This window comes from Triturus cristatus, chromosome 4_1 (assembly GCF_964204655.1).
Source record: "Triturus cristatus chromosome 4_1, aTriCri1.1, whole genome shotgun sequence".
NCBI lineage: Eukaryota > Metazoa > Chordata > Amphibia > Caudata > Salamandridae > Triturus > Triturus cristatus.
In genome coordinates this window covers 546,499,698-547,589,679 of record NC_140585.1, presented here as the reverse complement: position 1 = coordinate 547,589,679, position 1,089,982 = coordinate 546,499,698, and the positions used below count along the sequence as shown (strand labels likewise).

Below are 1,089,982 nucleotides of genomic sequence, written 5' to 3'. Positions count from 1 at the left end.
AGCCTACAGCTGTTTGACAAATAAATACATTAATAAAACATACATATGTACATCTCCAGGCTAAGGCAATTCCTGCAGCTAAAATTTTTAGGCTTAAACCACTAAAATGGGACAGAATACTAAAAGCACTTCTGAAAACTTTAACTCATTTAAATGCCTGGGTCCAATAAAAAACAAGCATTTGCAATGCAATAGGTCTCGCATTTATACGAGTTTGAGCTATTGGCATTGTAAATGACAATGCCTTTTATTTATGTTTTAAAAACCCACACATAAATAAAATGCATTGCCATTTACAGTGCCAATAGCTCAAACTTTTAACAACTGCGAGACCTATTGCATTGCAAATGCTTGTTTTTAATGCAAATTATTTATTTTAAATTTCAGAGAAACTTTGCGATCTACAAAGTAACAACAAATGTTTGAGAAAAGAGCTATGACCAAACATTAAAGCTGTGCACTCTAGGTGCATTGTTTCTCAAATGTTGGGTGTACTACTAATATGTATCCTCAGAATATTGTGGTACAAGAATATCAAAGGCGGAATATCAAAAGGCAAGTGCATATAGGGCAGTGCTTAATTTGTAAAATAAGTGCCGGGGCTCTGTCAGAAGGCCACTGCAGCTTGCAACACATATAGCCCCTGCAATGCTGCCAATGATAGAAACAACACAAGTGCTAGCCATCAAACTCACACAAGTGTGACTATTTGGACTATTTCATGCCCCCAAAAGCTATAAAAATAGCTTGGGAGACAGGTAATAGTCATTTGAATGTTTATTGAATAAATAGTTACCTGTTGTTGTGGCCATCCCCAAATTAGCCAGACAGCGCTACCTTGAGGCAGCTCTCACAAGTGCTGTATTTGAGAATTAAATGCCGGTTCAATCACCGAAAAACACAGCTCAAATTAAGCACTGGTTGCAAATCACACCTCCAGCTGATGAGGGAGGGATAGCTTGCAGCTTATTTCACCAATTGAAGTTAATGACCTCAACCGAATCAGACTATATCAGGATTTTTCTGTACAGGTAAGTTACTGGCTCAAGCAATGAAAGTAACTCCACCGTTAAAAGTCAGCACCTGCAACACTCCTCTGGAGAATACCCATGGCTCTCCATTCTATAGACCCGGCCCTGTGAAATAAGTGCCGGTGCTTGGCACCGGAAAGCACCAGCACAAATTAAGCACTGATATAGGGAAGTATAAATGTACTATTCCTAACTACGCATCTCACTACCTTATAGCTATATATATGGTGTAGGTACATATATGTGGAGTAAGGTATAAAAAATCTATACTTACTTACATGTCGATATTTTGAATTCCATTTTCTGTCTTTGATACTCTGTGCCACTGATCGTCTGGTTTCGATATTCAGGGTGCACACTGCAAGATTCTATGTTTAGGAATACGTGGATTTTTTTTAAGGTACACATTAAAGCATATTCAATCAACTTTCCACAATCCAACATTTAAATCCTATAGTTTAGGTAGCATTTAAAGTAGAAAGGGTTGTAAAGATGTACATTCGACTGACTCCAACTTTCTGAAATGCAAAGCTTTTGATGTTCTTTTTTTTGCTGGAAAAGAAAAGAAACTAGCCTCAGCACAAAACCCTGCCTCTAACACCACTTACCGGAGGTGGAGGATGTCCAGACTTCAAACGCAACATTTGTTAGTTCAAGGATGTCATACCAAGGACTTTCAGGTCAGGAAATCATCAACCCTTGAAGGCTCAAAGGGAATAAACTTTACTTTATGTAAACTTAGGAAACTTCACATGCTTCATAAACTGTGATGTTTCTTAATTTTGCCGAACTTCATAAGAGAAGTTTACATTTAATTTGCCATCAAGAACATTTTGGGCAATTAGCGGCAAACATTGTGTTTTAAACATGGCTGCAACAGTGGTGAAAACCAAATAGAATTTAAATGCCATTTTACAGGGGAATTTGTAAAGGTCTCACAATGCATTTTACTAAAAGGTTGTGGCAAATCATGGATAGCTCAATTATATTTGATCAAAAGTTACAGTCAAAACTGCATAGATTTGAACCAGGCTCAAAAATTGGAATACACCCATTACAGGCAGGTTGTGCTAAAGGGGCTGTACAAAAGGAGACCTTCGTCAGACATCAACCATCAAGATAGGTAGGTAGGCAGGGTGTATAATAGGTGATTATGTGAGCCTGGGATGGGTAGATTTGAGCATTCTGGCCAACTGGCCAACTGTACTTGATTCCTGCACTTGTTTCCTGCAGCCCGTTGACCCGCGAGCCGTGTCTGTAAGTTCCCCGCTGCCGCTGCCTTTCTCCATCCCGGCGGAGCAGCGAGGACTACAGCTCCCAGGTGCCTTGGGGCAGGAGCCAATTAGTGAGGGCGCGCCAGGAGGCGTTTAAAAGGCAGCCAGCCCTGCTGACGAGTGGGAGAGCATTCTGGCCAACTGGCCAACTGTACCTGATTCCTGCACTTGTTTCCTGCAGCCCGTTGACCCGCGAGCCGTGTCTGTAAGTTCCCCGCTGCCGCTGATTTTCTCCATCCCGGCGGAGCAGCGAGGACTACAGCTCCCATGTGCCTTGGGGCAGGAGCCAATTAGTGAGGGCGCGCCAGGAGGCGTTTAAAAGGCAGCCAGCCCTGCTGACGAGTGGGAGAGCATTCTGGCCAACTGGCCAACTGTACCTGATTCCTGCACTTGTTTCCTGCAGCCCGTTGACCCGCGAGCCGTGTCTGTAAGTTCCCCGCTGCCTTTCTCCATCCTGGCGGAGCAGCGAGGACTACAGCTCCCAGGTGCCTTGGGGCAGGAGCCAATTAGTGAGGGCGCGCCAGGAGGCGTTTAAAAGGCAGCCAGCCCTGCTGACGAGTGGGAGAGCATTCTGGCCAACTGGCCAACTGTACCTGATTCCTGCACTTGTTTCCTGCAGCCCGTTGACCCGCGAGCCGTGTCTGTAAGTTCCCCGCTGCCGCTGCCTTTCTCCATCCCGGCGGAGCAGCGAGGACTACAGCTCCCAGGTGCCTTGGGGCAGGAGCCAATTAGTGAGGGCGCGCCAGGAGGCGTTTAAAAGGCAGCCAGCCCGGCTGACGAGTGGGAGAGCATTCTGGCCAACTGGCCAACTGTACCTGATTCCTGCACTTGTTTCCTGCAGCCCGTTGAACCGCGAGCCGTGTCTGTAAGTTCCCCGCTGCCGCTGCCTTTCTCCATCCCGGCGGAGCAGCGAGGACTACAGCTCCCAGGTGCCTTGGGGCAGGAGCCAATTAGTGAGGGCGCGCCAGGAGGCGTTTAAAAGGCAGCCAGCCCTACCGCCTCGCGGGATGCGCGTGGGCGGCGCCGGGCTGAGCCCGGGCAGAGGGCGGGCCGTCTGTGGCCGTCCGGGGTCGACCAGGGTCGGGTCGGCCTACCCTCTGACATCGCTACCACGGAAATCTAAGGTACTTTGTGTATTGTTGAATAAATCTCTGAGCTATGGGCAAAAGGAAACACCCGGAGGGCGAGTCTGATCTTACTAGCTCATTACCTGTCAAGCCCAAAATAAGGAAGACTAAATCTAAGAAAAATCGCCACCATACGGGTGGTAACTGTGTAATGGATCGCATTGATGACATTATTGATGAATGCGGGGAGTTGCTCAATGTCCCCCCAATGCCTGCTGTAGGTGGGAGGAGGGAGGTTACTAGAGGTTCTGTTACGGTCCCTGACATGTTTCTTTTGAAAAAGGGTGGAGAGGAACAGACAAATGGGGTGAGGGGCAAAATGTCAGTTTTTAGTGCTCCTGTTGTATTATTGGATGAGGGGCAAGCTTTTCCTCATAAGACTCTACCTGTCTCCAATCTATCACCTGACATTGTCTGCAGTAATAGGTTTTCTCTTTTGGGTGAAATTGATACTGATACTTGTAGTTCTGCCCTCCCTTCCTCTGTACCTTTGGACTCCATTTCGTGTACCTCTCTACTTGAAGGTAGTTCTACCACTAATCTTTCTGAGGGTCTTACTGCTGTTGAATCAAGTTATCCTGATATGAAATCTCTATTGGTGGTAGTGAAAAATCTTTGCTCCTTGATTGAGTCTATGCAAACCAAGATCGAAATCCTAACGGTTACTGTCAGGAAACTCGAAGAATCTAAGTTGGGTTCTGGCACCTATTCTAAAACCGACTCCCCTATGCCTAGGGGGGTTTCGACCAAGGCCCCTTTAAATCTGGCAGTTAGGCACACCGCGCTTTCCAATATTTGTGGAAAGACTCCACCACAAGACTCTTATCCCCCGAGTAATCAATCTAGTTTCTTAGTCTCATCAAGGGTTGATCAATCCTCTCATTGTACCCCGACCACTGTTGGACGTTCTATTAGAGCCCCACCTGGTATTTGTCAGGCTATTACGCGCGCTGGAGGTCCTCTTTCTGTAAACGAGAGATCTAGTATTAACCCTAGAGGTAACCCTTACCACCGAGTCCAAACCTATGGATCACACACTCGCACCCCTCACTCACAAAAAATTTATATGGTGAATGTCCCTAGTTTGCCTTTTGGGTCCGACCATGAAAGCAGTGAATTCTTGATTAACAAGGTTATTCACTGGATTAGACACGTGAGGGGCTGCCGATCAGTAATTAGAGCTGATATAGCTGGAGCATGCAGGATTTCTCAGGCTGGTAGTGCGGTGGATTATATAGAGGTTATTTTTATTGACCCTACCATTGCAGGGAACTTAATTAATCTCGAGTTCAGAAGCTGTTCCCCGGATTGTTCTGCAATCCAAATGAGGTCCACTCCTACTCGGTTATCTCGCCCAGATGATCTTTCCAGCCCGTCTGTGGGAGAGTCATGTTTAGAACAAAATGACTGACTGTCTAAAGAACCCACTTTACCTGTTCCCCCAGCTTGTTCTTCATTATTTAACAAAACCCAAAATACTGAGTTGGGTACTTCGGCCAGTGCAGAAATTCATGGTCTTACAGTAGATTTGGCAAGGATAAACCAACTGAGTAGCATCTCGGAGGCCCATCAGGTAGATAGTGTAACCTATCCAGAGTTTGGGACGCTCTTGTCCTGGAACATTGCAGGTTTAAAATCTAAGCTGAAGGATCCATACTGGGCATTGTTTATTAATTCCTATGACGTCTGCCTATTCCAGGAGACCTGGCTACTTGAGGCCCAGTTTCTTCCAGGATTTTTAAACTTCAATGTTCTGGCAGTTAAATGTAAATGTAAATGTTGTAGACTTGTAAAGCGCACAGCTGCCCCAGCAACGGGGCGTCCCGGCGCTGTAGACCGCTGGGGAACCCGTCCTGGCTATCCCTGTGAGATGGTCCCTTTCTGGGTATCTCCAAGGTGAAACCAGGCATCCCTGGCGTCTGTGGGGGGCCGTTGTAGAGATGAGGCAAGCTTAATGCCCAGAGTTGCCGAGTGTGTTCCTGGTTAGAGTAGGTACCGAGGCGAGAATTATCGAGTCCGTTTTGACCCTGGTCCACGACCCTGCCGCGTCGGGAATTGAACCCTGGTCCCTGGCCGATTCTCTGCTTACGGGTCTGCCACCTCTACCCAGTGAGCCACACCTCTCCACCAGGGCAAAAAAGGGCGCCCTTCTGGCGGTCTTACTATTTGGATCCGACAGGACCTTGGCATTGTTGTTAAAGAGCTTCCTACTTCGCATCTAGACATCCAGCTCCTCAACCTCAAGTTTAAAAATGGAGAATCACTGGACATCTATAATGTTTATGCTAGAAGTACCGGTGGAAAAAAGTCTGACACAATAGCTCACCTGGATGAACTTATACTTCTTTATTCTCAGCACTCCCATGTAATTTTAGGTGGAGATCTTAATACTACCTTTGAACCCCTACTTGGTGTTGATTGGAGCATTTCGGAGGTTGAGGATAGTCTATGGGGTGTTCCAAAACTAGATCTCGAACCTGTCACTCGTTGGTCTGAACTGGCAATCCAGATCAACGCCCTCTGTTTGAATAAAGGGCTTCGTGCAACAAATGGCAGGTCCGAGCAAGATAAATTAGGGTCCAATACTTTTAAGAGTGGCTCACTTGCTAGCAGAATTGATTATATCCTGCTATCACTAGATCTATGGGATGTCCTGAGGGGTATGGTGGTTATAGATAGATTGGAGAGTGATCATAATCCTCTCTCTCTGTCTACCTTGTTTTGGGTGAACCCCATTGCCCCTAATGATCTCTCTCCTCAGTGTCACCAAGATGTAGTTGTCGCAAATGATATGCGACACGTGAAATGGGCCATGGTAGCTCAAAGTCAAGAATGTCTTACCCGCATTTTTAATAGTTTAAAGCTTGCCACTAAGGATTTAGGGGTCTTTTACAACCAATGTCCATTGGAACCATCCTGCATACCTGGAATATCGATCCATGACTCCTTCTTTTTAGAAGTTAAAGATATCTTTGTAAGGCCCTGCAAACCATCTACGCCTAAGTCTGACCCCTCGCCACAATGGTATACTGTCGAGTGTAGGGATGCTCGCACGAACCTGGGTATCGCCCTGAAAACTGGCGATAGTATAAAAGTTCGCTCTGCTAGACGTGCTTATAAGCAAGCAATCTTAAAATCCAAGCGAGCATGAGACTACCAAAGATGGCAGGATCTCAGGGAAGCAGGTGCCCAAAAGGACATGAGACGTTTCTGGTCCGTCCTAAAGTGGGGGAATGGGGGTAACCCTGATAAACCCCCAAATTGGGTTTCGCAAGACGCATGGGTCAAGCACTTTGAGTCACTCTATGCTGTTGGAGAGGATTTGTCCGCTTCCCCCAGGTATCAATTTACCTTTTATAAGGAAGATCCTTTCACCTTGGGTGACGTTGCTAACGCCCTCAAACTTTTGGTTCCAGGAAGGGCCCCTGGGATGGATGGAGTCCCCGCAGATATTTTTCTGTGTAACAGCGAATTTTGGGGAAAGTATATCCTAATCTTAGCTAATCTGATTGCCAGAGGTGCCCCGATTCCCACTTCCTGGAAAGGCGCCAAAATTATTCCGGTGTTCAAGAAAGGGGATAAGTTCCTCCCTGCAAATTATCGACCAATCAGCCTGATTGATACCATGCAAAAAATCTTAGGCAGGCTGATCTTGAACAAAGTGCTGGATTGGGCTTCTGAAAATGCAATTCTCTCCCATTTACAAGCAGGTTTTAGAGCCAGAATAAGCACCATTGATCAGGTGTTGCATTTTGCTATGCTGTACTGGAAGGTGGTTTACTTGGGGGGAGGCAGTCTATATGCTGCCTTTATTGATCTTAGGGCAGCCTTCGATCTTGTCCCCCGGGCATCTCTATGGGCTGTCTTAGATAAGATGGGTATGCCACCTGTGCTAATTTCCCTTATCGCTAGACTTCATGTAGATAATTTTGCACAGATTAGGTGGGGTGGTGTAGGTCAAGTGACTAGCCAGTTCCCTATTCAGAAGGGGGTTAGGCAAGGCTGTGTTCTTGCTCCTACCTTATTCTCCTTGTATATTAATGACGTGGCCAAATTACTAATTGATGCAAACGTAGACGCCCCCATATTGGCAGGTGCTAAAATCCCTATTTTAATGTTTGCCGACGATTGTCTCATTATTGCCAAAACCCCGAGTGGTCTACTGAACTCCTTAGGTATTTTCGAGGACTTCTGTTTAGCCCGCGGGCTTGAAATAAATGTTTTAAAATCAAAATGTATGACCTTTAACCAGTCCAAATCTTTCAAAGGCAAAATATTTATGAACAATCTGCCATTGGACCAGGTTCAAGATTTTATTTACCTAGGTATTTGTTCACAACATGATTTGGGATGGAAAAAGCAAGTAGATTTGGCAACTCTCAAACACTCACAACTCTCTGGAACACATCCAATCCTTGACCAAACCTATTGATCCTGCACTTCGTGTGTATGATGGCAAAGTGGTTGGTGCTGTGCTCTACGGAGTTGAGTTATGGGGATTTGATAACTTACACAAACTGTCTACCTCTGAAAATAGATTTCTACGAAACCTTACTAAACTACCTCAGAGTACTCCCCTGTGCCCTCTGTTTTATGACCTAGGAATGAGACCAATAGCTTTAATTGCCTCGTTTCGCCCCATATTGTATTGGCGGCGCTTATGGGTCACTCCAGAACTTAGGCTCTTTGCTCTTGGTCTTATGGATATTATTAGATTGGACACCTTCCATAAGGTTAAGTGGCTCCGTAGGATATATGAGTCGCTTAAGGACCTGGGCCAAACAACCTTGTGGGAGGATCCACTTAATGCTAGCTTTCCGCCTAAGCAAGTTTTGAAGGCTTTGTATTGGGAAATGGTGGCTACTCGAGTTTACAGAAGTACAGCCCCGCTCTCTTTGACTGGTGTATTCTTTGATTTCAAGGATACGACCTCATTGGCAACTTTTTGGGATGACATTACAAATCCTCTGGATAGGAAGCTTTATTTTCAATTCAGAGTAGGCAGTCTCCCAGTAAGAGAGTTTTCATCTAGATGGGCCTTGTCCAATGTGCTCAATTGTCCTGGCTGTACTGCATCTATTGAATCTGTCAACCACTTCTTGTTTCAATGTCCATCCTATGCAATTCCACGCCGGACCTGGTTAAAATCAATGTGCCGGCAGTTGGGTACGAGAAATGCCAAAGTGGCAGTGCGAATTATGCGTTCTGCTGAAATCCCACTTGTTTATATTTCTGTCGCTAAGTTCCTTGGAAGGGCCTGGGTGATTAGGAGTAAAATGTTGGTTGTGTAAATCATCCTAGACCATGAAATGTTGATCTTTCTGCAAATACCTTTATTTATTGTTTTAAACCATTTTAATATGTTCTGACTATTTTGTACATATATAAATTTTTGTACGCTTTTATGACAATTGTCGAATAAAGCCTTCTTGACTTGACTTGGGTAGATTTGAGGTCTGTGGCCTGGCTGAGAACACGAGTTCCATCTCCAGTTAGAGGACCCGTGGATGGACAGGTAGTGCTTATAATGGTACACAAACAAAATCGCATCACTATTTTCAAATTCGCCCATCATGAACTTTCCATCAACCCCGACTTAGAAATACAAGATCAGACAGGCTCTGCAACCTAGGGCCACCGTAACTGATTGACAGGTCACAGGTGGGGTGGCACGTAGCCGACAGACAAACGTGTGAACAGCAAACTAAGGTCCATCCCCCAGTTAAGCACAGCGACACCACAGTGGTCCAGAGAAATTGGCCCCAATAAAGCACACATGGCCAGAGGGGTGCGCACATTCCGAAAAACACTGTCAAGTCAGATGCCACATGGAGTTTGGAACATGCAGCCGATCAATAAATGCAGTGATCACATGCCCCTCATGCTGGACATCTGGAAACATTACCCACTGGTTCAAATTGTGTCAACGCAAAGTCGAGGCCCACCTGCATTTGTTATCAGGGATCTTTTATTTACGACTCCACATACGTGCGGAGGCGCGTCCTGAAGCCGCAGCCAGAGGGTAAGAGACCACATCTGATCCTTAGCCCCCATCATTTGACGTATTGCAAATGTAGGAAGGTGGATATCTGACTATGGTTACCCCCAACTTTTTGCCTAGTGTCTAGCTGGTTTTTTCGACTTAGTTGGCCTGAGATCCTGCCATTCAGGGTCTCAGGCTGTCTGCTCTCTCTTTAAAATGGACTCCATGTACCCTAGGTACATAACCCATTGGTAAGGATCACCTTATTGGACCCTGTACAGTGTACCCTAGGTACCCCGGGCATAGGTGTACCCTAGGCCTCCCAGGGGCTGCAGCATGTATTATGCCACCCCTGGTCTGGCCTTCCAATCAGACACAACTGGCTGATCACTCAGCTGGGGCAAGGTCGTGTAATCACCCCTTGCTTAGATATAGTATACCTATATCTACCCTTAAAATAGACACATGTGTACCTATCAGCCACTCCTATGGCAGGCCTTAACAATCCTGGAGGCAGAGTGCTTGGTAACATGTGAGATGGTGCTCTAGCATGAGCTGAGCCTGTCTGCAGCTTTCGGAACCATGTCCTTATAGCTGTTCTATGATATAGCCTACCATATACTCTTAAAGTGCCTTATAATCTTAAACGGTTATGGTAACTATGGTTTGGCTTTATCAAAACATGTCGTGTAAGGTGTCTAACACTTTGGAATAATACCCCCATACCATTTCTGGTCTGGTGATGAGTATATTATTCCCCCCTTCTAGAGGGAGAGACATGTTAAAATCCTACTTTGCTGTTTAAAGTTAACCAGAGCCCCAGCATCACAAAATGGATGCTGCTGCCACAGACACAAGTCTGACCGCCTGCTGCTGGGAGTGATCCCGGCAAGGGAGGCTTGGACAATAGGTTTCCTGCTTGGGGAGGTGCTAGCACCTCCCCAGACAGACTTTAGTGTATTGGGGCAGGGAGGGCTGAAAGGAATGAGACATGCCTGGGGCACACAAGGTGTCCCATGCATAGTCCAGTTCAAACCGGTGCTGGGGCACACCAGCCCCAGTCCTGGCACGAAACTGGACAAAGGGAAGGGGGTGTAACCACCCCCCTCCCAGGTCCCACCCATAAGGCGTGACCTAGCGGGTAACCCAGCCCCCCAGATTAGTATAAGAGTGGTAGCTGGGCCCCAGGAGATTAGATTATCCTGAACCTGCAACTTGAACAGAAACTCTGGACCTTCGACATTCGACGAAAGAAGAAGACTGAAGAATCTCCCTTGTGGCCAAGGAGTGGCTACCCTGTGCAAACAGGCACCATCAAGAGACTACCCTTTGCTTTGCTGAAGTTCTACGAGGGACCAACTGCAGAGCCCGACCAGAGCCTTGACTTCCAGACTTCTCCGACCCTGATCCACATCCACAGCCGAGCTGAGATCCGTGGAGGCGACGAGAGACGTGGGACCGGCTACCTGGGAAAAGTGGCTAGTATCTTCCAGCGCAGCTTCTGAGGCACCCTCGAAGTTGTGCACCGGGGATTGAGAAGCCCCAAACCCAAGCACCATCTGCACCGAAGATCAGCCCCCCACACTCCACGAGTCCTGCGTGGGGCCCTTCTGCATTTTCCTGCTTGCCGCATCTGTCTGGTTGCTTGCCCGTTGGCTAGCGGCCTCTGTGACGACACACCTTGAACTCTTCACTGCTGGTTTGGCTCCTCCAGACTGGCTCCCGCTTCTTTGCAAAAGAGAAGCACCCCAGACCTTCCTGGTCTGCACCAGAAGCAAGTCCTCCGTTCTTCGTGGGTTCCGCTTGCCAAGGCTTGGTGAGTCCTAGTTCGACTTCGACGCCGCCGACAGCAAGAGCCTTCGTGGGACAGCTCGCCTCCTGGTCCTTGTTGTCCTCGACATCTCCTGGTACCCGTGGCTGCAGCGACAAGCTTCACCTTTCACCTGCAATCTTCACAACATCGCCTGCTTCCTTCCTGGTTCCACGTGGTCACTGGCTAGTGACCTTGACTCTGTCCCTTCTGCTTGCAGGTATCCTCTCTTCTTGATCCCAGCCTTGGGATCCACCGGACACTCTTCAGTGACCGCCTGTCAGCAACTTTCCTTCAGGCATCCATAGATGTCCACGACGAAACCCGACGCAAGTTCACACCTATGCACCCGCAGTCCGTGGGCTAGGTAACTTGGGTACTTCGGTGCTCACAAGGGCAGTGACTATCCTAGGGTCTAGTTTCCGAGTCTCGACTCTCTAGCTGCTTCAGAAGTGTCCTTAAACTGTTAATTTCTAACTGCTAGTAATTCTATCGACTTTTACGCATTACGCGTGAGTGTTTCCACTCTGCACCTGAATCCCGTGGGCCTCCCACTTCCTAACTGTTGCTAGTGTAGTGTAGCCCCAGCGATTCCCTAGGCCTAGGCCTATCCTATTTCCGTGACAGTGGTCCTTATACCACTTCTTTAGTATATGGTTTGTGTGGCCCCTAGGGCCTAACTGTATTACTTACCTGTGTGACTTAATGTATGCTTAAATAAGACTGTGTTGTACTTACCTCTAATCTCATAAAGAGTGCTGAGGGTTTGACTAGAATAAATACACTTTATTTTATATATATATCTGTTGTGGTGTCCTTTCATTTGGTATTCAAGGGATTATATATGGTATCACAGCTGGCTTCACATGCCATTCAGAGTTTAGCCTAAGATTGCTCTTGTCCATGCTACCACTAGGATAGCTGGTCTATAAGGTTGACTTTAAAACCAATCACCATAAGGCTTGTTTGGACTGATATAAGGTGTACACTAGAACTAGTGACATCATACATCAGGCCAACTTCTCACAGCAAACTTGGAAGAAGTGCAAAAATGTAACTGGAGAACCCTGTCACTGAGAGAAATCTGGCATGCTACCTATTCTATGTGCCTGAAGTGAGTAGTCGCAAGGTGGCCTTGGAGACGTTACTGCGGAGGTCACCTTTTTTTGATAGTCAGCATGCTAGGAAGTGTGAATTGGTTTATGTTTGGAACACTGAGCGTGATACAGATGGTGTGCTTGTTCCTGGGTGTGAGACAGGGTTGAGGCCTCACTGCTTGGACCGCTGGGTGTGACACAGATGGTATGCATGGGCCCTGGGTGTGATATAGCGGATGACATCTCAATCTTATTTTTGAGTCTAAAAGGGTTTCCTCAGTTCTACCAGTCTCTTAAACGCTGTTGGTATCTGAAAGAAGTGAGAGATGTTGTTCTCTTGGACCGCTGAGAGTGACACAGATGGTATGCAAGCCCTTGGGTGTGAAACAGGGTGCAATTCAGACGTTAGGGAAAGATTTGGACAAGAGGGGCCTGTGGTTCTTCTAGTTATCCCTTTTCTCAATTAAAATAATATTGTTTTTCTTTGTCCCGGAGCTGATATTGACAGACTGTCGGGCTCACTTAGTCCCGTGTACCACGCAGGGCTTCCCCTGGTCACAGGATAGCATGCGCTAGGACTGGCTAAGGTATTTTTGACAGTCATATTTATTTTCTGTCCTTTTTTTCTTATTATAATCTTGAAATCGATGCAAGGCATTTGATGTTGTGATGATTTGATACTGTGGTGCTGTTAGATCAATGCAACAGTATTTTGTGTGAATACTGTGTTTTGTCAATTTCTCAATGTGCTATATGAAGGTGTTGCTATTTACACAATCGTGAAGTCTGCTATTTGCTGCCAATTTCATGATGCTTAACAATTGCACTTTCTTCCAAATTATGAACCTTAATATGCATTGCTTTTATGTGTTTGTCAAAGGTACATATTGATGCATCTGTACATAGTGTTGAGTTCATAATAAGTAGTTAGGACCAGCAATCCCCATGTGTAATATTTTCTTCACGACCATAGTAGAACTTGAAAATTTCCAAAACCCCCAGAAAAACTAGGGTGTGTCTGTACCTTAAAAAGAAACCAACCTATTATGGAGTTGACACTAAAACACAAGCAAACCAGTTACCCACATAGGCAAAAACACTTAACAAGTATTGCCATGAATGGCACCCCCACAATAGAGCACATGCGTTTCTCTAGCCAGAAGAGGGAACCTTTGACACTAACATAATCGAACACACGAGGACACATATACGGACTAAATATGCAAGACAGAAGGAGGACAGGAGAGAGGCTCTATTAGAACTGAGGGCCCTCTTTGAGGAGGTAGAGACCGATAATCCTATCCCACAGATAAGCAAAGCGTCTGCACCTTGCTAGCCATATGCAGGTATGGCGGTCCTCTCTCTGATGCCAACCATCCCTGCATTAGGATACACTAAGCCGACACCACACGAAAGCAAGTTGGCGGCCGCATAGATACTTCGCGGTGGACCTCTCCTGTGGACAGCATTCACCCCCCTCACTCCCAACGGATGCGGCGGATAGTGCCAGCTGTGCTGTGAGTTACCTGTCTCGAGGTTTTACAAACAATGGGCGGCGCTGCTCTCTTCCTCGCGTAATTGACGCGGTACGCTGGCCGGATCTTTGGTGCCAGGAGAAGGCAGGATTGCGGCCTGGTGCTCCTCAGTACTGGAACGTGGTGCACGATGGTGCATCAGTGTTTTTGGAAGGTGGGCGGGACTCACCACAAGAAAGACTCTCTCAATTGGTGACTGGCCTTAGCTCTGGTACTGCCTGAGCTACAACCTGCCTCAAAATGCCACCAAAGACTGTAAAACTACAGCAAGACAGGGGAGAAGTGCTTTCTTCATAGGCAAGACTTTCTACCCATGCCATGACCGCCAGACAGGACTCTTCTCTTGAACAGGCTACCACAGGGCCAGGTAAGCCAACTGATTCTCAAGTGGGGAAGCACAGGTCAGAAAGCCTGGGTGCAGGAAAAACAAGGAACCAAGCTGCTACCAAGGGCACCAGGGCAGGCTTAGGTACAGAGGAGGGAGCTGTAGGTCCTGGTAATGATGCTCTGCCCACCCCACTGCCTGCAAAGACTGAATTTGTTACCATCAAGAACCCTGGAGGAGGGCTAATTCAGCGAGCTGGACCTTTGTGTCATCGTGGCTCCTGTTGCATTGGCAGGGAAGGCTTCAGCACCAGACGCAGACCCAGTCGATATAGGCAGGACATCGCCCAGGCCATATGAACAAATCATGAACTCAGGGACTGATGGGTTGAGCGTCAGTCTGAGTAATTCTATTGTGGGAGGACAGGTCTCACTGTGTGAATGCGCTGGAGCCAACGATATACCTCGATATGTCACTTTTGTGTGGGTAGGGTGCAGCAAGGAGGGGTGTAACAAGGAGCATGGCATAGGGCAGTGCAGAACAGCGGCAGCGAATGATCTTACCTTGGACGGGGTGGTTAAATTCTTTTCCTTGACAGATGGCTCAGCCTCAGAGGCCCCTAATTCATATCTCAGTGAAACTAGCAGCAAAACTATTCAACGTCGGAGTTCAGTACACTAGAAGCACCTGAAACAGTGTTCAAGCGCCTGAAGCACCAAAAGGCCTGTAAAGGCAGTACAGAACCGCAGAGCAGGAAAGCAAAGAATGTAACCGGCAGCAGCTTGAAATGGGATTACTCCCACACAAAGATGGTTGGGACGCCGGAGGAAGCACTAGCCATGAACTAAATAGTTTCATCTGTCACGCAGCCAACGGTGGCCATGTCGGCAAACCCTGAGCTAAACTTAATTTTGGAGTCTATTAAAGAAAATCGGGCTGAGACACGGGCAGATAGAAAAAGGACAAGATACGCTACAAAAAAATTGGAAGGCGCCGTTCGGAAGGTGGGAAAGGCATGCTCTGAGATTGGGGAGCGCCTGAGCTGCATTGAGGATAGGACCACAGCCTTGGTGGTAGTGGTCACAGAGGTGAAAGAACAAGCTAAGATGCATGAGTCCCAATTAACAGATGTGCAGTGGAGGCTGGAAGACATGGAAAACCGACAACGTAGAAATAATCTTCGGTTTCTTGGAATTGATGAAGGCCTCGAGGGAGATAATATACACTCTTACATGCTAGATTTCTTAAAGACTGCCTTTCCCGAATTGTCAGGATGGGACTGGCCTACGGACGTTCAAAGAGTTTCCAATGGCCCGTAATAAATCAGTCCAGGATTGCAGGAACTTAAGACAACCATGGGATATCTTAGTATTTTTGGCAACTTTTTGCTTTGCCAGGCTGGTTTTGAGAAAGCCCGCCCAGATGCAAGACGGAAATACCAAGGATCGTAATTTTTCTTGCGCCCTGACTTTTGCCATACAACTGTCGAATGCCAGTGGCGTCCGCGACAGATTATCACACCATTCCAAGATGCTGGCTTCGAAGCATATTTATTGGCTCCTGCCAGACTGAAAACTATTGTCTGTGGCTCTGTTAAATTTTTTGCATCGAGAATTAAAGCCAAAGAATATCTGTGTCAGTTCTCGGCGGGCAGTAGTAACGCGTAAGTACTGGGACTCTCTGTATGAATTGACCTGATTATCGTAATATTAGTGATGGTTTTTCTTTTGGTTTTCTTTTTCTCTCTTTTCTCACTGGGTACTGTGTTGGGGTGGGAGCAAGGGTGCTAACATCTAAGAGGGGGCGAGGGGAGCCCTATGGTGTTGACCTTCGGCCTCCATCATACAGACCCATTTGGTCTGGCTGCTTTCACTAGTGGGGGGTGGCGGGTGCAGGTAGGGGGGCTCAAGGGGGCCTGGGGGCTTGTCAGGGAGGGGGAGGGGATCAGGAAGGGGATGGAGGTTGGGGGAGTGACGGTGTGATAAATACACAGCAAGTAGATGTAAGCGTAATTGTGATGATGTATTTTACTGTATCACAAATACAGTTGTAGTATGAATATGGATATAGCCAGGCGAGTGTGTGGGCAGCAGTTAGGTGCACAGTGGACTCAACACAAAATATAGGATGGGGTAGCAGCATGGTATATGCTTCATTGGGGTGGTATTTTTGGGTGGCTTTAGACAGCCTCTATCTAAGAGCTAAGGATAGCTTGCGAATCGCCTCTATTAACATCTGTGGATTAAATGATAAACTAAAAAGGAGGCGGGGAAAGAGGGTTTAAGTTTTTAAGAGCAGATGTGTACTGTTTACAAGAAACCCACATTGCCAGTAAGGGCAGGGCTCTGCTGAACACCTTTGGAATAAATGCTTTTTGCTGTACGACACAACAAACTAGGACATGGGGGGTTGCGATCTTAGTGGAAGGAAATGCTATTTCCCCAGGAGGTAATGTTGCAGACAAGCTGGGAAGATGGGCAATAATGGAATGCAAGCTGGGTAGTGGGTCTTTTGTACAATTTACGCCCAAGCACTAAATTCTCCCAGTTTGTTTAAGTTCTTGGCAGCCGAACTCCCATCTTGGCCCAGGCCATTTGTTGTTTGTGGGGATTTTAATCTAAATGGTTCAAGAGGGGGCTATGTAGCAGCGAAGAAAGTTATTCTGGGCGCAAGCCGCAATCCTTTAAGTCCCTGGGTCGTTTGCAGAAGGAACTAGGGCTGATTGATGTCTGGGCATCGTTGAAGACCCAGGATACACCTATTATTCAGCTCCCTATAGCAACTTTGCCAGGGTGGACAATTTTTTTGCATCACCCGCATTGGCCAATGGAGCACAGGTTGAAAAATTTCCTAGAGCGGTGTCTGATCACAACCCAATTATTTTTGAGGTCTCAATGACAGAGTTGTTTAGGGTACCAAGAAAATGGACATTTGAGAGGGGACTGTTGCTGGATTCTGACCATGTCAAACAAATTAAGTCTTGGATTGTGGGGTTTTTTGAGCTGAATTAGGGAAACACTTCTGGGGAAATAGTTTGGGACACATTTAAAGCTGGGGTAAGGGGTGAAACCCTGAATATTAGCATCACCAAACGGAAGCAGGAACTGGGAAGCAGCAGAGAGCTTTATCAAAAGCTAAGCAGTTTGGAAGCAGAACTAATTTGTGTTGTAAAAACCGGGAAACATTCTGCCCCCATTCTGAACCTGTTAGCTAGCACTAAGGCTCGTCTAAATGAACATCCTGCAGAGAAAACAGCTGGGAAGTATCTGTCCAAAAACAGGACCGCTACGAGTATAGCAAGCGCATTGGACGGTTTCTTGCAGTTAGGACACGGCAACAGAGTGTGAAATTAGAGAGGCCTTTTATGCTGATCTGTATAGGGGTACCCCTGACTGTGGCCTCACGCTTTTAGATATTGGCATGGCAGATTAATCGAGCAGTATTACAGATGAGGAGAGATTGATGCTAGGAGGTGTTATACTACCTGAGGAATTACAGGTGACTTTGTTTGCCTTAACATCTAGAAAAGCAATTGTGGCAGACCATATCCCTCTTGAATTTTATAAGGTATTTTATACAGAAATTCATCAGGAAATGCTGAGCCTGGTTAATAACGTTGAAACTGGGGCTCCCCCCTCCTGGGTCATGGGGTGTTGCCAATATAATTATTTTCTTTAAAAAAGGCAAGGGCCCCACAGTAATGGGTTCACATAGACCAATGACATTACTTAACAGTGATGTGAAGGTCTACTCTAAAGTCTTTGCCACCCAACTGTCGGGCATAATACATCGATTGGTCTCAGAGTGGCAGCATGGGTTCATTCCCGGCAGAGGGACTACGGGTCACGTTCAGAGGGTCATTTCTCTATCTGATGCAAGTGAATTCTTGGCAAAATCTATGGGGTGGCCTTATTGAATGCCGTAAAGGCCTTTGACAGGGCGTTGTGGGCCTTTTTGTGAAAAGTACTGGAAGCAAATGGTCTGGGGGGAGATTTCATTGATGCAATTTGTGCAATGTATAACAAATCTATAGCCCGCCTGCAAATAATGGGACATGAATCAGAGCCCTTCACAATAGAGAGGGGCATGAAACAGGGCTGTCCTATCTCACCTTTGTTATTCGTGTTATTTATTGACCTTTTTCTCAGGAGGTTGGAATCTTCGCCGGATATTGTGACTGCCAGCTTACAGGGCTGGGACACGAAAACCTTGGCCTATGCTGATGTTGTGGCCATAAGTACCAGCAACCCGGACAGAGCTCTACGGGCTGTTGAGGAGATTGCAGAGGACTTCGGGATCAGATCAGGGTTTCTGCTAAATATGGCTAAAAACCAAGTATTGATTAACAGTCATACACTTGCCTCCGATAGTAGGATTGAAGCCACATATTTAGGAATATGTATTACTGCCAAGATGGCGCATGTAATCGATCTAAACCTAACCCCCATTCTTGAGAAAGCCAAGAAGGATTTTATACAATGGGATAATCTGAGGCTCTCTATAATGGGGAGCTGTAACTTAGTCAAGATGATTTTCCTATCTAAACTGCTATACCTGTTTCGCACTGTCCCATTAGAATTCAATACTGAATGGTTTAAGAAAATTGATAAATTAGTGGCAAGCTTTATTTGGGCGTATGGGAAAACTAGGAGAGCTAATACTTTTATGTGCTTGCCCAAAGGGGGAGGCACTCCCCAATTTTAGATTATATTATCGCGCTGCGGCCGTGCAGTGCTATTATATATTATGTAACTGCCGGGCAATAGAACGTCGAGCAATCGGTTATGTACCCTCCATTTATGAGCTTCTTATTGACAACGTAGCCCATGGATGTTTACTGACGTCTTTTTGAGCCAAGTTTTTTTAAGCAAATCTGCTTCAAAACCTTTTATGCCACATTTCAAAATTGGGTGGTGGTCCGAAAGAAACTGGTGGTGGGTAGGTATAACAGATACAATCCCCTGATCCAGAATGAACAACTGCCAAGCATATTTCATGACAGCTATTTCACTAGGTGGGGAAGTGGCGGGCTGGGCAGGATAGGAGATCTTCTTGCTGGGAATCTGTTTGCACCCTTTGAGGTGGTTTGCAGTAGATTTAATGCTGGGCCACTGGATTTTTTTAAATACTTACAGATTCTGCATTTTTTAATGAGAAAGACTGGAGGATCAGCTGGCTTTGATCGAATGCCTTTGCTGGAAGTATTGGTAAAGAACACTACCCCTTCCATCTCACAGCTATATGGCTGTTTGTTGGAACAGGTCCCGGATGATTTGGAGAAGCAGAATGGCAAATGGCAGGCCGGACTTGATTTGGCTGCGCCCGGCTTTTTGAAATCACTGGAGATGGGAGGGGCAATCATATGTGTCTTGAATCTACAGTCACAACACTACAAGACATTGTTTGACCTATATAGAACCCTGGCAAAGATTGCAAAATGGGGTGGCATGACGGGACCTAGGTGCCCTAGATGTCAGGCGCTGGAGGTAGATCTGGCTCACATATTTTTATTCTTGCCCTAGCTTAAAATCGCTTGAATTAGAAATTGTAGGCTTTCTGGGGTAAGTTTTGAAATGTAAAATCATCCCACCACAACTTATGGTATTGGGGATGGACGAGATACATACGGGGCCCAGGATTGGAAATTATTTTTATTGCAATGACAGTTTTTAGGCTGTGTATCTCTTTATCATGGCTGGATCCGGTACCCCTGACCTTTCAGCAATGGAAGGGTCGCTTTTTGCATGTTTATCAATTTGAAAAGGCGCTATATGCACGTAAAGGCAAGCGGGCTAAAAGGGATAGGAGGAGGATATGGGGGCTTTAACGACATGGCTGGATATGTTTTTATTAAGCAATATAGTTTAGATCATTTTATTCACTGAGTCTGTTTACAAATTGCAATGTGTAATGAATTAATGTTGCTACTTTATTTATTGAATGCTATTTATTTTTGGCTAGCTTCATGGATTTTCACGTTAGCTATTTATGTACACTTTCTGGTATTGTATATGTAAAATTGGACGGGAAAAAAGCAATAATAAATATATTTTAAAAAATGTTACACTAACCCACCAGTTGAGGAGGCTGGAAGTACCTACGTCTGTCGCGTTCGGTCCCTCAAGCTGCAGCAACACAAAGAACGCACACTCCCACTTGGTCAGGTGAACACACTACGGTAACAAGGAGATTCATAGCGGTGAAAAAACTAGCGGGAGCGAGTGGGAGGGCCTCGTTCCTCCAGGATCTGATGAGGAGAACTAGGCTACAGGGTTGGCCTAGCTGACCAAGGGGGAGAGTAAGGAATCTATGTCTGAAGTATAAGTGGCATCCAAAACACACACTCCCTACAGTCCACCCTGGGAGGATCAGAGAATGATCCAGCAGTCACTGTATTTGTGAACAACACGCTTTACAGTTTCCTGATAGACACAGGCGTGGTGAGATCATGCCTGTGGGAAGGGATAGTCCCCCTATCAAGAAATACTGCAGTTGTGCAAGGGTTCTCATACACGTTGACATGGATCCCCTTCATGGAACCTCTCGAGTTAGAGGTAAGGGGAAATAGTTTAAGACAACAGTTCTTATACTTTTCCGTCATCCCCAGCTAAATTACTAGGGTGAGACCTGATGACCCTGCTCAAAGTTTCCATCCAGTTTGCCGATGACAGAACAATTGCCTGCTCCTTTCTAGGATCTCCTTCCATAGAGCTCACTCCCTTAAAATGCTCCCACACCATACATGTACAGGTGAAGAAAATGCCCATCAACTAGACCCCCTTCTCTGAGGCAGTCCTAGAATACACAGAAAATCTCTTTGGATTGTGCGAACTTGCTTGGCAATGAGCATGCGGTTCACCCCAACTCTTAGCCCAGATAACTACTAAGACAAGGGCCTTGTTAGCCAATAGGATACGAAAGGAGGGAGAAAGTCGGAGCTACAACATGCACATGCTTGCTGGGTCCCCTGAGGTTAGGCGGGAAGCAGGGCTAAGACCCACAAGGGAAATGGCTGTAAGCATTGGAACAAGCATGCCTCAAGGACCTCTCAATCCAGCCTCTGTCGCCCCTCCTAGCACCTCTGCGTGTTGGGAACTGGCGCAGACGAGGCTGCCTTGCACTATGTGGCACGTTACCGCATTTGGAGCCCCCTTTCCAATTTCAGGTAGGTTACCCAAACACATAGTCACCCTAGGAAATATGGCATACAAGGCAAATAGAAAACCATCACAAGAAGGTGTCCCTGCCTGCCACACAGTAATGAAAGCTTAGTGTGAAAAGGGCTAGAGGTCATACACACCACCCAGTCAAAAAGGGAGCTAGCAACAACCAAGAAGCAGAGAATGTCAGTATTGACACAGGATGGGCCACATGGATACCAATGCCAGCTAAAAGCATATGACGCACAAAGGTCAATAGACATGGGCCAGTCCCCACCAAACCCCCATCCACAAAACCATACACAGGGAGATGCAAACCAATCATGCACACAGCCTCAGGGAAGTTAGTCAGCTACCGTACCATCACAATAGGGATCAGATAGTTGGGCAAACACATGGCAACAGCAACAACTGACAGGGAACCCTGCATATGATCTGACTAGTTGTGAGGTGCTGCATAGCGCTAAGTCAGTCAGGAGGAGAGATCTGCCCAAACTGCCAACTATCCCAGTCCATCACCTTTATTGGATGAGTTTCGACAAATTATTGACATTAGATTCCAGGTTCTCCACGCAGAAATGTTTTCTCCTCCATTCTCCCTCAAAATTTTCCAAGCATCCAAAAGGCTGCTCACCAGGTTGCACCCATCCAGAATAGCAAATTCAGAATGTTACTGGTGACGGGGTACCTGGCCACAGCTGGGAACCTCAGATTCAACTACCCAGGAAAAGAAGGCTCTGAGAGAGAGGGGGGTGTCGGGTGAAACAGGGAGATCCATCATAGCTCCGTACGAGATTAGAATTCAAGAATGTGCTCATCCCCTTATCAGGCCTAGCAGTCAGCCAACAAATCAGTCCTTGCCCATCTAAAGGAGACAGTAAGCCCAATCTCAGACACTGCAATATCAGAAACACACGGAGGCCACAGGACAGCTATCAGACCAACTCCATTCTCTCCTTATAAATGGGATAGCCAAATCACTCGAGATCTAGGGAAACGCCACTGGGAGGGTCACGTTTCATGCTGCATGCCGAGACTAGAGGGATGTACACATGACCTCAGGGTACACTGCGATCGCCATCTGCATTCATTTGCAACACACCTCCTATTATACATCGCCCTGCGCAATTTGTGACCGTCACCACTACCCACAGCAAAAGCACCTCCCATGTACACCCTGGAGAGAGGGACTGGTGACACCCATGGAACTCTAGCTAAGATTGATGACACTCCATCTTCACAAGATTACTCTGTAAAAATGCTGCACCAACTTAACTGCCAGCTCGGCATGTAGAGAGGGGAGGCCCGACAGCCCATAAAAATTAAAAAGACTCAACAACCCCTAGAAATTAATGCGTCCCATGAGCAATAATGTACTTTGCAAAATAAGATACCCCAACAGGGGCCACCTTCCGGTGACTCACTAAAAATGGAGCAAATGGATGGGGAAGAAACACACCCTTCAAAAGAAGAGCACATGAACCCCGAAGGATAATGAAGGTACATGCAGTAATGCACTGTTTTTTTTAATCTAACAGAACAAACATATTTCTTATTCAACAGGTTGGCAATCAAACGTTTAAGTGCAGCACCTTTTCAGTGGCCACATCAGCACCCTGACAGTATCTATAGTGTGTTAATTAAGGACTTTGAACTGTACAGTGAACATTTGCCTCGAACGTTTGACTAAATACACTCCCAATTGCAGGAGGATCAGCACCACCTTCCCTGGTTCGAGTCCCAAGACCTGCAATAATCCATAAGTTATGTATTGTTGCACTTCTATGTACCCTGTGTTTGCAATGGGTGTTTCCACAACATTCATCATCAAAGTACTGCCTGTTCTGATGGAGTCTACCTCGAAGCTTGCATAGGGATCTCTCCCACATCATTTATAATTACACCCAACCCAACACTAGCAATCCACACACAATACATAGCGCCCTCTTACACAACATATGGTATCAACACATGACCACCGGGGGCTCCAAGAAAACAGCCAGGTTGTGTTATGTTTGTTCACTGATACCACACGCTGTAGGCACAGACAGGCTTTACTTGTCCCAAGAGGTAGCCCCCAAAAATGCCTTCACCTATATTTATGTAGGATTAGGGCCAAGATACAACTCAACAGAGTAGAACTCCATAGAGTAGTAGTGAGTCTGACCAAATACAAGACCAAACCCCCCAGCATTGTACCTTTTTTTGGAAATGTTTTTATTAACGTTTCCAATTACAAACATTGCTGCAATAACATATCTTTTCTTAGTTGCATACATCATATTACAATTATATCTTGTCTTTGAAAAGTCAGACTATGCCCATATACAAATCGGGTTTTCTTTTGCACCCTCATCATTGTTCGTATATATACAATACATCAGCGTCTGTTATGTATACAAGGCCTAGTCGGTATCTTCTAGAATTGTACCTTTTAACCAAGCCTAGAGACATTCAAATCAAGCTAAATAGGATGCGCAGGAGGGGCTCTTTAGGGGAGGACACTTTCCAGAAAATAGGTTCTTGGAGGCAGCTAAATTACCACACCAATGCTCCTGCTTCCTGCTGTGGTCCCAGGATGGCCCTAGAATTTCTGGGGCCATCTTCTTTAATAATAAATGGATCCCAGACATGGAGTTCCAGTGTAAGCCCATCCACCTTGATGATACAAAGGGAAGCAAGTTTAGTAGGGGAGGGTTAAACCACAGCTTAGAAACCTCATGTCAGGAAATATGGGATACTGAGGTAAATAGATATATACGTAGTTAGAAGGGAAGGGGCAACCCTTAATTGTACAGAAACCTACACTGTATTCCTTGTGTTTCAGAGGAAATAGAACCATCCCACTGGGAACTAATGAGAATCGTGGTACATTGCTGCACATTCCGGACAAGCAATAGGACACCTTCACGCTGATGGATACCTACTGGCAGTGCAGTGAGTTTCCTTACACTCCGTTCGTCACTCCTGTAGAATCACCCCTGGAACACAGCAATTGCCAAGGGCCAGGCGGATTAATGTTCTATGAGCACACACCATCGTGCTGTCACCGAGTAGAGGCCTAGGAAGTGGGGCCAGGAGAGACCTGTGCCACTACGGACAACCACTCAGAGCGAGGGTGCAAACCTCCACCAGAGAACGGGTAATGCTGGGACACGAAGATTAGGAAGTCAAGATCAGCAAAAAGAGCAACTGAGAGACTTACTGATCCATCCATTGAACACCCACAAATACAGAGACAGGCTACTCCCCCACTGGAAATGGGGAAGATGCGTAGGAAAATAGCACATGGCATAACTGATCCAGACAAGGGGTTAGAACAGACAGATGAGGAAGAAGATGCTGGAGGGGCAATTAAGTAGACTGCCCAGTCTCACCCAACAATGGCAGATATTATGCAGGCAATCAAAGTGTCACGTGAAGCGCTAGAAACTAAGATTGATGCTATAGGCACTGATCTAAGCCTACTCAAGTACAACCACCGTCGACTGCTGGAAAGAGAGACAAACACGGAGCTCACAATGTCTGATATTCCCTCAGAGGTTGCTGAGCTGCGCAAATCCCTATCAGAAATGGAAGGAAGAGTTCGGACCTTAGAAATGAGAGCAGAAGAAAGTGGAGGTTGAGCCTGCAGAAATAACTTACGCATCATTGGGGTCCCGGAATGTGGGGAGGGAAACAAAATGGTATTGTTCTTAGAGAACTGGCTAAATACTGAATCCAAGCTCTGCTCAAGGGTCCTTTGTTCTTCACAATACTCCTGTTCTTTCACTTTTCTTCTTTCTGTTCCTTGTGTTATTAATATGGTATATTTGGGGAATAGAACTAGAGCAGGTCATTAAAATATCCCTTTGACCCTAATTCTCTAAGTGTTTGATGGTGGAGTAAAGACTGAAGTCGCCCGGGAGGGCTTATCCCCATTTTACGCACTAGAAAGGGCATACAGAGTCCCAACCAGACCCCTTAAACCGGGTCCCCCTCCGCAACCGATTGTGTCCCGTCTGTTCCACTTCAGGGATCGAGACCACATTAATCACAAGCCCGCCAGAACAATAATTTACAAATTTGTAACAACAAAGTCATGATGTTCCCGGATTTCACGAGGGAAGTGCAGAGACAGCGGGTCACCTTTCTGACGGTGAAGAAGCACGTGCGGCAACTACAGTTATCATAGGCAATATTGTTTCCAGCTGGGACCCAGTTCTTTGAAACTCCACAAGAGGCTTGGGCCTAGCTCGACACTGTCCCGGGCCGCGGTTCTGGGGGAGGCTTTCCAGGATCAACATCTCAGAAGAAACAAGCGGCCCCGAATACAACCATAACACCATCCCCAGCGGAGGCCAGAGAGGAGAGACACAGAGTCCTCAGGGCGGTTGCAGAACTAAGCCAAGCTGAATCCAGTCCCAAGTCCACACGGATCTACCATGAAGAGAGACAATCAGACTGTTTCCAAAGAACTAGTTCTGTGGAGGGCTCTGAGACAGATCTTCCTAACGTCACTCCCAAGTCCATTGATGAGCACATATAAACAAGTGGACGCCATTAGTCATTAACTAACTGACATTCGCTACTGTATCCTTTTGGCTGTGCATGCTAGGCAAATGTAACCCCTACAGGGGTCAACTTATAATAATGAGAGGGCGGCAAGAATCATATTTTTGCACTTAGGGATGGGGGGGGGAGTCAGTACAAGACAGAGGGGCCCAGAACTCGCCGGTTGAATCCACACCCGCAAGGGCAACCACCTGGGTCAATCACAGGAAGATACCACCTGGTATTAAGTTTGGATGGGTTTTGGACTGTCACCTGTCCTGGGGAAGGGTTGTTGGGGAGTTTGTTTTAAACTGGGGTGTCATTTAGGAGCTAGGCGTGCCTGGAGTAGCAAAAGTATAAGGAAACTGTTAGCACCAATCACATGGCTCCCACTGAAGATCTTAAGTGTCTCTCATGGAACGTACCGGGGATGCACACTATGACCAAACGACACAAGATACAAGCATACCTAACCAGAAGGGGAACACAAATCACGCAATGTTGCAAGAAACACACATAACTGTAAGTAGGGGAGGCACTACAGCATCGATGGAGAGGGAAGGTGTACTATACGAATTACTCAGCCTTTGCAAGCAGGGTGCTAATATGGGTGAGGGCAGGAGTCCCATTCCAGTGTACCAGACACATTGTAGACCCCGAGGGGCGGAACGTAGTTCTGGATGGTAAATTAGGATGGACGGGAACATAGCGATTGGAAGTATTTATGGGCCTAATACCAACCAGGCCTCATTCCTGGCAGTCTTTTCCAGAGCACTGGCACCTTTTCTGACCGGCTCAGTGATACTGGGCGGGGACTACAACTGTGCCAAAGACGTTGAACTGGACCTCTCTCATCCACCTCTGCGGTACTCCCCCATGGTTAGGACAGCTGAAGCATGCAGAGAATGGTAACATCAATGGGGACTGGTTAACTCTTGGAGGGTGTTACACCCAAGAGACAGGGACTATTCATTCTTTTCACATTTACACAACTTACACATTAGACTAGACACCATCCTATGCTTTCCCGATGTGCACGAACACAAGTGAATACCTGGCCCGGACAATCTCAGACTGTAACCCCCTGTTAATAGGCATCCAATGGATGAGAAGAAGGCTGAGTATCCCCAACCCAACTGGCGATTAAGACCCGAATCTCTAGAAGACCAGGTATTCCAGACAACAATAAAGACGGCCATAGAGCAGTACTTCGAGTAGGTAAACATCCTTTACAACTCATGCGTTACAATGCAGCCATTACCCTGCATTTTGTACTCCGCAAAATCTTTTACAACACAGAGATTTACAGTGCAAACCATTACGACACATTTCCCGAAGAAACGCCCCGGTGGAGTTAGAATAGTAAATTGTGTTGTAATGGGGAATGCGTTGTAATGGGTTGCATTGTAAAAGATTTTGTGGAGTAACAATTGCGGGGTAATGGCACGCATTGTAAAAGCGTGTGGGGTAAAGTGTCCTATTCCATTGAGCATAATGCAGGGACCGCTACTAATCTTATGGTGGAATGGGATGCATTTAAAGGTGTGCATAGAGGGAAGTGCATGTCTGAGGTAGTGGGAATTTGAGAAACACTCTTACTGGACACGCTAAAAGCGGAGCAGGATCATTGGGAACTTGAGAAGGCAAGACCAGAACACAGAGAGCTTCAAGAGCAATTACTGATGGCTAGGGAGACTGTGGCAGAGCATGTAGAAAGACTGCGCTGTTTCGACTATAAGAACTATATGACCCAAGCCCATGCAGAAAGGGACAGGTCAGGGGCACTACTGGCATAGCTAGCTAATCCAGCTAAGAGGGGATCCACTATACTTGAAATCAGAGATGAACTAGACTGAGAGATCCATCAACAGCAGGATATCAATAATGCGTTCTTTAAATACTATGCCAAACCATACAGGAGTAGAATAGTGAGTACGAAGCAGATATTGACGCCTTCATAGGACTTCTGAGACTACCAACATTAACTGAAGAGGCAGCAGACAAGCTAGCGAGAGACATAGAACTATGTGTGGTACTGAAAATTCTGGACCCGTGTTATAAACATCGTCGCATCATGACGATTTTGGTATCAGCAGACCGAGAATGATTAGAATACTATGCACAAGCATTTTCGTCATATTCGGGTGACGAAATCACCCTGAAATCAGAGTTTCCGTCCTGAACCCTCGGTTTCCATTTGAACGGCAGCCATTTTGTGATTGCCCTCACATAGGCCAATGACTAAGGCCAAAAACGAGTCTGAAGGACACATGCACCTTTGCTGACTCCTCTGTGTCCTGGGCAAGCTGACTCCACTGCCTGAAGCCAAACCTGTTCGGCCAGTTCCTTTCCCAGTGGCCGAATGAGATTAGTATCAAGGCACAACATATCATAAAACCTTTCATCACACACAAACCATGCCTAATCTTACACACACCTGTCCCTGTTTCTTCTTTTATGACTTGCTTTACGAGGAGGAGGTGCCCGTTTTTATTGGGGGTCCGTCGATATCTGATGAAAGTACTGAGCCTCGCCGGGTAATTAATTGAGGGCAGGACAAACTGAAATATGGGCTTGTCATCATGACTCTGCTTTTTCTTTGTAGTGAAAATATGTGAATGGTCAACTGTAAAACAAGGAATGTTTGCCTAAAGCATAATATTTTGTATAAAAGGAGAAGGCTGGCTTTGTAAGTTTGAGCAGTCTCCTGAGAATATACACCATGTTGTACTTCTAGGATACCTGTTACTGGTTGCAGCCAATAAATACGATCTTTGAATTCACCAAGAAGACTCTGTGTTTCTGTAGTCTGAAACAGGAAGGACTCGAAGTCTTAAGGTGTGTTCCCTGGCACCGCTGGGTTCTGAAAAACCCAGTACTTCAGTTGGCGCCCAACGTGGGACGATTTCAGCGGTACCGGTCCAAGCCAGAGGTTCGTGAGGAGCTTCGTGTGAAAATTCTGGAGGAAGGCTGCCACTTCATCGACCCCTGTATGTCGACGTGGTCCGAAAGTCTTTGCTGCGAGGTTCCCCGCTTCCTGACGGCTACGAAGGACTGCTGCCCTGACTTTCACCCTGTTTTGGACCCTTGATGATTGGTAGAGCGAAACGATAGACGAGTCTTCTGGTGACGTCATCGATACCTCATTTAAGTATAAGTGGAGCGTCTCCCAGTCTTTAGTTTGGTTCTTAGTTTGGTATCCCCTTGGGATCTTTGATTTGGAACTTGCAAGTACCAAAGCCGAGGGACTCGTGTATTCATGAGACTATCGTATTCGATAATCCTTTGAAGTTTGAAGCTAGACTAGAGAGCGAAGATGCCTGGTCTTAGCAGACTTGGAAATTTGTTTTGTCTTGGTTATAATAGGGATTCCCGATTGGAGGACTCGTGTCCGGTTCCTCCGATTGGAACTCCAACCTATGAACTATATGTGAAACATGGCGTAGGCCCCATCACATATAATGAAGTATGGATCCGATACACCAGGAAAGATGGTGTTTTAAAATGGCCCCAATATGGTAGTTTTGACACAGAGATTCTGGATAATCTGGAGGTTAAACTTTTTAAGAAGAAAGCCCGGCCGGCGATGTTTGACTCTTTCCGCCTATGGCGTAAGGAAGCCAAACAGAAGGAAATTAAATTAGCAAAGAGAAATAAGAGAGAAAAGGGTATCTCGATAATGCAAGCTGCTATGCAGTTTAAAGATGATGAAGAAGAACAGACAGGCAACGTAAAATGGTGATCGATAAATGTTATCCAGTTTTGCCGCTTCTTCAGCAAGATGCAGCAAAAGAACTTGAGAAAGATCCTTTAATGTCACACTTGTTGAGTTCGCCACCCCTTTATGCGCAGAGTACTACAGCACCTCCGCAACCTTTAGTTGTGCAACCCCCAAATATTATGCCTCAGGTTCTTCCACAGCCGCCAGCTCCTCTTCAGTTGGCTCCTACTCATATGGCGCAGCCCCCTCAAGGGCCGCCGACTTCGCTACCTGCTCCATCTGTACTTTCTACGACTTTGTCTACTACATCGACTGCCTCTTCTGGTGTTCTTCCTGATACTGCCTCTGCGTCTGCATCTGCGTCTGCCTTGCCTCCCTCTGTTTTTCCTCCTGTTCTTTCGTCAACTTCTCCCTCTGTCCGACAGAGAATGACTGATACTGTTGCTAGCCTTATATTTCCTCTCTTTTGGTCATCTGGTATGACCCCTGATTCGGAGCGTAAGCAGTCGCGTAGTCAACTGCCTGATTCTCGAGAGAGAGAGAAGCATTTGACCATATGGCGCGTAAATGGGTTACTTACCCTTTAAGATATGATGTGGAGTCTGTTATGGATGTCTTCCGTCAATGGGAAGCACCAAAACAAAGATACGTTTTTGAGAAAATGTGTGCTTTCCTTTGTGAGGAATTGGAGGATAATGATTTAGAAACAAATCCGCCTGATTTGTGCCGTGTACGGTTTGAGTTTTCAAAGGGCATGATTGTGGGTTCCGATGTTGAGAAAGCAGTTGCGACGTTGTTGTCCTTTAGGAATAAGGATGCTTCTCAGTCACTGTTTGAACATGACTCCTCTGTTAGGAAAAATGTGCGACAGTACCCAATGAGAGAAGTCCCTCCGGTATGGAAGGACGCCGTTGCGGCTGAAGCCGCTAATCAAATTGATGCTGTTCCAGCTCATTTTCAGCGAGTTTGGGTACATGTTCCTTGGAAGCGAGCTGAAGTTTTAGCCCTTAAGCAGACTTTGCCTGACCCCCGTAAAAACCCTGCAGGGTATTATAAGGAATTATTACAGACTGCAGACTCATGCATTATGAATTTAGCCGACATAGACATGTTATTTGGGAATGTTGTTCCACAGCCTTTGTGGGGATTGATTCGCCATACAGATCATGCGCAAGAGTTAGGTGACTCATGGGCTAATATTAGTACTGCAAATGATAGACAAGTTGGTGGTGCCAAGCCTGAGCCTTTGGTAGCAGAACTTCCTGCTAGGATCATTACTTACATGAAGACTTTAATGCCTGCGATGCGTGTGAATTGGGATACATTGTCTGCGTGTAAGCAGAAGAAAGATGAAACAGTGTCTGATTTCTTCACCAGGTTTGAGGAAACGTTTATCGACCATAGTGGTCAAGATATGAGTACAGAAGGTGGTCAACGGTTGTTCGTTGACAAGTTTGTGCACAATTTGCTTCCCGAGCTGTGTAAGAAATTGAAAGATTCAGAGAGTTCTTGAGCCGTTTCCTCTTCAGCACAAATATTGGCTACTGCACAGTACTACGAAAATAGGGATAAAGATGAGAAGGATAGAGCAGAAAAGAAAACTAAAGAATTAAAGACGAAGGTTCTTTTACAACAGGCATATCCGCCACGTGGTGGTCAGAGTAACTATCAGCAACCACAACAGTTTCAGAGAAGCTCGCAAAGGTTCGAGTTTTCTCAACCACGTGTTCCTGTAGGTCCCAATCAGTGTTCATATTGTAAAGAAGAGGGTCATTTCAAGTATAGTTGTCCTATTTTGTTACAGCGTACGAATGGTAATTCTGGCGCAAGAGGTCGAGGTGTTCAACAAGCTCCTAGAGGCAGAGGACGTGGAAGTTTACCCCAGAATGCGCGTTCCCTTCCGTCTCAGAATTCAATGAATAGTTTTGACCAGCAAAATAACGCGTCTGGTAGGACGGCTCAGTACTATGCTAACGACTACTATGCAGAAGATGAGAATATGGAAGGTAATGATTGCTAGGACAGCCATAGACAAAGAGAGGGAGTTGTTTCAGTTCCAGTAGATCAGAGTGGACCATATGTTAAGGTGATTACATCAGGTGTGTCAGAGCCTTTTCTGTTGGATACTGGTGCTACAAAGAGTTCTATTATGCACTCAAAACTCCCTGGCGCATCTTTGTCTGGAGAGATGAATGTTTCAGTAGGTTTTTCTGGCGCCCCGGTTAGGAACCCGATTACTAGTCCTATGTCCCTTTCTGTTGGACCTTGTGAATTGGAAGCACCCCTTATTCTGACGACAGGTTGTGGTGAAAACTTGTTAGGATTGGATTTGTTGAAAAGATTGTATGCAACATTATATTGTTCTCCTTCGGGAGTACAACTTACACTGGGTAGGAAAGTGATCTCTCCAATGTATTTGTCGAAGGATAAACTTCCGACCAAATTGTTGTTTCTTCCTGATATTCTTTGGGCTACTGGTCCTAATGATGTGGGTCTTTTGGAAATACCGCCGTATGTTGTGACATTGAAAGCCAATGTTAAATTGCCACGCATTCCCCAATACAAGATCTCTAGTGAAGGTGAAAAGGCGTTGCTAGCGATCATTTATGATTTTATTGAAAAAGATGTAATTGAAGAGACAAGAGGCAACGTTTGTAATAGTCCTGTTCTGCCTGTTTTGAAACGTACAGACCCTTCTCCACCACCTGTTTACAGGTTCATGATTGATCTTAGAGAGGTCAATAAAAAAGTTGTTCCACAGTTTTCAGTTGTTCCTGATATCACTGCCATATTGACTATGATTCCAGCTTCCGCCACCTGGTTCTCGGTGATTGACTTGAAGAATGCTTTCTTCAGCATCCCGATTGCCGAGGAGAGCAGGGATATTTTTGGCTTCAGTTTAGGAGGCCGAAGCTTCCGCTTCAAACGCGCTCCTCAAGGCAACTGTGAAAGTCCATCAATATATAGTCAGCCCTTAAAAACACAGCTTGATGCAATTGTTTTACCTGATGGCGCTACCCTTATTCAGTACGTCGATGATTTGCTAATCGCTGCAGATACTGAGGAGATTTGTAAAGAAGCCACCTTGTCGTTGTTGCGTCATTTGTCTGATTTACATCACAAAGTGTCTCTTTCAAAACTGCAATATTGTCGACAAGAAGTGACCTACTTAGGTCATCTCTTATCGAAGGAGGGAAGGAAACTGACCCCAGAAAGAATTCAGGCAATTGCAAAATTGAGTGTGCCAAGGACACAGAGAGAAGTACGTGCTTTCTTGGGCATTACATCATACTGCAGACAATGGATACCGAATTTTTCTTTGCTGGCCAAACCTTTGGTAGCATTGACCTGTAAAGATACACCGAATCCCGTTCCGTGGTCTGAAGATTGTCAGAAAAGTTTTTCCGAATTGCGTAATGCATTGTGTTCGGCTCCTGTGTTGGGTACCCCCGACTACAGTAAGCCCTTTACACTGTATGTCCATGAGAAAGAGGGTTGTGCATTGTCAGTGCTGACACAGTCTTTTGGAGACAAGCAGCGTCCATGCACGTATTTTTCGTCAACTTTGGATCCGGTAGCTAAAGCATTGCCGAGTTGCTTGAGAGCCACAGCGACAGCAGCTGTTTCTATTCGACAGTCTGCTGGGTTAGTGATGAATAATATGTTGATTGTGATGGTTCCACATGCAGTGGACACGTTGTTAAACAGGACCAAGACACTGCACGTAACTAGTGCTCGATTGTCAGGTTACGAGTTGACACTGTTAGCGAGTCATGTGCACATAAAGAGGTGCAATACGTTGAATCCAGCCACGTTATTGCCGATTTCAGTAGAGACAGATGATGTTGAACAGCATGATTGTTTTCTCAGGACAGAAGAAGAAACGAAAGGGAGAGCAGATTTTAAAGATACTCCTCTTGTAAAGTGTGATGGTACCTTATGGGTGGATGGTTCATGCTTCAAGCTTCCGAATGGTGATACGACTGCAGCATATGCTGTCACGACTTTGCATACGATTGTTGAAGCTGCACGTATACCACATAATTCAGCTCAGGCAGCAGAGTTGATTGCACTTACGAGAGCGTGTGTGTTATCGAAAGGAATGAAAGTGACCATATATACCGACAGCCAGTATGCGTTTGGTGTGGCTCATAGTTTTGGACGATTGTGGAAAGAACGTGGGTTCCTGACTTTGCATGGAGCTAAGATTCAGCATGGTCAGTTGGTGAATGAGCTTCTTGAGTCATTGACCTTGCCGTTACAAGTTGCGATTGTGTAATGCAGTGCACACAAGGTTACTGATGATGTTGGTCGTGGCAATGCATTTGCTGACGAAATCGCAAAAGAAACAGCAAAAGATGTGATGAATCGAATGTATGTTGCATGCCCTGCAAGATGGGTTGGTGACGTTGGAATGTGTGAAGATACGATAGAGAGTGTGAAGTCTCTTCAAGCTGAAGCTTCAGAGAAAGAGTTGAATGAATGGAGAGAAAGCAAGGGTAAATTGGACTCGAATGGTTGTTGGGTTGACTTGTCAGAACATCAGCGATGGTTGTTACCCGATGCGTATGTGCTTGCAGTGGTGACAATGGCTCATGGAATGGCCCATATCAGTGTGAAAGGGATTTGTAAGTTGTTGGCTCCAGTATGGCAAAATGCTGGAATTCCTAAATGTGCAGAGAATGTGGTCAAGAATTGCATGGTGTGTCTAAAATACAATCCTGGTAGGGGAACCCCAACTCCAGCTGGTCATTTTGCGCCTCCAACGTATCCGTTTGAGGTTTTGCAGCTAGATTTCATCCACATGGAAAGGTGCAACAATTTGAAATACGTACTCGTTGTTGTTTGTGCCTTTTCAAGATGGGTAGAAGCATATCCCTTAAAAGACAACACTGCCTCATCCACAGCTAAAGCCCTTGCCAAAGAATTCTTCCCTAGGTTTGGAATGCCGAGAATGGTCTGGAGTGATAATGGGAGTGAATTTGTGGGTCGAGTGATGAAGAAAGTATGTAAGGGGCTAGGTATCCAGCAAAACTTTCACGCTGCAAATCACCCCCAATCAGCTGGACTAGTAGAGTGCTATAATGGCACGTCAAAATTGAAGTTGGCAAAGATACAAGCGAGCTCTGGTCTTAAATGGCCTGACGCTCTGCCTTTAGCACTCCTATCGACAAGAATGACTGTGCATTCGCGAGTGGGACTTAGTCCCTATGAAATTGTGTTCGGCCGCCCGGCCAACATATGGGGAGTGCCAAGGCCGACAAAATTCAGTGAGATCGAACACCCTGTACTGCTTGATTATTTGTATGAATTGACGGCTAAATTGCGTGTATTACACCAACAGGTTCACGATACTCTGCCTCAGGTCTCTGAAGCTCCAGGACATCCTATCGATCCTGGATCATGGGTGCTGGTCAAGAACTTCCAGCGGACGAAGAATGACCAGCCCCGTTGGACCGGCCCCCACCTCGTCCTTCTCTCAACAAGATCAGCTGTTCGAGTGGAAGGGAAAAAGAACTGGATCCACGGCGTACACTGCAAGAGGGTCCCTTTGCCTCTACCGTATGACCGGTGGGTCCAGGAGGGGATCGCTGACTCTGAGACTGAGATTATGCCTCGTTTTCTGCCTTTTAGCGATGCACGTGTAAAAGGAACAATTTCTGAACGTGAAAGTGACAATATTTTGCAAGAAGCTGTGCCACCGTCAATTCGATTGAACACTACAGAACCTGAACTCTTGTTCCAGAACCAGACAGTACCTGGAAAAAGCCGTTATAATTTGAGGCCGAGAACTATGGACAAATAAAAAATTATTTTTCTTTGCTATTTTTGAAAGTGCAGCTCTCTCATCTGAGAAACTTTCTTATTTTTGTTTTTCGAACCGCCATCCGGGTTCAGCTGTAGGGTCGTGGTTGCCCAAGTCTTTGGAGTGCAGCTGAAGACGTTAGGTTGACAGTTCTGGTCGGTCTAAGGGAGTTGCCCTGGACTGACAGAAGCATTCCTTAGCATAGAACACCCTACCACCGCGAGCAGCAATTAGAGAGGATGGAGTTTTTCGAGAATGAGAGACCTGCCAAACAGATGGACTTTAAAGCCAGAATGTGTATAATGATGACAAAGAAACGATTTTTGATATTATGTATTTTCATGTTGCTTAGTGTAATGACGTTTTTAATAGGATATGTTTTATTCTCTTTTCAAGTGACATTTGCACCCACTACACAGCCTATGCCTCCTTCTACTGTTTCCTCGCATTCTTTTCACCCTCTGCCTGAACACAAGTCTGCTAGAAGATTAGAATTTGTCAATAATTCCTTCATTCAGCTTCTACACCAACACCAATTAGTAGTTAACACAACTAACTGTTGGGTGTGTGGTCTTATGCCTCATACTACTGATAAAGGTATCCCTTATCTGGTCCTGCCTTTCAGCCATAATGGTTCTGTGTGGGCATATAGAACGGTGTTCATATACGCTCATGAAGCCAACCCCCTACGTTCTGTGAAAGATAATCCTAAGAATAGTGCTCTAGTTAAGGGTATAGTAGATACGATTAGGGAAGATATTTCCTATGAGACTATCCCGAGAGATGAGACACTAGCATATATTGGATGGAACATAACAGGATATGGAGTTACTCTGAGTGAGAACCAGCGAGCAAAGAGATCCTGCCGGATTTGGATTGGACCCCATCAGGGTCACCTATGTCTGCAAGGTAATGGCAAGAATCCCAGAGCTCAGTTAGGGAAAAGTATCTGCACTGAAACATATGTTTTTGCGTCTCAGACTTCCCCTTCGTTCTTAGCAGCTAAGGGTACCTATTTCATCTGCCATAATAGAGCCTATACATGGTTGCCCCCTGACTTCTCAGGCACATGTTTTGTTTCGTTCCTGTTGCCTCCCACCTACACGGCCGCGGCAGATTACCATAAAACAAGGATAGTTAGAGGTGTCATCAGTAAAGAAGACACTACAGGACAAGAACTTGGAGATTTCGTAAAGGGTTTTCTGCCATTTTGAGGGCCTATGGTTAACAGCAGGAACATAAGGCAATTGACAAGGGTGGTTGAATCCACGGTAGATGAAACCGCCGGTGCCCTTAGTAATTTGACTGCTGAGCTCCAGTCGGATCGCCTTATGACTCTTCAGAACAGGGTCGCATTAGACGTCATACTTGCAGACCAAGGTGGGGTATGTAAAGTGATCCAATCAAGTTGCTGTGTTTTCATTCCAGATAACGCTCCGACAGTCTACCAGGCCATTTCCAAACTGCATAAGATCTCCGAATCTATTCACGTGGATAAAGGAGATTGGTCATTGATGGGGTGGTTCTGGGAACTGATATCCGCGTGGGGATGGAAGATCCTGATAGTCATTGGGATGATCTTAGCCATTCTTTTCCTGTTCTGTCTGTGTGTACAGTGTGCTCCTGCAATATGTGGCCTCTGTGCTACATCGTGTGTAAGGAAACCTGTATCAAGAGACGAGCTAAGTAATAGGATGATGCTACAGCAACATCTCAACGACTTTATGAATATAGACCTGGACTCAGATTAGCGTGAGTATAAGTTATTGCCTATGTAAGGGCAAAAGGAGGGTCTGTGGTACTGAAAATTCTGGACCCGTGTTATAAACATCGTCGCATCATGACGATTTTGGTATCAGCAGTCCGAGAATGATTAGAATACTATGCACAAGCATTTTCGTCATATTCGGGTGACGAAATCACCCTGAAATCAGAGTTTCCGTCCTGAACCCTCGGTTTCCATTTGAACGGCAGCCATTTTGTGATTGCCCTCACATAGGCCAATGACTAAGGCCAAAAACGAGTCTGAAGGACACATGCACCTTTGCTGACTCCTCTGTGTCCTGGGCAAGCTGACTCCACTGCCTGAAGCCAAACCTGTTCGGCCAGTTCCATTCCCAGTGTCCGAATGAGATTAGTATCAAGGCACAACATATCATAAAACCTTTCATCACACACAAACCATGCCTAACCTTACACACACCTGTCCCTGTTTCTTCTTTTATGACTTGCTTTACGAGGAGGAGGTGCCCGTTTTTATTGGGGGTCCGTCGATATCTGATTAAAGTACTGAGCCTCGCCGGGTAATTAATTGAGGGCAGGACAAACTGAAATATGGGCTTGTCATCATGACTCTGCTATTTCTTTGTAGTGAAAATATGTGAATGGTCAACTGTAAAACAAGGAATGTTTTCCTAAAACATAATATTTTGTATAAAAGGAGAAGGCTGGCTTTGTAAGTTTGAGCAGTCTCCTGAGAATATACACCGTGTTGTACTTCTAGGATACCTGTTACTGGTTGCAGCCAATAAATACGATCTTTGACTTCACCAAGAAGACTCTGTGTTTCGGTAGTCTGAAACAGGAAGGACTCGAAGTCTTAGGGTGTGTTCCCTGGCACCGCTGGGTTCTGAAAAACCCAGTACTTCATATGTTAGGGCAAGTATTAAATTCATGGCCAGGAATAAAACACCTGGGACAGATGGCTTCCCGACCGAGTTCTACTCTAAGTACGCAGACATCCTTGGACCTCGACTGGTCGAAGTCTGTAACAAAGAAAACTACCTAGTAAGGGTGGGCGGAATTTGCGAAAGTGCCTTTCGCAAAATATCGCGAAACGGCAAAAAATCTCAGCGATCACGCGAAATTTCACGTGATCGCGGAGATTTTGTGCTGATTAATGCGTTACTGAATTTGACCTTCAACTCGAGCACCTGCTTTATATCTGTAAGACTTACAGATATAAATAAAGCAGGTGCCCGAGTTGAAGGTCAAATTCAGTATAATTGCTTCCTGTTGAGGTTTAATTTTTGTGACAGGAGCATCGTGCCAGAATGAATCCTGCCCTGCATATTTATCCAAGAAGATGCCACCGTTTTGTGCAATACCTCTACTCAACTGGAGTACTTTCTACTGGCTAATCAGTAAGTGCTACCTCGTTGGGTAACTAGATAGTGCTTTTCCTACACTACAGCTGAGTAAAGGGCCAGAAGAGTTGCCTCCAGCGACCATGTGTGTCATTATGCCTTTGTTAAAATTGAAACTTCAAGGCCCAGAATGCAATGTGCATTGGCCTAAAAAGTCAAGGCTGCGTGAGGGTTTCACGAATCTTATACGGACACTTACTTGACAGTTATTAAGCAGGCATAAGACATATAAAAAACAACTACTTTCTCTCCATCTGTACGCATTGAGAGATTATAATGCCTGAAGCTTTATCTCTGAAAAATGTGTGCAGTGACACATTACCTTCTTGGTCTGTTCAATTAAATCTGGTAATGCCGAGCGCATCTTCAATCTTTAGCCGTTCCTGAGACCATTTAAAGTAATCTGAGCTGTGCTCAGGAGGAGAAATCTTTGAGTTTATTTCTCAGAAACAGATTCCTTAATCGCTTCAATAAAGCTGTCCAATTTTAAAATCAATAACAATCGCACAACTGCTTCATACTAAGACCGGCAGGGAAGCGACATGAGCCCCGGCGCCTGAACACCTACGTAAAACAGTGAGTTTGCTGACTGAAAAGTGAAATATATTTTGAAATGCAATGAAAATAACAAGACAATCACTACAAGACGTGATGGGTCACGTGGTGTCATGATCGGAAACCGTGGCTGCCTGTTTACTAGCAGCAAGGTGCTCACGAGGAGCAGGCTGGCAGGTTGCATTGTACATATTTGGCAATATCTGTGAGAAACATCAAGCACAATGATGACATCACCAAAGTGACAGTACATGGCCTTTAGCTCAATCATAACGTCATAAGTGGCAGTCAGATCAGAGGAAATGACCTTGTGGGGTTCGCCTAAATGACATTTAGGAAATGCACGCCATAAATGAGTGACATTTGAGCCCTGGTAGCAGCCTTACCCCATTAACAGTGCTAAGGGTGGGCGACAATTTCCGTTCCCTCGCGGATCGCTGAGGTTTCGCTTTTTTGCGTTCTGCGCGGAACACGAAAATGACGATTTTTCGCAATTTCCGCAAGCGGAACGGAAATTGTCGCCCACCCTTACTACCTAGCTCCACGAGGGAGGCATTGATCATCCCGCTTTTAAAACCAGGCAAGCCAGCAACCGACAAATCAGCATACAGACCACTCTCTATACTTAATCTGGACTATAAAATCTTCTGTAAGGTTTTAGCTACGCATCTCCTGCTGCATATGTCAGACCTCATACACCAGGACCAGGCGGGGTTCATGCCAACTTGTAATACGGTGCTGAATATTAGATGGCTACTGCGCATCCTGGAAGCAGACTCCTATGATAAGGAGGAGGCAGTCATTTTTGCAGTAGACATTGAAAAGGTCTTTGATGGCCTAGATTGGCTGTACCTCTTCAGGGTGATGCAAAGGTTTGGGCTGGGTTCAGGCTTTGTTGAATGGACAACCTTGCTGTACTCAGACTCCAGGGATAGGGTCAAGACCAGTGGCCTGATATCAGGAAACTACCAGGTGGGTAGGGGAACACGACAAGGGTGCCCCCTCTCCCCACTTTTATTTGCCCTGGCTATGGAACTGCAGGCTGCCAGAACGGGAATTCATTACAGGGGTTTGGATTTTTTGGGCCAACATATAGCGTTATACGCTGACGACATATTATTATTCCTCTAGAACACAAGGGAAGACCTTGACGGTGCAAGGGACCTACTTGCTTCTCTGGAAGGGTGTTGGGCCTACTGCTTAACTGGAGGAAATCATGCCTATCCCCCACTAAAGCAGGATGGGAAAGACAGTGAATGGAGAGTGGTGACATATATGAAAACAGATGTCTACCCTACTTAGGTGTTAACATTTATCATGACCGGTCAGACCTCCTAGAATGTAGCATAGGAAAGGCGCTCAGGGGAGTGAAGTTGAGCTTCACCTTTTAGGCGACTCTGCCCTTGTCAGTGTTGGGCAGAGTGGCCCTGATGAAAATGGTGAGTCTGTGACGGATGCTTTACCTGTTTGGGGTGTTGCCTGTCTGGATACCGGCTAGGACGTTTCGTCACTTGCAATCATTAGTGACTTTTTTCATATGGGGCAGGTAGGCATAGAGAGGCATGGACTACACTAACGGGACCGAAGGCACCGGGAAGACTAGCACTCCCAGACTTTGAATACTACTACCTAGCAGCTCAGCTGCAGTGTCTCACGAAGTGGGTAGCCAGTCCAGTAAGGGGAGCGGTCCATCTAGACGACGCAATCCCAAATCTAAGTTTGCTGTCCTGCATGGTGTTGTGCTTGCCCACACAGAGAAGGGATGGAACCACTGAAGTCAAAGTAATACGTAAATGCTAGGCAGGAGTTTACAGAGATCTAAAATCAGAAAACCATATGCCCTGGTGATCCCAAAGGCATGGCACTTCCTCACGGGGGAGATTAGCAAGGCCTAGAGACATGGGTGGAAGCGGGAGCGACCACTGTCGGCGTGCTGTATGAGGACAGATACCTTTTACCATTTACCGAGTTTAGAGAACACTATGATATACCCTGTGAACATTTCCTATTATATAGCGCTCTGACAAAGGCAGTGCGCAAACATTGGGGAGAGGGTCTCTCCAAACCATCAACGTCGGGAGGTTGTCAGTACGTGGTGACCACCTTTGGGACATTTAAGGCGGTCACCTGCTTACACATTCACCTTAGAAATGAGGCATTGCCCGCACTCAATCAAGTATGGGTATGATGGGAGGAAGATTTTGGGTTACCTATAGATGAGAAAACGTGGGATGTACTGGTTGAGCGGACAGCCAGGGTCACTAGAAATGCCAGGTTTCAATTATTCAATTTCTATGTCCTACATAGAGCATACCTCACACTGGCATTATAAATCGATACTTCGGGACACAAGGAGCTACATGTCCCTGCTGCGGAGAGGTTGGGGCTTAATTCTTGCACATGTTCTGGGACTGCTCTGAGCTAGAGAGCTTCTGGAGGGTAGTGACAACAGTAATGGCGGAGGTAACTGAAAAAGTGGTGAATGCAACTCCAGGATACTGTCTCTTACTCTGGTTCCCTATCACCTCCAAAACCAAAGTGACAAGCAAATTCCAAAACCTGGCACTTCTGTTAGCCATGAGGGAAATCCCTAGGAACTGGAAGGCTCAGGGGGGACCAGGGGCGTATAGATGGAAGAGGAAACTTATAAGGTGGGCAGAATACAAGGGGGAAGTGAGACTGAGAGAATCCAGAAGAGGACGGGGATCCCTGGAGACAGCCAGAGCATGGAAAGCATTGGTAATGCTGCTCAAGAACCCAAAAAATGACACAGAGGAAGAAGTGCAGGAAGGGGTATAAGAACAGGGGACCAGACATAATCCCCCACATACTACTCTAACACACAAGACAGCGTGAACTTTCTAATAAATATAAACAGGTTCGCCTAGATTATGTAGGAACAAGTGGGCTACAGCACGCCATGGCACACCTAGCGTGAGGGAGGGGAGAGAGTTTATTATTTTTGTAGTGGGTAGGGGAAGTTATGTAGTACGACGTGACTCCTAATATGAGTGAACATGGTTCGACAATGAACCATTTACTTAACTGTAATAGATGTTGAAACAGGAAGGCACTGCACTATTGCCGCTGCATTTTGTGACAATATATTGATGGAAAGGCAAGAGAACCGTGGAAGAGCCATAATTATGATTGTGATGCAAGATGTTACCATACTGTCTAAATTGTAAGATAGAAAAACAGTTCAGGGTTTGACTTGATGGCAGCAAGGCCAAGTCGTTTAATAAGTACCAAGTAGAGTGCCAATGCTGCACAAGGCTTTTGCCTGCTCTTGTTTTAACTGTGTGTTGAATTAAGCAATCACAAAGTGGACTTCTTTTTCCGTCAGATTTAATCAAAGAGGTAACTCAATTACATCATATTTTTTTTTAGATTTAGAACAATTCATGATCTTTTCATAAAAAACCACACCATATTTTGATCAATAATAATGTGACACAGTGCAAATACAAATTCATAAGATTTCGACACCTTCAAAAATGCAATTTTGAACTGAACAACATTCATACCCATACACACCCATTCATATTCTTCAATAAATATCAAAAAAACATCAAAAAACTAGATAAACGCTGTGTCGACTGACACATGAAGGCCATCCAAAAAGATTTTCTGTACTTTCTTTGCCTGTACTCTTTCTTTTTTGAGAAAAGGTTTTTTAGATGATCGATTGGCCTTTGTTCGTAAGGTCTACGCGTTTCGGAACCCGTATCTTGCTGGGAACCTCATCAGGACCAATGTACTGCAATAGATGAACAGAAAATTGTTTTTACCCAATGTCCTATCTCTTAAAAACTGGGGTGGAAGCGCTATGTTTAAAGTTCTCACCTGCAACTTCAATGCAGTCAATGCCTCACAGGGGATGTATTCCCTCGAACTGTTGAGCCCGAATTTGTTCTGTCAAACCAAATAATACACGAGATGTAATCCAATCTGGCCTGCCTTAACATGACACAACAGATAAAACTCTCTTCTACAAGTCAGGGGTCAGTCAGACTAGTGGTATGGTGCTTACTTGAAGCGTACGTCAAGGTGCCAAATTTCGGGGGTCTTTGTTCGTTCTTTCCGACTCCTCGGTGTGACTGGTCGTCTAGATACCGGCCGTTTGTTTAAAACATGGCTCCAAAGTTTGCCGGTTGTATTCGTCTCACTAAATTAAACAAGAAAGTGTGACTCGTGAGTATGAAGTCTCCGTTATTGTTTGTGTGTGCGCCCATGCTGATGGTTCAGAATCTCACCTTAATGTGACGAATTTCCCGCGTCTCGTTGGGGTTCTGTGACTTCGCTATTCTGCTCGGTTCCGATTCTTGCAGAGGAGTGTTCTTCACTGATTGACGCGTTGCGTGAAAGCGTAGCGTCAGTCTGCGTGTTTCTGGGAAATGTAGTTTTCTGGAGTTAGTGGCCTCTCTTTTGAACAACAAAGCTTTATTTTGTCCAACACACGGGGATAATGATTGTTTGTATCAATCACTGTAGAATTCTTCATTGTAAGTGGTTCAACTTGTTATGGCAGGTCAATCGTTGGTTTCGGAAGAGAATTAAGTATTTATTTTCCAAGGTGGGTGATCATAGTGCCTCTGGGCTGTTATCAATCAGGCTTAGAACTGTGGCAGGTTTGCCTCTCAGTTTTTTGGGTTCAATGGTCATTATCTTCCTAAACTCTGATTTTATAGGTTGAAGATTTCGGAAAGTTCGTTAAGTCCGTCAACTGACGTGTTGAATTTGATGATCAACATTGCTTCCCGTCTTAGTAGTTTTGAATCCAGGTCCCCACCTCTCGCGTCCTTTTCGACTTTGGAAATGATGGTCCATCTCAACTCTCTTTCTGTGTGGTTTTTTGAGGACCAATGGTTGACGAGTGGTGCATTCACAGTATTTTTGCGAATTCTTGATTTGTGTTGTTGGATCCTCTGTCTGATTTCTTGATTGGTCTTCCCAATGTACAACTTCATGCAGGGGCATAGAATTCCATATACCACGAATTTTGATTTACAATTTGAAAACGTTTCATGTTTCCAGTTGATCCCATTGTGTGAGAAGCAGTCACCCTCGATGGTTGATTCGCAGCATGTACAGGTGCCACATTTGTGGTGCCCCTGTATGGGGGGTAAGCTGAGGAAGCTTCTGATTGTGGCATTTTTAGTTTTTGGCATGGCTGCCCGTACGATTTGGTTGGCGATACTTTTGTCCTTTTTGAAGGCAAACAGGGGAGTTTCTTTTAGTAACGGGTCCAGCTGTCTGACTAAGTGCCAGTTTTGATTGATTGTTTTTTTCAACCAGTTGGATGTTGGGCCGAATGTAGTCACACAGACTATCCTGTTGATCTTCGCTGGTGTTTGCTTTTCTAGCAGTGTCTCATGTGGGGTCCACCACGCTCTTAAAAAGAGCCATAAAAAGAGCGTGGTGGACCCCTAAAAGAAACTCCCCTGTTTGCCTTCAAAAAGGACAAAAGTATCGCCAACCAAATCGTACGGGCAGCCATGCCAAAAACTAAAAATGCCACAATCAGAAGCTTCCTCAGCTTACCCCCCATACAGGGGCACCACAAATGTGGCACCTGTACATGCTGCGAATCAACCATCGAGGGTGACTGCTTCTCACACAATGGGATCAACTGGAAACATGAAACGTTTTCAAATTGTAAATCAAAATTCGTGGTATATGGAATTCTATGCCCCTGCATGAAGTTGTACATTGGGAAGACCAATCAAGAAATCAGACAGAGGATCCAACAACACAAATCAAGAATTCGCAAAAATACTGTGAATGCACCACTCGTCAACCATTGGTCCTCAAAAAACCACACAGAAAGAGAGTTGAGATGGACCATCATTTCCAAAGTCGAAAAGGACGCGAGAGGTGGGGACCTGGATTCAAAACTACTAAGACGGGAAGCAATGTTGATCATCAAATTCAACACGTCAGTTGACGGACTTAACGAACTTTCCGAAATCTTCAACCTATAAAATCAGAGTTTAGGAAGATAATGACCATTGAACCCAAAAAACTGAGAGGCAAACCTGCCACAGTTCTAAGCCTGATTGATAACAGCCCAGAGGCACTATGATCACCCACCTTGGAAAATAAATACTTAATTCTCTTCCGAAACCAACGATTGACCTGCCATAACAAGTTGAACCACTTACAATGAAGAATTCTACAGTGATTGATACAAACAATCATTATCCCCGTGTGTTGGACAAAATAAAGCTTTGTTGTTCAAAAGAGAGGCCACTAACTCCAGAAAACTACATTTCCCAGAAACACGCAGACTGACGCTACGCTTTCACGCAACGCGTCAATCAGTGAAGAACACTCCTCTGCAAGAATCGGAACCGAGCAGAATAGCGAAGTCACAGAACCCCAACGAGACGCGGGAAATTCGTCACATTAAGGTGAGATTCTGAACCATCAGCATGGGCGCACACACAAACAATAACGGAGACTTCATACTCACGAGTCACACTTTCTTGTTTAATTTAGTGAGACGAATACAACCGGCAAACTTTGGAGCCATGTTTTAAACAAACGGCCGGTATCTAGACGACCAGTCACACCGAGGAGTCGGAAAGAACGAACAAAGACCCCCGAAATTTGGCACCTTGACGTACGCTTCAAGTAAGCACCATACCACTAGTCTGACTGACCCCTGACTTGTAGAAGAGAGTTTTATCTGTTGTGTCATGTTAAGGCAGGCCAGATTGGATTACATCTCGTGTATTATTTGGTTTGACAGAACAAATTCGGGCTCAACAGTTCGAGGGAATACATCCCCTGTGAGGCATTGACTGCATTGAAGTTGCAGGTGAGAACTTTAAACATAGCGCTTCCACCCCAGTTTTTAAGAGATAGGACATTGGGTAAAAACAATTTTCTGTTCATCTATTGCAGTACATTGGTCCTGATGAGGTTCCCAGCAAGATACGGGTTCCGAAACGCGTAGACCTTACGAACAAAGGCCAATCGATCATCTAAAAAACCTTTTCTCAAAAAAGAAAGAGTACAGGCAAAGAAAGTACAGAAAATCTTTTTGGATGGCCTTCATGTGTCAGTCGACACAGCGTTTATCTAGTTTTTTGATGTTTTTTTGATATTTATTGAAGAATATGAATGGGTGTGTATGGGTATGAATGTTGTTCAGTTCAAAATTGCATTTTTGAAGGTGTCGAAATCTTATGAATTTGTATTTGCACTGTGTCACATTATTATTGATCAAAATATGGTGTGGTTTTTTATGAAAAGATCATGAATTGTTCTAAATCTAAAAAAATATGATGTAATTGAGTTACCTCTTTGATTAAATCTGACGGAAAAAGAAGTCCACTTTGTGATTGCTTAAATTGTAAGATGACATGCAGAAATGCTCAAGAAAATCTTTTTTAACAAAAAAAGGCTCGCCATATGTACTTATATGACACCAAAAAATGTATAAAAATCGCTCAGATTGATTGTACATTGAGACCTGTACTCAGACCCGTTTCTGTAAGCTGAACTCCCGGCCGAAGTGTTCAATTAAACTAACTGTTTCTGTTTTGCCAAACGCCTCTTGTCTTTGGTTTTAGAAGGTAAGTTCATATTTGAGCAATAGGAGCAACACTGCCTCTAAGGCTCTAAGTGATGGTTTCATGGTTTGAATTTAGGATTCCGCTCTGTGATAACCACTTCTTTATGTTGTGTGCCTGGTACTTCCCACGTGGATGGTACAGGGTACCCCACTTTGGAAATTATGGACATTCTCCTCTCTTGTACATGCTGTAGACGTCTCCCATAGAATCCTCAAGGTGGCACCCTCTATGTGCCTAGCATTGCTTGGACAAGCATTCCATTTTCTCATGGGAAATATAGAAAGTGCCTGCCATGTGTACTAGAAATTTAAAATATTGACTTGCAGAGGGATTGTTCGCCATTTATACAGATGCAGAATAAAGTCAAGCTTCATGATATGAAACAGCTAGGTAACTGTCATATTAAAATGTACACTAGAATGCCAATTTCTGAGCGATTAGGTTATGCTTTCCAGCAACTACACCAGCAAATGTAGACATGGTCGGTAGCATTAAAAGAGAAGGCATCAGCACTTCTCACCGAAAGCATTTAACCCCTTCGGTGCTCATGACGGAACGGTTCCGTCATGAGCCACGGTTGAGCTGTGCTCATGACGGAACCGTTCCGTCATGACCACGCCCGCGCAAGATTCCGTCAGCACAGCGGCGGAATCTGCGCAGCATGGAAGGGGTTAAGAACATATAACTAAGGGGTGCCATTGATAAGCAATTGGCAAAAAGCAGTGTGGATCAAGTAACAATGGTTAGATCTTAATAGGACTTTAAAGACTGCTATGCAAGATTATTTTTGGATCTTACGCTAAGATCCTTTTTAGAAAATAAAGTGCTAAATTGTGAACTGATATCACATTGAGTCGTGTATTGGCCAAAACATAGTAAGTTATAAATTCCACTTAAAATCTCCAATCACCGTTTTCCCACCCATGTCTAACTCTCATTTTTCTGCTTAAGGCTCTCTTTTATTTTCTCTTTTCTCTCCCCATCTCCCTATGTCCTAATCTCTGTCACCATTGCCTCTTTCAACCCTTCCCCACTACCCCTTTCTGGTAAAAAACACCAGAAACATTTTTATTTTCAAAATCAAAGTCTGGGCTTGAGGGAAATGCTTCCCTCAATTTCTGGAATTGATATTTAGAAAAAAAAATATTTTGCTGTATTGCACAGCATGCTGTGTGCTCTGACGTTACATAGCAAATCAAAAGTGAAAAGCAGGGGAGGCCGAGGCTTGATGCCCGTGGAGGATGGCGGCACCAGAGCGACACTCCTCAGAGCAGCGAGGACTGACAGCCATAAAGCACCATTTTGTTTTTTACTGTGGTAAGGCACTTTTGTTGCCGTTTGTCCTGCTGATACAGGAGGGAGCCCTTGCGGCTGCTTATCTGACTCTTCAACCTGTTTTCCATAGGAGGCGCATATCGCCTCAGTGTGGTGACGGACGCAGCTGCAATTTTAGATTAATTTGGCTTCCGTCAACAATGCCGCACCAATAAAGTTGACTGCCTCTTTCTCCCAACAGCATTTTCTAGTGCCAAAAATGACAGTTTTAGTGATTTTTCTTGGCTGGTTAACAGACACCTTATTTTCTTCATAACTATTGGAATTTATGACATTCTGGATTATTTTATATTACTGCTGGTTACCATTTTAGAGGCTTTCTTGTCTGGTAGTGTGGACCTATTTTCTGTTGTAGCCTTTGAAATTCCACTCCTGCCTGCCTCTAATTTATATGGGTAGACTAAAAAAACGGGTCCTCCTGCATCACGCTCCATGCAATCCTTCATTCAAAACTCCACTATTTTCACAAATTTTTCTAAAATGGAAGACTCCTTGGCAACCTTTTCTAAAGGTTGTTCCCCATTAGGACCCATTCCTCTTGTTACAGGGAAGGCCTTTACAAAACGGCTGAAAAAAGAACCGCTTTCCCTACCAAAGTCCTCTTCTCCTGTCTCCTTCGATCTGTTTTAGAGGGGGATATGTGCTCTGCATCCCTTCATGGAGGAAACAAATGCTAAGCTGCAGTTTCGCACGGACAATTGGTCCCGGATGGACGAGAGATTCACCATGGTAGAGCAAAGTGTATCATCTTTTGGGATCACTGATTTTAAAGTCAACACACTTCAATCTCAGGTCTCCTCACTTCAGAAACAGGTTGAAGACCTGGAGAATATGAACAGAAGAAATAATCTTCGCATTTATGGACTGTCAAGAGGGCACAAAGGGCTCTGACCCCTCGTGTTCTTTAAATCCTTCCTCCCTAGTTTGCTGAATTCACCTGAAGGAACATTTCTCAATATCCAGCGTGCTCACAGATGAGGTTGTCAGCCTACTGTTGTTTCTAACCCATGGAGGCTAAGAAGAGTCATCTTGTATTTTCTAGCATACACAGAATACCTTAAAGTTCTTGCAGGTCAAGTCAATTCAATGTATCTCATGGTCGAGCACCACTTTATATTTTGCTCAGGACTATGCTAAAACCACAGCAAATAGACGCAAGGAATTCCTTAACCCCTTCAGCGCTGCGCGGATTCCCCCACGGTGCTGAAGGGTTCGAGCGCAGGCAGGGCCATGACGGAACGGTTCCGTCATGAGCACAGCTCAACCGATGCTCATGACGGAATCGTTCCGTCATGAGCATGGAAGGGGTTAACATGAGAGTTGATCTTCGTTCTCTTGGAGCCCGATGCGGCCTTTTTCATCCTTGCCTATTTAAAGTTACTTATAAAAACAAAACCACATCTTATGAAGACCCGATCAGGTTGAAGAGCTTCTTTAATTCATGTAAATTAGAATCTATGGATACTTCTGGTGCCGGTACATCTCAGGCCACTAAGTCTCATTGGACTTCCACAATAATTTTTGGCTTGTTGGTTTTGTTTTAAACTTTAATGTGCTGATGACTAGCTTAACATTGTTCGTTATGTTGTATCTGAATAGATTAATGCAGCTCTTTTATATGAAATGCCTTTTTCCCTCCTTTTCAGGATCGTTAATGTTTGTGAGTGACTTTTTACTTAATCCTATGTGTTGCGGTCTCTCCTCGCCCTTGGTTCCGTGGGGCTTAGACGTCTCATCTGTTCCATGTGGTCTCATCACCCTTGTCTTTTTTTGGAACTTTTATGTATGTTTAACTTCTCTTGTTTTTTCTCACCTTCCTTTTATTCTCTTTTTCTTTATCTGTCCCTTCTCCCCCCTTTCCTTTTGTTGCATTCCTTTTCTTCGTCTTTCTTTACTCCTTTATCTATTTATTCATATTCATTTTTCTTTGTGCACTGTTTTATCATTTCTTAGAATGGTTTGGCTCTTATATGGTTTGTATCTTGCTTTCTATTTGGTTTGCCTTGATTATGGTCTTTCTTTTTTCTGTAATATTTATGTCTATGAAAATTATTTCTTGGAACGTCAGAGGTTTGAATTCTCCCATAAAGAGATGTGTCTTATCACATTTGTCAAAGGTTGAGGCAGATATAGCCCCTATGCAAGAATACGGTAGATCAATCCTTATGAAATTGAGAAGGGGTTGGGTAGATGAAGTATTTTTCTTACCAGGAGATGGCAAAAAATGGGGTTTTAACTCTTTGTCGCAAATCGCTTTCTGTTAAATTGTTTTATCAAATTTCAGATGATGATGGACGATGGTTATCTACTAAAACGTTTGATTGGGGATGCTCTAATTTCCTTGTTTAATATCTATTCTCCTACTGTTGGTGATCCATCTTTTTGGTCCCATCCTTCTCAGCAAATTACACAATACATATATGTTAACTTCATCTTAGCAGGTGATTGTGGTCAAGTTATGGATCCTTTTACAGACCACATTTCATCGGTCTCCTTTATACCACACAAAGCACATACTTTTTTTGTTCAAACTATTCAACAACATAAGCTTATGGATGTTTGGAGACTTTGCAATCCTACCTTGAGAGAATATACTTATTACTCCCTCGTTCACCAGACTTAATCACGAATAGATTTTTTTTTCACACAATATCTCCCAATCCATAAGAGGTGTGGACATAGGTTCTATTCTAATATCCAATCATGCTCCCATTTCCATTCAATTGGATATTTTGCAAAAGCCTAACATGCCAATCCTTAAGAGATGTGGATATAGGTTCTATTCTAACATCCAATCATGCTCCCATTTCCATTCAACTGGATATTTTGCAAAAGCCCTACATGCCTAAACATTGGTGTTTAAATAACGCACTCTACTTGGACACTATGTTTACCTCTTCTTTTGTGTCCTCTTTTAATGAATATTTTTCCTTCAATCAAACTGACAACTTACCTTTTTCTGTCATTAGGGATGCGTTTAAAGCAGCAGTTCGTGATTTTATAAATGGTTATGTCTTCAAAAAAATGTATACTTCATGTAAGCAGGCCACAAAACTTCTAGCGAGGATAGAGAAATTTGAGCATTCCTATCATTCCTCTAAAGCGAAGGATTGTCTATATGAGTTTATCAATGTCAAGTTTCAATTCAATAAGGAATCAATGGTTAATGCCTCACTTTATTTATTAAAGTCTGGCGCAAAGTTTTATGGTGGCCAAAATAAAGCTGGTAAATTATTCACACATTATCTTAAGGTCAGAAATAATAAACCTAATATTAAATCCATTGTTGATGCACAACAAACACTGACGTTTAAGGATTCCGAAAATTTAGGTGAATTCCTCCATTTTTATGAAGTATTATATGCACCAGAGGATTTTCCCTCAGAGTCTCATATTTTTCAATACCACTCTGATATTCAACATTCCTCTGATAACCAAACGGATCTCTCATTATTAGAATTCGATATCTTACTAAAAGAACTCCATACTGCTTTGCGTACACTTAAAGAAGACAAGGCTCCAGGTCCGGATGGCTTTACAGTTGAATTTTTCATACATTTTGCACAGTTACTTCTCCCTAAATTACACAACCTTTTAGATTCCTTTTGACACTGAGGTAAATCTTCTGGTTCTTTTTTAGATGCCCTAATCTGACTCATCCCTACCAATGGCAAAGATTTAAATTACTGCAAAAATTACAGATCTAGATCATTAGGTAATATAGATTACAAGCTTTTTTTGAAGACCCTCGCCCTACGTTTGGAATCATATGTCCCTAAATGACTAGGCAAGGAACAACCAGGCTTTTTCAAAGATCATCTTGTTTCTGACAATACTTGCTTGTTTTTTGACATCTTATCAAAATCTTCCCACTTACCTCAATCTCTTGCTGCAGTGGCCCTAGACATGGACAAAGCCCTTGATCAAGTTTATTGGCCTTATCTCTTTCAAACACTTAGATGATTGGATTTGGCCTAAAACTTATATCCTTGAATTCTATTCTATATTCACATCCACGTGCAGTTATTTGTGTGAGCGGCCTTACCACTCCATATTTTATTTTGGGTAAAGGTGTTCGGCAGGGCTGACCTCTCTTCCCATCCCTTTTTAATTTAGCCCTAAAGACTCAAAAACAAGATATACATGGCTTTGATTTTAAAATTCAACAAATTAGGCTAGCAGCTGATCAAATCAGAGTCTCCACTATTCAGTCAAAAAACATATGCAGCACTCCCCTCAAAAGTTCAAATCATCCAGACTGTACTGGAAAAATGTCTATTTAACGTATGATTCTGATTATCAATTTCATTATTTGAACAGTATTGTACGGACGACTCAATAATAACTCAGCACAACGTATGAAGAAATTCCGAGTAGTCCAAAGAATCTGTTTTTTGGTTTTATTTCTTATTACAGTATTCCCAGCACGAAAACTGCCATTTGCCAACACGGGTTTCGTCTTTTACAAGACTTTTTCAAGGCGATATGCATGAGATTTTCACAGTGTTCTGTAGTATAAAACTAAGCGGTGGCGTCTTGTGGCCTATCAAAACCATAGGTGTCCAGAAAGAGATTTAATATTATAACGATGCTTGTCCAAACACGCAAAAAAGTTGCAGATGAGTCCTCCACAACTTGTTCCACTACGAGAATGTCTAAATCCAGGCAATCCCTAGTCTCTATGGCATATGTGTCTAATGCGGCTACAAACTGATTCTGCATATGGGCCTTGTAGAGACAACTACTGTCTCCACTATTCAGTAGAATGACCTTGATTTCACCTTGATAGTCTGCATCAATGACCCCTCCCAGTACTTGAATGCCCTTTAGAGCCAATCCAGATCGAGGGGCAATCAAGCCAAAGTGCTCTGGGGGAATCTGGATTCCCACTCCTGTCTCAATAAGTGCTATATCTCTTGGTTTGAGTCTGTACAGTTTCAAAGCATGCAGATCAAGACCTGCAGCCTCCGATGTCGCTAAAGCTCCAGGAGCTGTCTCCCAGTAGAGAATGGTATTGGTGGCTACATGAGGCTGAATCTGCAAGTCTGGGGTTAGCATTCGTATCAAAGGGGTTTCTGTGTTTGCTAAGGGTCTATTATGCAATATTTGCAGGGCCTCATTTAAATGACCCATCATACAACTTTCTCAATTGATCTTTGAACAATCCATTTGTGCGCTCAATCAGACCCGCAGCCTGCGGGTAATACGGAATATGAAAGACCCACTCAATGTTGTGTTGTACACAATAATCCTGCACCAATTTGCCTTTTGAAATGAGACCCATTGTCACTTTGAATCTGTAATAGAATTCCATAATACAAAATCAGCAAGTCCAACGTTTTCAATGTGTTCTTATCTGAATAGCACGTTTACATGGAAATGCTATCAAATATCCAAAGTATGTGTCTAAAGCTGTGCACACATATTGACATCCTCGACTAGTTGGCAGGGGCCCAATGTAATCAATCTGCCAGATCTGTGCTGCTAATGTGCTCTGCCTAGCTGGCCTCTCACTATCTGTGGGACTGGTCTATGTTGGGTATGCTGACAAACAGGACATTGTAAGATCGCAGTTTTAATCAGATCTAGGGGAATCTGTATCCCTCTATTCTCTGCCCTCCTGCTAGTAATCTTTTCTCCAAAGTGTCCGCACTTCTGATGTGCCCACTTCGCAATCTCAACCAGGTCAAAATCTTGCGTTGCCACCTCAGCCTCCGAAATCTTAGCTTTTTCATGTGTGAGGGAATTAAACCAGCGGTCAAGTGAGTCGGTGGAACAGTGAGCATCTACATTATACACAGTAACTGTGCTTTGTGGCAACATGGTCCAGATCTCTTTCCACAGTTCCTTAAACCACAATTCTTTTGAATATATCACCCAGTTATGAGCATGCCATGTGGGAAGCCAAGTGGCTAACCCATTGGCAGTGGACCACGAGTCAGTGTATACATGACATTTTACTGGCAATTCTTGTTTCAAAGCTTGATACACACCATATAGTTCTGCGAACTGGCAACTCTTTCCCTCTCTAGTAGTGGTCAACAATTTCTTTGTCACAGGATTGTATGACACCACCTTCCAGTGCCTTTTAGCCCCTACATACCTGGCTGAACCATCAGTAAACCACACATTCTTCCTGTCCTCTAAGGACAATTCTTCAAATGGCTTACCCCACTTCACAGGAGACTCCTGTATCTCAGGTACAACATGCAACACCTCTGTATCTCCCATTGGGGCTTGCGCCACCTGCTCATTCAACACCGCAGTGCCTTTGGGACCTACTCGGGCCCTATCCTGTATGTACCACTTTCATTTGATTATGCTGGCCTCATGTGCATGTCCTATTTTGTGAGTCTTGGGGGAACTCATCACCCATTGCATTATAGGAATCTCAGGTCTCAAAATCACATTGTGCCCTAGAGTCAATTGCTTAGTATCCACCAGGGCCCAATAACATGCAAGCAACTGTTTTTCAAAGGGAGTGTACCGCTCTTCAGAATCTGGCAATTTCTTTGTTCAAAATCCTAAAGGCACCCTCGTTTTTCCTTGCTTCTGCCACAGACTCCAATTAGCATACAGTCCTTGCACTGTCATATTCAGCTCAACATCCCCCTACCGCTCTGGTCACAAATCCAAAGCGTGCTGTATAGCCTCTTTTGCTAATTCAAATGCAATTTGCTGTTGCACTCCCTATTCAAATGCATTGTTCTTTCACGTAACTTTGTATAAAGGGGCCAAAATCTGACCAAGTGAGGGATGTGCTGTCTCCAAAAACCAAACAAACCAGTGAACCTTTGGGCTTCCTTCCTATTTCGTGGCACAGCAAATTCTTTGATCTTTTGTTTAACCTGGGGCACCACCTCTCTGTGTCCCTGATGCCACTGAATACCCAAAAACATCACACTTTGAGAGGGTCCTTGTACTTTGGTGGGATTTATCTACCACCCTTTGCTCTTCAAATGCTCCACAATTCTTTCCAGCTGAATCTGCACCTGCTCTTGTGTCTCTCCCTGTATCATCACGTCATCAATGTAATGGCAAAGCTGTACCCCAGGAATAACTGGTACCTCATCTAAATGCTCTGCCACCAGCCGGTGACAGATAGTAGGACTGTGTAAGTTTCCCATAGGAAGACTTTTGAATGTTAGTTGTCTACCTTTACATGAGAATGAGAATTGCTCTTGGCATTCATGGGCTATTGGTATAGGAAAGAAATCATTTGAAATGTCAATAGTCGCATACCAAGTCCCAGGATGCATCTGTATTTTCTCAATTAAAGTAACAGTATCTGGGACAGCGGCAGTCAAAGGAGGTGTGTGCTTGTTCAATTCACGATAATCAACTGTCATGCGCCAAGTATTGTCACTTTTGCACACAGGCCACACAGGGTTATTCCAGGCGGTAGTGATTGGAGTCACCACCCCTGCCTCTATCAAGTCCTGTATGGTTGCACTGATCTCCACATGCCCTCCTGGAATTCAGATGAATTACCTTAGTAGCCTGGGGCACCTTCACTGGAGGAATCTTCCAGCGACCCACCCTTACGGCGCCAATTGAAATGTACTTCTTTGATCCAAATTGATAGTACCCATCCTCTGAATACAGAGTCATTCCCTTCAAGATATCAATTCCAATAATATATTAAGAGAGGGGCACAATCAATACAGTGTACTCTCTTTTTGGTATTCTCACTATTTTCATTTGGGCCTTTGTCTGCACTGCTGGTGTCTCTTCTTCGCCTAAGCCTGTGATTGTGAAATACTGTCCTTTAAACTTTTTCTGATTTCCATATATCAAAGTGGCCTCCGCTCCGGTCTCTACTAGGGATCAGGCCCTCTGAACATTACGATGTTTCCAATGAATTTCTATGTCAACATAAGGTCTATTGTCTTTGCGAGCCCATCTCTGTACCGGAGCTTGACCTATTTCCTAATCTGCTTTCAATCTGTCAACCTTTGCCCAGGTCAAATCAGGGTACAACCTGTCATACCCTCGCGGGAGGAATTCCTCCTCCCTTCGGTTCTCACTGATCCATTCCCTTTCTGAATCTCTCCCTTCCTTCGTACTCAAATGGGCAGCTCTCTCCCCCTCCTTTTGCTCCTCATCCACCTCAGGCTTTCCTTGCATTTTATTTTGTTTATTCGCTCTCCTGCTTCCTTCTTTTTTATCCAAACCTCTTTTCCAATACATCTCCCACAGACTTTTAGTCTCTATTCCATCTAACTTCTCTTTCTCCACTCCATCCTTCAACAAAGCCACAAACATGTCTCTTCTAGACAGCCTGTTATTGTCTGTATGAGTCTCAGACCTGGAAGCGCTTTCAGTCTTTATCCAGTCCCCCAGCTCTCCAACTCACTGACTGCCTCAAAGTATTACCAGTCTGATTAATTAGCAAAGTCATCATCACCGGTTTGTAAGCAGGGGGAGCGGATTACTTTATTTCGCACAGACGCAGTCAACAGCTCATCCATCAACTTATGTGCATTTTCCAGGAAAATAGCAGTTTTCATCGCCTCGTCCTTAAGCCTCTGTATAGCATCTCTCAGTGTATACCTCGGTTTATCATACACTGGTCAGTCTGACTCTGTTGGGTATTTATGACTACATCCAACCACTGCCAATTGTAACAGGCTGATTTGATTATTGTCACCGTAATTCCTAAACTGCTCCTGCACTGTAGAATCAGTACTGAGTGTACAAAATTTCACTGCAACTCCATGATCTAACATCAACCCAGAGGCACCCATATCAAACAACCGTACAATCCATGTAAGCAGAGATTCTCTAGGTCTTTGTCGGAATCTGTCTGAGATGTCATTAATCTCCTGCTGAGTAAAATCCTCCATACAATCGCAACCCCATGTGGATAATTTGGACCACCCTATATCTTCCGACGATATATGGGCTGCGCCTGAACCACTTTGTGTTCATTGGACTCACCCTGGCCGCTAGCTTGATGACACTCTCCTCCAGAGTCTGAAAACTCTGAAGAATCACAAATATTTCCATCCCACGTTTCAGGGTCCCAGTCAATTCCTACCTTTGCAATAGCTAAATGTACTTTTCTCTTGTTAACCCTTCCCCTCCTTTTCTTGTACTTGTATTGCGCGATACGAATCGCAGCCTTTTCTGCCACAGTCTGCTAAGTTTCCAACTGATCTTGTAACAACTTATTCTGACAGGTTAACATCATAGAGGTATTTTTGGCTTCAACAAACTATTTCTCTATTTTTTCATGTTCGTGCTGCAGCTGAACACATTTTTCATGCATTTTAGGATAAGCACACAAGAGGATCCAGCCTCTTCGCCCTAAAGTGCTAAGCTCTTTTCCTTTCTCAACCGGCACGTTTTGCAAACACGCAACCGCTTGTGCTGGCTCAGCGTCAGCTAAACACACATTCCAATTCCTACTCAGACCAGAGCAATATGCCTACTCATGGGCAAGCATACCATATGGGACTACCTCCCATGCAGGTATTTCAATTGGTATCTGGGAATCTGTCTTCGGTTTTCTAGAAAATATTTTTCTTTCCCCTTTTAATTTTCCTTTTGAATCCTGACAAGTGACGCCAAGATGTAGTGCTTGTAATTTTTCACATTAGGACACACCTAAACCACGCACTCCCAAAAGGAGGCGAATGGACTACTGCACCTTTAAATAACACACGTTAAACAGCACTCCCAAAAGACGAGGAGATAAAACAAAACCCAGCACTCTCTTAAGGCGAGGCAAGAAGACAAATTCAGGTGCATTTAAAGTGACACACACTCATTTATTAATTCAATTTAGAAAGGAAGGCAAAATATATATCAGTTAATGCAGACTCCCAAATATCAAGTAACTTAAGTGCAAAACCAGAATAAAATGTAGCATATATACATGTAGCAAAGCAACTTAGAAATTATGTACATAAAGTGAGGAACAACTCACTGATCGATCATGCAACATCCTTGTCAACTCAAGCTGGAGAAGCCCTTCGACAGCCCAGGAAGGAGTTCGATTGGGACCCAAGTTCCGTCTGTTTCACAGCAGTACGTCTACTCTGTGAATGAGCTTCTACCTGCCCCCCCGAAGACCTCCAGCTTTAATACCTTTACTCAACGTGAGGCAAAGGTTCTAGAAACCTTGCACCTTTCTGTTGTAAAAAAACCGAGCTGACCGTACTGGTCTGTGTCAAGGTCAAGACAGAAGCTGGCCAGGCTCCTGTATTTTGACTCGGAGACAGAGCTGTACATTCCGCACATTCCCTGAAAAGTACCAAGCACGCATCCCACACAACATGTTCCACTTCACTCTGATCGGTGAGGAGCGAAAAACAAGTGAAGAGCGAAAACAAGCCCTCCCCACTTTACAGCTACGTGCGAGCACAGAAAATGGAGTCTGTTGCACATGATGGAATCAGCACGGAAAATGGATTCAATTATGCCAAATGGAGCCAATGGTCAATATATCATTCTTAATATCAGTACAGATACTTGTATCCTAATTTTTCCTAATAAACTTACTTCTGACTTTAAAAAAAAGTGAAAAGCAGACAGCACTAATGGAATTTGCGGGGATCCACAAATGTCCTACCACACAGCATTCCTACATTTCTCCAGATAACAATACTATTTCACTTGTCTGACTGGGCACTCGCCCATAAAAAGAAAGGCCCCAAAACGCAACAAGGAAACATCAAGATTTTGCCTTGCAAATTGACCTATTGTGACAATGTGGGTAGCTGCGGTATTTCAGCCAGCAGCTAGGGAATCCTGCCCGGCCCAGAAATTTCTGGAAACAAAGGGTCTGATTACGATGGCGGAAGGCCCGCCGCCCTCAGCCATGCGGTGGCGTGCCCTCCACCATCGGACAGCAATTTTCCCCCCGCAATATTACGATGGCGGGGGGAGTCATTCTGGTACTGTGGCGATCGTAAGACCGCCTGCCACCGTTCCACCACAGGCAATCGTTCCGATTGCCTGGTGGGGCAGTCAGCATGTGCAAATTGGTTGGGGTACCTGGCAGGCACTGGCCGCCATATTACGATACAGGCCGCAGCCAGCCTTTCTGTGGCGGGTAAACCGTCATTGAAAGGCTGGCGGAGAATGCATTTGGGGGCCTGTTGCGGGCGTCCCTTGTTTTGGGGTGGTGGTGGTGCACTGTGGGGGTACCCATGGTACCCCCCTACATTTCACTGCACTACGTGGCAGGCACTGCATGGAGCCTGCCACGTAGTGCAGCGAAAAGCATAACCTGCATGTTTAGCATTGCGGCAGGTGCTGCAGCCAGCAGCACCCACCACAATATTAACCATGCACGATGCGATCGCCACAGTGGTGGTCGCATCATAATCTGACGTGCGGGACCGCCGCGTTGCAGGCGGGCAGTTCCAGGCACCGCTGTGGTGGCGGACAGACTCGAGTCCGCCTGCCATCGTATTGACCCCCACAGCGCCTAGGATAATCTTGAGTGGTTTGGCTTGGTAAGTAGACATAATTTCAAGTTTTAAATATCGTTGTGCTATAATATCGAGTTTTAAATGTCGAAAGTCAAAAATATAATTTTTTTTAATATTGATGTCAAGAATATCAATTTAGTGTTTTGTATAAAATATCGTTGCTAAAAATATCGATTTTGAAAATATTGTTATTTAAAAATATCAATTTTGTACATGTAGTGAAATTTTTATTATAATATATTTGTAAATGTACCAATAGTTTTTAATCATTTGGATATTTTTTATAGAAAAATTGTTTTAGGAGCGGGATGTTGTGTTTATAGGGGATAAGGGTGGGGAGTGTTTTAAAAAAAAAATGTAATTGTAAAAGTAATATTAAAGAAATGTAAAAAAAAAATGTAGGAGAGGGATGTTGGGGTTATAGGGGATAAGGGTGGGGAGTGTTTTAAAATTTTGGGGGGGAAATGTCATTTAAAAAAATTAATATTAAAAACATTTAACATTGTGTTTTAGGAGTGGGATGTAGGGGTTGTAAGGGATAAGGGTGGGGAGTGTTTAAAAAAAAGTTTTTAAATTATATTAAATCAATGTCATTTTTTTTTAGGAGAGGGATGTTGGAGTTATATGGGATAAGGGTGGGAGTGTTTTAAAAAAAGAAATTTGACATGCAATTTTTGTTTTACATTTTATAATAAATTGGATTTTAGGGGATAAGGGTGGGGAGTGTTTTAAAAAGTTTTTTTTAAAATGTAAGTAATAAAGAAATGTTAAAGTGTTTTTGGGATTGGGATGTTGGGTTTATAGGGGATGAGGGGGGTAGTTTGTAAGTAAAAAAAACAAAATGTGCAATTTAATACATTTTTTTATTAATAGTGAACATTTGTGGATTTTGCAGATCATTTTGTGGAGTAATGTTCAAATGTAAAAAATAATTGGAAAAAGTGAAAAGTTAAAATAAAATTTTAAATAAATATTATGAGTTGTTGTTTTTATATGGTAATACGGTAGTAGAAAAATATAAATGTATACAAATAAATACATATTTAATGTAGAGGTGTTTTGTGCTGAATTGGGATTATAGTGCTTTAAAAAAAAAATTACAAATTCTATTTATAAAAATATTAAATTGTAAACTTTGAAGACGCCTAATGATTGTGTTTAGAAATTGTTAATGTTATAAAACCGAAAAGTAAATTTTTTTTAAAGAGGAATATTTTTATAGAAAAGTATTAATTATTTTTTATTAAAAAATTATCATGTAATTTAGAATTCAAGAAAATGTATGAACATACTTTAAAAAGTCTTATAACTTTGTTATGTATAGGTTTTTAGAATTGGGGAGAGGTTAATATATATGTACAATGTGTATTCTTTTATATGTGTTTATGTGATTTTTTGGGGGAATATTACATTTAATGAGTATATTGTTTTGCACTTTTGTTGAGTTAATATAGTTTGGAGTGGGAATAGTAAATTATATATGTTTACTGTCCAGCACCTTCCCTGAGTTAATATAGTTTGGAGTGTGAATAGAAAATTATAGATCTTTAGAGTACAGCACCTTCCCTGAGTTAATATAGTTTGGAGTGGGAATTGTAAATTATATATGTTTAGTGTCCAGCACCTTCCCTGATTTTTTCTAGTGTGGAGTGGTATTAGTAAATTATATTTGTTTAGTGTCCAGCACCCTCCCTGAGTTAATATAGTTCGGAGTGGGAATAGTAAATTATATCTGTTTAGTGTCCAGCACCTTCCCTGAATTCATATAGTTTAGAGTTGGAATAGTAAATTAAATATGTTTAGTGTTCAGCACCTTCCCCGAGTTAATATAGTTTGGAGTTGCAATAGTAAATTATATATCTTTAGTGTCGTGTACCTTCCCTGAGTTAATATAGTTTTGAGTGGGAATAGTAAATTATATATGTTTAGTGTCCAGCATTTTCCCTGAGTGAATATATAGTTTGGAGTGGGAATAGTAAATTATATATGTTTAGTGTCCAGCACCTTCCCTGAGTTAATATAGTTTGGAGTGGGAATAGTAACTTATATATGTTTAGTGTCCAGCACTTTCCCTGAGTTGATATAGTGTAGAGTGGGACTAGTAAAAAATTAGTTCTTTATTTTGAAGTAAGGTTAATGATAAAAATATATGTTTAAGTGGTAATAGTATGTTATATTTGTATATTAAAAATATATATTTATAACTAACAATAAATGTAAGATACTTATTTTATTGTGAATATAGAAAAGAATAATAATATAGGAATTAAATACAGAACAATATTTATATTTTATTTATGTCTTTATTTTCATTCAAAGACTCAAGCAAAGAAATATTATGCATTTTATTTTATTTACATTGTTTGATATATATATTGTTATACAGAGAAATAATAATACATTTTTTATTTTTGGATACATTGCATATTTCATACATATTTAAACATAAACATATAATTTTTAAGTATAGTCAGCATGAAACATTTTCATGTTTCATATAATGGAGAAAATGGTAAATACCTTTTTTTACAAATAAAAGGAGCAGTTATCCACTGATTTTAATACATTTTTTGTAATAATTGTAGAATATTTATTTATATTGTAAATATGCATTAGATATAGGGGCTGATTCCGATCTCATTGGGAAATCTTTCCCAACGACTCGGATCGGGAATGCTTTTCAAAAGGACCCATATGCGTGCAGTCCGACCGACGGAGCGCGATGAAATGCGTGTCAAATCCAAACGACTTGTGCGGTGCACAATACAGACGACCGACTCGTATGGAACACGAGGCTGATGCAACCGACCCGTACGCGAACGCTGCAACATAGCTAAGCGTGAATAGGAGAGACTCAGACCTCTCTGCAAATACATGAACAAGTATACAGTGCGGTCTACGGAACATTTAGGTAATTCTCAATAAAGTACAATAGAAACAGACTGAAATGACCAAACAAGCATTGTCAATGTCAAAAAATAAGCCACATCCACTACTCCACCTATACAAAGGTCCAAATTCATGACCATGATCCTTTGCAGATTTGCAACAACTGCCTGGAGATAGCCATTGAGACACTGCTCACTGCTACATACACTCACACCTCACCCACCACACAACCTGCACACATATAGCAACTGAGATCAAGCACACTCAAACACACACTCATTTACTCACACACCCTCACCTTCACACTCACCCACACCTCTATCTCCACCACCACCCCTCACCATGCCCCCCAAGAAGAAATCAAAGTTCACAGACAAGGAGTTGGAAGTGAGGGTAGATGAAATTGTCAGAGTAGAGCCACAGATATTTTGTAACTTAGTACAACAGACCCCCCTGTCCCAGAGAAATAAGCTGTGGGACAGGATTGTCAACAAGGTGAACACTCAGGCACCTTGCTTGCGCACAATGGATGACATCAGGAACAGGTACTATGATGTGCGAAGGAGGGTCAAGAAGCTGCTTGCCAAAGAACATGCATTGAGTCAGCAGACTGGCGGTAGCCCTTCTGCAAAACCTGTGCACTTCACTAACTGGGAAGAGAAGGTGCGGGCCATCCTTCTACCAGAGGGCATGTATGGAATATCAGGAGTACCAGAGCCTGGTGAGTACATACTCAAGTAGACAATAATGTCAACAAATACACAGCCACAGACATTACTGTCAACAATACAGTGATACTAAACACTGGTAACAAAGTTTTAAAAAATAGATCAAAAGAGCATGTAATGTGTATGCCAATTTGACTAACAACATATCTGCAATGTAACAGGAAATCTCACCATTTCCAAAGATGTACAAACTTAGCACTAACTCACAGCAAGGCTATGGGCTCCAAACACTAGTCACCCATGTCAGCCATTTTGTCTTCACACATTCACTCCCATGAAAGCTGAGTCATAGGAAGGGTGTTTGGGATGGCTGGGAAGGTGGGTGTGGCTACTAGCATGACGGGAGTTGTAGTCACAGCTAACACTCCTCCACCCACATAGCCTAACAAGCCCAACAGGAACTGTGCTTACCTCACAGTGAATGGAAAAGTACTGCAAGATGGCTGACACTGGGGACTGGTGTGAGGAGAACAAGGCCTTGATGGGAGTTGTGGGCAAACAAACACCAGGCACCAGTGTCAGCCATCTTGACAGAACATGTGCTTTAAGTGTGAGGGAAGCATAGTACCTGGTGGTCTTATTGGGCTATGTGGGAGGAGGAGTGTTAGCTGTGACTGCAAATCCCAGCATTTCCTGTACTCCACACACCTCTGCTAGAACAATTAGCACACCTGTGACTAGGCTTTCCCTGAGAGTGAGTGGAAATGTACTGTGAAGATGGCTGACACTGGGGACTGGTTTGAGGTTAACAAGGCCTGGATGGGAGTTGTGGGCAAATCAAACAGCAGGCCCCTGTGTCAGCCATCTTCACAGTACATTTTCATTTACTCTCAGGGAATGCATAGTCACAGGGGTGCTGTTTGGGCTGCCAGGGATGGTATATGTAGGCAGGGCATGATGAGATTTGCAGTCACAGCTAACACTCGTCCTCCCAGACAGCCCAACAAGACCACCAGGTACTATGCTTCCCTCACAGTTAAAGGAAATGTACTGACAAGATGGCTAACACTGGGGACTGGTGTGTGGAGAACAAGGCCTTGATGGGAGTTGTGGGCAAACAAATACCAGGCACCAGTGTCAGCCATCTTGGCAGTACATTTCCTTTAACTGTGAGGGGAGCATAGTACCTCGTTCTAGTTGGGCAATGTGGGAGGAGAAGTGTTCGCTGTGACTGCAAATCCAACCCAAACAGCACCCCTGTGACTATGCATTCCCTGAGAGTGAGTGGAAATGTACAGTCAAAATGGCTGACACTGGTATCTGGTGATTGTTTACCCACAACTCCCATGAAGGTCTTGTTCTCCTCACACCAGTACGCAGTGTCACCCATTTTCACAGTACATTTCTACTCAATCCCAAAGAATGCATAGTCCCAGGTACGCTCCCCGGGCAGGCCGGGAAGGTGTGGAGGACAGGGCATGATGGGGTCTGCAGTCATAGCACACATCACTACCCACACCTAAAGCAACCTATTCATCATGTCCAATGGCTACCAGACAGAGAATGGAAGTGCCGCCGGAAAGATGGCTGACACTCTTGCATGATGTCAAGTGCACAAGGAAATGTTGGGAGTAGCATTAAAGTCCCACATCCTGCAGCGGTGTCAGCCTTCTTGCCACCACACTACCCTCACTGTTATTGAACCTTTGTCTACGAGGAATAAGCTGGGCTGGGTGGGAGGAGAGGTGCAAGTTCCAGCAACACAACACAAACACACAAACCTTGGTACCTTAAAGCTCCAAGCCAAAAAAAGCAAGAAGGCAGACTTGGTGAACTCATCTGTTCATGGAGGAAGAGGACAAGCTACATGATGTGAACGGGCACAAAGCAAAGCAGTAACACAATGTGCTTCTCACAGCAATTTCTAGGTGCCCAATGAGATGAGAACTAGGAGCACATGCCTCTAAATACTATAAAAATATGCTCCCATACATACCAGACTGTGAGTGTGTAGGTAGCCACACCAGAGTCACTGCAAAAACCATGTACAAAGCCCAGCACATATGTGCAAACCTTGCAACACATCGTAAGATGATGAGTAAGTATGTCATTGTAAAAGCACAGATGTGCGAAATGCCAACGCACCTGTGTCATGCACAGTGTGTCACTTGACAGTCAATGTCCATGTAAAGTCAAATAAAGACAACATGCACATGTATGCACAGAGCTGAACATGCTCATCAAAACCTCTCTGGTCAAAATTACAATGTCCTCAGAAAACATAGTACTGCACCAGTGCCGATGGAGGACTATCTATGTATCTACACTCATCCAAATGTACAATAGCAAATATAATGTGTGTGACACAATGACCTGTGCAAAAACACAACAAACATTGTGTCTCTCATCTATCCACAGGGCCTGCTGGGAACACTGCAGGAACCGAACAGGACACCCATCACAGACTCTGGTTGACCCTGAGCTCTCCGGCGGTGAAGTTGGTGCAGATCGGAGCTTCCAAATCCCCTCTACTTCCACGGACGGAGTGATTTCACAGTCACACGCACACACACACATCACACGCTGGTGGGGCCCATAACACCAATATTCATCCTACCACTCTATCCGTGCCATGTATAAGGGGAAACACTTTTCTATAACTAACCAATCTGCATGTACCCTGAGGTCAATGGCATCAACTAGTTGCTATAGATCTGGTGAAACATCTTAACACTCTAAATATTCAATAAACACGACAATAAAATAACCACCTAACACAGTAATTCAAACAGAATATTGTTTATCTAAATTGTAAGAAAAGCCAATTAAATGCAAAATCAATTTTCTCCATATTTACCTATTCTGGCTAAAAGTCGTTTCTAAGTCAGAACTGGTCCTCAGCAAATAGTTAAAGTTTTCTAGCCGTCATGTAGAGTCACCGTCCTCTCCGTCAGCGTCCGGACCTCTGATCATTGGTTCGAGAAGAAGTGGCGCTAGACCTCTCTAGCCTACTAATATTTATACCAAAATTTACATTCCAAATGTTACAAATATACTTTCAAAATGTTCGATTTGGCAGAAAAATATGTCGTCTTGGTACAGTAGGATACACCGATGAATTCTCTCACATATTGATAGTTTCAAGTTCTGAATAGAAATTATAAGTCCATAGCTAATTCGTTACAACTACGGATGTCTCCTCAGGATAAAATGTATCTCATCCATGGGACCATTATAAGTTCATCAGGTCGGATTTCGGATTTGCAACAATTCTTCATGTTCAGGGGCATCTGGCAATACTCCCAGATCTGTCGTCATGTTCATGGCTTTTCAGTTCAACCAAAGGACAGGGTCGCAGTCGGCGCAAAACCTCTTGTCATATATTTTCATCTACTCGAATGCAGGCTGCTGGTGGTGGCCATTTTATATTAGGCCACAATGGTCAACTTAAGCAATGGAAACACAAAAACATAATTACTACATGGAAATGATTATACAGTGTTATTCCCCTGCTAATACCCTTATGTGTATGTATCTATCTAGCCATTTGCGACATCAAAAGCCATTAATGCATTTTAATTAAAAGCGCAAACCACAATAACATCACATAAGCAACATCTATATTGTCAATTTGCTCACCAACTTAGTTCACTTATTATTTTAGCCATGCAATTGCATTCCCACGTGTAATTCTTCTGTTAATAAGGTTGGTTAGTCAAGACTCGACAAATCTTTAGTAATTACTAATTAATCAGTAGTACTTTTAATAATGACATACGAAAATGAAACAGGTATTTGGGTTTAAATTGAAAACCCTGCTCCAGCAATCCCCCCTTTGGTGATATCTTATCACCACAAAAATCAAAACCCAAAATCAATTTAGTTCCCCTTTTTAAAGAAATTCAAAATGTCTTCTTGTTCATTTTCAAACTCTTGTTTCTTTATCATCTTCTCTTTTGGATTCTATATATATACTTTCCCTCAATTCTTCTAATTTTATTTCTTGTAGATCTCTTTCTGGTTTATTTTGTCCCTTTTTAACATTTTCTCTTATTTTCTTTTAATTTCTTCTGTATCTGCAACACATACACCCTAATCTAAGAATCAATAATGCAACAATTACACAGGTTAATGGAAATAATACCTTACCAAATATGGTACTACCTATTTTAGCTATAAAATTCTTAATAGCAATCATCTTATTAGCCATTTTAGTCCAGATACTTTCAGCTTCCAGTGGTACTAATTCTTCATGTAAATCAGTAATATTTTTGATATAGACCTTCAGATCTTTGATTTCGTCAGGAATGTAAGTTATGTTGAACTTTCAGCATTCCACAGACTCCACCCTCTTTTGCCAAAAGAATGTCAAGGGCAAGTCGATTTTGCATCGCCATAGCGCGTAAAGCAACCATTTCAGTATTTACCAAAAGAAAGCCTCCAGCGGTGCTTGTTGACAAGCGATCCACCCCTGTTGACAGTTTCCGAATGCCAAATGCATTCAATGAAATTCCCACTGCTGGTATCAAAGCTCCAAAAATATCTCCTACAATTTCTGTCCATGTTTCTCTTCTATAGCGTGTTAATAGATTAGTTTGTTCAGCATTTTCTACTCTATCCATGTGAAAAATCTTTGGAAAGACCAGGCCAACATAACATGTGCCATACCAATGGTCAGGCAACCTGTAATAAGCCTTGTTCCCACAAATATAATACACTCCCGGCAAGACTGGATCTTCTCCTCCTCTAAATCCCCATCCGGTTGCAATAAAATATGTATCATGGCACTCACTAGTCCCTATGAAATAATAATCATACTGGGATTTCTTCCTGGTAATGCATAGTTTGCCTTTCTGTGGTGCATCTATAGCCATAGTTGGACTGGCTCAATCTTTCAACTCTTTTTCTTTCTCAATGTCCCACACTGTTTCACTCATCTTATGTCCTTCTGCTTTCTTATGCATGTTCACCCTTCTTCTTTCAACCATGTCTAGGAAAGTTTTCTCTTCTTCCTTCAAACTGCAGGTTAAATTGTTTCTAAAAACATATTCTAATGTTAATTCTCTAGTTTCTATAAAAATCTCACCTAAAGTGTTAGCTTCCTTCGCAGGATTCAGTTCTTTATTCATAGGCAGTTGCCCAAGAATATTATCCACATTAGACATGTTATAATCTAGTTTCCCTAATTGTCAGTCAAATACTCTTTATTCGAATCGTTAGACTCATAAAAGACATTTAAAACAACAATACAAAATTACGATCACAAAATACATATGTAAACATTCAATTACAATTTTACATAAAAAAGCGTGCAAACCCTAAAAAGTTCTGGGCAAGTTAATTAATTATTTAAAAACTGTTTAAAACCTCACTTATTTCATTATTACCATTGAGGGGGGATTGCTTTTTAATCCTCAATGCTGCCCATAGAAAGCTAGCCACACAAAAAATAATAGGAGTAGTCCCCAAGTGTTGGAGGTAGATCAAAGCAGGCCTAACCTGTATAAAGCCAGCCTCTTTCAATAATGGGACCAAATAACTTTTCCTTATATCCCTGAAACTCTCACAAAACATGATAAAATGTAAAGTGTCTTGTTGCGAGAATTTATCGCAGTTACAGGGAGGACCTAGTTCAGGTTTTATCCAGGAAGGGTGACTACCTAGGATCTGGTGGATCATATTAAACCTGAATTTGGTCAGCAAAAACCTGTGTAAAGGTTTAGTGACAATTTTGAGGTAGGGTTCCAGAGAGGGAGAAGAGGTTAACATAAAATGAGCCCTAACAGCAGGTTTCTCCATTTCCTTTACCTCCCGCTCCAATCTAGCCCTCTCCATGAATTTAATTTTAGTCCATTTAACGTCCTCCTTCCTAATAGAGGCTGGAAATTTAAAAAGGTCAATACGGCCTAATTGATAAAAAGACTTTTCCAAGTAGGACATCCATGCAATTTTGTGGACTCGATCCAAGCCCCTGACATCAGACATAATTGCGTGGTTTAATGATAGCTCTGTGTTGAGCCAGGTTTTTAACCAGAGAATCAGGGGGGCCAGTTTCAACCTATCCGTAAGGTAATCCAGTCCCACCTCCGTGTGTAGGGCGAAGGTCGGGGAAGATTTGGGGAGAGAGAGAAGTTGTCTAATAAAACTATTCTCTACTCTTTGGATCCTATCCAGATGTGCATAACCCCACAAGGATGCGCCATAGGAGGCGATTGATAGGCACTTAGTGTTGTAGATTTTCAAAAGGGCCTCCATGGGCCGAGACCCTAGTCTCCGTGAGAAGCCCATGAGGGCTGAAGAAGAGCGAGCCACAGCCACGCTCTTCACCTTAATCTGGGGGGCCCAAGATCCCTTTTCATCAAAAAGGACGCCCAGGTAAGGGAAGACCGTGACTCTGGAGACTAGCTCCCCTTCGCAGAAAAAATTCATGTGTTTTTTTCTGCGCCTACAGTTGCCTACCACCATCGTATGTGATTTTTTAGCATTGATTTTCAAGTCTAGCTGGCCCATGAACGCCCCAAATTGGTCCAAAAGTCTTTGGAGCCCAACTCCCGTTCGTGCTAATAGGACTGCGTCGTCCGCGTATAGGAGTGCTGGTACCGATATATCTCCCACACGCGGGACGTCCGTCCCTACATTAACTAGGCTATTTCCAAGTCCATTATGCATAGTTTGCCTTTCTGTGGTGCATCTATAGCCATAGTTGGACTGGCTCAATTTTTCAACTCTTTTTCTTTCTCAATGTCCCACACTGTTTCACTCATCTTATGTCCTTCTGCTTTCTTATGCATGTTCACCCTTCTTCTTTCAACCATGTCTAGGAAAGTTTTCTCTTCTTCCTTCAAACTGCAGGTTAAATTGTTTCTAAAAACATATTCTAATGTCAATTCTCTAGTTTCTATAAAAATCTCACCTAAAGTGTTAGCTTCCTTAGCAGGATTCAGTTCTTTATTCATAGGCAGTTGCCCAAGAATATTATCCACATTAGACATGTTATAATCTAGTTTCCCTAATTGATAACATATACTAATCATCACACTACATGAAATTCCGTACGTAGCCGGAAGGTGATGATAAGTCACTCCTTCCGAAACAGAGGCAGGTAATTGCATACAAACGTAGCAATCCCTTACATCCATTGTCTTTACATATTCGTACAATAATTTTGAAAACACATTGCTAGAAAAATCATTAATAGACCTATCCTTATGTATATATACATTGCTAGTTCTAGTTGGAACTATCTTCTATGAACTCTTCCCTATGTTAGTCATGTTCTCAGTATGTCCTTCTAAAGTGTCTATGGTTACTCTAAAAGAAATTAGTAGAGCAAGCACGCTCCAAAGTAGCATTAATAAACCTGTATAGCAGCAGCACATCTTGCACCATCTTTTCAGGAAGGTACATCTACTTTGATTATTCTCAGTATTAGCCATCTTGTTAGCTTGACCGTGTCTTTTGACTTAGCCTCTTCTACTCCACTACCGAACTTTTAGGGCAGCAAGTACCCAACAGATTATTACAATCTATTAGTTTCTGATTCACTTCTTCACTTTCTTCTCCAAATGATTTCTTTAGATTTACTCAATTTGGATTTTCATCACTTTTCACTCTTTCCTCATCATCATCATCAAACTGGATTAGGTCCTGAACATCTGTTTCTTCTCCAATGTCAGACAAGATAACTCTCAGGATTCCAATTGCTTCTTCTTCTTCAACCACTTTCAGTAAAGCCTCCTCTGGACTTCCTTGACTGTCTGCCTCTTCACCTTGTTCAGGAAGTGCCACATACGTCCATTCTGGTGACTTATACTTCTGGTTTGGTTTTCTGATTCTTTTAGTTCCCTCAGATATTTTTGTTTCCTCTCCTTTCCTTTGGTTTTGACTTGACACTTCGTTCACCTGCTCAGCTTTTGAAGAGTTAACTCGTGTCAATCGATATCTCAGTCTCTTTATCTTGTTGGGCCAAAGATCTCCTTTAGCATTTCTTTTTTGTTTTCCCTCTTCACTGTTTCTCTCTCCAATCCAAGTTCTCTTTCTCAGAACTCGACCTTCATGTATCTCATTCTCACTTTCATCAGATTCTGTCTCAGTTACCTCTTGTTCATCAACAATTTTCACAATGTTCTCTTCTCCAACAGTCTCTTTTTCCACTGATTGAGATTTCCCTATTTCTGTCCCTCCTCGGGTCTCCGACACGCAATCTTCTTGCTGTCTACTTGTCCCTTCACCTAGCTTTTTGTTGATGTTCCCTACACCTCCTCGGGGTTTTTCCGCAATCTGTCCCTCTCTTTCTTTTTCTGTCCCTTCCTCTTCAAAAATTAACTCAGGTGGAACTTTTCCAATTTTCTCATTTGATTCAGGTGTCACTTCTATTGGAATGTTCTTTTCTTTTCTTTCTTTCTTTTTGTGTTCGTCACTGTTAGTTGTGATTTCAGGCACCTCTTCAGAATCTGGACTTGTCTCTGAAGTCTGCAATGTTCCTTTCAGAATTTCTTCTGGTGGGACAAAAGTTTCTCTTGACTCACTTTCCCCCCTTTCAGGATTCCTTTTTCTTTTTACTGTCTCACTGTCTGCATCATCACTGGAATCTGATTCTTCAAAATATTCTTTTCCAGTACCATCACTTGGATTTGGAACTCTCAGAGTGTGACTTGCATGTATCCAATTTTTCACTCCAACACACTTCACAGCAGTTGTTGTGGTCAGAATGACTTGCCTTGGCCTTCCCCACCTCGGAACCAAGCAATTCCTTCTTCTATGGACTTTTATTCTTACCCAGTCCCCTGGGCTCAGATCATGGGCTGGTTTCTTTTCAAGTGTGGTGGCGTCTTCTCCAACCTGGTGAAATACAGAATGGACTGCGTCAGCCAGGCCTTTACAGTAATCCAAAATCATGTCATCAGTTATAGTCATCAGCTTGTTGACTGGTACAAACGCATGTCTCATAGCAGATCCCATGATGATTTCATGTGGACTCAAACCTGTTGTTCTGTCTGGAGTAGACCTAATTGTCATCAGGACTAGAGGCAAGACATCAGGCCATTTCATTCCTGTGGCTAGGCACATTTTGCCAATTCTGTTTTTGATAGTACCATTCATTTGTTCAACCACACCAGAAGCCTCTGGTCGGTATGCACAATGTAGCTTCTGCTGTACACTCAATGCTTCACAGATCAAACCCATGATTTCATTATAAAAGTGTCCTCCTCTGTCTGATTCAATGGTCACTGGGAACCAATACCTTGGGATGAATTCTCTTAACAGTAGCTTGGCCACTGTTATCCCATCATTTCTTCTGGTTGGAAATGCCTCCACCTACCTGGAGAACAAACAGACTACCACCAGGACATACCTTAATCTATTGACTTGGGGCATTTCGATGAAGTCTATCTGCATTCTAGTAAAGGGTCCTCCCTCTCTGCCTATTGTACCTAGGCTCACCATTGTTTTCTTTCCAGGATTGAATTGTTGACATATCAGGCATCTCTGACAGAGACTCTCTGCTATCAGCCTAAATTTTGCATTGTACCAGGTCTGCTTAAAGGCCCTTATCATAGCATCCCTTCCCAGGTGTCCCTGGCCATGATACATCCGTGCCATTGTTGACAACATGCTATTGGGCATGACTGGTCTTCCATCCCTATAGACCCACACGTGGTCTTTTTCCCTCGGTGCACAACCTGCTTTCACCCAATCTTTCATTTCCTCATCTCCTGCCTCATCCTGCAACTGCTTTACCTCCTCCCATGTTCCCACCTCATTAGTGAACATTAAGGAACAAGACGACATTTCCCTTTCCTTACTCCGGTTAATGGAGTGATTATTCCTCGCACAATACTGTGCTATGTCATTGGCAAATTTATTCCCAAGGGTGACGAAATCATCACCTTGACTATGAGCAGCACATTTTACAACTGCTAGTTCTCTAGGCAGCTGTATCGCCTCAAGCAATTTTCCAACCACTTCAGCATTCTTTATGGGAGTTCCACTTGAGGTCAGGAAACCTCTTTGTGGCCATAACTGACCAAAATCATGGACAACTCCGAAGCCATACTGGCTGTCAGTCATCACAGTCACTCTCACATTCCTTCCAATCTTGCAAGCTTTTGTTAGTGCCACCAATTCTGCTACTTGAGCGGATTTAACTCCTTTCAAAGGTGATGCTTCCACAACTCCTGAAACTGTATACACAGCATATGCGGCACTCAGCATTCCTTCATCACTCTCAGGCAGTGGCAGATCTCTTATGTCTGGTCTTGGTTTTGTACAGTAATCAAGCACATCCAGGCAATCATGATCAACATCATCTCTCACTCCCACACTTTCAGCATCAGGCAACAGCGTTGCTGGATTCACATTCACACATCTCTCAAGACTCACATTTGATGCACCAAGAATGACTTTCTCATATTTAGTCAGCCGACTATGAGACATAAACTGTGTCCGGCTCCTTGTTAAAAGGATTGCCACATCATGAGATACGACTACCCGTACAGGATATCCCATTATAATTCCCTCACTTTGTTCCAGACTTTTGCATGTAGCAGCTACTGCTTTCAGGCAACCTGGTAAACCCACAGCTACTGGGTCAAGTGTTGATGAGAAGTACGCAATTGGCCTCCTCAGACGTCCATGTTTCTGGATTAACACTGAAAGTTCACATCCATTCCTCTCACTACAGTACAGCTCAAATTCGTTTTCGTAATCTGGCATTCCTAGGGCAGGAGCTTCACATAGCCTGTTCTTTAATTCTTTGAATGCTGCCATTTCCTCTGGGTTTAATTCCAATGGGTCTTTCACCTCACTTTTAGTCAATTTAATCAGTGGCTTGGCAATTAATGAAAAGTTACTTATCCACTGACGACAATAACCAACCATTCCCAGGAACATTCTCACTTCTCTTTGTGTCATTGGGGCTCTCATCCCTCTGATGATTTTGATCCTGTCAATAGTCACTTTCCTCAGGCCTTTCTCAATATTATGTCCCAGATACTGGACTTCTTTCTTGCAGAATTGCAATTTGGCTGGAGATACTTTTAATCCTCCATCTGCCAAGTGATTCAGTAAAGTAATGGTGTCTACTTCACAAGCTTCACGTGTTTTTGATGCCACAAGCAGGTCATCAATGTATAGGACCAAGACTGAATTTTCAGGCATCGTTAAACTCTCCAGATATTTCTTCAGCAATTGATTAAATATTGAAGGGCTCTCTGTATACCCCTGTGGAATTCGGCACCATGCCAAAATTCTCTCTCCAAATCTAAATGCAAAAATCGGCTGGCTGTCATGATGCAACGGGATTGAAAAGAAAGCATGGCACAAATCAATTACTGTGTACCACTCTGCATCATGGGGAATCTGATACAAAATCACTGATGGATTTGGCACAATGGGACAGCATGACACAACAATCTTGTTAATTTTTCTCAAATCCTGTACTATTCTGAACTTCCCATTGGGTTTCTTCAGTCCCATTATAGGTGAATTACATGGGCTGCTCAATATTTCCCTTAACACCCCCTGCTGGATCATTTTCTCAATTATAGGTGTTATTCCTTCAATTATTTCAGGTGTCAGTCTGTATTGTGGGATGTTTGGGTAAACTACTCCATCTTTTACAGAAATGTTTACTGGATCTACATTTCTCATTAGGCCCACATCTTCTCCAGTAAAATCCCAAACTGCTGCTTTTACTGTCTGTTTTAATTCTGGGGGTAATTCGTCTGGATTAAACACAGCATATGTTCCAATAGCCTCACTTTCCCTGTTATCTAGGGTCATTCTGTATAGGACGTCCTCATCTGGCGTCTCAAAGGCTATTCCATCTGGGGTACAAAAAATAGTGCAATTCATTTTGCACAGCAAATCCCTGCCTAACAAATTCACGGGACTGGTGTCACACACCACGAATCGGTGCATATCTGAGAATTTCCCTATTCTAACCCTTACTGGTTCAGTAAGATGAGTTTTGATCTGTGTGTTGGACACACCAACTACTTGGATTGCTTCATCCGAGAGAGGAAGATTCTTTATATCAGCTGACCTGACAGTTGTTCTCGTAGCTCCTGTGTCAACTAGAAAAGTAACACTTTCACCATTGATTTTTCCATCAACAAAAGGTCCTGCTTGGTCTATTTCTAGAGTTGCGCCAAGTATGCAATCTTCCTCCTCTCTTCGGCACCGTCTGAAGTCTCCCTCAGAATCACTTCCCTCATTCTTTAGCCAATATTGTGACACAGTGCTTGCGCGTTTTGGCTTGTTTACCTGTTCTTCATTGTAGAACCCCGAATCCTGGCTGTACTTCTGGGATCCTCTGCTTTGTGGCAAGGGCAGTTTTGGCACCTGATTCTGCTGCTTAACAGCCTTCTGCTGTTGCTGCTGCTGACCGCACCCCTCACTCGGTGGATTCTTACACTCGGATTTCCAGTGCCCTAATTTTCCACAGTTGTGGCAGGGAAACCTTTTCTTTGCTTCCTCAATATTGCCTTTCCCTTTTCCTGGGCCAAATCTGGGATATTTCCTGGATTATTTGCTTGTTCAACCAGCTGTGCTTCCTGTCTTTCTGCAACTTTCACCTGTGCCCACATTGCCTTTTCTTTCAGTTTTCTTTGCTTTGCCTCAATCTCATCACTGAAGTATTTTGCATGTCTCAGGATCTCATCAATCTTTTTGCTCTGCCAGTCTATGGTATGCAGCCTTATCATTTCACTGATTTCAGGTCGCAAGCCATACACAAATTTATATACAAAATGGATCAGATCCTTGTCACCCAGATGTTCATCTCCACTGAACTGTTTGAAAGCTAGTATTAGTCTTTCATAGTAAGTATGGACTGATTCCTTCACTTCTTGATGTGTTCGATCTATCTTAACCCAGTCGGTTTCTTTGGGTGGTACCTTATTTTTCAGGAAAGCCATCACCTGCTCATATTTTTTCATTACCTCCGGATCTGGAGCTCCTGTCTTGGGATCTCTTGGGTATTCTTTAGTGGGCCAGTCTATGACTATCTTACATTCTGCCCACAAGTCTGCTGGTACAATTATATCAAACAGACTATTCAGGTCAATCCACAGCACTTTTGACAACTTCACAAATCTGTCAACCTGTCTATACCACTAGACAGGCTTCTCTCTCAGTCGAGGGAAATCATTTGTAAATGACAAAATATCTTGTCTGGTCCATGGGACATGTACGTACCCTCCTCCTGGAATTTCCCTCATGGGATAAGCTGTCACTGTCTTTTCCTTTTCTCTCATAGGGAATGTTGAGTAAGTTCTGTCTGCTGCATCTTCTCATTTTTTATACCATCTATCTTTCCATCTCTCCACATCTCCCCATTTTCGCAGCAAAGCAATCATCTCCTTAATCTGCCCTGCTCGGCCTGCATTATTCAGATTCTCGATATCCTTATCTGTAAAATCCACTCGGTAAGGCTTTTGTAAAGCTTTTACCTTGTCCATGTCAATTCCCATTTCACTGGCTATTCCTTTCAACCTGTCATGTATGTTCTTTGCTCTCCGTGTGATGCTCTTGCACAAAAATAATATTTCCCCATCCTGGTACTTTTTCAGCGTTTCCGTAGGAATTGTTCCTACTATTAGCTCCTCCAATTCCATACGTAGTCTAGCTACATCAATTGCCTGGGACTCCTTTTCTTTCCCCTGCAAACTTTTCAGCCAACCATTCAAATCTTCAGCAGTTATCCCCATAGATGTTTCTGCACCCACTGGTTCTGTCACTCTCTGTGGTTCTAAGATCGATCCTCCAGCCATTCTGTTCCCTTCCATACAAATGGAATTCAAACCCGAGTTAGTCTGCACATTCGACTCTCCTCCACATATGGTATGTCTCCACTGATTTTCTCCTGGTCTCCACTGATTTTCTTCCGATCTCATTTCTATCTTTTCTGGAGGAACAATCAGTCTGTTGCCTACATATGGAACTGTCAAACCACCTTCACCAGTCCTCTGATTTTCAAAAATAGGCATAACCGGACCTATTGTTACAGGCACCGTAACTGCTTCGAGATTTTTAGTCAGTTCTCTGATTTTCTCTGTCAATTCAAATGTGGTTCTTGCTAGTTCTCTTGTCTTTTCATCCTCAACTTCATTCTCCCTTTCTCTCTCTCTTTCTCTCTCTCTTTCCGCAAGAGAACTACTGCTTTTCAACTCAGGGGTCATAACCTCTGTCTTTATATTCCGCAGGGTGTCTCTCATTGGGGTAACTGGTGTTCCTACTTCTGGTTCTCGTCTATACGGGGGTGGTCTCTTTGTAGAACATGTCATCTAAGACATTGTCTTCAGACTCATTTGCCCCATTCCTCCTTGTTTCTACATTATGTTCTTTCTCTGTACACTTTCTCCCTTCTGTCTCCTCTGCTGTTCTTACAGGATATAATCCCTCAGTCATACTGGCATCTCGCCATCTTCACATCCGATCATGATGAGTTTCGCGATCATACTTTCGTCCGAACATATACCTGTAGTTTCCTCCACTCCTCTGCTATTCCCGCTCATGCATTTCATCTTCCCACTCAGTCAGCGCCTCAAACTGCGTCGGCCTAGGCCGAGGCTCTAGATTCATCATCCTCTCCCGTAAATTTCTTAATATGGCCAGATTAAATGAGCCATGTTCCGGGAAAGCTAAAACTCCATCCTCTTTGGTGTACTTTGCCCAATTGTCTAACCAAATACAGGTATGATATCCATATTTTGCAACCACGAAGGATGCGGGGATTCTTATCGGAGGAAGTAACTTTCCTTCCCTAGTCACAATATCCTTATCCTTGTCAAACCAGTTCTTAACCTTACTAAACAAGGATTTCTTTTTCTTTTCCTCAGCGTGGTAATACATTTTCTTGTTTTCCGCAAACCTTTAGTCTTTTCTACAACTGTACGATCTCCTGTCCAATTGCAGCGCGCCTCACACTAACGCATCAATCCAGAGCGTTTACGTCACTGACTCAGTCCACGAATCCCAGCGCGACTCACACTAACGCACCAATCCTGGAGCGTCTACGTAACCCTGTATGTCTCCCAATCCTTGCGCGGCGTACACCAGCACACCAATCACCGTGCTTCCACCGTTTTAATCCACTGTCCAATCACAGCGCGGTCTTCCTGACGTCAGCAGTCGCTGCAGCAGCTCCTGCTCCTGTCTCCTGTCTCTCGTCTACCCCTCCTTTACAAAACTACTCGGTAGACTTTGTTTCAACTTCTACGAGTCTGTTAGTTACAACATACAAACATCTCCATTGTCTGCTTCGCTAACCACAGAACAGCAAAAAGACCTTTCCCACGAGAATTCCGCCTTTCCCGAGAGCAGCGCTTACCTCTGCCCTACTACGGAATCAATACTTCCGTTGATAAAGTAGCACATCCTTCTACTCTACCCTTCTAGCAAGCACCAATTAACTGTTTTCTCCGAAATGCTCCTAAGAGTTTCACAATTAACCAGAATGCCTTCTCATTCACGCACTTCCACACCAGAAAATGTAGTACATTCACACAGAATCCTGTCTTTCCCGAGAACAGCCAACAGTCTGTCCCACTACAGAATTATAACACACGTTAACAAAGCAGCGCTTACCTCTGCTCTGCCCTTCTAGCAAGCTCAGAGAATACCTATTACCTTTCTAGTGATAAGCGTTATCGGAATGCCATAAGGATCCCTGATACCTAAGACCAGAACTTCACAGGTAGCCTTCGCTATCATATACACTTCTTCCACACAGGAAATACGTTTCTAATGGCACTAATGGCAACACACGGCGATGCTACCTCATCAAACCCAGACAATGCGACGCGCAACTTCAATTGTTACCCGTTTTTCCCTGTCTACATACAGGGCCAAACAATCCCGCCTCTTCCGAGAACAGCGCTTCCCTCTGCCCTACTACGGAACTGTCACCGACTTCCTACGTCCCAGAAGCCGTGCACACTACATAAAACCCAACACAACTTCAACATATAGTGTTAGTACATATATCAATATCAATCAATAATCAACAAGCTTATATACGCGCAAAATTCACCAGATAAAGACAATAGTTAACCATCATTCTGCTACCAAGAAACTGGTGCAGATCGGAGCTTCCGAATCCCCTCTACTTCCACGGACGGAGTGATTTCACAGTCACACGCACACACACACACATCACACGCTGGTGGGGCCCATAACACCAACATTCATCCTACCACTCTATCTGTGCCATGTATAAGGGGAAACACTTTTCTATAACTAACCAATTTGCATGTACCCTGAGGTCAATGGCATCAACTAGTTGCTATAGATCTGGTGAAACATCTTAACACTCTAAATATTCAATAAACATGACAATAAAATAACCACCCGACACAGTAATTCAAACTGAATATTGTTTCTCTAAATTGTAAGAAAAGCCAATTAAATGCAAAATCAATTTTCTCCATATTTACCTATTCTGGCTAAAAGTCGTTTCTAAGTCAGAACTGGTCCTCAGCAAATAGTTAAAGTTTTCTAGCCGTCATGTAGCGTCACCGTCCTCTCCGTCAGCGTCGGGACCTCTGATCATTGGTTCGAGAAGAAGTGGCGCTAGACCTCTCTAGCCTACTAATATTTATACCAAAATTTACATTCCAAATGTTACAAATATACTTTCAAAATGTTCGATTTGGCAGAAAAATATGTCGTCTTGGTATAGTAGGATACACCGATGAATTCTCTCACATATTGATAGTTTCAAGTTCTGAATAGAAATTATAAGTCCATAGCTAATTCGTTACAACTATGGATGTCTCCTCAGGATAAAATGTATCTCATCCATGGGACCATTATAAGTTCATCAGGTCGGATTTCGGATTTGCAACAATTCTTCATGTTCAGGGGCATCTGGCAATACTCCCAGATCTGTCGTCATGTTCATGGCTTTTCAGTTCAACCAAAGGACAGGGTCGCAGTCGGCGCAAAACCTCTTGTCATATATTTTCATCTACTCGAATGCAGGCTGCTGGTGGTGGCCATTTTATATTAGGCCACAATGGTCAACTTAAGCAATGGAAACACAAAAACATAATTACTACATGGAAATGATTATACAGTGTTATTCCCCTGCTAATACCCTTATGTGTATGTATCTATCTAGCCATTTGCGACATCAAAAGCCATTAATGCATATTAATGAAAAGCGCAAAACACAATAACATCACATAAGCAACATCTATATTGTCAATTTGCTCACCAACTTAGTTCACTTATTATTTTAGCCATGCAATTGCATTCCCACGTGTAATTCTTCTATTAAAAAGGTTGGTTAGTCAAGACTCGACAAATCTTTAGTAATTACTAATTAATCAGTAGTACTTTTAATAATGACATACGAAAATGAAACAGGTATTTGGGTTTAAATTGAAAACCCTGCTCCAGCAATGTCTCTCACCCCTCTTCGGCTGACGAAGAACTACCTGGCCCCTCTGGAGTGGGTCAGCCGCAGGCACAGGCAACTGTAACATCTGCATCCCAAGCGCCCACACCTGCAACATGACTACACACAAGCGACCACTACCCACACGGACACACAAAGCCAAGGAAACACTGAGAGCACAGCAACACAGGGCACTCTGGAGTTGGCGGACAACAACACCACTGTCAACGCTAAAGGAGGCTCAGTGTTGTCTGTGCCTGCAACTACTGGTCAGGCTAGTGTGGGTAGGGGTAATGGGAGGGGTTGTGGGGACAGGTGCTGTCATGCAGCAGGTGCTGATGAGGAAGCAGATCCACATCTATCAAGCATTCTCAGTGCATATCAAGATTGCACTGAAGACTTTGGCCAGGTAGTTAGGATCCTCATGGACTTGCAACAGCAGCAAGCTGCCCCTTATGTCAAAATGGATGAACACATGTCCAGAATGGACTCCCACATGGCAAAAATTGTTGAACTGACTGCGGTGCACAGGGACATACCGCCAGATTGTCAACAACATGATCCCACCTCCCTATTGGCCCACTACATCTGTTGCTTCTGCATCTGCAACTGCCATAGGGATGGATGAGGACTCTGGCGGGGAGTCCGCTGCACTGTGGCAACCTGCACCTGAGGGTCCCCCAGAAAAACGTAAGAGGGGTCGTACGAAGAAGGACACATAAGAGACAGATGACCATGTATCCCCCCAGGAAGTGACAACCTGTTCCTGTTAGCCTCCATTGTGTGCTAAGCATTCACTTTGTTGACTGTCACTGAACTCTCCCACATTGGATGGAGGGTCTAACTTGGACCAATGACTCAAATGACTGTGGACTTGCCTCTGAAAATGTCATCTACTGGCACTGCCAACTCCTCTGTGAACTTTGTCCATCATAATTTTGTACAGTAATATCCTTTTTTGACGAGATCAACACATGCACCAAAATAAATCACTGTTCACACCATACTCACTTATGTCGTGAATGAAACACTATTGTTCTGATTCAAATGAGACACAAAAATGCTAATGATGGAATGACAATGCCATTGGCTGAGAAACAACTTCCGGAGTTCACCTACTGGCTTGTGAGTAGATGAAACATGACACAACATGAGAGATACACACAACAAGGTAATCACAACACTCATGGCACATGGTATAGATTATTATTGCCTCCACAGAGACAACATTGCAATGCACAAAGAACAATCATTGTCAGAAAAACTGATCATCAGGGCATATACACAGTATATAAATGAATGTGGGATGTGTGTAAATAGACAAGACACACCGCGAGCACAGGTTTATTCCACAGGCACATTCTGGTGCCCTCAGACTAAATGAAATCATATCACACTGTGATAAAAAGCAAAAATGAACAAACAGTGTGCATCAGTTCTGAAGTTAGTGTCTGGCACAGAATTCTGCTCCAAAATGAACTTGCAATCTGTCACTGCATCGTGGGTCTGGGAGGCCACAAGTCTCCATGCGCCAGCAATAGGACCCTGGTAAGGAGATACATAGAATAGTCAGGAAATCAGTAATAATTTACCCAAATTTCCAAGAGACTGTTCAGATTCACCAATCTGTACATGTGAACACTAGCTAGGATTCCTATTACCACTGTACCTGGGACCCTACAAACTCAATAGACCCTAAACAACACAGCTGAGCATGTTAAGTAGCATACACACACACGCATACAAACATATCGTACAACAGACACATATCGTGCAACCAAAGTGCATTGTCACCTCATCATTGCATACTTACACTCATGTAAAAAAGTTGTTGATGAGCTGTCTCCGAACATCCTCCTCCTCCTCCTCCTCATCACTGGCAACATGTTCCAGTCCTGGATCCTCTCTTGCTGGAGGCTGCTGGTCTCCATCATCTTGTATGACCAGAAGATCATTCCTCACTGCCAGGTTGTGGAGCATGCAGCATGTAAGGATGATCTTACACACCTTCAATGAGGAATATTGGAGGGCTCCTCCTGTACGGTCCAGGCAGCCGAATCTTGTCTTCAGAAGACCGAATGTCTGCTCAATCACTCGCCTGGTCCTCCCATGTGCCTCATTCAAACAAACCTCAGCAGGGGTGTCAGGGTTCCAGAGTGGTGTCAGCAACCACAGCAGGTTGGGATATCCAGAGTCTCCTACATTGAGCACGGAAAATACTTCACTTGTCTGAAAACAGGGTACCATCTGAAATAAATGCGACACACAACAGAGACAAGCCAAGCATGCTCCGGTTGTAGCTGAGACATCAACTGGGGGATCCCACTATTTCTCATTATATATGCATTGTGTGCTGATCCCGGGAAACGCGCACAGACATGTGAGATCATCATGTCAGACAGACATACCCCCAGGGCATTTATGGAGTGGTAATGCTTACGATTCCTATATGTTTGTTCATTGACGTGTGGTGGAATCAAAGCCACATTTGTTCCATCAATGGCCCCAATGACATGTGGCATCTGCCCCAATGCATAAAATCCTCACTTTATGTCTGTCAACTGTCCTGGTGTTGGGAACTTGATGTAGAGGTTCAGAAATTTCAACAATTCCTCCAACACATCCCACAGCACACGGCTGAACATTGTCTGGGACATCCCACCAGCAGAAGCCACAGTATACTGTAAGGACCCTGTGGCAAAGAAATGGTGGGCCGCCCTCACCTGCACCTTGGGGGTCAGTGGAAAGGGATATGGGTATCCAGGTTGCAAATGTGGGGCCAATTGGTCTGCCAACTCCACAATGAGTGGTCTGGTGAAGCGGTACTGCCTAATGCTATCCTGTTCTTCCATGATCTGGTGGTCCGGGAAGGGCCTGTGTACTGCTGGTCTCCTGCGGTACCTATGTTACAAGTGGCAAACATTCATCCACAACCACTCTGCATTCCATAGCTAACTCTTCCTCCACAACCCCTATCCTTGACTCTCCTGCAGCCCCCTCTTCCCAGCTGGTATTCCTCTGTGACCATGGCCTCTTCCCCGCTCACCCATCAGACGACCCTTGCAAGGGGAAGGGGATATCCCCCAGCACAGAGGGGAGATCCACCTCTGCCCGCAGCCCCTCCACTAAGAGGTAGAGCACTGAGCCCCCCACCCGTACATCCCTCAATCTAAAAAGGCAAAAACCCCACCACCAACCCACACTTCCCCACCAAATCCACTTCCTTCCAGTCCAAGGTCCCACAGACCCCATCCCTGTTTTCAAAATCCACCAATAAACCATCCCCAGGAAGATCATGCCCTCACCCCCTACCTGTGAGGTGAGCCGGAATTTCCGTCTTCAAACCCCCTTTCCTACAAAGACTCAAGTCCTTGCAGATATTCCTGTTTGTTAACCTGTCTGTGGGCTGACTACTCCAGTGCTTTCTCAAACTATTGGGAGTTGTGCCAGCCTGCTTTGCTCTGGCTACATCATGTTGATTAAGTGTTTTGGCTGTGTGTGCTTTGATTTCATATATTCACCCACACTCCTGATGTAATTGGGAATGAGTATCTTGTGTGGGTTGTGATTTCTGCTTGACCAATGATGTTGGCCTTTTGAGCTATGCAGGATGCTGTACCTGGTTACACCAAGCTGGCATAAAGCTGAAGGGATGTTTGTATTTTGACTGTGTGCAACATGGGTTGAGCAGAATGGAGTGTTTGTGCAAAAGGTGTGTAGTGTGTCCATCTGTCATGTAGATGCCACAGGAGCGTGTGTCACCTCTATACTCTTCATTGGCACACAGGGGAGTGATAGTAAGTTTCTTGGTGTACCCTAGCTGCAGGTGTGTTTAGCACTGTTGATCTTGCATGTGGTGAGCTTGCACACACAAGGTGGAGTTGATGGAGACTGGTGTGTCGTAGGTATGCATGGAGTGTGGACTCTTATGTGATGGCAGCAGGACAATTTGAGATAGTGTCAGGAGGTGTGATGTGTGACTTCAAGTCATTGATATTGGTTGTGTTGGGGGTCATAGAGTGTGCACATTGTCCTTACGTGAGTGCTTGTCATGCGTGGTGTGAATCCAATTATGTGAGCATGATTCAGTGCTTCTACACTGCACTAGGTGTGGTAGAAATATGTGGATGTGATGGTGCAATACCCCACTGGAGAATGTTGTATTGTGGCATGTGATGAGAGATGTGGTCTGTTGCACTAATGTGCGATTTGAGTGTAATGGTGCAATTCAGGATGCGTGATGTTTGATGATACTGTGCATGAATCCATGGGGATATTGGTCATGTAAATCATATGTAGCTGTGACAGGGCAACATTGAGACAAGGGCTGACTAGTCATATGGGTCAGAGTGCATTTGTGGATGTGAAGGTATGCACACCAGTGAAGTGATGATTGTGCTTGATGGTGACATGTAAGGTGTTATCCAGTTGTAGGATGTGTAGTTTAAATGTGTGAATGCATATTTTCTGCAAGTGACAATCATTTGTGCATGTGCTGCTTTGTTGATTACGTGGTGATATGCAAATAACAAAGTACACAGCCATCCTAGTATGTATGTGTCTTGTTGTGAGATGTGGTCATGTGTAGTGTGTACATGTGTGGGTGTTCTGTGATGCGACACAGTGTGGCAAGGCATCACTGAGTGGGCAAGTGGTAATGAGAGTGGTCCATCTGACATGTAATGTTTGTCATCTGTTGATGAGGGAATGTGTTATCCTCATTGTGTGCATAGCATGTATCAGAGAGATGTGTACATAGTGATGGAGAGTGGTGCTGCAAGTGTATGTGTGGATGTGTTGATGGACGCGCACGTGTGTTTGCATATCTTGGGTTGTAATGGTAGGTGTACTGGGCTGGGGCTCATGGTGCAGAGATGCTACTCCATCTGACAATGCATTGGAGAAGTGTGGCTCAATGATTAGAGTGGCAGACCCTGATGCAGAGGTCTAGCCGGGACCAGGGTTCAATTCCCCGCCTCGGCGGGTCTTGGGCTCAAAAAAAATTCCACGGATCTGATAATTCTCGCCTCGGTGCCATTCCAATCATGGAGTCCCACTCTGCAACTCTGGGGAATAGCTTGCTTAATCTCCACAACGGCCCCCACAACGCTAAGGATGCCTGGCCTCTGCCTTGGGGGTGCCCAGGAGTGGACACCTCACAGGGAAAGCCAGGATGGGTTCCACAGCGGTATTCGTACAAGCGCCTTGAGACCCTTGCGGGTGAGTAGTGCGCTATACAAGTATCAATTTACAATTTTACATCTAGATGCACCAGAGGTGTCTTATGACGTGCTTATGTGTTTGTAATTTATGAGAGATGGACATGTAGTGTGACAGGTGTGTTGTAGGGATCATTCCTGCATGTGTTGATTTAATTCACAACTTGTGTTGAAATTGACATGTGCATATGTGTAGATCATGCGCATGTGTGTGGTAAGTGAGAATTCCCAGAGTTTATCTGTGGCTGTGTCAGGTATCTGATGAAGCTTGCCATCTACCAATGTATGTTCATGTATGCTTTTTGTGATGGTCAACGTCAGTACACTGGTGTGTGCAGTACCTATTCGCATCACAGGAGAAGTAGCCTCCACCTAGCCTTAGCTTGTGTAAATCATGTGTGGGAATAAGTGCAAAGTAGCACTTTGTAGTCAGTGTTAGTTAATGATTGTTCCATAATGCCCTGTGATGGTGGCCCTAAACTGAGGTGGTGGTTGCTTCTAATGTAAAAACATGATAGGGTAACATTGGCTGACAGCACATTGCTCAGGGGAGATTGTCCCCTCAAGTGCATATGCATGTAGGTGTGTTGATATGCCACCTGTGCTCCGACTAGTCCAGATATGCATACATGCACTTCACAGTGGACTATACACATGTATGTTATCAAGGCATTGTGACTTTGACTGGCCAAGGTGTAGGGGGGCGAGGAGAGTGGAGTCATTGTGATGAGATCCCTCGTTGTGGAGAAACAAGAGCCTGCACTGTGAGCAAACTCACATGTGACACAGGAACATTTCACCAAGTTCCATTTGTGTTAGCATCATCAGCATGTTTTGATTCCATCATCTGGTTTTGCAAGTGTGGGCCTTGAATGTGTCCAAGAGTGCTCCCAATCAGCACTTTGGACCCTATCCTGTAGCCTGCGGGCAACTTGTCTTATTTATATGTCTCCTTGATGGTTGTCAGGATTTAGAGACAGTGTTGATCTGCCAAATGTGGCCAATGCATATTCCATTATGCACACGTACACCACCCTCACCAGATGTACAAATTTCACATGGCTTGTGTCTAGCTATGTGTGTTTGATTTGCGAGCCACAGATTGGCACACCCCTCTGGCGTTGTCACCAGTGCAGGCAGATTATCTTACACATTTGCCTTTTTCATTGGTGCATACAAACACTGTTGTGGTTTCCTCTACATGCTGATACATGTGTCTTCCAAGTCTTCTGCAGTACACACTCTGCATTGTCAAAAAGGCATTAGTGATGAGCTGCACATAATGCAGCTTTTGTGGCTAGATGCAGAGTTGCTGTGATTGACATGCAAACAAGTTGACAGTGTAAATGTTTTGAACAGTAGTTGTGTCCAACACCCACAGGCCACACATGACGAGTGTCTCCTACATTGTTGTTGGTCCATGCTTTTGTACACAGCAATTAGGAATGTGGTCTGGACATGTAGCACTGACAGCTGTGATACAACCACTTCTGGTTTGTTGTAGTGGGAGGCTAATGATTCACTTTAGTGTGTCTGTGGGCTTGTGTGGGTTTGGTTCCAGTCTCCTCTGTGCGTCATTGTACACTGACTCATAACAGTGACATCCTTCTGTGAGTATGTGTAGTCCTGTTGCCCTGCAGGGTTTGAATATGTGTTGTGGAGGACAGATGATGTGACTTTGTGTCACAGACATATGTGTGTCTGTCACCTCTTGTTACACCATCAAATGTGTGTTTGTCCTAGTATGTGGTGTGCTGGGTGTACCTACCTAATACAGAGATTCCACCTTTGGGCATGCACAACAGTACATGGACCCATGTTTGTATTGTGATCACAATGATGGGTGGTCAATAATGGATTCATTGTCATACATCCAGTTAGCAACACTGTCATGGTGCAGAGCTGTACCAAGTAAGACTGTATGGGATTAATGTAAAGCATGGTCTATGTTTGAGCAATGTTACTAAAAAGATTCAAAACAAAAAAAAAACACTGTCATGGTGGCCTCTGCAAGTCACCTGTCAAGGGAGGTTTTGATGAGGGACGATGCTTCTGAGCAAGGTGGGAGGTGTTTTGACTGCCAAATGTGCCTTGGCTACCTGCAAGGCCCCTATCTACAATGCGGCCTCCCTACAACAGCCATGCCCTAGGAGTCATGGTTGTGTATGTGAGATGACAGTGCTTCTTGCAAGGCATGTGACACAGTGCGCAACACTGACTATAATGAAAAGTCTTGCCCCCACCCTCAATTTGCATCACAGCGTCTTACCAGACAGGATACTGGCAGCACAGTCCTGTGGTCTGGAGGGAACTGTGGAAGTGAGTCAGTCTTTATATGTGTTATTTGGTGTTCCCCCGTGGTTTCCCCGCATGTGACTCAGGTGCACCCACTCATTGACCAATGCCTGATTGCACACATTGCCAATCCAAGCACTATATGGAATACTTCCTGATTGGACTCAACACACATATGGCTCAGTAGTGTTCAGCCCCCCGTCGAGTGTGTTGCCCCAGGCTAAGCCGACTTCCACACTCACGCACATGTTGTGTTTGTTCAGCAGTATGTGTCTGGTCGGTTGTCTTTGTGCACCTCCCCCGTGTATTTTATCTGTCTGTAAAGGGCATTGAGTGGATGGTGTGTTTTGTTTCTTTCTCTACTGGCCATGGGCCTTCTACATCTCAACTCAGCACATTCCTTAGGTTTGTCAGTAAACTTTGCTGCCACAGTGTGGAACTTGATGTCATCAAAACAGGGCTTAGTGATCAAATTATTTGTATTTGACACTGCTGGTAGCAGATATCTGTGTTGATGCATTTTGGATGGTCCCATGTCACATTGTGCAAGTTAAAATTGTTGGCAGTGTTAGTCCCCAAAAGCACTGATTGGCTGCACGTGGCTGAGGGGATGGAACCCCGACAACAATCATTGCCTCAACAGTGCTGGGGTGTTTGCCCCACATACACCACTTTGTCACTACATTGCTGTTGGTGTTAGCCCCCCAACACCCTAATTGCAGGACCATGCTGGGGCTTTGAGCCCCAAAATCATCTTTTTGTCACTAAAGTGCTGGGGGGCTTAGCCCCCCAACACCCTAATTGCAGGACAATGCTGGGGGGTTGAGCCTCAAAATGACCTTTTTGTCACTGAAGTGCTGGTAGTGTAACCCCCCCAACCCTAAAAGCAGGACTATGGTAGGGGGTTGAGCCCCAAAATGACCTTTTTATCACTGAAGTGGGAGTGGGGTTAAACCCCCAAACACCAATAGCAGGACTCTGCTAGGGAGGGGGTTGAGCCCACAATTCACATTTGTGTCTGTACAATGTTGGGGGGTTGTCCCCAATACCACATTACGGGTAACATTACTGGCTGTTTGCACCGAAAGCAAAATTAGGCCTGACGACGCAGGGAGTGTTGGGTATCCACCCCCCTATGGGCATTAGATGGCTGGAAGTGTTAGGCATCCACCCCCTACAGGGTGGATAATGGAGGGAGTGTTAGGCATCTACCCCCCTACAGGCTGGACAATGCAGGGAGTGTTATGCATCCAACCCCCTATGGGCTGGACAATGCAGGGAGTGTTATACATCCAACCACCTATGGGCTGGACGATGCAGGGTGTGTTATGCATCCAGACCCTATGGGGTCGACAATGCAGGGAGTGTTATGCATCTAACCCCCGATGGGCTGGACAATGTAGGGAGTTTTAGTCATCCATCCCCCTATGGGCTGGACAATGCAGGGAGTGTTATGCATCCACCCCCTATGGGGTGGACAATGCAGGGAATGTTAGGCATCCTCCCCCTATGGGGTGGACAATGCAGGGAGTGTTATGCATCTAACCCCCTTTGGGCTGGACAATGTAGGGAGTTTTAGGCATCCAACCCCCATGGACTGGACAACGCAGGGAGTGTTATGCATCTACCACCTATGGGGTGGGCAATGCAGGGAGTGTTAGGCATCCAACCCACTATGGGTTGGACAATGCAGGGAGGGTTATACATACAACCCCCTATGGGCTGGACAATGCAGGAACGGTTATGCATCCACCCCCTATGGGGTGGACAATGCAGGAAGTGTTAGGCATTCAACCTCCTATGGGCTGGACAATGCAGGGAGGGTTATGCATCAAACCCCCTATGGGCTGGACAATGCAGGGAGTGTTATTCATCCACCCAATGGGCTGGACAATACAGGGAGCATTGTGCATCTACCCCCTATGGGCTGGACAATGCAGGGAGTGTTATGCTTCCACCCCCTATGGGATGGACAATGCAGGGAGTGTTATGCATCCAACCCCCTAGGGGGTAGACAATGCAGGGAGTGTTAGGCATCCAACCCCTATGGGGTGGTCAATGCAGGGAGTGTTATGCATCCACCCCCTATGGGGTGGACAATGCAGCGAATGTTAGGCATCCAACCCTCATGGGGTGGACATCGCAGGGAGTGTTTGCCATCCATCACGACCCTTGCCTTTACATTGCTGCAAGTATTCCCCCCCAGTATTGACAGTGGTTCCTCACAAATTGTGGATTATGTTGCCTTTAATGTGATAGTGACATTTTTGTGTGTGGTAGGTGTCTGGCTTACCATCTGTGACAAACGCGTCGGTTGGGGTTGTAGAATCTACCATAGGCATACAGTATGGGATTGACGTGCACGATCAGATACATGACTGCTCCATGTTGTTTGCTATGATCAAGTTGTGGTGCGAATCGGTGCTGAAAAACTGCTCTTCCCAGATGCTCTGATGTGCTGGAGGTGGCAACCTGTTCAGCGCGTAGGAAGTACGCGTCATACTTAGCCGGACGGAAACTGATTGGGAAATGCCTCCGGACGACTCCATTCAGCGTTTACGGAGGCTTTTCGTTGGGGAAATGGAGCAGAGATTGGTGCGTATGAGTCATTCGGAAATTGGAGACTTTTGCAGATTGTACTTCGTCATTTGGATGCACCGGCTCTCGGAACAAGTCGTCGGAAGGTAAAGCTATGGACGGCTCTGGGAGGGCCTTCCGGACGGAATCGGCCCCAAGTGTAGATTTTTTAAGATGTCTCCAGATGTATTGATTAAAGTGGTAATAGCAACCTTGTATTGCTGTGTGAGGGTAGTTTTTCAGGATGGCTTTTATCATTGACTGTTTAAAGTCTATGATAATATTTTGAGGATAATAATTATTAGTTTCTTGCTTTACTTTTGTTAAGAGTTCTACATAGGTAGTGGTTTGTTTGTTTGGTAACAGGGCATATATAAAGGGGATGTTGGTATTGTGATACAGTCCATAGATTGTGTATAATTAGTAAAATGGTTTGGGGTATATTTTAAATGCTCCGTCTATCATCCATGTCTCACAATTCTGTAGTTTAAGTAAGTTTGTGGGAGTTGCAAATATTATAATCCTTTTATCGTTCGATTTACTGTCATAAAGAAGAAATTGCTCTTCATTATGAGTTAGTGAGTTCAGGTGGTATTTGAATTGCACTGAAAGTTTTGGCGGTAGGTGGAGTGGTAGCAGAAGATTTTTTTGTTCTAACTATTAGCCTTTTTAACGTTGAGGGTAATTGGCCAGTTACATGTTCTGGAAACCTGGGGAGTATGTCTTTTAGTATTTCAGTAGTAGTCTTTTGAGAGCTAGTGCTAGTTTCTTTCAGAGTCTCAAAGTGTCTCTCATTTCTATTTCAGCTATGTTAGGGGGTGGTTATGTTCCTTAACATTTAATACAGAAGTTTCTTTTGTTGTAGCCCTCCAATAACATGCATTTGCATAATATTTGCTGCTTTTCCAATTAATTTTGTCGCCTTTTTCTTGGGTGTAGACATATCCCATATAGTATAATAACAGTTTTCCTTTCTGGGAAGTAATACATTTTGTACCTTCAGTCATTCTGATGTTTCAAATGCTATGAAAAATGTATATGAAAAATATTAAATGTATTGTAATAGTTTTTGTTGTAATACACATTTCCATATACAAATTTATACTTACATGCTTGAATATGTTGAACTTTTTTTGATGCTGAGGCGTTTCTGTTGGTGCTTGGCTTATGTATTTCTTTTTATTTCCTGCAGAAAAAAAATAATTGCAAAAAATTAGTTTAACAGCATTTTCTATATGTTGGGGTGTGTGTGGTTAGTGGGCGCTTTGGGTTGGGTTGGGATTTTTAGTTGTTATATTAGTTTATTTGTGATTTATATTTACTTTTTTTTTGCAAGGTGGTTTTTTGATGATTTTTGTAGTTAGTTGAGTGGCTTTCTGTAGATGAGATATAATTGAAAAAAATAATACATTACTTATTTAATTATTGTAAAAAGTCATTTACTAATATTGTATACAGTTGTAACATTGAATAGATATTTTACTTACTTTGTGAAGTTGAAATCATAGTTTTCAATGAGGAAGTCCAATGTTGTAGAAGCCATCTGGCAGAGATCCTCTTATTCTTGGTTTTGTTGTTGTAGAATAAAATAATGTTACATTTTGTTTAGTTTATATAGTGTTTGTATAATTGTCTTTTCAATCTTATTGGGTTATTTAAGTTGTAGGTGTTTTTCATTGGTTGTTACTAATGATTTCAATACATTTTGCAGTTGTTTCCTTATATGGCAAACGCTAATTAATGTTTAGTTAAACTTTTATTTATTCTTGCTTTATTTAAAAGTATATTAGTGTATATTTTTTAATTTATATTGTATTGGATGTATAATAGTATTTATTTATTTTATATATTCTGTTTGTAAGAAATAATTAATTTGGTGGATTTCATTATGTTACATTTTTTTATTATAATTTATGTAACTATTTTATTTATTTAATATGCTGTGTGTGTTTGTGATATTATTTATATATTTTTGTTCTATATTGTGTTATTAAAAATATTTTTAAGGTGTTGATATTTTGTTTTTTGCGATAATTGTGTGGTCTATACTTTTGTTATATTTGTGTCAATTTGTATGTTTACTTAATGTTTGTAATATTAGTTATAACAATATTTTTTTGATCGATATTAGTGATGTGAATCTTAACGTTTGACAATATTTTTGTATCATTTGTATATTTTCTTAAATGAGTAAAGAATATCAATATTTATGTTATCGATATTTGAGTGTGGATTATTTTATTAGGTCGAGATTATGACTGTCGATGTTATGTCAGTGATCCGTTTGGCTTGCGGGGATCTCAATACCATGTCTTACCCAGAATACCCTGCAAACACTACATTTTGGCTAAATCACAGATTTTCCTCATATTTCTGTAAAGGAAAATTATGGGAATCCATGACATTCCACAAAATTCCTACCACCCAACATTCCCATGCTTCTCCCAATAAAAACGGTATACCAAATGTTCACCAAGTATTATTCACATAGTAAAATATTTACATAGGACCTCATAAAAGCGATTTATTTGGTATGCCCAAAAATAGAATAAAGATAAAGTGGAATTTCAAAAGTTAAACAAAGTTCAAAAGCAGATGCATGCTACACGGATCTTAGATTACAATATATAAAAATCTACAAATGTTAGTCAATGTTGTGCAAAGATGTCTAGAGAGGTCATTTATATTACAAATGCTTTCAGGCTCAGATTCCCTGATTATGGTTTCCACAATATTTAGTTCAAGGAGATGAATGCTCAACATGTTGAGCATGACATGCTTATCTAGATTTTAAACCATTTTTGAAAGATAGGTAATCCATTAAAGCATCCCTTTGTAACATGGCAGGCTCTATTGGGTCATTTCAGATTCACGCTACTGCTAGTTAGGGTATTTGCAGACCTCTGCAGCAGGTACAGTAACCTAAGAAACTATCTGGCTCTTGCAAACAAAATAAGGTCTCTGCTGCAGATTCAATATCTCACCAGGCTATATTTCACCACAGGCCAATGTAGGCTGGAGCACTGTCATTCAAATATAAATCGTACCTGACTTGTGATGACTCTTCCCTAGCCCTATAGTCTAATCAAAGAACTATGCTATATTGGATTCTGGAGATTTTCTGATTGGAAATTGCTTCTGAATGGCTGGTAGGTTTCGGAAGTGACAACCATTTGTGTATCAGGAATAGGAAAGGTCATGGAAGTTGCTGTCTTAAGAGCAACATGACTTAATGTCCTACACAGTTGTGCAATCATTTAAAAAAAACAGCCTCTTATTTGATATACCAATTATGAAAGCTGAGAAGCAAGTATAAATAATGGCCATCAAAGTCTTGGCCTCTCACTGGGATTGTGAACTAGTGTGAGTGCCAGCTTTCTCATCAGCTCCTCACACACATCACTGTGGTGTTTCTCATGGGTCCATCATATACCCTCTTTTATTCAACATCTACCTAACCTCCTTATGAAACCTGATTAAATCATTCAAACTCATCTGTTGCAAATACGCAGATGACACCCAAATCGTTTTTAAAAAACTGGATGGCCTGGAAGACCTTTACAATTTAAAAGTTGATGCCTTCAAGCTATAAATACATGGATGATGACTAACCATCTAAATCTCAATACCACAAATTCTAACCTGCGGTCAATGGCAAAAATGCCAGCCTACCACTGTAGGATAGTGCCTCTTTTGGACATGGTTAACCCCACTTTCTCCCTCGAAAATTATGTAACTTAGACTGGAAGTGAACAGGGTCGCTGCCAATCAGGTCCTCTGTGCCAGAGCTCTTGCCCTAAACTGTACCTTTTGTTTACCTAGGGCACTGACATTGAAGAGGAACCCCAAGGGTAGCAGCACAAAATATGCCAACCTAGGCTCCCCTCACCAAGGCCATCCACACTGCCATTGCAGGGTGGTTGCCTTGGTGCAGACAGAATTGAAGAGTCGACATAGCACACATCCCTGTGTGTAATGTCCAAAGACAATGCATGGTATATAGTTAAGACACCCCTATAGCAGGCCTTGTAGTCCTGAGGCAAGGGGCATTATATAGTCTGTAAGGACATATCTGTGTGAGCAGATATGCCCATGCAATATCCATGTCTATTCTTGGGTAATGTAAGTGAACAGTGAAGCCATAAGGAGTACATGGGCTAGAAACTCGGCATTACAAGTTCCCCAGCTCCATAATGGCTTTACTGTGTTATGGGATGATTGGTACCAAACATCTCGTCTTACTAATCCTGCACTGATTCCAGTGTCAGACTTATTAATAACTGCACACAGAGGACCCCTTAGAGAAATCCCCTGAAACCTACCAACTCTTAGTGTGCTCACCGACTCGCCTGTCACCACCATACAGAGTTCCGACCTCATGGGGTGAGCGCGAGCATGCTCAGAGGTCGAGAACAATGCCTGCCCAGGGAAGAGGTGTTCACCCCTCTCCCCAGTTAGGAAGATCTATCTGTGGCAGGAAGCTTCAAAGGCCTTGCTGCCTTTGAAACATAACACAAGCCTCTCCTGATAGAAGGAGCAGACTCCTCCTCCTGTCCTCACCCATGTTTGGTGGGAAGACAGGCAGGAGAATGAAGAAAGAATACGAGGTGTGCCCTCCTCTGCCAACTCCACCTCTCAGGTACTGTAGGCACAGTGAAGCACATTTTTCAGTTCCCACCATCTTGAAGATGGTGGGACTTCTCCAATCAGGGTATGTATGTATGTATGTATGTATGTATGTATGTGTCTTGTAAAGCGCACTGCTGCCCTGAGGCGTCGTAGACCGCTGGGGAACCCGTCCTGGCTATCCCTGTGAGATGGTCCCTCCTGGGTATCTCCAAGGTGAAATCAGGCATCCCCGGCGAATGTGGGGGGCCGTTGTGGAGATGAGGCAAGCTAATGCCCAGAGTTGCCGAGTGTGTTCCTGGTTAGAGTAGGTACCGAGGCGAGAATTATCGAGTCCGTTTTGACCCTGGTCCACGACCCTGCCGCGTCAGGAATTGAACCCTGGTCCCTGGCCGATTCTCTGCTTGCGGATCTGCCGCCTCTAACCAGTGAGCCACACCTCTCCACAGCTAGGGCTACACACCCACAGCTAGGGCTATGTCCCCCTCCTGCAAGAGGTGAGCATAAGAGAGGATGTAGACATCCTAGCTAAGGGGCACATTGGCCACTATCTGTCACTGCCTTGTAAACGCCTCTAAATGTAGTATTTAAGTCACTTCCCCAGACCTTACAGTAGTATCCACGGACATAAGAAGAAGACAAACGAAGAGACGCTGTGGGACCGAGAACTGAAGATCTCGTAGTGGACTTTGGGGCACAAACACCTGACTACCACCACAGACCTTGACATCCTCCAGCTCGTTTCATCACTGGGTGGCCTCCACAAACCCCAGAAGGTCATCAGCACTTCGCAAATTGCCAAGGACTCCCTTGAGATAGAAGAGCTATCTCCCTGCAGCCCCAGGAACCAAAAACAGTGAAGTCCGGTCCAGCCTTGTCCAGCTACCCAGTCCAACCAACATCTATGAGTTCCAGCCAAAGACACACTTGCCCTGGACGGTCAGCTCTGCTTCTGCACCAAGTCTTGAGGCCCCATAATCCACCGGAGATGAAAGACATGGATACCCGAGGTACCGGACCCTTTGTGGCAAAAACCTACAAGGCGGACTCCAACTTTACTGCGAGTCAGCACCCGACGAGGGACTTCAGGACTCTGGAGATCCACCTCAACAGTGGCCTAGCAGCTCAAGAATCATTGCTCCAAGGTACCAGCCCCTGCCCATGAGGTACATCTTTGGGTGCCACTGCCCAGCTGCCTATTTTCACTGCACTCATCCTGTCCATCCAGGGCCATCTTCTAACCAGCTGTGCTTCCTTGGCGCCAGAACCCCTGCGACCTCTACTCTCCTTTGAGTGGCCTCAGACTTGCTGGCAAGTACCCCTTTGCTTCACTTTTACAGGAAGCCCCTTCCTTCATAGCAAGCAAGCTACAAAGTCCCTTTGCTCCTTGCTCCCGGTGAAATCCGTGAGGCTCCCGAGAACTTGGCCTTGGAACTTTGGACCTTGGCCCCCAAACTTTCCAATTTCTAAAGGTGAACCACATCAATAATTGTATTGCCTTGATTTTCCAATTGCTGTTTTCCGTCCATAGGAAATGTATTGTGCCTAATTGCGCACAACTGTAAACACTGTATTTACTGTGATATTTCTACATTGCAAAAAGTATTTACCTTGGACCCGAAGTTTTTGGCCTGAATATTTATAGAAAAAGAGGTACTATTTTTCTAATTCTGTCTCGACTTCATTCATTGAGTGTGTGTATCATTTATTGCCTCTGTGAGTACAAAAAATGCTTATCACTACCCTCTGATAAGCCTAACTGCTTGCCCACACTACCACAAAATAGAGTGCTAGTATTATCTACTTTTGCCTCTGTAAACCAATAAGAGTCGCCTCGACCATCTCTGCACAGTCTACTCCATTGTGGTGCACTATATAGAGGGGTGGGTTTCCTACATTGGTAGATCAGCGATGGGATCTACGACTTTCCATTTGCTGAACCACTCTGGCAATATAGTGACCACACAAGTGAAGTCACAATTGCCTTTAGTTATATTAAATTTTTCAAATGGACTATTTTTCATAGTTTTAAAATTATTGCTGGGGCTCTGGTTAGGTCCCTTTTAGTGCAAGTGTTTTAAAAATCCAAATCTTATTGTAGTTAGTAAACCAGTGTTGTTAGGTTTTTTGCATCTCTAAAAAGGTTCCCAACTTAATAAGCATAATGAGTACTAGAAACAGTACTTCAGTGGAGCTGTTCCATGTAGAGGAACTCAACCTCACATCTTATCTGTCTTGGTCAATTAACAGCTAAGAGGCCTATGTAAAACGTATAGCCTCAAGACTGGGTCAAACCCTACCAAATCCCAGCTCCAGACTCTTTTGGCAGAGTATGACAAAGAGTATCCAGAGGATGACTGATCTTGCAGAAGATCAGAATACAGACAATGGGAGTGATGGTTCAACGCCCCCAGACAGAGAAGCACTTCCAGATGAAGAACTTGCTCTGGAAAGACTAGACAGAAAGGCAGTTATAGAAGCTAAACTCATAGCTATAGAGAAAGAGAGAAAATAGTGGGCCTAGGAATCCTCTGTGGTGGCAGCACAATAATAACTAGGGAAAAAAGTGATTCTTATGATCCTATAATCCCCAAAGGGATTGTGCCAACATTCTTTGAGGGTAATAACGATATCACCAAGTGGTTCATTGCTTTTGAGAGGGCCTGCCTTAGCAGACAGGTGAACAGGAAACTGTGGAGTGCTATCCTCAGGAAAATGTTCTCAGCAGAGTGCAGGAATAGACTACTGACACTCAATGAGAAAGATGCTGAATCCTATGATCTCATGAACGGTACCCTCATTGAGGCCTTTGGATTTACCACTGAAGAGTATGGAATCCAGTTCAGAGAGGCTTGAAAAACCCAGTGCCAGACCTGGGCAGATTATGTAGACTACTCAGTGAAATCAATATAAGGCTGGTTAACTGGTAACAATGTGTGTGACTAGAAAGGGTAGTATAGTTAGTTAATAAAAGAGCATATTTTAAGTAATTGTTACCAAGAGAAGTTACATCAATTCCTGGTAGACCTAGGTCCACTTTCTCCTCATGAGTTGTGAAAGAAGGCAGACCACTGAGTAAAGACAAGGGTAATCAAGGCTACCACTGGTGGGGAAGAGCAAAAAAAAGAGGCCAAAAACCCCTCCCAAGGGAAAGAGGGTAACTCTAAAAACATAGGGCCAGATGTATGACCATTTTTTTCGGTCGCAAATGGGTGGTTGCAACCGGGCAATCGGCCCGTGTGCGACTGCAAAATACATCTGCCCTATGTACAAGCCCTATTTTGCGACTCGGTAACCTATTACGACTCACAAAATAGGGTTTGCAAGCCACCATTAGGAGGGGGCATGCCAAGAGCATCTCTTCGTAATAGTGGTTGCAAAACACTAGCAGTTTACCACCCATTTCAAAAAGGTGGAAACCCCTCACAAACGGAAAGGGGTGCCCAAGGGACCCTTTCTCCTTTGTCAGACCATTGCCTACTCTTAAAAAATGAAACAAAAACGTTTCATTTTTCTTTTTTAAATACATATCATTTTCTTTATAGGAATATGGGCTGCATTTAAAAAACAAACTGCTTTATTTTAAAAGGAGTCACAGGCATGGTTGTCTGCTGAGCCCAGCAGGCCACCATCCCTGTGAGTGCTGGCCATTCCCGATGGGGTGGCAAATTGTGACCTGTCTCATGAATATTAATGAGCCAGGTCATTTGCGACCCCGATTGGGAATCGCAAATGGTGTCTGAGACACTGTTGTAAATAACATTTTGAGAGTTGCAAATTGTGAGTTGCAAAACAACGCAATTTGCGAGTCGCAAAATGGAAGGGTTGTACATCTGGTCCATAGAGTCTCCTTCAGGCCCCCAAAAACCTGTTCAGGGAGTTGGACCTAGAGACTCTTCACAGCCAAAGGGTGCCAGGGATGGAACTGGAATCCCAAGAAGGCTTGGTGCTATGACTGTAGAACCACAGGACACCAAGCTGGAGACTCTAGCTGTAAAAACAAGAAAAATGCCTCTAGTCCACGTGCAGTAAATACAGTTGCTAATCTCCAAATGGGATCTCATGAGAGCTCTGGCCATATCAAGGAGCTCACTGAGGCCACTCTAGTGGGGTATGTGGATGCAGCCACCTTAGCTGTCTGGCCTACTAATATGCAAAAATACAGACAACATCCTGTTATTAATGGGGTTGGGGGGAGGCATTTAGAGACACTGGGGCTACTGTCACCATGGCAACTGAGCAACTGGTGTCCTCAGAACATTATCTGCAAGTAAGGACCTATCCATTCACCAATGCTGACAATGTGACAAAAATCCATCCCATGGTGATAGTATCCTTTGACTGGGAAGGGGTTGCTGGCCAAAAAGAGGTAGCAGTGTCTTTATGAATCCTAGTCGACTGTTAACTTGTTAATGATTTGGAGTCCTCAGCATGGGCTCCGGCAAAACTGAGAATCCATGCAGAAATGCTTTGAATCCCACACTGTAAGTAAGTAAGTAATATTTACAATAAGCTAAGTTTATAAAAACCTTTGCATACAAAAGGGTAGTTAAAAGGAAGAAGATGTATATAACTGATTAAAACACATTATTATCACATCATTATCTCATTCACATAAGGTGCTGCGGCCATCTTTTCATTAACTTCTCTTCAGTCCTATCAGATCAAGTCACTTATAGCGGTTCTGTATACCTATGAGCACAGTCTCTGGTACCATTGATCTTCCTGTGAGCATAATTTGTTTTGAGTCAAGTTTCTTGTGTGGAAGAAGATTGAGCACTTATGACCGTCGGTTTAAAAATGCTAAAAAATTAAAATTAAATAATAAAAAAAAAACGGTAATACTTTTCCAGTTAAAACGCAATTAAAATCTGTATTACTTTCTGCTAAAGATAAAGACATTATTAATGAAGTTAGTCACTGTGGTCATTTTAGAGGTGCTCAAGAGGTTACAGATTACTGTCCTTTATAGTGATGTTATATTCCTTCTCCGCCGTCCTTAATTTTTTTCTGGCCATGTCCAAGAAACGAACCAGACAGCAGGCCAGCCGGATGACCTCTCTTTCAAAACAAGCCTTAACTGTCTGTCTACATGATCTTATCAGTAATCTGTTGAAGGCAGGCTTTAATATGGATCTTCTAAACATTTGCATGTGCACAGAATGTGTAGAATGTCTTCCTTTACCTCGGCACACAGTCTGCTCAATGTTATAGATTGTGGCCGTTTCCATGGCGGTAAATGCGACAGTGTTGGTAGAATGCCTATCCTTAAGTGCAATTTTTTTTCTTTTCTGGTCCTGGTAAATCCAGTGCCCAGATAGGGTTGTGGGGAGCAGCTGTTGTAGCTCTGGATGACAAACCATCCATGAGCCCTTTCTGAAAGGGAGGCTTTGTCCTCGATAGTGGACAATATATTAACTGTTTTGTTGACAAGGTCCTTGAAAGTTTTGTGGGCCCCAATCGTGCCTCAATGGGCTTCTAAGGCCAAGCTGTCCATGGAGTCTTTTAGATAAGTCAAAGCTGCACTGTCTTTTTTCCAGTTAAGTTCATTCCATAAAAATGTGTTTAATGACCCTGGCTCTGCTCCTTTTATTTTGTGCCAACATTTCAAGTATGCCCCGTTGCGTGCTATCTGTTGTTTTGGTAGGCCGAACTCCAATCTGATTTGGGCTGGTGATGTATACCATGGGAGATTAAAAATGATTCTCATTGCCTTCGTTACCGTCTTGTCCAGGGTGTCAGCATCTCTCCCTCTGAGGCACTCGCTTCCATAAGTAACGGTTGCAAGGAGTTTTGCTCGAATTACCTGTAGTAAGGGGGTGAAACTCAGGCCGCTTATTTTTTGTTTAATATTTTTTAGTGCGACTGCTATCAGGGTTCCTTTTTTTTTTTAATGAAAAAATACCTGGTACAGTCAATAATACATGCGGTTTCATTACAATATTAATAAAAATCCCATATACTTAAATCTGAAACCTATACAATCATATAATACATTATACAATAAATAGGCTAGGGCATGACTTTCTTGAACAATTTAAAAATTGGAAAATATTTCATTATTACAAAATAGACCTGGGCAGGTATCTTCATAATAGAAATAGATATCCGACACCCTTCATAAGCTATCCCAAAAGCTTCTTACAAACGAGAATCCCTCCAACCCAACCCTTAATATATATATTTAATCCAAGTTCCCTCATTTTCCTGCCCCTATGCATATATAGAGCGGATTCAATACTGTGTATTCCGAGGAGTCTAGCCAACCACATCTGAAAGGATGGTGCTACAGTATCCTTGCTATCAGGGTTCCTTTGCCTTTTATAGACGCGTTTTGCGGAAGGAACGCGCCTTTATTGTCTAAAATTACACCCCAGTATTTGAAATCATTGACAATATCGAGTTTCATCCTTTCCAGCTCCCATTGGAAGTAGTGTGATTTGTTTTTCCGGTTAATGACCATCACTTTAGTTTTGCTCAAGTTTATGCCTAATCCATTAATGCTAGAAAAGGTGCTTGTGACGTTTAACAAGTGTTGTAGACCGATTGGGGTGCGGCTAATCAACACCAAATCGTCTGAATAGAGTAAGTTCGAAAGAGGAAAACCTCCAAAGTTCGGGGCGTGGTGGTTACACTTGACGAGAGATCTGCCAGGAACAAGTTAAACAGGATTGGCACCAGCACACACCCCTGCTTCAGACCCTTGGTTGACGGGATTCTCCGTGATATACTTTCTCCAGCGCCTAGCTTAATTTGTATCCAGGTATCACTGTGTAGTAAGATCAACTAGTTCAGAAGTGTACTCTTAATTTTCATTTTAAAGAGTTTTGCCCAGAGTTTATTCCTGTCGATGCTGTCAAAGGCAGCCGAATAGTCTATAAAGCACAGGTATAGCGTTTTATTTATATGTTTAGTAGCATCTATTAAAAGTGATAGTGCCAGTATGTTTGTCGATGTGCCCATACTTTTCTGGAAGCCTGATTGATTAATTGGAAATGATGCTGTTTCCGATGCCCATTCTGTAAGTTCTACCAGCAGCAATCCTGCATAATATTTGGCATAATTATCTATTAGTGCAACCAGTCTATAGTTTTCAGCGATGTTTTTGCTGACTTTCTTGTGTATCGGAGAGATAATAGACCCCTTCCACGAGTCTGGGATTTTCTCTGTTTCCATAATGTGCTAGAAAAGTGGCAGGGGTTCTGATGACCAATAGTCCAAGTCTCGCTTATATAGAATCGGTGGTATACCATTAGGGCCTGGTGCGCCCTCAGCTCTGCCCTTGGCAATTCGACTCTTAATTTGTTTTAGCGTAAATCCGTGGTTAGCCTCTACATCTTGGTTTGGTGGGCCTGAGCCGGCCCTGCTGTGCTCCAGGGCTTCCTGTGTGTTGTTTGTTTGCCCACTATTGAAGTAATCCGAAAGGTACTTGAACCATTCCTCTTCAGTGATGTGAGAATTTATTCCTAGAGCCCTTGGGTTCTGCAGTCTCTTCAATGTGTGCCAAAACTTGCCCCTGTTTTTGGCTTTCGCATCATGGAGAATTTTGGCCCATGCTGTTTTTGTGGCTTTGCGGTGTGCTTTCCAGATAAGTTTTTTCTTACTAGTTTTTAGTGATCTTAGCTCGGCTTGGAGATTGACGTCTGGCCCTGCCCGGTGGAGTTTTCGTATTGCTCTGTTTATTCCTTGCTTTAATTGCTTTAGTTGATTTAATTGCACTCCTCTTAAAAGATAGTCTTGCGCGCTCAACAATGTGGAGTAAGACCTTTGTCGGGCCACAACTGCTCTGGTTACATCCCCCTCTTCTTGTTTTGTGTGTAGTGTGCCAAGATTTCCAGTAGATTTATCCCAACTGACAATCACATTCTCCTTTTCGTCCCACAGATTTTTTGCCTCGAGCAGGAAGTTTTCTAAATTAGAAATTTTGCATTTAATTCTTTTTAGGTTGGTCGTGAACACCGAGCCTAAGCATACTGGTTGCTCAGTAGATGCAGTGCTATAAGCATTCAGAGTAATCTCTTGTGGTAGATGGTCACTGTGGTCTAAACTTCCTATCCTATAGTCAACTATTTTGTTAAACAGGGAGCATGACGTGAAAGTGTGATCAATTGTATTTGCAAGTGTGCTGTGAAACGTAGCTGCCGGTGGGCAATCTCCCAGGAAGCGCCCATTCAGCGCAACCAGACTCAAGTTTTCCAGATCCCTGAGGAGCTCCTTTGCTGAGCTGGTTTGCTTGCCCAACTTACTTGCTTCCTGATGTGGGATCCCGCAGACCCAAAGCTGTTCTTCCACTATTTCGTCTCTTTCATAATACCCTGTTAGAAGCATGTTAAAGTCTCCTGATATGATAAGATTCAAGGTGGTCTCTTCAAGTAGTCTTGATAAATCAGAAACCAGCAATTTGGCACCGGCCTCTTTATCCAGTGGGTGAAAGTAGATGTTGACAAGTATTAGCTGTTGGTTGTGGGCGAGACCTGTTAGTTCCAGCTTAATTGTTTATATGTCGTTAGTTGTTGTTGCCGTATTAAGTAATTCCTTAGCTGTAATTATCATTTTTATGGAAGTGAAGATAGCAAGACCACCTTTTGAATGACCAAACTTGGCTTCATTAACGGTCGGAAGATGGTAGGACTTACATCCTTGCATTTGCAGCGGATCAATAGCAGTAAGATGAGATCGAAATCTTGGAAATAGAGCAAAAGTTCTTTATCCATGGCTTTGAACCCTAGTCCGTTTACGTTCCATGAGCAAAGCTTTAATTGATGTGCTTTGTGAACTGACTTCCTGCCCTGTCAGGTATTCATTGGTCGGGAATTGATGGTACGCGATATCCAGGTCCAGTTGTTGTTTGACATCTTATTCTCATCCGCTAGCCTAGGATTCCAGATGTTTGATTCTGCACTGCGAACTTCTTTGAGTACTGAGTAAGCTTTCCTTGTGACACCCATGTACCCTGGCTTATAGCCATCATATGGCTGCAGCTCGTGTAACAGAGGTTCTGGGTAACCTGTTTCCTTCTGGAGTTTCAATCTGATCCCCCAGGCATTAAGTTGTTGTTATTCCCTCATTATTTTCTCTGCTGTGTCCTGGGTGGCCCAGGTTGTTTTGGATATTTCTTGGTGTGCCATATGTTTTTGACATACAAATTCTACGGACTCCAGGTCACTTGAGGCAACTTCTGTTAGGTTACTAATGCTAGTTAATAGTCGCAGAATATTTCCTCTATTCAAGATGTCCCCTCTCCCTTTTGATTTATATTCCAGGATAAACAGAATTATCTTTGATTCCTCCTGTCGTGAGTTGCTGTAGCGGACCCCTGGGGCTTGCAGCTCCTCATTAATCCCAAAGTTTGTCGTAGTCATTAGTGTTGATTCATCGGCCCTCAACTTAGCTGAAGCATTTGCTATATGGGTTAATGCAGAGGTTCCTCAAGTAGCAGCAGGCCGGTTGTCCCTCCTAATGCTTGAATTGGAGCTCCTGCCGTTCTCGTTACTCATATGGTTTGTCTCAGTGGATGAGGAGGTCATTGTCTGGGATAACGGTATTTCTTCCACACTTTGTTTAGATATGTGCTCCTCATTCATGCTCTTCCTTGTGTGGGAGAAATCTTCAGGGTGGGGCTGTCCATTCGATTAGCTGGGATCTCTGAGTTTTGTAAGGGCTGCGGGGGTACCAATGCCCCGTTTGGGCTTGGCGCAGATTGGTCTCCTATTTGTGTTGTTGCAGATGCCAGGAAGTATGTTCTTGATGGTAAATAATTGTTCCTCCCCTTTCTCTTCTGTTTCCAGTGATTTTTATGCCCAGAACTTATTTTATCTAACACCTCAGTGCCCTGGACTTGTCCTGGTGTATCATGGTCAGCAGTCCCTTCTTGTACCAGCATTGTTTCTTGTTGTTGATAATTTATGAACTCATTACGGGCATGGTCCAATCCCGGTCCCACCTCTTGAGTGATTTGAGCCCCTTTTAGGGGGTGATATTCAGCCCCCTTTTCTCTGTGAATGTCGGACTTGACCTCCCTCGAGTTGACTTGTGTCTGGGTCCATTGAGTTTTGTCAGGGGAACTGGAGGCTCCTCGCGCTGGGTGCTGCTGTGATGGTGTTGCTAGGTCGTATTTCTCCAAAATGTCAACTTGTGTTGTTGTATTTGTTGGACCTGCAGCTTTTTTTGTCTCTTTTAAGTCAATGAGGAGCTCCCCCATAAGTGTCGGTAAGTTTAAAAGATTATCTATGATAGCAGGGCAAGAGCAACTCAAATTAACAATTTGGGTGTCGTCTTGTACTCTCTTGATGAGATTGCTCATCTCTCTCACTCTGTTGTCAATATTTTAGACGTGGACCGCCAGAAAATTGAGTAGAGATAACTGAATGTCCATTTTATCCGAGTGGTATTGTATTGCCTTAAGCGAGAGATGCATGGTGTTGAGGAGTGATCCCCATAGATCCTTTGAACCCATTGGGGATTCCTCAGTTGGCACGTCAGACTGCATTTTGATCCCTTTGGCATGAGGTACATCTGGTAGATACGAGGCTACCAACTTTGTCTATTCCTCAGTGGTGAGGTAGGGCGCTTCAATTTTGTCGTCCTTATGGCTTCCTCGATATGTATTATTCTCCGGGCTAATGACCCATTCCTCACGCATATTTAGTGACTGTACGCCCATTTCAGATGGCCCAATGAATTTAAACAGCCTCTTCTTCCACTGTGTTCTCCAGCTGGTGCTCTATGGTTTGATTGTTCAATTGGGGAGATTTTTGCATAGGATGGATGTGCGGATGGTGAGTCCCTTTTTGCTATCCTTTTGATCCTGTAATTCCTCTGACCGGTATGGGTTCAAGTTTGAGTTGGGAGCAATCAGGATGTTTGGCTCCAATGGAATCTTCCACTTGCTCGGATCTTTGGGGTTTTTAATTATTTGGTGGTCACCTTCCTGATCACTAGTGAGCGATAGCGATAGCCTGCTTGCCAATGGGCTCCGTGCTTTCGTGCCTTCGGCTTCAGCTCCAGCTCTAGTTCCAGGACCTGTGGCCGGCTCCTGCTTGACCCTCTCCTTTCTTTCCTCCTTTTGCCGTTCTGTTCCTTTATATCGTTATCTTTTTTTTAAATTTATTTTTATTGATCAATCAAAGAAATGGTCATTGCATACAAAAGAGCGGTGTGAATATCTGTTATATTGTCGTCGTCAGGCAGAAGTGTCATACAGTATAATCTCGGAACAGTACTAAAGTTATCACATTCTACTCACATACATAGATCATGGCGTTGTTGGTTCGTCAAGGGAGGGGACAAATGGGGGTTCACACATTTCCTCGATAGTCATTCCATTTAGTCCAGAGCGCTATCCATTTTCGGGGACAGCATCGAGCTACATTTACTGTTTTCTCCCGTATCATACACCAATCCATGTCCACTTGCCATGCGTAGAGTGTTGGTGACGTTGCCGCTCCCCAGAGGCGAGCAATGTTTCTCTTAGCCACCATCTGCCCCAGTGTTACTCATGTTTTACCCTTTGCATTTAAGTCTGTGGGCTCCTAAATATTCAGGAGACATATTTTGACCTCATTTCGAATTTCCGTCCCCCATACCGTGCTCATACATCTAAGGACTTTTTTCCAGTAATGTTGGATTAGAGGACACTTCCAGAGTATGTGCAGGAAAGTCCCCTCAAGACCCCATTGCCTCCTACACGCCCCGTCTGTGCTCCTGCCCATCAACACCAGTCTGTGCTCAGAAAGGTACACCCGATGGAGAATCTTTAACTGAATCAGCCTTAGCTTCGCTGAAATGGCAACTTCCTTAGGGGAAGAGAGTGCCTCCTGCCATTCCTCGTCGTCTATTTCTAGGCTGTCCCTCCCCCATTTTTCCCTTAGTGTCCTAAGGGGATCAGTAGTGTGATGTATGAGCTTTTTATATGTAAGGGATATGGATTTCTCTGGCAGGTGTCCGTCTAGCAGTCTATCTTCAAGGGGAGAGGACTCTGGAAGTACTGAACCTGCTGGGATGTTTGCCTGAAGGGAGTGCCGAACTTGTGCATATCGAAAAAATTCCATCTCCTGTGTCTGCTGTCGGCAGGCAAATGTTACCATTCCGCGCGGTCCCCAGAGGTCTCCTATGCGTGAGAGCCCAATTAGATCCCATTGTCGAACCCCTTGGTACGACCCAGTGTACCCAGGCACTCGGAATCCCAGAGCGGAGTTGCAAGCGTAAGTTTATTTGCCCACCCAAAGCTGTGGTTTACCGCGTGCCAGAGTTGAACCGAGTGTCTTGTAGGCCCCGTAAGGGGGTATTTGCTGGGCTTGGAGTATAACGCCCTCGTGAAATCACCTCTCGGGAGAATCCACTTGTCCATTCAATATGCGGGGTCATCATCACTGCAGTATGTACATTGGTTAATGGCTGAGAGGTGTGCCGCCCAATAATATTTTTTGATATCGGGGAGAGCAATTCTCCCATCATACCAACCGAGTGTTCGTTTGTGGAGCGAGATACGTGGTTTCCCATCCCACAATAGGTCCCTTTGCATAGTTTCAATATCTTTAAAAAACCTTGGTGGGACCAGGTCTGGGTAGTTCTGGAGGGCATATAGGAAACGTGGCAGTGCCATCATTATAAAGAACGCTGCCCATCCTAGGAGAGACAACGGGAGCGTTTTCCAGGTAGCGGTGTCCCGCTTGAATCTCTGCAAGGGTGGGAGGAGGTTCCGTTCATAGCGTATCCTGGCATCAGTGGAGATGAAAATGCCGAGGTATTTGAATCCTTCTGCTACTGTCTGAATCGGGCAGTCCTTAGGCATGGAGGGAGGTTTCCCATGTAGGACGTATAATAGTGATTTGCTCCAGTTAATGGTGTAACTGGAGTTTCTCCCAAAGCTAGTGAATATGTCTATAACTAACCGTAAAGACTTTTGGGGGGAGGTGAGATAGAGGAGGATGTTGTCTGCATATAGGGAGATCCGGTCTTCCCACCCTTCGGTCCATTTAAAGCCCGGATTAAGAGAGTCTCTCCGTATCCAGGCTGCGAGCGGCTCAAGGGACAGTGCGAAGAGCAGTGGCGAGAGCGGACAGCCCTGCCTCGTTCCTCTACCGAGCATTAACACTTCAGAGGTTTTGTTGTTTACGATCACTTGGGCCAATGGTTCCGTATAGAGGAGTCCCCCACAGCCGATGAAATTAGGGCCAAAGCCCAACTTTTTAATTACCGCCATCAGGTATGCCCATTCAAGTGTGTTGAATGCCATTGTTGCGTCTAAAGAAACTACTATTGCATCTTCCTGGATAGTGGAGCAGTGCCCCAGCACTCCGTGAAGTCGTCGTAGGTTAAGAGCAGTATTGCGGTGCGGCATGAATCCCGATTGGTCTGGGTGGACTAGTTTACCTATTACTGGCCTGAGCCTATTTGCTAAAAGCTTCGTGAGTATCTTGGGCTCAGCGTTCAGTAAAGAAATCGGTCTGTACGAAGCACAGTCGTCTCTAGGTTTCCCCGCCTTAGGAATGGCAACCAACGTAGCGATACGCTGGTCTCGTGGCAGCACTCCCACCTTTCTGCTGTCTTCGAACATATACTTCAAAAAAGGTTCCAATCTGTCAGGTTTGAGCTTGTACAGCTCAATAGGTAGACAATTCAGGCCCAAGGCTTTACCTGGCCAGAGATCCCTAATTGCCGTAGCCAGCTCATCGTTGGTGAGTGTGTTCTCCAATGCCTCTCGATTGGTGTCCGAAAGAGTGGGCAGACGGATTTCTGCCAGTAATTTGGAAGAGTCTTCCTCCGGTAGTTCCGAGCCCCTTCGATACACTCGCTCAAAGTGCTCAGCGAACTCACCAACTATGCTGTGGGGTTCTGTAAGAACCGCACCAGAACTGCTTTTTAGCTCCGATACTAGTCTCTGTGTCTTTTCTCGTTTGTCTAGCCAGGCTATCAGTTTACCCGCTTTATCCCCTAGGTCATACAAGCGTCCGTCCTGGTCTCTTGCGAGGGTTTTGGCAGCTTCAGTCGCTATTGCTTTGTATTCGGCCACTTTTATTTGTATTTGGTGAAGAGCAGCTTGATCATCACCGTCTTTTGCTACCCCCCTCAAGATGAAGGAGGTCACCTTCGATAGCGACCAGCTGTTTTTCTCTTTCCTTACGCAGTCCTGCGATTGCCGAAAGGGTGTGCTCCTAATTACTGTTTTAAACGCTTCCCATAGGGTGGTAGGGGAATCCACTGTACCTTCGTTTTCTTGGAAATAGTGCTCAATTTCCCGGTTAATGGTGGTACTTGCCTCCGGACTGCGTAGGTGCCAAGGATTTATAGGTGCTATACAGCCTTCCCTCTTCTCCCCGATCATGAGGTGAACCCACAGGGGGGAGTGATCGGAAATGCCTCGCACCAGGTGTTGGATGTCCTGAGTGATCGTGTTTAAGTAAAGTGGATTCGGGTCAAGTTCGCGCTACATAAAACTCTGCAAAAAAAAAAAAAGAGGCATGTGACTATAGTCTAATCTGGAGAGGGTGTGGTGTGATCCCGAGAAAAATGTGTACTGCTGGAGGTTTGGGTAGCGCCGCCTCCAAAGGTCTGTGAGGCCAAAAGCCTCAATGAAGTTAGAGAGCCAGTTTTGCCCAGCACTAAGGTCTCGTGGCGGGTGCCGGTCTAGCAGACCCGATACAACTGAGTCGAAGTCCCCCCCAATTATGATTTGCCCCTCTGGAAGGGAGAGTAGGAGCGTCCCAAGATCTTTGTATGACTATGTTTGGAGACCTGGTGGTATATAAACCATTAACAATGTGAGTGTAAGCCCTTCCCATTGTCCCGAGACAGCTGTGAAGCGCCCCAGCGGGTCAGTCCAAGTGTGCTTAATATTTAGTGGGAGGGTACACCTGATGAGGGTGCCCACCCCCCTGGACCCAGATGTAAAGCCAGCGTGTGCAACCATTTTGTATCCCCATCTATTTAGTGCCTTGCAGCTGTTTCCGATTGAGTGTGTCTCCTGGAGTAAAGCGACATCCGGGAGGTGGCGCTTTATGTATTGGAGGACAACGCTTCTTTTGATCTTATCTCCCAACCCGTTGACGTTCCAACTCAAAAAAGCTTCAAGCTTTTATCCCACTTCATACTGATTGTGACAATATACAGTTCTATACAACCTGCGAGATTTGCAAACCACCAGATCGCAGTATTTAGTTTTTTGCATGACCAGAGCGCCTCCCCTCCGTGCCCTCCCCCGAAACCCCAACAATGAAAATAGAAAACACATTCAACCCTCAAACCCCCCAAAACCGGCCCCCCTCCCTGCTACCCTGACATGTAGGTTCGAAACTACCCACATGCCCAACTAGCAGAGTGCCTATCGCCCTAGAAACTAGTCAACAGTGACGAGGGGCATTGAACTAGTGCCAACTCCGGACGCCAGAGGCCCACCCGCTCACTCTTCAATGCTTGTCAGGTTTGGGACTCCGATATATTTGGGACCCATTCCACACAACACGTCTCCCGCCCCCTGTCCTGCGAGGAACATAGTTCACATTTATGACGTACGGCCTGTTTAATAGTCCGGCATAAAGAGTCTATTTCGTGCAGTGTCTCTGGCCGTAGGTGCATCCTCAGCTGTGATGGGAGAAGCTATGTTTCAAGGCTCCACAGTCTTCCGGCCAACGCCTCATGGGACACCCCCCACTCATGCTAATAGCAAGAAAAATTATACATTACAGTTTGTCGAGGTAGTCTCGTCTATTCCAGTTCAGGAGGCCAGAGTCAGTCTGTCTCTGTGGGTCGCCAACTTGCCCGGGCTGCTGGATCTTGATCTCCAGGAACGCTGGGTTTGTCTGTCTGTGTCCGATCTTCTATCAGTTGATCCCGGCGATCGCGTGTGGGTCTCTCTCCAGTTGCCCCTCGCCGCTGCTGCCACCCCCCACGCAGCTTTCCCATCCAGCCAGTCCTGTACCTCCAGCGGGGTGGTGAAGAAGAGCTTTTTGCCGTCTGCTATGACTTTTAGTTTCGCCGGGAAGAACATCATATATTTGATTCTTCTTTGACGAAGTGCCGCCTTGACTCCGTCAAATGTGCGTCGGTCTTGTTGGACTTTAAGCGTAAAATCCGGGAAGAATCGTATCGTAGAATTTTCGTAAGGTAGATCTCCCTGAACTCGAGCTGCCTGCAATATTGCGTCGCGGTCCCTATAGTTGAGGATTTTTGCGATTATAGTCCTAGGGGCCGCCCCCGGTTTGGGTTTGGGGATCGGCGCCCGGTGCGCCCTCTCGATAGTGAATAGCGAGGAGAGCGCTTCGGTTTTAGGTGGTTGAGGATTAGGTCTTCAAGGAAAAGGTCAACGCCTGGCCCTTCCGTTCCTTCCGGGACTCCAACCACTCTAATGTTGTTGCGACGGGCCCGCCCTTCCTGGTCTTTGAGCTTCAGAGCCATTTGATGGTGTTTGTGAACCAGTGTGCTGACCCGTTCTTCGAGCTTTTTCGTGGAGGTTTGGAGGTCCAGGATATTAGCCTCATTATTTTTGACTTTGTCCGCCGTTTTATTCATATCAGCCCTCAGCAAATTCATTTCAATGGAGACTTTATCGATTTTTATTTCGAAAATGGTGCCCAGCCCCTGGATGGCCACCATTATGGATGTGAGAGATGGTTCAGTGGTATCTGTCTGGTCACTTGGAGCTCCCTCGTCTTGTGAGGTAGACTTCAGGACAGTATATTTGTCAAGTTTATTGGCTTGCACAGTCGTGGAACCCTTTGGCTTCATTGTGCGTGGTTACTTATACAGGCCACACCGCAAAAGGATTGTTCCTCTCCCCGTGGTATTGTGTCTCTCCTCTGAGAAACTGCAGTGCGTATGAGCAATATCCCCCCACGACCACTGTCTACTGCGGGTGTCTCAATGCATGCATGAGGCAGGGACTGGGGCCCTCCCCCCGGGCCCCCAGGGTTCTCCTCACCTCCCTACCAGGCGATGGTCTTTGTTCCCCCTTCCGGTGTTTGTTGGCCTCCCTTCACCTGGGCAGACAGTAGGGCCAAAGTCACTGTGTATGAGTCGAGCCACACAGCACTTGCCACACTCGCAGGTCCTGACGAGGATAGGCTGTGGCCGCTGCTTGACACGCGGATCCAATGTTCACAATTAAAGGAGCAAGGGCGATCTCCTGCCTCCAGTATGGTGCCCCCTCCACCCACGGTAACACAAAACTTGGGTCACACACCCACCTTAGGGTATGCCCGGTATGGTCACAGCCCCCGTCTCAGGGCAGGCCCCATCCACCACGAGAGGAGACAGGAGCTCTTCACTGAAACGCCTCGATGCTGCAGCGCGTCTCTTAACGTGCCGCCCACCCAGCTCCACTCCGCCTCGGGATGCGGTGGTGCGCCAGGCCGGGGGGGGGGGCAGAAAAGGCACCGCTCACCTTTGGTAGCGCAATGGCACAGAGGCCACGGCACTGTAGGGGCTAAGGGTGGTCGTCCCCGCCCAGCGTCCACAGCCGGAGGAAAGGCCTCCCAGAAGCCTGGGGCCCGCTAACTCCACATCCAACCAATTCCGCCGAGGTGTAGTCGGCCTCCCGGGTCAATAGCAGATGCCCGCCGAGTGTCACAGCAGAAGTCGGGGAGGGTGTGGGCCCTCCACAGGGGCAGCACAGGTCCTCTAGCAACAATCCATTTCGCCGCGCAGGGCGCTCACACCGGCCACCGAGGGCGTCTTTCCCAGGCCGCTTTCGCTTTCTTCAGGCTCCCGCAGCAGTGGCTCCGAGATGCAGGGCAGACTCAGGGTGTCGTCTAGGGACCAGATTTTGTAGCGATGTTGTCCCAAACTGCTGTACAGACGCTGGGAATGTTCAGGGTCCCCTTCTGTAGGAAATGATGGATTTATTTGGGGATTTCTCCGGCAGAGCTCGTTCGTCAGGCAGCCATCACCGTTGGCACCAAGCCACGCCAACCCTTTATGGTTTTCAGATTTTTGTTGTTCTTGATATACAACGGCACTAAAACTCTCTGCGTCTCATGTGTCTTGTGCGTCTGGTGCTGTTCTCGCTTCCTCCAGCTTTGGATTTTTAGCCTTATTCGTCGATGTAGTGCTGCTATATCCGTCAGGAGTAAGACCTCCGCGTGCAGTGGTGAAGGAAGCCCTCTTGATTCAGGGTTGTTGATGTTTAATAAGCCCCCCCGCATCTTTTATGAAGGAGAATTTTGGATACATTTTAGGCTGAAAGCCGGTTTTAGATGTCTTTCCTGGTGTTGCTCCTTCGATTGTGATGTTTACAAAAAAGGGTATAAGGTCCTTCCATCACTAGTCCTTTGCCAGACTCACCCAATATTTTGCACTTTTTTTTCCTGTTCGTGAGGACGGTAGTGAGTGACCGCCTTTCTCTCCCTGACCTCATTCTTCGCACTTCTTCGTACGTTTGTGTGTATTTTTTAGCGGGATTGTGCGGTATTGCAGAGATGTTATCGAGGAGAGGCTTCTTAACGCTACATGTTTCTCCCTGCGCGCCCTTGTAGTGGCTGCGCTCTCGTTTTGATCTTGTTTCCCTGCCCCGCTCCGTTACACTCCGTTCCTTGTTGCTCTCTGCTCCTGCCTCCAAGTGATGCAGTATTTTTTAGAGGCTTGAGCCGGATAGGGTGGGTTCCTTAGAACTGCTGCCTGTGCCTCTACCGTCATGATCACGTAGTCATTGGCTGCTACTGTTGATGCAACGTGGTCAGCGCTCTGATCCGCTGCTAACCAGAGAGCAGGAAGATTGTGTGGGTCTGGCAAGGCTGGCAAGTCACTGAAAGGAACTGGTTAACCCACTCCACACAGCTCTCCCGTAATGCCTCCGGTCCCCTCTGTAACAGCAGTGCAGCCCAGCTCTGACCCACTCTGTAGCAGCTGTGCAACTCAGCTTACGCTGCCCTCACGGAGCACAGGGCAAAGCGCACACGAGTCTGGCAGGATCAGGCGAGCTCATTCTTCTGAGTCAGGACTCAAGCTTCAATTCAGTCAGTCCAGCAGAGTAGAGAGAGTAGAGCAGATCCTGTCGTTTACTTGTGAGAGCCAAGCACATCAGGCGCACAGCTGCTCCATGACCCCGCTGTTTGCAAGTTCCCCGCACCTCTCACCTCCACAGCTGGCCTCCACCACCGTCCACCGCCACCAACAATCCTGCTGCGGGGGCCGCCTCCGGGCCAGAGTAGCAGGAGAAGAGGTGTCGGGTAGGGGGGCAGTGGGAAGCGGCGGGTCTCAGGAGGGTCGAGCGGGTTTCGGGCTCACGGGCTCTCGGACTGGAGGCAGACCGGTCGCAGCAGATCGCAGCGGGATGCAGGCGGGATGCAGGCGAGATGCGGCTGCAGGCTGTGGAACAAGCTACAAGTCAAAGCCAAGCCGCTAGCAGCGGCGGAGACAGCAATGGCGTCAGGGTGTTTGTGAAAACTAGAGCGCAGAGTGGACCCAGAGTAAAAAAGAGGAGCTGGAGCCTGGAATAATTGTCCAGCCCTCCAAGAGAAAAGGCAGGAAGACTGGGGTACCAGCTTTAAATAAGACACCAGACCCTGCTCCTCAGTAAGAAGAAGAGTCAGCCCCAGAGGGAGCTGAACCCCAGGAGCCAAAGGTTTACCAGGCTAAGCTTTTGGGCCCAGGGTAGAGAAGATCTGTGCCAGGGGCAAAAAACCTGTCCCACTCTTAAAAACCTGCAGAGGAAGCTGCTACATAGGAAAGGAGGTGGTGTCAGTGGTTCCCACAGGTACTATTGGGAGGAGCGATTCCTTTACACTGAGGACAGTTACCGTAAATCTGGTGCCACTAGGAGAGTGGTAGTGCCTCAGGCGTTTAGGGAATTCCTCCTAAAGTTGGCCCATGACATCCCCCTAGCTGCACATCTTGGCCAGAACAAGGCTTGGAGTAGGCTAGTCAGCCATTTCTACTGGCCAGGGATGCACCAGAAGGTGACTGAGTTTTTTCAACTCCTGTGCCACCTGTCAAACCAGTGGCTAAACAGTTGGCCACCCAAAGGCTGCCTACATTTCTGTTCTAGTGGCTGGAGTTCCCTGTGAGAGGGTAGGGATTGGCATTGTTGGTCCCCTTGGCCCTCCTACAGCATCAGGAAACAGATATATTCTGTTGGTATGATCACTCCTTAGCACACGTTTCTGGTTATAAACAATAGGTATATACAGTAAATTGGCAAAAGTAAACAATATATAAATCAGGAATAGGTCGTTTCTTCTTGTCAGTTTGTTCTTTAATATTTTATACTTCTCATTAGTCTGTCTGTCACCAGCCAACACGTGTTTCGTTGCATATGGGAATAGTCGACCCGCAACTTTGTCAAGGCTCAATTCAGAATGAATATAAATTTTAGTCGGCGGTGATACTTCCAAACCGCAGATGGTTTCCGATTTCTTTCCCGTTTTTAGTACAATTAAGTCCTCGTCTTCCGAAGGTGCTGTATTCTGTGGTGTAGCCGTGTAACAAGTGTCCGTGGTGGTACGTCCCAGTCGAGTATGCTGGCGTCATGATTTATATATTGTTTACTTTTGCCAATTTACTGTATATACCTATTGTTTATAACCAGAAACGTGTGCTAAGGAGTGATCATAATTGGGTAGAGTTTTTACTCTTAATTCTAGGAAGTCTAGGTGGTTCTTCCTACCTTATAGCACCGTACAGATTCAATCATACAACTACTACATATGTAATTTCTCTCTTGGCGCCAGATACCTAAATTAATCCACCAAACCAGTTTAGATATATTCTGTTGGTAGTGGATCATGCCACCATGTATCGTGGGGATATTCCCCTTAGAACTACCACTGCCCCTGCAGTGGCTAGGGCCTCATTGGTATCTTTACCAGGGTGGGCTTCCCTAAGAAGGTGTCCAGAAAGAGGTACAAACTTCATGTCAGCCTACCTAAAACACATATGGAAGGAGTGTGGCATGACCCAGAGGTTCACTACCCACTACCATCCTCAGTGTAATAGCCTTGTTGAAAGATTCAATAAGATCATGAAAGGTATGGTTTGTGGACTCCCTGAAAAACTCAGAAGGAGATGGGATGTCTTTCCTCCATGCCTGCAGGGAAGTGCCCCAGAAGGCAGCAGGGTTCCCCCCCATTGAATTTCTATTTAGTCTGCTGTCAGGGGACCATTGTGATTGCTGAAAGAAGAATGGGAGAAACCTCTCATTGAGTCTAAACAAGATATACTACTATGTGCTTGGCCTCTGCTCCGGGATGACTGAATACATGGAGAAAGCAAATAAAAACTTTAAGGACAGCCAAGAGCTCCAGAAGCAGTGGAATGACCAAAAGGCTGCAATGGTTGAGTTCCAACCAGGGCAAAAGGTATGGGTTTTTTAGAGCCAGTGGCTCCTAGGGCTCTCCAAGATAAGTGGAGTGGGCCCTACCCTATCCTAGAAAGAAAAGGGAAGGTCACCTATCTGATGGACCTTGGCACTTGCAGGAAAGCCCAAGAGGGTCATCTATCTAAACTGCCTTAAACCCTGCTATGACAAAGCAGATGTAACCATGCTCATTGTTACTGATGCGAATCAGGAAGCAAAGAGTGAACCTCTCTCTGACCTCCTGTCAAATAATACAAAAGATGGATCAGTGGAAGGAGTGATCTTGTCAGACACCCACACTGCACCCCTGATTGCAAGCAAGCCATAAATCAGTTTGCTTAGCTCTTCTCTTTGACCCCTTGTAGGAAAGTAGGTTTCTGTTGCAGTAACCCCTCGCCCCTTTTTGCCAGATTTCCGATACACTTTGACTTGATGTGCCCTGGGTCCCTGCCAATCAGGTTCCCAGGGCTTGTGTTCTTTCCCAAAACTGAACATTTGTATCCCCAATTGGCATCTCTCTTTAAGTCCCTTGTAAAAGGTACCATGGGTACCAAGGGCACTGTGACAAGGGAAGGCCTCTAAGGGCTGTAGCACATATTGTGCCACCCTTACAGGTCCTGTAGCTTAACACACACACACTGCCATTGCAGGCTGCGTGTTTTGGTGCAGAGAAAAGTGAAGAGTCGACATGGCACACACCTGTGTGCCATGCCTGCAACCCAGTGCTTAAGGTATAGGTAAGACACCCTCTAGCTGGGTGTACTATGCCACTGGTGAGGGTACAGTTGCATGAGCACTGTACCCCTACAGTGTCTAAGTCCTTTCTTAGACATTATAAGTGCAGTGAAGCATAAAAGAGTATTTTGGTCTGGGAGTATGTCATGAATTCAGGCAAGTTTGGTAACAAACTTTGCATCATAATAAACCCACACTGATGCCAGTGTGGGATTTAATATACAATGAACTCAGAGGGCATCTCAGAGATGCACCCTGAAAAATTACCAGCCTCTGGTGAGTTTCCTGACTGGTAGACACCAGCCTGCCATCACGAGCCAAGTTTCTGGACCCCTGAAATGGGAACCTCTGCTCCCTGGGCCCAGAAACAAAGTCTTTGCTGGGCAGAGGTGTTCACACCTCCCCCAAGTCACGAAGAGCCATCTGTGGCAGGGAGCTTCAGAGGCCTTGCCGCCTTGGTAACGTTACCTCCAGCCTCTCCTGCTATCAGGAGCAGGTCCCCTTCCTGTCTCACCCCCTTTTTGGCGGGAGAACATGCAGGAAACATTAGAGCAGCCCAGAAGGTCTGCCCACCTCTGCCAACCCCACCCCTCAGGTGGTGGAGGTGAGGTGAAGCCCACTCTTTAGCACCCAGCATCTTGCAGATGGCAGGTACTCCCTGTAGGAGAGTAGGGTCTGCTATCCTATGGTCACCCCAAATTTTTGCTTTTTGCTTCACTGGTTTTTGACATATTGAGGCTGTGGGCCTGCCAATCAGACCCCCAGCCTGCTGTTCTCTCTACTAAATTTACACTATGCGCCCTAGGTGCATAACCAATTGGAAGTGGATCACCCTGTGAGCCCCTGTACCAGTGTACACTAGGTACCCAGGGCATTGGTGTATCTAAGGCCTGCCAGGGGCTGCAGCATGTATTATGCCACCCCAGGCCTGGCCTAACAAATTTGACACAACTGGCTGATCACTCAGCTGGGGTAAGTTGGTGTAACCACCTCTTACTTAGGTGTAGTATACCTATACCTAACCTTAAATGGGACACATGTTAACCTATCAGTCACTCCTATGGCAGGCCTTAACAATCCTGAAGGCAGAGTGCTTGGTTCCATGTGAGATGGTGCTCTGGCATGAGCTGAGCCTGTCTGCAGTGGTCGGAACAACTTCCTTCTACTGTTTCCAGATATCGTCATACCATATACTCTTAAGTGCATTATGAACCTCGCGGTTAAATGCTATCTTTGGTTTGGCTTTATCAAATCATGTCGAGTAAGGTGTCATACGAATTGGAATACTAACCCCTCGCCAATTCTGGCGACGGGGTTAGCATTCCACCCTTCTAGAGGGACACGACATGTACAGTACCTGAAACCCGGGTAAAATCAGACATAGCCTCAGGTCCACAAAATGGATGCTGCCACCACAGACACAAGTCTGCCCTCCTGCTGCTGGGAGTCCTTCCAGCTTGGGAGGTGTGGACAAAGGGTTTCCTGCCAGGGGAGGTGCGTGCACCACCCCAGACAGGATTTTGTGTATTGGTCAGGTAGGGCTTGAAAGGAATCAGACATGCCTGAGGCTCACAAGGAGCCTCGGTGCATATGCCAGTTCAATCCGGTCCTGGGGCACACCAGCCCTGGACCTGGGGCGAGCTGGACAAAGGATTGGGGGTGTAACCACCCCCTTCCTGGTCCCACCCTTAGGGAGGGACCTAGCAGGTAGTCCGGCCCCTAGAATCCGCTTAAAGGTAGGAGCTGTGTCCTAAGACTTCAGACATCCTGGAATCAACTTAACCACAAGAAGAAGACGGGAACTTCGACGCTCTGCTGCACAGAGGACTGAAGGAAATCTCCCCTATGGTCAGGGAGTGACCATCTTGCTAACACAAGCACCAACCAGCTATTGAACGTCTGCTTTGCTGCCGCCTCCTGCCGGAGCCCGGGCCCAGAGCCCGACAAGACCTGGACCTCCAGACCTCTCACAGCCCGATCCACAGTCCCTGCAAAGAAGGAACCCGTGGAGGCATCGAGACACGTGGAGCCAGCCATCTTGGAAGACCGACGACAAGCTGCAAGCGCAACGACAGAGGCTCCCTCCAAGTTGTGCTTTGGGTCCTGAGAAGCCCAACCATCGAGCAGCAGCTGCACCAAAGGTGAGCCCTCCAGCATCTCCACGATCTGCGTGGGGCCCCTCTGCACTTTGCATCTCGACGCGCCTGCCCGGTCCCTGGCCCGTTGGCTAGTGGCCATTTTGGCGACAAAACTTGAAACTAACGACGCTGGTCTGGTTGCTCCAGACTGGCCCTAGCTGCTCTCCAAAAGAGCAGCCCCTCTGACCTTGCTGGTCAGAACAATCAGCTTTCCTCTCTTTCCACGACTCCTGCCTTTGCCAAAGCTTGTTTGCTTCTTTCGAGTCGCCGACACCGCCGACAGTGAGAGCCTGCGTGGGACAGCTCGTGAACCGACTCCTGGACGTCGTCGACCTTCAGGGACCACGTGGCTGCGGAGACAAGCTACCCCTCACCACCTGTTTGCACCCGACATCGCCTGGTACCTACCTGGTGCCACGCCGGTCACTGGCTAGTGACTGTGAACACTGTCCCCTCTGCTTTCAGGTCTTCTACAACTCCGATCCACTCTTGGATCCACTGCATCTCTTCTGGACCGACCGCCTGCAGCATCTTTGTCATCAGGCTCCATTGAATCGATAGAAGAAACCCGACGCACTTCGAGACCTATGCACCCGCTTCCTGTGGGTGAGGTAAAGCTGGCACTCCGGTGCCCAAGTGTAGAGAATCATCTCTAGTGTCTGTGTTTCAAATCTTAAGATCGTAGTCCATTCAGAAGACCCTTTCTGCAGTAACTTTGTAACTTTTACGCACCCATTGAAAACCTATGGGAGCCCGCGTGTAACTTTCCTCACTGCACAAGCGACCCGTGGACCTCCTGGTCACTAACTGAAGTTAGCTCCTTGTAGGCCCAGCGATTCTAGAGGCCCTATGCCTTTTCACTTTCCTGTTCGTGGTACTTATACCACTATTTTAGTATATGGTTTGAGTGGCCACCAGGGCCCATCCATATAAAGTGCAACTTCTGTGTATTATGACATTGTCTTGTTTAACGATTTGTGCTCCTGTGCTCATAAAGAGTCTAGGGGATACTTTGAGAAATAAATACATATATATTTTGAATATATATCTGTGTGGTGTCCTTTCATTGGTATAAAGGGGGGTTACATTTGGAAAAACAGCCTGCTTAACACGCTTTAACGAGTTTAGCCTCAAAGACTGCTCAACCTACGCTACCACTAGGGCAGCTAGTCCGAAAAGGTTGACTTACAACCACACCATAAGGGTTGCTTGGGATGGTACAAGGTGGTCACTTTAACTAGTGAACATCATACACCAGGCCAACTTCTCACACTCCCCAATCAGGATAAAGGATTGTGCCCACTCCCCCACGTGGGGTGAGAACACCGAGGGTGTCTACTACTGCAAGACCCCTAAAACGCCCCCTAAGTATAGTATTTAGGGGGCAGCCCTGAACCAAAAAGGCAAATTCCCACAACCTATGAAAAAGAAGGAGAAAAAAAGACGCACAGCAGAGATCCTGCACCAAAAGTCACCTTGTCCTGCAGCCAGCGGTCTCCAGAACCTCTGGGAGGACTCTGCCTTCAACAAAGACCGGATCACCTGTGAACAGCAGCTCTGTTCAAACGAATCTGCAAAGAAAGACTCAAAGCCTGCTGAAGACAAAGAAACCCGACACCTGTACCAACACAGCACCCATCACCTACAGCCCGAGTCGGAGTGGCCCACCAGTCCCAGCGAGGTCCCCCAGTGCTCCAGAGTCCGAGCCTACCATTAGTTGACTGCTCCAGGACTCCCCGACATCGCTTGCAGCCTCTGCATGGAGACCCCTCCAATGGCGAGTGGCCCGGTAAGGTGAAATCCGGTTTCAAAAGGCACCGAAACCAGGATGAATGCCGCATCAGGACCTGACATCATGATTGCCATCCCCGAAGGCTACAAGATCACCGGGATGGGCCGCCTCAACCACACTGGAGGAGGCATCGCCATCACATACAAGGCCTACCTCCGACTGTTCACCTCCACCGATGGGCCCACAGACCTGATGGAACATCTCCACTTCAAGATACAGACCAACCCGACCACCACCCTTTGAGGCACCCTCATCTATGGCCCCCCGGATCCGGCGCACCATTCTCCGACTCCATCACCAACAAAATCACCCCGCAAGCCATTACGTCCACTGACTACACCTTGCTGGGAGACCTCATCTTCCACCTCAACAACCTCAAAGACCCCAAATTCGCCTCCCTTCTGGACAACCTCCTCAACATCAGACTCAAACAGATCGTACCAGAACCCACGCACTCAGCAGGACACACCCTTGACCAAATTTTCACAGCAGAAAACTTCATCTTCTTCAGCAATACTTCCGAACACCCATGGACAGACCATCGCTGTGTCCATTTCACCTTCAAAACAAAAACCACCAGCAAACGTCCAAACTAGCTCCAGCGCAGAAATTGGAACAAGATCTCCGATGAACAGCACACTGCCTCCCTCAGCAGCTCCACTCCCATCACCTCAGACGATGACACAACCACCACCGCCCATACCCTCCCCAACTGGATCACCGACTGACCCAACACCATTGCCCCTCTCAAGAACACTTCCAATCCACACGCCAAGAAAGTCCGCTGGTTCTACACCGAACTCCAAGAATCTAGACAAACCTGGAGACGCCTCAAAAAGGTGTGGAGGAACTCCAAATCCACAGCTGAACTCAACAACTTCAAAGTAGCCTCCACCGCCTACCACAAGCTTATCAGACACTGAAGGGAAAAAGCACTCCTGGACAGAATCTCCACCCATGCACACGACAGGAAGGAACTCTTCTGCATCATCAAAGAGTTTGCCGAACCCAACAGTGAGACAACCAGCATCCCACCCTCTCAAGGCCTCTGCGACAGACTCAGCACCTTCTTCCATCACAAAATCAAGACCATCTAAAACAACTTGGACAACAACAACATGCATGCAGAACCGACACCTGCCGTTCCCTACAATACCCAACTGACACTTGACAGTTGGACCGCCCTCACCATAGAAGACATCCTAAAGACTATGAAGTCAACCCATTCTGGGGCCCCCACGGACCCCTGCCCCCACCACATCTACCACAGATCTGCAGACATCATCGCCCCCTTCATAGAAGAATTCAATATCCTTGACCCCTCCCAATCTGGCTTCAGCTAGAACCACAGCACCGAAACCGGCCTCCTTGCCGTGATGGACGACATCCGCTCCCTCCTTGACAGAGGAGAGACTGTGGCCCGCATCCTCCTGGACAGTCTCACACCGCACCCTATTCCGCAGACTCCATTACAAAGGAATCCGGAACAAAGCCCTCCACTGAATCTGCTCTTTCCTATTCGGCAGAGCGCAGTGAATCAGACTCCCTCCCTTCCTATCGAAACCCACACCGACCACCTGTGGAGTCCCACAAGGATCTTTTATCAGCACCACCCTGGTCAACGTCTACATGAGCCCGCTCGCATCCATCGTCAGATAACGCAGACTCAACATCGAATCGTACGCAGATGGCACCCAACTCATCCTCTCCCTATTCAACGTTTTCAACATCTCCAAACAAAACTTTCAAGAAGGAATGGAAAGAGTCGCTAGGTTGATGAAGAACAGCTGCCTACAACTAAACACGGACAAAACCAAACTACTCATTATGGGCCCACACCCCGATGTCTGGAACGACATCTGGTGGCCTCCCGCCCTCGGGAACCCACCCTCCCCCACAGACCACGCTCACAACCTTGGAATCATCATGGACTCCGAACTCAAAATGGACCGCCAAATCAGCGCTGTCACCTCTTCTTGTTTCTACACCCTCCGTCTCCTACATAAGGCCCTTAACTGGATTCCAATTGCACAAAGGAAAACTGTCACACATGCCCTCATCAGCAGCAGACTGGACTACGGCAATGCACTCTCAGCTGGGATCAACAAGAACCTCACCCTCAAACTCCAGAACATCCAGAATGCCTCCGCCAGATTAGTCCTCAACTTACTACGCCATTGCCACAACACCCAACACCTGCGGACACCACACTGGTTCCCAGTCAAGAAGAGAATCACCTTCAAGCTCTTAACCCATGCCCACAAAGCCCTACACAACACCAGACCACCGACTCTTGTTCCACGCACCCAAAAGATCCCTCCGCTCAGCCCAGCTCTTTCTTGCGACGGTGCAACGCATCAAAAAGACCAGACCAGGAGACAGTTTCTTCTCCTACCTCACGGCCAAGGCTTGAAACACCCTGGCTCTTCGATGAATTACCGGGAACATCCAGGAGCTGCGCCCCCACTTCCTCCCCTCAGCACCTTGGGACCCTTTTGCATGAGCAGTTGTGCTTTACAAACCAGTGATTGATTGATTGATTGATTGATTGATTGATTGATTGATTGACCACTGCATCCAGTCGCCCTGCGCCCTGGTGAAGAGGACCTGAGGTGCACCTATGTCCGTGAGCCCTCCAACTTACCTGACCAACTGTTTGTTCCTACCGGAAGACTTCCTGGACCTGGCTTGCAGTCAAAATCCAAAACCGGCAACTCTGATTGAAAATAAAAGGGCAACAACGCCAAATCAGTACTCCGAACTCGGCCGCCCCTGTGGCGCTGTCGGTGCACCTTGGGTGCGAACTCAGATTCCCCTATGCCCTAAGCTTAACCCTTGGAGCTTTGCTCCCTCAACTCTGTGGCTTGCTCGAGAGCAGCCACCGACGACAGCCCCCTCGCACGTAGGCTAACATTGGGCCTCAGCACTCTGCATCCGGCTGCCCTAGAGATGCTGAGGGTGCTTTTTGAGTGCATTCTTGACCCTGGGGGAACCCTTGTTCCAACACCAGAAACTAAACACCAAAGACCCATTGCTTTCCTGCAAACCTATAACCTCATTTTTCTCCATAGGATTGTGTTGACTGTTTTCTGAAAAAGTGTTGAGTTGTGTTTATATCGAAACCTAAGCAACTTTTTTTTAAATGAAAAACTGTTTTACTTAACTCTGTCTAGGAGATGTCACAGCTCACTATGCCACTGGAGTCAAGCTATCCTGGCTGAAGAGGGATGAAACCCCGAAACCGGTCCTAGGATGCTTGATACTGGTCCAGGGAAGACATGGCTTGGCAGTTCGGGATGGACTGTTCCCATGAGGCACAGTGTCAAGACTGATTTGCATATGGCCATGTCTGAACTGGGGTGGCGTGGTGAGCAAAATAAGGATGGATTTAACCCAGATCTGTGACTGGGGGTGAATGTTTTGCCAATGTGCAACATTCCGTCCATCATCTTGTGTGTTTTGCTATTCGCCCTATGTGGGAAGGGTATGCCCAGATGTGGGTCCCGTGCTCACTACGCCTCTGGAGTCAAGCTATCCTGGCTGAAGAGGGGTGAAACCCTGAAACCAGTCCTAGGATGCTAGATTCCGGTCCAGGGAAGACATGGCTTGGCAGTTCAGGCTGGACTGTTCCCATGAGGCACAGGGTCAAGACTGATTTGCATATGGCCATGTCTGAAGTGGGGTGGCGTGGTGAGCAAAATAAGGATGGATTAAACCCAGATCTGTGACTGGGGGTGAATGTTTTGCCAATGTGCAAAATTCCGTCCATCATCTTGTGTGTTTTGCTGTTTGTAGGAGAGTAGGATCTACCCCTTATGTTGCCCCCACTTTTTTTCTGATGTTTACACTGGTTTCTGGCTATAGTCTGGCTGGGACCCTGCTAATCAGGGCCCCAGCCTCTCTGTTCTCTCTAAACAACTTGGAGTGCATATTAGATGCACTAGTGATTGGATACTGTGGTACCTTATGAGCCCCTAGTATATGGTACCTTAGGTACCAAGAGCATAGGTACTTTACAGGCCTACCAGGGGCGGAAGCATGTATTATGCCACCCCTGGGAAGCAGACTAAATCTGAGACCACAGGCCTGCTACTGCAGCCTGGGTGAGGTGGTGCTAGCACTCCTCACTGAGATATAGGTTCACTATATCTCTCCCTACACACATATTTAAACCTATCAGTCACCCCTAAGGCAGGCCCTATTAATCCTGAGGGTAGGGTGCTTGGTTTCCATGTGAGGGGTTGCCTCTGCCTGAGCAGGGCCCCTCTGCAGCTCTCAGAGTCTATTCTCTGGGGCTGTTTGTGAATGCGGTCAAACCATATACTCTTAAGTGCATTATAACCTTGCAGTTAATGCTAACTTTGGAATGGCTGCATCAAAACATGTCGTGTTTGGTGTCAAACGATTTGGAACCATACCCCCACACCAGTAACTGATGTGGGAGTATGATCCCACCCTTCTAGAGGGATAGACATGTACCGACTGTGGAAACGCGATAGAATCCTGAAGAGCCCTGGCATCACAAAATGGATGCCACCAGTCACAGACACTGGGCTGCCCTCCTGCTGATGACCGAAACTCGCAGTGGAGGAGGCCCAACAATAGGTATCCTGTCACAGGGAGGTGTGACCACCTACCAGACAGTGTTTAGTGTATTGGGGCTGGGTGGGTGCACTCCTAGAGTGCTTTGAAGTCCTGCACTGGGGGAGCAGTAGGCTCCACTGTGCATATGCCAGTTCAAACCGGCTCAGGGGCTACCTGCCCCTGCTCTGGTGCAAAACTGGACAAGGGGAAATGGGTGTAACCACCCACTCCCCTGACCCTCCCATAGGAGGGGTCATAGAGCTAGTCCCTCCCTTCCTTGTAGTATAAGTTAGGGAACCCTTGCCATTGCAAGCTAGATATCCCTGGACGACGCTCTGAAGAAGAATCCTGGACCTTCGACATTCCATTACCTCTGGAAGACAGAAGAATCTCCCTTGGAGTCAAAGAGAGACTCTCCTGCTTGGCAGGCACCAAAACTTTGCATCAACGGTCGCAAACTTTCCCGCTCCCGCCGGAGTCCAAGGTCCCTGCAGCCCAGGAAGAGGATATCCTGACTTCTCCAAGGCCATCGTGAGTCCCCAGCAACGCTGAGGCAAGTGGACCCCACGAGTGCCGAGGAACCGCAATCCCTGGGTACCATGCACTATTTTCGGGTGCAACCCCTTCACGACGTTCTACGAACGTGTGCATTGGACCACGTGTGGTCCAAGCCTCCAGCAGGATTTCCACTGAAGGCCTACCCCGTCCCGAGTGGCTGTGGGCCCCTGTTGAGTGAATCCCCCCGAGGCGTCTTTGCGATCTCTTGTCGGCTGGCTTGTGGGTCCCCAGAAGACTTTTCTACAGTTCCAAAGGACTCCCCTGGTTGCTCCAGGCCTGCCCTGACTTACCCTCGCTGGGTGAGTCCCTCAGACCTTGCTGGTCTGCACCACTGACTTTTTGTCCTTTCTACGAGACTTGCTGTTACCAAGGCTTGTTGGCTCCAATCTGCTCACCGACACCGCAGTAAGATGCAGACTTTGTGGGACACGCCAAATCCAGCTCCTGGTCATCGTTGACGCCTCCTGGACCTCGTGGCTGAAGAGTCAAGACAAGTCAAGCTTCCTTGCCCCGGGTCACTGCCAAGTAACTTTGAACACTGTCCCCTCTGCTTTCAGGTCTTCCTTCTTCTGAATCCAGCCTTGGATTCCACCGGACACTTCTCCTGTCTTCACAAGCAGCAAGTCCTCTTTGGCTCCCATTAAAAACGACGCCGCGACCCGACACCAAAAGACACCTATGCACCCGGCTTCCCTGGGTGAGGTAACTCCAGCACTACGGTGCTCCTGTGTGTGTTGGCTCTAGAACTACTTAACCTGTAAGTGACTTGCTTGTAGACTCTCCCGAAGTATCCTAAAACTCTAAAATTCCAACCGCGACTTGCTCCATTGAAGTCAATTGGGATCCGCGGCTGTGTTCTCACACTGCATGCGTCTCCCGTGGGTCCTTTACTTACCTGCCTTGGGTGGATTAGTGAGGCCCCAGAGCTTCTGAAGGCCCTAGGCCTTGTCCCTTCTCAAGTCGTTGTTCTTAAGTCTCTTTTTTAGTATATGGTCTGGTACTCCCCTAGGGCCCCAGTCATATTTGTGCTTAATTTATTGTGAAACGTTGATTTGTGCATATGTTCCTGACTTCTAATCTCATAAAGAGATTAGTAGAGTGTGTCTAGTAATAAAGACATATATATTTGATATATATACCTGTGTGGAGTCCTTTCATTTAGTAATTCAAGAGATTATAAGGTAAAACAAGCTGCTTTACATTCCTCTAAAGACTTAGCCTGACGGCTGCTCTCCACAGCTACCACTAGGATAGCTTTCTTTAAAAGGTTGTCTTAAACCTACTACCATAAGAGTCGAATTTTACTGGTGCAAGGTGTCCACTTTAACTAGTGAACAGCATATACCAGGCCAACTTCTCACATTGGTGGGCAGCGTGTGGGATTCCAGCTTGCCATTGTTTTACCAGAAAATCTCTATTTGAATTACTAACTGAAAACCACTTTAGGTACTCAAGGTACATATAAAGTCAAGCTCAGTATCAATAAGTTCTACTGAACTTAGAGCTGTGTGTCAAGGGATCTAGCTAGGATCAGTAGGCCACAAACTAGTGTAGGTAGTACAACTCTGCACAACACTGGAATGTCCTCAAAGGGTGGAACCAGTGGATCCACCCAGCCTCAGTATAAGGACATGACTTTCTTTGACTTGAAAGCCATGTGTGCTGCAAGGCACCTGAAGCTAGGACAGAGTCCCTCCACACTACACCTGATAGACCTGCTGACAGCAGATGATCTTAGATTAGCTCTAGGAGCTAATAGGTCTGAATCAGCATAACTCACCTTGCCTGACCGACGCCTGTTCCACGCCGCCACCGTTATCGCCGCCACTGCCAGGAGTCAAAGGGTGTCCAGTGGGTCCATTCTTCCGCGTCGCCGCCCCGGGACTCGAACTCCCGGCAGCCCCAGCGGCGGCGCGCTGAGTTGACGCAGCGCAAGCGCCAGGAGGCACCTACAAACATCCTAGAGGCCGGCAGAGCGGGGGGAAGCAGCATAACTCACCTCGCCTGACCGACGCCTGTTCCACGCCGCCACCGTTATCGCCGCCACTGCCAGGAGTCAAAGGGTGTCCAGTGGGTCCATTCTTCCGCGTCGCCGCCCCGGGACTCGAACTCCCGGCAGCCCCAGCGGCGGCGCGCTGAGTTGACGCAGCGCAAGCGCCAGGAGGCGCCTACAAACATCCTAGAGGCCGGCAGAGCGGGGGGAAGCAGCATAACTCACCTCATCTGACCGACGCCTGTTCCACGCCGCCACCGTTATCGCCGCCACTGCCAGGAGTCAAAGGGTGTCCAGTGGGTCCATTCTTCCGCGTCGCCGCCCCGGGACTCGAACTCCCGGCAGCCCCAGCGGCGGCGCGCTGAGTTGACGCAGCGCAAGCGCCAGGAGGCGTCTACAAACATCCTAGAGGCCCGCTTCGCGGGACGCGCAGGGCGAAGCCCGGGCAAAGGGCGGGCCGTCTGTGGCCGTCCGGGGCAGGCCGCGGCAGGGCAGGGCCATCCTCTTTAAATCTGGTAAGAGCGACTTGTTGGGTGGAGCTTTTCCTGTGAACACTAGAACTTGGAGTCACTGACATTTGTGGACTAGTGCAGATTTGTATTGTTGCTGGAAGTGCATTTGGGACTTTGATTTAAGAAGGATATGGCAAGAAATATCAGTAAGGGCTCTGCCATAGGGGGGTCTGGAACATTAGACGCCTATTTAAAAAAAGTAGAATATGCTGTTTCTAGGGAAATCGAAATAGTGGAAAGGAGGCTGTCCTTAGAGCCCGTAATCCAGCTCAATACGGAGTTACAAACCAGCATCCCTACCCTAGGCTTAGGGGTGGAACCAGTCACATATCCACTTTCGGAGGGCTCTGTTCCAGATTCCACACCTGTTATGATGCCCCCTCTCACCAATGTACCGACCCCCCTTTTTTCCCCTCCTTTGACACGCACGAGGCAGTCAAAGATCCTTTCGGTTGTTCCGGTTAAAACTTTGAAAGGGAAGAGAAAAGCAAATAATGTCCCTAAAGGTAGCCGTCAAAGTTACCCAGGCTTAAAGATGCTGCCCCGGGGACGGACTGCCAGGAAAGCTGGGTTGTGGAACAGCAATTGGGGAATAAGGGACATGATTGTCATGCGCATTCTGTCCAAAGGGAAGTTGCTTCAACGGGGGATAAATCAGATGATCTGATAAAGTTAATGGATGAGCGCCTGAAAGCGAATATTTCACCAGTTATGGTCAGTCTTAGTAAGATTAATAACAGATTGGTTATGATCGAACGCCACATAGCAGGGCAGAATGTTCCGTCATTGAGGCAAAACACGCCTAAACTCCATTCTCTTAACGTAGTTACTTCAAGAGTCTCGGAGCTGGTTGAATCCATGACGGCCCCTATTGTTGGCAATATAAATCCACCGCCATTGGTTTTGGGTTCAAAAGACAGTATTATTGCGGGGAAGAGTGGGCAGATTGAAAAACCATGTCCTCCGGTAGAGGGCTCTTATAAGGAATTTTCTTTGCATTTGCCGCCGGAGGCTTGCCCTTATACTGTCATCCTAGCTAATGTCCCAAAAACCTCTGATGGGAAGGACGAACACTGGTCTTCATTAAAAAATAAAGCCCTACATTATTTGGCGGGCAAGACTGTCTTGGGGAGTTGTCTTTATGAATGCTTTAAAATGGTTAGAAGGGTTCCATGGGTGGGGAAGTCTAATAAGTCATTTCACGGTGACTGTGTCGTAGTGAATTTCAACTCTCCCGACATAGTAGACCTTATTTTGAGGCAGGCCGGGTCAAACAGATTGCATCAGGATTATGTCAATGTTCTCCCGTTGGGTTTCTTTTACCCACCTCATATCCAAGGGTTGGTAAGACCCGGAGAGCATATTTCTCAAGTCAATCCTGTAAGTAAATAATTGGCCCTAAGCAATAGATATGAGGTACTTAGTTCCTTGGACACAAATGACAGACTTAGTCTGGTTAGTTCTAATAAACATAATGATCCAGCCAGTGTAGTTCCATTTAAACATCATGGATCTTTTCCACCAAGGTCGATTATGGTACATGGGGAGGATGGTAGCGATCTGTTGGATACCTTTTTACCTGATCAGGTTGTTAATCAGTTGGGAACTGTGCAGGGGAGTTCTTATAACGTCCCGCTGGTTGGGAGTTGTATAGCTCCTGCAGATGTTATTGGTAACCTGAATGTCGTAGTGTCCGATCAGAGTGGGGAAGTTGATTCTCATTCTTTGTTGCCTCGCACAGATAATTTTCTAACACAAGAGTTAGATTGCGGGGGAGGTATCATAGAGACGGATAAAATCACCATTCTTTCATGGAACATAGCGGGCTTGCGTTCAAAAAGAGAGGACAAAAATTGGAGGGACTTTCTTTCATCGTACCATATTATTGCCCTTCAAGAAACCTGGGAGGCGAACGACCCTTATTATCTGGATGGGTTTCAGTCTTTTATTAAATTTGCAGTCCCTTCTGCTATGGGGAGAGCACGAGGGGGTCTCCTGTTACTATTTAGTTTAAAGCTTTTATATAAGGTGGAATTGATAGTGACCAATTCTCCACACATTTTGGCAGTAAAGCTGGAAGGGCTTAATTTGCCCTCCTTTTTAGTGGTAAATTTTTATAATTCATTTGTCAGGTCTGATGAATTAGAGCACCTGAAAGCACTGAACACTTTCCTGGACGAGTATGATACAGGAAGCGTCACACCTTATTCTCTTTTACTTTTTGGCGATTTTAATATTCATGTATGTCATCTTAACTGTTACGGTTTTAGTAATTATGATACATGTGGGCAAGTGCCTATTCACTTTGAACACTCTAAGGGTGGGATATATCTGGAGAGTATTATTTCTGCTCTTCACTTATATACACCGGACCAAGATTCTTTGTCTTGTGTTCCTACATTCACTGGTCAGGGTCATTATAGTACGATTGATTATATTTGTATACCTTACCCACTGAGGAACATGGTAGGTCCGTTTTGTGTTATTGAAAATCCTTTAAGCAATCACAATCCGCTTACAATGGAAATTAATGTAAATGCCTTAGCAAAGGAAATTTTATTGCCTTCGACATCTAATACAAACCTAGTTTCTTTTAGTCAGGGTAGGCGCTTGAGATGGGACGTTATTACACCGGTTGCTTTCCTTGAGAATCTATATAATAATAACAATGAGGATTTTAGTTTATGTCTGTCGTCAGAATCGCTTCCAACGGAAGTTCTTAATGCCTTCGACAGGATAACCAAACAAGCTTCGGGTAATTTATTAATCCATGGCAAACCAAGGCCTAAGAAATTTAAAAGTTGGTTTGACCATGCCTGTTCCAGTGCCCACGCCAAGCTTATGTCAGTACTGAAAGGAAGTGAAAAAAATCCAAAAAAGATTGTAGAGGCAAGAAGGATGTATAAAAAATCTATAAAGCTTAGGAAAACCCAGTTAAGAAATCTGGCATGGGATGAACTGTCAGACGCTAGTGTTCTGACAAGCAGTACCCAGTTCTGGAAGGTGATTAACAGTCCACTTTTCAATGAGCTGGAGAATACTAATGAGGATTGTTTAATCCCACCAGAGAAATGGGTGGTCCATTTCAGTGACCTTAACTCAGAAATTGATGACCCTGGCACAGTGAACTATGCGAATAGCATTTTAGCCTCGAAAATTCTTTTTTATGAAAAAGAAGTGATAAAGGCTATTAATACAATGGCCAAAGGTAAAGCCCCAGGCCCGGATGGCGTTCCCGCGGATCTTTATCGGGCAGACCCAGGGTTCTGGGCAAAACTTCTAACTGTTGTTTTTAATGCTGCCTCTAAGGCTGGTGTACCTAAATCATGGGGCAAAGCTGTGATGGTTCCACTATTCAAGAAAGGATCAAGAGAAGATCCGGCATGTTACCGGCCCATTTCTCTTTTGGACTCCGCCATGAAAATATTGGGTAAAGTTGTTCTTGCTCGCTTAACAAATTGGTTGGAAGATAAGTCTATAATTTCCGACCTTCAATACGGGTTTAGACAGGGTAAGGGTACAGTGGGTCAATGCCTTAATTTGCACCGTTTAATTGGGAAATACACGGTCGTGAAGCAGGGGGACCTTCATTTAGCCTTTATGGGCTTTATTGGTTGTTTTGGGGCTTGACCCAGTTTTGATATCCTTCCTGGCCATCATGCATGACGACACTACCGCTGTCGTCCGCTATAGTGAAGATGGGAGTCTTTCAAACGCTTGGCAGGTGAAGCGAGGGGTTAGACAGGGGTGCATTCTTGCACCCCTGCTTTTCTCGCTTTACATCAACAATTTGGGTGAGGTTTTAAGTTCATCGAATTTAGATATTCCTAGAGCCGGCTCAAAATTGATTCCCGCGTTACTATATGCTGACGACACTGTTTTACTGGCGAGAACCGCACGAGGTTTGCAAGTGCTTTTAAACGGATTTAATGATTTTATGGTCTCTTTAGATTTATTAATTAATTTTAAAAAATCACATTCCATGACAATAGGTGCTGGAAGAGCCAAAAGGGCTAAATTTTATTGTAATGGTCAGGAACTCACAAAAGTACAGACTTTCCCATATCTGGGGATTCTATTTGATGATAAAAGTTCCTGGGTTATGCAACGCTCCCAAACAGAGAACATTTTTGCTAGAGCCACAGGGGCGTTGTTGGGTTTTGCAAAGCGTTTGGGGTGTAGACCATTACCAGCATTATTGAAAATTTACAGAGCTAAGTGCATACCTATGGCTCTATATGGCAGTGAGGTATGGGGTTATAAGACCTCAGCAGAAATGCAAATAGTGGAAAATAGTTTTTTCCGCAAGCTGCTATCCCTTCCTCCTTCCACTCCAATTTTCAATATTCACGAAGACCTCGGGATGGGTTACCTTACTGATGAGATTTCTGTCGCACCATTACTTGGGTGGCTCAGAGTGTGGGCTCAGCAACCTCCAAATTTAGGACAAATTATCATACAAGATTGCCTGTCCCTTGATGGGGTTATGTCTATCCCTTGGTTTAGTTATGTTAGAAATAATTTGAAGTCACTTGGGTGCCCTGAATTGTTTGATAGGCCATGCACTTTGAGTAAAATGAAAATAAAAACCTAGAAGAATTTATTCTTGAGTAAAGCCATGTCATTAAGGGAAGAAGAAGAACTGGGAAAGCCGACAGTTAGGAGGTTTGTCATGCTGAGTACAGGCAGAGGGATTCAATCTTACCTGACCTTCATAAACAAACCTTTTCATCTATTTTTATTAATAAGGTTTAAACATGGCATGCTTCCCTGGCTTTTGGCTTACCCTAAGGGTTTTTTTAAAGAAGGATCCTTGGGGCCTTGCCCCTGTGATAACACTTCCGAACAAAATTTGTTGCACATGGTTTTCTTTTGTGAATTTTACTCTTTACCCCGTAAAAAGTACATTGTGCCTATCCTGAAGAAACTAAACTTTGTACAAGTGAGGCCTGCATTGGTCTATTTGCAAATGCTTGATTCCCCGGTAGTATGTTTTAGGGTAGCAAGCTTCATCACAAGTGCTATTAGGTGCAGAAATATGGTTTAATTCCCATTATTAATGATCCATAGGCCCTCTGAGAACCGTTTTTTAAAATCATGATATTTGGAATGTGATATAGAAATGTTTTTAGAGAATTGTAATTAATTAGATGTATTTATTGGACATGCTTTTTTTGTGTTTTGCACAAATGTTTTGTATTATAGTTTTTGGGATTGTCTTTCTGTACATGCCCGTACCATGAATTATTGTATCGTGCTTTGATGGTTTTAAATTTTAACCGAATAAAGCAAACTTTTGACTTTGACTTTGAGGTCTGAATCAGGGGTGGGGGGGTCAATTACAGTGTCTGGGTCAGATGATGAAAATCAAGATGACCAGGACTCTGTGGTTGAAGGGCCAGATCCACAAGGATCTGAACAGGACAGAGGAATTCTCCCTAAGAGAACTGACGGAAGTGGAGTAAAGACCTAGGTCCCTTTCTAGGGAGTCTGACCACTCATTTCACTCTGGCAGAGTATCGGTCCAGCAGAGGAGCTCCTACTTTCATAGAATGGAAACCTCCTCTGACAGAATGTACAAACTGCTGCAGTATGAGGAAGCAAGATTTGCCCTCAAAACCAAGCAGTTGGCATTAGACAGAGAAGCCTTTGAGCTCCAGAGAGCTTCAAGAAGAGAGGGGTTAGAACCCCCTGGTGGCAGCAACAGTGTCCCTAGAGTCAGCGAATATATTCCAGACCACAGGAACCTGAGCAAGGTTGTTCCTCCCTACCAGAGTGGGGATGATATCCACAAGTGGATAACTGCTATAGAAATGGCCTATAGAGTACAACAGGTCCCCCAAAAGCAGTGGGCAGCAATCTTGTGGCTCTCCTTTTCAGATAAAGGCAGAGACAAACTCCTCACTGTTAGAGAAGAGGATGCTGATGATTATGAAGTCCTGAAGAGTGCATTGATAGATGGGGTTTGCTTAACCACTGAGCAGTACAGGTTGAAGTTCAGAGACACCCAGAAGGCACAGACTCAGGACTGGACTGACTTTGTAGCTTGTGCAACCAAGGCTCTGGAGGGTTGGCTGGTTGGCAGTAGGGTTACTGATTTCAAGGGATTTTATAATCTGATGATGAGAACACAGATCCTTAATAATTGCCAGAACCAGTTGTTGCATCAATACCTGGTGGACTCTGATCTGACCTCTCCCCAAGAATTGGGAAAGAAGGCAGACCAATGGGTCAGAACCAGGGTGAGGCAGAAATCCCAGAACCAAGGGGGTGACACCAAGAAGCAGGATTCTAAGGGCTCTGAGAAAGGTGGGGATAAGTCAAAAGACCAGAAGCCTTCACAAGGGCCCCAAAAATCTGCATCTGGTGGGGAGTCACAATCCAACAAGGGAAAAGGCCAAAAGAAGCCCTGGTGCCAATTGTGTAAACAGAAAGGGCACTGGACTTCTGATTGTAACAAGTCCAAAGACCAAACCACCACCACTCCTGCCCCCAAGGCAACTGTTCCCCCTAGTTCAGCTACTGGTTGAGGTGGTACTCAGAATAAGGGTGTAGTAGGGTTGACCCTGGGTTCTGAAGTGGACTCTGGCCTAGTCAGAGTACCCACACAGCCGTTGCTGATTTGTGATAGAGACATTAATATGTCCTTCCTAGTGAGCCCCAGTAATCTGGGCAAATACAAACAGCAGCCTGTAATAAATGGCAAACAGGCTTTGGCATTCAGGGACACAGGTGCTGGTGTCACCATTGTGGCAGAGGATCTTGTGGACTCTGGGCAGATCATCCTGGGTGAAATGTACCAGGTGACCAAAGCAAGCAATGTCAGGACCGACCATAGTCTGACAGTTGTGAACTTCTCCTGGGGAGGGGTAACTGGCCTCAAGAAGATAGTAGTCAGTGGAGTCCTCCCTATAGAATGTCTATTGAGCAATGATCTAGAGACTTCAGCCTGGTCTGAAGTAGAGTTATGGACTCATGCTGAGATGTTGGGCATCCCTGCAGAGGTATTTGCTATGACCAGGTCACAGGCCAAAATGCATCAAACTGAACCAGCTCTGGATCCTGAAACTATGGACCAGATGCTTCCCAACAAGAGGAGCAGTAGGGTTAAGGCAGTGCCTTCCCCTCTGTGTCAGATCACAGATTCACCTCTTGAGGGAGGAGAAGCAGATCCTGAAGAAGGAACTGCCCCAGAGGGACTTGAGCCTAATCAGGTTGAGCTCTTGGGGGCAGGGGGCCCTTCTAGGGAAGATCTGAGTAAGGAGCAACAGTGCTGCCCCTCTCTTGTACCCCTCAGACACCAGGATGCTGCTGAGGCTGCTGGGAATGCTAGTGGGTCCCATAAAGTTTATTGGAATGAGGGACTCCTATATTCTGAGGGTAGAGACCCAACCCCTGGAGCCACCAGGAGGTTGGTAATACCTCCGAAGTTTAGGGGGTTCCTCTTGACCCTAGCACATGATATCCCTTTGGCAGGTCACTTGGGCCAAAACAAGACCTGGGACAGGCTTGTTCCACATTTTCAGTGGCCACATAAGTCAGAAGACACCAAGGAGTTTTGTCGCACCTGTGTCACTTGCCAAGCCAGTGGCAATTCAGGTGGCACAACAAAGGCCCCCCTGATACCACTACCTGTGGTGGGGGTACCCTTTGAAAGGATAGGGATTGACATTGTTGGTCCCCTTGACCCTCCAACTGCATCTGGGCACAGATTTATCCTGGTGGTAGTGGATCGTGCCACCAGGTACCCAGAGGCCATTCCCCTGAGGACCACCACAGCCCCTGTGGTGGCAAGAGCCCTCATTGGAGTTTTCTCCAGAGTGGGTTTCCCAAAGGAGGTCATATCTGACAGAGGTACCAACTTCATGTCAGGATATCTAAAAGCAATGTGGAAGGAGTGTGGTGTAACTTACAAATTCACCACCCCCTATCACTCACAATGCAATGGGTTGGTTGAACGTTTCAACAAAACCCTTAAGGGAACGATCAAAGGACTCCCAGAAAAGCTTAGGTGAAAATGGGACCTTCTTCTTCCCTGCCTTCTGTTTACATACAGAGAGGTTCCACAGAAGGGGTTTGGCTACAGCCCATTTGAACTTCTGTTTGGGCATCCTGTAAGAGGTCCATTATGTTTGGTGAAGGAGGGCTGGAAGTTACCTCTCAAACCCCTCAAACAGGATGTGATGGACTATGTACTTGGTCTCCGCTCCAGGATGGCCGAATACAAAAAAGAAGACAACTAAAAACCTGGAGGCCAGCCAAGAATTACAAAAAACTTTGCATGACCAGAAGGCTGTGCTAGGACTGTGTACCAGCCAGGACAGAAAGTGTGGGTGTTGGAGCCTGTGGCCCCAGCAGCCCTCCAAGACAAATGGAGTGGCCCCCATACAATTGTTGAGCAAAAGGGAGAAGTCACCTATCTGGTGAATCTTGGAACTCCCAGGAGCCCCCTGAGGGCGCTCCATGTCAACAGATTGAAATCATATGTTGACAAGGCTGACATGGGCTTGCTCATGGCAACTGATGAGGAACAGAAGGAGGAGAGTGGCCCTCTCCCTGACCTGCTCTCACAGAACCCTGATGATGGGTCAGTAGATGGTGTTGCTTTGGCAAGCAGCCTCACTGCCCATCAGCAAACTGAGTGCAGACAAGTTCTGCAGCAGTACAGACATATGTTTAGCCTGACCCCTAGTCAGACTACCTGGTGTACCCATGAGGTGGACACTGGAGACAGTCTGCCTGTCAAGAGTAAAATCTACAGGGAACCTGACCATGTCAGGGACTGTATCAGGACTGAAGTCCAGAAAAATTGGAGTTAGGTGTGATTGAGCCTTCAGATAGCCTTTGGGCTAGCCCAGTAGTCCTAGTACCCAAACTTCATACCCAGGGTGGTAAGAAAGAAATTAGGTTTTGTGTAGACTACAGAGGCCTCAATGCAGTCACCAGGACTGATGCCTATCCAATTCCAAGGGCGGATGAGCTGATTGATACTTTGGCCTCAGCCAAGTATCTAAGTACATTTGACCTAACAGTTGACTACTGGCAGATCAGGTTAGCTGATGATGCAAAAGCCAAAACAGCATTTCCAACCCCTGGTGGGCACTACCACTTTGTGGTGATGCCCTTTGGATTGAAAAATGCACCTGCCACTTTTCAGAGGTTGGTGAACAAAGTTCTGGCAGGGATGAAAACGTATTGCTCAGCTTATCTTGATGATATTGCTGTCTTTAGTTCCTCCTGGCAGGATCACCTGGTCCACCTCAGAAATGTTTTGGAGGCCCTGCAGAAAGCAGGCCTCACTATCAAGGCCACTAAGTGCCAGATAGGGCAGAGTCAGGTTGTGTACCTGGGCCACCTTGTAGGTGGAGGTCAGGTTCAGCCTTTACAGAGCAAAATCCAAACCATCATGGAATGGGTTGCTCCAACCACCCAGACACAGGTGAGAGCCTTCTTAGGCCTGACTGGGTACTATAGGGTGTTTGTAAAGGGATATGGATCTATAGTGACCCCCTTGAATGATCTTACCTCAAAGAAAATGCCAAAAAAGGTTCAGTGGACAGCTAGCTGTCAGAAGGCATTTGAAGACCTAAAGCAGGCCATGTGCACTGCCCCCATCTTACAGAGTCCAGACCACACCAAAAAGTTAATTGTCCAAACAGATGCTTCTGAGCTGGGTGTGGGAGCTGTACTGTCTCAACTGAATGATGAAGGTCAAGACCAGCCAGCAGCTTTTATTAGCAGAAGGCTGACCCCTAGAGAGAAACGTTGGTCAGCTATAGAGCGGTAGGCCTTTGCTGTGGTGTGGGCCTTGAAGAAGCTGAGGCCATACTTGTTTGGTACTCACTTCATAGTTCAGACTGACCACAAGCCCCTCCTATGGCTCAAACAGATGAAAGGTGAAAACCCAAAACTTTTAAGGTAGACCATTTCCCTACAGAGGATGGACTGTACAGTGGAACATAGACCTGGGACCCAACATGCCAATGCAGATGGACTCTCAAGGTATTTCCACTTAGAACACGAAGACTCAACTGGTCAAGGTTAGTTTAGTGTCCCTGTGTTTTTTGGGGGGGGGTTGTGTAGGAGAGTAGGATCTGCACCTTATGTTGCCCCCACTTTTTTTCTGATGTTTACACTGGTTTCTGGCTATAGTCTGGCTGGGACCCTGCTCATCAGGGCCCCAGCCTCTCTTCTCTCTAAACAACTTGGAGTGCATATTAGTGCACTAGTGATTGGATACTGTGGTACCTTATGAGCCCCTAGTATATGGTACCTTAGGTACCAAGGGCATAGGTACTTCACAGGCCTACCAGGGGTTGAAGCATGTATTATGCCACCCCTGAGAAGCAGACTAAATCTGACACCACAGGCCTGCTACTGCAGCCTGGGTGAGGTGGGGCTAGCACTCCTCACTGAGATATAGGTTCACTATATCTCTCCCTTCACACACATTTAAACCTATCAGTCACCCCTAAGGCAGGCCCTATTAATCCCGAGGGCAGTGTGCTTGGTTTCCATGTGAGGGGGTGCCTCTGCCTGAGCAGGGTCCCTCTGCAGCTCTCAGAGTCTATTCTCTGGGGCTGTTTGTGAATGCGGTCAAACCATATACTCTGAAGTGCATTATAACCTCGCGGTTAATGCTAACTTTGGATTGGCTGCATCAAAACATGTTGTGTTTGGTGTCAAACGCTTTGGAATCACAACTCGCACACCAGTAACTGCTGTGGGAGTATGATCCCACCCTTCTAGAAGGATAGACATGCACCTACTGTGGAAACGCGGTAGAATCCTGAAGAGCCCTGGCATCACAAAATGGATATATCTGCTCAAAGGCTTTGGGGAATCTTCCCATGCCAGGAGGGTTAGAGAGGTAATTTCAAAAGGAGTACGTCCTCCCTGGGTAGAATTTTTATCACAAAAGATACTCCATTGGACCAACTAGTGGTCAGTGGTGTTAAGCTGACTAACTAAACATGGGAAAAAACCCAAGAATTAGGCAAAAAATAGGGGAAGGAAGAGACTATCAAGGGCCTCTCTAGTGAAAGATTGTACCTGTAAATGTGGGGAGGGGAACCTTAACATTTATTTAGTTACCCTCACACACCCTAGTGGTGTCATGCTTCATCATCGGGTCACCCCGACTTCTACAAGTCGGGTGGGCTCGACCACAGTATTGGGAGCTCTTTTGATAAATAAAGGTCAGGGGGGCTTAAAGATTAAGAAACCTCAGGCAGACCCCTGGTGTCCCTTTATTCTTGGGTCTGTCTGGGCTATTAAAAATTGTACAAAACGGGTCTGTAGGAGAGTTATGGTCCTAGGACCCTAGTGCCAACATGTTTCAGTCCTGGGTGGCCATATAGGTCCTGGACTTTCTTCAGGGCAAAGGATTGGCCCCTCTGAATGATTTGCTAGGAGGGGGGTCCCTATCCTATCTGTGATGCGAGGGCAGAGTAGCTACTCCTCGTGTATGTATAACAGTGAATGTATCCGTTAGTTGTTAATGTCCATCTGTGAAAATGAAAACAAAGAAATGCGACAGACAACATATAACATTACAAGTCACATTAATATAATAATATTGTTGTGCTTAGTACCAATTATATATCAACGTGTGCACCAGGTGCCAGTCTCTTATTAAAAACAACTCAGCGTATTTTCCTCAGAATAGTGCTTGTTTACACGAAATTAATCGGATCTGTAACGTGCATGCATGCATACTTCATATATTCAACTAATCTATACAACCAACCGCATTCATTCGAAATCTTACCCTGCTGTTGGAGGGTACACGTGTCACACAGGACCGGTAGGAAACTGTGGGCGGTCCTGAAATGGTTGCCAGTAGAACGGGTGAGAGGAGAGATAGTAAGAAGGAGAGATGAAAGACTCTGAGAAGCGACGCTTACAAGGAAGCGATTCTGTATCTCATGAGTGTGTTCGAATCGGCATAGTTTCAGCGTCTATAAACACTTACTTTGGTTCAAGATCTCGCCCCGCTCCTCACACCTACTTGAGTACCAGTCCTCGGCTTGTGCAGAGGAGAACTCGGAAAAAGATTTTTTTTTATACTTGTATGAAGCGCGGGATATAGGTAAACGGCGAACCGCCCCTGCTAGGGTGATCGGAAATTACGTCAATTTGACGTTACGTGCCGATTCATGGACACAGAAAGTCGGGAGTTGTAGTTCAAGTCACGCTTTCATGTTTGAGTGAAGTTGAAACCAGCATGAAAGTAATGTGCAAAAAGTATGTCTAAATGAAGCACATTGAGAAGTACAAAAAAACGGGTAGGTGTGTCGCACTCGATGTAATGCCTTTGCAGTTCTGGTATGAGCGGGAGCGAGAACCATGGGGGCAATTGTGATAGTGCAACCAGTGTACACCTGGATATAGCGCGCTGAGTGGTGTAAGAAAAAATTAATTAAAATCCCTCATTCAGCGAAACTATTTCTAGTACATGAAATATATAAAATACATGTGTGTGTTTCTAATAACGGTATGATCCAGAGACATACATGTGGCGTTGAGAGTCGCCTGGAGGAACCGTTATCATGGCAGATTGCTAATGATAAAAGTGAAAAAGATAGTATTGTTCACTGTATTACAGGCAAAACCTAGTTGGAATGGAGAATGAAGTTCTCTTGACAGCTTTTTTACGTTCTGCATGTTGAACATATTATAGTTGATATTAGAGAAAATACCACAGAGTGGTTAGTATTTAGCCAGTATATACTATGAACGTAGGCTCAGACCAGATTTTCGAAGTAACTTTCTGTGGAGAATATAATTCCCTAATAAATACACTGTCACTCATTTATTAATTTGGCTCCAAGGAATACAGTCATTAAGACCGCTCTCATGGGTTTTTAAGCGGTACACCCAGCGTTGTTCTCTATCCAGGAGTTTCTTTTGTAGGTTGCCACTACCCATAACCTTTTCAATCACTGTCCACCATATGTCAGTGTCTTTATGTTGACGCTCCTTAAAGTGTGCTGTAAGTCCTGTTGCTGTAATAGCACGTCTGATTGTGCTCCTGTGTTCGTTAATACGAACCTTCACCTTACGACTCGTCATGCCAACATAAGTCAGATTGCATGGACATTTAATAAGGCAAATGACTGATTCTGAATTACAATTCGTATGCGATCTCTGTTCCCAGGGTGTGTGTAATCCTAGATCTAAGTTTTTCGTGTGTTCAGTAAACTCACAAACCACGCATGATCCACAAGGAAAGTGGCCCATGACCGGGGGATTGTTCCACAATGTCATTTGGGTCTCACTCTTTGGTTTGTATGTGTCTGCGTGTACTAACGTGTCTTTTAAGCTTTTTTTTTCTGAATGAGAACATAGGTTTGTCATATGTTAATTTATTGGATGTAAGGATGGACCACTTCTTGTTAATCATTTTTTTCACTTCATTGGAGGATGAATTTAATGTAGTGACACAAATCATCTGTTCTGTTTGTGTTCGTTCCTGAGTCTCAAGAACGGCCTCTCATGGGGTGTTACGTGCTCTCTTCTTGGCTTTTTCGATAATTTTCGCAGGGTAATACTTTTGTTTCAGTTTCTCTGTTAAGATGTGTGCTTCTTTTTTGTAATCTTGGAGATCTGAACAGTTCCTCCGGATTCGTAAGAACTGTCCCACTGGAAGGTTTTCTCTGAGGGTGCGTGGATGAGCACTGTCGAATCTTAACAGGCTGTTCCTGTCAGTGGGTTTGGTGTATAGAGAACTTGTTAGTGTTCCGTCCCTGGCATTTATATTGATGTCTAAGAAGTTGATTACTTTTCTGTTCATGTTCATGGTGAAACGTAGATGTGGGTTTAACCCATTGATCCAGTCTGTAAATTGTCATAGGGTCTGGTCATCGCCCTTCCAAATTAGCAGGATATCGTCGATGTATCGATACGATTTACAGATGTTACTGGTATATGGATTCATCATCCATATATGTCGGTCCTCAAAGTGGCTCATATACAGACATGCGATGCTAGGAGCGAAGGTGCTCCCCGTAGAAGTACCATGGATTTGTAAGTACATTTGGTTCTCAAACTTAAAGAAGTTCTCTGTAAGTACCAGGTGCGTTAAGGTGATTATCCATTCGACCGGAGCTGTCCAAAGCCAGTTTTCTTTTTTGAAAAGGTCTTCTATGACTTCAATGCTCTCGGTCTGGGGTATGCTAGTATACAATGCCTCCACATCGAGGCACACTAAGATGTTTTCCTGTGGGTCATATTCAATGTTGGTCAAAAGGTTGAGGAGGTGTTTGGTATCTTGTACGTAAGATGTTATACGTGTGACCAGTGGGCGTAAGAACCAGTCTTTATACTTGGACAGTGGTTCCCGACTTGATCCTATTCCCGAGACGATAGGTCTGCCGGGAGGAGGTATTTTTCCTTTATGAATTTTAGGAATCGTGTAGAACAGTGGTTCCCAAACTTTTGACTCCTGAGGACCCCCATTGAGTCTCCACTGGAAGCCAGGGACCCCCAAGCAATTTGTAGGATTTAAATTTCAAACATTAAAACAGTAATTCGAAAGAAATTAACACACGTGTGCACACAAAACAAATACTCAAATTACTAATTATTTTAGGTGCATGTTTACAAGCCCCTATCACAATGGGAACATCACTTTTTGAGACGTTCCCGTGGCGATAGGGCCTTTGCCTTATTTACAAGGCAGCGTTAAGCCACTTAACGTAGCTTAACGCTGCCTTGTAAATAAGACCCCCTTTCACCCAATGCTTAGCGTGAAAGGGGTGGGCAGTGGGTGTTGCGGTGGACGTTTCCCCTGCAACATCCAATGATTTTGACGCGCCCCCTATTTACAAGGGCGGCGTAAATGGGAGGCAGCACCAAAATTAAGACCAGGGAAAACCTGGTCTTAACTTGGCGAAACAAGGCTAAATGCTTCATTTCTCCTCGTTTTTGCAAAACGCCTTGATTATTTATGTTCAGGAAGGTGACCCTTCCTGCTCATCAAAAATCTTTAAAAAAATAAAAATGACATTTTGTAACTTCCATATGTGCTGCATTAAGCAGCACACATAGAAGTGACAAAACGACATTTCAAGATTTTCTTATGTGCAGGAAGGGGGACCTTTCTGTACATAAACAATCTTCCCCTGTTAAGTGTAGCGCCAGCGCAGGGGGAACGCTGGGCTGAACCATATTCTTGTAAATATGGTGCAGACCTGCGTTTCTGAAGTGGAAAAGTGTGTTGTTAAGCCAAGGAGGCTAACAACACTCTCCGCCACTTCTGTTGTATTTTATATTGAAAGCATTTGCAAGAAAACAAAAAATGTTAATGGGAAGGTTGGTGCTGCATCTCCGTGACTAACTTTTCAATGGTTGGTTTTATTTCGCAGTACGAGGTTCCTGCTCCTGCCAGGGCCAGACTGGAAATCCAAAGCAGCCCTGGCAAATGATTTCAGACCAGTCCCCATACGGTGCACACCAAGGGCAGTGAGTGAGCCTGACCACTAGAAAGGGGGCTTTGGGAGGCTCTCCCCCCAAAACATTTAGGAAACAATGGTGCAGTCTACAACACATTTATCATTATATATTGAATTGTATTAGCTTTTAAAGAACAGTAAATGAAGACCTGACTATGCACCAGAATTCGACAATCTTTCTGGGGGGGTCTTCAATGATTCCCCCACTATCACCCTCCAACAGTGCTTCTCATCTCCCCTTAGCCCCTCTGTCACCTGTATTTCATTTTTTATAGCATTTCTCATACCATTGTAGGATGTCATAGCACTTTACATCACACACATATAGAGACAGTGAATCATACGTGTAAATCAGTGTATAGAAAATGTTACATAAGGCAAAGGGGACTGCAAGGTGTAGAATTCACATGTCATTCATACTGGTAGGTATTTTTAAAGAGTGCTTGGTCTGGAGAAGCACAAACTCGGGATTCAGAACATAACACAGTGGTCGGCATTGACTTTAACAATGAAAATTTATTTCCACCCAAATAAACCTTTTTAGCAGCATCAGGATAATGAAAGACTGGGAAAAAACATAAGTCACTAACTTGTACCTTGCAGTTTGCAAGCAGCTGTTTGATGGCAGTTTATAGGTCACTGTGCTAGATTACGATTGTCACTTATGAACTGCACAGTAACAAAAGAATCTCTGACAAAAGCAGTAACCCACTGACCTATGCAAATAAAATACTGTTTTTTAAAATGCATGGTACACGTTCTTTGCAGTAGGCATTTTAACCCTCTGCGCTACATTAGATAAGTCAAAGCTGCCACTGGACAAAACTCTCATCTCTCTCCAGCAGGGACATTAATCACTGGTGTTATCTTGACACTTTTATTATTCTTTGAAAACTGCTAATTAAACAAGATACTTTGCAGTGCTTTCAAATATTGTTGCCTGCAGACCCCCTAGGAATGTGTCAGGGACCCCTGGGGGTTCGCGGACCACAGTTTGGGAAACACTGGTGTAGAACAAGGGTGTTTGTGGATTTTCTTGGTTGAGGAAATCATGTTCTTTCTTGGAGATCCATCCTTTTTCCAGTGCATCTGTAGTTAGTGTCGAGATAGTCTTCCTGAGTCATTGTGTGGGGACTCGGTAGCTCATTCTGTAGAATTTCTTGTCAGCAAGGAGGGTGAGACATGCAGTTCTATAGGCATTTGTGCTTTGGATTACTGTAGCTCCACCTTTGTCAGCCGGCTTTATAATTATCTCCGTTCTGTTTTTCAATTTTTCAAGAGCGGTTTGTTCTTTGTTGCTCAGGTTGTTAAATATGCTCTTCTTAGGTTGCAGTTCTTCTACTTCTTTAACTACTGCCTCTTCAAAAGCAAGTACCTCTGGGGGCATCATGGCCTCCATCGGCATCATGGCCGATGGAGGAAAGAAGGTTGATTTGAGTCTGAGGTCAGTGTAGTTGTCATCATTAGGGGGTCCTTCTTTGTTGAGAAAAAAGGTCTTCAGCCCGATTTTTCTAAAGAATTCTCCCAATTCACATCTCAATTGGAACTTATCCAAGTAGGTGGTTGGAACAAATCCAAGACCCTTCTCCAAGATAGCGATCTCATCTGTGGTTAGGGTAATATCAGTGAGGTTCACAACTAGTCCCTCATCGTGCTTGTCCCCGGCTGTGGCTGTTGTTGTCCTCTGGTGTTGCTTCTTGTATTCATTCCGGTTCTGTCTTCCTCCCACTGTATTCGTCTGTTGCCACGTCGTCCTCCTTCCGCCCTGTCCTAAAAAATGCTGGTTGAAAGCAGGTTGCAAATAGGGTCCCGTGGGATACTGTGGTGGGCCGTGGTATGGAACTGGGCCAAATGGACCTGGCCAGGGATACATCTGTGGATGTCCATATCTCTGATTATAGCCCCCTCTTTGTGGTCTTCTTGGTTTGTTTTGCCAGCTCCTATTTGATCCATCGCTGGACCAATCTTCTTGTTCTGAGTCCGATGACCCTGACTGTCCACTCCGTGATGATCCAGTGTCTGAATATTCACAAAATGGATGCCACCAGTCACAGACACTGGGCTACCCTCCTGCTGAAGACCGAAACTCGCAGTGGAGGAGGCCAAACAATAGGTATCCTGTCACAGGGAGGTGTGACCACCTCCCAGACAGGGTTTAGTGTATTGGGGCTGGGTGGGTGCACTCCTAGAGTGCTTTGAAGTCCTGCACTGGGGGAGCAGTAGGCTCCTCTGTACATATGCCAGTTCAAACCGGGTCAGGGGCTACCTGCCCCTGCTCTGGTGCGAAACTGGACAAAGGGAAGTGGTTGTAACCACCCACTCCCCTGACCCTCCCATAGGAGAGGTCATAGAGCTAGTCTCTCCTTTCCTTCTAGTCTAAGTTAGGGAACCCTTGCCATTGCAAACTAGATATCCCTGGACGACACTCTGAAGGAGAATCCTGGGCCTTCGATGTTCCATTACCTCTGGAAGACGGAAGAATTTCCCTTGGAGTCAAGGAGTGACTCCCCTGCCTGGCAGGCACCAAAACTTTGCATCAACGGTCGCAAACTTTCCCACTCCCGCCGGAGTCCGAAGTCCCTGCAGCCCAGGAAGAGGATTTCCTGACTTTTCCAAGGCCACCGTGAGTCCCCAGCGACGCTGAGGCAAGTGGACCCCACGAGTGACGAGGAACCGCAATCCCTGGGTACCGTGCACTATTTTCGAGTGCAAACCCTTCACGACATTCTACGAACTTGTGCATTGGACCACGTGTGGTCCAAGCCTCCAGCAGGATTTCCACCAAAGATCAGAGACCTACCTCGTCCTGAGTGACAGTGGGCCCCTGTTGAGTGAATCCTCCTGAGGTGTCTTTGCGATCCCTTGCTGGCTGGCTTGTGGGTCCTCAGAAGACTTTTCTACAGTTCCAAAGAGCTCCCCTGGTTGCTCCTGGCCTGCCATGACTTACCCTTGCTGGGTGAGTCTCTCAGACCTTGTTGGTCTGCACCGCGGACTTTTTGTCCTTTCCACGAGACTTGCTGTTACCAAGGCTTGTTGGCTCCAATCTGGACACCGTAGTAAGCTGCAGACTTTGTGGGACACACCGAATCCAGCTCCTGGTCATCATCGATGCCTCCTGGACCTCGTGGCTGAAGAGTCAAGACACCTGTGATCACCTGAAATCATCCGACGACTGTGGGCATCCAGCTTCCTTGCCCCGGGTCACTGCCAAGTGACTTTGAACACTGTCCCCTCTGCTTTCAGGTCTTCCTTCTTCTGAATCCAGCCTTGGATTCCACTGGACACTTCTCCTGTGTTCACAAGCAGCAAGTCTTCTTTGGCTCCCATTGAAAACGACGCCGTGACCCGACACCAAAAAACACCTATGCACCCGACTTCCCTGAGTGAGGTAACTCCAGTACTACGGTGCTCCTGTGTGTGTTGGCTCTAGAACTACTTACCCTGTAAGTGACTTGCTTGTAGACTCTCCCGAAGTATCCTAAAACTCTAAAATTCCAACCGCGACTTGCTCCAATGAAGTCAATTGGGATCCGCGGCTGTGTTCTCACACTGCATGCGTCTCCTGTGGGTCCTTTACTTACCTGCCTTGGGTGGATTAGTGAGGCCCCAGTGCTTCTGAAGGCCCTAGGCCTTGTCCCTTCTCAAGTCGTTGTTCTTAAGTCTCTTTTTTAGTACATGGTCTGGTACGCCCCTAGGGCCCCAGCCATATTTGTGCTTAATTTATTGTGAAACGTTGATTTGTGCATATGTTCCTGACTTCTAATCTCATAAAGAGATTAGTAGAGTGTGTCTAGTAATAAATACATATATATTTGATATATATACCTATGTGGAGTCCTTTCATTTAGTAATTCAAGAGATTATAAGGTAAAACAAGCTGCTTTACATTCCTCTAAAGATTTAGCTTGAAGCCTGCTCTCCACAGCTACCACTAGGATAGCTTTCTTTAAAAGGTTGTCTTAAACCTACTACCATAAGAGTCAAATTGTACTGGTGCAAGGTGTCCACTTTAACTAGTGAACAGCATATACCAGGCCAGCTTCTCACACTGTTCGCCCTATGTGGGAAGGGTATGCCCAGACGTGGGTCCCGTGCTCACTACGCCACTGGAGTCAAGCTATCCTGGCTGAAGAGGGGTGAAACTCTGAAACTGGTCCTAGGATGCTTGATTCCGGTCCAGGGAAGACAATCCTTGGCAGTTCCTCGCTGGACTGTTCCCATGAGGCACAGGGTCAAGACTGATTTGCATATGGCCATGTCTGAACTGGGGTATTGCGTGGTGAGCAAAATAAGGATGGATTAAACCCAGATCTGTGACTGGGGGTGAATGTTTTGCCAATATGCAACATTCCGTCCATCATCTTGTGTGTTTTGCTGTTCGCCCTAAGTGGGAAGGGTATCCCCAGACGTGGGTCCCATGCTTACTACGCCACTGGAGTCAAGCTATCCTGGCTGAAGAGGAGTGAAACCTCGAACCCGGTCCTAGGATGCTTGATTCCGGTCCAGGGAAGACATGGCTTGGCAGTTCGGGCTGGACTGTTCCCATGAGGCACAGGGTCAAGACTGATTGCATATTGCCATGTCTGAACTGGGGTGGCGTGGTGAGCAAAATATGGATGGATTAAATCCAGATCTGTGACTGGGGGTGAATGTTTTGCCAATGTGCAACATTCCGTCTATCATCTTGTGTGTTTTACAGTGTAATATCTAGGCATCACACTGAGAATAAAAAGTAAACTCAAAAGTAATCTGAAAAGTAATCACAAATTAATTACAAGTATCTATTGTCTTTAAATATTCTACAAACCTGTAATAAAGTCATTTGCGTCCGGATTGCTTGTTTTGATCAACCTGCCTTGATAAGTACAATTTTACTTACCTGTACCAAGTCCTGCTTGGCTCTAAAAATGAAATAAAACATCATTATACCTTTTTTATACTTACCTTATTGGTCTGGATTCTATCTCTGAGTTTGTGCATTAGTCCTTGATTGAGTGAATATAATACATTTTTAACACCACCTCTGGAGAAGATTAACTGCTCGCCTACCTTACCACAAAGAGAGCTGTTCATATTTACATAATTTAGCCTCTGCTATACCTCTGGAGACTCTCTGGACTCTGTGCACACTATACCGTACTTTGGTATAGTATATACTGAGCCAACTTCCTACACCCTTGGTCAGACTAGCTGGTGTACCCATGATGTGGACACTGGTGAAAGCCTACCTGTCATGACTAAAAGATCAAGAGAACATCAACTGTGTAGTAAGCAAGATGCTAGAATTGGGAGTCATAGGGCCATCTGAGAGCCCCTGGGTCACCCAGTTGTTCTAGTCACAAAACCTCATATAAAGGGGGGGAAAAGAGATGAAGTTTTGTGTGTACCATAGGGGCCTCAATGCTGTGACCAAAACTGATGCACACCCAATTCCTATGGCAGATGAACTGATTGACAGGTTGGGAGCAGCCAAGTTTATGAGTACCATTGATCTCACTTCAGGGTCCTGGCCGATAGGTCTGACTCCAGGAACAAAAGAAAGATCTTCATTTTCAGCCCCAGATAGACATTATCAGTTCACTGTAATGCCCTTTCTCTCAAAAATGTATCTGGCACTTTTCAAAGGTTAGTGAATACAGTCCTTACTGGTTTAATCCTTTAGTGTAGAATATCTGGATGATATTGCTGTCTTTAGCTCCACCTGGCAGGATCACCTGGTCCACCTTGGGAAAGTACTAGAGGCTCCTGAAAAACGCAACCCTCACTATCAAGGCAAGCAAGTGCAAGATAGGATGGGGAAGTTTGTATACTTGGGCGAACTTGTTGAATGAGTCCAAGTTCAACCCTTACAGCCCAAAATCTAGACCATTTTGACTGGGTGGTTCCAACAACCCAGACTCAAGTCAGAGACTTCCTTGGCTTGACTGGGTACTACAGGAGGTTTGTTAAGAATTGTGGCACCATTGCGACACCTCTCACAGAAATTACCTCCAAGAGAATGCCAAGAAGGTGAACTTGACAGTGAGCTGGTAAAAGGCTTTTGACACTCCAACAGAAGCAATGTGCTCTGCACCTGTTACGAGAGCTCCAGATTATGCAAAACAATTCATTGCACAGACAGATGCCTCTGAACAATGTGGGATAGGAGCATTCCTATCCAAAACAAATGACCAAACTCAAGACATGGTTAGCCCCCAGGTTTTGCCTCGAAAATGATGTAACTTCAGCTGGAAGTGCATAGGGTCCCTGCCAACCAGGTCCCCTGTGCCAGAGCTATTTCCCTAACCTGTACGTTCTGTCTCCCAATTGGCACAACGTCAGTGGCCCTTGTAAGTCCTCAGTAAATGGTACCCCTGGTACCTAGGGCATTAGTAATGAAGAAGGACCCCAAAGGCAGCAGCACAAATTGTGCCATCCAAGGCTTCCCTCACCAAGGCCATGCACACTGCCATTGCAGACTGCGTGCCTTGGTGCAGACAAAACTGAAAAGTTGACATGGCACACATCCCTGTGTAACATGCCCAAAGACACTGCATGGGATATAAGTAATACACCCCTCTAGCAGGCCATGTAGTCCTGAGACAAGGTACACTATATCTCCTGTGAGGCCATATCTGCATGAGCAGATATGCTCCTGCAATATCCATGTCGATTTGTGGATATTGTACGAGAACAGGGAAGCCATAAGGAGTACATGGGCTGGAAACTCGTCATAACAAGTTCCCCAGCTCCATGATGGCTTCACTGGGTTATGGGATGTTTGTTACCAAACATCTCGTCTTAATAGGTTTGCACTGATTCCAGAGTCAGCTGTATTAATAACTGCACAAGAGGACCCCTTAGAGGATCATCCTGAAACCTACCAACCCTTAGTGTGTTCATCGACTGGTTTAAGTCAGCCTATCACCACCAGAGAGAGTCTTGACCTCATGGGGTGAGCGCCAGCCTGCTCAGAGGTCGAGAAGAATGCCTGCCTTGTGTGTAGCTGTTCGCACCTCCCCCCAGTCAGGAAGAGCCATTTATGGCGGGAAGCTTCACATACCTTGCTGCCTTTGAAATGGGAACCCAGCTTCTCCTAATAGACGAAGCAAACCCCCCCTCCCCATCCTCACCCCTTTTTGGCGGGAATACAGGTGGGAAAATGAAGAAAGAATAGGAGGTGTACCCCCCCTCTGCCAACTCCAACCCTCAGGTTCTGGATGTGAGGTGAAGAACATTTTTCAGTGCTCACCATATTCAATATGGTGGGACTTCTCCAATCAGTGCCAGGGCTATATTCCCCTCCCACACAGGGTGGACATAATAGAGGGTGTAGACACCCAAGGTAAGGGGCCCATTGGTCATTATTTGTCACTTCCTTGTAAACGCCCCTAAATTTAGTATTTAAGTCACATCCCCAGACCTGTACCTTAATATCCACGGACACAAGAGGAAGACAAATGAAGAGACGGTGTAGGACTGAGAACTGACGGTCTCGTAGTGGACTTTGGAGTGCAAACTCCTGCCTGCCACCACAGAACTTGACAATTGCCATGCTCCAGCATGTGTCATAACTGGGTGGCCTCAACAAACCCCAGAAGGTCATCAGCACTTCACAAATTGTTAATGACTCCCTTGAGATAGAGGAGCCATCTTCCTGCAGCCACAGGCCCCAAAAACAGCTAAGTCCGGTCCAGCGTCATCCAGCTACCCAGTCTGACCTACATCTATGAGTGCCAGCCGAAGATACAGTTGCTCTGGAGAGTGAGCTCAGCCTCTGCACCAAGTCTTAGGCCCCAGGACCCACCGGAGCTGAAGGGCATGGATATCGAGGTACCAGAACCCTTGCTGTAAAAATCGACAAAACCAAGTTCAGGCGGGCTCAAACTCTACAGTGAGTCAGCATCCAACAAGGGACTTCAGGACGCCGAAGATCCACCTCAGTAGTGCCCAGCAGCTTCAAAATCGTTGCTCCAACATACCAGACCCTGATTGCGAGGTGCATCTTTCACACCATTGCCCAGCTGCCTAGTTTCACTGCACCCTGCCATCCCAGCTGGGGCACTGCGAGATAGGCAGGGCTCGCTCCCTGTAAATAACCTATCGCCCCTAAGTAGCCCCGACCCTCACCCCTGAAACACCCCTCACTTACCTCTTCCATCACATCATGAAGAATAGCTCCAGCTACCCCGTCTGTGGAAAAAGGAAGAAAGGGTTAACAATCCCAGTCAGGAACCTCTGACGACAGATTGAAGCGAGACTGCAGAGGTCAGTGACGAATCAGAGAGGAGGACAGGGAGTTGAGAAGGGACAATCAGATTGGAGAAGGAGGACCTGGAAGACAGGCAGAGGGACAACGCGGAGCCCAGCAGTGTTCACGGGGAAGAAGACGAGTACGGTTCCATCGAATTCGAGGAAGGAAGAATCGCTCCTGAAGAAGACGAGCCCCCATAATGCTGGAGTGAAGAGTTTTGGTTGTCCTGGGACGAGTGACTCCCCTGCCACAACTCCAGAGAGTTGCAGCTCACCAGGTACGGGTGTAAGGAAGGAAGGGAGGTGGGAGACATGGGGGACAGTTGGGATAGAGAAAGGCATGAGCCAGAGGGGGACAGGAGATTACACAAAAGTAAAGCGAGCACCGCAGTGTCAGCCAAGGGGTCAGGTCGGGCATACATCATGGAGGATGTATTTCTTTACGGGGTTTGTTATTTGTTTTTCCTTATCTTTTTCTCCACTCTTGGCTAATATCTTATTTTTCTTTTTGGTTTTGTTAGGTTCCCTTCCACTATGCAGAGGGGACCATACTGAAGAGAATTGGGTTTTAAGGAGAACCCAACTAGGATTGTAAACGAAAGGGGAAGGTAATGGGGGTAGACAGAGAACATAGTCACCTGCCCTATTGTGCACTACCCCTTCCCAAAGACCAAGGACACAAACCTTGAGGTCATACCTTAGAGCCGCAAAATCATCTTATTATAAAAGAAAAGGGGAGGGGAGGGATAACTTACCATTCACATAAGGAGCAAGTATTTCCCTGATACCCCTGGGTGTGGTGAAGGACTCGATCCCTCCTAAGATCAATCACACCAGGCCCCTGTTACTCAACTTCCTTTCCCTATGCTCTATCTTTTTTGCATACCGGGGTCGACGCACCACGGAAGTTCAAACCTGCAAGGAAAAGACCAAGAGGAATAGTGTCACGAGAAGAAGAAGACTATAGAGCCAAAACGGCCATCATAGGACTGTATTGTTTTATTTTTGTTGAACTGTTCCCCCAAAAGGAAGGAATAAACGCCAAAAAAGAAAAGCACATTGGCCTCCTCGATTTGTCTTTCGCTCATCCCTCCGACACCTGGTGTCAGAAGTGAAATCTACAGAGACGGAGGCTGTCGTGCACAAAATGGCGCAAGGCCAGAAAAAGTTGGGACAGATAATGGTGCGCTTTTTGGCGGTAGCAGAGGAAGACCAGGAGAAACTCCATAAAACCCTAACGGAGCAGAGCCAGACACAAGAGGCAGTGATTGGAAAGTTGGCAGACACACTCAGCCAGCAGAGGATCCAGGCAATGTTCCTGTCTTTGGTAATTCAAAAGTATGTTGCTAGAGAAGACCCGGATTACTTTTTCGCACACTTCAAGCGGATGACAAGATCAGCAGCTTGCCCCATCGACAAGTGGGGGCAATATCTCTGACCACTCCTCTTGGGGTGACCTCCAAGCTGCCTACCATGCTGCCAATCTCCTCAGTTTTACACCTTACGAAGAAATTAAAAGGAGCATTCTCGAAAGGGTGGGGATAGATGATAAGACCTATTGAATCCACCTACGACAAATCAAAGAAGGAGTACAGGAAACACCAAGGGTAGAGGAGTTTCCCTAATTGCTAGGGCGGTCGACTTCAAATCTGGGGAGCTGGGTTCGAGTCTCGGCAATGACGCTGAACATCCTGTGATTCTGGGCAAATCACGTAATCTCCCTGTGCCTAACAAAAATGAATGTGTGTCCTAATGTAACGTAACTGGTGCTATGTAAAGAGCTCTGATACCCGTTTCGGGTCAAGTTCGCGCTATATAAAAGTCTACAAAAAAATAATAATAATAATTTAAAAAAATTATACTACTGGGTAAAAGATATGGCCGACAGAAGGTTGAGACTCACAACCGCCACTCAAGAAGAGATAATAGAGAAGGTATACCTAGAGCAATATCTCTCTTCCCTCTATACCCCCATACAGCGATGGGTTGGACAACATTCCCAGCTGACCCTGGACCAAGCCGTGGAGCTAGCTAGTGCTTATAATCGGGCACAGGAAATTCAAAAGGATAGGGAAGAGACTCATTGGAAACTTCCAGGAGGGGTTTCGACCTAAGATCAGAAAGTCCCAACCCGAGAAGATCAGAAACCATCACTATAATGCCAGGACCTGCAGCCCTGTCATTCCGCTCAGTTTCCTCTCCAGAGCCCCAATGCTTTAACTGTGGTCTATTTGGACACATTGCACATAACTGTCCCCTGAAGGAAGAATCGATGGCAGTTGGATTAGCTAAAGTCCTTTATGGCACACAGCCGGGTCCCAGTCCTCGTTATCATCACCAAGTTGCAATCAACGGAGAGACCAGGGAGGCCCTGGTAGACACTGGGTGTGTATAGAGCGTCATGCTTCCCCAAGAGATAACTGATGGCGTGCGAGCTATTTGAAGACATGATAAACATCCAGTGTGTACATGGGGACAACAAACAATACCCCACTACCGAAGTACAGATCCAACACAAGCCATCAACGAAGCCAATACCCATGCGAGTAGGACTCATTCCACGATTACCTGAGGCCATAATATTAGGAAGAGACTACTTCCATATGGGCAGCCTACTACGAGACACCTGGGAAGAAGGGGAAAAATGGAGGGAGACAGCCCCCTTTTCACAAGTGCAAGAGAATGAATGGCCATCAGGGAAACCCTGGAAAAGCAGGACACAAAGAAGGGCAGAAAAGAAAGAATGGAATTGTGTGGCTCTAGCCCAGTCCGGGGAGACAGCGTCTGGGGAACTGATTGAGGATTCCACTTGGCCTAGGGAGAAGACCCACACCCTGAGAGAAGCGTGGGGCAGCCAGCGACCAGTGGCAATTGGGAGAGAGGACGGGGAAAAACACAGAAACAGGTTTGCTTCGAACCAGAGAACCATGGGGAGATTCAAACCACACGCAAGGTCTACAGGTGGTGACATGACCACAGAACCCTGTAGTTAACATTTTCTCCTACACAGTCAAAGATGAAGAAACCAGCGTTCTCACTAAGGGTCTCTCTTTTGTGCCCACAGCACACCCCAACGAATTTGCTATTAAAACGGAACTGCATCGATTTTTTAGGAAGATCCGTCTAAGGTATTTCTTTAAACATTCTCCCTCATCCCCGGTATCATCACAGACAGAATTGAGGATTCCCTCTACATTTGTCCCACCAGCCCACACCATGATGAATAAAATCTTAGCTTATGAGAGCGTTGTCCTGAGAGATGTGTCCAAAATACTCAAGGAGCACAATCATACTAAATACAACATCACGAAAATGGAGAATGAAGCACTTCTGTCATTGAAAAACAACAAAGACATTGTGATTAATCCCACGGAGACGGGTGGTGTCATTGTGGTACAAGATGTAACTAAGTACAAGACAGAAATTCTCAACCAACTACACAATGGTGTAAGATATATGAGAATAAGATCAGACCCGTCCAAAGGTCTCGCCCAAGAAATACTGACCCTCACCCAAGTATGGTCTTGAACAAGGCTTTCTAACCAGCCTTGATTTCCAATATCTCAATCAGAAACAACCCCGGCTCCCTACTATATACACCTTGCCCAAGATCCACAAGGATACACAGAACCCACCAGGACGTCCCATCGTTTCAGGATGTGGATCAATCCTTGAACCACAATGCAGATACATAGACTTTTTCCTCAAACTGATAGCAGAGGCAACGCGGACGTATTTAAGGGACATGATGCAAACCATTAACCTCATTGATCAACGTCCCTTTGATCCGAGTAATCAACTTTTGGTGACCTGTGACACTGTGTCCTTATATACCAGCATACCACAACAATCTGCTCTTGAAGTAATGGGTAAAGTACTGGATCAGCGACTGGCACCAACAGCGGTCCCGACAGAATTTATCATTGGATTACTACGCATAGCTATGATGATTTTCTTTTTCTTTTTTCAAGGTCATTTTTATCTACAAACGAAAGGATTAGCGATGGGGGCTGCCTTCGCTCCGGACTTGGCCATTATTTTTATGGACCATTTCGAAAAGTCTTTCATCTTCAGTGAGTTAAACCCCTACAGCGACAAGGTGACTTTGTGGAGGAGGTATATCGATGATATACTTATGATCTGGACGGGTGACTCTACAGAACTGGGCATGTTCAACTCCTGGCTCAACGAAAGGAGTAAAGATATACAATTTACTATACATTCCGATTCCAGAGAAATTGAATTTTTAGATATCACTATGCGGAATGAGGAGAACAAACTATATACCACCTTGTATTGCAAACCAGCTGAAAGGAATTCCCTTCTGAGATACAACAGCTACCATCCGAGAGGACTCAGAGATAATCTACCCTTCGGACAGTTCCTGCGGATCCGCAGGTATTGTTCCAAGAAAACCGACTATATGGCTCAATCAGATGACCTGATTAACCGATTACTGGAGAGAGGCTACCCCAGGAGGTTGATTAAAAAAGCACAGAAAAGGGCCTGGCACAGTCCCCGTGAGACCCTGTTGACACCTAAAGAGAAGAGATGTGGACCCATGGAAAGGATGATACGCGTCACCACTATTTCTACACAGAGCAATGCCAGCAAGAAGGTGATAAATAGACACTGGGGTCAGATTTTCGATGATTTAGAACAAGTCAACCCACCCATGCACTCATATAAGAAAGCCAAGAGTGTGAAGGACCACATAGTGCGTTCTTTCCTAGAACCACCTGAGGCGCCGCCTATCCAATCTCTGTGGAACCTACCACCGCCACTTCAAGTGCGGCCAAACAACTATTCACACCAAACAGTTTATTTATAAACACCATGTGATTAACTTGAAATTCTTCACGAATTGCAACACTAACAATGTGATTTATGGAATTGTGCGTCCTTGTGGTCTTATGTATGTAGGCCAAACACAACAGAAAATAAAAGCACGCATTCTACAGCATTATAGTCGAATGAGGCGTGGTGTACATGGAGCGCCCTTGGTAGAACATTTTAGAGCTGCAGACCACAGCCCAGATGAACTCCAGTGGATAGTAATTGAGAAGGCCTCACTTGGCCCCAGAGGTGGGGATATTGGAATGATTCTAAATATAAGGGAATGCAAATAGATGTCTCTCCTAGACTCCATTCAGAACGGTCTGAATGAATAGGAGGTTGGTCATGCTCAACTAGCCTGTCTCATACTCAAATGACTTTTTGCAGTCTTCAGTGAGGTTTCCATTAGAGGTTCCGTTTCACAATCTACATTCATGTAGGAATATTCATGTATGAAGTTGTTATTGCATGTCATAGTAACTTGTTCATGTAATATGCTCACAATGTGATTAGGGTCCACCTTTGTTTTAAAATGAGGCCCCGTTCCTTGCTACAATACATCTGTCCTCACTACTTGCTGTGAGATACCAGGCTATGTAAAATATACAGCCAAGTAACCAGGCATACAATGGAACGTTATAATCCAAACCCTATACATATATATTTTTTAACCTTATCATGAAAGATTAGTGTGTCAAACTGTTTTTTCATTTGGGTTCTTTCCTCTGTGTGAACAATGTGATTCACTTTTAATCGGTAACTGAAACCGCGAATTGCATGTGCACCATCAATTCCATTATTAAAATGCATCTACTTTGTTGATGCTATGTAATTATCTGGGCACTCTATTAGAGCAGTATAGAGTGTATACGTTGCCGTGTGCCTTCGTCATCCAAATATGTAATTTAATACACTCCCCTACGGTATTGCTTCTAATGCAGTACGGGCTAAATTCCCAGCATTTTCCATTTCCAAGAGGCCACAGAATCTTTACAGTCTGTTTCCCATCATACTTGTCAGGATTGACAAGCATCGAGCGTCTGTTCAACTACATCACGCTCGTGCATGGCTCAGATGAGCCTCTCTACTTAAACAGCAGGTTCACCAGAACTCCGGTTCCCCTCTGCTGAACGGAGACGTTATCTGCGAGTAGCGGTGAGTTTGTTACAATGCGCTTATCCTCTCCAGACGCTCTTCTTAAACACTCAGGGGTCCATTAGGATGGCGGGCGGACTTCAGTCTGCCCGCCACCCTAGCGGTGCTGGGACCGGCCGCCAGTGGTGCGGCGGTCCCGCTCCAGCAATTAGGATGCCACCGCCATGGTGGCATCGTGCATATATCGCATTGTGGCGGGCGGTGCTGTAAGCAGCACCCGCCACAATGCTATATAAGCATGTTGTGCATTGGCATGCACAACGTGACAGTCACCGCGTGGTGCCTAACACCTTATGCATGCCAACCCCCCAAGTGCAGCCCCCCCACCTTCCTGGGGGCCCGCAACGGGCCACCAAAGAGAACTCTGCATGCCTTTTTCATGGCGGAGTCTCCGCCATGGAAAGGCATTGAAAATGCCAGATACTAATATGGATGGCAAGACACCGCCACCGTATTGCAGGCCTTTTCCGCCCAGTAGGCAATCGTGACGATTGCCTACCGGCGGAAAAGCAGCAGACGGTCTCTCCATCCGCCGAGGTACCCCCCGCCATGCTAATGTGGTGGGGGTAAAAGGCTGACTGGCGGGGTGTTTTGGCGTGCGGATCGCCACCGCCGGTAAGGCGGTGGCAATCACCACCCCATCCTAATGGATCCCCAAGTGTCAAGTTCGTTTTTTAAACCAGTACTTTTTTTCTTCTATTTTTTAGATTGTGACATGCACAGAGCATTTTTGCATGGCTTAAGGAATTCATCAGGTAATTCCTCTTTTGAGCACTCTTTGTGGCACAATGTAGCATGTTTCCAGCCGTAGTGGTGGTGAACCTTCAGTCCTAATTAGGGCTTGTTTCCATATTAATTTTAGAATATAATAAACTGCAAGACCCAGCTAGGTAGTCCGGCTTGGTTTCTTTTTGAAGGAATTTGATATCCATTCAACTAAGTTGATTGATCCGCTTCAGTCCCTATCCAAGCAATTACCATCATCATAGTCTTTATTTGAATTTTAAAAAAATTCATAGAAGACACAAACATATACAAAAAACACAATTATCAATAATCTGATCCTTATAAAATAGATAAAATCGTCCTTTAAATATCTAAAAATTCCAGTTAAGACAAAAAATCAAACATATCAACAGAAAAATTGCAGTTTAAGACAAGAATTAAACATAGCAAAAGACTAAAGATGGGAACAAATTTAAAAATGCAATTCAAAGTGATGCTTCTATTCATGGGGGGGGATGTACTGCTAACTACCCGTGAGTCCCTACGGTGGATGCTCCCGCGGGTTCCCTAAGAGCCCTATGCCTTAAGGACCAGGCCCATCCCAGGTATATGGCTAAGGCGATTGATAGTACTGGAAGAGTATTTGTGCACAGAAGTCTTAAGGCAACAACAGAGCTCCTTGTGGCTAAGATTTTACACAAAGGGTACAGCCATGTCCTTCTAGGGTTGGCGTATACGGGGCAAACAAACAGAAAATGGGCAATTGTTTCCTCATGGAGGCCACAAACGGGACAGGTCCCTGCACTTGCTCCAGCCCACCGATTAGTTAGAACCCTGAGTGGAAGCGAGCCTGCTCTTAATTGGAAATAAAGTTTCCGATCTCTGGGTTGGGTGATCAAATCCCAGTAAGGTTCGAGAGCTGGGGAAACTTTCGCCTCCAAAAAACGGCTGGTCATTGTAGGTGAGGCAGAATCATTCCAGACCCGATGGTTTACCCGTTCCCAGTATAGCATTTTCAGGGATCTCTTTGAAGGGAACCCGGTGGCCACCGGATCGCTCCATAGTCCCTCCATGCCCAAATCTATCATAGTTTCCCGGAGGTTCCTTAACCACCCAATCTTATGAAACGTGTCGGCCTGTATTACATCCATTAGGCCCATAGCGTATGAGTGAAGCTCTGGAGTAGTCCAGAGTCTCCTCCAGTAAAGGACCGGGCGGAGTTTGGCTATGTCCTTGATTGCCTTCCTACCTAGATCGTACTGTAATGGGACCAAGGGTGTGCTCTGCGGGAGGCCGACTATGTTACGGTAAAATTTATTTTCAACGACTGTTAGAGATGACAATGTGTCGAAACCCCATAACTCGGCCCCATACAACACTGAGCTTGGAGCCTTTGCCTCATATACTTGGAGCAATGGTTTAATAGGCCTAGTGTAAGATTTTTTGTGTTCATCAATCAGGGTTCCAGTAATCTGCCTGAATTTCAATGTGGCCATTTCCAAGTGTCTATTCCATTTGTTATCATGTGTCACATGCATGCCCAAATAGACAAAGTTTTTTACTTCCTCAAGTTTCTGGCCACTCATGACAAACTTTCCTGCTCTGTAACTTGGATGAGGATTAAAGGCCATAAGTTTGGTTTTGGTCACGTTGACCTCTAGGCCATGATTTCTGCAAAAATCTTCAAAAACTGACAATGCCCTTTGCATACCACTCGGTGTTTTAGATACAATAAGAGTATCATCAGCGAACATCAATATTGGAGTGCTCACTCCAGCCAACTTGGGGGCGTCAGTGTTAACTCGAGCCATATAGTCGACTACTCCATTGATGTACAGGGAGAAGAGCGTTGGTGCCATGGCACACCCTTGGCGCACACCTCGCTCCACCGGAAACTCCGGGGTAATGTCCCCCGGGCCTCCCCACTGGATTCTTGCAAAATTCGGCTCATGTAGTCGCCTAATTAGGGTCAAAAGTTCCAAGGAAAGTCCTAGCTTTTCGAGAGTCCTCCACAACTGCTCTCGGGGGACAAGGTCAAAGGCAGCTCTTAAGTCCACAAAAGCGACGTAGAGACTGCCTTTGCCTAATGTTACTACTTTCCAGTGCAGTTGGACAAAGCGGAACACCTGGTCCACCGTACTGGTGAATTTGCGGAAACCCGCTTGAAAGGAGGAGAGTATCCTGTTGTCTTTGATCCAATCCAATAGCACATTCAGGGCCATCCTCCCGATGACCTTCTGGATTGTGTCTATTAGACTAATAGGTCTATAGTTCCCTGGGAGGGATTTGTCTCCCTTTTTGAAAATGGGAATTATAATTGCGCCCCCCCATGATTTGGGCACGGGAGGCCCTTCAGCCACAGCATTGGCCACTAGTGAGATGTATTTGCTCCATCTGGGCTTATTGTTAAGGAAGAGATCAGATGGGACCCCGTCCAAACCCGGTGCCCTCCCTGCAGCTACACAGGCCAGGGCTACTAAAACATCGTTTGGGCTAAAGGGACCATGCGAATAAAATTCATACGATGTCAACCCTGGGGATTTGTATAGGGGGTTACATGCGTATTGCGGTTTAAAATAACCTATCCAGTCCTCTTGGGTGACATGGTTAGATGGGCTATCAGGTGTGCCGCCTCTATTCCATTTAATCACATTCCAGAACAATCTGGAGTCCCTGGCGTAGCAAGCCTCCTTCAGGTCAGACCAATACGATTCATCCCATCTTTTTTTGGCTTGGGCGAGACACTTCTTATAATGGTGTCTAGCTATTTGAATAGTAGTCTTACTCCTGCTAGAAAGAGCTTGCGCCAGATTGCCTCTGGCTCGTCTGCACTCCTCATCATACCATCTTAAACGTTTGAAGAGTGGTTTGGTACCCTTCCTTATTGGCTTATAGAAAAAACTACGTAGTCCCTCGAAGAAGGACTCATGTAGTCTGGTAACTTGGTCACTAGCTTGATTGGTCACCAGGACTTCTTCCAGTTTTACAATAGTCTGGGCAAGCTCGTCATCGATGTTAGCAATGGCCTCGAGATTAATCTTGACCTGGGGCCACTTGAGTCTTCTCATATCATTAGTAGGAACACGGTCAGGGTGACCCGATTGATGTTCCTCTCTTGCCATGCTACAATCCCCCCACCATCTATGGGTAGCGCAAATAGGGTTGTGGTCGCTCTCGGCTCTTAATACAACCACCATGTCGATAATGTGCTTCCACAACCTCATGCAACAAAGGACGTAATCGATCCTACTAGCTGAACGTCCATTGTCAAAGGTGAATGCACCATTCTTGTCTCCTGGGGTCCTTCCGTTTAAGGCCCTTAGGCCTTTCTCGTAGCATAGTGCATTTACCTGCACTGCTATCGTAGACCACCTTTTAATTGGGCAAAGCGGCAGGACTGGTATTCCCCATAGCCGATCTTCTTCGGGGTCAAGGCCCCATTCGGAGTCCGGATCTAGAAGGGGTTCAAATGTAACATTAAAGTCACCCGCGACAATCATATCCCTATTGCTCGAGTTGATTTCAATAAGGCTAGTCAGAGTGTCCAATACCCGTGACCTTTTCCCTTTCGTCCCGCGGAGATATAAATTATAAATGTCTATTGTATGCATTGAGCCGAAGGTTAATCTCACTAGTTGGATGTCTGGGGAGCCCGTGTCGATCGTGACTGCCCTAGAGAATAAAACTTGTCGAGCCCAGATGGTTAGTCCACCCATGGGTCGGCCTTTTGGGCCCTTAATCGCTGGAACATAAAAGTTCAGATAGCCCAGCAGAAACTGGGGCTCGCGGGTCCATGTTTCCTGCAGAATGCAGACATCATAATTGTTGACAAATCCCACCCAATCAGGGGAATCTAGTTTGGTCTTCATACCTGCTAGATTCCACGATAACAAAGTGCCTGGTCTTTTCCCCAGCAATGGACCCTGGTGTGCGACGGCCTGACTTGGTTCACTCGACTTCCCACTCACGCTGCGGGGGCCTGTTGGACAAACCTTGGATGAAGTAGGCACCCCTGGTGGACCAGGGATGACAACGTCATGGCCGCCAATAGCGTCACATTAATTTGCCCTTTGGACTTTGGAAAACGTATAGTTCGTTTTGCGGTGTGAGTGTCAATATCGAGGACCTGTATCATAAAAATGGTGTAGGGTGTGTGTCTCTATCCCTGAACTAAGTCTATGTGATGTGTGGTCCATGATGAACCTCGGGATTCGAGTATCTTCGAAGTTAACAATAATGCAATCACCCGCTACATTTTTGACACTTGAGCCTACCCAATTCACTCTTCTTACAAATAATATTCTCCCATTCAGGTTGTTTGGAATTGGCCTATTTATGTTTAGCCAATGACTTACTTTGTTTCTTAGCTCCTGGAAAGATTCAGTTTTGTCTGCGGATAATTCTGGGACGCCAGTTAAAACTACTACATATGGGAGAGACTCTGATGGTAAATGAATTTGGGCTAGGGGTGGACTTGGAGGCTTTGCGGGGGTAACAAGGTTAACAACTTCTCTCCCTTCCACAATATGCTTTGAGTTATTACTCATAGGTTCCTTGCGTGTCCCTCCCTCCCGCCCTGGCAACTGATGGATATTGGTCACAGAATTTAAAGAGCTAGTGCCTAGGTCAGTGTTGGTTGATGAGGTGTGCTTTACAGGTGGGAGCGATACACTATTCGAAGAGTTTGCAATATGGGGGCAGCTAGCTTTGACGCTGTCTCTAGTAGACATTTTAACAACATTCTTTAGTGAACAAAAATTGTCCAAAATAGTTTGTTCCAGCCTATCAACTTTTTCAATGACTGATTTGACCCTTTCTAGAATTGGCAAAATTAAGGATCGAACAGCCTGTTCTAGCTGGGAAATCATGTCTCTACTATCTAGCAAAAAAGGGGTACTTGTACTAGAGTCCTCCCCATGTAAGCGTTCCTGGGTACGTGAAGTGTCGGGGATAGCGGAATTCTTGCATATTTTTGGCATTTTCGCCTGCCTGGTGCGTTCCATGGTTCCACCCCTTTTCCTTTTAGAATTTACAGGTCTAGAAAATTTGGTCGCAGCTCTTGTCTGAGGGGGAGTAGGATTGGCGTTGGGTGAGGCCGTTGCTGACGCTGCAGATGCTCCATCAGTCAAAGCAATAGCTACGAGCGACCTATCCGAAGATGTTGATACATTAGAATGCGTTTCAGAGTCGGCCGACGGGGGTGCATCCCTCCGAGTCTTCACCCTTGATTTGATTGGTGATTTAGACTGGGCCAATATTCCTAATGAGGAGCGTCTTGCGAGCATGGGATCAGTAGATAGGCGCCTCTCAGTGATGGCGATTTCATGCTCTATTACCGAGACTGCTCTGGTTATAAATTGGTCCATGGTACCAGACACTGTTGAAGGGGCTGTGGCACGCTGCCCCTTTCCAGCCATGTATTGCAGATCTAATGGATTCCTAACGTGTATTATTATTCAGTGAGCCACACGGGCGTCGCAGTTCAATTAGCAGTTCACCGTCACCTTACTTCTAACACTCACTGAAAGAGGGATGGCCCAGCCCAGCCTTGGCCAGCCCCGGACGGCCACAGACGGCCCGCCCTTTGTCCGGGCTTCGTCCGGCGCGTCCCGCTCGCGTGCCACGTAGCGGTTATCGTCTCCACTTATATAGGGCGTTGCAAGACTAAGGCGGGTGGGCGGGGAAAGAGCACAGGTGCAACTGACCACGGGCTCCTGGGATACAGAGTCCCGAGTCGTGCCTTTGCCCCTCTGCAGCGCCTCCAGACACAGCAACGATGACATGCAGCCCTTCCTAGGGCAACGATGGAAGGAAGCAACACCTCTGCGCCAGGTAGGACTCTCAGCGAAGCGGGACCCGCGTCAGCGGGTTCCGCGAGGTCTTTTCAATAATCCGAGGCGGGTGGGCGGGGAAAGAGCACAGGTGCAACTGACCACGGGCTCCTGGGATACGGAGTCCCGAGTCGTGCCTTTGCCCCTCTGCAGCGCCTCCAGACACAGCAACGATGACAGGCAGCCCCTCCTAGGGCAACGATGGAAGGAAGCAACACCTCTGCGCCAGGTAGGACTCTCAGCGAAGCAATTACACTTATGGGAGGGCCTCTCTCATTCTGCACCTTACTCTTGCAGGTGACTGTCCTTCGCTCTCGTTATTTTGGAGCCCACGCGCCCATGCCTACGAATCAGCCCTCAGTGAAGGGCTGTCCATGGTAATTCATGAGGCTCTGGCCCCTTTATGTTTAGTCTATGATCAGTATTGCTGTTCTTAGTCTTAGGTGTATTTTATGTTCTATCCCTAGGTGCCTCCCTTCCCTTTCACTCCTGTCCTGAGGAAGACCCCATCGTAAGGGATACAAAACCTACAGTGTTTTAGAGGTCAAAACATCGACAATTGTACCATTTGCCAGCTTGATCAACAGCGATTAATCACTATATTATTGTTCTCCATCATGGCTATTTATCTTTTGGATATCATTTTGAATCTTGTGGCTTAATGTATGAGCCTTGTGTTTTCTATGTGACAAATTATGTGATTTGCACTATATCTTCTTTCTTTTTTTTGTATTCTTTTTTTTTTTAAATTAGTATTTTATGCTAAAAAAACTATGTACCATACATTCAATACAACAGACCAATATATCAGTTGTATCCCGCTAGGATCAGTTCTTAACACATAGTTTATATTATGCCAAAGAAATAACTGGCTTCTGATGAAGCAGTACACCCCAGGCACATGGCGGATAGCTTGACATTTCATGGCTTACATGAGGTTAACAACTGTAGAAAAATATGGACTGATCCCAGATCCCACCCTACCTCCACCATAGCAGACATATATGATTTTCATATAGATTTATGACAGGTCCTCCTCCGGGACCATGTTTGGCATGGCAGTTCCATCACCCCCTTCCCGTTCCCTAGCCCACTCAAGAAATGGTTCCCAAATGTCACGTGGTCTCGAGGCAGCCGGCATTAACTACCAGAAGACACTCAGTTGGGAATGGCCATATGTTACATCTTTTATCCAATCTTTAGTCAAGGGTGCCCTTCTCCTCCCCCAGTGCACGGCCACCTGACGTTTAGCGAACAATAAAAGAAGTGCATGAAGTTTACGTTTTTTTCACCTGTGTATCTTTGACATACCCCAACAGACCCAGCAGAGGGGACAGTGACAAGGACAAACCTATAATCTGATTGATGCATGTGAAGATCGTGGACCAGAATGAGCCAAGAGCTGGGAAGTCCCAGGCCATGTGTAAAAGGAGGCAGGAGTATATCCGCATCGCCAGCAACACTTATCTTCCCAAAGCCCCATACGATGTAATCCTATTGGCGTTCTGTAATACCGGTGGATTAATTTGAAATGAACCAATTTAAGCTTATAATTAGGGGTCAACTTGGTGAGTTGACGACAACAGTATGCCCATTGTTCCTCTCTAAGTGCGAGAGGTAGTTCAGCGTTCCACCCCTGCAGCGCGCTGGGCCGTTGCACTGGAGCATCAACCTGCATGCGTGTATAAAGGCGTGTGATTAGTTTGCGTGGTGATGGGGAGCGCAGCAGATTTTCCAGGGCCGAGAGATTTGGCGAGGGGGCTGGGAAGTCGTCATGTATGGCGCGGCATGCAGAGCGCAATTTGTGATAAAGAAACATGTCCGCAAACGACATACCCTGACCCTCAATCTCGACTGGGGGCCACTATATATTCTTTAATTACCCTCTTATCCTCACTCCAATCACAATACCCACCTTAAAACCCATATCTCCTTCTTTTTCCCTCCTAGGGGCACTATTTTTTGTTATTGTTTAATAATGTTACAGATTGATGCACGTTCAGTGTGATTAATAACACTGATTACTAAATATACTACGTGTTTCTTCTAGTATCTCTTCTTGATTATTGTATTTTTGTTGTTGATGAATTGTTTATTGGGACCACTTTTTTCAATGTACTGTCCTATACCCAGGTCCCAGTGACATATTTTGGGTTTACCCTTTTTTGTAACAGTCCGGGGGAGACAGCGTCTGGAAAACTGACTGAGGATTCCACCTGGCCCAGAGTGAAGACCCCACCCTGAGAGAAGCGTGAAATAGAGCCTCCCTCATGGAGGACCCTAACCAGGTATGTCCCCAGTTCTTTGAAAGAAGGGGCCTGGTATACCTAAAGGGAGGAAAGGACTGTTCCCCACAGTTGTTAGTACCCCGATCATATAGGGAGAAGTTACTAACTTTAGCCGATAGTCATTTGTTGGGGTTAATTTTGGAGGCGAAAAAACAGAAAAAATTATATTAGAGAAGTTCTATTGGCCAGGAATTTATGAACAAGCAAGAAGATACTGTACAGAATGCCCCGTCTGCCAAAAAAATAGGAGAGACCAACCTTCTAAGGTCCCACTAAGCCTCTCCCTATAATAGAAGAACCATTTTCACAGGTGGGTATGGACATAATTGGGCCTCTTCTTCCCTCCCACAGTGGATGCCGTTATGTTTTAGTCCTGGTAGATTATGCCACTCCATTCCCCAAAGCAGTAGCTTTACGACACCTCAATGCAACTCAAATTGCTAAGGCCATGATTAACATCATCTCCGGGTAGGATTACCGCGGGAGATTGTAACCGATCAGGGGATGCCCTTCTTGTCTAAACTACTAAGACAAGTCTTTCAACAGTTAAAAATTAAACAGAAAAGAACAGCAGCCTATCATCCTCAAACAAATGGGTTGATGGGGAGATACAATGCCACGCGTAAAATAACACTGAAAAAGTTATTAGAATTAGAAGGGTGTAATTGGGAAGATATGCTGCCCCTAGCCCTATTTGCCATCTAACGCAAACAGCAGAGAAGCACAGGATATTCCCCTTTCAAATTATTATATGGTCGACAGCCACACACTTTGTTAGATATGCTCAAAGAAGAGTGGGAGGAATAAAAATAAGGGGGACACCTCTGCCTGAGTATGTCCTTAACCAAAAAATTCTGTTGGGCAAGATCTGCGAAATTGTGAAATCTCATCTGGAGCAAGCCCAATCCGCCCAAAAGGTTCAATATGACAAAAAAGCCAAAAGAAAGGACCCTTGCAGTAGGAGATCTAGTCCTCCTTATGATGACCACTTTTGACCATAAGCTCTTAGGCCAAGTTAATGTCCAATGTGATAGAACAAGTGAGCCCAGCCACCTACCGATCACATTACTTCATTCACAGAGTCTCCCAAGGAAAAGGATTGCTATACATATGATTTAAATTCAAGCAATACATACAAAACAGGACACTCCGCTCCAAGCTTGCACCACTTATCAACATATCAACATGCCATCATACCATAAATAATCCTTAGGAGGCACTGCTTTCTCAGTACAAATGCCGAACTCTGGATCTCACTACAAGCTATCATTCGAAGCATCTGGGATCACATACATTGCAGACGACAGTTGAAAACATAGATTATTCCAAGACAACTGCAACACCCATTATCCCAGCAACAGAGACTAGAAACAAACTAATCGGCAAACTGCTTTTGATATGTAGGTAAGTTAAGAAGGGCTGACCTATGGATTGGCAGGTTAATTTATATTTATTAAATTTTAGATATAGTATTTCTGACACACATGAACAAATTATTTACCTTCGGTAACAACTTATCTGGTATAGACTCAGGCTGCAGATGCCTTACCTTAGACTATTCCCAAGACATCAGACTGGATCCAGACATTTTCAAGCCATGCCCCTGCTTGCAGGTAGGTGGCATTGTTTGGATCCATGTTGGGCACACCAGATGTGCGCGGTGCCAACATAGGCCCAAGCTCAGCACACTGACATAAATTTCCAGAAGCGCAGCGCCACGAAGAGTGCTGACATACTGGCGTGCATTACTATGGCACTCAGGAAGGAGACCCTACTGAATAACTTCATGGAGAAGGAAGGATGGGAGGGTTGGTAAGGAATCTGCATCTAGATAAAGTGTCTACCAGATAAGCATTACTGAAGGTAAGCTACTCATTCATCTGATAGAGACTTCTAGACGCAGATTCTTTACCTTACAATAGATACCCAAGTAATACCTCCCCAGAGGTGGGTCTGTGAACAAATTAAACCGAAATGTCTTACAGGACTGAACGGGAAAAGTACCCTTCATGACCAGCCAGGCAGTAGTGTTTTGTTAACGTCTGGTTGAATGAGCACCCAAGCCCTTAGGGGGTTGCTTCTTGGCCAATGCGTAGCAGATCTTTATGCAGAGCACTATCTTGAGATGGTCCATTTCTGCACTGCCTTCCCTTTCTTAGTTCCAACAGATCCTATGAAGCGTTGATTGTCCACCTGGAACTCTTGTGCAATCACTGTAGAACGACAATGCTTTTTTTGTAATCAGACAGTGGAGTCTTTCCTCTTTTTTAGAAGGGCGACGTGGAGCAAAGGAGGCAGGTAAGGCGATGAGGTGTCACATCCTTTGGGAGGATGGAGGCACGGGTCCTCAAAATCAGATTGTCTGGGTGAAAGGTAGAATAAGTAGGGTATACAGAGAGAGGCTACAGTTCACTGAACCTACTGGCTGATGTTATGGCCACTAGAAAGGCTGTCTTGATAATCAGCAAGAGAAGTGGACAGCTGTATAATGGCTGAAAGGGAGCACACACAAGGAAGGTAAGGCCCATATTAAGATCCCACTGGGGCATGATGAATGGTCTGGCAGGAAGCATGTGCTGTAGTACTTTCAGGAACCTAGGTGCATATGTATCAAAACCCGAATTTGCGATTCTCAAATAGCGATTTTTTGAGAATCGCTATTTGAGAATCGCAAAATGGGATGTATTTAAAATATCACTAATATTTAGCGATTTCTTAAAATTCCTTAATTGCGATTAGCAAATTGCGAAATCGCAATTAAGGAATACCTGCCCATTCATTTCTGTGGGCCAGGAGACCCATAGGAATGAATGGGAAGTAAATCTCAAATTGCGATTCGCAATTTGCTAATCGCAATTTGAGAATAATTTCAAAGGTGCAAGGGTGTCAAGATGACACCCTGATGCACCCCTGAAATCAGCATGTGTGGACATATGGCGCACATACATGCCCTAAGGGCATGTATGTGCGCCACGTGGCAATTATTAAAATTTAAAAAAGTGCATTTTTAAAAGAATTCGCAAATTACCACCAACTAGAAGTTGGTGGTAATTTGCGATTTCTTAAGGATTTTTCGCAAAACTTTGTTGCCTGTTACATTTCATTTAAGAAATCGCAATTTGCGATTTCTTAAATGCTTACGAAAAGTTAAGAAATCGCAAAATTAGCGATTCCTTAAATTTGCGCTGAAAAATGGCTCATACATACCGTTTAGCGATTTTTTATTCGCAAACACTGTTTTTTGCGAATCGCAGCGTTTGCGAGTAAAAAATCGCTTGATACATATGCCCCCTAGTCACAACGGGTAACTTTAAGGTTAGTCCAGCATTGTGAGAATGCCAAAATAGCAGGCAAATAACCTTTAACGGCACCCAGAGCAGAGCCCTCTGAGGCAAAAAACCCCCCAAAAATAGCAGAACCAGGGATAAGAGTGCAGAAAGATGGTCACTGTTTCTGGATTCCCCCATGGCACAAACGTTTCCCAACAGCAGGCGTATACCATCTTGGTAGAGGGACACCTGACAGACAGAATAACATCACAGACTTCAGGAGAAAGGCTGAAAGCTGTAAACTGTTGCTGCTCAATCTCTACACATGAAGGTGGAGGGAGCACAGGTTTGGGTGCAGAACCCTCTCCTGTTGCTGCGACAGAAGATCATCCAGAAGAGGCAACCTGATCGGAGGACTGATGCATATGCTCACAAGCTTGGGATACCATCATCTCCCTGCTCAATACGGGGCCACAAGAATGGCTTGGGCCCTGTCATTCCTGATCTTCTTAAGAATTCTGGGAGGGAGTGGTATCGGTGGAAAGACGTTCAGGAGTTCCTCTCGAAACAAAAAGCATCTCTAAGCGAGAACAGCCTTGGAAACTACACCAATCAAAACTGCTGACATTGCGCTTTTTCAGCGGGGCGAACAGATCTCACCAAGCCTCTCCCCACTCTTGAAAGAGACCGTGCACCAACTCGGGGTGGGTGGAGATGCTGTTGGAATGGGTGAGTATGATGTCAGTGCATACCATGATATGTACAGGCACAACAACGGCAATACCAATAAGAGCAATGTCATTGTATGCCATAACCTGTGTCCGCATAACAATGTCAATACTCATAAATGCAATATCAAGGCCTACACAACAGCGTAGATACCGGCAGTTACAATGTCAATGTATGCCATAATTCATTCACGCATTACAATGTTGTTACCAGTAGAAACAATGTACGCCATGAGCTAGGCAGCATTAACTATGTCAATGTCTGTAAAGACAATGTTGATGTACACTGTGATAACTGCACACACGATGTGGAGACTGTCGGTAAAAATGATATCAATGACTGCCATATTTTTTTCAGAAGATCTAGTGAACTTTTTTCATTGCTGTTGGAATTACCCACTGTGACCTCCCCATCAACCCACAGTCAGAGATATGTGGTCAGACAGGTCCTGCCACCCCATCCCTTGCCTATCTAGTGACAGGTCACAGGTGGAGTCTCACTTAGCCCAGAGACAAACGCGCACCCAAAGAAAACCCTGATTGATCCAATAGATCTATAATTGCACCACAAACAGGTCAAGGAAATAGGCCCCAATAAAACACAGTTGGCCAAAGGCACGCATTTCCCACCTCATGTAGATAGGAACGCTCAGGCAATCAGGACACAACATGAGGACCACACATGTTGATCACGCGCTCCCCACATCAGACATCTGGACATATACACACTTGCCCACAGTAGGTCTCCCTGAGGTCGAGAGCCATCTGTGTCATTATAAGATGCCTGTAACGCTGTCGTAATCAAATCCCTCGGGATGGGGGGGTTCGATGCAAAATAAGTCCACCTCTTGATAGCCTTAATTCTGAATGGCTGTTACAGCACAGAAGTTTAAGGTGATCAAGTGAGGTAAGGAAAAGAATGGAACAGCTGGGAGGGGGACCTGTAAAAGACAACAATAAAGAGATGCAATTACACTGACACGCAATACCTATGTATGTAGCATTCAATACCCTAGTTAGGTTTTTTACCTGTAACAAAACAAAATAAGCTTTAGCTGTCTCTTTTGATTTGGTAAAGATACACGTTTCTCTCATGTGCCTCTCCTCTTCAATGACTCTGTAATAGAAAGATAACATTACTCTAAAGCTATACAGTTTCTCCTGAATAAGATTGAATGATTTATTACTTACCAAAAATATGTAAGTTGCATTGCCTCACAGAGGAAGAACCATTTCCTATGACTTAAAATGGCAATAAAATAACGTAATAAACGTCAGCAAAATGAACTGGAGCTTTCTTCAATATCAGATTGCTAACTTGTTCACCTTTATTTTATATATGTGTAGCAGTGTATTTTCCCAACACATATGCCTTTTGAAGCACACACAAAGTCTTGTGTAATTTGATTTCCATCAATCATTAGAATGCGAAGGCTGACTAAATTATGAGCAAAGTCTGGAAGATTCTTCAACAAAACGTAATTCAAAGTATCATCAGAACTACTGTCATGTACTTAAAGCAAATATCCTTAAACCCAATCATTTAGTAAGAGGGAGCAGAAATTCCAGAAGTTAACAATCTTTGCTACCTTGAGCTCTCACAAAGGTCACAGAACAGCTGAACTCTCACAAAGGTCCAGAACAGCACAGACGCTGTAAATATAATTGAAAGTTTCCCCAATGGCAGCGTAAGGATATGTGCAGCTGATTGTTTAGCTCATTAGAAACAAATGGAAAGTCCCGAAATGAAAGAGGAAAAATAAGAGTTGGTGCAGTGCACCCTTATCAACCCGAACAGTGAAACATCCTTCCTCAACATACCGGACAGGTTACCAGCTGTGACTAATCTGCACTTGCAGTCATGTTGAAGTGCTTTTTAGGTCTCGCCTGAGCCAGCGCTTTAGCGCTGCTCTCGCGAGAGCTTTTGTAAAAGGGGGATCTGGAAGTGCAAACTAGTGCTTTTCAGGCCTCGAAATACAGTGCATGTGCGCCGGGCGCGAGCACCATTTGGCAGCCTGAAAGCACTAGTTTGCACTTTCAAATCCCCCGTTTACAAAAGCTCATTTCGCGGCCGCTTTGATGAGAACATCAAAGCGGCCGGAAAGTGCTCACCATTTGCCACCCCCTCCCTTATCCCACTTCCCTCACAATGGCGACAGCTTGTTTCACTTGAGTCAGGGCTGAATCTTTTTAGTAATCTGGGCATGCCTGTTTTTTTAAAAGCTGGAAACCGCAATTGCATTTTCTGGTTCTACTGCCAGTGCTCGGGTAGTTTTGCTTGTGCTTGCTTCTACATTAGCAGCGATGTGGAATGGCCGGATTGCACGGAGGGAGGGATTCTTGGGTGATTGCATTTAAGCTCGGAATTCGCTGTGAAAATAAGCCACCGGGCTAAGTATAGACGATCCAATCTCCCCCGGAGGCGTGCACGCAGCCTTGTGTTTCTTTCAACAGGGCAGGCCTATCTTTGAAAAGAATATTCACTTTCCTGCAGTCTGGCAGCCGCTGCCGGGCAAGGGGTGTAGGCACCGAACTGTCCCAGGCTCGTAGGCAACCGCAGGCCTGCTGCTCTTGCTACAGTAGAAACACTGAAGGGTTCTAGCCCTAAAAAACAAGGCTAGGCCAAAATCAATACGTAAGAAACAACAAAAATGCTCCAATTTTGTTTTTACAGTCTGAGTCACGTGTGATTTTGTATAAGAAGACTGTTGAGTAAGTATCAGCATTGGCATTTTTGTTGTTCCTTACGCCTCTTGCTACAGGCAGCTCTGCCCCATCAGTAAATATTTTCCCGAAATCGCTTCCGGAGATTAGACATTGCTGGTATGTTCAGTAGAAAAATACACCATGAGCGCAGCCTCACACTAAATGCCGTCGTTGTCATCCTTCTTTTTTTTTTTTTTTTTTCTTTTTTTTTTTTATGAATAGTGGAAAACCCACCAGACTTTCAGGTTTCCAGTCTAAAAATTCCCCGGTGCCTTTGGAGTGGAAAGCCTGTCATTGCATTCATTTTTTTAACGTAGTCGAACTTTTTTGCTGGCAGGTCTTTGAATGTGGTGTCTAACTATGAAGGCCGCAGACGGCACTCTGCATCTGTTTTTCCTTTTCACCGTAGTTTGGTGTCTTACCGGTTTCAGAGCTGTGTGGGGAGAGGGTGTGCTTGGCTTCGGCCCATTCCTGTGGATAACACGAGTATTGGGCTGCAGCTCTGTGTGCTCGTGGTGTAGAGTGTAACCATGAATCTGTTGCCGGTGCCATACTGCACGCAGGAGTGCTGTGTGTTGCTGCGCTGTTGACTAGGCCCGTCGGGTTGTGGGCACTGGCTATCTTCTCATGCTAATGCGAGCAGCCCGTGAGAGCCGCTCTGCTTGACTTATTGATCGTCTCTGGACAAGACTTTCAACTTCTCATGCACGCCAAGACAACCATTAAATGCTGCGATTCAGCTGATCTGCGGTCAGAAAAGGCCAGACTTCTCAATAATTGGCGGGCGGGTGGTCGCCAGCTTTATGTGCGGGTCTATTTTTAACCGTAAACTGCTTCCTAGGCGTTAGAATTCGGTTACAGCCCCCCTCCCTCCAAGATTTGACCGGCTGCCATTTGCTTCTGGTAGCTTTGTGTTTTTCATTTTAGGTCTGGCGTTAGGCAATTAATATTAGTAAAGTCAAAGGTCCTTGCGTTATACAGAACCTTTTTGATTTTAATAAAGCTATTTGTTGCTGAGACCAGCCTCTCTTCCCCCATTGGTCTATTGCTGTATCATTCTCATTTTTCTTCTGCCTAAGGTGTGGGGTAGTGGGTCTTATGTGCCCGTTGTCTAACTCCACTGTGAGTGATGGCATTCTACTTTCTCAAGGAGCACATCTGCTCAGTTAGTTCACTTCAGCGCTAGTGACTACTATTGCAATGTGTTCTTTGAAGACAAAAAAAATACTTTTTCTATTGGTGAGGGACCGGTCAACTCCCACAACTTTTTGCAAAAAACATGGCAAAGCGGATAAGTATTGACCGCAACACTAGGCCAGTTGGTTTTGCCAATGCTTGTTTATAGATCACCGTGTGCTTGGAGCCTGGCAGTGCCTGTCGGGAATGAACATGGAGGTGTAAAATCGCTTAGTTCTCAGGGTGGAGGTTTGGAGGGAGGCTGATGGCATGTATGATACTTCAGTAGCAACTTGATTACCAGGATACCCAGACTCCTGAGTAAACCCCAGATATCTATCTACACACACACATTCTCCCCATTCCATGCTATTTGGGTGGCAGAAGCCTCATCACTGCATGGGCTCTGTACCTCAGTGCTGCTTTTAAGCTAGGGTAGCACACTCTCCTGCCAGACATTTTACTAGGAAAGTCGCGCTTTCAGTCCTTCAGGTACATCACTGGGTGGGACAAGCTGTGAAGGCCCTACAGAATAATTTCACCATCTCTAGCCGTGCATACAGTCCTTACACTGGTGACTTCACCTGCTTTCTTAATGTATATATTTTTTTATTTTGTAGAATCGTTGAAGAAATAGTTATTATTTTTTTTTTCCCCTCTTCTATGGAATAAGTTAGCTCTCATTACTATTGGCTGCAATAGGTTTTGAATGCAGTTGTGTAGGAGGCATACATACTAAAGTCTGCAAGTTAATGGCCCATTTCGTTATAAGCTTACTGCAGCTTGGCACACACCTTACCTATAGCGAGCCAAGACAAGTTTGCTAGTTTCATTGTGTCCCACCTTGAATCCCCGTCGTACTTCACTTTCTATAAAACACAACTTGTTGCTTTATATTTATCATTTTGAGTATCTTCAATGTTCCCCATAGTCACTACTTTTTTTTTTTTAACATGTGTAGGTTCAATGCTGCAGTGCAAGAGACTTCCCTAATGTCTTTCTTTGGAAACCGTTTCCTTTAACTAGGTTCTGGCACGTGGATCCTTTTTGTCAGCATCTGGGTTATGACTCACAATTCATTGTGAAAGACCACATTACCTAGACTGGAATTTCACACTTTGGCTCTATAGTTGGATCACCTCTTAAAGATCACATGAAGGACCACTTTCTATACCTCGTGGCTTCAGGTCTCGTATGAGAAAGTTTAAACATCGTAGCTGCACAGAGTATTGGCAGTAAATGATTTGTGAACAGATAATTGGGCTTTTATGATAAATGTAATATTCTTGGACATCAGTGAAAAATTACTGTTTCCACTAGATTAGTCAAGGCAATATGCAAATATATTTACAGAACTTCGGCAGCACTTTTACAGGATCAATGTACTGATAAGGAAACCGTGAAATAATAAAGGAAAAATAAGGGGGTGCAAGAGACACTAGTATATACCAATGTGACAAGTAAGAACAGTGTTTACATCCTAAATGTGCTTTAAATTAGTCACGAATACCATAGTTCTCCAACAAAAGTAGGGAAGACAACTTGGTTCAGTATTGTATTGTAACATGAAAAAACACACCGACATGACAGCTGGAATCCAGCAGCTGAACTAGCAGTCCAGTAGACACTCCCCAGCCCATGGGATCTAACCACTAGGAAAGCAAGCAACCAGAACACCACATTTAAAACACGCTAGTCGAACAGCCATGGTAAATCTCAAGATGAAATCATCCTGAACTTAGAAGTCTGTGTGAGAGCAGCAAGAATCTTAAACCCCTCAGCCCCACCTCGCTCTTAGTAGGAGTCCACATGGTGGAGACGAGAGTAAAAAAAACAAGCATTTGCAATGCAATAGGTCTCGCATTTACGCGAGTTTGAGCTATTGACATTGCAAATGACAATGCCTTTTATTTTTGTTTTTTGAACATAAATAAAAGGCATTGTCATTTACAATGCCAATAGCTTAAACTCGTGTAAATGCGAGACCTATTGCATTGCAAATGCTTGTTATGCTGCTTCCTGGTACAACCCACATGCGACCAATCAACTCTCCGGTTTTTACCGAGTTCCAACAAAGGCTCATGGAAATTGAAGTTTAATCCCCGCTTAGAGACATAAGTTATACTTGCTTTTCATTTTGTAAAACGTTTCCATCACCACCATCTTGAGAGTGCACAAAACGGATTCACCAACCTGTTAATTTCTGAGGAAAACATTGGGTTGTTGGAAAGGGACATTATGCGTTTGATCCTGACAGCGTTTACATTCCCATGCCTGAGCTTGTGTGCAACAATGCCCAAACTTGCTAATTTACAACTGGGATGTTTTTTCAGGAATGCAGAATTGTTTTATTGAACCTCATGGGATTTATATATAGTCAGCACTCTATTGAGACTCTCCTGGCTGCTGCGTTCAATTAAACCAACGTGTTCCCGTTTCGCCAAACACCTCTTGTCTTTTCATTTATTTAAGGTAAAATCATATCCGAGCAACAATGCTATTCATGATCTGCTAGGCATCAATGGATGAGTTCATCTGCCATGGCGTTCAGAAAACCACCAGGGAAATGTCCTGACATTCCAACCATGTCCAGTGGCACAGAACCTCTGGACAGAGAGTCCACAAGCCCACACCATGCTGTTTATTACAGTACAACATGGTGGTAGTGATGTCCGTGAACACCTGTACCTGCATTAGGCTTTTTTTGATCAATGGAAAAAAGGCTTTCAATGGCAACGAGATTGCTCAGCCATCCAGCTGATTGATAGGAAGCCCAGGCTCAGCCAGAGACCAGAGTCCTCTGATCTCCAACTCTCCCAGATGACTCCCCCAGCCCAGAAGTGACACATCTGTCACTACTGTCAGTTCTGAGTGGGGAAGGGAGAGGGGTCTGCCGCTGAGCTAATCACAGTTCGTCAGCCACCACTGTGGGTCTTTTGCAGTTCCCTCGGAGATCTGGACCAGGTTGGAGAGACATCTCTGATTGTGTGCCAACTGGGACTTCAGGTCCCACTGCAGAGCCCTCATATGTCAATGGGCATGTGTCACAAGAAGGATGAAGGAGGCCATAAGGTACAATAACCTCAGAGTCAGTCTTTCTGAAATCCAAGATAGAAGCTGACACTCGCCATTTGGGAGGATAGGCCTGAAACTGTTGTCCAGAATAGTCCCAATGAAAGGAGGTATCTGAGAGGGAGTCAGGTGTGACTTCAGCATGTTGCTAGTAACCCCCATGAATGCAGGAGATCCGCTGTAGTCTGGATGTGGAAGATGACAGCCTAGAGCGAGCCCACCTTCAACAGCCATCGTCAAGGTATGGGAAGACTAGAGCCCCTGACCTCTGCAGATGTAATGCAACCACCACCATCATTTTTGTAAACACCCAAGGGGAGCTAGTGAGGCCAAAGGAGAGCACAGCAACCTGGAAGTGCTCTTGGGCTACCAGGAACCGCAGGTAGCACCTATGGGCCAGCAGGTTGGGGATGTGGAAATATGAGTCCTGCAAGCTAAAGCCACCACACAGTCTCCAAGGAAGACAGGACCTGAGATAAAGTGAGCATTTTGAACTTCTCCTTTTTCAGGAAGAAGTTAAGAAGGTGCTAGTCTAGGATAGAACGAAGGCCTCCGTCCTTTTTGGGCACCAGAAAGTAGCAGGAATAGCAACCACAAGTTACTTCTGATGCCGACACCCTCTTGATGGCAAAAAGAGCCAACACTTCCTGACGGAGGAAGGAGGGATAGTCTTCTGGTAGCTGGTCATAAGTGGGTGGCCTGGGTGGGGTGGGGTTTTCCAGAAAAGGGATGGAGTAGCCCTTCTGGATGATTTGCAAAATGGATGCCCATGCTGGTATAAGGGCAAACAAAAGGGGCTGGAAGGTCGTGGCCGTCGGAGGAGTGGTGAACTGGCCTGGCCTCTGGCTGGTGGTCCCACGTGATCTGTAGGAACCGCGCTCACTGCCACTAAAAGGCTGGGAATCCTGTTGGCCTTGGTGGCTGGTTGGCAGGAAAGGATGCGATTGGTAGCCTCTATCGTAGCTACAGATGGGGCGAAAATCAGACTGAGGTTGGTGAGGGCAATTGAGCAGCTCAAGGATCTGGCTGTAGCTCAGCTATCCCTAAAGTACTCCAGTGCTGAGTCTGCCTTCTCACCAAAGAGGTGAGCACCATAGAAGGGCATGTCAATGAACAAAGCTTGGACACCCCCTGAAAAGAAAAGAGCCAGCTGTGTCAAGCCCACATCTGATGGTGAACTTTGCTGCATCTTGCCCATCAGTAATTACTTGAGAGAGTATGACTCGGGCTTCCTCCGAGACCATGAGCAGCGCTCGTTCAATCAAATTCCACACAGTGTGCTCGTATCAACCCAAAAAGCATGCAGCGTTCACCGACTACACTGCTAGACTGGTGGAGGTGAAAATCCTCCTACCAAAAGTATCCAGCCTTTTGGATTCTCTATCCGGTGTAGTGATAGAGAACGCACAGAGATAGAAGATGGAAGTGAAGGCTTGGACCACCATGTTCTCCAGGGTCGTGTGCTGGGAAAGGAAACTGGGATCCCTGGGTGCAGGTCATTGGCAACGGGCAGTTGTCCTGTGCCCAGGAGCCGCTGTTTAGGACTTGGACCAGGTCCGAGGAGGATATTTCTAAGGGCTTCATTAAATGGGAGAAAAGGTTCGGAAGGGGGGAACTCCCAGAAGAAGCACCTCTGACAAGAGGGTCATCGTGACTACCAGTGTGGGCAGCTGAAGGTCCGAAACCTCTACTGCCCTCCGCACCACCATTGCTAATGAGGCATCCTTCTGTGTAGCCACATTAGGGAAAGAGACCAGGGCAGTGTTTGGTGAGGTGTCTAAATCACTGCCATCCACCGGTTTCTTATACCAGTTGTCATCTCTGTCATCAAGATGATGGTGCTAACCATAAGGCTCCTCTGACCCCTCCCAGTCATCACCCTCTCCATAACGATGGGGCTGGTGCCTTCGTGGAGTGTTGGTGAAGCCAGGAACTACAGGACTAGAGGAGGCACCAGGGAAGGTCAGCATCTCCCTGCTCTGGATCCAACATTGGATCCAAGGGGCCCTACTGGCGCCAAGGGCGAATCTGCTAGCAGACAACCAGTAGGAGCTCCCCACACTCGTGGGGCCTAAGGCACTCCAGATGCATTAGGCCACCCAAATATGAGGTGCATTGCCTCATAAAACACCTTGGGTCTGATTCACAAAGGTAAACTTAGACCAAAAGTCTAAGTTTAAATCTGAAATCTAAGTTTAGACCTAAAGTCAAACTTTACTACTTCTAAAGTCATACTTTTAGTCTAAGTTAGACTTTTGGTCGAAACTTAGACCAAAAGTCTAACTTTAGTAGTAGTAAAGTTAGACTCTAGGTATAAACTTAGACGTCAAATCTAAAATTAGAGTTTTGGTCTAAGTTTACCTTTATGAATCAGGCCCTTTGAGTTTGACGGGGGTCCCTCAGGCTCCTTGAAACATCTGGGAGGCACAGAGCCAACTGTGGCACAGATTCCATTGAGAGAGGACTAGAGTGTCACCGGTCCCATGCCAGGTCCGAAGACTTCGTCTGGAGAAAAGAAGTCAAAGACCACTTTTTCTTATGAAACTTATCTGATGATCTTGATTGAGACGATAATTGTTCGGAGCAGCTCAGCAAGCAATCCCTGCACCTTCTCCACGTCTGGGATCTAGAGGGTTTAGAGGTCGTCTGACATTGGGCAGTGAGGTGCTTGAGGGACCGTTCCCTCATCACTGTCGGATACTTGACACAACAGTCATCGCAGGTCTTGGAGTAGTGGTCCCGCTCCAGGCACCAGAGGCAAACCAGATGAGGGTCTCTCACAGACATCTGCCTGTGACAGGCACCTCATGGTTTGAAAGAGACATCCCTAGCACACCAGGAGATGAAATCTCGAAAAAGGCCTCTACAAAAAGTCGAGAAAGAGGTCAGTCAAAAAAGACTGTGTGTAGCTCTCTCTGGATCTGTGCTGACTGGCGTGGAAAAAAAAGTACTGATGTCAGCTATGGAAAGGCACCTGGGGAATCTTCTAAGGTAAGGAATCTGCGGCTCTATAAGGTACCAATAAATGCTAAGGTAACTCTCAGCAGTCGGCAGACAACCATAACTTACACATTTGACCTTCACATAAGACATATCTGCTACAAGGGCTGTCTATCACAAGTACTGTGCAGCCAATAAACTAGGCATCACCTAATAAACAGGCATTGAATAACGAAAGAGAACTGTCACACACTGCGGGACAAACAGAAGACTTTGATTTAGTTCACAACTGCAGTTCCCAAATATCTTTACACTATGGCTGTTCTTCACAACTCACAATGATACTCAGATATGAGATTATTACAACACCCATCCCAGCAGATCTCTCCACTTCTCTCTCCATCAAACATGCCAGAGAAGGCCCTCAACCACACACAAAACGTCTGATTCGAACATCACAGTGCACTAACCAGCCTAAACAGACAAAATACCATAAAGGGACCTGCAGTACTGTTTAAAGCTGCCAGCGTACTGAAAAAACAAAAAGTGCACCTCTGTGCCTCTCACACCTCACCATTCATCACACTGCTTTAAGCTGTGCTCATTAACATAATTATTATAATTAAATTTATAAGGCGCGCAGCTACCCTAACAGGGTTTCCCGGCGCCGGTGTGTCCATAATATAGACTAGGTAACTGAGCTGATTACTGAGTGAAAAGCCAGGTCTTAAGGTCTCGTCGAAACTTAAGGTAAGAGGATTCATGTTTCATGAGGTTGGGGAGGGAGTTCCAAAGTCTGGGTCCAAGACAAGCAAAGGAACGCCCACCCATTCTGGACAATTTGAATCTCGGGAGTGCTAAATTACCCAGAGAGGAAGAACGCAGAGCTCGATGAGGAGTATAAGGGCGAATAAGTTCCTGCAAGTATGCCGGAGATGATCCTTGCTTGATTTTGAAAATGTGACATAGGGCCTTAAATTTGATGCGGCTTTCAATGCGAAGCCAGTGCAGATTATGAAAAAAAGGAGAGATGGAAGCTTTTCTGGGAACGCTGCGGAGAAGGCGCGCCACCGAATTTTGAACCACCTGAAGCTTATTCAAAAGTTGCTTACTGCTTCCCAAATAGAGTACATTACTGTAGTCCAGGCGAGAGATGACAAGGGCCTGGACCACAGTTCTTTGGGTGGAGGCAGGAAGCATCCAGATGATCTTCCGTAACCATCTGAGTATAGAGAAACAGGTGCCGGCGGTGCTAACCGGTAATAACTGCAATTTGGCGGGAAGACAGCCTGCTTTGAGTTGTCGGAATCGATGGATTTGAGGTGCATACTCACTCATTTCCTTTTTCTAACCTTCAGTTTCCGACAAGGAACAGTAAAAACATTATAACACTCCTCCCGCGAGGGGAGCATTGTATTTTTTCTTTACAAAAATAAAACTCAATTTTGTAGCTCTGTAGCACAGAGTAATATGCATAGCCAGGAACTGCGGTTATGGCAAATGATTTATAAACATATGCCTACTTGGTGGTCAGTTATAAATTAGGCAGGCAGCCTCTCTACTATGTGTTCAGAGTAAAGTAGACCGTTCCCATGGAGGACCGGCGGGCTGTCCGTCCACAAATAAATTAGGCAATAAGTCATGTTGCTCTTAAGCCAGCAAAGTTCATGATCTTTCCTATTCCCGATACACAAGTGGTTGACACTACCTAAACCTGTCAGATATTCAGTAGCAATTTCCAATTGGGAAATTTACAGAATCCAATATGGAATAGTGCTTTGACTAGACTATTTGACTGGGGCAGAGTCATCACATATCAGGTACGACTTATATTTGACTGACATTGCATCAGCCTACATTGGCCTACTGTGAAATATGGTAAACAGCCATTAGTTCGTAGTCATTACTTTGCATACCATTACAACGCATGCATTACCACGCATACGTTGTACAACGCAAAGTAATTACTATGCTTTTTTTTACTTCGCATGTGCAAATACCACGCATGTCTTTACAAAGAAATTCATTGTAAAGGCATGTATGGTATGCTTTTTCAACGAATTTCGTTGTAAAGGTATTCACATGCGGAAAAAAAATGATCCATGTTGTTGTGAGGAAACTGAGGCTGTTTCCTCACAATGACGTGCACCGCCTTTCAGAGACGACGTGAAGAAGGTCCCAGGAGGAGAGAGTAACCACGAGGTTAGAGAGGTAAGGGGACGTGGGGTGGGGGTTTATTTTTTAAGGGTTTAGGGTAGTGTCGGGGGATTGGGCGTGGGGTGGGGGTTTATTTTTTTAGGGTTTAGAGTAGTGTAGTGGTGTTTGTGTAGTGTAGGGGGTTGTGCTGGGGGTAGTGTTTTAGGGTTTAGGGTAGTGTTGTGGTGTATGTGTAGTGTAGGGGGTCGTGCTGGGGGTAGTGTTTAGGGTAGTGTTGTGGTGTTTGTGTAGTGTAGGGGTCATGCTGGGGGTAGTGTTTTAGGGTTTATGGTAGTGTTGTGGTGTATGTGTAGTGTAGGGTAGTGTTTTAGGGTTTATGGTAGTGTAAGGGGGTCGTGCTGGGTAGTGTTTGAGTGTAGGGACAGGACTTGGGGTCAGGGGGGTCGTGCTGCGGTAGTGTTTTAAGGTTTAGGGTAGTGTAGTGGTGTTTGTGTAGTGTAAGGGGTCGTGCTGGGGGTAGTGTTTTAAGGTTTAGGGTAGTGTTGTGGTGCATGTGCAGTGTAGGGTAGTGTTTTAGGGTTTAGGGTAGTGTAGGGGGGTCGGGCTGGGTAGTGTAAATGTAGGCAGAGGACTGTCACTTACCTTAGAAACTTCTACCACGACTATACCTTTACCACGCATGTTTTTGCATTATAATGGCATGGGTGGTAAAGGCATAGTCGTGGTAAAAGTTTTGCATAATAATGGTATCTCATTTTAATTGTCAATGCATACTAATACACACGTTGTAATAGTACGCGTTGTATTTGTACGCGTTGTAACCACTCATGTTCGTGAAATATAGCCTGGTGAGATATTGAATATGATGTAAAGACCTTTATTTTGTTTGCAGGAGCCATTAATCTTAGGTTAATATACCTGCTGCAGAGGACTGCAAATTACCTGAATGACCCAATATAGCCTGTCATGTCTCAAAGGGCTGCTGTAATGGATTATCTATCTTTCAAAAATGGCTTACTATCTAGATAAGCCTGTCAGGGTCAACAAATTGAGTATTCATCTCCTTGAACTGAATATTGTGCAAACCATAATCAAGGCATCTGAGACTGAAAGCATTTGTATTATAATTGACATCTCTAGACATCTCCACACAACATGGACTAACATTTTCAGATTTTTATTTATTGTAATCTAAGATTCATGTAGTATGCATCTGCTTTTGAAATGTATTGACCCCTTTGAAGTTCTGCTTTTTCTAATGTTTGGTCATAACCAGAAATTGCTGTTATAAGGTCTTATGTAAATACTGCAATAAATGCATATTACTTGGTGAACATTTGGGGTACCGTTTTTATTAGGAGAAGTGTGGGAACGTTGGATGGTATGAATTTTATGGCTCCTCACGGATTTCGGAATTGTATTTTACAGAAATATGGGAAAATCTGTGATTTAGCCAAAGTTTTGTGTTGCAGGGTATTCTGGTTAGTAAATGGTTTTGAGATCCACAAAAGCCAAACCACCCCAGTTTTGTTTCAGAAATGTGGGGGCCTGGCAGGTTTCAGAAATACTGCAGCTACCCACATCAGAACAATGGGTCAGTTTGGAAGGCAAAATCTTGATGTTTACTTGTTGCATTTTGGGGTCTTTCCTTTCATGGGTGACAAGTGGAATTCAATTGTTATTGGGAGAAGAGTACAAATGCTGTGTAGTAGGACATTTGTGGATCCCCACAGATTCCATTAGTGCTGTCTGCTTTCACTTTTGTTTTGGTGTGTAACGTCAGCACGCACAGCATGCTGCACAATACAGCAAAACAAACAAATGTTTGAAAAAAATCAAATCCAGGAATTAAGTGAAGCATTTCCCTCCTGCCCACATTTTGATTTTGGAATCAAAAATGTTTCGGGTGTTTTTACCAGAAAAATATTATTTTTCAATACTGTGGACGACACATTGAAATACACCACACTGACACTGTGGAGGTAGTTTGGTGGCCCTCAACAGGTCATCATCTGCCCTGAAGCAATTAAAACCCACCAAATCTATGTAGCCCGATGTGCTGTCTTCGAGAATAGACAACAGGCTGTAGGCATATGATTGCCACATTGCACTAGCTTCTTTGTTCCATGACCGTGGGAGACTTCACCAGTTCTAGAAGGCTCCCAGGGTGGTAGACTTCTGGGACTGAAGATCTGAAAAAGGCACAGTGGCCAAAGAAAGGTGGCAACTGCAGCTCATGACTGTGCACAGCCAAGAGATAGTTCAGTTGCCATACATGGTCTATGGTAAGACGGCTAGAGAGAGAATAAAAAATATTGAGAAGTACAGAGAAGATAGAAGAGAAGAAAGAGAGAAGAGTTTCTAGAAAATTAGAGGAGAAGGAGAGAAAAAAGAAAGGAGAGTAAATAGAATAAAGCAAGAGAGACTAGTAGAGACGGGAAAGGGAAGATAGATTGAGTGTCAAACTGAAAGGAGTAGTGGGGAAAAGGTTGAGAGAGGCAGTGGGGACGGAGATTAGGAGATGGTGAAGAAAGAGAGTAAAAGATTGTATAAAGCAGAAACATGGGAGCTGGATAAATGAGAAGCAAAGGTGATTGGAGTATTTAAATGGAATTTACAACTTAGTATGGTTTGGCTAGTAAAGTTTAGTTTTGGGCTAATAGACCTGGGCTAGCGTGATTTCAGTTCACAATTTAGCCCTTCATTTTCTAAAAAGGATCTTGCAAGATCCAAAAATCACCTTGCAGAGCTACCTTAAAAATCCGATTAAAGTCTAACCACTGTTACTTGAGCCATGTTGCTTTTTGCACATTGCTTAACAATGGCACCCCTAGTTATCTGTTGCTAAATGCTCTTGGTGAGAAGTGCTGATGCCCTCTCTTTTAATGCATACCAGACATGTCTATATTTGTTGGTCACTGAAAAGTATAACCTAATTAATGAGAAGCCAGAGGTCTATTATGGTGGTGATTTGGCTCTCTAGTGTACATTTTATTATGACAGTCTCTTTACTGTTTCATAACATGAAGCTTGACTTTTATCTGCACCTGTATTATTCGCAAACAATCCCATTTCTAGTGCATATGGCAGGCTGCAATGCTTTCTATATTTGCCACTCCGATGAGTGAATGCTTGTCCAAGCATTGTTAGGCATATAGAGAGTGCCACCTAGAGGATTCTTTGCAAGGAGTTTACTGCATGTGAAAGAGGAGAGAATGTCCATAATTCCAGAAGTGAAGGACTCTGTAGCATCCAGATGGGAGGTGCCATGCAAACAGAATCAAGGAGAGGTTATCACAGAGCAGGATCCTAGATGCAAACAGTGAAACCAATCAATCAATCAATCACTGCATTTGTAAAGCGTGCTACATACCCGAGAGGGTCTCAAACCACCACTCAGAGCCTTAGAAGCAGAGTTGCTGCCTGCCCATCTATGGTTCCGCTAACTGGAGATGGAACTAGAGTCCTCAGCCAGGCCACAGGTCTCAAATTGACACATTACAGGCTCACATAATTACTTATCATACACCATGCATACCTAGCTATCTTGCTGGTCGATGTCTGACAAGGGTCTCCTTTTGTACAGCACCTTTCGCACAACCCGACTGTAACTATGAGGGGTGTATGCCAATGGCGGAGCTTGCTTCAAGTCCATGCAGTCTTGACTGTTGTTTTTGATCAAATGTAACTGAGCTATTCATCTTTAGTCACAACCTTATAGTAGCATGCATTGTGGGACCTACCTAACTTCCCCTGTAAAATAGGATTTATATTCTATTTAGTTTTCACCTCTGTTACAGCCCTATGATGTTTAGAACACAGTGCAACAAAACACAAAATGTTTTTAATGACGAGTTAAATTCAAACCTGACCTACGAAATTAAACAGAATTAAGAAACACCACTCTTCACGAAGCAGATGAAAGGGGATATTTACAGTAAAATGTCAGTGTGGTGTTAATCCCAAATTATTAATGCCACACTCTGACATTTTTTAAACTCAGGGATGCGCCATAGTTACAAACATACGATGGACCTCTGCATTTCACCCAGCGCTGTTGCTAAAAGAGCTGCCCAGCACCCAAGGCAGGCCCCCTTGTGCCATGTTGCAAGGGTGCCTGCGCTGCAGGGGCGATTGTTAATGTACATGAAGGGACACCTGTTTCTATGTGTGCTGCAGACTTGTGGCTTGTTCGCTATAGCAGAGAGACTTGGGCATGTATGAATACTTCCCTGCCATGTGCATGGTGCCAACGTAAAAGGAATGCCAGTCTCATCCACTTCAACACCTCATATGCTTGTGCAGTACTATAGAATAAGGGAGTAGATAGACCCTCAGTCTCGAAATGCCATCCTATTTCTGCCTCATCGCGATTACTGTGACTGTGTGGTTTGAAAAGACTTTAATATCAGCATGCAGTCGAGCTTAGGAGTTGTGTCTGTTGACTTAACGCCACCTAAAAAGTCCCAAACAAATAGAGTCTCCAGCTACTTCTTACCGGCAGAAGAAAGGAAGAAGGGCACTGCGGGAGACTCAGAAGGCAAAATGATGCTCACAAGGGAGGACCTTCTCGTCTCTTTGTCGGATTTCAAACGAGAGCTTTGGGAGGAGCTTAAATTGAATCTGGACACCGCTTTGGAGGCCCTCCGATCAGATATCCAAGGTAAACTAACGTCGCTCCAGCAGGACATTGATTTGATGGGCACACGCACATTGTATCTGGAAGCGAAGGTCTAGGAGTTAGACCACTGTACCGGACAAGTGGAAGACACTCTGAAACTCCTCCATACACAATTACAGGCCTCTATCCTGAAATGTGAAGACCTTGAAAATAGATCTCAGAGAGACAATATTAGACTCTGAAACCTGGAGGAAAGAGCAAAAGGGCAGATCTGGAAGCCTTTATCATAGGCCTGTTCTTGGAGCTGCTGGGATCCACCGGAACAAAGGTCAAAATTGATGAAGTCCACAAACCCTGGGGTTGGCAAATGACCATGAGATGTCTTGGCAAATTTTCACTCCTATAATTTGAAAGAGGGAGGAAGTCTCCTTTCAAGGCGCCACCTGCTCGCTGTTTCAAGATGTGGCACTCACCACTCTGGCGCACTGCTAACAGTTCCGCCCTATTACGGAAAAGATGAGACAGGACAACATGAAATATCGGTGGACTTATCCTTTTGGCATTGCCTTTGTCCTCCACAACAAAAAGCATCATGTCACCACCCTTTCTGGAGCAGCGCCCATATGGAGCCTGTCGCTACCCAAGGTGCAACCGAAAGGGGACACCTCGGAAGGACCTAGTGACACAGTGGAGGAGGGTGGAGGTGGAGGACAATGGCTGTCACACTTTCACTCATGGCAACAAAGGAGAAGATGACTCATCGGGCCTTCGGGGTTACTCCCACTGCTGGTTCCCAAGATGAGTAACATTATTGTGAAACTGATATTTACAATGGTTTCCTCCTTATCTCTCCTGGGGTGTGCCGGGTCTTGTTGCCTGGTTTACCTGCTTCTTCCCTATACTAGGGGAGAGTTATGCCTTGCGATTCTCAGTGGATGGTTTAAAGTATACTCAGCTTTACGAGAAGTTGATATGAAGCTTCTAGGAACTCATCACAGGTCTTGCCTTTTTTAGGTTATATTTAGCTTGCATGAGCTGACACTGACCAGTACATCTATTCAGATATACTTCTCTAGTGAGAAGAAGTTTACTTGGGGTTCTAATATTACATATATGTCTGTTTTTGGGGATTATGTTGAGTTGGTAATAGGTATACAATACCCACCTTCTATATCTGAAGTGCAGAGAGGCAGGGGAGATAAATTTCCGAAAGCAGGTGGTAGGGGAGGGGGAGATCAGAAGGGAATGGTTTTGCGAACCGAGGCATTACTTTTGATCCTGAGACAGTCCGTGCCAAGCCATGCTACTTACCACACTAACCTGGAATATTGGCCTGCCAAAACGCCCAAAAGTCTGGAAGTATCTACTTGACCAAAGGCACGATGTGGTGGCACCACAGGACACCCACATGAAATTATCAAAAGACTATAGGTTGTGTCATGGGGCCTACCCACTAACGTATAAATCCTCAACCAAGACTAAAAATAATAGGGTTGCTGTCCTTTTCCACTCCTCCCTGAAATTTCAACATAAGGGAAGTAAAATTGACAAAGATGGGAGGGTGGTTATGGTCTTGGAGCAGTGTGATCCTGTGCCTTCTACGAGCAAGATCTTCAAAATGGCCACCGTAACCTGTACCCGAAACACTGAGGGCGACGGACCAGCATTCAAGGAGCTTGTGATCATGTCGTCAATGAACGGGGACAGGAGACAGACAGAAGGTGTGTGGAGGACCTGGAAGGAACCACAAGAGACGCTGAAGGAGGAGACCAGATGGAAACACAGGAGAGCACTGGGGGAGAAGGGCAGGACAGCAGGAGCAAGAGAACGGGGTAGCTGGTAATGGTGGACGACTTCGAGGACCCGGAAGAAAAGCAGGAATACACCGAGGACGAAGAGCCTGGAGGCCTGTGGCCTCAGGCAAGTGCTGTTGTTGAATTTCATTTCACTAGGGAAGTGGTGGGCAGGGAATTGTTCTTCGAAATTCTCATACCATGTTACTGTTTGTTCCGAGGGATGTTTTCCCTATCTCGTCACGGGACCTGGACAGGAATCTGGGAGGAAGAACCCCAAACCAAGCAGAATTTCCAGGAGGGAGTGAGCACTTTAACTAAAGAAGTAGTCTTCATGGGGGTGCTCAGGTATGTATTCAGCGGTCGGGCTGCTTTAGGCTTCCACAGGAGGTCTCAGATAGATCTTCCCGCCACCGCGCTATCCATGTAGAGCCAATGTTTTTCAGACTCCCGGGCAGACCACTCAGAGATCACTTGTAATTGGGATGCATTATAATAAAGATGGAAGCCAGGTAAAGCCATCACCCCAGAGCTCCTGTAGAGTTGGAGTTGTTTATATGGATGATGGGCCCTGCACAGGCAGTGGCTGGTACGAAACAAAATACTTGAGCTGCAGTGTAGGTAATTTCTGAATAGGGCAAATTTAAACTACTGTATACACACACCAAAACTCTAGGTGATTGCATTGCACAGTGTGCAGAAATTCATGCCTTGTTGCATGCACTACAGAAGGCTGATCCATCAATTCCGACACTATTAGTATTGGATTTATCCTCCTGCGTGCAAGGATACTGTTGTAGCCTATTAAAATAATAGGATTGTCCAAAGACTTGTTATAAAAAAAACAAGTTTTATTGTAGGTTCAACGAGCCACCGCTTCTCACATCCAGTGCCATCAAGATCCCAACTGTCCAACTGCAGAACCCCGTGACATCAGAACATAGTGACTTCATATAGAACATTCACCCCACCTAACAAGCATTGCTAGGCATAACATATTACCTCTTTTTGAAATAAACAAAAACAAAAACACACAGAACACAATAAAACAAACAAACCCAAAAAACAAAACAATATAACTCTTTCCCACATCATGGTACCCATTACCGCAACTTCAACGGAAGTTGCTTTACACGTGTGGACCTTCTGGGCCCCATACATAACACACTGCTACCTCCAGTAGAACTAGAATCTATTGAAGGAGAAACACCAACAGCGGATTGAACTTTGACTACTTTGCCCAAGTTCCACCAGTGACCGCCTTCAACCATAACTGCCCCACCACACACTCTCTCTACACGAACCGGTTCACCAAAATTCTTTCCACCCTTACTGACATACCTCGAACTTTTAATTCGAACCAGATCCCCGGGATTAATCCCAATCAGCTTGACAGAATTCTTAATATTGTATCTGTCTGCCATTTTCTTCTGAGCAACCTTCACACGTACCTCCAAAGCATTCTGATCAAACTTAGAGGACACCTTGCTGGCCACAGTCCTCAATAACCAAGCAGGATACAAGGTAGAAGTGGGGATTCTTCCCTTCAAGGACACAAATGGAGCAATTTTGGTAAGAGAATGAGGTGTCGTGCGATAGAACCACAACATGGATCTCACCGCACCTTCAATATCAAGACAGTTCTGCTTTGCCCATTTGATACAATCTCCTACGACCCTATTCATTCTCTCCACCAAACCATTGGTCTGTGGATGCCCAACTGAGCTCTTTAAGTGTTTTACTCCTGACTCCTTCAGAAAATCCTCCATGTCCTGGCTTACAAATTGCACACCATTGTCAGACACAATGACCTCCGGGAAACCCTCTCTCATGAAAATTTCCTTGAGAAACAATATGGCATTATTTGCAGTGGGAGTAGCACAAAACTTCACCTCCGGCCATTTGCTATGGAAATCCATTAGTACGAAAGCAAAACGAAGATTGTGCGGAAGAAAGTTGAAAGGACCAACTAGATCTATTCCCACTTTCGACCACGGTCTCATGGGAAAATCAATGGGTTGAAGTGGAGGAGTAACAACCCTCAGCTTCTTTTCCGCACCACTACACACTCCACACAACTTCACGCTCTCTTCAATATCCTTATCCATAGAAGGCCACCAGTAATGCAATCTAAGACGCCTTTTCGTCATGGTTGCCCCCAGATGGCCATCATGCGCACAATCTATGAGCTTGGACCGAATGCCTGAAGGAGGAACACACCTGCCATCCCTCACAATCACACCATCTTCAATAGACAGCTCTTCAGAGACCTTCCAAAAGGGTTGAACTTCCTGACTAACACATTTTTCTCGTGGCCATCCCTTCACAATAAACTCTTTCACACTATCCAAACACAGATCAGCTTTCACTGCCTCATTCCATTCCAATTCACTGCAAGCCTTGTTGTCAACTGCATCTACCACTGCAATAAAACAATCCTCTTTATCCTCTTCCAAATCCAACGGGTCAACATCACTCAAAGGCAGCCTAGACAACATATCTGCCCTGACATTCTGTTTTCCTGGAATATGCTTTGTAACAAAATTATACTGTAACAACTTAGTGGTCAAACGCGCGATTCTGGGAGTTGCGTACTTCACACGCTCACCCCCTAAAATATAAACCAACGGTTTATGATCAGTGTGAATCTGAAATTTCCTGCCCCAAACATACGTTCTAAATTTCTCACACGCCCAAAAACATGCTAAAAGTTCCTTCTCAATAACGGAATAATTGACCTCAGCATCTCTCAAAAGCCTGGACGCATAACTAATAGTAACCTCCTCATTACCCACAACTTGGGTAAGAACTGCCCCCAAACCATAGTTGCTGGCATCCACCGTAATGATACAAGGTATCATTGGATCGTATGCCCTTAGAGACTTCGCATTTGTCATTTCAGCCTTGACAAACTCAAAGGTTTCTTGACACAACTCATCCCACACAAACGTGACATTAGATCTCAACATATTGGAAAGCGCCTTCATTTTCCCGGCATACCCTGGGATGAAGCGCGAATAGAATTCACATAACCCCAAGAAAGAACGCAGCTCGTCTTTATTCTTGGGACAGGGACACTCCACAACAGCCTTAACCAATCCAGGCCTCGGACTCACACCCACACCGGAGACCAAGTGTCCTAAAAACTCTATCTCCTTCTTCCAGAATTCACATTTGCTTTTCTTAACTACAATCCCTTTCTCTTCAAAAGTGGTTAAAACAGCTCTAAGGACTCTGTCATGTTCATCTAAATGTTTACTGAAAATTAATACATCATCCTGAAAGATCACCACCCCCTTCACTTCCTGTAACACAGATTGCATAACTCTCTGGAAGACAGACGCTGCCGACGCCAACCCGAAAGGCATTCTACAAAATTGGAACGACCCAAAAGGTGAATTGAAAGCTGTATAATGTCGAGAGTCCACATCCAACAACACCTGATGGTATGCCGAAGCTAAATCAATTTTCGAAAAAAATTCAGCACCTCTCAGTTCCTCCAATAAATCCCCAATTTTTGGTAAAGGATGTGCATCCACCCAAATTTCCTTGTTGAGACTCCTCAAATCTACACATAAACGGATCTCGCCATTGCGTTTACGTGCGACCACCAATGGACTAAGCCATAAACTAGATTCAATTGGCTCTATTATACCAGATTTTTCTAGCCTGTCCAACTCTGCTTTAAGGTCAGCTCTAAGACTAAAGGGCACTGACCTCACCTTGTGCTTAACCGGGATTGCATTATCTTTGATCTTAATTTTGTGTCTGAAACCTTTAATTTTCCCCAACGAATCAGAAAAAACACCAGGAAAATCACTTTCCAACTTGTCAGAACCCAAACAGTCTTGCACAACCAACACCTGTTCACTCGTCCCTGGTCTCAATATCATGCCCAACAAACCTTGGTGAAACCACCCTAGAATGTTGAGACCACGCACAGCCACATAGATTTTACCATGAATCTTGCGCCCCTTAAACTCCAGCACATCTTCAATAAAACCCTCCAGATCTATCTTCCGTCCTTCGTAGGAGACAGGTGCTCTATCTGGTGGAAACAAAGGTCTGTTACCCCATGACTTCTTAAACAAATCATGGGTAATCATAGTGATACGTGCTCCCGAATCCACCAACAAGTTCAAGGTCACATCACCCACCTTTATTTCCTCATATGGATCCACACAGTCTGCAGGATTTCCAGAAACTACACTCTCATCAACAACAGTCACAATCATATCCTGAAACTCTTGTACCAACTCATTCTCATCCAAACTCTCGTCTTTGCCAACACTATTCACTTTCTCATTTTTCAGCAAGTTTGACTGACACACCTTGGCGAGATGTCCCAGTCTGCCACATTTATGACATTTAGCATTTCTCCCGGGACAAAACCTATTGTCTTTCCCATGCGGAGCATACCCACAACGGTAACACATATTGGTTTTCTTGAAAGGGCCCTTGAATTGATTTTTATCTTTTCTAATAGTGTTCCCCACAGCACTAGTGGTTGCAACCGCACTAACAGTATCTTTTGTGACCAACCCACTACTCAACTCCTTTATAGAGTTTTGTGCCAACTCCAAACTTTTTGCCACTTTTATAATTTCCTCCAAACTAGGGTTCCCCATTGTGAGTAGTTTTTGTTGTATCTGCTTATCTGCACAGTGCGCAATAAATTGATCTCTTACCAACTGATCTCTGTGATCACCAAAATCACACTCAGCACACAACTTTCTCAGCGCACTTAGATAGGTATCTACATTTTCTCCTTGTACTTGTGCTCTCTTAAAGAACTTGTGTCTTAAGACAACCAAACTTGGCTGAACGTCAAACTTAATTATTAGCTTCTTAACAGCTTCTTGGTATTCATCAAGAACTTCACCTTCAGCTAAGACCAACACAGGAAGATGTTTGTAAACTTCTCTTCCCTCAAAACCTAATGAATTTAATAGTAGAAACTTTTTCCTTTCCGCTCTGTAACGCGAAGCACCAATGGCCCCCACATAAGTTTCAAACGCATCAAACCATTGCCTCCACTGTATTGGTGGCGCACCCGGACTTTCCAGGAACGGGGGAGGCGGATTTACAGATTGCATCGTACTCTAAGAGAAATGCCCCCTAAAATGTCACAAAATACACTGTTCCCCTAGCAAATTCAGCTCAACGGTTAATGCCCAGGAGACTTGTAGGTAATCCAAATGGAGTCCAGAGATTACCACTAAGAAAAATAAACTGGATGCATAAAACGCTCGCGAAGAACGACCAAAACGGGACTAAAGTCACTTGACCTTCAAAATCCTCGAAGACATCCACAGCCTCCCAAACGAGTGATACGCTTTACACGTCTTGCAGCGAAGAATACACACCAGCCGATGTCCCTAGACAGCTGATCCAGTCTTTACGTGGACGAAAAGAAACGAACTCGGCACCTCACGGAAGCTTTGACTTCCTGATAGGAAACTGACGCGTTTGAAGCGTCGCAGCGGAAGCGTCTTTACTTGTGATAGGCTGCTGCCCACAATGCTTCCACCAATCCGTTGCGTACAATTCTAGTACGTCAACATTCCTCCTGATAGGCTACTGTCACCGAAGCTTCCACCAACACGTTGCGTACAGTTCTAGTACGTCATCATTCCTCTTCAGCGCTCCTCGGGGAAACAACCTCTGGCACACCAACGGCTCTCTGACTGTCCGAACAGCGTCGCCTCTTCACAACGGCTCTCTGACTGTCCGAACAGCGTCGCCTCTTCACAATCAGGTATTCCTTCCACTTTTCCTGAAATAGCAGGCACAGGAGTTGTCACGTTGTTTCTTGCGCTCAGCTGTCCCGCTAAGAGTTAAAAAAAAATCACAACTCTTGGAACTGTTTCATTGAAATGTCTTTACAACAGCGTTGGTTTTACGCGGCTGTGGCAGAGAAAGACCACACTGATTCGTAAGTCCAAAAGCACCACAACCTTGCTACCACGCGGCGCGTCGTGACTTGTCGTATGTCGGATCAAATCCAGGCAAATTCAATCCACAATATGTAGTTCCTTGCGATGGCTCGCCCGCTCGTCGCCAAAAATATGTTGTAGCCTATTAAAATAATAGGATTGTCCAAAGACTTGTTATAAAAAAAACAAGTTTTATTGTAGGTTCAACGAGCCACCGCTTCTCACATCCAGTGCCATCAAGATCCCAACTGTCCAACTGCAGAACCCCGTGACATCAGAACATAGTGACTTCATATAGAACATTCACCCCACCTAACAAGCATTGCTAGGCATAACAGATACAATGTTGACCTTGCATATTGGCAACTAACCAGATTCAGTGATTCAAAAGGGATTCCTTTGGTCCATGTTCAACACACCATGGCCGATAAAAGTAAGGGAATTCACACTAAAGGGAACTGTGCAGCTGACTTAGCTACAAAGACAACAGTTCATTCTTTTAAAGTAGCAGCAGTAACCTGATCTCAAATCAAGACTGATATAGAAATATTGGCAGTGATACAAGCAAAAGTTAAAAGTTAAAAGCCATCTGACGACTCTCCCCGCAAATACTCCTATACCCTCAATCAAAATAACACTCTGATGGTTTCTTTACACGGAGTGGTAGATAAACAAATTCCTAAGGAGCAGGATAGATTAGACCTAATTAAAGCTCCATATGAGGGGTTTGCATCTGCCTGTGCTGGCCTGAATGCTACAGTAGCCATGCTCGAGGAAAAATACTTTTTATAAAAAATGATCTTTATTGGCATTTTGTACAAAAAAAACCTCATTTTATTGAAAAAAGAGGCATGTTAAATAAAAGCACATGTAGTCATTAGCGCACGTTGTGACAGCACATCAAGTACCTTTTCACTCTTCTGCAGCATAGTTGATATCAGGAAAAACACATTACTCAAAATTAATAGCCTCCCCCCCCATTGCTTGGTGATTCACATATCTCCCCCTGGAAAGTGTTCCACGGCCCCCAAATTAGCGACCACTTTTTCGGGCAGCCCCTGAAGACAGAAATAGAGATCTCAGTCACCATGCACCAGTCCATATCTTTGGCCCAATCCACAATGTTCGGTGAGTTAGGAGCCCTCCACAGTCGTGCAATGTTCCGCTTTGGTACCATGAAGCCCAATGTGACCCATGTCCTCTCTCTGGCTGTAAAATCATTGGGGTCCCATATGTTCAACAAGATCAGTTTGATATTGCACTGTATCTGCGGCCCCATTATGTCCTCCATCATTAATACCACCCTCTCCCAGAATTTCTGAATTGTGTCGCATTCCCACAGTGTATGGATGAAGGTGCCCTCTTGGCCGCACTGTCGCGTACACCCACCGTCCTGGGCGTACCCCATATGAACCAATGAGGGTCGAGACAGGTACGTCCTGTGGAGGATTTTTAGCTGAACCAGTCGGAGTCTGGAGGAGATGGCAAGCTCACGGGGGTGAAGCCACCGCAGTCCGCCACTCCTCATCCTCCAAGCCGGCAACGTTGTGGTCCCACTTAATTCTGAGCTGTGTTAGGGGATCGGTCATGTTATTGATAAGCTTCTTGTCGATGAGGGATATGGCCTTTTCCGGCAGATCTCCATCTAATATCCTGTCCTTCAGAGGGGAGGAATCCGAGAGGCCGAACCCTTAGGGACCGCCGATAGTAGTGCGTGCCTAATTTGAGGATACCAGAACTTCTCGAAACTGGCTATTTCATACTCTTGATTTAGTTGAGAGAACGGTTTGATGTTCCCGGATCTCCAGAGGTCTCCAATTCTGGAGATACCAATAGTATCCCACTTGTCGAACCCCAAGGAGCGTGACAGCCAACCCAACTGGTCATAGTGCCAAAGTGGCGTGGACTGAGTAAGCCTGCCCTCCCATCCCAGGCTTTTAGTGACTTCTTTCCATATGTGCACAGCATGTTTGGTCGGGCCTGTTAGGGCATTATTCTGAGATTTTGTGTACAGTGCACCCGTAAACCCACCCCGTGGAGGAGCCATCGATCAATCCGAAATGCCGGGTCATCATGTCGCCTGTAGATGCATTGGTTAATGGCTGCTAGCTGCGAGGCCCAGTAGTATCTTTTCATGTCTGGGAGTCCGATGCCGCCATAAAACCAGCTCTGCATGAGTTTATGCGTGGCTATGCGGGGCGGTTTACCCTCCCACAGTATGTCTCGCACAGTGCCCTCCAACTCTTTAAAGTAGGATGCCGCAACCGGAAGGGGTGTGTTTTGCCACACGTACAGAAGACGGGGGAGGGTCATCATCTTGAATAGGGCTGCTCAGCCTAGGAGGGTTAGTGGGAGCGATTACCAGTGGTGGACGTCAGATTTGAGGCGCTCAAGTGAAGGCTGGAGGTTGGTGTCATAAAATTGCGTCTGGTCTTTAGATCCCCAGATCCCCAGATATTTGAAGCCATCAACGACCTCTGCTAGCTGGCAACCCCAGGGAAGCCAAGGTCTCTGCAAACTAAGGACATAGAGGACCAATTTTGACCAGTTGATCCTCCAACTCTGTGAATCTGCCAAAGCTATGAAAGATATCCATCACCACATTAAGGGACTTCGCCGGGGAGGTGAGATAGAACAGGATATCATCCACGTACAATGAAATACGATCCTCCCATCCAGGTGCCAAGTTAAGGCCTCAAATGGCGAGGTCCTGGCGGATCCAAGCTGCGAGAGCTTCCAAGGCCAAAGCAAAAAGGAGCGGTGATAAGGGGCAACCCTGCCTGGTGCCCCGACCGAGAGAGAAGACAGGGGATTTTCGGTTGTGTACGACCACTTGCGCCAATGGTTGACAATACAATGAGCGCAACCAGTTAACGAATTCCGGACCAAATCCTAACTTGCGTAGCACCGCGAACATATATGGCCATTCTATGGTGTCAAAGGCCGAGGCAGCATCCAGGGACGCCACTACTGTATCTTCTCTGAACGTATCTGCTCTACAAAGTACTGCATGCAATGTGCGGAGGTTTAGAGATGTATTTCGTGCGGCATGAACCCGGTTTGAACCGGGTGAATCAAATTGGGAAGAACTGTTAGTAAGGGAGTGGCAAGGACTTTTGCAAGGATCTTAGCTTCGCAATTAAGGAGCGAGATGGGTCTATATGAGGAACACTGATCGGCGGGCTTACCCGCTTTGTGAATAACAATGATGTTGGCTGGTCTCTGATCTTCAGGAAGAATACCTAGCTCTTTACTGTCTTTAAACATGGCAGTGATAAAAGGGGCGGTCACGCCTGCCGTCAGTTTGAGGAGCCCGACGCATCCCCCCCCCCGAAGATCGTGGCTGGCCCTTTCGACTTCAGTCGCCGTGATGTCCCGGTCTAAGTCAAGACTCTCCTCCTCTGTGACCACCGGCATGTGTATATCACGTAAGAGGGAAGAAGCCTCTTCCTCTGAGGGGGTCGTGCTGGAAGCGTACAGGGAGTGATAGTATCTACCAAATGCATCTGCTATGTCTTGTGGAGCTTTGGTGCAGGAATGCGAATCGGTGGCAATATCAGCCACCACATGTCGTGCCCCATCTCTGCGATCCAGCCATGCCAACAATTTACCTGCTTTGTCACCCACATCATAAATCCTGCTAAGGGTAACCCGGTACTGCCCCTTGGCCGCCTCCGTGGCCAGGTCCGAGTGCGCCTTAGTTTTAATACGAAGCAATTGACGCACTTCTTCCGAGTCTTGCGATCGAACTGTGCGTTCCAATTCTAGGACCTCCCCCTCGATACGTGTCACGGCGGCCGCCTTCTCCCTTCGTTGCCCTGAGATTTGCCCCAGGACCACTCCGCAAATAACAGTCTTATAGGCTTCCCAGAGTGAGACGGATGAGCTGACTGACCCCAGGTTTTCTTGGAAATACAGGTATGTTTCAGTCAGAATCTTGTCCCTGATAGGGGGGTTCGTAAGATACCATGAGTTGATCGGTGCCACTCGCCGACCGAGGGCTCCCCAACCTCCATTCTGCACAATATGGGGGAGTGATTCGATTTATTGGCATTTTGTAATCATACATAGCATTATACTGTAGGCATTATGTAATAAAAATGGTATAGGGAAATAAGACTTAGCTGATCTCTTTCCGTTTAGTGTGTTTCATAAGGCATTATTGCATCACATTTATATGTTATAAACAACAAACATTGTGTGGGGTTGTGAAGCCAGCTATAACTCAGTCGCGCCCCTCCGTCTATCTCAGAAGGGCCACCATTTATTAACGTCCCCCATTTCTCATAGGTGAGATGCGCCTTATATGCCATGTTACTTACTCCCTGGGACCTACTTGTTGCGTGTGAATGCCATGACATTCACCTGCTCCTACACTGATCAGACATTCCTTAGATGCCTCTAACTAACAACATATTAAAAAAGGAAAACAACTACAATCCACAAACAGTGCATGCAGGTGTCCATATCTCTGCCAGCCTTGGTGTCAGGGGCGACAAAGTAGTATATTCACTTTAAGGCAGGACAAGTCTAATCTTTCTTACCCTTGAATGAACCCCTGTGTTTAACCATAAATGTGCGCATTATTGAAGCGGGGAAAGGGTAAAGGTGTCCGAGAGTCAGCAACTGGGATGTCCCCGTCGGATCAGTTATCACACCTCGTCCCCCCCTCTCACTCTGTGGGAGTCCCACTTTCGTCTTTCTCACTATTAGAGCGGCTCGGGTGATCACAGTTAAACAGAATGTACTTCCATGCATCAGCAATTGGGAGCCTACACAGGCCCCTCAGCTCCTCCCTATTTGAAACTCTACCCTCTGCAGCAGCCCACCTACATACCTCTTGAGTCCACGTACTGATCTGCAGTCCCAAGGCTGATTTCCATGTTATTGTGATTTGCCTCTTAACTAGAGCCAGGGACAAATCGATAAATCTGTTCCCCACGTTGCATTTGGGTGGCCTAGGATATAGACCAAGTAAACAAAACTCTGCCAAGTGATCTAATGTACGATTCAATGTACCATTTATCTTGGCCAGTACTGCTAGCCAGAAACTTTGTAGTGACACACAGCTGCAAGTCATGTGGAGGAAGTCTGTATCTAGTAGGCTACACCTCGGGCAGCCTCTTGGTTCTCCTCCAAATGCAGCCTAGATGCAGTGGGGAGTCATATATGTCACGTGGATGTAGTTAAATTGCAAGTATTTTAGACGGGTATTGCAGGAGATTCTCATGGGTGATTCTAATATTCAACACCATTCTGTATCCGTGAGTGCCCTATCAAGGAATCTCTCCCATCTACCCTGTAAAATTAGCAACGAGTCAGGGACGCCTCTAGGAGCGATGAATTAAACCACTTTATTTGATGCTCTGCAGTACCCAATGTAAGCAGTGAATGGAGAATCATGTGTGTGTCCGGTTCCTCTCTCCCTGCTCCCCACAACCACCCAAACGCCAGTACCAGCACTTCATACATAACAAACTGGCCTGGAGTGAGTTCATAACCATCTACTAGTTCAGCAAAGGGAAGTAAACATTTGTCTTGATAACAATCTCCCCTTGTCTCAATCCAAGCCTCTGTCCCCAAAATCACTTGAGGTTCTCCATTAGGAAACCCTACCAGTGGTACCTCGGACTTTCCGGTAACCTTGCCTTGCACCTTCTCCAACACTGTAAGGCCGTGGACTGTAATGTCGAGGTATATGGAACCCTCACGGCCTGGTTCAGCAGCTTAGCCAGCAGTAGACGTGGGCGCTGCCATGGTTCTATCAGGTAAGTTCCATCCTGGTTCACACCTTCCAGCCATTGAGCCACCCATTGCAGCTGTGCAACTAGTTGGTAAAGCTCGAAGTCCGGTACTCCCAGTTCCCCCTATCTCATGGGGCGCTGTAGGGTACGCAGTGATACTCTGCGCCTCCCGTCTGCCCAGATAAGATCCCGTACCAGTGCATCCAGTGGCTGGAACCACCCTGTAAGCATCAGCACCAGTAGATTAGCAAAGAAATACAGTAGGCGGAGCAGCATAACCATCTTGGTCAGTGAAATTCTTTCCATCAATGGCAGCCGCATCGTGCTCCAAAAGGCAACACTAGAGCGAAGTGCCCCACCCAGGTTGCCCTCCCTCATATCCTCCGAGTGAAAGATCCAGATATCCAAATATTTAAAGCTACTGGGGGTCCAGTTATGTTCCGCAGGAAGCTTCCACGGTCTAGGGGAGGGTCCAGCCACCAGAAACAAATATGTCCTGTGTTGGTTAACCCGAAGGGCCGACAGGGCACCAAAGTTCTCCAATAGCCTAAATTCGGTTCCTGCCCCTCTCGGCATCTCCCAAGTAAATCGGCAAGTCATCTGCGTATAAAGAAATCAAGTATGTTCTGCCATTCAGCGTCAATCCCAGGCCCTTCCCACCCTGGCGAAAAAGCTCGGCCAGAGGTTCCACCGCCAGTGCAAACAAGAGTGGGGATAGAGGGCATCCCTGGAGGGTACCGCATGATATCATATACTGAGAAGAGATAGTATTGCATGTCTTAACTCATGCTGTAGGGAAAGTATATAACTATTGGACCCACTTCAGCCAACCCACCCCAACCCTATTTTCCGCATGACCGCAAGTAAGTAATCCCAGCTCACCATGTCAAACACTTTCTCCAGGTCAAATGAGAGGAAAGCCGCCTGTGACAACCTCCTGGCATCTGAGTGGTAGAGCACTGAGTATAGTCTACGTAAATTGTACAATGTGTTACGGGAGGGGATAAACCCATTTTGATCAGGATGAACCAGACTCTTCATGTGCGGGAATAATTTAATTGCTAGTATCTTACTTAATAACTTAAAATCAGTGTTAAGCATGGACAGGGGCCAGAAATCTTTCACCCCTGCCTCCGGGCCCATAGTCTTGGGAAACGAGATTACTAGTGCAGACCGCATAGAGGACGGCAGGTGTCCCAGTCGAAGAGCCTCATTAAACATGGTTACCAGGCGGGGGGCCAGTCCAGCTCCATACTTTACAGAGGACTCAGCCGGGAGGCCATCAGGGCCCGATGTCTCACCACCGGCCATCAGGGTGATGGTACCCCTGACTTCCTGCAAGGTAACCGCCCTCCCTAACTCCTCGGCAATCTCGTCATCCACCATACAGAGATCTAGTGGGGCCAGGAAGGCACTAAGGGCCATATGCATCAACACATTTTCCCATAGACACAGAATGGGCAAAACCCTTTGATGCATCTTGCCCAAAGCTCCACCTGCGAGGCATCCTGCGGCGAAGTATATAATCTTTCATAGTATCCTGTGAAGATACCATTGATCCTATCCGGGTCATATTCAATTGTGCCCTCCTTGGTCTTCATTCGAGTTATTGGGGAGCCCGTGACTCAGGCCTAACAAGCCATGCCATTAAATGTCCCGCCCTCCCTTCCTCTTTCTGCACTCTGTCCATATACGCTTTATGGTTATGGGATCTGAGCTGTTCCAGCACCTCATCATATTGTTTTCGTCTGGTCAATAATTGTTCATGTGCCTGCACCCTGGGGCCCTGTACATTATCCAGTGCACGCACTTCTCCCTCCAGATCCAAAAGCTCCCTGTGTAGTTCCCTCTGTATTCCCATCGTCTGTCCCATGCTGTGCCCCATCACCACCACTTTAAAAGCTTCCCATTCTACTAGTGCTGTAGAGGCAGTGTCCGTGTTTTCGGTAAAATAGGTGTCTATAATAGATGCCAAGGATTCCGCAAACGGTGCATCCTCTAGTGCCTTTGGGTTTAAGCCTCCATGTAGGTATTGGGGGCCTCCACCTATGGGGATGGTAAGAAAGCAGCAGGGGGCTATGGTCAGAGAATGTACGGCCAGGGTATTCTGTGTTTTTGACGAGATTGCCAATTGCCGGAGAGCACCAGAATGCGTCCAATCGCGTGGGGAGGTGGTGTAAGAGGGAGTACAAGGAATATTCCCTATTCCTGCTTTGCTGGAGCCGCCATATATCCTGCAGGCCCCAGTGTGCCATCCACTCCCTCAGTCCAGCCGCCGTCCTGTGCACCCGAGATCCCGGTAGAGTGGGATCGGTCCAGCTGTACACCCGCAACACAATTGAAATCTGCCCCACTTTTATATCAGCTATATGAGCGGAGAAGGAGGACATCTTGGGCGGGTCCGGGCGCTGCGTTGCAGTTCTTTGGCTCCTCCCCCCCTGGCAAAGTACTTCAGGTGGACGGCTTACAGCGCGCCCATTCCTGCATCTACCTCCTGATCTCCCGAAGCGCCTCCGGGAGCAACGCTCATTTTACGAGACTGCTTGTCTATTTTTAACTTTGATTGTCTGCACTTGCACTTTTCGCGCTCCTGTCATAGCGCTTCTGGATCCTCCCTCGCTGCCCCTCTCCTTGCACGCGTCCCAGACCGCCGCTGCTGACCGCCCCCTCCTCACCTGGCTCTCGGAGCGGGACGGGCTGGTCTTCCATCTTGGGCGGGTCCGGGCGCCGCGTTGCAGTTCTTTGGCTCCTCCCCCCTGCCACGCCCACTGACCATCTCTGTTCATGTGTTCCTATAACATGGCCACTCACTCCCGGCAGCGCAGCGGACGAGCGCAGCGGGCGCGATGAATGCGCGCCGAAGTTGCGGCTAAGTTAAGCCCGTCTGCGCCCGTCCGCGACGGGCCGGGACTAGGGGCTACATACTCTGCCCCTTTATTGGCGTACACTTCAGCTCAACTCACTGCTTTGTCGTCCTCCCTCCCTCCCCCTCTTTCATTACTTCAACATCTGGACTCGCACGGCATTCTCTTCTCTCCTCTGTCCTACCCTGTACCTGCTATTCACTGTCCTACTCCTTGCTCCTCTGATTCCCTTCCTGCCCCTCGCCCCCTTCCCGTCCCCACTCTTGCCTCTGCCTACCTTCTTAATACCCGCTCGGCAGTTAAACATCAGTCGGCACTCTTCAATCTTTTGACCACGGACTCCCCTGACTTTTTGTTTCTGACTGAAACCTGGTTCTCCTCTGACTCCCTACCTGATCTCCTGGCCATCCTCCCTGATTCCTATTATGCCCTTCGAGCTGACTGTCCGGCTGGCAAGGCTGGGGGCGGTGTGGCGATGATCATTCGGTCGTCTCTCAAATTTCAACCTCTTACCTACCCTCCCATACCTAATGTGGACTACTTGGTGGCCCGCTCACTCAATCTCTCTGCCCCTCTTACTGTTGTTCTAGTATATCGTCCTCCCCAATCCATGCCCTCTTTCGTAGCCTCCCTCCAGGATCTATTGGCCACTTTGGTGGTCAATAACTCCTCTGTCCTTTTGCTCGGCGGTATAACTTCTGGCCGGGCGACACCAGGGAAGACTCTTCTTCTAAAGATTTCACTGCCACCCTTCACTGCTTGAACCTCATATCTCACGTTTCAGCTCCTACCCATGTTCAGGGCCACACTCTAGACCAAATTTGGTCTACTCGCTCTGTTATTTCATCTCCTTCCATTCTCCCTTGTGTCTGGTCGGACCATTTCATCATTTCCTTTTCTATTCACCTGGGTGTGGTTGACAAGCCTCCCCTTCCTAAAAACCGATTAGCCCGCAATTGGAATCAGGTTGATCTTGATTCCCTTTCTCTCACTTTGGCCTCCTCTGCCCCGCCCCTTAATGATCTTTCTTTAGAATCCCAGGCCGAGATCGTTAGCACCTGGCTTTCTTCCTCCTGTGACCTAGTTGCCCCGCTCAGTAAGATCAAAGCGGTTCGTCCTTACGACGCGCACAAATGGTTTCCCCAGAACTAAAAGCGCTTAAACTCAATCTTAGGCGGTCGGAACACCACTGGAGATGGAACTACAGCTCTTCCTTGCGCGCTAATTACAAATCACTCCTCACTGAATACAAAAAGGCGATTCTAGCGGCTAAAACTTCATATTTTACTGAGAGAGTGGCTCTGGCCGCTAATAAATCTCGGGAAATTTTTTCCCTGGTCCACAACCTTGCCACCTCTGATCGCTCTACCCCCAGTCTTCTCCCCTCACAGTCCCTCTGCTCCTCACTTAATGATTTCTTCATAGACAAGATATTGAAGATCAAAGCTAACATTCCTACAGTGTCTCAACCTAGCTCTACTTGTCTCCCTCCCCTCTCCTCCTTTGCCCTTTTCCCTCCTATATCCCTTGAATTATTTCTTAAACTCGTAGCCAAAGTCAGGTCTGGTTCTCCTGCGGACTGCGCGCCGGCTCGTATTCTCAAAACTCTTTTCACTAATTGCCCTGCTCCTCCTCTCGCTCTTCTCAACTCTTCTCTGGCTTCTGGCTCTGTTCCCTCTTCTTTTAATTCTGCTATAGTCTTTCCTATCTTAAAAAAAACTGGTTTGGATCCTTCTCTTCCTTCTAACTTCCGACCTATTTCTCTTCTTCCTTACCTTGGTAAGATCTTGGAAGCCCATGTCACCTCTTGCCTCTCCACTTATGTCGAGGAGAATGGCCTATTGGCATCCCATCAGGCGGGCTTCCGCCCGGGCCACTCCACGGAGGCGGTGGTTCTTGCGGTTTTTTGATGAACTTAAGGGGAAAGCCGATCTTAACCTTCCCCAAGCCCTGGTCCTCCTCGATTTGTCCGCTGCGTTTGACACGGTCGATCACTCCATCCTTCTCGACCGTGTCAGATCAGCTGGCATACGGGGCGCGGCCTTTTCTTGGCTTGCGTCCTTTCTCCGGGAGAGGTCCCAGGCGGTCCATCTTTCCGGCTTTTCTGCCCCCTCCCGCCCGGTCACTTGCGGTGTCCCCCAGGGTTCCTCCCTCTCCCCCCTTCTTTTCAATCTCTATATCCAACCTCTTATCACCTCTCTTCTTGAGCTGGGGGTCTCTGTGTACAATTACGGAGATGACCTTCAGCTCATCTTTGATTTGTCTTCTTCTTCTGATTCCCTCCCCAAGTTTTGTTCCACTTTAGTTTTTATTTCTGAGTGGATGAGTGCCAACCATTTGAAACTTAATCCGGATAAGACGGAACTTGTCCTCACTGGTGGTCCTTCCAATCCTTGGTCTCCTGCACATTGGCCCCTCTCTTTTGGTCCCCCTCCTCTGCCCGTTCCCTCTGTCCGTACCCTTGGTATCAAAGTCAGTCATGACCTTTCAATGCATAGTCAGATTAGCTCTGTTGTATCTTCTTGTTTTCTGTCCCTCCGTCTTATCCGGAAGATCTCACGTTTTTTTTCCACCGATGCACTTAAAACCATAGTCTCGGCCCTTGTCACCTCCTGCCTCGACTATGGGAATGGCCTGTATGTGGGCATTCCCGCCTCCGAATCCCGCAGACTTCAGGCCATTCAAAATCAAGCTGCTCGTCTCATCCTTTCCTCTCTAAATCTTCTCACATTACACCCGCGCTCAAGACCCTTCACTGGCTTCCTGTCCGCTTCAGATCTTTTTTTAAAATGGCCTGTCTAGCCTTTCAGGCTCACTCCCGTTCCGCTCCTCTTTTCATTACCTCTCTTATTTCTTCTCATGCCCCTTGTCGTACTCTTCGCTCCTCCTCCTTGTCTCTTTTGCACATCCCCCGTTTTCGTAAATCCAGAACGGGGGGCACGCGGTTCTCAGTCCTGGCCCCTCAGTTCTGGAATAGTCTCCCCCTTTCCATTCGCTCTATTCCTATCTACTCTCACTTCCGCAAGGCCCTCAAAACTTTTCTTTTCTCTCAGGTGTTCCCTTCCTAGTTCCTCGGGATGTTCTCTGTGAGTTCTGATCAGGTCCCCAGCGCCAGGAAGCCGCTTGGCCGCAGTGCGCTTTATTAAATATTTTTTTCATTTCATTTCATTTCATTCAAGTATGCCATTTGATCATGGTTGGGGGTATAACAGCAGCACTGTGTAATCTTCTAACCTAATAACCGCCTATGACTAACACATACCTTCCCTCCTTATCAATTAATATGCGTGTTGCTTCAAAGGGGACCCCTGATTGGATCCATATCAGCACCCCTCGAGCATATGCTGAGAACGTAATGGCAAAGATACGTCCTCTCCATCTTCTCCTTAATATCTGCCAGCTAATAAAACATCCTTCTGTTTCAAGACTAGTGCAGACTCCCCTTACTAGCTCCAATTGGGTTTGAATGTCTTGCAGCGTGTCCAAGAGGTCAGAGAGAAGCTGTCTAATTTGAACATTCTGACTCCACCACGAAGAAAAGGTAAGATTCCTAAAGTCACTGATGGGTGATTCTCCAAAGCGGGTGAGCTTGTTGAAGAAAAGATTCCTGAAAAACAGGTGTCTGGGACGTATCACAGATATCCACATTCCAGTTCTTGGGGTAGAAGGCACACAAAGTGAAAACCTGCGTCCATTACCTGAATCAAAGGAAAACAGGGATGTGTCCATTGATCACATTAAAAAGCATTATGTGACTGATTCTGTTCAGTAGAACCCTCCCCAGCACCAAAATGCTTTTGAAGTAGAATCTTGCAACCTCTCCCTACTCTGAAGGAACTACTTCATGAAAAGAACAGTCACTCTAAAATTGCAAGTCCCAATACGGGGACTGTGGAGGGTACTATGTCTCCAGCTTTATACCAAGTGCCAACTTCCACGGAAGAGCCTGATGCTGCGATTTCAACAATCCCAACAATTTCAACTGCTGTTGTGGTTTACTACGAGCCACCAAACAAGTTAAGATCAATTAAAATTGAGCCTTTACAAGAAATAATGCTTTATGAAAATGATTCTGATTTTGAATTAGACCAAGCACCAACATACTCCTCAGTTGCTCATCCCCACTGGCCCCCTGTTTGCTACTGATTTCATGAGCGGTATCTTCTACCACCAGTTCTGGATTGTGACTGGAATGTTTTTCTTTTAACATAGATCTCCCTGCTGATCACAGTGTTGCTGTTAATATATAGCTATTGCATTATCAGTAAAACTGTCATTTCCTGGAGTTCAAGAACTGCAACCGCATTCTTCTTCTCACAGAGCACATCGAGATTATCATGGTGTGAACATTACCACATATCCTGTGCTAGAAGGTGTACTTTGGGAAAAGGTTAAGCTCATGGGTTTACTAGTATTTGGGCTCTAACATCACTAAAACTGCTAATTTCACGATCATAGGCGACCTCAACTTACATCTAGACAGAGACACCGAGCCTAAAGTTGCCACCTTTCTTGCGGATCTTGCTGCTTTTCAGCTTAATCAACTCGTAAGTGGTCCCACCCATAGAGCGGGACACCTCCTTGATCCCATCTTTACTAATATTACGAGTGGATCCGCATACCCACCTATTCCTATGACTTGGATGGACCATCATCTGGTAATATTGTCAATTTCCTGCAATTCTAGCCCTGTTCTGGTGCCCACTCCGCTAGTTCAAAAATGTCCATGGAGAAAACTCCGCTTAGAAGATCTGCATAAACTCCTGGTGTTAAATCCCCCTCCCTCAAGTGAGGACCTTGACGTAAGGTATGACCAGTTTTGCCTCTGGATCACCCAGGCACTAGACACCCTGATCCCTGCCAGATGGATCAAGGCCCGTACCCATACGGCTAGTCCCTGGTACAATTCTGAACTAGCCATTTTGAAAAAGGAATGCAAAAAGGCGGAGAGGGGTTGGAGAAAAAATTACGATGCCAATCTCAAACAGAATTATGCCCTACTCCAGAAAACCTATCACCGAAAGGTGTGCAGAACAAGAGCGGCATATTATGCCGATGAAATCAACAGTAGCTCCAACACCTCTAAATCTGTTTTTAAAATTCTGAAAGACCTTACTGCGAAAAAAATTGCTATCACTGCCACTACCTCCCCTGACCTTTGCAACAATATGGCTAATTTTTTCACCAATAAGATTAGGAAAATCTATGATACTTTCCCTAACTGTCCGCAGCTTTCGGTTACTTTGGATCCTACCAGACCTTCTCTTTCCTCTCTTCCTACTCTTGAGCGAGAGAGTTTTCAAAAAATTTGTAGAAAAATCAAATCTGGCTCCCCGGCGGATCCCTTAAAACCGGAGACTTTCTGTGAAGCTCATGAACTTATTACAGAACATATACGAGACACTATTAACCTGTCTCTTTCTACCGCCAGTATTCCTTCCAAATGGAAGCAGGCATGGGTATCCCCCATCTTAAAAAAACCCACTTTAGACCCCACGCTTCCTGAAAATTTTAGGCCCATCTCCCTGCTTCCCTGGCCAGCCAAAATCATCGAGGCACACGTCAACAACATTCTGACCAACTTCCTCCTAACCAACAACATTCTGGATGACTCCCAACACGGGTTTAGAGCTGGTCACAGCACCGAGACAGCCCTGCTCAGTGTTACAGAGGACCTCCGTACCATCCTTGACAGCGGCGGAACGGCAGCACTGGTTCTGTTGGACCTCAGTGCTGCCTTCGATACGGTGTCGCACGAGGTCCTTCTGACGAGACTGGAGGAAATTGGTATTACAGGGACAGCTTTAGGATGGTTTAGAGACTTTCTTTCCAACAGGTCTTTCAGAGTCTCCACCCCCCCTTACATCTCGAAGGAGCATAACATCGGACAGGGAGTGCCGCAGGGTTCTTCCCTGAGCCCTACCCTGTTCAATGTCTATGTCCGCCCTCTTGCAGAGGTGGCTAGAAGGAGCGGACTAGCATTGGTATCCTACGCTGACGATACCCAGCTGGTGGTGGCTCTTAATGACAACAGTGGTCTGGAGGCTCATTGCTTTAAACAGACACTCACTGACATCACCAACTGGATGACGGCGAATTTTCTCCAACTTAACGCAGGGAAAACAGAGATACTGCTCCTGGGGAAAAATACCGCGTCCTGGGGAGATAGCTGGTGGCCTGATGTCTTGGGCCAACCCCCTAAGCCTAAGGAATGCGTTAAAAATCTGGGAGTCTGGGTGGACTCGGCACTGAGGTTCACGCACCATACTAAAAAGGTGGCGGCCACCTGCTTCGGCATTTTACGTAACCTCAGACCTATTTTGAGGTTCTTCGACTGCCGCACCCGCCAGTTAATTGTTCAGGCGACCATCCTTTCAAGACTGGATTATGCCAGTTCTCTTTTATTAGGGGTGAACCTTGCCGAAACCTCCAGACTACAGAGAGTCCAGAATGCGGCTGCCAGGGCGCTGGTAGGTCTCCCTCGCCACTCCTCGGCGACCGGAGCCTTGAAAAAATTACACTGGCTCCCGGTGGGTAAAAGGATCCAGTTTAAGGCACTGTGTTTAGCCTTCAAAATCCTTAAAACCGCCTCTCCCCCAATGTTGTGCCCCCTCTTGTCGGAGTATACTCCTAGGAGGTCGCTTCGCTCAGAGGGACAACATCTCGCGATCATCCCTCGCACCAGACTGGCCAGAGTAGGCGGCCGATCCTTTAGCTTCTTAGCTGCCAAGTTATGGAATAGTCTTCCGGAATCTATCCGTGGCATGCAGGACCTTTTGGCCTTCAGAAAGGCTATCAAAACTCACCTTTTTCAATAATTGCTTCCATTTCTTTGCGCCTCTTTCTCTCTGCATTTGGTCTTTTTGCAGCGCCGGGACGCCCCTTGGCTGGGGCAGCCGTGCGCTATATAAATTACCATAACATTAACATATACAAATCCTAATTGCTTTTGATGATATTAAATTACTGGTTTCTTTTTGAGCCAATGACACATGAAATCTGTCAAAAGAGTGTTGACGAACCTTCAGCTATATACCACTTTAGACAACAAGGATCCTTATTTCAATCCGGACAATCATAAATAAATGTATTGCTTTCACCACTTCTGGTATCACTACATACACAGAACAAGCATTCTCTGAGAAATGTGTAACTATGCAAGGTAGGAACATTGCGGAGTTACACTCATAAATAGCCATCCAAATTTCCAGAAACATTTTATTTAAATAGCATTGACAAGTGATATTCAACAACCTTCTGTTATATACAGAGCGAAGAAGGGAATCAAAAGAGCATGATTATTATTCACAAACTAATTTATTGCCATAGATTTGTTGGGAATCTTGCAGTACACGGTTACGAGTACTGAAAAGGAAAAACAGAACCACATTTTGGCAAATTCAGGGTAAACTGACTTTGCTTAGAGCATGGATAGTTCCCAAAGAAATTTTTTTTCTGAACAAAACTGTCCAGTAGAACCCAAGTTTCGAATTTGGGTCCACTAGAGATTTAAAGAAACCTTCAAATCCATGTCAATTCAACTAAATTAAATGATTCAGTATGGTACTTACATTTTGAGCATGTTATACCCTGAAGGGGTAGCCCTTTGGCAAGTGATAATGATGTATGCATACACCAATTTCTTTCCAAAACTACTGGTCCTTTATCTAATCACCCAGACCCTGCATATAGTAACTATATGACTGTTACCACATACAGTATAAGTAAGATGTGCCAAAGATGGTTAGCACATTCCAACCTGGTGGCTTTAAAGGAGCATCTGTCCACAGTTAATGAAACGATGGATCCCAATGCCTTCCTCCTGGTTGCACACCCAGCTAAAGGTAAAAGCTTCATAGTTGCAGCAGGCTATGCAATTCACAATGAAATGAAAAGATATTCAGAGAAAGAGGCTGCTGGAACAATTTGAGAAATTGACAGAGAAATTATGCAAACCAAATTTAAAGTTATTAATAATGGCATGCAAACACTCTCTAGAAGAGAATATTCTATAATCACTATAACATCCTTTATATTCTAAAATAAGTTTTGCATCTCCTGCAATGTGGACAGGCTCTATTGCAAGCTGTTAAACAGCTTAATTGGCTGCTGAAAACATGTGCCTTGGTAGCGTTTTTTGACGGAGTGCTATATTTGAACTATATAATCTAACCTCTACACAGAGAATCATTGCTAAAAAGAAGCCACATGCACACTATTAAGTGTAGAAGAAAAGGAAAACGCTGCATTGTTTGCAGCAGAAGACTCACATATCACTTGGCTCCTACATGGACTAATTTTACTGCCCGTGGCTACCTTTCACATTCGACAATATGCAGCTGTCAAAATGCTAATGCAGCACTGTATAACACAGTGCACATTTTGTGGGGCCGGGGAAGCTTAACATGCAGGACCAACTAGTCCACACTTTTCTGAAAAACAATTTGTTTCTTTTCTTTCACTACCTCTTTGTTTCCTTCTGTTTCTACTTTATTTTTCTCATTTTCTTCTGGCCATCTTTTTATGTTTTGTTAGTTATTACTTTTTTCTTGTTCTTTCTTCCACTCCCCTTTCTCTAATTTGATTGTCTCCGTACTTTCTCTCTTTTCTCTTTCTTAATTTTTCTTTCATTCTAAGCTTCTTTTCAATCTTCTCTTCTTTTTCTCCTTTCTTTTTTCTTTCTGTCTTTCTTTTACAATTTTTTTTATCTTTCTTTCACTTTTTCTTCCCTTTTCTCCTTCCTTCTACTTCTTTACCTTTTCTCTTTCTCTGTTACTTTCTTTTTTCTTGCCCTTTTTGATTCCCTTTGGCAGTCTCACCTGAACCTCCTTTACTTGTTTTCTCTTTCTTTTAATTTCTTCCATTGCTTTATTTCAGTCTTTTTTTGTCCTTTCTTCCTTTCTTCCTTTGTTTATAGATTGCTTATCTTCCTAAAGCAATCTCTTCATACGTTAATTTGTGTGTCATTTTTGTGTGACTGCTATACAGTGTGCCGGTCACTGCCGAGATTTGTTTACTTGTAGATAGCTATGAGGTCTGCATGGGCCTCGCAAAATGTATTATTGCTAAAGGCTCTTCGTGCCCTGAGTCTCAAAATGAACACTGGCATCTTATGTATTGCACAATAATGAGTACACAGGTCTAAATTAGATTCTCTCTTCTCAGTGTGATTCATGAACAAGAGTTCAAAACTGATCCTTGCGGACCCCACAAGTAAATATTTACTATATAGTTCATGTAGCATTAATGCTGAATGGTCACTGGTGCAGGACCGAGGTACTCTAGAGGCGATGTTTAAGCACCGTAGACTTTATATACTCTCATTTAACATCCATATATTATTTCCAGAGACAAGAAGTAGCTCTTGCTACAGAAAAGGTTGGACACCCTACTTCGTCCTACAGGGCCTGTTCCAGTGCATATGTCCGTCTCCTTTATCATCCCTTGCTGAACTGAATGCACTAAGGCAACTTAATGAACATGCCTATGCTGCGCCATGTCCATCAACTTAATTGGCAAAAACCTCTGGATATCATGGGGATTACTCCATTGAAAAGAAATGAACTAAGTTCAAATCTCCAGTGTAAAAGAGAATACCTTTTTTGCTTTTCTGAAACAAAATGATAAAGAGTTTGCCAAAAGACAGTTGGTACCCCCTTTTTATTTTCCTGTTTCTGTTTTTTGCGCTCAGCTTCATTAGTTATAAACAAAATAAGGTGCCTGAATTGTTCTTTCATCTATCAACGACCATATAATAAGAATATGTGCTGTCATTTTATGCACTATTTTATGCAAAGTTTTCGATGATATTCTATGTCATATTTTATTCATTATTTTATAAAGTATTTAATTAATTAACTCATACATAAGTATTATGAATGTATTATATGATTCATGATATCATACATGTGTGACAAGGCCCATTTAGATATCTGCCTCTGGTTACTGCCATAGCATTATGGACGCTTACAGCGAAAGCTCACATGATTTTATTGTTTAGGCTATACGGGCAAAATATCTACATGTAAATCAGGATGATGCATGTAATGCCATACTTGTTTTGTCTTATCGGGACTTTAGTGTCTCCAAACTTATAAATATATCATGAAATAGGCAATTAGATACAATAAAAAACCCAGGTATCTTACCATCACTTGAAGGGTCTTCCCAAAGACACTACTAAGGCAGAGGTCACTCCGATTTACAGTGACAGCCAGCCGTGGTCAGGGGCTGCACCTGGAGTGGTCCAGAGAAGTGGCCTTCAGCTTCGCATGGTTTATCATTCCTGGGCAAGGACTGTGATAGCGAATAGCTAAATAGCTATACATTTTTCCAAGAGAAGGTATGCGGTGTGACCCATCTTAAGAAACTCTATTTATAAACTTGCTATTTTCTGCTTCTGATAAATTTGATCATAGTGCTTAATGATAGCAATTGCATAAAAAAGATGCTAAGACCTTGCTAATCATGTTAGAAATGTATATATTGTTTGTGCTGGCCATGTCATGTACTGCTACATTTATTTTCTTATTCTTTATGGTTACCATTCTTATTTTATGCATAGTACTTGGGCTTTAGAAATAAAGATTTTAAAGTTCATACCATATTTCCTAGTGCTATTTCAAGTGTGTTATGCATTTACAAAACAGGGTTGGAATTTCCACTGTGCCCCTGAACTCTTTTCGTTTTCTGAACCAGATGCCACTTAAAAACTCCAGGGAGAAACATGTCCCACTTACTTGATTTATCTGCACTTCGTGTACACTGTAAAGAATACTTGATATATGTCTTTTACCTATTAAGTCCTGAAGAAGTCCCAAGGGAGACGAAACGTGTCGGCCGTATAGTCCATAGCGTGCTATGTTTTCACAAAATTTGTCATGAAATAAAAGGAATCGTTGTTTACTATCAAATTACATTGACTACTGTTCTTTCATTTGGGAAGATTTAATTCTACGTTTTTGTTTGAACTTTGGACACTAATTCACTAATTGCCTTTATTATTCGCCTATTTGTTGCTTTTAGAGTGCAAGACCATTTTGTGTTGGGTGGGTTGTACCCACCCTTCTCGGGACATATGAGGGTCACGTCATGAGTTCTTTGCACCTAAGTCAAACGACAATACTGTAGCTACAATACGTCACTACAACTGGTGCTGGATGTTGTTGCCTTGACTTTCTTTCTTGTGTCCTTGTTCAAAAGTAAATATCTAACTCTGTTACATTTTACTCATTCTGGAATGTGTGGGAATGATTGTTGATACATCTATTTCAGTAGTATATATATATATATATATATATATATATATATATATATATATATATATATATATTCTACTGACGGTCGCCAGTAGATAGTTATAGTTAGGATCGTGTTTCCATAGGAAATCCGCAACATTCTATTTGGAATAACTTTGGCGCTGATTGACGAATCCTCGCGAAATTTTCAAAATAGGTGGGGGGCTCCGCTCCGCTCCTTCCCTGAAAGTCTCGGGGGGATTCGTCAAGCGGGGGCTGAGAAAAAGGGGGGGTACCAAAACGCGTTTTCCCCATGCATTTTTCCATAGGACCTTTAGTCCAAGCTACAGCCCGAACGGCTGAACAGAATTACTTGAAATTTGGCAGAGAGGTAGTCCTCAGGTCAGGGATGTGCCTTTTGCAGGTCTGGTGTAAATCTGTTAAGTATTTCCTGAGAAAATAGCATTTAAAAGCATATATATATCTATAGGCGCACTCCGTGCGCGTACGGTAAAACTTACCGTACACGCACGCTGCCGTGCGCGAGCGCGATTCTGATTGGTTGTTAGATCTTAGTAAACATTAGAAACGGTCGAAACCAGGAAGTGTCGGCCGCCATTTTGTCTCTCGCAGTCTGAGGGGGTGAAAAACAAAGGTGGAGAACGTGAAAAGGGGGCAGGGTGGACAGTTCCTGACCCCCTAGCCTTTGTCAGGGGGTCCCAGAAAGACCCCCAAGGGCCAAAATATCCTTTAATTTTTTTGCGAAAAATCGCGGAGTACGCATAGCGTGCGCGTACGATAGAAACGGAAAAATTCCGCGAACTGCGTAACGTGGGTGCGCGGTGCGCGAAGCGCACCGTGCGCGTACGGTAGGCGCACGGTGAAAAACCTTAAAAAAATAAATACATAACTTAGCATTTAAAAAACGTACAAATTCACTGAAAAAACCATAGGTTTCACACACGTTATAGTTAGGAATTAGCATTTAAAAAACCTTGCAAATTCACTTAAAAAATCATAGGTTTCACACATGTTATAATTAGCTGGACATTTCACTCGTGAAAAACCATTGAAATTCCCCCGTTAGAGTTAGTGCAGGCAACTATAACTCACGCGACCGCAATCCTCTGCTGATGACGTCAGATATTACATCACTGATGACATATGTGTCTTTCTGAAAAAAAAATATTTGTAATATATGTATAGCTAAAAATTAATGGAAGAAGACATGGGTAAATAAGTGTCTAAATACAGTGATGTAATATCTGATGTCATCAGCAGAGGATTGCGGTCGCGTGAGTTATAGTTGCCTGCACTAACTATAACGGGGGAATTTCAATGGTTTTTCACGAGTGAAATGTCCAGCTAACTATAACATGTGTGAAACCTATGGTTTTTTAAGTGAATATATATATATATATATATATATATATATATATATATATATATTATATAGATAGATAGATAGATAGATATATGTATATATCTATATATATATTCACTGAAAAAACCATAGGTTTCAGGCCTGATATAGTTAGGAATTAGCATTTAAAAAACCATAGAAATTCACTGAATAAACCATAGGTTTTAGGGGTGTTATAGTTAGCTGGATATTTCACTCGTACAAAACCATTGAAATTCCTCCGCTATAGTTAGTTGTACTACCTACATCTCGCACCCACAATCCACAGCTGATGATGTCACATATTACATCATTCATGACATGGTCAGTGACATCACTGATGACATCTCAAATATTTGTAGCCCCGGGGACCCGATCCCCCGGCGCTGGCCCTCTTCGTTGGGGATCGTGGGGTGTCTCCAATTCGCCCATGGTCCCAGCCAGCTCCCCGCATCCTGCGGGAGCCGGCATAAGCAATCTGCTTTACTATTTGGAAGAGAGAGCAGGTTTCCCTGCTATCTCTTCCAAATAGCAAAGCAGTTTGCTATGGCAGGGTGGGAGCTGCGAGGGCTCCAGGAGGGGGGCCGCGTCTTCAAATCCCCAGGGGGTGGTGGTCCCTGGGGCTGGGAGGTCCATCACGGACCTCCCAATTTACATATATAGAGCCCCGGGGAGGTGGCGGTCCCTGGGGCGTGTGGGGGGCGCATTGTGCCACCCCCGCAATGTTAATTACATAAAGCCCCGGGGGGTGGCAGTCCCCGGGGCTCGGGGGCTGTGAGCCCCCCGCATACATTAGCAAAAAGTCCTGGGGGTGGCGGTCCCCATAACAATTTAAACATTGCCCCCGGTATTTGGCTCACCTGGGAGCTAAATAGCAACGAAGCGCGGGAGTCCGCGCTTCGTTTTAAAAAAAAATTTCGGCCGAAATTCGCGCTAGGTGCGTGAATTTCGCTGATTTTTTTTTTTTTAAAATGCTTTTTTGGGCCCTGGGGGTCCTTGTGAGACCCCCTGAGCAGGCCTAGGGGTCAGGGTGTTTCTACCCTGCACCCTTTTCGCGTTTTCCGCGTTTGTTTCTTAGGTTTCTTGTGCCTCGGTCCTACCGAGGCACAAGATGGCTGCCAACACTTTTTGATTTGGAGTGTTGACAGCCAATTAGAATACAGCTCGTACACAGCAGGGTGCGCTTAGGCTGCGCTTAGGGTACGCGAACCCTCCGAGGCCATAGATATATATGTACTTTCAAATGTCATTTTCTCAGGAACTACTGAACGGATTTACACCATTTAAGCGAAAGGCACGAGTCTGAACTGAAGACTACATCTTTGCCAAATTTGGTGTAATTCCGTTCAGCAGTTCGGGCTGTAGCTGCGGCTAAACGTCCTATGGGAAATTGCATGGGGAAAACGCGTTTTGGGACCCTCCTTTTTTCTCGGCCCCCGCTTGACGAATCACTATGAAACTTTCAGGACAGGAGCGGACCGGAGCTGGCCAAAAGATTTGAAAATTTTGCGACGATTCGTCAATCGGCGCCAAAGTTATTCCAAATAGAATGTTGCGGATTTCCTATGGAAAATAGGTCCTAACTATATCTCCCTACTGGCGACCGCCAGTAGGTAATATATATATATGTTCTTGTTTCCTCTAAGAATGGTCTGCTAGAGAATGTTTCACGCTATGTGGATTATTTTTGAGCTGACTATGTTAAATATCTAACATCATACCTTAGAGACACTAAATACTTTCTCCAAAAAATTGAGAGTATACATTGGGAGAAGCATTTTTGGTTGGTGTGTTTGGATGTCGAATGAATGGTTATTTTGGTTATCCAGTTGCCAGACATTTTAGTCGATTTCATGAAAGGGATGAGTCCTAGTTAAAATATAGTGGCTCATCACAGGAATATAAAAATGTGAGGGGAGGAGATAGAGAGTGTAATTTGATAGGATTAGAAACCAGGTTTATTCTAGATATGGAGAACAAAGAGCCACACAGTCTCAATAAAAATGAAGAATTATAACCATATTGGAGATAGATGAGCTGCTTGTTCTCAAGCAGGGCATTAAATGTCTTTAATATGGGTGAAGTATAGTAGAATAAAATCTGTGTTAGTAAGTTATGAATTACGTTGTCACCTACTTTGTTTATAAACTCTTTTTTGTTTAGTTATTTATTAGAGATGCTAATCCAATGAAGGTTGTAGCAAGGATTTTAATGAGTATGCCCATTAGGGCTGTATGTGAGACCTTTTGACTGGTAACTGAGAGGCAGATATATGAACTGGAATCAGACATCATTGATTATGAAGTTAGCTTGGTTATTTAAGTAATTGCTAAATTGATATTGCATTATTTTTAATAATCTGATTAAATGAAATGGAGTGAGGAAAATGTAGTTTGGAAAATGTATTATTTTCAGACATAGTAAACATTGATAGGGTGGAGTTGCACTAGCAATGTTTGGAAGATCAATTTGTTTGTAAAGATTTTGCTTGTTTTTCATTTTTTCATCACTCTGTGAGACATACTTAAAAAAATATTTATGATAGAGATTGTTAGAATCCGGGGTCTCTGGTTGGCGCAGGTATGCACTTGCGACAAGCAGGGACCCTTTCCTCTAAGTCAGGGCGTAGGATTACCTCTTTAAAAATAACCCCTGCTCACCCTCTAGGTAACGTGGCGCGAGCAGTCAGGCTAGATTCCAGAGGGCATTAGGTTAAGCATTCCAGGTGTCCCACACAATAACCACCAACCCACCACACAGAGACACAAGGGTGTATTTTGTAAAAATATGTACTCTTTATATAAAAAGGATTCTTTAAGTAGGCTTTCAAAACACAGTTCTTGGCTTCAAATAAGGTTCCAGTTACTTGTAATCACTTTGCAGTAGTCCACAGTTCTTAAAATGGCAATTCTTGACTCACAATACACTTCTTTGGGGTCTGTGCGCTTCGTAGCACCTTCGGTACACTTCGTACCGCTATTCGGATGCGCCGTGCCGTTTCTCACGCTTCCCGCGTGAGCAACGTCTATATATTCAACGCTGTACGGGCCGTACCTTCGCCTCGTACAGCGGGTGCGACTGTTCCAAAGTTCACGCTTCACGTGGGTGTAGCGCAGTGGGACGAGGGCGCCGTACACAGCGAAGGAAGCTGCGTACAGAGGCGCTTCAGCTCACAGTACCTGGATCTTCGGGGGAAAGGTTCGTGGAGGCTTGCAGACGTCCTTCAACGAGTGTCCCACGTCGCGTCGTAGTCCCGGCTCCTCCGTGGACGGTGATGCTTCGTGGGGCGCTTCTCAGACTTCTCAGCACACCAGCGAGGTTGGAAGCAGGAGGGGCAGCTCGGGGGTGATGTCTCAGCGCGGCGCGCTGTCGGCTTCGTCCGGATTTGGCGAACCAGTGCGCCGCAGGTCCTTACAGTGGTCTCTACGGCCAGGGGGGTCGCAGGGGTTTGGCGCTCGGACACGGCAATCTCTTCCTTACGTTGCGAGCTACGGCTCGAGGGGGCAGTTGTTTGCTTTGCTCAGGCAGGCAGCCCTTTACGGTGCTCACAGCAGCTCCGGCGGCAGAAGTCGCGTTGCTCAGCGAGATGAGGGGGGCGCACAGGTTCTCTGGGGTCAGCGTTGCAGAATCACCTCCAGCAGCTTCTCTTCTTCCAGGGGAAAGGTAGCGCCCACTGTTCCTGGGGCGCAGTTCAAGGGGCAAGTTCATAAGCAAGCCCTTGGAGATTGTTTGTAAAGCACAAGTTGATCAAAAGTCTTTCTCAGTCTTTTCTTCCTCTCCTTCCAGCAGCAAAGCACCCACCGCAGGCCAGTCTCTCAGGCTTAGAGACAGTACTCCTCCATACAGCTTTTCCAGGTCCTTCTCTTCAGGTAGAGTTTCTTCTTGGCGCAAACAGGATCTGATTTCTTAGGAGCAGGGCTCCTTCTTTTATACACAGTTTCTTTTGTTCTTTGTCGCCAGGGGGCCTGGGCCTGGCTCAGTCCAGTGGTGACTTTGCTCTTTCCTTTCAGCAGCAGGGCAGAGACATCAGCCGCTCCACAGGGGGCGGAGCCGGCATTGTGGTGGCAGAGCACAGGTCTATTCAGAGTCAAGGTGTACTCCTCCCACCCATCCTGGTGTAATCTCTCTACCCACCACCTGGCAGCCAACCTGTCTCCTGGAATTCCCCAGCCCTGCTCCTGACTGTTACTAGGCAGAACACACACACACACAGCAGAGGCGGACTGAAATGGCCAGGTCAGTAAATACTAACTTTCTGAAAGTGGTATTTACAAACACAGGATATTAAAATAAACTTTACTAAAAGAAGTATTTTATTATTCTGAGTTCAGGCATACTAAACTTGACTTTCTGCCATGCTCTCTGAGTCCACTGGGAGTACAGCATGTAGTAATTCCAGCAGCCAATTCTGGCCTATGGAGAGCAGGTAGCCTTCAATAGTGAAAAACGAAAATGGCTGTAATTCACTATTAGGACATGCCACACACATCAGGCCATGTCCTACCTTATACTTACAATGCACCCTGCCCTTGGGCCTACCAGAGGGGTGACTAATATGTAGCTAAGTGAAGGTTTGGGGACTGGCAAGTAGGTGCACTTGCGCAATCAGCGCGACAGTACCAGACCGCGCGCAGGTTCTGCAGTGGCAGACCCTAGACACATTTTACTAGGCCGCTTCTGTAGGTGGCACAACCAGTGCTGCAAGCCCACCAGCAGCATTTGTATTTACAAGCCCTGGCACTCCTGGTGCACTTTACTAGGGGCTGATAGTAAACCAAATAAGCCAAACATGGACACCAATCAATGTATACATTTTACAAAAGGAAGCACTTTCACTGTGGCACTGATTAGCAGTGGCACAGTGCACTGAGCGGCTAACACCAACAAAACACAATGAGGCATATCAGCAAAAAGTGGAAGGGAAACTCACGCCAAGGTGCCAGGTCTAACAGAGATTTAAGTCGATTCAAGGAATTATAAAAAAAGGTACACATTCCATGATGGTGTCCGATTTTCATTGTTAAATTTGTCCTTTACTTTTTTTTTTTAAACAATCTTTATTGCCATTTTAGATATTGTTCATCATAATATTTCACACAGTACATATATAGGTAATCACGTTCCATTCTATCCATAACCAGTTCACATTCTAACACATTTATAATATCTGTTGTGCCTCTTTAAGCCTAATGCAACTCCCACCTAAATGTGTACTTTACTTGTGTTTATGATTTCCGAGTGGTTTAAAAGCAGAAAGTAATATGACATCTTTAACGTGACTATGGCTGAACAGTGCAGCTGAAACGCGTTGAGATTTAATTTAAGGGATTATTTCTACATGAAGATTAGCTTGCTTTGTTCAAAGTGGATGACCAACCCTAACGCATACACAGACTGAAGTGTGAATATCAGCCATCTATTGGAAGAGCCGGGGCTAGTTCATGTTTCTGGATGCCTTCTTCAAGGTATGTATGCTACATCTGCACTGAGTGCGGAAGGAATTCAGTACCAACCTGGATAAATCGATGGGGTCATTGTCTCCAGAGATGAAAAGGCTAGTAGTGTACACATGTATTGCTGGCTACTCAAGAAAACTTCAAATTCTGCTTCTTCAGGCCTGAAGAGAAGTCACTCCCACAGGCTTGTAAGAGATATTAGCACATTCTATGTATGTTTTTCTCTGAGTCTGAACATTCGTGCATAGCTTACTTCTTTGCCTTTAACCTGGAGGAGGTGAGAGGGTTGAGGTACACAAGCCATAACACACAACAAAGATGTGTTGTTTAAAGGTTCCTGGAGACTGTGACTAAAGATAAAACTCTAGGGAACAAGAAGACGAGCAAGCCGAGGTCAGTGCTGCCAGATTAAATATTTTTTTCTTGCACTTTTTAGCTAGATTTTCTCATTTCTGCAAGAAAATTATGACTAATGAGGGTGCTGAAATTCTCTTTTTGTTTAATGATTGGGCTTCTCTGTGTGTATTTGGAACTTTGTGATTATATTTGGTGAGAGGCATTCATCTGGTGGCTGACTGCCAGAGCTGGTGCTAGATTGTGCAGTCTTAATAGTTGCAGCCAAGGATACACTGTATAAGTTGCAGGCTTTTCATTAGAAGACCGGTGTTTTTAATCATGGCCATCCCTCATATTCAAATTGTGGATCCTGTGCAATTAAGATTGTTTTAGGGTGGGAACTGAATTTACAGGAATATGGTTTAAGAGTGGACATATTACAGCCAAGCATCAAGCATGTGACAGAGGCACAGGAACAAGTTGAAACATATTTTTTCAGCACACAATGAATGTTTTCAGAAGATTTGGCATTACATTTTTGTAATTTCTATATTTTCTTTAGCATATAACTATAACAGTCATAGTGATTCATAATGGCAGAAGGATTTGTTAACTTTTTTCACATTGATCTTAACTGACAGTTAGAGATGCGGCTGTTAAAGCTCCTTGAGAGTTACTATGGACATTTTTCCCACGAATGATGTTTCCCATTTTTGAGAATTTCCAAAGACGTTTTTATTCTAAATGATTATTTGGGAGGGGGTGTAGCTGCACATTTGTTTTTGCACATTTAAGCATTCTGCTGCTTATTTGTTTGGCAGTTCTGCTGCTCATTAGGTTTTGCACATTTGTTTTCTCAAGCAGTAATTGAATAACTGCCTAGCTGACAAAGGTATTGATTCACACTCTACATACACAGTCTCTTAGAGATCCATGCTTCCAATTTGTGTTGATCTCTCCCTGCCATCTCACTAATACCTTCCTCATAAGCATTTCTGCACTGCCTCATTTGTCTCGGGTATTTGCACGCTTTGTGGCTTTGTTCTTCCTATCAATGTTTTACAGCTCTTAATCATGTCATGTCATGTTTAACATCTAGAGACAGTTCTGGCATCTGACCCAATGAGTCTTTGCATTCTGAGAATTCGTTTCACTTTTCTCCTTATATGAATAGGCCTAAAAATCTATCACACCAAGTGATGTTGTCAGGGCTTTACGTGGGCCGGTTCTCACCTGAGCACCGGCATTTTTTGTTAAGAGGGCCTCGAAACGGGTCTCTATCGGGCTCTGTTTTGTGCCCTGGCACAGGCGGTCCGTTTTTTTCAGGACTGCAGTGACAGCAGGCACATCCATGTGTGCGTGGTGAGCGTTGTAGAGGAAGGGAAATCATTTTAAGAGAGTCATTTTCTCTCTGGATTTCCTTTCTCTTTTTGACATTCAGGAGCAGCATCCTTGTCGTGGTGTCACCGGGCTATAAATGGAAGTTTTTTCAATATTATATACAAGCCATAACTGCTGCTTATTTATCTTATGCAACTAGCAACCATTGACAAAGCCAATAGTGCTGACTTGTAGGTATGATGTTACTTGTTGTATCATATATCTGGACGCAATGACAGGAACAGCAAAATACAAGTCGGGCAGCACACTGTGCTGAACACAGATTTTTAGCTTACGTGTTTTTAAGCCACGCTCTTAATTACATTGACCACGCCCCTTTGAGAGACCCCCCAGTTTTTTAGTCCCCATGGCTGTTGTACGAAAAAGAAAAAAAGAAAATACCCAGGATTTTTTCAAGGTACTTTATTAGCATACAGGTGTTGCTAAAGTGTGACACAATACAGTACTTATATTATGTGTTCTTAAGAAATGATTTATACATTAGGGAAGAGCACCACGTTGTCATTGTGTATATTTCATATGCTGGTTAACCACTAGGGTGCGGTAACAACCTGTTGTCTTGCTTTTTGTGGAGGTTCAGCCCCACAGACACGGTCGATTCTCCTATGGTTTTTAAGTTCCCCTTCCCCAGGCACCATTTCAGCCACTGATTAGTGTGCCATTCACATTTTCTTTCCATCCAGCACAGCCTATATCATGTGGCGGTGGGTGAGCCCACTTCAGCTAGTGGTCAGTTATTCGGCCATTCACATTTTAAAATGGCCATGGTATGTAGGAGGCTGTGGCGAGTGGGCTGATATGTTGCCCTATGCTGTGGTGGCCAGAAGCAAAATGTGCAAGGCTAAATAACTGAGCAGTGGCTGAAGTGGGTTCAGCCATAGACTCATGATGTATGCCACACTGGATATATTTGCAATGTGAACAACACAATAACTTATAAATGACTGAAGTGTGCTTACCCATTTCCCCAATGATATATGATGTGTTTGATGAAAGTAAAATGTGAATGACACAAGAACTGGTTAGTGCCTAGGTGTGCTGGAACATTGTCCTATGCTGTAGTGGGTTGAAGCAGAGGATCATGTTGTGCAAATAGCTAACTTCATTGTGAGTCACTAGTTTTCTGCTTTTTCACAAGAAGCACGTCACTAAGAATTTTTCCTGGCATCAGGGACAATTGTCGCATATATGCTACAACATGGACTAATTTGATTTCTAATGTTTTTGTATTTGCTTTGTTGGGGATGTTTTTGCCAATGTTGGACCTTTGGAGACGTTCTTTGTGTCAGATAAGTGCGAGTTTGAGACTGGAGTTGTGATCACACTTTACCTAGTCCAGAATGTTTCTCTTACAAAACAGGGATAGCTTCTCATTGGATCAGACTCTAACTCGAACAATGGAAGATAGCTCTAAGGCAGGTTCTGATACTTACACAGCATCAGGAAGAGCTACATGAAGCAGGATCTGGGAGTTACTTTTTAGTGGAATTCCTTCTGACTCTGACTCATCTTGCAGTGATTCAGAGAAACATGGCCCCTGTAGTCATGATGCCCCTCTGCAAGCACTAACTGTCAGTGAAGTGCTAGTGACAGTGTAGGCCAATGAAGAGCGCAGGCGGATACAACGCCAACGTACAGAGTGCTGACTTGACAGATTCCTAATTTAGTTCAGCCAGTAATTCCCCCATTTCTTGGAGATGCTGGATAAAAGGTAAAAACAGCAGATATTTTGCCTGTTGACTACTTACATCCTTTTTGGATGCAGACGTCTTTGAGGAAATTGTGCAGCAAACAAATTTGCAAGCTAGGCATTTGCATGGAGGCAGTCTGGCACCTCACCCTAGGGTGCCCCTATGGACTATCACTTCACTTAGGGGGTTGAAACAGTTTCTGGGCCTAACCTTTAAGATGGGAATAGTCTATAAACCAACCATATAGTCCTACTGGTCCAATTGTGCGATTTTGGCAACAACATATTTTTCACCAGTCATGAGTAGAGACAGGTTTTTGATTTTGCAGCATATGCTGCATTTCAATGACAATTCTACTACATGGCCCCGGGACTACCAGACCATGACAGGTTATTCAAAATAGAGGCTGTTGTGGAACATTTGTCTGCCAAGTTTCCAGAGATTTATACTCCTGGAAAGAATATAGCAGTTGATTAGTCATTGACCTTGTACAAAGGGGGACTGTTGTTCAGACAATCAATACCTAGTAAAAGAGCTTGTTAAGGCATCAAGACGTACATGTTGTGTGAAAGCTCTACTGGTAATGTGTACAGCCTGATAGTATTTACAGGGAAGGACCTTATAATAAATCTTGCAGGATGTCCTTCTGTTGTAAATTGGCTGCGATAGGATTAGCATTAGCGGAATCGTTCTCGTATTTAGAGGCTATCTTGTGCATTTTGTGGAATCCATTTGTATTTCTGGCAGCCATTTTGCCTGCCATGTGCTCACCAAGAGCTGTTTCCTTCTTCACTGTTGTTTTCTCTTGTGCTCTGTTTAAAGGACTGGCTATACTTAGACTCTGCTACTCTGCACATGCGCAGAAGAGTCTAACTGTCCATGCATCTGTTTTTAGCCTGTAGCTGTCAGGTTGTTTCTACCAGAGTCAGCAACTGCTAGCTCCTCCTTTACTGTTGACTGTGCATTTCTGTATGACCATCTATGTGCATAACTCTTCTCATGTATACTTCTACCACCTTTTTTCCGCCCCTGTGTGGGTATAAAAGGACCATGCTCTTTCTGTTCAGTGTGCTACTTCACTCAATACCGAAGGGTGCTGTTTGAATGTAGTTCCACCTCATGAGGTTTATTAAACTTTGTATTTTCTATTCCAGTTTCTGTGCCAACTTCTTCCTATTGGTCTGAGGACTCTGTGCAGAGAAGGGCGAACCCTTGCACTGGTAGGCCTAGCTGAGGTCCACTTCTACAAATTGGCGCCCAATGTGGGGCTCATCGGCGACTCGGATGCCCAAAGGATTGGTCGCGACGAAGGATTGGAATCTCGCTCTGGACGCGATCGCTGCCCGATGAGACCCGAGTCTTGGCAACCACTTCGTTTTTCCTTTCTTTCTGATCTGACCATCCAGGTGGTGCCGGTCCTCGACTGAGATCTCTTCTGTTGACCCGCCGTGCAGTGACCATTTGGTCGATTTTAGAATTTGGCAGTTGGAACCTGGACACCAAGTGATTGGTAAGTGTCCTTCTGCGGTGCTTGCTGTTGGTTTTGATGCCTGGGATTGGTAAGGTAGTTTAGTAACACTTACTGTGGCTTTTGGATTGCGCATTTTGTGTTGGCCAACTTGGTTTGTTATGATATATATATATATATAAGTTGCAACCTATATAGGCAGGTAATGAGGAGAATTTTCTCTATCTGAATTGATTTGAACGGCACATCGTACTAAAGGTACCTTAAGTGCTACTTTGATTTTAATACTGCATATTCTGCACTATTTTTGGCATGCCTGTTTTTAGCACACTTCGTAGGATGTGTTGCTTTTGTAGAGGTACCAATTTGAGACTCGATGAAGCACAACCGGTCCCCCCGGAGGGGGGACGGGATATGTATATTAAGCAAGGTCTTTCTTCTATAATGTACAGCACATTATGGAATAAATACACTCGTAAGGATCCTGAGTTGCGTTGGCCTATGTATGGGTCATTTGATTTACGAAAGATTGAGTATGTGGAACAATGTCTGTGTAAGCGAAAGACTAGGCAAGATATGTTTGATTGTGTACGAATGTGGGAGAAAGAAGTGCGTGAACGAATGAAGCGTGAGCAAGCTTTGATTGAAAAAGAACAGCGAAAGAACATTTATGTGAATGCATTAGAGCTGAAGAACAAAGAAATAAAAGAGTTAAAAGAGAGAGAAGATAGGGAGCTCAATTTACAGGTAACTGGCCAATACGCTGTTCGACGGCCCCTTTATCCTATACTTAATAAACCACAAGATGATTCCTTATTATTAGATCGCCCTCCACCTCCGTATACTGTTCCGTCTGCCCCTCATAAGTCAGATGAGGACTCTAGTTCGGAGGAAAATAAGGCACGAGAAACTCGTTCTATGTTGACTGCTGCGCGTTCGTCCCAGCTCCGATCTGCTGCTCGTAAAGCAGTTCATAGCACTGCCCCCGCCTCTGAACTTCTAGATAGTATGAGAGGGTGGTATGAAAGGGAGCAGCTGTATTTTACTGAGGTGTTTGCCGCAGAGGTCCTTGAGCTGTTTAGGAAATATTCTGAGGAGTTAGAGCCTGACGATATAGCAGATAATTATAAACAAATGCGTGATGGTCTTTTTGTTTTCTCCCAGGTGGCTGATACAATCAGGCGTTTGGTTCAACTGCGTGTTGATGCAGTCCGTTTGCGAGAGGAGAAAAAGGCTGCAGACTAGCTGCACAGACATCTCAGACCGGCATGGCACAAGCTTTTACCTCCGGAACAGATAAGACTATGATAGTTCATGCGAAACCTATGCGGGAGGCCGCACCTTTGTATGTTCCTCCTAAAGGACAGGGTACAAGTGATGATAAGGCCTCTATTGATGCGAAGGGTTATTTTATTTATAATTGGGTTTACACTCCTTGGAATAGGACGGATGTTACGGCACTTAAAACTGCATTGCCTGATCCGCGGAAAAATCCAGCCGCTTTTTATGAGGAAGTTGAGGGTGCTATTAGCTCTTGCACTATGACTTTGCCTGATATTGATTTATTTTTCGCATTGATATTACCACCTGATATGTGGAGAACTGTTCGTAAAATTGATGATCGTGCAGCTTTTGGGGCGTTATGGAGAGACTTAGAACAAATGGATGTAGAAAGGGAACCCGCACAGAAGCCATGTCAGTTAATTTAGATCTTCCCGCAGCTATATTAGTTAAGTTAAAAACGATTATTCCCCTAAAAAGATAGATTGGACTGTTTTAGCATCTTGTAAGCAAAAGGCAGATGAATCGGTCTCGGATTTCTTTACACGCTTTGAAGAAGCATTCCACGATTTTAGTGGCCAGTCATTGACAGATGACACAGGCAGACATCTGTTTGTCGATAAATATGTTGCCAGGAATAGCTAGTCGCCTAAAGGCCAGTGAGAGTTCATGGACTACCTCTTCCCCGGTTTCTCTCTTGACTATGGCTCAGTATTATGAACGCCAAGAATTAGAAGCAAAGGGTAATGAGGATAAGAAGACTAAAGAATTAAAAACGAAGGTTATGTTGGCTCAGGCTTATGGTCCGCCTTTTAGAGGTAGTGATAGAGGTGGACGTGGATCTTATGGTTCGTCTTTCCCTTCTTATACTCGTTCGAATTTGTCTGCTGACCAGTGCGCGTACTGTAAGAAATTCGGGCACTGGGTTTCCGATTGTCCAGCACGGCGTGCTCAGCAGGGTGCACGTGGTAGGGGACAAATGAGAAATCGTCCAGGATATTCAGGGCCTAGAGGAAGCACAGGTGATCGTGCTAGGTTTGATGCTAATATACGTGGGCAGGATGGGTTCAACACTTTTAATAGAAGGAACCAATATCAAATGTCTGACTATGTGCCATCTGATTCTCAAGATTCTACTTATGCATAGGATTGCCTACGATGGGGTAAGGAATCAGTTGAAGTTCCAGTAGATCAGAGGGGTCCCTATGTTACAGCAAATGTTTTGGGCTCCACTGATCAGTTTCTGGTTGATACAGGAGCTACTCGTAGCGCCTTGTCTAAACAATTGGTTCCAAGGGCTCCCCTGTCTGGCTTAACCATTACATCGATAGGCTTCTATGGAACCCCTTCCCTTAGCCCATTGTCGCAACCACTTGCATTCCATGTGGATACATTTACTACTCCATGTCCATTTTTGCTTTCCTCAAATACACCAGACAATATTGTAGGTCTTGATATGCTTAAGTATTTCAGGGCTACGATACGATGTTCTCCAGAAGGTGTACGTGTTATCTTGAATGACAACCATCCTGTGATGGAGAGAGCTTGTCTTGTTAAAGAGGATATTGCATTAGCTTCACTCCCTAGTACTTTGTGGGCTACATCAGACACTGATGTAGGGCAAATGGTTATTCCACCGGTACACATTAGTGTCAAGGAGGGCGCTGTGCTGCCACGTTTGCCTCAATACAAAATTTCACAGGAAGGTGAAGAAGCACTCATATGTATTGTCCATGATCTAATTGAAGTGGGGGTTGTTGAGGAAGTTCCTTACAATGTTTGTAACAGTCCGATTCTTCCTATTCTGAAAAAAGATACTGACACTAGGGTTTACAGATTTATTATTGATTTGCGAGAAGTTACTAAGGTTGTAGTACCACAATACCCCGTGATTTCTGACATAACGACACTTCTTACTTTGGTTCCCCCGACAGCGACTACATTTTCTGTGATAGACTTGAAGAATGCTTTCTTTTCGATCCCTATTCATCCTGATAGCCGATATTTGTTCGGTTTCACTTTGAATAATCGATCGTATAGATTCTGTAGAGTTCCTCAAGGCTATACTGAGAGTCCTAGTATTTACAGTCAAGCATTAAAAAGACAACTTGATTCTTTCATTTTGCCTGAAGGAGTGGCTCTCATACAATATGTCGATGACATCTTGTTGGCAGCCGACACCCCTGAGCAGTGTGAAAAATTTACTTTGTCCTTGCTGTCTTTTCTTGCTTCCCATCATCACAAAGTATCACGAAAGAAATTGCAATATTGTAGACCGAAGGTGACCTACTTAGGTCACCTTCTGTCTAAGGAGGGCCGTGCACTTACACCAGATCGCATTCAAGCTATTTTAGACACACAAGTGCCCCGTACTCAGAAAGATGTCCGTGCATTCATTGGTCTTACTTCTTTTTGTAGGCAATGGATATTAGGATTTTCACACATTGTTAAACCCTTGCTAGCACTTTTGACCAAAGATACTCCAATGCCCCTCCCATGGACAGATGAATGTGAGACTGCTTTCCGACAGTTACGACAAGCTCTTTGTTCAGCACCAGTGTTAGGTACTCCAGATTATATGAAGCCTTTTACATTATATGTACATGAGAAAGATGGATGCGCATTGTCAGTTTTAATACAGACACACAGTGACAAACAGCGTCCCTGTGCATATTTTTCAGCAGTACTTGATCCTGTTGCTCGTGCGTTACCTGGATGCTTCCGTTCAGTTGCAGTAACAGCTGTGTCAATACGTCAGAGTGAAGGGATAGTTTTGTCACATAAGCTGTTGGTGCTAGTGCCCCATGCGGTTGATGCCCTTTTAAATCAGACGAAGACGCAGCATTTAACTAGTGCTCGTCTGACAGGATACGAATTGACATTGTTGGCCCCTCACATTACACTAAAGAGATGTGCGATACTAAACCCAGCCACTTTGTTGCCATACCCGGCGACTCAGTCTCAGTCACAGGAGTCTCATGATTGTATATTCCTTACTGAGGAACAGACAAAGGGTCGTGTCGATTTGCAAGACACGCCCCTTTCAAGTGTTGATGGGGAACTATGGGTTGATGGGTCCTGTTTGAAGTTACCAGATGGTACAACGTCAGCTGCATATGCAATTACAACACTTCAGACGGTAGTTGAGACAGCACGTATTCCACAGAAGTCAGCTCAGGCAGCTGAGCTAATAGCGTTGACACGAGCATGTGAACTTAGTACTGACTTATCTGTGAACATTTATACAGACAGCCACTATGCTTTCGGAGTGGCTCATGATTTTGGGCTACTCTGGAAGGAGAGGGGCTTTCTTACATCCCACAGGGTGCAAATAATGCATGGAGAATTAGTACGTAATCTCTTGACTGCTTTAACATACCCGAAGAGGATAGCAATTGTTAAATGTAGTGCACATACGAAAATAATTGATAAGATAGGACAAGGCAATGCTTTTGCAGACCAAACAGCCCGTGGAACTGCCATGCAGCGAAGCACCACGTCTATGTACATAGTGAAGTCACAGGCCAAACGCTGGCATGATACCAGACAGGAAGTGCTAGTTATGCAGAGATCTGCTTCTGCAGAAGAAATTGAGCAATGATCTAAGGAGGGAACATTAGATGATGAGGGCTGTTGGAGGAATAAAGAGATGAGCAAGTGGAGATTGCCGACAGCTTATTTACAACCTATGATTCATATGGCGCATGGGCCGGCACATGTTGGAGCCTCTTCGATAACGAAATTGCTCACGCAAGTTTGGGAGCATCCAGAAATTGCCGGTACAGCTAAAAAGATGGTGCAGTCTTGTCTGATTTGTCTTCAGCATAATCCTGGTAAAGGGACACAAACTCCTACAGGAGGGTTTGCTACGCCAACCGCACCTTTTGAAGTTTTGCAAATGGATTACATCCAGCTTGAGCGCTGTAATAACTTAAAGTATGTTTTGGTAGTGGTATGTGCCTTTAGTAAATGGATAGAGACATACCGTACGAAGGACAATACAGCTCTCACTACAGCAAAGGTGCTTTTGAAGGAATTTTTCCCTAGATTTGGTGTTTGTAAACTTTTATGGAGTGATAACGGACCCCATTTTATTGGGCAAGTTGTCGAATATGTCCTGAAGGGGTTAGGGATAAAGCAGAAGTTTCACGCTGCTTTTCATCCACAATCAGCAGGGTTAGTGGAGAGGTATAACGCCACACTTAAATTAAAACTGGCGAAAATACTAGCCTCCACATCCTTGAATTGGCCAGACGCATTACCTTTGGCACTGTTGTCCATTAGATCAGTGCCACATTCGCGGTCTGTTCTTACACCTTATGAGGTGGTGTTTGGAAGGCCTATGAACATTTGGGGAATTCCTAAACCACGCCCCATACATGATGTACCATGTGTGTTGATGAGTGACTACCTATCACAATTGACTGACAGTTTGGTTTCTATTCATCAACAGGTTCGAGAAGCTCTTCCTGATAGGTCTGCAGGTGAAGGCCATGGACTTCGACCGGGAGACCAGGTGATGATCCGATCGTTCCAGAGGTCGAGCAGCTTGGAACCGAGGTGGCGCGGCCCGGAGCAGGTGCTCCTTTCAACGAGAACTGCGGTTCGAGTGACGAACAGGAAGAACTGGGTGCACTCCACCCACTGCAAGAAAGTGCCGTCTACCTTGGTGGATCCTGTTGCTTTGATCGACCATCGGGACATCCTGGATACAGAGAAAGGCCAAGCCATATCACCTGACGAACCTGAGGAAGTCTTCCCGGACCACACAATTCCTGGAGTATCCCGATACCAACTGAGACAACGGAAAGAGCCTGCATTGCTGAAATAGACTGCTTGAGCAACCTCCCTGGGTTAGTGAAACGGAATGCCGATGTGGCAAGGGGGCAGGATCAGTTCTGTATAGTGTAGCGACACCCGTCTTGACCCTCGGTGAAGAAATCAACGGCTGCCCAGGGATAAGAGCTCCAACGATTGTTTTCAACAATAAGCTGATCATGTCCACAATGAGATCAACTGTTGCTAAGAGAAAGATCATTTGTGCTATAGGGTTTGTTGTTGCTATGGTGGCTGTAGCAGTAATAACCTGGTTCGTTGAGAAAGTGGCTCCTGCTCGAGAACTTTTGATCGCTACTACTCCAGTATCAGTTGAACACCACTACTTTACGCTTCCCTACCATGAGCAGAAGCATCGACAATCCTATTTAAATAATACCTTTATCCAGATGTTGCATCATACTCATAATGCCACAAATACTACCAACTGTTGGGTGTGTGGGATGATACCTGCACATCAAAAGAAAGGAGGAACACCTTTTATTCCTCTTCCCTTTTCTCATCTTCGACCTGCTCTCCGACCACCCTGTTGATCTTCTGTTCCTTACGGAAACCTGGCTCGATTCTAACTCTGACCCCTATGTTACTCTGGCTATCCCGGAGGGTTTTAAAATGGCAAGGGCCGACCGTTCGGAAGGCAGGGGCGGCGGTGTAGCGGTTGTCTTCAGAGACAAATGGGAATTTATTAGGGGCGAAACCCATGCTTGGGGCACGGGTGAAGCGCTGGATTTCAGTATTAGGCTCTCCCCCCATTTTCTTCTGGGTGGGGCGCTGGTCTATCGTCCCCCTGGCTCTGCCCATGCTTCCATTCAGAAGTGGGGGGATGAGCTTACTGCAAGGGCGCTTCGCTTTTCCCAGTTCCTGTTCCTTGGGGACTTGAACCTACACTTGGATCAAGGGTCATCTACCGAGGCGTGTGCCTTTAAAGAGATTCTTCAGATGACTCAACTGTCTCAATGGGTTATCCACCCTACGCATCAGGGTGGCCACATCCTTGACCCGATCTGTTCTAATTTTAACATCCTAGTTGAGGATCCTCTTCCCCTTGTGTGGTCAGACCACTTTATCACTTTTTTTTCCTGGAAGGCTGGCCAGCCTCATGCGGCTGTTTCTACCTCTCGGAAACCAGCTTTTAAGAAGGTGGACCCCGTTTCTTTGGCTGGGGCCCTGACGGCCTCCAGGCCCTACCTTATTAATAATCTCGAGGGTAGCCTTGCTGGCTTTTCCAACTGGCTGGACAAGTCCGTGACCTTGCTGGCTACTCCTACTTCCTCTCGGCCCTCGAGAGTAGCGCCTTCAAAACCATGGTTTTCGGATGAGCTGCGCTCGCTCAAACACAGCTGCAAAAAATTGGAACGGGCCTGGCGCCGTCAGGACTACTGTCCTTTGGCTAAGGCCGCTCTGAGGACTAAGCAAAAGATCTAATATGCCGCCATTTCTCAGGCTAAAAAGCATTATTTCACCGAGCGTATTGAACAGGCCTGCAACAACTCGAAGGAGATCTTTCATATAGTGCAGAGCTTTACATCCCCTGTCGCTCTCAATTGCTCGGGCCCGGCCACGACTGACTGGTGCAATACCCTGTCCTGCTTTTTCAAGGATAAAATCCGTATGATACAGCAGTCCTTGCCTGTGTGTTCGGCTCTCCAGGCGGATGATGGGTTGACTGTTCCCTCTGGGGGCGCTCCTATTCACGCTCTGTCGGTCTTCCCACCTGTCGACATGGCTTGTACTCTGAAATTACTTAAGGGCCTCAAGTCCGGTTCTCCTTCGGATGTATGCCCTGCCAGACTGCTGGCCGCGGTCGTGGAGATCATCAACCCTGAGGTGAATGCCATTATTAACCTTTCCCTTAGGGAGGCCTGTGTTCCGCCGGAGTGGAAACAGGCTAAAATTTCTTCCCTTACTAAAGAAACCGTCCCTTGACCCCACGCTGCCCAGCAGCATTTGACACGGTGCCCCATGCCAGACTGCTCTCCCGCCTCTCTGAGATTGGGGTTTCTGGCTTGGCCCTCGCTTGGCTGAGGTCCTTTCTGGAGGGCCGTACCCAACAGGTCTGGGTGCCACCAGCCGCCTCTTCTTGGCAGGAGGTTCCTACAGGTGTCCCCCAAGGTTCGTCCCTTAGCCCCCTCCTTTTTAACATCTATGTTACTCCTCTGGTCTTTTTGGCCGAGAAGTTGGGGGCTAAGGTGATAGCCTATGCGGATGACACACAGCTTCTTTTTACCTGGGCCAAGGGGGAAGATTCCGTCTTGCCTGTACAGAAGTGTCTGTCTTCGGTATTTGGTTGGCTTGCTAGTGCCCAACTCAAGTGCAACGAAGAAAAATCAGAGATCCTTCTGTATGGTAACTTCCCCTTGGACTTCAGACGCGAGATCTGGCCCCCGGATCTCCCTCCTCCTCCCTCTAGTGGTAACTCCGTTAAAAATCTCGGAGTGTGGTTTGAGGACAACCTGTCGTTCTCAGCCCAGGTGAAGAAGGTCTCGGGTGGCTGTTTTGGCCTTCTTAAGGTTCTTAGGGGTTTTCTTCCTCTTCTCCCTAGAACTGCCAAGGAAACGGTTGTTAGGGCACTGCTACTTTCCCGCCTGGACTACGCCAATGCCCTGTATGTGGGCTTACCTGGCTACTCCATGTACAGGCTGCAGTTGATCCAAAATGCAGCCGCAAGGCTCCTCCTTGGAATCGCCAGGAGCAGCAGCGTCCGCGCTCATTTCCGTGCCTTGCATTGGCTGCCCATGGCTGAAAGGGTTAAATTTAAAGCATTGGTCATCGCCCACAAAGCCCTTCACAACCTGGGTCCCATCTACTTGCAGAGGCGGTTTTCATTTTATGCCCCGACCAGAGCTCTCCGCTCTTCAGCCCTTCTGCTGGCCAAGGTTCCTCGTTTCTCCCGGTCCAGGATCGGGGGCAGCTCGCTTGCGGTTAAAGCTGCCGCTGCCTGGAATGCTCTCCCTTTCTTCTTGCGCAACACTAAGGACCCACTCTGTTTCAAACGTCTCCTCAAAACCCATCTGTTTCCATAGCCTTCTACCTTAGTTCTCCTCATTTGGCTTCGCGCTGGGACACTCCTTGGAGTAACTATCGCGCGTTATAAATTTATCTAACATAACATAACATAACATAACATAATGGTTCTTGTCAAGCTTGGTATGCGCTTTTGTTTGCATCTGGAAGACGCACAGTAGGCGGGCTTCTTTTTCGCCTCAATAAAGTATGCTATCAAGATAAAGATGGTTAGCCTCAAGCCAAAGGGACCAATTGGGAATAGGAAGAGAATCAACCGGACAATATTTCAACGCCATATATCTTCACAAATATGAGATCTTTTACCAGTAATAAACAATTTGTGATTTCTGTTACTAGAGCTAAAGCAGATTTATGTGTAAGCAGTATTGGAAGAATTCCAGTGGGGAAAAGTGAATGTACTGTAATTCTGTCTATTGAAGGTATAAACAGTAGCACTTTCATAGCCTCACACAATACTTATTTTATCTGTGGTAGCCACGGATATTATCAACTACCTGCTGGGTTGTCAGGCGTGTGCTATGTGTCCTTTCTATTGCCCCCTGTGTTTCTGGCACCTGCATCCTACCACCGGGACCTTAAATTATTCGACGATATCTCTAGGAATAGATACAAAAGGACAATAAGTGTTGACGAAGTAGACCAAACTGATACCACTCTGCAACAATATGTCGATTTTAATTTAGGTTTGTTCTCCTTTGTGGGTGCTGCATTAAACAGTAGGAAAGTAAGATGATTAATTAGAGTTGTGGAAGCTGTTACCAATCAGACAGCTATGGCACTCGGGAACATTACGGAGGAGCTGCAAATTGCAAGGATTGTAGCTCTCCAGAACCGAATGGTCCTAGATGTGGTTCTGGCTGATCGAGGTGGTGCATGTCGCATCATCGGTAGCAGCTGTTGTGGATTCATACCGGATCACTCGCCTTCAGTATATGACGCAATATCAAAGCTGCATAAGATTGCTGCAGAAATTCATCCAGAGACTGGTACTTGGACTCTGGCTGGATGGTTTTGGACTCTCGTTTCTGTTTGGGGCTGGAAGTTACTCACTATCCTGTGTAGAATTATTTCGATACTTTTTACATGCTGTGTATGTATCCAATGTGGTCCAATGCTTTGCTCTATTTGCATTTCTGTCTGTATACCTGGCAAAAGGAATATTGCAGAGACAAAGGCCCAACAAATGTTGAATAAAGAAGTGGCCGAAATAATGCTAATAGATGTACGGGATGCATATTTAGATTACCCCATAGGAACAGATGTCTTCAGCTAATGCTAAAAGGGTCATCTGTTGTAAATTGGCTGCGATTGGATTAGCATTAGCGGAATCCATCTCGTATTTAGAGGCTATCTTGTGCATTTTGTGGAATCCATTTGTATTTCTGGCAGCCATTTTGCCTGCCATGTGCTCACCAAGAGCTGTTTCCTTCTTCACTGTTGTTTTCCCTTGTGCTCTGTTTAAAGGACTGGCTATACTTAGACTCTGCTACTCTGCACATGCGCAGAAGAGTCTAACTGTCCATGCATCTGTTTTTAGCCTGTAGCTGTCAGGTTGTTTCTACCAGAGTCAGCAACTGCTAGCTCCTCCTTTACTGTTGACTGTGCATTTCTGTATGACCATCTATGTGCATAACTCTTCTCAAGTATACTTGTACCGCCTTTTTTCAGCCCCTGTGTGGGTATAAAAGGACCATGCTCTTTCTGTTCAGTGTGCTACTTCACTCAATACCGAAGGGTGCTGTTTGAATGTAGTTCCACCTCATGAGGTTTATTAAACTTTGTATTTTCTATTCCAGTTTCTGTGGCAACTTCTTCCTATTGGTCTGAGGACTCTGTGCAGAGAAGGGCGAACCCCTTGCACTGGTAGGCCTAGCTGAGGTCCACTTCTACACTTCTATGTTAGGAGTTAATGAGAAGATCTATGGTAATTTGCCTAATCTCTCCTTCATAAAGGTCATAACCTTTATGTAGACAACTTCTATACAGGAGTTTAGTGAACTGTACAAAACTGGTACTGTGGTTTGTGGTGCAATTAGAAAGCATGTCAAAGGATTCTCTAAGGAGCTTGTTTGCAAGGATGTCCAAAAAGGGCAGAGTAGTGCATTACGTTGCAATGTCCTGCTCGCTGTAAAGTTCTCAGGCAGGTGGGAAGTATATGTGCTAACTACACTTCATAATAAGAGCACTTCTCCCGTCACGATGTCAGGACAGTTGGAAGATTATTGCTGATGCAGACTTTGTTCTTTGCAAGGAAAGAGGCAGGGGAGTAGATATTACTGTCCCCAATGTCCATATCAGCCTGGCCTGTGTTTGCCAAATTGCTGCACTTTGTACCACATTAATATGAAGTTCTGGGAAACTGACTGAGGTGTAGCACATAAATTAGGAGTTACACTCTGTCCCAAGTGACTGTTAATGGAGAGATAACCTTCCATGGGCCTTTACTTAAGTAGCTGTGTAGCCTTGGAAATGCACCCATCTTATGTTGAAAGTAGCTGATTTATTCTTTCTAAATTAGATTTGGGGCACCATGTATTTACTGACCTTGGTACAGAGGCATATATAGGTTTTGCTTTTGGCTGCTTGCCACCTTCATCCCCATTAAAAATGTGGCGAACATTCTGTCCACCGTATTACAAATGCATTTCTTTGAGTGCACTGTACATTATGGTCAACAGGACATGCAACATGTTTTGACTGAGTACCCTGTCCACCAAACCCTAAGGCACTTATTATTTCCAAAAATATTCTTTAGAGAGTTTTGAATAGTCTGCCACAGAATGTTTACCCCTTTTTCAAAGGTAGATTTTCAGACACCGTCTAAAGAATGGGCCAAAATGCATCCTCAGACACCCCCAACATGGTTCCACACATTGGATGGAGTTAGATTAAGTGCAGTGGAGGGGCTGTAAGTGCATGGAAGAATGAAAGACAAGTCTTCCCGAGCCAAAGCCGGCTGCCATGGAGAGGTGTTAGGAAAGGTAAGCATAACACCCTAGTGTTATTAGGACTCTTTTTTTCTTTTAATATATTTTTCTTTTAAATGTCTTTCGTTCTAACCACATTAGAGTAAAAACAACAACAACAGTTGTATGGAGGACAAGGACATGATATGTAGAGATTTATAGAGCAGCAAATCTATGTACATAAGGTGACACAGAGGAGGTAAAACGTTGTAGTACATACAAGCATATTCGCATAGCCATGTCTTAATTTCAAAATATTCTGATCTGTTCACCAACCAGCCCCGGTGCATTCCATGGTTTGTATTTGTTAAAGGGTCGATCTTGGGGTGCATAACATCATCCATAACATCCAGCCGATAGTAGCTGATCCTATGGTCCCATACCTTGCGAAATTGTTGAGGGCAGCCCCTGCTTGTATATGTGACCTTTTCTGCTGCCACATAGAGGTCCATCCCTCTCTTCCATTCTTGAATAGTTGGGACTTCGGCCCCCTCCACCTCCTCACCACATTCCGGTTAGCAACCAGTAGGTCTGCACCATGTTTTGACTGAGTATCCTGTCCACCAAAACTTAGTCTTTATAGAAGCGAACTCTAGAGAATTTAGTTGAGTCTTACCCAGAATGTTTAGTCCCATTTTCATACATACATTTTTTTTTCACAGTCTGAGGAGTAGGACATGAGTGCATCCCTAGAAGCCCCCAACCTACTTTGATACACTGGAAGGAGTTTGATTTTGTACATGGAGCTCTGAAGGCATGCACAGAAGGCACATGAAAGAAAAGTCTTTCTGAGTCTAATTAGGATTCAAAGGTGAGGCTTTAGTAAAGGTGTACCTAGCACCTTTGGAGTATTAGGAGTGCAGGTGAGATGGACACAAACATGTAGTCAAGCCATAAACTAGGTTTGGTTTCATAGGCTTCTTGTTTAGAAAGAAGCAGATGTTTATGATTGAAGTGAAACTGTGATCATGGCACTAACTCAACCAAAGATGGTAGTATGTGCATAGGGCCAAATGTGTGGCTAATGGTTGATGGAATGTGTGGCTGTTGGCGGCCGGTATGTGTGTATTTGTTTGCTAGAGGTATGTTTCTATAATAATTTGGCTGATAAGTGGTTGACTGGCAGTGTGATTGGTGTTTCATTCCTATTGGTGTATGAATGTGATGGGGCCTCAAATAGTGTCAGATCTTCGATATCGGTGTTGTGTGTTGGGTCTGTGGCAAGCAGTATGAATGGCTTTGTGCGGTGCGCATTAAAAGCCTGTAAATGGCCTACAAAGTGGTTGGTGCCTTGATATGGCTTTATGGCTCACTACACTAAGTGATGGGTTCAATCTTTCGATACTGTTATTAGTATTGGAGCGTTGACCCTTTTATCACTTGTAATGCCAAAACCAACCAGTATGAATTTGTGCTTGAGAATGGATTCGGGACATTTACATCCCCTCACTTTTTTTAAAAATTAACACCCAGAGTTGTCTAGGGTGGTGTAATGTGCATTAATCCCACTCAATTATCCACAATGCTCTCCATATTCCAACTTTCCTAATATTTAAATTACACCTTACTCACATTTCTTTGACTGACACTTTCAGAATCTCTTTCTATTCACAAAATTCTTTTACTATTCACTGTTTCCACTCTTGTCATTATATCAAATACCAACCGTCTGGTGTGGCTTGGCCTAGTGCCTTTGAAAACGCAACATAAAGCCAAATGGCAATAGGGGTAGTTGTGGTATTTGGGCCTGCAGCTTTGGTCCTCCCAGGAAAACCTACTAAACCCAACTGAACACCCAGGGGAGTCTGGGTGGTGTAACTCATGTGGATCCCACAAAGTGTACCTACCCCCCTGTGGTCTCCAAATCTCAAACTTTGGCTAAAAACACATATTTTCCTTATATTTCAGTGAGGGAACCTTCCAGAATCAACAGGAACCCACAAATTTCCTACCTCCCGACGTTACCCTACTAGTCCCGATAAAATAGCTACCCCACTAGTGTGGCTGGGCCTAGTGCCCTTGACAGAAACTGATCAAACTAGGGTTAATGGGAGCCCTTGCAGGAGATGTGAGGTACCATTTTTATAGGGAGACTTTGAGAATGCTGGGTGGTAGGAAATGTGTGGCTCCCTGCAGATTCCAGAAGTTTACATCACAGAAATGTGAGGAAAATATGTGTTATAGCTAAGGTTTGAGGTTTACAAAGGCTTCTGGGTAAAATTATCTGGTGAGAGCTATGTAATTCATAACACGCTGGACTGTTCTGGGTGTCTAGTTTTCAGTTATGTGCAGGTTTAATAAGTAGGCTGTCCTAGGTGCCGCTGGGTAGGGCCCAAGATTTCAAATATGGTTTCTTTGCATCTGTGCCTTTCAAATGCAAGCCACTTACATTTTGTAAAATGCCTTTTAAATGACATGGTAGTGATGTACAAACTACTTGTGTTCCTCAACTCAGCATCTTGTGTACATTTCAACAATACACAGGCTTCCTTCATACCCATTTTTCTCTCTTTCTATTGTCTGTTTATTTATTTGAAAGGTTTTATCTAGTGCTGGCTAGACCCGGGGGTATCAGAGCGCATTACATGAGAAAAAGAAGTCAAGAAAAACACAACAAGCAAGTACATCTCTCAATAAGTTAACAAAAGGGGGCAAGAAGTACTTTACATGAGAAGAAGCAATCAAGGGGAGCAATTTTTCAGAGTAAACCAAACAAGCAGGTACATCTCACATTAAGTTATGGGGACAAAATTCTGGGTGGTTAGCGGGTAAAACACATCTAAATAATATAAATGGGTGAACAACTTAGGGCAGGGAAGAGAGTATCAGCAGGGAAGAATAAAAGGTAGAAGTAGGGGGTAATGGTAGGAGAAGGGGGGTGGTGCTCAGGAGGGGGTATGGTCAGAGTAGACAGGATGAGATGTAAAAAGGGAGAGCGAAGTGAGAGCCAGGCGAAGCAGAAAGATAACCGATGCAGGGAAAACAAAAAGCAAGGTCATAGGTGTGATTATAGACCCCAACATTTGTTGAGAAGGTAATGTTTTAGGTCTTTTTGAAAGCTGAGGTAGTAGGGGTTACAGAGCAGGTCTCTCAGAAGGGCATTCCAGATGTACGGACATTCCTGGAGAAGGAGCGAGATTGAGTGGTTTTCTTTTTTAAAAGCGAAGGAACAAGGAGGAGCGCCGTGGTGTTTCTCATCCGTCTGGAGCAGCCCACTTGATTGAGTTTGTTAGTTAGGTACAACGGGGATTGTTGGTGAAGAGCTTTGTGTGTGATGCATGCGGTCTTATAAAAACATCTTTCTTCTATGGGCAGCCAATTTAAGGATTTAAGGGCTGGTGAGATGTGGTTGAATCGTTTACAGTCAGTGATGAGCCTAGCCGCCAAGTTGAGCACAGCTCTAAGGGGGGCTATGTGTACTTTAGGGGTTCCGGTGAGGATAGTGTTGCCGTAGTTGAGTTTAGAGAGGACGAGTGATTGGACAACCCATTTGAAGTCATCTAGAAGAATGAAGGGTTTGATTTTTTTGAGGTGTCGGAGTGTGAAAAGTGCTCCTTTCGCATAGTTTTTTATGTAGTTATTAAGAGCCAGGTTTTTGTCAAGAGTAACGCCTAGGGATTTCGCCGAATCAGATAAGGTGAGCGAACAATTGAGGGCACTGAGATCTTTGATCTAGCCTTGGATGGCGAGCAGATTGTTTTTTGGAGAGAAGAGAATAATGTAAGTTTTTTTTAGGGTTCAGTTTAAGATGGTTGGAGTAGAACCAGGATTGGAACTTGCTCAGGGTATTGTTCAAATGAAGTACATCGGAGTGGGATTTAATCTTATAGTAGAGTTGGGTGTCATCAGCATTGAGGTGATAATTGATTCCAGCTTGTTTAAGAATGAGGGTAAGGGGTTCCATAAAGAGATTGGAAAGAGAGGGAGAGCGAGAGCGAATAGAGCCCTGGGGGATGCCAAGGGAGACAGGTGTAGGATTAAAGAGACAGGCGTGGATTTTTATTTGTTGTGTTCTGTGCTGGCGGAAGGGAGAGAACCATTTGAGGACCAAACCATTAAGGCCACAGCGAGCTTGAAGCAAATTAAGTAAGGAAGAATAGTTAACTGAATCGAAAGCTGCAGAGAGGTCGAGGAGTATGAGAAGGCAAGCCTCTCCATTGTCTAGGGAACTGTGGATATCATCAACAATGTTCAGCATGGCCGTTTCAGTACTGCAACCTTTCCTGAAACCGGATTGAAAGGAGTCCAGTAAGTTGAAATTGCCTATGTGTTTGTCCTATTGAAGCAATGCACATTTTTCAAGGGCTTAAACGAGGAGTGGGAGGTTAGAGATAGGTCGGAGGTTGTTAGGATCATTAGGGTCACCAGTGAGGTTTTTAAGAATGGGAGTGATTTGTCTGTGTTGGAGGGAGTCAGGGATGCATCCAGTTGCAAGAGAGGTGTTGATGATTTTAGTCCAGCAAAGGGCAATGATGTGGTTAAGATTATGAACAAGGTTAGAAGGGAGAGGGTCTTTGCTGGGCGAGGTCGGTTTTAATTTAGCAATGATATTAAAGACTTCGAACTCGGACATAGGATGGAAATTATGCCAGGCGGCGTTATTTTTCAGTTGTGAGTTGGAAAGGATGTCATCAGGCGAAGTAGGAATAGGAAGGTGTGTGGTCGGATTAGTTGGCAGGAACGGTGCCAAACAAGGGGGTATGTCTATGGCAACGTCTAAGGCAAATTGGGAACTTGTCAGGTCCAGGATTTGAGGGAAGGATTGGTCAATTATGGCAAATGTATCAGAGAGGAAGTTGGCAATTACCTCACATCTCTCAATTGAAGCCGTCAGCTCTGGAGGGGCTGATGATGTTTTTTTTTTTTAACATTGTTAAACAGTTCTCTGGACCTGTTTTTGGCACAATCAAGTTGAGTTCGAAAGAAGGATGCCTTTTCTTTGACAATGTGCTTCTTGTAAGTTGATCTAGCAGATCTAAGGAGGGCAAGCTGGGAGGGTGAGGGGTGTTGTCTCCATGTTCTTTCTGAAAGTCTAAGTTGTCGTCTTTCGTTATTGAGTTCAGGATTGAACCAAGATTTAGATTGAATTTTTCTTTGTTGTTTTAGTTTAAGAGGGGCAACTTGGTCCAGGACATCTCTAATGGTCTTATTGAAATGTTCAGTGAGCTCGTTAAGATTTTGGATGAGAGGGATGAGTTTAAGTTGAGTTTGGAGTCTAGACTCAAGTTCACTGGGGGGGATTTGTTTAAGTTTCTGGTCCACTTCATGGGTTTATTATTAGTTGCAGGAAGGAGTAGGGAACTAGTTGCAATCTTAAACGAAATGAGGTGATGGCCAGACCAGTCGATGGGGATGATATTGGAAAGGGAGGCCAAGTCAGTGTTGGAGATGATGACGTTGAGTGTGGCCCCTTTAATATGGGTTGGATTGTGGCATAGTTGCTTAAGTTCATTCATCTGAAGAAGGTTAGTGAGGCGCATGACAGTGGGATCGACTGAATTTTTCTAGTGGATGTTAAAGTCTCCTAAAAAGAGATTTTTGGAGTCAGAAAGGGAGGAGTGTGCGAGAAGGTCGGCGTAGAGGAGAGGATCACCCGGAGGGTGGTGGATGTTATGTAGTATAATCGGGGAAGAGCCCTTGACATTAAGTTCAACGCCAAGGTATTCAAATGTCAAGTAAACTGTGTATTTTGAAAGGGAGAGTTGAAGTTCATTTTTATAGATTATAGCTAGCTCACCCCCTTTTCTGTCGGGTCTGTCCTGCCTAATGATGGCGTAGCCGGGGGGGGGGGGGGGTGAGTAAGTCAAGAATAGCCGTTGAGTGGTCGTTAAGCCAGGTTTTGGTGAGGAAGGCGATGTCAATAGTCTCGCTGAGGATAGTTTCTGATATTTCAGTCGCATGTCGGACTGCCGATCTGCACTTCACAGGCATGTAAGAAAGGGGATTTGGGTTAATCTTAACAGGCTTAAGATAGTGGATGGTGGTAACTTGTGCTGGAGGTCTAGGTGAGATGGGTGAAGAAGAGACTCTGCTAATGCCCATAATAGCAGGGATGCTAGAGTAAGCAAGGGGGTGATCCATTATCAGAGGTTTAGGTAGGTAGGAGTTACATAGGTTCATTAGGTCAGAAGTGGAGAGGTAGATAGCAGCACGGAGTGGCATATGTGTACGCCTGCAAAGGGGTGCAGTCCGCCATCGGGTATGATGGGAAAGGTTATGGTAGTCAGAGCAAACGGAATCAGTGTGGTAGGGGCAGCTCCTGGTGTTGAGGGACTTAATATCTCCTCTGAGTCGTGTTAGTTCAATAGTCGTAGTGGAGAGTTTGCATTCTATGTTGTTTAAAGTCTGTGCTATAAGATTGAGGGAGAAAACAGCTGAGAAGGAGGCAGGGGATGAGGTGGGGTCGTTGTTGACAGGGGAAGGGAGTTCAACGATCAGAGGGGAAGTAAGACCAGGGGAGGGGGTCTGATCAGTATTCAGACTGTTGTACATAGGATTCTGCATAGAGTGGGATGGATCAATAATAGAATCAGGAAAAGAGGGGGGAGAGGGCAAAGGAAGTGAGGGTTGCGGGGATCAACCACATTGGATAGATTGGGAAGGATGCTATTAGGAGAGGGAGTGTTAGACATAGAGGAGAGTACAGTACGAGATCCCAGGGGCGGGGCCAGTAAGTAGGAGGAGGGTTCGAGGGAGAGAAAGGAAGGATAATAGTGGCTGGAGGGGATCGGTCGCCAGAAAGAGTAGCATAGCACCAAGAGGTCGGTACAGAGGGAGTTCCAGGAGGAGGTATGTGAGTTGGGGAAGAGTTAGTGGGAGACTCTGGGAGGATGGAAGGGTCAAGGGGGAGTTGGTCGAAGATAAGAGAAGTCGAAGTATAGGACATAGCGGAGAGTGCAGAGGGCGTCCCAAGCGGGGGCAAGAGAGAGGGTAGAGAGTTACGGGGAGAGTCAGGAATGGTGGTAGGGGCAGGAGGGGAAAGATTGATGGTAGGAGAGGGAGGAGGAGACGAAGGCTTAGACAAAGAGGAGAGTGTAGGGAGAGTCTGGGAAGGAGCAAGTGAATGGGACAAGGATTGGGGGGTCGGGTAAGATGGTAGGGGAAGGAGGGGAGCAGTTGATGGTATGAGTAAGGGAGAGATCCAACAGTCTAGGGAGTTTGGGGGTGAGGTCCTCTGTGGATGATAGGGGTTTCATCAGAGACTGTGAGTGAGGTTGCAATGGGTAGTGGAGGGAGGGCCAGAACCGGGGTGGCGGGAGACGACCTATGGGTATCAGGCAATTGTGTTAATGGAGGGTTAAGAACTAGTTGGGAGAGTTGATAGGACAGAGTACTGAAAGGGTTGTCAAAAATGTTGACGTGGTATTCAGATGCTTGAATGAGAATGTTGCCGGTTTTAAATATGGAAATGACAATTTCATCGGGGAAGGCTAGGGATGGGGTTGTTGACAGTTTAAATCCGTACTGAATTTTGCTAGATTTAGTGATTAGAAGGTGGAAAAAGAAGGTGTTTTTCCATTTAGTGGAGCGTTTGGAGTAGGAAATAAAGTTTGTTTTCATTGGAGAGGAAAGGCTGTGGTAGGTATCAACTATTAGTGTTTCAGGGTGGCGAATCAATAATTTATGTTTGACATTTTTCTTGGCATTTTTCGAAAGATTAGAAGGGTAAAAAATGTTCCATGAGTCGGGGCCATGTCTGGAGAAAGCTGGACCAGAGGGAATGAGGGGACGATTAGGGGGGAACATGGGCAGGACGCACGAAGGGACAGGGGGGAAAGAAAAAGGAAGAAGGATATATGGGTTCGATATAAGGGGAGTGAATTCTGGAGGGTAAATAATTTGAGAGTGAGCAGAGTCTGATACTAGGAGATAGGAAAGGTGATTTGTCGAAATAATTAACAATTAAAAAATATCCATAGTAAAAGAGAATCAGTAGTGAGAACCAGAGCAATAACATTTGAAGGTTGGGGTTAAGGAAGGGGATTGTGCAGAGGGAGATCAGGAATTGTGAAGTATTCATAAATGGAGCCAACAACACAAGTACAGGAACAGGTCAAGTACTCAAGGCAGTGCCTAAAAACATTGACATCAGTATAGGAGTACGAAATTAAAATGGGGGAGCGGGCAGACAAAAACTAGAGATGACAACATATTGAGAAAAACATCAACAAAAGCATTTTTTTTTAGTAAGCTAAGGAAGACCTTGATCCAAGAGTGGCAGTCCTTAATCCAGCATAGATAAAGGCAGTACTACCTCAGTTTCAGCAGAGTTCAGTGTTAGGAGAGTCATTTGTTTATTTTCCTGTCAATTGAGGTATTTGGGTAGCCATCTTGCGAAGTCATCAAAGATAGTGAAGAGTGAGTGGCATAAAAAATGGAGGGGGGTGAGAGGTCCCAGTCAAAAGGCTGTCCGCAGTAGGGGAAACAGAGTAGGGCAAAGGCAGAGAACAATACAATCATCCTCACGAGGAAAACAAGTTACACCACTTATTTGCACAGATGGCTTTGAGGCAACTGTTTGCAAGTTACCTGGCTATTCAAATAAAGACATCTGTGTGTGCTGGGAACTGTTGACAGCAGGGGCCAGGGGTCTCATTCTGAAAGAGTGAATCCAGACCGAGTCATGCCCTCAGAGCGACCTCCCAGGAAGCAGGGACTTAGACCCCAGTCCACTTTACTGCAGCCCACAGGTAGAACAAAGAGCATCACAAGATGGCAGGCTGGAGAGCCAAAACAAGAGCTCATGAGGGAGAGAAACACACCACTGAGTCGACCAAGAGGACAGGAGCCACCAATCAGCCTCACGCAACAACTTCAGCCTAGGAATGAGGGGACAGCAGCGGACAAGCGAACCCTCAACAAACTCCGGGACAGGAAAAAAACGGAAGCTGTACTATTGGTGGGAGGTCAAAAGTTCAGCCACCGTCCCACTGCAAATTCCAGCCAACCACAGCAGTTCGCAGCAGAGAGACCAGTGCCTCCAGACCGCTGTAACCTGCAGAACTCACCAGGAGCCAAGCGCAGGTTCCCAATTGCTACCTCCGAATAGCCCCAACAGAGCACAGCGGCCGTGGCACGGCAGCAGAGCAGAGCCCGGTGCCTCCAGGTTGCAAGTGCCTGTAGAGCTCACGAGAGCCGATCACAGGCTCAGCCGCAGCACATCCGTTTCCTTCAAACAGCACCTCTGTTAACAGCAGCAGTAGTACCGAGCCCGGTGATTCCCTAATGCAAGGGCCTGCCTAACTTCACCAGGAGCCAATCCACAGTCCCTGGCATTCAGCCCAAGGACTCTTTCAATGGCAAGCTTCCGCCCTCGCCCACCATCAACAGTGTCTTAGTTGCTCCACTTGCAGTCCAGTTTATTACCAGTCTGCCGGTCACATCTTGAGCACAGACAACAGCCCTCGCGATCGATGAACACACCTTCCATGCTGAAACCTCCTTGGGCAGGGAATTCTTTGAGTTCGTGAGCAGGACTCCTTCTGACATTCGTCTATTCCGGTAAGATGTTCTGTGTATAAACATCAGTGATTTTCTATGCTGTTCACGATGGCTGTGGGTGAGAGGGCATACTCGGGGATTTTCCCAGATTAGAGATCCCAAGCCCAGGGATCAACTGTGGAGAGTTCCCAAGCTGTCGGCCATCTAAAGTGCTCTGTACTGGGTACACAATGAAACAAAATTGCAAGATGCAGCTAAGTTGTTGGCTCGGGGAATCTTGGGTTCTTGGAAAACCAAAAAACTCCATATATCGCATTGACCAGAGGAGTCTGACAGACATACCAGAATATTTCTTTAGTAAATTGCCTATTGTGACAAGAGGTTACTGATGAAAACATTGTCAAAAATGTTTCCTACCCTTTTTTCATTTTTTTGAATATCAACAATTATTGGGAAAACCTTGCGAGATCGACACAAATGACACCTTGCTGAATTTAGAATTTTGCCTACTTTTCAGAAATTTATAGCTTTCCGGCATCACCTGTGGGTTTCACACCTGTTTCCACCACAAACTGAAAGTAGACTGAAATTTAAAAAATGCGAAAAAATAAGATACCTCTGTGGTGATTTTTTTTTTTTCATACAGCTCTGCATGATCCTGAAAGTTTGGAAGATGGTGATTTTAGCAAAGCAAACCTTTTGTTGATGCCAGTTTTGTACCAAAAAAACAGACCATTTTTTGTCGAGCACTATAATCCCATTTTTCCCAAAAACCCAAAATGTAGCTCTATTTTGGCTTTTTACTCGATCCCCTTTAGATGAATCCAACAAACCCTGGCTATATTTAGAATACCATGATTTTGGGGGCTAAAGTACGCAAATTTGGCATAGATGGCTCATGTGAAAAAACTTTATAGAGGTTTCAAGCATGAAGAACCCGAAATAGCAAAAAAAGGGCTCAGCATTAGGGCTGGAAAGGCCTCAGCAGCTAAGGAGTTAAAGGTTTTCTGTTTCTGGCAACGTCAACGTCAGTTATTGCCAAAGTATTCTCAGCAGTTTTATCCTTAAAAATCAAATTCTGTAGTTATTTTTGTTACCTAATAAAAGTATACTTAAGTATAAAAGTATACTTAAGAAATATTTCCTGGAAGCTTGATGAATGCAAATTGAATAATAAAGAGTTCTGCATATTTTTAGCTATTTCCTGGTCCCCTTGGAACTTAATATAGGTCTCAAAATTTGGTCACACTGACTGAGGTAAAGCTACCATTTTCCCCAGGCTTTGCACTTGTTATGAACTCTTTTTCACTCCCATAGGATTCCTTCTGCTATTATTTCACTGCTAATAACATATTGAAACATTATATGCAGAAATGTGTTTTTTTAAGGTGATGTTCATAGCTGCCAAAGTGACTCTTGTCACGTGTGACACCTTGTGCCAGTCTTTGGCTTTTTAACCAAGAGTACTTTGCATGCTTAGACATTTGAGCCTATACGTAAAGCAAAACTGCATGCCCCAGCCAAAATGAAACATAATTTTGGATTACGCATGATATGGATCTACTTGGGAATGAAAGGAGTTCTTTTCTACATTAAATGAATATGCTAACATGTCATTGAGAAACATATCTTAAGTAAGCCAGCTAAAGAGGCTAATATGTGGAGGTTTTCTTGACTACAGGAAAAATCTAAACTTTTTATTCCTTTAAACAAACATGCATCATATTGGTTAAATTGAATCATGTGGGTTGGAAAGCAAGTGTAGGAAGGTAGTAGCCAACTGCATGGTTACCCCCACTTTTGGCCTGGTGTTTTGCTGGTTTTTGACTAGTCTGACTGGGATCCTGCTAATCAGGACCCCAGTCTATCTGATTTCCCCCTAAAATGTATTGACATGTACTTAGGTACACTCCAGATTGGATACTGGGGTACCCTTATAAGTCCCTAGTATATGGTACACATGTACCCAGGGCATAGGTACCCCAGAGGCCTTCCATGGGCTGCAGCATGTATTATGCCACCCATGAGAGGCCATGCAAATTGGAACTACAGGTCTGCCATTGCAGCCTGTGTAAGCTGGTGCATGCACCACTTACGTTAGATATAGGTTTACTATTTCTATAGGTCACTACACTTAAAACCTATAAGCCACCCCTATAGCAGGCCTTAACAATCCTGAAGGCAGGGTGCTGGGTTTAACATGAGAGGGTGCCCCTGCATGAGCAGAGCCCCTCTGCAGCCTTCGGAGACCATTCTTCCGGGTTGTCTGAGACACAGACAGACATATAGGTAGAGGGGCATTATATCCTTGCGGTAAATGCTATCTCGAAAGGTCTAAAACAAAACATTCTGTGTTTTGTATCAAACACCTTGGAATCATACCTCCACACCCGTAACCGGTGTGGGAGGTATGATTCTACCCTTCTGAAGCGAGCTTCAAGGGTCCCTGGTCTTCCCGGTACCAGCCTTCACGACCAGGACAGCACAAAATGGTTGCTGCCGACCAGAGACACATTTCTGCCCCCCTGCTGCTGAGCCAAGCTCGAGCAGAGGAAGGCAGCACAAAAGGCATCATGTCACAGGGAGGTGTGACCACCTCCTATACAGGATTTAGTGTATTGGAGCTGGGTGGGTGCACTTCCAATGTGCCTGAAAGTCTGCACGAGGGGCACATTTGGTGTCCCTGTGCATAGTCCAGCTTAAACCAGTTCTGGGAGCCATTGGCTCCTGCTCTGGCGTGAAACTGACCAAAGGACATAGGTGTAACCACCCCCCTGTCCTGACCCTCCCCTGGGAGCGTCCCATGAATCGGTCCAACCCTCTCCCGTAGGTACAAAAGGGCTTACCTTGCTGTAGGACCCTAGATTCACTTGGACAAGATTCTGAACAAGAAACCACTGACCTTCGATCGTCTGGACACTCTGGACTTCTACCGGGCCCGACTTTGTCTCCCTCTCTGTCCAAAGCATTGTCTGTGCCCGTGCACCATATAGGCTCCGTGCAGGACCTATGGAGCATCAAGGACGGCTGAAGGAGTCACTCCCCTGAATTTGCAGGCACCATAACGCAACTGACTGGTCTGCTGATCCTGAGCTCCTGCGGACTCTGAAGGCTCTAGCAACACAGGAGGTGGGTTCCTATGTTCCTTGAGGTCGAGATGCCCTCTCACCAAGTTTGAGGCCAGTATCCCTCGTGGGGACCGCATAAGCCGAACCCCTGTGCACCGTGTACATTTGCAAGTGCATATGCTTGTTGGTGTTCCCCAACTTCGTGCATTGGGCTGTCGATAGCCCCAACCTCTGCACAGATTTCATACAAAGAACTTCAACTTCCTCACACTCTGTGCCCTTCAAGCTGTTGTTTTGTGAACTGCTAGAGGTCCCCTTTGCGATTCCTGTGCCTTTGGCCTGTGGGTCCCTTTAAGAGACAATCCTGTTTTTCTTGGGCTCCCCTGGTTGCTCCAAGCCTGCCCTGACTCCACTTGCTGTGGTGGGTCCTCTAGTCCTTGCTGGGCCAGACCGTAAGTAACCTTTCTTGACCTCGTGGGTTGGGTTGCTGTTGCCAAGGCTTGCTGGTGCTCCTGCTGGACATCAACCCCTCAGCACTCGACATCCTTCGTGGGACAGCTCTTATCTGGCTCCTGGTCATCCTCAACATCTCCTGGTCCCTGCAGCTGTAGAGTCAAGGTCTCCTTCTTCGCACCTGAAACACCTGACATCGGTGGGCATTCGTCTTCCAAGCCCCTGGTCACTCCTGGGTGACCCAGACTCTGTCCCCTCTGCTTTCAGGTTACTTCCATCAAGAAAACACCTGTGGATCCCACCGGACACCATCTGTGGACTCCCATTGAGAACGGCGGCGGTTTCCGATGCCACTTCGCTCTATGCACCCGGCTCCTCCGGGATAGATAACTCTGGCACTTTGGTATCTTTTGGGGGGGGGGTGGCTCTCCAACCTTCTATGTTCCAAAGGGTTTCCTCGTAATCCACTAGGAAGGGTCCTTAAACTGTAAAATTGCCACCGCAACTCTCCCATTGCATTGTACGTAGCATGCGGTCGTGTTCTCACACTGCACCCATCCTCCGTGGAGTCCCTACTTACGGACCTTGGGTGGTTCCATGGGGTCCCAGCCATTCTCTACTCCCTAGACACTGTTTTGACTTGAGTCTGGGTTCTTATACCACTATTTAAATATATGGTGGTCTCCCCGGGAGCCCACTGTGTATTAGTGCTACTTACGATTGTTTCTGTGCTAAAGTATTGTGTGCTTTGTGTTTATCTGCGTGTAGCAGATACTGTGAGGTATTTAAGGTGTTATAATAATAAATATTTATTCTTCTAACTACTGTTGGTTCTCCTTTCATTTAACCAATACAATAAGGTTGCATTCTGGTAAAACAAGCTGCTTAACATTCCTTCAAGACTAAGCCTGAAGGCTGCTTGCCACAGCTGCCACTTGGATAGCTTTCTAAGGTTATCTTTGACCTCTTAAATCACCATAAGGGTTGTTTGGACTGGTGCAAGGTGCCCACTTTAATTAGTGGACATCATATACCAGGCCAACTTCTCACAGCAAGTTAAAGGGGTTGCAAATAGATAACTCAGGAAATGCTATGAGTTACAGTTCTTTAAAAAATGCATTTATCTTTCGATATTTGCATGAGGTGGCTATTCATGCCTATTATCATTAAATTTTAGATTACCATACTGAAGTCTAAAGTTTTCTACAACACAAATATTACTTCTGGGTCAAATGGTCAGCTGTTGCGAATTTTGCACGATTATCCTACACTTCATGTGTCTTTCCTGGTTCCTACATTGTGCTTGTACGAAGTGTCAAATATTATGATATTTTCTTATCCTGGAGGAAGATGCAATATGAAAGAGTTTGACAATGTGCTGTATACCAGCGGCAGGACGATCGGGATGAGTCTTGCCCAAGGAAGATACTGACTGTGAATGGTTCTTACACAAGTCTGCGTTATGCCGTTTCTGCATGGCTTTCCGCTGAATCATCTACGAGTATCAGCCCCTGATGGAGAAGATCTTGGCGGTGCTCGGAATACTGGACCTCTGAGAGAAATGAGGGAGCAGAAAACATGCTAAGCTAACAGCACCAAGGCGCGGATAATCTGAGGGCAGCCGTGGTCTTGGTACAAGAATCCATAACTGCTCCTCATGCACCAGTGATGTTCCTGGTTACTCCATCTCCCCACCACTAATCTTCTGCGTTCATCACCTTCAGTTCACTTGTCGCTCGATGTCCTTATCTCCATTGCTGCCTCAACAGACCTGTATCCTGCACACCCTTTCAGGACATTTACCCTGTGAACTTTCCCTCGACCGCTGAGACCTTGCTACCTGACCGATGCCTGGTGGAGCTACCCCGATAGCTATAGGGGAGATGGACTGTGGATTCCCTCCTCGGTCGTCACCTATCCAGCCGGACATTGGACAAACCTTCCTTCGTCTCTCCTGCCGATATCTTCCCCCTTCGCCCTACACCCTTCCCTCTTACCCCTATCCTACCTGGATCCTGCACACCCTTCAGGACATTTACCCTGTGAACTTTCCCTCGACTGCTGAGACCTTGCTACCTGACCGTTGCCCGGTGGAGCTACCCTGATAGCTATAGGGGAGATGGGCTGTGAATTCCCTCCTCGGCCGTCACCTAACCAGTCGGACATTGGGCAGACCTTCCTTCGTCTCTCCTGCCGTTATCTCCCTCCTTCCACCTACACTCTTCCCCCTTACCCCTATCCACCCTATTTATCCTTCCTCAATACTATTAAAATGTGTTTCGTATAACTGATGTAACTTGTAATTGTTTTTAACTGTGTAATAATGTGATTCCTAATGTAAAGCGCTCTGATACCCACGGGTCTAGCCAGCGCTTCTAGTAACTTCTAGTAACTGATGTAACGTGTAACTGATGAAATTTTGTAATTTCTGTGTAACCTTATGTAAAGCGCTCTGGATACCTCCGGGTCTAGCCAGCGCTATATAAAACTCTCAAAATAAAATAAATAAAATAAACAAAATAAGTATACAGAAAAAGGAACTACAGCTTAGAGTCTTCAGGAATCTTTACCATCTATTGTCAACCAATCTGGGACGTGTTAGAAACTTGACATACGTTTCTATAAACATAATCTAAGAGCCAAAATAGCACTTTATTCAAATAGTTTATTATGACATAACTCTCAATTCATCCTTATTTGAAGGGCGAACCTGTTTGGGCTCAGATTCCCCCTCCAAACAAGCAGACTCCTCCCACACACGCCAAAGGGATCACCTACCCCGAAAAGCTTCTTCACCTTCCCTATCACGTTTAAACTGCATTGATTTTAATGCGTCCACCGTCCCAAACCACTCAAACCCACCGCCCTTGAAGAATCATAAGATTAAGAGCTTTGTTATGGTTTTTCATAAATCTGGAGCAGTGGGAGTTCAGGTAGTCATTACCTGTCCACTAGCCCTCATTTAGCCAAAACATCTAATGAAGTATTATTCACGTAGGCATGGGAAACCTGCAATGCTAAAAATGTACAGGGAAGCCATTAGCTGCTGGATATTAAGAAGTTTGGCCTAATAGGAGAACAAAGATTTCCATGCAGAACGTCACATTTTAAAGTGCGTACCTTTCTACTATCTAACATTTTAGTGTCTTCCTGGAGTAATGGTCACAAGAGAGCAATACATATCTTCAAAAGGTGATTACAAAAGAGCACACAATGTTATTGTCTAGGGAGGTAGGGATTAAAAACTATGGGCACAATGCACTAAGGTTACGTTGCAATCCAAATCACTGTTTTGTGCACACGTTATTATTTATGGCTAGGAAAGGACTTGCTGTGCAGTGACATACAGACGAACTTCCAGACCTCATGGAACTCTAATAACTGAGTAAAGAACAGGATCCACCACAATTGAAAACACAGTTTGGCCAGACATAATTTAAATGGATTTCATATAAAATCCTTAATGAAATGTTGTCAATTATGTAACATTCATTACTTTGGAGGTTGATGAAAGGGTTTCATAGGGCAGAGTTATTTTCTATTATTTTAGATGAAACTGTTGACATATCAGCAGGGCCAATGATATTATGCGATTTAGCAGAAGAGACGTTTTCTTCATATTGGCACTTAGGCTTATGTATAATTTGCGGATTTTGCCAAAAAAGTGTTTCTAGCTTAAACGGATCAAAAGTTACTAAATCACTACTGCATGTGTTCCCTCGCAGAGGCAGGTCACCTTTTTAGTTGCTGATTGTTGGATTTAGCAGTTAAACTGTTATTAATGAGGTTATACCTTTGTCCATATAATGTTGAAAGGTGTAAAAATGATGAAATGGTGAAGTGAAATTGCTTAAAAATATGTGGTATTATGCCACATAATTTGTCTTTTCTTACCACATAATTCAGCAAACCCTTCCACATAATTTGGTCCTCTTTTGCAGCATAATTCCATTAACCCTACAAATCAGTAAGGAAGCACATATCTGTATGCTTCCACATAGCTCTTTATGTAATACTTTTATACAGTGATCATCACTTAAGTTCTATCACTGTTTCAAAGATCAAAAAATATTCTTTTATTATTTAGCTTTGAAATTAAAAACTGTCAGGCCAGTGTTTTAAAGGAGGTCCTAATGTGGTAGGGCACAGATGTGATTTCTAAGCTTAAGTGCAAGAGATAGAACCCAGGAGCGTCTATGTTCACTGGCTTGCACATGATTTGAATGCAGTGGCTCAGGATACAGCTTGCTAATTTTCATGGCTATGAATTTGCTATATGTCCTAAATTTGTAGTTGTATTTATATGAAATTCTCCGAAACATCTTGTGTGATTTCAAGTTTTCAATTAGACAAAAGCGTCCAACTGAGTCTATAAGTCTAAATTGTCCATCCTGCTAGAAGGTAAATGCAGCATCTTTAAAACGGGAAAGGAACAACTATGAACAAGTATGGAAATTCTTTAGAGGAAGTGTCCACTAAAGCCAGTAAGGCATAAGCAAGAGCCAGAGTGTTTCTTCTCCACATGCAGGAAAGTTAAACCTTTGATATATTGCAGTTTCTTCTAAAACTGTTTTTTTTGTTATTGATTTACCTCATATAATTCAAGCCACATACCAAGTGTCGTTGGCTGCCAAACAAACAGTTAACAATCAAAAACAGGTCAGTCACCCATTAACTTCTCTCAGTATCTCAAATCCTTTATGTCAACCAGTTAAGTAAATTGTATACAATAATTCTGTAAGAATCACATTACGCATACTGGTTTTATGTAATTATGCTCATGAGGGACGCCCAGTGCTGGAGTTCACATCATATCAGTGGTAGTGGCTTTCTATAATAGTCATAATCTCAAGTACTCTCCTTAGTTGAGTGATCTTCTACCAATACCCAATCCCATATTCCTATCTAGCCCCATTTAATTCTGTTGATATTGCAGTCATCTTCTCACTGCTCATTCGGCAGTAACTCATTTAACAATATCTAATTCTGACGATCTAAGTCCTGGTGCTACTGACTTTTTCATTTACATCGGAATCTCCTATTAGCTAGCACCAGTGTCAATTCAATCACTTTGACTGATGCTCTGTCCCTCATCCTGTGTGGGACTAGCCCCATCAAACAGAGCCGTACATTTCAAAACAATGCTACATCAGTCAATTCTCAAAGTTTGCTCACCACTTTTTGATAAAAGCTCTGAATTACTCCACACTCTCACTACATGTGTATGTACTTTCTTACTATTGTTGTACATTTGAATCAGTTGGCACTATGCTTATCTTTAGGCTTATGCGTCATCTGGGGGTTATGTAGGCCCTAGTAATGCTTTTATAATGACTCAATTCAAACAGGAGCGTTCCTTGTTACTTTTCTACTGTTATTTTAAACTCTTCTCCTGTCCTCATCTTTCAATTTCTCGCCCATGCCTGAATGCCATGCTTCCTTCAGGTGGGCAATGCTTTTATTGTCAGCAGGTAGGCCTGCTTTGTATAGTGTTGAGATACTCTTTCTTCCCTCTGTTAATGCCACAATCAATTCATTTAGTACATGCACGTCTAGTTCTTTAGGGAAATCTGTCTATGTCTCCTGTATCATGTTCGTTAAGCATGCATATGTGAGGAAGCTACTGATGGAGCAGGGTTTTGCAAAAATGAAACCTCCTCAAATTAATGCCCCCATAATACCTACTAACAGTAAGTAGTGGTAGAAAAATTAACGTACACCCAACATGAACACAAGGGAAATTGCTTTGGGCATGCTTGAACTAACCAGTAAATAAATAATATTGTAATAACTGTTGTGTTTTGAAAGAAACTGAAATACTGCACGACTAGGCCGCATGTGCATCAGCAATTTTGCATGTTGCATCCTGCTTTGGAATAATAAATAATGCTGCTTTGCGCTTAAAGCTTCTGCTAGGTAGCTTTAACAAGGAATAGCACAAGGTGGGTGGTAAACAGTGAAGGTTTCATTATCACATAATTAATAAATGTTAATTTTCATTTACTTTAGTGTGCTGGATGAAACAGCCATTTTCATAAACTTAGCTGAAGTGGAAGGGGGAAATTCGAGTAGTGAGTCCGCTCTGTCAGAAGCAAGACAGAATGTGCCATGCACCGCAGATGTCATGAGAAGGTTGAAGGCCAGTGTGTCGAACGACTGCCAAATGAAGGGCCTAAGCTTGGGACCAGAGATTCATTCTGCAGATTATGTTAAAGAATGAATAGAAATGTTAAAATTTGTTTCATATGAAGTAAACGTGAGAATGACTAAAACCCAAACCCTGGGAATTAATATAAAACAATGATTTAGTTCAATTAAAGGTGAAGTCACAGTGGTGTGACAACGCCAACTCCCAAGCCCACCAATCCCTTTGCGAGTTTATGTAAGTTTGTAACAATTGTGGGATGGTCTTGTTAGTTTTAGGGTATAAATGGGGTGCCTTTAGGGGCATGGTTTATCGCTTAGGCTGGCAAGAGAGAAAGAGGGGAGATGCATCGCTGTCCGTCCATTTGCAGAGAGGCCTAGCTGTACCTGACCTGTCCTGTTCCTGTTCTTTTACTCTTTGTTCCCTGATCCTATTTTGGGGAACCCCCATCATCTCCTAGGCCGAGGGGATGGTTTTCCACATAACCATTAGGTTGGTATTTCTGTCTCTGATTCATTCGTGCAAATTTGTTTGCAAATGTAATTTATTCCTGAATCTTTTGTCTCTCCACCTATCCACTCTGTTTGATTCATTGAAAGTATTATTTTTTAGATGAAGCTATTGTCTCTTCATCTATCTCTCCTGTTAGGTATATTCAGTTTTTGCATATGATTTTGCTGAAACTTCTGTCTCTTAAACTATCCACTCCTTCATGCATAATGTCATTGAGTTGGTCTGATGAGTTGTATTTTCATTTATGTTGCTGATGTGTAATCTCTCCTATCATGGTTTCCATTATTTACATTTGTGACTGAATGCATAGAGCAAACAGCAATTTATTGAGATAAAGATATCAAACTTTACCAAGTGTCTGTGGTTATTTAGTTAACTGTAAGGTTAATTTAGGTATGATAATCATTATCATCAACTATTCAACTAATTGGTCCATCGACCAAGTAGAAGAAAAGTTGATTAATTAAATTGATAGGTATTTAAAGACGCTTTACATGATTCAAAGAAGAGAAAAGTCATAGAACAAAACAAATTGACACCAGTGCATCAGGGGTTCTGGGTGAATGTGGATGGGCCATTGTAAATGTATGAATTGAGTATTTGACCCTTGATCAGGTATTAACCTCGAGCTGGATCAGTTTCTTGGTAGCAGAGGAAGGTTTAATTATTGAATAGTTTGGTAATGATTATGGATTAATGATTATATGCTATAACATGAAAAATTAGTGTCCCGTTTTATGTTGGCTGGAAGTTCAGGTACTGAGATACCCGAGGAATCCCGGGAATGGAATTTAGCCTAAAGTAGGCAAAAGAAGAGTGTGGTAACAAAGCCACACTGCAGAGTACTTTGTCTGTTGTAATAATACCTAAAAGCTATGGAGGGCTGTAGGTGTTATACTAGGGAAATTTTGTATGTAAGTGGAGTGACTGAAATAGTGAAGGGTCCACTTCCGAAACTCTATCCTTATCCCCAGTACAGTACCAAGACCCCTTTTCACGCCAAAAAGTAATCTTGTGAAATCTTGGTCCTAGCCCTAGAGGAGTAATAGGTCCACCGGAGCTTGTGTGAAAGTAAAATAACGCTGGTCGTTATTGGGACTCGTAGTGAAGGAAACTCTCAGAAAAAGTGATAACTTTCTCTTTATTTAGTGGAACAGACAAGGTAGCATTGTTTTGCTTATTTACTAACAGAAAAATTTGATTAAGAAAATATTGCTGTATTATTTTGTGAAGAGATGGTCAGTAGAAGGAGTAATACTAACGTCAGACAAGGCCGCGCTGGCATTGGTTAGGCAGCGGGTGTGACTCGAACTGTGATTGGTTGGTTAGTGTGAGTCCCGCTAGCATAGGTTGAGACTTTGCTTATGTAGTAGTGTTCTGATTGGTTGGTTGGTGTTAGTCGCGCTAGCATAGGTTGAGAATTTGCTTACGTAGCAGTGTGCTGATTGGTTGGTTGGTGTGAGTTGCACTGATATAGGACGAGAAGAACTGACAAATAGAATTACGGAAAGTTTCCTTGTTTATTTTGGAGTGGTACACTAGTGTAAAGGATTAGAAAATGAAGCTGCTAAAGAAAATAAAGAATTCTTTCAGCAAGGACAAACCAATTGTGACTAGAGAGGGAATTCCGATTCCACCCTCGAAAACACCTGCTTCTTATATGATGTTGGAGCGAGGATACTATACGTGTATGTGGTTAGAGAATTGGGTTGAGTATACAAAGGATGATGGCGTCATAGCATTTCCACAACATGGTACATTCAATGTAAGGATATTGCAGAATCTGAGATATCGAATGAATGCATTAGAACCAAATCCTAGATTCACACTGTACGAAGCATTGGAAGAATGGGAAGTAGAGGCGTTTGAGAGATAGAAATATAGAGGAGGTAATGGAAGATACAGAAGTTGGAGACATGGTTATCCTTTTGAAAGAAGGGGAGAAAAGTTGAAAGGATGGAAGAGAAATGTACTGGTTGAAGGGTTGTATCCAGTTTGATTTGCTGATGAACAGACAGGAGGAGACTTCTACTTTTAGAGATGACCTTAATCATTCTGAGGATGATGATCTGTTGGAGCATATGATGACAAAAATACCTCCGCCTTATGAAGAAAATTTAGGAGAAATAACCCAGGGTGCTCCACGGATGGGAACCCCACTAACTCCCTAGGTCACCAAGATAGCTAGAGTAGTGAGAGAAAATGAAACAAATTTGTTGAATAAGGCAAGGTTGGAGCAGGTTCAGAAAATAAATCAGTTCAGCCTGCATGTGGAAGCATTGACAGTGCCAGTGACAATTGGTCCCGTAGTTCCTTTGTATGGGGAAAGACAGAAATTGCCAAAAGTACATCCATTGACAGTTCCAAGTAGTGAGAGCAGAGGTGGAGTAGTGACGGCATTGAATGAGAATAATCAAATTGATCAGAGTACCACATTGTTAGATCTTCTGGTATGTGAGCTGATAACAGAGACCCTAAAAGAGGTATACAATTAGATCTAAGAAGAATAGGACCAAAAGTTACTCCAGTAGCAGGGAGTTCAGCGGGTCCTTTACCAGAAGAATTCAATAATTGGATAAAAGAAATGACAAAGCCAAAACCACAGCCACAGAGTATTAATGTGTGACAATTTAAAGTAGATTTGGAGGAAATGATAATTGGGACAGATTAGGGACTTACAGAGATGATCAATTGTTGTTTTTGTGTAAAAGTATCACTTGGAAAGCAAAGAATTTACATGAAAAAATAACTGAAGCCGCTAGTGAGTATGGAGTAGACATAGAAAAATCAAAATTGTTGCAGAAATCATACAGATTGGCTTTCACTGATAAGGATTTAGAGAGTTTGAATGCATCTAGAAAAAGATTACAGATAAAAAAAATTATGAACATTCTCAAGAAATGGGGAGATATAGATCGATGTAAAATTAGATGTGCGAAAAAGAAAGAAGAAGCAGCTAGTAAAGGAACATCTATGTTTCCGTCAAAAGAAACAGAACAGGTTGAAAGGGTGTGTCCGATGAGAGAAGTACCCGGTGGTGGATATGTTCATGTTCCATGGTCAAGACAGGATATATTGTCCTTTACAAATGACTTTCCCAGGTTGAGAGAAAAAACCAGTTGAGTAGTATAAGCAGGTAGAAAGGTTTGTGAAGGTCTCGAAGGTTTTGTTAAAAGATTTAGATGAATTGTTTGAGATTGTTGTTCCAGCAGATTTATGGACAGAGTGTAAGATCACTGTCGATTGGCCAAAAGAAGAATATCCCAGAGACTCAAAAACAGGTGCACCATCTGATGAGATGATGAAAAGGTATAATCAAGTAATCAAGTTTCTAAAAGGGAAAATTTCCCCAAAGGAAACAGATTGGATTAAAATAGTCAGAACTAACCAAGAACCAAAAGAGTCCGTACATGCCTACTATGAAAGGTTGTTGCAGGTATTTAAACAGTATAGTGGATTTGAAAATAATGGAGACAAAGATATGGGACATTTCATGGATCGTTTTGTGTTTGGATTGAGACCAGAAATTGGCAATATGATTCAACAGCATTTGATTTGCTGGCAGAGCAAAATGATAGATGAAATCCTGAGGTATGCCAATTATTGTAGTGAGAACATTGAGTCAAGACATAAAAAGTTAAAAGAGAAAATGATGTGGGCACAGGTGGTAGTAGCAGAGCAGCAAGAGGCGAATAATAGCTCTCAAACTGGAAATCAGATGGGTGGTTAGAATCAAAATGGACAAAATACTGGTGGAGGGAAAGGAAGAGGAAAAATGAACAAAGAGGAAGCTATGAAGAACTTTCCTTGTCATGCATGCGGAAAGCTTGGACATTGGAAGAACGAGTGTAGATCTGCTAAAAAGATTAATTGGGGTAATCAAAATTTAATTCCACAGATGCAGAATGAAGTGGGTGTAAATCAACAGCCGCACCAGCAGATAGTTACTCAATAGTTATAGGTGCCACAAGCTCCCATGCCAAATAATGCTAATGCTCAAGTGCAGAGGTTCAATGTGAGCACTGCATATCACGGAGGTGACCAGATTGGTAAGAATCAAACTGTACAATTGACTCCACAATATTGGTTGCAGTGCAATGAGAATGATTCAGACTCATCGCAATGACGGTGCCCGAGGGGGGAGGAGGAGTGCGTACTTGGCGCATCCTTGGCGGTAGATCAGTCAGGTTCATTTGTTGACGGAAAGGTGGAAGGGAATGACATTACATTCTTAGTGGACACTGGTGCTACCCGTTCTACTGAGAGAGTAGCAGAAATTCCAAACCTACTCTTCTCGGGAGAAACTATCCAAGTTGTAGGAGTCTCGAATAAGCATATTAGAATGCCAGTCACAAATCCAATTGAAGTTCACATTGGAAACTTTAAAGACATGCATCGGTTTGTGGTATGTGACTCGAGTCCAGTAAATCTCTTGGGAAGAGATTTGTTATGCAAGATGAACTGCACCATCTATTGTATGCCAGATGGTATTGCATTTCAGACACCTGATGAGGATGTCGAATTTAAAATTATGCTAGCGAAGTAAGGGGCAGAAGTGTATGAATTGTAGTCATTCTTACAGAAGAGAATTTGCCTGATAAATTGAAAAGTGCAGTAAGATCAGATGTGTGGGATTTTTCAGGAAAGGAAATTGGCTTAATGACAAATGTAGATCCAATCTAGTTTTCAGTTAAGGATGGTGCTGTATACCCAAACACACCTCAGTACAAAATGAGTCCAGAAGTAATCTCAGGAGTTGCTCCTGTGATTGACCAAATGATTGAACAAGGAATTTTAAAGGAAATAATGAGCAGTCTTTGTAATTCGCCTATCATAGGTATCAAAATACCAGTGGGAAATATAGAATAGTGAAGGATTTATGTAAAATTAATAAAATTGTAATACCCTGTTGTCCAGTAGTACAAAATCCAGCAGTGATTCTTTACCAAATTCCTTGTGATGCCGAATGGTACAGAGTTATTGATTTGTGCCAAGCCTTTTTCTCGATTCCTTTGCATCCGGAAAGCCAGTATTTATTTGCATTCCAGTTTGGAGACCGTGTCTTGGCATGGTGTCAAGTTCCTCAAGGGTACACAGAGAGTCCCTCAATCTTCAACCAGATCTTGAAAAAATGTCCAGAGACTTTAGTCATGCCAGGAAATTTGGTTTTGGTTCACTACATTGATGACCTACTGGTGGCATCAAAGACACGAGAGGCATGTGTAACAAACACAGTTGCCCTATTGAAACCATCTAGCAGAAGGAGGACACAAAGTGTACCCAGTAAAGCTACAATTTTGTAAACAAGAAGTCCAATACCTAGGACACAAAATAGAGAAAGGAGTTAGAAAAGTGATCCCAGAAAGAATTAAAGTGATCAAACAGATGAGTCCACCCAAGACACAAAAAGAAGTACGAATGTTTTTGGGAATGGTTGGATATTGCAGGCAATGGATCAGTGGTTTTTCACTGATTGAAAAACCTCTACAGAGGTTAACACGGCAGGATGTGAAAGATCTGATTGCTCTGGATGACGAAAGTATGGAAGCTTTTGTAAAGTTGAGAAGCAGCCTTTGTCATGCACCTGCATTGGGAATGCCGAATTATACCAAGGAATTTGCGTTGTACTGTTGTGAGAGAAATGGATGTGCACACTCAGTCCTAACTCAGAAGCATGGAATGGCACGACATCCAGTAGCATATTTTTCTGCTAATTTAGATTCAGTGGCTGCAGTATTGCCCGGATGTTTGAAAACAGTAGCAGCTACTTGCATGAGTCTGTAACAAAGTGAACCAATTGTGATGGGATACCCAGTCACGGTGTATGTGCCACATTCTGTTGAAATTCTTCTGACACGTACTTGTATGCAGTATCTTTCTTCTAGTCTTCTGACTAAGTATGAAAGAGTGATTCTGGGTGCTGAGAATGTGACTGTGGTAAGGTGCACTACTGTGAACCCGGCAACCCTGTTGACAAACTCTCGCTGTGAAAAACGTAAGGGAGGAAGCCGATCATGACTGTTTGGATGTGACAGAACTGTGCACTTAACCCAGGCCAGATGTTGAGGATGCTCCGTTGGAAGAATCAGATTGTGAGATATTTGTGGATGGGTCATGTCTGAGAAATGGGAAAGGTGAACTATGTACTGCCTATGCTGTTTGTACTATAGAAGGAGTTCTTGAATCAAATTGCAGAGCTGATAGCTCTAATTAGAGCGTGCCAAATTTGCAAAAGTCTGAGAGTAACCATATTCACCGATAGCCAATACGGATTTGGGGTTGTCCAAGATTTTGGACAGCTATGGATGCAAAATGGATTTCTGACTCCTTCAGGTTCTCCTATCTGTAATGGCAAAACTGTAAAAGATTTATTGGATGCTTTACAACTGCCCAAAAGAATCACAGTGTTTTAATGTGCCGCACATAAATCAGGAGATGATCATGTGACTAAGGGCAACAGATATGCTGAGCAAATTGCACGTTTTTATGCACAAAATTCAATGGCTTTAAACAGATCAATTGAAAGAGGAAACACCGAATGCCATCTTTTGTTTACAGCAACATTTGAAACTTGGGAAGAAGTTAGACAGATGCAGGAAGAAGCAAGTGATGAGGAAAAGGAAAGATGGAACAGAACAGGCTGTAGCAGAAGATGAACTATGGGTCTATCTTAATGGGAGACCAGTGTTACCAGATTCTTGACTTTCCCATATGGCCAGGGTTTACCATGGAATTGCACATGTCGGAAGAGATGCAATGATCAGACTCTTCGAGCAGTCATGGTACAACCCACATTTCAGGGTCATTGCACGAGAAGAAATGACAGTCTAAATGTAGCTAAACTGCTTTTGAAGGAACTAATTCCTAGATTTGGAATTGCAGTCACTTGAGAACACATTTCAATAATAAGATAATTCGGCTGATTTGTGCAGCATGTAAAATTGAGCAGAAGCTGCATTGTGTCTATCGATCCAAAGCATCTGGAGTGGTTGAGTAACTCAATGGCACTAGAAAATCCAGGTTAGAGAAATGGACTAACGCTTTACTCCTTGTACTGATGAGTCTAAGAAGCATACCTGACAAAAAGACGGGATTGAGTCCACATGAGATCCTCATGGGAAGAGGAATGAAACAAGCATACATACCAGCAAACAAATTGATGAGTTTGTCTGATGATCTGGTACTCGATTATTGCAGAGGACTGGCTGACCTGGTATGTTCTGTGTCTCACCAGGTTGGAGAAGATGCCACTACGACACAGCCAAAACAAGCTCATGATCTGAGTCCAGGCAAATGGGTCTATGTCAAGAAGCACGCCAGGAAGTCGTGCTTAGAACCCAGGTGGCACGGACCCTATCAGGTCATTCTGGTGACAACAACGGCAGTAAAGTGTGGTAGTTTGCTAAATTGTATTCATGCAAACCACACCAAACAAGCCCTAGGTGCACTTGAACGGCAAGAAGAACAGCAACTGGTAAGAGAACAACAAAAAGCAGTGGTTGAAGTGTATGAAGATGATGAATCTAGAGCGACAGATTCTAATGATCAACCAGATGACGAACAGCCAAGCACAACTCAAGTAAAGTGGACACAAGATACTAGGTCTCAAAAGGCTGCTGTTGAGCCAGACGTAAGTGAGTTGACTGCTAGTCAAGAGCCAGGTGAGTTCACAGCTGATCAAGAAACCAGTGAAACTGCTGTTGAACCAGAAGGAGGTGAATTCACAGTTGAAAGAGAAGTTACTGTTAAGACAGCAGAACCAGAAGTTACTGAAAATCAGGAAGAAGAACAACTCAAAGAAAGGCCAAATAAAATAACTTGTGAACCAGACCCAGAAGGAGAAAAAGTAGTTCAAACCAAGAAACCAGGAAAATGTGATAATTGGGCAGGTGCGGTGAACAGACTGAAATACACCCTAGTGAGACGAAAGTCAAGAAGAAGACCAGAACAAAGTAATGAGGTTTAAGTCAGACAGAACAAGAGGAGTCAGAAGACAAACTAGTACGAAAAACCAGGAGGGTGAGAATTCCAAGTAGAAAATACAAGGCACCAGAATGGACCTATGTAATTCTGGAGGAAATTGAAAGTTCTGATACGAGTGAAGAAAAAGACAATTCTGACACCGAGAAAGTTAATGAAAGCAATTTGAGACCACCTTAAAGAACTTTTAAGAAATAAAGGATGGTGAAAGTTTGGTAACTGAAGAAAAACTGAACGACTCAGAAGACCAAAAGAAAATACATAAAAGAAGGGGGTAAAGAAGAAAGCCAGTAGGTGTACGATTGCACCGATATTCTTTTTGTTCTGACTTTTTATTAGCATTCGTAGGATTAGATAGATTTTTATTTTTTATAGGATACAAAATGGCTAAAGCAGAAGTGACTGACCGTCCAAAATCTAGTCTAAAACGTAGATGTATTAAAGCTTGCTTATGTAGTGTCTTGATGTTAACATTTATGTGGATATTACTAACTGTCCTTGTACCTATTCTAATGGTAACTAATGATGGGAACAATACTAATGATGTAACAAGAGAGAATGTATGATATCACTAATGAAACACCTAATACTAAACTAGAACCTTTGGATGGAAGTATTCTCCATCATGATTAATCAATTAGTGATTTTTCGTTAAATGTGTCCCCCAAGTCATTATACGAATATGTCGAGACCATGAACGTAAGTGACTGTTATGTGTGCATGCAATTACCTTTGTCTGTCTCAAAAGGGGTGACCTATCACCACTTACCTTCAACATATGGTGTGTCTTGCAGTGTTCTAACCAGTCTTTTCTACGAACAGGTAAACTGGAGTACCACTATTCTAACATAGATTTAGTGTTTTCAGAAACACAGGTAATTAAATTGTTAAATATGGTTTAAGTGGAACAAATACACAATAAATGGGAGAGTTCTTCCATGTCACCAAAACTTTAGATGTAGAATATGCTTATTGGAATAACTTGACCTGTAGTTTACGGGTGGAAGAGAATTTATTTATAGAAATGGTAGAGGGTAGAAGGGAAAGTCTCCAAAGAAAGGCTGCTGAACAGATATCATGGGTACCCCCGTGGGCTTTTAGAGAAGGAGATTATGGGAAAGGCGAGACATATGCTGCAATGTCCCTGTACTGGGCTCAGAAAGGGAAAATATATTTGCTTAGAACAAAAACTAATTATAACAATTATTCTATTGGTAGTAGTGAATGTGAGCATACTTACCAAATTACTGGAAGGTTGGGAATTGAAAGGTGGAACTGATCCTGTCTTTCCAATAGTCTATTATGTGTGTGGTAGAAAGGCCTACTATAAATTGCCTACACATTGGTATGAAAGTTGTTATTTTGCTATCGTCTTCCCCAAGGTCTCTCACATGGACCGAAGTAATCATCAATTAAACGAAGTGAAACAAGGACTAACACGCAGTAGAAGAGAAATTTTTTCTGACATAGTGGCTGACATTTTTGGTGCACTGATACCCTCGGTTGGAGTTGTCCTAAATTCGCACAAAATTTAAAAAACTTGCCCACAGTGGTTGATCGTTTATCAACAGATACTGCTGGGGGATTTTTGATGATTGACACCGAAATGGTTGCGATCAGATTGATGGTTTTGCAAAATCGACTTGCCCTTGATATTTTACTGGCAAAAGAGGGTGGAGTCTCTGGCATGATGAAAATCCAACATTACTGTACCTACATTCCTGATAAAAGTAGAGTAATAGAGGGATATCTCAAGAATATTATGAAATTACATGAGGACTTGACCCAACTGGAGGTTGATGGTGTTTGGGAAAAACTTGGTAAGGGTTTCTCCTCTGTGAGTAAATGGTTTTCTACCTTTAGGAGTACTTTATTAGGGAAAATAATAATGGTAATTGTTTCAATAACTATAGTAGTCTTAGTAATAATAACAACATATAAATGTTGTGAGTGTAAAGCTAAAAATCGGGAAGTTACCGAATTAAAGAATGAATGAAGATCAAGAAAGAGAAAAAGAGAAGAGATAGAATTAGAAGACATGAAAGGGAAATGTTACAATATGATGAAAGATTTAGATGAGGGTACCATCAAAAGAGAAAAGGGTACTGAGTTTTAGAAAAATAAAGGTGGCATTTGGTATGATAGTTATTTTTATGATGGCTCCTGAAAGCCATCAGAGGGGGGAACTGATGGAGAAGGGTTTCGCAAAAATGAAACCTGCTCGAATTGATACCCCATAATACGTACTAACAGTAAGTAGAGGTAGAAAAACGAACGTACACCCAACAAGAACACAAGGGTAATTGCTTTGTGCATGCTTGAACTAACCAGTAAATAAATAATATTGTAATAACTGTTGTGTTTTGAAAGAAACGAGAAATGATGCACGACTAGGCCGCATGTGCATCAGTAATTTTGTATGTTGCATCCTGCTTTGGAATAATAAACAATGCTGCTTTGCGCTTAAAGCTTATGCTAGGTAACTTTAACAAGGAATAGCACAAGGTGGGGGGTAAACAGTGAAGGTTTCGTTATCACATAATTAATAAATGTTAATTTTCATCTACTTTAGTGTGCTGGATGAAACAGCCATCTTCCTAAACGTAGCTGAAGTGGGAGGGGGAAATTCGAGGAGTGAGTCCGTTCTGTCAGAAGCAAGACAGAATGTGCCATGCACTGCAAATGTCATGAGATGGTTGAAGGCAAGTGTGTTGAACGACTGCCACATGAAGTTCCCAGGCGTGGGACCGGAGATTCATTCTGCGGATGATGTTAAAGAATGAATAGAAATGTTCAAATTTGTATCATATGAAGTAAACGTAAGAACAGACTAAAACCCAAACCCTGGGAACTAATATAGAACAATGATTTAGTTGAATTAAAGGGGAAGTCACAGCGGTGTGACAACGCCACCTCCCAGGCCCACCAATCCCGTTGCGAGTTTATGTAAGTTTGCAACAATTGTGGGATGGTCATGTTAGTTTTAGGGTATAATTGGGGTGCCTTTAGGGGTGTGGTTTATCGCTTAGGCTGGCAGGAGAGAAAGAGGGGAGATGCGTCGCTCTCCGTCTGTTTGCAGAGAGGCCTAGCTGTACCTGACCTGTCCTGTTCCTGTTCTTTTACTCTTTGTTCACTGATCCTATTTTGGGGAATCTCCATCATCTCCTAGGCCGAGAGGGTGGTTTTCCACATAACCATTAGCTTGATATTTCTGTCTCTGATTCGTTCATGCAAATTTGTTTGCTAATGAAATGTATTCCTGAATCTTTTGTCTCTCCACCTATCCACTCTATTTGATTCATTAAAAGTATTATTTTTTAGATGAAGCTATTGTCTCTTCATCTATCCTTTCCGTTAGGTATATTCAGTTTTTGCATATGATTTTGCTGAAACTTAATTGGTCCATCGACCAAGTAGAAAAAAGCTGATTAAATAAATTGATAGGTATTTAAAGACGCTTTACATAATTAAAGTTTGCACATGAGTAGGTATAGTCTTTATTAATTTCTTTGGGAGCAGCGGTAATGCGTCCAGTTGTATAGAGTATACCAATGGCTGGATTAAGTCACTTACTGGAACCAATGTGACCCAACTGTGTGTCTTGGTAATATAGCCTAAAATCAGGTTCTAGCCTGCCGGCTCTTTCCCATGACAGCCTCAGTACGCTTAAGGAAATATGCGCTGTGCCTCCCTCCCAGTATAACTGTTGCATAGTTATGTCTAATTGTGTGAGTCGGTGATCATCATCAGCATATGTTTAATAGGTACAGTACCTGTACTCAGTGCTGGGCATTCCATTAGGGACATTGGACATTTTAGCCATCTAACTATAATTTTCTCTAATTTAACAACCAATGCCTCAACATTATATTAATATACTTATTTTGTAGTTATGCCCTATGTGTATACCCAAACACTTAAAGAGCATTATTATATTGATAACTGAATCTCAAATAAAGTATGCAGATCATTACTAGGCCAGGGGTATAATATGGAATAAGATAAGGATCCAAAACCCTCCAGTGTCCCTCAATGCACCCCCTCCAATATCATTATTGTTAGAAGGATATCTTCAGCATACATGGAGACCACATGCCGTTCCAGCGACTACAACCAAACTATCCCCTGCATATCTTGATCGCATTATTTGTGCCCAGGGTTCTATAACAAGGACAAAAAGCAACAGTGAAAGAGGACAGCTCTAGCTCCTTCCTCGTGTCACATACCCCTTAAGCATTGACCATGTTAACATTAGTAATGCATGGTCTGAGAGAGTGTGGCTCAAGTATCCACCAGTCAAAAATAGCCCACTTGCTCCAGGTGCACCATTGTGAAACCGATACAAAAATATGTGCTATGCGGTGATAAAAAAAAAATGAATGGCCAATCTTTTTTACATTTTTTAAGTCCTCTACAGCTCTACCAGATCCAGCCTATCACTCACCATACACAAGGTAGTGGAATGTAATGCCATGCGTGGTAATAATGCGGACGATGTAACGTCCACGTTGTAACCTACCCGCGTGGTATTACCAGCGTTGTAAACGCTGTTTCCCGCTCGAAAGGCATGCCCATCAGAAAAGACAAAAACAAATTAAAGTTTCATTGGGGCATGATGAAGGGCCTGGGAGGAAAATATGTTGGAGACCTTTGAGGAACCTAGGAACAACAGGTGACTTGAACAAAGAAGGTTTGTCTGGTAAATGCAAAAAGGCCTGATAAATAGCCCTTTACTGTGCCCAGAGCAGAGGCCTGCTGGGCCAAAAATAGAACAAATAGTAAAACCTGAAAAAGGGGTGCTGAGAGAAGGTCTATGCTCTTGGATGCACACCGTGCCACAAATTTATCCCAGTGGCAGGCGTATGCCATCTTAGTGGAGGGTCTCCTGGCTGCCAGAATAACATTGCAGACTTCAGGAGAAAGGTTGAAAGCTGTCAACTGTTGCTGCTTAATCTCCACCTATGAAGATGGAGGGTGCGCAGATTTGGGTGCAGGACCCCCCCATGTTGCTGCAACAGAAGATTCTCCTGAAGAGGTAGCCTGACAGGAGAACGGAAGCTCATGCTCAATAGGTCTAGATACCAGACTATTTGTGACCAAACTGGAGCCACAAGAATGACTTGGGCCCTTTGGGGTTCCTGATCTTTTTGAGACCTCTGGCCAGCAGTGGTATTGGTGGAAAGATGCACAGAGAGACCGGAGCTTCAATCGAGGTGAAAAGTGGGAGCCACCTTGGAAACTCCAGCGTGCAGAACTACAAACTTTGCACTTTCTCAGTGGTAGAGAACAAATCTAACCAAAGCTCTCCCCAGTCTAAAAAGAGACCTTGCACTACCTCTGGATGGACATGGCGTTCATGATCCTTAGGCATTGACGGCTAAGTCCGTCCGCCCTGGGGTTCAGAGAGCCCGCCAGGTGATGAATTACCAGGAAAATGCATTGACATTTCAACCATGTCCAGAGATGCAAGGCCTCTTAACAACGAGTCCACAACTCCACCCAGTCTTGTTTGTTGTTGTACAACATGGTTGTGGCATTGTTGGTAAACACCTGCACCAGCCTTCCCCCTTATCGAAGGAAGAAAGGCTTTCGATGCCAATCAGATCGCCTTAAGTTTCAGCAAGTTGATGTGGAGTTGGGATTCCACTGGAGACTAGAGTCTTCTGATCTCCACCTCTCCCAGATGGCCACCCCAGCCCAGAAGAGACGCATCTGTCACTACAGTAAACTCTGGCTGGCGCACTGCTGCTGACCAAGTTACAGTTTGTCAGCCACCACTGCAGGTCTTTTGCAGTTCCCTCAGAGACCTGGACCATGTGGAAGAGATTCTCCTGATGCCGTGCCCATTGGACCTTCATGTCCAACTGCAGATTCCGCATATGCCAACAGGCATGTGTCACTAGCAGGATGCAAGAGGCCATGAGACCAACCAGCCTCAGAATCAGTCTCAATCTAAATCCACGAAAGAGGTTGAAACATTATCATAGCTTGAACATCCTGGAATCGCTGCTCGAGGGATAGGCCTGAAAATGCACTGTGTCAAGAACAACACCAATGAAAGGAAGTGTGTGAGCGGAAGTCAAATGTGACTGCGGCACATTGATAGTGAACCCCAGTGAGTGCAGGAGGCCGCCATAGTCTGGAGATAGGAGACGACCGCCTGGGGCGAGCTCACCTTCAACAGCCATTTGTCGAGGTTGGGGAAGACTGTAACTGCTGACCGCCACAGATGTGCTGCAACCACCACCATCACCTTGGTGAACACCCTAGAGGCACAGGCAAGGGCAAAGGGTAGCACGGGAAACTGAAAGTGCTCTTGGGCCAACATGAACTGCAGATTACACCTGTGGGTAGGCAGGACAGGGATGTGCAAGTATGCATCCTGTAAGTCCAACACTACCATCCATTCTCAAGGATCCAGAGCAATCAGGACTTCTAATGTGAGCATTTTGAGCTTTTTATTCTTCAGGGAGAAGTAAAGAAGATACAAGTCCAGGATAGGACGAAGAACCATGTCCTTTTTAGGCACCATATAGTGGCTGGAATAGCAACCGCAACATACTTCTGATGCCAGCACCCTCTCAATGGCTGTCTTGGCCAAGAGAGCCAACACTTCCTGCAAGAGCAAGGACAGATGTTCCTCCGTCAGCTGGTCAGAAGTGGGTGGCATGAGTTGAGTGGTGTCCAGAAAGGGGATGGATTAGCCCCTTTGGACTGTAAGTAAAACCCATTTTTTTCGGATGTGATTGACTGCCAGTGGTGCAGGTGATGGCGCATCCTGCCCCCCACTGGATGCCCGTGGTGGTAGGGGGGCAAACTAAAGGGGTTTGGAGGCTGCAGCTGCTGGGGGAGTGGTGGACTGGCTAGGTGGCTGTGGCCCAACTAGGACTGTGGGAATCGTTTCCTGGGCCATGAACAGGCTGGTAAGGCTGTTGGCCTTGGACGCTGGGAGGGATTAAATGTGTTGGGTTCACCTCCCTTTCCATAGCAATGAAACGGGTGGAAAAAGGACTGAGGTTTGTGAGGGGCCATGGATGTGCCAAAAGGCCTGGCTGTTGCTCTGCTATCCTTGAAGATCCTTGTCACCAAAAAGGCAAGAACCATCAAAGGGCATGTCCATGAGTAAGATTATGGACATCCCACAAAAAGCCAGTGGTTCTCAGCCAGGCATGGTGCCTAAGGGCCACCAATACAAATTTGATCTGCCAGCGAGTCAGTCATATCCAGTCCACAGCTGATGGTGAACTTTGCTGCATCCTAATCGTCCCCAACAGTTTAGACTATGCGCAGTACTTGCACAACCAAATCCCAGATCGTAAGGGTGTATTGGGACTTAGAGGCATGCGGTGTTCACCAAATGCAGTACTAGGCTGGAGAAAGAGAACATCCTTTTCCCAAAGTTATCCCATGTCTTGGATTCTTTCTCTGGTGGAGTGATAGGGAATGTACCTGCTTTGACTTGAGAATGGAGGCTTGGACGGCCATGCTCTCTGGGGTAGGTTCCTGGGTGAAGAAACTAGGGTCCCCAGGAGCAGGCTACTGTCCTGTGCACAGGAGCCCTTATGCAGAGCTTACCAGGCCCCAAGAAGAACATCTATAATGGTGTAATTAAATGAGAGTAAGGTTTAAATTGGGGCAGCTCCCGGCTGAAGCATCTCCATCAATCCAAGACCACAGCCGACCTTCACACTGGCATTGCAAATGAGTCACCCTCCTCCATAGCCAAGGTAGGGGGAGAGACCAAGCCAGTGTCTAGTGAGGTGTCCAAATCACTGGCATCCACTAGTTCCCCATACTTATTGCCCTCAGTGTTATCTAGGGGATGCTGGTGTCGCGGTCCGACTCACCTGAATTCCAGGTACCGCGGATTTGGACATAGCTCGTCCTCTAACCTCAGGACTAATCCTCCACATTGACTGGGGAACAGCTGTGGTTGGTTAATCTTAAGGGGAAAGGGAGGAAAAGGAAATAGGAAAGAATTCTCCTGAAGTAAATTGGCTCACTCAAGGTAGGTACTCAGTATAGGGACCCCTGTCAATGTCACAAGCAACAGGGTAACGTTCTCTAGCGATACGTCCTTTAGAGAAAAAACAAAACACAATGGTGGTAAGTATCATCTACAATCATGGGTGCACCCAGAACGTAGAATCAATCTAACTTTAATCCAAAAAATACCAGAGGAATATGCTCACTCATGTTATAAATATGCATGAAATACAGCATAGAACTCCCAATAATCTGTAGGAGTAATTCCATCAATATTCCTATTAGGAAAACCAGTTCAGGACGTCAAGCCACAGTCATGATAGTCAAAAAGCACATAAAGGAAATGAGGGAAGTGGAACACAGTCTCGTAGCCTCAATGAGCAGGCTGACTATACAAAGGGAAGAGCTGCGCCCAGGGCTTACAGGGGTGAGTTGCTACTGTAAGTCAGTGAAGTAAGCCACAACCCCTACTGAGGCAGACTAAGGCACAGTGCACTGACCTAGGGAGACAAGGGGAGCATAACAAGCAAGCATTGACATAGCCAATAGGTCTCGCCTTTGGGATCTTATAAGTGTTTAGCCATGCAACAGTTGATGTTGTTGCACCAACGATATTGTGCTGGATAACTAAACACTTATAAGGTCCCAAAGGCGAGACCTATTGGCTATGCCAATGCTTGTTAGTTTTTACCACAAATTATCATTGTTCCCACCTACCACCAGGTGTCATGGTACACACTGTGTATTGTTTTATTGCTACCCATGTTAGATTTTATTGGTATGTTTTTTACCGATGGAACATAACCTATGTTGTCTGTTTCTCGTTTTCATTCTTGACGTCAGGGTAATATTTTGACAATTAGGTACCGGTCATTATTATATAATTGAGTTGAATGTTGTAACTTTTGGGTTATTGCCTAAAGTAATGAAATTTCAACACTGTCCTAATTTAATTGTAATGTTTTCAGTCCTCTTAACACTTTATGAATGTGAAAATTTTTTAAATTTTGTGCCTCATTCTCTCCATTTTATTACTTCAAAGATAGAACATCGTTTATCTACTCTGGAGCCTGTTTGCAAAAAGTGATGTTAGGTTTTAGCTCTGTGATGTTTCTTAGGAGGACTGAATGTGTATTGCACACACTTTGCGTTGAAATAGGAGTGTAGAACCCAAGATTTCTAGATACTGACAGAGAATGATGCACATATTTAATTGATTGGTCTATACTGTTCTAAACAGTTTGCTACAAGGCGCTGGAGCCTCGAGGACAATGCGCAGTCTGTTTCAACATGAGCTGCCATGTCACTGGCAACATGGAAGTGGATTCGTTTCATCCACTTGGTATTTCTCACAGTGGTGTAAAGAGGCATAATGTATTCCTATTGGAGAAGGAATAGCCATGTTAGAAAACTGAATTACACTCATATGGATCTTATGTCATAACGGTTTGAACTATGGCTTAGTTAGGTAATTATAATCATCTATTACCAATGGACATAGTATTGAGATAAACTGGATCTGTTGTCTGATTTCGGGTTGACCTCCTAAATTATTGGGTTTGCACAGCGAATCAATACGCACTATGTGCTACAGTCGAGGATAGCGGCGAAAATGTATTTATTTATCATGACCTTTAACATTTATTAGGTACCATTTGGATCTGTTTAGATAATGCCCATATCAGGGGCGATCTTTACTTCGGTTTTGATATAAGAACCTGGTTGGATATATGTAGCTAATATCGTTTAAAATCTGCTGCCCATTCCAAAATGGCGGCCTGATACTCCTACATTAGAATATGCGTAAGTAACATCAGTGAGCTACAGACATTGTCCTTTAAATAACGGATATACAATAGGACAAAATACTAAAAAGGAACTTGTGATATGTTTTTGATAAATAAAACTTTAGACCGAACAGTGTTTGTTTAAAATAGTTGGTACACGTACGAACTCCTGAATAAAGGAGTTTAGCATTAAAAAACGAAAGCAGTAACAAAGTATGTCGAGTGAAAGTGATGAACAAAAAAATGCTGATACCTTATGCACGAGGTACGTGTCAAGAATTCCTGTCATACAAGGGAAACACGCCCTTATGTAAACAGGAGAGCTGTTACATAACTCAAGGGAAACACGCCCTTATGTAAACAGGAGAGCTGTTACATAACTCAAGGGAAACACGCCCTTATGTAAACAGGAGAGCTGTTACATAACTCAAGGGAAACACGCCCTTATGTAAACAGGAGAGCTGTTACATAACTCAAGGAAAACACGCCCTATAAAGGGAGGAACCGGGAGGTACAAGGCTGTCGGATATTGTGTTTACACCGACGTACCTGCTTCGTGAAGAGCAGTGTTCCGGAGTGGTGCTCCAGTAAGGCAAGAACGGAGGTAGGTCGAGTCGTTACTCCCTGGGCCGTGTCTTGCCCCATCGTCACCTGTGAAGGACCCGGAAGCTCTACCGGTCAACCATTGAGCTTCGCTTTTTGACTCGGCTGAGTCCAAGCGCAGTGGCGCTTTTGCTGGTTGGAGTCGTAACTCCCAGCCCGACCAGAGACACAGGGACTGCCAGCTGTAACGCACACCAGGAGGTGTTTGCCGCGTTACAGACTCGGAAGTCCACAGGATCGATCGAGCGGCTGCTCTCGGTTCAGTCTTCTTGCTTGTGATTGGGGTATCGGTGACGCATCACCAGGAGGTGACTCCGCGTCCCGGTGCAGTCTGAGGAAGAGGTTGAGCGGCTGCTCCCTTCAGGTAGAGACCCCGGCTGGGTGTTTCCCTGACTCCTCGATTCTCCCCAACACTCTTCGTGCCCCTCACAGCCTACCGATTGGCATTGTCGGCCATTTCATTTCTGCCCTCTGTTGGCATACGCCGGGATCGGCGTATATGCAGAGGACGGTTAGGACCATCCGTGCTGTGGGCTGGTAACGTACTTAGCCTGGAGGATTCCAGTGACTATAACTTTTGTTTGTTCTTTGTATTTTATTTGCCTTCATTAAAAGAACTAACCCTTCACAAGTGGTTGCGTCCTCATTGTCGTGTCTGTTAAACGATCCTGAGACGTTCAGGGCGTTACAAAATATCCGACCTTAATAACACTAACTGTCTCCCGGTCGATAACAGACATGGCAACACTTGATGATGTGCTGGCTGCTTTAGCGGCCATGCAAGTTGAAGTGGCTGCCTCTAGGCAAGAAACAGCCGATGTAAAAGCCAGACTGGATGCTATCCAATTGGACCCGCTCACGCCCAGCACCTCCCTCACGAACCAGACCCCTGCGGTAGTAGTGGAAATGCCGGTAGCCATCCCCTTGGCAACACCAGAGAGGTACAGTGGGGATCCTAACACAGTGCAGGTATTCCTCACACAAGTGGCGCTACATTTATCGTGCAAACCAAAGGCGTTCCCCACGAGTCAGGCTCGTGTGGCTTTCCTTATATCCTATTTGGCTGGAAACGCGGCACAATGGGCCGTACCTCTGGTGAGCAGGGACGACCCCCTCTTATGTGATTGGGGTGCTTTTCGCGAGGAATTCCTGAAGGTATTCGACAGAAGGGCTGACTCGTACACGGCGGACCGTGAAATGCTTGAGTTGAGACAGGGATCCAACGACCTGGTGCAGTATCTCAACGCGTTCCGAAGGCTGGTTGCGGAAACCAAGTGGCCTGTTGCTAAACAGACGGCGCTCTTCCATCAAGGGCTGTGCGATGAGCTCAAGGACGCCGTGGCTCATATTGACCCTCAACCCAAGACATGTGAGGGCCTTATCAACCTGGTATTACGGCTGGAACATAGGCTCAGTGAAAGAAAGGGGGATCATGGGAGAAAAGGAAAATCCCTTCCATCCTATGTGACGGTGGGAAGTCCTGAAACTTCCACCGCATTCAAGGGAGAACCCATGGACATCAGCGCAATACGAGCGAGCCTCACAGCCACGGAGAAAGAGTCACGCCGTAAACAAGGATTGTGCCTATATTGTGGCAAAAAAGGCCACTACGTACGTGAATGCCCTGCCAAACCGAAGACGTCACGTTATCGGGCCAACCGGTCGGTAACAGCCGTGGTGGACATACCGGCGGAAAACTAGAGGACTCCAAGACCAGAGAAGGGGCATCTCGGAGTCACTCATCCATCCCTTCACTTTCCAACTCGGTCACTAAGGGACAACGACACCTGTTTATCACGGTGCACGTGGGAGTGCATGACCAGTGGATACCCGTTGTGGCCATGGTGGATTCAGGGGCCACTGGCATGTTTATGGACCACAACGAGGCATGCAGGCTAGGGCTAGTGCTTCTTCCCAAAGCAGTACCCGAAGACGTCTATGCGGTAGACGGAAGGCGATTGGTGACGGGGCCCATCGGACAGCACACGGGGGACCTTCCGATGAGATATGGGAGGAACCATTTGGAACAAATCGATTTTAACATCATCCGAGCGCCCCAATATGGCGTCATATTGGGATTGCCGTGGCTACAGAAACACAACCCCTTTGTGGATTGGCCAACACATTGCATCGAAATGACGTCACCGTATTGCATCCTGCATTGTGGAATAAGAACGGAATCCCTTGACGCAGATGAGAGCGGGAGTCAGACGGTGGCTACAGCGGCAGAAAAAGATGTGGCTCTCCCCCAGGCTTATCACAGTTTTGAGGATGTATTTGATGAGGTGAAGGCGGAAGTGCTACCACCACATAGACAGTTTGACTGCCAGATCGACCTGGTGCCAGGGGCCAGCGTTCCCAGCGGCAGGCTGTATGCCCTGACGGAGCCTGAAAACGTGCATCTCCGGGGGTACCTGGATAAACTCCTCAAGCTAGGATTCATCCGCCCGTCCAAGTCTCCGGCCGCCTCGCCACTCTTCTTCATCCCGAAGGCTAATGGGGAGCTGAGAGCCTGTGTGGACTTTAGGGCATTGAATGCGATAACCATAAAAAATCGGTACCCCTTGCCTCTCATCAGTGTACTTCTGGAACAGGTCAAGAAAGCTCGTATCTACACCAAGTTGGATTTGAAAGGGGCATACCATCTGGTGCGCATGAGGGACGGAGACGAGTGGAAGACCGCCTTTAAGACCAGGTTCGGCCTTTTTGAGTACCTCGTCATGCCGTTCGGTCTGTGCAACGCCCCGGCAGCCTTTCAGTACTTTTTGAATGAGGTATTCAGAGAGGAGTTGGATATCTACGTGGTCGTATATATCGACGACATCCTCATCTATTCGTCCAGTGTGGAGGAGCACGTACACCACGTCAAAGCTGTGCTCCAAAAGCTGAGGGAAAACATGCTGTTTTGTAAACTCAGCAAGTGTGACTTCCACGTCACATCCGTGGAATTCCTCGGAGTGATGCTGAGTCCAGAGGGACAGGAGATGGCAGAACGAAAGATCAAGGCGGTGAAAGAATGGCCGGTGCCCCAAAGCGTGAAGGACGTCCAAAGTTTCATTTGCTTCGCCAACTTTTACAGGCGGTTTATAGATGGATTTTCAGGAGTGGTGGCCCCAATCACACAGCTACTGAGGAAGTCCAAGGAGTTTGTCTGGTCCCCTGAAGCGAACAAAGCCTTTGAGGCCCTGAAAAGCGCCTTTGGTAAGGCGCCGGTGTTGGCTCACCCCGATCCGGATCTCCCCTACGTGGTGGAAGCGGACGCGTCGGATGTGGCGCTGGGGGCTATCTTGTCCCAACGCAACCAAGACACAGGGGTGCTTCATCCCGTTGCGTACATGTCCCGCAAACTCAACGACGCCGAACGCAACTACCATATTGCGGAGAAGGAGCTTCTCGCAATCAAGGACGCCTTCACCGAATGGAGGCATTGGTTGATGGGGGCAAGACATGTGGTATCGGTGTACACGGACCATCGGAACCTACAGTTCATGACGGCCACTAGACACCTTTCTCCCAGGCAGCTGCGGTGGATGATCTTCTTTGCGGGGTTCAACTTCCGCATCACATATCGGCCGGGGACGGAAAACCGGAAGGCGGACGCCCTGTCCCGTCAATCTGCAGTTAAGGAACCATTGCCTGCAACCGAGCGTTCCATCATTTCCCCGAGGATGGTATTGGGGGTTATCCAACCGGATACTTTCCTGAGGGGAATAAAGAGAGGGATCAGGTCATTCGCATGGCGGAGGTGGCTCCTCAGTCACAGAGAATGGCAGCTGAAGGACGGGATACCCCTGAAGGGCAGGTGCCTATTGATACCCACGCCTAGGCTACGGAAACAAGCATTCATCTGGTGCCATGACTCTCCATGCGCAGGTCATTTGGGCTTTGAAAAAACGGTGGCTAGCATGGGACGGCATTTCTGGTGGCCAACCATGAGAGTGGATGTCAGGAGGTGGGGACAGGAGTGTCCTACGTGTGCTACCATGAAGGCCGACCATGGCCGAACCCAAGGGCTCTTACATCCACTTCCGACCCCGGATAGACCATGGGATAGCATATCACTGGACTTCGTGGTGGGCCTACCGGTAGACCAGGGGATGACGGCAATACTGGTGGTGGTGGATTACTTGACGAAAATGGGGCACTTCATCCCCTGCAAGAGAGTCCCTACGGCCGGGGAATTGGCGTCACTACTCCTAAAGAATGTGGTACGACTGCATGGATTACCTGGGGTGATCGTGTCGGACCGGGGGTCGCAGTTTACTGCGCAATTCTGGAAGACTTGGTGCACTGCACTGCATGTTAAGACCGCCCTGTCCACCAGCTACCACCCTCAAACGGACGGCCAAACCGAGCGCCTGAACCAAACGCTCAAACAGTATCTGCAATGTTTTGTGGACCAGGGCAGGGAAGAATGGGTCGACTTGCTATGGGTTGCAGAGATAGCCTATAACAACGCCACTCACAGCTCCACACAGTCATCTCCGTTCTATAGCAACTATGGCCAACATCCCAGGTTCTTGCCATTTCTACATCCGTTCAGAGAGGACAGGATTCCCGCCACAGCGGACAGGGTGGCACACATAAAAGACACGTTGATGCGCTCAAGGGCTGTCCTAATAGAGGCCAAGAGAAGATACAAGGCTGCGGCAGATAGGAAGAGAAGGCCCGGGCCACTGTACCGCACTGGAGACTACGTCTGGATATCCACAAGAAACATGAGGTTTCGAAAGAACAGTGTGTTCCATCCCAAGTACATGGGCCCCTATCGAATTACCAAGTGTATGGGTCCCGTGAACGTGAAGGTGTGCTTGCCCCAGTCATTGCGGATACACCCTGTCTTTCATGTATCATTGCTCAAACCAGCACCCTCCAAGCCGTCTGGGACACCTAGGCCGGTATGCGTGGAGTCGGAGGTGGAGTATGAAGTGTCGGGCATACGGGCGTCCAAATGGCGCAGGGGGAAGCTGTGGTACCTGGTTGCGTGGAAAGGCTATGGCCCGGAGGAGCATTCATGGGAACCGGCTGAAGGGGTTCATGCTCCGCGCTTGGTCTCCTTGTTCCATCGGCGTTTTCCTGCCAGCGCTGGACCCGTGGGGAGCCGCTGAGAGGGAGGATGTACTGTCAAGAATTCCTGTCATACAAGGGAAACACGCCCCTATGTAAACAGGAGAGCTGTTACATAACTCAAGGGAAACACGCCCTTATGTAAACAGGAGAGCTGTTACATAACTCAAGGGAAACACGCCCTTATGTAAACAGGAGAGCTGTTACATAACTCAAGGAAAACACGCCCTATAAAGGGAGGAACCGGGAGGTACAAGGCTGTCGGATATTGTGTTTACACCGACGTACCTGCTTCGTGAAGAGCAGTGTTCCGGAGTGGTGCTCCAGTAAGGCAAGAACGGAGGTAGGTCGAGTCGTTACTCCCTGGGCCGTGTCTTGCCCCATCGTCACCTGTGAAGGACCCGGAAGCTCTACCGGTCAACCATTGAGCTTCGCTTTTTGACTCGGCTGAGTCCAAGCGCAGTGGCGCTTTTGCTGGTTGGAGTCGTAACTCCCAGCCCGACCAGAGACACAGGGACTGCCAGCTGTAACGCACACCAGGAGGTGTTTGCCGCGTTACAGACTCGGAAGTCCACAGGATCGATCGAGCGGCTGCTCTCGGTTCAGTCTTCTTGCTTGTGATTGGGGTATCGGTGACGCATCACCAGGAGGTGACTCCGCGTCCCGGTGCAGTCTGAGGAAGAGGTTGAGCGGCTGCTCCCTTCAGGTAGAGACCCGGCTGGGTGTTTCCCTGACTCCTCGATTCTCCCCAACACTCTTCGTGCCCCTCACAGCCTACCGATTGGCATTGTCGGCCATTTCATTTCTGCCCTCTGTTGGCATACGCCGGGATCGGCGTATATGCAGAGGACGGTTAGGACCATCCGTGCTGTGGGCTGGTAACGTACTTAGCCTGGAGGATTCCAGTGACTATAACTTTTGTTTGTTCTTTGTATTTTATTTGCCTTCATTAAAAGAACTAACCCTTCACAAGTGGTTGCGTCCTCATTGTCGTGTCTGTTAAACGATCCTGAGACGTTCAGGGCGTTACAGTACGATAATGAACTGCCAGTATCTTGTGAAAAGACAGTTTGCTACAAACTCCTGAAACAAGAAGTTAAGCGTTAAACAACCGAAGCAGTGACAGAATATGCAGAGTAAAAGTGATAAACAGAAGAAAGCTGATACCTTAAGGACGAGGCACGATGATGAACTTCAACAAATTCGGGTCACCTATAACAAAAATGATGAAATACACTAAGGGTCATAGCGTACTCCCAAAAGGACTGCATCGGTATAACTAAAAAGGAAGCCAGGTCCTGAGACTAACCTGAATGTACGTCAAACGTTCTTCAAACGCTCCTCTCGTGGCTGCGAGTAACACAATGCTATTACGCGGCCTAGGTTTTACCAACATGGGGAAGGTCACTTGATAACGTAGCGGATCGCGGTGAACCCAACAATATACGGTGACCATATCGGGAAGGTGTGGTGATCCTGAAAGCTCCGGACAACCAAAGTGAAGAGTACACATAAATAACAGCGCAACGAAGGTTACTGATTGCAATGTGGAGTTAATTAGCGACAAGATGAAGAAACCTGAAAAGAGATACTGGACACATCAGCTGCGTGTCAGTAAACACAGTACGGCCGTGGCCATGATGGAGCAGGATAACTGGACTGGGAGCTAAAGGCGCACCGTGAAGTGCGTCTGCAAGAAATAAAGCGCATGCATGTGATCTGAATGCAGCGGGAGGGAGGAGCAGTGAAGATTGAAGACGCGTTGCTGCCTCTTTAAGGGAAAGGCAGCGTCTATTGTGAAAGTAAAAGCGCGGCATGAGTCACATGATGTTTTTGAGGCGCAGCGGTCCTGCCTGCTGTACATGTGTGCTCTGTGGCGGTGGGCGGTTGAAGCAAGGAGTGGAAATCAGAGCGGCCACAACGAGTGAGTCACAAGATGTTTTTACGGTGCAGCGGTCCTGCCTGCTGTACATGTGTGCTCTGTGGCGGGGTGGCGGTTGAAACGAGGAGAGGAAACGAGAGCGGCCACAACAAGCATGCAAGCCACAAATGCTAACAAGCTTAAATCAAAGCAAGCGAGACATGCGGCCGCAAGACGCGCTCTATGGTGAGGCAGGGGGAGGAGCGTTGAAGCGCGCACTTGGGAGAGCAAGCGAGAGGAAAGCCAGATGGCGCCTGATTGAGCGATGCGAGGAATGCGCGTTACAGTGCGCGTAACTGCACGCTCTATGCCACACAAATAGCTGTGGTCGGCTTTTTAAAGCCCACTCACTTAATGTCTCGCCAGAGCAGCGCATGAGCTGGCTCAGGCGAGACCTAAAAACTGACTCAATATAAACCAATAAAAGAGGAAGATTTTAGTGTTTGGTATGAAAAAGACACGTTTCTAACTGCTATATTAACAAATCTACCTTAAAGTTAGTAAACTCATATGCATACATTGGGGTACCCATACATAAGTTGGTCTAGGTGACATTTTAAGAGACAAAACATATTTTCTAAATTGATATTCCTTTCAACATGAAGGTAACAATTTGGTACCAATTATTAAATCGTACAGTTAATTCCACTTGCAGTATCCTTTGAAACCCAAGAATGTCATAATAGTTACAGAGTGCAGCTTGATAACTTAAATGTAGATTGTGCAGAGATCATCTGAAATTGAGGAACTTTATTCTTGCACAGTAATATAGAATTGAATGTAAAGGGTGCGAAGAAATTTGCAGTAGGGGTCATATGATGCCTTTTCTAGAATATAATTCATTTTATTAGGGGGGCATTATTAAAGCTAGTAATGTGAAATTGAATGCAACAAATAGTTAATGACCTCTACACTATATAGATGGAGTAGTCTAACAAGTTAGAAGTACTAAACCTATTGAGTAAGTTGAATATCAAAAACAGTTTTTGAATATCACTAGTGAAACAGCCTTTTTGATTTCTTACTTAAGGAGGATTTGTACTTTGTTTGATTGAGATCCACATTTGCTGTTAGATTACAAATACCCATCTAGAACATTAGCCGAAGTATTAGAATGAAATGAAAGAGTTCTAGCAATTTATACATTTTTGAAATTTCAATTAAAACATCTGCTAATCCTAGATGTATTCGATATTTGAACCAGCAAAGGGACAGAGGAAAAGTGAAGGTTATACTTTACTTAATATGAATCACTTGTTGATATTGTAAGTACCATAAACTGATGCATATCAGGCAGGATTTTTTCAAAGATTATATGTCACAGATCTTTATCATGAGTTTGAAATTATGAGAATTTGAATGATTCTCTGTTATGTGAATACATGCTATGAAGTTAATTAATTCACAAAATGATGGATGCAACATACAATTAATGAAGAGTATTTTATGTTACAGTAAATTGATGTTAATGAATAATAACTGAGCTTTCCCTAATACAATGAAATCTCCACTCACTATTTTATAACCTAACCCCGGCAGGTAATAATCCAAAATTATTTTTGAAATGTAGACCAGGTTCCTTGATCAACTTTGGTCAAAATTCTGACTAAAATCTGAGTGACTTAACTGAGTGCAGTCAATTGACAATTAGTTGATCCTGATAAATCATTGATAATAAAGGGAGGAAAGGTTCTAAAAACATTACCCTGATTAGAAATACCATGCAGAGCCTGAAAAGCAAGAAAGCATTCAGCAGTGTAACATGGCATTATCTAAATACATCCTAAAAAGAATGAACTTTGGGCATATTTTGTTATGGAATAGAAGCAATATAATGCAAAACATCCACCAGATTCATCATAAAATTGTTATATTAGGTATAACATACAAATTCAAAAGGAACTAATTAGAGATCGTATCTCATCCCAGGAATATGGGACCTGACTCTGGAATCTATAGTGAGTGTAACAGGATTAAGTGACAAAATAAAAGGCATTACAATAGGATAAATAAAATGCAAATGGCAACTGTTCGCTGAGCACATGTTGTTAATAGCATCCTCACCTTAAGTACCCAAATACAGATTAATGGATGTTGTGGGTGTCAGGGGTCCTCTGAAGGACCAGGGATAGTACATTCCTAACAATGCAGATATGGAGAAGCAGATTGGAAATTGACGGCGTGAACTGCCCTGGAAATGCATGATCCTGCTCTGGGCCGTACAGAAAGTAAATATGTACCAGCAGCACAACATGGTCTGCTGGGCACTAAACAATATTTTTATAGATTGCCCTTGATACTAGATTGATGGAATGAAGTAGCAGATAGCCTAATGACTAATACATTGACTGAAGTAAAGGACACAACGAAATAAACCTTGTTCACAGACCTTAAATACCCAGATGCAAACAAAATAGAGGAAAAAATGTAACGGCACAAAGACGTGCCCACTGCTAGCAGCTGGTTCATTCTTTAGGCATGCTTGCTTGATAAAGTGTGAATGAATGCAGGTGTCAGGACGCAAGCCTGTGTCTACAAAATGATTCTGGTGCACGTTTTTCTTTTATTTACCGATCCAAGGTGAAATATGCCACTTGGATTAGTAAATTGAAGAAAACTATCTTTTACTTGTGAAAATGTGTTTTTCAGAATGCAGAGCTGCTCAGAAGTAAAGATCTGCAAAGGGGTGGGAAGCAATGAATGAGCAGGCGAGGAGAGTGAATCAACAGGGAGAGGCAAGGGAAATTAAAAAATATATAATTAAAAACTAGAATGGGAAGAGGGTGGAATAGCGTGGAGCACTGGGTGGAGGGGGCTATAAAAGTCGATACAGCTACAAAAGAGAAGCAGAGGGATAGAATGACTTGCTGTGCCGCCAGGAGTGCGAGTGCCATTTGCTTCTACTGGGAGGAGCGTAGAGGATAGGTCAAGGGGTTCGGAAGCCCAAGAATGGTGTTTGCTGGAGACCTTGAGATGGAGGTATTAAATGCGGTGTCAATGTTGGTTAGCACTTTGTCCACGTAACGAGGGAGATTTGGACAGAGCCAGAAAAGATGGAGGAGGGTCCTGGTGTCCCTACCCCCCTTTCCAGCATTCATGGAGTTGCTCGTGAGTCAAATACCAATAAGAGACAATTTTATAAGCGGTTTCAGTGCTGCTCATGTTATGTGACGTGCCCTATGGAAAGTATCCTCCCATTCTTTGGTGGTAAGAGCCCTCCCAAGTTCTGCCTCCCAGTGTCTGCTCTTTGGACCTTTCCAGGGAAACCTTCCTACTCAGAAAGGCATATAGTTCAGTTATGAGGCGTTTGTCATCCATTTTAAAAAGTATCCACCTCTCACAGGGAGTCATTGCTCGCCCCTCCCCTTGCCTGTTCTCTGGAGTCGTCAACCAGTGCCACAGCTGCAAGTTTTGAATGTGGTCAGCATCTGTCAAAGAGTAATCAGCTTTAATCTGGCCGAAGGGGATAAGCCCATTTTGATCAAAGAGGCATACCATGCGTTTGCAGCCCCCCCATCGCGTGATTGTTGAAATCCCTCTGGTTCCTGTTTTGGGGCAAAATAAGGGTAAGCTAGTTCTGAAGTCATTAGGGAAAGAAAAGTCATAAGTCCTGTTTTAAGTGCTACGGAATCCCAAACCTTAAGCGTTGAGCTTGTCACTGGTGAACAGTAAAGACATCAAGCCCTGTACTTACATGGCAACCAGATTTTCTTCCATGAGTTGGATCTGGTGACATCCTGGTCCATGAAGTACCAGTGCTTTACAGAGAGCGGCGATTCCACTCTGTTGCATTTCTGGTGGTGGAGCACCTGCTGACTAAGACAAGGTTTTCTGCCATCACACAACAATTTAATAATGTACAGTTGGAGGAAGCGAAGGGCATTGGATAGAAGGGTCAGCGGTATTGTCTGAAATAGGTAAAGTACAAGCGGGAGAATATCCATTTTCACCCATTAGCTGCCCAGGCATGAGAGGGGGAGATGGCTCCATGTGGACGACCCCCACATAACTGAGAGGTAAGAGTGGAATAATATAATCTAGAGTCTTGGGGAGAGTCCAATCCAGTTTAATGCCCAAGTAGGGTAAGAAATCCTTTGTTCACTCAAAGGGTAACCTGGAGCACAAGATCTTTTCGTGAGGGGAAGTGACTAATGTTCAAAATCTGGGATGTCTGCAGGTTGACTTTGAATCCCGAGGTCTCCCCAAAGAGTTGGAGCTCTTCAACCAGCACAGGGAGCAAATTCCTGGCAGAAAGCTTTAAAGAATTGGGCACTGAAGACATCGGGTCCCGGCGATTTCATCAGCTTTAGGTAAGCGATGTCTGAGACCACCTCTATTCGTATGGGTTGGTCCAGAGACTCTGTCTCCACAGCCGGAAGGGGAGTAAGGATGACCCCACGAAGATAATGTGAGGGGTCTCCGTTGGGGCCATCAGAAATAGAGTGCAGAGAACCATAGATGGCCTGAAAGGCCATGGCAATCTCCGTATCTGAATGGACCTCAGCAGAGGGTCCAATCCATATCGCCTTCACCGCCACAGAGTGGCTTTCACTACAGAGGCGTTGTGCTAGCATATGCCTGCAGTGATTACTCCTGAGGTAAAATTTGGGTTCAAGACATACCATGCCATATTCTGCCCGGTCCAGGTCAAAGCATATAAGAAGGAGCTGCTCTTTTTCAAGCTCCATACATATTCCAGGGGCACCCATCTGCTTGTGAGCGACTTTGAGCTCCGCGACCGACTTCTCTAAGAGCTGTTGTTAGTCCTAACGTCTGCGATTCTCCGCTGCGGAGATTGCTATGAGTTCTCCTCTCACAACCAGCTTCAAAGCTTCCCAAACTGACAATTGGGATATTTCCCCAGTGTCATTAGTTTACAGATAGTCCATTATAGTCTTTGGAGCAAGACCGCAACAAGCAATCTCTACGGTGCCAGCGCGAAGACCATGATTGGGTGACATCTACCGGAAAGACAAAGAGTGGAGAGCATGGTCAGAAAGCGACCGAGGGACAATGTTCATCTCTGTAAAAAGGGCTAAAGGGGCCGGGTTCACCAAGAAGTGATCAATGCGTGCATATGGTTTATGCACTGCTGAGTGAAATGTATAATCTCTGGCCAATGGGTGAAGCGGTCACCAGACAACTTGCAGTACACAGTCTGCCTTCTACTGCAAGCCAGTTGCAGAGAAGCCCCTGTTTAGTCGAAGCGCTGTCCTGAGCACTCTATGTCGTTGTCCATAACCAAGTTCAGCCCCCCCGCTCCCCTATCACGATAGCAGCGTTAGGGGATAGAAGGGTGGGCGCCAGGGAGCTAGTGAAAGGTGTCCAATTTAAGCTGTACTGAGAGGAGGCATCCCTTTACTTCTGCAGCTGTGAATAGGATTTCCCCCCTGAACCTTCGTGAAAAAAGAATGTCTACCCCCCTTTCTTAGAAGGACATGAAGACCAGAGCTGGTATGGGAACCAGTAGGACTGCATTCTGGGTACATCTTTAGAGAAAAGGTGGGTCTGATGTAGCTGGCATATGTCACCACTAGCCTGTTCTAAAAGGGATGGCAAACAGACTGTTTAGTGTGATTGTTAAGGCCCTTACATTGAGGCTGATAACCTTAAGATCATGGAAGACAAGGCAGAGGTGGACAGCTGTAAGTGCTCCCTTACCAGATTGGAAGGGCATTCAGTGGTGAAACAACCCCAGCAAGAATAAGACCGAGAGGCACCAATTGAAGAGCCCACAGTCGAATCAGTATGGAGGAGCAGTGAAAACCCACAAACAACAACCCCTGAAAAACAAATAGAGAAAAAGAAAACCAATAACAAAAAAAGTCCATCGAGGGATGGCGTAGGTCGCTGGGCATGGGCCAGGCAGAAGAGAGCATGCTCCGCCAAGTCCTCGAAAGTAGAAGATGTCCCTGAGGTGGGGAAACTGCTGAACGAGTGCATGTCAAAAAAGCCCCATCCCTGCCAACTTCTCACCCCCCTACCGAAGAGAACAAAACAGTGGTGTAGGAGTCCCCTTGGCTTCAGGGCACTTAAGGCTCGTCAGCATCTTCTGACAGTATTTTAAGGATGATTTGCCTCTCCAGTGCTATGGTTTCTGGCTCAGGCCACGTATTAACAGGAGAGCTTTTGGTTCACTGCCACGGGGGCGCTCACATGCCATGTGACTTGAGAGCTGGGCTGACGGTTATCTGTTGAGGGGTTGTTAATGCCGATCACTTTGCAGACTTCTGTAAGGGATCTAAGTTGGTACTGCTTATTGTCGAGCCCAAAGATATTCTGGAAAGGATTGCTCCACTAGTACGATATTCCAGCCTCCCTTAGGTGAGCAGTAAGGGGTGAAAATCCTGGCACCTCTGAAGGGTTATGGATGCCAGATCTTTGAGTTTGCCCTCTGAACTGGATTAGGTGAGTCTCTTGAGCTTTGCGCAGGATGCTCTCCTTCAGCTGAAAAACTTAAACGCAAACCAAGATGTCTGAAGGAGGGGTTTGTCTGGTTTTGGCTGAACCACACGATAGACACAATCCAGCTTCATATCTGTGTCCATTGAGACCCCCAAGATTGCAGGAATAGGGCAAGAGCATACTCTCCCAAGTCAATTCCTTCTGCATGGGTTGTGGCCTCTTTTATGTATATATTATTATGCCAGAAGCAGTTCTCTAAGTCCTCCACGTGCGCTTGGAGGTCGAGTTGTTGTTCCTTTAGACGGAGAACTTCCTGGTCCGTCCACTCCACCTACTCAACCTGTCTGGACTCTTGTTTCTACAGGTTAGAGACCCCGTCTCCCATTTCCTCCCGGTCCTGGCGAAGTTCCCACAGGTCAGTTGAGAGTTCCTTCTTCACCACTTGCAGATTGTCCTGTAGTACTGAGAATAAGCACTATCGAAAAGACCATGTCAATGGCCCCCCATATCGTCCTGCTCCGGGAAATGACCCGCACTGGGTGTAGGTGCCTCATGGCCCTCCGCTCCCCCAATCTTTTTTTGCCCTGGCAGAGGACATAGTGGTGACAATCTATAAGGAAGATGGAAAGGGTATCCAGCCAACTGTGATCTTCCGGTGGGGGTGCATGAGTCAGGGCCCCCCAAAGCCTTGAGAGGACCAGCTTGGCTCCATCTAATTAGGCGCCTCTTTGCCTCATACTAAGGTGCCAGCGTCAGGCTGTGTATTCACATGAGACAATTTAACCACTATCAGCAGTGTGCAGATTGCAAGGAGTTCTAGCTTACTTGTTCCTGGGGGTGTCAGAATGGCGTGTCTGTGAGGGGGCAGTCTGGGAGCGAGGGAACTGGCCATGCAGGGAGACAGAATCCAGGGACTTGAATGAAGCAGGCCTGGCCCAAAGCGGGCGACGAGAGGAGAAGCACTTTCTAGTCCTAGGGAAGAACCCAAACCCACTGCGTCACCCAACGCAGAGGACCAGGTCCTCACCCGGTCCTCTGAGATTGAGCCCCAGCAGGGTACAGGCGATGGTGAGTTGTGGAGGCTGCGTCGCTCCACAGGGTTCGGCCTGACCTCGTACAGCTCTTGGTCCCTGGCAGGAATGTAGCGAAGCGGCCTAGGAGTCAGCCACGAAATGAGAGGGTAGGGACCTGGGTGTAAAGGACCCACTGGGAGAAGGGCAAGATGCTCAGGGATATCGAGAACTGTCGGCCCTCGAGTGCAGACAGCGAGGTCCAATGCGGCTCAGGCAAGGCCTGTAACCCATCTGGAGTTCCCTGGGGGGGAGGGGACACTAATGTCCTCTCCTTCAGTGCAGGGCATGGAGAGAGGGCCCTCCTTTAGATCCCATGGGTGTGTGGCTGCTCTAATCCCCATGCAGCAGCTGTCCAGGAGCAGCAGGTCAGTGGTTCCAGGCCAGGAGCCTGGTCAGGTGGGCCCTCCGCCACTACGGATCCCCTCACTACCCAGTAGCCAGCCAACAATCGGGATACAGCCAAGGAGTTTATGAGGGGAGCCGCGGGGGTCCCCTGTGGGCGGCAGGTGGGTACAGGCTGCAGGAGAGGTGGTGGAGCTACCCACAAGGTTCCCGTCCAGGGTTCCATCCAATGGGGCCCAGTCCCCAGCCGGGTACAAAGACAGCAATGGAGCTGGAAGCCACCTGGGCAAGCTTAGGGTAGCAGTTCAAGGGCCTTTTGGGCCAGAGGAGAGCCACACGCGGAACCTAGATCAAGGTTGAGAAGTGGGACCGCCCATCTCTAGGCAGCCCTCATTGTCTCTGCAGAAGTCCCAGCACGGGGCACACCACCACCTTGTTTCAACTGCACATAGCGTGGGAACACCAGCAACAACTTCCTCCTGCCCCAGTGTAAAAGGGGCAGTGGGACCGCCGGGAACCTATGGCCGCCCGGCCTCACCTAGGAAGCCAGGTCTGGAGGCCATTCACTCTCTCACGGCCGGCACCAGGTGGGGTCTCTTGTGAAGCACAATCTCGGGAAGGCAAAGCGGGTTGTGGATATGGGGCACTTCGAATGCTGAGCTAAGGTCAGCGGAAGAGTCATAGTGCCTCAGTCCAGCCCAGCAGTCGCCATCTTGCCGCCAAGCGCAGAAGTCGTCTCCCACAGGCATCACTCAGCAGGCCGGATCCCCACAGAAGACGGGGTCTGCGGTCTCCCTTCTAGTGTCCCTCGGTGGCTGTCAGTTAGAGAAGGCTTAGGGGATGATTCGGGGTTGGCAGGAAGGGCACTTACCAGTGCTAATGAAATGGCGGGGATGGAGAGACTAAAAAGCGCGCCTCAATGTCCGCCATCTTGGCCAAGTACATATTGTACAAGCTCAGGAGCCATGCAGCAAACTCAAAGAGAAGAGAATGGGATGACCCATCTGACCTCCGAATTTCATGAGAAGGTCCAGTCTATATGGCAGCCGCATGTGTGGACGCTCAAACATTTGCAGAAGGTCCATGAACCATCATTGTCTGGGCCACCCCGGAACTATTAAGATTATTCTGGCCTTCAAGTAAGACAGCGTGATGATTACTGATGGAACTAGGGGGAATCAGAGGAAAAGCAGAGAGAAATTGCCAAACCAGTTGATCCATAGGGTATTCCCCAATGTCTCTGACTAACAGTACCTCGAGGTGGATTTTGGGCATTTTTTGTTTTCTTCGGTTGCAAATAAATCTATGTGAGGAAAACCCCACATGCAGAAGATCTTTTGAACAACACGTTGTGTATAGCCCACTCATGATTTTCTTGAAAAACCCTGCTCAGGGATTCTGGTTGAACATTCTGTACCCCCAGGGTTGGGTTGCAGTGATTCTCAGATCTCTGGCTAGCAACCAATTCCATAATGTTTGGGATTCCCGAGACAAGACTCTGGACCTTGTCCCCCCCTTGTTTGTTCAGATAGTACATTGATGTTGTGTTATCTATCTGAACAAGAAGGGATGCTGTTTTGAAGGATGGCTGGAAAGACTTCAACACCTAATGGAGAGCTCGTAGTTCAAGGAGGTTGGTATGACAAGTCTTTTCCTTCGTTGACCATGTTCCCTGGATTTGTAGCTGATACATGTGCGCTTCCCAACTTAACAGAGAGGAATCTGTCACTGTTTCCTGAGACGGAACATCCTGATGAAAAGGTATTCCTAAAAGGTGATTTTTCTGCTTGCACCACCATTAGAAGTATTCCCTTGCTTTGAGGTAAAGTGTGACCTTGTCTTCCAAGTTGCCTGAAAATTGACTCCACTGGTCCTCCAGACATTCTGGTAGTGGTCTCATGTAGAGATGGGCATTTGGCATCAGAAATATGCACGATGCCATCAAACCTAGCAGTGATGACACTTTTCTCTCTGTTCAATGAGAAGCTTTGATGAGAGATTGACATATCCGACATATGGATAACAGTCTCTCCTCTTATGGATACACTTTTGCTTTTATGGTGTTGATAGTTGCTCCTAGATAATGTAGAAACTTGACTGGTGATGAAGCCAGTTTTTGGTGAGTGACATGAACAGCTAGTTGATTGAGAGTAAAGATAGTTATTCGATAGTAAAGCTGCGCTTGCAGTTGCGTTTATGCGTTGGTGTGAGAACTTGGCCTGGCATATGCTGGTCACTAGTTAAAGCGGCCACCTTGCACCAGTACAATTCGACTCTTATGGTAGATAGGTTTAAGACAACCTTTTAAAGAAAGCTATCCTAGTGGTAGCTGTGGAGAGCAGCCTTCAGGCTAAGTCTCTGAGGAATGTAAAGCAGATTGTTTTACCTTATAATCACTTGAATCACTAAATGAAAGGACACCACACAGGTATATATATAAAATAGATATGTATTTATTTCTAACACACTCTACTAATCTCTTTATGAGATTAGAAGTCAATAACATATGCAAAAATCAACAGTTCACAACAAGTTTAGCACTTATATGGCTGGGGCCCTAGGGGCGTACCAGACCATATACTAAAAAAGAGGTATAAGAAGAACGACTTGAGAAGGGAGAAGTCCTAAGGTCTTCATTAGCGCTGGGGCCTCACTAATCCACCCAAGACAGGTAAGTAAAGGACCCACGAGAGACGCATGCAGTGTGAGAACACAGCCGCGGATCCCAATAGACTTCAATGGAGCAAGTCGCGGTTGGAATTTTAAAGTTTTAGGATACTTCGGGAGAGTCTTCAAGCAAGTCACTTACAGGGTAAGTAGTTCTAGAGCCAACACACACAGGAGCACTGGAGTGCACAAGTTACCTCACCCAGGGAAGCCGGGTGCATAGGTGTCTTTTGGTTTCGGGTTGCGGCGTCGTTTTCAATGGGAGCCAAAGAAGACTTGCTGCTTGTGAAGACAGGAGAAGTGTCCGGTGGAATCCAAGGATGGATTCTGAAGAAAGAAGACCTGAAAGCAGAGGAGACAGTGTTCAAAGTCACTTGCCAGTGACCCGGGCCCAGGAAGATGGATGCCCACAGTCATCGGGTGATTTCAGGTGATCACAGGTGTCTTGACTCTTCAGCCACGAGGTCCAGGAGGCGTCGACGATGACCAGGAGCTGGATTTGGAGTGTCCCACAAAGTCTGCAGCTTACTGAGGTGTCGGCAACCGGATTGGAGCCAACAAGCCTTGGCAACAGCAAGTCTTGAGGAAAGTGAAGAAAGTCAGCGGTGCAGATCAGCAAGGTCTGAGGGACTCACCCAGTGACGGTAAGTCAGGGCAGGCCTGGAGCAACCATCCCTTTGGATTGATAGGGCCTGCCTTAGGGGTGACTGATAGGTTTATATGTGTGTAAGGGGAGATATAGGGAACCTATATCTCAGTGAGGAGTGCTAACACTATCTCACCCAGGCTGCAGTAGCATGCCTGTGGTGTCAGATTTAGTCTGCTTCCCAGGGGTGGCATAATACATGCTTCAGCCCCTGCTAGGCCTGTGAAGTACCTATGCCATTTGTACCTAAGGTACCATATACTAGGGGCTCATAAGGTACCACAGTATCCAATCTCTAGTGCATCTAATATGCTTAGAAAGAACAGAGAGGCTGGGGCCCTGATTAGCAGGGTGCCAGCCAGACTATAGCCAGAAACCAGAGTATACATTAGAAAAAAAGTGGGGGCAACATAAGAGCAGATCCTACTCTCCTACAGTTGGTAAGCCAGTCATCTAGTTATGGATAGACAAATAGTCTGAGTTTCTTCAGATGTGCGGCAACCACTGCCATGCACAAAAAGTACTGGTGGCTGATTTGAAGCCAAAAGGTAGAACCTAGTACTGATAGTGATTGTGACCTACTACAACTCTCAGGAATTTGCAATGTTTTCTGGCTACTGAAATGTGAAAGTATGCATCTTGAAGATCTATGGAACAGAGCCTTCTTGATGAATTTGAGGATACATTCGATATAATGCTAGCATTCAGAACTTTTTTTTACATATCCATTTGTTTGTGACTAGCGACTTTCAGATCTACTATGGGTCTGAGTTTGGTTTTGGAACTTATCTTTTTCACCCAAAAATGTATGAAATAAATCCCTGTTCCCCGTTGGCTGGGAGTAACGAGCTCCACAGTATGCTTCTGCAGAAGGAAATTTACTTCTGATCTCAGCATGTGCAGATGTTGATTGGATGATTTTGGTGGAATATTTGGTGGTAGGCTGGTGAATCTGAGACAACCATTTGGTATGATATTCAGAACTCAGGCACCTTTTGGGATGGATATCCACTTTGTTAGATATTGTGAAATACTTTCCCCAAAGGGAGTGGGTAACAGAAGAAGACAAAGGAGAGACTCACTGTTTGGAGCCTGTAGGAGGCTTTTCTGCTTTGGCAGTTTGGTGGCCAGCTCTTCCCTTAGGTTGATGCCTTTGGTGCTGCTGGAAAAGTCTTTGCTGCTGCTGCTGTTGTTGGTGGTGTCCCTGCAACCATTAAGAGGTTTGAACCCTATGTGAATATAAAAGCATTACGTAAGGTTTGTAAGGGTGCTTTCTTTGCTCCTTGCATTTCTCTAGACCTACTGCCTTTAAGGTCTCTATCTCTAGCTCAGTCTTTATTCAAACCATTTCATTATACATAAACAAACCGTGACAGTAGCAATGGGCTGCCAGCAAAGATGAATCAGGAGCAGAACTAATGACCTGGTTCATGACCATCATGCCCCCATTCACGATTTTGCGGTCTCCTGAGAGTTCCTTAACAAACTGCCGCAGGGAGTCTCCTAAGGTTCTGTCATACATGCCTAGCAGGGTAGAAGCACTTGCCGCTTTCATGGTTGTGGCAGCTGTGTCGCATATCTTGCATACCACTGAATCCATTTTCTTACTCTCCTAGTCTGGTGGAACTGTGAGTGAAGGAGTAGGAGAATGTACTTTCTTTGCAGCCAAAATTACAACAGAATTAGCAGGAATAATGGGTCCTGCTCTGGAGGCTTCTTTTTTTTCTAAAGCCTAGATGGAGCTGCTTTGGCTGTAGCTGGCATAAGGAACAGTTTCATGGCTGGTTCTAATAAACCCGGAACTAGGGGTAGAAGGAGTCCTAATAGCGCACGTTGGTGAAGAGCTTCAAAATATTATTATTGATGGTGCAGGTAATGAAATGTTCAGTCTTGTAACCCCTCATTAAGCACCTCTTGGAAGGTATTAATGTCATCAAGTGGTGGGACCCTTGGTTAGGGAGAACCTGTCAGTGTAGGTGACTATCTTCCAGTACTGGAGGAATTGATGGACTAAAATACCTCCGCTTTGATCGTGACCTAGAGGCGGAGGCAAAATACATGAAGTAGGCGCTGAAGGAGCTGGAAGCGGTGGAGGAGAGTCCAGAAGGACGAGTGATGATGGCAAGCACGCCCTGGAATATTCTGAGTCAGAGGTTGATGGTAAACTTCTTGGTCTCAACCTTCTGACTTTTTCAGCAGGTCTGGAATGCCTCAATGTTTACAGCCTTCTCGATGTCGATTTCCTCTGTCTCGATGTCAACAGACTTTTTGACGTCAAATGTCTCCAGTGTCTAGACGTTGTGGAATCCTTTAAGGGCGTCCTACTATATTTCTCAATGTTGAATGTCCTCTGCTTTTTGACATTGATCCAGCTCTCAATTGCGAGCATGTAGGCACTGCACTTTGTCTTGAGGTCAATGGCCTCAATCTCGGCCTGGAACAATGTCATTTTTGAAGATTTTCTCTCATTTTTGGATCTCTCTTTCATGGCGTTGTCAGAGGAAGGTAGAAGAGCTCTGATAAAGAACTGACCCTCTTCTTGCTCACGCGATGTCCCACCTTCAGACTGCGCATCCTGCTGTCTGCGTTGCTCTTCGGTTCCATGAAGGCATATGTTCTCCATGTCCCTCAGGGTACGTCTGGAAAAGGTCCTGTAGTGTTGACATCTGTCAGGGTTGTTGCTGTCATGAAGGCAGATGATACATAGAACATTTAAAAAAAATATATATATATTTAGGCAACAGGAGCGTAGCTCAACTTGTCTATTTATTTTTTTAAAACAGACTTTTATTGGTTTTCATAAAGCATACATACAGCCCCGTGGGCATCATGAAAAACTAGTTGGGAAGGCAGTATGCGGTACAATTGTAAACATTAACAGTCTTATGGCCCTCCCAGTGTTGACAGTAATCTAAAGAGCTCTACCAGGGATCCCAGGAGCACACCACTGATTCCCACCCAGCCCCCCACCGGTAATCCGATATACATCTCCATTCGTCCCTATGCATAGTCCAGTCCAATATGTAAATCGACACAAAGAACTCCCGAACCCCAACCCTCCCTCCAGAGCCTTAAACACCTTGGGAGGCCTAGCTGGGACCCTGTGGGCTCTCTCAAGGGAAAAAAACTGAGACAGCCCCTTCGGGGCAACCTCCCATCTAAGCCATCCCTCCAAATATCGAACAGCGTTGTCCCCTCTGCTCGTTCCGGAACCCCCACTATGCGGAGGTTATTCCTGCGAGAGCGCCCTTCGCCATCCTCCACCCTCATCTCCAGGATTCAAACTCTTTCCTCCACTTGCCTCAAGGAGTGCTGCAAGGTGGTCAAATTCAAATTTATTTTATTTGATTTAGTTCTCTACTGAGAACAATAAATAATCAATAAAACATTAAAATTACATTCGTAATTAATAATATTTGTAAACACTGATGTTAATACAAATTTAAAAAAGTTTCACAAAATTTAAACAGGTTATAGCATACAAATTCATTAGGGGTGATTTGAGGATAGAAATCAAACTCTGTACATTCGTGGTATTACACTTTGTTTGAATTGGATTTAAAAATCGCTTTCTGGCGAGAACTACTGTGGAATTGGGACAAACAAACAAAATATACATCAAGTCTTGAACTCCTCCTTTACAAAGGTCACATAAGTTACTAGAATTATCATCATTTGTCCATTTACAGATTAAAGATTTAAGAGGGAGAATCCCAAACCGAAGTAAGAGCATACAACGCCGGGCACCATGTCTTAAAGTAAAAGTAAGGTATTGTTGCCTTTGTTTAAATACAATTGAATCAGCATAGACCTTGTAACATTGCAATTTTGTACAGTGCTGGAAGTCGAGATCATAAGATATCCTTGGAGTCAAATGTTTTAAGAAAAGTTTCAACTGTGCCGGGGTCCAAGTTCTCAACAGATCAACTGTACATTCGGACAACTTCAATGCAAACATTAAATTTCGATAAAAGACATATTTTGAAGATCCTTCGTCAAAGATTTCCAGTTTTAGTAGAGCTCTTAAAGTACCTTGTTCAGCATGTAAAATGTTATATGCCCATCGAATAATACTAGTGATTCCTCTAGCGTATGTGCTGGTAAGAGAAAATTCAAGGCGCCGGGCCTGCATAGGTACGGCTTGAGACATTTTGGTTAATTTCTGATGAATCTTACTTTCTTTGAGTTGTATTGGATGCCAATGATTTATTGGAATATGCTCAAGGGCATATGAAAGAACTGGAGGGATCTTGATACTAAAAGGGTTGAGAAGTGCTTATGCCCAGTGGAAGAGTATAATTTTTGGAGTGCCCCGGCGTGAACATCAGCTTTGTTAGCCAGGTGCTGGAGATGAGAGTGATTTTTTAAAGTTTGAGAAAAAATACGACCTAAATAGATATATTCGTTCACTATTTCTAACGGCTGCCCTCCTAAAGTCCAGTTGTATTTGACATATCTTCGTCTTCCTCGAAAAGTAACTATTTTTGTCTTTGTTATGTTAGGAACCAAAATATTTTTGTCTGCATATGATGCAACTGCGTGTAAGTTCCTTTGGAGGCCAAATGGAGTAAGATCAAAGATAATCACATCATCTGCATACAACAGAGTATTAATTTTGTGTTGTGATATTTGCGGCGGAAAATTAGTTATCTGCATAAAACAATCTGGGAGATGACTGAGATAAAGGGAAAATAATAGAGGAGCTACAAGCGAATGGAATGACACAATGATATATAATAAGTTATCCGGAATTCCCTGATTTTTTAACTTAGACCAAAGTGTTGGTCTGTCCACTCTGTCAAATGCTGTTGAAAAATCAACAAAGACAGAGTAGACGACCTGTGTTTTAGAAACCACATATTTATCAATTATTATTTGTAACATCACGATGTTATCAGTTACCGAATGTTTGTTGCGAAACCCAGCTTGGTTAAATGGAATTGCTCCAGTTGAGAAGGCCCACTCTTTAAGATGGTCCAACACACAGGCCGTGAAGATCTTTCCTGTCGCATCTAGCAGTGCGATCTGTCAGTAGTTGACACGGATCAATCGGGAGCCCTTCTTATAGATAGGGATAATTATACTTCCTTTACAAGATTTGGGAATTACGCAAGTGGTGAAGCTATGGGAAAAGAGGCGGGCTAAAAACAAGCTCCACTCCTTTGGATTCTTTTGGAGCACCTTTATTGGAATTTGATCTGGACCCATTGCTGCAGATGTTCTTGCATTTCTTATACGAAGTTTGATTAGAGATGGTGAAGGGGCGAGATCATCGAGATTAGTGACCTGTATCTTACCTGATGGTCGTAACGTGATTTCTTTCCTCCCGTTTATTTTGTATACGTTTTTTAAATACACCTCCCATTCCCTTGGGGGGACTGGTGAGGCTTGTAAAGGTTTTTTGTGCCTGTTTCTTTTGCAATGAGAGTCCAGTATTCACGTATGTTTTTTTGTTGAGCCGCTATCTGAATATCCATCCATTTTCTATTCTGTTGCGCTTTTCTTTGTTTTTCTTTCGCCCTCCTTTTGCGATTTAAAAGTATTTTAATTTCCTGTTGTCTACTGTTAGAATAACATAGGAATTCTGCCCGAATTAATTTGTTAAGCAATATTACATTTTTATCTGGGTTTTTGTTTTTGTAATTTCTTGATCGAGAGGTTCGAAGATTAAATGATTCTTGCAGGAATTTCACCAATTTCTTTAAAACAACTTCAAAATTTGTTATTGGGTCTGTAGAATGTGTACTATCGAATATTTGCATAAGTGCCTTTTCTATATTGTTATTATCGAATGCTCTCGTATTCCAAATAATACGTCCTTGTACTTGATTCACGAGTGTAGGGCTTTGTCAATAGATGTTGCAGCCCGCAGAGGCAGTCTTCACAATTAGGCCAGTTGTAAGATTAAGAATGGCATGATCACTTCCCTGGTTGAAAGTAATATTTAAGTGTTCTATCTTCCTAAATAAATCCTGGCTACATATCATGTAGTCTAGTATTGAGGAGTTAAATATTCCTGTTCTTGTACCTGTTGCCGGTATGTCTCCTTCTGTGTTACCATTTAAGATAACTGCATTGAAAGCTGATAATGAGGAAAGTATCAATTTCCCCTGTTTATCAGCTTTGATCCCTGGGGGAAAAACTGGTGTTGGAGTTAACTGGGCCTCATCGTGTACTTCGGATTCCCATTTCTCCAACAAGTCATTGGAAATGTTCCCGTTAAAGACTCCCATTAGGAAGACTGACGGGAATCCTAAGGTTTCTATCACTTCTTCTAGTTCTTCAAATATTTGACACATAAGGGAGTCCAGCTTAGAACCAGGCGGAATAAATAAATTAAAAATAAGTAAATCCTTTGATATATCTGCTAACTCATTCCGGCACTTAACCTTTATACATTGGCTTTTTGGTGTTTTCATGGAGATGATTTCCTGATCCCATAAGAAATCTTCGCTTAGTAGTGCTAATCCACCCTTAGCGTGTCCCCGACTGATTGGTTCCGCTGGGATATCATATACAATATAATTATCTAGATGAAAAGTTGTAGTTGACCATGTTTCCTGGAGTGCCACGATCCCTGGGTCATTTTTCATAATTTTAATGAGTTTCTCCTGTGTTTTCCCTGCGATATTCCATGAAGTAATACTCAGGCGTAATACTCAGGCCTTGGTTAAAAAGGAAGTAATTTTGCCCTTCCCTGGGAGTTACCATTTAGGTTCTGTGCAATCCAGGACCAGTGCTTTTCATCTGTTTTGGTCTCCGCTTTGGGGATGGAATTATTCCAAGTCCTTCTTTCACCGTTCCTGATTGATATTGTTAGATTTTCATTTGTAATGGATGTCAGGTTAGTATGACCATTATGGCCTTGTAGGAGTGTGCAGTTTTTTATATCAATACTCTTTTTGGGATTAATCCAATTGTGGGATTCCTTGTGATCAACTGGTACGACATCATATCCGTTTTTAAACAAGATTTCTCTTTCCTTTAGAATAATGCTCAGGATCTCCGGAGACCAAAACTCCACCACAGCTACCGTAATTTTGGATTTTAAGGGAAAGTGTACTAGTTTCATCTCTGCACTTGAGAACGAGTGTAACACATGAATCTTTTGTATGAGTTTTGTTACTCTCTCCCGGTTAAGTGGGTCATTCCCTGATGGGAATAGATCAGTGAACTCTAAGGTATGTAAGTGAGTCTGCTCTTCACAAGGAGTCCAGAGTTTTTCTATCGTTTGTGTGGGCGCTAGGAGGGAGAAATTATTACAGCTTAAGGCAGTTGAAAAGCTAACTGCCAGAGGGTTTAATGTTTTGTTGGTCTCTTTTACATATGTATCAATGTGCTCTGTAGTGTCTTGATTTGGATTATTTTCCAGAGGATTCTCCTGTTCAGATGATTGAGGTTCTGGAGATAATGAGTTTGGGAATTTTAACACTCGTAATTTTTGTTTCGTGAATCTTCTTGTTGTTCTTTTCTTCTGCCTTTTCTTTATGTTCTTAGTAATTCTCTTTTTCCTTATTAGATAAGAGGGTATCCGAGGGGAGTAAGACTGAAGATGTGGATGGTTTTGATCTTTTTTTAATTTCAGTTGTAAAAGATTTTTTTGATTGATCTGCTGCGACTTTGGTAGTGATCTGATTAAAGATTGGATAATAGGGTTTAACCTGGATTGAAACTTTATCATTGTCTGATTCCTTAAAGAGTTTATTGAGCGAAAATGTTTGAGTGATCTCAGACTTTTCCTATGGTGCTTTACGGTTGTTCCTCCCAGTTTCGGTTGATGTTTGCTTTGTCTTTAATTGGAAGAGTGTCCTTATGGTTAGGAAAATTGTCCTCAGTTTTTCCCATTCGTTTTTGCGGTGGTGACTGGCAAATACATTGCTTTTTCCTTTTTTTATCAACAAGATATTGCAACATACCTATTTGTGTATCCAACATCTGATCTGAGTTATCCATCATATTCCCCAAAAGGTTAAGAATTGATTCTAAAACTTTTTGAAGAGAAAATAAAGAATTTGATATCGGTGTATACCCCTTTGGAGATTGTAAGTGCATGGTAGAAAGAAATTCTGGCGACAGGGAGAGATTCCCTAATGAAATTGGATTTAAGTTTTTTTGAGGGGTACTGTTTATAATTGTCGAATGGTCCTTCATCTCTCTAGGCTCTTGGTTCGAAAGAGAGACGTTGATGTCCGGTAAAGTAAAGTCAGTAGCAGGAATTTGTTGTAAGTTATGTTCTATGGAGGATGGTGATGTTTTTACATGATCGTGCAATGGTTCGATAGTTGCCTGATCTTCAGTGATGGAATTGCTGATTTTTTGCCCTTTAAGGTTATTTTGAGCTTTACTAAGATCAGTCTATTGGGGTTTCCGACCTGCAGTGCATTTCCTTGGTCGTTAGGTTCAATCCTTTGTGCATTATGATTTAGTTTTGGAAAGAATGCCGTTATCTCGGGGGTCCCCGCCATATATCCTCTAGGGAATTTCTTGCATGCATTTTTGCGTATGTCTTGCTGTGTTCCGATTCTTCTCGTAACAATAGTACGGGATCTTAATTTTTTGTAGGTCATTGTGGGGTAGAAGATTACGATAATTTACTTATAGGGAGTTTTGGGAATTTAAGATCTTTTATAAGAAATCTTTTTGGTGGTAGTGAAAGACTGTGGCTAGGGTGATAATTGAGATTGCTAAAAAAAAAAAAAAAGTTGCTATAGGACTGCTGTGCTGTGCTCCGCGAGGGCCCGCAGAGTTCACTCCTGCAGGCTCCCTTAGATATACACTGAAGGCTCTGGCTCTAATTCAGACAGATCATGGGAGTAAGGCAACTGCTGCACCAGGCGCCGGACTCGTCAGACCCGTCAGACCTGGTCAATCGCTCAATCGCTCCGATGGCCAGTCGCAAAGGCAGTTAGTTCTCTTTAGTCCTCTTTGGCCGGGTTTAATGCGTTTAAAAGTACTTGGTGACTCCAGTGATATTGATGGCTGTTGGTGAAAGGGCGACTGGTGGCGCCTGGAGATGGTGCTAACTGGAGCATCTAATCCACTCTAATGGCTGCCAATGGCCTCTGTCTGTGGCCAGTATCCGGCCCGGTGACTAGTGGTGAAGTTGGTGAGAATGGAGGAGCGGGTGGGTTTTTTCCCTCCGATTACGGGAGAGGGGGGCGAGTAGATGAGGAGATGACGAAGAAGGGATCAGGAGCAGGGCACACTGGGGCACCACAGCTGCACCCAACCTAGTTGGGCCGCTTCCGCGGCGCACACGGGCATAACACTCTGCAGCCTCCGGTATCAGAGACCACGCTCCTGCCTCTGCTCTGGGCCCCTGCCCGTCTCCTGACGGGCGTGCTCACCCCTTACCACAGGTTGCTGGGTCCGGCGTCTGCTGTCTTGTGTCTGGTAGGTACGGGTGCAATCCGTATCTCGGGCCTCGGTAATCGGCCTCGACTCACGGATTTCGCGGATTCAGAGATTCACGGCGTCCACGGCGTCCTCAGGCAGCAGCTGCGGCTGTGTCTACCGTCCGCTCGCTCGCTTGCTCGCTCCTCCTTCTCACTTCCGGAAACACCTTCCGACCCCTGAGCGCTGCTAAGCTTCTCGCCGTCCGTGACAAAAACACACCAAACTCAGGAATCTGCAGTCTGCAAGGTGGTCATTTTGTCTGGCACCTCCTCCAATGTCTTCTCGGTTGCCTTTACTCGCTCTTTTAGCTTCCTATGGTCATCCTTGAGTAGAGCGAAGTCCACCCCAATGGCATCGATTTTTGTCTCGAGAGCCTCTCTTGACGTACTGATGGCCTGCATTATGTCCGCCAATGTAGGGCTTCCAGAGACCTCTGCACCACAGCTCCGCGTCTCGTCGCCCTCATCGCCAGACTGGTGTCGCCCATCTTCCTCTTGGAGGGCTGCGAAACCCTTTTTCTTGGATACGCGCCCCATCACAGCTGTCCACTAGAGGCTGCGTAGTGCTCCATTAAGGTCGGGGCACCGCAAACAGCAGCAGTGCCAAATTGTTGGCGGGACCCTGCTCAGCAGACAGATCAGCACAGGGAGAACGAGCCACAGCCAAGAACGTGCGTGCCAGACAATGGCGCCCAGCCTTAAGGGCAAGTAGTCCAAGGGGTTCTGGGATCGAGCCTGTGCTCCGCCACTGCCACAGCAACCAGGACGGCCCGCACTCCCACCAAATTATCACGCTCTCCACAGGTTGCGCCGCAAGAAGAAAGCGCCGTTCAGTCAGGGCAACTCAGGGGGGAGTCAGGGCGATGTCCCAATCCCAAGTAGTGCAGGGTGCTCCTCATCAAGGCCCTCCAGCCCACCGAAACCGCCACGGCTCATCCCCAACGCAGCAATGAGTCTTGGAAGTCCAACTGCCCACAGACTGCACCCAGTGACAGGGGTGAGTTTCAGGGACCGTCTGCTATGCGAGCGCCACTCCGCAAGAGCTCCACATACGTTCAAGTAATCAGCATGGGCCGGGTGCAGCCACGAGGGCACTTATTCCAGGTGCTCTAGGAGCGTGTCCAAGCTCCACCTCCGCCACAGCAACCAGGACGGGCAGCACTCCCATACAATCCCCACGCTCACCACAGGCCACGCCGCAAGGAAGAAGCGCCATCCAAGCAGGTCAACTCAGGAAGGAGACAGGCGACGTCCTGGCCGTAAGCAGGTCAGGATACACCACAACAGGGCCCATCAGCCCACCGACACTGCCGCAGCTCGCCCCTAATGCAGTAGTGTGGCTAGTATGTCCAGCTGCCCACAAAATTCCCCCATTGTCCCGGGAGTGTTTCAGGGGTTGCCTACCATGTAAGCACTGCCCTGCAGGAGTTCCACACACTTTCGGGTTACCAACATGTGTTGTGCGTCAGCGCTGGTACCGGGTCCACTCCACCGCCCGCATGGACTCAGCGGTCTCCTACCACGCTCCTCCTCTGAATGCCCCTCCGCTCCGTCTCGGGCCGTCATCTTGGGGTCATAATGCAGCATCAGGACTTGGCGCTCTGCTTTCTCTGCACACTGTCCCCAAGCCGGATCGCAGGCAAACCTCCGTGTCGATGGCAAAACGGGGATACTCCACTGCCCCTCAGGTGTAGCCTTCAACTCTCGGGATTCTGCAATCCACGGCGGTCTCTCTGTCAGGCCGCGGCCGCCATTTTAGGTCACCGCAGCCGGAGCGCATTCAGGAAAAAGAGTTGTTCCCCTCTCCACACTCCAGCCACCTATGTCGCCGAGGGACCTCCAGCAGGGACACCAGACATTCCCACACAGGATGAGCATTCAGGGGCCCCATCTGCACTTCAGGATCAATTGTAACGGAGGGAGGCCACTGAGGAGCTCTGAGGTCCGCTTCTGCTTACATTGGTGTCAAGCCACGCCCCCATGATACATACATCATGAGGGTCTGGTTTGGCCTTCTTTCTGCCACAACTATGGCATTTGTCATACAAAATTGGCATTTTATTCCACTAGAAAAATACTTTTCCTTTCAGAAAATGACAGTAAAACACTGGACATTTTAAAATCCGTCCAGAAAGGTGTTGTCAAATTCTGAGAGAAATGTTTTTAAGAATAAACCCAAAAAAAGCCCGAGATCAGTGCTCTAAGATCTTGTCACCAGCAGCCAGAAAAAAAACTGAGGTAACTGCCACCTAGTGGGCATGGTGGGATACTAGTGGGCTAAGAGCCTTGAAAGGCACAGTGGGCCAGATGCATCAACAATCCATTTTGCGATTTCCTAATTGCAAATTCTTGCGATTTGCAATTAGAAAATCTCTAAATGGAATGCCTGAAAGTGTGTTTAACACTTTCAGCGATTCCTAGCGGATCGAAAATGACCTACCTCATGAATATTAATGAGGTAGGTCGCAATTCGCGACCCCCTAGGAATCACAAAAATCACGGGGGTGGTGGCCTGCTCGGGTCAGCAGACCACTATGTCCGTAATTGCTTTTAAATAAAGCAATCTTTTTTTTGTTAAGCAGCCCGTTTTCCTTCAAGGAAAACGGGATGCTTTACAAAAGAGAAAATTAAAACTTTTCCTTTCATTTTCCAAGAGCAGGCAGTGGTCAGTGGGACCACTGCCTGCTCTTAGAAAATGCATTTACAGACATTCACAAAGGGGATTTGCGAATTGGTTACCAGCTACTTGAAGTAGGTGGTAAAATGCGAATGTTTTGCGACCACATTTCGGTCGCAAAACATTCATGAATACCGATGCAAATTCGGTATTAGGAAGGGACGCCCTTAACACGCCCCTTCCTAATAGCGAATTGCAAACCCATTTTGCAATTCGGTAATGGGTTACCGAATCGCAAAATAGGGTTTGCTGCATCAGAAAGGCATTTTTTGCGTTCTGCGAATCAGCCGTTTGCAAAGGCAAAAAATGCATGATGCATATGGCCCAGAGTCTCTTTTCATATTTGCAGAAATGCAGCTTATAAGCCTACACTGTCCTCTTCCTTCTTCAACATTTTCCTTAAAAAAATGAAATGGTTTGTGAATGAGCTTTTTAAGGACAAATAATGCAGCTCCTGCTAATTTTTCCTGTTCTTTGAATTCTATAATCCTTTTTTAAATGCAAATTAAAGCAATGGGACAATATTACCTTGCTTATAGGCTGCAAAACATTTTAATAAATTACGTACTTATCCTGGCCTTACTGAAGAAAGGCGAACATCTACACATAAGAATATATATTGTAAAGGAGTGGTCCATGATCCCTGTACGTCGGCAGGGCTATGCAGAAGCTAGCAAATAAGTCTCAATAAACCCACACAATATAAGCAATGGCTGGGCTCTAAGTCCACTTTACATTTTTAGTATGGGCCACAAGAGGGTTTTGCTGCAGGCAGCTAAAAGCTGTCTAGTAGGTAAGACCTAAAAAACAGTGGGATGCAATGTGTAACAGAGAGCATTACCTGACTCCCATGATAATATAGGTGTATTGGGGCTGGGCGGGAGCACTCTCTGGTGCTTTGAAGTCCTGCACTGGGGGCACACTTGGTGTCCCTGTGCATAGTCCAGTTCAAACCGGTTGCAGGGGCAACCTGCCCCTGCTCTGGCGCGAAACTACACAAAGGAAATGGGTGTAACCACCCCTTTTTCCAAACCCCCATAGATGGGTCCCTAGAGTATGTCCAACCCCCAAACTTGGTATAAGTATGGGAACCCAGTCCTTGCGACTTTAGATTACCCTGGACGAATCAGCTGCAATACGCATTTGAGACTATCGCAATTGAGCGCAAACCTCAACATAGTGACTGGGTATCATTTGTGTTAAACTTACAGTGAAAACCATGAAGATGAGATGTCTCCAAACTTTTAAGAAAGCTGAAAACTTTCATTTTTTACATGTTTTTCCTTTGGACTTTGAATGAAGGAAGCAACATGAAATCATTAACAAATGAACACTGGAGGATTATGGGACTAATAAAATGATTGAACAGGAGGGTCCATAGTTATGACTTTTGTGCCACAGGGCAGCACTTCACGTCTCCTTATTGCATGGCCCTGCATCACAGGGAAAGGGCAGGAATGCGCTGTGTTGATCCAATGGGCGCACGCCTGTCATTGCCCCTTGCGCTAGCGTCATTTTGGCAGGAGTGAGCACCATCCTGCACAAAAACAATCCTGAGATGCTTTTCCCCTTTCTATGTGTGCTATAGAATACACCACACGTAGAAAGAGTAAAGAACGAGGAAAAATAAAGATATTTCTCCTCATCATGCCTACCCTGGGGAGGCATATTATTTTGGTGCATTCCTATATTTGCAAAGTCTTGTAAATCTGGGGATGCATCAAAAAAACATAACACCCATGCAACGCCCATGGAACACCTACCCAAGGCAGACTAACGCAACACAGCGATTTGCGCTGTATTGCGTTACTCTATATTTTTGAAGCCACGCAAATTGGCTTTGCGTGGCTTCAAAAATATGACTTCAGGTATGTTTTCCTCTTGCAACAAGTTGCGTGGTGCAAGTACGGCGCAACCCGGGTCATAAATATGGCCCTAGGTTTATAAGACCACCTTTCATTTCCTGTGGCTAACAAAGCACTCAAACACTACTTTGGGTCGTACATTTTATGTGATTGTCACCTTTATTGATAAGAAAATACTTTAACATGTTCGTAACTGTTTTATATTGATAAATACGTAGCAATTAGGGGAGCAGTCATTCTGCTGGGCTGTGACAAATTGATTGACATTTACTTTCAGCTGGGATTTAGGCACTGTGAGCACTGTGAGCAAACATCTTTCATAGGACAAGTAACAAAAAAAAGTGGTAATAAATAAATGGTGCCATTTCCAAAATACGTTCGACGTCATGTACTCATTCAAACAATATTAGCCTACGCCATCGCGGGCACTCATTACAGCTGGGCTTCAAATCGGGGCCCTGGTTACGCAGCAGTTAACACAGGTACATGACAAATCCGAAACTGCGCACCTGATTTTGCTAATATTTTACAAACGGTTGTTGTTTTAGATTAGACCAGGTTTTTCTTGGAGTGACGCGAAAGGAGGACAAAGAAGGGATGCGGTGATTCACTGCAAAACCCGTGATACTCATTCGTGGAGTGAGGACTTTCAGGATTTCAAATTCCTCAGCATATTTAGCACATTTTGAAAAATGCGCTAATGACATTTAGGTGTCTGTGCAGAGGAAAGCCCGGCACCTGGAGCGGAGGAATGAAGGCAAAGCACAGCTGCATCCTATGTTAACAAATGACTGGGAAAACAACAGAAACAATAAAACATTGGTGTAAAGTAAATAACGTTATAACCATTGCATAAAGGAAACAGCGATACAGATGTGGCTGCAGGACAAGCTCATTCGGGTACAACTACATTAACAAAAGTATAACAAGAGGTATTAGGTGATGTAAAGAACAGCAGGGTTTTGATGGCACTCTTGAAGCCTTCCCATTTTCCACAGCCCAACCAGGTATCCAATCACGATATTCTACAATAAAATATACATGTTATTAATATTTATTCTTCGAAAAAGCTTTGTCTTTTTATCAGTGATCTAGTCTCAGTGTGTAAGACACACACCCACATGTAAACATTCTAAATGTCACTAAATAAAAAATATAAATTCAAATACATACGAACGACTGCATCACGATCAGCATTTCCTGCGGAAAAAGAAAATACGTGAGAATTGCTAGAAGTAATATAATGTCTGCTTATCCTACCACTAATCTGCAGAGTCCCTATATACATTGAAAAAAATGGAACAAACACTGGCAGATCTGGCTTTAATATGCTGATGCATGCAACCACATGCATGCAGAAATGCTGGTTGCATACACTGCATGCACAAATGGGGCTTAGAATAAAAAAGCAAGACGTATTGATGTTACCAATAATCGGGAAAAATAGCAAAAGTAATTGTTTTCACTAGAGAATGAATAGAGGAGATAAAGAATTGATTATGGCAAACTCTTTGATTAGTCAGTGTTTTTTCAAATGTAAAACAGTCCTTCATGCATTCCAATGGAACACTACCTAGAAGGGAGAATAAATGACCAAACAGCTAATTATATGAAGTGAGGATGTAGTACTCCTCTGAGTGGAGTATACGCCTACTTTATAAATAGTTTAATGAAAGGGTAACAATAGATCACGTGAACAGTTGTGATGTCAAGCCAGGCCTAATAATGGAAGGATTGCCAGAATTAAACTAAGGGGCACATTTACAAGGAAAAATCGGAGCACGGAGCAGAGCCAAATTTGGCAGCGCCATGCTCCAACATTTCCAAAATGAAGGGTCATGCCATATTTACCACAATACAGCGCACCTGTTAGAAATGGGATTTTTAGTAGGCTAGGGCATGTGTCAAAGCCAGGCAGAAACCACCACTCTAGTCAGGATAAGGGAGTCACACTCCTAAAATAACCCCTGCTCACCCCCTTTGAGCTTGGCACGAGCAGCCAGGCTTATCTTAGAGGCAGTGTGTAAAGCATTTGCACATAACCAACAGTAATATAGTGTAAGCACTACAAAAGGACACCACACCAGTTTAGAAAAATATCCAATATTTTTATATACTTAAGACCAGACCAAAAACGATTAAAAAAAATCCACAATACAGTACTTAAAAATCTTCGGTTATCAGAATATGCTTGAAAAACAGTTCCTTGATGTCGATAGCTCCGTCCGGGGCTATCACGGCGTCGTAAGCAAACAAATCCAAACAGTCCTGGCTGATCGCGGTGCTGCGGGCCAGCTACGGTGTCGGAAAGACCAGCAAACGGTACCTTTTAGAGATGCAGGGCATCGGGGACCTCTCGTTGAGCTTCCAAAAGCACCACGTCCACAGGCATCGGTTCCGGAGGCCGGTGCAGGAGTCGTTGGATCCCTCATAGTCCCAAGTGTTGCAGATCGATCTCCTCTCTGTTGGAGTCAGGAGCGCTGGCGTCGGTAGGTGTCGGGTGCTGCGGTGTCAGATGTCCTCAGGTCGCGGTGCGAGCAGCGGCTCTTGGCGGCATCAGATAACGTGGTCGGTGAGACCAGGGTCGCTGTGCGAGGTGATGGCGGTGCTCGTTGCGGTGCTGGCAGGTCACGGGGCAAGCAGCGCCGTCGTCGTTGCTGAAGCGCTGTCGTCAGCTGACGAACAGGAGTCAATGGTGCCAGCGTTGGTAGGCCAAGGCTGCGGTGTAGGATGAGGGCGGTGCGTCGTGTAACGTTACGAGCGGTGCGCTCGAACCACGGTGCAAGCAGTGGCATAGATTTCGTCGTGGAGTGGCGTTTGTAGGAGAGTAGGATCTGCTTCACATGGGTACCCCCACTTTTTGCTGGTGTTTCACTGTCTTTCGACCTTAGTCTGGCTGTGGCCGTGCTAATCAGGACCACAGCCTAGCTGCTTTCTCTCTAAAATGGTTTGCATGTACATTAGGTACATATCTAATTGGATTCTGGAATGCCTTATAAGCCCCTAGTATATGGTATACTATGTACCTAGGGCATAGGTACCTCAGAGGCCTACCAGGGGCTGAAGCATGTATTATGCCACCCCTGGGAAGCAGTCCAAAATGGCACCACAGGTCTACTACCAGGTCTACTACTGCAGCCTGGGTAAGGGTGTGCTTGCACCCCTTACAGTGGTATAGGCTACCTGTATCCACATATCTATACAGACACATGGAAACCTATAAGTCACACCTATGGCAGGCCTTGACAATCCTGAAGGCAGAGTGCTTGGTTTTGTGTGAGAGGGAGCCCAAGCATGAGCTGAGCCCCTCTGCAGCTTTCGGAAATACTTCCTTCTGGCTGTATTGTAATATAGCCATACCATATACTCTTAAGTGCATTATAACCTCGCGGTAAATGCTAACTTTGGAATGGCTGCATCAAAACATGCCATGTGTGGTGTCAAACATCTTGGAATACTACCCCCCCCCACCAGTTCTGGCGGCGGCGGTAGCATTCCACACTTCTAGAGGGAGAGACATGTTCACAGTGGTCTAACCCGGTAGGACTTTCCTGAGCCCTGGCATCACAAAATGGATGCCTCTGCCACAGACACAGGTCTGGCCACCTGCTGCTGACCGAAACTCCGGCAAGGGAGGCCTGGACAATAGGTTTCCTGTCGAAGGGAGGTGTAACCACCTCCCCAGACAGGCCGATGTGTATTGGGGCTGGGCGGGAGCACTCTCTGGTGCTTTGAAGTCCTGAACTGGGGGCACACTTGGTGTCCCTGTGCATAGTCCAGTTCAAACCGGTTGCAGGGGCAACCTGCCCCTGCTCTGGCGTGAAACTACACAAAGGAAATGGGTGTAACCACCCCTCTTTCCAAACCCCCATAGGTGGGTCCCTAGAGTATGTCCAACCCCCAAACTTAGTATAAGTATGGGAACCCAGTCCTTGCGACTTTATATTACCCTGGACGAAACTCTGCATCATATATCCTGGACCTTCGACGTTCTATCCTGACTAGAAGACTGAAGAAATCTCCCTTGGGGTCAAGGAGTGACTCCCCTGCTTGGCAGGCACCAAAGAAGCAACTGACCGGTCTGCATCGCTGAAGCTCCCGCTGGACGCCAAAGTCTTTGCATCAGCAGAGGTGGATTTCCAGACTTCCCCGAGGCTACCCTGAGTCCACAGTAAAGCTGAGGCCCGTGGCTATCGTGGGTGACGTGGAACCGTGACCCCTGGACACTGTGAACATTTGCAGCAACACTATCTTCCTGGTCCTTCTAGAAGTTGTGCATTGGGCTCCGAGTAGCCCCAGCCTTGAGCACCTCCTGCACCGAAGATTGTTGGCCTCCACTCCACGAGTGACCCCTGGGCCAGTTTCAAGTGTGACCGCGTGAGGCTCCTTCGTGATCATTAGCCCGTTGGCTAGCAGGTCCCCACGAAGGCAACTCCTTTTCTAATTGGGCTTTCCTGGTTGCTCCAGACGTGCCCTGACTTACCCTTGCTGGGTGAGTCCCTCAGACCTTGCTGGTCTGTACCGCAGTCCTTTCTCTAAATTCCAGTTGCCAAGGCTTGTTGGGTCCATTCTGGTCACCAATACCGCAGCACTCGACAAACATCGTGGGACAGCTCGAATCCAGCTCGTGGACATCATCGATGCTTCCTGGACCTCGTGGCTGAAGAGTAAAGGCACCCATCCACTCACCTGAAGCACCCGACATCTGTGGGTATTGGTCCATCCTGCCCTTGGTCACTGGCTAGTGACCCAGACTCTGTCCCATCTGCTTTCAGGTTCCTTCCATCCTAGATCCAGGCTTGGATCTCTTCGGACACTTCTCCTCTTCACGGCAGCAGCAGTTCTTTGCAGGCTTCCATTGCAATCAACGACGCGACCCGACACCAAAAGACACCTATGCACCCGGCTTCCCTGGGTGAGGTAACTCGAGTACTCCGGTGCTCTCGTGGGTGCTAGCCCTAGACCTTCTTAAGTCCAAAAGGGTTTGGTCCTGACTCGATTCTAAGTGTCCCTAATCTTTAAAATTCCAACCGCGACATTGCCCATAGAAGCTAACGGGAACCCGCGGTTGTGTTCACACACTGCATACAGTCCCCGTGGATCCCTTGCGTCACTACCTTGGGTGGTTCCTTGGGGTCCCAGCGATTCTACAGGCTCTAGGCCTTGTGCCTATCCCAGTCGTGGTTCTTATACCACTTTTTGGGTATAGGGTTTGGTACGCCCCTAGGGCCCAAATGTGTATTTGTGCTATTACTGTTGATTGCTAACTTGTAAATCAAGTACTTCGAACTCCAGTCTCATAAAGAGACTAGAGGGGTGTGTTTTATCCTAAATACATATATTTTGAATATATACCTGGTGTGGTTGTCCTTTCATTTGATCATTCAAGAGATTATAGACTGGTAAAACAAGCTGCTTTACATTCCTTCAAGACTTAGCCTGAAGGCTGCTCTGCATAGCTACCACTAGGATAGCTTTCAATAAAGGTTGTCTTTAACCATTCACCATAAGGGGTTGTTTGGACTGATACAAGGTACCCACTAGAACTAGTGGACAGCATATATCAGGCCACCTTCTCACATTGGTGTGCATCGTGTGGGATTCCAGCTTGCTATTGTTTTACCAGATTGATCAACTGAAAACCACTAAAGGTACGTAAGGTACATATAATATCACGTTTAGCTACAGTAAGTTCTACTAAACTTAGAGTTGTGTGTTAAGGGATAGCACACCCTTTCTACAACTCAAGAGAGTTTAGTAGGCCACACTAGTGTAGGTAGTGCAATACACCACACCACATTAGTAATGTCTAACCAGCCAGGAACCAGTGGGTCCCTACCAGGCACCAGTGAGCACCTTCCCTATAAATATGAGGATCTCTCCTTTGCTCAGCTTAGGGCCTTGTGTTCCATTGTGAAGCTGAAGACATGCAAAAGCCCATCCACCCAGCACCTCATAAAGATACTTAAGCTGGATAATATCACAGGGCCTAGTGGGCCTGATGGGGCAGGCAGTGTGGGTGGGGCAGCAGGTGAGGGTGGGCCTAGGGGTAGCAACTCCCCTGACCCTACCTCTAATGCTGATCAGACTGATGACAATGATCAGGATCTGGTGAACACAGCTCTCCTGGATGAGGATGAGGAGGATGACAATAATGCTCCTTCCTTTATTCCTCCAGGAAGACCTGAAAATAGGGCTAGAGGGGATAGATCTCTGTCAAGGGGATCTGCCCAGTCTAACTCCTCTATAGGAACCGCTGTCTCTTCTCACAGAGGGAGGAACACCTCCAAGGAGAGGAGAGATAGACTGCTGAAGTATGAGCAAGACAAGTTCAACCTCAGAAAGCAGCAGATGGCCTTAGAAAGGGAAGCCCTAGAGCTCTACAGAGCTAGTAAAAAGGAGGGACTAGAGTCCCTTGGTGGCAGCAATTTAGGTCTTATGATCATAGAAACATAATGCCTTGGAGAGGGCCTGTAAAGTACAGAAGGTCCCTCAATGTCAGTGGGCAACAATCTTATGGCTCTCCTTTGCAGACAAAGGTAGAGATAAGCTCCTCACTGTAAGAGAAGAGGATACTGATGATTACAAGGTCTTGAAAAGCGCACTGATAGATGGGTTTGGCCTAACCACTGAACAATACAGGTTAAAGTTCAGAGACACCCAAAAAGCACAAAATCAAGACTGGGTTGACTTTGTTGACTGTGCCGCTAAAGCTCTGGAACGTTGGTTATTAGGCAGTAAAGTGTGTGACTTCAAAGGATTGTACAATCTGATAATGAGGGAGCAGATTCTTAATAACTGTCAAAATCAGCTGTTGCACCAGTACCTGGTAGACTCTGATCTGACCTCTCCCCAAGAATTGGGAAAGAAGGCAGACAAATGGGTCAGAACCAGGGTGAGGCAGAGGGTACAGAACCAAGGTGGTGACCCAAAGAAGCAAGATTCCAAGAACTCTGACAAGGGTGGGTAAAGGGCAAAGACCAGAATTCTTCTCAAGGGCCCCAAAAATCTTCTTCTAATGGGGAGTCACAGTCAAGTAAGGGTAAAGGCCAAAAGAAACCTTGGTGCAAAATCTGTAAGCAGAAAACTCACTGGACCAGTGACTGCACCAAGGCCAAAGAAAATTCTCCAGCCCCCACCAATGCCCCTAAGGCACCTGCTCCCCCTAGTGCGGTTACAATTGGTGGTGGGAATACACAGAATAAGGGTGTAGTAGGGTTGACCCTGGGTTCTGAGATGGACTCTGGCCTAGTCAGAGTTCCAACTCAGGCAGTGCTTGTCTGTGATGGGGGCATGGATATGTCCCCCTGTGTGAGTCCCACTAACTTGGGCAAATACAGACAGCAGCCTATGGTTAATGGAGTAGAAGCTTGGACATTCAGGGACACAGGAGCAAGTGTCACAATGGTGACAAAAGATCTTGTGGATCCTGGGCAGATTATACTTGGTGAAATGTACCAAGTAACCAATGCTAGCAATGTCAGAACAGACATTCTCTGGCAGTTGTTAACTTCTCCTGGGGAGGGGTAACTGGACTTAAGAAGGTTGTGGTAAGTGCAGACCTACCAGTACAGTGCTTGCTTGGCAATGATCTAGAGACTTCAGCTTGGGCTGAAGTGGAGCTCAGGACACATGCAGAAAAGTTAGGGATCCCTGTACATGTCTTTGCTGTGACCAGGTCACAGGCTAAAATGTCTAAAACTGGACAGGCCCTGGATTCTGGAAAAGTGGACAAGGTGCCTCACAAGAGGAGGAGCAGTAGCGTTAAGGCAGATCCTTATAATTTTAATGCAAGTACAAACAGACTTGCTTCGGAGCAACCTACCCACTTGCTAATGCAATCACTGTACAATGGTTACTAACAGTGCATTAATAACATGTAAGCAGTATTATACAGTTTAGAAACCAGTAACTCTGGAACATCTCAATTTTCAAAGTAGCAGATTTAATCGTTGTTCAAAACATGATAACAGTGTGTTCCAAATAAATTATACAGAGGTCAGTAAAGTAATCAAATATATGCTAGCCCAATGCATTTCGGGCCTTAAGTCGGCCCTTCTTCAGGGGAAAATCTAAAAATGAATGAGAAAAAATGCAAACAATTTAACATGGACGTGTAGGCAACACATTTTCACAACAGTGTCAACATTACAGTTATAAGATAAAATTCTTAACCTAAAACTCAGAGAAAGCTGTTAACAAAAAGAAAGCAACCTGCTCAAAATGCCCAGAAAGAACCAATCACCCTGTGTGTGAAGATTTTATTCAAATGTACGTGCTAGCTGTATGAAACAGAAAAAAACAGAAAAAACAGCGGAATGCAAGGTACCTGATTATCAAATACTCGAACTCTCTGTGGACAAAAAAAACAGTAGCTTCATAAAACAAGAGAAGCTAAACAACCAGGTAAAACTAAATCACAATACGGGTCTTCCTTCTCCACTGACCTTAATTCTTCAAAGTATCCTCGTACGTTAAAGTGATTATACACGAATACCGTAACACTCAAGATTCCGACAAAAATGAAAACAACTGATTACCGTCCCGGTAAACAAAAACAAATCACCTAAGACTACTCGTATTCACACCTCGAACTATCGCTCACCTTCTCAACGTCTCCTTGGTGGAGCTGGAAAAAGACGAACCATTCACTGCTCAACACGAATCCCGGGTAGATAACCAAAGTAAACATAGCGTCTTCCATATAAGGACCAGACGTTTACACCAGCGAAGAGGGACTCTACTTCCCACTCGTCGTAACAAATGACCGCCATTTTGAAACGGGAAAAAAAACCTTGATATCCGCGTGATAGAACGCCGTACTAACGAACCAAAAAATGAACATCCGACGAATAAAGGGGAGTATGTCTGGAAGAAAGGTGCTCAATGTTTAGAAAAAGTGGAACAAAAATAAAGATAAGAAAAAAAGAGTAAACCCATAAGGTTGAAATACTTTCTCAGTTTAGGATAATAACCGAAATGATGACAAGCAGCCTTCATGTCTCTGCAATGAGCAATACAATATATTTACAGAAAACACCCTAGATCTATTTTATCATTGATCCCATGGGGATCTTGTGTGTTCAATCTCCTTATCCAGAAGATCTCCCTTTGTAAGAGTGTTTTGGTTACATTTTTGCCAGGGGTCGGGGCCATCATCTCAATAACTTGAAATTTGAGTTGGGATATGGAATGTTTGTTAGTATTCCAATGAACCGCTAGGCTACTTTTGGGATTTGCATTACGGATTGTGCTTTTATGTTCCGAAATTCGAATTTTGACCTTCCTTTCGGTTTTCCCTATGTAGAGCAATCCACACGGGCATTTTATGGCATAAATCAGATTAATCGAATCACAAGTGGAGTTGTGTCTTAGTTTGATGGTTTCTCCAGTGGAGGGGTGATGAACAACGTTCCCAGTAATTACGTTACGCAATTATGGCACCGTTGTGTGCCTTTGCACTCAATTTCATTGATGGTCGAAGAAATAGAAAGGATTTCTTTAATATTTCTCGATCTTTTATACGCAAACAGAGGTTTCTCGTGAAATAAATTCTCAAAGTCTGCTTCATTTTGTAGCAAGTCCCATCGATTCAAGACAATCTTTTTGATTTGTCTAGAGCTGGTCGAATATGTTGACACAAAAACTTGTCTGGTAGATTTCTTCTTGATTTGAGTCTGCAGTAAATCTTCTCTGGTTCTTTGAGTGTTTTTTTGGGTAGCTTCATTAAGAATATTCTGAGGATACCCTTTTGATGAGTACCTGTAGGTCATGTTGACAATATTTTCATGAAAAGATAGTTCAGTGGAGCAAATTCTTTTGGCGCGTAAAAATTGAGAATATGGAAGGTTGTACAGTAAGTTCTGTGGGTGGAAACTGGTGAATGATAACGCGTTGTTCTTATCTGTAGGTTTATGAAAAATTTCGGTGTGAATAAGACCATCTACTGTCTTAACTTGTACATCCAAAAATGGTAGTGTATGTTCGTCAATGGTGCTTGTCAATTGAATATGTTCATCCTTTAAATTTAGTTGAATAATCTTTTCTTTCAAAAAATCCGGACTGTTTTTCCACATTATGAAAATATCATCAATGTACCTTACATACATCAAAAGATTGTCTGTCCATTCATTGTCGCTGTAGATGTACTGGTCCTCAAAATAGGCCATGTAGGTGTTCGCGGGTGCCCCCGCAAAACCCATAGATGTGCCTTTGAGTTGCAAATAAAAATGATTGTTCCACTCAAAATAACTATGATGTAAACAAAAATGTAACATTTCTAGCAGGAAAACTTTGTCAGCTCTAAGAGTAGTTTGTTTGAGTAGTGCCCATTCTACCGCTTCCATCCCTCCCTCGTGGGGGATGGAGGTGTATAAGGATTTCACATCTAATGTGCACAGTACAGTGTCGTTGGTGATCTAGATGTTTTGTAACTTTTGTAGGAAATGAGTATTATCTTTTATGTAGGATGTCCATTCTTGGACGAAAGGTTGAAGAAAATGGTCAATATATTGTCCAATGGGTTCGAAAATGGTCCCGCACCCTGTAACAATGGGCCTAAATGGTGGATCCAAAAGATCTTTATGGATCTTCGGCAGCATATACAATCCTGGTCTTCTCGGATTTTCTTTAGTTAGAAACAATCTAGTGTTGTCTGTGATCCATCCCATATCTTTGGCTTTGGTAAGAATGGTATTCAGAGTGACTGATACTTGATCTGTAGGATCTTTGTCCAGAAGAAGATAAGTATGAGAATCAGAGATATGTTCAATAACTTTTTTGTTATAGAAAGATTGATCCATAACTACAATAGCTCCTCCCTTATCAGCTTTTTGGATGATGGTATCCATGTCATTCGCAAGTGTTTTCAAAATGGATTGTTCATGTTTGGTGAGGTTATTCTTGGTTTGTCGTTTGACATTGATCTTGGAGAGGTCATTTCTCACGAGATTCTCGAAGGCGTCTAAAATTTTATGTGAGATCGGTGCTTGGAAAGTAGACTTACGTTTAAACTCTTCAAATTCACCAACTACATAGTCAGATTCACTGGTGTTAAATGTAGAAAAAAAGTATTTTAGTCGTAGGACCCGCATAAATCTAAACAACATAACCTCATTCTCCAGTGTAGTTGTTTGATATGTGGGAACATATCCCAATCCCTTGTTTAAAACCTTGATTTGTTGTTTCGATAATTCTTTGGAAGACATATTAACCACTAAGTTGTTTTCTGACTCCTCAAATTTTGTTTGGATTTTTCTTTTGCTTCTCCGGGTTTTCCTATTGTTTTTCCGGGTGGTAAGTTGCTGTTTGTAACCTGGGCCAAAAAAGATTTTGATGTGGAGGGACGTTCTTCTGTACCTTCAGTATGTCTTGTTTGAATCTTTTCACGAGGTTTGTCTGGATTTGGCGGTGGTCTATTGATATTCGTATCCGTATCTGTGGCCAAACTCTCTTCAGATGAAACATTGGGATTCTTCTTAAAAAATACCCTGCGTTGGGCATATACTTCCGCCCACGTATATACCTCGTTTAATTTGTAATCCAAAGTATCCCTTTTATATTTCCTCAGTTTTCTCTCTTGTATCTCTTTGGAATAGTTGTCTAGTTTTTTATTCATTTCCTCCAGATCTTTGTTCCAATCTTCTGTTTCCATTCTAGCTTCAATGTCAATTTGAATTCGATTCCCCCGGGTCTGTCCAGACAGCCAGCCCCTTTTCGGAAGCACCCCTAATAATATCTAGTTCTATATTTCTAAAATAGAGTGCCTTTCTCCCCTTCATATTTAAGGCAGATCCTTCCCACCTGACTCAGAATGCTGATCAGTCTCCTCAGGGAGATGATCTTGAGCCTGAAGAAGGAAATGTCCCAGAGGAGCTTGAACCTGACCAGGTTGAGTTATTGGGGACAGGGGGCCCTTCCAGGTCTGATCTGAGCCAGGAGCAGAAAACCTGCCCCTCTCTTGAACCCCTCAGAAAGCAAGCTGCAGATGAGGCTGCTGGGAATGCTAGTGGCACCCATAAAGGGTTTTGGGATGATGGACTCCTATATTCAGAGAGTAGAGACCCCAAGCCTGGTGCATCCAGGAGGTTGGTTATACCTCTGAAGTTTAGGGGTTTCCTATTGTCACTAGCCCATGATATTCCCCTAGCAGGACACCAAGGCCAGAACAAGACTTGGGACAGAATTGTCCCTCACTTTCACTGGCCCCACATGTCTGAGGACACAAATGAGTTTTGTCGCTCCTGTGTAACCTGCCAAGCCAGTGGCAAAGCAGGTGGCACTACAAAGGCCCCCCTGATACCACTACCTGTGGTGGGGGTGCCCTTTGAAAGGGTAGGGATTGACATTATTGCTCCCATGGAACCCCAAACAGCATCTGGGCACAGATTTATACTGGTGGTGGTGGATCATGCCACCAGGTATCCAGAGGCAATTGCCCTAAAGACCACTACAGCACCTGTAGTGGCAAGAGCTCTCTTGAGTGTGTTCTCAAGAGTAGGCTTTCCTAAGGAGGTAGTATCTGACAGGGATGCAAACTTCATGTCTAGTTACTTGACTGCTATGTGGAAGGATTGTGGCATGAACTACAAGTTCACCACAGCCTATCACCCACAATGCAAAGGTTTAGCTGAGAGATTCAACAAAACCATAACGGGCATGATTAATGGACTCCCAGAGAAGCTTAGGCGAAAATGGGACCTACTCTTGCCCTGCCTTTCATTTGCATACAGGGAGGTGCCTCAAAAGGGGGTTGGTTACAGCCCATTTGAACTTTTGTTTGGTCACCCTGTCAGGGGTCCATTGTGTTTGGTGAAGGAAGGATGGGAGTTACCTCTCAAGCCCCCAAAGCAAGACATAGTGGACTATGTACTTGGTCTCCGCTCCAGGATGGCTGAGTACATGAAAAAGGCAAACAAAAACCTTGAGGTTAGCTAGGAACTGCAAAAAGCCTGGCATGACCAAAAGGCTGTGCTGACTGTTTACCAGCCAGGACAGAAGGTGTGGGTGTTGTAGGCTGTGGCCCCAGCAGCCCTCTAGGACAAATGGAGTGGCCCCCATACAATTGTTGAACAGAAAGGGGATGTTACCTACATGGTAGACCTTGGAACCCCTAGGAGTCCCCATAGGGTACTTCACGTCAACAGCCTAAAACCATATGTTGGCAGGGCAGACATGGGCTTGCTCATGGCTACTGGTGAAGAACAGGAAGAAGAGAGTGACCCACTCCCTGACCTGCTTTCTCATAACCCTGATGATGGGTCAGTTTATGGTGTAGCCTTGGCAGGCAGCCTCACTGCCCAGCAGCAAACTGACTGCAGAAACCTTCCCAGCCAGTTTAGACATATGCTTTCTCTGACTCCAAGTGAGACCACCTGGTGAACTCATGAAGTGGTCACTGGGGACAGTCTACATGTGAAGAATAAGATCTACAGGCAACCTGACCATGTCAGGGACTGTATAAGGACAGAAGTCCAAAAGATGTTGGATCTGGGTGTGATTGAGCCCTCAGTTAGCCCTTGGGCTAGCCCAGTAGTCCTGGTACCTAAACCTCACACACCAGTGGTGGCAAAAGTGAGATGAGGTTTTGTGTAGACTAAAGTGGTCTCAATGCAGTCACTAGGACGGATGTTCATCCCATCCTTAGGGCAGATGAGCTAATAGATACTCTGGTCTCAGCCAAGTTTCTAAGCACATTTGACCTAACAGCTGGCTACTGGCAGATCAGGCTAGCTGATGATGCAAAGCCCAAAACAGCATTTTCTACCCCTAGTGGGCACTATCAATTTGTGGTAGTGCCCTTTGGTTTGAAGAATGCACCTGCCACATTCCAAAGGTTGGTGAATCAAGTCCTTACAGGCCTGGAAGACTTTAGTGTAGCATATCTAGATGATATTGCTGTCTTTAGCTCCATCTGGGAGGATCACATGGTCCACCTGAGGAATGTTTTGGAAGCCCTGGAAAAAGCAGGCCTAACTATCAAGGCTACTAAGTGCCAGATAGGGCAGAGTCAGGTTGTATACCTGGGCCACCTTTTAGGTGGAGGCTAGGTTCAACCATTGCAGAGCAAAATCCAGACCATAATGGAATGGATTGCTCCAACTACCCAGACTCAGGTGAGAGCCTTCTAAGGCCCGACTGGGTACTATAGGAGATTTGTAAAAGGGTATGGATAAATAGTGACACACTTGAATTACTTAACTTCTAAAAAGATGCCCAAAAAGGTTCAGTGGACAGCTAGCTGTCAAAAGGCATTTGATGACCTGAAGCAGGCCATGTGCACTGCTCCCATTCTGCAGAGTCATGACTACTCCAAGAAGTTCATTGTCCAAACAGATGCATCTGAATTGGGGATAGGGGCTGTACTGTCACAATTGAATGATGAAGGTCAGGATCAGCCAGTAGCTTTCATAAGCAGAAGGCTGACCCCTAGAGAGAAACGTTGGTCAGCCATTGAGAGGGAAGCCTTTGCTGTGGTTTGGGCTCTGAAGAAGTTGAGTCCAAACTTGTTTGGTACTCACTTCCTTGTTCAGACAGACCATAAGCCCATCTTATGGCTAAAACAAATGAAGGGTGAAAACCCCAAACTGCTTAGGTGGTCCATTTCCCTACAGGGGATTGACTTTACAGTGGAACATAGACCTGGGAGTAACCATGCCAATGCAGATGGACTCTCTAGGTATTTCCACTTACAACATGTAGACTCAACTGGTCAAGGTTAGTTTAATGTCCCTACACATGAGGGGGGGGGTTGAGTAGGAGAGTAGGATCTGCTTCACATGGGTACTCCCACTTTTTGCTGGTGTTTCACTGTTTTTAGACCTTAGTCTGTCTGTGGCCCTGCTAATCAGGACCACAGCCTAGCTGCTTCCTCTCTAAAATGGTTTGCATGTACATCAGGTACATATCTAATTGGATTCTGGAGTGCCTTATAAGCCCCTAGTATATGGTATACTATGCTCCTAGGGCATAGGTACCTCAGAGGTCTACCAGGGGATGAAGCATGTATTATGCCACCCCGGGAAGCACTCCAAAATGGCACCACAGGTCTGCTACTGTAGCCTGGGTAAGGGTGTGCTTGCACCCTTTACAGTGGTATAGGCTACCTATATCCACCTATCTATACAGACACATAGAAACCTATAAGTCACTCCTATGGCAGGCATTGACAATCCTGAAGGCAGAGTGCTTGGTTTTGTGTGAGAAGGTGCCCAAGCATGAGCTCCTCTGCAGCTTTCGTAAATACTTCCTTATGGCTGTTCTGTGATACAGCCATACCACATACTCTTAAGTGCATTATAACCTCGCGGTAAATGCTAACTTTGGAATGGCTGCATCAAAACATGTCGTGTTTGGTGTCAAACATCTTGGAATACTACCCCCCCGCCAGTTCTGGCGGGGGGCGGTAGCATTCCCCCCTTCTAGAGGGAGAGACATGTTCACACTGGTCAAACCCGGAAGGATTTTCCTGAGCCCTGGCATCACAAAATGGATGCCTCTGCCACAGACACTGGTCTGGCCTCCTGCTGCTGACCGAAACTCCGGCAGGGGAGGCCTGGACAATAGGTTTCCTGTCGAAGGGAGGTGTAACCACCTCCCCAGACAGGCCGATGTGTATTGGGGCTGGGCGGGAGCACTCTCTGGTGCTTTGAAGTCCTGCACTGGGGGCACACTTGGTGTCCCTGTGCATAGTCCAGTTCAAACCGGTTGCAGGGGCTACCTGCCCCTGCTCTGGTGCGAAACTGGACAAAGGAAATGGGTGTAACCACCCCTCTTTCCAAACCCTCCCATAGGTGGGTCCCTAGAGTATGTCCAACCCCCAAACTTAGTATAAGTATGGGAACTCAGTCCTTGCGACTTTAGATTACCCTGGACGAAACTCTGCATCATATATCCTGGACCTTCAATGTTGTATCCTGACTAGAAGACTGAAGAAATCTCCCTTGGGGTCAAGGAGTGACTCCCCTGCTTGGCAAGCACCAAAGAAGCAACTGACCGGTCTGCATCGCTGAAGCTCCCACCGGACGCCAAAGTCTTTGCATCACCAAAGGTGGATTTCCAGACTTCCCCGAGGCTACCCTGAGTCCACAGAAAAGCTGAGGCCCGTGGCTATTGTGGGTGTCGTGGAACAGTGACCCCTGGACACCGTGAACTTTTGCAGTAACACTATCTTTCTGGTCCTCCTCGAAGTTGGGCTTTGGGCTCCAAGTAGCCCCAGCCTTGAGCACCTCCTGCACCGAAGATTGTTGGCCTCCACTCCACGAGTGACCCGTGGGCCAGTTTCAAGTGCGACCGCTCGAGGCTCCTTCGCGATCAGAAGCCCGTTGGCTAGCAGGTTCCCACGAAGGCAACTCCTCTTCTAATTGGGCTTTCCTGGTTGATCCAGATGTGCCCTGACTTACCCTCACTGTGTGAGTCCCTCAGACCTTGCTGGTCTGCACCGCAGTCCTTTCTCTAAATTCCAGTGACTTGCAGTTGCCAAGGCTTGTTGGGTCCATTCTGGTCGCCAACACCGCAGCACTCAACAGACTTCGTGGGACAGCTCGAATCCAGCTCGTGGACTTCGTCAATGCCTCCTGGACCTCATGGCTGAAGAGTCAAGACACCCATCCACTCACCTGAAGCACCCGACATCTGTGGGTATTGGTCCATCCTGTCCTTGGTCACTGGCTAGTGACCCAGACTCTGTCCCCTCTGCTTTCAGGTTCCTTCCATCCTAGATCCAGGCTTGGATCTCTTCAGACACTTCTCCTCTGCAAGGCAGCAGCAGTTCTTTGCAGGCTTCCATTGCAAACGACGACGCAACCCGACACCAAAAGACACCTATGCACCCGGCTTCCCTCGGTGAGGTAACTCGAGTACTCTGGTGCTCTCGTGGGTGCTAGCCCTAGAACTTCTTAAGTCCAAAAGGGTTTGGTCCTGACTCGATTCTAAGTGTCCCTAATCTTTAAAATTCCAACCGCGACATTGCCCATAGAAGCTAACGGGAACCCACGGTTGTGTTCACACACTGCATACAGTCCCCGTTGGTCCCCTGCGTTACTACCTTGGGTGGTTCCTTGGGGTCCCAGCGATTCTACAGGCTCTAGGTCTTGTTTCTATCCCATTCGTGGTTCTTATACCACTTTTTTGGTATATGGTTTTGTACGCCCCTAGGGCCCAAACGTGTATTTGTGCTATTACTATTGATTGCTAACTTGTAAATTAAGTACTTCGAACTCCAGTCTCATAAAGAGACTAGAGGGTTGTGTTTTATCCTAAATACATATATTTTGAATATATACCTGGTGTGGTTGTCCTTTCATTTGATCATTCAAGAGATTATAGACTGGTAAAACAAGCTGCTTTACATTCAGACTTAGCCTGAAGGCTGCTCTGCATAGCTACCACTAGGATAGCTTTCAATAAAGGTTGTCTTTAACCATTCACCATAAGCGGTTGTTTGAACTGATACAAGGTACCCACTAGAACTAGTGGACAGCATATATCAGGCCACCTTCTCACAGCGTTGTCCGGGATACCAACGCGTCGTCATGAAGCGAGGCAGTGCGGAGTACAGTGCCCACAGTGTGTGCAGCGGCTCGGTGGCGGAGTCAGTAGGTGTTGTCGGTGAGACCAGGGTCACAGTGCGGCATTGCGGCGGTGCCCTCTGCGGTGCCTTCAGGACACGGACTCGGTAGCGTTGTTGTCGACGTCGTCGGGTTGCGTCTTCTGGTGCAGCACAAAACACACAGTCCCTAGTGCTGAGGACAGAGGAGCTTGAAGTCATTGCTGTTCCTGAGACTTCTTGAACAGGGGTTAAGCTCTACCTCAAGCCCTTAGAGAAACTCACAAAAGTAGATTGCAGAAAGTCCAGTACAGTCCTTTCACTGCCCAAGATAGAAGCAGCCACTGCAGGCCAACACAGCAATGCACACAGCAATGTGGTAGTTCCTCCTCACAGCTTCTCCAGCTCTTCTTCTTGGCAGTCTTCTTGGTTCAAAAGAGTTCTAAAGTTCAGGGGTATGAGCCCCAATAGTTATATCCCCAAATCCTTTGATCTCTTAGGCAGAGAGTGTCTGTACCCAGCCAGAACCAGTTCTTCTTTCTCTGGTGTGACTTCCTGGCTGGAGGTGGAGACGGCATGGTCAGAGGCAGATCAGGCCCTTTGAGGTGCAAGGAAATCTCCTCCCCTTTCCCCAATTGCAGCCCGGGTCTATTCAGCCCTTTCCTGACCCACCTAGACTATCTGGAGCCACTCCTGCTCCCCAGCCTTCTGTCATCCAAAACCCAGACAGGCAATCCACATTCCAGCAGAGGCACACAGGATGACTGAGCAACAAAATACCTAATTTCTAAAAGTGGTATTTTCAAACACAATGTAAAAATTCACCTTCATTAAAAGATGCATCTTTAGATTCTGAGTTCCGGCATACTAAACTTTATTTTCCTACCTAATTCCCCGGGCCAGTTATGTTTATAAGATGTTATAAACAAACTCCCCTTTCTGTCCTATGGGGAACAGGTAGCCTTGCAATAGCGAAAAACAAAATTAGTCGTAATTCACTATCAGGACATGCCACACACACCAGGGCATGTCCTACCTTTCACATACACTGCACCCTGCAGACAGGGGTACCTTGGGCCTACCTTAGGGGTGGCTGACATGTAAGAAAAGGGAAGGTGAGGGACTGGCAAGTGTGTGCACTGGCTAAGTCGACATGGCAGTTACAAACTGAGCGCAGACTCGGCAATGGCGGGTCTGAGGTAGCTTTTCCAGGCTACTCACATGGGTGGCACAATCAGTGCTGCTGGCTTACTAGTAGCATTTGATTTACAGGCCCTGGCACACTCAGTGCACTTTACAAGGGACTAACAAGTAAATCAAATTTCCAATCATGGAAACACCAATCCATAACACAATTTACCACAGGAGCACTTGCACTTTACCACTGATCAGTAGTGAGAAAAGTGCGCAGACACACTACACCAGCAAAAACAGAGTCAAAACCCGGAGGTCAGAAAGCAAAAACTCAGGGGAAACACGCCAAAAGATCCCAAGCCTAACAGCACCCCTGTGTTTTTGCTAGCGTTGGTGCTAAAATTAGCTGCCGAGCGCCAATCAGGCACCCTTGCACCACTGTGCAAGAGTGACTGTGTTGCAAGGAATGATTGTTTATGTTACGTTACATTATTTTGATTTGATATCGCAAATGAATCACCCCAAAAAAGGTATCTCCGCACAGCAGAAGGTCACTATAACAGGGACAGAAACAGCAGAGTTAAAATAGAAAGGTTTTCAATAATTTCTTACATTTGGTGTATTCAGAGCACTTGAGAATACAGAAAGATAACCAATTCCAGGAGGTAGGGGCCAAATAAGAGAGGGGTTTGTCTCCACACCTGAAACGTTGCGGGGAATATTAAGTAGCTCTTTGTCCATAGAATGTAAATTCCTGACAGGGAGATATACTTTAAGGTTTTAGTGTAGGTATCTTGGTCCTTTCTCCACTAAAGCTCTGTGGGTGATGCAGCAGATCTTGAATATAATTCTCTTTCTGACCGGTAGCTGCCCTTAAAAGTGGGAGTGATGCAGATCTGGAAGGAAGATTAAAAATCAGTCTTGCAGCGTGTTCTACATGACCTGTAATTTAGAGAGCAGGGTCTCGTTCGCAGGAGCCAGAAGATCATCACCATAGTCAAGCCTGCTGACAAGAGCCTGTACCAGGGTTTTCCTAGCCCCAAGCGGTAGAAAAGGCAACGCTTTCCTTAGGAGCTGTGTTAGACTTGGCTTTTTCAGTGGGTTTATCCCCAGACGTTTTGCTTTTTAGCCTCCTGTTTTTGACCATGTGTTTGTTGGTGTTAGGGTTCTGGGCACTTTACCACTGCTGATAATTGCTAAAATGCATATGCTCTATGTGTAAATTATTATTGTGGATTGGTGTTTCCATGATTGGCTTATTTGATTTACTACTAAGTCCCTAGTATAGTGAACTGTGTATGTCCAGGGCCTGTAAATCAAATGCTGCTAGTGGACCTGCAGCGCTTATTGTGACACTCATACAAGGAGCCTTTCAAAGGGTTCTCAAACCTGCTACTGCTGTGTCTGCGTGCAGTTTCTACTGCCATGTCGACCTGGCAAGTGCATCCACTTTCCAGGCCCTAACCTTTCCTTTTATTACATGTAAGTCACTCCTAAGGTAGGCCCAAGGTACCCCTATGGGCAGGGTGCAGTGTATGTGAAAGGTAGGACATGTACTGGTGTGTGTGACATGTCCTGACAGTGAAATACAGTATGGAAAGGCTATATGTCCCATAGGATAGAATGGGAGTCTATTTATTACTTTTTATATTTATTACTTACCATTGGGACAAGATAGAAAGATGGAGTTTAGTATACCTGAACTCAGAATATAAAAATGCATCTTTTAGTAAAGATGATTTTTATATTGCGTGTTTGAAAATGCCACTTCTAGAAAGTGGGTATTTTCAAGTTTAGCCATCCTGGGTGCCTCTGCTGGTTTGTGGATTGACTGTCTCGCTTTGGAGTGAGAAGGGCTGGAGAGGTGCATTCTCTCAGACAGCCACAGGGGTGTTGATGAGTGTCCTGCCTTTCCTGAATGAGTCAGGGCTGCACTGAATAGACCTGGGTTGTATTTAGAGTAGTGGGAGGAGATTTCCTTGCAGCTGAATGGGCCTGGTCTGCCTTGGAGAGGTGCATTCTCTCAGACAGCCACGGGGGTGTTGATGTGTTTCCTGCCTTTCCTGAATGAGTCAGGGCTGTGCTGAATAGACCTGGGTTGTATTTAGAGTAGTGGGAGGAGATTTCCTTGCACCTGAATGGGCCTGGTCTGCCTTACACAATGCTGTCTCCACCTCCTGCTGGGAAGCTGGACCAGAGAGGACAGAACTGGTTTTGACTGAGCAAAGAGCCTCTCTGCCTCAAGAGAACAAAGAAAAATGCTGTATAAATATTGGGGCCCAGACCCCAGAACTTTAGATTACTTCTGGAATACCTCTGCCAAGGAGAAGAGCTGGGAAAAGCTGAAGGAGAAGTACAGTCCCTTTGCTGTGTGCTATCTGGGGTTGGCCTGCAGATCTGTTTCTGCCAAGGAGAGGAACTGTGTGTGTATCCTGCTTGAAAACTATCTCACAAGGGCTTGAGGTAGAGCTTGTCCCCTGTTCAAGGAGTCTCAGGAACAGCAAAGACTTCACCATCCCTCTGGGCACCGTCTCTGGAACCTCTGGTTTCAGTCATCACAGAGGAGAAGAGCAGCCGGGTGACCGTCTCCGAGCTGCTGCTTGCACCGCATCCTGTGGGCATCGCACTCTCCACCACATCGCTTCACTCTGCCGCCCGGACCTCAACGACAATATCACTGCCCACCCAAACATCGACCGGCTCCGTTGCGCACACCGTGACCTGCCAGCACTGCATCGAGCACCGCCTCACTCCACAGTATAACCTTGGTCTCACCGATGTTATTGGACAACCGTCAACGAGCCGCTGCCTGCACCGCACCGCACCATGAGGGCACCACACGCTGCACCGCTTCACTTCACAGCGCAACCATGACAGTTGCCCTGACCAACTCGTACCAACGGGATCAGCTGCAATGAGTAAGGTACTGTCCACGAGTCTGTCGACGCTATAGCTGACCAGTATCAACGCGGTTGGCTGGAATTGTTAGACTCTGTCGTTTTCGGCATAGTGGTAGCCCGGGACGCAGCTACCAACTCGGAAGAACAGTGTTTTTGAGATATGTTTGCAATTTAAAGGTTATCTTGCAAAATTCCTTTTTTCCCAGTATTGTATGTTGGATTTTTGTTGTTTTTAGTCTTGTTTGGGTTAGATAAAAAGCTTACTTTTTTTCTAAACTGGTGTGGTGTCCATTTGTAGTGTTTTCACTGTGTTACTATATGCATGCACAAATGCTTTACACACTGCCTCTGAGATAAGCATGTCTGCTCATGCCAAGCTACCAAGGGGGTGAGAAGGGGTTATTTTAGAAGTGTATCCTCTCTTACCCTAACTAGGAATAAGGATCCCTACTTGGCAAAGGTGCAAACCATTGCCAACTAAAGACCCCCATTTCTAACAAGCCGTAACTGCAGGTACCTGTAATTGATAGGACCTGTCCCTTCATTATTAGGGCTTGATACAGTTTAATGCCAAGATTTATTACGACCTAGATCAGGTGGCCACCAATCTGGAGTCCAAATTTGTGGGGCTTTTCCAAAAAGCATAACCCCAGTCTTTTCAGCATTAGGCTGAAGGTAGTTCTCAGACATCCCCTCTGCTACCGCTTTCATCCCATTTGAGAAACGTTCCTTCACTTTGTCAACCTTATTGTCAAAGGAGATGACCAACTGCATATCATCGGCGTATGACAAGATTTTAATGTCGAAAGATCTAATGAGTTTGGCTAATGGGGCCACATATATATTGAACAAGGTGGGACACAAGCAAGATTCCTGGGGTACATCTTTGTCAATCACCTGAGACCTGTTAGACAAGAGATCTTGGAACCATGTCGTGTAGTCCCATATATCCCTATCTCATTTATCCTAAGCAACAGCTTATCATGTGACACAGTGTCAAAACCTGCAGCCATGTCCAAGAGCACAAGCATAGAGGGGAGGTTAGCATCAAAGGAAAATCTTATGGAGTCTGTCACAGTAACCAAGGCCATCTCTGTGCTGTGCTCCAGTCCAAACGCAGATTGAGAAGGGTCCAAGATATTATTTTCCTTCAAGTAGTCTGTCAGCTGTTTGTTGATGGGACCTTCCAGAATCTTACCTAGAAATGGAAGCAAGAAACTGGCCAATAATTAGAAATGATTGAGGGATCTAAATTGGTCTTTTTTTTTTAATAGGCATGGTCTGTGCAGATTTCATGGCCATAAGGAAATTCCCCGTCTTTATTGTTGCAGTAAACAGGTAACTAATAGCTGACGAGATCTGCATTGCAAGACTCACAGAGATCCTAGCCGGACACGGATCAGAAGGAGATCTGGATTTAGCCTTGTTTATGGCCTCTTGAATTTGTTCAACATTAAGAGTGTTAAACTTTCCCAGGCTGTGTATATCTTTCACGGGAGGGGAATTAAAATTCAGCTTCGCTGAAGGCTGATTAGAAGGTGAGGCAAAGTTTTGATACATTTTCATGATTTTATCCTTGAAGTAATCAGCCAAAGAGTTACACAGTTGCTGAGGAGGTTGAATCGACTGAGAATAGGCCGGGGGTTTATTAAAGTCATCTAAGATGAGTTCTTTGGAAGAGTTTCTAGTGATACTAATTTGATTAGTAATATAGATTTTGCGAGCAGTTTTTATAGCTCAATGGTATTTATTAAGTTCTCTTTTATATGCCTCTCAGTCACAAAGGTTGTTAGTCAAACGTCACCGTCTTTTCAGCTTTTTAAACAGTGACTTTTCCTGTCTCAACTCCAGAGTATACCAGAGTGCATTAGTCCTGTGTTTATTGTTACAGTGCATTTTATAGGGAGCAATTTTATCAAAGGCAGGAGACGCTAGGAGGCGGGCGACAAGATGGCCTAACTGCAGTGAGGCTCTGTCAGCCCTGGAGAACATTTTCACCATCCATCTTGATTCTGCGGGGTAATTTCATCAAACCTTGCCCCAAACTGCAGCGGAAGACTGACGGAGGCGGCGCTGACTGTTTGCAGTGAGCCTGTGGCTGTAACAGTCCTGCTGAGTGCCAAATAAATCTGTGGCCTGTGAGAAGTGGTTCCGCAGGCCGGGCCGTGGGAGACAAGGGCGGACCACTGTCCGCGGTGCCTGGGCGGCCGCACCAGCGGGGATCAGCCAACACTCGCCAGCATCCATCCTGAGCCACACCGGTGGTGGCCCAGGCGGGACAGCAGTTGCACTGCGGAAACTGAGCAATTTGTGGCCGCACCCAAGCATCTTACCTGCACGCTGCCCAGGGACCATCTCAGAGCGGGAGCTGGCCACCCAAGGCCGGGGATTGGGGCCTACCCAGTGCACTCCGCCGATTCACTGCCCCCTGACTGGGGTATGGATTCAGTCAGCACCACACATAACCAGGAACGGCACAAGTTCATTGCCAGCTGCGGAGACAGTGCACACACACCGGAGAGAGCATGCCTGGGCCCTACAGTGCTACCCCAGCACCGATCTTGCTGCCCCCGGGGCGTGGCGACCGGGACAATGGGCACTTACGCACCTTGAGGCCGCACCTGCTCCCAATGACTGTCCGCTGTGCTCTACAGCTGTAATCGCACATACTGCCCACGTGCTGCCTGGAGGTTGCCCCTGTGCAAATGACTGCTACGCAAGGCCGGGGATTCAGGCCTACACTGCGCGGCTTGTCACTCAGTTGAGTCCCGGCTGGGGTGAAGATCCTCCCATTCCATAACGGAGCCAGTTACACCGAGAACCCTTCACCGCCCCAGGAGCATGCGAGAATGCGCTAGAGAGGGACCGTCGTGGCCCTGCCGCTCCAATACCGTGCCGACCCTGCGACCCCCAGACGAGGTGACCGCGGCATCAAAGAAATTGCGCAAATTGAGGCTGCCATCGCCCATACAGGCCGCGCGCTGCTCTGAAGGGCACACTAGGCCTGGGGGGCGTGGCCAAGCCACGGACCAAGATGGCTGCACGGTACTGAAGCTCCACCAGCCTTTCCAGCTAAGTTGCTAATATCCCCCATGAAATCGGGGCTGATCGCCATCAGCCCATCACCGATCGATCCCTGCAACGTTTGCTGTGCCCGGAGGTCTTGCCTTCAAGCGAAATGTTGCCGTCGCTGAAGGGGCGCTTCGATGTGAGGCAAGAGGTGTACGGACTGCGTAATGGCAGCAGCCGTGCCCTGTACCATCCGCCGTCCATAGGAAGATGGAGAGAACGCATCTGTGGTGAGTGCGCTGGGTGCGGGGCCTGAAATCGCGCTGCCCTACCTGCACCTGATCTTTGCCAAATTCGGGCCGCGGCCCGTTTAGCTGCCCGCTGGCCGAGTTGTGAGCCCCTTTCTATCTCTTTGGGCCCTGCGGGGACAGGGCCCACGGGTGTGCCCGAGAGGCGACCACTGGGTCCCTCGCTGGCTCATGGCAGAAGATCGGCCGGGGTTACCTTGTGGCCCGTGCCCAGTCACCTCCCCCTCACACAGGCACTACTGCGCTGCCAATCCGGCACGCGGACATTTCCACCTGGCCTCCAGTGCAGCTGCAAACCTCACAAATGGACTGGCTTACACCACGGCTGCCGCGTCTTCGTCTTGCAGACGGAGCATGCATCGCGCCTGAAAGGGGCCACCCTTCACGGCACACGATCCTAATATCTACTACCTGCAGTCACACTGCTCTATCTTGCGGGGCCCGCACAGTAGCTGCATCTGCCTTTGGTGCCTGCCATTATTTCAACTACTGAGCGGCGGATTCGCACGTTCGCCCCCTTGGGCTCCCCCTGCTACCCATGTTTGACTGATTCTTCACAAAGACAGTCCGAATTGCTTGAGCTTTAGGTCGTGACCCCGGAGCTACACCCTTCCTGTTTTGGGGTTCATTCCATGGAGTGCCGCACGCCAGACCCTGTTTTCAGATTGTGGTTTACTCCAGGGATGTCATTTTCCCACTCGGTCTCCTGCTCTGGCATGCGGGATGGGCCACAAAGACCCTAAACAGATGACCCTTCCCTTCGAGAAACTCGTTGAGACAGTCCCAGCGGGCGGTTCAGGCATGGCGGAGGGCGGACAAGAATTGGAGCGGCTTGGTGACTCTTCAGCTCAGGCTGGCTCGCTGCTGCAGGAGATGAGGGTGGGATTCAGAGCCCTTGATGGTAGATTTGATGCCATTGACAAGAGCCTCACAGATTTAGGGGCGAAAATCCAGGTACATGACAGGCGCTTGGATGTCGCAGAAGCCCGTATATCTGACATCGAAGATGGCACTGCGCAGCCCCCCAAAAGGCTTGAGCGCGTGGAGCGCATCCTCAAAGATGTGGCAATTAAAAATGAAGACCTAGAGGCGCGTAGTCGGCTGAACAACATTCGCATTCTGGGCGTGCCGGAATCAACCACCGCTGGCCGCCTGGACGTCTTCGTAGAAACACTGTTGGCTGACATGTTCAGAAGAGACTACTTCACTCCTGGCTTCGTGATAGAGCGGGCCCACCACACGCTGGGCCCTCGGCCCAATCTGGGTTGCCCTCCAAGACCCAATCATTGCACGTGTTATGAACTTTAGGGACCTTGACACCGCACTGAGCCTCGCTAGAGAATGAGGCGACACTACATGGCAGGGCTCCAAGTTATCGCTCTACCCGGATTTCACCAACATGGTCGAGGAGGCCCGCCGTAAGTATAACGGAGTTAAAGCCACCCTCAGGAACCTTGGCTTAAAATACGTCATGTTGTACCCCGCCAGACTGCGAGTGGATGTCAACAGCAGGGCCCGCATCTTCGACAGCCCCACGGAGGTACAGGAATTCTGCCGACCGTACAAGCAAAACAATCAGTCTGTTGCAGATGGCATCAGGCCCTCCCCGCCACACAGTGGCCCTGATGCTAGTATGGAGCTTTTCTGTGCAGCTGGATCTGGCTGATCTATTCCTGCTGTTACTTCTCCATTGGTTCATGAGAATTTTGGGATAATACTCTTCATCATTAAATGCTTCACTTAGCTGGCTGACTGGCGTGGCGTTGCCACCCTCCATTTGTGTACACTGTGGTTTTGTTTTTTGTTACACGGATGTGCCTCTCCTGATTTCTTTTTACTTCTTAGTTAAGTCGATTGGTACTCTTGGTATCTTTGTCACTTTTGGATACGCCTAGCTTGTTTGGTAGGGTTTGGCTGGGGGGGGGGGGGGGGGGGGTGGGGGGGGGGCAATTGCTATAGCATAGACATGTTTTGTTGTTCATATGTCTGTTTACTGTCATGGTCCACATTGAAGCGCTGCTAGATACATTTGTCTTCCATGCCAAGATCATTGAATGGCCCAGTTAGGTAGCATGGAAGGTCCCTTGGGCGCACGTGATACACTATTTGCTACGACATAAAGTTGACACTGCCCAAGGATCCTATTTGTCTGAAATTGAGTTAGTGTATCTTGAGAAGAACATGTAAGATTTCTTAGCAGAGACTATCTCCGAAAATGATGTCCTCGGGCCATTGACATCCTTCCTTCATCCTCTGTCCCTGGGTTGGATGGATTCACAGGAGACTTCTATAAAGCCTATAAAGATCTCTTGGCGCCGCAACTCATCGAGGTATATGCGGAGACCCTTGAGAAACAAATTTACCTCCTACCCTTCACGAGGCTGTCATTATTCTTCTCCTCCCCAAATCGAGCAAAGACCCGCAGTTATGTGGATTTTACGGACCTCTGTTGCTATTAAATCTAGATTATAAAATCTTGGCCAAAGTCATAGCCAGGCGTCTGTCTTAATTGATGGAATTCATTATCTCACTAGCTCAATAGGGCTTTGTTCCCCACCGTTCCACATTGCTAAATCTCAGAACTCTCTTTTCCATTCTCCACACAATAGATCCGGATGCACCAGTGGAGAAGGCATTCGACTCCTTAGCGTGGCCCTTTTTCTTGTCAGTCATGCGCCGCATGGGAATGCCTATGGGTTTCATGGCCACTACTGCGCTACTATACTGTCACCCAATGGCAAGCCTTCGGTTAAATGGCACGCTCACCTGGCCCTTCTCTTTATATCGCGGTACACGACAGGGCTGCCCGTTATCGCCCTTATTGTTTATTCTCGCTATGGACCCCTTAATTAGACATTTCCAAGAAAAACATTTACAGAGAGGCCTACAATTCAACACGGGCCCCCTCCTTGTCTCGCTTTATGCGGACGACACTATCCTCTATATTAGGGAGCCTCAGGTCAACCTGGAACCCCTCATCAGAGAGGGCAATATTCAGGGCTTGGTATCAACTGGCATAAGTCCGTGATTTTCCCCTTGACATCCAGCACAACTCCTTGGGAGAGTGAATTCCCCCTGGAGTGGTGCGCTGATTCCGTTAAATATTTAGGCATTCACATCCACTTAGGCGCTGACCAGATTATTCGCCTCTTCCTTATGATGGGGAGGATACGGGAGGCCGGATCTACACTTGTATTATTTGGTAGCTATGCATATGCTTGGTATCACCCGGATGCCGGGATCCCATTTCGTCGCCCAGAATCTGACCTAGTTCTTCACGAGCGATTACCCATGGTTCTGCCCAAGGGCTTACCCATGTTGCAGGGATTCTGCTCATGCACAGAACTATGCGCAGGAAACCAGGACCTCAGTGAATTGCGGTGTACCAAAAACTCACCTCAGTAACCAGAACCCCTATCCGACTAGCATCAGTGTCTCATTCGTTCTCCGTATCATCTCAAAGCTACCAATGATTAGACAACCCAGAACAAGCGACTTAGAGTACTCTCAGGACTGGTGGGAATTAGAAATACCTGTTCATTATTATTCTCATATCAGTCCACAACAAGAGTAATCAGAGAAACAGTAAAGTTTAAAATGTTTATTTTCAACTACGTGCCCTAAGATGCAGTACTTTGGCTAACATAGGCAGACAAATGATTACAAATAAAACCATCAGCATTGTTACAAAACCATAGAAAATAAAGGGAGAAATCATATTACAAATGATAGTGGATTACAACTACCCTCCCTTCACTAGTAAGCTAGTATTATTAAACTAATAGAAGGTCTCTAGGTTTGAATGGGGAACCCCATACCATAAATATCAGCTTAGGTCAGTGGTTCCCAAACTGTGCGCCGTGGCTCCCTGGGGAGCCGTCAAACTTAGCCAGGGGAGCCGCGCACCAAGCACTTAATGCATTTAATGTTGAAGGGTCTGTTGGCTTCAGCTAAACTAATTAGACTTAAACGCATGATGTTGATGATTTGTAAGTGACATGCCTAAAACTGTAAACTTAGGGGTCTATTACAATGGTGGCCGGATAACCGTAACCGTTAGTGGTGTGCCCCCTATTTCTATTACGACGAGCAGTTCCCTCTGAAACCACATGCAGTGACTTCCATCTTTAGGATGTGCTGCTGCACCCACTCCTGCCCTGAAGGACGAATCTGCGCTGTGCCTGTGTACACTATTTTAAAAAGGGGGGGGATTAGGCTCCGGGGCAGCGGCATCTTTCAGCACATACGGAAGCTCAATCCACGATGCGCACCTTGATAAACCTTTAAGTGTGATCCTGAGAAGAGCACACTTTGGTCAAGGGACAGACTAGGTCACACTGAGGTGCGCCATAATATCCCCGTGATGTACACGCTAAATACCGGTGTGTAGCGAGACTTTGATTTGGAACGTTACGGCCTGATCTGCCCAGAAACAAGATGTTTTCCTCTCACTACGCGGATGCGATGTGCTTTGTTTAAGCTTAATCTAACTAGCTTAGTATGGGAATTGCCCAGCCTCCCCGTTCGTTGCCCCAACGAGATTTGAACCTGCTTCTCCCGCGTTACCGTCGGGAGTCTCTGGCGCCTCCTCCCCCCTTGTTTTGCTACCTGCCCATTCTTGCTACCGGGGGACCCGGTTTCGCGCCATTGCTCACCTCGCTCTATGCTGACCACGAGGATTCGCCCGCTCCGACCCCTCCGTGGTGCGATACCTGCCTGTTCAGATTTGTCCTGCACGATGACTGGGCTGCTTCCTCTACTCCATCCAATGCACCGCTGTTCAAGCTGCAGGTGCTGGACATGCGTGTACTCTTTTGCGGTCGAGCGGCCCTTCCACTCCTCTACTCCTTCGTCCAAGGCACCGCCGTTCAGGCTACAGGTGCCGGACATGCGTGTACTCTTTTGGGGGCGGAGGGCCCTTCCACTCCTCTATTCCCTCGTCCAAGGCACCGCCATTGAGGCTGCAGGTGCCGGACATGCATGTACTCTTCTGGGGGTGAACGGCCCTTCCACTCCGCTGCCAGGTCCCCTCTGCCCATGGCTGGTCAATGCTCCTCGGCTTCCCCACCCCGGTTCCACTGATTGTGGCCCGAATCTCGTTGCCGCCGCCTCGATAATCCTGTATTCGGAATTCTGTATTCCGCCGCATACAGCCTGGGTCACACCTCTTGTCCCTGGTCCTGCGTCCAGTGTTGTCAGATTTTTTAAGCTTTCTATAGCCCAAAGCCAAATAGTAGCCCAAAGTAGCTCAATATTGCTACTTTAGGGAAGGAGGGGCAGGGACGGTCAAGCAGGCAGTAAATGCATTGGAATTGATGTTGCAGCAGGATGCCAAGTAAATATTTGTCTAATAAAGCGCTTTAACATACTACTTTGCTGGAGCGCTGTATATATAGTTATAATCTGGCAACTAGCACAAACCAAAATTTTACCACACAACCGGCAAACTATAGCCCAATTGTGCGTAATCTAGCCCAATCTGGCAACACTGCCTGCGTCTCGTCCGGGCGGCGATTCTTCTCCTTCCTACCGCGAGGGGAGGGATGAATGTGCTTTAATTGGGCCCCCTTTTATCCCCCCCTCGCCCTATCTAGCTTGCCCCTTGATTGGGGGAGGTGCCTAGCCTGCCGCGGGCCAATCCTGGCCCCGCCGGCCTAGCCAGTATACAAATGGAGGGGGAGGGGGCAAGGTAGGGCTTAACGCCCCCGGGCTGTGTTTTACCCGGGCCTCCATTGGGTCTGGCTTCGCCTACCCGGCCCAGGTTCAAAAGGAGAGTCCCCAAACAGTTTGAAGACATATATCTCAAAAGCACATTCCAAATGCATGTTATCAAGCAAAACAGCAGTGACAGGTCAGAGCGCGTGGAAGAATCAGCATAGAAATAGAACTGACACACAACAAACAACTTAGAGAAATAAAACACGCGAATGCAAAGCCACACTGATCTGCATGCCGATTGTTAGACCTGGCACCTTGGCGTGAGTTTCCCTTCCACTTTTTGATGGTGTGCCTCGACTGTTTTGCTGGTGTTGTCCGCTCAGGGCACTGCGCCACGGCTAATCCGTGCCGCAGTGCAAGTGCTCCCTAGGTAAAGTGTACCTGTAATTGATGTCCATGATTGGTTCATTGGATTCACTGTCAGTCCCCAGTAAAGTGCACCAGGGGTGCCAGGGCTTGTGGATGCCAATGCTGCTGGTGGGCTTGCAGCGCTGGTTGCGCCACCCACAGAAGCGGCCTTGTAAAATGTGTCTAGGGTCTGCCACCGCAGACCCTGTGCGCGGTCCGGGACCGTCGCGCTGACTGCGCAAGTGCCCCCACTTGCCAGTCCCTAAACCTTCCCTTACCTACATATTAGCCACCCCTCTGGTAGGCCCAAGGGCAGGGTGCATTGTAGGCATAAGGTAGGACATGCCCTGATGTGTGTGGCATGTCTTAGTAGTGAATTACAGCCCTTTCCGTTCTTCACTATTGAAGGCTACCTGCTCTCCATAGGCCAGGATGGGCTGCTGGGATCACGCCAACGCTGTGACCCCAGTGGACTCAGAGAGCATGGTAGAAGTGTCAAGTTTAGTATGCCTGAACTCAGGATGATAAAATACTTCTTGTAGTCAAGTCTATTTTAGTATCCTGGGTTTGTAAATACTACTTTTAGAAAGTTAGTATTTACTGACCTGACCATCTCAGTCCGCCTCTGCTGTGTGTATGTGTTCTGCCTGGCAACAGTAAGGAGCAGGGTTGGGGAATCCCCAGAGACAGGTTGGCTGCCAGGTGGTGGGTAGAGAGATTACACCTGGATGGGTGGGAGGAGTACACCTTGGCTCTTGAATAGACCTGTGCTCTGCCACCACAAAGCCGGCGCCACCCCCTGTGGGGCGGCTGATGTCTCTGCCCTGCTGCTGAAAGGAAAGAGCAGAGTCACCGTAACAAAGTGCTCCAGAACTGGACTGAGCCAGGCCTGGGCCCCCTGGCGCTAAAGAACAAAAGAATCATGGTATAAAAGTAGGAGCCTGGCTCCTAAGAAATCAGAATCCTGTTTACCACAAAGAACCTCTGCCCGACTAGAAGGAGAAGAAGACGCTGGAGGAGCTGGCCTGCTGCTTGCCTTGCTGAGAAAGGAGAGGAAGAGACTACTGAAAGGACTTTGCTACTTTGTGCTTGAACATTCTCCAAGGGCTTGATCTGAGCTTGCCCCCTGAACTGAACCCCAGGAACAGTGGGTTCTCTGTGCTTCTTGCTCATCCTCCAATTCGAGCCGTGTATGCATCCCGCTGGAAAAGAGACTGCGCCCCTCATCGCCCCTCCTAGGGCCGTGACACTCAGAAGCTCGCCTGCCTCAAACCCGTGAGAGCCCCGCTCCGTCCCGAGCCGCTCTCTGTCCCCGGGCCAGGCCGCCTGCATCCCTGTCACCGCCTGCTACTGGAGCGCGCTGACCGCGCTATCACCCCTCCCGCCGGAAGCCGTCCGACGACTGTGATCTACGCCGGGTCATCCAGCTGCACTGACCGTGCCCTGCGACCCCGCTTCGCTATCCCCGGACATCTCAGGCCGCGCCGCCCCCGCTGTGGAGACCCTCCTGCACCGCCGTGCTGAAGGGTCGCTGGCCGCGCCTGCCTACCTGCCCACACCTGCTGATTGAGGACCCAAGAACACTTCCCAAGCTGAGAGTCGCACCGACCTGTGCCGGCTCTCCACATCACGAAAGAAGTTCCAGTATCGGGCTCGGGGCCCGCAACGCCTTATTTCCCCGTTCGCAGGAGTCGATCTCTGTGAGTACTGGAACTACAAGTAAAGAGACTACAAAGTATCCATTTGAAACTACGAACCAAGAACCTTTGCCTGCTGTATAACCTGGTGGCCTAGCGAAAACGTTATTGGTCTTGTGATAAGTCTGTTGAGATATATATACCTTATTTTTACATAAAGAATCGTATTTTTATATATATCCAAGTCTGGTGTCCGTTTCTGGGGGGATTAATGTATTTACTGTGTGTACGATTGTAAGTGCTTAACCAACAACGCCTGAGGAATCGCCTTGGCTGCTCACGCCACGCACCTAGAGGGTGAGCAAGGGTCATTCGCGAGGGGTTATCCTGCGCCTGACGTGGAGGAGAGGGTTCCTGCTTGACACAAGGGCAACCTTGCGCCAACCAGAGATCCCCGACTCTAACACCGATCACAAACACAGTATCCATCTTTGTCTGTGCAGAGTGACATGAAGGCAAGCCATCAAAGAAGAAGTGCACTGTGCAACAGCAGATCAACTCTCTTCGCATGTCGGCATCGTACTCCTTAAAACTAATCTTTGTGTACTTTTGCACGTCAATTTGACAAATTCGTCATGCGGCGGCACGCAAGGCTACATTTTTGTGTTTCTCCGATAAGTTTAATATTTATTTGGCCCTTTATTTAACTTTCCTTGCCTAAATGTGGAGACTTTGTAAATTTGAAAACTAACATGATAACATCTCATTAAAGGAACAAGTCGGCCACATTCTAACATTTGTAAAACGCATTGGGTTCTCTTTGAAGTAAAACCACCCAAAATTTCCATCCCATTCACTGTTGATACATTCTTAACTACCTAAAAAAACTCGCTAACATATCTTTATCGCTGATGGGGAACATCTGGCCTGACACAATAGACATTTAATTCACACCGCGCTGTACCTTTGTCATAGATGCAGTTTATTTTGAAATAAGCTCTGGCTAACCATTTCGCTGCTAGGCCTTAACCCCTCCCCCTCCACCCACCCTCCCCCTTTCTAAGCCTTTTTTTGGGCTATTTGGGGTAGTTCGCTTTTAGGCCCCTGTAACTTTTTGTTCACATAAGGTATCAATGCCAAATTTGCGTCCTTTTCATCCAACATCTTGGGGATTTTAATAGTACCCAGGGTTTGTGGATTCGAACAGGCAGACTGATTCGCAAGTATGGGTTGAACATGTGTCGCCAGTGATTCAGGCAGTATGCCAAAGATGTCGGCTGTGTAAAGTTGGACCAAACTGGTAAAAAAAAAAATGGATGCTGCGTGGACGTTGAAGGAAAGAGTGGCAAAGACAAAGAAAGGAAAACTATGGGTCCCGGAAAGCTATACATTTCTGAGAAGTAGACAAAATTCTGAATTCAGCAAGGGGTCATTTGTGTAGATCCTTCAAGGTTGAAAATAAGAAAAATTGAAAATGAGTTGAAAAAAACACACACCCATTTGTGCCAATATTTTCTCCAATAACTTCCACTAAATATGACAGATTTTTTAGAGAAATATTTCGTTACATCAGCTGGACCCCTATGGTTGTGGGATATATAGGACTTGTAGGTTCACCAAGAACCCGAGGAACCCAGAGCCAATAACTGAGCAGTGTCTTGCAATAGTTTTTCATTGTGTACCGGGTATATAGCAATTAATTTGGAAAAATATAAAGAGTGAAAATATAGGCATCAAAGACACCTATGGGAACAAAATATATAGAGTTTAGAAGCAGCAGCTATTTGCACAACTCCGAAATTGTGGGTACCCATACTAGCATGTGAAATATAGGACATTTTTCAAAGTGACTTCTTTTTTACACTTTGTCTTATGCTTGGAAGGCAGTTTGTAGTGTTTTCCCCTTAGCGTGCCCCTCACGAGAGGTCATTGTATTCTTGCTGGCGCGCGAACCCAAGCCCTGCGTGAAAGTTGCTTTTCTGATGCGGTTAGGATTTGACAGCTGGTGACAGCGATTGGGGTGCTTGCATGCACACGGCGCTCGCCTGTGGGAACTTGAATTATACAATAAAGCTTACCTTTTAAACTCTATGGGCCCGATTCACAGAAGTAACTTAAGACAAAATCCTAAACTTACTACCATTTTCGTATTCACAGAAGGCACTTACTCATTTTGGTATTCACAAAAGACACTTACTCACTTCGGTATTCACAGAAGTTAGGAGTCCTAACTTTAGGACTCCTAAATGCCTTCTGTGAATACCGAAAGCCTTAAAATTAGGATTTTTCTCAGTTTAGGAGTCCTAAAGTTAGGGCTCCTAACTTTACTACTACTAAACTGAGAAAAATCCTAATTTTAAGGCTTTCAGTATTCATAGAAGGCATTTAGGAGTCCTAAAGTTAGGAGTCCTATCTTTACTACTACTGAATTGAGAAAAATCCTAATTTTAAGACTTTCGTTATTCGCAGAAAGCATTTAGGAGTCCTAAAGTTAGGAGTCCTAACTATACTACTACTAAACTGAGAAAAATCCTAATTTTAAGGCTTTCGATATTCACAGAAGGCATTTAGGAGTCCTAAAGTTAGGAGTTCTAACTTTACTACTACTAAATTGAGAAAAATCCTAATTTTAAGACTTTTGGTATTCACAGAAGACATTTAGGAGTCCTAAAGTTAGGAGTCCTAACTATACTACTACTAAACTGAGAAAAATCCTAATTTTAAGACTTTCGGTATTCACAGAAGGCATTTAGGAGTCCTAAAGTTAGGACTCCTAACTTCTGTGAATACCGAAATGAGTAAGTGCCTTCTGTGAATACCAAAATGAGTAAGTGCCTTCTGTGAATACCAAAATGGTAGTAAGTTTAGGATTTTGTCTTACGTTAGTTCTGTGAATCGGGCCCTCAAACTCCTCCGTCACTACATTTATCGTGGCGACGAGCTTCAAAATCAAATTCCCACACAATACCCACGCAGATCGTGTCGATCTGAAGAAAAATTAACTAGTGAAGAGAAATTTCTACTTCAACTCAAGTAACCTGCAGGCAACAAACAGGAATGAATCAAGCAGGAAGAGGTCCACTTGTGCTCCGCCCGTTACTGACCTGGCTTATGCTGGTAGGAGAGCGGAAGATCATATTCACACTCCAGTGAGAGCAACAGTGGGGAAAGTGTTGGATAGAGGAGTGGTAAAAATGACTATTTACATAAAAGATCGGAAAGAAGATATCAGCTATTAAAAATTTCTTAGTAAAATTAGGTAGTACATTAAAGGTAAAATATTATTCCCATTAACGTGTGTTTTTCATAATATTAGTGATAAGATTAGGTTGTATTTGTTGTAAAAAGAATAAAAAGCAGAAAAGGTTAAAAAGAGAAAACCTAAGGAGAAAAGACAAGAAACAAGAAAGGGAATTTGATGAGATAGAATTAGAAGAGTTAAAGGAGAGTATATACAATTCGGCAAAAAGAGAAGAGATGGGGGAAACTGAATTGTGATTAAGAGCAAGAAAACATTTTCAAGATTTCCGTAAAAGAAAATACAAACTTTTGATGGTGTGGTTATAAAATCACCAAAGGGGGGATTGCTGGAGCGGGTAATGCAAAATTTTGTATACCCTCCCCAATTTGCATGTTCATACTAATTAGAATAATCAATTAATTATAACTGTATTAAGTGTTTGAAGTGAATTACTAATCAATCTTACTAATGTATGAATTACACGTGGGATTTGCATTTGCATGGCCTAATTAATACGTAAACTAAAATATGTACGCATACTAATATTAGAGAAATTAGAATATTGCATGTTATATGTTGCTTTTGTGACGTAATTGTAAGTTGCATTAAATAGTGAGTATAAATGCTTTGAATGTTGCTATCATGCTAGATAATTACATACACATAGGGGAATTAGTGAGGGTTTAACAATTTATTTGCCATTTCCATGTATTAATTAAGTTTTGTGTTTGTTTTACTTAAGTTGACCATTCGGGCCTTCACAAAGATGGCTGCCCCGTTGACACGACGATACGCCACGAGGTTCTGGGTGAAGTGCGCCTGCGCTAAGATGAGCAATAGTGGCCTCGTCCTGACCCCAGGCAAACTGTACCCACCAAGGACGTACCGGGAAAGATGCCAACCCGGCAGACAAAGGACTTTCTTTAAAACCGGAACCAGCAAGTGTGATGACTTAATGAACTAAACTATGTGAGAACTTTACCGACTAACCCAAATCTACCAATGAGGATCGTCCAAAATTGATATTTGTTACAATTATTTGTTGATTTTCCTATAAAAATACCATAGAATAGTGAGTTTGCGCGCTCTTTTTGGTTTTCCTGACGTTATGCTGACGGAGAGGACGGTGACGCTGCAGGACAGCTGTATCCCTGAATCTTTGACGGACTGAATTCCTGCCCAATTTCCTGATGAACATTTCCTGATGAATTGAGATCAAATTAAATGGGCATAGATTGACTGGTACGCGCTTATGGTCTCAACCCAATCTATGGGACTGTAGCGTGCTGCAGTACAACCTGATTGACTTAGAGAACGACAATTAGCCAGAATAGGTAAATATGGTGATCTGCGGTTCGAATAACAAATTGTTTAATTTGCACTAATTTAGATAAAGTCTGATATTGATCATTAACAAATGAGTTGGGTTGTTTATTCATAGGGAATGCTTAAAATCAAATGTAAATTAGAGAATTAGAAGATCACCTTACCAGCAACTAACACGGATCTATCGAGTCACATGAAAGGGATATCTAAAGTTAGATTTAGGATATGTCGGACTATGAATATGTTGAACAGGGTTATGTAACGTTATTGTTCCATAGGTTAAAAGGTATTTCCTTTCATGTCAGCGTTTGGAACCATCATCTCTCAGAAAAGACAGATCAATGAAGTGTGAATGTTGGTGTTATGGGCCCCACCAGTGAATGTATTGATTGAATGTGTTTGTGAGATATTTGGTCTGTGACGAAGGGAGGATTTTGGATTCCACGCTGCATCATATGAATATCATGCACTGTGGAATAGTGTGCATACCCCGCTCCAGTGGGAGACCCGTGTCTTCAAATATCCAGCAAGTTCTCTCTATCTGCTATCTCTACAAGTGCATGTGCCACAGCAGCAGGTCGATGGGGGGCCTTTGGAACAATCTCATTTAGAGTTTAAAATACAATTGAAATCTCCTCCCCCAAATATGTGGTAGGTCATTCCACTGATATAGGTGAGCATTTAATGAATGGTAAAATTGTGGATCGTCATAACTGGGACCATATACCCCCACAAGTAAGACAGCTAAATCTTCTTTATAGCATCAAGCTATTACAAATCTACCTCCTGGATCCAAACAGACCACCTTTAACGTAACTCCTGATCCCTGACTCACTCATATGAGCACTCTGCAAGCATGTGAGGTGAATCCCGCTGCATAACAGAGACCCCACATTCTACGTTGCGTCAACACATTACTCCCTGGGGCCAGATGCATTTCTTGTTGTATTGCAACTTTTATCTTGTGCCTTTAAAGGTACGCCACTACCTTACATATCTTTCTGTCATCATTTAAACCCCTGACATTCCACGTAAGAAATCTAATCAGTGAGCTTTCAGATCTATCAGCTACTGTCTGTGCTAAATTGGAAGTTGGCTAAGGTCCTGAACATAGCATCTATCATTCCTAGCCATTTCATACATTATTCATTTTCTCATAAACTTCAAAAAAGAAACATTGACATTAAGAATATCACCCACCTTAAATAAACCCACAAATTGCACAGCCGTAAAGCATCCCGCCTCATCCAATATCCCCCCACCAAAAAAAAACAAGATTATAATAGCAGGTGCTAAACACATAGGGGTAGATATTGCCCACTCCAGTGCTTCCTTTCAGCTTAATCCACATGTAATCACATGCATTGTGTATTGTGTGCCCAACATAAAAGTAAATGAGATACCATAGTCAAGTGAAGTAGCCTACCAATTACTGTTATATGAGTATGTAAACCCCTTAAAGGTTTGAACAACAATTTATATAAAATGGATTGCCTCTATTTTAACGGTATGCTCTTACTAGTGCCTAAAGCGAGTTTCGTACACAAGAGACCTCGCCTTTAGTGTCCTAACAGTCCCAATCAACACAGTATCGCAGCCCAAAAGGCCAACAGGAGACTCTACTCCAACCCTGGTACGACCAAATTTAGGGTGCAGTCACTAAACCGTTCCTATTTCCACCAGTTCGTTTGACTTTAGTTGTCTTGTTAGTTGAGTGTTCAACTTCACTGTTCACCCGTGTCTTGTACATCTTCCCCATCGTTGGACATTGCTTGTTGCGAGCTGCGTCAGCTGGCTGTTGTCTCAATCCCCCATAGGAATTAATTCCGTTGTTTCAGATCCGTAAAGAAATGTGCTATCCCTTCCAACATCACCCGTAGTTTTGCGGGATAGAGCATACTGTATTTTATTTAGAGTTCATGTAATTTCCTCTTTGCAAGGATCTCCATAGGTCTCCATTTCCGCTGCTCCAGCAACGCTAGACCTATGTGTGTTACGCAGTTCAAATTGCAGCTTGGGTTGTTGCCTGTCCGTTTCACCCATATAAGCTGCCAAGGGTGGTAATCCCGCTCGAAACATGCACAGTAGCTTGGTTGGTCTCTTCTCAAATACTCTGCAGCCCAAACTACCAGCGATGCCATCTTTAAGCAGGTCTCGCCCGCTCAGTGTCCTTGCCCCACGGGGGTAATCAGGAGCCGAGCACTTAACTGTACTTGTGTCAGCACAAGAGTTGCACAAAGGCCTCCAATCCAAGCGTATTGCATGTGCTATGATTGCCCTTCCTGCTAGGGCCGTAAACAATCAGTGGAGCAAGAATCACATCATGAGACCCTTTTATTCTATTTGCTGTATCGCAAGGTCCTGATGTCAATTCCCACCTAAGTTTGCACTTTAGCCAAAGCACACATCGGCTATGTCCGCTTCGGGCCTCTCAGGGTCCAGACAAGGGATCAGCCACGCATCGGCTGCTCCGCCCCTCACAGCGGGATCAAGTCTGCCCAGTTAGGTCAATATAACCCTCCTCAAGGCGCTAGCTGGTATCTGCGGGCGCCAGCTCGAACTACAGTGCAACAACCGCCAAGCCCGCCGGTTCGCACGCCCGCCGTTGCTCCAAACGTCTGGCCCCAGGCCGTTGTTGGCACCTGCAACACCACATTCCAGATGTCGGCTTGCCAAACAGTTCGACCCCCTGGGCCAGTAGATCAATAAGCAGGGCTCTGCAACTCAGTATTTCACCTGTGGAATTTATCAGAAGATAATGCAAAGTTCCCCTGTCGTGGTGGCCCTCAAAAGCCTGGTGTAAGCCGCCCTCCTCCGCACTGCCTCTAAATGGTGTTAGAAGGTTCATTTTTGTCACTTTTAGTATTCCTCCAGGCTATAGAAGCTTAAAGGAGCCGAGTTATTTGTAGAATATTGGCGTCTGGTAGTACGGGTACCAGGATTATGCAGGATTTTATAAACCCAGTGGAGCCCTCTTACTCTGTGGCAATCTGGGAGTCAGGCAAGCACCGCCTGAGAATTGAAAACGTTCTTAAAGTCAATAACAGTAAGGGCAGTCGGGTCAGATAGTTGGTGGTGATAAGCCAGTCGCCTGCACCCTCTACATACAGTGTCTAGTGCGACGGTACAGGATGAATCCGCACTGGTGAGGGAGAATAAGCTTTGTGAGAACTGTAAGGAGCCTATTTGCTAACATTGAGATGCCCAGTGGGAGGATGGAAGTCCCTGTTGTGAGAAGTATATAGACTGACGGTGTACTTTTATGCATGCAAATGAAGTCATTTGTGCATTTAAGTTGATCGTAGGTGTGCAAATGGCTTTGTGACTTGGGTTGGGAATACTTATGATTACACAATGTGAAGCTGTTTTAGCTATAGAAATGTATCCCACATATAAGAAGATAGATAAATATATGTAATTCAACAATTCCAGAGTGGTTATTATAGCTTAGTTTCATACAACTTAGTTTCCATATTGATGGAAATATATGCACGCTTGCCTGATGACTGTCATTAGTGTTATAATTCTTTTAATTGAGGGGGTAAATGGCTTGCTTGAGTAGGCCATAATTCAGGACAAATCGCGCATTAGAAGATTTCCAATAGCATAGGAAGGCAAAAATTGTATGATTATGTGTGTTATATTTCTTTCTGGAAACATTTTAATTGCCATGCTGATTTAGAGTGGCACCGCTATGTTGAACTGATTAGATACTGTCTATTTCTAAAGCTGCTGCTTTGAGAAAATTCAGCAACTGAATACGGAGAGTGGAACAGTGATTGGCATGTTTAAATGTCGATAATAAGGAGGATAAAAACTGTGATTGCTGCAAAAGAGTGCACCATAATGAAGCACCATGGCAACGAGAACTTAAAAGGCACAGCTTGACCTTGCTGTTTTGCATGATGCTTACCAACCCAAAAGGACCATCATGATTGATGGCTTTGTAAATACGTACACTGGGTCATGCACCTAAATGTTCACTTCTTTGAGCTTTGAGTATTTCTTTTTTTAAATCTGGTTTTATTTTTATGCTTTATGCTTGTAACCAAAACAAGCAATACAGTCATGCGCAACATGCACTGTTATCCTCAAATACATGTTGATGGTACATACAATTACAGAAATCTGTGTGGAGCAAATCTTACCGCAACCAGTCGGGCTGGGTTTTGGACTGGGACTGCTATTCGCAGAAGCCACCCATAGTAGGTCCTCTACATCCCCAAATCTTGTAAAACTTATGGGGACAACCTCTGCTGCGATATATCACCTTCTCTGCTGCCATATAGAGGTCCATCCCAGTTCTCCACTTGTGTATGAAGGGCACTTCTGGCACACCCCAGTACTTAGCCCCATCTATTTTTGCCAACACTAGACCCAGTACGCTAAAAAGAAGGTTGAAGCGCGGGACATCAACATCGTTCGAAAGCCACAACAACTCAAACCTCAGGTCTAGCTCTTGAGCGAAACCTCTAATATGTTTGAGGGTTCCTGAATAATCGTCCTCCAGGAAGCCTGTCTACAGGGGCATTCCCAGTGTGTGTATAAATGTCCCAAAGGCCTTCGCACAGCGCATACACAAAGGTGTGGATGCCCTTCCAACGTTGTGCAGCCTGTGACGGTCGTAATAGACACTATGGAGTATGTTATATTGTATCAAACGTAGGTGCGATTTAATAGCCACCTCACAAGGGAGCATTAGTACCACCTCTCAGTCTATGTCTTCGAGGTCACTCAAATCCTGTCCCCATCTCTCCAGCTCGCCCAGAGTGTCCGGCATATTGTTATTGATCATCCTATAAGTGAAGGAAACTGCACCTTTTCCCAACTCTTCTATCAGTAGAGCTTTGAATATTCTAACTGTAAAAATAAACATGTTTGGATTTGGATTAGAGGTTTCTTTCAAGCTTTGTTTGTTACTCTTTGCATAAGCTGTTCCCGGATGGGCAGCTCTTTTGAACTAGGTCAAAAACCCTCATACACAAGCCCATAAATCTAGCATAATCAAGCATTTGTGCTAGTGAAGGAATGAACTCCGATAGTATAATATTCAGTAAAACACTGTACATTTATTTTGTAAGATTTTGTGGAGTTCTTATTTATGTTTAACTTTACTTTTCAGTTATACATTTTATGTTGGTTTTAAATACATAGCGGTATTCCTCAAATTGGTGTATTACTTTCTATTTCCTATAGTCTCCCACTTTGGTGGTAGTTAATCAGTGCTGCCATCAGGGAGCTCCCACCCCGGTATGATGCTCACCACCTCTCATTTTTATCAAAGACCTCTACTTATTCTCAATTCTTTGTTCCATCACCGCCTTCATTTTTATTACTCTTTACATATGCAGTTTCTGCACTTGCTTCTCCTTTGACTAGATCACATGCCTCTGACTTGAGCACCTAAAACTGACCTGCGCCACTGGCATACATAAGGCTTCTGCGCCCCTCCGTGCAAAGACTGGACACAAAGCATAACCTGCTGCCTATTCGCCTAGGTAGACACAAACTACGAACTCTAAGGTGGGCTCCAGCTAGCATGGTAACTTTCACAACTGTTTTTTGAGTCTTCTCTCATCTATTTCTCCTACAGATGTAGGCAAGTCCCAAAGGTCTGCTAGAGTGTTTTGAATCAATGAAAATTAATACAATTAACGTGGTGGCCTAAAATGAGGGGCCACATTTTTTAAAGCAAATAGGAGCACTTGGTTTACATACCTGCCCATGGTAAGTTAGAAATGCTTTTGAACATAGTTTTTCCTTTTTTTTTTTTTATATCTTACTGACCTTAGATCAACAACCTCAGTAATGTAAAGATGTGAAGAGTTCAATGATAAAATGTGCTGAATCAAACGTGATGTTAAAATGTTATATAAATGTTTCTTTATAAATAAGATTCTCAAGCTCGAATATGTGAGAAAAGGTATGATTTCATTTGTGGAATGACAAACCTAACCTTGAACTGTTTTGTTTCATACAGAGTAAAGTAATGGGAACCAAACCATGGCTTGTACAATTTTAATAATAATGTTACATTTCACACTTAATATCTGTAGATCTATTGTTCTGAAGCAGCTTAGATAGAGGAAGCTTTCCTGTTCCCATGAAGACATCGAATGCAACATTTATTTTAGTTCTGGATATCAAAATGTTATATTAGTACATGTTCCTAGGTTAGAGCAGATCTGCGCTCTGAGGCTCTCCAAAGCTCTGTGCTCCAAACTCTGAGCCGACACTCTGCTGAGCTCTATGCGGGGACCTATTTATTTTTCCTTGCCCGAATCTATGCTAATTCTGTGACTTCACTGGAAATCTGAATTGATCTTCATGGGAAATACTTTTTGAATAGCAAATTGTTTAAAGCTTTATGCTTTCACTTCTCGATTTCTAACTTTTTACGGGTTCAAAGATACGTTTCTCATTTTAGGCTTTAGATTAGAGATTTCCTTATATGGAATACTGTTGTAATAACTCTCGTACAATAGAAGATTTGTAATGAAGCTTTATTTACACATCCCAAAGTGCCTAGCCTGCGCTCCTCAGTCACCTCAACATTCCAAGGTGCACTCCTCGTCCCTAACCAGGCTATACCAATGACGCATAAAAGGGGGGGGGGGGGGAAATGGAAGATACCAATATGAGATTTTAGAGAAACAGGTAAATTACAACACATCTTCTTTCCCATAAAAAAACTCATGGACAGTTGTGGGGGTACAAAAGGAGAAGTGAGAATGGCAAGGATTTTGTAAAAATATACCATACAAGGAAAAACTTAAAATCCCCACAAAGGAGAGAACCAATAGATGTTACAGAAATCTGATAGTTATTTCATGACATAGTCCCTATGCCAACTGGGAGGTTTCGTGTTACTGTCACTGTGCTTAACTACAGGATTACTGTCATGTATTCTATTTCCTGCACCTGAATTGTTAACATGCTTCTGTTCTGAATAAGGAACTAATCTATCCTTACTCCACATTTTCTCATCAGACATGGTGACTACATTTTTCTTGACATCCTTTATCCTGTTTGGTCCATAATATCTATTGTACTTGTTGGTACCATCAACAGGTCTTTTAACATAAACCAATTGACCAGCTTCCCAATCACGTGACTTAGCTCCCCATCTGCGATCATACTCACTTTTATACTTATTTTGGTGGCACTCAATTTTTTGTTTGATTGCAAAGTCATCTTTTACAAAAGAACTGTCTTCAAATAACCAGTTGGGAGTTAGCTTCGATCCTGGTTTGCGACCTCTTAGCAAACATAAAGGGGAATACCCCGATACACTGTTAGGCGTGATGTGGTATGACCATATCATGTCTTTGATGGACTGAACAATGGGTTTACTAGCAGCCATGGCCAATTGTATAGACTCTTTGATCATTCTGTTACACCGTTCCACCAATCCATTAGCACGTGGACAGTATAAAGGGGTACGGATATGACTTATTGCCAGACTGTTAAGAAAATGTTGCATTTCTTCAGAAACCAGCTGTACCCCATTATCCGTGATGAGGGTATGGGGAATCCCTTCATTTGCAAACACATCCGACATGAAAAGTATGATCGATTTAGTGTCTACCTTGTTGACAAACTTAAGATTTATCCATTTGGAAAAATAATCTACTAGCACAATGATAAACCTCTCTTGCAAACCTTGAATATGCAGTGGGCCAATAATATCCATACCTACTTTTTCCCACGCTTTTATGGGCACATGAATCGGTTCCAAAGGTGTTTTCCTTGTGCTCTTGGTTTTATCACTGAGACCACAAGCATGACATCCTTTGACCAATTCTTCAATGGAGTTGTCCATGCCTGGAAACCAGTATCCTGAACGAAGTTTACTTTTGGTAAGGCTCCTACCCAGGTGGCCCTCGTGAGCTATACCACAGATGCGTTCTCTAAGCTCTCCCGGGGGAACAATCTTGTCTGCTTTAAGCACATTGATGCCTGTAATGGATAGTTCATCCCTTACGTTCCAAAATGGTTGTAACTCACTAGGCAGGTCACTACATTTCTTGGGCCACCCCTTCATAATCTTTTCCTTAACCTGTTTTAAAATATTATCCTTAGACATTAGCCTGTTCCAATCCTCTTCTAAAATGGCAGGAATGTTTACTTGTAGTATATCACATTCTTCATTGCTATCATCAACATTTTTATCTAAAGGTAACCGTGAAAGACAATCGGCTACCTGATTCTTGTTGCCTGGAACATGTTCAATCCTAAAATTAAAATTCTGTAGTGAAACTAGCCATTTACCAATGCGAGGAGTGGTTTTTTCAATGTCTTTAAAAGAAAATATTGACACCAAAGGTTTGTGGTCTGTTCTGAGCACAAACGGTATACCCCAAAGAAAATATTTGAAATGGTTAGTAGCCCAAAAACAAGACAATGCTTCTTTCTCTATAGTTGAATAATTAATTTCTGCATCCTTGAGTGTCCTAGACGCAAAAGCTATTATCCTTTCTTTTCCTTCTTGCATCTGAGAAAGGGTGGCTCCAATGCCTCTGTTGCTGGCATCAGTGGTAAGAACTGTATCTTTGGTGCTGTCAAAACTACCTATGCACGGTGCTGTGACAATGGCCTCCTTTATTTCTTTGAATGCCTTGTTTTGGCACGATCCCCACTCAAACTTACATTCCTTTTTTAAAAGATCTCTGATGGGTTGTGCAAGCTGCGAAAAGTTCTTAATAAATTTAGACATGTATTCTGCCAATCCTAAAAAAGATTTAATTTCTTCTTTGTTGGCAGGAATGGGAGCCTCTTTTACAGCTTCTATGAGGTTCATCTTAGGGCTCATACCTTCATTTGACAGCGTATGCCCTAATAACTCAACTGATGCCACTCCAATCTTGCACTTGTCTTTTTTTATGGTGAAACCTGCTTCTCTAAGTTTGTTGCATACCTTCCTTAGATTGTGGTTATGTTCTTCTTCATCTGCTCCATACACTAAAATGTCATCTTGGAAACAGATGGATTTCTCTAAGTCCTTAAGCACATGTTGCATTATTCTCTGAAAAGTGGCTGCAGCCGAAGCTAACCCAAACGGCATTCTTAAAAATTTGTATGTACCAAAAGGCGTTGTGAATGCTGTCAGAATTTGGGATTCTGGGTGTAACGCCACTTGGTGATATGCCGAAGTAAGATCCAGCACTGAAAAGAACTTGGCATTGTTTATTACTGACAACATTTCATTTATTTTGGGAAGAGGATACCTGTCTACCCAAATGTTGGCATTAAGACTCCTAAGGTCCACACACATGCGAATTTCATTACTTTCCTTTTTAGAAGTGATAACAATGGGGGCCAACCATTCTGAACTCTCCACTGCCTGAATAATACCCAACCCTTCTAGTCTCTCCAACTCCTTTCTTAATGGTTCCCGCATCACCAAAGGAATAGACCTAGTCTTATGGGTGACTGGAATGGCATCTTTTTTTAGTTTAATTCTGTGCATATAATTTTTTAACAGCCCAACTCGTTCCGTAAACACTTCTGGGAATTCACTACATACCTCCTTTCCTGTGAGTGACCTATCAACCAACATTACTTGTTCTGTATTATTAGGGTCTAGTCTGATTCCCAACTCTTTCTGGTGTTTCCACCCCAATAAATTACTGCCTTTTTTTGTAATGTAAATTTTTCCACACGTATGTCTATCTTTAAATGATATACGCATCTTCACCATTCCTACCAAAGGAATGGGGTCTTTGTTGTACCCTCCCGGATGTACATCTGGATCTTCCAATACATATTCTCTACCCTTAAACATACTGTGAAAAGTTTTTTCCTCTATGAGGGTGTACGGTGAACAGGAATCGGCAAAAGCTCTGACCTCTTTACCATCCAATTGTATCTCACACATTGGATAGCTGATAGTCTGTTCATCACTGTGTACCTGAAATATGTACTTATCTTCACCATCATCTGAAACTTGCTCCTGGACAATATGTACAGTTTTCCTTACCTCTTTGGCGTGACAAACTTTAGAAAAATGTCCTACTCTGTTACACTTCCTGCATTGTACTCCTTTTGCAGGACATTTAGGCGAGTTTGCTAGATGATTGGGGTTACCACATCTGTAACATTTGAAAACTTCTTTCTTACTCCTAGTTTTATCCACACTGCCCTTATACTCAACTTTTAAAATTTCATTCTCCTCTTTAACCTCATTAATTTGTTTCTCGCCAGATGCCAAATCTTTACTACTCTTCATTTCTTTGACACAAAAAAACGTGTGCTCTATACTTTTAGCTATAGCCACAGCTTCATCTAATTCTGGACTAACCGTTAACAACCTCTCTTGCACTTTGTGATCATTTATGCAACGAACCAATTGGTCTCTAATAAGCGAATCAGTAAGTGCACCAAATTCACACGTGGCAGATAGTCCCCTCAAAGTGGCTATGTATGATGTTACTTTTTCATTCTTACCTTGTGCCCTTTGAAAAAACTTATGGCGCTCTAGGACCACATTTACCTTGTCTTTAAAATGAGCACCCAATTTCCTTAAAGTGATAGTGAAAACATCCGCATCACCATCACCATCCTCCTCCCCTGTGTCAGCCAAATCCTCATAAACTTTCCTCCCTTGTGTGCCCAAGTTATGCAATAATATGTGTTGTTTTCTAACTGGAGAAAATTTTTCCCCTCCTATCGCAATTAAATAAGAATGGAGCATTTTAACCCATCTATCCCATGGAATTTCAGGCTCCCCTTCATCATTTAGGAATGGAGGCGTTTGATTCATATTTGATATAGACATCACAATGGAGAAAAACACTTATATGACTCAGCAATTTCCTTGTACTAACAAGTGACCCCAATGCACTATGAAAAGCAGTATCATAACACAAAAACATAAAACTTGGATACTACAGTAAAATGGTTACAATACCAATCCTTGATGATGAAAAGGATTGCCCAAAACCGCAGGCAAGCTGTGCCTATCAGCGTGGGTGAAACTAACCTATATAAAAGAAAAATATTGCTGATACTCTGAGAATTGAGGCACTATTTGGGAGTACTGTACATCCAAACTCTTCCTGCAGATATGTGAGGAAACACAACCCCCGATTACACCAACCAGCATTTGAGGGGAAGAGAATACAGTTGAACTTCCAGCTGACAGTAGTGTCTGAAGCAAACGATCCTTCCAGTGTAGCAGTGGAAAAACTGCAGAAACGAAGTTATTGGTGTTGCTGCACGCTCTGAACAGAATATGACAAAAGCGACTACTTTCAGTGAGGGATCGATCCTTTCAATGTGCAGTTAACAGCTTTATGAAACGCAGGTAATAATGCTCCTGCGCGCTCAAGCCGACTAAGCAGAAAGTGCACATTTAGTGAGGCATGAAAACGGTAAAATTATCATTTGATAGTAATGTACCTCTTCACGCTGGTTCCTACCTTGACACGCAGAGAGAACAGCCGAAACTTCCTCACACAACACACTGACACCACGAATGGTAGAAGCTCAGCTCAAGGTGTGTAGCATTACACTACCACAGAAACTCACACCCCTCTACTTACTGCCAAAATCGGAGAGAACTTCGTGAGGAGCAGCGAAATCCCGCGAAGGAGACGATCACTGCTGCACGAGGAGAGGTTGCTTCAAGGAGGAACACTACCTCCTAGAAAGAAGGCGTGACAGGAGCTGATCAGAGGCAGAGCTGGTGTCAGTTTCAGCAGGGAGTGGATCCCGCGATGATACGGCTGACGGAAAACACTACAGGAGGACTTCAAAGACTCCAGAAGCAGACACTACCTCAGTGAGCAGAAGCACACGGACGCCGCCGAGCAGCAGATGTACAAGGAACAGGATCCAGGTCCCACGAAGCAGTAAGATTTTTAACGTCACTGAGAGAACATTGTACAAAAATGAAAGGCTGGCATAGAAGACAGGGGTAGGATGTGTAGCTGTCCCCTGCGCAGCTCCTTAACTCGTCGCCAATTTCTGTTGTAATAACTCTCGTACAATAGAAGATTTGTAATGAAGCTTTATTTACACATCCCAAAGTGCCTAGCCTGCGCTCCTCAGTCACCTCAACATTCCAAGGGGCACTCCTCGTCCCTAACCAGGCTATACCAATGACGCATAAAAGGGGGGGGGGGGAAATGGAAGATACCAATATGAGATTTTAGAGAAACAGGTAAATTACAACAAATACGCTGTATGCCTTTGTTCTGTATTGTACTGAGAAGAAACAATTGATGGTTAATAAAGAAATACTTGCTTTTGAAAAAACCCCTGTAAACTTACATCAAAATATCATCATTGACGCCTAAGAACTCATTATTTACTGCGATGTGTATATTGAATTTGATTTGCAGCTCTACAGCTAAGGAGGCCAGGGGCCCAGTAAGAGCAGGGACTTTTAATTTCAGAGATGTTGAGACAGAAATTCTGATATCGTAAACCAAATATTCATTAAGGTCCTTGCTCCGCGAAGTCTTATAGCTCAGGATTATCTGCCTTTTACTCCACTTCACCAGCTGCTTCACAGTTTAACAATTCCCTGCCCCACTCCAAACAGCAAATCAATTTTCTTTGCGCCCTTCTGAATACCCGCTCCTTGACAAAATAAGCACAAGAAATTCATGATCTCATTCTGGATCATCAGTTGCATCTATTGTTTCCCACTGAAACTTGACTATAGAAACACTGCGGGCTCAATCACGCTGTAGTCTCCCCCAGTTAGTGCATCATTTATAATAGAATGAGTGCCGGTGCCAAAAGCTCTGCTCAGAAACCCGTGGTTGGTGATTATAAATATAAGCGCACAGAATACCAAGGCTGGGAAGTCTTGAATTGACCTTATGCCTATTCCATCCTCTATCAGACATTGCCTGCCCCTTTACCTCAGTACTGCAGGTTCCTGTTTTCTCTCTCTGCTGTTTTTTCCACCTTTCTCCTCCTACTTATTTCCCTTTGTGTGTGTTTCACCCTGTTGCTCGTGATCAATGTCTGATGAGGAAGAAAAGTGCCAGTACCCAAAAATGAGTGCCAGATGGTCACACCGGCAACAACTGGGCAAAATTAAGCACTGCCTCCCAGGTTTAAGAAGATATTATGCACAGATAAGATGGCTGACCACTCTGGAGGTGGTATTGTTGTTATTAGCAAAAAATCCATCCATATTTCTTGTTTCACACTGACTTCTATTCAATCTAACCCAACTCAACCTATTCCCAGCTAAAATTACAGAACGTTTTGCTAAAACACAGCGTTCCACCTTCAATGAGACCCACAACGTTCTCCGTCCCTTTCGGTCTGGGCTTGTGGATATTCTAGCACAGAAAGCAGTCTAATTTCAGTTCCAAATGACATCTGCATGATCTTTTACACAGGAGGAGATGCCACTTTAATTCTTCTAGACCTCCCTGCCACATTTGACAAAGTCTGACACCCAATTCTGTTAGGGCAGTTGTTTGTAATAGGTATCTCTGGCAATGTGCTTAAATGGTTCTTTTTATTTCTCACTAGTACATCGATCACAGGCAGTTTCAAACTAGGCAGTTTCTTTAGCCCCTTTTCACACCACATTTAAAGGTATTTGCTGCAATGTGCTGCAGGGCTCTGCCCTCAGTCCTACACTCTTTACTAATAATGTTGCAACTCTTACTGTCCTGATCAAGACTTTTGGCTTCACATTCTACACCTATGCATTGATCTTAACAGTATTACCACTCCAAATCTAATGCAATCTCAATTTAAAGATGGTATGTGTGTGCCACCTCTTATTGGATGAATACAAAGTCACAGTGCCTTAATTCTTATTAAAGTGAGATCCTTATTTTTGGTAAATCTTCAGCATGGAAGCCTACTTGGTGGCCCCCAGAACTTAGTCCTGCTCTGACCCCTCTACTTCTACATGTATCCTTGGCATCTTGCTTGATAATTATCTTGTGGTTTGAAAATTAATCAATTATTAACAATATACTTAATTACAGTTTCTCCCCCCTAATCAACACTGATAATTCAGGCACCCATTATTATTCGCCTAGACTACTGTAAATGTTCTAAATTTAGGTCTTCCAGTGTATATAATCTCAAAACTTCATAGCGCTCACGAAGTGGTGGCCAGCCTGGTGCTTGGTCTGAATCATGACTCTCAGATTTCTGAGCATCTTAAATCATTACAATGGCTCCTGGTGCAAACACTGTGCTTTTTCAAAGCACTCTGTCTTTGCCCTGAAACAATATATGACCATGCTCAATCTACCTGAAAAGAATGCCCACGCTCTATAAACTGAAACATCTGTTTTCTTGCTCTGCAAAGGCTCATCTTGTAGTTATTCCAAAAATCCAACGAGCAGATGGCTGGGCTTTGGCAGGCATCACAGCTAAACCATGGCATATGCTCCCTTTTCCAATATAAAGCTTGAAAAATCACCCATCCTTCCGAAAACATATCTCTTTCCTACTTCATAGTGCCTTTCTTCTTCACACTCTCGTTTTTAGAGCCGTGATACCAAGTTCTAGGTTAGCTGCACACTCTATAAGTCTTCTATTCTATTCTTTATATCTTCTATTCTATTAGAAGATGCTATTCTTCGCACCATGCCTCCGGGTATGCGAGAACCTCTATTGCTCTGATGTAATTATTAAGAACTCGACCATTCCGGGTGAGGAGTTTTATCAATTGCACACAAGTTCATTCCCTCCTGTACCTCTATGTCCAGATAAGCTAATCGTAAACAGCAAGGTAATATCTCACTTAGGTATCAGCGATAGTTAATAATAGACATTACAAAAAAGATTCATATCAATACAATTCAAAAAAACAATATCCCAACTAACCCAAGTCGTATTGGCAATCCCCAGATTAGCTCCTCCTTATTGCCCAAGAAGCCCATGAACACTTAAACCAAAACATGTAAATAACATTTAGAAGTTGCAGCAGGTGAGAGGCTAAACGCATTTTGCTGATGCCTGGAGGATCTCAGAGGAGAAAGACCTCAGTGGAGCTCCTGCCCCTGTTAACCGTCTGCAGAGGGATCCGGAGTGTTTGCATTTGTCCTCCCAACATAGTAACTGCCTCTTAGTGAATCCAGCATGGGTGCTGGAACTTGACCAAGGAACGTACATTTTCCAAATGCGCACCTTGCTTAGAAACCCTTAGAATTTAAACCAGTGCTATAGAAAAATCTGCACTTTTGATATGCTGTAATAAAACTTTGTTCTTTCCTCAGTTTAACAATTTAGAAATTAATTTACTGCAACTTACTGCACAGATTGTCCACACATTCATCGTCAGGTGCACATTTACTGCACGGCCGACCGGCTTCGTAAGGTTTTCTATTATAATTTCCTCTGAAAATGACAGAAATATCATAGTTAGAAAGGTAAACCACAAACACATGACATAGCTAAATAACAATTTGAGCATGAAATTAACATAAAGGTTCTTCTGCGCTGTTGTGTTATCCTACTTCCAATATACCCTGTTCAGAAGGGGTAATTAATAGAGATCATTTTGGTCTTGTGTAATACCTTGAGTAATGAAAAATTTCCTAGCTAACGTTACGGAAAGTTTCAATTCTATTAAGGACTCGGAGGCGAGAATTATGCCTTCTTCCTTCACTTTATTCCACAGCAGCATGAAGGTAAACAAAAGTCTACATTTCCCATGAACCATAGGGAAAGAGTAGTCAAAAAAGACAACATGGTAACAACCAATGAACAGAGAGTATGAATGTCCAATCCACGATGAGAGTGTCCCACATAGTCCTTTGCTAGTGTCCTCTCTTCCTCTTTCGGAGCGCGACGACAGCTGACCCGCACTCCTCAAACATCCTGTTTTTGAGCGTCTGAACCTGCAAATAACAAAGACGTATTACTCCAGGAAACGCAAAGGAACCCTGTTACGGAACAAGACAGGTTACAAACATCAGCAACTGTCAATCAACACTGGAAAACATCTACTTACTGTCATACGGGGAGGGATCTCCTCCAGGAGTGAAGGGCGGGATAATCCTCGCCTCCGAGTCCTTAATAGAATTGAAACTTTCCGTTACGTTAGCTAGGAAATTTTTCATTCTATGTCAGGACTGGAGGCGAGGATTATGCTTGTTCAAAGCTTGCCCACAACCAGCTGAGCCATATTCAGAACTGGCTTGAAATAGAACCTCTTAAACGCAGAGTCCGAGGACCAATCTGCAGCATTGAGGATATCCTCAAGGCGCGCACCCAGGCCAAACGCCTTCGACACCATTGCACCACGAGCAGAGTGTGCTCCAAAGTTCCGAAGGCTTATCCCAGCCTCCTGCATCACCCACCGGACCCACCTGGCAATGGTGGGTGAGGAAACCGCCTTAAAGGGTTTCCGGAGTGCAATGAGCAACTGGCGTTCTCCCGGGGACGGAAGTCTTCCGTCATCTCTTCATAAGCTTTTAGGCACTGAACCACACATAACTTCGGTGAGTCCAGGAACGCCGGGTACGAGATTACCCTAGTATGGCACTTAGTACGCCGTAAAAGGGTGAAGGTTACCCCGTCAGGGGTGAACATCCTTCCAGAAATATCCAGGGCCCACACATCTGAAACCCCCCTGCAAGAGATCAAGCAAAGGAGCATCGCCAACTTTGCTGAAAGCTCCTTCCGAGAAAGAAACCGGTTAGGCTGCCAAGAGAGAAAAAGATTAAGGACCAGATTCACGTCCCACAAAGCGGAGTAACGAGGTTCTGGAGGTAACGACAGCCTCACTCCTCGGAGCAACTTGCAAACCAAGGGGTGTTCCCCTATAGGCTTACCATTAACCGGGGTGTGACCCGACGAAATAGCCGACCTAAAAGTATTAATGGACCGGTAGGCCAAACCCTCAGAAGCCAGGTGGGCCAAAAAATTCACCACCTGAACCACGTCTGCGCCCAAGGGATCGTAACCCCGTCGCAGACACCAACTGACCCACCGGTTCCATGCGGACTTGTATCTTTTAACTGTGCTGTCCGCCCAGGCCTTGGAGATGAGGCTCTCAGCCACTCGCGAAAGTCCTGGGGCTTCCCATCTACCCCGGAAATCCACCACACCATGAGAAACAGTGATCCTGCTGACACTAGCGGGTGAAGACCCCCGTCGGGATTCGTGAGAAGAGTGGGAAAGTGGGGGAGTAGGATTGGAAAATCCCAGGAAAGTTCCAGAAGAACTGGAAACCACACTTGCGACCTCCACAGGGGAGTGACCATCACCAGGTCTGCTTTCTGCCTGCGAACTTGCGCCGAAGAGCGCGTGATCATTGCGAAGGGAGGAAACGCGTACCCCCGCTCCATGCTCCAATCCTGTAGGAATGCGTCCGTGGCCACCGCCAGCGGATCTGGTCTCCAACTGAAAAACCGAGGCATCTGGTGGTCCAGTCTGGACGCAAACAGATCCACTGAAAACGGTCCCCACAGCTCGTTCAGGGCCACAAAAATGTCTGCGTCCAACCTCCACATGCTGGAGTCCTGGAAATGGCGAGAGTGGAAGTCCGCCTCCAAATTGTCCCGACCGGGAAGATACTCCGCCGTGACAGAGATCTGGCTGTCCAGACAATACTGCCAAAAACTGGCCGCTAAGTCCGAGAGAGCTTTGGACCTGGTTCCCCCCAGATGGTTTACATATCGGACTGCGGAAATGTTGTCCATTTTCAGCAGAACACACGACCGCACCAAGTCTTTCGTCCAGCACCGTACGGCAAACGAACCTGCCAAAAGTTCCAGACAATTTATGTGTAATTTCTGTTCGTCTGGAGACCACAAGCCCCCTGTGGTTAATTCCCAGCAGCGCGCACCCCAGCCCAACCGGCTGGCATCTGGTTCGATTACCAAATCCGGGGCGGACCCGAAAATCGCTCGGCCATTCCAGGCCTCCATATGGTCCAGCCACCACTGGATCTCGGCATTCACCTCTGGGGTGAGAGCCACCGTGTGCGAATAAGGGAAGCCTTTCCTTAGAAAGTAAGCCTTTAGCCGCTGTAAAGCCCGGTAATGAAGTGGGCCCGGAAATAGGGCCTGAATGGAGGCTGACAGGAGACCGACCACACGGGCGAGCTGACGGAGGGTGATTCTCTGACTGGTCAGGACACGACGCAACTCGTGTCTGATCTTGGAAATCTTTTTGGCCGGAAGGCTGAGAGTGGAGGACGGTGAGTCGATCACAAATCCCAGAAAGGTAAGAGACTGGGTCGGATGTAAGAGAGACTTGTTCTGGTTGATGACAAACCCGAGATCTTGAAGGAGGTTCACTGTCATCTGGAGTTGGACTTCCAGTTGACGCGGGCAAGAGGCCATCAATAGGAGGTCATCCAAGTACACGATCATTCTGACCCCCCTTGCCCTCAAAAACTCCACCACCGGTTTGAGAACCTTGGTGAAGTACCACGGCGCTGACGAGAGGCCAAACGGGAGGGAAGCAAACTCGTAAACCCGGTCGCGCCAGGAGAACTGGAGAAACCGCCTGTGCGGAGGAAAAATCGGGATCATCAGGTAGGCGTCCTTGAGATCTAGGCGAACCATATAGTCGCAGGGTCGTAAAACATCTCTCAGGAGGTGAATCCCCTCCATTTTGAAATGGCGGTAAACCAGCCAGTCGTTGAACTCGCTTAAATTGATGACGGGCCTCTTGCCGCCGTCTGCTTTGTCCACTAAGAAGATATTGCTCAAAAAACCTCTGGAATGGCGGATGGCGGGAAGAACGGCGCCCTTGTGAAGGAGGGATGCGACCTCCTCGTCCACTAGGGCGACGTCCAGAGCCGAAAACTGAATGGGACGGGGACTTGACCGCTGAACCGGGAACCCTGTGATTTCTATATGGAACCCCCTCACTGTTTGGAGAACCCAAGCATCGTGTGTTAGGGACAACCAAGCCTGAAAATGATCTTGCAACCGTCCCCCTATCTGTGATGGGGAAAAAATTAGAAGACTCACCGGAGTTGGAGGCGGTGGATCCACCGCGGAATCCTCTTCCTTTGCCTCTGCGGCCTCTGGTAGGGTAGAAGTTCCCAAATCGCGACTGGTCCTGCGACTGACCGGAGCCTTTCTGGTTACCCTGCTGGTGACCTCGACCGGCCGAGCGGCCCCTGCCTCGACTGGCCCCGCGAAAAACACGGGGAAAAACTTTCTTGATGGTGGATTGTGCCCTATCGAGGGACGTGAAGGTATTCACGAACTTGCCCAGTTCCTTCACAAAAGGCTCGCCAAACAGGCCACCCTGAGCCACGGCGCCAGCCTCAGGATCTGCTAGGTCTCCTAATTTGGGATCTATCTTTATGAGCAGAGACCTACGGCGCTCGGTAGAAAGAGCGCAATTGGTATTGCCCAGAAATATGACCACCCTTTGAGCCCAGTTGGAGAGGTTTTCCGGGGAAATAATAGAGCCTGACTCCTTGGCCTCTTCAGCCATATCTAAAATCTTGGTGGCCGGCCCTAAGGCGTCCAGGAGCCTGTCCTGGCAGGCCCTCCAGGACCTATCAATCCCTTTTTTGGGGTCTCGGATGAATTTTTGTAAAAAGGTGAACATCCTGGAGTCAATCTCGGGGGTGAGAGCTACCTTACCCTCCAGCGAGGGTCGAGGGCACTCCGCCCGCAAGCAATTACGGGCCTCCTTTTCTAAGGGTCAACAGATGTGCTCCGCCACATAAGCCGCCACCTTGTCCCCGGGGACCCACTCCGAAGAGCGGGGATGAACAATTTCATTCGGATCTAACATGTCTGAGGTAATCGAGGGGGGAACAGTAGGGCGAGAAGGAAGCCACGGCCTGGAAGGGCCGGGATCTGAGTCTGGATCGCCTGACGCGCCCTGATCCACATCCCTAGGGGCAGGAGGAGGGGGGGGGGGACCAGCCCTTGGCTGTACTGTCTGAGTGTCGAGAAAAGCTTGTCGCAACCGCTCAAAAGCGTCGCAATCCACTCCAGGCACCCGAGGCGCTTACTCGGAGGGGAACCTGTGGGAAGGGGAACCGAGGGAGTAGGTAGGGCAGCTTGGGAACCCATGCGGTGTTCCAGGCAAGAAAACGCCTCATTTATCTGGCGCGACAGCCTGTCTTCCAGGGGAGAAATAACCTGACCCACGGCCTGGTAAATGGAGGAATCTACCGCCTCATAAAATGCATCCCCCCAGGGCATCTCCGCAAGAGGGTCTTCCTCTTCCGGGTATTGGTCGTAGTACTCCATGAGCCAAGATAGCGGAGTGGCAACTTAACAGCCCGTAAACAGGCCTTGAACCAGAGGCTGGGTGTCAGCCAACTCAGAGGCGCAGCTAAGGAGCCGCAATTACGGGGAAACAAGCCCCCCAGGGACCACTGCTGGCAAGAAAGAATATAAACACCACACCCCTATGCCAAGAGGTGCCCACCAGTCTGGGCTGGGTCCCTTTTTGAATCCCTGGGCAGGGAAAAATACAAGACCTACAAAGAGGCGTTCTATGAGCCAGATACCAGACCCTGTTCACCAACTGCTCATTGGGCGTAATGTAAGAAAATATGGCCGATCGCGGGTTAACTTTACCGCCGATCGCCGGTACAGACCCCCAAGCGGGCGTATGCCTCAGACCGAGCTCTTCGGGAATGGCGCGTGCGGTGTTTGAATTCTCTGAAGAGAATCAAACCCCGCGACGCACCTCCCGCGACCACCTGCGACCTCTAGGGGCGGGAGGACCAAGAGCAAGCCAGCGAAGCGCCGCGTAGGGACGAGGAGAACCTCGACCCCGCGGCGTTCATAACAACTAACCAACGCGCTGGAGCGCAGAACTAAAACGAAACGTCGAAAAATGCGAGGAGAAAGCAGCGCCGAAACGCGACAACAACACATGCAATATAAAATTTCTCACAGCACTTTCAATAACGTCATGGCAATAACAAGAGCATCTGCGTGAAACAATTATGACACGAAACTCTAGCATTGAATTACCATCATAACCCCTTAAGCACTACACAGAAAAAGAACTGAAGGGTACTTATCTTGCTGCGGAGCAGCGAAGAAAGAGGAAGAGAGGACACTAGCAAAGGACAATGTGGGACACTCATCGTGGATTGGACGTTCATACTCTCTGTTCATTGGTTGTTACCATGTTGTCTTTTTTGACTACTCTTTCCCTATGGTTCATGGGAAATGTAGTCTTTTGTTTACCTTCATGCTGCTGTGGAATAAAGTGAAGGAAGAAGGCATAATCCTCGCCTCCAGTCCTGACATAGAATTGAAGTTGGGCTTAACGATTCCGGCAAAATGGCGTCACTGAGTGTTACAGCGCTAAGGGCAAGACTGCATCCATTAACAGATTAGAGGGGGGGGGAGGGAAGGGTCAAAGGAAACCCAGATGGCATACCCTGCCACAGACCCCCCAGCCTTTGGTTTCCAATTGTTCTGGATTTCACAGTAACAAGACTGAAATGGTGCAAAAGTATTGAATGTAGGTCTAGTTAATAATCAGATGCAATTGCCACAGACATTTAGACGGGTCAACAGGGACTTACCTGTCAATAACCTGTGGGGAGAAGGAGGCTGCTATAGACCTCTATCCAAGGGACAAATTATTTCCTGACAAGGGCGATTCAAGGGATGCCTGGAATATATAAAACCTACTAGGATATCTAGAGAAATCTGGGTGGATTTCACAAACACTCTGACTGGATTAGTTACCCTGGAGTCAATATTAACAGTAGGGAGTTGTCGTGGACCTACACACACCACTAATATGAAGAGTGGGGAAAAGGGAACATGTGCTCTAGTACACGGTATATCTATAACACTACATTCAAATTATCAGACGACCTTCCTGCACCGAACTTACATGATCCCCTTGAAACTGAGAAGGATTTACCATAACAGATCCCGAACATAGGGAATAGAAAGCCACATTTATTCCTATGACATGAACTTGTGGAACACTGACAGGCTACCGGGGACAACAACAAGACTGAAAATTATCACAAGTATTAATATAGGTGCATCAGCAATGCACTACCTTTTAGGCATCAAACCTTGATCTTACGAGTTAGGAATGCAATATAAATATGCTCTACTGGGATTGCTGCTAGCCAAAAGGCACCAGCAATCCCATGAGATCTGTAGAGGTGGGATAAAGCCGTGCTGGAACGGGTTTTAGCTGAGGAAAAATGGATGAGTGCAGTCAGGACAGATGAAAAGGTCCCTGATGATCTAGTTACATGGAGAGACATGATGGACTCAATGGCAGGCTCAGAAATTAACAGGCCTCCGTATTAGCGCCAAAGGATGTAAAGCACCTCCTAAAATGGGACTACTTTATGTGGAATAGTACTAACTTAGACAAACAGGTATTGATAAAACGAGATCACAATGATAAATAGCGATGGTGGACAAAATGTAGAAAGAGGTGTGAATAACTGTTGGAGATATATTTGAGAAGAAAGATTAACTATGTCACACGCAGGTAGGATTAATGAGAGCACAATTATGTTGTTATTGTTTCTGTTCTCTCTCCTCTGAGTTCAGAACTTGGAGCGATGGAATCAACACGAGGTGATAACAGTATATCTTATTGTAATATTTGAAATGCCTTATAGAGGCATTTTGTTAAACTTAAAAAAACAATGAATAAAGATATAAAAGGCAGTGATCAGATGCAATTAAAGTCAAATATTTAGGTCTTGTTTGTTATAAATTTTCAACACGAGGCAAAATATTTGAAGTTAATCCACAGCAGTGTGGTCTGTGTGTGACAGGCCAAATATTAGGGTATCAAGTAGTTTTAAAGTATGTGCCGATTTTTAGCCATTTTTAATAAAAGCCACAGTAGATTACATTAAAACAGTCATGCGTAGAAAAAAACCATCACAAAGCAGATCAAATGTGCTTTGGTGCTTGCAATCAGAATTATGGCAGATGTTGACATATAGGGGTCCATTAGGTTGTAGGGCGGTGGGACCACCACTGCGCTGGCGGTGCGGAAAAATGCCTTTTCCCGCCCTCCCGCCCGCAGCGGACATGACGCCCGCCATATTAGTATGGTCAAACAAAGGTCAATTTCCAACCGCCGCGGTGTGACGCGCACCGCCATCAAAGTGCGCCCGCCACCGTGGCGGTGGGAGCCAATGGAGACCCTCCGCCGTGTGGAATGATGTCCGCCCTGCTCCACAAATTAGGATGACTCAAGCAAGCAGACGCACCGCAGCAGAGACACCGCCCAACCAGAGACGGCGGAAACTCGACAGCAGAGCGCGAAACCCGAGTCCCGGTACACACCACCCGGACACGACCGCAATGGACCCAGCCCTACACGTCTTTCCGGTGATGTACCTGCTACATCACCAGGAACTCATGGACCACCGCGGACGATGCCGCAGGTACGCAATAACACAACACACAACACACAACCCAAGGCCTGACACAGGGTCCAAATCCACATCAGACACCCTAGGGGGGACAAGGACACATCCACAAGGGCACCCACACATCACCCACCTGCCACAAAGTCACCCTGCTGCATCCTGGACACACAGCTACCTCCACCATGCAGCAATGTACTGGTCACGTCACCGCAGCGGCGAACACAAGCAAATACATGCGCACAATGCAGAAGGCAGGGCCAGTGCCAGGCATGGGCAGGGCACAAAGACCACAGGGACACACCCACTCCCACCACACTCTAGCACACCCCATGAAGGCACATGCCATGTGCCCCTCCTGTGCACCCCATGCACAACAACAAACCAGGGCAATACATACCCTTTACCACACAACTAACAATCATGGAGACACACAATGCAGGAGTGGCTGCACAGGAACACACAACACACAGCACAGTAGCACAGGGCCAGGGAAACACACACAACACAACACTCAGGGAAAAAGCAATGAGGACAAGCAACAAATGAACACACACAAGGAATCAACATCCAAATGGACACACACTTTGCACGGTCACACATACATATCACGGACTGACACACACACACACACACACACATACACACCGCACATGCCAACAGCAATGGAGCACAACAAATAGAGAAACCAAAGTGGGCTGCACACAAATGGAAGGCCATGGAGACACACAACAAGCATGTGTACACCACATCAACACAAGGAACAGAGTGCAACACCCTCACACCATCAAAACACACATGGCTGGCACAGTCAGTGAAATCAAACCACAGACAGCTCAGTGCAACAACACAGGGAGACAGCAAGGCAAACCATGTATAGGCACAAGAATGAAAGTACGAAAGGAAGGCCCTGAAGTCAAACTGGGAACAGCCACACATCCATACAACTACTTGACAGGAGTACACCAGCAGCACTACACACAGGGACCATCTACACATCTCAGGACTGACAAACACCAGTAAGAATCTACACACATACCCCCTCACACCAGCAGCACACAACACCAGTGCCAAACACACTGAAGTCTGGCAATACTTGACAGGCACTACACACACAAACAACCACACACCCTGGGCTTAGCCACAAACATCACACACACACACACACACATACACGTGTTACCATCCTTGTGGGGACTATGTGTGAATACCTGCCTTGTGGGGACTAACCTTTCCCAATGTTTTTATAACACACTAATAACAGAAAAATGTTAAGAAAAAATTCATGATACAGGATCCTGCTTCAAATTTGTAAATATATTGTTATTTATTCGTGCGCACAGCACCATCCTTGTGGGGACTTGAACACGTGCTACCATCCTTATGGGGACCTAGTCTGTAACACTATTTGTGATTGAATAGAGTCGAAGGCACATGACTAAATGATTATTTTATCAACCATATACACAAACAACATTATAATCTATTCATATATGAATTGCTGCATATATACTAGGGATATACATTAAAGAGATTATGTTAATGTGCCAGAAAATATCATATCATGCTTAAAGAAAGACACTTAAAGCTGTATTTAACCTATTTATTAGTGCTTAAAATCTTAGGAGATAAGGGAACTAACACATAAGGAAATTAACATATGGAAACAAGGAATATGGTCAAGAGGAACCCAGAGCTTGATTAGCTCCTTACATGTTTGCCAAAATAGATGTTTAAGTCCCCACAGAGATAGTGGGTGTAGATCATTGTGTTTAAGCCTCCATAGGAATAGTGTGTACATTCAAAGCCTAAATCCCATTTTAAAGAGTGTGAAGCTAATGATGTTCAAGTCCACACAGAGGTTGTGTGTAATTATAGGAATGCTCAAGTCCCCACAGAGATGTGTGTTATTATAGCAATGTTTAAGTCCCCACAGAGATAGTGTGTTATCATAGAGATGCTCAAGTCCCCATAGAGATGGTGTGTTATTATAGTGTTGTTCAAGTCCCCACAAAGATAGTGTGTTATTATAGCGATGTTTAAGTCCCCACAGAGATAGTGCATGACGAAGATTGTGTTTAAGTCCTCATTAAAATATGGCCCGGTTCACAAAGGTAAACTTTGACAAAAAGTCTAACTTGACTACTTTTCAATATTCACAAAGCCCCATACAGAGAATGTGAAGCTGATGATGTTCAAGTCGAAGCAAACACAAGGAGATGATGGACAGAGCGCTGAAACCTTTCAGTCACTCACCCCCAGTCGCAGATCTGGGTGGAATCCATCATCGTTCTACAGCTCACTTCGCCACCCCAGTTCAAACCCAGCTATATGCAAATCAGACTTGACACTGTGCCTCATGGGAACAGTCAAGCCCGAACTGCCAAGCCAGGTCTTCCCTGGACCGGAAACAAGCATCCTGGGACCAGTTTTGGGGTAACACCCCGTCATCAGCCAGGCTAGCTTGAATCCAGTAGCAGAGTGAGCAATGGACAAACGTCTGGGCATAACCGTGCAACTTAAGGCGAACAAAGCAAACACAAGGAGATGATGGACGGAGTGCTGACATTTTTCAGTCACTCACCCCCAGTCAAAGATCTGGGTTGAATCCATCTCATTCTTTAGTTCACTTCGCCACCCTAGTTCAGACCCAGCTATATGCAAATAAGTCTTGACCCTGTGCCTCATGGCACCCCCTGGTGCTTCCTGTCAAAACAGAGCGTTTAATTACAGGAATGCTCAAGTTACCACAGAGATGGTATGTTTTTATTGTGATGTTCAAGTCCTCACACAGATAGTGTTTTATTATAGTTGTTTTCAAGCCCCCTCAAAGATAGTGTGTTATTATAGCGATGTTTAAGTCCCCACAGAGATAGTGCATGACGATGATTGTGTTTAAGTCTTCATTAACATAGGGCCCGATTCACAATGGTAAACTTAGACAAAAAATCTAGCTTTTCTACTTTTCAGCTTCAACAATGTAAACTTAGACCAAAAGTCTAATTGTACTACTTTTCAGTATTCACAAAGCCCCATACAGAGAATGTGAAGCTGATGAGGCTCAAGCCAAAACAGAGCTTGCGTGTAATTACAGGAATGTTTAAGTCCCCACAGAGAGGGTGTGTGACTATAGTATTACCAGGGTTGTCAATGGGAATGTGTGTGATTATAGAAATGCCCAGGTCCCCGCAGAGATAGTGTGTGATTATAAGGATGTGCAGGTCCTCACAGAAATAGTGTGTGATTATAGACATGCCCAGATCCCCTCAAAGATAGTGTGTGGTTATAGGGATTGCCAGGTCCCCACAGAGATAGTGTGTGATTATAGGGATACACAGGGATAGGGCACAGATAGTGTGTGATTATAGTCATGTTCAAGTCCCCATAGAGATATTGTGTGATTACAGTGATGTTTAAGTCTCCACAGTGCTAATATGTGATTACAGTCATATGCAAGTCTCCACAGTGTGTAATGATGGGGATGTTGAAGAACCCATAGAGATCCTATTAGTCTAGTAGCTTATTAAAATAAACAATCCACTCGAGGGATATGTGGTTGACGTCTCTCACACGTGAATCCTGGTGCTTCCACTCAGCTTTTCATCCTTCCAAGGTTCATACAATAAGTGCTATTTAATTGGATAGCAATTAGCCTATGGTATTAAGCGCCAAGATACCCCCAGGCATGAATGTGTACATAATATATATGCACATGAGATGATGTGATGTGATAATAGTGGTGCTCAAGCCACCACCTGAGAGACTGGAATGATCCCATATCTATTAATCCCACTTCAAATGCTGAATCCACTGAGTTAAACTGTGTTCATCCAGGAAGGTCCACACTTCCTTAAGAATCCAAATATATGAGTTCTCATTCTCTTTTCTAGCCACCATCTATGAACTCTAGTCTCCATAAGAAAGATAAAACTGTATTTCTGATTGCAACAAACTCCCCGTGCTGATTCGTTCTTATCCTTAAGGATTATTACAATAGAGAAATAGATTAAAGAACTGACACATCTTTATAATTTTTATCTCTATAATTTAAGAATGTAATGGTCCTCTCCTCATAAAGCTCTTCTTTCCCTCAAAGTATTTATTCTGCCTGCTGTGGGGCTCTTTCTAGCTACCCAGGCTCACACTCTATAAATACCTGTATATATGTACATAAACCTTGTTTAGCAAACTTAAAACAATGACAGTGCCTGGGAGCACACATTCTAAAGTTGATTTCCAGAATGGGGCTCACTGTCCTTTGCGCAAGTATAGGAACAAATCATCTTGGAAGTGGTATATCTGCCTTTTTATGGGAAAAGACATTCTCAAAATGTTGCCGGGTGAAACAATGGAAACTTTCACAAAGTTGAAAGATCTATTTGAGAACCCCCTTCAGTCTAGAGTAGATATTCTTAAACCAGGATTGTGTTTTGTTTGTACATGAGTACACAAGTAGAGAAAGGGCGGGTGGAGCAACAGCCTTCTTCATGGAAAGAAGCACTTTCTCAGAAGTACCAAAGTCAAGTACAAGAGACTTTCTCGGCATTGAAGGTCTTGTTATTTGAAGGCCAAATCATATACAAGAGCCTTACAAATTGTATTCCTGAACTGAGCTGGTATGGTCATTGTACAGGAGTAAAGAAAGTCACTTTGGCTGATGTACAGTTGTCTTTTTCATCGGAATAAACACCTCAGAATGTGCCCACTTTAATTATAAAAGTCTTTGCAATGTTAACAAAAACATTTTTGAGGAGTGAGGCCAAATGTTGTACATCGATCTGTTGGGGGTATACAACTAGGCTTCCGAAAAGGGGCTGGTGAATCCTTTGTTCAGGAATAGAGAAAGACAACTTGATAGTCATGCTCTAGCTGTTTTAGTGTGAAAAGAATCCTTAAAATGTGCCCAGTTAAAGATAGGAGTCCTTACAAAGTTGAAAAACATGCTTTCGGCAGTGGACACTTTGTATAATCACTTTACACTATTATACTTAAGGCTCCCTGATTTCGATTTTTACTGATTTTTACAAATAAATACAGACAGAAACCCATTTATTATCCTGCATTTATTTATATGTAAATATGGATAAAAACGTGAATTAGTCTCTTTTTGAGTGATTCTAAACACTGTCAGTCATGACTGTCAAGCCAAGAGCTGTGTAGATTTACTGGTAAGCAGGTAAAAAATAAAGAAATTCTTGTTATGAGGCTTTAACTCCAGTATAAATGCAAAAGGTTGATACTAACCTGTTCATATTTTCATATATGTTCATTGATTGGTCATCTGTCGGACTTCATATTATTGAAATCGGTCATAGATTCAAATACAAGTTTACATTTATTGTTTAAATAAATGTGGAAATGTACTATTTTTACTTGATTTGTCTTACAAACTCCAAACAGATAAAATGGGTAAAAAATTAAATATGGATATATACAGACAGAAATGTAAAGAAAATAAATACCATAAAACTGGGAACCCGAATTATACTGTATGCTACTCTATTCTATTAACTCCAGTCTATTCCACTTCCCTGTACCCCCCTCCACTGTATGCCTTTCTTCTCAATGCTATTCCACTGTATGAAACTCCACTTTACTACACTACACTCTATGCTACTCTACACCATTCCACTCTGACCCACTTCATGGTACACCACTACACACTACGCTTCAACAGTCTAAGCTATTCCACTCAATGACCCTGTACTCTACGCTACTCCACTACATGCCACTCCACTGTACTGTACATTAATAGACTTAATGCCACTAAACTCAATGTTATTCCACTCAACACTACTCCACTGTACGGCACTCAACTCCGTTACTCCACACGCTATTCCGGTCTTCCCCACTCCAGTGTACACTATTCCACTATACTCTGCACAATTCAACTTTATGCCAGTACACTGTACCTCACTCCACTCTTCACCACTCCACTGTACGCCTCTCCTCTCTATGCCACTCCACTCAATGCTATTCCAGTCTACGTCACTGCACTATATGCCAGTCTACTCAACCATACTTCTCTGTACACCACTGCACGGTATGCCCTTGCCGTATACACCATTCCAATGTATGCCTCTACACTGTATAACACTCTAATCTATGGCACTCCAGTGTATGCCACTACACTGTATGCAAACCCACTCTACACTATTCAACGGAATGCAACTCCACTGTACCACTCCTCCACTGTATGCTATCCCACTCTATACCACTCTTGCTGTATGCCACTCGACTGTATGTCACTCTACTATCTGCTATTCCTTTGTACATTACTCCACTGTACACCACTTAACTTTTTGCCACTTCAATCTATGCCACTCCACTCTCTGCCACTCCAGTCTATGCCACTCGAGTGTACCTCATTCCATTCAACTCCACTCTACTGTCTGACACTATACTGTATGACAGTATACTTTACAATACTATAATCCACAGTTTTGTACCACACTCCATTTAATGACACTCCACTCGACAATAGTAAACTGTGTGATTATAAGCAACATTTTATAAAAATTGTAAAAACCTTTGAAATCCCATTAAAAAAAATATGTTTAAGGATAAGCTATAGTTAGGAAAACGTCAAACATAAACTACACAAATATTAGAAATTCTATAGTTATAGTTATAACTTTAATTTATAATTTGCACATCACTTTCGAATTACTATAAGTCATAGTTATAACTCACATTTATCTCACAGAGATTGTGCATGAAAGTAAAACCCTACATAGATAGTATTTGAAGATAATGTTCAAGTCACACAACAAATAGTGTGTAAAGATAATGCTGCTGAAGTCCTCACAGAGATAGTGTGTGACCATAGACATGCTCAAGAATCTGCATGTGTTATTATGGTGGTATTCCAGTCACCACCAACATACTGCTAAGAGATTATCAAGGTTAAGACCATATTAGTGGTAGTGTGTACAGATAATGATATTCAAGTCCCCACAGGGATAGAAAGTCATCATAGGCATGTTTAAGCCTTTGCATAGTATGTGATAATAAGGGTTTCAAGTCTCTACTGATATATTGTGTTTAAACTATTATGGTCAAGTCCATACAGTGATAGCCAGAATACCCCCGGGTGACAGTGCAACCTACAAATATGCATAACATAACATAGTGTTTAAAAGATAATGATATTCAAGTCCCCACAAATATATTGTGTGATTATAGTGGTCCTCATGTTTCTACTGAGATAGGGGCCCAGTATGATGTCAATCAGATGACCGTCCAAACGACATCGTAGTTGAAACGGGACCGCCAGACAAGGAGTCGGCTGTCCCGCTTCCATTATTGTAATGCGATCACCTTCTTGGCGGTCGGGAAGTGTATTTTTTCTATTGCGGCTTGTGCTGCGGGCTGCAGCACAAGCCTCAATAGAATAAATACACTTTTAGAACATTCATGCACGGTGTGGCAGGCACCATGCAGTGCATGCCACACGATGCATTGATGTTTGGGTGGAATCCATGGTGGGACAGGGGGCTGCTAGGGGCCCCCAACAATACTTTGACAGCCTTTCAATGTCAGAAAGGCCAAAATGGAAAGGCTGTCGAAAATTGACATCATAATCCTGACTGTGTTGCCTGAGCAGGCAATGCCGCCATTTGGGGATTATCTGTCTGACCAATGCCCCCAAGAGACCTCTTATCCTGTCGGAGGCGTCAGTCTTTCTCCCAGGCTGCATCGGTCTGACAACCGCATTGTAATGCGGAGGTCGGACCACTGAGTCTGATTGTTGGACGGACCGCCACTGACAGGCTGTCGGTGGTAATCCGCCCTAAATCGTAATGGGCCCCACAGTGTGTGGAGATTATCATGGTGAAATCCATACAGTGATAGCCATGATACTTTCCCTGGTGATAGTAGGCTCTACAAATGTGTATAAATAGCACAATTTAGTATGAAGAAATAATGATATTCAAGTCCTCACAGAGATAGTGTGTGATTATAGTGATGTTCAAGTTCCCACAGAGATAGTGTAGTTATTGGGATGTTCACTACAGTTATTGGAATGTTCACTACAGGAATAGTGGGTGGTTACTGGGATGTTCAAGTCCTCACAGCAATAGTATGTTAAAGATCTCACAGAGATACTTTGTAAAGGTAAGCATGTTCAAGTTCTCACAAAATAGGGTATAGAGATAATGCTCAAGTCTCCACACCGATAGTGTGTGCAAAACCAAACCAGCAGATGTTACAGCTATCAGTTGGAGCTCTCAAATACCAGTCTACAAAAATAGACACTCAGATTAAGCTATTAAATACCATGGCAGTCTTCATTTCTGAGAATGATACAAAGATTTCAAATTTAAACAAACTCATAATCAAAGCTCAAAAAACAGCAGGAATTACATGACTGACCTTCTCCTGCACCTGCTCTCTGATTCTGGATAAACTGAAATCATTCTCTTTGGTCCTAGGCGATATTCTCTATGACTTTAAGAAGGCTTTGCAGCCTGAAAGCCCGGCAAGCGCTCTTAAATTAGATACTACCCAGGTCTCTTAAACCTCAAAGGGTCTCCTACAGGCCGCACTTCCTCCAGCACATGAGGTCAAAAAGTTCATGCCCAGGGGCAGTCAAAGTTCAGCACACCAGGCATTATACACCCCCACAAGCTCCATAGCTCCGTCAGAGAGCACCTTGTCAGCATCAGCAAACCACATCCAAATAGACCGTCTCACCCCTGGATACAGTAGTGCAACCAAGTATGTGTACCATGGTATACTAACTGCCCCAGACATACCAGCAGAGGGCCCACGGAGGAAAAATCAACGCAAGGCACGAAAGCAGAAGGCTAAACTTTGCCACACAGAAAAATATCTACACGTTTTTCAATAATTCAAATTGCAATCCAAACCTGTTCAACAACAAAACCTTAGTGAAACAGGAAAACAACACGGCCGACCAAACGACAACCCAAGCTGGAAACCCCTTCATCGCAAAGTCTTTGCTGGATGAAATTATTGAAGATGAAGTGCAAAAAGGATCCTCCAGATTAGGCACCAAACTGGAACCACAAGCAGAAGGACCCCCTCCTAGGAGGCCAGTACCAAGAAAGTAATCTCCTGCCCTGCGACCACAAATAAATGACCAGAATTGCCATGCCATCATCCAAGAAATAGAAAGCTATGCCCAGACACAGATGAGATCTGCATCCAACAGAAATAATCCTCTCTAGGGATTTTAATATGAATATACTCGGGTTCCAGCAAGATGAAGAGTTATTAACAACCCAGAATGCATTCTGATTAGTTACAGTACAAAATAAAAACTCCACATTCAAGCACGACAAAATGGGCAAGGTCCTAAAAAAGGAATTAGAGTATCTTAACTTATAAGCAATCAATGGCCGTTTTCACACCCTAAGCCCACCTTCTCTCACAGATCACAACTAAAAAACCTGCTCTCTAAAATACTTCACTGTGTTCCCTGCTCCACTTATATATTTTGTCTCTAGCTTTTCAATAAACCCAACAGGTGAAAGTTACCATCTACCACAAGAATTATGTCTTGGTTAAATCTCATAAACCATACGTTAGAAGGTGTAACACAAGCTAGCCCTCATACAATAAACAACAACAGATTGAAATGGTCATCTTGCAAAATCCACGATCTATCTGAATAAGCAAAAGTTGCATTCTATACCCTCCTGTTGAAGACCAGTACTCCTCATCCTGCCTTGGAGCAATTTTTCAATTAATTTGTCACCAACCAATCATCCTCAGTAAGAAGCAATAGCAACCATCACAGAACGGTTAAGTTGAAAGCTAGTGGAAAAACAAAAGAACCCAAGCATTGTGGAAATCAAGCCCTTAAAGCTTATCATAAAGCTTTAAAAGACAACCTTTTGAAAGACAGTCTGACTACAGAAAACATAGTTGGGACCCAAAAAGGGAGGCTAACAACAATCGAAGCATCAAACTGCTGTACAACCTTAATACCAACAAACACTAGACAATTAAAAAAATTGTGACCAACCTAAATGACCTGTCTAAAACATAAACAGTAGTGAACATCCAAGAAACAAGCTGGTACAATTACCTCTCAAACTCTTTGACCAACCTGGGAGTGCACTGCATGTAGATAAGACTGTAATACGCAAAACAACAGTCTCAGCAGAGTTGGGTTTCAAAACTCCATCAGAGCAACACAGTCCTCTAACCCCCTGCACTTTCGGGCAGCAACAATCGAGTGCCACATTTTGAGAAGCCACGAGACAGAGCCCCAGGTCCAGATGGCATTCCAACAGCAATCTTTAAGGAGGCCAAATCGTTCTGGACAAGCAATCTGGAGCCAGTATACAAGAGCATAATCACTCTAAGCTCCATCCCCTCCTTATGGAAAGGTTCTACCAGCTCCATGATCAATAAAGGTGGCAATATCTGTGATCCCTCCAACTAACGACGCATAGCTCTACTTTGTCGCTGGTCTCTTTGAGGAGTAGTCATCCTGGGAGACAGAAAGATGTTTGATTCCATTTACTCAAACAGGGTTTGTCAAACGAATGGGCACAACACAAAAAATGATAGCTCTTGCCTTGCTGTTCAACAAACACAGGAAAACCAACCAGTCTCTCTACCTGTGCTTTATAGACTATAAAGCAGCATTGGGTAGGGTGGATGGAGGCAAGCTTTGGAGCAAACTTGCCAGTTGGAAAATACCTTACCCACTGCTGCTAGACTTGATTCTACTCCACACCGACACCTAGATCAGAATAAAGTTAAGCAACTGTGCCCATCTTTCAAGAAAGATCTGGACCCACCAAGGATTAAGCCATGGTGCGTACTAGACCCCACACTCTAACTTTTCTTGGTGGACCCCCCTACTAGCCTCGCCCAGGTAAACTCACAAACCCCAAAGTTGGGCAACATCTTGCTGCCCTGCCTAATGTATGCGGATAACTTAGTCTTGCTTAGCCACACAAAGGTTGGTCTTCAGAGGCCTAGAACCCCATAGCCTCATACTCTTGCACAAACACTGTGGATATCAAACTAAACAAGTCCGTTATTGTGATACTGGGAAACCATCATTGAGCCTCTGCTAATAATATCTGGAAAAAGATGAAGTTGAGGTGGTATCAGAATACAAATATCCTGGCATGCTACTTGATGAGCAATATCTGTAGCTCATGAACCTCAAAACCAATACTCTCACCGCAGTTTTCAAACACCTAAAATTGGCAAGTGCAACATCATCATTCACAAATCTTCTGAAAATAATACAAACCAAATTAGTTTCAATCATAGCCTATGGCAGTGAAGCCCTAAGAGGCAGAGATGCCACTCTATTTGACAAAATCATCACAATCTCTTTCAAGTCCGTTTTTGCAATACTGCGCCACTCGTCTCCCGTCCAGTTGCGACTAGAATTTGGTCGAACCAAACAATCCTTAGCGAGACAACGAGCATTCATCAAACTCTGCTACAAATTAAAGAATGCAAACAATGGAACCTTGAATAATGATCTCTGGCAAGAAAGTTTGAGCAGAAACCACTCTTTAGTGAGATCCTATCTTTCTTGCTCACTAACCACTCTCAGGCTACCTTTTGACTCTAAGCCCCTGGGACTCCCATGAGTAGAGGCTCTACTCAAAATCTATTTCTAATCCCTGGCATCAGCCTGGAACCGCGAACCCTTCACACTCTGCACCCGCCAAGCCTGGCCTGTGCCGGAGTGAACAAAGACCACGAGGATGACCCTCACGGCGACTGTGACCCTGAGTCCGGCACCCAAGGACCTCCCTCGACACTCCTGAAGAAGCCTGCAGCCTCAGAACCAGGTGCCCCCCCCAACCGCGATCAACAGAGGGTAAGATTTCCCGACACCAAAAGGCACCCCTGCACCCAGCGCCCCACGGCCCCCTGTGCCCAATCCTGGGGTACCTACCTATCCTCCAACTACCCAACTTACCTCTCGAAGTGGTGGTGGCACCTGAAGAATCTTCGTCCCCGAGCTTGCAGTCTTTTTCTAAACCGGAGCTTTCCCATTGAAATCAATTGAGCGCCCGAAGGCTCAACAGCACCCTGCACCCAGCCGCCCGAGTGGCCCTGGCAGTGCAACCTCTACACCTATCTACTTCTCCCCTTGCCCTGAGTAAGTGACCAGAAGCCCAGCTCCCCCAGCCGTGTGGCCTGCTAGTCAGCAGCCACCAACCAAGGCCCCCTACCTCTCATAGGATAACATTGGACCCAACTCTCTCTGCACCCGGCTGCCCCTGTGCCGCTGAGGGTGAACCAACTGTATCTACCTGACCCTGGGAGACCCCTGAGTCTATGCCCTGAACCTTAACTCTGCCAGTTGAGTAGTAACCTTTAAACCGATAGGGTAACATTGACAGGTTTTTCCTGAAATTTCTTCTAAGTGTGGACTTTTCAAAACTTAAAATATTCACCAAAAATCAGCCGAGTAACGAAAACGAAAATACTCACCTGCTATTAGATGAGCTCCCAGTGCTGTATCTTGGTGCCCAGCACTGACTCTGAAAAATACTTACAACTGTACTTACCAGTAACCCAATTTTCTCCCATAGGAAATCATTGACTGTTTTTCTGTGAAATTTCTTCTAAGTGTCAATTTCTGCAAACTTTAAATATTCTTTAAAAATCGTATAATTTCTGAAAAAGTAATTACTTACCTGTTTTGGATAAAGGTCCCAGTACTGAGTCTAGGCACCCAGTACTGGATTACAAAAGTAACGAAAACATACTATACCTGCAACTTGAATTTTCTGCCATAGGGAACCCTTGACTGTTTTCTATGAAATATTTTCGAAGTGTCAACTTTTAAAATAGCTAAATATTGTCTAAAAATCATCACAGTAATTAAGTCGACTTTTATCACTTGATTCCAAGTACTGACCCAGGACTGAATCTAGGATCCAGTCCTGGAATCCTAAAAGTAATCTGTTGCAAATAACTTGAAACTTCCATTGAACTCAATGTAGTTTTGTGTTTAAAATTGTGTTGCCTATTGCAACCAAATGTAACTTTCTACAAAAGTCAATTGCATATTGCAAAAGTATTTATATAAAGCATCTCATTCTGAGAAAATATATTTTAATACCTATTGTTGGTTCTAAAAGAAAACAAGCATATATGTTTTTATACATAAACCATTGGCCTAGAGTTCAGTTATTGAGTGTGTGAGACCATTTGCTGACAGAGTGTGTACAACAAATGCTTTACACTGTCCTCTGATACTGCCTTACTGCTCGACCAAGCTACCACTTTAGAGAGTAAGGTTATATCTAGCTTTAGACTCTGCCAAACCTCTGGGGACTGTGGACTCTGTACACCCTGTACCTATTTGGGAAAGTATATACAGAGCCACTTTCTCACACCCAGTCACACTATTCCGAATAAAACTGGAACATAAAAGGTCTGTAGGTAGTAGGTGGGAGCACATGAATTCTGCACTTGCATCATGACACCATTTGCACAATATCCTGATCGCACTGCCACTTTATTGAAAATTCCATCCTAGTCAAAACTTGAATTTTTTTACAGTCCATATTAGAAAGACTCACACTGAGGTTGCTCCGCTTCAACACAGTCAAGACAACAGCACACCATACACTTTAAACAGATCAAAATGGTCAAAGGATGCAGCCTTTCCGCAGGCTACTTGTCCACCTGACCAGAAATTAGCCATGGGTCTTCAAGCTGTGAAATGATTGCACTGTATCGTATCCATAGAATGTTTTATATACTGATGCTACTTATACAAAGTATTGCACTTTCAAATACCTTCATTTTGCACTGTTAGACCTTTTTCTCCTCTCATATATTAAACGTTTCAGAATAGTACTTAGGCATGGTTTTTAAGTGGTGAAATTATTGAACCAACCTGTAACAATTACAATAACTTGGAACCAAGTACCACATGGAAGCTCTTGGCTTGCTCAGGGTAGCGCAGCAGAGCAGTCCAAGACCTACTCAAGGAAGGTGGTGCAGACTAGTACTCTTCATTTGCTAGCATGCAATAACAGCACTCATACAATTATTTTTCAGTCAGTGCCTTTTCTTTAACAAGGAAAAGGACATATATTACACACACTACACAATACTACGCATTAAATGCAAACACATAAATAAGCTGGATGGAAAGACTTTTGGTGACATCCTCATTTCATGTTACACCCCTAATGGGTCCTGAACCCCATCACCACAATACCCCAAACTATACCAGATGCAATATCACAATATAAGGGGATGTTATTTTAAGTAAGGCAGACCTACTAGCTTTGTCAGGGTGTCTCTACATTAATCAATTAAGCCATATGTCATGATGTCATTACATTAAAAGTAACAAGGACAATAAAGACATTCAAATGTAGTCATCATAAGCATTGCAGCATTCATAAACAATATTATCAACAACGTATTTATAAACAAAACAACCACACTGGTATCAGAGTATTTCTTTTATACTCCTCAGGCCACATAATTCAACTATAGGGACCATACGCAGTTGGTCTTGTTGGCCATCGGAGGAGTATGTCATCAATGGAGACAAAGGAGTCTCTGCCACTGGCATACTGAAAGTCCACCCAACTCTAAATGAGGCAGATGGACTTGCAGTTTGGCAGAGAGGGTACTTTGTCTACATTGAGACAGAGTACCCTCTTCACCAAACTCTAAATCAGACCCTAAGATTTAGAGAGACAGAGCATGGGCAGTAGGAGGGAAGCAGAGACAAAGATAAAGAGAGACAAAGAGAGAGACACAAACATAGCGAGAGGCAGAGAGGCAGCTAGAGATGACGAGACAGATGGAGATGAAAAGAGATAGAGTGATAGAAATAAATATACAGATAACCATGAATAGAGACAGTCAGACTGAATGAATGGTAGATATAGTGAGTTAAGGGGGTACCTACCTCGCTTTTTCTTTCCCTGGCATCCTGTCTTTTTTTGAATCTCTATCATCCCTCTGTGTCTCTGCCCTTCCTTGTGTTTCATCCCTCTGTGTCTCTGCCCTTCCTTGTGTTTCTATCTTCTCCCCCTTTCAATCTCTGTTTTTCCCTTTCCCTAACTATCTCCCATTACATCTTCCTGTGGTTATCATTCTGTATTTGCCTGTCTTTCTCAGGCTTTCCCTCACTGTTTCTCACCCTCCATGTCGCCCCTTTGCAGGTTTTTTTTTGTCTTTTTCTCGCACTACCTCTCCATGCCGTTATTTCTGTCTGTCTTTTTCCATCTTTCTCTCAGCATCTCTTGCTGTCTTTCTCTGTCTTGCTTGATTTTTCTGTTCATAGCGATATCTCTATTTTTCTGGACTTTCCATGCCTTCATGTATCTGTCTTTGTTTTTCTTCCCTGTCTCTCTGGCTATCTATCCTTGTCTTTCTGCCCCTCTTCCTAGCATTTTCAGTCTCTGTCTTTCCATGTCTGCCCAAGTCTTTCTCTCTGTCTCTTCTGCATCTCTCTCATCTCTTCTTTTATCTTTTTCTGTCTTCCCTGTCTTTTTATACTGGTCACTCTCACACTCCCCCTGACTTTTCTCTCTATCTCTTGCTGTCTTCCTCCCTCCCCACCCCTCATTCTCCTTCTCTGACTTTATATGTCTCTCTCTTTGTCTTGTTTCTCTCCCTCAATGCCTGTTTCTTTCTCGTGCTCCCCTTCTCTCCCTTTCCTAGGCAGTTCTTATTATAATGGACAAATTACAAATATTTTGGCACTATGCGCGTTATTTTTTGCAGCCTATTTTTAATGAAATGCTTCAGCTGTGATCATCATTATTTGGCTTTGCCTTTTAAATAATTGCTGTTGTGTCAAGAGTAGTACGTTATCTGCAGGAGATTTTGTTGTTGTAATACGGCCTTCTGTCCTTGCATCGGCGCGGAATGTAGAGATGTAGACATGTCACCCTCTTACATCTCAAATATGCTTTCCTGCATTTATAAATGTTGTATGCAAATTATCCTCTTGCCTCCTACACCACACTATTTGTACTATCTCGCATATTCCACATACTAAACCTCTAATTCCCCCTTTTCTCCTGCTTCCACCTCAGCTCGTTCCATTTTCTCCGTCTTCCTTCATTTGAGAGGCTCCCTATGTTTTACATCCTCATATTAAACTCTCCAAGCCTTCAATGATCTCTTTTTAAAGACCCTTCCTTCTCCCCTTTTGACCCTTAAACGTCCCAGTCTCCAGCCCTTCCCAGCATCTGTGCATTTGTAGCGCACATTACCTTCAGTGTGAGCACCTTATAGACTACAAAATATATCGATGTTCAGCTTCTGAATGAATCTGAGACACATTTGTCTCTTTTATTAAGTGCAAACAACCGAGGCAGCTGTGGACATGAACAGAAGGAATTCTTTGTGAATGTACGTGTACAAGACGAACACAGGCACATTTAAATATACCATGCGCCTTAACCTTACAGACATTGCTTTATTACTTTTAATGTAATTCGCTTTCGAGCTGGAGGTTACAATCAGTCAGCCTCTTTTTGGAGGCCTTGGCCCCATCCGTGCTGCAGTCAGGGTCTCAGATCAGTGACACCTGATGCCCTTGGCTTCTCAAAGGTGTTTCTATGCACAGGGCCCATCCCCCAGTCTGCAGCCTAAACTGACTTCAGGAGATTCCGGCGCACTGGCCTCTTGACATGCTAATGGCCCTTTTGTTATGCGCAGGTGTGTGTTTGCATGGGGGTCGCTGCCCATGCCCAAGTCAAGCCTTGAACTTCCTCTCAAGGCAGAGAATATTAGCATCTTCAATGGACTGAGGGAAGGGCTTTGTGCACAGCATGAGGCGCAAAAAAGACGGCTAACTTGCTTTAACTACCTTTCAAATGCAGTGTGAAGAAAGATTCCCTCTTCAAACAGGAAAATCTAAGTTTCATAGCGATATGCGTTCACGTTTACATTAACAAGAACTATTATAAATGCAAGGATTTACATACAGACTCTTCTGAAATTGGTAATTAGTTTAAGAGGAGACTCACATTTTAAAAACATACTTTACATATCGCATCTCCTTTTCAAGATACACAACTTCAGTGTCAAGGTTCCTCCTATTTAAAGGCTTGTGATAAATAGAAAATGTTTCTTAATGGAAACAGGGGGCCCAGAGGCTCTAGGTGTGAACACAGGTTAAACCAAACATTGAACACAGTTTTGAAACAGAAATGGGATGTGCAGAATAACGTAAGCGCGAAATTTATTGGAAGCACATTTATGTTTTTTTATAGAGTACAATATATTTATTTTGAGCACACTTTTACTCTGGGAGGTAAAAGTAATATTTTGAACAGAATTTGATGAACATTTCTTCAGCAAAGGCACATTTTCTAGAAGCACTGTAACGTGTCCCATAGGCAAAATTGCATTTAAATATTACGAGTTTTCCTTAATTTTAAATATGTCTGTTTTTTGTTTTCGTCATAATTTGTTAAACTCTTAACAATTTTTTCCTCCACTGCAATGTTTCTGCAGTGGGCCTGAGTGCATGCTCTTTCTATCGGGTCATTAATTCAGCCAGCAGTCCTGCCTAATACTGCACAGGTAGATGACCTCCTTTCTGGACATGAAAAGTGCCAAAGGAGACTCTTCCACATCAATTGTATTAGTAAAGCAAAAAATAAATCAAATCCTGGCTGTTACCTGAAAACATGTTTACCCAGCTAATATATTATTTGAGAGCACGTACAGAACAATGAATGTTTGCAACCAACATTCTGTTTTACTTCCTCAACAAAGTAAAGCTTGTTGACTGAAATGGGTTGCTTAACAAACTGTCAAAAGTCGTGAAATATGGGTAAATGTATTTTCAGATTAGACTGATTTTAAATCGTGTTCATCTCTGGATTGCGTCAAATAATATTTTATCCCCATTTCAAGCCGGATTCCGCCAGCACATTAGCACTGTTGACCAAGTCTTCCGTTTTACTCTTCTCTATTGGAAGACTGTGGTCTTGGGTAAGGGAAATTTGTATGCAGTGTTCGTGGATCTAAGGGCTGCCTTTGATTTAGTCCCTCGTTCAAAACTGTGGCAGACTCTAAAAGATTTGGGGCTTCATGGCGGATTGTTGTCCCTAATCCAGAGGCTTCATGAAGATAATTTGGCTAGAATCAGATGGGGTGGCCAGGGCATGTTGACCGAGGATTTTCCGGTCCAGAGAGGTGTCAGGCAAGGCTGTGCAATGGCCCCCACTTTATTTTCCCTATATATTAACGACATAGCGGATCGGCTTTTGGAAGCACACGTTGACGCTCCCGTTCTTGGCAACACTAAGGTCCCAATTTTAATGTTCGCTGACGACACACTTTTAATTGCTAAGACACCTGGCGGCCTTCAGCGTTCATTAAATATTTTTGAGTCCTTTTGTGTTGATCGTGGCCTGGAGGTCAATATAAAAAAAACTAAGCTTATGACATTCAGGCCACACAAATCTTTTAGAAATCAATTTGTTTTGTTTAACAATCCACTAGAACAAGTGCAGGCTTTTAATTATCTTGGAGTTAATATCCAAAATAACTTTGCATGGAAGTTACAGAGAGATCTGACTACTCTAAAACACAGGCAGTTAGCTGGTGTACTAGCTGCTGAATTCAAAAAGTCTCCTTCGAAGCCCATTAGACCCGTGTTACAGGTCTATAGTGCCAAAGCGGTGAGCTCGGCTCTTTATGGTGCGGAACTGTGGGGGTACGAGAACCTGTCTTCCTTAACCATCTCGGAAAACAAGTTCTTGCGCAGTATCACCTCCCTCCCGCAGAGCACACCTTTAGTCCCCCTAAGGTATGACCTTGGGAAGAACTCTATAGCTGATGTAGCCAGGCTTCGACCTATCCTTTATTGGCGTCGCCTATGGACCACTCCGGCGCTGGCAGAGTATGCAGAGGGTTTTCTTGACATATTGGCGATGGTGGGCTCCCGGAAGATTGCTTGGCTTAACGAAACTAGAAAATCCCTTGAGGCTCTGGGGTTGAGCGAACTTTGGGATAACCCTACAGCAGCTATTTTTCCATCTAAAGCTCTCTTGAAGGAGAAATATTGGGAGCTGGTAAACACAAAGGTACTCTCTGCCACTAAACCCTTTTCGCTTTCGGACGAATTTATGAACATCAAACTCGTCCCTAGGCTAGAACACTTCTGGGATCTTGTAACCAAAGTTCTTGATAGGAAATTGTTTTTCCAGATGCGGGTGGGAGCGTTGCCCTTAAATTCATTTGTAGCCCAGTGGGAACCCCAGAAAAGTAATTTATGCCCCTTTTGCAAATCCCAGGTGGAAACATTAGTGCATATGTTTTTTATATGCCCAGCTTACTCGGCCCCGAGGCGTGTGTGGTTGAAACCCGTTTGCCTATTATTGGGCACTAGACAGAGTGTTGAAGCAGGAAGGCTCCTTCGCACTTGCACTGACCCGGTAATTGTTGTGGGGGTTGCCAAATTTCTGGGGTGGGCATGGATTATAAGAGCTAAGAGTATCAGATAGTAAAGTCAGACATCTGGTATGTTTTACCCAATGATCTTTTTATTATATGCTTTTTTAAAACTTGTAAATATTTTAAGTAGCTTCGCTTTTACACTGATTCTTGTTAAATTATTTGTGTATTTTGTACCTGTACTTGTTTTGTCTCGCTTTTATGACTTTTGTCGAATAAAGCTGTTTGGATTGGATTGGTATTTTCAGATTATGGTTAAGAATAGAGAGAAAAGCAAATAGGCCCTGATGCATATCTCTTTCACTGAGCTCCTTTTTACTGTACATCTGCCATCTAGGCATAGGGAAAACCTTCTTTAATTGGAAACTAACTTTTTGCATGATCATCCCCCAATGTTTTGGAATGATGTTGCTGGTTTTTCTACTCTGAGAGTGCAGTGATTCCTGCTAACCATACCTCAGTGCCAACACCGTATAAAATTAATGTTCAATTGGCCATCCCTAATTGGTATAAGCTAACTTACTTATAGGTCCGTGGTATATGGTACCATAGGGACCCAGGGCATGTAACTTAGAGAGCCCACCAGGACGGCGACACTGATTGTGTCACTCTGAGTGTGACATGGTACACAATGGCTCCCAGCCAGTCACCGCAGCCTAGAAGGGCAGTTTTAAAACTGCTTGTTCGACTTTGCCATTTAAACTGACTGACTTGGTATTTCTAAAGCGCACTACTGCTGAGGCGTCTTGGCGCTGAGATAAAGTGCAGGCTAGTGCAGCGTGACCGGTTAGCATTGAGAGAAAAGCCAGGTTTTTATTTGCTTCCTGAAAAGTGGCCTGCTTGGTTGAAGTCGGAGTGGTATAGGAAGTGAATTCCACAATTTAGCTGCTAAGTGTGAAAAACGCTTTCCCTCCCACCTTACTCTATTTATCTTGGGGCATAACACCAATCCAGTATTTGAAGATCTGAGACCACGTGATGGTTCATAGCAAGGGAAGAGGGCTTGTAAGTCATAGGCCCCTCCTCCGTGGATGGCTATACACAAGGCCTTAAAATCCACCCGTCGTTTAACTGAAAGCCAATGTAATTGTTTTACGCCGGCAGATGTGGAATGGTGCTTAGGAAGATTAAGCAATACTCTTACGGACGCGTTTTGTAGTGATTGGAGTTTGGAGAGCTAGGCTACACCAGCTCCCAAATATAGAGCATTACAGTAGTCCAACCTCGACAGTACTAAGGCTCAGACCACCGTTTTCCTCCGTGAAAAAGGGATAAAGGGTAGGATCTTGCGAAGGACCTCTAAGGTGAAAAAACAGACTGAAGACACCTGGTTTATCTGTGGGGCAAGAGTGAGGTCTTTGTCTATCAAAACACCCAGGTTTCTAGCTTTGGGTGCCGGCACCAGGCAGATTCGAGCTTCAGGGGGCCACCGTAGTTTGCTCCAAACGGATGGTTTTGTACCAAATTCTATGACCTCGGTTTTTCCCGTATTTAGTTTTAAATAATGACGGTTCATCCAGATCATCAGGTCTGTGATGCAGTTTTGAAATCGTTCTGCCGTTGCATCTACACTGTGTGTCCCAGACACCACTAACTGTGTGTCGTCAGCGTAGGACACAAGCGAAAAGCCATGGTTCTTTATCAATCTGGCTAAGGGAGCAACATAGATGTTAAACAGAGTGGGGGACAATGCCAAGCCCTGAGGGACTCCACCAGGAAGAGTGAACAAATGTGACTTGAGTCCGTTCCAGTGAATTAACTGCTCCCTGTCTGACAGGAATGATGATAGTAGGGTCAGGGCCTTTCCACTGATGCCGACCTCCTGCAGCCTTCGTGTCAGTTCTTTGTGGTCCAGTCCAGGGCCTTCTCTTGGGTTCTGGCTTCTTGGAGGCGTGTCTTTAGTGTGCGGTGGCAGACCGTGTCGAAGGCGGCTGACAGGTCCAGGAGGATGAGGGCTGATGTTTCGCCGTTGTCTAGTTGGATCCTGATGTCGTCTGTGGCGGCGATGAGGGTGTCTCAATGCTGTGGTTTTTTCGGAATCCGGACTGGGATGGGTCTAGGATGTCGTCCTCGAGGTAGCGGGTCAGTTGCGTGTTGACGATTTTCTCGATTACCTTCGCCGGGAACGGGAGCAGGGAGATGGGCCGGAAATTCTTGAGGTCCGCCTTGGGCTTCTTGAGAAGGGCATTGATTTCGGCATGCTTCAAGCTTTCCGGGAATGTAGCTGTCTCGAAGGAGATGTTGATTACTTTCCGTAGTTGGGGTGCGATGGCTGCGTCTGCTTTGTTGAATATGTGGTGTGGGCAGGGGTCTGACCGTGATCCTGAGTGGATGGAGTTCATGGTGTTTCGTCGTTGTTGACGTTGGTCCAGGAGGTCAGGCGGTTGATGCGGGTGGTGTTCGTAGGGGGGGTGGAGTCTGACAATGGGGTGGTCGTGGTGGTGTTAAAGCTGTCGTGGATGTCAGCGATCTTGTGGTGGAAGAAGGTGGCCAGCGAGTCGCACAGTTCTTGTGAGGGCGGGATGTCGTCTGCGTTGGTGCTGGGGTTGGAGAGTTCCTTCACAATGCTGAAGAGCTCTTTGCTGTTGTGTGCGTTGTTGTCCAGGCGGGCTTTGAGGGAGGATCTCTTGGCTAATCTGATGAGATGGTGATGTCTGCGGGTGGCATCCTTTTGGGCTGCGTGGCTGTCCGGTGTTCATTCGTGGAGCCTTTTCTTCTCCTTTTTCCGGCATACTCGTTTGGAAGTCTGGAGTTCTTCGGTGAACCAGGTGGCCTTCTTGCTGGTGCGGCTGTTATAGGGTTTGAGTGGGGCGAGGGTGTTGGCGCAGTCGTTGATCCACTGTCTGAGGTTGCGGTTGGTGGCGGCTGGGTTGGTGGGGTCGATGGGTGGGTTCTGGGCGAGGGTGGTGGCTAGCTGATCTTCGGTGATTTTGTTCCAGCAGCGGCGGGGCAGCTGTTGGGTGTGGTGGTGCGTGATGGGCTTCCTGTAGGTGAAATGGATGCAGCGGTGATCCGTCCAGTGGAGTTCAGTGGTGTGGTCGAAGGAGACGTGGGTGCTTATGGAGAAGATGGGGCCAAGCGTGTGGCCGGCAGCATGGGTGGGAGTGGTGACGAGTTGTCTGAGGCCGAGGTTGGCGAGGTTGTCGATCAGGGTGGCGGAGTTGGCGTCGTTGTTCTCGAAGTTCAGGTCCCCGATGTGGATGTAGTCCATGCAGGAGAGTGCGTGGGTGCTGACGAGGTCGGCGATGGAGTCGCTGAACTGTGGTCGGGGTCCTGTGGGTCTGTAGACTAGTGTTCCTCTGAGGGTGGTGTTGGGGTCAGTGTGGATCCGGAAGGGCAGGCGTTCGGCGGTGCTGAGGGTGTTGTCTGAGTCGGTGGAGACCTTGAGGCTGGACTTGTGGACAATGGCTTTTCCTCCTCCAGTTCCGTTGGTGCAGTCTCTGCGGGCGATCTTGTAGCCGTCCGGGACGGCTATGGCGATGTCGGGGGCCGAGGAGTCGTTCCACCAGGTCTGGGTCAGGAAGGCAACGTCTGGGGTGGAGGTGTCGAACAGGTCCCAGAGCTCGACGGCGTGTTTGCGTGCAGAGCGTGTGTTTAGGAGTATGCAGCAGAGGTGGTTGGGTCCGGTCCTTGGTGGTTTGGTGGCTCTGTCGCAGATGAAGCTGCAGGTGCAGCAGGAGAAAGGTCCGTGGGTGCGTTTGGGGCGGCTTGGAAGCAGCTGCGGTCTCGGGCGGCGTTGAGTGTGTGGAGGGTGCTGGCGTCGTATCGGAGTCTGGTGTCATGGCGTTCGCGGGGGCCAGGGGTTCTGGCGCTGGGCGCGGTCCAGGCTCAGACGGGCATGCTTTAGGCGCGCCTATCGGCGTGCCCGCTGCGCGCGTCTGCTGTGCGGCTGCGCAGCGTCCGGCATATGTGGAGAGGTGGGAGGGAGGAGCAGCTGGGAGGCGGGAGGTGGGAGCAGCGAGTGGGCAGGGGGCGGGGCCACAGGGGGCACAGCGGCAGAGAGATGAGTTGTACAGAAAGCAAAATTGGGCACAGAGAGGGGAAAACAGAGGCACAGAGCAAAAAGACGGGGCACTAAGTAGGGGGAAGAACGAGTAGCACAGGAAGCAGAGAAAAACGGGTCACAATGGAGGGGGAAAAAAACGAGTGGCACAGAAGCACAGCTACCGGAGGATGGGCATACTTACCAGTGCGTCTTAGCAGCGGCAGCAGGGGCACACAGGCGGAGCTGCGTGGAGGGGGAGCGACCTACCAGGAGGGTCCAATTTTCCAATTAGATTGAAAGATCCCGGAACTTGTGATGTGATTTAACATCGGCGTCAGAGAGACAGTGAGCTCCTCTGCGAACAGATGAAGAATATGAGGGGGACAAGGATCAAGTGGGGACCCAGATTTAATTTGAAGCAGGAGGTCTTATACCTTTTCTTTCTCTAAAACAGAGAATTGAGTGAGACTTCCTTGTGGAGCCTTCTCTAAGTTTTCCCCCTGATAGATAGTCCCGTCTACTTCAACTGTATTTGCAAGTTTGTTGTAGACGTTCTGAATTTTGCTTTAAAAAATCCCAGCCAGATTGTTCACAAAGTTTTGATCCAGTGCAAATACAGCATCTCTTGGACATCTAGAGATTGACAGTTTTAAATAGCTCCTTCAAGGTATTAGAGGCCTCTTGAATTTTTTGAGTGAAATGGCCTGTTTTCATGTGTTTTATCGTGGTCTTATATTCCTCAAGAGCTAGACAATAGTCCTTCCTATGGCTAGAGTATCGTCAGTTCTCCAGGTGCGTTCTTTGCGCCTACATTTAATTTTGATTGTCTTTAGTACCAGGGAGATGATACCTGCCTCCCTGTGCTTAATAGTTTCTGGTGCCAATCTATTAGCTGCCTGACTGAGCCATTTATCAAAATTGATAGCTGCCACGCTAGGGTCAGTCAAAATTGGGGGATCCTCTTGCAGTGTTTTGATCAATTCGGTTTGTTGTACCGACTTCCAAGCACGAGATTTGACCAGCATAGGTCTTTTCATGCGAGCAAGCTTAGTGTAAGGAATTTTGATATCAAAATTGACTAAAAAATGGTCAGACCAGGATAATGGCAACACGGTCTTTACTACAATATCTTTATTATTAGTAAAGATGGCATCTAAGGTGTGACCAGTTTGATGAGTGGGCTCTGAGACAATCTGCTTCAGCCCAAAGCTGTCTAGCGTGTCTATCAGAAATGACATGTCATGGTTGTTAGCCTCTAGGTGAAGATAGGGCCATAGGTCTTTCTGGTTATAATCTGACCCATGAAGCAGGCATGCAAAGCTTGCAGGCACAGTAAGTTTCATTGATTTGTCCGCCGCGCAGACTCAGCAATGAAATCCCAGAGAGGCACGCAATAAGGGGAAAAAGGGGATAAAATTACAGCTGAAGGGGGGGCCTAGAAACATGGTTGGACATAATCTGGATGGTGTCTTTGTAAATTATGAGTTTCAAATTGCATTTGAATAATACTGATTTTCTTGGAGTGACCAATATTGAATCACATTTGGAGTTTTGTTCCTGACAACCCTTTAGCCACCATCAAAGCATAGATTTATAACATGCACCCTACAATGAAAGACCCTTTACCTCACTGGTCTGGATGTGATGCCCTGGGTCAGATATCATTGCTAATCATGTTTTGTTTAACAGCTGATATCCTGTTTGATCCTTTAGTTTACTAAGAGTTCGCATGTGGTTATCCTACTCAGAAAAAATCCACTACCTCTGGAAGTAGAACCAGGTCCTCTGTCTGGTTTTTAAATGCAGCAGTCAAACTACATTACTTTCAGGTGGTTAGGGGTGCCATCAAGTAGCTATCATTCCCCACACATATAGCATGCCTTCTGCCTTACAAATAATAGTTCAGAATCCTCTTAGAATTAAGGAATGCTGCAGTGGTAGACATCTCCCCACCACACAGGCTTTGTGAATATCTGTAGCACCTAGGTCTGAGACTCACACTCTACTTTCCTCCTGAGCCACTCTAGTGCATCGCCCTGTGCACCTGGAGGGGCTGTCTGCCTATGTTCTGCTGTTCATGATCCCCATATGCCAGGTGCAGCTGCTGTGACAATTAAGGGCCATCACCCTGGTGCATCACTGTGACAGAAGAGGGCCATCACCCTGTGCAGTAATCAGACTTTGAAGGGCTGTTGCCCCGTGTGCCTCTGTTTGCAGCCACTATATGCCAGGAGGGAGTTGTGGCGAGGAGAGAGGGTCATTGCCCTGGAATAGTGATCAACAATGAAGCATAGCTGATTGCGACCCGTGAAAGCAGAGCATAAACTCAACCACCTGAACCCAGAAGCACCCGAGATCTGCCCGCACACTTAGGAAGATTCACTGTACGGCGGGTATGCACCTCGCCCAGAGCATCCAGAAATGTATCTGTGTGTGTGATAGAGTTACTAATGTTTTGAACATACCTTTAGTTCAGTTTGATATGAACCTAACATCTATATATTCTAATGGAACCCTAATGATACACTGTGTAGTGCTATTCAACATTACTGTTCGGCCTAATAGTGTGCAGACTGGTGCAATAGATATGTGAACTGCGCTAATTTTCTCTCTTCTCATTTATTCCACCTTAGCCCTTCTACTCCTTTCCTTCTTCTGATCTTTGCATTTCCTCTCTCCTCTTGGCTAGTGGTGTCAATTTCCCATGTTCTCTCCCTCTTACCTCCTCACTTCACATGCTCCAGACTTCCCACATTCTCCTTTCTTAGATTTCTCCTTTGTTGCCCCTTATGTGTTCCTATTCCCAGCCATGTAAATTGTCTTTCCTCACACATCCCCATTTCTAGTGCACACTACTGAAGATGTGAACAGCTTAAAAAACAAAGAATAGTAACTCCAAATGTTCAGTTTATGAAGGGAGTTGAGAGACATGTAACCCTTTCAGTCTGCGCAGGCTCACAACCAAGCTGTGGTTATTTAAGTACAAATGAAACAATGTGTACTCATTCACTTTTGCTGCACCTTTAAAAACATACATTGTGTAACACTTGCAATTGTTTAACTGCTCATAAACTGGCGCAAATTGCTTTTATAAAACCACTAACAATTTTCAGACACAAAAATCTAAATTCAATAGCTTTATGTAAAATAACATTTTATTTCAATAAATAAAGAAATGGTTAATTTGCATGAAAAATATTGGTATAAACACAGGAGTATGCCGCTTTTCCCTCAAGAGTCTGTCCTTCCTGCTGCCAGTATGTGTTTTCAGTAAGCAAAGTGTGTTTAAATGCAAAGTGTGTTTAAGGCTGCAGTACCGCCTCCTGTCTACAGGGGCAAACCTGAGCAAAAATATAAACACACTTGATGAAACACAGGTCCCCACAAGACACTTTTTTAAAAAGTTGTCAAAATTGACACAGATGTTCCTGAAGTCATTTTTTGTCATTTAGAAGACATTGCCTTGTGGGGACTTGGGTTCAAGTCCCCACAGTGCAATCAAGTCCCCACAGCGTGAGTGTGTTATCACACCCAAGTCCCCACAAGGATAGTAACACAAACCCACACAGGGATGCCACCACAAATGTGGAAACAAATACAACAGACAAACACATAACCCAACAGAACCACACAGAGAGCCGCAACAACAACAACAGACATGCCCTGTGCAGCTAAACTGGGGAAAGGCAATGGGATCACAGACACAACAGGAGTGCACAACCTCGCTTAGGAACAATGCACAGACAGCATACCACAACACACACAAGAAGTGCACCATCACAGAACAACACAGTCACAGCAAACAAACAACAGATGCACAGGCAAAACAATCACATAGCAAACATAGCACGACATCAGGGGATGCACACCAGGCAATCACAAGGCAACATACACACACAGTACGGCATGCACAACAAGCTGTGTGTGCACACCAAGCATACCAGACACACACAGACATCAGTGACAGAACAACAACCCACACAACACCATACAGTACAGCATAAAGACAACAGCACACCCAGGAAGTGAAGCAATAACACAAACAACACACATACATCCAACATAACACCCAATAGATTCACAAGTCTGAGACACAAATGTGGAAACAACTTGACCACAGGACTAGGCAGCACACACAGTTGAACTGCATAGCAGCAACCATGACTGATAAACAGCACCAGAACATCACACATGACCCATTGGGGAAATTCACTGAGTGACACATTGACCCTGGAAAAAGAACTGCACCACAAAGCACAGTAGCACAAATGAAGTCATGGGGAGGCACACACACATACAAACTAAGGGGACAGCTCACACCAAAGATAAGTGTACTGCATGTCAGTAGGGGACATGGCAGGAGTGTACCATACACAAAGAGAGTGAGTGCAGACCCACAATGGGTAGGCAGCTGAAGCACAGATGGGGGATGGCATGAAAACACACACAACATGCCACACTGGAGGCACGAAGGCACCATAGGACAGCAAGGCATGAGAAAACACAACCATAATGGCAGTGTGGAGCAGCAGGTCTGCACAGACTCCACAAACAGCCATCAGACACATAGATGTGCAACAAAACACAACACTGAATTGCCAGTAACGCCCTCTGCATACTCCCAAGTGACAAAAACAACAAGTAGGAGTCAGACAGAACTGCAAGGACACACCGACACACTGCACAACATACAACTCACACATGGGCATACAACCACATCCACAGGGATGAACAATCAACACAACAGGCACACAACTCCTGGGTGACACATGTGTGTAGTTGACATTGCATAGGCATGTACACATCAACACTCCCCACAAACTCACCCCCTTCACACTGCACACTACCTGGCCATCCAAGAGCACACATGGAAAGTAAGCCATGGGCCTAGGGTTACTGGCCATCACAGGATGACCACACACATACACCACTGGTCACACATATAGGAAGAACACACACATGATGACCCTGCACAGCCTGCCTGCAATACTATGTGCAGAAACCCACCCTGTGCTGGCAGTGCCCCCCAACCTGACATGTGTACAATAGAGCCAACATGAACTAATCAAGTTAATGACTACTGCTAACCATTTGAAATTGACACCATTGCCACCACAAGTATCTATAACAAGAAGAACTGAAGACCCTGTCACCCCTGGAAAAAAGAGAGCAAGTGAGCCCAAACATTGACCATGTTGAAGTGCCACACAGACCATGTGGCACAGTAAAGCATTTACACACAGCAAAAGAACATTATTCAGTAAGGACACTGACAAAATAGATAACTGGAGCAACTGTCTTTATTCACAAATTGCACAGATAGGCACCATGAGAAGAGAAGAGTAAGGCACAAAATGCAGAGCATGTCCATGAGAAGCTGCACAGGCAAGGGCAAAACAGCAGTGAACAACAAGGCCAGTGGCCAGGGCAGAGTGCAGAGCATGTCTATGAGAATCTCCACAGGCAAGGGCAAAACAGCAGTGAACAACAAAGCCAGTGGCCAGGGCAGAGTGCAGAGCATGTCCATGAGAAGCTGCACAGGCAAGGGCAAAACAGCAAGGCCAGTGGCCAGGGCAGAGTGCAGAGTATGTCAATGAGACGCTGCACAGGCAAGGGCAAAACAACAGGGCCAGTGGCCAGGGCAGAGTGCAGAGTATGTCCATGAGAAGCTGCACGGGCAAGGGCAAAACAGTAGTGAACAACAAGGCCAGTGGCCAGGGCAGAGTACAGCGCATGTCCATGAGAAGCTGCACAGGCAAGGGCAATACAACAAGGCCAGTGGCCAGGGCAGAGTGCAGAGTATGTCCATGAGAAGCTGCACAGGCAAGGGCAAAACAGCAGGGCCAGTGGCCAGGGCAGAGTTCTGTTATGTTATGTTAAGTGAGATTTATAGAGCGCACTGACACCAAAGGTTTCCTGGCGCTAAAAGACTGAGGGGAGTCTGTGGGTCAGGAGCGGTAGGGACTAGCAGGGTAAAGTGAAGAGGATGGTTTTGAGCAGTTTTCTGAAGTGAAGAAGAGAGCTACTAGATTTAATGGGGAGGGGAAGAAGGTTCCAAAATTTGGGGGCGAGGTAGGCAAACCGGCGGCCGCCAAATTTGTTGGTTTTGATTTTAGGGGCAGCGAGCAGGTTAAGGAGGGCTGAGCGAAGATTGCGCGTAGGGCGGTGAGGGTTGATGAGAGTCGTCAAAAAAGCAGGCCTGGGGCAGTGAAGGGATTTGAACGTGAGGCAGGCCAGCTTGAAGGCCGCCCTTTGTTCTATGGGTAACCAGTGCAGTTTGTATAGCAGAGGTTTGGCCGACTGCCATTTGGGGGTGTTATGGATAAGACGGGCTGCTTGATTCTGTACGACCTGAAGACGATGCAGCAGGGATTTCGGGAGACCGTAGTACAAGGAGTTAGAGAAGTCCAAGCGGGATAGTACCAGGGAGATGACTACCTGGATCAAAGCAGCTAGTGGTAGTAGATGGCTGACTTTGCGGATTTTACGAAGCTGGAACATGCATGAAGAGATCACAGCGCCCACATGAGGTCTGAGGGAAAGTTCAGTGTCAATGGTCACCCCTAAGCTTTTTACTGATTTCATAGGGACCGGGGGAGGGCCAAAGTTATTAGGCCAGAACTGTGGACCCCAATGGGAGAGGCTGGAACCAGGGAGGAGAAGCTCCGTTTTGCCGGGATTTAGTTTTAACTGATTGTGGTCCATCCACTCCTGGATGTGTATCATGATGGAATGGAAGTTATTTACAGCGTCCGGAGAATCGAGTGGAAAGATGATCTGCAAGTCATCGGCGTAATTATACACTGTGATGTCCCAGCTACGGAGCGAACGGATTAGGGGACGGAGGTAGAGGTTGAACAGCAAGGGTGACAAGGCGGAGCCCTGAGGGACCCCACAGATAGTAGGGGTTTTAGGCGCAGTGTAAGGACCCAAGTGGACGGCTTGCGTTCTGCCGATTAGGAAGGACTGAGTCCAATTGAGGGCCGGACCCTGGATGCCCGCCTGCTCGACACGGTGAAGAAGGATGTTATGATCAACCGTGTCGAACGCGGCGGACAGGTCCAGGAGTACGAGGGCCTGGGGGATCCCTGTGTCAGCGTTCCGCCTCAGTGTGTCCAGAACTGCTAAGATAACAGCCTCGGTGGAGTGGGCTGGCCTGAAGCCGGCTTGATTGGGCTCCAGGTAACCGGAGGTCTCAATGAAGTTGGAGAAGCACCGGGTAACGTGGTGCTCGAGTAGTTTGGAAAAGTAAGGTAGAAGCGATATAGGGCGGTAGTTGGAATGTTCCGCCGGGTCCAGACCAGGTTTCTTCAAGACCGGCACCAGAATGGCCTCTTTGAAGGAACTGGGGACGCTACCGGTGCTGAGGGAGGCATTCAATAGTGGTAAAATGCAGTCAGGTAGTTTAAGGCAGATGTCCCGCAGGATCGAAGGGGGGCAGCAGTCGTTGGGAGAGCCTGATTTTACCCGGATTGCAAGATCGGCTAGGGAATTGGAGTTGAGGATGGGAAGGTGAGTGAAAGTAGATGAATTGTTTGACGGGAAGACTGGGGAAAGTATCGGAGGGAGGGGGGGAATGGAGTCCTTAATTTTATTGATTTTCTCGACAAAGAAAAGATTGAGGGCATTACAGGTCTCTTGAGTAGGGATCTGACCCGGGAGAGTTCTATCATCTGAGGTGAGTTCATTCATGATTTTGAAGACCTCCTTTGATTTGTTGTTCGCAGAGAGGATTCTGGTAGAAAAATTTTCCGATTTGGCTGAAGATATTGCGTGTTTGTAATCTCTGCGGGCTGTAGTGTAGAGTAATCTGTCTGGCTCCGAGTAATTGCGTCTCCAAGTCCGTTCCAGCTGGCGCACCCTCAGTTTATGCTTCTTAAGTTCGCCCGAGAACCGTCTATGAGAGTTGTGATGTCTGGTACGGGGTAACTTGGTAAAAGGGGCAAATTCGTCGCTAGCCGACATTAGCCAAGTACCGATATCACTTTCCAACGTGTCAATCTTGGCGGAGGTGTTAAAGGCTGGGCGGGTATTGGCTAAGGTCGTAAAAAAGCCTTGGGAGTCATAGGAATTCCATTTGCGAGAGAGACCACCAGCCAGCAAAGGGGCGGGAGTCCAGCCAGTGACAGTGAGAGTGGAGTCGATTAGATGGTGGTCTGACCAAACGCAGGGGGACACAGATGGTTGGGGAAGTGCTATGTTTTGGGTCCAGATTTGATCCAGGATGTGGCCCTTGATCTGAGTGGGCGAGGAAATTTGTTGGGTCAGATTAAGGCTATGAAGGGCTTCAAAAAGTGCTGTGGCATGTGGCCCCGCATTGACATCATTGAACCAGTAATTGAGGTCGCCAAAGAGAGCTAGCCTGGGATACGATGTCAGTAGGTCGGAAAGCTGTTCGGTCAGGGCGATAGCAAAGGACGGCATGGAGTGTGGGGGTCGGTATAGGAGGAGAAGTATTAAGACTCCTGCGTTGGTTTTCAGACTAATAATTAAATTGTCTACTTCCGGGAGGGAGAGGGGGGGAATGGCGGTAAAATTAAGGCGTTTAGATATAATGGCTGCCACCCCACCCCCAGGACGATTGCCGATACGGTCGGCATGAAGAATATAATAGTCTGGGGGAGGGCTGCCAGAATGTCAGGGAGAGAATCTGTGGTCAGCCAGGTTTCTGTGAGTAGAAGTACGTCAGGTTTCTCATTAGATAACAGGATAAAAATATCAACTTGATGTTGCAGAGCATTTCCATCAGAAGCTGCACAGGCAAGGGTAAAACAGCAAGGCCAGTGGCCAGGGCAGAGTGCAGAGTATGTCCATGAGAAGCTGCACAGGCAAGGGCAACACAGCAGGGCCAGTGGCCAGGGCAGAGTGCAGAGTATGTCCACGAGAAGCTACACAGGCAAGGGAAAACAACAGTGAACAACAAGGGCAGTGGCCAGGGCAGAGTGCAGAGCATGTCCATGATAAGCTGCACAGGCAAGGGCAAGACAGCAGGGCCAGTGGCCAGGGCAGAGTGCAGAGTATGTCCATGAGAACCTGCACAGGCAAGGGCAAAGCAGCAGTGAACAACAAGGCCAGTGGCCAGGGCAGAGTGCAGAGTATGTCCATGAGAAGCTGCACAGATAGGCACCATGAGAAGAGAAGAGTAAGGCACAAAATGCAGAGCATGTTCATGAGAAGCTGCACAGGCAAGGGCAAAACAGCAGTGAACAACAAGGCCAGTGGCCAGGGCAGAGTGCAGAGCATGTCCATGAGAAGCTGCACAGGCAAGGGCAAAACAGCAGGGAACAACAAGGCCAGTGGCCAGGGCAGAGTGCATAGCATGTCCATGAGAAGCTGCACAGGCAAGGGCAAGACAGCAAGGCCAGTGGCCAGGGCAGAGTGCAGAGTATGTCCATGAGAAGCTGCACGCGCAAGGGTCCAACACAGCAGTGAACGGCAAGACCAGTGGGCATGACAAACTGCAGACTGAGTCCATGAGAAGCTGCACAGGGAAAGGTCCAACACAGCAGTGAACGGCAAGGTCAGTGGGCATGACAAACTGCAGACTGAGTCCATGAGAAGCTGCACAGGGAATGTGTGCGACTGTACCTTTCCATGGTCAGCAACACAGTTAGGCTGCAACAATGTGCAGTACAGGCCCACCTGTGTGAGACACAGGTGTGTGAGGGTGACTGCCATTCAGACTTGGCTGTCAGGCGGACTGGGAGCTGGCTGTGTCTCGGGGACTGTCGGGGCACTTAAAGGGGGAGAGAGCGGAACAGCTGAGGTAGAGCTATCAGTGGCTTGGCAAGCTGGAGGCCTGTTTGGACCAGGTGGTGTAGTGGCACGTGGAAGTGGAGTCATGCAGACGGGAGTCACGCTGTGAGATTGTGGAGGGGTGCCCTTCCACTTCTTTGGGATCCTAAATGGCTTGCCTGACTTGGGATCAATAGGAAGTGGTGTGGGCACAACAGGCACACACACCAACACTGCTGCAGCAGGTGCAGGCGCTGGCAGCCCATCTGGTGATGGGCTGGACCCAGCGGAACGCTTTGCCTTGCTTCGCCTCTGCCCCCCCTTCCCCTGTTTACTAGGTGTTACCCTACAATGCCCTCCGGCGCCTGCTTCACTGGGCTTGGAATGGGAGTTGAGGTGGTTGGTGATACTGCCTTGGAGCCCTTCCTAGGTGTACCCTTGGCATGCACCACCTCTTTGGTGGGCACAGACACTGTACGATTATCTTTGCGAGATGCTTTAGGGGCAGGAGAGTCCTTGGATGGGGATGCCACTGAGGCATGTGTGCCTGAGGTCTGCTGCTTTGCTAATTGTCCACTGGTGTTGCCTGACGGGCTTTTCTCCCTGCGCTCTGGGGTGCCTTTGTTCTTCTGTGGGGATTATGTCTGCACATGGGACCGTTTGGGTTGCTGCTGCTGTGTCTTCCGTGTGCTGTATCGTGACTTTGATGTATGTGGACCGTGGTCACTATCGTCAGACGTGGCCACTGCCCGAGGAGGGGACAAAGGGACTGGAGCTGGACGGTGAGAATGTACCTGTTGCAGGGCAGACGTCACTGTTGATGACAAAGCCTGGACTGTCCGGTGCAGGCCACCCACGTCGGAATGTATGCCCTCCATGAAAGCAACCACCTGGGCCACTTTCTTGTCGTGGTCAATGAAGGCATTGAGGGGAGCTGTCTGGCCTACACACAGCTGGCGCAAAAGGTCCACAGACTCAGCACTGATGGCAGCAGGGGGGGCAGGGGCAGCGGTGCCAGGGGTGAAGGACAATCTTCCCTTCTTACTGAGGCGGACACGGGCAACAGCAGAGGAAGTGGCTGGGAGGGTGGGCAATGGCTGCTGTGTGGTGGAAGTCGATGCAGAGTCCCCGTTCCCTGTGCCCTCCAACATGGATGCATCCCCGCTGGCATTGGATGATGTGGTGCTTTGCGTCTCAGGCTGGGACTCCTCCAGCAGACTCCTGTCCCCCACTGATGCGCTGGTGACATCTGTGTCACTGGGTTCCTGGGCAGCTGTGGTGCTAGTTTCACCCCCACTGGTATCCGTCTCCTGTCCCTCTGTAACCACAGGTGATGCTGCATGGGAGAGAGAGATGTAGGGTCAGGTCAGTGGCAAAAACAGAACAAACATATGCAAGCAATGCACAACAAAAGTAGAGCAAATCTACATGTTGCACACCTCCCTGTGCAATCACATCATGCCAACTCACTACATAGACTCAAGCAGTGCGTGGAAACTGGAAACTCAGGCATGAGTGAGCTGTGATGACCACACAGCACAACACCCTGCTTGTGGCTCTGTTCAAACAGACACACAACTAGTTCTGAGCACACATAGGGACATGATGGGGGCACAGTACTTGTTGCCAATGACAGAACTGGATGGAACATGAGGGGACAACACAGACCCAGACTACAACATGACAGTCCACAATGGACATTAGCCCATGCCACCCACCATGTCGTACCTTGGGGAAAATAGAATGCTGCACATTGCTGTAAGATGTCTAGCCCTCCCCAATATGGGTGCATACAATGGAAGCATTGATGTACGCACAGTCAGATTGGGCACACTGTCGTTCCCTCCCATGGGATTCCCAAGACTACACCAATGCAGAAGAAACCTGAAGAGCACAACTCAGAATTTAATGTGAAGGCACAGCATCCAAATCAACTTTGCAAGTACAGGTAGGGCAAATGCATGCCACAGGCACACAGGCCAGCAGCCACTTACATGCCACAGCATCACACTACCAACATCACAGAGGCCAGCGCTGGCAAAGGCTCTGTACACATGCAGCCTCTCCCAGCCAAAGTCAGACTCCCCAAATGCTCACCCCCTGGCTTGCTGCTGATGCTCCTTCAAACATGCATCCAGCTAAGGCTGTGTCACCGCCAAGATGTGCCCCATTAGTGGTGTCATGCTGCGCCGTGCCAGACGCCCAGTGCGAGGAAGCAGTCCCAGGGTCATCTCCGCCACATTCTTTGCCAGCCGGCTGATGTCGTCCCATCTCTTGTGGCAGTGGGTGCGCCGTCGGTTTGAGACCCCCAGGGCTCGCACCTTCACTGCAATGGCCCTCCACACGGCCTTACGCTGGTGTACCTTGAGCTGCAGGTATGGGAGACAAGAGGGAGAAATGATCAGGGACACAGTGCCATGTACCGACATCTATCAGTATGACAGCAAGATACAACATCATCCCATATCCAACGATAGGTCAATCAGAGACTATAGTACAGCCCACATTGGACCCCTGCATGGGAAAAGCTGATGTTAAAGCATTCAGGCGTGAGGGGGAACACAGTCCCTGCACATCTCACACACATGCAGGATGCCAGCACTGAACCACCCATATAGCCTGCCCACATCTCCAGTCCATTGTTTGCTTGAGCAACACATACATCACATGTCAACCTGTGTTTGGGGGTGGACTCACTGTGTCCAAGACTGCACAGCCATCAATGTCCCTGTCTTGTGAATATTTGAATGTGTCATGGTGGTCACATGGATGGACATGATATCACAAATACAAAATGTCAATCACATGGGCAGTTGTGTGCAAACCACAGTGCTGAGATGGACCATAGCTGGGGTGTTATGTGACAAGACTGATGTCATACTATGTAAGTTGAGTGAGTTGTCCTTGTCTTTGTAGGCGGGGACTGTGCAGGCCAGCTGGGCTCACACTGAAATGGACTACAGGGGCACACACAGCCATCCAGCCAAGCAATCACTGTCCTGACTACAGCATGAACAACCTTCTATGTCACTGTATGGCTGACAACACAACACAGTTCACTCATACATACATGTGCAGGGAGGGAAAGCTGTGGCATTGGGCACACACAGCCTCCCACTGGAGACAGCATGTCAGGCAGTGCATGACACTACCCCACACTCCCATATACTGCATCAGTCCAACTACATGTTTGCCCCCCCCCCCCTGCACTACCACACCACTGTTGCAGACTTACCACGACATTTGGGGCACCATATAGCCTTGGGTACTGTGTGAGCACCTCGTCCACCAGGACCTCCAGCTCCTCGCTCGTGAAGGGACTGGCACGGATCTTCTCTGTCCTTGCCATCACTGTGGATGTGAGACAACAGCAGGGGATTTTGGTGACAAGGGTTCCCAGGCAGCAGTCCCTGGAGGCAGCAGAAGGTGAGGGGTCTCAGGCAGCAGTCCCTGGAGGCAGCAGCAGATGAGGGATCCCAGGCAGCAGTCCCTGGAGGCAGCAGCAGGTGAGGGGTCTCAGGCAGCAGTCCCTGGAGACAGCAGAAGGTGAGGGGTCTCAGGCAGCAGTCCCTGGAGGCAGCAGCAGGTGAGGGGTCTCAGGCAGCAGTCCCTGGAGGCAGCAGCAGGTGAGGGGTCTCAGGCAGCAGGCTCTGTGAGCAGTGGCAATGTGAGGCTCACTTCCACATATATAGCCCCCTGGGGTAATTTCAAAGGTGCCAAGCTGCAGCAATTGGTGGTCCAGGTCTGCCTCTTTCAAATGTATCCAATGACCGCCTCTGCGGTGGTGGAGTACGCCTACCGCGATCTTCAAAATTGCATCATGTCACCGCTATGGAGCTTCGCATTGGCTCTAGGGCGTGCTCCATGGCGCTGAAACACCGCAGGGGCCCGGTGTGCGCTACAGCGATTTTAGTGGCGGGTGCATGCCAACCGCCATTTCCACAAGTCTCCATGCCTATGACTACCTGCACTTGTGTGAATGGGGGTGCTGGTGACACACCCCCGGTGCCAGGCGGTAGCTACCACGATATGGGTGCCATGCATTGACACGAGGCACTGCCATTCTGGCGGCGGAGCGTGCCAACCGCCATTTCCATATGTCTCCATGCCTATGACTACCGCACTTGTGTGAATGGGGGTGTTGGTGACACACCGCCGGTGCCAGGCGGTAGCTACCGCGATATGGGTGCCATGCATTGACACGAGGCACTGCCATTCTGGCAGTGGAGCATGCCAACCGCCATTTCCACATGTCTCCATGCCTATGGCTACCGCACTTGTGTATATGGGGGTGCTGGTGACACACCGCCGGTGCCAGGTGGTAGCTACTGCGATATGGGTGCCATGCATTGACACGAGGCACCGCCATTCTGGTGGCAGAGCATGACAACCGCCATTTCCACATGTCTCCATGCTAATGACTAATGCACTTGTGTGAATGGGGGTGCTGGTGACACACCGCCGGTGCCAGGCGGTAGCTACCATGATATGGGTGCCATACAATGGCGATGGCCATCTGTCAAAACACCAACAGTGCACAGTACCAACATGTTCAATGGCACATCATTGTGCACACAATGCCAATGTTCAATTTACTCCACTGATGGCTACACATGCCATGTTTGCGTGTTTGTAACGTAGATTTGCCTGTACCCACTCACATGCCACTTAAGGACTTGATGTTGGTGTAGGCAAGACAGTGTAGTCCTGGACTGTACAATGTGTACACATGTCAATGTGTTGAGGTCCAGTGACAATCACAGCAATGCGATGAATGTTGATCTATTTAGCATTCCCTCTCATGTCTGCTCATGAACATACTCATCATTCCAGCGCCAACTGTGGTCATTGTGTTGTGAATGGGTGCCAGGTTGTAATGATGCATTAAAGTGTGACCGGTACAGCAGCTAGGTATGAGACAGTGGTTTTGATTAGTTACACATATGCCGGATGCTAGACTGCCAGGCGTGCACATGAGTATTGTGGCCATATCCCTATGTGCATTCACATTGCCAAAGGTGGTGTTTGAGGTACTTGTCTTGTGTAAGTTGACATGTGTGCCCTTTGTGTAGCTGAAGGTGTCGCTTCATGTAAGCTGGTCAGTTAGTCACTATAGATGTCAGTCATTGTTGTCGTTGTGTCATTCAGGACGTGATATGCTGTGCACATCTCATGATGTATTGCATTGACATGTGTCCACTATCATCTCCAATAGGAGGAGGACAAATTTGACTCGTCACTTGACGGTGCTGGAGGACATGGAGGATGTTGCGATCATACGGAAATGCCGCCAAGACAGAGCCACCCTGAAAACCCTTTGTGATCTGTTGGAGCCCCACCTGCAGCCACGCAGGACATATCCAACAGCTTTCACCCCTACTTATAAGGTGATGGCAGCCCTGCATTTTTTTGCCACTGGATCGTTCCAGGAGACTGTGGCCAGCGCTGGTGGGATGTCACAACCGATGTTCAGCATGGTGCTGTGTGATGTACTGTCCGCCATGATGCTATACAAGGACAGATACATCCATTTCCCCGGATTGCTGAATTGCCAGCTGTGAAGGGTGACTTCTATCCCCTTGGACACATCCCCAATGTTGGTGGGGCCATTGACTGCACCCATGTCGGTCTTGTGCCACCACAGGCAAGTGGGCACATTTACTGCAATTGCAAGCATTACCACTCCATCAATGTGCAGGTGGTGGTCCTGGCAGATATGACCATCTCGCAGGTGTGTGCCAAATTCCCAGGCTTGACCCACGACTCCTACATCCTGCGGAACAGCATAGTGCCCCAGATGATAGCTAGTCTTCTTCCAGAGCGTGCATGGATTGTGGGTGAGTATGCCTAGTCGTGTGGCGTGCTGTGTGTGAGACCTGTTGCCCTGAGACTCTGTGACGTTGCAATGTCTATATGTGTTTGTTATACCTAGGTGACTCTGCATATCCCAACCATCCCTGGTTGCTGAGCCCACTGCGGAATCCCAGGTCCCCGGCTGAAGTCTGCTACAATGAGGCCCATGGGAGGACACGTCGTGTGGTGGAGCATACTTTTGGACTGCTCAAGTCACGTTTCCGGTGCCTGGACAAGATCGGAGGTGCACTGGCATACTCGCCCGGGAAGTTGTGTCAGATTGTTGTGGCATGCTGCATGCTCCACAACCTAGCCATTCGCAAGGAGATTCTCCTGCTCCTGGATGATGGTGAGGACCCAAGGCCCCAGCCTGCAAACCACGCCGTGTCCAATGATAAGGACAGTGGAGAGGAGGAAGGTGTTGACCTGCGTGAACAGCTCATCACCCGCTACTTCACTTGACAGTGGGTGTCAATGTGCAACATACCCATTGTCTGATGATATTGCTGTTGTCGTGAAGGGGCATGTGAGAATTGTAGCATCAGCCAGTTGTAGACTCAGTGGTGGTTGGAAATATTTCTAGGACATGTCATTTGGGATCATCAACGGGACGTATATGTTGACACTTGGTGGCCCTTGTCACATGTGCATGTTGGGTTATCCTGGTGTTAGGGCTTGTGTGATGTCTGTGATACCACACCCAGACCAGTGACAGTTGTTCTGTTGTGTTTCCCTAGGTGCCTTCGACTTCTCCTTGCCTACATACAGCCCATGCTCCTGGTACATTGTGATCATGTTGAAGACTGTACACCCTGCAATAAAGACAGAGCAGACACAACATGTGTGTGAGGATATTTTTTTTTACTATGGTGAGATGCGAGGGGGGTGTACATTTCCATTGGGGGGGAGCAGTGAGTAGACAGTCGTGGTAGATGAGATGGTCGAGTAGTCACCACATTGCTGTGGTGACCCAGTCCAACAGACAGATGCCATTCACAAGGCAGTGTGGGGAAGCACAGTCCAAAGAGTCAATGCAGTGCTGGAGAGGGTTGCCATCATTGCTGGCTCCGTGACTGGCGTCTGGCAGGTGCTTGGCCTCCAGATACTCCCAGGGTCTTCTTGGGACGGCCCCTTTGTCGTTTGGCAGGGGGGCCCTGCTGCAGGACCAGTGGGGTCTGAGGACTCACCCCTCTCTGTGGGCGCAGGGGAAGATGGTGAACTGTCATTGTGCAGCCCACCAGAGGGAGGCGAAGGTGTTGTCTGGGGCGCAGGCCTGTCCCTCAGTACCGCCACTTGCTGGCCCAAGAGGTCCACAATTTGTCCCATGCTGCTGTCGATGGACCTCATCAGCAGGATGAGCTTGTGCAACAGATCGTCCGACCGGCCTGTTCGTCCCTGGGCCTGTTCGTATGCACCTAGGACTCTGGTGATGTGTTCCAGGGAGTGGGTCCCAGCCTCCTGGTGTTCCTGGGTGACCCTGCCCCTCCCACCTGCCCTGCTGCCACGGACCTGTTGCCTCACCACTGTGGGCTCCCGCATCCTCTCCCTGCCCTCCTCCAATGGTGGTGTGTGCTGGGCATCCTCTGGGACAGGGAGGGTGTTGCAGGCAGCACTGGTGGTGGTGGTGGTGGCCGCACAGGCTGTGACAGCAGAGGTCTGCTGTGGAGTTGTTGTTGCCGCAGATGTGGGGGGGGTGATGGGGTCCTGGGACCTGTTGCTCCCTGGCACACCAGATGGGCCGGCCTCAAGCTCATCGTCCATGGAATCCTGGGAGTCAACATCCGAGAGTCCTTGTACTGGGGGTGGAGAGTGGCTCTGCAGGTTGCTGGTGTTGTCCTCGGCAGTGAGTTCTTGGTCACCTGTGGGTCAGATGTGAAATGGTCATTGCAGTGCACCCGGCAGGCTTTGTGTTAGCTGTGTGTCATTCACTTTTTGTACACTGCACAATTGACAAATCATCACATTGTTGACTATGCGCAGTACTGTGCTTCCTGACATGATGCAGTGGTACAAGCATTACTTGTCCATGGTACGAGGTGTCAAGGCATACCATGCGAACCGTGCACAATTGAGGTTTACAGGTACTTGTTGCCACCTATGGCCTGGCACAACATGTGTTTAATTGAGGACTCATAGTTTATTTGTCTGACCTAGCAGGAGTCACATCTGGCCATGGACTGGCCATTGTCATCTCCTTCATCCCTTTGTCCTGTCATGTGCATATCTTGATTTGTACCACCACACATGCTTTCATATGTTTAGAATGATCCTTGTTGAACTTGCCCCATGGTGATGCACATGTAACTACTTGCTGTGCATGATTGTGCCCTGGTTTTCTTCTACTTGTGCATTGTTGTGTCACACTTTGGTGGTTGTGGTGACAGTTTCCTTAGCTTACCTGTGTGCACACTGTGCTTGGCAATGGGGTAGGTATGCCTCTTTGTGCAACAAGAGGGCTGGTGTTGTCATATGGCACCATTTAAGTTGTGAAAAATGAGTGAGTGCCGCGGGACCGTCGGGGATATACTAATTTCTGGTGCGGTGTTGTTTTTCCGCCGCGATTCCAACCGCCGTGGATGCATTTTGGCCATCTCCGCCCACTACGGGCGGTTATTCTTGGCCTCGTACCGCCGCGGTCGGAGTATTTTGGCGGTTAATCCTAATTTGGCTGCCGGTTTTCCCACGGTGCCGGCGGGCGGTTGTTTTCCGCTTTCATGGCGGTCGGTGTGTTTTTCCGCCCGCCATCCTAATGGGCCTCATAATCTTTACTTGGGAAAATATGCTTTGAATTAGATTACTAATTATAGGGATAAAGTAAAGAATACAGCGAAATGCCACCCCATTGTTTCTTAATTTGGGGCCTGCTGTTAGTGGAGCAATGCTCACTGAGCTGGGTTCACCCCCTGTAGGGTTAATTTCTGACTTAGCTTCATTGGGCCCGATTCACAGAACTAATTTAAGACAAAATCCTAAACTTACTACTTTTGGTATTCACAGAAGTTAGGATTTTGTCTTAAGTTTGTCTTAAGTCTGTCTTAAGTTTGTCTTAAGACAAAATCCTAACTTCTGTGAATATCAAAAGTAGTAAGTTTAGGATTTTGTCTTAATTTAGTTCCGTGAATTGGCCCCATTGAGATTTAATCAATTTGACTGCATCCAGGTTAGACTAGACGATGGTCATTTGTAGTCTCTTTTCAACAGACGTATTTGCATCACTATAGTTAGTGGTCACACTATATTGTGGCGGATTTAGATGTGACTTTGTAAATTAAAGTATGGATGTCTGTAGATAAGTCTCAATAAAAGACAGGGGCCCTTTCGTACTAAAGAGGTGAGGCACCAATTAGACCAAGGTCAAAAAATAAAACCCTCTTTGGCAAGATCAATGACTCAACTCCCATACGCACACTCTAATAATCAATCAATATCACCAAAACATAAACTTAAGTTAAAATGAGTGGATATATCTACACAGTGTTGGTCAAATTTCTTTAAACAATTCAATTTGAATTCTTATAAAAACACAGTACAAAACATTTCCTTACTAAAACCAACACTTGAACCCAGAACCCTGAGTGACTCCAAGGCGAGTTGGCTGGCCTCCTGATCTAAAGCCTCTGGGACATAACACCTGGACTCTGCCATCTGTGAGCCTAGCCTGTCAAGTGGCGCCACCCCAGTTCTGGACCCTTGGAAGTGAGCTTAAGGTGCTTACCAGCAGAACTGGTGCATCTTGTCTGCTGAGCGACGAATTCTTTAACTGAATCAACGCATCTCCTCAGCTAAGCATGGCATCCTCTAGCAAAACTGACACATCGCTGCTGTTGCGTGGATTGGGCCCGGCACAGAAAACCCACATCCTCCTTGCATCTGCAGAACCAGCGCATTGCCAACCATATCCTTCCCACGTCCTCACATCTCTTGATGATGGCAGCTCGACAACACCCCCAAAACTCCGCATTGCAGATACACCGCTCACCAGAGCCGCCGCATCGCCCTGACAGCATGCCGCATCCTCAACGCCCAGACTTTGCATCGAAAGCCCCATCGACAGCATCTTTGAAGACAACGCCACAGGATTTTGCATCGCAGTCTCGTTGAATCTCAGAACTGACGCATCTCTTCAACTGCCTCCGATCCACACATCACCCCGAAACCAGTACTTTTGTTCAGCGGGCTTAACTGGGTCCCTGTAGCTGGCCCTCGTCCATCGCGGTAACCCTGAACTTATGACAAGGGACCAGATATTGTTGCTGTTTGCTCTTTTTGGTGCTATTTTAACTAGAAACTTTAAAATGCAATACCTCCTGCTTTACAGACGCTAGTTACCTAAAAACGACATCGCAACAAAACAAAAAAATAACAAAGAAGAGTGAGTGAGAAATAACTAAATACTGCCAGTAACTATGAGAACCAGACAGCAGCACAAACAGAGAAGCATGCTGTTATATTCCATATAGGTACCCCAATATAGGCCCGGGTAACATCCCAACCTTTCACCTATAATCGTCCCTACATTACATACATAAAGTGCTGATATGACTGACCCTTTACCTAGTTACAGTACTGCTTACTGAACGTGGGGTTTTCCCTGAGCAATAGCCTCATACATTATGCATGAGGATTCTTGGATTCTCAGCAGGACTACCATCTCCTGCATAATAACTATGTACAAGGTTCTTTCCCGACGTCATCCTAAGTCCGACAAATGACACAGCAAGGTAGAACCCCTGGGCATACCTTTGGGTATATAAACACCACATCTTGCTGAGATAGTCAGAGGAGATCAGGACGTCCGACATACTGACGTGAGACGCTGAGGTTCCTACATGCAGATACTCCAGCTCGCAGTGGTCTAACATCCGTTGCGGGGTGTTCAATCGAGACCAAGACAAGGTCCCACAGTCTCTCACTTCAGGTAATGGGGTTGTCTTTATCCTAGGGGGATTCTTGGCTCAACACCTACATACATTCTAGGTACACTTAGGTACATCTAGTTAGGGTAGCATCATAGGAGTACGCATTTTATTGTCATGTATTTTATATACTTGCCTGTATTCATGGTTGTAGCAAAATGGTAGAAATCTACCATCCTTTTACTTTCTTAATGCTTCTAATCATTTATATCTGTTGCTGTCTTGTGGTTGTTTCAGCACACCTATTTTATACTAGAATAACGACTGTTCAATAAATGCTTATTGAAAAACGTCCATAACGTTTATTCTGTGTATCTCTTAGAGACTAAGTGAGCACAAGTGACTGAGCGAAAAGTAGTACACTGTTTCCACGGTCCTGAGAGATCAGGGTTGTCATGTTTGATAGTTGCCAAGAACTATTCTCTCCTTGGTAAGAGGGGTTTCTAGTGGCACTGTGAGCTAGTTGGTTCACAGGCCAACATACCCGGTGGGGGTGTCTAGAATCAGTCTGACACCAATCCTACAGTGTATGCTGTCTAAATGCGCAGATCCTATATAAGTTTTATAGGAACTACACGAGAATGCTCGCTAAAGATTCCTTACTAAAATAACAATCAAGAGTGGACCTTTTCGGGGGTGTGGCCTGCAGCCAACAACGATGGCCGCGAAATAGAGGAGCTCCGAGAGCGGCGGAGTTTCCCCTGACTATCCGGCACTTCATCCGTGCACAAATCCTGCCCCAAAGACAGCTATCGGCAGCGGAGTTCGGGAGGCATCGTCCGGTCCGGCCGTAGGTCCGCAATAAGACCCGAAAGGGACGTGGGGTGTGCGGGAGGACGCGGCCCTGTCTGGCGCCTGCAGCCGGGGCCTGGATTTGCTGAAGACCCTGACCCTCGCGGTGAGGACCGGCGGGGGACGTGAGGTGGCCGGCCTGGAAAAACGTGGAAAGCAGCGGCGGAGGAGGGAGACGCCGGGGGTGTTTACAGCCTGCATCCCGGTGGTGATTACACCAGAAACGCCCGCATCGGCACCGGTGCATGGGTGCCCGGACGCGTGACCACAGGGAGCCGGCTGAGTCACGCGCGGCCGAATGCCAGGTACCAAGGAGGGAGCGCACACATAACTGGGCCCTGAGGGTGTGAGGGGGGATCGAGGCTCGGTCCCCTCTGTGGCCCCTATGGACTGTGTCCCACCGGGACCCGAGAAGCAACGGAGGGAGCGCGAGACAGAGCGGCCCTGCCAAGTACCTGCAGCCGGGGTCTGTCTTTTGTTGAAAACCCGGATATTGAAGGTGAGGCCCGGCGGGGGGAGGGAAGGGACGCCTGAAGGGGGCGCATCGCCGGTGGAGTGGTGAAGATACCAGGACAGATCGCACTGGCATAGGCGAGCAGTGTGCCCTGGAGCACAAACAGAGGGGCCGGCCCAGACGCAGGAGGCCACACGCCAGGCAGCAGAGAGAGGGCGCATAAACAGCTTGGCCCGGACTGCGAAGGTGGGGGGGGAGGTCAGGTCCTCCCGGGGGCCCCTACGATTTACTGAGAACCGTACGTGGGGGTTCATGGCGGCGCTCAGGCAGGGCTGCGATCCCAACGCTATTCGGTGAAGGGCCTCCACCAGCCCAACCAACGTGGGAAGGATCCAGGAGAGCAGAGACGACGAGCGTTGGCAGGCGCGGAACTCCGGCGGCGCTGTGACACCCAGGATCTCCGGCAAGGGGAGACTCGAACCCCAAGAAAGAAAAGATCTGCTTCTAGCGGCAGGTGGGCGGCAGCGAAGGCCCCAGAACCCACCTACCAGTTATTGCACAGCGAACAGGGAAAACCGAGAGGCTGAGCTGGGCATCGGCTCCAGTGGCAGGCGACGGGGATTACCTGCCAGAACTGAATGGACCAGGAGAAGATGGGGGGCAGGGGCCAGCGCACGACTGCACAGGCAAAACTTGACAAATATGCATTCGCCAAAGACTTGTATGGCCCATCGGAGCGTAAAGGAACTGTCGGATGGGACCCCGGATTCCAGGGGAACAACCAAGGTTACGCTGGAGGATATCATGGCAGCTCTTACCAAGGTGCAATCCACGGTGGGTTCGATGTCCACCGAGGTTTCCCTCCTCCGGGCTGATTTTTCAAAAATGACCGCCAGGGTGACAGAAGTGGAGCAGGTGGCGAAAACCCTCACTAAAGATACCGCCTCGTTGCTCCAGAGAGTTGGTCGGTTGGAGACTGAAAATAGACTTATGGTGGCAAAGTTGGAGGATCAGGAAGGGCGCTCCAGGCGGAATAACGTTCGCGTCACGGGGGTCCCCGAGAGCGAAGGGGGTCCCGCCATGGACCTTTACGTAGAGGAGCTCATACAGTCGAAGCTTCAGCCACGGGGGCTCTCCACCCACTTCTCCGTGGAAAGGGCGCACAGAGTACCGGGGGGCAAGCCCAAACCTGGGGCGCCCCCTCGACCCATATTGGCCCGCATCTTCAACTTTCGGGATCGAGACACCATCCTACAAACAGCGAGGGTGGCGCCGCCAGTACGCATTCAAAATTCCCAGATCTCCTTCTTTCCGGATTACACGGCGGCGGTTGCCCAGCGTCGAAGAAGCTTCATGGAGGTGAAAAAGGAACTTCGCAGCAGGGGGCTTCCGTACTCAATGCTGTTTCCGGCAAAACTGAGGGTAGTGGCGGATGGGAAGACGTGTTTCTTTGAAACGCCGGAGGAGGCCTATGACTGGCTTGAGGGTTGGCAGCGAGTGGAGGGTAACGGGCGACAAAGGAGGCGACAACGACAAGATAATGATGAGGAGAAAGACCTTAAGTTATCCGGAAGGGAGCGGAAGGAGTCAAATCCTGCAAGTGCGCATGCCGGGGAGCAATAGGGCGAGAAGCTACATTAAGACCGACGACGATGGAAGGTGGTGAGCCTAGCACAAGGTATGTCTTGACTAAGCGAGGAAGACATGGACATGGCGACCCTCCCTCACAGATTCGGCTCACGATGGATAAGGGTAGCAGGACCAATCGAGACGATGCACAGCGATCATGGTTGCAAGACTGTCTTTGAGGTTGGGGAGAACTGCAACAGCTCTTTGACTTCTCCCCCCCTACACGCAAGTACTGTTTATGGGATTAAAGCACTCTGCTATGTTGGGGTGGCGGGTAGTTGGGGATCCGCCTGGCAGGGGAGCAGGGAGGGGGGTGATGGAAGGGGGTGGTTTCTTCTTAGTGGATTGTTTTAAGGTTTTTTTGTTTTTTCTTTGTTTTTCATTGTTCAGCAGACACCTTGAGTTTGTATGGGTAAATACAACGCGGGATTGGTCTGAGACGCATGGGTGCACACACACGCAATACAAGCAATATCATGACAACGGCGAGTGTACAACAGATTGATCGACAGGTCACGGCCGCCCCGTTGACCGTGTTATCGTGGAATGTAAATAGCCTGGGTCACAAGATTAAGAGGGGGTTGGTGCTACAATACATCAAGAGACACTCGCCGTCCGTGGCTCTCCTACAAGAGACCCATTTGGTCGCCACGGCCGTGAAAGCGCTTGATAGATGGGGCTTTAAAATGATAGCACACTCGGAGTTTACCTCCGGTTCCAGGGGAGTGGGGATCCTCCTCCGTAAAGGCTGCCCCTTGGTGGTGACCGGGACATGGACAGACGACCAGGGACGATTTGCGGCGATGTCGGGACAATGGAAGGGACGCAACTTCAACTTCGTTACGGTGTACATCCCCCCAGCACTGCACTCGCTGGCTTTTCCGGCTCTGGGAGGTTTCCTTCTGAGCCTTCCCCCTGGGGAACTGATCGTAGGGGGCGATTTCAATGCCACGGTGGACGGGGAGTGGGACAAGCACCCCCCTAGGGGACAGGGTGCAGCTCCCTCGCCATTGCGGGAGTTTATAGATGCAATGGGGCTCCTGGATAGTTGGCGCATGAGATACCCCACAGATCGTCAATACACACATCAAGCTAGCGCGCACAACAGTCTCTCACGTATTGACTACTTTCTCACCTCCCCTACCTGTATTGACCGAATGCAGGAGATTAAACATCTTCCCAGGGGTATATTGGATCACTCGCCGATGTTATTCACCTATTCCTCAGGCCTCCCGGGAAAGAGACGTACTTTCCCGATCCATCCCGGGTACATGAAGGTCCCAAGCGTAAGAAAAACATTACATAAAACGACGAAACACTATTTCCAGGAGAACATACAGTCTGTCTCCTCGCCCATCGTCCTATGGGAGGCCTATAAAGCTGTACTACGCGGACAGGCCATCGCAGTAATCACAGCCCATAAACGGGACTCGGCACATCAAGTTCTTAAGCTAGAGGAAACAGTGGCCGCGGCAGAGAGAGAACACGCCAGAGACCCCACCGATGCAAACACGCACATACGCAACCTCGCTCAACAAGCATACAGAGACTATCTTGAGGAGACAGCCCGGATGCGTCTCACAAAAACACAACATACAATATACGAAAATGGGGATAAAGCGGGCAAATTGCTAGCATGGCTCGACAAAAAAGAGAAAGCCAGCCGTTGGGTGGCACGGCTCACACTTACCTCGGAGGTGGTCGTGACGAACCCTGATGACATAGTGACGGCTTTTGCAAATCACTATGAGCAGGTGTACACCTCTGTGGTGGCGACTACCGCTGAGGATAATTTAATATTCCTAAAAGATATACAACTTCCACGACTGACATCGGAAGACGCACTGGCACTAGAAAAAGATCTCTCAGTAGAGGAGGTCGCCCTAGCGGTTAACTGCCTCCAGTCGGGGAAAGCGTTGGGGCCCAATGGGATTCCGGTGGAGTTGTTCAAACGGGAGGCGGATACGGTGGTACCGCACTTGCTGAAAATGTATCAAGCCAGTCTGAAAGAAGGCAAACTTCCCCGTGACCTAAGGGTCGCAACATTGGTCACGATACTGAAGCCCGGGAAGCCCCCACACGAGTGTACCTCCTACAGACCTATCTCACTTCTCAACGTGGAAGCCAAGATATTGGCTAAAATATTAGCGACCCGAATACAGCCCCATTTGCGAACACTGATCCACCCAGACCAGTCAGGCTTTATGCCAGGGCGCAACACTGCAATGAATCTGAGACGCTTGCACGGCATATTGGCCAGTGGCCCCTACATCCACGAAGACGCAGTTATTATCTCGCTGGACGCGACTATGGCCTTCGACCGAATGGAGTGGCCCTTTCTCTTCGCAGTGCTCGCGAAGTTTGGTTTCGGGCCCAAATTTTGCTCATGGGTGCGGTTGCTATATACAGAACCTCTGGCGCAAGTGGTGGTAAATGGCCGACTCTCGAGAGACTTTGTATTGGGGCGAGGAATGAGACAGGGGTGTCCTCTCTCCCCACTGCTCTTCGCCCTAGCACTGGAGCCGTTGGCGGCATGGGTAAGACAGGATCCAGTTATATAGGGGCTAAGATGGACGGAGAACTGGGATGACCGTATCTCACTATACGCGGATGATATCTTGGTATACTTGACACGGCCGGAGCGATCCATAGGTAGCCTACTTGACATCTGCGAATCCTATGGTAGATTCTCAGGTTACTCGATCAACTGGGCAAAATCAGTTCTTTATGTCCTACATGGGACCACACCACGGCTCCCTAAGGGTGTGACGATATCGGTGGCAAGGGAGGGTTTCAAGTACCTCGGCATAAACATCACGCCTGATCCGGCACTATTCCTTGAACGCAACCTGCTTCCTCCCTTGAAAAGATTAAAGAGCGACGTCAAGCACTGGCACTCCCTTCTGCTGACGCTGCTGGGGAGAGCGGCATTGTTCAAAATGATGGCTCTACCTCGTTTCCTTTACGCACGGCAGAACGCGCCCACGGTGGTCCCAGAATCGTACTTTAAATCGGTCGAGGCAGAAGTGGGCTGTCTGTTGTGGGAGGGTAAACCTCACAGAATAGCTTTCTGTAAATTGGTGCGGAGTTGGTACGATGGGGGAATCGCTCTGCCTAACATACGTCTCTATTACTGGGCCTCCCAGCTCATAATAGTCAATCAATGGCTTCACATGCCACAAGACGACCCAGCTTTACGTATAGACAGGCACCTGTTGGGACTAATGGGAGTCCTCCACGCCCTATACGACAAAACCAAGAAGAATAGACTGACGGGCCCCACAGCACACACCATTCAGGTTTGGCACATGGCACAGAGAAGGTTGGGATGGGAGGGGGTGATTATGCAGCAGACGCCGTTGTGGGTCTCCCCTAAGATAGGTATGCTACACTTAAGTAAAGAATTTGCTGGATGGGACCTCATAGGCATCTCCAGGGTCGGCGACCTCTGGAAGAAAGGGGAGATTATATCTTTCGAGAAGCTGCAGACAGAGTTTCAGATGACGCGGACAGAACACTTTCGATTTTTGCAAATACAACACGCAATGAAGAGAGCCATACCTAGCGGGACTAAACTACCCAAATCCTCCCCGCTTGAGGATCGATTGCTTACGGACCACCTGACAAAGAAAGCTATATCATTGACATACCGTAAGCTGGTGGACCACCAAAAAGACCCTACAGAGATCCTTAAAAGGAACTGGGAGATCGAGGTGGGAGCCATGGACGAACATGAATGGCGGGAGGCACTTGCGTCTCCGCGGGAGGTGGCGGTCCCATCAAAACTAAAGCTGGTGCAACTTAAAATACTACATCGAGTATATTACACGAGACCCACACTTCACAAAATAGGAAGGGCAGTATCTCCGCTCTATCTGCGGGGATGCGGCCTGCATGGCACCTTCTATCACACCATATGGGAATGTCCTGACATCGCCCTATACTGAAGGGAGGTTATGGCAACAGTCTCCCGGGTGACCGGGCATGATGTCCCCCCGGAGCCACGGATGTGTCTGCTTAATGTGTGGGATGCCACGGATCTTAACCGCGCCGACCAAACCTGGGTGGCCCTCGGTATGGCACTAGCAAAAAGAAACATTGCACAACAGTGGGGGGGCGCAGTCAGCCCCCTCCCCCACGAGGTGGTGTCAGGATCTAGACGGGGCCATGTTGGCGGAAGGGGTGATGTGTAGCAACAGGGGGTGCCCCCGTAGATGGCAGCGGATTTGGGGAAAATGGAACACATTCAGGGGTAATATATGTGAACCCCCTCGGTCGGCCTCAGAGTCCGAACTAAGCGAATAAAGGATGGGCAACATTGCACTATAGAGGAGGTCACGACAGGAGTACGGGAGAGAAGATGGGACAGACAGTAGGATGTGTGAACATGATAGGCGCAAGGACAAAAGACGGTTAATAGTGATGTACGATGATAGATTTGATAACGAAATGTGTTATGAGGATGAAGCCTGTATTGCTAAAGGTGTACATTTCTTTCAATAAAAATTGTTTAAAAAAAGAGTGGTCCCTTTGAAAACAAGCGCTGGAACTACCTTCCATGTGGATAAAATTGTTTCTGAAGCAGTAGTGACTGGTGAAGGTAAAAAATGGTGGGTCGTAAAATTGAACAATGATTTTTCTATTAGTGACAGAGGGGCCAAGGAACGCCACAGATTAGCTCTAATGATCTATGACATCTCCACTTCAATAACCAGATGGGCAAGCGCAACTTTTATCTTAAGGTGTTAGCAAAAGGGCATTGCATCATCTCTCTTGCCAACTGTCATAGGATTTAAGTTATAGTTTATTTAAATCTGAACTTTTGTTTTAAATAGGTTAAAAAAAAAGAAAAGTCCAGAATGGTCATAGTAAATGAACTAGAGACAGGGCAACAGAGAAAGGTACATAGGAACAATTCTACCTCATATTCTCGTTGTTGTAACGCACTTCCAGTACACTTCCTGCACCTTCTCCCTCCCCCTTTGTCACCAGCTCACTCCTTCCCTGTAACCATTTCTCCTGCCACCTAGTCCTCCCTTCTCACTCTTTTACCTCCTCCTTTATTTAGCTGTCACTGATTATATATTTCAGATGCTCTGAAAATTCCAGCCCTTACAAGCTGCGAAGGGCATTCAGCGCATCACCAGGTAATCTGATGGGAGTATCTCTGGAGAGCACTCTCCTCCTGCACAGTGCCTTGCCTTAACATCACAGAGTCCTGACCGCGTGCTCACAACCATGTCCTCCTAATACTGATCATTTCTATCTTCTAGATGAGAAAGGTAGCGCTCTATAAGGATCCGTGTACACTACGGAACCTGCCCGGGGGGGCTCTCCAACTCTGTGCTCTTTACAGGGCCCTCACCCTACTGAGAGCTACGGTCATCTGAATAGAGACCAACTCTTCCGCAGAGCCAGCTCTGTTGCAGAGGGGGACTTTACAGAATACTGGCTGCTACACAGTAATACATAATGAGAATGGCTTTGAAGAGGGTTAGCATGAAGTGTCGTAACACATTTTCACTGAGAACTAGGAAGGAGAGGCACTGCGTAAATCCCTATACAGGCTTGTACAAGCAAGTAAAATCATTGAATGAGCTTAAATTAATGCATTCTTAGGAAGGCTGCAAGAGAGACCAAGACCATGAGAGAGCGAGTGAGAGAGGCAAAGTCGCTGCTACACAAAACCAAAGGAGAATTGCGTGGCGTATCAGAACAAGAAGCTCCTCTGCTTCGGCTTATTTATTGGACAGTTCCACAAAAAACAGATAGAGAGTAAGAATGGCAGAAAGGAGCTCAACTCAGCTTCAGTATTGGTAGCGCAATGTCTGATTTCTCTTGATTTTAATTTAGGGTAGATCGAAAAGAGCATTCTATTAATTGTCATTAGAACAAAGGTCATGCAAGATGAATGCTAAAGCAGCACGTTATATTGATTATGCATTGTATTGGCATAATAATGCTTTCTGTACTGCGACTGGGTGCTGATGCCCTTTACATACTGTGCACAGCATTTTAACATGCTGCATGAATATAGCCCCTTATGCTATTGCTCTTTAATAGCTATTTATCAGCATCAATCTGGCTCAAGAGCATTTTCCTAATTTGCCCCCTGATTCTGCCCTCAAAGGTGTTTTGCACTGAACACTATGGGCGATCATATTCATTCACTGACACTGTCTCTGACATCAGGGCAGTCCTCCTCAAGGTCACATAAGACAGAATGCTGGGAGCCCTTTGTGGACTTTTCACGTCAGCACAGACCATGCATTTGAGAAATACCGCTATGTATTTAAAACCAACATAGAATATTTACCTGAAAATTAAAGTTAAAGTTAACTAAGAATACCACAAAAAAAATTCTGTTTAAAAAAGCTTTACTTAAATACTAACAAAAAATAGAAAAGGCCAGTAATACAGAGAATAACATATTAAGGTGAAACAAAACGATAAAATTGCTAGCGGGAGAAGAGAAAAGAAAGTTATTTAAATTTTATAAGTAATCAAGGGGGGGGAGGGAAAAAGGGATGAGGAGGAGGGGGAAGGGGCAACTCTTACAAATTGATCAAATATAATATTGCATATTTACAAAGGAATGTGAACAATGATTATAATATAATAAATAAAAAGCAATAGGCCAACAAGGGTTAGAGGAAAAGAACAGAGAAAATCAATGTTTAAGGAGGCTTAAAATTTTCTGCATTAAAACGAGAATCATTTGTTATTGCTATTTTGTCTAAATAAGTAGTGAGTGGCAACCAGAAAAGCTCCCTATTAACCATCGGTTTACAAGAGGAGGCAAAAGCAATATAAAGTCGGTGAAAATGACATATACTATTCCACCAGTGTTGGACAGAAAGCTTTGTAAGAGATTTCCAATTAAGAGTTATGTGCTGGACAACCAAGGCTAACAAAAGGTCCAAAAGGCCATGTTTATGAGTGGGAAGATCTAAGGAATCAGACAGACTTCCAGAGAAAAGAAGAGGGATAGAATAAGGAATGAGAATGTTAAACAAGTAAGAGATATAGGACCATACTTTCCCCAAGAAGAGAGAAACTGAAGTACAAAGAAAGAGAAGGTGTATGAAATCAGCATTAGGAGAGCCACAAGTCCAGCAATTTGTATCAGTAGAGTGAGTAAACCTAGCTATAGAAATAGGAGTATAATAGAGTCTATGGTAAAGGAAAAATATAGATTGAGTAAGAGAGGCAGAGCGAGAGATTTTAAGAGAGCAGGACCAAAGTTTGTACCAAAAAATGATAGTCCATTCACATCCCATGTACTTTGCAAATTGGTTTTGGTACAGTCAGGATTAGGAGCTAAAGGAAAGTTCATAGATGAGAGAAGCTTTGGGTAGAAGAAGAAGAACCTTAAGAAGAGGGTTTTGGTCAGAGAGAGGAGGGAGAGAGGGAAGAGAATAGAAGGTGTCAAGAATAACCGCCACTAGAATAGAGAATTTCTGGAGAAAGGAGCGGGGACAATGAAAAGAAGCTTGAAATTGGGGGAATGAGCATGGAGAGAAGCCATCAACTAGGTTCTTAACCCAAATTATCCCCTTTGATATCCAGGATTTCCAAAAGATGGATCTATTAATAATAGTAATAAGGGAGTTGTGCCAGATTGGGGATTCTAAAAAGGATTCTCTAGAGACGGATTTTTGTTGGATCAACGGTTTCAACAGGGAACAGGTGTGTTTAAACAAGGGAAGAGAGGTATAGCGGTTTTAGCAGAAAAGGCCAGAGCTTCCTTAAAAGAAAAGGGCAATAGTAGAGTCCGGGGGCGTGTCTTGCTGCCAAGCAAGATGGTCGTAGCCTTGTAGAGCTCCGTGATCAGAGAACCCTTTTCTTAATAACCCGCACAATTATCCGGCAGCTGCACGGCGCAGCTGGAAAGTCACTACTCCCCGGAACTCCGCAGATCCCATCGCGACGATCCGGAGCCTTGGAGCACGCTCCGTCACCGAGCGATGAGCACTGATTAGCTGAGGCCTGCTGACGACGCTGAAGTCGGGACCTCGAGTGAGCCAGCGACCAGCGGCTTCAGCTGGACCTGTAGTGCTGGGCGCGACATTGCGTCGGCGACGTCTGGGTGCTTCGATTGGCAGGCCCGGGGGGCATAAAATGACTCACGTTACTATGGAGCTGCCGACCCTGGTGAGTCGGGCGGCAGCAAAGCGGCATCCTGCGGGGGGTCCCTGCTAGTAATATGAGCGGCTAGGTGTAACACAGCGGGGGGGGGCCTGCGTGGCGTGACGGACCCGGAGACCTCAGACTGCATCCCTGTGGAGACCCAAGACTAGATAGCAAGCTACGGGAGCTGGCGAACTTGGTGCGCAGGCTGGTTGGGAGCCTGGGCCACGCTTGAGCCGGCAGCCCACGGCCGCGCTCCCAAACCAAAAAGGGGACCCAAAAATCAGTGTCACAGAGACCAACGGTGAACCGTGGAAGCGGTAAAGGCCTAACTTATCAAGGGCCCCCCACGCAACACCCCCAGAGCACAACGCTTTAATTCTGAAGTGGTGTGAGCCCTATATCCAGAGACTGGGTCCACCGCTACCAGTAACAGCCAGAGAAATACACACAGAAGCTGCGAAGGATGGACGGCCCAAATAACTTCCCTGCACCGAACCAGTGTTTCTGACGCCTGCACGTCCAATAACTGTGATTACTACCCGCTGCGCACGATCTGATAGTGCGACAGCGGTGTCATTTTCCACGGTACCAGGAATCTCAATGCCGCTGAGGGAAGCACTCCCCTTCAACCCGACAGCAGTGTGAGGCTACAGCAAGGGCAGTAACATTAAGGTGAACTGCGCAGGTACAAGCCCCATTGATGAGAACAATCGTAGTAGGGGCAAGACTCTTTCTTTGACTACCCGCTGCCCTATACTAGCGTCAACAACGGAAACGCACCACACGGCCGGCACGCCCGCTCGCTAGGCCGCAGGAGACGGGACAGGAAACCCGAAAGGCCGCGCGCGATATCCTATTGCGTGGCAGGCAGCGTTGATTACTGCCCTTCCTCTGTGCACCTGCTGTAATTCCAGCTACTCGGACCGTGATGGGAGGCCGTGGACCCAGAGGCGCACCTATTGGCAAGTTGGAAAAATTTGCGTATGTGAAAGACCAGACGGAAAAATCGCAAATGAACTCGGCTCAGGCAGACGCCCCAGCTTCTAAAGAACCTGACGCAGTCATGCTGGTGGATATAATGGCCGCCCTTCAGCAGGTACAATCATCTATTGGCACAATCTCAACAGACATTTCCCTGATTCGGGCGGATTTCTCAAAATTGTCACAGAGACTAACAGAGGTGGAATCCACCACAACAACCCTCTCCACAGACACAGCCACACTGCAACATCAGGTACACAACTTGGAAGCGGACAATAAACTTATCCTAGCCAAACTGTACGACCAAGAAGGTCGCTCGCGACGCAATAACATTTGACTTATTGGCGTGCCAGAGACGGCAGGTGGACCTGCTTTGGATCTCTTCGTGAAAGATCTTACACAGAATCAGCTCCAACCGCGAGGACTATCTAGTTTCTTCTCTGTGGAGCAAGCTCACAGCGTGCTGGGAGGAAGGCCACGACCGGGTGCTCCCCCTAGACCAATTCTGGCATGCATCTTCAATTTTCGAGATCGCAATGCAATTCTACAGGTGGCCAGGATAGCCCCACCAATTCGTATAGAGAACTCCATTGTCACGCTCTACCCAGCTGTCACTAAACAACGACGCAGTTTCCCAGACATAAAAAAAGGAACTGCGGACCAGGGAGCTCAAGTACTCAATGCTCTTCCCAGCAAGTCGAAGCGGAGGGAAAAAACAGTTTTTTTGTCACGCCTGAGGAAGTGAGGGACTGGCTGGAGGGATGGCGCCCAGCAACACGATCCGATAAACCAAGATCCCAGCAGCATCACCGGCTCAGCGAGTCACGAAGATCAAGATCACCGACGTCGAGCGACAAAGGGGAGTAAGGAGGCATAAACATGTACTCAGGAACGCCACAGACATTGCACCTCTCTACTGACTCTTTTCTCTCTAAGCAAGAACTGTGCTAATCGATGGCCACCTCACTTCTCAGGCTCAAACGCTGCACAAGCTGTCTGTACAGTGGTGACCTCTCCAACTCCAAGACCGACGCTAGCCACTGCTGGTGACACTATCAAGAGGGGGCATCTTAGATCATGAACAATCTCTCACCCTCACGTAAGTACTAGTTTTGGGACCCAAGCACCCTGATCTGTTGGGGAGGCGGGTAGTTCTGGGTCCGCTGGGCAGGGAGGCAGGGAGGGGGAGGGGAAGGAGGAATGTTTTTTGGTTAAATGTTTTGTTTGTTTAAGTTTATTGACAATTAGTCATGGATATTTGTTATTTCTTTTATTGCCGTTTCTCCATCCAATGCTGATGCTGTGCATTTCAGGGCTAGCACACTCAAAACCCAGCGCCTCTCACACACCGTTCCGATGCCTACCAGTCACCTTGATGTTCCAAGGGACGTAGTTGCTGACTCCACACGCTCGCAATCCGAGGACATACACAAGCCTCATCCCCCCCTTACTCCGATATCCTGGAATGTGAACGGCCTCTGTGATAAAATCAAGAGGGGGCTTATATTACAGTATTTTAAGAGACATGTGCCTTCAGTGAGTTTCCTACAAGAAAGGCACCTAGTAGGGACCACCACCAAAGCACTTGACAGATGGGGTTTTAAGATGGTCGCTCACTCCGAGTTCACCTCTGGCTCACAAGGGGTGGGGATACTAATCCAGAAAAGCTCTCTTGTCAGTGGGAAGGGCGAGATTACAACTTAGTCGCCGTTTATATTCCCCCAGAACTTCATGGTACAACCTTCTCTGCCCTGGGTAAATTCCTGCTTTCACTACCCCCTGGGGAATTGATCATGGGGGGCGATTTTAATGCTGTCCTTGACGCTGCCTTAGATAGGCTCCCAGGGAGAGCTCAGGGGTCTTACCCCACTCCATTACGGGCTTTCTCGGAAGCACTAGGGCTAGTGGACGTCCTATGGAACACCACTACACGGATCACTTGGGAGCCCACAACAGTATGTCCAGAATTGATTACATCTTTTCTTCCCAATCGAGCCTGGAAAATGTCCTTGAGATCATACACCTCCCCGGAGGGATTTCTGACCATTCCCAAATCTTAGTTACATACACAACGCACTGCAGAGAGAGGAGGCGCATATACCCCATCTATCCGGGATATTTGAAAGCCCCAGCCATAGGGAAACACCTCCATAAAACCACGAAGCACTATTTTCAAGACAACACGCACTCAGTATCCTCCCCCACCACTCTCTGGGAAGCATAAAAGACTGTCAAGCGGGGACATGCCATTTGTTTGATCACTTCACATAAACGAGACGGGGCCCGACAGGTGCAGGAACTCGAACGGGTGGTTGGCCGAGCAGAAGACGAACACACAAATGACCCTACCCATGACACGGCTCACACACTAGGCCCCTGCTAGGCAGGCCTACAGAGACCACACGTGGGAAGACACCAAGGCCAGAGTCAAGAAAACGCAGCACACTATATATGAGGTTGGGGATAAGGCCGGCAAGCTTCTAGCCTGGCTGGATAAAAAGGAGCGAGCAAGTCGCTGAGTGGCTCGTTTACACCTGACATCCGGGGAAGACATCACGGACCCACATGACATAGCTGTAGCCTTTGCACAACATTATATGACAGTTTACACACCCGCCAAGACCGCTACCGTGCAAGAGAACCTGGCCTTTCTTAAAGACATACGTCTGCCTACATTGTCAGACCCTGAGATGTAAGCGCTAGATGTGCCACTCACAGCAGACGAAATTGCAGCGGCCAGCAGAGGGCTACAGCCGGGTAAGGCACTGGGTCCGAACGTTATCCCTGTGGAGCTTTTCAAAAGGGAAGTGAACATACTTGGGCCCCACTTACTGCGGATGTAAGAGGACAGCCTAGAACAGGGAGTGCTCCCAAGAGACTAGAGGATAGCAACCCTGGTGGCAATTCCAAAGCCGGGTAAACCCCCAGTGCAGTGTACCTCCTATCATCCCATTCGCTCCTTAATGTAGAGGCAAAAATATTAGCTAAAATGCTGGCGACGAGGCTCCAGCCACATCTGGCGTCCCTCATACACCCCGACCAATCCGGTTTTATGCCCGGCCGAAACACAGCAATGAACCTACGACGACTTCACGGAGTAATGGCTCGCAGGACGACTGTCCGAGAGGAGGCGGTTATCCTATCACTAGACGCCAGTATGGCATTTGATCGAGTGGAATGGCCCTTCCTGTTCGCAGTACTACACCACTTTGGCTTTGGCCCCAAGTTCATTGCCTGGGTCCGGCTCCTCTATACCCAGCATTTGGCGCACGTAGTAGTTAATGGGCGAGTGTCCGACGACTTCCCCTTGGGGCGCGGGACAAGGCAGGGCTGCCCCCTCTCCCCACTTTTGTTTGCCCTGGTGCTTGAGCCACTTGCGGCGTGGATCATAGGAGACCCAGTGATACGGGGACTCAGGTGGACAGAGGGGTGGGAGGACCGCATTTCCCTCCACGCGGATGACATTTTGTTATACATGGCTTCCCCCAGCCGTTCAATCAACTGCTTGCTAGACATTTGTGCATCCTACGGCCGTTTTTCTGGGTACATGATCAATCGGGAGAAGTCGGTCATGTACGTTCTCCACGATCCCCCCCGCGCCTCCCCAGAGGAGTGAAAATTCAACTCGGACAGGACGGGTTTAAATACCTGGGCATTTACATCACTCCAAATCCTACTCAATTCTACGAGCATAACCTCCTATCCCCTCTCAGGAGACTTAGAAGCGACGAAAATATTGGCACTCACTGCCCCTGATGCTGTTGGCCCCAGCGGCCCTGTTCAAAATGATGGCCCTCCCCAGGTTTTTGTACGCCCTCCAGAATACGCCAACCCCAGTCCCTCCCTCCTATTTTAAATCCATCGAAGAGGAGGTGAGCCTCATCCTCTGGGACGGACGACTTCCCCGCATAGCAATGGCCAAACTCACCAGGGGATGATACGATGGCGGGATTACCCTGCCCAATGTAAAATGGTACTATTGGGCCTCTCAACTCATAGTAGTGAACCAATGGCTCCACGCTCCACAGGAGGGACCAGCCCTACGTTTTGACCAGCATGCCCTTGGCACGGATGGACTCCTGGGGGTGCTCTATAACAAGGCCAGGATACGCACACTGTTTGTCCCAACTGCACACACAGTACACACCTGGTATATGGCACAGCGCGCGCTCGGTTGGGAGGGGGTACTCACCCAGCACACGCCTCTCTGGGACACTCCAAGGTTGGGCATGCTTCGAAACAGCCAAGGCTTCACTCGTTGGGACCTTATTGGAATCTCCAGGGTGGGGGACTTGTGGAAGAGGGGAGAGATGGTAACATTTGTCCAATTGCGCACAACATATCAAATGGCTGACTCGGAACAGTTCCGATATGTACAAATCAAACACGCACTCACCAAAGCCATACCCCAAGAGGACGATCTCCCTGAATCCTCACCCTTGAGGACCGCCTCCTCACAGACCACCTCACCAAACAAGCATTTGCAATGCAAATTGATCTCGCATTTGGGAAAGTTAGAGGTATTGGCATTGTAAATGACAATGTTTTTTACCTACCAAAGAAATGAAAGAGGAAAGGAATTGGAACAGAAAGCATGTTAGAGAAAGGAGGGAAATGAAGCATAGATGGAACGAATCTGAGAAAAGGGGACAACTGGGGCGAAAAGAAAACACTGCATGTTGAAAAGTTAAAATAACAAGGATGAAGTAATTCATTATATGAACCTATTACCATTGCTGCCTAGACTAGTGCATATTATGACATGGTGGCCAATGTAATAACCTTCTCCTTAGTACACTGCTGTAAATGTATGCATCATCTAAACTGTTTTTGGCGCATCTGTCTAGGTGACTTATTGAGAAACACAAATACAGATAAACCTGAAGTCATCTGAAGTAGGTACTCTAGGCAAATTTTCATACAATATTTCTTTACTAATTTGTGGCATTAGAGAAGAGGACCCACCATCTGCAAATCAGTCTTAAAGTTGTCCCAAATTATCTCTTAAGACTGAACAGCTAGCCGGGGGTTAGTGTATTCCAAGTACATCAAGCAACCTCTGACGCAGATGCCGTTTGAGACAGCAGGCACAGCGTACAACAGAACCCACACGGTAGAGGTACTGAACGGCATGGTTTGTTGTAAGATGTACTCAGCAAAACAGGGAACATTAAGTCATGTTTATATGAAAAATTCCCATCCCTCTTTGTACAGACCCTCTTCCTTACTATGTTGAGTCAACACTATAATGGCTCGTGACTATTTCTGGCAAATGCATATTATGAATAGGAGACTTACGTGGTTTTTAAGCATTACAATTTAAAGCATTTCTGGCATACTGACTGCAAGTCTACCATGCATTGCCATATATTTCTTTCTAAATAAAAGCTCTGAAAACTCTTAATTGTGCGACTGAAACCTCTTGTAATACTGAAGTATGGGCTGAGGTTGACTTACAAATCTAAGATGCTCTTAAATCGTCTATCACTCACAATTTTAAGATAACATACGATGCAAATTATTTTCACTATGTAAATGTAATCAATGCAAATCCCTATTTTATATTCCGAAATCCAGTTAGTCCTGCGGCCCCTGTAAGCCTATGATTTCGACATCTTTGTATTTATTATTCTAACCGTAAATATGTTCTGTGATGCTGATTTAATAAAAAAACTGTTAACTGCATGTCATAAACAGCTGTCAGTTTCCTCTCGGAGTGAATAAAAGGCATCGGTTTAAAACACAGATACGCTAGTGCTATCTTTTAAAGAACACCAATGGCAAAGGTTTTTCTTGATATAAACCAAACTTAAGCTTTGAGCGAGTGAAAGCGTACGTCACATGTGATTTTCAAAAGTCAAATGTTGCAGGTAAGAAGTGTGACATACGTGTACATAATATATATATTATGAGAAACGGAAAAAAAAAAAGGTTATGAGTGGAAACCTTAAATTATTCTTAGGCAGTCAGCCACATTCCAGTCCATATTTTTAGCTCCATGTACCACAACAGACAAGGGCCAACGTTATGCACCTCCGCCTTGGCCCTGCCCAAATTATAAGCAGTTCAGCTCGACCTGCTGGCAATGTCGTCTCCGAATAGGAACAAAATCAATCCTAAATTGGCTTCAGCCTTGTGGCACCTCTTCTGCCACAAAAGGAATAGTGTGAGTCATGACCCAAACTAAACAAACTGGTTTTGGCATGCTGGGCCTCATCAGGAAGGTGTAGCTAGTAGATTGAGTCCTAAAGGTCGGCACAAACTACTGTTTTGCAATACTGCCAGGCTCACAGAAAACATAAACTGTAAAGACGAGACAACGGATGGGATGCAGGAAAGGTGCAGTCAAATTTATATTTATTGTAGACCAACACAGGTTGAAAGAATGGAGAGAACGCAGGGGCGGCGACCGCAGAGGTCGGGCTCCGCTGGCAACTGACAAAATTAACTGTCAGCTGGGCGTTCTAGAAAGCCCAGCTGATTGCAAGGCACGAGAGAAATACAGTGGACAACACACAGAATACAACACAAGCAAGCTGCCATACCCTCTGCCAGGGAGCAGGTTGTTTATTATATGCAAATCACCCTACTGCTTATTCTGATAGCGTGTGACAAATACGTTTAAAATTGTGTGATCTCTTTACACAGAGGCTCTTTCGGAAGTCAGCACTGGAAAAAATGCATTCATTGATTTTTTGGTGTTATCAAAGACTGCACAAAAAACACGGGAAGCTGCTTTATTTTTTAGGGTTAAGCTAATTGGTGGCAGCTCTTCAGATGCAAAGTGTGCATTGAGTGACTGGGAAGCGCACAGGGCACATCTTGCTCCCAGAGAGCCACAGCTCGCTTTAGCGGGGAGCCTGCTGTTCTCCCTCTGATGCTGAGCAGTGCCAGAGCCGTCTCAGAGCTGCTCCTACCCTGGACCGCCCTGCTCTTCGTGTTCTGGGGTGAACTTGGAAGCATCGCTCTGCTCTTCACATTTCATATTTACCTGAGCGTTTGATGCGTTGTCGCCGCCAGTCCCCGTCTGCTGAACCTGATGTACCCCCAAAATGAGTTTTGCCCTTCTAGAGGACCAATTCATTCAAAATGTTAACGCATTGGCCGAACACTATGAAAAAAAAACTTTATTTAACCCAGATATGTTATTTAATACCGATATTTAATACATGCATATCGAGCTGTAGGCTAGGGAGACACAATTCGACTGACCACATAGCTTAAATAAAAGCCTTACTAGTGTCCACGTCTGCCGTACTCGCTCTTTTCGTGTTCCCGTTTACCAGAAGAAAAGCACACCGAAGTGGATGCCTGCTTGTGCCCCGGGGGCACCGCAGGCTATACAGGAGCACTGTAGTCGGTCCCTGCTTGTGCCCCCGGGGCACTGTAAACTGCATGCTACAATACAGCAATGCCGAAGAGACGCAATGCCCTGAAAATCGAAAGGCAGGGATTGCGTGCGCATCACTGCTTGTTCCACTGCGATACTCCAGGGAGTCAACTGTTAAAACAAACAACAGCTTTAGTCGGTACAGCAGTTTCTTTGCTTTCTGTTAAAACAAGCATTGGCACTGCAATAGGACTCGGGAAAAGGGGGGGTGCGAGAAGGCATCAGACTGCAGGAGGGAAGGGGGGAGGCACAGAAGAAAGTAGTCTGTGGAGTAAAGGGGCCAATAGCCGTGGAAGGACACAAATGAAGACATGTCCATCATAAGGAGGGACTAACATGCCTACAACCAATCTCAAGGCAGAATTTAAGACACAATCCAATAAAAATGATGGGCGGAGAGCGGGTGGAGCTTCCACGAAGCTTCCACACTATAGTGTATACTGAATGTCTCAACGAGACAGCGCAAGCGCTGCCTAGGCGAGACCTAAAAAGCTATCTCTCTCACATACCGTAAATTGGTGAACAATCAAAAAGACCCTACACACACCCTGAGAGAGAAATGGCGGGCAGAATTGGGGGACATGGATGACCAAGACTGGTAGGAGGCCCTACAACAAACAAATGATGGACGGAATGCTCACCATGCATACATTCTCCCCCAGTCAAGAGATCTGGGTTAAATCCATCGTTCTTTTGCCCACTACACCACCCCAGTTTAGACATGGCCATATGCAAATCAGTCTTGACCCTGTGCCTCATGGGAACAGTCCAGCCCGAACTGCCAAGCCATGTCTTCCCTGGACTGGAATCAAGCATCCTAGGACCGGTTTCTGGCTATCAGCGGTCATCAGCCAGGATAGCTTTACTCCAGTGGCGTAGTGAGCACGGGTCCCACGTCTGGGAATACCCATCCCACTGAGGGCGAAAAGCGTTACAACAAACAAATGATGGACGGAATGCTGACAATGCATACATTCTCCCCCAGTCAAGAGATCTGGGTTAAATCCATCGTTCTTTTGCCCACTACACCACCCCAGTTTAGACATGGCCATATGCAAATCAGTCTTGACCCTGTGCCTCATGGGAACAATCCAGCCCGAACTGCCAAGCCATGTCTTCCCTGGACCGGAATCAAGCATCCTAGGACCGGTTTCTGGCTATCAGCCGTCATCAGCCAGGATAGCTTGACTCCAGTGGCGTAGTGAGCACGGGTCCCACGTCTGAGAATACCCATCCCACTTAGGGCGAAAAGCGTTACAACAAACAAATGATGGACGGAATGCTGACAATGCATACATTCTCCCCCAGTCAAGAGATCTGGGTTAAATCCATCGTTCTTTTGCCCACTACACCACCCCAGTTTAGACATGGCCATATGCAAATCAGTCTTGACCCTGTGCCTCATGGGAACAGTCCAGCCCGAACTGCCAAGCCATGTCTTCCCTGGACCGGAATCAAGCATCCTAGGACCGGTTTCTGGCTATCAGCCGTCATCAGCCAGGATAGCTTGACTCCAGTGGCGTTGTGAGCACGGGTCCCACGTCTGGGAATACCCATCCCACTTAGGGCGAAAAGCGTTACAACAAACAAATGATGGACGGAATGCTGACAATGCATACATTCTCCCCCAGTCAAGAGATCTGGGTTAAATCCATCGTTCTTTTGCCCACTACACCACCCCAGTTTAGACATGGCCATATGCAAATCAGTCTTGACCCTGTGCCTCATGGGAACAATCCAGCCCGAACTGCCAAGCCATGTCATCCCTGGACCGGAATCAAGCATCCTAGGACCGGTTTCTGGCTATCAGCCGTCATCAGCCAGGATAGCTTGACTCCAGTGGCGTAGTGAGCACGGGTCCCACGTCTGAGAATACCCATCCCACTTAGGGCGAAAAGCGTTACAACAAACCAATGATGGACGGAATGCTGACAATGCATACATTCTCCCCCAGTCAAGAGATCTGGGTTAAATCCATCGTTCTTTTGCCCACTACACCACCCCAGTTTAGACATGGCCATATGCAAATCAGTCTTGACCCTGTGCCTCATGGGAACAGTCCAGCCCGAACTGCCAAGCCATGTCTTCCCTGGACCGGAATCAAGCATCCTAGGACCGGTTTCTGGCTATCAGCCGTCATCAGCCAGGATAGCTTGACTCCAGTGGCGTTGTGAGCACGGGTCCCACGTCTGGGAATACCCATCCCACTTAGGGCGAAAAGCGTTACAACAAACAAATGATGGACGGAATGCTGACAATGCATACATTCTCCCCCAGTCAAGAGATCTGGGTTAAATCCATCGTTCTTTTGCCCACTACACCACCCCAGTTTAGACATGGCCATATGCAAATCAGTCTTGACCCTGTGCCTCATGGGAACAATCCAGCCCGAACTGCCAAGCCATGTCATCCCTGGACCGGAATCAAGCATCCTAGGACCGGTTTCTGGCTATCAGCCGTCATCAGCCAGGATAGCTTGACTCCAGTGGCGTAGTGAGCACGGGTCCCACGTCTGAGAATACCCATCCCACTTAGGGCGAAAAGCGTTACAACAAACCAATGATGGACGGAATGCTGACAATGCATACATTCTCCCCCAGTCAAGAGATCTGGGTTAAATCCATCGTTCTTTTGCCCACTACACCACCCCAGTTTAGACATGGCCATATGCAAATCAGTCTTGACCCTGTGCCTCATGGGAACAGTCCAGCCCGAACTGCCAAGCCATGTCTTCCCTGGACCGGAATCAAGCATCCTAGGACCGGTTTCTGGCTATCAGCCGTCATCAGCCAGGATAGCTTGACTCCAGTGGCGTTGTGAGCACGGGTCCCACGTCTGGGAATACCCATCCCACTTAGGGCGAAAAGCGTTACAACAAACAAATGATGGACGGAATGCTGACAATGCATACATTCTCCCCCAGTCAAGAGATATGGGTTAAATCCATCGTTCTTTTGCCCACTACACCACCCCAGTTTAGACATGGCCATATGCAAATCAGTCTTGACCTTGTGCCTCATGGGAACAGTCCAGCCCGAACTGCCAAGCCATGTCTTCCCTGGACCGGAATCAAGCATCCTAGGACCGGTTTCTGGCTATCAGCCGTCATCAGCCAGGATAGCTTGACTCCAGTGGCGTAGTGAGCACGGGTCCCACGTCTGGGAATACCCATCCCACTTAGGGCGAAAAGCGTTACAACAAACAAATGATGGACGGAATGCTGACAATGCATACATTCTCCCCCAGTCAAGAGATCTGGGTTAAATCCATCGTTCTTTTGCCCACTAGGAGGAGGCCCTGGCATCCCCACGGGAGGTGGCAATCCCATCCCGTCTCCAGCTTGTGCAACTGAAAATATTGCACAGAACATATCACACTAGAACGACGCTTCACAGGATTGGGCAGGCTGAGACACCTTTATGTTTACGGGGATGTGGACAACTGGGCACATTTCTTCACACAATATGGGACTGTCCTACTATAGTACAATACTGGGAGGCAGTCCTGGCTACTATCACCCGGGTTGGTGGAGTGGAGGTCCCCTTGTAGCCCCGGCGATGCCTTCTCAACATCTGGGAACCTACGGACCTTAACCACGTGGCGCAGGCTTGGGCAACACTAGGGATTACACTGGCTAAGCGCAATATAGCGCAACGCTGGGGAGCACAGGTTGCCCCCCTGCACCAACATTGGTGACATGACCTAGATAAGGCAATGGTAGCGGAGAGGGCTGTATTCATCCACAGAGGTTGTCCCCGAAAGTGGGCACGGGTGTGGGGAATATGGAATGCTTTTCGAGGCAATATTTGCTCCCCCCCAGCAGAGGATTCCGACCCAGAGCTAAGCGACTAATCCGCACCAGTTATCACGAGACCACAGGGGTAACCTAGGGGTGAAAACTGAACTAACTGATGTATGGAAGGCGGGACGTTTAATCACATCTGTACTCTGTATCGCTTAACATGCTGCCATGTAAATGCACTCAATAAGATCTGTAAATGTCAAAGGGTATCAGCAAGTTTATTAATACGTTTCAATAAAAATATATATAAAAAAAAGAAATAGTAGAGTCCGCTCAATGGAAAGCCACAGGGGGGAAAAGGAGAAAGTTCGGAGAGTAGCCATTTCGAGGCCTGACGAAGGCAAAAGGATTTATGATCAATGCAAAAATCAGGGAAATTCACACCCCCATTAGATTTTGGCTTACGAAGAAGAGATACGGAAATCCTGGCTTTTTTGTTTTTCCAAAGAAACTTGGAAAGGCGAGAATCAATCTTTTTGAAATAACATGCAGGAATATGGACAGGAAGCATGGAAAGCGCATAAATCAATATAGGAGTAATCATTATCTTAATTGAATCTAACCGGCCCCACCACAAGAGAAAGAGAGGATTCCAAGAGGAGAAAAGTTTGTCAATTCGAGATAGGACCTCAATCATATTTAATTTGACAGAAGAGGCGATGGAATTGGAGAATCTCCTACCTAATTATTTGATTTTGGAACTATTCCATGCAAAACCGGTGGAAGAGAAGGAATGTGGAAGACAACATTTTGTGAGAGGAAGAATTTCTGTTTTGTCGGAGTTAATTTTATAGCCATAAACAAGGGAAAAGGAGGTGAATTCATGTAATACAGGAGGGATGGAGGTTTCGGGATTGGAGATGAAAAGGAGAATGTCATCCACATAAGCGGAGAGTTTTAAATGTTGTTCACCATAGAATCTATATTGCGAATAGAAGATAAGAAAGGTTCAAGAGCAAAGACAAAAAGAAGGGGGAGCGAGGACAGCCCTGGCGGACACCACTTTGAAGGGGAAAATAAGAAGAAAGACAACCATTGACGAGAACCAAGGCTCTGGGGCAGAATATAATAAAGAAATAAGTGAATCAACTTGGGACCAAAACCATGCCATTTTAAGGCTGCAAATAAAAAGGACCAGTCAACCCTATCAAATGCTTTTTTAGCATCGACAGAAATGGCCACCAAGGATGTGGAAAGAGAAGGGATTTTGGTCAAACGTTAAGAAAGAGACGAGAATTATCCACAGTCAATCTGCCCTTAACGAAGCCACACTGTTCCTTACCCACCAAATAAGGCATAAGAGGGTCTAGTCGCAAAGCAAGTACTTTTGCGAACAGTTTGTAATCTACATTAACCAGAGAGATCCGGCGATAATTTTAACAAAACATAGGGCCCCATCCTTCTTTATGTATGAGGCAAATCGTGGCCTCCTGAAAAATGCCTTCTGTCTTGCCAGAGAGAAAAAATTAATGAAAAAGATTTAAAAGTTTGGGAAGTAATAAGTTAGAGAAGTGTAAATAAAATTCAACTGAAAAACTATCTGGACCCGGGATCTTCCCTTTCTTCAAGACGTTTAAAGCTGTGGATAATTCACTAAGGGATAAATCTGTTTCAAGATCAGAAAGATTAAGGTGGTTATTAGAAGGGGTTGAAAGGTGATTGAGATAAGATTGAATGAGGGAGGTGGAAGGGGGAGATTCCTGGGTATAAAGGTCTTTGTAAAAAAGCATAAATTCCTTAAGAATGTCCAGATCCTTGTAAATAGCCTTACCATTGGAGGAATAAATAGTATCAATTAGAGTACGGTCTTTACGGGACTTGAGATAGTTTGCTAAACTTTACCCACTTTATTACGTCAACCCTAATATCTAGCACAGCTGCGAAGAAGTATGGAAGACTGTTGGACCCGGCCCTTCTGGCAGGTTCACCCCGAAACTTTTTGCTTTTCATTGATGACGTGGTTTAGTGATTTTTGGGTTTCTGCGCACTTTACCGCTGTGTCCCAGGGTAAAGTGTGTGCGTGTTGTGAGGTTGGCCTGCCCTCCCATAGGAATGCATGGGGGAATGTATGTGTCCCGGTAGTTCCTGATGCGTGGGGTGTGCAGGCCCGTGTTTGGTATGTGCGGACTCGTGTGAGTGAATGCTGCGCGTTGATGTGTGCGGCGTGAATGTACCTGGTGTGGAAGTGCCACTTCTAGAAGTGGGCACTTCAGTGTGCAGTCTGAAATGTGTGGCTTGTCTGGCGATTGGCTGGTGAGGTCAGGTGACGGACTAGGGAATTCCCCAGAGTCAGGAGGAGTCACCCAGTGGTGAATGGGGAGTTAGCATGTTGATGGCTGGGGAGGAGTGTACCTGGGTCCTGAATAGGACAGGGCTTCCCCCACACAATGCTGGCGCCGGCCCCTGTGGTGCGTCTAATGACCCTAGCCCTGCCAGTGAATAGGGAGAGGGGCTGAGCAAAACAAAGTGCTCAGGAACCTGTTGGAACTGGTTCGCCCCTTCCCTGCACCTTAGACAAAGCCTTATACTGTATAAAAAGGGGCTGTGTCCCCTTACATGGTGTTCTCTTGCAGGATCCACTTGAGGGGGGGCCTGCTGCTGCTGGGCGCCAGGAGAGACCGCCACTGGGGACTGCCTCCCTGCTGGAGGGCCCTGTGGGCTGGCTCTGGGCCCAGCCTTTGCCCCCTGCTCTCTGAGGGACCTTTTTGGTTGCTGAACACTGCTTGTAGCGCCTGGGAGCGCTTCCTGGACTTCGTAGCGCTGTGCGCGCTGTTTTCCTGGACTTGCTGTTCCTCAGCGCCTGGGAGCGCTTTTAGGATCTTTTGTAGCGCTGCGAGCGCTGGCTCACCTTATAGCGCTGTGAAGCGCTGTGATTCAGCTTGCGGGTGCCCACCCCGCTTATTTGCTTATGGTTGCGGCGGGTGCCTACCCCGCCGAGGATTGCATTTACGGAGGGAGCCCACCCCTCTAATCACCGAGATCACCGCTGCAGCCCGGTTCGTAACCGGAAGTCAGGCAGGCCTGGGGGCGTGCCGCGGGACGGAAGCCTCGTCTTGAAGTCAGGAAGCGGACGGGAGCCTACCCCGCGCTCCTGTGCAGTGAAGATCCAGGCGGGAGCCTACCCCGCGCTGGACGGAGGAAAGGAGTGCGGGTGGAGCTGGTGCGGAGGGGGCGCGAGGCACATTGTCGGTGCCTGCCCCCGACGTGAAGAGCGGAGACGACGCGGGAGTCCCCGAGCAGCCCGGTGAGTGTTTAGAAGGGCTGGGGGACTCCGCGCATATGCTGGGGGTGCGGGGGCAGTGATCGAGCCCCGTGAGGCTCCAACGGGTGCCACAGCATTTCTCGAGCCCCGTGAGGCCCTAGGGGGGCATTGTGTGTAAAGAGTCCCCCGTGTGCACTCCAACGAACTGAGGCATTGTGGTGTCTCGAGTCCCTGAGAGGGACTCCAACGAAGAGCGCAGGGAACGCTCCGACCTCGGGGGCATGTTGTTTCAGAGCCGTGAAGGCTCCCGGGGCATTGTTGTTTGAGCCCAGTGAGGCTCCAACGTTGTGCAGAGCCACGAGGGCTCTAGAGGGCATTGTCTGGTGTTCCGAGCGCCCGGAGCGCTCCAACGAGGGGGAGCACGACTGTTCCGAGCCACGAGGGCTCTAGGGGACATTTTTGGGTGAACAGAGCCCAGAGAGGGCTCCAGAGGCACGCAGAGTGCCTGAAGTTCGTTTTCCAGCTGCCCAGCACTTAGTGGGCAGCTGCAACGTTTAGGTTGGGGGTATTTTTGCTTTAGTCTGCGCAGCTGGCGCAGCTTGACTGGACACAGGGTGTCCTAGCCCCAACGAGGCCAGTTGGCCTGGGAACTGCCACAGGTGGTGGCCTATGTGAGTCTCCTTGCTTTACACCGCTGAATGTATTTTTATGCATCATGTGTTTCCCTTACCTGCACCTCTGAATGTATTTCGATGCGTCATGTGCCTTGCTTTACACCTCTGAATGTGTTTTCATGCATCATGTGTTTTCCTTCCTTACACCTCTGAATGTCTTATGCATCATGTGTTTTCGTTCCCTACACCTCTGAATGTTTTAGGCATCATGTGTAATGTGTGTTTACCCCTATAGGTATTGTGATACTTAGGTGGTTGCTTTCTACTAGTACAGGTGGTACTAGGGAGGTTCTGAGTCCCTGCGCGATAGTCTCCTAAGGTGGTTAGGGTTGCGTAGGTGGTACTTTCTGGTTACCAGTAGTTACTGGTTGTGTTATATGTGTATTTTGTGCTACAGTGATTTTATATATTTTGTGTGCTAAATATCTAAAAAGTGCTAATTCCTGACAGTGGTCCAGGTGGCCCTGTCTTGTACATAATCCCTTGTAAATTCTGCCCGTGCCTGTTGGCACATTGTAAAGTGTGTGTTTTTATCTAATGTGTTGTGTATAATACAAAGGTTATTTTTATAGAATACCTTGTGTGGAGTTTCCTTTGTGGTGGGCCTTGGGTGTTGTTGCTGGGTGCGCGCGCAAACGCTTTACACATCGCCTCAGAGATAAGCCTGACTGCTCGTGCCAAGCTACCAAGGGGGTGAGCAGGGGTTATCTTTGGCGTGTAACTTCCTTGCCCTGACTAGAGTGGTGGTTTCTGCCTGGCTTTGGCGCACGCCTTAGCCAACCAGAAATCCCAGTTCTAACATTGGTGTTCAGCGGTGGGATTTGGACTTGCGTTTGCGCTGTACCGCAGCAGCGACTGGCTACACCACAAAACTCTGCATTAGATAACCACATTTTAGGGATTATTGTTTTTGAGTTCCATTATTTCCTCTCCTAAAGGTGTCCTTTGTGAATCATGTACTCCTGTGTTAGCTCAGACACTCAGGTTCCTTGTGTTAAACTCTTCTCGAGAACGTCCGCCAAAATGGAGCCTGCTTTTAATTTCTGTGGTCTGTTTAGATACAGTAGGTTAGAGTTGGTAAGGTTCTGTGAGGAGAGGGACATAGAGGTGGGTGAGTTAGATACCCAGTCCAAACTGAGGGACAACCTGATCCTTTGGCAAAAGGATGAGTGGGAGCGAGAGCGCAGTGAGGAAGATAGGGCCCGGGCCGCACGCCGAGAGGGTGGTGGGTCTGAGGGGAGCCCTGAAGATTCAGAGGAGGAGGAAGGTTACCTGACAGGGACGCCAGTAGAAAGTGAAGACCCCATAGATAGGGAGTCCCTTGCTGGGTCCAGTGTCAGGAGCAGCACCCCATCCCTTTACCTGTCCCCAGAGGAGTGGATAGATAGGAGGGAAGAGAGGGAGCATCAGCTGGCCATGGAGAAGCTCAGGTTAGAGCATGCCAAGGAGATGGCGCAGCTGGGTGTGGAGGAGAGGATGGCGGAGGCTGAGAGGGCCTTCGCCAGGGAGAGATTAGCTCTGGAGGGTAAGTTGTCCCCAGAGCGCAGTGGTAGTTTTCTGGATTCACCAGTGAGGGTAGAGTCCAGTGGTGGCAGCGATAGAGAGCCCAGTGCAGAGAGTCCCAGTTCACCCAGTCTGGTACCTGTTTCCCAAGAGGAGGAGTATAGGTTGAAGTTCAGGGGCAGTAAGAAGCTGTCTCACCAGGATTGGGGGAATTTTGTGGATGACTGTTATGATGCACTGTGCGATTGGGTGACGGTTAACGCGGTAGAAGATTTGGATGAAATGTTCAATCTGATTATCAAAGAGCAAGTGCTCAGTGGTTGTTGTCCCGAGTTGCGCCAACACCTGTTGGGGTGTGGGTTTGCTAGTCCATGGGACCTGGCCAAGGAAGCAGAGCGCTGGGAAAGTGCCCCAGGTTCTGAGGAGGTATGGGAGAGTACTTCCAACAGTAGTGGCTCAGGTATCTTCCCATCCTGGATGGGGGTAGAGGTGCAGAGTAGCCCAGCTAGGTCCCAGAGTAGTGAGAGGGGTGTAGGGGTTCACGGCCTATCTCAGCGGAGTAGGAGTGAGCGGGTGACTTTGAGTCCCCAGAGGCCCGAAACCCAGTCTCAGAACCTGGATGGTTTCTTCAGGGAACACCAGGTAGGGGGCCTAGGCTGTCCTGTTAGGCCACTTGAGGAGGATCGCCCAGAGTATGGAGAACCTGGAGTCTCTGTAAATAGAGCTCCAGTGGTTCTGGTGTCAGGCAGTACCGCTCCAGTAGGGAGGGTGCGGAAGTCCAGCGAGAGGAGTGGCATGGGGCTGTGTTCCCCGGTGGAGGAGCCAGTGGGTCAGGGACCAGCCGGTAGGGCTGAGTCTCCTAGAGGTGACCATGGCGACTACACATCTGTCCTGGGGGATCTTCGCGCACTGTCAGGTGGACAGGGGGCGGGAGATCTGCGCCAGGCAGACTGTCATGCAACATATGAGGCATATGTGACTCTTGGGGGGATACTGTGTGAGTCCCCAGAAGTCCTGGAGTGCCAGGCAAGTATGCAGCCGAAGGTTCTAGACCAGAGGTTGGGAGGCCAGGTTCAGGGTCAGCCTGACCTGAAGGGCAGGACGACTGTAACCAGTGTCCTGACCAGTGCTTCTTCCAGAGGTACTGCCCCAGTTGGTAGGGAGCAGGACTCTGGAAGGGGGTGCAGAGGGTGGGAGAGCCCACCTCTGACCCCGGTGCAACCTGAGGGGTCAAACCCTAGGTTGGTAGACCAGTTCTCAGGGAGAGGTCCTGAGCTGGTGGGAAAGTTGATTTCTGAGGGTGCCTCTCAGAGGAGGAGAGGACGGAACCCTAGAAGAAGAGGTAGGGGGAGGAGAGCCTCGCCCGTGACTTGTGGTCAGCTTGAGGGTACAGACCCTGGGCTGGAAGATAAGTGGATGTTTAGAACTGCCCTGATGAGGGGTAGAGTGGAGAATGGCTGCTATGTGCCAGGGGTTACTACCCCCCACTCTGTGGTTAGGCAAGGATCAGTGGCGCCTGGATGGCCTAGGGCCTGGTCCTGGCCGCGGACAGCTGAGTACCAGTGGGGTAGCCCAGTTGGTCCGCCGAGTTCTTTTAGAAGGAATTCCATGGGTTCAGAGTGGCGTAAAACCGGAGAGTATCCCTGCCGTTGCAGGCCGGCGTCCGTGTTTTGTCGCCCAAAGCAGGGAAGACCTTCACGGTGGTGATTGGTCTACCCTGCGTTTTGGCTGGAAGGGGGTTGTGTTGGACCCGGCCCTTCTGGCAGGTTCACCCCGAAACTTTTTGCTTTTCATTGATGACGTGGTTTAGTGATTTTTGGGTTTCTGCGCACTTTACCGCTGTGTCCCAGGGTAAAGTGCGTGCGTGTTGTGAGGTTGGCCTGCCCTCCCATAGGAATGCATGGGGGAATGTATGTGTCCCGGTAGTTCCTGATGCGTGGGGTGTGCAGGCCCGTGTTTGGTATGTGCGGACTCGTGTGAGTGAATGCTGCGCGTTGATGTGTGCGGCGTGCATGTACCTGGTGTGGAAGTGCCACTTCTAGAAGTGGGCACTTCAGTGTGCAGTCTGAAATGTGTGGCTTGTCTGGCGATTGGCTGGTGAGGTCAGGTGACGGACTAGGGAATTCCCCAGAGTCAGGAGGAGTCACCCAGTGGTGAATGGGGAGTTAGCATGTTGATGGCTGGGGAGGAGTGTACCTGGGTCATGAATAGGACAGGGCTTCCCCCACACAATGCTGGCGCCGGCCCCTGTGGTGCGTCTAATGACCCTAGCACTGCCAGTGAATAGGGAGAGGGGCTGAGCAAAACAAAGTGTTCAGGAACCTGCTGGAACTGGTTCGCCCCTTCCCTGCACCTTAGACAAAGCCTTATACTGTATAAAAAGGGGCTGTGTCCCCTTACATGGTGTTCTCTTGCTGGATCCACTTGAGGGAGGGCCTGCTGCTGCTGGGCGCCAGGAGAGACCGCCACTGGGGACTGCCTCCCTGCTGGAGGGCCCTGTGGGCTGGCTCTGGGCCCAGCCTTTGCCCCCTGCTCTCTGAAGGACCTTTTTGGTTGCTGAACACTGCTTGTAGCGCCTGGGAGCGCTTCCTGGACTTCGTAGCGCTGTGCGCGCTGTTTTCCTGGACTTGCTGTTCCTCAGCGCCTGGGAGCGCTTTTAGGATCTTTTGTAGCGCTGCGAGCGCTGGCTCACCTTATAGCGCTGTGAAGCGCTGTGATTCAGCTTGCGGGTGCCCACCCCGCTTATTTGCTTATGGTTGCGGCGGGTGCCTACCCCGCCGAGGATTGCATTTACGGAGGGAGCCCACCCCTCTAATCACCGAGATCACCGCTGCAGCCCGGTTCGTAACCGGAAGTCAGGCAGGCCTGGGGGCGTGCCGCGGGACGGAAGCCTCGTCTTGAATCAGGAAGCGGACGGGAGCCTACCCCGCGCTCCTGTGCAGTGAAGATCCAGGCGGGAGCCTACCCCGCGCTGGACGGAGGAAAGGAGTGCGGGTGGAGCTGGTGCGGAGGGGGCGCGAGGCACATTGTCGGTGCCTGCCCCCGACGTGAAGAGCGGAGACGACGCGGGAGTCCCCGAGCAGCCCGGTGAGTGTTTAGAAGGGCTGGGGGACTCCGCGCATATGCTGGGGGTGCGGGGGCAGTGATCGAGCCCCGTGAGGCTCCAACGGGTGCCACAGCATTTCTCGAGCCCCGTGAGGCCCTAGGGGGGCATTGTGTGTAAAGAGTCCCCCGTGTGCACTCCAACGAACGGAGGCATTGTGGTGTTTCGAGTCCCTGAGAGGGACTCCAACGAAGAGCGCAGGGAACGCTCCGACCTCGGGGGCATGTTGTTTCAGAGCCGTGAAGGCTCCCGGGGCATTGTTGTTTGAGCCCAGTGAGGCTCCAACGTTGTGCAGAGCCACGAGGGCTCTAGAGGGCATTGTCTGGTGTTCCGAGCGCCCGGAGCGCTCCAACGAGGGGGAGCACGACTGTTCCGAGCCACGAGGGCTCTAGGGGACATTTTTGGGTGAACAGAGCCCAGAGAGGGCTCCAGAGGCACGCAGAGTGCCTGAAGTTCGTTTTCCAGCTGCCCAGCACTTAGTGGGCAGCTGCAACGTTTAGGTTGGGGGTATTTTTGCTTTAGTCTGCGCAGCTGGCGCAGCTTGACTGGACACAGGGTGTCCTAGCCCCAACGAGGCCAGTTGGCCTGGGAACTGCCACAGGTGGTGGCCTATGTGAGTCTCCTTGCTTTACACCGCTGAATGTATTTTTATGCATCATGTGTTTCCCTTACCTGCACCTCTGAATGTATTTCGATGCGTCATGTGCCTTGCTTTACACCTCTGAATGTGTTTTCATGCATCATGTGTTTTCCTTCCTTACACCTCTGAATGTCTTATGCATCATGTGTTTTCGTTCCCTACACCTCTGAATGTTTTAGGCATCATGTGTAATGTGTGTTTACCCCTATAGGTATTGTGATACTTAGGTGGTTGCTTTCTACTAGTACAGGTGGTACTAGGGAGGTTCTGAGTCCCTGCGCGATAGTCTCCTAAGGTGGTTAGGGTTGCGTAGGTGGTACTTTCTGGTTACCAGTAGTTACTGGTTGTGTTATATGTGTATTTTGTGCTACAGTGATTTTATATATTTTGTGTGCTAAATATCTAAAAAGTGCTAATTCCTGACAGTGGTCCAGGTGGCCCTGTCTTGTACATAATCCCTTGTAAATTCTGCCCGTGCCTGTTGGCACATTGTAAAGTGTGTGTTTTTATCTAATGTGTTGTGTATAATACAAAGGTTATTTTTATAGAATACCTTGTGTGGAGTTTCCTTTGTGGTGGGCCTTGGGTGTTGTTGCTGGGTGCGCGCGCAAACGCTTTACACATCGCCTCAGAGATAAGCCTGACTGCTCGTGCCAAGCTACCAAGGGGGTGAGCAGGGGTTATCTTTGGCGTGTAACTTCCTTGCCCTGACTAGAGTGGTGGTTTCTGCCTGGCTTTGGCGCACGCCTTAGCCAACCAGAAATCCCAGTTCTAACAAAGACACATTATCAGTCGTAGTTTTGTTGAAAGCTAATTTGGCATGAATAAGAGCAGGTATGACTGATTCCGCTGAAGAGGTATAGAATTTATGTTCTAAAGCTTTAATGTGTTCTAGGGTAGCCTTTTGTTTTTGAAGAAAACGTTTCATTTTTTTTAAGACAAAGTCTATAATAAAACCTCTCGCTGTAGCCTTAAAGGAATCCCATAATATATGGGGGTAATGGGGATCAGTGTTTAGGTCAAAAAATTCATTAGCAAAAGTGGTGAAAGAGGAAGAAAAAAGTGGGTCAAGAAGAAGAGAGTTATTAAAACGCCAACAGGAGGACCTGGGAGGTGGAGGGAGCAGATCAAGATCAGCTATAATTGGGGAATGGTCAGAAATAACAATAGAATCAATAGAGGAAGATAATAGTTTCTGAGATAATTATTGAGAGAGAAAAACATAGTCTAAATGGGAGAGAGAGTTATGAGGAGGAGAGAAGAAAGATAAGTCAAGTGCATCGGGTGAGAAAGTCTCCAAGCATCCACTAAATGTGGTTGGGAAATGGAATCGAGAAATTGTTTGTGTGTTTTGTTAGGAATGAAGCGTTCCTGAGATTGGCGGTCAAGAAAGGGATCAACAACTTGATTGCAGTCGCCTCCTAGTATAAATAAGTCATCTCTAAATTGAATACATATCTGTGTAATCTGAGGCCAAAAGGAACAGTCAGGTTGGGTAGGTCCATAAACATTGAACACAGTTAAAGAAATGTTATTAATTAACAACTTCGCTAACAAACATCTTCTCTTGCGATACGACTTTACAATTCAACTTCTTGTGACATAAAATAATGACACCATTTTTCTTTGGAAGTAGGGGAAACTAAAACTGAACCCACCCACCCTCTTTTCAATTTTAATGCTTCGGGTTCTGTAAGGTGGGTCTCTTGTAAGAGAACCAGATAAGAATTATAGGAGGCAAGGTGGATAGAATTCTCTATCTCTTGATTGAGCTAATAAAACCTTTTACATTCCAGGAAATAACTCTGAATGTAAAACCATCAAAAATACATAAAGAACAAAATATGCAACAATAAAATTATAAGGTAAGAGATAAAGAAGGGGAAGGGGGAGAAATAATAAGAAGACACATAAGAAAAGAAACCTAGAGGAAGAAGGATGCAAGTCAGACATGAAAAAGATGAAGAAAAATACAAAAAAGAGGAGAGAAAGGAGGGGGAGAGAGAATAAGAACAAGAGGAGACAGTACATGTCAAAAGACGACTGCAATACGTATATTACGGGGAACAAAAGGGAAGGATGAGAGGCAGCAACGGACAACAGAAACAGCACACACAAAAAGGGGCAACACACCACACCAGGACATCAATTAAATAAGAGTAGAAGCGGGAACATGCAGTGGAACACAGCAAACCTTCAATGAGCCTATAAAAGGAAATAAAGAATTATGCATTTAAGAACAAGAAGAACAATGGAGTCCAAACAGTATGAAACAAAGTATTACAAGTTGATGAAAACTTGACCTCTGCGCACCGTAGCTATAAGGCTGTTGCTACTAACTTTTATTTACAATTCTATACCAAATTACAATTTACTTAATAAATCATCAAAGTAACACATCAAAATGTTGTTTCAATTTTACTCAACCATTGAATCTGTACAAAGTCATACAAAATTCAAATAAATACACTCTTGTATATTCGTTCATATATCGAAGAAATCTTGTTGGTGCCCTTGAAGAAAACTTTATTTTCTGTTTTTACAATGCCCAATGCATTTCAGGCCGATATGGCCCTTCTTCAGGGACTTGATTCTCTAAAAAAACACATAGATATAATATTTACACTCTAATATGCACGGAAGCAATTCGAAATTACTGACAAAGATGTATACCAATGATACATAACTGTGACCAGAGAGATACAAATACACATGTTTTGTCAATGTTACAATGACCCAACAACTCGTTAAACATTGTCGTTACATTCTGAATCAAACAAAATATGAAAGACATAGGGAATTATTTAGGAAGAAAACACAGAAAGTGTTCTTAAGGAAACTGCCACCATAAACCAAACACAAACCCAAGTGAGGATTAAACACCAGAAAACAAAACATACCAACCACTCATGAGGACAATCTCTTATGGCGAGCTACCACGCATTAGCTCCTATGAAAAGAATTTAAATAAATCCTTAATCACTATGCTGATATAGAATCATGAAGCCGTAAAACAAGCAAACAACCATGCTCTTGCTCAAGACTGACCTTGTGAAATGCTGCCGTCAATGTGGAGATTAGTTCGCTTCACTCAAATACGAATGCCTACAAAGATGGTACAAGAGAATTGTTCTCTCAATCAAGAAATCCCAACGATAAACACATCCAGATCTAGCCGCCATCTCAAACCTGATATTCTTACCTCTTCAAAGCTTTTAGCTGCCAGAGTGTATCTGCATCTGAAACAATCTTGTCTACATCTCAAACAATCTCGTAGCTATCATCCTACGTCGGACGCCATTATATCACAAGTTCAGTGACGTCTGCACCAATACGTAACTAACATGGAAATAAACATAGGACTACAACGTTGTAGTTCTCCTTTTCAGTACTGATTAAAACTACCCGTTTCACGAAGAAAATAAAAGAATAAACCTGACCTAAAGCAAAACATCCTATATTCGAAAACAAAGTAAACCTGAAACAAATGCACCGCGAGTAATCTCTAAGAGAATTGAATAGAGACACCAAGAAAGGAACACATAAGACTAGGTGAAAAAACAAAAAAGTGAACAACGAAGGTTAGTAAGTGGGAACAATGAAAACATAAACAAAGGACATCATAAAAGAGTTTATACAAAAGTTTTAGCTGTAACAACATCAATCCATATGTAACATGAATTGGTCACCGTTATTTCTACGTTCATATGTGTATAAAAAAAACTCTCATAACACCCACAGGCGCAATCCACAGTGATGCGCTCACAAAAAGCAGCCTAAATCTACTTTGTCATTAATCCCTTTCGGGTCCTGAGTATCCAATTTTTTTATCCAGAAAACCTCTCTCTGTAACAAAGTTTTAGTGAGATCTCTACCAGGTATGTGGTCTATTATTTCTATAACCTGGAATTTAAGTTGTGCGATTGAATGCCGTGCCTTTAACCAATGAAGTGCTAAACTACTTTTGGTGTTGCTATTTCTAATGGTACTTTTATGTTCAGCGGGTCTTTATTTTGCGTTCGGTTTTACCAATATAAAACAGACCGCAAGGGCATTTTATACCATAAATCAGATTTTTAGAATTACAGTCAGCGTTATGCTTTAATTTTATAGTTTCCCCTGACATTGGATGTTTGATAACATTACCACATATTACATTGTTGCAGTTCACACAATTAGAACACCTTTGGCTGCCCTTTAATTCTTTGTAAGGTAGTTTAGGTTTATACGTCAGTATTTCCTTTAGATTTTTGGAGCGTTTATAAGCGTGTAATGGTTTTTCCTTGAACAAGTTACCAAAATCGCTTTCGTTTTCTAAGATTTCCCATCTGGTGTTGATAATCCTCTTCAATTGTCTAGAGCAGGTAGAAAATTTAGAGACAAATACTTGTCTGGTCATTTCAGTTTTAGGTTTGTTCTCCAACAGACTGACACGTGACCTGTTTTTCATTTTCTTGATAGAATCATCCAAAATCTTTTCTGGATACCCTTTCGACAGATATCTTCTTTTAAGTGTGCAGATGTTTTTTTGTAGTGAAGTGTCATCAGAGCATATTCTTTTCACACGTTGAAATTGAAAAAATGGTAGATTGTAAATCAAGTTTCTAGGATGAAAGCTATGAAATGATAGAGCATTGTTCTTGTCCGTCATTTTGTGATAAACCTCGGTTTGGATAGTTTGATATTCCACTTTAACCAGTACATCTAAAAAAGGTAGTGACTGCTTACTCATGGTATTGGTGAATTGAATGTGTTGGTCAAAAGAATTCAATTGGGATATTTTCTTTTCAAGTAATTCACCACTTTGACTCCATATTAAAAAGATGTCATGTATATCTGCAATAAAGTGACATATTATCAGTCCATTCTTTGTCGCTGAATAGATACGTTTCTTCAAATCTTGCCATATAAGTATAGGCATATGCTGGGGCCTCAGAAAACCCCATTGAAGTTCCCTTTAACTGCAGATAAAACCTGTTCTCCCATTCAAAATAGCTGTGATGGAGACAAAAATGCAGCATTTCCAAAATGAATACCTTGTCAGCTCCTAAGGCAGATTGTCTTAATAAAGCCCATTTCACTGCTTCAATACCTTCAAGGTGAGGAATGGAGGTGTATAATGCTTTAACATCAAGTGTACACAAAATGACTTCCTTATCCAGAGTCACTGATTGAAGTTTTTGAAGAAAGTGAGTGGTGTCTTTAACATATGATTCCCATTTTTGGATGAAAGGTTGTAAAAAATGATCTATATTCTGATCAATTGGTTAAAAAATTGTCCCACATCCTGTCACTATGGGTCTTAAAGGCGGGTCTTTAAGGTCCTTGTGGATCTTAGGAAGCATATAAAATCCTGTTCTTCTCGGGTTCACTTCCGTCAAATAAGATCGTGTGGTGTGAGTAATCCATCCCATTTCTACTGCTTTATTCAAAATGGTCTCAAGAGTGGATATCAGCTCTTTTGTGGGATCTTCATATAATGCAAAATAGATCAACGGATGCATAATATGTTCTTTCACCTTCTGATTGTAGAAGGTTTTGTCCATAATTACAATCGCTCCTCCCTTGTCAGCTTTTTGTATCACTGTTTGAGAATTTTGTGCTAGAGAATTGAGTGTGTTTCTTTCATGTTTGAAGAGATTGACACTTTTTAGACATTTGGTTTTATTTTGCAAAGGTCGTTTTTCACAAGATTCTCAAATGCGTCAACCACTTTATGTGATGTGGGAGCTTGGAATGTGGATTTTTGTTTGAACTCAATGAATTCTGATTCCGGTCTATCAATTTCCATGGTGTTAAAATTCGAGAAGAAATAACGTAAACGTAAAATCCTCATAAATTTGAAAAAAGCTATCTCATTTTCCAAGGCATTTGTCTGGTATGTGTGGACATACTCCAATCCTTTGTTCAAGATCCTTGTTTGGTGAGGAGTTAGTTCAATAGATGAAATGTTAACAATTAGGTTGTTTTCTGACATCTCAGGTTCTGTCGTATCTTTTCTTTTACTTTTCCTTGTCTTCCTGTTTGTTTCCCTGGTGGTTGACTTATATCCGTCACCTGAGCTAAAAAAGACTTAGAAGTGGATGCTGTTGCCAATACTGTTTGATCTCTATCAATTTCCATACGGACAGTTTCAATTCTTTTTGTAATTGGTGGGGGTGGTCTGTTGACATTAGTGTCTCCCTCTGTAGCTACACTTTCTTCTGAAGACGTATTTGTGTTTTTCTTAAAAAATGTTTTTCTTTGGGCATAAACTTCTGCCCATGAGTAAACCTTATTGAGTTTATAATCCAAGGTATCTCTTTTATACTTTCTTAGTTTCCCTTCTTGCAATTCCTTTGAGTACACATCCAATTTTGTGTTGATTTCTTCCAAAGTTTTGTTCCAATCATCAGTGTCCATTCTCGTTTCTAAATCTAAAGTTAGTGATTTCATTGATAACTGTTGCCAATTCTTCGATTAATAATAATATTAAGTCCAGTGAGCATTTATTTAGCACTGCATATCAGCGTTCCATAAATTTATTTTTCAAATGAAACCTGAATAACATGGGTTTGATAGACAGTCTTAAACCCCTTGGAATTCTTTTTGCACGGTGATACTGCACCAATGTGGAGGCATGTGGGCGCTGATTGAATTGTCTCCTTGTGAGAAATTCTAATTGTTTCAATTGCTGTTGTAAAGTGCTTCCCTGCACATTAAAAGATTTGACGTCATGTATAAGGGAATAAGGGAATACATTTCAGAAGCTTGTTCATTTGTATAGGCCAATGTAGTGGCCCGATTTTCTGTTAAGATAGTAATCGCATCAAAAGACATGTTTAAATGTGGATGCTACCTCTGAACCAGAAAACTTGAAATAAAAGAAGACTAGAGGGGCACTCCTATTTTCATTATCTATCCAATAATATTAATAGTTTTAGTTGACAATTTTTAGTCCTAGGGTGCTGCAGGGGCTATCCATCCAGTGGTGGGTCCCCAAGTGCAGCAAAGGGCCAGGGATGCTGGGTTATTCTGTGCGGAGTGCGGGGAATCCCCCCTGAAGTGCTACAACTACTCCTGGTGCTCCTCGCGGACTGAACCCGGGAAGGGGCAAGTGCGCGGCCTTCGACCGGGGTCCTCGAAGCATCTGGCACCTTCTACAGGGTCGTCGGGCAGGGAGAACAAACGAAGAAGCCCTGGATGATAGCCGAGCACTGGCCAGGAGCAAACACCCACTACCTAAAACGCCCAGAGCCGGATACTCGGGTCCAGGAAAGGACCAGAGAAATCGGTGGGTTCAAAATAAGTAGGAAAAGGACTAAGAGGAACCTCCACTATCTCAAAGAATCGATCTAGAGCCTGAAAAGTCCAAAGTAAGACGTGGAGGACTCCTCCAACGAGGGGTAAGACCATCCAACCAGGCTGCAGGAAAATCAAACCCAGGCGCAGCGGAGGCACACTGCAAGGAGCCACGTGGGCGCTGCGTAGAACTAGGCACATCGACCTGTTGACACACCCCAGAGACAGAAGAACTGAAAGCCCCGGCCTGCCACAGCCGCCTGAAGATCAGTTAACCAACTAGGGCCGTACTGGGTGTCTTGCTTTCGCCTTCCAGATAATACAGCTCCCACATGATGGCTCAACACTCCGCGAAGCAAAATGATTTAACGCAAAACAAACAACACTTTCAGAAAAGGGTTTTATTTTACAAAATGCAAGGACTCTCTCTTTTAGAATAAGGCTTGAGGTTTTATTTTACACAATGCTCTCTAACAGAAAGGCTTTCCCAGATGCTATATATATATTCACTTAAAAAACCATAGGTTTCACACATGTTATAGTTAGCTGTACATTTCACTCGTAAAAAACCAATGAAATTCCACGTTATAGTTAGATCAGGTAACTATAACCCTTCAGCCACTAGCTAAATCACAGCAGGGCAGCTTGTGGAATCTTCAAACCCGCATAGCCACACTGGAGGTGAGAGCGGATGACCTAGAAGGGCAGTCCCACCGCAGTAATATCTGGGTGATCAATCTACCAGAGGGGTTTGCAGGGTCCAACCCAGAGAAGTACATTGAAACATGGTTCAAACAATTTACCCCAGACACCAAGCTCATGCCCTTTTACTCAGTAGAGACGGCTCACAGAGTTCCTGCCAGACGGCCCCCTCCGGGGACACCCCCATGGCCGCTACCTCTGAAGCTGCTCCACTTCCAAGACAGAGATGCCGTGTTGAGTGCAGCCAGACAACATAGCCCTCTTCAAGTGGAACATAAACGGGTGATGATCTTCCCGGACTACTCTAGGGCTGTGCAGCAGCAAAGGACCACTTTTCTGGAGTCAAAGAGAATGCTCCGCTAAAAAAGGATTCAATACCCGCTACTCTTCCCAGCCCGCCTCAGGGTCGTAAGTGACGGAGAAACAAGGGTCTTCACAGCCCCGAAGGCAGTGTTTGACAGGGCGGAAACTAAGCAAGCAATGGGAGACGGTCCGCAGCCTGAGGATATCACGAGGCCGGGGAAAACGAGGAAAAAGAGGCCTCGGACACAAGGACTGAGAGGACAAAGCCCGGCCATGGGTCCCCCAATCTTGAGAAAAAGATAGCTAAACGCAGAAGAGCTCTCCAGGCAGTTGCAAATCTAGATATGGCCACAGCGACCTCAGACAGAGAGGATGGTCCACACATCTTCTCATCCGGGGACAATTCCAGAGACACAAGCATATCCCGAGCAGACTCGATGACTCCACCCCTGGTGACCCCCCAAACAGCAGACACGCTAATCTGAAAGGAGCTGACGCTCAAGATTACAACTCCCTACCCACGAAACACACACTTGGTTCATGCCCAGGAATACATGCCGAAGCCAGGCTGTCGCCCGCTTCCAAGCGTACTTCTTTCCGGGCACACTAAGCCCCACCAACACATTTGAAACCACAGGCAACAGTAGGCAATAGATACAGAACCTCAAGCGCAAACACCCTCCACAATACATTAGAACGTTAGCTATACGTGCAGTTTGGACGTATCACCAGTTGTGATAGGTCCGCAATGTTGGAACCCGGTTCATTAAAAACAGTTGACCCATCTCCCAGTTATTCTCAATTCCCGCGGACACAACCCCACTCAGGGCGGGCACTTGTACCCAACAGAATCACATGCAGAGGGGCCAGAAGCAGGTCCAGGGCACAATATTCCCCCCACTCACTCCCCTATCCAGCAAAAGCACGCAGAATCATGCCAGTAGAAACAGACATTTGACTTTTGACCCTAAATGTCAGGGAAATGCACTCAGCGCAGCAGTGATATGCGGTTTACTCCTATGCCAAGCATCAAAAAGCACAGATAATCCTGTTATGAGAAACACACTTCTCAAAGACTGGATTAGACCGAGTGCAGAGGCGCTGGCGCAGCACCTTTTGTGCCACCACATACTCTGCGTTTTCCCAAGGGGCGCTGATGTGGCTCAGCCCGGGGGTGAGACTCCCTTCTATACTCCCTTGTAACTGCTGGCTGGCCTGCCCAGAAGCAAAGGTTTCTATTCCGCTCGGGCAATGCAAGTCTGGATGGATCACGCAGTCCTGGAGGTGGGATCCCTCTTCGGGGAGGGTCAGTTGCTACCATTTGATCGGCTCTCAGGCAGTTCTTATTCCACAGACAAATAGTCCTCATTAGCCTCCACATTTGGGATCTTTCTTTCTTTTTTTTTTTTTTTTTTACAGAGTTTTATATAGAGCAAACTTGACCTGAATGTATCGGGTATCAGAGCGCTTTATATAGCACCAGTTGCGTTACATGAGGACACATTAATTTTTGTTAGGCACGGGAGATTAAGTGATTTGCCCGGAATCACAGGATGTTCAGCGTCATTGACGAGACTCAAACCCAGTTCCCCAGATTTGAGGTCGACCGCCCTAGCCGTTAGGCCAACTCCTCTCCCCAAGTGAGAGTTGGAACTGGCGACACACCCAGTGCTCATACAATTCTTCACATGGGTTTGGGGCGGCACTTAATTACATGGCTTTACAAAGCAATCCGAGACCTCACCACCACGACGGTCACCTTGTTGCGACAAAAATGGGAGGAGGAAATAGTTCGCCCATTACATGACAAGGAATGGGAGCGTGTCCTGGAATAACCAAAGAAAGTGTCTTGAAATGCCTGTTTAAAAAATATACAGTTCTCCATACTACATCATGCATACCTCACCCCGGCGCGGCTCCAGCGCTTTTACCCAGATACACAATTTGTATGCCCGAGATGCCAATTCCCAGTGCAACATTCAAACACATGTTTTGTCTATGCCCCACGATACAACCCTACTGGAATACAATACATGAGATGGTGCAGGAATTAACAGGGCTCACTGACATCAACACTTGGGAATCCAGCGGGATAGGGATCTTCCGCAGGCGTAAAACCCTTAAAGTAAAAACAAGTTTAGTTTCCCTAGCCCTCCTGCTGGCAAAGAGAGCGATTACAATGCATTGGAGGACCCTGGAGGGATCCCCATTGGCGGCCTGGGTAGGAGCAGTTAGATAGTGGGGCTCGGCAGAAGAAGACACAATCAGGCGGGAGGAGGCACAGGGAGTGTGCAGCAAACACATCTCTATGGGATGGGCTACAATTCTGCATCAATTCCGCCAACACATGGTCGACGCCCAACAACCACCATTGCTACCAACTGCACTAGATGGCCCGAGTCATAATACACAGCCTGAGTCCCCCCTGAACGCGTATGTGGACGCACAACTTCCAGACCCCATCAAGAAACATGACCCTGCAACGCCCCCATGAGTGTAGAACTGTCTGTAAAGCGCCCAAACTCGATTGAGCCACGCTCCTGGAAAGCCCCAGTCCACTGCCACCCCCCTCATAAAGGCATGTAATGACATGAACACTCCTACTCTTAGACGCCCGCAGGGGCAGTTCCAACTCATTCAGGACCATTTACCCCAACTGCTTATGAAAGAGTAACAGACAAAGCTTGAAAGAAACCTCATATCCAAATCCAAACATGTCTATTTTTACTGTTAGATATAGTCTAAGCTCTACCAATCGAAGAGTTGAGAAAAGGTGCAGTCTCACTTATAGAATGATCAATAACAATATGCTGGACTCTCTGGACAAGCTACGGGAGAGTTGGGGACAGGATGTGGGTGAACTCGAAGATGTAGAGTGAGAGGTGGCACTAATGCACCCTCGTGAGATGGCTATTAAATCGCACCTATGCTTGACACATTTTAAGATACTCTAAGGGGTCTATTACGACCGCCAAAGGTTGCACAACATTGGGAGGGCATCCACACCTTTGTGTTTGCGCTGTGAGAAGGCCTTGGGGTTATCCACACACCAGGAATGCCCCCTGTATACAGGCTTACTGGAGGACGATTGTTCAGGAACACTCGGACATATTGGAGGTTTTGCTCTCCCATGACCCGAGGTTTGTGGTTTGTGTTGCTGGGGGGTTCAAACAATGTTGATGTCCCGTGCTTCAAACTTCTTTTTAGCATACTGAGTCTAGTGTTGGCCAAAAGAGCTGTGGCTAAGTACTGGGATGTGCCAGAAGTACCCTCCATACACACATGGAGAAGTAATGTAAAGGACACTTTTATAGCGCGGCTGCCACCCAACGGGTATCCTGGCGCTGTGATTACCAAAAGACACTGTGTGTAACTGAGCTTGAAGAACAACTAAGGATTCATCTCTAGGAAAGAGTCTAGTTTTAAATTCCTTCCTGAAGCATGATAGAGTGTTCATTTGTCTAAGCTCAGTATTCCAGTGTCGGGGAGCAACAAAACTAAACGATCTGCCGCCCAGTCGGACTTTATTGACATGGGGACTGCATACCAGACTGGTTGAAGAGGAACGCAGGCTTCTAGCTGGAGAGTACCATAGGAATTTCCTCTGTAAAGGCTTAGGCCCCATTTTATGTGCTGCCCTATAAACAATACAGAGCGCCTTAAACTGGACTCTCTGCACAATGGGCAACCAATGAAGATCTTTAAGGGCAAGCGAAGCTGATGCTCTGTGTTGACCGTTTAACGCAAGCTTGGCTGCAATAATCTGTATCCTTTGCAGTTTTTTTAACAAAGAAACTGGAGCTCCTAGGAGTAGGGCATTGCAGTAGTCCAATCTGCTCATAATAATACTCCTTACCACTTGAGGTCTAGCTGAGGCAGGTAGAAAAGGGAGTATTTTTCTAAGGGCTCGGAGCAGAGATAAGCAAGTGCTCACGGTTTTATTCACTTGAGAATCCAATTGTAGATTACTGTCTAGCAGTACTCCTATATTACGGACTGTTTTAACAGGCAGTGGAGGATTATTAGCAGAGATTGGCCAGAAATCTGCTGGTAGGGGGCAAGGGATTTTACTTGCAGCACAGCAGAGTACTTTCGTCTTATCCCCATTAAATTGTAATGAGTTATCTCTGAGCAAGCCGGCTGTTTCTCGCATGCAACTATGGAATTTCTCCAGAGAAACTGCACTGTTGCCCTCAAAGGAGAAGATAAGTTGGGTGTCGTCCGCATAATTTACTAACATCAATGCCAAAGGATTTTATAAGGGAGATGAGTGGGCACAAGTATAAATTAAAAAGGATTGGACTGATCGCCGAGCCCTGCGGAACACTGTGTTTTACGAGGCTATCTTGAGAGAGGAATGGCATCAGAGTCACTGCCTACTGTCTGTTTAAGAGGTAGGACTGCAGCGAATCCAGTGCCTTGCCCACAATGCCAATCTCCTCAAGCCTCCTAATCAGGATCTTATGGTTGACCGTATCGAATGCGGCTGACATGTCCAACAGCACTAGAATGGCTGTTTGACCACTGTCAGCCCACATTCTTAGGTCATCCAGGACTGTCACCAGAGCAGTTTCGGTGCCATGTCCTGGCCGAAACCCAAATTGAACTTCATCCAGAAGATTGTTTTCTTCTGCATATTTAGAAAGAGATTTACTCACTACTCTTTCTAAAATCTTAATCGGGTAGGGTAGCAGGGAGATGGGTCTATAATTAGAGGGACACAGGGGATCTAACGTAGCTTTCTTTAATAAGGGAGAAACAACTGCCTTTTTCCAGCAATTAGGCACTGTGCCATTAGTTAGAGATTGGCAGCAAATTTGGTAAAGATACGGGAAAAGCTCAGTACCAAAGACTTTCCACATCTTATGTGGAAGTAGATCCAGGGGAGAGCCTGAGGAGATACTGGCTGCAATTATATTGAACACTTCTTGTGCAGGGACATGGAAGAACTCCAGAGGCAACGTAACTTCCCTAAGGGATGTTGCATCTGGAGTTCTACTACCCGGTGATAAATGAATATCAGCCTCTCTATCCAGCTCAACATCCCTGGAAGGGTTTAGGCCAGTTAGAATTTTGTTGATTTTTTCCTCAAAAAAGACTGCCAGATCATCACAGAGTCGGTGATGCTGGAATCTTAATCTTTGCGCAATCTGGGTTGAACATATCTCTTACTACGCTAAATAGGTTTTTGGACTTATTGGGTGATTGTAGGATAGCTTCCTCAAAATATTTAGCTTTGGCCTTCCCCATCATTTCTTTGTAACTATATAATAGTTCAAGGCTGCCTTGTCTGTCTCCTGATATTTCCTCCTCCATCTCATTTCTGCTTGTTTGTAGTTAGTCTTCATTGCCCTCAGCTCCTCATTATACCAGGGGGCGGACTGTTTCTTGTTATTTTTGACTTTTCTCAGCGGGGCCATCTGATCTAGTGAGTTCGTAATCTGATCGCACAGATTCAGATAGTTTTCATCCACCAAATTGTTATTGTCAAAACTACTGCTATCAACAAACCTTGGGAGTTCCTTTAACTTTAAAATTTTTGACCATTCCTTATCCAGTCGAGTGTTGACTGGTTGGGGATTTTGTTTATTTGGGGAGGCTTACCTTAGGAAGAAAAGAACCAGGAAGTGGTCTGTCCAACATAATGGGAATGTCTCCTTCACAACCACCTTACCCTGGATAAGGGTGAGTTTTGCATACTCATCCTTCTTGACCTCACTGCTGCATTCGACACAGTTAACCACTCAACCTTACTCAATGCACTCAAAGATCGTTTCGGACTTAATGGCACTATCCTAAACTGGTTCACCTCATACTTCCAACATAGAACCCAACAAATCAAAATTCAAAACTGCCTCTCCTGCCCTACATCGGTCTCCCTCGGTGTACCCCAAGGATCCATCATCTCTCCTGCCCTCTTCAACCTCTTTATGGAACCCCTCACCCTCATACTTAAACAAGCCAAAATTAACTACCACCTGTATGCTGACGACACCCAACTGTACTATAAAATCAAATCCCACTCTGATATCATACACCTAAACACAGCCCTATCCAAGATTCAATCCTGGTTTTTCCCAAATCATCTCAAACTTAATCCAAATAAAACTGAAATCATTCTCTTCTCTCCCAAAAACAACCCTCTCCCCATTCAAGCATGGATAGCTGACCTTAATGCCCTTAACTGCTCTCTCTTCCTAGCCGAATCAGTTAAATCTCTTGGCATCACCATCAACAATAAACTTGCGCTCAATACCCATGTAAAAAATTCGGCAAAAGGAGCACTCTTCTCACTCCGGCTTCTCAAAAAAATCAAACCGTTCATTCCTGCAGAAGATTTCAAATCGGTTATCCAATCTTTAGTCCTTTCCAGGATTGACTACGGAAACGCTTTACTCTCTGGAACACCCAAAGTTCACCTTGCCCCCCTCGAATCTGCCAGACTAACAACCGACTGTAAACGTTCTGAATACATCTCTCCTGCCCTCAAAGAACTCAAATGGCTTCCCATTGAAGGCAGATCCTCGTATAAAATTGCCTGCATTACACACAAAGCCCTTTATCAAAAGACAAAAAGTTACCTCTCCAATAAACTCACTAAAGCAGGATGCTCCCAGACGTTGAAAAGCTCAAACGCACTTCTTCTTGTCCCCCCGCTATTAAAGAAAAAAGCCTCGCAGGCACGCTCCTTCTCTGGAAAAGCCCCCAGCATCTGGAATGCCCTCCCCAAAGCTCTCCGTTGTACCTCTTCCTATATCAGTTTCAAAAAAGGCCTTAAAGTACACTTGCTCAATCAATATTGGGGTACTTAATTCCTCTCTTACTATACTTGTGTTACCCACCCCTCCTCCCTTTGACACTACCGCTCTCCCCCTCGCCTCTCACACTTCTACAGGCCCCACTCCTCTCCACCCTACCTATCCTAATTTTTCCCCTCCATCGCCTTCTCACATACCCTATCCCTCCATGCGCTATTTTATCCACTGAACCTACCCTTTTGCTCCTCTTACTGTTATTATCGGTATGTGATCAACTGAATCTTTTATTCCTCCATGTATAATTGCCTCACTATTTAACAATTTGCTCTGTTTTGTCCTAAATATTTTTATGCAAATGTAAAGCGCTCTGATACCCTATCAGCTAGCGCTATATAAAACTTCTAAAATAAATAAAAACAACTACGTCTATTTTACTGGCGAAGATCAGGTCCAACACATGACCTCCCTGATGGGTAGGGCGCAGCACCAGCTGCTGTAGGTTAGTGTTCTCGCACGCTTGGAATAGTTCTTTCAGAGCCATGTCGAGGTTACCATTCTCACCAGAGATTAAAGTCTCCAAGGATCATTAATTTAGAATGGGAGTTTGATAGATTATATATCACATCAATCAGTTCTTGGTAGTGGGGGGCAGCACCTCCCGGTGGTCTATAACAGAGTATACCGGAACACAAGGCGCCACCATTATACTTAAGTGCAAACCCGAGTAACTCAAAACCCTGGGCTTCCTCTACGCATAATGGGGCAAGATTCCAGGTGTCTTTAAATATAATTCCTACCCTTCTGCCTTTCCCACCCACCCTTGGTTTGTGAAATATTTTAAAACCCGGGGGCCAGGCCAGACCAGACCTAATTCCACTTCCCTGTCTGATCGTGTCCAGGTTTCTGTGAGAAACAGAACATCCAAGTTCTGGTCTTCCAGTAGTAAATAAATCTGAGAAGTGCTTAACAAGGGACCTTACATTAACCAGCCCACAGTTAAGGTCATTTAGCATAACTTCTTTAAGGGTAACCTTACCACAGGTCTCTCTTCTATTTTCTGAGGCCATGTGCTTCTGCGCACCAATCGTAATAAGCTCATCTTAGCAAATGGTACAACATGGCTGGCGCTGAGCGTGACCGGTGCGTGGACGGGCGCAGACGGGCTTTCCTTTGGCGTGCCACTGGCGCGCCCACTGTGCGTGCGCGCTGCGTGCTTGCATCGCGTCTCCTTAAGTAGGGAGGAGTGCGATCGACAGCTAGAGCGCTGACCAAGATGGCAGGGTTTCCGCTGACTCGCTCTTACAGGCGAGTACACCAGCACACCCTGGTAGCGCTATACGCAGCTTCAATGTGCGCTAGCAGTGTTAAAGTTACTGAGTGCGAGCAGCATCCACAGGAGGTTTCCACAATACAATACAATACTTTTAAAAAGCACACCCTGTGAATTAAAAAAAAGTAATATTTAAAAATCAGCGCATTTTAAATTCGGCAGTGAACTGAGCAATTCTATCGCTAACAGATCTCAGGACGCGCAGCGGGTAATCAAGTTGTTTACCGCGCGATTGAATCGCGTCTCCTTAAGTAGCGAGGAGTGCGATCGACAGCTAGAGCTCTGACCAAGATGGCGGGGTTTCCGGTGACTCGCTCTTACAGGCGAGTACACCAGCACACCCTGGTAGCGCTATACGCAGCTTCAATGTGTGCTAGCAGTGTTAAAGTGACTGAGTGCGAGCAGCATCCACAGTAAGTGTACACAATGCAATACAACACTTTTAAAAAGCACACCCTGTGAATTTAAAAAAAGTAATAATTAAAAATCAGCGCGTTTTAAATTCGGCAGTGAACTCAGCAATTCCTTTGCTAACAGATCTCAGGACGCGCAGCAGGTAATCAAGTTAAGTACGATGGACTTCTATATGGCAGCAGAGAAGGTGACATACCGCAGCATTGGTTGTCTCCGTAGGTTCTACCAGATTTGGGCCCCCTCCCATTTTGGCCCAAATATACAAATATTTAAGCTTAGGGGAGGTTGTGATCCCAGGGGCATGGGGGTACGTGAGATCTCCCCAAATCCAGTTAAAATGTCCGCGGGGAGGTAGTAGTCCCCAGAGCCCTTGAGGGGTCAGTGAGGCCCCCCTATTTCTTACACATTGGACTCGAAGCGGTGGCGGTCCCCAGGACCTGGGGGCCTGCACGGCATCCTATTCTAAAATAAACCTTGGGGAGGTAGCGGTCCCCTGAGCATATAAATACAAGAGGAGGGGGGCCTGTGAGCCCTCCTCCGTTAATTATTCATTTGTCCATGCCCCCAGGAGTTGGCCCACCCGGGGGCCGATAACAAATGAAGTGCAGGAGCCCGTGCTTCCTTTAAAAAAAAAAGTAGGCAGAAGTCGCAGATTGAGTGCTACTCCCGCTGAATATGTTTAAAAAAAATACTTTTCTGGGTACTGGAGGGCCTTGTGGGACCCTCCCAAGAGGCTGAGGGGTTCAGGGTGTTTCTACCCTGCCCCCTTTTCTTTTTTTTACATCTTTTTTCTGTAACTCGGTTCAACCGAGTCACAAGATGGCTGCCCACACAGCGTCCCTATAAATACAACTGGAAAGTTCTTTAAATAACTGCAAAACTACTGAACCGATTTACACTAAATAACAAAAAGCATTGGCAATGCCAATAGGTCTTGCCGTATAGTGGTGTTTACTGTGTAAATAGTGGTAAAGAACAGTTTTATTATAGAATGCTGTTGTATAGAGTATAGTGTTGTGTAGTATAATAATAGACAAGAATTAAATTGTATGTATTTATTTATTTTGCACACATAATTATGGTAAATACTTATGTTACTAAATTTTTATTATTTGGTTCTTGAAATACTTTTTCTATGCTAAATTTGGTAATTGTTTTAAAAATTGTGGATGCATCCATTGCTCTATATTATTTCACAGGTTACTGGTAAATGATCCATTCATTTTTTTTTTTTGTTGCTGAGTTTTATATAGCGCGAACTTGACCCAAATCCAATCAGGTATCAGAGCGCTTTACATAGCACCAGTTACGTTACGTTACATGAGGACACGCATTCATTTTTTATTAGCCACAGGGAAATTAAGTGATTTGCCCAGAATCACAGGATGTTTAGCGTCATTACCGAGACTCAAACCCAGTTCCCCAGGTCCGAGGTCGAGCGCCCTGGCCTGGCCTTTGTTTTCCAAGTCTTCTAGTAACGGACTCAGAATTAACCAGTTCATTAATATTTCATTACTAACGTAAATGAGGAGAAATAAAGCATATTTTCTTGTTTAGCATTAGCATGTTTAAGTACAGGTTATCCTTGCTTTTAATTTGATGCTGCTTTTTATTTACGCTCCTTTTGTAAATAGGTGGCAATGTGAAAAGTGAAGCTGCAGTTTTATAATATATGTGTTTTCCAGTAAGTGAATGTTTTTCTGGAAATTGAAAGTATACCGTTATATTACGGAAGAATACGCAGTGTAAAAGTTTGAAAAAAACTACAAGTTTGCTTTATTATGTGCACAGAGACTACAAAGAGGGATTTTTTTAAGTGCATTGTTACAGTATTTTCAGGTATAAAAATAAGCGGTTTAATTGTATGGTGGGAGAGTATTGTATGTTTTCAGGCTTGGTTTGTACTGTGGATGCTGGCCGATGTGTAAGGCACGTGGACCGGTATGTTAGGACTATCTAAGTGTGTGCACAAAATAAAGTGTTAATGTGAACAGTGCATACACCAATGATTTGTAATTAAATCTGAACTTACACAAAGATATGTATATTATATTGTTAGTTAGGACAAAGCGAAATTTCATATTTTAATGAAGAATCTGTATTAGGATTTAAAGTAAATAAATTTGAGCGGACCCAGAGATCGCATAAGTTAGGGCAGTTATGTATTTTAAAATGTGCTCAAAAGTCCGGTCGTCTGTGTTTATTTTTCAGATTGACCATTGTTTTATAAGCTGAGCACCGCTGTTCTGCTTATTGATAGCATTAAAATACAAAGCAGTGGCAGCAAGCACGTTTAAAATGAACTTCCCTCTGGAGCTGTTGAGAGGCATTTTTGGGAAATATATAGTTTTGCTGGTAATTCTCTAAAACCACCATGTAGGTACTTTAAAAGTGCAATGTGCAACCGCGCTCTCCCAATTAAAAAAAGCATTTGCAATGCAAATAGGTCTTGCATTTGTGAGTTAGAGCTATTGACATTGAAATGGCAATGTTTTTTACCTACACGTTTTATTTTTGGAGTGAATGTATGTAGTGTGCAAAATCCCTTGGAAAGGTCCTGCACTTCGTAATAAATATATTAAAAAAGATGCAAAGTGTGGATTGTGTCAACAATTGCTTGGAACGAACCAAATAAGTGAAGTGTCGCCACACATGCACACCGTGGTGCTTTACTAATGTGAAACTCATTAATAAAAGTAGTGCTTACAGACTAACCAACGCGATCAGGATCGGAGCATGTGAATCCAAATCTCGGCTTCTCTTTCATTTTCTAGACTATTTGACTCACTCTCTTGCGTCTTGGTTATCCCCCAAACACTGGGAGGCAATGAAGTTTACCATGGGGGCGAGGGGCAGAGGGGCTTTGGGGGTACATGAAAATGTATTTATTGCCTAGTTGTTAAAGGTCGCCCAGTGCTATTAGTTGAAAGTGTGCAGATTTCATTATGATATTAAGAGTACTTTACTCGCATCTATGAGAAAATCGACATTAACTAAACAAAATGCCAGAATGCATGTCAGTTTTCACAGTGTTTTAGACAGTACTGGTTGCTTAGTTTCATTGCATTCATTTTTGTATTTTCTCTTTTACACAGCATCCAAAGTAGATTACCTAACCCCAAAGCCCCGAGTTGTTAAATAGCCCATAGAAGGGAGTGTTTTACAGCTGAGCAAATGTGTCCAAATGTAATTTTGGTAGTGCCATGGAATGATTAGCCAATGAGGTAGTCGATAAGCAGGTATTTAACTACTTGTTCAAAACGTACAGTATTGTGGCTGTTGTTTGTTTGTACACAACCACCTCTCTGAATGTGTTTATTAAAGCTTCATCTACCAGACAGTGCTCACAGAAGGGCGATTAAAGCACAGAACTAAATGTATTCATTTATCCTGAGTGTGAAGGCACCCGGAAGACTTAGGTGCCCGCCCGGAGAGGCTAGGGATCCCAGCGCTTCTACAGACTCTGTTGTGTTCCACTGAACCAGCAGGGCACACCTCAGAATCTGCCGCTTCTGCTAAGAATAGGTGAGGGGGATGAGGTTGGGGCATGTGGGAGTTGCCGGCAGATTTCCAGTTTATTGAAAGTGATGATTCTGACGTGAGGCAATGGAGACTAAGTTTGTCTGCACCAGTCTATTTCTCTACCATCTACCAGGCTCACTGTCATGTATCTATTCATCTCTCTTTGTTAGAGGTGCGCAAGCCAATATATTAACAGGTAGAGCCAGCCGGAGACGAGCCAAGCATAAACTAACCCTGGGCGTAGTTCGCAAAGTAGCACTTCGCGAAGCTACGCAAAGTGCACTTCGCACTACGCGAGCTATGCGTAGCACTACGCGAACTGCGTAGTACCTTGTTCGCACTGTGCCAGATGTCGTTTTCAATGATTGCACAGTGCGGACAAGCAACCAGCACTGTGCAATCATTGAAAATGGCATCTTGCACAGTGCGAGCTGTAGTTTTCTGCTGCTCGAGTAGATTTTTACTCGAGCGACAGCTTTCTCAACGCGAACTGGTAGTTTCTCGAGCGGTCGCGAGCATACGAGACCACTCGCAATGAGAAACCTGACCTCCTCGCGTTGGGAATCTCGCCGGGAGGTTTATTTTCCATGCTCGCGATCGCCAAGTTGATGTTGCTGATCGCTAACAAGGAAAAAGTCTCGCCGGGATGTCATTTTGCTTGTTCGCGGTCGCCAACTTGACGTTGAGGACCGCGAGTAACTAATTGCATTTGACTAGTAATGTGAATTACTAGTCAAATGCAATTAGTTACTTTATGGATTACTTTTCTAACCACAGGACTGGATCCTAGATTCAGTCCTTGGACATCTCCTGTAACCAGTTGAGTAAAAGCATTTTGGTTACAGTAGTAATTTAAGGAATATTATTGTATTTTAAAAGTTGACACAAATGTTTTCACATAGAATCACCAATGTTATCCTATGGCAGAAAATTCACTTAGCAGGTAAGTAGTGTTATCGTTACTTTTTCTTACTCAGTGGTGGATCCTGGATCCAACACTGGTGAATCTCCTGTAAACAGTTGAAAGAATGGGTTTAAGTCATACAGACGATTTTTTAGGAATATTTTTAGTTTGTGAAAATAGAAACTTTTCTGCTGAAAACTAGGCCTGGGCCAAAATTCCGTTCCGTTCGCGGAAATTGCGATAATTTGGCATTTTCGCGTTCCGCGGAAAGCGTGAAAATGTAACAATTTCCGCATTCCGCAGTTTAGCGATAATTTGTTTCTTGCTCGCGCTGTAAAAAAATACATTCTTGCGTGCGTGCGATGGCCTTACCTGAATCCCCGCGTTCGCTGACAAGTTTTCCCGACCCAGTCGAGTTCTCCACGAGATATTGGATTGTTGGTAGCCATTTTGCGCTGTCTCGCAACAGTTTGCGCTCGCATTGTCGCGCGATGACGTCATTTGTTGCGCGAACACGTCATTCTTCTCGCGATCATGCACCGCGCGAGTATGAGAAGATTGAGATCTCGAACACGTCATTCTACATCGTGGGCACGTCTAATCGAACGCGAACAGGAGAAAGAGACCCCGAACACGTCATATCCAACGCGACAGGGACGAAGAGAACGCGATCATGTTATTTTCGACATGCCGGCGGAAGTAATGTGAAGCTCGAGAACTCGAACATGTAAAATTTTCAATTTGGAGAGGAATAGCAGCTCTAGCAGCATGAAACCTTCTGCAAATGCTGATTTTGGATGAAAACAACTCCTTACATTGACATTTGGCTGTCCTTTTTTGTGCAAGGAGTCCTTTTTTAAAAAGGTGGAGAGAGGGGGGAAGTGACACAGAATCTCCAACTTCCTGTTCCTGTCCAGCAGGCTCCTCCCAGTGCTTTGTCCATCTCCAGCTCATTCTGCCTTTGGATTTGGAGATGGAAAGATCACTCTTTTTGTCTGCTGCATCATTGCAATTGGATTTGAAGATTTTTGGAATAGGATATTTTACAAGTAAGTGGTTGTTGTGTCTGTTTGATTGTGGGCATTGCAGTTGTTGTAAGTACAATTCATTTTTGATAACTATCATCATTCCTTTTTTTTTTTAAATGTTGTGGGTAGTAGTAGTAGGCCCGAGCTAGCCATGGGCATGGCCTCATGGGTGTGTGCATGATGAAGCAACTGTTCCTTTTGGTGTTTTTTGAATGTATTTCATTTTCAAGCATAATTTAGGGCATGGATGGCATTGGATTGAGTTGGGGAAGTGTGCTCTTTGCGGGTGGCCTTTCTGATGTTGTTGGGCCTGGCCATGTGGCTGGTGGCCATTTTGATTGAAGCCTAGGCCTGCAAGCTTGCCTGGCCTTGTCTGCCAACAGGCCTGCTTTCATCCACTAGGATCAGAGCATGTAGCCACAGCTTTATTAATCTAGTGTTTTCTATGTGGTCTGTTGAATTTAGACTTCATTTAGGGCATGGATGGCATTGGATTGAGTTGGGGAAGTGTGCTTTTTGGGGGTGGCCTTTCTGATGTTGTTGGGCCTGGCCATGTGGCTGGTGGCCATTTTGAAGCCTAGGCCTGCAAGCTTGCCTGGCCTTGTCCGCCAACAGGCCTGCTTTCATCCACTAGGATCAGAGCATGAAGCCACAGCTTTATTAATCTAGTGTTTTCTGTGTGGTCTGTTGAATTTAGACTTCATTTAGGGCATGGATGGCATTTGATTGAGTTGGGGAAGTGTAATTTTTGGGGGTGGCCTTTCTGATGTTGTTGGGCCTGGCCATGTGGCTGGTGGCCATTTTGAAGCCTAGGCCTGCAAGCTTGCCTGGCCTGGTCTGCCAACAGGCCTGCTTTCATCCACTAGGATCAGAGCAGGTAGCCACAGCTTTATTAATCTAGTGTTTTCTGTGTGGTGTGTTGAATTTAGGCTTCATTTAGGGCATGGATGGCATTGGATTGAGTTGGGGAAGTGTGCTTTTTGGGGGTGGCCTTTCTGATGTTGTTGGGCCTGGCCATGTGGCTGGTGGCCATTTTGAAGCCTAGGCCTGCAAGCTTGCCTGGCCTTGTCCGCCAACAGGCCTGCTTTCATCCACTAGGATCAGAGCAGGTAGCCACAGCTTTATTCATTTAGTGTTTTCTGTGTGGTCTGTTGAATTTAGACTTCATTTAGGACATGGATGGCATTGGATTGAGTTGGGGAAGTGTGCTTTTTGGGGGTAGCCTTTCTGATGTTGTTGGGCCTGGCCATGTGGCTGGTGGCCATTTTGAAGCCTAGGCCTGCAAGCTTGCCTGGCCTTGTCCGCCAACAGGCCTGCTTTCATCCACTAGGATCAGAGCAGGTAGCCACAGCTTTATTAATCTAGTGTTTTCTGTGTGGTCTGTTGAATTTTGACTTCATTTAGGGCATGGATGGCATTGGATTGAGTTGGGGAAGTGTGCTTTTTGGGGGTGGCCTTTCTGATGTTGTTGGGCCTGGCCATGTGGCTGGTGGCAATTTTGAAGCACAGGCCTGCAAGCTTGCCTGGCCTTGTCCGCCAACAGGCCTGCTTTCATCCACTAGGATCAGAGCATGTAGCCACAGCTTTATTAATCTAGTGTTTTCTGTGTGGTCTGTTGAATTTAGACTTCATTTAGGGCATGGATGGCATTGGATTTAGTTGGGGAAGTGTGGTTTTTGGGGGTGGCCTTTCTGATGTTGTTGGGCCTGGCCATGCGGCTGGTGGCTATTTTGAAGCCTAGGCCTGCAAGCTTGCCTGGCCTTGTCCGCCAACAGGCCTGCTTTCATCCACTAGGATCAGAGCAGGTAGCCACAGCTTTATTAATCTAGTGTTTTCTGTGTGGTCTGTTGAATTTAGACTTCATTTAGGGCATGGATGGCATTGGATTGAGTTGGGGAAGTGTGCTTTTTGGGGGTGGCCTTTCTGATGTTGGTTGTCTTAAAGACATGCTTTTGTTGTATGTGTCTGGTCACTGGTGTGTTGTTTGTGTGCAATGCATGCACCCTGCAGACCTTTTTGGGGCCTGTGAATGTTCGTATTTACATTTTGTTGCATTAAAAAGGAAGAGCAGAGTGCTTTAGCATGCATCCTTTACCTGGCTTTTATAGGCCTTTTGTCAGCTCCTGGTGTTCTGTTCTCCAGGCCCCCGGCTTGTTTGTGATTTGTGAGTGTCCATGTGGGTGGTGGCCTTTTTTGGTGTTTGGACTGGGAGTTATTAGTGTCCTGCTTTTGCCATAGGCCTGCATTGTTTTCCTATTGGCTATTTGGCTTACTGCTTCCATCCATCCACCCCCTTTGCCAGCAGCAGCTCAATGGATGCTGAGATGCTCAAATAATTTAATGGCAAATAGGGTCCACCCCACTTCCATTACATTTGTATTTTGGTGGTTATTATTAACATTCCTATCCTTACTGAGAGTGTAGTGTGTGGCTGTACACAGTAGTATAACATAGCCCTAGTTCAAAAAAAAAAGTCATAATTGGCTAGACTATCTTTTGTTTGCACTAGTACAGTACTAAGTAACTGAACCACAACAACAAATGCAACATTTCATTGATGTTCTTCTCCTGGCTTATTTGCTTTTAGGTGCACAAAAGACAGAGTAGGAGGTGTCATCAGCATCACCCGGCTACCCGTTGTACTGCCAGCCAGACAGAAGTCCTGCTGCGCATCACGTCCACGTGTGACCAGAACTTGTTGTGCATCTGCATCCTGCCTGACATCTGAAGAAGATGGCCCCAAAGAAAGGTACCAGGTCCATTACCAAGAAAGTTGCCGGTGAGAAGAAGGAACAGAAAAAGGAAGTGCCATTAACCACGACTGGTGGTGTGCCGGCCAATGTTTTTTTGGCACCCAAAAAGTTACGCCTGCAACAGCGTTGTCCGGGAACCAAGCTGGGAGCAGCACAGCGGTCCAACCACACCAACCTAGGCACAAGGGCTTTAGTGTCGCAGAGGTAGCCAGTCTACTAACGAGCAGCGATGTTGAAGAAATGTCATTACCGCAAAGTAGTACACAATCAAGTTCAACGCGGGCACAAACTCAGCAGATCAGTGTGCAGCCGCAACAAGAACAGCAGCAGCCGCCGCAACAAGAACAGCAGCAGCCGCCGCAACAAGAACAGCAGCAGCCGCCGCAACAAGAACAGCAGCGGCCGCCGCAACAAGAACAGCAGCGGCCGCCGCAGCCCACCATAGTAGTTGTTGCTCCTGACGTAGGGGCATTTCAGGAAATCGAGCTTCCTGCAGACAAAGTGGAGCAAAGTGAAACCACTGTTTCAGAAGATCTATTGTCTTCCAGACCACCAGCAAGGAAAAGGAGGCTTAGTCCATCATCATCTTCTTCTTCAAGCCCCGCTTCTGATGATCGTGATGTCACTTGGCTCCCACCAGCTCAGTCAGAGTGATATACGCCACAAGACAATGCTTCTGAAAAGGAAGGTCGCAGAAAAACTTAGAGTTATGGAGGTAGATGAAGAAGAGGGGGGTGATGATGTTGATGAAGACGAGCCAGTCATCACGCACATTACTCCCGCCCCAAAGGGATTGGAGACCAACATTCTCACCCTATCCAGAAAGGCTGCTACTTAGCGGGATGTAGAACGGATATCACCAACACAGGTTACACCACCACTACATCCAGCTGCCAGATTTTCCAAGGCCCGGCAGGGACCTACATTCAGCTCAACCATCTCTGTAGGTAGTGGTAGTAAAAGTCACAGGCTAGGTGCACAGGGTCACATTTCAAGCACCCCCTCCAGTTCATCTGGTGTTGGAAGTGGCACATCCAGCAGTGCCAGAAAGTTCTCCTCCCCAGTTTGGGACTTCTTTTCTGTTGGCGCCAAGGAGGAGAACATTGCTATATGCTCAATTTGTCGGCAAGGTGTTCGGCGTGGTAAGCTTGGTACAAACTATGGTACCGGAGGACAAGCAAGTCATCTAAGAATACAGCACACTATTGTGTGGGATGATCACCTACTTAAGTTAAAAGAAAGTGGAACAACTCAACCCATTGAAGTTGGTCAGGATGAATCAGAGAGCGATATTATTGCGGTGGCAAGTGAAGAAGAGGGAGGCATTTCTAGCCCTGTCCCCAGTAGTGCAGTGGTAACGCCCACATCCTCCTCAGTAACATCAGAGTGGCACCGCAGTAAGAGCCATACTCAGAGTCTGGGTGAGACACCAAGGCGACCGGCGAGTACCTCAATGAGACAATCTGTGTCATTGAGCCTTAGTGGGTTAATGAAAACAGTACCACTAAGGAAAGTAAGCCAGCCTACCATTGAGAGCATGTTTAGGTTGTAGGGGCAGTTCCAACGCAACCACCCAACGGCACGATTGTACAATGCGAAGCTGGCTAAAATGTTAGCGCTGGACCTTCTTCCTTTTTCATTTGTGGAAGGGGTGGGTTTCCTTGAATTTGTGTCTGCCATCTGCCCGAAATGGAAAGTTCCCAGCCGGTCCTATTTCGCAAGAATTGCTGTTCCAGCACTACATCATGATGTGCTGGAATTGGTTGGACAAGCTTTGCAGCAGAGTGCTGTGCACAATATCCACCTGACAACAGACATGTGGAGCAGTTGCCAAGCCACAGATTACATGTGCATCACTGCACACTGGATCTCTTTTGTGGGGGTTAGAGATAAACTACCTGCACGAGGTGTTGTTGACACAGCTGCGATTTTTGAAGGTACTCGGAAACATGCAACTGTAGCCATGTTCGCCATGGAGAAATCTCATTCGGCTGAAAACATTTTACATGAGTTTCGCAGCAAGGTTTTGGAATGGCTGCGGCCCAGAGGGCTTGGTATTGGTTTTGTTGCCACAGACAATGGCAGTAATGTACTTAAGGCCATGGAACTTGGTTCCTATTTCAGGGTTCCGTGTTTGGCGCACTGCATAAACATTATAGTTCAAGACTTTCTGAAAAAAGAACCCATAGTCAGCAATTTACTGGCCATCTGCCGAAGAATATGCACTCATTTCAGCCATTCTTTTAAAGCTCGGAAGCAGCTGAGGATCATCCAACGTGAACTTAGGATGCCAGTCAAGGCACTCATCCAGGAGGTGGCAACACGTTGGAACTCAATGTATTACATGCTTGATCGTCTGTACGAACAGCACAGGTCACTTCATGAATGTCTGGTACAGAAGCAGGGATGCTAGTGTTAACCTCTTCGATGCCGATGACGGAACGGTTCCGTCATGCACGCCGGTTGGGCTGTGCTTATGACGGAACCGTTCCGTCATGGCCCCGCCCGCGCTCAGATCTTTCAGCACTGCGAGGGAATCCGCGCAGCGCTGAAGAGGTTCAAGGCATGAACCTTGAGAGGGATCAATGGACCCTAATTAAATTCCTGACTGAGATGCTGTCTCCTTTTGAGGTCTTCACACGTGAAGTCAGCAAGGAGGACTGTACAATGGGCCAAGCGATCCCATTATTGCAAATGCTAGAGCATGAGCTGAATAATGTGTCTGAATCATACAAAGGTGTAGAGGACAGAAGGCAAGCCCATGACTTGGTGGAGAGCTTATCCCGGCGCTTAGCTGAAAATGTAAGGATACAAAATAAAATTGTCACAAGAACATTACATTTGTGCCACAATTCTGAATCCACGTGCAAAATTAGGACTACTGAAGACATTCTTTGCTTTTTCCGACATTGATGTTGCCCGCTACAAAAGTTGTATAGCTGAAGCAGCCAGTAAGTTGGAAAACGAAGGGCTGCTAATTAAAAGCCCGCAAGATCAACCCACAACAAGTACTGAAGCAGGCCATGCAGAATCAAGTGCAACTTCGTCGGCTGAGGGCAGTGCGTTTGGCTCACAATCACAACACTCACCATCACTATCGACTACAGAAACAATAACTGGATCATTAGGCCGAGTACAATCATTATCATTACAGGATTGGTATGTGAAGATGGGCCTTTGTAAGCACAGTGCTGATGCACAGAAAAAACAGCACGAAAGCTTACCAGCAGCAACCCTGAACATTGAGCGGATGGTCCAGGCCTATCTGGACGACCCAACAGAGGTGTACGTTGATCAAAACCCATTGCAGTATTGGTATAGGAAAAGGTCTGAATGGCCACAGCTCAGCAGGCCGGCGATAAGCTATCTGGCTTGCCCTGTCGCAAGTGTCTCTTCTGAACGTGTTTTCAGTGCTGCTGGTTCCATTGTAACATTGAGAAGGACCAGTCTATCTCCAAAAAACGTGGAGAGGTTAACAATGATCAAAATGAATCAGCACTTCATACCACCGAGTTACACAATACATGAATCAACGGAGGAAGATGAGGACAGCGGCTCAGGTGACGGAAGTATTGTGTCAGATGATTACCTACTACTGGCTGAACCCCCAGAGTTTGAGGACGAGCTATACTTCCCTGACAATTAGGCTCGCACTTACTGTCTTCCTCCCTTTTTTCCCCCTTTGTTTATGTGTCTGTCGTTCCGGTTATAAACTTGTGAATCACAACAAATCCATTACCACCGTCTTCTACTCTTCTAATTTAATATACAAGTTTCAGGTGTCTGCTATTCGACAGTACAGTCCTCCGAATCCAGCTCCTCCGCTCCATCATACTGAATCTCCTGCTCAATTCCATTTCCCTCATGAATGATGATTGGATGATGGTAACAACAAATTCAAACTTTCCTAGTCCTTCCAAAAGAAGTGGAGCATGAATCAGATGACTACTATAGCTATCCTCCTTTCAGAGCCGAGAGAGACTGGCTATTAACTGAAAATAGGATGGAACAGGTAATGATTGATGCCATGCATTGGACGCAGAGTCGCAGACTGAATAATTTAGATTTTGTAGTGTTTGTTGTGCATGAATTTATGTAATTGCGCACTGCCACTAATCAACTTTCTACAGAACACACTAAACTTAACTCAAGGTGAATTCAATTTTCCCCTTCTTGCAAATAAGAAATTTGTACTTCTCCTGTAGCTTGGTGATACATTGCTTTTAATTCAATACAGGAAGGGGACTCACTCAATCTGCACAATGAGTATGATTGACACAACAGCACCGTCCATCATGATGATGGCGAAATAGACGGCCCGTTAACTTAAGATGAGAAGGAACAGGTAATGATTGATGCCATGCATTGGACGCAGAGTCGCAGACTGAATGATTTAGATTTTGTTGTGTTTGTTGTGCATGAATTTATGTAATTGTGCACTGCCACTAATCAACTTTCTACAGAACACACTAAACTTAACTCAAGGTGAATTCAATTTTCCCCTTCTTGCAAATAAGAAATTTGTACTTCTCCTGCAGCTTGGTGATACATTGCTTTTAATTCAATACAGGAAGGGGACTCACTCAATCTGCGCAATGAGTATGATTGACACAACAGCACCTTCCATCATGATGATGGCGAAATAGACGGCCCGTCAACTTAAGATGCGAAGGAACAGGTAATGATGACAATTAATGGCATGCATTGGACACCTGACTCTGAGCGATTGATCTTTGTGTTTCCGTTGTTTGTTTGTTGTGCACAAAGTGATGTCAAAGTGTACTAGTAATCTATCTTTCTGTACACGATAAAGAATGACTCAAGTCAGTAATATTTATATTTCTACTCTTGTTGTGTCATAAAAATTTTACTTATACTGCAGGCCGATCTTCACAGTCAGTCAGTAAAAGTATCAGAGATGATGATGAAGTCAGGAGGATGTTTCATGAGTGGCATAAAACGGAAAAGCCTAAAGGTAAACACGTCAACAACAACCACAGCAGACCCAAATGTCTGTGTAGAAGTTGAATAAAGTGTAGCGGTGGGATGACTGCAGTGCATTGATTTTACTAACTTAAACTGTAAAATGCTATGTTTGGAATGGATAATGTGCTTTGCGTTTGTCCAACTCTTTGAGAGAAAAAAATAGGACTCTAAAGTGTTAACGTAGGATATGCTACTGCTAAGCACTGTGGGCCTGCTCTCTTCTGTTACTGTTGAAGGTCAATGCTGGAAACAGACTAGAGTAGAGATGATGCATACATGCCACCTCGGAAAGTGTTCTTGTTGCACTACACCATAACTTGTGCATTTGTTTCAACTTTGTTTCTCAATATCCCCTTTGGTTTTCCCATCTACAATTACAGGCCGGGCCTTGCCCTATACTTTGGAAAACGTTACAATGCATACTTACCTTACCAATAAATCAACATTTTTTTTCCAGCCGGGCAGTGGCGAGTGGCGAGGCGACACACCCAAGATTGATGGACGAGAGGAGCAAGAGGAATGCCGAGATGCAAATCCAGTCCACATTTTTTACCAGGATAACAGTAACAGTATCCACTTTAATCTTCTTTTAAATAATTTGATTAATATTTTGTATACAATCTTTACAACAGTGTGTTCTTGGAGTTGTTATTATCATCACTAGGTTTGCTCTGTGTTTACGATTCTTCCCTACCAATATTTAAAATTTCTATTTGCTATCTGTTATGTTATGTTATGTTAAAGTGCATTTTTATAGCGCTCGGCTACTCTAAAAGAGTGTCCCGGTGCTTTCCACAGGCAGCTACAGAGTATACCAACATAGCAAGAAGAACAGAACCCAAAAGAGAAAGAAAGAAGCCCACCTAAACAGAATGATTAAAAAGCCAAGTCTTCAAATTCTTCCTGAATTGAAGAAAGTTGGGAGTGCTGCGGAGTGCCAGTGGAAGCGAATTCCACAGCTGGGAGGCCTTGAGGCTGAAAGAGCGTCCCCCAATGCGGGCCTTCCTCACGCAAGGGACCACAGCAGTGAAAAGGGATTCCGAACGCAGTGAGCGCGCAGGACGATAGAAAGCCAATCTTTTCTGCAGATATCCTGCGCCTGAGCCAAACAAAGCTTTGTGCACCAGCGTCAGGGATTTAAAAATAATCCGCTTCCGGATCGGCAGCCAATGAAGCGTCTGCAGCAGCCCAGAAACCCGTGCTCGTCTATACAGACCAAAGATCGCACGGGCTGCAGAGTTCTGTGCCACCTGCAAACGCTGGACCAAGTAGTCCGGAAGGCCTAGGAAAAGAGCATTGGCATAGTCTAGCCTAGATCCGATGAGCGCCTGCACCGTAATCCGTCTGTGCTCCGCAGACAATAGAGGAAGAAACTTGCGGAGCATTTTCAGGATGCCGAAACAGGTGCCGGACAGGCCAAGGACATGCGCTCTCAGAGAGAGCTTGTTATCAAGCTTCACACCAAGGTTCTTGGCAACCAAGGAGGATTGTGCCGGAGGACACATGGCGGCCGGCCACCACTGCCGCCACTCGGGATCGATGGCACAGCCGAAGAATAAAACCTCCGACTTACTGGAGTTGGCCTTCAGGCTATTCCGCTGGAACCAGCCGAAGACCCTTTCCAGGCAGTCCCGAATTCTCTCCCCATCAAATGTCTGATCTTTTCCACATGTGAAGAGGAGTTGCGTGTCATCGGCGTAGGACACGATCTGGGCTCCGTAAGCCTCAACCGCAGCCACCAGGGGGGACATAAAGATGTTAAACAATGTCGGGCTCAACACAGAACCCTGTGGAACCCCAACTCCCAATGGCGGCATCTCGGCGGAGCTCTGGGAAACCCAGACCGTCTGGCGGCGGCCCTCCAGAAAAGATGTAAACCATCTGAACACCGTCCCCCTTAGGCCGATGTCATAAAGCCTGGCGAGAAGCGCCTCATGGGGGACGGTGTCGAAGGCCGCCGACAAGTCCAGCATGACTAACATGGCCTTGCCACCCACATCCAAGGTCTCCCTGATGATCTCAGAGACTTCCACCAACGCCGTTTCCGTGCTAAAATTCGGACGGAAACCGGATTGGGATGGATGGAGCAGATTGTTGGACTCTAGGAAGCTCGACAAGACGCCATGGACATATTTCTCAGTGATCTTAGCCAAAGCCGGGAGAAGTGAAATTGGCCTGTAATTGGCCAAGACCTCGGCATCAAGACCAGGCTTTTTCAGGAGGGGGATCACCATCGCCCTTTTCCAGGTGCGTGGGACACTCCCCTCCCTCAAGGAGGCATTGAGGATCGGGTTGACCAGGGGACTCACCACTACCGCCATCCCAGCCAAAAATTTAGCGGGGCAGGGGTCAAGTGGGGAGCCAGATTTGAGACTGGCCAGCAGAGTCCGGGACATGTCACTGGAGACAGGAGGAAGTCCTCCAGGGTAGCCGAAGGCATGGACGATGTTCCAAGTCCTGCCCCGGGGTCACAGCAACCCTCCACCAAGCTCTCCGAGAAGGAGGCCTGAATTGCCTTAATCTTGTCGGTGAAAAAAGTGGCAAGATCACAGGCCCACGCATCAGGTGATACAGGCGGGGGTGAATAAGAAGTAGGGGACGTGAACTCCTTCACAATCGTGAAGATCTCCTTGCAGGAGTTCGCCGACGCCTCAATCCTCCTGGCAAGATATTCCCGCTTGGCACCAAGAATGTCACGGTGATAGGCCTTCACCGCTGACCTATAGGTAAAAGTATTAAGGCCGGAACAACAGAACAAGAACTAGAAGTGTATGTAATCCGGGTCTCTCATCATCATGCATGCATCATGCATGCATTGCCTTTTTCTCCCTTAACATATGGATATGGTAGTCTTCAATGATTGTCGTTTGTTTGTCTATGTATGCATACTGTTTTTCTATGTCAAACCTTTCCCAAAAACCCCCTTCCCATCCATTCAACAAACCCTAACCCTCTTCCCCCGGGCTGTGTGACTTATTGTCGTGGTGTAACTAAATTAAATGTACACCAATACTTAATCACACACTTGCTGGGGCGGATGTGGTGAAAGCAACACTACTTTAATTTCAAGGCAGAGCGATGATCTTCTGCTTGGCCACCCATGAGTAGGATATTTCAGAGGTTATTTTATTTAACAAAGGAACGTATACCTCAGCATTAATTGCCGGCATTGATTGGATTTGTTTGTTGTCATTCCTCATATACAGCACTAACTGTTAGGCTGTAGGCCTAGTCAAGTGACTCGACACAAATATAGTTTGTAACTCTGTCTAGTAGGCTATCCTAACCACCATTCTGTTTTTTTGTCAAATATTTGAGCATATTATTGTTGCTCGGTAAGTTCTGTACTGTACTTCATTCAACTACTCCTCTAACAGTCTCTCAAAGGCGATTGACTGTCTCCTTTTCTTTTTTTGCAAATGCTGCCGCCCTGCCAGTGTCTACTACTACTACTATGCTACCACCACCACCACCCCAATCATGGCATGTATGAAAAAGGAAACCATCTTCACCATGCAGCCAGTGCTGTGCCACAGTTGGACATAAACATCAAGCACCGGTAAGAGAGAAGTTTGGGGGAGGCAGAATTAATAATGGACATGTTGTCAATGATTTAATTTTTACACACCAGTACAAAGAATGCATAGACTAGAGGACAGACTGAAAGTACTAGAAGGACCAGTCAATGAGTGAGGTGTGTCGCATCTATCTGTTTGTGTCTTATAAAGTCAGCCAATTATTGAAATCAAACACAGGTTATGGGCGGCCATGCACCAGCAAGGAAACAGTGTGATGTAAAACAGTTACCCCACCTACAAAACATTAACATTGCATGTAACATAGAAAAATATATTTAATTTACCCTAACAAAAATAAACTAAACCCACAAAAGCTGACCCACCCCCCTCCCTAACCCCAACCAATGTCCATAGAAGTCCGTAACGCCCAAACAAGTTCCCACCCACCCACCCAAACAAGAATTAAAAAAGGGGCAGAATAGGATGACAGGGACGAAGTGGTGGGGCGGGACTCAAGGAGGACACGCATCTGGCGCATCTCGCCCTCTAAACGGGCAACGCGGCGTCTAAGGGCGCTGCAGTTGCAGCCACAGTGGGGGGGGGGGGGCACCGGAGATGGCACGGTGGCGGCGGGCAGCTGCCAGACGGGGCGCCGTACCGTTGGAGGGCGGTGGCTGGGGCCCGGGCCACTGGAGGAGGCTTCAACAATTGCAGCCGCAGTCTCCTCCTCCTCCTCGGCTAAGACCACCAGCCGCCGGTATTCTCGCTGGATTGCCTCCAGCTTCCGGCACCGTGCCTTGGCGGCCAACTCCTTCCGATTTTGTTTCGGAGTAGCTGTGTATCAAAAAGAAAAAAACAAGACAATTGTAAAATATACTCTTAGAAAAACAGTAGGACAAGGTAATTATTTATACACATAGTGGCATGGTAGAGTAGCACTATAAAATAAAGCACAGTAGTACATAACAATTTAAATGTCGCCCGTCCTTCTTACTTCCACCCGTCTTTCACTTTTTAGTTGAACAGTGCACCAGGTGCTCTTCTCCATAAAACTTTCAAAGCGGAGTTGAAATCAGATAGATGAGGTCATTGGTTACTCAATACTCCCGCTCCTATGCCAATTAAAGGGAATTCTAGTCTTCTAGTTCACTCTTCAAACGTCCCCAACAACTCATACTTACTTACGACATCGGATAGCGGGCGGACTTTGTCCGCCCGCCATCCTCATGCTAAAAAGGGTGGGGGTCCCGTGGGGACAATTAATTAGGATGATGCGCCCGGCACAGTGGCGGGCGCATCCTGTTTTTTTTTACATTCTGGTTGGCTTTGCTGAAAGCAATTCTAAAATGTTGTGCTGCTTTTCCATGCACAACCTGACGGGCCCCGCACGGAGCATGTCACGTTTTGCTTTGAAAGGCGGGGGGGTACCATATCATAGGTAAGTACCCTCCATGGGGGCACCCAAGCATACTCTGCAATGTCTGCATGCCTTTCCGTGGCGGACGGCAATGCTGCCACGCAAAGGCATTCCAAAATGCAGATTATATGGCTGGCGGTGTGTTCAGAGAGACACCACCGGCATATTGAACCCTTTTCCGCCTGGTCGACATGTGGGGGTCTGAATATTTTCTACAGGGATGGCGGGAGGTTTGCCCCTGCGGTGTCAGTAGTGAATTCCAGCCGGCCCGGCGGGGGCAATACGCCCACCATCCTAATGGGGCCCTAAGTCACAACTGTACAGTATACATATACATACAGTACACCCTTGCAGTGAGTGTACTGTCAAGTTCAACAATAGTTAAGGATTATGAATCTAACTTACCACCGCCTGCCACTGGTGCTGCCACTCGCCCTACCGCTCCATAGTCGGTATCGGCAGCAACTGCCGCATCCTCGCCCTCCGCGTCGCCTTGTTTGCTGGCCCCGGCAATGGTGGTCGGTAGTGCGCCTAGAAAACATTATACATTTATTAGGCGTCATATACACCTCCCCCCTATTGATCAGTAGCAAGGTTGAAAAATGAGTTAATACTAACATACATCACTAGTACAAATCAGGTAGTAGTAGAGTAGACACTAATAGTTATATATGATCATTGTAGCCTTTGCTTAATTAGCCCTAGCCATGCTAGCATTTTACCTTTTTGTCTTTTATTTTTGCACATGTGACGTTACCTTGCAGCTTCTTAAGACACCTTTATGCCCACATGACCTGCCTCACACTGCTACTGTCTAGTCTACGCGGTGCGTACAAGCGGTCAACAAACATTAACAAGCCACTTTTTTAGGAAGTACTGGTGTACTACTGTTACTGTTAGTCCATATTGCTTATCCATAAATGCTACACTTTTTGGCACGGCTGAGAAATGCTTGCAAGTTGCAATATACTAACGCACACTATTTCATTTTTCGCATTACAGACGCAAGATTCCCTTCTAAGAACCAGAGCTTCTGAATGATTCAACAACTACCAGTACTAGGTTCTTCTAAGGTGAGGGGTCCCTTCACTCACATCTTCATTTATACATTTATATAAACTAAATTCCTAGGGGATGGTGGTGCTGCCTTCCACCACTGTTCAGTTATCATGATTTAATTCCCAACTGTATAAGTGTAACAATGTATATTGTTTTAATGTTATTGATTTTCCGGTTTGTGCTGCATTTATAAGAAAACAGTGTACAGACCTTCTCAAATTGAAATGAACATTTTGAACTTACATAGACTTGGTATTAATTAAATTAAAGTAAGGGTGTGCATGTGAATTGCTTCCACGACTGAGAGGTTGGGTGTGTTATGTTCTGGTTGTCTACTTGTTGGGTATCTTGGGGGGAGGGTTCCGAGACCTAATAGTTATGACAAGACAGTACTATAGTCAAGCAGTGGAATTGTGGTGGGTGCGGAATTTCTGATTGAGGTGTGCAAGGAAGGTCCAACCTACCATCACCAACATCCTATTTTCTGGTGCAAATGTCTGTGTGTGTGCAAGATCCCTACAACAGTAGTATGTACTATAGGGTATCATATCAAAATAGTAATAAATCTGGTAGGGCTGTTGTTGCTGTGAATTTTCAAAGCCTCAAGATCAATAAGAGTAAAAGTAGTACAAGACGACGACCCAACGGATTGGACTCAATGGCTCGAGCTACTGGTGAATATGAGTTTTATATTACAACCTTTCACAAAGAGTGGCACTGGCCAACTGGGCAAGACTAGCTACTACAGTACAGACAGACTGAGAGTATGTAGTAGTACTCAGAGTCATCATAGCGGAGGCAGGGATAAGATTTTTGAAATCGTACAGATCGAAGGATAATTGGTGGTAAAAAAATAGCATTTGGAAACAAACAATAGTTCGGGAAAAATATGGGGCAGTAAAAGTTATGGAATAAGAAATATTATTAAAAACAAGAAGACTTACTGGGGCCAGCAGAGGGGCCCTCAGCGGTGTCCTCCTGGTGGTGTTCTGAGTGTCCCGCCGACTGCCCAGTCCCTGTCGGTCTGCCCCTGGGTGCTGATGAACAGGAAAGATATAACAAAGAGACAAACATTGATGGATGGTGTCAAACAAATACAATATTGTTCAACAACAGTCAAAAAACACTTATGTAAACAATTGCAATAACTAAATTGACCGATCTCATCTGGTCAACAAGTAATATCGGGGGATTCGCAGTTCGACTACTTAAGTTACTATTTATCAACAGTAATCCAGTCTACCATTCTGATTCCAGAATACTAAGTTACAACTAAGCCTAAGTACAACGTACCACCCAACCTAGCCCACCTATTCCAGGCATGCCAATTGTACATTAAGTATGCATTTCCACTGTATTCCTCAACAATGCATATGGTCAAATCATGGAGGACACATGAACATGACTACATTTTTTGTATACACCAAATTTGGGTTTGATTGATTGATGCTGATCTGCTAGTGCTAAGTAACTGCTAAGCCTACCACCACTCATTGAACAAACTAGAAAAGGTTCTAATAAAGACTGCCGTACTAGCAGCACGTCACGTAACTGAGTGAGGGGGCATCACGCATACCACTAACAAATTAGAAGCTCATACAAAGTACCTAAACCTAAGTATCAATCCGCCCCTATCTATTAGTGACAGGACAAAGTAAGGAGTGGATTAGAGTCACTTTAGCATTACGTAACTTAATTTCTCTAAAATAAACTCGTAAAGAATCACGCTAAGCAAGCGCAAACGCAAAGCTGCAAACAAGTAAGATTAGTAGTAGCGCAGAGCACCTGTGTCAAAAAAAAAATCACAGACTTTTAAACGTAATTAATCTGGAATGTAAGCAGCAACATTCTAGCTGGTTGGAAGAAAAAAAAGATATTCGCAATATATAACAGAGCAGAAGAACAGACACAAAGTAGTAATAATTAAATAGGTACTCACCAAGCCCCGGGACCTCCACTCCCAGCAGGTCCAGCAGGTCCTGCTCACGGTCCAAGATGACGGACCACCGGTGCGTCAGCTGCGCCTGGGTGCGCCGGACACCAGAGAAGCGTGACACTGCCCGGCGCACCTTCCCCCACCGCTGCCGAAGCTCCCGGAGGCCGTACCCGGACCCAGGCCTGCCACCTGCTGCCAGGGTTGAGGGGAGGTGGCGCTGCACAAAGAAAATTAGTGCAGCCAACTCCACCTCCCCAAATAAGGCCCGTGCATGCACCCCTTGTGGGCGCCGCCTTCCGCAAGGAAGGCGGTCGCGGCTCTGGCTGCGCCGGCGAACAGCCTTACCCTTGGACATGGTTCTGGGGACGGGGCGGGAAAGAAAAGGTAAAATAAATAAAGGAGTAAAGGAAATAAATAGCAGGCAATAGAAAGAGAAAAAGTAGCTAAAAAACAAAAAAAAAATTAGACAAAAAACAAAAATATAGAAGCAGGAAAGTAGTTAGAGAAATAATAAGTAATAAAGATCCAAAAAAAGTGGCTATAAACAAAGGATTGAAAAGATTTTGGGAGGATTCAAAATCAGGCCCCAGAACCATGCAGTAGAGTGAAAAACAAGATGGCCGCGCCCATTGCGACCACGTGCGCAAGTTCGCGCGATATTTTCTCCCCGAGCAAGCAAAAAGCAACGCGATCAAGTAAAAGCGATCACGAACAGGAAATATCGACCGCGAACGGGCGCGAACATGCATTGCGCGAACCGGAACAGGAAATAAGCATCGCAGGAGGGCGGGACAAGTGAAAACAAGATGGCCGCGCCCGTGAGCAACCACATGGGTAAGTTGGCGACCCGCGATCACGCAAAAAATACCGCGAACAGGCGGGAAAACTTCCGCGTCTTCGTGATATTTCCGGCGTGTTTGCGGAGCTTTTCAGCATTTTCGCGATAATTTGCGAAAGTTAATTACGCAAATTCCGCCCACCCCTACTGAAAACCACACAATGGATTCCTACTTTTCAGGGTCAGTGCTGGTCTAAAAGATGCAGCACTAGGTTCTCTCCTGATAACAGGTGAGTAAATTGGCATTCGTATTTGTACGTTTCAAAAATGGACACTTAGAAACTTTTCTGCTGAAAATCACACAATGGATTCCTATGGAAGGAAATACAAGTTACTGGTAAGTACGCTTAGAATTACTTTTCAGGGTCAGTGCTGGTCTAAAAGACGCAGCACCGGGTTCTCTCCTGATAACAGGTGAATAAATCGGAATTCGCAGTTCGGCTGATGTTAGAGGAATATTTGCGCAATGGTGAAGGAAGGGGGCGGGGCCTGAGGTGATATGTGTGCAAACACGCCCTGTGGCGCGTTTTAAGTTGGGGAATGAATTCCCCCTCAATCCTGAGGTCCCCTGAGGTCCCCTGGGGCCAACTAGTCCACCAGGTACCTCCAGCATGCGCCAGGGAGCTGGGTTGCAGAGAGTTGTTCAGAGGCCACGCCCCTTTTTACAACACTCTGCAACGCAGCTCTGTGGCGCTTACTGGAGGTACCTGGTGGGCTAGTTGGCCCTCAGGGGACCTCAGGATTGAAGAGGAATTAATTCCCAAACTTAAAACGCGCCACAGGGCGTGTTTGCTCACATATTACCTCAGGCCCTGCCCCCTACCTTCACCATTGTGCAAACGCACCCCGTGGCGCGTTTTAAGTTGGGGATTAAGTCCCTTTTAATCCTGAGGGTCCCTGGGGTCCAACTAGCCCACCAGGTACCTCCAGTAAGCGCCACAAGGCTGCATTGCAGAGAGGTGTAAAAAGGGGCATGGCCTGGAGCACCTCTCTGCAACGCAGCCCTGTGGTGCTTACTGGAGGTACCTGGTGGGCTAGTTGGCCCCCAGGGACCCCCAGGATTGAAGGGGAATTAATTCCCCAATTGAAAACGCGCCACAGGGCGCGTTTGCAGAGTGTGCTTGTGAGGGGGCGGGCCTAGGGACTATCGCGTCTTTTTTTTTTCTTTTTTTTTTTTTTTGAAAGGAGGGCTGTGTGGCCCCCCTTCCTTTTACTTTTTTGTGGCCCTGGGGACCCCATCCCCCAGGGCCTCACCCCCAAATAATTATTTTTATTTTTTTTATTTACGGGAAGGGGGCCGCGTGGCCCCCTTCCCGTGGCCAATTCCGGGCCCCAGGGACCCCATCCCCCGGGGCATGGCCAACTTTTAAAATCTTTTTATGGAGGGGGGCTGCATAGCCTCCCTCCTCTGGCCACTTAAGGCACCGGGGCCTGGCTCTCGTAGGCGACCGTGGGGGGGTCCCCAATCCCCCCACAGTCCCAGCCGGCTCACCACCTCTTGCGGGAGCCGGCATTGCTTTTCCACATGGAGAGCACCTAACATGCTGCTCCCCATGTGGAGAAGCAATCTGCTTTGCTTCATTGAAGCGAGAGCAGGTTTCCCTGCTCTCGGTCCAATGAAGCAAAGCAGTTTGCAATGGCAGGGTGGGAGCTGCGAGGCTCCCGCCCTGCCATTGCAAACAGCAGTGTCCCGGGGATGGGCACCCCGGGACACTGCAGGAGCCGGCTCTGGGGGGTGGCGGTCCCCAGGGCCTGTACAAGGCTCCAGGAGGGGGGCCGCAGAGCCCCCCCCCACATTTTAAAGTTCCCCCATGAGGTGGCGGTCCCTGGGGCTGGGGGGGCCTGAGAGCCCCCCCACACTGAATATTTTGAAGCCCCGGGGGGTGGCGGTCCCCGGGGCTGGGGAGTCTGAGAGCCCCCCATCCAATTTAAAGAAGCCCTGGGGTGGCGGTCCCCAGGGCTGGGGGCACCTGAGAGCCCCCACACCAAATATTTTGAAGCCCCGGGGTGGCGGTCCCCAGTGCTGCGGGGGTCCATGAGCCCCCGCCTATATTATGTTAGAGCCCCAGGGGTTGGCGGTCCCCGGGGCAGTGTGGGTGGGATTGGGACCCCCCACACTTAATTTTTCAATATGCCCCTGAGATTTGCCCCCCCCCCCCCATCTATTGGCATCCAGCGCGCATCCTCCCATTTAAAAAAAAATATATATTTTTTTGGCCTTGGGGTCCTTGTGGGACCCCCTGAGCAGTCCTAGGGGGTCAGGGTGTTTCTACCCTGCCCCCTTTTCGCGTCTTGCGACTTTTTGGGGGGTTTCTTGTGCCTCGGTTCTACCAAGGCACAAGATGGCTGCCAACACTTCCTGATTCAGAGTGTTGGCAGCCAAATAAAATTCAGCTCGTGATCGGGAGGGTGCGCGGATCCTCCAAGGCCATAGATATATATGTACTTTTAACTCTAATTTTCACAGGAACTACTGAATGGATTTACACCATTTAAGCAAAAGGCACGAGTCTGAATTGAGGACTACCTCTTTGTCAAATTTGGTGTAATTCCGTTCAGCAGTTCGGGCTGTAGCTGCGGCTAAAGGTCCTATGGGGAAATGCATGGGGAAAACGCATTTTGGGACCCCCCTTTTTTCTCGGACCCCGCTTGACGAATCACCGTGAAACTTTCACGATAGGAGCGGACCTGAGCTGGCCAAAAGTTTGGAGACTTTTGCGAAGATTCGTCAATCGGCGCCAAATTTATTCCAAATAGAAAGTTGCGGATTTCCTATGGAAAATAGGTCCTAACTATTTCTACCTACTGGCGACCGCCAGTAGTTAATACATACATATATATGTACCAGGGATCACTCTTCTATGTCTGATTTAGAATATTGTCAGAACATAGGCATTGAGACTAACAGAGGAGGTGACAGTGGCTCAAAAAAATCGATCGATGTTTTGTCCACAATTCCCTCCTGGTAATAAAATTGATCTCTTCCAGGAAATCATGGTAGAGGAGATCAACAAAATGTCTACCAATTGTCCTATGTCATCCATCAAAAAGGGTAAACTAATTACCAAACACAAAAAGAAGAGCAAAACATGGAACCTCACTTTTGAAGAACACAACGCTTTAAAAGAATTACGTAATGATCCAAACATCATTATCAAAGCCTCTGACAAAGGCGGCAATATAGTTATTCAAAACTGTGAGGATTACATTACAGAAGCTGTTAGACAACTTGACAATAAGGATCACTATGAAAGGCTTAACCAGAATCCAACACAAGACTGGACAGAAGAATATCATTTGAAACTCAAGACTTGGAAAGAGAGAGAACTTATTGATTTGGAAGAATATCTATATCTTAAGACCAATCATCCTATCACGGCAATAATTTATGTCTTACCAAAGATTCACAAATCCATAACCAACCCACCAGGAAGACCTATCGTTAGCTCCATTGGCTCTTTACTGGAATCCACATCTCGTTTTATTGATATCTTTTTAATGAATTATGTTACAGCTCTCCCATCATACTTGAGGGATACAATGGATTTTCTGCAAAAAATTGATCAATTACAGTGGAAAGAAAATTACATCATGGCCTCCATTGATGTTTCTTCACTTTACACCTCCATTCGCCATATTGATGGAATCACAGCAGTAAAAGAATTCCTCAATACCAGAGCAATTTGTTTTTTGGAACACTCTGCTATGTTGATTGAAATGTTGACTTATTGTTTGACTCATAATGTCTTCTTGTTCAGAGGTGAAGTGTTCCTACAAAAACAAGGGACCGCGATGGGTACATCTTTTGCCCCAACATATGCCAATCTTCTGATGGCATCATGGGAAACCGAAGTCCTAAAAGACGACCACGCAAAGAACATCAAATTTTGGTCAAGATATATTGATGACCTGTTCATCGTCTGGGAAGGTGACTCTGAGCTCCTTAGGAATTTTCTGGACTCTCTCAACATTAACAGATACCAATTGACTTTTACATTTACCATCAGCACTTCCAACATTATTTTCTTGGATGTCGAAGTATACATACTTAATGGCAGATTTTGCACCAAAATGCATAGAAAACCTACGGCCAGTAATAGCATACTTCACGCCAACAGTGGGCATCCAGCGAATCTCAAATGGAGTATCCCCTATGGGGAAATGTTGAGAGCCAGAAGAAATTGCTCAGAGATGTCAGACCTCAATCTACAAATTGAGGAGATGAGTCAACGGTTCTTACAACGTGGTTACCCCTTGGAAGTGATTCAAACAGCAGTAAATAGGGTACAGAACAAAAATAGAGCAGAATTACTCCAAGTGGGTCGGCACAAAGATGATACTGCCAACATCACGAGACTCATTATCGATTTCAACAATCAAAGCAATGCACTACAAAAAATGATCTCTAAACATTGGGGAGTACTACTGCTTGATGAAACCTTGAAGAAAATCTTGCCTCCCACACCCAGAATTACCTATCGGAAGACAGCCTCTTTGGGAGACATACTAACACAAAGCCACTTTGAATTTAAACTACCTATCACCAAGTCCTGGCTAACCACACCTGGATTCTGGAAATGCCCAAAATGTAAGGCATGTGAACATGGCAAGAACAGCACCTCTTATCAACTACAGAATGGCCATCATGAAATGATTAAAGACCATATCACTTGTGAATCAAAATACGTAGTCTACAGACTGGAATGCCCTTGCCAGAAATATTATATAGGTAGCACGATCAATAAACTTAAACTTCGCATCCTACAGCATCTGCGTGCGATCAAGAATAAGGACTTTACATACCCTATGGCAAAACATTTCTATGACTTCCACTCGGGTGACAATAGTCAGCTTAAATATTCTGGCATCAAAATTGTCAAGTTGAAGGAAAGGGGTGGAAATCGCATGCTTGCCTTGAGGAGAGCAGAGTCAAGATTGATACTACTAATGGGTACCGAAAACCCATTGGGACATAACTTGGATGCTGAATTACATGTGCACCTGTAATGGCTCTCAAACTGAAAATTTATGATGGGCATCTTTCAGTCTTTTTGGTCTTTTTGGTCTTTTTTGCTCTTTTGCACTTGTACATATTTCCACGCTTGATCAACAATTGTCAGTTGTCCATTATTTTCATTGCATCTCTTCTAAAACCTTTTACTTTTGTTGGTATAGATATATGAAACTCACCTGAAATCAATTCAATATAATCTCTTCTTGATTCAAAAGTGGGAACGTAATGAATTTAGACAATAATGTGTACTTTACTCATGAACTCACATAGTCGATGTAAACGTCTATTTCAAATGGTACTTTACCTTGATTGTCATTCATCAATTCACAACTCTGAGTTTAATCGTAATGAACTTTGTAAAACTTTATTTACATCAACAAATAACCACCATGGTGGCTTGAACTACTGTGATTCTAAATTGATTTATATTTTCATTTACTTGTAAATAATATATTCTGATTGACTTTGCGATGTATGTCCAGTATGTCTTCAGTTTCTACTACTTAATTTGAAAATGTTGCTTTAAAAGAGACATTCTGGACATTAGGACTCTATGGTCCAGTTGAAGGCTGAGTGCCGAAACGCGTCGACCGTCCTTTTGTGCGTGTCCTTGAAGATTTTGACTGAATAAATACTAAAGGTGAACTCTCTGTGGTGCCGTGCTTTCCTTTGCTGCGACGAACCCTGGGACTCGGGGTGAAGCCTGAGAGAAGTTTTGTTCCATATATATATATATATATATATATATATATATATATATATATATATATATATACACACACAGCCCCGGGGACCGCCATCCCCCGGGGCTTCTTTTTTTTTTAAAAAGAAAAAACCCTGGGGACCGCCACCCCCCAGGGCCGGCTCCTGCAGTGCAGTGCCCACCCCTGGGACACTGCTGTTTGCAATGGCAGGGCGGGAGCCGCGAGGCTCCCGCCCTGCCATTGCAAACTGTTTTGCTTCATTGAAGCAAAAGCAGGGAAACCTGCTCTCGCTTCAATGAAGCAAAGCAAATTGCTTTTCCACATGGGGAGCAGCATGTTAGGTGCTCCCCATGTGGAAAAGCAATGCCGGCTCCCGCAGGATGAGGGAGCCGACTGGGACTGTGGGGGGATTGGGACCCCCCCCACAGTCCCCAACGAGGTGGCAAGGCCCCGGGGGGATGGGGTCCCCGGGGCCAGTAGTGGCCCGGGAGGGGGGCCACGCGGCCCCCTTCCTAAAAATAAAAAAATAAAACAAAAAAAATATCCCCATCCCCCGGGGCCAAAAGGGGCCACAGGAGGGCGGCAAGGCAGCCCCCCTCCAAAAAGCAAAAAAAAAAAAAAGGGCCATGCCCCGGGGGATGGGGTCCCCGGGGCAAATTATGGCCTCGGGAGGGTTGCCACGCGGCCCCCTTCCCGATTTTTTTTTTGTTGTTTTTTTTTACAAAAAAAAAACTTGAGGACTGGCCCTGGGGGATGGAGTCCCCAGGGCCTATAAATTAGAAAAAGAAAAAAAAAAAGAAGGGATTGGGCCGGAGGCCACGCCCCCTCCTTGCACCACTCTGCAAACGCACCCCCTGGCGCGTTTGCAGAGGGGGATCTAATTCCCCTTGTAAACTGGGGTCCCTGGGGGCCAACTAGCCCTCCAGGAACCTCCAGTATGCACCAGGGGGCTGCATTGCAGAGAGGTGTAATGAGTAGGCCTGGGCTAAATTTCCGTTCCGCTCGAGGAAATTGGGATAATTTGACATTTTCGCGTTCCGCGGAGAGCGCGAAAATGTCAACATTTCCGCATTCCGCAGCTTAGCGATAATTTGTTTCTTGCTCGCGCTGTAAAATAATACATTCTCGCGCACAAGGACCCCCAAGGCCAATAAAAAAAATTTTATTTTTATTTTTAAAACGGGAGGATGCGCGCTGGATGCGTTCATCCTGCAGATAGAAAAAATAAAATCAGCGCGGACTCCCGCGCTACATATGCTAATTTGCCCCCGAGGGGGCAAATACCGGGGTCATATTGAAAAATTAAGTGTGGGGGGGTCCCAATGTAAACCCACACTGACCCGGGGACCGTCACCCCCTGGGGCTCTAACATAATATAGGCGGAGGCTCATGGCCCCCGCGCAGCCCCGGGGACCGCCACCCCTGGGGCTTTTTTTAAATGGGTGGGGGGCGCTCAGGCCCCCCAGCATTGGGGACTACCACCCCCCAGGGCTTCAAAATCTTTGGTGTGGGGGGGGCTCCCAGGCCCCCCAGCCCCGGGGACCGCCACCCCCGGGGCTTCTTTAAAATGGGTGGGCGGGCTCTCAGGCCCCCCCAGCCCCGGGGACCGCCACCCCCCGGGGCTTCAAAATATTCGGTGTGGGGGGCTCTCAGGCCCCCCAGCCCCGGGGACCACCACTCCCCAGGGCTTCTTTAAAATGGGTGGGGGGGCTCTCAGGCCCCCCAGCCCAGGGACAGCCACCCCCCGGGGCAACTTTAAAATGTGGGAGGGGGGCCACGCGGCCCCCCTCCTGGAGCCTTGTACAGGCCCTGGGGACTGCCACCCACCAGGGCCAGCTCCTGCAGTGTCCCGGGGTGCCCACCCCCGGGACACTGCTGTTTGCAATGGCATGGCGGGAGCCTCGCAGCTCGCACCCTGCCATTGCAAACTGCTTTGCTTCATTGAAGCAAGAGCAGAGAAACCTGCTCTCGCTTCAATGAAGCAAAGAAGATTGCTTTTCCACATGGGGAGCAGCATGTTAGCTGCTTCTCATGTGGAAAATTGGGGAATTAATTCCCCTTCAATACTGGGGGTCCCTGGGGGTCAACTAGCCCCCCAGGTACCTCCAGTAAGCGCCACAGGGCTGCGTTGCAGAGAGGTGCTCCAGGCCATGCCCCTTATTACACCTCTCTGCAACACAGCCTTGTGGTGCTTACTGAAGGTACCTGGTGGGCTAGTTGGACCCCAGGGACCCTCAGGATTCAAAGGGACTTAATCCCCCAATTTAAAACGCGCCACGGGGCGTGTTTGCACAATGGTGAAGGTAGGGGGTGGGGCCTGAGGTGATATGAGTGCAAACACTCCCTGTGGCACGTTTTAAGTTGAGGAATTAATTCCTCTTCAATCCTGAGGTCCCCTGGGGGCCAACTAGCCCACCAGGTACCTCCAGTAAGCGCAACGGAGCTGCGTTGCAGAGTGTTGTAAAAAGGGGCGTGGTCTCTGAACAACTCTCTGCAACCCAGCTCCCTGGCACATACTGGAGGTACCTGGTGGACTAGTTGGCCCCTAGGGGACCTCAGGATTGAGGAGGAATTAATTCCCCAACTTAAAACACGCCACAGGGCGTGTTTGCACACATATCACCTCAGGCCCTGCCCCCTTCCTTCACCATTGTGCAAATATTCCTCTAAAATCAGATGAATTACGAATTCCGATTTACTCACCTGTTATCAGGAGAGAACCCAGTGCTGCATCATTTAGCCCAGCACTGACCCTGAAAAGTAATTCTAAGCGTACATACCAGTAACTTGTATTTCCTTCCATAGGAATCCATTGTGTGGTTTTCAGCAGAAAATTTTCCAAGTGTCCATTTTTGAAACGTACAAATATTCCTCTAAAATCAGCCGAACTACGAACTCCGATTTACTCACCTGTTTTCAGGAGAGAACCTAGTGCTGCATCTTTTAGACCAGCACTGACCCTGAAAAGTAATTCTAAGCATACTTACCAGTAACTTGTATTTCCTTCCATAGGAATCCATTGTGTGGTTTTCAGCAGAAAAGTTTCTATTTTCACAAACTAAAAATATTCCTAATAAATCGTCTGTATGACTTAAACACATTCTTTCAACTGTTTACAGGAGATTCACCAGTGCTGGATCCAGGATCCACCACTGAGTAAGAAAAAGTAATGAGAACATTACTTACCTGCTAAGTGAATTTTCTGCCATAGGATAACATTGGTGATTCTATGTGAAAAAATTTGTGTCAACTTTTAAAATACAATAAAATTACTTAAAATTCACTACTGCAACCAAAATGGTTTACTCAACTGTTTATAGGAGATGTCCAAGGACTGAATCTAGGATCCAGTCCTGTAGTTAGAAAAGTAATCCATAAAGTAACTAACTCCATTTGACTAGAAATTCACATTGAGCTCAATGTTGCATTGTGTTTGAAATTGTGTTGCCCATTGCAACAACTGTAACTACTGTACTTATAAGTCTATTGCCTATTTGCAAAGTATTTAATCGAAAGTAATTCATTCTGAGAAAGTATATTTTGTATTGTAATGTATAATGTAATTATAATGTAATTAAAACAATAAAATATCTAAAAATAAAGTTTAAAAAATGTAGTAAATCAGTATCAAAACAATCAGTATAACAATTAATACATTAAAAATTGTCATTGAGATGTCATCAGTGATGTCACTGACCATGTCATGAATGATGTAATATGTGACATCATCATCAGCAGTGGATTGCGGCCGCGCGAGATGTAGTAAGTACAACTAACTATATCGGAGGAATTTCAATGGTTTTGTTCGAGCGAAATGTCCAGCTAACTATAACACCCCTAAAACCTATGTTTTTTTTAGTGAATTTCTAAGGTTTTTTAAATGCTAATTCATAACTATATCAGGCCTGAAACCTATGTTTTTTTCAGTGAATATATATATATATATATATATATAACACACACACTTACCTGATATATACTTGCCACTTCTTTGTAAAGGCATTGCGCTCTAAAGGCGTATGTGCGGTAAAGGCATGTGTGGTAAAGGCATTGAGTTGTAAAGGCAAAGCATGGCAAATGATGCATCGTAAAGTCATTGTGTGGTAATGCCTACATTGCAAAGGCTGTTTCCCATATATAAATTAATATCCATATACCTATATGTGTGTAAACACACACAAACACACTTCAACTCACCCTGCAAAGTGGAGGAATTGAAAGGCATCTTCTCGTTTTGACAAGTGCGCCTCTAAAGTCTGACATTAACTTACGCATGCAGGAGGAAGTCAGATGTAAACATAGCCTTGTAAATGTGTGCTTATATATATCTGTATATATATTTTTATTTATTCATTTAAGGAGTTTTATATAACACTGGCAAGACCTGAGGGTATCAGAGCGCTTCACAAACATTTGATTGCAAAACATTATCAAAGGAAGTGTTGGATAAAAATAGGTTACTGAGTAGAGTCTTTTTTGAAGTCACAACGGTTACAGAATACAAGTTACAGAGTAGAGTCTTTCTAAAACCAGACCACAGCAATTCATGGAGAGGGACTAACATAATGTGAAATGCAAGGAAGAGGTTTCAGTTGAGATTTAGGATGTGTTCCTTTCAAACTCAAAATGCAAAATTGAGAGGTCCAAGTGTGGGGCTGCAATTAATAGATAACTGTGCATAGCTGAGACAATTGCCATTTGTGCTGTTTTTATTTTGTAGTGAAGTCAGAGAATGTTTTGATACCACAAAATATATTGCTATGACAATTTGCTGAAAATCAGAATGGGAAGCACAGGAATTTGATTATGGGTGGTTAGATCGCACCAAGATGGCTGACAGGTATATCCCATAAAACATTCTACTCGACCCACTCCATATGAAACATCTGAATTACCATTAAGATCAGCGGTCTCCAACTGTTTCTGTAATGAGAGTTTTTTATGTTCAAAGAAACTCATCGAGAGCTTCTAATATTAGTGTTGTAATAGTGACCACAAAGGAAAAGATTACATTAGTGGCCACCATATGTACGATTACTACCCGCAATCACCTCAGTGCACTGCATGGCTGCATTGCCTTTGGCCAAGCTAATACCATTTGTAGAAAGTCTCTACAATGCGAAATGAATTATCACTCAAATATCAGCTTTAAATATATTTGGAAAATTCAGCCAAAGGAGAGCTACTTGCGAGTAGCTGGAGCGCTCACTAGCTACTCGTTGGAAGTCTACTTAAGAAGAAACGCAACGTCCTTACCAATTGTAATTAATAATTTCTTCCTGCCAGAGATTACTAGGGAGCACGGTTTGTTTGTTGTGCCCAAACTGCTTTAAAACTCAGCTCCAAGACTGTTGCAAACAATTCCTTGCTGACCACAGAGATAAATGTCAGGTGCAAATGGTGGGTGGGGTGAGGGACAGGGGGGGCGTGGGGGTTTAAAATTGTGCCAATACAGATTTTGTGCCACTGAGGCGGAAAAATGCTGTGGTCCTGAGAAAAAGGAAACTAATGCCTGTGTGATTTCCAGCTGGAACCAATTTGTACTAGACATTTCTCATCGGCCTGGAAGCTGAATTATGGGGTTATCCGACAACCTGAAGAAGAGGGATGGAGCGCGATAAACCAGTCATAAAGACTAAGGACTTTTATTCAAGGTATTCCTGCTATCAGAACGTAGTAAAAATTGGACTCTGACAAAAAATAATCCACTGAAGGCAGGGGCAGGTATCTTCGCTGCTCTTAAAGTGCGAGCTTGGTGAGCTTAACTTTGCTGTTTTTTCCTAGTCCAAGCTTTTTGGGGGCACGTCCGACGCTACCACATGATTTTGCAATCTTTGTAGCTCACTTTGTGGAGGCTTTGCCTATTCTTAAACCAGAAAAATGCAGTTATAGGCCACATAGGACTATATCCCCTTCAATCCCATGAGAGACACCATCACTTTATCACAATTATTTCAACTTCCTGCAGGACGAAAGTGAATACAGATTTCAAATCCTTACCAATGGGATTATTTTTGTTTTCTTTGTACATGCTGAAAACCCTGCACTCATGTTGCTTTACTTTTTGGATACTTTTTCTACTACAATTTTGTCTTACTCAATAACTTGGTTCAACAAATGTATTTTTTAATCAAAATATTGCTTGGACTAATTTAAACAAGCATTTGCAATTGTATTGTATTGTATTGTAATTGCATTTATATAGCGCCTACTACCCCTGATGAGGCGTCAAAGCGCTTTTTTGGCGAGTAACACGCTACTCCAGCACCCATAAAGAATTAGTGTTGAATTAGTATAGTGAAATATGAAAGTAATTTGAGTGGTGTATATAAGTCATTTATTTGGATTGAGAAGGATAGCGGACGGATAAAAGAGGAAAAAAAGGTTTGCATTTATCTAGCTCTTGTTGCCCCTGATGGGGTGTTGAACAAGCCCGGGCAGAGCTGGCGTAGTTGCTCTATGCAGAGCTCCAAACAGTTGGGCGAAAACTCTGTGGAGCTCTGCTCCGCGCCTCCCTGCACACCCCTTCAGTAAATATTTTTATAAGAAATAAAAATTATGGTAAAAAACACACTTACCTTTATTGTGGAGTCTCCGGGCTGCCCTCATCATCCTCGCCGTGGTCTCTTCTGGAAACCAAAACCCCTATGTCAGATATACGTTGTAGGTAGGACTGGGCGCGCATGTGCAGCCCTACCATGACGTACGTCTGACGTAGTGGATTCTGAAGGAAAGGACAGGCGGCAAGCGGGTCTTAATGTTTCCAATAGCCACACCTGAGTATTTCTGTTTTGGGAGCATTCAATTTGAGATGGCTCCAAGTCATCCATTGATCCCGGGCTCTGAGACAACTGAAAATTGGTGAGTTTCCAATTTCTTTGGGGCATTTGAGTTGAAGGAGTATTTCTGTGTCTTCTGCATAGTTATAGCACGTGAGGTGAAACTGATCGTTCAGTGCTGGTAATGACTTCATGTAGATGTTGAAAAGCATGGGCAGAATGATAGAACCTTGAGGGACCCCTGCTTTTGTGGAGTATGGTTTGGACGAGAAAGGTGGGGTATGACATTAGTTCTGTTTTGAAGGTAGGATGTGATCCAGTCTAGAGCAGTCCCCTCTATGCCGGCTTCGTAGAGTCTTTGTATAAGAGTGTCATGGTCAAACATGTCAAAGGCAGCCGAGAGGGCCAAAAGGAGTAGCGCAGCAACCCCGATGCGGTCAACTGTGTTCTTCAGGTCATCCCAGATGGCAAGGAGGGCAGATTCTGTGCCTCTTCCTGGACAGAATCCTGTTTGGAAGACTGAAAGTATGGCATTCTCTTCTATGAATTGTGACATCTAAGTTTTAGCTATTGGCATTGTAAATGACAATGCCTTTTATTTATATTTTGGCTTTTAAAACATAAATAAAAGGTATTGTCATTTACAATGCTAATAGCTTAAATTCTCGTAAATGCGGGACCTATTGAATTCCAAATGCTTGTTTGTAAAAGCACCCTATTCCGTGCTTTCCGCCTCGAAATTTTTAGATGTCCAGTGTTGGCAGCCTGTGAAACAAATCTATTTTGTTTGCCAACTTGGATGTGGCTATGACTCGCTTTACTCAACAGGGAGTTGTTTTTAATGAATAATGCACTTCTTGGGCAATCTAGGATGATGTCTTGTTTGATCTGGGGATTAATTTCATGATATCCAGATAGGTTTTATAAATAACTAATTACACCAACGAATTGTGAATAAAGTGTTTTCCTATAATTTACTTGTGAGTAATTACTATTCATGTTCCTATTTAAAGACTCTAAAGTGCTTAGATGAAATAGTTACTGAATTTAAAGAAAGAAAGGGTATGAGGAGTGAACGCTTTTGTGTTTGTTAGTTGAGTGGGCTCTCTTCTACCCGCTTTGTGCCCTACACTCTTTATTTGTTGAGACAATGTCCCTGGTGTCACTGCACATGCTGCACCTATGGTAGCTACGCGTACAGTTAGCCAGGACCCTGGTGGAAATTTCAGACACACATGATTTCAATTTAGTCCTTTTGCCGCATCTGGATTTTTGAACATTTACTACACATGACCAGTTGAAAAAGGGGATTTCTACTCGCTAAATAATAACAGAAACTAATAGACAGCAATTTTAAAAAAAACAATCAAAGGGCATTAGACCTCATGTCAAAAAGGCAGCAGGGATCAAGTCGATTTTTCTCCAGACATGGCCAAGAAACAAAAATCTGTAATTTGACTCACCAAACGGACTGTGCTGTTCACTGAAAACCTCACTCCCAGGTCCCACCCTGGTGCAAGGGCATCCTGTGCTCTCACTGCTGGGCTCGCAGCTTGTTTGCCACTGACTCGAGAGGCAGCGGCCATAGTCCAGAATCGGTCATGTTTTGCTTTCAAGATTCTATAAATACCTGTTGTTTTTCCTCAGGCCAACACGGTTTATGCAGTTTGTAATCTTTGCACTATGCCAATTTAATAATAAACTAAAAACTAAACTATTGCCACAGTGAAGGCGGGATGAGCTGAACTTGCTAAGAATGCCATTTTAGGACGTATGCAAGGGAGTGCCAACTCTGAATATAAAGGCCTTAAGTTAGTTACCATTTGCTGCAGTGCATTCTCATTTGCACGAAACCTTTGACTGAGCTCAACAGCATAGGGTTACTTTGCGGTAGCTGTGACTTTAAAAAGCAATGGCAAATTTGTTCTGCTTAAACTATGCAGCACATGCATGCGGTCTAAAGACACAAATTCAAGAGGGGTGTCTTGATTCTGCCAGATAAGGACAATTTAAAGAAAATTTCTGCACGATTCCGATTGAGATGCAAGATTCTCCAACTTGCCTCCCCACTAGATCAGTCTCACTGAAACTAGTGAACTTAAAACTGCAGACGATTTACTAAAAAGCCACCGAAGTGATTTGCTGGGAGAAGCGGGGGGCGGGGCGCTTAAAAACGAGAACTGCATATACGCTGTCTCCCGACACAATACCTTCTTTTCGTAGGTAATGTCACACTGCAGGCGCGCAACACCCATTGGACTCAAAGGGCTTCAGCCCCCCCCGTCGTGTGTGGCAGCCCGGGATGAGACAGCTTCCCGGCGCACACACAGCCGCACCCGAGCACTTTACAGGTCTTTAAAAGACCATTTGCATGTTAATGAGGCCTCGCTGTTGTTTCACCCCTTCTAAGAGCCCCTGCAGTTCCACTCTGCCTATGGCTTAAAATATTCAGCCCCCCCCGAAACTTTTTCTTAGCCCCCCCCGAAATTTTCCTCTAGTTGCACCTCTGTGTCACAGCATCATCCAGAAGACGAAAGCAATTGCTGTAAGTAGCCAACAGCTGTGTCTGCTCTGGCTTCATTCAAACCGGAAATGTCGAAGTAAAATCTAATATGGCCCGCAGGCAGGATCAGAAGATAGCAGTACTTTTAAGCTTGTGTTGTTAAATCAAACCCCTTCTGCAAACCCAGCTCTCTCTCTGGTTTTTAGGTCTCGGCTAGCGAAGGCTGCGCTTGCGCAGTCTCGCTCGCGAGATTTAATGAGGGGCTTGAACCCGCCCCTCTTCTCTCCTCTTCTCCATTGGCTGGCCTCTTGAATGCTGGCCAGCCATTGGAGAAGAGGTTTGTCTCTCCGAACAGGCCCCGTCCTTTTCGGATTCGGGGGCGTGTTTTTTGCTACTTTTCTCATTGCGCAGTCTCGCTCGCGAGATTTAATGACTTGGAGAAGAGGGGCTTGAACCCGCCCCTCTTCTCCCCTCTTCTCCATTGGCTGGCCTCTTGAATGCTGGCCAGCCGTTGGAGAAGAGGTTTGTCTCTCCGAACAGGCCCCGTCCATTTCGGATTCGGGGGCGTGTTTTTTGCTACTTTTCTCATTCTCTCCTCCAGCCAATGGCAAGAGGAGAGAAAAGAAAAACACGCCCCCGAATCCGAAACCGCCGCTGCCTTTCTCCGAGGCATTTCTGCTTCGCCTCGGAGAAAGGCGGCGGCGCTGGGACAACAGATCAGTACTCTTACCTCTACAATTTCTTTCATATTAAAGATTAGGGGGCGCATGCTAGAGGGCGTGCAGCGTAATGGCCGCACACTAGTGCAGCTCTGCTGGCCCGGAACCATCATCAGCTAAAAATCCTCTGAAGACGACATCGGAAATATGCCATCCATGTAAAAATGGACATCGGAAGCCTGGCGCACTTGTGTAATGCTGGTCAGCAGTCTGTTTCAGCAATGTGGGACCTGTAAACTAACTTTGTAGTTGGTGCGCGTGGAGACCGGAGCACTCAGAAAAATGGCGGCCACCTCTCTCCACGGACGGCGGAATGGAGCACTCCAATTGTAATCGGCCCACTGACTATCTGCTGAGCAAATGGTGAGTGCGGGTGTTTCCTGCGGGGCGGTGCAGTGCATATGGGGAGCAAATAATAGCATAAATACACTGCCGAGATAATCGGATGCGATTCAACCTGAAGTAAAATGGCGGCTGCCTGCAAACTAGACGCGGCGGAGCTGCAATACATAAGCCAAGACCCCGCGCTTCACCGTAACACAAAGAAATAGCCTTGGCGGACCAACAATTAAATTAAAAGAGCGAAACTTTCAGACAACGGGCGGTGAGGCACTGTACTCTGCCATAGTTGATGCGGAGGACCAATACGCTGCTAAGCAAACTCGCATATCCACACACAAGTGCATGTAGACACTCTGTGCGCTGCAGCCCATACCTGACTACACTGCGGCACAACTGGATATGGAGCAGAGACGATTGATCTACCTACAGGGCAATAACTGTGGAATTGCTGCCGCATCACCCTTCGAAATCTCAGAGATCCCCTCCTCGACCACCAGCACGTCTTTCTGAGGCGAGCCCCCTATTGCCCCATGAGAGACACTGTGTATGAGTGATCACCACACCCGTCACAACTTCCCTGAGGGATGGCGACATAGGATAGCAGCTCGGAGCAACATCAATAGCGAATACCGTATATATCACCGTGCAGTGACCAATGTTCCCTCCTGTTTTAAATAGGATTGATAGACAATTCATGTCATGTCTAATCAAGAGGCATCACCTCGCTTAACTCTTCACCGGGAGCACCAATTCACTTTCTTAAGGTTTAAGCAATTAGTCTGTATATATGAATAACCAGGGACCCTACTATAACATATGTAAGAGACGAAAAAGGACTGTCAGTATCTGACCCTGCTAATTTGTACTGTTTCCTGGTACAAAACCACAACGAACTACATTTCACAGAAGGCCTCAGTAGGAGGGGCCTCTGGGTACTTAGTCGACCTTCGCATGCTAGGAGGCGTGCTTAATTCTGATTTCGGGAGGCGGCGTGTTTAGTGGGGAGCCATTGTCCGTCCTATGTACGGGAGCGGATCATTTCATCTTCAAAGCTGCCTGCTGAGCATTGAGAAACACTGTGTGCGCATTGGAGCAGACTTGGGGCGGTGCCTATCAGCAGTGCTTTAAATGGGGCGGTGCTCACCGGTACTGAGTACCGGCACTTATTTTTTCCCCCTCCAAGAGTAGCAGCACTTCTCCGTTATTAAATAGAGTACCGGTACTCACTGTCACACAAAGTCATGTGAGCATGCATCGCATTTCTACACTGCGGCGCATGCTCACATATTGGTGATTTCACAAGGAGAGCAGTGACGCCATGGCGCCAAAGCAGAGCAACGTGTGACCCAGGCGCGCAACGCCCATTGGACTCAAAGGCCTTCGCCACCCCCACACCCCCTCGTGTGTCGCAGCCCGGGATGAGACAGTTTCCTGGGTACAAACACAGCGGCACCCGAGCACTTCACAGGTCTTTAAAAGACCTTTTGCTTGTTAACAAGGCTTTGATGTTTCTCACTCCTTAGAGCCCCTGCACCTCCACTCTACCTTTTGCTTGAAGAATCAGACCCCCCACCCCACACGAAATTTGACTCTAGTTGTGCCTCAGGTGTGACCTCCCCCGCCAGGAAGCTATGCCGCGGGAAGAAAGGGAAGCTCTTTAAAAATCCCAATTTGCTCTGGCTTTCCCTTTCTTCTGTGCGAAAAAGACGGAGAGGATAGCATAGCAGCTGGCAGGTGAAAAAGGGGACAACTGAGAGCTTTCAAAAGTGAAGGGGTATAAACACAGTCAGCTAAGTAAATCGAGGGGTTATCTGAACAAGCATTTACAATGCAACGGTCACGGCATTGTTAAAGTTAGAGCTATTGGCATTGCTCATGACATTTTTGTTTATGTTTTTGTTTTTAAAACATGTAAAGAAACGACATTGTTATTTACAATGTCAATAGCTTAATCAGTGTGTGTGTAGGTGGCTCTGTGTGTGGGTGCAAACGCAATAGGTCTCGCATTTGAGAGTGATTAAGCTATTGACATTGTAAATAACAATGCCGTTTCTTTAAATGTTTTAAAAACAAAAACATAAACAAAAATAATGTCATGAGCAATGCCAATAGCTCTAACTTTACCAATGCCGAGACCATTGCATTGTAAATGCTTGTTAAAGTTTTGAACAGGTTTCAAAAGGCACACAGAAGGGCTACATCTGTTTGATTTCGGCATGTACTCAGGGCGTTGATATTAGGCACCCGGTGACCCGAAAGAGGTCCGTGAGCACCACCGCATCGCGGAATAGTTTCGGGTGCCTTCCGGGGCTCCTGCACTCTAAATAAAGGTATCCTCCTCAAGGGTAATGTCCTACAGACATAAAAAGTGGACGTGTGTCTAGCAGCGCTCACAGGGACCTACTCAAGACTGGAGCCCATGTCTGCACAGCGAAGCAGAAACCACCCCATCACAGCCACTGAGGCATAAATAATTAAATAGGCGCTGCACTAATCGGCAAGAGCATGCGTTTTATTTATTTATTTAATGCGTTTTTGGATAGCGCGGACTTTACCCGAAGGTGTCAGAGCGCTTCACAATAGGAGCAGTAATGATACATAAGGAGAAAAATAACAAGTGAGCATGTTACAAAATCAAACGGTACGTTACATGAGGCAATAGTGACAATTGTGCAAGTATCAAGAGCAAACAAAATACAAGAGGTAGCAAACGATACGTTAGAAAAGGAAAAAGTGACGTGTGCAGGTTACAAGAGCATACAAAGTACACGTAGAGGTAGCGTTGTGTAGGCGCACTTGATTACTGATTACACAGCCACTATTTACAAGTGAAAACACAAGAAGTGCATAAATGAATTCCACATAGAACTGCTTTCAGCGCGCTGTTCTCATCACACACCCAGGAAAGGGAAAGGAGGAGGGACGAGGGAGGGGGCGGGAGCAAAGGCAACACGGTAGCGCTCGCGCTTGGAGCAGATTATAGATAAGCATGAAGGGAATGAGAGCGGCAGCAGGCAAGCGAGAAACGGCAGGGACCACTGAATGACAAAGAAAAACAAGCATTGGCATAGCCAATAGGTCTCGCCTTTGGGACCTTATAAGTGTTTAGCCATGCAACACTTGATGTTGTTGCACCAAGGATATTGTGCTGGATAACTAAACACTTATAAGGTCCGAAAGGCGAGGCCTATTGGCTATTCCAATGCTTGTTTATTTTTGATGTCGTCCTATATGAGATTCCAAGATTCTGCCGGGCAAGGGACGCCTGCACCTCTGCTGTTGTGTGTGTGTTGATATTGTTCAGTATAGTAGAATGATATATCGCATCCTACTCCTTACAAGGCGTGAGGGCGTTATGAAGGGCTTGGTTGTGACCAAACTCCAATCATGGTGCGATGAAGTGCTCGCGCCATGTGCGCGTGAAGAGTTGCAGAACGGGTGTGAGGATAGACGTGCTCGCGCAAGTCAGAGAGGTTGAGGGCAAAAGTGAGTGTGTGATAGAGAGAGAGAGACACACACAGAGGGAAAGAGAGAGAATAGCGTGTGTAGGAAAGAAAGAGAGACAGCGATCGCGTGAGAGTGAAGGAAGGAGAACGAAAAAGTGTGTGTGTGAAATAGAGACAGAAGGAAGAGAGATAGAGAGAGAGAGAGAGAGAAAGAGAGAGATAGAGAGAGAGAGCAAAACGCAGGGAGAAAGACAGACAGAGACAGAGAGATAGTGTACTGGTGGTCTAAAAAATGTGCTTTGTTTCTGTCTGTGGAAAGGCAGGCACGTGTCCACTTGACACCAGACTAGCACCAGAGATTTCTCATAATTCACCTATCACTTCTGCCTCTCTTTATAAGCGAGGGTTACGTTGTTGACCCAGGGTTTTATATCACCAATACTGCCTGCTCGTTGTATTTTTTTGTTTCTCTGTTACTGAATTACCGCATTTTCCGGGGCGGGACCTCCAGTTCCTGCCTATTGCTGGTTTCTGGGGGCGACAGTTGCTGAAATACCAGCCTCCAAGAGAAGATAACTATGTAAAGTCGCTCTATCATTTCAGTAAAGATTTTTGTATCTTTCTCCAAAAAGTGCGTGTGGTCGTGTTTAATCTTTGGGGTGCTATCTCTGGGTAGTTCTGCTTATCTCTCCCTCACACTGCCACCGACCCTGTCACCTTTCTCTCACACTCCCATTGCTACCTCTAATCTCTCACACCAACTGATCCTGTCACATCTTCCTTGCAATCACACCACCATCTCTCCCTGGCACACACACTGCCCCCTCACCCTTCCCTCACACTCTCTGCCTCTTCTCTCTGCTGCCTGCTAACACATGCCGCCTTCCTGCAGCTCCTCACGCTGTGCATTCATCCACCTCTACCCCCTCCCCTCTCTCTCTGGGTGCCCCTCCCACGCGTCTGGATGCTGCTCTCACATACTCTGAAACTGGAAGATGTGCACAGCCCATCTCTTTCTTTGCTTTCCCTGTCATTGCCTCTTTAAACACCTGTCTTACTTTGAGGCCAATAAGGTTGCTTTCGGAAGAGCAGCCAGTTCCCCACTCTCTCTTATACTCTCCCTCTCACCTCTAGCTCTCTCACACACTCTTCCAACCTCTCCCATTTCCTTCACCTCAGTTCTTCAAGGTTTTTGTCCCTCACCCCCACGCTCTCCGCCTCTTCTTGGGGGTTTGTACACAGGCGGACCACTTTCTGCGTCTTTCGCCTACTCTCTTTTTCTCACTGACTCTCTCTGCTCCTCTGCATGGAGTTCATTCAGTGCTTAGCGCACAAACCACCCTTTCCTCTCTGTCTTCCTGTCTCTGCATTCTGCGTAGCTCACACCCCTATCCACTAGTGCCCTATCCTCACAGTGTACTCTGACGCTCCCTACTCACTCTGGTTCCCAGGGCTATGTCTGGGACCCCAGTTCCAAAGCCCGGGTGCGTTGCCGCTGTCCTTGCCATCGCTGTCATCACCCGCCTGCTCTGGTCGTGGACTGTGGTGATTGCCCTGTTGCTCCTGTTTGCTATCCTGTTCCTGCTGTTCCTGACCGGTGTCCTGCCTCCCACGGGTCTCATCCAGACCGGGGTCGGCGCGCCTGGTCAGGGCCCCTCCGCAGAGCCAGTGCTCAGGTGTACACCTTCCACCCTGGCCAGCTACCTGCTTGTGCACTGCCCCAGCTTCCGGGGCCCCAGCTGGAGCGGCTGGCCCTGGTGGGCCCTGCCTTCCCTGCAGTCCGCGGTGTCCCTCCTGGGCCCCCCAAGCAGTATAGTTCACTTCGTGAGGGAGCACCTGCAGCTCAGAGACGAGGGACTGGTGGTCCTGGACTGGGCAGTGGGCCTCGGTGCGCGGAGGCGTGGGTCATCCTCCAACTCCAGCACCCCAGTTCTGCTTTGCATCCCAAACTCCTTCGGAAAGATGACCCGGAACTTCACGGAGGTGAGTTTGTGGGCAGTGGGGCCTGGGTGATGCTGGTATGTGTCTCACTTGTTGTGAGTTCCAGTGCGTCACTGCTTCCTTTGGTATAAAGGAGACTGGCTAACACAGAATACCCAGCAGTGGTGTTTGAACAGAACGGGGGTATTCACCTCACTGAAGGCACATGGGGTATTTGACAGCACGTCTTTGAAATAGAACCAAATGCTGTCGGGAGAAAAATATTTGAATATCCCTTTAATGTGCCTTGTTCTTCTAAACCCCTCTGCACTGCGCCTCCCACACCCCCAGTTCCTGCGCCGCTGGTACCGAGCACCTAGGTTTTTTACTTATTTTTGAAGTTTTTTATAACATGGAGTTCATCGATGCCAAGGACAGAACACTTAACATTGAATAAGACAACAAGCACGGTCCGCTTTCACCTTCGTCCGTCGTGAAAGCTTTCTTGTCTTTATGGGGCCATGTGTTTTGAAACACATGGCCCCATAAAGATAAGAAAGCTTTCACGGCAGAAGGAAGGCAGACGAGCCCGTCCAAATGGGACGGCTCAGAAAGCCAAACTAAAACGTCACCAGAAAGCCAAACTAAAACGTCACCAACACCTCTTTTCCAATGGCTGGCCACCGTTTAGCATAAACGGTGATGGAAATTGAAAAGAGGGGTGGGGCTTAATGCCCTTTACAGAAAATACCCCAAATCATTAAACCTCGCCAGTGAGACTGCGCATGTGCGCAGGCCACGCCAGGCGAGACCTAACAAGCGGTTGTGATTGTCCCGGCTGCTTGAAAGTGTAAGCATGCATGGCGCGCTGAATGTGAGCAAAGCACGTCGTCGTGCTAGAAGTAGGAGAAACTCAAAGAAAATAGTGTTTCCAAGTCTAAATAACACATATCGTGTAACAACCAAAGTTAAGGGGCCAGTAGCCATGTAAGGTTACAAATGACGACTTGGTGGTACTAAGGAGGGACTAACAAGACTATTAAGGAATCAGAAGCCAGTATTCATGAAGGACAAAGACACAAGCCAATCAAAAATATGGGCGGGGGAGTGGGCGGAGCTTTTCTCTGTACTGTACTACAACAGATCATCGGGGCATGGGTATGGGGGTGTAAACAATAGACAGACGTGTTCCAAGCAACATAGAAACACATACAAATTGGACTTGTCAATGTTTTGGAAACTGAAAACCTCATCTGCTCCAACCATGGTGGAGCTGGTGACAGGAAAAGGTGCAGATCAGCCTCTCTCAGTTCCCTCACAATACCCTGGCCCTGGATTGGTTGACTGGTGAAAGCAAAAAGGTGGAAACTCCCCCTTTTACTTTTTTCTGCATCAGTCTGACATTGGTAGGTAAGTAAGAAGAAGAGATACATTTGGTACATCATTAGGTCTTGCCTACGTAGCGCACATGCGCTGCATAGGAAAAAGACCTTTAGAAATCGCTTTGGCTTTTCAGCCAAAAACGTGCACGCATTGCATTGCTTTCAATGGCAATGCGTGCATGTGTGGTGATTCCCTTGCGGGAGCGAGCTTGACACCATATGTTTGTAATTAACTTGCAAACACATGGTGCCCAAGGCTCACTCGTGCAAGGGAATCGCTGTGTGTTCTCTCGCCCACCCCTCCCACTTGTGAGGCCGGAGTACTGATTCACTTTCGCGGCCGCAGGGCCGCGTTTGTGTTTCAGCACTTGTTTTTATATTTTCAAAGCCTTTGAGAAGGCATTTACTTAACTACATATGTGGGAAAAGGGTTGATGGGAACGAAAGTCTCGTCTCATCTCGCTGTGGACTTTGTGCGCTGTAGAAGCCTAACACGATTTGACAACATTTGCTGGTACACCAGTCAGGGTGCACAATGTCTGCCCCCTCGTTTCTGCTGAGCCAGGACATACATGTTTGTGTGGTGCGTGCAGCCGACAGCCTTCCCGTGCTACAAAGGCCTCCATTCATCCGCTCCACTTCTTTTGTAATGCGCCGATGGGGCTAGGCACTATGGTGTTACTGTATGGGTGGGTAGAAAGGCTTAACGATTAAGCTGCATGTAGAATCCTAAATTAATTTTTGCCTCGGTGAAATGTTAATTTCACTGGTGACATTTTTAAACGAGCATTGGCATTGCCAATAGGTCGCGCCTTTGGGACCTTATAAGTGCTTAGCCATGCAACAGTTGATGTTGTTGCACCAAGGATATTGTGCTGCATAACTAAATACTTATAAGGTCCCAAAAGCGAGACCTATTGGCTATGCCAATGCTTGTTTTTATTTCCCCTTTTACTATTACCAATGTTTCCCAACTATCCAAGATGACCATTAGCATCAGCTTCCCCTGTAAAACAATATTTTTAAGTCCTATACAATTTAAACCAATACTGTGAAACCATATACCATTTAGAATGTACATTGTAACATTTCGTATACATTCTTTTAGAGAGAAGCCACAAAAGCCATTGGAAACGTGCCTTTTCTTCCTATCCTATTTTAATCTATACATCTGTCCCAATATTCTTTAAAAAATACCAAGAACCCCTACCCAGATTTGACCAATGTAACTGGATAGATGTACCATTTGTCACAACGTCTTAATATTTAGTTCGGGGATAGCCCAAAAACCTCTGTAAAATTGCCTTTAATTCTAATCCAGTTTTGACCTCTGTTCATGGCACATGGTGCTTCAGAATGCACTATTTCTCATCATTTTTATTCTTTCCTTGGGAGAGATCCCCAAATTCCCTTTGAAAGTTGTTTAAATCATTTTGACAAAAGACTAGCTTTTCAGATTTAGTGTGCTTTAAAATGCACTTTTTTGTCAAAGAGATCCCCGGTTATTCCTTGTGGAAAAATCTCTAATAAACCAAAACATTTCATAAAATCCTAGGGTATTCAAGTGCCCTCGTAAAGTTGCTTGTCAAACTAATTAATTTCTGGTATAGGCCAATCAGTTAGGAATTTCTGCCTAGAACCCTTATCTGAGGGGAAAAAAGCTAAAACAGTTAAAAGTTGAAAACATTGGAAATGGAAATATTTGAAAAGTTTGCAGTTACAAAGTTTGCTTAGCCAAACAATATAAAGCACAGTTTATGGTTAAAACGCTGAAACTATGTGAAGGCAAGTGCTCAAAGTTTAAAAAGTTATAGTTGAAAACGAAAAAAGATATATTTTAAAGTTTGAACTTAAATTGGAATTTGAAGTTTTGAAGAGAAGCTAAAAATTACAAAAGCTCCAAGTGACATTTGAAGGTGTTGCAAACTTGCAATAGAGATACGCTTACATGGCATACAAAGAGACCTACAGAAAGAACCTAAGAAGCGAAGAAATACTGCAATCACAGGGGCAGGTAAACATAGGCACACGCACACACAGCACAGCAGGGACACACATATCAGATGTGTGAAGGAGTTGCGCGCATGCACACACACACTCACAAATACACGCACACACACACACACACGCACGCATGCACACACTCACACACACAGTGACTGGTGACCGGGTGGCATAGACCAAAGTAGTCTGGAAAACAAAGGGCAGAGAGACACTGGCACAAACACCTGTGAGAACTCTTCTGTAATTATTATGCTAAGAAGTAAAAAAGAAGCATGGTTTGCCACCATCTTATTGGCCTAGAAAATAAGCATTGGCAAAGCCGGTAGGTTTCATCCTTTGAACCTACTGCCTTTGCCAATGGCTTTTGGCGATGCTGTATAGCATTGGCAAGATGATGCGCAGCATGTCCAAAAATGTTGTATAGAAAAAGCAAAAATGAAGGTTCCATGATTACGTTTATGACAAATACAGGTGCGCCGCTACAACGTGGTGTGTGGGTGCCATATTTTTTCTGAGATGGATTAGTAAATACAAAAAATTAAGAAGAAGTAGCTCAAAAGTGCTCTTTTGAGGTTGAAGGGCTGGCAGCAATGTGCTGCCTTGTGGTCTCCAAATAAAAAATGAATTGAAAAAAGACGATAAGAATGAGGGACAACGAAGAAGTTGGTGAGGGCAGGTAATGGGGAGTGGACGGGAGAGGGGAAAAGTAGCACACAAAGTTGAGCAACACAGGGTGGGGAGAGGCACAGGAGGGAGATAGCAACATGGAGCCCAGGAAGAGGGGAGTTTGGCATCGGAGAAGCACACTACAGAAAGCTCACAACATGAGGAAGACAGCGTGCATGGGAGGGGTGTGTATTTGAGGAGAGATTCAAATGAGGGAGCGAGCTGTAAATGACAAGCATTGGCCGCGCGGCAGTAAAAGTAACGCCGTGCGGCTGTGAAAGCGAAAGTCATCGCGATCGCTATCACTGTGAAAGCGAAAGTCATCGCGATGACGCGCTAAAGCACGCGAGGGATGCGCGCGCAGCAGCGCGCGCGCTTGTGCGCGTGACAGCCAGCTGGTGGCCGCTTTGGTAGCACTTCGAAAAGCCGCTACTAAATGTCTCGCCAGAGCAGCATATGCGCTGGCTCAGGCGAGACCTAAAACTGCTTTGCACAAAATGTAAAATTTCGCATTACGCTATTTTGCACACTTTTTCTTAAGCAAGCACGCATCGTGCATAAAAAGGTCTCATAAAATATCAGTGGGAGAGAGTGTTTGCACAGAAAATGCATTCTGTTCCAGCAAGTCGCCTCATAGTGTTATGTGGCAAATTTTCAGCAAGGTGTGCATTCGCTAAAAAAAACAACATCCTTCAGATACTGGCTAACGACATTTCCTTATAAAAGCATACTTTTAAAAAACTTTCATAAAACTTTGCAGAAACGCACAAAAGAAACTACCTAATTTCACATACCCTTATTTAAAAATTACAGATTCAAGTCAACAAATCCAGAGCCACAGTACAGACTATGAACCCAGACCTGGGAAAACAAAGATTCGGGTTCTGATAATCCCATTGGAATGGTTTCATATCCTGTGTGAGCATTCCTTTGAAAGGTCTTTCTAAGGTTGACACAGTAGAACTCACTTTTACACAAAATGATTTTGACGAGAGAAGCAATGGCCTCGAAGCATGATGCAGAACTCACTGGCTGCCCTTCATCACTCCAATAACATGGAGCGAATTGTGGATATTTGTTGTATTGCAATGCGATCATGGGTATAGCCTGAATGCTGGATGACACGAAGGCCGGGGTTTTGCCGTGAAGAGATTTGAAAATAATGCAAGCTGTTTTAAAAACAGTCCTCTGTGCTACCAGAAGCCAGGGTAGCTGTTCCATCAGAGTGTGGCGATGTCTGGATAGACCAAAACCAGATAGGCGGTCTGACTATGAGTTTGCTGCAACCTGCAGTTTAGGCCAATCTGGAGTCCTAGATAAAGAGCGTTAGCATAATCAATCCAGGACATCACTAAGGCAATGATTATTTGGATGACTGCTTCCATCATAAAGTATCTCCTAATTTTCCTTATTCTCCGGAGTTGGAGAAAGCAAGGGGAGGAGAAATAATTACTCTAGAATAGAGTCTGGATGAGCCATTGCACTAGGAAGGTGTCAGGGATGATCCCTATTCTTGGCACAGAGTCCTGGCATTCTAATATATAAAGAATGCACATTCTTGGTCTGCAGCAGTGTAGGAGAGTAGGGTCTGCTATCCTATGGTCACCCCAAATTTGTGCTTTTTGCTTCACTGGTTGACATATTGAGGCTGTGGGCCTGCTAATCAGACCCCCAGCCTGCTGTTCTCTCTAACTAAATTGACACTATGCACCCTAGGTGCATAACCAATTGGAATTGGATCACCCTGTGAGCCCCTGTACCAGTGTACACTAGGTACCCAGGGCATTGGTGTATCTAAGGCCTACCAGGGGCTGAAGCATGTATTGTGCCACCCCTGGCCAGGCCTAACAATTTGACACAACTGGCTGATCACTCAGCTGGGGTAAGTTGGTGTAACCACCTCTTACTTAGGTGTAGTATACCTATACCTAACCTTAAATGGGACACCTGGTAACCTATAAGTCACTCCTATGGCAGGCCTTGACAATCCTGAAGGCAGAGTGCTTGGTTCCATGTGAAATGGTGCTCTGGCATGAGCTGAGCCTGTCTGCAGTGGTCGGAACAACTTCCTTCTACCGTTTCCAGATATCGTCATACCATATACTCTTAAGTGCATTATGAACCTCGCGGTTAAATGCTATCTTTGGTTTGGCTTTATCAAAACATGTCGAGTAAGGTGTCATACGAATTGGAATACTAACCCCTCGCCAATTCTGGCGACGGGGTTAGCATTCCACCCTTCTAGAGGGACACGACATGTACAGTACCTGAAACCCGGGTAAAATCAGACATAGCCTCAGCTCCACAAAATGGATGCTGCCACCACAGACACAAGTCTGCCCTCCTGCTGCTGGGAGTCCTTCCAGCTTGGGAGACGTGGACAAAGGGTTTCCTGCCAGGGGAGGTGCGAGCACCACCCCAGACAGGATTTTGTGTATTGGTCAGGTAGGGCTTGAAAGGAATCAGACATGCCTGAGGCTCACAAGGAGCCTCGGTGCATATGCCAGTTCAAACCGGTCCTGGGGCACACCAGCCCCGGACCTGGGGCGAGCTGGACAAAGGATTGGGGGTGTAACCACCCCCCTTCCTGGTCCCACCCTTAGGGAGGGGCCTAGCAGGTAGTCCGTCCCCTAGAATCCGCTTAAAGGTAGGAGCTGTGTCCTAAGACTTCAGACATCCTGGAATCAACTTAACCACAAGAAGAAGACAGGAACTTCGACGCTCTGCTGCACAGAGGACAGAAGGAAATCTCCCCTATGGTCAGGGAGTGACCATCTTGCTAACGCAAGCACCAACCAGCTATTTGACGTCTGCTTTACCGCCGCCTCCCGCTGGAGCCCGAGCCCAGAGCCCGACAAGACCTGGACCTCCAGACCTCTCACAGCCCGATCCACAGTCCCTGCAAAGAAGGAACCCGTGGAGGCACCGAGACACGTGGAGCCAGCCATCTTGGAAGACCGACGACAAGCTGCAAGTATGACAACAGAGGCTCCCTCCAAGTTGTGCTTTGGGTCCTGAGAAGCCCAACCACCGAGCAGCATCTGCACCAAAGGTGAGCCCTCCAGCATCTCCACGATCTGCGTGGGGCCCCTCTGCACTTTGCATCTCGACGCGCCTGCCCGGTCCCTGGCCCGTTGGCTAGTGGCCATTTTGGCGACCTATTTTGAAATCAACGACCCTGGTCTGGTTGCTCCAGACTGGCCCCAGCTGCTCTCCAAAAGAGCAGCCCCTCTGACCTTGCTGGTCAGAAGAATCAGCTTTCTTGCATTTCCACAACTCCTGCCTTTGCCAAGGCTTGTTTGCTTCTTTCGAGTCGCCGACACCGCCGACAGCGAGAGCCTGCGTGGGACAGCTCGTGACTTGACTCCTGGACGTCGTCAACCTTCAGGAACTACGTGGCTGCGGAGACAAGCTACACCTCATCACCTGTTTGCACCCGACATCGCCTGGTACCTACCTGGTGCCACGCCGGTCACTGGCTAGTGACTGAACACTGTCCCCTCTGCTTTCAGGTCTTCCACAACTCCGATCCACCCTTGGATCCAACGCAGCTCTTCTGGACCGACCGCCTGCAGCATCTTTGTCATCGGGCTCCATTGAATCGATAGAAGAAACCCGACGCACTTCGAGACCTATGCACCCGCTTCCTGTGGGTGAGGTAAAGCTGGCACTCCGGTGCCCAAGTATAGAGAAACATCTCTAGTGTCTGTGTTTTGAATCTTAAGATCGTAGTCCATCCAGAAGACCCTTTCTGCAGTAACTTTTAAACTTTTACGCACCCATTGAAAACCTATGGGAGCCCGCGTGTAACTTTCCTCACTGCACACGCGACTCGTGGACCTCCTGGTCACTAACTGAAGTTAGCTCCTTGTAGGCCCAGCGATTCTAGAGGCCCTAGGCTTTTTCCCTTTCCTGTTCGTGGTACTTATACCACTAGTTTAGTATATGGTTTGAGTGGCCACCAGGGCCCATCCATATAAAGTGCAACTTCTGTATATTATAACATTGTCTTGTTTAACGATTTGTGCTCCTGTGCTCATAAAGAGTCTAGGGGATACTTTGAGTAATAAATACATATATATTTTGAATATATATCTGTGTGGTGTCCTTTCATTGGTATAAAGGGGGGTTGCATTTGGTAAAACAGCCTGCTTAACACGCTTTAACGAGTTTAGCCTCAAAGACTGCTTAGCCTACGCTACCACTAGGACAGCTAGTCTGAAAAGGTTGACTTACAACCACACCATAAGGGTTGCTTGGCATGGTACAAGGTGGTCACTTTAACTAGTGAACATCATAAACCAGGCCAACTTCTCACATTGGTGAGCAGCGGTTGGATTGGAGCTTGCTGTGTTTTACCATTGTAATCTCTTGGTTACCAATTGAAAGATCACATAGGTACCTGTAGCTTCATATAAAACAAGATTAGATATACTTAAGTTCTACTGAACTTAGTTGTTGTGGAGCAAAGGGAGTAGCACACCCTGACTACAACTACTAGATAGGTTTAGTGGGAAAACCCAAGTGTAGGTAGATTGCAAAACATCCACCCACACTTAAGAGCAATGGAGGGGGCAGAGGAGTCCAAGGTACCCATCTCTGTCGAGAATGACCCCCAGAGGGCACCAACTCTCTTTGCTACCCTAAATCAAAATGAGCTCAGGCAGTTTGCAAATATCAGGGGCCTTAAACAGCCCAAGAACCCTACCTCTGCTGAACTCAGAGAGCTTTTACAAGCTCATGAAGATCAGAAAGCTCTCAAGAAAGCCTCCCAGTTAGGCCCCTTAGGGACTGGAACAGGAGACCCCCCTCCTGAAGATGCTACCGAGGTACCCCTTTCCAATAGTCACCCCTTAGATGAGAATCATACTACAGAGGATGAAAGTGATAAGGGTACTGATACAGAAGGTAGTGGGGATGAAGGGAGAACTAGCCCAGTGCCAAGTGTTATACGTGGCCCAGCTAACTTAAGGCTACTGGGGACTGGCAATGGGATCATCCCATTGGATCTCCCTAGTGGACTTAACCAGGGGCTTGGGAGGCAAAGGAATCACTCAGGTGAATCTAATGCTTCTCATGCCTCTAGAGGCTCTCAAGGTCACTCCAGAAGAAGGATGACCACCCCTCAGAGGAGGGAGCATGAGGCCAGAATGCAGGAAGCTCAGCTGAGAATCAGGAGACAGGAGCTAGAAGTAGCTCTGATGGAAGAGAAACTGAGTAAGGCTAGGCAACCTAGAGAGAGTGGGTCTATACCCACTGGTGGCAGCATTGTCCCTAAGGACAAAGATAGGGTCTTTGACAATAGGAACCTGTCCAAGGTTGTGCCCCCCTACAAAAGTGGGGATGACATCCACAAATGGATGACTGCTCTTGAGAGAGCCTGCAAAGTGCAGCAGGTTCCTGAAGACCAGTGGGCAGCAATCTTATGGCTCTCCTTTGAAGGTAGAGGCAGAGATAGACTCCTCACTGTTAGAGAGGAGGATGTCAGAAATTACAGAGCCCTGGAGAGTGTCCTAGTTGATGGGTTAGGCTTAACCACTGAATAGTACAGGTTAATGTTCAGAGACACCCAGAAGACACAGACTCAGGACTGGTCTGAATACATTGAATGTGCCACTAAGGCTTTGGAGGGTTGGTTGGTGGGAAGTAAGGTATCTGATTATACAGGATTGTACAATTTGATGATGAGAGAACAGATTTTAAATAACTGTCAGAACCAGCAACTGCATCAACACTCCGTTGACTCAGATCTGACCTCTCCCCAAGAATTGGGAAAGAAGGCAGACAAATGGGTCAGAACCAGGGTTAAGCAAAAGAACCAGAACCAGGGCCAAGGGGGTGATCAGAAGAAAACAGACCAAAAGGGTGGAGATCAGAAATCTAAAGACCAGAAGTCTTCAACAGGGCCCCAAACTAGTACTAACGAGGGTGGGTCCCAGCCTAAAGGGAAGAAGAAAGAAGGTCCAAAGAAACCCTGGTGCAAATCTTGCAAGAATACAACTCACTGGACTAGTGATTGTAAGAAGGGTGGAGCCCCCAACACTGTTGCCCCTAAGGCACCTGCTCCCAGTACTACTGTTAGCAGTGTTGGTCCCCAGACAAAGGGTGTAGTGGGAATCACTATGGGAACTGAAGGAGATTCTGACTTAGACAGAACCCTGACACAGGCAGTCTTGATCTGTGATGGGGACATGGATTTGTCCCTGACTGTGAGCCCCAGTAACCTGGGCAAGTACAGACAGACTCCTTTAATAAATGAAAAAGTGGCTCAAGCCTACAGGGACACATGTGCCAGTGTCACTATGGTGACACCAGGCTTTGTGGACCCTGGACAGTACATACCAGGTGAGAATTACCTGGTGACCAATGCCAGCAATGCCACTACTTCACATAGTGTGGCAGTTGTTAACTTCTCATGGGTAGGGGTAACTGGCCTCTGACGTCTGCTTTGCCGCTGCCTCCCGCCGGAGCCCGAGCCCGACAAGACCTGGACCTCCAGACCTCTCACAGCCCGATCCACAGTCCCTGCAAAGAAGGAACCCGTGGAGGCACCGAGACACGTGGAGCCAGCCATCTTGGAAGACCGACGACAAGCTGCAAGTACGACAACAGAGGCTCCCTCCAAGTTGTGCTTTGGGTCCTGAGAAGCCCAACCACCGAGCAGCATCTGCACCAAAGGTGAGCCCTCCAGCATCTCCACGATCTGCGTGGGGCCCCTCTGCACTTTGCATCTCGACGCGCCTGCCCGGTCCCTGGCCCGTTGGCTAGTGGCCATTTTGGCGACCTATTTTGAAATCAACGACGCTGGTCTGGTTGCTCCAGACTGGCCCCAGATGCTCTCTAAAAGACCTTGCTGGTCAGAAGAATCAGCTTTCTTGCATTTCCACGACCCCTGCCTTTGCCAAGGCTTGTTTGCTTCTTTCGAGTCGCCGACACCGCCGACAGCGAGAGCCTGCGTGGGACAGCTCGTGACTCGACTCCTGGACGTCGTCGACCTTCAGGGACCATGTGTCTGCGGAGACAAGCTACACCTCATCACCTGTATGCACCCGACATCGCCTGGTACCTACCTGGTGCCACGCCGGTCACTGGCTAGTGACTGTGAACACTGTCCCCTCTGCTTTCAGGTCTTCTACAACTCCGATCCACCCTTGGATCCAACGCAGCTCTTCTGGACCGACCGCCTGCAGCATCTTTGTCATCGGGCTCCATTGAATCGATAGAAGAAACCCGACGCACTTCGAGACCTATGCACCCGCTTCCTGTGGGTGAGGTAAAGCTGGCACTCCGGTGCCCAAGTGTAGAGAAACATCTCTAGTGTCTGTGTTTTGAATGTTAAGATCGTAGTCCATCCAGAAGACCCTTTCTGCAGTAACTTTTAAACTTTTACGCACCCATTGAAAACCTATGGGAGCCCGCGTGTAACTTTCCTCACTGCACACGCGACTCGTGGACCTCCTGGTCACTAACTGAAGTTAGCTCCTTGTAGGCTCAGCGATTCTAGAGGCCCTAGGCCTTTTCCCTTTCCTGTTCGTGGTACTTATACCACTATTTTAGTATATGGTTTGAGTGGCCACCAGGGCCCATCCATATAAAGTGAAACTTCTGTATATTATAACATTGTCTTGTTTAACGATTTGTACTCCTGTGCTCATAAAGAGTCTAGGGGATACTTTGAGTAATAAATATATATATATTTTGAATATATATCTGTGTGGTGTCCTTTCATTGGTATAAAGGGGGGTTGCATTTGGTAAAACAGCCTGCTTAACACGCTTTAACAAGTTTAGCCTCAAAGACTGCTTAGCCTACGCTACCACTAGGGCAGCTAGTCCGAAAAGGTTGACTTGCAACCACACCATAAGGGTTGCTTGGCATGGTACAAGGTGGTCACTTTAACTAGTGAACATCATATACCAGGCCAACTTCTCACAAGCAGTATCCTTGTCCATACTTCTTTGCAGATGAGGGCATGCCCCGAGACATTGTGCAGGAGCAAAATGTGTGCCTGACCTACTGGTATCACAGAAGGTGCCATCCACGTGTCTGTGGGCCTTTTTGTAACAAATGGGTGCAAATTCTCACTGCACACTCGGGTGGACTTCAATAACCTATACCCAGGTATGCCATAGCACAGTAGGGAGTCAGTGATATACGTCATCCCTAAATAAAGTATGTGTGGTCCATTGCAACACAATGAAGCCAGAATAACCCATTACTGATACTGAATCGGGGAATGTCCATAGTACCTCAGTAGATTCAGGCTTGTCCATAGGCCACCTATGTAGTCCAGGTGGTCCACAGTACTATAACGATCAGTGGTCGTCCATATTCATGAAGAGAGCCTTAGCAGTTCATATACCTGGATTGGATTCAGGGATACTGAATAGCCTGGGGGGAAAAAAGCTTGTTGGCAGGAAGAGGACACTTACAATAAATCAGAAGTAGTATAAAGCCATGGCATAATACATAAAACTGGAGGGAATCGGGTTTAGATTACATTGGAGTCAATAAATTGACCACACTACCACAGAATATAATGAAGTAACTAATACATCACCCACACTGCATCAGTTTTATATGTGCACCAACATAAACCCCAATTGAAACCCTGACACCACCCCTAACACTAACTCAACCCTCATCTTAATTTATCCTTTACTCTAACCATAATCCTAGTCCTAACTTTACCCTATACTAATCTTTCTACTAACCCCAAAAGTACCCCTAAGGTTACTGTTAGACCTGTCACCCCTTTGGGTGGTCCCTCCTCATCATTATTTATTTTGTCCCACTTTTGCCTCAAACCCTGTTGGTATTTTTCCTTTTTGGGAACCACCAGACTTTTTAGTGTTGATGCAGGGTCAGGCAGCCATTTTCCCTACCCCTGGAACTTCTGTCTGAGGGCCTGAAACACAAAATGGTGGCCACCCATTGTCACCTGAGACATAGCTGGAACCTACTAGTACCTTCCAGAACATTCTAGAACCCTGTGACAGTGTGAGGCAGGTTTAGAATGTTGGGAAGCCAGCTCAGAGTTGGCAGTTGGAGTAGGCAGTTGGCACCTGACTGGAGAGGAGAGAGGACAGCGAAACAGAAGGAGGAAGGAGTAAGGCAGCAGGGGTGGAAACTTGTGCCTGGAGTGGGGTCCAGAAACCCACCCTTGATACTAGTCCCTACTGACCAAGCCCAGCCTAAAGCCCTGTGTGGGATAAAGACCAGAAAATCATCTTAAGGACCTGAACAGCCGGAACAGGCCTTAAAGGAGAAGAACAGCAAGTTTTTGACCTGTCTGGTGGAATCCTCCTGGAGACCCGACGTCGAGAAGCCTGGAGACCTGGAGCCCGAGGTGGAGAAGCGGCGCTGACAGAAGGCAGACGTCGTACCCGGAGCCGCTAGAGGTCGAGTGAGGGCGCCGACGGAGGTCGTGGAGAGACACCGGAGGTCGAGTAGAAGTCACCTGAGGTTGAGGTGAGGCGTCGACGGGGGAGTGAAGTCCGCCCTCCGGAGTCGCCGGAAGCTGAAGTAAGCGCGCAGGAGGTCGGGAGTGGAGGTCGCACTCCGGAGTCGCCTGAGGTCGAGGCGAAGCGCGCAGGAGGTCGGGAGTGGAGATCGCACTCCGGAGTCGCCGGAACCCGAAGTGGAGCCGACGGAGGTCAGGAGTGGAGGTCGCACTCCGGAGTCGCCCGGAAGCGGGGTAACCGTGACCCTGTGACGCCGGAACACAACATCGAGCCGAGGCCGCCCAGCGACATCAATCGGGAGCCACCTCACGGCATCGACCCGGCGTCAGGTAAAGCAGATCGACGCAACATCGAACCGAGGCCGGCCAGCGACATCGAATCGGAACCGCCCGACGGCATCGACACGGCGTCAAGTGGAACAGATCGACGCGACATCGAACCGGAGCCGCCCAGCGACGTCGACCCGGCGCCGAGCGGAGACGATCTTCGTGAAAAGGGCAGTAAGTGGTAGAAAGGGCATCTGAGGCCCTGTGGAGCCCTAAAAGACCATTCTTGGGGCTAGAGGGGTGTTAGGACCAACCTGAGAGTGCTAGGGGGTGAACTGAGACTGGTGCAGGGACCTGTGTGAGGGACTGTGTAGTTGGAAGAATCAGAACCTTAGGTTTCCCTCATTCTACCTCAGCTTAGGCCCCAGCCTTGACCACTCTAGGTGGGACATCCCCAGGCCACCCCAGTGACCATAAGCTGTACTTGGGCATGGTAAAATCAATCTACCTCATAAATGTGATCTGATTTGCAATTGTTTGATGGCTTATATTATTTATTGAAGGTGTTTTATTTATTGTCTGACCGTATTTATTCGCCCTATGTATTTATCGCACCTCTATTTATTCCTTGTGTATTTATGACCTAATCCTATTTATTGCACCTGCAAAGTGTTATTATTTAATTGACCTGCTATTTCTGAAGAAAATCCTTTTGTATTGTATTTGTGTCATAACCCTGCAACTAAGAGAAAAATTAAGATAAACACAAAGAGATTCTTTCATAAATTTTTGGAACGGATGAACGCATGGTTATTGTGAGGGTGTGACGTACGCTTAACACGGTGCCTGACCCCCGACCGCTCGAGCCAAGGTTGCCCGGGGTTTTCTAACAGTCACCCATTGTGCTAGGCCTAAACCACTCCTTAACTCCCAGAAATACTCAAATTTATACCTTCATTCTAGACAGTTCATCTTAACATTATCAATCAGTCAATCAGTACTTGTTGAGCGTGGCTAGTCACCTTTGGGGGTCTCAAGGTGCTGGGGGTGGGGGGTTGCAGGCCCGAGCGGGCGCTGTGGTTCATCCCCAGCTCTAAATATTAGTCTTACCCCAAACCTAACTCTAAGCCTAACCATAACTGTATCCTTACCTTTACCGAAAGCTAACCTACACCTTATCCTAACATTAAGCATAAAGCTTACCTTAACACCTAGTACATAGTCCTAAAACGTACCCTAAACCTAAGCCTAACATTCATCACTAGCAGTAATCCATCGGAGTGAATTTGATCGCAACTCATCATTTCTGTGTTATTGCATTACTGTCCTTTTTACCACCAGCAGTAATTAACAGTTGCAGCTTCTCGCATTTTTACCATCAAGTTGTTAACGAGGTTGCCCAGGTCTTACTTGCTTAGCATGGATGGGGTTGCGTAGGAAAGCTACATCAGTCTCATGTTGAGCGGACAATCTCTCTCCTTCGGACAAAGGAGAAAAAGGCTTAATGGCCGGCAATGGGCCAAATGGAAAACGTGCACTTGTTTCTGGACACTGCAGATACCAGTAGGAAAGATCCGCTACTTCGGTATCCACAGATATGCCTCTTGCTGATTGTAAACACCAGAGCATGCCGCATTGAAGTAAAAGTGCAGGGTCTGGTTGTGTTTGACATTGGCATATCAAAACATAACACACGACATAAACAGGAGATCATACATATGTTAACTCATTGACGTCTGAATGGTGTCACCCCATCCTTGACCCTCCAAAAACTCATCACTTATTGACTTCTTTTCACCCACCTTCCAAAGCCCCTCAATGTCATCCTCCTCGGAGCCTCAACAGGTGGAGAGGCACGGGTCATGCCTGCTTTGTAATGTGGAGGGTTGTAAAGGAACTAGGTGGGACATACAGCAATCTGGACAAAGTGCAGTACTACAGTTAGCTGTAGAACAGAGACTTCTGTTGGAGATGGATGTTCGTGAGTTTTAAGGAGCAATGCGCCATAGAGGCATTCTGTGTGCAAATGAACGCTTGCACTTCATTTGCACATAGAAAGATTTCCACCCTTTGGAACTTCTGCATGTGTACATTTTGCGCTTTGGAGTATTCTAGAAAATCCACAACTGTCGAACATGTCGTGAAGTACTGCGGGAATTTCTTGTGAATGCTAAATAAGTCGTAAGTGCCCTCCAAAGGTATCAAAGATCCAACAGCAGCATATTTCCGAGTTTTACACCAAGCTCCTGATTCTATGTGGATTTACTACATTCTCAGTTTACCACTACACACATGTATGGACGTTTCCTCTTTTTAAGCGCACACACAGAAAGACTCTCGCATACCATGTTATAGAAGTGTTTTAAATAGGAGGTCTCTAGGAGTGGCATAATGCAGAAGGATGGGCCCACCTGCAGAACGTGACGCGGAGGCCCTGAGGCTATATGTCACTGATATTCATTAGGCTTTGGCTGAATACGGGGCCCCTTGGAGGATTGGAGGACCGTGAAGGGTTGTGGCCGCCCTCTACCGCAGGGGCTGCATGGGCCTGTGTTGTGCCCCAGGTCTGTAGTGAAAACTGAGTTCCTTTTGGGTACGTGAGGGAGTGTTCTTTGTTGTGCCAACATGCCTACAAAGACCTTCCGCATCCTTGTGAATGAAAACATGGCTTGAGACAAGGGCGCGCGCTTCGCGCTGAAAGTTAAAAAAACAAGCATTGAAAATGCAATAGGTCTCGCCTTTGATTAAGTTAAAGCCATTTGCTTTGCTAATGGTATTGTATAGCGAAGAAAATGGCTTTAACTTAATGAAAGGCAAGACCTATTGCATTTTTAATGCTTGTGGTTGTTGGGGTGACACATTTGAATAGTGTCCTTTAGTTAAAATATATCGATTCCCCAGGACGTGTAACTGTATTCCTCTTTATTGGCGAGTCAAACCAGTTCTGAGTATTTCTATAGTTTGATTTATCTTCACTTTCTATGCAGAATCAGCAGAGAAAGCGTTTACTGCCCCTGCCTAACAGCTGTTATTTAATAGCTAGTCACATACGGTTTGAAATTGTGTACAAGATGCGAGCGGTGTATCAGTGGGTTCTAAGCATTGGCATAGCCAAAAGGTCTCACCTTTGGGACCTTATAAGTGTTTGGTTATCCAGCACAATATCCTTGGTGCAACAACATCAACTGTTGCATGGCTAAACACTTATAAGGTCCCAAAGGCGAGACCTATTGGCTATGCCAATGCTTGTTTTTAAAGTGCTGAGCAAACAAATTGAGTTTATGATTTAAGACAAAACGTACATTAAGTTTTCTGTGTGGTTGTTGGAAACCGTAAAAGTATATTTTGTTTAGAGTAGATGTTATTAGGTGGAGGTGCAATATGAGTGCCAGTGCCTGAGTGTAAGTGCAGTGCAGGTGCCGGCACTACTGGCTGTGGGAGACAGTGTTGTAAGGTGGTGGTTTAGAGTAGGCATCCATGCAAGGGCCACTCGTTTGGATGATTGCAGGTGACACTGCAAGGTGTATGGGTGAAATAGGTGTCAGTGAAATAAGGTGCGCTACAGTTGCTTGCGGATGCAAGTAGGTACCAACGGTGGGCGGTCCGGTGTAGGTGCCAGTGAGGTGCAGAGCTTCAAGGGGATTTAAGATAGAGGGGTTAAGAACGGTGAACTAGGGAAGTGTGCAGACGGATGTCGCGTCATGTGTTTGCTTATATGAGGCCCTTTCGGGTTAATGAAGTTGGTGATGCAGTACGTTCAGTTAATGGTTGCATGCTGTAGAATAAAGATGTGTAAATCAGAGCTCCGTATGTGACATGGTCTGTTACATGCTCCAGGGCTGCGCAGGATACTACAACTGATGACGAGATAGGAGATACGTAAACCCAAGGACACAAGACTGCTCTCGCTGAGAGTTTGCTGTGGTTCAGCAAACTGCGTGTTCGTGCCATGTGTACCCCAAGAAGGGGTCTACAGTTGGCTATGTGGCATCAAAGTGCAACTCCAGCTTTTGAGAGGCTCTCGAAGAAGGTGAAAGTCCTACGGAGGAGCACAGTCAGTAAGCCCGCCGGAAGTTGACTAGGAAGAATGGAACTGCACCAAAATAAAACACAGAGCCAGCTCTGATTAAAAGCTGACAGTGACAGCCAGGTACAAAGGAGCACTAAAGGTGATGACAGGCAGGTGCAGGGAAGCGCTAAAGGCAGGGACCATCAAGCACAGAGAAGCGCTAAAGGCAGAGACACCAGGTGCAGAAAGTAAAACTGTACCCACCAGAGCGAACTGAAAAATTGCCACCTGACCTCCAATCGAGACTTGGCCGGGGGCTAGTGTGCTCAAAGTAGCACATGACATCCACAATAATCCAAGCCTAAGTACAGGGGTTGTGCTAATGAAGTCGTTGGTCCCCACAGATGCAACCACAGATATGTCTGGTGGCACTCAACACAACTCAAAAGGTCTTTGAGCTCTGTAGTTCTCCAATGGCTGTTGAAAAGAGTGCTGTTCGATTTGGGGGTCTCTAGTTGGCATAGGTTGATACCTGTGACAAATAGGGACCCTTGCGTCTAGTCAGGGTAAGGGGCTACACTCCCAAAATAACCCCTGCTCACCCCTTGGTAGCTTGGCACGAGCAGGCAGGCTTATCTCAGAGGCAGTGTGTAAAGCATTTGTGAACACATACAGTAATACAGTGACACCACTACAAATGGACACCACACAGGTTGTATTATAAAAATAAGTATTTTTATATAGACTTAACACAAGACCAGACGACAAAAATCCACAATACTGTACTCAAAAATAGTTTTTTAAATGTTATAAAATAGCTCAGTTCTCTCAAGTTGTAAATGCGACACTTTACTCTCAATGTACCTTAGATGCGTAGCGCAAAGAAAACAAAAGGGTTGCAGGGAAGGTGATGCGTCGGTTCCTTACATGCAGGGGAGTGGATGCGTCGGCTCCTTACTGCTACGCAGGGGAGTTGATGCTCGCTTCCTTACTGTGTGGGGAGTTGATGCGTCGGTTTCTTACTGCTCTCCGGTGCGATGCGACACGCTGGCACCTCGATGCAATACTCTTCTCCGGTGCGATGCGACAAAATGGCGATTTGGTTGCGATGCGACAACGTTGGTGTGATGCGACATGCCCGATGGCCGTGCGGCGACTTGATGATCTTTGGAGCCACGACAGGCCCTGTGACACGCTTCTCCGGTGATGTGACGATGACCTCTGTGGCAGCGTCCCGCTTCTCCGGCGATGCACCGCGCTTTGGCAATGCGATGACAGCGGCGGCTCGCTTCCTCGGCGATGCGATGATAGCGGCAGCGGCGGCGACACGCTTCTCGTTGTTGCGTCGCGCTTCCAGTCTTGTATCCCTGAGACTTCAGGCAGGAGGCAAGCTCTAGTTCAAGCCCTTGGAGATTCTTCTTCAAGTTGATAGAAAGCACACTCAGTCCTTTTCTCCTCTCTTTGGCAATGAAGCAACCACTGTAGGCCAACCCCCAAACACACAGCAAAGGGGTAGTCTCCTCCTTCAGCTTCCTGGTTCTTCTCCTCAGCAAAGGTTTGTCTTGATTCCCAGAAGTGATCTAAAGTTCTTGGGTCTGGGTCCCAATATTTATATTCCTTTTCCCTTTGTTCTCTGAAGGCAGAGAGGCCTTTCCCTATTCAAAACCAATTCTGGTCAGTCCTGGAGCACTTTGTTGACATGTCTCCTTATTTCCTTTCACAGTGCAGGGCAGGGACATCAGACACACCACAGGAGGTGGAGCCAGCATTGTGGAGGGAAGGCCCAGCCCTATTCAGGTCCCAGGTGCAACTCCTCCCTCCCATCTAGATGCAGATCTCTCTATCCACCACTAGCCTGACCCACCCTGTCTCCTGGAATCCCCCAGCCCTGTCACTCAAACTCCAGACAAGGAATACACAACCTTACAGAGGCAGGTTTGGATGGTTAGACAAGAAAATGCCTGGTTTACTACAAGAGGAAAAGTTCCTCACTTGAGCAGTGCAGCAGCTGGGGGCGCCATGCGTCACCCTTATGGCAGTATCATTGATATGCTGTGTTTGGACAGTCACAGCACTGTTTTGCACGCACCACCCGTCATTCAAAGAAAATGTAATTATGTAGTAAGGGAAGGAGTGCACCTGCCTCTTCACATTTGCTTCGCAACTTTCTACTGTCCGACAGGTGAGGTTGCACCCTAACTGTTTACAGTCTATTTAAGAAATGTGTCATTGCAAAATATCACTTCAGGGACAGCTGAACATCTAATGACTGAGTGAATCGGTGAATGGATCATCATGGTTTCACTGCATATTTTTCGAACCGAGAGGAAGGAGCATGGTTAGCTCGAGGGCCACTTCATAGATTATGGACTTTGTTTGGTTTAAAACAGTGGATTCAAAAGCATGGCATGTTTATATAGATTCTTTTTTGTTTACCATCACTCATTTTTATCTGTTTTTCACTTCATTGGGTTCACAGTTTGGAATAGTTAGGTTCAGTGCATTATGGGAACGGTAGGCATTATTTTAGAGCGTAACACAAAACTAAACAGGTCACGTGATACTTTTTCAATTAGAGATTAATTGGGGGAAGGTGGGCAAACAGGTGTTAAGAGAGGTTTTGTGTGGGAGGCAAGTTAATGATTCTTTGAACACGGAGGAAGGCACGTACACTGCAAACTATTGGTTGCAGCTACATTAGTTAAAAGAATAGATTTCTGGTTTTTTCGGAACATTAGGGAAAGGTTTGAGAACAGATTTCGTGGGATTTAGCATTTTATTTAACTGAGCATTTTAGTTAACCCAGCATTGAATTTTGAGCACACGTATTCGCGTGGGGGTAATAAGGAAAGGGGTTTTGTGACAATTTGGGAAGATCAATGGTGGTTGACATTATGATTTACATGTATTAAGCACATTATGTTTTTTATGCATTTCATGTATTTTTGTTAATATGAACACTTATGAGGTGGGTTAATGAGGCAGATCACGGTCAGACGTCAGTATGGTCCTTGCTGATTTTACGAGTTACACGCATGAAGCGCATTGTTTATGTACCTTTTTCTGATTTATTGCAGTACCCCTGACGAAGAACTAAAAGTTCGAAATGCATTGGGTTATCACTTTGTTGGCGCGAAGGAAGGTTGACAGCACGTGTCTATGTTTAAGCTTGGATTGGCAGCATATGGCATCTGAAAATGCAGAATAAAGCATTCTATTTCAACCTACTTGTCTCTGGAGTTATCGAATAAATATGGAGTACATGGATTATTTGACAGTAAAAAGCTTGGGATTACTATGGATTACTTTGTTTAAGAGTGAAAAAAATGTGGTTTACTTCAAGAGGAAAAGTTCCTCACTTGAGCAGTGCAGCAGCTGGGGGTGCCATGCGTCACCCTTATGGCAGTATCATTGATATGCTGTGTTTGGACAGTCACAGCGCTGTTTTGCACGCAGCACTCGTCATTCAAAGAAAATGTTATTATGTATTAAGGGAAGGAGTGCACCTGCCTCTTCACACTTGCTTCGCAACGTTCTACTGTCCGACAGGTGAGGTTGCACCCGAACTGTTTACAGCCTATTTAAGAAATGTGTCATTGCAAAATATCACTTCAGGGACAGCTGAACATCTAATGACTTTGAGTGAATCGGTGAATGGATCATCATGGTTTCACTGCATGTTTTTCGAACCGAGAGGAAGGAACATGGACAGCTTGAGGGCCACTTCATAGATTATAAACTTTGTTTGGTTTAAAACAGTGGATTCAAAAGCATGGCATTAGAACGTTTTTTCGTCAAATGATTTTTTTCGTCAAATTTTATTTATTTAGACAGATTTCACATAAATTCATGGGTTACTCCACATGCACTTGTTTATATAGATTCTTTTTGTTTACCATCACTCATTTTTATCAGTTTTTCACTTCATTGGGTTCATAGTTTGGAATAGTTAGGTTCAGTGCATTATGGGAACGGTAGGCATTATTTTAAAGTGTAACAAAAAACTAAACAGGTCACGTGATATTTTTTCAATTAGAGATTAATTTGGGGAAGGTGGGCAAACAGGTGTTAAGAGTGGTTTTGTGTGGGAGGCAAGTTAATGATTCTTTGAACACGGAGGAAGGCACGTACACTGCAAACTATTGGTTGCAGCTACATTAGTTAAAAGAATAGATTTCTGGTTTTTTCGGAACATTAGGGAAAGGTTTGAGAACAGATTTCGTGGGATTTAGCATTTTATTTAACTGAGCATTTTAGTTAACCCAGCATTGAATTTTGAGCACACGTATTCGCGTGGGGGTAATAAGGAAAGGGGCTTTGTGACAATTTGGGAAGATCAATGGTGGTTGACATTATGATTTACATGTATTAAGCACTTTATGTTTTTTATGCATTTCATGTATTTTTGTTAATATGAACTCTTATGAGGTGGGTTAATGAGGCAGATCACGGTCAGACGTCAGTATGGTCCTTGCTGATTTTACGAGTTACACGCATGAAGCGCATTGTTTATGTACCTTTTTCTGATTTATTGCAGTACCCCTGACGAAGAACTAAAAGTTCGAAATGCATTGGGTTATCACTTTGTTGGCGCGAAGGAAGGTTGACAGCACGGGTCTATGTTTAAGCTTGGATTGGCAGCATATGGCATCTGAAAATGCAGAATAAAGCATTCTATTTCAGCCTACTTGTCTCTGGAGTGATCGAATAAATATGGAGTACATGGATTATTTGACAGTAAAAAGCTTGGGATTATTATGGATTATTTTGTTCAAGAGTAACAAAAATGTGGTTTACTTCAAGAGGAAAAGTTCCTCACTTGAGCAGTGCAGCAGCTGGGGGCGCCATGCGTCACACTTATGGCAGTACTTTCTAAAAGTGGCATTTTCAAACACAGAATGTTAAAACAAACTTCACTAAAAGGTGCATTTTATCATTCTGAGTTCAGGCATACTAAACTCGAATTTCTACCATGTTCCCTGAGTCAGTTAGGATTATAAAATGTAATAACCAAACTGCCCATTCTGGCCTATGGGGAACAGGTAGCCTTGCAATAGTGAAAAGCGAAAATGGCTGTAATTCACTATTAGGACATGCCACTCACACCAGGGCATGTCCTACCTTTTACCTTCAGTGCACCCTGCCCTTGGGCCTACCATAGGGGTGACTGATATGTATAAAAGGGAAAGTTGAGGGACTGGTAAGTGGGTGCACTTGCCCAGTCAGCATGGCAGTACCAGACAGCACACAGGCTCTGCAATGGCAGACATGAAACACACTTTACAAGCTGCTCCGGTGGGTGGCACAATCAGTGCTGCAAGCCCACCAGCAGCATTGGTTACAAGCCCTGGGCACACGCAGTGCACTGACAAGTAAACCAGTCAAGCCAATCATGGAGTCACTAATCCATACATCAATTTACTATAGGAAGCACTTGCACTGTGGCACTGAACAGCAATGGCACAGTGCCCAAAGCATCTATAACCAGCAAAAACACATGAGGCAACATCAAAAAAATAGAAGGGAGACCCACGCCAATGGTGCCAGTTCTAACAAGTGCCAAATATGGCGCTGCCACATTCCTGAAACCACCACCGTCATTCGATACCACCAAAAAGGACAATATTGGCACCTGATAGACTGCCTGGATTGAAGAGTTCAATTACTCCACAGATGCTATAGAAGAAGCAGATGACAGAAAGATCATCAAATACTGAAAGAATCTTGCAGGTGACGGAGTAAAAGAAGTGATAAAGAAGATATCACAAGCTGATGAAGTATCATACCATCAAATCAAGAAGACATTGGAAGTAAAGCTTAATCTAAGGCTGAATGCCAACTTTGAAAGGTACATTTTCAACCAAGCAAGACAGCAGCTTGGGGAAACGATAGATGAGTTTGTTGAGAGACGTTATCTACTCCTAAATCACTGCAAGTTCAGTGAATTCAATGATGAAGAAGCCATGCATCTTAGAGGCATCAATGGTTGCCTCTCTGATTCATTTGGACGCTGCATGCTGTGAGAAACACACAGTTTGGAGAAGGTGCTTATGGCTGCAAGAGAAGAGGATTGGGCTGATCGACAAACTGCTGATCTGGATCCTGGCTTGGACAACCTAAAATGAATCCGCATTGAGTATGAAAAGTAAGCAGAAACATAAGGCAGAGGTCCACAAAGTGATGTCTCCAAAGAAAAAGAAATTGAGCTTCCACTGTGGGGTATCCTTTCCACATGAAGGTAAATGTCTTGCCATCTGATGGATATGCGAAGGCTGCTGGAAATAACCCATTTCATAACAGTTTTTAAAGCGAAAGAGAAACTAAAAGAAACTAAGTGTGTCTTGGAGAGACGAGAAAATGAATGCCAGAAAGTTCCAGAAGAACTCTAGCCACACCCACAAGGTCAAGAGGCAACATCGACTAAGGCAAGTGGAAACTAAACAAAGTCGATCGTCATTATGTTCATCTTCCAATGGTTCGGTGGCGTCATCATCGAGTGACAGTGATGGATGTGCAATGATGTTGTCAGTCACAAGCTGACTTGCACATATAGGATTGGTCGCATGCAAAGAAGAACACAAATCTAAATAGCCACATGAAGCAATAAAGGTAATTAGGACATTGTTCTGAAATCCCGCTCAAGGTGAATGGTTCCCTACAACTTTTATTATAGACAGTGGTGTGTCGATAAACATCAGGCCGGAAGAAAGGTACAACAAACTATCTCTGATACCACGTCTCACACCGTCAAGAATTAAGGTGTACACCTGGGCAGCTTCTACACCTTTGCAGAGTCAAGGATCCTTTGTCGTGACAATGCGGCACAATAAAACAATAGTGCAAGCGACAATTCATGTCCTCCAAGGTAAGTGGTCAAGTGCATTCTTATTAAGATTTGATACCACTGCTGAAATGGGACTGATTTCTATTAACTACAACTTGAATGCTCATTCTGAAATCATGAGTCAATTCCCGGCGTTGTTTCACAGACTTAGGAAATTTAAGACAATGGAGGTGCAGATTCACATTAATGAAGATATTCGTCCTGTTGCCCAGCAACACAGTCAAATTGCTTTTCACTTACAGGTAGCTGCTGAGAAAGAACTAGAAAAACTGTTAAAGCATGACATCATTGAGCACTCTTCTGGGCCAACGCCTTGGGTCTTACCCATTGTTGTTGTGCCAAAAAAGGACACTGGAGGTTCAACACGAATTTATGTTGCTATGCAATAGGCCAACAAAGGAATCAAAAGAGAACGACTTTTCTGTCCACACATTGCGGACATGATCATGCAGCTGAATGGCGCCTATGTTTTCTCCCGCCTTGATTTGAACAAAGACTACCATCAACTCGAAATCAAAGAAAACTGTAGGTACATTCCTACTTTTTCAACTCGTGTTGGTTTGCTCAGATATAAAAGACTTGATTTTGGTGTATCGTCAGCTGCAGAAATCATTCAAGATGTCATTTGTAGAATAATTCAGCCTGTCACACATGCTTTTAACTACAGTGATGCAAGATTTGGTGTTTGGGGCAACACGCAAACAACATGATAAAGCACTCACACAAGTATGTTGTCTGCTTGCTGATGCAGGTCTCAGACTAAATGCAGAGAAATGTGAGTTTCACAAAAACATTGGGCATATTTTCTCTGAAAAGGGAAAGACTCTGGAACACAAAAAGGTACTATCATTGTCATCTACTTGCCCTCCAGAAGATGTGACCATGCTGCGATCCTTCTTAGGCATGGCCAGCCACTGCTTCAGGTACATTTGTGATTTTGCCACTGTGAGTGGCCCTCTAAGAGAACTAGCAAAGCAAGATGTTCTTTTTGAATGGTCATCTGAACGTGACCAAAAATTCAAGAAAATAAAACACACAATTGAAAAAGCAACTGAAATGGCTTACTTTGATCCAAAACTGGATACAGAAATTGTGGTAGATGCAAGCCCGGCGGGGCTGGCGTATTCCCTGCCCATCACAATGGATATCCCGATGCTAAGAGACACAATGTGGCCTCTGCTAGCTGGAGACTGATCGACTGACAAGCAGACCAAATGTGTTTATTCTCAACCTGAGTAAGAAAGCATAGTTGTAGTATGGGTGTGTGAACACTTTGATGAGTTTCTGTATGGAGAGCATTTCAACAGATTTCACAGATCATGAGGCGTTGCCCACCATTTTCGGAAATCCAAAAGCCAAGATGCCCCCTCATAACGAGAGATCAGGGTTGCATCTGTAGGAGTAGGATTACATTATTGTGCACAAACTGGGGCAGGATCAAAACCCAGCAAACTACTTTTCACGAGTGCCGCTACAATGTCATAGTACAACGTCTGAAGTGATTGAGGCCTATATCAATTTCATAGTAAAGTTAAGTGCACCTGCAGCTCTTCCTATTGAGAAGATTCTGGCAGCTACTAGTACCGACAAAGACATGCTCAAGCTTTAAAAAATCATTGCAACGCAATAATGGAGGAGACATACTCAACCTCGTACAAATGATGTTAAGTAGGGGAGAGGAGTTGGCCTAATGGCTAGGGCGCTTGACCTCGGACCTGGGGAACTGGGTTCGAGTCTCAGTAATGACGCCAAACATCCTGTGATTCTGGGCAAATCACTTAATCTCCCCGTGCCTAACAAAAAATGAATGTGTGTCCTCATGTAACGTAACTGGTGCTATGTAAAGCGCTCTGATACCTGATTGGATTCGAGTCAAGTCCTCGCTATATAAAAAAAAAAACTCTGCAAAAAACAGAAAAGTACCAAACATTCAAGAATGTCTGGGAAGAACTTTCTGTTACACATGATGGTGTCGTACTAAGAGGGGCAAGAATAGCTATCCCTGAAAGCCTGAGGCAACAAGTTATTGAATTGGCACACGAAGGGCATAGTGGCATTGCCGCCACTGAAAGAGCCTTCAGGGATTGAGTGTGGTTCCTGCTCCTTGATAAAAGATTTGAAAGGGAACTAAAATCTTGTCACCTGTGCATCTGTCTGTCTCCCAAAACGACTCAGCACTGACCGAACATGTCTGATCTTCCTAAGCAGGCCTGGGAGACAATTGCATTTGACTTCTTTGGCCCCTCAATAATGGACATCATCTCATGATAGTGCCAATGAGTACTCACACTTACCTCTGGTGGAAGACTTTTCATCAAGCACAAATGACAATGTCATAGAGAGGCAGTATGGGGTGTTCCTTCCATTCTAAAATCTGACAATGGCCCACCCTTCAATCGCAGAGAGTTCAAAGACTTTCTTAATTGTTTGAACATCAGAATAGTACACTTCTCTGGCCACAGGCAAATGGCGTTGTTGAACGATTTAGCAGCACTTTGAAAAGGGTGGTTCAGCATGCTGTGCTTGAAGGAATTGACCTCATGTCAGCTTTACACCCAGCCCTCCGTGCATAACATTCCACTCTTCATTCCATGATAGGAGAAAGTCCTGTTACCTAGCTGTTCAGGAGAGCTCTGGGAACGAAGATACTGTAATGGACCACCGGTCGGTCAAGATGCCCTGATGAGATTCGTGTCACTGACACCTCTGCCATCTGCAAAATAAAGGCTTACACCGATATGCGATGATGCACCCAAGACATGGTCTTTGAGGAAGGAGACTGAGTTCTTGTCAAGCAAAAGCTTGACTGATACTCCATTTGATGCTGAAATGCTAAGAGTTGTGGCAAGCAAAGGACATTTGGTAACTGCCCAATGAGGGGGAAAATCCATACCTAGAGAATCATTGCACTTCAAGCACATGCTCGTCAGTACCAGACCTCATGAGTGAGGCATGTCCTTCTGAGTGCCTAGTCAAGCATCCAACTCTTTTCCAGAGATGTCAGACAAATGCACCCCTCATCTATTGTGAACAACTTGATCCGGAAGGCTGGTGCTTCCATTTTGAAGACTCAATGAGTTATGATGTGTATCTATGTATATATGTGTTCATACTGTTGTTTTACAAAAGGGGTGGTATTGTGTCCTGTATTTGTATAGATGAAGCCCCTAGTGGTCCTTGGCGGACTCCTTACAAGTATAACCTAATCTGTTGGGTGTGACTGGGTGTGGTTAATAAAGTAAGTGACATAGTGTGTTCTGTTAACGGTTTCATGCTGAAGAATAAAGACGTGCAAACTAGAACTCCGTGTGTGGCGTGGCCTGTTACATGCTCCTGGACTAAGGAGGATGCTACAATGGAGAGGGTTTAAAGAGAATTAATGAAATATAGAGAAATATAGATCAAGAGGAAGGTGAGGGAGAAAAGTTATGGTAAATTGATGTCTATTTTTCATGAAGGTAGGCTCATGTTGGTTTAAGCCTGCTTAAAAAAAACTATTCCCCCGCCCCCCCAAACCTGATTGCTGGACCCTTGGATCCAAATACAGCAACATCAACTATAGTCTTGAATTGCCTATCGAATAGCAACGGTCTTCCTTGGGCTTGTATTTGCATAATGATAATGCCACTGTAAGTCCCCCTCCCAGGCCCCAAAAGGAAGAGGACAAAAGGGCAATCTGCAGGCCATCTATAGAAAGAATGTGTACAGTGTACATTTTCCCCAGGTCTGATGGACAGAAAATCTGGAATTTGTTGAAGACATGGAGGCTAATATTTTTGCAATATCCTTTATTGCCACCACTCTCAGCAGCCCCATTAAACAATTTAGAACACTAACAAAACCTCCAACATTATAAAACACTAGTACACCCAGCCTTCTTCCTTCTTTTTAGCTTACTGCAACATATCATATAGCATGTATAGCTCTACATTCTCAAATCACAAGGACATATAGCAAAAGCCTGCAAATAACCAAGTCCATATTTCAGATCCAAAAGAGACATTCAATGGTCCAAAAATTCACAATAAATCCAATGTGATCCCTTGAGTCAGAATTCTCCATCTCCTTCCTTTATTGCTGTCCACGAGCTACAAGATAAATACAATAAAATGAAAGCAGGGTTGGCAATATGGGTGGGATAATATTAGCCTCAGTGTCTTTAATAAAATCCAGATTCATAGCTGGGGAAAATCTACATTTTATGGCAAGACCGGAGGCTAACATTATTGCATTTTTAAAGCTTCTTTACCAAACAATGCCACATTCTCAACAGACTTAAAATAAAAATCCACTAAAAACTGCATCATTTGACCAATCTGCACACCTCAAGATGTCTTGCAATGCACCCCAGCATAAAAACGTTTGAAGGAGATGCACCCCTCACAGAATGAGTTCGAGCAAGTTAACATCCACACCTGAACTTTTCATCACCTCCTTCACCCATCTAGCAAGAGTTGGAGATGATACAGTTTTATGAGGTTGCCTAAATGAAATAAGCAACTGATTCACAGCTACAGATCTTAACTGTAATGTTCTCCTCTCATACTCTTTGACACAACAAACCGCTCCCAGATTTTCATGATCATAACAAAATGGGTAAAATATTGACACTAAATTAGTTTTCGTCCTTTTATATAAATAAAAGTGCACTCCCTTTGGTAAAAACACCTGATTTGATACAACAAGGGCCCTGTAGGAAATTGGGTTATTAGTTGTGGGGCCTGCACAAGTAATTGGCCCAGACTTGTCCTTATTGGGAACCAAACACTCCATTGTAGTGCTTGACTCTCACATGGTAGCGGAGTGGAGCAGTCCAAAGCCTACTAAAGAGAGGTGGTGTGAGCTGGTAATCACCATTCACTGGCACACAACAATAGCACTCAATTAAAGATTGTTCAGTCAGTACTTTTTTATTGAAAATGGAGAATGATATTTATTACACACACTATTAACTACTGTGCAATAATTTCCAAATATGTACATTGGCAGATGGAAAATACCATATATGGCATTGTGTAACCACTGGTGACCACCTAAAGGGCTCACCAAAACATATCAAGAATGTATCACCATTTTATACTGTACTAAAACACATTTTTACACCTTAAGCAATAGTCATTGTCCTCATTGAAGTAACCAATAATCATTTAAAATCCTTACAGTGAACCAATAATGTATTGAAAATCATTATGGTGAACCAATAATGTATTTGTCATGAATAAACCCTGTTTTTGTGTATTTCTTATACATTTGATACCAAATTGCAATTATAATGTCAATCCCTAGAGAGCATCACGTTGAAATATCATTGCATTGCAACCCTACAGTTGGCCCGTAAAAGGCATAACCACACCAACATTACATACAAGTACTTTTAGGCCTTCCAGGCCCTCATGAATGTCACCATACACCTGGGCTCTAGAGGACACAACACTCCCAGGTGCAGAGTCAAAGCTCCAGCCTTGGGAGTACTTACTAACATGAAGGAAATCCAGAGGAGGTGATAATTTTGGAGTCCTCCCAACTTATGGTGAGGACACAGAAAATGCATGCCAGAAAAAAGGTGAGATCCTGCTGAGTTTGTTGATCCCTTCGTCCTGGGACCACCACAAAGGGAGATACGGGCACAAATCTAGACAAACTACAAGGTCCACAAGGCATTGAGGGATGGTTTGTGTAAGGAGGTGAATATCGTAGCAGCTGCTCTTCTGCTGAGCCGAAGAGAGCCACATCAGGTTGCCTTTTTTTTGTTTTATTGGTTAACAGGCTTGCGCTGTGTCGTGGCTATCTGACGGCTGCCCGGTCCCACTGGGGCACCCCATGCATGACTCCCTCGCTGGAGGGCAGATTGGGGAGACCAACGCAGGCGGCCTTCACCGGCTCCCTGCGTCGGCAGCACTCCTGTGTGCTGCAGCGGAAGTCGGCAGCTTCATTCTTGTCTGCCCGCTCCTAAGAGCAGATGTGCACTGTGTGGCTGGCCTTCCCGCTCCCAGTCATAGGGTTTGTATATTTAATTTTTGTATATATAATTGTTTGTATTGTCCTATTCAAAAAAGTATATAAATAAAAAAATCCTCGTATTGTGACTACACTTGGGAGTTGGTTTCTATAGTAAAATAAGTAATTGGACATTAATTTAAGTCCTTGAGAGGGACTAATTTAATTTTCCCTCTAGAAATAATCCCCTTTTTGGATCCATTCCGCCGCATCATTGTTGTTTTTCCACCAGTCACAGGGAATGGTTCAAGCTGGCCATGTGGGGGAGCACAACAGTGCTCTCTCCTCCTCTCTGTTTTCATTGTGACCCAGGGATGGGGTCCTGGGCCCCTCCCACATTCTCACGGGTGCACACAACGGAGCTTCCTGCAGTCTCGAAATGTCGGGGATGTGCGACGGAGCTTCTCTGCATCGAGCGGCACGTGGAGGTCCCGGGATGGGGTCCTGGCCCCTGGAACAAGAATCTGCCCAGGGGAGGGGCACCGGGTGGAATATAGAAATGGAAAGGGGGACCCATTCATACTGTCTCTCCCACCAATCACTTCTTTTCACCATTCCCCAGGGCCCTGGCCCACCCCGGAAGAATCTTACAGGACCGGCTAAGGAGCCCAAGGTGCTCCATGGCAGAAAATTAGGTCAAAGATCCCAAACTTTGGCGTGCAATATCTCGGGCCACGTTGGTCTGATTTGGGTGATTTTCGGCTCCTTTTACTTCTGGTGGCGAGCTCTATCCACCAGAGCACATTATGGTGACCCTCCTATCCTCTAAAGCAGTACAGTCCTCAAAGAACTAGTCTTCCTGGCTCCATGTGCCAGCTATCCTCTTGATATTGCTTTCTGGGTGCAGAAATGTCCTGGGATTTCCCCAACTGGTCCTCAGGGGGCAGAAGAGAGCTAGCCTCACTAGCACTTGAGGAGACCTACAGGTCCTGGGGTCAACTGGGCAGAGCCCCTGGTCCTGAGTAAGGCTCAAGGGGTTCCTCCTTCCAGTTCTCGATAGTGGTCCCAGGATCCCGCAGCGATGCATAGACAAATCCACATGCCAGAAGAGTCTCCCCCAAGAGTTTTTAAAGGGGGCTGGAAGGTTCCAGAAGTCAAGCATCCCTGGCCAATCCTAGGGTGCCACATCACCTCTCCACGCCTGTACCAACCCTCCTGCACAGCATGCTGGGACAGTCCAAAATGCAATCATCCAGGAGTCACTGATCACATCAGCTCCTGGGGTATCAGTTCTGCCCCTCACTGATATCACAGCTAGGGCCTGGCCCATCAAAAGTTCAAAGCGGGCCCCCGTCCTGGGTTGGCTCCAGTTGTCTGGGCACTCTCATTTGTTCAGTAGGCTTGGGCAGACCCATCCCTGGTACAGTGTGACAACTGAGTGATTGAAGCAGATCATTCCACCCCACCCTTTTACTCCTCAGGAGCTGGGAGAAGTACTGCCAATGACTACCTTCATGTGGGGAAGCCTTTGTTCCTGCTGCTGAAGAGAAATGAAATTAACTGGGCACAGCAGGGTGACAAAAAGCCTGGGCTCTGATCCTGAGCTGAGCTAGGGAAACATGAAAACTATGGATAGCCCATAAGGAGTGCAGATATTATTTTCGTGCTTACATAATTGATTTCCCCGCACAGATTACACTCAAATTCAAGACGTCAATGGTCCCTGTAGGCCAAATTGAAACTGCACTTTAAGGCTGGCCTCCCCTATATGTATAATACATTTTAATCATAGACAAAACAATAAATCATACTAACTTTCCCTATTAGTGTATATTAACATTATAAGGCCTGTCCCATGTGAATACCTAATCTTGTAGAGTCCCCATTGCTCCAGGCTACCTATTACCAGGCTGGGCACAACAGTAGTCTGCCACGTGGTGCCCACACACTTGCAAAAGTTCTCACGTGTAACCAGCCAAGTGCCCCTTACCCTTGCTGCCTCGCAACAGACTTATCTTAAAAGATCGGCACTGGTGGTAAACAGCTGCAGTCCATTTGCCATGTTATTACCGTGGGTGAGACACAGGTAGTGAGACTCACCCACAGTAAAAAGCCCAAAACCAAGTGATCAAAAAAGCAAAAATTTCGGGTGTACTGTATGGGCAGCACCCAATTGCAACATGCCTGGAAACCGGATAGCCTCCTAAATGAAATTAGACATAATAATATTGTTAACTTCTGTGAAGACACCTTCAAACTCAGAACTAGGGCTTGGCAGAGTTTCACTCCAAGGAAGTATGCGGAATTGCTAAAAAACGCAGAGTTCCGTGAGTGGGTGGAGCTTTCTACCATATGGACTAATTATGGTGCAACGTCTTAGCATTATATAATAATTATTATTATGGTTGTTGTTCATATGAACAATAAGCGCCGTGCAGTCGCGCGCTTACCTGCAAAGGTACTTCTGTTGGTGAGGGGCAACCTGGCTGCTGGAGCTCCGCTTCCAGTCACGACCAGGCACAAGCCACAGATCCAGGACAGCAAAGCATCCCCCGCCGAGTCTGCAGGGCCGGGCTCTGCCCAGAGGGGAGACAGACATGCAGCTGTACCCCCTGCATGGTGTTCCTGATGCCAGCTCTGACACACAGGCACTGCTGCAGTGCTCAGCCACTGCAGGGAAAGAGGGGTGTTCCTCTTAGTCTCGCAACGCATATAGGCGGAAGCCAGAAGCAATAAGTATGATTCCTCAACTCAACTAACTGGGTCAGAATGAGGCTTGGAAACGAGTACATTCCGCACAAGCCAATTAAAATAGAAAAAGGGCTTGCTGCTCCCAGCCACACCATAAAGTAAAGTAGGTAGGTAAACTCTGCTCCGGAGCATAGACAGAGTTTTTGACTGAAATCAACGCTGCAAGCAGAGCATGGAGTGGGGAAAACTCTGGGAAGCTCTGCAGTTGGAGCGGAGTTTGCCACCCAACCTTACTCAGAACTTCATTAGCACCTAATCCCTCCAGATAATCCAGTACTTTAGTAACATCCCAAACAGAATTATACCTAGACTCCAGCGGATTTGAAATCCTTATACTCCTCATTAGCCTCTTCACCAAAACATCCTGCCCCACTGTAATGTAATTAATCGTCCTATAAAATAATCCCTTCTCAAACATTTCAGATAAATAATTCACTACTTCTACGACATTCACCGAAACTGGATCAAAATCCCTCTCCACAAGCCATCAAAACCATCTGTGTCATCACAATCTATACATTTTTCTAGTACCTGGTGCCCAGGAGTCCTTAATGAGATCAATAGCTCTTTGTGAAAGCCCTGGCAACTCCCAGACACACATAAACCGCCATGCCACCAGCCTCAGCTGCTCTGTCATTTCCATATCATGTCTCCCTCCTATCGAGCCTACTAAAATTTCCTGAAATATTGGCAACAGAATTGGAAAATCCACAGACATTTTCAGAAGTATCGGGTAACAAACCTGAGATTCCCAAAGACGAGTTATTAACATCACTGTCTCATTCATTGCGTACTATCAAAGTAACTTGTAATCATTGAAAAGGGAGGAAAAGCATACCAACTAAAGCCCCTCCAGTCCAGTTGGAATGCTTCTATTCCTGCTGACTCTGGGTCTAGTTGCAAGCTGAAAAAACTCCTTAGCTGGGAATTCAACCTATTTCAAAACAGATCCACCTGACATGGACCCCAAAAATCAATCAACTTCACGAAAGATGATCAGTTCCGAGCCGTAGTGTGGAACGGATGTGGCAAGGAAAACCTGCCCAATGGCTGAAACTGACTCGTTCACTGTGACGATGTATAAGCAAGTGTAGAAAAATGTGCCCGAGGCGGCTGCATTAGCCGCGTTGGAGTCCCAGCTGTTGGGGGTGCCGAGCCGCCACTGAGAGCCTGCGGCCGTCTGAGATCCGAGGTGAACTGTGCAGCACTGGAGCCCTGTTGACGCGAGCGGAGGTCTGCTGGCTTGGAGCGCCGACGAGCAGACCACTGTGAGGTACCTTGGCCAGGTAAGGGGCCTTGAATCCTGGCTCACGAGTGGGGGAGGAGTGACCCCAGGACTCTGCTTGGCAGTGTGGAGCCTTGGGAGCTGGCATGCTTGAGGTGTTGCATGCACCGTGGAACACCCCATGTTGGCCAGTGGAAATCTGCTATGGGATGATTGAAGCCTACATTGCCGGCAAACGGGTCTACAGTGAGGAGTCACCACGGGGGAGATTTGCGGGGGGCCGGGCGCTGAATACTGTGGTTGGTGGCGCGGCCTTCTGTGTTCTAGTGCAGTGTGCTGAGGATCGTTGTTTGGATGGCGGTGCTACTCCCTGGGGTTACCTGGCATGTCTGTAGTCAGACCTTCAGTTCATTGTGGTAATGGTTGTTTTTGGCGATCCCCCCTACCAAGACAAGCATTGCCAAGAGGGACCCTAAGCAAAGCAAACTGCTGTTTGATGCTGCAAAAGATAAAGCAGCCACCTTTCTGAGGACCCCACCCCGGCGTTAGGGGAAGACATGGAACGGTCGGGCCCAGAAGCACTCTTGAAGGAGCTGCGCTCCGGCTTCAAGGCACTGGATGGCAGGTTCAAGGTGTTCGATAAAATACTAGATAAAATGCATGAACGCTGGAGAGTCACAAGCGATGACTGGATGCAGCAGAAAGCAGAGTATCGGATTTATAGGATGGAGCAGCGCAAATGTCCAAAAGGGCAGAAAAACTGGAGCAGCAGGTCAATACGCTAGCCATGAAGACTGAGGATTTGGAAGCAAAAGGAAGGAGGAATAACCTGCGCATATTGGGGGTGCTGAAATCGACTAACAGTGGGTCTCTGGACCAGTTTGTTGAAAGACTGCTGACGGAATTGTTCGGTGCCGATCCTTTTACTACTATATTTGCTGTAGAATGCACCCACAGATCGCTGGGGCCGTGTCCGAATCCAGGCCTTCCGCCTCGATCCATAATTGCGAGACTACTAAGCTTCTGGAACCGCAACACCACACTCAGGTTGGCAAGAAAAAAGGGCCATAACATGTCAGGGATCAACTCAATCCTTGTTTCCAGACTTTACTATCATGGTGCAGGAGGCCCGACGCAAATATGCAGGAATTAAGGTAACGCTGCGCAATCTTGGACTGCGGTTTGGAATGTTCTACCCGACGCGGCTGCGGATTGATGTGCAAGGGAAAGTGCGCATATTTGACAACCCCACGGCTGTTCAGGAATTTTACAAGTCCTTTTCTGAAACTCAGCAAAACAACCACCTTGGGTCACCTGGGGGGTCGCAGCCAGAGATCCACTCTAGTGCTAGCATGGATTTATTTCCGATGGGGTAACCGCACGGGCCGTTGTGCCTGATCCGCAAATCTACAGATAAGTTTGGCATGACTTCATGCCCTTGTGCACATGTTTCATTTCCAGTAAAGCTGTGACTGCTGGATATGGTGGTACAGCTGCCACACACAGACTGGAGAAACAGTAAAAGTTCATGTTTCAGGAAGTGAAGGCTGACGTAGTGTTAAAGAAACAATTGATGGACGGAATGCTGGACAATGTAAACATTCACCCCCAGTCACAAGGATCGGGGTTAAATCCATCATTCTTTTGCTCACCACACCACCCCAGTTTGGCCCCAGCCATATGCAAATCAGTTTGACCCTGTTCCTTGTGGGAACAGTCCAGCACGAACTGTCAAGCCAGGTCCTCCCTGGACCGGAAACAAGCATCCTGGGACCGTTTTCGGGGTTTCACCCCTCATCAGCCAGGCTAGCTTGAATCCAGTGGCGAAGTGAGCTCGGGACCCATGTCTGGGCATACCCTTACTACTTAGGATGACATATGCAAAAGAAACAATTGATGGACGGAATGCTGGACAATGCAAACATTCACCCCCAGTCACAAGGATCTGGGTTAAATCGACCATTCTTTTGCTCACCACACCACCCCAGTTTAGACCCAGCCATATGCAAATCAGTCTTGACCCTGTTCCAGGCGTGGGTCTCGTGCTCTCCATGCCAATGGAGTCAAGCTATCCTGGCTGATGAGGGGTGAAACCCCGAAACCGGTCCCAGGATGTTTGTTTCCAGACTAGGGAGGACCTGGCTTGGCAGTTTGGGCTGGACTGTTCCCATGAGGCATAGGGTCAAGACTGATTTGCATATGGCTGGGTTCAAACTGGAATGACATGGTGAGCAAACAAACTATGGATTTAGGCCCAGATCTCTGTACTGGGGTTAATGTATGACATTGTTCTGCATTCTGTCCATCAACTGTTATTTTTGCTGATGTAGTGTTGCCACACCCCCAGTGACGTTCACATTATAGAGAAATGTTTAGCCAACGATGGCACTGAGAAGTTAAGCACTTGTTATGTTTGATGTTTTGGGTATACGCTGGGTGGTTAGACGCCCGGTAGGGGTAGTGGGAGTTGCGACCATATGTTACCTATAGGCGATGGGAAAGTTCGCAGACAGGCAGGCAACACTGTCCAGAAGTTTTTAATGTCAGGGTGATATCACTGCGCGAAGTGCACGATGATGGCGACTAACATTAGAGCATTTGCAGACATAGCGTTCGTGTCATGGAACATTAGGGGGCTCAATAATTTGCAGAAACGCAGACAGATGGTACAGTACATGCTTTGGCACGCAGTAGATGTGAGGTTCGTGCAGGAAACGCATCTGGTGCCCACTCGGGCACCTACATTGGGCTCCACATGGGGGAAAGATAGATTGTTCGCCAGCTATAGTTCACATGCATGGAGGGTGGCCACACTGATACACAGGAACTTGCCGTTCAGACACTTACACACAGTAGCAGACCCGACAGGGAATTATTTGCTGTTACTGGGGGTGCTGCTGGGGTACCTTATATTATTAGTCAACATATATGCACCGAATGTAGATGACCCAGGTTGCTTCCACAACTTACAGAAGAAAATTGCCCTGCTAGAAACGGTTCATATTTTAATGGGGGTGACTTGAACATAGTATTATATCCCACACTTGACAGCACGACCAGAGCATCTCATACTAAACCGAGAGCCCAAACAGCATTAAAGAAACTCTGTGAGCAGTACCTGATGCATGATGTGTGGCATCTGCGATGCCCTACCGGCCTAGTGTGCACGCATTATGCAGCGCAGCATAATACATGGACGAGGTTAGACTACTGGTTGCTGTCTCATACTATGACCCCTTGGGTGCAGGATGTAAAACACCTGCCCCGCACACTGTCCGACATTCCCCGGTGGTCCTGAAAATGTACACTCCCGGGGCGGGGGCATAGACAGACAGTGGCGGTTCCCAGAGAGGGCAATGATGGATACAGTCTTCAGAAACAAACTCAGGAAGGGAAAAATTGAATATTTTGAGATCAATGCAGGGTCAGTCCCGCAACAAGCTAAAGTATGGGAGGCATTCAAGGCATACATGAGGGGGTATGCATCTCCAAGGATGCAGGGATATTGAAGGACCTCCGTTATACGCTCACCAAATTAAAGGGCGGGCTTGTGCACTTAGACCAGGAGCAGACCAAAGGGGCATCTCATGAATACCTGTCCAGGAGAACGGCACTATTCGCGGAATACCAGGAAGTGGCAACAAGAGAAGCTCACTATTTGGGTAAATATGCCACAGCAAGGAGATATGGGGAAGGGGAAAGGCCGGGGCGAACCCTGGCACGCCTGCTGCAGCCACCACATGGACAATCAATCGTATCTAGTCTGCGCAGGCCGCAGGATGAATATATAGCTGACACACCTGGAATTAAATGAGAACTGATGAGGTACTACACAGATCTATATACCACCAGGCGCACAGAGAGGGATAGTGACCTTGCCGTCTACCTGGACAGTATAGCCATGGTTTGGCTAACGTCTGCATAACAACAGTTCCTAAGCAAGCCCTTCATGGTTGAGGAGTTCAAGCAAGCAATAGAAGCCATGAATGGGAACAAAGCCCCGGGGGCAGATGGGTTCACAGGCCCCTTCTATAAGGCTTATAAAGAGCTACTGGCACTGCAGCTGCTGGAAGTGTATGCTGAGGCATTGCAGGAAGGAATTCTTACCCTTTTGTTGCGGGAGGCTGTTATAGTGCTGCTCCTCAAACCTGGAAAAGACCCATTGTGTTGCAGCTCCTACAGGCCACTGTCGCTATTCAATTTTGATATGAAACTATTGGCTAAAATGGTGGTGACCAGGTTGATGTTACTGCTGGGGCAAATAATATCACCAGCGCAATCAGGGTTCATCCCACATAGGTCTACTGCATTAAATCTTCGCACGTTCTTTTCTATCCTGCAAAGAATAGCGCCCACAGTGCCGGCGATTGTGGCACTGTTGGACGCGTAGAAGGCCTTTTACTCGCTTGAGTGGCCCTTTCTCTCGGCAGTGCTGTGCAAGATGGGATTCCCTGTGGGGTACATCGCTTGTCACTCTGCTATACACCCGATCGACAGGGCGGATAAGAATAAATGGCACAATAACCCGTTCTCTTGAAATATTGTGAGCCACTAAGCAGGGATGCCCACTATCGCCGCTCTTGTTTATCATTGCTGTGGACCCGCTAGTGAGGCGTCTCCAAGAAAATCATCTGCATTAAGGACAGCAATTTAAAACTGGCCCAGTCCTGGTGAAGCTCTATGCAGATGATATTATATTGTATGTCAGGCACCCTGCAGAGAATCTAGCCCCATTGCTTCGCAAGTCACACGTTTCAGGCTTCTCTCAGGACTGCATATTAACTGGACGAAATTGGTGGCATTCCCATTAACAGACGTACAAGACTGTGCATGAGAAGAGTTTTCGCTGACATGGTGCGACACAGAAAACCGGTACTTAGGAATTGTTTTGCATAAGGAGCAAATATTGCAGCTGAACTATGGTTCAGTGATGTAACAACTAAATGTTAAAATAGACCAATGGATGTGGCTGCCGCTCTCATTGGCTGGTACGGTCCCTATAATTAAAATGGTTATTTTACCAAAACTGCTGTATCTATTTCATAATATTCCCATACCACTCACCAATTCATTTTTTGCTCAGCTACGAGAGCACTTGATGCGCTTGATATGGGGAGGACGGCAACTACGTATTGGGTGGAATACCCTAGTGCTACCATATGAAAAGGGAGGGTTTGGAGTCCCAAATACGCAGTTATATTACTTAGCAGCACAGTGCAGCTACACATGGCATTGGTATCATCCAGATGCCAGACAGCCATATGCGAAACCTGAGGCAAATCTGGCCGCCCCAGTGCTGCTACGTGGGCTCCTATATGCGGGGCTGCCTCTAGACAAAGAAAATGTTCAAACGGTATCAATTACCTGCTGGGCCTGGAGGAAAATGTGTGTAACGGGGGGAGTTGTGCTGTATGTTTCCCAAATTTCACTAGTAGACACTCCTTGGGTACCCATCCCGTCATAGCTACTAGTTAAACGCACATTGCGGCAGTATGATCTATTGACATTTAGGGACGTGTTCCCCAGGGGTCACATTTACTCATGCACTGAGGATGATCGCTTTGCAGGCGCTACACTTATGGACCAGTTTGTATTAACCAGACTCCAAAGCGCTCTGCAGAGACAAGTATCCGCTTATCCCCTAAAACCAGACACTTTTATGCCACTGAAGTTAATCATATCGGATACAGAAGGGGACAGACTAATACCCAAATTATACCATGCTGGCCTCGAACGAATGCCAGCGTGCGATGGTAAGGTCAGAAGCGCATGGAGAGCAGATCTGGGGTACCCCATCACAGACAGAATATGGAAAGAGTGTTGCACGGTCACCCGCACGGTTTCTGGTAACTACAGATACAAACTGCTGCATTACATATTTTTACGCAGGGTGTATATGACGCCAGTGAGAATGGCACTCATAGACAAGTCCCGCACAACAAACTGTCCTAAGTGTCAGGCCCCAGTGGCGGACTATATCCATATGCAATGGACATGTAGCAGGGTGGCAGTGTACTGGGAGTATATTTTTACGCCTCTGCAACAAATGACAAGCCTTCAAATTAGGCCATCTCCACTATTGGCTATGCTGGGCTACGTTGCGGACGACCCCAAAGCGATGTGCAGGTATGTTGGCATAGCACTACTTGTTGTAAAGAGGGAGTTGGCCATTCACTGGGGCCGCAGGAGCACACCAACACTCGAACAGTGGTTTAAACGTTTAATGTATTGCAATACTAATAGCGAATTATATGCTGCATTACAACCCCTACGTTCAGGCCTAAAGATATTTGGCAGCTTTTGAGAGATTATTTGAGAGACAGAGTTAACATAGATAGCAGCCAGTGAGCACAATGTACAACAACAATAGAATTGGATGGGCCTGCGAGTGTGGGAGAAGGGAGGGGCATGATAAATGTTATGTAATATAGGCGCCCGACTGGAGCCAACAGATGTGTAAATTGATTTGGCACTGTAAAGTGTGCTGCATGCTGTGACAAATGAACGCAATGTTGTGCACTATATTGATTATTATCTGGAGTGACTTAATTGATGATGTGATGGATACTGAGACAGTGAGCACTGTTGATTGCAATCTTACTGATAAAAAACAATAAATAAAGTCTTTAGAAAAAAAACCTCCTCATCGCAAAAGACTCTGCAAGTAGTTCCAAACATTTTATGTGCAACCTGCTTTCCTCTTCCAACCATATTCCTCCTGTTGAAACTGCACCACAACATGCTCTCCAACCTGCTAAACTTACATCTGATTCTATTTTTAGTTCTGGATTCTCCCCAAAAATAGCTTTTCCATCCCATGCCCCCATATTCCTTAACCACCAATCAAGCTCCTCCTTCACTTCCTCTGTAAGCACGCTTTCAATCTGTGAAGCGCTCGATAATTCAAAGGACCTCGAAAGATATCCTGAATTGTTGAAGACAACAGACACTCTTGCCAACATTCTCATAGAAATTCTTTCCAAAATCAACACCTTCCGTATTTCCTTTCTTATCTTCTGCAACTTTCCCCTTGGTAATTTCAATTGACCTTCTACTGTATTCAACATAAACCCTAAAAGCTTAGGGCCCGATTCACAGAACTAATTTAAGACAAAATCCTAAACTTACTACCATTTTGGTATTCACAGAAGACACTTATTCACTTCGGTATTCACAGAAGTTATTAGTCCTAACTTTAGGACTCCTAAATGCCTTCTGTGAATACCGAAAGTCTTAAAATTAGGATTTTTCTCAGTTTAGGAGTCCTAAAGTTAAGACTCCTAACTTTACTACTACTAAACTGAGAAAAATCCTAATTTTAAGGCTTTCGGTATTCACAGAAGGCATTTAGGAGTCCTAAACTTAGGAGTACTAACTTTACTACTACTAAACTGAGAAAAATCCTAATTTTAAGGCTTTCGGTATTCACAGAAGGCATTTAGGAGTCCTAAAGTTAGGAGTCCTAACTATACTACTACTAAACTGAGAAAAATCCTAATTTTAAGTCTTTCGGTATTCACAGAAGGCATTTAGGAGTCCTAAAGTTAGGAGTCCTAACTATACTACTACTAAACTGAGAAAAATCCTAATTTTAAGACTTTTGGTATTCACAGAAGGCATTTAGGAGTCCTAAAGTTAGGACTCCTAACTTCTGTGAATACCGAAATGAGTAAGTGCCTTCTGTGAATACCAAAATGAGTAAGTGCCTTCTGTGAATATCAAAATGGTAGTAAGTTCAAGATTTTGTCTTAAGTTAGTTCTGTGAATCGGGCCCCATGTCTCCTGACTCGGAAACAGACACGACTTCTGCCTGTTCACAACAAACCCCAGATTCCCACAGCAAGGACACTGCCATATGTGTATTCTACTATCTTTCACTGCTCCTAATCCATAAACAGTATGTCACTCAGATATATTATTAAACGTACACCACATGCCCATAGATACACTGCTACCGGCTGTAGTAAACAGACCGAATGGCAGGCAAACAAACTTCCACATTCTTCCACCCCACCGGAACTATAAAAATCTCTGATGGGGTTCCCATATCGGAAATGTCACATAGGCATCTTAAAATCCAACAGGGTCAAACTATCCCCTGTCAGAAGTAGATATCTCAATAAGTGCATGCCTTCCATCTTCAAATAGTGGTACTCCACCCAACTATTCAGGTTTCTTAGATTTATCACTGGTCTCATACCCTTGTCCTTTTTCTCTACCAGAAATATATTGCTTACAAACCCTTATAACTCTTCTCTTACTATGATAATTGTTCCTTTGCCACCAATTCCTAAACCTACTTGCTCACCAGTTCTAATAGCTCTGTACTGAACCATAGCATTTCTTGGAGATGGAACTGTACTAGTTCTTTTATAAAGTCTATGCGAAAACCTTGCACCATCTCTAATATCCAATGATCTCCTGTTACCAGAGTCCAGTTGCTGAAAAATTGAACACCGGGAACGGTGGTCTTCATGATTTCCTCTCCCTCTTGGTCTCTGTTTCTGAAGGTAAAAGCCCCCTGCTTGGTATGAGCTCTGATAATGAATGGGCTTAAAGAAAACTCTTGTGATACTCAGACAACGACCATGGAACCAACTCCTTCTTTGCCTGGCCCTCACCAAAAACTTGACAGTTAAAGACTTTCGTCATCTCATGTTGAGATTTTTGCAGGGAACTAAATGCCCCTACATACTTTGACATATTCTTTATAAATTCATCTCTAAATAATTATCCATTTGCAGCTTGGCCTGCTTCATTATTGGCTGATATCACCAAATCTGGGTCTATTTGTAGTAAAATACTTCCTGCGCTCAGAGATTTCAGTATTTACATTTCCTAATAGACAAACTGCCCTCTAAACTCATTTTCTTAATACCTCTATTACATAAGCATACTCAGCCACATCAAATATCTTTGTCAATGTTCCCATGAGGTCTAGCAGCCTATCCTGACACATTTTCAGTCCTTAATCAAGTCCCTTCCTAGGATCTCGTCCCCCTTTGCCAATAAATGGCAGTATCTTAGCATCCAAATCAGGCATCATCATCACGTTTGGCCTCAAACATTCCGATCTCAGACGCAACCTTACATCTTTAGGAATTTGTTTCCTCAACCATATTTGTACATACTCAGCAACATGTGCTGTCGGGTACCACTCTGGTGAAAGCGGATATTTCAACATGGAAATCAACATAAATTCTCCTAATGAGTCCATTAAAGCCTCTGCTTCTCCACTTCGTGTGCTCTGTAATGGCTCAGATCTCTGAACCCTTTCTCTGTTCTCATCATCTGATTTAAATACAGAAGAACAGCTCAATTTAACTTCTGCACTACCAAAAGATTCATATGATAAAACAACAGAATATGTATGTACATTTCGAAAATTCCTCTTAACTTTTTTGGGACCCTTCTCTTGGCCCCCATGCGTGTCCTCGAAACCACCATTTATTGTTCACTCACAAACCCCAGTATCTGCCACCGCAGAATTTATTTACTTCACTTGTGTCGGGTTTAATTTAATGTTTTCTTTTCCTACTAACTTTCCCACCTCTTCTACCTTGCAAGGCCTCACCAGCTGGCCAAAAGCTCTCCTCCTCAGAGGTCAAACTCCTAAAACATCGCCTCTAATTGTTTCTCCAGTTTGTCATTTGCAGAGGAAAACATTTGCAGCATATTGTTTATTTGTATCCTCTAAAGAAATCTCCCTTTCATTTGTCCACTAGATTCAGTCATTTTCAAAAGCCACCTGATTCACAAAAAACTTTCACAGTATTTACTACTTAGCTACAATATATCAAGGTGCACTAATTATTGTGAAAAACGACTTAAACAGAAACCTATAACCATTAACTTATTCCCAAAGAAACTCACTGTCTCTGTAACAATTGACTGACTATTCCCCTCAGGTGTTTGTTAAAAAACAAATAGATAACTGTCTTGAGCCAATAAACATTCCCAGACTGTCCAAAGAAAAGTTCCTATTTACTTCAATTACATCTTCGCAATTTCCAAAAATGTCTGCACGCACATAACTAATACTTAAGGCGGGCGTGCCCGAATTATGTATGTAGCCCTTTGTCTATTTTTACAGGGCTTGTCCATGATCTAAAGTTTGCTCTTGAAAGTTGAACACTTAATTAATTACTTTGAACCCTGCCATATACATCACTGCCCCAATCCTGCAGTGTGTGCTAACTGCCGCTACAAGGAGTGGGAGAGCCTCTAGTCTGCTTGTGGCATCAGAGCACAGGACACCATCACCATCACAACGTCGCACAGCAGCGCACCAGCACCGCAGATCTAATCTCCTCGCTCACAATACCTAAAGCCATGCGTTGCTGCACGTGGCCCTGCCTCTCAATCTCCCAACAGCTGGGCTTACCTCTTCCCCAACTGTAATCACAAAGTTATATTTTATGACTATAAACAGAATACAATATTTGTAGTCCATTAATAGTAACCTCATGTTTACTATTAAATATTTGTATAGACATTCCTTCTAAAGAAACTTACCTAATTCAGTCAGACAGTCAACACACGACATAAACATCAATATATTAAAAAATATTCATTTACACTATCCAATATTTGTAAATCAGCTCTTTCAACCCTCTTAAGGTCATTTTAGTTTGTCTATTACTATAATCTAGTTTAGAGAGAATGAAAAATGTCCTAGCTATCATAACAGAATATTTCAATTCTATCAAGGACTCTGAGGGGAGGATTATGTTATTCTTTTTTCACTTTATTGCATAGCAGCCATTTAAAGCAATTGGTAAAAAAACTACCATTCCCATGAACCATAGGGAATGAGACAAAGTTTTTAACAATAGAGTCCAAGTATAGAATGGCCATGTGAACCACCAATTACAGGCCTTCAGTCCCATCATAGTCCTCTGCCTACTTCAAGTCCCCCTCTTTCGTCGCTCGGAGCCAGCCAGCTTGGACGCCTCAGGAATCCTGTTTGTTCGATCCCCCTTTTGGAAGCAAGTGAAACAATTAGGCTACAGCCATGGCTAAGGATTAGCCCTGTAGGGGGAAAAAATCCAACGAAAACTGCAATCGACAGTATATATAACCAAACTTAAGCTGAGTAGGCTAAACAGTTTACTTACCCTGATTCAAGGGCGGGAAGTTACAAGAAGTTGTCTCCTGGGTGGAATAATCCTCGCCTCCGAGTCCTTGATAGAATTGAAATTTTCCGTTACGATAGCTAGGAAATGTTTCATTCCATGTCAGGAATGGAGGCAAGGATTATGCTTGTTTAAAGCTTATCAATCACCGGTTTAAAGTAAAACCGCTTAAAAGTAGAGTCCGAAGACCAATCTGCTGCATTCAGAATGTCTTCCAGACGAGCTCCCAGGGTAAATGCTTTAGAGGCCATTGCACCTCTGGTAGAGTGGGTACCAAAGGCTCAGAGGTCTATGCCAGTCTCCTGCATCACCCAAGGGACCCAACGGGCTATCGTTGGAGAAGAGACAGCGTTATGTGGCTTTTTAATGGCAATGAGCAGTTGACGCTCCCGGAGGGCGAATTTCTCCTGACATTTCCTCGTAGGCCTTAAGGCAGGCCACCACACACAACTTAGGAAACTCCAGGAATGCAGGATACGAAATAATCTTCGTATTCGTCTTAGTCCGCCTATGGATAGTAAACGTAACCCCCGTAGGGGAGAAAGTTTGTCCTGAAACGTCCAGGGCTCGGACATCCGACACACGCCTGCACGAGACAAGGCAGAGTAGCATGGCTAGCTTTGCTGAAAGCTTCTTGCGCGAGATGAATCTGTTCGGTTGCCATGACAGAAACAAGTTCAAGACCTGGTTAACGTCCCAAAGCATGGAATACCTCGGTTCTGGGGGCAGAGAGAGGCGAATACCACGCAGAAGGCAACAAACAAGGGGATGTTTCCCGACTGCAGAGCCATCCACCATGATATGTCCTGCTGAAATAGCAGAGCGGAAGATGTTAATCGTCCGATAGGCCAAACTTTCCTCCGCCAGACTAGCCAAGAAGTTTAGGATGGGAGTCACATCCGCTGCCACAGGATCAAAACCCCGTCGCAGACACCAACGGGACCACCTTCTCCAGGTAGATCGATACCGCTTAACGTTACTGTCGGCCCAGGCCTTGGAGATTAACTTCTCAGCTACTCCCGAAAGGCCTGGGACTGCCCATCGTCCCCGGTAATCTGCCACGCCATCAGGTTTAGGGAGCCCTGCACAATGAGCGGGTGAGGAGCCTTGTCCTGACCAAGTAGAAGGGCTGGAAAGCGGGGAAGTGGGGTTGGGAAATCCCAAGAAAGTTCCAGCAGAACTGGAAACCACACTTGAGACCTCCAAATTGAAGTTACTATCACCACACTCGCCCCCTGACGCCGAACCTGAGCCGAGACCCTCGTTATCATTGCAAACAGGGGAAAAGCGTAACCCGCTTCTTCCCACCAGTCCTGAAGGAACGCATCCATCTTCTCCACCAGGGGGTCCGGCCTCCAGCTGAAGAAGCGGGAAAGCTGATGGTCCAGCCGGGAAGCGAAGAGATCGACAGAGAACGGGCCCCAGATGCTCTGGAGGTCGGCGAACACCCCCCGATGCAGCTTCCACAGGCTCACGTCGTGGAAGTGGCGTGAATGGAAATCCGCCACCTGATTGTCCTGTCCGGGAAGATATTCCGCCGTAACAGAGACATGATGGTCCAGGCAGTATCGCCAAAAATTAGCCGCTAGGTCCGAAAGGGCCTTTGACCTCGTGCTGCCGACGTGATTGATGTATCGGACCATCGAGATGTTGTCCATTTTGAGTAGAAGACAGGACCGGATCCAGTCCTTGGTCCAGCACTCGATCGTGAACGAGCCTGCCAGGAGTTCTAGACAATTTATATGAAATTGTTGTTCTTGTTGTGACCACACACCGCCCGTGGTGAACTCTCCACATCTCACTGGCGTCGGATTCGATAACGATCTCGGGTTTGGACCCAAAGATCGCCCTCCCGTTAAAAGCTTCCAGGTTGAAGAGCCACCACTGAAGCTCTTTCCTGGCCTCCTCCGACAGAGGCACTTTTTGAGAGTAGGAGAGGCCTCGCCAAAGGTGCATCGCCATGAGGCGTTGAAGGGCTTGGTAATGTAGGGGGCACGGAAAAACGGCCTGGATAGAGGCTGAGAGAAGGCCCACAATGCGGGCTAACTGTCTGAGGGAGGTCTGAGACTGTGCAAGCGTCGGTTGGATTTCGTAACGAGCCTTTGTCATTTTGCACAATGGAAGGCTAAGAGAAGCCTCGAAAGAGTCTATCAAGAAGCCGAGAAAAACGACCTTCTGGGCGGGTATCAGGCTGGACTTTGTCTCGTTGACCCAGAAACCCCAGGCTCTGCAGAAGATTCACCGCCATCTGGAGCTGGGAAGCAAGTATCTTGGGACACTGCGCCATCAGCAGGATATCGTCCAGGTACACGATGAGACGTATTCACGACGCCCGGAGACGCTCTATGACCAGCCGGAGGACCTTGGTGAAACACCACGGGGCCAAGGAGAGGCCGAACTGAAGTGTGGTGAACTTGTAAGTTCTGTCCTTCCAAAAAAACTGTAGGAACCTCCGGTGAAAAGAGAAAATGTGGATCGTAAGGTAGGCGTCCTTGAGGTCGAGGCGCACTAACCGGTCGCGAGGGCGACGAATGTCACGGAGGTGGTGATTCCCCTCCATCTTGAAGTGGCGATAAACAAGCAACTCGTTGAATACCCGATGGTTGATCACCAGCCGCTGGCCGCCATCGGGCTTGTCCACCAGGATGAGGTTGCTGATGAAACCTCTCGGATGCGGAGAAGACTCAGCGATTGCCCCTTTAGCTAAGAGGGAGCGCACCTCTTGGTCTACAAACACGGCATCTGCCTGCGAAAAACAAAGAGGACGCGGTCGGACGGGTTGCAACGGGTCCCCTTGGAACTCTATGTGAAACCGCCGTACCGTCTGTAACACTCAGGTGTTCCCCGTGATAGAAGTCCAAGCCTGGAAAAAATGCACAAGACGGCCCCCCACTCTTAGAAGGGAAGAAGGGAGAACACTCACCGGAAGAGTTGGAGGCGCCACCGCCTCTGCCGCGTCTATTCTTGCCACGGCAACCTCTGGTTGGGTAGAAGTTCCCGAACCTTGCCGAATCTTGATACTGGCCTTGGTTGGAGCCTTGTCCCCTGTTGTTGTAAGGACGGCTGGACAAGCGGCCCCTTCCTCGTCCGGCCCCATGGAAAACCAGAGGGCGAAAAACCTTTCTAATTGATGTCTGGGCTTTGTCCAGGCACGTAAAAGTATTAACAAAACGCCCAAGTTCCCTGATGAAAGGTTCTCCAAAAAGGCAGCCCTGAGTGACAGGGCCTGCCTCAGAATCTGCGAGGTTCCCTAACTTTGGGTCTACTTTAATAAGTAGGGACCATTGCCATTCGGTGGACAGGGCGCAGTTGTCGTTTCCTAGAAAAACCACTGCCCGCTGTGCCCAGGAGGAAAGGTGTTCGGGGGAGATGAGGGACCCAGAGGACTTGGCCTCCTCTGCCATATGTAATATTTTGGTGAGGGGCCCCAAGGTGTCTAAGAGATTGTTCTTGCAAGTCAGCCACGATCTGTCAATTCCCTTCTTAGGGTACTTGACAAACTACTGTAAGAAGGGGGCCATGCGCGGATCTATGTCAGGAGTGGCGGCCACCTTACCTGCTAGGGAGGGGCGGGGGCACTCCGCCCAGAGGCAGTTACGTGAGCCCGGTTCTAGGGGCTGACGAATGCGACTCGCCACATACTGAACAACCTTGTCTGAGGGGGCCCAGTCCAAGGACCTGGGGTGTAGGATGTAGTTAGGGTTCAGCATATCGGCACAGAGGTCTTCCTCACTGCGGGTGGGGCCGGCGTCATCATCAGGCATACCCTGGTCATCATCAGCTGTAGCCTGGTCATCAGACCCCGGGTTAGCAGGTGGTGCCAGAACGCCTGCTTAAGGCGGGCAAACGCATCAGCGTCAACTTCCGTGTCTCAGGGGCGTTTAGAAGATGGACGCTGGATGTCAGCCGGAGAGTCTCAAGGTGGGGAAGACGACTGCGCAGCTCTTGCAGCCTTGGCCAGCCGGTCACAGGCCTGCTCTATTTTGCGGGACAGACGGTCCTCCAAAGGCGCCACGGCCTGCGCAACCGTAGTATGGATAGAACTGTCCACTGCATCATAGCTGTCATCCCACGGCAGGGCGGACAGGGTATCCTCCTCCTACTGATCATCCAGATAGGTTTCCTGATAAGATCAAAAGAAAGGGGGGAGGTAGAGGGAAAAGAAGCTAGGTCCACCCTCCTGTATCATATTTAATCAAAAAATCTGAACTCTCAGATAGAGAACCTAGCAGGAAATGATCACTCAAATGTTGGTGAAGAACAATGAGAAAAGAAGGAAAAATGTCCTTTCTTGAGTCCCCTCACTCACCAGGGTTTCCCCACGGTGACATGCTTCATCATAGGGGCCATCTCAACCCGCTGCGGGTTGAGGCGTGCTACGACTTGCGGAAATACGTAGGAGCACTTTCGTGAGACTATGCGTGGTGTGGTGTTGTGTATGGAGTGGAGTGAGTTATAAAAATATCTAACTAGTGGGCTAAATGGCTTTATTCTTGCTCCTAGTTGATATATTGAAAAGGGGTGAGTCCCTAGGGGGTCTGGCTATAATGCATCAGATGTCCCTAGTGGGTGTCAACATGTTTCGAGCTTCCCCTCAGCTCTTCTTCAGGACAGGGTCCAGCCCTATGCCTTCCACTCCTGAAAGTGATCTAAATTGGAATTAGAGATACGTGCTGCAACCAATAAGCATGCGCGTTAATACATACGGTATCTTAACTTTGTATATCTGTAAAGGAAAAACACAGTTAATTATGTTGGACAACCTACTCCTGATGTGGTAGGTAAATGGCATTAAGAGTTGGTGAACATGGAACAATAGCGTGCGCGTGATAAATGACATGCATAATCAAAGGCACACACATAGATTAAGGTGTCATTGCAAAAGTGCTTTTAAAATCTGTTCCTTCATGACCAAAAACATGACTGACGGAATTAATATGAGTGAGCTAGACAGGCAAGGTCCGTGCCCGTAGTGCTCTACCCCGTTACACCGAATGAAAAAGGCATGTATGCGTCAACTATTTATAATGCGTAGTCGGATGTACTACTGATTGTGTGCCTGGTTATCGTTCACCTAAGTAGAATCAAATCATGAGCCATGGATGTATATCGCTATAATTATATATATATATATATAATTATCAGAAAAGCGTCACTGCATTTAAATATCAGGAAAAACGGAGAACGTGCTTGAAAAATCATCGCAAATGAAGGCATGCTGATAAAAAAAGCCAGAGTTCGTGAAAGTTTCACATACATCAACAAACTATCACATACCTCAACTCAACATCACTAACAACATTTAACCAACATTACGACACAAAAGACATTTTTTACATACTATTTAGCGGGCAACAATGCGCCTCATGGTGCTGGAGGGGTAGGGAGGATCTCGAGCGCTAGAAAAAAGGAGAAACGAGGGAAAGAGGTGTCAATCGCCTCAGTGGTTTGGGAGGAAATGAGAGGCTCAAGGAGTTTCCGTAGGCTGCCCGGTTCCTGTGGGGGGAAAGAAATAGCTTACTTGTCGGAGAAATCCTCTCTGGCTTGCTTGCCTAGTTTGTCCCTCGAGACCGCATATTGGCGAGTCTCGGGCGGGTTCTGTATTTAAGGAAGTGTTCCCGCCTAGTCGTACTTTGAAGACTAGAGCGGGAACCTTTCAAAATGGCCGTCGCCTATTGGCGCATCGAAGCGCTCTATTGGAGGTGTATACTTCCACCTTGATAAAGGAAAAAGTGGGGGGGAAAAAAGTGGAAAACATGTGTATTAGAGAAATGTATGTATTAGTTTATAAACTTAATGGTAGATATATGAAAAGTTTTTTTCAAGCTTGGATAAGTGGGAAAAAAAGGAACCTAAAAACAAAAAAGGGGGGGGACAGACATCAAATACAAATATAGACAAACACTGTTGTTGTTTGGAAAAGGTTCCAAAAGTACCAATTATGTAAACGGGCTGAATCTCATTGGTCCTGTGTAAAGGTATTGGCGCACTAGCTTGGTGGGCAGCTCCTAGGCTGGGAAGTTCTTATCTGCGGAGCTGACCCCAAGGAATGTTATCGTTCAGGCCTTGTCTATCGCTGCATAATTTGAAAACCCAGCATTGCTCCTTCTCGAGGAGTCTGTCTTCCAGGTTTTCCCATCCCTTAATGTGTTCCAGTACCACCCATTTGATGTCGTTGGGGGTGTGTTGTCGCTCGATAAAGTGCGTTGTCATTTTCGTTGTGGCTCGCTTGCACCTGATATTACTCCGGTGTTCTACAATCCTTGTGCTCACTTTACTGGTCGTCATTCCTACATAGTGTAGATTGCATGTGCAGGTAATCATGTACACAACTCCCGATGTGTTGCAGTTGGTGAAATTGCGAATTTCCCAGGTCATACCATTGTTGAAGAAAACCTTTTTAGTGGCTGTGGTCAGGTGGCAAACACTGCAATTACTGCACAGATAATGTCTGCTGGGTAGTGTGTGTAAGGTTGTTTGGCCGTCACTTGTGGTGGTGTTCTTGGGCCGGGTGTGGACCAAATAGTTACGGAGATTCTTCCCTTTTCTGTGGCTGAACATGGGCCATGGGATATCCAAATTTCCACTGTTCAGTGTACGCCAGTGTTTTTTGACAATCTTTGTCACTTGGCCTGATGCAATGTTGTAAGTTGTTATGCAGATGGGTCTTTTCTGTGTTACATTTGTAGGTCTAGGTTCCAAGAGAGCTTCTCTGTGGTTGTTGGCTGCCCTCTTTTTCGCTTTTGAGATCAGATGTATTGGATAGTGTCGTGCTAATAGTTTTGCTAAAAGGTCTTTGGCTTGGGTATTGTAGTCTTCCTTTTCAGTGCAGTTTCTTCTCAGTCTCAAGAACTGACCGAAAGGAAGGTTATCTTTAAGTTGCCGGGGATGAAAACTGTCATAGATCAATAAACAGTTTCTGGCTGTTGGTTTGAAATGTGTAGTTGTGGACAGTTTGCCTTGATTTGCGTTGATGTTTAGGTCCAGGAAGATCGGCTCCGACCTACTCATAGCGTGAGTAAACTTCAGAAAGGGGTCTTGAAGGTTGAGCCAATTCATGAAATCTGTGGCTTCCGTTTCATTCCCCTCCCAGATTACCAAAACATCATCAATGTAACGTTTCCACAATTTTAAACGGTTAATAAGAGGATTGATGGTATTCAGTATTTTCTCTCTCTCAAGATGGTGGACGTACAATCCTGCTACACTCAGCGCGAAAGTGCTTCCCATGCTGGTACCGTGTGCCTGACGGTACAGCGTGTTTTCGAACTTGAAATAATTCTCTGTTAATGCCAACCGGCAACATTCAAGAACTACGTGCCGGGGTGTATGGTAAATCCATGGGTTTTCGAAAAGGACCTCTTCGAGGATTTGTAAGGTTTATTTGTGCGGTAGGCTGGTGTAGAGGCTTTCTACATCAAGACCAATTAGAATATTAGTTGCTGGGTTGAAACTCAAGTCTTGGAGAAGGCATAACACCACTTTTGTGTCCTGTAAGTACGTGCTGGTACTCTGGATGATGGGACGTAGAAAAGCATCCGCAAATTTTGACAAAGGTTCTAAGATGGAACCGATGCCTGACACTATAGGTCTCCCTGGTGGTCTATCCATAGATTTGTGAATTTTAGGTATGGTGTAAAAAGTAAGGGATGGTGGGGTTATTGTTTCCAAGAAAATCAGCTTCCTTTTTGGTAATCCAATTGTTAGCTGTGGACCCTTCTGACAGATGAGCAATTTCTATGCGTAGGTGTTCTGTCGGGTCCTTCTTGATTTTTGTGTAGTTTCTTTCATCTGCCAAAAGGGATAGGCACACTTCCCGGTACAAAGTGGTGTTCTGTAGTACTATGGCACGTCCTTTGCCTGCCGGTTTTATGGTCACCTTTTCATTGTTTCCCAGTTCTTGTATCGCCCATGTTCTATTTTACTGGTGTTGTGAAAGATTTTGATGGTTTTTGGGTCTATTTCAGATACTTCTTTCAGAACTGCTTTTTCAAAGGCTAGTAATTCTACAGGGAGACATGCCGCTGCTGGTGTGAAATTAGACTTTCTGTGGAGACCTGTGTCACTAGCAGTAGATGATGTGGTAGGTGGTTTCTCCTTGAAGTAGACTTGGAGTTTGATTTTACGAATGAACTCATTGAGTTCACAGCAGTCTGAATTTGTCCAGACTTGGCGTAGGTACAAAACCAAGTCCCTTTTCCAGGACTGATTTTTGTGTTGCAGTAAGGGTGGTCAGATAAATTTACCACTAGACTGGGGGGTTGTGGCTGGTTGATGGGTTGTCTGAAGGGCCCATGCTCCTGGTATGGCTCCTTGACGTCTCCAGAGGTTGTGCCCATTGCACTTGTTGACTTATTCTTGATTTTCCCCTCTGTGGTCCCTTCTCCCGTCCTAAAAAAGGATTGGTTTGTGGTGTATGTGACTGTTCATGCTCCCAGAATGGGTGTGGCTGTTGTTGATAAGCCTGCTGGTGAAAAAGTGGAGTGCCATAGAAGAAAGGGGATGGTCCCTGATATCCTGGCCAGCCAAAATTATATCCACCTCTGTTCCTGTAGCGTCCACCTCGAGGGCGTCTGCTTCTATTTCTGTAGTTACTATTGTAGCTGCCATCAGAGTGGTCTGAGCCGGTGTCTGAACCAGGTGTTGTATCTTGGGTTTCTCCCGGATGGAATGTAATCTTCCTTAGTATATGGATAGACCTTTTCATGTGTGAAATTCCTCTGATCTTTTTTGAGTTTAGTGTACTTGGTGTCATTTAGACTTATTTCGAAGTCCGTCATTGTTTTGTTGAGTTCTTGTAATCTTTTCTTTAACTCAGCCACACTCTGATAGGATCTTAGCCGGATTTCTAGTGTTTGGATCTCCCCTTTCATCTCTTCGGACAACCGTGCTGCGGTTTTTATAATCAGCACTAACCAGTCGCTGGTGCAGTGCCAGGAAATTAGCGACCAATCCTTTTTGAACAATTTGTCCTGTTGAAAAATGAAAGGCTCATTGCGCACTATTAGTCTTCGTGGTGCGGTGTCGGATCTTAAGTATTCGGCCATCATAATGCCGTGTATCATGGTTTTTATTTGATTCTTTTTTAGTTCGGAAAGTTAATCTCAAACTTGACTAGATTCATCTGAGTCTCTCAGTGGTGTCCCTGCTAATGGTAGAATGGACGCGATTATCCTTTCTACTTCCTCTTCCGAGAAAGTTAGGCCTGTTGTTTCAGTCATGATTAGGTGGTGTTTACTAGGAACAAAGTAGATTGCTCCCACAGCTGGGTGCTGTAAATTACAAGATAAAAAGAAAGGGGGGAGGTAGAAGGAAAAGAAGCTAGGTCCACCCTCCTGAATCATATGTAATCAAAAAATCTGAACTCTCAGATAGAGAACCTAGCAGGAAATGATCACTCAAATGTTGGTGAAGAACAATGAGAAAAGAAGGAAAAATGTCCTTTGAGTCCCCTCACTCACCAGGGTTTTCCTACGGTGACATGCTTCATCATAGGGGCCATCTCAACCCGCTGCGGGTTGAGGCGTGCTACGACTTGCGGAAATACGTAGGAGCACTTTCGTGAGACTATGTGTGGTGTTGTGTATGGAGTGGAGTGAATAATACACATATCTAACTAGTGGGCTAAATGGCTTTATTCTTGCTCCTAGTTGATATATTGAAAAGGGTGAGTCCCTAGGGGGTCTGGCTATAATGCATCAGATGTCCCTAGTGGGTGTCAACATGTTTCGAGCTTCCCCTCAGCTCTTCTTCAGGACAGGTACAGGGTCCAGCCCTATTCCTTCCACTCCTAAAAGTGACCTAAATTGGAATTAGAGATACGTGCTGCAACCAATAAGCATGCGCATTAATACATACGGTATCTTAACTTTGTACATCTGTAAAGGAAAAACACAGTTAATTATGTTGGACAACCTACTCCTGATTGGGTAGGTAAATGGCATTAACAGTTGGTGAACATGGAACAATAGCATGCGCGTGATGAATGACATGAATAATCAAAGGCACACACACATAGATTAAGGTGTCATTGCAAAAGTGCTTTTAAAATCTGTTTCTTCATGACCAAAAACATGACTCACTGAATTAATACGAGGTGAGCTAGTCAGGCAAGGTCCGTGCCCGTAGTGCTCTACCCCGTTACACCGAATGAAAAAGGCATGTATGCGTCAACTATTTATAATGCGTAGTCGGATGTACTACTGATCGTGTGCCTGGTTATCGTGCACCTAAGTAGAATCAAATCATGAGCCATGAATGTATATCGCTATAATTATGTTTCTTCATCTTGAGAAAACACCTCAGTGCCTTCCCTCGGGGAGTTGTAGCCCACACCTTGGTTTGAGGAGGGAACCCATATGATGAAGCATGCCACCTAATGGTGAGTTAGGGTTCTCGTCCGGAAAGGATTTCTCCCTCTGTGCTTTCTTTGACATTGCACTACCTCTATTCCCTTTCCCACATTTAGCCAGGTGCACTTTGTGTGTTATATACTAGATTCAAATGAACAGTATGCCCATTACTTAAATACCACTGCACCATCGCTTCATTAGGTGCAGGGGTTGGAAGTGTAAAGTAATGACTGATTGCATAGGGAAATATGAGATTTGTGCAGCTCTTGAAAAAGTAGGAACCTTGTGATTGTAACCAGGTGAAAAAGGGGTAAATAATAGATATTGAAAAGAGATTCTGCACATGCTGAAGCAGACTTTTTTAATGTTCACCCTAATGATTGGCTCATGGCATGAAAGGGGATCCATATGAATGTCCTTGTTTTAGCATGGCATAAGATGAAGGTGAGAGGAGGAGCCTTCCCACATAATGGAAGTGTATTGCCTGCATTCCAGAGGGTGGGAGGTGGTGGTGTAGACATTTAAGTGAGAGGGGTGGAGACAGGGTTACCCATTAGAAATTCATGTGCACTTTATTAGCAAGGGGCTTTGGATTAGTTTTTCCTGGGCACTGTCCTTTGGTAGCCTTAGAGGTGAGGGTGTGGCTGTAGTTTCTATTGTTCATGGTGAGGAGGTTTTTTGGCCAGGTCTGTTATTTTGTCTGTCTGCAATTGTTGTGTCAGTAAGGTTGAGATGCAGAGATTTCATACCTCACTGGGCCTCTGTTGAGGGTGCTCCTGCTTGGAGACAGCCCCAGTGCTCCCTGCCATGAGAAGCATGTGTTACACAAATGCGGTCTTTGGGGGGTGCCCAAGAAGGACACTTAAAAGAGAGCAACCAAAATGTTTGAATCCCGATATCGGCTCAACAGCCAGTTATTTTGGGCAAATGCCTTATTCTCCCCATGTCCCAAAGAAGAAATCTGACCTTTGGTAATGTAACTGGTGGTCATGTAATGCACTCCAGTGCCCTAGGACCGAGTTTGCGCTATATAAACCTCTAAAAACCAACACAACTCCATGCCGCAATCACCTTATGTCCTGGAACAGTGAGTTATGCCTGACTTTGCTTCCATAGTCCATCACGAATGGCAGCTGGGAAACACAGTAGAGGTTTGCATTTATGTGCGTATTTTCTTTGCAGGCAATGCAGAGGAGTTCCATATGTGCTGCAGTTCCCCCAAAATAACAAAGCTAGAATTCAGAAGGAGAATAAACAATAAAGATGCCTGTAAATTTGGTTCAAAGACAGAGGTCTAACGTCCAGCTATGTCTTCGGACAAATTGCTGCTTTTTCTTTTAACAAGGTGTAAGACCTGGGGTCTCCAGGCCCTAAGGGGGTAACGTGACACGAGCGGCTGGGCACCCAAAGGCCTGTGTGTTAAGCGACCATACAGCACACGCATCCTCTGAAGCAGTAAACGCACACAATAATGGACGCCACACAATAAGGTGAATGCAAATTAATCAGATTTTATCTAATCAAAGGAGCACCCACGGTAATCTTGGAAGGCAATGTATCTTAACTTGTACACATTAACATTTGCATTACAGCTTCTCATCACCTGTACACTTTAACATGTGCATTACAGCATCTCATTACGGGTACCTCAGCAATCCCTGCAGTATGAACTTCCCTAGTGCTGCGGGCCGGGGCCTGCACACGTGGCGCTACTGGTGTCTATGAAGAAACAAAGGCACATGAGCATAACTTTGCGGTCGTATAATGTTTGCCTAGCACCCTGAGCATAAGCGTTGTGGGTACAGGAAGCGCCTTGCACTTGGGACCTCCACTGGCGCATGGAGCGCTTGAGACCACAAACTGAGTTTACCCACTAATTGGACTTAGCACGCTCTGAGCGCTGGTGAATGCAACACGTGGGATCAGCGCTCCTTAGACTTAGAACGCATTGAGTACTGGTGAATACACAGGAATGATCAGCGCTACTGAGACATAGAACGCATTGAGCACTGTTAAATACAATTGAACGATCAGCGCTACTCCAACATAGAACGCATTGAGCACTGTTGAATACAAAGGAATGATCAGCGCTACTGGGACATAGAACGCATTGAGCGCTGGTGAGTCCTGCGAACGGCAGTCCCCAGGAGAGGGTAATCCCACGGAGGGGAGACTCACAATTAGGGCAGGAAATCCCACGGAGGGGAGACTCACAATTACGGCGGGAAATCCCACGGAGGGGGGAAAGTCACAGTCTCTGCATGTGGTGTCGTTCCCACTTGGCAGGGGGCGCACCGGGCCTTCCCACGACTCCCGGGGAGCAGGGGGGGGGGGGGCGAGTCTCAGGCCGCCACACGGCCGCGCTACCTCCCAGCCCCCGGGGGTTACCTTGGTCTCGTCGCTCGGTTCCGCTCCAGGTCCTTCTTCCGATGCGCGCAACTGCGAGGGACACTCCCGGACACTCGCTCTTCCTTCTGACGCTGTGACGGCAGGGCCCCGGGCTTCTCCGCAGGCCCCGACTTGGCACTGACACTTCCCTGAGGCCTACGGGCCGCGGCGGTGATCGCGTTGCGGGTCCTCGCACCAGGGGGGGGGGTCACAAATTAAGCGGGAGCTCGGCCAGCTCCGCGCTCAACAACAGATCCGCACAGGGGGTCACAGGTCAGGTCTGGCAGCGCAGGAAACACAGCGCCAGTACCTGGTCGATCCCCAGCAGTCAGGCAATCAGTCGTTTCATGAAGTTACAATATTCAGCTTTGGCATGAAGTTTCAGGATGTCGCTTCTGCAGTTTCAATATTCAGTCTTTGTGGCGCAGATGATACTGGCGCCCTTGGGGTTCTGTTCCTTGGGGGGTAGGGGATGAGTTGGCGACTAGGTCCTTCCTAGTCAGGCTGGGCAGAGGTTCCCTGGGTCCTCCTACTGCTGGGCAAGATCAGTGGGTTTCACAGGATCCCTCACTCACTTAAGAGGCAGCACCTAAGCCCTGTCACTCTCAGAGGCATAAGTCCCTGGCTAGGCCCTACCGCCTACACTCCTGCATGGATTCTCCAGCTCTGCTTCACCCCAACTGGCCAACTAACTGGAAAAAGTTCCCTCCCTCACTTATGTATCCCTAGGTCAGGTGACCTCTAGCCAAGGCTGCAAAAGTAAAAACCACACCTCCCTTCTAGAAGGTTCCAGCACATTCCAGGAGCTTCCCCATTCTACCTATGGGACAAAAAAGGCGGGCTGGTTTCGCAAAATTGTTGTGGGGTTCCAGCCAGCTCCTGGCAGCTAGGGTGCTACTATGAAAGACCACTCTGCAGTAGCAGGGGTCTGTGGCAGCCATCTTGGGAGTAGGGAGCACCTGCACCTTAACACTGGTTGGCAATGAAAAGGCGCCCGGAGACCTAAGTCCAACATCAAAAATGAGGGTGGAAAAAATTAGGCACAATCAAAAATAGATGGGGAGACTACCCTAGGGCTGACAGGTCCAACACAAGGACATTGCTGTTCACCTTTTTTCTCTGAGTGCAAAGTGGGAGGAGTTTGAAAATGTATGTGACAATCTTGTTGGTGTGAAAGGGAAGGCTGTCAGTTTCTTTATAACCCTCAATAAAATATAAATGAATAAAAAGGTGATTGTGGGGGTGAGAACAGAGTGGCACGGAGGTTGGTTGATGGTCACTTAGGGCCTGCTTACGAGTTTGGTGCATGGGTTACTCCATCAAAAACGTGACATTATACCAAATGGAACATATTAGAACTCGTAATATGGGGAACGGGATATCGGTCACATTTGTAATGGAGGAACCTGTCCCCTAAACTCGTTTCAGGCCCTGAGAGGCCAGCCCTGCCAGGTTTCCAAGGTCCACATAGTAGTGTTTGCTCTATTATAAAGCAGGACTACAAGTCCCAGAATTCAAAGAAAAAACTGGACTAGAACAGTACATCATTCATGGACCTGGGAAACGTGTCAGCTATGAGGGCCTGGAAAAGGTTTATGGATGTTATTAGGAAGCATCTTAAGAGCTCTGATGGATGTACAAAGGAGATGAGGACCTATTACTAGGAAGTCCACTTGGCTATATGTCACGCTATATAATACACTTCCTGTGATGTCATAAAGGTCAAAGTGTATATGATGTCACTTTCGCTACCCATGGCTTTTGGTGACTCAATGCCCATGGAAGTTGGGGGTCCCTCCATGAGTCCAGCTCCTACTGGTGGGGTGTAGAAGGTGCTTTGTGGGACCATGGGAATGATGACCGGGGCAGTGGGACTGTGGTCGACAGCACTTTCCTCTTCTCAACTGGTGTGGAGGGCTGCGATCTGTGTGATCTTTGTTTGCAAACTTCAAACACTTTTTTAAAAATAACATAAAATATACTTACGATGGTCCGTAGTTGCATACAACAATCATCATATCAGACCCACTTTCAAAATTGGTAATTTTTGGACAAAAGTTAGCAGCACAGCCAACTTTATAAGTGTCACCCCAAACAACCTAAAAGAAAGAATAGTTGCCTCATTTGTGATAGAACAGTGCACGAAACATGGATTCAGTGAACTATAATTGGCTTTTCATGTAGGGTAACATTTTTTATCTTTTTCGTGACATTAAGCAGGAACCTGTAAATCTACAGAACATACTTGCTATGTCAGGTACCTTTCTCTACACAGATGACAGTCATCAACAGCTGGCATAAGAAATCAGTCTGGCTTCCTATGAAGATTCAGTTAAACATTCACCAAACATAAAGGGGTAGTGCAAATGATGATGAATAATATATATATATATATATATATATATATATTTTTTTTTTTTTATTTTTTTTTTCTCCACGATACCTTTATATTGCCAAAGGATAACAACAACGCCTTGTGTAGCTGGCTAAAAATCACTTTATTTCGGCCTCCTTTGAACGCGTTTCAGCTGCCTTTGCAGCCTTTCTCACTGATCGGTGAGTAAGGCTGCAAAGTCAGCTGAAACGCGTTCAAAGGAGGCCGAAATAAAGTGATTTTTAGCCACCTACACAAGGCGTCGTCGTTATCCTTTGGCAATATAAAGGTATCGTGGAGAAAATAATACGAGATCTACTCCTGTGGGGTCCAGAGTGACGACTGGACTCTCGAGGCAGGTGGCGGTATACACGCAGGGGAGTGTCTCAAGATATATATCTATATATGTATATAGATATATAGATATATATGTGTGTGTGTGTGTCTCTTTTAATAAAAGGAAACTACCAATTTTCATTCAGATGCATTTCATTGCCTTACGCGTTTCAGAGCAGGCAGCTCCTTGTTTACAGGCTCCATGATTGTGGTAAATATTCTTTTTACCGAAACTGAATTTCATACGGAATCCTTAAAATAAAGTAAAATAGCTCAGAATAACAAGAGGCAGAAATCCGTGGTATAAGAGGTTTCTAAATGGGCTTTATTCCATCCAAAATGGCCGACTCGAGTCGCGGCCTTCAGGTTCCGTCACCACGAGGGTTCAGGAAGTGAAGTACAATACTTTATTGACAAGAAGTAACTTTTATAGGTCATACATTTACAATGAAACAAGTGCAAAAAGGCGTAACAATTGATAAGATAAATTAACATAGTGATACGTAATTGAAACTAGGCGTAATAAGGAGTAAAAAGAAACATGATTGGCTCTCATTATCTTACATAGGTGGATCTATACGATAATACTTAACATGGATGCGTGCGCAGCAGCATGACGTGTGATTGACGTGCAACTAGGGGGTGAAGGGGACTTGACATTTAGCTCTACATGTGGAGACGAGAAGTCTAGGGGGTCATGTCAACCTAATCCCAAATCATATCTAACATCCTATGTTTAGAGAACTATGTTATCCTCAAGGAAGGACTCTCGGACAGAATCTATTCTATACTAACTGTATGTGCGTGTACAAGCGTCTAAGTGTCTATATGAGAAGCGAGGGGCAGAAAACTTTCCATGGCAACAGGGCTATGAATCACTTGCAGGAGGACGGAAAGGCTGAGTCCTTTGCTTGTGAGCTAAAGGAAATGTTTACCTAAATCACTAGACAGGAATGCATCGGCTGAAGAGCAAAATAGATAATTCGAAGGTGAAATACAGCTTCTTGGCAGGCAGGCGAAAACTGGCCGAGGCAGGCACCGTTAGCTGCACAGGGAGTAGGACAAAGTTCATGGATACAGATGCGAGCTCAAGCTGAAACTGTCAGAGACAGAGAGCAGGGAAAGGCTTTGAGGAAAGAATCGGGCCTACTTGCCTGAACTGTAAAAATGGAGTACCTTAGCCATATAAAGTCGGTGGCTTTTCATACTTAGGAATTGAATATCCAGCCCATTGATGGCGGATCTGACAGAGAACATGTCGACGGTAGACACACATATGTTTGCGTCTTGGAAACTGGAACTGGAGGGAACATACATGTACTTGTGACATGCACATAGAATCGTTGGGGTCCAAGATAGGGGACATAACTGATCAGGAAAATCCACATTTCCACATTCCCTCCTTGTCCCCTACTTGCCCTTCAAGAGATATCAATCTTCATTATTCCATCGATTTGCTCATGGAGCATCATTTCTTCTTCCTTCTTTTTCCGGCATTTTGAACGAGAACTTTGATATGGAATGCATGATGTGGCACACAGACCACAAATCGCTGGTCCACATTGCAGGCATAAACAACAACTAAAGAGCATAAGAAGGCCAATACCTAGGAAGGATAGAACTCTCCATCCCCAGGCTGATATCACACTCCAAAACCACCCGGACCACGTCCAAGTGCCTGGATTCTCGTGTATCTGGCTTACAATCTTATGAAGGCGTGTTATAGCTTTATATACAGATGGCGAATTTTCTGGTATGAATATGCAGCAGCTGGATCCGATGACCCTGCAAGCTCCGCCCCTATCGGCCAGGATGACGTCAAGGACAAGACGATTCTGGAGAACAACAATTCTCATCACTGATTGTTCCTCTGTCAGATTGCCTAGGGCGGTTATAGTCTCGTTTACTACAGCTTCAAGAGTCTTGGTGAGTCTGCGTATCAGCTTACTATTTGATATAGTACCTATATAGGGAAAGATACCTTTATTGAAATCTACATACTTGTCCCATGCCGTCTCAGTATAATCGACAACTGGGAGATCTCTACGCTCTCTTTTGTGTACTAAATGAACATTTCGATAATAATCAGGGGGAGCTAGGAAAACAGGTGGCAAAAGGAATGCTATGTAACAGGTACCATCCCAATCTAGAGGCAGACGCATATATGCCGTCTGACCACATATAAAGTAAGAATGGCGAGAAGCTCTAAATGAAGATTTCCCTTGATCACTATATTCTACTGTAGTAACGCATTTGCTATGGCCCATGTGTATGGAACCAACTTTTCTCACACATAATTCACCCTTAACTGGAAATACTGACATAGTGGGCAGAATTAATTCAACTTCGGATTTGACGTTCAAAATCATGAGGTTAGGCGTAAAATTACCTAATTTATACACTTCATTTTCTAAATCAGTTCCTGTTCTACTGGGGTGACCTTCCTTATTAGGGTGACAGACTTTGAATAAAACTAGATTCAGATTTCCCCATATCCAATGTTGTTGATAAACTGCTGTGTCTGGGTCTATGGAATTTAGTAAACTAAACCATGCTCCACAGGAGCCATTGTGTGTGAACGGATGTGGAAAGAAAGGCAGAACTCCTTTGTTATTCTGATAGGGAGGGAGTCGGCCACACACCCAACAATTGGTGGCATTACTAGTCTGATGGGAATGATGTAACATACTAATGAAGGTGTTATTGCGCAGCGCAAGTCTATAAGATAGTTCATGTGGCGGTAGGTCACTAAAAGAATGTTCAGCAGTAATATTATAAACATGTCTAGAAATAGGATGATATATGTGCAAAATCACACTCGTAATGATTATTAAAACACTCAATAAAAACAGAATTAATAATGTCCTCACACAGTAGCTACGCAGTGATTTACAATACGCCTGTCGTTTCAACATTTCTCTGGTATTTTCTCTACTCAGGTCCAAGGGATACATGTCAGAGACAATTCAACCGCTTCACCTTGGAGAGGACTTAAACAATCAAATTGCTCGACTGTTTGGGCCTAAGTTTTAATTTATAGTTCTGAGAGTCATTCCTTTCAACAAAGGGAAGTTTTGAATCAGTCTGTGAGGGAGTGCAGGGCACAGTGTCTATATCCGAGGATAGTCCATGAAATTTCTTAACGTGACTGGAATGTATCCATCCTTTGCGGCCCTCCACTTTCACGGCTGTTCTTGTGGTCAGCAGGACTAGCTTCGGTGTTTTCCACCTGGGCTCCAATTGGGTTTTCCGATCGAAATTCCTCACAAACACCAGATCCCCCGGAGCAACGTCATGGGGTTTCACCTCAGTGTTGTCAGGAAAAGCTGCAGCTACCTGTGAACGACAAGATCGTAGTGCAGACATCAAGGAAGCCAGGTAATCTGTCAGCATATTACAATTAACATCAGTTATTTTACGTGGTACAGGCGTCCCCCACATATTTGGTGGCCTTCCGAAGATCACCTCATACGGGGATAGCCCTGTTCGAGAGTGTGCTACCATTCTTATGTAAAATAGTGCAACTGGTAAGGCTACTATCCAGTCAACACCTTTCTCCTTACATATTTTAGACAATCTGATTTTCAAAATTTGATTATGTCGTTCCACGAGACCTGCTGCCTCGGGGTGTCGGACACAGTGGAACTTCCACTGATATCCCAACAAAAGTGAGACATGTTTCATTAATTCGGATGAGAAAGGCTGGCCGTTATCTGAATATACAACACGTGGTAGCCCGTACCGTGGGAAGAATTCTCGAACTAACTGTTTGGCAGTAGTCGGGGCCGTGTAATCTGATACTGGGTACGCCTCAGTCCATCGGGAGAGAGCGCAGACAACTACAAGAACATATTTGAATCCTCGACATCGTTCCATCTGGATATAATCCATTTGGAGCACTTCAAAAGGATGATCAGGAGTCTGGAATCCACCCTGTTCTACGGGAACACTTTTTCCCGGGTTGAACTGACAACATATCATACAGGTACGGACCTTTTGTTTAGCTGCTGCTCGTAAATGTTTATTGAACCAAATGTGTTGAATGCTATCTAGCATAGCTTTTTCTCCTAAATGCGCCGGGCTGTGAATTGTAGCTATAATGGCTTGGACCATAGAGTCAGGAAGAAACCATACAGATTTCTCCTTCGTCATCCATCCCTGATCTGTCTGGATCCCTCCTAGTTCAGTCCATTTCTTTAATTCTTCTGCAGTAGCATGTGTCTGTATGTCAATTACGTCAAGTGCGGGATCCTTAATTGTCATACACTGTGTTGGTGTCTGAACTATTGGCTTTGTCATGTCTAATGTGCGATTCTGAGCAGTCTGTTTAGCTGTTCTGTCAGCTAAATCATTGCCTTGAGAAATGATATCAGTAACCTTCGTGTGTGCTTTACATTTCATAATCGATATAGCAGTGGGTAGATGTATTGCGTCTAACAAGGCATGAATGAGGGGTCCGTGCTGAATGTGGGCACCATGGGAGGTTAAATAACCTCTCTCTCGCCACAGTACGCCGAAGTCGTGTACAACTCCGAATGCATAACGTGAGTCAGTGTATACATTAACTTTCTTATTTGTGGCTTGAATACAGGCTTGTGTTAGAGCAATAAGTTCTGCTGCTTGGGCTGACAAAGTATCTATACAATTTGTCTCAATAACTTCAGTGTCTGTTGTGACTGCATACGCGGCCACTAAATCTCCTGTACTTGTTCTCATGCACGATCCGTCTACATACAACGTCAGGTCTGGATCTAACAATGGAACGTCTGTCAAGTCTTGTCTAGGTTTCGTCTTTATTTCAATGATTTCAACACAATCATGAGCTAGTGGGTCTGTTCCAATTACAGGTAATAGTGTAGCAGGATTCAATGTATTACACCGTCGGATCTCTATGTGTGGTTGAAACAATGTTAGTTCATAACCGGTAAGTCTTGCTATGGTCAAGTGTTGTGTTTGTGTTCGGTTCACAAGAACCTCTACTGCATGTGGTACTTGTACTGTCAATGGATGTCCTAATACTATGGCATCGCTTTGTCTGATTGCTAAAGCTGTCGCCGCCACTGATTTCAGGCATGCAGGCAAAGCCTGAGCTACGGGATCTAATGTACTGGAAAAATAAGCACATGGCTTGCGTGATCCTGCTTGATCCTGAGTGAGTACTGACAAGGCAGTACCTTCACGTTCTGTAACAAAAAGTGTAAAATGTTTGCTATAACATGGTGTTGCTAAAACAGGTGCTTGACATAAAGCTTCCTTTAGGCTTTCAAAAGCTTGTGTATGTTCCTGAGTCCAAGGGAGAACAGTCGATGTGGCTGCCTCCTGTGTGGTTAGCTGAATGAGTGGTTTTGCTAGAAATGCGTACTGAGGGATCCACTGCCTACAATATGAAGTGAGGCCTATAAAAGCCCGCACTTCCTTTTGTGTCTGGGGTATTGACATGTTAGCAATTAACTGGATGCGATCTGGTGTAAGCTGCCTTCCCTCCTTGGACAGCGAGTGACCAAGATAAATAACTCGCTGGACACAGAATTGCAGCTTAGAAGGAGACACCTTGTGCCCCTTGTCGGCTAGAAAATGTAAAACTGTCAGAGAAGCCTTTTCACATTCACGTTCGCTTCTCGCGGTGATCAGCAGATCATCGACATATTGAAGCAGTGCAGTATTGACTGGCATGTGGATACTGTCAAGTTCTCGTTTCAGTGCTTGGCTGTAGATGCTGGGGCTTTCTGTGAATCCTTGGGGAGCGCGTGAGAATTTAAAGCTGCGCCCATTTAAACTGAATCCGAACAAATATTGGCTTTCCGGATCTATTGGGACGCTGAAAAAGGCATTCTTGAGATCAATTACAGTAAAGAATGTTGCTTCGGAATCAATTGCTGTCAATAATGATGATATATCAGGGACCACAGGAAATTGTGGTACAATGCACTTGTTTAGTTCACGCAAATCAATAACCAATCGGTATACTGGTGGGGCAGTAGGATCAGTTCGTTTAAGAATCGGAATTATCGGTGAATTACATACATTGGAGTCTGTTTCTACAACTACTCCCTGGGCAATTAGCTCATCAATAATTTTCAGCAAAGCCACTACAGCATCATGTGGCAACTTGTATTGTCGCATTCGTGGTAGTACCACTCCTGCTTTCAATGTGACTCGGTATGGTGTAATGTTCATGCAGCCAACATCCGTAGGGCCTTGTGCCCATAGATGTACTGGTAAAGTCTGTAGTCGGGGATCCATGTCCCTAGACACATAGTGACCTTTAAAATCACGTAGAAACAACCTTACTCCTTCCGGAGAACAACATATTATGGCTCCTAGTGCTTTCAGAGTTTTAATTCCTAACAGATTTTCTGGGCATGATTTAGTAAGCAATAAATCTGTAGTTCGTGTCAAAGGTCCTATCGTAAGTGGGAGAGGCTGTGATACTTCATTAACAATAGGTTTTCCTGAAAAACCAAGGGAAACATTTTGAGAGCCTGAGAGGGGTGCCCCTGGAACTTCACTACGTTTTATAGTTGTTCGACTTGCCCCTGTATCGAGTAAGAATTTTCTATCTTGACCTAACAATTCACTATGTACATACGGTCCTTCTTGATCTACAGGAATCTCGATGAGCGGTAAGTCAACTTCCCTCTCTAGGCTTGTTCATGCGTAACGCTGATACTCAGGATATTCATATTGTGCAGTCTGATACATTTGTCGTGTTGTGGTTTGTGTGGCAGTAGCAGGCAACGGTGGTGCAGCTGGCACAAACTGTATGGGCTGCTGTGAGGCTGGCATGGACTGTTGCTGAACTGGCATGGACTGTTGCTGAACTGGCATGGACTGTCCATGCTGCATAGCTCCTTGTTCATTCTGATCTTGTCTAACTAATCGTGGTCTCTCTTTTGCAATACCTGTAGCTATATTACGTTTCAGGACTGGACAATCGTGTACATAATGGCCTAGTTGCTTACAGTAATTGCAGGTTCCTTTTACGGGAGCTGCAGAATCACCAGAATGTGTCACACCCTTTTTGTGACCCTCTGCTGGTACTGTCTGAGAAACTAGCATTTTCATTTTTGTATCCTTCATGCGTCTATGCTCGTGTTCTTGTTCATCCCTAATTCTATTGTGATGATACTGTAACATTTGTAGCATTTGTGACGGAGTGTTACTTTGCCAGGTACTCTCGAATTTCAATATTCTATTCTTCACTGGAGGCAATGCATTTTCCACTAATTTTGTCACAAATAAATGTGGATATGAGTCACTACTTGCTTTTATACCACTGTTTATACCAAAACATTTTTCAAATCGAGCATAATAATCGCTTGTGTCTTCATCTTGCTTTTGTTTGCAGGCTGTGATTGCACCCCAATCTTCCTTTTTTGTAGTTAATAGACGTGGCAGTACCTGTACTAGTAAACCTGGTAACAGTTTAACTTTATCCCCGAGCCCTGAGCCTGCAGTTCGGGCCCTTTCTTCCTCTGCTAATGCTGTCCAGTCTATCTTTTGGTCTCCCACTTCCCACTCTTTTTCTTTCAGTTTTTCATAGATGCCAGCAGGCAAAAGCACCTTTAATATCGTCATAATATCAGGAAAGGTGTACTCTCCCATTAGTAACATGTCTTTAATTTCTCGGTGGAAACCCGCTGGGTCTTTGTCATGACTAGGTACTACTTTCTTCATTTCTAATAATTCCATTTTTGATATGGGTGTGTAAACAAATACACGGTGAAACTCATTGTCTTCGCCTTTTATTGGGTGCACTTCTCGTAAAGGATTTTGTCTATCCATATAGTACGGCGTTCTTTCTCTGTGGGGCAGCGAGAGAGAATCCGGATTTACAAAAAGGACATACTGTTTACGTGACACTAATATCTCTTTAATTAGCTTGTTACTAGAACCTCTCCATCTGTTCGTGAGTAGTTCCGTTAATATATCAGGTAGAGGACCAGGGTCAGCATGTTGGCTCTTATATAATATAAGGAGTTGCTGAATCATATAGATTCCAGCTAAACGTTGTTCATCTGCACTGAGATTAAAAAACGTGTGTGCTACGATCTCATCACCGTATATTTCAGGACTGTCAATCCAGTGAACAGCTGATCTGGCTAATTCTTGCTCATCCATGGAATCGAGGAGGTGGTAACCCCTTCGTTCTCGTAGTATTTTTATCTGCGGCTTGAAACAAACGTTCAGGAGACTTCAGATTTATTACAGGCGTCGGATACGTTCTGCTATTATTTGGGCATACAGAGTGTATGGGATCAGAAAAACATCTAGCATTATTACAGGATCTTCCTCTGCCTACATAGGCTATGGTCTCTGACTGTCTTGCGGAATTCCCTGATTCGGACACTTCATCTTGCTCGAACTCGTCTGTTCCCAATCTTTCTTCATGAATACGCTCTATTTCTCTACGGATTTTTCGGCACATGGCTATTATACAATTTTGCTTATCGTGTCTCCCTTCTGATATATTCTGGCTCCATCTTGTAAGAATAAGCATTGCATTCGGGTCTACCCCCGGACGGTCTTGATTTCTGATCACACAGTTTATGAGGAAACGTAACAGTTCCCCCTGTATCTCTACTTTCTGGAATTCCATAGCTCTGTTAATACATCCTGGATCTCGTCCTGTTTGAACAAAATGGTATATGTTATCTAGATGCGTAGTCATTCCTGGTAACCTTGCTAAATACTCTGCGGCTCGCCTGATGCGTAATGATGCCAGGACCATTTCGTCCTCTTTACCAACCACCGGGTCATATCTACAATTTACAAGGAGTTCCTTAAGCGTACGTTCACTTACGAATTTAGGTGTACGTGAATGCGCTGATTCTTGAAAGACAAGTTTATTTATTCTGGGTGGTGTAAAGGTATTGCTAGCACCTCCCGTGGCCCCATCTGGGGCATCGGGTGTGAATGGGTTCGTTGAACGTGACACAGCAACTATGGGTGTCGATACCACTGTAGAATCGACTGCGGGGACAGATGTGCTTGCCGAAGCTTGTATCGGGACTTGCTGTTGCACGGGGTCGGATACCTGATCCTGACGTTGAACCCCTCCGCCAGACGGTCTATGTAGTGTGGCGTTAGTATACTCGGGAGCTGTGTCGTCTAGATATGAGGAAAGAAAAACATCTTCTGCGGTTCTGGGATGCCCTTTTTGATGTACCTTAATTGGAAATAACGGGGGTGGCAAGTCTTTTGGCATCCCTGGAACAGCCTTTGGTAGTCCTTCGGTTAGAAGGGGATACATACCATTCATAAGAGCATTTCTTTGTCTATTTACTTGTTCTGACTTCACTCGGATACCTTCCTCAATTAATAGATCTACTTGAACTTTATTTGAACTTTCTTTACTCCTCTCTTCTTGTCTACGTGCTTTTTCTGTACGTCTATGAGATTCTTTACGCCATAACTCAACAGCGTCTTTCTGTGACTGTCTGACCTTTCTTTTCCATAACTCTTCCTCCACTTTCATGATGCACTCTGCATCCCAGGTTCCCGCTGCGGGCCACCTTTGACTTTCCGGCAATCCCTTGGTATAATCTACCCATAGATCAAGAAACAATATGGCATCTAAGCCATGCTTGTGGTACATAAAATGCCCTGGAGTGTCCCTAGGAGGAATAGGAACTGCTTCTTCAAGCACCCCTTTTCTGGTAGTAATCTGTCTTAACTTCGAGAAGAGCGGCATATTGACAACTGATCTGATACTTACTCTTGAATTCACTTAATACGAAAAACACAATAATGAACAGCGAACAAGGAACAATCATTCATACCACAATATGCAAGACATTTGAACACTTTTAAACATTAAACATTAAACATTTTAACAATAACCGACAATGATGACAGTCTGCCTAACTAATCACCACGCTGAATTCTTGACAATAACTGAATACTTCGGAATACTTGATATACTGCTAAACAGTACATATACACTGCTAAACAGTGCCGACCGGATTTGTGTACCCAAATCCGTCTTGACCGGCACAACCTATGTGCGCGTCAACACGCCTCCCCGGCGATGGTACTCACCGAGTAGCTCCTTGAAACGGAAGGCCTCAGAGAATGGACAGGACTCGATAACTGCGGATAGCGGACCCTCTGGACATCGGGGTTTCGAAAAACCTGGTGGGCTTCTGTATACCTCGGATCTTGCTCTCTCAGCTAGGCTCTGGTCGGGATACTTCGCACTTCTCACCGCCTCGTCTGGGTTGATCGCAGCCTCAGTCGCCCCCGCTTGACCGGAGGGAGCTTACAGGAAATCCTGCTGGTACGCGTTTATGGTCCGTCCAGCTGTGGCAGGAGACCGGGCCTGCAACGCACCGCCGGCGCGTGAGATGAGAAAGTGTCCCTGTTCGGGCGCCATTATGTGGTAAATATTCTTTTTACCGAAACTGAATTTCATACGGAATCCTTAAAATAAAGTAAAATAGCTCAGAATAACAAGAGGCAGAAATCCGTGGTATAAGAGGTTTCTAAATGGGCTTTATTCCATCCAAAATGGCCGACTCGAGTCGCGGCCTTCAGGTTCCGTCACCACGAGGGTTCAGGAAGTGAAGTACAATACTTTATTGACAAGAAGTAACTTTTATAGGTCATACATTTACAATGAAACAAGTGCAAAAAGGCGTAACAATTGATAAGATAAATTAACATAGTGATACGTAATTGAAACTAGGCGTAATAAGGAGTAAAAAGAAACATGATTGGCTCTCATTATCTTACATAGGTGGATCTATACGATAATACTTAACATGGATGCGTGCGCAGCAGCATGACGTGTGATTGACGTGCAACTAGGGGGTGAAGGGGACTTGACATTTAGCTCTACATGTGGAGACGAGAAGTCTAGGGGGTCATGTCAACCTAATCCCAAATCATATCTAACATCCTATGTTTAGAGAACTATGTTATCCTCAAGGAAGGACTCTCGGACAGAATCTATTCTATACTAACTGTATGTGCGTGTACAAGCGTCTAAGTGTCTATATGAGAAGCGAGGGGCAGAAAACTTTCCATGGCAACAGGGCTATGAATCACTTGCAGGAGGACGGAAAGGCTGAGTCCTTTGCTTGTGAGCTAAAGGAAATGTTTACCTAAATCACTAGACAGGAATGCATCGGCTGAAGAGCAAAATAGATAATTCGAAGGTGAAATACAGCTTCTTGGCAGGCAGGCGAAAACTGGCCGAGGCAGGCACCGTTAGCTGCACAGGGAGTAGGACAAAGTTCATGGATACAGATGCGAGCTCAAGCTGAAACTGTCAGAGACAGAGAGCAGGGAAAGGCTTTGAGGAAAGAATCGGGCCTACTTGCCTGAACTGTAAAAATGGAGTACCTTAGCCATATAAAGTCGGTGGCTTTTCATACTTAGGAATTGAATATCCAGCCCATTGATGGCGGATCTGACAGAGAACATGTCGACGGTAGACACACATATGTTTGCGTCTTGGAAACTGGAACTGGAGGGAACATACATGTACTTGTGACATGCACATAGAATCGTTGGGGTCCAAGATAGGGGACATAACTGATCAGGAAAATCCACATTTCCACAATGATACTGCACAGAAATGGTGAAAAGGTACTCCCTCTAAATGTCCAATTAGCCTCCGTGGGCCTCACAGGTGGGTTCAACTAAGTGTTGCATACTGGGATCAGTAGTGCACTTTCAAAATTCCTTTACCTTTAGTAGGTTTCTGTGCTGTAACAAAATGTTCATTTAATTTAAAATCCCTCCAGTGGGCCTCCTAGATAAAAATGTTCAGTTTATTTTTTCTTTTCTGCTTTTCCTTTAAGGAAGACTTGGAGTAGTTCCAAGTCCTCGTGGCCCCCTAACCTTGACCCTGAGGGGGGGGTGCAGCCTTCCCAGCTGGACTGCCGGTCATAAATCTTCCCCAGTTGATGACGCACTCAAAAAGTAGATGAATTTCACTGATTCTTTTAATAAAAGGAAACTGTCATTTTCATTCAGATGCATTTTATTGCCATCAATTGAATGCCTCAGATCAATGGTTGGTCTCTTTTTATGTCGTCTCGCTGTACACACAGATTCCCCAGGATGAGGCACCACAAGCAATTGAGTTCTATCTGGAAACCAGAACACGGCCACACCGAGTACCCACAGAATTCATTCTACAAGTGGTAGCTGTAGCACTCAGGAAGAACTATTTTAAGTTTGAAGATATCTTCTATTTCCAAACCAAAAGGTACTGTGATGGGATGTCTCTTTGCCCCAGAGATGGCGATTCTCTATATGGCCAGATTTGAAATTCATTTACAATAATAATCCTTTTCTGCAGCACTTGCCGCAGTGGTAACGTTCTATAGACCACATCTGGTGTCTATGGAGTGGATCAGAAGATGTTCTCGCAAGATTTGTTGACTGGTTAAACACCAGACATTCCGACATTCAATTCAGCCTTACCAAAAGCAAGACAAGTTTAACGTTTCTAGACTTTGAAATTATACCCGTTGAGAATGAATTGACAGCCACTTTACATAGAAAGCCAATGGATACGAATACCATACTCCACTACAGGAGCTTTCATCCCATGAATTTGAGGGATAATTTACCCTACGGGCTGCTGCTGAGAACTAGGCAAAATTGCTCACGAAAACAAGATTATGAAGTTCATGCTGGGCCCTCTGCAACCAACTGAAAGACAGAGGTTACCCCAAAAAATACTGAAACAATCGATGAAAAGAGCGTGGTATACACGCGAGAGTGCCTTCTCACAAAGAAATTAAAATAGCCCATGGCGAAACCGGTGTGTGTGTCTACTTATGGGCCAAACACAAATACATTTGACAAATTATAGGAATTGGCATCTCTTTCAGAATATCCTTTTCTTCTGCTTTTATTCGCGATGAGGAAAAATGCCAGCATTGGCCAACAACTTGTGTGGGCAGAGATTCCTTCTTCCCCCCAAAATGAACTCTTGAGGGCACAGAATTCACACAGAGTAACCGTAAATGGACACATAAGGAGTTTTCTAACTGCAAAATGAGGTATATGCTATCATATGCCCTTGTCGCAAAATATATATCTGGAAGACAAATCAGGAGGTAAAACACATTGTACATTACCGCTCCAGGATTAAAACAGAGGCCACCACGGCCCAATGGTCAGTCATTTTATGGAAAAAAATCACAGTGAGAACGACCTCAAATGGACTGTACTATGTGCAATCAGATCAAACCCAAGAGGAGGAGACATATGAGGCAGCATTGCTACAAAAGGAGGCATCTTTAATATTGAAGTTGAATAGTGCCGTGACAGGCCTCAACAAAATGTCAGAAATAAATCGAGCATAATATCAAAGGAATTGTCAAGTCAAGTCAAAAAGCTTTATTTTGATAAAAATTGTATCATAAAAGCATTGACAAACATAAAAGGTACAATTTTTCGAAAAAGGAGCATATAAGACAAGTATTAATATCTGGGGATGGACTAACCATCTGATTACTTTACACCAGCCTAAAATAGGTTACAGTATTAGGGACTTCCATTAGTTATAGATTTAAAATGTGATTATAAATAATTTCTTATACAATAAAATCAAGGTTAAAAAAACATTAAACAGGATCATGCAATGAGACGGAGGAGTTTACTTCTAATGTTCCATGACCACCCCAGAAATTTAGCCACACCACAGACCAGCACTAGGCTGGTATCAGATCGTAATATTCTTAGTGCCACACGGTAGTTTGATGTGCCCAGCATTCGGCAAACGGGGCCTAGCCATCTACTTCTTGGATTTTTGTATGCTGGGCATTCAAACATAATGTGTGCCGTGCTTTCGACGTTCCCCCTGCAACTCGGGCAAGTATCCGGGGTCTGGTGGGGAGGCTTCCATTTGCTAGTAAACTCCCGATTTGGAAGTGTCTCAAGTCTAAATTGAAGATACAATGACCTAGCCCTTGGTTTCTGCACAAAGTCAAGGTAGGACTCGAAACTAACAGCTTGTTTGTGAGTGTAAAAAGCTTCGGTTAACCTGCCCGTGTTGGTGTTGCTAAACTCCTGACGGTCGATCCATGCCCAATAGGCTCTTTTGAGGTCTACCTTACTCCGGGGTGCCCCGTGCTCCCAAGCTTCTCTGAAACCTAGCAGATTAAGAGACTTCTTGATGTTACAGAGCCAACTTACTCTATGTGAGCCCAGAGAGTTCATTACTTCTTTTAGGCCCTCGGCATATTTTGCTAGCTCCGGAGTGCGCCAAAGGCGAGCCCAAAATAGCAAAGGGCGTAGCCTTGCCATGTCCTTAATCGAGCGCCTGCCCAGGTCGCTTAAAAGGTGTTTTAGTGGAGTACCCCTTGGAAGAGAAACCAGTTCTCTCAGAAATTTGTTCTCGGACCTGGAAATTTCATCGAGATTATCATAACCCCAAAGTTCGGCTCCATACAGCGCCGATCCAACTGCTTTGGCCTGGTAGATCACTAGCGCGGGAGCGATTGGCTTGCTCTGTGAGGAGCGATGTTCTTTTGCGATAGCCCCCGTGGCCCGTTTATGGTTTAGCAGCATCTTATCAATGTGGGGTCTCCAGCTTAAGCTGTCGGAAATTCTGATACAGAGATAATCAAATAATGTTACGTGCTCCAAAGGGGCTCCATCGAACGTGATGGCGACGCTAGATGATCTACGCGATTTAAAGGAGAAAAGCTTGGTCTTTAGGGTGTTAACCCCTTCAGCGCTGCGCGGATTCCCCCGCGGTGCTGAAGGGTTCTAGCGCGGGCGTGGTCATGACGGAACGGTTCCGTCATGAGCACAGCTCAACCGATGCTCATGACGGAACCGTTCCGTCATGAGCATCGAAGGGGTTAATGGTCAATCCTCTCAGTTTTCAGAACAAGTGGAATCTATCCAGAAGCTTTTGTAGTCCTACTGGTGTTTTGGATATTAATAGGGTATCGTCTGCAAAGAGGAGGGTGGGGACTCTTTCGCCCGCCAGGGCAGGGGCATCAGCTGGAATATCTTGCAAAAACTTCACCACCCCATTCACAAATAAGGAGAAGAGGGTGGGTGCAAATACACAGCCCTGGCGAACTCCTCTGTTAACTGGGATCTTTGCTGTTTTCTGGGCCTGGGTTCCCCACCTCTCCTGTGCATAATTGCCCTCGTGGAGACGTACCAGAAGGTCGAGGACAGGGGGAGGTACACCCATGTCCTTCAAGACCAACCAAAGGCGATCACGAGGGACCAGGTCAAAGGCAGTCTTCAGATCTATAAACGCCAAGTGAAGACTGCCCCTGCCAATCAGGACCACCTTCCAGTATAGTAGAAGCAGCCTAAAGACCTGGTCGATCGTGCTCGTGTTTGGTCTGAATCCAGCCTGATAGTGGGACAAGATGTTATTCTCATTGGCCCACAATAGGATACGCTCCAGAAGGACCCTGCCAACCACCTTCTGGCTAACGTCAATAAGACTTATTGGTCGGCAGTTGGCAGGGTCCTCCCTAGAACCCATTTTAAATATTGGGATCACCTCTGCGCCTTTCCAAGACTCAGGGATGGGCGATCCCATAAGAAATGCATTGAGCAGGATGGTAAAATATACTGCCCAGTGTTTGGGGTCTGATCGAAACAGATCACCAGGAAGGCCATCGGGGCCAGGGGCCTTGGCTGGGACTTTTTATTAATAGCAATCGTGACCGCCTCCTCCAAAAAAGGGTCATATCTCTCAGAAGTAAGATCAGCCAAAGCGGTGTAAGAAAAAGCCCGAGAGCTTTGAGTATCCTCACCAGAATAAAGTTTTGAGAAATGGACAAACCATTCCTGGTTTGTAATGTGATTTAAAATTATATCGGGGTCGGAACCTTTTGAATTTCTACAGAGATTCCAAAATGCAGTCCCGTCTCTAGCTAAGCTAGCAGCTTTCAGGGCCAACCAGTGGGTTTCCTCCCAGGCACACTTGGCTTTAGCCACAGCCTTTCTATAGTCTGATCTGGCAATTTGTACTTCATGACAATCCCTGTTTTTAAGAGCGGTTATAAGCTTTTTCTTTCTAACCCTGCATTCCGAACTATACCAGGAACCAGAAGCTTTGTGCCTATTGGGTTTACAAGTGAGAGAGGATGCCAAAAAGAGTGACCCTATCGAATCAACTGTGGCTGTGTGGATGATCCCAGCCCTTGAACTCTGGTTCATCAAATGCTCTCTTGAGTTCGACAGTTTTTGTCAACAAAATCTCTTTTATTGTTATAAGTTTTTGCTCGTCACAGGAGATTGTTGGCCATTTAAGATCTTTTACAATTCGATGGGGTTACTTCTTTGGTGATCATGATAGGGCTAGGGCCAGAACTTGGTAGATCGGAAGACCATGGTCTCTTCATATTCAAACACAGGGGATTATGGTCACTGTCGATGGTTGGGACTATGACCATATCCACTGCGTTTCGCCATAGTCTGCGATCGATCAAAATGTAGTCGATACGAGATGGGCTGGAAATTCTGTTGAAAGTAAATGCACCATGGGCATCAGAGGGGAGTCGACCATTGGCAGCTCTGAACCCAAATTCCAATATTAAAGCATTCAGTTGGATTGCCACTTGCGTCCACTTCTTGACTGGAGGAATTTCTAAAGGAGGTATACCCCACCTGGCGTCTTCCTCTTCAACCTCTAATAAATCTTCAGAGGCAAGTGGCTCATAGGTGCAATTCATATCTCCGGCCACCAAAATTAATGAGTTTGAGGGACAGGAGGAAAGCTCCTCTCCCAAGGTAGAGACAATCGATGACTTGGTACCACCTTTAGTGCCTCTAATATATACATTAAAGAGCTCGATAGTGGGCCCCCCTTTTGGCCCTCTCATTGTTATGCGCATCACATCTGGTGATGCGCTTTGTGTGTGATAGACTCTACAAGCAAGAGCGATGTTCACCCATATCATGAGGCCTCCTGAGGGGCGCCCTCGGCCGTTGGATACTGCTGGGACACAGTAGCAGGTATAACCAGACTTGTACAATGGTGTCAAGCTCCAGGTCTCTTGAAAAATACAAATATCATGAGTTGCGATATAATCATTCCAGTCCGGCAATGCAAGCTTGTCTCTCAAACCGGCAATGTTCCATGAGATAATTTTGATGTCAGTATTTAGTGCGTGGGGCAATGGAATAACAGTGCCCATAATATGCAAATCGGGAGCTGGAAGATCAATCCCACCTTCCCCCTTTTTCTCACTAAGGATGTAGGAGATGGCGGTTGGAGGGAACAATTCACTAACAATATTAGAGGCAACGCAGGAAAATGTGCTAGATTTGGTAGATGAGTTCACAGCGGGTGTTAGTCAGTCAATGTGTTCCAAGGTGGATTGGTCCTCTTTCTGTAAATCAGGTGGCACACCCCTCGTCCTAGTTGGCTCGGGGAAGGTAAGGGGAAAACGTCTAAATTGGATGGAGGATGAATCTGGGGAAGATGATCTATATTCAAGAGCTAGAAGACCATCGGCTAATAAATGGTTAGCCAAGGTAAGCTCAATGGTGTCCGTAGGGTTGCCGTCCGTTCTTCGTCTATGGGCCCTAATTAGGTCATCTCTAATAAGAGATCGGCAACCTCAAACATGGCGGATCCAGTGAGTAACCTTGTTTTTTAAAGAATCTTCGTCCTCATACCCATTGACCTTAGGGACACCAACCATAAAAACTGTGGGCTTATTGGTAATCGAGGGAGTTTGGGCTTTGTGGGATGGAAAAAGTGAGGAGGGGACAGGGGTTCTATGGAGAAAATTAGGCTGCCTAATATTGGTATGGGAGCTTGAAGTTGCACAGGGCTTCTTAGCGGTGTTGCCGGGAATACTCCCAGCTCCAGACATTGAGTTTGGGTTCATCCTACCATGTGAAGGTAGGGTTGCCAATGGAATCAAGTTGGCAGTATGGGTTCAATTGAGTTGGGATAAGAGGTGTTTGTGGGAAAGGAATACCAAGCGGAGAGTTTGATAAGTGCGTGTTCGGCTTTTGGACAATCGACAACAACTCCAGTACCAATTTCTTTAAATCACTGATTTCTTGTCCTAAGGCCTTAATGGTTTCCGTTATTTGCCCTGCGCCTAATGGTGCCCCTCCTGACTGCTCTTGGTGCACCCCAGCCCCCTCTATCACAACCCTATTTCGATTGTCTAGACCAATACATAGATCTGATGTTGCAGAAATATCAATAATATCAGTATTAACATCATTATCAGCCAATACCTCAAATCGATTATTACAAACAATAGCAATTGGGTCGAGAGGTACAGGATTGACGAGAGCAACAGTAAGGCCTTCTTCATCTGTATTTAGCATGGAATTATCTATGTTACTCTGCCAATCATCCCTTTCAGTTAGTTGATTAAGGGAAGACTTTTTACTAAACATTTGGGGGATGGTGACAGCACCGGATCGGATTTTACTAGAAGACCCATTCTCTGAAGGGGATGTGAACATGACATTTGGGGCTGAGACAAGAATGGTTGCACAGTCTTCGACCAGTGTCTCTATACGATCCAGGGTGGCAGGTGGAGTAGATTTCTTTAGAACTTCCTGGCCTTTTTCCTTTTGGCCGCCCCACCGGTATTACTTACAACCCCCCCATTGGCGTCCAACAGTTTCCTTTTGCCCATCGTAGACCACACACTAGGTAATGTTTAAGATGGCAACAAAAAGAGCTAAGATAAACTGGTAAATGTTATAGCCCTCAAAAATGATAACACAGTACCTTAATCTGGTTCCAGCAAAGTTGTAAGCATCGGCTACAATGTGTGGACGGAAGGGAGTTGGCCCAGCCCGGCCTCTTCTGGCCCCTGACGGCCACAGACGGCCCGCCCTTTGCCCGGCGCCGCCCGGGCGCGTCCCGCGACGCGGAGGGAGCCTCTCCTTTTTCTGCGCCTCCGGGCGCGATGGTGGGCGGAAGTGAGGTGATACCGCTAGGCAAGCAGGGAGCTGTAGTCTCCCCCAGCTGCGGCCAGTGGTCTCATTTGGCGGCAGAGGAGATCTACAGCGTTGCCGTCCCAGTTGCGACTGTCGGAGCCCAGGTAGGTACGCGCTCCCAGTCAGAACTCGCTGAGTGTGAAAAATTGGGTTTTGCCACGCTGTGAGTCCTTTGATTGATATAAGGACCCCGATTCGAAGCCTGAATCCGCATTACATGTGATACAGTAATGTATTAACTGAATTTCCATTTACTCACTACAAAGCCCAGAATGCATCATTCTAGAACATTTAGAATGTGGCACAAATAACTTCACACTGGAAGTCACTAAGACCAATTCAGTTGGAGGAAACACAAAAACAACGTTGAAGTAAGAACTGCAGAAGAAATAGATGTTCTGGGCAAGGCCGAGCGCTAAGTAGCGCGTACCGCCATTATGGCGGTCGGACCTGTCCCCGGGGGAAAGGAGGAGGTGGGAGCACTCCCACCTCCCCCATAAGCGTCCAATAGGCGGCGTTCTGCGGGGCGTGAACCGGAAGCACTTTAGTGCCTCCGGTTCACACGGGCATCCAGCGTGGGGGTCCGGCCAGTTTAGACCGGCCTGGCACGTGCCCCCCCCTTTAAAAGGGTGTGTCGGGAGCAGAACAGTCTCTTGTTCTATGCTCCCCACGGGCACAGCACCCAGGCCACCAGCAGCCTGTAATGTATTTTCCCCACCCACCATCCCCTAAGGCAGGCAATTTAATTGTGTTGGTCAGGAATGTATTTTGATTGTTCTATTAGAACACTTTCATTACAGGTATCTCAGGAGAAAGCATTAATGTAAACTTGATAATTGGGTACATTTTAATGGTGTTTATCAGTAATGTATTTGTTTTTTTGATTTTATTGCTGGTATCTAAGGAGATAGAAGTAATGTAAATTTGATGATTTGGTACATTTTAAATGTGGTTGTCAGTAATGTATTTGCTTTGTTCGTTTACTTTTATTGCAGGTATCTCAGGAGATAGAATATATATTTGATGATAGGGTACACTTTAAATGTGTTTGGCAGTAATGCATTTGCTTGGCTCTTTTACTTTTATTGCAGATATCTCAGGAGATAGAGTTAATGAAAATATGATGTTTTGGTGAATTTATAATAAGTGTCATTATTTGTAAGCTGGTCAAGTACAGGATTGGTTAATACAGAGTTATGTGATTGAAATGTAACGTTTAAATAAATGTCAGAACATGTTATTTGATTTCAGGTAATAATGTCGTATTTAGTTGTGTGTGTGTCTCCGGAAATGGTAAGGTCATGATTGGTAAGCATAGTCTTCGGTTCTTAGCGGTCAGAACCATGTAACTCCAGGGGCAGTGACAGCCGGTAGGTAGGCTGTCGGGGTGCGTGGCCGGGGGAGTCATTCTTTCCAGTGGGCCTGTGGCCACCCCTGCACGCGCATGCGCATCAGGGCGCAAGTATGCAGAATTTCTGCAGCGCCCGTTATGGAGTTTAAGGCACAGGGCGTAGGAGGGCCCGGGGGAAAGTATCCGTCCGATAAGCTGTACTCCCTGCGCAAGCAGACTCCGGCGAAGTAATTTCTCGTAGTTTGCTGAGATCTGGAGGCTGCCAGTCATTGACTTTGCCGTAGGCTCTAGAGGGGACATGCAGAAAGTGAATATATGCATTGTTAGATTTACGGTAGGAGTGTTGTGTGTATTAGAGTTAAGGATAGCCATGTGACATCATCTGTCTAACAATGTATCTGGCCTTTCTGCGTAATTGTACATGAGGTTAATAAATAATGTTTTTTAATTTTGCAATAAATACGGCCGGGGGGTTACACCCCCTAATCCAAAAATTGGTGTAGTCTCAATACTTGCCTTGAAGGAGGGAGGGAGGGAGACCTCATCCGTACAAGGGCTGTGGGTACCAAAGGTAAAGAAGGGACTTGGGGGAGTACCAGGCCATAATACTTGTTCCGAGAGGCACCGTGACTGTATGAACCTCATCCATAGTTTGAACATTGTGCGGAAGTGCAGACAATCACTGCTGCTACTTTTTGCTCATTCCAGAATTTTATTATAACTTCCATTTATGTGGATCGGACTTGACGAGAAACCCTCGTCAATTGGTGAAGACGAGAAGTTCCCATGTTTAAATTCCTTATGAGCGCCCATGATCTTCCTAGGTCGGCGCTACGCTTTAGCACACTTGCATTACTACTTGCCAAGAGGGAGGTTGCTTTACACTGGGGGGGTAAACATCAGCCGACGCTGAAAACCTGGCTACACAGCATGACATATTGCCATACGAATAGCGATTTTTACGCCCAACTGCAGCCTCCAACTTGCAGGTCACTCGATATCTGGCAGCCACTCCGATCATACGTGCTCTCACAGACCCTGGCGAGCTCACAGACCAGTAATGACACCCCAACACTAAACAGAGTTGGAGATGAGGCGACGATATTCACAACACAATAAGTACAATTGCTACGTGCCAGTCGAGCATAGCAACTCCTCTCTGGTTGTCCCAGGATTTGTTCCGTAGTTGTAATCTTGTTAAGTTTTGTATATGGAAATGAACCACAATTGTGCAACCTGCCTGTATCGAGCATAATATTTTGTACTGTATGATGTTTGATGTAACATTTATAAATAAAGAAAAAAAAATCCTTTTGAACGCACTGGGAGGTAAGTTGTCAAATTGTTTTTTGCCAGAAAATTTCAGATTTTACCCAAAGGTTACGAATAATAGCTAAATGAGCTCTTTATGTTTATGTTACAGACCGGATGGTCGACGACATGAGCATTGCATTTTCATTGATTAAGAGAAAGCAATACAGATGAAAGATGTAGCAGGTACCATGATTAACACAATAGAAAGGAGATGTAAAAAACATGAAATAATTGCCAAAAGAATTCAAGTAGAAGTAGACATTCATTTGAAATCTTATTTTATTTCATTTGAACCATAGATTACATCCAGTCATAACACTGAGGAAAATTCCAATAATAATATTGGGGTTTGAAACGCGTCAGCACTTTTTACTATTTGGGAAACATAGGTATGGAAATAGGATCAGCTCTAAGGGATCTGTTTGAAAGTCTGCATACCGTATGAGTTTGAACATTTGTACCCATTGGTTAGCAACGTACAAAGGAATTACTAACTAAACTAAAAATGGAGTTTATTGTTGCTGTGAAAATAATAACTGGTTAAATACTGTAATTCATTTGCGATCAATCCATTCTTGTGTATTTGTAACGTTGTGATATTGTTGTAGTTTGTTTGCATGTTTGTCAAAACAAACAGTGTTTTTCCTGCCTCTGGTTTAAAAGATAATATTAAATGGTCTTCCGAAAATTATTATTTAGCAATTGCAGAGCGCATAGCGACCTTCGGGCATCCCAGGGCTAGCGACTGAAACGGAAAGTGATGGGGTTCTAAGCGGACGTGTGGAGGAAGTGCATTCCAGAGCTTTGCCACATTGTATGAAAAGGATCTTCCTCCACTTCTTGTCTTCCTGATTTTAGGATTCACTGCAAGATTGAGATTAGCTCATCGGAGGACCTTCTTTAGGACGATAGGGGGTAATGAGAGATCTGTTGATGGCCGGGCCTGTTCCCCTCATAGTCTTATGGGCAATGCAAAGAGCCTTGAATTTTACTATCAGGGATTGGCATCCAATGTAGGGTCTTTAGGGCTGGTTTGCTGGCTGGATTTTTTGGAACCCCGAGCAGCGTCCTGGCAGGACAGTTCTGAGCAACTTGAAGCATCCTTAATGTTGCTTTGGAAGCCCCTAGATAGAGGGAGTTGCCATACTCTAGTCGCGAAAGGACTAGTGCCTGGATCAGGGTTATTTTTGCAGCCGATGGAAGGAGGGGGAGGATCTTTCGAAGTAGTCTGAGTGTACCAAAATAAGCCCCTCTCACCCTCACTGCTTGGTGGTCAAATTTAAAAGAATCGCCCAGCCAAACGCCCAGACTTTTTATCCTAGTTTTGGGAGTTGGGGATGGGCCTAGGCGCTTGGGCCAAATCTGTTTAAGGTCTATGCTGGAGTGGTTACCTAGGAGCATGAGTTCTAAGTTTTTCCTCCGTTAAATTTGAGCCTCATCCAGGTACCTAATGCAGTGGAACAACTCCAGACTGCTGGAGCTAGTGGAAACAATGTGCTTGCAGGGGGGGGGGGGGGGGGACAGTGAGGAGGCCTCCAGCCTCACCAGTCTACTGGTACCTGTGACAAATCCCAGGAGGCGCAGTACCAGGAGCAACACCGGCACAAAAGGCTCAGTGAGGGATGTGGCTGAGCCTACTGAGAGGGCCACAGGAGTGCGTGGCCGGAAGATGGACAGGTACAATTCTGGTGCAGTAACCAGAATCTGGTAAATAATTCCCACTGAAGTTTAAATGCCAAGGCAATGACATTTAATTGTCTGTACTCACACTGCACTTATCTGCACCTGGTATGTGTGCATTAACACAACCATACAATTGTCATATTAAACCTTTGAGCACATACTGTGTTGTTTTGTGATTACCCACCTTAAAAGTAATGTTGCGTGATTTCTGCCCATCTCTGTCTCCCCTCTGCTGCATTTGGACACTTGTGGTGGTTGTCTTGGCTGGATGTCTACCTCAGGCTCGCTGTCAAGAGTCTTCCAGGGGAATGCCTCTATTAGTGGCTATGTTGTGCAACATGGCACATGTGGCGACTATTTTGCAGCAAGTCCCTGGCCTATACTGTAATGCACCCCCAGTTTTGTGCAGGAAGTGAAACCTAGATTTTAGTAAACCAAATTTACTCTCAATCACGTTGCGCGTGGAGATGTGTGCCTCATTATATCGCTGCTCACTTTGTCTAGTAGGATTTGGATATGGAGTCATGATCAAAGAACGCACATCGTATGCACTATCACCTAAACGATGTAATGAGAAAATACATTAGTCACTGCTATGTGTCACCATGGCAGACAGGTGTGCAAGAGAGTATTACATATGTTTACCAAGCAAATATCCTTCCCAAATTCCCCCGCAAGTAAACGTCTGTGTATGCCACTATGCCGGAAGATGTAGGAGTCATGTGCACTGCCAGAGTAACTAGCCACTATGTCTGTGATAATGTTTTTAAATTAGCAGATTACTTAAATATTCAATGAATGGTAAGATTTTCGGTTGCAGTAAGTGTACTCATTCACCGAGGGTGGGCAAATGGCTACATGCGTCCCATCAATGAAACCAATGACATGTGGGAAATGGGCAACATGATCAAAATCTAATTTAGTTTGCAACTATTCCTGTGGTGTTGTGGGGCACCTGATGTGGTGGTGTATCCTCTGCAACATGGCATCAAGGAATGCGTTACAAAATCGCGATAGGGCACTTTGAGAGACACTTCCAGATGAAGCAATTACTCCCTGAAGCTAGGAGGTGCAGTGAACAGAGGACCTGCACGTGAGTGGGGATGGCATGTGTCATGTGAGTCTGACGCTGAAGTATTGGGTCCAATTCAGCTATGAGCTCACAGATTGCCTCTGCATTCAGCCTATATTTATCATAAATCTCTTCCTCCGTGTGCCCTAGTAAAGTAACGTCTACTCTGAAAATGCGCTCCTGTATCCTCCTTCTCTGTGCGGCTGCTCTTAGCCTCATCCTCCTTGCCATGACTTAGAGCACTGCCATGGTGAAGCATCCTGATGCCTTCTGGGACTGCTTAAGTAGTTTACTGATGATTTGCACCTGATTTGTTCCATTTGAAATGGTTACCACCTGATATGATTTGTTCTTATTTAAGAATTACTAATTGCGATTTTTTTTAAAAGTCTCGGTATTAGCGAATGTTTAATGCTTTGGGTTTGCGATTTCTTATTAGCGATTACTTAATACCGAATCGCAATTACTGATTCGCTGTTTAGGTAATCACTGTATTTTGCGAATTTTGATGATATTCTGCGAATGGGCTTCATGCATTGGAGTGAGCTATTTTGCAATCGCAAACGGCGTTTTTTACCGATTTCGCAACGTTTGCGATCGCAATTTAGCTTGATGCATGTGCCCCTAAATGCCTTAGTCACCACATGTAACAAAATCAATAAAGTAAGCATATTGCCTTCAACATAAACATAACCTCTTGAGGCAAAGAGGGGTGAGATGTCCTGAGAGTGATCTGTCCTAGGTTAATGGGTAATTTTAGAAAGAATGCAGATGTCTAAATGGGAGACCACTAACCCATTTAGGCAAAGTAGACTGTAGGAAGGACAGAGCTGGAAAGTGTGATCTTCTTGTTAGTTCTAATTTCAAAATGGATAGGAAAGTCCAAAGTAGCCAACGAGTGTTTATTTTATTGAGTTTATTTCTCTCATGAACCAAAAGAATTCTGCTATGAAGAACAGCCAATACATGTTTTGCCCGTCGAAAATGGGCTGAAGAAAGATATCGAGATGCAGTATTGGCTACTTGAGGAATAGGTCTGCCATGATGCATATCATACAACTAGAATGGTGCATTTCTATTATGAAAGTCTGACCCATTAATTTACAGGATATTAACTCCATGTCTTTGTAGCCTGACAGCAACAGATGATGTGCGGTCACCTAGTGCACTCCTATATACTCTTAACTATACTCCATAGGTCACTAATAACTTCACTCCTAAACAAAGATGGAGTTGATTAGCCCTCTATATACACCTTGGACTCCTGTGTTTTATTATTTTGCAGTGTTTATGCCCAATAGCAGCAGGATTTTGCAAGACAATTCTTTCTGCTCTGGACTTTATTTCTATATTTATTCTTAACTTTAATTTTATTTTGTTTTGATAACTGTTGGCTTCTGACCTGTGCTTCAATAGCGTCGCTACGGAGGTTCCCCTTTAGACTTTTTGACCAATCTACTCTGCGGACTTCCTAATAGTAAGCCAATCCTTACCAACATAGATCGACTTCATTAGTCCTTCTACTACCGTCTATTCTTACCTACACATCACAATATTATTACATATACTGTCACCAAGATGGCGCCATAACCTGGTGGTAATACGTGCTTGGTTCATTTGCGCATTGAGAGTGACCTTACTAGAGTGTTTTCAAATGCCACCTTAAAACTATACTCCTGGGTCTCCTTGCACAATCCAGTTTTATATCATCTCACTCATCTTATTCTCTTTTTCCGGCCTTGTCCATACCTACTGAGGTATACTGCCTGTTTTATTTAGGCACTATGCAATACATTCACTTTGCATAATTTTTAACCACAATACTCCGTATTCCTCCAACCAAGATGGCTACCCTATTTGCCAGACATTACTTCCCGTCCACTCTACGCTAGATAGATAGATCTGGCACTCCCAGACTACACATAAGAGTGCCGGAGAGACGCGACACCACCGACCACATTGTTTCTACAGCTGACTGAACCGGCGACCTGCAGTGACTTTTATCAACTCCCTTAAGGTATGTCGTCCAACAGATGGACTATCCAAGCTTTCAACTTGCCACTTTTACTTGAAACTCAAAACAAAGGAAGGGGGAGACTAGGAGCCATTGAAGGTACCTACTTAGGCTCCGAGGGTAACAATCAAACCAACAGGTAAGGTACTACCCCTATTACAAAATAGGGAGGCGTCTTCCAAAGGATTCTTTCTTGGAGCCCTCACACATCCCTGGGATTGTCAAGCTTCATCATTTGATGTTGCTCCTTGTAGGGTGGGTGCTGCAGTGCCCTACGGGCCCCGTGAAGAGTTTTTGGTAGAGATATTTTATTGTATTTGCCGTATGATGAGGGGTGCAAGTATGAGGGCGTGAATGTGATTGGGGTGATTGTGTATTTAGGAGTGAAGAATAGGATACAACTGTCCAGGAGATATCAGAAAACCTTTTAATGTGACACGTCTCCTGGCAGGATTAAAAACATCATAAATGGGTCAGGCTACTGTAACGAAGTGATGTATCTGAGTAGCTTCAAGTATATAATCGGGTAGAAATATTTAGCGCCCTATGGTCCATAAGTGGTCCACAGTGCTTTTTCGAGACCTAAAAAAGGAGGGTGGTAATCCTACCTCACACCTATACCGTGATATGTAGTGTAGGCATTCCTCTAAAAAACACCTGCATCTATGTTAAAAATTAGTCGTCCAACCTGGAAAGGAAAAGAAAACAATGGGAAGAAAAAATGAGCATAGTCTCTGCATATTTGGTTTAATGCATTATCAGGATCCCTCTTCCAGTATGCAATATCAGTGTTTCCAATGGTAGACATGTGCATGCTGTGGTTGGGACCAAATATTTGCCAAATGGTGAAAAAGTAAAAGACAAATTAGTACACACAACACAGCAGGTAAGAAGTCAGACGTGGTACAGATACCATGTAATTAAAACCTGTGCAAGAGTCACACAGTGTGCCGCCGTGTGACTGGTAATCTTAAGTGTGGAGAAGGGATCTTACCCTTTGGATCCATCAAAATTGTCCAATAGGTCAGAAGAGAGGTTAGCGCACAGCTGCTAACTGGAAGGAAAATGTAATGACAGTCAGGCTCAAACAACAGATAAAGTGAGTAAGAAAGAGCCAAGCATCAAATGGACCTGTCAGACACATCTGAGGTAGTCGTACTAATGTGGTTTCTACGCATGAGGTGCGAGAGACCTACCCTCCCCTACTCAACTGAATCAAGAGAGAGCAGAGGAGGAGGTTCACTTTTAAAGTATGGCTGACACCGAAATTGCCCTCAGGTGGGGAGTGTGCAGTCGTAAGGGCGAATCATGATTGGGTAGCTCATGTGGTCATGGTAGCATAGGTAGATCTGGGTGAGCAACGGCTGCAGTATCCACTTCAATTCAGCCCGTCTAAGGCAGCCTTTTATAGTGTAGTCATTGAGTGAGCCTGTATGCTACTTGGGTCCTCGAACATACAACATGTGAAGATGTGACATGTTGTGGTGCTTGAAAAACTCAGTGATGCACCAACACAGACCCTAGGCATAAAATGTGTTAATGCTCGTCAACAAGTGGCGCAAGTAATGTTGCCGTTAGCTGGTTCATTAACATTGTGTAATGTTTTCAGACTGTGAGTGTACCCTACAATTAGAGGCCCTGGCTCAAAGTAGGAGACTTCAGACAGAACATTCCAATGTTGTTTGAGGGGAGTACCACATGTTAGTACAGTACCACACATTAGTCTTGTACAGTTATTGTATTGCGGCAGCAGCCATAGTAGAACTCAGGGTATGGAGGTTGAAGTAAGGCGTCAAGGTTGAAGTAAGGTCTCAACAAGAAGCAAGTAGTCTCCCTAGTAGAAAAAACACTAGAAACACATGCTTATGAGGTGAAATTAGGGGATTATCTATGGTTATTGTAGGAAAGTGCCCCTTTTTGCATGGTTACCCCTAACCTTGAGCCATACATCTGATGCCAACTTCACTGAGTGTGTGTTAGAACCCTGCTAACCAGGACCCAGCACCTGTATTCCTTTCCCAAAACTGTACCTTTGTATCCACAATTAGCACATCTCTGGCCACAGGTAAGTCCCTTGTAAAAGGCACCTTTGGTACCAAGGGCACTGTGACCAGGGAAGACCTCTAAGGACTGCAGCGCCTATTGTGCCACCCTTAGAAGCCCTGCACCTTAACACACACACACACACTGCCCTTTTAGACTGCGTGTTTTGGTGTAGAGAAAAGTGAAGAGTCAAAATGGCCCACATCCCTGTGTACCATGCCTGCAATCCACTGCCTGTGGCCTCGGTACGCCACTCCTCTAGGGGGGTGCAGTAGACCATAGGTGAGGGTACAAGTGCATGAGCACTGCACCCCTACAGTGTCTAAGTCCATTCTTATTTATTTATAGAGCACAATATTCATCCATAAAGGCTATCACGGCGCTAAGGAAAGCACATCTCAGTGAGTTCAGGCGGGGGAGGTTCCTAGGTAACAGGCCAAGCCTTAGAGAACAGATTCTTAGACATTGTAATCGCAGTAAAGCCATAGAGAGTATATGGTCTGGGAGTACGTCATTACGAACTCCACAACTCCATAATGGCTTAACTGAAACCTGGGAAGTTTGATAGCAAACATCTCAGCACATTGAAACCCACACAGTGCCAGTGTGAGATTTAATGTAAAATGCACTCAGAGGGCATCTTAGAGATGCCCCTTGAAAAAAGACCAGCCCTGGCGTGGTTCCTAAATGGCTACCCGCTGTTTGTCACCACCAGACAGTTATCTGGACCCCTGGGTAGGGGGGCCTCCACTCTCGGCGTCTAGAAACAAAGCCCATCCTGGGCAGAGGTGGCATGCCTCCTCCCCTAGGATGGGCTGGGTCCACGAAGGGGAAGCGTCAAAGGCCTGCCGCCTTTGTTATCTGGCCCTGCCTTTTACTAACCCCAGCAACTGGCTCCCACCGGTTCTGACTCCCACTTTGGGCGGTTGAATTGGCAGAAAAACCAGGTTAGGAAGAGAGGTGTGCCCATCTCTGCCAACCCCACCCCTTCGGGAGGGGGAGACGAGGTGAAGCACACATCTCAGTCCCCTGCATCTTGAGATGAGGGGACACAGCCAACCAGAGAGAGGCTCATGCACCCCTCCCACTGGAAGGTGGCATAACAGGATATGTACTTTACCCCATTGGTCCCAACCTGCACACCCCTGTAACACCCCTAAATTTAGTATTTAGGGCGCCCCTGAACCTTGCCTCCTCAGATTGTAGAAAGAGAGAAGAAGGACCCAAGAGCCATGCTGAATAGGGAAGAAGAGGACAGCAACTGCTTTGGCCCCAGCCCTGCATACCTTTCCCGAATTTGACCTGCTCCCAGTGAAACCCAGGCATGTCCAGCAGCCATCCAGAACCTGGAGGACCTGCCCTGCCTTCACCAAACCGTTATCACCAGATTTGCTCCCCCCAAGACTCCAACACAGATCCCAGATCCAGCCACATTAGCAGTTCTGCAACAATCTGCACCTGATGCCCACGGCCCCAGTTCGAGTGGCCCAACACCACAAGGAGGCCTGCCCAGCAATCCTGACTTGGGATCCGGTGATCCCTGACCTACCTCAATCTTCTACCCGATGCCTGCAGCCTGAACCTGAGGGGTCCCCCCGACCACGACTGGAGCTGATAAGAACAACCAACGCCCAAAGACACCCATGCACCCGACGCCCCATGGTATTGAGGGGCCCAATCAACGGTGTCCAGGCATCCCTCAACAACCCAACTTGCCTCTCTTGCCAGTGGTCACTCTCAGGAAACCTTGCCAGAGCCTGCAGCACTTCTTCTGAACTGGAGATCTCCATTGGAATCAACAGGAATCCCAAAGTCTCCTTGGCACCCTTCATCAAGCCCCCTCTGTGCTGCTGGTGGTGCAGTTCTTGTGCTGATTGTTGGCCCCTGAAGTGCTGATCCTAACTCTAGGATATTTACTCCCACAACCAAGTGGCCGGCTCCTGAGCAGCCCGTTACCAAAGGCCCTTAGCCCCATTGGCTAACATTGGGCCCCTGCACTCTGCACCTGGCCACCTTAGTGCTGCTGGTGGCACAACTTGAGTGCCTCTTTGAACCTTGGGGATCCTTGGTTCTAACCCCAAACCACTATTCTTACAGGTCGTTTACTTACCTGCAAACCAATAACATTCTTTTCTTCCATAGGAATCCAAGTTATAATTTGTCTCCAAAATTTTTCTAAGTGTTGAACTGACTTTTGTATGGAAACCAAAGTAACCTTCTTTGAATCAAAACTGTTGTACTTACCTGTGTTTTGTTAAATCCACGGTGTGACAACTAAGCATATGACCCGAGTAGCTGAAGTAACTTAAAAAGCAAATACAAACCTGTAACGATTCCAATTTCAACCACAATTGCATTTTCCTTTAAAGTCTTGCATTTGAAAGAATATCCTTCTTACCTGTGCCAAGTCCTGCTTGGTTTGAAAAATAAAACATAAGTATATCTTTTTTATACTTACCTAATTGGTCTGGATTCAATCTGTGCCATCAGGTCTTGTCTGAGTGAATACAAGATATACTTAACACACATCCTGATAAGTCTAACTGCTGGATCACACTACCACAAACAGAGCTGTTCGAGATTAGCTAATTTAGCCTCTGCTATACCTCTGGGGATTCACTGGACTCTGTGCACACTATACCTTACTTTGGCATAGTATATGCAGTCAGCTTCCTTCAGTTATAAACAAAGGTGACATATAGATTTGTGTGTTCCTACCCCTTTATTGAGAGAGGATTCTTGTAAAGATGGAAAGGGTGTAGGAAGTTCCGTTTGTCAATCAAATGGAGAAACCATAGTGTTTAGGGGAGAAATAAAGACATATTGGTCATCCAAAGGGGTACCACACCATTGGAATAAGATGATCTCACATGAGAGGAGAGTCTCTATACATCCCTGGTTGGCTCAGCCCTTTGTCAAGAAATTCTGAGTTATGGGGCTATACCTCGCTCCACGGGATCTCATTGTTTAGACCTGTGCTGTTAGTGCAAAGATGGAAAATCCAGCATTGCACTTTCCTGATGAGCCTCGCTGTACTCCAGTCGGTGAGCTTCCAATATGGCTAAGGTCATAAGGAGAGTGTTTGAGATTGTTAAAGTGATTGCACATTTTAGTGGCACTGCTTTTGCAGCGGATCATGCTCTAGTGCTTTACGATCCTTGTTTTCACAGCCCTCGTGGTCATACCCACATAACAGAAGCTTGCATGGGCATGTGATCAGATATATGCAGTTTTTTATATTTGCAGTTAGTGTAATGTTTCGGTGTCCAGGTGAAGCAAGGACTCAATCTGAGTTCTTTAGAATGTTAGGTGAATGGACACTCACCACAGGACCCACATAGATTGTGGGATCTTCCACCCGTCACAGGACACTGAGTGTTCTGTGTGTGGGCCAGTTTTGTGCGTGGGTTGGATTTACCAGGAGATCCTTCAGATTTTGGGTTACCCTGAAGGCAAACCACGGCTATGGAATCTGCATGGAGTCAGTGTCGAGAATGCCCCCGTGTTTCATAATGATGCTTCTGATTTTGTTAGAGTTCAGGGTGAAGGTAGTTACACAAGTCATAACATCCTCTGTGGGTCTTGTATTAGTCTCCAAGAGCAATTCCAGGTGATGTATCACGCTTTCTTCTCAGCTTGTTTGATGTCTCTAGTTGGATAGTTCCTGGCGGATAGGTTCCTGCTAAGTGTCTTGGCTTGTGTGCCATAATCCTTTGGTAGGCTGCAGTTCCATCGAAGGCAGAGGGACTGGCCATTCGGCAGATTATCCCGTAGGGATTTTAGATGGTGACTATCAAATAACAGGACACTGTTACAGTCGGCGCCCTTTTGTAAGTCTTCTTAAATAGGTGTCCATCCTCAATAGAGATAAGTAGATCCAGGAACAGTATCTATCTTGCAGATGATGACTGGGCGAACATTTGATAAGGCCGAATCTTAATGAATCCTACGCGGACTTTTTAAAGATTAAACGCGAAAAACTTGACATAACGGAGACAAAAGGGAGTGATAACAATAAAGATAAGGATACTACCATAACAAACTCAAAATTAGAAAAAAGGAAGTCCCAACTCACCGTTCCATCTATAGCTCCTACATGGGAAATAAATAAACCTTCACCAATTAATCCAATTGTCACAATTGTCACACCAAAAAAATACAACTAACGGAAACAAGGGAAATAACCCTTGTATTTACCAACCCAAGATATACACAAAATTCTCTTTTTTGAAAGATCCAACAACAGCAATTTTTTCAAAAACGAGTCTGTTAGAAGGCTTGCAAACCCCTCTTTTGCCTCTGGAACCAAATTGTTTTAATTGGACATCTCAAAGTAACCCAGAAATACACCAACAATCTATACCAGTGCAGCAAGGACTTAACGAGAAAATGGATATCAGGGATAATGAACCAGCTAGGTCAACCCTTCAAACAAATAATGATGAACCAACAAATTTAATGGAGACCGCCTGTGTGAAAGGACTTCAAATAAATAATGCTATCACACTATACAACAAACATTTCGAAACGGAAACGGAAAGTAACATAAATCTGGGACATAAAAACCAACTGTCAAAACCGTCTACCCTGGGACCCATTGACTATTTTAGTGGACTTATCCATCAACCACTAAGCGAAGAGCATGATAACATCGATATAAATACACAGAGCCCACAAATTTTACAGGGTCTGGTAGCTGACATTTCATCTATGACCAATAAAAAAACCACTTGTTAACACGAATACACAGGAAGTAACAATAACTGGGGAGCTTGCGGAAAAACATCTAAACGAGAAAACAGTAAAAGATAAAAATCCAAAGGAAGGAGAGATGAAAGACATGGAAACAAAAGGATCACGACTTAAATTAGAACAAAATAGGGGTATAGGTACAGATCTGAACCAACTGTTACCAAACCAGACGGATCTAACATCATCAAAAAATGTCCACTCAGATTGCTCCCACCAGATCGCACTTGTGGACAAATCAGATAAAAGCGATATGTCCTTTCTAGCCACGCAAGAATGGGAAGAAATGGTCGCTTCTTATAATCAAGATACAATACCAGATAAAATATTAGATAAAAACTTTTTGGAAGACAAAACATATTTAAACAATAAAATAATCTGGGAGGCAATGCTAAGCACAATGCAATACTCAACAGCAGCATTGCAGTACCAATCACACAAAATGGACCTTCAGCTGACTATTTTACAGGCGCTTGCTGATTCAACAGCTGGGATAGATAAGAAACTAGCTGGCCTGAATGATTTAATAAAGGGCCAGGAAGGTACATATGCAATACAACAAGTTAACCAAGAATGCACATGCGCACCAATAATTGACAAATTATCTATATTACCTTGTATATTAGGTGACTTATTACTCGACATAAAAAAAGTTCTCAAAGACCAAACACAAATAAAAACCGCAGGTACGACGGACAAAAAAGTACTACTCCTATCAACAGATAAAACGGAAATTATTGCAGATAATAAATCTCCGCAAAAACAAAATGAATCCCAAAAGGAAAACGGGAAAGTAGATGCAGAGAGAAATACTACTTTTGGAGAAAAAAATGTCGGTAAAACCAAAAGGAAAGGAAGGAAAAACAAACAGATAAGTAGAGGACGCCATCCTTTTTCTAATTCCAAAAGTGACCAACAGTCAACACCTCAAAAAACCCCTCCACATGTTTTGATGTCAAATGAGAATAAACAACTACAAACAGTAATACGGAAGGATAGCAGTTTAGGTAAACCCATAGTGTTATTAGAGAAGCAAGATCCCTCACCAATTATTCAAAATCTAAAAGAAAGGTTCGAAGAAACTAAACATAATCAAGATACTAGCCCCCAAGAAAGACCGCTCCTCCATAAGGAGGATATAACCCAGAGCCTAAACATTCAACCTATCCCTTATAATTTTAACACTATGATCCACAGAAGCAAAATCGATATGAACCCTCGGGCAACCAAACAACAAGCAGGGTCTAAAGACCTAGAAATGATAAGGTCAGCTCTGGACTCAAGGGTAAACATTAGCCATACGACTGATAGTCGATTCCACGATAATGATAATTACCAACAGGAAAATAAAACAGAATCAAACATCATTATATTTCATCCGCTATATGAATCGAGAGGGCCTATGGACATACTAAATAGACAGAACATCTTACAACTTTTACACTCTAATAAAAAATTAGAAAACATCATGTCCTCTGACCTACGATCAATCGAATTTATACGAAAAAATAACCTAAAATCAGAATCTACCAGAGCGACATGGCAAAACTCTTAGATTTCTAGAAGAATATACCAAGAAAAGGATTGCTTTAAAAACTGGGGAATAGAACTGGAGCTTGTTACAATACCATCATATCCGACTCCTTTCTTAATAAAAAAATTAACTGACCCAGATAAAACAATCAGTTCAGTATTAAGAGGTGCTAAAAGTAGAAGTCCTGGAGCCAATAGAGAAGCGAACTTGTCAACCACAATCGTGAACGATGCTCCCCAATTAACACAATCACAACTCTTAATTAACAAAAATTGGCAAGGAAACCATCGCACGATTACATTAGAGGCCAATATATGACCTGACCGGATAATCACTTACTCACCTCAATCTAAACAAAGTGGGATAAAAATATGCACGTGGAACATCAATGGATTAGCGGCTAAAATGTCAGAGCAAGAATTTGAGCTATATAGAAAAATTCGACATAATACTCTTGGAAGAGACATGGAAAGATAACTCATTCAGTTTGAAAGGATTTACATCACTGTCGACTCTAGCTACTAAGACCTCAAATCTAGGCCGTAGCTCAGGAGGCTTATCAATATTAACTTCTGCATCAACTATTGGAGAAACTATACCATTAACCTTTAAAATATCTCCTCCAAACAGCGTGCAAGCCATAAAAATAAATAAACAAATACAGACAGTAATAATAATAAACACCTATTTACACCCAAAAGGGAAGAAAAAAGCGATTATGGAATTACCAGCCGAATTAGACAGGTTGATGGAAGAGGAAAAATCGGACCATATTATACTGGCAGGAGATTTTAATATGCATCTCATAGAACCGGGTCAAACCTCAGATTTCATACAAGAGATATCGGACGCCTGGGAAATACCAACCTAGATCCCTGGACCAAAAATTAAAATGTCCAATGGTGCAAAAACATTTCTACAGGAATTAGAACATCGTAATTTGAGGGCTCTGAATGGCCGCTTTAGCGAAGACCAACCACCGGCGGCAACTTTCCACACGATTAAAGCCTCAACTCACTTAGATTATACCTTCGTGAGCCTAGATTTTTTTAGCAAGATAACTGCTTTTGAAATTGGCAACATTGACCTTAGTGACCATTTTCCTCAAGAACTAACCCTGAGAGCAAATCCAGTAGAGATATTTCCAGCAGCCACAGAAATAGTCCAAACTAATACTATCAATCTTAAGCGAATAAGATGCAGCTCGGAAAACATAGAGACAATAGCTGCAACTGCAAAACAACTCTATGCACAAATGGACAAAAAGGGTGGCAATCCCCTAGAATGCTGGACTAATTTCACCAAAACTCAGTGAGACATTTCCGAGCAAATCAAATAAGGAGGCAAAATCAGCCTCGTATAATTCCAACAAAATAGTGAAATGTCCGGAGATTAAGAGATTGACCCGAATTACTAATCATACATTGAAATTGGTACGTAAATATCCTTTTACTTGGCAATTGCATAATACTTTGCGACAAACAAGGAAAATATTAAAACAAAAAAGATGGAGAGCCAAACAAGAGAAAAACCATAAAGCCTGGTCATTGTTGTATTATGAGGCAAAGCAAAAAAACAGTGCTAAATTTTGGAAAAAGGTGTCAATGTTATTGAGACCAGGACATCATGGGATAAGCTCTAATGTCACCGAAGCAAAATGGTATACTTATTTACATAACCATTTTAATGACTCGGAACCGATTGTGGACACCCGGATAATAGATTCACCAACAACAGTCTCTGCCCTCAACTCAGTCCCGGAGAGTAGTAAAATAGCGACAAGCGAGGCAAGACAAAAAATATCTTTCTTGCCATCAATGAACAAAGACCAGTTGATTTAATCAAACCTAATGAGTTTATCAGAAGATAACCCAGACAGAGAAATACAACTCATCAGGAAACTAATTGCAAAAGGCAGGAGAGTAGGTGCACCGGGGCCCAATGGAATTCCCCCGATGCTATTTAAGCAAGATCCCATTTACTGGAGTAAAATCCTGGAGCCAGTCTACAGATATGCCCTAACACATATGCAACTACCAGACTCATGGAGAGGCTCAATTGTAAGCCCGATATACAAACAAGGTGGACGTGACAATCCAAACAATTATCGGTTAATTGCTCTAATAGATATAGAGGCCAAATATTATGCAGGGATCCTACTGGAAGAACTTACAAGATGGACAGCCGAAACTAACATCATTCCCATAACACAGACCGGTTTCCAAAAAGGCCAAGGAACAACAACGAACATCCTGGCCCTGTCCTTACTTATGGATGCTGCAAGAGAAAAAAAACATGCACTATACCTCTGTTTTATAGATTACGCAGCAGCATTTGATCATGTGGACCGAGATATGCTTTGGTATAAACTGGCAAAATGGGGGATATCTTCTTTACTGCTGAACCAGCTCATACACCTATATACAGACACATGGATTAGGATAAAACTGGGAGAAGGTTCGCGATTATCGAGAAAAATTCCAACTAACAAGGGCCTCAAACAAGGCTGCGTCCTCTCACCAATATTATTTAACCTTTTCATGGCTGATCTGCCAGAAGAACTGGATAAATGTTCATCTCATAGTCCATCATTAGGAGGTAAAACCTTGACAAACCTGCTTTATGCCGATGACCTAGTTTTAATTAGCCGCACCCCTATTGGCTTACAACGCCTTTTGGACACAACTAATAGATTTTCAAAAAGAAATATCTTAAATATAAATAACTCAAAAACCAAAATTATGGTAGTGAATTACCATAAAAAATCTTCACCAAAATGGTACCTGGATGGGCATATAATACTACAAGCCACCACTTACAAATATCTGGGGATCCTCCTGGATCACAACAACTCGTGTAAACCACAGCTGGAGTCCCTAAAGAAAAAAGGTATGACATCTTGCCTGACACTCAAACCACTGAAGAACCAATTGCCAGATCTCTCCCTTGAACCTTTCTTAAAAATTCTGAGAGCCAAATTTCAGCCTACAATCTCATACGGGAGCGAACAAATGAGAGGGAGAGACGCTTTACCGTTAAACAATATCATAACAAAAGCATATCGTGTGATATTCCAGCTTCCAAGATATGTCTCTCCAGCCCAACTTCGACTGGAATTTGGTGTACAAAACCAAATAGTGGAGCGAATGGGATCCTACGTAAAAACATGGCACAAAATTAGACTTGCCGAAAAAGGCACTTTGAATGACCTTTTATGGATTGAACTAACTCGGAATAATAAATCTCCATTTAATAAATACCTTATAGATGCAATTAAGAAACTGAGCCTAGAGAACTTATGGAACACTTCAGTATCTCACAATGTTTTTAAAAAACTAGTGACAAAAACAACAAAGAGTATCTCCCTCGCACTGGATAAGGAAACATTGTCAAAACGTACTCATGGATGGACAGTTATAAGCAATTACAAGAATAGCAACCCTCAATCCTATTTAAATTTAGGAATAAGGATACATATAAAACAAAAATTCCTGAAGTTAAAATTGGGGGTTGGACCTATAAAAGCATTATTACCGCCATGGAAACGAATCGGACATAACAATGAATGTAGATGTGGACTAGGTGAAGAGAACATTACCCACATCATCTGTATATGTGAAAAACTGAAGGACATAAGGGTATCTTTATTAAAACCGTTTTTTATTCAGCATGGTGTGAGGACCTGCAGACAAGCAATACTTCTATGTTTTAATCCAACTGTAACTCAATTAAACTGCCGCCTTACAAAATTTTTGGACATTACAGAGAAAAGATTAAATATCCAATTAGATTTGCTATCAGTTTAATGAAACAGCGACTAGTCTTCGGATGATTTGCAAATTTCTCTTACTTGCACGTTTTAAGAATTAACTTTTCCTTTTTTATAATTGTATAACACTCTCTGATCTTAAGAAAACCATTTCTTTTAATTTAAATGTACAGAAGTTTTATTACCAAGAAATTGCGCTTCTTTTTTGTATGATTACCATATGCAATGATTTTAATTAATTATGCATAATAAAAAATTAGATAAGGGTTCAGTGTATTGATCCAGCTGCCAAATTCACAACATTTTTTTATTGACATTTTCAAGAAAAGGTCAAATTACAACACAACAGGCCAGCATAGTATCAACGCTGTACAGGAATGGAAATGGTCACAGTCCATACAGTACATAAGACATCTGTAACAATGCACACCTCACTTGTCCACATCCAATGAAAAATACCTATGCAACGTATATTCACATAACTGTAAGCATCTGCAAAAATAAACAACCAGATTAAGTTCACAATACAGAATACCACATAGAGGGTCCTATACATCTCTGGCTCTTACTATTGACTCCACATTCACAGGGGTGTAGGAGGGGGAACAGACTCAAAAGCAATTAGCAATCTACATGCCATCACAGCAGCGCCTCAACCTGAGTTTCACCCCGCTTGCCCCCCCCAGTAGCTTCTTGTTGTTTCTACGCCCAGGTCAGGAATGGCTCCCAAATGTTGAGGCCTCGAAGTAGTGGGCATAAGCTCCCAACATGTGTTTAGCTGTGTGTGACCATATGTTACATCAGCGAGCCACGCCTTAATGGAGGGTACCTTTCTCCTGCCCCAGTGGACTGCAACTTGCCGTTTGGCGAACAATAAAAGGAGTGCATGTAATTTACGCAGCTTAGGCGGAGTGTCCTTTACATAGCCTACCAGGCCTAGGGTGGGGGATGGGGCATTTGTCATACCAAGAATTTGATTCACTGAGGTGAAAATATGGGACCAGAATTCAGCAATTTTGGGACAATCTCATGCGATATGTAAAAAGGAAGCGGGAGTGTACCTGCAGCGCCAGCAGCTCTCATCGTCCTTGATTCCCATGCGAAATAGACTCACAGGTGTTCTATAAAATCTATGTAAATATTTTTAAAGTGGATTAATCTGAGCTTGTAGTTAGGGGAGAGCTCTGTAAGCTGTGCACAGCAGAAGTCCCATTGGGCTTCAGTCAATGAAAGAGGAAGTTCACTGTTCCAGTTCTGCAGGGATTTAGGTGTCACGAACAGGGCAGTTCTTTGCATGTTTGTGTAAAGTCGTGTAATGAGCTTACGCGGAGATGGGGATTTCAACTGGTTCTCCAATGCGGGCAGCGGCGGAGGGGCCAACGGGAAACCGTCCCAGAGGGCACGGCAAGCCGCTCGTAGTTTATGATATAGGAAGAGCTCAGCAAATGACACCGTTTGCCCCTCAACCGCCTCAGGGGGGGGCCTGAACGGATCTCCCGGATATAGATCGGCAAACGTGTGTAGTGCCATCTTCTGCTCCAGTGTCTTACTGACCCCATTGTGGATACAAGGCAGCATTGGATTCTGCGCTAGGGGATGGAGGGGGCATACAGCACCAGAATGTCCGCTCTTTTGCGCAACTCGTCCCAAGCCCAACGCAGTGTCCCAGATGTATCCATGTCTCCGCGTGGGCGACACAGTAGTTGTTAAAGCGCTACCTTAAGCGGGACAGGAGCCATGGCATCAGTTTCGACTGCGACATGTGGTTGGAAGGGCGTCAGGTGGACCCAATAGTGTAAAAATTGAGCCTGGGCACACAGAGCATAAAGATGCATGTCTGGGGCGCCCAAACCACCCTGCTTCAACGGAAGTGTCAGCAAATCCCAAGATGTTCTAGCCTGCTCACCTGCCAACACCAGAGAGATCATTTGCGACTTCAGGGTGTTAAAAAAATTGCTGCGTGAGAGGGATCAGGAGATTAACGAAGAAATATAAAAACTTCGGTAACACGACCATTTTGGCCAATGCTATCTTTCCGGCCAGATATAGCGGTAACCCAGACCACATCTTAACCTTCTCCTCCAACCACGTGACGACCCGCCCGTAATTTAGATTCCACACCTCCTGCGTATCCCGACTTATCCATACCCCCAAGTACTTAACCGCCTCCGCCTCCCATCTCAGAGGGAACTCAGATGTCACTGGGGGGTGTATCATCTGTCAGTGGGGATATCACCGACTTAGCCCAGTTGATGAAGATGCCAGCCAGACCTCCAAACCTAATGAATTCCCTCAAAATGGGGTCTAAATTCTCCTCTGGATTGACAATGTAAAGAGTCACATCATCTACATATAGGGAAATGAGTAAGCTCCGGGAGCTGAACCCGATGCCTCGGGCAGTGTGGTGTTGCCTGATTCAAAGGCTCCATTGCAATCACGAAGAGCAAAGGAGAAAGGGGCATCCCAGCCTAGTGCCGCGCAAAATAAGAAAGGGGTCTGAAAGTAAACAATTCACCCTAATACAAGCGCTGGGTAAAGTGTACAGTAGCCTGATGCTGTTGATGAAGAGCGGGCTGAACCCCATGCGGCCTAAAATTGCAAATAAGAACAGCCATTCGAGCGAGTCGAACGCCTTGGTGGCATCTAAGATTACAGCCAGGGCTTTTACATCTGGGTGTAAATAATGCAGCACCGAGAAGAAAGTCCGTACATTGTGAGAGGTCGATCTCCCTGGAATGAAGCCTGACTGGTCAGGGAGGGCAATAATGTGGAGCAGGGGCTGTAATCTGTTCGCAATCAGCATGGCTAGGATTTTAACATCCACGTTTATCATCGATAGTGGCCGGTAAGAATCTAACTCCCATTCCGGCTTCCCAGGTTTTCAAAGGATGATGATGATTGCTTCCCTCATGGACGGAGGCAGCACTCCATCCTTCAGAGCCTCTTCATATATCGCCAACAGCCGAGGGGCTAGCTCCTCCACATATGTTTTATAAAAGGACGTGGTCAGGCCATCAGGCCCAGGGGCCTTATCTAACGGCAAACTTTTTAAAACCTGGGCTACATCTTCCACAGTAAACGGAAGGTCCATATACTCTCTATGGTTTTGGTTAAACCAGACCAATGCCAGTGAATCCAGAAACGCTTGCAGTCCCTCGGGACACGACTCTTGAGTAGTAGTGTACAGTTGAGAATAGAACGAGGAGAACGCGTCTAGAATCCCAGCCTGGCCTATCCCCTTCCCCATACTGCCGCGCCTCAGCATATTTTCCCAAGAATTTAACTTCGCGTTGAGCTTCTTCGGCAAAGTCCAGCAACTTGGATTTTAGGAGAGCCATTATTTGGGGCTCAGCAGTGGAATAGAATCACTCCTCAAGTTCCCTTATCTGAGTTTCAGGTGCTGCAATCGTGCCGCGAATAGCTTTTAACACTCCCGACTGCCGGGCAATACACTACCGAGCCCACATTAAGGGTGAAATATTCATTGATATCCGTCCGTATTTCCTCCTTGAAGGCTTCATCAAGCAGTGCATGCGATGGGAGGCGCCAGGAGAAAGCACGGGGAAGCGATCCCGGGAGTGACAGTTCCAATAAGCACGGACGTGATCTGATAGGGAGAGTGGTAAATGCACAACATCAGTGGTCCAGGCGGCTATATCACGGGAAACTAACCAAAAGTCCAGTCGGGACCAAGCACTGTGATGATCTGAAATGCATGTGCCTTCTCTAACTAGGGGGTGTCTTCTATGCCATATGTCTATCAATTACCCATCTGAGGCTATGGCATTTAAGGTGGCGCTGGCAGCCGGGTGTAAGGGGTGAACCGCACCACTCCTGTCCATATCATCATCTAAAATAGCATTAAAGTCCCCTCCCCACAGTATTGATCCGCAACCTGCCACTCTAATTTTCGTCCAGATATCCTGAAAGAACTTAGGGGAGTCTACATTTGGGCCATATACCGCCACAATGACCAGGGGGACCCCTTCCAGCACACCATGCAGGAGGATATATCTCCCTTCTGGATCCCCATGTACCTCACCTTCCCGCCAATCCACTCCCCTCCTGACCAGCACAGCCACTCCACGGGCTTAGTTAGAGTAAATAGAGGAGTAGACATTCCCCCACCTGCTATGTCTCAGCCTTTGAGATGGTGTTACATTTAAGTGTGTCTCCTGTAAGAGACACACGTCTACATTATGTCTGGATAAATAAGCATGGACAAGTCTAGATTTCCTGCTGTCATTTAACCCTCTGATGTTCCATGTAAGAACATTCAGTGTTGTGGCGTGGTTACGTGTGCATTACCGGGACTTAAGCGATGTGAACATTGGAGGTGCAACAGCGTCCAATCACAGACCATGCATTGAGACCAACACAAGACAATTATACTGGCAACGAACAATGAAACAATCCAACCCCCCTCCCACCTCCCACTCGAACCCCCCAATCAGGTTGTAGAATACCCACCCTTAACAAACTTAGCCTCAAAAAACCACAATGTGGTACAGGGAACCTTCCCATGGGGGCACAGCGGCACCGGCAAACCTTCCTGCTCGCCCAGGGTGGCCGGGAGTACTGCAGAGAGTGCTATAGGCCTGTATCCCACATATTTAATCATACAGGACAGCGACACATCAAGGACCCCCGCAGCCCCTAATTACAAACTATTCAGCAACCCCTCAACCCGGCATCACAGCAGCATAGTCACCCAAGCTGATGGTCCATACGATACCCATATCGGTCATTATCACTAAGGTGACCGGTGTCGGACATCTCAGTTCCCCGGAGTCCGACATGTTTGGCAAATTTCAGTGCAGACTTCGCATCGGTGAAAAAGTGGGCAGTGCCATCATACAAAACCTTTAACTTGGCTGGGTATAGCAGGGACTAAGGGATCTGTGCCTGCAGAAGGATATGCTTGGCAGGGATAAATTCTCAACGTTCCACCTGTACATTAGGGGTGAAGTCCAGGTAGAAAGAAATAGTGTTGCCTTTGTGTGATATCTGTCCCTTCTCTCTAGCCAGCGGCAAGATGATATCTCTGTCCTGATAGTTAAATAGCTTCGCCAGAATGGGTCTAGGCGTCGCCCTGATCGGAGGCTTCGGTCCCAGGGACCTGTGTGCTCTCCCCACCAAGAAGACAGAGGATAGATGATGATCAAAAAGTTTGTGCAGTAGATCCGTTACGAATGTCTCCATTTTAGATATGGCAGTTGTTTCCGGGATACCTGTAATGCGTAGGTTGTTTCTACGCGACCTCGCCTCCAAATCATCGTTCTTAGCCCGGATAATTCCAAGTAATTTGTCCATATGTGGTAACTGTTCTTTAGTTTCAACCTGAAATTTATGGAATTCGGTGTGGCGGTTCTCCAGTGCATCAAGGCGAGTCTCGTGCACATTAACCTGGGTCTTGACCGAGTCCAGTTGCGCTGTCAGGGTATCCAGCTTTGAGTCTATATTATGCAGACTAGAGCGCATTTCCAGCATGAGGGTGCGCAGGTCTTCACCCTAATCTTCTGCGTCATGTTGGCCATCCACCTGCGCGTCTGATTCAGTATGACGCGTGGCACGCTTATTTTCAAAAGTAAATTTTGGTTGCTTAGCGTCTTGCTTACCCATGGTGCAGAGGTAGGAGGGAGGTATATATCACGAGAATGGGCAACTTGCACCTGCCACGTCCCGTCAGCAGCAGCCGCCAACCAGTTTGATGCCGGTCGTGCCTGTATCCTTCCCGTCTTGGAGTTCCCCCCAGGTCGCCACATGCCTTGTGCCACACACCAGTTTGCCGCGGCTCACCAGTAGCTGCGCAGATATTATGCACCTCCACAGGGTCTGCTACGGGATCTTACCACAGAAGTTGTGTGTCCCCAGAAGGCCACTCCACACAAATCGATGACACAAGGACAACTCGTAGTACCAGGCCCCGTGGGAGACAGATGAGCACCATCCTCCAAAAGCCGCCAGGTGCGCAGATAGGTTATTGAATGCCAGCACTCTTAATCAGCTATATGGGCCTCTAGCTAGGCGACACCCGCCACTATCTGCTCTCCGAAGCACTTCGCGTGCAGGGCTGCACAGTCACAGGACTTCTTCAAGAACACCCCCAGTGGCACACAGCACAGCTCCCCTTGAATATCACATGCACCCGTCGGGCAGTCCTCCTCAGCTAAAGCCGATCACGTCTGTAAGTGACAAATTTACGCCGAAAATCCACTTTGGAGCCCCAATTCCGCTCAGTGCAAAACTTGTGGGAATTAACGATCTTGGGCCCAGGGTTATGCCCTAGCCTCCGGTCCTCACCACCACTGTAGATCTTGGCCCTAGTGCTGCGCCGTTTCAAAATGGCGGCACGGGGTATCGGGGAAGACGGCCCACATCTCCTTCACACACAGCGATAGGCAACCACAGCTGCAGGGAGATATTTTCACCGGTCCTTCGCCCACCTCAGCCTGCGCCACACCTCGGAGCTCCGGGTCACACAGGCGGGGGAGTTTTTCCTTTATCCCCGGTCCGCGGCGCATGGCCCTCCAGCAGCCACGGGCCCAATTTTCAAGTCGCCCGCCCACAGTTCAAGCCAGCAGCCGGATTACCGCAGGCAGCTGTCCAAAACGTTGCTTATCTCAGCCGCAATGAATCCGCGGGACACAGGAACGGCAGCATCGGGGTCCGCAAGCCATGAGCAGTAGTGGCCATCTCAGCAGCTCTCAATATGCACGCATTGTGTAAGGATTAGGTCCCGGCCAGCGGAGCTCACTCACAGAGCGGCCATTCCGCTGTGCGGCAGACCATGCCCCCAGCCAAATTCACAACATTTGATGTCATCGCCCTTCTAGAGGATCAGTGGAAATGTGTTATTCCTCAAAGTGGACCATGTAGAGGCAGGCTAGAATTAGGGCAAATGTGCTGCTTATAGATGTCCCTTGTATCTGATGGTATATCTGGGTCTTGAACTTAAAAAAGTTGTTCTTCAGCACCATCATAGCACATTCCATATGAAGTCAATGGGTGTAGTGTTCGTCCAAGTTTCTGCTCTGAGACAGGCCTTAATGACCTTGATGGTGGTGTCCTGCAGGATGTTCGTATATAATGCCTCCACCTCCAGGGTCACAAGGAGGTCAATTACCTGCAACCAAGTTCAGCACATCTCTGGTGTCATGGAGGAACAAAGGGGTTCTCTGGACCAAAGGTTTGAGGTAGTGGTCACAGAATTTGCTTAAAGGTTCCAGTAAGGATCACATGCTGGAGACGATAGGTCTTCCTGGAGGGGGGATGATACCCTTGTGTATTTGCCATTGCGACCGTGGACTGGATGCGTTTATGTCAGTTGTGTCTGAGTCCCTAGGGCAGGAGTATCATCCATCCACTAGTTGACATAGGTATTCTTGATCATAGTCAGTGGGTTCATTACCACATTAGCCCTGCCCTTGTCTGCTGGTTTTATTATGATTGCGGGATCTTCAGTCAAGGAGGTAATCGCTTAACGTTATCTGGTTGGTAGATTTCATAGGACCTGGATGTTATAATCTGTGCAGTCTCTTTAAGTATGGCTTTTTCAAACTTGAGAATCTCACTCTGTGTAATCGCAGCAGTGCATGTAAACCTTGATGGTAATCATAGCCCGGAATCATAATGGCGGCTCGTTGGCTCACGCTGGCCCTGCTTATGCGGCGCGAGTAGTAAGGAAGGTCAGGCTAGTTCCAGACATGAAGAGCTCCACACATTGATGCACAGTGAAGGGTGCCAGAAATGATCACAGCCACATCCTAACTGGAACATGCAGTGTTCCCCACACTGGCCAGAGATCAAGAATCACTGCTCACCACTCACTAGTATTAAAGAGACAAGGAGCAGAAAACAACACTCACCACACGCAGAAGTTCCTCAGAGAACACTTGGGGGCACAGAAGGAGTGGCAGGCAGGTGGGCCAGCACATAAAGATCCTTAGCAGAGTTGCAGTCTTTTTAGCAGCCCAACAGGCAACAGGGCAGCACAACAAAGCAGGTAGTCCTAATAGCAGTTCCTCTTGGCTGCACAGCAGTCCTCTGGTAATGTGCAAAATGAAGAGCCAGCAGCTTCCGGTAACAAGTCCCACGCAGAGTCTGAAAACATGAGGTCAGAGCCCCTGCACTTATACTGCAAAAGGTCTTTGTCCAAAAGGTGACTTCAAAAGAAACCCTAGAAGTGCACAATGCCCCCTTTTAACTTGGCCTTGTCTCTAGACGTCAGTAGGGGGTAAATCAGCCCTTTGTTTGAGGGCAGGACAATGCCTATACAATTGTAAGTGTGTCCTGCCTCCCCCTCTCCTAGCCTAGGAAGTCACGCTGCAAAGCACAGAGAGTTATAAACAAAGGGAAATGTCTACTTTCTAAAAGTAAAAAAGGGGATCTTGTCTTGCTGTCACTTTTTGGTGCTGTTCTCGAGTTCAACAGACTCGAACCAATTATTGATTAGATTGGCCTTTGTATTTATTAACCATCATTTTATACTTTTTTTAAATAACTTTTATCATTCTTTTTTCTTGTCATAGAAACGGGAAAAACACTCAATTATTTCTGTATTTACATACAAAATGTATGAATAGTTGTGACAATACTTCCTAAATGACAAATGAAGTTGAGAACAGCACCAAAAGTGACAGCTTGACAAGATCCCCTTTTATACTTTTAACAGACCCAGTCTAGCTGCCAATTTAGGGCCCACTCCCTCCTTCACGTTTCACTTTCTAAAAGTGGAATTTCTAAAATAGAAATGTAAAATCCACCTACACCAGTAAGCAGGATTTATCACTACCATTCTAAACATACTACTCCTTTCAGATCAGGAATTACCAGCTAAACACATAAGGGGATTCCTAATGCTAGCCTATGAGAGGAGTAGGCCTAACAAAATAGGTTATTTGTCACTACCAGGACATTACAAACAATAAAGGCACATGCACTACCTTTTACCTAGACAGCACCTTGCCCATAGGGTTAACTAGGGCCTACCTTAGGGGTGACATATCTGCAGTAAAAGGGCAGTTTATGGCTTGGCAAGTAGTTTTAAATGCGAAGCCAATGTGGCAGTAAACTGCGCACGCAGGCCCGGCAGTGGCAGGCCCGAGTCAGGTTTGAAAAGCTACATCAGGGGGTGGCACAAGCAGTGCTGCAGGCCCAATAGTGTGTGACAGACAGTGGTTCCTGCAGAAAAGTACTTATCTATATTGATAATACTATGCACAATCTCAATGGTTAAGGGTTATGTAGATGTCAGAAGGAAAGGATACCAAGAACACTTCCGTTTGTATTTATAATAGATCTTTTATATTTTTAAAGAGTATATAAATATATAGAAAAAGCAAAAAAAATAGTGCTCAGTGTCCCCAGTGTGAATGGAACCAAAAAACAACGGTTGGGCAAGACCTCTAACCTCCCAGTCAGTTAACTCTGTTCTCCGCCCCAGCAGCTCTGTCGTTGCACTGCTGCCACTGGCCCCTACACCTCTCTGTTCAGGTAGGAGTTTGAGGGCCTCCTCCACCGTAGGCTCCTGCCTGTGCCTCATCCCCAGTGGTCCAGTGGGAGAGCCTTGCTCTTCTGCTGGTCCGCACAGCCAGCCTTTTATGTTTGACTGTCTTTTTGTTTGCTTTTTCTGTTTTCTCTGTAACTGTGCCTGTTGACTGTCTTTTGTCTTTTTTTCTGTTACTGTTATTTCACTTTAAATAAATTAGAGTCAATGTTCCTATAAATGAAAAAAGGCTGAGAGAAGGGAAGAATAACTAAAGTCGTTCTACTACTCTAGGAATGGGGGACAGCGAGTCCTTATCATGATGCCCTCACACACCCAGAAGGATGTCATGCTTCATCATCGGGCTGGTGCTCCTTGTCGGGCCGGAGCTGCAATGCCCTATGGGTTCCCCAAAGGGTCACTTTATCTGAGATCTTTTTGATAAAGCCGTGTGGGTGCATGGGGGTGAGTGGCAGTGAAGTCCTAAATGTGTGGTTTAAAAAATGACTGGAGGTGATATAGGAATTTTATTAGAGAAGTGAACCCTCTGTCAATGTTAAAAAAAAAGTGCTAGGAAATTAGTGCTGCTGTGAAGGGTGTTTATGTCCCTCTGTAGCTAGTTATGCAGTATGTCCCTAATGCAAATACTTTAGGCCAACATGTTTCGCACTATTTTGCAGTCTCTGGAGAGGATCCAAAGCGCTTCTTCGGGACCAATCGATAGAGTTACTTTGAAATGAAAAAAGTAAAGTGCATCCAGTGGCCTAAATTAGTCTAGTGCCACTAGGGAAGTCAAGGAGTAGTAGTCTAGAACGACAAAAGTAAGAAACTACAATAGTGTTAAGAGTATACTTGAAAATTAGTAACATTATATCTGACTGGATCTCCCAATGGGTGGCCAAGTGCTCGTGATATTCTGCATCATACCTTTAGCAAACGATCAGTGTGACTATGAGTGAGCTCTGAGCAACAACATACAAACATTTGTATAGCAAGACAAACAAACAGAATAAATGTGTTCTTTTTTGTCTATGGCATGCGTGTCAAATTGGTAGGGTATACGTACAGGCACCCTCTTATCCATATAGATGCACTGCCATGGTTGCCATTGCGACTATTGTGCCGGTATTAATAAATACATATACTACAGTTAGGTAATCAATACCGCTAAGGCCCCCCATTAATGGCAAACCTCAAATCACTGTGTTAAAATGGCTAAATGGTAAATATTCTTACCCCTTGGAAACGGGGATATTGCCCCATGAGAATCGAGACCTGAGGGGATAGAGATGTGGTATCAGTGGTATAAGTAAAAAAGGTAGAGGAACAGCAATATCATTTGCCAACCTCTCGCTGCTCTTGTTCAACAAACTACTCACTGTCACTCGAGGAATAAGGAGCCGTTTCACCTATCGACCCATGCCGTCCCCACCGGTACAGTGAGTGTGCCGGTGCTTCGTTTTTAAAGGATGATGGGCGTTTCCGGTCACGTGACTAATTACTGAGTCATGTAGCTAATTGTTAAAAAACTATGTTGAATAATCCGCCATCTTGGAGCGGGTCTTTCATATTGTGTTAATGTGTCTAAACGAGACTAATAGCATCATGATAAAATAAGTAAAAGTACTGTGCAGACTGGGTCAGTGTATATGCGTCTTCATTTTTGTGGGTCTTAGCCTCGTTACTCAAGTGGATTTTAGTATTATGATAAAATGTGTAGCTCCTTACTAAGGATTTTACTCTTTTTTGCGGTTGCCATCTTTGAGTGGTATACTATTTTTGAAGGCTATTGCACCCTTCTTCGTCATCGTCATAGTTTTGTTGGGGGATTATGAGACACCTAGTTATTGGTGGGGTCATATGTGTGTTACTCATGGAGTTGTAATGAGTGCCTATTGTTATTGTTTTAGAAAAAAGCGTAGTGTTGAATTGGTCCAACAATGACCTAGGCTACAGTTAATAGCCAGATATGGTTACGTCAGTCCTTGCCAAATCGTTCTTGCAAGTGCTTTTGTAAGTCACTGTTGTAAAGGCATATTGTGTGGTACATAGAGGTGACCTACATGTAGAGGTAATGTAGGCAGATGTTATAATAGAGGATGCTGATGAGGTAGCGTTATCAACAAATATGGCTGTGCAGTGTGACCTCATGTTATTGGGTAAATGTCCTCGATTTAGGTGGTGTTTACAGAGATATTCTCATTGGGGTCATAGTACCTCGATCCAAGGGATCTCATCATTGAGGCCTCGGATGTTAGTCTGCAGACGGTGGACCCACCTTTGCTCTTTTTGGAATAGCGTCCTAGTACTCCCTAAGGGATTAGACTCTATAATCGTCCAGTTGACTTGCTCTGGTGTGTGTCCTTCCTCAATTTAGTGAGTGCTCATTTTAGTTGTCCTCTGTTTGCAATGGATATTGCTTCTGTGTTCGTTAATCCGTATTCTCACAGGTCTAGTGGTCATCTCCACATAGACAAGGTTGCAAGGGCACTTCACCATGTAAACACAGTTTTTAGTATTGCAGTTAGTGTATCTGCGTTGTGTCCAGTCTAGGTCATCAAGCTTTTTGGCTTTTAGTGTGGGTAGTGAGTTTGCAAACATTACAGGTTCTGCACGGATAATGTCCTTTTACAGTCGGTAAACCCCATAATGTGGTTTGGTCCTCTGTTACTTTTATCTGTGGTCTAGTACGGACAATGAGATCTTTAATGTTTTGTGTGCGTTTGAACGCAAATTTTGAACGCTCCATATTCATGTTGCCTGTATTGACAATGTGCCAATGTTTTAGCAGAATGTTTGTAATTTGATTGGATCCCCCCAAATCCAGAAAGACCAACACCCATGCACTCATAACAAGCAGACTGGACTGTGGAACTGCCATCTACAGCCAGAATAAACAAATCCCTTCTCAGCAAACTCCGAAACATCCAGAACACCATGGCCAGACTCAGCCTCGGCATCCCACAACATGAACACATCACCCAACACCTGCAAGACTGTCACTGGCTCCCCGTCAAGAAGAGAGTAACCTTCAAGCTACTCACTCACGCCTACAAATCCATCCACAACACTGGACTCCAATACCTAAACGAAAGAGTCTCCTTCCACGTATCCAAGAGAAACCACTGCTCGGCCGACCTGGCCAAAAGCCCGTGCGTCCGCAGAGCAAGAGCAGGTGGAAGAGCCTTCTCCTACAATGTGGCAAAGACCTGGAACTAGCTCCCGATCAACATCAGTTGCTCCCCCACTCTGCACAGCTTCAGGATGAGCCTCAAAATCCTCTTCAGATGACTCAGAGCTGCACCCTCCATCCCCAGCGATGGGTGATTGATTGATTGACTGATATTGTTGGTCCTTGCTGTGTCTGTGCAGAGTAGGTGGTGGTGAGTCTAGCTGTTTCTGACACGTAAGTGGTATCGTTTTGGAGTATATGGGTCTTTTTGATAAACCACATTTTGTTTATTACTTATTTTACAAAGTGTTTGTTGTTGTTTACTTGTTTGACAAGTTACCTTTATTAGAAAGGATTATGACTAGCTGCAGAATTACTGCTCAGCATGTGGTTGGTATGCTTTTTGAATCTTACTCTGACCATGATTATGGGACTGCCAGTGCATCTAAGGCAGAGGAGGATGTGCAAGATTCTGGCAGTGAGTTTTCTGTCCACAAGGAATCATCTGATGATGAACCTACATAGTTCAGCTGCAGCTAATCTCAGTGCGGATAAAGTGCCTGTTTTAGAGGAGGACACTGATGTGTCCATGGTACAGCAAGAGGCATGTGGTTTGCAGCCCGAGGCTGCAAGGCTTCCCATTGGAAGTGCTGGACTCTGGGTTGATCAAAACATGGTGCAGCCGGTGTTGCCTGCCTTAGTGGTGATGCAGGGTGTAGAGTGAATTGTTTTTCCATATACAGTTTTTTCATTTGTCTATGGATGATGTATTTTTGGCTGAGATTGTTGAGCAGACTAATATGTATACTGAAAAGTATTTGAGGAACAACTGTGCCAGACTTAGGCCCCGCTCTAGAGCTACCCGGTGGACTCCCAAAAATCTAGATGAGATGAAGAAGTTTTTGGGTTTAACTTTTTTGAAGAGCTTGATAAGGCAGCCGTCCCTGGCTTCATATTGGTAACCAGTCCCTTGATGGCAACTGGCATATTTTCTGCAATTATGAGTCATGATCAGTATTTACTTTTGCTTCAGATGCTGCATTTTGTTGATAATGCTTCGGCGTTGCCACGAGATCACACTGTGACCGTCTTTTTAAGATTCAGCCGTCCTTGATCACTTTCTAGATTGATTTTCAGAGATCTATATTCCAGGGAAAGAAATAGCTGTTGTTGAGTCTTTGGTCCTGTTCAAGGGCTGTTTGGTTTTTAATCAGTGCATTCCTAGCAAGAGGGCACGTTATAGAATTAGGATGTTTATGTTGTCTGAGAGTAGGACAGGATATGTCTATAATGTCTGGGTGTACACTGGTAGGGATTCCACTATTGACCCCCCTGGTTGTCCATCCACTTTAGGAGTTTCATAGAAAATTGTGTGGGAACTTGGTAAAGGACTTTTAACAAAGGTCACTATATATACCTAGATAGATTCTACACTTCAGAGCAATTGTTTAAGGAATTGTTCAAAGTGGACACTCTTGCTTGTTGCACAATCCGCTCTAACTGTAAAGGTTACCCAAAAGAGCTTGTTTGCAAAAAGCGTCAGAGGGGACAGTGCAGGGCCTTCCATGGTGATGAACTGCTAGCTGTGAAATTTGTGGACAGGAGGGATGTCTACATGCTGACTACCATCCATGATGAAAGTACTTCAACTGTGACTGTTTGGAGTCAGGTTGCTGAAGTGCGCAAAATTGTGTGAGAACACAATAAGCACATAGGGGTGTAGATAGAGTAGATCAGAGGTTGGAACCTTACACTTCTGTTCGTAAGTCGTACATTTGGTATAAGAAGTTGGCCAGCCATATTTTAAACTTAGCAACTTTTAATGCTTTTGTTGTGTTCAAGGAATGTTCTCCAGTGTCAAGGATCACTTTTGTTCAGTTTCAGGAGTCTTTGATAGGCAGCCTTGTTGTAGTGGAACAGGCAAGTGTTCCTAGAGTTGGAGTGGTGGAGTGTTAGAACTGGGGGTCTCTAGTTGGAAATGGTATACACCTTTGTCCAAAGAGGGACCCTTGCTTCTAAGTCAGGATAAGGGGATTACACTCCTAGATAACCCCTGCTCACCCCCTTGGTAGCTTGGCACGAGCAGACAGGCTTATCTCAGAGGCAGTGTGTTAAGCATTTGTGAGCACATACAGTAATACAGTGAAAACACTACAGATGGACACCACACAGGTTTTATAAATATAAGTATGCTTTATATAGACTTAACACAAGACCACAAATACAAAAATCCACAATAATGTACTTAAGATTGACTTAAAGATGGTAAAAGTTACTTAGTTCAAGTTGATGATGAATGCGACACAGTTCTCACAAAAGTACCTGGATGCGTAACGCAAAATAAACAAAAGGCTCGCAGTGGGAGATGCGTCGATTCCGTGCTCCGGGGGAGATGATGCGTCGCGCCTTAATGCTTGCGCAGAGTTGGGGATGCGTCGTGATCCTTACCGGTGCGGGGGTGATGCGTAGGTTCTCGGCCTGCGGCCCGGTTGCGATGCGCAAGATGGCGCCTCGATGCGATGCAACAATCCTGGTGCGATGAGCGAAGATGGCGCCCTTGATGCGACGGCGATGTGTTCACGCCCTGGCAGCCTTGCGACAACTCTGTACTTTGGAGCCGCGACAGGCCCTGCGACATGCTTCTCCGGCGATCCAATGGCGACCCTCTCGATGGCGTCACGCTTCTCCGGTGATGCTACAGCAGATAGCTTCGACGAAGACACGCTTCCTGGGAGACACTTGACAGCTGTCACACTGGCTCCGGTGTCTCTAAGAGCCTCCACTCTATGGCCATTGATGGTCACCCACTGCCTGTACTTTTTAGTGTTATCAGGCAGCTGGGTTTTAGGGACCATCTCAAAGTCTCCTAATGAGACAAGGGTCATTTCTGCGGGACCCCACCCACCTTGGTCACACTTCTCTTCCACTCCCAGGGCTACACTGGCCATCTGACGGGGTGTGCACAGGGTGGCACATACTGACCCTTTTGGGGACACTGGGGATCATACTAACGGTGTCCCACCTGCTTACACTGAAAGCAGGTAGCCGGCCACCTATGAACAGGTTTACCTGTCGGGGGTTCTGACTTCTTCTCAGGGGGAGGCTGGGAACCCTTACCTTGGTTCCCTTGGGAATTACTTTGGGGGCCTTTCTGGAACTCCCTCTGTTTACTCTTGTCCCCCCCACTCTTCTGCTGGGGACCCTTCCCACCCTTGGCGGAGTCTCCCATATGACCCTTGTGGACCTGGTTCTGACCCAGCGGTCCGCCTCCTCAGCAAGCTTCCTAGGGTTAGTCAACTTGCTATCAATAAGGTGCTGGCGTAGCTCTGGAAAACAATTAGCAGACAAGTGCTCCCTTGCAATCAAATCATAGAGAGCTTAAAAAGTATCCACTTTGCTACCATTCACCCAACCATCCATAGCTCTGCAAAAGAAAGATACATATTCTACCCAAGTGGTGCCCTCCAGCTTCTTACAATTCCTGAACCTCTGTTTATAGAGTTCTGGGATCAAACCGTATCTTGTCATCAGTGCTTCCTTCATATGGGCATAAGACATCCTATTCTCACTGGGCAGGTCTAACAAAGTATCCCTCCCCTCACTCACAAAGCGGCCCCACAACCCCGCTCCCCAATCTTTCTCAGGGCCCCTAGGGCCAACATTGCTATTTCATAGGCTGCAAACCACTGCCCAATATCTTCATGCTTATGGAAATCTTTGATGACATCTTTGGTAATATATACCCTGCCTTCTGAAAACACAGATGGTGCGCTGCCACCAGAGGGATTGATCTCTAAGCCCTTCGCCTTGATCTATAACTCCCTCAACATCCTCATGTTCCATTCTCATTCTCTCCAAGGACAATCTGTTAATCTCTGCTTCCCTCTGACCCTCCATCTTAAGCTTAGCCATCTCCAGCTTGTGTGCCCGATTTCTCTCCCTGTCTTCCAACTCTCTGGGGGACAGGTCTTTGGAAGAGATACTACTGCCATGTGGGGACGGTACCCCTCCCCTGGCTGGAAACACTGGCCTATCCAGTTGCCCATCTGCATCCCCAGCTGGCTCCACCACAAGATCAGGGGCATTTCTTGCTGCTACCCAGGCCCTCAGCGCCTTTTGGTAGTCATCCAATTTAGAAATGCCTGGTGTAGCAACTTTCAGTTTCTTGCAGAGATGCTTGAGCTGTTTCAAATTGTAGGTTTCCAACCTCTCTTCCTCAAAATCAAGATCCATAGAGGCAACAGATGCTGGTCTACTCATGGTAGTAGGAATTGGTAGTTCTCAGGAAAAAATAACAATCCAAGGAAAAATTTTGCTCCAAAAAAGTATGTTGTCGCGTTTGGGCTGCACTCAGTAGTAGTGTACACCAATCACTGGATATGAGTCACAAATGCAGGTCCAAATCCCACCGCTGCCACCAATGTTAGAACTGGGGGTCTCTAGTTGGCAATGGTATACACCTTTGTCCAAATAGGGACCCGTGCTACTAAGTCAGGATAAGGGGATTACACTCCTAGATAACCCCTGCTCACCCCCTTGGTAGCTTGGCAAGAGCAGACAGGCTTATCTCAGAGGCAGTGTGTTAAGCATTTGTGAACATGATGAATACAGGCCCCAGCTAGGCCCGCAGGACACAAGGGTTCGCTCTCCTGTAATGGAATCTATAAGGAAGTTGGCACGGAAACTGCAAAGTACAAAGACAGCATTTATTAACCCTTAAGGGTGGTCCTACAATCCACACAACACTCTTCAGTATTGCATAGAGTAGCACAAAGAACTTACGTACATGGTCCCCTTTTATACACAATAGAGGGGCTCATAAGTGGGTGGATACAACATGAGGCCGAAGAACATTACCTTTTATGGTCATTTTCGATACTGAATCAATATGTGGGCGGAGCTAACGCACTCGTTGAGCCCGCGAGGACATGGTCAAGCAAGGCTAACTAATAACAGATGTGGTCAAGTCTGGGCATGTGCCAGATGGACAAAGGAGCTATTTATAGACTGTTACTAGGCAGATTGCAAGAGCAACTAACACAGAGGTTGGACTCTTCTCGTGGGGAACACGTGGAAGCATGACAATACAAAATGGAGTCCAAGCTTCGGTCAACATAACAGAGAAAACACAATCTATAAAAGGGGAATTAATGTCTTTAGTAAATGCTTAATCACATCGTTGTCTCAATTTACAACAGACGACCCTTTCAGCATTTACTGAAGACATCCGGCTTGTTAGGATAATCGTCATATATGTCAATTGTCATCATTCCTTCAACTTCTTTAGCTAAACGTTTTTGGTGAGCAACATCAGCAATAGCTTTCTTATCAGGGATACAGAATGATACACATAATGAGCAGAGTAAGGGACCACATTGAATACAAATACAGCATGAGAACAGAACCACTACAATAATACAGAGACCAGTTAGAACCTTCCATCCCCAGGCAGTAATTAACGCCCAAAACCATCCAGAAAAAGACCAAGTGCCGTTTTCTGTATGGATCTCAGCTGCAATTTTATGCAGTTTATTGATGGCATTATAAACTGATGGCGTATGATCAGGGATAAACACACAACAGCTACTTCCAATAATTTTACAAGCTCCTCCTCTGTCAGCTAGCATAATGTCTAATACCATACGATTCTGCAATGCAACAATTCTAGTGATCTGTAATTCCTCCGTAAGATTCCCAAGAGCAGCAGCAGTCTGATTTGTCACAGATTCTACCACTCTTGTTAATCTTCGGATCTTCCTACTGTTCAGGGCAGCTCCAACAAAGAAAAACAGTCCTAGGTTAAAATCAATATATTGTTGCAGACTGGTGTCAGTCTGATCTACATCATCAATTGATAAAGTACGTTTATACCTATTTACAGTCACGTTATTCAATAATTTCAAATCCTTATGATAAGATGCAGGAGCTAAGAATACAGGAGGTAATAGAAATGATACATAGCATACCCCAGACCACCCAGCCGGCAGACGGTAATAACCTTTATTTCCACACACAAAGTACGTATTATGGGAGGCCAAGAAGGTACTATTGTTCAACCCATCAATATTCAAAACAGTAATGCAATCACTAACACCAACAGGGATGAAACCCACACTCTGGACACACAGGTCCGCTTGAGCTTGTGCTACTTGGATCACAAATTTGTCTTTTCCCACAGTGTCTCTTGTGTTCGTGAAGATGTAGGGAATGGATTCATTGTCTGGTCGGTACTCTTCCCACTCCCAAATTGTCCCATTCGCTTGTGGATACCCATTTTTGTCTTGATGGCATTCTTTATTAAGTCTAAAAAGCAATCGTCCCACTGTCGGTTTCCGAGTGGCAAAAAGCAAAGTATACCATGCTCTACAAGAGCCATTATGAGAGAAAGGAAGTGGTATAAATGGCGTTCCTCCTTTCTTCTGATGAGCTGGCATCATCCCACATATCCAACAGTTCGTAGCATTCGTAGCAACGTGGGTATGATGCAGCATCTGGATGAAAGTGTTATTCAAGTAAGATTGTCGATGCTTCAACTCTTGATACGGTAATGTATAAAAGTAGTGCTCCTCAGGCACCGGAGTTGTCAACACAAGAATCTTCCGAGCGGGAGTTACATCCTCCACAAACCATGTGGTTATCCCAACAATGGCTACTGTCAACATGAACCCTAATGCACAAAGGATTTTCTTTTTCTCCATATCAAAGCAAAAAAAATAAAACCCAATATCTTCCTGAAACTAAAAGTCTGTCAGAACTCTTCCCCTTGGGCAGCGGTTGATTTCTTCACCAGCGGGCCAAGACGGGTGTCGCTACACTAATGCAGGGCTGATCCCCCCCCCTTGCCTCATCGGCTCTCCGTTTCACTAACCCAAGGGCCGTTCTGACAGTATGTCCCGCTACTGGAAAACTCACTTCCTTGGTCGAAGATGATATCGCCTTCCTCCAGGAGTCACGTGGTCCGGAAAGAGCTCCTCAATGGCATTTGGCTCCGCAACACGGCCTGTCTCTGCAGCCAAAATTTCTCGTTGATCGGTCAGCACGGCAGGTTCCACCAGTCCGGGCGGCACCTTCCTACAGTGCAGAGAGTGGATCCAATTCTTTCTGTTGGAGACTCGCACAGCCGTCCTCGTTGCGAGGAGGACCTGCTCAGGGCCCACCCATCTCGGCTCCAAGCTGTTCGTTCTGTCGAAGACTTTCACCATGACATGGTCACCAGGCCGGAGACCATGTCCTTCGCCGGTAGACCGATCAGGGAGCGCCTCTCGGACCTGTTGATGGATAGAAACCAAGTTATCCGTTAACTGTGCCAGATAATCGCTCATCATTACACAAGGTACATCATACACAGCCTTAGGTCTTGGTGGACCCCAAATATTCATTGGGCGTCCAAAGACAATCTCGTACGGCGTAAGGCCAGTTCGAGAGTGCGGTACTGATCTAATTGACAATAACGCCAGTGGCAGAGCGTCTGGCCAAGTCAAAGACGTCGAAGCTTGAATTTTGGCGATCTTAAGCTTCAGTGTACCATTATACTTCTCAACTAGGCCTGCAGACTGAGGGTGAAACACGGCGTGGAACTTCTGAGTGATGCCTAGACCCTTCAAGACATACTTTATAACATCCGCTACAAAGTGAGGGCCATTATCACTCCACAGAAGTCTACAAACGCCATATCGGGGGAAAAACTCCTTTAGCAGCAGCTTCGCAGTAGTCATTGCAGTATTGTCTTTCGTAGGGTACGCTTCAACCCATTTGCTGAAAGCGCAGACCACTACTAGAACATACTTCAAATTATTACAGCGCTCAAGCTGGATGTAATCCATCTGCAGAACCTCAAAGGGTGCAGTGGGTATCACAAATCCTCCTGCTGGAGTTCGAGTACCTTTTCCTGGGTTATACCTCAGGCAGATCATACAGGTCTGCACCACCCTCTTTGCCGTGCTAGCAATCTCTGGATGCTCCCAGACTTGGGTAAGCAATTTCACAATTGCGGAAGCTCCAACATGTGCTAGCCCATGTGCCATCTGAACCATAGGTTGTACAAAGGCCGTGGGTAATTTCCATCTATCCATCTGCTTATTTCTCCAGCAACCCTCGTCATCCAGTTCTCCCTCGCTAGCCCATTGTTCCCGCTCTTTGTCAGAAGCGGTCCTTTGCATTTCTCGCACTTCCTCCTTCGCATCATGCCATCTCTCCACCTGTGACTTCACTACATACATGGCAGTAGTACCGGGCTGCATCGCAGTCTCCCGTGCTACTCGATCCGCTAACGCATTCCCTTCTCCAACTTTATCAACCACTTTCCTATGGGCGCTACACTTAACAATGGCAATTTTCTTCGGGTATGTCACTGCAGTTAAAAGATTATGAACTAACTCTCCATGCATTATCTGTACTCCATGTGACGTTAAAAACCCTCTCTCCTTCCAGAGTAGGCCGAAGTCATGCGCTACTCCGAAGGCATAGCGGCTATCTGTATAAACATTCACACATAATCCTGTGCTAAGCTCACATGCTCGTGTTAATGCTATCAGTTCCGCTGCTTGAGCTGATTTCTGTGGTATGCGTGCTGTCTCCACTATCGTTTGTAATGTGGTAATTGCATATGCTGCTGAAGTCGTACCATCTGGTAGCTTCAGACAGGATCCATCCACCCACAGTTCTCCATCTACATCTGGAAAGGGCGTATCCTGGAGATCAATACGACCCTTTGTTTGTTCCTCAGTCACGAGAATGCAATCATGCGCTTTCCGCGCCTCAGGCTGGGTTTCGGGGTATGGCAGCAATGTTGCCGGGTTTAGCGTTACGCACCTTTTCAACGTAATATGAGGAGCCAAAAGCGTCAACTCATATCCCGTTAAACGGGCACTGGTCAAATGCTGCGTCTTTGTTTGATTAAGCAGGGCATCGACAGCATGGGGGACTAATACCAACAGCTTATGAGATAACACAATTCCCTCGCTTTGGCGTATTGACACAGCTGTCGCCGCAACCGAGCGAAAACACCCTGGTAATGCTCGGGCGACAGGATCAAGTACGGCCGAAAAATATGCACATGGGCGCTGCTTATCGCCGTGCATCTGCACTAAAACTGACAATGCACATCCATCTTTCTCATGCACATACAACGAAAAGGGTTTTGCATAATCAGGGGTCCCTAACACTGGTGCTGAACAAAGGGCCTGTCGTAGTTGCTGAAAAGCAGTATCACACTCATCTGACCAAGGGATTGGGATAGGCGTGTCCTTTGTCAAAAGGGCTAACAATGGCTTAGCTATGTGCGAAAACCCCAATATCCACTGTCTGCAAAAAGAAACAAGGCCCAAAAATGCACGCACATCCTTCTGTGTGGATGGTCTCGGTGTATCCAAAATTACTTGGATACGATCCGGTGTGAGTGCACGTCCCTCCTTAGACAAAAGGTGACCCAGATAAGTCACCTTTGGTCTACAGAATTGCAATTTCTTCCTAGATACCTTATGATTGCGGGACGCTAGAAAGGAAAGTAAGGATAACGTACTTTTTTCACATAACTCCAGGGTGTCAGCCGCCAGTAAGATGTCATCGACATATTGAATGAGGGCGACCCCCTCGAACAGAGCAAAGGAATCCAATTGTCGTTTCAAAGCCTGACTGTAAATGCTAGGGCTTTCTGTATAGCCCTGGGGAATCCTACAGAAACGATAAGATCTATTATTCAATGTAAACCCAAAAAGATATCGGCTATCAGGGTGAATGGGAATGGAAAAGAAGGCATTCTTCAAATCAATCACTGAAAACATGGTCGCCGTAGGCGGGACCAAGGTAAGCAACGTCGTGATATCGGAAACCACTGGGTATTGAGGTATCACGATCTTGTTCACTTCCCTCAAATCAATTATAAACCGATAAACTCTGGCATCCGTATCCTTTTTCAGTATGGGAAGAATCGGACTGTTACAAATGTTGTAGGGGACTTCCTCGACTACCCCAACCGTTATCAAATCCTGCACTATCTGTATGAGAGCCTCCTCACCCTCCTGGGAAATACGGTACTGTGGGAGGCGTGGTAACACCGCCCCCTCCTGGACGCTAATGTGGACAGGCGGAATCACCATTTGTCCTACATCAGTATCCGAAGTTGCCCACAAAGCACGAGGGAGAGTAGCTAACAGCGCATCCTCTGACATCGTACACATCCGTTCAGATCGGGGGTAATTGTCATTCAATATTACCCGCACACCAGCAGGGGAGCAACGGATCGTAGCCCTAAAATGCTTTAACATATCAAGACCCATAATGTTGTCCGGTGTGTACGGGGCAAGCAGAAACGGACAAGGTGCAGAAAAAGAATCAACCTTAAACATGAGGGGCTGTGAAAGAGGGCTTCGGGAGAGTGTACCATCAAACCCTACCGATGTGACCATTAAGCCGGATGGGGGAGCCCCCGGAACCAATTGCTTAGATAGCGCACTACGTGTCGCTCCAGTATCCACTAGGAACTGATCAGTAGAGCCCAAAACCTCAGCCGAGACATAAGGGCCCTTCTGATCGACCGGTACCTCAACTGATTCTAACCCCCATCCAACGCAATCCTATGCATGCTGAGAGTCATGGTACCCCGACCGGTCAATCCCTGACGCTTGACACTGATGCTGGCGATCGAAAACATTTGATCTATCTCGGTGCTGCCCCGCAGACTCAAAACGAGCCTGTTCGTTAGAATTCCCTCGAAAGTTCGAGAAACCCCCTCTACCTCGCGGGCCACCGTGGGTATGCCCCTGGCGCGATGCATGCAACACCGGGCAGTCCCTAGCCCAATGACCCGATTGCTTACAATACGCACATTGATTCCTATTCAAATCAGACCGGCCCGAGGGAGGACCATAAGATCCTCCCCTACCTCTATTACTACCCCGTCGAGGCGGGCCATAGACTTGCGCCAACATCACCTTTGTTTTCAAATCTTTCGATTTCTTTTCCTCCTGGCCCTTTGCTTCTTGCTCCTGACGCTCATAATACTGAGCGATAGTCAGGAGGGCCGTCGGTGTAGCGGAGGACCAAGAACTTTCACTCGCTTTAAGACAGGCCGCAACTGCCGGCAGCAGATTAGCTACATATTTATCCGCAAAAAGGTGGCGCCCCGTATCGTCGGTAAGCGACTGTCCACTAAAATCATGAAACGTCTCCTCAAAGCGCGTAAAGAAGTCCGCAACTGACTCGTCAACTTTCTGTTTACATGCAGCTAACATATTCCAGTCAATCTTTTTAGGGGGGATAATTGTCTTCAACTTAGCCACAATAGCAGCAGGGAGATCTAAAATATTCTGGGGCGGTTTCTGCGCGGGCTTCCTCTCCCTATCCTCATCCTCCAAGTCAGACCATCGAGCCTTAAAAGTGGCAACATCATCTACCTTCCGCACAGATCGCCACATGTCTGGTGGTAGAATAAGCCCAAAGAACAAATCTATATCTGCTAAAGTCATAACGCAAGAATTCAAGGCCCCCTCGACTTCTTCATAGAAGGCCGCTGGATTCTTGCGGGGGTCGGGCAGCACATTCTTTAAAGCCATAACATCAGCCCTATGCCATGGGGTGTAAACCCAATTATACACGAAATATCCCTTAGCATCGGCGGAGGTAATGTCCGAGCTAGTCCCCGCTCCTTTAGGAGGAACATACAAAGGCGCCGCCTCTCGCATTGGTTTAACATGCACTATGTCATCCTTATCTGACTGGGAGGTGGATGAGTGGCCCTCTGATGTGCACGAATCCGACTGCTTCTCCTTCCCTGCTCGCTGGCGCGGTTTCTCTTTATAGACCAGCACCTCGTCCCGCAAGGCGAACAGCCGCTGAACCGTATCTGGAGCCTTAGAAAAAGAGAAAACACCATTACGCAATGCTTTAGCATCCGATGATACTTCGTCGGGCTCAAAAACACCAGAACGTTTCCGGAAAGCATCAATCACTTCATCCGCGAAATGACCCAGAAAATACAATTTATCTCTCTCCTGCCACGACCCCCAAGTATGAAATAATTCCTCTATAGATATCTTGCCGTTAAGTGCACGGAAGGAAATTTGCCGAAGCTCAGCCATTTGGTCGGCTGATAACATGGACCGCGTATCTACCTTACCCGTACCCGGGACAGAATCTTGCGGCCTCGGAGCAGATGCGCCGACATAAGGGGGCGGAGGGCGATCTAGTAAAGAAAAATCATCATCAAGATTATTAAGGACAGGATAAAGTGGCTGCCGAACAACGTATTGACCCGAAACTTGTAGCCTACGCTCCTTCTCTTGCCTGTCCGTCTGCTCTCTGTCCTCCCGACGCTTCGCTTCCTGTGCTCGCACATGATCATTCTTCCGTTGTTCTTTATCAAACAGCGCTTTCTCACGCTTCTCTCGCTCACGCACCTCCTTCACCCACAACCGCACACACTCAAACATATCCTGACGAGCACGCCGCTTACACATACACTGTTCCACATACTCAATCTTACGTATATCAAACGATCCATACAAAGGCCATCGCAACTCAGGATCCTTCTTTGTATATTTCCTCCATACTGTGCTGTACATTATGGAGGAAAGACCATGCTTCACATACATATCCCTATTAGGAGTCCCCTCTGGGGGAGCTGGAGCAGATTCCTCGAGGTTCAACCGGTTTCCGAAACAGCAGCACCACTTACGGAGTGCGCTGAAAGCAGGCATGCTCAGAAATAATGCAAAATATGCAATATTATAGAAAAAATGGCACTTAATCGTTGCGCCGTTCAAAGTTACACAGCTCTGGAGAAATCTCTCCACATTACCTGCCTATATGTGTTGCAACGCATATATATTCACAAAGACAAATCCAAAATATGACTAGTCATCACAAATCAAACTCAAATAGCCAGATCAGGCTTCAAAAACTCGGAGCAAGTACCGTACACCGGTTCTTACCAATCAAGAGTCCAGATTCCAACTGCCAAGCTCCACAATCGCCCAAACGGCTTTCACGGCAAGACCGACAGAAGAGGTCTCAGTCGAGGACCGGCGCCACCCAGACGGTCAGCTCGGAAGGGAAGGAAGAAAAACCTCGGGATGCCAGGGCTAAGACGCCGCTGGCAGTGATCACGTCCCCGGCCCAATTCCTCACCTTCGTCGCGACCAGTCCTTCGAGCATCCGAGTCGCCGATGAGCCCCACGTGACGGGCGCCAATTGATGAATACAGGCCACAGCTAGGCCCGCAGGACACAAGGGTTCGCTCTCCTGTAATGGAATCTATAAGGAAGTTGGCACGGAAACTGCAAAGTACAAAGACAGCATTTATTAACCCTTAAGGGTGGTCCTACAATCCACACAACACTCTTCAGTATTGCATAGAGTAGCACAAAGAACTTACGTACATGGTCCCCTTTTATACACAATAGAGGGGCTCATAAGTGGGTGGATACAACATGAGGCCGAAGAACATTACCTTTTATGGTCATTTTCGATACTGAATCAATATGTGGGCGGAGCTAACGCACTCGTTGAGCCCGCGAGGACATGGTCAAGCAAGGCTAACTAATAACAGATGTGGTCAAGTCTGGGCATGTGCCAGATGGACAAAGGAGCTATTTATAGACTGTTACTAGGCAGATTGCAAGAGCAACTAACACAGAGGTTGGACTCTTCTCGTGGGGAACACGTGGAAGCATGACAATACAAAATGGAGTCCAAGCTTCGGTCAACATAACAGAGAAAACACAATCTATAAAAGGGGAATTAATGTCTTTAGTAAATGCTTAATCACATCGTTGTCTCAATTTACAACAAACACATACAGTAATACAGTGAAAACACTACAGATGGACACCACACAGGTTTTATAAAAATAAGTATGCTTTATATAGACTTAACACAAGACCACAAATGACAAAAATCCACAATAATGTACTTAAGAATGACTTAAAGATGGTAAAAGTTACTTAGTTCAAGTTGATGATAAATGTGACACAGTTCTCACAAAAGTACCTGGATGCATAGCGCAAAATAAACAAAAGGCTTGCAGAGGGAGATGCGTTGGTTCCGTGCTCCGGGGGAGATGATGCGTCGCGCCTCAATGCTTGCGCAGAGTAGGGGATGCTTCGTGATCCTTACCGGTTGCGTTGCGCAAGATAGCGCCTCGATGGGAGAAGATGGCGCCCTTGATGCGATGATGCGACGCCAATTCTTTCACGCCCTGGCAGCCTTGTGACGACTCTGTACTTTGGAACCACGACAGGCCCTGCAACACGATTCTCCGGCGATGCAATGGCGACCCTCTCGATGGCATCACGCTTCTCCGGTGATGCGACAGCAGACAGCTTCGACGAAGATACGCTTCCTGGGAGATGCGGCGGCGGCACGCTTCTCTGACGATGCGACGACTACACCTGCGGTGGCGACACGCTTCTTCTCGTTGCTTCGCGCTTCCAGCTCCCAGTGACACGCAGGCTTCTGCAGATAGAATTCCCAGAAAGGAAATTCAGAGGGGAGCTGGTGGTGAAGTCTTTTGTCCCGGAGACTTCAGAAGGAGGCAAGCACAAGTTCAAGCCCTTGGAGAAATATTCTGTAAGATGATGAAAGTCCTTTGAAAAGTTCCTTCTCGTTTCCTTGGCAATGAAGACACCACTGTAGGCCAACCCAGCAAACAGTACACTGGCAGTCCAAACTCCTGCATCTTCCTTGGTTATTCTCCTTGGCAAAAGGTTTGTCTTGTTCCCAGAAGTGATCTAAAGTTCTTGGGTCTGGGTCCCAATATTCATACCCCAAAATCCTTTGTTCTCTGAAGGCAGAGAGGCCTCTGCCTAGCCCAAACCAGTTCTTGAGCACTTTGTTTACAGGACTCCTTCTTTCCTTTTATGGTGCAGGGCAGAAACATCAGACGCCCCACAGGAGGTGGAGCCAGCATTGTGAAGGGAAAGCACAGCCCTGGAGCACTTTGTTGACATGATTCCTTCTCTTCTTTCACAGTGCAGGGCTGAGACATCAGCCACACCCCAGGAGGTGGAGCCAGCATTGTGGAGGAAAAGCCCAGCCCTATTCAGGTCCCAGGTGCAACTCCTCCCTCCCATCTAGATGCAGATCTCCCTATTCACCACTGGGCTGACTCATTCTGTCTCCTGGAATTCCCCAGCCCTGTCACTCAAACTCCAGAAAAGGAATACACAACATGGCAGAGGCAGGCTTTTGATAGTTAGACACGAAAATACCTACTTTCTAAAAGTGGTATTTTCAAACACAGAATGTTAAAACCAACGTTACTACAATATGTATTATATCATTCTGAGTTCAGGCCTACTAAATTCGAATTTCTACCATGTTCCCTGAGTCAGTTAGGATTATAAGATGTAATAATGTAACTGCCCATTCTGGCCTATGGAGAACAGGTAGCCTTGCAATAGTGAAAAACGGAAATGGCTGTAATTCACTATTAGGACATGCTACACACCAGGGCATGTCCTACCTTGTACTTACAATGCACCCTGCCCTTGGGCCTACCATAGGGCTGTCTGATATGAAGAAAATGGAAGGTTTAGGGACTGGCAAGTGGGTGCACTTGGTCAGTCAGCATGGCAGTACCAGACTGCACATAGGTTCTGCAATGGCAGACCTGAGACACACTTTACAAGCTGCTTCTGTGGGTGGCACAACCAGTGCTGCAAGTCCACCAGCAGCATTTGATTTACAAGCCCTGGGCACACATGGTGCACTGTACTAGGGTCTGACAAGTAAATCAAAGAACCCAATCATGGAGTCACTAATCAATACATCAATTTAACATAGGGAGCACTTGCACTGTGGCACTGAATAACAGTGGCACAGTGCCCAAAGCATATAACCAGCAAAAACATATCAAAAACAGAGGAGGCAATCCGACAAAATGGAAGGGAGACTCACGCCAATGATGCCAGGTGTAACATGGAGGATGTTTCTAGATTGAAAGATCGCCACTTTCCTGATTTAATTCCTCCCACGCCCTAAAAAGACAATCCCTGTTAGAGTTTTAGAGTCTATTTGTGAAGCGGTATGAGGAAGGAGACTCGTATGCAGTGTACTGATTGTCTTTCTAACCCTGGGCTGTGTGTGTCCACATGTTTCAGATTGTATCACACTCAAAAGAGTTTCTGGGAGCAACCGTAAGTCTAATAGTGAACTGCCTGGTCTGTACGGTTTTATACTTGTAGTTGTCTTTCACGGTTGGCATTAGAATGATATATTTAGTTACCGCTGTTGTGTTTGTAGTTATAGTTTGTATCTAGTTCCAATTGGTTTGTGATTTCTTTCATGTTAAAAGAAAATTTGATGGTGTGCATGGACTGGTGCTTGGCTGGCGGTGTGCGTTGCCGGTGCCTGGCTGGCAGTGTGTGTGGACTGGTGCTTGGCTGGCAGTGTGCGTGGAGTGATGTTTGGTTGGCGGTGTGCATGGATTGATATTTGGCTAGTGGTGTGCATGGACTGGCATTTGACTGTACGGTGTGTGTGGGCTGACGCTTGGCTGGCGGTGTGCGTAGACTGGCATTTGGCTGGTGGTGTGTGAGTAGTGACTTTCTGCTGGTGATTAGACACACACTGCTAGCCAAACGCCACTGAACACACTACGTCAACCGCCAGCCAGTGTGATTGCTGTGTCAGTCATGTGGGCATATGAAAGTGATAGACCCTTAAATGGCGCTGTCTGTTGATGTGAATGTTGTAATGTGCTGGGTGCTTGGCTGGCGGTGTGCGTTGACTGGTGCCTGGCTGGCAGTGTGCGTGGACTGATGTTTGGCTAGCGGTGTGTGTGGACTGGCCCTTGACTGGCGGTGTGCGTTGGCTGATGCTTGAATGGCGGTGTGCATAGACTGGTATTTGGCTGGTGGTGTGTGAGTAGTGACTTGCTGCTGCAGATTATACACACACTGCTCGCCAAACGCCACTGCACACACTACATCAACAGCCAGCCAGTGTGATTGCTTTGTCAGTCATGTGGGCATATGAAAGTGATAGGCCCTTGAATGGCGCTTTCTGTTGATGTGAATGTTGTAATGTGCTGGGCGTGCGGCTGGTAGTGTGAGTGGTCTTGTGTGTGTCTTGCATGAAAGGTGTGTGTGAATGGCCTGTTAAGAGGTTGGTGCCTTGCTGTGGCTTTACAACTCACAACTTACACTGAATTCTTTTATTAGTAACTCCATGAAGGACTGTCTTCATAACCTCATGGTGGTCGGGGACTTTAATGTTCATCCCTGTGGAGACCCTCTTTTTAAAATGATTACGGAACTTAATTGCCCGTACTGTGAGAATTTCCATTTTGAGCACTCAACTGAGGGGGAACACCTCAATGATATGCTTAATGAGTTAGAATTAACTCCCATGATGGCATTGATGGCCCCGAATAAGTGCTTTGATACCCCAACATTTAAGGGGAACGGTAGGGCAACTTTTATAGATTTTATCTTGTTAACACCTGTAATGCAGTCTTTTGTGGGATTCTTCTCTATTGAAGTCAGTGAATTCAGTGACCACAATCCTCTCACTGCTCTTATGAGGGGTCCACTGATAGCTAAAGAAAGAGTGGAACCCCTTATTGGTAGGGTGAATACCACAGATGGCAGACGTCGACTGAGATGGTCCATGGTAACCCCTGATCAGCTGTACATCAAAATTAAAACCACTTGTGCTGATGAAATTTCGTTATGCACACAAGAGGGTGCACTCCCAAACACTGTCCTAAATGCCTTCAACTGTTTAGCGGTGAAGGTATCTCAGCTACTATCAGTACCTATAAAAAAATCGGATTCCATAAAAGGTCCTAGGTGGTTTAATCAGGATTGTTCAAAAGCAGCTAGAAATTTAAGAGTAGCATTGACATCTAAGCCTAGGATAAAAGCTGATGTTCAGCAGTGTAGAATGATCTACAAAAAAACTATTAAAAGACATAAGGAATCTCTCAGGGAAGAGGCGTGGTCAGAGATCTTAGATCCTGCCACCCTTGGAAGTAGCACAGCTTTCTGGGCCTTGATGAGAAAACCATTTTTGACACAGGACCCGGGAAATGGTACTGAAAGCCATATATCTAAGGAGGAGTGGGAAGTGCACTTTAAGAAGTTGTACTGCTGCACAGGGGACATGGATACAACTTTTGACTGTAGTAAAACTGGTGCACAGATTGTTTTTAATAGAGGTGAAGTTTTGGAGGGCATACAGGGTATCACAGGTGGAAAAGCTCCCGGCCCGGACGGGATTACCCCTGATTTATTTAAATCTGATCCTAGTTTTTGGGCACCGATTTTAGAGTCTGTTTTTAATGCAGCTGCAAAAGAAGGATGTCCACGATCATGGGGTGTTTCCACAATTGTCCCGGTTTTTAAAAAGGGTGATAAGGGCAGCCCACACTGCTATCGACCGATTTCTTTATTAGATTCTATGGTCAAGATTGTAGGAAGAATTGTACTGCAAAGATTGGTAGAGTGGGTGGAGGAAAAGAATATTATGTCTCCCTCGCAGTACGGATTTTGTAAAGGCTGATCGACAATTACTCAATGCCTTAACCTCTTCCTGATCTTAAGCAAATATACTATAATACAGAAAGGTACCATTCATCTTGCCTTTATGGACTTGTCTTCCGCGTTTGACTGCGTCAACCGGGGTAAGCTGTGGCAGTCCATGAGGTTGAAAGGGGTTGATAGCGGCTTGGTTGATTTTTTGGTTGCCCTACACTGTAATACCAGTGCCAATGTAAGATATTCCCTGGATTTGAGTGTATCAAATAATTTTAGTATTGGAAAGGGTGTCCGGCAGGGCTGTATCCTGGCCCCCTTTCTTTTTAACTTTTATATTAATGACTTAGATGGGGTGTTACAGGATGTTCGTGCTGACTGCCCTAGAGTTGGTAGGCGTGGAATTCCAATACTTCTTTATGCAGATGATGCAGTACTTATATCTAGAACAGAGAGGGGACTTCAATCATTGTTAACAGCGTTTAATACATTTATGAGAGATAGAGACCTCTTGGTAAATAACACTAAATCTTTTGTATTACAAATTGGTCAGCAACCAAGAAAACCCTTCCCATTTAGGATTGGTGGAGAAATAATCCCTCTAACTAAAACATTTTCTTACTTAGGAGTCCTTTTCGATACAAAATTAAATTGGGAACCTCATCTTGCAAAGAAAAAAGGTGAAATGGTGAGGGTTAACGCATCAATATTTAATTTTGCCACTAAATTGGGGAAAAAGCCAATTTGTGCTATGCTGAAATTGTACAATGCTAAGTCTGTGGCAACTGTATCCTATGGTAGTGAACTTTGGGGGTATGTCAACGGAGAGCAATTACAGATTGCTGAAAATCGATTTATGAAGCGTCTATTGTGTGTCCCTCCTGGTACGGCTAATCTTGCTGTACATGAGGAGTTGGGGTCTCAATATTTATGTGATCTGCTTTCCTTACGCCCTTTGATGTTTTGGCTTAAAATTTGGCTAAATGAGAACATACCCCTAACACATTTAATCATAAAGGATTTCTTGTCGCTGGACAAAGCACTGAGCTCTCCTTGGCTAAGTTACCTAAAATCAAATCTCGATAAACTTGGTCGCCCTGAACTCTTTGCCAACCCACAATTAATTACAAGGGGAGATCTGGAGCTCATCAAACAAACATTTCTGATGGACAAACGGATTATGAGAGAAGAAGTGGAGCTTCAGAAACCAAGTGTGAGAAAGTTTGTTATGCTTAAGACTACTGCGGCCATCGAACCATATTTGGAAGGGTCTTTGTCCTCACATGAGAAATTTTTACTGACCAGATTTAGGTTCAACCAGTTCCATCACCTGCTTATTCGACCTAAGTGTGACATTTTTAACAAATTGGCAGCGCCCTGCGGCTGCGACGGAAAGTCTCCGCAGGATATGCTGCATTTTATCTTTTTATGTAAATTTTATGAATTTCCACGCAAACTATATTTAGTGACTCTTTTAAAAAAACTTGGTTTTAAACAAATCAGACCGGCACTTTTGTACTTGCAGCTTTTGCACAGTGACAGTATTCTCCAAATTAAGGAGTTTTTAAAATTATGTATTAGACTGAGAAACTGCCTGGACCAGTGAAACCATGTCCCTCGTTTGTGTCCATACTTTGTAAGCACTCTCTTATTGCACTTTCTTATGATGAAATGGTTGGTGTTTTTGTGATAATGTATTGTATATTTTATGTATGTCTTTTATGGTTAGCAAATAACCGAAATAAAGCTTTTTGATGATGATGATGAACTCACAAGCTGTGACTCAATTGTTCAGGTTTTTTTAACCTTTTAATTATTAACAGTGCATTTCCTGTTTGTGAAATCTCTTGTTAATAAAATGTTACGCTCTAAACCTTCACTTACCCTTGTGCCAAATCCAACCTGTATGTGTGTGTACCTAAGGAATAGTTCATTTTGAAGTAATATTTGTCTTTTCTGTCTTTTATCTGCCAGGGTGTACATTGTCTCTACATTGTCTGTTGTGAGTATTGCAATGAGCTGGGCACGCAGCTGGTAGTGTGAACGTGTGTGTCAAGAATGAAAGGTGTGTGAATGGCCTGTAAAGAGGTTGGTGCCTTGACGTGGCTTTACACACCATGAGCTGTGAGTCATTGGTTCAGGTTTTTAACCTTTTAATTATTAACAGTGCATTTCCTTTTTGTGGTGAAATCTCTTGTTAATAAAATATACATTTTGAACCTTTCACTCACCCCGTGCCAAATCCAGCCAGTATGTGTGTGTGCTTGAGGAACAGATGGATAGGCAGCAATATTTGTATTGTCTGTCCTCCTGTGGCAAGGTGTAGTTATTTTATCTCTAGGGAAAATCTACCAACTTTAGATATTTTTGTAAACTAAAAAAATGGGGAGCACTGGGTGGTGTGCATCTCATGGATTCCAACAACTTTTTTTTACTCACAATGCCATGCAAATCTCAAAATGTGACTTTAGTCACACATTTTCCTTGCATTTCTGTGTCATAATCTTCTGGTATCTGAAAAACCACAATTTTCCTACCACTCAGAGTTCCCCCAGGACCCCCCGATAAAAATGGCACCTCACTTGTGTGGGTGGGCCAAGTACCCTCGACAGGCAAGGGCCCAGAACGTATTGTGGAGCCATCAAGAATTACCTATCACAAAATAGCCTGGTTTTGCAAGGGGCACCTGCGTTTTTTGGTCCCAGGCTTCACAGCCATTTAGGGAAACTTACCCAACCCACACATTTCTGAAAACTAGACACCAGGGGATTCAAGGGATGTGTGGCTTGCATGGATCCCTTAATGTTTTCCTACCCAGTATTCCCTGCACACCTCAAGTTTAGCTAAACATTTCATACTTTCCTCCCATTTCTGTGTGGGATCACCGTGCCAGCACAAATGTCCTACCACACAGCGTTGCCCTTGGTCTCCTAAAAAACTTGATACCTCACTTGTGCGGGTGTCCAATGCAGAATCACCTAAACACGTATTTAGAAAACAAATATACCACTTAGAGTACGCTGTGCTATCCCCTCAATTCCTATGTTTTCGGCCTTCTCAGTAGCAGGCCCTTGGCCCACCCACACAAGTGGGTTATCATTTTACTCAGGAGACTGAGGGGAACCCTGAGTGGTAGGACATTTGTGTTGGCACGGTGATCCTAGACAGAAATATGGGGGAAGTTTGATTTTTTTCAGATAAATTTGAGATTTGCAGGGGATTCTGGGTAGGAAAACATTGGGAGATCCACGCAAACCATTCTCCCTAGACACCTCCGGGTGTCTAGTTTTCCTAAATGTCTGGGTTTGGTAGGTTACCTTAGATGGCTGCCGAGCTTGGGGCCTAAAACCCAGGTGACCCCCCCCCCCGCTTTGCAAAACCCGGTCGTTTTGTGAGAAGTAATTTTGAAGTCTCCACAATATGTTTTGGGCCCTTGCCTGTCGCGGGCACGGAGCCCACCCACACAAGTGAGGTACCATGTTTATCGAGAGACCTGGGGGAAAAGTAGGTGGTGGGAAATTTGTGTCAGCCCAGCAATCCCACAACTTTCCCACACAGAAACATGAGAAACATTTGATTTTCTCAGCTAAATTTGAGGTGTGCCGGGGATTCTAGGTAGGGAAACCTTGGGGGATTCACACAAGCCATACCTCACTGGACTCCCCCGGGTGTCTAGTTTTCAGAAATGCCTGGGTTTGGTAGGTTTCCCTAGATGGCCACCGACCCTGGGGCTATAAACCCAGGTTACCCACTTGCAAAACGAGGTCGTTTTGTGATGGGTAATTTTGATGTCTCCACAAAAAAACTGTCGCAGGCACTTGGCCCACTCACACAAGTGAGGTATTATTCTCATCGGGAGACCTGGGGGAACACTGGGTGGTGGGGACTATGTGTCAGCTTGGTGATCCCACAACTTTCTGGGTGAGTGGAAGTTTGTGGAAGTTTGTGGATCCATGCAGATTCCAGAACTTTCCATCACAGAAATGTAAGGAAAATGTGTTTCTTTGGGACAAAGTTTGAGGCTTTCAAGAGATTACGGGTAAGAGAACCTGGTGAGAGCCACACAACTCACCCCATCTTGGATTCCCATGGGTGTCTAGTTTAAAAAAATGTATAGGTTTCCCTAACTAGCTGAGCTAGGGTTCGAAATCCACAGCTAGGCAAATTGCAAGAAAGGGGTCAGTTTTCACTGGAAAAATGTGATGTGTCCACGTTGCAATTTGGGCCGTTTCCTTTTGCAGAGTCTAGGCCTACCCACACAAGTTTGTTTATTGAGTATTATATAGCCCTGGCTAGACACGGAGGTATCGGAGCGCTTTACGTAAGGAACAACAGCGAGTTACAAGAATAATATTTTAAACATTTTTCACAGAAATTTCAAAGTGAATGACAAATCATAAGAGGCAGAGAAGGAAGGGGGGGACAAGAATATGAGTCTAAGAATAGGTGGGAGGGGGAAAGGGAACCTGAGGGGGAGGGATTAAAGGCAGTCAAGCTAAAAGAGAAAAACGCTTGATTCAAAAGTCAAGGTATCGGAGCGATTAACATAAGGACAAGGTACAGTAATTTAAAAACATTTGTTGCACAGTTTTAACAATGTGAGTGGAAAAATCATACAGGGGAGAGAAGGTAGAGGGGGACAAGAGTAGTGTTCTGAGAGAGGGTGAAGGGACAGGAGGGAACCAGAGGGGGAATGGAGTTAAGGCAGACCAGAAAGAGGGAGAAAAACATTTCAGGATCGTCAGGGGGAGACCGGAGGAAAGGGTGAAAGGACAGAGGTCGAACAAGATGGCGGTTCCGGGTCGTGGAAATCGACGGTGGCCAACAAAAAAATGGTGGGCTGAGCAAAAGTCGAAAGTCCATAAATAAGAACTCAGAGAGCAGAATTTAAGTGCGAATAGTCAGAGGGGGGGACACAGTTCCAAAATCAAAGGCGGGTGGAAGGGTGAAGAGGCGTGCAGGTTCGGGATCAATGGGGCATCGGTGTAGGCAATCCGCCGGTCGTAGCTCCCGCACTCCCATACCTGGAAAGGTCTCTCTGGTCTCAGAAGTCAAGTGAGGTACAATTTGTATCGGGAGACTTTGGGGAATGCTGGGTGGGTAGAAGTTTGTGGATCCATGCAGATTCCAACAACTTTACATCACAAAACTGTGAGGAAAATTTGCTTTTTTTTAAACAGAGTTTGCAAGGGATTCTGGGTAACAGAACCTGCTGAGAGCCACACAAGTCACCCCATCCTGGATTCCCCTAAATGTTTAGTTTTTAAAAATTTATAGTTTTGATAGGTTTCCCAAGGTGCTGGCTGAGCTTTCGTTCAAAATCCACTGCTAGGCACATTGCAAAAAACGGGTCAGTTTTCAGTGGAAAAATGTGATGCGTCCATGTTGCGTTTTGGACCGTTTCCTTTCGCAGGCACTTTGCCTACCCACACGAGAGGTACCATTTTTATCAAGAAACTTTGGGAAATGCTGGGTGGGTGGAAGTTTGTGGATCCACGCAGATTCTAAAACTTTCCCTCACAGAATGGTGAGGAAAATGTGGCTATTTTGACCAAGTTTGAGGTTTGCAAGGGATTCTGGGTAACAGAACCGAGTGAGAGCCTCACAAGTCACCCCATCCTGGATTTACCTGGGTGTCTACGTTCCAAAAATGTATAGGTTTGATAGGTTTCTCTATGTGCCGGCTAAGCTAGGGTTCGAATTCCACAGCTAGGCACATTGCAAATAAAGTGTATGTTTTCAGTGGAAAAATGTGATGTGTCCACATTGCATTTTGAGCCATTTCCTGTCACAGGCACTAGGTCTACCCACACAAGTGAGGTGCCATTTTTATCAAGAGACTTTGGGAAATGCTGGGTAGGTGGAAGTGTGTGGTTCCAAGCAGATTCCAGAACTTTCCATCACAGAATTTTTTTTTTTACAAAGTTTGAAGTTTGCAAGGGATTCTGGGTACCAGAACCTGGTGAGAGCCACATAAGTCACACCATTCTGAATTTCCCTGGGTGTCTAGTTTTAAATAATGTATAGATTTGCTAGGTTTCCCTAGGTGCCGGCTGAGCTAGGGTTCAAAATCGACAAGTATGCACATTATAAAAAAAGGGTCAGTTTTCACTGGAAAAAGGTAATGTGTCCAAGTTGCGTGTGGGGCTGTTTCCTGTCACAGGCACTAGGCCTACCCACACAAGTTAGGTACCATTTTTTATCAGGAGACTTTGGGAAATGCTGGGTGGGTGGAAGTTTGTAGTTCCACGCAGATTCCAGAACTTTCCATCACAGAAATGTGAGGAAAATGTGTTGTTTTTTTACAAATTATGAGGTTTGCAAGGGATTCTGGGTTACACAACCTGGTTTGAACCACACAAGTCACCCCATCCAAGATTCTCCTGATTGTCTAGTTTTGAAAAAGGTATCGGGTTGGTTGGTTTCTCTAGGTGCCAGCTAAGCTAGGGTTCAAAATCCACAGCTAGGCACATTGCCAAAAAAGGGTTAGTTTTCACTGGAAACAATGTGATGTGTCCACGTTGCATTTTGGACAGGTTTTTTTTGCGGGCACTAGGCCTACCCACACAAGTGAGGTATAATTTTTATTGGGAGACTTTGGGAAATGCTGGGTGGGTAGAAGTTTGAAGTTCCACACAGATTGCAGAACTTTCCAACACAGAAATGTGAGGAAAATTGTTTTTTTTTTAACAAAGTTTGAGGTTTGCAAGGGATTCTGGGTAAAAGAACCTGGTTTGAACCACACAAGTCACCCCATCATGGATTGTCCTGGTTGTCTAGTTTTAAAAAATTAGTCGGGTTGCTCGGTTTCTCTAGGTGCGGGCTGAGCTAGGGTTCAAAATCCACAGCTAGGCACATTGCCAAAAAAGGGTCAGTGTTCACTGGAAAAAATGTGTTGTGTCCACGGTGCGTTTTGGGCAGTTTTTCTTTTTTTGCTGGCATTAGGCCTACTCACACAAGTGAGGTACAATTGTTATTGGGAGACTTTGGGGAATGGTAGGCGGTTGGAAGTTTATGGATACAAGCAGATTGCAGAACTTTCCATCACAGAATTGTGAGGAAAATGTGTTTTTTCCCCCACAAAGTTTGAGGTGTGCAAGGGATTTTGGGTAACAGAACCTGGTGAAAGGCACATAAGTCACTCCATCCTGGATTCCCCTAGGTGTCTAGTCTTCAAAAATGTATAGGCTTGCTAAATTTCTCTTGGAGCTGGCTGAGCTAGGGTTCAAAATCCACAGCTAGGTACATTGCAAAAAAAAGGATTCGTTTTCAGGGGGAAAATTTTATCAGGAGACTTTTTTGAGTGCTGGGTAGGTGGAAGTTTGTGGATCCTCGCATATTTCAGAACTTTCCATTGCAGAATTGTGAGGATTTTTTTTAAACAAAGTTTAAGGTTTGCAAAGGATTCTGGGTATCAGAACCTGGTGAGAGCCACACAAGTCATTCCATTCTGACTTACTCTGGATGTGTATGTTAAAAAATGTATAGGTTTGCTAGGTTTCCATAGGTGCTGGCTGAGCTAGGTCCCAAAATCCACAGCTAGGCACATTGCAAAAAAGGGTCAGTTTTCACTGGAAAAATGTGAAGTGTTCACGTTGCATGTTGGGCCGTTTCCTGTCGTAGGCACTAGGCCTACCCACACAAGTGAGGTAGCATTTTTATTGGGAGACTTAGGGGAAGACAGAATAGTAGAACACGTGTTATTACACATAGACTTTCTTTGTGTTCCTGCCTTCCAAATGAAAGACAATTTGCAAAAAAAGACTTCATTTTGAAAAATGACCTCTAAATCCCATGCTTGTATGGGTACCCACAATTTTGGAGAGGTGAAAAAAAACACTGCTTCTAAACTTAATATTTTGTTCCCATTTCAGAAATATATAGGTTTCCTTGGTACCTAATGTTCACTGTTTATACTTTACGAAATGGGTTGCTATATACCCGGTTCACAATAAAAAACCATTGCAAGACGCAGCTCAGTTATTGGATCTGGGTTCCTTGGGTTCTTGGTGAACCTACAAGTCCTGTATATCCCCACAACCAGAAGGGTCCAGCGGATGTAACAGTATATTGTTCTAAAAAATCTGTCATATTTAGAAGAAGTTACAGGTGAAAAGGTTGGCACAAATGGCTGCTTTTATTAATTCAATTTCAATATTTTTATTTTTCAACTGTTAGTTTCTATAAAAAACCTTGAAGAATGTACACAAATGACCCTTTGCTAAATTCAGAATTGTATCTACTTTACAGAAATGTATAGCTTTCTGGGGGTCATTATTGCTTTCACACCCATTTCTACCACTAACTGGAAGGAGGTTGAAAGTACAAAAAAATCGCAAAAATAGGCTATGTCCCAGTAAAATGCCAAAACTGTGTAGAAAAGTTTGGTTGTCTGACAAAGTCTGCCCGTCCCTGAAAGCTGGTAAGATGGTTATTTCAGCACCACAAACCGTTTGTTGCTACTATTTGCAGGAAAAATAACAGATGCTTTCTGCTGCAGAACGTTTTCCCCATTTTTTTAAAAACGTAACAACATTTAACTGTATTTTGGCTAATTTCCGCCCCCCCTCCCCACCTCCCAGGGGAATCCACAAATCCTGGGTACCTTTATAATTCTCATTATGTTGGAAGAAAATAACGCACATTTGGCATGGATACCTTGGGTGGACAAAAGTTACAGGGGACTAGGCGCAAACTACCCCAAACTGGCAAAAAAAGACTAAGCACAGGGGCGGAAAGGCCTAGCAGTGAATGGGTTAAAAACCAATAAAGTAAGCCTATTGAGAATAACATGAACATAAACATTATCCTGTGGTTCATGCCTAGAATACCCATCCAACATTTTAGGCAGATCCAAACTATAGAGTGAACAGAAGATAAAGTCTCCCTCTCAAGCACTGTGGGCAGACCTAAAAAGAGTTATAAGTACTAAACCTCTTCCTCTTGCATTTGTCAGATAGTTCAAAATGTAAAAGCCATTTATACTGCATTTGGAGAGTTCACAACATGAAACCCTTTACTATTTATTACATTTGTTAGACCTCAAAATGTAAAATCTTTTTCTATTACATTTGAGAGAGGGCTCACAACATATGCCTCTTTCTACAGTGTTTGGCATGTAAAAACCCTTGCTATTATATTTGTCAGAAGATGCACAGTTTAAAGCCACTTTTAGCAATTTTAATTTTTTTTAAATCCTAGTGCATACTTACAGCAACCTATGGTGCAGAGTTTTGGCGCATCTCAAAAAGCTACAGTATCCATTGCGAGGAAATCAGATTTTGCTGGAAACTATTAGGTGTACCGATCTCCACCTCTCATTACGTTTGCCATAGTGCATTGAAATTACACTACATCGAAGATTTTATAAAGGCTAGTCCTGCTTTAATTTGGCTAGCTATATGGAAGAACCCAGCAGCGCCCGTCAAAAGAGAGATAATAGGAGACTGCCTTAATTGTGAGAAGGGGATAGACATTCCGTGGCTTGCCACGGTCAGCCAGAGTTTAAGCAGTGTTAATTATGGCCGGCTTTAATTTTATGACCATTGAACACACCCATACATGCCGCTTAGTTATCTTACCAAACATATATGTCGTTGGGAGAGGGGACTCCTTTTCCGTTTAAGGGCTGGCACAGTAAAATTCTTGCTCTGCTTTCCCCTTGGGTACAATGCCAGCCAAGACTCCCTGCCATGCCCGTGCGAAGGTCAGAGTGGTCAAGCGATATTACATTTTTTATTCTTCTGTAAGTTTTATATAAAATATGCAAAATGGCTTATAATACCGTTTTTTTAAAAAAACCTTGCCTATTATTTAGAAGATGCCTTTTGGATCATATTTAAACTGGAAGATGATGAATTAGTTTTTCGAGTTGGCACTTTCTTGAGAATCGCTATGCGGGCCCGCAACACGATATGTACCTTATGAAGACTGTGTTTTTGCACTGGTTTTTAAATTGTTATTATGAACTGCGTGGGCTCCTTCTTGTAACTTGCTGTATGCGTTTTTTTTTTATACATCTCACACTTGTGACTAATGTTTCATTGAATTTGTTTTATCCTTGACATGAAGTTGTGTATTTTTAATCTGTTATAATATAATCGTGATTTTATGGCTATGGTTTTATCCGAATAAAGTAATTGAACTTGAACTTGATAAAGCCACTTCATATGTTCTTTTGTAAGCAGTTGAATGTAATACCTCAGCTTTAATATCTGTCAGAATGTTCACAGTGTGAAACCCCTTACTATTGTATTGGCCATGGGGTTTATCATGTAACAAAGCCTACTATGACAACAGGAATAGTTTCAGAAGAAGAAAAGAGGTGGTGCAGCCTATTCTGGAATCGGCCCATGTGCCCTTCTCAAAAAGGGCACAAGAGTCCTTCTAACCCCCAGGGAGGCAGATTAGGGGAGTTTACCCCAACCTGCCTTCTCTGGGGGGCAGATAGCTAATTAGACCATCAGGGATTTTGTTTGGGGCGAATGATTCCTGGGCAAGGGCAAAAGTCACTCCCATAAAAATGCAGTCTTTCTGCTCTTTGGGGGAGGCAGTTAATTTGTAGGTTTATCCTCAATCAACTCTAACAGGGACTTCAGAAAGATCACTAGATCCAGGGCTATAAACTAAATACTAATAAATGTTCCAGCAGTCTTTTTGCCACCCCATCCTCCCCCAGCAAGCCCACTACCCACTAGGCATCAAGGAAAAATGTAGTAGTGAGGGTGGCCCACCCTGGCATAAGTTTGTGCCTCCACCCCAGAATGGGCCCACTAGTCTTTTTTCCCTGCAGGAGCATTGGAGTTTTGTCCACCCAACACAGTATATGTTAAATAAAGGAGTGATGGGGCCATCCTGCCTAGGCACCAGGCTTTGACCCCAGACTGGTCACAGCAGTCATTCTAAGGAGGTGAATCCCAGCGACACAGGGGGACAATTTTTATCAGGGAATGTCAGGCGGTTGGGATTTTTAGGATCCTTTAAATTTCCGGAACAATTCCCTCACACAAATGTGACGCAAATGCTTGATTTTAGCCAAAGAATAAGGTTTGCATGGTTTTCAAGTAACAACATGTAGTGGGATGCACACAAGTCAGGTCACCCTTGGCTCCGTTGGGTCAATTTAAAAGAATACATGGATTTAGCATGCTTTTATGAGTGATGGCCAAACCCAATCCCAAATACTGTTGCTTCCCATGTCGCCAAAATGGGTACGTTTTAAATGCTTTGATGTCTCCATATTGAGTTCTGGGGCCTTTTTTTCACGACGCAAGACCCAGATACATACAGGGTACAGTTTTTATCAGGCAATGATAGGTGGTAGGGATTTTGTGGATCCCTAAAAATTCCAGAACTTTTCTTTCACAGAAATGTGAGGAAAGTGCTTGGTTTTAGCCGAAGTATAAAGTTTGCAGGCATTCAAGAACACAAAGTGGGAACCACACAAGTCATGTCATAGGAGTCTACGGTAAGGCGTTTAAATGGTTTATTAACTTACTGAAAGATTGTACCCAAACAATCTCCCTGAATACCATTGAATCTCATACCATGCTTGTTGACAAAGGGGTACAGTAGGGTTCCGCTTTAAAAAATATATATATATTAATTTTGACAAAGTGATATTGTTAACATCTGCATGACAACATTATCAACCAATGGCATTACAGTGGCAATAATTGAGGTGGCTTAGGTGGGAGGCCAGGAGAATCCAATTCGATAATAAATAAAGTTCACTTTGTCGTCTGTGCTGTCTTACAGTTCCGTGGCATGGTGCATTTACGAACAGCAACATGAGTCATAATATCAACAATGAAAACCCATAATTAGTACACAGATCAAGTCTATCATTGAGTCATATATAGGCAACAAAGTGAAATAATATGAAGAAAAAGAAACAGAACTAAAACTATAGGTTGATCTCTATATGTAGGCACAGACCAACACGTGCATAGCGGTGGAGCATATCAATGGGAATCTCGTGTGCAGCTAAATGGGCAAGGCGGGAGGGGGGAACGCATCCGGCAGCCAAGGAGACCTGTATGTATGCAGAGATATAGGAATGCGGGTCCCTAAGGGGGGGGGGGGGGGCATCAGTGCCAGCCTGATCTCGATTGGTGTAAAATAATCCTGCCATTGAGTGGGAGTAGGCCGCGGGGGCACTGTCGCTCGTGCAGCTGTCGCCAGCTGATTTGTATGTTCCGACACCAGTTCCTTGCGAAGGTCAAGCAACCATGAGTGTATGTAGGCGTCCGGAGGTGCCTTCCAGGTCATAGCTAATGCACGTTTGGCGAGGGCCAAAGCTAGGTCCAGGAATTTGTTTAGACTCTTACGAGAAGCAGTACGCCTCATAATGCCCAATAAGAAGTGGGTGGGTTGCGCCTCTACCTGAGCTTTAACTGCCTCTGTGAGAATAGTGGCTACCTCAGCACAGTACCCCTAAATAACCACATAGAATCAAACCATACGTGTGAATGAGGCCCCGGGTCGCGACACCTGGCGCATCTGTCTACTGCTGTTGGGTACATGCATGCTGACCGATGAGGTGTGAGGTATGTATGATGCAGGTAATTACATTGGGTGTGCTTCAATCTGGCATTAATCAAGATTATTTTTGGGTGGCTGGTGCATTGTGTCCATTGTTTGTCAGTAATAGTTGTGGCCAACTCAACGTCCCAGTACGCTCGTAGTGCTGTCAGCGCGGGTGGGTCGTCTAGTCTAAAAGAGATGTAGATGGATGTTACAGCGTGTCTACCTTGCCCATGCCTCAGCAACGTTTCCATGTGGTGCGAGGTGGGGTGCTCAAGTAGCAGGAATGAGCCCTGTGGCACCCCGTAAGCATCCACTAACTCCTCAAATGTTTGCAGATGTGAGTCCGCGAACATGTCCCCCCATGCGTCCAAGCCCCTCTCCCGCCAAGACCCAAGCTCCATGCGTCTGTGACAAGCGAAGATGCCCGGGAGTATGTCCAACGGTAGGCCAGGGGCATACGGAGTGGTCCGACCCTTAGGTAGCACGTATCTAAGCCAGTTCCATCTGGCTGACACCATTAGAGACAACAACAAATTTTTACTACAACGTGAGAATTTCTGGATCAAGAAAATGGACTCTCTCAAACCACATGGTCTTAACGATCGTAAGGAATATCAATGCTACCTGTAGAGGCGCAGAAAATACTTGGACACCAAATTTATTAATCATCACTGTTTTTGTATTCACAAAAGCGTATAATGTATTTTAAAGTTTGCATTTCTTGAATTGTTCATCCCATTCGATATTCTCTATCATGATCACTCAAATTTGAAATTTTTAACTGTTTTCAAATACTTTAAAAGATTCGCAGTTAACAACACAACAACAGGGTACATCATGTATTTCAACCCTTACATCTGAACAATGACACCGTTATCAACATTAATACACACACGTTTCATGTAACATTTCATACACCAGTCCAAAATGGCCACCAATTTCTTCTATCCTCTCAACACGAATGTGTAAATACCTCAATAATGGTCCTTTTTGAGTTTCCTCGTAAACACGTTTCACGAAACCAGTCCGTCATTTATAACCAACATCTTACACGCCATATCCAAACACAGCCGCTAGAAGAAAGATTCACCCACGCTTCGTGCATTCAATGTAAGTAATTTCCGTACAACTTTTGTACAACTTCCCCAACTAACCGCACCGAGATAACATAGAAGCGCCCACATATTTATTTTTTACTGTAGCACAACACTACATTCACCGGCTGCCTAAGCGTCTAAATTGAAAACGCTAACACACCAATAACATTCTGAGAAGCCTCAAAAACAACAGCGCGATCAGATCACTATCATTTACAACTATTTAAAACAGTCTGTTTGACATTGCCACGTAGCTTCACATAAATCACATAGACCTGCTACTAACCATCTCATGGAACAGATATACATGCCATTCATCTCACCAACACTCAACAAGTCGAGGTAATCCAACTCCTCCCCCACACAGAACTAAAAGTAGGACGTTCTCATACGGATTAAACGATTGTTAATGTTTTGATAACCATACATTACCCCATAGATGTTCACTAGCCTCCTCATTTTGATTGCGTTTGCAGGTTTGTCCCTGATGAAGGGTTCGAAGTAACCCGAAATGCATTGGACTCTAAGCAAACATCTGAGTAACAAGATGTCGTACATGCTTTGAAGACAAAAATGAATTAATATTGTTGAAAACTTTATATGCTGAAACAAGCAATGAATAAAATTGCCAAATATATAAACAATTGAAACGTTTTCCTTTCCAGTGTGCCCAGGGGGACACACTCAAGCTTGATAGTGCTATCTTCTGTTATACATTACGATGTACACTGACCGATACGTCACCCCAGGAGCACCTCAGGATTTTCAAACCTTAAAACAACTTTGGAATTTGTTGTCGCGCGCACAATACATTTATCTTTAACCATTAGGACATTGCCACGTTGTTTCTGGGTTGATATGGAGGTGCTCGACAACCATTCTGGTAGTACTGGTTGGTCCCAGGATATGGCCGCAGTGATCAGCTCAGTGAGGTTACTTTTAGCCAACCACAGCATTGACCATTGCAGTTGTGCTGTGGCATAGTAGCGCTCATAATTCTTCGGGGCACAGAAGCCACCATCTGACAGTGGCAGGTATAACTTACAGAGAGACACCCTGGCCCTAGACTTCCCCCATATTAGGGAGACCCAAAAGGATTCCAGATCCTTAAAGAGTGTCCGTGGCAGGTGATAAGGGAGTGTGGAGAAGAAGTACAGGCGGCGCGGGAGGACCAGCATCTTGGAAATGGCCACCTGTCCCATGGGGGGCAAGAGGAGGCTCAGCCAGAACAGTAGAGTCGACGAGCTCCGGCAATAGCCCACCCCAGGTTGCCATCAATGATGTCCGTCCCTGAATGGTAGATCTGGACCATCAGGTATTTGAAGGTGTTGAACGCCCATTCTAGTGGTGTGGTCGGTGCAGCTTGCCTCTGGACTGGCGAAATAGGCGTCATTGGAAACACCACCGATTTCGACCAGTTGACCCGTAATCCGGAGACCCGTGCATGCTCATCTAAGAGGTCCATTATCAACTGCAGTACCTCAGTCCAGCCGAGCAGGTAAATTAATGCGTCATCCGCGTACATCGACACTATGTGCCACCGGCTCCCAGCATGCAGGCCCCACTCCGTTACCCGTTGACACAATCTGCATGTCAGTGGCTCCATTGCAAAGGCTAAAAGTATCAGTGATAGGGGGAAACCCTGGCGTGTACCTCGCGCTATCGTAAAAAGCGAGTAAAAGGTGCAGCCTGTCTTTACCCTATCCTGCGGTTTATGGTACAGCAACCATATCCAACGCAGAAAGTTGGGGCCAATGCCAAACCCGGTTAACACAGCCGCTAGATAATCCCGGGACAGTGTATCAAACGCCTTTTCAATGTCTAGAGAGGCTATCTAGAGCATCTCCGCTTCCCCCTTCGCCCATTCCAGTAGCGCAAACAAACGACGCAAGTTCAAGCCGGTATTTCTCCCCAGTATAAAACTGTTCTGGTCCTCATGAATCAGCAGGGGGAATGCCCCGACCAACTGATTTGCTAGTAATTTCCCAAGGATCTTGTAGTCGACGTACAAAATCGACAAGGGGCAGTATGAGGCCATTAGAAGTGGGCCTGGTTTCGGTAGAACTACCAGTGTCGCTTCTCTCAGGGTGAGCGGGAGTTCGCCCTTCTCGAAGGCGTCGGCGTACATACTGGCTAACTGAGGCGTAGGTGGAGTAAAACTCTGACGGCCAGCTGTCTGTTCCCGGTGTTTTACCAGTTGCCTGATTGCCTCCGTAATCTCATCTACTGCGATGGGGTCTTCTAGATAGTCGTAGTGTGCTGGTGTGATTTGCAGGAGTTGTACTTCCTTTAGGAAGCCCTGTGTAGAGGTTGAGTCATGAGCGACTGGGGCCTCATACAGCGCTGTGTAGTAGTCGTAAAAGGACTGATTGATGTCCTCTTGCGTTTTCACAGGAGTCCTGGCGAGGTTTTGGATAGGAGTTATAGGGGGTTTGGAAGCGTCGTACTTCAATAGCCACGCTAGCAGTTTGCCCGCTTTATCCCCCTCCTTTTGTCTGCCAAATATGACTTACAGTCCAGCACACAGAGGTCGTCCATTGCGCCCTTGTATGCCAGGCGAGCCCGGGCTAAAGAGGGGCCGACCCCAGGGTCATCAAGGATGAGGTGCTTGCACATCTTAATGTCCGATTCATGAGTCTGGAACGCATCTGTCATTGACTTTTGGGCACCATATGTGGTTTTGATGGCATGTTCCCAGAGGACAGCTTCAAAGGCATCCCACTCCACTACCACAGACGAGGCTGTGCCAGCATTCGTCGTGAAGTACTAGTCAATGGAACGCGAGAGGGTGGCACAATATGATGAGTTATCCAGTGCGGTGCTAAGCAGGTGCTAGGTCGAGATCCCGGGTCGTTCAGCGTCCAAGGAGAGAGTTAGTTGTAGCGGGTATGGTCAGAGAGTGTACGTGTCAAATAGTCTGCCTGCAAGATTCTGTGGAGGGCATTATCTAAGCAGTATATGGTATTTATCTGGGTGTATAAGTCGTGTAGTGTGGAGTAATGCGAGTATGCATGTGTAAGAGAATGATTGCCGCGCCATGTTATGTTATGTTATGTTATGTTATGTTATGTTATGTTATTAGGGTTTATAGAGCGCACGATTACCTTACGGTGTCCTGGCGCTAAGCAAAATGAGAAACTAAAACTGAGAGAAAAACCATGTTTTGAGATTTTTCCTAAAGGAGCTAAAATCTGATGCATTTCTCAGCATGAAAGGAAGTTCGTTCCAGATTTTTGAGGCCCCGTAAACAAAACTCCTTCCTCCCCAGTTTGCCTTTTTTATGCAAGGAATTTTCACTAGCTTAGCTCCAGTAGATCTGAGCATTCTGCATGGAGTGTACCAGGAAAACTTGTTTTTGAGAAACTCGGGACCTGTCCCGTTCAAGGCTCTGAACACTATACACGAAGCCTTGAACCTAGCTCTCAGGTGGGTAGGAAGCCAGTGCAGTCTCTTCAAATCACCTTTAACTGACACACATCTGGGAGTCCGGGTCAGAAGTCTGGCAGCGGCGTTTAGAATAACCTGCAGCCTGTTTTGATGTTGTGACTGCATATTAACATAAAGACTGTTACAATTGTCAAGACGGGATAATATGAGTGCAGTCACCACAGTACGGAGACACCCCTCAGAAAGATATGACCTGATTTTTCTGATCATTCTGAGTACCATGGAACATCCTGAGGTGACCCTGCTCACTTGGTCCCCCATGCTGAGTTTTTCATCGACCACCACTCCCAAGTTTTTAGCTTTCCTACAAGGTGTGGGGCAGAGACCGAGTGAGTCAGGCCACCAATCGGGTGTCCACATCCGAGGATTATTTCCAAACCTCACCACTTCTGTTTTAGCTGAGTTCAGCTTAAGGCAATTAGCCGACATCCATCTGGAAATGGATAACATGCATTGCGAAAAACGGGTTCCCGTTTCCTTTTCAGCTCCCTCCCTCACAGACAGCACAATTTGCGTGTCGTCTGCATAGGAGGTGAGTTGGAACCCAAATGATCTAATGATGCCAGCCAGGGGTGCCACATAAATATTAAAAAGTGTGGGGCTCAGGGAAGAGCCCTGCGGCACCCCGCAGGGCAAAGAGAAGGGTTCTGATGTAGCATCATTTAGTTCGACTATTTGTAGTCTATCCTTCAAAAAGGAATCAAGCAGATTCCAAGCTTGTCCTGTTATCCCGATCTCTGACAACCGATTAAGCAGTACTTTGTGATGCACGGTGTCAAAGGCCGCGGATAGGTCTAAAAGGATCAGCATAGCGTTTCCTCCTTTGTCCATAACTTCTCTAATCTCCTCAGTCGATTTGATAAGAGCCAGCTCGGTGCTATGATGAGTTCTAAAGCCATATTGTGAGTGATCCAAGGAATCGTTCAGCAGGAGAAAATCAATGAGTTGTCTATTCATGGCTTTTTCAAGCATTTTGGCTGGTAAGGGAAGTCTGGAGATAGGGCGATAGTTAGATGGATCTTTAGGGTCCAAAGATTGTTTCTTCAAGAGAGGAAGCACTGAGGCCTTTTTCCAGGGACTGGGAAAAATTGCGGTACGAAATACATTGTTAAAAAGAGGAGTTAAAACCCTGCAGGTTGTGTCTGCAAACTGTTTAATAATCCATGTGGGACAAGGATCGCTGGGAGCACCTGATTTTATATTGTTCATAAGATTCATTGTTTGTTAGGGGTTCAGAGGAATAAAATGATCCAGGGTGCTGGCCGGGGGAGAGGGAATATTAGTGGTAGAATCCGTATGCCTTTTATTGACCAGGTCTGACAAAGAGGAGAAGATAGTTTCCACTTTTGATTTAAAGAATACAGCGACAGTATTACAAAAGTCAGGTGCGACTGGACCGTTAGGCGTCCTAGGGTTTGATAGTTTGATGACTGTTTTAAAAAGCTCCTTCGAGTCAGATTTGGCTTTAGTGATTTGAAGTGAGAAATATTCTTTCTTGGCTACCAAGAGGGATTGTTTATAGCTCGCAATCGCTGATTTTAGGTCCATTTTATCAGCCGTTGCATAGTTTTTTCGCCAAAATCTTTCGGCCCGTTTGCATAATAGTTTTTTTGCTCTGAGCTCTTCTGAATACCAAGGAGCAGTGGGTAAGACCCTTCTCGGTATCCATTTTCTGGGGGGGGCTGCAAGGAGACACGCCTCGTCTAACCAGTTGTTATACAGGCGTGTTGCTACTTCAGGATCGGGCGAATCTATAGGCATTGATTCCATGAGGGAAGATTCTAGATGTATGACATCGACTTTACCCCAAGCTCTGGTCGTAATCTCCTTCTTATCTTTTGAGTCTATAGGACCCCTCATAGCATGTTTAAGTTCAAAGGTAATTATGAAATGATCGGACCAGGTAATCGGGAGGACGGAGATGTTACCCAAGTCACAATTATTTGAAAAAATCCCATCTAGGGTATGTCCTTTTATGTGGGTGGGGAAGGAGACCAATTGTTCAAGGCCTCCTAAGGCCATAGTACTGTTAAGTCTGGCTGTATCAGGGTCTTCCAATGTTTCCAAATGGAAATTGAAGTCTCCTAATACGACAAAAGTTTGTTGACTCAGACCTTCTTCTAATAATATATTAAGAGAGTTAAGAAAGTCAGTCTTCCCTCCTGGAGGGCGGTAGATTAAGATCCCTTTGAAAGGTTTATGGTGTGCAGAAGCGATGTTAAAAGACAAGGCTTCGCAGCCTTGATCATACACAGGTAGGAAATGTGGGGTCAGTGAGTCATGGTATATCACTGCAAGCCCTCCGCCCCTTTTGTGAGTTCGGTCAAGGGAGTAGCAGCAGAAACCAGTGGGGGTGGCCTTCACCAAGTCAGGACCCGAAGTGCTGTCCAGCCAAGTCTCAGTAATAAATGCAAGTTTAACATTGTTGTCTTCCAAAAGAAGAGCACATTCCAATGAGTGTTTGACAAGCGATCTTGCGTTAAATAGGACACAATTCAGGTGATTGTCCCTTCCGACAATTTTATCCACATCGTGAGCAGGTTCCCTGTGTTGAATAGGTAGATTAAGTAGGGTTGGGAGCGGGACCATACACGCACTACATATTAGGGACCCATCCGTTCTGTATGCAGCATCATTAGCATCAGGAATGGAGCCCGGGGACAGTTTGTGACACTGTAACCCTTTGTCTCTGTGATTCCACAGCTGCATGTCCTTACCAGTATAGGTGTACCTTCCACCTGGTGGAGAAGGGCCAGGGGGACTGCCCTAGGCCCGGCCTGGGCGCGGACGGGCGCAGACGGGCTTGCCTTCGGCGCGCCAGCGGCGCGCCCGCTGCGCGCGTCTGCTGCGCGGGCGCGACAGCGTCTTCCTAATATACTCCCCCATGAACCACTAGACCGCTAATCGGCGGAAGTGGTGTTCTACTGGCCGGAAGCAAGGCTCCGTAAAGTGCGGTGCAAAATAGCAGCAAACAACTCCACTCCCCACTCCGGACAGTTAAAAACAGTTAAAATACAGGTAAGATGAATACGAATGTAAAATAATGTTAAAAAATTTAGCTCAGCAAAGAATTCTCGTAGTTAGTTTTCTCAAAGCGCCACAGCGAGCATTGAACGCAGCTTCGCTTGGGCTATCAAGTGCTGCGCGGGCGCGACAGCGTCTTCCTAATATACTCCCCCATGAACCACTAGACCGCTAATCGGCGGAAGTTGTGTTCTACTGGCCGGAAACAAGGCTCCGTAAAGTGCGGTGCAAAATAGCAGCAAACAACTCCACTCCCCACTCCGGACAGTTAAAAACAGTTAAAATACAGGTAAGATGAATACGAATGTAAAATAATGTTAAAAAATGTAGCTCAGCAAAGAATTCTCGTAGTCAGTTTTCTCAAAGCGCCACAGCGAGCATTGAACGCAGCTTCGCTTGGGCTATCAAGTGCTGCGCGGGCGCGACAGCGTCTTCCTAATATACTCGTCCATGAACCACTAGACCGCTAATCGGCGGAAGTGGTGTTCTACTGGCCGGAAGCAAGGCTCCGTAAAGTACGGTGCAAAATAGCAGCAAACAACTCCACTCCCCACTCCGGACAGTTAAAAACAGTTAAAATACAGGTAAGATGAATACGAATGTAAAATAATGTTAAAAAATTTAGCTCAGCAAAGAATTCTCGTAGTTAGTTTTCTCAAAGCGCCACAGCGAGCATTGAACGCAGCTTCGCTTGGGCTATCAAGTGCTGCGCGGGCGCGACAGCGTCTTCCTAATATACTCCCCCATGAACCACTAGACCGCTAATCGGCGGAAGTGGTGTTCTACTGGCCGGAAGCAAGGCTCCGTAAAGTGCGGTGCAAAATAGCAGCAAACAACTCCACTCCCCACTCCGGACAGTTAAAAACAGTTAAAATACAGGTAAGATGAATACGAATGTAAAATAATGTTAAAAAATTTAGCTCAGCAAAGAATTCTCGTAGTTAGTTTTCTCAAAGCGCCACAGCGAGCATTGAACGCAGCTTCGCTTGGGCTATCAAGTGCTGCGCGGGCGCGACAGTGTCTTCCTAATATACTCCCCCATGAACCACTAGACCGCTAATCGGCGGAAGTGGTGTTCTACTGGCCGGAAGCAAGGCTCCGTAAAGTGCGGTGCAAAATAGCAGCAAACAACTCCACTCCCCACTCCGGACAGTTAAAAACAGTTAAAATACAGGTAAGATGAATACGAATGTAAAATAATGTTAAAAAATTTAGCTCAGCAAAGAATTCTCGTAGTTAGTTTTTTCAAAGCGCCACAGCGAGCATTGAACGCAGCTTCGCTTGGGCTATCAAGTGCGATCATGGATCTGCATGTTGGAAACCCACTCCTTCATGTGTTGCACCAGTTTAATGGACTGAGCCCCTGGAAGGGGGGTGGGAGTGATCCAAGCTCAGATCCAGTACCCCGTTAAAGTCGCCACCACAATAAATGGGGACCGTGGGATTCACTAATAAGGACAGCGTGAGTGTTTGTAGAAATGAGGATTGGCCTGAGTTCGGGGCGTATAGGGAGACCAACGCTAGTGGGGATACATTCAGCAGGCCCTCTAAGGCAACAAAACAGCCTTGTGGCCCACTCTAGAGTGTGTGACCTGCAACGGAGTCCCTGGCACCACCCAAATAAGCGTTCCCCTAGCGTATCCCGAGTATGTGGTGCCCAGGATTGTGCCTCTCCAGCGTTTGGGGAGTGAAGCAAGTTTTTGTGCCGTGAGGTGCGTTTCCTGCAGCAATGCGAACGTAATTCAGTGAATGCGCAAATACTGGTACACTTTGTGTGGCTTAGCACACCCCGCCACGCTACTCACATTCTAGGTCAACAGGACATACTCTCCCACAGCCATATAACCAGTTGCAAGGGGGTCACCTGGCATAGGACAGTCAACAAATGTCTCACAATCCCCATCCCCCCCACACCCCACCCCCCACATCCAGCGCTAAAAGTGTAGAAACAGACCTCGCTCCCTGTAATGCATTGATAATTAGAGAGATCGACATTGTAAAACAGATTCCCCAATGTCCCACCCCGGGCCGGTTTGCCAACGGGCAAATGGCCATTCGCACTAAAATGCAATTCAAAGAGACAAAAAGGAACATAAAACAATTATAAACAATATTGGCGCTATATCAGCTACTTATCACTCGTTGGATGGGGCGCAGCAGGGCTAGGTGTTGTTGCCGTTGTGCCGCCTCTCATAACTCAGACTGGTGCCATGTTAATGCGCACATAGGGGCAGATTTTGAGCCCCTTGCGCCACTTTTGCGTCACTTTCCCCATGTTAAAAGTGACGCAAAAGTGGCGCAAGGGGCTCATAAATCTTCCCCATAGCGTATAACCCGTGCACTAGGAGCCGTTGTGAGTTCTTGAGATGTTCAGCCCAGTGCGTCTGCAGTCTGCAGGGTGAGGGCCGATCCACCCCGACAGTGCCTCAAGCTGTGGGGACGTGAAAGGTAATGTTTGATCCATTGGCGCGTCCGAGTCTGAGTCCAGTCTTTGGGAGGATGTGGGTCTACCTATGTGTACCGACATCTTGATGGCTTGTGCACACTTCTGGGCCAGTTGTGCTTTCATTGGGCAGCAAAGTCGTCCCTTACCACGTCCCCTGCGAGACTCCACCAATTTCCAGGCCTGTTGGGAGTCCGTCTGTGCTGTGGGTGGATCGTGCGCCAGACCCTGCTGATCCATCTATGTCCACGCTTCCTCAGGTGTGTTGCAGAATACTGTGCCCTCCTTATGGCGGATGTGGGGGTGCGCCGGGTATTGCAAGGAGAACTGGATGTCATGATCCCTCAGGCATTTCTTAACTTCCAAGTAGTCCGGATAAATATGGACCGTAGAGTTTTCAACTTGCCATGGGCCATGGGCCTGAGTGACCTACAGTATGTGGTCTCGGTCGGGATAATTGAACAGTCTTGCTACCACCGGTCTGGGGAAGGCCCCCAGACGTGGGCGGTCCCTCGGCACCCTGTGCATATGTTCGATAGAGAAGAACTTTGAGATCTTGCCTTGCAGGATGTCCCACAAGAACCATTCCTACAGGCAGAGTTCCATAATAGGGCCCTTCTCTCGTTCAGGAAGACCCACGATGCGCAAGTTATTCCAGCATTAGCGCCACTCCTGGTCCTCCATGTGAGCTCTCAGGTAATCTACCTCCTGTTGGAGGGATTGCAGTTGGCTGGCCGTCACGGATACCGTGGGGCGCAATGACACCAGTGTGGATTCGGACTCCTCCACTCTACCCTTTAGCTTCATGTGGTCCTCGCAGAGAAATCCCATGTCGGTACTCAGGGAGTCAATCTTCGTGCCTAGGGTGGTTTTGATATTGAGGATCACTGCCAGCAGCTCATCTAATCTTTGAGAGTGGTCGTTGTGGTCCATTAGAGTGGAGGGCTCTGGGCGGGCCGCATTTTCCGTGCGCGGAGGTACCGGCTCTACCTCCGGAGGTTGCGCCTGGGGCTTCTGCGTTCTAGGTTTACCCATCACAGCGTCAGTAGGAGGCGGGGATCCTTTTATGCTGACGAGGCAAGATGGCGGTCACGCCCACGATCATGTGAGCAGGCTGTGGACGCTCCTCGTTAGTGACCCCCCCTGTTTACCCTCCCGACGACTAAGGTGTTGACATCTGTTAAAAACCTTTGGGCATGCTGTGGATGTGGCGTTACCTGTACTTTGAAGGGTCTTCGCAGGCAGTTCGCCGTAAACACTGCAGCCCTGTCAGATATCTGTGGAGCTCCGGAGCGCTATAGCTGCGGCGGCGGTTCCGATGAGTAGCTGAGGCTGAGTCGGATAATCTGCCAGAAACCCAGGACCAGAGTGCACGGACTGTGATGGCGCCGAAGAACGTTAGCAAGGGTCCTAAGACTCGAGTGGCAGTATCAACGATCTTAACTCCCCCAGGTCATGTCTCTGCTTCTGTGGGTAATGGACGAGGCGGCATTGCAGGAACACGGTGGGAAAAAATCAACTCTTCTCCTGGGGTCTCACAGAATGGAGACAGCGCTGCGGGCAAAACACTCAAGATTCCCGGAATATTTAAGAAGATGCCGAGGAAAGGTAAGAGCCCCGATATTGTTTCACCAGGGGCTTCAGGAACAATTCAATCTAGCAACAAAGTTGCAGTAGTACCAGTATTAACAACCGCAACACCTGAACCGAGAATGAAACAAAAGCCTTCAATGCGGCAAGGGTCAGTGGTGTTGATATTGAATGAAGAAAGTATACGCTTGCCAGACTCAGGGTGTAGCAATGTAGGTGCTGGAGTAGATATACCTCAGAATGACATACTCCCTGGTGGTAGTGATAATATGCATATGAATAAAGCGAAGGTACCAGGGGATATATCAGAGGCATCTGAATCTTCGGTTCTTCCCCAGTCTTCATCGGAAGTAGCAATGCTCCCTGTTAACCCTCAGGAGGTTTCTCAGTCTTCGGTACATACACTACTCAGTACTGATAACCGTAATCATATAAGCTCTCGAGAGGAATTACAAGATATTGGTTGTAATATAGAGAGCTTAAATAAAGATGTGATATAAGATTTGGACTCAGGGGACTCTGGTGGAAAGTTTTACTCGCTGTCAGACCCATCTAATTCTTCAGATAATGAGAGTGTTGGTGGAGACTGGGCAGACGATAGAAGTGAGACCAGCTTTGTCCTGTAGGACGATGATGAAATGAGTTTGGATGTCTCTGTCAACAAAGGAACTGTGCGTAAATTAAGGGATCTTTCCAAATCTGCTTCTAAAGAAAGGCCTGATAAAACTGGGTCATTGGTTTGGAACTATTCATTTTCACCACAGCTTGGTCAGAATAATGTAGGTTTGGGCAGCAGCACTGGTGAAACGGGAGACATCGCCAGCGCTGGTGCTTTGGCAGAAGGGGAGATCACCCAGAATACTATTTACCAAGCTATAATGACACACCGGGAGGAAACTTAAGCGGAGAGACTATGCACTCAGGGTGAGGGTCACAAACTTCAAAATACAGTGCGCCGTGTTGTGAAGACCTGTACAGAGACGTATACAAGGGTCGGGGAAGCGGAGGCAAGAATATCTACAATGGAGTATGAGATAGTGCAGCAGAAGGCGACTATAACATCCTTGCTATGTGTGAGAGACGATATTAACTGGAAACGTATTGATTTAGAGAATCGGTCTAGAAGGAACAATTTACGTATACTTGGTGTTCCAGAAGGGAAAGAAGGCAAAGACATACAACAATTCGTTATTGATTTATTGTCAGAGGCCTTCCCCGAACTAAGACAATGGAAGTGGGAAGTAGAGCTTCAGAGATTTCATAGATTTCCCTTTCATTTGAGGGGCGGTACAGGGGGGCCCAATGCAAAGCCTAGGGCTATACTGATTTGTCTTAATCATTTTTTCCTTAGGGAGTCTGTGTACGATTTAGCAAGGCCGTACAGGAAGAGAGGTGGGAAGGGTTGTGAGTTTTTTGTTCGCCCTGATTTTTGTCAGGCCACGGTTCAACAGAGATGGCATTTGCACCAGATGATCCCACTATTTCAAGCTAAAGGTGCCTTCCTCCCTAATCTGTCTAAACTGAAAATCATCCACAAAGATAACACTTTTTTTTCTATCAGCGATAGCAGCGAAGGAATTTCTAAGTTCAATATAGAGGGAATCTAGCTCGGTAGTTAGTCCTCTGGTTTTTTTTTCCGTTGGGGGAAGAGGGGGTAAGAGGAGTGTACATAATCCTCTCTCTCCATCACAAAAAGGACTATTCAGTCCTTATGCCTCATTTGGGTGGGGGGAGGGTACTCATGGGTGGGTATGGGAGGTTTGGGAGGAGGGGCAAGAGATGGCATAGCACGGATAGGGTATTTGTCAGGCATCAAGGTTATGGTGATGTAGATTTTTGGAACCATGTTTTTTTTTATTGTTGAAATGCAGCTCAGGTTTTGGGCAGAGTAAACAAGGAAAGTTTAATTTAACACTCTATAATGATGGGTACATTTTCTGTGTGCTCTTGGAATATTTGAGGTCTAAATGATAAAAAGAAAAGGGAGATAATGGCCCAAATTTGAACTACAATGCAGGTGGATCTGCTCTGTGTACAAGAGACTCACATTGTATGGAACAACCGGAAGTGGTTGAATGATCTGGGTATGGAATTACTTGGCTGCACTCGGCAGAGCTCGACCGCTAGAGGGGTGGCGATCTTGAAAAGATTTGGCTTGGGGGTTTGTAAACGGGTTAAAGAAGACGTATGGGGACGCTGGGTTATTGTTGAATTATGGATCGAGGGTGCCCCAACAACGATATGCTCAATATATGGTCCAAATCTGGACGATCCAGACATGTTGCATTTCCTGAGTATTGAACTAGCGGCATGGCCATCTCCGCTAATCCTCTGTGGGGATTTTAACCTCCATTTGGAGGGAGGATTTAATATAACAAGTGATCGTTTATATGATGAGAAGAAAACTAAATTGTTTAAAGCCACTATAGGGTTAGTCTAAGAATATGGGTTGGCGGATGTATGGTGTGCTAATGGTAAGAGAACCTTGGGGAAAACTTTTTATTCTGCCCCCCATAGAAAACATCTGCATTTAGACTATTTTTCATAACATCAGAAAAAGCAAGAAACGCTAAGATTGATATTAAACCTAAGATTATATCAGACCATAACCCTGTTGTGTTAGAATTGGATTTTAGTAGCAGACCACCGCCAAAGGCATGGACTTTCAAACGTAAACTTTTGTTGGACTCTGTATATTGTGAACATATGTGTAAGTGGATCACTGAATTTTTCAAAAATAATCGGGGTTCCGCTTCTGATCCTATTGTCTGGGATGCATTTAAGGCTGGGGTCCGAGGGAAAACGCTAAGCTATTCTCTTGTTAAACAGTGAAAAATATGTGGCGAAATCCAGGATGGGATGAATAAATTAAGGTTATTAGAAATAGAACTTATGGGGGCGGTAATTAGGGGTCAAAATATGGGAAAAAATTTAAAGGATATTGCCGTCCAAAAAATGAAGATATCTAAAAATTTTGCTTCGAAATTAGCCACAAAAATCGCTATGTATAGGTCTGAATTGTATGACGTTGGTGAGAATTCTGGAAGGATCCTAGCGAAAAGATTACATCAGAAAGAAACAGCTAACAGGATCGATAAGATTCAGGATCATCTTGGTCAGGTACAGGATACCTCAGGGGAAGTGCTCAATGTGTTCTGTAAATTCTATCATAAGCTGTATGCAAAGGATGAAATAATTGGAACAGAAGGGAAAATGAAGGAGTTTTGCTCGGATACGGCAATCAAAAAACTGACACATGATCAAATTGAAGAATTAGATGCAGATATTACTTGGGAAGAAGTAGAAGGGGCAATAATATCACTTGCAGTTGGCAAGGCTGTGAGTCCTGATGGTATCCCTCTTGAATTTTATAGGACTTTTCGCCAAGTTTTAAAACCAGAACTTATGACTTTATTTTCAGCCGCTCAAAGGGGAACGGCGCCAGAGTCTTAGCTAAAGAAGCACTCTTGGTAATCTGGTTGAGCTAGACCAGGGGAAAGTCACAAGTTTAGGCCGACCTCCGATGGGCAGAAGGTTGGATACAGGGACAGGCTACTCCTGCTGAAAAGTTACCTTCTCAAGTCTGGCCCGTAGAGTTCTGTTTGCGTTGGTGGGGGTCTCAAAGAGGAGGCTTTTGACATGAAGAACAGAACGAGCTTGACAGATGGTCATTGCAGTCGTGCGAAAAAACGGTCATCGCTCCAGCTTTGTGTTGGTTGATTGTCGTGGACATTCTCTGTCAAAGTATGCAAAGTACATGTCTTATTTTGCCGATCGTTGCAATGGTTGCTGTCAACGTGAGGAGTAGGTCCCACTGGAGCTACACATTGTCGGACATTGCAGGCAGTATGTTCTCAGCATGAAGAGGTCACTTTGTGTCAGTTACTTTGCCTTTTCTACAGGAGGAGTTCTCACCAATGACAGCCAAGGGTCCAGGACCTGGTGGACACCTCGTGGTGGATCAGGACTCACTCCAGCAGAGACCAGCAGTAGAGCTCAGGCAGATCCATTTGGTGCTGGTCATTGTGTAGTTATAAAGAAACCCCTGGAAGCTTGTTGTGTCCCTGTAGCTCACATAGTAGGTCAGCCAACTGGCTCTCTTGGTAGCCTGGATTCAAGGCAAACTGGTCCAATCTTCTTTCTTCAGTCTGAAGGACAGTTCCACTTCTTCAGACAGCAAGCCTGTCCATCCTCTGAATCTTCTGCAAGTTCCGAAGCGTTCTACCGAGAGGTACTGATGGTCCCACTTTTATATCTGGTGCCAGCCTTTGAGTGGGGAAATTCCCTGGCCTGCTCCAAAACTAGTTCTGGTCAGTTCATCCCCTAGCCCTATTCCTGGCTCCAAACTATCTAGGGTAACAAAGGCAAGCACATACCTGGTGTTTGATTCCTTTGTGTGTGCTGCAGGCAGGACTCTTTGAAGTACAATCGGGGCAAGTTGCAGTTCCTCCCCAGCCATCCTGTCAAACCCACTCCCCTCACACCCAGGCTTCTTCATCTCACTCTCTGAAAGGAATAGATAATCCAAAACAGCAGAGACATTCACAGTCATGACAATGAGAGAAAGGTACTGTTGGTTTGGGCATAAAAATGTCACCTTTCTAAAAATGGTGTTTTAAAATTGTAACTTAAACTCTGACTTTACCTTTCAAGAGAATTTTAAATTACAATTTGAGTGTAACCATCATCCTTCTAACTGTTCCTAATCTGACGACAGCACCTATTAAGTGTAATAAGGCAACACAGTGTTAGTCTATGGGAGAGATAGCCTTAGAGCAGTGAAAAACGAGTTTTTCACTGCCAGGACATGTAAAATGTAAACCCACATGTCCTACTTTTTAAATGCAATGCACCCTGTTCTATGACCCTTTAAAACCTAACTTAGGGGGTGACTTATAAGTATTAACAAGCATTGGCAAAGCCAACAAAACTCACCTCTTTGAGAGCTATCGGTTCACCCTGTTTTAGCTATGTTGTACAACAATGTGGTTGTTGAGCATGTTTAAAATCGTAGGAAAAAGTGCAATGATTCCACCTGTAGTGTTGCATCATTTATTAAGGGAGAAGGGAGCATGTGAGGTAAGAAGTAACATGGAAAATGGGAGGGAAGAATTAATATGGACAACGGCTGTCTGAAAAAAGCCAAATGGTTTTGGCAATCTGAGAGCTGGTGAGGTTGTAAATGATAATGAGTGGATGTATGTGGTGTGGAGTGGAATTAAGTAGGTTGGATTGGAATTGCTTGTTGTGGAATTGTCTGGTGTGTAACGGTGAGGTGTGGAGTGGAACTGTGTAGTGAATTTATGTGGAATGTGTGCAGTGGAATTATGTGGATAGTAATTATGTGCAATTGAGTGCACTGGAATTATGCTGAGTGGGTTTGTGTGTCATGAAGTGTAATTATGTGGATTGAAATGTAGTGGAGTTGAATTATGTGATGTACTGTTGAATTATGTGACATTATGTGGAATTCTGTGGTGTGGATTGGATGTATGTGATGTGTTGTGAAAATGGGTTGTGGAGTTGAATTATGTGTTTTGTGTGAAATTATGTAGTATGGAATGGAAATGTGTCGAGTTGAATTGTGTGCCATCGTACTGTGTGGCATTGTATGAAATTATGCTGATTGGAATTATGTGGCAAGATGTGGAGTGTATGTGGATTGTTGCTATATGGCATACATTAGATTTATGTGGGGTGTATTTATGTGGCATTGAGTAGAGTTTAATTATGTGGAGTTGTATAATGTTGCGTTGAGTGGTATTATGTGGATTGTAAATATGTTGTGCTGTGTAGAAATGTGTGGCATTGAATTGTGTGGTTTTGTGTGGAATCATGTGGCAAGGTGTGGATCGAAATTATGTGGTATGGTGTGCAATGGAACTATGTTGCATGGTATGGAGTGGTATTATATGTTGAATTATGTCGCATATTGCAACTTTGAATTTTGTGGAGTGTAATTATGTGTTTTGGAATTGAGTGGATATATGTGGAGTGTTAATGTGTGGCATGAAGTGAAATTATGTAGGTTGCAGTGTTGTGCAATTATCTGGAGTTGAATTGTATTGTGTTGCGTGTAATTATAAGGTTTGGAGAGAGTGAAATTATGTAGCATGGTGTGGTATTACGTGAAGTGTGATGATGTGGCGTGGAGCAGAGTAGAATTAAGTGGAGTTTATTTTATTGGTTTGTAATCATGTGGCATGGAGTGGAATAATGTGGAGTGGAAGTGTGTGTAGTTGAATTGTGTGGCGTGTTATAATGAGATGTTTAAATGTGTTTTGTGTAGTGGAATTATACGGTGTGGAATTGTATGTTGTGGCATTGAGTGACACTTAATTGTGTGGCTTTGTATTGAATTATGAGTAGTTGAATACTTGTTGAGTATTTACTGCAGAACTCAGGGAGCAGCATTGATGGGATATGAGAAGATGGGTTTTTTCTGTTTTCTGTTCTGTCAACCCCCTGTAGTTGGCTAAAACAGTGTGAAAGGCATCCAGTAGCTGTTTATGCCTCCCATGGGAGAGCACTAGAGTCTTGAGATGACTCCTGCTTCAGGCGGTTGGATTTATCACCGCTTTGAAGTTTCCCCCTAGGCGTTGCTGGAGGAGGGGTACGCAGTGATTAAGGGCCGCTTGCTGAGTACTGTTTGGGAACAATTGTGCTGGGGAAAGTGGGGGATGGAGAAGACTAACAGGCACGTCTGAAACTAATCAGATGTTGTAACATTTATGCACTTGCAAATGCAAATGTAAACCTTCTAGATATAAATGTATTAAAACACTGTTGAAAGACAGAAAAGGGACAGGGTTTGATACAATTACATATATAATAAAATAAAAATATAGGAGAGTAACTGGAGATTATATGCAGCCTGTTGAGAAAGGCCAGTAAGGTTGGGAATATTACACTGCTGTTTTTGAACTGCCACTAACCGTTAATTATAAACTTACGGTTGAGAAAGGGCAGTAGGTTTGGAAATGAAGCCACTTGTATGGTACTGAAACATTACCAAAAATTGTAGCCTTTGTCTTGTTGTCTCATGCATATGGCATAATGGGCAGACCCGCTGACTTTGGAACTGGTGAACCAGGTTCAAGTCTCGCATCAGCTCAACATCCTGTGCTTTTGGGTAAATTACTTAATATCCCTATGCCTATCAAAAAAGAATGGGTATTTGTGTACTATAAAATGTGCTTATTTAAAGTGCTCCAAGACCTTTGGGTTGAATTTGCGCTATATAAAATTCCCTTTACAAATAAAATAGGTTAAATGCTGCATCTAAAAAGGGCTGAAAATCTGTACACAATCCAAAAAATGTCAAAGGAATAATACCTCTGAAAGGCCAATAGGGTTGGGGACCAAGCCACTCACATATAATAGAAAATACTACCACAAGTGAGAAACTAATGATTATATACAGCCAGTTGAGAAAGGCCAGTAGGATTGAACACAAGATTTAGAATTACAAAAATTGAAATTCCTGTGCCATTTTCTGTTTTCATTGATGCAGCGCTTACTAAGTGTGTGTCCAAGTGTTTGAGATACCATTGTTACAGTCGAGACATAAAGGAGCTCTATTCCTTACCCACCCTTGTTAGCAAGCAGCAAGCATTTTAGTTAAAAAATTGATTCACTATTATTTGCGACAGCAAAACTGGATTCACAAACATTCCATAAACACAAAAAAAGTTGCTAAAGAAATAAATCACTATGACTAAAGCCTCTGATGATGCAATACGGCAGGGCAGACTCAACCACAAACAATCCCCCCCAAAAAGTTAAAGAAAGCAGATAAATATGCCAATTTTAAAACAATGGTTTTTTTTTATATTTCATTTTTATTAAACAGTTTGACCAAGACACATCAATTGATTACAAGCAGGTGACTTCGTCATTTCTCAGTGACATTGTAGACATTAAAAAATTCTATTATCAACAAGGAGAGGGGGGGACCGGGAGCATAATTAGAAAATAGGTCCAGTACCCATGCTCCCTCAGAGTCACGTTTCAATTTAAAGGGGGTAGCTGTTCCTAAAGAAAGGGGATAGAGAGAGATATGCTATGTGTGTTATAAGGATTTTGTTAGGCTGGGTTGAGTGTGGGGAATTTCTCCTTTAGATTTTAGTGCCCTCACACACCCTTTCAGGTGTCCTGCTTCATCATAGGGCGTTGCTCCTCGTGGGGGTGGCGCTGCAGTCCCCCACGGGCCCCGCAAGAGGGCTCTTTGTCGGAGTTCTTTTTTCGGAGACGCCGCAGTTGTGCATGTGGGTGTGTGGGTGTGTCTATGAGGGATGTGAGTGGTGCGTTAAAATAGCTGGGTAGAAACCAAGACCTTTATTCGCGGCTCTATCCAGCATGAATTAAAAATAATCCTGGAGGTCCTCGAGAACAAATATAACGAGGGCAGATATAAAAAAATTATTCCGCAACTCTCAGGATATGTGAGTGAATGGGGGGGTGAGAATTCAAAAAAATAATAAGGTCAACATGTTTCGCGCATATGAATAGGTCCTTAAGGGATCCGATTGCGCTTCGTCAGGACCAAAGAAAATAAGTGGGTCAAGAAAGTAAATAAACAAATAAAGGTTCCAGAGAAAGTAGGGTACTAAGAACCAAATTTACCTTTATAGTTAAGGGAATTGCGTCGTAGCGCTTATAGGTGCTCCTTCTTAAAGGGAAACCTAAATCCAACCTGAAAAAATAAATAAATAAAAAGATGGACAAACACACATATATAAACAGATCAAGAAAATACAACATCTGTCATGTAGAAGTGCCGAAGAAATGCAGTAAGTTCATTATATAGTGGCACGAGAAATAAACTTAATGCACATGCTTCTAATTTACACATGTAGGTTCTAGTGAAGTTATTCACCCAAGAAATTGCTTCAGGAGAATATAGCCGCTATCCACAGTGCACATATAAATTCGTCGAAATACTTAAATGTGCCCATGTGATGTGAAAAGACCGGAGTGCAGGTCTTTTTTACTGCGGCGATTAGAACAACGAAAAAGAAACACCCGGTGTGCGTATGGGTGTCAGTGGTATGTCATAGACATAAGTAAGAATATTTAACAAACATAATAAAGCTACTAAGGACGAAACAAGCCTACCCTCCGAGTTGAAAGGGAAGGGATCCGTCAGCGGTTCGGGTGCTGCGAGCATGAAACTAAGGGGAATCAAAAAGTATCCTCAGTCTACCTTGTCCAGGTCGTTTCTACGTCGAGCGTGTTGCCATGGTGGCGGAATACTCACAAGTGTTCAGTCGCCTGCAGGGTGGTAACCTACCCCTCCTCCGTAACACGCCGGAATGGTAGATAAGTGGTGGACACGGAGGGCTTATAAGTATTCTAAACAAACGTTAAAAAAAGTGCACGGTCAATAGGATACGGAGAGTGACGGAATGACGTCGAGTGATGCTATAGGGTGACGAGCGGACGCTCTCCGCAGAGTAGTCATGGTAACGCGTTCTAAATCGGAAGCACCACGGATGCTTGGAGGTGACGTAGTGACGCTCTCTACTGGGTATCCATGACAACGTGATCCGTCACGGACACGTCCGGAGGTACCGTGGTAGGTTGAAACAATGAGGGAGGAGCGTTGTCACGACGATCAGATAGATCGTAACAGCGTTAGGCGAAAAGAGGGGTGAGAACGAAGGTTGCAAAAAGTGAAATCAGAATGTTGTAGCGCAGAAAATATAATGCGCGAAGGAGGTACGTTCATTCACTTATTAAACGAGAAAAAAGAAGAAAAAAAAAAAAGAAAAAAGGCCAGAGTGCATTGGCCAAATGTCAGGCAGCGATCAAAAAGAAGAAAGGGGTGACAGTTGATGAGCAGCCGCAAAAGTATTGGACGTGTTGCTAGTCTGGCAGGTATAGCAGATGGAGAACGAAGGTTGCAAAAAGTGAAATCAGAATGTTGTAGCGCAGAAAATATAATGCGCGAAGGAGGTACGTTCATTCACTTAGTAAAAAAGAAGAAAAAAGGCCAGAGTGCATTGGCCAAATGTCAGGCAGCGATCAAAAAGAAGAAAGGGGTGACAGTTGATGAGCGGCCGCAAAAGTATTGGACGTGTTGCTAGTCTGGCAGGTATAGCAGATGGAAAACTCACAATGTGATGGTACAGTAGTGAGTCTCGTAACACGGTAGTGGTCTCTGATCACGAAGAACAGTATGCCAAGTCGGAACCTGGGTTGATTCAGCTCAGAAATCAGCAAGGGGTTCTCTGGGAATTATGTTAGTTCGGCCCACGGGATTTCATCATTTAAACCCGTTGAGTCACATCTCAGTTTATGGACCCACCGTTGTTCTTGTATAAACAAGGTCCGTTTATTCCAATGGGGATTAGAAACTATGATGGTCCATCGCAGACTTTCTGCTGGATGTCCAAGTTCAGAAAAATGAGTTAGTAATTTGGTATTGGTCTTCTTGCGTCTTATGGTGCTTTTGTGCTCCCCTATGCGTATCTTGACTGCTCGTGTGGTCATACCCACATACCTCTTATTGCATGGGCAAACTATAGTGTAGACACAATTAGTAGTATTACAGTTTGTGTGTCTAGTTTGGCGCCAAGGTGTCGTTAGACCTAGGTCGATTTCTTTCGAGATCGCAGTTTCTGCACATGTTGAGCAAGAGCCACAGGGATAGTGTCCCACTACAGGTGGTAGAGACCACAGTGTGGATTGGTGTGTGGGTTGTGGTTTTGGTCTTGTATGTACCAGATGGTCTCTTAAGTTCTGCGTACGCTTGAATGCAAACAAAGGTGGGGGACCAGGTTTGAATGTTCCTGAGTTCAATATAGTCCAATGTCTCTTGATTGCCTTCTGGACATTGTTGGAGCCGGGGGTGAACGTGGTGACACAGGTGATTGTTTCCAAATCGGGTCTCTCTTTTATTTCCAAAAGGGCTGCTCTTGGGCTGTTTTTTGCTCTTTTGTGAGCTTGGCGAATAATGTTCTTAGGATAGTGTCGAACCTCCAAGTTGCGTTCGAGCAGAGCTGCTTGTGTCTCAAATTCCTTGGTAGTGTCACAATTCCTTCGTAAGCGTAAGAACTGACCTACCGGGAGGTTGTTCCTTAGAGCACGGGGATGGTGGCTCTCATAGATCAGAAGATTGTTCCTGTCTGTAGGTTTTCTGTAGTTAGTAGTGTGCAGACAGCCGTTCTCCAGTGAAATAAGAAGGTCCAAGAAGGGGATGCTGTGTTGAGATCTAGTGCTGGTGAATTTCAAATATGGGTTCAGAGTGTTGACCCAATCACAGAAAGCGATGCATTGTTCCTCATTTCCTTGCCAAAACAGGATCACATCGTCGATGTAGCGACGCCAAAGTAGAATGTGTTCATTGTAGGGGTTAGTTGCTCCTAGGATATGCCTATCTTCGAAATGTGCCATGTAAAGGCATGCCAGGCTCGGCGCGAATGTGCTTCCCATGCTCGTACCTTGTATTTGGTGGTACAGTTGTGATTTGAAAGCAAAGAAATTCTCTTTCAGAGCTAGGGAAGCACAATCGCAGATGAATGTAATTGGAGTTTCGTAGGGCCATGGTTCAATGTTCCGGAGTGTGTTCTCCAGCACTTCCAAAGTGGCATCCTGTGGTATGTTGGTATAAAGTGCTTCCACGTCCATGGTCACCAGGAAGTCAATCTTGTCCGCATCCGGGAAGAGTTCTATCAGATTTAGGACTTCGGTAGTGTCCCTCAGGTAGGTCGGAGTTTTACTGACCAAAGGTCGTAGATAGAAATCGCAGAACTTACTCAGAGGTTCCAGTACAGAGTTAATTCCGGATACGATCGGCCGGCCAGGTGGGGGGGTGAGCCCCTTGTGGATTTTAGGTAGAGTGTAGAAGTATGGAGTACGGGGTTCCTCTGTGGTCAGGAAATTCCCTTCCTGTGGTGAAATCCAGCCTTCCGTTACTGCCTCATTGGTCATGCTCTTGATCTGGGTCTGAAGGCGTTTTGTTGGGTCCACCGTGATCAATTCGTAATACCTGGTGTTAGCCAATTGTCGGTCACATTCTCTGTCATATGCATCTTGGTCCTGAATAACAATGGCCCCGCCCTTGTCAGCTGGCTTGATAATTATATTGTGGTCTTCTGTCAGAGTTCGAAGAATTGTTCTTTCGTCTCTTGATAGGTTGTCATAGGATCGTTTAGGGTTCAGAGCTCCTATGTCTTTAAGGACGGCTTGTTCAAACGTCAGGATCTCATGTGGGGTCATTGCTGCTGTTGGAGTGAATTTGGAAGGTTTCTTCAAACCTGTCTCAGTAGGGGGGTTGTCAGGTTTTCCTTGAAAGAAGGCCTTCAGTCTGATTTTTCTGAAGAACTGTTGAAGTTCCTGATGTAACCGAAAGGGATCTTCTTTAGGTGTAGGGACAAATCCCAGGCCCTTTTCCAGTAGTGTGGTTTCTTTGGCTGTCAGTTGTCTGGATGAAAGATTAACCACTAGGGTCTCTGTCCTCTTGCTTGGCTCCGTAGTGTCATTGGTTCCTGATCTTGCCACTGTACCTTCTTGAAGCCTCCTCTCCTTCTTCCTCTTCCTTTGCCCCTGCCTCTGTTCTGAAAAGGGGGGTTCTGGTATTGTTGAAAATGAGGCGGTTGGAGATGATGGGTAGGAGGTACATGCCACATCGGAGGTGGTCCCATCCATTGGCCTGGGTAGGCTGGTGGTTGAAAGGAGGAGTGTGAGAATGGTGGTGGGGGATTGTGGAATAAAGGGGGGCGTGTTGGTTGTTGTATTCCTCTAGCATATGATGAATACTGTTGCCCTTCATAACTTGAATCACTCCCCACAGATCCTGTCCTATTAGATCTGTTGCTACTCCCCTCATCAGATGTTGTTTCGTTGTTAGGGAATACGTAGTCTTCTTTGGTGTAGGGGTATACTTTCTCCTTATTGAATCTTTTCAAGTCTTTCTGTAACTTGGTGATCTTTTGTTTAGTCAGAAAGTCTTTATGTTCACTCATTTCTTCGTTAATTTCCGCTAATCTGGATTTGAATGAGGTAATAGAGATCCCTGTTTTTAAACCATTTTCAGCCATGGTAATTTGAATGAGGAGTTCGTCCGAGAGGCGTTTAGCTGTGTTTATTATTAAAACAAGCCAGTCTCGTGTACATTTCCAAGCAATTTGTGACCATTCTGTGCGAAATGTCAGGTCTTCCAAGAAAATCCTTGGGGGTATAGTGACTAGGAGACCGTTAGGTGCGACATTGGCTCTCAGGTATTCGGTCATCATCAACCCGTGGAGAGCCGTCTTTATTTGTAGTTTTCTTAGTGATTGTAAGGACTTCCAGTCGTCTGCTTTGCTGCCTGTTGCTGCACTGCCATCTTCTCCTAGGAGTGATGGTGCCCGAAGGATCTCCGCTATGGTTTCATCATCGAAGCTCAGGCCTGCGTTGTCCATAGTAGATGTTCGTTTGTGTTGAGAGAGTACTCTCAAGAACCCAGAATAAATAGAGGAAAAGAAGATAGGAAGGTCCCACGGCTAACTGCCGTTCATTAAATTATCAACAAGGAGAGGGGGGGACCGGGAGCATAATTAGAAAATAGGTCCAGTACCCATGCTCCCTCAGAGTCACGTTTCAATTTAAAGGGGGTAGCTGTTCCTAAAGAAAGGGGATAGAGAGAGATATGCTATGTGTGTTATAAGGATTTTGTTAGGCTGGGTTGAGTGTGGGGAATTTCTCCTTTAGATTTTAGTGCCCTCACACACCCTTTCAGGTGTCCTGCTTCATCATAGGGCGTTGCTCCTCGTGGGGGTGGCGCTGCAGTCCCCCACGGGCCCCGCAAGAGGGCTCTTTGTCGGAGTTCTTTTTTCGGAGACGCCGCAGTTGTGCATGTGGGTGTGTGGGTGTGTCTATGAGGGATGTGAGTGGTGCGTTAAAATAGCTGGGTAGAAACCAAGACCTTTATTCGCGGCTCTATCCAGCATGAATTAAAAATAATCCTGGAGGTCCTCGAGAACAAATATAACGAGGGCAGATATAAAAAAATTATTCCGCAACTCTCAGGATATGTGAGTGAATGGGGGGGTGAGAATTCAAAAAAATAATAAGGTCAACATGTTTCGCGCATATGAATAGGTCCTTAAGGGATCCGATTGCGCTTCGTCAGGACCAAAGAAAATAAGTGGGTCAAGAAAGTAAATAAACAAATAAAGGTTCCAGAGAAAGTAGGGTACTAAGAACCAAATTTACCTTTATAGTTAAGGGAATTGCGTCGTAGCGCTTATAGGTGCTCCTTCTTAAAGGGAAACCTAAATCCAACCTGAAAAAATAAATAAATAAAAAGATGGACAAACACACATATATAAACAGATCAAGAAAATACAACATCTGTCATGTAGAAGTGCCGAAGAAATGCAGTAAGTTCATTATATAGTGGCACGAGAAATAAACTTAATGCACATGCTTCTAATTTACACATGTAGGTTCTAGTGAAGTTATTCACCCAAGAAATTGCTTCAGGAGAATATAGCCGCTATCCACAGTGCACATATAAATTCGTCGAAATACTTAAATGTGCCCATGTGATGTGAAAAGACCGGAGTGCAGGTCTTTTTTACTGCGGCGATTAGAACAACGAAAAAGAAACACCCGGTGTGCGTATGGGTGTCAGTGGTATGTCATAGACATAAGTAAGAATATTTAACAAACATAATAAAGCTACTAAGGACGAAACAAGCCTACCCTCCGAGTTGAAAGGGAAGGGATCCGTCAGCGGTTCGGGTGCTGCGAGCATGAAACTAAGGGGAATCAAAAAGTATTCTCAGTCTACCTTGTCCAGGTCGTTTCTACGTCGAGCGTGTTGCCATGGTGGCGGAATACTCACAAGTGTTCAGTCGCCTGCAGGGTGGTAACCTACCCCTCCTCCGTAACACGCCGGAATGGTAGATAAGTGGTGGACACGGAGGGCTTATAAGTATTCTAAACAAACGTTAAAAAAAGTGCACGGTCAATAGGATACGGAGAGTGACGGAATGACGTCGAGTGATGCTATAGGGTGACGAGCGGACGCTCTCCGCAGAGTAGTCATGGTAACGCGTTCTAAATCGGAAGCACCACGGATGCTTGGAGGTGACGTAGTGACGCTCTCTACTGGGTATCCATGACAACGTGATCCGTCACGGACACGTCCGGAGGTACCGTGGTAGGTTGAAACAATGAGGGAGGAGCGTTGTCACGACGATCAGATAGATCGTAACAGCGTTAGGCGAAAAGAGAATTAAAAAATTCTACACAGTTATTACATTAATTAGATTGAGGGGTTACAAGCGCATCAGAGTCAATCTGTCGATCAGGCGAGAGACAAATATCGCCCCTGTAACGGTTCCATGCTCCCCCCACCTTATTTCATTTCCCAGGGCATCCTCTGGCTATGTAGACTGATTTCTCCCTGAACATGCACCAGTCTAGATCCTCCCTCTACCTCCCTACTTGCGGCAGCTGACTAGCGCCCCACTGTTGAGCGATGTTTCGTTTAGCTATCATAAATGCTAACGTTGCCCATTGTGTGGTGTGAGTGTTAAGACACGTGGGTTCCCAGACATTTAGTATGCACCTCCGAGCCTCTGGCTGCAAGTCAATCCCCAGGACCGCACACAATATGTGATGGACATCCCTCCAATATGGTTGTATATGTTGGTAGTGGCACAGTATGTGAATGAATGTTCCTAGTTCCCCACACCCCCTTCTGCACTCTCCGCTTTCTAGGTGACCCATTTGAACCAGGCAGGGACCCGTAACATAAATCTATGCAATATTTTAAGCTGCACTAACCTCAGCCTGGCCTGGATTGCAACCACTCATGGGGAAGAGACTGCCTCCTGCCAGTCTTCGTCATCCAGTTCGAGGCCATCTTCATTCCATTTTCCTTTAAGGATCAGCAACGGATCTTCCATGTTGTTGATTAATTTCCTATATATGAGGGAAATGGTCTTCTCCGGGAGGTGCCCGTCCAACACCCTATCTTCCAGGGGGGAGGCCTCTGGAAGTATCGTATCACTAGGGATATGGGTGAGTAGCGCGTGACGAACCTGTAGATAACGGAAGTGTTCAGTGTCTGCCAAGCTGTACTGTATTTTGAGTGACTCAAATGTGTGGACCATTCCCTTCCCCCAGACATCTTTGATGCGCGAGATCCCTATGAGGTCCCACTTATTAAAACCCTTGGATTTCCAGAGGTTCCCCAGTCTCTCCGAGTTCCACAGTGGTGTGGCTAGCGTGAGTTTGTTTTCCCACTTCAGGTGCCTGTTGACTGCATGCCATATCGGACGGCGTGTGCCATTGGGCCACTCAGCGGGAATCTATGGGGCCTAGCGTATAATGCTCTAGTGTACTCTCCCCCTGGGAGTTGCCACCTATCCATGGCATATCCAGGATCATTTGGATGGCTGTTAGACTTGGGGGTCTCTAGTTGGCACAGGTATGCACTTGTGACAAAACAGGGACCCTCGCCTCTAGTCAGGGTAAGGGGGTACACTCCTAAAATAACCCCTGCTCACACCCTTGGTAGCTTGGCACGAGCAGACAGGCTTATCTCAGAGGCACTGTGTAAAGCATTTGTGAACACATACAGTAATCAAGTGACAACACTACAGATGGACACCACACAGGTTTTAGATAAAAAATAAGTATTCTTTATATAGATTTACCACAAGACCATAAACGACAAAAATACACAATACTGTTACTTAGATGGTAGAATTTAACTTAGTTCTCTTAAGTTCTTAGATGCGACACTTTAAGTCAATGTACCTTTTAGATGCGACACGCAGGGCAACGAAAGTGTTGCAACGATGCTGATGCGTTGAAGATTTTGATGCAAAGAAATAAAGACGAGAAGATCTTCCAGATGCGGCACGCTTCTCCGATGTTGCGAGAAGACTCGATTCGATGCGTCAGCTGCAGCGGTGACACATATTACGCGATGCGACGACAGCGGCCTTGGCAGCAACACTCTTCTCCGACGTTGCGAGACGCTTCCGCTCGATGCGATGTTGCAGCGGCGACACACCTTTACGCGATGCGACGACAGCAGCTCCGATGGCGGCATGCTTCTCCGTGGATGCGAGGCACTTTTGTTGATGCGGTGCAATGCGACAACTACGATGGCTGCGATGGTGACACGCTTCTTCCTCGAGGCGAGACTCTTCTCTTGATGCGGTGCAATGCGTCAGCTACGATGGCTGCGATGGCGACACGCTTCTTCGGCGTTGCAAGACACTTCCTGGATGATGCGAGATGCTTCCGCTTGATACGATGCTGCAGCGGCGACACACTTTACGCGAACCGACGACAACAGCTCCAACGGCGGCACACTTCTCCTTCTTGAGTCTCGCTTCCAGCTCCTTGCGACACGCAGTCCCTCAGAAGGCCCAACAACAGCAGTAGGCACTTCCAAATTACTCTAGGGAGCTGGGGGGTGAGGTCTGTTGTTCCTGAGACTTCAGCAGGAGGCAAGCTCTTTTCCAAGCCCTTGGAGATCCTTCACAAGTTGAGCAAAAGTACACACAAAGTTCCTTTCTCCTCTCTTTAACAGTAGGCAACCCCTGCAGGCCAATCCCCCAGTTACAGGGATAGTCTCTCCTCAGTTTCTTCTTTGTTCCTCCCATCAGCAGAGGTTTCTTCTTGTTTTCCCAAAGTGATCTAAATTCTTGGGATCAGGGTCCCAATACTTATACCCCAATATCCTTTGTCCTCTGAGGGCAGAGGGGTCTTTGCCTTGTTCAAACCGGTTCTGGTCAGTCCTGGAGCACTTTGTTTACCTGACTCCTTCTTTCCTTTCAGAGTGCAGGGCAGAGACATCAGACGCACCACAGGAGGTGGAGCCAGCATTGTGGAGGGAAGGCACAGCCCTATTCAGGTCCCAGGTGCAACTCCTCCCACCCATCTAGATGCAGATCTCTCTATTCACCAGTGGGACACCTCACCCAGTCTCCTGGAATTCCCCAACCCTGTCACTCAAACTCCAGACAGGGAATACACAGCCTAGCAGAGGCAGGTTTGATTGGTTAGACAAGAAAATGCCTACTTTCTAAAAGTGGCATTTTCAAACACAGAATGTTAAAACCAACTTCACTAAAAGATGTATTTTATCATTCTGAGTTCAGGCATACTAAATTCGAATTTCTACCATGTTCTCTGAGTCAGTTAGGATTATAAGATGTAATAACCAAACTGCCCATTCTGGCCTATGGAGAACAGGTAGCCTTGCAATAGTGAAAAACGAAAATGGCTGTAATTCACTATTAGAACATGCCACACACACCAGGGTATGTCCTACCTTATCCTTACAATGCACCCTGGCCTTGGGCCTACCATAGGGGTGTCTGATATGAAGACAAGGGAAGGTTTAGGGACTGGCAAGTGGGTGCACTTTCCCAGCCAGCATGACAGTACCAGACTGCACGCAGGCTCTGCAATGGCAGACCTTAGACACACATTTACAGGCTGCTTCTGTGGGTGGCACAACCAGTGCTGCAAGCCCACCAGCAGTATTTGGATTCACAAGCCCTGGGCACTCCTGGTGCACTGTACTAGGGTCTGACAAGTAAACCAAACCAACCAATCATGGAATCACAAATCATACATCAATTTACAATAGGGAGCACTTGCACTGTGGCACTGGACAGCAGTGGCACAGTGCCCTGAGCAACTAACACCAGCAAAAACATATGAGGCAACAGCGAAAAATGGAAGGGAGACCCACGCCAAGGTGCCAGGTCTAACAATGGCCATAGATCCCGTGGTTGATAGCCGCAAGCTGGGACGCCCAGTAGTATTTTTTTAGGTCGTGCATCCTATTCCCCCATCGTACCAGTTAAGAGTTAACTTTGAGAACTCTATGCGGGGTCTGCCATCCCAGAGAAGCTGTCTCTGGAGACTCTCAATTTCTCTGAAGTAGGACGCCGGGACCGGATCCATTGTATTTTTGGAGTGTATACAGGAACCGGGGCAGAGCCATCATTTTAAAAAGGACCGCTCTACCCAGCATGGAGAGTGGAAGGGATTTCCAATGAGTGACATCGTTCTTAAGTCTCTGCATGGGTGGATCCAGAACACGGGTAAAGTGGAGTTTCTAATCTAGTGTTATGTAAATACCGAGATATCTAAAACCTTCAAGTGCAATCTGGATCGGACAATCACTCAGAATGACAGACGGTCGCCCTGAAGGACATAAATTACTGATTTGGACCAGTTTACCGTGAAACCAGAGTATCTGCCGAAGATTGCTAGCACATCCAGAAGGCAGATCAATGATGCTCTCGGATTGGAGAGATAGAGCAGAATGTCATCCGCATATAAGGATATCTTGTCTTCCCACTCCAGTGACCACCGTAAGCCACGTATGGATCGGTCCTGCCTGATCCACGCCGCCAGCGGCTCCAGTGCCAATGCGAAAAGGAGCGGAGACAGGGGGCAACCCTGTCGAGTGCCCCTGCTCGGCTGGAAATCTGGGGATTTGCGATTATTCACCACCACCCGGGCCATCGGGTCAGAGTACAGAAGGCGGATCCAGCCCGTGAATTCCGGACCGAAGCCCAGTTTGCCCAGAACCGCAAATAAATAGGGCCACTCAACCCTGTCAAACGCCATGGTGGCGCCCAATAATACTAGGGCCGCCGGCTCCAGTATAGTAGGGGTTCTACCCAGCACTCCGTGTAATCGACGCAGGTTGAGGGCTGTGTTACGATGAGGCATAAAGCCCGACTGATGTGGGTGGATCAGGGTGGTAATGACTTTAATCAAACGTGTCGCTAGCAATTTTGCAAGGACTTTGGGCTCCACATTCAGAAGCGATATTGGCCTATAGGATGCGCAGCTGGTGCTGGGTTTGCCTTCTTTATATATGACCACTATGTTGGCTACTCGTTTAGTCTAAAACAATGTTTTAACAAACACCGTGAACACTGCAAGGTTGGTAGGGCTAGGGACCAATCAAGCACTGGTGGACTAGGTTTGAGTCTTGGGATCAGCTCAACATCCTGTGGTTTTGAGGAAATTACTTGATATCCCCTGCCTAACAAGAAATCAATATATAGGTGTGTAATGTAACTTGTGCTTATGTAAATAACTCCAATAACATAGGGTAGAGTTTGCGCCATAAAAAATCTCCCCCCGCAAATATGAAAAGAAGAATGCTCTCATCTCGAGAGGGCTAGAAAACAAGCACAAGCCACACTGCAGACACAATGTTCTTACTTGTATGGTACTGATATATTACAGAAAATCGCAGCCTTTGCCCTGTTATCAGATTTATGTGGCGTAACGGCCACAGATGCTAACTATGGAACTAAGAAAGGCCATTAGGATTGGGATTGAATTTGAGATTTAGAATAACAAGAGTTTAATTTCCTGCACTACTTTCCATTTGCTTTTATGCAACACTTAGCATTTCAATTATAAATAGGCGATCTATAATTCGCAACAGCAAAACCGGATTTGAAAAAACTCTGTCAACACGAAGAAACCATAATGCCTCTGAAAGGCGGATAGGGCTGGGGACCGATCCAATCACATATATAATAAAAAACAGAATTCAGACACAGAGGAGCTCTGTTCCTTCCTCACTACCGTTAATGAACATTAAGCATTTCTGTCATAAATAGATGCACTATCCAAAAACCTGTTGAAAAAAACTCCTTTAACATGGAAAAGCCTTCATAAATGTATGAGGCACAAACACCATGAATACAAACTGCTGTTAATGCGGCTATGTGGCTATAAGACAGTTCTCCATTCATATCTTACCTTTCCTTCAACACATTCACATGTTTAAAAATATTTTTACACATATATTCAAGTGTGGTTTAAATTACCATATTCTTGCTTTCTGGAACATTAGCAAGGCATGCATGGCTGTGGAATTTCCACAAGGCAGTGCTCTGTTCTGTTCAGCCGGCATCCCTTTTCTACTAATGAGGCATGGGAAGTTTCTGACGCTTTTCTGTGCGTTAGTTAACAGTGAAACACTGAAAACTGTCTGAGCCATAAAACTAAACCTCCAGACACTCACACAGCCTTGCTGTGGTCCCTTGGGGGATACCAGCTAGACAGTAATCTTTTTTTTTATAGGCTTGTCTGAAAACCCTATTTTATAACTCGGTCAAGGAAATCATTCCAAATAAACAACAGGCAATGGAGCAGGAGGCGCTGAAAGGATTGCAGAAACAACAGGGGTAGTAGGAGGAAGGAGGGAAAATGCAGTGACATATGTGTGCCTGAACAATCACCCACAGTGTAACACGAGGTGGAAAGAAATTAAAAAAAATAGTCCCCCAAATGAACAGATAAACAACTAAAGTGTAAAGATATAATACTTGGTCCCTGCTCCATGGGAGGAAACAAAAGACTAAAAGGGGGGACAAAGAGAAAGGATTGACCACTAGCAAGTAAGGATTTTTATAGGACACTAAAACAAACAAATAAAAAACAGTGGGTGGGCAGTAAGCCCACAAAGAAGTGTATACTAAAGTATATACAAAAGGTTCCGAAAGCTCGAGCTAAACAGGAAGGTTTAGGCCTGGCAAAATATTTATTTTGCTAGGTCAAAATAGCAGTTTAAAATTGCACTACAGGCTGCAGTGGCAGGCCCGAGGCAGGTTTTACAGTGCTACTTTAGTGAGTGGCACAATGAATGCTGCTGCACACTACTAGCATTTAATTTACAGGCCCTGGGTACATGCAGTACCGTTCAGATGGACCTGCAAGTAAATGAAATGTACCAATTAGGTTTAGGCCTATTTTTCCATGTTTTAAGGAGAGAGCACAAGCATGTTAGCTCAGTTGGGCTGGGGTAAAGTTCACAGAGTCCCAATGCCTACAACACAAAGTTCATCAACATAAGGGGTTTGAAGAAAACAAATTGGGGAATACCACACTAAGGATGTCAGGTTTAATTAAGGTTTAATTAAGATTATGGATGCCTCTGAGTTGGGAAGGTAATGCTGATATAGGAAGTCTGGGATAGACAAGAGAGAAAAAAACAGCTTGCTGTTCTGTCCGGGTTGCTTCAAAAGTTGAATAGTACTTCACAATATCTGGGTGTGGCACCAGAAAATCCAAACATAAAAGGAGAGACAAACCGATTTTTCTCCTAGGTGTTGTTTCTGCACAGTCATCTCTTCAATTGAATACAAAAATTACTACAAACCTATCGTTGAGAACGCAACCAATCCAAAAACCATTTCCTGAAAAAAGAATATAAATATAATTTGGTCAAGAATAGCAGCCAATTGCCTAGGGAGTGCGGTTAGTTTTATTTGGATTCCTCCTTGTTTATATGATGATTCCTGCTTCACCCTGTCATTTGCGCTTCTAATCAATGTAAATGTCTACCCGATGTGCATGCAATGGCAAATGTTATTATACTGTCTATTGAGCTGTTCAATAAAAAGAGTTAAAAAAACAATTGCAGCCAAGACTCTAAGAATACATGAAAGCTTTTACGTACGCATTAGTTTTTGCCATGCCCGACCCTTTCTCCAAAACCTGGGGACTGACAAATGGAGAAATGGTTGGCTTATCTTGTAAACCTGGTGAAGCTCTTCAGTGATCCTTTAGAAGTGTAAAGTACCTCAATCATGCCTAGGCACCATCATGGAATGGCTGGCCATAGAATGTGAGGAATTACCACCACTAAGCTATGGCCAGCATTATCCTAGGGTAAGCACCATCATGCCATGCATGTCCACAATATGTCATAAATTACCATCATAATACAGTAAACTACATTACAGCAGTTGTGAAGCCACAGATGCCATCATATGTCTAGGAAAGTTACCACCATTTTGCCACAACCTCTTTTATATCAGAGTGGGCACATCTCTACCATGGTGTCAAGAATTCCTGTCATGCGAGGGGAGGAAAACGGTAACCAGCGTAAACGGACTACATCTCCCAGGATGCTTAGCGGTTGAGAGGTTATGTAAACAGGAGAGCTGTTACATAACTCAAGGAAAACACGCCCTTATGTAAACAGGAGAGCTGTTACATAACTCAAGGGAAAACACGCCCTTATGTAAACAGGAGAGCTGTTACATAACTCAAGGGAAAACACGCCCTTATGTAAACAGGAGAGCTGTTACATAACTCAAGGAAAACACGCCCTATAAAGGGAGGAACCGGGAGGTACAAGGCTGTCGGATATTGTGTTTACACCGACGTACCTGCTTCGTGAAGAGCAGTGTTCCGGAGTGGTGCTCCAGTAAGGCAAGAACGGAGGTAGGTCGAGTCGTTACTCCCTGGGCCGTGTCTTGCCCCATCGTCACCTGTGAAGGACCCGGAAGCTCTACCGGTCAACCATTGAGCTTCGCTTTTTGACTCGGCTGAGTCAAAGCGCAGTGGCGCTTTTGCTGGTTGGAGTCGTAACTCCCAGCCCGACCAGAGATACAGGGACTGCCAGCTGTAACGCACACCAGGAGGTGTTTGCCGCGTTACAGACTCGGAAGTCCACAGGATCGATCGAGCGGCTGCTCTCGGTTCAGTCTTCTTGCTTTTGATTGGGGTATCGGTGACGCATCACCAGGAGGTGACTCCGCGTCCCGGTGCAGTCGGAGGAAGAGGTTGAGCGGCTGCTCCCTTCAGGTAGAGACCCCGGCTGGGTGTTTCCCTGACTCCTCGATTCTCCCCAACACTCGTCGTGCCCCTCACAGCCTACCGATTGGCATTGTCGGCCATTTCATTTCTGCCCTCTGTTGGCATACGCCGGGATCGGCGTATATGCAGAGGACGGTTAGGACCATCCGTGCTGTGGGCTGGTAACGTACTTAGCCTGGAGGATTCCAGTGACTATAACTTTTGTTTATTCGTTGTATTGTTTTTGCCTTCATTAAAATAACTAACCCTTCACAAGTGGTTGCGTCCTCATTATCGTGTCTGTTAAACGATCCTGAGACGTTCAGGGCGTTACACATGGATACACACAAGATATGTGAAAGGATTTCTTCTTTATCTTATTGCTTCAAGCAGAGCTCCACTTTTGGCTTCAGGATGTGGCAGCATCCTCGGGCAGCGCCATTTTGAATCCTTGAGTGTATGAAAGCTTTCTCAACCATGCAAAGGTTTGTGGGTGTGGTTTTCCGTGTATGCCAGCTCCTGGAAATGCTGCATGTAAGTGAAACCCTTTTTATTTTTTTGCTTGCCAAATAGCTTCACTTTTATGAAATTATAGTATACCGGCATCATTTGTGTAATACATAGACTAATTTGTACTTGGTTCCTTATTATATATTACACATCGCAGTGATATTGTTTTTGTGTGGCGTTTTACATATCAATCAACGATGAGTGAACCTCTTGTGAATGATGTCATGTTTCATTTTCCACTATTAAAGGAGTTCCATTGTGAAGTGCAGTTGTATAACAATTGTTCCTGAATCATTGGTGGCTTACTAGACTCCATGGATTCTCTGCTCTCTCCAGTACCTCTTATTACATCTCTGCTCTTCGCTTGCTGCTTGGCCTCGTCAGCTAGTCATTTTTTGCCTGGTCTGAAGTTTTTTTCTTCTTCTTGCTGGGTTATTTTCTGGAACACTGCCAGACTTCCTGTAACAATCTGATGCCTGGCTGTGCCTCTGGAGATAAACATCCATTTCTTCGAACCAAGAAAACACTCCAAGCATTCCCCCCGAATACCTGCACTTGACAATACCAACATTTTTCACTACTCTGTTGTGACCGGCATTTGCCATATTGAAACACCAATATAATAACAATGCCCAAAATACGCCAGCAATTAGCACCATTATGCCACAGCCAGTGTTTTACCAGAGGCAGGCAACATACCATTGATATACACTATTGTGCCAGGGCTTTAATAAGGGAGTGAATGATACAAATATAATCTCCTAAATGTCATCTGACATGAATATTGTGTCACAAATATTGTGACTATAAAAATTATGTGTAGTAGGATACATGATGCAAGAATATATCTAATTTTTTTAATGTAATATGTAATGTAGCATTCCTATCGACTCAGTTCCGGGAATGCTTTCCAAACGAGTCGCCCGCAAGCTGCCCGAACGATGGAGTATGATGCTTTGCATTTTAAATCCCACCGACTTGTCCCACCGGAGTGCAATCCAATTGACCAATCAATCCGGAAAACAGACTAAAGCGACCGACTCATACGTAAATGCAGAAGCATAGCATTGCGGCCATGGGTCATACTTGGTTTACCCTGCAAACAGATGACGATGCGATGCGTACAACGCGGTTTTTGAACCGTGTCGGTTTGTGTTACAAAAGGCAACTGGAAAATATCAAATAATGTCAAACAAGCATTGGCTCAGAAAAAAGTCATTAGTCACATCCACCAATCCACTTATAAAATGGGCCAAACAGAGGACCATAATCCTTTGCAACAACAGAACTGCTAAGAGGACACATACAAAGCCACTGATTCACTGCTCTTTGCCTCATACACACACTTCACCCACCACACTACTTGCCCACATTTTTTTGCTAAAGGACATTCTCAAACACACACTCTTTCTTATTCACATCCACCCTCACCTTCACTCTCAATCCCAGCTCCATCTTCACCCTCACCCTCACCATGCCCCCAAAGAAGCAGCCAAGGTTCCCAGAGTAGGAGTTGGAAGTGCTTGTAGATGAAATTGTCAAAGTAGAGCCACAGTTATTTGAGAACCTAGTCCAACAGACACCCCTGACCCAGACAAATAGGATGTGGGAGTGGATAGTCAACAAGGTGAACGCTTAAGCATCTTGCCTGCACACAATGGATGATATCAGGAGTAGGTACTATGATGTTCGAAGGAGAGTCAAGAAGCTGATTTCGAGAGAACACGCCCTAAGTCATCAGACTAGCTGTGGCCATCCTGCACCACCAGTTGCACTTCACTTCCTGGGAGGAGAAGGTACGTGCCATCTGTCTACAGGAGGGCATCTATGGAATACCAGGAGCACCAGAGTTGACTGTTATCAAAGGTATACAAATCTAGAGTAAATGAGAATGTGATGTGTATGCCAGATTGACAAACAACATACCTGCAATGAAAGAGACAGTTTAACATTTTCCTAACATGTACATACTTCTTACAAACAGGCTTTGTGCTCCAAACACCCGTCACCAGAGTCAGCCATCTTGGCAGCACACTTTCATTGACTCACAGGAAAAGCTGAGTCACAGGAAGGATGTTTGGGATGGCTGTAAAGGTGGTTGTAGACACAGGCCTGATGGGAGTTGTGGTTTAACCTAACACTCCTTCTCCCATATAGCCCAACAATCCCCCCTGGTACTATGCTTTCCTCACAGTGAGTGGAAAATTACTGGCAAGATGGCTGACACGGGGGACTGCTATGAGGAGCTCAAGGCCATGATGGGAGTTGTGGCCTGATCAAGTTACAGGCACCAGTGTCAGACACCTTGAATGTACACTTTACTAATTGTCAGGACATCGCTCTTCCTGATGGCCTGGTTAGGATGCGTGGGAGGAGGAGTGTCTGCACTGACGAGATCTACCATCAGGCTCTGTCCTACACACACCTTCCCACCCAGTTCAAACAGCACACCTGGGACCATGCTATCCCCGAGACTTAATGGAAATATACTGGCAAGATGACTGACACCGGTGCCTGCTGTTTCATTTGCACACAACTCCCATCAAGGCCTTGTGCTCCTCCCACAAGTCCCCAGTGTCAGCCATCTTGCCAGTACATTTCCTTTCACTCTCAGGGACTGCATAGTTTCGGGTGTGCTGTTTGAACTGGTTGGGAAGGTGTGTGGAGGACAGGGAATGATGGGAGTAGAAGTTTGTGCAAATACTCCTCATCCCCCATAGCCCAACAAGCCCACCGGGTACTATGCTTTTCTCACAGTGTCTGGAAAAGTACTGTCAAGATGGCGGACACTGGGGACTGCTGTGAGTACCACAAGGCCCCACTGGGAGTTGTGGACAAATAGGCACCAGTCATCAGTGTCACACCTCTTGCAAGTACATTCCCACTCACTGTCAGGGAAGCTGAGTTACAGGTAGGCTTTTGCTGCTGAGGGGTAGGTGTGTGGGGGACAAGGCCTGATGGGAGTTGTAGCCATTGAAAATACTCATTCTCACACCCAGGCTAGTGAACTCCTCTGGCCCTATGCTTACCTCAAAGTGAGGGGAAGTGAACTTGCAAGGTGACTGAGACTGGGGCCGGTGTTCAACTTAAAGCCAACTCCCATTAAGGCTCGCTGAACAAAACACCATGCAACAGTGACAGCCATCTTGCTACCTCACTTCCAATCACTGTCTGGTAGCCAGTGGCACAGATGACCCAGTATGACTGGGTGGGTGTATGAGTGTTTTCATTGACTACATCTACCACCAGGCTCTGTCCTACACACACCTTCTTACACATCCCAAATAGCTAACCTGAAACACTGCTTCCCTGACAGTTATTGGCAATGTACTGCCAAGATGGCTGACACTGCTGCATGGTGTCTGGAGTAGAAGCTCTTGATGGGTGTTGCAGTAAAGTCAAATAACAAGCACCAGTGTCAGACATCTTGAATGGAAAGTTCTACTCACTGGCAGGCAATCATGGTTCATGGTGGACTATTTGGGCTGGGTGAGAGGAGGAGTGTTAGCCCTGACTTCCAGCAGTCTCTGTCCTACACACACTCTTCCCACCCAGTACAAACAGCACACATGGAACTCTGCTTACCTGACACTGAGTGGAAATGTACTGACAATATGGATGACACTGGGGAATGGTTTTTGGGAGTTGTGGTCAACTCTGACAACAGGCACCAGTGTCAGACATCAGGCCAGTACACTTCGCACTCACTTTCAGGAAACGATAGTTCCAGGTGGTCTGTTTGTGCTGGCTGGGAAGGTGTGTGGAGGACAGGGCCTGATGGGAGTTGGAGTAATAACAAACACTCCTACCCACATCCAAAACAACCAATTCATCTGGGCCTATGGCTACCTGACTGTGAATGGAAGTGCACTAGCAATATGTCTGACACTATTGCATGGTGTTTGGTGCACAGGGCCTTCATGGAAGCTGGCTTCAAGTTGAACATCATGCAGCAGTGTCAGGCTCCTTGCTAGTATACTTCACCGCACTGACAGTTAGCCATCGTCTCAGAGGAGTTAGCTGGGCTGGGTGGGAGAAGAAGTATTAGGAAAGGCTACAACTCACATCAGTCCATGCCCAACATACACCTTCTCACCCAGCATAAACAGCCCAACTGGAACTAAGCTTACCCACAGTGTGTACAATTTTACTAGCAGGATGCATTTCACTGGTCCCTGGTGTCTGAGTTTGCTCAACAAACTCAGGCACCAGTGTCAGACCTCTTTGTCAGTAAATATCCACTCACCCTCATGGATACCATAGTTCCAGGGGCGTTTTTGCTTGTTGGAATATGTGTGTAATGCGGGGCCTGATGGAAGATCTGGCCATTGAAAACACCCCTCCTCATTGCCGAAAGAGCCCAATCTATGTACATAAATTCATCCTTAGGTTCAGTGGCCTATGTAATGTGTATGATTTGAGGGGCTGCGTACATTCACATCACTCATTGCGTGTTTTATGTACCCACAGGGTCAGCTAGGAACACCTCTGCCACAAACCAGGACAGCCAGTCCCAGACTTGGATCGACCCTGAGCTCTCCGGCATTGGGGTCTCTCCACCATCTTCGGATGATGATGAAATACCTGGCCCATCAGGTGTGGGTCAGCATGCAGCAATAGCAGTAGTAACATCAGCACCCGCTGCAACCTCTCCCACCTCTGCTGACAACACCCAGCTCACTCTACCCTCATGGACACGTCATCCAGAGCCACCAACGAAAGCACAGCAACCCGGGGCACTCTGGAGTTGGCAGACAACACCACCACTGTCAACAAGGGAAGAGGCTCAGTGTCGACTGTGCCAGCGTTAACTAGTTCTGCTCGGGTGGGTAGGGGTGGTGTAAGATGCCGTGGGAACATGCGCCATCATGCAGCTGGTGCTGCTGCTGATGACCCACACCTGTCCCGAATACTCCATACGTATAAGGGTTGCACCAGAGATTTTGGCCAGGTAGTTGGGATCCTCAGGACCATGCAACAACTGCAGGCAGCCCACTATGAGAAAATGGACATTTACATGGCCAAAATTGATGACCTGGCTGCGGTGCACAGGGACAGTCTCACCTGCCTCTGCCAGATTTTCACCAACATGTCCACACCGCCATGTGTGCCCACAACATCTGGTGTATCAACATCTGCACCTACCACAGGGAGGGATGTGGTCCCTTGCATCGCCGCTGGTTGTACCCGTGGGTCCTCCTGAAAAAAAGAAAAAGGATTGTCCAAAGAAGAGACATGAGAGACCGATGGCTACACATCACCCCAGGAAGTAACAACCTGCTCCCGTTATCCTCCATTGTGTGCCAAGAGTTCACTTTGTTGACTCTCATTGAACTCTCTCAGTCTCTCACATTGGCTGCAGGGTCTAAATTGGACTTTGGACTTAAATAACAGTGGCTTTACTACTGAAGACAACATCTACAAACAGTACTAACTACTCTCTGCACTCTGTTTTCTATGTTTTTTTTGTATAAGCACTCCGCCATTGTCTGAATTTTTATCATCAACTCATGCACTCAAATGAATCACTTTGCACAAAATACTTGCTCATGTCGTGAGTTTGAAGCACAAATGTACAGTTTTAAATGACACACTACAAAACAAAAAAGAAAGTGTCAACAAAATTGGATAATTTATCAATTCAGATATGCTAACAAATGGCTTGCGAGTAAATGTAACCTGTCACAGCATGATAGATAGACACAACCAGGTTATCACACAACCCATAGTACATGGTACTGATGCAATTGTAGTCTACAGTCTGCAAATATATCACCATTTGCAAGCACAAACAACAATCTTGGTCACCAAAACATATCATGGAATATGTTTTGTTTTAGGATAACCTGTAGATGTGTGCAAACAGACAAGGCAAACTTAAATGTGGAGCACAGGTTTATTCAACTGATATAACCTTGCACCTTAACACAGACTGTAATTACATCACACAGTAACAAAAGGGTCACAAGGAAAAAAAAATGAACATCAGTTCAGAAGGAAGTGCAGTCCATGGATTTACACAACAGTTAAGTGTTGAAGTATGGCACAGTATAATGGCATTGGTGTGGTCACAACTCTGCAGTTGATATGGTGAATGATCCTGGTAAAGAGAAACATAGAATAGAGTCAGGGACTCAGGAATGATGTGGCTTAATTTTGCTAACGGTCTCAGCTAAAGCATACAACTGCCAGTGGAAACACAAACTAGTATTGAGTGTAGCATTGTACATGTCATATGCAAATTTTTATTAAGCAACTCAGTATAAACCTATTGAAAATTAACATACACTCAGCAGAATACATAAACATAGAACAACAGCAACACACAAATAAACTTTTGGGGGCCCAAACCTCTCATTAAATACTCACATTTAGGTGAAGAAGTTGCGGATAAGTTGTTGTCGTAAATCCCCAACATCATCCTCATCCTCATCACTGGCATTATATCCCAAGCCAGTATCCTCCCTTACTGGTGGCTGCTGGTCTCTGTCATCTAGTATAAGTGGTATTTCCTTTCGGATTGCAAGGTTGTGGAGCATGCATGTGGCTGTGATAATCTTGCACACCTTCAGTGGGCCATATTGTAGTGCTCCTCCTGTGCAATTCTGACACTGGAACCTTGTTTTCAGGAGACGACATGTACGTTCAACCACTCGCCTGGTACGGCCCTGTGCCTAATTTAAACGCATTCTGCAGGTGTGACTGGGTTGTGCATAGGGGTCAGCATTAGGGAAGGTTGGGGTATCCAGAATCACCTACATGAAACACATGTAAAAGTTCAGTTGTCTTACAACAGAGCACTATCTGACATGCAATCAACACACTACAACATACACATGAAACATCACCTACCAACAATCCAGGCACGGTCACATTGCAGCTGGGACATCATATGGGGGACGATGCTGTTCCTCAGGATGTAAGCATCATGTGCCGAGCCAGGGAAACGTGCACAAACGTGGGATATCAACATGTCCGCTAAACACACCAGTTGGACATTGATGGAGTGAAAGTGCTTCCTGTTGCGGTAGACCTGTTCGTTCATTGGCCGAGGGTGGTACAAAAGCAACATGGGTTCCATCAATGCTCCAATGACGTGGGGTATATGTCCCATGGTGTAGAAATCGCCCTTGATGTCAGATAACTCTCCTGGTGTGGGGAAATTGATGTATTGGTCCAGGCGACGGAGCAATGCCTCCAACCCATCACACAGGACATGGCTGAAAATAGTCTTTGACATGCCACCAGATGTTGCCACAGTATACTGGAAAGAACCAGTAGCAAAGAAATATAAGGCGGCCATGACCCTCACCTTGGGGGTCAGTGCAGTCGGATATGTGCGACCAGGCATCAAATCAGGTGTCAACTGGTTAGCCAAATGTTCTATTATCGCCCTGGTGAAACGATATTTGAAAATTTGGTCACGTTCCTCCATGGTCTGCAGGTCTGGGAAGGACCTGTACACTGGTGGTCGTCTGCGATACCTATATGTAGAGTGTAAACACAATTGTTGTCAGATACAAATATGCAAGATAATATGCATCATTACAAACAGAACATTAATTTTGAGCGCAAAATAGACTATAGAACATGTTTGAATGCATATGGTTGATCTTGGATTCATATCACATCTTCATGACCCTTGCCAGATCTGTTACTACGGTATGGTCACACAGTAATTTGTGTGCCATACTGACAAATTCACTACTGTCCGTCACCGGGCATGTCAGTCAAGCATCACATACTAAACTAATCAACACAATATACTCTGAGATATAGGTGTGTGACTACAATTACATGCTTAACATGTACCCACATAAGGATCAGATTGACAGTTAGGCTGGACATCATAGATTGACAGATATGCGGGACACCATATACATACAGCGGCCCACTGATGCACAGTACTGTCCAGGATGGACACTGTCGTGTTGTCAGGTCATCATCACACATACAGTTACATACACAAACCTTGTACTTTTTAAAGTTGCTTATATGATGCTTTCATACCCTTGAATCAGGGACAACAAAGGTACACTGTAAAACACCCAACACACACATCATTTGTCTGGGTGCACAGTGTCACGGTCTAATCATTCAAATGTAAATGCTTGAACTATGAATCACACATATTTTATTTAAAGTCAGAAATCACATTGATTGCCCACTGGGTAACATACTCACCTAATGCTAAGAATACGTTAAAATATGGACTATGCATGCCCATAGAGTCATTGGCACTGTCACCAAGCCAAGAAGGGTAAATGGAAAACCTAAGAAAATTGTTGGTATTAGCCACAATTACAGTGTGTCATGTGCCCTCAAATTTAGCTCCTCATGGGTGTGTGAGCTATGCATATAAAGGTCCATTTTAGCTTGTAAAAATATGATTATACACAATGAATGCTCAAAACATACGACGATCACAGAAGTGTCTGCCCTGAAGAATTAACATTCAATGGATGCGGTAGCCGCATCGGAAGCAAATCGGTCACAGCCATTGGCTGAAAGTTATTAAGGCGCGAGACGTTGGTGAGTATTCAAAGGATGCGGTAGCCGCATCCGAACCGAATCGGTCACAGCCATTGGCTGAAAGTTATTGTGGTGCGAGATGCGGGTGAGTATTCTCAAAGGACGCGGTAGCCCCATCCGACCTGAATCGGTCACAGCCATTGGATGTTAGTCGTTATGGTGACAGACGCGCATTTCAATTCCAATCGTCATCACATAGAATCCGACTCAGTAACGTCCCATCAACAATGTATCGAAATCACTCGCGGTATGATGATGCGTTTATTAATGTTGCTGTAGACTTGTCGTTTGCAAGCAATGTAATGCATTGGACCGGTTTGGATAATGTGACAGATGCGAACCTATCACTTTTGCAGCATGAATTTGACCCTGCCTCTGCTGTTTAGATATCAGTCGGTCTGTTCCCTAGAGACTTTACTTGCCTGCACTACCAGCATCATTCCAGCACCTGCCCATCTCTCTGCTGCTGTTACCACATCCTCTGGGAGCTACCTACCATGGCACATACAGCGGAAATGGCCCCAGATGTCCGCGAAGAGGAGAACCAGGCCCTGTTGGACACCTTCCTACCACTGTACAGCCAGATGTATGGCAAACCAGAGGAGCAGGTGAGTGATGATCACACTGCATTTTCATTAGACATGTGCAATCATCATGTTATATTACGATTAGGAATCTCATTTGCAAGCATGTAAAATGCCATCTGTGACTTTAAGAGCGTGTAGCTAACTGTTGTGGGCAGATACACTTCAGTAGAAGTGTATGTACTGGGGTGAACACATTATCAATGTTCTCATGGGACAGAGTCATCATTGAACCAAGGACAACTGCACAGACTGCCGTATGCCTAGCCCTTAGACATTGTTGCCAACCTGAGCATTAACAGTGTGTACAGGTGTCTGACTCAGAAAAATGTTGCATGTGCACTAAGGTTCTGTCACCATGTCATCCTTACAGATCGCGCCCCATGATACGGCCCGGATTTGGAGGACCATCGCCAGGAAGGTGCGCTCCGTGGGCTGGAGCTTCGACACATTTGTCATTGCCGCAAGAGGTGGCAGGACGTTCATGGCTGGGCCAAAAAGATCACAGAGGTCCAGCTGGGCCTGTCACGTCCTGGCAAGAGGGGCGGGTGCCGAAAACTGACTCCCCACATGCTCCACATCTTAGCAGTGGTCTTCCCTGACCTTGATAGGTTGTTGAAGGCAAAACAGCAGCAAGGAGGGGGTGAGAATGTGCCTTTTTGCACACCTTTGTTAGACATGCATGTTACAGTACCTTAGCCTGCTGACCCTTTTACTGGTTTTAAGTCAGCAAAACCCACAGATCTATTTTGTAAGATGCATATGCACAGGGATAGATTGATGTTTGGTTATGCCACTTTCATCAGGGAGATGTGAGTCAGTCATGTTCAGGGAAGTCACCGTAGTGCCATGCTCATGTGATCACCACAACACACAGAAACATGTGCATGGAGGTAAGATTCTGGAGTAATGCAAATGCCCAACATGTGCCAGCACATTGAGTAACGTATGACCTGTTCTCAGTCTGGTTTCCACAAATGTGTGAAGCATGTTGTTTTTGGAGCAAACAAGTGTGAATAGGCCATGCTATGCATCCCTGGAGCAGGTGACATCAAGATTGAAGCCTTGGTTAGTTTTGCTTGCTCGTTGTGCCACTGTTAGGTCCCAGCCGTGCTGCTCTGTGTTATTAAATGTATCTCATGGGCCAGTTACAGGTATGGTAACTATGGTTATCTGTCACACTGGCCTGTCACATGATTGTGTGGAAGGTTCAATTCACTCCATTAACAGGAGTGAGTCAATGTGTCTGACTCTGTAACAGTGACAACACATGCCATTCACAGACAAACACAGCTGGTCACTGCTTGAAACATGACTGAAAATGTGAGGTCTGATGTTAGATACACATTCACAACAGCAGCCATGTGAGTATCTGCTGTTGACTATACATACTTGGGGCTTTATAGAGCATGCATGTGATGCATCACTCTCAGCCTGAGTGGCATTGTTCTTAAGAGAATCAACAAAATGAGATGGAAAAGAAGAGCAATGTAAGCTGTAGAAAGTCTGTATTATGTCTAATGAAAGTTTGGGACATTGAGACTTGGGCTATACAAATGGGGACTTCGGCAGTGTAGACAGGATTGGGACACAGTGTTGACTGGACTCATGAAGGTGGAGGTTCAGTACAGACAGTGTACCGAGACCGGCTGGCATGGTGTTCCACCATAAGCATCGTGAAGATGCAGTCATCGAACTTGGAAGTGTGTAGACCATTGTTCACATCTGTTTTTGGTGAGCTGTTTACAATGTGCACAACATTCAGATTCATCCTCATGAAACTGTACATAGATGACACAAGACAGTGGTCCACGTGCATCTCAACCTGGCTATGTCTACTACCTTGGTGAATCCTCAATCAGTGTCAGATGTGTGACCGGACATTAGAATACCTAAGGTTCAGGACAAATGAGCTCCATCACTGTTATCTGTGTGACATGGCTCATGCAATGAGTACGCAAGCTTAAAGTTGGACTAGGATGTCATTTGACCTGTGACAATGAAACCAATGTTTCCCAATTTGTTGACTAGGGAATGCAGACTGGATACCATGTCTAAATTAAATTGTGTGAATCCTTTTCCCATTGTGAGCTCTATACTCCCTTGCAGGAGATGAGACAGGTATGTCAGGACACAAGACTGTCAGGTGCCCAAAAATAAAAACATCACCTGCTACATAGTGAAGTATTCGCCAAGGTGGTTTTGTTAATTATTGTTGATGAAACCAGTGTTGCAGATTACCTCATGTGTGAGGGAGCAATGGTTAACTTGCAGATTGACAAGTGCCATTTATGTAAATGTATGTCAAGTTGATAGCACAAGTCAAAATGATGTAGTTGTTAGAACTGTGAGGTTTTGCAATGTTACCTATGTGTCAAGTACATACAGATGACTTATGTGAATCTTTAGCATTTCTGTTCACAGAATCAGCACCGGTCAGAGGAGGAGGGAAAGCCACAGGTGTGGAGGGAGCAGTTTGCCAGTCAGGATACAGTGCCGAATCGGATGTGGAGGCATCGACTGGCGGGGAGGATGAGGGGAGCCATACTGAGGGCAGGTCTGCAACTACAACTGAAGCATCCGGGGACCAGTCAAGCTCCAGTGATGACTCCCTGGTGATGGAGGACAGAGGAAAGGGTTCCTTAACATCCACCACCACTCCCATCTCCATCTTCCCAACTTCTCCCAGTGTCCGTGGCCAGTCCCGTGGCAGGGAACAGCTCTCCTTTACGCCAGGTACCTCACTTCCTGTCCCGTCTCCCCTGCTGTCCTCAGTGGGGAGGCAGGTGACATTTTAAGGCAGATCTCTGTGGGGCAGAGATCGATACGGAATGTCCTTCAAGTGCATACCCCTCTTTTGACACAAATGGTGTCATACATTGAGGACATTCACTCTGACATGTCTGTCCTCCATAGATCCAATCAGGCTCTGGCCTCCACACTGACGGCAGCATTGTCCCAGCTCCATCAGTCCCTCCGCCCTCCTGCCTCTTCCCCATCCACAGTCCCAACTCACCTACCTGACCCAAGCACACGCAAACATTCACATGCACACACTTCAACAGCCCCACACAGCACACAAACACACAGTCACAAGCACAAACCCACACACATGCACACTCAGGAAACAGCACACAAACCGCCAGGGACATGCCAGCATAAGACACAAATGCATCCACAGACACTCCACACACATCAAAACCCTCTGCCTCCACAACCCTTGACTCTCCTGTTCCCCCCTCTGTCTGGAGACTCTTCCTCAGCGACCTTGGCCTCTTACCTTCTGACCCATTGAAACCCCCTCCCAGAGGAAAGAGGCAACTGCCCCCCCCAGCCCTGACATCTCAAACTGCCCCCCGCCCACGAAGAGCAAGAGCACTGAGCACCCCACACGTAAATCTCCCTCTTCTCACAAGACAAAAACCCCTCGACCAACCCATACTTCCCCAGCCTAGACCAGTACCTCACGCACCAAGAAACACCCTCCCAAACAGTCAGAATCCATCCCCATCCCTATTTATTCCATTTACCACTACACCTTCCCCAAGAAGTTCATGCCCAGCCCCACCCCCCCTCCATCGAGCACTTCCACTACAACTGCCCCACTTCCTCAGTCTGTTCCTACCACTGCATTGGACCAACCACCCCCTCTATCTGGCCCATCCACTGCAGTGGACCAACCATCCCCTCCATCTGGCCCATCCACTGCAGTGGACCAACCCTCCCCTCCATCTGGCCCATCCACTACAGTGGACCAACCATCCCCTCCATCTGGCCCACCCACTACAGTGGACCAACCATCCCTTCCATCTGGCCCATTCACTGCAGTGGACCCAACCACCCCTCCTGATTCCACCCTTCCCAAATCCCAAACCAATACTCACTGGTTCTGTCCCTTTGGTGCCTGGTGTGTCCCCTAGATGCCCCTCCCAGGGGAGGTGACCCCTTGCAGTTACAATGCAGGCAAGAGTTGATGGGTATGTTTTTTACCTCATCAAAAGTTGGACTTTTATGGACTGGACATTAGCCTTGCGTTTGTTCTAATGAACTTGGTTACAACATGCTGAATAAAGTATGTTTAAAGTTTTTAAATGCTGATTTCTGTGTCCCACAAATTGATCATAAGTCAACTGTTATTCATGTATAATTATTACTGTGAGTACAAAACGATGTTGGTATGTCAGCTTTTACAGTATGTATTCCAGGTTTACTTGTCTACATTTGCTGGATGTTATCACCCACATCAGTTTTTGCTATGAGGGTGACATGCATTCACAATACTTTCATCAGTTTCCGTCACAACTGCACAGAGGTCATACTACCATATGTCAACATAGTGCAAGTGTTGCAAAGTGCTACAGTTTAGGAGGAGCACGCTGAATATGTTTGTGATGTGCAGAGAGTCACCTGTCTCATCAGTACAGCTGGGTACCAATGGAGTTTGACTACGTGGTTGTGATTTTGGACACACCCATGTACACAAGAGGAGGGTACAATACTTGTATGTGAATTGATAGTGGTTGAGCCATGTCTGTGTCTCCTTTTGGTCTGGTAGACAAGCTCGACACCGGTGGCATTCCACTGTAGGCAATTTCCAATCTTGGCTGTGGGTTCAGCTGATACATTTCCTGAGCTCATGGTGAGTGTCAGCTGAGCTGGATCCTCACAGTCTTCACACCCTGTTGACTCCAAACAGTTAAGTATCTGCAGATGCTCCTGTTTGGCAAGGTGTCTGTGGTCTTAAAAGTCCAGGGATTTCTAATTCTCATGTGAGTCGTGCCAGCCTGCTTCTGTCTGGCTACATCATGTTGATGTTGTGTTTGGTCTGTCCAAGATAGAATTTCATGTTTACAGCCACACATCATTTGTAGTTGAGCATAAGATTTGTGTTTAGGTAGTCATTTGTGCATGACTGTTAATGGTGTCCTTTTGAGCTATGTGTGATGCTGTGCCAGCTCACACAGAGCTGACCTGGGGTGCTGTGATGTCTGTTTGATGGGCCTGTGCTACATGTGGTAAGCTGAGTGGACGGTGGGTGCACAGAAGTGTAGTGTGTCTGTCTGCTGTGCAGATGCCACTGGAGCCAGTGTCACATCCATGCTCTTATTTGCCACACAGGGCAGTATGTGGAATTTTGTTTTTTAAAACAATTTTTATTAAGAACAAAAAGCATCGGTTCAGGCATTATACAGAAATCAGTGGCATGGCAGGACAAAAGCAGTGCAATGCCTTGCAGTTTATGCAGAGTCAAGGAATAGATAACTTGTCTCTCTCCGGATACCATAACAACCATTACAGTGATTACCTAATCGCATAGTCAACAAACATTGGAAAACAGGTACATGGCACATGTACTGAAGCATACTAGTGATGACTGCCTAGTGAAAGGGTCCCCACATTCCCATCCAGTGTACCCATCAATATTCGCCTTTCCCTCCTCAGTTCCACCGTGGGAGAAATGCAATTATATCACCCCTATATTTATTCCACTTTCCCCATTTGTGGTCCCACTTTTTGGGGCAACCTCGCCCTTTAAACACCGTTTTTTTAGCCACCATAGCATAGTCCATGTCGGCCGCCCAGTCCCTTATTCGTGGCAGCACGGCAGCCCCCCACTTCTGGGCAATGTTGCGTTTGGCTATGGTCCACCCCATGGTCGCCCATGATTGTTCCACCTGTGTGAGATCCGTTGCCTCCCATATATTAAGGAGGCATAGTTTGGGGGAAGGTTGGATGGGCTTGCCGCAAGCTCTGGTTAGTTGCCGGGTGATATCCGTCCAATATTTTTGGATGTGGGGGCAGTCCCAGATTATGTGCGTGAATGTACCAGTCTGTTTGCATAGTCGTAGACACAGCGGATCCGGTCTCCTACCCAACCTAAACAACAACTTTGCATCAAAATAAACCCTGTGGAGCACCTTAAGTTGAACCAGCCGGAGCCTCATGGGAATCGCCACCTTCCTGAGGGAAGCAAGCGCCTCTCTCCAGTCCTCTCTTCCATCTCCCCCAAGTCCCGCTCCCAACTCTCCCGTAGTTGGGTTCATCCGACACATTGGGTCCATCCGATTATTCACTAATTTTTTGTATGTGAGGGAGATGGCCTTGCGGTCCATGGGGTCTAACAATGGTCGATCTTCCAGTGGGGAGGAATCTGGAAGGGGGGTATTCCTGGGGAGGGCTGAGCCAATGGCGTGGCTGATTTGTATATACGTAAAAGTCTCAGAGGGTGCAAGATGATATTTTGTTTGAAGGTCTGCAAACGTGGCCTTTTTCCCTTTCACCCACAAATCCCCAACCCTAGAAATCCCATTCAAGCCCCACTTGTCAAAACCTGGGCATGTTCTAAGGAGAGCCAAGATATCTGGTTCCCACAATGGAGTCGTTTTGGTAAGACAATTGTGCCACCCCAGCTTACGCTGGACTGCGTGCCACACTTCAACTGTAATTTGCGATGGTTCGTGTAGAGTGCCCTGTTGAATCCCCCCTTCCCCATCAGCCAATGATCTGTCCGGAAGTTGGGGTCGTCGTGTGGTCCAAATACCCATCTGTTGATGGCTGCCAAATGTGACGCCTGATAGTAAAGACGCAAATCCGGCAGCCCTATATCCCCGTCATACCACCCCATGGTGAGTTTGTTTATGGCAATACATGGAGGCCGACCCTCCCAAAGGAACCCCTGCACCCCCCCTCAATTTGCGAAAAGTAGGAATCTGGGACCGGGTTAGGAGCATTTTCCAGGGCATAAAGAAAGCGCGGGAGAGCGACCATTTTAAACAGGGAGGCACATCTTAGGAGAGTTAGGGGCAACAACCTCCAATGCGTCATATCCGACTTAAGACGCTGCAGGGGCATCTTAGGATTCCGTTCATAAAAGAGATTAACGTCGGGTGTGATAAAAATACCCAAATAACTAAAGCCCTGTTCTACCACTGGGATGTCATAACCTCTACGGCTACATGGGGGTTTACCCCAGAGTGCATACATTTGGGACCTGGACCAGTTAATTCGGTACCCCGAGTGTGCCCCAAAGATGTGAAAAATATGCAGAACCCGATGTAAAGATAGTGCTGGTAAGGCCAAGTATAATAGGATACCGTCCGCGTAGAGCGATATGCGGTCCTCATGTTCACGGGTCCATTTAAGGCGTCTTATTTAAGGGTCGCCACTCACCCAGACTGCCAATGGTTCCAACACCATGGCAAAAAGCAGCGGCGACAGTGGGCAACCCTGTCTCGTGCCCCACCGAAGGGGAAAAGAGGCAGAGCAGTGATTATTAATCGTGATATGCGCCGTGGGTTGCTCATATAACAACCTGATCCAACCAATCATTTTGGGACCAAACCCCATAGGGCCGAGGACAGCAAAGAGATAGTCCCACTTGACAGTGTCAAACGCCATCGTGGCATCCAGCGACAATAAAACCGCTTCCTCCTCAATCGTATCTATCCTCCCCAGCACCCCGTGAACACAACGGAGATTTCTAGCCGTATTCCTACCCGGCATAAACCCTGACTGATCTGGATGGATCAAGTCAGTCAGATACGGGAGCAGACGATTGGCCACGAGCTTGGCGATGATTTTCGCTTCCACCGTTAGCAGCGAGATACGGCGGTTCGATTTGCACTCCTCCGACGGTTTGCCGGGTTTATGAATCACCACAATGGCAGCATTACGGATATCGGCTGGCAGCAGCCCTGTGTCATAGCATTCGTTGTATAAGTTTAACAGGTGGGGCGCTAGCTTTGCAGCCATAGGTTTAAGAAGCTCAATGGGTATGCCATTTGGACCCATCGCTTTACCAGACCTAATGTCCGATATCGCTTTTTGGACCTCTTCCACCGAGAGATCTGCATCAAGGGTATCTCTATCTTGAGTTGAGAGACTCACCACATCGATAGTGGCTAGGAGGGCCACCGCCCATGTGGCCTGCGAGTTCTGCGGGACCTGATAAACCTCTTCAAAATAAGACGCAAATGTGTCAGCGATCCCCTGGGGGTCCGTGATCACAGTTCCGCTCGGGTCTGACACCGCTCTTACCCATTTCGCAGCCAGGAGTTTACCCGTACACTCGCCCTGTTCATAAACCCGGTGACGCGTGGCCAGGAATCGCAGGGTAGCTTCCTCAAGCAGAAGCTGTTTATAATCTTGCCTCTTTATTCCGATCCTATGTTGTATATCAGGATTTCGGTCCTGGGGGAGGGCCCCCTCTAGGTGTAAAATGTCCCTTTCTAGTTCAACCACTCTCCTGTTGCGCTCGGTCCTGTGGCACACCATCAACGACAATACCCTCCCCTTGATCGCCGCGCCATATGCCCCCCAAAGCGTGACCGCCGATTTAACCGAACCCACATTTTCATCAAAGTAGAAGTCAATGTCTTGCCGGAGACCTTCCCTGATGTGGGGTATCTTTAATGCCCACGGCTGGATCCTAATTGTGCCAGGACGCCTGATATGCCGAACGCCAAAGACCGCCACCACTGGGGAATGATCAGATATACCCCGCGCCAGAATCGTGGGCTCAACAAAATCTCGAATGTCGTGCGCATGTGTGAACAGGTAGTCTATCCGGGATTGACTGCCATGAACTCCCGACTGGTGTGTATAGTGCGTGTGTTGAGGGTGTGACCACCTCCACACATCCACCACCCCCAGAGCGTCGGCAAACCCCTGAAGTTGGGAGCCCCGCAATGGGCCAGGTCTGGGCGGAAGTCTGTCTCGAAGGCTGTCCATTGTCAGATTAAAGTCCTCCCCCAGTATCAGGGATCCAATTGGCAGGGCTAACACTAAAGCCCCTATATCTTGCAGGGTTGGGCGCTGCAGACTGGGAGGGGCATACACAGATACCACATTGACTACCCTACTGTTAGAAATGGGATTTCTGGTTTGCTAAGGCTTGCGCCAAAGCCAGGCAGAAACCACCACTCTAGTCAGGGCAAAGAAGTTACACGCCCAAGATAACCCCTACTCACCCCTTTGGTAGCTTGGCACGAGCAGTCAGGCTTATCCCGGAGGCAATGTGTAAAGCGTTTGCACATGCACCCAGCAAGAACACCCCAGGCACACCACAAAAGGAACAAATCCAATTGGCCGCACTCTGCTCGTCTACCAGCAAGTTGCCCCAAGGAACTATGGTCCATGTACTGGCGACGGCGAGTACGCCTGTGCCACAGTGTTAGAAAAAAGTAAGTGTCGCATTAGCCATCCCTGGACACGTGTTTCGAGGTAGTTGCCTCTCGTCAGCAGGGAGAAGGTGAGTGTAAGGGGGTGCGGCGTAGACTGCCAAAAACGTATTAACAGGTAACGTACCACTCATGGCGCGCAGGTGCTGGTCCAGGGCCCGTCGGCCCAATGGCTCAAGGGAGCCTTAAGTACAACACACAGGGTTATATATAAAAATAGCCTTTGTATTATAATAAACACATTAGATAATAAACACACAATGTACACTGTGCCAACTGGCACTGGGCAGTATCTACAGGGGATTATATACACATGACAGGGCCAATTGGGCCACTGTCAGAACAATCACAAATCACCAATTGTAACTGTAGCATAAATAATAAATGTAGCGCACAACCAGTAACTTCTGGTAAAAGAATGACCTTAGCATTAGATCCTGCATAAACCTCAGGGGCATAAATACATTATGCATAAGCACCATAGCATCACATTAGCATAAAAACAGTGTGCCCCTTCTCCAGGGCTCAAATGCCCAATGTCCAGAAATGTCAGCGCTCTCCTGGACCGTCTACTGGCCCTCTGGCCGCCAATGCAGCCAACCAATAAAAAAGGCACAGTTCCCCAAGCCTAAACGTGGCAGCTGCCCACTAATTGCTGGGCAGCTGTGGAAATGGTCCTGGGCACCAGCGTGCCCTCTTGAACCCCCTCTCTGGGACTCTGAAATCAACTATGGCCCCACGTTAGAGTGACCCGCATCTGCGGCGCCGCTGTGTCGAACAGCAAAGACTCTGGCACTCACGGTGCCTGTGGAGCCCTACTTGGGGACTCGCAACTTGAAAATGGCCCCAAGTCCCACTCCGGGACTTCTAAATTACTATGGCACCACGTTGCAGCTGCCTGCGTTCTCGCAGGACAGCTGGGGAAGCCACCAAAACAGGTACTGGCACTACGTGTGCCTCACCAACCTGTGGCCACTGCAGGCTCCTCCGGGAATGCGGGAACTGAGGCCTGAATGCCCCCAAGGCAGGGCAGCGGGAGAGAGAACTGAGCACGTCACTCGCAGTGCCCGAGGCTTGGCCACAGGGGCGGGCACCGAAAATGTGCCCCGACACACCCCCAACCACCATAACACGGAGCCCCACTCTCCGGGCTCTCTGCTGCATCGTCTCCGCTCTCTCCGCGGCTCTTCTTTGGCACTGGAGCGCGGGGTAGGCTCCGGTCCGCTCCCTCTCTCAGTACCGCGGGGCTCCCTCCACAGTACGGGAGCCCTGAGGATTGGTCGCCAGTGCGGGGTAGGCTCCCGCCTGGTTTTTACCGGCACTTCCTTTCGGCTGCGACTTTTCTCCTCTCGGCGCGGGGCTTCCCTCAGCCACACGAGAGCCCCGCACAGATACACCACTTTGGCGCCCTTCCGGCCCGGTTACAGGCCCCGCTCCCGTCACAGGCAGGAGTGCCTGACTTCCGGTTTGTCGCGAGGGCCGCGGCAGTGATTTGGGTTTTTGATCTGGGCAATGCAGTGTAGGCTCCCGCTTTAAAGTACAAAGTCCCTGGCGGGGTGGGCATCCGCTAGGGGTATTAAAACGGCAGATATGCGGGGGAATCCCGGCGTCGGGATTCCCTCAAAATCGAGGCGCTCCTCAAGACAAATAAAGCGCTTTTTGAGCAACGCACAACAAAGATCTCCTCTGGACAATAGAGCGCTTCTTGAGAAAGGGAAAACAAAGCGCTCCTCAGGAAAATAAAGCTATATCGCTCCCCAGGTGCTTGGGTGCAAGGTCCAGAGAAAGTCTTGTAGAAGGAAGGGGGGGGCAAAGGCTTGGCCCAGGCAGGCCAGGTCACAGGGTCCTCCAGCAGGGAGGCAGTCCCCAGTGGCGGTTCCTCTTGGCACCCAGCAGCAGCAGCAGGCCCCCCTCAAATAGGAACAAGAGAGAACAAAATACATGGGGTCACAGCCCCTTCTTATACACACATTTCCTTTGTCACAAACTAGGGCAAGGGGAGAACCAGTTACAACTGGTTCTGGAGCACTTTGTTTTGATCAGCCCCTCTCCCTATTCACAGAACAGGCTAGGGACATCAGACACACCACAGGAGGTGGAGCCAGCATTGTGTAGGGAAGGCACATCCCTATTCAGGTCCCAGGTGCAACTCCTCCTTCCCATCTACATGCAGATCTCTCCATTCACCACCGGGCTGACTCACCCTGGCTCCTGGAATTCCCCACACCATCCAGCACCTGTCAATCACAAGCTAGACATGCACTCCACATCAGGCAGGCAGACACACAGCACACAGAAACGCCAACTTCTAAAAGTGGCACTTCTCCACAAGTCACAATAAATCTGCGCACACCATTACGCAGCATTTATCCTCACGAGTTTGCACATACTAAACTTGACCATGCACTCCTTTCACACCAGGAACTACCATGGACACACATATCCCCCATGCATTCCTATGGGAGGGCAGGCCAGTCTCACTAAATGTAACACAGAGCGCACGCACTTTACACTGGGACACAGTGCTAAAGTGCCTAGATGTCTACAACCACTAACACTACATAGGGAAAAAGCATAGGATAAATGCAAAAAGTTTAGGGGTGAACCTGCCAAAAGGGCCAAGTTCAACACCTACCCTCCCACAAACCCGTGGCCACTGCATACCTGCCCAGCACGTCAGTCCAGGTGTTTTGTACCACGTATGGACAACCCTGGCGCAGGAGTATCCCCACCCCTCCGGACCCCGAGGTAAACCCAGAGTGCACTATCATACGGTAGCCCTTCCTATTCAGTGCCATACATGTGTTTCCTATCAAGTGAGTCTCCTGTAGCGACACTATATCAAGTGCATGACGGTGAATATATTGCAGGACTATACCTCTTTTGATTTTGTCCCCCAGGCCATTCACATTCCAGGTAGATACTCTAAGTCCCTGCTCAGGCACCATCAGAATACAACAAACGAACCATCAACAAAATGTATCGATAGACCGCACCTGTATCCCCACAATTATCATCCAAAGTCAATCTGAGGCAATCAGCAACCCTGCACTTGTCGCGATTCAGAACACCACCATCCTCCACTAAAATGCCAAATAGGATATTAACAAACAAAGGATTATCACTGCCCGATGCAAAAAAAAACAAAATACCCAAACCAAGCCACATACCCCCCCAACCTGCCCACCCCAACCCCACCAACTCCCATTGAACTCCAAACCCCCTATCTGCCTGTCTGATCAGCGGGCTAAAAACCACCCGTCACCCCCAACATGCAGAGTGCCTGTCGCCCACCCTTAAACTACGTCAGGTAACTTGAGCAACTCCATCCCCATACCAATTGTAAATATAACACAAAGTCCTTCCCGGCCCCACCGCCCCCATTTAGGAACTGGTACCCATGAACCATCATGTCCTACACATATCAACCTGTGGCCCGAACAATCGCCCAGACCCCGCGGCTCCCCCCCCCACTGCAAAAAAACATTAGTTAGGGTGCAAGTATAGAGCTCAGCATACGGCCCACCATAAAAACACCCGCATGTGTTCCCTTCACCCAGGAGTCAGCAAATCAATCGAACTCAATACACTGCTTCAGCGCCCTCCCACCTGAGAATGAGCATCCGAGTCACAGTGTGGAGGGGAACGCCTTTGGTTTCGCCAGTCTCCCATCCCATCAGCTGTGGAAGGGACCTTGCGTGTCTTCTGCGCAACCGTGCGCCACCCCTCAAGCCAGTCCCAGGCCTCCTCGGGCCTCGTAAAAAAAACAGGATTTCCCATTAGATTCAACTCTTAGTTTGGCGGGGAATAACATTGCATACTTGATCTCCTAGGCCCTGAGAGAGCGTTTCACCTCCAGGAAACTGTGACGTGTTTCTGCACTCTCCTTGTAAAGTCAGGGAAGAATGTTATCGTGCTGTTCTCGAACATCAGCGGGGGGGCGCTCTCGCCGCCTGTAATATAACATTGCGGTCACGAAAGTTAAACACCCGGGCCGCGGTGGTGCCCCGGGCCTTGGGCGGCCTCCCGGTACACAATGTGCTCGTTCAATGGAAAAACACTTAGAAAGGCCTCGTGGTTGCAGCTGCTTGAGAACGAAGTCCTCGACGAACAAATCTGCGGCCTGTCCCTCCACCCGCCAAGAATGCGAACGTTGTTGCGCCGCATTCTACCTTCGTAATCGTCGAGTTGTAGCGCCATTGCCTCATGTGATGCGCGCAACTCTGTCATCTGTTTTTTAAGGAGCGTAGTATCTGTAGTCAGTTCTTTGGTAGTGTTCTCAACCGTGCCCATTCGGTCCGCCATTTTGTTCATATTTCCCGGATCAGTATCACCTTCGTAGCCACCGTATCTATTCGGGTCTCGAGGGGGATCCTGACCGTCGTGATGGCCTCCAGTATGTCCTTGTTTGTGGGTTCCGCTACAGCTCTAGAGGCTGCCCCCTCAATACGCTCCTCGCCCTGTTGCTTCTGCCAGGCGAACTTGTCTAACTTGGCCTACACAGCCGTGCGATTACTGCACCCAGTTGTCATCTTATGACTGTTGTGGTGGCCACCACTCGCTACGGGGGCGCTCCCGTTACTCCCCGCCGCCTGCAGTGGCCAATACCACTCAGCCTGTCGGCTTTGGTGAAGGCCCCCCCCCCCGTTGCCCCTCCAGTCGACCACCTCACCTCGACCTCCACCTCACTGCTGCCACCACGTCGTCCTGGGTTGAGCAATCTTCGTGTTTTCCTGCCAAAAACAGGTAGATCCAGTTGGGGAGGAATTCCCCGCACCTCCCGCTGCGCAGAGCAGTCTGCACACCCCCACGGCCTCACCGGGTCCGGGCTCAGTGTTGTCTGCAAGGTGACCACTGTTCACCAATAGCACCGGGCCTCCACAACACCACAGGTCCCGGCTATTGCACTGCCACTATAACACCATCCGGCCGTTAGTGAGGCGCTCCACTCTGCTCTCCCCAGTCTCCGCACATCCAGGCGGGCCACCGGGTCCAGTAGACCCCCCGAGGAGGGGGCGCTGGGTCCCTAATCTGCCACAGAAGTACAGCACACAGTAATGCAGTCCAGAATCCGGTCCCCAGTGGCGGCCCTCCTCGCTATAAGGCCCTCCAGTATCCAGATCTCGCACTTGCCCCCACCTGGGCCCACGAACCTGTTCTGATGCTGGCCTTTCTTGAGGACCGCCAGGCGCTGGGTCTCACGATCGGGGGTCGCGCTTGGATACATGATCCCACAGCAGCGTTTTTACCCGCCACAGCTGAGCGCCACCTCCACACTCCACCACCGCAGCCACGCTCTCGCTCGAGCTTTAGCCCCGGACCCCCGGGCCGGTGAATACGAGAGCAGCACCACCGCAGCGAGCCACGCCACCGAAAATGCTGCAGCGTTCCTCATCCCGGCCAGGCCTCCGCACTGGCCTCGATTAGTCATCTTCAGGCCGCTCTGGGTAACTTCCGGTCGCAGGGGCTTTCGCGGCAGCAGTGACCTCAATCTTCTGAAAAAAGCGGCCACCGGGTTCCCAGCCACTTCACAATTGCCCAGGAATCCCTCGGAGCGGTAGTTTGGCCAGGGGGATCACTGGTAGCACGGAAATTTAAGGGATGGCGCTCTGGAGCAAAGCTACTGAGCGGCCATTCCCGATGGCAGTTGGCCACGCCCTCCCAGTATGTGGAATTTTGATTGTGAGGCCTAACTGCAGGCGTGTTTAGCAAGGTTAATATTGCACGTGAAGAGATGGCACACACAAGGGTAGAGGTGAGAGAGACTGGTGTTTTAAACTTTGTTATGTAGTGGAGACTCCTACGTGATGGAGGCTGGGCAAATATGGAGAATGTCTGAGAGTGTGAGGTATGAGTTTGGTTCATAGGCAGTTCTTGTGAATGAGACGTGGAGTGTCCACATTGTCCCAGTGTGAGTGCTTTAAATGCGGGGTGTGAGTCAGAGTATGCAAGCTTGTTCAACTGCTTTCATCCTGTGCAAGGTATGGTAGGAATCTGTAGATGTGATAGGGGTATATCCAGATAGACAAGGTTGGATTATGGCAGGTGAAGAGAGCTGTAGTCTGTGGCATTATAGTGAAATATGACTAACAGTACATTTTGGATGAGTGAGGTTAGTTGCTACTGGGCAGGAGTCCATGGGGTCATTGGGCATGGAAGTCATGTGTGGGTGTCATCGGGCCACAGTGAGACAAGGTGAAACTAGTCATATGTGACAGAGTGTATAAGTGTTTGTGAAGGGGTTTACACCAGTTGTGTAATTTAGAGTGCTGAATGGTGAAATGTGAGGTGTTGTATAGTTGATGAATGTTGTGTTTGCATCTGTGGACGCATCCTTTATAGGAGTGACAAGCTGTAGAACTTGAGCTGAGTTGGGTGGGTGTATGGTGATGTGCGAATAACTGAGTACATTTTCATTGAGCTATGTAAGTATCTTGTTGTGAGATGTGGTGATGTGTTAAGTGTGCATATCAGAGTTGGCTGTGATGATGAGTACAGTACATTGTATTCATGTCATGTATGTGAGAGCTGTTGTGTACATAGTGATGAAGAGTGGTGCTGCAAGTGTAGGTGTGGATGTGAGAAGGGCAGCACAAAAGTGATTTAGTATGACTTAGCTTGGTAAAGTTTGAGAACATGTCTGGAGCTTGTGTGGCAGACATGCTTTTCCATCTAGCTGCACCAGAGGGGGCTTCTAACGAGCTTGTGTGTATGGTAGTTTTGAGAGATGAGCATGTATTTTAAAGTGTGTGGGATGGGTCATACCTGCACAAGTTGAGTTCATGCAGGCATGGTGGTTATGTTCCCATGTACCTATGTGTGGATTATGTGTATGAGTATGCAAGAACATTAGGCAGAGTGAATATGTAGATGTGTGATGTGTTTGCTGCAGCTTGCTGTCTGCCAATGTATGTTCATGACTGATTGTTGTGGGATCTTCCAGCGGTTCAAGGACATTTTCCTTGTGGGGCATTGTTGGACTTGGCATGCACAGCATGTCCACAGACTGCACATTCGAAAACAGTACACATTGGGACCGGGAGACCGTGGGTGCAAACAAAACATACTAACTGCTATAGTGATTAACGTATCTATCTGATTACTTGCCCCTGTAAATACCAGTATGTGGGAATGACGACTCGTAAGGTCAAAATGAGAATATTGGAGCACAAGAGTACGATCAGGTGTAAAAAACAGCCACGAGACTGGCGAAACACTTCCTCGACCTCAAACATGCCGCAGATGAGTTCACATGGACTGTTTTAGAACAACCATTTATCTGAGTAACATTACGGATGTTTCTAAATTTCTGTTTAGAAAAGAACAGAGGTGGGTGTTTAAACTTCAGAGTGATAAATTGGGTCTCAATGATGAGATCCCTTGGACCAACCTGTAGCATCCTTTTTACAGCCTTTATGGTTTCCCTGTTATTGAGTATGCTTTGAGAACTCGGTAGGAGTACATTTATTGGACTTCCTTGTAGTCCAGTTTGTCCGTGATTAGTTCTTGTAAATGCAGGGAAAACAATTTTATGGACTTTTTTATCCCCATCTATTAGCACTGGCGGTAGGAGTTGGCCAGTGACAATTTGGGGTAATTTAAAATAGGGAAAACGCCTTCTTTCTAGACAACCTTCTGCTTTTAAACATCAATAGAGTGAGGTAGATCTGCAATTGGCAGGGTAGGCTAAATCTATTTGCTGATTAATTTTGAGTAACCTTCACAGGGAGAAAACACCTAGACTGATGAATAAACACATATTAAGTTCGTGGACATGAGAATAATAATTTTCATTCCCACAAGTCTGAATCCATCCTGGTCGTTTTTCTTTTCTTTTTGGGAACAAATTTGATATGCATAGTGCGATATTAAGAATTTACATGAAACACGCCATGCACATTCAACTAGTAGTTCCAAGAGACTGAGTTCCAAATATTCCTTAGTTCTATATACAACGAGTAACGCGTTAAGTCTTAACCACTACGAACAAATTTGATATGCATAGTGCGCTATTAAGAATTTACATGAAACACGCCATGCACATTTAACTAGTAGTCCTAAGACACTGAGTTCCAAATATTCCTTTGTTCGATACATATGCGAGTAACGCGCTAAGTCTTAACCACATTTTCCATGAACTCGAAAATCGTAATGCACATTAACTACATTTCCCATGAGGCAACGGGTTATTTGGTAGTTTTTCTTGAGTGATGTCATCAAATGGCGCTGAATCGTGGGTAATCGGTTTCACCTGCGTAGGCTTTACGATTTAAATAGTGGGCTCTCCTGCTGTCAGTTACCTCCATTTGCGGCTCAGAAGCAGCCCGGGGTACCGACGGACAGGAAAGAACCTTTACCAAGCCCTGTACAATTGCGCGGATAAACGTTTTTCCATGCTTTGGACTTAAGACTTCCTTCTTTCCTCACTCCATGCTATACTGGTTTTGTTTAAAGGAGCAGGAATCAGTTTATTTTACCAGTGAAGCCGCCTTGGGGCAATGTTATCTATGTATTTCAATAAACGTGAGCTGACTGCATTGGTTGCTTCGGTATCTCTAAAGTTTACAAACTAGAGATGGGCAGTTAAATTTCAATATACCAATACATTATTCAATAACGAGAGTTGACTGCATAGGGTGTTTGGGCTTCTCTACACATTCTGAAATCATGTTTACCTTGTCTCTATATCCATGACGAGGGTGGTAATTTTGGTAGTTTCTGACAAAATAATTTTTGTTCACCAAGTACATGTTAATCATAGACACTGTGACTACTAGATGCAAATGCGGTCTAAGAAAGACAGACTTACTTTATGCAAGTATTTGTCTGTTGTATATTGTAGCCACCACGTTGTTCTGTCCATAGATACATGAAATCTGGGTTTTTAAAATGAGGGAAGAAAAATTGAATTCAAAGACTATAAAACGGACTTCCGGTCTGTTTACTATTCTCGCCCTTTGTTCTTCTTGTTTATAGAGCAGGGCCTCATATCCCTGAGCCGTTGCCAGGTGAGGTGAGGTTGTTTCCTCTTGAATTACGGGTAAGCACAGCAAAGTACATGTCATGCAGTTGTATACTATCCAGATACTTGCAATGTTAATCATTGTTGTACCACATTTTGCTTTGATATATAACAAAAGTTTTTGACCTCTTTTCTTGTTTCTTATACACCACTTTTTTTCTCTGCAGGTGCCATCAGCATTTTGTAAATTCCACGGAGGACCTATTTATCAGGTCATAAGGTTGCATTTGTTCCAACCTTGGGATTTCAGTTTTCTCACTTGAAGGTTTTTATCACGCAGTAGCAATATTTGATTAAGGTCCTGAGGAAGGCCTGGATTATATATAATCTGCATGGCCGAAACATGTAGACCTTGTTTATACACCTCTGCAGTTATGTTAAAACTGCATTTGCACTGTTTTTAATTTGGTTATCAAGAGATAACTAATAAACTTTCTTCTCTCTTGCTACCCAATTTTAATCTCACTTCACACATTTTTGCACTGCGCCCACCACTCACATTTACCACAAATCTTCACATCTATTGGATTTTAGGCAATCGTAGAAATACTAAATTCCTTTGAAAACATCCGCGAGCTCCCTCCTCTCTGTGAGGTGGTTGTAATCCTTGATTGCACTAGGTTGCAACCAGGAGGAGATCCCAGATGATGAAGCAAGTAATTTCGATGAATGATGGGAATCCGTCCTTTTATAAGGATTTTCTTTTGTAAGTTTATATAGGTTAAAAGGTCTCTTCTTTTGTGTAGCGTCTGTTTAGGCTCTAGACCCATGGATATCTTATTATGTTGAGTGATTGTTGTGGTGGCCACTTTGAGTACACTGGCATGTGCAAAAACTATTCACATCACAGGACAAGTTACCGCCACCAAGGCTTGCCTTGTCTGAGTTGTGTGTGTGCATAAGTGGCAAGTTGCCCTTTGTAGGTAGTTGAGGTCAGTGATTGGCCATTCCTGCCCTTGAATGGCGACCTGGAAGCGAGGTGGCGATTGCTTCTGATGTTATGTTATGATGCAGGAACATTGCATAGCAGTCCATTGCTTAGGGGGCTATTGCCCCTCAAGTGAATAGTCAAGGATGTGTGTTGTTGTGCCACCTGGGGGCAAACAACTCCAGAAACGCACCCCACACTTCCCAGTAGACTACACACGCATGTGTATTCATGGCATTCTAACTTTGAATGGTCAAGGTGTGGGGGCACCAGGGGAGTGGACTCATTGTGATGATATCTCTGGTTGTGCTGCGGACAACACTTTGCACTGTGAGCAAACTCACATGTGACACTGGAACAGTACACCCAGTTCCATAGGTGTTAGCATTGTCAATATTTCGGAAGGTGGCTGAGGATACCCACCTGTTGATGACATTCCCTCATTGGTCATACAAAACATGCTATGGACCCATGTTTGGATTGGGATCACAATGATGCATGGGCACTCTGAAAGTAATTGGCACATATTCCGTGATCCTCGCTTTCATAATAGCCTCTGCGATTTCACCTGTTACTTTTGCTGCAACAGTATGGGAATACATTTAATGGAAAATGACTTTTGTGTTTGTTCATTTAGACATTCCTGCAGCATGTACTCCAGCTGTGGGTATTGGGGCACTTCTCATCTGCACCAGTTACACTGTTTACACATTGCTAGGGCTATATGTCCCCCAAAGCCCAGATTTGCATCTACTTTTAAGGATGTGATTACCCCCCAACGCCCAACTTTGCATCAACATTACTGGGAGTATTTGCCCCCCAAAGCCCAGATTTGCATCTACTTTAATGGGAGTATTTGCCCCCCAAACCCCAGATTTGCATCTACTTTAATGGTGGTATTTGCCCCCCCCCCAAGCCCAGATTTGCATCTACTTTTAAGGGGTTATTTGCCCCCCCAGCCCCAGATTTACATCTACTTTGATGTGGATTTTTCCCCCTCAAGTTCAAGCACCATATACTCTTAATGGCAGTACTCCACTTACAATGTCTAAGAATTGGCTTTGACACTCTAGGGGTACAGGGCTCATGCACGTGTACTCTCCTCACTGGTATAGTGCACCCAGCTAGAGGGGTGACTGATCTATGCCAGGGCAGTGGGTTGTGTGCCATGTCGACTCTTCACTTTGTTCTACACCAAAACATACAGCCTGCAAAGGCAGTGTGTGAGTGTAAAGGTACAGGGCCTCTAAGGCTGGCACAATAAGTGCTGCAGCCCTTAGAGGCCTTCCCTGGTGGCACTGCCCTGGGTACCTGGAGTACCATTTACCATGCGGTTTTAGGGAAAGAACATAGGCCCTGGTACCTAATTGGCAGGAGCCCAGGGCACACTCAGTCAAAGTACATCAGCAGTTCTGCAAAGAGTGGGGGCAACCATACAGAAAGAGAGCACTTCCTCACAGGTGTTTGCCTCCCAAAGCCCAGATGTGCATCTACTTTAATGGGGGTACTTGCCCCCCCAAAGCCCAGATTTGCATCTACTTTAATGGGGGTATTTGCCCCACCAACCTCAGATTTGCATCAACATTACTGGGAGTATTTCCGTCCAAAACCCCAGATTGGCTTAACATAGCTGTGGCTATTTGACCCACAAGCCACTATTTCCATCAACATTGATGCCCCCCAAACCCCAGATGGGCTCAACATAGTTGTGGCTATTTGACCCACAAACCACTATTTCCATCAACATTACTGCCTCCCAAATCCCAGATTGGCTCAAAATAGCTGTGGCTATTTGACCCACAACCCACTATTTCCATTAACATTGCTCCCCCCCAAACCCCAGATTGGCTCAACATAGCTGTGGCTATTTGAACCACAAATTGCATCAACATTGCTGGTGGGATTTGTCCACAACCCGTTTTAACTCTGCATTGCTTTGCATGTTAGACCTTCACCTCCAAATTTTGGCTGGACATCGCTGGGAGTATTGCCCCCAGCCCCAACTTTGTGTATGATTATCTGTAACTATTGCCCCCCTATGCTTCTACCTTGCTGATAGTGGTCCCCCCAACCCATGTGTGACTGTGGTATCGCCCCTGCCTTATCTTATGTTGCCTTTCCCAGTGTAGTGGCATTTTTGTGTGGGGGTAGGTGTCAGACTTACCTTCTGTGGTGACCACATCAGTTGGGGTTGTAGTATTGACCATAGATGTAGAGTATAGGGATGACATGCGCTATAGGATATGTGGCTGCAGCGTGGCCAAGCAACATGGACGACTGGACGTGAGCCTCTGAGCTCCCGCCTGGACTGCCTGTGAATCCTTCACTATCCTTTGCACCTGATCCTGCGACCAGCACAATTATTCCCACGGCAGCACAGGACATTGCCCCCTTACCTGCGTGTCTGACTGGTGGACGATCTCGGCGTATGGAGCCGATCTGGAGATTCTTGGGCTGTTTGGCCCGTAGCTGTGACCGGTGCACGCTCCGCTGCCGGCAGAGCGTCTTCACCTTACAGTGCCCATCGAACCTGTGGCGGGCCCCGGGCTGGTGGCCGTGCTTCCCTTGGGCCAAGGAGAGAGTGTATGCACTGGGCTGCTCTACAGTGCAGAAGCTGTGACAATGAAAAGCTGGGGTGGTGAGTCCGCAGTGCAGGCTTGGAAAATGACCTGAGGCCCGGCCGCCAGAGCGGCGACTATTCTCCTGCAGGGAGCTGTTGCTAGCCTGATGCAGGGGTGAGAGGGGCTCGGCCTTTTGGCGCTATCTCTGCCCCCGGCGTGATCAGGTCTGTTGTCGATTCTTCATGTTGCCCATGGTGCTCCTGTTGGGCGCTATGGGGAGGGCCTGCCCATGCCTGACTGCTGCAAGCCTTAGCCCTGAATTGCAGAGTGCATTGCCTGTGTCAGGAGGGCCTAATCCTGGTGCTAGAAAGTGCTATGGGGCCTGCCTTTCTGAAGCAGCTGGAGTGCTGCTCTGTGCCTGGCGCTGGCGGCTTAGGGCTGGTGACTGTTGTGGGTGTTGGGGCTGGGGCTCCATTGATGGGAGTCCTCCGCCGCGCCCTCTCAGCATTTGGTGCGGCGGTGTGGTGCCATAGCCCCCCTAAGGCCTGCATTGGCTACACAGGAATCCTGGTGGGGCATCTTTTGCAGGGAGAGCTGATTCTTGTCTCGGGGGCAGCTGCGTGGGAGTGGCTGTACTGGGGCTGTCTCTCAGACTACCATTGGCAACCCCCCGAACCTGTGGCCAGCACTTCTGCCCCCTCCTGGGCGAACTGCGGACTTCTATGGTAGCCTGGCTTACAAATAGATAAACGCGATGGGAACGGCTCTTCTCGAGGGTAGCATGTGACTCTGATGACTATCTCCTTGTGCAGGTACCGTTGAGTGGGGGCTGAGTATCTGCGATAGGGGGGCCTCCACTTGACTCTTTGCCGAGCGGGGGCGGCGCTGGGCTCACAGGAAGGGTCTCCCAAGACGATACTCTAGGGAGCGTCCAGGAGGCTCCTTGCTGAACACAGGTGCGAACTGCAGCCATAAGTGAAGGCAGTGGGTACCAACACAATTACTCAATATACAATGCCCGTCATCCTCCGCAGTGCATCACAAGGCAGTCCGGCGCCGCCAAGGAGAGTGGGGCTGAGGAGCAGGGAGAGCCTTCTCACGCAGAGTTATTGGCTGCCATTTAGAGAGGCACTGGAGAACCGATTCGAGACAGTTTCCATAGTTGTGAATCTGTTGAGGGCGGATTGATGAAAAATTGCTGATAAGGTGTCCACAGCTGAGGGCGATATCGTAGACTTGAAAGGTGAGGTGGTGACTCTAAAACAACAGGTAGCCCTGACCATGAGGACCCTGGAGCGCTGCCCGAGAATGAGGAAGGCTGCGCCAGGCGCTGCAACATCCGAGTACTGGATTTCCCGGAGCGAGTGGAGCCGGGATCGGCGGAGCAGTTTCTAGAGCAGTGGATTTGCACCTAGCTGCTCCCTCGGGGACTGTCTGAGATGGCTGTCGTGGAGAGATCTCATAGGGCTCTGGTGCCGTCTCCCCCAGGCACAACCGAGTGTTGAATTACCGCATCAGGGAATCTATTCTACGGGCAGCCAGTGAACAGAAGGACCTCTGTTACAAGAATAATAAAATAGCCATTTATCTGGATTACACCAGACAGGTGCAGGAACTGCAAAAGTCTTTTTTGGGGTTTAAGAGGAAACTACGAGGGCTCCCGCTGCAATATATGCTCCTATAACTTACCAAGCTGAAAGTGCTGTTGCAGGGCAGGGCATTCTTCTTTGAGTCCCCTGACGAGGTTGTGGAATGGCTGGAGATCCAGGGGGATGCTTTGCCCCCACTGAAACAGCGTGGCCAGAGACAGAGATGGGTCACCCGCCCCAACGGGGGGACAGAGTGCGGGGCCAACGTCAGGAAATAAAGACATGCAGGAGCAGCTGGGAGTGACTGTGGATGCGGATGGCACCATGTTGCTGGGGGCATCGGGTGACGAGGGACCAGGCTCCCCAACTGTATCCATAACCTTGGAACCAGATGACCAGTCACAGGGACTGGGCCCCACTGTGGGTACGGTCCCTAAGACCATGATGGACGTGGTTCAAGGAGTAGGGGGTAACTAATAGGTGGTCCAACTGAGTGGTTTGCTTTTAGATTATCCACACTGTCCATTTTTCTCTGCTTGAGGCTTGATTGGTGGAGAGACAGCTAGCGGTTTCAGCGGCCCACTATATATACACCAATAACATAAAATCTAATAAAAAAACATTCTATTGTAAATTAGAACATTAAACTATTTAAAAATCTTCAAACTTAAATTTCCCACTCCACTCAGTGGAACAGTAAGGAAAGTGTTGGATAGCGGAGGGGTAAAAATTACTATTCCCACTCTAGTGAGTGTAACAGTAGGGAAAGTGTTGGATAGGGGAGGGATAACATTTACTATCCCCACTCCAGCCAGTGCAACATTAGGGAAAGTGTTGGATAGCGGAGGGGTAAAAATGACTATTATCACTCCAGTGAGTGGAGTGCAACTATAGGGAGAGTGTTGGACAGTGGAGGGGTAACAATTACTATTCCCACTCCAGTTAGTGTAACAGTAGGGGAACGTGTTGGATAGCAGGGGGGAGGGGTAAATATTACTATTTCCACTTCAATGAGAGCAACAGTAGGGAAAGTGTTGGATTGCGGAGGGGTAAAAATTACTATCCCCACTCCAGTCAGTGCTACAGTAGGGAAAGTGTTTTATAGCGGAGGGATAACATTTACTATTCCCACTCCTGTCACTACAACAGTAAGGAAAGTGTTGGATAGCGGAGGGGTAAAAATTACTATTCCCACTCCTGTGAGTGTGCCAATAGGAAAAGTGTCGGATAGCGGAGGGGTAAAAATTACTATTCCCACTCCCATAAGTGTAACAGTAGGGAAAGCGCTGGATAGGGGAGGGGTAAAAATTGCTATTCCCACTCCAATTAGTGCAACAGTAGGGAAAATGTTGGATAGAGGAGGGGTAAAATTATTTACACATTTCCATATTTAATTTTCAATTAAGTAATTAATATTAATTAACAACGTATTATTAATTAAAAATAAATTACTTTCCACCCTTTACCCCTATAAACTCCACAACCCACAACTAAAAAAATTACACAATTACCATAAGGTATTACCACTTAATTATTTAATATTATTAACAACCAATTAATAATTGATTAATAATAAATTATTTCCCACAGTTAACACTATAAAATCGCAATTAAATAAATATGAATAAATAAAAAATAATCCTTCATTTATTATAATTAGATTACTTCCCACCCTATTCCCCTATAAACCCACAACCCGCTACAGAACTAAAAAACGCAACATTTAATTAAAATAAAATTGATAACTACTAAAAATGTAACACATATATTAAAAAACAAACAATTGTTATACAAAAAAAATACATCACATACATTTAACCTCTTTGACGCTGATGACGGAACGGTTCCGTCATGTACGTCGGTTGGGCTGTGCTTATGACGGAACCGTTCCGTCATGGCCCCGCCCGCGCTCAGATCTTTCAGCACCGCGCGGGAATCCGCGCAGCGCTGAAGAGGTTAAAATATATACTAAAATGCATAACAATAATTTAAAAATCGATATTTTAAACAACTATTTTTACAAACGATATTAATGACTTCTATATTTTTAAAAACTATATATCTTACCTTAAAATCGATATTCTTGACCACGATATTCTTGCTGTCGATATTTCTGTTTACGATATTTACAACTCAATATTTATGTAAGTTGACATTTCTAACTCCTTTTTTTGTCTGAATACCAGGGGGCACATGCTGTGCCCCTTTGGGTTTGAACCCTCAGTTTCTTCGCGGTGTGGCATGGATGCTACACTGTGCAGGAATGTGCAGTCGGCACTCTTGCGACGGTCTGCACGTTAGTCTCTCCCATGAGTCTAACAGACCACCACCGTCAGACTGCCTCTGCACTGCCCGCCCGCCATGGATTACATTTATAATCCAGTGGGCGGGCACACCACAGCACTGGGGGTTCCTCCAGCAGATGGTGCAGTGACAGCGCTGCTGGAGGACCACCAAAGTCCTAAAAAGGCCCTAAGACTTTTGTTAACTACTAGAAATAGAAAACCTTTGCTCAAGGTCTTCTCAGCAACACCGCATTTCAAATGAGTAGGAAGTGGTGTGATGTCTATGCACCGGGCTGTGGGGAGCTCAATGAACCCTGTTCATGGCTGTTTTACATACCCACTCTGTCACCTGGGGGGAGGAGGGCATTCGGCATTGTCAACTCCAGTGATTCTTTATCCCCTTTTTCGCTGGCCCTTTAAGGTCACCATGAAGTACGTCACCATTCATTCATCCTTGATTTCTTTAAAAAGACCGTGCAAAAATACCAATGCAGAACAACAGGGAGACATACTTCAGGAAGTCTCATCACTGTGTGTCACATTTTCACCCAGTCTGGTGACCTCTGGAAGCAAAGTTACTAGCAACTCCAGCGTATCGTGTCCATCTTCGTTCTATGTTAGAGACAGGGTCGGATTGCCTGGTCACTCCAAAAAAAGGGGCTCACATTCCCAAATGGTTAGCATTTTTTAGCTACATTGAAGAAAATCAAATACATTGTTAATATAGAAAGGAAAATTAAGTGATTTGGCAAGAATTACTGTATATTGAGCTGATGCCAGAACTCAAACGGACTTCCCCAATTACAAAGTCTACAGCTGTGACAATATGACGCAACATCATATGTTTCTTTCCTCTAGGAAAGTTGACCTCCCAGTGAGGCCTAGGTAAACACTCCCCCACCCTTCCACCACGGCCTAAAAGACTCTAGAACCGAGGTGATAACACCTGGCTCCTAACAAGGCCCTTCTCTTACTAACCCCATCCCCATACCATTATAGCTTTAGGGTGTGACCTAGCAGGAGAGGGTGATCAAGAAAAGCACACTACTCCAGGGGGCTTAGGTGAAAATTGTTCCCCCTCGGACCAGGGAAGACAGTAAGTCTCTGTGGGTCGGTGTACATGGGCTCTGAAAAACCGTCCCGCAGATGACCATGAGGCACCGGCCCATCACCCAATGCCCGACTGCAGCCTTACCAATCTGACCCTGGTTAGAGAGTGCATAGTTTACATTATGAAGATGGACAACTGGCAACAGTGTCTGTCATTGGTCTCCCTAATCAAGATGTATGCCGCCATACACACAAATGTTAGCCAATTTGCCCTGAAGCCCGAGGCTGGTCCCACCCACGCAGGAAGAAGCTTCTCCCGATGAACTCACATTCTCTGTGTTTTCACACCTGATTGGTAGCTGGGGCCTTATCTAACACCCTCAGCGCGAGGGAGTCGGGAATTAACAAGAAGTCACTGGAGAGTGTAACTTCTAGTTCAGAGGAGTTTAAGCCCTGGTACCCTGCATTGTGCTGGACACAGCCCATATCAATTATCATTTAAATTGAAAATAGTATAACTTTCACTCTGCTCTGATGTGACTTCCATTCAAAGACATGATGCTTTTCATCTAATAATCCTCCGGAGGATTGTGAAGGTAATGCATTCTGCCCCTTTCCTTTTCATGAGAGGAAACCCTTTGAGACCCTGAAAGTCAGGGGTCACCCTTCACTGCTTCCTATATCAGGCTGTGGTGACCAGCTGCATTCAGCTATAGTACATAAGAAGACAGCATATGTAACAGAATACTTCAATTCAGGACAGCTAATCATTCAATCCTCGGATCACATGACCTCCTGGTCAGTAACAGAACATAGTTAGCCATAAAGAGCTCTCCTGCTGTGCGTGTCCGGTTATGTGTTTTATTTAGAGAGGGGGGTACTTGTAGTCCCCTAGACATGTCACCTCACGGCCACAGCAGAGTATTCAGTGGTGGGAGGTGCCTGGAAATGCACAGGTGTTCACAAAGCACATCCACACACCGGACCGAGCACAGCACAGCCCCAGCATAGAAAAGGGATGCTCGCAGTGGGTGGATGCCCTTGGAAGGGTTTTTTGAGGTCAGGGATGTCTCCTATCTTCTCCCAAATGAAGATCCCTTGCCGGAAGTGACCCTCTGTACTCAGCTTCACTGATAGCTGGTGCAGGGATGTATTTATTCCAGCACCCGAAACCTCTTACAAACCCGACAGAGAGCCACAGAAATGGCATGAAATGCTATAGAATGCCCACAACACATAGGACTGAGTGGAACAAAGGGAAATACTGGGGCAGCATGAGTTGCAGGCAGTGTGCGGTTGCGACTAAAAGGGCACCTCCTGGAGTCAGGGCTGCCACTTTCATGCCCCCTAAATCAGGTCGGGAAGGCTCGCAATGGCACTAAGATGTCGTGGGCAATGACTAACGACCTGGAATGGCCCTGCAGAGACACCACCTGTGGAAGCAGCGCCTCTTGATCTGCCCCTGTGCCTCCATTTCCATTAAAGTTAATTCAGTGAAAGAAGGAAGTGGAGGATGCTGTGGGGGCCACTCCCCTACTCGCCCACCTATGGACCCTCGGGACTCATGTGCAGTACCATACATACAGAATACTTGCTTGTCATACAAAGCATTTTATAATTTGAAGCAGCACATTTTACTAGTTGGTCCTGCTTTTCTGCACACCCTCCCTCTAATTCTATCTTTCTATCCCCCTTCTCCTTTACTCTAACTGTTTGTCTCCCTGTATCAGTCGCCCCCTAGTGCTTTATCTTTCTTTATTACCTACTCTTTTTCTCTACGCTGTTTCTTACTTTTACCGCTGTCCCTCCGCACTGATTCCTCTCCTTGCCTCAGCATTTTGTCCTTTGTCTCTCTTCCCTGTTCTTCCCTTATATCGCTCTCTCCCATCTCTCTCATCCCATCACTCTGTGAATTTCTTTCTAGTGTTCCACTTTTCTTTGACGCATCTTCGTGCCCTCTTTCTGCGAGTCCCTCTCTCTCTCGCTACAGTCTCATACACTCAAATCTATCAGGCTGCATCAACTCTATCTCTCTTCCCTATCTTTGGTCTCTGCCATGTCGCTCATGCTCTCTGCCTCCTCTCTCAACCTCTTACTCTCTAGACCGCACCGCCACCTCACCCCTCAACACGCCCCAACCCTTCCTACTTCACGTATGGATATTGTTGTTTCTCCTCAGTATGCGGGAATATTTCTGTTTTTTTATTCAATGGTAATATCAGTTTGCTTTTCCACATAATTATAAACAAGTAAGCTCTAGTTGGAAGTAAAATTAACCCTAAAATAAGGGTGTTTTTTTCCGAGGTCGCTGTACAATGACCCTTGCAAACATTTTTCTACTGATTGTGCATGTTAATAAGCATTGATGCAGGTTGAAGCGCTTAGATTCTCACATCATTATCCAAAGTGCTAACACAGGTAAACGCAATAAAGCAATTTGTTCCCGTTAAATAATGTCCTGCAGGCTGGAGTTCACTATTAGAATACTGTACATAGCCACACTATAAATAGATAGTATGGTCTGTTAGATGCTTGCTGCACAGATCTACTGACGGAAACAAAAGTCATCGATTGAGCTGGCCACATTTTCTGTGGTTGACAGAACTAATAACTTTCAGCTGTGTGGCAACAATGTGCACTAGTGGAGTATGCACAGGCAATTGTAGATATGGTGTCACTACATATAGACCCTCGCTATTGTTATAAGACTAATCGGATGTGTGTTATTTTGGGAGTGTATTTTGATGCATTGTAACGTAGCTCAACAGCATGGTGTGTGAGGGGCTTCCCTTTAAAACTGGATTACAGCCTGTGACGGGGAGGGTTGGGACACTTCTCCTCAGCAGGCTGTACAGTGGGGTGGGGGTCACATTTACTCTACATACACCCACTCACAGGCCCACACAGACACTTATGCACCCAATCAGACCTATTTAGAGAATCATGCACCCACTCACAAATACACTCAGAGACTCATGCACTCATTTACAAACCACCTAAGAGACTCATCCACTCACAGACCCACTCAGAAACGCATGCACTTACAGACCCACACAGACTCATGCACTCACTCTCAGACCTACTCAGAGATTCATGTACTAACTCACAGACTCACACACACACCCACTCATACACTTATGCAGCCACTCCCAGACCTACTCAGAAAGGCATGCACCCACTGACAGGCCCACTCAGACACCCTCACACCCACTCATAGACCAACTGAGACACTCATGTACTCACTCACACACTCACTGTTAAAGGTCACTGGTTACTTTAAAAAAATACAATTTTGAAAACCTTAGAAATTCACGTATAAAACAAAGGTTACAGGGACGTTATAGTTAGGAAATATAATTTTAAAAAATTTAGAAATTCACTGAAAGTAACAAAGGTTATAGGGACGTTATTGTTAGGATAAGATTTCACTCATACAAAACCACTGAATTCAGCAGTTAAGTTACCTGAGTTACCTATAACATACTGCAATGCTTATGACCTCACATATATTACATATATTACATCACTCATGACATGGTCAGTGACATCACTGATGACATCATTGATGACATCTCAAATTACATTACTGATGACATCATCCACAGACCCCATTCACACATCTATACAAGCACTCAAACATCCACTCACTCACCCATTCATCCATTCACACAGACGCTCACTCTCCAAAACAGCCACTCACACACAAACTCACTTAACCAAACAACCACTCAAACCGCAACTTACTCACCCACACAGCCACTTACACACCCAGTCACTCACTCAGATGTTATGTGATGTGCATTTGTAAAGTGCAACAGTTACCCTGGGGTGTCCCGGTGCCAAGAGTAAACAATCGAATCACAGGAAGGCAGGCAGTCCCTAATTACTAAAAAGCCATGTTTTCAATGCTCGCGGAGGCTCTAATATGGAATGGGAGCTCATTCCAGGCACTAGACGTATAGGTAACAAAGCCTCTACCTCCTCAATTGACTTCTTTAGAGGGAGGTACTGTCATCGTCTTTGCTCCCGATGAACGGAGAGCTCTCTTAGGGACATACCAACTAAAACAATGTCTCAGGTGCTCTGGACCTACTCCTTGAAGGGCTCTGTAGGCACTACAAAGGGATTTAAAACATTACCTGTTGCCTTACTGGTAGCCAGTGAAGTTTTCTTATTTCTTTTGACACTGAGGTGAATTTAGGGATACCCGTAAGCAGCCTGGCTGTAGCATTTTGTTGCAACTGCAAATTATTCATGTGTTGCTTTTGGATGTTCAGATATAGGCCATTGCAATAATCCAGTTTGGATAAAATAAGGGAGGTTACCACTGTTTGTTGGCTATCCTGGGGCAGGAGAGGTATTACTTTCCTAATCATTCTAAGAGACTGGAAGGTAGCTGAGGTAACTGCATTTATCTGATCTTTAAAAGTGAGCTTGTTATCTAAAATTACTCCCAGCCTTCCAGACACCCACTCACTCACCCACTCATACAGTCACACATACACCCACTTACCCACCCATAGAGCCACTCACATAGGAACTCACTCACTTGTATAGCCACTGACATACCCACTCACCAATACAGCCCCTCATACAGCAACTCACTCACCCATATAGCTAATCACACTCCTACGTATACACCCATACAGCCACTCACACAGCCATACAGACTCTCAGACACCCACTCACACATGGATACTAACAGTCACACAGCCACTCACATAATATATGTTAGAAGTTGATTCACTCATTAGAAGTGCACATAGTATACTAATTTAACTTTTGTAGTAGGTAATTATATATGTTTAACAATCATACTCTTAGAAATTACTTCCACTCACTAGATGATGTCATAAGCAATGTCATTTGAGATGTCATCAGTGATGTCATTGACCATGTCATGAGTCATGTAATATGTTGTGAGGTCATAAGAAGTGCGTTGTAGAGGCGTAAGTTATAGTTAGTTCAGGTAACTATAACTGCTGAATTTCACAGGTTTGAGCCTAACTATAACGCCCCTGTAACTTTTGTTTTTTTCAGTGAATTCCTAGGTTTAAAAAAATTAACTTTCCTAACTATATGTGAATATATATATATATATATATATATATATATATATCTCTTACCTACTGGCAGTCGCCAGTAGGTAGTTATAGTTAGGACCTATTTTCCATAGGAAATCTGCAACATTCTATTTGGAATAACGTTGGCGTCGATTGATGAATCTTCGTGAAATTTTCCAAACTTTTGGCCAGCTCCAGTCCGCTCCTATCCTAAAAATTTCACAGTGATTCCTCAAGCGGGAGCCGAGAAAAAAGGGGGGTCCCAAAACGCGTTTTCCCCATGCATTTTCCCATAGGACCTGTTGACGCAGCTACAGCCCAAAGTGCTGAACGGAATGACACCAAATTTGGCAAAGAGGTAGTCCTCAGTTCAGACTCGTGCCTTTTGCTTAAATGGTGTAAATCCGTTCAGTAGTTCCTGAGAAAATCAAAAGTAAAATCACATATATATCTGGGCGGAGCCTAACCACACAGCTCATCGTGAGATCTGATTGGCTGTCAGCACTTCATCCAAGAAGTGTTGGCAGCCATCTTGGGACCAATATACATGATAGCACCTCATTAAAAAGCATTGCAGTTAATAGAAGGTTTTAAGACTTTAGTTACATTATAAATCATTTGTTGATGGTACCATACTCATTTTAGGAATTGTGGTGTGTTCTAAGGTGATTTTACCAAGTGGAAAAGCCTTCTGCTGTGATATCATGAATCATGTTTGAGAGAAAACTATTTTCTCATGCATTTCCCACAGAGGTTTGGAAGGTGATCTATAAGCTAAACTGAGATCAGATTTTCTGTAAATTCACATTATCTTTCTCAGTCATGTGAGAATGAAGTCTGACATTCTCAGTAAAACATGTACATCCAACAAGGGCAGACACTGTCAGTTGATTCCTTTCTGTTCTTCCCAGAGTGTTCCTTTCTGCAGCTTCCCAGAGTGTTCTAAAGAACAACTAGAGCGCTAACAGTCCTACTTATGACAAACGTATGGCACACCTGAAGCCATCTTAGTTGGAATAAAGTGGTAACTCTTAAAACATTTAATTTAAAAAGTAATAGAATTAGGGGGTTCATTTTGCCATAGAAAGTATGATTAGTGCTGCAGAAAGAAAAATTAGGGCACATTTTGAGTGACTTCTCAAATCCTCTTCTATTTCATTAAAAAATTCTGACATGCAGACTGAAACATGCACTTTTAATACCAGCAGCAGACTTCCCTGGTGAGCAGTAGCTTTACTACAGTGATCTAATAAGCAACTAGAGTGCTAACATTCTGAATTTATGGCAAATGTGTGACACATCTGAATGCCTTCTTGACGGAATCAAAGTAAAAAACTGAAAGTATTTCCTACTGAGGAGACTGTAGTAAATGAGGAAATTAGGAAACATCATAACAAATAAGTCTCCCAAAATGGCCACCAGATACAAAAGAGCCCAAATGTAGCCCAAATATTACCCAGATGTATCCCAAGTATAGTCCAATTACAGAATGTCCCAGAGTGTTCTAACAAACAACTAGAGCGCTAACAGTCTTACTTATGACAAAAGTATGGCACACCTGAAGCCATCTTGATTGGAATAAAGTGGTAACACTTAAAACATTTAATTTACAAAGGAACAAAATGAGGGGGTTCATGTTGCCATAGAAATTATGATTAGTGCTGCAGAAAGAAAAATGAGGGCACATTTTGACTTCTCAAATCCTCTTCTATTTCATACAAAAACTTCTGACATGCAGACTGAAACATGCACTTTTAATACCAGCAGCAGACTTCCGGGGTGAGCAGTAGCTTTACTACAGTGATCTAATGAGCAACTAGAGTGCTAATATTCAGAATTTATGACAAATGTGTGACATATCTGAATACCTTCTTGATGGAATCAAAGTAAAAAACTGAAAGCATTTCCTACTGAGGAGACTGCAGTAAATGAGGAAATTAGGAAACTTCATAACAAATAAATCTCCCAAGATGGCCACCAGAGACAAAAGAGCCCAAATGCAGCACAAATATCACCCAGATGTAGCCCACATGTAGCCCAACGACAGAAGTGTACAAAACACTTTTTATTTTTTGTGTATTTGCAGTTTTATATAGTGCAGACTTGTCAGGTATTGTAGTGCTCTACATGAGCATTGGTTACATCACACAAGAACAAATTCATTTTGGTGGTAGACATGGGGAGATTAAGTGATTCGACCAGAATCCCAGAATGTCGAGCTGAAGCGGAAACTCCAACCTGGTTCCCCAGTTGCAAAGTCTGCAGCTCTGGAAATAACACCACATCCTCTCCCCTAAGTGCAATATTTAATCAAGTGGTCAACTGGATAAAAAAACATAAAGATAACAAATAATTTAAAAGTGCTTTGTCGCTATTTGAAAACTCAGAAAATATGTCCTTATTTTAGTCTTTTAGAGCACTAACCATAATTTTGATGCCAATAAGACCCTCTCATATATGTAATTTCTAAAGGAAATGCTCTAGGTATTACAGTTTTGATTACATCAAGATGATGTCAGGCGTTCCACACTTTTGTAATAAATATAGAATGTTAGCAATCTAGTTGTTCATTAGGATACTGTTGAGAGGCAGAGGCCAGGGGCACGGACTCTGAAAATTGAAGGCAGGTAGGAGGGTGCAAAGGCAACAATTTAACCACACTGAGCAGGCAGGAAGGGCCGTGGAAGCACAACAGACTATGGAGGGCAGTGGAATGGGGGGCAGGGGCAACAAACCAACAATACAGGACTGGCAAGAGAGGCCGTGGCAATATAATAGACCATTGTGGGCAGAAGGAAGAGGCAGTGGTAGTACAACCATACATGCCAACAGATCTGATTCAGCCAGGAAACGGCCAATGTTTTTAAGCCCAAATGGGCTTTATTTGATCTGTCTCCTGTCTACAATCTCCTCTTTTTCAATGTAAGTCAAAGGGAAAATCAATACCCCAGTTTTTTTTTCAAAATCTCCCTCTTACCAAGTTCAAAATGTTAGAAAGTATGGTACATTGGATCATGGAAGGCAGGAGGAATTGGGGTAGGGACATGGACTCGGATAACAGAGGACAGGAGGGACATGGAGAGGTGCACCAAACTGACCCTACAGGACAGGCATCAGGGTTTGCAGCAGCACAATACACCACACAGGGCATGCGGGACGGGAGTGCAGCACAACAATCCATAGAAAGCAATAGGGAGGGGACAGGACCATGCACATGGACAACAGAGAACAGAGGGGAAAGAGGCAATGGTAGCTGGCTGACCATAATGGACAGACAGGAGAGAAAGCTGCAGCATAACAGACCATAAAGGGCAGGAGGGACGGATCAGGGGCATTACAATGGAACAGACAAGCCAGGAGGGAGGGAATAGCGGTCTGCACATGGAAACAGAGGGATGGGGGCAAGGGGGCAGGGCAGGAGCAGCAAGATGACCATGGAGGCCAGGTAGGATGGGCACTAGAAGCAAGATACACCATGGAGAGCAATAGTGAGACTATGATGGCATACACACAGACCATGGAGGGAAGGTGGGAGGGTGTCAGGGGCAGCTAGCTGACCACACAGGGAAGGTGGTAGGGGCCGTGGCAGCACAGAAGACCATGCATGGCAAGCGGAAGGGTTAGTGGCAGCACAATGGCTATGATGGGCAAGAAGGAGGGTGCAGGGGCATGCACAAAGGACCATGGAGGATAGAAGGGAGGGTCAGGACCTGGGCACAGACAAGAGAGTTCAGGGGAAGGGGCCTCACAACAGACCACGCGGGGTAGGCAGGAGAAGCAGTTGCAGCACAACAGACCAGGGAGGGCAGAAGGGTGTGGCAGTAAAATGGACCATGGAGGACAGGAGGAAGGGGATAGGGGCATGGAATGTGGACAGGCAGGGTGGAGGTGGCAGGGACAGGCTACAGTCATCTGACAATGCTAGGTAGGTGGGAGGGGAGTGGCAGCTCAACAGAACACTCAGAGTAGATAGGAGTTGCAGGTCCACAGAACATGGTGGGCAAAAAGGATGGAGCAGGGGCATGCACAAAGACATCGGAGGGCAGTGGGAAGGAGAATAGGGGCAGCAAGCTAAGCACAGAGGCTAAGCAGGAGGTCAATGATGGGGCATATAATTGGGCAATGGAGGGCAGGAGGAGTGGACTGGTACATCATGCTAAATGGAGGGCAGTGGCAGCACATCAGACCATGCATGGCAGGAGGGAGGAGGCTAGTTCATGGATTCAGACAACAGAGGATAGGGAGGAGGTGGATCGGGCAGCAAGCTAACTGTTATGAGAAGGCGGGAAGGCCAGTGGCAGAACAACGGCCACACAGGGTTGTAATAAGGGAGCAGGGACATGGACTTGAACAATGGATGGCTAGGATGAGGGAAGGCAGGAGCAGCAAGCTTGGGTGGGGGCAGCAAAATGCCAGGCCCTGCTTCCAACCCTCCACCATCCATTGTGATATGCATCTTACTTAACGTTTTAAAAAAACTCGAAATTTGATGAAAAAAACCAAGGTTACAGGGACGGTATAGTTAGACTCAGATTTCACTCATACACAACCAGTGAAATTCAGCAGTTATAGTTACCTGAGCTAACTATAACTTACGCCCCCGCAATGTACTGCTAATGACCTCAGACATTACATCATTCATGACATGGTCAGTTACATCACTCATGACATCTCTAATGAACTGTGAATGGAACTATAATCGCTAGAACTTTATTTAGGGATAGTGTGTGTATATTAACACCCCTTTTTTCCTTTTCTTTCGTGTAAGAATCATTATAATACGCAACGTGCCCAGATTAATATGGCCGATAGCCTTTCACTTTAAAGTAATGTGTAGTCCATTGTTTATGTTGATGTTTGCAATTCTAAGTATGTTTATTATGAATAAGTCACGTTGACGAACATACAGGTATGGCGGTCACGGGGCAAGATATGCTAAAATAACATTGTGTGTAGGCCTGGGCCAAAATTCCGTTCCGTTCACGGAAATTGCGACAATTTGGCATTTTCGTGATCCGTGGAAAGCGCGAAAATGTCAAAATTTCCGCATTCCGCAGCTTAGCGATAATTCGTTTCTTGCTCGCGCTGTAAAAAAATACATTCTCACGTGCGCGCGATCGCCTTACCTGGATCCCCGCGTTCGCTGACAAGTTTTCCCGACCCGGTCACGTTCTCCACGAGATGTTGGATGTTGATAGCCATTTTGCGCTGTCTCGCGACAGTTTGCGCCCGCATTAACGTCATTTGTCGCGCGAACACGTCATTTGTCGCACGATCACGTCTTTCTTCTCGCGATCAAGCACCGCGAGAGAATGAGAAGATTGAGATCTCGAACTCGTCATTCTCCACTGCGAGCCAGAGAGTGAGGACGCGGGCACGTCTAATCGAACGCGAAAAGGTGAGAGGGACCCCGAACACGTCATGTCCAACGCGACAGGGAGCGAGAGAACGCGATCAAGTCATTTTCGACACGCCATCGACATCCGGCGGAAGTAATGGGAAGCTCGAGAATGCGAACATGTGAAACTTTCAATTTGGAGAAGAATATCAGCTCTAGCAGCATGAAACCATGTGCAAAAGATGATTTTGGATGAAAACAACTCCTCAGATTGACATTTGGCTGTCCTTTTTTGTGCAAGGAGCCCTTTTTTAAAAAGGTGGGGAGAGGGAGGAAGTGACACAGAATCTCCAACTTCCTGTTCCTGTCCAGCAGGATCCTCCCAGTGCTTTGTCCATCTCCTGCTCATTCTGCCTTTGGATTTTGAGCTGGAAAGATCACTCTTTTTGTCTGCTGCATCATTGCAATTGGATTTGAGGATTTTTTGATTTGGACATTTGTTTGTTGTTGTGTCTGTTTGATTGGGGGCATTGCAGTTCTTGTAACTACAATTTATTTTTGGCAACTATCATTATTCCTTTTTTTAAAAATGTTGTGGGTAGTACTAGTCAGTAGTAGGCCCGAGCAGCATGGGCATGGCCTATGGGTGTGTGTGTGCATGATGAAGCAACTGTTCCTTTATTGTTTTTTGAATTTATTTTATTTTCAAGCATCATTTAAGGGCATGGATGGCATTGGATTGAGTTGGGGAAGTGTGTTTTTTGGGGGTTGCCTTTGTGATGTTGTTGGGCCTGGCCATGTGGCTGGTGGCCATTTTGAAGGCTAGTCCAGCAAGCTTGCCTGGCCTTGTCTGCCAACAGGCCTGCTTTTTCATCCACTAGGATCAGAGCAGGTAGCCACAGCTTTATTATTCAAGTGTTTTCTGTGTGGTCTGTTGAATTTAGACATCATTTAGGTCATGGATTGCATTGGATTGCATTGCATTGGATTGAGTTGGGGAAGTGTGTTTTTTGGGGGTGGCCTTTGCGATGTTGTTGGGCCTGGCCATGTGGCTGGTGGCCATTTTGAAGGCTAGGCCTGCAAGCTTTGTCTGCCAGGCGAGCCGCGTCCAGAGCACTGCAGGGGGTGCTCCTCCGTCAACCAGGCCCAGGCCGCCCGCGGGGTATCGAAGAACAGAGTCTTGTGCTGGAAGACGACCCGGAGGCGGGCCGGGAACTGGAGCTGATACTGGAGTCCCAGAGAGCGCATCTTTTGTTTCACTTCCGTGTAGGAGCGGCGTTGCTCTTGGACTTCGCGGGTGTAGTCCGGAAATATCATGATTTTGTGGTTCTGGTAATGGAGGGCGCCCTGGCAGCGGGCCTCGCGGAGGATGGCGTCCCGGTCGCGGAAGTTCAAAAGTTTGAGGATGAACGGCCGGGGAGGCGCACCTGGGGGCCTGGGGGCCAGGGAGCGGTGGGCTCTCTCCACCACGAACGAGGGAGATAGGCTGTCCGCCGGCATCCAGGACCGGAACCATCGCTCCATGAAGTCGTCCGCTCGGCCCGATTCAACTCCCTCCGGAAATCCCACTAAGCGCAGGTTGTTGCGCTGGGCGCGATTTTCTGCATCCTCGACCCGGCGGTGTAGTTCCTTAGAGTGGGTGGTCAACTCCCGAACCTGGTCCTGTAGGTGGCGGATGTCGTCCTCGGCGGTGGAGATCCGGGACTCGGCCTCGGAAATGCGGGCGGTGGCATTCCGCAGATCCTGTCGGAGAAGAGCAACGTCCACTTTGACCTCTCCCACCATGCCCTCGAGGGAGGCGCGGGAGGAGTTGATGGCCTGCAGGATGGCAGCAAGGTCCGTGGCAGGGGCCGGGGCCGGCGCGGCCGTGGAGCCGGGCCCCTTGTCGGTAGTCGTAAATTTGTCCATCCTGGTTTGGGTGGCCCCGGACGCTGGCTTGTTGGCTTTGTCTTTGCCCATATCTGTGGCGGCCGTCCGTGAATCAGGGCAACGAGCGAACGTCACACCCGCAGAGCGTCAGGGGGTGCTCGAGCGGACAGGAGCCCAGCACGGGGGCGGCGGGGGGAACCCGCGGCCGGACAGGGCCCGACACGGCCAGCCCCAGCGGTCAGCCTCCGGCGGGGTCCCCAGCGGGGCAACGAGTCCGATCCCCCGCCTCAGTCGTGGCCGCGAGCCTCTCTCAGCGAAGCAAGGTCCAGCAGCGCAGCCCACAGTCCCCGGGCGGCGGGTCGTTCCTCAAGGGCACTGCCGCCGGGAATCGCCAGGGCCAGCCCTCCGGGGCATAGCCCACCTCTCCAGGGGGACACCTCGCCCGAGCGGTCCCTCCGCCACCCCCAGGGGGGGGGCACGGTGTCGCCTGTCGACTTGCTTGATCCGGGGCCCCAAACGGCGATGAGGGGGGGGAGGGGGGGGGGGTGAAACAGCAGCGACACCCCCCGACCGCCGATGTGCGGCCCGAAGCAGTGAGGACCCCTCCACCCCCGGGACCGGAGGCCAGTCTCTGAGCCGCGGGGCCGGGGCAGCGCCGTAGCCAGGAGGAGAGGTTGTAGAGAGGGAGGGGGGGGAGCGGGGGTACGGGTCTCCCCGGCCGCCGACGCACGGCCCGATGGGGGGGTCACCCCTCCGCCCCCGACCCCCGCAGCCGCCCCGGTGAAGCGATCCTCCGCCGCCGCACTCACCGCCTATTCCTGCTCTCAGGCTCCGCTCGGGGGGGGTCCAAGCACAGCATGCCAGGGGGCCTCGGGCTGCAGCTGCGAGGCAGGACAGCACCCAGCCGGTGTCTTCAGCATCCGCGGCAGCCGCGCGGCCGCCGCGTCCTCGTCTCAGGCCGGATCAGGCCTGCGCCCCTCGTGGGCGCCGCGGGCTGGATTTGCTGCCTGGCCGGATCGTGGTTCCGCAGTCGTCCGCGTCCGACGCCGGCCGGGCTGCACGTCGTCCAGGCAGGCCCCCGGTGGTCACAGCGTCTCAAGAGCCGGCGTGGGGCAGCAGGGCAGCCTTACACACCCCAGCGCCCAGGTCGTGGCCGGCCAGGGCAGTCCAGGAGGGGATTAGGCGGATTTGCGGGGACCGGCGTCGGGAGCCTCACGGGAAGGCGTCCATGACAGGCAGGCGCCACCTAGCGCTCCGGCCCTTGTTTTAATCTGGGAAATTCCACAACATTTTGTCAGTGTGACAACCTTTCTGAATAATCTTTGTTACACTATATGTTTTTTTGTGTTTTCTATAAACACGCACTTTCTTAAGCCCTTGCTACGGCACTTGCAATTGTTAAACACTCCGACCATCTGTCTAAGAATATGCTCCTTTTTAAAAGCTGATATCAGAGCTAGAAGGACGATGGAGGGCTAGTACCCCTGTGTTTTTTATTCACTTGAAGCTTTTCTTATTGTTTCTAGTGGTTTTAACATTGACATTTAGACGTTTTAATCACTTACCTGAGTATATTATGTATTTATTTTTGCTAGCTGATATATTTTTCATTGAACTATTTCATTGAATCATCGATTCTTGATTTTATTGGTGCTTGAACTGTGGTCCTTTCTTTTCTCATGAAGTTTTTAGTCTAATGTGCAGTGTTGTATTTTTCTTGTGTCTTGTTTCTGAGAGGCAAAATCAAGTATTATTGATTGATTGACCACTTCTATATGACCACTTCCTGTAGGAAGTGGGCCGAACTCTGACCCAGACAGCCTAATTCCACCAAACCCAAGATCATGGAATTGTAAAAGTCGTGTTCACCTAGGGGTGGTACTAGCCTGAGATGGGAACATGCCTCCTGACTAGTTAATTTCCCACCTGTCCTGTAGCTAAACGGGCCCGGGCAGGGGTAAGCCGTGGGTTGAATATCTAAGGCGACAACAGCCTTTGAAGCCTCCTGCTTTGATATGCTGATCGGTTAGCATTCCTGCTTGGAGGAGGTGATAACACCTCTGGCCAGAGCAGGCATTGTTTCTGCCCTTGGAGAGCATGGGCTCTCACTGCAGAGGTCATAAATCTCTCTGTGGTGGCAGGTTGGACTACCTCAGTCAGCCAGGGCACTGGTAGTCGGTAGGTTTTCAGGGGGCACCTATAAGGTGCCCTCTGGGTGCATATATTAATACATCCATCACTGGAATCACTGTGGGTTTATTACTGCGAAATGTTTGATATCAAACATCAGTGAAGCCATCATGCAGCTGGGGAACTTGTAAACCACAAATTGCACAGTTTTAGGTAAGAAGATCTGGTACTAGGAACCTGGCTAGCAGGAACCCAGTGCACTTTCTGCCAAAGTTGAATCATATACCAGGGTGACCATGTCAAAAAGGGGCACATTCCTATTTTTAAATTTAGACACAGGGTCTCTAAACCTACATGCTAGGGACTTGCAGATAGGTTGTTTGAACCAATTGTAAGTACTCCAATTAACATATAACTCTAAAGGACATAGCAACGGCCCTGGGTCTGGTTAGCAGAGCCCAGAGCACTTTCAGAGTCAGTAACAACCAGTATTAGTAAAAACATATGGGAGTGATAAGGACAAAAAGAGGGACTTTCCTACAAAACGTGGTCAGACTATCTGCCAAAGAAAACCCAAACTAAATGAAGGGTGGTTTGTTTCTGTTTCTAGATAACCTCTTTTTGTACTGAATGGTATAGCAGTTTCAAGTGATGAATGGCATTCACTAGCAATGTCCTTGACTGGGCAGCTCCAAGTTCCAAAAGATTCCTATGACCTGTGGAATCATTGACTGTCTGCTGTCAAGTTCAAGCACCACATGGTGCTCTACTCACAGATAAGAGCATCAAGATTCAGCAATAAGCAGATAAGAACAATAGCTACTTACCTGTAATCTGTGGTTCTCCAGTATTGGTGTCTTTCATAGATTCACATGCCTGAATCATTCCCCGTCGTCGGAGTGGGAGTCCCACGGTACATACAAAAGCAATAATTATGCATATAATAACCAAAAAACCTTGGTAACATGAAACCACGAAGTAAAGTAGCCTAAGCTACAAGGAAAAAACTTCCACACTTATGACTATCATAGTCATTATGTACAGTCCAAACTGCAGCCAATCAGGCGACAGCACCCACCAGAATGTTCTCCTCAGAGGCTCAGGCTCTCAGATTTTCTCGCACAGGAGTGAACCAAAGCATAATAGCCTAAAAGCCTCTGAGGGGAGGTGGGTGGGTTGCATGTGAATCTATGAAAGACACCAATACTGGAGAACCGCAGATTACAGGTAAGTAACTATTGTTCTTCTCCAGTATTTAGGGTGTCTTTCATAGATTCACATGCCTGAATCAAAGTAGATAGCAGTACATAACATAATGCTCATAAGACGCTCCTTTTGTACCATAGTAAATACGCATCAAAATGTATAATCATAGATAAAACCCTCTGTGTTCAACATATACAGAACAATTTTAAGAGACAGAACAGTATGCAGTAAGCATCTTATAGAAAAGAGCATAGTGGAGGAGGGAGAACAGAGGCTCACCTTATTGGAAAAGATTGCGGAGAACAGCTTGTCCCACTGATGCATCTACATCGCTTGAGGCTTCCAAACAGTAGTGCCTGGTAAAAGTGTGTCTGTTGGATCAGGTTGCCACTCTACAGATCTGGTGAAGAGGCACACCGGCAAAAAGAGCGGTAGATGAAGAAATTGCTCTTGTAGAGTGCGCTCTTGGGGTTGCCTGCAATGGTCTTCCCGCGTGTTCATGGAATAAGCAAATTGCAGCAGAAATCCAACGAGCTATGGTTGGTTTTGAGACAGAATGTCCTTGGCGCGGTCTACCATATGCCACAAACAGTTGGTCTGATTTGCGTATTGTTGCTGTTCGTTGTAAGTAGAACTTGAGACATCTTTTGATGTCAAGGGAATGCAAGGCCCTTTCCGCAGCTGTGAGCGGACTTGGGAAAAATGTCTTTAAAATTATAGGTTCATTAAGTTAGAAATCCGCAGGGACCTTTGGCATCAACTTTGGGTTAGTGCGCAGCGCAGCACTACAGATTTCGATGTAAATTGCAGAAAAGTTGGATGAATAGTGAACGCTTGAAGGTCACTAACTCTCCTTGTTGATGTTAGAGCCAATAACAAGGAAACCTTCCAAGAAAGGAAATTTAAGTCCACTTTGTGAATAGGTTCGAAGGGGTGACGCATTAGTTGTGTAAGCACTACATTAAGGTGCCAAGAAGGAGGTGGACGTCGAATAGGGGTGAACATCCGAAACAGAATTGAAGAATTGTTGAATGACTTGTTTTGAATAAAGCACCATCCTGCCGAAACCTTGAAATTGCCGCCAAGAACACCTTTAGAGTAGAATGGGAGAGGCCGGATCTTGCTAAATGAAGAAAGAATGGTAAAAGCTGTTCTGGTCTTGCCTGAATAGGGTGGATATTGACAGATTGACACCACATGCAAAACCTCTTCCATTTTAGTTTTTAAGTTTTAATCGTAGCAGGTGCTCGAGCATTAGCCAAAACTTCCTGACAGTCCACAGGGATATCTAGGTGTGCGAATTCAAGGTGTTGAGGAGCCATGCCGCTAATCTCAGCGATGCTGGGTCCGGGTGACAGATTTGTCCGTTCTGGATGGACAAAAGGTTCGGAATTGGTCGAAACTGGATGGGCTCGCACTCCAAGAGGAAGAGAAGTTCCGTAAACCAGTATTGGCGAGGCCACCTTCGAGCAATGAGTATCATGCAGCAAGGTTGTTTCCTGATCTTGTGCAGAACTCGTGGAACCAACGGAATCGGTGGAAAAGCGTAGGCATATATCTGCGACCAATTCATCGAAAACGCATTTCCGAATGAGTCTTTGTGGGGAACCCAACTTGCAAAGGATGGGCATTTGCGGTTCTGGCTGGTTGGAAACAGGTCTAGATCGGGGTGCCCCCATTGTCGAAAGACTCTGTTTAAGGATGGTTGATGTAGTTCCCACTCGTGGTTTGATGTTGTGGGCCTGCTGAGGGAATCCGCCAGAACATTGGTGACTCCTGGGACATGAATGGCTGTGAGGCTGATTTTGTGAAGAATCGCCCAGTCCCAAATCTCTTGTGCTTGCTGAGATAGTAAGACTGACTTAGTCCCGCCTTGTTTGTTCAAGTAATGCATACTTGTCGTATTGTCAGTTCGTATTAGTACGGAGGTTCCTCTGATGATGGTTCGGAATGATTTCAGAGCCAAGAAAATGGCTCGTAACTCCAGAAGGTTGATATGCCACCTCTTTTGTTGGAAAGTCCACCTGCCATTGACTGTCATCCCTTGAAGGTGCGCCCCCCATCCCTCGAGGGAGGCATCTGTGGTTATGGTGAAATCCGGCATTTTGACCAGAAATGCACATCCTTTCTCAAGTTCTTTATTTGGCTCCACCAATGAAAGGTTCATCGCATCCGAAGAGTGATGCGAAAGATGTCCTCGAACGATCCCGAAATCTGGAGCCATTGAAGGTTGAGTTCCTCCTGCAGTGGCCTAATTCTGTAACGGCAGTTGGGTATCAGAGGGATGCAAGAGGAAGGACTTGTACAAACGGACTGAAACGCACTCTTTTGACAGCAAGGAGCGAGCGAGATTGCAGATCTTGAGTTGTCTTTCTTTTGAGACAAAGGCGTGGGTCAGTTTTGTGTCCAGTGTTGCTCCTAGAAAGGTCTTTCTCTGTGATGGAGTTAGATGAGATTTGTCAAAATTTATGGAAAGACCCAGAGACTGGAAAAGTAGCAGACACTTCTGAACATGTGCGGTTGTGGTTTGAAAAGAATTCGCCTTGATAAGGCAGTCGTCTAAGTAAGGGAAAATTTGAATGCCTTGCAGACGAAGGTGTGCGGTCACTGGCGCTATGACCTTTGTAAACACCCAGGGTGCTGAACGAAGACCAAATGGAAGGACTCTGAATTGAAAGTCTCTGCCAGCCACTCTGAACCGTAGAAGTTTTCTGTGCCTGGGTAGGATCGGCACATGAAAATAAGCGTCTTGGAGGTCGAGGGTGGCCATGTGATCCCCCGCCGAAAGCAATTGTAGAATTTCTTGAAGTGTTAACATTCTTTAGGTATTTGTTGAGGGCGTGAAGGTTGAGAATTGGGCGCCATTCTCCCGACTTTTTTCGAATGACGAAAAATCTCGAATAAAATCCTGTTCCTCTTTGTAACGGAGGGACCTTTTTGATTGCTCACTTCCGAATCATCAGATTTATTTGGGAAAAAAGCTCCTTGAGATGAGTAGGTCGTGGTCCTTTGGGAGGAGAGTTTGGGGGAATCTTTGTGAACTCCAAGCATGGACTCTGGCTACTATACCCAAAACCCACTTGTCTGTAGTAATTCTGGACCAGTTCGAGTAAAAGTGGGAAATTTTTCCTCCAATTTTTGAGTGGGGCAACGGCAGAGATGGTGGCAGTTGGCTGACCTCATTGTTTTTTATTCCACGAAAGGATTGCTTCCTTCTTGAATGCGAATAAGAGTTACCTCGCTGTCCATAAGATTGCTGTCTGTAAGTTTGGAACCTTTGATTAGTTTGGGAGGTTTGATAAGATCGTTGTTGATTATACCCTCCCCTGTTGAAGAAGGATCCACGTCCTTTGGCACCACGAAAGGACGACTTACGAAATTGCAGGCTACTAAGAGACCTCGCCATCTCTGTATCTTTTTTAATAGCCTGAAGGGCCTCATCAACATGTTGCCCGAACAGAGACTCCCCATCGAACGGCATATCGATAATCTTAGTTTGTACCGCTTGGCGGGAAGATGTTGATTTCAGCCAACCTTGTCTCCTCAATACTGCTGCACCTGCCAATTGTCTAAATCCTGTGGATGCCACATCCACGGCTGCGTCGATGATTTCAACAGAGGTATATTCTCCCTCCTGTAGAATCTTCAAGGCCTCGGACTTGGAAGGTTCCGACAGCATGTTAATGTAGAGCGAGATGTCAGACCACATTTACCGATCGTATCTCCCTAATATGGCTAGGGAATTTGCAGCCCGAACCATCGTCGCTGCCATAGTGGAGACCTTCTTTCCAATCGAATCCAACCATCTGCCATCCTTGTCAGGTGGAGCTGATATAGGTGAAGAGGGGTTCCTGGCCCGTCTCTGCGCCGCTTGGGCGATGACAAAGTCAGCTTTCGGCTGGCCGATGAGGCATTCCGGTGAATCACTTGGCGCCTTATATTTTTGGTCCAACCGAGGCAAGACTGCTGGAAGAGAATTTGGTGTTGCCATGATTTTTAATCCTTCCTTCCAGATAAAATCTATTATGGGAATTGTCCTGATCTGCTTTCGCGGTTGGTCCTTAAAATCGTAAAGAAAGCAGTCATCTTTCTTTGCTTCCATACGGATGAGAAATCTCTTCATTGCCCTCTCCATAAGGAGATGAAAACTTCCGATATCCACCGGAGGAGAGTCCACGGGGGCCGGAGCTGACGGTGATGGAGTTTGGATTTGGTATTCGCCCCACTCCGACAGCACTGACTGGTCATCCACCTCTCCCTCTTCCCTGTCATCATCTGTTGTATTTGCATCATGGGAATGACGAGATGGCAGTGGAGAAGGTGGTCTGGGAGATTGAAAAGAGGTTATAGGCACCCTTGGCATAGGCGTGGATGGAAGAGACTCCGCCGATTCCGATGGAGGAAAACGACGATAATAGTCCTGCAACATATTTTGCAAATTGTTAAGCAATTCCAAAGGCATCTGTGCTGAGGGAACTGTGACAGTAGTTGGAGCTTGAGGCTCAGGACATGGTTCTTCCTCCTGGTCGTCATCCTGGTCAGTTCTGATGGACTCCTAGCAGTGCGGAATCTATCATCCTCTCCAGATTCGTCTTCCTCTTCTTCCTCCTCAGAATCTAATATTGTTCACGCAGCTTCAATGGTGACAGGGCTTCCAATGAGGAGCCATGACGTTGTAGTAGAGAAGCCGCCGTCGAAGGTAGGGCGGATGAAGCAGTAGCCGATGTTGCAGACCAAACTTGTAAATCCGTACAGGAAGACAAAAGAGGCGTCGACGAGTGTGCCGTCGACGGGATCGTCGATGATGGTGGTGGCGTCAAAAAAGTGAGCGTCGATGAGGAAGCTGTTTTCGACGGCGAGGCAATTTTCGTCGACAATCGGTTAGCCGTCGACGAGGCAATCTTCAACGACGAGGAGGTCGTCGACGAGGCGATTTTAGTCGACGACGAATCAGTCTTCGTCGACGAGGCAGCCGTTGACGACGCGGCAGTCTTCGTCGACGAAGTGGCCGTCGACACAGCAGTCGTCGACGAGATCTTCTTTGTCCTTACCGTCAACGGAGCGCTGACGAGAGATGTAATCTCCTTCGTCGACGAGATGGGTCTAACAGCCACGGAGACCAGCGTCGATGGAGACGAAGCCGATGTCATGATCATCTTCGGTCTCGGAGACGAGAATGTAACCGTCGACGTGGATGTAGCGTTGACGATGATAATCGTCGACGAAGGAGCCGTCGACAACGCCGTCGACGACGGCATTTTCTGCTGAGGTAATTCCTTGTCAGGAAGTCTTTTAGATGTCAGAGACTTTCCAGTCTTTCTCGGGGGCGTAGCAGGCTTAGACTTGGAAGGTGGAGAAGCCTTTTTTGAAGAAGAAGAAGTAGAAGGCAAACCATTTTTCTCAACACCTTAGCCCCAGGAGATGATAAGTCTTCCTCAGCCATCCTCTTTCTAGAGAATATAGACGACCCAGAGGCTGCACTTTCCACCTCAGATAAAGGGTTATCATTGTCCTTGATCTTCTGTAGCCACAGAAGTAGGCGCCCTTCTCTATCCCTGAGGGTTTTCTGAGGGAAGGTCCTGCAGATCTTACAATCCCTCACCTCATGTTCCAGATAGACGCAGTAAATACACTTCTTGTGGGGGTCTTCAGAGAATAGCCGGAGCTTCTCACAAGATTCAGAAGACCTAAAGAGAGACCTCTTAGAAGTTGACATCACGAAGATAAGCAAAAAAACAGAAAAAGAGCTCAGGGAGACTCCCTACACACGACGTGCGGTAGAAAATCTGAGAGTCTGAGCCTCTGAGGAGAACATTCTGGTGGGTGCTGTCGCCTGATTGGCTGCAGTTTGGACTGTACATAATGACTAGGATAGTCATAAGTGTGGAAGTTTTTTCCTTGTAGCTTAGGCTACTTTACTTCCTGGTTTCATGTTACCAAGTTTTTTTGGTTATTATATACATAATTATTGCTTTTTTATGTACCGTGGGACTCCCACTCCGATGACGGGGAATGATTCAGGCATGTGAATCTATGAAAGACACCCTAAATACTGGAGAATACACAATTCTGCATGAAAGTCTCCTCTGCTTCAGACAAGCACCACCTCAAACACTGCCTTCACATTATCCAGACTTGGCTGTCCAGTGCCTACCTGAAGCTCAAACCAACCAAGGCAGAAGGGAAGGGTGGGTACCTGGGACATGCCCTGGGCAGCCAAGATGGTGGACGTCTCTCTCTGAACTCCTGGGCTTGATGCATAAATTGATCATCATCCTGTTGCTGGCTAACTTGTCTAGCTTACTGGGGGCACGGTAGAAGGGTGTTAACTAGTGGCACACCCTGAGGAGCTAACATAACATAGAGGGAAGCCACAGGACCAGCCGGTCTGACCCTTGGCAATGTCCAGCAGTCTGCGGCGACAGCCACGAGGTCAGGCTGAGGATCGCTCCCTAGAAAAAGCGGATGCCCAGAGGTTGCATATCGGGGTTCACCTACAGCAAGGAATTTGTGGAGCGCTAGGGCGCCTGCATGGAGTGAGTCCTCTGGGTTCAGCAGAGGTGGGGTGGATCTGGCGGCCAGTCAGGCCACATGTTTGCTGGCAAGAGTGATCTCTACATCTACAACTGGGCGGTGCTGTCTTCATTTCTGGTAGCACAGCGGAGGTGAATCCCCAAGCGGCACGTTCCGAGGCCCTGACGAGGTGACCTGAGAGGACCACAGAGCCGGCTAACCCCATCCGCAGGATTGACAATCGACCCGCGCGAAGGTGGGCGGCAGCTGTGATATTAAGAACCGCCTTCCAATGTTTTAACAGAGAGTCAGTGGGGGAAAAAGCCTAGTGATCACACCAAGAGCAACCTCGAGGACCAGATGTTTTCACTGCGGGACAGATGGGGAACTCTGAGGCCATCTGCAGGAAGGAGAACTCACCTTACGGGCTTGGAGCACTGGAAGCCCTATGACTGACTACTGAGAGGGCAAACCAAATTCCAGCCCTTTTGGGGGTGTGAGGTGACACATCAATGTCCAGAGTCTTGCACCTGATGACAGAGCCCTTGGAGGGCCGATAAAGTGGGGGGGTGCACCAGGACCATCCCCCTGCACACCTTCAATAGATCCTTCCTCCCACTAGTGTGTTGCAGACACTGACCAACGAGGAATAGGGGAATTTACCTTAATGTGGGGGTCCCAATTTGAACTGTCAGAAGCCTGTCTCCAGATGCATGTGATCCTCCAAAATTGATGCAGCAGCGGAAGCCTTAATAAAGCTGGAAAGTGCTGGACAGCCTCCATCAAACAAGTTTAGGAATGGAGGAGGATAAATCTGGAAAATTACTGTACTGGTTGGCAACCCACAACTCTGTTTCCCAGGTGATCCCAATAGTGGTTACACCCCGTGGAAAAATTGCTACAGAGGCTGCCTCTATTGCCTCCATATTCGAAGAGTACTACCAATCCCTCTATGCCCGATGACCCAGACCTGAAAGGGACTGACAGACTTAACCTGGAGCACCCTCTGGAGCTGAAGAAGGCCCTAAGGGACATGAACCCAGTCAAGACTCCAGGCACAGAAGGCTCTCCCCTAGAGTATTACTACTAGGTAATTCCTATCCTCCCTGAGGAGAGGATGGGAATGCATTGGTATATCAAAGCCAGGAAATGTTTGGTTGGGATCCTGCATGAAGTTGTTCAGGAAGCTCCAGGCAGATTTTCAGCTTCAGAAATCTAGTTTTGTAGATATCTGCAGTTGTGTCACACCATACTCTCATATGGGAGTGCTTTGGGGATAGTCCCAGAGTTTAACCCTATGGAGGTTTAAATCCTGATGGATACACCGGGAAAGAGGGGCATTTCATGTATCTACAAATCACTAATCCTCAATGAAGTTAATGGCTTTCTGCCCTTGAAAGAGAAATGGGAGGGGTGGCTGGGCTCCCTGGACGACAGCAATCAGAGGGATGCCAAGATGGCTCTGGGAACAGTTGCTATATCCTCCTGACTTTGGGTCATACAATTAAAATACTTGCACACCGCACACATGTCACTATTAAGGCTATAGAGGGGGAAGAGGTGACCTCCTCATGACATAAAAGGCCGAAACTGAAGGACTTCTTCCAAGTAGTAGGGACTTGGGAGGCGACTGTGACCTGCTGGTTGGCTATTTTTGTTACCCTCTCCCATGTATTGGAGACACCTGTAGACCATACAGCTCGAATTGCACTGTTTGGACTTATGAAGGCCGTGGGAGGCCCCTGGGGAGATTGAACAATGGTTGGCCTGGATATCCTAATTGCAAAGAGGAATATAGCATGGCATTAGAGCTTATAAAATCCACCCTCGCTGACAGAGTGGAGCAAGGCCAAAAACTGGTGCACAAAACTGGAGCAGTCTGACTATGAAGCAAATGGATGCTCCAGAAAGTATAATTAGATCAAAAGGAAATGGTTGGGTCTTTACGGATTGGTGGGGTAGCAGCGCAGATTGGAAGGCCAGATTATACCTGCACTGTTATTAACATAGTACATTATTTCAGTTTATGCTTGTTTACATGTATGGCCTGCATGGGTTTGTTTCCTATAAAAGCTGTAAAACCAATAAAGATGTTTTATAAACAAATAATTGCTTACCTGTATTACAAGTTGTCTTCTGCCAAGCCTCAGACAACTTGTGCAGTCGGGAACCCACTATGTTACTGCCAAGTTGTAGTTGACCATGTGCAATACTCCACTGGTTTCACTCAGGAAGGGGGATGCAACTCCTCCCTCATAAGCAGGCCACAGTATTCCACCATCTGACCTAGCTGATGCCCAGTACCCGGCCAGTTGCAGCACTCTTCATTGCTCTTTCCACAGACCCATTCCTCATTCTGAGCAGGTATCCCTTCCAGACATCTACATTGCTTTGGTGCCCCCATAGGTGCAGACAACATCCCAAAGAAGTGCTGGATTCTCAGGGTGGACAGCTGCACATGCAGAGACAGTTAGAGCTTGCGGATGAGAAATCAGCTCTAGGCAAGCCTTCTGGCAACAGGCGGGGATGAGTACTGGGCTACCCTCACACCCAGTTCATGCGCTCATTGAGAAGTAGTCCATGAGTCACCTTTTTCTGCCATTCATCTGCGCTGGCCCCGGAGGGTCACCAGTGAATGAGGCCCCAGTAGGGTGGGTCTGGATCACAGCTCATTGGGCCCATCAACAGTGCAAGTTATCCACTGCTTTCCACTCCTATCTCCTCAGGACATCTGCCAACGGCCCGCAGACCTGGCAGGGAGCTCCACCCAGGTGCAGCTATAATCATTCTGCAGAAGCAACTCAGCTGAATGCATCTCAGACTACTCAGTGCCCAGCCAGAATCCACTGCTCCCTCATTGGGTCTCCACCAAGGTCCCCTCCAACAAGGCCCCAGTTATTGTGAACAGCTACATGGTGGCCGGAGCCTAATCCAGATCCGCCGCTGTGGCCACCATCTAGCCACCAGGATGCAGAGTCAAAAAGCACCCCAGCTGCGGTCAGCAGACCGACGTGAGTAAAGGCCCCAGTGGTCTCTCCTCTAAAGAATATGCTTTTTCAGACTGGGTGTTCAAGATCACACTGAGTAGTGTATGTTCTGTACTGGGTAGGTCATTGATTTTTTAAGCTAAGCCTGGGACACAGATGGGATAGGGAGAGGATGCATATATGAAAGTGGTTCAAAGTCTCCTTCGACGATATTCCTTTTATTATCTAGTCATCGAGGTAAGGACAGATGAAGATCTTTCGCCCTCTCAGGTATGCTGTGACAACGGCCATACTTTTTCCTTCCAATTTGCTGGTTTTAGCTCAAATAATAGGACCTTGTATTGGAAATGATGAGTGCCCACTATGAATCAAAGTAATTTTGAATGCTTCTTTACTATTGAAACGTGAAAGTAGGCTTCTTGAAGATCTATTCCACACATCCAGTCTCCTTGATGTAACTCAGAATTGAAATGGTGTAAAGCAAGCATTGTAAACATTTCCTTATGTATTTGTTCAGTATATTGGGATTAAGAATATTTCAGACCTCTTTTTTTGGTGCCTTCTTTGGAACCAGAGAGTATCAGGAATAGACCCCCAATCCTTTTTGATGATAAGGAACTTCATTTACTGCTTTTTTTAGTTGCAAAATGTTGACTCTGTAGCAAATCCTGTTGATAAGCAGAAGTTTTGCTTGGTGGTATAGAATGAGGAGGGAACTTGAATATCCATTCCGAACAATATTCATGACCCATATGTCTGTAGTTATTAGAAACCATTTCTGGAGATGACTGAATGTGATTTCCCCCGATGGAGTGAAGAAGAGAGAAAGGGGAAAGAAGTAAGCCATTGTTTGGCAGAGTTTCCTGCAGCCACAGGTGGTTGCTAGGCCTCCTCTACCTCTGGAGGCCTTACACCTCCTTCTGTAGCCATGCGCAAGAGTGCCAAAGAGAGAATTGCCTGAAAATTGTAAATTTAGGATCTGTTAGTGTCCCAGGGGTTTAAGGCCATTAGCCTGTGCCAGGAGCTTTGCCCCATGCAGATACCACGGTAGTATTTATGTGCCACCAGATCAGAAGTGTGAGTCGCTTCTCCAATGATGTGATTTGAGACAAGCATGCCCTTGTTAAGGACCTTTAACATACCTCTCCAAAAAAAACAGTGGCACTGGCAATTTCAGGGTTGATACTGATGTTCCACACGCTTTTATGCCAACAAAGTCCATTCTTTTGCTCTGTCTGAAGGAATGAGGAAACAAGAAGCCACTGCATGATATTTCTTTGGTATGGTCACAATGACTCCATCTGGAAGTGGCTTTGTTCTCAGGGATACAGGGTCCTGATCAGGTGGTTTGTATTCCTTTAAAAGCCAGGATGGTGATGATCCTATTGATGCAGGTGTGAGAAATAGTTGTGTAGCAGGTTCAAGTAGTTCAGGGACCTGTGAAAGAGGAAGCTTAGATGCTGTCTTCTGATGGAGGGTCTCAAAAATAGCAGACGCTGAAGTGGTTGGAGTGAGCATTGTAATATTTAAGTTTACTAGTTGAGGGGTGGGTTCTACCTGGTTTCATACACAATAGGGACAGGACCCAATTCTTGACTGCATACTCTCGGCCACCACACTTTGTCGCACACACCTTCTTTCCTATGTTGTTACATCATCTCTACCTTTCGTCTCTGCTACCAATTCAGTGTTCAGCTGGACTCCCAAGCGTCCCTAAGCTCACTGCTCATATCATTATACCATATTCTGTCAATTCTGAATACGTATATTGCCGTCCTTACTCACGATGACTCTCTTGGCTACCGCACTCTTTTGTTCACACCATCACATATTACGCACTGCTGCATTCTGAGGCACAACTTGAATGTCCGAAATAATAGGACGTTTACGGCAACAATTTCTTCCATTCACCGACTTACTTGTGAACACCCTTATGCTTCACCATAACCACTATGTAAACAAACAAGGCTTGGGTCCTGTCACTACCTGGCCTGGACCACTACAATACTACCAAACAAGCAAAATGACCTGGTAGATCGTTATACTCAAATTAAATAGAACCCTAGACGGTCAATTCTAAAGTCTACGTGCTTTATTTCATTTCAGCTTAAGACTTTTTCAAAAGCAAAAATTCACCCAGTCATATCATGTCATGAGATGGCCGACACATCATTTGAATGCACTTTATATGTGTAAAACATTAACAAAAAAATGCACAAGAACACATTACAACAACACATAACCACTGACACAACATAACTATTTTTTTCTGATGTTTCTAATTAACCTATATCCTGCACCCCGCAGCTAGACCATAACAGCTACCACACCTTTGGGTTGGGACTTTTCCCACTATGAGACCTTATCTGCAAACATATCTTGTGACTGCAAGATCTCGTCTATTGCTGCTTCACCTCCCTTTGCTCAAATTTCTTTCACAGACTACCTTCTCTCACGAGACACACTGAACATTTCGCTACAAGACGTTTTGGTAAGTACTCATCTGCCTTGACAGGCAAACAGTATTACCTACCTCACTTGACCCTCTCTCCCAACCGCCTCTGCTCTATGAGAACAACTTCTCCTTACTATACCTTGGGCAAGTCATATTTTACTAACTCTACCATTGGCTTAGCCTCAAAAAAATATATTACATATTTATGTGTTACCTTTTTCCTATGATACATTAAGTATTGTCTTCGCTGATTCTTATATAAGGATGCATCGCCCAGGACACTCACATTTTATAATTCTGACGTTGGCTCAGGCCCTAATATGTATTACACACTTATTTATGACTACTGTTGGTAAGCTTAATTATTGAAGTATGGGCATCGCCTCGCAATATATACGTCTCTCACAGGATACTTGCATGCCATGCATGATAGTTGTTATGTTTCACCATATTACGTTGACAATACTACGCAATGATGATATTAATTTATAGATTATTGACTTTACTTGTCCTCTCTCTCTTCCATCTTTTCTTTCCTCCTTTTTCCCCCTCTTCTCTTTCCCAACTCAATTTCCCCCTTACTATTTCTGTTTGCCTAAAATCAGCCGTGAGGAAGCCCTTGGCCGGCTGGCCATACAGGCGAAACACCTGTCAGCTGTTTGTCAAAACTATTTCTGGCAACAAATAAATACAGCATCTCACTTTGAAAACAAAATTGGATTTTGTATCCCAGGAACTCACATATTAAATACCGGGCACCAACCTATCATATGTTTTAAATAATATTTAATTTTGCTGCTCCTCTACCAGAACTTCATGAAAGGTTATGAGGTCATCAACCAGAGAGAGCCTTGCTGTGAGTGAGTCTGACAGAGTTGTTGAACAGTTTCTGATAGACAAATGTGTAGTAATTGATGTTCAAGATAGGGAACGTCTTCTGCGACAAGAATGTTATCTTCTACTAGATCAATACTGGACCATGTGGATGAAGTATGAAATGCAGATGTCTACCTAGATGGTCTCTTAGATCTACCTCTAGATCTAGAGGGATAACAATGCAGCCTTCTTGGACTTCTGGATCTTCATGTAGTCCTAGGCGGAGAAGTAGGCGCATACTTACTCCTATCTCTTAAATGTATTATAGGAGCAGAAAGAGGAGGAGGTGATGGTGTTCGAGGATGGGGTTGAGGAGAAGACAAAGGCACTGTAGTAGGTGGCATGCTTGGCAAAACAAACAGGAGATAATGAACCCTTTAGTGTTGGCGCGCATGACAGGATGATTTCGAAAAAATTTCCCAAATAGAGGAGTAAGTATGAGAGAACTCGGAGTTCAAAGTTTCAGGCACTCCTCTATTCCTTAGCTCTTAATCTCCTGTGCTGACATGCCGGGCAATGTAGAAGGAGATCTAGTTCTTGATGTCAAGTGAGATTTTGATGACGGATGGCTTTTTTTCGACATCCACAAAGGCTTTGAAGTAAATGGAGGCTTTGACTTTCGGCAGGAACCATCCTGATTTTTTCAACATTAAGTGTGGTCTTGATGTCAATGGAGAGCAAGTGTGTAAGCTACCCGACTTTGATGTCATGCTTCTCAACGTCGATCAGTAGCATCACCTCTTTTTCTGATGGTGTTTCTCCCTGGTTCTAACCCTCAGGGAGTCCTTGGAGTAGTAGGAGAGTGCTTTGGGGGAAGAATGACCTTCCCCTAGGCCCTTAGTTACTGTCTTCTTTCGTGAAGAACATGCAGACTGATGTTCTCTTTGTCCTTAGGTGTTCTTCTGGAGAAATTCTGGCAGTGACTGAATGCTTCTGGAACATGATCTTTAAGACAATGTAGACAATGCAGACTCTATGAGGATCTGAATGGGCCTTCCTCTTCCCACAAGCGGGGTACTTCACAAAAAGGGTAGGAATTCTCACAGAAAAATGACGTGTCTTTAGTCAGAAAATGGTTGAAATCTATTCCATGTCTTCAATGATATAGTCAAATGAATCACAAAAGTGAAGGTTTTAGAAAGAATTCCAATGTATTTAAAGCCAAAAAGGTAGAGCTCAGCGAGCCAGAATCCCTTCTCCAAGAGCCGAAACAATTAATGCATCTAACTGTCACCTGTGTGGCATGATGGGATACAGGGTGCACTATGAGGCCCTAAAAAGCACAGTGCCAGTTTTTCCTATGCTCTACATTGTAGTCTATTGTCTAACAAAGCCCTTAATTCACCTTATTTTTCCATAAATTTGTGAAACATTTTCTATTGTCACTTTTTGTGTAAAGTGACTAATTGTATGTAATTGCCCACTTTTTAGAATGTAAACCAAATGAAATTTGGTCTTTTTGTACAAAGTATATAAAGTGCTACAGAATCCCTGCGTGTGTGCGGGAATATTCAGTGCTTATGACTATAGATTAGAATCCCCCTGGTAGAGTATTCCTGTTATTTTCCTAGAACAAAAAAAAATAGTACAAACTTTGGCTCAAATATGTGAACCATGATGTATTCCAGCACCAACTTTCACCAAATGCCAAGTGATTTTGATTAATTCTCAACTTCTATCTCGACCCCAAGAAACACATTGCCTAAAAAATGAAGATAGCTCCCCTTGGAGGCCTGCACCATCTTCAAAACCAGCTACATCATTTACAAAGCCATCACGACCAGCACACCTACTTATCTTTCAGATAACCTCACCATCACTGGGGGTTCTCAGCACACCCACAACAAAGACACCATCAGACTGCAGTATAAGAAGTGTAATAAAGAAAAACAAGGCTGGAGGATTTTTTCAACTATGCACCCTGGGTATGGAATAAAACCACACCATCCATCAGGGTCACCCTAATGCTGCTCTAAATTCACAAAGGGTGGAATACTCACCTATTAAAGAGCACTACATCAGAATACATAAATGTCCACAACTCAGCTTCATCTCAAACACCTGTTGACTTTATGCCTCTCTTTGACCTTGTAGCATGCTACTTTGCCTTTTGGGTAGGTTTGCACTATAAAAATACCATATACATACATACATACAGGAACAGAAGAAGGCTGCTGCACCACCTCTCAAAAAAGTCTGCTTGAATGTATTTGTCTGACTCTGTAATGAGTTCTTGTAGTTTAAGTATTAGAAAAAACGTTATTCGATAACTCAGAGCACTGACAAGTTTAAACCATAAACACATAAGTTAGCCCGTATTAACTACTTTACTGCACTTATGGTAGCATAAGAAAGCCATGGAATAAAGTATACTATGGATCTGCAACAGACAGAAGAATGTTGACTATATAGGAGCCTTATAAATGTTCTCTTTTTTTAAAATATCATCATAAAATAAAGAAAATTACCTGGGTATACTGGCCACAGCGAGCCATGCATGTATTTGAATTGTAAACATAAAATTTTTCTTCAGCGGCAAACTCAGCTGTAAAAGAAAGCTGTGTACCGGCCTTTCCCATCCAAATATTTTCTCCAACTGTTGAGAGCGTTGGATGGGCCATTTCACTGTGATCAAGGTAGGCATTATGAGAAAATGTACAGTTTTTCGCCCATTCCATGGCAGTGATTGCTAATGCTGGATCCCAGGTCTGAAACAAAAGTAAAAAAATGTTAATGTTAGGAAATGATTTGAACAGTGGAGTTTTGTATTTCCAAAACTTTGAATTGTGAACATGATTACACCCATTGTGAAATCCATGCAGGGCTCTCAGTGCCAAAAGTCAGTCCAGTTTTGCCCTCCTGTCTGGGCCGGGTTGAGTGTTCCATGCAGTACTTGGTGCACAAAGACCCGGCTAAAATATAGCAATTAGGATCTGCAAGTCTTAGGCAGCGCCATTTGCACGGCTTGTAGCCCAAACATGGCTCTTGCCATCTTTCCTGGCAAAAAAACTGGATGCTGCAACAGATTCCTGATGCACTGGGTGAAGCCGTGCCCCATCTTCAGCAAGACGGAGATGGGTTCACTTATTTTCTGGGTGCAGCGCCATCTCCGCCGCATGATGGCAGCAGGCCCGGTAAGGGGCAGTAATGTCAGGTGCTCTATGGGCGAATGCGGCGGAGTGCGCACCACATCACTGGCATCCAGCGGCAGCCGACACTCTGCTGGGCAGACACCTAGACAGAGAACCGAACCTGTTCGACCTGCTGGATGTTGAGGTTGCGAGGCTCAGTGAGTAATATGTTTGTTTTCTAAAAAGTTCTAATATATATTTTTTCAAGCAGGATGGTCACAGGTAAGTTAAGTTTATGTGTTGATTATATGCATTTATATATAGACACACACACACAAGCACACACACATCAAATTACCCAGTAGAGTTGTGGTTTTAGCGGTGTGCACCAGAACGCTGGAGTTGTAGACATAGGTGCCACCGCTAATGCCTTAACATTATCCCAATTCATCTATATTAAGAGAAGAGTCTGCACTCGAGGCTAAGGTGGTTCATTCCATTTATTTGCAGAACTGGTGCTCAATTTCTCAACTGAAAGGAGTACTGCAATTTATTCAATATATGGGCTGCACGTGAGTTCAATCAGACCAACATAGTAAACATACTTCACGCTCTCGTTACCAGTTCATATGCCTCTATATAGGAGAATAGTCTGCACTCAACGCAAAAGTGATTCATTGCATTTATTTGCAGAACTGGCCGCAATACTCAGGACACATTTGGCTATTTCCTCAGCCTTTCCCAACTGAAAGGAGTGCCGAAATTCATTTAATATATATGGGCTGCAAGTGAGTTCAATCTGACCAAATAGTAAAAATACTTCATGCTCTCGCTACCAGTTAAATAAATAATCTGAGTCGTCAGATTATGAGAACCTAACCAAAAGGGTATAGGGAAAGCACTTGTTTCCCGAGAAACCCAAGAAAAAGAAAGAAAGGGCAATTCCTTTCTTTAGTCCCCTCACTCACCAGGGTTTCCCCACGGTGACATGCTTCATCATTGGGGTCCTCTCAGTCCTCTACGGACTGAGGCGTGCTGCGACTTGCGGATTTACGTAGGAGCACTGAACAAGACTATGTGTTGTGCAAGTGTTGTGGTGTGGAGTGGTTTAAAGTGAGTTAAAATAATTAACTAGTGGGCCAATCTAAATTTATTTTTGCTCCTAGCTAATTAATTAAAAAAGTGGGTAATATGCTAGAGATAACTACTATAATGGGTAAGTGTACCTAGCATATGTTGTCGACTAGTTTCAAGCTTCCCAAGCTCTTCATCAGGACTACACTGGGACCAGCCCAGTGTGAATACCACTCCTAGAAGACCTAAATTGGTGCATAAAATATGTGAAAAAAACGAAAAACGCTGTGCAAAATAAGCATGCGTTATTCAAAATACATACGTAATGTACGTCTCATGGAATTATTTTAAAAGGCAAAACTGTGCCTCATGGTCGACTGAGGGGGGGTTGGACACTCGTACACTTGTACTTGTCAGGCCACCCTAGAAGACCTAAATTGGTGCATAAAATATGTGAAAAAAACGAAAAACGCTGTGCAAAATAAGCATGCGTTATTCAAAATACATACGTAATGTACGTCTCATGGAATTATTTTAAAAGGCAAAACTGTGCCTCATGGTCGACTGAGGGGGGGTTGGACACTCGTACACTTGTACTTGTCAGGCCACCCGCCGGAAAACACCTACTGGTACACTGCCTCGCCGACCGCATACTGAGTATGCGGTCGGCGAGGCAGTGTACCAGTAGGTGTTTTCCGGCGGGTGGCCTGACAAGTACAAGTGTACGAGTGTCCAACCCCCCCTCAGTCGACCATGAGGCACAGTTTTGCCTTTTAAAATAATTCCATGAGACGTACATTACGTATGTATTTTGAATAACGCATGCTTATTTTGCACAGCGTTTTTCGTTTTTTTCACATATTTTATGCACCAATTTAGGTCTTCTAGGAGTGGTATTCACACTGGGCTGGTCCCAGTGTAGTCCTGATGAAGAGCTTGGGAAGCTTGAAACTAGTCGACAACATATGCTAGGTACACTTACCCATTATAGTAGTTATCTCTAGCATATTACCCACTTTTTTAATTAATTAGCTAGGAGCAAAAATAAATTTAGATTGGCCCACTAGTTAATTATTTTAACTCACTTTAAACCACTCCACACCACAACACTTGCACAACACATAGTCTTGTTCAGTGCTCCTACGTAAATCCGCAAGTCGCAGCACGCCTCAGTCCGTAGAGGACTGAGAGGACCCCAATGATGAAGCATGTCACCGTGGGGAAACCCTGGTGAGTGAGGGGACTAAAGAAAGGAATTGCCCTTTCTTTCTTTTTCTTGGGTTTCTCGGGAAACAAGTGCTTTCCCTATACCCTTTTGGTTAGGTTCTCATAATCTGACGACTCAGATTATTTATTTAATTATACATACATTGGGAGGGTGAACCTAACCGTTAAAAACCTCTCTTTCCCCCCTTTTTTTGATATACTCGCTACCAGTTCACATGCCTCAATTTGTATTGTCGTTGACTAGTGTATTTAACCGTTTCTCTTATTGAAACTGACAAAATAAAACTCAATGCGCACAAAATATTTCATATTTAAAAAAGGCATTCCTTTGAATTTAATGCAGCTCTTGCTTTAGAGTCAAATGCTGTCTCTGCAAATCGCTGTTACCTTTTAACTTTCGCCCCACGAGTTGGCAGCTGCCCGATGCCGCACCCAACTCTGAAATACATCATGTTCTCAGGAAAGGGCACAATGCAAGCGAAGAATCCCTGCCAAGAGAGAGTATCAGCATCCGACTCTCACAGCTGTCACCTTTCTCTTTCCCTCCATTCCTCAGTGGTGGTTTCAGGGGCACTCCGGCTTTACATGAAATGGCACAGCACAGTTGCAGTTTTACAAATTGAGGCACATGAACCGGTAACAAGAGCGTGAAGTATCTTTACTATGGTGGTCGGATTGAACTCACGTGCAGCCCATATATTAAATGAATTGTGGCCCTCCTTTCAGTGTTGAAAGCTTGAGGAAATAGCCGAAACGTGTCCTGAGTATTGAGATCCAGGTATGGGAAGGGCCCCTGGTAGCCCATTAAATGAGTAAACACAATCCTCTTTGGTAAAGGACGACTCAGACAATATACATAAATATATCTCAAGTATCCTTGCTGCAAAATACCAGTCACATCCACCACTAATGTTGGTGCCTGTCACAGGTGCAACACCCACGCTATAAATCCACTCACATAGCTTCACAATAATGAAGACCACCGGCACTCCAAAGAGGCTTTCATGCACAGATTTATTTCACATAGTAACAGACATAAAACCTTTCCCTTGCGATAAGTGAAATTAGGATTATTTAATACTTCCGTACCAATAATCAGATCATTTTTAACACGATATCAATATTTTCTCATCATTTTATTAATCGCATTATGCACCTTATTATATTTACAAATAACAAGGATGGTATTGTCATCCAAATTGTAATTTATCTTCTGGGAAAATGAACATTGTTCCCTGGTGACAATTGATACTTTAGATACTGCCTGAAACAATACCCTTTGAGAAGAACCTCTTTCTTGAAATCGTCTTTTCATCAAGAGCAATTCTTTGCAGAAACCTTTCTTCATTTAGCAATTACATTTAGCCCTGAGGAATTCCCCATAGACAAAATCCATTTAAGGTTATCAGGGTGATAACTGGGTCCATGAAGGATACTGTTACCTGCAGTTTCTTTCCAAAACAAATTAATAATATTTTCTCTACTACCACTGAGACTTTGATATCTAAAAATTCAACCTCATTGCAGCTAATATGGGATATCAAGGATTGAGATTATTCTGTTGTAATTCCTTGACTAATTACTCTGCCTCTGTCCTACTCCCATCTAAAAATACAAAAAGATCATCTATAAATTGGATCCATAGTAGAATTATCTGGCGCTTTGTAAACCGGGACTCGGAAGGAAGATGGCGGACCAGAGCCGCCGCGTCTCATGACCTCACCGGGCTTACAGCTCCCGCCTGATCCGAATGGTGGATTTTATGACGAAACAGACGCTTACCTGTAACTCGCACCCTTACAGCGACTTTTGGATACCGCCTTGTTTTGATTGCTTTTTTGAGGATCGTAGATGCTCATTTCGAGCCGTAGATTTTGGCAGGCTGCGAGGAGAGCCTGCTGGAGAGCCCCATACTCTTGCAGCTACTGCTCCTGCTCCTGGGTATCCGGGATCTACTGGCCGCGTCTGGACATGGCGCCGCCGAAAAACACTCTAAAAGTGACTCGGGCTGCCCACCTTGCAGTATTGCAACCTTCCCTACAGCCTGAAGATAACGCGGAGAGTGGGACTAAAGCCGTATTTGTTAAGAACTGCAAGACTGCTGTGCGGCTTCTGGAGGCAGATAAGGCGGCGGAGCTATTAGAGGAGGGCGAGCTCCACGCCGCAACTGCTGATACTATCGCTCTTGCTGTGTTACTTTGTAGCCCCAGCATTAGGAAAGAAGGCACGAGTAATGGAGAAGGCAGAGCGCTGCTAAACGCTGCTGAAGGGAGGGAAGAGGAGCACCTGGGAGAACGAGAGCTTTCTTCCAGCCTGGTGCAAAAGGGTTGTCTGGACATGCAGAGTGGGGGAGAACATGATAAGGACGGAGAGCGACTGGTTTCTAGCCAGTAACGGCAATAGTAATAGTAATAGCGAGAGCAATTGTGCCAGCCCTCGGGACATAAATCAAAGCTGTGAGGTTTTTAGCCCTGAGACCACCCAGCTAAATCCGCCTAGCCATGTTATACAAATGGATCAAGTTGATCAAGGAGACAGCTGAGAAACAGCAGACAAGTGCCAAAACGCTTTGTCCAGAACGGGGGCCTTCAACATCAAAGAAGCAGCAAGGGGGGTCATATGACACTCATAGTATACCGACATCCAACCAAAAGAGGAGAGGCAGGGGCATCAAAAACACTAATAGTCGCAGGAAATCTAGTGATTAACAAGGGGGGGCGTGTTTACTAGCGTGGGTGCCCGCCGAGGAATAGAAAATAGCCCATTAAGGAAATGGGTACAGGCCAGGGGGGAAGTTAGAGCTATGATTTCACGGTTGTCTGCTACCAGTTTAACCAAGTGTCAAGGCACGGCAACTTCTGTTGAAAATAGGGTGGCTAGGGCAGATAGTGGGGGACAAGACACTCTAGACCACCCAGAGATACTATGTATGGAGGAGGCTAGCAACGCACAGACAATTTCAGTCAAGGAGGAAGTAGAGGCAGGAGGAGACCTATGAGCAGGGAGGGAGTCCTCGCTAGAAGCAATACTGCAAGCACTACAGGAACGACGTGGAGAGGCACAAGCACATCATGCACAGGTTAGGGCGGATTATTTAAGCATTAAGGTGTCACTTGACGAGGTTACAAATACAGTTGCCAATGTTACTAAAGATGTGATGGAGCTGCAAAGAAGAGTTGCGGAAGCGGAGGAGACAGTCACGGCATTCGCGCAGACTGATCAGTCACATGAACAACAACTTCATGTCTGCCTTGCTAAGATTGAGGACCTTGAAAATAGGCAAAGACGCAACAACCTGAGGCTGTTTGGGGTACCGGAGGGAAAGGAAGATTCGGATCCCCGAGGTTTTGTAGTCCGACTCTTTCAGAAAGCTTTTCCTGATCTATCAGATTGGGACTGGGATTGTCAAGTTCAAAGAGCACATAGGCTCCCTCTTACCATACAAAGAGCTAATGCCTGATATCCCCGTCCTATTTAGTTTTTTTGGGGGAACTTTTTGTTGAGACAAGCGCTGTCTTTTAAAGCGTGCCCTAATGCTCCAGTGGCAGTGGACTCTTTATCGATATTTTTTAGGTCAGACCTAAGCCAGGCAACTATGGAAAGAAGGTGGAAGTTGAGGCAGCTAATTGATCCGTTTAAAGCTGCTGGGGCCCAGGCGTTCCTCCAAGAACCTGCTAAACTGAAAGTTGCGAAAGATGGAAAGCCACTTTTTTTGTTTCTGATGTGGAGGCTAAATTGGCGCTGACAAAGTGGCAGACTGTTTAACTGTTAATAGTAATGAATACCGGGAGGCTGTACTTGCTGTTATGATTCTCTAGCTTGGCTGCTGAATTATTGGAGGTTCTTCTTTTGCTTTCTGTTTTTTCTTATTTTCCACACGATTATCAGCGATGCATACTATATAAGGAAAGTAAGCTAGGATACTATAGGGGTGCAATAGGGGTATAAGAAAGTTGTAAGTTTATGGATACTTTTCTGTTTGTTTATGGAGGGTCAGATGGGGCTGGGCCTGGGGCCAGCGAGACGATAGCTGCCATTCTCAGCGGCAGCTGCTTGGGTGGGTGATTCCTTCTGTGGGAAACGGGGAGGATGGCCTTGAAGAGGGAAAGGGAGAGTGTTGCAAGGGGGGGTGGGGCATTTAAAAAGAGGAGAACAAGTCAAAAAGAAGAGGGGTCGCTATATTCAAGGTAGTGGGAGAACAATAGATATTACTATATTTTTGGTTGATAATATTAAGCAGATATGGCATCAATTAGGTGTTTAGCTTGGAATGTATCCGGTTTGAATAGAAGATCTAAAAGGCAACTAGTCCGAGAAGAGCTTAAGGCATATAAACCCCATTTAGCACTTTTGACGGACACACATTTAGCCTATAAGGATAGTCGCTTTCTTGAACAGCTTGGGCTCAAGGTTGTTGTATGCACCTCTCAAAATGTGTCAATTAGGGGGGGCCGCTATTTTACTACCAAAAACATTTGAGTGTCAAGTTCATAAAGTCCTAGCAGATCAAAGGGTAAGATGGGCTATTGCTCAAATAGAAATTAATAGTGTTAGATATGTTTTTTGTGTTTTATGTGGCCCGAATATCGATGATCCAACTATATTTGATAATATTTGCCTAGAATTAGTGGGATGGCAGGGGGAGATGGTATTGATGGGGGATTTTAATTGTGTTATTTCCTATGGGGTAGACTCCACTAGTCAGCCGTTGGTTCCAAGAATGACGAAGGTGAGAGCTTCTATCTTGGAATTAGCAAGACTATACTCCCTGCAGGATGCATGGCGGACTTTACATTCAAATAAACTGGGCTATACGTATTACTCAGCGCCACATCGCCAATATTCAAGAATTGGCCTGGGTCTCAGATACTTTATTGGCATTAGCAGACATGGAGATTTGCCCCAAGATCACTTATGATCATAACCCCATAGGTTTTTGTTTTCAAGCTAAACCCTCTATTAAATGCTCGATCATTTACGTTTCCTAGGTATTTGGTAACAGATACTGAATTTGGGATCTTTATTGGTAAACAAATCTCTGAGTACTTCACAGACAATATGGGCTCAGCCTCGCTTTTGACTGTATGGGATGCTATGAAAGCATATATCAGGGGAGCCATTCAGCAGTTTATCTACCAACAGCATAAGGAACGGGAGGGGCAAGCCAAAGATGCTTTTCAAAAGCTTGTTATTTGCGAACTTCAGCATGCTGATGCAGTTCGCTATCAAAAAACAGAACAAGATCATTTGTATCTGCTGCTTTTGGAGCAGAAGGCTGTTATAAGTAGGGTTTTAATGGAAAAAGAGGCAGTCTGTTTTACCAAACATAAGACACTACAGTATCAATATGGGGATAGGATTGGGAAAGTTTTGGCCCATCAATTTAGGGATAATCGGTTTAAAACTAAGATCAAGGCTATAAAAGGCGAGGGTGGTGTCCTGGGGAGATAGCTAACCAGTTTTCCATTTTCTATCAGCAATTATACTCTCCGGAGTTAGGGCAGGATACGACTGATATGCAGAGCTACCTGTATCAGAGCAATCTACCGACTTTGACGGAGGAGGATTCCCTCCATTTAGAACAGATCACAGTAAAAGAGGTTTTAGAGGCAATAGGGGGGCTATCACTAGGGAAAGCGGCAGGGGATGATGCTCTCCCTGCGGAGTTTTATAAGCATTTTAAAAACCTCCTTGCCCTGGTACTGCGGGATGTTATATCTCAAATTGGTAGGACAGGACATGTACCTGATTCATGGAACATTGCTAATATAATCTTTTTTCTAAAGAAAGATAAAGATCCGGAAGAACGGGCCTCGTATCGTCCAATTTCATTAATCAATGCAGATGCAAAAGTGTTTGCCAAGATATTGGCCACCCGGTTAGCTCCGATGAGGGCCAGCCTGGTCTCTCCCCAGCAACATGGGTCCATTTTTGGGAGAGCTACAACTGCCCATGTTAATACGGCAATAGCTGCCTTTGATGCTGCGGGGAAATTAAAAATCCAACTGGGCATGGTATTATTGGATGCAGAAAAAGCATTCGACCGGGTGGCCTGGGGTTATCTTTGGGCAACACTTATAGCATTTGGGATTAAGGAAAACTTCTGAAAGCTGGTAGCAGCTGTGTATCGGGCCCGAGGGCTAAGCTACCTTTATTCTAATGTTCAAACCACTCCTTTTCCCATTCGGCGCAGTACGAGGCAGGGTTGTCCCCTCTCTCCTCTTTTATTTGCTCTTTACATAGAGCCATTTATTCGTGCACTCTTGGCTAATAATGCGATCCTCCCGCTGAACATTGAACAGCGCTCTCTTAAGCTGACGGCATATGCCGACGATATAGCTATTTTTATGGAGAAACCAAAGGAGGCTATAGAACATATAGATAAAGAGGCAAAACAGTTTGGGCGCTTCTCTGGATATAAATTAAATCGGAATTCAACTCAAGTCTTGTTAAATTTTCAACCAGAGGATTTAGTCGAAGGGGTTTGCGAGCGGGCTACCTATCTGGGGGTACAAATTTCTTCTAAAATTGAGCTAATACAGTCTTTAAATTATCTTTTTTTATTGAATAAAGTTGCTAAACAATTGAGTATTTTGGGCAGATGTAATGTTATTAAAATGAAGATACTCCCCAAATTTCTTTATCTTTATAGGTCCATTCCGCTGCGCATCCCGAATGCTTTTTTTTACGAAGTTGGACGGTATTCTCAGTAGCTTTATAAGGGAGTACCGGAAGGCAAGATGGGCTATAGGATCAATGAAACTCCCATACAACCAAGTGGGGTTAGATCTTCCAGATTTTAAACTTTATTTCTTTGCTGCTTTTATAGGCCGCTTACGGAGCCTCTTGAATTCTGAGTTAACAGATTTTTGTCACTGGCTGGTTTTGGGGGCAGAGTGCAAGCTGTTTCTTTATTGAATTAATGACCCCCAATTACTTTAAGCGCGTACGGTTTAAGACTATACGGGACTGCGGATATATATGGAAAAGTATTGAAACTAGACTCTCTCTCCCCTTAATGCATAACAAACTCCCTTTGTGGGAAATCCAATGCTGCCCGGCATCTACCAAGATAGCACGGCCCATCAATGGGCCAAATATGGGGTACATTTCTTGGGACAATTGCATGACTGCAATGGCATGAAGACATTCGAGAATCTCTGCGTAGCATTTAATATCCCTCAATGCCTGTTTTTTTTTTTACACATTTGCAGGTTAGGGACCTCTTAGTTAGGAGTTTAGAAATACGGAGGGTTAATGGGGCTAGTATGTGGGAACTTATATATGTTCAAAATTAGCAGGCAACTATTAGTAAGGCATACCAAATGCTGTGTCAAAATAGTGTAGAAGGATGTGAGAAACTCGCGCTTAAATGGAGTGAGAACTTGGGGGAGGTTATTAGCATTGGCAATATGAAGACAGCTTTTGATAATATTGCCCGATTTGTACACTCAACTAACTTACGGCTGCAACAATTTTGGACATTGTGTCTACTCTACTATACACCGGATAGGATTGCTCAATGGTCTCAAGGCGGGACTGTATGGGGAGGGTCTCAGGGAGGGACTCGCCAGAACTGTCCTAAATGTGGGCAACATGCTGCAGATATTGTACATATGTTTGTGCTCTGCCCCTTGTTGAAGGGGTTTTGGGATAAGATTTTGGTGACTATTTCAAGCAGACTAGGTGGGGATCTCATGCTCTCAATTACTGAAAGGATGTTAGGATATAAAGAAGATGCTGGGCGAAATGGCCATATATTGTCAATATGATGGTAGCTGCACGGTTAGCGATAGCTAGAGCCTGGATCTCCCCTAAACCCCCTACGGAGATGGAATGGTGGCTAATTCTTAAGGAAACTGGGGAAAGGGAGAAGGCGCTGGCTAAAGCTAGGGGAGTTCAGGCATTTCAGAAATATAGATCTGTCTGGGGGGTTTTAGATTAGAATAGTCTTGAGATATCTTGCTCTCAAGCAAAGAAATTATATAATGTATGTATGAAATTATAGCTTAGAGAAGAAGCTCAGAAAGGAACTCTATTGTGGATTCCCGGCTATATGTCTATGTTATTTATGCTATATATGTTTATGTTATATGATTTAAACTATTGTTCTCTCGCTTATTTTCGTTTTTTGGTTTATTTTTGGTTTAGGGGCATTGTAAGAAGCCTGTGTGTTTCTATGTTTCAATCAATGGTTTGTACGAACTTTACCTGAGTGTATGATTGTAATTATCGACTTACCGCTTTTTTGATTTGACAAAAAAAAAAAAAGAATTATCTGGCTCTGATTCTCCAATGTCTTGGTGATCACCTGTTCCTCCCACTAGCCCATAAAGATGTTAGGGTGAAGCAGGATTTCCATACCTGTCCCAGATAGCCATCTATACAGCTGTCGTTCAAATAAGAACAGATTGTTGGTTAGGCAGAATTCAATCATATTTAAAAGCATCTCAGTATGGTCTGGAAAAGGCAAAGGTCTTGATTTAAAAAAAATCTATATGCCACTAAACCCAATTTGTGATCAATGCAGCTATAAAGTGACATCATACCAATTGTAATCATGTAATAAGTATTCTCCAAGAATGTCATGAATCTTCCACAAGAAATCTTTAGTATCTTTACAATATGATGACAGGTACCTCAGTACAGCGGATAAGAAATTATCCAAATAAATGGCAGTGTTCTTTAGAAAACTAGAGTTGAAGGACACTATAGGATGCCCCTTAGAAATTTTAGGTAAGAGGTATAAGCACGGAATGGCTGGGTTGTCAAATTTAAGAAAATTATACTCATCAGAACTCAGTAGACCAAATTATTTCCACTCAAACAACATAGCATCAAATGTCATCTTTGTTTCTCTATACAGATTCTGAGGAACTTTCCCATAGCATTCAGACAGTTAACTGTTTAAGAGCCTCAGCCTTGTATTTCTTTACATCCCACATTATCACCATACCCCCTTTACCAGAGGGTTAACCACATTTTTCAAGAGCATCTTTGTGGTCCAAACTTTCAAAAATGCTACCTTCCATTTCACAAAGAAAAATAATGGTATCAATGCCGCTAATGCACAAACCTTGCTTTGGTTCAATTTCCTTCTATATACCTTTGAATTTAAAATGTTTCCTCAGTCTGAGCTTTCTTAAAAAGAGCAAAGGTCTATACGCATGTCACAGTAATCATAAATTGCAACTGGACAGAAAGAAAAACTTAATCCTAGTATGGATTTTTCTGCAGGTTGTAAACACAATTTGATAAATTTACAACAGTCAGCAATTGTTCTCTGCCTTGTTTTCATTCCAGGAGGCATTTCTTCATATTTTTCTCCACTACCCACCCCTCCGTGTATTGCACCTCCTCTTCCTCATCCTATTGGGGCACCCTTTAAATGTGACTAGGTCTGGGTGTAAAACTTCGCTCTGCTTGCGGAGTTTGCAGACACTCCGCATTTTGCAGAGAATGCGGAGTTAGCAATGAACTCTGCAACGGGGCGGAGTTTTTTTTCTTGTGGGAGCTACTTGCCGGGAGCTCCCAATCGCCCACGAGATTTCCTAGCTGTTCGGGAGCACCACGAGATTTGTTAGCCGGCCACAAGCTCCCACGAGATTTCGTGGTCACTAACACGTCTTTTGGCCGCACCAACAATGTTTTGTGATGTACGCAAATGTGCATGATCTAACACAGCTGCAATCTAGAGAAAATTGTCTCCTCAAGCATCAAAACCTCCCCACAATGACGATTTCTATTAAAAAACTACCTTAAAAGGACCAGTGGTGTTATTTTTGTGTGAAGACACCTTTTTTAAAACTTTTTTTCCAACAGGAAGGGAGTTCCCAGAGTCTCCAACTTCCTGTTCCTGTCCAGCAGGCTCCTCCCGCTGCTTTGCCCATCTCCTGGTCACTTTTCATTTGGATTTGGAGCTGGAAGGATTTCTCTTTGTGTCTGCTACATATATACCATTGGATTTAAAGACTTTGCATTTGGATTTAACAAGTAAGTTAAAAAACTGTTGTATAAGGGTTTTGTTTGTTTGATAGAGGGCATGCACCAGGATTCATTTTTGCATTCATTTTGTTTTATTTATTTTGGGCGGGCAGCCGGCAGTTTCAGTAGGGCCCTAGTTATTTTTTGCATGTAATTTTTCTTATTTTGTACGGGAAAATTTTTGTACAGTTTAGTACATATTCTCCATGTTTTCTAACAAATTTTCAATAAACATTTAATTCACTATGTGGCCAAGTCTGCCAATGGGCCTTCCAGACAGTAGGCCCACTATAAGTCATGAGTGCATGAAACAACTGTTGCTGTTGAATTTAAACATAATTTAGGCCATTTTGTATAGTCAGTGTCCATAGGCCTGCATTTGTTCCTTGTTTTCCAGGCCTCATGCTTGTTATTGTGACCATGTGGCTGGCGGGCATTTTTTGTAGCCAGCCAGAGTGCTTTTGTCAAAGGCCTGCATTTCTTCTTTGTTGTGGCCACGCCTCCTTGCTGGTTGTTGTTTTACATGTACTTTTTCTTAGTTTGTACTGAAAAAACTTTGCAGTTTAGTACATTTTCTAAATTTTCTAGAAAAATGTGCAAATTTACTATGTGGCCTAGTCTGCCAATGGGCCTTCCAGCCAGTACTAGTCATTGGTGCATGAAATAGCTGTTTCTGTGGTGTCTGTTGAATTTAAACATCATTTCGGCCATGGATAGCATTGGATTAAAATACAAAATGAATGTTTTTTGTGGTATTTCACGTTCTTAGGTTGAGCTTTCGAGACCTCTTATATATACTTTAGTATATACTTCTATGTGGGCTTACTGCTTTTCATTGGTTTGTTTCAGTGTCCTTGATAGTGGTCTATCTTTACTATTTGTCCCTCCTTTTCAATCCAGAGGAGCAGTGCCCCAGTACTTGTACCCTGCCACTTGTCTCATTGTAGTATCTGTTTAGGGACTACTTCTGCATTACCCTAAGAGCATTTGACCAGAGCGCTTGAAGTTTTCAGTTGCTCTGAGCTCAGACTACTGTTTATTTAAACAGGGCTGTAATTCTTGTTATTTCCTCGCATCTGCTGAGCCCTACTCTCCGTGTGCCTGCAGAGGTACTCAAACTCCCCCTGCTGATCATCTCCACTGCATGCCAAACTCCTCCTCTCCCAACCCTGCTTTTTAGGTCTTGCCTAGGCAGCGCTTGCGCTGTCTCTGCGAGACATGCTGTATTCAGGATATGGGCTTTAAAAGCTCGGCCCATTTAAAGGACTGCCCCGTTACGTGTGTTGTTATTCAGAGCTTGTGAGCACTATTTCTTTCTTTTAGCTGGAGCAGTCGAGACCAGTGCTCGTGGTTTACAGAGCTCTGTTGTAAACAGGGCAGTAAATCTTGCTCTTATTTTGCCCCATTTGCAGTACATTCAAAAAACAAGGTCTGTTTTGGCTGCAGCTGCCTCCTCCTCCCTCCTGCTTTCGAAACACATGGCCTGGCGTCACGGTCCCTGCCTTCCTATGGCTGATGCCACCTCCGTCTCAGACCTTAACAAGCATTTGGAATGTAATAGGTCTCAAATTCACGAGAGTTTGAGCCATTGGCATTATAAATGACAATGCCTTTAATTTTTGTGTTTTAAAAACCTGCAAGCGGTGCGTAAACACACACTTTGTACTGATAGTCGTTGCTTACGAGAAGCAAGGCTGTCAGTAACTGCTCCTCTTTTACCGTCAGTCTTGCACCATTTGCAGGTTTTCAAAACACATAAATAAAAGGCATTGTCAATTACAATGCCAATAGATCAAACTATCGCAAATGCGAGACCTACTGCAATGCAAATGCTTGTTTTTCCTGCAAACAGTGTATAGGTGGGGTAATGCCTGTGGAGGATGTGTTTTTAGCCATGATAATTTTCATTTTTGGCATTGCAGAATTAATTCTGTGTTCTGTTCTCCGTGCCTCCTTTGCCTGGCCAGTGTGTTTGCATTAGGCCACCATTTGCCTTTGTTCCCTATGCCAGGGGCCATTTCGTATAGTCAGTGTCCATAGGCCTGCATGTTTTCCAGGTCTCCTGTTTCTTGTTGTGAGTGACCATGTGGCTGGCAACCATTTTGAATAGCCAGCTAGTGTGCTTTTGCCATATGCCTGCATGTATTGTTCTTCTATCATGTTGTGGCCATGCCTCCTTGCTTGCTGTTTCATCATGCGATCAGTGGCAATTTTGTGTAGGCAGCCAGTGTGCTTTTGCCATAGGCCTGTATGTCTTTTCTTGGTTCCAAATGCCTTCTTGCTCAGTGTTGTTGTTGTTGTTGTTGATGACCATGTGGCACTGGCTGGAAGACATTTTGTGTGTTGAGCCAGTGTAGCCCTTTGCCATGGGCTTGCATGGATGGCTGAGAAATGAGATACCAGTTTAATAAATTATATGCTTGAAGATAATTGCACTCATTTATTTATATATTTTTTAATTTAGGTTTTTTAATTCCTTTTTTATTTTTTCATTTTCATTTTTTTACTTTTTACTACAAAATCTAGTTTTGTTTTCATTTTTTTAATTGAAATTTTTTATTTAATTTTTTTTCTCACATTTACATAACATCTGATATCAGTTGACCCCATGTCAGATTTAGGTACACAACGGCATTCATTGTCTAAGGATTATTCCAGTCATTTGTCAGCTGCACCTCCCTGAGTGCCACATCCCACATGATGCAAACAAAGCAAACAGTTACATCTGGATTTTGTTGCTCTTTCTTATCCTTCCTGAGGGTACACCATGAAAGCTTATGTTGGTCTGGTTTTACGAATGGATACACTGTATTGGTAATTATTTATAACTTAACTAACCAGTGAGAAAACACACTAAATGATATTGTTTGTTTGCACTACTAATTTAGCTGCAACAATACCATGTTTCACTGATGTTCTTCTTGCTTGTTTACTCTTAGGTGCACTAAACATCTCCGACAGTACTGCCAGACAGAAGGCGTGTGCACGACGTGACATGTGATTGACCACACATCGCGGATATGCCAACTGACAGCTTCAAGATGACCCCAAATAAAGGTGCTACCAAGAAAGTGGCCAGTTATAAGAAGGAGCTTACCACCACTGTGTGTCAACCCAGATGTTTTTTAGGCAAAACAAACATTTGCCTGCCGCACTGGCCTCCAGGGAGCAAGCTGGTAGCAGCACCCCCATTCAGCAGACCCACCTCAACCTAGGCTCAAGCCAATGTCTGTCACTAAGGCAGCCACTATAATCAGGGCAACGTCGGCGAGCAGTGACTTTGAAACGGACTTATCTCTTTTGCAAAGTAGTACCCAATCGGTGCAGGAGTCTGAGATAAGTAGGCAACAACAACCGCAGCCAGCAATATTAGTTACTTCCGAAGTAGGAGCAGTTCAGGAGATTGAGCTTCATGCTGAAGAAATTGAAGGCAAGAGTGGACAGTGACTGCCCCCCTGAGAAAGAATTGAGCCTACCACTGTCTGCTCTCAAGAAGTCACCTGCATCAGTGGCACCAAAAAGAACATCCCCGCTACTATTACTGTCAAGAAGTCACCTGCATCAGTGGCACCAGAAAAGAAGAACATCCAGGCTACTATTACTGGGATGTTTAGACAGGAGGGGCAGTACGAATGCAACCACCCAACGGCACGTTTGTACAATGCAAAGCTAGCTAAAATGTTTGCGCTGGACCTTCTTCCCGTTGTGGTAGAGGTGGGTTTTGTGGCAGCAATCTGCCTGAAATGGAAGGATCCCAGCAGTCCTATTTTGCCAGAGTTGCTGATCCAGCACTACATCACAATGTGCTGGAATTGCAGAGTGCTGTTCACACTATCCACTTGACGGCAGACATGTAGACCAGTTGCCAAGCCACTGATTACATGCGCGCCACTGCACACTGGATCTCTTTTGTGAGGGTAAGAGAAAAGATATCTGCAGGTGTTGACAAAGCTGAGATTTTTAATGGTGCTCGGAAGCATGCAACAGTAGCCAAGTCCACAATAAAGAAATCCCATACTTCAGAAAATATCTTGGAAGACGTTAACAACAAAGTCTTTAAATGGCTGCGACCAGGAGGGCTTAACATTAGATTTGTTGCGATAGACAATGGCAGTATTATAGTCAATGCATGGCTTATGGTGGCTATTTCAGGGACCTGTGTTTGGCACACCACATCAACATCATTGTACAGGACTTTCTCAAAAAAGAAGACTGAGTCAGCAACTTACTGTCCACCTGCAGAAGAACCTGCACGCATTTCAGCCACTCTTTTAAAGCCCATAAGTAGTTGAGGATCATTCAGCGTGATAATAGAATGCCAGTTAAAGCACTCCTACAGGAGGTGTAAACACATTGGAACTTGACTTGTTGCATGTTGCAATGTCTGTTTGAGCAGTACAGATCGATTAATTAATATGTCATGCAAGGAGGGTAAGCAACTGTGAAAGGAATGATCATTGAGATGGATCAATTAGGCCTAGTCAAATGCCTGACAGAGATGCTGCTTCCCTTTGAGGTTTTCACACGGTAAGTCAGCAAGGAGGACAGTACCATGGGCCAAGCTATCCTTTTCTTGTATATGCTAAAGGAACAGCTAAAGGAAGTGTCTGAAATGTACACAGGTGTGGACAAAAAAAGATGCATATGAGTTGGTGGAGAGCTTAATCCTTCGCTTATCTATTAATGCAAGGGTACAAAGAGACATTGTGTCAAACAAACGTTATATCTGTGTCACAATTCTTGATTCAGGGTGCAAACCATTACTGGCCACTTTTATTCCTTTTCAGACAGATGTTTTAAACTACAAAATGTAGATTGCTGAGCAAGCCAGAAAAAGAACAGCTGGGAATCAGAGGCCCAATCCTCCGTGGCATAAGTTCAGCAGTGCAGCCTTCAACTTCACAGCATGATGGCAGTGCTGTTGGCTCACAGCACCCAAACCAACAACAAGAACACCAGCAACAACAGAAACAGGAGCATCAGCCCCAAAATCTGCATATGATTGGTTTCTGCTGGCAGGGCTTAAGTCCAGTGCAGAGGCAAAAGAGGTTGAGCAAGGCAGAGTACCAATGACTACTGAGCATGTGCGAGGAACTAGTGTGCAATTCATGAGCATGAGCAACAACCCGCTTATACACTGAGCATGCACGAGAGACTAGTGTGCAAACTACGAGCATGAACAGCAACTACATCTAGGGGCGGTGCTACCTCGTTAACCTCAGTATAAAAAGCCCACACGCCGAGAGGCTCTTTCTACCGGAGGACGACGGCGGGACAACAGGTACAAGGCAGGCACTGACCAGAAAGACTGTGAGTATGACAATCCTGACAAGCCTCCAAACAACAAACTGGGTAAGCGCTTTTTCCCTCACAGGTCCCTAACTCCCACAGCCTATCTCTTTTTCTCTCATAGGGTCATCCCCTTACCGCTTCCCTCCAGGAAGCCTTGGCTAATAACCCAAAGCGTAAGAACATTTTCCTTGCGCCCTGCTACACTAAGTCACCTGCCTTCAGTGTGATTTCCGTGTTTTAGCCACACCACGCTCTTAATTAGTTGCGTACTTTCACTCTGATGGCACCACCAGTACCATCACACCTAGCCGACTATAGCCTTCTCACCATGCACTATAGTGCCGGCCACCTAAGCATTGTTGACCGGATGTCTAAATTGACTACTGACTCTCTCTACAAATGTTTTGTCCTTGTTTTTAATGTTTGTTTGTACAGGTATGCATGAGAAGGGAATCCCCCTCTCACACATAGAAAAACACCTCAGTGAGTGTATCACATAGGCTGTACCACAACACTAAGTCTGTTTTATTTTCACCACACCCTTTTAAAAACGGTCCTGAGGAAAGCGAGAATACTCTAAGGCACTGGCTGAAACATGTCGACCATCTGAAGGACGCAGGGGGCAGTAACTCTCCACCCTTACACGTCCTGTAGCCTTACTTTTAACCGCTGGTGTCGGCCCAGTTATTAAAATTTAATTTACCCTTGGGTACTGGGACCACCACCAAGCCGTTTTAAATCACAATTCACCCAACCTCACTGCACTCTCAGCAATATACCAGCTCCGCTGTAATCAGGCGTCGTAGCACACCCGGGACATACTAGGTGTCACTGGGTGGGCCCGATGATGAAGCATGCCACCAACTAGGTTGGTGGGTGAGGGCTTCATGATTACACCTACAAGGTGTCTGTGACAGAACTACTTTGAGTACTGCATCACTTTGGTCAACTTAAGCTAGTCTTCTTTGTTTAATCACATATAAATCCCCCGGGGACATGGACTAGCTTTCTAGTCCTCTCTCTCCCTCTTGTTACACGCATATATAGGCAGCGCACAGCTGCGAGAGTTTAACCACATCACCATGGCTGAGAACCATGGCCTTACCTTTACGGAGGAGGAGGTCAACGACATTCTCGCAGACCCCTCTTTTCAAGTTGATTTCAACATCGCTAATTCCATAGCCCAAACAACTGACTGGGAGACCCTCACTGAGAAAAAGAGAAACAGGATCCGCACCATCCTCCATGGAGTGATCCTAGCCCAATATGTCAAAACCAACACGGCCCCAAGAGGTCTGATTGTCACCAACGCACCCAGGATCTTCTTAGATGACCCCACCTTCAGGAAGGATTGGGCCCAGATCGCCTGGCATTGCACCAGGGACTGGATGATACTAATTATAAAAACTGCCAAACGTCTTTCAGAAGCTATTGTAATTGAAATCCAACTATCAGAAAGCCACTTCAAAACAACCCTGACAGCTTACAAAAAGAAATTAGACGATCAAAATAAAGAAATTAACGAGTACAAGGAGTACCTGACTCAAGCTAAAATCAAGAAATTTGAGAAAGACCTCAAAAAATTCAGTTATGCCAAAGTCTTTCCATACTCTGAAGAAGACTTCACCCCACCAGCCAATAATTTCAGTGCCTCAGACTCCTCAGCAGATGACAGTTCCGCATCTAGTGACTCTAGCAATAGCTCACACAAACGGGGTGGCAGAGGCCGCCGCGGACAACGCTGGCAAAACAACTGGCAGGGAAGACCACCTGGATATTACTTCGGGCCTCCAACTAACTTTGGCCCAATGCAAAACCCCTACTTCGGATACCAACAAGCGTATACACCTGGCCCCATGCCCCTATTCCCAGGAAACCATGGACCCCACAGGCCTCCTTTTTTAGGACAGGGCAGAAGAACACGCGGAAGGAGAAGACACAACCCACAACCACAAGTACACTGGGCCGAAGACGGCAACCCAGTGATCGCGAACTCTCGCCAGAAGGCACCCAGCCAACCGGGAACCAGCAAACCATGAATCAAGCAACCCATGAGTCCATGGTGTTTAACCTTTCAAGCATCTCACTGACACCTAAACAGGTCTCAGTACTAGAAAAGGGACTATCCTTCGTACCCACGACTAGATTGGACAAATTTAAATTGCACGTGGAACTGGCGGAGTTCATGAGGAAACTAAAACTCAAGGCCTTCTTCGAGAAATCCTCGAGGGATGACTCAATCCCCACGGAAAACCCTAACATCACAGGCCTGAGGACCAAATCCACCTTCACCCCGCCACCATCCACAGTGCCCCCTGAGATCACCACTTTTGAACTGGCTGTTTACAATGATGTCGAGAATCTAGAACCAACCAACCATTTCAACAACCTGTCGAAGGAAGACAGAGAAACCATCCAGGAACTCAAAAACAATCCCTCTATCATAATAAAACCTGCCGACAAGGGAGGAGGCATTGTGCTCTTAGACAAGCAGGACTATGACACCGAATGCCGCCGACTACTGAGCGACCAAAGAAACTACAAGAAACTAGAACATGACCCAACCAACTCACTACAAGGCACTATTCAGGCCCTAGTGAATACCGCCCACCAGGCGGAACATATCTCCAAACAAGAAGCAGAGTACCTCTGCCCTCAAAAGATAAAAGTACCATACTTTTACACTGTACCAAAAATACACAAAGGCATTCTTCCCCCCCCGGGCAGACCTATAGTGTCTGGCATCAACTCCCTTTTGGAACCTCTCTCTCGCTACTGCGATTTCTTTCTTAACCCACTGGTCCAGCAAACACCTAGTTACATCCAGGACACGAAACACTTACTACAAGTCATCAACAACATCGAATTCAACCCTGAAACCCAACTCCTGGTGGGCCTGGACATCGAAAGTCTTTACAACAGTATCCCCCAGGACGCCACCATCCAAGTCCTGAGACAGGTACTTATGGAGTCCCCATGGCCGCACCGCACAGCTAGAGACTTCATCCTCCAATGTGCCACAATAGCACTAAAGGAAAACTATTTCGAGTATGAGGGAAGCCTGTACCTCCAAACCAACGGAACATCTATGGGCAGCGTTTTCGCTCCTAGCGTAGCAGGACTCTATGTCCACCTCTTTGAGCAGACCCACATCACTCCCAATACCAATCCCTATACCAGGAATATTCTCACCTGGCGTCGATATATAGACGACATCCTTATGATCTGGCAGGGATCAGAAACAACTCTACAACTTTTCCTCACTTGGCTCAATGAAAGAGACCCATACCTGAAATTCACAAGCACCTCGAGTGCAAGCCACCTGGCATTCCTTGATCTGAACATATGGGCCAAAGATGGCCAACTGATCACTACGACCTATTATAAGCCTACCTCAAGGAACTCACTCCTTCATTACACAAGTTTCCATCCCCGCCCTCTAAGTGAAAACCTACCATTTGGGCAATACCTGCGTATACGCAGAAATTGCACTCAAGTAACTGACTACAAAAATCAGTCGGCAGACTTGTCTAAGAAACTGGAGGAAAGAGGCTACCCCCGTGCCATTATCAACAAAACCAAGAAAAGAGCCAGGAACCAAAATAGGGAGGCTCTCCTGGAAACGGTACCCAAGGACAAAAGTGACCAACCCATCACGTGTGTCACCACATTCAACACAGCTTCCAATGAGGTGGCGAAACTCACACGCAAAAACTGGAAAATTCTAAACTCTGGACAACGACAATGGGAAACCCCCAGGTTTGCCTACAAAAGGTGCAACAACCTGAAAGACCAACTTGTGAGCACCCGCCCCAGACCCCTGACCAACAGAGAACCCAATACTATCCTGAATGCGTGGGGCCTACCTAAGATCTCTGGACACTACCCATGCAATGATTGTAGCGTGTGCCATCTCACCAGCCATACGAAAACACTGATATTAGAACCAGACAAAGTGTGGACTCAACGCAGCCACACAAACTGTAATTCACGTAACGTGATCTACCTACTTACATGCAGCTGCGGCCTCCGATACATTGGGATGACCGCCTGAAAAATAAGAACTAGAATAACAGAACACAGGAGCACAATCAGGTGCAAGAAGAACATTAGCAAACTGACCAGTCATTTCATCACCCAGGGACACACTCCCAATGACCTGACCTGGACCATCATTGAACAACTACCGGAACTGGCAGTGGATAATGAGAAGAAATTACTCAGCAAGGAACAACGTTGGATATATCGTCTTTCCACCCAAACCAATGGCCTCAACGATGCCATACCATACATGGAACTCAGTCACACCCTAGACCCACACATCACCTGGCCTGTGCGCAGTTGCCCCCGTGCCATAGTCCCCCTGGACACAATTATTGATCATGCTCCCCCTTGTGTGTACCACCAAACTGCCAACATCTTGGGCACATGCTTCAACCCCACCCATTCTGCCATGTCAACCTTAGCGCGCTGCGCGCACTTAACAGTAATTCATGGGCCGAACCACTCTGGGAGGCGGCGCGTCCCGCAGGCATGTTTTCCCAGCATTAACGCACACATAACCAACACTGAACCCTTAGCGCCTGCGCATATAAGACCACGCCACACCTAACACTGGTGTTGCCCCCTACCCCGTATCATTGGCGGCATATTGTAGTTTTTTCATAATCTAGTTTTTACATATACCTTCACACAATCGCGCTATCAAACTGAGCGTATGCCAAAGGCAGGAGTACAAATCTCCTACATTGTAAATCATGCACTCACACTGAGCATGTGCGAGAAACTAGTGTGCAATTCATGAGCATGAGCAACAACCCGCTGATACACTGAGCATGCATGAGAGACTAGTGTGCAATTCTCCTACATTGTAAATCAAGCACTCACACTGAGCATGTGCGAGGAACTAGTGTGCAATTCATGAGCATGAGCAACAACCCGCTGATACACTGAGCATGCACGAGAGACTAGTGTGCAAACTACGAGCATGAACAGCAACTACATCTAGGGGTGGTGCTACCTCGCTAACCTCAGTATAAAAAGCCCACACGCCGAGAGGCTCTTTCTACCGGAGGACGACGGCGGGACAACAGGTACAAGGCAGGCACTGACCAGAAAGACTGTGAGTATGACAATCCTGACAAGCCTCCAAACAACAAACTGGGTAAGCGCTTTTTCCCTCACAGGTCCCTAACTCCCACAGCCTATCTCTTTTTCTCTCATAGGGTCATCCCCTTACCGCTTCCCTCCAGGAAGCCTTGGCTAATAACCCAAAGCGTAAGAACATTTTCCTTGCGCCCTGCTACACTAAGTCACCTGCCTTCAGTGTGATTTCCGTGTTTTAGCCACACCACGCTCTTAATTAGTTGCGTACTTTCACTCTGATGGCACCACCAGTACCATCACACCTAGCCGACTATAGTCTTCTCACCATGCACTATAGTGCCGGCCACCTAAGCATTGTTGACCGGATGTCTAAATTGACTACTGACTCTCTCTACAAATGTTTTGTCCTTGTTTTTAATGTTTGTTTGTACAGGTATGCATGAGAAGGGAATCCCCCTCTCACACATAGAAAAACACCTTAGTGAGTGTATCACATAGTCTGTACCACAACACTAAGTCTGTTTTATATTCACCACACCCTTTTAAAAACGGTCCTGAGGAAAGCCAGAATACTCTAAGGCACTGGCTGAAACATGTCGACCATCTGAAGGACGCAGGGGGCAGTAACTCTCCACCCTTACACGTCCTGTAGCCTTACTTTTAACCGCTGGTGTCGGCCCAGTTATTAAAATTTAATTTACCCTTGGGTACTGGGACCACCACCAAGCCGTTTTAAATCACAATTCACCCAACCTCACTGCACTCTCAGCAATATACCAGCTCCGCTGTAATCAGGCGTCGTAGCACACCCGGGACATACTAGGTGTCACTGGGTGGGCCCGATGATGAAGCATGCCACCAACTAGGTTGGTGGGTGAGGGCTTCATGAATACACCTACAAGGTGTCTGTGACAGAACTACTTTGAGTACTGCATCACTTTGGTCAACTTAAGCTAGTCTTCTTTGTTTAATCACATATAAATCCCTCGGGGACATGGACTAGCTTTCTAGTCCTCTCTCTCCCTCTTGTTACACGCAAACTATCTAGCTTGCCCGGCAACCAGTGTGTACGCTGAGCGCGTTTTCAATGCTGCTGGTGCAGTTTTCACAGTGAGAAGGACAAGTCTCTTGCCCCAAAACATGGAGAGATTAACCATGATCAAAATGAATCAACAATGTAGACTACTGGATTACACCGTACCTGAAGTACAGCAGGAGGATGAGGGTGATTGATCAGACTCAGGTCATGTTCATGGTAGTAGTGTGTTAGCTGACTTACTTCTGGGCAAACCACCTGAGTTTGAGGACGAACTCTACTTATCTGACTACTAAACCTGGGCCACCAACAACAGAACCTTCTATATCGCTGAACTGCTTTGACGATAAAAATATATATGTAGGAGAACATTATATTGTTTGGATCTGACTAACTAATGCAGCCCAACTGTTTTAGACACATTTTATTGCCAGGTTGGAGTTACACTGGTGTGCACTGAAGAAGCATTCTCCTCCCAACCCCCCATTTCTCTCGAAGACATTGGAGATACGAATTTGTGCCTGCCTCCATCCCATGCCTATCTTTCCTTTCTTAGTTTATTCCCCTAGCCAGACTGCCCCACATTATTTGATTTACAAGACTGGCCAATGTCAGTTTCGTGAAACAATGGTTCGCCAACTTATCATGGTGACAATGCTTGCATTAGAACAAGTTAATGGCATGCATTGCACGTTGAGGGATTGTAATTTGTGAGTATATTGAAATGATTCATGTGGTTACAGGCAGTGACAATGGATGTTTGGTTTAACTATAACAATTAAGCTTGATTGTATTTGTGATGATTTACAATGTTGGTGGCCCAATGACTGGTGATCACTTTTTTCCTGAAGTTGATTTGTTTCTTCCCCTTTGACACTTAGCAAGATTTGTTTGCCTGTACAGAGTTGGACATGTTACTCTGAATCACGAGGATGAAGGAAGTACTAAGGGCATGATGACTACTTCAACAAATGCCCCCAGAAGAAGGAAGTTAATGATCAACTTCATTGAAACCAACCGATTTGGTGATGAGTTTAAAGAGGCCTAATCAACTCTGAGGAGTTTTGGTGAGGTGAGAGATGTGTGTTGATTTTACCTGATTTGAAAAATGTAAAGTTGAGGGTTTGTGTGCTGGCTGGCTCAAATTTAAAACTATGTGGTGGGTGGGTGGGGGGGGGGCTGTTGTTGTAGGTAACTCGGGACAGACAAGTGGTCAATGATGTTCATCACATTATGCATGTGCTGTTAGGCTACATATTATTATTAGGATCATGAATTGATAAGCATGAGTTCCGAGTTTGATCGGGCCATACATGCGGCCACTTGAGTGTGATTGTTGGTTGTTGTATTGCTCTCACTTAATTAATTGATCGCACATCAGTCAGAAAGTGAATGATTGCAAAAAGGAATATTCTTCTCTCTTGAGCTGCCTTTGAGCCTTCTTGGTGCACTCCTTACGAAGTTTACCTTCTATCCATTTCCTTGATTTAACAATATCAATTTTGTTTTATCAGACCGTCAGGAACCCGAAATTAATGGACAGTCCAGGAAGAATGCAGAGGCACCTCTCCATTTGGCAATTCAGTGTAATTTTTACCTTTAATGATCATTTTTTAGAACTGTGCATTGTTCGCTTCACTCCTACACAATTTTTCATGTATTTGTTATTTTTCAAATCTAGGTGACAGAACATTTAGATATATAATAATGTAACTCGGGTCTCTCCGGGGCAGATGTACTATTTGATTTGCCTTTAAGTTACCTTATCGGTACTCATTCCTTCTTTTCATTTTCCTCCCATAACAGATTCATGATGGTTAGCTGTTCATTACTCGGATGAGTATTGGGCCAAGTGTACGACCAAGAAAATTGCGTTTCGCAAATTGCGACTCTTTTGCGAGGCACAATTTGCGAGGTGCAATTTCCGATGTACAACAGTGTATGTCACACTGTTTGCGATTTCTAATGGGGTCGGAAATTGCGAGGCTCATTAATATTAATGAGCCTCTGGCAATTTGCGAGCCCATTGGGAATGACAGCCCTCACCGGGATGGTGACCTCCTGGGCTCAGCAGACCACCATGTCTGGGACCGCTTTTTAATAAAACTGTTTTTTTTTGTTTTTTTTAAATGCCGCCCATTTTCCTTAAAGGACAACAGGATGCATTTAAAAAAGAAAAATGAAACTTTTCAGTTTTATTTTTTGAAGCGCAGGCAGTGGTCTCTGGGACCACTGCCTGCTCTTAAAACTTATTTTCCAACATACTCACAAAGGGGAAGGGGTCACCTACTTGAAGTAGGTGGTAAACTGCGAGTGTTTTGCGGCCGCAAATGCGGTCACAAAACACTAGTACATAGCATGTTGATTCGCTATTAGAAAGGGACGCCCCTTCCTAATAGCGAGAGTCACAAATGCTATTTTGCGAGTCAGGGACTCGCACAATAGCATTTGTACATGCTATTACCCTTTTTTGCGGCCGAAAATAGGATGTTCTCCCGCGTGTGGCCGCAAAAAAGGGTCGTACATCTGGCCCATTTTCTTTGTTTATTGTTTGTCTTTGTCACACCTTTCCCAAAATCCCCTTTCCCATCCAATCTTTCAAACTCCCAACCCTCTTTCCCCTGGCTGTGTGATTTATTGAGGTGTGACTTAATAATTTACAACATTAATTGATCACATACTTGGTGGGGCGGATGTGGTGAAGGCAACATCACTCAGCACAGGATCTTCAATTTATTTCTATTACTGAAACGATAGTCCACACTGGCCCCATTTACCCACCCACGCATAAAATTGATCAGTATTTTATTAGTTACAGAAGAACATCATACATCAGTATCATATTCAGGCATGGAGTGTTGCGTTAAACGCTTAACTAATAACCATGTTGACTCCAGACCTTAAGTCCTCTTAACAAATATTCGACTGTCACTTTTGTTTACTCGAAATACTAGTTCACCATTGCAGTGAATATTTCAGTATTGTTTCTTGTTTGTTATGCAGCATCAAGTATTCTTTGTTGTCATATACATAGAAAGAAGAAGCAGCCGGGTCACAGAAGACTGCACCACCAAAGTCAGTCACTAGTAGTATAGAATATTGCCCACCTCAAACGTTCTGCTGCCTGTAGAACGTGAATAAATACTTGAAAACAAATTGAATGAGAGGCAATATAATGGCACAAATAACTCAAATACAACACAGAACAGATCAAAAATAGAGATGTATTATATCTTCCGTCTTTTATTGTTCTTGTTGTACTTCGTACAAAACAGTCAGCCAACGCGTTTCGCCCAAACACGGGCTTCTTCAGGGCAAAATTATTATGAGTGTAGGATATTTCTTTTGATGATCAGCAAACAGAAAAACGTCAAATCCGTCAAGCTAATGTGTAACGACAATGAGACACAACGACCTCAGAGACCCAAGAGTAAGCGATCTTTGTCTGAGGTCTTAATCGAACAGTGGTATTAGTCACGTCCAAAATAGAGTATCCGACACCGTCTCCGTACGTCGCGTCCCGTACCAAGACTGACAAGTTGTAAAGCTTTTTTGTGTAGTAGTCTGATCTCAAGTGTTTGTAAAGCTATACTATAATATACAACCCATTAACTCAGTCTTTATTTCCATTTATTTGCCTGGTATGAATACTCCTTTTGATTAAGATCCTACAGTGGGAGTTCACCTAAGAGGGAGTTGGACTTGTTTTCTGATTCCTGCATTGTTGTTAGTGCGCTATCCTGCTACTTCTACCACCACCATGGTAACTTGGGAAACCCTGTAGCCCTCGCTTCTTCTATTCGATAAGAGAGCTATGGTTCGTTGTTCTACTAAGTTGTTGTAGGCAAAGCAATGGCAACCCCCCCATTAGTAGTCAATATAGTTGCAGACTGCAGAGAATAGTAGGACAAGGGTAGTACTACATAGGCATAGTACATACCTAACTGTTGTTACAAACTATCAGCAATTTGTTTTAAAAAGGTTGTGCGAAAAGGTAGCAGTGAAATGTAAACACTGCCCAAACCTAGATTTGAAGCATAAATAAAGAAATGTAGATATTTATTAATAAGCTCAAACAAAAAACCCACCCCTTCAAACCTCCTCCCACAATGAACTGGCCCACCCCTCTCCATAAACAAATGAAATGTCCCCGTCCTCAACCATTGTCTAACTAAAATAAAATTTCCCTGAAAAAGTCCAAACCGTCGAAAGTAACCTGATCCCAACTCCCACACCCCCACCCTCCCCACCCACAAAAAAAGGAAAAAAAGGGCAGAGGGAACTATGCACGGCAGCTCAAGCTCAGGAGCTCATCAAGGTGCTGGTCCATTTGTCTCTGCCAGGCTTGAATTTGCACAAGCCTTGGAAGGATGCAGCGTAGTAGGGCGTGGTCTAAGTGGGGGTCATTAGTGTGTGTTGACTGACGGCCAGCTGCCTGCAGACTGCGGCACCAATGTTGAGCATGAGAAGCTGGAGGTGCTGGGGGCTTGGCTGGGGCCCTGGGCAGATGCCTCCTCCTCCTGGGCCACCAGCAGCGGGTACTCAGCCCGTATTGCCTTCAGCTTCTGCCTCCACATCCGGGCTGCTGCATCCTGACGTGATGGGCCCTGGTGACCAGGAGCAGCTAGAAAGAAAAAAAAGACAAATTGTAAACATTGCTCTGTGCCAAAATGTTGTTTCAAATTATATGGTGGGTGGCAGAGTAGCAGTACATTGATGTTCCCCTAGAGCCCTCTTCCATAAAACTAAAGGTGAATGGCAAATGCTCTTAACTGTCTGAAAGAAATTTAGGCAGAATAAACAAAGCAAAACACCAGTTTTGAAAAAATTGTGTTTTTTTTTTCGTTTGAAGGACTCCTTAATAAATTGCTCAGATGGTTTTGGGCTGTATGTATTAGGCCCATTCACTAATGAATGGTCTAGTTTTAGCATCTATAATGATTCTGAATGATCAGACAAATTGAATTTTCTTTAAACATCACTAGTCTAACCTTTTCATTTGCATATTTTTCACATACCAGTCCACTAAAAACTGTCCAACATGATCAGACCTTTGTCTCTGCAAGGTTTGTAAAGCCTGTTGGATCTTGGGTCAAGGTATTTTGATTTCTTCTTAAATAACTGGTCATACAAGCGGTCAACAGGGATTGCCAAACAAGAATCCTTTTGTAGCTCTTTACATTTTAATTTTGTTACCACTACAGGCCTATTTAACCTTTAACTTCCTCAGCTCTAACCCACGTCCTTTTGAGCAAGTAGATGGTGGGAAAAGCGACGCACTGCAGTACAGTCAGGAAAAGGATTAAGGACCGGGATATAGCTTTGGTATGTTCACCATAGACTACCTCATCCACAGAAGTAAATCAAATTACATTATCCATTCAGTATTGCATTGTTCTTCTAGTATTCCTAATCTTCACCCTTGGCTTTGATATGCACCATTTAAGCTTTACATTCTCTCATCCACTCTTTCATCATAGAAAACTAGTCATCATTTTCCAATCAAGCCATCCACCCAAACATAGCTCTGAATAAACCTTTCCCTAACATCCATTTACCCACCCATGCATCCTTGCTTTCACCCATTCCATTCACCCATCCTGCTTTGCCTTAACCCACCCAAGCGATCCTTTCAACCACACACCCACCCAGGCAGACGTCCTTCGAATTTCACCCATATATACCTTTTCAACCATCCCTTGCCAAGCTTTGCAGATTAATTCCTATCATCTCCACCCACCTATATGCATCCTTTCACCCACACATCCTTTCACTCATGTATTATATACATTTCACCCATTCTTCTCTTCCATCCTGTTTTGCCTTTCCCCTCATTCCGTCATTCTTAAAGTTCATTTATGATCTTCTGTCTGCTGATTTGCAGATAGAAGAGGACATAACTACTCAACTCCTAATGTATCTGCTAAAGCGGGGTGTTCATGCAGTGAGTATATTACTATCTGACAATATGTAAGCAATATGACTTACCACTTCCCGCCCTTGCTGCTGCTGGTATTCCCCCCCCCCCCCCTTACTGGTAACCACTGCAGCCGCGTCCCCTCTACCGAACACCATCCCTGGCACTGGTGGTCTGTGCGGCTGGAGAAAACATTACACATTTATAATTTTAGATGCCATATACGCTGCCCCTTATTTTGTTTAGGCAAGACACAACCACAAAGCAAAACATCACGAAAGTTTGGTTACAGTATTTTCTTTATCTTCTATCAAAAATTCAAAACATCATGTTGAGCACTTTTTTTTGCTTGGCAATCATTGAAAGGCCTGGTAGTCAAGCCAAACAAAAACTTTTTTGTAATGGAGGGGCAGAGCTATAAAGAATCTGAGTTATTGAAGCACAATGACATGGTGCAATATTTGTTTAATGAAGGACATGTGGTCTTAGTTGGTAAATGCAATGGGGCCATCCTCCTCATCATACTTCCAGCCATGCTGCACAGTCATAAACTGCTGGTATACTATGATGATAATACAAGCAAAACACTGGGGGTTCCACCATGACCACGGTCGCTCTCTCGTTTTACTGTTTGAGCATGAGCAAGAGAAAGAAAGCCTTCTCAACAAACTTGTGTAGAATACCTTAACTGGTCATGCAATCTTCACAGTAGAGTACCTGACCTAAAATGGATTCTTGTTGTACCACCGGTCTATAAGGAGAGAAGGAAAGCTTACTAACAAAGCAGAAGCACTTTTGCATGGTTGTGTAGCAGGGGTAGAAAAGGTTTTGTGATGATGTGCAGTTTCGTTTCTTAGCCCCAGAACAGGAGGAGTTGCAGAACAATACACAGGTATTATAATTAGGCTTTCCTGTTTTCAGTTTCTATTTTTGGTAAATTCTGGTGGGGGTTTTTCAGTGTTTTCAAGTGATTTCAATACTTTAAAAAAATAGTGGTTATCAGTGGTCACACGTTTTCGCGCCATTAAAAACTACAGAAGCAGTGTTTTTCCGGTGTTTATGGAATGTTTTTCTTTTATTGCTTGCTTTCTGCACTGATAGCGTAGGTATATAGACAGTGTAAGTATAGTGTATATGATGTCCAAATAGATTTTTGCAAATTAAACTTATTGTAGTACACCATACAATACTTCTTCAGTGAGTCTTTGGTCAAGTGTGCTCTCTCTTTCCTTCCCATGTAAACGTCTGTGAAAAGGCCCTCTCAACATTGGCACTTGAGATGTGTAACCCTCAACCAGCCAGTACACAATATGTTAACTCTGTCTACTGACACAGCTTTCCATGCCAAGACTGGTTCATTTGAAGATTGCGATTCTCAGGGCAGATTCTGCAACTTTTGCGCTGATCTGGGCGCTTGTGCACTCAGAGATATTGAAGCTGTCATAAATGAAGCAGCACTTTTGAAACTATGGAAGAAATTCCCCTTTACGGAAGGGATCTAGAACAGAGTACCACAGTGAGGTTTAATTGACTTCCCTTGCCCTTGGTGGTGAGGGACATTTCTATGCATCACTGTAAGCCATTTCTCAAAATTGTAAAATAAAAGTTCCTGAATTGCTCTTCACCATTGCTTTGCTTACCAAGTGGCAAGCACTCTAACATGGAACATATTGCTGTGCCAAAGTCACTAAAGGTGTTGCCTAGCCTACTCTCAAGAAGAGGTTACACATCTACACCAATTATGCTAAACACTTGGCAGACACGGGTGTTTTCAGACTCTAATCTTTGTTGAACTTGGAAATAACCTTTTATGCAGAGCATTCCAAGTGACATTGCGTTCCGGGTTTTCCAAAAGTCCGGTGTCATGTTTTAACCACTATCCCAGAGCTTGGTGATAGCACTCTTTTCACATATTCTTGTCACTATACCTTGCATTGAATGTTTAAAGCCTGAGGTGTTGGCAACTCGCCTACTATCAATACTGACTCACTAGAAATTTGGGGCTGATGTATTAAGGGTTTCTACCTATTCTCTGTGGGTAAATGTGATGACACATATTTGGAAAGATTGTTATGAAACCAGCCATTTTACCTATCAGTGAAAGAATCAAACGCAGCCAAAATATCAAATATGATTTTGATGTTTCCTGATCCTCTACAGTTTATAAAATAATTAAACAAGACCTAAAACATGCTTCTAAACCCTGCATCTTTAGACCAAAGACCACAAAACTGAAAAAACAAAAGGAAGAAGAAACAATATTTTAGTGGCATCCCTAAACAACAAAACTCAAGCTGAATAATGTTAGCCCATACTTTCTTACTGCTAGCTTGTATAACAAAGTTACATTGTATTGGCGCCTTCAGGAAGAAAAAAATGACTCTTTCACTCTGTCTTTCCTTTCTTTGAATGGCATTTAGTTTGTGGTTGTGCAGGTGTTTTTTCAGTGTTTATATGTTTTCACTGGTGAGGGCTGTTTCTCCATCAGTGGGGTATTATTAATTATTATAGGTTTAAAACTAAAACCGGACAGCCTAATTATAATTGATAGTTCTGATGGAGAGATTACAAAATTGAACACAGTGTGCTCTGAAAAACCAGAGAATATATGCATATGTGGTCCATGCACTCACTACAAGATTCAAACAGGGACTGTTGACTTGTATTTAAAAATTGAAAAAAAAATATTGATAACTGGCAAAAGTTTGTTGTGTACTTATTTGTAGAGGAATGCTTTGACCTGTCCACACAGCAAGTTATATGTAAGTACTGCTACAATAAAATATAAAATGCCTGCAAGATATCACACATATGGAGGATCAGACATTTCCATCAGGTGGTCAGATTGAGGAGGTGGATCGGTCCAGAACAGAAGAAATTTAGGAGTATTATAGCATCCACCCTTTGCATTCAAAAGAGGTTATTGGTGATGCCATTGATGTTTTTCAAATGAAGGAGGTGAAAGGAGCTCCATTAACCCCTTCGGTGCTCATGACAGAGCGGTTCCGTCATGAGCCACTGTGGGCATGTTCTTATGACGGAAACGTTCCGTCATGGCATCCACCCATGGGGGAAGCGCTGGTGCTTCCCCCATGGGCAGGCCATCTAGCCCCCACAAAGGGAGAAGTTTCCGCTGTCACCCCAGAACCCCCTCCCCGGGAAATTTGATGATGTCAGCGCGCACAGCGCGCGTCGATGTCATCAGGAGCAACCGGACGCGCTGGAAGTCAATTGCTTCCAGGCGTCCAGCAGGAAACAGGTAAGTTTCCTTGCTCCGGGGGGGGGGGGGGGGGGGGGGGGGGCAAATCGGGAATCATTGAGGCATCAGGGGAGAGGAAAGAGTTTTTCCTCTCCCCTGATGTATTTTTGCAGTGCATTCCTGCTGTACCATCACACATGGCGTCGCAATCCTGCAGCAGGAATGGCCCCACTAGACACTAGGGATTTCTTTTTTATTTAAAGTAAGCGACTCCTTGGGCAAGGGTCGCTTCCTAAAGGGGCATATTAATTTAAGGAGTTTTCTGCCCCCCCCACCCGCCCCCCGGAGGGACAGATCGGCCGGGTTTTTTTACCTTTCTGCCCCCAGAAAAACCCACTAGAGCCAGGGGTGATTTTAAATTAGGATTGGGGGCGATCCCTTGGGCAAGTATCGCACCCCATTTTTTGGGGGCAGTAGTGGCTGTTTTCTGCTTCCCCTGGGGGCAGTTTGGCCCGTTTTGTAGGCCAATCTGCCCGGGGGGGGGGGGGGCAGAAAACAGCAACAATCACTGAGTCCAGTGTTTTTTTGTTATTTTTTTTTAATGGAAGCAACCCCTTGGGCAAGGGTCACTTCCAAGGGGGGCAAAATTTGTCAAGGTATTACCCCCCTTCCCCCCTCGGGGACAGATCAGCCCTTTTTTTTTTGCCTTTCTGTCCCCAGGAGGGGGCAGAAAACGCCACTAGAGCCAGGGACTTGTTTATATTAGGCATGGAGGCGATCCCTTAGAAAAGGATCACCCCCCCCCCCCCCCCATTTTTTTGGGCACTTGCGGCTGTTTTCTGGCCATTTGTTGGGCAAAGGGTCGCTTCCAAAGGGGGGGGGGTAAAATTTGTCTATGTATTTTCTATCCCCCTTGTGACAGATATGCCCAAGGTTTTGTCCTTTCTGTCCCCAGGCAGGCTGAAAACCCCACAAAAGCCAGGGATTTGGTTTTATAGTGCATGGAGGCGATCCCTTAGGGAAGGACTGCCCCCTAATTTTTTTTATACATGTGGCCAGTTTCTGTCCCTATTTGAAGACCCATCTGCCTGGAGGGGGTGGTAGAAAACCCACTTGCACCAGGGATGTATATATTTATGTTTCGGCGTGGCCGCTTGGGTAAGAGTTGCCCGAATGGGATTGGGCAATAGTTAATATTTACTTTTGGCTATTTTTTGGTCCCCTTTGATTGTAGATTGGCCATTTGAGTAGTGACATAGTGTGTTATATTGTTAATTGTTTTATGTCTTGTGAATTGCGATTGTAATGTTATACTTCTCCTTTTTATTCTAGTTTGAGGCTTTTGACTGATGTTCCAGGTTGCGATTTCGTCACTGGTGGTTTTGCAGTTTGTGTAGTTGTATGCGTTTGGTAAGAAACATTTTTTGTACTATTTATTCTAAATGAGTTTAATTTCCCTGCATGAATGTATTTTTGTAAATGGTGTAATAATAGCTGAATGTCTAGCTTCTGTTTTATTGAGTGAAAAACGTTTTGCATTTGTGCTTGATGTTTATTTTGTTGTCTTGTGAGTAATTGGTTTTGTTTTTTTCTTTATAGTGGGATATAGTTGGTTTTTGTTGTGTCTCTGCAGAGTAGGCGCTGGTGAGAGTAGCTTTCTTTTGCAAGTGAATCTTATAGTTTTTGAGTATATAGATCTTTGTGATAAAGGCACACATTTTTTTAACTTACTTATCTTGCACATTGTTGGTTGTTGTTGACTTGTGTGTGCAGTCTCATTTCTTAGTAAGGATTATTGCTAGTCCCAGGATTACTGGTCAGCATGTTGTTGGTATGCTTTTTCAGTCTTCCTCGGACCATGGTTCAGAGACTGACTCTGTATCCGAGGCAGAGGAGGGAGTGGAAGATTCAGGCAGTGAGTTTTCTGTCCACGAGGAATAATCGGATGATGAAGCTACTCTCAGTGCAGATGAAGTGCTTGTTTTAGATGAGGACATTGATGTGCCGATAGTGCAGCAAGAGGCATCTGGACTGCAGCCTGGGGCTGCTAGGCTCCCCGTTGGAAGTACTGACCTCTGGGTTTCCCCAGGCATGGTACAGCCGGCACTGCCAGACCTGACTGGTGTTCCAGGGTGTAGAGTGAATACTGAAAACCTTTTGCCAATACATTTTTTTCAGTTGTTTATGGACAATGTATTTTTAGCAGAGATTGTCGAGCAGACTAATTTGTATTCTGAACAGTATTTGAGAGACAACAGTGCCAGCCTTAGGCCCCACTCTAGAGCTACCACAAATCTGGATGAGTTGAAGAAGTTCTTGGGGTTAACTTTTTTGATGGGCTTTCTATGGAAGCCATCAAGGTCTTCATATTGGTCTACTAGTCCCTTGATGGCAACAGCTATAATTCTGGCAGTCATGAGTCGTGATAGGTATTTGGTTCTGCTTCGGATGCTGCATTCTGTCGATAATGGTTTAGCGTTGCCACGAGATCACCCTGATTGTGACCATCTTTTTAAGATTCGGCCTGTCATTGATCGCTTTGAAGATCGAGAGATCTATGCTCCATGGAAAGAAATAGAAGTGGATGAGTCTTTAGTCTTGTTCATGGGCAGCTTGGTTTTTAGGTAATACATTCCTAGTAAGAAGGCACGCTATGGAGTTAAGATGTATTTGCTGTGTGACAGTAGGACTGCATATGTCTCTAATTTCAGAGTGTACACCAGTAGGGATTCCAAGATTGACCGCCCTGGTTGTCCGTCCACTTTTGGAGTGACTGAGAAAATTATGTGGGAACTTGGTAGAGGACTTTTTAACAAAGATCCCCATTTATATGTAGATTACCTCTACACTGGTGTGCAACTGTTCAGGGAACTACCCAAAGTGGACACTGTTGCTTGTGGCACAATCCACTCTAACCGTAAAGGTTTCCCAAAAGAACTTGTTTGTCAAAAGCTTGTGCGGGGACAGTGCAGTGCATAGCGTAGCGAGGAACTTCTAGCTGTGAAGTTTTAAGACAGGAGAGATGTCTACATGCTCACTACCATCCATGATGAAAACACTTCCACTGTGACTGTTTGGGGTCAGGTTGCTGAAGCGAGCAAACCTGTCTGCATTTTAGACTATAATAGGCACATGGGTGGTGCTGATAGAGTGATCAAAGGTTGGAACCTTACACTGCTCTTCGTAAGGCTTACATTTGGTTTAAGAAGTTGGCTATCCATCTTTTCCACTTGGCAACCGTTAATGCTTTTGTTGTATTCAAGGATTTTTGTCCTGAGTCAAAGATGACTTTTGCTAAGTTTCAGGAGTCTGTAATAGCCAGCCTTGTTGTAATGGGACAGGCAAGTGTTCCTAGAGTTGGAGTGGTGGAGGATGTGGCTGGATTGAGAGCGCCGCTTTCCTGATCAACTTTCTCCCACACCCTCAAAAGACTGTTCCAGTAGGAGATGTAGAGTCTGTTGGTGAAGAGGTACGAGGAAGGACACTCATATGTACTGCCCCGAATGTCCTTCTAACCCTGCGCTGTGTGTGCCTGCTTGTTTTAGAATGTACCACACGCAAAATCATTTTTAGGAGCATCCATGAGTGGTAAACTGAACTGCCAGGTCTGTATTGTTTTATATTTTTTGTTCAGTTTCAAGGTTGGCATTTGTGCAATGTATTAGTATTTAGTTTGTGTTAGTAGATTTGTATCTATTTACAATTTGTTTGTGCTTTCTTTTTTGGATTAAAAAACCCTAAATGTGATGGTGGTGTGTGAAGGCTGGCGCTTGGCTGGTAGTGTGCGTGGACTAGCGCTCAGCTGGTGGTTTGAATGGACTGGCGCTTGCCTGGCGCTTGCCTGGCACACAGCCAGGCAAGCGCCTGCCTACACACAGGACATTTGTGCCGGCACGGTGATCCCACGCAAAAATGTATTGAAAAAGGGATTTTTTCAGCTAAATTTGAGGTTTGCAGGGGATTCCAGGTAGGGAAACTTTGGGGGATCCACACACGCTATATCTTATGAGACTCCTCAGGGTGTCTTGTTTTCAGAAACGTGTGGGTTTGGTAGGTTTCCCTAGATGGTTGCGAGCCTGGGGCCAAAAAAACAGGTGTCCCCCCCCCGCAAAACCAAGTAGTTTTGTAATAGGTAATTTTGAAGGCTCCACAGTACGATTTAGGCCATTTCCTGTTGCAGCCACTATGCCTACCCACACAAGTGAGGTTTCATTTTTATCGGGAGACCTGGGGGAATACTGGGTGGTAGGAAATTTGTGGCAGCCCGGTGATCCTACAACTTTCCCATACAGACATTTGAGAAAAACTTGGTTTTTTTTCAGCAGAATTTGAGTTTTGAAAGGGATTCTGGGTAGGGAAACGTTGGGGGATCCACACAAGCCATACTTCATTGGACTCCCCAAGGTGTCTAGTTTTCAGAAATGTGTGGGTTTGGTAGGTTTCCCTAGATGTCTGCCGAGCCCGGGACCAAAAACTCATGGGATCCCCCTTGCAAAAGCAGATAGTTTTGTGATAGGTAATTTTGAAGTCTCCACAGTAGGATTTGGGCCATTTCCTTTTGCAGCCACTATACCTACCCACACAAGTGAGGTACCATTTTTACCAGGAGACCTGGAGGAACGCTGGGTGGTAGGAAATTTGTGTCAGCCTGGTTATCCTACAACTTTGCCATACCGAAATTTGAGAAAAATGTGATTTCTTTCAGCAAAATATGAGGTTTGCAGGGGATTCTGGGTAGGGAACATTTTGGGATCTATGCAAGCCATACCTCATTAGACTCTGCAGGGTGTGTCGTTTTCAGAAATGTGTGGGTTTGGTAGGTTTCCTTAGATGTCCGCCGAGCCCGGGACCAAAAACTCATGGGACCCCCCCCCCCCCCCCCCTTGCAAAACCAGGTTGTTTTTGTGATAGGTAATTTTGATGTCTCCTCAATATGTTTTGGGACCCTGCCTGTTGCAGGTACTTGACCCAACCACACAAGTGAGGTATAATTTTTCTCGGAAGTCTTTGGGGAATGTGGGGTGGGTGGAATTTTGTGGATCCACGCAGATTCCAGAACTTTCCACCACAGACATGAGAACAATTAGGTTTTTTTCTTTTTACAAATGTTGAGGCTCGCAAGGGATTCTGGGTAACAGAACCTGGTGACAGCCAGACAAGTCACCCCATCCTGGATTCCCCTGGGTGTCTAGTTTTTAAAAATGTATAGGTTTGCTAGGTTTCCCTAGGTGCCAGCAGAGCTAGGGTTCAAAATCTACAGCTAGGCACTTTGCAAATAAAGGGTCCGTTTTCACTGTGAAAATGTGGTGTGTCCACGTTTCGTTTTGGGCCGTTTCCTGTCGTGGGCACTAGGCCTACCCACAAAAATGAGGTACTATTGTTCTCGAAAGGCTTTGGGGAATGCGGGGTGGGTGGAATTTTGTGGATCCACACAGATTCCAGAACTTTCCAACACAGAAATCTGAGGAAAATTTGTTTTTTTGACAGATTTTGAGGTTTGCAAGGGATTCTGGGTAACAGAACCTGGAGAGAGCCTGACAAGTCACCCCATCCTGGATTCCCCTGGGTGTCTAGTTTTCACAAATGTATAGGTTTGCTAGGTTTCCCTAGGTGCCAACAGAGCTAGGGTTCAAAATCTACAGCTAGGCACTTTGCAAAAAAAGGGTCTGTTTTCAATGTGAAAATGTGGTGTGTCCACGTTGCGTTTTGGGCCGTTTCCTGTCACGGGAACTACACTTACCCACACAAGTGAGGTACCATTTTTATTGAGACTTAGGGAAACACACAATTGTAGAGCAAATGTTATTACCTATTGACTTTCAATGCATTTTTGCCTTCCAAATGTAAGACAATGTGTAAAAATATTTGTTTTGAAAAATGACCTATAATGCACATGCTGGAATGGGTACCCGCAATTTCAGAGATGTGCAAACAGCTACTGTTTCTAAACTAAATTTTGTTCCCATTTCAGAAATACATAGGTGACTTTCATACCAATTTTTCCCTGTTTATATTTTCTCAAATGAATTGCTATATACCTGGTACACAATAAAAAACCATTGTAAGACGCTGCTCAGTTATTAGCTCTGGGTTTCTCGGGTTCTAGGTGAACCTACAAGTCCTATATATCCCCACAACCAGAAGGGTGCAGCATATGTAACTGTATATTGCTTTCAAACATCTGTCATACTTACTAGAAGTTACAGGTGAAAACGTTGGCACAAATGGCTGTTTAATTTAACCCTTTTTTAATTTTTTCTATTTTCAACTGTTTCTATACAAAAACCTTGAAGGATCTGCACAAATGACCCCTTGCTGAATTCAAAATTTCGTCTACTTTTCAGAAATGTATAGCTTTCAGGATCAATCATTGTTTTCATACCCATTTTTTACCATTAACTGGAAGGAGGTTGAAAGCACAAAAAATAGCAAAAATAGGCTATGTCCCAGAAAAATGTCAAAACTGTGTAAACAATTTTGATTTTCTGACAAAAGTCTGCTTGTCCCTGAAAGCTCGGAAGATGGTGATGTCAGCACCACAACCCCTTTGTTGATACCATTTGCAGGGAAAAAAACAGACGCTTTCATCTGTAGCCCTTATTTCGCATTTTCCCCCAAAAAACAACATTTTGCTGTATTTTGGCTAAATTCTGGGTCTCCTCCAGGGCAATCAACAAACCTTGGGTACCTTTAAAATCCCCATTATGTTGGAAGAAAAGGACGCAAATTTGGCGTGGATACCTTATGTGGTCAAAAAGTTACAGGGGCCTAAGCCGAACTACCCCAAATAGCCAAAAAAAAGGCTTAGCACGGGGGGGGGGGGAGGGCTACTAGCGAAGGGGTTCATGTGTATGGAGGAACCTACTGGAGTAGGTGGCAGGTATGATGAGCGGCCAGTGCAAATACCTGCAGCTGAGTATAGATCTACTAGACTTTATTCAGAAGACCCTAGATTTTGTCAGTGTATTCCGTATATTTTTCACCTACTATTTGAGTGTGACTTGTCTAGCCTCTCAGGATTTAATTTGCTGAATATATCTGCAAGAGAATTTCTTTAGAAAGTTCAAGGAAAAGAACACTTGAAATACATTTTATTAAACCTAACAGTATTTGAACGTGGAACTAATGAATATTTGTATTGGCGTCATGGTGAACTCAAATGCATGTTGAGCACCTATTTGGTTTCTGAACACTCAGTTGTAATGACTATGCATTGGATAACCTGCTAGAAATCTTGCAGGAGGCAAATTCAAAAATAAAAGACATTCATCTGAAGATGCCATGAGAACTGTGTTCACTAGACCCTGCATATATTTGCAGATATTTATATCACAGATTTCAAGCAATGATACAAAACAAAACCTCCTATTGGTAAAGTAACTGATTACTTTTGGTGCAAAGAGTACCAAGTCAGAGGTGCTCCCCATATTCACATGCTATTGTGGGTAAAAGATGTCCCAAAGTTTGGAACACACAGTGAAGAGTGTGTGTTGTCTTTTATTCAGCAGTATGTAACTTACTCCATCCCAAAGGAGTGGTGACAAAATATTAGGACAAGTTCTACGATTCCAAAATCATAGATGCTACAAATACAGTCAGAGAAAACACAGGGTAAAAGGGAAATTTTATACAAGATGTCATTTGGGATTCCCGCAACTTGTCACCTTACAAGGAAGAGTCAACAGCTTCTTGTCTGCAGTCAGACATACACTTACAAGGAAATCACCGAAAAATACATACAACCTAAGAAGAACAGAGGCCTCCAAGTACATTAACGACTACAACCCTGTGATTCTGAAGATGTGGAATGCAACCATAGATGTACAGCTTGTAGTAGAAAACTCAATTGCTGTTGCTCGTTATGTCTCATATAACAAATTTAGAAAAAACTGAGATGGAGGAGATGTGGGAGATTTCAGCAGAAAAAAGTCTTAAAAAGAAATTGTATAGCTTTAGTTTGAAAATGCTTTCTCACAGAAAGATAGGCAATTATGAATGCGTAGACCAGTTAGGCTCAGCTAATTTGTTTTCTAAATCTAGAGTTCTATGGGTGAGTTTAGGGCTTGTTAACACTCGTAACAGAGTACTGAAGTCTTTTCCCAAAATCTAAAATCTTGCAGAAGTTGAGCCACACAGTACAGATATTCTGAAGACTAGCATGCTGGATATGCACTATCCAAGAAGGAGTCCTCATCTGGAAAGGATGTGTCTCTATGAAATAATTTAACATTATACATTCAGAAATAATGTCAGTGAAAACATAGAAGGAAAATTTGCTGTTGTTGGATGTGAAGGATTTTTGGTCAGACATTTCAAAGGAAATGTATTTAACCATCGAAAGCTAAGGTGCCAAACTCCAGACAAAAAATAATTTTTCTATTTAGCCTTGTTTAAGCCATGGTGAACTAAAAGCGAGCTACATTAGAGAATTTGACTGATATGAAGACACCTTCAAATCTGTGAAAGACAGTATTGAGTGCTGTGTGTTTCCAGTTTATTTTCAGATGTTGAAAGATGAGATTGAAGAAGAAGAAACAATTGCTGCTAAGATAGCAAGAGAGAGTTCTCAGAGCAGTCAAATTACAGCACCTGGAAGCCAAGAGCCTCTTGGACAGCTGATCATTCAAAATGAAGCTGCAATAGCCATGAATGAGGTGGAGATTGTAATGCAGAAAAACAGAAAACTTTGGATCTAAAGCAACTAATACAGAAATTGAATACAGATCAGAAAGACATTTTTGAAGACGTAAAAGGTGAAGTAGAACATCTATTTCTGCATGAGAAAGAAGAGTGTGCATGTGCCACAAGGGAGGTCCGCTTCTGGGGGAAGCATTGGGTGGCAAGGAGATCCGGTGAGGGGGAGCGGCCGGGCAAAGTGTTGGCTGAGGTAACTAGGAGTCCCCGATTCACAACGCATGTATTGGAGATAGAGGGGCAGGATGGATAGTGGCATCGGGACTCCTTGCGCATACTCGAAACGTTTACTGACCATTATAAGCACCTTTACAAGTCACAACGGCACGGTCAGATGGAATTGGATGGTTACTTGGGGGACGTGGTGTTAGGCTGGCTAGGCGATACGCAGTGGGGTTTTTTGAGTTTGCCTTTTGAGCTGGATGAAATCCGGGAGGCAATTATGCAGCTGAAAAATGGGAAGGCGCCGGGATCGGATGGGCTGCCTGCAGAATTTTACAAACAATATATTGCTATCATGGCTCTCGTGCTCTGTGAGGTCTACGAGGAGTCCCTTGAGGTTGGGATTCTTCCGCCTTCAATGCGGGAAGCATTAGTCACATCTTTGTTGAAGCCGGGTAAATCCCTTAGATCGTGTGACTCTTATCGGCCGCTTTCCTTGATGAACTGCGACACTAAGATCCTGGCTAAAGTATTGGCCAATCGTCTGGCGCTCCTCCTGGGCAAGCTCATTCTCCCGGATCAGTCGGGCTTTGTGCCGGGTAGAGCAACAACTCATAACTTGCGCACGCTTTATTCGCTCATTCAAACGGTGGCACCCGACTTCCCGCTTGCTGCAGTGTTCCTTGATGCAACCAAAGCATTTGATTCTGTGGAGTGGGACTATCTGTTCGGGGGGCTGCAGCGCATGGGTTTTCCGCCCCCTTTCCTATCCTGGGTACAGCTCTTGTATCGCCAGCCCACGGTCCAGATATTGATAAATGGTCACTCCTCTCGGTCGTTCAACCTCTCTAGAGGTACCCGGCAGGGTTGCCCCTTATCCCCCCTCTTATTCGCCATTGCGATTGAGCCCCTGGCCTCCCGGCTTCGCCAATTGCATCACGACAAGGCCTTTCGCTGTTGTTTGCGCCCGCTCCTAATTTCATTATATGCGGATGACGTCACATTATACGTTCGGGACCCTCAGCAGAACATGAACCCCTTATTGCGAGAGTTTATTGTCTTCGGTGGGCTTTCCGGCATCACGATCAACTGGGGCAAATCCCAGGTCTTTCCCCTATAGCCAAATTGATACATGACCAGGGAGCCTCAGGCTTTCTACTAGGTTCGGACAGAGTGTCAGCTGACACCAGTCTAAATGAGAAATTGGCTAAAATTGAAAGATTAGAGAAGAAGCTAATCAGAGCACGCCTTCACGGGCATGTATTGACAAAATACCTCCAGTCTAACATAATTCCCAAAGGCCTACAAGTACGTAATGAACCTGCTATATTCATAGATATCCCGAAATTCAGAGAAGGATTCAGTTACGTAGCGAATAACTGCTCTAGGCATTGGATGGTCCTTGGGGTGGAAACGGCATTAGAATACGTAAAGAAACTAACACAAGAAATAGCGGACCTTAAGAAGGAACTTATTGATGACACTTCCCTTACTAACGCTAGGGAGGCATTAGAAAGAGCTGAAAAGACACTCTCTGACTTTAATACTATCACTCTGAATAGGAAGCTAGATAAGTTATCTAAGGATATAAGGAACTACGACAAAAATATTACTTATCCATATTTGTCTGACGACTATTACCAGCAAGACAGCCAGGGTTTCTTTAGCAATAGAAGTCGACAGAGTCCGAGAAGATTTTACACCTTCTCAAATTCCTCTGCAGGCAGTGGTTCAGATTCTGACTCTGACAGACCTTCTACTAACCCACAAACCAACCAGGGTTCACGTTTTTTAGGAGAGGGCTACCGCCAAAACAACAGGGGCGGAGGGAGAGCTCAGAACTGGGAGAGACCGGGAGGATGGAACAGGGGCAGGAACACTCAGCAAGCCACATCACGAGTTCGGTTCTACCAACCGGAAACACACGGGGAGATCTCTACACGGAGGCAAACTTACAGATGGTAGAGACTCACACATCCATTGTCCAGTCCCATGACCACTCAGGGACCAGCTTGCAACCCATACCTCATCTACCTGAACCAACATCATTGAAACAGCGAATGAAAGGAATCAGAATGTCACTAATTTATCTGATCCAATTATCAACCTATCAAGCCACTCTATATCTCAGGCAGAAAGGGATGTGCTTTCCAAAGGACTTTCCTTTGTACCCACAGTCATTCCTGACTCGTTCCAGATTAAAATTGAACTACAACGCTTCTTTCGCAAAATCAGATTGAAGTACTATTTTAGCAGGAATACCTACAACCCTGTGCCTGCTGCCACAGGTTTTAGACCTATTTCGACGTTCACCCCAGGGGCTCACATGGTGAGTGAGAAAATACTTGCATATGAGAAAATTGTACTCCAAGAAACCATGCAAATTGTGACAGAAAGGAAGTATATAAAATACAACATCAGCAAAGAAGAAAAGTGTGCCTTACGTTCCTTGAGTGATAACAAAACCATTGTCATCAAATCAGCTGACAAGGGTGGTGCTGTGGTACTACAAAATACAGACGATTATGTGGAGGAGCTTGAACGTCAACTCAGCATGGTGGACAGTTACCAACCAACCCCACGTGACCCTACGCCTCTTCTGAAATCCATGATAGAAAAGGTGACTAAAGGAGGTCTCTCTAAAGGATTCCTGAGCCAGCATGAATATGAATTCCTCAACAGCAAAGAGCCTCGAATACCTACCATCTATACTTTACCTAAAATACACAAACGAATGGAGAAACCACCTGGAAGACCCATTGTTTCGGGATGTGGCTCGATCCTGGAACCACTCAATCAATTCATAGACTATTTCTTACAACTCTTCGTACCAAAAAAAAAATCATTTATAAGGGATACGATGCACGTTATACAAATACTAGAAGGTCAGGCATTTGATCCCCATACTCAACTCTTGGTCACACTAGATGTGTCCTCCTTGTACACTTCAATTCCCCAAGACGCTGCATTGGATGTTATCAGAAGCACATTAGACTCCAGACCAAGACCACATTGGATTCCTACCGAATTTTTGATCTCTCTACTGGATATTGCTATGAAAAAGAATTATTTCATCTTCAAAAAACAATTCTATTACCAGTAGCCATGGGTGCTACATATGCCCCAAGTCTAGCAAATCTGTACATGGACCACTACGAAGAGGAACATCTGTACAGTCTGGACAACCCATACTTGAATGCCATTTCAGTATGGAAACGTTATATTGATGACGTGATAATGATCTGGTCTGGGAACAACATCGAACTCAATAATTTCTTTACCTGGCTGAATACGAGATCAACCGACATCCAGTTCACAATGACATATAACAATGAAGCCATTGATTTTCTGGACTTAACATTCCATTCACAAGATAATTTACTATACTGTAAACCCATGGAAAGAAACTCATTACTTAAATATCAGTCCCATCATCCACGCAGCCTGCGAGACAATCTCCCGTATGGCCAATTCCTCAGACTGAGGAGGAACTGCACAAGAAGGACAGACTAGTTCAGGGAATCTGAAATACTAGTGACCAGACTCAGAGAGAGAGGTTACCCTACAGGTCTACTCAAACGGGCAAAGAAACGGGCATGGTATTGCCCCCGGGAACAACTGTTAGAGATTAACCAAAAACAATTGGAGACAGACAAAATAGTCTGTGTGACAACATTCAACACCAAAAGCAAAGAAATAAAGAAAGTTGTGAAGAAATATTGGAACTTAGTCGCGCGAGTGAACTACAGATATCGCAGGACCCCACATTTGCCTTCAAAAGAGGCAAAAACATTAAGGATTCGGTGGTGAATGCATACTTGGACACACCTAAACAACCAGACCTGAGGAATCTCCTGGGGCTTGCACCTGTATCTGGACACCACAAATGTGGGCAATGCAAGGCATGCGATTTATGCTATGAAGGAACTACATTCATGTATACTGGTAGAACATACAAACTTTCCCAGTTTACCAATTGCAATAGCATGAATGTTATATATGCCATCCAATGTCCCTGTGGCCTCATATATGTTGGACAAACGACTCAAAAAGCAAAAGTCAGAATTCTACAACACATGAGTAGAATAAGATGCAATGTGCATGGGGCTCCCATGGTTGAACATTACACATCACACCAACACTCTCCCAACAATCTCACTTGGTGGATTCTAGAAAAGATTACTCCCAACACTAGAGGAGGGTCAACTGCAAAGAACTTGAATTATAAGGAATGTAGATGGATCCATCTGCTTAATTCAGTCCACCACGGGCTGAAGGAGATGGAGGAGATCTCGAAACAAATGGGTTTACTCTAATCTGCCTCTGATGCCCCTTAAGTCCTTACACGTGCACCATGTTGCCTTGCGATTTTCCTACTACCTCCCGCACATGGGTCTCCAACATGTGTGCTTGGTAAATGCTCAAATGTCTGGCCTTATTTTGTAACGGCACATTTTGAGTAATTTAAACTGTTCTGGATGCTTAAATGTTTGGCCCTATTGTGTTATATTTGAGTTTTTTAACGGCTTGAAAAATAGAGCATGCTAATTCAAGTACAATGTTGTTTTTAACTTAGCCAGTAATACCTAACATGCATTTTGTCTTGACTATGCTGATCTGTATAATATGTATGTATAACTTGTGCTACATCGAATGAAGCTTTGTTCGCGGATATCTGTAATCCCTCACTCGCATACAGCAATTATACTGTATAAGTTTTGTTCCCTAAAAAGATCTGCATCGCGCGTTTTCCACACGTTGTTAGTGCGACTTGCACCCATTCTTTGCATAGTATCAAATATCCGTGTTAATTAACCTAACACTGACCTTGACAGCAGTGCATGACTCGCACCGCGTCACTCTCCCTGGTGTTACACCGTTACCATGGCAACACGTGACGGAACCCCGAGCAATCTGGCGTCATGATTACCTGTTGCCAGGTTACCAGCAACGTGCAACGTACACGCGCACGCTGTTTTATCTACCCGCGCTGACTCATTCCTAGTTCTGCTGCCGCATACCACAGACGAGCCCGGACTTCTTGCCTGCCGTCTTAGTGAGGTAATCGCTTGACACTTAATCAGCGTCCTTGATCCTTGATTTATCGAATTATTAATTGAACCTTGCGCGTCAATCTTCTAAATCACGCATGATTCCCCACAGTTTTCGTCGCTCTAGACGAGCAGAGAAAACATTGCCTGCCGCCCGAGTGACCAAATTAGCAGCGCCGTGAATAGAGACGGCATTCCATATTGAAAGAGGTGAGCCTGTCCTAGTTTCTATTCCGTTCTAAAGCAGCGATTACTTTTCGCATCTCTTCTAATGTACTGCATTACTTATAGATATCTTTGACAAGCACCAACTGATACCTGACTTGTGGTTCATCGGATATACCTCTGAGGTGAGCACTTTTGCCGCTTCTTCACTTAATTTTATCCATAAGCACCGTAGGTAGATATTAATCTGCCACTTGAATTACTTGTAGGCCCCCTCAACGTAATCATCCGTTTGAAGTCCTTCCTGATCTTACCGGATCGGCGTCTCCTCAAAGGGCCCTTTTTGAATTTCAATCGCTACAAGGTGAGTTGCCCGCCACCTATAGCCCATAGGTCCTTTTTGTTTTTTAGCAACACACCTGATTAAGTCTTCTCCCTACCCGCAGGCCGTCACTGTTTGCCTTTTGTCCTGATGAAGACCCGTACTGACCTTACATTAGCGCAGCACAAGGATTGAAACGTCGACTATTATGTGGACCATTACATAGAATCTGCGCCAAAAGGAACTCTTCCATCACGCAGCTTTACTATTTAATCCGCTGGCCATTTTCAAATATTCTGGATTTTAAACTATTGTACATATCACGCACATTGTCACTGAGCACTTACTATTCACTGTGTCACTTTTATTATTACACTATTGCTTGACGGCCTTCCATAAAATATCGATGCATATATATATGAATGACGTAATTTATATATAAAGAATTTGATTTGCATATGAACTGTTTTGTGTGTTGCTTACAGTAGAATATTGCATATTATCTGAATAACGCTTGACTATGCCTAATGCGTAAAGTAATTCTTTCACCCAACGGAACCACTGTTTACCTTATAAATTTCCCCTCACACCGGCAGTATCGCGGTTTCCGTTAGACTTTCCCTTGGAGTGGTGTGACACGTATGTTCGGTATTTAGGCATACAGGTGGCCAGAGATAAGGAGGACACGATACGGCTTAACTATGGTACGGCCATTACACGCCTGTTCAACAATGTTACCCGCTGGATTTCTTTGCCTCTCTCGCTTGTTTCTAAATATACCCTACCACCCAGGGGCCTATTTTTTTGCAACCTTACCTACGGAATTTATACGATTATTCTGGGGTGGCAAGCAGTCGCGGCTTCGCTGGTCGACGCTTACGAAGCCCTATGACCAGGGGGGATTTGATGTCCCAGGCGCACTACGTATATTATTGGATTTAGATCAGGGTTCTTCAAACTGTGGGGCGCGACCCCCAGGGGGGCCGTGGAGTGATGCAAAGGGGGTCGCGCCTTCCCAGTCACACTTCTGCCCAGGCCCAAGGGCTGCAGGCCCCCCCCCCTCTTCCCCCGTCCTGTGTCTCAGCCCGGGCTGCTGCAGTGAAACTTGAGCTGCTGGGAGCTCAGCTGGGCAGTGTCTGGAGTCTTATCTCCGGCACCCCCGTGTTTTTCACAGGTCTTTAAAGACCATTTGCATTTTTACATGCCTTTGCAAACTGGTTACAGAGGCTTAGGTTTTTTTCCTGGTTCCAGTACCCCCTGGGTCCCCACTCAGCCTATTCCTTACATTTGTATTTTACATTTACTGCTGTAGTGTGAGAATGCATTTAATGGAAAGGAATACAAAGTAGGCTTGCCAAAAGAAAAATGCCTGCCTTGATTTATTTAAAGAGCCTGCAAAGACCTCCTCTTTACACTAAATAGACATAGAAATAAAAAAGTACGTATGCATTCCTTATATGACTTTTCTGTCTTTGTTCTCTTTAATTATCAGTCATGGATCATTGAGGCAGCCCTGGAACACAATTAAAAGTGCTTTCTATTTATATTTGCTGGTCGAAGTATGCACAGATAAGTCCTGAAAATACCGCTTTAGGTGACTGCTTTTTTTTGTACCGACTGGGCCATCAAAATAATCTGCTGGCAAACCTAACCATAGGACTGGAAGTTTGTTGCAGGTTTCAGCACATTATTTATTTCCTTCACCCTCGATCCCTGATTAATGCTGCAATAGGTTAACTTAGATCTTAAACTCTACGCCGCCGTCAATAACATCCTGAGTTACTTCATGGGGCTGGGAATGCACCCTGCCTTCAGACAACTCATTCCTCATTCTCGCCCTTCATTTTCACGCTCACCCTGCACTCATAGCGATCACAATGCACTCACACTGATCACCATGCACTTGCATCATTCACCCGCTGACCTTGCACTCAGAGTGATCACTCTGCACTCACAATGCTCTTGTGCTGCTCACCCTATACCTCAACCTGCAGTCACACGAGTACTCTACTCATCCTGCACTCATGTGACACTTCACTCACCTGTCCCCCTCACTACTCAATATGCCACTCACTCAAACAAGCCCATCAGTAATCATACATTCATTCATCCCATTCTGAACTTGCATCCGCACCCAAATTCATACGCCACCTCACTCACCCTGCAGTCACTCCTCTTGTCCTACTCTCACTGTTGCATCGCTCACCGTGCACTCACATGGGCACTCTTGTCACCCACACAGTGCAGAGAGTTAATGTCCCTGCTACAAAGAATATGTACCATGCAGATCCCAGAAATGAGTGTGAGTAAACTATGAGTTTTTATGAATTTTTATGATCAATTATGTCCCCTATCTTAGACCCCAATGGCTCCATGTACATGCTACAAGTACATGTATGTTCCCTCCACTTCAAGCTATGAAGACGCAAATACATATGTGTCCAACGTTAACATGTCCTCTTTCAGATCCGCCATGAATGGGTCGAATATTCCGTTCCTAAGTATGCCTTGCCACCGTCTTTATATGGTATACTTTTCACGTTTTCCAGCTCTGGCAAGGTAGGCCCTGAATTCTGCCATCGAGCTTTTTCTGCCTTCTGCCTCTGAATGCTCCAGCCTGGACCTGTATCTGTATCCATGACCTTTGTCTTACTTCCTGCGCGGCTAACGGTGCCTGGCCCAGCCTGTTGCCTGCCAAAACCGTATTCAGCCTTCAAGTTATCTGCTCCGCTCCTCGAGAAATGCATTCCTGTCTAGTAGTTTAGGTAAACATCCTTCCAGCTACAGAGCAAAGGGCCCGGCCTTACTGTCTCCGTGCAAGTAATTCATGGCTACTGTTGCCATGGTAGGCCCATGCCCCCTCGCATCTCATGTAGACACATAGACGCTTATACACGCACTAGTAGTTAGTATAGGATAGCCTCTGCCTGAGAGACCTTTCCTTCCAGATAATACAGTTCCTTAAACACAAGATATTAGATACGATTTGGGATTAGGTTGTTCTGACATCCCAGACTTCTGTCTCCTCATGTAGGGCTAAATGTCAAGTCCCCTTCACCCTCCAGTTACACGTTAATCACACGTCATGCTACTGTGCGCGCATATTTGGCATGTATTTCTGCTGATTTTGCAGGATTCCCTTATGGATCCACCCACTTGTGTCATCATCATAATGACGTTTCTAGTACATGCCCTCATGCACGCCTATTGTAACGCCTTTTTCATTACGTATGTGTATTCTTATCTCTCTTCTCAGCTGTCACGCCTTCTGCATATGTCTTCACTGTAATGCATTTACTATATATATGATGACCTGTCAATAAAATTGCGCTCTATCCCTTCCCGAACCTTAGTGGTGACGGAATACGATTGCCTGGTTCGAACCAATTCCTTTGTAAGGAATAAACCCATTTTAAAACCTCAAATACCACGGATTCTGCCTCTTATTTTTACTGAGTTATTCTTATTGAATTTTACCGCATAAATTAAGTCTAGGTAATTAAATTTACCACATAATTGGCGCCCGAATAGGGACACCTCTCACACCCCACGCGCCGGAGGTGCGTTGCAGACCCGGTCTCCTGCCACAGCCGGACGGACAACTACGCGTACCTGCAGGATTTCCTGTATCTCCCTCAGGCCAACGGGGGTGACTGAGGCTGCGATCAACACCCAGACGAGGCGGTGAGGAGTGCGGAAAATCCCGACCAGAGCCTAGCTGAGAGAGCAAGATCCGAGGTATACAGAGGCCCACCAGATTCCGAAGTCCGAAGTATCTAAGTCACGAGTCGAGTCCAGTCCAGTTTGGTCTAGTCCAGTCCAGACTTTCGAGGCCTTCTGTTCCGTTCCGTGCTTCCTGGTGAGTACCGTTGCTGGGGACGCATCTAGACGTGCACATTGGTTTGTGCCGGTCAAGACGGGTTTGGGTACACAGACCTGGTCTGCACTGTTTCAGCAGAGTATCTGTGCTGTTTAGCAGTACATCTAGTATTATGCAGTTAACTAGTTTTATTCTAATTATTATTGTTCGTTCTAAAATGTTTTAATATGTTTTAAATGTCGTGGTATGAGTGATTGTTCGATTTTCATTACTGTGTCTATTGTATTAATTGTGTTCAAGTCCGAGTAAGAACCAAGTAGCAAGGTTCAAGATGCCGTTATTCTCGAAATTAAGACAGATAAAAACTAGAAAAGGGACACTCGAGGAAGCTGTTCCCATTCCACCTAGGGACACTCCAGGGTACTTTATGTACCATAAACATGGCCTAGATGCCGTATTATATCTCGAATTGTGGGTAGACTACACCAAGGATTTAGCAGAGAATCAGAGATGGCCCACTACTGGGACATGGGATGCAGATTGCATCATGAGAGTAGAAGAAGCATTATGGAAAAAGAAAGCCAGACAGTCACAGAAAGATGCCATTGAATTATGGCGTAAAGAATCGCATAGACGCACAGAGAAAGCGCTCAGAAAAGAAGAGAAAAGTAGGGAGGATTCAGAAAAAGCCCGAGAAAATGTATTAATTGAGGAAGGTATCCGAGTAAAAGCAGAACAAGTAGACAGACAACGAAACACTCTTATGAATGGTATGTATCCTCTTTTGGCCGAGGGTTTACCTAAAGCCACCCTGGAAGTACCAAAAGATCTGCCACCTCCATTGCTTCCGACTAAAGTGCACCCCAAGACTGCAAAGGACATTTTCCTTTCTTCCTATTTAGATGATGTAGCCCCCGAATATGTTAATACTCCGCCGCCACGTACACCACCTGCAAATGGCGCTCGACCCCGAGAAAATCTGCCCCCGCTTCTGCAGCAACATACTCCTCCGTCCGTTCAAAACCTTCCGCCCGTTCCTTCACTTCTCCCTGCATCTATTCTTCCTACCTTACACCCAACGAATCCTTTTGGACCTAGCACCTCAGGAGGTGCGACAGGAAGTTTTCATACGCCGCCATCAGTGCGTCGATTGACTTATAGGGATCTAGCACACCAACGTACACCTCAAACAGCGAATTATGACATACTTAAAGAGCCTCTTACAGATTGTAGATATGATCCAGTACCAGGTAAAGACGACAGAATGATGCTATCATCAGTACGTCTACGACGAGTTGCGAACTATTTAATGCTATTACCAGGAATGATTGAACATCTAGACAAAATATATCACTTTGTCCAAACAGGGCAAGGTCCTGAAAGTATTGGCGAAGCCATGGCATACCAGAAAGTGGACACGCAGAAACTGTTGTTACGCTTCTTTATAAACTGCTTGATAAGACACAGAGATAGGCCAGGTGTAGACGCGGAAGAAATGAGAGCCCTTAACAAATGGGGCCAGAATATAGCAGACGGAAAACATGATAAACAGAATAGTATAGAAAGTATGTACCGAAGGATCAGAAAAAAAGTAGAACAGATATGTGAAAAAGAACAGCCTGAAAGAGAAACAGATGCAGATAAAACTGAGTCCTCAGGCGATGAGGAACAGCTAGAAATGACAACAGGACAATTACAATTACCAGCTAGAGAAACGATAGCTTATGTAGGTAAGGGAAGATCCTTCAATAATCCAATACGTCCGATACGTCCAGAAAGTAAGAGAATTTTCCAAGCAGCTATGTCAAACCCAAAGACCCCTGAACATTTGTTTCAGGCTACGGATAAAATACTTCAAGAACGAATGGGGTACCATGTACTCGATTCTATGGATGAACAAGAATTAGCCAGGTCAGCAGTACAATGGGCTGACAGTTCTGATAAATATAGTGATGACGCCCTAGTACATACGTTTTTGAATCTTTCACCAGACGAACAGCGTTTAGCTGGTATATACATGATACAACATCTCCTTATATTATATAAGGGCCAACACTCCGATCCTGGTCCCCTACCTGATATACTGATAGAACTACTCATGAATAAATGGAGAGGTCTAGGTACCGATCTAATTAAAGTAATTCTAGAATATCGACACAGATATAGTGCCTTTTTATGTCCAGAGCATGATCCAGCTCCCTCCACGGAAAGAAAGACGTATTACTTCGACAGACAGAATCCCTTACGCGAAGTACACCCAGTTAGAAATGATGATAATACTTTTAGACGCGTGTTTGTGTACACGCCTATAACTAAAATAGAACTATTGGAAATGAAAAAATTAGTGCCCAGCCATGACAGAGATCCAGCAGGTTTTCACCGTGAAATAAAAGACATGTTACTCATGGGTGATTATACCTATCCTGACATTATGAAAATATTGAAAGTATTATTGCCTGCCGGTATTTACGAGAAACTTAAAGAAAAAGAATGGGAGGTGGGAGAACAAAAGATTGATTGGACAGCATTAGAAAACGAAGAAAATGCCCGAACTGCAGGCGTAGGGCTTGGGGACAAAACTAAAGCATTACCAGGATTATTAGTACAAGTATTGCCACGTTTATTAACTACGAAAAAGGAAGACTGGGGAGCAATCTCAGCTTGCAAACAGAAACCCGATGAAGACACTAGTGATTTTTATTCACGATTTGAAAAATGTTTTGGTATTAATAGCGGCCTGAAAGCAAGTAGCGATTCATATCCACATCTTTTTGTAACGAAACTAGTCGAAAATTCCTTGCCCCAGGTTAAGAACAGAGTATTGAAAGTAGAGAGCTCTTGGCAAGCTAATACCCCGTCACAAATGTTACAAATGTTACAGTACCACCAGAATAGAATTAGAGAAGAACAAGAACACGAACAAAGACGTATGAAAGACACGAAAATGAAAATGCTCGTCGCCCAGTCAGTTCCAGCTGACAGTCATAAAAAGGGTGCGACACAGTCCCATAATTCAGCGGTTCCTGTTAAAGGGACATGCAACTATTGTAAACAGCCAGGTCATTATATAAACGATTGTGCAGTTCTGAAACATAATATCTCTACGGGTAAAACCAAGGAGAGACCACGTCCGCCTAGACAGGATCAGATCCAACAACAAGTACCTCAGAATGTACAGCCTATGCAAGCTGCACAACAGACCGTAGCGGTACCACAGTCACAGCCTATTGCCGCAACACAAAACACGACACAACAGATGTACCAGTATGCACAAAATGACTATCCCGATTATCAGCGATACACATGAAACAGCCTAGAGAGGGAAGTTGGCTTACCCCTTATTGAGGTTCCCGTAGATCAAGAGGGTCCTTATGTACATAGTCAAGTATTAGGGAAAGACAGAAAGTTTTTAATTGATACAGGGGCAAGCAGAACAACTATAAGTCACGACGAGGTTCCAGGGGCACCCCTCTCAGGCTCACAAAATGTTTCCCTTGGATTTTCAGGAAAGCCTATTGTTAACGAAGTATCGCAACCTCTGCCTCTTGCAGTCGGTCCATTGACACGGACTACAGATCTATTGCTTACAAAATCATGCCCAGAAAACTTGTTAGGTATAAAGACACTGAAAGCTCTAGGAGCTGTAATATGTTGTTCCCCGGAGGGGGTACGACTATTTTTGCGCGACTTCAAAGGTCACTATGTATTTAGAGACATGGATCACCGGTTACAGAATGTCCCTGCACATTTATGGGCACAAGGCCCTACTGATGTAGGTTGTATGCACATTACACCATATCGAGTCACACTCAAAGCAGGAGTGGTATTACCACGAATTCGACAATACAAGTTACCCCCAGATGCTGTAGTGGCTTTGCTGCAAATCATTGACGAGCTCATTGCACAAGGAGTGGTTGTGGAAACCGACTCCAATGTGTGTAATTCTCCTATAATTCCGGTTCTTAAACGAACTGATCCAAATGCACCTCCAGTTTATCGATTGATTATTGATCTGCGCGAATTGAATAAATGCATTGTACCACAATATCCCGTGGTTCCAGATATCTCTTCATTATTGACAGCTATTGATTCAGAAGCAACGTTCTTTACTGTAATTGACCTCAAGAACGCCTTCTTTAGCGTCCCAATCGATCCGGAAAGCCAATATTTGTTTGGATTTAGTTTAAATGGACGAAGCTTTATATTTGCACGCGCACCTCAAGGATTTACAGAAAGCCCCAGCATCTACAGCCAAGCACTGAAAAGACAACTTGACAGTATCCACATGCCTGTTAACACTGCACTGCTTCAGTATGTCGATGATCTGCTGATCACCGCCCGAAGCGAACCCGAATGTGAAAAAGCATCACTGACGGTTTTACATTTTCTGGCCGACAAGGGGCACAAGGTGTCCCCTTCGAAGCTGCAATTCTGTGTTCAGCAAGTTGTGTACCTTGGGCACTTGCTGTCCAAGGGGGGAAGACAGCTCACACCTGACCGCATCCAGTTAATTGTAAACATGCCACCACCCAAGACACAAAAGGAGGTGCGGGCCTTCATAGGTCTCACTTCGTACTGTAGACAATGGATTCCCCAATATGCATTTTTAGTAAAACCACTCATTCAGTTGACAACCCAGGAGGCAGCGACTTCGACTGTCCTCCCTTGGACTCAGGCACATACACAAGCTTTTGAAGACTTAAAGAAAGCCTTATGTCAAGCACCTGTTTTAGCGACACCATGTTACAGTAAGCCTTTTACACTTTTTGTTACAGAACGCGAAGGTACTGCTTTGTCAGTACTCACTCAGGAACAAGCAGGTTCACACAAGCCGTGTGCTTACTTTTCTAGCACATTAGATCCAGTAGCTCAGGCTCTGCCTACATGCCTGAAATCAGTCGCAGCGACAGCTTTAGCGATCAGACAAAGCGATTCCATAGTATTAGGACATCAGTTGACAGTGCAAGTTCCACACTCCGTGGAAGTTCTTTTAAACAGAACTCAGACTCAGCACTTGACTATAGCACGACTGACAGGTTACGAATTAACATTGTTTCAGCCACACATAGAAATCAGACGCTGTAGTACATTAAATCCTGCCACACTGTTGCCATTAAGTGGAACAGACCCATTGGCACATGATTGTATTGAAGTCATTACTATTACGACAAAACCCAGACAAGACTTGACAGATGTTCCATTATCAGATCCAGACCTGACACTTTATGTGGATGGTTCATGCATGAGAACAAGTACAGGAGAATTAGTGGCCGCTTACGCAGTCACGACAGATACCGAAGTTATTGAAATAAATTGTATTGACACATTGTCAGCTAAAGCAGCAGAGCTCATCGCTCTGACACAAGCCTGTATTCAAGCCAAAAATAAGAGAGTTAACATATACACAGATTCACGTTATGCATTCGGAGTTGTACACGACTTCGGAGTCCTTTGGCGAGAGAGAGGTTATTTGACTTCTCACGGTGCCAACATTCAACACGGTCCCCTCATTCAAGCTCTGTTAGATGCAATACATCTGCCTACTTCGATATCTATCATGAAGTGCAAAGCCCATACAAAAGTTACCGATATCATTTCCCAGGGTAACGACCTAGCAGACCGAACAGCTAAGCAAACAGCACAGAATAGGACTCATGCAACTGACTTGACAAAGCCAATAGTTCCGACGCCGACACACTGCATGACAGTTAGGGATCCCGCCCTTGATGTAACCGACATACAGACACATGCTACGCCAGAGGAAATCAAGAAATGGACTGAACTAGGAGGGATCCAAACAGATCAGGGATGGATGACGAAGGGAAAATCTACATGGTTTCTCCCCGACTCAATGGTTCAAGTTATCATTAACACAATACATAGTCCAGCACATCTAGGAGAAAAAGCTATGTTAGACAGTATTCAAAACATTTGGTTTAATAAACACTTACGAGCTGCAGCCAAACAGAAAGTCCGTACTTGTATGATTTGTTGTCAGTTCAACCCAGGTAAAGGTGTACCTGTAGAGCAAGGTGGATTTCAACCTCCTGATCACCCTTTTGAAGTCCTCCAGATGGATTATATCCAGATGGAACGATGTCGAGGATTCAAATATGTTCTCGTAGTTGTATGCGCTCTTTCCCGTTGGACAGAGGCATATCCAGTCTCAGATTACACCGCCCCGACCACTGCCAAGCAGCTGGTTCGTGAATTCTTCCCACGGTATGGTTTGCCCCGTATCGTGTACTCAGATAATGGCCAACCGTTCTCATCCGAGCTGATGAAACACATTTCACTCCTGTTAGGCTATCAATGGAAATTCCACTGTGTCCGGCATCCCGAGGCAGCAGGTCTCGTGGAACGTCATAACCAGACTCTGAAAATTCGACTTTCTAAAATCTGTAGAGAGAAAGGCGTCGACTGGATAGTAGCTTTACCAGTTGCACTCTTTTTCATGAGAATGGTAGCACATTCTCGAACAGGGCTATCCCCGTACGAGGTGGTCTTCGGTAGGCCACCAAATATGTGGGGGACGCCTATACCTCGTAAAATCACTGATGTTGATTGTAATATGCTGACAGATTACCTTGCTTCCTTGATGTCTGCACTACAATCTTGCCATTCACAGGTAGCTGCAGCCTTTCCCGACAACACCGAGGTGAAGCCCCATGAAGTGGTTCCCGGAGATTTTGTTTTTATAAGGAACTTCGACAGGAGGAGCCCGCTGGAGCCTCGCTGGCAAACGCCGAAATTAGTACTTCTGACCACGAGGACAGCAGTGAAGGTCGAGGGTCGCAAGGGTTGGCTACACTCGAGCCATATCAAGAAATTTCATGGACTACCTTCTGATTTGAACTCTCAGCCCTGCCCCCCTCCACAGACTGATTCAAAACTCCCCCTGGTCGAGAACACAGCTGCCCAAAACTATAAACTGAAACTAAGGTCTAGCAAGTCAGACAATTTGATTGTTTAAGTCCTCTCCTAGGTGAATCGGTTGAATTAGTCTCTGACATGTATCCTCTAGACCGAAATCGAGAGAGAGATAGACAGAAACAGCTCAAGAAACGTGCATATTGTAAATTACTTCATAGTCACTGTATAGTGACATTGTTGATTATGTTTTTTCTAAATCTTCTGATTATTGCTGCAAGTATACTGTTGCACATATACTATCCTATTTTCAAGCGTGCTCATTCTGCTTACAATGTTACTGCCGAACATTCTTTTAGCGAATTACCTTCACATGAGTTGCCCTATAGACTTGCGCTGCGCAACAACACATTCATTAGTATGTTACATCACTCCCATCAGGCTAGCAATGCTACTAATTGTTGGATATGTGGCCGACTCCCTCCCTATCAGAAATACAAAGGAGTTCTGCCCCTCTTTCCGTATCCATTCACGCATAATGGTTCCTGTGGTGCATGGTTTAGTTTGATTAATTCTTTAGATTCAAATACTGTAGTTTACCAGAGCAACTGGGTATGGGGAAACCTGAACTTAGTTTTGCTTAAAGCCTGTTACCCTAACAAGGAGGGACTTCCCAAAAGGACAGGAACTGACCTAGAAAATGAAGTTTATGGATTAGGTAATTTTACACTTAACCTCATGATTCTGAATGTCGAATCCGAAACTGCACTAGTCTTGCCTGCTATGTCCGTATTACCAGTCAAAGGTGAATTATGTGTAAGAAAGAATGGTTCAGTACACCTGGGTCATAGTAAATGTACTACTGTGATCGAATTCAGTGATAAAGGCAAGTCTACATTTAGAGCTTCCCGTCATTCCTACTTCATTTGTGGTCATACCGCATATATACGTTTACCTCTAGATTGGGATGGTACCTGTTACATTGCATTCCTTCTGCCACCTGTTTTCCTAGCCCCTCCTGACTACCATAGAAATACCCATCTAGTGCACAATAGACCTCAGAGAGATCTCCCGATTGTCGACTACACTGAAACAGCATGGGAACAATATACAGACTTCAATAAAGGTCTCTTTCCCTACATAGGTGTTGTCTCTAATAGTAAACTGATACGTAGATTAACCAGAACCCTTGAAGCAGTAGTGAATGAAACTACCTCTGCCCTAGGCAACTTAACAGAGGAGCAGTCTGCGATGCGGATTGTTGTTCTCCAAAATCGTCTTGTCCTTGACGTCATCCTGGCCAATAGGGGCGGAGCCTGTAGAGTCATCGGATCAAGTTGCTGTGTTTTCATTCCAGAAAACGCGCCATCCGTATATAAAGCCATAACTCGTCTTCACAAGATTGCAAGCCAGATACATCAGAATCCAGGCACCTGGACATGGTCCGGTTGGTTCTGGAGCGTGTTGTCAGCCTGGGGATGGAAAGTCCTATCCTTCCTAGGTATTGGCCTTCTCATAGTATTCAGTTGCTGCCTGTGTCTACAATGTGGACCAGCGATTTGCGGCCTGTGTGCCACATCATGTATTCCACGTTCAAGTTCTCATTCAAAATCCCGGAAGAAGAAAGAAGAGCAAATGATGTTACATGAACAGATTGATGGATTCCTGAAGATCGCTATCTCATGAAGGGTCCGTAGGGGACAAGGAGGGAATGAGGAAATATGAATTTTTATGATCAATTATGTCCCCTATCTTAGACCCCAACGGCTCCATGTACATGCTACAAGTACATGTATGTTCCCTCCACTTCAAGCTATGAAGACGCAAATACATATGTGTCCAACGTTAACATGTCCTCTTTCAGATCCGCCATGAATGGGTCGAATATTCCGTTCCTAAGTATGCCTTGCCACCGTCTTTATATGGTATACTTTTCACGTTTTCCAGCTCTGGCAAGGTAGGCCCTGAATTCTGCCATCGAGCTTTTTCTGCCTTCTGCCTCTGAATGCTCCAGCCTGGACCTGTATCTGTATCCATGACCTTTGTCTTACTTCCTGCGCGGCTAACGGTGCCTGGCCCAGCCTGTTGCCTGCCAAAACCGTATTCAGCCTTCAAGTTATCTGCTCCGCTCCTCGAGAAATGCATTCCTGTCTAGTAGTTTAGGTAAACATCCTTCCAGCTACAGAGCAAAGGGCCCGGCCTTACTGTCTCCGTGCAAGTAATTCATGGCTACTGTTGCCATGGTAGGCCCATGCCCCCTCGCATCTCATGTAGACACATAGACGCTTATACACGCACTAGTAGTTAGTATAGGATAGCCTCTGCCTGAGAGACCTTTCCTTCCAGATAATACAGTTCCTTAAACACAAGATATTAGATACGATTTGGGATTAGGTTGTTCTGACATCCCAGACTTCTGTCTCCTCATGTAGGGCTAAATGTCAAGTCCCCTTCACCCTCCAGTTACACGTCAATCACACGTCATGCTACTGTGCGCGCATATTTGGCATGTATTTCTGCTGATTTTGCAGGATTCCCTTATGGATCCACCCACTTGTGTCATCATCATAATGACGTTTCTAGTACATGCCCTCATGCACGCCTATTGTAACGCCTTTTTCATTACGTATGTGTATTCTTATCTCTCTTCTCAGCTGTCACGCCTTCTGCATATGTCTTCACTGTAATGCATTTACTATATATATGATGACCTGTCAATAAAATTGCGCTCTATCCCTTCCCGAACCTTAGTGGTGATGGAATACGATTGCCTGGTTCGAACCAATTCCTTTGTAAGGAATAAACCCATTTTAAAACCTCAAATACCACGGATTCTGCCTCTTATTTTTACTGAGTTATTCTTATTGAATTTTACCGCATAAATTAAGTCTAGGTAATTAAATTTACCACAAGTGCTATAAAAAATGAAATGTTTGTCAGAAAGGTGCTATAGAGAGATGTGGTGCATTGTTGGTGAGTGGCAGTGAAGGAATTCTTGGAGAAGGAGGAAACGGGGGTGGGGCATCAAAAAAGACTGATGCACCGGGTGCGGCCAGAGTTAGGACCAGCCCTGACTGGGAGTGTTAGCCCCCCCCTCTGAAGTTCTGGTCTAGTGGCTCTCCTGCTTCTGCCTATTATTATTTACATTTGTAGTGCACTACTGTTACAAAAAGATGTCCTGGGGCTAATAACCATCTACTGCCTGAAGGCAAATGAGAAACACACAGAAGGAGAAGGAGAACCAGCCAAATGGGGTAACCTACAGAGCATAGAGAAAGGTTTTTATATCTTCCTAAAGGATAATAGATTCTTGGTGGAGCGAAGCAAAGGAGGGTGCATGTTCCATAACTGCGCGGCCTGCACCAAAACAGCGAGACAGACAATTCATGCCTTCTTGAATTAGGGAACAATAAGCAGAGTGGCACCTGCCGAGAGGAGCATACGAGTCCAACCCGTATGCTTGGTGATGAGAGGATGAGAGAGGACAGCAAGGGAGTGAGAGAATTTGATTGAAGAGGTCAGGGATGAGGAGAAATGTGAATTGCCGAAGAGAAGTGTGGACACACAAGAAGTGAGTGTGATCCAAAGGTGAGGGCTTCTGTTAGAACAAAGGGGAGATGTGAAAGAGGAAGGGGGGGACTGGAGAGGTGTAAGATACAAATAGACAAAAATTTGAATGGAGAGGCGAGGTGAATGAGAAATGCTGAGGGGAACGGAAGGTGACGGGGCCAGAGAGGCCATGAGATAAATGTGCGAGACTGTTAGAGATGAGGGCAGTGAAAAGACAGAATGGCAAGAGGTGATTAAAGGTGAAGTGAGAGGTTGAATGGGGAGAATTCAGAAATTGTAAAAAGGGGTGAAAGAAAATGGCCTGCAAAGTGAGAGAGGGATCCGGGGTTAGGAGAGGAGAGAGGGATGGAAGGGAGGGGGTGAGAGGAAAGCTGCATGGGTAAACTGCTTAACTCTGCACAAAACCGCCGGGGTTATAAGGGACCACTGCTTCTCCCGGTCAGGGCCAGGTGAGCTTCTAATGTGGCAGCACGTATTGCTGCAGAGTGGAAGGCCCTTAACAAAGGTTGACTTGAAATCTTTCTGATGATAATTGCTGTATTGTGGTTATAAATGGGTACTGATTGGGTGAAATCTTGCCTCAGTGTTACTGTGTGTAACAAATGTCAAAATAATGAAGCAATGCTATCCCAAAATACGCTGGATCACATAACCTCATTTACATTTTCATCCCACGCAATTTAGTCAACAGGTTTAGACATTTTTGTCAGGAGGGGGTCCTAACGCCTCAAAATGTTGACGGGGGGTCTCGGCATCCAAAAGTTTGAAGACCTCTGCCCTAGATACATGCCACAGGTGGCGGTGGAGGATTGGCTTGTGGACCCTATACCGCTAAATGGCATGATCTTTGGTCCTCCGCGTGCCCGGTCGGACCCCCCTACTACGGTCACTGGCACGGTGGAGGCGTGGCGTCGTATAGTGAAGCTTGCTGGGCTACCCTTCTTATATTCTCCTCGGCTCCCGCTGACTTACCATCCTAGTATTAGTCTGTTCCAGGAGACTGGCTTCCTCAACCTCAGTAAACGTATTAATGTTAGTACCTGGGGAGATCTTTTTCATGAAGGACAATTCCGTACAATGGAGCACTTTTTACAGGGACTGCAGCCCACACCGTTAGAGGTGTTTCTGTATGTGAGGCTGAGACAAGGGATGAGGGCGGTGCTTCCGGAGTTCCCTAGGGAGCCACCGCCTCTTCTCCCCTTACAGCAATTGTTAGGGACCAAGGATGGAAAACATCTGGTATCGGGACTGTACCGGAGCATACGTGCATGCCAGATACGCACTGCTGGATCGGCTTACATGCACTGGGGGGTGGATTTGCAAAGAGATATACCAGAGGAGCAATGGCGGTATTGCTGTACCCAAACGGGTCGAATTTCTGCTAGTTGTCGGTTACGGGTGCTACATTACAAATTTGTACAGCGGTTGTACTATACACCTGTCAAAAAATGCAGATTTAAACTGGCGGATAATGACAGATGTGAGACATGCAGGAGACCTGGCACGGGTTTCCTGCACCTGGCGTGGGAATGCCCTGAGGTGGGGGAGTATTGGGGGCAAGTTTTTGACGCCCTCGAGCAGATGGTGGGAGATGCATTGGAGAGGGACCAGCTAATAGCTCTTTTGGGGTACGTCGCCCGGATACCAGTGGCGTACCGTAAATTCCTCGCTCTCTCATTGCTGCTGGCTAAACGAAGGGTAGCGTGCAGATGGGGAAGGGGCCGCGCCCCGAAATTTAAGAACTGGCTGGCGGACATGTTGTACTTACATACAAAGGGAACTGGTGGTCTAATAGGAAAAATCCATAAGGAACAAATCAACCAAGCACGTGGCACCAAAACAAGCTATCCTACCAGTGACAATTACTGTGAAGGAACACTGACAGTGAAAGGAGACGGAATCGCATAATGTTGACAGGATTTCCATCAACTGCCAAGAGAGGCCAGTGTCATCATCTGGTAATCCTTCAATCTTAGCTACTGTTCCTCAAAGCCTTGAGGGAGATCATGTAGCGACAGATTGCAACCGAACAAGACAGAGTCAAGTCAAAGAAGGAAGACAAGCAAAAAGTGACTGACCAATAAGTAAATTATCTCTCCCTTGATGGAAGTGATATTAGTGCAGTGCAAACAAGTGAAATTTAAAAAGGAGTTGGGAAGGAGAGAAACAGCCTTTAATCACCATCTCAATGCCAATCCTATTAAAAATATGTTTAAGCAACTTTGAACAAATAGGTTGCTCCCCAATGGGTCGACTAGTTTCAGCCTAAATGGGACTTTGTCCGGCTTTCTTCAGGACCTATACATCTAAACTGGCTACTGCAAAAAGTGAAATTTGACAAAATATATAAAATGTGTAAAACAAAATTGTCAAAAAGTACAACCTTGAGTGGTGAGATCTCTGAATGAACAGGGTAATCTTCACTCCTGAAATAAATACATAAACAAAAAAAGGGTTTTCTATGGTGTCATAGATGTGGTATGGTACGTTCCTTACAAGTCTAGACATCGCAGCGTTTGGGCGATTCTTATGTGTTGATAACAGTTTTATGTTGGCGCACCGAAATTTAAACTAATAAACAGTGCACTCACCTGCATCATTCGAGATACAGATATATTTTGTTTTACACATTTTATATATTTTGTCAAATTTCACTTTTTGCAGAGAGAGCCTCCCAGCCAAGAGATATCTGGGGCCCCATGCGGGGGTATCTTCTTTCACGGGGTGGGGATGAGGCTGCTGCTGGTTCTCATGACTCTATTGCTTGACTGGATGTTGTATTATGATGCTCCTGGGTCTGTAAGTACCACACGCATGGCTTGATTGGCGCTGAAACCAAATAGAGGATTGGGACTGAACGGCTATGCTCTACAATGCTTATTTTCCTAATGATGCTAGTGTAATATTGTAATTGTGGTCACTTTTCCTTTTGAAGCAGAGGGGGAGCAAGCCCCAGTATCGATGCCATGAATTACTGTTGTTTTACCTTGCTTTTAATCATTGCATTTTTTTGTTATTTGTGTGACTGCCAAAACCATAAATAAAATAAAAAAATAAAAAAGATTTCAAAGAGGATGGACAGAGTGCAATGACATACAAATGACATTCAAATCAAGACTACCTAAAAAGTTACCAAACATATATCTGCTATTTCTAGAACCGAAGTTCTAAGGACAATTTAGGATAACAAAATGTGGAATTATGTGTTTCTTACAAATTATTTGGCCTATTAGGGGTACTGTGTACAATAAGCTGTTAGAAATGAAAGACTCTTTTTAACTGCGGGAAAGGAATTTAAAAATAAATTACCGAACTAAATGGAGGTACTATACCAGTAGTCTTAAGCTGCATATAAGAAGACTCTTTACCACTATAACAAGCATTTGCAATGCAATCGGTCTCGCCTTTGGGACCTTATGTGTATTTAGCTATGCAGCACATTAGCCTGGGTGGTCAAACATCTACTGTTCTTTAACGTGGAGGGAAAGCAAGCACCAAACTGCATGACAAGCCAGGTATAGGAACACATGGAGAGGAATATTGCCTTTCAGTAGGAAATGGTATAGTCCTTAGCACTGTTTTTATTAAAAATCAGGGCCTTAGTTCGTCATATCACTGATAATACAAGATTTGAAACAAATATTTTTGTCTACGGGTGCTCGTGGAAGACAATTTCCTATGCACTGGAATCTAGAGAATGCTAAAGTGATTCTGGTATTTTACTGACCTCTGCTGGTCGTTTTCTATAAAGAAAGTTAAATAGAGGCAGTTTCCAGAACATTTTTAAAAAGAGAGTCCCTCAGCAGAAAGCAATTCCGGTATTTTACTGACCTCTGCTTGTCTCTTTCTGTCAAGACAGTTAAATAGAGGCAGTTGAACAGAAAAAAAAGTCCCTAAGCGGAAGCAGACGACAAGTTCTAGGGCTGATCTCCAGAGCCCACAAAGTACATACACATATAAGTATATACTAAAGTATATACAAGAGGTCTCAAATGCTCAACCTAAAAAGGACCCCATTTGTTTCTGCTACAGCAACTTGTACATTGTACTGTGTTTTATGCTTTTTGTACATGGACCAAGAACATTTTAAACATCATTTGGCCTAGCAGGGATGATGTTTACAAAAGGATATTACAAAATGAAGTCTGCCTTATAATTGTTGGATAATTTGTACCAGATATAAAAATATCAGAAAGTTTTTGTTTTTTTGTTTTTTTAATAACGCTTTTATATTGAAAAGAAGGCATGTAGCATAGGTAAGACAATGGTAGACAATTTAGCATTGCAAGTATACATCAGATGGTTCCTCGTGGTGCACACATCTCAACATATGATAAACAAAATTCATCAGGAACGTCAGGTCCTCCCTACAACATCTTCTCTAACTCTTGGCGGTTCACAGATCTCCCCCCTGTGCACGTTTCATTGTCCCCATATTTGCATCCATTTATTCAGGCACCCCCTGGCTTCGTAGATGGAATTGTTCGGTCACCATACACCAGTCCATATCATGGGCCCAATCCACTAGTTTTGGCGGGTTCAGAGCCCTTCACAGTCTTGCAATATTCCTCTTTGCAACCATAAGCCCCAGTGTGACCCATATTCACTCCCTGGAGTTCAGATCCCAGATATTCAACAATGCTAGTTTAATATTACAGCGGATCTGTTGCCCCAGTGCTTCCTCCATTCGATGTACCACCTGTTCCCAGTATCTCTGTATCACTGCGCACACCCAGAGAGTGTGAATAAACGTGCCCTCCTGCCCACATTGTCGTATACAGCCACCATGCGGAGCGGAGCCCATACGAACCAGCAATGGCCCTGATAGGTAGCATCTATGAAGCAGTTTTAACTGGACCAGGCGGAGCCAAGAGGAAATGGCCACCGCACTAGGGAAAGCCTCTGCCGCCTGCCACTCTTCATCGTCTAAACTCGCAACATCATTATCCCATTTGGCTCTTAAGCGGGTCAGGGGATCCGCCGTGTTATTGATGGGTTTTTTATAGATAAGGGATATGGCTTTTTCTGGTAGGTCGCCATTGAATATCCTGTCTTCTAGTGGGGAGGATTCAGGGAGGGCATAGCACCAGGGGAGAACCGCGAGCAGGGCATGTCTGATCTGAAGATACCTAAAATATTCGGTCTGGGCAAGTTCGTACTCGTGCTACAGTCAAGAAAAGGGAACCACCTCACCCGATTTCGATAGATCACCCACCCTGGAAATACGTATAAGGTCCCATCTGTCAAAGCCCTTCGAAGGGATCAGTCTACCCAATCGTTCACAATGCCACAATGGCATAGCTTGCGTGAGTTTGCCCTCCCAGCCCAGGCTCTCAGCGGTCACCCTCCATATATGCACTGCATGCCCGGTCGGGCCGGTCAAAGCAGGCCTCAGAGCCCAAGCGTATAGCGCACCCATGAAGCCGCCCCCCACCCCCAGGAGGAGACACCTGTCGATGCGAAAGGCCGGATCCTCCTGTGGTCAATATGTGCATTGATTAATTTCTGCGAGCTGCGAGGCCCAGTAGTACCTTTTGATCTCCGGGAGCCCGATACCCCCATCAAACCATTCCAGCGTGCGTTTGTGTGTTGCAATACGGGGTGCAGAAACAGTTTTAACATATAGTTGCTTTCATTAGGTAGTAACTCATAGGCAAGCCACTATATACAAACTTGTAGTGAGTGGAATGTATAGTATCACATATTTGTAATGATATACTGTGCACATTTGGTGTTTTTCAATCCATTGATTATTTTTTTACCACTGTTTGATGATGATGCTTTATAAACACCACTGTTGAAAGTGAAGAAGTTTAAAAGCTGAAAACATTTTACAATGTTGTATTAAAGGTTTGGAGAACAAATATTGTATCTTGTTTTGGTTGCCTAAAATTGAAAATGAAATCCTAATATATTTTTCTTTGTTTATATTTTTTCACAGTGGTTGAAGTGCTGCAATAAAAAAGGAAAAAAAATTAACGAGTATTATTTTTCACATTCTGCAAAATTACATCCACAGGCTGCTCACCGGCTGTTACAATCAATCAGGGGCTTGCAAAGCGCTACTACTCACCCGTGAGGATATCTAAACACTGGGGGTTACGATAGTGTTAACGACCATGCAGAAGGCAGAAAAACGCTTTAGTTCTGGTGACATTTCACTGCATCTACTCTCCACTACATCTACTCTCCACTACAGCTGAAAATTTGTCGCCAGGAGCAGGGGCTGGAGGTCTGGAGGCTGATGATCTCTCTCCTTCTCTCTGTGCAATTTTAAGTTGCTTCTTGTGGTATGTTTTCAAGCGGTACAACTTTGTTGTTGTACCACATGAATATTTTTTTGCTGTGCACAGAGATAATGAATGAATGAATGTTTTTATTGCACAGTTACTTAAAACCATTTGCAAATTAGCTTACACGCAAAACAAAAAAAATGTAAAACCAGAACTTGAATTACTTAAAATCCAGACATTAAAAAGAGTTTGCTTGGGATAATATCTAATTTCAAATCTAAAAAGTATTATACTATTTACGTTTTCAAAGGAGAAAGGTCACCTATACAGCACTATGACTAAATTTAATATATCATTTTTAAAATATGCCTTTAGTCAATTCAACAACAAGACTAGTTTCTAGAGTCTGACTTGCTGCAGGTTGAGTCTCCTTCAATGTTGCCGGGACCATCTTCTTCAATAAGCCTAAGGCTCAACTCGTCCATATATCTCCCAAAGCTAGCCAAGTCTGACGGTAGGGTGCAAGAGTATAAAACCAAAGCTGCTTCTTTCACTGTCCGAACTCCATTGCATAGCCACGTTGGCTTTAAAAGCTTTTGGTGAGATTGCAGCAGGCCGGGGCAGCAGCAAATCAAATGTAGCAAAGAATCTGATTTAAAATTACAAATTCTACATTTGAATTTGAGTTCAAGGGACTTCCACCCGCGATTTAATTCTTTGACTAGGAGGGGCACTCGTCTGGCCCACTGAAAGTTTTTTAGGGCCTTCCTCCACAATGCTTGACTAAGGTAGACCATCGGGCGGGATCTCAATTTATGTAAAACACGTAAATCTGTTGACAGTAAGGAAGTTAAAAACCGAGTCAGATATGTTACAGGCACTTGTTGTTGAGGGAAAAGGGGACGGAGAAGGTAGCGCTTCAATCTTGGTAATAAACGTATATTTAAACATTTATGGTCAGTCAAAATTGGAGGCTACAAAAACCCTGATTATTTCAATACAGGAAATTCTATGTATTCATTTGCTATCAGCTAAAGTGATTGTGGGTGATTTTAATTGCTAATATGTGGAAACCAGCGTAGCCTTCCAGATGTACAGGCTCTGTGGCCCGAGTTTCTTGTATGCATAAAATGTCTCTTTCCTGCAGTATGTTTATCGCTGTTGCTTGTTTAAGAGCTTTAAGTATGCCCGCCACATTCCAGGAAACAATTTTAAGATTGAATTTTCTGTTTTGGTTGAGGAATGAAATGCTAGACTTTTCCACTAATGTGGGATTTATGGTAGGCTGCTCTCGTGGGATCGGCGAGACATCAGAAAGAACCACTTGAACATCAGGAATAACGAGTACAACGCTGTGTCTCACTATTTATCCTGCGGTGTTGATCCTTCCGTTGGATTTTGTGTGGTGTGTCATCTTTTACTGTCTTGTTTGTGATTGTGTCCTCCTGTGTTCTTACTGATATACGAAAAAATATATAATTCTGATCTGGCTGTGCAAAGAGATAATGTGTTCTCAAATATGCTGCAGCTCACCAATTTAACTGTGGTCTTCGATTCACCAGATGGATTTTTGAAAAAAATCTATGCTAGGCTTTGTTTCTTCATTGGTGGTTCTTCATCAGAAGACTGTTTATGTGCAGTTGAGTCCTCCTGCTCTTCAACAACTTGAACCAGTTGTAAGTCTTTCTATGGTCCTTTGGGTGGCATTTTATTTTTGCGAAAAAAGCAACAAAAAAACCAGCACAATCTTTAAAATCAGGACAGATCCTATAATAAACTAACCAGTACCTGGAAAATTCAAGAAGGGAGAAATTGGTGCACACTTCCTTTCATAAAGGAAACTGAATAAACCAATGACATTTTTTTATTTGGTAGTCACATGCTATTTGCAAGTACCGATGTCGCCGCCACTCCTGGCAGCGACATCGAAAAAGGGAACCAAAAGTAATTTTTTTAAACTGTTCTTTTTGACAAATGCGCAGAGGAAATAAAGTAAAACCAATATGTTACTTAACAGCTAGACTCAAACTTTATGTAAAATATGCCTACATATCTGTTTTACACTTTGTCAAAAACACACTGTATTTTCAGTGTGTCCACGGTGATCGTGATCGTCGCAAAAAACAAAAATATCTTGAACTAAAGTGATTAATGTACTTTTTAAATAAATAGATGACAAATTCAACAATAATTGGTGCACCATGCAGATGTAATATTCAATATCTAATTATGGAAAAACAAAAAGGGATACAACTACACCAAACAAATACCAATAAAGGTAATATGGACATTAAAGTTAATAAATAAAAAATTAAAAACCTTAAAAAATCTCTTGAAAAACAAATGTTAAAGAAACATTAGTTAGGAATGAGAATTTTACAAAAAGTTATAAATTCACCAAAAGAAACAAAGGTTACAGAGACGCTAAAGTTAGAAAATAGAATTAAAAAAAAAAAACTTACAAATTCATTGAAAAAAAGGAAAAGTTACAGGGACGATATAGTTTTCAGTGAATTTCCAAGTTTTTTTAAATTTATTTCCTAGCTATAACATCCCTGTAACCTTTGCTTTTTTCAGTAACTTTCTATGGTTTTCTAATGCTCTTTCCTAACTTAAAAATCCCTGCAACATGGTTGTGTGAGGAGGTGTGAGAGGGGTGGTGTTTGTGTATGAGTGAGTGTGTGGTGGATGTGTGAGTGGCTGTGTGGGTCTGTAAGTGGGTATGGGAGTGACTGTAAAGATGTGAGAATGTCTGTGTGGGTGTGTAAGTGGCTTTTTGGGTCTTTGACTGGCTGTGACTGGATGTGTGAAAGCTGTGTGGGTCTGCGAGTGTCACCTTAAGTGGAACCGGCATGCTCATACAGTCTTACTGGAACCAAGCTATACCTAGTTGATGAGCCTTAATCAGGGGGAAAATTGTCCTAGGTAGCTTATGTTCCAGTTCAGGGAGAACCTGACCTGGCAGTTTAGGCTGGACTTTTCCCACTGGAGCAGGGTCAAGGCTGATTAACATATGGCTGGATCCAAGATAAGGTGGCATGGTGTGCAAAATAACGCTGGACTGGGGTACGGACGTGAGTAATTACCAGTGGCTGAGATTAATTCAAGCTTTCCGCCATCAATCTTTGTATACTTGAATATTTGGGTTGACTCCAATTATAAATATAGAGTCAGATTCCTGCGACTTCCAGTGTGGAGGACTTTCCACTGAAGGTCAATGGTCACAAGACGAGTTAAGACACCTCATCAACTGCCTATAACAATTGGTGGGATTGCTCCTCATTCGCTTATTTTCAAAGACCTCGGTGAAGTACTGTGCTGCTGAGGATGGACAACATCTCTGCAGTGCGGTATGTAAATAGATTAACTAGGGGAACCAGTCTAAAGCCCTTCTGGCCTAGCCAAGCACTTGTGGCACTTTTTCTTGGAGAAAGGAAATGTCAGTGAAGGTGATACACTTTCTGGGACAACACAACTCAGTTGCAGATTGGAACTCCCTCTCTCTGAGGGATTCCAGCGATTAGCAGTTTTACCCTCAGATCTTCAGGAACCTCTCAGACAGATGGGGTGTTGCTCAGAAAGAAGCATTCCCCACCAGGCTTAATGTGTAAGTTTCTGTGCTTTTCATTTGGAGACCAGGTCTGGAAGGCAGAACAGGTTGATGAGTGACTTCCTTCAGGACTGGAGCGAAGGGTTGAACTATGTCTTTCCCGTTTCCTGATGATCACTCCAATAGCAATTCAAGCCAGGCAGCAACGAGCAGACATAATTATTGTGACTCCTTTGTGGAGGACACAGGCATGATTCCAGATCTCTTTCTAAGATATCATGTGAATGCCCGTTCTTCCCGTTCCAAGAACGTCTTCAGTAAATGAGAGGAAGGGGGGCACACTTTGATTCTAGACAACTCCCTGTCACTTTAGGTGTGGCAGATTTCTAGGGCAGATTGAGCCTGTTGAGGATTTTACAGAGTGCTTGCTTCTACATCGAACAGTTCTGGTCTGTGGGAATACATAAAATACCAAGCTGCAAAGCATATTTGGTGTTGTTCACATTTATAAAGAAACCTTGAGCCATTGTTCCATCCTTAATTTTCTTTCAGATTTAGCTGGAGAAGAAAAAGCCTATCACATGATAAATTATTTCCAGTCAGCAATTTCAGCGGGTCATGTGATGGTGGCAGTCAAACTAGTAGGCAGACATCCATCGCTCTGCAAACTGTTGAAAGGAATTTGATTTTCTAATCCACCTCTGCCTACATTCTCTATACTTTGGGATGTGAAACAGGTCTTGTGTTTGTTCTATGGATGGGCATGGAATAACAAGTTATTAAGGAAACTACTGTTTGTGTGACTTACCATGCTGCTATTCCCGATGTTGTGTGAGAGGGTTTCTGACATTTGAGTTTTGGTTTTGTGTGCAATCTTTCACACTTGCTGGTGTAATGTTCATAACTGCTTGATGCACTAAATCCAACACACTGTGCCTCATCGTGTGGGTCTTCACTTCCTTCAGTGGGCTCCCCTGCTTGCTCGGGCCTGCTCTGACTCTCCTGCACTTGGTGAGTTCCTTGGGCCTTGCTGGTCTCAACGTTTGCTCTTTTTCGTCTTCCCCGCCAGTTGTGGCTACCAAGACTTGTTGGTGCTCCTGCCAGACACTGACCAACTAGACACCAAAGTGGGACAGCTTGTGCATGGCCAACTGGCCCTTGGAGTCACTTTGTTTAACCTGAGAAGAAGGCAAGGCAGTCTTTCTTTTCAGACAGCAAGGCAGTCCTTCGAGCATCGGTGCATTTATCTGGCGGCAGGGCAGTCCTTCTTCTGTAACTTATATAGATCCAGGAGTGCCTCTGTCTGGGGGGACCTCCTGTCGTACTCACAGATCTGATTCTGGAAAGTTCTTCCCCTTCCCTTGCCAAGGCTCCAAACTGTCTGGGGTGACAAAGGCAGAACAGGCCTGATGTCAGATTCCTTTTTTGTGTACGAGGCAAAACCATTTGAAGTGTAATTGGGGAAGGGTACATCTCCTCCCCAGTCATCCTGCCAGGATGGCCCAACATGTCCACACCTAAGTCTCATTTGTGTTACTGTCTGGAAGCAATACACAGATGCCAACAGCATAGTCATTCACAATCATGTGACCCAGGACACTGGCAGAAAGCACAAAAGGTTGGAACAATAACATATCAACTTTCTAAATGTTATGTAAGAAAAAGGAATTCCCTCAGTCACCTTAGTTTAAAAAACATTCAGAAACAAACAGTATATTAACTTTTCACCATGTTACAGTTCAATTGCTTCAGAAGATCATTTAAAAAAAAACTTCAAAGGAACAAATCAACATTACACAGCAAAAAGGATATTCAAGACATATGAGAGTGTTTTTATTCAAAGTACAGTACACCAGGACTGTTTGGGTATTAATTCTCTCAGTGTATTACTAAAGTCATTACTGTGAAAATTCCACTGGTGATTGAACAAAGTCCAACTCTGAATTTGTCTGTTGTCTCTTACCAGTGGTGAACGGAAGACATGGAATGCTGGCAGGAGTGTTGCAAGTTACACACGCACTGTCATAAAACCAAAAAATCGATCTGGTATGATACCTTTATTATTGTTGTAGAGTATACATTGTTAACTTAAAAGACTAGATTTGGTACTACTCTTATGAGAGTTATATGTTGGCAGAACCTTTTTGTTTATTCTGAACTGTTTTTTATGGCTTTATGAGTGATAGGTGTTTTTCACTTTCTGTTTGGGTCATTTGCATTGTATTATCACGTTGTCTACTCATGCCACCGTTTTTGGCTTTCTCTTCTCCCCCCCCCCCTTTTCTTTTTCTTTACTCTAAATCTGGCGTTGGCTTATAATTTGTCTTGTTTTATGTTTTAGATTTCCAGATGGGTTGCCTATCTTATACATTGTTACAGCAAACAAATGATGGACGGAATGCTGACAATGCAAACATTCTCCCCCAGTCAAAAGATCTGAGTTAAATCCATTTATTTTTTGTCCACTACGCCACCCCAGTTTGGACCCAGCCATATGCAAATCAGTCTTGACCCTGTGCCCCATGGGAACAGTTCAGACCGAACTGCCAGGCCCGGTCCTCCCTGGACCAGAAACAAACATCCGGGGACCGGTTTCAGGGTATGTCACCCTTCTTAAGCTAGGATAGCTTTAATTCAATGACACAGTGAGCAAGGGACCCACGTCTGGGCATACCCATCCCACTTAGGGCGAAAAGTGTTATAGCAAACAAATGATGGATGGGATGCTGACAATGCAAACATTCTCCCCAGTCAAAAGATCAGGGTTAAATCCATTGTTCTTTTGCCCACTACGCCACCCTAGTTTGGAGCCAGCCATATGCAAATCAGTCTTGACCCTGTGCCCCATGGAAACAGTCCAGACAGAGGAAGAGGTGTGGCGTCGAGGCCAGGGCGACTGACTTCGGAATCTGGGGATCACGGTATGATCCCCGGCGCCGGCAGCAGATTAGCCCAGCACCATGTGACTCTGGGCAATAGCTTGCTTAATCTTCCCGATGGCCCCCAGCGCCTAGAGACCCTTACCAGTGATTGTTCGTGCTTTACAAATGTGGATTATATAACTGCCAGGCCAGGTCCTTCCTGGACAGGAAACAAGCATACTGGGACCGGTTTCAGGGTATGTCACCCTTCTTCAGCCAGGCTAGCTTGAATCCAGTGGCACAGTGAGCAAGTGACCCACGTCTGGGCATACCCATCCCACTTAGGGCGAAAAGTGTTGCAGCAAACAAATGATGGACGGAATGCTGACAATGCAAACATTCTCCCCCAGTCAAAAGATCTGGGTTAAATCCATAGTTCTTTTGCCCACTACGCCACCCCAGTTTGGACCCAGCCATATGCAAATCAGTCTTGACCCTGTGCCCCATGGGAACAGTCCAGGCCGAACTGCCAGGCCGGGTCCTCCATGGACCGGAAACAAGCTCCTGAGACTGATTTTCGGGTATGTCACCCATCTTCAGCCAGGCTAGTTTGAATCCAGTGGCACAGCGAGCAAGGTACCCACGTCTGGGCATACCCATCCCACTTAGGAAGAAAAGTGTTACAGCAAACAAATGATGGACGGAACGCTGACAATGCAAACATTCTCCCCCAGTCAAAAGATCTGGGTTAAATCCATTGTTTTTTTGCCCACTACGCCACGCCAGTTTGGACCCAGCCACATGCAAATCAGTCTTGACCCTGTGCCCCATGGGAACAGTCCAGACAGAACTGCCGGGCCAGGTCCTCCCTGGACCGGAAACAAGCATCCTGGGATCGGTTTCAGGGTAGGTCACCCTTCTTTAGCCAGGCTTGCTTGAATCCAGTGGCACAGTGAGCAAGGGACCCACGTCTGGGCATACTCATCCCACTTAGAGCTAAAAGTGTTACAGCAAACAAATGATGGACGGAATGCTGACAATGCAAACATTTTCCCCTAGTCAAAAGGTCTGGGTTAAATCCATCATTCTTTTGCCCACTACGCCACCCCAGTTTGGACCCAGCCATATGGAAATCAGCCTTGACCCTGGGAACAGTCCAGACCGAACTGCCAGGCCCAGTTTGGTTGCTTGTTTTCAGTCCATGGAAGACCTGGCCTAGCAGTTTGGGCTGGACTGCTCCCATTGGGCGCAGGGTCAAGACTGATTTGCATATGGCTGGGTCCAAACTGGAATGGTGAGCAAAAGAACGATAGATTTAGGTCCAGATTTCTGTACTGGGGTGAATGTATGACATTGTTCTGCATTCTGGCCATCAACAGTTCTTTTTGCATATATCTTGTATATGGCTGGTTTTACTTTTTTACTGTTTACTCTTCACTAATGTGTTCTTATTATAGTCTTTTCTGTCCTGCTCTCAGACTTCTAGTTCAATTGCCTATCTTGTACATAGAGAACAAGCAGTAAACACCTCACTAACCAAACTTTTGTTTGATTACACAGTTCTTTTTAGATGTAAAATTCACAGTGCGTTTATTGCTCGTTGAAGTTTGCAGCAGTTGCAAACTGTTGTCTGCAAAATTATCATTTACCATGGTGTGTCTGTGTTTTTTACTGCCTTTTTACTGTGTTTTTTGTATTTCTAATGTGACAATGTTGTATTTAATGTTTTTAAGCCAGTTTTGTTGTCTCTTAAATTAACACATACATGTATAATGTCTATCTGCATATATGTTTGTCTATGTCTTTTTGTCTGACTAATTTGTGTATGTTTTTTAAATGTTTGCAGCCCTGAAGAAGCCCATGTTTGGGTGAAATGCGTTGGTTGCATACTTCTGTCTTACTATCAAGATAAAGCATTAAAGGAACTTTGAAGCACAACTAGACTCGTCATATATGTCACTAATAATATCTGGAATTTGATTCTGCCTGTATTGCCTCTCATCCTGTTGTTTATTTGTATAAATCAGTGGTTCCCACACTGTGCGCCGTGACCCAGCCTGGGGAGCCACACACCAAGCACTTTAATGCATTTAATGTTGAAGTCAGTTAAACTATTTAGACTTAAAAGCATGATGTTGATGATTTGTAAGTGACATGCCTAAAGCTGTAAACGTAGTGCTTAAGTGATGCCATGTCGAGGGAGATGACCTCGATATTTCACTGGATCCCCACGTTCCAACACTCTCAAAGTAAGCAGATGCCTGATTTATTTTGTCAGACTCGTTAATAGTTTAGTTTTTTTCCAAATACATTTTACACCAATGCAAGTTATCAGGCGAGTACAGTTGTCCTGCCTATTAAACACACTAAGTATTATTAAGTATTGACATTTGTATTTGAACCATAGGTACTTGCAGTACACATTTCTTTTAGTACACACACATTTCCAGAAAGGCCTGCTCTCTCCTTGAGCACAGGAATGTAAAACACCATATACAGCATAATGGCAACATTTGGAAGCAAGAAAGAGGGTCGTTTAGAAAAAAAAAGAATAAGAGGATTTTTTTGGGCTTGGCTCAGAGAATGGATCTAGTGAATCTGGACTGGGGTACGGACGTGAGTAATTACCAGTGGCTGAGATTAATTCAAGCTTTCCGCCATCAATCTTTGTATACTTGAATATTTGGGTTGACTCCAATTATAAATATAGAGTCAGATTCCTGCGACTTCCAGTGTGGAGGACTTTCCACTGAAGGTCAATGGTCACAAGACGAGTTAAGACACCTCATCAACTGCCTATAACAATTGGTGGGATTGCTCCTCATTCGCTTATTTTCAAAGACCTCGGTGAAGTACTGTGCTGCTGAGGATGGACAACATCTCTGCAGTGCGGTATGTAAATAGATTAACTAGGGGAACCAGTCTAAAGCCCTTCTGGCCTAGCCAAGCACTTGTGGCACTTTTTCTTGGAGAAAGGAAATGTCAGTGAAGGTGATACACTTTCTGGGACAACACAACTCAGTTGCAGATTGGAACTCCCTCTCTCTGAGGGATTCCAGCGATTAGCAGTTTTACCCTCAGATCTTCAGGAACCTCTCAGACAGATGGGGTGTTGCTCAGAAAGAAGCATTCCCCACCAGGCTTAATGTGTAAGTTTCTGTGCTTTTCATTTGGAGACCAGGTCTGGAAGGCAGAACAGGTTGATGAGTGACTTCCTTCAGGACTGGAGCGAAGGGTTGAACTATGTCTTTCCCGTTTCCTGATGATCACTCCAATAGCAATTCAAGCCAGGCAGCAACGAGCAGACATAATTATTGTGACTCCTTTGTGGAGGACACAGGCATGATTCCAGATCTCTTTCTAAGATATCATGTGAATGCCCGTTCTTCCCGTTCCAAGAACGTCTTCAGTAAATGAGAGGAAGGGGGGCACACTTTGATTCTAGACAACTCCCTGTCACTTTAGGTGTGGCAGATTTCTAGGGCAGATTGAGCCTGTTGAGGATTTTACAGAGTGCTTGCTTCTACATCGAACAGTTCTGGTCTGTGGGAATACATAAAATACCAAGCTGCAAAGCATATTTGGTGTTGTTCACATTTATAAAGAAACCTTGAGCCATTGTTCCATCCTTAATTTTCTTTCAGATTTAGCTGGAGAAGAAAAAGCCTATCACATGATAAATTATTTCCAGTCAGCAATTTCAGCGGGTCATGTGATGGTGGCAGTCAAACTAGTAGGCAGACATCCATCGCTCTGCAAACTGTTGAAAGGAATTTGATTTTCTAATCCACCTCTGCCTACATTCTCTATACTTTGGGATGTGAAACAGGTCTTGTGTTTGTTCTATGGATGGGCATGGAATAACAAGTTATTAAGGAAACTACTGTTTGTGTGACTTACCATGCTGCTATTCCCGATGTTGTGTGGGAGGGTTTCTGACATTTGAGTTTTGGTTTTGTGTGCAATCTTTCACACTTGCTGGTGTAATGTTCATAACTGCTTGATGCACTAAATCCAACACACTGTGCCTCATCGTGTGGGTCTTCACTTCCTTCAGTGGGCTCCCCTGCTTGCTCGGGCCTGCTCTGACTCTCCTGCACTTGGTGAGTTCCTTGGGCCTTGCTGGTCTCAACGTTTGCTCTTTTTCGTCTTCCCCGCCAGTTGTGGCTACCAAGACTTGTTGGTGCTCCTGCCAGACACTGACCAACTAGACACCAAAGCGGGACAGCTTGTGCATGGCCAACTGGCCCTTGGAGTCACTTTGTTTAACCTGAGAAGAAGGCAAGGCAGTCTTTCTTTTCAGACAGCAAGGCAGTCCTTCGAGCATCGGTGCATTTATCTGGCGGCAGGGCAGTCCTTCTTCTGTAACTTATATAGATCCAGGAGTGCCTCTGTCTGGGGGGACCTCCTGTCGTACTCACAGATCTGATTCTGGAAAGTTCTTCCCCTTCCCTTGCCAAGGCTCCAAACTGTCTGGGGTGACAAAGGCAGAACAGGCCTGATGTCAGATTCCTTTTTTGTGTACGAGGCAAAACCATTTGAAGTGTAATTGGGGAAGGGTACATCTCCTCCCCAGTCATCCTGCCAGGATGGCCCAACATGTCCACACCTAAGTCTCATTTGTGTTACTGTCTGGAAGCAATACACAGATGCCAACAGCATAGTCATTCACAATCATGTGACCCAGGACACTGGCAGAAAGCACAAAAGGTTGGAACAAGAACATATCAACTTTCTAAATGTTATGTAAGAAAAAGGAATTCCCTCAGTCACCTTAGTTTAAAAAACATTCAGAAACAAACAGTATATTAACTTTTCACCATGTTACAGTTCAATTGCTTCAGAAGATCATTTAAAAAAAAACTTCAAAGGAACAAATCAACATTACACAGCAAAAAGGATATTCAAGACATATGAGAGTGTTTTTATTCAAAGTACAGTACACCAGGACTGTTTGGGTATTAATTCTCTCAGTGTATTACTAAAGTCATTACTGTGAAAATTCCACTGGTGATTGCACAAAGTCCAACTCTGAATTTGTCTGTTGTCTCTTACCAGTGATGAACGGAAGACATGGAATGCTGGCAGGAGTGTTGCAAGTTACACACGCACTGTCATAAAACCAAAAAATCGATCTGGTATGATACCTTTATTATTGTTGTAGAGTATACATTGTTAACTTAAAAGACTAGATTTGGTACTACTCTTATGAGAGTTATATGTTGGCAGAACCTTTTTGTTTATTCTGAACTGTTTTTTATGGCTTTATGAGTGATAGGTGTTTTTCACTTTCTGTTTGGGTCATTTGCATTGTATTATCACGTTGTCTACTCATGCCACCGTTTTTGGCTTTCTCTTCTCCCCCCCCCTTTTTCTTTTTCTTTACTCTAAATCTGGCGTTGGCTTATAATTTGTCTTGTTTTATGTTTTAGATTTCCAGATGGGTTGCCTATCTTATACATTGTTACAGCAAACAAATGATGGACGGAATGCTGACAATGCAAACATTCTCCCCCAGTCAAAAGATCTGAGTTAAATCCATTTATTTTTTGTCCACTACGCCACCCCAGTTTGGACCCAGCCATATGCAAATCAGTCTTGACCCTGTGCCCCATGGGAACAGTTCAGACCGAACTGCCAGGCCCGGTCCTCCCTGGACCAGAAACAAACATCCTGGGACCGGTTTCAGGGTATGTCACCCTTCTTAAGCCAGGATAGCTTTAATTCAATGACACAGTGAGCAAGGGACCCACGTCTGGGCATACCCATCCCACTTAGGGCGAAAAGTGTTATAGCAAACAAATGATGGATGGGATGCTGACAATGCAAACATTCTCCCCAGTCAAAAGATCAGGGTTAAATCCATTGTTCTTTTGCCCACTACGCCACCCTAGTTTGGAGCCAGCCATATGCAAATCAGTCTTGACCCTGTGCCCCATGGAAACAGTCCAGACAGAGGAAGAGGTGTGGCGTCGAGGCCAGGGCGACTGACTTCGGAATCTGGGGATCACGGTATGATCCCCGGCGCCGGCAGCAGATTAGCCCAGCACCATGTGACTCTGGGCAATAGCTTGCTTAATCTTCCCGATGGCCCCCAGCGCCTAGAGACCCTTACCAGTGATTGTTCGTGCTTTACAAATGTGGTTTATATAACTGCCAGGCCAGGTCCTTCCTGGACAGGAAACAAGCATACTGGGACCGGTTTCAGGGTATGTCACCCTTCTTCAGCCAGGCTAGCTTGAATCCAGTGGCACAGTGAGCAAGTGACCCACGTCTGGGCATACCCATCCCACTTAGGGCGAAAAGTGTTACAGCAAACAAATGATGGACGGAATGCTGACAATGCAAACATTCTCCCCCAGTCAAAAGATCTGGGTTAAATCCATCGTTCTTTGGCCCACTACGCCACCCCAGTTTGGACCCAGCCATATGCAAATCAGTCTTGACCCTGTGCCCCATGGGAACAGTCCAGGCCGAACTGCCAGGCCGGGTCCTCCATGGACCGGAAACAAGCTCCTGAGACTGATTTTCGGGTATGTCACCCATCTTCAGCCAGGCTAGTTTGAATCCAGTGGCACAGCGAGCAAGGTACCCACGTCTGGGCATACCCATCCCACTTAGGAAGAAAAGTGTTACAGCAAACAAATGATGGACGGAACGCTGACAATGCAAACATTCTCGCCCAGTCAAAAGATCTGGGTTAAATCCATTGTTTTTTTGCCCACTACGCCACGCCAGTTTGGACCCAGCCACATGCAAATCAGTCTTGACCCTGTGCCCCATGGGAACAGTCCAGACAGAACTGCCGGGCCAGGTCCTCCCTGGACCGGAAACAAGCATCCTGGGATCGGTTTCAGGGTAGGTCACCCTTCTTTAGCCAGGCTTGCTTGAATCCAGTGGCACAGTGAGCAAGGGACCCACGTCTGGGCATACTCATCCCACTTAGAGCTAAAAGTGTTACAGCAAACAAATGATGGACGGAATGCTGACAATGCAAACATTTTCCCCTAGTCAAAAGGTCTGGGTTAAATCCATCATTCTTTTGCCCACTACGCCACCCCAGTTTGGACCCAGCCATATGGAAATCAGCCTTGACCCTGGGAACAGTCCAGACCGAACTGCCAGGCCCAGTTTGGTTGCTTGTTTTCAGTCCATGGAAGACCTGGCCTAGCAGTTTGGGCTGGACTGCTCCCATTGGGCGCAGGGTCAAGACTGATTTGCATATGGCTGGGTCCAAACTGGAATGGTGAGCAAAAGAACGATAGATTTAGGTCCAGATTTCTGTACTGGGGTGAATGTATGACATTGTTCTGCATTCTGGCCATCAACAGTTCTTTTTGCATATATCTTGTATATGGCTGGTTTTACTTTTTTACTGTTTACTCTTCACTAATGTGTTCTTATTATAGTCTTTTCTGTCCTGCTCTCAGACTTCTAGTTCAATTGCCTATCTTGTACATAGAGAACAAGCAGTAAACACCTCACTAACCAAACTTTTGTTTGATTACACAGTTCTTTTTAGATGTAAAATTCACAGTGCGTTTATTGCTCGTTGAAGTTTGCAGCAGTTGCAAACTGTTGTCTGCAAAATTATCATTTACCATGGTGTGTCTGTGTTTTTTACTGCCTTTTTACTGTGTTGTTGTATTTAATGTTTTAAAGCCAGTTTTGTTGTCTCTTAAATTAACACATACATGTATAATGTCTATCTGCATATATGTTTGTCTATGTCTTTTTGTCTGACTAATTTGTGTATGTTTTTTAAATGTTTGCAGCCCTGAAGAAGCCCATGTTTGGGTGAAATGCGTTGGTTGCATACTTCTGTCTTACTATCAAGATAAAGCATTAAAGGAACTTTGAAGCACAACTAGACTCGTCATATATGTCACTAATAATATCTGGAATTTGATTCTGCCTGTATTGCCTCTCATCCTGTTGTTTATTTGTATAAATCAGTGGTTCCCACACTGTGCGCCGTGACCCAGCCTGGGGAGCCACACACCAAGCACTTTAATGCATTTAATGTTGAAGGGCCTGTTGGCTTCAGTTAAACTATTTAGACTTAAAAGCATGATGTTGATGATTTGTAAGTGACATGCCTAAAGCTGTAAACGTAGTGCTTAAGTGATGCCATGTCGAGGGAGATGACCTCGATATTTCACTGGATCCCCACGTTCCAACACTCTCAAAGTAAGCAGATGCCTGATTTATTTTGTCAGACTCGTTAATAGTTTAGTTTTTTTCCAAATACATTTTACACCAATGCAAGTTATCAGGCGAGTACAGTTGTCCTGCCTATTAAACACACTAAGTATTATTAAGTATTGACATTTGTATTTGAACCATAGGTACTTGCAGTACACATTTCTTTTAGTACACACACATTTCCAGAAAGGCCTGCTCTCTCCTTGAGCACAGGAATGTAAAACACCATATACAGCATAATGGCAACATTTGGAAGCAAGAAAGAGGGTCGTTTAGAAAAAAAAAGAATAAGAGGATTTTTTTGGGCTTGGCTCAGAGAATGGATCTAGTGAATCTGAGATTTCGAGTGTGGTGCTCCCAGACGTAACCCCGCAGACAGCGGACGATATTGCCTAGATAAGTGGAGCTGGGATCTCCCATGAACAGGTCTGGAGAAGACCTAGATGTGCACAAACCCAGCATTGAGGTACAGAGACTGTTGGAGGGGGGTTCTGTGGGGGGGTCTTGATGGGACAATGGAACTGAGGGGCAACGGCAGAGACTGACTGGGAAAGCGGTGGACGAGCAGTCTTCCCCTTGCAATTGACTGCTCGACCTGCAAGTAGTCACTTGCGGACCTTTGACCTCAGTTTGGATGGGGGTCTTATCCTACTTATCCTGGGGAGTGGGAGTTGGGGACAATGTTTAATGTTAACAGGAGCGGGATACCTTGAGTTGCAGCATATCAGAAACAATAAGGGTTCAAGTGGGGAGAGCGGTCGGGAGACGGTACATAAGGAGGGAGATGGGTTGGGAAATGGCTGATAAGAAAAAGTATAAATGTATGACTTGGAACATCCGGGGTATGCAAACAATGATGAAACGCCACAAAGTTCTTTAATACATACGAATGCGGGGAGCCCAAATAGCCTTACAACAGGAGACGCACCTCACTCAGAAAGAGGGACAAGCTTTACATAGGCGATGGAGAGGCCAACTTTTTTATACTACCTACTCAGCATACTCACGGGGGCCCTAATATGGATCCAAGCGGGGTCCCATTTCAGCTGACGGACTCGTTGGTAGACCCAGAGGGTTGGTATGTGCCCATTAAGGGGCATCTAGAAGGCCGAGACATTAGTATGATTAGCATCTATGCCCCCTATGCAGAACAACCAGCCTTCTTTGCAAGATTGAGCCATTGCCTTACACAGTACCTGATGGGCACTACCCTAGTGGGGGAGGGGGAGTTGATTTTAACAGTGTAGATGACACGCTTCTAGATCGATCGCACCCGCCATTGGGCAATTCGCAAGCAGCGCGCGCCTCACAAGCGTTTACGGCCTGGAGACAGGGATGGGGGATGGTAGATGCCTGGCGGACCTTGCATCCCCAAGATAGAGACTACTCCTACTTCTTGGCGGTCCATGAGGTTCATGCGAGGCTAGACACCTTCCTGTGCTCACCAGATACGCAGCGCAATGTCATTGCAGCTGAATACTTGGAGCACACAATATCAGACTATAATCCATTGGTCCTCTCACTGGGATCAATGCATCCCGTGTCAGCGATAACTACGTGGAGGCTCCGTCCGGCTACACTGGAAGACCAGGTCTTTTGCAAAGAGATCAGAGGGGAAATAGCGCAATATTTCTAGGCTAATGTGGGGACAGCCTCCTCGTCAAATGGGACGCCTTCAAGGTGGTCCTGCGGGACCAATGCATAGCGCGTGCTACGGGGGACAGGCCTGTCATACTGAAAGAAGTGGAAGGAGCGGAGACAACCCTCAGAGAGCTGGAACGTAGGAGGCCAGGACTCCCAGAACTCCAGCAGACACTTGTAGAGGCCACGGAGGAAGTGGCGAGGCAGACAGAGAGGCTTAGATGTTTCAATTACAAGAAATATCTAGAACGCACTCATGCCGACTGAGACAAGTCAGGGACGCTCCTAGCGTGGTTAGCAAACCCGGTGAGCAGGAGCCAGCCGCTAGTGGAAACAGAGGATGAGACGGGGATCCGGCACTTTACGCAGGCGAAGATCAACGAAGTGTTTTCCACCTATTATGCACAATTGTATAGACAGTCAATGGAGGGCGATCATGCAGATGTGGGGGAATATCTTGCGGTCCTGCAGAAAGCACATTTGGCCCCTGAGGAGGTGGAAGAGCTTGGAGCAGATATAACGCAGCAGGAGGTACCAGCTGCCATTAAGGGCATGGCAAGGAACAAATCCCCAGGCATTGACGGCCGAGTTTTATGCAATATACATAAAGGAGCTGACTCCCAGACAGATCACCATGTATCAGGAGGCCGTGGAAGCCGGAATTATGCTGGAGAGTATTGGAGAGGCCCTTATCATCCCGGTGCCTAAGCCTGGAAAGAACCTCATGACTACACAGACTACAGACCCCAGTCCATGCTAAACATGGATTACAAAACCCTGAGCAAAATCTTAGTGATACGCCTTCTCCCATATATGCCCGATGTGGTTCACGCGGACCAAGCGGGGTTTATCCCTGGGCGGAACACGGCCATAAATATTAGGCAACTCCTGGTGGTCATGTACTCCACTGGGTGTGATAAGCACAAGGCGGTGGTGCTCACGGTAGATATTGAGAAGGCCTTTGACAGCCTAGAGTGGCCTTACCTTTAAGAGGTCTTGTCCAAGATGGGACTGGGAGGAGGTTTCTTAGCATGGGAACGGTTACTGTATATGTCGCCCACGGCCCGAGTACGCACTGGACGAACCATTTCTCCCAGGCAGAGGGTGGAGAGGGGTACGAGATGGGGTGCCCCCTCGCCCCGCTCTTGTTTGCATTGGCCATGTAGCCGTTGGCATGCTGGGCGCGAAGCGGACAGGATTATAATGGTTTAAGAGTGGGGGAGGTGCAGCACTTTATCGAATTATAAGCGGATGACCTTCTACTGTTCCTCGGTGACAGGGAGGACGGGCTGAGAGGGGCACAGAGAATGCTAGCCCAGTTCGGTGCCATTTCTGGCCTCAAGGTTAATTGGAGGAATTCTAGCCTGTACCCTATGATATCTAATGCACTCCCGCCGCCTGATCTCCGCCACCTGAAATGGGAGCCCAGCTGCCTGCAATATTTGGGAGTTAAAATATATCATGAACCGGCGGAGTTACTAGAGGGAAACGTGGGTAGAGCAATCAGATCAGTGAAGTCTGCAATGGAATTCTGGAGCGCACTGCCGCTGTCAGTCGCAGGTCGGGTGGCAGTCCTTGAAGATGGTGGCGCTCCCGCGTCTTCTGTACTACTTCGCAACCTTGCCGGTGTGGATTCCAAGAGCAATGTCTAAGGATCTTGACTCACTGGTCACGTCATTTATCTGGGGATCAGGGCATAAAAGAGTAGCGCTCACCTCATTACAGCGCCCAACAGCAGAAGGGGGACTAGCGGTCCCAGATTTTGAGGGGTATTATATTGCTGCCCAGTTGTACTGGATAATTCAATGACTGGTGGTGAGTCGTGACTCAGAATGGGAACAATATCCTGCTGCGCCGGATACCGCAACCCTAGCAGAGATTTTTTTAAGTGCCCGACAGTATGCGTCTGACGATACCATGAAACCAGAGTGGTGGTGCGATGCTGGGCTAGATACTTGAGACAGGTGGGGGCCCGGATTCCCTACTCTCCAGACATACCAATCACAACGCTGTGATGGTTGCCGCAGGGGACTCATTGGGGAGGGTTGGAGGACTGGGAAGCGGCAGGGCTGACAAAGATGGAGGATCTATACCCGGATTCCGCACTACTCCCGTTTGAAGAACTCCAGGCTGCATACGATTCACCGGGAGTACACTTCCTTAGGCACGGGGCCCTCACCAGAAGGATTAGACGACACTTAGGTGGAGGAGGTACAGAACCGCGGGCACTGGCGGGATGTAGGTATGTAGCACTCTCAGAAGGAAGAATCAAGACAGTTTCTTGCCTTTATAAGGCAATTAGGTAAGATATGCAGAAGCCACTAGAGTGCTTGCGATTACAATGGGAGGAGGATTTGGGCAAACAGATCCCAGAGGTAGAATGGGATAAGATTTTAGAGCGGACCCCGAGTGTCCAGGAACGCGCGATTCAAACCGATTAATTTCTACATATTGCACAGGGCGTACCTGACCCCGTCCCGCATTAGGCGATACTTTGGCATAGACGCAGCAGCATGCCCGAGGTGCGGAGAGAGAGGCACACATCATCCACATGTTTTGGAGCTGATCCACGTTACAAACCTTCTGGAAGGAGATCAGACAATTTATAAGTGACCTTATAGACAAGGAACTCCCGCACACCCCAGAACATTTCCTGCTAGGGTGGTTCCCACACACGGCAAAAAACAGAACGACTGGGAGGTTTCAGGATCTGGCCTATGTTCTGGCCTAAAGAGAGATAGCCAGAAACTGGAAGGCATAGGGAGGGCCTAGAATTGCTTCCTGGAAAAGGGAGCTGGAGAAGTGGGCGAGGCAGAAGGTAGACTGCTGCTTAGGGAGGCTAACCGAGGGATAGGTAAGATAGATAGGGCAAGAGCCTGGGAAAATCTAGTAAGCGAATTGGCAGAGGATATACAGGACAATAGTGGGGTGGGCTCCCCACCACCGGGAAACCCAGAAGAAGAACTGGGCGGACAAGGGCATCAAGAACAAGGTCAATAGATGCGGTAGTATGCTAGGTATGCTAGGAACGACACTCGACAGGTAGGAACCCATGGATATTCAGAGATCAGACTATATATACATAGGCGCAACTCAAGGAGGGAGGGGGGATAGTTTTGCCGGGGTTAAGTGTTAAATAAATGCACCAAGATTTCCAACAGCTTGTACTATGTACTGGATTCAATCAATCAATCAATCAACCATAGCAATTGTAAAGAGCACTACTTACCCGTGAGGGTCTTAAGGCGCTGGGGGGTGGGGAATGCTACGCCTACTCGAAAAGCCAGGTCTTGAGGAGTGTTCTGAAGGTTAGCAGGTCTTGGGTCTGCTGTAGGTGGATGGGTAGGGTGTTCCAGGTCTTGGCGGCGAGGTGGGAGAACGATCTGCCGCCGGAGGTCTCTCTTCAGATGCGTGGGACTGTGGCGAGGGCAAGGTCTGCGGAGCGGAGCTGTCGGGTGGGGGTGTAGAAGCTGAGTCGTCTGTTAAGGTACGCTGGTCCGGTGTTGTGGAGAGCCTTGTGTGCGTGGGTGAGGAGCTTGAAGGTTATCCTCTTGTTGACGGGGAGCCAGTGCAGGTCTCTCAGGTGGGGTGTGATGTGGCTGCGGCGAGGGATATTGAGGATCAGGCGTGCAGAGGCATTCTGGATGCGTTGTAGCCGTTTCAGGTGTTTGGCCGAGGCTCCTGAGTAGAGGGGGTTTCCGTAGTCCAAGCCTGCTGCTGACGAGGGCCTGGATGACCGTTCTTCTCGTTTCCGTGGGGATCCACTTGAAGATCTTGCGGAGCATGCGGAGGGTGTTGAAGCAGGAGGAAGAGATGGCGTTGACCTGCTTAGTCATGGAGAGGGTGGAGTCAAGGATGACCCCTAGGTTGCGTGCGTGGTCGGCTGGTGTTGGAGCTGTTCCCAGTGCGGTTAGCCACCAGGAGTCGTCTCAGGCCGAAGGGGTGGATCCGAGGATGAGGACCTCCGTCTTGTCCGAGTTCAGCTTCAGTCAGCTATTCCTCATCCATTCGGCGACGGCCTTCATTCCTTCGTGGATGTTGGTTTTGGTGGTGTGGGGGTCCTTGGTGAGGGAGAGGATCAGCTGGGTGTCATCGGCGTAGGAGATGATGTTGAGGTCGTGCAGTCGGGCGACGTGGGCGAGCGGTGCCATGTAGATGTTGAACAGCGTTGGGCTGAGGGACGAGCCCTGGGGTACGCCGCAGATGATCTCGGTGGCTTCGGAGCGGAAGGGGGGGGTAGGTGGACACTGTGTTCTGCCGGAGATGAAGGAGGTGGTCCAGCCCAGGGCCTTCTCTTGGATCCCGGCGTCGTGGAGGCGTGTGCATAGTGTGCGGTGGCAGACCGTGTCGAAAGTGGTTGACAGGTCCAGGAGAATGAGGGCCACGGTTTCTCCGTTGTCTAGTAGGGTCCTGATGTCATCGGTGGTGGCGATGAGGGCAGTTTTGGTGCTGTGGTTGCTGCGGAACCCAGACTGGGACGGGTCCAGGATGCTGTTCTCCTCGAGGTAGCAGGTCAGTTGTTTGTTGGCGGTCTTCTTGATGACCTTCGCCGGGAACGGGAGCAGGGAGATGGGCCGGAAGTTCTTGAGGTCCTTGGGTTTCTTGAGTAAAGCGTTGATCTCGGCATGCTTCCAGCTCTCCGGGAAGGTTGCTGTATTGAAAGTGCTTAAGACTCATGATTGTAGCTGATGCTTTTGAAAATCAATAAAATCTGGTTGTAAAAAAAAACAAGGGGAATTTATTCTGCTTGCATTGATTTGGAGGCAATTTTAGGGAGGAGACAGCAAAAATAAAGCAGTATGTGGTTTAAAAAATCATGAGTCACCCTGCTGAGGCGTGTGTTGGCACGTATGACATGGGTAGAAATGTTAGTGCATGCAAATATTCTTCAAGCGCAGAAAAACACTTTGGCAATGGGGCCTACATGCATAGGGGTTCTATCTAGCAATTTTACTGGGATAAAACAAGTTTGAGAGGGTACTCTAAAAAAAGCATGGGCAAAGAAGTGTAACTAGGAATATTTTATTCGAGGCAATGCCTTAGTAATACGAAACACCCTGCATATATGATTATAATACCTTCACCAGCTTCATCCCAATCATTTTCAGGGAGAACAATGCAAGTACTCCAGAGGCCAGGCGTACATTCCCCCCACCCTCCATAAAAAGTAACAGTGGGGAGCCACAGTAATGGCCAATGGGTCAAGGGAGCTGCGGGTCAAAAAAGTTTGGGAACCACTGGTATAAGTTATGACCATTTAGCAGCAGGTCATTTGAGGAGGCAATTCTGATGTTTATAATATACTTGTGAATACTTTAATTGGTGCAGTGACTAAGATTTCCAAGCGGCTCCTATTTTTTTCAGTTGCTACATGGTGTACTTAAGCATAAAAAGGTTCAGCCTCTTGGTAGTAAGGCGCCTAAGCTCCCTTTGAGGTACGCTAACACGTTTCGATGTCCATGGGGACAATTAATTTACCAGATCTTCATCAGGGCTGATACATATTTAACTCAGAACTGTTGTATGCCTAAGAAAGAACAATAGACAGGCATCAAGACTGATTTGCATATGGCTGGGTCTGAAGTGGGGTGGCGAAGTAAGCTAAAGAACGATGATGGATTCATCCCAGATCTGTAACTGGGGTGAGTGTCAGAGAAATGTCAGCACTCCGTCCATTATCTCCTTTTCTGTAACTGGGGTGAGTGTCTGAGAAATGTCAGCACTCCGTCCATTATCTCCTTTTGTTTCCTTGATATACTGTGAACACAAACAAAAAATGAAACCAAAGTCTCTAAAGAATGCATTACAAATACTGTTAAATCCCTTCACTGAAAACACCCAATGAGCACAGATAAAATGGGGCTCTCACCCAATCAGCAGAACAGTTTTACCTGTGGAAAAAGAAAAAGTGGAAAACAGCATTTTAAAACAGATTTAATAATTTTTTTTAATGGATTACAGCGTTTGTTATTCCTGAAATTGTCTCTAACTTCTTTGCCGTGCATATAATTATTTTACGTGGATGTCATGGACTACTGCGAGCAGCTCCACTTCTGTCTGGATGCTCAAGTTACCATGGTTCTTTCCAAACGCTCTGTAGTCGTTTTATTATTTTTGCTTGACATCCAACATTACAGGTTCTCGCCCGATCACGTGAGACCGGAAACGCACGGGAGTTCTAAGATGAATATGAGTACTTATGGGAAATTTGGTTTCTCATGAAAAACATAGTTTCACATAAGAATGATTTATCATTAAAATACCTCAAATATGTAATCTTCATATATCATTTTTGCAGAAGATCAATTGCTCAGTGGGCATCACATCTATTACTGGCTAATACATGTTTGTTAGTTAATCTGTAACATTCCCATAATAATAACATATGTAGTGTCAAATATACAACTCCGCACTCTCATGGAAAATTTCGTTTTACCGTTCTATATACACAGACACAGGCCTAACAATAGTAAAAAATGACTTCAGAAGTTTTTAAATGCCAAACTTGTAAAAGCTCAAGTATGTCTTACTTTCTAAATACAATGCACCCTGCAACAATGTCTTCAAAAGGCACAACTGAGGGGCTGAGAGAGTACAAACTCAAGAGATTATATATATTCCCAATGAAAAGACGCTCAATGGATGCCCCGCCTGCGGACCGGGGCTCCGACGGCAGACCTCAAGCCGTTCTCATAATCTCCATATTTCCAACCTTGATTTTAGCCCTAAAAAATCACCTAAAATTATTCGATTTTAAAATTGAGCTACTGTTACAAACAACTCTGCTGAAGTCAACCGGGTTATGAACTCCCTAATTCATCTCATAGGTGTACGGATAATTCTGCATCTTCATTCATCCCCACTGGAATCATACTTCCTGCCTCAAAATCGTACGTGATTCCAATCTCCTCAAGCTAACTTGTCTATTTCAGGGATGTTTAGGTATTGTGTCTAGACTACAGTATTTTCCAACTCTCCCGTTGCCTGCATGGTATTGATGAAAGTGCCTTGCTGTGCTATATAATTCATCATTATTGGTAACTGTTTGCCAATGTTCAAGGATTGGTTTCTTTACTGTACGTGGCCCCTCCCTAAGCCACTACTGGCCCAGAGGATCCCACCGCCCAGGCCAGAAAAATATTAGTTAAGGGAGGACTAGGCATGTTAATATTAGGGGCAGAGATGCATAGTCCACGCTCCCTGAGCCCAAATGGGCACCATCCCACAGGGCCATATTTTAATTAAAGGGAAGGAGGAACGTGTCCCTCTCCTCAAGCCTTAAGAGGCCCAGGGACCCCATCCCCTGGGGTCAATACCTTACTAATAGGGGAGGTGGGCACAAGCTCCCTTTCCCTAACACCACATGGGCCCCAGAGACCTTATCCCTGGGACATATTTGAATTAAAGGGGATGGGGAAGTGGCCCCCCTCAACAGGCCTCAAAAGGCCTCTGGGACCCCATTCCCTGGGACTAAATACCTCACAATTAGGTGAGAGGGAAGTGTGGCCCCTTCAACAAGCTCAAAAGGGCCCAGAGGACCAAATTCCCTCCCCGTCGGGAGCAGCTACTTCTGTTTGCGCCAGACAGGCAGGAGCAATCAGTTATCCTGCCCGCAAGAGCACGGGAAAGGAAACAGAAGAGCGCTCCCAACCTGGCAGGGGCAGTTTCAAAGCTCCCGCTGGATGGGACCACACTTCTTTCCGTGTGCCCATTCCTGCGGGCAGGGGAAAATGCTGTTTCAACAGTGGCTCCGTTAAAGAGGCACCCCCTGGGGATGGGGTCCCAGTGGCCTTGTATGGCTCCGGGATGGGGGATGCGCACCCTTATATCCTCTACTTGTTTGTCCCAGAGTTAGGGGAACCAGTTGGGCTTGGGAAGGAGGGCCACGCGCCTCGCTCCCCTATAAAGTGCTTGGCCCCAGGGGATGGGTTCCTGGGGGCGCAACAAACTCGAGGAAGGGGACATGCACTCCCCCTCATCTAAAAATAAAGGAGACGGTGTTCCAGGGGCCATGCGCCCAATGCCCATTTTTGTTATGTTGGCCCCGGGGATAGGTGACCCTATGACCCAAATTAGCTTGGAAAGGGGGAGGCTCACTCACGCCCCCTCCAAGATATTTGAAAAAAATGGTGAGATGCCATTTCCTTCAAATGTTTCCCTGTGACTCTATTGGAACAAGATCATGACAAAACAACAGTTTTTCTTTCTCATTTTCGGGCTATCCTACTCCCTTATATATATATTTTTTTAAATTAACATTGCAGGGCATGGGGCATGTCTAAAATGGTGCACGTGTAGGAGCGTTTCCTCGGAGCTCCGCCGTGCCACATAGCTAAGCAGCGGTTCCCCGGTGTCCTGGCAGGCTCCAAGCACAGGCATCGAACCGCTGTGATTATGAGTTGACTGTCACCCCCCGTTGCCCAATGGGGAAGTAAGATGTGCGACATATTAATGTAAGGCGGCTGCGGACATGGGAGGCAAGATGGCGACTGAGGGGAACTGAGAAGCCCGCTGACGCCCAGTGCCACTGTGGTGTGCGGCCTCTGCCTGCGGAGTCCCTGAAGTATACAGAGCCACACTGGAGGCGGGAGCTCGCGGGACATCTTGCGGACAAGGGGGGCACTTCCTCCACCCTCCTCCCGGCATTGAACTAAAAGTGCGAGCTTGTGGCCTAACGCATTCACCCGAAATCGGAATAAGGGCACGGCCAGGGACGCCCTTTGGCGTCAGTGTTGTGTCATACGCTAATGACACACAACTGGTGGTGACCCTAACTCAAGATTATGATAAGGTAGCAATCAAATTCTCAACATGCCTACAAGAACTGGCGTCGTGAATGGCCTATAACTGCCTTAAACTTAATAGCAATAAAACAGAGGTGCTAGTGATAGGCAAAGCCCCCTCGATCTGGACCTCAGCATGGTGGCCTCAGACGTTGGGACTGACCCTTCCCCCTAGGGAGCAGGTAAAGAACCTGGGGATGTGGTTGGATACCAAACTATCCTTTGAAACTCACACCAGGTGGGTGGCGGGAAGCTGTTTCGGGGTTCTACGAGGACTCCGGAAGACCTTAGATGTACTCCCTGTCACAGCGAGGAAAACGATGGTCCATGCACTGGTGACATCACGTCTGGACTGTGGGAATATCCTCTACCTAGGAGCTAATATCGAATGTGTACAGAGACTCCAACGCATTCACAATGCTGCATCTCGTCTCGTTTTAATGCTTCCTAGGAGAGCTTCATCCAACAAGGCCCTGGCTTCCCTTCACTGGCTCCCGGTTAGGGAACAAATTCTATTTAAGGCTTTGTGTGTTAGCCACCGCATCCTACAGAGGAAGGGGCCCACCTATCTGCATGACCTAGTTACCCCGTATGCTCCTACCCACCGATTGAGATCAAGTGGGACAGGGCAGGTTAGCATTCCGATTATCAGAAGAGCTAGGATGGGAGGTCTCTCCTTCCGCTTTCTAGCTGCCACGCATTGGAATAAACTCCCCATAGGGCTCCGGCTTGAGTCTTTGGAGACAATTTTTCGGAGAAAGCTTAAGACCTGGCTTTTTCCATCCGTAAGTCCCCCCATCTAATTCTTCCTTGCTTTCACCTCATTGCCCGGAACTTGGTCTTTTTTTGCCACAGCGCGGGGATACACTAGCTAGTGTAGCCATGCGCTTTATAAATTTGTTTAATATTATTATTGCACACTGGGACTTGCTGGGGTCCCGGGCGCTGAAGGCAGAACGAGGTGCAGAGAGACCCGTTGAGGGAGAGGGGCGTTGTCCCAGCTGTGGAGTGTAACATTGAGAGGGCGCATTATTGATTTTTATTGGCCACATTTACCTGGAGTGGCACGCCAAGATCGGGGTGAATCGACGTGAGGAGCTTACACTAGGGGGGGGCCGAGGGGGCCCCGCTGCCAAGATACGATGCGCGGCTCGCTTAGGCACCTCAGAACCGTCTGCAGAACACAGCGAGTCTGCCCCTAACCATGGAACCTGCAGGTGCCACCGCCTTTCTCCCCCCCGCGGTGCCGGCGGGCACATTGAAGCAGGGCACAGCGTGCCGCCGCAGGCACGGGAGGAGTGCTGATGGCGTATAAAAGGTGCCCACAGACAAATCGCGCCTGCTCTAGGGGACCCAGGAACAGTTGCAGTGGAGGGGGGCCCCAGCCTAAAAAGACTCAAAGCAATCAGCCTCTCCTGCAGTGAACTGTGGCACCACTAGGCTGCGACACAGTGTGAATAGCGGTGTCCCTGAGCCGTGCCCCGTGACAGAGCTTAATTGCACCCCAAAAGAAGTACAGTGGTGCCGGGGAGACCACTGAGCATGTTGGGAGCCCTCACGCCATGCAAAATACAGAGGACTGGGCTTGGAGCTTCGAGGCGAGCAGTTCTGGAGCAGCGTGTGCAGCTGACCAGGCGCAGTGCATAAAGACTTTACAGTTAGTGGGGCAGTCCGTGTGCAGGGAATTTGCACTCGATGACCTCGAGAAAGACGACCCACTGAGAATCTACAAAGGGGGGGGGGAAATGGCAAATAATCTGACTTAAAAAGACCCTACCATCAAGGATCTCTTCACTAAAACCTCCCCCAAGCGGGTACGGCAGGCCTCGGGGTCCACCTCGCCGGAGCACCAGCCGGCGGGAGCAGAAGCTGGGCAGGAAGTGGGCGAGGAGGGCCCGGTCACCAGGGACTACATGGAGTCCTTCTTTTGGCACATTGAGGGAGGATATAGCAACATTAAGGTCGCAGATGGCAAATGATGTGAGAGAACTGCGGCAGGTGGGCGAACTGAAGCAGCAGGTGGACTTTGTTTAGAAAATGGGTGATGCCAGAGAGGAGGAACTGGAACGACATAGCAGCGAGATACTTGAACTTAAAGAGCGCAATGCCGACCTCAACTACTATCTAGAAGACTCAGAAAATAGGTCCAGGAGATCCAATATAAGACTCACAGGGGTTCCACTTCAGGCAGACGGCAACTGCCTCGAGTACCTTGTCACACCGCTGTTCCACCAGATAGTTCCAGAGCTGAAGGACGTTGAGTTCCCCTTGGATCGCACTCACAGGGCAGGTCGCTAATCCTCCTCGCCAGGCACCCCTCGACATTCTTACGTGCCTACACAACTACAGCTAGAAAATAACTCATAATGAATGTGGTATAAGACCAGACCTCCATCATGTTTAAAGGGATCAAGGTGCGCCTCTTTCAAGACTTCTCTCCCATCACCCTACAGCATCGTCATTCCATGAAAGCCATTACAGACTTTATGAGGGAGAAGGGTGTGCACTACAGATCGGGTCACTCATTTCGCCTACTGTTCATAAGGAACGGTGAGACACGCTAGAATCCCACCCCACCGGAAGCAGCAGCAATCCTGAGGCTCGACCTGGAGCAGGATGAACGGGTGGATGGAAAGGGATTCCCTTCCTCGTGTTACTAGAAGCCTGACTGGCGGAGGGAGCTCCCAAAACTCATGAGCAAGCCATCCTCTACCAAGCACATTCGGCTCCGATTAAGCATCTCACAAAGCAGGACTCCGCACCGGAGCAAGAGGACAAATAATGGCCCTGGAAGCAAGAACAATAATGGGACTGTGTTTTCACGGTTTTGCACGTCCACAGCGAAATTATCACAGGCTCTAATGGACACAGACAGTATGTTTAGCCAGTTCGACTTCGGGCTCTGCTACACGATAACATTGTGATATTAGCATGCCCTGGCAGAGGACTCCTTTGATTGTCTTTATCCTGATTGACTCACAAGGCCTGCCAACGACATGACATGGACCCCTACTACGTCTACACTGGTTGTTCACCAATTCGTATTGTTGTTGTTTATGTTTTATTGCATGTTTTCACCCTCCCAGGCCCATACGCAGTCTACACGTCAGACCGTCCCTATCCGCCAAATAGAGGAAAAGCAGAGTGCTATTTCTTAGAGCCACCACTACTCTCCCCTTTAACACTAACTCAGGATAAAGATGGTTAGCCTCAACGTGCAGGCCTTAATTCTCCAACAAAAAGAATAGTGCTATTGACGCAGTTGAGGGCAATGCAATGCGATATATGTCTCTTGCAAGAGACTCACCCTGTTAAAAAGGATTGGAGTAGTATGAGATCTAGGTGGTTCGACCGGCAATTTTGGTCGACCAGACCCATCAAGAGGGCAGGGGTCGCTATATTATTCGCAACTCACTTTCAAGTCCGCGTCACTCATACATACTCAGAGATCATAGGCCGTATGCTAGCTTTGCCAATCGTCTTTCCTCAGTGCACAATTACGATTGCAAGCATGTACGCGCCTAATGATCACCAGGAAAGGTTCATTCGCGAGGCAATTGAGTCCATCATCACTACTCCCGATGCTCATATTTTGATTGGGGGGACCTTAATATAGTTCAGGACACTTCACTGGATAGGCACCCCTACCAGGTAAACCAAGCAGGAACACGTACACTAAAAGGCCTTCAATGGCTCTCGGATGCAGGGCTGGTAGATGTCTGGAGAACTCAACACCTCAATTTGAAATCATACACACATGTCGCGGAGTTAGCAGCAAAGGAGGTTATGTAGCCACTAACCTCGGAAGAGTATCAGCAGGAACGATGGTAGGCAGAAAGGTCCCCTTACTCCCCTGGACGCAGTCCCACACAGGGTAAAGCAAACACCACTATGAACGAATGCGCCCCGGGGAAAAAGGGAAGAGGATAAAATAACAAACACTGCGGACCCACTGGTTTCTCCAAGTTCTACTTCTGCTTATCATTCATGCCGTATCAGTACAGGAGCGTGGGAGCCCAGTAGAGACAACTGCATAGGGAAACGAGACAAGAAGCCGGGAATCAGATAAGCATAATGCAGGAAACAAATTGCCCCAAACACATGGAAAGAACTATCGCACTCACACGCTCCACCTCGCAGTAGCCAATATAAAGAATGCTTTAGGATGCCGTAGTTCGTGCATCCAGTAAGAAAACGTAAAGGTGTAGTCAAGAATCCCGGTTAGTATAACATGCAGTTTCAGTCACTACATGTTTGTGTCTATAGAACCAAAATCAGCAAAAGGGAAAATCCCTTCTTCGTATAGGGACCAAATCCAGAGGAAGCGCTGCTGCACAATTCCCCTCAAAAATAAAACCTAAATACCTGATAACAGCGAGCGCAGGGTGCCGCTGACGTCCTACTGCGAAGATCAAGAACCGCCCCAGTTGAGTCACTGAAGAGGCAATCCTGGCATCCAGACGCTCGGGGGTTTGGAAAGCGAGTTCCCTTCCGTCCTCCGAAGGCAGCCAGGAGAAGGGAACCCCCTGAGACTTGGCACTCCGGCGGGAAATACCTTTGGCTGGCTGAGGCTCAGAGGCGTGTGTATGCGGAGCGGTGGTGGGCAAAACGGGAACACAGGGACGCTGGAGCACAGGGGACGCGGGAGAAGGCAGCTTGAAAACCGGAGCTCCGCTACTTGGTAATCCGGCGGGAAGACTTCTCGGCTCGGCCTCAGAAAGCGCTGGAGAGTTTGTCAAGCCCCGATCCTCGGATGAGGAGGGGCTTTGTAGTGTTCGTGCGGCCGGAGCACCGAAGTCTACTTCCGGTCTGCCGCATTCCAAGCTTCTTGGTAATGTAGTGCCGATCTATACGCTTGCCCTCCAGTGGCCCCTCGCTTGCAGCGCATTCATACACAGGCATTCTCTTTCTAATGTAAGGAATGGGAAGCCAGTTTAACGCTCTGTGCCCTTGCCTCCGGCACGCGATCGCGACAACACACTTCTCCGCAGTGCACGTCTTATGCCAGAATACATTTTTTTTGTCTCCACCTTGTTATTGTGGTAGGCGACGAAAAAAGATATTAAGGTTGCCTCGCTTTCTGATCACTCCCCCATTTCTTTGGTGCTGCGCTTACTGCACAATGATCAATGTTCTAAAACCAGCCGGCTCAATCCTAAGCTGCTTTCAAGCAGCCCAGATGTCAAGGAGGTCCAGGGAGTAATACAGGACTGCCTCACTATCAATGACACATCCCAGGTATCGATTTCGACGCTATGGGATGCACTCAAAGCGTTTGTGAGGGCACCTATATAGCAATAGCAGCAAGGCGAAACAAAGAGCGCAGGGCCAAGCGAGCAGAGCTGGAGGGGGTGGTGGAAGCAGTGGAGGAATCGCAAAGGCATAAGGGGACGCATAAGGTGACAAATGACCATCGCTAGGAAACAACTTCAAGCCTTAGACATGGACGCAGCCGAGTATGCACTACTCTGCACATGACAAAGATATTACGCGGGGGAATAATGCAGGTAAATTGGTGGCGCATAGACTACACACGCAGACGCAGGCTCACCGCGTACAGACTCTGAACGACCACTCCCTGAATACCTTGACGAGAGAGGCCAACAGTGTGGCTGACTTTGGTCAGATTTATGCACACCTCTATGAAGCGGAAACACAGCAGCACACGCACCCCATCTCCTATATAGAAAAGGCTCCCTTGACCAAACTGATAAAACAAGTAGCTGCACCCCTAGAATAAGACATTACATTACAGGAGGTCCTTGACTCGATCGGGAGACTTCAGGTTGACAATGCTCCGGGTCAGGATGGGCACACTGCTGCCTTCTATAAAGTATTCACGGAGCAACTGTCCCCAGTGTTGGTGAAGCTGTACAATTCATTCAGCTCCCCGGGCACTCTGACAGAGAGCATGAAAACGGCTATAATATCAGTATTACCAAAGCCCGGGAAAAACGTGCAACAATGTGCCTCATACTGCCCCATATCCCTCCTTAACGTGGACGCCAAACTGTTTACAGGAATATTGGCCACCAGACTAGGGAAGTATATGCCTGGCCTGATTGACCCAGACCAATCGGGCTTCATTACGGGGCGCACATGTGGGAACAATACTAAGCGCATACTTCACCTTACTGATAAAACCAATTGGTCACAGACGCCCACTCTACTCCTATCCATAGAAGCTGAGAAAGCGTTTGACCAGGTGCAGTAGCCCTTTTTGCTTCAGGTGCTGGTGGCAGTGGGCTTGTGCCCCTGTTTTTGCAAGTGGATATGGGCCAGCTATGCCGACTCGAAGGCTCTTGTCCAAGTTAACAAAGCCATTTTCCTAGTGTTCCTGATTTCTAAAGGAACGCGGCATGGGTGCCCGTTCTCCCCTCTCCTATTCGCGCTCCATATGAAGCCACTGGCGGAGCGAATACGAGGGCAACCTCTAGTGCAGGGAGTGAGGATGGGTGGTCAGGTGCACAAAATTGCATTATATGCAGATGACGTTCGGCTCACAACCAGCTTCTTCAGGAACTGGCAGAATTTGAGGGGGGGGGGGGGGGCGTCCGTATTTAAGATTAGTGCTCACAAGTCACAGGCCCTTAGCATCACTATCCCGCAGGAAGAACAGACTTACTTGACAGACACCTGCCCCTTCACCTGGGCTGCACAGAGTATCACTTACCTGGGTATCCAGCTATTCTCCACCAACGACAGGGTGGTATCGCACAACTACGCCACTTTGTTGGCTATGGTACGCTCCCTCATACAATCATGGCATGGAGGTCCCATCTCGTGGTCGGGGCGAACTACAGCAACCAAAATGACTATTTTGCCAAAGATTCTGTATTTATTGCAAGCAATACCGCTGCAGCACTCCCCCGTAGTGATTAGGAAATTGCAGCTGGCGTTGGAGTCCTTTATATGGGACGGTAAAAAAGCCAGGATGGCCAGAGAGAGGGCCAATCTCCCGGTAGCTATGGGAGACTTGGGATTCCCCACCTGGCACACTACTACCAGGCAGCACAATTGAGGTTTCTAGTGGGGTGGCTACGCCCGCTTACCGAAAAGCATTGGTGTTTTTTAGATCAGGCAGTGGCCGGCATTCATATCTGGAAAGTGCCTTGGTTGCTGCATAAGAATCACCCAGTGGTAGTGTATATTTCCCTGGTGGTCCGGGCTACAATGGGGCCATGGGACAAACTGAGCGTCTCTAAGGGTCTTTCCTCTGCGATATCTCCACTCACCCCGATCATAGGAAATGCGGATTTTCCCACGCCATGAGCGGCACAACATTCTCCAGGTGGCAAGATGCCCACTGTAAACGAATAGGCGATCTCTTCGGCAAACGGGGACTACAAGATTTCCCAGGGCTTCAAAAAGACTACGCCCTCCTGGACTCGGAGAGATGGCGATATGCAGCTGTTTGCCGCTGGGTGACTCAACCGGACATGCGACCCCACGCTTACAGACCCCTAACGCAATCTGAGTGCTGGCTCCTCATGCAAAGCGAGGACCGGTGCTTGCTCTCTGACATTTGCTCCTTTCTGAACACCTCAACCACTTCCTTACTATCCCCAGCGAGATCCTGATGGGTGTTGTAATGTAAACGCACGTTTACAGATAAGGAATGGACAGACATCCTGCAGCGTGCTCGCGCATCGGCGCGGCAGTGTAGCGGGGAGGGAGACTCTCCTTAAGTTGGTACATTACTGGTATTATATACCCGCTCGCCTGTCCGAGTGGAAACACGGTTGCAGTGACAAATACTGGCATCACTGTGACATCACAGATATATTAACACACCTTCTATGGCACTGCCCTAGATTGCATCTTTATTGGGAGGAGATATTGGCGGCTATAGATCAGATATTCCGAATGGAGTTGCCTCGCTTCCCTAGCTACGTCCTTTTGGGTCTCCCCAACGCATTGACATATCCCCTCCTTTCATTTAGGAGTAGGGCCATTACCCTAGCATTGTATGCAGCGAAACAAGTTTTGCTCTCACACTGCTGGGCTGATTCCATTCCCACACATTTAGACAGGTTACACAAGCTCTTGGACCTATTAAGTATGGAGAAATTAACTGCGGTTCTGGATCACACGCTCCCTAAATTCGCGAAGACTTGGGGCCATTGCCTCAAATACCTGCCCAATACATTCCGAGAACTCACTTGCCCGAGATATTTACACATTTTAAGCCTGACCGCTGGCACGCAGCGTGACACTTAAGTAATGCTGGGGTAGGAATAGGATCATACTGACATCAACACAGTACAGGCGGGCTAGGCTGCTATAGGTATTTTGTTTATTTGAATCATTAATGTATATTGTTGGTTATTGTCCTTATTTATTGTTTTCTCCCCTCTTACCCCTTCCCTTGTTTTGCTTGCCTTTTCTCCGCCAGCCATTGTTTGTTGGTTGTAAGTGGAAGATTTGTATAATTTTTTGTTTCACTGTTTGAAAAGGAATAAAAATTGATACAATCCTAAAATTGCAGGGCACAGGACCAAGTACCCAAGTACTGTAATGGCTGCTAGCAACATTATTTTTCATATTGCTGGTAGCCAATCATAGCCTAGCTCTGCTGGCGGCCAAATAGCCCATAGGTTAAAAAAAAAGAAAAAAACCTACTGCCAATCAGAAGGCTCTATTACTTTTCTTCAATTGGGTTTGAGCAACTCTCGCCGAAGTCCCTCGAACCCAACTGTCCAGACATGCAAATATTTTGGGAGCCTAATATCTCCAAAACTACTAAACAAATTTACACCATATCATAAAAGGCATGCTTTCTGTGCCAAGATGAAGCTTCCGGCCAAATGTGGTAAATTCCGTTCAGCAGTTTTTGTGGTAGTGCTTTTCAAAGTCTATGGAAAATGTATGCATATTTTGCATGTTGTGACCACCTTTTTCTAGACACCCACTTGACTTTTTGAAAGGTTTTGTAAATATTCGTCAAACTGCGCCAAAGTTATTAGCAAAACAAAAAGGCATTGCCTAAGGAAACGCATTGCCTATGGATAAGCTTACCCAACTATAACTACCCAGTAACGACTGCCACTGGGTAATATACATATATATACCTTTTAGCCATCCCCTCCTTGGGCCAAAAAGAAAACATTAATTGTCAAAATATACCACGGTATCACAGGAATTGAAAAAAATTGCAGCAATGCTGCATCCAATATGTTTATGTCCTGGGGAGCCCACCTTTGGCGCTGTATTCATAAAGGTGAGGAAAGCTGCATGGCCCCACTCCCCAAGCCTCCAGAGACCCCAGTGAGCCAATCACGGGGCCAAAATGGGTTAATATGGGAAGGGGGGCTGCAGGGTCCCCCACCTCAAGCCTCCAGGGGCCTGTGGAGGGGGGCCGTGTGGCGAGGGTTTACCCTGTACCAGACTGTTTGTAGACAGTGAGCTTCTCATGAGAAATACACTACAGAGTGTTAAAAATTATCCACTGAGAACAGTGTACACTCTATGCAACAGTAGGTAAAAGAGACACTATTCGCTTAAAATAAGCAACACATGAAGGTGCAAAAGATTATAGTACCTGCAGCCTTCATACTGTGGTGAAAACTTTACAGAGAGCCTATTTTATGAAGTAAAACAAGCACATTTACATAACTTAACACCTGGTGAACACAGTCTTCTATGTTAAGTAGAAATTGTCAATCTGAGACAATTCTATCTAATAACTCAAGGATGCTTATAATATAGCTGGAACCTTTTCTGCAGTACCCCAAAAACTTGTGTGGAATATAATAAACACAAAACGTCAACCATCACCTACACAGAGTTACTCTTTAATAAAAAGATTTATAAAGTGTTCAATACCTCTACACACCTGTGATGCATTTTGTAAACAGTTGCACCCGTTAGCTGGACACAGGCTGCACAAAATTAGGTAGAAAAGTGATATGGTACTTACTCGTCACTATGTAAACTATAAAACAAACTAGCACACACATTAGATAATGTTATCAGTGATGTCATCAATGCTGTAATGTGGGATGTCATCAGTGATGTCATAAATGATGTCACAGAACATGTCATAAATGAAGTAATATGTGAGGTCATAAACGGTGCATGGCGGGGACACAATTATAGTTAGCTCTGCTAACAATAAATGGTCGATTTCTGTGGGTTTTATTTAGTTCAAAACGTTAATTTTGTCACTGACCCAACTATAACGTTTCTTTAACCTTTGTCTTTGTTTTTTCAGTAAAAAAACAAAACATATATATATATATATATATATATATATATACCTACTGGCAGTCGCCAGTAGGTAGTTATAGTTAGGACCTATTTTCCATAGGAAATCCGCAACATTCTATTTGGAATAACGTTGGCGTCGATTGATGAATCTTTGCGAACTTTTCCAAACTTTTGGCCAGCTCCGGTCCGCTCCTATCCTGAAAATTTCACGCTGATTCGTCAAGCGGGGGCCGAGAAAAAGGGGGGTCCCAAAACGCGTTTTCCCCATGCATTTTCCCATAGGACCTGTTGACGCAGCTGCAGCCCGAAGTGCTGAACGGAATTACACCAAATTTGGCACAGAGGTAGTCCTCAGTTTAGACTTGTGCCTTTTGCTTAAATGGTGTAAATCCATTTAGTAGTTCCTGAGAAAATCAAAAGTAAAATCACATATATAACCACACATCTCATCGGGAGATCTGATTGGCTGTCAGCACTTCATCCAAGAAGTGTTGGTAGCCATCTTGGGACCAATATACATGATAGCACCTTATTAAAAAGCAGTGCAGTTAATAGAAGGTTATAAGACTTTAGTTGCATTATAAATCATTTGTTGATGGTACCATACTCATTTTAGGAATTGTGGTGTGTTCTAAGGTGATTTTACCATGTGAAAAAGCCTTCTGCTGTGATATCATGAATCATGTTTGAGAGAAAACTATTTTCTCATGCTTTTCCCACAGAGGTTTGGAAGGTGATCTATAAGCTAAACTGAGAGCATATTTTCTGTAAATTCACAGTATCTTTCTCAGTCATGTGAAAATGAAGTCTGACATTCTCAGTAAAACATGTACATCCAACAAGGGCAGAGACTGCCAGTTGATTCCTTTGTGTTCTACTGCAGCTTCCCAGAGTGTTCTAAAGAACAACTAGAGCGCTAACAGTCCTACCTATGACAAACGTATGGCACACCTGAAGCCATCTTGGTTGGAATAAAGTGGTAACTCTTAAAACATTTCATTTAAAAAGGAACAAAATGAGGGGGTTAATTTTGCCATGGAAAGTATGATTAGTGCTGCAGAAAGAAAAATGAGGGCACATTTTGAGTGACTTCTCAAATCCTCTTCTATTTCATAAAAAAATTCTGACCAGCAGCAGACTTCCCTGGTAGCTTTACTACAGTGATCTAATAAGCAACTAGAGTGCTAACATTCTGAATTTATGGCAAATGTGTGACACATCTGAATGCCTTCTTGATGGAATCAAAGTAAAAAACTGAAAGTATTTCCTACTGAGGAGACTGTAGTAAATGAGGAAATTAGGAAATATCATAACAAATAAGTCTCCCAAAATGGCCACCAGAGACAAAAGAGCCCAAATGTAGCCCAAATATCACCCAGATGTAGCCCAAGTATAGCCCAATGACAGAATGTCCCAGAGTGTTCTAACAAACAACTAGAGTGCTAACAGTCTTACTTATGACAAAAGTATCGCACACCTGAAGCCATCTTGATTGGAATAAAGTGGTAACACTTAAAACATTTAATTTACAAAGGAACAAAATGAGGGGGTTCATTTTGCCATAGAAATTATGATTAGTGTTGCTGAAAGAAAAATTAGGGCACATTTTGACTTCTCAAATCCTCTTCTATTTCATAAAAGAATTCTGACATGCAGACTGAAACATGCACTTTGAATACCAGCAGCAGACTTCCCTGGTGAGCAGTAGCTTTACTACAGTGATCTAATGAGCAACTAGAGTGCTAACATTCAGAATTTATGGCAAATGTGTGACACATCTGAATGCCTTCTTGATGGAACCAAAGTAAAAATCTAAAAGTATTTCCTACTGAGGAGACTGCAGGAAATTAGGAAACTTCATAACAAATAAATCTCCTAAGATGGCCACCAGAGACAAAAGAGCCCAAATGTAGCCCAAATATCACCCAGATGTAGCCCAAGTATAACCCAATGACAGAATGTCCCAGAGTGTTCTAACGAACAACTAGAGCGCTAACAGTCTTACTTATGACAAAAGTATGGCACACCTGAAGCCATCTTGATTGGAATAAAGTGGTAACACTTAAAACATTTAATTTACAAAGGAACAAAATGAGGGGGTTCATTTTGCCATAGAAATTATGATTAGTGCTGCAGAAAGAAAAATTAGGGCACATTTTGACTTCTCAAATCCTCTTCTATTTCATAAAAAAATTCTGACATGCAGACTGAAATATGCACTTTGAATACCAGCAGACTTCCCTGGTGAGCAGTAGTTTTACTACAGTGAGCTAATGAGCAACTAGAGTGCTAACATTCAGAATTTATGGCAAATGTGTGACACATCTGAATGCCTTCTTGATGGAACCAAAATAAAAAACTGAAAGTATTCCCACTGAGGAGACTGCAGTAAATGAGGAAATTAGGAAACTTCATAACAAATAAATCTCCCAAGATGGCCACCAGAGACAAAAGAGCCCAAATGTAGCCCAAATATCACCCAGATGTAGCCCAAGTATAGCCCGATGACAGAATGTCCCAGAATGTTCTTAAGAACAACTGGAGCGCTTACTGTCTTACTTATGACAAAAGTATGGCACACCTGAAGCCATCTTGATTGGAATAAACTGGTAACACTTAAAACATTTAATTTAAAAAGGAACACAATGAGGGGGTTCATTTTGCCATAGAAATTATGATTAGTGCTGAAGAAAGAAAAATTAGGGCACATTTTGAGTGACTTCTCAAATCCTCTTCTATTTCATTAAAAAATTCAGATATGCAGACTGAAACATGCACTTTTAATACCAGCAGCAGACTTCTGTGTTGAGCAGTAGCTTTACTACAGTGATCGAATGAGCAACTAGAGTGCTAACATTCAGAATTTATGGAAAATGTGTGACATATCTGAATACCTTCTTGATGGAATCAAAGTAAAAAACTGAAAGCATTTCCTACTGAGGAGACTGCAGTAAATGAGGAAATTAGGAAACTTCATAACAAATAAATCTCCCAAGATGGCCACCAGAGACAAAAGAGCCCAAATGCAGCACAATTATCACCCAGATGTAGCCCACATGTAGCCCAATGACAGAAGTGTGCAAAACACATATTTTTTGTGTATTTGCAGTTTTATATAGTGCAGACTTGTCAGGTATTGGAGTGCTTTACGTGAGCATTGGTTACATCACACAAGATCAAATTCATTTTGGTTGTAGACATGGGGAGATTAAGTGATTTGACCAGAATCACAGAATGTTGAGCTGAAGCAGAAACTCCAAGCTGGTTCCCCAGTTGCAAAGTCTGCAGCTCTGGAAGTAACACCACATCCTCTCCCCTAGGTGCAACATTTAATCAAGTGGTCAACTGGATAAAAAAACATAAAGATTACAAATAATTTAAAAGTTCTTTGTCGCTATTTGAAAACTCAGAAAATATGTCCTCATTTTAGTTTTTTAGAGCACTAACCATAATTTTGATGCAAATAAGACCCTCTCATATATGTAATTTGTAAAGGAAATACTCTAGGTATTACAGTTTTGATTACATCAAGATGACGTCAGGCGTTCCACACTTTTGTAATACAGAATGTTAGCAATCTAGTTGTTCATTGGGATACTGTTGAGAGGCAGAGGCCAGGGGCACGGACTCACAACAGACTATGGAGGGCAGAGGAAAGGGGGACAGGGTCAACACACCAACAATACAGGACTGGCAAGAGAGGCTGTGGCAATGTAATAGACCATTGTGGGCAGAAGGAAGAGGCAGTGGTAGTACAACCATACATGCCAATAGACCCGTTTCAGCCAGGAAACGTCCAATGTTTTTAAACTCAAATGGGCTTTATTTGATCTGTCTCCTGTCTACAATCTCCTCTTTTTCAATGTAACTCAAAGGGGAAAATCAATACCCCAGTTTTTTTCAAAATCTCCCTCTTACCAAGTTCAAAATGTTCGCAAGTATGGTGCATTGGATCATGGTAGGCAGGAGGAATTGGGGTAGGGACATGGACTCGGATAACAGAGGACAGGAGGGACATGAAGAGGTGCACCAAACTGACCCTACAGGGCAGGCATCAGGGTTTGCAGCAGCACAATACACCACACAGCGCATGCGGGATGGGAGTGCAGCACATAGAAAGCAATAGGGAGGGGACAGGACCATGCACATGGACAACAGAGAACAGAGGGGAAAGAGGCAATGGTAGCTAGCTGACCATAATGGACAGACAGGAGAGAAAGCATAACAGACCATAAAGGGCAGGAGGGATGGATCAGGGGCATTACAATGGAACAGACAAGCCAGGAGGGAGGGAATAGGGGTCTGCACATGGAAACAGAGGGCTGGGGGGAAGGGGGCAGGAGCAGCAAGATGACCATGGAGGTCAGGCAGGATGGGCACTAGAAACAAGACACACCATGGAGAGCAACAATGAGACTATGATGGCATACACACAGACCATGGAGGGAAGGTGGGAGGGGGTCAGGGGCAGCTAGCTGACCACACAGGGAAGGTGGGAGGGGCCATGGCAGCACAGAAGACCATGCATGGCAAGCGGGAGGGTTAGTGGCAGCACAATGGCTATGATGGGCAAGAAGGAGGGTGCAGGGGCATGCACAAAGGACCATGGAGGATAGAAGGGAGGGTCAGGACCTGGGCACAGACAAGAGAGTTCAGGGGAAGGGGCCTCACAACAGACCGCGTGGGGCAGGCAGGAGGAGCAGTTGCAGCACAACAGACCAGGGAGGGCAGAAGGGTGTGGCAGTAAAATGGACCATGGAGGACAGGAGGAAGGGGATAGGGGCATGGCATGTGGACAGGCAGGGTGGAGGTGGCAGGGACAGGTTACAGTCATCTGACAATGCTAGGCAGGCGGGAGGGGAGTGACAGCTCAACAGAACACTCAGAGTAGATAGGAGGGGCAGATCCATGGAACATGGTGGGCAAAAAGGATGGAGCAGGGGCATGCACAAAGACATCGGAGGGCAGGGGGAAGGAGAATAGGGGCAGCAAGCTAAGCATAGATGCTAAGCAGGAGGTCAATGATGGGCCATAGAATTGGGCAATGGAGGGCAGGAGGAGTGGACTGGTACATCATGCTAAATGGAGGGCAGTGGCAGCACATCAGACCATGCATGGCAGGAGGGAGGAGGCTAGTCCATGGATTCAGACAACAGAGGATAGGGAGGAGGTGGATGGGGTAGTAAGCTAACTGTTCAGAGAAGGTGGGTATTAGGAACTTTATTGTTTTTAAAATGTGTGTCTGTGCGAACTACTTAAAATATGAACAAGTATGCAGCATAATCTCACTTTTATTCAGGAAGAAGAGGACGTTTGTGACTGTGACTCTGGGCTCACTTGGCAGAAACACCCCCTGACCCTCCACCCCCATCGCAAAATGTAATGCCCGTGAAAAGGCTAGGTGGATGCAGTGTTGTATAGAACATAGTCCTGAGAGCACGATTGAAAATGAAAACTAGATATAGTATATGGTATAAACTATGCACCAAAAAGTGTGATATAAGATGAACCGGGGCGTGAAATATAATATGCAATACATTGAGCGCAATGACAAATTCATTGGAGAGCGCGAGATAGCACAGGCATTAGCGCATGCTATGCGATATGCGCCTTGGAGTGTAATATGCACAGGGCAGTGTTGTGTAACCTAAGTAGTCTCTAAAGTTGTAATATAAAATATGTGCTGGGGAGTGTAACGTTGCATATGCACTGTGACAAAGATATGGATCCCAGATTGTAATCTGTATGGCATAGCGCTGTGCGTTATAACATAGGCATCGAGGAAGGCACTTTAGATGGGGCAATATAACCCGTGCGAAGGCAAGTGTGGCATGACATATTCACGGGGTGGTGTTACAGTGCACATGGGCTAGAGAGTGTCATAGCATACGCACTAGCTGGTGGAATACAACACAGAGGTGTGAGGCACTCGGCGGGCACTGGTGGGTGTAACACAGCATTGGGCTCAGCCAGGAGCACGCTGTGACTTTCAAGTGAGGTTCGTCTCCTTTCCAGAGAGTAAAATAAAAAGTATTACACATCCGGCGGTGGATGTGTGTTTTATTAACCGTGAGGGGGGTTTCTTGCATAGTTTGGTCAAATTTTTGTCGAATCCCCTTTGAATGGCTTGGTGTGCGTGTATATTAAATGTGCCCGTCAATAGCTACCCATGTTTGTATAAATAAACGACAAGGGTGTCGACTTGGAGAGTACCCACCGGCGGGGGCGCTGGGATTAGGCACGGTAGGGCGTCAGACACGTCAGAGCTTCACTAGCGGTGTAAATACATTCCATGTGGATTCATTCTATGCATAGTCGCCTTTTAATGAATATCACGCAAATCGTCATGGTGATAGGTACATACGGTTTGTCCAGCATGTCCTAGGTGTTTCTATAAATATATATTTTTTTTAAATAATAAAAAACCAAGGCCGGCCCCGGGGGATGGGGTCCCCGGGGCCATAAGTGGGCTGAGGAGGGGGGCAATGCAGCCCCCTCCTAAAGAATTAAAAAAATAAAAAGGCGATGACTCGGGGGTTGGGGTCCCCGGGGCCGATTAAGGCCTTGGGAGGGCCGATTTTTATTTTCTACAAAAAAAATTAGGGTGCAGGCCCTGGGGGATGGGGTCCCCAGGGCCAGTAAATTAGAAAAAGAAGGGGGGCCACACAGCCCTCCTTCTTAAAAAAATTAAATAAATAAAAGACCGGCATCGCGCCGGAGGCCACGCCCCCTCCTTGCAGCACTCTGCAAACGCGCCCCCTGGCCAGTTGTAAGTTGGATTGGATTGGATATGGTTTTTGTAGAGCGCGATAGCTACCCGCAGGCATCCTAGCGCTTAGCCAAGTACAGGTGTGTGGGCGGGTCAATTTTATCTGTTGAAGAGAAAGGTTTTTAGTTTTTTCCGGAAGTGCCGAAGGTTGGGTTCTGAACGAATAGAGATTGGGAGGGAGTTCCAGAGCCTTGCCGCGTTTGTTGAGAACATTCTTCCTCCACTCCTTTCTCTTTTGAACCTGGGTCTGATGACTTGAAAGGTATGAGTCGACCTAAGCTGTCTGTTGGGGTGGTAGGGGGTAATCAGGGTATGGTTCAGGATTGCTCCTTTCCTCCAGTAGGCACGGTGGGCAATGCACATGCTTTTAAAATTGATCCTGTCTTTTTCTGGCAGCCAGTGGAGAGCTTTTAGTTCAGATTTCACTGATTGGCGGCGGGGAATGCGCAGAAGCGTGCGGGCAGCGCAGTTTTGAATCACCTGGAGTCTTTTCAAGGTTGATTCAGGGGCGCCAAGATAAAGGGCGTTTCCGAAATCCAGCCGGGAGAGGATTAGGCCCTGCACCATGATCTGTCTGGCCTTGTAGGGGAGAAGCGATAGGATTTTTCGGATGAGTCTTATAATGCCCATGCAGGTGGCAGATAATTTGGTTGCCTGGTGTCCGAAGGATAATGTGCTGTCAAGCCAAATTCCTAAGTTCTTGATGGTGTTCCTGGCTGGGGGTGCTGGGCCTAGATCTGGTGGCCACAGAGACTCCATGGATTTTTGAGGGGAGTTACCCAGTACCATTAGCTCTGTTTTGTCGCAGTTTAGTTTCAGGTAAGACTGACTCATCCAGGTACATACTGCTTCCATGCAGCCTCTGAGATCATTAGGACATGAAGAAGGATGATTTAGGGTAACCACCAGTTGCGTGTCATCCGCGTAGGACACGACTTGGACGCCGAAAGGGCGAATTATTTCTGCGAGGGGGTGCATGTATATGTTAAACAGTGTGGGGCTCAGGGACGAACTATGGGGAACCCCACAACTGAGTGGTTTACTGGGCGAGGTGGTATTGCCTTCGCAGACTCGGAAGGAGCGTTCTGACAGAAATGATCTTAGCCAGGCCGCCGCTGTAGATGTTATCCCTAGTTCTGAGATTCTGTGAAGCAGGATGTCGTGATTCACAGTGTCGAAGGCGGCACTGAGGTCCAATAAGATAATGGCCGCAGTGCCGCCCTGATCCACGATCATTCTTGCTCCTTCTGTAACAGCTAGTAAAGCGCTTTCTGTTCCGTGCATGGGGCGGAACCCAGTTTGAGATGAGTCCAGTAGTTTATTTGTTTCCAGGAATTCTGTGAGGGATTGGTTGAATTGCTTTTCCGCGATTTTGGATATCCAAGGTAGCAGGGAGATTGGGCGGTAATTTCCCGGGTTCATCTGATCTAGATTGGGTTTTTTCTGTAGACTGTTGCCTGTTGCCTACTTCCATTTTGGGGGAACGAGTCCTGAGGAAAGTGAATTGTTGATTAAGTTCAGAATGGTGGGCAGGATGGTAGGGGTGATTGTTCTGAGAAACTGAGCTGGGGCTGGGTCACTGGGAGATCCGGACTTTACCTGGAGTAATATGGTTTCCAGGCTGGTGGACTCCAGTAGTGGAAAGTTTTCTAGGGTGGTAAGTGGAGGTGGACTGATATCCTTCTGTTCTATTTTGGGATGAGAGGGTGGGGGAAAGATGAGTAGATTGTGGCTATTTTATTGAAGAAGTAGTCTGCCTGTTCATTGCAGCGAGTTTGAGCAGTGAGTGGATCTGGTGGTTTATCAGGAAGTTTGAGCAGGCTCTTCGCGATTTGATATATTTCCTTGGGTTTGGATGCTGCTTCGTTAATTTTGTTTTCGTAGAAGGTAGCTTGAGCTTTTTTTATGTCATCTTTATAGATTTTTATGGCGGCCCGATGTTCATTTTTGCTGATTTGTGAGTAATCAATAAGCCATTTCCGTTGAAGTACTCTGATTTTTGAGACCCCAGAGGTGCCAGGGGTAGCACCCTATGACTTCGAGTACTTCCTGTTGTGGTATTTGAAAATTCCACTCTCATGGTAATATAACAAAGAACTTGGCAAAGAAGCTGAAATATGAAAAGACATCTTTATTAAACTCAAAATGAGTGAGACTACGTCGCACAGAAGCCTTAGCAACTGAATGAGGCAGTCTGCAGAACAAAAACCAGTCTTCCCTTTTATACAGAATATTACGCTCTGGGCAACACCGCCCTTCTCTTGCAGTTGGTCATTCACATATTTTACTTCAAAGAACAAGCAGAGTCATGATTACAATCCCACATTTCAGTTCAGCCAGCCCGCAATTATTTACCCAGCGAGGCTCAGATCCCTCATCAGATATCAGCAGACCCCAATAAACACGGGCAGCTCCTGTTTGTAAAACAGGCCATAAAGCAGGAACAGTCAGGTGTGAAAGAGATTAGCCGGAGGCTTGTGTGGGATGAAAAGGCTTTATGGTGTGTCAAACCCTGATGCTAATCACAGGTGGCCATAGGACGGGCAGCTCGTGGGACCGGACTGACCTGGGGCGGTGGAGCCAATTTGCACAGGTCACAGAGAAGTCAAAGGAAGGCGCATGTGTTCTAGAGGCCTGTATTTGTTCTTAAAGTGTAGCCTATGTGGGGGCAACTATAAGATGGCCACCGCTCCAAGATGGAACCCACGGAGCCAATGCATAACATCGTATACATAGTATATTTATCAATGAAATGTTATGCAAAGTACTTGTACATACCGTATTGGCCATTTACGGTTCGCTAATACCGGAATAGACAGGGGTAGGGCCCTGCCTCCTACACGGTCCCAAATTTCAAAATACCACAGACCCTCCTTTTGCCCTTACATAGGCAATAACTATACTCATATCAATCCGAGTCCAGGTCTACAGACATGAAGTCATGGAGATGTTGCTGTAGCATCATCCTATTACTTAGCGACTCTCACGGGACACGTCTCCTTACACATGTAGTAGCACAAAGGCCACATATGGCAGGACAAAATAAGGAATACCTCTGTCTGTAGTAGGCGGCATAAGATCACACACCCAACAATTAGTGATGGTCATTACTAACTAGTGTTGATGCAGAAGCTGTACAAAATAATTGCTTACGAATTCTGATCTTCTAACCTGCTCATGTTCAGGAAAAGGGTAAAAAGAGTGCAAAGAAACAGTAGTGGGAAAAGACATAGGTTGGGAAGCGGGTGCAGAAGTCAATTGGGTAGAGAAAAACAATCCCACCCATAAATGACAACGTCATGTTTAAAAAAGATACTAGAAAACACGTTATTAAGAACATATAGACAACGGGAGAAAGTAGTGACCACTATTACAAATGAAATAGTAATTTTTCACAACCGTAAGCAGAAAGCAAATCCTAAAACTATCTAGTAACATTTTTAGGGCTCCTATGCAATTCAGTGATTTGTTTTGTATGTTCAGGTGAAACAGTGGTGACCCTCATCAATGCTCTGAGGTGAAAAAGGGGGTACTCTTTCCACAGAAAATGGACTTCATTCTGTTTTTACTAAACAGAATAGTACTTTAAAACAATGCCAGCAAAACAATCTGTCTCCTTAACACCTACTCTATACAATCACACGGAAACCTCTTGTGAAACCACCTATGCCCAGAGTCCGTTCAAAAAGCCTCTCTGGCAGGCTTCTATTGTCCATCAAATCTTCTTCTTTTGTTTTCTTTTGCATGGGCCTCTTCATTCAAGCCTTACATGAGAAAAGTACTGCTTAGTTGGAGTGCCCTCCTGGCAAACACCCACAGCTCACTCGAGAGTCTCAATGTCTCAAGGCAGTGCGCCAGTATCTTTCCTTTGCGGCAGGCACTACAGGTAGTGTGTTCTCCATCGATCAAGGGCATAGGTCATCTCGTGCAGACCCGGGACCATTCTCAGGCTCCAACACTCATCATTCAGTGTCAGAGGATGCTCGGGCTGTTCTTTCATGGGCCCTAGAATTAGTGCCTTTTGTCAACCTTGGATCCGCCGGTGCACTGCACTTCCATTGGAGCAAATGAAAAAGAGGGGGTTGTGTGGCCAAAAACTCAGGCCAAGGGGCTCAAGGGACTGCACACTGTCAGAGTTTACCAGCACATGACAGGCGCTCTTGGGCACTGAAATTCTGGTTCTGTGGCAAAACCAGCTCCTCCTTCTTTTCTGATGTTGAACGCCTTCTGATGAAGCAAGTGCGATGCTTTAAACAGTTCATTGTATAACAAGGGGACTGCAAACAGGTGGCCTGCGGTCTTTCAAAGGAGTGGCCACACGCCATGGGACAATTTTGGTCTAGAATACACTGTCATTCTCAAAAAGCAATACAAATATAAAGGCAGTAGGTAAAACAGCGTCTCTAATCTTTTCAATTGGGTTTCCGTGTGAGAGCCTCCATCATCTAAGGGTAGATAACTACATGAGAATTCTATCTACATGGATGTCTTCACATATGGTGGCATTGTGTAATGGGGCAAACACATTTTTTTTCTCAATTACATCTAGGTGTTCCTAAATTCCTTATCTAGAACATCTCAATAGAGAAATCACATGGTACAGATTATCATGGGCATGTAGAAAACTTTCACATCAGGTGCAATATGCAATACACAGGCTAATAGTCAAATATGCAAACAAAAGACAAGAACTAGAGGGTCCTGATATTTGCATGATTAGAACACATCTGATCCCACCAAAAATTATAGCAGCAGGAACAAAAGGGTAAAAACCACATTAAAAATAGACATTGAAAATTCGTCATGTTCAAAAAGTAAACGTAAGATATCTCCTTTTGAGATGGAAAACTTGTCTTACTATAATATTGAGTCAGTTAACCAGTCTATCGCTACTCTGACAGTCAGGCTGGAAAACATTGAAGCAGGCCTAAGGAAAATTCTTGAAAACCAGTCTGGTCATACAAAAGGGAATTATAGATAATATGGGGGTCCCTAGTACACCACTGTAGTCTGGAAATGTGTACCTGAACAATACACCTACAATAATAAATGGGCTGACTGGTGAAAGGAATACGGAAAAGGGAATTGGAACTAGGACACAACTAAAATCCCCAATAACTAAGCATAATGCGACATTGGTCAGGGGAGAAGCAACAAAAGGAAAAAAAAAATCTATAGGAAGAACAAAAATTATTTGGATGATAGTCAGGCATGTGACACAACATCAAGAGTACGGATGATACACAAAAAGCCAAAGTTACACAAATTTTAACTCTACCGCTGGCGACTACACCATATACGGTAACCCTAGGTAATGTTCCAGTTCCTTCTTCAGGGAAAAATATGAAAACCTGGTTTTTCTTTTAAGGAGCAAGAGCCATATGCTACTTAGGAAACAGAACATCATTAACTAATGTAATATAGAAATTAGGCCACCTTGAGTCACAGATCTATAATTTCATCCTTAGGTCCAATCAAGGATACATAAATGTAAGGCTGCCTGTTCCTTTAAGGGAAGGGGCAGTAACGTGACTAACTACAGGTGACACACTTTGATCCTGTATATCTCTTTTATTTCCCTTCAATACAATTATAGCCAAATAGACATGCACTGGTAAAGTGTTGTCTCTCATGTTCACAGCATGAAATATCATTAGCTGTGGAATTTAGTAACCAGAACAAGTTCAACCAACTGTTGCGTAGCGATGGGCATCGTCATGACCATCCCCTCACAACACAGGTAAACTTGTAATAGTATCAAAAGCAGCAACAAAAACAACAAAAACATGCAAAAAAAAATTAAAAACTGCACAAAACGTCAAGCCATCAGATATACTTGCTGTATATCAAGCACAAAAAGCATAGACAAATTTCAATAGCATATGTGAGTAAGCGGTGAGACACAAACACCATGTCATGTACTTTATGCACTGTAAAACTGCAGCCCAAAACCCAATATTTGGGCCTGTTTAATTTGTCAGGTTTAAAATCCTTACCCTCCTTTTGACAGCAGATCACCAGGCAATGGAAATCTGCTGTCAAATATAACTTTACTGTTTCTCTTCTAACGTACAGGACCAGCAAGAACAATTCATGATAGGACCAAATACACAAAAATAAATTTCCATTACTTAACTGTTACCCTCTTGTCAGTTACCTGGCAACATCAAGCCACCGTAGTTGTACCTTTCTGAAAGTAAAAATCGTTACATGACACTCCATATTAATTTGGCACCTACAATTTCCACTGTGAAAAAGAAGTCTTAATTGGCAATGCGTTCTCACGTAGGCATGTAGCCTTAAAAAAATTTTTTAGAAAAAGGCTGCATCTTGTTTTCTGTCTAAGACTTAATGCAACACTTCGTTTTCTGTTAAATAACACAAATGTATCAGTTCTGCAAAGCATTTAACATGATGTTTGGGCTTTCAAAGAAAACCCCTTTTCTATATTTTCCCTTTGGAATTAAGTTCTTTAGTTTTAGTGATGTTGTTATGGAGAAACCAGAAACCCCACCTTTAGAGGCCCGTGTAGCAAGGTCATTCTGCATTCCACAGAGGCAAGGCCCTAATTTAAACAGTCATAAATGTCAACGTGGCAGCCTACTCCATTGTTTACACTAAAGATAGCATCTCAGCAGTGTGACCGAGCCAGCCTCTGCAGCTCTCCCAGCCCCCAGCTTCTGCCACTCTGAATTTGTCAAAGCCAGAAGGCCTTCCTAATTCCTACTAACTTGCAATAATTCACTCTATTATGAAAAATAATTTCTCCTTTTTAGGCGCTAAAAAAATTATCCCTATTCCCAGATTATTAAACTACATGTACTGTGAATAATTCACAAAACTTAATAACACACATACCAGTTTTTAGAATAAATGCTTGTTGCAATCCTATGCAATGGTACACATTTCATCAACTTTAAATTAATGAACTTCTCAGTAGGCCCTGTTGAAGTTAGAACCTTCAACCCTGATATTAAAACAAGCCGTTGTACTGGCATATTAACTCATTGAATCATAAGAAGGCACAACCTGTAAATATATATCAAACCTAAATGTATGTATTTACTGAAGCCTGAGACACTTTAAAAAGTACTCTGAATGAAAGAAAATGCAGTTTAAACAGCGCTTTTACCCAAATTCGACTTTGATATTTTAGGCATTAAAAAATGAGTATCCTACAATCTTCTTGCATAATATGCATTACCAGAATGTCCATTACATAACCCATGAGTCAGGCATTGGAAATAATAACTTATACTTTATAAAAATGAGCTTGTTTGCGCCTGCGCCAAGGGAAAATTGTACACATGAATGCTTGCCATTTTAGTGATGCAACACAACTCAAATCAAATTTTAATGCTAGGAGGTCATAGTATGAGTATTAAGCTTTATAAATATCAAAAAACGATTTTGAAAAGCACTTATTTTTTTTAAATAATTTTTCGTTTTTGTGATAATTCCATGTATAAAAAAACAAGCTGCATCCCTTGCCTATCATTTTGGACACATTTAACTCACAAGCCTAAGCGCATAAGCCCAATTTGAAACGCGTCACATTTTTGCGCCACTTTCATTTAAAAGGACGGTTATGCAAAATTCCACCCGTGTTTAACTGGGAAGGTGCTTGCTGGATGAACATTCTCTCAAATATACTGCAGCTGAAAAGTTTGCCTGTGAACATCTAATACAATGCATCTAAGGAAAATGCTGTAAATTTAGTTACTTTTGCAAAAATAGATAATTTCGTTTTTGGGGCCTTATTTATATCTATTGAATGTGTTTCTAATTATATCCTTTAAGCATTTAACGGCAATTTTGTATATGTGCACAATTGCTCATTCTATAAATTAAAGAGCAACATATAGCTATTTTAGCACATCACACCGTTCATTTCTGCATTTTTTTCCTAAGTTTCTACTTGATATTAATTAACCAACATTTTACTTAACAGACTGAAAACATCAAAAGACTCACAAACACATATTGAGCTCATTTCAGACATAAACGGAAAGGGGGTCAAACAGACAATACAGCGTGCTTTAGCCATTTTTCATAAATAGCGCCGTCGCAATTTACTTACAGAAGTTGCACTAATGAGAAAACCACATAGACATTTAAACACACAGTTGACTTACAAATCAATACGCATGACAGAAAGAAAGAACAGCTCACAGACTATACTTGAACCAAACCATTTGCAAATACTAGTTGTAAGTCATATTTACAAGAAACGCTTCTCAATAGTGTTCCAAAAGGCTGCATAAACAGCCCAACAGACTGATGTATCTCCAAGAAGTAGTGAATACGCTCAATTCACTAGCTTGGGCTAGCAGAACACCAAACAAAATCGTTCTGCATATCTTCATTCATAAAACTGCGCAGAACAAAGGATCCTTGTTTTGTATTATGTCATATTTTAATTCCCTGGGGATACAAAATAACCAAGGAAGAAATATGTTTTCAAATCTAACCGATTTTAACTATGGTACCTTCCAAAAAAAGCAACACATTTTTTTATGTGAGCTTACAAACAGGCATGCCAAAAACACTGCGGAAACCAAATGGAGAAATATCTCCTCATTACCTGCCTACACAAATTGCAATTCGCATATTCAAACCTATACGCCAAAGTTCCAAAGCTACATTTCCAAATTTGCTAAGATCAGGCATCTTATAGCTCACTAATCTAGCTTCAAACTTCAAGGGGTTATCTCTACCAATACACTCGCAAATATACGAGACCCTTGACTATGGTAATTGCAATGACCAAATCAAAAACCAAGAAACCAACCCCTCGGCTTTGGTAAATGCGATAACCAAATTAAAGACCCAAAGAACCAAAGGACTGGGAGCAACCCATTTATACTTAATTCTTATTTTTACTAATCAAAATGTTACCCAAATTCTAACTGCCAAGTTCTACATGACTAAACGGTCTTTTATAATACTCACGCCAAAAGGGTTCTCATGCAGGAGTGACATAATGTGTAGGATCAAAATCAGGAAGATCAGAAATATACTGGGCTGCATAAAAGAATCTCCAGAATCCCTGTGCACAGATTACCTTCTAGGTAGAGTCCTGTTCTGTCCTCCTCAGTAGATTTCAGCCTCCTGACAAGATCACTCCCACAAGAAGTCACTTCGCTGATGAGCCACTCTGTTGGGGCGCCAACTGAAGTACTCTGATTTTTGAGACCCCAGAGGTGCCAGGGGTAGCACCCTATGACTTCGAGTACTTCCTGTTGTGGTATTTGAAAATTCCACTCTCATGGTAATATACCAAAGAACTTGGCAAAGAAGCTGAAATATGAAAAGACATCTTTATTAAACTCAAATGAGTGAGACTACGTCGCACAGAAGCCTTAGCAACTGAATGAGGCAGTCTGCAGAACAAAAACCAGTCTTCCCTTTTATACAGAATATTACGCTCTGGGCAACACCGCCCTTCTCTTGCAGTTGGTCATTCACATATTTTACTTCAAAGAACAAGCAGAGTCATGATTACAATCCCACATTTCAGTTCAGCCAGCCCGCAATTATTTACCCAGCGAGGCTCAGATCCCTCATCAGATATCAGCAGACCCCAATAAACACGGGCAGCTCCTGTTTGCAAAACAGGCCATAAAGCAGGAACAGTCAGGTGTGAAAGAGATTAGCCGGAGGCTTGTGTGGGATGAAAAGGCTTTATGGTGTGTCAAACCCTGATGCTAATCACAGGTGGCCGTAGGACGGGCAGCTCGTGGGACCGGACTGACCTGGGGCGGTGGAGCCAATTCGCACAGGTCACAGAGAAGTCAAAGGAAGGCGCATGTGTTCTAGAGGCCTGTATTTGTTCTTAAAGTGTAGCCTATGTGAGGGCAACTATAAGATGGCCACCGCTCCAAGATGGAACCCACGGAGCCAATGCATAACATCGTATACATAGTATATTTATCAATGAAATGTTATGCAAAGTACTTGTACATACCGTATTGGCCATTTACGGTTCGCTAATACCGGAATAGACAGGGGTAGGGCCCTGCCTCCTACGCGGTCCCAAATTTCAAAGTACCACACCGTTCCAATCTTTTGCATTCTTTTTTAAGAGTGCGCAGGTCCTGTGAGTACCAAGGAGCGTTTTTTGGTCTCTGTTTGGGTTTGATATCCTTAAATGGGATAGTAAGATCTAAGGAGGTGGTGATCCAGTTGTTGAAGTTGTTATTATTAATAATCGGATCGGGGTTGTTTACTGGGACAGAGGCTTCCAGAGTGGTTGTCCACAGGTTGGTGTTAAGTTGGGACCATTTGCGGTCCCTGCAAGAGGCGGTGGAAGGTTTAGGACGTGGTCCGGACGGCGCCCAGATAAATGGGATCAGAAAATGGTCCGTCCATTGGAGGGGAATGGATGGACTAACTGTGAGATGGGTACAGTTAGTAAAGATGGGGTCCAGGAGGTGACCTTTATCGTGGGTGGGTTGCAGCACTCGCTGGGAGAGTTCTAGTGCCTCCAGATTGTTGCGTAGTTCGGCGGCAGCCGAATCTAGGGGGTCATCTAGATGCACATTCAGGTCGCCTAATAAGGTGTAGTTAGGCAAGGAGCAGACACAATTGGCTACCTCCGGTGCGAGTTGGTTTATAAAGTTAGTCGGAGTGCCCGGTGGCTGATAGATAAGAGTCCCTGAGAATGTGCATGTGGGGGAGAAGTCCAGCGAGAAAGTAAGATGTTCGCAGCTGGATAGGGTAGTTGGAGAGGCGCGGCAGGTATAGCAATTCTTGTAAATAATGGCTATGCCGCCGCCTTTCCCCGATGGACGGTCGACCCGGAGTATTTGGTATCCTGCGGGAAGAGCTTGAATGACATCGGGGTCAGATTCAAGTTGGGGAATTAATTCCCCTTCAATACTGAGGGTCATGAGGGCCAACTAGCCCAACAGGTATCTCCAGTATGCGCCAGGGAGCTGCGTTGCAGACAGGTGTTCTGAGGCCACACCCCTTTTTACACCTCTATGCAACGCAGCACTGTGGCGCTTACTGGAGGTACCTAGTGGGCTAGTTTGACCCTAGGAACCCTTAGGATTCAAGGGGACTTAATCTCTCAACTTAGAACGGCCACAGGGCGCGTTTACACAGTGGTGAAGGGAGGGGACGGGGCCTGAGGTGACGTGTGCAAACACGCCCTGTGGCGCGTTTTAAGTTGGGGAAATAATTCCCTTTCAATCCTGAGGGACCCTGGGGGCCAACTAGCCCACCAGGTGCTTCCAGTAAGCGCCACTGCTCTGCGTTGCAGAGAGGTGGTGCTGGCCGTGCCCCTTTCTACACCTCTCTGCAATGGCGCTTACTGGACGTACCTAGTGGGCTATTTTGCCCCTAGGGATCCTCAGGATTCAAGGGGACTTAATCTCCCAACTTAAAAAACGGCCACAGGGCGTGTTTACACAGTGGGGAAGGGGGGGACGGGGCCTGAGGTGACGTGTACAAACACGCCCTATGGCGCGTTTGAAGTTGGGGAAATAATTCCCCTTCAATCCTGAGGGCCCCTGGGGGCTAACTAGCCCACCAGGTGCTTCCAGTAAGCGCCACTGAGCTGCATTGCAGAGAGGTGGTCCAGGCCGTGCCACTTTTTACACCTCTCTGCAACGCAGCTCTGTGGCGCTTACTGGAGGTACCTAGTGGGCTAGTTGGACCCTAGGGACCCTCAGGATTCAAATGAACTTAATCTCCCAACTAAAAACGGCCACAGGGTGTGTTTACACAGTGGTGAAGGGAGGGGACAAGGCCTGAGTTAACGTGTGCAAACAAGCTCTGTGGCGCATTTTAAGTTGCGGAAATAATTCCCCTTCAATCCTGAGGGACCCTGGGGGCCAACTAGCCAACCAGGTGCTTCCAGTAAGCGCCACTGCGCTGCATTGCAGAGAGGTGGTCTAGGCCGTGCCCCTTTTTACATCTCTCTGCAACGCAGCTCTGTGGCGCTTACTGGAGGTCCTGTGGCGTATATAGTATTATATACTAGGGGCTTACAGAGGAGGTCATGCTGATCACAGGGGGACCCCAACGCATAGTGTTCCCTAGTGTATGTAGGTGTTTTCACTGTATTCTGAGTGTCTTTTAACATAGCACTGGCTCTAGGACTGGTTAGTCAGACTCAGTTACCACCAGTATCCGTCTGAAAAAGTTGAGGGTACAGGATGATTTTGCAACAAGGCTTCTTTCTGCTCCTCTGTTTGTTCTTTCTGCACGTTATCCTTCTTCCTGCACTTTTCTTCGTCTCTGAGGACTTCTGTTGCTTCTTTCTGCATTTCTTTTTTTTTCTTTCTGTGCGTTTTTTCTTCTTTCTTCACATGTTCTATCTCTGTTGGCATAGTTAGAAATTAGCATTTAACCCCTTGTGTGCCCATGACGAGCTGGACGATGGATGATGACATCACTGATGACATCATCCAGTGAATGTGTGTTTTTCTGAAAATTACATATGTTTTATATATGTATATCTCAAGGTCGATGGAAGAATAAATGGGTATATAAGTGTCTAAATGGATGATTTGTTTTTGAAAAATTGATTGTATAACTGACTGATTAAGTGTATCTTAGTGAATACATGGCTTAGTGAGTAATGTTTAAATATGTAAATATCTGTATCAGTCTCTCACTTTGTGTATAAGTGGCTGCATGGGTTGGTGAGTAGCTACATGAGTGTCTATATAGGTTATTAGTTGGTTTTTTGAGTATCAGTATGAGTTTCTGAGTGTCTGTATGGTTCGGTGGGGCGTATTACGTAGTGCATAGGTGCATGAATGAGTGACTCACTGTTTGTATGTGTTGAAGACAGCATGTGTGCAGGACTGTATGGGTGGATGAGTGTGTGCATGGGTGTGTTAGTGAGTGAATGACTGTCTCAATAGTGTCTTTATGAGTAACTGCATATGTTTTAAACTAGTATATGTGACTATTGGTGTATATAAGTGAGTATATGTGAGAGTGAGAGATTGAAAGTGTTCCTGTATGAATAAGTATGTGTTTCTATAAGTGATTGTTTAAAAGACTAAGTATGTGTAAGTTTCTGTAGAAGTAAGTGTGGTGTGTGTATAACTGTATATGCAAGTAAATGGATGTTTGAATCTTTATTAGCATGAGTGACTATGTGTGTGAGTAACTCTATGGATGAGTGGCGTTGTGTAACAGGATGTATAGGTGTATGAGTACATATGATGAGTGAGTACATGTACGAGTGACTGTATAGGACTGTTGGTGAATGAGTGGATGTGTATGTGGATCTTAGAATTACTGAATAGGTTGTTGTAACTGATTTTGGTATGTCCATTGTTTTGAAATTTTTAGTTTCTATTTTTGAATGTGTGTATCAAAGGTTATATTAGGGGGAGAGGAGGTCTGCCACTCTATCACAAGGATGATGTCATCAGTGATGTCATTTGAGATGTCATCAGTGATGTCATGAGTGATGTCACTGACCATGTCATGAGTGATGTAATATGTGACGTCATCAGCAGTGCATTGCGGGAGCGCGAGTTATAGTTAGCTGAACTAACTATAACGGGGGAATTTCAATGGTTTTGTACGAGTGAAAAGTCCAGCTAACTATAACGCCCCTGAAACCTATGGTTATTTCAGTGAATTTCTAAGGTTTTTAAAATGCTAATTGCTAACTATAACGTGCCTGAAACCTATGTTTTTTTCAGTGAATATATATATATATATATATATATATATACTGCATGACGCGTTTCGACCAGGTCGACCAGGTCTTGATCATATAGATAGATAGATAGATAGATAGATAGATAGATAGATAGATAGATAGATAGATAGATAGATAGATAGATAGATAGATAGATAGATAGATAGATAGATAGATAGATAGATAGATAGAGATAGATAGATAGATAGATAGATAGATAGATAGATAGATAGATAGATAGATAGATAGATAGATAGATAGATAGATAGATAGATAGATAGATAGATAGATAGATAGATAGCATAGTTAGTGCCCGTGTATCCACATAACTATATTGCTACTATCTGGGTGATTCGATGAACACATGGGTGTTGCCTGTGTAGTTCAATGAGTACATAATAAATGCCTGCGTGATCTGTGTAATGTGTAGTGGTATGTGTAGTGTCTAGGTGATTGAATAAGTCTAGATATCACACTTGATATATAATTGCATACATGTTTCTCTAAGAGGATACATCGCTCTATTACTCAGCGTCGACATGCGTCCACATGCATCAGCAAGTTTCTAAACCTGAATACAACAATTCTCTCCTTTTGAAAGCAGAAAACCTAGTCCTAATGGCATACCTACATCATTTCACAAATATTTCTTCTGCCTTTAAAACATACATTAAGAAATTCTCAAAGAAAAGTTACATGCCATCTGAAGCTAGCATACAAACTCTCAAAAGACATTCTTCACTATTACCCCCCCCCCCCCCAATTTTAAATAGAGCCATGTTGAAAGAAATGCACCACCCTCACTATATACCTGAAATTTTCATCGGCCTTGAAGAACCTAGATCACCATGTAAACATATATGTGATTTCATAAAAGATATACACCTTAAGGCCATCTTTCCCAAAATATATAGTTCTCTGCATCTTTAAGTAAACTCAACAGTCTCATCGTACATATAACTATCTGCAACCAGAAAAACATCTCACTATCTAAACATATGCAAACCGATCATGTGAAGTTAAAAATCATATTGATTAACACTTCCTTATAAATACCTAACAAGTATTGCTACTTTATAATTTATATACTGGTGCAGCACATTTTCTTATGTTTTATTCACAAGTATAGTACTCCTGTGACTAAAACTACCACAACTTCCAGAATGCAAATACTATAGATATATCTATTCTGCACATAATGCATAGACATTTAAAAAAATGTCATTGTTAACAGCATTGCTCATTATAATTTTCAACAGTACTAACACATACCCTCTGCCAGATACATTTCATCTGATATTTTTTTTTTCACATCACTGTAATACTCTTTTTAATCAGGTATATATTACCTACTGGCGGTCGCGAGTAGGTAGTTATAGTTAGGACCTAGTTTCCATAGGAAACCCGTTTTCTGTTTTCCCAATAACTTTGGCGCCGGTTAACGAATCTTCGCAACATTTTCAAAATGTAAGGCCCGCTCCGGTCAGCTGCTATGCTGAAAGTTTCGGGGTGATTCGCCAAGCGGGGGCCGAGAAAAAAGGGGGGTCCCAAAACGTGTTTTCTCCATGTTATTTCCCATAGGAAACTTTAGACACGACTACAGCCCGAACTGCTAAACGGAATTACATCAAATTTGGCAAAAAGGTAGCCCTTGGTTCAGAAAGAGACCTTTTTGTTAAATGGTGTAAATCTGTTCAGTAGTTCCTGAGAAATTCAAAAAATAGAGGTCAAAAAATCAATTTCCCATTGGAAACTTTAGACACGGTCACAGCTGAAACTGCTGAACGGAATTACACCAAATTTGGAAAAAAGGTAGCCCTTGGTTCAGAAAGAGACCTTTTTTTAAATCCGTTCAGTAGATGCTGAGAAAAACAAAAGATAAAAGTTTCGATATCTATGGCCGCAGTGGATCCGCTCACCCTGCCGAACATGAGCTGCATTCTAATTGGCTGTCAACACTCTAAACCAGGAAGTGTTGGCAGCCATCTTGTGCCTCGGTAGAACCGAGACACAAGAAAACAGTAAAACAAACGCGCAAAACAAGAAAAGGGGGCAGGGTAGAAACACCCGACTCCCTAGGCCTGCCCAACTAGCCCACCAGGTACCTCCATTAAGCGCCGGAGGCCTGCGTTGCAGAGAGGTGGTCCAGGCCGTGCGCCTTTTTACACCTCTCTGCAACGCAGCTCAGTGGCGCTTACTGGAGGTCCCTGGTGGGCTAGTTGGACCCCAGGGACCCTCAGGATTCAAGGGGAATTAATCCCCCAACTTAAAACGTACCACGGGCGTGTTTGAACAGTGGTGAAGGGAGTTGGCGGGGCCTGAGGTGATGTGTGCATACACGACCTGTGGCGCGTTTTAAGTTGGGGAATTAATTCCCCTTCAATCCTGAGGGCCTCTGGGGGCCAACTAGCCCACCAGGTACCTCCAGTAAGTGCCAGAGGCCTGCATTGCAGAGAGGTTGTCCTGACCACACCCCTTTTTACACCTCTCTGAAATGCAGCTCTGTGGCGCTTACTGTAGGTACCTGGTTGGCTAGTTGGACCCCAGGGACCGTCAGGATTCAAGGGGACTTAATCTCCAACTTAAAATGGCCACAGGGCGTGTTTGCACACATGTCACCTCAGGCCCCACCCCTCCCTTCACCACTGTGCAAACGCGCCCCATAGCGCGTTATAAGAGGTAGTTTCAATCCCCCTGCCCTATTATGTAATAGGGTCTTACAGAGGAGGTTATGCTAATCACAGGGGTACCCCAACGCATAGTGTTCCCTAGTGTATGTAGGTGTTTTCACTGTATTCTAAGTGTCTTTTAGCATAGCACTGGCTCTAGGCCTGGTTAGTCAGAGTCAGTTACCACCAGTACCCGTCTGAAAAAGTTGTGGGCACAGGATGATTTTGCAACAAGGCCTCTTTCCTCACCTCTGTTGGTTCTTTCTGCACATGTCTTGCTTCTTCCTGCACTTTTCTTCGTCTTTGTGGACTTCTGTTGCTTCTTTCTGCACTTCTTCTGCTTCTTTCTGTGCGTTTTTTTCCTTCTTTCTTCACATGTCCTACCTCTGTAGGCATAGTTAGAAGCTAGCATTTGAAAAACCTTTGAAATTCACTGAAAAAACCATAGGTTTCAGGCACGTTATAGTTAGAAATTAGCATTTAAAAAGCCTTAGAAATTCACTGAAAAAACCATAGGTTTTAGGGAAAGTTATAGTTAGTTGGACATTTCACTCATACGAAACCATAGAAATTCCCCCGTTATAGGTAGTTCAGCTAACTATAACTCGCGCGCCCGCAATGCACTGCTGATGACGTCACATATTACATCACACATGACATGGTCAGTGACATCACTCATGATATCACTGATGACATCTCAAATGACATCACTGATGACATCATCTAGTGAATGTGTGTTTTTCTGAAAATTACATGTTTTATATATGTATATCTCAAGGTCGATGGAAGAATAAATGGGTATATAAGTGTCTAAATGGATGATTTGTTTTTGAAAAATTGATTGTATAACTGACTGATTAAGTGTATCTTAGTGAATACATGGCTTAGTGAGTAATGTTTAAATATGTAAATATCTGTATCAGTCTCTCACTTTAGGTATAAGTGGCTGCATGGGTTGGTGAGTAGCTACATGAGTGTCTATATAGGTTATTAGTTGTTTTTTTGGATATCAGTATGAGTGTCTGAGTGTCTGTATGGTTTGGTGGGGGTTATTACGTAGTGCATAGGTGCATGAATGAGTGACTCACTGTTTGTATGTGTTGAAGACAGCATGTTTGCAGGACTGTATGGGTAGATGAGTGTGTGCATGGGTGTGGTAGTGAGTGAATGTCTGTCTCAATAGTGTCTTTATGAGTAACTACATATGTTTTAAACTAGTATATGTGACTATTGGTGTATATAAGTGAGTATATGTGAGAGTGAGAGATTGAAAGAGTTCCTGTATGAATAAGTATGTGTTTCTATAAGTGATTGTTTAAAAGACTAAGTATGTGTAAGTTTCTGTAGAAGTAAGTGTGTGGTGTGTATATAACTGTATATGCAAGTAAATGGATGTTTGATTCTTTATTAGCATGAGTGACTATGTGTGTGAGTAACTCTATGGATGAGTGGCGTTGTGTAACAGGATGTATAGGTGTATGAGTACATATGATGGATGAGTACATGTATGAGTGACTGTATAGGACGGTTGGTGAATGAGTGGATGTGAATGTGGATCTTAGAATTACTGAATAGGTTGTTGTAACTGGTATTGGTATGTCCATTGTTTTGAAAATTTTAGTTTCTATTTTTGAATGTGTGTATCAAAGGTTATATTAGGGGGAGAGGAGGTCTGCCACTCTATCACAAGGATGATGCCATCAGTGATGTCATCAGTGATGTCATGAGTGATGTCACTGACCATGTCATGAGTGATGTAATATGTGACGTCATCAGCAGTGCATTGCGGGCGCGCGAGTTATAGTTAGCTAACTAACTATAACGGGGGAATTTCAATGGTTTTGTACGAGTGAAAAGTCCAGCTAACTATAACGCCCCTGAAACCTATGGTTTTTTCAGTGAATTTCTAAGGTTTTTTAAATGCTAATTCCTAACTATAACGTGCCTGAAACCTATGGTTTTTTCATTGAATTTCAAAGGTTTTTTAAATGCTAATTTCTATCTATGTCTACAGAGATAGGACATGGGAAGAAAGAAGAAAAAACGCACAAAAAGAAAAAAAATAAATGCAGAAAGAAGCAACAGAAGTCCTCAAAGACGAAGAAAAGTGCAAGAAGAAGGATAACGTGCTGAAAGAACAAACAGAAGAGCAGAAAGAAGCCTTGTTGCAAAATCATCCTGTACCCTCAACTTTTTCAGACGGATACTGGTGGTAACTGAGTCTGACTAACCAGTCCTAGAGCCAGTGCTATGTCAAAAGACACTCAGAATACAGTGAAAACACCTACATACACTAGGGAACACTATGCGTTGGGGGTCCCCCTGTGATTAGCATGACCTCCTCTGTAAGCCCCTAGCATATAATAGGGCAGGGAATTAAACTACCTCTTAAAACGCGCCACAGGGCGTGTTTGCACACGTCACCTCAGGCCCAGTCCCCTCCCTTCCCCACTGTGTAAACACGCCCTGTGGCCGTTTTAAATTGGGAGATTAAGTCCCCTTGAATCCTGAGGGTCCCTAGGGTCCAACTAGACCACTAGGTACCTCCAGTAAGCGCCACGGAGCTGCGTTGCAGAGAGAAGTAAAAAGGGGCACGGCCTAGACCACCTCTCTGCAACGCAGCGCAGTGGCGCTTCCTGAAGCACCTGGTGGGCTAGTTGGCCCCCAGGGGCCCTCAGGATTGAAGGGGAATTATTTCCCCAACTTAAAAACGCACCATAGGGCGTGTTTGCACACGTCACCTCAGGCCCGGTCCCCTCCCTTCCCCACTGTGTAAACACGCCCTGTGGCCGTTTTTTAAGTTGGGGGATTAAGTCCCCTTGAATCCTGAGGGTCCCTAGGGGTAAAATAGCCCACTAGGTAAGTCCAGTAAGGGCCATTGCAGAGAGGTGTAAAAAGGGGCATGGCCTGCACCACCTCTCTGCAACGCAGAGCAGTGGCGCTTACTGGAAGCACCTGGTGGGCTAGTTAGCCCCCAGGGGCCCTCAGGATTGAAGGGGAATTATTTCCCCAACTTAAAACGCTCCACAGGGCGTGTTTGCACACGTCATCTCAGGCCCCGTCCCCTCCCTTCACCACTGTGTAAACGCGCCCTGTGGCCGTTCTAAGTTGAGAGATTAAGTCCCCTTGAATCCTAAGGGTCCCTAGGGTCAAACTAGCCCACTAGGTACCTCCAGTAAGTGCCACAGAGCTGCTTTGCATAGAGGTGTAAAAAGGGGCTTGGCCTCAGAACACCTGTCTGCAACACAGCTCCCTGGCGCATACTGGAGATACATGTTGGGCTAGTTGGCCCTCAGGGACCCTCAGTATTGAAGGGGAATTAATTCCCCAACTTACAACTGGCCAGGGGGCGCGTTTGCAGAGTGCTGCAAGGAGGGGGCGTGGCCTCCGGTGCGATGCCGGTCTTTTATTTATTTAATTTTTTTAAGAAGGAGGGCTGTGTGGCCCCCCTTCTTTTTCTAATTTATTGGCCCTGGGGACCCCATCCCCCAGCGCCTGCACCCTAATTTTTTTTGTTGAAAAAAATTAATTTGGTCCTCCCAAGGCCTTAATCGGCCCCGGGGACCCCAACCCCCGGGTCATGGCCTTTTAAAAAAATATATTTAGGAGGGGGGCTGCGTTGCCCCCCTCCTCAGGCCACTTATAGCCCCGGGGACCCCATCCCCCGGGGCCGGCATTTGTTTTTATTATTTTTAAAAAATATATATTTATAGAAACACCTAGGACATGCTGGACAAACCGTATGTACCTATCACAATGACGATTTGCGTGATATTCGTTAAAAGACGACTATGCATACAATGAATCCACGTGGAATGTATTTACACCACTAGTGAAGCTCTGACGTGTCGGACGCCCTACCGTGCCTAATCCCGGTGCCCCCGCCGGTGGGTACTCTCCAAGTAGACACCCTGGTCGTTTATTTATACAAACATGGGTAGCTATTGACGGGCACATTTAATACACACGCACACCAAGCCATTCAAAGGGGATTCGACAAAAATTCGACCAAACTATGCAAGAAACCCCCCTCACGGTTAATAAAACACACATCCACCGCCGGATGTGTAATACTTTTTATTTTACTCTCTGGAAAGGAGACAAACCTCACTTGAGAGTCACAGCGTGCTCCTGGCTGAGCCCAATGCTGTGTTACACCCACCAGTGCCCGCCGAGTGCCACACACCTTTGTGTTGTATTCCACCAGCTAGTTCGTATGCTATGACACTCTCTAGCCCATGTGCACTGTAACACCACCCCGTGAATATGTCATGCCACACTTGCCTTCGCACGGGTTATATTGCCCCATCTAACGTGCCTTCCTCGATGCCTATGTTATAACGCACAGCGCTATGCCATACATATTACAATCTGAGATCCATATCTTTGTCACAGTGCATATGCAACGTTACACTCCCCAGCACATATTTTATATTACAACTTTAGAGACTACTTAGGTTACACAACACTGCCCTGTGCATATTACACTCCAAGGCGAATATCGCATAGCACGCGCTAGTGCCTGTGCTATCTCGCACTCTCCAATGAATCTGTCATTGCGCACAATGTATTGCATATTCTATTTCACGCCCCGGTTCATCTTATATCACACTTTTTGGTGCATAGTTTATACCATATACTATATCTAGTTTTCATTTTCAATCGTGCTCTCAGGACTATGTTCTATATAACACTACGTCCACCTACTCTTTTCACGGGCATTTCATTTTGCGATGGGGGGTGGAGGGTCAGGGGGTGTTTCTGCCAAGTGAGCCCTGAGTCACAGTCACAAACGTCCTCTTCTTTCCGAATAAAAGTGAGATTATGCTGCATACTTGTTCATATTTTAAGTAGTTCGCACAGACACACATTTTAAAAACAATAAAGTTCCTAATACCCACCTTCTCTGAACAGTTAGCTTGCTGCCCCATCCACCTCCTCCCTATCCTCTGTTGTCTGAATCCATGGACTAGCCTCCTCCCTCCTGCCATGCATGGTCTGATGTGCTGCCACTGCCCTCCATTTAGCATGATGTACCAGTCCACTCCTCCTGCCCTCCATTGCCCAATTCTATGGCCCATCATTGACCTCCTGCTTAGCCTCTGTGCTTAGCTTGCTGCCCCTATTCTCCTTCCCCCTGACCTCCGATGTCTTTGTGCATGCCTCTGCTCCATCCTTTTTGCCCACCATGTTCCATGGACCTGCCACTCCTATCTACTCTGAGTGTTCTGTTGAGCTGCCACTCCCCTCCCACCTGCCTAGCATTGTCAGATGACTGTAACCTGTCCCTGCCACCTCCACCCTGCCTGTCCACATGCCATGCCCCTATCCCCTTCCTCCTGTCCATGGTCCATTTTACTGCCACAACCTTCTGCCCTCCCTGGTCTGTTGTGCAGCAACTGCTCCTCCTGCCTGCCCCGCGCGGTCTGTTGTGAGGCCCATTCCCCTGAACTCTCTTGTCTGTGCCCAGGTCCTGACCCTCCCTTCTATCCGCCATGGTCCTTTGTGCATGCCCCTGCACCCTCCTTCTTGCCCATCATAGCCTTGTGCTGCCACTAACCCTCCCGCTTGCCATGCATGGTCTTCTGTGCTGCCATGACCCCTCCCACCTTCCCTGTGTGGTCAGCTAGCTGCCCCTGACCCCCTCCCACCTTTCCTCCATGGTCTGTGTGTATGCCATCATAGTCTCACTGTTGCTCTCCATGGTGTGTCTTGTTTCTAGTGCCCATCCTGCCTGACCTCCATGGTCCTCTTGCTGCTCCGGCCCTGCCCCCTTGCCCCCAGCCCTCTGTTTCTATGTGCAGACCCCTATTCCCTCCCTCTTGGCTTGTCTGTTCCATTGTAATGCCCCTGATCCGTCCCTCCTGACTTTTATGGTCTGTTATGCTGCAGCTTTCTCTCCTGTCTGTCCATTATGGTGAGCTAGCTACCATTGCCTCTTTCCCCTCTGTTCTCTGTTGTCCATGTGCATGGTCCTGTCCCCTCCCTATTGCTTTCTATGGATTGTTGTGCTGCACTCCCGTCCCGCATGCCCTGTGTGGTGTATTGTGCTGCTCCAAACCCCGATGCCTGCCCTGTAGGGTCAGTTTGGTGCACCTCTCCATGTTCCTCCTGTCCTCTGTTATCCGAGTCCATGTCCCTACCCCAATTCCTCCTGCCTACCATGATCCAATGTACCATACTTGCGAACATTTTGAACTTGGTAAGAGGGAGATTTTGAAAAAAAATGGGTTATTGATTTTCCCCTTTGAGTTACATTGAAAAAGAGGAGATTGTAGACAGGAGACAGATCAAATAAAGCCCATTTGAGCTTAAAAACATTGGACGTTTCCTGGCTGAAACAGGTCTGTTGGCATGTATGGTTGTACTACCACTGCCTCTTCCTTCTGCCCACAATGGTCTATTATATTGCCACAGCCTCTCTTGCCAGTCCTGTATTGTTGGTTTGTTGCCCCTGCCCCCCTTTCCACTGCCCTCCATAGTCTGTTGTGCTGCCACTGCCCTTCCTGCCTGCCCAGTGTGGTCAAATTGTTGCCTCTGCACTCTCCTACCTGCCTTCAATTTTGAGAGTCCGTGCCCCTGGCCTCTGCCTCTTAACAGTATCCCAATGAACAACTAGATTGCTAACATTCTATATTTATTACAAGTGTGGAATGCCTGGTGTCATCTTGATGTAATCAAAACTGTAATACCTAGAGCATTTCCTTTAGAAATTACATATGTGAGAGGGTCTTATTTGCATCAAAATTATGGTTAGTGCTCTAAAAAACTAAAATGAGGACATATTTTCTGAGTTTTCAAATAGCGACAAAGAACTTTTAAATTATTTGTAATCTTTATGTTTTTTTATCCAGTTGACCACTTGATTAAATGTTGCACCTAGGGGAGAGGATGTGGTGTTACTTCCAGAGCTGCAGACTTTGCAACTGGGGAACCAGGTTGGAGTTTCAGCACTATATAAAACTGCAAATACACAAAAAATAAATGTTTTGCACACTTCTGTCACTGGGCTACATGTGGGCTACATCTGGGTGATATTTGTGCTGCATTTTGGCTCTTTTGTCTCTGGTGGCCATCTTGGGAGATTTATTTGTTATGAAGTTTCCTAATTTCCTCATTTACTGCAGTCTCCTCAGTAGGAAATACTTTCAGTTTTTTACTTTGGTTCCATCAAGAAGGCATTCAGATGTGTCACACATTTGCCATAAATTCTGAATGTTAGCACTCTAGTTTCTCATTAGTTCACTGTAGTAAAGCTACTGCTCACCAGGGAAGTCTGCTGCTGGTATTCAAAGTGCATATTTCAATCTGCATGTCAGAATTTTTTTATGAAATAGAAGAGGATTTGAGAAGTCCAAAATGTGCCCTAATTTTTCTTTCTGCAGCACTAATCATAATTTCTATGGCAAAATGAACCCCCTCATTTTGTTCCTTTGTAAATTAAATGTTTTAAGTGTTACCTCTTTATTCCAATCAAGATTACTTCAGGTGTGCCATACTTTTGTCATAAGTAAGACTGTTAGCGCTCTAGTTGTTCGTTAGAACACTTTGGGACATTCTGTCATTGGGCTATACTTGGGCTACATCTGGGTGATATTTGTGCTGCATTTGGGCTTTTTTATCTCTGGTGGCCATTTTGGGAGACTTATTTGTTATGAAGTTTCATAATTTCCTCATTTACTACAGTCTCCTCAGTAGGAAATACTTTCAGTTTTTTACTTTGATTCCATCAAGAAGGACTTCAGATGTGTCACACATTTGCCATAAATTCTGAATGTTAGCACTCTAGTTGCTTATTAGATCACTGTAGTAAAGCTACTGCTCACCAGGGAAGTCTGCTGCTGGTATTAAAAGTGCATGTTTCAGTCTGCATGTCAGAATTTTTTAATGAAATAGAAGAGGATTTGAGAAGTCACTCAAAATGTGCCCTAATTTTAATTTCTGCAGCACTAATCAGACTTTCTATGGCAAAATGAACCCCCTCATTTTGTTCCTTTTTAAATTAAATGTTTTAAGAGTTACCACTTTATTCCAATCAAGATGGCTTTAGGTGTGCAATACGTTTGTCATAAGTAGGACTGTTAGCGCTCTAGTTGTTCTTTAGAACACTCTGGGAAGCTGCAGTAGAACACAAAGGAATCAACTGACAGTCTCTGCCCTTGTTGGATGTACATGTTTTAATGAGAATGTCAGACTTCATTCTCACATGACTGAGAAAGATAATGTGAATTTACAGAAAATATGCTCTCAATTTAGCTTATAAATCACCTTCCAAACCTCTGTGGGAAAAGCATGAGAAAATAGTTTTCTCTCAAACATGATTCATGATATCACAGCAGAAGGCTTTTTCACATGGTAAAATCACCTTAGAACACACCACAATTCCTAAAATGAGTATGGTACCATCAACAAATGATTTATAATGTAACTAAAGTCTTAAAACCTTCTATTAACTGCAATGCTTTTTAATGAGGTGCTATCATGTATATTGGTCCCAAGATGGCTGCCAACACTTCTTGGATGAAGTACTGACAGCCAATCAGATCTCACGATGGGATGTGTGGTAAGGCTCCGCCCAGATATATCTATCTTTTTAACTCTAATTTTCTCAGGAACTACTGATTGGATTTACACCATTTAAGCAAAAGGCACGAGTCTGAACTGAGGACTACCTCTTTCCCAAATTTGGTGTAATTCCGTTCAGCAGCTCCGTCAACAGGTCCTATGGGAAAATGCATGGGGGAAACGCGTTTTGGGACCCCCCTTTTTTCTCGGCCCCCGCTTGACGAATCACCGTGAAATTTTCAGGATAGGAGCGGACCGGAGCTGGCCAAAAGTTTGGAAAATTTCGCGAATATTCGTCAATCGGCACCAACGTTATTCCAAATAGAATGTTGCGGATTTCCTAGGTAATTCGTAGGTAATTATATATATATATATACATATATACATATATATGTGTGTGTGTGTGTGTGTGTAATCATGTGTATATGTATATAAAGAGTGGTTTACATCCGTGAATTGAGTTTGTAGATTATATTGTTGTTTTAGCTCTATCTGGACGCTTTTATGACACTGTTCAGATTTGTTAAAAACTAAGCACAAGAATGCTACACCACTCTCATAGAAATCAACTCTAAAATGGCAACTTCTTCAACTTTCCACTCTATCATCATGAGAGAGGCAGCAAATGAAATCATGTCTTATTTTACACCGCTGCATCTCCACTTGTGAATGGTTAGCATCTGTTAACCCTTTCCCTCTCTTTCAAACCAAGGTTCCTGTTGGTGCATTTTCAAGATGATTGCAGAGACATCGCGAAAAAAAAGGAAGTTCAAACCTATAGCTAGCTTCATTTTTTAAATTTAAATACTAAACAACAGTTCATTACACAGTCCTGAGTTGGAAATGAAAGCTTGCCTTACTTAAAGTGCATCATCACTTGTCAACTTTTTAAAAAATGTTGCCTCTTTAACACCCGCCCCCACCCCAATACAATACACTCTTAGATCAGTGTGCTTAGCAACCCAGTGGAACCAGTAGGTCACAAGTTCACAGCACATCCTAGAAGGAACTTGCTACTTCCAAATAAGATACAGCAGGTGTGCTTTACCCCACAGATTTAAAAGCATATGTATGTCTGTATTACATTTCTTTTTTTAAACAGCAGCCAATAAAAAAACTTCTTGCTAAGGCATCCAACACACTACCTAATTTTATTAACTTTCATGCTGACAGCATTCAATGAAATGTATTGTTTCTTTTTTCTTTAAATAAAAAAAACACCTCCATTTTAACTGCATTTCCTTTGGAAAACTACATTGAGCTCCAGCCTTCTCCAGCCTCCTCCTGACCACTATTGCTCCTTCACTTCAAAATGCTTAGAGTAAGGATTGTGGGTCACAGCTATATCTATTGGGCTAAAGAGAGGTATTGACAGAGACTTGGGTTTGCCAAATGTGCAGATTACTTGGTTTGGTCAGAGAGGGTTAAAGTTTAATCAATTGCTGGCTTAGGTTAAATCCATTGGGGATTCCTAAAGCTCCTCACCTCATGATTTTGCACGGTGGTGGCAATGACCTAGGCACATTGGCTGGGGTAGGGTTGGAAATCCTAATGAAAGAAACCTTTGCAAAAGTGGTGTCGCTTTTGTCTCACACTGTCTTGGTGTACTCTAATATATGCCAATGGAAGTGGTCAAATCAATTCAGTCGACAGATAGGCAAAGCCAGGAAACCTGTTAATAAAACTGTTTCTGCATTCCTCAGAGACCATCGCATGGGCTGTATCTATAACAATCTGCGTTTTCACATGCATGGAATTTATAGAAATGATGGAGTGCACTCTACAGATGAAGGCAACAGGGTGTTTCTAAGTAACCTGAAACTCTGCATCCGGTCTTATATGTAGCAGCCATATACACACAACAAACACAACGGATCTTGTCAGAGCCACCCTAGTACCCGAAATATTGTGAAATTCTTTTCAAAAGGTTTTTTTTTGTTTTCGACAATTTGTGCAACAGCGCGATCCATGCAGATTTGTCGCAAAAATGGAAGACAAAAGCAGACATTCAATGACCAACAACACATCCTAAAAAAATGTGTAAAAACATCTATTCTGTACATTGCCCTACACACATTAATATATACATACTTCTTTCAAAGCATGTTTAAAATCATATTTTTGTACAAAGTTTCTTTGAAAAACAGCTTTCAAACCTATTTTCTGTTTTTGTGGTTATTCGGGACATCACGATCGTCATTAACCACGACGATCGCGCCTTCTAGATAAAGTCGAAAACAAATATATCCACACATATTATAGTGTTTTTGGCACTACGGGTTTATTACTGTATTGTCTAAAGTGATGATTTTCTAGTGAGTTCCTATAACAACCATCTCTAAGACCTATTTTCTGTTTTCGCTGTGATGCCAGGAGTCGTGATGACGTCGGTGCCCGCGATCACCGCAGATACATCACAAAAACGCAAAGCAAAAGCAGGAGTTCAATAGCCACCACAACATAAAAATATTATAACTATATCATTAATTCTAACCATAACAGTAGATAACTCACTATATAACTAACTCTATATAAACATTTATCAGAACCTCAAAAGCTCTATAACAATGCGTATTAATGATTTACTGATACATTTTTTGTATTCCCACAAATATTTGCTATGACTTCGTGATACTCACGACGTACCCACGACAGTACAAGAGGGGCCGTGCTGCCGGTCTATGCATTGTCGCGAATATCACTCAATTAAAAAATAATTTCTGGACTCATAACTTGTGTCACTAACACCCCCATTTCCCAAACATGGGGTCAGAGTACCTCTACTCTGATCCCTTCTGTTAGTTTTTCAGAAATGATCAGCCCCGAGAACTGTTCCCGAGCAATAAAATGGCAGCCACATTTTCTGTTCACGTTCCATCCAGCTAATCAGAGCATTCTCATTGGCGCATGCATTTGTGATTACTCGCGGAACCGTCGCGAAATATCCCCGACCAGAGATATCACTATAATTTTCAGCTTAAATTTCACAAAAACTACTGAACGGATTTACACCAAATAGGCAAAAGGCACTTTCTTGAACCAACATCTACCTCCCTGCCAAATTCGGTGTAAATCCGTTCAGCGATTCTAGCTGTAGCTGTGGCTCAAGGTTCCTATGGGACTTAACATTACAATGCACCTTTATTTCGCGCTCAAAATTCTCAGTCCCCACTGCATGGATCACCCCCAAACTTTCGAAGACAGCCAGAACCACCTACCTTGACACTTTTTTGGGAAAATGTCATGACAATTAGTCAAACGACGCAAAACGTATAGGCAAGTCAACCTCAAAAAATGTTTTTACTATGGAAACATGGTCCTAACTATAACTATCTCCTGGGAACCGCCAGTAGGTAATATAATCTCAAACAAAGGTTACAGGGACATTGTAGTTAGGCCCACATTTCACACGTACAAAACAGTAAAATTAATCAGTTACAGTTACCCGAGCTAACTATAGCTTACGCCCCCGCAATGCCAAGCTTAACACCTCACATATTACATCCCTCATGACATGGACAGTGACATCACGGATGACATCATCCAATGAGTGTGTCTTTACGAGTATTAAAGATGTATACTAAGGTACTCCAAAGTTATACTTTGTGTACTAGCAGTGAGTGATACTATTTCGAACATATATTATGCGAGTAGCTGTGTGACTGTGTGTATCCATTTGTGAGTGGGTGTCTGAGTGGCTGTATGAGTGTATACGTGGCTATTTGAGTGGATGCATTAGTGAGTGAGTGGGTGTGTCAGTGGCTATATGGGTGAGTGAGTGGCTGTGTCAGTGGCTGTATGGGTGGGTGATTAGATGTATTTATTGGACATACTTTTTTTTTTTGTGTTTTGCGCCAATGTTTTGTATTATAGTTTTTGGGAGTGCCTTTCTGTACATGCCCGTACCATGAATTATTGTATCGTGCTTTGATGGTTTTAAATTTTAACCGAATAAAGCAAACTTTTGACTTTGACATTGACTTTGGGTGGGTGAGTGGGTGTGTGTGTGACTTTGTGGGTGAGTGTTTAAATCACTGTATGAATGTATGACTGGGTGTGTAGGTGGCTGTGTAGGTGAGTGAGTGGCTAAGTGAATGGCTGTATGGGTGAGTGAATGGCAGTGTGAGTGGTTGTATGGGTGAGTGAGGGGGTGTATAAGTGATTGTAGGTAATATATATATATATATATATATATATATATATATATATATATATATATATATATATATATATATAGATATATAGACCCAACCTCACATTCTGATTTAACAGCTGGAGCCACACCACTTTCAGATGTGTACACATTCTATCCAGGCAGATTACTATGGCCATAACATCAAGGCTACATAGTAGTTTTTTTTTTTTTTTTTTTTGAAAAACCTTTATTGACATTGCAAATAAAGACAAGTATGGGCCTACAACCCTCGGGGCCGGCCGCTAAGCAGTGAAAGTAACAGCAAACAGATTTTAATCACATGCAGCACCTCGGGAAGCAGATTCTCCATGCTAGTATTCTCTTGTCCACCGAACAGCCCAAGAGGGAAACCAGGATATAAAAGGTTTTCATTTTACAATAAGGGATAGAAGGATCAGGTGCCAATCAAGTTCTCAGCAGCGAAAAATGGCAGGCAGAATAATGAACGTCAACAATAAATAGCAATCTATCAAGTCAATGGCGCTGAAACAGGAGGTTCAGGATGTGGAGGAATATCACGAGCCGTTTGCGCCTGCAGTCTCCTGCCCTAGGACCCAGAAAACCCCACGGAAATGAGGCACAAATGAAAAACAATGATTGGCCACAAAGGACACCTACCGCACTGACCCCAGAAAAGAAGACAAAGAAGAATAAGAGAAGAAAAAGGAGGCCATAGAAACAAAGTAAAGGACTAAAGAAGCCCCTCCCCCAACCCCCCACCCTGCACCTCTGCAGATGACTACGCCCCCCCCTACGCAGTGTGCCTGTCGCCCCAGAACCAGACCCGAAATATAGAAGAAACAGAGAAAAAGGGGAAAGAGAGGAAACCCCCCCTAACAGAAAAGGGGAGAGAGTAATAATAAACTGGAGGAGGGCCTTCAACCATGCCCCCGGTTTCTCCCTCCCGCACAATATATTCCTCCCCAGCGCAAACAGTAAACAGCAAAAATTCGGCCATATCTAAGAGAAATGGGGAGCATTATGCACCGGCTACACTATTAGTTACGTCGTGAAAGCACACAACCCCCAAGCCTGCCCGCCTATTAATTGACCACCTCTGAAGGATCAGCCTTATCCTTGGCCACTCTTTGCGAATCCACCAATGCATACCCATCGACCCACCATCATGTCCAAAGTCACAAGGAAGAGGAGCGTCCAGAGAAGACTAGGAAGGGACACACACATGTGGGGAGGACGTTTCGGAACACCAACACAGTCATCGTCATGGAAGATCACCTTTCCCAGTACTGCCCCAGGGCCTGCGCCGCACACAAGGTCCAGGAAGGAGGAATCAGCCAGAGCAGGCGACCGTTGCGTGAAGATTGCCTGGGTCGCCGGAGGCCGCGCATGGGACAAAGTCACCACCGTCTGCTCAAGTCCAAAACCTCCGGAACAGACCGACCCCACAGCCAGCCGACCACACGCTGCCACAGTGTCCAAAGTTTCCATATGTCCCTTATTCACAGAGGCGGTCACGGCACTTTCCTCCTGTGGAAGGTGAGACAGAGCCTTATGTACCTGGGGACAGGCAGACCGCAACTGTTCCGACGCTGACGCAATACCATCAAGCTTCCTCCCCAATACCCGGGCGCCGTGAACCAGGGTGGAATGAAGGGCTCCGAGAGCATCGAGAAGGTCACCATACCCCAGCACGGTCCCCCGCGCTCGCTCCGCTACGCTCCTTTGCGCCACACACTCCCAATCTTCCTGTGACCCAGTGTACAGGATGATAGAGTCCATCCCATCAAGATGGCCGCAGGGCAGGGCCACCCCAGATGGGGACCGGGTCTCAGGCACAGGCGCAGCAAGTTCCATGTCCCTGCAAACAAGGGTCCGGAGGCAGGCAAAATGTGTATCCAGTGTGTGGCCACAGGTAACAGTCGTTCTCCCCCTGGGCCAGTGTCCGCGAAAACCGGGAGCAGCCCGCGCAAATCGGGACGAGCCACAGGCCGCGTCCGGTCAGTTCACTGGCGAGGGTCCAGGCGATCGCCGATAAACCCCTGGAATCGTCACCCCGGGTATGCACCCGTCATGCTACTCTCGGTGATAGGAGCGACCACTGCGAGATTCAGGCCGATATTCGCGCCGCTTCGGTATTCCGACTCCACCCGGTCACCAATGGCCGCTGTTGTTGAACTGCCGCCCGGCCATATTGTCCACCCGAGGTCCCGGTTCCATGGCTGCACAGGCCGCAAACTTCAAAGGAACATTTCTCGGGCGGTACCGCCGCAAGAAGCTTCAGGATCACACGATCGGTTGCCGCTCTCAATCACCAACACGGGCATGTAGCGCAGGCTGAGGATCACATGCAGGATATCTGTGCGGGATGTGGAGGTTCGCGGAGCCGGGAGCCTACGCTGCCGTCCCGGTCGCCATCTTGGCTCCTCCCCCTACATTGTAGTTTTTATCTTCAATCATGCCGAGGATTTTGTAGAGTGCCATATTGTGTCACTTTACTTTGTACAGCACTCATTTGTTTAACCATTTGTGTTTGTTTTCTTTGTTGCTACAGCAATGAATTAATGTGTTATATGTTTCATATTATAGATTTTACAATGAAACATTACTGTTTATTTTGTCATTTACATTTTACATGCAGGCATTCAGAAGTATGTTTTCCATGGCCACTACTTTTCTGACACTCACTTGTGGCATTTAAGGCTTGAGAAATGGCGGCCACTCCATGTGATCAAGGTGGCTGTGTCCACCGAAACGCGTCGTCCTACGAGTGTTTTTGCCCGATAAACACTTCTTCGATATTCAATGTTGCTGGTGCCCGCTCTGAGGACTGAAGGAGAGCGGCTTTGAATGGAATATCTATCTATCTATCTATCTATCTATCTATCTATCTATCTATCTATCTATCTATATATATATATATATATATATATATATATATATATATACATATATGAAAATCCAAACAGCTGTCTCCCACCTCCAACCGGCGAGGAAGAAGCACACGGACACCAACTCGTGCTTCACAGGTATTTAATGTTAATCAGCACCCACACAGCACGCCATTACGCGTTTCGGCCACCAGATGGCCTTGATCACATGAAGTAACTGCTGAAACATTCGGCTTTTATAAATCAAGAGCACTCTGTAATCTCGTGATGCTTGTGTCCATGAACATGGAAAAAATACATTGGTTTCAAAATAATTCTGTTTTTTGGTGATGGAAAACATGTAACAAATACATATACATTGGCAATTGTATCAACATGGGTCTGAGATGTTATATGGTTTTACTGATCGATATGCCTGCTTCTAAATGCTCTTCTATGTTGACGATAATATTACGACCTTGTAAATGCATGTTATATTACAAGGGTTTAAAGTGCAAAAATAAGTTGTGCAAATACGCAATTGTAGGTGCAAATTCTGATATCTAAAGTGCAAAAAAGTGCCATCAGGTGCAACAAGATGCAAATGTCCAAAATACGCAATGGTAGTGCAAACTGCAAACAAATGCATATTAATACATATGGTAACCATAAATGATGTCCTTAAATAATGCACAATCAGAATTCGTTACAACATTTCAACATATGTTAAAAAAGTATCTGATGATAAAACCTATATGAACGACCCAAGATTGCTGTTTAAAATCAATAGCCTATGTAAAAGATCCTAAAACCAATCTAAAAGTGAGTAAAGTGCAAAAATAGTGAAATAATGATAAAAATACAACGGGAATCAAGCGAGGAGGTGGATAAGAGGAACACTCCAAAATACTATTCACCTATATTAGGTTCCATTTAGATGAATATATACAGACAACCAAGCACATAAATTTTGGCGAACGTGAGTCCAAAGTTATAGCGGGTCCCCAGAGTTGCTTGCACCTAGATTGTATTATACCTAGGTGTAAAGGGGAACTTGGCTGACATTATCCTCATGTTTGGAGAACTGCAACACACAGTTGAGTGGAGAAAGCGTTTGATATTCATTGTTTTCTTGTCTGTCGCCTTACTCCTTTGAAATCGACAAGACAAAAAATAGGGAAGATGTAGAAGGAACAAATTAATCCAAACAACTGGCTAACAGTTCTGCTCTAAATGCAATCAGAAAATGATATTCATAAAATTGGTGAGGAAACAGGTAAAACAGATAAGATAAGTCAAACAGTCAGATAGCTTCAGACATGAGAAATTAATACTATGTGTCCTGCAGGTAACAATCAAGAAAGATAAAAGCAAATCTAAAAGGGAAAAAGCAGAGGCAGTCCCGTGTGGTATGTATAGATATATATATACCTATATATATATATCTCTATATCAATGACTATTAGAGTTAACAAGAAAAGCACCAGATTCTTGACTTTACACCAATTTGTGTTAAAATACCATTTCTAAGCCCATTCATGATTTCAGAACTCAACAAATATCTGCTATTTGTATCTGAAAACAGTGTAATTCCTAACTTCACTTGTCACCCCACTTCTTTAAATTCATTCCTCCCCCTTCCTTCTATGTTCATCTCGTCCTTCACCCAACCAAATCTATTGCCAGTTGTCATGGGAGCTCATTTCTGGAGCGCTACAGCGTTCCCTGCTATTCTTTGCTCTATGGGTACAGCTAACTTCACACCCATGGACACAATATCCAGGTCAATCGCTGTTATGTAAATGCAGCGAATAGTGTTGGAGGGGCACACAAAGGGAAGCAGCTCCTGTGCTGAGAAAAAAAAAGAAAACCAGCTTTTGCGAAAGTAGGTGATGCCTCTCCTTTTAGTAAGGTGAGTGCAATAACTTAAATAGGACTGGATCACTGACTGGTAGCCCCGGCCCATTTCACGCACCTGATGGAGGGTGGTGGGGCTAAAGCACTGATGTTCCGTCCATCACCACCCCCGTTTGTTCTGCTTTGTTCGCCATAAGTTGGCAGGGTATACTCAGACGTTGAGTCCCTTGCTCACTTTGCTACTGGATTCAAGCAAGCCTGGCTGAAGACGGCTGAAATGCCAGAAACCGGTCCTAGGAAGCTTGTTTCCGGTCCAGGGAAGGCATGGCTTGGCAGTTCGGGCTGGACTGTTCCCATGAGGCCCAGGGTCAGACTGATTTGCATATGGCCATGTCTGAACTGGGGTGGCAGAGTGGGCTAAAGAACGGTGATGGATCAAACCCAGATCTGTTGACTGGGTGTGAGTGTTTGATTGGTTCTGATGCTCCGTCCATCACCACCCCCTTTTGTACCGCTTTGTTCACCATAAGTTGGCAGGGTATGCTCAGACGTTGAGTCCCTTGCTCACTTTGCCACTGGATTCAAGCAAGCCTGGCTGAAGACGGCTGAAATGCCAGAAACCGGTCCTAGGAAGCTTGTTTCCGGTCCAGGGAAGGCATGGCTTGGCAGTTCGGGCTGGACTGTTCCCATGAGGCACAGGGTCAGACTGATTTGCATATGGCCATGTCTGAACTGGGGTGGCAGAGTGGGCAAAAGAACGGTGATGGATCAAACCCGGATCTGTTGACTGGGTGTGAGTGTTTGATTGGTTCTGATGCTCTGTCCATCACCACCCCCTTTTGTACCGCTTTGTTTGCCATAAGTTGGCAGGGTATGCTCAGACGTGAGTCCCTTGCTCACTTTGCCACTGGATTCAAGCAAGCCTGGCCGAAGACTACTGAAATGCCAGAAACCGGTCCTAGGAAGCTTGTTTCTGGTCCACGGAAGGCATGGCTTGGCAGTTCGGGCTGGACTGTTCCCATGAGGCACAGGGTCAGACTGATTTGCATATGGCCATGTCTGAACTGGGGTGGCAGAGTGGGCTAAAGAACGGTGATGAATCAAATCCATATCTTTTGACTGGGTGTGAGTGTTTGATTGGTTCTGATGCTCCGTCCATCACCACCCCCTTTTGTACCGCTTTGTTCGCCATAAGTTGGCAGGGTATGCTCAGACGTTGAGTCCCTTGCTCACTTTGCCACTGGATTCAAGCAAGCCTGGCTGAAGACGGCTGAAATGCCAGAAACCGGTCCTCGGAAGCTTGTTTCCAGTCCAGGGAAGGCATGGCTTGGCAGTTCGGGCTGGACTGTTCCCATGAGGCACAGGGTCAGACTGATTTGCATATGGCCATGTCTGAACTGGGGTGGCAGAGTGGGTTAAAGAACGGTGATGGATCAAACCCAGATCTGTTGACTGGGTGTGAGTGTTTGATTGGTTCTGATGCTCCGTCCATCACCACCCCCTTTTGTACCGCTAAAGGGCTCCAAAGCCACTGGGCAAATTGTGTGCTACATAAAACTGCGTATACGTGAGGATAATTGCACGTTTTAAATTTAAACACTACCATCATTCTCTTAATTGGAACTTACATGCCATGCTAGCAAGTAAAACAAAAACAAAAAATGCACATTTCAGCAGTCTCTGAGAATTGAAGAGTCTGTGTTAAGTACTGTAAAAAATAAAGTGAATATCTAAAATGCCCAGGTGAGTGTAAAAGGCAGTCTAGGTCTATGCCATTGCCCGTTTCCCAGAGGGCATCAATCAAACCATCCACAGCAAACTTAGGGATAAAAAAGCAATTTAAAGAGTTCCTAGTATTTTTCATAATTCTGAGCTTCAGACTAATATTTTTTCCATATGAATGGTATTTTCTAGTACAAGTACTGGCCTTGTAAGCCCAAAAATACTTTAATCACTGCAGTTGTTTGACAATATTTAACTCCATGATCCTAACCAAACAGTGTGTAACGAAAGATTGTGATCTGTGAATGTGGGGCACTTTTTTTTTTTAGCTGCCCTGGCCTATTTGTAGCTGCAATCCAACCGTTTAACTCGCGCTCATGACACCAATCCGTACTCGACCAATCATTTCAATCCTAAATGTATTATCCAACCAGGTACTTTATGCCTTATATTCTCGGTAGTTGTAGTTTTGGTATCTTCACCGTAAACACATAACTGGATGAAAAAACAGAACTGCAGATTCATTTTGTTTGCGTGTCACTCAAGTGTCACAGTAGGTATGCAAATGTCAAGTCTAGAGATGGCTAAACACAGAAATTTGCCACATGGCAGCAATAAAAACGCATGTTTATTTCACTACGAATGAACCACTGCGTAGTTTTTTATACACTCTCACCATGTAGAGCATGTCGCTCGCTTCTGGGATCACTTTGGCGCGAAGCGTGTTGTGATCGTCAAGGACTTTCTTAATAAACGCCGGCTCGGTGTAGATCGGCGGTTTCACTTTCACTAGCAAAGAAACATCGAAAATATTCAACAAGACGAAACAGACTCGGCAGAGATCCATGCTGCCAGGATAGTAGTCCGAGAGTTCTGAGGCGCTCGAGTAACGTCCCTCTAGATTTAACCAACGAGCGCTCCAGCAGGGGGCAGGTGCTGCAGCACGCCTTCCGCGCGGTCTCCTTTCTGTCTTGAGCATGTGAAGTCACTATATTGCGTCAGGATGTCCTGACCTTTTGTATTTATTTTTGCAGTTAGTTTTATGTATCGTCCCGAAGCTCGCTTTAAATGATCACCAGTTTCATTACAGAAGGGCACATTCGTTTTAGTAGACACTGAGATACTAAGTGATTTGTCCAGAATCACAGAAGGTTGAGCCAAAGACTCGAATATGGATCCGCCATAGCTCTGGACTTTACACAATATCCTATGTTTAAAAACTTTTTATGAGCTATTTAAATATGGGTGTAGCGTCGCACTCTAGTCTTCACGTCTACGTGATGACGTGGAGCGCGGCGGCCATTTTGGGTGCCGAGTTATTAGGCGCCGAGCCCGCTAACGAGGCGGACGTTCCCCGGCGCTCTCCCTCAGTTGGTAAATTAAAGTAAGAATAAACCTATACTTACCTGAACCGAAGTGTGTCCAAGCTGTGCTTCCTACCCCAGAACACCCACACTACAAATGGCGACGAGGGACTGGGATTCATAAGGAAAGGACCGAGGAGAGCACGAACTGAAGACACTGGGGGCCAGGTGCACGGGAAGCATTGCGATCGTCCCTACACCGGTACCTCTAGAGGGAGAGCGAGGCAGAGGGGACGACAGTACCTAGCAACACAAGCCCAGAGGTACACATATTGCGCCGGCAGAGAGCAGCCCCAAGTGACGCCAGCAGGCGGCCCAGACCACGCAACCAGGAGGAGCGGCACCACGGCCACAAGCAGCCACGGCAGCGCATTACAAGGCAGGTAGTGCGGGCACTGCGGTCACCCTAGGGCCAGTGAAGCAGGGTGCAGTGCCACCCGGCACATAAGTGCATGGGCACAAGCAGGAAGCTGCCCGCTAGGCGCCAGACGGAAAAGGAAGTGAGAGGCCCTGGCGGAGCAGGCAGAGCGGGGCAGTGGCGGCGGAGCGGCGGCGCACCAGAGCCCCCCACCCCGGCAGAGACAAAGCGCGCCAGGCAGTCCAAGAGGGGAAGAAGAGTCACCAAGGAGAGGCGCGGAAATGTGCGCCCAACCATCTTCACTTACGACACCGATTCCTTTCCTACCGAAGCCGGGAGAACCGTCAACGAAATGGGAGGACTGGAGAGAATACTTTATAAACTATTTGGAGGCTCTGGAGGACGAATCTGGAGAAGCGTTCCCCAGCAAAAGGAGGAAGAGGATCTTGCTGCACAACCTGGGACCGGAAGGGATCAGAGTATTTCAGAATATAGTCCCCACGCCGAGGCAGGCCGCAGACAACGACGTGTTCCAGCACGCCATAGACAACTTAAACAAGCACTACAGGCCCGCGGTATGCACGTCCATAGACAGATATAACTTCCAACAGCGGAAACAAGCAGAAGGTCCATAGATGAATACGTAGCGGCGTTACGGAAATTGGCAGTCACGTGTAAGTTCAGCACGTTACATGATGAATTCATCAAGGACCAAATAGTCATGCACACCACCAACTCGACGATACAAGACAAATTATGGGTCAACGGAGAGGCGACACTTAAAGAAGTGATAGCCATGGTGAAAAAGGCAGAGCTATCGAAGAGATGTGCAGAAGCGGCGAAAAAAGAGGCAGCCCCGAGGCCCATGGTAAATAAAGTCACGGAAGCAGAACCACCGGAGAGAGGCCAGGGGGCAACGAGGGACACAAGAACGCAGACCAAATGGACGCCCAGACCAGCTCCGGCGAGGAAACCGAACTCCGAGGGCAAGAACATGTGTTACAGGTGCGGCAGCCTATCACACCCAGCGTACGACAAGCGATGTCCAGCCTTCAAAGCCAAATGTATGTTTTGTGGGATAACAGGGCATTATGAGAAGGTATGTTGCCGCAAGCAAAAGAGAATAGCCGTCAAATACGTCGCACAAGAAGAGGAGGAAGAAGAAGAAAATGAAGAAGACGACGACAGTGTGCTGTGCATAGATGCAATAATACGAAGAAAAATTTGCTCTACCTTTCTAGATAATAATGAACAGACTAAATCATTATGATATACAACCCTCAAGGTCACTCAGGCTGGACCATAAGAAAAAGGGGCACACCAAATATATGGTCGAAGGTTACAATGTTTATTGGTAATTTAGTTGATGTATATTGAAAAAATAGAATATCCAAAAACAACTAAATACAATATTTCAATAAATATTTGTAATATCGAAACTGGCCCCAACAGAAGAGTCAAAGGGGTGTATAAATTATCATCTCGCATTCATACTAACCATGCATAATGAATGCGAGATGATAATTTATACACCCCTTTGACTCTTCTGTTGGGGCCAGTTTCGATATTACAAATATTTATTGAAATATTGTATTTAGTTGTTTTTAGATATTCTATTTTTTCAATCAAAATGGACGCCAAACCGGTGTGCCACAAATTGAGGAACATCCCACTGGCCATCAGAGAACAGGTGCAACAAGAACTTCACAGACTGGAAGAAAACGGCATCATAAACCGATAACGAGTGCCAGAGTGGTTGGCTCCATTGGTGGTCGCCATGAAACCTAATGGCAAAATTCGTCTATGTGTGGACCTGAGGGAGTTGAACAAAAACATCATAGTGGAACGGTTTCCCCTGCCCAGAATAGACGAGATGCTAGCAAGAACAAAAGGAGTGAAGTGGTTCTCGACCATCGATCTCACGTCGGCTTACCACCAGATCGCACTACACCGCACCTGCAGGAAGCTAACATCCTTCATAACTCCCTTTGGGTGCTATCAGTTTCGCAGGATGCCATTTGGACTGGCCTCAGCAGCAGCCGTATTTCAGAAGCTAATGCATAAATTATTTCACGAAGTAGAAGGTGTACAGTACTTTCAAGACGACATCCTTGTGATGGGCATGGACAAAGCAGACCATGATGCCAAGTTGTCCAAAGTTCTACAAGTCCTGGAACGCAATGGACTCACGGCAGAATGGGACAAGTGTCGGTTTGGTATGACGTCGGTCACGTACTTAGGGCATGTGATCAGCAACCAAGGCATCACACCCAAATAGTCCAACGTCAAGGCGATATGTGAAGCCCCACCGCCAAAGTCCAAGGAGGAAGTTAGGCATGGCCGAGTTCTATAGCAAATTCGTACAGCACTTCGCTACGAAGACACACCACTTGCGACAACTTCTAAGAGACAAGACCAAATTTGAGTGGACTAAGGAAACGCAAGAGGAGTTCCAGAGGATAAAGACGGACATCAGCACGGCCATACCTCTAGGGGGATCCGATCCGCAAGCCAGATCGGTGTTGACGACAGATGCCAGCGAGTGGGGCCTGGGAGCAGTCCTAATGCAGGAGTTGGAAGGTGGTGAACTATCCACCCTCAGCTTCGCATCCAGATCGCTGTCACCCACGGAACAGAAGTACAGCGTAATTGAAAAGGAAATGTTGACACTAGTCTGGGCCATGGAAAAGTTCCGCTAGTTCCTGTGGGGCACGAGATTCAAGTTGAGAACAGACAACAAGCCCCTGATCAAAGTTTTCACTTCGTCTGAACATGCCACGGCGACACCCCGCATCGCGAAGATGACGTTGAAACTATTAGACTATAGATATGATGTGGAACACATTCCGGGTCAAAGGAACAAAGTAGCCGACTACCTCAGTCGAGCGTCGGCCATGGATGAAGCCCCAAGGACGTTGGATGAGGAGGACACTAAAGTGGCATTCATGGAAGATCACGAACGCGTGATCAGTGAACAGGAATGGAAGGAAGTGTACGAAACCGACACAGACATAGAGGCAGTCAAGCAATGCATAATAAAGGGGTGGCCGGAAAAGAGACATATGGAGGCGGCGCTCAGGAAATTCTTCGAAGTAAGAGAGGAGTTATCAGTTTGCGACCAAGGGATCTTCCTGAGGAGAGGAGAGAAAGTAGTTCCCCCCAACAAGTTGATCCCACATCTCCTGGCTCTCATCCACGAGGGTCACCTGGGCATCGTAAAGACTAAGATGAGGGCGAAGCAGATGTACTGGTGGCCGGCGATGGATAACCAGATAGAAAGGCACGTGCGAGAGTGTGGCCAATGCCAAAGAGCGGACAAATCTCAGAGCCTGATGCGATCACCTCTGGGGAAGTTCGATAACCCAGAGAACCCATGGAAGGACCTATCCATTGATATCCTGGGTCCGATATTGGATGGCCAGGGAGTCCAAAAATACGTGTTAGTACTGGTAGATCGGTACTCCAAGTGGCCAGAGGTGGACGTACAAGAAGACATGGACACAGGCAAAATATTGAAGTTCCTCACGGCCGTGTTCCTTAGAGAAGGTATTCCACGCTCCCTCCTAAGTGACAATGGACCCCAATTTGTATCAGAGAAGTGGAACGCCTACATGGGAAGAAATGGCATTAAGGTTAAACACACATCGATATACCATCCGGCAGGAAAGGGACTAGCCGAAAGGTTTAACCGAGTCATTATGGGGTCCGTACAGTCAGCGATTGGGACTGGGAAAGACTAGGAGAAGCAATTGAAGAGCATGTTGTGGGTGTATAGGATTACACCAACCAGCACGAGATACAGCCCCTTCCAGATCCTAAGGGGTAGAGACCCCTTCACGAAAGACAATGTAGCCTGGAAGGAGCGCACCATCACGAGCAAGTGGTCCCCCGCCGTAGTGCACCACAATCTAGAAAAAGCACAGAGAATATACACTGAACACTACAACAAAAGAAGAAATGTCAAGGAGACGGAGCTTGAGAGAGGAGAATGGGTTCGAGTCAAACTAGCCCAGCTAAGGAGGAAAGGAGACAGCAAATTCAGCGCACCCTTGCAGGTGGAAGAAGTTTATAACCGGTCAACCCTACTGAGCGACGGGAAGGTGTGGTCACAGGACAGGATGTCCAAGTGCAATAAGATCATGCAGTGGAATGGAAGAGAAAGAGGACAAGTGATACCTCCCCAGAATCAAGGGACTGAAACCAATCCGGTGGACGCAACCACAGGCAGCCCCGGAGAAGGGGGAAGAGATACAGAAGCAGAAGGGAGGAGTGAACTGGGGACCATGGAACTCTCGGAAATCTACAGTGGTTCTTCCTGCAAGGGAGTTCCCCCAAGTAGAGAAGGTGGAGAAACAAGAAGCTCACAAGAGGGTACCGAGCACACTCCAGGCACCCCGGTGAGACGCACCCGCACCGGAAGGACAGTGGTGAGACCGTCGAAGTTTAGAGACTTTGAGATGGGTGATGGAAGGGAGTATGCATGCAAGTAAGAGTATCTTTTAAAATAAAATTTAGCCGTAAAGAAAGGAGATATGTAGCGTTGCCCTCTAGTCTTCACGTCTACGTGATGACGTGGAGCGCGGCGGCCATTTTGGGTGCCGAGTTATTAGGCGCCGAGCCCACTAACGAGGCGGACGTTCCCTGGCGCTCTCCCTCAGTTGGTAAATTAAAGTAAGAATAAACCTATACTTTCGTGAACCGAAGTGTGTCCGAGCTGTGCTTCCTACCCCAGAACACCCACACTACAATGGGTACCAACCATATTATTTGCAGAAGGGTGTATTTTTTTTTTTTCTATTGTAAAACAGGTTCAAGTTTCTGCGTCGGCTCAACGTCCTGTGACTCGGGGCAAATCACTTAATCTTCCCTAGTTTCAACAAAAAAATTAAGCTGGTGCTCATGCAAAGCAGTCCTTTACCTACGGGTTCAAGTAAAAAATACACAAGCGTTTGCAATGCAATAGGTCTCTCATTTGCAAGAGTAAGAGCTATTGGCGTTGTAAATGAAAATGTCTTGTACTGTTTTGGTGTGAAGTGGAGGTGATGTAAGTGGTGTGGAGTGGAATTATGTTGGTTGGATTTGTGAAATTGTGCTGGGTGGAATTGTGTGTTATGAAGTGGATTTGTGTTCTTGGTTGTTTATTAAAATGGATGTGAATGGAGCGCAACAATCCTGCAGGGTAAGGCTGACACTATTCATTTGATTTCACACACCATGAAGGGGGGAAAGTCAACATTTCTCTACTCCGGCCTCCCCAATCACATAACTGTAACACACACAGAGGAGTAGCGAAAAGTGATCGGGAGGTGGCACATGCTGTGTGGAGGAATACTGCCCTCACTCACAAAATTATGATATGCTTCATCATTGGGCTTACCTACAATACACACCTGCGCAGACCAACACCTGGGGTGGAGCAAAAGGGAGGGGAAGACAATATAAACATGAAAAAGTAATTACATATCTGTAATTTCCATGGGGAAGGTACCCCTAAGTATCTTACACTCGTTTATCGATTTCCATCGAAACAATGCTAAAATTGGCGATTAATTGGGAGAGAACCCCCGTAGTCAAACTTTTGTCAAGGTCGGTGCTCTGCCCAGGAAAAGTTCCAGTATTCGCCGTGAAGGTAGTCTTCACGGTGAATACTGGAAATTTTCAGTTCCAGTTTCGATTACTCTTGCTTGCCTTATTCATAAGTAACTTTGAGCAAAATACGATATGGAGCAGCAATGAGCCGTTAATATTTCAATTGTGTCAAATCGTTTTTTAAAATTCATTTCTCTCTGAGTCGGAGAGTAGCTATATGGTGGGTTTGGTGTTCCGACATAAAAGAAGAATCTCTCTTTATCTATAAGACTTGAGCAAAATACAAGGGTCCAAGTCAGTTTGTTTTAAGACTTCCTGCTGACAATTAGATGACGTCTCTCTTGTCTCCGTACATCCCTCATTCCAATTCTTCACATTAGGGTGATATCATTAAATTCAAACAAAACAAAAGTAGTGCTTCAGTGGTAAGCTCTGTAAAGTGGTGCTAATGTGTTTGGGGGTGAATAAAACCAATCTGGGCCATTTGCAACCACTCTTTCTTGCTTTATTTAGTTAATCATTTTTTTTTGGTACTGTGAACTTTTTCCCCCTCTCTCTCGAGGCTGCACTTCGGAACACAAAAATTTCAGAAAAAGACAACATTTCCAATGAAAGTTTTTCTTTGAAGATAAATGTCACAAGGCACAAAAAAAAAAGAACAAGAAACAGATGTTTTCCTTTGTTTACATTTTTTTCTTTCATTTCTTTAATGTCAAAACACAAAAGTATATAAATCATGCAATGACATCATGACCTTATTAGATATATACATATTCCTCAAAGGAGGGTAGCATAGTGCCCCAAGTACATCAATGAGCTATGACACTGCTTGCATTTTACGTACTGGCCACGTTTCTTGCGGCTTCCGCCGGCACGCATCTCACACCATGTTGGCAGCGGTGAGTCAGCTATCCTAGTGAGAATGGCATCAATCTGGAGCCGAGCCCTTTCCCTCTTGCATTGCCTTTTCATATAGTAGATCTACCACTCGTCTGTGCCCCACCATGAAGAGCTTAGGCCCGTTCATTCCCCCTCCGTCTCCCCAGTCTCTTTACCCACAAGGTATGTTTTGATACATGCTCCAGTGGTTTTAGGGTGACTCTGAGGAGAGAGCAGCTCTCTGTTAACGTTCGATTGAGTGTTGCAGTAGGACATATCTGTGTGCCATTTAGCCAGGGTGGGAACAAGACCCCTGGTCCAGCATAGCCAACAGAAGCCCTATAATCACCAGGGGTGTAGTTGATTTATCCACCCCCTTGTCAAATCCCAAAAGAGCCAGCATGGGGTCAGCTTCCAATGGGGAACCAGTAATCTTACTCAGCTCGTGCAATACCACTTACCAGAACTCAGCTACCTTTGTGCACTACCATGCCACATGTATGAAATCTGCAACACCTATGTGACATCTCAGGCATTCCGCGGATCTCTTAACCCATATTAATTAAGTCTTTCTGGGGTATTGCATACGCAATTGACGTATTTAAAATGTTTGAGTCTATGTCGCCCATTTAGCAATACCTACTTGGTCACAAAACAACAGTAACTCCAGTCTTTCTCAACTATGGTCTTACTTGGGGGGCGCTAGGGGGCGCACGAGCGGAATGGCTGCCGTTGTGTGAGGCTCCCACAGTCTGGAGCTATTATCCTGTAATTATCCTGTCCCACTGATTTGCTTCATACAACAAAACATTGATATGCAGAGTTCAAACCCCGAGGAATCAGCGGACCGGGTTTTGAGGACGTCCGACGCAGATTGCTGATGTTATCGCCGAGAGCAACTGAGACCGGGGCGCGTCCCTGAGCGGCCTGGAACTGCCGCGGGGTGCAGATGTGCACGCAAGCACCGGGGCTCCCACGAGGCATGTGTGCCGGAGTGCTGTAATGGCGGCGGATGCGGGCGGTGAGTGCCTCTGTCTTAGCGGACATACACCCTCCCATTGGGACGCGCGTTGAAGTCCCAGGAAGCTCTTTATTTGTTCTGCGCTACCATAACTGCTGGCAGATAGGTGAGGGTGGTGAAGCACTGGCTTTGTACGCCGTGCGGATGGCGGATCGGCCATAAGCAGCGACAGGGCCTCGCAATGGCTCCATAGGAGCGGCTGTCATGGGCGTAGTGTGAGGTGCACGGCATCAAAGGGAAGGATCTGCTCTGGGAACTGCAGCAGTTGATACGAATGTGACATTGACTATCAGTAATGCTGTAATACCCTGATTACTGACTGCGCGCCGGGAGTGGAAGTATTCGCGGCATTATTAGGGCCGGGAGAGATACACTGCCTGAAGTTCTACTACTACCAGTCACCAAGGACTACTCGCATACACGGCTGTGCGGAGCGCGCTATCCTCAACATAGGCCTGGCGGTGTGCCTCTTCTGGAGCATTGGCTAGCCATGCCTTACTTTCATAGGTGCTGTTCAAGAAGAACAACATTTATAGGGAGGAGTCCAGGGGGGCTCCCCTGCTGTTGTCGCCTCACCAATAGGCCTCCCATCGCTATCTGCCTCACTCAGTGGTCCAAGATGGGGAAACCTGATGCGCGCCAACCGCGTGTCACCTACGACGTGAAGAAGAACACTCGCCTGCAGACAGTGGAGGTGGACAATGGCGCTCAAGGGATGCTGCCGGAATCACAGGCTCCACAGGGCGAAGACGTGAAAGCGATCCTTCTGGAGGTGCGGCAGGGCTTCAGGAGCATGGCAGACATAATGGATACCCTGACCACACGTATGGACGCGATAGTCCACAAAATCGACGGTCACGAAACGCGCATAAAAGATGCTGAACAACGCATATCAGAGGCTGAAGATACTACGACCCGCATCCAAAGCACAGTGACACAGATGGACAAACAGCTAAAGATTATAGCCGCCAAAAATGAGGATATTGAAGCAAGAAGTAGAAGGAACAACATCCGCGTACTGGGAATACCGGAAAGTACCAACAAGGGCGAAATGGAGAAATACATTGAGCGGTTGCTGCTGGCTGTGGTAGGGAAGGAATCCCTTTCCCCTCACTTTATCGTCGAAAGGGCACGTTGCTCCCTTGGGCCGAAGCCTCCCCCCGGAAACCGGAAACACACCCAGATCCATCATCGCACTCCTCCTGAATTACAGGGATAGAGATGTGGCCCTCAAAGTGGCGAGAGAAAAGAAACAACTGCATATCAAGGGGGTGCCCTTCACCATCTACCCTGATTTCACTGTGCACGTCCAAGAAGAGCGGGGCAAATTCCTCCTTGTAAAGCAAAAACTACGACAGGTCCAAATTGATTATGCCCTTCACTATCCCGCGCGTCCTCAGATCACATACCAAGGTAAACAAATGTTCTACACAAAGCGTCAACAGGTTGGGGGTGCTAGGTGGCGCACGAGCGGAATGGCCGCCACTCTGTGAGGCTCCCGAAGTCCGGCTTCGTGATCCAATATTTATCCTCTCTCTAGGGCAGACGGCCTTCACTACCTGTCGGCAATCTATAGAGTGATCGGATAGGCACTTGATGGTGTGGTGTTTGTCGCCGGCGAAGCGCGCTAGCGCTTGAGATCGAGGCGAGGCGGTGTTACCGGCATCGCTGGCCGTGAAGTCTGGAGCGGCTGGGAGGCGTGCCGCGCTACTCGAGAGCCGAGGCTCCTGCGAGACGAGCGGGCCGCATCATGGCGGAAAGCACTGGCTGACGGAGTACGGTGGCGAGCACTGGAGCGGTTAGCAGGCACACCCGCCAAGGAAACGGAGAAGCACAGGAATGTAGTTGAGCTGCAGGAAGCAGAATTTAGAATGCTGGCGGAGTGAAGAGGAATACGGGCACAGATCGTCAGGACGCGGTGACTATTTGCCACGCATCTCGCGGGGCACTGCGGCCCGCGTCTGAGAACGGGTGCGGAGCCTCAGCATATGCACCTGCTCGGGGCTAAAGTGCTCACTACAGAACCTCAGCAGAGGGGTGTGCGGATCATCTGCAAAGCCGGTGAGTGACACAGACCACCAGGGACGACTGCCAGTGACTCAGAGGCGGGGCTCGGAAAGTGGAGACGTTGCGGCTGGGCAGAGGAAGCTTGATATTGTCCCGGTTCCCCAGTCTGTGCACCGGGGATGGAGACGAAGAGAAAATGAGGCAAGGCTAGGTAAAGTAGATCACGGACACCAGATCTGCTCACATTGGAGGGAACTGCAGCGAAACAGATACCATTGATAATCGTGAGTACTGCGTGGTGTGTTGGAAGAAACTACGGGTGGTTGCTGCACCCTGGCTGGTGACTGGTGTGATGCGCCTTGCGGCGTGCGGAATAAGAGACAGCGGCGTTGGAAGACACCATACTGTGGCCTCCGGAATTGTCGTGTGCATCATTGATATTCCCTCCCCCCTCCCTGCGGATAGTGCTAAGGAATGAGCATGCTGTGAATGCGGGCCTGGGAATCACGGCTGTGGAATAGCGCGAGATGGATCTGCGCAGAAGTGTGGCAGAGGAGAGGAGGTGATATCGCCCGTTGCCTGCTCCCCCTCTGGGTGGGGGATAGTGCCCGGACTGGAGGAGACAGACGGCGTGGGAGGCAGAGCCAAGATGGGGAAGACGGATGCCTGTCAGTCCCAATTGCCATTTGAAAGCAGGAAGCCCACGAAGCAGCACTCGCCGGAACAAGCTGGGACGACGGACACACAACTGTTGGACTCCCAGCCGCCATCGGGGGTAGACCTGAACTCAATTCTGCTAGAAATGCGGCAGGGATTTGCGACCATCGCGGATAAAGTGGACACGATAAGCACCCGCATGGATGCAATAGCCCGTACAATAGAGGGGCACGAAACACGCCTTAAGGAAGCGGAACACCGCATTTCAGACGTAGAGGACACCGCGACTCAAGTTAAAAAAACAACGGCGCAATTGGATAAGCTGCTTAAGGTTATAGCGGCTAAGAATGAGGACATTGAAGCGCGCAGTAGACGAAATATTATACGCGTTTTGGGTATACCAGAGAGTACAAATACGGGCAAGATGGAAGAATATATTGAGAAATTACTAGTGGCAGTGGTAGGACCTTCCTATCTCCTCATTTCATAGCGGAAAGGGCTCATCGGTCGCTTGGGCCGCGGCAGCGCCCTGGAAATACACCCAGGCCCATAATTGCTCATTTGCTGAACTATAGGGACAGGGATACGGCATTGAGGGTGGCCAGGGAGAAACAACAGCTGACCTTTGAGGGAGTGTCATTTACTATGTACCCAGACTTCACGTTGCATGTGCAGGAGGAACGCCGCAAGTTCATGGCTGTGAAGCAAAAGCTGAAGCAAGCTCAGAGTGACTACGCCTTATTATACCCAGCTCGCCTGCGCATCACGCATCAAGGGGCCCAAACTTTTTTCACAAAGCCTCAACAGGTTGAAGAGTTTCTGAAACAACTCCAGAGGTCACGACGGCAAACGGAGACGCAGGAGGATTCCCCCTGATTTCCCTTGTAGTCCATACATTGACTGACGCCGTTACTCGCAAATCGCCATATGACTCATGGAGGATTGACTGACGCCGTTACTCGCAAATCGCCATATGACTCATGGAGGATGACTATAGCTCCGACCGAGGGTTAATGCAGCACGAGCATATCACTACAGAGGAAGTGTGGAACTGGGGTTATTTGAGTGAAGGTGTGCACTCTGTAGGGAATGCCAAATAACTTTGAAGCCGGACACCCTCGAACTCTACCCAGGGACGAACAAGTTGCTTTGTCCCACTTGGACTGAGAAGAGGTTTTCGTGGGTCACCCAGATGCATCCCCCAATTGGGAAATCCCCCTTGTTGTTTTTTGTATGTTTTTGGTTTTGTTTAAATTGCTTCTTAAGTTCTCAGTGGGAAACCACAGGTTTTAAGAGTATGATACCGGAGCAAAGGGGTGTAGGGGTGGGGGGTGGGTTCATAGTGGCTGACATGTTTGGGATGTTTCTGTGGGAGGGGGAGGGCTGGGGGGAGAATTTAATATTTGCAGTGAGGAAGTAATGCGATCATATGATGGTAACAATGTCTATACAGACGTGGGTTTGCTAATGTGCGGGCGTACACGATGCGCAGGTCGGGTGGTGACGCAGGGGTGCGATGGCACAAGAGGATAGGGCCGTACTGAAGGTGCTGTCGTGGATTGTCAGGGGCCTCGGGGACCCAAGAAAGAGGAGGCAAATTCTAGCATATCTAAATCGGCAGCAAATACAAATAGCTTTGCTGCAGGAAACACATATCAGCCCGGCGGTGTCCAACACCTTTGCCAGTAAATGGGCAAGCTGTCGCTTATTTTCATCCTACTCCACATATGCTCATGGCACTGCCATCCTTTTTAAAAAACAAACTCCTTTCGAGATGGCGGGGGTGGAGGCAGATCCGCAGGGCCGGTTTGTCATCACATGGGGGAGACTAGGTAGGGAGTCGGTCACGATTGCGAATTGTTATGGACCCAACACAGATAGCCCTGAATTCTTTACTATTCTATGGGGCAAAATACTAAACATTGGCTACACTCATATTATCAGGGGCGGTGATTTTAATGTGGCTCTGAACCCGCTCCGTGACAGAGCTAATGTGGCCGCACATCATTACACTAAAGCACAGGAGGCGCTGACTGGGATTATTGCAGAAGGCGAACTACTAGACAGTTGGAGGTATGCGCATCCGCAAGGACGGGAAGGCACACACTTCATGTCCCATAGAGGCACATGGGCGAGGATAGACTATTGTCTGCTGTCTAGGGGTTTGGCGCCGACCATATGTAGTGTATCACACTGCCCGGTGAAGTTGGCATTTACCCCCCCCGGGGTATGACAGGCCTAGGACACGCTGGAGATTGCAACCCACAGCGCTGTTGGACACGGTGTTTCAGGCAGAGTTGGGAGAGGAGGTTAAGGATTTCTTTACCAGGAATAAAGGGACAGTGGATAGCGTTGAGGTGATATGGGAGGCTTTCAAAGTAACGATCAGGGGTTTCAGCATGTCCAAAAGTTTTGGGGTATTGAAGGACTTACAGCATACCTTGTGTAAATTAGAGCGTGAATTGCGAGAGTTGGAGAGACGGATGGGGAGAGGAGAAGTGGGACAAGTGCAAACGCAGTTTCGGGAAAAATTGACCGACTATGAAGACACGGCACTCAGAGAGTCAAAATTTAGGGGCAAGTATTGGACAGCCCGGAAATACGGGGAAGGGGAGAGGCCGGGCAGGGCACTAGCTGAGATAACAAGGAAGCCACGTTTCAATGCATACATCTTGGAGATACAGGGACCTGGGGAATTGGTGCAACGTGACACACAAGCCATTTTAGACATGTTCCTCACACATTATGGCACTCTGTACACATCCCAGAGGCAAGGGCCTCTAGAATTAGATGACTTCTTGGGGGACATAGCGCTTGCATGGCTTAGTGATGTACAGAGAGAGTTTTTCATGCACCCGTTGGAGGTCGACGAAATTAGGGAGGCCATCATGCAGTTGCAGAATGGGAAGGCCCCGGGTTCTAATGGCTTACCGGCAGAATTTTATAAAGCCTATATTGACATCATGGCTCCAGTGTTAAAGAAGGTGTATGAAGAATCCCTGGAGGTGGGTATACTCCCCCCTCGATGAGGGAAGCGATAGTTACCTCTTTGCTGAAACCCGGCAAACCCCCTGAGTCCTGTGACTCTTACCGTCCGTTGTCGTTGCTAAACTGTGACACCAAAATCCTAGCGAAAACGTTGGCTAATCGGTTGGCCTTACCAATGGATAAACTAATAGTCCCAGACCAATCAGGTTTTGTACCGGGGAGAAACACATCCCATAACCCCAGAACTTTATTTTCCTTAATTCGAACGGTAGACCCAGAGTTCCCACTCGCTGCGGTTTTTTTAGATGCCACTAAGGCATTTGATTCCGTGGAGTGGGACTATCTGTTTGGGGTCTTACAGAGAATGGCCTTCCCATATATCTACTTATCTTGGATCAAATTACTATATCAACACCCCACTACCAAGATATTAATTCATGGACAATTGTCCCAGCCAATAGAGATCTCAAGAGGCACTCGACAGGGGTGTCCCCTGTCCCCACTACTGTTTGCCATAGCTGTGGAGCCTTTAGCTTCCAGATTAGGCCAAATCCACATGGATAAGGCATTTCGCTGCTGCATGCATCAGATACTAATTTCGTTATATGCTCACGATATGACGCTTTACGTTAGGGACCCCATGCAGAATATCAATCCTATATTGCGAGAGTTCATTCGGTTTGGAAGTTTATCGGGCGTCAATATTAACTGGGGGAAGTCGCAGTTCTTCCCTCTCATGCCAGCAGTGCCTAGATTTCCGCTGGACTTCCCACTGGATTGGTGTGATAGTGACTTGCGATATCTTGGCATACAGATCTCCAGGGATAAAGAGGAAACAATACAGGCAAATTATGGTACGGCTATCACACGACTCACAGCAAACATTACACGTTGGGTCTCGTTACCGCTCTCGTTGGCAGGGAGGGCATCCCTCATAAAGATGATTATATTACCGAGATTGCTTTATTTGTTTCTCAATATTCCATACCATCCTGGACAGCACTTCTTTCAGACGTTGCGCTCTGAATTGATCAGACTACTATGGGGAGGGAAACAAGCAAGACTTAAATGGTCGACTTTGATACGATAGTACGATCAGGTGGGTTTTGATCTTCCGGATTTTGAACTTTATTTCCTAAGTGCACAGGCACCTTATGCATACTATTGGATACATCCCCCCAAATATATGCCCCAAATAGCTGTGGAGGACTGGCTAGCAGAGCCGGTACCTTTGAGGGGCTTGATACATGGACCTACGCGTTCACGCACGATGCCACCCACTACTTTCACAGGTACGGTAGACGCGTGGAACAAGATAATGGCTTTGCTGGCTGTGCCTGTCCTTTACTCCCCTAGGCTACTGCTGACATATCATCCCAAGTTGTCATTGCTGCAGGAGAAGGGATTTTTGGAGCTATGCCAACGAGTGGAAGTCTCCACGTGGGGGGACCTGTTTAATGCTGGAAAGTTTCGCACACTAGAGCAGTTTTTACAGAACACGCAGTATACACCATTGGATGCATTCCTTTATGTACGTTTAAGGCAGGGAATGCGCTCAATCATTCCGGATTTCACCCGGGAACACTTAAGTCTAGTGCCGCTTCATAACATGCTAGGCTCCAAAGATGGAAAGCATCTCGTATCAGCCCTATACACTGCCACACGAACCAACAGGGGAGGAGTTCACAGCTCGGCACAAGTGCAATAGGAAGATATTGGGCAGGAACTCACGGACGAACAGTGGACATATTGCTGTCTACAGACAGCACAGACCTCAGCGAGCTGTAGGCTGCGAGTGATACACTATAAATACCTGCATCGCCTTTACTATACACCACTGAAGAAATACAAATTTAAATTGGCTACAACTGATAGGTGTGAGAGATGTCACCATCCAGGAGCGAGGTTCTTACACTTGGCGTGGGAGTGCCCGAAAATACAAGAGTACTGGGCACAGGTATTAGTGGCACTAGAAAAGATGACTGGCAGAGAACTCGAGAGAGACCCTCTGATGGCACTCTTGGGGTACACGGCGCAGATACCTTGCGCCCATAGGAAATTTCTTGCTATATCACTGTTATTAGCCAAGCGGAGAGTGGCATGTAGGTGGGGACGGGGCCGGGCCCCGAAATTCAAAGACTGGTTGACAGACTTAACATATTGCCAAGAACAGACCGCAATATATGCTGAAACAGTGCCAACCACCTCCAGGTCCAGAGATATATGGAAGCCTCTCCAGGGGTACTTACTATTACTTAGATCCGCAGATGGAGACTCTGCTCCAAATGTAACTGCTTAAATGCTGATAAGAGGTGTTTGGTTGGATAGGTATTTGCTGATGATTTCAGCCTCACTGGGGTCGTCGAGGCTAGACGCCGCATGCCCATTGAGAATTGACACCAGAGGCTCGGGTCACCGGCCCCTTGACTGCTTCCTGATTGGTGAATTCCTGACTAACCACGCACAATGCTTCATCTTTATGTGTCATGTATACCTTTTGATTGTACAGATTAGTTCAAGATTGACTTTACTGCATTCGTTTGCACATGTGATACCTACCTGTGTGGAATATTGGGATTGCACTGTGACTCACTGCATAATGTATTGCTATGTATCGTCATGTAATATGTTAAAATTTACAAATAAATAATAAAAAAAAAATTAAAAAGCGTCAACAAGTTGAAAAATTCCTAAAACAACTCAAGAGACGGAGGACCACAGCCTCCGCACTAGCGGAGTCGCCAAGATCGCACTCACCGAACACAGACTGACAGATATCGGGTTAGATGGCTATTTGTTGGTTTTTTTCTCGCTACTCGCATAATGTGCCTGCATTGTTGCAACGCGACGGACATTTGGCACAACATGATGCCGCATCCCTGGGACGCATGAAGGTGGGGTGAGACCTACCTACTAATGGGACACTGTTGGACTTGGCCCTTTTTGCAGGGTCATCTCTAAACTTTTTGCCTTCCTCCTGTATTTTTTCTGACCTGTTGTTGGCTGTTTTATGACTCTGGGCCCCTTACCACTGCTGACCAGTGCTAAGGTGCATATGCTCTCCCTATGGTAAAATGTTGATGTTCATTGGATTTCATGATTGGCTTATTTGGTTTACTATCAGCCCCTAGTAAAGTGCACCAGGAGTGCCAGGGCTTGTAAATGCAAATGCTGCTGGTGGGCTTGCAGCACTGGTTGTGCCACCCACAGAAGCGGCCTAGTAAAATGTGTCTAAGGTCTGCCATTGCAGAACCTGCGTGCAGTCTGGTACTGTCCTGCTGACTGCGCAAGTGCACCTACTTGCCAGTCCCTAAACCTTCCCTTAACTGCATATTAGTCACCCCTATGGTAGGCCCAAGGGCAGGGTGCATTGTAGGCATAAGGTAGGACATGCCCTGATGTGTGTGGCATGTCCTAATAGTGAATTAGAGCCATTTTCGTTTTTCACTACTGAAGGCTACCTGCTCTCCATAGGCCAGAATGGGCTGCTGGAATTATTACACTCTATAATCCCAGCGGACTCAGAGAGCATGGTAGAAAGTCAAGTTTAGTATGCCTGAACTCAGAATAATAAAATACTTCTTTTAGTAAAGTTTATTTTAATATCCTGTGTTTGTAAATACTACTTTTAGAAAGTTAGTATTTATTTGCTTTGCCATTTCAGTCTGCCTCTGCTGTGTGTGTGTGTTGCCTAGTTTCAGTGAGGGGCAGGGCTGGGGAATTCCAGGAGACAGGCTGGCTAACAGGTGGTGAGTAGAGAGATTACACCAGGATGGGTGGGAGGAGCACACCTTGACTCTGAATAGACCTGTGCTCTGCCACCACAATGCTGGCTCCGCCCCCTGTGGAGCGGCTGATGTCTCTGCCCTGTGCACTGAAATGAAAGAGCCGAGTCACCATAACAAAGTGCTCCAAAACCGGACTGAGCCAGGCACAGGCCCCCTGGCGACAAAGAACAAAAGAAACTGTGTATAAAAGAAGGAGCCCTGCTCCTAAGAAATCAGAACCTGTTTACGCCAAGAAGAAACTCTGCCTGAAGAGAAGGACCTGGGAAAGCTGCATGGAGGAGTACTGTCTCTAAGCCTGAGAGACTGGCCTGTGGTGGGTGCCTTGCTGCAAGAAGGAGAGGAAAAGACTGAGAGAGACTTTTAAATCAACTTGTGCTGTTTGAACAATCTCCAAGGGCTTGCTGGTGAACTTGCCCCCTGAACTGCGCCCCAGGAACAGTGGGCGCTACCCCTCCCTGGAAGAAAGGAAGCTGCGACTGGTGATTTGCGAACGCTGACCCCAGAGAACTTGTGTGGCCTCATCTCGCTGAGCACCGTGACCTCTGCCCGCCTGTGCTGCTGTGAGCACCGTGACGGCCTGCCCTGCCTGGCCTGATCAAAGTGAACAGCTGCCCCCTCGAGCCGGCGCTCGCAACGTAAGGAGAGACTGCCTGCGTCCAAACCCCGAGCCTCTGTGGCCCCGAGCCATTGAGACCACCGTGAGGAGCATTGCCACGCCAGTTCACGCCATCTGGCCGAAGCCGACAGCGCTGCACGCTGAAAATCACCCCCGAGCCGCCCCTCCTGCTTCCCCCCTCGAGACAAGCTGTGGAAGTCCCGAGGCGCCCCCCCCAAGCACCGTGGTCCTCTGTGACAGAAGAGTGCACCTGCGATGTGGGACGCCCCCCCTGTGACTGCTGTGGCTGCCCCGAACTCCCCACCAAGATCTAAGGTACTGTGCACCCCGCCCCACCATCCGTACGGCCCGTACGGTCCTGTACGGAGCGTCCCCGTAAGCTTGCCCACGCCGGAAGCGTGATCTTTTGGAAGGAACGTCCGGTGAGTGTTCGGCTCCGTACGAAGCGTACCGGCGATGGTACGGCCCGTACGGCTTTAAATAACACTACGCTGCTCACGTGGGAAGCATGAGGAGTGGCCAGAGGCGTACCGGACTCGTACGAAGCGTACCTACGAAGGTACGGCCCATACGGCTTGAGTCCCAGTACGCGTGCTCACGCGGGAAGCGTGAGGAATCGCACGACGCATACAAAAACGCCCTGCGAAGCGCACAGACCCCCAGAAAGTGCAGATTGCACCAAAAGTGACCATTTTAAGAACTGTGGCCTCCTGAAAAGTGATTACAAGTCACTGGAATCCTCTGCTGAAGTGAAACGCTGCATTTTTTAAGCCTGCTTGAAGAATCTTTTATATAAAGAACTTTATTTTTATAAATACAGTCTTGTGTCTCTGTGTGGTGGGTTGGTGGTTATTGTGGGACGCCCTAAATGCTTAGCCTTATGCCCTCTGGAATCTAGCCTGACTGCTCGCGCCACGTTACCTAGAGGGTGAGCAGGGGTTATTTTCTAAGAGTAATCCTTTGCCCTCACTTAGAGGAAAGGGTCGCTGCTTGTCGCAAGTGCATACCTGCGCCAACCAGAGACCCCGGATTCTAACATCACAAAGACTAACGGCAGCCAGACACCCTCGATGCCCATTCAGGGACTTGCTTGACAGCATGGACACCCCTGAACGGCGAGAGGTATCCATGGGCCACCCAGCAGAACTTCCCCCAAAGAAAAATCCCCTATTCAGGTTCCTCTGGTCACTGAATAGAGAAGTTCAAAGTCATGGTATGTTTACTGGGTGCTAGGGAAGGGGGAGGGTCGAACGTAACTGACATGATTGGGATGCTTCAGTGGGAGGGGGAGGTAGGGGTATGGGTTAATGAATGCTTCGAAAAGCGTAACTTACAGCATTCTTTTGGGAAATGTACCTCTCTAACTGTTCGATTATTACTATGTACGGCTTTGCAATATAGCATATACTGCATTACAACAGGGTATGGTGAACCCGGGGGATAAAACCCAATTGAGAATAATATCCTGGAACGTCAGGGGCTTAGGGAACCTGAGAAAACGCAGGCAGATCCTCGCCTATCTAGACAGTTAACAGATAAGCATTGCCCTGCTTCAAGAGACCCACACTACCCCACACGCACCAGCCACGTTTGCTAGCAAATGGGCGGAAAGTAGACTATTTTCATCATATTCCTCTTATGCTCGTGGCACAGCTATATTGATAAAAAAACAGACCCCTTTTGCATTGGCGGGTGCGATAACGGATCCCCAAGGGAGATATGTAAAAGCATGGGGACGCTGGGGCAGGGATTCGGTTACGATAGCAAACTGTTATGGCCCAAATGTAGACACTCCTGAGTTTTTTACCAACGTCTGGGGAAAAATTGTAAACGTGGGATCCACCCATATAATCTGGGGAGGGGACTTCAATGTAGCCCTAAACCCGGCTCTGGATAGGTCCAATGCTGCAGTGCATCATTATAATAACTCCCAAGAGGTATTGCAGGGAATACTAGACGAGGGGGTCTGATAGACAGTTGGCGTTACACACACCCACAGGTCAAAGAAGGCACGCACTTTACAACATATGCTGGATCATGGGCTCGTTTAGATTATTGTCTGCTCTCAAGGGGCCTGGGACCGGTTTTTCGGGACATCGTACATCCTGCCAGAACATTTTCGGATCATTGTCCCGTGAAGCTTACGCTCTTACCCCAGGATATGATAAACCCCTCCCTAGCTGGAGGTTGCAGCCTAATGCCCTGCTGGATGCGGTTTTTCAAAGCAAACTGGGGGAGGAGATCCAGGATTTCTTCCACAGGAACAAGGGGTCAGTGGACAGCATGGAGACGATATGGGAGGCCTTCAAGGTCACAATTAGAGGGTTCTGTATCTACAAAAATTTTGGTGTGCTTAGGGATATACAGGGAACACTCAGGAAATTGGAAAAAGACCTGAAGCAGCTGGAGGTACGGATGGGGATGGGGGAAACAGGACAGGTGCAGAATGCTTTTCGGGAGAAACTGTCGGATTACGAAGACACTGTTCAGGGGACGATATTGGGTGGCCCGCAGATATGGTGAATGTGAGTGGCCAGGAAAGGCATTAGCTGAAGTGACTAGGCGCCCTCGTTTCTCAACTCACGTGCTAGAAATTAAAGGGCCAGGGGAGATAGCGCAGCGGGACACGATGGACATACTTGAAACATTCACCTCACATTATAATACACTATATACCACACAGCGAAATGGATCAGTAGACCTAGACAGCTTCCTGGGAGATATGGCACTTGGGTGGCTATGTAATGCCCAGAGGGAATTCCCGTGCATCCCTTTTGAGTTGGACGAAATAAGAGAGGCAATAATGCAGCTAAAAAATGGGAAGGCGCCGGGCCTCAATGGCATCCCAGCGGAATTTTATAAAATTGATATTGATATTATGGCTCCGGTACTCAAAGAAGTTTATGAGGAGTCCTTGGAAATTGGTGTACTTCCCCCACCGATGAGGGAGGCGCTGTTTACATCCCTCTTGAAACCCGGCAAATCCCCTCATTCCTGCGACTCCTACACGCCATTGTCGCTTATAAATTGTGACACGAAAATATCAGCCAAGGTCCCGGCTAACCAGTTAACTCTCCTAATGGATAAGCTTATCCTTCCTAATCAGTTGGGTTTTGTCCCCGGGCGAGCCACCACCCATACTCTTCGCATTTTGTTCTCCTTTCAGAACGTGGCACCTGAATTGCCACTAGCTGAAGTTTTTCTGGATGCCACTAAGGCGTTCGACTCTGTGGAGTGGGACTATCTCTTTGGGGTGCTACAGCGTATGGGATTCCCGCCTCTGTTCATCTCCTAGGTCAGATCACTATACCAACAGCCTACTGTCAAAGTATTGATTAATGGTCATCTTTCTCCTGCGTTTTCCATCACGAGGGGCACCCGGCAGGGATGCCCGCTATCTCCACTCCTATTTGCCATAGCGATTGAACCACTGGCATCCAGGCTTCATCAACGCCACCAGGACAAGGCTTTTCGTTGTTGCTTGCGCCAAATTTTCATATCCCTTTATGTCGATGACGTTCCTTTATACGTAATTGTGAGAAGTTGGCCTGGCATATGCTGGTCACTAGTTATAGTGGCCACCTTGCACCAGTCCAATTCGACTCTTATGGTTGATAGGTAAGACAACTTTTTAAAGAAAGCTATCCTAGTGGTAGCTGTGGAGAGCAGCCTTCAGGCTAAGTCTCAGAGGAATGTAAAGCAGCTTGTTTTACCTTATAATCTCTTGAATTACCAAATGAAAGGACACCACACAGGTATAGATATCAAATATATATGTATTTATTACTAGCCACACTCTACTAATCTCTTTATGAGATTAGAAGTCAGGAACACATTCAAATATCAACGTTTCACAATAAGTTAAGCACAAATATGGCTGGGGCCCTAGGGGCATACCAGACCATATACTAACAAAGAGGTTTAGGAAAGTCGACTTGCAGAATGACAAGGCCTACGGCCTGTAGAATCGCTAGGGCTTCACTACTGCAGTGAAAGGAGGTAAGTAATAGACCCACGGGAGACGCATGCAGTGTGTGAACACAGCCGCGGGTTCCCTATTGATTACAATGGAGCAAGTCGCGGTTTGATTTTTAAAATTTTAGGGTACTTTGAGGAAGTCTACAAGCAAGCCACTTACAAGGTAAGTAATTTGAGAGCCAACACACACTAGGGCACTGGAGAGCACGAGTTACCTCACCCAGGGAAGCCGGGTGCATAGGTGTTTTTTGGTGTCGGGTCGCGTCGCTGTTTTCTATGAAGACCAAAGAAGATTTGCTGCTTGCGAAGACTGAAGAAGTGTGCGGTGGAATCCAAGGCTGGATTCAAGATGCAGCGGACCTGAAAATTGAAGGGACAGTGTTCACAGTCACTTGCCAGTGACCCGGGGCCAGGAAGATGGATGCCCACGGATGTCGGGTGATTTCAGGTGATCAAGGGTGTTTTGACTCTTCGCTCACGAGGTTCACGAAGGATCGATGAGGACCAGCAGCTGGATTCGAAGTGTCCCACAATGTCTGCAGCTGACTGCAGTGTCGGAAACCGGATTGGAGTTAACAAGCCTTGGCAACAGCAAGTCTCGTGAAGAGTGAAGAAAGTCGATGGTGCAGACCAGCAAGGTCTGAGGGACTCATCCAGCAAGGGTGAGTGAGGACAGGCCTGGAGCAACCAAGGGAGCCTTTTGAGTTGATAAGAAAGTCTTCGGGGGACCCACAAGCCAACGGGCAAGGGATCGCGAAGATGCCTCTTGAGGAAATTCTACACAGGAGCCCACGGTCACTCGGGACGGGGTAGGCCTCTGATTGTCGCTGCCAAACCTGCTGGAGGCTTGGGCCACAAGTGGTCTAAAGCATAAGTTCATAGAACGTTGTGAAGGGGTTGCACTCGACAATAGTGCACGGTACCCAGATATTGCTGTTCCTCGTCACTCGTGGGGTCGACTTGCCTCAGCTCTGCTGGGGACTCACAATGGCCGTCGAGAAGTCAGGAAATCCACTTCCGGGGCTGCAGGGACTTCGGAATCTGGCGGGAGTGGGAAAGTTTGCGACCGTTGATTAGAGTTTCTGGTGCCTGCCAAGCAGGGGAGTCACTCCTTGACTCCCAGGGAGATTCTTATGTCTTCCAAAGGTAGTGGAACGTCGAAGGGCCAGGATTCTTCTTTGTAGAGCGTCGTCCAGGGTTATCTATTTTGCAATGGCAAGGTTTCCTATCTTATACTGAAGATAGGGGAGGGACAAGCTCTAGGACCACTCCTCTGAGAGGGTCAGGTTAGGGGGTGGTTACACCCACTTCCCTTTGTCCAGTTTCGCGCCAGAGCAGGGACAGGTAGCCCCTGAACCAGTTTGAGCTGGCATATGCACAGAGGAGCCTACTGCTCCCCCAGTGCAGGACTTCAAAGCACTCTAGAAGTGCACCCACCCAGCCCCAATACACTGAATCCTGTCTGGAAGGTAGTGACACCTCCCTGTGACAGGATGCCTATTGTTGGGCCTCCTCCACTGCGAGTTTTAGTCAGCAGCAGGAGGGCAGCCCAGTGTCTGTGCTGGTGGCATCCATTTTGTGATGCCAGGGCTGTTTCAGATTTCTACCGTGTTACCACAGTAGGTACATGTCGTCCCCTCTAGAAGGGTGGGATCATACTCCCACACCAGTTACTGGTGTGGGGGTATGATTCCAAGTTGTTTGACACCAAACACAACATGTTTTGATGCAGTCATTCCAAAGTTAGCATTAACCCAGAGGTTATAATGCACTTAAGAGTATATAGTTTAACTGCATCCACAAACAGCCACTAGGAATAGACCCTGCCAGCTGCAGAGGGGTCCTGCTCAGGCAGAGGCACCCCCTCACATTGTAAACCAAGCACCCTGCCCTCAGGATTGATATGGCCTGCCATAGGGGTGGCTGATCGGTTTATATGTGTGTGTATGGTGAGATATAGGAACCTATACCTCAGTGAGAAGTGCTAACACTACCTCACCCAGGCTGCAGTAGCAGGCCTGTGGTGTCAGATTTAGTCTGCTTCCCAGGGGTGGCATAATACATGCTTCAGCCCCTGGTAGGCCTGTGCAGTGCCTATGCCCTAGGTACCTAAGGTACCATATACTAGGGGCTCATAAGGTACCACAGTATCCAATCACTAGTGCATCTAATATGCACACCAAGTTGTTTAGAGAGAACAGAGAGCCTGGGGCCCTGATTAGCAGGGACCCAGCCTGACTATAGCCAGAAACCAGTGTATACATCAGAAAAAAGTGGGGGCAACATAAGTGCAGATCCTACTCTCCTACACAACCCCCCCCCCCCCCCCCCCAAACTCAGGGACACTAAACTAACCTTGACCAGTTGAGTCTTCGTGTTCTAAGTGGAAATACCTTGAGAGTCCATCTACATTGGCATGTTGGGTCCCTGGTCTATGTTCCACTGTATAGTCCATCCCCTGTAGGGAAATGGACCACCTGAGCAGTTTAGGATTTTCACCTTTCATCTGTTTGAGCCATAGGAGGGGCTTGTGGTCAGTCTGAACTATGAAGTGAGTGCCAAACAAGTATGGCCTCAGCTTCTTCAGGGCCCACACTACAGCAAAGGCCTCCCTCTCTATAGCTGACCAACGGTTCTCTCTAGGGGTCAGCCTTCTGCTAATGAAAGCTACTGGCTGGTCTTGACCTTCATCATTAAGTTGAGAAAGTACAGCTCCCACACCCAGCTCTGAAGCATCTGTTTGAACAATGAACTTCTTTTTGTAGTCTGGACTCTGCAAGATGGGGGCAGTGCACATTGCCTGCTTGTGGTCATCAAATGCCTTTTGACAGCTAGCTGTCCACTGAACCTTTTTTGGCATTTTCTTGGAGGTCAGATCATTTAAGGGGGTCACTATAGATCCATATCCCTTAACAAACCTCCTATAATACCCAGTCAGGCCTAAAAAGGCTCTAACCTGTGTCTGGGTGGTTAGAGCTACCCATTACATTATGGTCTGGATTTTGCTCTGCAACGGTTGAACCTGGCCTCCACCTACAAGGTGGCCCAGGTACACAACCTGACTCTGCCCTATCTGGCACTTAGTGGCCTTGATAGTGAGGCCTGCTTTTTGCAGGGCCTCCAAAACATTTCCGAGGTGGACCAGGTGATTCTGCCAGGTGGAACTAAAGACAGTAATATCATCAAGATAAGCTGAGCAATAGGTTTCCATTCCAGTCAGAACTTTATTCACCAATCTCTGAAAAGTGGCAGGTGCATTTTTCAAACCAAAGGGCATCACCACAAAGTGATAGTGCCCACCAGGGGTTGAAAATGCTGTTTTGGCCTTGGCATCATCAGCTAACTTGATTTGCCAGTAGCCAGCTGTTAGGTCAAATGTACTGAGGTACTTGGCTGAGGCCAAAGTATCTATTAGTTCATCTGCCCTTGGAATTGGATAGGCATCAGTCCTGGTGACTGCATTGAGGCCTCTGTAGTCAACACAAAACCTCATTTCTTTCTTACCACCCTGGGTATGAGGTTTAGACACAAGGACTACTGGACTAGCCCAAGGGCTATCTGAAGGCTCAATAACACCTAGTTCCAACATTTTCTGGACTTCAGTCCTGATACAGTCCCTGACATGGTCAGGTTGCCTGTAGATTTTACTCTTGACAGGCAGACTGTCTCCAGTGTCCACCTCATGGGTGCACCAGGAAGTCTGACTTGGGGTCAGGCTAAACATATGTCTGAACTGTTGCAGAACTGGTCTGCATTCAGTTTGCTGATGATCAGTGAGGCTGCTTGCCAAAGCAACACCATCAACTGACCCATCATCAGGGTTCTGTGAGAGCAGGTCAGGCAGAGGGTCACTCTCCTCCTCCTGGTCCTCATCAGTTGCCATGAGCAAGCCCATATCAGCCCTGTCCACATATGGCTTTAATCTGTTGACACGGAGCACCCTAAGGGGGCTCCTGGGAGTTCCAAGATCCACCAAGTAGGTGACTTCTCCCTTTTTCTCAACAATTGTATGGGGGCCACTCCATTTGTCCTGGAGAGCTGCTGGGGCCACAGGCTCCAACACCCACACTTTCTGGCCTGGCCTATGAACAGTCAGGACAGCCTTTTGGTCATGCCAAGCTTTTTGTAATTCTTGGCTAGCCTCGAGTTTTTTAGTTGCCTTCTTCATGTACCCTGCCATCCGGGAGCAGAGACCAAGTACATAGTCCATCACATCCTGTTTGGGAGGTTTGAGAGGTAACTCCTAGCCCTCCTTCACCAAAGATAATGGGCCTCTGACAGGGTGCCCAAACAGAAGTTCAAAAGGGCTGTAGCCAACCCCCTTCTGTGGGACATCCCTGTATACATACAGAAGGCAGGGAAGTAAAAGGTCCCATTTTCACCTAAGCTTTTCTGGGGGGCCTTTAATCATTCCCTTTAGGGTTTTGTTGATCCTTTCAACTGACCCATTGCATTGTGGGTGGAGTAGTGGACTTGTAGTTTACACCACACTCCTTCCACATTGCTTTTAGATACCCTGATATAAAGTTTGTTCCTCTGTCAGATATAACCTCCTCAGGGAAACACACTCTGGAGAAGACTCCAATGAGGGCTCTTGCCACCACAGGGGCTGTAGTGGTCCTGAGGGGAATTGCTTCTGGGTACCCGGTGTCATGATCCATTACCACCAGGATAAACCTGTGCCCAGATGCTGTTGGAGGGTCAAGGGGACCAACAATGTCAATCCCTACCCTTTCAAAGGAAACCCCCACCACAGGTAGTGGTATCAGGGGGGCCTTTGTTGTGCCACCTGACTTGCCACTGGCTTGGCAGGTGACACAGGAGCGACAAAACTCCTTGGTGTCCTCTGACATGTGTGGCCAATGAAAATGAGGGACAAGCCTTTCCCAGGTCTTGTTTTGGCCTAAGTGTCCTGCCAATGGTATATCATGTGCTAGGGTCAAGAGGAACCCCCTAAACTTCTGAGGTATTACCAACCTCCTGGTGGCTCCAGGGGTAGGATCTCTAGCCTCAGAATATAGGAGTCCCTCATCCCAATAAACTTTATGGCACCCACTAGCACTCCCAGCAGCCTCAGCAGCAGCTTGCTGTCTGAGGGGTTCAAGAGAGGGGCAGCACTGTTGCTCCTTACTCAGATCTTCCCTGGAAGGTCCCCCTAACCCCAAGAACTCAACATGACCAGGCTCAAGTTCCTCTGGGGCAGTTCCTTCTTCAGGCTCTGTTTCTCCTCCATCAGGAGAGGAATCTGAGATCTAAGACAGAGGGGAAGGCACAGCCTTAACCCTACTGCTCCTCTTCTTGGGTAGCATCTGGTCCATAGTTTCAGGATCCAGAGCTGGTTCAGCTTTATGCATTTTGGCCTGTGACCTGGTCACAGCAAATACCTCTGCAGGTATGTCCAACATCTCAGCATGAGTCCATAACTCCACTTCAGACCAGGCTGAAGTCTCCAGATCATTGCCCAACAAAAATTCGACAGGGCGGTCTGCACTGACTACTACCTTTTTTAGGCCAGTTACCCCTCCTCAGGAGAAATTCACAACTGCCAGACTATGGTTGGTCCTGACATTGCTTGCATTGGTAACCTGGTACATTTCACCCAGGATGATCTGTGCAGGGTCCACTAGATCCTCTGCCACCATGGTGACACTAGCACCTGTGTCCCTGAATGCCAAAGCCTGTTTGCCATTTATTAAGGCTGCTGTTTGTACTTGCCCAGATTACTGGGGCTCACTAGGAAGGACATATCAAGGTCTCCCTCACAAACTAGCAATGCCTGTGTTGGTACTCTGACTAGGCCAGACTCCACATCAGAACCCAGGGTCAACCCTACTATACCCTTATTCTGATTACCACCTCCACCAATGATTGCACTAGAGGGAACAGGTGCCTTAGGGGCTGGAGTGGTGGTGGTTTGGTCTTTCGACTTGGTACAATCAGAAGTCCAGTGCCCTTTCTGTTTACAGAATTTGCACCAGGGCTTCTTTTGGCCTTTTCCCTTTGTAGACTGTGAATCCCCACCAGATGCAGATTTTTGGGGCCCTTGTGAAGAATTCTGGTCTTTTGCCTTATCCCCACCTTTATCTGAGCCTTTAGGATCTTGCTTCTTGGTGTCACCCCCCCCTTGGTTCTGGGTTTTCTGCCTCACCATGGTTCTGACCCATTTGTCTGCCTTCTTTCCCAATTCTTGGGGAGAGGTCAGATCAGAGTCCACCATGTACTGATGCAACAACTGGTTTTGGCAATTATTAAGGATCTGTTCTCTCACGATAAGATTATACAATCCCTTAAAATCAGTAACTCTACTACCAACCAGCCAACCTTCCAGAGCCTTATTTGCACAATCAACAAAGTCAGTCCAATCCTGAGTCTGTGCTTTCTGGGTATCTCTGAACTTCAACCTGTACTGTTCAGTGGTTAAGCCAAACCCATCTATTAATGCACTCTTCAGGGCTTCATAGTCATTAGCATCCTCTTCTCTAGCAGTGAGGAGCTTGTCTCTACCTTTATCAGAAAAGGAGAGCCACAAGATTGCTGCCCACTGTTTCTGGGGGACCTCTTGAACTTTACAGGCCCTCTCCATAGCAGTTATCCATTTGTGGATATCATCCCCACTCTGGTACGGAGGAACAACCTTGGACAGGTTCCTATGGTCTGGAATGTAAACTCTGCCTCTAGGGACACTGTTGCTGCCACCAGGGGTATCTAACCCCTCTTTTCTAGAAGCTCTCTGGAGCTCAAAGGCTTCTCTATCTAAGGCCAATTGCTTGGTTCTGAGGGCAAGCCTAGCTTCCTCATACTAGAGCATCTTGTACCTTCTTTCAGAGGAGGTCTCTCTATTAAAGTATGAGTTCCTCTGATGGACAGAATCTTTGTCAGAGTGATATGAGTGGTTAGATTCCCTTGAAAGGGACCTAGGCCTCTTTTCCACTCTGCCAACTCTCTTAGGGAGAATTCCTCTGTCCTGTTCAGATCTTTCTGGGTCTGGCCCTTCCATCACAGACTCCAGGTCATCTTGATTTTCATCATCTGACCCAGAGACTATGGCTGACCCACCCCCTGATCCAGATCCACCAGCTCCTGGAGCCAGCCTAAGATCATCTGCTATAAGTAGATTCATCAGGTGTTGTGTGGAGGGACTCTGTCCTAATCCCAGGTGTCTTGCAACACACATGGCCTTCAAGTCAAAGAAGGTCATGTCCTTATACTGGGGTTGGGTGGATCCACTGGCTCCATCCCTTGAGGACATTCTAGTGTTATGCAGTGTTGCACTACCTACACTAGTTTGTGGCCTACTGATCCTAGCTTGAGCTGTAGCAAGGGTGTGCTATCCCTTCTCAAACAACTCTAAGTTCAGTAGAACATATTGATACTAAACTTGACTTTTATATGTACCTTGAGTACCTTTAGTGGTTTTCAGTTAGTAACTCCAATAGAGATTTTCTGATAAAACAATGGCAAGCTGGAATCCCACACGCTGCCCACCAATGTGAGAAGTTGGCCTCGCATATGCTGATCACTAGTTATAGTGGCCACCTTGCACCAGTCCAATTCGACTCTTATGGTAGATAGGTTTAAGACAGCATTTTAAAGAAAGCTATCCTAGTGGTAGCTGTGGAGAGCAGCCTTCGGGCTAAGTCTCAGAGGAATGTAAAGCAACTTGTTTTACCTTATAATCTCTTGAATTACAAAATGAAAGGACACCACACTGGTATATATATCAAATATATATGTATTTATTACTAGACACACTCTACTAATCTCTTTATGAGATTAGAAGTCAGGAACACATTCAAATATCAACGTTTCACAATAAGTTAAGCACAAATATGGCTGGGGCCCTAGGGGCGTACCAGACCATATACTAAAAAAGAGGTTTAGGAAAGTCGACTTGCAGAATGACAAGGCCTAGGGCCTGTAGAATCGCTGGGGCTTCACTACTGCAGTGAAAGCAGGTAAGTAACTGACCCATGGGAGACGCATGCAGTGTGTGAACACAGCCACGGGTTCCCTATTGATTACAATGGAGCAAGTCGCGGTTTGATTTTTAAAGTTTTAGGGTATTTCGAGGAAGTCTACAAGCAAGCCACTTACAAGGTAAGTAATTCGAGGGCCAACACACACTAGGGCACTGGAGTGCACGAGTTACCTCATCCAGGGAAGCCGGGTGCATAGGTGTCTTTTGGTGTCGGGTCGCGTCGCTGTTTTCTATGGAGACCAAAGAAGATTTGCTGCTTGCGAAGACTGAAGAAGTGTCCGGTGGAATCCAAGGCTGGATTCAAGATGCAGATGACCTGAAAATTGAAGGGACAGTGTTCACAGTCACTTGCCAGTGACCCGGGGCCAGGAAGATGGATGCCCACAAATGTCGGGTGATTTCAGGTGATCAAGGGTGTTTTGACTCTTTGCTCATGAGGTCCAGGAGGGATCAACGATGACCAGCAGCTGGATTCCGAGTGTCCCACGACGTCTGCAGCTGACTGCGGTGACGGCAACCAGATTGGAGCCAACAAGCCTTGGCAACAGCAAGACTCGTGAAGAGTGAAGAAAGTCGATGGTGCAGACCAGCAAGGTCTGAGGGACTCATCCAGTGAGGGTGAGTGATGGCAGGTCTGGAGCAACCAGGGGAGCCCTTTGAGATGATAAAAAAGTCTTTGGGGGACGCACAAGCCAACGGGAAAGGGATTGCGAAGATGTCTCTTGAGGAAATGCTTCACAGGAGCCCACGGTCACTCGGACAGGGTAGGCCTCTGATTTTTGCTGCAAAACCTGCTGGAGGCTTGGGCCACAAGTGGTCTAAAGCACAAGTGCGTAGAATGTCGTGAAGGGGTTGCACTCGACAATAGTGCATGGTACCCGGGTATTGCTGTTCCTCGTCACTCGTGGGGTCCACTCGCCTCAGCTCTGCTGGGGACTCACAATGGCCGTCGAAAAGTCAGGAAATCCACTTCCGGGGCTGCAGGAACTTCGGACTCTGGCGGGAGCGGGAAAGTTTGCGACTGTTGATTAGAGTTTCTGGTGCCTGCCAAGTCCATCACCACCCCCTTTTGTACTGCTTTGTTCGCCATAAGTTGGCAGGGTATGCTCAGACGTGAGTCCCTTGCTCACTTTGCCACTGGATTCAAGCAAGCCTGGCTGAAGACGGCTGAAATGTCAGAAACCGGTCCTAGGAAGCTTGTTTCTGGTCCAGGGAAGACATGGCTTGGCAGTTCGGGCTGGACTGTTCCCATGAGGCACAGGGTCAGACTGATTTGCATATGGCCATGTCTGAACTGGGGTGGCAGAGTGGGCTAAAGAACGGTGATGGATCAAACCCAGATCTGTTGACTGGGTGTGAGTGTTTGATTGGTTCTGATGCTCAGTCCATCACCACCCCCTTTTGTACTGCTTTGTTCGCCATAAGTTGGCAGGGTATGCTCAGACGTGAGTCCCTTGCTCACTTTGCCACTGGATTCAAGCAAGCCTGGCTGAAAACGGCTGAAATGCCAGAAACCGGTCCTAGGAAGCTTGTTTCCGGTCCAGGGAGGACATGGCTTGGCAGTTCGGGCTGGACTGTTCCCATGAGGCACAGGGTCAGACTGATTTGCATATGGCCATGTCTGAACTGGGGTGGCAGAGTGGGCTAAAGAACGGTGATGGATCAAACCCAGATCTGTTGACTGGGTGTGAGTGTTTGATTGGTTCTGATGCTTAGTCCATCACCACCCCCTTTTGTACTGCTTTGTTCGCCATAAGTTGGCTGGGTATGCTCAGACGTGAGTCCCTTGCTCACTTTGCCACTGGATTCAAGCAAGCCTGGCTGAAGATGGCTGAAATGCCAGAAACCGGTCCTAGGAAGCTTGTTTCCGGTCCAGGGAAGACATGGCTTGGCAGTTCGGGCTGGACTGTTTCCATGAGGCACAGGGTCAGACTGATTTGCATATGGCCATGTCTGAACTGGGGTGGCAGAGTGAGCTAAAGAACGGTGATGGATCAAACCCAGATCTGTTGACTGGGAGTGAGTGTTTGATTGGTACTGATGCTCAGTCCATCACCACCCCCTTTTGTACTGCTTTGTTCGCCATAAGTTGGCAGGGTATGCTCAGACGTGAGTCCCTTGCTCACTTTGCCACTGGATTCAAGCAAGCCTGGCTGAAGACGGCTGAAATGCCAGAAACCGGTCCTAGAAAGCTTGTTTCCTGTCCATGGAAGACATGGCTTGGCAGTTTGGGCTGGACTGTTCCCATGAGGCACAGGGTCAGACTGATTTGCATATGGCCATGTCTGAACTGGGGTGGCAGAGTGGGCTAAAGAACGGTGATGGATCAAACCCAGATCTGTTGACTGGGTGTGAGTGTTTGATTGGTTCTGATGCTCAGTCCATCACCACCCCCTTTTGTACTGCTTTGTTCGCCATAAGTTGGCAGGGTATGCTCAGACGTGAGTCCCTTGCTCACTTTGCCACTGGATTCAAGCAAGCCTGGCTGAAGACGGCTGAAATGGCAGAAACCGGTCCTAGGAAGCTTGTTTCCGGTCCAGGGAAGACATGGCTTGGCAGTTCGGGCTGGACTGTTCCCATGAGGCACAGGGTCAGACTGATTTGCATATGGCCATGTCTGAACTGGGGTGGCAGAGTGGGCTAAAGAACGGTGATGGATCAAACCCAGATCTGTTGACTGGGTGTGAGTGTTTGATTGGTTCTGATGCTCAGTCCATCACCACCCCCTTTTGTACTGCTTTGTTCGCCATAAGTTGGCAGGGTATGCTCAGACGTGAGTCCCTTGCTCACTTTGCCACTGGATTCAAGCAAGCCTGGCTGAAGACGGCTGAAATGCCAGAAACCGGTCCTAGGAAGCTTGTTTCCGGTCCAGGGAAGACATGGCTTGGCAGTTCGGGCTGGACTGTTCCCATGAGGCACAGGGTCAGACTGATTTGCATATGGCCATGTCTGAACTGGGGTGGCATAGTGGGCTAAAGAACGGTGATGGATCAAACCCAGATCTGTTGACTGGGTGTGAGTGTTTGATTGGTTCTGATGCTTAGTCCATCACCACCCCCTTTTGTACTGCTTTGTTCGCCATAAGTTGGCTGGGTATGCTCAGACGTGAGTCCCTTGCTCACTTTGCCACTGGATTCAAGCAAGCCTGGCTGAAGATGGCTGAAATGCCAGAAACCGGTCCTAGGAAGCTTGTTTCCGGTCCAGGGAAGACATGGCTTGGCAGTTCGGGCTGGACTGTTCCCATGAGGCACAGGGTCAGACTGATTTGCATATGGCCATGTCTGAACTGGGGTGGCAGAGTGGGCTAAAGAACGGTGATGGATCAAACCCAGATCTGTTGACTGGGTGTGAGTGTTTGATTGGTTCTGATGCTCAGTCCATCACCACCCCCTTTTGTACTGCTTTGTTCGCCATAACTTGGCAGGGTATGCTCAAACGTGAGTCCCTTGCTCACTTTGCCACTGGATTCAAGCAAGCCTGGCTGAAGACGGCTGAAATGCCAGAAACCGGTCCTAGGAAGCTTGTTTCCGGTCCAGGGAAGACATGGCTTGGCAGTTCGGGCTGGACTGTTCCCATGAGGCACAGGGTCAGACTGATTTGCATATGGCCATGTCTGAACTGGGGTGGCAGAGTGGGCTAAAGAACGGTGATGGATCAAACCCAGATCTGTTGACTGGGTGTGAGTGTTTGATTGGTTCTGATGCTCAGTCCATCACCACCCCCTTTTGTACTGCTTTGTTCGCCATAAGTTGGCAGGGTATGCTCAGACGTGAGTCCCTTGCTCACTTTGCCACTGGATTCAAGCAAGCCTGGCTGAAGACTGCTGAAATGCCAGAAACCGGTCCTAGGAAGCTTGTTTCCGGTCCAGGGAAGACGTGGCTTGGCAGTTCGGGCTGGACTGTTCCCATGAGGCACAGGGTCAGACTGATTTGCATATGGCCATGTCTGAACTGGGGTGGCAGAGTGGGCTAAAGAACGGTGATGGATCAAACCCAGATCTGTTGACTGGGTGTGAGTGTTTGATTGGTTCTGATGCTCAGTCCATCACCACCCCCTTTTGTACTGCTTTGTTCGCCATAAGTTGGCAGGGTATGCTCAGACGTGAGTCCCTTGCTCACTTTGCCACTGGATTCAAGCAAGCCTGGCTGAAGATGGCTGAAATGCCAGAAACCGGTCCTAGGAAGCTTGTTTCCGGTCCAGGGAAGACATGGCTTGGCAGTTCGGGCTGGACTGTTCCCATGAGGCACAGGGTCAGACTGATTTGCATATGGCCATGTCTGAACTGGGGTGGCAGAGTGGGCTAAAGAACGGTGATGGATCAAACCCAGATCTGTTGACTGGGTGTGAGTGTTTAATTGGTTCTGATGCTCAGTCCATCACCACCCCCTTTTGTACTGCTTTGTTCGCCATAAGTTGGCAGGGTATGCTCAGACGTGAGTCCCTTGCTCACTTTGCCACTGGATTCAAGCAAGCCTGGCTGAAGACGGCTGAAATGCCAGAAACCGGTCCTAGGAAGCTTGTTTCCGGTCCAGGGAAGACATGGCTTGGCAGTTCGGGCTGGACTGTTCCCATGAGGCACAGGGTCAGACTGATTTGCATATGGCAATGTCTGAACTGGGGTGGCAGAGTGGGCTAAAGAACGGTGATGGATCAAACCCAGATCTGTTGACTGGGTGTGAGTGTTTGATTGGTTCTGATGCTCAGTCCATCACCACCCCCTTTTGTACTGCTTTGTTCACCATAAGTTGGCAGGGTATGCTCAGACGTGAGTCCCTTGCTCACTTTGCCACTGGATTCAAGCAAGCCTGGCTGAAGACGGCTGAAATGCCAGAAACCGGTCCTAGGAAGCTTGTTTCCAGTCCAGGGAAGACATGGCTTGGCAGTTCGGGCTCGACTGTTCTCATGAGGTACAGGGTCAGACTGATTTGCATATGGCCATGTCTGAACTGGGGTGGCAGAGTGGGCTAAAGAACGGTGATGGATCAAACCCAGATCTGTTGACTGGATGTGAGTGTTTGATTGGTTCTGATGCTCAGTCCATCACCACCCCCTTTTGTACTGCTCTGCCAAGCAGGGGAGTCACTGCTTGACTCCAAGGGAGATTCTTCTGTCTTCCAAAGGTAGTGGAACGTAGAAGGGCCAGGATTCTTCTTTGTAGAGCGTCGTCCAGGGTTATCTGCTTTGCAATGGCAAGGTTTCCTATCTTATACTGAAGATAGGGGAGGAACCAGCTCTAGGACCACTCCTCTGGGAGGGTCAGGGTAGGGGGTGGTTACACCCACTTCCCTTTGTCCAGTTTCGTGCCAGAGCAGGGACAGGTAGCCCCTGAACCGGTTTGAGCTGGCATATGCACAGAGGAGCCTACTGCTCCCCCAGTGCAGGACTTCAAAGCACTCTAGCAGTGCACCCACCCAGCCCCAATACACTAAATCCTGTCTGGAATGTAGTGACACCTCCCTGTGACAGGATGCCTATTGTTGGGCCTCCTCCACTGCGAGTGTCAGTCAGCAGCAGGAGGGCAGCCCAGTGTCTGTGCTGGTGGCATCCATTTTGTGATGCGAGGGCTCTTTCAGATTTCTACTGTGTTACCACAGTAGGTACATGTCATCCCCTCTAGAAGGGTGGGATCATCAGGGCCGGACTGGGAACCAAAACCGGACCTGGCAAAGTGCTTGGCTGCCCCCCCCCCCCCCCCCCCCGGAGGGTTGGGGGTGCTGCCGAGCTCCTTGCCAGGGCCGGTTTTCGGCCGATTTTGTTACAGGGCCGATTTTGCAGCTATGCTGCAAAAACGGCCCTGTAACAAATACGGCCCCCCAGGGGCCAAAAACCGGCCCCCACTCGTGCGGCGCACCGGGGAATTGCCCGGTGCCCGCTACGGCCAGTCCGGCCCTGAGAATCATACTCCGGGGTATGATTCCAAGTTGTTTGACACCAAACACCACATGTTTTGATGCAGTCATTCCAAAGTTAGCATTAACCGGGCGGTTATAATGCATTTAAGAGTATATGGTTTAACCGCATCCACAAACAGCCACTAGGAATAGACCCTGCCAGCTGCAGAGGGGTCCTGCTCAGGCAGAGGCACCCCCTCACATTGTAAACCAAGCACCCTGCCCTCAGGGTTGATAGGGCCTGCCATAGGGGTGGCTGATGGGTTTATGTGTGTGTGTATGGTGAGATATAGGAACCTATACCTCAGTGAGGAGTGCTAACACTACCTCACACAGGCTGCAGTAGCAGGCCTGTGGTGTCAGATTTAGTCTGCTTCCCAGGGGTGGCATAATACATGCTTCAGCCCCTGGTAGGCCTGTGAAGTGCCTATGCCCTAGGTACCTAAGGTACCATATACTAGGGGCTCATAAGGTAACACAGTATCCAATCACTAATGCATCTAATATGCACACCAAGTCGTTTAGAGAGAACAGACAGACTGGGGCCCTGATTAGCAGGGACCCAGCCTGACTATAGCCAGAAACCAGTGTATACATCAGAAAAAAGTGGGGGCAACATAAGTGCAGATCATACTCTCCTACAGTAAGGGATCCCCAACAAAACATCAACCCCCTATTACGGGAATTCATTGTCTTTGGTAGGTTATCTGGGGTTAGTATTAACTGGGGGAAGTCTCAGGTTTTTCCTCTGACGCCTGCAGTTACTGGATTTGCCCTCGACTTCCCGTTGGAATGGTGCGATACTGACCTTCGCTACTTGGGTATACAACTGACCAGAGACAGAGAAAACATCATATGTCTCAATTATGGAACGGCTATCACACAACTCACCAGCAATGTTACCCGCTGGATCTCTCTACCTCTCTCCCTTGCAGGCTGTGCTTCCCTGATAAAAATAGTTGTTCTTCCGCAGTTCTTATATCTCTTTATGAATATACCTTCAACCCTGGTTCCTATTTTTTTTAAACTCTTCGAACTGAATTACTTAGATTGCTTTGGGGAGGTAAGCAGCCGAGGATCAAATGGTCCATACTCATGAGACCCTATGCTCTAGGCGGATTTGATGTTCCAGATTTCGAGGTTTATTTTTTAAGCACGCAAGCTCATTATCCTTACTATTGGATCTACCCCCCCAGATACATGCCGCAGGTGGCTACGGAGGATTGGCTCGCTGATCCCATTTCTTTGGATGGTATCATACATGCCTCTATTTGGACTCGCGCGAGGCCACCCACCCTGGTCACAGGCACGGTTGACGCATGGAACCGTATCACAGGCCTTCTAGATTCCCCTTTGTTATATTCATTGCGGCTTCCACTGTCCTACCATCCCTGCGCAGGAAAAAGGCTTTCACAAATTATGCAACCGGATTAATGTTACCAAATGGGGTGACCTTTTTCATGATGGCATATTCCGCTCTTCAGAACAGTTCTTTCAGGGGCTTCAACTCTCGCCTCTAGATTATTTCCTATATGTTCGACTCAGACAGGGCATTCGGTCGGTAATCCCAGATTTCCCGCGGGAACCCATGAATCTTCATCCGTTATACCAAATGTTGGGGTCTAAGGATAGAAAACACCTAGTATCTGGACTCTCTAACAGCATACGCACACAACAAACGGAGGCTACTAGCCCAGCCTGCACACACTGGAATGAGGACCTAGGGAGAGAGATGACTGACGAACAATGGACATATTGTTGTCTCCAAACTTCACAAATTTCTGCCAGTTGTGGACTGCGGGTAATACACTATAAGTTACTGCACCATCTGTACTACACACCTGCCAAAAAGTATAGGTTTCAACTGTCTGATAATGATCGATGTGAGAGATGTGAAAGGCAAGGGGCTGGATTCATACATTTAGCATGGGAATGTCCAAGGGTGCAGGAGTTCTGGGAGCAAGTCTATGAGGCACTTGAGAAAATTTCGAATAGCACACTGGAGAGAGACCCCTTGATGGCGCAGTTACTACGCTTTTCTCCTGACTCAACTGAAACCAAAAGCACCACTCCATTGGGACATGAGGGGAATATAGCAAGGATCTGGCTTGCTGCTCCAACACCACCCCCTTTTGTACCGCTTTGTTCGCCATAAGTTGGCAGGGTATGCTCAGACGTGAGTCCCTTGCTCACTTTGCCACTGGATTCAAGCAAGCCTGGCTGAAGACGGCTGAAATGCCAGAAACCGGTCCTAGGAAGCTTGTTTCCGGTGCAGGGAAGGCATGGCTTGGCAGTTCGGGCTGGACTGTTCCCAGGATGCACAGGGTCAGACTGATTTGCATGTGGCCATGTCTGAACTGGGGTGGTGGAGTGGGCTAAAGAACGGTGATGGATCAAACCCAGATCTGTTGACTGGGTGTGAGTGTTTGATTGGTTCTGATGCTCTGTCCATCACCAGCCCCTTTTGTACCGCTTTGTTCGCCATAAGTTGGTAGGGTATGCTCAGACGTGAGTCCCTCGCTCACTTTGCCACTGGATTCAAGCAAGCCTGGCTGAAGACAGCTGAAATGCCAAAAAACCAGCCCTAGGAACCTTGTTTCCGGTCCAGGGAAGGCATGGCTTGGCAGTTCAGGCTGGACTGTTCCCATGAGGGCCAGGGTCAGACTGATTTGCATATGGCCATGTCTGAACTGGGGTGGCGGAGTGGGCTAAAGAACGGTGATGGATCAAACCCAGATCTGTTGACTGGGTGTGAGTGTTTGATTGGTTCTGATGCTCCGTCCATCACCACCCCCTTTTGTACCAACAGTTGCAACCAAGCATGTATTACAGTGTCAAGTGAGTCATAGACAGGAGGTTGGCATCCCCTCAGCTTTGAGGGAAGCTATATTTGTAAGAAAGTGGATATGTATATGCTGCACAAAGTAAGGTACAGGGTGTACAGAGTCCAACAGTCCCCAGAGGTTTGGCAGAGGTTAAAGTTAGATATAACCTTACTCTCTAAAGTGGTAGCTTGGTCGAGCAGTAAGGCAGTATCAGAGGACAGTGTAAAGCATTTGATGTACACACTCAGTCAGCAAATGGTCTCACACACTCAAAAACTGAACTCTAGGCCAATTGTTTTGTATATAAAAATATATTGTTGTTTTATTTTAGAACCACAGGTTGGTATAAAAATACTTTCTCAGAATGAGATGCTACTGTTGAATCCTTTCAATGAGCAGTAGACTTTTGAATGTAATAGATACAGGGGTTGCAATATGCAACACAATCTTAACACAATAATAACATTGAGCTCAATAGGAATTTTAAGCAAACTGCAATAACATTTACTTTGCGAAAGTTTGTCTTACTCAGGGCTGGATCCTGGATTCAGCCCTGGTGCATTTCCTGAAAACAGTTGAAGGAAATCGTTTTTGTTATACAGGCGATTTTTAAGGAATATTTGTAAGTTGCAAACATCGACACTTTCTGACAAAAACCAGGCAATGTTATCCTATGGAGGAAAGTTAAGTTATCAGAAAATCACAGTTGTAATTACTTTTTCTGGTCAGTGCTGGGTACCTAGGTCCAGCACTGGGATCTCTCCTGGTAACAGGTGAGTAATTTCGTTTTCGTTGATCGGATGATTTTTTGCGAATATTTCAAAGTTTCAAAACTCAACACATAGAAGAAATTCCAAGTGAAAACCAGTCATTGTTACCCTATGGAGAAAATGCAAGTTATCTGCTTTCAGGTAAGTACTCGGCTGGCAGAATTAAGGTCCTGGGGCAAGACTCAGGGGTCTCCGAGGTTCAGGTTGGTATAGTAGCTACAACCTCAGCGGCACAGGGGCAGCCGGGTGCAGAGAGAGTAGGCCCAATGTTAGCCTATGGCGGGTAGGGGGCCTTTGGTTGGTGGCTGAGGAAGTAGAATAGAACTGATGTTGCACTTCCAGGGGAACTCGGGCGGTGTCAAGAATTCCTGTCATACGAGGGGAGGAAAACGGTAACCAGCGAAAACGGACTACATCTCCCAGGATGCTTAGCGGTTGAGAGGTTATGTAAACAGGAGAGCTGTTACATAACTCAAGGGAAACACGCCCTTATGTAAACAGGAGAGCTGTTACATAACTCAAGGGAAACACGCCCTTATGTAAACAGGAGAGCTGTTACATAACTCAAGGAAAACACGCCCTATAAAGGGAGGAACCGGGAGGTACAAGGCTGTCGGATATTGTGTTTACACCGACGTACCTGCTTCGTGAAGAGCAGTGTTCCGGAGTGGTGCTCCAGTAAGGCAAGAACGGAGGTAGGTCGAGTCGTTACTCCCTGGGCCGTGTCTTGCCCCATCGTCACCTGTGAAGGACCCGGAAGCTCTACCGGTCAACCATTGAGCTTCGCTTTTTGACTCGGCTGAGTCCAAGCGCAGTGGCGCTTTTGCTGGTTGGAGTCGTAACTCCCAGCCCGACCAGAGACACAGGGACTGCCAGCTGTAACGCACACCAGGAGGTGTTTGCCGCGTTACAGACTCGGAAGTCCACAGGATCGATCGAGCGGCTGCTCTCGGTTCAGTCTTCTTGCTTGTGATTGGGGTATCGGTGACGCATCACCAGGAGGTGACTCCGCGTCCCGGTGCAGTCTGAGGAAGAGGTTGAGCGGCTGCTCCCTTCAGGTAGAGACCCCGGCTGGGTGTTTCCCTGACTCCTCGATTCTCCCCAACACTCTTCGTGCCCCTCACAGCCTACCGATTGGCATTGTCGGCCATTTCATTTCTGCCCTCTGTTGGCATACGCCGGGATCGGCGTATATGCAGAGGACGGTTAGGACCATCCGTGCTGTGGGCTGGTAACGTACTTAGCCTGGAGGATTCCAGTGACTATAACTTTTGTTTGTTCTTTGTATTTTATTTGCCTTCATTAAAAGAACTAACCCTTCACAAGTGGTTGCGTCCTCATTGTCGTGTCTGTTAAACGATCCTGAGACGTTCAGGGCGTTACAAAATATCCGACCTTAATAACACTAACTGTCTCCCGGTCGATAACAGACATGGCAACACTTGATGATGTGCTGGCTGCTTTAGCGGCCATGCAAGTTGAAGTGGCTGCCTCTAGGCAAGAAACAGCCGATGTAAAAGCCAGACTGGATGCTATCCAATTGGACCCGCTCACGCCCAGCACCTCCCTCACGAACCAGACCCCTGCGGTAGTAGTGGAAATGCCGGTAGCCATCCCCTTGGCAACACCAGAGAGGTACAGTGGGGATCCTAACACAGTGCAGGTATTCCTCACACAAGTTGCGCTACATTTATCGTGCAAACCAAAGGCGTTCCCCACGAGTCAGGCTCGTGTGGCTTTCCTTATATCCTATTTGGCTGGAAACGCGGCACAATGGGCCGTACCTCTGGTGAGCAGGGACGACCCCCTCTTATGTGATTGGGGTGCTTTTCGCGAGGAATTCCTGAAGGTATTCGACAGAAGGGCTGACTCGTACACGGCGGACCGTGAAATGCTTGAGTTGAGACAGGGATCCAACGACCTGGTGCAGTATCTCAACGCGTTCCGAAGGCTGGTTGCGGAAACCAAGTGGCCTGTTGCTAAACAGACGGCGCTCTTCCATCAAGGGCTGTGCGATGAGCTCAAGGACGCCCTGGCTCATATTGACCCTCAACCCAAGACATGTGAGGGCCTTATCAACCTGGTATTACGGCTGGAACATAGGCTTAGTGAAAGAAAGGGGGATCATGGGAGAAAAGGAAAATCCCTTCCATCCTATGTGACGGTGGGAAGTCCTGAAACTTCCACCGCATCCAAGGGAGAACCCATGGACATCGGCGCAATACGAGCGAGCCTCACAGCCACGGAGAAAGAGTCACGCCGTAAACAAGGATTGTGCCTATATTGTGGCAAAAAAGGCCACTACGTACGTGAATGCCCTGCCAAACCGAAGACGTCACGTTATCGGGCCAAGCGGTCGGTAACAGCCGTGGTGGACATACCGGCGGAAAACTAGAGGACTCCAAGACCAGAGAAGGGGCATCTCGGAGTCACTCATCCATCCCTTCACTTTCCAACTCGGTCACTAAGGGACAACGACACCTGTTTATCACGGTGCACGTGGGAGTGCATGACCAGTGGATACCCGTTGTGGCCATGGTGGATTCAGGGGCCACTGGCATGTTTATGGACCACAACGAGGCATGCAGGCTAGGGCTAGTGCTTCTTCCCAAAGCAGTACCCGAAGACGTCTATGCGGTAGACGGAAGGCGATTGGTGACGGGGCCCATCGGACAGCACACGGGGGTCCTTCCGATGAGATATGGGAGGAACCATTTGGAACAAATCGATTTTAACATCATCCGAGCGCCCCAATATGGCGTCATATTGGGATTGCCGTGGCTACAGAAACACAACCCCTTTGTGGATTGGCCCACACATCGCATCGAAATGACGTCACCGTATTGCATCCTGCATTGTGGAATAAGAACGGAATCCCTTGACGCAGATGAGAGCGGGAGTCAGACGGTGGCTACAGCGGCAGAAAAAGATGTGGCTCTCCCCCAGGCTTATCACAGTTTTGAGGATGTATTTGATGAGGTGAAGGCGGAAGTGCTACCACCACATAGACAGTTTGACTGCCAGATCGACCTGGTGCCAGGGGCCAGCGTTCCCAGCGGCAGGCTGTATGCCCTGACGGAGCCTGAAAACGTGCATCTCCGGGGGTACCTGGATAAACTCCTCAAGCTAGGATTCATCCGCCCGTCCAAGTCTCCGGCCGCCTCGCCACTCTTCTTCATCCCGAAGGCTAATGGGGAGCTGAGAGCCTGTGTGGACTTTAGGGCATTGAATGCGATAACCATAAAAAATCGGTACCCCTTGCCTCACATCAGTGTACTTCTGGAACAGGTCAAGAAAGCTCGTATCTACACCAAGTTGGATTTGAAAGGGGCATACCATCTGGTGCGCATGAGGGACGGAGACGAGTGGAAGACCGCCTTTAAGACCAGGTTCGGCCTTTTTGAGTACCTCGTCATGCCGTTCGGTCTGTGCAACGCCCCGGCAGCCTTTCAGTACTTTTTGAATGAGGTATTCAGAGAGGAGTTGGATATCTACGTGGTCGTATATATCGACGACATCCTCATCTATTCGTCCAGTGTGGAGGAGCACGTACACCACGTCAAAGCTGTGCTCCAAAAGCTGAGGGAAAACATGCTGTTTTGTAAACTCAGCAAGTGTGACTTTCACGTCACATCCGTGGAATTCCTCGGAGTTGTGCTGAGTCCAGAGGGACAGGAGATGGCAGAACGAAAGATCAAGGCGGTGAAAGAATGGCCGGTGCCCCAAAGCGTGAAGGACGTCCAAAGTTTCATTGGCTTCGCCAACTTTTACAGGCGGTTTATAGATGGATTTTCAGGAGTGGTGGCCCCAATCACACAGCTACTGAGGAAGTCCAAGGAGTTTGTCTGGTCCCCTGAAGCGAACAAAGCCTTTGAGGCCCTGAAAAGCGCCTTTGGTAAGGCGCCGGTGTTGGCTCACCCCGATCCGGATCTCCCCTACGTGGTGGAAGCGGACGCGTCGGATGTGGCGCTGGGGGCTATCTTGTCCCAACGCAACCACGACACAGGGGTGCTTCATCCCGTTGCGTACATGTCCCGCAAACTCAACGACGCCGAACGCAACTACCATATTGCGGAGAAGGAGCTTCTCGCAATCAAGGACGCCTTCACCGAATGGAGGCATTGGTTGATGGGGGCAAGACATGTGGTATCGGTGTACACGGACCATCGGAACCTACAGTTCATGACGGCCACTAGACACCTTTCTCCCAGGCAGCTGCGGTGGATGATCTTCTTTGCGGGGTTCAACTTCCGCATCACATATCGGCCGGGGACGGAAAACCGGAAGGCGGACGCCCTGTCCCGTCAATCTGCAGTTAAGGAACCATTGCCTGCGATCGAGCGTTCCATCATTTCCCCGAGGATGGTATTGGGGGTTATCCAACCGGATACTTTCCTGAGGGGAATAAAGAGAGGGATCAGGTCATTCGCATGGCGGAGGTGGCTCCTCAGTCACAGAGAATGGCAGCTGAAGGACGGGATACCCCTGAAGGGCAGGTGCCTATTGATACCCACGCCTAGGCTAAGGAAACAAGCATTCATCTGGTGCCATGACTCTCCATGTGCAGGTCATTTGGGCTTTGAAAAAACGGTGGCTAGCATGGGACGGCATTTCTGGTGGCCAACCATGAGAGTGGATGTCAGGAGGTGGGGACAGGAGTGTCCTACGTGTGCTACCATGAAGGCCGACCATGGCCGAACCCAAGGGCTCTTACATCCACTTCCGACCCCGGATAGACCATGGGATAGCATATCACTGGACTTCGTGGTGGGCCTACCGGTAGACCAGGGGATGACGGCAATACTGGTGGTGGTGGATTACTTGACGAAAATGGGGCACTTCATCCCCTGCAAGAGAGTCCCTACGGCCGGGGAATTGGCGTCACTACTCCTAAAGAATGTGGTACGACTGCATGGATTACCTGGGGTGATCGTGTCGGACCGGGGGTCGCAGTTTACTGCGCAATTCTGGAAGACTTGGTGCACTGCGCTGCATGTTAAGACCGCCCTGTCCACCAGCTACCACCCTCAAACGGACGGCCAAACCGAGCGCCTGAACCAAACGCTCAAACAGTATCTGCGATGTTTTGTGGACCAGGGCAGGGAAGAATGGGTCGACTTGCTATGGGTTGCAGAGATAGCCTATAACAACGCCACTCACAGCTCCACACAGTCATCTCCGTTCTATAGCAACTATGGCCAACATCCCAGGTTCTTGCCATTTCTACATCCGTTCAGAGAGGACAGGATTCCCGCCACAGCGGACAGGGTGGCACACATAAAAGACACGTTGATGCGCTCAAGGGCTGTCCTAATAGAGACCAAGAGAAGATACAAGGCTGCGGCAGATAGGAAGAGAAGGCCCGGGCCACTGTACCGCACTGGAGACTACGTCTGGATATCCACAAGAAACATGAGGTTTCGAAAGAACAGTATGTTCCATCCCAAGTACATGGGCCCCTATCGTATTACCAAGTGTATGGGTCCCGTGAACGTGAAGGTGTGCTTGCCCCAGTCATTGCGGATACACCCTGTCTTTCATGTATCATTGCTCAAACCAGCACCCTCCAAGCCGTCTGGGACACCTAGGCCGGTATGCGTGGAGTCGGAGGTGGAGTATGAAGTGTCGGGCATACGGGCGTCCAAATGGCGCAGGGGGAAGCTGTGGTACCTGGTTGCGTGGAAAGGCTATGGCCCGGAGGAGCATTCATGGGAACCGGCTGAAGGGGTTCATGCTCCGCGCTTGGTCTCCTTGTTCCATCGGCGTTTTCCTGCCAGCGCTGGACCCGTGGGGAGCCGCTGAGAGGGAGGATGTACTGTCAAGAATTCCTGTCATACGAGGGGAGGAAAACGGTAACCAGCGAAAACGGACTACATCTCCCAGGATGCTTAGCGGTTGAGAGGTTATGTAAACAGGAGAGCTGTTACATAACTCAAGGGAAACACGCCCTTATGTAAACAGGAGAGCTGTTACATAACTCAAGGGAAACACGCCCTTATGTAAACAGGAGAGCTGTTACATAACTCAAGGGAAACACGCCCTTATGTAAACAGGAGAGCTGTTACATAACTCAAGGGAAACACGCCCTTATGTAAACAGGAGAACTGTTACATAACTCAAGGAAAACACGCCCTATAAAGGGAGGAACCGGGAGGTACAAGGCTGTCGGATATTGTGTTTACACCGACGTACCTGCTTCGTGAAGAGCAGTGTTCCGGAGTGGTGCTCCAGTAAGGCAAGAACGGAGGTAGGTCGAGTCGTTACTCCCTGGGCCGTGTCTTGCCCCATCGTCACCTGTGAAGGACCCGGAAGCTCTACCGGTCAACCATTGAGCTTCGCTTTTTGACTCGGCTGAGTCCAAGCGCAGTGGCGCTTTTGCTGGTTGGAGTCGTAACTCCCAGCCCGACCAGAGACACAGGGACTGCCAGCTGTAACGCACACCAGGAGGTGTTTGCCGCGTTACAGACTCGGAAGTCCACAGGATCGATCGAGCGGCTGCTCTCGGTTCAGTCTTCTTGCTTGTGATTGGGGTATCGGTGACGCATCACCAGGAGGTGACTCCGCGTCCCGGTGCAGTCTGAGGATTTGATTTGATTTGAATGATTTGGTAGAGCGCAACAGCTACCCCGGCAAAGGGGTGTCCCGGCGCTAAGAACAGACAAACTAATCTGAGGTGGAGGGGGAGGGGTAACTAGGCGGCAGGGAAGAGATGAGTCTTAATTGCTTTGCGGAAAGCAGGGAGGGAGTCAATAGTGCGAATGCTGAGGGGGAGATCGTTCCACAGTTTGGGGCCAAGGACCCCAAAGGAGCGGCCTCCAGTTCGGCAAAGTCGAAACCTAGGGATTGACAGGAGGAGTTGGTTGGTAGAGCGAAGAGCACGACCAGGGACGTAGGGTTGGACAAGGCTTCGAAGCAGAGGGGGGCTTCCCAGTTTCACGATCTTAAAGATCATGACTAAGGCCTTGAATTGGATTCTGTGGTCCACGGGTAGCCAGTGGAGCTTGCGGATGGTGGCTCTGGCTGAGCACCTCCGTGGGAGGCCAACCAGCGTTCTAGCTGCCGCATTTTGAATGCGTTGGAATCTGGCTGTTTCCGCTTTATTAGCTCCCAACAGGAGGACATTAGCGTAGTCCAGGCGTGATAGAATGGTGGCCTGGATAATGAGCTGGCGGGCCTTGGCATCGAAGAGCCCAAGTATGGGCCTGAGGTTCCTTAAAAGGCCTATGCAGGTGGCTGCCACCTTTTTTGTGTGGGATTGGAAACTAAGGTTGGCATCAACCCAGACTCCCAGATTTTTCACACAGCTTTTGGGGAGTGGGGTGTTGCCTAAGGATGGCGGCCACCAGTGCTCGTTCCAAAGGCTGATGTTACGGCCCAGGAGGAGCACCTCGGTTTTTCCGGCGTTGAGTTGGAGGTAGTTGTCCGTCATCCAGCGAGCCACAGCAGACATACCCTCTTTGAAGTTGGATGCCATGGCGGACGGGCTTTCCGAGAGGGTGACAACCAACTGGGTGTCGTCCGCGTATGATACAAGCGTGAGCCCCCATTCTCTGGCTACGTCCGTGAGTGGCTGGACGTATAGGTTGAAGAGGGAGGGGCTCAGCGCTGAACCCTGTGGAACCCCCTGAGCGATGGGGTGAGGTTTAGAGAGGTAAGGAGGGGCAGACACCTTGAATGATCTATCCTTGAAAAAGGATCGGAACCATGCAAGTGCCGGGCCAGTCACACCGGTAGTCTCCAGACGTTCTAGCAGGATGTTATGAGATACCGTGTCAAAGGCTGCGCTGAGATCGAGGAGGATCAGCGCAGCACTATGACCGGCATCTAGAATCATCCGGAGACGCTCCGAGGTAGCTAGTAGGGCAGACTCCGTACTGTGGCCTGCACGGAAGCTGAGGAAGAGGTTGAGCGGCTGCTCCCTTCAGGTAGAGACCCCGGCTGGGTGTTTCCCTGACTCCTCGATTCTCCCCAACACTCTTCGTGCCCCTCACAGCCTACCGATTGGCATTGTCGGCCATTTCATTTCTGCCCTCTGTTGGCATACGCCGGGATCGGCGTATATGCAGAGGACGGTTAGGACCATCCGTGCTGTGGGCTGGTAACGTACTTAGCCTGGAGGATTCCAGTGACTATAACTTTTGTTTGTTCTTTGTATTTTATTTGCCTTCATTAAAAGAACTAACCCTTCACAAGTGGTTGCGTCCTCATTGTCGTGTCTGTTAAACGATCCTGAGACGTTCAGGGCGTTACAGGCGGCTGGGTGCAGGGTGCTTTTGGGCCGTCGGGCGCCCAATGGATTTCAATGGGAAAGCTGCGAGTCGAACAAAGGCTGCAGGCTCGGGGACAGAGATTCTTCAGGTGCGACCACCACTTCGAGAGGTAAGTTGGGAAGCTGTAGGTTGGGTAGACACCCAGGAGTTGGGCATAGGGGGACGTGGGGCGACGGGTGCAGGGGTGTCTTTTGGTGTCGGGAAATCTTACCCTCTGCTGGTTGCGGTTGGAGGGGTCCCTGGTGTTGAGGCTGCAGGCATCGTCAGGAGCGTCGAGGAGTGTCCTTGGATGCTGGATTCTTGGTCACTGCTGCCGGGGGGACGTCCTCGTGGTCTTTGTTCACTCAGGCACAGACCGGGCTCGGCGGGTGCAGAGTGTGCTGGATTTGCGGTTCCTGGCTGGCACCAGGGGTTGTTGCTGTTTGAGCAGAACCACTGCTTGTGGGAGTCACAGTCTTTAGATGAGCAAGGCAGTCAGGTCCTCCGGGGTTTTTGAGGTTGCTGACCACTGGAGACGCCAGGGTTTATCAGGGGCAGGTTCGAGGGTCGAAAGGCCGGTAGGGTTGGGGCCAAGTCAGTTGATGTTGTCCTCTTGTTAGCAGCTGCACGGCAGGCCTTCTTTCTTTTTGTTCTTTGTAGTTTCAGAATTGGGATCTGAGGAAGGAAGGTTCAGGCTGCCCCTAAATAATAAATTTAGGGGCGTTACAGGTAGGTAAAGGGCAGGGTCCAATAGGTCACTTCCCTGGAGTGGGCACACCTCCTATTCTGCCACTCTCCAGTTGGAGGGAGGCAGGAGCCTGTTCCTGGTTGACTGGGTCCCCCCATCCTCAAGATGGCGGGGACTCGAGGTTGTGCTTCACCTCGCCTCCCCCACCTTAGGGGTGGAGTTGGCAGAGGTGGGCACACCTCTCTTCCTCACTTTGTTTTTCCCGCCAGTTCTCCCGCCCAAAGTGGGGGGTAGAACCAGTGGGGACCAGTTGCTGAGTACAGCAAGTGGTCTGGAGAAGCTCACAAAGGCGGCATGCCTGTGAAGCTTCTCCTTCGTGAACCCTGCCCATCCTGGGGGAGAAGGCTTGGCACCTCGTCCCAGGATGTGCATTGTTTCAGGCCCCCAAGAGCAGCAGCTCTCGACCCAGGGGTCCAGAAACATGTCTGGTGGTGGCTGCCTGTGCAGCCACTCAGTCAGGTCACTGGGAGTTGGTCGAGTTTCAGGGCGCATCTCTAAGATGCCCTCTGTCGTGCATTTTACATTAAATCCCACACTGGCATCAGTGTGGGTTTAATGTGCTGAGAAGTTTGATACCAAACTTCCCAGTCTTCAGTGCAGCCATCATGGTGCTGTGGAGTTCGTAATGACGACCTCCCAGCACCATATACTCTTAATGGCAACACTGCACTTACAGGGCCCAGGAATGGACCTGGGCACTGTAGGGGTACAGGGCTCATGCACCAGTACCCTCACCACTGGCATAGGGTACCCAGCTAAAGGGGTGACTGATGTATGCCAGGGCAGTGGCTTGTGGACATGGCACACAGGCATGTGTGCCATGTCGTCTCTTTGTTTTGTTCTGCACCCAGACACTCAGCCTGCAAAGGCAGTGTGTGTGTGCCAGAGTACAGGGCCTCTAAGGGTGGCACAATAAGTGCTGCAGCCCTTAGGGGCCTTCTCTGGTCACAGTGCCCTGGGTACCTATGGTACCATTTACCAGGGGCTGACATGTGGCCAGAGATGCCAATTGGTTTTAGGCTTCAATGCAGTTTTAGGGAAGGAACACAGGCCCTGGGTACCTGATTGGCAGGAGCCCAGGGCACACTCAGTCAAAGTACATCAGCGATTCAGCAAAAAGTGGGGGCATACCATGCAATACCATGCAAGAAAGAGGACACTTTCTCACACACCGCCCCCCCAAACGAAAGATGATGAGACTAACCTTGCCCTAGAGAGTCTTCATTATCTAAGTGTAAGAACCTGGAAAGTCCATCTGCATTGGCATGGGCAGTCCCAGGTCTGTGTTCCACTTCAAGTCCATTCCCTGTAGGGAGATGGACCACCTCAGCAGTTTAGGATTTTCTCATTTCATTTGCATTAGCCATCTGAGAGGTCTGTGGTCAGTTTGAACCAGGAAGTGAGAACCAAACAAGTATGGCCTCAACTTCTTCAGGGACCAAACTACAGCAAAGGCCTCCCTCTCAATGGCACTCCAACGCTGTTCCCTGGGGAGAAGCCTTCTGCTTATAAAAGCAACAGGTTGGTCTTGGCCTTCATCATTGGTCTGGGATAGGGCCGCTCCTATCCCTAGCTCAGAGGCATCATTCTGCACTATGAACTGCTTGGCATAATCTGGAGCTTTTAGAATTGGTGCTGAGCACATTGCTTCTTTCAGGGTGTCAAAAGCCTTTTGGCAACTACCTGTCCAGTTAACCTTCTCGGGAATTTTCTTGGAGGTGAGTTCTGTGAGGGGAGTCACAATGGACCCATATGACTTCACAAACCTTCTGTAGTACCCAGTCAAGCCAAGGAATGCCCTGACTTGGTTCTGGGTTGTTGGAGCTGCCCAGTCCAGGATGGCCTGGATCTTGCGCTGTAAGGGCTGTACCTGGCCTCGACCAACAAGGTGGCCCAAGAACACCATAGTGCCCTGCCCTATCTGGCATTTGGATGCCTTGATAGTTAAGCCTGCAGTTTGCAGGGCTTTTAAAACCTTCCCAAGGTGGATCAGGTGATCCTGCCAGGTGGAATTGAAGACAGCGATATCATCAAGATAAGCTGTACTAAAGGACTCCAACCCAGCAAGGACTTGGTTCACCAACCTCTGGAAGGTGGCAGGGGCACTCTTTAGACCAAAGGGCATCACAGTGAACTGATAGTGCCCATCAGGTGCGGAGAATGCTGTTTCCTCTTTTGCTCCTGGGGACATGCCAATCTGGCAGTACCCTGCAGTTAAGTCAAAGGTACTGAGAAATTTGGCTGCCCCTAATTTGTATAACAACTCATCTGCTCTAGGAATGGGGTGAGCATCTGTCTTGGTGACAGAGTTGAGCCCTCTATAGTCCACAAAAAACCTCATTTCTCTCTTTCCACCCTGTGGATGAGGTTTGGGGACTAGAACCACTGGGCTGGCCCAGGGGCTCTCAGAGGGTTCAATAACTCCTAACTCCAGCATCTTGCTGACTTCAGCTCTGATGCGCTCCTTGACTTGGTCTGACTGTCGATAGATCTTGTTTTTGACAGGTGTCCACATCATGGGTACACCAGTCGGTCAGACCAGGGGCCAGGGAAAAGAGCCCAGCACACTGTTGCAAGACTTGCTTGCGGTCAGTCTGCTGTTGGGCAGAGAGGGTGTCCGAAAAGACAACTCCATTTACTGACCCATCTTTTGGGCTGTAGGAGAAGAGATCACTCTCTGCTTCCTGTTCCTCATCAGTCATCATCAGCATGGTGATGTCAGCCCTGTTATTGTAGAGCTTGAGGCGGTTCACATGGATAACCCTTTTAGGTGTCTTGCTTGTGCCCAGGTCAACTAAGTAGGTGCTGAAAACAACGAGAGAGTGAGGGAAAAAACAGCGATATGGGCCACTCTTAGTCACCCAAAATCAATATAATCAAAACAACGAAAGAGTGTGCCTAGAAATCATTGGTAGAGCACAAAAGCAGGAACCAAATAGGTTTCTAAATTAAGCCCTCACTCACCAACCTGGTTGGTGACATGCTTCATCATTGGGCCCCACCGGGAGAGGCCGAGTGCCACCCCGGTGTGCTTCGACGCCAGAATTACTGTGGAGCTGGTTGTGTATATAGTGAGAGGTGGAAGTGATTGTTAAAAATGTCTAGTTTGTGTAAAAAAATAAACTTTATTAAAAGCCAAACGGACAAGTATAAAACCAAAGTGTGGGACGCAAAAGCTGAATAAATTGTTCAGCAAGGTCCCTCAAGGGATGGTCAACATGTTTCTGCCTATGTGTTAATTTAAACTGGCATTCGTCAGGACCAAAGAAAGGCGTGAGAACCTCGGCGGTATGGGCACGCTAAGGCCCACCCTAACCCGAGGCTATAAGTGTGAAAAAAAGACAAAAACATTTTTTTCTCTTTATATTTAAAAATTATTAAGTTGACTCCCACAATGGAGAGGAACCGAGTTTATTCTGGGTAAGAGTATCAAATACACAGACAAACAAAGAGAGAGACAAACAAGCAATGATTAGATATAGTCATATGGGTTTGTCATTATAGGACATACAAATAATTGTGCTCTGCGAGGTGCACTTAAGCGCTAACGCTGGCCATCTGTGCTGCTGTGAGGACAGAAGAAATGCAAACCACACAACAAATGCGATCCCAAAACGCAAAATAGATAAAGGTTATAGAAGGCCCTAGACGGTCATTAGCGTTAACCACTAACCTATGTGGTGAAAACATTATACGCGGTAAAGACATAGTGTTGCGGGCACTGAATACATGAATGAGAATAGGGTCTCACATGGGGTGTAGTCAGGATCTACACCATGGGTCTCGGGAGGGGGGTGGAAGCTACTTTGGCACACCCTAGAGATAGAAAATGCAGAAGAAAAAAGGGGGGGGGGGCGAAAAGGAGAGGGAAAAGGGGGAGAGAGAAGAAATCAAAAATTAAAAAATTTAAAGGAGCAGCGAAACTAGCCAAACAACTTATCTTTAGTGTGTGGGCGTCGGACTCACGCCCGCTCAGCTAGGCACCCGCTCGGCACCTATATGATCCCTTGGTAACCAGACCCCGATGGTGAGTGAGAGAGGGTAAGGACCACTCCATCTATCTTGGAGGGCCCTTGGCGCCACTGGCTCCAAAACCCACACCTGTTGCCCTGGTTGAAATTCAACCAGTGCAGCTTTTTGGTCATACCAGTGCTTCTGAAGCTCCTGGCTGGCCTCAAGATTCTTGGATGCCTTTTCCATGTACTCAGCCATTCTGGACCTTAGGCCAAGCACATAGTCCACAATATCTTGTTTGGGTTCATAGAGAGGCCAAGACAAAGTAGTCCCCTCACAGGATGGCCAAACAGAAGTTCAAAGGGTAAGAAACCTACTCCCTTCTGTGGCACTTCTCTGTAAGCAAAAAGCAGACATGGTAAGAGGACATCCCATCTCCTTTTGAGTTTCTCAGGGAGCCCCATAATCATGCCTTTCAATGTCTTGTTAAATCTCTGAACAAGGCCATTGGTTTGTGGATGATAGGGTGTAGTAAACTTGTACTGCACCCCACATTCCTTCCACATGTGCTTCAGGTAAGCAGACATAAAGTTAGAACCTCTGTCTGAAACCACCTCCTTAGGAAACCCTACCCTGGTGAAGACACTAATGAGGGCCTTGGTTACTGCAGGAGCTGTAGTAGTCCTAAGTGGAATTGCTTCAGGGTACCTAGTAGCATGATCCACTACTACTAGAATGAATTTGTTCCCTAAGGCTGTGGGAGGTTCAAGTGGACCCACTATGTCCACACCTACCCTTGCAAAGGGAACCCCCACCACAGGCAGTGGTATCAGGGGGGTCCTTTGGGTGGCCACCTGTCTTGCCACTGGCTTGACAGGTAACACAGGAGCTGACAACGTCCTTCACCTTTTGGTGCATCTGGGGCCAGTAAAAGTGGCTAACTAGCCTTTCCCAAGTTTTGGTCGCACCCAGATGTCCAGCTAGGGGGATGTCATGAGCTAAAGTTAGGAGGAACTCCCTGTACTTCTGTGGCACTACCACTCTCCTGGTGACTCCAGGATTGAGGTTTCTTGCCTCAGTGTACAGTAATCCCTCTTCCCAATAGACTCTGTGGGTACCACTGACATCTCCCTTTGCTTCTGAAACAGCTTGCTGCCTCAGGCTTTCAAGAGTCGGACAGTCTTGCTGACCCTGGCACAGCTCTTCCCTAGATGGTCCTGCTGGGCCCAAGAGTTCAACCTGGTAAGGGTTAAGCTCTATAGGCTCAGTTCCCTCTGGGGTATCCAAGTCCTGATCTTGTTGCTGTACAGAAGCTGGTGCCCCAGTCTTCTTACCTTTTCTCCTGTTTGGTTGGTCCATTCTTTCAGGCTCCAGCACTTTTTCACCCTGCCTTTTGCTCTGTGCTCTTGTTTTTACACACATCAATTCAGGGATATCCAGCATTGCGGCATGGGTTTTTAGTTCAACCTCAGCCTAGGCTGAGGTTTCCAGGTCATTGCCAAGCAGACATGCAGCTGGTAGCTTTGGAGAGACCACTACCTGTTTCAGGCCAGTAACCCCCCCCCCCAGTCTAATGTCACCATGGCCATTGCATGATTAGTGGTAACACTGTCAGCATTGGTGACTGGGTAAGTACGCCCAATCAAATATTGCTCAGGGAAAACCAGTGTATCTATCACCATAGTGACAGTGGCACCTGTATCCCTCAGAGCTTCTATCCTAGGTCCATTGATCCAAGGGTACTGTAAGTATTTCTTTAAGTTGGATGGCCGCACAGCTACAGTGGCAAACTCAACTTCCCCCTCTGAAACTAGAACTGCTCCAGTTTGCATCCTGATTTGCTCTGGGCACACTGTTGATCCCATCTGTAGACTTGCTACCCCCGGAGTAGCTGTACTTGTTGAATTAGGGGCCTTATTGTGAGGGCAAGACTTGTCTACAGTTAAGTGTCCCAACTTCTTACAGTTGTTACACCAGGCCTTTGTGGGATCAAAGTTCTTCCCCCTATAAGGCTGTGGCACATAGGGAGTAGTTTGTGACCTACCCCCCTGTGCAGGTTTTTGGGGCCCTTTGGAAGACTCAAACTTTTAATCTTGGGGATTCTCACCACCTTTCACCTGGGGAGGTTCTGTAACCACCTTCTTCTGGTCACCCCCTGTGGTTGTCCTTGTCACCGTAGTCTTGACCCAGTGGTCTGCCTTCTTTTCCAATTCTTGGGGAGAAATTAGACCTAGGTCTACCAAATGCTGATGTAACGTTTCATTGTGCAATTACTTAATATATGTTCCTTCATAAACAAATTGTAAAGTCCAGTAAAGTCATGCACATTGTGTCCAGTTAACCAACCATCCAGTGTCTTTACTGAGTAGTCTACAAAATCAATCCAGGACTGGTTCTGGGTTTTGTGAGCCCCCCTGAATCTAATTCTGTACTCCTCAGTGGTGAGTCCAAATCTCTCAATCAGAGTTTTCTTCATTAGATCATAGGACCCTGCATCTGGCCCAGAGAGGGTCAGAAGCCTGTCTCTGCAGTTACCAGAGAACAGTTCACACAGGAGTGCCCCCCAGAGTGTTTTCTTCACTTTCCTTATTTCACAATCCCTCTCAAAGGCTGTGAACCATTTGGTGATGTCATCACCCTCCTCAAATTTAGGGTCAATCCCTTTGGGGATCTTAGGATCAGAGGATTCCTCCTGTCCTTATTTGTAGTATTGCTGCCACCATTGATGGGTGCTAAACCCATCTCCTTTCCTTCTTTTTCTAGGGCCAGGAGTCTGGACTCTAGATCCAATCTTTTGGCCAGCCTTGCTAAAAGGCTGTCCTCTTCATTGAGGCTGTCCTCAATGCCCTCACTGGTACCTGTACCACCTGTGTGGCCTCTAGGTCCCCAGGGGTTGAATCTTGGAGTGAAGGGTCTGGGGACTCTTTCCTCCCTAGGGATTATTGGGGGTGGGCTACCAGCCCTGTCCTCCTCATCCCTGTCCTCATCTGACTGGTCATCACATTATCAGATGGTTGGGCAGTGCATACTCAGCCAGGAGCTCCTGGATCCCTTGTTTGGTTGGATGCAGGCCCATGGGTATCTTTTTAATTGTATATAAGGACCTTACCTCCTTGAAAGACAAGTGAAGGTAAGGGGTGAGGTCGAGCTCATCAACCATGTCCTGTATGATATGTTGGTCATCTTCCCTAATAGCTGGGTTCTGTCTGAGACATTCTAAAAACAAAGTTCTAACCCCTCTGCCCTTGACTATAGTGACTTTTAGGGACTTAAGCAAGGCCCTAACAAGATTTTTAGTAGTGTGGAAAAAATGCCAATTTGAAAAAATCAGAATTCTAAAGGCAATTTGGGAGTTCTGTCGTGTGATCAGATGGTAACCAAGTAGTCCAACAAATGCAAGCTTGTATCCCACCGCTGATCCACCAATGTAAGAAAGTGGCTGTGTATATACTGCACCAAAGTAAGGTACAGGGTGTACAGAGTCCAACAGTCCCCAGAGGTTTGGCAGAGGTTAAAGTTAGATATAACATTACTCTCTAAAGTGGTAGCTTGGTTGAGCAGTATCAGAGGAACAGTGTAAAGCATTTGATGTACACACTCAGTCAGCAAATGGTCTCACACACTCAAGAACTGAACTAGGCCAATTGTTTTGTATATAAAAATATTTTGTTGTTTTATTTTAGAGCAAAACACACAAGATGATGGACGGAATATTGCACATTGACAAAACATTCACCCCCAGTCACAGATCTGGGTTTAGTCCATCGTTATTTTGCTAACAACGACACCCCAGTTCAGACATGGCCATATGCAAATCAGTCTTGACCCTGTGCCTCATGGGAACAGTCCAGCCCGAACTGCCAAACCATGTCTTCCCTGGACCGGAATCAAGCATCCTAGGACCGGTTTCGGGGGTTCACCCCTCTTCAGCCAGGATAGCTTGACTCCAGTGGCGTAGTGAGCACAGGACCCACGTCTGGGCATACCCTTCCCTCATAGGGCGAACAGCAAAACACACAAGATGATGGATGGAATGTTGCACATTGGCAAAACATTCACCCCAAGTCACAGATCTGGGTTTAATCCATCGTTATTTTGCTCACCACCATATACTCTTAATGGTAACACTTCACTTACAGGGCCCAGGAATGAACCTGGGCGCTGTAGGGGTACAGAGCTCATGCACCTGTACCCACACCACTGGCATAGGGCACCCAGATAGAGGGGTGACTGATGTATGCCAGGGCAGTGGCTTGTGGGCATGGCCCACAGGGATGTGTGCTTGTCGTCTCTTTGTTTTGTTCTGCACCCAGACACTCAGCCTGCAAAGGCAGTGTGTGTGTGTCAGGGTACAGGGCCTCTAAGGGTGGCACAATAAGTGCTGCAGCCCTTTGTGGCCTTCTCTGGTCACAGTGCCCTGGGTACCTATGGTACCAGGGTTTGACATGTGGTCAGAGATGCCAATTGGTTTTAGGCTTCAATGCAGTTTTAAGGAAGGAACACAGGCCCTGGGTACTTGATTGGCAGGAGCCCAGGGCACACTCAAAGTATATCAGCAATTCAGCAAAAAGTGGGGGCATACCATGCAAGAAAGAGGGCACTTACTCACAATATTCACATACAAAAGGCGGTGGGCTCATTGAAGCTCCTAATTTACCAGCCTCCCTGGCAAAGGAGGTGACTGAACCTCTTCCCCGCACAGGCATTGTTTCTATCCTCTGGGAGTGGGGCTCCCATCTCCTAGGGGGTCAGAAACTTGTCTATGTTGGCAGGCTGGACTGGACCAGTCAGCCAGCATTCTAGAGGGCTGGGAGGTTTAAGGGGGTACCTCCAAGGTACCCTCTGGGTGCATGGATTAATAGATCCATCACTGGAATCAGTGTGGGTTTATTAATACAAGGTGTTTTACACCCAACACCATATGTTTCACTGAAGCTATTATGCAGCGGGGGAAAGCGTTTTTACCAGTGCCCAGTACATACATTAAGATGGCTTATTTGAAATATACAGTAATAGAACTTCACATCACAGGGGCATATCTGTTCATTGAGATACATTCTCATATAAAATAAAATGCACCATGCCTTAGGGCTCAAAGGCCTGCCGTATGGGTAATTTACGTATATTACATGAGTGACTTTGGCATGACCCACAGGAGTGTGCCATGTCATGTATTCACTCATGGTTTGCATCATGTTACGCAGCCTGCAAGGGCAGGCTGTGCGCTAATATGTATGTGGGTCCCTTAGGGTGGCATAAGATATGCTAGAGCGTTTGGGACCCTCTTTAGCACTTATGCGCTAAGTACTCAGGGTACCATTTACTAGGTACTTAGAGGGCTGCTAAAGTCCTTAGCCATTTGTAGCACAATCAGACAACACCTTGCTTTAGGGAAAAAGCACTGGCACTGAGGTCTGGTTGGCAGGCCTCGGCGCACTGACATAGTCAAAAATCAGCATGCAGTAGCTAAAAAGGGGGCAATAAGTGGGGGGAAGGAACAACTGCAACAAAAGCCCAGTTTCCTACAAAAGCCAAAAGAACGTACTTTCTTGGGAAGTGGGCGCATATAAATATTGAATAAAGTAGAGTTCAGAGCCGAAACCTGCAGAACCCCACAATTCAATGGGAAGATATCAGAGTAGCTTGTCTGATCTAGTACTTGAAAGATCTTGCCCTCCAAAAATTAATCAAGCTATTTTAATGCACTATTTTTTATGCCTGCGTTGGAGATTCTCTGGGTAAGTACTGCGTGGTCATCATTGTCAAAAGCTGCAATGAGGTCCAAAAGGATGACTGCTGCAGAGCGACCTTGATCAAGGAGCCGTTTAAGTTCCTCCACCACAGCTAACAGTGCCATTTCCATGCTGTGCTGCAAACTGAACTCCATTTGTGTGAGATGTAGGATGTTACTTGCCTCCAGAAAAATTGACAGATATTCATTTAAGTGTATCTCCAGGAGTTTAGAAACTGCTGGCAGCTGGGAAATAGGTCTGTAGTTTCCAGGACACAGTGCATTGAGACTAGGCTGTATTAAGAGTGGCTTTACTACAGCATGTTTCCATTGAGGAGGGACCAATCCACTACTTAGAGATAGGTTTAACCGATCCAACATGATAGGAAAGGTGTTCTAAGACCCAGGTCCCATGATACCAAGAGGGAGCTAGAGTTGACTATACTGATAAGTTCAGAGAGATGACCCATTGTGGTGTCGGGAAAAGCAGATGGACCCAGTTCAGGGCTCTCTGGCAATCTCCACATTAACGAAGCATCTGACAGCTTCAGTCTATAAGGAAAGTATAAATAAATATCAATAATCTCTTTTTTCACAAGAAATTAGCCAGATTATTACTATGCTCCACAGTTGCTTCTGGAAGAGAACTGTTTGTTCTAAGTTCTGTAAGGGATTTCAAGACCTGAAAGATTTCTTTAGGCAAATTGGAAGACATGTTAGTGTTATCAGTGTGATAGAGCGCACTTGGGACAAAATTTAAATATTGTGGTTCAACCTTTTTCTTACCATCAATTTCAGGCTTAAGTCTTGTTCCTAAACTGGGTTCTGAGTATAACTCGCTTCAGGTGACATTTCACAGATCAATGCGTGAGTAGATAGTCCAGTTTGGTTTGTTTGCATTCTTAGACTTGTAGTCCTTGTTTTAAAAATGAGACAAACAGGACAAAAAGTCCCACAATACACTGGAAAAAATAATACTGGTAAAGCTGCAGAAACTCGGATCAATGTGTCCTTAGAGCACTGCATGCGCGGATGATGGTAAAGAACGCTCGTGCGTCAGCAACTCATCCAGTCTATTGCATTCTGGGACCTGTAGTCCTGTTTTGTCTCATTACAAAACCAGGACTACAAAACCGAGCATGCAAAGGAAAACAACGGGGAATCGATTAGATATTCAGGCATTCAACTTGGAAACTCGACAGGACGGGGTGGTGTGGCACATGACATGGGGCTGCTTGCCAGCTATGAACAAGCACGGCACTTCCCTCTTTTGCTAATTAACTGGAACCCTCCTCTCCGCCATGGACTGCGGGCACCTGGCTTCCTTGGAGATATCACCTTCTTTAACCTGTTTCCTGTGCATTAATTGGCTGATGTCACTGAAGGAGGGATGGGACTGCGGTTTGATTCATTTTCTGATTTTCACAACGGCTTTTGCTCGCAGAGCCCTGTGTGGTTTTATGACTCAAAGGTGTTCATGCTGGGGCTCGTGTTACAGGGCTCAGAGACCGAGAATGACACACTCTCTTTTTCAAGACAATGATGAATAGGGCTTGTTAGACCTGGCACCTTGCGTGGGACTCCCTTCCATTTTTTGCTGTTGACTCATGTGTTTTTGCTGGTGTTAGATGCTTTGGGCACTGTGACACTGCTATCCAGTGCCACAGTGCAAGTGTTTCCTATTGTAAATTGATGTATGGATTAGTGATTCCATGATTGGTTGATTTGGTTTACTTGTCAGAACCTAGTACAGTCCACCAGGAGTGCCCAGGGCTGGTGATCCAAATGCTGCTAGTGGGCTTGCAGCACTGGTTGTGCCACCCACAGAACCAGCCTGTTAAAGTGTGTCTAAGGCATGCCATTGCAGAGCCTGTGTGCAGTCTGGTGCTGCCATGCTGACTGGCAAGTGCACCCACTTGCCTGTCCCTAAACCTTCCCTTTTCTGCATATTAGTCAACCCCGTGGTAGACCCAAGGGCAAGGTGCATTGTAGGTAAAAGGTAGGACATGCCCTGATGTGTGTGGCATGTCCTAATAGTGAATTACAGCCATTTTCGTTTTTCACTATTGCAAGGCTACCTGTCCCCCATAGGCCAGAATGGGCAGTTTGATTATTACATATTATAATCCTAACTGACTCAGGGAACTCGGTAGAAATTAAAGTTTAGTATGCCTGAACTCAGAATGATAAAATACATATTTTAGTGAAGTTGGTTTTAACATTCTGTGTTTCAAAATACCACTTTTAGAAAGTCGGTATTTACTTGTCTAACCATCCAAGCCTCCCTCTGCTAGGTTGTGTATTCCTTGTCTGGAGTTTGAGTGACAGGGGCTGTGGGATTCCAGGAGACAGGATGAGTCAGCAGAGGGCTGAATAGAGAGATCAGCATGCAGATGGGTGGGAGGAGTTGCACCTGGGACCTGAATAGGTATGTGCCTTCCCTCAACAATGCTGGCTCCACCTCCTGTCTGATGTCTCTGCCCTGCACTATGAAAGGAAAGAAGGAGTCATGTAATCAGAGTGCTCCAGGACTGACCAGAACTGGTTTGAACTAGGCAAAGGCCTCTCTGCCTTCAGAGAGCAAAGAGAAACTGTGTATAAAAAGGGGGACCCAGACCCCAGAACTTTAGATCACTTTTCGGAAACATGAAGAAACCTTTGCTGAGGAGAGGAACCAGAGAGACTGAGGAGAGACTATCCCTAAGCTTGAGGGATTGGCCTGCAGTAGTTGCCTGTACTGCCAAAGAGAGGAGAAAGGAACTTTGTGTGTACTTTATTCAACTTGTGAAGGGTCTCCAAGGGCTTGAGAAAGAGCTTGCCTCTTGCTAAAGTCTCATGGACAACAGACTTCAACCCCCAGCTCCCCAAGAGTTCTTTGGAAGTGCCTGCAGTTGTGTTGGGCTTTCTGAGGGACTGCATGTCGCAAGGAGCTGAAAGTGTCTCGCAGCACCGAAGAAGCGTGTCGCTGCCGCAGCCGCTGTTGTCTCATCACTGAAGAAGGGTGTCGCCGCTGTAGCTGTCGCATCGCATCGCAGAAGCGTCTTGCATCACCAGAGAAGCGTGTCGCAGCCGCTTTTGTTGCATCACTGAACAAAGGTGTCCCCGCTGTAGCTGTCGCATCGCAGCGTCTCGCATCACCGGAGAAGAGTGTCGACGCCGCAGCCGCTGTCGTCGCATCACTGAACAAGGGTGTCGCCGCTGCAGTTGTCGCATCGCCTCGCCGAAGCATTTCGCATCACCAGAGAAGCGTGTCGTAGGGCCTGTCGTGGCTCAGAAGAATCGTTGAGTCGCCGTCGGGCGTGCACGCATCGTGTCGCAACAAAAAGACACCATCTTTGTTTCATTGCACTGGAGCTTCATCGCATCATGGCGTTGCGGGCCGCATCACCACGGAAGTGCAGTAAGAAACCAATGCATCACCGTTCCTGCGTGTAAGGAACCGACGCATCACCTTCCCTGCAACACTTTCGTTATATAGCGTTACGCATCCAAAGGTACATTGAACTCAAAGTGTTGCATTTTAACATCTAAAGAGAACTACGTTAATTCTAACATTTTAAGTACAGTATTGTGGTGTTTTGTCGTTTGTGGTCTTGGGATAATTCTTTATAAAGAATACTTATTTTTTATATAAAACTTGTGTGGTGTCCACCTGTAGTGTTGGCACTTGATTACTGTATGTGTTCACAAATGCTTTACACACGGCGTCTGAGATAAGCCTGTCTGCTCGTGCCAAGCTACCAAGGGGGTGAGCAGGGGTTATTTTAGGAGTGTACCCCCTTACCCTGAGTAGACGCAAGGGCCCCTATTTGGACAATGGTCCCAACCTCTGCCAACTAGAGACCCCCAAATCTAACAGGGCTCGAGGCTGCCTATCTCTTGAATCAGCAGGTGATGCAAAGAGGTGCACCCAGGACTGCATGGAAACTAGAAATGTGTGCTGATAATGGAATTTACTTGACGACTTGTGCTTTTGAAATATCTAATATATGGAGGAGACAAGTGTAGGCTGAAAATGCAACTGCTTTCTGAGCAAGAACTGTGATATTTTAGGACGTATTTATTTCTATGCGCTGTCTTTGGGGATTTGGGGGTGGCAGGAGCAGTGTTCACTCCTTGGATGAATGGTTTGTGTTGTTTATTTGCGCCGCAGTGGCCACGAGGTTAATGTGTAGCCCTTGGGCTTCCTGCCATGTAATTTCAAGGAAAACGCGATTTGAAGAAATCTGCATGTTTTTCCCTCACGGTGAAGGGCAGTGGGGTGGGAGCTAGCGCAATCCCAATGTCCCCCTCCTGCAGTTTTAATGCCCCCCTTGCTGCGGGTACGAGGTATGGGAACCCGGTGAAACGGCCTATCTTGCTGTGCAGGGGAGGGACAATAATGCTGATAGCGCGAATCCAACAAGCTGGTGATCCCCTCTGCCCCCCCTCCCCCAAAACAGACTGTTTGGCAGTGTGAAAGCTGGGACAGCGACATGTTTTAATTTCCATTGGGGTGATATCAACAGTAAAAGGCACGCTATATTTTTAAGGAGTTATTTTCTGCCATGAGTCTGTTTTATTAAGTGCCGGATCTGGGTTGCAAAGTGCAGACTTAGCAGTATGGCGAATGACAGTAACGAAACATCATCTGCCTTTTGCAGATTCATTTTCATATGATTTTTGCAGCTGTCATCTAAGGCGCCTGTTCTCATTTCGTCAGCATATAAGTATGTGTTTATCCTAAATGCACACTGTGACTTTAGACAGGGTGAGCTCGTAGTTGTGTTTCTTTCTACCCTTTATATTTCCTAGGATGCAAAGAAGGCGCCCTTTTTGCACATTCCATGCCTATTGAGCCAAGGGCATGACACTTAATGTGTAAGATATCAATAATGCACTGCGGCCGCTAGCTTCATAACCGGAAGCTTAGGTGACCCCCTTGGTGACTCACCCTCTTAGGAATGGCTCTCTTCTGCTCCGGTCTGTGCACAGTAAGGGATCTAACGTCATTCGGATTCCCTGGTGCCCCCGGACGTGAAAGTGCAGGCCACTGTGCGGTGCACAACCAGCCAGCCCCCTGTGCATGTGTGGCCATGCGTTACTACAAGCTACCCATTCGACATCCGCACTACCTGCTGCAGTTGTGGCCAGCATGACGGGCAGGTGGGGAGGGGAAAGCGGCCCGTGACGGTAATTACATTTTTAAAAACGGACCTTCTCCCGGGTCCCGCGTTTTACTGCACCTGGCCGGGTCTACGTGTTCCGAATCCACAGGCAGCCTCCCTCCCCTCCGCCAATCACAACGCTGCCAAGGCAGTGTTGTGATTGGTGCAGTGCAGCGGACAGCGCCCCAGCCGGGGCACCTGTAGGGAGAAAAAGGAGAGTGCGCATGACTGGTTTGGTCGGCCCCAGGGCCGACCAAACAGTCAGGGCCCACAACAGTGTCAAGCCACTCCCCCCTGCCCTCGAGCAGGACCGCCCACCCGCTCTCCCACAACCAGGCACTTCTGCTTTCTCACGGTGGGAGAAGCAGAAACATAAGATGGTAGTTTTATCATGTTATGTTTCTGCTTCTTGCACTGCGAGAAAGCAGTGGGGCGACACCCCGATGCCCCAATGGAGAAGCCGTCCCTGTTTAAGCGCTTCTGCAGCCTATATTAATAACTATGTCTGCATAGTGCAGTCTCCACATTTAATTTGAGTGCAATTCATCTTTAAATGTTATGTTAATCCTTGCACACTTAGCTATTATTCGAAAAAAATTGCATCTTAATTAGTTAACTTCTTCAATTCCCCCATCTACTGATTATATTAACCATCACATTATCTGGATTTCACATGTGAGTTCTGTTCAAAGGGCACTTTGTCAGTTGAATCTTGTCATTTTCGTTTTAAACTTTGGAATTTTAATGACTTTCTGTAATCATCAATCATGAGATTTTTTAGTTCTAATTACTTTTCAAATCTTTTATTTCTTTCTGTGCCCTTTCTCTCCTGTGAGTAATATCTACAGCCTTTAAATAAAACAAATAAAAATAAGAAGTAAAGCCCCATAAATCGTATCGGTATGAGTATAGCTTTCAAAATACCTCCTCCTGCTGTTGTGATCCAATTTCTAATTGTACGAATTCCCCTTCCAAAATGTTCTAAAATTGCTGGGTGTTTCTAACTCTTCTAATTCAGGTTTCAGGTCTGAGATGTTCTTTGCAAATTCCTCTATTTTCTTACTCTCATCAGGTATGTATGAACAACAGTGGATTATTTTGAACATCTTAAAGACTGTGAGTAAAATGTCTAATGCTAAGCGATCCTGCAAAACCATGGATCTATTTGCTAAAAACTCAGTGTTTTCTATTAACCCCTTCGATGCTCATGACGGAGCGGTTCCGTCATGAGCATCGGTTGAGCTGTGCTCATGACGGAACCGCTCCGTCATGAGCACAGCCCCTGGGGGAAGCGCTGGCGCTCCCTCCCTGGGGCATCGATCGTGCCCCTACAGAGGGGGATGGCAGCGGAAGAGTTTCCGCTGCCACCCCCGAGCCCCCCCACGCTTCCTGATGACGTCAGCGTGCACAGCGCGCGCCGGCGTCATCAGGAAGCGTTGGACGCGCTGGAATTCATTTCTTCCAGCGCGTCCAACTGGGAGGGTGAGTATTTTGCTGCGGAGTGGCGGGGGGGCGGAATTCAAAGGCCTTGAGGCATCGGGGTAGAGGAAAGAGTATTTCCTCTCCCCTGATGTCTCAATGCTGGGCATTCCTGTCCCACGATCGCGCACAGCGTTGCGATCGTGGAGCAGGGATGCCCCACTAGACACCAGGGATGTTCATTTGGTCATTTGGGAAGCGACCCCTTGGGCAAGGGTCGCTTCCCAGGGGGGAAAATGGGGATAATTATTGCACAGACTTTTCTGCCCCACCTGGGGGCAGATCGGTCCACTTTCGGTCCGTTTCTGCCCCCAGGGGGGCAGAAAAGCCCACTAGACACCAGGGATGTGTTTTTATTGATATGGGAAGCGACCCCTTGGGCAAGGGTCGCTTCCCTTGGGGAATAATTATTGCTCAGACTTTTCTGTCCCCCCTGGGGGCAGATCGGTCCACTTTCGGTCCGTTTCTGCCCCCAGGGGGGGCAGAAAAGCCCACTAGACACCAGAGATGTGGTTTTATTGATATGGGAAGCGACCCCTTGGGCAAGGGTCGCTTCCCTTGGGGGATAATTATTGCACAGACTTTACTGCCCCCCCTGGGGGCAGATCTGTTCACTTTCGGTCCGTTTCATAGCCCACTAGACACCAGGGATGTTGTTTTATTGATATGGGAAGCGACCCCTTGGGCAAGGGTCGCTTCCCAGGGGGAAACATTTATGCTCAGACTTTTCTGCCCCCCCTGGGGGCAGATCGGTCCACTTTCGGTCCGTTTCTGCCCCCAGGGGGGGGGCCGAAAAGCCCACTAGACACCAGGGATGTTGTTTTATTGATTTGGGAAGCGACCCCTTGGGCAAGGGTCGCTTCCCTGGGGGAATCATTTATGCTCAGACTTTTCTGCCCCCCCCTGGGGGCAGATCGGTCCACTTTCGGTCCGTTTCTGCCCCCGGGGGGGCAGAAAAGCCCACTAGACACCAGGGATGTCGTTTTGTTCATTTGGGAAGGGACCCCTTGGGCAAGTGTCGCTTCCTTGGGGGCATAATTTTCTGGAAGACTTTTCTGCCCCCCCTGGGGGCAGATCGGTCGACTTTCGGTCCGTCTGCAGGGGGGGCAGAAAAGCCCACTAGACACCAGGGAATTAGTGTAAATAAAAATGGAAGTGACCCCTTTGGCAAGTGTCGCTTCCAGGGGGCAATTTTTATAATATGTATTTGGCCCACCCGCCCCGGGACAGATTGGCTTTCTTTTTTCCTGCTGTTTTCTGTCCCACCTGGCACATAACCCGATTGACCATTTGGGTAGTAACATAGCATGTTATAATGTTTATTGTTATATTTTTGTGAATTGCAATGGTAATGTTTTTTTTTTTACTTTTTTGTTCTAGGTGGTTGTCTTGTGAGTCATTTTTTTTTTCTTCTTTCTAGTTTGATATCGTTGGTTTTTGCTGTGTCACTGCAGAGTTGGTTTCTGGTGAGTGCAGCTGTCTCTTGCAATTGGATTGTGTAGTTTTTGAGTACATTGATCTTTGTGATAAAGGTACACATTTCTTTACTTACTTGGTTTGCACATTGTTGGTTGTTGTTGACTTGTTTGTGCAGTCTTCTATCTTAGTAAGTATAATGGCTAGCCGCAGGATTACTGCTCAGCAGGTTGTTGGTTTGCTGTTTGAGTCTTCCTCTGACCATGGTTCAGAGACTGACTCTGCATCTGAGGGAGAGGAGGCAGGGGACGATTCTGGCAGTGAGTTGTCTCTCCGTATGGAGTCATCGGATGATGAAGATACTCTTAGTGCGGATGAAGTGCCTCTGTTAGAGGAGGAGACTGATGTGCCGATAGTGCGGCAAGAGGCATCTGGGCTGCAGCCTGGGGCTGCAAGGCTTCCCGTTGGTGTAGTGCGGCAAGAGGCATCTGGGCTGCAGGCTGGGGCTGCAAGGCTTCCCTCCCTTTGAAAGTGATGACCTCTGGGTTGCCCCTGGCATGGTGCAGCCGGCATTGCCAGAGTTAACTGGTGTTCCAGGGTCTAGAGTGAATACTGAAAACTTTTTGCCGGTAAATTTTTTTCAGTGGTTTATGGACGATGTGTTTTTGGCAGAGATTGTTGAGCAGACTAATTTGTATGCCGAACAGTTTTTGAGGGACAACAGTGCCAGACTTAGGCCCTACTCTAGAGCTACCCGGTGGACTCCCACAAATGTTGAAGAGATGAAGAAGTTCTTCGGTTTAACTTTTTTGATGGGCTTGCTAAGGAAGCCATCAATGTCTTCATATTGGTCTAGCAGTCCCTTGATGGCAACGTCTATTTTTCCGGCAGTCATGAGTCGTGACAGGTATTTGCTTCTGCTTCGGATGATGCATTTTGTTGATAATGGTTTAGCGTTGCCACGAGATCACCCTGATTGTGACCGTCTTTTTAAGATTAGGCCTGTCCTTGATCACTTTGTTGATCGATTTTCTGAGATTTATGCCCCTGGGAAAGAAATTGCAGTGGATGAGTCTTTGGTGTTGTTCAAGGGCCGCTTGGTTTTTAGGCAATACATTCCTAGTAAGAGGGCACGCTATGGAATAAAGCTGTATATGCTGTGTGACAGTAGGACTGGATATGTGTCTAATTTCAGGGTGTACACCGGTAAGGAATCTAGGATTAACCTCCCTGGTTGTCCGTCCACTTTTGGTGTGATTGAGAATCTTGTTTGGGAACTTGGTAGAGGATTTTTCAACAAAGGCCACCATTTATATGTAGATAACTTCTACACTGGTGTGCGGTTGTTCAGGGAATTGGCCAAAGTGGACACTTTTGCTTGTGGCACAATCCGCTCTAACCGTAAAGGTTTCCCGAAAGAACTTGTTTGTCAAAAGCTTGTGCGGGGACAGTGCAGTGCGTTGCGTTGCCAGGAGCTTCTTGCTGTGAAGTTTTCAGACAGGAGAGATGTCTACATGCTGACTACCATCCATGATGAAAGCACTGCACCTGTGACTGTTTGGGGTCAGGTCGCTGAAGCGCGCAAACCTGTGTGCATTTTAGACTATAATAGGCACATGGGTGGTGTTGACAGAGTAGATCAGAGGTTGGAACCTTACACTGCTCTTCGTAAGGCTTACATTTGGTACAAGAAGTTGGCTATCCATCTTTTCCACTTGGCAATGTTTAATGCTTTTGTTGTGTTCCAGGATTCTTGCCCTGAGTCAAAGATGACTTTTGCTAAGTTTCAGGAGTCTGTAATAGGCAGCCTTGTTGTAGTGGAACAGGCAAGTGTTCCTAGAGTTGGAGTGGTGGAGGATGTTGCTAGATTGAAAGATCGGCACTTTCCAGATCACATTCCTCCCACACCCTCAAAAGATTTTCCCAGTAGGAGATGTAGAGTCTGTTGGCGAAGAGGTACGCGGAAGGAGAGTCGTATGTACTGCCCCGACTGTCCTTCTCATCCTGCACTGTGTCTTCCTGCTTGTTTTAGAGCGTACCACACGCGAAAGAATTATTGGGAGCATTCATGAGTGATAAAGTGAACTGCCTGGTCTGTATTCTTTGGATAATTTGATTCTGTTTCAAGGTTGGTGTTAGTGCAATGTATTTAGTTGCTGATTTTCTGTTAGAAGATTTGTATCTATTTGCGATTTGTTTGTGTTTTTATTTTTTTCTAAAAAAAACTCCTAAATGTGATGGCGGTGTGTGTAGGCATGCGCTTGGCTGTTGGTGTGTGTGGACTGGCACTTGGCTGGTGGTGTGCGTGGAATGGTGCTTGGCTGGCGGTGAGCGTGGACTGGCGGTGTGCATGGACTGGCGGTGTGCGTGGACTGGTGCGTGGCTGGTGGTGTGCGTGGAATGGTGCTTGGCTGGCAGTGTGCGTGGACTGGTACTTGGCTGGTGGTGTGCGTGGACTGGTGGTGTGTGCGGACTGGTGCTTGGCTGGTGGTGTGTGAGGACTGGTGCTTGGCTGGTGGTGTCCGTGGACTGGAGCTTGGCTGGTGGTGTGCGTGGACTGGAGCTTGGCAGGCGGTGTGCGTGGAATGGTGCTTGGCTGGTGGTGTGCGTGGACTGGTACTTGGCTGGCGGTGTGCGTGGACTCGTGGTGTGTGCGAACTGGTGCTTGGCTGGAGGTGTCAGTGGACTGGAGCTTGGCTGGCGGTGTGCGTGGATTGGCGATTGGCTGCCGGTGTGCCTGGACTGGCGATTGGCTGGCGGTGTGCCTGGACTGGCGCTTGGCTGGCGGTGTGCTTGGACTGGCGCTTGGCTAGCGGTGTGCGTGGACTGGCGGTGTGTGTGGACTGGCGCCCTGCTAGAGGTGTGTGTGGACTGGAGCTCGGCTGGCTGTGTGTGAGTAGTGACTTTCTGCTGGTCACTACACACACTGCTAGCTGAGTGCCACTCCACGCAATCCATCAGCATGTGTAGTTGCTGTGTCTGGATTGTGGGCGTGTGAAAGTGATGGGCCCTTGAATGGCGCTGTGTGCTGGTGTGAGTTTTGTTATGTGATGGGCCCGCGGCTGACGGTGTGAATGGTTTTGTATGTCTCACACGTATGAAAGGTGTATGAATGGCCTGTAAAGAGGTTGGTGCCTTGTCGTGGCTGTACAGCTCACGAGCTGTGAGTCAATGGTTCAGTTTCTCGTCCTTTCAATTATTACCAGTGCATTTCATGTTTTGTGAAATCACTTGCTAATATAATTGTATCTACTGAACCATCACTCACCCTCGTGCCAAATCCAACCAGTCTGTGTGTGTGCTTGCGGATTAGATGGCTGTGCAGTAATATTTGTCTTTCTGAAGCAGGGTGTACCTTGTCCCTTTTTGGTGAATTTTGTACTGTGTTGCTTTTGTACCTGGTGGTGCGAATGGTCTTGTTTGTATCACGTATGAAAGGTGTGTGAATGGCCTGTAAAGTGGTTGGTGCCTTGACGTGGCTTTACAGCTCACGAGCTGCGAGTCATTGGTTTGGTTTTTTGTGAATTTAATTATTGACAGTGCATTTCATTTTTGTGAAATCTCTAGTTAATAAAATTTAATACACTGAACCATGACTCGCCCTCGTGCCAAATCCAACCAGTATGTGTGTGTGTTTAAGGAACAGATGGTTGTGCAGCAATGTTTGTCTTTAGTTTCTCTGCCAAGGTACACTTTCCATGTAAGAATAACCCACCAACTGTAGATATTGGTGAAAACCCATGGGAGTTCATGGTGATGTCTCTCTTGTGAATTCCCAATTTTTTTTTTAGCCCCATTGTCCTGCAAACCTCAAAATGTCTGCCACATTTTCTTTGCAATTTTACTCCAAAATTCTCACGCTGTAGGAACAATAGTTAATCTGGTTTTGCAAGGGGGGTCACTTTGGTTTTTGACCCGGTGCTCGGCGGCCATCTAGGGAAACCTACCAAACCCACACATTTCTGAAAACTAGACATCCGGCGGCTTCCAGGGAGGTATGGCTTGCGTGGATCCCCCAACGTTTCCTTACCCAGAATCCCCTGCAAACCTCAATTTTAGCTGAAAAAATCACTTTTGTCACACATTTTGGGGTGGGAAAGTTGTGGCATCACCGGGCTCACACAAATTTACCACCACCCAGCGTTCCCCCAGGTCTCCCGGTAAAAATGGTGCCTCAATTTTTGCTGAAAAAATCACTTTTTTCACACATTAGTGAGGCGACATCAACATTGCCTATCCCAAATGTCGCCTCACTACGTTTTGGGCCCTTGCCTGCCGCGGGTACTTGGGCCTCCCACACAGGTGAGGCACCATTTTTACCGGGAGACCTGGGGGAACGCTGGGTGGTGGTAAATTTGTGTGAGCCCGGTGATGCTACAACTTTCCCACCCCCAAAATGTGTGAAAAAGTGTTTTTTTCAGCTAAAATTGAGATTTGCAGGGGATTCTGGGTAAGGAAACGTTGGGGGATCCACGCAAGCCATACCTCCCTGGAAGCCGCCGGGTGTCTAGTTTTCAGAAATGCATGGGTTTGGTAGGTTTCCCTAGATGGCTGCAGAGCACCGGGCCAAAAACCAAAGTGACCCCCCTTGCAAAACCAGGTGGCTTTGCGATAGGTCATTTTGATGTCGCCTCACTACGTTTTGGGCCCTTGCCTGCCGCGGGTACTTGGGCCTCCCACACAAGTGAGGCACCATTTTTACTGGGAGACCTGGGGGAATGCTGGGTGGTGGTAAATTTGTGTGAGCCCGGTGATGCCACAACTTTCCCACCACGAAATGTGTGAAAAAAGTGTTTTTTTCAGCTTAAATTGAGGTTTGCAGGGGATTCTGGGTAAGGAAACGTTGGGGGATCCACGCAAGCCATACCTCCCTGGAAGCCGCCTGGTGTCTAGTTTTCAGAAATGCATGGGTTTGGTAGGTTTCCCTAGATGGCCGCAGAGCACCGGGCCAAAAACCAAAGTGACCCCCCTTGCAAAACCAGGTGGTTTTGCGATAGGCCACTTTGATGTCGCCTCACTACGTTTTGGGCCCTTGACTGCCGCGGATACTTGGGCCTCCCACACAAGTGAGGCACCATTTTTACCGGGAGACCTGGGGGAACGCTGGGTGGTGGTAAATTTGTGTGAGCCCGGTGATGCCACAACTTTCCCACCCCAAAATGTGTGAAAAAAGTGTTTTTTTCAGCTAAAATTGAGGTTTGCAGGGGATTCTGGGTAAGGAAACGTTGGGGGATCCACGCAAGCCATACCTCCCTGGAAGCCGCCTGGTGTCTAGTTTTCAGAAATGCATGGGTTTGGTAGGTTTCCCTAGATGGCCGCAGAGCACCGGGCCAAAAACCAAAGTGACCCCCCTTGCAAAACCAGGTGGTTTTGCGATAGGCCACTTTGATGTCGCCTCACTACGTTTTGGGCCCTTGCCTGCCGCGGGTACTTGGGCCTCCCACACAAGTGAGGCACCATTTTTACCGGGAGACCTGGGGGAACGCTGGGTGGTGGTAAATTTGTGTGAGCCCGGTGATGCCACAACTTTCCCACCCCAAAATGTGTGAAAAAAGTGTTTTTTTCAGTTAAATTGAGGTTTGCAGGAGATTCTGGGTAAGGAAACGTTGGGGGATCCACACATGCCATACCTCCCTGGAAGCCGCCGGGTGTCTAGTTTTCAGAAATGCATGGGTTTGGTAGGTTTCCCTAGATGGCCGCAGAGCACCGTGCCAAAAACCAAAGTGACCCCCCTTGCAAAACCAGGTGGTTTTGCGATAGGCAATTTTGATGTCGCCTCACTTCGTTTTGGGCCCTTGCCTGCCGTGGGTACTTGGGCCTCCCACACAAGTGAGGCACCATTTTTACCGGGAGACCTGGGGGAACGCTGGGTGGTGGTAAATTTGTGTGAGCCCGGTGATGCCACAACTTTCCCACCCCAAAATGTGTGAAAAAAGTGTTTTTTTCAGTTAAATTGAGGTTTGCAGGGGATTCTGGGTAAGGAAACGTTGGGGGATCCACACATGCCATACCTCCCTGAAAGCCGCCGGGTGTCTAGTTTTCAGAAATGCGTGGGCTTGGTAGGTTTCCCTAGATGGCCGCAGAGCACCGGGCCAAAAACCAAAGTGACCCCCCTCGCAAAACCAGGTGGTTTTGCGATAGGCCACTTTGATGTCGCCTCACTACGTTTTGGGCCCTTCCCTGCCGCGGGTACTTGGGCCTCCCACACAAGTGAGGCACCATTTTTACCGGGAGACCTGGGGGAACGCTGGGTGGTGGTAAATTTGTGTGAGCCCGGTAATGCCACAACTTTTCAACCCCAAAATGTGTGAAAAAAGTGATTTTTTCTGCTAAAATTGAGGTTTGCAGGGGATTCTGGGTAAGGAAACGTTGGGGGATCCACGCAAGCCATACCTCCCTGGAAGCCGCCGGGTGTCTAGTTTTCAGAAATGCGTGGGTTTGGTAGGTTTCCCTAGATGGCCGCAGAGCACCGGGCCAAAAACCAAAGGGACCCCCCTTGCAAAACCAGGTGGTTTTGCGATAGGCCATTTTGATGTCGCCTCACTACGTTTTGGGCCCTTGCCTGCCGCGGGTACTTGGACCTCCCACACAAGTGATGCACCATTTTTACCGGGAGACCTGGGGGGACGCTGGGTGGTGGTAAATTTGTGTGAGTCCGGTGATGCCACAACTTTCCCACCCCAAAATGTGTGAAAAAAGTGTTTTTTTCAGCTAAAATTGAGGTTTGCAGGGGATTCTGGGTAAGGAAACGTTGGGGGATCCACACAAGCCACACCTCCCTGGAAGCCGACGGGTGTCTAGTTTTCAGAAATGCGTGGGTTTGGTAGGTTTCCCTAGATGGCCTCAGAGCACCAGGCCAAAAACCAAAGTGACCCCCCTTGCAAAACCAGGTGGTTTTGCGATAGGCAATTTTGATGTCGCCTCACTTCGTTTTGGGCCCTTGCCTGCCGTGGGTACTTGGGCCTCCCACACAAGTGAGGCACCATTTTTACCGGGAGACCTGGGGGAACGCTGGGTGGTGGTAAATTTGTGTGAGCCCGGTGATGCCACAACTTTCCCACCCCAAAATGTGTGAAAAAAGTGTTTTTTTCAGTTAAATTGAGGTTTGCAGGGGATTCTGGGTAAGGAAACGTTGGGGGATCCACACATGCCATACCTCCCTGAAAGCCGCCGGGTGTCTAGTTTTCAGAAATGCGTGGGCTTGGTAGGTTTCCCTAGATGGCCGCAGAGCACCGGGCCAAAAACCAAAGTGACCCCCCTCGCAAAACTAGGCCACTTTGATGTCGCCTCACTACGTTTTGGGCCCTTCCCTGCCGCGGGTACTTGGGCCTCCCACACAAGTGAGGCACCATTTTTACCGGGAGACCTGGGGGAACGCTGGGTGGTGGTAAATTTGTGTGAGCCCGGTAATGCCACAACTTTTCAACCCCAAAATGTGTGAAAAAAGTGATTTTTTCTGCTAAAATTGAGGTTTGCAGGGGATTCTGGGTAAGGAAACGTTGGGGGATCCACGCAAGCCATACCTCCCTGGAAGCCGCCGGGTGTCTAGTTTTCAGAAATGCGTGGGTTTGGTAGGTTTCCCTAGATGGCCGCAGAGCACCGGGCCAAAAACCAAAGGGACCCCCCTTGCAAAACCAGGTGGTTTTGCGATAGGCCATTTTGATGTCGCCTCACTACGTTTTGGGCCCTTGCCTGCCGCGGGTACTTGGACCTCCCACACAAGTGATGCACCATTTTTACCGGGAGACCTGGGGGGACGCTGGGTGGTGGTAAATTTGTGTGAGTCCGGTGATGCCACAACTTTCCCACCCCAAAATGTGTGAAAAAAGTGTTTTTTTCAGCTAAAATTGAGGTTTGCAGGGGATTCTGGGTAAGGAAACGTTGGGGGATCCACACAAGCCACACCTCCCTGGAAGCCGACGGGTGTCTAGTTTTCAGAAATGCGTGGGTTTGGTAGGTTTCCCTAGATGGCCTCAGAGCACCAGGCCAAAAACCAAAGTGACCCCCCTTGCAAAACCAGGTGGTTTTGCGATAGGCCACTTTGATGTCGCCTCACTACGTTTTGGGCCCTTGCCTGTCGCGGGTACTTGGGCCTCCCACAAAAGTGAGGCACCTCTTTACCGGGAGACCTGGCGGAACGCTGGGTGGTGGTAAATTTGTGTGAGCCCGGTGATGCCACAACTTTCCCAACCCAAAATGTGTGAAAAAAGTGTTTTTTTCAGCTAAAATTGAGATTTGCAGGGGATTTTGGGTAAGGAAACGTTGGGGGATCCACGCAAGCCATACCTCCCTGGAAGCCGCCGGGTGTCTAGTTTTCAGAAATGCATGGGTTTGGTAGGTTTCCCTAGATGGCCGCAGAGCACCGGGCCAAAAACCAAAGTGACCCCCCTTGCAAAACCAGGTGGTTTTGCGATAGGCCATTTTGATGTCGCCTCACTACGTTTTGGGCCCTTGCCTGCCGCGGGTACTTGGGCCTCCCACACAAGTGAGGCACCATTTTTACTGGGAGACCTGGGGGAATGCTGGGTGGTGGTAAATTTGTGTGAGCCCAGTGATGCCACAACTTTCCCATCCCAAAATGTGTGAAAAAAGTGTTTTTTTCAGCTAAAATTGAGGTTTGCAGGGGATTCTGGGTAAGGAAACGTTGGGGGATCCACGCAAGCCATACCTCCCTGGAAGCCGCCTGGTGTCTAGTTTTCAGAAATGCATGGGTTTGGTAGGTTTCCCTAGATGGCCGCAGAGCACCGGGCCAAAAACCAAAGTGACCCCCTTTGCAAAACCAGGTGGTTTTGCGATAGGCCACTTTGATGTCGCCTCACTACGTTTTGGGCCCTTGCCTGCCGCGGGTACTTGGGCCTCCCACACAAGTGAGGCACCATTTTTACCGGGAGACCTGGGGGAACGCTGGGTGGTGGTAAATTTGTGTGAGCCCGGTGATGCCACAACTTTCCCACCCCAAAATGTGTGAAAAAAGTGTTTTTTTCAGCTAAAATTGAGGTTTGCAGGGGATTCTGGGTAAGGAAACGTTGGGGGATCCACGCAAGCCATACCTCCCTGGAAGCCGCCGGGTGTCTAGTTTTCAGAAATGCGTGGGTTTGGTAGGTTTCCCTAGATGGCCGCAGAGCACCGTGCCAAAAACCAAAGTGACCCCCTTGCAAAACCAGGTGGTTTTGCGATAGGCCACTTTGATGTCGCCTCACTACGTTTTGGGCCCTTGCCTGCCGCGGGTACTTGGGCCTCCCACACAAGTGAGGCACCATTTTTACCGGGAGACCTGGGGGAATGCTGGGTGGTGGTAAATTTGGGTGAGCCCGGTGATGCCACAACTTTCCCACCCCAAAATGTGTGAAAAAAGTGTTTTTTTCAGCTAAAATTGAGGTTTGCAGGGGATTCTGGGTAAGGAAACGTTGGGGGATCCATGCAAGCCATACCTCCCTGGAAGCCGCCGGGTGTCTAGTTTTCAGAAATGCATGGGTTTGGTAGGTTTCCCTAGATGGCCGCCGAGTACCGGGCCAAAAACCCAAGTGACCCCCCTTGCAAAACCAGGTGGTTTTGCGATAGGCCACTTTGATGTCGCCTCACTACGTTTTGGGCCCTTGCCTGCCGCGGGTACTTGGGCCTCCCACACAAGTGAGGCACCATTTTTACCGGGAGACCTGGGGGAACGCTGGGTGGTGGTAAATTTGTGTGAGCCCGGTAATGCCACAACTTTTCAACCCCAAAATGTGTGAAAAAAGTGATTTTTTCAGCTAAAATTGAGGTTTGCAGGGGATTCTGGGTAAGGAAACGTTGGGGGATCCACGCAAGCCATACCTCCCTGGAAGCCGCCGGGTGTCTAGTTTTCAGAAATGCGTGGGTTTGGTAGGTTTTCCTATGTGCCGGCAGAGCTAGGGTTCAAAAACTACAGCTCGTCACTTTGCCAAAAAAGGGTCATTTTTCACTGCAAAATTGAGGTGTGACCACGTTGCGTTTTGCGCCGTTTCCTGTCGCGGGCACTATGGGGACCCGCACAAGTGAGGTACCATTTTTCTCGTAGGACTTTGGGGAACGTGGGGTGGGTGGAAATTTATGGATCCAAGCAGATTCCAGAACTTTCCATCACAGAAATGTGGGGAAAATGTGTTTTTTTTTTTCAATTGTTTACGTTTGCAAGGGATTCTCGGTAACAGACCATGGTGGGAGGCAGTCAAGTCACCCCATCCTGGATTCCCCTGGGTGTCTAGTTTTCAAAAATGTATAGGTTTGCTAGGTTTCCCTAGGTGCCGGCAGGGCTAGGGTTCAAAAACTACAGCTCGTCAGTTTGCCAAAAAAGGGTCATTTTTCACTGCAAAATTGAGGTGTGACCACGTTGCGTTTTGCACCGTTTCCTGTCGCGGGCACTATGCCGACCTGCACACGTGAGGTACCATTTTTCTTGTAGGACTTTGGGGAACGTGGTGTGGGTGGAAATTTGTGGATCCACGCAGATTCCAGAACTTTCCATCACAGAAATGTGGAGAAAATGTGTTTTTTTTGTCAATTTTTTACGTTTGCAAGGGATTCTGGGTAACAGACCATGGTGGGAGGTACTTAAGTCACCCTATCCTGGATTCCCCTGGGTGTCTAGTTTTAAAAAATGTATAGGTTTGCTAGGTTTCCCTAGGTGCCGGCAGGGCTAGGGTTCAAAAACTACAGCTAGTCACTTTGCCAAAAAAGGGTCATTTTTCACTGCAAAATTGAGGTGTGACCACGTTGCGTTTTGCGCCGTTTCCTGTTGCGGCCACTATGCCGACCCGCACAAGTGAGGTACCATTTTTCTCGTAAGACTTTGGGGAACGTTGGGTGGGTGGAAATTTGTGGATCTACGCAGATTCCAGAACTTTCCATCACAGAAATGTGGTGAAAATGTGTTTTTTTTGTCCATTTTTTACGTTTGCAAGGGATTCTGGGTAACAGACCATGGTGGGAGGCAGTCAAGTCACCCCATCCTGGATTCCCCTGGGTGTCTAGTTTTCAAAAATGTATAGGTTTGCTAGGTTTCCCTAGGTGCCGGCAGGGCTAGGGTTAAAAAACTACAGCTCGTCACTTTGCCAAAAAAGGGTCATTTTTCACTGCAAAATTGAGGTGTGACCATGTTGCGTTTTGCGCCGTTTCCTGTCACGGGCACTATGCCGACCCGCACAAGTGAGGTACCATTTTTCTCGTAGGACTTTGGGGAACGCGGGGTGCATGGAAATTTGTGGATCCATGCAGATTCCAGAACTTTCCATCACAGAAATATGGAGAAAATGTGTTTTTTTTGTCAATTCTTTACGTTTGCAAGGGATTCTGGGTAACAGACCATGGTGAGATGCAGTCAAGTCACCCCATCCTGGATTCCTCTGGGTGTCTAGTTTTCAAAAATGTATAGGTTAGCTAGGTTTCACTATGTGCCGGCAGGGCTAGGGTTCAAAAACTACAGCTCGTCACTTTGCCAAAAAAGGGTCATTTTTCACTGCAAAATTGAGGTGTGACCACGTTGCGTTTTGTGCCGTTTCCTGTCACGGGCACTAGGCCGACCCGCACAAGTGAGGTACCATTTTTCTCGTAGGACTTTGGGGAACGCGGGGTGGGTGGAAATTTGTGGATCCACGCAGATTCCAGAACTTTCCATCACAGAAATGTGGAGAAAATGTGTTTTTTTTTGTCCATTTTTTACGTTTGCAAGGGATTCTGGGTAACAGACCATGGTGGGAGGCAGTCAAGTCACCCCATCCTGGATTCCCCTGGGTGTCTAGTTTTTAAAAATGTATAGGTTTGCTAGGTTTCCCTAGGTGCCGGCAGGGCTAGGGTTCAAAAACTACAGCTAGACTCTTCGCAAAAAAAGTGTAAATTTTCAGTGTGAAAATGTGGTGTGTTCACCTTAGGTTTTGAGCCACTTCCTGTCGTGGGCACTATGTCTACCCACACAAGTGAGGTACCATTTTTATCGGGAGACTTAGGGTAGTTCAGATTTGTAAAAGAACTGTTATTACCTATTGATTTTTGATGCATTTCTCCCTTCCAAATGAAAGACATTGTGTAAAAAAAAAGTCATTTTGAAAAATGACCAATAATTGTCATGCAAGTATTAGTATTCCCAATTTCGAAAATGTCCAAATATGCACTGTTTCCAAACTCTGTAATTTGTTCCCATTTCAGAAATACATAGGTGTCTTTCATACCGATTTTTCCATGTATACATTTTCCCACAATAATTGCTATATACCCGGAACAAAAAAAAAACATTACAAAATGCTGCTCAGTTTTTTACTCTGGGTTCGTTGGGCTCTTGGTGAACCTACAAGTCCTATATATCCCCACAACCAGGAAGGTCCACCGGATGTAACGGTACATTGCTTTCAAAGAGATGTCATAATTCGAAGAAGTTACAGGTGAAAACGTTGACTCAAAAGGCTGCTTTTTTCAACAAATTTTTAATTTTTCCTATATTTACCTGTTAGTTTCTATAAAGAAACCTTGATGGATCTACACAAATGACCCCTTGCTGAATTCAGAATTTTGTCTACTTTTCAAAAATGTATAGCTTTCCAGGATCCATTATTGCTTTTCTACCCATTTGTACCATTATCTGGAAGGAGGTTCAAAGCACAAAAAAAGGAAAAATAGGGTATGTCCCAGAAAAATGTCAAAACTGTGTAAAAAATGTTGGATTTCTGACAAAAATCTGTCATTCCCTAAAAGCTGGAGAAATTGTGATTTCAGCCCCACAAACCCTTTTTTGATATCATTTGCAGAGAAAAACCCAGACGCTTTCATTTGCAGCCACTTTTCCCCATTTTTCACAAAAAAAACAAAATGTTGCTGTATTTTTACTAATTTCTGGGAACCCTCTAAGAGAATCCACAAACCCTGGGTACCTTTAGAATCCCCATGATGTTGGAAGAAAAAGGACGCAAATTTGGCGTGGATACCTAATGTGGTCAAAAAGTTACAGGGGCCTAAGCGCGCACTACCCCAAATAGCCCAAAAAAGGCTTAGCACAGGAGGGGAAAAGGCCTAGCAGCGAAGGGGTTAATAAAGCTCCAGAAGTACTGTTTACCAGCTTGTCGATGACAGTTGACAGTTTTGTAATTTTGTCATTATTTATTATAGCACCTACAGGTGGAATGATTGCACCAAATATGTCTCCTACTAATTGAACCCCACTTTCTGTACTTCATGTGTGTCTGCGTGCTGGTGTCACTGCTAATGCATCTACACTATACACATGGTACATTTTAGGAAGCAATAGAGCCAAACAGCAAAATACTAGGGGTGGACAGACTTCGTGGAGTCCCACTACATGGAATTCCGCGGAGTCGCAAAAAAAGTTTGTGTTGCGTTGGGAATGCAGAGTGCATCTGTGCTCCAGAATTGTTGAGGAACGGTACTACACGTTCCTGAAGTGTGCTGGTGTTCTAAATCCTCACTTGTTAATCTTTGTCATCCTCCTCCTGTATTATTTTTCTATCCCTAATTTGTTTACAATAGTGTGCGTCTTTGTGTTTGTTAATTTGACGTTTTTGTTTAAATTTTTTCGTGTTTTGTGACAGTTTATTTCCCCTTCTTTCCTTATTTCTTTCTTCTTGACTTTCCCCTCCTTTCCCTTCCTAGTTCATTATTTCCCCACTCAGCACTATAACAGAGGGGCAGCTTCCGTGCGGGCCTCAACGCCGCCTAGGTGTGCAGCCCTGGGCCATCTTTGTAGAGGAGGAGGTGGCAGAACTTGTTTTGTTTGTGCAGCACCACCTCCCCTCTATGCTGGCAGCAGGCGACAGTCCCGGTAGCGGCTACACCCTGCGGAAGCGTCAGTGGCACTGGGGGACGGTGTGCAAGTGCGTGCTGCTCCACAGCGAGGTTTGGTGCACTCCTGGGCCGACATTCTCGACAGGAAGCAGGACCTGCTCGACCTGCTAGGCATTGAGATTCCAGGGCTCGGTGAGTATTAATTGTTTGTTGTGTTTGTTTCTACAATGCTAAAAAAAATCCAAATAGCTTGCTGCTCACACTCAGAGGTAAGTTATGTGTTTAGGAAAGTTTATGCTTGTATGTTATTGTGTGATCCAGTTTCTAGTTTCTGCTTCGCAGGTGCCGCTACCTAATCGCATTCATCAGGTGCTTGCTTTGGCTGATTCATTAGGAAGCCATTGCAGACTGTTTCTTTTGTCACTATAGTAAATCACAGAATAGTACGTTCTTTCTGTGAGTTTGTGTATGTAGCTCGTACAGTTCTAGGGTATTTAATTGAATTCACAGTGATGATGTGAAACATGCATTATGCATTGCAAAAAAAGGAGACTGAGTTGTCTCATCAAGGTATTGAGAAATGGGAATAGAATAAAATTAAAGAGCATTAACTGTAATATGTAGTTTTTCTTAAGGAGATTTGGAATATGGATTTAACGACAGTCGATAGACTCAAGCCGAAATAAACTAGTTGTGCTCTAGGTGGTCTGTTTTAGCGACTGCATTTACTTTTCATTAAACATTTCGTGGAGTTTATTATCAGAATCACTGATCTGTTTTTATTTATCTTCTTAATTTCTTTCATCAGCACCCAAGGGGAAGAAGATGGATGATTATGAGGGTCCAGGGCAAGCTGGTCAGCCGGCACCAACCACCAGCGCCACTGCTGAGGGCTCTGCAGATCCCGGTAAGCCTTTTTATGAACCATAGAATCTTGGGGTATTTTGTCTATTGGAATGTTGGTGCTATCTATTGTGATTTGAGAAGATTCAGATAGCAGGCCCAAGTAAGCTAGTTTCTTTACATTTTTAAAAAATCACCATGTATGTTTGCTCAGAAGGATTTCCTTGTCCTGCTTATGCCAAGCTCCAACACAGTTCAATTCACAAGACAGAGGCCATAGTCATTATGGATCACACCCCCCACCCCTCAGTGTAGTATGCTGCAAACCCATTCTTTGTTATAGTACACCACCAGTTTCCAATAACAGTGCAGCAAGGCTGGGAAAAAAGTATGAGGTTCCACTCGCATTGCATTTGCCACCCAACACCATAAGTTTTTCATTGAGCGTTATTCCATGCCTGGCTTGTCTAACTTTGTGAACCAACCAATCAAATACCCAGAGTGATATTTTGAAGATACGTTGTAACTGAGCTGTAGTGCTGCATTGCTATTTTACTTGGGGTTGCGTATCTGGGATCTAAATTATGTGTAATGTTTTATATTCTAGCCATCAGGACATTGGTGATACCGGCTCCAGTGCCACAGCAGGAGGAGACAGCAACGGCTCAGTTGCAGGGGGAAAAGCGACAGCAGGGACAACCACTGGTAAGTCACATATTTCTTGCAATGACTATGCTCACAAGCTATTGCCATGGCATTGCTTGTCATCAAAAATGACTGTGAGGTAAACCCCCCCAGCTTTACTAGCCACAGCAGTGGTTGAGTTATTAAGGACTCATTTATCTGCAATGCAGCAAAATCTCACATAAAGCGTTTTGATGGCATGAGGGAAACATGAACGAACGGAAGGCAACTTAAAAGAAAGGAAATGGTATATGAGTGAAAGGGTGGACGGGCCATTTCTGGCATGTGCCACATTTAATCCTGCGATACCCATGTGAAGTGATTCCAGAACGTAGATCATAGTTTCCCAGATCAATTTACACTTGTTCAGATTTCTCCCTTGTGAATTGAACCGTGACTGAATAAGCCAAAGATGATGAATCGAAGATCAGTGTAGTGGCCCCTCTATGATGTATAAAAAAAGCTCTACCCTACCTGTCTAATCCCTTTACCCTACCTCGTGCAGTAGAGAAAATCAAGTTTTGTTTCCTTTTTTCTTGTCTAGCAAATTAATTTGTAAGAAAACATGGTGGCTGTAAGGCCGCAGAGTAATGTGGGAGTAAGGGTATGAATTGATATAAAATTTGGCATATGAGATACATCGTGACAAATGTGCCAAATAAAATCTATATAATCAGTTCCTTTACCTATAGTGCAGTCCATTAGATTAATTTACCTCAACGTCTACTTACGGCAGACAGGATAATATATTAATATCTGCATTTCATACATGAGGTGTGTGACTGACCTAGTATCTTATTTATTATTCATAGGCCTCATTGGAGACAGGGTAAAAAGAGAAATACACTTGGCAAAGAGCAGGGCCATTGGAATTAGATAATTGTCAACTACAGCTGCAGCCAGTAGAAAACTAGCAGTGGCACTGGCTAGCAATGAGCCTGGCTTCATTATTTTAGCACCACACACAACTTGTACTCCATAATAATGCCGTACTCATCAATGATAAGTCATTTATTTCTCAAATCAAACAGTCTGCCTCTGTTTATAGCTACTTGAAAAGCCTTTAGAAGAAAACAATAATCCAATCACTGTTTTTCAATCCTGTGATGTTATTCTCTGCCAGTCTGCCTGTTACTTTTCTGCCACATAGTCACTGATTTTTTATGTTTGGCAACATGTGTGAGAAAAAGAAAACATAAAATTGGCATTGTGATTCTCCTGATCATAAAATTGTTGCGGGGATTCTGCTCATGCACAGAACTATGCACAGGAAACCAGGACCTCAGTGAATTGTGGTGAACCAAAAAACTCACCTCAGTACCCAGAACCCCTATCCGACTAACATCAGTGTCTCATTCGTTCTCCGTACTACATCAAAGCTACCAATGATTAGACAACCCAGAACAAGCGACTTAGGGTACTCTCAGGAATGGTGGGAATCAAGAACACTCTTTCGTTTTTATTCTCATACAAGTTCACAACGTGAGTAATCAGAGACACAGGAAAGTTTAAAATGTTTATTTTTAACTACGTGCTCTAAGATGCAGTATTTTGGCTAACATAAGCAGGCAAATGATTAGAAATAAAACAATCAGCATTGTTACGATTCCATAAAACACAAAGGGAGAAATCATGTTATCATGATAGCGGAAACAGGCCTTATAGTGCCTTGTGTACCACCCTCCCCTGGCTAGGAGCTAGTTTAATAATAATAGAAGGTCTCTAGGTTTGAACGGGGAACCCCATACCTCCAAGATCAGCTTAGGTGTATCACATCAAACGATCAGCAATGCTACCTGTAGATGGAAACGTTTTCTCCAAGTGCCAGCATCATGCATGCAATGCAATATTAAAGGCACCCTAGTTTCAGATATTTGCAGCTGTGTGCGTGTTGTGTCTAGAGCGTGGGCCGATCAACCTGAATCAACAGCATACATTTTTATTTGACCTTGAAGACTTCTGCACACAGTGTACAGACTGAGATCGCTGTGTAAGTCTAGGGATGTGAAAAACAGACCGTTTTCATGTAAAGAGAAGCAAGCAAGCAGTTTTACTTACAATAACAGTTACCTGTAGTGGTGTGTGCAAAAGCGGCAAAGTGGCAAGATGGCGTTTAAACTTCTTAAACCCTTATGCTAACATAGCAATGTGTGCAAGCAGATCCCTGCCTTCACTACACTCTCCCCTGATTGGACCACGAACAAAAGGGAAGCAATTAAGGAACGCAGAGTTCAAGTTCGATTGAGACAGAACCAAGTTCATATTTTGACAAACCGGATAATTTGGAAGTGTTAAGTTCGAAGTTGCGAGGTAAAAATAAATAAAAAACCACGAAGGGGCAGTATACTGCCCTTCTTAGAGAGAGAAAAAAATATTTACTTTTTTTTTTTAAGAACTGTTACGTTCTGAAGATGGACAAGTGCCAATTTAATCCATCAGCATATGGGCACAGTATGTTGCAACTGCCTCCAAGAGGAAGTCATTGTTATCATCAGCAAAGGATTCAGACATCCAAGTTATTAAAGTAAACGAACATACATGTTCTCCGATCGCTGGAGCCGTTAGCACCATTAGAGAACAACTTGCGTGTTCTTCGAGGTAACTTCATGCCAGGAGGTCATGTGCCGCTGCACATATATCCCACTTCCCTAGAACTCCATGCGCAGCTGCGCAGGCCATAATCCCGATACCAGAACAGTCCAACTCATGAGCCACTAAGGGACTCATCAGTCGATCATATTCCGGGCCAGGAGACGCCGTGTTGGAGAGGCACCAATCCAGGGCCCATTCAAATGAACAATCCAGGCATTGGAAAACAGGTTGCATGCAAGTAAAGTATGAGAACCGGAAGGACAATCCATAGGCTACACTCAAAGTGGCCAGAGGTAGGGTTCCATAGTATTCAAGCATCCGGTTGCAAAGCTGGAACAGCCGGGGAAGGCCGTCCTGTGACACAGATTGTGCAGCAATTGCGGAGCAAACAAATCAACAGCAGCACACTGGCAGCCAAGGCGAGAATTAATGGTAACCCAACGAAGATGCTGGAAAAAATAGAATGAAAAATTGCCGATATCACACCAAATATTGTCTGGAACAAGGTCAGAACTTCACAAGGCCGAAGCCCACAACTTTGAAAAAATGCACCAAGCCAGTTGTTGATGAGGCATTGAATATAGTGTGAATCAGAGCGCCAAAATGAAGTGGAAGATCATTATTCAAAAGCGCATGCACCTCAGTGCGGGTGTTAGCTACGGGAATGACAAATGTTTCACGAGAGGAAATTAGGGCAACTTCTTTTTGGGACAATAGAGCCCTTATTCTTAACCCAAGGTTGGTATGGAAGGCCAGATTGATATGTGGAGTCTCCCATGTGGGGGCGGGAAAAGCAAATTTTTACAGCAAACTACACGTTGGGAGACTGTTAGAAAGTACGGAATCCCTGCTAGCATCCCGCAACACGCTTCATTATTTAAAAGTAAATAACTACCATTAGCTATTAACGTGAAAGTGGGCGTTAGAGCTGGCACTGAATTTTCCTTTAAAATGCAAGCTAAATTCGTGGCTTGGGTATTACACGCGCAGTGCAATTGTATATTTTTGCATACTAATGAGTGATCAGGTGTAGAAGTGCACTCCTCTACTTTTCAATAAACCTCTTTACCCACTCTCAGGCACCCGTATGTGAATGGGAGTGACCAAACTTCAAGAAGAAAAGCGCTACCCAATGGTTCATATCTGCCTAAGGCATAGTGTTTCATACATGAACTGAACTCAAAAAGGTAGTGTGGGGAGGAGGAGCCAAGATGGCGACCGGGACGGCAGCGTAGGCTCCCGGCTCCGTGAACCTCCACATCCCGCACAGATATCCTGCATGAGATCCTTAGCCTGCGCTACATGCCCGTGTTGGTGGTTGAGAGCGGCAACCGCTCGTGTGATTCTGAAGTTTCTGGCGGCGGTACCGCCGGAGAAATGTACATTTGAAGTTTGCGGCCTGTGCAACCCTGGAGCCGGGACCTCGGGTGGACAACTTGGCCGGGCGGCAGTTCAACAACAGCGGCCATTGGTGACTGGGTGGAGTCGGAGTACCGGAGCGGCGCGAATATTGGCCTGAATTTCGCTGTGGTCGTTCCTACCACTGAGCGTAGCGGAACGAGTGCATGCCCGGGGTGGCGATTCCAGGATTCTTCGGTGATTGCCTGAGCCCTCGCCAGTGAACTGCTCGGACGCGGCCTGTAACTCGTCCCGATTTACGCGGGCTGCTCCCGGGTTTTCGCGGGCACTGGTCCAGGGGGAGGATGATTGTTACCTGTGACCCCCCACTGGATACATATTTTGCCTGCCCCCGGAACCCTGTTTACAGTGACATGGAACTTGACGCGCTTGTGCCTGAGTCCCGGTCCCAATCTGGGGTGGAACTACCCTGCGGCCATCTTGATAGGATGGAGTCTATCATCCTCTACACTGGGTCTCAGCAAGATTGGGAGTGTGTGGCTAAGAGGAGCGTAGCGGAGCGGGCGCAGGGGGCTGTGCTGGGGTACGGTGACCTTCTCGAAGCTCTCGGTGCCCTCCATTCCACCCTGGTTCACGGCGCCCGGGTATTGGGGAGAAAGCTTGATGGTATTGCGTCAGCGTCGGAACAGTTGCGATCTGCCTGTCCCCAGGTGCACAAGGATTTGTTTCACTTCACACAGGAGGAAAGTGTCATGGCCGCCTCCGTGAATAAGGGAAAGCTGGAAACTTCGGACTATGTGGCAGCGTGTGGTCGGCTGGCCGCGGGTTTGATCTGTTCCGGAGGTTTTAGATTTGAGCAGAAGGGTGTGACTTTGTCCCACGCGCGGCCTCCGGCGACCCAGGCAATATTCACGCAACGATCGCCTGCTCTGGCTGATTCCTCCTTTCTGGACCTTGTGTGCGGCGCATGTCCTGGGGCAGTACTGGGAAAGATGATCCTCCATGCTGATGACTGTGTTGGTATTCAGAGACGTCCACCCTACATGTGTGTGTCGCTTCCTGGTCTTTTTTGGACGCTTCTCTTCCTCGTAACACTGGACATGACAATGGGTCGATGGGTATGCATTGGTGGATTCGCAAAGAGTGGCCAAGGATAAGGCTGATCCTTCAGAGGTTGTCATTTAATAGGCGGGCGGGCTCGGGGGTTGCGTGCTCTCACGGCATAACTAATAGTGTAGTGGGTGAATAATGCTCCCCATTTCTCTTTGACATGGTCGATTTCTTGTTGTTTACTGTTTGTTTTGGGGAGGAATATATTGTGCGGGAGGGAGAAGCCGGGGGCATGTTTGAAGGCCCTCCTCCAGTTTATTAATACTCTCTCCCTTTCCCCGTCAGGTGGGGTTTCCTTTCTTTCTCCTTTTTCTCTGTTTCTTCTATATTTCGGGTCTGGTTCTGGGGCGACAGGCACACTGCTGGGGGGGGGGGGCCGTAGTCATCTGCAGAGGTGCAGGGTGGGGGGCTGGGGGGAGGGGATTTTTTTAGTTTTTACTTTGTTTCTATGGCCTCCTTTTTCTTCTCTTATTCTTCTTTGTCTTTCTTTTCTGGGGTCAGTACGGTAGGTTTCCTACGTTGTCAATCACTGCTTTTTTATCTGTGCCTCAATTTCCGTGGTGTTTTCTGGGTCTTAGGGCAGGGGGCTGCAGGCGCAAACGGCTCGTGATATTCCTCCACATCCTGAACCTCCTGTTTCAGCGCCATTGACTTGATAGATTGCTGTTTATTGTTGACGTTCACTATTCTGCCTGCCATTTTTCGCTGCTGGGAACTTGTTTGGCACCTGATCCTTCTATCCTTTATTATAAAATGAAAACCTTTTATATCCTCGTTACCCACTTGGGCTGTTCAGTGGACAAGAGTATACTAGCATGGAGAATCTGTTCCCCGAGGTGCTGCATGTGATCAAAATTTGCTTGCTGTTACTCTAACTGCTTAGTGGCCGGCCCCGGGGGTTGTAGGCCCATACTTGTCTTTGGTTGAAATGTCAATAAAGGTTTTTAAAAAAAAAAAAAAAAAGGTAGTGTGATTAACCAATGAATGAGCCATACAGCTGAGTTAGGTTCGGCCACAGAAAATGGTAAAGGTTCCAATTTTTCAATGCGCAATAGTGAATATGTTGCTTCCTTCATGGACATGAACTGTTGTTTTTCAGTTAGGTTAAACAGTAAAAACAGAGATGAGGTATTCATGTAGTCCCAAGGAACTTTCCCAGATTTCAACGTTTGTAAAGTTCATGCAAACTGCATTATGGAACGTATTTGATTTTAACCATGATATAAAACAGACATTTCATCCTGTACAATATCCACAACAGATGAAACAATATTATCCAATGTGTAAATTCTGGGAGAAGGAGTATTAATGCTATTATCAACGACAGCAAGCACTTTTTCCAAATTAGCTTGATCAATAGCTCTCAGTCTAGAAGCAGCTTCAACTTGAGATAATTTCTAAACTTCGTTGTAAACAGCATATACCCATCTTTTGGACCTGCCTCCTACAGGGCTTTGACAAAGTCATTCAAATCAACATCATCAGTCAATCGGGACAAATGAAGTTTAACTGGCGTTAAGGTGGAAAGCCTAAGCCAGTTTTGACATAATTTGCCTACTGAATAGGTAGTAACAGAATGGGAGTTTTCAAAACGGGGGTCTACCCTAACCTGTGTATAGCCTGGGGTCAGACCCAGAAAACGATGTTGGCATGTATCTGAACTTTTTTGCCATAATAACCATCCTTGAGGATCCAAGTTAGAAATATTGAAGGAGGTATTAGTAATTACGGACTGCAATTCATCAAGGGACATATCTGTGTGATTGTCCCAGGTAGGGTAAGAACCCTGATCAGGAATGGTAGGGACATTCATTCTTTTAGAAGTAGCCTATCCAAAGCAAGTGGTTTGAAAACATAGTAGAATTAAAAAACAACATGTGGTTCGGGATGAGGCATGCGCGATGTAAAACCTCGGTGCCCTACACCTGCAGCTTTTAGAACCCCAAACAGATTTAAGATCAATTATATCTTTCCACAGCTCATAGCCCCCTACAGCTAATTCATCCATAAAGGACTTTAAATACAGTAATTTAGTGTGTGTAAGTCTAACTTTGGAAGTCGTTTTAGCAGACATCTTGAAATAAAAAGCTTCAGGATTTGATTGACTAGAATCCGTAAACTATGTAAATTTTTTCAATAGAGTTTTCAAACTATCTTCAATGGGAGCTGGGCAGTGTTCCTATTGTGTATAATTAACCACATTTCTAAATGTATTTGCTTTATGCAGGAAATGATTGCCATAGTGCTGGTAGCAAAATTACTCTGCATAATTCACCGAGTCCAAGTACAAATCTTCTGCATCAAAAGCAGCATAATATTTCAAATCAGAAAAAAGAGCCTCAACGGCTTGGACATCCCAATCATCAGACAGTATGTTTTGTTTCACAACATCCCCCATAGAAACACGAAGTACATTGGGGACATTAATCACCTCTGTAGGGTCATGAATTTGAAATTTTACAGCATCCCATACAATTCCATCTAACACAGGCCAGGCAGTAATATTGACAAAAGTCTGGTCTCTCTTCATGATGTGTGATGAGGAGTGGGGTGTCTAAGTTCCATCAACTAATCTAATTGCAGATCTTTTGGTAAGATAATGTCCATTTACTAGACGAAAAAAGACAACCACAAATCCATTCGACATGAACAAAAAAATAGAGATGAGCACCAACCAAATGTAAATCCAAGGGGGAATTAAAAAATGTATTTTAAACCAAACCGCAAACACAGAAATTTTCAATGGGGCACTCGATGTTGTAGAGTTAGTGTCGAATGAAAAACGTGACTGGTCAACTGCACTTGTCTGCACACCAGGCAACGACACATCTGTGGGATAGGTATACTCAGTATCGTCATGGGGATCACCAGCCGGTGCATTCAACAATGGATTAGTAACTGTATGCATCTCGATGGCAATGTCAGGCCTGTTCGTATTTGCCGAGGCCAAAACAGAATTTCTCAGCATTGCTAGACAAGAGACCGCTGGAGTCATACTAAGAAGAATCGGCCACTCGTAGTTTGACATTGTCAATGGAGATGTACCTGTTATCCTTGGGACCAGGAAGTGGAGGTAAAATGACTGTTCTTGTACCCTTCACACCAAGCACTGGAACAGGTGCACAATAAGAGGGGCCGAACTCCTTCTTGTTCCCCACCTTCTCATGGACAAGGTCACCGACTCAATGTTGCCAGCCAACTACCCGAATCTGAAGTGCAGCATCAGTTGTGGAGGGCAAGTGTTCCTTTGCAAGACTGTCTCTAGTCTCTTGTAGGTTCTGTAACACAGCAGAACGATCATCTACGTCAAAGGGTGCGGCCGACGCCGCCATGTCTAGACCATCAAGGTCCGGGACAAACATTTTTATGCCAAAGAGCATTTCGGATGGGGTCCGCCCACCCAGAGACCTTCTAGGGATATTTTTAAGTGCACGTTGTACGCTATACAAATGGGTCAACCAGTTTCTGCCAGTACCTAAAACCCTAGCTGTCAAGGATTGCTTTAAGTCATGGTTCATTCTACAACAGAATTGCACTCAGGCCGGTATGGAGACGAAAATTTGACTTGGACCCCCAAAGACCTCGTGGCTTCTTTGTACGCCTTAGAGGCGAATGCCGGACCCTGGTCCGAATAGAGGGTGCCACATGCAAAAATTCCCACAAAGACACGCAAATCCCTTATGACAGATCGAGCATCAGCACTCCTTTGTGGCCAAACCCATAGAAAACGTGTGCACGAATCCACTGCAACTAAGATGAACTTATACGCAGTATCAGAGGAGAAAGGACCGCAGTGATCTAAATAAACACACCCAAGTGGTTTATTAGATATGTACAACTGTGTTTGTGGTGGACGCGCAGCAGATGAAGGCTTAATCTGCTGTCAAATGTCACAAGTAAGGACATCATCACAAGTCTGTTTATACAATCCGCACTACCAGTAACATTGCTGCAAGATAGTGACAGTCGCTGAAACGCCTGCATGAGCAGCCGAGGCCATACCTTCGTGAGCAGCTGTTATCAAGAAAAGCCTGCGGACAGCGTTGGGAATCAATCTGTCCCCAACGTCGTTAATTCTTACATAGGGAACTTTATCAAGACTTAAATGATAAGAGTATTTAGAAGAGAAACCTCCAGGGTAATTATTCCCCTTCTCGGTTGCAGCAATAGCTGCCAAGATGTCATCATCAATTTTACTTTTGGATCTTGTAACTGCTGCTATCAAATATGTCGCCACTGCTGTTTTCGTTGCTTTGTCAGCTAAACTGTTACCAACAGCATGTAATCCTATGCGCTGGTGACCAAGAGTATGAATTACATTCACGAGAGGTAGACGTGCTTTAAGTTCTATAACACGAACCCAAAGCATTTTATGTTTGATTGTGCTACCTTTGGAATCACGATAGCCAGTTTGAGTCCAAAAGAATAAATTGTTGTTGAAAGACTGAACACAGTAGTAAGAGTCACTTACAATAAGAGTTGTCACACGCGGATCAGCAAACTCTAGTGCAAGCACCAGAGCACGTAGCTCTGTCAACCTGGGCGGTACAGTCACAACATCGGACTTGAATTCTCCATTCACCATGGTACATACCACTATTGTGCAGGCTGCTGAATAAGCATGCTTCGATTCCGTCGCCAGTTGCGCTGAACTGTCAGTGTAAATGATACAATGGTAATCCTCAAGTGGGCGCATGGACTGAAGAGCAGGATGAACAAATTCATACTGCAAGTACTCCTGAGTTTGCAATGAGGAATCAAAGATAAACGTGACATCGGGAGACGTCAAGGAAGTGGCCCATTGTTTCCAATGTGGATGCAAAGCTTTAGAATTCGGTACATTGGCTCTCGTTACTGCCTCAAGGGCAGGATACGGTGTGACAACCAACATGGGTTTCCCCTGTGACAGCGCTCTTTCTTCTATAATCGCCATCTGCACAGCAGACAATTCTTTTTCGACAGAAGAAAAACGCATTTCAGCCGAAGTGTACAAGTGTGACTTGTAAGCAATAGGGACTGTGTCTCCCTCATTAAACGTCAAATACGTGAAACCCACTGCGCCCGGCACAATTCTTATTACCAGGTTTGTGTGGTTATCACGTGTTAGTAAGTATTTAGATTCAAGAAGATCAGACTGAAAAGATTGCAGTATAGCTGAATGTTCTGGAAGCCAGCAAGATTTGGTAAAAGTAGGTTGTATTAAGGCATATAGCGGCTTGATACGCTGGGCATAATCAGGAATGTAAGTACACCCAAAGTTTAAAAAACCCAGCAAAGATTGTAGTTTTTTTAAGAGTTGTTGGAGCATGCAAACATTCGCATTTCTCCAGGAAGTGAGGTGCTAAACCACGTCCTTTGTTGTTGAGCTCATAGCCCAAAAACTACACTGTGTACTCTGCAATATGTGATTTTGCAAAGTTAAATTTGTAACCGAAGTCCGCAAACATGATAATGATGCGGTCAACGCCACCCAGATGCGCCCATAATTAGTCGTCTGTTAGATAAATATCACCAACATACGAGTACACATCAGGGTCAATGCTCTCCAACAGAGAGACAACACGTGCGGCAAAGACGCCTGGGCTGCTTTTATAGCCCATGGCTAATTTTTTTAACTGTTTTTGTTTGCCGCCAGAAGTAAAGGCTGTCCATTGACTACAAATGGAGGACAGGTTATGACTATATAAGCCATTTGAAATGTCAAGTGTGGTCTTAAACCTTTTTCTCACGAGACTATCAACTAGGGCAGAACTGTGGGTATTCTGTACCGCACACGTCCGACAATGAGAGTTCAAATGTCGAGAATCCAAAACTAGGCGGTACGACCCATCAGGTTTGGTTACAGTGAAAAGAGGATTATTCATGGGTGACACACATGTTTCAATTACACCTTGATATTCCAATTGTTCAAGTATTTCTGCAATGGGAGCTTTCACTTCTCGGCGCATGGGATATTGGGGTTGTGGCTGTGGCATTGACCGCAATGGAATCTCATGGCAGGGCGACAGTTTATCCCATCTGACCTTAGTATGGTACAACGCCGGTGGAAGCACCTGAGCCCACTCTTCAGCAAAGTTCTGTGCCTGCTCCTTATGCACAATGTGTGTGAAAGAGGGGAGCATTACGTCCTCCCCTCTCGGAGCGGCCAAAACGAAATGTGGGGGCCAGTCCGCCTCTGCTAACAAAATGTCATATGTAGAGGTCAGATTCTCCCAAAAAATCCCTTTTATTGTACGTTGCATGTCACCTTCAATTAAAAGGACTATTTCATATAGTCTATCAGGGGGAGCCACTCTAGTGTCAGCAGTTTCTACGGTAATGAACGTGTCAGTTGCTGTCGCCTTCAGATACGGACGCAGTGCTTGCCGCACTATTGTAACCTCCACCGCGCTGTCTAGCAGCGTTAGTGCCCATGTCAGGTTCCGAAGCTGTGTTCTCACTATCTGTGGCATTCATTGCGGTTAATGCAGCAACTTTCTTTTTCAGAAACTGAGGCCGTTGACGTGGAAAGTCGTCCTGCTTGCCTTTACCATCTGCTGGGCGGGGCTGCTCATGTCCTTGCGGGGCACCCCGACCTCTGCCGCGTTCTCCTCCACCAGCTTGTGAGACCGATGTTTCCTGTGAAGAACGAGGAGAACGTTGATCAGGAACCTGAAATCTATCAGGAGACCTAATTCTCGCACGATCACGCAACTCATATGTGCGTTCAGTAGACACTGGTATTGGTGATGCAGGACGTGACCCTTGTTTCTGTTTCTGCTCCACTGGATATTATTCCACAGCAGTGGTAATTGAATAGGAATATGCAGATGCGTGTGAGCTGTATCACACGGTAGAGTGCTGGTATTTTCAGTTGAGGAGGACGAACGGAGTTTGTCTTTTACACGGTTCGTGTGAGCGTTATCATATGACACACTACATTATTTCTTGTAGCTTAGGAAAGCAGTTGGCATTAGTGTTCGAGTTCATTGTCAAGAACCTGATAGTTAATATTCCAATGCACATTACTCACCTGATTTTATAGAGAAGAAGAAGATATAAAGAGAAGGCTAGAATTGTACCAAGTAAGTCAGTGAGCGTTAACAAGTAGACCCCAAATATAAGTCATAGAGAATATACACTTACCTTGTCTTTTCCTCTCTGAGAAGCAGTTGCAAGAATTCTGGCATCACCTGAGAATAAAAGAAAAGAAACCTCATCAATAAACACATTTAACTAACACATTCAACAGAAGAGAGGTAAGCCCATAGAAGATTCCTGGTAAGATAAATATCATACATTTGAATGTACTGGAATAACACAAAAAAAAAGTTAAAACAAAAGTATTATAGAAATGCGTTTACTTACAGCCTTATAAGAAGAAAGAAGAAGAAGAGGCAGAGAACTAAAGAAGAATACGGGCAAGTCTCTTCTCTATCCCATTCCCCTTTCCCCCCTTGGTACTTACCTGCAAAGGATAGTAGAAAACTAGCAGTTTGTGGTTACAAGATTACCAAGCCCTGACAGAGTGAAGTGCTCAAGTTGGCATCAGCACCCGAGCAGAATGACAGAAGAATTTGATTTAAAAAATTTGGGAGATATTCTAGGTAATATAGAGAAGTTTAGAAGCTGTCAGAGAGGAAATCAGATTCTCCGACAAGAAATTATTAACCTTAAAATGGGTGAAACAGGCTCAGGAGCTAGTCATAAAACTTTCACATTTGAGAATCAAAGACCTAACACCAGTTCCGCGACCTTGACCCCCACACAAGTTATTCACTCCTTGTCCCCAGTAATTCCTCTTGCCCCACCGGAGCGCTTTAATGGAGACCCACAAAAGGCACAAAATTTTTTAACTCAGTGTTCTCTACATTTCATGTGCAGACCAACAATTATTTCCGATGCACAGTCTTGTGTTGCATTTATATTGTCGTATCTCAGTGGAGACGCGGCCTCCCGGTCCATACCCTTAGTCACCACAGACGATCAGATTCTATACAACCTAGAAGATTTCAAGAAAGAATTCCTCCGGATATTCGACAGAAGAAGAGCCTCGCAGGCCACGGATAATGAATTACTAGAATTGAAACAGGGAAGTCGGGAACTGGTTACTTATCTTGCCCAGTTCAACAAAGTTAGTCGTGGAGACAAACTGGCCAGAAAGCAAGACGGCCATGGTCTTCTACCGAGGGTTACGAGATGAGTTAGGAGACGCCTTTTCACAAATCCCCAATTGCCCCACGGAAATATCTGCGGTAGTGGATTTGGTGTTAGAAATAGATTTTCGACAGAATGAACGAAAAGGTGAAAGGAGGAGAGAGTTCCGACCAAGTGTTCCTCAATTTGATCAAATAAAATTGGAAGCTTCACGTGCTACAGAGGGAACTACAGGGGTGGAACCCATGCAAATTGGATCTATTCGCGGGCCTTTGTCCAAAGAAGAAAAAGAGAAAAGGCGGCAGAATAAACTTTGTATGTATTGTGGTGGTAGCGTACATTATGTTAAAACCTGTCAAAAAAGACCAAAGACGTCAATGCGGGAGAAGGAAAACTTGCAGCACCACCAGTGATGGGAGTTGGGCTGGTGGATGCAAGTGACAAAACAACTCCGGTGAATCATCAATTAGCTAACACATTGCAAGTCTCCTCACCACATTTAACCTTATCTGTGACATTAAAATTCAGAAATGTGGTGTTAACTGAAGTGATGATCATGGTAGATTCTGGGGCGACTGGCAATTTTTGTGATTAGAAATTTGCCAAACACATTGGATTGTTAGCCATAAAGAAAGAGAAAAGTGAAAGAGTAAGGGCCGTGGATGGTACTGACTTAACTTCTGGTCCAATCACTAATCATACAGAACCAGTGCGTTTGATAACTATAGATGGACATCAAGAGATCCAACAATTCAACCTCATAGATGCTCCACAATTTCAGTTAAACCTCGGATTGCCCTGGCTAACCGAACATAATCCGTTAATAGATTGGGCAGCCCGAACGATTCAGTTGAATTCTGAATATTGCATTAAACATTGCTTTGAAGAAAGAGAACTTCAGTCAGAGTCCAGTATTGCTTCTCGACTTTGTGAAGACGGAGTGTCGGTATGCCTAATTCAGACGAATGAGCTACCAGAAGAATTAAAGGATTACGCAAATGCATTCAACGAAGTTCAGGCAGAGCAATTACCACCTCACAGATCGTATGATTGTAGAATAGACCTGGAACCTGGGGCTAATTTGCCGTGCAGCAGAGTTTATGCCCTAACTGAAAAAGAAAACCTACACTTAAAGGAATATTTGAAGAAGAATCTTGAAAATGGCTTCATTAGGCCATCGCAATTTCCTGTATCTTCTCCTCTTTTCTTCGTTCCGAAGAAGGGAGGAGATCTCAGGGCTTGCATAGACTACAGAGGAATCAACAGAATAACAGTAAAAACTTGCTATCCGTTGCCCCTTATTTCAGTACTCCTCGATCAAGTGAAGGATGCCAAAGTTTAAAACACGATTAGATCTGCGTGGGGCTTACCATCTAGTTCGTCTTCGAGAAGGTGATGGATGGAAGACCGCGTTTAGGACCAGGTACGGTCTCTACGAATACCTAGTAATGCCATATGGTCTTTGTAATGCCCCCGCTGCATTCCAATACTTCATTAATGATGTACTAAACAACTTCATCGATCAATGTGTTATAGTACATTGATGACATCTTGATCTACTCCAACAATGAAGAAGAACATCAGACGCAGTTTCGGGCAGTGTTATAACATCTAAGAGAGAATTCTCTCTATGTAAAACTGGAGAAATGTCTGTTTAAAACTGATACAGTAGAGTTTCTTGGATTTGCCCTATCACCTGCTGGAGTCACGATGGATCAAAGGAAGGTACAAGCGGTGATGGATTGGAAATCTCCCACAACCATAAAGGAGGTGCAAAGTTTCATTGGGTTCTCCAATTTCTATTGACGGTTTATTCATGATTTTTCCCAGAAAATTCTTCCTCTCACACGATTTTTGAAAAAAGGAGTACCATTCAAATGGTCGGATGAAGCCAAAGCAGCATTCAATTTGCTAAAGAAAAGTTTCACCAAACCCCCAGTTTTGTTACACACGGACCCTGCTGAACCGTTTTATGTGGAGACGGATGCTTCGGATTCAGCTATTGGAGGTATACTTTCTCAACGACACAGAGATACCGGACAACTACATCCAATAGCCTTCCGGTCATGTAAATTAAGCCCCGCTGAATGTAACTACACCATCACAGAGAAGGAACTCTTGGCTATCAAGGACGCTTTTAAAGACTGGAGAAATTATTTGATGGGTGCTAAACATACAGTGACAGTGTTAACGGACCATCCCAATTTGAAATTTTTATGCTCTGCCCGCACCCTCACCCCGCAACAATTGCGCTGGTCGTCTTACTTTGCATTCTTCGATTTTGTCATCACCTTTCGACCAAGAGCAAAAAATGGAAAAGCAGATGCTCTCTCTAGATTGGATACCAAAAGGTGATCATCGATAATCAACCAATAATTCCAAAAGATAAAATTATGCTGAATAATCCACAGCTGCTTCCAGGCTTTAGAAGAACGGCTGAAATGGATGCAGATTATTCTGCAGGTGGTCAGTATGTTGCTGACTATGTCTTTCTTTTTGAGGAAGTCTTGCACCACCAGGTTGATGCAATGGGCCAAACACAGGAACCTAAATTAGCCTCCGTCTGACATGGCCTTGACATTGTCCGTGGCAACAAATCCAATTCTAAGACCTCTGAGTCGCAACCATTCATATACCTTGCTGTTAAATTCCTCCAAGATGTTTACAGCTGTATGTGATTTCTCCATGGCGAAAATGGCCGCTGTTGCATACCCCTGAACATTTAAAAAACTTTCTTCAGGGCCAAGACCTGAAGATATCTTTTGCTTTACCCCGGCAAAAGAGATCCAGTGTGCAGTGATGCACATGTAATCAGTCGCCTGACAACTGGTCACATATCTGTCGTCAGGTGGATGTTGTGAACAACACTTTGCTGCAAAGCTTGTCTAAGTATGTGCTGCAAAACGTGATGCAGTGATGGAACAGCCACTCTGCCAAAATAGGTCCTACTTGGTACTTTCAATTTTGGGCAGATAGCTGTCACAAAAATTCTAAAAATCCCACTCCTTCCATAAATAAAAAAGGGAGGAGGTCCAGCGCTACCATTTTTGCCAGCTTCCCATTGTACAAACGTGTGGTTGGGTGGGTCCGCTCCTAGGGCCCCTCCGGCCTAAACATGCCTGTAATAGTTTGGATTTTCTTTTTGTCTTGGTGCACTGACACAGGTGTCTTTTGAGAAGTAGATGCTAGTGGTAGAATCAATGTAGGTGGTGGTGGTTGGGCAGTCACTGTATGCCTTGGTGTCTCCATCATCTCACTCTGAGTCTCCTTGTGCCATTGTGAAGTCGCTGAGGTGGGTGATTCTGCTGGTACACTTCTGGGGGCAGGGCTGCTTTGCGTGAAGATGTCACCCTCTTCTTCCTCATCATCACCTTCCACTGTGATTGGACTTGTGGCTGATGTTCTCCGGCTCTACCCACCACCACAACCACATTCAGCAATTTTATTGAGGTGCTCCTCCTACTTGATTGTGTGGTATTTTTTCATATGGGTCGTCTGGCCTCCAGTACCATAATGTGTACCAGGCTTACCGTGATGAACATTTATATGGCAAATGGTGCATACTGCAATGTGCTCCCCCTCTTTGCTAACTGTAAAAAAGTCCCAAACTGGGGAGGATTACTTTTTTACCGGGCCACTGCCAATGCCTGAAGACAAACTGGAGGTAGGTGGGCATGTCATTGATTGCCTCTCTACTTCTCCTGAGGCAAGGGTTGGTGCAGGTCTCGGGTTGGGCTCTGCAAATATGGGAGCTGGTGGCAATGCTAACTGGGCCACATCCCTCGGAGCTGGTGAATAGCAATGTCAGATTCCTCTGTGTCACATTTCACCATGATTAGCTCGTCATCGGCATCCTCCTCTTCATCCCCTTCCATAAGTCTAAGTCTTTCTGGAACTTTTCTTTCCCCTTGTCTCTCCTGTTGTCTCCTAGTCTCTGTTGGGATCCACTCCATGTCCCTATCATCATCATCAGACGTGGTGCTTGCAGAAGATGGTGCTGTAGTACCCTTCCTTTTCCTTGCTTGAAATGTGGGAGGCAATGATTCTAAAAGAGGAGGTTTAACTTCTTGCTTTGAAGGAAGCTCAACCTCTTGTTCTTTTCCTACATCAGACAACTCCATTGCTGGCTGCGGCTGCTGTCAACTTTGCTGTTTTTACTGAAAGGATTGCCTTCCAATTTGCAAAAGGAGCAAATTCAATTCAACATCGCTACTTGTCGGCGTCAACATGATTGCACTGGCTGCCTCACTGAAAGACATGGTGCTGTGCTTAGGTTGGGGAGGCGGTGCTGTTGATGGAGGAGTGCTGCTATCAGCTAGCTTGCCGGAGGCCAGTGTGGCAGGCACACCTTTCCTGAAAAAGGTTGCAGTTGGCACGCCAGTGGTGGAAATCTGCTTCTTCTGCTCCCCACTAGCCACTTTCTTGGTAGCACTTTTCTTTGGGGCCATCTTGAAGCTGTCAGTTGGCAGTGGCACTTAGCTTCACAACAAGCTTAAGAGATGACCGTGTTGGGTAGTCAGTCACGCGTCACGTCGTGCAGAGGCCTTCTTTCTGGCAGTACTGTGAGTGATGTCTCTTCTCTTGTGAACCTAAAAGCAAACAAGCAAGAAAATCGTTACTGAAACGTGGCATTGTTGCAGTTCAAGTAGTAGACAAACAAACAATATCTTTTAGTGACATTACTTAAATTATTTTAAATAATTAACAATGGTATACAGTATTCATTCATAAAAAGGAAAACAACACCAACATAAACATTCATGGTGACGGTACACTCAGGAAGGATTAGAAAGAGCAACAACATCAAATCAATGCGGCTGTAACTTTTTGCTTTATGTGCAATGCATCACGTGGTATGTAGCATGCTGGAAGGGGCAGCTGACAAATGCATTGACAATCGAATAATTCTTACGCAATCATTTCTGTTGTACACCTATAGCAGACATGGGGTTGATTCATTAATGCTAGATGTTATGAAAATGGTAAAAAAAAGTATCTTAACATTTTTTTAACAACAAAATTATACAAAAATAAAAACTACAATTGAAAAAAATTAAAATTAAGAACATTAGAAATATGTGACATTATCCTCAAGCATATCATTTGTTTTTATTTCTTAAACTGCTATCTCATTTGCATATGGCAAAGGGCCACACGGGCTGGATACAAAAAATGGCTGCCTGACATTGCCACATGGTCATCAACAACAACAACACAGAGCAAAAAGGCATTTGGAACAAAGATAAGACATGCAGCTCTATGGCGAAAGCACACTGTCTACCTATACAAAAGGGCCACCAACCAACCACATGGTGAACCAGCAAGCAAGGAGGCATGGCCGCAACATAATGATAGAAGAACGTACATGCAAGCCTATGGCAAAAGCACACTGGCTGGCTACACAAAATGGCCACCAGCCACATGGTCAGACAACAACAACAACAACTAGTAAGAAGGCATGGGGGGCGTGGCTTAGCAGCCGGCGGGCATGGACACGTGAGCGAAGAGCTCCGCATGCCGCCCGGCTAAAATCCTGAACAGAGTGGTGCCCCCAGCGTTCCGGGGCTTCTGGAGGGCTCCCCCCGCCTGCCCTGGGCTTTTGGAGCGGACCGCTGGCCGGGTTTGCGGCGCCGGAGGCGGGAGCCGCGACGGCGACCGCGGTGGAGACGGGTGGCTGCCGGCCATCTTGGGCGGCCTATGAAGCGCTGGGCGGCCGCGGCCCACAGTACGTTGGTGGCCGGCCGGAAGTGCGAGGGCCCCGGCGGGCGCGACAGGAAGTGCCGATCGCCGGCGGGTGGAGGACGGAGTGCAGAGGTGGACGCCCGCGGCGGGAGACTCGCAGCTGCAAGTCACGGACTGGTACTGCCGCTGGGGGTTGCCCCCGAGGTGGAACGGCGCACCGGTGAGAGGAGCCGGGCCTGCGGTGCCGGTGAGGCTGCCTAGAGTGGGAGCAGAGGCGGAGGACGGCGGACCCTGTGAAGCTGAAAGGCGGGCGGGGCCACGGGAGTAGCGACTGGCCCTGTGAGCGGTATTGAGGCGCAGAGCTCTCTGACCCGGGGCTGTGGACCTCGGACCCGGAGGAGCACGCGGCCGCTGGTGTGCGGTGGGGGCGTGGAGTATCGTGGTGCCCCGAGGAGGACGGCGGGGACGCCCCGGCGAGGGACTTGACTGGCAGCGGAGCTGAGAGGGTCCCCAAAACGGACGCAAGGCACGCGGGGCCTGGGTGCTGCCAGCTGCCTAGTGAACGAGGCCTTGTGCCGGCCTGCAGGTACCGGGTGCGGGATCATGGGCAAGCCGCGTCCCAAGTTGGGAGGTGCCCCGGCGGACCCCGCGGGGGACACTGTCGCAGGCCGAGAGGTCAGACTGACTGCGGACGCGGCGGTGGGCCTCCAGCAGCAGCAGCTGGACCAAATCCTCCTGGCCATAGCAGGCACGAAGTCGGCGTTGCGGGCGGACATTGCCCAGGTGTCCACAGACCTGGGGCTGCTTCGGGCGGATCACCGGAAGCTTGTGGATAGGGTCAAAACTGCGGAGGACAGGTTGGATTCGCTGGCCCCGGCCCAGAAGGTGACGGAGACCCAGGTGGCGGACCTCCTGCGGAGGGTAGTGGTCCTGGAAAAGAGGGCCGAGGACGCTGAAGGGCGTAACCGCCGTAACAACATCCGAGTGGTGGGTCTGCCAGAGAAAATTGAAGGGGGTGACATGTTGACCTTCCTGGAGACCTGGCTGCAGGAGGTGGTGGTGCCGGAGGGGCTCACGCGGTTCTACACCTTGGAGAGGGCGCATAGGGTGCCTGCTCGGCCCCCGGACCCGGGCCGTCCACCCCGGCCGGTGGTGGCCCGCCTGCTGCACTACAGGGCCCATTCCAGGTGCAGAATGTCCCGGTTTCCATTTACCCGGATTACCCCATGGAGGTCCAGCGCAGACGCTCCTCCTTTCAGGCTGTGAAGAAGGCACTGCGGGACGAGGGGCTGCAGTACTCCTTGTTGTTCCCGGCACGCCTCCGAGTGATGCTGGATGGAGCGACGTCGTTCTTCACTGACCCCGAGGTGGCCTGGAGCTGGCTGGAGGCGACCAGAACCCGGGCGGCGGCGCACTCGGATGGAGGGAAGCCGATGGGGGCGCTGGCCAAGCCCCGCCGTAGTAGACGCAACAGGGCACGACAGGCGGGGGCCCGGTCGCCTGGTGCCTCCCAGACTGTGCTGGAGCGGCGGGCTGCTCTGCAGGCGGTCTCGGAGATCTCCGGGGCGGTGGCCTCCCAGCTCAGCGAAGCATCGGGCTCCCGGAGGGGAACTGAGGACTCCCATTCTGATGGTGCTGAAGAGGAGGCGGAGGAGTTACCTGATGTTACTCCTGGGACTGCTGATGAGTTGCTGGATGCTTGAAGGTTTGGAGAGCTACTGGACCTCGGCTGGGAGGGCGCAGATAGTGGGGAGCAGCGAGACATTGAGAGAGAGGCCTGGCGGGGTCCTGCGGGGTTGAGGGGCAGACTGCTCTGGGATGGTGCTTTGTGGCTGGCCGTGACGGGCGTGCGGAGGGGAGGTAGGGGGGGCCTGAACGGAGCGGAGCGCTGGGGAACGACCGGCTGTGACTGGGCAAGGATGCTTGGATAAGGACTGTAGTTAAGCCCGTCTGGCGGTGAGCCGCCACCTCAACCTCACGGACGAAGTGAGACTCTGGTGGCTACCAGAGGGTTTGGTTGCTGTTGGGGGTAGTATTTGGATGGGTACCTGCAGTTTAGCGCCTGTTCTGGGGAGGGGAGGGAGCTCGGGGAGTTGGGTAGTTATACGGTTTTTGGGGTTTGTCAGTGTGCCTCGGGGGTCCCGTCATGGGCGGTTGGTTCAACGATGGAATGGGGAACCCCCCTGAACTGCGATTTATGACTTGGAATGTGAGAGGGCTCACCTCGATGGTGAAGCTGCATAAAGTCCATGCGTACTTAGTGCGGAGAGGGGTACAGATAGCATTCCTTCAGGAAACCCATTTGGACAAAGAAGAGGGGAAGGCGCTGCGTAGACGTTGGAGGGGCCAACTGTATTACACGACATTCTCGAAGTTTGCTCGGGGTGCCCTGATCTGGGTGAGGGCGGGGGTCCCTTTTCAGCATCTCAGGTCGTTAGTGGATCCGGAGGGCAGGTTTGTGGCGGTGCAGGGGTGGCTGGATGGTAGGGATATAGCGTTGTGTAGTGTGTATGCCCCCAATGTTGACCAGCCCGCTTTCTTTTCCAGACTATCGGGTCAGCTGGCAGGGTATTTGACGGGGGCGGTGATATTGGGGGGGGATTTCAACTCAGTGTTGGATGTAGAGTTGGACAGGTCTCATCCGCCCCTTGCACAGTCGGCGGTTTACCGGGTGGCCAAGGGTAGGCGGGTCTGGCAAGATACTTGGGGCTTGGTGGACACGTGGCGTACCCATCACCCGCATGACAGGGACTACTCCTTCTATTCGGCTCCTCATGAGCTGCACGTCCGATTAGATAGCATATTGTGCTCACCGGATGTTCAACGTTTGATGCGACATAGTGAATATTTAGCCAGGACCATATCGGACCATAACCCCTGCGTGGGGATGCTGCGATGGTCTAGGCAGCAGCAGGCGATCCCTACGTGGCGCCTTAACCCCTTGCTGCTTGAGGACCTGGTGTTCAAGGCGGAGATTAGCGATTGTATAACGCAGTATTTCGGGCAGAATGCAGAGACGGCAACGACCCGAGCGGCGGAATGGGATGCGTTTAAGGCGGTCGTCCGGGGGGCTTGCATATCCTCCACCACCGGGGTACGGAGGGCCTTGTTAAAAGAGGTGGACGGAGCGGAGACTCGGCTACGGGAAGCGGAGCGGGAGTTTCAAGACGGGGACGGCGAGGTGGCTGGGGTTGTGGAAGCGCGAGAACGTGTGGCGGTCTCCATGGAGCAGCTTCGTTGTCACGATCATAGAGCCTATATGGTCCGAGCGCATGCGGAAAGGGATAAGGTGGGTTCCCTTCTGGCATGGTTGGCGAACCCGGCGGCGCGCGGTGACCCTATACTCCTACTGGTGGAGGAGGGGGGGTCTCGGTTTATTCCCAGGTGGGGATCAATATGCGGTTCGCCAGCTATTATGCTGGGTTATATGATAGTACAATGGCGCAGGAACCCGGGGGCCTAGACTGGACTTGGACGCTGGAAAGGACCTTGGGGGCCCGATTTCGCTGAGCGAAATCCGAGTGGCAATTAGACATATGGCTCGTCGTAAGACCCCGGGGGCGGATGGCTTGCCTGTTGAGTTTTATGCGGCCTACCCGGAGCTGTTGGCGCAACGGTTGCAGACCCTGTATAGCGAGGCATGGGAGTTGGGACAGTTGCCCGCCTCTGCTCGGGAGGCGATCGTGATACCCTTGCTGAAACCCGGTGGCGAGGCGGGTGCACGCACAGCCTACCGCCCGCTTTCTATGCTAACGGTGGACTACAAGATCCTGAGTAGAATCTTGGCATCACGCCTTTTGACCCTCATGACCGCCTTGATCCACCCGGATCAGGCGGGCTTCATTCCTCGGCGCAGCACAGCTACCTCCATTCGACGGTTGCTGCGAGTGATGGAGCTGGACCGGGACGAATACCCGGAGGCCTGCACACTGTCGGTCGACCTAGAAAAGGCCTTCGATAGTGTGGAGTGGCCGTATTTGTATCGAGTGTTACGGGCATTCGGCTTAGGGGAGGACTTTGTCCGTTGGACCACCTTGTTGTACAGCGGGGCCACGGCCCGGGTGAAAACGGGGACTACTATCTCGGCTTCCTACCATGTGCGGCGGGGAACGAGGCAGGGCTGTTCCCTGTCCCTCTTGTTGTCTGCGCTGGCAGTTGAACCGCTGGCCTCTCACGCCCGACAGGGGGGTGCTTATTCCGGAGTCTCCCTGAGGGGGGACGCCCACTACATCTCCCTCTATGCGGATGACCTGCTGTTGTTTTTGAGGGATGCGAGTGATGCGTTACGGAGCGCGACTGCGCTGTTGAAGGAGTTCGGCCGCATGTCCGGCCTGAAGGTCAATTGGGGTAAGACGTGTCTGTTCCCATTGTCGCAGGGCGGCGAGATACCGCGGACGGCGGGACATATTCGATGGGAGAGCAGCTGCTTGCGCTACCTGGGGGTTAACATTTACCATACCCAGGCAGATTTGTTGGAGGGGAATGTCGGCAGGGCGCTTCGGGGACTACAGGGTAGTATGGGATTTTGGAGTACACTCCCGCTCTCGTGTGCCGGGAGGGTGGCATTGCTGAAAATGGTAGCGCTGCCACGCCTTCTTTATTTTTTCCGCACACTTCCTATATGGATCCCGGCGTCATATTTTGCGCGCTTACGGGCTCTTTCGACGGGGTTCATTTGGGAGTCGGGACGGCGACGGGTGGCGCTGGCCACGTTGCGGAGGCCACGAGCGGAGGGGGGCTTGGCGGCCCCCGACTTTGAATGGTACTATTTGGCGGCGCAGCTCCAGTGGCTCACACAGGCAGTGGCCTGGGAGTATCGAGGCCCTGAGGGCCCACGAGACAGGTTGATCCCACGGCATGTGCTGGCCTTCATTGTTCTCCAGCAGCGGCTGGATCTGACCCAGCTGACCCTGGAGGAACGCACCCTCCGGCAGTGCTGGAATAGGTGCCAGAGACGGGCAGCTATAGTCCGCCCATACGCTCCGGAAATCCCCCTTGGGATGTGTACAGCGCTCCTGCATGGGGGAGATTGGTCGGGGCTAGCGATTTGGGAGGAGCTGGGGGTACAGATGGTAGGGGACCTTTACCGGGACGGTGCGTTATTGTCTTTCCAGGAATTGCTGGACGCCTATGGGCTCCCGCAGGGGGATTTTCTGCTCCATGCGGCTTTGGTGGCGAGCATTCAGAAGCATTGGAACATGGGGCTGTCAGAACCCCCGACCGCGGCGGGTTGTCAATATGTTGTAATGGCAGCAGGGACGGCCAAAGCCATCACATGCCTATACCGCAGATTATCGACGGAGGGTTTGCAACCTCTAGCCGCCCTGCGAGAAAAGTGGGAAAGGGACCTCGGGAAAACGATACCGGAAACCACATGGTCTACGCTAGTGCGGAGGGCCTGGAAGGGGACTCGGAACGCACGATTCCAGCTCGTTCAGTTTTTCACATTACATAGGGCGTATATGACGCCGGCCAAGATCCAGCAATATTTTGGTGGAGCGCAATCTCCGTGCCCTCGATGTGGGGGAGAGGGGGTAGACTTTCGCCACATGTTTTGGGCCTGTCCGCAGTTAGGCGATTATTGGGCTGAGGTAGTGGATTGCCTGAATCAGGTGACAGACTGCTCTCTCACTCCGGAGATGGGGACATGCTTGTTACTGTGGTTTCCCCACACCCGCCGCACGAAGGTCACTAGCAAGTTCTACGACCTGGGGCTAATATTAGCCAAGAGAGAATTGACCCTGCACTGTAAATCCAGGGGGGGGCCTAGCTATGTAAGGTGGAGGGCAGCGCTAGTGCGATGGGCGGGGGCGGAGGGTACACTCCGGGTGCAGATGGCTCTGAGGGGTGACGATGAGAAAGCGTTAGCGACGGCAAGGGCATGGGAAGCGTTAGTAGTGGAGCTCCAGGGGCTGATGTCTGAGGTAGAGGAAGAAGGGAGCGCTTCAGATCGGCAAGAGGCGAGGGGACCTGGAGATTGAGTTGGGAAGAGGATGGGGGCGGCCCCCAGACACATACCAGAGGCCTGGACACGAGGGACGATTTGCTTCATAGAGAGGAGGTGAGCGACTGCAATTGAACTCCAGGGTCGGGGGGGCACAACAAGGGTGAAATGGGGGACAGGGGCGCACTGACACAGGGGGGGAGGGGGGGACGAGTTGGGAGTGGGAGGGGGGCTACTTTTATGGCACATGGGAGCTAGTGAAGCAATGTACAGTTGTTGTTGATTTGAAAACTAATAAAAAATGTTTCAACAAAAAAAAAAAAACTAGTAAGAAGGCATGGCCACAAACAAAGACGACATGCAGGCCAATGAGGAAACCACACTGGCTGGCTACACAGAATGGCCACCAGCCACATGGCCAGACAACAGCACCAGCAAGGGGGCATGGACACATACAAAGAAGAAATGCAGGCCCATGGGGAAAACACACTGGCTGTCTACACAAAACGGCCACCAGCCACATGGTCACAACAACAACAAGCAGGAGGTCTGGAAAACAAAGAACACATGCAGGCCTAGGGTGGACACCGACTATACAAAATGACTGAAGGCCACATGGCATAATGATTCTTTTAAAAAAAAATCTTTTTATTTTATTTTCGAAATCAACACATTCAATAAAAAATATTACAATCATTTGGTCGCATGAAAAAACCCCTTTTTAGGTTGAGCATTCAAGACCTCTCGTATATACTTTAGTATATACTTATATGTGTATGTACTTTGTGGGCTCTGGAGATCAGCCCTAGGACTTGTCTGCTTCCGCTTAGGGACTTTTTATCTGTTCAACTGCCTCTATTTAACTGTCTTGATAGAAAACGACCAGCAGAGGACAGTAAAATACCAGAATTGCTTTCTGCTGAGGTACTTTTTATTTTTTTATTTTTCTGGCAACTGCCTCTATTTAACCTTCTTGATAGAAAACGACCAGCAGAGGTCAGTAAAATACCAGAATAACTTTAGCGTTCTCTAGATTCCCGTCCATAGAAATTGTCTTCCACGAGCACCAGTAGACAATAATATTTTTTTCAAATCTTGTATTTTTCAGTGATATGACCACTGAAGGCCCTGATTTTATAATAAAAACAGTGCTTTGGACTATACCATTTCCCGCTGAAAGGCAATATTTCTCTCCATGTGTTCCCATACCTGGCGAGTCCGACAGTTTGGTGCTTACTTTCCCTCCATGTTAAAGAACAGTAGATGTTTAAGCACCCAGGCTAATGTGCTGCATAGCTAAATACATATAAGGTCCCAAAGGCGAGAACGATTGCATTGCAAATGCTTGTTTCAATAGAACCCCCACCCTCCATGTTATATATTCAATTTTTACACTACCATTGCTCATTCCCTACCCGCAGCTCTCCCCTGTAGGCCCAGTAACTAGGAAGGACCGGGCGTAAACACCACTAGGGCCGATCGTTGTCGTGTGTTCTAAGTGCCCCTTGTATGTGTTGTGACACAGGTCGTTGTACATCATCCCACAGGTCAAGCCTATTCGTGTTGTCTCCACAGACCCGATATTTCGGGGAATTTTTTATGTCGTACATTCCGCTGCCATGTTGAGGTCCATTCTATTTATCTATTCCTGGATCATTGGGTTCTCCGTCACTCCCCACCTTCTAGCCATATCTCTCTTGGCCACCACTAATCTTAGTGCGTTGAAGATCAGTTGTTTCCTCGTTATGTCCACCTCACTCGGGATTCCCAAATTAGCGAATTTCGGTTCAACTGGCAACATCATTCCCAATATTGACCCTAAGCTCCCTATTATGGTCTCTCAATAATTCTGTATTTCTGGGCATGCCCACAGTATGTGAAAGAAATCGCCTTTAATGGTTTTACAGTTGGGTCAGAATGGTGAATCTGACCTCCCCATCTTATGCAGTCTTTATCATAGTATATTTAATGTAGCACCTTATATTGTATGAGGCGTAGTCTCGCTTTAATGGCTTCTGCTCTGGGGTGCATTAATGCTGCTTCCCAATCAGTGTCTTCTAGGGGACCAATATCTTTTTCCCATCTTGTCCACAACCTCCCCATTCTGTCTGGTATATTGTTGTTGATAGTTTTGTATGTGAGAGAGACCGCCTTTTCTACTAATTCTTCCTAGAGTAATCTTCCCTCAAGTGAGGCATATTACAGGAGGTTTGCGCCCTGAATGTGCTCTACCTGCCATGCATGGCAAAGCTGTGCGTATCTGATGAACTGGGAGTAATTTAGATTATATTCCTGACTAAACTGTGTCCCTGTTGTGAGATCCCCTTTACTCGTTATGTCTCCAATTGTAGAGATACCCAGGAGATGCCAGGTCTCAAACCCTTTAAGTTTGTGTACTTCTTTAAGTCTACTTCCTTCCCCAAGGGGTGTGGCCAGTGTAGCTCGGCCCGTCCATCCTATAGTGTTTGTGGCTCTCTTCCATGCTTCGAGGGTGACTTTCGTTGTGGGAAGTAACCAGGATGGCCCTGTGTATCCATTTGTTTATAGGGACGAGGTGAGTGGCCCAATAGTATGCTTCCACATCTGGTAGGGCAATCCCCCCATTATATGAGTTACGCTGTAGTGTATTAAGTAGATCTGATCCCACTTTCCAATTCAGTAAACACTCCCCTTGGGAGCGGGGGGTATGTGTTTTGTAAGGCATATAGCAGTTGAGGTAGGGTAATCATTTTAAAGATGGCTGCCCTTCCGAACAGGGAGAGGGGGAGGTCTTTCCAACGCTCCGCATCCATCTTAAAATTTCGTAGGACCTTTCCCAAATTTTGGGCTCTCCATTTCTCCCAGGGTGGAGTCAGGAAGATTCCCAAATATTTAAATCCCTCCTCGACAGTTCTCAGTTCGCCAGGCATCGGCCAGCTTATCTGTTTGGCGTTGGGGCAATAAAATGTAGATTTGTGCCAGTTAGATAGATAGATAAGTATCTTTATTTGATTTTAGCATAAAAATCATAAAAGCACATCAATATACAATAGTTTTAAAAAGAGAAAAAGTAGTCCTCTCATCAAGACCTTAGAATAAAATAATACTGTTGGGTACGAAGTACATAACAAATGTTTCTTGATCGCAGTTCACATTGGCATATCCCAATAACTATTCAATTTGTGGTACATCCTAGGGACCATGTGGTGACTTCCATTGACAACCATGTGTGTATTGGTATTTAGTAAAGTGTCTAGTGCTGATACCATTAAAAGGTGTGCGATAAAACAATACTAAAATTGCAAAATGTACAATAAGATCAACAATTTGAACCTATCATCAACTGGTTACAATTTTTTTTATCATTTGTTAGAATATTGATACTGCCGTTTGAAACCAATAGGAGTTAAAATCCTATTATCGCATTAGGCATTATTCTCAGTGAGCGGTAACCATTTCATAAGCAAATATATGCTAGCTACACTGGTGTGCCTTAGCATTTTGTTGTTAACATAATGTAGCCATCATTACATACCAAAATCTCCCATTAATTATAATCTCATGGAGGATACATATCCTTATAACTTGATTTGTCTTCCCAGCATTGTATGCACTTAACAAACATGAACATGATTTAAAAAAAAAAAAGATAATTTGGTGTTCAAAATTTTAGATGTCCTACTCCTTAATGTCCATGCATGAAGCAGATATCTAGACAATACAAAGACTAGGTATTCTGTGCTATCACTTTTGAAAACTCTAACCATCTCCGTTAAACGTTTAGCTGCCAGATTCCGAAAGATTGGAAATAGCCAGGTTCTTCTAGTCTGTTTGTACATAGGACAGAAAAATAGGAAGTGTAATTCTGTTTCAAGTGTGACCTTGTGCCAGTTAATTTTATACCCGGAGTGACTGCCATATTCCACTATGGTGTCAAATAGTATCGGAATTGTTATGTCAAGGCTTGAGACAAACAGGAGGATGTCATCAGCGTAGAGAGAAATCTTTTCCTCTTCTTCATCTGTGGTACTTATTTGAAAATCCCTAATTCCATAGAAATCCCAGATATTACATGCAAGGGATTCCAGGGTTAATGAGAAAAGCAGTAGGGAAAGGGGGCACCCCTGCCTCTCCCCCCTCACTACAGGGACGGATCCAAACTTGTCCCATTCACTCGCACTGTAGCTATGGTTTTGTTGTAGAGGAGTGCTACCCAGCTCCAAAACTTGGGCCCTATGTCGAATTTAGTCAGTGTATAGTCTATAAAAGGCCAAAAAGACCGCTTCAAATGCTTTTTCTGCATCCGGTGTTAAAAAATATAAGGGCTCCTTTACCTTCATCATCCAATTGTGTGCCCGTCGGAGGTTTAGGCGGGTAGGTCGGCTCAGCATGAACCCTGACTGGTCGTCATGTATTAGCGATGTGATGTGTTTGAGAAGTCGGGTTGCTAAAATTGTGGGCAGTATTTTCACTTTGGTGTTTAATAGTGAAATTGGTCTATACGAACTACATCGGTTGTGGGGCTTTCCCTCCTTGTGTATGACCACAATGTTTGCCATTCTTAGATCAGGGGGCAGTGTACCTTCCTCACGTGCATCTTTGAAAAGCCAGAGTAGGTGGAGGGTCAGGAGGTCGGTGCATCGTTTATATAACTCTGCCGGCAGTCTATTGGCACCGGGGGTCTTTCCTGGACGCAATTTCGCCACTGCCTCCTGGATTTCCATCAAGCACAGGTCAGCCTCCAGTTTCTGTGATTCTTCCCCTCCCAAAGTTGGGGTTGTAATCAGCACTAAATATTCCTCTATCTCTCTGTGGGATTTTGAAGGGCGGGCCATGTAGAATTCTCTATAGTATTCTGCAAATGCCCGCGCCACTTCGTAATCTGTACAGTGCATAACCCCTTGGCTGTCCACTATCTCTTTTACCCATCTGGCCTGTAGCTCTTTCTTACTTATCCAGGCTAGTAGGTTCCCCACCTTATCTCCCACCTCGTAAAGGTGATGGAGTGTGGTCTGTCTTTGTTTTTTAGTGTTGTCCATGGAAATAGACCTGTATTCTTGTTGCATTGCATTCAGTTTACGGATCAGTATAAGGTCCTTCCCTCGAGTGACTTGGTTCTCCGGCTCTAGTATTCTGTATTCTATTTCTTCTAGATATTTAGGTTTCCCTTTCTTTTCCCAGGCTATATGGCTTTGGGCTCTATCTCTTAGTACCGCTTTGTATGCCTCCCATACTGTCACCCCAGATGAGACCGAGTTCATGTTTTCTTGGAAGTATATTTCTGTGTCGGCCTGAACACCCTCAAGTACTCTGCTTGTCTGTAGGTCTGACGCATTAAGTCGCCATGCCTGTCCACTGCCCTGTCTTCTTACTCCTAGTTTGACAAGAAGCGTCAAGTGGTCTAAAAGGCCCCTCGCCACATAATCTGCTCGTTCTACCTTGTTTAATTCGTCACCGGAGATGAAAACATAAGCCAGTCTATAATATGTGTTGTGTGCTCCCGAGTAGTGAGAAAATTGTTTAGTGTGTGGGTGTTTGTGTCTCAAAGCATCCATCAGCCCCACTGTACTGGCGAACCTTGACAGGGGAGTGGTCTTTGTGGGTTTATCCCTCTGAATGGTTCATTGCAGTGTTGAGTACGTCATTAAAATCCCCCACTATGTGTAAGGCGGATGGAGTTTCGAGTAGGACATCTACTACTTTGCTCACTGTGGGTGCTTGAAGCCTGGGCGGTGCATACACTCAAATCAAGGTCATCTCTTTCTGCCCCAAGTGGCCGGTCACTACCACATACCTGCCCAATGGGTCTTGCCAAAGTCTTGTGGTTTAGAAGGGCATAGTTTTCTTGATCATTATTGCTACCCCCGTCACCCCTGGGCGATCCGCTTCATCCGGACCTATATCCTCCGGCTTTTCTTATCGGTCCCCGGAGTCAGCTCATGACAGGTTCTGCTTCTCGAGACTCGTGGCCGCTCCAGACCCCCGCTCTCCAGCCACCCTTTTTTCCGGTTTCCAACCGTGCTAGATCATCAAGGTTGGGTGGCGGGAGGGGGTTCCCCATGTTCCCCCAGTCAGCAGTGGTGACCGGAGTGTTCACAGGCACTCCAAGCACTCTCCTTCACCTTTTGGTGATCGGAGGAGTCTCAAGCATAGTGGGCTGCCATTTTGAATCACGTTCAGCGCTGTTATCACCCGCAGTTTCTCACCATTATGCAGAGACCGGACAGCTTTCTCTCTTTCCAATGTGTTGCCAGGGCTGGACTGGGAACCAAAACTGGCCCTGACAAACTGCTCAGGCAGCCCCCGGGGGTGGGGTGAGGGTTGCAGCTGAGCTATTAGCTAGGGCCGGTTTCGGCTGATTTTGTTACAGTGGGCCGACAATGTGGTACCGGTAACCAAAATGGCTCCCCAGGGGCCCAAAACCGGCCTCCTCCCTGGCCGCCCACTGGGGAAACACCCAGTGACCGCTATGGCCAGTCCCGCCCAGGATGTTGCGTTGGGATTCTTACACTTTTGGGGACCCTTCAAGTCCCTTTTTGGAATTTCATAGGATTAGGCCCAGATGAATGGCTCTGGTGGGAGCTCTCTAAGCCAGCGTCTTACTCGGCCATTGGTCTAGCCAAGCCAATCATGGCATAATGATTCTTGAACGACAAAGGCAAAAAATTACATTAATACATAGTGGCCAGACAAAAGAGGCATGGTAACACAGAGAACACAGCATTAATTCAGCAATGCCAAAAACGAAAATTAACAGGTCAAAAAATGTTCACAACAACACACATCCTCCAAAGGCATTACCCCACCTAAACAATGTTGTGTGTAAAGAATTAGAAAAACAACAATTAATCCACATTTTGTGTTTTAATCCAATGCCATCCGTGGCCTAAATGATGTTTCAATTCTACAGACACCACAGAAACAGTTGTTTCATGCACCCATGAATAGTACGGGGCCTACTGGCTGGAAGGCTCATTGGCAAACTAGGCCACATAGGGCCATATGTAGGTAGCATGAGATTTACGGATTCATAAATACCGAATTTTACCGATTCGGTATTTATGAATCGGTAAATAAGATATAGGTAATAATTCGGTAAATTTTACCGAATCGGAAAAATTCGGTAATTATGAATCGGTATTTACCGATTCGGTAATGAGGCATACCTTCCCATTGATTCCTATCGGCCTGGAGGCCAATAGGAATCAATGAGAAGCCATTCACCATTACCGATTCGGTAAATACCGATTCGGTAATGGGGGGAGCATATTCAAGGGTGGCAGGGTGTCACATTGACACCCTGTTGCACCCCTGAATCTTGCATGTGTGCACATGTGGCGCACATACATGCCCTAAGGGCATGTATGTCTGCCACATGGCACTCTTAAATCTGCAAAATATTACTTTTTGCAAGGTATTCGTTATTTATCACCAACCTGTATTTGGTGGTAAATAACGAATTCTTAATACTAATTTTCACTCTTTAGAGTGCTCCCTACATATGATTTCAGGATTCGGTATTTACCGAATCGGTATTTTACCGATTCGGTAATTTACCGAATCCTGAAAGTATGCCTCCTACATCTCAAATAGCTAAATACCGGTCGGTAACGGGATATTTACAGAATTTCGGCCGTTACCGACCGGTATTTGGCTTCCTACATGAGGCCCATAGTGAATTAAATCAATCAATATTGCAAATGTGGAGGAAGTTTTCACTGTAGCGGGACGCGTTCGCCGATACAAGATGGTGTTATAAGCATTACTTGATTCTACACTCTTAGATATACGACTGGAAGCGCCGAATCAACTATAATTCACGCGCTACTGAGTGCCACTTCTTTAGCATACAAGAATATCCCCGCTTGGGACTGATGTGCACCAAGCATTTCAATACCAAATGTTGACGCACCGCCTATAATAGAAACATTTGTTCTGCTAAAAACTATCTCTCAAGTTTCATCTTGTGTCCCATAAAACTGTAAATCTGCACAAGTATTTTGACTTTTGTTGCTCTTAAATATTAGAGGGCTGCGAGAAACATTTCTATCCATGAACCAAAGAACATTTCTGAGTCTTGAAATAGTCGTATCAAACGACGAAGCACGTGTCGGCTGTCTGCTTCTACGATACGTACTTCCTGTCAGCTGAACCAAGACTCTTAAGGATTTTCTATCTATTTTTTGTAAAATCTCTCTGAATATTTGTTTTGTATTATATATATTGTGCCAATTTGGGTCCATTAAAATCAAACTGACTACAAGGTCAATTACAATACTTTAGAGTGGTTGTGCTCTGTAATTTGTATATAATAATATTGCAAATGTATTAAAAACATGTAGAAGAAAATTTACTGAACTGTGCAACATTTTTCCTTCACAAAAGAAGATAAATTTCATGCACATAAAAACTAGGCCCCTACTAAACCTGTTGTCCACCCACCACAATATAGTTTATAATTTGAATAAAAATCACATAATATAACTCTAGGAGCATGCTCCCAGTCAAACAAACACCACCCTTATACCCCAGTTTTTCCATTGGCATATATGTAGCAGACAAGGAGAGTAATCCTTACAGCTACAAATCCCTATGAAAAGTGACCAGGAGAGGGACAAATCACTGGGAGAAGCCTGTTGGATGGGAACAGCAAGCTGGAGTATATGGGGCACATCCTTTTGGCTTGAAAAAAATGTTTTTAAAAAATGGCTTCTCGCACAAAAAAAACAACTCCAATGAACAGTTTGAGAAGAAAATCCACTCCAAATGCCTCTCAGCTGCATTCTCAAGCAGAAAAGCTGCTCAACTGCTCCGTTTGCGATCGGCTCTAAGAATGTTAGATTGGTGCTGTTGCTGCCGAGAGCCGTGCGAGTGAGCGTGAAGACTCTTGGGAGCTCTCTAGCAATATGAGAAGTCTTGCACATGCTCGTAAGTGACCTGAGAGTCTTTGGCACGTGTATGAAAAAAAACTCTGATTTGCGCCCAAATGGTGGAATTCAGGAATTTCGCAGAGTGCAGAGTGCCCGAATTCCACAAACTCTGCGAGCGGAGCTGATTTTACCGCCTGGGGTTACAAAATACCCTCCCAATCACTAGGTAACTGGAAATAGCTTCCTGTCCACAAATAAAAGAAACTCCTGGAATTGCAGATTCTTCTCCCTGTAAAATGTGCCATGATCCTCTCATTAATTTGAATGTGTGTTCATAACTACTAATCCCCACATGTCTGGTTCATTTGAATCTTTTTCTTTTATAAATGCAATCTTTTCCCTTATGTTGATTGTCTAGTCTTAATTTTGGGTAAATCATTTTCTTTCTAAATTTGTCTCCTTTCATCCAACTATTTTCAAAACATCACTATGTTTGTCTTCACTATGATAGGTTAGTGTTTTTTCCTCTAGAGCCACAATGGAGACTTTCTCTAGTGGTCTCATTAAGCAGGTTAAATAGTTTTGATAAGCCTTAACACCATAGGTCTATGCGACATAAAGTAGTACCAAGCTGTGTCCATTTATTTTTGCTTCTGGATGTAAATTGATGCTTTCTATCAAAGGCACTCTAGAAAGACAGATATAACAGTCTTTTGCTACCATGATGTGTCTAGAATAAACTTTAGTTGTGTAATCTTCCTCCTTGTAGCTTGTACATGAGGCTTGCAATTACTCTTCATAATTCATGTATGTATGTCAATCAATCAATCAATCAAAGAATTGTAAGCGCACTACTCACCCATGAGGTTCTCAAGGCGCTGGGTTAGTGTGTGTGAGTTATGTTTGTAGACCTAATGTCTTTCTCAGGAGTCAAGTGAAACCATACTAGCACTATTGTGATTGTTATTACTGATAATGCAAAATATCAGCACATAATATATTTGCACTTATTCCTAAGGCAACACATATTTGTCTAGTAACAGATTGCATACAACCAAGTTCAACAGTTCAGTGCAGTGTTCTGTAAGTAGCTTTTTATTGTAGTCAGCTTTTATTAACAGTTTTTTTCAGCAAAGCAATCTTCATACAGACAATTCTTAACTCTACTCTGTGTTATTCTAAATTTGTTAGCCCTACTCTTCTACTGGTAAAAATTCTTTAAAATAAACAATGTGAATGTCAGTCTCTTTTATACCTTTAAAATCATCCTGGTAGGCTTTTCAAATGTCTCTTTATAATTGCAGCATTAGTTTTTCTCAAGTATCTTATCCAGGGGGGAGGAGCCAAGATGGCCGACGGGACGGACGCTTGAGCTCCCGGCTCCGTGGACCGTCTGGCTTCCTTTGTTAATCCTGATCAATTCTCCTGATCTGCGCCGCCCTACCGCCGCGGATTACCGGCACTGAAGTGACTGGCGTTCTCCTGACACCTTTATCGGCGGGTTTGGTAGCAGACTCGGTGTTTGCTTCGACCTCCGGCGCTCCCCCTGGTCCCTGCGTAGATGGCCGCCGCTGGACGCCGAGGGATGTGGACGGGGTGCTGAACTGAAATACTGCGGGTGGTTGCGGGGGTGACAACGCTGGCTGTGCGACTGGAGTCGGACCCTTACGTCCGGGTCAGACTCCCCCTCGCGCTGGCAGTGGTGTGGACGGCGTTGGAGCCCCCTAATACTAGCTCTCCTCCGCCACCCTGAAGAAAAGAGAGCGGACTCCATTTTGAAGTGTCTTTCTGCGGCGAACGGCCGGTCCTCACGGCAACCGTGGGGCGCTCCCGCCCTGTGCAGTTCCCGAGTGGAGCACGAAGTTTTTCCGGTGTCTACATCCTCGGATCTCCGGTATACATAGTCACTCTTGTCCCGCCACCAAGTGCCTGCAGTGGAGATGACAATGGCGCCTGTTCTTCTTGCTGAGACGCTGGCTGACCCTGGACTCGCAGGGTCTGCGCGCCCATGTGCCCCGGAGCTGATTGTCGCATCGGAGGAGCAGCGGGATAGGGCGGACCGATGCTTGGTACAGAGAGACCCGACCTGTGGGGATGTATTGGCCGCCCTCGTGGCGTTAAAAGTGGCAATGCAGAGTACTTGCTGGGCGCTGACCCAGAGAATCGATGAGGCACTGTTTGCAACGGGACGTTCCCGGCTGGAGGATCCCCCGCCGCCCATGTTTTCTCCTGGAGGTGAAACAATGTTGCAGAGCGGAGGGGCGGTGGCGCGGAGTCCTCCTGGCTACAATGTAACGCGTCAACCCATCGACACGGAGACAGTTGCAGGGACACCCTTCACTTTGAACGCTGTGACTCTGCCTACGAACTACCTATTGAGACCTAGCCTCTCACTTCCCTTGCCAGATGTTACCCTGAAGGCACCTATCGCTGGAGCTTCTGTGGCATGTTACTGCTGCGTTTGGGACCCTGCGGTACGATACAGCTTCATTGTCCCCTTTCCTCGAGAGCGGCCATCTTGTCTCTTTGTCCTGGCTGAAGGTGACTCGCGGCAATGGACGGGCCTGAACCACGTCTGCCGGTCCGGACAGGGGTGATGGCATGCTTGTTGTCGCTTTGGTTGGATCGGCGGACGGGGACCTGGACTGATACACGTTTTGCTATATTGGCTGAGTAGTTTTTAATGACCTGTTTTTTGCTGCATGTCGCTGTGATTTCGCCCCCTGTTTCCTTCTTCTGCCGGGGGGAAGACTTGTGAAGTACTGAAGTGCTGGGTGGTATTGATTCGGGACCACCGGGTTTACGTGGGTCTTTTGATACTGTGCTGCACATGGCGCAGGAGGTATGGGCGGCGCGGGAGTCCGGGAGTTCGGCAGTGGGGTGGGCTCCTCCCCGCTTTTCCTTTTCCTGGGAGTAATAGGGTAGTGCACTCTTCTTTTTCTATGGTCCTTTTTCCTTTCTTCTTTTCTTAATTCTACATTTCGGGTTCCTATGGGGCGACAGACACGTAGCTAGGGGGGGGGGGTAGGCCATAGCCTCGGCATGCGTGTAGGGTGGGGGGTCTTCTTCGGCACGTTTTTTATTTCTATGGGCCTTCTTTTTCTTTTTTCCGTCCTTTTCTTACGTCTTTTTCTAGGGTCAGTGGGGGGGACTGCTGTTAGGAGGGTAGCGGCTGGGAGGCACACTTCGCTGCGTATCTATATCCTGGTATTATAGTTTCGTGCCGCCATTTTAGATGTGTTCACTGTTAGTTTACTCTCCTGTTGGCTGTTACCCATTTATCATATGATCGTCTGTTCTGTACACTGATCCGTTCTAGTCTCTGTATCTCCTTACAAAATTTTTTTAAATTAACCTTGCTGTCTCCTGCCACTCGGTGCACGTGGATTTATTGTAACATAGGTCGTATGCTTTTATGTGCTGCCGTGCCACCGAGTGGACGTATACTTTGCTATCAAGCTTCAGAAGTGTCGAGGCCGGCCGGATGGTTGTAGGCCCGTATTTGTCTTGTACACAGTGCTAAATAAAGGTTTATAAAAAATAAAAAAAAATAAAAAGTATCTTATCCAGCAATGCTCACTGTGGTGATGTCATAGAGGTTCAAACAGTTTGGATTTCACATCACACAACTCATCTACTATGACATTCAGTACTTTACCTACTTAGTGAGACCACTCAGGCACTGAATACTTTTGACAAGGTACGGTTGCTCTTTTTGATCTTCTCAGCTTTATTTGATCTCTTTCTGGATCACTTTCATCACTTGACTCAGTCTTCTCATGGGTAGTTGCTGGAGTCCAATCGACTGACATGCTCTTTCTAAGTCTTTCTTAATTATAGTTCTGTGGCCATTCATCTCTACGGGTGACTCTTTTAATTTCAATGCTTGTTTCTTCACCCGGATCTTTTGTCTGTTCTGATGTCGTCTCAGTAACGTTTCCAAGTTGAGGGCCAGTCTCTGCTTCTCCTTCATTAGACACTTCACTGCCACTTATTGAAACGACAGACATTTGGATTGGTGTTTAAGTCTGCAAATATTCATCCCTTTCTTCTTGCTGCAATTGCTGTGATCTTGATATCACTGCTTTTTGCGGTATCACAGCCGGTGGTGATTCGCTCACCAATGCTCTTCATTCAAAGAGCACAATTTCTTCTTCTGGATTTCTCACTTTCTTGGTTTGTGAAGTGTGCACCCAAGTCAGAATTCCAACACACTTAATAGCTATGTTGGTCACCACAATGTCCTGGAAGGGGCCTTTTTATCCTGTTTTCAAACAAGTCTTCCGAATGGGCTTCTTGATCACAGCCCAGTCACCAGGATTGAGGTTGTGGCACTGTTCTTGATACAGATCTTTATTGGCAGCTGCAACCTGGTAAGAAACAGAATTTATCACACAAGCCAATCCTTTGCAGAAATCGAGTATTATATCATCTGCAATGTTCACAAAAGCAGTTGCAGGTACAGAAGGTTGCCTCACTGCGTGGATGTAAGGGAGGCACGAGCCCCGAGCCTCGGCCCCTACCTGGTGTCGTCCTCCCCGGATCACAGGCGGAGCGATGGTGCAGAAGGGAAAAGAGACAACCAAAGGATTAAATCTTTGATCTCTTCTGCGTAGGCTCCCGGCGAGCCCGCACAACAGGAGAACTATTCCGCTGTTCAGGACGGCCCAGAATGGAAGGGCCAACAGGAAGAACAGCTGCGGAACCAGGAAGACGCTTGGCGAAGACATCAAGAGCCAGAAGTTGCCACACAGCAACGCCAAGACAGGACCCAGACGCCAAGAGCAGGAGAGGAGGAGGAGTTCCTGCCCAGCATCCAGACCGACGACGGAGGCTCCGAGAGCGACACTCCAGAAGTCTTCAGCGAAGAGTGGTGAACGCCTCAGGAGAACCCGGTGTACCGTAGCAACTCAGGAGAGGGAAGGAGGGAGGGTGACACAGTGTGAGAGGTGGGAAAAAGGGAGCACACTGAAAACACCATACCTCTGCCGGGTCCTGCACCATTAACTGTGGGCTGCTTTGCGACACCATCCTTCTTTCATGACCTCTGTATAAGTTTTTCTCTTAGTTTTGTGCTGTGTTCATTCACATTTTGTGGTTGTACGGCACTACATATATATAATTAGAGTGCAGTGCCCGATATTAAACAAAAAGGCAACCTGTGGTCACCACATAGGAGGGCCAGTTTGCACCCTCCAGATAATAATTATTTTAGACAAATTGGATCATACTGACTATTTATTTTTGTTTTATGAAAAAAAGTAGTCTCCCATGAAGGATGTAAGGAAAACCCTAAACGAAAAAAACCCTCAGTCCTCCTACTTTTTTGTTTTCATCACTCTCAACAGTTTTAGCTCACCTTTTTTTCCAATAAACATATAAAGGAAGTCTAAAATGCTTATCGCCCTCTCTCCTTTCTTTTGAGCCTCCTGGGGTACGTCCATTATCTGCGACCCACCCTGAGAAAGAAAGAAAGAAAGAAAGAAAGAAAGAAAGAAAGAAAGAAAGAAAGAAAGAAAGAAAGAGAAAGTAAGAAAGAAAGAAACAAAGAAGAAGAAACAGATCAACAACACAACTAAGTATAATTGCGACAAAGAAAAGGAACAAATCACCACAGCAACAAAGCATTAGAACATCAAGGAAGAGACAGAGGAAACCGTTCAAAGAACGATACAAACCTGTTCACTTGTGGTACTGTTGAATAAACTGGCCAAAATTAGGAACCTCTTCAGGCCTCCTAGATTTTGTTTCCACCCATCCCTCTGAAAATGCCCCATCAGTATCTCATGCGGTGATAAACTAGTTTTTCTATCAGGGATACTTCAAATACTCATCAAGACCAAAGGTAAAGCAGTGATGTTGAAACACAAACGTTAGCTATCGAGACTTGATAGTCACATTGAGTTGCTCGACTATACCTGAAGCTTCAGGTCGATAGCTGCAGTGCAAATCATCTTCAAGACCTCATTGTTAAAGTGGGTCCCTCTATCTGATTCTAGAAAAATTGGCATTCTGTACCAGCGGATCAATTCTCGCAGTAACAGTTTGCTACAGTGATAATGTCCTTTTTTTCCGGTTTCTTAGGCTTCCACCCATCTCGAGAACACGTATACTATAACCAGGACATATCTTAGCCCTATGCAGACAGGCTTCTCAATAAAGTCCATCTGCATTATGTTGAAAGGACCAGCTGATCTCCCTATGTGACTCAGTGTAACATGTTTCCTTTTCCCTGCATTCATTTGTTGACATGTTACACATCGGTGCCACACTTCTTCTGCAAGCATCCTAAACTTTGGGTTGTACCCATTCTGTCTAAAGGGACGTGTCATGGAATCCATCTCTAAGTGTGGGCCTCCTTTAAAGTATTGTTGAAAATAACAAACTATCAGGTAACACTGGTTCTGAAACATTTTTGTTTACTCTCTTCAATTCATCCCAAGTATCTGTCTGTTACTGTTATCAACATAGAAAAAAGAGTGTCCTCCTCAGACTCACATGCGAAAGATCTGCAGGCAACTGGAGAGCTACAAAACAAATTTCTCACATGTATCCCCATTTCTAATGGGGGTTCCTGAAGAGCTCATGACACTTCTTTGTGACCGCAATTGCCCAAAATCATAGACAACGCCAAACCTGTACTAACTATATATAAACTATCTGTCACCTTCATTTGAGCAGTTAAATTGCGTGCTCTGGTAAGGGAAATCAATTCTGGAACTTGTGCTGAGGAAAACCCTTGAAGCCATGAAGCTTTGATGACATCATTTATTAAACACACAGCATAAACTGCTCTCAGGGTACCTACACTGTTTCTTAGACATGAGGCATCCACAAAAATTACATAATCGGGCTCATTAAGGAGTTCATCCTTAATATTAGGCATAGGCTTTGTGCATAAATCCATGACATTTTGGCAATCATGTTCAACTTCATCGTAAACTGTGTCATTTACAGGCAGTAATGTAGAGGCTTTCAAAACTTGAGATCTTTTTAACACAATATACTCTGATGGCAATAATTTTTGCTTGGATTTCATGAGTATGTTATAAGTCACATATTGGGTGTTGGTTTGTGTCCATGGTAGTTCAACAGAGAGCCTTATTACAATGTTGTTGCAGAATCTGGACCGACCAACCTCCATTCGGCAGTCCCAGCCACAGTATTAGGATACGGCAGCACATGGTGTGGTCGCACACTCCCATTTCTCAATGGGAGCTTAAGCTGCGGTTGGAAACTGCAAAACACACAAGATGATGGACGGAATGTTGCACATTGGCAAAACATTCACCCCCAGTCACAAATCTGGGTTTAATCCATCGTTCTTTTGTTAACCACGCCACCCCCGTTCAGACATGGCCATATACAAATCAGTCTTGACCCTGTGCCTCATTGGAACAGTCCAGCCCGAACTGCCAAGCCATGTCTTCCCTGGACCGGAATCAAGCATCCTAGGACCGGTTTCGGGGTTTCACCCCTCTTGAAACAGGATAGCTTGACTCCAGTGGCGTAGTGAGCACGGGACCCACGTCTGGGCATACCCTTCCCACATAGGGTTAACAGCAAAACACACAAGATGATGGACGGAATGTTGCACATTGGCAAAACATTCACCCCCAGTCACAAATCTGGGTTTAATCCATCATTATTTGGCTCACCACGTCACCCCAGTTCAGACATGGCCATATACAAATCAGTCTTGACCCTGTGCTCTTGGGAACAGTCCAGCCTGAACTGCCAAGTCATGTCTTCCCTGGACCGGAATCAAGCATCCTAGGACCGTTTTCAGGGTTTCACCCCTCTTCAGTCAGGATGGCTTGACTCCAGTGGCGTAGTGAGCACGGGACCCACGTCTGGGCATACCCTTCCCATATAGGGAGAACAGAAAAACACACAAGATGATGGATGGAATGTTTCACATTGGCAAAATATTCACCCCCAGTCGCAAATCTGGGTTTAATCCATCGTTATTTTGTTCACCACGCCACCACAGTTCAGACATGGCCATATACAAATCAGTCTTGACCCCGTGCTCTTGGGAACAGTCCAGCCCGAACTACCAAGCCATGTCTTCCCTGGACTGGAATCAAGCATCCTAGGACCGGTTTCGGTGTTTCACCTCTCTTCAGCCAGGATAGCCTGACTCCAGTGGCATAGTGAGCACGGGACCCACGTATGGGCATACCCTTCCCACCTAGGGCGAACAGCAAAACACACAAGATGATGGACGGAATGTTGCACATTGGCAAAACATTCACCCCCAGTCACAAATCTGGGTTTAATCCATCGTTCTTTTGCTCACCTCGCCACCCCATTTCAGACATGGCCATACACAAATCAGTCTTGACCCAGTGCCTCATGGGAACAGTCCGGCCCGAACTGCCAAGCCATGTCTTCCCTGGACCAGAATCAAGCATCCTAGGACCGGTTTGGGGGTTTCACCCCTCTTCAGCCAGGATAGCTTGACTCCAGTAGCGTAGTGAGCATGGGACCCACGTCTGGGCAAAGCCTTCCTACATAGGGCGAACAGAAAAACACACTAGATGATGGACGGAATGTTGCACATTGGCAAAACATTCACCCCCAGTCGCAAATCTGGGTTTAATCCATCGTTATATTGCTCACCACGTCACCCCAGTTCAGACATGGCCATATACAAATCAGTCTTGACCCTGTGCTCTTGGGAACAGTCCAGCCCGAACTGCCAAGCCATGTCTTCGCTGGACCGGAATCAAGCATCCTAGGACCGTTTTCAGGGTTTCACCCCTCTTCAGTCAGGATAGCTTGACTCCAGTGGCGTAGTGAGCACGGGACCCACGTCTGGGTATACCCTTCCGACATGGGGCGAATAGCAAAACACACAAGATGATGGACGGAATGTTGCACATTGGCAAAACATTCACCCCCAGTCACAAATCTGGGTTTAATGCATCGTTATTTTGCTCACCACGCCACCCCAGTTCAGACATGGCCATATACAAATCAGTCTTGACCCCGTGCTCTTGGGAACAGTCCAGCCCGAACTGCCAAGCCATGTCTTCCCTGGACTGGAATCAAGCATCCTAGGACTGGTTTCGGTGTTCACCTCTCTTCAGCCAGGATAGCTTGACTCCAGTGGCATAGTGAGCACGGGACCCACGTCTGGGCATACCCTTCCCACATAGGGTTAACCGCAAAGCACACAAGATGATGGACGGAATGTTGCATATTGGCAAAACATTCACCCCCAGTCACAAATCTGGGTTTAATCCATCGTTATTTTGCTCACCACGCCACCCCAGTTCAGACATGGCCATATACAAATCAGTCTTGACCCTGTGCTCTTGGGAACAGTCCAGCCCGAACTGGCAAGCCATGTCTTCCCTGGACCGGAATCAAGCATCCTAGGACCGGTTTCGGGGTTTCACCCCTCTTCACCCAGGGTAGCTTGACTCCAGTGGCGTAGTGAGCACAGGACCTACGTCTGGGCATACCCTTCCCACATAGGGCGAAGAGCAAAACACACAAGATGATGGACTGAATGTTGCACATCGGCAAAACATTCCCCCCCAGTCACAAATCTGGGTTTAATCCATCGTCATATTGCTCACCACGCCACCCCAGGTCAGACATGGCCATATACAAATCAGTCTTGACCCAGTGCCTCATGGGAACAGTCCAGTCCGAACTGCCAAGCCATGTCTTCCCTGGACCGGAATCAAGAATCCTAGGACCGGTTTGGGGGTTTCACGCCTCTTCAGCCAGGATAGCTTGACTCCAGTAGGGTAGTGAGCACGGGACCCACGTGTGAGAAGTTGGCCTGGTATATGATGTTCACTAGTTAAAGTGACCACCTTGTACCATGCCAAGCAACCCTTATGGTGGGGTTGTAAGTCAACCTTTTCGGACTAGCTGCCCTAGTGGTAGCGTAGGCTAAGCAGTCTTTGAGGCTAAACTCGTGAAACGTGTTAAGCAAGCTGTTTTACCAAAAGTAACCCCCTTTTATACCAATGAAAGGACACCACACAGATATATATTCAAAATATATATGCATTTATTTCTCAAAGTAACCCCTAGTCTCTTTATGAGCACAGGAGCACAAATCGTCAAACAAGATTACAGTAGAATACACAGAAGTTGCACGTTATATGGATAGGCCCTGGTGGCCACTCAAACCATATACTAAAATAGTGGTATAAGTACCACGAACAGAAAAGGGAAAAGGCCTAGGGCCTCTAGAATCGCTGGGCCTACAAGGAGCTAACTTCAGTTAGTGACCAGGAGGTCCACGGGTTGCGTGTGCAGAGCAAATAGTCACACGCGGGCTCCCATAGGTTTCAATGGGTGCGTAAAAAGTACAAAGTTACTGCAAAGAGGATCTTCCGGATGGACTAGGAACTTAAGATTGGAAACACAGACACTAGAGATGATTCTCTACACTTGGGCACCGGAGTGCCAGCTTTACCTCACCCACAGGAAGCGGGTGCATAGGCGTCGAAGTGCGTCGGGTTTCTTCTATCTGTTCAATGGAGCCTGTGGATAAAGATGCTGCAGGCGGCCGGTCCGGAAGAGATGCGGTGGATCCAAGAGTGGATCGGAGATGTTGAAGACCTGTAAGCAGAGGGGACAGTGTTCACAGTCACTAGCCAGTGACCAGCGTGGCACCAGGTGGGTACCAGGAGATGTCGGGTGCAAACAGGAAGGAAGGTGTAGCTTGTCTCTGCAGCCACGTGGTCCCTGAAGGTCGACGACATCCAGGAGTCGGTTCACGAGCTGTCCCACGCAGGCTCTCGCTGTCGGCGGTGTCGGCAACTTTATCAAAGCAAACAATCCTTAGCAAAAGCAATTGTTGTAGGAGATGAAATAAGCTGATGGCTCTGACCAGCAAGGTCAGAGGGACTGCTCCTTTGGAGGGGAGCAAGGGCCAGTCTGGAGCAACCAGACCAGCGGTGTATTTCGTGAAGTTCGTCGCCAAGATGACCACTAGCCAGCGGGCCAGCAACCGGTTAGGCGCGTCGAGTGGCAAAATGCAGAAGGGCCCCACGCAGATCGTGGAGATGCTGGAGGGCTCACCTTTGGTGCAAATGCTGCTCGGATGTTGGGCTTCTCAGATCCCAAAGCACAACTTGGAGGGAGCCTCGGTTGTTGCACTTGTCAGCTTGTCGTGGTCGTTTCAAGATGGCTGGCTCCACGTGTCTCGGTGCCTCCACGGGTCTCCTCTTTTCAGGGACTGTGGATCGGGCGGTGAGAGGTCTGGAGGTCCAGGTCTTGTCAGTCTCTGGGCTCGGGCTCCGGCGGGAGGCGGCAGCAAAGCAGACGTTGATTCGCTGGATGGTGCTTGCGTTAGCAAGGTGGTCACTCCCTGACCACAGGGGAGATTGGCTTCAGTCCTCTGTGCAGCAGAGCGTCGAAGTTCCCATCTTCTTCTTAGTTTCAAGTTGATTCCAGGATGTCTGAAGTCTTAGGACACAGCTCCTACCTTTAAGCGGATTCTAGGGGCCGGACTACCTGCTAGGTCCTTCCCTAAGGGTGGGACCAGGAAGGGGGGTGGTTACACCCCCAATCCTTTGTCCAGCTCGCCCCAGGCCCGGGACTGGTGTGCCCCAGGACCGGTTTGAACTGGCATATGCACCGAGGCTCCTTGTGAGCCTTAGGCATGTCTGGTTCCTTTCAAGCCCTACCTGACCAATACACAAAATCCTGTCTGGGGTGGTGCACGCACCTCCCCTGGCAGGAAACCCTTTGTCCACACCTCCCAAGCTGGAAGGACTCCCAGCGGCAGGAGGGCAGACTTGTGTCTGTGGTGGCAGCATCCATTTTGTGGAGCTGAGGCTATGTCTGATTTTACCCGGGTTTCAGGTACTGTACATGTCGTGTCCCTCTAGAAGGGTGGAATGCTAACCCCGTTGCCAGAATTGGCGAGGGGTTAGTATTCCAATTCGTATGACACCTTACTCGACATGTTTTGATAAAGCCAAACCAAGGTTAGCATTTAACCGCGAGGTTCATAATGTACTTAAGAGTATATGGTATGACGATATCTGGAAACAGTAGAAGGAAGTTGTTCCGACCACTGCAGACAGGCTCAGCTCATGCCAGAGCACCATCTCACATGGAACCAAGCACTCTGCCTTCAGGATCGTTAAGGCCTGCCATAGGAGTGACTTATAGGTTACCAGGTGTCCCATTTAAGGTTAGGTATAGGTATACTACACCTAAGTAAGAGGTGGTTACACCAACTTACCCCAGCTGAGTGACCAGTTGTGTCAAATTTGTTAGGCCAAGCCTGGGGTGGCATAATACATGCTTCAGCCCCTGGCAGGCCTTAGATACACCAATGCCCTGGGTACCTAGTGTACACTGGTACAGGGGCTCACAGGGTGATCCACTTCCAATTGGTTATGCACCTAGGGTGCATAGTGTGAATTTAGTAGAGAGAACAGCAGGCTGGGGGTCTGATTGGCAGGCCCACAGCCTCAATATGTCAAAAAGCAGTGAAGCAAAAAGCAAAAATTTGGGGTGACCATAGGATAGCAGACCCTACTCTCCTACACCACGTAGCCATGTCTTCCCTGGACCGAAATCAAGCATCCTAGGACCGGTTTCTGGCTATCAGCCGTCATCAGCCAGGATAGCTTGACTCCAGTGGCGTAGTGAGCACGGGTCCCACGTCTGGGAATACCCATCCCACTTAGGGCGAAAAGCGTTACAACAAACAAATGATGGACGGAATGCTGACAATGCTTCTGGCTATCAGCCGTCATCAGCCAGGATAGCTTGGCTGAAGAGGGGTGAAACCCCGAAACCGGTCCTAGGATGCTTGATTCCGGTCCAGGGAAGACATGGCTTGGCAGTTCGGGCTGGACTGTTCCCATGAGGCACAGGGTCAAGACTGATTTGCATATGGCCATGTCTAAACTGGGGTGGTGTAGTGGGCAAAAGAACGATGGATTTAACCCAGATCTCTTGACTGGGGGAGAATGTATGCATTGTCAGCATTCCGTCCATCATTTGTTTGTTGTGACGCTTTTTGCCCTAAGTGGGATGGGTATTCCCAGACGTGGGACCCGTGCTCACTACGCCACTGGAGTCAAGCTATCCTGGCTGATGACGGCTGATAGCCAGAAACCGGTCCTAGGATGCTTGATTCCGGTCCAGGGAAGACATGGCTTGGCAGTTCGGGCTGGACTGTTCCCATGAGGCACAGGGTCAAGACTGATTTGCATATGGCCATGTCTAAACTAGGGTGGTGTAGTGGGCAAAAGAACGATGGATTTAACCCAGATCTCTTGACTGGGGGAGAATGTATGCATTGTCAGCATTCCGTCCATCATTTGTTTGTTGTAACGCATATACAAATCAGTCTTGACCCTGTGCTCTTGGGAACAGTCCAGCCAGAACTGCCAAGCCATGTCTTCCCTGGACCGGAATCAAGCCTCCTAGGACTGGTTTCGGGGTTTCACCCCTCTTCACCCAGGGTAGCTTGACTCCAGTGGCATAGTGAGCACGGGACCCACGTATGGGCATACCCTTCCCACATAGGGTTTTTTTTTTTTTTTTTTTTTTTTTCCAAAAACCTTTATTATTACAATAGATTGTACACTGCTATTCAGCCAACAACCCGGAGGCAGGCAGCTTGGTGATGTAGCGGTATACCGCCTTAGCGAGTCCTGGCCGTACATGTGAGCAGCATACAAATAATAGTACATTAGTCAATGGTCAACAACAACAACAGGAAGTGAGATCCTCAGGAAAGTGAACAATGGCGATGATAAAGGACACAACTGTCACCACTCTGGGCCGTGTGTTGCCATACCTGTGCAGACATTAAAGAACCCACCCATGCGAGGCGCATTGCAGCCTCAAGAACGATGATACCAGGCTTCCCATATGTGTGTCCCTCGCCGCAACCCCATCTCAGTAGCCCCAACGCGCCAGACATACAATCCACCCTCTCAGCCATCTTCCACCACTTCTGCTCCCGCCAACCAATCCACCAACGGCTGCCATATGTCTATAGGCTTTGATCGCTGCGGCATCTGGTCCCAGTAGGAAGTGAGTTGCTCCCTACAGTACACCGCTGATCCTACCCAGGCCGATGCTTTCGGCGGTGCCTTTTTCTTCCAGTGTATCGCTATTTGGCGCTTGGCAAGTAACAGTAAAAGGGCAACAAGTTTGCGCGACCCAACAGGCACCTTCATCACAAACCCCAGGAGGGCCACAAGCGGGTCTGGCTCCATAGTCGTTCCCACGATCCTACCAATAGTATGGAAGACCGTATCCCAGTACCTCCGCACTGGTACACACACCCAAACCAGGTGATAAAACGTAGCCTCCCTCTCGCCACATCTCCAACAGTTCGTATCGGCCCGCAACCCCATCCTAAACAGCTGTATGGGCGTGCGGTAAGTCCTATGCAGGTAGTTGAAATGTATCAGCCGCAGTCTATAATTAGGCGACAGGTTTTCGAGTTGGGTGCAACAAAACTCCCACTGTTTCTCTGTGATACTTATGCCCGCTTCGCCCTCCCACAGTGATCTGGAATCCACGTGCGCAACAGGCGTTGCGTTTTGAGTAGTCCTATAGATGCGTGTAATCAGTTTGCGCGAGGAGGAGTTCGAAAGTATGTCCTCCAAGGCCGCCAGCGTCGGCGGAGCGTTTGGGAACATAGTGTACCTGTGTTTACAAGCCGACCGCAGTTGGTAATACAGAAGCAGCTCCGATGCCGTCGGTTCAGGCGCTGCTACCATAGCCTGCACCGTCAGGAAAGTGTCGTCCGGATACAAGTCTCCCGCCACCCTCAGGCCACAGGTCTGCGCCCGGCGCGCCACCGCCGCATCCGTCAATGGACCCAGCAGCGGGTTAGCCGCAAGTGGCATACTCTGCGCATATAGGTCCGCTATGCCCGCACGCTTAGCAATGTTCGTCCAAGCCCAGCGTACCATTTCAACAGTGTCAACGTCTTCTTGGGGGCGTTTGTAACTCTGGTACACCGCTGTCCGAAGCGGGCAGGGAGCCGCCACGTCCATCTCTATTGCCACGTGGGGCTGGTAAGGGATTGGGTGATGCCAGTAATGTAAGTATTGAGCCTGCGCACTGTACGCATATAGTTCAAAGTCCGGGGCCGCAAGGCCGCCCTGTCGGAAGGGAAGTGTGAGAAGGTTCCAGGCGACTCTGGGCTGCTTACCCGCCCAAACCAATTCTATCATGGCCGAGCAAAGTCGGCGAAAGAATGCCTTTGTTAGTGGCACGGGGATATTCGCGAACAAGTAGAGAAATTTAGGCACCACCACCATTTTCGCAATTGCTATGCGGCCCGTCAAAGACAGCGGCAGCTTCTTCCATCTCTGGACTTTGCTCTCCAACCACTCCACAGCCACACCAAGGTTGGCAAGCACTATATCCTGAACCGAACGGCTCAGCTGAATGCCCAAATATTTGACCTCGTCCGCCACCCAGTCGATCGGAAATTCCGTGTGGCACTTGTTCGTACCATCGGTCAGTGGAAACACTGTCGATTTTGACCAGTTAATATCAATGCCTGTGAGGCCACTGTAACGTGTCACCTCTCTCATCAGCGGGTCAAAATTCTCCGCCGGGTTCAGCATGTATATGGTGATGTCGTCGGCGTACATAGATACGAGTAGCCCACGCGACGTGAATCCGATGCTGCGTTGAGTATGATGTTGTCTCAAGCGAGCCGCAAGCGGCTCTGTTGCAATAGCAAACAGCAACGGCGACAGTGGGCAACCCTGTCGGGTACCCCTGGTTATGGAGATCGGGGCAGACATCTGCCCATTCACCCGCACCCTGGCCGTCGGATCGTTATAAAGTATGCCAATACGCCTGGAAAAGGATGGGCTGAATCCCATGCGAGTAAATAATGTTCGTAGGAATTTCCACTCCAAGGAGTCGAATGCCTTAGTGGCATCCAACAGCGCAGCTGCGGCCTGCAGCTTGGGATCCAGATAATGCAGGAGCCCGAATAGTGCTCTCAAGTTATGGGAAGTTGACCTCCCCATCACAAAGCCCGACTGATCAGACAGCGCAATCTGTGGCAGCATATATTTCAAGCGGTCGGCTAGCAACTTCGCGTATATTTTTGCATCAAGGTTAATTAGTGAAAGCGGACGATATGAGTCGGGACATACCGGGTCCTTGCCCGGTTTAAGCAGCGTAATAATTAGAGCCTCGCGCATGGACTGGGGGAGGATTCCCTTTTCTACCGCCTCCTCAAAGACCCCGTGCAGTCTCGGGACCAGGATGTCAGCATATTCTTTATAGAAGGCCGCTGTCAGCCCGTCGGGGCCAGGAGCCTTACTAAGTGGCAGAGCAGCTATTACCGAACGTATGTCATCTTGCGTGAACGGTAAGTCCATATACTGTCTAGCCCTATCACTAAACCATGCTAGGGCAATAGTGTCCAGATAGTCGCTGAGCACCGTGTCCTCCGGTGTCACCCTGGAGGTGTATAAGTCCCTGTAATAGTCTGTCATGGTTGCCAGTATGGCCGGGGGCTCACGTACCACGCCACCCCCCACCCCCTGTAATTCAAGGACATGATCCGACCCTCGCGGCGCTCGCAGCAGGTTCACTAGCGTACGTCTGGCCCGGTCACCCTCCCCATACCGTCTGGCCTGATGATCTTTAGACAAGAATGCAACCTCCCTGTCCGCTTCCTCTTGATACCTGGTAAGCTTCGACCTGAAGTCTGCCCGCAACTTATCCGTCGGGGCATCTATCAACGCGGTCTCCAGTTGCGCAAGTTCAGTTACTAATTTACTCAATGTCTCTCTTATGGATCTCAGCACACCTGTTTTCAGCGACATGCAGTGCCCTCTTGTCACCACCTTACAAGCCTCCCACAACGTGCCCGGCGAGTCTACAGTGCCCCCGTTTATTGCAAAGTACTCCTCCAGTTTGTCCCGCAGATCCTGCTGAAATACCTGGTCGCGCAATGCCCGAGAGGGGAACCTCCAGCTGAACGGCTGAACGTATTGGGGCGGTGTGGACATTGTAAGGAGCACCGGGGCATGATCGGACAGAGATCTCGGCAAGTGTGTCACCTCTAGCACCGTCGAGTGCAAATCTCTGGATAGCAGCCAGTAGTCCAGCCTGGACCAGGCCGCCCTATGGGCCGTTATGCACGTGCCCGCGCGTACCCCGGGGTGCAGCGTCCTCCAGGAGTCCACCAGCCCTGCATCCTGCATAATGTAGCTGAGCTCTTCTGACGCCCTGGGGTGGTGTTCCCTAGTCGTGCCCTGTCTCTCCATGGTGTCTGATATTACGACGTTATAGTCCCCTCCCCACAGAATCGCTGCCAGGCCGCGGGCCTGCACCCTATGCCATAGGTCCCCGTAGAACTCTGGGTTATCGTCATTCGGGCCATACACATTCACCAGTATCACTCTCATTCCGCACAGTGTTCCCACTAGTACAATATATCTGCCTCCCGTATCCCTGATTTCCTCATGCGTCTGCCAGTGAAGTCCCTTCCTGATTAGTATCGCCACCCCTCTGGAGTAGTTAGAATAGGAGGCGTGAATGATCTCTCCCCATCTATAATGTCTGAGCAGCTGCGCCGCGTTGGCTGTCAAATGTGTCTCCTGTAGGAGGCAGAGGTCCACGTCTTTTCTGAGTAGGAAGGCCTGCACCAATCTCGCTTTGCGTCTGTCATTCATACCTCTTACATTCCAAGTAATGCATTTTATTTTCTGCACGGCGACAGGCATATGAATAAAACTCGTTCAAGCCGCAGACCTGTTCCATGTTGCACTCCGCCCGGCCACTCCCCGCTGATAGACATCACAAATCCTAACGGCCCAGCGGGCCACCATGCCCGGCAGAGGCCAGAGCTCCATATGCTAGGTGACTGTCGACAAAGCAGTGAACAGTGTACGATATACGTTGCAGCATCAAATCTCGCTTCCTCTGATCCAACTTTAGAACATAAACAACACCCAACAGAATCCCCCAACCTCAATTGAACCCAATCCCCACCCGCTCCAACCCCCCAATTAGGTTGTGCAATGTCCCCCCAGGTCCCCCTCCCTACAATAGAAACTGTATCTACAGTCATTGGTCGTAACCGATGAGTGGGAATCATCCCCTGAGGTACGCAGGTTGGCCACCTACTAACCCTGTACTCATGCCAGGGCGATCGAGCGCTGACCCAGTGTGGCAGCTCAAGGACCTCCCCCTCCCAGTCCCGCAATTCTACACACCTCCCCACCAGCATCTGAAATTAACCCTCCAGAGCACCAAACATTCACTAGGACCCGACCCGGCCCGGACAAGCAATACCCAGCGGCATATCAAAAATCAAACGGAGACAGTCATTCAACATCACTTAGCCTGTCTCGCTGGTCCGGTCCGCCTGCAGTTGCTTGAGTCTTTTGGTCCTTCGCCAGTTGTTTGGCATATTGCAGAGCCGCTTTCGCGTCCAAGAAGAAGGATGGTTTTCCGGGACCTTGTACCCGGAGCTTTGCAGGGTATATGAGGGAGTATTTGGTGCCCGTCTGTTGGAAAAGTTTTTTTGCCGGCAAGAATTCCCTCCGAGCGGCATGTACCTGCATCGTATAATCGGGGTATAGTGCAGTGTGATTGCCTTTATATTGCACGTCGGTTATGTCTCTCGCCATACGCAATATCGTGTTCCGATCCCTATAGTTTAAGACACGGGCAATGATAGGCCGGGGCGGCGCTCCCGGTTTAGGCCTGGGCCCCAATGATCTATGCGCCCGTTCGACAAGGAACATCGATGATAAGCCCGACCCAAACAGTTCTTTCAGCATCTGTTCGACATATTGCTCCATGTTAGTGATGTCCGTTGTTTCCGCCACTCCCGTGATGCGGACGTTGTTGCGCCGCGAGCGCGCTTCCAAGTCCTCATTTTTTTGTTGTATGAGCGCCAGGACCTTATCCTTGCCCCGCAGGGTTTTGCCAAGGTCGGTTTGACTTTCCTCCGTATCGGCCACTCGTGTTTCCAGCGACTCTACTCTTCCTTCCTGTTTGTCCATGCGAGACGTGATACCGTCCATTCGTGCCGCCAGCGCGTCCATTTTCCCATCTATGCCATGTAAGCTCGTTTTCAGTTCTTGAAACATGGTTTTGATATCCGCGTCCTGTGAGCCACTCCGTTCGTCTCGAGCAGGCTCAGCATCTCGCTGGTCCTGGTCTGGCGGTTTCTGTTTGGACTTGTCAAATGTAATTTTCGGCTTCCGCGTGTCTGGCTTGCCCATGGTCGCCTCCTAGTGCAGACGGTTGACGTGGGCAGTCGAACCGCACTCTCCTCACCCGGCACTGGTCACCACCCACCAGGGTCTCACAACAGGCTGCGGGTAGTTCAGGCGTCACTAGCAGCCAACGAAGCTGTGTCCTCCAGATCGGGGTATACTCGTGATGCAACGATCCGAGCGGGGGCAGATGTAGCGCGTTTCTCAAGGCCCAGGCCAGTTCTCGTGCAGCAGCTCCTCGTCTGTCCCCCAGGGCAATGCAGCACAGCTCACATGGACATCCACCGTAGCGCCCTTGTCCCGTGTCTAGTCGCCCATCCGGCACGTCGTCTGCCAGGAGGGGAGCCACGCGACCCGGCGCCAGAGCCAGCCGACTCCCGGATCCTCGCACAGCCCCACTACTGCTTCAGGGGTCACTGGTCCATAGCGCGACCTCTCTGGCACCGTCGTATGGCCAGGGGCAGGCTCAGCAGCAGACCACGTCCCTCAGGTCGCCGCCCTGGGGCCCCCGATGTCAGCCACGTAGCCGCCCCCGAAGAAAATGGCCGCCACTCCACCTCCACCACCGGGCCTGCCACAGCACCCGAACGTGCAATGAAAGGCCAAGTGATCCGAGGGCACGGATCGGATTCTCTCCCCTCGAGGTCTGGCAAAGCGGCTCTCCAGAGCGGGTCCCAGTAGCTTCCGCCGAGCGCCGGCACAGGCGCCCCCCTCTCAGTCCCGCGGCGGTCGTCCAGCTCTTGGAGCGCGGCGACTCGCCCTGGTCTTCCCCCTCGCTTCACCTCCACACTGTCAGCGGCGGTCCACAACACCGGGCGTCGCCGACCCAGCCCCAGTGCTTCAGCTGCGGGGGGAATGCGCTGGGCAGGCTGTGCTCCCCTTGGCCGGGTTGAGCCGTTGATCGCTGCCTCACCGCTCGATCCGCTCTCGGGCCACGCCTCCCGCAAGCCCCCGGCGCTCACGAGTGCAACAGGCCGCCACGTCTTTCCGCCTCCAGCAGGCCGCTCTCCTCTACAGCTCCACAGACGGGGTCAAAAGTTCCAACGCACGGGGCGGACACTCTAGGCACCCTGCTAGGGTCGGGAGGTCCGAGCCCACACACCAGTGAAGCCCATAAATGAAGGATTTATTTGCTCGATCGGCGGAGCTGCGGTTTCAGGCAGCCATTCCGCTCGGCAGCCAAACCACGCCCCCTTCCCACATAGGGTTAACAGCAAAGCACACAAGATGGTGGACGGAATGTTGCACATTGGCAAACATCCACCCCCAGTCACAAATCTGGGTTTAATCCATCGTTATTTTGCTCACCACGCCACCCCAGTTCAGACATGGCCATATACAAATCAGTCTTGACCCCGTGCTCTTGGGAACAGTCCAGCCCGAACTACCAAGCCATATCTTCCCTGGACTGGAATCAAGCATCCTAGGACCGGTTTCGGTGTTTCACCTCTCTTCAGCCAGGATAGCTTGACTCCAGTGGCATAGTGAGCACGGGACCCACGTATGGGCATACCCTTCCCACATAGGGTTAACAGCAAAGCACACAAGATGGTGGACGGAATGTTGCACATTGGCAAACATTCACCCCCAGTCACAAATCTGGGTTTAATCCATCGTTATTTTGCTCACCACGCCACCCCAGTTCAGACATGGCCATATACAAATCAGTCTTGACCCTCTGCTCTTGGGAACAGTCCATCCCGAACTGCCAAGCCATGTCTTCCCTGGACCGGAATCAAGCATCCTAGGACCGGTTTCGGGGTTTCACCCCTTGTCACCCAGGGTAGCTTGACTCCAGTGGCGTAGTGAGCACAGGACCTACGTCTGGGCATACCCTTCCCACATAGGGCGAAGAGCAAAACACACAAGATGAGGGACGGAATGTTGCACATTGGCAAAACATTCACCCCCAGTAACAAATCTGGGTTTAATCCATCGTTATTTTGCTCACCACGCCACCCCAGTTCAGACATGGCCATATACAAATCAGTCTTGACCCTGTGCCTCATGGGAACAGTCCAGCCCGAACTGCCAAGACATGTCTTCCCTGGAACGGAATCAAGCATCCTAGGACCGGTTTCGGGGTTTCACCCCTCTTCAGCCAGGATAGCTGGACTCCAGTGGCGTAGTGAGCACGGGACCCACGTCTGGGCATACCCTTCCCACCTAGGGCGAACAGCAAAACACACAAGATGATGGACGGAATGTTACACATTGGCAAAACATTCACCCCTAGTCACAAATCTGGGTTTAATCCATCATTATTTTGCTCACCACGCCACCCCATTTCAGACATGGCCATACACAAATCAGTCTTGACCCAGTGCCTCATGGGAACAGTCCGGCCCTAACTGCCAAGCCATGTCTTCCCTGGACCAGAATCAAGCATCCTAGGACCGGTTTGGGGGTTTTACCCCTCTTCAGCCAGGATAGCTTGACTCCAGTAGCGTAGTGTGCACGGGACCCACGTCTGGGAATACCCTTCCTACATAGGGCGAACAGAAAAACACACAAGATGATGGACGGAATGTTGCACATTGGCAAAACATTCACCCCCAGTCGCAAATCTGGGTTTAATCCATCGTTATATTGCTCACCACGTCACCCCAGTTCAGACATGGACATATACAAATCAGTCTTGACCCTGTGCTCTTGGGAACAGTCCAGCCCGAACTGCCAAGCCATGTCTTCCCTGGACCGGAATCAAGCATCCTAGGACTGGTTTCGGAGTTACACCCCTCTTCAGTCAGGATAGCTTGACTCCAGTGGCGTAGTGACCACGGGACCCACGTCTGGGCATACCCTTCCCACACAGGGCGAATAGCAAAACACACAAGATGATGGATGGAATGTTGCACATTGGCAAAACATTCACCACCAGTCACAAATCTGGGTTTAATGCATCGTTATTTTGCTCACCACGCCACCCCAGTTCAGACATGGCCATATACACATCAGTCTTGACCCCGTGCTCTTGGGAACAGTCCAGCCCGAACTGCCAAGCCATGTCTTCCCTGGACTGGAATCAAGCATCCTAGGACCGGTTTCGGTGTTCACCTCTCTTCAGCCAGGATAGCTTGACTCCAGTGGCATAGTGAGCACGGGACCCACGTCTGGGCATACCCTTCCCACATAGGGTTAACCGCAAAGCACACAAGATGATGGACGGAATGTTGCACATTGGCAAAACATTCACCCCCAGTCACAAATCTGGGTTTAATCCATCGTTATTTTGCTCACCACGCCACCCCAGTTCAGACATGGCCATATACAAATCAGTCTTGACCCTGTGCTCTTGGGAACAGTCCAGCCCGAACTGCCATGCCATGTCTTCCCTGGACCGGAATCAAGCATCCTAGGACCGGTTTCGGGGTTTCACCCCTCTTCACCCAGGGTAGCTTGACTCCAGTGGCGTAGTGAGCACAGGACCTACGTCTGGGCATACCCTTCCCACATAGGGCGAAGAGCAAAACACACAAGATGATGGACGGAATGTTGCACATTGGCAAAACATTCACCCCCAGTCACAAATCTGGGTTTAATCCATCACCATATTGCTCACCACGCCACCCCAGTTCAGACATGGCCATATACAAATCAGTCTTGACCCTGTGCCTCATGGGAAAAGTCCGGCCCGAACTGGAAAGCCATGTCTTCCCTGGACCAGAATCAAGCATCCTAGGACCGGTTGCGGGGTTTCACCCATCTTCAGCCAGGATAGCTTGACTCCAGTAGCGTAGTGAGCACGGGACCCACGTCTGGGCATACCCTTACTACATAGGGCGAACAGAAAAACACACAAGATGATGGACGGAATGTTGCACATTGGCAAAATATTCACCCCCAGTCGCAAATCTGGGTTTAATCCATCGTTATTTTGTTCACCACGCCACCACAGTTCAGACATGGCCATATACAAATCAGTCTTGACCCCGTGCTCTTGGGAACAGTCCAGCCCGAACTACCAAGCCATGTCTTCCCTGGACTGGAATCAAGCATCCTAGGACCGGTTTCGGTGTTTCACCTCCCTTCAGCCAGGATAGCTTGACTCCAGTGGCATAGTGAGCACGGGACCCACGTATGGGCATACCCTTCCCACATAGGGTTAACAGCAAAGCACACAAGATGGTGGACGGAATGTTGCACATTGGCAAACATTCACCCCCAGTCACAAATCTGGGTTTAATCCATCATTATTTTCCTCACCACGCCACCCCAGTTCAGACATGGCCATATACAAATCAGTCTTGACCCTGTGCTCTTGGGAACAGTCCAGCCAGAACTGCCAAGCCATGTCTTCCCTGGACCGGAATCAAGCATCCTAGGACCGGTTTCAGGGTTTCACCCCTCTTCACCCAGTGTAGCTTGACTCCAGTGGCATAGTGAGCACGGGACCCACGTATGGGCATACCCTTCCCACATAGGGTTAACAGTAAAGCACACAAGATGGTGGACGGAATGTTGCACATTGGCAAACATTCACCCCCAGTCACAAATCTGGGTTTAATCCATCGTTATTTTGCTCACCACGCCACCCCAGTTCAGACATGGCCATATACAAATCAGTCTTGACCCCGTGCTCTTGGGAACAGTCCAGCCCGAACTACCAAGCCATGTCTTCCCTGGACTAAAATCAAGCATCCTAGGACCGGTTTCGGTGTTTCACCTCTCTTCAGCCAGGATAGCTTGACTCCAGTGGCATAGTGAGCACGGGACCCACGTATGGGCATACCCTTCCCACATAGGGTTAACAGCAAAGCACACAAGATGGTGGACGGAATGTTGCACATTGGCAAAACATTCACCCCCAGTCACAAATCTGGGTTTAATCCATCGCCATATTGCTCACCACGCCACCCCAGTTCAGACATGGCCATATACAAATCACTCTTGACCCTGTGCCTCATGGGAAAAGTCCGGCCCGAACTGCCAAGCCATGTCTTCCCTGGACCAGAATCAAGCATCCTAGGACCGGTTTCGGGGTTTCACCCCTCTGCAGCCAGGATAGCTTGACTCCAGTAGCGTAGTGAGCACGGGACCCACGTCTGGGCATACCCTTACTACATAGGGCGAACAGAAAAACACACAAGATGATGGACGGAATGTTGCAAATTGGCAAAATATTCACCCCCAGTCGCAAATCTGGGTTTAATCCATCGTTATTTTGTTCACCACGCCACCACAGTTCAGACATGGCCATATACAAATCAGTCTTGACCCCGTGCTCTTGGGAACAGTCCAGCCCGAACTACCAAGGCATGTCTTCCCTGGACTGGACTCAAGCATCCTAGGACCGGTGTCGGTGTTTCACCTCCCTTCAGCCAGGATAGCTTGACTCCAGTGGCATAGTGAGCACGGGACCCACGTATGGGCATACCCTTCCCACGTAGGGTTAACAGCAAAGCACACAAGATGGTGGACGGAATGTTGCACATTGGCAAACATTCACCCCCAGTCACAAATCTGGGTTTAATCCATCATTATTTTGCTCACCACGCCACCCCAGTTCAGACATGGCCATATACAAATCAGTCTTGACCCTGTGCTCTTGGGAACAGTCCAGCCAGAACTGCCAAGCCATGTCTTCCCTGGACCGGAATCAAGCATCCCAGGACCGGTTTTGGGGTTTCACCCCTCTTCAGCCAGGGTAGCTTGACTCCAGTGGCGTAGTGAGCACAGGACCTACGTTGGGCATACCCTTCCTACAGAGGGCAAACAGCAAAACACACAAGATAATGGACGGAATGTTGCACATTGGCAAAACATTCACCCCAGTCACAAATCTGTGTTTAATCCATCGTTATTTTGCTCACTACGCCACCCCAGTTCAGACATGGCCATATAGAAATCAGTCTTGACCCTGTGCTTCATGGGAACAGTCCAGCTCGAACTGCCAAGCCATGTCTTCCCTGGACCGGAATCAAGAATCCTAGGACCGGTTTGGGGGTTTCATGCCTCTTCAGCCAGGATACCTTGAATCCAGTAGCGTAGTGAGCACGGGACCGACGTCTGGGCATACCCTTCCAACATAGGGCGAACAGCGAAACACACAAGATGATGGACGGAATGTTGCACATTGGCAAAACATTCACCCCAGTCATCGTTATTTTGCTCACCACGCCACCCCAGTTCAGACATGGCCATATACAAATCAGTCTTGACCCTATGCCTCATGGGAACAGTCCAGCCCCAACTGCCAAGCCATGTCTTCCCTGGACCGGAATCAAGCATCCTAGGACCGGTTTCGGGGTTACACCCCTCTTCAGTCAGGATAGCTTGACTCCAGTGGCGTAGTGAGCTCGGGCCCCACGTCTGGGCATACCCTTCCCACACAGGGCGAATAGCAAAACACACAAGATGATGGACGGAATGTTGCACATTGGCAAAACATTCACCCCCAGTCACAAATCTGGGTTTAATGCATCGGTATTTTGCTCACCACGCCACCCCAGTTCAGACATGGCCATATACAAATCAGTCTTGACCCCGTGCTCTTGGGAACAGTCCAGCCCGAACTGCCAAGCCATGTCTTCCCTGGACTGGAATCAAGCATCCTAGGACCGGTTTCGGTGTTCACCTCTATTCAGCCAGGATAGCTTGACACCAGTGGCATAGTGAGCACGGGACCCAAGTCTGGGCATACCCTTCCCACATAGGGTTAACCGCAAAGCACACAAGATGATGGACGGAATGTTGCACATTGGCAAAACATTCACCCCCAGTCACAAATCTGGGTTTAATCCATCGTTATTTTGCTCACCACGCCACCCCAGTTCAGACATGGCCATATACAAATCAGTCTTGACCCTGTGCTCTTGGGAACAGTCCAGCCCGAACTGCCAAGCCATGTCTTCCCTGGACCGGAATCAAACATCCTAGGACCGGTTCCGGGGTTTCACCCCTCTTCAGCCAAGATAGCTTACCTCCAGTGGCGTAGTGAGCACAGGACCCACGTCTGGGCATACCCTTTCCACATAGGGCGAACAGCAAAACACACAATATGATGGACGGAATGTTGCACATTGGCAAAACATTCACCCCCAGTCACAAATCTGGGTTTAATCCATCGTTATTTTGCTCACCACGCCACCCCAGTTCAGACATGGCCATATACAAATCCTTCTTGACCCTGTGCTCTTGGGAACAGTCCAGCCTGAACTGCCAAGGCATGTCTTCCCTGGACCGGAATCAAGCATCCTAGGACCGGTTTCGGGGTTTCACCCTTCTTCAGGCAGCATAGCTTGACTCCAGTGGCGTAGTGAGCACGGGACCCACGTCTCGGCATACCCTTCCCACATAGGGCAAACAGCAAAACACACAAGATGATGGACGGAATGTTGCACATTGGCAAAACATTCACCCCCAGTCGCAAATCTGGGTTTAATCCATCGTTATATTGCTCACCACATCACCCCAGTTCAGACATGGCCATATACAAATCAGTCTTGACCCTGTGCTGTTGGGAACAGTCCAGCCCGAACTGCCAAGCCATGTCTTCCCTGGACCGGAATCAAGCATCCTAGGACCGGTTTCGGTGTTTCACCCTTCTTCAACCAGGATAGCTTGACTCCAGTGGCGTAGTGAGCACGGGACCCAAGTCTGGGCATACCCTTCCCACATAGGGCGAATAGCAAAACACACAAGATGATGGACGGAATGTTGCACATTGGCAAAACATTCACCCCCAGTCACAAATCTGGGTTTAATCCATCGTTATTTTGCTCACCACGCCACCCCAGTTCAGACATGGCCATATACAAATCAGTCTTGACCCCGTGCTCTTGGGAACAGTCCAGCCCGAACTGCCAAGCCATGTCTTCCCTGGACGGGAATCAAGCATCCTAGGACCGGTTTCGGTGATTCACCTCTCTTCAGCCAGGATAGCTTGACTCCAGTGGCATAGTGAGAACGGGACCCACGTCTGGGCATACCCTTCCCACATAGGGTTAACAGCAAAGCACACAAGATGATGGACGGAATGCTGCACATTGGCAAAGCATTCACGCCCAGTCACAAATCTGGGTGTAATTCATCGTTATTTTGCTCACCACGCCACCCCAGTTCTGACATAGCCATATACAAATCAGTCTTGACCCTGTGCCTCATGGGAACAGTCCAGCCCGAAAGCCAAACCATGTCTTCCCTGGACCGGAATCAAGAATCCTAGAACCGGTTTCAGGGTTTCACCCCTCTTCAGCTAGGATAGCTTGACTCCAGTGGCGTAGTGAGCACGGGATCCACGTCTGGGAATACCCTTCCCACATAGGGCGAACAGCAAAACACACAAGATGATGGACGAAATGTTGCACATTGGCAAAACATTCACACCCAATCACAAATCTGGGTTTAATCCATTGTTATTTTGCTCACCACGCCACCTCAGTTCAGACATGGCCATATACAAATCAGTCTTGACCCTGTGCCTCAAGGGAACAGTCCAGCCCGAACTGCCAAGCCATGTCTTCCCTGAACTGGAATCAAGCATCCTAGGACCGGTTTCGGGGTTTCACCCCTCTTCAGCCAGGATAGCTTGACTCCAGTGGCGTAGGGAGCACGGGACCAACATCTGGGCATACCCTTGCCACATAGGGCGAACAGCAAAACACACAAGATGATGGACGGAATGTTGCACATTGGCAAAACATTCACCCCCAGTCACAGATCTGGGTTTAATCCATCGTTATTTTGCTCTCCACCCCACCCCAGTTCAGACATGGCCATATACAAATCAATCTTGACCCGGTGCTCTTGGTAACAGTCCAGCCCAAACTGCCAAGCTATGTCTTCCCTGGACGGGAATCAAGCATCCCAGGACCGGTTTCGGGGATTCACCCCTCTTCAGGCAGGGTAGCTTGACTTCAGTGGCGTAATGAGCACAGGACCTAAGTTGAGCATACCCTTCCTACATAGGGCGAACAGCAAAACACACAAGATAATGGACGGAATGTTGCACATTGGCAAAATATTCACCCCCAGTCACAAATCTGGGTTTAATCCATCGTTATTTTGCTCACCACGCCACCCCAATTCAGACATGGCCATATACAAATCAGTCTTGACCCTGTGCCTCATGGGAACAGTCCAGCTCGAACTGCCAAGCCATGTCTTCCCTGGACCGGAATCAAGAATCCTAGGACCGGTTTGGGGGTTTCACGCCTCTTCAGCCAGGATAGCTTGACTCCAGTAGCGTAGTGTGCACGGGACCCACGTCTGGGCATACCCTTCCCACATAGAGCGAACAGCAAAACACACAAGATGATGGACGGAATGTTGCACATTGGCAAAACATTCACCCCCAATCACAAATCTGGGTTTAATCCATCGTTATTTTGCTCACCACGCCACCCCAGTTCAGACATGGCCATATACAAATCAGTCTTGACCCTGTGCCTCATGGGAACAGTCCAGCCCGACCTGCCAAGCCATGTCTTCCCTGGACCGGAATCAAACATCCTAGGACCGGTTTCGGGGTTTCACCCCTCTTCAGCCAAGATAGCTTACCTCCAGTGGCGTAGTGAGCACGGGACCCACGTCTGGGCATACCCTTCCCACATAGGGCGAACAGCAAAACACACAAGATGATGGACGGAATGTTGCACATTGGCAAAACAGTCACCCCCAGTCACATATCTGGGTTTAATCTATCGATATTTTGCTTACCATGCCATCCCAGTTCAGACATGGCCATATACAAATCAGTCTTGACCCTGTGCCTCATGGGAACAGTCCAGCCCGAACTGCCAAGCCATGTTTTCCCTGGACCGGAATCAAGCATCCTAGAACGGGTTTCGGGGTTTCACCCTTATTCAGGCAGCATAGCTTGACTCCAGTGGCGTAGTGAGCACGGGACCCACGTCTCGGCATACCCTTCCCACATAGGGCGAACAGCAAAACACACAAGATGATGGACGGAATGTTGCACATTGGCAAAACATTCACCCCAGTCACAAATCTGGGTTTAATCCATCGTTATTTTGCTCACCACGCCACCCCAGTTCAGACATGGCCATGTACAAATCAGTCTTGACCCTGTGCCTCATGGGAACAGTCCAGCCCGAACTGCCAAGACATGTCTTTCCTGGACCGGAATCAAGCATCCCAGGACCGGTTTCGGGGATTCACCCCTCTTCAGGCAGGGTAGCTTGACTTCAGTGGCGTAATGAGCACAGGACCTAAGTTGGGCATACCCTTCCTACATAGGGCGAACAGCAAACCACACAAGATAATGGACGGAATGTTGCACATTGGCAAAATATTCACCCCCAGTCACAAATCTGGGTTTAATCCATCGTTATTTTGCTCACCACGCCACCCCAATTCAGACATGGCCATATACAAATCAGTCTTGACCCTGTGCCTCATGGGAACAGTCCAGCTCGAACTGCCAAGCCATGTCTTCCCTGGACCGGAATCAAGAATCCTAGGACCGGTTTGGGGGTTTCACGCCTCTTCAGCCAGGATAGCTTGACTCCAGTAGCGTAGTGTGCACAGGACCCACGTCTGGGCATACCCTTCCCACATAGAGCGAACAGCAAAACACACAAGATGATGGACGGAATGTTGCACATTGGCAAAACATTCACCCCCAATCACAAATCTGGGTTTAATCCATAGTTATTTTGCTCACCACGCCACCCCAGTTCAGACATGGCCATATACAAATCAGTCTTGACCCTGTGCCTCATGGGAACAGTCCAGCCCGACCTGCCAAGCCATGTCTTCCCTGGACCGGAATCAAACATCCTAGGACCGGTTTCGGGGTTTCACCCCTCTTCAGCCAAGATAGCTTACCTCCAGTGGCGTAGTGAGCACGGGACCCACGTCTGGGCATACCCTTCCCACATAGGGCGAACAGCAAAACACACAAGATGATGGACGGAATGTTGCACATTGGCAAAACAGTCACCCCCAGTCACATATCTGGGTTTAATCTATCGATATTTTGCTTACCATGCCATCCCAGTTCAGACATGGCCATATACAAATCAGTCTTGACCCTGTGCCTCATGGGAACAGTCCAGCCCGAACTGCCAAGCCATGTTTTCCCTGGACCGGAATCAAGCATCCTAGAACGGGTTTCGGGGTTTCACCCTTATTCAGGCAGCATAGCTTGACTCCAGTGGCGTAGTGAGCACGGGACCCACGTCTCGGCATACCCTTCCCACATAGGGCGAACAGCAAAACACACAAGATGATGGACGGAATGTTGCACATTGGCAAAACATTCACCCCCAGTCACAAATCTGGGTTTAATCCATCGTTATTTTGCTCACCACGCCACCCCAGTTCAGACATGGCCATATACAAATCAGTCTTGACCCTGTGCCTCATGGGAACAGTCCAGCCCGAACTGCCAAGACATCTCTTTCCTGGACCGGAGTCAAGCATCCTAGGACCGGTTTCGGGGTTTCACCCTTCTTCAACCAGGATAGCTTGACTCCAGTGGCGTAGTGAGCACGGGACCCAAGTCTAGGCATACCCTTCCCACATAGGGCGAAAAGCAAAACATGCAAGATGATGGATGGAATGTTGCACATTGGCAAAACATTCACCCCCAGTCACAAATCTGTGTTTAATCCATCGTTATTTTGCTCACCACGCCACCCCAGTTCAGACATGGCCATATACAAATCAGTCTTGACCCTGTGCCTCATGGGAACAGTCCAGCCCGAACTGCCAAGACATGTCTTGCCTGGACCGGAGTCAAGCATCCTAGGACCGGTTTTGGGGTTTCACCCCTCTTCAGTCAGGATAGCTTGACTCAAATGGCGTAGTGAGCTAGGGACCCATGTCTGGGCATACCCTTCCCACACAGGGCGAACAGCAAAACACACATGATGATGGACGGAATGTTTCACATTGGCAAAACATTTACCCCCAGTCACAAATCTGGGTTTAATCCATCGTTATTTTGCTCACCACGCCACCCCAGTTCAGACATGGCCATATACAAATCAGTCTTGACCCTGTGCCTCATGGGAACAGTCCAGCCCGAACTGCCAAGCGATGTCTTTCCTGGACCGGAATCAAACATCCTACGACCGGTTTCGGGGTTTCACCCCTCTTCAGCCAGGATAGCTTGACTCCAGTGGCCTAGTGAGCACGGGACCCACGTCTGGGCATACCCTTCCCACCTAGGGCGAACAGCAAAACACACAAGATGATGGACGGAATGTTGTATATTGGCAAAACATTCACCCCCAGTCACAAATCAGGGATTAATCCATCGATATTTTGCTTACCATGCCATCCCAGTTCAGACATGGCCATATACAAATCAGTCTTGACCCTGTGCCTCATGGGAACAGTTCAGCCCGAACTGCCAAGCCATGTTTTCCCTGGACCGGAATCAAGCATCCTAGAACGGGTTTCGGGGTTTCACCCTTCTTCAGGCAGCATAGCTTGACTCCAGTGGCGTAGTGAGCACGGGACCCACGTCTCGGCATACCCTTCCCACATAGGGCGAAGAGCAAAACACACAAGATGATGGACGGAATGTTGCACATTGGCAAAACATTCACCCCCAGTCACAAATCTGGGTTTAATCCATCACCATATTGCTCACCACGCCACCCCAGTTCAGACATGGCCATATACAAATCAGTCTTGACCCTGTGCCTCATGGGAAAAGTCCGGCCCGAACTGGAAAGCCATGTCTTCCCTGGACCAGAATCAAGCATCCTAGGACCGGTTGCGGGGTTTCACCCCTCTTCAGCCAGGATAGCTTGACTCCAGTAGCGTAGTGAGCACGGGACCCACGTCTGGGCATACCCTTACTACATAGGGCGAACAGAAAAACACACAAGATGATGGACGGAATGTTGCACATTGGCAAAATATTCACCCCCAGTCGCAAATCTGGGTTTAATCCATCGTTATTTTGTTCACCACGCCACCACAGTTCAGACATGGCCATATACAAATCAGTCTTGACCCCGTGCTCTTGGGAACAGTCCAGCCCGAACTACCAAGCCATGTCTTCCCTGGACTGGAATCAAGCATCCTAGGACCGGTTTCGGTGTTTCACCTCCCTTCAGCCAGGATAGCTTGACTCCAGTGGCATAGTGAGCACGGGACCCACGTATGGGCATACCCTTCCCACATAGGGTTAACAGCAAAGCACACAAGATGGTGGACGGAATGTTGCACATTGGCAAACATTCACCCCCAGTCACAAATCTGGGTTTAATCCATCATTATTTTCCTCACCACGCCACCCCAGTTCAGACATGGCCATATACAAATCAGTCTTGACCCTGTGCTCTTGGGAACAGTCCAGCCAGAACTGCCAAGCCATGTCTTCCCTGGACCGGAATCAAGCATCCTAGGACCGGTTTCAGGGTTTCACCCCTCTTCACCCAGTGTAGCTTGACTCCAGTGGCATAGTGAGCACGGGACCCACGTATGGGCATACCCTTCCCACATAGGGTTAACAGTAAAGCACACAAGATGGTGGACGGAATGTTGCACATTGGCAAACATTCACCCCCAGTCACAAATCTGGGTTTAATCCATCGTTATTTTGCTCACCACGCCACCCCAGTTCAGACATGGCCATATACAAATCAGTCTTGACCCCGTGCTCTTGGGAACAGTCCAGCCCGAACTACCAAGCCATGTCTTCCCTGGACTAAAATCAAGCATCCTAGGACCGGTTTCGGTGTTTCACCTCTCTTCAGCCAGGATAGCTTGACTCCAGTGGCATAGTGAGCACGGGACCCACGTATGGGCATACCCTTCCCACATAGGGTTAACAGCAAAGCACACAAGATGGTGGACGGAATGTTGCACATTGGCAAAACATTCACCCCCAGTCACAAATCTGGGTTTAATCCATCGCCATATTGCTCACCACGCCACCCCAGTTCAGACATGGCCATATACAAATCACTCTTGACCCTGTGCCTCATGGGAAAAGTCCGGCCCGAACTGCCAAGCCATGTCTTCCCTGGACCAGAATCAAGCATCCTAGGACCGGTTTCGGGGATTCACCCCTCTTCAGCCAGGATAGCTTGACTCCAGTAGCGTAGTGAGCACGGGACCCACGTCTGGGCATACCCTTACTACATAGGGCGAACAGAAAAACACACAAGATGATGGACGGAATGTTGCAAATTGGCAAAATATTCACCCCCAGTCGCAAATCTGGGTTTAATCCATCGTTATTTTGTTCACCACGCCACCACAGTTCAGACATGGCCATATACAAATCAGTCTTGACCCCGTGCTCTTGGGAACAGCCCAGCCCGAACTACCAAGCCATGTCTTCCCTGGACTGGACTCAAGCATCCTAGGACCGGTGTCGGTGTTTCACCTCCCTTCAGCCAGGATAGCTTGACTCCAGTGGCATAGTGAGCACGGGACCCACGTATGGGCATACCCTTCCCACGTAGGGTTAACAGCAAAGCACACAAGATGGTGGACGGAATGTTGCACATTGGCAAACATTCACCCCCAGTCACAAATCTGGGTTTAATCCATCATTATTTTGCTCACCACGCCACCCCAGTTCAGACATGGCCATATACAAATCAGTCTTGACCCTGTGCTCTTGGGAACAGTCCAGCCAGAACTGCCAAGCCATGTCTTCCCTGGACCGGAATCAAGCATCCCAGGACCGGTTTTGGGGTTTCACCCCTCTTCAGCCAGGGTAGCTTGACTCCAGTGGCGTAGTGAGCACAGGACCTACGTTGGGCATACCCTTCCTACAGAGGGCAAACAGCAATACACACAAGATAATGGACGGAATGTTGCACATTGGCAAAACATTCACCCCCAGTCACAAATCTGTGTTTAATCCATCGTTATTTTGCTCACTACGCCACCCCAGTTCAGACATGGCCATATAGAAATCAGTCTTGACCCTGTGCTTCATGGGAACAGTCCAGCTCGAACTGCCAAGCCATGTCTTCCCTGGACCGGAATCAAGAATCCTAGGACCGGTTTGGGGGTTTCATGCCTCTTCAGCCAGGATAGCTTGAATCCAGTAGCGTAGTGAGCACGGGACCGACGTCTGGGCATACCCTTCCAACATAGGGCGAACAGCGAAACACACAAGATGATGGACGGAATGTTGCACATTGGCAAAACATTCACCCCAGTCATCGTTATTTTGCTCACCACGCCACCCCAGTTCAGACATGGCCATATACAAATCAGTCTTGACCCTATGCCTCATGGGAACAGTCCAGCCCCAACTGCCAAGCCATGTCTTCCCTGGACCGGAATCAAGCATCCTAGGACCGGTTTCGGGGTTACACCCCTCTTCAGTCAGGATAGCTTGACTCCAGTGGCGTAGTGAGCTCGGGCCCCACGTCTGGGCATACCCTTCCCACACAGGGCGAATAGCAAAACACACAAGATGATGGACGGAATGTTGCACATTGGCAAAACATTCACCCCCAGTCACAAATCTGGGTTTAATGCATCGGTATTTTGCTCACCACGCCACCCCAGTTCAGACATGGCCATATACAAATCAGTCTTGACCCCGTGCTCTTGGGAACAGTCCAGCCCGAACTGCCAAGCCATGTCTTCCCTGGACTGGAATCAAGCATCCTAGGACCGGTTTCGGTGTTCACCTCTATTCAGCCAGGATAGCTTGACACCAGTGGCATAGTGAGCACGGGACCCAAGTCTGGGCATACCCTTCCCACATAGGGTTAACCGCAAAGCACACAAGATGATGGACGGAATGTTGCACATTGGCAAAACATTCACCCCCAGTCACAAATCTGGGTTTAATCCATCGTTATTTTGCTCACCACGCCACCCCAGTTCAGACATGGCCATATACAAATCAGTCTTGACCCTGTGCTCTTGGGAACAGTCCAGCCCGAACTGCCAAGCCATGTCTTCCCTGGACCGGAATCAAACATCCTAGGACCGGTTCCGGGGTTTCACCCCTCTTCAGCCAAGATAGCTTACCTCCAGTGGCGTAGTGAGCACAGGACCCACGTCTGGGCATACCCTTTCCACATAGGGCGAACAGCAAAACACACAATATGATGGACGGAATGTTGCACATTGGCAAAACATTCACCCCCAGTCACAAATCTGGGTTTAATCCATCGTTATTTTGCTCACCACGCCACCCCAGTTCAGACATGGCCATATACAAATCCTTCTTGACCCTGTGCTCTTGGGAACAGTCCAGCCTGAACTGCCAAGGCATGTCTTCCCTGGACCGGAATCAAGCATCCTAGGACCGGTTTCGGGGTTTCACCCTTCTTCAGGCAGCATAGCTTGACTCCAGTGGCGTAGTGAGCACGGGACCCACGTCTCGGCATACCCTTCCCACATAGGGCAAACAGCAAAACACACAAGATGATGGACGGAATATTGCACATTGGCAAAACATTCACCCCCAGTCGCAAATCTGGGTTTAATCCATCGTTATATTGCTCACCACATCACCCCAGTTCAGACATGGCCATATACAAATCAGTCTTGACCCTGTGCTGTTGGGAACAGTCCAGCCCGAACTGCCAAGCCATGTCTTCCCTGGACCGGAATCAAGCATCCTAGAACGGGTTTCGGGGTTTCACCCTTATTCAGGCAGCATAGCTTGACTCCAGTGGCGTAGTGAGCACGGGACCCACGTCTCGGCATACCCTTCCCACATAGGGCGAACAGCAAAACACACAAGATGATGGACGGAATGTTGCACATTGGCAAAACATTCACCCCAGTCACAAATCTGGGTTTAATCCATCGTTATTTTGCTCACCACGCCACCCCAGTTCAGACATGGCCATGTACAAATCAGTCTTGACCCTGTGCCTCATGGGAACAGTCCAGCCCGAACTGCCAAGACATGTCTTTCCTGGACCGGAGTCAAGCATCCTAGGACCGGTTTCGGGGTTTCACCCTTCTTCAACCAGGATAGCTTGACTCCAGTGGCGTAGTGAGCACGGGACCCAAGTCTAGGCATACCCTTCCCACATAGGGCGAAAAGCAAAACATGCAAGATGATGGATGGAATGTTGCACATTGGCAAAACATTCACCCCCAGTCACAAATCTGTGTTTAATCCATCGTTATTTTGCTCACCACGCCACCCCAGTTCAGACATGGCCATATACAAATCAGTCTTGACCCTGTGCCTCATGGGAACAGTCCAGCCCGAACTGCCAAGACATGTCTTTCCTGGACCGGAATCAAGCATCCCAGGACCGGTTTCGGGGATTCACCCCTCTTCAGGCAGGGTAGCTTGACTTCAGTGGCGTAATGAGCACAGGACCTAAGTTGGGCATACCCTTCCTACATAGGGCGAACAGCAAACCACACAAGATAATGGACGGAATGTTGCACATTGGCAAAATATTCACCCCCAGTCACAAATCTGGGTTTAATCCATCGTTATTTTGCTCACCACGCCACCCCAATTCAGACATGGCCATATACAAATCAGTCTTGACCCTGTGCCTCATGGGAACAGTCCAGCTCGAACTGCCAAGCCATGTCTTCCCTGGACCGGAATCAAGAATCCTAGGACCGGTTTGGGGGTTTCACGCCTCTTCAGCCAGGATAGCTTGACTCCAGTAGCGTAGTGTGCACAGGACCCACGTCTGGGCATACCCTTCCCACATAGAGCGAACAGCAAAACACACAAGATGATGGACGGAATGTTGCACATTGGCAAAACATTCACCCCCAATCACAAATCTGGGTTTAATCCATAGTTATTTTGCTCACCACGCCACCCCAGTTCAGACATGGCCATATACAAATCAGTCTTGACCCTGTGCCTCATGGGAACAGTCCAGCCCGACCTGCCAAGCCATGTCTTCCCTGGACCGGAATCAAACATCCTAGGACCGATTTCGGGGTTTCACCCCTCTTCAGCCAAGATAGCTTACCTCCAGTGGCGTAGTGAGCACGGGACCCACGTCTGGGCATACCCTTCCCACATAGGGCGAACAGCAAAACACACAAGATGATGGACGGAATGTTGCACATTGGCAAAACAGTCACCCCCAGTCACATATCTGGGTTTAATCTATCGATATTTTGCTTACCATGCCATCCCAGTTCAGACATGGCCATATACAAATCAGTCTTGACCCTGTGCCTCATGGGAACAGTCCAGCCCGAACTGCCAAGCCATGTTTTCCCTGGACCGGAATCAAGCATCCTAGAACGGGTTTCGGGGTTTCACCCTTATTCAGGCAGCATAGCTTGACTCCAGTGGCGTAGTGAGCACGGGACCCACGTCTCGGCATACCCTTCCCACATAGGGCGAACAGCAAAACACACAAGATGATGGACGGAATGTTGCACATTGGCAAAACATTCACCCCCAGTCACAAATCTGGGTTTAATCCATCGTTATTTTGCTCACCACGCCACCCCAGTTCAGACATGGCCATATACAAATCAGTCTTGACCCTGTGCCTCATGGGAACAGTCCAGCCCGAACTGCCAAGACATCTCTTTCCTGGACCGGAGTCAAGCATCCTAGGACCGGTTTCGGGGTTTCACCCTTCTTCAACCAGGATAGCTTGACTCCAGTGGCGTAGTGAGCACGGGACCCAAGTCTAGGCATACCCTTCCCACATAGGGCGAAAAGCAAAACATGCAAGATGATGGATGGAATGTTGCACATTGGCAAAACATTCACCCCCAGTCACAAATCTGTGTTTAATCCATCGTTATTTTGCTCACCACGCCACCCCAGTTCAGACATGGCCATATACAAATCAGTCTTGACCCTGTGCCTCATGGGAACAGTCCAGCCCGAACTGCCAAGACATGTCTTGCCTGGACCGGAGTCAAGCATCCTAGGACCGGTTTTGGGGTTTCACCCCTCTTCAGTCAGGATAGCTTGACTGAAATGGCGTAGTGAGCTTGGGACCCATGTCTGGGCATACCCTTCCCACACAGGGCGAACAGCAAAACACACATGATGATGGACGGAATGTTTCACATTGGCAAAACATTTACCCCCAGTCACAAATCTGGGTTTAATCCATCGTTATTTTGCTCACCACGCCACCCCAGTTCAGACATGGCCATATACAAATCAGTCTTGACCCTGTGCCTCATGGGAACAGTCCAGCCCGAACTGCCAAGCGATGTCTTTCCTGGACCGGAATCAAGCATCCTACGACCGGTTTCGGGGTTTCACCCCTCTTCAGCCAGGATAGCTTGACTCCAGTGGCCTAGTGAGCACGGGACCCACGTCTGGGCATACCCTTCCCACCTAGGGCGAACAGCAAAACACACAAGATGATGGACGGAATGTTGTATATTGGCAAAACATTCACCCCCAGTCACAAATCAGGGATTAATCCATCGATATTTTGCTTACCATGCCATCCCAGTTCAGACATGGCCATATACAAATCAGTCTTGACCCTGTGCCTCATGGGAACAGTCCAGCCCGAACTGCCAAGCCATGTTTTCCCTGGACCGGAATCAAGCATCCTAGAACGGGTTTCGGGGTTTCACCCTTCTTCAACCAGGATAGCTTGACTCCAGTGGCGTAGTGAGCACGGGACCCAAGTCTAGGCATACCCTTCCCACATAGGGCGAAAAGCAAAACATGCAAGATGATGGATGGAATGTTGCACATTGGCAAAACATTCACCCCCAGTCACAAATCTGTGTTTAATCCATCGTTATTTTGCTCACCACGCCACCCCAGTTCAGACATGGCCATATACAAATCAGTCTTGACCCTGTGCCTCATGGGAACAGTCCAGCCCGAACTGCCAAGACATGTCTTGCCTGGACCGGAGTCAAGCATCCTAGGACCGGTTTTGGGGTTTCACCCCTCTTCAGTCAGGATAGCTTGACTCAAATGGCGTAGTGAGCTTGGGACCCATGTCTGGGCATACCCTTCCCACACAGGGCGAACAGCAAAACACACATGATGATGGACGGAATGTTTCACATTGGCAAAACATTTACCCCCAGTCACAAATCTGGGTTTAATCCATCGTTATTTTGCTCACCACGCCACCCCAGTTCAGACATGGCCATATACAAATCAGTCTTGACCCTGTGCCTCATGGGAACAGTCCAGCCCGAACTGCCAAGCGATGTCTTTCCTGGACCGGAATCAAGCATCCTACGACCGGTTTCGGGGTTTCACCCCTCTTCAGCCAGGATAGCTTGACTCCAGTGGCCTAGTGAGCACGGGACCCACGTCTGGGCATACCCTTCCCACCTAGGGCGAACAGCAAAACACACAAGATGATGGACGGAATGTTGTATATTGGCAAAACATTCACCCCCAGTCACAAATCAGGGATTAATCCATCGATATTTTGCTTACCATGCCATCCCAGTTCAGACATGGCCATATACAAATCAGTCTTGACCCTGTGCCTCATGGGAACAGTCCAGCCCGAACTGCCAAGCCATGTTTTCCCTGGACCGGAATCAAGCATCCTAGAACGGGTTTCGGGGTTTCACCCTTCTTCAACCAGGATAGCTTGACTCCAGTGGCGTAGTGAGCACGGGACCCAAGTCTAGGCATACCCTTCCCACATAGGGCGAAAAGCAAAACATGCAAGATGATGGATGGAATGTTGCACATTGGCAAAACATTCACCCCCAGTCACAAATCTGTGTTTAATCCATCGTTATTTTGCTCACCACGCCACCCCAGTTCAGACATGGCCATATACAAATCAGTCTTGACCCTGTGCCTCATGGGAACAGTCCAGCCCGAACTGCCAAGACATGTCTTGCCTGGACCGGAGTCAAGCATCCTAGGACCGGTTTTGGGGTTTCACCCCTCTTCAGTCAGGATAGCTTGACTCAAATGGCGTAGTGAGCTTGGGACCCATGTCTGGGCATACCCTTCCCACACAGGGCGAACAGCAAAACACACATGATGATGGACGGAATGTTTCACATTGGCAAAACATTTACCCCCAGTCACAAATCTGGGTTTAATCCATCGTTATTTTGCTCACCACGCCACCCCAGTTCAGACATGGCCATATACAAATCAGTCTTGACCCTGTGCCTCATGGGAACAGTCCAGCCCGAACTGCCAAGCGATGTCTTTCCTGGACCGGAATCAAGCATCCTACGACCGGTTTCGGGGTTTCACCCCTCTTCAACCAGGATAGCTTGACTCCAGTGGCCTAGTGAGCACGGGACCCACGTCTGGGCATACCCTTCCCACCTAGGGCGAACAGCAAAACACACAAGATGATGGACGGAATGTTGTATATTGGCAAAACATTCACCCCCAGTCACAAATCAGGGATTAATCCATCGATATTTTCCTTACCATGCCATCCCAGTTCAGACATGGCCATATACAAATCAGTCTTGACCCTGTGCCTCATGGGAACAGTCCAGCCCGAACTGCCAAGCCATGTTTTCCCTGGACCGGAATCAAGCATCCTAGAACGGGTTTCGGGGTTTCACCCTTCTTCAGGCAGCATAGCTTGACTCCAGTGGCGTAGTGAGCACGGGACCCACGTCTCGGCATACCCTTCCCACATAGGGCGAACAGCAAAACACACAAGATGATGGACGGAATGTTGCACATTGGCAAAACATTCACCCCCAGTCACAAATCTGGGTTTAATCCATCGTTATTTTGCTCACCACGCCACCCCAGTTCAGACATGGCCATATACAAATCAGTCTTGACCCTGTGCCTCATGGGAACAGTCCAGCCCGAACTGCCAAGACATGTCTTTCCTGGACCGGAGTCAAGCATCCTAGGACCGGTTTCGGGGTTTCACCCTTCTTCAACCAGGATAGCTTGACTCCAGTGGCGTAGTGAGCACGGGACCCAAGTCTAGGCATACCCTTCCCACATAGGGCGAAAAGCAAAACATGCAAGATGATGGATGGAATGTTGCACATTGGCAAAACATTCACCCCCAGTCACAAATCTGTGTTTAATCCATCGTTATTTTGCTCACCACGCCACCCCAGTTCAGACATGGCCATATACAAATCAGTCTTGACCCTGTGCCTCATGGGAACAGTCCAGCCCGAACTGCCAAGACATGTCTTGCCTGGAACGGAGTCAAGCATCCTAGGACCGGTTTTGGGGTTTCACCCCTCTTCAGTCAGGATAGCTTGACTCAAATGGCGTAGTGAGCTTGGGACACATGTCTGGGCATACCCTTCCCACAGAGGGCGAACAGCAAAACACACATGATGATGGACGGAATGTTTCACATTGGCAAAACATTTACCCCAGTCACAAATCTGGGTTTAATCCATCGTTATTTTGCTCACCACGCCACCCCAGTTCAGACATGGCCATATACAAATCAGTCTTGACCCTGTGCCTCATGGGAACAGTCCAGCCCGAACTGCCAAGCGATGTCTTTCCTGGACCGGAATCAAGCATCCTACGACCGGTTTCGGGGTTTCACCCCTCTTCAGCCAGGATAGCTTGACTCCAGTGGCCTAGTGAGCACGGGACCCACGTCTGGGCATACCCTTCCCACCTAGGGCGAACAGCAAAACACACAAGATGATGGACGGAATGTTGTATATTGGCAAAACATTCACCCCCAGTCACAAATCAGGGATTAATCCATCGATATTTTGCTTACCATGCCATCCCAGTTCAGACATGGCCATATACAAATCAGTCTTGACCCTGTGCCTCATGGGAACAGTCCAGCCCGAACTGCCAAGCCATGTTTTCCCTGGACCGGAATCAAGCATCCTAGAACGGGTTTCGGGGTTTCACCCTTCTTCAACCAGGATAGCTTGACTCCAGTGGCGTAGTGAGCACGGGACCCAAGTCTAGGCATACCCTTCCCACATAGGGCGAAAAGCAAAACATGCAAGATGATGGATGGAATGTTGCACATTGGCAAAACATTCACCCCCAGTCACAAATCTGTGTTTAATCCATCGTTATTTTGCTCACCACGCCACCCCAGTTCAGACATGGCCATATACAAATCAGTCTTGACCCTGTGCCTCATGGGAACAGTCCAGCCCGAACTGCCAAGACATGTCTTGCCTGGACCGGAGTCAAGCATCCTAGGACCGGTTTTGGGGTTTCACCCCTCTTCAGTCAGGATAGCTTGACTCAAATGGCGTAGTGAGCTTGGGACCCATGTCTGGGCATACCCTTCCCACACAGGGCGAACAGCAAAACACACATGATGATGGACGGAATGTTTCACATTGGCAAAACATTTACCCCCAGTCACAAATCTGGGTTTAATCCATCGTTATTTTGCTCACCACGCCACCCCAGTTCAGACATGGCCATATACAAATCAGTCTTGACCCTGTGCCTCATGGGAACAGTCCAGCCCGAACTGCCAAGCGATGTCTTTCCTGGACCGGAATCAAGCATCCTACGACCGGTTTCGGGGTTTCACCCCTCTTCAGCCAGGATAGCTTGACTCCAGTGGCCTAGTGAGCACGGGACCCACGTCTGGGCATACCCTTCCCACCTAGGGCGAACAGCAAAACACACAAGATGATGGACGGAATGTTGTATATTGGCAAAACATTCACCCCCAGTCACAAATCAGGGATTAATCCATCGATATTTTGCTTACCATGCCATCCCAGTTCAGACATGGCCATATACAAATCAGTCTTGACCCTGTGCCTCATGGGAACAGTCCAGCCCGAACTGCCAAGCCATGTTTTCCCTGGACCGGAATCAAGCATCCTAGAACGGGTTTCGGGGTTTCACCCTTCTTCAACCAGGATAGCTTGACTCCAGTGGCGTAGTGAGCACGGGACCCAAGTCTAGGCATACCCTTCCCACATAGGGCGAAAAGCAAAACATGCAAGATGATGGATGGAATGTTGCACATTGGCAAAACATTCACCCCCAGTCACAAATCTGTGTTTAATCCATCGTTATTTTGCTCACCACGCCACCCCAGTTCAGACATGGCCATATACAAATCAGTCTTGACCCTGTGCCTCATGGGAACAGTCCAGCCCGAACTGCCAAGACATGTCTTGCCTGGACCGGAGTCAAGCATCCTAGGACCGGTTTTGGGGTTTCACCCCTCTTCAGTCAGGATAGCTTGACTCAAATGGCGTAGTGAGCTTGGGACCCATGTCTGGGCATACCCTTCCCACACAGGGCGAACAGCAAAACACACATGATGATGGACGGAATGTTTCACATTGGCAAAACATTTACCCCCAGTCACAAATCTGGGTTTAATCCATCGTTATTTTGCTCACCACGCCACCCCAGTTCAGACATGGCCATATACAAATCAGTCTTGACCCTGTGCCTCATGGGAACAGTCCAGCCCGAACTGCCAAGCGATGTCTTTCCTGGACCGGAATCAAGCATCCTACGACCGGTTTCGGGGTTTCACCCCTCTTCAACCAGGATAGCTTGACTCCAGTGGCCTAGTGAGCACGGGACCCACGTCTGGGCATACCCTTCCCACCTAGGGCGAACAGCAAAACACACAAGATGATGGACGGAATGTTGTATATTGGCAAAACATTCACCCCCAGTCACAAATCAGGGATTAATCCATCGATATTTTCCTTACCATGCCATCCCAGTTCAGACATGGCCATATACAAATCAGTCTTGACCCTGTGCCTCATGGGAACAGTCCAGCCCGAACTGCCAAGCCATGTTTTCCCTGGACCGCAATCAAGCATCCTAGAACGGGTTTCGGGGTTTCACCCTTCTTCAGGCAGCATAGCTTGACTCCAGTGGCGTAGTGAGCACGGGACCCACGTCTCGGCATACCCTTCCCACATAGGGCGAACAGCAAAACACACAAGATGATGGACGGAATGTTGCACATTGGCAAAACATTCACCCCCAGTCACAAATCTGGGTTTAATCCATTGTTATTTTGCTCACCACGCCACCCCAGTTCAGACATGGCCATATACAAATCAGTCTTGACCCTGTGCCTCATGGGAACAGTCCAGCCCGAACTGCCAAGACATGTCTTTCCTGGACCGGAGTCAAGCATCCTAGGACCGGTTTCGGGGTTTCACCCTTCTTCAACCAGGATAGCTTGACTCCAGTGGCGTAGTGAGCACGGGACCCAAGTCTAGGCATACCCTTCCCACATAGGGCGAAAAGCAAAACATGCAAGATGATGGATGGAATGTTGCACATTGGCAAAACATTCACCCCCAGTCACAAATCTGTGTTTAATCCATCGTTATTTTGCTCACCACGCCACCCCAGTTCAGACATGGCCATATACAAATCAGTCTTGACCCTGTGCCTCATGGGAACAGTCCAGCCCGAACTGCCAAGACATGTCTTGCCTGGAACGGAGTCAAGCATCCTAGGACCGGTTTTGGGGTTTCACCCCTCTTCAGTCAGGATAGCTTGACTCAAATGGCGTAGTGAGCTTGGGACACATGTCTGGGCATACCCTTCCCACAGAGGGCGAACAGCAAAACACACATGATGATGGACGGAATGTTTCACATTGGCAAAACATTTACCCCAGTCACAAATCTGGGTTTAATCCATCGTTATTTTGCTCACCACGCCACCCCAGTTCAGACATGGCCATATACAAATCAGTCTTGACCCTGTGCCTCATGGGAACAGTCCAGCCCGAACTGCCAAGCGATGTCTTTCCTGGACCGGAATCAAGCATCCTACGACCGGTTTCGGGGTTTCACCCCTCTTCAGCTAGGATAGCTTGACTCCAGTGGCGTAGTGAGCACGGGACCCACGTCTGGGCATACCCTTCCCACCTAGGGCGAACAGCAAAACACACAAGATGATGGACGGAATGTTGTATATTGGCAAAACATTCACCCCCAGTCACAAATCAGGGTTTAATCTATCGTTATTTTGCTCACCACGCCACCCCAGTTCAGACATGGCCTTATACAAATCAGTCTTGACCCTGTGCCTCATGGGAACAGTCCAGCCCGAACTGCCAAGCCATGTCTTCCCTGGACCGGAATCAAGAATCCTAGAACCGGTTTCAGGGTTTCACCCCTCTTCAGCTAGGATAGCTTGACTCCAGTGGCGTAGTGAGCACGGGACCCACGTCTGGGCATACCCTTGCCACATAGGGCGAACAGCAAAACACACAAGATGATGGACAGAATGTTGCACATTGGCAAAACATTCACCCCCAATCACAAATCTGGGTTTAATCCATTGTTATTTTGCTCACCACGCCACCCCAGTTCAGACATGGCCATATACAAATCAGTCTTGACCCTGTGCCTCATGAGAACAGTCCAGCCCGAACTGCCAAGCCATGTCTTCCCTGGACCGGAATCAAACATCCTAGGACCGGTTTCGGGGTTTCACCCCTCTTCAGCCAGGATAGCTTACCTCCAGTGGCGTAGTGAGCACGGGACCCACGTCTGGGCATACCCTTCCCACATAGGGCAAACAGCAAAACACACAAGATGATGGACGGAACGTTGCACATTGGCAAAACATTCACCCCCAGTCACAAACCTGGGTTTAATCCATCGATATTTTGCTTACCATGCCATCCCAGTTCAGACATGGCCATATACATATCAGTCTTGACCCTGTGCCTCATGGGAACAGTCCAGCCCGAACTGCCAAGCCATGTCTTCCCTGGACTGGAATCAAGCATCCTAGGACCGGTTTCGGGGTTTCACTCCTCTTCAGCCAGGATAGCTTGACTCCAGTGGCGTAGTGAGCACGGGACCCATATCTGGGCATACCCTTCCCACATAAGGCGAACAGCAAAACACAAAAGATGATGGACGGAATGTTGCACATTGGCAAAACATTCACCCCCAAGTGCTCACCACGCCACCCCAGTTCAGACATGGCCATATACAAATCAGTCTTGACCGAGTGCCTCATGAGAACAGTCCAGCTCGAACTGCCAACCCATGTCTTCCCTGGACCGGAATCAAGAATCCTAGGACCGGTTTGGGGGTTTCACGCCTCTTCAGCCAGAATATCTTGACTCCAGTAGCGTAGTGAGCACGGGACCCACGTCTGGGCATACCCTTCCCTCATAGGGCGAACAGCAAAACACACAAGATGATGGACGGAATGTTGCACATTGGCAAAACATTCACCCCCAGTCACAAATCTGGGTTTAATTCATCGTTATTTTGCTCACCACGCCACCCCAGTTCAGACATGGCCATATACAAATCAGTCTTGACCCTGTGCCTCATGGGAACAGTCCAGCCCGAACTGCCAAGACATGTCTTGCCTGGACCGGAGTCAAGCATCCTAGGACCGGTTTCGGGGTTTCACCCTTCTTCAACCAGGATAGCTTTACTCCAATGGCGTAGTGAGCATGGGACCCAAGTCTGGGCATACCCTTCCCACATAGGGCGAACAGCAAAACACACAAGATGATGGACGGAATGTTGCACATTGGCAAACATTCACCCCCAATCACAAATCTGGGTTTAATCCATCGTTATTTTGCTCACCACGCCACCCTAGTTCAGACATGGCCATATGCAAATCAGTCTTGACCCTGTGCTCTTGGGAACAGTGCAGCCCGAACTGCCAAGCCATGTCTTCCCTGGACCGGAATCAAGCATCCTAGGACTGGTTTCGGGGTTTCAGCCAGAGTAGCTTGACTCCAGTAGCGTAGTGAGCACGGGACCCACGTCTGGGCATACCCTTCCCTCATAGGGCGAACAGCAAAACACACAAGATGATGGACGGAATGTTGCACATTGGCAAAACATTCACCCCCAGTCACAAATCTGGGTTTAATTCATCGTTATTTTGCTCACCACGCCACCCCAGTTCAGACATGGCCATATACAAATCAGTCTTGACCCTGTGCCTCATGGGAACAGTCCAGCCCGAACTGCCAAGACATGTCTTGCCTGGACCGGAGTCAAGCATTCTAGGACCGGTTTCGGGGTTTCACCCTTCTTCAACCAGGATAGCTTTACTCCAATGGCGTAGTGAGCATGGGACCCAAGTCTGGGCATACCCTTCCCACATAGGGCGAACAGCAAAACACACAAGATGATGGACGGAATGTTGCACATTGGCAAACATTCACCCCCAATCACAAATCTGGGTTTAATCCATCGTTATTTTGCTCACCACGCCACCCTAGTTCAGACATGGCCATATGCAAATCAGTCTTGACCCTGTGCTCTTGGGAACAGTGCAGCCCGAACTGCCAAGCCATGTCTTCCCTGGACCGGAATCAAGCATCCTAGGACTGGTTTCGGGGTTTCAGCCAGAGTAGCTTGACTCCAGTGGCGTAGTGAGCACAGGACCTACGTCTGGGCATACCCTTCCCACATAGGGCGAACAGCAAAGCACACAATATGATGGACGGAATGTTGCACATTGGGAAAACATTCACCCCCAAGTGCTCACCACGCCACCCCAGTTCAGACATGGCCATATACAAATCAGTCTTGACCGAGTGCCTCATGGGAACAGTCCAGCTCAAACTGCCAACCCATGTCTTCCCTGGACCGGAATCAAGAATCCTAGGACCGGTTTAGGGGTTTCACGCCTCTTCAGCCAGGATAGCTTGACTCCAGTAGCGTAGTGAGCACGGGACCCACGTCTGGGCATACCCTTCCCTCATAGGGCGAACAGCAAAACACACAAGATGATGGACGGAATGTTGCACATTGGCAAAACATTCACCCCCAGTCACAAATCTGGGTTTAATTCATCGTTATTTTGCTCACCACACCACCCCAGTTCAGACATGGCCATATACAAATCAGTCTTGACCCTGTGCCTCATGGGAACAGTCCAGCCCGAACTGCCAAGCCATGTCTTCCCTGGACCGGAATCAAGAATCCTAGAACCGGTTTCAGGGTTTCACCCCTCTTCAGCTAGGATAGCTTGACTCCAGTGGTGTAGTGAGGACGGGACCCACGTCTGGGCATACCCTTCCTACATAGGGCGAACAGCAAAACACACAAGATGATGGACAGAATGTTTCACATTGGCAAAACATTCACCCCCAATCACAAATCTCGGTTTAATCCATCGTTATTTTGCTCAACACGCCACCCCAGTTCAGATATGGCCATATACAAATCAGTCTTGACCCTGTGCCTCATGGGAACAGTCCAGCCCGAACTGCCAAGACATGTCTTGCCTGGACCGGAGTCAAGCATCCTAGGACCGGTTTCGGGGTTTCACCCTTCTTCAACCAGGATAGCTTTACTCCAATGGCGTAGTGAGCACGGGACCCAAGTCTGGGCATACCCTTCCCACATAGGGCGAACAGCAAAACACGCAAGATGATGGACGGAATGTTGCACATTGGCAAACATTCACCCCCAATCACAAATCTGGGTTTAATCCATCGTTATTTTGCTCACCACGCCACCCCAGTTCAGACATGGCCATATGCAAATCAGTCTTGACCCTGTGCTCTTGGGAACAGTCCAGCCCAAACTGCCAAGCCATGTCTTCCCTGGACGGGAATCAAGCATCCCAGGACCGGTTTCGGGGTTTCACCCCTCTTCAGCCAGGCTAGCTTGACTCCAGTGGCGTAGTGAGCACAGGACCTACGTCTGGGCATACCCTTCCCACATAGGCCGAACAGCGAAACACACAAGATGATGGACGGAATGTTGCACATTGGCAAAACATTCACCCCCAGTCACAAATCTGGGTTTAATCCATCGTTATTTTGCACACCACGCCACCCCAGTTCAGACATGGCCAGATACAAATCAGTCTTGACCCTGTGCCTCATGGGAACAGTCCAGCTCGAACTGCCAAGTCATGTCTTCCCTAGACCGGAATCAAGCATCCTAGGACCGGTTTGGGGGTTTCACCCCTCTTCAGCCAGGATACCTTGACTCCAGTAGCGTAGTGAGCACGGGACCCACGTCTGGGCATACCCTTCCCACATAGGGCGAACAGCAAAACACACGAGAAGATGGACGGAATGTTGCACATTGACAAAACATTCACCCCCAGTCACAAATTAGGGTTTTTATTCATCGTTATTTTGCTCACCACGCCACCCCAGTTCAGACATAGCCATATACAAATCAATCTTGATCCTGTGTCTCATGGGAACAGTCCCAGCCCGAACTGCCAAGCCATGTCTTCCCTGGACCGGAATCAAGCATCCTAGGACCGGTATCGGGGTTTCACCCCTTGTCAGAGCTCACCTTCAGCTTCTCGCTGGTTACCGTTGTCTTGCACAGGAACAGAAGTAGCTAGCTTCCCGACTCCCACTACTAATCACTCAGCCCCAAGAAATGTCTTTGGCTTCAACTGATCAGCAAGGGGGAAGGGGGAAATTGAATAAAATAATAAACGATAGAAGAGACTGGTTTTGGACCTTCTGGTTTTCCTATCTGGAATTCTTCTTTAGCTGTCACTCTGCCTTCTGAAGACTCCTAAGGGTAACTAAGCACACAACAAATTATTATTCCTTCTCTACTCTATTCTGTCTCTTTTCTTCTCTTCTCTTATGATTTTTCTACCTACCCAGAATCCTGAACTCTGTGCCTCTCTTCCTGTTCAACTCTGCCTTTTCTTCTTTCTTGTTATTGATGTCACTAATTATCTGTAAAACACATATATTTGTATTATACCTATTTATTCTTTGTTTTTAAACATCTTCTAACTCTTTCTCTTTTAAACCTACCATTAATGTTTCTGTGTGTGGCCTTCTCTTCCTTCTCGTGATTTCTCTTCTTTCTTTTCTTGCCTCTTGCTATTCTAAAAACTGTCGTCTTCTAAATTAAGCCGTTTGTGGTTTTAACTTTTCCTGTTTGCTTCCTCTCCTTAGGTTACTGCGGAGCTGCTATAACTCTGGTAAGTCTTTCTCCTTACTTTCCTAGTTAACTGTTGGTATTGTCTATTAATTTTTCCTTAGGAACCGTTTCTCAGTAAATCCTATAATGTTCTTCATTTTCTGTTACAGGACTCTGTATGCTGATCTCTGCTGACCTTGGTAAGTGTTATACTTATTGTGTCACCAAACACTGCTTACATTTGAATGTGAACGAATAATCTATCAGTAATTCACTTAGCTTTCTTCGGCTTTCTTTTCAGGTGCAGCTGAAGTCTTCACTCGTTTTTCCCTGTAGAGACGAGGTGACTCCGTACTCGACTCCCGGTAAATAGCCCACTACGGACTCTAGCGGCTTTTCTGACCTCTTCGTTTTCTTGACTCGGAACTACTCCCAAGCGTTACTTCAGGCGTGCGCGCGTCACATCGTCTCTCTGGATTTGTAAACAACTAGACCGCAGACCCCAGCGCCTGAGCGGCCATCTTGGAATTGCGGGCATGCCACAAACTCGACCATTGAAGCCCATTCGAAACCGAAATGCCTATTGAACTAAGTTCCTTGCGCTTCGCTTTGGGACTCACATTAGGGATCCTGACAGTACCCCCCACCAAGGGTAGTCCTTCCACTCTGGGCTTGGTTGGATTGCGCTGAGAAAAAAGTTTTATTAGCCTAGGAGCATGAACATCTGAATCTAATTCCCAAGACCGTTCCTCAGGACCGTAGCCTTTCCAATCTACCAAATAATACAGTTTACCTCTGACTAATTTTGAGTCCAGAATTTCTTTCAACTCAAACTCCACTCCTGTATCTAGCTGAATTGGGTTTGGAATCGATTCTTTTCTCAAATTAGGAACTGCCTTCTTTAAAAGGAAAACATGAAACACTGGGTGAATTTTGAATTGGGAGGGTAAAGTCAATTTATAGGTCACAGGACCGATCTGCTCTGCAATTGGGTAAGGGCCGATAAATCGTGGCTGAAATTTTCGGTTCCCTTTTAGCCTTAAATTTTTTGTATTCAACCAGACTTTATCTCCTATTCCTAGTGGAGGAGGTTTCTTTCTTTTCTTATCTGCGTACTTCTTATACTTTTCCTTAGCCTGTACTAGATTCTTTGATGCTATTTCATGTACTGAATTTAAATGAGCTACCAAATCCTTGACTGCTGGGACTGTGAGCTCTACATCTTGTACTGCTGAATTTGGATGTCTACCATAGTTTAAGTAGAACGGGGAATATCCAGTGGACACATTCTTCTCGTTATTATGAGCGAATTCTGCTGTCCACAAGTAGTCCGGCCATTCTCCCTCCTGTTTCAACAAGAACAACCGTAAATATTGCTCCAATTCCTGGTTCACCCTTTCCGTTTGTCCATCCGTCTCCGGATGGAAACTGGTGGAAAAACGAGTTTCTACTCCTAACCCTTTCATAAAAGCCTTCCAGAAATGCGAAACAAATTGGGTTCCCCGGTCTGATATTACGATCTTGGGTATTCCATGTAATCTGACAATCTGGGTACTAAAGTGCCTTGCTAACTGTTTTGCTGTAGGGATTCCCTTTAAGGCCAAGAAGTGTGTCATTTTCGTGTATGCATCTACTATTACTAGTATTGTATTTGTCCCTTGACAGGATGGTAAGTCTGTAATTAAGTCTAGAGTGATTGTATGCCAAGGATGAGGAGGAATGGGCAGGGGTTGCAACAGCCCTTGAGGAGCGTGCCGTTCTGATTTTCCCTGAGCGCATATCTCACAAGTCTTTACATATTGTTCTATGTCTTTACTCATCTGTGGCCACCAATATTTTCTTTTAATTAGATCTGCTGTCTTGAACTCTCCCTTGTGGCCAGCCAACCGGTGATCATGGCATTCCTGCAAGGCTGTAGTCGGCAGATACAATGCACCTTCTTTAAATGGTAATTCATCACGAATTTCTCTTCCAGGTTCTAGTTGCGCCCATTTCTGCATTTCTTCTGGGGTTAGAGCTTGGGTTACTTTTTCCTTAAAGTTCAATATATCTGTGGCGCCTATAATCTTGGTATCCGGTATGATCACTTGAGCGCTTAGTGGACTTCTTTCTTCTCCGGTTCCCAACCTAGACAAAGCATCCGCCTTTCCATTCTGTGCACCCGGCCGATAAGTTATCACGAAATCGTAATCGGCAAAGTACAGTGACCAACGGAGTTGGCGAGGTGTCAAGGTTCTGGCTGACTTCAGGAATTTTAAGTTTCGATGGTCCGTGTAGACTGTTACCACGTGGTGGGCCCCCATTAGATAATGTCTCCACTCCTTGAAGGCGTCTTTTATTGCCAGCAACTCTTTTTCCGTAATCGTATAATTGATTTCCGCTGGTGTCAATTTCCTGGATCGATAAGCCACCGGGTGTAACTGGCCCGTTACCTTATTCCTTTGAGAAAGAACTCCACCAATCGCAAGGTCCGAGGCATCTGTCTCGACATAAAAGGGCTTCATCGGATCGGCATGAAGGAGGATAGGCGCAGTGGTGAACTCTATCTTCAAATCTTTAAAGGCTTGCTCTGCTTCCTCCGACCATTTGAATCGTGTCCCTTTCTTCAGTAGTCGTGTCAAGGGTAGTATTCGTCGGGAAAATTCTCCAATAAATCTCCGATAGAAATTTGCGAACCCAATAAACGCTTGGACTTCTTTCACACAAGTGGGTGACTTCCATTCTTGTATGGCTTGAATCTTCCGTTTGTCCATATGAATTCCTGCTGGCGAGATTACAAGGCCCAAGAACTCTACCTGTGAAACTCCAAAAGCACATTTCTCCAACTTGACAAATAGTTTGTTCTCTCGCAGTTTTTGTAAAACTCCTCGAACCTGTGTTTGATGCTCCTGCGTATCCTTTGAGTAGATTAGTATATCATCAATATACACAATTGCACATTGATCAATGAATTCACTGAGCACATCATTTATGAAGTGTTGAAACACTGCAGGCGCTTTACACAACCCATAGGGCATCACCTGGTATTCAAATAGGCCCAAGCGTGTCCTGAAGGCCGTCTTCCACTCGTCTCCCTCTCTCACTCGAATAAGGTGATAAGCTCCACTTAAATCCAACTTCGTGAACATCTGTGCTCCTTTGATGTGGTCCAACAAGACGGAGATAAGGGGAAGAGGATACCTGTTCTTCTTTGTTATTCGATTTATGGCTCTATAATCAATGCACGTTCTCAACTCGCCCTGCTCCTTCTTAGGCACAAAAAATAGTGGCGAGGACACTGGCGATTGGGAAAGACGTATAAATCCATTGGCCAGGTACTTGTCAATATACTCCCTCAGGTGATGATTCTCTTGTTCCGTCAAGGCGTACACTCGACTGCAAGGCAAATTCGCCCCTGGCTCCAAGTCTATTTTGCAATCATAAACTCGATGAGGCGGCAGTTGCTCAGCTTCCTGTTCGTTGAAAACGTCCTCAAAATCTTGATATTCTTGTGGAATTGTTTGCGTATTTATTACGCACACGGAGACTCCAGCTGAACATAAGGCGTGAGCCGGGTTCTGTTTACTCATTGCCTCGTAAGCCCCAAAACAGTTCTCTCTACAATATGCTGAGTTCATTTCAATTGTTCTGTTGTTCCAATTGATTGAAGGATTGTGCTCTGTGAGCCAAGGAAGTCCCAATATGAGTTGAAATTGGGGGGCATCAATTAAATTAAAGTGTATAGCTTCTCTATGCCCATCTTCTCGAATCAGCTCTACTAACTCTGTGTGACTCGTAATTGGCCTTGAGGATAGATTGGTACCATTGATTGCTCGAACTGGTTCACTTCTAGCCTTGGCAATTGCTTGCAGCCCAATCTTAGCCGCGAATTTCAGATCGCAGAAATTACCTGTGGCTCCTGACCTGAGTCCACCATCACAGTCACTCCTTTCATTATTTTTTCACAAAATCGGATTGTCAAAGATAAAATCAAATGGGGCGAAGACGACTGTAATGTATTCGCCAGCCGATGTTCCTGAGGAGTTGATTTCTGATTCGCATCCACCTGCACAACTCCTTCTACAGGTGGTGCTGCGAGTTTTTCCTTCGGCTTAAATGGACCCTTTGGCTTTCTTGGACAATTTTGCACAAAATGTCCATTAGATCCACAATACATACATAAGTTGTTGACTCGTCTTTTTTCCTTCTCCTCCTTTGTGAGCGGTCCCCGAATCGTTCCTATTTGCATAGGTTCAGATCCTGTGGTTCCTTCTGTACTCCTTCCTGTTTCAGCCTTAGCTCGGTCGAATCGCGGAACCGTACTTCTGTACTCTCGTCTTCTCTCTCCCCTTCGCTCTCCCTGCCGGAAATCCAGTTCTAGCACTAGGTCTATCAGGGCGGAAATTTCAGTTGGACGATTCGGTATTTGAGCCAAACCATCTTTTAGTTCATCTCGCAGGCCTCGATAAAATATTGCTGTCCTCTTGTTCTCTGGCCAATCAGTCTCCATTACAAGTTTGTTGAATTGAGCTAGATAAGCCACTAAGTCTCTATTTCCCTGCTTCAATTCCAAGAGTTCGTTATCTACTGCTTGAGAGATCCGTCTTCGGTCAAAGAATCTCAGAAATTCTTTCTTGAACTCATCAAAATTCTGCAATAATGGATCATCTCGTGAGACTATCGGCATCGACCATGCCGCTGCATCTCCACTTAAATATGACAAAATGAAGGCTACCTTAGATTGCGCATCAGGAAAGATAGAGGGGCGACACAAGAAATGAAGTGAACATTGTGTAATAAACACCTGCGCCTTTTGTGGGTCCCCACTAAATCTCTCTGGCGCTGCCAACGGTATCACTGGCGATAAGGAATAGATTACTTGTGTTGTTAGCTTATTTGCGTCTCCCATTCATGTGGTGGGACCCTCCCTTCCAGTTGAATACAGTTGTCTTATCCTCTGTGCTAATTCTGCCGTCTCTTTCCTAGAATTCATGACCTCCTGCCTTAGACTTTGATTCTCTTCCTTAACTCCTACCAATTCCTTTTGTATCACCTCTAGGACTGACCCTAAGGTCTGTAAATTTATTCCCTCAACCATTTCTTTTCTGTTCGGGTGCAAGATTAATACGTGGGCACTTCACTCTGCCAGAGCTCACCTTCAGCTTCTCGCTGGTTACCGTTGTCTTGCACAGGAACAGAAGTCGCTAGCTTCCCGACTCCCACTACTAATCACTCAGCCCCAAGAAATGTCTTTGGCTCTAACTGATCAGCAAGGGGGAAGGGGGAACTTGGATAAAATAATAAACGATAGAAGAGACTGGTTCTGGACCTTCTGGTTTTCCTATCTGGAATTCTTCTTCAGCTATCACTCTGCCTTCTGAAGACTCCTAAGGGTAACTAAGCACACAACAAATTATTATTCCTTCTCTACTCTATTCTGTCTCTTTTCTTCTCTTCTCTTATGATTTTTCTACCTACCCAGAATCCTGAACTCTGTGCCTCTCTTCCTGTTCAACTCTGCCTTTTCTTCTTTCTTGTTATTGATGTCACTAATTATCTGTAAAACACATATATTTGTATTATACCTATTTATTCTTTGTTTTTAAACATCTTCTAACTCTTTCTCTTTTAAACCTACCATTAATGTTTCTGTGTGTGGCCTTCTCTTCCTTCTCGTGAATTCTCTTCTTTCTTTTCTTGCCTCTTGCTATTCTAAAAACTGTCGTCTTCTAAATTAAGCCTTTTGTGGTTTTAACTTTTCCTGTTTGCTTCCTCTCCTTAGGTTACTGCGGAGCTGCTATAACTCTGGTAAGTCTTTCTCCTTGCTTTCCTAGTTACTGTTGGTATTGTCTATTAATTTTTCCTTAGGAACCGTTTCTCAGTAAATCCTATAATGTTCTTCATTTTCTGTTACAGGACTCTGTATGCTGATCTCTGCTGACCTTGGTAAGTGTTATACTTATTGTGTCACCAAACACTGCTTACATTTGAATGTGAACGAATAATCTATCAGTAATTCACTTAGCTTTCTTCGGCTTTCTTTTCAGGTGCAGCTGAAGTCTTCACTCGTTTTTCCCTGTAGAGACGAGGTGACTCCGTACTCGACTCCCGGTAAATAGCCCACTACGGACTCTAGCGGCTTTTCTGACCTCTTCGTTTTCTTGACTCGGAACTACTCCCAAGCGTTACTTCAGGCGTGCGCGCGTCACATCGTCTCTCTGGATTTGTAAACAACTAGACCGCAGACCCCAGCGCCTGAGCGGCCATCTTGGAATTGCGGGCATGCCACAAACTCGACCATTGAAGCCCATTCGAAACCGAAATGCCTATTGAACTAAGTTCCTTGCGCTTCGCTTTGGGACTCACATTAGGGATCCTGACAGTACCCCCCACCAAGGGTAGTCCTTCCACTCTGGGCTTGGTTGGATTGCGCTGAGAAAAAAGTTTTATTAGCCTAGGAGCATGAACATCTGAATCTAATTCCCAAGACCGCTCCTCAGGACCGTAGCCTTTCCAATCTACCAAATAATACAGTTTACCTCTGACTAATTTTGAGTCCAGAATTTCTTTCAACTCAAACTCCACTCCTGTATCTAGCTGAATTGGGTTTGGAATCGATTCTTTTCTCAAATTAGGAACTGCCTTCTTTAAAATGGAAACATGAAACACTGGGTGAATTTTGAATTGGGAAGGTAAAGTAAATTTATAGGTCACAGGACCGATCTGCTCTGCAATTGGGTAAGGGCCGATAAATCGTGGCTGAAATTTTCGGTTCCCTTTTAGCCTTAAATTTTTTGTATTCAACCAGACTTTATCTCCTATTCCTAGTGGAGGAGGTTTCTTTCTTTTCTTATCTGCGTACTTCTTATACTTTTCCTTAGCCTGTACTAGATTCTTTTATGCTATTTCATGTACTGAATTTAAATGAGCCACCAAATCCTTGACTGCTGGGACTGTGAGCTCTACATCTTGTACTGCTGAATTTGGATGTCTACCATAGTTTAAGTAGAACGGGGAATATCCAGTGGACACATTTTTCTCGTTATTATGAGCGAATTCTGCTGTCCACAAGTAGTCCGGCCATTCTCCCTCCTGTTTCAACAAGAACAACCGTAAATATTGCTCCAATTCCTGGTTCACCCTTTCCGTTTGTCCATCCGTCTCCGGATGGAAACTGGTGGAAAAACGAGTTTCTACTCCTAACCCTTTCATAAAAGCCTTCCAGAAATGCGAAACAAATTGGGTTCCCCGGTCTGATATTACGATCTTGGGTATTCCATGTAATCTGACAATCTGGGTACTAAAGTGCCTTGCTAACTGTTTTGCTGTAGGGATTCCCTTTAAGGCCAAGAAGTGTGTCATTTTCGTGTATGCATCTACTATTACTAGTATTGTATTTGTCCCTTGACAGGATGGTAAGTCTGTAATTAAGTCTAGGGTGATTGTATGCCAAGGATGAGGAGGAATGGGCAGGGGTTGCAACAGCCCTTGAGGAGCGTGCCGTTCTGATTTTCCCTGAGCGCATATCTCACAAGTCTTTACATATTGTTCTATGTCTTTACTCATCTGTGGCCACCAATATTTTCTTTTAATTAGATCTGCTGTCTTGAACTCTCCCTTGTGGCCAGCCAACCGGTGATCATGGCATTCCTGCAAGGCTGTAGTCGGCAGATACAATGCACCTTCTTTAAATGGTAATTCATCACGAATTTCTCTTCCAGGTTCTAGTTGCGCCCATTTCTGCATTTCTTCTGGGGTTAGAGCTTGGATTACTTTTTCCTTAAAGTTCAATATATCTGTGGCGCCTATAATCTTGGTATCCGGTATGATCACTTGAGCGCTTAGTGGACTTCTTTCTTCTCCGGTTCCCAACATAGACAAAGCATCCGCCTTTCCATTCTGTGCACCCGGCCGATAAGTTATCACGAAATCGTAATCGGCAAAGTACAGTGACCAATGGAGTTGGCGAGGTGTCAAGGTTCTGGCTGACTTCAGGAATTTTAAGTTTCGATGGTCCGTGTAGACTGTTACCACGTGGTGGGCCCCCATTAGATAATGTCTCCACTCCTTGAAGGCGTCTTTTATTGCCAGCAACTCTTTTTCCGTAATCGTATAATTGATTTCCGCTGGTGTCAATTTCCTGGATCGATAAGCCACCGGGTGTAACTGGCCCGTTACCTTATTCCTTTGAGAAAGAACTCCACCAATCGCAAGGTCCGATGCATCTGTCTCGACATAAAAGGGCTTCATCGGATCGGCATGAAGGAGGATAGGCGCAGTGGTGAACTCTATCTTCAAATCTTTAAAGGCTTGCTCTGCTTCCTCCGACCATTTGAATCGTGTCCCTTTCTTCAGTAGTCGTGTCAAGGGTAGTATTCGTCGGGAAAATTCTCCAATAAATCTCCGATAGAAATTTGCGAACCCAATAAACGCTTGGACTTCTTTCACACAAGTGGGTGACTTCCATTCTTGTATGGCTTGTATCTTCCGTTTGTCCATATGAATTCCTGCTGGCGAGATTACAAGGCCCAAGAACTCTACCTGTGAAACTCCAAAAGCACATTTCTCCAACTTGACAAATAGTTTGTTCTCTCGCAGTTTTTGTAAAACTCCTCGAACCTGTGTTTGATGCTCCTGCGTATCCTTTGAGTAGATTAGTATATCATCAATATACACAATTGCACATTGATCAATGAATTCACTGAGCACATCATTTATGAAGTGTTGAAACACTGCAGGCGCTTTACACAACCCATAGGGCATCACCTGGTATTCAAATAGGCCCAAGCGTGTCCTGAAGGCCGTCTTCCACTCGTCTCCCTCTCTCACTCGAATAAGGTGATAAGCTCCACTTAAATCCAACTTCGTGAACATCTGTGCTCCTTTGATGTGGTCAAACAAGACGGAGATAAGGGGAAGAGGATACCTGTTCTTCTTTGTTATTCGATTTATGGCTCTATAATCAATGCACGTTCTCAACTCGCCCTGCTCCTTCTTAGGCACAAAAAATAGTGGCGAGGACACTGGCGATTGGGAAAGACGTATAAATCCATTGGCCAGGTACTTGTCAATATACTCCCTCAGGTGATGATTCTCTTGTTCCGTCAAGGCGTACACTCGACTGCAAGGCAAATTCGCCCCTGGCTCCAAGTCTATTTTGCAATCGTAAACTCGATGAGGCGGCAGTTGCTCAGCTTCCTGTTCGTTGAAAACGTCCTCAAAATCTTGATATTCTTGTGGAATTGTTTGCGTATTTATTACGCACACGGAGACTCCAGCTGAACATAAGGCGTGAGCCGGGTTCTGTTTACTCATTGCCTCGTAAGCCCCAAAACAGTTCTCTCTACAATATGCTGAGTTCATTTCAATTGTTCTGTTGTTCCAATTGATTGAAGGATTGTGCTCTGTGAGCCAAGGAAGTCCCAATATGAGTTGAAATTGGGGGGCATCAATTAAATTAAAGTGTATAGCTTCTCTATGCCCATCTTCTCGAATCAGCTCTACTAACTCTGTGTGACTCGTAATTGGCCTTGAGGATAGATTGGTACCATCGATTGCTCGAACTGGTTCACATCTAGCCTTGGCAATTGCTTGCAGCCCAATCTTAGCTGCGAATTTCAGATCGCAGAAATTACCTGTGGCTCCTGACCTGAGTCCACCATCACAGTCACTCCTTTCATTATTTTTTCACAAAATCGGATTGTCAAAGATAAAATCAAATGGGGCGAAGACGACTGTAATGTATTCGCCAGCCGATGTTCCTGAGGAGTTGATTTCTGATTCGCATCCACCTGCACAACTCCTTCTACAGGTGGTGCTGCGAGTTTTTCCTTCGGCTTAAATGGACCCTTTGGCTTTCTTGGACAATTTTGCACAAAATGTCCATTAGATCCACAATACATACATAAGTTGTTGACTCGTCTTTTTTCCTTCTCCTCCTTTGTGAGCGGTCCCCGAATCGTTCCTATTTGCATAGGTTCAGATCCTGTGGTTCCTTCTGTACTCCTTCCTGTTTCAGCCTTAGCTCGGTCGAATCGCGGAACCGTACTTCTGTACTCTCGTCTTCTCTCTCCCCTTCGCTCTCCCTGCCGGAAATCCAGTTCTAGCACTAGGTCTATCAGGGCGGAAATTTCAGTTGGACGATTCGGTATTTGAGCCAAACCATCTTTTAGTTCATCTCGCAGGCCTCGATAAAAGATTGCTGTCCTCTTGTTCTCTGGCCAATCAGTCTCCATTACAAGTTTGTTGAATTGAGCTAGATAAGCCACTAAGTCTCTATTTCCCTGCTTCAATTCCAAGAGTTCGTTATCTACTGCTTGAGAGATCCGTCTTCGGTCAAAGAATCTCAGAAATTCTTTCTTGAACTCATCAAAATTCTGCAATAATGGATCATCTCGTGAGACTATCGGCATCGACCATGCCGCTGCATCTCCACTTAAATATGACAAAATGAAGGCTACCTTAGATTGCGCATCAGGAAAGATAGAAGGGCGACACAAGAAATGAAGTGAACATTGTGTAATAAACACCTGCGCCTTTTGTGGGTCCCCACTAAATCTCTCTGGCGCTGCCAACGGTATCACTGGCGATAAGGAATAGATTACTTGTGTTGTTAGCTTATTTGCGTCTCCCATTGATGTTGTGGGACCCTCCCTTCCAGTTGAATACGGTTGTCTTATCCTCTGTGCTAATTCTGCCGTCTCTTTCCTAGAATTCATGACCTCCAGCCTTAGACTTTGATTCTCTTCCTTAACTCCTACCAATTCCTTTTGTATCGCCTCTAGGACTGACCCTAAGGTCTGTAAATTTATTCCCTCAACCATTTATTTTCTGTTCGGGTGCAAGATTAATACGTGGGCACTTCACTCTGCCAGAGCTCACCTTCAGCTTCTCGCTGGTTACCGTTGTCTTGCACAGGAACAGAAGTCGCTAGCTTCCCGACTCCCACTACTAATCACTCAGCCCCAAGAAATGTCTTTGGCTCTAACTGATCAGCAAGGGGGAAGGGGGAACTTGGATAAAATAATAAACGATAGAAGAGACTGGTTCTGGACCTTCTGGTTTTCCTATCTGGAATTCTTCTTCAGCTATCACTCTGTCTTCTGAAGACTCCTAAGGGTAACTAAGCACACAACAAATTATTATTCCTTCTCTACTCTATTCTGTCTCTTTTCTTCTCTTATGATTTTTCTACCTACCCAGAATCCTGAACTCTGTGCCTCTCTTCCTGTTCAACTCTGCCTTTTCTTCTTTCTTGTTATTGATGTCACTAATTATCTGTAAAACACATATCTTTTTATTATACCTATATATTCTTTGTTTTTAAACATCTTCTAACTCTTTCTCTTTTAAACCTACCATTAATGTTTCTGTGTGTGGCCTTTTCTTTCTTCTCGTGATTTCTCTTCTTTCTTTTCTTGCCTCTTGCTATTCTAAAAACTGTTGTCTTCTAAATTAGGCCTTTTGTGCTTTTAACTTTTCCTGTTTGCTTCCTCTCCTTAGGTTACTGCGGAGCTGCTATAACTCTGGTAAGTCTTTCTCCTTACTTTCCTAGTTAACTGTTGGTATTGTCTATTAATTTTTCCTTACGAACCGTTTCTCAGTAAATCCTATAATGTTCTTCATTTTCTGTTACAGGACTCTGTATGCTGATCTCTGCTGACCTTGGTAAGTGTTATACTTATTGCGTCACCAAACACTGCTTACATTTTAATGTGAATGAATAATCTATCAGTAATTCACTTAGCTTTCTTCGGTTTTCTTTTCAGGTGCGGCTGAAGTCTTCACTCGTTTTTCCCTGTAGAGACGAGGTGACTCCGTACTCGACTCCTGGTAAATAGCCCACTACGGACTCTAGCGGCTTTTCTGTCCTCTTCGGTAAGTATCGGTTTCTTGACTCGGAACTACTCTCAAGCGTTACTCTGGAAAGTTTCTTACTCAAAAAATTCACTTCAGAACTGGGAACACACTCGAACACGTCTTCTCTGAGGAAATGTCTTGGTGAAGTGCGCATTACTTCAGGCGTGCGCGCGTCACATCGTCTCTCTGGATTTGTAAACAACTAGACCGCAGACCCCAGCGCCTGAGCGGCCATCTTGGAATTGCGGGCATGCCACAAACTCGACCATTGAAGCCCATTTGAAACCGAAATTCCTATTGAACTAAGTTCCTTGCGCTTCGCTTTGGGACTGGCATGGAGAGCACGGGACCCACGTCTGGGCATACCTTTCCCACTCGGGGTGACAAATGCAAAAACAACAGTTGATGGACAGAATGCAGAATAATGTCATACATTCACCCCAGTACAGAGATCTGGGCCTAAATCCATCGTTTTTTTGCTCACCATGCCGTTCCAGTTTGAACCCAGCCATATGCAAATCAGTCTTGACCCTGTGCCTCATGGGAACAGTCCAGCCCGAACTGCCAAGCCATGTCTTCCCTGGACCGGAATCAAGAATCCTAGGACCGGTTTCGGGGTTTCACCCCTCTTCAGCCAGGATAGCTTGACTCCAGTGGCATAGTGAGCATGGGACCCACGTCTGGGCATACCCTTCCCACAGAGGCAAACAGGAAAACACACAAGATTATGGACAGAATGTTGCACATTGGCAAAACATTCACCCCTGTCACAAATCTGGGTTTAATCAACTGTTCTTTTTTGCATTTGTCCCCCGAGTGGGAAGGGTATGCCCAGATGTGGGTCCCGTGCTCTCCATGCCACTGGAATCAAGCTATCCTGGCTGAATAGGGGTGAAACCCCAAAACTGGTCCTAGGATGCTTGTTTCCAGTCCAGGGTGTACCTGGCTTGGCAGTTCGGGCTGGGCTGTTCCCATGAGGCACAGGGTCAAGACTGATTTGCATATGGCTGGGTTCAAACTGGAACGGCATGGTGAGCAAAAAAACGATGGATTTAGGCCCAGATCTCTGTACTGGGGTGAATGTATGACATTGTTCTGCATTCTGTCCATCAACTGTTGTTTTTGCATTTGTCACCCCGAGTGGGAAGGGTATGCCCAGACGTGGGTCCCGTGCTCTCCATGCCACTGGAATCAAGCTATCCTGGCTGAAGAGGGTAGACACCCTGACACCGGTCCTAGGATGCTTGTTTCCAGTCCAGGGAGGACCTGGCTTGGCAGTTCGGGCTGGACTGTTCCCATGAGGCACAGGGTCAAGACTGATTTGCATATGGCTGGGTTCAAACTGGAACGGCATGGTGAGCAAAAAAACGATGGATTTAGGCCAAGATCTCTGTACTGGGGTGAATGTATGACATTGTTCTGCATTCTGTCCATCAACTGTTGTTTTTGCATTTGTCACCCTGAGTGGGAAGGGTATGCCCAGACGTGGGTCCTGTGCTCTCCATGCCACTGGATTCAAGCTATCCTGGCTGAAGAGTGGTGAAACCCCCAAAACTGGTCCTAGGATGCTTGTTTCCAGTCCAGGGAGGACCTGGCTTGGCAGTTACGGCTGGGCTGTTCCCATGAGGCACAGGGTCAAGACTGATTTGCATATGGCTGGGTTCAAACTGGAACGGCATGGTGAGCAAAAAAACGATGGATTTAGGCCCAGATCTCTGTAATGGGGTGAATGTATGACATTGTTCTGCATTCTGTCCATCAACTGTTGTTTTTGCATTTGTCACCCCGAGTGGGAAGGGTATGCCTAGACGTGGGTCCCGTGCTCTCCATGCCACTGGAATTAAGCTATCCTGGCTGAAGAGGGGTGAAACCCCGAAACCGGTTCTAGGATGCTTGTTTCTGACCTATTGCGTGCGGAGAAAAAGGCCTGCAGGAAGTTGGAGAAAGCCTGGAGAATCTCACGCAGTATGACCGATAAAGATCGCTATGGCTCAGCCATGAGACTCTATCATAAAAACATCAGAGCTGCCCGTAAATCCCACATTGTCTTCCAACTATCTGAGGCTGGCAACGACCCTAAACTACTGTACCAGGTTCTTTGCACATTTACCAAGCCCGTCGCCTGTGACAGTCCTGAAATGCTGACCCAAAAACTGTGTGAGGATACCGCTGGGTTTTTTGCCAATAAAATCGATTCCATTTATCGTAACATCTCCCAAATAAGCCCACCCACTGAGGAGACGGTCCCCTCTTTTAGCCCCCAGCCCGGAACAGTCGGTGCTGTTTCCGCTACGCTGTCCTCTATTCCCGAGATTAGCTTGGACCAAGTCAACTCCCTGATCGGGACTATTAAATCAGGCAGCCCAGTGGATCCTGTTCCTGCCCGTGTCATGCACCTCATTGGGAGTGTCCTCAGTCCTTCCATTCAGACGGTGATCAATCGCTCTCTCTCTGAGGGACTGGTCCCCAGGGAGTGGAAGGAGGCCATGGTCAAGCCTATCAGGAAAAACACCTCCATCCCCTGGTCTGATATGACTAATCTGAGGCCTATCTCCCTTTTGCCGTTCATCAGCAAATTGATGGAGAAGCATGTGAATCACCATCTTTCCAGCTTTATTGAGCAGGCCGGCTGTCTGGACCACTCTCAGTCGGGGTTCAGGCCCAGGTATAGCACCGAGACGGCTCTCCTCTCCGTCACGGATGCTATACGCTTGTCCCTGGACAGAGGGATGTCAGTGGTGTTGGTGCTGCTGGACTTGTCCGCAGCTTTCGACACCATATCCCACGCAATCCTCCTTACCAGATTAAAGGAGATTGGTATTGATGGAGCCGCCTTGGCGTGGTTCACCAGCTTTCTCTCTGAGCGTACCCAGAAGGTGAATATGGGTTCCTTCAGCTCCCCCTCGGCCAGCATCACCAGAGGAGTCCCGCAGGGCTCCTGTCTCAGCCCTACGTTGTTTAACGTATATGTCTCCTCTTTGGCTAACATTGTGAGGTCTTTCGGGTTTATGCCTATCTCCTACGCTGACGATACGCAGCTGCTGTTCACTTTTAAAGACTTTACCCCGGAGATAAGACAAGCTTTCTCCAACGGCATGACTGCGATCGCCAGCTGGATGGCCCAGAACTTTCTCCAGTGTAATGTGGGAAAGTCTGAGGTCATGCTATTTGGAGGGGCAAAAACCCTGTGGACCCCTGACTGGTGGCCCCCCAGTCTGGGTCAGGCCCCATCCCCTAAACAGGTGGTGAAAAATCTGGGGGTCCGTCTAGATCATGATCTCACCCTTGCTCATCATGCCAGCACCACGGCGGGTTCCTGCTTTCACATTATTAGCCTCCTTCGTAAGGTGTTCCCCCTTCTACCTGACCATACAAGAAAGACCTTGGTCCAGGCCCTCGTTTTGAGTCGCCTGGACTATTGCAATGGCCTATTCTTAGCAGCCAACGAAGGAGTGCTTAATAAACTTCAGGTGGTTCAAAACACTGCGGCCCGCCTGGTGACCAATGCCCCCCCTAGAACCCCATCCTTGCCCCTCCTTAAGGCCCTCCATTGGCTTCCCATCCGGAAACGGGTGGAATTCAAGATTTGCTGTGTGGTGCACAAGAGTCTTCACAACCTCGGTCCACATTACCTGGCCGAGAAATTTGTATACCACCGCCCCTCCCGCATTCTTAGGTCTAGCAATCAGCTATTACTTCAGGTTCCTAGACATAACAAGACCAGACAAGGAGGTCGCTCCCTCTCCATCATGGGCCCACGTCTGTGGAACAGTCTTCCTCTTTCCCTCAGAGATTGCCCTAGCCATCTAGCCTTCAGGAAACACCTTAAGACTACCCTGTTCTAGTTGGAGCGCTGCTCTACCTGTTCCTTCACAGCACCGCGCGGAGATACACCTTCGGGTGTGATGCCGGCGCGTTACAAGCCCATAAATAAATAAATAAATAAATAAATAGGATGCTTGTTTCCAGTCCAGGGAGGACCTGGCTTGGCAGTTCGGGCTGGACTGTTACCATGAGGCACAGGGTCAAGACTGATTTGCATATGGCTGGCGTTGGAAATGGGGGTCTCTAGTTGGCAATGGCTTGCCACTGTCCAAGTAGGGACCCTTCTTCCTAAGTCAGAGTAAGCAGTCTACACCCTTTGATATCCCCTGCTCAACCCTCTGGTAACGTAGCACAAGCATTTAGGCCTATCTCAGAGGCAGTGTGTGAAGTATTTATGACCATACACAGTAATACAATGAGGAACACTACAAATGGCCACCACTCAAGTAGTTATAAAAATAGGTATATTTATATAGACTTAATCACAAGACCAATAACAGTAAAAATCCACAATACTAGAAAAATATGGGTACTTTAAAAAATGCTGCAAAAATAGTTCAAGGTGCACAAAATGATAGTCAGTTCAAAGCAGTGGTCTCTGTGACCCTTTTACTCACAAGGTATCTGGATTCTGTAGCAAAGCAACAAATATGTTGCTAAGGAGTTGTAGCGATAAATTTCCTCACGCCAAGCAGCGATGCGTTGAATCCTTACCGCAAGGGAGGATGATGCACTGGGTTGCGGGCAGGACAAAGTGACAAACTTCTTCACGCTAAGCCGGTGATGCGATAAAATCGTTGCCGCTAAGGGAGGATGATGCACCGAGCCTAGTGCGTGTGCGATCTTGCTGCGATAGAAGAAAATGGCGCTCCGCGAGGGAGCGACGATCCTGATGCGATGCGGGGAAAATGGCGAACGCTCAGCGTCCGCGCTGCGATGAGCTTGGTGCGATGATTCGGGGTTAGCGAGCGCTTTGGGGCACGCTAACAAACAATGCGACAATCCTTGGGCTTAGCGAGCGATTTCAGACCTGCTGAAAGGCTCTGTGACGATCCTCGGGATAGCGGGTGTTTTGGGACCCGCTGACAGGTTCTGCGACGATCTTCGGGATAGCGGGCGTTTTCAGGCCCACTGACAGATGAAGCGATACTCTTTGGGATAGCGGGCATTTTCAGGCCCGCTGACAGATGAAGCGATAGTCTTCGGGATAGCGGGCGTTTTCAGGCCCGCTGACAGATGCAGCGATAATCTTCGGGATAGCGGGCGTTTTCAGACCCGCTGACAGATGAAGCGATGATCTCCGGTAGCGAGCGCTCGGCGGCAGCAGAGCGACGATTTTTCTTACGCTCACCAGCTGCAGCGGCTCGCTAACGGGGGTTAGCGGCGATTTTCAGCACTCTTTTCTCAGCAGTAGAACTAGAGGCCCTGGAACTCACAGGAGCCTCACCTGCAGTTAGAAATCCTCGCTGGGAGGACACAGGAGGCTGGTGGTGGAGTCTGGTGTGCCTGAGACTCCTGCAGGAGGCTAGCTCTCTTCTAGCCCTTGGGTGATTGCTGTAGCCACAAAATCAAAGTTCCTTCCAAGTCCTTTTCCTCTGCAGGCCAGTCCAAGAAACAGCACACAAGCACAAGGACAGTCCTTCTCCTGCAGGTTCCTGTAGTCACACGTACAGAGGTCTTCTTTTTGTCCACGAGCAATACAAATTGTAGGGGTTTGGGCACAAATATTTATACCCCCAAAGTCTTTGTTCTCAGGAGTCACAAGTCTCTGAACCCAGCCAGAACCAGTTCTGCCCAGCCCAGGAGCACTTTGTTGACCAGGCTGCATCCTTCCTTTCAGAAAGAGGGGGTCTGCCTTCAGACGCACAGTGGGAGGTGGAGCCAGCATTCACCTTGCCAGGCACAGCCCTATTCAAGTGCAGGAGCTACCCCTCCCCTCACTCCCAGGCAGATCTCTCTATTCAACCCAGGTCTGACTCAGCCTGCCCTGTCCCTCCAAAACCAGACAGCCAATACACATAATAGCACAGCATACTGGAAGGCTTAGACAAGAAAGTACCTATACTCTAAAAGTGGTAGTTTCAAACACAGAATATACAAATAACCTTCACTAAAAGATGTATTTTAATATTGTGAGCTCAGGCATACTAAATTTGTTTTTCTACCATGTTCTGTGGGTCAGTTAGGACTATAGGATGTAATAGTCCAGACCTCCCATTCTGGCCTATGGAGAACAGGTAGCCTTACAGTAGTGAAAAACAAAATTGGGTGTAATTCACTACGAGGACATGCTACACACATCAGAGCATGTCCTACCTTACACATACATTGCACCCTATCATAAGGGTGGCTTACAGGAGGCCAAGGGAAGGTTCAGGGGCTGGGAAGTGGGTGCACTTCACAGCCAAGATGGCAGTTCTGGACTGCAGGCAGACACTGCAGTGGCAGGTCAGAGACACACTTTACAAGCTGCTTCTGTGGGTGGCACAAACCAGTGCTGCAGGCCCACCAGCAGCATTCAGTTTACCAGCCCTGGGCACACTCAGGCCACGCTACTAGGGTCTAACAGGTAAACCAAATAAGCCAATCATGGATGTACCAATTCACATGGCATCTTTACAAAGGGAGCATTCGCGTTGTGGCACTGAATGGCAGTGGCACAGCGCCCAGAGCTTCTATAACCAGCAAAAACAGAGGAGACACAGCGAAAAATGGAAGGGAGACTCAAGCCAATGGTGCCAGGTCTAACAGCTGGGTTCAAACTGGAACGGCATGGTGAGCAAAACAACGATGGATTTAGGCCCAGATCTCTGTACTGGGGTGAATGTATAACATTGTTCTGCATTCTGTCCATCAACTGTTGTTTTTGCATTTGTCACCCCGAGTGGGAAGGGTATGCCCAGACGTGGGTCCCGTGCTCTCCATGCCACTGGAATCAAGCTATCCTGGCTGAAGAGGGGTGAAACCCCGAAACCGGTCCTTGGATGCTTGTTTCCAGTCCAGGGAGGACCTGGCTTGGCAGTTCGGGCTGGACTGTTCCCATGAGGCACAGGGTCAAGACTGATTTGCATATGGCTGGGTTCAAACTGGAACGGCATGGTGAGCAAAAAAACGCTGGATTTAGGCCCAGATCTCTGTACTGGGGTGAATGTATGACATTGTTCTGCATTCTGTCCATCAACTGTTGTTTTTGCATTTGTCACCCCGAGTGCGAAGGGTATGCCCAGACGTGGGTCCCGTGCTCTCCATGCCACTGGAATCAAGCTATCCTGGCTGAAGAGGGGTGAAACCCCGAAACCGGTCCTAGGATGCTTGTTTCCAATCCAGGGAGGACCTGGCTTGGTAGTTCGGGCTCGACTGTTCCCATGAGGCACAAGGTCAAGACTGATTTGCATATGGCTGGGTTCAAACTGGACCGGCATGGTGAGCAAAAAAACGCTGGATTTAGGCCCAGATCTCTGTACTGGGGTGAATGTATGACATTGTTCTGCATTCTGTCCATCAACTGTTGTTTTTGCATTTGTCACCCCGAGTGGGAAGGGTATGCCCAGACGTGGGTCCCGTGCTCTCCATGCCACTGGAATCAAGCTATCCTGGCTGAAGAGGGGTGAAACCCCGAAACCGGTCCTAGGATGCTTGTCTCCAGTCCAGGGAGGACCTGGCTTGGCAGTTCGGGCTGGACTGTTCCCATGAGGCACAAGGTCAAGACTGATTTGCATATGGCTGGGTTCAAACTGGAACGGCATGGTGAGCAAAAAAATGATGGATTAAGGCCCAGATCTCTGTACTGGGGTGAATGTATGACATTGTTCTGCATTCTGTCCATCAACTGTTGTTTTTGCATTTGTCACCCCGAGTGGGAAGGGTATGCCCAGACGTGGGTCCCGTGCTCTCCATGCCACTGGAATCAAGCTATCCTGGCTGAAGAGCGGTGAAACCCCGAAACCGGTCCTAGGATGCTTGTTTCCAGTCCAGGGAGGACCTTGCTTGGTAGTTCAGGCTGGACTGTTCCCATGAGGCACAGAGCCAAGACTGATTTGCATATGGCTGGGTTTAAACTGGACCGGCATGGTGAGCAAAAAAACGATGGATTTAGGCCCAGATCTCTGTACCGGCGTGAATGTATGACATTGTTCTGCATTCTGTCCATCAACTGTTGTTTTTGCAGCGGCTGGAAACTGGCCACAGTCCAAGCTCCCATAGAGAAATGGGAGTTTTTGTTAATCCCTGCACCGTGTGGCAGGCACCACACGGTGCCTGCCACGCAGTGCAGGGATTAACTGGGGGCATCATATGTGCCCCCCAGGCCCCTAACTGGAGGCTGTTTTGCAAAGGGGCCCTGCTAGGGGCCCCCAAAGTCACTTTCTGTCATGTGGGAAACTGACATCGTAATCCCGACAGCAGAAACGCTGTCCTTAAGCTTAAGGGATTTTGTGGCAGTTCCGGCTGGCTGATGTGCTCAGGAAGCCACCTGGAATGATCGCCGGTTTCAATTCTGACCGCCGTATTCATAATACAGCGGCCAAATTTGAAACCGAAGATGTTGGTCGGAAATCCTCCGACCACAGGTCAGTGGCTTTTCCGACTGACATTAAAATCAAAGCCAGACTGAGGAACCATTACAGTTAAAGGGTATCCCATCACTATGCTCTCACTCTTTTCCAGACTATGGCTCACTGAGGCAACCGCTTTAAGGCACCCAGGCAGTCCTGCAGCAACAGTGTCAAGGATGGTCAAAAAGTATGCCACAGGTTTTCAAGCATCACTGTGCACCTGAGTAAGCAGTGAGAGAGCAGCTCTCCCTCTCACTGTAAAAAAATGTACTCTTTTTATTGTAATCTGGCAATCCTAGTGCTGGGGCACGATAAAGTTTTCCTTTCAGTTCTAGGAAGGATTTCAAACAATCATTGTCCCAAAGAAGTGGATCAGACACATCCTTGTGTGTGAGGTTCAGTAAAGGCGTTGCCACTAGGGAAAAGTTTAGTATCCACTGTCTACAGTAGCCAACCATTTAAAAACATATTCTGACTTCTTTCTGATTTAGAGGTGGATTCATCTGAAGAATTGCTTCCGCTCTCTCTGGTGACATTTTCCTTGCTCCATTTTCAATGATGTGTCCCAGATATTGAACTTCTTTTTGACAGTACTGCAGTTTACCTTGAGATACTTTATGTGCTAACTCAGCAAGGTGATTTACTAAAGCAATGGTATCTTGCTCATAAGCTTCTCGTGTCTCTAATGCCCCAAGTAGGTCATCAATATATTGCACAACTACTGATCTATAGAGCATCCGTAATGACTCAAAATAATTTTTCAAGATCGGGTTAAAAATGGACGGACTCTTTGTATACCTTTGTGGGACTCGGCAACATGCCAAAATTCTCTGCTGAAATAAAAAAGAAACTGGCTATCTTGGTGCAATAGCACTGTGAAGAAAGTCGGACAAAGAGTAATGACCCTAAATCATTATGCAGTACATGGAATTTGAAAAACGATTATTATGGCTGGATTCAGTACCATGGAACACAATTTCATTTATTTTCCTATGGTCTTGCACTATCCTATATTTTCCATTGGGTAATGTAAACCCATGATCGGAGAGTAATATGGACTCACAATCAGTTCCCTCAAAATTCCTCTCTGCATCATCTCTTCTGTTACAGGTATTATTCCTGCAATTGTTTCTGCGGTCAGATGGTACGGTGATGTTCTTGGACACATTCATTTGCGATTAAGGTATTTTGGACTGGTTACACACCTTTAATTAGTAAAATATCTCTCCCTGTAGAGCTAACACTTGTGGGATCACAGTTTCTCTCATATCAGAGACTACATTTTCAATCGTCATTAATGGAAAACAGTCTTTTGTTGAACTATTATGAGTCTGGAATTAAAAACCATCCGGTGTACAGTAAATTGTGCAATTTAACTTGTACTATAAATGTCTCCCTAACAAATTTACAGGGCTAATGTCACACACAACGAACTGGTCATTTTCCTCAAATAAACATATTTTTACAGGAACCTTTCCTGAGACTGGATTTTTTATTTGATTTTTTTGAAACTCCTACAACTTGGATCTTTTTTCCCTGAGAGGGGTAGGTCTGTGACTTCCACTGTTCTAACAGTAGATCTCTTAACACCTGTATCATTCAGGAATAATGTGGGTGGCCATTCACCTCAACTTCTACAAATATACCACTCTGGTCTACCTCTAAGACTGCGCCAAGCATGCAGTCTTTCTCACCCCTCAGGCACCGTCATTGAGAACTGTCATTATCGAAAACAGGACATTTCTGGAATGTATTCTGATTTTGGTACTAGAAAGGGTTTAATTTTACTTTTGGCATCTGGTTTTCCATGTTTTGTGAGATCATTTGGGCTTGTGGTACTTGCATCTGCGGAACTTGTGTTTGTATAGGCATCTGCATTAGTTGTATTGGCATATTTTACATCTGCACTCCTCTCTGCAATTATACATTTCTTTTCCCATTATCAGGATTAAACCTACACACCCTTTTTGAATGCCCGATCCTGTTACAAATGTGACACAGGGTAATTTTCTTCAGCATTGCAACATCCATACCTGAACCTGGATGAATTGGAACACCTCTGCCACTACCTTGTGAACCACCAAAACCTCTTGGATTACCCTGAAATCCTACTTACCTTCTTCTTGCATACCTCCTTGATTTCCTGCAAAGGAAGAATTCTGAAACTCTTTCTGAGCAAACTTTGCCTGAGCCAACATGAATTTGTTTTTAACTTTTTCTGCTTTATCTCTTGTTCATCAACAATGCTCATTGTAGTGATGACATGGAGGTTTAACCCCTTCGCCGCGGGGGTAATTCCCCCACGGTGCAGGGGGGGTGGCGGTGGCGCTGTGCTTGTGACGAGACCAGCTCGTCATGAGGCACAGTGGAGCTGTGCTCATGACGAGCTGAGCTCGTCACGACTCCGCCCACTCATTGATTCTTCCGCACAGGCGGAGAATCAATCGCGCGTGTGCGGAGCGCGACCGTTATGACGAGTCCAGCTCGTCATGAGCACAGCTCCACTGTGCCTCATGACGAGCTGGGCTCGTCATGAGCACACAAGGGGTTAAACATCACACAACTTATCTACTGTGACATTCAGTACTTTTTTCACGTAGTAAGATCACTCAGGCAACTCTCTTGCTTTTTTCGATCTTCTCAGTTTATGTTATTCTTCTCTGTATCACTTTCATCACTTGACTCTATCTCTTCATGGGTAGTTGATGGGATCTGTAGGAACCCGGGGTCACCAGGCCCTATAGGCGGTAGCGTGGCGCGAGCCGGTCGGGCAACCAGAGGGCTATGTGTTAAGCAACCATACACCACACGCTTCTCATGGGCCAGGATCACACACAATAAGGGACGCCACACCGTTCAATTATGCAAATACTTCAAGTTTATCCAAGTTTAGTTGGTCAGATGCAGTTCAGGAAATAACAAGGTAATACATGAATTATAATACCATCATGACATTACATTCGACACTCTGGGTGATACTTATGCAGTGCCTAACCTTGTTCTAGCGCTGTGCGCGCTTACGTAAAGTCTTTCCCTGAACGGGCCGTCTAACTAAGCATGATACTTGAACGGGGACACATTGGGCTCACTAACATGGCGCCTGTGGAACTGAGCGCTCCTCGTAATCAATGGCCCCTAATCCTGTGAAGTAAAGCATATGAAACAAAGCGCTACGCGCAACCATTTGTAGGTAATTACAGTCGAGCAGAGCATATAATACAATACGTTACTCGTGATCCTGGTGTAGAATTTCCTTCGTGCAGAACATAAAACACAATGCGCTACGCGCATCCCTTAGCATGTAATTACTGCCGAGTAGAGCATATAACACAAGGCGCTACTTGCATTTCCTGGCAAAACAATTACTATCGAGTAGAGCATGGAACACAGTGCGCTACTCGCATTTCCTGGCAAACAACTTCGTTCGAGTAGAGCATGTAACACAAGGCGCTACTCGCATTTCCTTTTAAGGTAATCACTATCGAGTAGAGCATATAACACAAGGCACTACTCGCGATCGCGGGCATGTGAATACTTTCGAGCGGAACAGGTCATACAGTGCGCTACTCGCATCCCTTGTCACTCCAGCGGGGGAAGCAGGGTCGGTGGCGGGAAGCGCCACACGAGGGTAATGTTAGTCAGTTCCTTTAGGCGGCTTCCAGCGGGGAGACTGACAGGACTTGCGGAGCGGGTCCCTAAGCTCCGGTGCAGTTCACTAAGCACCGCTCTCAGTCTTACAGAAGGGGGGACACGGACAGGATCCCTCGGCGGGGTCTCTCCGTCGCGCAGGCAGGGGAGGGGATTCCCACGGAGGGGACGACCCGGGCCAAGTGCGGTGCGGTTTCCGGACCAGCAGGGGGCGCACCAGGGGGGATCTCGGCCTCCGGGCTTACCTCCGTCTCGGCGTCAGCAGGCGTCCGTCCTCACGACGTTGGGGGAACTCGGCCCCGACCTTGCGCACCTCCTCACTCGGCTGCGACGGCAGCGACGGGGCCCCGGGCTTCTCCTGGGCCTCGCGACACAGCAGGGCACTCCTCCAGGCCTCCAGGCCGCAGCGGTGAGCGCGCTGGCTTTGTCGTCGCAGGGGGGGGGGCTCAAATTAAGGATGGGGTAAAGTGCTCAGCGGAGCACGCTGCCGGGGGTCCCAGACCAGGGTAGGAAGCGCGGGGGTCACAGCGCTAGTACCTGGTCGATCCCCGGTGTCTTGGCAATCGGCTTAGTATTTTGTTCACTAGAGTAGCTTGGACACGCAGTCTCAGCTCTGGCATTCAAGGCTTACAGCTCGCTCTTGTCATGCAGTTTCAGTTCTTGAAGTTAGATTTCAGTTCTCAGTTGACAGATGAAGTCTTGTGGCGCAGATGTATCTGGCGCCCTTAAGGGGTTCTGTTACAGGGGTAGGGATGGAGAGGGCGACTAGATCCTTCCTAGTCAGGTTGGCAGAGAGTCTCTGGGTCCTCCTACTACTGGGCAAGATCAGTGGGATTCACAGGGCACCTCACTCACTTAAGAGGCAGTACCTAAATCCTGTCACTCTCAGAGGCATAAGTCCCTGGCTAGGCCCTACCGCCTACAGTCCTGGTGGATTCTTCCAGCTCTGCTTCACCCCAATGGCCAACTCACCACACAAGTTTCCCTCCCACTCTTAAGTAGCCCTAGGTCAGGTGACCTCTAGCCAAGGCGGCAAAAGTAAAACCCCACCTCCCTTCTAGAAGGTTCCAGCTTCTTCCAGGAGCTTCCCCACTCTAACTATGGGACAAAAAGGCGGGCTGGTGTCGCAACATTGTTGTGGGTCCCAGCCAGCTCCTGGCAGCTAGGGTGCTACTATCAAAAACGACCACCCTGCAGTAGCAGGGGTCTGTGGCAGCCATCTTGGGTGAAGGGAACACCTGCACCTTAACACTACAAAAACGAAAAAAATGATGGAAAAAGGGCCAAGTCCAACATAACCCCCTTCCAGCCGAAAGCCAGGGTAGACCGATCAATGCCTTGATGGTCTTCCCTGCTTGGGGCGAGAAAAGGTGGACGCAGGCCCGCAACGGCAGGAGCACCCGCAGGTTCTCCGCCGCTCTGGAACCCAATGGTTCCTTAACAAACCTCCCTGGACCAACAAAACCACCCCACTGGGGCTCCCTAGCTAGTTGTGGCCAGGACCGGCCCCTTGGCCGTCCAGTTGTCTCTGGCCCGGGTGATCTTGCGGAGTGGGGGGCAGTAGCCCCAGGCCTGTAGTGCCTGTTGACCACTCCGGTCCTCCTCCTTGCAGTCCTAAACTGCCTCTGGTCCTTCCTCCTGGGGTTCACACCCTTAGGCTGACCAGCCTTCAGGGGCGAGGCTCTCCTCCCCCTAACTCTCCTTCTGGGGTTCCTCACCCTACCCTGCGAGGCACCCTCAGACCACCACTTCCTCCTCAGTCTAGGGCCTTGACCCTTCAACTGATTCCTCAACCTAGGGTCTAAACCCTTAGGCTGAGTCGGTGCCCGAGGCGAGACCTTCCTCCCTCTGCACCCCCTTCCAGATTTCAGCACCCTCCTAACGGGAAAAGTACCCCTGGAAGTCAATCTCGGGGGGACCCTGTTAGCAGAGGCCCCACCCGCCAGGTCAGGCAACCCCTGAGCCTGGCATCCCAGCACAGGATCTAAACCCTGCGACTGGGCCAACCCCAGAACCTCAGGCGCGCTGGTTACAGTCGCCCTGGGTCCTCCTGACACTAGGGGCTCCCCTGCACTGGATGGCACATCGGGACAGCCTAGGCTCCCAACCTGGGGCTCCCTTGCGGAACTCTCCAGGCCCTGAGACTGCGGTTGGGGCACCTCGGGACACCTCCCCGTCTCACGCCTTCCTATAGATAGGTTGTGAGGCCCTACAACCCTCTCTCCCTGGGACCTAGCTGGGCT

At 46.1% G+C, this 1,089,982-nt stretch overlaps 2 protein-coding genes across 3 annotated transcripts; both read right to left on the bottom strand.

The window, feature by feature from the left end:
* Positions 1–309,541: 309,541 nt before the first annotated feature.
* On the bottom strand, positions 309,542–898,497 carry LOC146855208 (glioma pathogenesis-related protein 1-like). The gene is made up of 6 exons (XM_085652856.1): positions 898,327–898,497; positions 751,800–752,039; positions 566,649–566,761; positions 361,813–361,898; positions 310,579–310,605; positions 309,542–310,430 (listed from the first exon to the last, which is right to left on the bottom strand). Exons 1-6 carry the CDS (start codon positions 898,495–898,497, stop codon positions 310,312–310,314), a joined length of 756 nt encoding a protein of 251 aa, XP_085508982.1. The 3' UTR covers positions 309,542–310,311.
* On the bottom strand, positions 405,139–433,214 carry LOC146855209 (uncharacterized). 2 transcript variants are annotated; one of them, XR_014981289.1, is made up of 2 exons: positions 432,987–433,214; positions 405,139–405,360 (listed from the first exon to the last, which is right to left on the bottom strand). XR_014981289.1 is itself a non-coding variant. In XM_085652855.1 (2 exons), the coding sequence occupies exons 1-2, from the start codon at positions 433,144–433,146 to the stop codon at positions 409,838–409,840; spliced, it is 1,026 nt and encodes a 341-aa protein (XP_085508981.1). In that variant the 5' UTR covers positions 433,147–433,214; the 3' UTR covers positions 409,827–409,837. The 2 variants fall into 2 exon arrangements, 1 of the variants encoding a protein (XP_085508981.1); XM_085652855.1 differs by lacking the exon at positions 405,139–405,360 and adding an exon at positions 409,827–410,703.
* Positions 898,498–1,089,982: the final 191,485 nt, after the last annotated feature.

What these genes read in the sequence shown, in the direction of transcription:
- LOC146855209 (XM_085652855.1), bottom strand. Translation starts at nt 433,146, where the DNA reads ATGCAGTTTACAGTGCCCCGGGGGCACAAGCAGGGACCGACTACAGTG. An exon ending in TACGGCAGACGTGGACACTA is followed by an intron (nt 410,704 to 432,986) that starts GTAAGGCTTTTA and finishes TCTGACCCACAG; the next exon opens with GTGACCAAGAACTCACTGCC.
- LOC146855208 (XM_085652856.1), bottom strand. Translation starts at nt 898,497, where the DNA reads ATGGATCTCTGCCGAGTCTGTTTCGTCTTGTTGAATATTTTCGATGTT. An exon ending in GCTGTGGCCAGTATACCCAG is followed by an intron (nt 566,762 to 751,799) that starts GTAATTTTCTTT and finishes TCTTTCTTTTAG; the next exon opens with GTTGTTTGGGGTGACACTTA. An exon ending in GTATGCAACTACGGACCATC is followed by an intron (nt 361,899 to 566,648) that starts GTAAGTATATTT and finishes TGTCATTTTCAG; the next exon opens with AGGAAATTATAATAGAAAAC.